This window comes from Myotis yumanensis, unplaced genomic scaffold (genome assembly GCF_028538775.1).
Source record: "Myotis yumanensis isolate MYYU_CA2020_CCGP unplaced genomic scaffold, mMyoYum1.0.hap1 SCAF_11, whole genome shotgun sequence".
Taxonomy (NCBI): domain Eukaryota; kingdom Metazoa; phylum Chordata; class Mammalia; order Chiroptera; family Vespertilionidae; genus Myotis; species Myotis yumanensis.
Window position 1 is genome coordinate 23375349 of NW_027223762.1, and position 1144205 is coordinate 24519553.

A 1144205-nucleotide genomic window follows, 5' to 3' on the forward strand; every position below is an offset into this window, starting at 1 on the left:
ACAGAGGGCAGGTTTTGAACCACATCATGTATGCAATCATGGAATTACAAGGTTAATATTAATAGATCTTAGCATTGTGGACTTTTATTGTACTTTAAATCTGAGCTGAGGCCTCTAGTTTCAATAGTAAACAGGCATGGTTAGGAAGCCAGTCTCCTAATGAATAAGAGCATGAGTGACCTGGAAGATAGATAGAAAGAAATGATCCAACCTAAAGGCACGAAAGAAAAAAGATGTAAAAAAACTGAATAAATTCAGGAACATGTGGAACAATATGTAAAGTTTAATATGCAGTCAATTGAAGTACCAGAAGGAGAGTAGAGAGATAATAGGGCAAAAAATATATTTGAGAAAAAACTGGCTTAAAAAAATCCTCAAATTTGTTGAAGACATAAATTACACATCCACAACATAGGGAACTCCAAATAAGATAATTATGAGTAACATCACATCAAGACATATCATAATTCAACTGATGAAAACTGAAGATAAAGAGAAAAATCTTAAAAGCAGGCAAAGAAAAATAACATATAAGGGAACAATTATTTAAATGACTATGGACTTATGGTGGTAGTGGTAGTGGGGGTAGTAAATGGACTTATGCTGTTTCAAGGTTTCTACATTTTCTGCAAAAGGTACAATATTAACTCTAAGTACACTGTGAAAATAGAAGGATGTTTTTTGTAATCCTTAGATCAATAGTTAAAGAAATAATGCAAAGTTAGGTATAGCTAGAAATCTAAAATTATAAAACATATTCAATCAATCAAACAGAAGGCAGGAAGGGGAAAACAGAAGAATAAATAACAGAATGGAGTGAACAACAGAAAAGAAATAATGAATTGGTAGACCAAGATACAATCATATCAATACTCACATGAATTAAATACCCCAATTTAAAGGCAGAGTTTTCCGGAGTAATTTTAAGGCAAGATCCAAAGTATGCTGACTATAAGAGATGAACTTTCACACACATGTTCATTGCAGCATCATCCACAATAGCTAAGATATGTGAACAACCTAAGTGTCCTTCAGCAGATGAATGGGTAAAGGCAATGTGGCATAAATATGCAATGGAATAATATTATTCAGCCAAAAAAAGGTAAATTCTGTCATTTGCTACAACATGGATGAATCTGAAGGGCATCATGCTCAGTAAAATAGCCAGGTAGAGAAAGACAAATACTGTGTGGTATAATTTATATGTGGAATCTAAAAATAAAAAAGCCGATTTTATAGAAACAGAGAATAGAATGGTTGGAGGAAGCCAGGGCTGGGGGAAGGTGGCACTGGGATGATGTAGATCGAAGGGTACAGATTTTCAGTTATAAGGAGAATAAGTTTTGAGGATCTAAAGTACAGCATGGTGATTATAGTTAATAATACAGAATTGTATACTTGAAAGTTACTGAGAGTAGATTTTATACATTCTGAATACACATATGCACAACTTTGTTAACTATGTGAGGTAATGGATGTGTTACTTTTCTTGATCTTAGTAATCATCCTGCAATGTACACGTGTATCAAATAATTACATTGTATACTTTACATATATACAATTATATTAGTTATTCCTCAATAAAGTTAACAAATTTTTTAAAAAGAGATGAACTTTAAATATAAAGATCAATTAATAAGGAAGACATAATAATTGTAAATGTGTATGTGACTAAGACTAGAGGTTCAAGATGCATGAAGTAAACACTGACAGAATGAAATAGAAAATTACCGTTTGTAGTGGGATATTTTAACAGCCTTCTCTGCAATTGATAGAACCACCAGACAAAAAATTCGTAAAGACATAGAGTTTCTGAGTAACTTCAACAGCCCCTTCTATTTACAGAACACAACTCCCAACAACTGAAGGACACATTCTTTTCAACTGCACACATTCACCAACAGAGACCACATCCTGGGCTATCACACAAGTCCTAGTAAAATAAAAAGGATGGAAATAATAGTAATATGTATCCTCCCGTAACAATATAAATAAATTAGGAATCAATAAAAAAGATACCTAGGAAACACCCAAATATTGGGAAATTAATCACACACTTCTAAATAATCGAGAACTGAAGAAGAAATTACAGAGAACCTAGAAAATATGTGAAACTATTTCTAGTAAAAATACAATAGAATTTGTGGGATGCAGCCAAAGCAGTGCTTAGAGGGAATTTTATGGATTTAAATGCTTGTATAAGAAAAAACAAAGAGTTCACCTCAAATCCAAAGTAAATCAAAGTAGAACAAACAATATAATAAATCTGAGAGCAGAAATTCACGTAATAAACAATAAAGAAAATTGTAAATCCAAAAGTTGTTTCTTTGTAAAAAAACAAATACACACACACATTTAGTTAGTTAGCTGCTTGAGAAATATAGAGATCACGAATTATCAGTATCAGGAATAAAAAGGAAATTATCACTACAGATTTTACAGACAGTAAAATAATAAAAAGAGAATATAAGAATATTGTGAAGAACTTTATGCCAATAATTTCTACAAAATATATGAAATGTAAAAATGCTTTAAAACATAAATCACTGATATTTACCCAAGATGGAAGAGAAAGCCTGGATTATAGGCTTAGGTAACTTTGCTGGTAAATTCTATCAAACATGCAAAGAAGAAATAACACCAAATGTACACAAACTCTTTCAAAAAACAGAGGATGGGCTCCACTTCCCAACTGGTACCAGCAAAACTCTACTATCAAAACTTGACAAACATATGTAAAGAGAGGCCAATATCCCTCATGAACACAGATGTAAAAAATCTTAACAAAATATTAGCAGGTTAAACCCAACAACATGTAAAAAAGAATAATACATCATGACCAAGGGTTTATCTCAGGAATGCACCATTGATTTCTTATTCAAAAATCAATCAATGTAATTCACCATACTACAGAATAGAGGAGAAAAATCATATGATCATTTTGATAGATGCAGAGAAAGCAGTTGACAAAATTTAACATGCATTTATGATAAAAACTCTCACAATATAGGCACAGAAAGGAACTTCTTTGATTTGATAAAAGGTAGTCTTACTGATAAAATCTTAAACATTTTCCCAGTTAGTTTGGGGAAAAGGCAAGGTCCACTTTTACCACTTCTATTCAACGTTGTACTGGTGGTCCTAGACTGGTGGTCTTGCAATAGGCAAAAATAAAGAAATAAGTAAAAGTGTTAAATATCAGAAAGCAAGAACTAAAACTGTATCTATTTCCAGGTGACATGATTTCTTATGTAGAAAGTTCCAAAGAATCTACAAAACTATTATTGGAACTAATAAGTTAATTTAGCAAGTTCACATGTTACAAAGTTAATATACAAAAATTAATTTTATTGTCTTGTAGCAAAGAATTAGAAAACAGAAAAAAAAGTTAACTTCCAAGAGTGACAAGAAATACTTAGGAATAGACTTAACAAAGGATATGAAAGACCTATCTATACACAGAAAACCACGGAATATTGCTAAGAAAAATTGAAGAAATAAATATATGGAGAAATATACTGTTTTCATGAATTAGAAGAATCTATATAGTAAAGGTATCAATTCTGTCCAACTTTATTTAGAGAGTCAATGCAAAATTCCAGTAGGCTTTTTTTTGGTAGCAATTAACAAGCCAATTATAAAATTTATATAGAAATTGAACCCATCTAGGATTGCCAAGATTTTTTAATGAAGAACAAAAACAGTAGTCTTCTACTACTAGATTGCAAGGCTTACCGTGAAGCTACTAAAACCAAGAGAGTGTAGAATTGGCCAAAGGAGAAATATAGATCAATAGAACAGAATGGAGGATTCAAAAATAGACCCAAAAATGTATTGTTGATGATTTTTTTACAAAAGTGCAAGGGCAATTAAAGGGAGAAAAAAATTGTCTTTTTTAAAATTAGAGGTGGCACTTCCCAACTTATGAGAGAAAAACATCGATCAGTTGCCTCCCATACCCACCCCACCTGGAGATCGAACCTGCAATCTAGGTATGTGCTCTGATGAGGAATTGAACCTGCCACCTCAGTTGGATGACACTCCAACCAACTGAGCCACCCAGCCAGGGCTATTCTAATTTTTTATTGTTTTAAAAACCTTTAATTATTATAGAATTATAGTTGATAATTATGCTATTATTATATTGTTACTTAGTTTTATATATCTAATCTTACTTTTCATGCATCTTTACCAGTTTCTCTTTGCATTTTTGTTGGTTTTATTTTGTATATTTGGAAATAGTGGTTAAATGCTAAGGTTAACAACTTCTTTGGGGACTATAGTATTTTTATTGAATTTATTGAGATGCCATTGGTTAATAAAATTATATAGGTTTCAGGTGTACAATTCTATAATACATCATCTGTACATTGTATTGTGTGTTCATACCACAAGTCAAGTCTCCTTTCATCACCACTTATACCCCTATACCCTCTTCTACCTTCCCCCACCCTCTTCTGCAATAAATGGTACTGGAGCAATTACATATCCATATGTGAAAAAGAGAAGAAAGAAAGAAAAGGAACACAGAAGAAGCTCTCTTTACCCTCCATATCCTATAGCATATTTAAAACTAAAACGGATCATGGACCTAAATATAGAAACTTAGATTATACAATGTCTAGAAAGAAACATAGCCGAAAGTTTTCATGGCCTTAGGAAAGTTATCTTAGATATAATATCAAAAATACAATCTGTAAAAGAAAAAGAGGATAAATTGGATTTCCTCCCAATTAAGCAGGAAATAAAACATCACTTTTTTTAAGAGCTAGAAAACTGAGGTTTGCACCTGGTCACACAGCTAGCAGAGGGCAGACCCTGGAGATGAACTTTGGGCAGTCTGATTCCAGAATCTATAGCTTTATGCATAGTATTTATTCTAAAACAACTCCTTTTGCAAGACAATGCAGGGAGCATAAATTTTGATGGTGCAGCTCTGCCCCTGGGATAACGGGCCTGCATCCCCACAACCCCCCCAAACTCCCCACCCTGGACGGGGGAAGGCCTGAGGGCTTGAGCTTTAGCACCACTGAGTGAGCTTTCAACAACCCCGGCAATGCTTCATCGCCAAAGAAAAATGTTATGACGGAGGTTAGGACTGGGCTGTCTTCCCTGAAGATTTGCTAGCTCAATCTTAATGACTTGTTTTTGCTGAAAACAAGGGCCGTCCATGTGAGTGGTGTCACGCCAGCGGCTGTGCACAGAGAATTCCGTTAGGCATGAGCCTGGCCCTCAGTGGGGCTTGGACAGGGTTTGGGGTTGAAATCCCACAGCGTGAGTCCTTACTGCTGGACCTGTCTTTGCCCCTTGCTTTCCTGTAGTGCCTAACTCAGGACTGGGCACATAGCAAATGTAGATGCCATATTCACATTAGGGATTCCTTTCTAGTTCCAAACTCCGGATGGATGCTGGCCATGGCGCCCACTGTGGTTAGCCAGCTAGAGAACAGACACTCCGGAGCAGCACTGCTCGATGTGAGCCGTGCCTTACCGTCACTGTCCAACTGGGAGCAAAAGCTAGACCAGTTCATTTCCACTCTCTTTGTGCATTCCTTCATTTACTTTTTAAAAGAGGAATTAAGAATATACTATGTTTGTAGAACAGCTACCAGGCCAGACGGAGAACTGGGAGTGCCAGGGCAGGCTCAGGGTGTGGTGTCCTGCAAACACATTTGGGCACATGTACTTAGAGGCCATACCAGCTTTGCCTGTTGAGGGGTACAGTCTCCCGTCTGTCTTCCTGGCTAGCTGGGCTCTAGTCAAACTTGCAAACCCCTTAGAAAGAAAATGTAGCCATTATCTACTGGATGCCTCGGTCTCTCCCAGCCACACTTTCTTGGCTTTTCTCCTGAGACTGATCAAAGCGAGTCCTTCATTCTTCCTCTGGGAAGAATCAGTTAACAAAAGTTTTCCACCTTGTTATATGTACTAGATCAGCATCCTTGGGAAGGGCCTTGCCAATCCCTCTTTTAATTGGTGCAATTACCTTTCATTCATCTACACTTTATACTCAGCCCCTTGCTGAGAAACGTAGTCTTTGCCTTCAGCAGGCTCTACCCAGCTAAGCAGTAGGAGCATGAGCTGAATCCAGGGTCATGCTGGACCCAATCTGACTGCTGTGTGAGCAGGGACAGGCCCCTGTGGCCTGGCGGGCCTGTGGAAGGCTTCATGGGAAGGGCCGGGCCAGGCCTGAGGGACAGGAACATAGCGTGAATCCAGCGAGTGTAAACCAGGGCGGGGGAGGAGAAAAACTTGCAGTCTGGACAAATGCGCACAAAAACACACCTGCAGGAGGTCGGCGCCCGGCTCCTCTGCGTTTCCAGAGTCCCTCCAGCACGTGCTCCTCTTACCAGCTTCCGGCCAAGAGTTCTACCAACATTTCCATCTGGAATGCAGCCGGGTTGGGGTATCTCATTCCACAAAAGAGCAGAGCCAGAGGCTTTGACCTGAATGCATAAAAGGAAGGTGGAAAAGCAATGTTTGACTTTTTCTTCAGAAAAAGGAAGCAACCACCAATAATCTGGAAATTCTCAGTAGGGCAGCAGTTCAGTCAGACAGCCGTTGAAACTGCCCTCACTGCCACTATGATCCCGCTGGACATTGCTCTTTGGGTCTGTAAAGCTCCGGTGTGCCTCCATGATCTGATGGCCCGCCAAGCCTTTTCTTCAAATGCACCAGCACCATCCCAGCACATTCTTGCCATTCTTCTGCCTCGTGGCAGGCTCAGGCAGAGCGGTGGCAAGATTGGATTTGTTTGTGATGTGCTTGAGAATAAAGTGTTTTAACAGTCTGGCAGAAGGAGGGAAAGATGAAACCAAGATGGCTGGAGCACTGATACCTGATGGACCGCTCTTTGCAAGAACAGAGAACAATCCGGGAGCGAGGCAGAGGGAGGCCTAGGGCCCCTTACTGGCAGCCCCCACCCAGGGCAGCCACCTAGAGCCACGAGCTGGTCAGGCTGCTTTGGAAGGGCAGCTGGGCAATGAGGGGGCCCGGGGTGTTTACTGCAACTGCAGAGAGTCAAAGTCACAGCCTAGGCAAGCTGCCCCTAGGGTCACCAGGGACCCCAGCCATGGGGTTCTGCTCAGAAGGCCTTTGAGTGACAATGACAGCAACAAAATTGCATCTGACTCCCATAGAGTCCCATTGCTTATGGGATATATTACAAACCCCTCGACCAGGAACTCAAGTTTTTTAAAATATGGCCCCAAGCTATCTGCCCAACCTAGTTGCTCCCCTGCACACACCATGTGCTCCAGCGAGGCCTATGTTCTCAGTTCTTCATTGTTCCTCCATTCAGGCCCATCCTTTCCTCTTCTCTCCCCTTCCACCCTTCAAGATCCATGAAGCTTGCTGATTTTGTCTAGAACTGGATCACCCAAACTGCAGACCAAATTCAGCGCCAGCAAAGCATGGGCAACTAAAGACATTGTTTGGAAAAAGTTTGTTACTGGTAAATTTCTTTCAGAAGTACTTTAAAAATCATAATGGGAAAATATGCATTTTTCTTGTATTTCTTTGCTCTTTTTTGGTTGTTATTTATAGTTTTGCTTATTTTTTAAATTACCTGCAGAGGGCATCCTGTAATCTGTCTAGGGCCGTGGTCGGCAAACTGTGGCTCTCGAGCCACATGCGGCTCTTTGGTCCCTTGAGTGTGGCTCTTCCCAAGCCTTAGGAGTACCCTAATTAAGTTCATAACAATGTACCTACCTATATAGTTTACGTTTAAAAAATTTGGCTCTCAAAAGAAATTTCAACCGTTGTACTATTGATATTTGGCTCTGCTGACTAATGAGTTTGCCGACCACTGGTCTAGGGTTTACGTCTCCTAGATCTGAACTCAGCCCGTTTCTCTCTGACTGATTCACCAAGTGACAGCCTGTCCTGTATGTACATCAAGACCCCTCCTAATCACTCATGTCTTACAGGTGAGTATGTAACTATTTCCTGTCTCACTTTCCAATTAATCAGAATCTCCTTCTGAGCAGGCACTAAATCTTCTCCATGGTTAAAGGATGTGATGCATGGGAAGCTGTTAGGACAGCGCCTGGTACATAGTAAAAGCTCACTGTAAGTCAAATATTGCTGCTGCCGCTGCAGCTGCTCTTGCTATTGTTGTTGTTATTGTTATTTTACTTCTTTGCATCACCCCAGAGGAGAGATTTTTATTTTTTTCAAAGATTAGACATGGGTAACCAATAGGAGCTCAATAAATACTTGTTGAATTTCTTTGCAGTGATATAGTATCTACTAAATTAAAGGGTGGATTCAAGAGCCAGCATAGCATAATGGTTATAAGCACAGCCTCTAGAGCAGCCGTGGGCAAACTACGGCCCGCGGGCCGGATCCGGCCCGTTTGAAATGAATAAAACTAAAAAAAAAAAAAGACCGTACCCTTTTATGTAATGATGTTTACTTTGAATTTATATTAGTTCACACAAACACTCCATCCCTGCTTTTGTTCCGGCCCTCCGGTCCAGTTTAAGAACCCATTGTGGCCCTCGAGTCAAAAAGTTTGCCCACCCCTGCTCTAGAGACATGATACTTGGGTCCAAATCCTTGCACCACCACTTGAGTTCGATTACTTAACCTCAGGGTCTCTGTGTCCTTGTCTGTTGCCTGGTTTGTTATGAGAATTAAATGGGCTAATATTTCACTAGTGCATCGCATTGTGCCTGGAACATAGGAAGCCCTAGGTAAGTGTCTTAAGTACAAACGTTACCTAATGAAGTTGGGTAGAAATTGACCTTAGAGAAAGAGTGTTCTGAGCAGTACCAAGAAGATTGGTGCTATTTTATTAATTGGAGAGAATAAGTTCCCCTTTCTGGAAATATCATGTGCAGATAAGCGACTGGTGTGCTAACTACATTGTGGCTCAACTTTCTTCAAAGCAGATGCAACAGGTTCTTTCCTTGGCAGGGCCCAACTAATGATTGAATTTAAAAGCACGTATCCTTATAATATTTTTACTCAAACTCCCCTCTCCCTTCCGGGTAGTGGATGCTGTGATATGCCACCCTCTTCGGGACTGCCGCGAGTGCTGTCAGCTGTCAGCCTCTCCAGAAATCTGCCCTCCGCTGGAGAGAGCCTGGGGACAGCCACCCTGAGGACTGGTGGTGTGGGGAGGCTCCGTGGGGTCAGCTGAGGTCTCAATGACACTGCTCTGCAGTCTCAGTTTCCCTTTTCCCAGTCCTGCTTTCTTCCTTCCTTCCACAGGTGCTCCCGGGAGCACTCCCTAATAAACATCCCGAGCACTAACCTCAACTCAAAGTCCACTCCCCGGGAACCCAGCCTGAAACTCAGCGCCAATTCATTTCTTTTCATTAATTCTAACATGCTCTCTAATTTACAATTACCTGGATTTCATCTGTAACCAAGGTGTTTGTTGTGGTGTGCCTGGGACAATTTGCTAGTGCTTTTAATTTTTAAAAGGTTTAAAGTAATAGCAATCCCTATTACATTAAAATATTCCCAGTTTGAACAATAAGTTATATAGCCACCCTATTAGTAACTAACCCCATTTCCCAGGCCTCACTGCCAGTGTGGAAAGTCGAGGTCATGTTCACATTGTCTGAATTCCTCCAGCCCTCTTGTGGGGCTCTTTCCACTCATCCTCCCTGCGTCCTCCCCAGAACATCTGAGGACTCTCTGGAGCTCACACACTCTCAACAGATCAAACTGCTGTAGCTCAGCCACTGCTCAACCCTCTTCTGAGGCCGTGCCTTGCACCCAGTGCTGACAGCCCCTCCACCCCGCCCCACCCAGACACGGCTGCTCTAAGCATCACACAACCTCTGGGTGTTCCATCATTGCCACAGGGTCCGAACGGCCCAAGGAGGCCCCGGGATGCTCAGCCCTGGCCAGGGTTTGAGCCTCTGTTATGGTTGTAGCTTGATAGGTCTACCCGCTTTGTCCAGTACACATTTTTTTTAGCTGTATCCCATAGCAGGCTGGCGTGGACCCTAAGTGGATGCAGTTTGTTGCATATTTCCCACTCAGGGTCACACACAGTCCATCAAGGTGATGTGTAGGTATATCTGGATGCCCTATGCCCACCTAATCCTAGTGGTTCAAGTTATTTTTCCAGAAGTTTCCTCACACTCCACGTAACAGAGCTGGCACAAACAGATGTGGAGGACTTGTCACCTAACTCCACACAAGCCAGGTATGGATACAGGCACTTTGCATGATGGTGTAGGACCATGGAAATGACTGAGCAAGTTGAAACCCTGCAAAGTGATCTTGCTAATCAATGGGAAAAGTTACAATTATTCTGTGACCTTTAAAAATGTTTAAACATTTAAAACTTTCACCTGGGGCAGAGGGTGGATGCGGACTAGAAGGGGTCCATAGGGAGAAAAGGGGGATATCTGTAATACTTTCAACAATAAAGATAAATTAAGAAAAAACTTTAAACTCTTATTTTGGTTATAAATGCATGGGGAAATGAAAAATTAGGAAAACCAATATTTACTTATTACACTGAAATTTAAAACATTAGAAACATTGAGAATGAAACGTTTTCTTTATAAAAATGTATCCAGAGCAGTTGAACAGGTCTTGCCTCCTTCCTCTCACTGTGTGACTTAGGATGTGGAGCAAGCAACTCTCTGGGCCTTGGTGCATGGTCCTACTTCTTTCTAAGTTTGGGCCAGCTCACAATATTTTATTCTTTGCCCCTGCAACGCCATGAACTATCTATGCGTATTCCTCTAAGGCAGTGGTTCTCAGTTCCTCATGTTGTGACCCAACCATAAAATTATTTTCGTTGCTACTTCATAACTGTAATGTTGCTACTGTTATGAATCGTAATGTAAATATCTGATATGCAGGATGGTCTTAGGCGACCCCTGTGAAAGGGTCATTCGACTGCCAAAGGGGTCGCGACCCACAGGTTGAGAACCGCTCCTCTAAGGTGAAGATTTTTTGCTCCTATCACTTCCTTTGGGACTCTTCATTTCCTTGGAACCTGGGTGTAAATTTCACAGCAGCACCTTCTCTGGGCTAGAAGCTTCACTAGTAGGTTAACCTCAGTCAGTCATGCTGAATTCTAACATGATGCCACCATCCTCCATCAACAGGAAAGGTTCTCCTTCAGTCTCCCTGCAATCACCATTTTTTTTTCATTGAGGCAACTAACATTGATGCTTTGGCCTGAACACTAGCCAGACTAATTAGGATTTTAAAATATTACTTTTTTCAATCCCAAGTAGAAGAAAATACTCCATTTCAACCAGAAATGGCTTTCTGTCTCTAGTGTCGTTTAATCTAAAGGATGAAGCGACTTTGCCTTCTTTTTTATACTCATTGGACTTCTCTAATTTGGTTAGCACCACAATTTCTAGCAGCCCCAGGTCTTGTCCTGTCTTTTACTTGGCTGTTGCCATTTTCAAATCTTCTAATCACATCCAATTTCTCTTCCAGCATTATTCATTTTTTGTGTGTGTCTTAGTCATGGTTTTATTTTCGCTAGCTAACCCTCCACAGATTATCCATTTCTGTAAAATGTCGCGTGGGTTTATCACTGGGAGACAAGGAGGCAACACGCTGCTGCCTGTGCATGAACTGAGTAACAGACACACGGAGACCAATCACGGACAGACTTAGAAAGAAGGGATGCGATTGGTCACATCAGGATGCGCCTCCCTTGTTATGTAGTCATCTGTGGTCTGAAGAGCAGACAGTGAAATTTGTACTTTATGCAAATACAGTCATATACTGTGGTGACTGAAATCTGAACCATTTTGTTGGGGACTGGTATTAGTTAACTAAATTACGGTAATTGAAACTTGTGCGTATTGGAACCATGCAAAACAAGGCTGTTTTACGAACACTGTTTACCAAATGTTTCTGAGCACATTTGTAGCGCGGCACTTCGCCCACCTCGTGGTTGGGCAGTTGCATGTGCTTACTTCTGGCCAATGAATTGTGAGCAGAAGGTACATGGATCACTCCCAGGCCGCCATAGCACTGGACTGCCAGTCAGACTGGCACAGCCCCTGAGGATCTGAGAAGGTGGCTGCCCTGTTACCTTGGGTCCCCAAGCAAACAAAGATTAGCAGAAGCCCTGCTGAGATGTCACACACATGAAGCATAAGCAAGAAGCAAACCTTTCTTTGAGGCTAAAGAGGTCTTAGGGTTGTTTGCTTCTGCAACACAACAGCCCATTCTGATCGATGTGATAAATAATTAGGAGAGAAACTAGGAAAAGGAGGATAGGGAACAAGGCAGAATTCAGAAGCCAGAAATTGGCAGCTCATAGTCAAAAGGGCTCCAAGCTGGTGGGGGAGGGATAGGCAAAGAATCAGCGACATGTGCTGAAAACAAACAGAAAGTCTTTATATGGTAAAAACAAGCACACCCCTACAAATACAGAAAATAGGTATCTACTTTAATAAATTAAAAAGTAAACACTCTTATAACCTCCACTCAAATCAAGAACCAGACTCAGTCAACCAGCCCAGGGGCTCCTGCCTGTGTCCAGTTTCACCACAGACCCCCCATGCCTTCTATCAGGTACCACTTACCTGTCTTTAATGTGAATGACCTCCTTCCTTGCTCTACAGCATTAGCCCCACAAGCGCATCCTCAACATTTTACTAACACACTTAAGTCTCTTGTAATGTACAGTTTTTCTGTCCGCTGTTTTCCCCTTCTGAATGCATTTGCGGAAGAATGTCCTTATTATCTACCGTATCTGTGATACAGTGTGGCAGTTATGGTCATCAACAAGGAGAAATCTAACCCTGACTGATGTGCGCTGCCTCACCCCGCATTGTGACTGAGTTTCCCTGAAAGGTTCGCCCACTTTCAAGGGCAAATATTATGGACATGAATGCCCAGACCTCGGATTTATGTGAAGTGTACATATGAGTTTTTATAGAATGTTGTGTTGATTTTATATTTAATATTCCTAAACATATATTATAATATTAATGTCTCTGCTACAGTACCAGTCTTTATTAAAATAATAAATTTTTATAGTTTCCAAATAAAGTAAAATTTGAAGGTGAAAAAAGTGGGTCATTTGTAGAGTTTCCCACGGTGCGGGTGTTGTGGCTTGCACCCCTTGGTGATCCTCTGACCCTGTAATTCCTCTAAATTGCTAGTTTGATCTCTTGGTTGATCCAATTTGGGTTTGGTTATTTTTGGCAAGATGACTTCATAAGTGATAATGCATTTGCTTACTAAAAGGCACACACTCGTCTGCAAAATATTTCTTTTGTAGTATGAAAGCCAATGATGTTCAATTCCAAACTCAGTCTAGACCCATTAATGTACCTGGGGCTTCAGAATATGGAATTCCAGTTCAGAACTTCCCTTCTTCTGCTATTTGGTTACTCATGTCAGAATTCAAACAGGAGAATCAGGGTAAATGCTTGATTTTTGTCCCCCAGACCTCAAAGCTTTGTCACATGGAGGTAAGTTGCTAAGGTCTGGAATTGGCAAAACTGTCATAAAGTCCAGGATGGCCTCCATCTGCCCCACCTTCTCTCACTCTGCCATTGACCACTAAGAGTTCACCCCAGGCCATTTGCACCCTACAATTTTCTGTCCATCTCCCCACTCCATCAGAGCCCATCTTCAAGAAGGGAAGGTCCTCATTTCCTTCCCACTTAGTAGATAGATTGTGGGCACCACCCATCCTAGAGGTTTGTGGATTTTAAACCACTTCTCCCAAATATTCTGTCACAATCCTTGTGGAATTGAAAACAGGTAGCCATGAGGCCAAACCCAACTTGCAATTACGTTTTGTTTTGGCCAATAAGAGTGTTTTCACTTGTTAGGGTTTTTTGTTCGTTTTTGTTTCTTTTTAAGTTGAATGAGACTACCGTTGAATGGGGGGTTTTCTCTCTGGTGAGATCAGAGTCCACCACCCCTCTTGTATTATACCTGCCCTGTTTGCTGACCCCCAAAGAGACCTGTGTTTGCCACATGTCTTACAGCTTATAGATGGGGGTTAGTAGCCTGTTTTACAGGAGAACACACAAGAACTGGAGAATTGATAAGAAGGGCCGAGTGCGACCTCAGTGGAAAGGGATAGACCCTGCGTGCTCTGGGAAGAAGCCACGTTGGGGAGAATGGGTGATGGGACCCTCTCTAGCCCAGCACAAACTAAAACTCACATTCTTTTTCTTCCCTTTTACAGAGACGGCACAAGGAAGCATGATAAAATGAGGCCTAAGATAATATTTGGGGGGAAAGTTTATTTTTTTATGGTCTGTTTGCATTAGACCGTCGGGCAAAGAGAGGCCGTTAAAGACTTGTCCCGAATGGCTGGGCTGGAGAAGCACAAATCCAATGTCAATAGTTGGAAATAGAAGTGTTTGGTTTCATTAAACTTCTCTTTAAAAAACATTTCTTTCCTTTTCCCGAGGCAATCTGAGGGAAGGAGATACAGAGCTGGAAAGAGACAGAGAGGAGGAAGGAGCAATCTGAAGCCAGGGTGGGGGGTAGGGGGCTGTCCCAGAGGACCTCACTCCCCTCTGAGTGACTTCAGCCAGGGGTGTCACACCTGACCCAGAGCAGGCGCCTGGAGTCATCCGCTGCACGCAAGGGCTGTTGCTAATTGAGAGCAGGGGAGCCAACAGCAAACTTTAAAACAAAACGCATGAAAATGAACAAATGATCAACTCAGGGCCAGCTCTGGGGAGTACGACTTGAATTCTGTGTTCTCCTGTGGCCCCTCTCAGCAGCAGCTGCCTCCTTTCACCCTGCTGCCCCCCTACATCATCATGCCCTCCCCCCCCCCATCATGCTGGCCCTTGGCTGCCCCGCGGCAGAGGTGTGGCTCTAGTCCTGTGATGGCGAACCTATGACACGCGTGTCAGAGGTGACACGTGAACTCATTTTTTTGGTTGATTTTTCTTTGTTAAATGGCATTTAAATATATAAAATAAATATAAAAAATATAAATCTTTGTTTTACTATGGTTGCAAATATAAAAAAATTTCTATATGTGACACGGCACCAGAGTTAAGTTAGGGTTTTTCAAAATGCTGATACGCCGAGCTCAAAAGGTTCGCCATCACTGGGCTAATCAGACAGATGGGGTTTTCAGGTTAAAATCCTAGCCTGGTGCTTGTTAACTGGGTCACAAAGGGCAAATTCTTTGTGCCTCAGTTTCCTCATCTGTAAAATGGAGAAATGAAAATGCCTCGTGCCCACTGAAAGGATAGAATAGGAAACATGCTTAGATGGTGGCCAGCTTTTAGGATGAGTTTGGTAACATCTGTTGTTATTCTCTTAGTTTTAGAGCTCCCTCTCTCTTTACCTTTGTCCTTCCATTACCTGCCACACTCCAGCAATCCCACTAGATTTGTCCAAATAGATAAATGTGCCTAGAGCCGTGGTTGGCAAACCGCGGCTCGCGAGCCACATGCGACTCTTTGGCCCCTTGAGTGTAGCTCTTCCACAAAATACCACGTGTGGGCACACACGTACAGTGCGATTGAAACTTCGTGTCCCAATTGCAGAAGTCGGTATTTTGTGGAAGAGCCGGTATTTTGTGGAAGGGCTACACTCAAGGGGCCAAAGAGCCGAATGTGGCTTGCGAGCCGCAGTTTGCCGAGCCGCAGTTTGCTGACCACTGGGAGAAATGAAAACACGTGTTCTCTTGCAAGGAATTTTGCACACTGTCCCATTCAGTTTCCATGCAGCTCCATGGATGCCACAACCTCACCCTCTCCACACACCCCAGTTCATATGCCCCATCTGCCTGGATTGCTCTCTTCCTTCACCTTCACCCACTCCAATCTAGTCTAAGGCCCACACTATAATGAAATGTTTTTGTTTCAAGAAAACCAAACCATAAGAAAGTAAATGTAGTGATTACACAGTTGCAAAGTCCAGGGGATAGGTCTGTCTTTGGGCAAGGCTTGACTCAGAGTCTCATTAGAAGTCACTAGGTCCTTGTGTCATCTCTTGGTCTTGCTTCTTCCATGTTGGTACCACCCTCAGACAGACTGCACTTCTGGTAGCAAGAGGTTTGTATTGCGAAATGAACCCCAAGTTCAAGCCCAGTGAGAAAGAGAAATTTGCTCTCTCCTGATAGCCTCAGCAGATGTTGCATCTGTTCCTTGGCTGTAACTGGGTTGCAGGTCCATCCTTGGACCAGTGTTATAATTGGGGGATAGAAGGAGAAATGTTGCTCCCACCTATAGCCCAATCTACAGTTCCTGGGCTGATGAGGGGGGAAGGGATACTTCCCAGGAAGAAATCTGGGTAGTTTTCAAAATAAGGGAAAATGAACATGTAGGAGCCATACCCAGCAAATATCCACAACATACACATCTCTTCCAAAACTCATCCCCAACAATTGCATTCTCTGCACTCCTGGACTAATTCTTAATAAGGCCACTCATGCCAGCAATGGCTTTTATGGTATCCTTTTGTTGGGAGTAAGCCTTGCTGCATCAGCTACTCTGTGAACCACTTTCATGTGAAGACTGTTCCCATATCATTCATTTGGCAATACATCATGTACTGCCTTCTTGTACTGCACTGTTATGCTTCTATTATTGACATTGAACTTCCCATATATGTATGCCTTATCTTTCCTTCAGATTATAAACTTCATGGCAGGAAACAAGGGTATGTCTTTCCACAATAATTAGAGGTCCAGTGCATAAAAATTTGTGCACTCAGGGAGTCCCTCAGCCTGGCCTGCACCCTCTTGCCGTCTGGGACCCCTTGGGGGATGTCCGACTGCCAGCTTAGACCCATTCACCAGGGGATCGGGCCTAAGCTGGCAGTCAGACATCCCTCTGGCAGCCCAGGAGCCCTCGGGGGATGTCCACCTGCCAGCTTAGGACCCCTTGGGGGATGTCCGACTGGGACCCCTTGGGGGATGTCCGACTGCCAGCTTAGGCCCACTCACCAGGGGATTGAGCCTAAGCTGGCAGTCAGACATTCATCTGGCAGCCCAGGAGCCCTCAGGGGATGTCAAATGACTTAGGCTATCTCTCATACAAGGGGAGTGGGCCTAAGCTGTTAATTGGACATCCTTAGTGCTACTGCTGAGGCAGGAGAGGCTCCTGCCACTGCCGCTACGCTGGCCAGCCATGAGCCGGTTTCCGGTTGAGCGGCACTCTCTCTATGGAAGTGCATTGACCACCAGGGGGCGGCTCCTGCGTTGAGCATCTGCCCCCTGGTGGTCAGTGCGCATCATAGCAACCTGTCATTCCTGGTCAGTCTGCCATTAGGGTCAATTTGCATATTACCCTTTTATTATATAGCATTACAACTTTCACTGGTTGAATGTCTGTGAGGTGCTAAATAACATTCTTGGAATTGTAGATTTAGAAGAAACATAAATTTTGACAGGACCTTATAATCTAACACAGGTCCCTCCTTTTATAAGGCGTTAGAACAGGGCCCAGAGTAATGTGCTGATTATAAAAGCAAGCTAGAAAAAATTAAAATCAAAATCCTTTGAACCATAGTTAGGATCTATATATATATATAAAAGCCTAATATGCAGTGTCCCCTTGGGTGTTCAATCGACTGAGAGTTCGATTGCTTGCTATGATGTGCGCTGACCACCAGGGAGTGGTGTGGAATGAAGGAAGGCCCCAGCTGGCAGCCGGCAGCCCGCAGCCAGGGAAGGGAGGCCCCAGCCAGCAGCTGGCAGCTGCTAGGGACCCTATCCATGCACAAATTTCATGTACCGGGCCTCTAGTTTTATAATGTTGATTGATTGATGATTGCAAATTCAATGGCTTTCCCATTGAACCTTTATATAAGATCAGGAACAAGCTAAGAAGGCGCACTTTCACCACTTCTATTAGAAGACTTAGCCAGACAAATTAGGCAAGAAAAAGAAATAAAAGTAATCCAAATTGGATACAAAGAAGTAAAATTGTCTCTGTTTGCAAGTGACATAATCTTACGTGTAGAGACTCCTGAAAATTCCACAAATTATTAGCACTAATAAATGATTTCAGCAAAATTACAGGATACAAAATCAATATACAAAGATCAATTGCATTTTTAAAATATTTTTCTTATTATGATAAGAATACTGAACTTGAGATCTAATCTACCCTTTTAATAAATTGTTCAGTATACAATATTGTTGATTATGCATACAATTTTGTACAACTCTCTAGAACTTACTCATCTTTATTAACTAACACTTGATGCTTATTGATTAGTAACTCCCCTTTCACCCTCCCCCAGTCCCTGAAATCCACCATTCCACTCTCTAATTCTATGAATTTGGCTAGTTTAGATATCTCAAATAAGTGAAATCATGAAGTATTTGTCTTTTTGTGACTGACTTATTTCACTTAGCATAATGTCTTAAAGATTCATCCATGTTGCTGCAATTGCTGAATTTCCTTCTTTTTTAAAGTTAAATAATATTCCATTGTATGTGTATACCACATTCTCTTTATCCATTCATCAATCAAAGCACATTTAAGTTGCTTTCATATCTTGACTATTGTGACTAGTGCTGCAATGAACATGGGAGTGCTATTATCAATTTGAGATCTTGATTTCAATTCTTTTGAATAAATATTCAGAAATAGGATTGCTGGATCATATGGTAGTTCTAGTTTTAATTCTTTGAGAAACCTCCATACTGTTTTCCATATGGCTACACTATTTTGTGTTCTTACCAACAGAGTACAAAAGTTCCAATTTCTCCAAATCCTCACCAACACACCGTTTTTGTTTTTGTTTTAACACACCGTTTTTGATCATAGCCATCCTAACAGGTGTGAGGTAGTATCTCATTGTGGGTTTTAATTTATTTTCTCTGATGGTTAGTGATGCTGAGCAGCTTTTTGTGTGCCTGTTGGCCATTTGTATGTCTCCTTTAGAGAAAGGTCTATTCAAGTCCTTTGCCTGTTTTTAAAAATTGGGTTATTAGATTGTTTACTTTTAAATTGTAGGAGGTCTTTATATTAATCCCTTATCAGATATATGGTTTGCAAATATTTTCTGCCATTCCATAGGTTGCCATTTCACTGTTGACTGTTTCATTTGCCATATAGAAGCTTTTTAGTTTGATGAAATTGTTTATTTTTGCTTTTTATGCCTGTGCTTTTTATTCGTTTTGAGTTGATTTTTGTGTGTGGTATTAAGATAAGGTTGCAATTTAATTTCTTTTTGCATGTGGATATCCAATTTTCTCAACACCATTTGTTGAAAATACTATTCTTTCTCCATATTCTTGGTACTTTTGTCAAAGATTGGTTGGCTGTATATATGCATGGGTTTATTTCTGGGCTCTCTATTCTACTCCATTGGTCTATATGTCTATCTTTAGGCTAGTAACATATTGTTTTGATTACTGTAGCTCTGTAATATATTTTGAAATCAGGAAGTAATTGCGTCTTGGTCCAAGTATCACAAGAGCTCCAGTCTGCCTGCCTGGGCCTGCGGGCTAGGGGCTCAGCTGGCAAGGAGAGAGGAGTATAACTCTTCAACAAACAAACACAACACTCATCTGGCCTTTCATTCCTCAGGGAACAGGGATTAAGGTAGGGCAGGTCCTTAACAGGTAAATAAAAGAAATCCACAAATAAGAGAAACACCAAAATGATGTCAAACCAGTTTGGACACTTTATCCAAAGCCTTTGCTATTACCTGCAATGATTACCTGGCAAAGCTTTTTATCTGGAGGTAACTACCTGGGCCCAAGACTCCTCTCAGGACCTGGCCAAGGCTTTATCCCAATGCAACCCAGGCTGACCTCTAGGGAAGACCACTGTGAGACCCTTTGACCTGGTGCTCAGGTCAAAGGGTCTCCAGAGACATCAGCCAGCCTTCAGTCAAGGGGGAAGAGAACTGGGGAGGTGTGGCACTGAGAAGTCTCTCCAGTTTTCTTCATTCCTCTTTAGCAGATGTAGGGCTCCCTAAGTGCCAGACCAGGGCATGGACTGGTGATCAACTCAACGTAGCCCTCAGTCACACAGGAAACCTGCAGCAGGTAAGTGCCACCCACCACCCCTGCCTTCTGCTGTGGGGTTTTGGGTGCAGAGGGCAGGGAGGGGTGTCGGGGAGAGGGACACAGTCTTTATGTGGACTAATTGAAAGGATGTTGTCCCCAGATCTCAGATCTGATCCTTGTTTCATCATTTTCTAGCTGCCTGCCTCCAGGCAACCTCTCCATGTCTGGCTGCACTAACTTAGGAGGCGGTGGAGATGGGCGGGACCCCTCCCCGCTCTGAGTGAGGTGCTGGTTAATTCTGATGGCATGCTGTCACTTGCACCAACAGCACACCCACAGGCCACATCTCCAGGACATTTGGTTTCTCTGTGGACAACTGAGACCAGATCTCCACTCCAGCTTGTGCCATGGAGTAACAGGGTGGTGCCATCCACAATGAAGGGCATGCTCTGAGCCAAACTGGATCTGAAGCCCACCTCTGCCCCCTTTCCTTGCCCCAGGCTCCCTGCCTGAAAATGGAGATGATAGAGATATCTCCTATCTTGTAGGGTTATTAAGAGGATTCAATGAGACGATTTAGACAAAACCTCTGAGAACAGTGCTGGCTCTTGGAACGTGCGATATAAGAGTTGGCTGTTATTGCCATGAGCATTCAGGAGCCAGCAAAGCTCCCAAAACACCATCTGAGCTAACAGAACGTCCAAGCACAGATCCCAAGGACTTTGTCTCAGGGAAAGTTGAGCCTCTCGCAGGCCTGGGGCCGGAGGAAATGGTCTTGGATGTTCTCTCCCTCACTCTGGAAGGTGAGAGCCCCTCCCAGCCTCCAGCTCCAGGGGCCATTAGGAAGGAGCTGTTGACACTGACCAGCCACACCCCACGTTCGCACAGTGCGGCCTGGCAGGCTGGATGTGGCCTCCTTTCCCAGAGGGCTCGTGCCAGACGGCTCAATTACCATGGGGTGCATTTCAGGCCTTCTCGCCATTATCAGCTTCTCACTTTCAGCTGCTGGATCAGGGGCAGGATCCTTCCCTTCCTCCCTGTGCCCCATCACTGGGTGTCTGCTTTCACAGCAGCCTGGCCTGCCCAGGTGAGCCATGGCCTGCCCTGGTGAAGGCTTCCCCCAGCATGCCCACGTAGACCCGCCCAGACACTGCCCCGCAGGTCCTCAGTTGAAATCCAGCTCTTGTCCCCCAGTCACAACCCAAATGAATATGTTTAGAGTCGGGGTTGGGAGGTGAGGAAGGGGCTAGGTCATCACAGTCCAGTCTGTGCCACCAGCATTTCAAGGTCTCTGCTGGTCATCAGTTTCCTGCAGTGATGACCAGCTGTAAAGATAAAAGAGAAAATGATAGAAAAGGAAAAGCAAGATTTTCCCACCAGAATCATAAACAGTAGATTTATAAAAATGTGCCGTTTCCCTCTCTACTCTTTTGAGCAGACAGTGTCCCCTCTCGCAGTGCCCTGTCCCTCCCCTACCTGAAGGTGCTCTGTGACATGAGCTCTGAGACCCTCCCCTGCTGGTCTGGTAGCTCCTTCCCAAACAGGCGTGCAGGAGCTGGGAGTGCTCCCCCACCATACCCAAGTCTTTACGGTACATTCATTCCTAGAAGGGAGGTGGGAGACTTCATTTCTGAATAAACAAACAAACAAAAACATCTTTCATCAAAGAGCTCCACAGCCATTCCAGGGGGAAGGGACAGTTTGGCAACTGGTCCCTATCCCTCACTGGCACTGCCTGCCCTTTTGGTCTCATTGCCACCAAGTCCCCTTGTCCAACTGGGTCTCCTGCCCAGGTGCAGACCGCACCCTCCTTGTCCCCCTTTGCAGAGCTCAGACAGGCTGGAATTCTCTAAAAATAACCTCACAGAAAAGCAATGAAATGAACAAAGGGAACACAAACAGCTGAACAGCAGATGTGCTCGCCGAGCGCAGGTACCTAATCCTAAAACAAGCAGTCTCACCGCCCGCGCTGGCCAGCTCGGCTTTCTCCCGCCTCTGCCAGGGAGACCCTCTCGCGGAGAGCTTTCTGACACTCGCCCAGCCGGGCAGAAGTGCTAAGAGAAAGGGCAGGTGGTATTCAGAGTGCAGCACACACCTGGCCTTGTGTCTGAGCCAAGGTCAAAGGGCAGGTTGGGTCCCTGAGTCCCCTAAATTGGAGCAGAATCCTACTGGGTGAAGCAGCTTCCCCTCCCCCACTTGGGGGGAAGTATCCACAGCAGGAGACCTAGCAGGAGGAGGGGAGCCGGCGAGGCCAGGCTTGGAGGCAAGGCTGAGTCTAGACATTGGAGCAGGTGTCTGGCTCCAGCTCTGCTTTTGTCACTCTGGCCATGACCCCACCTTTTCTGGGCCTCAGTTTCCCCATTGCTAAAAGGGGGCAGTTTGAATAGGTGAATATTCTTTCATCTCTAGCACTGGGTAGTTCTGTAATTCTTCATCTTCGACCACCACTTCCCAGGTGAGAAAACTCCTGTCCACCCAGACAGGTCTCATAGGTGCTACCCTGATAAAGGCATCAACTCCCAACACAATTACAACAGCGAACCGGGCTGAATGGTGACCGGGTGCCAGAAACTGCTATGGTCACTTTACACATGTGGACCCATTTCCTCCTCACAGGAGTCCTGAGCAGAGAGCCTAGTGCCCCCATTTCACAGATGACCAAACTGAGGCACAAGTGGTTAAGAGAACCCAGGGTGGTAGGTACAAGGATGGGCTTCAGGCAGTGTGGTCCCAGGGTCTGTGCTCTGATCTCCCAGACTAAACTACTTCTTCATGATGAGTGACCATAATCTCTTAATACGCACCATAGCCAAAAGGTGGAAACAACGCAAATGCCCATCAATGGATAAATGAATAAACAAAATGGGATATAGCTATACAATGGAATATTAGTCAGCCTTAAAGAGGAATGAAATTCTGACACATGCTCTGAAAATGGATGAGTCTTGAAAACATTGGGCTAAGTGAAATGAGCCAAACACAAAATGTAAAATATTATATGATTCCACTTACGTGAAATAATCTAGACCTGACAAATTCAGAGAGACAGAGAATAGGTAGAGAGTACCAGGGCCTGAAGGGAGGGGAGAATGGGGTATTACTGTTTAATGGGTACAGAGTTTCTATTTGGGGTGATTATAAAGTCCCAGAAATGGATAGTGGAGATGGTATCCCAACATTATAAATGTACTTAATGCGACTGAATTGTATACTTAAAAATAGTTAAGATGGTAGATTTTGTTATATTGATATTAAAATAAAATTAAAAATATCTACAATAGAATAGACACCACTTATTTGAGCACCTACTATGCCCCCATAATCCTAGGAGCTGTATGCATCGCCTTGTCATTCCACCTACTCTATAGACAAGGACCCGCAGTAGTAAGCGGCAGAACTGACATGCAAACCCAGAGCAGGGAGAAATGTGAGAAGGCTCAGAACAAGCTGAGACGACCAGGGTGTGGGGCCCTCACACACTCCCCGTGCCTGCCAGGTTTCACAAATTCCTCCTTTGTCTTTTCTCACACCTCTCCCTGCACTTGTTACTCCCCGCCTCCTCGTTTTATGGCCAACTAAGACCTTCCTGCCTCACCTCTCAATTGACATCACCGCCTCTGCCCATGATACCTCCCATCCACCCCCAGCACAGAAGGACACCCTGTCCAGATTTGGGGTAGAGAGTGGGCTCACAGCCCAGCAGGGTTCATTCTGTGCTGAGGGAGAAAGAGGGCAGATCTCTACTAAAGGTGACCCCTGGCAAGCAGCTACCCACTCACTCTCCTCCACCCCCACTGGGAGGTCCTGCCAGGGCCAGGGGCAGCTGGCTGATCACTGTCCCCAGAAGAACCTCCAGGAGGCTGGGCAGGTGACTCCATGGGGTGCCAGGCCTGTTGGTTACTAGTTGATCCCATTCTCAGTTGGCCTTGAAGGTGAATAAGTTTCATTTGCCTTTTAAATAATGAACGGCCCATTGCCCCTGAAGCACATGGCATTTTGCATTCAGGTCACCCAGGAAAGCCAAGCACACCTACATCTAGGCCACCTTGTCCAGTGGTAGCCTCCTGAGGCACTGGCCTAACCTGAAGGTCGCATCCAGGCACAAAGCGTCCTCAGAAACTCCTCGCACGGAAGCTCAGGCAATGGCGCCAGTTGCCAAGGTTGTGACCATCAGGGCTGGAAGCGTGTTTGTGCGTGTGACTCATGACTTGCTTTCTCTGCCCCACATCCCCCCAGATATTTCTCCGGCATTCTGTTCCCAGGTCCTGCACCCAGCCAGTGACAGTACATCCCCAGATGTCCACTGATGAGCTGTGACTCTTCCACTTAGCTAAAAGTGACCCAAGAAGTAAAACCTGGGAGGAGTGGGAGAGGAGGGGGAGAGGGCCTCTGGACCTCTGCACAGTGTGGAGGAAAGGTTTTTAAAGCATACGGGTTTCTCCCAACACCCCTTTAATCATGTCCAGGACGGGTGGCCTCTACCAGCTGGCAGATTTAAAGCTCAGCTCCCAGGCTCTGGGGAAAGGCACTGTGGCAGAACAGAGGGGACTCTGGTGTCAGCTTCCAGGGTCTGACTCCTGACTGCCACTAACCAGCCATGCGACCCTGAGCCTGTTGCGGCTGAATTTTCCTCCTTTAAAAACTAGAGATAATAACAATACTGACGTTAGGATATTGAAGAGAATTACATGGATGAAGCACATAAAACGTATTTAGGACAGTATTTACCACAAAGGTCCTAGTCAACAAATACTGGCTTTTATTGTGATGGAGAATGACCTTGGTGGTCAATCAGGGAATAGTTCCCCCTGAAACCAAACTCAGTCTCAGATTACTCAATGCAGCACAGCAAGTAGCCACTACCAACTGGCCAGGGATAGCATCTAAGACAAAATCCATTTGCAGCCATTGAATCTATTTTTTTTCTTAACTTGGCATTTAGTGCTCTTCCCCTCTGAGTCGGGACCCCTCTACTTCTCCACCCTCATCTCCTATTATGCCAATGCTAGGACCACCCTCCTCACAACACACATGCCCTTTCGATCCAAAATTGATCCCTAACTTCCCCATGCATGAGATACAATTCATATGCCATACAATTCCCCCGTTTAAAGTGTACCTCCACTTTTCATGAAGATGGCGCCAAGAGCAAAGAAGGAAGCCCCCGTATGCTCCGTGTTTCTCGCACGGAGGCTCAGGCAATGGCGCCTGTTGCCAAGGTTGTGACCATCAGGGCTGGAAGCGAGTTTGCGCGTGTGACTCATGACTTTCTTTCTCTGCCCCACATCCCCCCAGATATTTCTCGGGCATTCTGTGGGATGGCTCAAGGCACCGCGTCTCCCAAGGCAGCCCTTGAAATATCCTCAGAACAGCGCCCCTCGGAGAAACCAGCTTGACCACCATGCCATCATCAAGTTCCCCCTGACTGCGAGTCAGCCATGAAAGAGAAAGAAGACAACAGTCCATTGTGTTCACTGTGGATGTCAAGGCCAATGAGCACCGGATCAAACAGGCTGTGAAGAAGCTCTATGACACTGCCGTGGTTGAGGTCAACACCCTCATCAGGCCTGAAGGAGAGAAGAAGGCATATGTTCGACTGGCTCCCGACTATGATGCTTTGGATGTTGCCAACAAAATTGGCCTCATCTAAACTGAGCCCAACTAGCTAACTCTCAATATTAAAAATTTTCACTGTAAAAAAAAATTAAATAAAGTGTACAATTCTATGGCTTTAAGTATATACAGAACTGTGCATACATCACCACAATCAATTTTGGCATGTTTTTATTGCCTTTCCAAAGACTCCCTACACCTCTTATTCATCACCTCTCAAACTCTCCTCCTTCTTCCCCAGTCTCATCCTCAATCCCGCCCCCACTTCAGTACTTCAGTTCTTTTTATTGCTGATTAATATTTCATTGTACGAATGTAGCTCATTTTATTTATTGATAGACATTTGGATGTTTCCACCTTTTGGCTGTTATGAATAATGTTGCTATGAATATTTATGTAGAACTTTTTGTGTGGACATGTTTCATTTCTCAGGTGGATAACTAGGAGTTAAATTATTGGGTCATATGGTAACTCTATGTTTAGCCATTTGAGAAACTGCCAGAATGCTTTCCAAACCATCTGTACCATTTTAAATTTCCACCAGCAGTGCATGAGGGTTTGACTTCTCTACATCTTTGCCAACACTTTTTATTATCTGTGTTTTTTATTAGAGCTATTTATCCTATAGGGTGTGAAATGGCATCTTATTGTGGTTTTGATTTGCATTTCCTGATGGCTAATGATGTTGAGCATGTTTTCATGTGTTTATTGGTCAGTTGTGTGATTTCATTGGAGAACTGTCTATTCATGTCCTTTGCCCATTTTTAAATTGGGATATTTGTGTTTTTATTATTGAGCTGTTAGAGTTCTTTATATATTCTAGATATAAATTCCTTATGAGATATTTGATTGGCAAAAAATTTCCCCCATTCTGTCTTGTCACTTTTCTTATGGTATTGTTTAAGGCACAAGGGTTTTTAATTTTGAGGTCATTTTGAGTAGATTTTGTATGTGGTAAGAGCTAGGGAGGGAGTTCAACATCATTTTTTATATATGCGAATATCCAGTCGTCCCAGCACCAGTTAAAAGGCTATTCTTTCCCCAATTTAATTGTCTTGGCTCCTTTGTAAAAAATCATTAACCAGTTTATTTCTGGACTGTCAATTCTGTTCCTCTGAGCTATATGTCCATCCTATGCCCACAGCACAATGTCATGGTTACTGTAGCTTTGCAGTAAGTTTTGAAATCTGCCAGTTAGTCTCCCATCTTTGTTCTTCATTTTCAAGGTTATTTTGGCTAATCTGGGTCCTTTGCATTTTCATATTAATTTTTGGATTAACTTGTCGATTTCTGCAGCTGGGATTTTATAGGGACTACATTGAATATTTAGATCAGTTTGGAGAGTATTGCCACCTTTAACAATATTATTTCTTCCAATCCATGAGCATGGCATGTCTTTCCATTTATTCAGGTCTTCTTTAATTTCTTTCAACAATATTTTGTAGTTGATTATACATTTTTCACATTTTTATCAAATTTATTCCTAAGTATTTTTATGCTGTTATAAGTGGAATTGTTTTCTTAATTTTATTTACTGTTTAGTCATTGTTGCTGTATAGAAATAGAATTGATTTTGTACACTGATCATGTATCCTGCAGTAGTTTTTTTGTGGATTATTTAGGGTGCTCTCTATATGTCATGTCACCTGTAAATACAGAGAATTTTACTTCTTCCTTTCCTATTTTGATGCTTTTTATTTCTTTTTTGCCCATTTCCCTGACTAGAACCTCCAGTACAATATTGTATAGATGATGAGAGTAGATATCCTTGTCTTGTTCTGAATCTAAGGGGGTTGCACTACATTAAGTATTATGCTAGCTCTGGAGGGTTTGTAGGTTCTTTTTAACAGAGTGTTTCTATGAAACAACAAGTGCATTATAGGTGAAATCCAGCATTTCTTGCCTTGAACAGAGCAGAACAAGTTGTACAGAAAGAAAAGGAAAACTTTCTCTTCTCTCCTCTGTCCAGTCAGGAAGGACTTTCTGGAAAGGAAGGATTTGAAAGAATTTCTTAAAGAAGATGCTTGGCACAGCTTGTTAGGATGTGCTTTATTCAAAACCTGAGATGGCACGGGAAAGGGAAGTGGGAGGTGGGGAGTGGGGGGTGGCCAAAGAGCAAAGAGGAAGATAACTTTTTCTTGAAGAGAGAGTGGGACAGAGGAACCGTAGAAGAAAGATACTAGCCCAGGATAGCCAAGCCCTATGAAAGGTTCTGTGGGCAAGACACCCTAAAGTAGGTTGAACCTACAGAGGGTGGGATGATTCCTCAGTACCAGGCCCCTGCAGGGGTTTTTGAAGGTAACAATCTCGGAGGGGGGGGGGGGACTGATATAATTCCCTATGATATTAAGGCACAGCATCAGGGGAGCTCAGAGTCTGACCACTTCCGAGCATTCTTCACCTACCCTCAGAAATGTAAATCACGTGGTATATTGCCAATGGCCAGGTGATGGCTTGAATTCAGGTTATTTCAAGTAATAGCTAAACTCTTACCATGAGTCCAGCCTCATGCTAAGGATTGTGGTGAGCAGAAGGGAAGTCAGATAGGGTCCTTGCTGGGAAGGGATTTATAGCTGGAAAAACAAGAATTCCATCTTGGAAAATGATATGACTCATGTAATTCACACAAGTCCAGAACTAAATATAAAAATGGATGGGACAGTGAGTGAGATAGGAGTTCAGAAGGGACTGAGGGAGGACAGTGGTCTGATGACCAGGGAAAACTTTATGTAGAAGGTGGAATTTGACACCAATATGCACCTATGAGAATAAGGTATCTTCCTTCCTCCCTCCCCCAGGCTACGAGAAGACCAATCCCGAAGCCTGGGCGTGGAAGCAGCAGCCTCTCTGGGAAATTAGAGGGAAGGTTCCAAGTGAGAACTTTCTCCTGTCCTCTCTTTTTCAGTGCTGTTGGTTCTAAAAGGGACCAGATTTTCCTGTTGTGACAGCCAAAAGGACAAAATAAATCAAGGAAGGAATGGCAAGGATGAACCTGGAAATGAAGTTAAAATCTCTAGGCTTGAAGACACCACAAAATGGTTTTCTCCTCAAAGTGGCTGCTCAGTTAGAGGTACAGCGGACTAGACGGCTCTAATGGGTCTGGGAACATATTCTTCTCCCTGTCAACTCCACCCACCCCTCTTCCCACCCCATTTCCTCCCAAAGCCTTTTGCAGATGGACCTCTCAGTTCCCAGAAGCAGTCTGGAGCAGTGATTAAAAGATCAAAATTCAACAAACCATTTTTTTTTTTCCTTCTTGTACATCTTGGCAAATGTTAAGCTACACGAAGACAGTGATCATTTAAGAGGGATGACCAAGATTCTGCAGAGAAAGTAGGAATTCCACTCGGCATGGAGCCAGTCCTCAAAAAGTAGTGGTTTGGGAAAGGAAGGGCTCTGTGAATACTCTTTTCGGGAACCTTTATCCCCACAGGTGCTCAGACCTCCCTCTCGCCTCACTGACTCCCTCTTTCCTTTCCCCATTTGCATGAACAGGAATGATTTGTATCACCAGTTTTCTGCATTTACTAATTAAATTAAATCAATAAGTTGAATGAGCTAACTCAGCAGCTCGAAGAGTGTGTGCATTTATATAGAGAGATACTAGTATATCTACCAGGTGTACCGGTTAATAATGTAGATTTTGTAATCAAAGAAAACGCGATAATTTCAAGAGAAACATCAAAAGTGCTTTATTCACAGTAATGTCCATCGCTAGCTACACATTTCCCCCATCTTTCAGGTAATTTGTGGATACCGCCCCAATACAACTTTTCTAGTTTTGAGGCAGACCATTCAGAGACCCAATTTTCCACTTCTTTGTACATTTTGAAGTGCTGCTCAGAAAGTGCGTGTGCCATCGATCGGAACGTAATCTGAAGGAGCAAGGTCTGGTGAATATAGCGGGTGGGTTAATATTTCCCAGGCAAGATCTTTTAACGTGTCTTTAACTGGTTTTGAAGTGTGTGATGGTGCATCATCATGAAGCAAAATTACTTTGCCGTGTTTTCTGGAATATTCTGGTCGTTTCATGATCAAAGCATGGTTCAAATTGATTATTTGTTGTTGGTAGCGATCAGTATTAACGGTTTCACCTGGTTTTAGAAGCTCATATTACACCACATCTTCCTGATCCCACCAAATGCAGAGCATTGTCTTCTTTCCGAAGCGATTTGGCCTTGCAGTCGATATTGATGGTTGACCTGGATTAACCCATGATATTGTGCATTTGGGATTCTCAAAATAAATCCACTTTTCATCACCAGTCACAATTCGATGCAAAAAAAGACTTGCTTTCGTGCCGTTGAAGCAACATTTTACTGATGACTTTTCGGTTTTCCATTTGTCTTTCGTTCAGTTGATGTGGCACCCATTTTCCTTCCTTTAAATCTTTCCCATTGCTTGTAAACAATCGGAAATGGTTTGCTGAGCAACATTTAATCTTTCTGCGAGTTGTTTTTGAATTTGACATGCATCTTCATCCAATAATGCTTGTAATTGTTGGTCTTCAAACTTTTCTGGTTGACCTGGATGTTCTTTGTCTTTCACATCAAAATCATCACTTTTAAACCAGCGTTCACAAATATCTTGAGGTGGAGCATGTTCACCATACGCTTCCCAAAGTATTCAGCAGCACTTTTCTTCAAAATAAAGTAATGAATTAAAACTTTCTGTAAATGCTCTTTTTTGGCAAGAAATTCAACGTTTTTAAGTGTAAAAATATCTATGATGTTAACACCTTCAGAAAATTTGACATATGAAGTTTTGAAGCTTGTTGTCAATACAACAAAATAGTATACATATCAAATCGCATAAATATCAACATATGCGTAACTCCAACTATTGAAAAAAATCTGCATTATTAACCAGTACACCTAGTATGTATGTACGTTGTATTTTAAAAACTGCATTAGCGAGATATATTAACATTAACAAGATTTCGATTATCCTAACCCTTTTAGAGTATATCAGACATTCTTGGTGAAAAAGAGTAGGATTATAATGAAGTCATTCCATACGTGATAGTAGAGACTTTCTGATAAACTTTCTACAAACAGAGAAACTAATTGAGTGCAATTACTAAGCATAAAATTTCTCAGTTATTAGTGGTCGGCAAACTCATTAGTCAACAGAGCCAAATATCAAAGTACAACAACTGAAATTTCTTTTGAGAGCCAAATTTTTTAAACTTAAACTATATAGGTAGGTACACTGTTATTAACTTAATTAGGGTACTCCTAAGGCTTAGGAAGAGCCACACTCAAGACACCAACGAGCCGCATGTGGCTTGCGAACCGCAGTTTGCCCACCACGGCGTTAGTTGATTCTCCATTCTTTGAATTCGTTCTACGTTGATGGAGGACCTAACTGAATTGTCAGCTGATAGATCATTAAAAATAATTTTTGATGATAGATCAGCATGTGTTTTTGGTATATAACTGGGAAGGAGTTCAAAGAACTGAGTATCATTGCTATCACAAAACTCTCTCTAGTCCCATCTTATTTTTGTGAACACGTTTTCTCAGCATGTACCTACAAGAAAGGAGAAATAGGAATAGAATTGAAGCTAAAAACTGTTTCACTTAACAGTAAGTAAAACTCATCCATGGGTAGAAGAAAAAAGCCTTTTCATGACATGAAGAGATGCATTTCCAGTAACACTGTATTTTTGTTAAATATTTATTACAATTTGGCCCTCACTAGCTTGGCTCAGTAGTGAGAGCACTGGCCTGTGGACTGAAGGGTCTCGGGTTTGATTATGGTCAAGGGCATGTTACCTTGGTTGCAAGCTCAGTTTCTGGCCCCAATGGAAAAAAAATATCCTGGGGTGAGGATTAACAAAAATATATATACTTATTAAAATTTGTATTCTATTTATGATATTTTGGCCAATTGTATAATAAAAATGTTTAGTTTTAAATTCACGTAATTTAGAAACTTTTTAAAATCACTTAAAGCTTACAGTCACAGGAGATTTTAAGTTAATTTTAATATATACATACATTTTTACTACAGAGAGTATAATAGGCATAAAATATATTAAGATAAAATTCTATGAGATAAGTGGAATGCAAATGCATATTCAAGGAGAAATAGGAACAATATAAGATCTCTGATAGTAAAGAAGAGCTTGTTCATATACTTTTTAAACAGATGACGATGAGCAGCAAATTGCTATGGTATTTATATTCCACTCAATACATTTAAAAGAGTCATGCTGCAGTTTTAAAACTATCAAATTTGCCAGAAATTACACCTTTTGCAATTACTATTTAAATTTGTGATAAAAATATTTAGCCATCAATGTGCTCATGCTGCCTCAGCCTTGGTTAGCCCTTCCCCTCACCTGGAACATTCTTCCCCTCCTCAGGATAGTATGGGTGGGGGGGGGGGGGGGGGGACAGGAGCACATGAAGGGGGCTGGGGAGCCGAGGTGCACTGTCTGCATCACAGCTTTCCAGTGCTTTCTTGACCCCACCGTTCTCCAAGAGCCAAGCAGAGGCAGGTCCGTGCCTTCCCTTAGGAACTGTGCCCTCTGAGCTGAGGGCAGGAGCAGGCACTGCCCACACAGGTAAACGTCCCCAGGACTTTCAGGCTACAAACCCTTGTGCTATCCTCTGCCCTAATCAGTGATGCTTGGCTTCCTGTGGGGAAGTGGGCTGAGGGACTTGGGCCCGTCCACCATCCACTGTACGGCTCACCCTCCCTCCCAGCAGGCCCTGGGTAAGTACTCTGAGAGAAAGAGAGAGGACTGAAACACCCAGCTGATGGAAGAGACAATCTCCACACAGAGGCAGAGTGGGGAGATCAGAATCCCTAGCCCTCTTGTTCTCAGTACGAAAGAAGGACTTTACGCTCTTATTTTTTCTATATGCTCATAATTCAAGAGAATTGATGCTTTAACGGGTCCAGAGCTTGAGATATTCACAGCGCTCCTTTAGGACCAGCTACAACAGAAGACAGCTACCTGTATAATAGAAAGGCCATCATAAAGGAATCAAAGTCTTTGAGAAAGGCAATCCAGGAAGGCTGCCTGGAAGAAGTGAGATAGTTGAACTCATTTTAAAAGGAGATTTGAGTCTTGTGGAGGCTACTAAGCAACAACCCCAATGTTTATTGCCTCCCAGGATGTTTTCTCTTTGGTGAGGAATTATAACATAATGTCAGAGACCAGCTGGAGTCAGAAAAGCTGAAATTTGGAGGAGAGAGGTGAGAGGGTTGGAGTGGGAGAAGAGAAAAAACATCCTATCTCAAGTCCAGTAACATTGTCCCACTTCATTTCATTACCAGAGATGAACAGTGCTTACAAATGATGACGTTATAAGCTGAAATGTGATCTCCTGGGAAAGAGTATCAGCTGCCTCAGTAATTATAGATCGCTCCCTGCCTGCCTTCGATTGTGATCTATGTGAGCTCTGAGAACCAACGGGCGGGAGCACCTTCCACTGAGACCGATGCTGTTTTATCTGTAAAGAGCATAACCCAGCGCAGTTCAGCCTTAGTGGGTCACCCTGGCCTGGACCTTGGCCAATAAGCCCATAGGAGCTATGCTTAGCTGCAGCTCAATGGACAGGCCAAGAGGGACAGCCAGGCCCATCACTCAGTCCGTTGGTGAAGAGGGCACAGAGCAGTGGGCACCCATTGACTTTGCAACCCAATTCGGCCTCCCTTACAGGTACCCTTGGTGCCAGCCTTACTAAGCTGCTTGCTCTTGTCCTGTACCTACCTGTCTTGTGCTCTCCTGCTCCAGCCACTTACTTCCCTCCCTTAAATGCTCTTTGTTTGCATAACCCAGGGGTGGGCAAACTTTTTGACTTGAGGGCCACAATGGGTTCTTAAATTGGACCGGAGGGCCGGAACAAAAGCATGGATGGAGTGTTTGTGTGAACTAATATAAATTCAAAGTAAACATCATTACATAAAAGGGTACGGTCTTTTTTTTTTTAGTTTTATTCATTTCAAACGGGCCGGATCCGCCCGAGGGCCGTAGTTTGCCCACGGCTGGCATAACCCCATGTCTACCTTCTACCATTCCTTCAAGGCCCTCCTTTAAGGCCCCGCCTCTGAGAAGGCTTCTCTGATTCCCCACCAACCCACTCAGCCCTTAAATTGATCACCTGTCATCCTCCGTGCTGCAGTCCCTTAACCCTTGACCTGCAATTTTCCATGGACTAGATCCCTTCCTACCTTGCATTATGGTTACTAACATGGTCTGATTTCCTCTCCTAGCCCGGAGCTAGGATTATCCACCCCTCTTCACTTCAACTCCATGAGCCTGAGCTAAGCCCCTCCCGGGTGCCAGGCACTGTGCAGGTGCGCTAATGAGAGGAAAGTGGCCCTGCAGCCAGGCATTCACACCCCCATAGGAGAACAGAGGCCAAACACTACCCTCCATGGCTAAGCTCCACGCTAGTTCTATAACTTTAGCCCAGAATGTGGCTTAGTTCCAAGTGGTTGAAAAGTGATTTATCTTTAGCCAAACACAGACCAGCCTGTGACCCATCGAGGGTCCAGAGTGTAGTGGTTGGAAGGCAGTTGAGTAAATACTGCTCAGTGCTCAGTGACTGGGCCCAAGCTTCTGGGGAATGGTGAACACACCCCCGCCATGATATTATATCAACTGGAGTCTCAGGAGGGACTCTGGAGCCAAGATTCCTATGGGCCCCAGCAGAGCACCGGGAGAGCATCCATTCACATCCAGCAGGTGATTCCTAAGTTTCTGGGAAGCTAATACAAGTTCTGGATGTTCTTCCCAGAAGTGCACAGGCATGTGCATGTACTGTTTAACACACAGTTTTAGGAGATTCATCTACTCTTGGAAACCCATCCCTGGGACCCTGCATCAGTACCTTGATGTAAACAATGGACCCGTTAGTGCAGTTGCCATGGAACAATGGGCAAAACCTATATATCCTTGGGGGAAAGGTGCTCAAAAAATGTTGCAGTGATGAATGACCTTGAATTTGACCAACCAAGTTCCCTACTTGTCTTCACTAATCACTGTTTCTTGTACTGTCTGGTAAAGCCAGCATGAGGTCTTAGCCAGAGCCCACCTGCAGTTCAAGTAAAATAGGAGACCTTCTCTGTGGTGGCATCTGTGGGGTTCAGAGAATGCCTTGCCTCTCAAAAGCATCTTTCTTCAACAATCTTCCTTTGTCCCCCAAACCTCATGCCTGAAATTCTACCATTAACACTAGAACACTTTGAAGCAAGAGGTCACAGTGACTGGGGCCCACAAGTTAAGGACATATGTGTAGAACTTCTCTTCCTCTGAGGATGGAGCTCAGCAGATAAAGGTTAGTGCATCAGACCGCAGAGACTTCCCAGCTGGAGCTCTGACTTCCTCCACGATGAAGAACTGTGGAGACCGTGAGAGCTATTTCAAACTCCCTCACAACACTACCTATACGATCTGACAATTCAGAAACAGAAAATATCCTGGAAAGTCTTTTGTGAATTAATAAGAGTTACCAAGAGCCCTCAGCCTCCAGAAAGTTTGGATTTATCCAAGCAGGAAAGGCTTTCCCAAAAGGGATGTGGAGGGGCATCTACAATGTGCTGGGTGATTTCCACATATTATCTCATTTAGAAAGTACCCATGTACAGGATTGGAAACTGAGGCAAAAGTGCCCAAAGTTACACAGCTAGTAAGTTGCATCAAACTCAAGGCTGTTCAAAGCCCATAATCTCCCTCAGTATAATACATCGAGGGTGTTTTGTTCTGTTTCAGGATAGAACACAGATCAGGTTCATAATCACTTCAGTTCAAAAATAAGAAACAATTTGGGGAGCCCAAGGTTGCCTGAATGACGTCAACTTCAACACTTGGGGAATGAGCCAAAGCCTCACTGTTTCCCATGGAACCAGTGCTGGGTTTGCTTCATGATAATGAGAACCAGTAACTTTTCTTTTTAACATACATGCCCTGCAGACCTTAGGATCCTGGTGAAAACTGAAATGGGAAGATGTTCCCTGATGGCCCAAGTCCAAATCCTCCAAAGGCCGAGAAAAAGGCTACGACAGCCATCTCCACAAGACGCCAGGGCCTGGGGCCCGAGAACCCGAGAAGGCTGGCCCTGTGGCTGCAGGTGAATGGGACCAGGGACTCATCTGTCCACATTTTCTTCACAGTGCAAGAAAATGACCCACCCGGGAAAAGATTCCTTTTCTACCACATTCGTCATTTCAATTTCTTCCCTTTTTAAGAGTATCTCTGTGTACTCTGCCTCTTAGGCTTTTGCTGTTGTTTCTGTGAACACGTGTACTCCCATAAATGTGATCATCATTGTCATCGTCGTAACAGCCAACAGCCAGGAATTCATTTGCAGTCTAAAAAGCACTTTCCTACAAAAGGCAAACCGTGATCGTGGGCCATAACCAAGGCCTCCTAAGCCAGCCAGTGTCGACATGAAGATGATTTTTTTTCTTTGGTAATAAACTTTGGGTGTGTTTATCTTTTATTTATTTATTTTTTGTAAATCCTCACCCGAGGATATTTTTTCCATTGATTTTTTAGAGAGAGTGGAATGGAGGAGGAGAGACAGAGGGAGAGAAACATTGATGTGAGAGAGACACATCGATTGGTTGCAACCCGCACCCGCCTCGACCAGGGCTGGGGATTGAGCCTGCAACCAAGGTATGTGCACCTGACCAGAATCAAACTCCAGACCCTTCAGTCCATGAGCCAACGCTCTATCCACTGAGCTAAACCAGCTAGGGCTGGGTATGTTTATTAGCTTTCAGTCCTGGATTTTTCCTCCTCTATCTCTCATATATAAATTTATTTTTAACTAGATTTTTGAATAAATAACTCTCCTACTGACCCCATTAGAGAAATAGTAACCAGTCAGGGTACCTCCATGCAAATACTTTTGCACACCGATACTTGCAAAGTGATGACTGTTGAGGTCCAGTTACAGAGGTTTCTCAGACAAAAACCATTTGGATAACATTAAAGGAAAAACCCAATCTTTCTTTCCACTTAGTAGAAGGTTCTGCAGAAAATATTTTTGGCACCTCAAGTTGTCTTGTTGTTAATCAGCTATTATTATAGGGGTTCACACCAGAACAATGCTCTAAAAGCTCTTTATCTCGTTACATAAGCAGAATGGCATTTCAGAATCTCATTTTTAAAAGGCATTAGTCACTAGTATAACAAAACACATGGTCTGAACCAATAAAATTTAATGCTCAAATAAAAAATGCTTGTTTACATGCGTTTTTATACGACTCTCTATATAAAAGAAACCATGTTTTCATGAGATATTTTCCTTAGGTCAGTGGACACTCCCTCCCATTTTTCTGTCTAATAGAAAGCCAGCCCATCCCACTGCCACTGCCCGGAGAGGAGGCAGAGATCCAAGGGGAGAGGAGCAGATTCAGGAGTTATGAACGTGTGATTTGAAGTGAAACAGTAGCGCTGCCTCCTCACACCCCTGATTCAGTCTGGTATCAGAACTACTTCTACAGAGGGGTCCTTGTTGGAATCTTTATCACTTCTCAGCCTCAAAGCCCACCACTGTGGGCCCTGCAATAAGTCCCTCCTCTCTACACCAACAGTGAAGAGAGAGCCAGATGCACGTACTACAACAAGAACACTGACCAAAGGTAGAGTGTTCTTCCTACCACTCCTTTTTTTAAATCTCAAGTCCAGGGGATCTATCTATTAATACAACTGCTTATTAAATTTATTAACTTTTACTTCATCCAAAATAATTAAATCCTGTGAGATAGGGCAATAGTTCACTTTAAGCCACCATAACTCCATTTGGTATCTTTGGGCTAGAATTTCCCCTTCAATCTAATTCAAATTTCCTAAGTAAAGTTTATGGACTAGCAGTATCCAATTTTTACCCGTGTTACTGGATTGATGTATTTCTTTCATGCATTCAGAATTAATAATATTGTAATATTTTAAACAAAACATTAAGTCATTCATAGACTTGACTTATATGCTTAGCAACCATGGGGAAGGGTACCAGAGTTAAAGATGAAGTTTCTTGTAGATAATATTTTCCTTTTTGGTTCTATAAATAAAAATAAGTGTTGTGTTAAGAAATATTTTATTGTACTGCCCTGGCAGGTTTTGCTCAAGGGTTAGTGTCAGCCCACGGACCAAAGGGTTGCAGGTTCGATCCCTGGCCCCTGTCGGGGTGCATGTGGGAGGCAACCAATCAATGTGTCTCTCTCACCATCAATGTTTCCCCCCCGCTCCCCCCTCTTCCCCCCTTCCACTCTCTCTTAAAAAAAATCAATGGAAAAAATACTCCTGGGTGAGGATTAACAAAATAATAAAGTATTTTATTGTACTAAGAAGTTAAAATTTTACTCACTAGCAGGTTAATGACTGATTAGTCTTATTAATTAAATATCAACATCCTAATAAATAAAAAATTAATTAAGCTTAACAGTAACAAAGAGGGACCAGAAGAACAGAGAAATGTCCTGAAAACTATGTGTGTGTGTGTGTGTGTGTGTGTGTGTGTGTGCAAAGTAAGTACTGCTACTACTAATTCTTCCTTTTCTTCACCTGAAAGACTTGCAAATTCAGGACAAACTACTTCTCTGTCAGAGTTCAGAAGGAGAAGGAAAATACTAAGCGAAGCTGACACCATTTTTGGCCCATGATGTCATTTGCTGTCTTCCAAAGCCCGTGGGTCCGATTTTGATGTCAGGGTGCGTAACTCTGCAGTGACAGCCCCAAATGTATTTGAAGAGGGAAATAACCTTTCAGCTCCGCGGCAGTCATTTACCCCACTAAGACAAATATAGCCCAGGCTGAAATCACTTAGTGTCAATCAAGGTAACCAGATCAGCTCAGCGTTAATAATGAATTTGGTCACGTGCCCCCACAGAGAGAAAAGTGTGAGATAGCTGAGCACTGTTCCATGTGACACCCACCGGCTTCAATGTCAGGCCACAGTTCTCCTAGCCCAGCTGGGAAGCAACAGGGTAACTTAATCTACCACCCACTCTAATTGCTAAACTGAGAGAATTATTAGAGTTGCCAGAAAGGGCTTTCAAACTACTGGGTCCAGGCTCGTATGCAAATCCATGCCTGGGGGTGTCATTAGGGATGGACCCAGGCTTTGTGGGGTCTAAGGCTTATAGAATTTGGGGTCTCTCTTTAAGGAAAGAATGCAGTTACAAATACCAAATTAGGAGCAGGACCTTCCTTGAAAAGGAAGGAGTCACAGTCCCTGAAGCTTAAGTGTCATTAACATCATGATAAATCCACCTCTGGTTGTCATGGAAACCAAAAGAATATTAGACTCCTGTGGCCAGGATTTTTGATGGGCCGACTCCAAGAAGGTATATCTATCTTCTCTACTCTTATGCGATTGTTTGTACTTTTCCATGTTTCTTCACGCAAAGATGAACTATACAATGTTACCATGGGTCATCCCTTCGCCAACCCTAAGCCCACCTCAAATGCAGCATTGTCTTTCTGACAGGCACCAATCACCAGTTGGTATGTTCTGGTTGTCCTCTATAGCGCAAACTTGTAAAGGTTACGGATTTGTCCCAAATAGCCTCCGTTTCCCCTAAATAATCTACCATGAAAGCTTTGAAGAATATGACCACAAGCTCCATCACTAGAGACAAAATAGAGATAAAAATAGTGGAACAGTGAAGTCAGGGAAGACCTTTGAAACAGCCAGTTTCAGTCAAACCAAAGACTGCTTGTCCTATTTAAGTATTCATAAGCAAACTGAAAGCATTATTACCACAATTGGGAAAATCATATAGAGTTTAATCCCTCAAATGCAATGCTGGTTCAACATTTCAAAATTTTGTTAAATTAATAGAGTAGGAGAGAAAAGTTATATAATTATCTCAACAGAAGCAGAAAATTTATAGCATGAAACTTAACTCATTTCCAAGAAACTCTTAGCAAGTAGGAAATAGAAGATTTTTTTCTTGATAAAGAATGTCAACCAGAAACCTAGAGCAAATATCATACCTAATGATGAAATAAGAGAATTATTCCTATTGATATTAGGAATATGATAAAGATGCCTACAATTATTTCACATTGACCTCAAAGTACTAGTCTATTAAATGACAAGAAAAAGAAATGGCATAAAACTTTGAAAGGAAGAAACAAAACTGTCAGTATTTGCAGACACTATAATTATGTATCTAGAAAATCTAAGAGAATCTGAAGTAAACTATGAGGATTCACAGAGTTCAGTTAAGAGACCAAGCATAATATTAATATGAAAACATTAGCTTGCTTCTATTCTATAATAACTATTGCAAAATGTTATGAAAAACAATCCTATTCACAAAAGCCACAAAAACTGCAAAATACCTAAAAATAAACTAAAAATCTGCAAGATCTACATGAAAAAAAATGATAAAAATTTTACCAAAGGACATAAAAGAAAACTCAAATAAATGGAGAAAATGTTCACGTATCCGGTTGGAAAGATTTGGCATCGTAAAGATGCTCATTCCCCTGCAAATTAATCTATAAATTCAGTGAAATCACAATCAAATTCCCAATGGGGTTTTTCAAAGAACTCACAAACCGATTCTAAAATTCTTCTAGAAGAGAAAACATGCAAGAATATCCAAGGCAATTTTGAAAAAGAAGTTCTAAAAGAGAGTACATGCTGTTCTGAATTTCTGAAGTAGTCCAACAGAGGCTGGGCTTAAACACAAGTAAGAAGGAACACTCAGCCACATAGAGTATACAGATCGCAGTGACCCTGAAGGATAAGAGACTGCATCAAGCAGGAGAGCTTGGGGTACATAGCTTTTTGGTTTTACCTTAATTCCACCGTGAGTGCCAGGTCCGAGTCCTGGCCACCATCAGCCTGCCAGACGAAACTATGAGGTGATGGGAAGTCCCCAACTGTGTTTTCTGGAGCCCACAGGTCCCAACCACAACACTTCAACACTCCAGTATGGTTTTACCAAACCACTTTTGGTAAGCCACATTATCCAGGCCTATTATCAGGCTCAATTTCTTGCTATATTGCTATAATGCCATATGCAGAACTAAACACAGATTCAATGATAATAACCGGTCATCAAACATGCTTGGTTGCTCTAAGACAATATGACAGGCCATGTGTGATGCCTGGTGATTAAACTCAATCTAAAGTGCATTCTCTGCTGGACTACTTCAGGAATGTGGAAGAGCATGTGATTTCTTCTAGAACTCCTTTTTCAGAATTTTAGGCAGACATGTCATTTATCTATTGGGAGGAGCTGAACAGTGCAAGCCTGGCCATTGCCTGTCACAATATCAAAACATAATACAAAACTATGGAAAATAAACATTGTGACATTGATGCAAAATAGCTTAATAAGACATAAGGGAATTTAGCAACTGAGCCATGAATATATGGGAGAATTTTCTCTGATAAATGTGGCATTTCAAATCGATAGGGAAAGGACAGACTGACTACTCAAAGTTCTGTTGGCGTAATTTACTGACCATTTGGGAAAAATTAATTTGCTTCACTACTTTCAATATTCAAAAATTGAAGTTCCAGAAGAATAAAAGACTTAAGCATATACAAAACTCTAAAGCTTAGAAGAAAATCTTGGCAGACACTGTTGGTTGTTGCCCCAACAGCAAACTTTTCCTTCTTCCTTGCTAAGAAAACTCCAGTATCAGTGACATAGGGGGTGACAATGTCTTCAGGGAAGAAAGGGCCTTTCTCCAGTTTCAGCAGATGAGTCATGTTTGGTTTAAGCTAATCATGGAAATCTGACTCACCTTTGCCAGTGATTGGTTTAAAAGCAGGTATGCGATCCAGTCCACACCAATGGTATCAGAGTGAAGACCACAGGGAGGAGTCTGAGAAAGATGTCCCCACATGATAAATAAAGAGGTATCTAGAAGAGGCCATAGTCTCCTTCCACCTACTCTACCTTTCTGCCATGGGAGGATATGCTGTTTGAAGCTATGGAAGCCATCTTGTGACCATAAAGGGAAAACCAAGGAAACCCTGCAGACATGGTCAAAAGCCCTAACATGATGAAACTATTGAATGAATCAACGCTGGAATCAACTATCTCTGGATTTTGTGTTACATGAGAAAGTGAAAATCCCCTATTGCTGGTCTTATAGAAGAAGATCAAAGTCTGATAGTGACCCTGACGTAGTTCTCCCATGGCACCCAGTACTGTCCCCCCAAATTACACTTGTCACACTGAGTGGTTATCAGTCTTCACTAGATTGTAAGCCCTGTAGGGCAGGGACCCCATCTGTCTTATTCATTGCAGCATTCCCGCGTGGAGCCTAGGGCCTCATACATGGTTTGTGCACAGTAAATATTGGTTGATTAAAATCTTACCATCTAGAGAGGAATATAGGCATACATGTAAAAAAAGTGTGTGTGTTTGTTCAGTAAGTATCAAATAATACCCCACTGAAGCTCAAGGGAGTTGGATGGAATCACTGGGGAAAGGTTCTGAGAGCGGGGAGAAGTGAGCAGGACCTTGCAGGAATTGTACCAGAGGGAGGAGGACATTTCTGGAAGAAATGGGAACAGAAGCAAGTCAAGTAGCAAGGCTGGGCCCAAGGTTTCAAGTGAGGTGAGTGCCAGAGATAAAATAGGATTAATTGTAGAGGGTCCTGAAGACCAGGCTAAGGGGTTTGAATTTTATTCTGTAAGTAAAAGGAAACCCCTTAAAATTTTTGAGTGGAGCAGTGGCATATGCAGAACCAAGCTTCTGACTATTAAGCCTGAGGCAGCATGGGATAAACTGGAGCAGGTGGAATGGAGCCAGGATGACCAAGGAGGCGGCCATTGAGATACTCCAAGTGTCCGCAGGTGGGGTATCACTTGAGTATGATCCCTTTCCCATTTTTAGCCTGTGATTGTGGAATAAAAACTATAATTAGTATGTAAACCAAAACCAAAAAGTGACTTTAAAAAGACCTGTAAGAACAAGTCAGGCAAAGATTATTCCCCACCATGACTCTACAGATAGGAGGTCAAGAAGGAGGCCCAAGAACAGAAGGAAAGAAGGTCTCCAGAAAACTCCTTCACCCACAAAATGACCTCTTTAGAAGCCACTCCTTTTGGCGGAGGCTGTGAGGGGAAACGTGAATTTCCTCTTTGCAAATTCAATGTCATTCATTGTTTGCAGTGTTTTCAACTATAGGACAATTTTTCTGCTGCCCCTAAAATCTGTAACTTTTCTTCCAACTACAAAGTTAGGGTCCAAACAAAAGTGGGTGAATGTGCTTTTCTCCAGAAATGCCTAAAAATGGGCAGGAGGAGAGATATTGAAGTTTTTTGTCTTTTGTTTTTTTAGCACTTTAATTATGGTACCAGCTCGAACATTCCTAACACCTTTCATGTGAGGTGATCAAAAGCAGTTTTATCTCACTTCCTGAAATCTCTTCAGATTTCAGTAAAGAAATGAGATTTATTATACATTTGCATCAAAGCTACCAACTCAAATACCTGACAGCATGTCGTATGTTACCAAAAAGACGAAGCCTTAGCATTTTACCGTCACAAGCTTCCCAGTCCCCTTGCACTTTAGCATTCCTGCCGGACTCACCAAGAGAGAAGGCGCCTTGAACTTTTCTGACCCTATTGTGTCAAACACATCTCTCGAGCGCTTCGTACTCTGTCTCAGTTCTTTTTGACAGTCAGGTCTGAGGTTTCAGAAATTCTCCACAGGAAAAGCCTCAAAATGTGGACTGTGCCTTCCACTCACATCTGGAGCCATAGATCAAAACCTGCCTCCACAGATCAGCTTTTCCTGACAGAAAGGAAGGGATGTCTATCTTCGGACCTAGCAACTGGCTGAGTGCTGGAATACCTGCCATACCTCCTTTCCCTCACGTGCACCCTTGCTGTCCATGTAGCAACACTCCCCTGCGCTCTGGGGCTCAGAGTCCTTGGACTGTCTGCCCCTGATATGCCGAGAACCTTCAATAGGGCTCAGCCAGCTGGGACCCACTGTTTCACGCCCCGATTTGTGAAGTCAGATTTCTTGACTACTAAGGAATATGCATATTTTAAAGTACTAAAGCCCAATTGATTCCAAATCTCTGGGGGTGAGGCCCACACATCACTTCAATTTTTAAAGCAGCCTTGGTCTTTTTCATCTGAAGCCAGAGATCAGAACCACTAGACAAGATAATCTCTGGGGTTCTCTTATCTCTAACGTTCCATGATTCTAGGAGGCGTTAATGAATTCCTAGGGTGCACCATTCCCTTTGTCTTTATTGACAGAGGCCCTGGAAACAGGATGAGTGATCCCAGAATGGCAAATAGTTTCAGTGCAAAGACCTACATCAATGGCTTAGTAGTTGTTACGTAGAGTTCAGTGGTAAGGTTTAAGGCAGTACCTGGACTGAATGGGGAAGAGAGTTATATCAAACAGCAGGGTCTGCCATGACCAATGGGAAAGAGAGGCACTCAAGATTTTTTCCCCAGGCTGTCCTAATCCAAAGAAGAGATCACGCAGGAAGAGATCTCAGACATAGATGTAGATTGGTGCTAGTCCTTGTTTCAGGTATATATTGCTGTGAAACAAAACCTTCCAAATGGAAGTGTCTCAAAACATGCTCATGATGGTGTGATTTGAACAGAGTTTTTGGGAGATAGCTCTTCTCTTTTCCAAGCAGTATTAAGGGGGAGGATCTTGATTGGGACTGGAGGATCCAAGGTGGCTTTACCCTTCCATGTCTAACATCCATGGCATTGTTTCTATAGAATTTTCCTGGCTAAAGCAGATGGCAAGGCCAGCCCAGGTTCAAGGAGAGGAGAAATGATGCTACTTCTTGATGGGAGGCACGACATATGTATGCAGGAAGGGGAGGAATTGTTGGGACCATCTTTGCAAATACCTTACCATACCCCTTACTCAGCTCACCCAGTGGATCCTATTGTGTGTCTATTGATCTGAAAATCATATTATAAATGGGTGAAAAAAGTAGGTTGATATTCCTGACCATCCATCCCTAATTTAAATAGTTTAAATATTAATAGAACCACAGCATATGCATATTATGTTCAGAAACATATGTTTATATCACTGCCTTAGCCAATACTACATGATAAAAGCCTAATATGCTAAGTGTCCAGTTGGCTGTTCAACCAATCAAAGCATCATATGCTAATGATATGCTAAGGTCGCTCAACCACTCACTATGACGTGCACTGACCACCAGGGGGAAGATGCTCCGACTGGTACGTTAGGTTGCTGCTGGGGTCCAGCCGATCGGGACTGAGCGAGAAGGGCCAGACACACTCTGGAGCCCTCCCACAGTCCTTCCTCTGCTGGCCAACCTCTTGCGTCCCTCCCTGGCCCTGATTGTGCACTGGTGGGATCCTCCAGCCTGGCCTGCATCCTCTCACAATCCTGGGCCCCTCGGGGGATGTCAGAGAGCCAATTTCGGCCCAATGGTGGTATGACCAGTTGCTATGACACAAACTGACCACCGGGAGGGGGGGGGGCAGAAAATCAACACATGAGCTGCCCCCTGGTGGTCAGTGCACTCCCACAGGGGGAGCACCACTCAGCCAGAAGCCGGGCTCACAGCTGGTGAACACAGTGGCGGTGGCAGGAGCCTCTCCCGCCTCTGTGGCAGCGCTAAGGATGTCCAACTGCCAGCTGAGGCCCGCTCCCCATGGGACATCAGTCGGACATCCCCTGAGGGCTCCAGGACTGCAAGAAGGCACAGGCCGGGCTGAGGGACCAACCCCCCCCCCCCCCCCCAGTGCATGGATTTCATGCACCAGGCCTCTAGTATCTAAATATTATGAAATATGGTCATTTGTTAGATTATCTTCACCAGTGACTCAGGAAGAGACAATGTGGTTGAATTTTTACCCTACAGCCCAGCCCCTTTGAAGGATTACATTTTGACATTTTTAAGGATACAATTGGACAGAGAAAATTAAGAATACAATAGGAAGACAGCTGTTTCTCCTGCAGTACTCTCACCCTGAACCCAAATTGGCAGATAGACAGTCTCTTGGGCATCAGTTTCAGATACTGAGCATAGCAACAATATAAAGAGCAGGAATTAGAACCAGGGGCTTAAAATCCACTTCTTACAGGAAATCACAATCCCAGCCCTACCGTGAACTCCCCATCATGCTACATATCCTTAACTCGACCGTCTCCTTCTGGAGGCTGTGCTCACTTTGTACCCCTTCACACCATCTGACCCCAAAGACTTTGGTATACATCTTCTTTTATTTTAATTGCTCTTCAAATAGAACCCAACCCTGGACTCTGCTCTTGAAACCATGTCAAGAACAGTGTGGCTGGAACCACAACTCCAACTGGAAAGATTTATTACCAAATGAGTTTCACTTGATTTCATATTGCAGTTCTACTGGCTAAAATTCCAGGACAACTTCCTTTTGTTATTTAAACAAAAATGAGACCTGGGGTATTTTTAAAACCACAAGACAATTTATATGAAGGCCACAGGGGTATAGTTGAAAGATTGCTTGTCCTATGAAGTTTACTGGAAAAAATATATGAATGATGTTGTAGACAGAACCACATAAGACTATGCCCAATCAGTTATCCAACAAGTGACATCCTGACATGGTGCTAAGCACTGAGAAAACAGAGAAAAATAGGACACTGCTCTGGCTCTAATAGTCTGAATAGGGGAGGCAGATATGCAATCCATTATATTGTACATGATATATTAAGTACTCTAATAATGATGATAATAATAATAGAAAATATTTATGTAGCATTTACTATGAATCAGGCATTGTTCTAAATGTTTTATTGTATATTAATTCGCTCCTCAAAATAACCCTTCTATTATCCCCATTTATGAATGAGGAGGCTGAGACACCAAGAGGCTAAATTATGTATCCAAGGCAAGCCCCTAGCGGGCAGTAGAGCTGGGATTTAAACCCATAAGGTCTGGCTCTAAAGTTTGTTCTCTTCACTACCACAAAGAGAAGATAGCAACTAATTGGTCTGGAGGAGTTGGGAATGGTCCTATTGAGGTAGTGATGGTACCATTTTAAAGGATAGGAGAAATTCCCCAAGTGAAAAAGAGACATTTGCAAACTTGAGGTCTGATGAGAAGGCTGGTGAGCCTGGGGTGTGATAGGGAGCTGGGGGGTGAGGGGTGGGCACAGATGGTAAAGAGTCCTGTGTACTGTGTCCATGAAAGGCCAAGGACAGCTAACATCCCCTGTTCAGAGACTCACCCTTAATTCAGAACAATGTCCTCCAGAAGACATGCTGGAATCTGGAAAAGAGCAATGGAAAATAAATCATAAATATCTACCTGTATTGTTTCTGTGTCCAGAGTCCTTTAACACACATTCTCTGAGCTATGCTTCATGTTCTGCAGTTGAGGAAACAGATGGAGAGCTAAGTGTCACCCAGTATGTAAATCCAGAACCAGGTCTCAGACCAGGTCTTTGGATTCCTTATCCAGTGCCCTTTCCACTGTGACTAACATGTCCATCCCCATCACTGAACCCAAACATCTCCAAGTGTCTACTTGGTTTGTACTGGGTCCAGAGAGCCACTGTCACACAAAAAGGACACCTAAGGACATTTAGATTGCTGGGACTCTACAGGAAGTGGAAGCACCCACAGAGAAAATGACATCAGGTTGGTCATTATCACAGTCACACTGTGACCTGCAGGCCTTGGTGCCCTCACCTGCAAATAAAGGAAGAGTGCTTAACGTGATTTCCAAAGGGCCGCTCCAGCTCAGTCTTCCTTTGTCTCCATCACTGTCTACATGTAGCTTCATTATTTTAGTCAACTGCTGTTTTTGGCCATCAGTGGGTGTCTAGTTCCACTCAAAACAGAGCCGAATTGATGGACTGTGCCATTAGAGCTGGAAGCTCAGTGTTGGGGACACAGCCTCAGGCATGTATTCCAACCGAGTTCCTCTCTTCAGTTTAAGCTAACCTTGAAGCGCCAGCATTTCCATGTCCCACTGTGGGATCTGCTTTGTAGCCTGAAATGAGATACGTGTCTCCCTATTAATATCCTCACACTGTCTGAATGCATTTTAAAGGCTCACCGTGCTCCGCAACCTGTAGGCCTGTTTTTGTTATTGTTGGTTCGAGTTGTGCATACTTAACTTAAAAGTTAGCACTACATGCAGCTTTATCTGATCAGGGAAGCATGAAATAGAGAAGGAATGGGGAAATTTCCTTTGCGAAGCAGACACCCCTGGATGTATTTTTCATGTTGGAGATTTGCATCAACTCGAATGAATGGCAGTGGTAGATCTCACCAGGTGAAGTGAGTGCCAATGAGGTCATGGATGGAGCAGTGGGCACTGCAAAGATTACAACAGCCCAAGGAAAGGGGCAGAGGGGGCAGTGGCCATGTTAACTGGATTCCTAATTCTCTCCTCTGTTTATAGACGGCTCTTCAGTTTCAAGGAGTCTTTATATTCCCTAATTCATTTGACCACCTTAGCATCAAGGAGGTGACCTTGGCATAGATAATTATCTCCAGTGACAGGAGCTGAAGTTTGGCAAATGACCAAAGTTGAATGGAAAGGCAGGACAAGAACCCAGGTCTCCTAACCCCTAGTTCATGCTGTCACAATCACTGGGGCTCATACTTGAACTTCTTGAAAACAGAGACTGCCTTACTCATCAATATATGCCTCAGGACTTGGCATACAAATTCAAGAAATGTTTGTTAAATTTCTTGAACTCTAGGTTGGCAAATGAGAGAGGCTGGCCTTTATGAATTTACTTGAGTAGGGACAGAAAAAAGTTTAAGTCATTATGGTGCCTGCAAGGCCCTATGTGATCTGGTCCTTGTTATCTTTCTGACCTCAATTCTCCTGCTTCTCCCACTGCTTTCTTCACTGGCCAATCTGGACTTCTTGCTGTTCCTGAAACATGCCATATATAGTCCTGCCTCAGGCCTTTGCACTGTTCCCTCTGCCTGGAACACCCTTCCCCAGATGCCCTGATGGCCAACTTCCTCTTGTCCCTTAGGTCTATGTGCAAACATCACCTTCTCCGTAAGATCTGCCCCCAGCACCTGATTTGAACATGTAACTCATCCCCCACTCCAGTACTTCCAATCTCTCCTACCTTGCTCTGTTTTATTCACTGGCATTTTTTTGCCTTCTATCACACTGTACACCTTCCTTATTATTTATGATTACTATTTACTATCTCCCTATACCTCATAGAATATAAACTCCAGGAGGGCAGGGATTTTTAATTCACTGACATATCCCAAGGGCCAAGAACAGTGTCTGTCTGGCATAGTAGATTCTCAATAAACATTATTGAATAAATGAGTAAATGGATTGCAAAATCACAAGCACACTTCTATTTTATAAAGAGGTTTTTTCTGGTCTATCCAAGTGTATGCGAGCTTAACTGTGGTGTAACTGACTCTTCTTGGTGCTGCAAGATTTTTGGGGAGCAGAGAATCTGTCCCCTTAATTTTGTAGAGATGAGAAGCAGCAGCTGTGGCCTGAATCACTGATCAAGTATCTTCTCACCTTGGGTGTGGGCCTTTTGACTCTAGATGGGATTCTGGCAAAGAGGACTAAAGAGGCAGATAGGGGGAAAAAACAACAGAAAAAATATCCCTGAGGGTAGATTTTAAGAGGGGCTCTCAGAATCAGTAAGGAGTAGCACTGATAGCGCACATATGACAATTCTAGATATTGAGGAAGGGATAGAACGTGGCACCAGGTCTACCGATGCTACAGCACAGGAGCCAGGAGAGGGATTCGGAGCAGATGGGCAGACAAGGAATTCAATGGGCATGGCTGCTTTGGCCCAGGTTGAGGAAGGAGGTGATTTTCTCCAAATTGTGGAATCGCAGCAAGTATGCTAAGCCCAGGTACAGGTGAGCGGGAGAGCAGGCTTCAAGCACCTAGACATCTGTATGGAGCCAGTGGAGTCTTTGCTGTTGGGGGCTGCTGGGGTCCGAGGCTGGTCACCTGGCAGGCCCCATGAAGGAGAGGAGCTGGAGCTCAGGAAGAGGGCTAGCATGGTGCTCAGGTGCCAGACCAGCAGGACCGGCAGCTGCTAGTCTGAGAGCCTGAGCATCTCCTCCCTCACCCATGCCTGCTCCGGGGGCTGGGGACAAGCTGAGCCCAAGGAGGAAAATGGGGGGAGGGCGTGAAGAGGCTATTTCAGCAGGGCTTACCCAGGTGCCCAAAGACTTCTGGCAAGAGGAATGCCTAAGCCTGGTTTCTCTTTGTTTAGCAAGGCAGAGGGAAGAGAGACGGAAGGGCTTGCCGTTAGGGTAGAAGCCTAACATCACTTTGCAGAGCTGGCCGAGCTGTTGCTATGTCAGAGCTCCAATTTCCTCACTCTCCTTCCTCATGGGAGTGCTGACATAGCTGAAGGAAGGAGCACGCAGAGGCCTGCACCCCTCACACACACACTGAGGGCCAACTCACCCAGCCCCTCTCTGGAAGGATCCACAATCTGATCTACTCCCTGCCCTGACCACAGCCTGAACCCAGGCAGGCCGGAGGAGAGGAGACTGCAGCAAGCCCTCCACCTTACAGCTGGGCTCCTTTGCCCACCCCGTCTCCCATCCCCCACCCACCCTGTGCCCCTCCAGAGCTGGTTTATTTGAACTAAGAATTTAAATGTAAATATGCAACATCCCTTCCCCTCTGCCTGCACTCAGCGGGAAGGGAGCGTGTGTCCAGCCCTGTCAGCTGCAGCAAGAGTGCCCTGTGTGCAGAGATCCTATCTCCACCGAAGAGAGCAGAAATATTAGACGTGGCTAAATAAGAAAACACAGATTATTGCTGGAGACCCCTAAGGCCTACTTTGTCTGTGCAATAGTTTGTTTTACTTTTCACAGAATTTATTTTGGCTGCAGCCAGATTGATGGTGATTATATCTGAAATCCCTCCCACATATCTGTCACATAAACACTTCGTTTAATTCAGGTTTGTAAAAAGCTACGGGCCAACAGGGAGCCAGTTTTCCGATTAATTAACAGACGCTAGTGCTGGGCATCTTGTCACAGGGCCCAGAGGCTGAGGGTCCAAGAGGGGATGGCAGGCGGCCCTGGCCCCTTTCTCAGGAGTTTGAGCCCTTGGCCGGTGAAGGAAAACCAAGGAAAAGTTGGAGGAGGAAGAAGAGGGCCTCTCACTGTCTAGCTGGCAGAGGAGAAGGATTCCAGGCTGCGGAGTGGGCCAAAGCTGTCCATCCGGGCACAGCCGGAGGAGGAGGGGGATGTATAGGCATTTTGAAGTCAGTACAAAATAAACCCCAGGCTTCCTCCAAGTGTCTGTAGATAGCATCACTGGATCCGACACCTCCTGGGAAGGGGAAGGGCCGTAGGGGCCAACAGCTGGGGAGGAAGGCCCCTGCTCCGGCAGCTGTCAGGGGACACAGGGCCCAGAGCCTTGGCAGCCATGGCTCTGATTCCCCGAGACCCCCAGACTGCCTGCTCCCTAGCGGCTGCTGCGGCCCTGCCAGCGCCGGGCAGGATTTCCTTCTGTCTGATGGGAGCGTGCCCCTAACGGGCTGCATATGCCCGCCAGCTGTTGCTCTCGTTTTGCCATCGCAGGCCAGACAAGAAGAGCATTATTTCCTCCTGGCCTTCTAATCTCCAGGCCTCGCTAACTCCCCAGGCCTGCTTCGGCACCGCTACCTCGGCGCTTCTCTGCGGTGAGTTCCCCTTCGCTCAGAAAAGGCTCTTTTATTCTCCCGTCCTGTTGCCTTTCCCTTTGCCGTGGGGTTCCTCCACTAAGGGGCTTCCGTGTGCAGGACTTCAGGGTGGACATCCGGTGTTTCAGAGGCTTCAGTTACATCCTTACTGAGCGAATGGACTGGGAAGAGGCGGTTCCATCTGCATGGAGGGCCCCAGGCCTGGAAGAATTCCTGGGAGAATCCCAGGAACGAACATTTTTGGAGTGCGTTAGCCTCTGGTTTGTACATACCATCTCCTTTAATTAAAAAAACAACAACAGCAGCCAAAGAGCTATTTTTGAACCCCATTTCACAGATGAGGGATCTAAATGGAGAGGAAAAAAGACGAACAGGGGGGAACTCAGCCAAGAAGAAGCTAAACCAGCCCTAAATCCTCATCTACCTGAAGCCACGTTCTAATACAACCCAGTGCTTTGCAGAAAGGACAGTGGGACTGGAAGGGAGACTTTCCCACTCTGGTCTTTGCCAAGATGACCTGGGTCAGGTCCCCAGCCTGCCCTGGGCCTTGGTTTCCTTCTGTGTAAAGGAGGGGTGGGTAGCACCCCCAGGCCCTGCTTTCCAGGGCCTCCTGCCCCATCCCAATTCCAAATAACCGCAAGAACTGGGCCATCCCCAGCTCTCAACCTGCAGAGGGACCGGAGGCCAAACCCAGCTCCAGCCATATCCAGTTACTAACCAAACACTTGTCTCTCTTCCCAAATGAAACTGAACGTGCCTGTTGCTTGGGGCTCTTGACCAAGAGAGCTGATTTGTAACCCTTTCACAGCCACAGTTTTCCCCAGCAGTGCACGAAACATAGGGCACCATGAGTCAGAGGTTCCTCCGTGCAGACCTCGCCCGGGGACGCCCTTTGCAAGGAGAAAGGCCTGCAGCAGCCCAAGCAGGATATGCCATTTCTTACTTAGCCAGTCCTAATTTTTTACTTCTGTCCCTTTTGGTAAATGTCACTTTGGAAGTGTGATGCTTATTTCACCATCCTTTCTAAGACAAAGGGTGCCATTGTTCAGAGGGCAGGAAAGGAGAGGCTGGTTTAGAGGGGAGAGAGGAAGGGGCTGGGAGTCAGCAGAGTCAGGGGTCACGTCTGGGAACAGGCCCGCATGTCCCCCAAGGTGGAGCTGGGGAGGGCTGGGCTCCTGGGGAATGCTCATCCAACCTGGACGCCAAGTCTGTGAGGAACTCCCCACCCAACTACTTCAGAGAGCCTTTGAACATTAACTCCTTATTCCCCATGGCTCTCTGCGCAAGACAAGACGAGGGTCAGTGTGTTCTCCTGCTCTGAATCTTATTGGCTTCCAAGATTTTTAAAGCGCCACCCCCAACGCCGAAACCAACCAAACAAAAACAAAACAGAACAAAAAGCAACCTCAGGGAGCAGTACTGTGGATACAACGAGGATCCAAATTCCAAAACTCCTGGGTTCACCCCAGCTTGACGGATGTGATCGTCACAGCCAGGAAACCAACACGGAGCCTGCTCGCTGGCCTCCGGGCTCAGAGGCCTAATTGTCAGACTGTGTTTCCAGATGCAAGGTTCCTGCATTTGGCACGAACTTTTTCTATAACAAACCCACTTTGGGGTCATTCATCAGTGCATAAATACACACCTGGGAGGTGGGGGACAGGCCCCCATTTTTCTGGCTCTATAAATACGGAACTCACATTTCTCCATTGACATTTGCAGAGGAATGATCGATTAGAGGGCCTTGCACCATGGAGCAATTTCAAATAAACGAGAGTGGTCTGGTGCATGCTCCAGCTCTCCACGCACGCCCTGCAGAGGAAATGAGCCCTTCCCTTCCAGCCTCTTCCTTTTTAGGTGAGCAGAAGCAAAGCCCCAAGCCTGAGAGGGTTTCCAGCTTTAAGCTTTCGACTCAGTGAGGTGGGGCAGGGGGGATGTGAACACTCAGCTCCATGTGCTGCTCAGCAAACGAGGGATCAGAAGTCCACAACACAGAGCTCTGAGGCCTCCAAGGCCAGCCGGGGACCAAAGAGATGCACGTCGGTGAGACTCCTGCGGGGTGACTTCCCAGTGTCATCGGCAATAAGGACCTAGGGCCACCTCTGTATGTGAGCCAAGGCGGCGGTAGTTCAAATGGAAGGATTTGGGAGACCACTAGCATGTTGCCTGACCCGAAAGCACTCCGCACGGGCCCCACAGTTAGGCCTGGAAGTTGGTGATCAGCTTAAGGAGAGCAGCTCCCGGTCCATGTGGGAGGAGGGTTGAAAGTCATAACATGGAGGCAGAGTGTGTGGAGCTTTATTTATTTATTTATTTTTTTTACAAGTTTGGGATTGAAAGAAAGGGGAGAGAGAGCTTACACTTATATTATATAAAACAAATGACCATGCGACTGAGACTCTGGGTCCTGATTATTAACTGTAGGAGTGGGAGTCTGTGGATAGAGGAGCCCTGAGCCTTGCCCAGCCATACAGCATCTTCTACCCCTCTGAACCTCCACAACATCTTGGGGCTGGCTTCCCCAGCCCCACCATCACCCCCCGCAGGGATGCAGGCTCAGGGCCTGCAAGAGAGAATTGTGAGGGAGAAGTAAAGAAGGAGCTGCTGCCTCCTCCGGTAAGACCCTCTTTCAACACCAAGCAGGCGTCTGGCCCTTGCTGAACTTCCTCTTGAGCTTTTAGAGGACAAGGCCAGTGTGGGGAAGGGAGGGCTAAGGGGATGGTTTGAGGGGAGAACTAAATTTCCTCAAAGAGGGCTCTCTTCTTGGAATCCCTGAAAGCTTGTGTGACAGTATAATTAAGTGGGAGGCCAGGACAGCCTGTCAAACTGGAGTGTGCCTCTGCTCGCCTGCGGTGGGAGGTGGGTGAGTGGGCGGGGGCATCAGGCCTGCCATCAGCACAGTAATTCCAGGTATGTGCTTCCCTCTGTCAGCTCCTGAGAATCATACATGCAGCTCACAGAGCTCCGAGTCAGGAGCCTTCAGGAGGTGAGGATGCCAGCTACTCTCCAGCATAGCCGGTCCCGGCAGCTTCGGCAGGACAGAGCCACCCACTGGAACATCCGCACCTCAGCCCTACTTGACTACAAGCCCAGCTTCATGGTCACCAGCACTGGTTATTTCGTTGTTTTACTGTTTTAGTCCCTTTGTAAGAGCATCTACCTCACATCACCATCAGATTTGCTCCTTGGACATGGAGACTGGTCCAGCCAGGTTCTTTGCATCCATAGCAGAGATGAGAGAGAGAGAGAGAGAGAGAGAGAGAGAGAGAGAGAGATCAACTGAATTATAAGAGACCTTACTATTAACTCAAGGGCTCAGTGTCCCTGCTTGTAACTCCTCCCAGTGCACCCCCACTTCCTCCCAGTCGGCTCCGTTGCACCTTCCTGACCACCACACCACACAGCTGTTTCAAGGGCTTCAATCTGAACCAAAATTTAATTTGAAGAAATTGCTGAATAACCACGGTGGCCCCTTAAACAAATGTCATCATCCACAGACAACAGATACCAACACACATATGTAAACATGTGTGTTCTGTCTCCCCATCATTTTAAATAAATGTTACCATAACACAGCTCGGCTATGTAGACTTTCATTTTTAATCAATATTGCCTGGAGCTGGCAAATAAGGAAGGAAATCACTGGGAAATGCATTATTCATGAGCTTGCCAGAGTGCTGATGACTGGCGGTGATAAAAGCCCCAGTGTGAGCTGAGCGGCAGTCTGATAGCTCCCTATCAAGTCAATCTATCCAGCCTGCTTCCTGTTTTCGGGAGCAGGGATATCAGCTCTCATCACTTTTCTCTTCTCCCTCATTGAGAAGAGAGGGATCTCTGCACCTGTGGGAGCTGAACTTGCCTTTTGCTCAGGTCATGAGACATGGGGAGAGGGATGGAGCTGGCAGGGGAGAGAACCTAACTCCCACAGGGGAAACCCTGATGAGAACTAATTAGAGTTCTGTCCTCTGCTGTTCTCCAACTCACACCTTCTTGTGAGCAAGAAAGAATCCTCCTCAGCTTTTGAGAATTCTAATCGGCAAAGGAAAATAATCATTGAACAGTGATTGACACAGAGGCCTTGCCTAATGGAATTCTGGGAGAGGCTCTCAGAAGCCCAAGCACAGAGTTAGGGAAGGATGGCCTGGCCACCACATCAATAGGCTTTCCTGGCAGAGGCTGGCACACACCCAGGGAAAGAAGGGTGGAGGAGAAGAAGGGCCTGGGGGCAGCAGGTCCTGGGCTCCCTCACAGATAGATTATCTCCTCATTAAGTTACCCTACCCCTGCCTGGGCTTCTGAGCACCGCCCATGAAAGTAAAAGTCAGGAACCCCACATTGTCAGGAAAAGAGACCCAGATTGCTTGAAGGCTTGCACGAGCTTGAGTGAGAGAGAAAACGGAGGAGTAAGAATAAATGGTCATATTCAAATTAAATTTCAAGTGATTAACAACACAGACTCATGCATCACTTATAGGCACCTGAGAAATGTGTTATGTAAATGAACGCATGTTCCAAAGAGCACTAGTTCAGACACTATCACACATGCAGTGGGTGTGAGTCCCAGGCAGTAAGCCCGGAGTTCACTGGAAGAGTGGACGGCAGGACTTTTCCAGCTCTGCCGAATCAGCGACATCCTTTTTGTTAAGCCTCTGGAGGGAAGTAAGAGTCTGGCGCAGTCTGTTACAGCCCCATCCCACTCCCTGCCAGGACTCCTAGCAGGCTGGGTGGCTGGTACTTCTCGACAGCAGGGTCCAAGTCAGAGATCAACGGATGCAGACCAGGGGGGTGGGTGGGAGGAACAAAGTCCAAGGGTCTAGTCCGCCAGCTGCCCAGGAGGCAAGCAGAGGGGAACCTAAGTGGCGTCAGTGCCTTCCAGTCCCGGCTGACAGGGCTCTGTGGCTGGAGCTGGCACGGGGCAGAGCTCAGCAGCAGTGCTCAGTGTTTAGCTGAGGGTGAGTCAGCACACCAATGAAACCCCTGCTAGACATAGCAAAGCACTTTGCACTTGTGAAAAGTCTGAGTTATAGATTTCTTTCTTTTTAATGTTGCTTTGATAGTTTTCATGTCCATATAGAGCAGTGGTTCTCAACCTTCCTAATGCCGCGACCCTTTAATACAGTTCCTCATGTTGTGGTGACCCCCAATTTCATTGTTACAAATTGAACATAATTAAAGCATAGTGATTAATCACAAAAACAATATGTGATTATATATGTGTTTTCCGATGTCTTAGGCGACCCCTGTGAAAGGGTCATTCGACCCCCAAAGGGGTCGCGACCCACAGGTTGAGAAATGCTGACATAGAGCCTTGAAGGAGGTTAACAAAGAGCCACAAGTAGAAATCTTGTGGCCCTCTTACCAAACCAAGAAGAATTATTATAATGTCCATGGTCTATTGTATCAAGCATATATTACTAAAGTGTGTGACAACTGTTCTTTAATTGGAGCTCCCTCTCCTTCTGCAGTTTTATTTGTGTGATAGCAGTTACCTGAAGACAAGCCTTACAGGCATCTCAAGCACACAGAACACGGTACATGGGTATCGTGCTATCCATGAGGAGCAGATAAGTTTCACAAAGCCCATGCAGTGCACTCTTCACAAGATGCATGTACTTTAGCCCCTTGCCCAGGTGTGGCATCTGAGAGGCGGAGCCTGGCAGCAAAAAGCACTAACAGTAGTAACACCTTTCCCACTGACAGCCAAGGAGGTGCTGCGGAAACAGTTATTCTGCCGGTTTCCTTTCCGGATAATGAGTCTGGGTCCATTTAGTGTAGGGATGAGAAAACAAACACACAACAACAGGAACAACAAAACCCTACTCCTTCCCTTAACAGTCCCATAGTGTATCCCCATGTTACAAAATAGCATAGGATAATATAATGTGGTATTAAAAGTCACCTACTAAAAAACATTTAGTCCAGTGTTTCCAATACTGGGCTTTCTCAGAACTTTTTTTCTAAAAGATGTTAATAGGTACATTGCATACAAAGTATCCCATGGTCAAATTAGTTTTGGGAAATATTTAACTCTCTTCTATACATTCACATTGTACATTGAAATATTAAGGCACTGTAGTGGATAAACCTTAACTCTAATTTATTCAGCATCTCTCAAATTTATTTAAGGATGGAATAATTTCCCCCTCAATATAGCCAATAACATACTATGGAATGATGTTATTTTAGTTAAACATTTATCTGTCTCCTTCCTTCTCCTAGCCCCCCCAACTTTCCTGTCCTCACACCCCACACACACTTTATATAACTTCAAAAAGATTAGATGAATGTCTAAATGAAGCCCTTAGAACACGGACTTGAATAAGGCAACTTGTATGTAATAAAAGCTTTAAATATCCCAACTTCTCTCCCTTCCCTGTATCCACACCCTCTACCACATAATTTTGCAATTCCTTCCATAAAAGAGAAGTTGTTTTGGTCATGTGACGTGGTATGGCCAATAGAAATGACCATGTGCTAGTTCCGAGTCTGGCTTCAAGGGGCCTGTGTGATTCCTCTTGCTTTCTTCCACCTTGTCAGTATCAGGAGAACATGCCTAGACGAGCACACTGAAGGGTGAAATGCAAGTGGAGAAGAACCCAGCCACCTCATTTGCCCCAGACAAGACCAGCCTAGATCAGCCGAAGGCCAGTCAACCACCAGACGTGGGAGCCAGCCCAGCCAAGACCAACACAAGTGCCTGGCTGACTCCCAGCTGACTCCAGAAGGGTGAGCACTATGCATTTATTGTTGCACACCACTGAGGTTTTGTGATGGCTTGTCATGCACCATGCAGCATTACTGAGGCAACAGGTAATTGTTACAGTGTAGCAGAAAGAACTTGGGGTTTGCAGTCAGTGACACTGATATTCAAAACCTGTATGAACCCACCCAAGTTACACAACTTCTCTTAGTTTCAGCATCTTCATCTAATGAGCAGGGATGACCTCAGAGCATCGTCATCAGGATTATCAGAGGTCACATATGAAAGCTCCTAAAAGAGTGTCTGGCACATGTAAGTGGTCAGTGAGTGTTGCTTCCTTTGCCTGGAATCCTTTAACGAAATGCACAGACCTTGCCTCTAAGGCTAAGTAGTTTGATGTCTTGAGTGTAGATCTGAACAGTCGGGAATGAGAGTTCACCAGGATCCCAGGCATAGGGGCCACCCAAGCGTACATACTGCTGAGCAGCCAACTGCATCACTCGGTGACACAGCACAAACTTCTTTCCAATTGTTTCTATTGATTTCTATATCCATAGTCGCCAACATTGTTTTCAAAGGTCACAGAGTAACTCAATCAGTGAACAGATCATGGTTTAGTGTATCATTTGGGATGTTTTATCATTTTTTCCTACTACACAAGGAATAGATATATATATGAAATACCAAGGCAGATGAGGTGATATAATTGTAAAATAACATAAATGAACAAAAGGATAATAAAGAGAAGACAACATTTTTAAAACTGACATTCAAACTAATGACCCTGTGTCATCAATGAACACAATGTCTCTGCCAGATCCTATATTGCCTGCCAGAGGAGGCGCAGGCAATATATTCTTGAAAACTGTCTATCCTGAACAGTCAGAATCAAAGCTTTGCTGTCTGCAGGGAAAAGCCTCAGTTGTCTGAGAAATGTCACTTCTGAGGTACAGCAGAGCCAGATAACTTACATTTACCTACAGATTCTTAAAGAAATGACAAACCTGAAGTCCAACCTTTTCGGATTTCAGTGGTTCTGATTGGTGAGATTTGGCTGTTAGCCCATCATATTCCCCGCCCCTCTGAACCTGTTTTTACTCCTGGGCCTCTCAGAGCAGCTCCGTGGCTCCCAAGAAGGACGTCTGCCTTCCTCTGAAGAACTCTGTGGGCTCACAGTCTTCTCAAAATGCCATCCCCCCCCTCTCTGAAGCTTCCAAATGGAAACAGTGGGTAGGTCTGAAAACAGCCACAGCCAACTGGTCACCATTAGCCGATCTCGCGCTCCTGGAGGAAGTCATACTGGCCAACAGCGGAAGTCCATTTCCAGTTATTACCACTAGACAAATGGCTTTTAAATTACATCCTAAAAAGCTAACAGGCCATTTGTCTTTTTAAGTAATGGCACAGAAATACTGTATGAATGCCATCCTAGCCCTGCAAAGGGGTTCTCCCTTGCAAGAGGGAGTGTGGGTGGGTGTAGAAGAAAGAGGTCCAGGAGGCAGAAATGCCCAAAGGGAGGGGAGATCTGATCCAGGAAAGCTGGAGGCTTTTCTAGGTCCAAAGGGGAGCGCGCACACTGGCTAGGCCTCTGAGAAGGTACAGCTGAGGTGGCTTTTCCTGGAAGCTGCCTGGATCAACACAGAGAACTAGAACTGAACTTCCGGGATGGGAAAGGTGAGTGAGTGTGAGGAGCATCGAGTGGGGAGAGACAAAGCTGGATGATGACCATCACGGGTCCTCGTCCACCAGGCTAGGATCTGGACTTTATCCTCAAACATGCAACTCCAGAGCCATGGACTTCCCAAGGAAGCAGCCAGACGCCTGGCCCAGAGACGAGAGAGCCGCTCTGACTCTGAGCTCAGCCTCTGGGCTTCCGGCCTCTCCACTCACCACCCTTGGGAGATCTTAAAAGCCAGGAACTGCTACCTCCACCAGGCCAGGCATTAACTCTGTGACATGTTATGAATAGGGAAACATTAAAGAAAGAATTTGGGCATTCCTCCTCCATGCTCTAAAGCCATTGTTTACCTTATTAGTCGGGGCCTGTCAGTTCCCCGTGAGCTGACAGGTCTGGAGGGTGAAGGAAGCTGTCACCGCATGGTTTCCACGCTGACGGTCTGTCTCGCCTCCGTTTCAGCACACAGCCTGCCTGGAGGCACCAAGTCACGCTACATCTTTCAGATTGTGGCCTCCCCAGGGTATGGCGAGAACAGAGCCCCCAGTCTGGAGCCCAGAGAGTCACACAGAGGGGCCTTGGGTCTGCCAAGAACAAAAGGCTGCCAGCTTGCGAGGATGAAGTTATCATCTCACAGAGCTGGTCTCACCTCCTTCCCAGTGGGGAGGAGGTGCTGCTTATGTGTAACTGTCTCCCTCCTGTTTTCTATAAGAGACCAGAGTCCCATTCTACATGGAAATAGTCACTAGCTATTTAAGATGCTCTGTACACTAACTTCACAATCCTTACACTGCAGTTACACATGCTTTTTATGCTCACCTTGTAATGAATAAGCATTACTTAGGTTTAGAAAAGTTGATTTTTTAAAGATAAAAGACTTTGAAGGGAAACCATTATTTCTATAGTGGAACAAAAACAGGTCAATTAAGAAATAAAATGCAAAATTTGTATGCATTTTTTAAAAGATAACATAAAATTCCAAGATATCCTTATGAAATTGATCTGAGCCCCTAGATTCCTTGGGTTTATATGTCTACTCCTCTCTGATATGTGGGATGCTTTGGTGAAAAGTGTAAGAACCACTTAACTAACATGACAAGTTACACAAGAGCTCCCGTATCCAGTTTCCAGCAAGTCTACAGAATATATCTGTCTTAAGTTCTTTGATTATATTAATAATAATAAAATAATATTTATATGCCAGTCTCTATTCTAAGCACTTTGTATGAATTATCTTCTTCAAATATGGATAGTATCCAATGAAACAAAGCTATTATTATAACTGCTCAAAGAGGTCAAGTGATGTGTCCAAGGTAATGCAACTTCAAAGTGGTGGGACCGAGATTTAAACCCAGTGAATAAGGCACCAGATCTTAGCCATTCATCTACACTGACTATAAAATGAAGGGGCTGGATCAAGTGATCTCAAAGTTAGGTAAAATGAAATCTAGAAAGGATTCCTGAGGGGAGCTCAGAAGACAAGGATCCTAGGGGCTTCCCAAAGCATACACAGTGCTGAGGTAGAACTGACTTCTGCAGAATGGAAGTAGCTTTTTAGTAGCCACACCCATTTAGAAAGTAAATGGAGGAGACAACAATCATGTGACAAGCCTGCTGTAAAGAAGGCAACACCGCTGAAGCGGGGACCCAAGAGGAATGCCTGTCTTCCTGTGGGCTCCTAAGGGGTTCCCAGCAAAATGGCTCTGAAGGAAGGGACATCTGGAGCTGAAACCCCACCTTCCTTCCACTTCCAAAAGGTACTACTTAGCCCAGGATGCTGGCCTGAGATATGCTCTCTGGGCCTGTTGTTACATAAAGCGCAGTAAAAGCAGGTCTGATCACTGAATCAAGGGTGGATATAACTACTCAAGAGGTCCAGGGTAAGAGAAGATAAGGGTAGGGGAGGCTCCATGGGAATATGTGTGCAAGGAGGGAGAGGCCCTGCCAGTCTCATGGTCCATGGACTGCTGTGGACGGCCACAGGCTGAAGAGTTGAGAACACAGAACTTTATTGGCATTGCCTTGAAGCCTCCCTTCACTCGCTTATCTCTGAATGCCCACCCCTCACCCCCACTCCCATGAACAGTTACTGAGCTCCCGCTGCCTCTTCTGTGCAGCAGCACAGGACTCCCTGAAGCACACAGCTCAAGATAATGCTTCCACAGAACTTGGCTCCGTGTGGCCAAGGATGAGAGGTCTTCACAATATTGGTACAACTTGGGCACCAACAACAAGAACAAGGTTCTCACCAGACACCTTCTTTCATTTTAAGTCCCTTCTGCCTTTCAGGTTTAACCTTCAGTGACGTCCCTCCATGTGGGGCAGGTAACTACCTCTCCCCTTATCTGCTGTGAATTTCTCCTGTTGTCAGCACCAGCCTCTCCGCCCCGACTCTTCATACCCCACATGCTTCCCTCAAGTCCTAGGCTTTCTCCAGTAAAGACCACCACAGCAAAGACCACCACTCCTTCCAACCTTCGCGTTGTCACCCAAGCTCTTCCTCCTGGAAAGTGCCCTTTCCTCCCCTCACTGGCCACATCTCCTCGTCCTGAGCTCTGCCAATGGCTTTCTGATGCCACTAATGCTCTCCTACTATAAACAACATTGTTTGCATGTCTTCCAGGACACTTTAGTCTGGGCTTGGCATTGGATATTATGAAGCTCCACTATTGACTGCACATTGCCTGTAGCCCCTGCTGCCATCCACAGCAGTCTATGGACTATGAGATCTGCGGGGCCTCTCCCTCCTTGCACACATCTTCTCACGGAGTCTCTCCTACCCTTATCTTAACTTAGTAGTTATGTCCTCCCTTGATTTGGTGATCAAACCTGCCTTTACTGTGGCTTGACAGCCTCCCCCATCAGTTCTGCCACCCACCGAGACTGTTCCCCAAGGGCAGGAGCAGGCTTCCAGTTCGTCTTGTGACCCCACTGTGCCCAGGGCAGGACCGAGTGCTCCGCAGGTGTTCATCAGCCACCTAGCAAACCAAATTGATGCGGGCCTGGATATGCGTCCTGGCCCTGACACTGGCAGTCATCACTGCCTTGGGGTCTCAGTTTCCTCATTTGTAAAATGAGAGGCTGGACTGTGCGTCTCAACCCTGCTATCACGTTAGAGTCACCTGGGGACTTAGAAAAAGTCTCAGTAGCCAAGGCCCACCCAAGGGCTTCTGTTTGAATAGTGTTGGGATGGGGCTAGCATCAGCCTTTGTCCTTTTTTAAGTATTCCAGGCGATTCCAATGTGCAGCCAAGACTGAGACCCACTGAACTGGATCATCAAAACGAGTCCTGTGCAAACCCTGTGGTTCCGTGAATTGAACTGAATTGGACGGTATTCCAAGTGAGGTCATCCCTGATTCACAGGTAGGGGAGTGGCCACAGGCAGGGGCTGTAGCAATAGCCACTGTCAGAGCTCAAGGCTGGTCAACACCTATGCCTGTGGTGGGTCCTGGAGCTGCTCTTACTCCCAAGAACTCTTAGAGGATGAATGAAAGGGTTAAGGCTTCCCCAAAATCTGACACCCCCCACCCCAACATATTACGTGCTGTTTAAAGAGTCAAGAAAAGTTCAGGTGTTTTTGGCAGGTTGTGCCAAAATTCTTGCCTGAACATATTGGATTATAAAATATGTGGATGTGACAAGCATATCTGACAGATCAGTTTGCTTCATACTAAGATGATGTTTAGAAGAAAGACGTTTTTTCACTGTTGTGGTTTGGAGCTTTCTTTATTGTTTTGTGTGCTTCCCAAGTGTTTTCATTCTTTCCTCCCTGAAATATGGTCCTGACTTTGAGTTGTGACATCAATTAAAAACTAGGCTAATGAAAAAGCTAAGCCCATGGGGAGTACATTAAATGCCACTTAGGAAAGTTGGTTCCGGCTCCTTCTCAAAGCCAACTCTTAGACACCAAATCATGCTCAATTACAGACCTTGGATATAAAAGTCTTTTTGTAACTCTCCCTCATGTGGGGCTGAATAAATGGGGCATATTCATATTCTCTGTGTGTGTGTGTCTCTCTCTCTCTTTTCTCCCCTCCCTTCCCCACCCCCTCCCTCTCCTTCCCTTCCAGCCCCTCTTTCTCTCACTTGTTGAAACAAGCATACTAATTGCATTACCAGATTTCCAGGATTAACTTTTGGTTCAAGGAAAAGAGTTCGGTTTGAGCATGTATCTGTAATTAGAGGTGGTAAGGTAATTAGCTACACACAGCTAGATTGTGTCTACAAGGGGCCTAGAAGACAGGTCTATTTGTTCTGTTTCATCAAACAACTTAATCAAACAGTGAGTGCCTTGCTCACAGGCCTCACAGAACAAATATTTGCTGATTGATTGATTCATCAAACAACTGGTCAATTCAGCTCAACCAGCTTTTTTGCTGTCCGGTAAGCCAAGGAAAGAAAAATAATTGACCTAAGTCTTTCACTTTTCAAATGGCCGCTTTGCTGCCTTACAGAAATAACTGCAGAATGGCACATGGTAAAGCTGCTGACATCCACTTCTTTCTTTCCTTTTAACGTCTTTCCAAAATAAATAGCATTTAAAAGTTAATAGGCTACAAAATGAAGCTCAGCATGAAAATCTGCAGAAGATATTCATCACTTTGTCTACCAAAGGCCCGCTCTGCTCAGCAGCCTGTCTCCCTGGGGTCCAGGTGTCGCCCATCACTGAGTGTCGCCCATGCCCTGAAGTCAGCGCATCCACCGGCAGAGCAGGCTTTCCCTGTGGCAGCAGCCTCTCAGCTCCCTGGAGAAGATGCTGTCACATTACTTGGGATTTACTGTGGACCTGAAGCCAAATCCAGATGCAGAAGGAGCGCCCAGACCAATGCGGGTGTCAGGCCCAGCTCACAGAGAAACCCCTGTGTTCCTTGTCACTCATTAGCAGGCTGTAAAGGACTGGCTACACGTTCTCTGCCCTGCTTGGCCCTCTCAGGCCTGCTCTGTTGGTAGAAATTCCTGGTGGGGAGTGAAGTGTTTCAGTACACTTTATTTTCCATTCTGGAACCACTGACCAGAGGAGATCTGTCTCTGTTGGGCCCAGAAGAAAGAAGTTTGCCCCACAGCAAGGCAAGGCTCCAGCTGTGCACAGAAATGCCTGCCCCCAGCCTCTCAGTGGAGGGTGAGGAAGGGCAGGGAGGCAGTTTTCCATGAAAAGCAATTTAAAGTGACATGAAGTTAAAGGCCAGGAGTCCAAAACAGGCAAACAGTCCCTCACCTGTGAGTAATCCCCTGAGACTGGTCACTTTTTTTTTTTAAATCCATCTCACAAATCGCCCAGTGTTTAACTTGAAGTCCATTTGTTAATTTGGTAAGCACTGACATGATATTGACAATATGACTTTAATCCAGGCAGGAAGGAAGTATCAGGTGTCAGGCAACTTCAAGCCCCTTTGCAAGTCCCTCCTCACCCCAGGGTCAGGGAGGGGGCAGTGACAGTTCAGACAGCAGGTGGAAAAGCAGTGGAGGCAGGGGCTCCTTAACCCTCCATGTGCCAGGACCCTTCTTGCTTTGGGGAAGGGGGGGAGGCTGGCAGAGCTCCTCCTTCTCTTAGAGCAGTGGTTCTCAACCTTCCTAATGCCGCGACCCTTTAATACAGTTCCTCATGTTGTGGTGACCCCCAATTTCATTGTTACAAAGTGAACATAATTAAAGCATGGTGATTCATTACAAAAACAATATGTAATTATATATGTGTTTTCCGATGGTCTTAGGCCACCCCTGTGAAAGGGTCGTTTGACCCCCCAAGGGGTCGCAACCCACAGGTTGAGAACCGCTGTCTTAGAGTATAGAATAGTTTACCATTTATGAAACACTCCTCCCATTTCCTGACTAATTCACTCCTCAGGCCTGTCCTTATAGAGACCAGCTGTGATGGTTCATTTTTTGTGTCAACTGGGCTGGCCCATGGTACCTAGATATTTGGTCAAACATTATTACAGATGTTTCTGTAGTATTTTTTTTTTTTTTAGGGAGAAAGGGGGAATGAGATTAACAATCAAATCAATGGACTTCAGGTAAAGCAGATTATCTTCCATAATGTAGGTGGGCCTCATCCAATCAGTTGAAGGCCTTAATACCACAAAGACTAACTGCCCCTGAGCAAGAAGGATTCTCTCAGCATATTGCCTTTGGGTCTCCAGCCTGCAGGCCTACCCTAGAGATGTTGGACTTGGACCTCCATAGTCATGTGAGCCAATTCCTTCAAATCTCTCTCTCTCTCTCTCTCTCTCTCTTTCTCTCTCTCTCTCTCTCTCTATATATATATATATCATATGATTATATAATAGATATCATATATGACAGATAGAAAGATATATAGTTAGATACAATAGGTAGATAGATAGATTGTGTTGGTTCCATTTCTTTGGAGAACCTAATACACCAGTAGTGTTATCAACCTCACTTTATGGGTGAGGAAACAGCTTTAGAGATAACAGGAACCCAAACTGGACCACTGCAGTATAAACTGATCACTCAGAGTCAGTGCATAGGGGTCATGTTCTCACATGACAACTTCACCATTTATTTATTTACTTATTTATTTTTAAAAATATTTTTATTGATTTCAGAGAGGAAGGAAGAGGGGGGAGAGATAGAAATATCAATGAGAAAGAATCATTGATCAGCTGCCTCCTGCATGCCCCCTACTGGGGATCAAGCCTACAACCCAGGCATGTGCCCTGACTGGGAATTGAACCATGACATTCTGGTTCATAGGTCAATGCTCAACCACTGAGCCACACTGGCCAGGCAGAAATCACATCACGCTAACTTAAATGCACGAATGTGGGTCTCACAGAACCTGCGGACAAGAGCAGCTGAGCCTAAAGAGAGGACTGAAATCAGAAAATGGAAGGTGCTCACAAACCCAGGGACACTCTTTCTTCCTCTCCCAATTACCTCATTCCTGTCTCTCTGCTAATTCCATCAACACAGTGGATAAAAGCCTTCTGCTGGTGCTAAATTTATATTTTTCCTCTGTTCTAAGGAGAAATTCTATTCTAGGCAAGAATAGAAACTCTTGGTCCTTACTCCAGATTTTGGGGGAAGGAATTCTGATTGTCCAGGTTTCGGCCAGGGCACTTCTTATCCAATCAGCTGTGGCAGGGGGCTGAGTAGCTCCCATATGACTGGCAGAGGACCTATGGCTATAGACCTTTGTGATCATGGCTGTAGGATAGAGACAGGAAGTCACCCCCAAAACTGTCAATCACACCAGTGTTTCTCAAACCTGCTCTGTGTCCATATCACCTGGAAAACTTGGAAAAAACACAGACTCCTCAAGCCTACACTAGCCCAGAGGCCTTGGGCCAGTGGCCTCCAGCTGCCAGCAGCCTTGTCTACTTTCCCTAGGAAGTTTCAGGAGTAGGAAAGGACAAACAGTACATTTAGCAATAGCTTCCTCCTCTCCCATCTATATTTCTTCCTAAATGATTCTAAAGGCCCCTTTCGAAGAAGAACCGGTGAAATACCATCAGTGCTGCAGAGTGAGACATGGGGAACAACAGTCTCACAGCCCTGCACTGTCTTTTAGCACATATCAAGTGCTTCCCTGCTCTCGAAGTGCTTCCTACCAGCTGGCCACTGAGCTCGACTGTTTAACAAACATTCTATTTAATAAGCCTCCTCCCATCCTCACAACAGTCCCATGAGGTACATGCTTTTTATTCTCATTTGACAGATGAACAAAGTGAAGCTCAGAGAGGTTAACTAACTCACCCGAGGTCACTTAGCCAGTCAGTGACAGACCCACTTAGTCGTTTGTCTGTCTCCCTCAGTTCCATGAGGCCAGGGATAATACATCCCTGCTTTTGCCCGTCCAGTATCCATCCCTAACACTGAGCATGATACCAGACACAGAGCAGCTGCTCAAAAACGTTTGTGCAGTGAATGTAAAATAAATGAATGGCAGCCTGATAGTCTTAGGCTAGGCTATTCCACATATCCCCACCAGAGCTTCCCAACCAGCCACCTGTTGCACCTCAGTGGGCCCTGATGGGTTACCCGAGGTCTGAGATACAGATCCTCTCAGCCACAGGGGCAGCCAGAGCCCTTGGGCCAGCAGTTCCTCTGGCTATAAGTAGCCTTGTTGACTTTCCTTAGGACATCCAACAATTACTCTGTTCTCCATGCAGTATGAGGTGGGAAGGTGTGGGAAGTGCATCACGGTCTCATTTAGAGGAGAGATTTGTCCTGCGCATCAAAAGATTAGAAGGTGGCCTGCGACCCCACCCCAATGCTTTCTAGTTCTCCTGAGATATTTAGAAAATTGCTCTTTATCCTGTCTTGGGAGAGTCACTGGATGGCAGTCCTTATGAGCCAGCAGCCCCCTCCCTTCCAGCAAGAACACCCCAAGACTTCCAGATTTAAACTCAGACCCTGATGGTGAGAGGATGGGCGGAGGTGATTTCCTCCAGTGCGGAGATGCTGACCCAGGAAGAGGGCCAAGGCTGCCGGCATCTGACAGCCTGGTACCAGGACTCCAAAAGGCATTCCTGCCAGGGGATCGTGTTCATTTGCACAGGATCTGAGACCAAAATTCCAAAGAGATGATACTGGAAACCAAAGGCCTATATCATATTAATAATACAGACAGGAAGGCTCCCTCGGCAGTTGGTAGCTAGCATATATTAAAGAAAGAAGGGGTCCTGGCCCAAGCCCCAGAAACCCAGCCAGGCCATTTCAGATTACAAATAGAAACAATGAAAGCTTATTAGGTTTATTAGAGTCTTTGTCTCGAGTTAGCTATTAGCTTTCTGCACTTTCATGCTAATTTCTGAGTCAAGGAATCAGGGATCTCCCCAGGTTAGGTAGCTACCATGGCTCAGCAGGCTGCAAAAACCAAGCTGTGCTCACTCTTCACTGCGTCCCCCGGGCCCATCTCAGGGTGCAGTGGTGAGGCAGAGGCCAAAGTCAGGGAGGGCCGGGTTACAAGGCACAGCACCGAGAGCCCCAGCTCTGCCTTCAGAAGGCCTGGGTTGGAGGCCTGGCTCGGCCACTCACCAGTTGGGTGATCACCGAAAAGGAAGAATTCACATGTGACTATTTTTAACTTGAGTCTGTCCAAGCACTCCCAGCCCTTACCTTCCCCAACCCTCGAGTTCAATTTCCAAAGTCCTATACCCACCACCTTTTCCGACAATGTGAACAAGCTGGCTAAGAGGATGTCAAAAGTGGACAATCCTATCTTTAAGTCGTGCGGATTCAAATGGACAGAATTCAGCCTTTCATCTGTAAAATGAGAATAAGAACGCCTGCCTGGGTTCCAAACCCATCTGGGTTCATTCTTGCTCAGGATCACCAGTTTTGTAACTGTGGTTACTTAACCTTTCCTGGCCCCAGTTTCCACATCCATTAAATGGGGATTGGCCTATGGAGAGAAGTAATGAGATCAATGTAGTTCTTCTTTTGCAAACTGCTAATTCTTGTTCTTTGCCCACTTTTCTTCTGGGACACTTATCTTTTATTGATTTAAAACCCTTCCTTATCAATGTCACATTTTTTTTGTTTGTCATTTATTTATGGCATGTAAAGTGCTTAGAATGGTGACTATGACATTGTCAACAATTTTATTGAGAAATGGTTCCTAAGTGGAAAGTTCTAGAAGAAGACAAGCCATCATTATTTTACTAGTGACCCGGTGCATGGATTCGTGCACACTGAAAGGAAATTAATTAGAAGGTGGCCAGCAGGTAGGACTGGGCGAGACGGGTCAAACACACCCTAGAGCCAACCTCCCGGCAGTCCCTCCCCAGCTGGCTGCACCTGGCACGGCACCTTGGCTCAAAGGGCATCTGTGGAGTGAGCGGGGTCCCTCTGGCAGGTGGGGTCCCTCGACCTGGCCTGTGGGGATCAGCCAAAACCGGCTCTCTGACATCCCCCGGGGGGTCCCGGAGTGTGAGAAATCGGGCTCCCTCCTCTCAGGTTCTGGGGTGCGTCACCCGAGAACCGCCACTGCCAAGTCACCACAGCTCGGTAGCTCCTGCATTGAGCGTCTGCCCCCTGGTGGTCAGTGCACATCATACCTACCAGATGGTTGGACGGTCACTTAGCCTTTTATAGATATAGATATAGAGATAGAGATATAGAGATATAGATATAGAGATATATAGATAGATTTTTACCCACAAGGACAAGATTCGACTAAAGCAGAGGAACTCCACCTTCCTGGAGAACTGAAACCAATTCAAGCTGGCTGGCAGCAGGGGGTGGTGTGGAGACGGACCGGGATGTCTGGGACTGTGCTGCAGACCTGAGGTCTAAATGTTGACAGAACCAAAATCTTGAAAAGAAAGGGCTCCTCTTCAATCACACTTCATCCTATTTTTACCCCCCCCCCTTTCTCTCTCTCTCTCTTTCTCTCTCTCTCTCTCTCTCTCTCTCTCTCTCTCACACACACACACACACACACACACGCACACACATGCACACACATGAGACAGAGAGCAGTAGAAAGGCTCACAGGAAAGACTGCCCTATATCTTACCTTTGGAAAAACTAGGAGAGCAGTTTACCAGAAGAGTTGGCACTGGCCTGAACAGAAACCAGTCCCAGGAAGGCTGAGTGCCTCTGGGTGAACAAGGGTCATGGCTAATTACCAAGAGGAGCCTCTGAGAGCAAAAGGAACAGGGCAACATGGGTGCCTATTTGAAGACCCTGTAGGACATACACTTGCACATCCACTCCTCATTTGATCCTCAAAGCAGTCCTCAAAAGTGTCCGGGACAGATGTTTGCAGGCCATTTCACAGATGGGGAAACTGAGGCTCAGAAGTTCCACGTTTCATTTAAACCAGTTAGCAAATGAACCAGGACCAGGATCTGGGTCTCTTGATTCCTGTTTAAGTTATTCACTTAACAAGTATTTCTTGAGATGCTACCTCGGGACTGGTTTGTTCTAACACCTGGGTCCAAAGCTTTCAGAGTTCCTCAGCCTTTCCATGTTGGCCTAATGCACCCTGGGATTCCCAGAACCAGAGCCTCAGGCTGCAAGGGCTCTTAAAAAGGACCCTGGCCAGAATGGCATGTCTCAGGTCTTGCAAATCTTCCTGTATCATATGCTACAAAAACAGAACATTGTTCTATGGGTGACTCTTAGCCAAATAGCTGGGCCATGGCAGTTCTCAAAAGACCAAGCTCGAGACCAAGCAGAGTCCTCTAGTTAATTTGATAGATTAAGGGGTTTGTGAGTCTAGGAAATACCTCTGGTTTCACTACCCCAATTGAAAACCCTTTCACGTCTTAGTTCCTGCTAACTCAGCAAGATGAACACAGCCAGGGTTAGTGCTGGTGGGGAAGGAGATGCGTTCTGTCCCTAAATCCAGTTCACTGGCACACCAAAGCAGCAGCAATTCCCCACCCCATGGCCTCCATCTCACTTCATTCCTACCCCCGCCACCCTCACTGGAACTGTTCAGGGATCTGAGCAGCAACGAGGCCACAAAGACTCAAAGTGTGCCCAGAATCAGCTGCCATATGGCACTCACAGCCCTCTCCGCCCCTCCTCATCCTTCGCATATTCTCCCTCAAGATCCGCACCCCTATGAGGAAAGTCAAATCACCGGCGGCCAGAGCCGTGGTAACTGAGCTCAGACACTGGATCGGATGTCCAGAGGGCCCCCACCATAAACTGCAGGTCACATAATTCAACTTGAACCCTCACTCCATCCTACAATTTACATGCTCTGGGGGACACACGGCTGATGGTGAGAGAGATAAGTCCCTGCAGATGGGGCTGCGAGATGAGGGATTGCTCTAAAATGGAAAAGTTACTTCAGATCCAAACAGGAGCGACCTGCTCAAGACCTTGTTGAGGGGGGAAACGGGGGCTGCCCGGGAGGAGCCCATCATGAGTGCCCATTTTCCTCTCTGAACCCCATCTGGAGACTTGGCCTTTCTCTTTGTGCTCCACGCAACCTCAGAACTGTGCCGGGGGGTTTCCCATGCCCCCTTCTCTCCTCTGTAACACGGGAATGGCTTTCTGCTGAGAAAATAAGATAAAACATGAACACGCACTGTCCTTGGGAGGAAGAATCCTTTAAATGGGCAAGGGGTCATTTTCCATCCTGGTGACCAGGCAATTGGAGAGAAAATGCTTTACTTTGCTCACTAGCAGTGACACTGTGGAGCGGAATGATGGTAGGACTGAAATTTTCACTAAAGGTAAATGCGGCAGACAGCTAAGGGGACAGAGTCCTCCGCAGCGCCTTCAGAAAGTGCCTTCTGTTCCCACAGGGAGGAGATGGAGGGGCCTTCCCGCTCAGAGCCAGCGCCCTAACCCCAGGAAACCAGAAACAAAGGGGCAAGTTGGCGGGGCCCTGGTCTCTCCATCTGCTCACACCCTCCAGCCCAGGGATCAGCCCATCCTCCCAGCCGAGGCCTCAGGCCTTTTGCTGCTCTATACCCTGGGGTGCCATTTGCCCATCACACTTGAGTCTGGGCTTTTCATTTGAGCAAATATTTCCCTCCCAATAGTCATGGCCGGACAGGCCCGATGGCGGGGCTGCTGTGCAACAACATTTAGACACGTTGCTAAATATTTCCAGCTGCCCAAGGGCCCTGGACTGTATGAGGTGAGACGCTGTGAGGTTTCACCGCACAGGCGAGGACAGCCAAAGGGCATTCCCCGCACTTTTTTCTACTGTCCGCGTTTGATGAAAGACTTGTGGTTAAACCTTTATCTTCCATAAACATTTAAAATGTGGTTACCTTGATTTCCATGTCTCATTTTCATTTTATTAAAAAAATGGGTTCCTAGCAGTAAAACATCTGATACTGTGGATGTTCTGCAGAAAACAGATGTTTCTCCATGTAATAGACGTCGGCGGGCCTCTGTGTGCCCACCAGGCCTCGCATTCATGCTCAGACACACGCACGCACACGTGTGTCTCATGAAGGGCCAGGGCAGGGTCGTGTCCCATGGGCCGCCAGGCTCTAGTCCCTACAGTCATGGGACCTTTGAGGCAGGAAGCCGGAGCGGTAACGAGGCCTGAAACTGTAATTAGGGGGTTTCTTCGCTTCTGAGCTTTGCTCTGAACATTTCTCTCCACGGTGCGTTGTCCTTGCTCTCCGGGCCTCCTCAGAGTCCCACAGAGTGGAGGTGAGAGGCTCATCTGAGCTCTCTGGCTTCTCTGCCTCCACCGGGGACAGGAGCAGGACTTAAAACTAAGCAGGCACAGTCCTTCCCAAAGGCACACAGACAAGACACACAGATATACCTGGGGACTCTGCCAGGTCAGCCTTTGGCAAAGCTGCCACCTAGGCCTTTTGCTATTGTTCTTCTCTGTTCTTATTATAGTCCCAGCTGAAGGAGGCCCCCAGAGGGCCCAGGGCCTGAGGGAAAAGCCACAGTTTTTGCTTCCTCCCTCCCGAGCATTCACATATTCTTGTCAGCTTAACCCTTCAGACATTGTGCCAGCCAGGCTCACTCATTTTCCCAGGTATTGTGCTCCCCACCCCCTTTGGACAGTCCCCTGGAACTACCTGAGACCCCTGAGGCTGGCTCCTTCCCAGGGATATTTGCCCTTTCATGGACACCCTGAGCCATTAAGAGTTATCAAGACCCAAAGGAATTAAATTCCAGCTGCTAAATGTCTTGGGTACTAACAAACTGTTTCTGGGCAAGAGAGGACTCTGCACCCCACCACCCACACAGCCCTGCCTGCAGCATGCTCCAGAACTTGCCCTGCTTCCTCGGAATGCCTGGGTTCCCTCTCAACCTGCCTTCTTCTACCCCATGACCCAGGAGATTCGTGTCCCCTCTCTGTATCTCCTTTCTCTGAGCTCCGGGAGTTCTTACAAGCTACACCTCTGCGCCAAGGATTCTGTGAAATTATTTCTGGAAAATTACCTTTATTTCTGTCCATCCCAGCTCATTCCAAATAGGATTTGTGGAAGTTTCTAGAAGTGCACATCAGATGAAGAAAAGATGATATTCTAGCAACTCACCGAGAAATGAAGGTAGAAAAATAAGATGATCCTAGTCGCTACATAAAATATTTGCTAAGGGGAACTATAAATTTGGCTGTGGGTTTCCCAGGTGTCAGAGCAGAGACTACTACTATCTGCTACAAGAGTCACATGCCACTAAGATAAACAAAACAAACAAAAAGAAAAACACCATTACAGAAGAATCACAGAACAGACCTTCCCAGGAGTGAGACTTCAAAGCAGTTTCTCACATAGGTTCTCAAAGGGAATATAGAGATACATAGTAAAGCAGTGGTTTTTGTCTTTAAAAACAGAAAACTGGATAACTCTTTTTTTTGAAACTGAAGATTGTTTTTTACAACATAAAGAAATGAAACAGACAAAAGAATTGCTCTGGCTGAAGAGGGGCTTGGGGACAAGGGCTCCATGCTGCATGCAGGAGGCCAAAGCATCCCATAACCTTCCTGCCCTGACAGCCCAGTCAGACAGGGCAGTGCGTGAGTCACTGTTTCCAGACCTTGCCAGATCTGAGTCTCCCGGAGGGCTTGTAAGTGCATGGAGCCCAAGGCCCCACAGCAAACTGACTGCGTCAGAACCTGGGAGGGGGGTATACAGGGTGGCCCAGGTGATGTTCTGTCGAGGCGAGCTCTGGAAACACTACCATAAACCAACATCACAACAGTCTGGCTGAAGTGGACAATAAAACTCCATTAGAATGCAAGCCCCATCCCTGGCTATGCAGCATTCATTGTATGGTGAGGTTCCAGAGGAGGTCTTTGCCAGGAGAACCTCAGGGTAAGATGGCATTGAGTAAGCCAGCAGGGCCATGGGCTGCAGTGACTGGCCTTGGAGTAGGATAGAGAATTTTTCTGCCTTCCCTGGCAGCATCTCCCTGACCTCCACAACAGCTGCCCCATCTTCACCCTGCCCCTCCCAGCCCCCAAGGTGAAGCAGTTCTTGCTGTCCTCTCCTCGGAGACATGAAAAGGTCAGCGGTGACAATGCCTGGTGGGTGATAAGGCTGCCCCTCCAGTGCAGAAGCTGGAGAAGCACAAACTGCAGGTGACAGGCCATGGACGTGTGCTTTGTCTCCCTATCCAGACCACCTCCATGTCTAAGCCAGGTTCGGCTCCCATAAACCTAGCCATGAATAGGTCACTTCCAATCTGAAAAGCCTTTTCATGACTCACTATAAAATGTTTTGTGTGTGTGGAATCATATCATGGCAGTTAAGAATCTGGTCTCTGAAGCCATATCTGCATTCAAATCCCAGTGTTCCCACTTACGATCTGTGTGTCCTGGGCAAGTTTCTGACCTTTTCAGAGCCTTAGTTTCCTCGTCTTTAACATGAGAGTGTCCACTAGGCAGAACATGCTAGGTGTGCTGCAATAACAAACAACCCCAAAATTAAATTAAAACAATAAAGGTTTATTTCTTAAGCAAAGTTATCTACAGGTATAGAGACTTCCTGAGGGAGCTGTCCCCCAAATGATCCAGGCTCAATGGTCCAGGCTGTTTCAAGCAAGTGCCACCCCTGTCTATCAACCAAGTGCCACATCTGTCTATCACATACTTCCATGATGAGAGTGGGATTCTGGAGGGCCTTGCAGAGACTATTAAATGCTTTGGCTCAGAAGTGCTGCACATCACTTTCATTCATTAATCATCGGTCAAAACTGTCATGTGGCCCTGCCTCTAGCAAGGGTGTGGGGAAGCATAACCAACCTGGTTCCAGATATGAAGGAGCACAAGACATGGTGGTAGTACTAGTACTTAATGGGGTGCTGGTGATAAGGAAAGGAAATAATCCATGTAAACCTTTGGCATAGTTCCTGGCATACAGGAAAGATTTAATAAATGTTCAATGTTATTATGTTGGCCTTCCAAATGCTGGCCTCAGCCTGGTCTCTTGCCTTCTCTTCCATGCTGGTTCTAACCAGTGTTCTGAGAATCAGTGGCCTATTACCTAGCTTACAACTTTTTTTACCCTCCAAGCTCGGGTTTTTATCGGTTCTCCTTTCCACCAACTCCACTATTCATCAGGAGATCTGCATCAGCCATTGTAAGAACGCCAGATGCTATCATGGCAAGAAGCCAAGGACAATTTATCATCCAATATATAATCACAACACACCACACACTCATGTGTGTTAAAGAGTGCATATTCCAGAGGCCATTAATTAATGTTTCATCAGTACTATTATCATTGGTGCGTACAGCTGGTTTAAGACCAAGAAGCAGGAGGGGCCACCAAACACAGAGGAAAGAGCATTCCTGGGATACAAATGACAACACTGGGCTAAAAGCCCCACTGTCCACATCTATAAAATGAGGTTAATGGTCCTGCCAAGATCACTGGGCTATTGAAGGACCCAGTAAGAGCAAGAAGTCTGGTTCCTTGTTAAGTGCCATCCAAATGCAAGGCATACTATCCTCTGACAGGTGCCAAGTGCTATAGTATCCACCTCAGAAAAACTCATCAGCAGAGTCCTTTAAAGATCTCAAATGCTTCCCTTGAGGTCTACTTCTGTCCCCACAAACTCTTACTCCCTTGGTAACTGATTCACAATCAGCTTGCATAGCCTAGGATCTTCCTCCCTCCAGATTTCTGGGAGAAGGGGAGAGTGCCAGAATGTACTGGGGAGTGTGGGCAACTTCCCAGGACTTCTCGCACTAGAACCCCGAGCTCTGGGGAACAGCTTACTGCTGCCTTAATCATAACAAGGCCCACATCACTATTACACAACTTTAATACCAGCTTTTACGCGGGCATCTGGGGATGTGTGTGCTTATGAACAATCTGTAATGAAAAAAAGACTGACCTGTAGCAGGCTGGAAGAGGGGCCCAGAGCACCAGGCAGGGCAGGCTCCATCACAGGGCCTGCCCCAGGCTCTAGGGGCAGGGCTGCTGCCCTGGGACGTTGAAGGCATATTTGATCTCTTGTTAAGTCCCACATGGCTTCAATTTCCAAGTGCTCTGAAAGAGAATGGAATTAGAGTCAACAGATCCATCATGTCTTTCATAGAGATGTGGTTCTTAATCCAGAAGGAGATGGAGGAAAGAAAACTCCCATTCCTGGAAGGCCTACTATGTGCCAGGACCATGCTAAGAGCTTTATTTCTATGTGGTGTCTCATATGAGCCGCACAATAACCCACCAAGGTAGGTTTTATTATTATTCTTTGTGGTAGATTGCAAAAAAAATAGCATTTTTGCATATTTTTTTGGCACAGAAAATTCCCAGATTTTGTTCCTTATGCCTCAACAGGTGGAGTCTGTTTCTCCATCCTTTGAATCTGGTATGACTGTTTTCTTCCTTAGGCCATTGGAGCATTAGCAAACAGAATGCAAGCAGGGGCTTCAAAAGTGCGTGTGCATCAGGATTCGCCCTCTCTTGCTGCTCTGAACCATTTCACTGCTGTGTGAACAAGCACAGTCTAGCCTCCTGAAGGATGAGAGACCACATGGAGCAAGATCCCAGCTGTTCCAGCCATTCCAAACGAGGTCACAGGCATAGAAGTGAGGCTGTGCAGTTGGCTACCCATGGTCGGCAAACTGCGGCTCATGAGCCACATGTGGCTCTTTGGCCTCTTGAGTGTGGCTCTTCCTAAGCCTTAGGAGTACCCTAATTGAGTTAATAACAATGTACCTGACCTGAAGAGCTGCCCAGCTAACCTAGAGAATCAGGAGAAATATTAAGTACTTGTTGTAAGCCATCATGTTTTTGGTTAAGGTCATGTGATACATAACCACATTTTGGTCAATGGATAAATGCATGTATTTGTGGTCCCATCTATATATATAAAAGCCTAAGCGACCGAACGACTGAACCACCGGTTGCTATGATGCAACCACAGTTCCTCCCCCCAGCCAGCCCGTCCCCATCAGCCCCAGGCCCCAATCAGGGCAGGAGACAGCCCCGATGGGCCCTGATTGCTGGCCAGGCCGAGGGACCCAACCTGTGCACAAATTCGTGCACCGGGCCTCTAGTAAGAATATAAGCTTAAAAATTCCCATCACCTAGTGACTTTGTAGCCATCTTAACATCGTGCACAACTTACTACTCATGTGTTTGTAGTCTACTCATGTGTTTGTGGTGATGCTGGTGTAAATGAATCTACTACTGTATAAAAGTATAGCACATACAATTATGTACAGTGCATAATACTTGATAATGATAATAAACAACTATATTACTAATTTATGTATTTACTATACTATACTTTTTATCATATTTTAGTGCTCTTTCTGCTTATAACAAACATGTTTTTGGTAGAACAGTATGCTGTTACACCAGCAGCAGCCTCATACATCTCATGACTGCATCATCTTCTCTTGTGTTTCATTTCATCTCGTGCTGTTTTATAAGTTTAGTGTAGCCTAAGTGAACAGTGTTTATAAAGCCTACAGTCGTGCACAGTGATGTCCTAGGACTTCACATTCACTCACCACTCACTCACTGACTCACCCAGAGCAACTTCCCATCTTACAAGCTCCATTCATGGTAAGTGCCCTATACAAATGTACCATTATTTATCTTTTATACCATATTTTTACTGTTTCTTTACTATGAACAAATGTTTAGATGCACAAATACCTACCATTGTGTTATAATTACCTACGGTATTCAGCACAGTAACATGTACAGGCTTGTAGCCTGGCAGCGAGAGGCTAACCCATATAGCTTAGGTGTGCAGTAGGCTACCCATGGTCGGCAAACTGCGGCTCACGAGCCACATGCGGCTCTTTGGCCCCTTGAGTGTGGCTCTTCCTAAGCCTTAGGAGTACCCTAATTAAGTTAATAACAATGTACCTACCTCTATAGTTTAAGTTTTAAAAATTTGGCTCTCAAAAGAAATTTCAATCATTGTACTGTTGATATTTGGCTCTGTTGACTAATGAGTTTGCCGACCACTGGGCTAGACCATCCAGTCTTATGTAAGTGCACTCTGTGATGCCCATACAACAACGAAATTGCAAAATGATGCATTCATCACAACACATCCCCGTCTTTAAGTGGCATGACTGTAGTTTGTTATTTAGTAAAAGCGACCTGATACATCCCACGTTACAGATAAGGAGTCTGAGGCTCGGGAAGCTTAAGTAATTTCTCTAAGACTCCTCAATCGATTAGTAGCAGACAGGGACTGAACCCCAGGCTGGGTTCAGTGCACTGAATACCTGAGTTCCCCTCTGTGCAGGGGACTCCTTGGAACAAATCTCCTGAGGAATGCTGACTCCTCCATGGTCACTGTCACCATCCCATGTTGAGGAAAGTGGGAAAACCTCCAGTTCAGTGGAGGTCTGCTTAGTTGGGCTTCACTTCTTATAAAAGGTACAACACAGACATGAAAACTTCTATCTACATGGCATTTTCATAAATAGAATCTAGTTTTTCCACTGCTTATTATTTAAGAATTACTCCATCTTTACACCTGAAAACTCTTCAAGGAACTCAGGTAGCCACTTGCAAGGCTCTCTATTCCTCTGGCTCAGAGACCCTCACCTCTGGTCAGGTGTGAGTGGTTTGAAGATAAAAAATTTTGCGTGTATTTTTTATTGGGATAAAATACACATAACAAACTTTGCTATCTTAATCATTTTAAGTGTACAGTTCAGTGGTGTTAAGTACATTCATAATGTTGTACAACTATAACTTTTTTTCTTGTAAAACTAAAACCCTGTACCCGTTAAACAGCAACTCCCATTCTCTCCTCCCTCCTGCCCCCCTGGCAATCTCCATTCTACTTTCTGCCTGATTTGTACCTCACATAAGTCAAATACAACAGTGTTTGTCAGTGTGATTGTCACTGGCTTATTTCACTCAGCCTACAGTCCTCAAGCTCCATGCATGTTATAGCATATGCCAGAATCTCCTTCCTTTAAGGCTAAATAACATTCCATTGTATGTATATATTTTGTTTATCCATCCATCTACCCATGGACACTTGGGTTGCTTCCATGTTTTAGCTATTGTGAATAATGTTGCTATGAATATGGATGTACGAATATCTTGAAGATAAGCCTTTGAGTGTATTTGGAAATCTCCTGTTCAATAATTGCACTAAGGAGAATAATTCTGGATGTTTGAATTTAAGTCCTGAGAAAATTACCTTCCTATCTCAACATCATGTTCAAAGAAGGGTCTGCCTGAATATAGAAGTACCAGGTTTGGGGAGCCCTGGTTATAAGTCCTTGTGCTCTAGAAGTCAGTTAATTGAGAAGAAACCTCCCCAGCAAAGTCCTATTATGTGTGCTGGTCTATTCTCTGGCTAACCTTTGTACCCCACAATATAGACAAAGGGTAATATTTGAGTTCAGGGCTGTAGAGGTCGGGTAACCCTCCTTTCTGATGCAGGATTGGCTTAAACAGAATTTTGAAATAACCGCTGTTATACACAAGCACTTCCGGGCTCCTTTTCAGGTCCCTGGCTTTCCCACTTTAGAATGAACCCTGAGTCCCCTCCCATCTCCTCCACCATCAAGGTGCTCCACGCTCTAAAGTTACTTCCCTTCTCTCCCCCCTTTCTTCTCCCCTCTATTCCCCCTCCCACTTCATAGATAAGCCAGCCCTACACGGTGGGCTTCCTGTAGCTGACCCCATTTTGTTTCACTTTAATGACTTCTCATACTCCATCTAGAATCCCAGATTATCCAACAGCACCAGTGCTTCTTCACTTGCCTCTCACCTGGAAATGACAGCAGAGTGTGCTGCTAGCAAAACTGACTCGTCCATCAACAACATAAAGTGGATTCTAATCAATCTGGAATCTCAAATATAAACTCACATCTTGAGGAGGGAGTTTGTATGTACTTTGGGATCTTTCTCTGAACCTGTTTAAAAATAAAATTCACAAGGAGAAAGACATCTTTTGAGATGATTTATGAGATATTGTAAGGAATATGGAATTTATTCTTGAAAGCAATTGTGTGCAAACAAATTAGCAGGCATAATTGCTTTCAAGAGAAAATTGTATCTCATTTCAAACTATTGGATTTTTTTTTAAATGAGCTCCTTGCCAGCAGGGAGAACATCTGGATTCCCAGGGGCAATGGGCAATGCCAGAGCCTCTTCCAGCCCAAGCAGAAGGCAGGTTTTGTCGGCAGCTGAGGAGCTTTGAGTGAGAAAGGGCAGTGGACAGGCAAGTGTGGAATGCTGTCTTTTAGGCATTGTGAGGTAAACCTAGTAAGAGCCATCAGTAGCAAGAAATAGTTTAAAATATCAGCTCCAAGGATACTCAGCATGACATTCAAAGCTCTCTAAACTCTAGGCCTTGCCAGCCTCTTTTCCCACCACCTTCACCCCCAAACCTATTCCCGGTCTACAAGAAACTCTTCCACCGTGGAACAGCTTTCTCCCCTTTTTTCACTGATCCAGACCCTCAGGCTTCAAGGCCCACTGCAGGGTGACCTCCTGCCCACTCCCTGCAGCAGGCTCCCCAGCAGCACCTCGGAAGAACTCCTCTGTGCAGCCGGATCTCCTCGCCTGCACCGCCCACCTTACTTCTAACACAGGGAGAAGCAAGGCTCGCCCACCATCAGGCACGTGAGACTGGAATCTCCTCTCACAGGACCCTGTCAAGGCTCATCCTCCAGGTCTTTGGGGTTCGGACATCTTTCTCTGAGGCAGCGCCAAATTTAGGGGTGGTCAGCCAGGCAACTTAGTGGCCCAACCTATTAGGACTGAAAAACTGAGCCGTCATGTATTGAGATGGAGAAAACTGCATTTACTTGAACTTTCCTCAGGGCTCTGTGTCTGGAATGAATACGTTGATAGTGAAATGGAAAATAGGGAGGCTTGCAACCTAGTTCAGTATCTGGTTAAAACTGTAGTCTTACTTCCCCACTCTGACTGACTCGGGCGGAGCTGCAAAGCCTAACCCCAGGGTCCTGCTACAGCTGATTCGGGGGGGGGGGGGGGGGGGGCGGGGGGGGGAGCTGCGGAGACCCTCAGGGGCCCGCCACAGGAGGAAATATATAGGTCAGAGCTTCCCCACGAATTCAGTTCAGGATTTGGACCTGGAATTCCCCTGGACTAGCAGATCTGCAAAATAAAGGTTAAACTTCCCTCCCACAGAGTGCTGGCTGATCGTTCTCCAGTGCATTCTCCCACAACAATAGAAGGGAGAGAGGGGGATGTAACAGTGGACAGTCTCTAAACTGCACTTAAGGGCACAATGAACTTGAGGACTTTTGTTCTACTGAGAGGGGAACCTAAGTTAGAGCCAGAACAGAAAGGCTAAAACAGAGGAGAAACTGCAGCTGAAAGAGTCTCCACCTCCTCCAAATGCAAAGGGAGCACATATTTACAGAGAGTCCACTGGAAATGGTGCCAGTGCTGTCAGCCTGCCCACTGTACCTACCGTCTCTCACTGTGGCCCTGCTGAAAGAAACAGGAGCCCCTGCTCCTCCCTGTCCCAACAACTGGCTACACTGGGCCAGGCCATTCTCTTCTGCTCGTGGAGAGACAAGGACCTGCTGGCCACCACTGCATTGAGAGCTCTACTCGGAAGCACACCCCTTGGGAGAAGCGATCACTTGGGCCTTTGAACACGTTCCTCGGCCAGGTCAGAGCAATCCTCAGGGCATCTTCTGTTAGATCCCCTCCACTTGCTGGCAGTTTGCAATGACCAGGATATACCCTTGCCCCTGGAAGCCCATACTTCCAGCCCCAGCCTGGGCACTGGTTCTGAACTTTCTGAACTTCTCTCAAAAGCAGACCACGACAGAGAGGACCTACCACTGTGCCCATCCTGAGGGTCCCAGAGATAGTCAATCCAGAACATAGAACAGAGGTTTGCATTTTTCCCTTCCTGAACTTCCCTCTTCTCCGGGAGGAAAAAAATGATTTGCCCTCAGGAATCAGCTACTGCAATTGGTAGAGCTGCCAGGGGCTGCCCCTCAAACCATGTCTGGAGCTTCTGGCCCAGTGTCCAGTCTGAGGGCATGTGCCCCAAGGAGAAGGACCATGCTTAGCAGCCAGCAGCTTTCCCACCACAGGTTCCAAACACTAAAGCTCTTCAAAATGCTGGTGTTGCCTGGAACCCAAAAGGCCTTCATTGGTGCCTCCTTTCTGGATGTTATGCTTCCTGCCTTAGACACTGACTCCTGTCACCAAAGCCATGGTCATCGACTCATGGTCATGTAGAAAAACACAATCTCTTAGACTTTATCAAAATGAAAAACTTCTATGCATCAAAGGATACAATCAATAGAGTGAAAATTCAACCCACAGAATAGGAGGAAATATTTGCAAATCATGTATCTGATACAAGGGTTAATACCCATATAAATAAAGAACTCCTATAATTCAAAAAAGAATAAACAACCCAATTTAAAAATGGACATAGGACTTACATAGGCATTTCTCCAAAGAAGATATACAAATAGCTAATAAGCACTTGAAAAGATGTTCAACATCATTAATAATTAGGGAAATGCAAAACAAAACCACAATGAGATACTATCTCATACCCATGGCTGCTATCAACAACAAAACACACGTACACACACACACACACGCACACACACACACACACACACAATAACAGGTGTTAGTGAGTGTATACACAGAAAGGGTGATGGAGATACTTCCACACTCCCCGACTCTCCTCTTCTCCCCTCACTTTCCTCTAACCCTTTCCCCCTTGAAGAGTGGGAACCAAAACCATCTCCATCCTTTGCCTGGTGGCCCTCCCACTCTCCATTCAAGGATTAATTCCTAACTGCTGAGGTCCCGCCCCATATCTTGCAAATTGCACACACTCTAGCAGCATCCTATGACTGCCCCGGCACCTTTTCCCACCCAGTATCTGCCACTCTATGAAGTAAGGGAGGGTGCACTCTGGGCAACCTGAGGACAGGAGGACAGTGGAGTCATCCTTCCCTCAGGACACTTGTCTTCTCCTCTTCCATAACTTGTCGTCATGCGGATCAATTCCTTAGAAAAACAAACAACAAAATCTGATGGCTGATCTTCAGGAGAAATTTATAATCCTCCTTTAGCATGACTTTGACTATTTGGGGAGAGTTAATAACCTTGGACACTATACCCAAATCTCTTCCTAGAAGTCTTCCTTGATCATAGACCACAGAAGGGGAGGGATTTGTTTTGTTAGTTTTAACTATCACCCATACAGAGATAAAAGCAGAGGTGGTAGAAATCCCTGTTCCCTGAATACCCCTTTCCTCTCCTGGCAGAGCTCCTAAATAAGGTTCCCAAACTTAGCAAATAAAAATACAGGACACCCAGTTAAATTTGAATTTCAGATAAACAGTAAATTTTTAGTATCCCAAATATTGCCTGGGACAACCCTACCCCTGAGATACCTGCCAGGACTACTAGGATTCCCCAGAGCACTGACTGGACCCCAGAGCACTGGCTTCAAGCAGGGGATCAGAATAGTTGGCCTTAAGATTCCTTCTTCCTAAAGACTCTGTGATTCCTAATATACCAACACGCCAAGGGGAGCGCACAGAACATGGGTCATGATCCCTGACTACAGAGGGGTCCTCTGTCTCAAGCTCAGCTCCTGCCTAGGGCTCTGTCTGTGGGAGCGTCTACTTCAGCTCAGGCGTGTTCTGCCCCCTGTTCCCTCCTCAGCTGGGAATCTCCAAATGAGCACCGAACTCGATTGTGGGTTTGGCTCTGCCTCCAGCATCCCCTTTAACTGCCCTCAATGTGGGACCCTCAGTATTTTCTAGAACCATCACCAACACCTCTGCTGAGGAGCGTGTAGCCACGGGCTTTGCCAGGTCATTAGGCTCCTCTCAGAGCAGCATAGACCAACCTTTCCTTGCAGCAGGAAGACTTCAGGCTTCCTGAGTGAGATTCCTTGTCAGGAAAGTAAGCGAGGGTGTCCCTTCTTAAAAGCAACGAGCTGAGATCACCACATCAGAGAGAGCGAATGTATTTAGTTTGGCTAAAGTGGGGTCTAATGGAGAGTGTGTGTGATAACCATCTCCAGGCTTGGCCAGGGGATACAGACCAAGGAGGAAAGAGGAGCTGGGCAGAGGACTCATGGAATCGGGAGATAACAGATGACGGAAAACACAGTCTGACGAGGTACAAACACAGGAATGTGCCCGGCCCTGGTTCAACAGACACATTCAAGCAGATATGCAGATAAAAAGATAAAGATGTTGACAATAATGCTAGTCATCTGCCAAACTCATCTTTCTCTCAAACCTAAAAATAAAAAAAAAGAAAGAAAGAAAGAAAGGAAAGAAAGGAGGGAGGGAGGAAGAAAAATAACAAGAAACCATCTTTACTTTTGTTTCCTCTGAAAAAGGAGAAAAGTGCCTGGTTAATGTCAGCAAGAGGCACAGGGCGCCCACCAGATGAACTAACAAGTGAATTGACAAGTACATGAAGGTAGTTGCTCTCTTACAACTCCCTCTACATTTGAAACCAGAATATCTGGGTTCAAATCCCAGCTCTGTTATTGTGCTATGGCCTTGAGCAAGCACTTCATCTCTCCAAAGCTTCAGTTTCCTCAACTATAAACTGGCATGAATAACTGTATGCACCTCTCCAGATAATAGTAAGGATCAAAGGAGATGACATGTCACAAAGGGTTTGTGAACCCCAGTGTTATTACCAAGTACTAAATACTGCAAAATACAATCCCTACCTTTAAGCAGCTTACAGTCTGGACCTGCACTGTCCAATATGGTAGCTACTAGCCATGTGGCCAATGAGCATTATGAAAATGGACACAGGCTGTAAGTATAAAATAGACAGCAGGGAGTGTTGATCTAAATCGACCACAAGACATGTGTACACAAGGCTTGGCCAGGGGAACACAAGAATGAAGTCAACACAAGAATCAAGCAATAAAATGTCAAGAGGCACAAGAACATGAAGGGTACTCAATACTTTATGAGGTATTGCCTGACAATGGCAGTAATTTATTAATAGAAAAAGAGTGACCAACCAATGTATCTTGAAATGCCAACTAATTGTGTGTGTGTGTGTGTGTGTGTGTGTGTGTGTGTGTGTGTGTGTTCTGGGGCTCCACTGATCAGAAGAGCAAACTTTTAGAACTCAAAGTGACCTGTAGGACAATCCAATCCAAAGTCTATTTTTTTTTAATTAAGAATCTGAGGTCCAGAGAAGGTTGGGATTTAAACAAGACCACATAGCTCATGAATGACCCAGTATATTTTTCATTAGACCACAGTGGGTTTTTTCAAGCTTTTTTTTTTTTTTAATAGCAATTGCCTAAATTGAATTGCACAATAATTCTAAGAAACAACATATTCACATTTGGCGAATGCAAAAACTGAGGCCCTAAATGATTTATATATAATATGTATATATATTATATGTATATATTGTATGTAAATATATACAATTGGTGGCATCTTGGAAGTCAGCATGCTGACCCTTCACCCCATTCTCTGGCACGGGCCAGGATCCCTCTCTAGGTCCAGAGGTTGGTCTAGTAGCATGTATTGTCCCCCTTCCCTGTGCCCCCATTGCCTCTTGTTCAGGACAAACCCCTGAGCATTCTTCAGCCTAATTAAATAATGGAACCACACTGCTCCTTTCTTCCAAGGTCCGGGGCACTGTTTCCTCTCCCCCCGAGTTGTGCTTGGGAATGTTGACTTTGGAAAACGGCACCAAAAACACTCTGGCTGTAATTTCCAAATCAGAAACAGCCTCCAAATTCTTATTCAGCAGACAGCAAGAGATCGCAGAAGGGCTGGACCTGTTTAGGTCATGAGAGCCTAGAATCTCTTCCCTACATGCAGCCTCCAGGGACAAACAAGGTCATCAGAAGTCATCTCACATCCCAAAATGGGTACCTGCTGGGTGTCCCAGGACTCAAAGAATAAAAGTCCCACCTACTAGGACTTAGTCATTCAGCGTCCAAAAGAGGAGATTCATAGGTAGGCCTGTGCTTGAGGCCCTGTGCGTGGTCCCAACACATGGTGCCAGGGCCTCTGCATATCATTTCAAGTCAAAGCCAAAAAACCATACTAAGTCCAGAGAGGGGAGAAAGTAAATACACCACTTGTGATGCGCCTTGGAAGATAACCCTGAGGAAGTCTAGGCGCCTCCCCCCATCCTCCCCAGCCATCACACAAACTGCCTTACGTTCCCATGTGTGTAGAATCTCCACATGCCTGCAGCCTGATGTCTCTCTCAAGCCCCTGATTTCTCCTAGGCCCTGGCCACTTCCGTCCACGCTCTCGGCAGGTATGTGCACCCACCTACATCAAGCATTACATGAGTGAGTGTTTATATTCTTTATTGTCCTCACAGGCATTTCCACTGAAGTCACATATTTTGAATCCTTTAGTGCAGGTGAAAGAAATGCATGCAAGTGCAGTGTGGAATTATGACACATCCAGGATATATGAGGGACATTAAAGGCACTGCTAGGACTTGATGACAGCTGTCAGGAATCTTTTCTACAATCATAAATGCGATAAGGATGAAGCAATGAAGATGGCATAGAAATCCTGGCACGGGCCAGGGGCAGGTGTTTCCCCTGCTGCATTATGCACAACAGGAACATGTGCAGGCACCCCCAGCCCAGGGCCCCGGGGCGCCAGAGAGCCTCAGGGTGGCTCACTCATTCCTGGGGTCCCTTCTTACCTACACATTTCCCCCAGTGCTGTCCCTGCCTGGAAAGCATACCCCCCCAGGGTGTTCACCTGTTGGAACCCCTGCCAGCTCGGAATCTCCCAGGCTTAGTCAGACCTCTTTCCTCAAGGAGAGAACCTGCCTTTTATTTATTTTTTTAAGATTATTTTTTATATTTTTTCATTGATTTCAGGAAGGATGGGTGAAGGAGAGATAGAAACATCAATGATGAAAGAGAATCATTAATTGGCTGCCTCCTGCACGCCCCCTACTGGATCGAGCCCACGACCCTAGGTATGTGTCCTGATCGGAATTCAAAACGTGACCTCCTGGTTCATAGGTCAACCCTCAACCACTGAGCCACCGCGGCTGGGCAAGACTGCCTTTTAACTTCTCCCCTCCTCTCCACTCAATATACGCTGGTTCCTCCTGGGCTTACTGTCCGGGGTGCTGGAGCTCATGCACCCTGAGGAGCTCCCTCAGATATTTCACTGGGCTCTTGTTAGCTACCACAGTGAACAGCCAGGCACCTACTGCCTCCTGTGACTTACTCTCAAACTACTCCCCCCTTCCTTCCAAAAGTAGTCTTTTCTGAACCTGCAAACAAATTCATATTAAGGACACCCCTCCTGTTATTATCCCAATGGAGACACTCAAAGGAGCAGCGAGGTCTTCAGAGCTTAACTTAGGACACTCAGCTGTCTGTCCTCTCTCCCACTCCTCTTGCCACCAATGCCCTCACCCTCCACACACACCTGGTGCTCTGCATCTCTTTGGGTTTTCCCACAATTGGAGAACGCTGAGAGCTGGGAGGGTGCAGGGAACAAGTGAGGAGGCTGCAGTGTCCACGCCCAACCTGAAGGTGTGATTCCAAACAATGGAGGCTGGGCCTTCTCTTGGTTGCTCTGGCGCTAAGGCAGCATGGGGAACAACTGAGGGCCCTCAGAGTGTCAGCCCACCTCCCAACCCCAGCAGGAAAGGCTGGTTAGACCGAGGGGGTGTGGGCTCCTCCATTTGCCCAGGAGATATGGTGGGGAATGGGCAGCCCCTGGTTACAGAGGAGGGGGAGGCCCTGGGATCCAGGACAGACCCAGCTAAGATATCCTCACCTTCCACCCACCGCTCCTCAGACAGAACTCTAGCTCCAAGGCTCTCATGGCCATTCGGACCAAGCCAAGAACTGGGGAAAGTGACACCCCATATTTTAAGGACCCTCGTTTAAACTAGAGATTCCTGGTTTGGCCTGGAACTTTCCCCTAGCTCCCAGATAACATGGGAGGAGTCCACAGACACCAATATTCAGGAGGATGGGACTTAATGGTGGAAGCCTTTGGGCAATGCCTTCTGGGAAATCAAGGGGAGGCAAGAAGGCTTCTCATGGCTTTTGGCTTTTTCACCTTGAATGTTACCTGAACTCACCCTGGGACTGTCCTTCTGCTGCCATATGCCCAGCCCAACCCTTCCCATGCACCAGATGATTCTTCAGTTCAATACATTCCTGTCCACACTACTCACTTGCTGCACACCCTCGAGGATCTGTAAACTCTCTAAGCCTCTGTTTCCTCCTCAGTAAATGGAGATGATAACAGTAGTGCTGCTTTAGGATGTGAGGATTAAGTCCCACATGAAGCTGGAGCAGTGGCTGACACATAGCAAGTGCTCATTTAATATTGGCTGTTAAGTTGGTATTAGTTTGATCATTGTTATTGTGCCTGGGAAAGCTCTGGGTTTTCCATGTCAGTTGCCTTTTATGTGCCATCGTGGGCCTTACTGACCTGGAGCTCGAGGGGAGGTAGAGGCTGGGGTCATAGAGTCCTACTTATTGCTGCTGGCACCACTGTTGCCGATTCCTGGACACTGAGCACCCACTCCATGCAGGGGACGACATCCAGATAGGACTTCCCAAATGTTAGCACACCTAAGCACTTCCTGAAGACCCTGCTAAAGCACCAAACACCAGGCCACTCCCTCTCCCTGAGAGCTTCATTAAATGTGCATTCTCACAGGTTCCCAGTGATGCGGAGGCTGAGGCCCAGGGACCACACTTTGAGAACCACTGTGTTAGGACGCTGAAGGCAATCTTCCACTTTGTCAGCTCTGCATCCCCGGCACCCAGCACGTTCCTGGCACAAAGCAGCTGTTTAGTTACCACTGGATGTTTTGCACGTGCCTGGCTTATTCTTTGATTGGCCAGCACACTGCCCTGGGCTCAGGGTAGCCACATGCTAGTTTGAGAAGCATGTGATCTGACCTCCTCAGGCAGCTGGGGAGACCACTCGGCCCCTGAACCAATTCAAAGTGCCTCCAATGGAGCCAGAGATCAGTCCACACCCGTGGGCGCAGTTTCCACCCCTGCCATGCCCTGCACAGGCTCCACATAGCTGCCTGTCATCACTAACATCTCACATTATTAACTGTCCCCACGACAGAAGGAGCGACCCCTTTGGGGGTCGAACGACCCTTTCACAGGGGTCGCCTAAGACCATCGGAAAACACATATATGATTACATATTGTTTTTGTGATTAATCACTATGCTTTAATTATGTTCCATTTGTAACAATGAAAATACATCCTGCATATCAGATATTTACATTACGATTCATAACAGTAGCAAAATTACAGTTATGAAGTAGCAACGAAAATAATGTTATGGTTGGGGGTCACCACAACATGAGGAACTGTATTAAAGGGTCGCGGCATTAGGAAGGATGAGAACCACTGCATTAAAGAGTGGCTCAACTCTCTTTTAAATAAATAAAATTCATTGTTTTTGTTTGTGTTGTTTTGTGTTTTTCTGATCCACCTTAAGAAAAACGGAAAAGAGAAAGAAAAACAAAAAGCAATGTTCTCTTAAGCTACAGAGTGACCCAAGCCTTTGATTCTTCAGCTGCACATTTACAAAATGTGTCCATATGGGTGGTTTCCCTGAGCAGCAGATAAGAGGCAGCTTCTCCCCATCTGCTCTGGTGCCAGTGGCAATTAGTAGTGTTTCTAAGATTGTTCAATCACAGAACCCTTGACGTAATCAATTCCAAGCTCTGGCTCCCAGCAAGGAGGGCATCAACTCAAAATCACTTCAGGTTTCAGACCACAGGCTGCAGAGGGCTGCCACCCGCATAGCCTCAACCTTGGCATCAAACCTCCTAGAGATGATGGGAGACTGTTCCATTACAGGCAAAGGAAACCTAGGGCTGAAGCTGGTCAGAGCCCCAGGAGCTCTGGGCCAGGCTGGGCAGCATATTCACTGGTGGCCGTTTTCAAAAGGTACAATCCCAGACCCCACCCCCAGGGGTTCCTGTTATAGGTCTGAACCCAAGGCACCTGCATTTGCAAAAGTGACTCAGTGATTCTGGTGTGTACCCAGGGTCACCATACACAGCTAAATAGCACATAACAGACCTTGTTAGAACCACTAGATTTGACCTAGCAAGGCAGCCAGCTTCTACCCAGAAATAAACTGTCCAGGATGAAGAAGGCTGGCAGGGTGACCCTTTGCTAGTAGTGGGAAATCCTTGTATTGGAACTCAGTTCCTTCATCCTGCTCCACTAAGCCAATTGTTGGGTCCAAGCCCCTCTGCTAGGCCTGGACCTTCTTGGATGCTGGGTGGTAGATGGAGAAGCCATGAGAAGTTGTGGGTATATAAGAGAGTCTTTATTGTAGGAGCCCAAGTAGCCATTGCTAACAAGGAGCCACTAGACAAAACAGTGCTTCAAAGCAAAGTCCCATACAGTAGCCACACATTGGTTTGGTAACAATACATCTTTCCCACACAGCAGCAGCAGCCTCTGTACCCACAGCAGCAGCCTGCTGATCAGTAATACATCTTCCCCATAATACAGCCCTACATAGGAGCAGCCTCAGCAAGCAGCTGCACTGGCTGGTCAGTAACAATTTTATACTACTTAGACAAAAGAGGCTTCTTTCCAAACTAGTGATCTCAGTCTTTTGGGTTATAGAAGGGAATGCTTGCACAGTGTACATACAGATTACTGTGGTTTTGACCCTGCACCTGTATATAGTCCTTGAACCCCCCTGATTAAGATTCCCACACTCAGAGTGGCCTTGAAATTCTGGTGTGCTCTAATTGGCCTTGAGCATCCGGTGTACTCTGAATAGGCTCCCCACACCTTGTCATTTCAATACTGGGAGCCTGGAGAGAGGAGTGTCAGGCCATGCTATCCAGGCACAGATCAAAATACGGATCTCTAGCCTAGGAATGACTGGCCCAGAGGGTATGGGCTCTTGAACTCTATAGAGAAAAACTAGAAAATACTATCTTGGTTTAAAAAAATTCCAAGCCTCAAAATATAATTTGCCAAAACTTAGAGGGAAAGGTAAAAAATAAATGAACAAACCCTGCTGCTTCTTCCCAATAACTAGCCAAAACCCTCCAACCAAGCAGATTCGTTGGATGGCTGAAGCATAATGCTGATGTCACAAAGCTGGGTTCAAATCCCAGCACAGCCACTTACTGTGCAACCTCCACAAGTTACTCTCCCTCTCTGCCCCTCAACTTGCCCATCTATAAAAAGGGATAAAAATAGCACTACCTCAGAGGGTATGGTAAAGATTAAGTGAGATAATATGTGTAGAGCGCCTAGAATAGGGCCTGGCTCAAGTGCTGCATCAATGTTAATTACTGTTATGATTGGGTGCGATGTCCGCACAACTCCTACCAGTCATTCTTGAGTGCCAAGCCCTGAAAAATCAAGATCTGAGGAGCCATCCCAGTGCTCCTGGTGGCAGGAGCAAGATGAAGACTGCCCCCTCCACCAGCCCTTTAGGGATTTGGGTCTTGGAGAGAGACTGGGTTAGAAAGTATTTAGACAAGTTGGTTGAGTAAATTGTGATACATTTGTGTGATAGAATGTGATGTGACCATTAAAAATAACGATGAGTGCATATGAACACACATGAAGGGATGTTTGTGATACAGTTGCTGAGTGAAGGCAACAGGTAGCAGCACGGGATGGTCCCATTTATGTTAAAAGTCTATACATGCAGCATGTATAAATCATACTCCACAAGCTCAGAGATGCAAGAAGTATCACATGTTGTTATTTTATTTAAATCAATTCAAATCTGACTCCACCCTGCTGGGCTGGCAGGAAATTCACTCAGGCATCGCTGGGGTTTCTTCCCCTACCCAGTGTCACACCAAAGCCCAGTATGCTACCATAGTGCCCAGAAAACAGAGCCAGCCTCTAGCCTCCCTTCCCTCACGGCTGCACTGACATCGTCATGGTCAAGTCCTTCAGCCCCATGTGGACATGAGACTGTCCATGAGATGGGGGTGTGCAATGTTGCTCCTCAGCAAGGCTGGCAGCTCAGGTGTCTTCCACCGGTCCCCTGGGGGCATCATTTCCCTCAAGTGTCCTGCCCCCTCTTCAGGTGCTGCCAGGACAGGTCAGGTTCCCTGAAACTCGGGGTCCATCAGCTTCCATCCCTGACCAGGGCTGGGCACTGTGTTGTCGCCTCTCCCACTCCCCCATGCACATTTGCCATAATTTGGGGCCCCGGTGAGCTTGGGCTTTCTGGAGAGACTGGGAGACAGCTTCTGCTTCCTCCTCTTCTGGAAGCTCCCCAGAAGCTCCCCATACTAGGAATGCAAGGACTGAGGACAGTGGACAGAAGGAGCCAGGGAGAACCCACACAATCACCAGCACAGCAAATTATCTGACTACATGTGTACATATGTGCACAGGGACAATCTCGCTGGTGCGTGCCCGAATGTAGTTATCTCAGGGTGGGAGAGTGAGAGGGAATTATGGGAATTTTCTCCTTCTAATTTCTCTGTACTTTCTACAATAAATAGGAATCAATGGTATTGAACATTGTACAGTTTGAAGGGAGCATTGGATAAGGAAGTTAGGATGCATTTAGAGTCTGGAGGACAAGAGTTTCTGACACAAGAGGAAGCTACAAGCAGTGGCAATGGAACCAGCCATCCTGTGAGCAAAATGAATGCGGTCCAAGTGATTTCAACTCGAGTGCACGCTCTGAGGATTGTGGTCTTCTGTCCATGTGTAAATAGGTGCGTGGTGCAAGAGGCCCACACAGAGCTCTTTGTGGAGAAGTCAAGAGCGGGGTGAACTATCCCGGGTCCACCCTTCCACCAGGACTGCAAGGCCCGAGTGGTGCTGCTTATGCCAGGCAGTGGGGGGTGGGGATGGGCTGTGGAATTTTCCAAGCTGCCTCCTTTCCTGAGTCCCCATTCAGTGCAGCCTTCCCTCAGCTGCAGCCGAACCTCCAGATGTGTTTGTGTGTTTCAGCACCTCCCCTCCTCTCCCCACAAGGCTTCATTGAGCCACAGGAAAAAGAAGAGGAGCAAGGGGGCTGGGTGTCACCCATCCCGGTTCTCCAGATCGCAGGGGGCCTGGATTATTTGTTTGGTGAGCTGGCCAGCTGTGAGCTGTTTGGTTTGGGGCTCTATGATTAGGACTGTTTTCCCTTCTGAGTTTGGTGCAGTCAGGGGTGAGAAGAAGGATCCCAGGTTGAGGATGGCCTGGCCTCCCAGCTCTCATCTGTCACTGTTGCTGCTGGGAACTGTAGCTCCCCAACAAGTGCCTCTCAGGTAGGGGCCCCTCCCTGAACACAGGCAGCTGGATGTCACCCCTTTCCCAGAAGCTAACACTCGCCACTCTCTCCTGTGGAGAAAGCCTGGAGCAAACAGACGGCAGCAGCTCAGCTTATAGCCTCATCTTCGGGGCTCCCAGTGTGGGCTGCCCACTCCCAGGACTGTCAAAGGCTATTTTCCCTCCCCCTCCTCCTTCCCCTCCCACTCCCCTTCCCAGCAGATTCTCAGCATCTCCTGGACATGCAGTATGTGGGGTCCTCAAAGGCTCTTTGAGCTTTAGATCCTCAAATCCAGGCCATAAATATTGTGCTGCCACCCCTGTCACCAGCCCTCCAGAGTGACAATATCTATGCTTTAAAACCTGGCTTAGATTAACAAGGTCTATTTCAAGATTCCTGTGTCTGGACTCCCCCCCTCCCCCGCCCAACTTTACTGCAGTTCTTTCAGGGCAGACACAGTTTTGTCCACAGGCCAAAACATTAGGTAAAAAAATGACCAGGTGCCCAAAACACACTTGTGGAATGATTAGGCTGGATGGGTGGATAGACAGACATACAGATGGATGAATGGCAGACATCCTTCATGTCCCACAGCAGGAACAGTTCTTCTGTGCATTCATCCAACAAATATTTACTGTGCACGTACTAAATGCCAGCCATTATTCTAGGCACTTGGGATTCATCAGTGAACAAAAACACACACACAAACTGCCTTCATAAAGCTTATATTTTATCTGGGGGAGATCTATAAACAAAAAATGTTTAAAAATAAGTAATTTCAGCCCAGTCTGTGTTGCTCAGTGGTTGAGCATCAACCCGTGCATCAAGAGGTCACCAGTTCGATTCCTGGTCAGGGCACATGCCCAGGTTTCAGGCTCAAACCCCAGTGTGGGGCATGCAGGAGGCAGACAATCAATGATTCTCTCTCACCGATGTTTCTCTCTCTCTTCCTCTCTCTATAAAATCAATAAAAGACATATTTTTTAAAAATAAGTAATTTCATAGTATGTTCTAAAGTAATAACCACTGTGGAAACAAAAAAATGAAGAACAGGGTAAGGAGGATTGGGACTGAGCAGAGCAGGTGACCGTGTTTAAGGGATTCAGAGATCTCATTGAGATGGTGACATCTGAGCAAAGATTTGAGGAAATGAGGGAGTAGGTAAGGAGCCTTCCAGGGGAGTGAACAGATAGTGCAGTTAGTAAAGTGGAGCATGCTTGGCATGTTTGAGGAACTGCCATGATGCCAGTAGGCTGGAACAGAATAAACAAGAGGAAAATAGTAGGAGGTGAGTTCAGAGAGGTAGAGGTGAGATGGGTTGGCAGATCCTGTGGGGCCTTATGGAAAGGGAAGCCATTGAATGGTTTTGAGAAGAGGAATGACATGATTTGATTTAAATTTTAAGACTCCCTCTAGCTGCTGTTTTGAGAATAGACTGCAGAGGGTCAAGGTAGAAGAAATTAGGAGGTTATTATAGTAACTCAGGAGAGAAATGATAGAGGCTTCTACGAGGATGGTAGCCATGGAGATGGTGAATTTAAACCACCGGAAGTCTGGAGTTGCCATCAAATGAGATGGAGATGGCTGTGGGTGGGGCAGGTTTGTGAGGTGGGGGATGGGGCATGGGGCAGATCAGGAAAGCACATTGAGCTTGAGCTGTCATCCAAGTAGAGATCTAAAGGCTGGAAATTTAAATTTAAATTTGGGCATCATCAGGGATATTTGCTACACAAAGCTGTGAGATCGTCAAAAGAATTAATGTAGATAAAGAAGAGGAGCAAGGACTCAGCTCTATGGTACATCAACCCTAAAAGATCAAGGAGATGAGGAGAAACCAGCAAAGAACACTGAGAAGGAGCAACTTGCAAGACAAGAGGAAAACAAAGAGATGTGCTGTTCTAGACCTAGGGTAAAAAATACACGTTGAGGAGGGAAAAGTGATCAACTTGTGTCAAATGCAGCTGATCAACTAAGTGGTCAAGACTGAGATTTGACCACTGGATTCAGCAATATGAAGGTTGACAAGAGCACTCTGTTGAGTATTATGGGGCAAAAAGCTGATCAGAGTGGCTTTAAGAGAGAATGGGAGGAATCCTCACATTTATGCCAAGAACATGTAATGGAGAAAGGATAGTCTGTCTCTTCAATAAATGGTGCTGGGAAAATGGAATATCCACATGCAGAAGAATGAAAGTGGATCGCTATTGGTCAAAAGTTAAGATATAGAAACAACCTAAAGGTATATTGAAGAATGAATGGATAAAATAATATTACACAGAGAGAGGGGGGATATTATGTAGCCTTTTAAAAAAGAAAATCCTCCCATTTGACAACATAGATGGACCTGGAGGACATTATGCTAGTGAAATAAGCCAGACACAGAAAGACAAATACTGCATGATCTCATTTACATGAAGAATCTAAAATAGTCAAACTCATGGAAACAGAGTAGAATAGTGGTTGCCAGGAGCAGTGGGGGGATGGGGAGGAGTATGAGATGTTAGTCTAAGAGTAGAAAATATCACTTATATAAGATGAATGAGTTGTGGATATCTAATGAATAGCTTAGTGACAATAGTTAACAATAATGTATTATATACCCGAAATTTGCTAAGAGGATAGAACTTAAATTAAATCTCCTCCACACACATGTAATGATAACTATGTAGAGGTGATGGACAAGTTACTGAGCTTGATTACAGTGATCCTCTCACAATGTGTATATATATCAAACATCAAGTTGTACATCTTAAATATGATTTTTATAAGTCAAAGATCTCAATAAAGTTGTTTACGAGAGAGAGTAGGTGGAAACAAATTGGAGACAGAGAATAGAGACAACTTTCTGAAGTAATTTTGCTGCAAATAGGGAGCAAACAAAAAGTTGCAGAAGTAGGTTCAAGAGAAGGTTTTATAACATGGAAGAAATCATCAGACTTGTATGCTGATGGAAATGATGCAGGAGAAAAATGAACACTTGAAGATGGAGGAGAGAAGTGGGCAACATGACTGGAGCAATGTCCTTGGGTAAATGAGAGGGGAGGGGATCTGGTGTGTGGGTGGAGAGGTTGGCTCTTGAGAAGTGTGTGGAAAGTTCATCAAATTACAGCCAAGGATGTGAGGATGTGAGGGCAGATGCAGGAAGACAGATGTGATGGGGAAGTCAATGGAAATTTTCTTCTGATTACTTCAACTTTTGTTGGTGAAGAGGGAAACAAGGTCATCAGCAGAGATGGAGAGGAATATGGTAGGAAGGCATCAGGAGTCTGGTGTGAAGTTGCCACCTAGGACAGTGGGAGGGGGTATGGACAAGGGGAATAGAGAATAATGAGCTGGAAGGCATCCTTGAAAATTATGGTCATGCATTTAAAGTGAGACCACTCAGCACAGTTGTAATTTTCCCCCCAACAGACATGAAGTAAATGAGGAGTTGACTTTAGCGTTGATTGTGGTTTTGCCAAGATAGCAACAATGAACTGAAAGATGCAAGAAAGTGATTACAATGATTGACCATGGAATTTAAGTGGCATTCTAGAAAGAAAGGTTTCCATTTTAGTAAGTGGGAACACGTGAGGTCTTTTACTTTGCCAAGAGTGAGCTGTAGATGGAAAAAGTCTGAGACTCACTGCCCTGGAGCCATCATTAACTGAGGAGGATTTAATGGAGGTGACCTGCCTCCCAAACTTGCCCTCGTGATCTGCTTGCCAAGAAGTGTGATATAGTGCAGGAGGTGGCAGTGGAACAGGGATGTAAGGGGCCATCCTATTTGAGCCAAACTTGTCCGTACGCTGCCTGTAGAGCATCCTATCCACCCAAAGATACAGTCCTCCCAGCCTTACCAGCAAGCCTGCCCTCACTAATGTGGCCCCAGCAGTCCCTCTGACCTCATCCAGATCTCTCAGTTCCTCCAATTGGGCCAAAGGAGCTCACCATGCAGTTGCCTTCCCTATCCTCCTGCCTCCCTTCTATGGCTGATCTTTCCCTGCCCCGTTTGTTATTCCTGAGATGGCAGCCCCACCTCAATTCATGTCCTCTGAATTCACAGGTATTTCTGAATCTCTGCTTCTGGCTCATATGAGCAAGTCTTTGCTATTCGAACTTAGTCATCTCTCCACTCTTTCCCACCCAACTGGTCTCATCAAACACGCAGGCACACCCACCCCACCAGCCAGCCTCCTTCCTACTTACTCAGCCCTAGATTTTGTCAGCTCTATCCGCTGGCAGATAGTCAAGCTCTAGGCCTGTTTCCAGAATCATGATCACAACAATAACAGTAACTACCATGATATAACTACTAAGGAGACAAGAACCCAATCTACTCTGCTCTCAGAGTCTAGCACAGAGCCTTATTATGTATAGTAGGTACAGCAGTTCTGCCTTATCAGCAGGGTATTCGTTCCAAGATCCCCAGTGGATGCCTGAAACCACAGATAGTACCAAATCCTATATATTCTACATTTTCTCCTATACATATTTATAAACTATGCAATTTCATAGATAGATACAAAATTCATTCTTACTATAGATCTTAGCAACCCCAGCGTATGATTTTTTTTCTTTCCTTAAGTCAAGAATTTCACCTTTTCACTTGATGGCTTCTCTTTGGCATGTCCAAATTGACAGCATCACCACGCTTGCACTTGTGGCCATTATTAAGTGAAATAAGGGTTACTTGAACACAAGTTTGCAATACTGCGACAGTTGCTCTAATAACCACGATGGCTACTAAATGACTAAGGGCAGGGATAGTTGATACAGTGTGAATTCGCTGGACAAAGGGATGATTCACTTCCCTATGGGCTGAAAAAGGACAGTGCAAGATTTCATCACACTATTTAGAATGGTGCGCAATTTAAAATTTTCTGTTTAATATTTTCAGTCCACAGTTGACCATGGGTAACTGAAACCATGGAAAGCAAACCTGAAGATAACGAAGAAAGGCTACTGTGCTTAGTAAACATCTGGGGAATAAAAGAATAAATGAGCACCATCTATCAAGTGCCTATTAAGTCCCAGGGATGGCACTAAGTCTTTTCCACACATGATCTAATTTTAATCCTCTCAATAACCTCCTTCAGTGTAGATGATACTGTCCTGATTTTATGGACAAAGAAAGATAGCATGCTAAGGAGTCACATAGCTAATATGGCAGAAACAAAACTAGAACCCATTCTGTCTCTACCCTCTACCTCATATGGCTCCAGCCCAGTGAGTCCCCAAGGTCACCCTGCCCTCACCCCCCAGGACAATGAAAGGTTGAGAGCACCCATAAAAGCCTTCACCTGTCAAGTCACATGTCATGATGCATGGTATAGGAATGCCATGCTCCTGACTCCCAGAAATGTCTTTGGTTCCCCACCCCCAGCTCTCGGAAGCCAGGCTCCAATGATGGCTTAGCCTCTTCAGGCAGCTCTGCCCAGGGGACGACAGATGACCATCCAGAGCTCCTGCCAAGGACCCCAGACCTTCCTCCTATAGGGGACCACCCTTAATCCCTTCCCTCCCATTGTGAAGGCCGGGCCAGAATCTCAGATATGAGGTGACTTCAGGAATTTGGTGGTCCAGATACCTGAAATGCATGCACCTGTCTCCAAACGTTCACCCACTCTTTCTGTATAATAAAACTCACAAGTTTTAGATGGGATATGACTGCCCAGCTTATTATGATCATATGCTTTTCCTAGAACCGTGACTTTTAAGGGGGTGAAAGCCCCCAACATCCGCAGAAATTTCTGGTTGTCACTAATGGGTGGTGCTACTTGGTACTTAGTGGGTAGAGGCCAGGGATACTGCTAAACATCCTACAATGCACAAAACAGCCCCTCATACCAAAAAAAGAATTATCCATCCCAAAATGTCAACAGTGTCAAAGTTGAGAAATTCTATTTTAGATTACGCCCTTAAAAGGAATATGAATATCCTCCTCTGGTCCTTTCCTTCTTTACTCCTTTCTCCCAGGCTACGAGTTGAGGAAAATTGGAGCAATTTCTTGGACCGAAGGAATGGTCGAGTCATCATAACAGCTCTGGACTGCCCACCTCCACTATTACCATGAAAAAGAAATAACCTTCTTTTGTTATAGCAGCTTAGCCAATACCCTAACTGATACAATGAATTTTCAGAGGGACCTGGATCCCCTGAAACAGCTTACACAGTTGCCATGCGCCAGTCCTTGCCCTTTGGCCCACACTCCCAGACCACCATCTAGTGGTTGTCTGAGATGGTCCCTAATCCCAGAACAAGGATTTCAATTCAGTGTAATTCCTGCTCTCTTATCCTCTCTCTCTCCTTCCCTTTCTCATTATAACTCCCTCTGGTAGGCAGAATAATGCCTCCCCAAACAGGTCTATGTCCTAATCTCTGGAACCCATGAATGTTGTTACAAGGCGAGGGGAAGTTAATGTTGCTAATTAGCTGACTTTAAACTAAAAAGGTTCTCCTGGATTATCCCGGTGAGCCCAATGTACTAGTAATCACAAAGGGTGTTATAAGCATACCTTGTTTTATTGCGCTTCACTTTGTTGCATTTCATAGTAGCTGCAATTTTTACAAATTGAAGGCAAGACCCCACCCATCAACAAAATCATTATGACTTGCTTTACTGTGGTGATCTGCAACCAAACCCGCAATATCTGTGAGGTAAGCCTGTCTCAGTAAAAGAGGGAGCTGAGAGAGGAGTAGCATCAGTGATGCAGTGTGGGAAAGACTCCATCTCCTTTGGCGGGCTTTGCCGGTGAAGAAATGCCACAAGCCAAGAAATGCAGGCGGCCTCTAGAAGCTGGAAAGGCAAGGAAACGAATTCTTTCCTCGAGTCTCCAGAAGGAACACTGCCCTGCTGACACATGGCTTTAGCCTAGAGAGACCCATTGAGGACTTCTGACCTCCAGAGCTGTAAGATAATAAATCCGTGTTGTTTTAAGCACCAAGTGCGTAGTGATTTGTTACAGCAGCCACGGAAAACAAATAGTCACCCTTTCTTCCTTTCTCCTTCTTCCCTCTGTCCCTCTTTCCGATTTAGCTTCCCGGGCTCTGTTTATCCTCCATGGAAGTCTGTGCCAGTGTGGAGCAGAGACCAAGGCCCCGGCTGGCCCATGTCTGGGGTCTCCTTAAAAACTCCCAACAGCAGGACAGAAGGAACACCTGAGAGGGGAAACCAGCCACGCTCACCCAGAGCATGGGCATGCATTCAGGACGAATGCCTTTTATGATCTGCTTCCAGAACAAATGTTCCATCTGCACCCAAGGTCCTGCAGTGAGCAGCCTCGTCCTGCTGTTTGTGAAATATAGGTTACTACTGGGATTGTCTGTGTTTCCAAAGGGGCCTCTGCCCAACGCCAAGGGGACCACTAGGTGATAGTCATACTAACTGGAGGTGGAATTAGCCAACCCTCTAATTCCAAAGTGTTTAGCTTTGGAACACAAAAAGTTAAACACCTTCTTGCGACACATTGTAAACATGTCAGTGTGTTTAACATGTTAACCGTCCTCTGTTCTCCTACCCACGTGTTTAGAAAAGAAACAGGTTATGATGTTTAACTAGTGAATGGATGTATGTGCTCATAGCAGCTAACACTTTTTAAACACTTGTGGATGCTTAAAATTATGATGTGTTTAAGATTTGAACACGTTTGCTTTTCTACACTCTTAATCCAATGAGTGCTGGCTACATTTTTTTTTCTCCAACAGCAAGGGTTTGTCCACCTTGCAAAGGCCAGTCTGCAATGAGAAACTCCTACAGCTGCCAATTGCTTTATTTTTATTATTTTTATTTTAGCATTTTCTTGTATACATGGACCTCCTCCTCAAGGGAAAACAGTAACTAGGAGAGTATAAATGACAGTCATTCTTTAGAGGATGTCTAGAGAACCATTCCGATAGAGAATTTAAAGTGTTTTACTGGCATCAACTGAGGGGCTTACCCAATTTCACCATATGGTTCGGAAAATGAAAACCAAAGAGGCTTCAATGATCTCCCCACTAATCTCCTTCCTCTACTCACGTCCACCCTATTCTCCATACCCCACTTCCAACCAACCCATTTTGTAAATGGCCTTTATTTACTTTATCTTTTTTTTTTTTTCAGTTCAGCCAACATTTAATATTATTTTGTATTAGTTTCAGGTGCACAGCCTAGTGGTTAGGCAATTACATACATTACAAAGTGATCCCTCGATATTTCAAGTACTCCTGTAAGTGGCCTTTAACTGGCCCATGCGTCTCCCTGCCATCAGACACCCTACCCTGACCAGGCTTATTTCTTGTCAATGTCTCCCTCTGGCTCCAAGCTTTAGCCACCTGGCCTTCTTTTAGTTCTTCATACTTCCTGCCTCCAGGCCTTTAAATGTTCTGTTGTCCCTGCAGGAAAGCCATTCTTTACTTGGTCCTGGTCAACTGGCTCATTTAAACATCAGTGTCTCAGGAAAACTTTCCTCACTACCTGCAGCCCCTCAAATCTAGGCAGGACCCCCTTTTCTATGCTAGTCTGGCACTCTTGGCTTCTCCCCACTGGCACTTAATTACCATGTATTTAGGTTTGGCTTCCCTAACTGGGCTAAGCCTCTAATGAGGGTCTACCACTGTCTTCTTCACTAGTGTGTCCCCAGCACCCAATGCCAGACACATAGTGACCACCCAATGAATGTTTGTTGAATGGCCCATGGGACTTGTGACTCTCCAGTCAATACTGGAGTCCTGGAAAGTAAGACTGCATTGTCTGTTGAGGCTGTGCTCATGGCCCCTTCCTCTATCCTCAAAGCCAACACTGTCTCATCTTTAGGTCTCTCTGACCTCTGCTTCTATCATCACACCTCCTTCTATACCTCTGACCCTCCTGCCTCCCCCTTATAAGGACCCAAGTGATTATATTGCCCAGCCAAATAATCCAGGACAATCTCTCATCTCCAAATTCTTAACCAAATCACATCTGCAAAATTCCTTTTACCATGTACGATAACAGTCACACGCTCAGGGAATACATCGTGGACATCTTTTGTGGGCCATTATTCAGCCTTCCACAGGGACCAACACAGTTACTTATCTGGCTGATCTTTAATCCCAATCTGGTGGGATTTGGTTGGCAGCCAGGTGGCCTTCTCCAAATAATATTCCCCCACATCGCCTACAGCCATACATCTTTTCTAAAACACATACAGTTCCACATATGGGGATGGGTTAAGGGGAAATGATCCCAATAAATATAAGCTTTATGCACAAAGATATTAGGAACCATTGCAGATTTTGTTATAGAAGAACTGGAATACCTAAATGTTTAACAATAGGGGAATGTGCAAAGAAACTCTAGAACACCCCATGTTTAGGTATTATGCAGCCATTATAAATGTTTATGACAAATTTGAAACTATAATGTTTAAAGCAAGTTGCACATTTATATAATCCCAATTCTGAGAAAAACATGTAGAGGAGAAAATTCTGAAAATGTATACATCAAAATGTCAACAGTGCTTTGGGTTTTTGGGGGGTTTTTTTGGTTTCTTTTGGAGGTCATATATGACTTATTTTCTTCTGTTTTTTTAAAAAATGTCCACAAAAAACAAAGACTACTTTTGTAATCAGAAAGTATCTCTTGGTGATAACTGCATGCCACCAGGCCGGACAGGAGCGACCTGGCCGTCACGGAGAGAGAGCCACTACTTGAGAGGACGGTGCTGCACCCGTTCTGTAGGCACTGAGCATGTGTGGCTGCGCGGTTCCGGCGTCCGTGTGTGTTCCGACCCCCGGGCATTCTTTTTTCTGGATGTTTACCTGGAGGGAGCAGCTAGGATTTTTGCAGAAGGTACAGGGACCCACAGGGCCATCCAGATGAGGTACAAGGTACAAGGTTAGAGCTGTCACACTGATGGACACCCATAGGCGCCTGCACAGCTCAGCAAGGAGATGATCAGGGGAAGGTGTTCAGTGTGAATCTGGAAAAGTGCACCATCTTCCCAAGTGGCCAGAGCCACGGTAAAAGCCAAAAACAGAAACTCAAGCAGGAATTTCACTGCATAGAAGCGGTGCCAGTCCGGGTCCTCACCATCCCTCAGATGATAATGACTGGCAGCCAGTGTGGTAGAGGGAGTTCAAACAGCGCTAGAGGAAGTGCAAACTGGTAAAAACCACCCTCACAGGTGATGGGCAGTCTGTACCCAGTTGTAAAACTGTCTGTATCCTGCGACTCAGGGATTTCCCTGTGAAAGAATTTATCCTAAGGTAGGAAAAATCATCATCTAAATGTCCAACACTGTGATATTTACACAATGGAATACTTCGCAGCCATTAAAAATCATGTTTGAGAAGAATGAGAAAAGGAAATGATACTCATAGTGCTAAATTTAAAACTGCCACGCGTCCAAAACCATCCCCACACGCCACGATATTTTGAATATAACGGAACATTGCATTGTTTACAAAAGCATTTGGTCTCTTTTCGCTGTTTTGTACCAATACTAGTAGAAGAGTATACCAAACACCTTCTCCACGTAGAGGTTTGCGGCTATAGACACGCCTGGGTGTGGGGAAGGTCCCCCGCTTGCGTCTATAGATGCTTATGGCGTATAAAGGGTTAAAAAGCAGAATATAAAACAATGAACACAACATAATCCAATTTCATAGCAAATAAATATGTGTTCAAGTAAATATATAAACAGATGTTCCTAGCCCTGGCTGGCATTGCTCAGGGTCACAGGTTCGGATCAAGGACACATACCTGGGTTGCAGGTTTGATCCACACTCCCCACCCCCCAGGGTTGGGGCGTGTTGGGGGGGCAATCAATTAATGTGTCTCTTTCACTTTGATATGCTCTCTCTTTCTCTTTTTCTCTCTCTCCCTCCCCCTTCCTTCCACTCTCTCTGAAAAAAAAAGGGGGGGGGCAATGGAAAAATATCCTCACTCCTTGAGCAAGGATTTAAAAAATTCCTAGAAAATGCCTGACTCACACAAAAATCTTATAATGTGGTGAATGACAGGTTATTTGCAGGGATGGAGGGAGGTTACCATGGGAAGAGATTATCATTGTTTTTCAGATCCTCTGCATTAAGTGTGTTCTCTTAACACAGAGCTTTTCGCTTCCAAAATCGTCATTCCAAAGTAGATTCTGCGGATGGAACCTTGTTCTCCCTGAAAGGACTCCCTTTTTCTGTCCCTCATGGCCACACCTACATGGTCACTGGGAAATACGAACTTTCAGAAGGTGGCACAGGTTTGCAGGTTCCTTCCTGCTAGTTCAGGACTGGGTACCCAGGAATGGTTTTAAAAGCCAGGATTATGGCTCCTTCGGTAAAATCATTTCTTCAAATGCGTCTAAAATACTTTTACTTCTGCTCATTCCACATGCAAGAAACTACCCCCAAAGCTCTTGCCTATTCACACTTTCCAAGCCTGCATGCTGTCCCTCCACTTGCAGGTGCTGGGCTCTGCCAGAGCTCGCCGTTTAACGGCACTGTCTTGAGGCCACGGGAAACGACAGGCTGGGGTGGGAAGGCAACAACCCTGTCCCCACCCGGGGCAGCAGGCTCACCACCGCTGTAGGCGGAATACTACTTGCATCCTCTGCCAAGTCAATGGCTCCTCAAATGCCACTTCCCTCTGCTTCAGTTTGAGGCAAAGAAACAATTGGCTTTTTAATGATTCTGATCACCAATTGCAATGTGTTTAGGGGATTTTCCACACGTCCAAGGAATTCCCCAACCCAGCTGGGTGGCCTCCAATTCAACTCTATTGTGACACTATCTACCTGGAGACAGCATCTGGTAACTCAGATAGAGGGCTGAGTCCTACAAAACTTCCTCCTTCCACCCCACCCCCGCCCTCCACTTCAGAGGCCAACTGCAAGATCAGGTTATCAACTGGCTATAAATCAGAGGTTTCCATGACCCCCTCCCCTTGGGTTTGATTAATCTGCTAGAACAGCTCACAGAACTCAGGAAACCAGTTTACTCACTAGATTGCCAGTTTATTCCAAAGGATAGTAAAGGAGATGAATCAACAGCCAAATCAAGAGCCATATGGGTTGAGGTTTGGGGAAAGAGCACAGAGTTTCCATACCTTCTGCAAGCACCCCACTCTCCTGAATCTCCTCCTCCTATTCACCAACCTGGAAGCTCTCCAAACTGTCCTTTGGGGGCTTATGCAACTTCATATTATTACATAGGCATGCTTGGTAAATTGGTAATAGATTCAACCTCCAGCCCTTCTCTCCTCCCCAGGGGTTGGAGCGGGGCTGAGAATGAAAATTCAGCCTCTAATCAGTTGGTTTGTTCCCCTGGGGCGACCCAAGGGCATTCCTAAAGTCACTCATTAACATAAAAGACACCTTCATAGCTCTCACCGCTTAGGAAATTCCAAGAGTTCTAGGGGCTCTGTGCCAGGAAATACCTATTTCTTATTATAAATCACAATATCACACTTTTTCAACCCAGCAAAGCTCCAAATTACTGAACTTTCAGTCAATTTAGATTTCAGGCTCCAGGCAGCGGAGCAGCACCATAGCAAGGCCAGGGTCCCTTCCATCTGTTCCCAAAGACCAGCCAATGCCAGCTCGATGTCACCCCACCCTTCCCAGATGCAGTCAAAGCAACAAGACACACAACACACCTCAGGCAGCACATTCTCTTTGAGATCAGGTACAGCTGGGTCAAATGTTTTGCCACCGACAAGGGTCACTCAGCAAGGGTCACTCCTCACTGACTGGGACCTCACTTTTCTTTTGGACCAAGGCAGGGTATGTAGCAAAACACACACATCCCAGGGAATGCTGACTTTGCTAGGCGACTGCTTTGCAGGGGACAAGCCTCACCTGGCTGTGTACCTTCTGTAAACTCAGTGTTTAAACTGCCACTCTCATTCTCTTATTAGTCACACTTAATAATTTCCTATTCAATGTTCCTAGAGAGAGATTTTTCTCCACATTTAAATGCCTGTCAACAATTGCCAAAAAGTGGATGGACTTAGGGATTAATCACACAAGATATTGATCATATGGTGCATTAAAGTGTCTGCACACAGCAGGTAGGTCCATCAATTCCTCATTAGAGTCCAATGAAATGTCTAAGGCTGATTTGATGGTGGGTATGGAGGCTCAACGCTCAGGATAAAGTAAAAAAAATGTCACCCAACTCCCCACTTTCCTGACCAAAATGGTGATGTTTTACATCCCCATGACCCCAGACAGGATGTGGCAAGTCAGGCATCATGCTGGTGGGTGATGCAAAGGTGATACTGCGTCTGTGTGTGTGATCCAATCTATCGGCCCTTCTTTACCCCACCCTCCCCTCATTGGTGCTGGCCCCCATTCATCACACAGCTGCAGAGAGGGGTCAAGTGATGACACAGGGGACAAAAAGCCTTGCAATGTTGGAGGAACCAACCCCTAATACCCAGAGTTCCCTTAGCATTGCCATCTCCCTGGTCCAATTTTCCTAAAAGAGCAAGGGGGTGGGGTGGGTGAGGAGGAGAGCGGCTGGGCCAGCCACCTGTGGAATCTGAGGGCAGGAACAACAAAATGCTTCCTTGCTCTGCTCTTCAAGACTCTCTAGCGGCTAGCCCCTGCAGACTCTAGGGCAGTGATGCCGAATCTTTTGAGCTCGGCCTATCAGCATTTTGAACAACCCTAACTTAACTCTGCTGCCGTGTCACATATAGAAATTTTTTGATATTTGCAACCATAGTAAAACAAAGATGTATATTTTTGATATTTATTTTATATATTTAAATGCCATTTTAACAAAGAAAAATCAACCAAAAAAATGAGTTCATAGGTTCACCATCACTGCTCTAGGGTCTCCCAAGAAGGTTTCTGTTCCTTTGGATTAATTGGTTTCCTATTTTTTTGTTTGTTTGGTTAATCCTTACCTGAGGATACTTTTTCCATTGATTTTTTTTTAGAGAGAGTAGAAGGGAAGGAGGGAGGGGAAGAGAGAGAAAAACATGGATATGAGACACATTGATTGATTAACTCCAGCACTCACCCCAACCGGGGCCGGGTATCTAACCTACAACCCAGGTACGTGCCCTTGACTGGGAATCGAGTGCAGGCTGACACTCTAACCACTGAGCTACCAGCCAGGGCCAGTTTCCTCTTTTAAGTACCTATGCCCACGCTGGACAGCTGCTGTGCTCAGGGAGCACCCATAGTGTAGACGTGGCACCTCTGAATTCCTCCTCCATCCTCCCTGCTCATCCCTATGTATGTGTGGTCTCTATCTCAGCTACAACTTCCAGATAATAGCTCTCCCTCCCATTCACCATTGTTGAGGGGAGTTCACCCACTCATCACCAAACACCTCCGAAGGGCTGAACCAACAGCTGCTTCCCAAGAAGAAGGGGGGAGGGCACTAGAAAACTCTGAGCAGGGGTGAGGACAGTGTCCCGCTCTGCGCTCAAGGCTACAAGGGCTGTATCAGTGCCTGGCCAGGTTCCCCTGTCCTTTACTTTCTTCCTCCAGGTCCTGACCCGAAGTCCATTCTCAAGGATGCTGCCCATCTCAGATAGGAGCTCCAGAAGAGGAGAGATAGGGCCACTCCCAGCACAGGGCCAGGCATAATAGTAATTTATTTATTTTTATTTTTTTTGAAATATATTTTGATTTTTTTACAGAGAGGAAGGGAGAGGGAGAGTTAGAAACATCGATGAGAGAGAAACATCGATCAGCTGCCTCCTGCACACCTCCTACTGGGGATATGCCCGTAACCAAGGTACATGCCCTTGACTGGAATCGAACCTGGGACCCTTCAGTCTGCAAGCCGACACTCTATGCACTGAGCCAAACTGGCCAGGGTGGCATAACAGTAATTTAAAGGTGACCAAGGGAACAGGGAGGTGGACAAGGGAAGAGGGAGGAAGAAGAGGGGAAAGAAGAAGAGTGCCCTCTTATTCCAGCCTCTGTGCCTTCGTTCATGCTGAAACCTGAGGAGGTTGCCCATGACCACTCCAGCCCTCACCCCTCTCCCTGTCTGTGGCCTCGCCGGTCTGGCCACCATCACTTAGCAGAGACCTGCCTGTGCGCTCAACCAGCCCAGCCTCACACAGCCTGCCTACACTGGCTGTTTGCTGCATGTGCCCTGGCCCCGGGTCCACACCTCCACTACAAACTGCTCCTTCTCTTGCTTCCCTGTGGTGCATAATGGGCTCTCACTGCAGCCTTGATTGATTGGGTGACAGGGTGGCCAGGGGCTGAGGCACCCTGGTGGCTCTCGCCGAGGAAAGGGGAGTCCAGGGCACATTCCAACCCTGTCAGCGCTGGCTCAGCCCCCGAGTGGTGTAAAATCTCACGCCTGGAGCCCCGTAAGCCCTGGTGCCAGCTGCAGTTTTATTGGTGGTCTGTGACTTCAAAGGCCTCTCTCCTGCGTGGCTGAGCCAAGCAGGCTGCAGAGCAGAGGGCCTTGTGCCCAGGGCACCGGGGAAGCCCCCTGGACCTGGACCCAGCCTCTCCCCAGCCTGCCTTCCCTCCTTCTTTGTATTCACAAATATCACTTTGTCACCTCACTCTGTGACCACAGCGGACGGAGAGCTGCTTGTTGAGGAGACTGCTTTCATGGGCCTGTATGTCCTAGTCCGCAGTCCCAACATTTTTTCCGATAGAAAACTCTGCAGTGGCAAGACAGGAGGCTGGGCTGAGGCCTGGATAACCCTGGGCATCCACTTGACATGTCTGTGCCTCGTCTGTGCAGGGGGGTGACATGAAGGCCTGGCCGCCTGCCTCATTGTTCTTTGGGGGCTTAGAAGAGGTCAGATGTGGGGAGAAGGCAGAAACTCCCTCCCATTGCTTGGTCCACACTGCTGGCAACCCTCTCTGGCGGCCCTGAAACTCAATCAAGTGTGTAAGACAGACTCTGGGTTTTGGGGTTGAATCTCAACTCTGACGTTTTTCAGCTGTGTTACCTTGGGAGAATTACCCAACCTCTCTGTGCCTCAGGTTCCTCATAGGGATAAATTAATATTGGTGAAGTATTTGACTAGTCCCTGTACTCAGTAGATGCTATAGAAGGGTTTGCTGTTGTCATTACCACACATAAGCCTCATCTTGACCATTGGTTCCTTATGGATAGGTTTGTCTGCCAATGAGAGAACGAACTTCCAGTGTTCTGTCCCGCTCCCTACAACACATGGGACACACAGGCACACACCCAGCCCAGCCTGCGTGGTAGCAAGAGCAGCCCAGGGGTCAGATCCTGCTCTGCCAATCATTTGCTCAGCGAACTCATGCAGGTGATGAAAAACAGTTTCCCAGAGCAGTACAGAATTTAAATGAAATATAAAGAAAGCTACCAGTAAATGTCAGTGAAGTTCAGTGCCCGGCTTATCGTAGGCACTTACCTGGCTTGCAGTAGGCCAATACACAATAGCTCAATACACTACGGAGCTGGCATGAGGTCAGTTATGAAGAACATGTGTGAAGTCCCCATCAAGTCACAGGTTCCACCCTCACCATCGGCCACACCTTCCACCGTGCCACATTTAGAACACAGTCAGACTCTAAGTGTATTAGGTGGACTGATAGGATTGACCCCTTTAAGGGCAAGGACTGCATCTTCTCCCTCACACTTGCCAGCAGCTGGTCCAGCTCGGTACAAACAATGCAAGACACACCCCAGCAGAAGTGGCCCTGGCTGTCTGAAATCCTGTCCAGGAGAAAATTATGGAGAGAAAGCTGAAGAAGGAAACGCTGCCCTCAAGCATATCCGGGATCTCGCTGGAGATGGAAAGTAACGGGGATGAAAACATGACAGCAGAAAAATACAGACGGGTTTGAAGTCTGCCCATATGGGAGTCAAGCCACATTGAAAATCAATAAGGCATCAAGGCTGAGAGCTCGGAGAGCCAACTGGATACCTGCTTGTGCCTCCTTTAAAGCAGGGAACCCTTTGAAGTTGCAGACGACCAATAAAAATACAGCTGGCATTTACAGCTCCAACCCCTCCCGCCTTTGCTTTCCACCGAGTTTCTAAAGCTGCAGCCAGGGTCGCCAGGGCCGGAATGTTGAGAAGGACATGGCTTCTGGCATGCCCTGGCTAGGGATCGGTAATCCATTATAGGTATGCTGGCATCTTCCCAGGACAGCCCTGACTTGGGTTCTGGTCATCAGAGGCCATGGCTGAAGTGCCCCAAAACACTTTAGTAAGGTCAGCGCTGTTAGCAGCGGTCTAAATCATGGCCAAGAGGAGCCCTTGTTGTATGGGACTCCTCCACTCTAGTGTGTTCTCCCATCTACTGACTCACTCTGTGCTCTCTCTCTCTCTCTCTCTCTCTCTCTCTTTTAAATATATTTTTATTGATTTCAGAGAGAAAGGGAGAGGGAGAGAGAGATGGAAACATCAATGATGAGAGAGATGTCTCCTGCACACCCCACACTGGGAATGGAGGCCACAACCTGGGCATGTGCCCTGACCGGGAACCCAACTGTGCTGCGCTCTCTTTGTAAGACCTGCAACACCTGAGAAGGAGAAGCCTGCTGGAATGATTTCCTCCTTCAAAAGACAGAGCAATCACAGGCGACTAGTGAAAAAGGCAGCAAAAGTCACAGTGAGAGAGCATTTCAAGCTCTCACTTCTCTACTTATCCCTCATAGGAAGTTCTGTGACCTCACTCTTTATTCAGTAAGCACACGGGTTCTCAGAAGTGGGGGCTCATGGTCCAGTCAGGGAGACAGGACTTACAGACATAAAATATCCAACACAAAAGCTACAAAGCAATCTTAGAATGACTAGGAGATATTATGCCATATAACATATACGGGCAACGTCAGGCCTAATGACCAAGCTGAGCTAATGTCAATAAACAGAGAACTATTAGGAAATGCATTAATCAAGGTCTTGTTTATACTCCTATTTGTCAACCAAATTATTTGTTTGACTTGTGGCCTCCCCGCTTTATTACGGCCATTTCTGTCATCAGCAGAGCTGGGCTGCTGGACTTTCACACACAGGTAGGGCCTGTGTGCATCTTAGGTACGCTGTCTTGGCCAGCCTTCTCCAAGAATCACCTCTCATCAGGGCCCAAGGTCTGTCTTCACTCACCAACTCACTGCTCTTTGGCATCCTATGGATCACTGGGCCTTAATGAATTGATTTGTTAATCACTGTTTCCTGTTTCCAGAAGTTGACCTCTGAAGGACCCTCTTGCTCTTGAGGGAATGTCATCAGGAAGAAACTCAGGGCTGAAAACAAAACAGCAGGGCAAAGAGGGGGCTCCCAGCTCTCTGAGGACACCTGGGACCCTGTCCCCGCTGGATTTGGGCTTGACCAGTCATCTCCCATTGTCCTCCCTCTTGCCCCCATCTGTTCACTTGGCTCCTACTCGCCCCTCCCGCTGCCTTTTCCCAGCCCCAGCTTTTCCAGCTCCTCTCGAAAGCCTCCCCTGACCAAGTAAGCCAAAAAAGGACTAACCCATCTCTGGCTTTTGAACTCTTCAGTCCCAATGATCGTCTCTGCTCTGTCCTGTTGGCAGCCTTCACACACAACCGTGTGAACTGTGTGTTTCTGCTAGAAACTATGGGGTAGGGTCTTGGAGGACAAGCCAGCCTTACATGTCTGCACAGCTCTGCACCCCCGCTCCTCACACTCACTCCCCCACCAACACACTCGTGCGCTCACATGCACACATGCAATGCTCCCGACAGAGGGTACCCTGCGCAGTGCGACTGTAACTTTCATTAGGGGGTTTGCCTCCCCCAGATCCCTGTGTAAGGCCCTGCCCACAAGCAAAGAGAGAATGATAATCTCTTTATTGGTAAGGAGCAACGGCCTTTCCTACTTTCATCTCCTAACTTGAACTAATTTCTGAGGTTTCCACCTTCTCTGAGCCAGTGCTTCCTGTTCGGGAAATAAATGTCAAATGATTTCTCCATTCAAAGTGACGGATCACAGTAGGTTTCTGGGTAGCAGGCAGGGGCGCCGGCCTTATAAAAGGTAGACTTCCTTTATGACTTTGAAGGGAGAAGGGTGAAGGGCCTTGTGGGGAGTGGGCCGAAGGGTCGGATTTCTCGAGAATTACTCAGAGTAATATCTATCCTCAGCAGCCACCCTATGAATTCTGACACATCTCAAAAGGGCAGGAGTCTGGAAAAAGTGGTCAGGACTCCTTCCTTCTGCAAAAAGCTACTGTGCAGCCTGTTCCTTTGTAGTTTGGGGTGTTTTTTTTTCCACCTTTAAATCAAACCATCTTGGAAAAATCAGAAAGCAGATGCACCCATAATTGAACTTGGCAAGGGCAACAGAAACCTCGTTATAGGTGTTACAGGCCCTCGCACCCCAATTAACCTGGGGGGAGGCGGGTACTGGAGGGACCGTGGGCTCTCCGCGCAGATGTCTGGGTGAGAGACCCTCTTGGGCAGGAGATTTCGGTGCCCAGGACCCTGGCCCAGCCTGGCACATGTCCCTCTCCGGGCTCGGGAGCCGCGTCTTGGGGAGCCCCGTCTTGGGGAGCCCTGGGCCCGCAGTCTCTGGTGGACCCGGGCTGCAGGGCGCCTCCCACCCGAGCCCAGAGGGGCCCACTCTGCGCCCCCCCAACAGCCACAACCCGGTGCCGAATTTTACTATCCGCCGTTTACCATTCTGACGGGAAAACAAATGTAAAACACCTGGAAATTTATGTCTCTGATGGGTCGAGTTTAACACTGTTCCATTATATTAAATAATCCAGGCTGCGCGCTTCAAAGGCCGCCCGCCTCCCGGAGGCCGCCGGGGCGCGGGGCCCTGTTAACGGCGCGGCCCGGCCCGGGACCTGGCGACCGAACCGCACCTGCGCCCGCAGCCGGAGCCAAGACGCGGCCTCCACGGGCGCCCGGGGCCTGGGATGCCCTGGGAAGACGCCCGGGGCCTGGGACGCCCGGAGGCCTGGGACGCCCGCCTTCCCTGCCTCCGGCTGGGCTCGGGACTGGACGGGTAGGTTATCACCACGGGCACCGACCTGGTTCAGAGGCGGAGGTTCCCTCCTCCCGCGCAGCTCACGCCTCCCTGACCAGCCAGGCTTCCTCACCAGCCCAGCATGAGGGGCAGCTGATCTCGAGGCCACGCCCCGCCCCAACGCACCTCCCACCCCGCTCACCAGCCTCAGACTCTAGGCCAAGGTGGGCACCAGCCGAGGGAAGGCGGGCTGGGAGGAGCACCCAAGCGCTGAGACTGAGTGACTCGGGGGGTCAGAAGTAACTGGGAAAACAGGACCAAACAGACCTCTTCAAGCTGGGGCGGCTGGAGAAGGGTGCTGGGTGGCTGGGGGGTGAAGGGTGCTGGGTGGCTGAGGGTGAAGGGTGCTGGGTGGGTGGAGGGGGAAGGGTACTGGGTGGGTGGAGGGGGAAGGGTGCTGGGTGGCTGGTGTGGGGGAGGGTGCTCCCCATCCGGGGGGGAGCCCTCAGCACTGGCACTGCGGGGGCTGAGGACCACCTGCTGAAGCTGGGCAGGGAGGACAGTGCGTTTGTGGTGCTTGGAGCCTGAAACCAACAGACTGGTTTATGGGCTCACACCAGGTCCCCCTAGGAAACTTCCAGAAAATACTAGAGGGCTGGAGGCAGGCTCTAAGATGTTCTCACCCTGTGGTGAAGGCTGTGGCGTTTCCCAGCATTTTGCTCCATCTGCAAAGTGGAGGTAAAGCCTCCTGCGCCTCCCACATAGCACCCCTGTGAGGACCAGAGGGGAAGGCTCCTGGAAGCACGCTGTCAACTTCAGACTTTAAAAAGGGGCCATAATATTGCAGTTGGGAAAAGGGGGGAGCATTGCACTCCAAGGAGTTGGGAGAAGGTGCTCTCACTCCCAGCTTCTTTGCTGTCCAGCCCCCTCATCCTGCAGGTCAGCAGGGCCTGCTCCCCACTCCCCTCCCCACATCTCCTCTAAGTGTCTCTGCCAAGTCGTGGCTCCTTCCCAAGGTCACTGATGCCATCCTACTCAGCCACAGAACAGGGGCATGGAGACAAGACTTCACAAGAGTAAACTTCATCTGGGCCCCACCAGCGTCATCATGAGTTTCAAAATGGCACCCACCCCGTTGGAATGGCAATTACTACCAGTGGCTTAGCACCCCGAGCAAAGCCCCGAATCAGTGGCTGTTAGCCATTACGATGGCCGATTTCTCAGGGATCACTCCGATTGGGATCTCCTCCATGGCTTACAGCACCAGCCCTCTGGCTTCAGACAAGGAGCATCTGTGGCTCAGCTGGAGCAGCTGGGTTGGAAAATCAATCACTGCCCAACAACTGTGCAACTGATGGCCCATCAATCAGAAACATAAGGCATTTGCTCCGTTTATAAAACACATGCATTCCCTTGGAACCTGCGAATGCAATAAGCAGCCCTCGCACCTCCAGCCCTGGAGAAGTGGCAGCGCCAGTCCCTCCTGCCTGTGGAGAATCACAGATTGTCTCCCAATGAAGCACTATTCTTGCGGGATCCCAGAAGACCCGGGGCCCCACACCCCCTGGCCCTCAAAGCCCCTTGCCACCCTCAGGGACCCTGAGTCCTGCTGATAGCCACACTCAGGGCTGGCTTTGAGATTTTTATTGGCCCTAACAGCCAGTCATGCTATAACTCTCTGAGAATGCATCGGTCCTTGAATTTCTTTGAGACGCTCCAAAATGGCCATTTCCTGCTTCTTTTCTTTCCTTTTTTACTTCCTGTCCTCCCCCTTCCTTCCTTTTCTCCTTCTTCCCTTCCTTCTAACCTTCAAACATTAAAGGAAAAATTTTCTCTAGAGTATGGTCAGGCAAGGACCAGACCTATGGAACTTCTATACTCACCCATCACATTGAGCTGACTCGAGGGTGAGTTTTCTTTCTCAATATCCAAAAGACTTTGCCACCATGCCTCACACAGTATTTCAGGGCACTCAGTAAGTATGTTCTAAATAAATGTATAAACAAAAGAACTCGTATCCAAGGTTGTCCACCAAACCACCTGTCTTCCCCACAGGACACGCTGATACTACTGTCTGGTGATATCTCCCTCACTAGCCTCTGGAGTAAGGTGACAGTCTTTGTTCTTTGGCCCCGAATTGGGGCAGAAAGATAAGCGCAACCAATATATCTGGTCCCTACTAGAATCACTTAATGTATCCTTCATCATTATCTAAAGATAATGATGATGATGATGAACATCATTTAATGAATGATGTGCATGGCACCATGCTAAACACTTTTCAAATGTGAGATCATTTACTCTTCAGGACAACCCTGAAGAATGTAGTATGTATAATTACTAGTAATTAGCCCCAACTTACAGATAAGGAATGAAGATTCAAAAGGGAAAAAGAATGAGGGAGGTTGCAAGACATATCAAGGTTACATGGCAAGAGATGGCATGAACTGGGATTTCACCCCAGGACTTCTGACTTCATATTCTCAAAACATTCCCACTATAGTTTTGTGAACCACAGTGTGGAAGGGGCATAATTCTTAAAGACATAGCTTTCCTGATTGGTTGATGGCCTGGAGCTCAGGACTTATTTTCAGAAGCAGAGGAATGAACCAAGAGAACCCTGAAATGGCCCAATCTGAATTCCAAGCTCAACCTGAGAATAGTTCCGCATGACCTACCCTAGTCCCACTCAGCCCTGAGGCCTGAACTCAGGGTTCTGTAGTACTTAACAGATGCAATGTCAGGGCTTCTCCTCTCAGTCCCTGCCCTGTCACCAGGACTGTAGGCTCTACTTGCTCCTACGGGGATGCTTCCTGGAGCCCCAGGATTCCCTCCCTGCCCATGGCTTTAGGAGCCTTTTGCACCCTCTGTGAGCAGAGCACATGCCATTGCTTGGACAGGAGGAGTGCTGTAGTGGGCCCCATTCCCATTTCGTTAAACATAACAGTGGTATTACTCCAGCGTGAGGAAACTCCAGGCAATAGGACCAGACTGCCAACCCACATCAGCCTGGGGTGAGCTGTAACTTGACAGGGCAAGCAGTGCACAGGGAGCCTGGCTGGGTTCGGGGTGTTCAGAAGTAATCATCGCAGTGAGCAGTTACTGAGCATTTGCATGTGCCAGGCAGGCGGGTCATTGGACTTTTTCATGTTTCCCAGGGGAGGGATAAGGCCCACTGGGAAGAAGCCCACTGGGAGACCCATCTCAGGTTGTCAAGGGAAGAACACAGCTATGTAGAGATACAAAGGCTGCCTCGCTGCCCAGCGGCGCCTCCTCCCGGGAGGTGTTCAAATGCAGGGTGTTCAGTCCTGCTGTGATGAGAGAGATAGAGTCATGGAATAGGGGAGCAGAGGGTGAGGTGTGAAGGTTTTGAATGCCCTTTCCAATGGAGAGGTTTCTGCACTGTGTTTAGGTCGCATGCCACCTTTCTTCCATCCTTCAAACCAACACTTGCTGACAGTTTCCAGCTTTTCTTGGCAAATGCTGTGTCCAGAAGTTTCTGGAGGGGCAAGGACTGAGGCCCTTTTTCTTCTCTATCTCCCCGCACAGGTCAAGGCCATACCCTAGAACTTCCCATCGACATGGTGTTATTAGTTCCTGCTAGTGCTTTCGATCAAACATAAGATGAGAAAGTTAAAAGGACACAGTCCCAATAGCTCAAAACCAGACAAACACCTTGGAGGACCTGAAACCAAATAGCAAGCCAGCAAACAGGGGGTGGCTCGGCTCTTGAAGCAGAGCAGGGCCTAAACATGTCCCACAGCGGCAAAGAGTTGGATCCAGGCTCATGGGCTGAAACTAGGGCTTGGGACACGGAAAATAGCTCTGACTGCTGCTCAAGGCTCTGGTTTATTTGGAGGAATAGGGTGAAGCAGTGCAGCCTCCCAGCCAGGGCCTGGGCCCAGCGGCCACTGGCTCAGCACTGGAGACCTGAACCACACACACTAGGCCTGGGCCTAGACATGATTACTGGACCTGTTGGGATCCCTGCAAAACTGCTTAACAGAGAGGATAAGCAGAGAGAGAGGGAGAGAGAGAGAGAGAGAAAGAGAGAGAGAGAGAGAGAGAGAGAGAGAGGCTTTATTCCAAATAAGCTTGCAAACAAAATTCCAAACATATGAGGAAAACGAACCCTCTGAGAAAAAGTCTAAAAGAATCAACAATCAGGAAATGAATTTACTCCAAATGAAATGAAAATAAGAAAGAAATCTGAAAACAGATTTAAAATAAGTATGTTTAGGGAAAGGAGGTAGAAGTAGAGGGAAAAAATGGCAATTATATTTTTTAAATTAGAAAACAGAGAAGAAATAAAAACAAACAAAATAAAATAAACAAAAATGAAATCTTAGAAACAAAAATATAGTTGATGAAATACAAAGGAATAGAGTAAATTCTACATGGATTCAGTTAAAGAAATAATAATTTGGAAGATAGTATTGAGGCATTTGTTCATAATGCAGCATAGGGAGAAAAAAATGATAGATGATAGATAGATAGATAGATAGATAGATAGATATGCAATTGAAGAGACCTGAGGCTAGATGGAGAGGCTCAAACATATATTTAATAGAAGCTCCATCAAAAAAAGAAAGAAAGAAAGAAAAAGAATAGAAGGAATAACAGAAGCAGCACTCAAAGAGATTATGGTGGGAATTTTCCAAAATCAAAGAACTAGGACTCCCCAGATTGAAAATCGTCACTGAGCACAGGGTACTCAGAATAAAGGAAAAGGCCTGACACCTCATAGGGAAACTGCAGAGCAGGAAGGAAACATTATTTCCTGCCCCATTCGCTCTCAGAGAAGGAATATTGAAGGAGGCTCAGGCCTAGAAGTGGTACCATCGCAGAACAAGGAGCAAGATCAGCCCCGACACCAAGGAGCTGTTGCCCGCTTCCTCACAGTCAGCCTGGCACAGAGATGCCCCCGAACACTGGCAGCGCCGAGGAAACTGAGATACCCGCTTCCTCCCACACATCCCAGTCCAACAAGTGCTTTATGAAACCTTTCAGAACCACGGTAGCTCTTTCTGGCATCTGAGATGAACATGGAATCCAGAACTTTCTGTTGCTGGAATAATGTCTTTCTGGTTCCAGAGAAGCGGGTCTTTCGGAAGGCATTGGATCCCTTCCCTCGCTGTTGCCAAGTGCTGTTTTTCTTTACTTGGTAACTCCCAGTTTTTCTCACAGTGTGTCACTCTGGAAAAAATGTGGAAATGGGGCTTTCACATGTTTGGGACAGAGAGCAAACTCCTGTTGGAAAAAATGAAATCTGCAACCTGAAGCCCCAAGCCTGAGTCAAACTTTCCACGGAACCAAGATCTCTCCTCGCAACCGGAGAGGCAAAATTAAGTTGTACTATTTCAGCAAATCGCGGCAGCCATTCAGAATGCGACTCCTGGCCCCGTGGCTGGATCACACATCAATGCAGAGGCCAATTTAATTACCTGTCAGGAACTAAATAAAAGCTTTGCTTCATCTAATACTCCCAGTGTGCAGGACGGCTATGGAAACACGCCTGACACTCCATCGACTGGCTGTTTACAGAGGCCCAACGAGGCGCCGAGGCCTGCCAGTGAAGCTTTTGGAAGTTTACGTAGTCTTTAATGCATCTGTCCGCTGCGCGCCTTCCTCAGCTACATTCAAAGCCACCGCCCGCCCCCAAGAGCTCTTGCCCCTGTTCCTAAAAAATATCCCATAACCTTTTCAAATGGATGCAAAGGCAAGCCCCGCCCCATTAGCTCATCCTCATCCGAAGGGCTCCTCTCTCCCAGAGAAAAGCTTGTTTTCTGGGGCTCCTTGCCTATTCATCAAGACATCCAGTCTGCCTTTACCCCACAGCCTGGGCCCGCGGTGGGTCATGGTAGAAAGAGCATTTTGGCACCAGGAACTTTAGGTGAGCTAGGCCAAGTTCACCTCTGCTGCTCTAATCCTCAATTTCCCCAAGTGCAACGTAAGAAAACCGGCCCCGTCTACTCCCATGGTTGGGGCAAGCATCAATGTGATAACGGGCACGAGAAACCTGGCCAATGCAAGGAGGTGTTGTGCTTGCCGATTAGCACGTATGATGTTACTGTGTTGCCTGGAGTTGGAGGACCAGAGGGTGGGGAAGGAGCAATTTCTATCTTCATGGACCTTGGAGATGGACGCCGTGAGCAGCACACTGAGACAGAGAGGAGAGGCTATGGAAGCAGCAGTTGGTTGCAAATAAAGGACAAAATCGGATGGGGACGCAGAGCTTCCATTTTGCAAAAGCTTCTCCCTTGGGCCGGCATCAGCGGTGTTCCTTTGTGGAGCCAGGGCTCTGGGCCACTGTGTCACTGGGACACGTTGCTTAACTTCTCTGAGCCTCAGCTTCCTTATCTGTAATACAGAGTCTGAATAAGGACATACGTTTCTAAAGTGAAAAGTCTTATGTAAACCATTATTGTACCATTATCCTTCCTGCCCCTTTGCACCTGGAAGCCTGGAGGACTCGAATGAATGAAAGGGCTCAGGTGACCCGCTCTGGCCTTCAGGAAGGATGTGGAAGGGCAGGCTGGAGCCACTCAGGGACAGTGCACACCCAGCCAGGCTCCCAGCCCTGGCTCCCTGGGCCAAGTGGGTTTATTTTTCAATTTTGATTCCCCAGGCTCTGGGTGTGAATGCCCTGGACTCACAAGGGATGGATTAAAGAAGAATCACCCCATCTGAACCACATCCTGACCCCTGGCATCATGTCCTCATGGCTCCCAGGATCACAGGGGCCTCATGTGCCTTTTCCAGACTTACTGCCCCTTCCTTCCCAGTCCTGTGGGGTCCCGGACAGGCCCTGGCTCAACACAGCCAGGCCAGGACCTGAGTCTGTGGCTCAGTCACCTCTGCTTGACCTTCGGTCATACTAGGGGTCACACAGAGCTCTGTCCACAGCCCCGCTGCCCTGCCTCTGCCCAGAGCATCTCCTCCGGGAACAGCTCTGGACCTCCCTGATCGGCAGAGAGCTTTCCCCGCCTGTGCCCCTGCAGCTCTCACGGCTCCTGCCAGCGGCACTGGGCAAGTGGGACAAGCCTCATGGCCTGCCTGCTGTTGTCACACTCTATTGGAATTAGCTGCAGAGAGGGAGAGGCATGGGCCAGCTCCACAGGCCTGTGGCCAGGCTTCCCACCCCACCCCCACTCCCAGAGGCACACAGCACCTGACAGGGGGCGGAGGTAAATGGAGGCACAGGCGAGCCCACAGGCCACCAAAGAAGCATCCTACTCCCAAAGCCCTAGAAGAGGCTGCAAACAGTCTCACTGCTCCCTGGCCAGACTCGAGGAGACCCAGACTTTCCGGGCACGGCGCCTTTAGCTAAAGATGGAATAGACACCAACTTTTAGGGATCCTCTGGCTCCTTTTTCCAAAAGCAGGAAAGAGAAGGATGCTCCCTGCCACATCTTCAGCGATCTGCTTATCAGGAAGGTCCTGCATTTTACATTTCTCTCCATGGTGTGTGTGTGTGTGTGTGTGTGTGTGTGTGTCCCTAAACAGTGCTAATAAAATCTCTAACCCACGTGGCAGCCCCCCTGCTCATCAATTGTAGCTGCCCTCAGGCAGCACCAGTCAGTTTGTATTATAAATAACGGCTGAAATAAGCTGCTTGCTCAGTGCAGGCTCCTTGGGGGCCAAGGAGGCATGGAGCCAGCCCCTCCCTGCTCCCTCCCACCCCAGTTGGGAGAGGGATGGCCCGACAGGGGCTTTGCCTGAAGCCAGCTCCTTTGGACTTGAACAAACCACTACAAGGGTCTGCGATCCATGCCCGGAATCCCGGTTTAATTATTTAGGAAGAGCGCTTTTGCTCCCCGCAAACGCGAAGCTCCCCAGAGCCCACGGAATCATTGTTCAATGCTTATTACCGCCGCAGGCCCCCCCGGGCATGGGGTGGCAGAGACCTCATTTCAATATTTACCACTTAGATCACTTAAGGGCTGTCAGCTTTAATAACATTTTATCAATTGGATACTTATATTATTCACGGCTTCATAAAAATAACAAGGCCTGCCTTGGCATTTCAATCATGCCCGGGCTAATTTCAGTGACTGCTTAGGGATTTCGTTTTTATTAACATTTAGATGCAGCGTGACGGCTTCTCTTCGCAGATGCACTAGGCGTGAGGCGGCCACACGGGCAGGCTGTGGGGCGTGAGCGGCACAGGGCTCTGCCCTAGGCATGTGGGCAGGGCAGGTATGGAGCCCACATCCACAGGCCAGGCTGAGCCATGCTCCCCAATTAGGTAACTCCTTCCTGGTGGGTGGGGTGGCTCAGGGCTCTGTCAGTGGGAAACCCTTGACTGTCTGCCCCCCCTCAAGCCTCCCCCCCTACCCCCGCCCCTACCCCCCACCCCCGGCCTCCCGCTTTTCTCCCAGCTGGGCTGCCCCACAGGGAATTGTCTCCTGTGCGCTGTCTGCTGGGATCTGGAAGGCAGCATTCTCCTCTGCAGGAATTGGTCTGGAAAGCCTCTACTCTGTCCTCCACCTGCAAGGCTCCCACACAGCCTTCCAGGCTCACCTGCGGGGTCACCTCCACCATGAAGCCCTCCCTGCTTCCCACCATGTCTGTGAGTGAATGGCCCCCTGCTGGCCTTCTGGTTCCCCGGCACAGATTCCCACGTCCTCTTCTCCTGTGGGCGCCTGAGTTCTGGCCTTTCCTGAAGCCACGCCCACTCTCCTTGCGGGCACCCGGAGGATCCTGCCACACACCTCTGGCTTTGCCAGAATTTTGCTCTCTGAGGTCTCAAAGGTGTTTGCTGTTGCTGATAAGTGCAGGCAACTCTGGGACTTTCGTTAGTTGTCCATCTTGGCAACAACCCTCAGAGATGTGGCCTTTTAGAGGAAATGCCACCTCCTCAGGGGCCGCCCATCTTCAGGAGCTCTCGGCTCCTGTGCTAACTGCCCTTTGGCAGCCCCCAGGCCTCCAGTCCTTCTCTGTCCCCCTGTGCCCCCAGGTGATACTGCTGTGGGTCTCTTGACTAGTTTCACCTGCTCCCAGTCGCCCCCTCTAATCCATTCTTCTCAGAGGCCACAGTCCTTTTTGTAAGTTATTCTTCTGATTAAAACCCATTAATGAATTTTTACTGCTTCCAGAACCAAAGCAATAGTCTCACCTTCACAAGGTCGGGTCCTGCCTCGGCTCTCCAGCTTCTCGACAGCCCTTCCCCCAGCTGAGTTCTCTGGCACCTGGGTCCGTCAGAGACTTCATCCTCCAGCCTTTTCTCCCTCGGAGCCTGCAATACCAGCCCCCCTGCAATGCCCTGCTCACCGCTCGTCACAGGGCTGATGCCAGTCTCCCCTTCATGGTCACCTGCTCTGGTACCCTCTCTAACACCGGTTTCTCCGTCCAGCCTCACCATCCTCTATCTTGATCCCCTTTGCTACCTCCATGCATCACAATATGCAAGTTTTAAAACTTCTTTGTCAATTTGTTTGGCTCAATGAACTCAGAGGCTGTAACTGGCACATAGTAGCTGCTCTATAAAAAATGTGCTTAATGAAGGGATGAATTATTCTTTAGCTTCCTCCCCTTCATGAGAATTCCCCCACTTTCAGCAACCTTCCCTCCTGGATCATCTTAAGGATACCGATAAGCAAAGGGAATCAGAGGCGTCTGAGCCACTGATGTGATGACTGAAATGCCCAGACTGGTGCCCACAGCCCACAGCTTGGTGGTTAGAGACACAGGCTCTGAGAGCAGCCTGTGCCCAGTAGTCAGCTGTGTGCCGCAGGCAGGTTCCTTAGTCTTTCTGTGCCTCAGTATGTTCATCTGTTACTCGGGGTCAGTGATACCTACTTCATGAGTGAATACATGGAGAATGCCTATAACAGAGCCTGGCACAGAGTAAGCGCTCTGTAAAGGCCAACCACTATTGTTGTAAGCTCAGAGTGACCTTCTCCACCCCCCACACAGGCAGTCGCTCCCCTTCATCCCTAAGCACCGTACGCTGCTCCCGTGGGTGGCTGTTGTCATTCGCTGTTGAGCCCAGGGAGGCCCATTCGGTGAAGCTTACTGGCCTTGGAATGGGAACTGGATGGAGGTCAGGAAATCCTTGCTGCTGGCTGACCTGGCGGATCCGTAGGAGGCAGGCTTTCTTGCAAGAAGATGTCTCGCTCCTGTCTGTTACACAAAGGCCCACTCCCGGGGTCCCCACAGAAAAGGCCCGTCCTGTGCAATGTGTAAGGGAAGTTAATTTCTCCCAACCACTCCCATGAAAGGGTTTCCCATGACCCTTGGGGATAACCAGAGGGCCTGGAGAGAGGGGACGTGGAAGGCTGGGCTGGCTTCTCTGGTCACCCCGCCAGGAAGATCAGAGCCTTGGCCTGCCACTCAACCAGGGCTGGCCTTAGCTCCCACACAAGTGCAGGTATTCCACAGCTGCCAGCCTCCATCTGTGCCCCATGAGCTGTACTGATTCTGTCAGTAAATTTGTCTATTGCTTGGAGCTTCTATTTCTATTAAAGAGATGTTAAATGCCTCCCAGGTGGCAGGCCACAGAGTTTCCAGGAGGGCAGTGCATGTGTGTGTGCGTGTGTGGGGTGTGGGGTGTGGGGGTGGGGGGGGGGGGTGGTGGTTAAGGGAAGTTGTGTGAAGTAAGCCCTGTCCTGTTCGACACTCGGGGTTGCCTGGGTTCTGTCCTCCCTAATGTTCTAAATTGCAGGAGAAATGGCCCTGACAGACCCTCCTGCTGGCAGACAGTGCCTTTTGTTACAGACGGAGGTGTTGAGCCTTGTCCAATCAACAGCTTCATTAGGTCTCCCGAGATGAAAGAGTCATTTTTACTTTGGGAGCTAATATTTATAGACAATCCTCTCCCCAGCCTCTGCACTGGAGGTATTAACAACTTCAGGGCTAAGTCAAATAAAAATTATAAAGCTCATTTCTCCACTCTACAAAAACCCCTGGCAAACTCAGAACTCTCCAGACTGTGAGGTGTCCCACAGAGCAGCCTCGTTCGTGGCCCTATTGCCCAGCACGGATTTTGGCTCACAGTGGGCACTCGGAAAATATGTGTTGAATTTTGAAAGAGCGGAAAGTCTGTTTGTTGGTTTTCTTCTCTAGCAGGGATCACTGTGGCATTGTGGTTAAGAGCTTGGATAAGGAGTCAGACAGACTGGAATCCTAGCAGCCTCACCACTCAGCATCCAGGCTTGGGTTTAAAGTCTCTGAGCCTCCGTTTCCTTGGCTATAAAATGGGACCATAATACTTAATTTACAGAGCTGCAATCCTTAAAGCCTTAGCATAGTCTTTGCACCTAGAAGCACCTTTAGCATTAGCTACTTGGAGTAAAGATGATGGAGATGACAAATAAACCTCAGAGTCTCTGTTGCTATAGGAAGGAATCCTGGGAAGCTTGTAAGCTGTCTTGTTCCATAGACTGTTCCATTCTCCTAAGAATGCATTAGGCGCTCTCATTAGGGAAGTGAAAATCACAACCACAATGAGATACCACGTTATACCCACTAAGATGGCTACAATAAAACACAAACAAACAGAAAATAACAAGTTCCAGTGAGGATGTAGAGAACTCGGAACCTTCAGACATGGCTGGTAGGTATGTCCAGTGCTGCAGCCACTGTGGAAAACAGTTTGGTGGCTCTTTAAAAAGTTAAACATTGCAGTTTGATTCCTGGTTGGGGCACATGCCCAGGTTGTGGGCTTGGTTCCCAGTGTGAGGCATGCAGAAGGCAGCCAAACGGTGATTCTCTCTCATCATTGATGTTTCTGTCTCTTTCTTTCCCTCTCCTTTCCTCTCTGAAATCAAATAAAAAAACTCTATGTATTATTTAAACACAGAGTTATATATGATCCAGCAATTCCACTCCTAGGTATATACCCCAAAGATTGAAAACAGGAACCAAAAAACAGATACCGTAGGCCAATGTTCATAGCAGCATTACTCACAACAGCCAAAAAGTAGAAACCACCTAAATGTCTATCCTATATAATAAAAGCCTAATATGGTATGTGTCTGGTTGTCCATTCAACCAATCAAAGCATAATATGCTAATGATATGCTAAGGCTGCTCAACCGCTCACGATGACATGCACTGACCACCAGGGGGCAGACACTCCGACGAGTCAGTAGGTTAGCTTGCTGCTGGGGTCTGGCCAATCAGGACTTAAAAAGAAGGGCTGGACACGCCCTGGAGCCCTCCCATGGTTCCTCCCCTGCTGGCCAACCTCCCACCTCCCTCCCTGGCCCTGATTGTGCACCGGTGGGGTCCCTCAGCCTAGCCTGTGCCCTCGCGCAGTCTGAGACCCCTCGGGGGATATCAGAGAGCCAGTTTCTGCCCAGTCTCACAAGCCAGGCTGAGGGACCTCCTCCCCTGGTGCATGAATTCATGCACTGGGCCTCTAGTCTATATATATAAAAGCCTAAGCGACCTAACAACCTAACAACCAAATGACCAGCCAACCAGTCACTATCACGCCCACTGACCACCAGGGGACAGACACTCAATGAAAGAGCTGCCCCCTGGTGGTCAGTGTGCTCCCACAGCAGGAGTGCTGCTCAGCCAGAAGCCGGCTGACAATGGGCGCCAGACACAGGGCTCACGGCTGGCTGCCGCAGCCTGGAGACCACAGTGGAGCAGCAGCAAGCCACTGAGCAGCAGCAGCATGTGCAGCGGGGCCGGGATGAGCAGGAGTGGCAGGCAGGAACGGCAGGTAGCGTTGGACTACCGGTTTCAGCCAAATCCCCGCAGGCTATGCTGAGGGTCCCTACTGGTGCACGAATCCATGCACTGGGCCTGTAGTTACCTAATAAATGGAAAAGCAAATAAGGTATATCCATACAATGGAATATTATCCTATATAATAAAACCCTAATACGCAAATCGACCAAACTCGGAATGACTGGTTGCTATGATGCACACTGACCACGAGGGGGCAGACACTCAATGCAGGAGCTTCCCCCAGCCTGCAGGCCCCAGGCCAGCCAAGGCAGGTGCCAGCAGGGGCCCCATGATTGCCCCACAGATCACCCCACAGAGGGAGGTGACCAGCAGTGGCGGCAGGGGGTGGGGCCGGCGAGCGGGCAGCACCAGGCTGGCCAAGGCGGGTGACAGTGGGGTCCCCCCCGATTACCCCGCCAGTTGCCCCACAGATTGGCCCTGATTGCCGGCCAGGCCTAGGGACCCTACCCGTGCATGAATTTTGTGCACTGGGCCTCCTGTTCAGCCATAAAGAGGAATAAAATTTACAACATTCTACAATATAGATGAACCCTAAAAACATTATGCTGAGTGAAAGATGCCAGACACAAAAGGCCATATATTGTATGATTCTATTGAAATGAAATATCCAGATCAGGGAACTTCATAGAGACCGAAAGTACATTAGTGGTTGCTATGGTTACCCACTTTCCCACACACAGCTGTGGGGTATAGGGAGAGAGTGCTAATGGGTACAGGTTTCTTTTGGGGGTGATGGGGATGTTTTGGAATTAGTGATGATTGCTGCACATCATAGTATACAGTGAATATTGTAAGATGTGAACTATATCTCAATAAAAACAACAACAGACTATACTGAGCACTCACTCCCACTGCAGCCACATTTGTGTGCCCTGCAGGAGGCCTCGTCATCACCTGGCTGCCTGAGAGCAGGACCGTTTTCAAGGGGAAGCCTCTCTGGTATAACACTTTTTCTGACACTTTACAATTTGCACGTTACCTTTTCATTGATCCTCACATCTTACAGCATGAAGACGGGGATTATCATGGCTGTTATCCAGATGTGGAAACTGAACTTCAGAAACTGGAAGCAACTTGGCAAAGATCACCCAGCTAATAAGTGGAAGAGTTGGAACTGAACTCAAGCCCTTGAATGCCAACACCCTCTTTTTCCCTACCCATGATACACAATTCAGCCAACAATGTGTTTAGGTCTTCACCACAGCGAGCCACTTCCAAACTGTCCTGGCTTACCTTCATCTTCAGCCCTCCGCCTCAACTATGTGGGCAGCATCCCTGACCCTATCCAGCTTTGGGCCTCCACATGTCACATCCCACAGGTCAGAGAGACAGAGCCTCACACCAGTCATCCAACTCCTGTTCCTCTCCAGCACGGAGTTGCCCCCCAGCACCAGTCACTTATGCACCCGCCACCTGGATTAGAAGATGCTTCTCATTCTTGCCCAGTACACTAAGGTAGAGTTCCAGGATCCCTCTGCTTTTGGCATCAACTAAACATCTCTCACCAACAAAGGGCAGTAAGGAAGGCCCTGTTTTCAGTGGTTCCTGTTTCCTTTCTGCCCCATGGAAGTCCCCCACCATTTGGAAGAAGGCTTCTCACACAGTTCAAACAGAGATGAACTAGGTGTTGGGAGCATCCAATCAGTGGGTCAAGAAGAAAAGGCCAGATGTGAAGAGGCTGAGAAGAGAAAGAAGAGCTTCCCATTCCAGATTGTTGGGATGGGGAGTGAGTGAAAGGGGAAACCAAGGAACAGAGTGGAGACGATGCAGAGCATGTGGAGGGAATCCTGAGGAGCCCAGCCTGCCTAGGGCAAAAATCAGAGACGTGGCTGAACAAGCAGATGGGAACCAGATTTAAAAGGCCGAGGCCACCAGGCTAAGGCGGGAGGCCACTCCAGCGGGCAGGAGGGAGCCATTGGAACTTCTGGAGTAGAGGCCTGATATGCGAGTTCGTGTAAGTCTCCACAGTATAAATTATCCAGATGGAAAAGCCATTAAAAAGAAAAACACCTGCTCATGGGCCTCAGATGTTGTTTCTGTGGGTGGCCAAGAAAGGTTTAAATAGCCAAGGTGGAGGTTGCCTTGTGAGGAATGGAACTAACGGAGTGTAAGACTTTTGAACAGAAACTAACTCTGAGAGTTGGGGAAAGGTCATGAAATCCCAATGTCCTTGTTTTCATTCGATCCCCCTACTACCTCATCGGAATAGAAGCTGATTCCCTTCAGCACTGGTTGGATTCAATAGGTGCAAAGACAATGGTCTCATCACTTTTTTTCTGAGTCACACCAAGTCATTTCTTCTTACGGCTGAAAGTGACCTTGAGGTCGTTGACACTTCCATGTGCCGTGGAAGTTCTGAAATAAAGTCTTTCCCAAACTGTTGACAAACCTCTGAAGACCCGGTAATCCCCTCTACCTTTAGAAATGTCTGGTTTTTAGAAACTATTTCTTAGATGAAGTCAAATCGTGACTTCTGGGTTCTCTACTCATGGACCTCACTCCACCTCTTAGGGACATTAAAAAACACATTTGCTCATTCTTCCCTGTGACAAGCCTTCAGTATTGTAAAGCATCTATTGTATGCGCAACACCCACTCAATGATTCTTTTCTTCTTTGTATTTTTTTAAATATATTTTATTGATTTTTTACAGAGAGGAAGGGAGAGGGATAGAGAGTTAGAAACATCAATGAGAGAGAAACATCGATCAGCTGCCTCCTGCACACTCCCTACCGGGGATGTGCCTGCAACTAAAGTACATGCCCTTGACCGGAATCGAACCTGGGACCCTTGAGTCCGCAGGCTGATGCTCTATCCACTGAACCAAACCAGTTAGGACTCTTCTTTGTATTTTTTATATGACACTGAGTTGAAGCTCTAAATTGTCCTCGTCATTGTGCTCTTTTCTCATTTATGTTTCAGAGAAGGAAATGTTAATATTTTGTTTTTCCTCTAAGACACTTGTAAACTTCCCCTCCATGGGTGAGCATTGCATAGGAGACTTTAGTATAGGCATGGTTTTATCTCCTCCTTGCTCCCAAGTGTTATATCCAGTGGCATAGTCATGCACAGATGACAGCGGCAATGGGGACCCCTCAGCTGGATATAGTAGGATCTTGGAGCAAGTCAAATATAAGAGCAGAATGTGACATCTAAAGGGCATGGGAAAATGAGCAGTGGCCACTAAGGAGTCAGTCCAACAGTGAGGGTGAAAGAAGATCTCCCCATGGCCCAGAGATGGGCATCCAGGAACTAGTAATACCCCGAGAGCCAGCAGACCACACTAGGGCAGCTTTGCAGCAAGTGGCCACACCTCAGGCCCCGGGTCCTAGTTTTAAGGAGACTGGCATTCTGTGAAGGCCATCAATACAGAACACAGGCACAGCAAGTTGAGTCCCAGATCTGGGTCTGGGTGAGGGCTTGGTCTTGGCCAGGTTGCATGACAGCTGTGACTGCTTGGGAGTGAATCTGAGGGCACGATACCGAACCAGATTCTGGTTCCCATCTGTTTGTCCAGTCACATCTCTGCCCTTTTTGCTCCAGGCAGGCTGGGCTCCTCGGGATTCCCTCCACACACTCTATTCCTTAGTGTCCCACTCCTCCTTTTCTCCCAGTCCCCATCCCAACAACCTGGAAGGGAAAGCCCTCCCTTCTCGTCTCAGCTTCTTCACATTTGGCTTTTTCTTCTTGACCCAGCTGGTGGGATGCCCCCACACCCGATTCATGTAGATTCTAAGATTCTAAGACTGTCTGCAGGAAAGAGTTTCATAATTATCAATGTCACTCCGGGGATAGGAGGGAAGAGTAGGGGCATGAATGCAGAGTATGTCCAAGGTCAGTTGCTAGGACTGGGGCGAGGGTCAGAATGGGAAGAGCATCAAATGGTACTTGAGGCTGTTGGACCAGAGCTGCTTCAACCCCTCCCGCCGGAGCACAAGACCGAGGGAGCAGAGTGCAGCCTCGCTGAGCCCATGCGGTGCCATGGCTGGGACACAGGCAGGCCTGGACAGCCACTATCTGCGGGCCCCCAACAGGAGGTTCTAGCCATGTAAGTCCTACAAATCCTGCTGATACTCGACTTTGCTCAGTTTAGGTGGTGATATTATGCATTCAGGAAGCATTCTGCAGAAGCAATTTTTACAGTGAACAAGAAGAGAATCCCATCTGTTTCAGGTAAAAACACATGGGGGTGGGGTAGGGAAGGGAGATAGAATGAGGGTGGAAATAGTAATGGAAAGATGGACTTCTAGAATAGTAACTGGCAAAATATTTGAAACTTCCTTATGTAAATTTAAATGTCTCATATCACTAACTTGGAAGGTAATCCTACATGTGAAACCTGTAATAGAAACGGGCTGGTTTCCTCTGAATGACTTTATTGTAAAAAATCTACATTCTCAGTGAGGCACAGGGAAGTTGGAGGGGGCCACCAGGATGGGCCGTGGCAAAGGAGGAGGGCGAGTGTCCCAAGCTGTTGGGAGCTTGTCAAGATATCTGAGTAGAATTTTATGCAAATCTTATCAGTTCCAAAATCAAATCACAATTATTTAACCCATTATCACCAATCCAAAGTAATGCCAGGCACATTATTCTTACCAGCACTCACCCTGTCAAGACAAGAAAAAAAAAGACAAGTGTTTACTTTTATTATTATGCATCCTGTTATGAACCCACTGTCGCTGAGTGCACACCGCACCTTTAACTAAGGAAACTAATTGCAAGCCACTTTCAATATCTCTTGTTTTTTAATTTAATGCCCTCGGAGAGATATAATTGGGCTGGAGGGAAGAATTTCCACTGAAGTCATGAATTTGCTATATAAATACAAACAAGAAAGAAAGCTAATACAGTGAGGGAATATGGGATTAATTTTGAAATTGTCTGATTAGTGGATTGCTGCCCATCAATAATTGCCTTAGATTTTCCCAAGGCCCTCTCTTTATTAGAGTCTGGCACCGCATCTGCCCACAGTCTGTCAATCAGCCCGTGCAGCTGGGAGGGTCTGCAGAGAGACCACAATTGGAGGCTTGCTGGGGCGCCTTGTTAGACAAAGCAATATATCCCAGACGTGCAGACACGGCCGTCGCAACTCGGCTGCTCACGTCTCTCCGCTCCATCCTCCCGTGCTGGAGCAGGGCCTCGCTGTGACCAGGGCTGATTGTTTTAAAGAAAAAGAAAAAAAGTTGCAGCCGTCTCTTTACACGTATTTTACAGGCCTGGGCTCTGCTGGAGTTTGAGGTCACAAACGCCTTCCCCCTCACAGTGGCTGAGTTGCCCAGTAATGTCATTAGAAGAGCTTTGCAACAGCTGGAATTTCTAAAGCAACATCAGTGTCATAGGGGACGATGAAGCACGCTTCAGACATTTAAAAATTAAGAAAGATAATCAGGAGGATTGCGAGCAAGTGTGCAGATGGTGGGTTTCTAACTTAATTAATGTTTAAAATCTGGAATGTTCCTCTAACGCCCAGAAACACCCCTGTCTATCTTCTCTGGGCCTGATGCTCCCAAGTCCTTAAAGTCTTGATAAGAGAGCGATGAGGAGGATCTGCCCACTGAGCTCGCCATAAACATGTTTTCAAACCACACACACACACACACACACACACACACACACACACACACACAGAGTCGCAGCCCCGCTAATGATATGTTTATGCCATGTCCATTTCCAGAAATATTTATGTCTCTCTATCTTGCCCGCAATCAGTCAAAATATACAAAAATGGATTTGCATGTAAAGATGCTTCCTTTGGAATCAAAATATGATAACAGAACAAAGATGGCTCGGAGCATGCTCTTTTTTGTTATGTTTTCTTGTCATCTACTGTTTTCCTTTTCTGTTTGGTAAGCTGAGCATTTGTTTTAAGTTGGGGTTTTGTGCCTGTGAGGCAGGAAATAAAGATGATCGGAGCCAAGGCCCCCGTAGCACCAGGATGGGCATGTAAACTATTGAAGTGCAATTTTCCCTCAATGTCCAGGTCTCCGCTCTCCGTGGCCAAGAACAGCCTTGGCGCAGTCCTCCCTTCTACACCGTAGACATCTGTGTCTGTCCCTCCATGGCAGCCCACCAGGCAGGGGGATGAGGTCTAAAGGACAGAGCTTGACACCATCCAGTCTTGAATGACAGGCTTGCATCTCTGCTAACTAAGGTTTCCATGGAAACCCGTCAGTTCTCCTTCCCTCTCTTCCCATTTGGGCCCCAGTCCTGGAGACTGTCACACCTCCCTCCCTGTCTGTTGTGCCTTCCAACCTGAAAGGCTAGGGGTCAAGAGCAGAGGTCACCCAGTGCTTGGACTTCCCAAGTCACCCAGGTGGATGCTTCAGAGCCCGGGGCACACCCTGCTGTGGCCTTGCCAATTAGCGGACCTGGGGTCGCTCTGAAAGTGTCCGTCTCCTTCTGTTGGGTGGGAATTCAAAGGCTTATGGCCAGGCTGTGAGAACTGAGTGATAGATGAGAGTGGAAGCATTTCTAAGCTGGAGCCTGGAGCATTCTGCCCAAATACAGGATATTCTACTGTTAATAATTCTAGCAAACCTTTTAATAACCCGCTCACAACTGTGATGTGGAGGCAGCTGCCCTGGCTGATTGCTTTGCTCTGGGGCTGCCACCAGCTTAGGCCACAGGACATGGGGCTCAGCTCACATCAGCGAGATTCCGGGGACTGGATCCGGCCCCAGGATGGCAGGGTGTCTTCCCACCCCTGTTTCTCTTCTTCAATCCGCTGCACCTTCAAGGCCCCTCAGACATTAATCCTCTTCCCACTGCAACCTGAAGGACATCGAATTTTCTCTTCCTTGTTAATGACAGCCCTCAGCAGAGCAAAGCAGGGCCGCAGAGTCCTCCTTCCAGGCCCTCCATCTGCTTTAAGGAGCACCAGAGAGTGTACCTGCTATTCCCCAAATGCACCCACCCTTCCTCACAGGCTGATCTCATCCCCTCCGAGTAGGGCTCAGTCTTCCATTTGTTGAACCTTCTTCCCTCGCCTGCCATACCTCCCTTCTGCCCCAGGTAGAAAAGCAACGTTCCCTGTCTCCTAGATGGCCTGCCCGTATTCCCAAAACATAGCATGAAAAAGTTGCAGCGTGGTCATATCCTCCCTCTAAAGCAAAATAATCCGAAGCTATCCTGAATTTGATGACTTCCCACCATCTCCTCCACAATAACTGCTCGGAGCCAGCCAACACCTCTTGCCTGAATTGCTGCAGCCATCCAGCTGGTCTCCTTGCTTCCATCTTGCTCCCTCCTCCCTGTTCTCCACGGAACGTCCCCGGGATGTTCTACAATCATAAGCCAAAACCATGTCACTTCGCTACTCAAAACCCTCTCCTGGCTTTCCCTGTGCCTAAGATCCAAAACCCTGGTCTACAACTCCCTACCTGCGGGGGCCTCATTTTCTACCAAGCCCTCCTGGGGCTCCAGCCACATGGGGTTTCTTACTAGTAAAGACTTGATAAGAGAGAGATGAGGTGGGTTCCTTGAACCCATCACCCTGCCTTCTTTCCACAGCCAAGCTGTTCTTCTCCTGGATCTTTGTAGAGTTCCCTGCCTCGCTTCACTCTGGCCTCCACCCAGATGTCATCTTCCAAAGAACCTCTCTCCTGCTTACAATCCCTTACCTCCCCATCCTTGTCACTCTTTACTCCCTTCCCTGCTTCATCTGTCTCCACGTTCACTGCCTGAAACACTGTATTTTGTTTTTGTTGACACCATGGATATGAGATCCATGAGGGGAGGGCTTTGGACTGTTGTTTGCTGTTACATCCCCAGTGCCTGGATTGTACTTGCACACTAAAGCACTCAATAGTATTTGTTAAGTGAGTAAATTAGTGAATGGATAAAGAAATAAACGATAAACTAATACAACATTATGTACACAGTAACTGTCACGGAGTAATTTAACTGGGTTTCTTTGTGGGGAAAAATGGTCCCCCAAAGAAAGAAATAATACTGGGATTGACAACAGGACAGCACAGATCATAAAGAGAACCTCTAGCTCCCTTAACAAAGCAAAACCCAGGTTGTGAAAGGTTGAAGGGTGTCCTGGGAGGTGTGGCTGGAACTCCCTCCCCTCTTAAGGGCTCTGCACCATTACTCTTCCCGCCCCGCATGAATTCCTCGAAGCAGAGCTGAAACTGAGCAAGGCTTTACCAAAGGCCTGGGCAAACTGCAGGGAAGGCTAGGTATACAGTGAGCGGGCACCAGGAGCAGTGAGAGGGCCACAGGACAGGGACGAAAGTGCTCCCGATGTGACATTTCACCGAAGGCCAGTCTGGCTGAGACGAGTGGACGAGCCACTTGAGAGAAGGCAGAAAAGGTTTGGTGGTAGGAGGAGGAATGGAGATGGGAACGTGCTCACGCTTTTACTCAATCACCTCAGCCGTCCTCGCCACTCATGCAAGAGAGAAAATGTAATCCCAGTGTTTACCAGCAACACCAGGACTGCGGGCAGCTGAAATCAGTCTGCACCGAGAAACTGGTGCTCTTGAAACACCTCGTGTCTCCATGCCACCAGAACCCACCGAACCGAGGTCCCCTTCTCCAGCTGGGCCCTACGACCCTCACAGGAGTCCCCTTACATCAGGGATCTTTAAAAGTCTACAAACATGTGCACTGGATGTTTTAAAACAAATGGTATCACCTTGATCCCCCAATGGTTCTCGCCCCAAAATGGGGTTGGGGGACACACGGGGGAAGGAAAGCTCTGAAGCAAAGCTGCTCCCTAACGATCAGGCCAAAACCTTGCTGGAAACATGACTGATGATGTGATAAGAGGGTGCCCGTACGGTACTGAATGCAAACCAGGAATTCCAAGGGAACTGATTGCATGTAAAGGGCTGGGGGACTGACTGCGTATTAAGAACACAGTTTCCATTTACTCACTTGGAACAGAACAATGTGTAGCATAAAAGGAAAGTCAAATTTGGCAGGGCTCACCGTGAGCCGGTGAGGAGGCCCGAGCGGAGAGAATTCCTAAAAGAGATCCTAACTTAATCAATCACTTGATTCGGGAGGTAAAAAAAGCCTCCTTCAGAAATAGATCAAAAGAGTTGTATCGGGCCAGGCGTGCACACACCGTATCAATCTCTGGCCGGAGCGTGCGGGGCTGCAGGCCTCCCCTCCGAAGCCTGCCCAGAGCCGCCTGGTTTTATTTGTGAATGCACAGGAACGGCCGGAAACCCAATCCCGGGAAAGGCTGACGGGGCAGGGGCCACGCGGGGTAGGAGTCAGGACCAAATGGAAAGCCCCTCCGATTTATTTTCCTACCGATATCATTCCCGTGGAACATACACTGAATCCATCCTCACACTGACAATTAGAGGGGCCCCATCAACGAGATGGAAAGCGGCCCGAGGCAAGAAAGAAGGCCAGAGGGGCGTGTGCCAAGGACAGAGGACCTGCCCTGCCTCTTTGACCTACATCGGCCAGGCTCCCGCCACTGGGACCCTTCCTGGTGCCCATCTCGGTGCTTCAGGGGGCCCAGCGGCAGCCTTTGCTCACCAACTCTCTGCACTTATAAGCAACCGGGGAGATGCCATTTTTATTTACACAAAAGGGATTAGCTATGCATGTTGTTATCCATCTTGCTTATCTCACTTTATATGTTTTCCCACGTTATCCTACATCTTGTAGGTACTTCCATGTTAATTTTGCTCCCATGAAAGACTTAAGCCCTAATGCCCTGAAAAGCCACAATGCATGTCATGAATTAACTTCTCTCCTGTGCATCCAGGATGGTACTACTTGTGTACAATCCTCAGCATTGAGAAGATAGTCACTTGGATCACTTTCTGTTTTCTGGAATTTGGATGAGGACCCTGGTTAAGAAAAGCTGATAGAGTGTTACGTGGACATTTAGATGCCCCCCACCCCCACCCCTGCTGCCTCTTTAATCCCATAAAAGCAATGCCGCAAGGACTATCCTTGTAACAAATCTTGGCGAACTTTTGTGAGCAGATCTGCAGGGTAAATTCCTAGCACTTGGAATGCTCTGTAACTAGATTTTAGGTTCCTTAAGAATAGAAAAATGGGTTGATCATTTTTCTTGCTTCTTTGCCTAGCACTGTCCCCAAATCCTGGATATAGCAGGGACTCAATAAATATTTGTTGACATGAATTAATGAAAAAGATACAATCCATACCCTGAAATGACAAAGCCATAAGCATGAAAGACAACAATACAAAATGGTTTACAATAAAGTGAGCAGTCAAACTACAAACCTGGTAAAACTGCTGTAGGATTTCCAAATGGAAGGTATAGAACCTTCCGCTGTTACCCCTTTTCCTGCACCTGGATATGATACAGCATCTTGTTCTAAGAGGCCAGCGATAGCTAGGGCAGCCCTGCCCTCTGACTGCTAGGTGACGAACAGGAGGAAGAGATACCACTCAGAATGTGCTTCGTTCTCTGTGATTTGGGGAGATAGCTAGAACATCATTTCCTAGATGGGCCTGATTTCGGAACACAATTTTCTAGCAATCTGACTGGCTCAATATGTTTTTGAAAGATTTAAAAAAATGCTGTCGTTTGGAATTTTGCATTTTCCTCTCTAAAATAATTTGGACCAGAGCTACGAGGTCTATACCTCACTGGCAACCAGAGGTTTCCATAGTCATGCTGCACCATGGATATGAGGAACCCAGGCATCTCTATGGGATTTGGGACAACTGCTATTTGAGGGGGTGGAGCGGGTGGGACAACTGCTTTTGACTTTGAGGCGAGCTGGTACTTCAGTAACATGATGTTAACAGTATCTCCTTAGCATCCCAGCACAACCCATGGGGATTTACTGTTACCATTTTACAAATTGGGAACCTGAGGTGCTGAGAAGTTGAGTAAGTAATTGACGTCCTATATAGTTCATGAAAGGCAGAGCTGAACTTGAATCTGGGTCTTTGAGTTTATTTTCTGGCCTTTGCTCTCAGGAGCCAATTTGTTGTGAAGCTGAAGCTTCAGGCCCACACATGCTCCTTCCCTTCCAGGACCCTGGAGGGGCCCTCACATTGTGTTTATACGTCCATGTATTTTTGTAAAATCTGCAGAAGTGCAATATTGAACTATAGTTAGAGAGCACTCTCTCTTCATTCTGACTTTCCTCTCTCACTCATTTACCTAGTGTTGGGTGACCTTTGAGTAACATAGGGCATTTGTAGCATCTGGCTATATGAAAACTGAGTTGGGGATACATTTAGCTTGGGTTTGATAAGATATCAATCAATCAATTCTATATCAAGTTATTGCTCGCTGTCCTTGTGAAAAACCAAACCAAACCAACAAAGCCTTTCATTTTACTGAAATAATATATGCACATGATAACAAATTAAATAGTTCAGGGGGCTTAGAGAAAAGTTGGATTTATAACAACAAAAAAGACCCCTGCCCCAAATAACTACTTTCTTTTTTTTTAAGTTTTTTTTTTTTTTTAAATATATTTTATTGATTTTTTACAGAGAGGAAGGGAGAGAGAGATAGAGAGTTAGAAACATCGATGAGAGAGAAACATCGACCAGCCGCCTCCTGCACATCTCCCACTGGGGATGTGCCCGCAACCCAGGTACATGCCCTTGACCAGAATCGAACCCGGGACCTTTCAGTCCGCAGGCCGACGCTCTATCCACTGAGCCAAACCGGTTTCGGCCAAATAACTACTTTCAATTATTTTAGAAATATTTCACATTTACCTCCATATTTTTAAACAATATCCTAATACTTCAATTTTTAAGTAAAAACACTTGTGGACATGTAAAATTTCCTTACGTAAATTACTTTAAAGTGATTTAGTTTTGCATAGGCAAATATCTAAATTTGGTGTTATATATTATAAATATTGACTATTATAATATTGTAATTCTTCATAATATTCTTTCTTCATTTATCCATACTACACATTATGTACTAATCTCTTACGTCATTAGGCAAAGCTATAGCTCTCTTAAACCTATCTACTCTCTCCCATTTTCTTTTTATAATTATGTTTTAATTTTTGACTAAATCAATAGTTATATATGACGAGAATAATATTTTTGCAAATATTAACATATTTTCCCCATCAAATAATTATTCCCAACAGAAAAGCAGGCATATGTTCAACAAAAAAGACAAGTATAAGAATATTCACAGTAAGATTACTTAATACCTTACTAAAACCTATCCAAATGCCTTTCAACAGAAGAGTGGATAAACTGTGATATGCTCATATTACTGAACCCTTTATGTATGTAACAGTGATTGAACTATTGTTACATGCAACAACATGAATGAATCTCAAAAACATAATGTTGAGCAAAAGAAACCAGACACATTGTAGTATAAGATCCAATTGCATAACGTGCAACAGACAAAATTAAATCTTCAGTTAGAAATTAGTATAGTGGATGCCCTTGATTGACTACAAGGAGGCTCTGAGTGCTGATAATGTTCGATTTCTTGATATGGGCCCTTTAATATGAATGTATTCATGTTTATTTTGTGAATTTCTACAGTATGTACTAGTATACTTACAATTTTTGTATTTTTCTGTATGTTTCACTTCCATTTAAAGTTTATTTAAAAACTAGAGGCCTGATGCACAAAATTTGTGCAAGGGGCTTGGCCTTCACAGCCCCGGCTTCATCCGGAAGGATGTCCAGAAGGTCGTTCGGCTGTCCAGTTTAATTACCATATTACGCTTTTATTACTATAGATATCATTATAGAAAAGATATAAATACCTCTTATTAAATAATATATTTTGACCTCCTAGTTTTTGAAGATTTTGTTATACTTACACTAATATCCTTATCTTTATCCCTTCTCCTCCTAATTTTTGTTCCTTTAATTTTTTTTACAATATCTTGGTTTAGAATATTTATATCTCTTCCATAATAATAATAAAAAAAACACACACCCCACATTTGTTTTACTTTTGGTTCTCCTGTCAGTTAAATAGACTCAGTGCTTACCATCAGATTATTTCACAGTTGTTTTTCCTGTCTTCTCTTAGGTAACTAAAGTGCATGTTCTTATTCATCAAAAAGGACAATGAAACAATACCCCCTCCACTGTCATGTTCTTGCACGTTAAAGCCATTTGTTGGTTGCTATACTATAGTGTTAATGGTAGTTTGGCTGGGAATAAAATTCTTGAGTCATACTCTCTTTTCTTTTCTCAGGAAAAGAAAGTACGTTTTCTTGTCTTTTAGTCACTCTGAGGCTTGCTTGTTTCCCATTCATTTTGTTTTGCCTGCTTTCCCAAAGAATTCTTTGAGGTTCAGTAATTTTACAATTTATTTCTTGATTGATCATTCTGGCTCAATTTTACCTGGCTGTGCCATTTCCATATACAGATTCATACTTTTTTTCTAGTTCAGGAAAAATTTTTTGAAGCATGTCTTTGAATATTTCTTCTGTCCATTATTTCTGTTTCCATCTTTGAAGGCCCTACATTCAACTCCATGGCTTGTCTATTATAACTGTTATTTCCCCTCTGGGCCTCTACTTAATAATTTGTTTTCATTTCATTTTGCTGTCTTTTCTTATTTCTATTCTATGTATACCCCTGGGCAAAGACTTTCTAATCCAAGGGATATGCAAGCATATATAGTTTTAAGAGCATCAACTTCCATATTCTCAATTTCCCATATGTACTCTTTCCAGAAATTGATTTGCCAGAAAATACACTTGAAGTTGAGGTGTTTCCCCCCTATCTCCATCATCCCTTTCACAATCACTCAACATCACTGATGTAAATGAAACCTCCTTTAATCAAGGCACCATAACCCCTCAGTAAGACTTCATGGTTTTTTCCCTCTTGAATACATTTGTTAAGTTTGAAGTAAGGTATTAGAAACTGAGTATTTTGCCTATGTTGTCATGTTCTGAATTTATTGTAGAGTGAGGCAGCAAAAAAATATGACAAATTTTGCTTATTGATTTTATCCCTTCCCATCCATAACTCTTGTCAAGAATGCATTGCCCCTGAGGGCAAGTCTTGTGAGAGCATGCAAGTGACACATTCATGATAAACTCTGGCTCTTATCTATCTTATCCACATATCCATTAATCTAAGAATTTTAGTATTAATGTGTGTTAAAATGATATATCAATCTGCCACAATCCCTCTTCCTGAATGCTCACTATTCTTAGTGATGAAGTTTGGAGAATACTCTCATCCAAGGCCTGGACCATGCTTTGGTCCATCTATCTACATCAGTGATTTGCAACTAGTGTGCCACACAAACATTTTAAAGCATGCAATACCTGACTATTTAGTCAGGGCACTGACCTCTTTTCCCTTAGATTGTCAAATAAAAAAGTGACAATAGCTAACATAACAAAAGCCTTCCAGCGTGAATGCTCTGTCTTGAACCATACATATACAGTATAGGTCACACAATAGCGTTGCACCTTCTGGTCATGTGCATAATAAGATTCCATCTAATGGGTTATTTTTTGGTACCAGAAATCTTTATAAACAAGTAACAGGCACCTGCTTTTTTAGTCACTTTGGAGCAAAAAGGGTAAATAAATACTATCATTATTACTTTTTTGTAAATCAATCAAAATTATACCTATTTTTGTCAAATCGGCAAAAAAATAGTTTTTATTTTAGTAATTAGTTTATGTGTGTCATGAGATGAAAAAGCTTGAAAATTGCTGATCTACATGATTTTGAGAAGAAGGAAGTGAAAAGTTTCACACTGATTTCCAATGCTTCCAGAACATTAGTGTTACATATAGAAATGGATCATACATCTAAGTTAGGGTCTTACGTTTCTTGAACATTTATTCAGACTGGTGGGGAAAATATTTCCATTAACTCTTCTTGCCAAGTGATTATGGGGTGTGATAAGTTAATATTTACTTATTTGTGTAAATGTCTACTTGCAGATCAATTATTCTTTTTCACTATAGAGCTTTTAGATTTATAGTATATAAAATATACTTATGCATATTTATATTTATTTATATATTTATATTACTGCTGTTTTAACAGGAATATGTTATAGGTCCTACTGTAAATAACACACAAGCAACAATCATTAATAAACTTTTTAAGTGCCCCACTTACTGATGGTCTAATACTTGACGTTTGCTATCACTTTCCACTAAGTAGTGTAAATTGCTTTCTTAAGAATAGAACATCTATCTAGAGAATGAAAAGACAAGTCACAGGCAGGGAGCAAATATTTGCAGAACACATGTGATAAAGTACCATTATCCAAAATAAACAAAGGGCACTTAAAACTCAACAATAAGAAAACAAACAACCTGTTCCTGGCCTTGTTCCCTGATGCCCATACCATAGAGCAAATCCTGGAACTGTAAGGTCTCCTGGTGAGGAGGAAATATCCGGCTGTTCTTTCCACTGTCTATACCAGTATCTCCCACTCACAGGCCCCAGCTAGAAGAAAAGGGTTCTTCTCTTAGCATCTTTGCTGATGCAGCTTTAGGTCTGTTGTTTGGGCAACCCTCGTCCAGTATGACAAGCTGAGGGCATTTAACCTACAGTCTAAGAAACAGCCTGGAATTCCAGAGTGCCTCCAGTATAGCGAACTTTGGATTTCTCTGACCAGAGTACTAATAAATACCAGATTGTACAGAAAACAACAAAAAGGAAAACCAACAACCCAATTAAAAAATGGGCCAGAGACCTTAACAGACACCTCACAGATGGCAAATAAGCATATGAAAAGATGCCCATTATTTCTAACAGGAAATGCAAATTAAGACGAGATACCACTACACTCCAACGAGAATGGCTGAAATCCGGACAACATGGGATGCTGGCCAGGAGATGGAACAGGAACTCTCATTCCTGGAAATGTGACATGGCACACAGCACCTTGGAAGGCAGTTTGGCAGTTTTCCTACAAAACTAAACATGCTCTTACCATGGGATACAGCAGTCCCGCTCTTTAGTATTTCCCCTAAAGAAATTGAAATCTCACGTCCACACAAAAACCTGCACATGGATGTTTATAACAGATTTCTTCGTAATTGCCCAAACTTGGAAGCAAGTAAGATGTCTTTCAGGAGGTGAATGGATACACTGACATATCCAGACAATTGGATATTATTCAGCACCAAAAAGAAATGAACTATTAAGCCATGAAAAAACCTGGGGGAAACTTAAATTCATGTTACCTGGTGAAAGAAGCCAGTCTGAAAAGGCTGCATACTGTAGGATTCCAATCAGATCATGTTCTGGAGAAAGTAAAACCATGCAGACATTAAGAGAATCAGTGGTTGCCAGGGATTAGAGAGGAGGGGAGGATGAATTGGCAGAGCTTAGAAACTTTTTAGGTCAGAAACTACCCTGTATGACACTACAGTGGATACGCGTTGTTACCTATTGGTCCAAACCTTAAGAATGTACACCACCAAGAACTATGGACTTTGGGTGATAGTGATGTGTCCATGTAGGTTCTTCAGTTGTGACGAATGGACCTCGCTGGTGGGGGATGTTGACAGGAGGGGAGGCTATACATGTGGGAGGCGGCAGGAGGTATATGGAAAATTTCTGTACAATCTGCCCAGTTTTGTTGTGAACTTAAAACTGTCCTAACAAATAAAGTCCATTAAAAAGATAGAACATCTACCTCGGTACAGATGTGTAGGATAAAATGTTCCCAAAACATAACCTAGAACATAATATCCTGAACTTTACAAAACCAACTTATTCAATTAGGGATAATCCCTCCCCCTCAGATTTTGATTTACCTTTATAATAATATCAAAGATGTAATTATAAACATGCGCCTGTTCAATCATTAAATTACTTATTTATCTCTATATCACAGGTATCACGTCTTCAACTCTGTCCACAGTCCTGCCTGTTCTAGGAAACTGAAATTCAGCACGGTTATATTTTGCTCACAAAGGATGTGCAATTTCCAATTTGATGTTATTCTTTTTGCAAGTCTCAGGTTTAACTAAAGCTACAAAAATGCGATTTCTTTAAAATAATAAGAATAATTAATAGAAATTTGGTAAATCTTAGGCTGTTTGGGGCAAAATTATTAGACATTGAGAAAGTGAATGGATTTAGAGACTGGGAAACTTTTTTTTTAATTGAATAGTTTCTAATTGCTACGTTTCACCAAAATTGAGGAAAAACCTAATCAAGTTATCCATACTAGATCATTAAAAATAATTTTTGATGATTACTACATGATTTTGGCATATAGTTTAAAATAATTTCTATTTTTAAAAATGTCTTCTTATTGATGTCAGAGAGGAAAGGAGAGGGAGAGAGAAATAGAAGTATCAATGATGAGAGAGGATCATTGATAGGCTGCCTCCCGCATGCCCCATGCTGGGGATTGAGCCTGCAACCCGGGCATGTGCCCTGATCGGGAATCGAACTATGACCTCCTGGTTCATAGGTTGACACTCAACCACGGAGCCATGCTGGGCAGTTTAAAGGATTTCCAAGTCTTGGGTGACATTTTAAAAAATAAAATTCCTTTTATACCTATAAAAACTAAAAGTAGGAATAAAATTAATGTCAAGCCTGTCTCATTCTGAAAATAAATCATACTAAAATACTTACCTGTGGTTACACAAACTAATTGAAAAATGATTTATTTTACTTGTAAACTTCTAATAATTGCAATAACTTCATCACAGTAAAAAAATTAATATTTATAAGCCTTAGGGAGATAAGAAAGAAAACTAATTAAATTTTAATTTGTATAGCTTTTTGGCGGAGAAATACGATAGGGTAATCAATAAAAAATGTTTAAGCATAATGATAATTCACTGGGATATGGAAGGAGTGAAAAGCAAACAGAAGATCAAGGAAAGAAGAAATGATGTATAATTGATTATTATAAAGCATATTCATGTATATGGTACACATCAAAGCATTGTAATATTTAGATAAGAATGGATCATTTAAAAGAGTTATGCAAAGTAAGTTTAATGTAGCTCTTGAGTTGTAGTTTGCTGAACCCTGGTCTAGAGTTAAGAAAGTGACGGGAGAAAATGTTAATAATGTACATGAAACTTTAAAAAATGTCATGTCTGTAGCCATTGCATTGTGAAAAGCAACAAAACAAACAAACCTTATTCTTCCAGTATTCAACTATTCAGCAAAGACATCCATCACACGTGCCATTGCCAGTTGGGGAATGGGTGAAATTTTCACACCTCTTCATTGTTTCAGTTTGATCCGACTTGTGAATGTAAACAAAAACACCAATCAGCATTCAAGTTGGGACTACACTGGAGAGTCAACTGTTAAACTTTTCTCAGCAGCACACACTATTGAACTGAAACGTGTGGTTCCTGGTTTAGTCCATCTCCTTTGGTTTCTCAAAACCAAACTCGGTCTCGGGGTAACTTCTGCTACTGGCCTGTGCCTTTCCCTCTGCTGCTGTGCAGAGGACGGGGTCTCCGCTTCAGAGACGCCCCGGGAAGGCCCAACCGAAGCCTGCAGGCAGCCAGGCCTCTCTGCTCCTTTCTGCACGCTCCCCTGCTGGAGCTCCACAGCTTTTGTTTTTATGTTTAACCCACATGGAGTAATCTTCGCCCTTTAATCAAAGTACTCGTATTTAGAGCAATTATTGATGTATTAGGGTTTACATTGATCCACTTACTGTTTGTTTGCTTCTTGTCCCATCTGTTCTATGCTTCTTTCGCTCTTCTTTCCTCCATTTTAGAAGAAAAGTAATCACATACTTTTTATGATTCCATTTCCCTTTTGATTAGCTTGTTAATTATACATTACTTTACGATTCTTTTCATGGTTACCCTAGAGATTACAACCACCATTATGATTTTCTAGAATCTATCATAAATTTGTCTTTTCACCAATGCAAGGATTATATAGCACACTTTCATTTCCTTACTCTGTTCCTTCCTTTTGTGCTATTACTGTCACGAGTTTTATTTGTACATGTTTTAAACACCTCAAGATAATATGTGTTTTCTATAGTCAATAGTTATCTACATATATTTATGGTTTCAGTATCAGAGTAATGCTAGGCTCATAGAATGAGCTGGGAAGCATTCCCCTCTTCAGTATTCTGGACATGTTTATGTAGAAACGGCATTATTTCTTTATTAAATGTTTGCTTAAATCCCCCAGGGAAGCCATCTAGGCCTGAAGTTTTCTTTGTAGGAAGGTTTAAACTATAAATTCAATCTCTTCAATAGATTAGCATAATTCAAACTATCTTTTTCTTGGGTGATTTATGCTTTTATAGGAATTTGTCCATTTCATCTAAGCTGTTGAATTGATTTGCATAAAGTTGTTCTTTTATTCTTTTTAATATGAATAGCTCTGTCAATTGAAAGACAAATGGAGAGTGAAAATAATTAAGTGCCCCATTCAATGAGTTAGAAAAAGAACACAATTATCCTAAGAACAAAAGAAAGGAGCTACCATAAAGATTAAAAAAAATTAAAGAATTAGAAAAGAGAATAATTATAGAACAAATAAACATATTCTAAAGAATGGCATTAAGAAAAATTAAAAATTTTAGGCAAAAATTTAGCAAAGCCAGTCAAACCATATAAATAAAAAAGGAAGAGGCACATAAATATTAAAAATGAGTATGGAGCCCTGACCGGTTTGGCTCAGTGGATAGAGCATCGGCCTGTGGACTGAAGGGTCCCAGGTTAGATTTGAGTCAAGAGCATGTACCTTCGCCGAAACCGGTTTGGCTCAGTGGATAGAGCGTCGGCCTGCGGACTGAAAGGTCCCAGGTTCGATTCCGGTCAAGGGCATGTACCTGGGTTGCGGGCACATCCCCAGTAGGAGATGTGCAGGAGGCAGCTGGTCGATGTTTCTCTCTCATCGATGTTTCTAACTCTCTATCTCTCTCCCTTCCTCTCTGTAAAAAATCAATAAAATATATTAAAAAAAAAAAAAAAAAAAAAAGAGCATGTACCTTGGTTGAGGGCACATCCCCAGTAGGAGGTGTAGGACGCAGCTGATGGATGTTTCTCTCTCATTGATGTTTCTAACTCTCTATCCCTCTCCCTCTCCCTTCCTCTCTGCAAAAAACAACAACAATAAAATATATTTTAAAAAATGAGTATGGAGAAATATGCATAGATGCTGAGTAAATTAAATAAATTATAAAAGAGTACACTGCTCAGCTTTATGCAAATATATGTAATAGATAATTAGCTAGGGAAATGTAAATGATCAAAACTGACCCTAAAAAAGAAAGAAAATACAAATAGATCAATTTTCAGAAAATTTTACAAGTGAATTCTATCAAATCTTTAAGGAATGCCCTGGCCGGTGTGGCTCAGTTGGTTAGGCATCGTGCTATTCACTGGGAGGTGGCCAGTTTGATTCCGGATCGGAGCAAGCCCCGGATTGCAGGCTCAATCCCCACTGATGTTTCTCTGTCATTAGTGTTTATCTCTCTCTCTCTCTCTCCCCCTCTCCCTTCTTTTCTCTCTCTATAAAAAGTTAATGAAAACATATTTTCCAAAAAATTTTTTTAAATCTTTAAAGAACACGTAATTCTAAATTATTTAAATAGTTCCAGAGTATTAAAAGTTTCCAAAATCTTTTTATCAACTCAGCATAACACTGACACAGTCCAATGCCTAAATATTGTAAATAAAATATTGGCCAATAGCACATTAATCAAATATGTATCATGATCAAGCAAGACTCATGCCAAGAATGCAAAGATGGCTCAATATTAAGAAATCTATTATTATAGTACAACTTAAACATATCAAAAGAGACGTGAACTTTCCTGTTGATTCTAGAAAGGCATCTATTACCATTCAATAACCCTTTTGATTTTAAAAATATATATATATAAATAAAATAGCAATAGATGAATAGTTTCTTAACATGAAAAGTATACAAAAGTTAGAAAAGGAACAATTATACAAAATTATAGTATGAAATTGGCAGTGCTAATAGCATTTTTCCTTATGATAGGTGGTATTTTTTTCTTTTTCAGTTCTAATTAATTTCAAAAGCCAGAAACTATACAGTGAAACAGTGAGTCCCATTAAAATCAGAAGAACAAGAATGTACATTATTACCAGTATTAGTTAACTTTGTTTAGCTAAGACTAGCCATTGTCAATGGAGAAGAAAAATAATAATAAATATGTAATATCAGAAAGGAAAAAGAAGAAAACATTACTATTTGTAGAGGTGATGGTATTATGGCAGAAATCCAAAAAAATCAACTTTAAAAATCGTTATTACCAATAGTAAGATAATTTAGTAAGGTGGCTGAGAACAAATTTAAAACACAATCAATCATTCTCTGATATACAAACAACAATAATGTAGAAAGTATAACAAAATATCCAATTTACAAAATGAAGAAATATGATAGAATACCTGGAAATACATTTAAGAAATATGTAAGACTCATATGAAGAAAACTTAGAAACACTATGAAAGGTCATTCAAAAAAGACTTGAGTAAACAGTAAGACGGTTTTAGATAAAGAGAAATGGAATATGGTGGTAATCCTCTCCAAATAAATATATAGACCTGACTTCTTCAACAAAAATACCAACACGATTATTTTGGGAATAAAGCAAGAAAACAGTAATGAAGGAGGACTAGCCCTGCCAGACCCTGAAGAGTATCATAAACATTATCTTAATTAAAACTGTTAGTATTGCCCTAACTGGTTTGGCTCAGTGGATAGAGCGTCGGCCTATGGACTGAAAGTTCCCAGGTTCAATTCCGGTCAAGGGCATCTACCTTGGTTGCGGGCACATCCCCAGTAGGAGGTGTGCAGGAGGCAGCTGGTCGATGTTTCTCTCTCATCGATTCTAACTCTCTATCCCTCTCCCTTCCTCCCTGTAAAAAATCAATAAAATATATTTAAAAAACAAAACAAAACTGTTAGTATCAACACATGAACAGAAAGATCTGAGAAACAGAATAGATACTCCAGAAATAGACACAAATATATATTATATGGATTCATTTCTGATAAAGGTGGCATTTCAAATGAATGGGGTATTAGGATAAGAGGGTAACCTCTGGAAAAAATAAAATTGGATTCTCTCACCTACAACAAATTAAATTCTAGGTAAAACTATTTAAAAGAAAAAAATAAACATAAAGGTAACAAATAAATCTTTTGACTTTACAAAAATTTTTATTTTCTTTATGTCAAAATATTCCCATCATACTATTTTGCATTCCCAAATACTCGTTTAGTTCCTTTTATCAGACCTACTTGATCATTTAAAAATGTTCTCTTTCTCCTTATTCAAATGATTTACGTGTCCAATCCCTTCTTTCATTTACCGCAACTATATTAAATATGCTTATTTTATAGTCTGTGTCTAATAATTCCAATATGGGAAGGCTTTGTGGTTCTCATTCAGCTCTGCTTTTCTCCTACTGTCTCTTACTCATAGTGGCTTATTTCTTGTTTTGGTTTCGTTTTGCTCGCTTGCTTTTAAATTTTTGACTGTGATATCATTTTCCTTGAACTTTTCTGAGAAAATTGTCCTCCCGAGAAGACTTGCATTCCCTTCAGCAGCTGCCAAGGGGCACAGTCATTTTAAACAGAATATTCTTTTTTCTTTTTTTAAATAATTCTTTATTGTTGAAAGTATTACGTATATCCCATCCCCCCCCCCATTGGTCCCCTCCAGTCCCCCTGTACCCCCAAGCCTTCAGCACCCTATTGTCTGTGTCCATGAGTTATGCATAATTGCATACACGGTCTTGGGTTGATTACCTCCCACCCTTTATTCGTGACTTGAGGATTTTGGGATCATGTGGCTAGTATGAAATTGGCAGTGCTAATAGCATTTTTCTCCATGATAGGTGTTCTTTTTTCTCTATGAGAGGAATTCTTTTTCAGTTCTAAGAGTTTTTTAACTTTTACTTTGATTTCTCCTTTGATTCATGGATTATTTAGAAATGTTTTAAAACTTCCAAACACTTGTTATTACTGTTTTTTTTTTTTTTTTTGCTAACCCTTATTACCTGATGAGCATTTTGCAAGTTAACCTTTATTATTACTACCTTATTCAGGCCTTTGACTTGTACTGTATTAATCACTATGCACTATCAATAGTACCAATGTCGTCTCTACACTCAGGAGTGCGTGCCCTGTCTTTTGTGTGTTTTTTTGTGTGTTTTTTTTAATGGTATGTAGAGGCATGTCTAATCCACGCCTTACAAAATTATTCCAGATTAAAATTCACAGACAAAACCTCTTAGCGAGGATATCAATGATGAATTGAATCACCTGGCTTCACCTAAAACAATAGAGCCCATTGAGTCAGGGCAGTCAAACATGCTTCCTTGGAGGACACAGAATTGATTTGTTTAATTTCTGAAAGGTCATCTGCCCTGGGAAAGGGAAGAGGAATTCTGCATTCTCTTCCATGCTCTGTAACCTCATCCCTGACAGCTGCAGGGGCACGTGCATGGGGAAGAATCTCTCCTACTCCTCCCCCGCTCTGCCCTTGCATTCACACACAACTGTGATGGACTGTACTTGCTAGGCATCATGCTCTCCACAGAGGCTTGCCTTGGGAAAGTCTCTCCCTCCAAGCCCCCTCAAATCACAAGATAAGGCATGTTTTCCCATGGAGGCTTCATCCTTGGATTGACCTCAGTTCATCAATGAGCCCTGATGAATGTACCTATATCCATGGCTGACTCTGAGTCAGTGCCTGTATCACTGACTTAGATATTCCCAGCTCCAGCAGGCAAAATGCAAGGCTACAGAGCCCAAATCAAGCCAAATCCAGGCTCTCATGAACTTGTATCTTGACTGCTGCAACTGCCTCTTACCTCCTTTAATTCTATCCCTCACACCACCCAATGCATTTACACGTCTGACAGAGGAATTGTCCTCAAATATCACTGTATATATTTAAATGCTGGCCATCTCCTTTCCTCCACCAAAAATCTTCAGTGAATCCTCTTTCCTTAGAAAATGATGTACAAATGAAGAGAACAAGGAATGGTGAATAAAAAGGTTAACATAATAAACTCTATAAATATATACTTGCTTTATTTTTATCATCCTTTTAATAGATAAAGTTATATAAAGTAATAATTATACCAATGCATTGTTGGGTTAGAAACCTATATAGATGTAAGAATACTATAATTTGATATGTAATATAACGTAAATACAAAAAAAGGGACAGGGAATAGAGTTATATAGGAATAATGTTTCCAAACTTCACTGGGAAAAGTTACTATATATCTGAAGTAGGTTCTGGTTAAGATGTATCTGGTTGGAGAAACACTATGAAAATAACTCCAAAGATATCACAAATAAAGAAAATTGCAGACCAACATCTGTTATTAATACCGATGCAAAAATTCTCAACAAAATACTATCAAACCAAATCCAATTAACATGTAAAAAGAATCATATGTTGTGTAAGTTTCTAGGGCTGCTGTAACAACGTATCAATGGGTGGCTTAACAAAAAATTATTGTCTCACACAGTTCTGGAGGCTAGAAGTCTGAGATCAATGTGTTGGCAGGTTGCTTCCTTTTGAGGGTGCTAGGGAAGAACCTGTTCCAGGCCTCTCTCCTAACTTCTGGTAGTTCCTCGGTTCGTTGCAGCATAACTCCAATCTTCAGATAATATTCTCCCCATGTGTGTACCCAAGCGTGTACTTCATCACACATCCTGGATTACAGCCCACCTTAATTCAGTATGACCTCATTTTAACTACTTTTATCTTCAATGACCCTACCTGTAAATAAGGCCCCATTCTGAGGTGCTGGGGGTTAGAACTTTAACATATGAATTTTGCAGGCACACAAGTCAACCCATAACATACCAAGTAGATTTTATTCCAGGAATACAAGGTTGGCTTAACATCTGAAAGTTAATTAATGTAATATACCATATTAATATATGGATAAAACCCACATGGTCATCAATATATGCAAAAAACAATTTGGCAAAATTCAATACCCCTTCATAATTTTTAAAAAACATTTTAAAGAACTAGGAATAGAAGGGCATGTACAACCCGATAAAGAGCATGTACAAAACAATCACAGTTAAATCATACTTCATGATGAGAGACTGAATACTTTCCCCTTAAGATTAGAAACAAGATAAGAATGTCAATTCTCATCACTTCTATTCAACATTGTACTGAAGGTGCTAGTCAGCAATTAAGCAAGAAAATTAGGTCAAAGGAATTCAGGTTGAAAAGAAAGAAGTAAAACTATCCCCATTTACAGATGGTATAACTTTGTATATAAAAAAATCCTAAGGAATCCACTATACAACTATTAAAGCTAATAAATGAGTTCAGTTAAGGCTACAGGGTACAAGATCAATACAAAAAAATCAATTGTATTTCTACCTAATTGCAGTGAACATTCAGAAAATGAATATAAGAGAACAATTCTATTTATAATTGCATCAAAAAGAATAAAATATTTAGGAATAAATTTAACAAAAGAAGTGCAAATCTTAAACTCTGAAAACAACCAAACACAAAAGAAATTAAAGAAGATCTAAATAAATGGAAAGAAATACCATGTTTATGGATTGGAGACTGCATATTGCTAAGATGGCAATACTCCCCAAATTGATCTACAGAGTCAGCTGGCTTCTTTGCAGAAACTGACAAGCTGATCTTAAAATCTATATGCAAATGCTGAGGATCCAAAATAGCCAAAACAATCTTGAAAAAGAAAAATCAAATTGGAAGACACACACAATTTCAAAACTTACTACAAAGCTACAGTACTCAAGACTGTATGGCACTAAGCATAAGAATAGACATAAAGATCAATGGAACAGAATTTGTCTGTATGTCTATAGGGTGCCAGGATAACTAAGTGTGGAAAGACTTGTCTTTTGAATAAGTAGTTCTGGGATAACTAGATATCCACATTCAAAAGAATAATTGGAGCTCGTATTCACTCTATATACAAATTTACTCAAATTGGATCAAAGACCTAAATGTAAGACCTAAAATTATTAAACTCATAGAAGAAAACATAGGCATAAATCTTCAAGACCTTGAATTAGGCAATAGTTTCTTAAATATGACACCAAAATCATAAGCAATAAAATAAAAAATAGATAAACTGGACATCAAAACAATTAAAAATTTTTTGCTTTAAAGAACACTATTAAGAAAGTGAAAAGAAAGATCACAGAATGGAATAAAGTTTTATGTCATCCTATATAATCCTATATAATAAAAGGCTAATATGCAAATCGACCGAACAGCAGAATGACCGGTTGCTATGACATGCACTGACCACCAGGGGGCAGACGCTCAATGCAGAAGCTGTCCCCTGGTGGTCAGTGTGCTCCCACAGGGGGAACGCTGCTTAGCCAGAAGCCCTGAGCCGGGCTCACTGCTGGCAAGTGCAGTGGTGGTGGCAGGAGCCTCTCCCGTGGAGAGCGGGCCTAAGCCATCAGTTGGACATCCACCGAGGGCTCCCAGACTGCGAGAGGGCACAGGCCGGGCTGAGAGACACCCCCCCGCCCCCGAGTGCATGAATTTCGTGCTCTGGGCCTCTAGTATATCCAATAAGAGGCTTATATCTAGAATAAAGAACTGCTACAACTTGGAAAAATTACCTAATTAAAAAGTGGTCAGAGTCTGAATAGACATTTCTTCAAAGAAGATACACAAATGGCAAATAAGCACACAAAAAGATGCTCAACATTATCACCCATGAGGGAAATGCAAATTAAAACTACAATGTGAAACCACTTCATACCCACAAGGATGGCTATAATTAAAAATAAAAATAATAACAAGTATCAACAAGGATGTGGAAAAATTGTTACTCTCATACATTGCTGGTGAAAATGTAAAATGGTGCAGCCACCTTGGAAAACATGCTGGCATTTTCTCAAAGGGTCAAACATAGAGTTATCACTTGACCCAGCAATTCCACTCCTAAATATAGACCCAAGAGAAATGAAAGCATATGTCTAGCCCTGGCTGGTGTGGCTCAGCTGGTTGAGTGTCAATCTGTGCACCGAGGGGTCGTTGGTTTGATTCCTGATCAGGGCACATGCCCTGGTTACGGGTTCAATAAAATATCAATAAAAACATATTTAAAAAATAAACATGCCTACACAAAAACTTGTACATGAATGTTCATGGGAGAATAATTTATAACAGCCAAAGAGTGGAAGACAATCCAAATGTCCATCAACTGATAAATGAATAAAGAAAATGTAGTGCACATATAGATTATGCAGCCATAAGAAGAAATGAAGTAGTGATACACACTACAAATGGATGAACTTTGAAAACATTATGCTAAGAGAAAGCAGTCAGTCACAAATGACCACATAGTATATTATTCCATTTATATGAAAAGTCTAGAAGAGGCAAATCTATACAGTAGATTAGTGGTTGCCTAGGGCTGAGTGTGGAGCAACTGCTAATGGGTACAGGGCTTCTGGCTGGGGTAATGAAAATGTTCTACAATTTATTGTGGTGATGATGTAGAACTCTGAATGTACTCAAAATCAATGATCTGTACCCTTTAAATAGTGAATTACATCTCAATAATGCTGTTACCAAAACCAAAATCCAAACAAGAGCAAGGTAAAGTTTCTGGAGGCAAAATTTTTTACTGCAGACTGTTTTCTTTGGTCCTGGCTCTATTCACTGGGGCCAGCAGACTGTATTAGTGAAAAGTTGGCCAAAGCCCAAAGAACTCTCTCCATCCGTGCTTTGCCTTGAGCAATTTATTTTTAAATAACCCTTTGTCAAATTAGACATACACAGTCTGGTTTTGCCTATCCTTTCCTAGGGTTTTTGATGTTTTTATCTTGGGGATAGAGTGAAACACGGACGAGATGTTTTCCTCTTTGAAAGATGTGATGGGTTAAGGGCCAATTAATTGTCAGTTTTAGTTTTCTTGGCCCTTGACTCACGTCCATTTTCAACTCCAACAGCTTCCAGTATCAATCACACAGGAGCCAAACTCTCCATGAGGCAGAGAGATCGCCCCACTGCTCTGAATTTCTAATTTTCTTTCTTTAGTGGATGTGCAGCCTCTGCTCAGTGTCCTTAGAGGTCTGGGTGGGAAGGAAGTGATCTAAGAGGGCCTTGTAAACAATGAAGAAATGGTGGGTTTTTAGCATCTAGGTTACCCAGTCCTATTAAACATTGGGAGGCGAGGGAGGCTTAGGTCTGGGGCTGGTTTCCCTGAGAGCTGGGCAGGTAGCCTGGGTTAGAAATGAAATCGATGCCTGGTAGGAGGAACTTTGACCAGTAAGAAGCAGGAGAGAGGAAGGAGACCGCAGATAAAACTTTTCTTCCCTATCTTCCTTCCACTCTCTGAGTCACTATATAGTTTCTTCGGGGGACAAACTGCTGACTAAGACACTGGCAGTGTTTTCTTCTGAGGTTAGAGTTGAGTTCCACAAGTACAGAATAAAAGGGTAACTGGGCAGAGAAGGGAGGGATGGTGGGCACTCGCGATCTGGGGAATAAGGGAAGCTAATTTAGTGTTGAAGACCCTCAATTCTAATGCTGCAGAGGCTATACTGGACCTAAGAGGCTCCCACCCCACCCTCAGCCGGAAGCTCTACAGCAGGGATGGGGAACCTTTTTTCTGCCAAGGGCCATTTTGATATTTATAACATCATTCAACAGTCATACAAAATTATCAACTTAAAAATTAGCCTGCTATATTTGGTCAAATACTTAATTAACTAACCTCACCCCTAATGCCTTGGCAGGGTCAGACCAAATGATTTTGAGGGTCTTATATGGCCCGTGGGCCAGACGGTCCCCATCCCTGCTCTGCTAGTATAAGCAGCCTGGCTGCTATTGTCACTGCCGCTTGCTGGGGAAGTGGGGGTAAGTACGTCCAGAATTCAGCATGGCCTCTATCACACCTGTGCAGTGGGTCCAAAGTAGCTCCAGCACCAGGATCTGACCCAACTGGACCCACATCCTTAGCAGCTGTCCACAGAAGTCAAGTAATGAAACCTGGAAGTATGGGAAATCGATGCCTGGTAGGAGGAACTCTGACCAGTAAGAAGCAGGAGAGAGGAGGGAGACAGCAGATACACTAAACTGTCAGTTTCTTATGAGCTTTGTTTTTGCTTTCTCATCTTCTGGGATTCACTACCCTTTTCCCTTGCTCTTCCCTCCCCGAGATTATAAATCCCAAGAAAACCTGAGTACAGTCTCTGAGCAGGTGGAAAGTCGATCAGAACTGGGAAGATTTCAGTAGCAGGATATCATCCATCTGGTACTTTCCCCAAATGCTGCAATAAATTAGGAGATCTATTTGGCCTAATCACTTGGATAAAACAAGACTCTCAAAACTTCGTGCTCCAACAACACTGGGCTCTTCCATTGCTCTCCCCACTCCCGTGCCTTCACCACTATGTCTTTAACTTTAGATTTTTCTGCTAGGACTGAGCTACATAATACTTCAGACATGTCACATTAGATGAGCTATATAGTTGTGACAAATGCTCTGGTACCTCAGAGGTTTCCCTGTAGTGTTTAGATTAATAATTAATTTCCTTTCTTTAGGGTTAGACTTTTCTCCTTAAATATTTTAGGGGAACATTAGAATCCTTAGATTCTTTTTTAAAAAAAATATATTTTATTGATTTTTTACAGAGAGGAAGGGAGAGGGATAGAGAGTTAGAAACATCGATGAGAGAGAAACATCGATCAGCTGCATCCTGCACACCCCCTACTGGGGATGTGCCCACAACCAAGGTACATGCACTTGACCGGAATCGAACCTGGGACCCTTCAGTCCACAGGCTGATGCTCTATCCACTGAACCAAACTGGTTAGGGCCTTAGATTCTTGATATGAGGCAAGAGGCTAGCAAATCTTTTCTAGAGTGGTTTTTAAATTAATTTCCAAAAAGGTAATTTTTAGTGATGACAGGATCAGAGTCTGCTTATCCCACTCTCCCCCTAAATAATAACCCCAGCCTTCACGCACAGAATCATCCTCACCATATAAAATGAGTGGGAAGAAACCTATATCTTTCTTCCTGTGGAACAGGCAGCCTTGGCAATGAGCCCAGTCATTCAGGAGTTCTTCATGATCTGTTATTTAAATCCAACTCGTTATGACTGATTTTAGGCAGGAAGCCAAAATGAAAATATTGGCTAAATATATCTTTGGTTTTTCCATCCTGTCCCATCTTTCCATCTCTAATTTTAACACAAGTGCTAATTCTGAGGTCAGGGTCAGATGTATAGACACTCAACACGAGCACTCCATTAACCTAAAACCAAGCATTCCAAGGGATCTTGTGGTGTCAAGGAGATGGGATGACACCATATTGTGAAGTAGATAGTAGCCAGGTTTAGCCCCAAAATGTCCATGATTTTAAACTTCAAATATCCTTTGCTGCAGCTGAAATTCCAACTCCTCTAGGCTATAGACGTCCTCAAAAGATATCAGATTAATCTTTCATTCTCAGCAGCTGGCATAGGGTCTCATAGTAGGTGGAATAAATGTTTTCTAAATGGAAATTTAGGTCTATAGGCCTGTCTCCTCTATTTCTTCTTGCATTCCATACCATGCCTAGTTGATTGCTTCTCAAAGCCCTTCTATGTTTGCTTGTTGTTCTTTAAAAATGTTATTTATATTTAACCTATCTGGAATTTATTTTTGTACGTAGCATGGCAATATGATTTTACCACTTTTAACATAAATTCCTATTGATTTTGAATTGTTTATTCCACTCTTCTGTTTGTCTATTCCTATTAAGTTTTTGAATATAATTTATTATCTGGTAGGACAAATTCCCCCATACTATTCAACTAAATTATTCTTTTAAGGTATTGACTTTTTTCACATACTCTTCTAAATAAATTTTATTTATAATTTTAAGTTAAAATAAACAAACATACAAACAAAAGCAAAGCCAATTAAAATGACTGGAGTTTTGGCAAAACTAGATGTATATAATAATTTTTGGAGGATTGTACCATGTCTTCCAATCCAGGAACACGGAATACATTAATGCATTCTGCTGTTACTTTAACATTCATTAGCAAAGTTTTATCATTCTTCTGCATACAGATCTTGTATATTGCTTGTTAGGTTATTTCTAGATATTTATAATATGTTGTAATAAATAGGAACTTTTATTCCATCATATTGACTAACATGATGAAGAATAATTGTGGATTTTTTTGAACATTTATTTTATATTCAACCATTTTATTGAGCTTTTATTCAGTATTTATTCATCTAATCAATCAACACTTACTGTCTATCACCTGCTAGAAATGTTGCTATGTGCTGGGGGAGGGAGAGGAGGACAGCTGGGCACCATACAAATGTCATTAGGAAATACCCTTTGCTGTAGCACTCTCCTCCTCCCATAGCTTTTAAGTGGATGAAGCTTTTGTTTTCACCCATAATGTGAAGTTCAGAATAGGCAGTTCAGGACCTGCGTTAGCGACTCCACAATGCAAGATGGACTCAAGGATTTTCTATCTGCCCAGCAGGCACTGTTGAGCGCTGGTCACTGTCTGACCTCCCCCACTCCCAGCATTCTGTCTGCGTTCCAGGCAGGAAGGAGGACAAGGGCAAAGGAAAAGGGAAGTATGAGAGCTGAGCCTGACCGCTCCACCCTTGCCAGCTTTCCTGGAATCCCATCCTATGCCTTTTGCTTATACTCACTGGCCAGGACTATATCACATGGCCACATGCATGTCCATTAGTTACATTATGGCTGTCCTCAAATCAGAATTCTCATAGTGAGGAAGAAGGGGAGAATTCTGAACAGGCATCTAGCAGGCCCTGCCAGGATAAGACAAAATTCCTGCCCCTACTAGCATAGAGATGTTCAAAGAATTTATACCCAAGTATCTTGGCTTTTCAACAACGCAGTACTTGAGTCCCTTCAGAACTTTATGTCCTACCCATTCCATTGGTGATCTTATTCTATCGCAGGGCTGCAAGTAGTCGCATGATAGTGACTATCAACTTATATTTCCAGCCCAGTCCTCTCCCCTGAACTTCAGACGGAAATAGCCAACTGTCTACTTGGCATCTCCACTTAGATGTCTAATGAGTATCTCAATTTAACCTGTTCAGAATGAACTCCTTCTCCAAAACTGTCCTCCCACAGCCTCCTTCCCATGTCAGCAGACAATTTCATCCTCGTGGTTGCTCGGGCTAAAAACCATCCTAGATACCAGTGTCGCACATCTTATGTCCAATACTCCAGGAAATTCTGTTTAACTCTATCTTCACCTACCAAATATATCCACAATCCCACCACTTCTCACCACTTGATCACTAACATTCTGGTCCAAGCCACCATTATTTTACAGCTGCACTTCTGCGACAACCTCCTAAAATCCTCATTAGCCACATAATCCTTCCTTAAACTGTCATTTGACTTCCTCTTTTTAAATGATATTATCCTTGTCCCCCACCTCTCCTACTTATCCCCATGACTGATCATTCCTTACCCTCTGTACTTACTCAAAACTGCAATACCAAAAAACTGTAATTTCAAAGTTCAGCATCCTACTTTTGACTACTTTTCCCACTCATTATGCCCTGTATTAATCCCACTCTAACATTCCTCCAACTCCACGAGGACCTACAATCCATTAATCCTATACTTTTTCACTGCCCCTACCCTCCCCTTACTGTTGCTTTTCTTCTTATTGAGCTTAATTTCCATGGTCAATACTTTCTTTGTCCACATGCCCTCAACTCCCCTGCCCTTCTATATTGAACTCATTTGGCAAACTCTCAAATCTGATCTACCTCTTCACATAATCAGGACCTGTGCCCATGCAGCTGATGTGACTGAAGAAAATATATAACCAAGCTGACTGATCCTACCTTCAATTGATCACTAACCTGAAGTGGAACATTTAATACCATCCAGAAATCATACTCTATTTCCTTAGGCTTTTCACTCTCTTATCCTTTTCTTATATTTCCCTTTCTGCTCAAACCTCCAACTCTCCCTGCCCCCTCCATCTTTAGTCTCATTTGATGATGTTCCTTTATATTTCAATGAGAAAAACAGAAGCAATCCAAAAAGAGACTTTTCAGGCAGAATCATCAATAAACACAGCCCGATTTACCACTTTGTAAGGGATTTACTAAGGTGGTCATATGACTTATTATCCAAAATGGGGCACTTTGCAAATAAAAAGAGGCACTATTAAAAATTATGCCAGGACAATAAGTGTTCACCAGGTCTGTTTCAGGCAAAAGAGCAGGATCCATCACTGTCTTTAGTGACCATCCTCTACTGCTTACACAGGGAGAAAACCAGCAACCCATTCAGCCGTGCAAGTGACTCCATCAGGCAAACCAACCACAGCACCCTGAATGCTCGACACAATCCAGCGTGGGCTCCATTTACGTCATTTCTACCCCGAGTGGGCACGCCAATACTTCCCATCTCCCCTGAGTAAAAATGCAGAGTCACCTGCTTTATCTACTAGCCTTTCTTTCCTTTCACACATGGTCTATATTCAATCTTCAGGAAGGCTATTTCTGTCCCAATCTGAAGCTTAATCCTAATGCTTTAGAGAGAATGTACCCTTCTATGCTAAGTCAAACAGTCATTCTTCAAATCCCCAAAGGCTTCCCTCTTCCCCCAAAGCACAGTTGGTTTACATGAAATTTGTAAAAGTGTGTGCCACACCTTTTGTAATCAAAATGACTCCGGGTCATTCACTGAAACAACATTGCAAAAACCAGGTCACTGACGCAAAATTTTATTGTAGTCACCAATACATATGTTCTTCTGAGAAATGTTCTGAGCCATCCACTTGATTGTTACAGACACACACGCATCTTTTTTACTGATATATTTTTAGTTTGCTTGGCAAGAAAAAAAAATCACACGTTAAATCCAAAAAGTCTGATTTTAAAAAATCTATATAAAGTGAGAGTTAAAACTGCATAATTCAAATAAAAAAGACAATTCCATACAAGTCCAGCAAGGCAAGTTGGCAACTGGAAGTGAAATAATCTCTTATACAAAATGCAAAAGGAGGCAAAGGTGAATTATAAAAAATAAAATTTTGGTCAGAAAATCATTACTATATGAAGCCACATATGGACACCTATTGTTTTCTTTAAGGTGAAAAGAAATCAAACTATTGGTTTTCTATGTATTCAGAAAGAAAAATTAGGAAAGTGTTTGGAAAATACTTCTTATATTAAGTGACTTCTGCTATCTAGAAGTCAGAGACATTCTGACTTTTTCTTGCCAATCAGTAGAAATGAGGAAATAAAGTGGTTGGCCTTCAGTGGGACACTCACAACACCCGAATGAGGTCCAGAGTGATCCGAGATCGGGGGACGTCAATGTTGAGTACTTGGACTTCCACCCTTTCTCCAGGGCCCAGTCCAAGACTCCTTCTCCTCTTCGTTTTAGAAAGCTTTGCTTCTGTTACATTTCGTATGGGAATCAACCCTGTTATCCCCACTCCTATATCCACAAAAATGCCAAACAAAGTGGCATTCTCAACTTTGCCTGTAAGAACTGTCCCAACCTGCAGATCTTGCAAGCAGACTATGCTTCTCTTGAAATCCGGTTGACTGAAATCTGCAAGGAAAGGGGAACAAAGACATCTAGTTTAATAAGAAGGTTCTGCACTTCCTAGACACAACACAAATGAGTAAGCATTTACTACATCTCACTTATGTGCCCAGATCAGTATTAAGCAATCAGGGGTGACACAAAAGGAGCTGGACTCTGGCCTGCCTTCGGAGAAAACGCATCCTAGTTGGAGGAACAGCATTCACACAGTAGAAATAAGACAAGAAAATTTACTCAAACACTTTCCTCTCCGCAAACTCTATCTCGTTAACATGGGAACATTGGCACTCCACTTAAGGACTGACTCTTATTTTCCTCTTTATGAGGTGATTAGAAAATAATTGTGCCCAATGAATACACAAGGCTGAATCGCAAACACTGAGAAAGTCAGACCCTTGGAGACTGAAGGTTGGGAGATTTTACCCAGTGCCTGAATCCTCACACTTTTTAAAGGTGGTAAAAAGTACACCAACATTTGGTCAAATGTAGATGAAATTCAAATGTTCTTTTGTCTCACTTCTCCCCAACAAATCTGGAGCTCAGGAATCAGTATCTATCCATTTTGAATATATTTATCCAATCAAAATTTATGGATTAATTCATCAAACATTTATTAACTCCTATTATTATCTCCTTGCCAGGCACTGCTGGGTGCTAGGGACACAAAGGTGAAGACGTGTAGGTCTCTGTTCTCAAGGTCCTCCCAGCCCTTTTCTTGCTCACCCTGGTGTACATCCTTCTGTTCACTAATAATACTATCCACCGAAAGGTGGGCATAAAGCATGCAAGGAATCATTATGGCTCTCATTAAAACAAAACAATAACAAAGGTTTTATAAGGGAGAAGGTTAGAACCAACAGTTTAAGTGGGGCGCTTGGATTATCTCTGGATTCCATTTATCCACGCTCTTCTTGGCCCCCTTTCCTAGGATTACTGAATGTTGATTCTAGTAACAAAGAACACATTCTGTGCTTGGATCTCCTTTCACTGAGACCTCATTTTCCCTCCACCCATTCCATTTCCTTTTCCTCCACAGCTGCTGGCTTTATCCTGATTACTTGTTGAAGCGATCCTTTACATTTGTATTAACAACTGGTCACCTCTCTGTTCCCCTTCCCCAGCCCAACCACATTGAAATCAAGATTTTTTACAAACTCACCTTCTTCCTGTAAAACAAAAGCCTTCTTTAAACCTCAAATCTCATAAAAATAGGAATATGCTAACACTGGAACTGATTCTGTAGAATTTCACTTGATGCCGAAGCAGAAACCTACTCTAATGTAATATATTATGCTGGGCATTGACTGTGTCCAAGCAAAGTGAAACTAAGTCATGGATCAGGGTCAGAGGCAAGATGGTTTCCGAGGCCCCATAGGCGTTGTTTTTATGCTTGAAAAGTCTTCCCCCCCTTTTTTTCTCATAGAGGTCCAGCTGGTACAGATTCCCCAGGGGTTCCTGATCAGCTGCTTGGTTTAATTTTGCACGGAAAAGCAGAGTCAGGAACTACCTAATATGCTCCTGAAGATAGCCTGGGCCACTAAGAAATCAGAAAATCCACCATGTACCAGCAATCTTTAACACTTTGATTGGCAAGGTACATATATTCAGTCCTGTCACAAGGCTGCTTAGGATGAACCCAATTATGGAAACCGACTAGCAACCAGAGTGCTAATGTCATAAAACTGTGTCACTGAGAACACAGAAGACAGGATGAGTATCAGAAAAGAATGCTGCATCAAGAAGAGAAATCCTTTGGAGAAAATGGAGAAGAGAGATGAGACTTATTTGAAATTTCACTTGACATAATGATAAAAACTGCAGTAACTGATAAGCCTACATGCATCGGGTTTCGGCTCAACTACGGGCATCACCAGGCGAGGATCTCTACTTGGCTGTTGGCTATTTAACTGAACTATGTAATTTAAGAGTTAATCTTTGCCCTGACCCTACAGTGTAACCGCAATAACAGAGGAATCAACCTCGAGACAGAAAAACAAAGATGGACAGCAAAACCCTTTCAGGAGGCCTGCAGCTGGAGCACATCTGCCAACCTAGGCACACCACCCTCCCGTCCCGCCTGTTGGAGAACCACTGCTCTACTTCGTATTCCTGCTAAACGACACTTTGGATGGACTGACTGCTCAGACGCGTTGACTCCTACATTTTGGGCACAGATCTTACTCTATGTTTTATTTTACTTTTCTCCAACTTAAAAAAAATTAATTTCAAACTTACTGAAAAGTTGAGGTAAAATTATAATGAGCTTGCTGGTGGTGTTTTTAAATTCCCTTAAACTTTTTCAAAGAAGCATGTCCCATCACCCCAACGCAGCCTAACAAAGAATGAAAAGAGCCAAGCCCTCAACATGGCATCATAAAACTGGTTATGAGACAAGTGCAGATTCATTCAAATCTCAGGGCTTCCTATTCAAATTTCCTTGGGAAACTGATACCTTAATTCTTTCTCACCGGGTCACTGCTCTCAACAACTCTGGCTGTCATACTTCCGTCACCATCTACCTGTGCTGAAAGCTGAGAGCACTTTTAATTAGAAGGAAAAATCAACAGAGAGATAGTATCTTATTTGTTCAGTGTGTACACTGACACAGAATCCAGGAACTTGGAAGGCTGTAATTTAGGAAGATTCGCTTTTTAGTTTGTGAACTGAATGCCTTACTTTGGACTTCTGGTTCCTATGAGATAAAAACCGTTTAGGAAAGGATGATGAAAACTGTGTGCCTCCATGAACACAGCAGCACATGTATGATGCATGTAAACAGTAAGCAGGGAACGAGGAATCTGGAGACCTCGCTTCTAGCTTTGGCTCTGGATACTACCTAACTGAAATGACTTTGAAGGAAGGCCACCATGCCTTAGTTTTCTCATGAGTAGAATGGGAGAATAACATCTGTTTTGCCTATGGCATAGGATTGTTGTGAGGGCCATAGGACCTATCGTGAGCTATGCAAATGAAAGGTGCTACTGTTCAAGTTCAACTGCTTACCTGTTCGAAAGTCAAAGCTTTCGGGCTGGCTGAGGCCATCTATGATGATCTGTAAAGAGGGCACTGTTGTTTGTAATCTTTCTGCAAGTTTCTCTATTCCTTCCTTTTCAAGGAATGACTTTATTTTTTGTTGCATTTCATGCTTCCCAATTTCACACAGTGTTCCTCCAATGAAGGATAAAAACCTGCAGGGGGTGGAGGTGGGGCGGGAGGGAGACCAACACTTATTAATAATATTACCTATTTTCCAATTTCCTTATACAGACCACCCTAAAATTCAGTCATCTCAGATCCATATAATAATCTATCAGTCTTTATTGAAAACCTACTATGTGTCCATGATATAATACATGATCTGTCCTGAAAAAAAAAAAAAAGAAAGAAAAGGGAAGGGAAGGGATGGATTTAGGTTCTTGTACTATTTTCCAATGAAGCATCTACAGGTCAGAAACATTTTACAGTGTAATGTTCTTTAGAGTTTAGTGTCATATGTGTTTGCTGAATGAGGATACCTATACTTACCTCATGATTCTTAAAATTTCAGTTAGAAAAACTTATTTGAATTTAAATTATTTTATATAAACAATGAATTGATGATATAAAAATTCATCAAAATCCCCAACAAGCACTGCCAGCTTTTGACAAATGCATTACTCTAGTCAGGTGCCATACCATTGCTTTGTACTTGTGTTACCAGTGCAAGCATACCGCCAGCTTAGTAATTCTCAAATGCCATCAACAGGCAAACCTCACATGAACTAATTAAAATCAGTCCATTAGCCCTAACCGGTTAGTCTTAGTGGATAGAGCATCGGTCTGCGGACTGAAGGGTCCCAGGTTCGATTCCGATCAAGGGCATGTACCTTGGTTGCAGGCACATCCCCAGTAGGAGGTGTGCGGGAGGCAGCTGATCGATGTTTCTCTCTCATCGATATTTCTAACTCTCTATCCCTCTCCATTCCTCTCTGTAAAAAATCAATAAAATATGTTTAAAAATAAATAAAATAAAATAAAATAAAATCAGTACACTAAGTATATTCAGCATCAACAGAGAAAAATGGAAGCGATGAAAAGACAGACTGCAATTATATAGCCTTAAGATGAACATTATCTTTATAAGCTTTATAATTATACTAGAGGCACAGTGCACTACAGGGGGGTGGGGGTGGGGGTGGGGGTGGGGGGCGTCCCCTCAGCCCAGCCTGCAGCCTCTCCAATCCAGGACCCCTTGGGGGATGTCCGACTGCCGGTTTAGGTTTAATCCTGGGGATCAGGCCTAAACCGGCAGTCGGACATCCCTCTCCCAATCCTGGACCACTGGCTCCTAATCACTCACCTGCCTGCCTGCCTGGTTTCCCCCAAGTGTCCATCCCCTCCCTCCCCCCCCCCCCCCCCCGCCGGCCCGAATGCCCCTCACTGGCTCTGCGTGCCGGCCTGGTCGCCCCCAACTGCCCTCCCTTGCAGGCCTGGTCACCCCTGACGGCCCCCCCACTGGCCTGGCCGCCCCATGCAGCCTGCTCTTCAGTCATTTGGTTGTCCCTCACTAACCCCCCTGTCAGCCTGGTTGTAGGCAGCCATCTTGTGAGGGTGTGAGGGTTAATTTGCATATTGCCTCATTATATAGGACTAGAGGCCTGGTGCACAAAAATTTGTGCACTCAGGGAGGTCCCTCAGCCTGGCCTGTGCCCTCTCACAGTCTGTGACCCCTCGGGGGATGTCCACTTGCTGGCTTAGGCCCGCTCCCCGGGGAATCGGGCCTAAGCTGGCAATCAGACATCCCTCTGGCAGCCCAGGGCCCTCGGGGGATGGCAAGTTGCCAGCGGGGACCAGGCCTAAGCTGCAGTCAGACATCCTTAGCGCTGCTGAGGAAGCGGGAGAGGCTCCCGCCATCACTGCTGTGCTGGCAGCCGTCAGCCTGGCTTGTGGTTGAGTAGAGCTCCCCCTGTGGGAGCGCACTGACCACCAGGGGCCAGCTCCTGCATTGAACATTTGCCCCCTGGTGGTCAATGTGTGTCATAGTGACCAGTCATTCCCAGTCGCAATGCTGTTAGGGTCAATTTGCATATTACCCTTTTATTATATAGGATAGGATAGAGGCCTGGTGCACCGGTGGGGGCTGGCTGGTTTGCCCTGAAGGGTGTCCCAGATCAGAGTGGGGGGTCCCGCTGGGTTGCCTGGCCAGCCTGGGTGAGGGGCTGAGGGTCATTTTCAGACTGGCCACACCCCCTTCAGGGAGGGGGGTCCTGCTGGGGTGCCTGGCCAGCCTGGGTGAGGGGGTGATGGCTGTTTGCAGGCTGGTCAAGACCCCCAGCAGGGACCCTCACCCCATGAGGGTGTGGCCAGCTTGGGTGAGGGGCTGATGGCTGGCTGCAGGCTGGCCACAGTCCCTTCAGGGTGGGGTTCCCCCCTGGGGTGCCTGGCCAGCCTGGGTGAGGGGCTGGTGGCTGTTTGCAGGCTGGCCACTGCCCCCAGCCACCCAAGCTCCCAGTAGAGGCTGGCTTGAAGCAGGTATCTGGGATTTATTTATCTTCTATATTTGAAACGTTGTTGCCTTTAGCAGAGGCCACAGCCGGCCAGGGCAGGCGGGAAGCTTGGCTTCCTCCATCGCCGGGGCAACCAAGCCTCCTGCTTGCTCCAGCTCCGTGGCTGCTGGCCGCCATCTTGGTTGGGTTAATTTGCATATAGTCGGTCTGATTGGCTGGTGGGCGTGGCTTGGCGCGTAGCCAAGTTACGGTCAATTTGCATGTTTCTCTTTTATTAGATTGGATAGCTGCAATATTTACAAAATAAAAGTATCTGCCTTTCTCAATTTCCCTTTGCTATGTTTGCCATTCTCTTACTTGAATAGCGACCTATCAATTACTTAGCTTTTGGAGTTCAATAATAAGTTAAGACAAAAAGATAATAAAGAGTTAAGCTGCATTTCACTTAAATTTCATCTGAATATTGAGCTGTAGCTCACTTTCTTGATATTCCTTGGCTGGGTATTTTTTTACATCGGTGATTTTCAACCTTTTCATCTCACAAAGAACACCTAAACAAATTACTAAAATTCTACAGCACACCGAAAAATATATTCTATTTTTTGCTGATCTGACCAAAAAAAAAAAATAGGTATAACTTTGATTCATTCACACCAGCCAGCTATTATGTTGGCTATTGTTATTTTTTCATTTAACAATCTAAGGGAAAAGAGGTCAGTGCTGCTGACTAAATAGTCAGGTATTGCATGTCTTAAAAATTCTTGTGGCGCACCAGTGTGCCTCTTGTGGCACACCGGTTGAAAATTGCTGTTCTACATCATTAAGTTTCATTTCCTATGATTAATGGCACTTTAAAAATGTCAACACAGTAATCAGACAGTGATACTAATGCCGTCAAATCCTTTCCTCTTAGGATGTCTCTGGAATACAAGATGGGAAAAAGGAAAATGTTGGAGGCTTGTCTATGATCAGAATTGGGACCTATGCCATTTTGCAGGCTGTTGCAAAAGGAATACTTGTGATTTCCAGTCTTTTTTGCATAGTTGTGTTCAACCAGAAAGGCCTCTTTGGTGATAATCTGGTACTGGTAATCTGATATCTGCTGGAGTAAACTCTCATCTCTCATTTCACTAATGTGTCTCTTTGGGTTCAAATGTGCAACCCTCCTACATTTTGAAAGCCATATTTTTGGTCAAAAACAGATTCTCTAAAATCTAATTAATTCTCTTGACAATGTATTTTGGTTAATGACCTAATGAAAGACCAAGGAGTCGGTTCCTGGTCTCCTTTTTCAGAAATGAGCTTCCATCCAAATTGGCGGCCAGTGAGCTACCCTCTATTTGCGTGTCCATGGCTTCCCCAGCCCACCAGAGAGGCAGCCAGTGTCTGTTAGTGCTGATGGATGGGCAGTAGCACATATGGGCCCTGGTGACAGGGAACAGCTGCTGGAGCTTTGACTGATGGGGCAGATGATACATGACAACCTCTGCCCACAGCCAACTTCCTTGCTCAACTTTCTAAATAATACATGCCCTGCTGAGCAGGCTTCCCTGGTATTTACCAGAACATCTTTCAAATCCCCAAGACTCTGGCCTACAATCAACTGTTAAAGTGCCAAAAAAGTATATTCATGAGCTGTAAATCTATAACCTTGAATAGCATCTTATCATTAGTACAAGTAACTAAATGGCAGAAACTTCCCCAAACAGAAATACTGGCTTGGGAAGCTTAAGGTTGTTGTGTGTAACTAACGTCTACCAAAGTCACTTCCATTGAAAGAATTCTGTTTATAGTGGTTGCAGATGTAAAAAGAAGGTTGGTCTGTTTAACCTGAATGCATATTTCATTCTCACACACTAAGCCCGAGGGCACTGGTAACTGAAATCAATAAAAAAAGACCAAATTGTGCTCCTAGCTAATGCTTCGCATTGATCAGACCTATTTTTAAATGACTACAGAACAAAGTCAAATGCTTTTTAATTGTGAAAACTTTTTAAAGTTACAACAGGACTGCAGAGAAAGGAACATAGCAAACACAAGGGAAAGGAACTACAGAATGAACTGGGAATAGCATTCAGAATGACCTCTACCTTATTGGATTGCAAATACGTCTGACCATGAATGACAGAAAATGATGTTTTATGCTCAGTAGTCACTCAAACATGTGTTCTTTAAATATCCTAAAAAAATTTATTCTACATATTCTGAATTTTCACCCTAGAACTGAGTGTGATCAGGAATATCCAATACAAAGTTTCATTTAGAACTGAGTATGTAATACTCAATATAAAGTCCTTTCTGGCTCACAAGTACCAAATAAAAATACAATGTGCTTTATGACGCTTGGACACAGAATGTAAATGGACATGTACTGATAATTATGCGTGAAGCATTATGTTAGTGCTTGATAGATGTTCTTATTTAATCCTGACAATAATCCTAAAAGGCAGACATGTCATACAGAAAAGGACAACTGAGGTTCAGGGAGGTTAAATAATTTTCCCAAGGACACACAGCTATTTTCACAAAACGGAGTTTCATGCCATACACATCCACGTGTGTCTGTTTATAACTGCAGTTATGTCAAAAATTAAGTGGCAATATTTGGTTAAGCTATAAAATACAATACTTTTGGTAACATTTCACCGGCACAACTTAATGGCAGATTAGTTTTAAACATTAGACTGTTAATATTGATAAATCCCACAAAGAAGTTGTTATATAAATGCATTTCAGTAGACAATCTTTCACAATTCAGTGAGTTATGAAAGCAGAGTCTCATTTTCCCCACTGTCCCTGGAAGGCATTTCAGTTTGCTAAGGACCACTGTCTGCGCTGCTGTTTTTATTTAATATGTAATTTCACCCATCTTACTTAAAGTAAGAAAGTAGCATAAGTGCAACAAATGAGCACATCGTGTTCTTTTCACATACATCTGCACAAAGTTAAAATACAGAGCTTGCCGCAGAGAGCATGCCTGTTTTCAAACAGAATGCCAGAGAACCTAAAATCACTGACATTTTCAACAGAAACTTGTTACAAATGCACTCAAAGAATAAAAGTCTTTGTAAGGTTTTTTTCCTGAAGAATAAGAAATTCTCAAGACTCACAGGAGTTCAGATATAGCCATTCAGTTTTATGTAATCATTTCCAGCATGGAGAAAAAAAGCTCAGGAGCCCAGGGCTTGGCTCATTACATTAAAGCAACGTGATACCCCACAGAGCACAGAAGAACCGCGGTGATGCAACACCATCACTTTAAAACCGGCCTAATATTAGCCCATATGTGTAGGCCAAACTCACAGGATTTATAACTCCACAAAGAACATGCTGCAAGGGCAAAGGCTTCTAGCTGTCTAGCCACTCTTAACACTTTTAAGAGAGATTTTTGTTACTTGTTTATTTTTATCCATTAGTTTTACTCAGCTGTTAAGTCATTACATCAATAAACAAAACGTTAAATTCCAAGAGCACAGTCATTTTAGAAATAAAAAGGTACAGATAAAGCAGGTCATGATAGACATTCAATGATGTAAAAAGAAAGCTTATTCTAGGACAGGGGTGGGCAACCCATGGCACGCGTGCCAAACATGGCACGCCAGTAACTTTTGCTGGCACTCGAAACCCTCTCTTATAATCTTCCATTTACAATTTTTTTCTTAATATTGACTTTTTTATTTTTCAGATAAATTCAGTGTAGGTGCATCTTAGATAAGTAAATAATTTTATATAACAAGTTATCTTAAAGACCATAGACATGGATTGACGAGAGAGGGAAAGAGCAATTTCTATGCCTCTGCCTTAACTCTCCCTGCCTTCCTAGATCCGAACAGTGTCTTGGTTTCATCCACATACGCTTGTGAATCTTTGTTCTCAGTGATGAATTTTGTTAAATCTCGTAATAGGAGTAGCCTGACGGATGAAAGTAGTAGCTCGTGCATATCTCTGAAGGTCACGAAATATAAACCTGATGTAAAATCTCTGTCATCAGTGATGTAGCAGCAAAAGTCCCACTGATAATATCAAACGGAGTCATAAAGTTTTCTGTTGGACTATCAGTGTACATGTATACATTAAAAAATAAATGTATTTTTCATCATCATATACTGTGTTTTTGTCGCTCAAATGAATTTTATTATTTCTTCAAGGTTCTTCACATACGTACACCTTAAGAGATATCAAGTAGGCATAACATGTTCTCAAAAAATTAGGGTTGGCACGCAGAAGAATTTTGAGTCAGAGATTTTACTGGTTTTGGCACGCACTCACAAAAAGGTTGCCCACCCCTGTTCTAGGAGAAAACCTCCCCTTCTTAACTGTGACTGTAGAGTAAGCGTTGGGACGCAAATGAAAATTCAGTGATAGTTTGTTATACTAAAAACCAGATACTATATATTCTTAAATCTGCTGCACTTAATATTAAAGACTGACTATAAATTCCAACATGACAAAGGAGAAAAACCTGGTATTTCTTTTGTAGCATCCGCAGGAGAATTGATACAGGTTAGCAGGTAGCAGCACACAATTAGATAAAAGGCAGCCCTGGCTTTACCCACCTCTCAGCAGTCAAATCGAAGGGGCAGCGACGTGAATTGCACCGTAACCATCATCAATGAATCGTTTCAAACTTCTAACCTCTTTGTTAAACTGAGACCCTGGACTGGGCCAGAATCCTTAAAAAGCTTTGCTGGTGCAAAATCCATGAGTAATGGTAAATTCAAGTAGAGTGCATTCAGGGAGAGGCCCCAGAACACCTACTGTGCTGTAGAAGCTGGTAGGTAAGTGAGGATAATATTTAAATTGCTTTTCTTAGCACTTAATCAACCACAGAAAGTTACAGCAAGTCATTTTTCACAAGAACTTACAGCTGACTGGCTTTTGAAAACTTATTGCAGATGAACTTTAAAAAAAAAAAGTAACCCTTCCAGAAAGGGCAGTGAGGCTGTTTCCCAAGTCCTCACAGATTCTGATCTGAGAGTCCAGTTTCAAATGGCATGCAGCTATCTGGGCTGCAGCGAGGCATTTTCAGCGCCACTGGCTTGGCAGCATTTGGAGACTTTGGGGGCACCTCCTGCATCTAAGAATAAAAACAACAACAAAACGGGAGGAACTGAAAAGGATAAGCCTAAGGAATGCAGTTTGTCTTCCAAAAGACTCCGTTTATAAGTATCAGACTGTTACCTGCTTCTAACTTTGGAAGAACTTACTATTCCTTCTTTTTGAAAGGTCTGGTGTGCATACACAGAAACTGGATAATTGATGCATGTTACATTAGTTGTATGTAGGAGAACATATCCTTAGAAAACTATTTTATTTTAGCAATTTAGACCAGAAAATTAAATTTGTAAAAATAAAAAGTCAGTTAAAAGATTTAGGATGCTCTCTTTAGAAATATAGTTGAAGACATTGCTTGTATAGTTACATCAAAGAAAATATCTAAAACCAATGAAATAACTGATATCACAGAGAATAAGTAGCACTGATTTTGATGTAGCTATTCCTATTTCAGAACCAGGTATGATATACTGTGTGATTATAACTTAATTAAAATTATGATTATAACGTAATTAAAATTATCATTTAAAAAACCCAAATGTATATACTTATACATTTAAATGAGTCAAGTATATAAAAATAAGAAGGCATCATTGCTGAAATTCTGTGGTTGCATCTAAAGATTTCTAAAATCCTGTTTCAGGAATTGTCTTAGAAATTAATTTATAAGTAACAAAAGAAAATCAGTTTTCCACATTTTTAAAAACACCCCTGACCCCATGAAAAGAACCAAAAGTATCCCAACAACTCAATATCACTTGGTTTGATCATCCTGTTCCCACTGAGTCTGGCCATTTTGAACACACACCACACAACCTCAAATGATAAAAGATTTGCTGAAATTAAGGTCTTCAACGGAATGTGACAAAATGCTGAAGCCTTGGAGGATAATTTAGAATCGCACAAAGCAGATGTGGTATATGTACACAATGAAAGTACTACACGACCATAAGAAACAATGAAATAGCGTAATTTACAACAACATGGATGGACCTTGAGAACATTATGCGAAGTGAAATAAGTCAAACAGAGAAAGCTAAGAACTATGTGATTTAACTCATATGTGGAATATAAAACTGAAACTTAGGTACACAAACAGCAATGTGGTGGTTGCCAGAGGGAGGGGGGTGGGGAAGAAAGGGGTCCTAATATGAGGTGACAGGAGATTTGACTTTGGGTGGTGGGCACATGGTCCTATATAAGGATTTTATAAATTATTAATCCTCACATGTACCCTATATGTTCATGCAGATTAATGTTACCCCAATAAAATCCTATATAATAAAAGGCAAAAAAAAGAAAAAAAAAGAATCACACATCCAGCTTCCTCATTAAGTATTTACTGTGGAGAAGACTGAACACGTGGTAACAGAGTCTTTGCCCTGAATGAGCTTGTAGCCTACTTTTAAACAATGACTATGCTGGAATAAATAATCTCCCACTTATACCTGCTCTTTTAGAGGTAGGATTTTACATGCAGGTAAATAGATCCTTTGAAAGTGTTCATAAAGATGATTTCATTCTCTCAAAAATTTATTGTGGCTGTAGGTTTACAGATAAGGGAATCAAAACTCAGATTAAGTGACCTGCCCAAAGTTACACAGCTGAGACCACAGGTCGTAGCTAAGGTAAAAGTTGTCATATATCACATCATCATTAGCACTCCTTACCCCTTTACTGTGGGTGATTTTCAATGCAGACAGAAGATTTAGATCCCAGATAAAAATTTGGCACCCAGGACCACTGCCTGGGAGCAATTTATTATTTTTAAAACCAAATTCAAAAGGAAAAGGTTTGGCTCTGTTTGAGTTACTGAATAAGAGTTGGAAAAAATTAAGTTAGTGGTTTCAAAGGCTGCAGACTCTCTAACAGTTCAAAAACACTGTTTAGAATTCATATAATTTAATTTACTGGCTGTAAAGCCATAACATGTATTAGTGCCTGTGAATATTTGAAAGAGAAGGGCAAATTAAAAAGTAGTATTCAAAAACATACAGGCTAGAGATGCTAGAGCTAAAATTAAACAGCTCCGACGCTACTAGGGGATAAAGCCCATGTTTTAGGGTAATGGACGATCTCCCTTGGAAACAGCCCTTTTCCTATGGATTCTATCTATCTGGCCAAGGAATCCTCCTTTCACGAAACTGGAAAATGCTTAACATCTGCCATTTCCATAAATCCCCCGGTTGTCCTCTGAATGGGCGGAACCATTTTTATTCCATTTATAGAGTAGGCAATTAAGGTCAAAGTAATTTGCTTATGGTCACACAGAGAGTCAAAAGACAGGCTAAGATTGAAATGCATAGCCAGACTGGGGACAGGAAGGAGGCAGGGAGGAGGGAGATAATGGGAGACTAAGTCGATATCCTACTGCGTTTCAGGCTCCAGACTGAATGATCTAAACCTGGGGAAGAGAAGAGCAGGGCAGATACTTTGGAGATGGAAGGGACTGAGGCCAGCAACTCCTCACTCTTCCTCCCCTGGGAACTGACTGACGGGCTGCTCCGGGCATGTAGGAAAGACAGGTCCAAGACCCAGTGTTAATGTTCATTAATAATGTTAAATGACCTCAATGATATCCAGATCTCATGATTAACCCCACCCCCACCCCCACCCCTGGGAGACTACCAGTCATAAGCCACCCACCTCCCTACTTTTCTTTTATGGCTTAGCTTGACAGCCCCTTCTCAACCACAACAAAAATAACAGCAATAATAATTATAGCAACACCAATAAGCTTACTGTCCCAGGTGCTAAGAATTCAATAGATATTGACTCATGTAATCCCATGAGATATGTACTATCCTCATTTAACAGACAAGGCAACTGAGGTACAGGGAGGTTAAACAACTCTCCCAGATCAAACAGGCATGGTCTGCAGCCAGGCAGGCTGGCACTCTCCTGATAGAGGGCTTTCTCCCCTGGGAAACACCCTTTACTATGGGTTCTATCTACCCACAGCAAAGGCTCAGGATTCTTCCTGGTATCTTCTATCAGCCCTGCCCCACACTTCGTGTGGGGGGTGTGTTGGGAATGGCGTGTGAGACATTTGATATAACAATCAATTCCTAAGAAACCCACAGTCTGATCATATGATTCTCCAGTGGGTAGATTCTCTTTCATCATTTTTCTCTTTGTGAAGGCACTTTGGAAAATATGATGAATGTTAACTTCCTGGGAATTACAGTAAGATGTTTGAGTTTTAACTACTAACAAGAAAAAAAAATCCTTTTCAATAATTCATCTATTTATCATGTTTAGATTTTAGGTTTGACCTCTCTTTTACGATGTTATGTTCCTTTATGAAAAGGCAATCTAATATTGTCTAATCATAGCTCCATAGAAGTTAATGTAGGTCACTATTGATACACATCCTAAGATATCGCTTATCAAAAGCCAGAAATCATTCTGCCGTAATTTTCATGTCTGAGTGCTGCCAACTTTTGTGAGGCAAGAACAGAAAAATTAAGATCTTTCAAATTTGCAAATACTAGTAATTTCTTAGGTCTGTTAACTTAATCTTCATTTATTTTACAGCATTTGTAGTTGGGTTTCTTTTCAGGCAAGGTTCCCACAAAGAAGCATGTTTTTACCATTGCAGAAGTTAGTTGGCGTGAGAATGCAGAGTAAAGCTGCAGTAAATTTTAGACGTGGGAGGAGGTGAGCTAGACACACTCAGTAGGCTAAATGACTTACCCCTCAAAAAAATTACAAGTCATTGACCTTCTGGGTGACAGTCGAAACTATGAATATTAAATCTGTGAATGTCATTGCTCTACTGCTGCTGTTTTGTTTTAAAATAAAAACGATATAAACTTCTTGCATTACAGCTGCTTAGCAGCTAGAAAACCTTTCTTGCTGGGCAGAAAGCTGAGGTTGGAAAGAATGTGATAAAACCCCTGGAAGTGATTCAAAAAAAGAGTTTGGAGACGCTAAACCCTTGAACAGGAAAGAAACAGACTTCAGCAGGGCCCAACAGCCCTATCCGGCTGGACTTAATGCAGGTGCATGGCAGAGAGCAAGGGAATACCTCTACAGGGCCTCCCACCCTATTGCTCCAACTGCTTTTAATCCATGAGCATCAGATAGGTCCTTCTATCTCATCAAAGAGCCTTTGTGTATCTGCTGGGTTAATTCTACTTTTTGTGTGTGTGGGTTTCCTCCCTCCCCCAGCCTTACTGAGATATAATTGACAGTATAATTTCAAGATAATATACTTATGTAACTGCAAAATGATTATCACCACAGTATTAGCAAACACTTTCATCAGGCCTCATAACTGCCATTTTTGTGGTAAGAACATTTAAGATCTACTCACTAACTTTAAAGTATAGTAATACAGTATTATTAGCTATATTCACCATGCTGTACATAATATGCTCAGAACTCACTCACCTTACAACTGCAAGTTTGTACCCTCTGACCAACTTCTGCTCTTAAAAATCTGACACAATATTTTTATAAATTAAGAATAAACATTGCTTGGTTTTTGTACAGAAGATTCTTACCTCTCCAAGTAAATATTTGGTTGGGTTATGTGATTCTTCTGTCCCAGACCTGTATTTTGCATTAATGATTGTTTACTCTCTGAAAACATACTTTTCAACATTGATTATAAGGGTCAGTAATAGGTACATCATCAGTAATAAAGGGAATACCATAGTACTACTATTATAGTACAGATATTGACACAAATCACTCCTTGGTATACATTTCCCTAGTCCACTAGAAAGGTATTGCATGTCACATTCCTGTTACACAGGCTGCTAACCAATTCTAGAAACTGGTCTTTTAAAATTTCTCCCTAATGGCTGAAATGGAAATAACAATTAAATACTAGCTAATGCTTTATCAAAATGAGTGCTGAGTGACAGTCTTGACATTAAATTTCCTGGCATTTTTCAAGTTGAATCAAGAACATAACTTTCAGGCTTAACTATCTGGAGTGAATCAAATTCTCAATGCAGCAGATTCTTTGGGAAAGTGCCAAGTCTCACTGTGACATGTACAAATCAGCATAATCTGCAGCACAAAGCATTACCTCCTGGCACCTTATTCAAGGAAAAGGGGAAATCGGATACTTGCTTTTGGATCTCTTGATCAACCGAGATGGGAGGACAAAAACAGAAGAGGCGTGGGGGAATAGCAACCCCTAAACAGTTTCTGGGCTTCATTTTACTCATAATATAGCAGCAATTTTACTCCTAGTCCATATTACCCAACACAATGAAATCACTCACACATGGGGACACCATGACAATTTCTGGTTGATGACAACAAATGGTAAGTGATCCTCTTTCATGGTCTGTCTCTGTTTTCTAGTCTATAAAAACTAGGAAGGCCGGGTTCTGAACACAATACTCTGTGGAGCATGACATTCAATGTGGGGAGGTCCTCAAATCCCTTCAATCCACAAGGGATTCTGAAAGAATTACTCACTCAACAGGTGGGACAGGCACCAGCAGAAATAATGATCTAGATGTTCTATCAACAGTTCTGCTTACACAACTGCAATGACCTCAGCCATTTTAGACTACAGAAAAAATATTTAGGTTGAAGTAAAGCTAGACATTTCATTTTGCTCCTTGACACTTAAAATTGCCAATTCCTGAGTAGTCGCTTTCCTCGGTGTTCTTCTACGTAGCCATCTTTACACTTTCTATTGCTGTTGTTTATTCCTTCATTAAACAAATATTGCCGTATCAGTCTGTATTTGGTGATGGGGATAGAATAAACCAGATTCATAAAGTTCCTGTTCTGTAGCTTACAGCCTACAATTATAACTAACTAGCCTAGCAAATCTTGTATAAAAATTTCAGGTGCATTATTTATTTTGCAGGAACAGGGACAATTAGAGAGGCTCACAGCTTTACTTTAATCACAATATTCCTTTTCATAATCCAAATCTATTATGAATAAGTGGGGTAAAGTGGAAGAATCTTTTTAATTACAAAATTTTAAATCTATTATTCCTTTTCTCGCTTTTATATAAGACTAGAGGCCCGGTGCACTGATTTGTGCACTGGTGGGGTCCCTTGGCCTGGCCTGCGCCCTCTCGCAATCCAGGACCTCTTGGGGGATGTCGGAGAGCTGGTTTCAGCCCAACCCCTGCAGGCCCAATCCAGATGGGTGGGGGGTGGGGAGGGGGAGGTCAATCCTGTGTGTTGAGCATCTGAACCCTGGTGGTCAGTGTGCGTCATAGCGACCGTTCAACCATTCGACTGGCCGTTAGGTCGCTTAGGCTTTTATATATATAGATTAGTCGTCCCTTAAGATCCTTGATTTCTAAGGTCAATTCAATATTCCCCATATTTTCTTATATTCTTTATGGTTTCATTTTTTAACCAATGTATTTTGTTGTTGGCAATTTTATTCATCACTTAGAATGAGCAAAACAGTGCAATAGGGCCTGAAGAATACAAAAATGAATAGAGGTGATTTATGTCCTCAAGGAGACTTCCAAAACAGGGAGGATAAAACTTACCAATAACCATAATAAGGTCAATAATTAGTAAGTGCTTCCATGAAACACAGAGTTGTTCACAGGAGAAAGGGGTCATCTCTAGACAGGGGTATTTCATAAGGTCAAGAATGACTTCAAGGCTTTTGGACTGAAAAACAGAAAGAATGAATCGGCATCATCTGAGATAAGAAAAGCCATAGTTAGAACAAGATGTTGAGGAAGACCTGGAGTTCAGTTTAAGGCATGTTAGGTCTGAGATGTCAAACAGGCAGTTGGATGCACCAGTCTGGAGTGTGGAAGAGTGGATGGGGCGGAGGACAGGAATTTAAGAGTCATGTGCTTATGAAAGTCTTTAAAGCCAGGAGACTAGAAGAGATCACCAGGGGAGTGATCAAAGTTTAGTTCCTTAACTTCTTTCACCCCCATTTCCCTCCATTACAATGAGTTTCACTTCGTCTTCTAGTGTCTCTGGTATTCATATTACCTTTGCCATTCATACCCACAGTTACTTTCTTTTATACCTTTCATCCAATCTGTCAGTAAATCACATTGACTCTGCTTTAAAAATATAGCCAGAAGCTGACCACTTCTCACCAGCTCTTCCACTATCATCTTAGTCTCAGGCATCATCATCTTTCACTTGATTACTCAATTAGTCTAACTGGTCTCCCTGCTTCTACTTTTGCACCTTATCATCTAGTCTCAACACAGCAGACAACAGAATCCTTTTGACATGTAAGTCACAGCATGTCACTCTTCAGCATAAAATCCTGCTATGGCTCCCAAATCACTGAGAATTAAGGCCAAGTCCCTAACATAACCTCCCAAAGCCCTTTTGGCCTAATTTCCTATTTTTCACTTCCTTGCTCACTAGGCTCTAGCACACTGGCCTCCTTGCTATTCCCTGAAGTTGGCAGTCCTGCTTCCACATTACAGCCTTTACACTGTCTGATCCCTCTTCCTGGACCACTCTTCCCAGAATGTCTGCACAGCTAACCCCTTTACCTCCACCAAGACTTCACTCAAATGTCACCTTGTCAATGAGACCTACCCTGATTGTTCTATTTAAGTTTGCGAGCTCTTACCCATAATTCTGATAAATCCTGATCCCCATTCATCTGCTCTTTCTCTTTTTCCCATATCACTTTATCACCTTTATTATTTTACACAGCTGATTTATTATGCTGTTTACTGTCTCTTTCCTTGAGAGCAGGGATCTTTGAATGTATTCCAAGGTTGCAGAACAGTATTTGAATACAGCAGGAACCCAGAAGGTATATGCTTAATGAATAAATGAGTGATTCTGTCCACTTTAGCCCAGTTAATGGAAAGGCAGTAGTGCTATTAACCATTCATATGAGACGAAAAAGAAAGACCAAGTTCTTTGTTGGTTTTCTGCCTTGTTTTTGTGTGGTGCTGGTGAATCTGACCACTTCTCACCAACTCTTCCACTATCATCTTAGTCTCAGTCATCATCATCTTTCACTTGATGGGAGGAGAAGAAGAGGGAGTTACAAAGGAAGGGATAAAAGTAGGAAACAAGTTTTACTGTAGATATATTGAGTTTGACTTGCTAATATAATCATGAAAAAATCTCTTGCAGGCAAATAGAAAGAGAGAGCTAGAGTTTAGGAGAAAGATCTGGACTAGAGATGCTGAAATGTAGGGTTGGAATTATCAGTGGAGAGGTGCGAGATAAAGATGTCCTGTGAGTGGATAAAATCATCCCAGGGAGCCTTCGGGACAAGAGGAGAAGGTAGCAAAGGTAAAAAACTCAAAGAATATCTATATGTAAAGGGCCAGAGAGGAAGAGAACTCAGGGAAGGTAGAAAATGAAAACAAATGTCATGGGAGGTCAGTAAGCTGATGGTGTCGAATGTGGCAGAATGAGTTAGTGGTTTAAGGACAGAAAGAGGCCTCTGGTTTTGACAACAGGAGATGACTAGCTGAAAGAGGACTTTCAGAAGCGTGGTGCGGAGAGAAGCCAATCTGTAAGGGACTGGGAGGAAGCAAGCAGTAATAATTAGGGCCAGGTTATTCTTCAGAGAAGTTTGGCAATGAAAAGAAGGAGCAATGAGATAGAAATGCTGGGGGAAATAAGATAAAAGGCGGTGCTGCTTTTAGCTCTTAGGGAATGGAGAAAGGGGAGGCCACCACAATAATATGCCTGTGGGACAAAAGGAAAGGAGTAAGTGGTGGAGACATTAACAATATAAGAGTCATAAAACTTTACAAAGCTAAACCTTATTCATTTAGCTGTCATCACCTCCTACGCCACTCCCCAAATATTTCAAGGTGAGGCAACAACACAGAGAGACCAAGACAATGTCAAGGTTGAGTCCTCGGCAGCAACCTGTGAGGAGTGAAGGTGGGGGGGAAACAGAAACATGAGATGGAAGGGTAGCTTAGGAAGTATGGGACAGAATAAGTAAAGATATAGAGATAATCTAAGGAAGGGGATTGTAAGGTAGCTTTGAATTTTCTTAGTAAAGTACTCACGTAAATGTGAGAAGATCCTGAAACAAGTAAAAGAGATTTAGCGCAAAATAGCTTCAAAGGACTATTGAAGGAAAATCTGACTTTTTTTTTTTTTAATATATCTTTATTGATTTCAGAAAGGAAGGGAGAGGGAAAGAGAGATAGAAACATCAATGATGAGAGAGAATCACTTATTGGCTGCCTCCTGCACATCCCCCACTGGGGATAAAGCCCGAAACCCAGGCATGTGCTCTTGGCTGGAATCGAACCTGGGACCCTTCAGTCCGCAGGCCGAAACTCTATCCACTGAGCCAAACCAGCTAGGGCAAAAGTAGGTTTCTTAACCCCATGTTCTCCTTATACCTTCTATAATATGGATTCTTTGATATGTTTTTAAGGACCTTGCACTATTACTCAACTCTCTCTTTTTCTCTCTCTTAAAAACATCTTCTGGCAGAGATGGGCACATCACTAGTATGAATATGCTATTTCTGCTCTATAGTAGTTCCTCTCCTAAAATGAGAAGATACCAAATATGATCACCATCAAGCTGCTTATTTTGAAATGCACACATTTCATTCTAAAACACATAATGAAAGGGAATTCTTTTTAGTGCAAAATTCAGGAAACATCACATCTGCAGCAAAACAGCATAAAATTCTGCACACTCTAAGTGAAGCATCCATTTCCTACAGATCCTTTAATAAAATAAATAGGCAAAGCTTCCTTTATTGGAGGGGGTAATGTTTTCTCCAGAGGAAAGGCAGAGTCTAATTTCAGCCATGTGATGAGAGAGAGTAACACTCAAAGCCAACATATTCCAGATACTTGTTCCTTTCTTCCTCTTTTTTTTTTCCCCTCAAGAGGCACACACAAGACAAGTTACAATGCTCTCATTTTTTCTGTGCTGAACACATACTGTCTCTAAGGGTGTGATACCCTTAATCTGAAGGACCAATATGATTACATCTAAATGTGGCTCCAAAACAGCTTTTTAATTGTGACCTAGTTAAAAGCTCAGGCTTTGGAGTGTCATAGATGTGGTTCAAATCGTGTTTCCATCAGCTGAGTTATCTTAGACAACTTACTCTACCCAGCTGATATTCTGTAGAATACCTAAAGAAGTGGGAATAATAATAGTACCAACCTTACAAGATTGCTGTGAGGTTTAAACAAGATAATGCTTCCAAAGTGCCTGGCAATGAGGAAGTATTCAATGAGTGTTTGTTTTCATTTGACGATTAACTAATCCCCAAACCTGACCAGAGCTATATTTTCCTTTCCCTAACCCTTTAAACATCTGTTTTCCAATTTCTACTGGTTGAAATCTTTAAAAGACCTGTCCAAATGTGCCCTCCTTCATGAAACCTTATAACATGCTCTTGTCTAGAAATAATCTCTTTCTCCTCTGAACAATCTTTGTGCTCACTTAAACAGCACTTACTAATTATTGACCTCTACTATGATTATCGGTAAGTTTTACCCTATTTTGGAAGGCCCCTTGAGAACATAAATCACCTCTATTCATTGTTATATTCTTCAGGTCTTACCACAATGCTTTGTACATTCTAAATGATGAATAACATCATAAGCAATAAAACTCATAGCCCACCTGGTATGGCTCAGTGGTTGAGTATCGATCCAGGAACTAAGAGGTCATCAGATCAATTCCTGGTCAGGGCACATGCCCCTGTTGCAGGCTTGATCCCCAGTAGGGGGCGTGTAGGAGACAGCCAATAGATCTCTCATCAATGTTTCTATCTCTCTCCCTCTCCCTTCCTGTCTCTCTAAAATCAATAAAAACACATTTAAAAAAATAAAACTCATAGAGTAAAAAATAAAACCATAAAAAATCTGGGAAAAGAAGGGAAGATCAATGAATTGATCTTAAGAGAATACCAATTTGAATAAAAGCAAGAGAAAGAGTAAAAAGTTTATTTCTTAAAAATTAAACATCTATTTCAAAAACAAAGTATTACAAGTAGAAATAAAAGGTAAACTAGAAAAAAATTCAGCCCATATAACAAACCACTTCAACATTTAATAGGTGATCCCTACATGTAAGTCTTTATAAACAACAAAAATAGTAAAACGAGAGAGAGATACTTTTTTTGAATGACTAACTTAGGTTACAAAATATCATCTCAATTTTCTATAATGTGAATGTAAGAGAGAAGACTATATATAAAAAAATAAAAAAACTTAATGGCTTTAGATGTTGGTGTGTTTCTGAGAGTGACATTATAGGTAGGATGGCATTAAAGTCATTTATGTTCTTATTGGCTTTCTGTTATAACTAAAATTGAAACCTACTGCTATAGAACTGACCCTCACAACACTGAAGGCAAACCAATGACCTAATATCCCTAGCGGCCTTTTGTTCTCTAGGAAGATACTTATGTAACCCTATAGGAAGTATGAATTACCTATGTTGAGAGATGTCTACACTAAGTATACCTGAAAGCCAGAAATAACTACCATAGTTCCAAAGTGGATAATGAGGATGGTAAGCTTAATTAGATAAATTACCAGTTTTGTCTCCATGTAGAAGAAATTTCTCATGAAACAGGGTATAAGTACCCTGCTTCTGAGAGACAAGGCTACTCCCAAAGGAAGCATAGAAAGGGGTGAAGTCACTGGTAGGGCTTTCATGCTCCACAAGCAGAAACTGGCTCATGTGAAAATTGGCAAAAAGTCCTGTCTGACTGGAGAAATGAAAGATTTCTCAGGCTTGAACATGGCTGGTGGCATTATAAATCAGTATGTTACTTGGCAATGTATATCAAGAGTCACATAAACTTTCAAACCCTTTGGCAGAGTTATTTCACTTCTAGGAATCCACCATAAAGATCACTACTAGTACTACTACTAAATTACAGTTCAATCACACGATTTAGCCTTTAAAAAAAGAAATATTCAGAAACAAAAAATTGTGCTTATATCAGAAAGAAAATAGAAAAAACCATCTTCAGAAACAACAAACCCTAAAAATACAATTACTATAATGCAGTGGTTCTCAACCTTCTGGCCCTTTAAATACAGTTCCTCATGTGACCCAACCATAAAATTATTTTTGTTGCTACTTCATAACTGTAATGTTGCTACTGTTATGAATCGTAATGTAAATATCTGATATGCAGGATGGTCTTAGGCGACCCCTGTGAAAGGTCGTTCGACTGCCAAAGGGGTCGCAACCCACAGGTTGAGAACCGCTGTTATAATGTGAGACCACAAATTTTTTCATATTAATAAAATCAGAACATGTGCTGAAAGATTCAGAGCATGACAAGGATGTCCACTCTCACCATTCCTATTCAACACAGTACTGATGGTGGTGACCATTGAAATAGGCAGGAAAAAGAAATAAAAAGCCTGATGATTAAAAATAAAAAGAAGTAAAGATTTTATCTACTTGCTGACAACGTAATTGCTTATATAGGAAAACTTAAAGAATCTACAAACATCTACTAGAACTAGTAAATGAATTTAGCAAGGATGCAGGATACAAAGTTACTATAAAGATTATCTTTTTACTATTAGCAGCAAAATTTAAAAATTCCATTTACAATAGTGTTGAAAAATATAAATACATTTAATAAATTATATGCAAGACCTGCAACTGGAAACTAAAAAACATGTGGAGAGAAATGAAAGACTTAAATAAATAGAAAGGCATAATAAACTTGGGATAAAAAGACTTAATATTAGGATGATATCAACTATCCCTAAATTCACCTATAGACTCAATGAATCATAATCATAATCCCACCAGATTTTTTTTGTTTTGTTTTTTAATGAACATTGACAATCTCATTCTAAAATTTATAGTAAAACACAAATAACCTAGAATATTTGGAGTAATATTTAACAAGAACAAAGTTAATGTAGAAGACCCCCTGTCAGGGAAGACACATGGGCATGCTTCTTAAAATATTGTCAGCTGAACCCAAGGTGACTGGCAGAGCCGAGCCTTGGTTACACATCTAACCAAAATGGCCATGTGTTCTCAGCACTGACTCTTATCTTTGCAGCCCAGGTGCTGGGGAGTGGGTTTTTGAGATGTAGATCCAGCCAAGCACCTGAAATGAATAGGACTCTCCTCCCTCTGACTGGCCCCGCCCTGTGGGAGGGGCCCTGAGCTGCTCGTCCTGCCCACCAGATGGCCCCACCCAGAACTGATGTAACTTCCTGGTATTTGGGTATAAATTAAACATGTGATTCCGGTGCTGGGTCCCCTGTCTGTCCCTCCATCAGAGGGCAGAAGCCCACCCAGACCCAGCTTTTTCTATTTCTGTGTCTTGTCTCTTTCATTTCTTTCTCAACCCCAAGCGCCTCTACTCAAAGAACCGGTTCGCTCTCTTTCGGCACTGGTCGCGGGAAGAGAGAACGTACCCCCATAAGTTAAATGACTATACTATCTGACTTGAAAACTTACCTTAAAGTTACAGTAATCAAGACAGTGTGTTATTGAGAAACAGATCAATGAAACAGAACAGAGAGCCAGAAACAGGCCCACCCACTCAAGACAGTCATTTGATTTTCAACAAAGTCACCAAAGCAATGGGTAAGGCAAGTTTTGTTGTTGCTGTTTTTCAACGATGGTGCTGGAATAACAATGTTCATAATGAAGAAAGAAAATGAGCCTTGACTCCTACTTCAAGCAGACACAAAATGTAATTTCAGATGATCTAAATGTAAAAGCTAAAACCATCAAGCTTTTAGAGGAAAATACTAAATACATTCATGACCTGAGGTAGACTTAGAAAGCAGTAACAACTATTTAAAAATTGCTAAATAAAACATCATCAAAATTAAAACAAAACTTCTGCTCATAAAAAGATACCAACAAGAAAATAAAAAGGTAAGCCCGAAACTAGGACAAAATGTGAAGCACACATTCAACTGATTCCAAAAATATTTTTAACCCTTTGCACTCCGCTGTCCCCTCTCAGGGGACATCGGAATTCTAGCATATCACTCGGATGTCCCCTCTCAGGGGACATTGCAGTTTATTAGTGATTACGGGGAATTGAGTTATTTCAACGCAACTTTTTGAGACATGCATGTTTCCCTGAAGTTTTATCTTGAAATGGCACAAGAAATTAAATCAAAATATCGTAAAATTACTAAGATATATACAAGAAATGTCAGCGGGTTTTGTGTTGGATTAAACAATAAACTACATATTCCCGATGTGGGACAAAGAAAACGGAACTGCATTGTGTGTTCTAACAGGAAAACACCTGGTGGCAGGCGTCAAACCACTTATTACTGTCAAACATGCACTATCAGCCTGCAATGCATATTGGGGAGTGTTACAAAACTTATCATACTGAACAAAATTATAAACAATAAAATATTGTTTTTTTTGCAAATATACATTCCTCGATGTCACCCAATTCATATAAGTCCAATATCATTATAATACGTTACTTGGTTCCAAAACTATACTAAATAATACAAGGGTCTGTAAATGCACGTTTCCGCCGCAAAGTAGCGTCGAGTAGCTGGTAGCCAATGTCCAGAATGGTTTGGAGTGCAAAGGGTTAAAACTCCCACAACTCAATAATACAAAGACGCCCTGACCGGTTTGGCTCAGTGGCTAGAGCGTCGGCCTGCGGACTCAGGGGTCCAGGGTTCGATTCCGGTCAAGGGCATGTGCCTCAGCTGTGGGCGCATCCCCATTGGGGGATGTGCAGGAGGCGGCTGATAGATGTTTCTCTCTCATCGATGTTTCTGGCTCTCTGTCCCTCTCCCTTCCTCTCTGTAAAAAATCATTAAATATATATTAAAAATAATAATAATAATAATACAAAGAAAAACAACTCAATTGGAAAATGGCTAAATGATATGAACAGATAGTTCACAAAGGAAGATATACAAATGGCTAACAAGTACATGAGAAAGTGTTCAATGTCATCTGAGAATTGCAAATCAAACCCACCAAGAAATACTACTACACACACACTTGGATGGCTAAAATTAAAAAGACTAACATCAAGTGATGGCCAAACTACCAAGTAACCAGAACTCTAAGAATTACTGGTGGGAGTGTGAAATGGTACAACTACATTGCAGTAAAGTCTGGAAGTTAAAGAAAACGAAACATTCATCTACCTTATGACCCGGAAAATCCTGTCCTAAGTATTTTCCCAGATAAATGGAAACAAATGTCAATAACAACAGTGGAAGTGGGCAAATTTCCTTTAATAAGGGGAATAAACTGTGGCAGATTCATGGTATTGTTTATAAGAAGTTCTAGAAGAGGCAAACTAATCGCTGGCAGAGAAAAGTCAGAACATGTGGTTAGCTCTTACAGGCTGGGGTAGAGATTGTCTGGGAAGAGGTACAAGGGAACCTTCTAGGACAATGGCAATTTTTTTTAATCTTGATAGTGGTTTGGGTTACACAGATACAACTATTTATTTGCTAAAACTCAGCTAATGTCCACTTGCAATTTAACTGTGTGAATTTTACCTCAAACACACACACACACATGCACAAACACTGCTAAGAATGATAGAATTCTAGTTAATAATATGCATGCTGAAGCATTAGTTAAAGTATATTGATATCTGAAACTTTCTCTTAAAATAAAGAAAAGAATAAGATGGACTGATGGACAAATAGATGGATAGATAAGTAGAAAAACAGGCATGATAAACTATAAAATCTAGGTGTGGGTATATAGGAATTCTTTGTAAAAAAATGTTTAACTTTTGTGTATGTTTAAAATTCATAATAAAATGATGGGAGAAAAACAAGTACCACTGTTTTGATGTTTGATAAAATATTATTTTTTACTGCTTTTGTTCTATTTTCTAAGTTCTCTACAATGTGTTATATAGCCTATAATTTTAAACATTTTTTTAAAGAAAGCAAACTAATTACATTTATCAAACATCAGTTATGTCAAAATAAGTTTAAAAATCTCACTTTGAAGTCAACCAAAGTTAAAATATTCACTATTTTTAAGCCCACGGTCACTTAACTCACTAAAAACAAACTATTGTTACGTAGCAAGTCACTGTTTCTGAATTAAAATTTGTTGAACTAATCGAATGTGATAGTAAAAGTTTTTTCTTTTAATGCCTTACCCCACTTCCCACCCCCATATCATTCTGTGTTAATGTATGCTCTTTAAAAGTACATCATTTCTTAGAGTCTGTAATAACCAAGCTGGGCAATATTTCTTAAGAAATCTGAATGTTGGCTGTTTACTTTCAAAAGGGCTTTATCTTTAGATAAGCATGAGCTTTAAGCCAGGTGCTAGTCATTTGTGTCTTGTTAATTTCCAAAACAAACAGAGAGAGTGCCATGCAATTTCCATTACACACACTTCCCCATTAGTACCAGGGTTTATTGGCTTGACACTGCTCCAGGAATAATGGTTTCATTCCTCACTGAAATAAAATAATGTGCCACATAACTCAGAAATGCGGAACTTCTGAAAAATGTTGTCATGTTAAACATGGTCATATATTTAAAGTCCCCATTATACCAAAACAAAGGCCATTTGCTGTAGAGAACTTATACTGGGCATGGAGAATTCTCACATGGGGCTCAGACTTACCTCATGGCTATGTTATACGACTCCGGATGAATACAAGTTTGGTCCAAAGGATCTGGCTTCAGTACAACATTCGCTGCGGTTTTGCTCTTCTTCTTGCCCGGCTTCTCACTTGTGACCTCAACACCTGCTGGAGATGTCACGGCAACTCTCTGACTTGAGCCTGCAGATTCAGTGTGCTGACTACTGTAAGCATTTGAAACAAGGGGTGGGGGACACGGTGAGGGTTGGGTAGAAAAGAAAAGAAGCTCTCATTAAAAATGTGCTTATTTCTCTGCCATACACAAACAGCAACCAGATTCTGACCATTCACTTCACAGAAATTACCACTTATTTGTTTAAACACTGTCAAAAGGATTTTCTGTTACTTAAAGCCAAAAACATTCTTAACTAATTCAGCCTGCATAACTGGCATTCTAGAAGAGAAAAGAGAATGGAGAGAAATAAATAAGAAGGAGGGAAAGAAGGAAAAGATGATTTTCGAGAGCAGAGGAAAAATATAAATTCTCAAATTAAAAGAACCTACTGAGTACAAAATAGGATAAATTGAAAAAAGACTCATATTTGACACAGTATAGAGAAGCTTTAGAATATGATTTTATAAATCAAAAGAGAAAAATAAAACAGATTTCTTCAATAGGAACTAGAATCTGACCGGTATCAAATTTCTCACTGACAAACAGAAGAAGCCAGAACACAATGGTGCAATAGCTTAAGTTTTAAGAGAAAATAATTTTGAATCTAGAATCATATACCCAGCCAAACTAGAATTTATTTAAAATCATTTTCAGACATCTAAGAAATAAAGTGTAACCCACATAATATTTCCTCTCTGAAAAGAATTCCAGCAAAATTCCATAAAAAAAAAATGTTAATGTGGGCTACAAGAAACAATAAGAACAAAAACCATATAAACTTACTAAGTTAGATAATTTCTCATGAGTAACATACAAAAGGACAGTCTGAAACTAAAATCCCAGGTCATCTCACCCCAGGATGTAGAGGAAAAGTAGAAGGTTGGGAAAGACCCTAAGGTTCTGGTTTTCTTCAGAAGGACAGAGATACCAGAGGTCAGTCCAAATTAACTTCAAATACAATCCCCAGAAGAATAAAATATATTCAACATGAAATCACTGAGGGGAGATAAAAAATGAGGTGGAAAACAAGGAGAAAACTTGTTAAGTGGGAAATCCGATGAACAGCATGAAAGGAAAAGAATAAGAAAAAGCATGATGAAGAGAAAATAGAGGATGGAAAATTAAGTCCAAACAAAACAATAAATACAATACATTTGATTACATTAATAAATGATTGAGCAAAACCATCAAATATATTTGTTTACATGAGTTACAGAAATTAATTGCCAGTAAAATTTGAAAGTATATTAAGCATGTTCCAAAAGGCAAATATAGCAACATAGACAGCAAACAAAATAGATTTCCAAGCAAAAAATATTCAATGAGATAGAAAATTCCATTCTGAATAAAGGTATAACCTATCAGGAAGATACAACAGCCTGATCAACATAGCTCAGTGGTTGAGCATCGATCTATGAACCAGGAGATCACATGTCCGGGTCGCGGGCTCAATCCCCAGTGTGGGGTGTGCAGGCGGCAGCCAATCAATGATTCTCTCTCATCTTTGATGTTTTTATCTCTCTCTCTCCCTTCCTCTCTGAAATCAATAAAAAAAATATATATATATATTTTTAAAAGATACAACAGTCATGAATCTTCAAGTACTTCATAATTAGTTGAAAAAATGGAAAGTTTTAAAACAAATGTTCACCAACCGGACACTGATTAAACTACAGCCCATCCATAAATTAAATACTATGCAGACATTATTAAAAAATGATATAAATCTATAAGTAATATTTGGAAAGAGGTCCAAGATATATTACTGAAACAAATAAAGCAAGTTTCAAGTAGTTGTATAGAATGATCTCTTCTATATGCATTTTAAAATAACACACATATATATAAGCTGATATAAATAAAATTTTATTTCTAGAAAGCATTATAAGAAACTATTTTAAAATAAGAGATTGCCCTTTACATTTTCTTCTATTTTTACTGTATGAATTTTCTAACCAAGTGTTCAAAAAACATAAACTAAGAAACATGTGATTATTTTATCCTCTTTTTGTTTTTTTCCCATTTCTGGCTTCTAGGTTTTGTGGTCTACTTAGAAAGAACTTCCACCACTCCAATGTTCTGCATAATTTACGCATGTTTGTTTCTGGTACGTTTACAGTTTCATTTTTTCCATTTAAGTCTAGGATCCAACTGGAATTTATCTGGATATAGGGTATGAGGTGGAACGACTTTCCCCCACACATACCAAATTCCTGCCAGTTGCTGTAAAACCATTTATTTGATAATTAATCATTTTACCCACTATTTGAAACATCACCTTTATTATAAACTAAATTGCATGTGTATGTTGTGGATTTCAGACTCTATTCTGGTCTATGTATTTCTACAACAAAAACAAATTGTTTAGTTAGTACAGATTTACATTGTATTGTACTATCCACTGGGGCTGGTTTTCCCTTAGTCTTTTCCAAAATAAAGATTATTTGTCCATATTACTTTTGTTATAATTTTGCCAAAGAAAAAAAATAAATGAACCAGGTGGTCCCAAGGTAAAAAATACATAAAAGCTATTATTTCATAAATTATGCTAAGAAGTTTACCCAATTTCTTTGTTTTTATGTTAACAGAATTAGAAAGTAAAAATTAGCTCTTTATCAACAGAACAGATAATTAATGCTTTGGTCAGTTTTCAGAGATAGAGGGAATGAGGAAGTCTAACCATGCTCAGACAACAGCTGCCAATATGAACTGGCCATTGTGAAGTCCTCTTTGTCACTTCACCTTGTACCAGTCCTTCCCACTTAGGATGCTCCAGTCACACTGGCCTGAGTTTCCTGAATACACCAACACTGGGCCCGCCTTGTGCACGTACTATTTACTTTTCCTTGTATGGCTGGCTCCTAGCTTCTTAATTTCCTGCTTTTTAAATTTTTTTGTTGTTAATTCTCAAAGGAGGATATTTTTCCATTGCTTTTCAAAGACAGTGGGAAAGAGAGAGAGAGAGAGAGAGAGAGAGAGAGAGAGAGAGAGAGAGAGAAAAGCATTGATGTGAGAGAGAGACATCAACTGGTTGCCTCCCGCATGTGACCCCAACCGGGAGCAGAGAGCCAACCAAGGTATGTGCCCTTGACCAGGAATCAAACCAAGAAAGACCCTTTCATGTACAGGCCGATGCTCTAACCACTGAATATACCAGCCAGGACATGGCTCCTTAATTTTATTCAAAATTTGGCTCATATAACTTTTCAATGAATAACTCATATAAAGCAGTTGTACTGCTTCCCAAGATAATGTTGTATCTCTCTAATTTTTATAACACTTATTATAGCTGATATTGTTTTTCTAGTTTATTTATTGTCTGTCTCACATATTAAAATTTAACTCCATAAAAACAGGGAATTTGTTTATTTTTTCACTGCTGTATTCCCAGTGCCTAGCAAACATTAGATAGTCAACACATGTTGAGTGAAGAAATAAACAGACACTTAGAATTCATGCCAGTGAGTAGGATGGGTAACAGTAAGGAAGGAGGTTGATAAAAAAAGTCAAAAGTGTACACGTTAGCCCGGCTGGCGTGGCTCAGTGGTTGAGCGTCGACCTATGAACCAGGAGGTCACAGGTTTAATTCCCAGTCAGGGCACATGTCTGGGTTGTGGGCTTGATGCCCCATGTGGGGCGTGCAGGAGGCGACCAATCAATGATTCTCTCTCATCATTGATATTTCTCTCTCGCTCCCTTCCTCTCTGATATCAATAAAATATATATATATTTTTAAAGTGTACACATTAATAATCACCTGCACAATTTTCGAATATAATCCTGGTTAATTCTGATGAAGCCAGCACACTGCTGAAAAGATTTTGGCCCCAGTCCTTTCACTTTCTTCAGCTGTTCTCGGTTGATGAAGGGCCCATTTTTCTCTCGCCATTCAATAATATTTTTGGCTCGGTTGGCATTGAGTCCTGCAATATGCCTAGAAAAATAAACAAAATGAGAAATAATAGTTCCAAGAGTACTGAAGGAAAAGCTCTCATCTAAAAAGACAATGATATAAAACATTTATATCATTAAAAAATTGCAATTGATTACATATTATCATATGTCTCTAAGTTTAATTAATAAAAAAAGGGAATTAAACTGAAAGACAGAGGAAAAAAAGAGTTGTCCAAGAGGAGGGAAGATGAACAGAATGCAAAACAATGACAAAACTAGTAGAACCATAAAGATGCTGGTACACTGGTTAACACCCGTGCAAGAAAGTAGACTGTTCCCCACAGTATTTCTACAGTATTCACATTCCTTATCTTTCTGAGTCAAGTTGCAATTTTGCCTCTTCCTGTTTAGCCTACAAGATGAGGTAACAGCAGAAGTTATAATAGCTACACTTGCATTTACTACACTATTTTTTTCAGCCTGTTCTCATTTATGTAAAAGACTTGAACTATAGAAAGGTGCTTATCCATGAATATCATGGTTATTATGAAAACTATATAATTAGGTAGTTTGCTTCATGTTAACTAAACGATTATTATTCAAGAGAATCTTAATTCTATTATAGAATTCCAAATGTGGAATTATAAATGCTTATAGCTATGGCAGAAAGGCAACACCTCAAAATGGAAGGGGTATCTTCTGCTCTATCCGTTTCAAAGGAAAAGGGTCCAGATCTTTTCCAGAGTCCAGCATTTTGTGCTGCTTCAGAAGGCTTGTGTAACAAATGCAAACTATGAAAAACGCAGCTCTTCCATAACCCCAGAAAAAAAAAGACAAAGTATATAAGATGTGATTATAGTGCCATGAAGATTTGATATGTTACTTGTGGAATCAAGGTAAAAATATGGTAACATAGCTTGAACCCTCAGAATTTATCCTTTGGTTCCTGCCAACTTTGACAGATGTATGCAAGAGACTAAACTAGTGAAAAATATCTACTCTCGTGTGGTGAGAAACAGGTCCTTTCCATGTTAACCTTATTTAAATTCTATTAGCAAAACTATTGCGCTCAATGGCAACCATATGCTCTTCGCTTTAGATTTGCAGTATTAAAATGATAATGGGAATTGTCACAATTCTTTTCTTAAATGATGTCTTCCCTTCTGACTGATTACCTAAAGCAATGTATGAACACACAGATTTTCTATACTTGACAACTTTACACATGTGTCCCCTTGGTCTAACTGGATAGCCAGTTAAACTCAAGATTCTGTGATCTTCATCCACAGATTTCTTGTCTCACCTTAACAAAACTTCTGAACAGATGTTAATATCGACTCCCACAAAGCTGACACATTCTTCTACAACACTGTCCAGTGTTGCCTTGAGTAAAGTCTGGGATACATCGTGCTGAAAAGACACAAATCAAGTATCAGTTGAAAATAAAATACATGAAATTCTTGGACTGTTCCATTACTTTGCCTGTACAGCTGGCTAACACACAGCATAGTAAATTTCATTTCTTTTAAACACACTGTTAGCAGAGGTAATTAAGCTGAACTTAAGGAATCTGTGTTTTCTTTCTCTCTAAATTACTCATACACTTCCCTCAAATATAACAGCACCAGCATTTATCCCTTTTCCAAAATTCTGCTAAGAGCAGTGGCTCTCAAACGTTAGCATGCCATCAAAATCACCTGCAGGGGGCTTGTTACAACACAGGTTGCTGAGCCCGACATCCAGAGTTTTTGATTTAGTAGGTCTAGGGCAGCGGTTCTCAACCTGTGGGTCGTGACCCCTTTGGGAGTTGAACGACCCTTTCACAGGGGTCGCCTAAGACCATCGGAAAACACATATATAATTACATATTGTTTTTGTGATTAATCACTATGCTTTAATTACGTTCAATTTGTAACAATGAAAATACATCCTGCATATCAGATATTTACATTACGATTCATAACAATAGCAAAATTACAGTTGTGAAGTAGCAACGAAAATAATTTTATGGTTGGGGGTCACCACAACATGAGGAACTGTATTAAAGAGTCACGGCATTAGGAAGGTTGAGAACCACTGGTCTAGGGTGTAGCCTGAGAATTTGCATCCTAACAAGCTGGCTCCAGGAGCTTACTTTGCGACACACTATCATTCACTTTCTGCTTTGCAGTGTTATCTTCACTTGCATGTGTACTCCCTTAGTTCTTCTTATAACTATAATAGGAAGCAGTACTCTAATACTAAGAGTTTGACAGTAATTCAAACTCTCATGTTTCAACAAATGGAATATTGCTTATAAGAAGCACCATTATTTTATGTACCACTAAGAAAAAACTCTACTACTTAACAAAGATGCAATGCTTTCCTATTCATTCCAATTTTTATTTTTTAAATATTAGAAGAGCTCTTTTAGACTTATTTAGAAAGCTTTATGACCATATATCATGCATATATAAAAAGTATATCAACAATCTAAGCTGGTTAAGGTAATTCTAAAATTTCTTCACATTCAACTCTTCTGAATCACGTCTTTACTCAGAGATATCCAAGTTTTCCACACAATATTTTCCTTTATGTTACCAAGAGCCTTGATAATGTAGCATTTCTTTTTTTTTTTTTAATATATTTTATTGATTTTTTACAGAGAGGAAAGGAGAGAGATAGAGAGTTAGAAACATCGATGAGAGAGAAACATCGACCAGCTGCCTCCTGCACATCTCCTACTGGGGATGTGCCCGCAACCCAGGTACATGCCCTTGACCGGAATCGAACCTGGGACCTTTCAGTCCGCAGGCCGACACTCTACCCACTGAGCCAAACCGGTTTCGGCATGTAGCATTTCTTAAAAGAAAAATATTCTATAGTATCTGGGATTTTCTTTCAAGCTTCAGGTGTTCATTCTATAAGCTTTGATGATAGTCCCACCCTTTTAAAAAATTTTTAAAGATTTTTTTTTTGAGAGAGAAAAACATTATGAAGTTTCTTAAATGCTTTATTGTTAGATGGTTTATTGACTAAAACAGTGAATTTCAAAAGTCACGTCTCCAGGATTAACAATCAAGTTCACAGAGAAAATACAGCACTATTTGTTGTAGGGCCCACGGCAACCGTCGGACACCACTAAATGGAAGATGCATCCTGATTTCAAAGATGTGAACGTGCAAGAAAATGTGCATCTCAGAAGCGATGAAGTGCAGTATTTGAAAGTACATATTTGTTGACAAATTGAAGCCAGATTACTACAATGAATAGTTCTTAATATACTTGCTGTTATTCATAATTCTAAAATTGAAGATCCCCCTATTGCTCCCAGATAAGAAACTGGGAGTTAGCATCCTTGTCTTTTTCCAGATATCTCAAGGAAACAAGGAGAGGCTTGACAACCTCAAACTCTCAGGAAGACAATATAGCAAACAGGGTGCCCAGGTATTGTGATTACATCATCACTTAGTAAGCGCAGAAGTTTTTGTTCCGAAGACTGAAGGGTGCAGGACTACTTTGTGTTGCAGAAATAACCTAGTTGGTAACTATCCAGGCCACAGGTAAAATACTTTATTTTAAAAATCTAATAAGCAAACGTAATTATGAAAAAGGTCATAAAGAAAAAGCCAAGACCTCACTGAGAATCTGATCATTCTTGAGCTACAGCTTTTAAGAAGCTGGATGGTCTTTTCTTTATCTAAATATATGAGAAACAGCAAAATGAAAAGGGGACTTAAAAACAAAAGTGAGGGCAAGGGACAATGTAAAGGCAAGGACAATGACAGCAACAAGAAAAACTATCCGAGGAAAGAGACAAAACTAAACAAACAGGAAAAACGAAGAGTAATGGTTGGGAGCCAATAGGATAAAGACAAACAATTCCACATACTTCAAAGCACACGACATGCTTGAGATTCCTAAATGAGGAGCAGTACCTGTAGCAGACAATCTTGGGTGCCTATCTCACCTCTATAGCCTCTAACCCCTTCTCCTTCCATTCAGAAGCCTGATTGTGTTTCCGGCATCCACCCCACCTCAGAGAGGCCATGTGCTTTGGGAAAGCTGGCCCCATCTCCAGCAGATGATAATGACTGGTTAAAACCAGTGGTTTTCAAATTGAGGGTTGTGACCAATTAGTGGGTCATAAAGTTAATTTGGTGGCTTGCCACCAGCATAAAAAAAAAAATCAGAAAGAAATAGAATAGACCACATAGAGCATGTAGTATATATCCTTAACATGGAAGGAACAGCACAATAAATAATGCAGTCTACTGAGGCTATCATCTGAGAGGAATACATACATGAACCAGGAACATGTGTTTTGTTCACTGATATCTCATTTGATTTTCTGGTAAATGATGGTTATTCTGATCCCTGATTGATGGAGAGGCTAAAGGGCACATTTCAGAGTTATGAAGCAAGGTATCAAAAATAAGTATGAGAAGTTTACCATCTTTGGTAAAATGCTGATTCTTTCAATCAAGTGTAGTTACAAACTTTCAGTATATTTTGTGGAATGTATTGAGCATAACATTTTTCAATTTCAATTATTAGAAATTGTAATATTATAACTGAGTTAATACAAGTTGTCCTTAAAGTAAATCAATTTAAACTTTGAAGGCAAAAAAAAATGAAGTAAGCTAAACTACCAGATTTGGAAGTGTCAATAATGACAGACAAAATCGAGGGGAAAATGTTGACTCCAATCAGCAACCTTTCACTTGACTTGAGCCACATTTAAAATAAGCATGACATTAAAAATGATTTTACGAATATAAAAAGCAATAAAAATGAAAGACCCCAGACGTATTACTGATCATAATGTCCTTCTAGATGTCAATCTAAAACCTTCAAAATTAAGAACCAAATAAAAACACTTGGAACATCCATACCAGAATGACTAAAATGAAAAAAGATGAAGAATACCAAGTATTGGTAAGAATGTGAAGAAACTGGAATGCTCAAAATATCAACATGATAAATGAATTTTAGTCAGATTTGCAAGGCAGTTAAATGGAGGATTTATCTTGTATGGTAAAATACAACAACATAAAATCGAATCAGATATATTTGAAATGCATCATTATTCAATATAAATTACATTAGATAAACTGTAGAGAAATAAAAAATGAACAAATTCCCAGAAATTGTCAAAACCAACTCAAGAAGAAATAAGAAAATCTGAACAGACCTATAACAAGTAAAGAGGTTCATCAGTAATCAAAAATCTCCCAACCAAGAAAAGTATAGGATGAGAGACTTTCATTGATAAATTCTACCAAACATTTAAAGAAGAATTAACACTAATTCTTCTCAAACTCTTCCAGGAAATAAAAGGGCAGGCAACACTTCCTAACTCACTCTATGAGGCCAGTATAACCCTGATATCAAAGCCAGACAAAGATGCCAGAAACAGACACACACACACACACACAAACAAACACACACACACACACACACACACACACACACACACACACACACACACACAAGACCAATATTCCTTATGAATATAGGTGCAAAAATCTTCAACAAAATACTAGTAAACCAAATCCAACAGCATATTAAAAGGATTAAACACAATGACATACATATTATGCATTCGGTATATGTGAACTCAAGAACCAGATACACCCTTTTTTCCACTAAAAAAACAATCTCTCCTGGCATTTTTAAACTTCTAATTGTGCAATAACCTCAAATTTACAAAAAACAAACAAACAACACCTTAAAGAACAGTAAAAGTATTTCCTTATAGCCTCATTCAAATAAATACTTCAGTGTGTATTTCCAAATACCAAGCACATTGTCTTACATAACACTGTATAATAATTAAAATCAGTAAGTTATCATTGATACATTACCTAATGCATATTCTTTACTCAAGTTTCATCAACTGTCCCAATTCTACTATATAGCATTTCCTTCCCAGTCCAGAATTCATCCATGATCACACACAGCATTTAATTATCTTGTCCTTTTATACTCTGTGCTCGGCAGCTCTCAAGAGGTTTCCCAGTGATCCCCAACTCCTGGCACTCCTGCACTTGCGTAATCCTCCTGGCTCCTTGCACCTGGAATTCACTAACGATTCTTGTCTCTATCAATTATCACTAAGATTATTTTACATTCAAATGTCAAGTTGGGTGAAAAAGTAGTTTCAATCTTGACTCAATCACAATGTAAAAGAATAAGCTTAATAGTGTATTGTAGCCGAAACCAGTTTGGCTCAGTGGATAGAGCGTCGGCCTGCGGACTGAAAGGTCCTGGGTTCGATTCCGGTCAAGGGCATGGACGTTGGTTGCGGGCACACCCCCAGTAGGAGATGTGCAGGGGGCAGCTAGTTGATGTTTCTCTCTCATTGATGCTTCTAACTCTCTATCCCTCTCTCTTCCTCTCTGCAAAAAATCAATAAAATATATTTTTTAAAAAAATAGTGTATTGTATGTGCTCAGTGTCCTCATGTGTTCTAGACTGGGACATTTGTGTGTAGCTTATACCTATACTTCCAATTAAATCTTTCCTAATTCTTGTAAAAACCTTGTATTTAAATATAAATAAAATAGTATTTAGTTTTACCACAGATAAAGAATAAGTATTTTCAGAAGTTTTGTTTGACTTATATTTAATTGTATAAAGACATATACACTTATACAGAAATATTTATGTGATACATATAGCCATGGTATGAAATGTATTTTCTTTTTATTTTATTTATTTTCTTTATTGATTAAGGTATTACATGTGTCCTTATCTCCCCCCCTCCCCATTCATGCCCTCACCCCGCTGGTGTGTGTGTCCATTGGTTATGCTTATATGCATGCATACAAGTCCTTTGGTTGATCTCTTCCCCTTACCCCCATCCTCCCCTACCTTCCCTCTGAGGTTTGATGGTCTGATTGATGCTTTTCTGTCTCTGGATCTCTTTTTGTTCATCAGTTTATGTTGTTCATTTTATTCCATGTGATATTTATCTTAATCTGACTGGCTTATTTCGCTTAGCATAATGCTCTCCAGTTCCATTCATGCTGTTGCAAATGGTGAAATTTCCTTCCTTTTTACTGCAGCGTAGTATTCCATTGTGTAGATGTACCACAGTTTTTTAATCCACTCATCTGCTGATGGGCACTCAGGTTGTTTCCAAATCTTAGCTATGGTGAATTGTGCTGCTATGAACCTAGGGGTCCATATATCCTTTCTGATTGCTGTTTCTAGTTTCTTGGGATATATTCCTACAAGTGGGATCACTGGGTCAAATGGGAGTTCCATTTTTAGTTTTTTGAGGAAACTCCATACTGTTCTCCACAGTGGCTGCATCACTCTGCATTCTCACCTGCAGTGCACAAGGGTTCCTTTTTCTCCACATCCTCACCAGCACTTATCATTTGTAAATTTGTTGATGATAGCCATTCTGACAGGTGTGAGATGGTACCACATTATCATTTTGATTTGCATCTCTTGGATGATTAGTGACTTTGAGCATGTTTTCATATGTCTCTTGGCCTTCCTTATGTCCTCTTTCGAAAAGTATCTATTTAGTTCTGTTGCCCATTTTTTGATTGGGTTGTTTATCTTCCTTTTGTTAAGTTGTATGAGTTCCCTGTAAATGTTGGAGATTAAACCCTTATTGGTGATAACATTGGCAAATATGTTCTCCCATGCTTTCTTGTTCTTTTGTTGATGGTTTCTTTTGCTGTACAGAAGCTTTTTATTTTGATGTAGTCCCATTTGTTTATTTTTTCTTTAGCTTCCATTGCCCTAGGAGCTGTAATGGTGAAGATATTGCTTCGGCATATGTCTGAGATCTTGCTGCCAGTGGATTCCGCTAATATTTTTATGGTTTCCCAGCTTATGTTTAAGTCCTTTATCCATTTTGAGTTTATTTTTGTGTATGGTATAAGTTGGTGGTCTAGTTTCATTTGTTTTTGCATGTATCTGTCCAATTTTTCCAACACCATTTATTGAAGAGACTGTCTTGACTCCATTGTATGTTCTTGCCTCCTTTGTCAAATATTAATTGAGCATAGTGGTTTGGGGTCGATTTCTGGGTTCTCTATTCTATTCCATTGGTCTATATGTCTATTCTTGTGCCAGTCCCAGGCAGTTTTGAGAACAATGGCTTTGTAATACAGCCTGATATCTGGTATTGAGATCCCTCCTACTTTGTTCTTCTTTCTCAGGATGGCTGCAGCTACTTGGGGTCTTTTTTTATTCCAGATGAATTTTTGGAGAGTTCGTTCTAGGTCTTTGAAGTATGCCGTTGGTATTTTAATGGGGAGCACACTGAATCTATAGATTGCTTTGGAAGTCAGCATTACCCTAATACCAAAACCAGATAAAGACAACACAATAAAAAAGAATTACAGGCCAATATCCCTCATGAACATAGATGCCAAAATCCTCAACAAAATTCTAGCAAATCGGATCCAGCACTACATCAGAAAGATCATACACAATGACCAAGTAGGATTTATCCTGGGGGATGCAAGGATGGTACAATATCTGCAAATCAATAAACATGATACATCATATAAACAAATTAAGAGATAAAATCACATAGTCATATCAATTGATACAGAAAAAGCATTTGACAAAATCCAACACACTTTCTTGATAAAAATGCTCAGCAAGGTGGGAATAGAAGGATCATACCTCAATATAATAAAAGCTTTATATGACAAACCTACAGCCAACATCATACTCAATGGGCAAAAACTAAAATCATTTCACCTAATAAAGGAATGAGACAGGGATGTCCACTTTCACCACTCCTGATCAACATAGTTCTGGAAGTGCTAGCCATAGCAATTAGACAAGAAGAAGAAATAAAAGGTATCCAAATTGGTAAAGATGTAAAACTGTCATTATTTGCAGATGACATGATACTGTACATAGGAAACCCTAAAGACTACATCAAAAAATTATTAGACTTAATAAATGAATTTGGTAATGTAGCAGGATACAAAATTAATGCCAAGAAATGTATGGCATTTTTATACACCAATAGTGAACTTACAGAAAGAGAGATTAAAAAAACAATCCCACTTACCATTGCACCAAAAACAATTAAGATACCTAGGAATAAACTTAATAAGGAGGTAAAAGACCTGTACTTGGAAAACTAAAGGACACTGAAAAAAGAGATAAAGGAAGATATAAACAGATGGAAGAACATACCGTGTTCATGGATTGGTAGAATCAACATCATTAAAATGTCCATGCTACCCAAAGCAATCTATAGATTCAATGAAATGGATTTTCTTCCTACTGTGTGTCATGATGACAAATGATGAAAAATAATAATCTTAGCCAATCATGGTGGTCCATTCCATTTATTCACATGCGGTAAATGAAAGGTGTAAATCTGCTGGGGGCTTCAGAGGGACTTCACTGCTCGTAAATACAAACCTCTCTATGAAGAGCTGGTTTTTTCTTCTTTTCATTCAAGTATGACTCCTTGAACTAGGATAAGCACTCTACTCATGCGACTGGGACTAACTTGCAGACACAGCTGACTCTCTGAGGATGGCAGGTGGCACACATGGAAAGACTCTAGCTCTTCATGATACTCTTGAGATCCTGCATTAACCAGTTCTGGACTCACCCTTCCTCTGACCTTGTAATCTTTCTTATTACTTAACAAAGAGTAATAAATTTCCTATTGTTGAAGCTGCTTAGAGTTGGGATCTCTGGTGTTTTATCTAACTGAAGCAATCATTTTATCTAGGGCTCAAAGTCTAGGAGAAAGATGACAATAAAAGTAACTAACAATAACTGTACTATCAAAAACCCTTGAGACTTTTATTGCCAGGCAATATGATAAGGCTTTATAATATCTAATTTAATCCTCACAATTGTACAAAATATGTACAGGATTTCATGTAGCAGCTTCATATATAAGAATTTATTCTAAGGAGATAGTAAGACATGTGAAAAGGTGTGTGTGTGTGTGTGTGTGTGTGTGTGTGTGTTCAATCTAAAAACTGAGGGGAATGATACAAATAAATTATAAAACAGATAAAACATGAACTATTATGAAGTCATTAAAAAGTATAAGGTAAGGGAGAACAGATATTTTACCAAAATACCTTGCAGGAAAAAAGGTCCAACATAATATACTGAGTTGAAATATTTTTTAATTCCTCTAACAGCTACACTCATGTGAGAAAAATTTCTGCAAGGATTGCTGTCATCAGTAATCCTGGATGTTGCCTACTTTCTTCCCCAACTTTTGCTTAGTAAAGTACTAAAGAGTTAACACTATTTTCTAAAAGTAAAAATCATATATATTTAGAGGAGGAAATACTCAACAAAGTTCAATATTGTCCCCATAATAATGTCTTTGACATTAAAGCAGACACATTGATTTTGTCATTCTAAAAACGTTTTTGAAGCAACTATTATGTACCAGACACCGTGCTAGTTGTGCTAGGTGTTGAAAGTACAGGAAAAAGCAAGTGAACTACATGTCTTCAAGAAGCTCGGTTTACACCTGCTGGAAGCTGAGATGTGACACATCACCCACCTGGCAGTCAGAGTGTAAGAGACAAGAGGACCCCAAGACTGACTATGCTAATTGTCAAGGACCTGATGCCAGGAAAAATGAATTGTTCCATTTTGTAAAAATTGCCTAACTCTGAATTTTTGGGCAAGTTATTTGAATTGTATAAACAGTCTGTTTTGAATTCAAAAAAATATTGTTTGGGCCATTACATTTTTACCTAAAATTTATGAGATTTTAAAAAAGGAATATAAACAGTCATTTATGCTAGTCAGCTTTTCTGAGGTCAGAAGCCACATTTTAATTGTTATTCTATCACAAATTTGTGAAGAACTGCGGATCCCAACTGTTCTTCTCTTTTTTTTCCTGAAGCACTAAAATTATCTCACAATTATTTTTTAAAATGTCTTTCCAGATGAAACATTGTCTGTGGACTATAGCTACAGACTACAGCTACAGCAACAAAATTTCACATTGCACATTCCATATTAAACTTTAAGTTTATTCTCAAGTGTTTTTCTGATGTAACAGTCTTGACTACTTTCTTTAGCAATTATCACTCACTCATGTCCCTTCCTGTCTCTTACTATTGCCAAAATACAAATGCAGTTAGAAACTAAAGATGCATAAAAGCTTCACAGGGCAATAATTTCAAATAAAGCAATTCATTTCCTCATCTTGTATCTACTTTTCTTTGACTGACATGTGACAGTTTAAAAGTCATCCAGGAGAGTGAGTGTCGAATGACCTATAAAAACAGAACTGACAGAAGAATGGGAAACATTTGAGAGAACCGAGTATGTGGCTTAAGCGTAGTTCCTCCTCCAATTCTTCAAATCCAGTATACAAAAGAGGTCTTTAGAATATTCCCTTTAGAGACTAAGATAATGTTCAGCACCACAGTAGTACCGTCTTTAATTTATGTGAATTTTTAGGACAAAACTAATGTGTGGTGGAAAAGTCAGAACAGTGCTCCCCTGTGTGTAAGAAGGGGCAGGAGCGAACTTCCTGGAGTAGAACTGTTCTACATCTTAATAGTGAGGGTTATGCGTTTGTCAAAACTCATTGCACTGTATCACCGCCCTTTTCTGCATGTCAATTATACCTAAAAAATTGTAAATAAACAAAAATCCAATTTTAGTTTATGAACTGTTAAGGCAGATAAGCATTTTAGGAGAATAGTGATGTCCCTAATTACAGTGCTCGCTCGCTCTCTCTCTCTCTCTCTCTCTCTCTCACTCTCTCCCCACTACTCTATAGCAGGTGGCTGGGGTTCAAAATATAGATGACTCGTGGTTTTTGTTCTTTGGAATCTGATGGGAAATGTCCTCCCCAGATGGCTCACTTCCTGAACTTAAAAGGTAATTCTTTCTTCCTCAGTCTAGACAGTAATTTTCAAGGCCAGAGTCATTCTCAGCAGAGCATCAGCAGACTACAGGGGAACTTAGTTAATGAAAGAGTGTGCAGTGTAGATGGCACAAGCTTGCTAGTTAGTGGCTTGTTTGCTTCTCATTCCAGAATTATGAACCTAACACACGGATCCTGCCATTAAAGGTTTCCCATGATGATTAAAACTTAGACAAAGTATATAACTTCTTTGCGAGTCATGAAGCTACAAAATGAGTCGTTTACCATGCGTCTTAAGAGAACAGTGTTTAAATTTTAATCTAGTCTGGCTTTCATTCTGTCTTCTAGTAGGTGCTCTTATGTCCCCTAGTGGATACAGGTCGATATGGTGGAGGAAAGATAGAGGCAATTCTGCCTAAGTAAAGGTCCATAAATCTTAAATGCCTGTCTTGCTCACATACTTTTCCAAACTAATGCCTAATTTACCATAAAGAAAGAAAAACATTAACACTTCTGAACTGGACCACACCAATCTGCCCCCTGTGTGGTCATGTATAGAGCCTAGGCTAAAACACAATTCCTGACCTATGACATATACATGAACAAATGCATACCAATTAGCTAGGTATTTTGACCCAAAGTAATACAAAGATGTCGACATTTCCATGGTAAGTCTCTATCTTTAGAGATTTATAGCTTAGTCATAAAAGTGGACTTTAGAAAAATGAAGGATACAAAGATTTGGCTACAAGAGAGACATTTCCCTTCTAATAAATTAAAAGTGTGTAGATAATCTGATCTGAAACTCTTCTGTGTATGTATGAGAGAGATTGATTCTTGTGCACAGAAACTCTGACAGTCTTGTGTTAGCTGGTTTAGGTGGAGGGGGCAGGGGTTAGGGATAGAAGGACACAGTAAGGCAAAGAAATAAAAAAGTCTTTTTCCCTCCCCAATTATAGGAACTAGGTTCCTTGTTAATATATCTAGGAGTTAAGTTCTAAAGATCCATCTTCTCCCCCCCCAGTTCACATACATATATTCATATGTGGCCACACATGCAGCCACATATGAACTGGCTTCCCATCCATTGATATAGGCCAGTGATGGCGAACCTATGACAAGCGAACTCATTTTTTTGGTTGATTTTTCTTTGTTAAATGGCATTTAAATATATAAAATAAATATCAAAAATATAAATCTTTGTTTTACTATGGTTGCAAATATCAAAAAATTTCTATATGTGACACGGCACCAAAGTTAACTTAGGGTTTTTCAAAATGCTGACACGCCGAGCTCAAAAGGTTCACCATCAATGATATAGGCAATGTGTCAATGTTTCCCAGTGAGACCTGTGGCTGACACTGCCAGCACAGGGTTCACATGATGCGTTCTACGGAGTGGAAGCTTTCACAGGGAAAGGGAAGGCTCCCTTTTGTTTGTATGGCCCGCTCCACATGCCGATGGCAACAGAGAGCCCAGAGGAGTCCCACACTGAGCCTCCTGTGCTGGTGAAGACAGGGCTCTGAAACGCGCCCCCAGCCACTCTGTGCCCCATTTCCTATTTTATTTTTATCTACAGCTCTTGCTATCATCTGCTGCACAGAGGTGTGTTTGTTGTGTGTGCAAGTCAAAAGTTAGGCTGGCAAGTGGATATATGGCCTTTGGAGTTCGGGGAAGAGATCTGTGTGAAGCATTCTCAGTATGAACAGTCTAGCAGGAGGAACATAATAAACATCTAAAACCTCAGGAGGGAGGGAGAGTGTAGGGGAAGGATCCAGCAGCATCAAGGAACAGAAGCGGAAATGTGCATCTCAAAAGCAGTTGTATAAATGAAAAACTTAATATAATTCTTTTGTAGTTGCTATATGCAATTAATTCTGAAATTCATCTTAAAAAGAGGAAGTGATAACTACCGACTTGTTTATAAGAAGTGTTGCCTTCGGAATCCTTTTTATACGCATCTAGCAATTTTAATTGGATGAGGTGTTTAATCTTTAAAGACAGGTATTGGTGATTAAAATGTCTGTGAGAGCTGAACTTTCAAAAGAGAATTCATAATTTGGTGCAGTTATTATTACCGCAAAGGGGCAAAATATAATGTGTTACTGAGAAGCTATACTAAGCTACCAAAGTTCTTCAAAGTCCCTACACAAGAAAATCCATTTTACAGCAATAACACCAGAAAATAATTATATTGGGTGCTAACAGGTGTCTGGAACTTTATAATGCTAATTTAATTCATCCTCATGTCTCCAAGGTTGCTATTATTCTTATATTATTATTCTCTCCATTTTACAGAAGAGGAAATTGAGACACAGAGAGGTTAAGTAAGTTGCCCAAGGGCATACTGCTGGGGTGTAGCTGAATTTAAAGCTTCAATCTCTTGAGCCCAAGCTTTTAGACACTATGTCCCCCTGTTTCATATAAGTTAAGTAGTATCACTTGATCTAGCAGTGCAAATTCCAGCCTTCTTGCTTGGTTTGCAAAGAAAACCATTTACTTTACCTATTTTCTTTTAAAAAAAGAAAAGTTCTGTAACAATCAGGAACACATTTTTTTTGTTTACAAGATAATATTGTCTATTCATTCATAAGGCTTACCGTGACTAAAAATGTTCTGAAAAAAAAGACATGATTCTAAATTCTTAATCACATTGTTTTCATTACAAATCTTACATAAATAATAACAGTGTCTATGTAATAACAACAGAAAAGAGATGGATTTCTGAAGTAACTACATGGCAACTTGCTTTGACAGGGCACTAGTCTTTTTAATTATGAAACTATAATTTACTTTCTCCTGATCCCATCCCCTCTAAATTTTCTCTCCTTCTATCACTAAGAAGAAGCAATTATAGCATTTTATCTGATATTCTGAAAATAATCTATTTTGTCACCTATCCAGCTCTGCCACGAATGATAAATGCATTTCTTTCTCAAAGGAAAAATGACTGCTTGGGAACATTTCCATTCCTGGTGGTTCCTTCAAATGGTATCACAGTAATATGGCCCTGGCTGGTTTGGATCAGTGATTAGAGCATCAGCCTGTGGACCAAAGGGTCGCAGGTTCGATTCCCAATCAAGGGCACCTACCTCAGTAGCAGGTTCAATCCCCGGGAGGTGGGGCACAAGCGGGAGGTAGTCAATCCCTCTCTCTCCTTCTACCCCTCTCGATCCTCCCTTTCTTCCAGTCTCTATAAAAAAATCAATGGGAAAAATATCCTCCGGTGAGGATTAAAAAACAAACAAAAACTAAACAGAACAGTAAGTACAGAGGACAGGACCTCCGTGTGCACCTGTCAGAATCAGAGGAAAATGAGCAAGGCCCTTCCATGGCAGTTCTCCCTCTTCCTCCTGGGCAACTGTACTTGTTCTGATGACGTTCTAATTCCGATTTTAAATAACTGCATTTTAATAACGTAAAAAGCAAACATGTTATGATTACTACCTCCCTTTTGTTGGCAACAAACAACATAGGAGAAAAAAAATTGTCCAAAGGTTTTCTATTGAAAACTCAAAATTTTAGGACTGAAAAGGCCTTCAAGAGATCAGCTATAGTATAACCCTTCAATTCATAGATGAAAAAAAACTAAACACAGAGACACAGAGTGATTAAAGTTAGGATAGTCTCTATGTGTTATTGTATCTTCTACCATGAATAAGAACTACAACTTGAGTTTCCCTGTTTGGTTTCTCTATAGCCACATTTCAAAAGAAAACACATTTCCTTTCTCTCCCACCACCCGACGGCACAAAAAGAGGCAAAGTTGAAAATTACTCATTGAAATACAGTATGATGAAGTACAATGCTTCCCGAATGTCAGTTCATGGCAAAGTTCTCAGTGGTCAATAGCAAAATGAGAAAAAGAACAATGTGAAAGTTTTCTAACAAGATAAATGTATGTGATTTAAGCAACTGTACTTTACTATATAATTATGACATTCCTATTTTGGTGCTAAATGGTCCTTTCCTTTTTCTTTGTGTGAGAAGAAAAAAATTTGGAAATGTGTCAGTTCTCCATAACCCTACTACATTAGTTATCTACTGCACTGCAACAAATTACCCCCAAAGCTAGCAGCTTCAAACAATAAACCTTTATTATGTCACATAGCTTCTGAGGCTCAGGAATCCAGTAGCAGCTTAGCTAGATGGCTCTGGCCCTCATGAGTGGCTCTCATGAGGCTACATTCAAAATGTCAGGGGTCATTGGGGAAGAAGGGGGACATCTATAATACTTTCAACAATAAAGATAAATTTAAAAAACACACACAATCCCCCCCCCCCCCCCCCCCCCCCCCCCGCCCAAAAAAAACACACAAGGTATCAGCTGGGGCTGAAATTATCCGAACACCTGAGTGGGTTGAAGGAACTGTCTCCAAGACGGCTCACTCATGTCACTTTGGCCAGAGGCCTCAGTTCCTCTCCATATGGGTCTCCCAGGGATGCTCATGACATGAAAGATGGCTTTCCCCAAGGTGAGTGATCCAGGAGAACAAAAGCATCCAAGACAGAACCACAATGTATTTTATAAATTAACTAGAGGCCCGGTACACAAAAATTTGTGCACTCGGGGCGGCGGGGGGGGGGGGGGGGGGGGGGGAGGTCCCCCAGCCCGGCCTGTGCCCTCTCCCAGTCTGGGACCCCTCGGGAGATAACGACCTGCTGGCTTAGGCCTGCTCCCGGGTGGCAGAGGGCAGGCCCAATTCCTAAGTGCAGCCCCTGGTCAGGCTCAGAGCAGGGCCGATTGGGGAGTTGTGGCGCTGCCCCATCATGCACAGAGCAGGGTGGATAGGGAGGTTGCAATGCCACCCTCAGTCACACTCAGGGTAGGGCCCCCTGTCACACTCAAGGCAGGGTCGATGGGGAGGTTGCGGCGCCACCCCCCTGTCATGCACAGAGCAGGGCCCATCAGGGGGTTGGGGTGCTGCCCCCTGTCACGCACAGAGCAGGGCCCATCAGGGGTGTTGGGGCTCCGTACCCTGTCATGCACAGAGCAGGGCTGATCAGGGGGTTGAGGAGCTCCCCCCTGTCACTCACAGAGTAGGGCCGATAGGGGAGTTGGGGCACCGCCCCCTCTCACACACAGAGCAGGGCGGATCAGGGGGTTGGGGCGCTGCACCCTGTCACACTCAGAGCAGGGCCAATGGGGAGGTTATGGCTCTACTCTGTCACACACAGAGCAAGGCCCGTGGAGGGGGGTTGGGGCGCCACCCTTTATCACCCACAGAGCAGGGCCGATCAGGGGGTTGGGGCGCGGCCACTGTCACACTCAAGGCAGGGCCGATGGAGAGGTTATGGCTCTACCCTGTCACACACAGAGCAGGGCCCGTGGGGGGAGGGGGGGGGGGGTTGGGGCGCCGCACCCTGTCACACACAGAGCAGGGCCGATCAGGGGGTTGGGGCGCTGCACCCTGTCACACACAGAGTCACAGGGCAATCAGGGGATTGGGGAGCTCCCCCCTATCAGGCACAGAGCAGGGCAGATAGGGAGGCTGTGGCCCCGCCCCATGTCACACACAGAGCCGCAGGGCGATCAGGGGGTTTGGGCGCTGCCCCGTCATGTTGATCCCGGTGCCAGGAGGCATATTACCCTTTTACTATATAGGATAGCGGCCTGGTGCATGGGTGGGGGCCAGCTGGATTGCCCTGAAGGGTGTCCTGGATCAGGGTGGGGGTCCCCACTGGGGTGCCTGGCCAGTCTGGGTGAGGGGCTGAGGGCTGTTTTCCGGAAGCGAGTGACTGAAGCTTCCAACCGCTCCTTGTTTTCTTTTTTTTTTTTTTAATTCTGGGCCAGCTTTAGCTCTGAGGCCTCGCTGCTGAAAACATCGATACAATGTTGCTAAAGCCCGGCTGACTGAAAGCGAGTTTCTGGGCTTTTGTTTAGCTTCTTATTTGCAACATAGTAATAGTTGCTTAGAGTTGCAACTGAGAGGCCGGAAAGTGAGGCGGGGAACGTTGGAGTCTGCAGTCCCTGGAGCAAGCAAGCCTCATGTTCGCTTCCAGCTGCCTGGCTGCCGGCCGCCATCTTGGCTGACAGTTAATTTGCATAAGGATACGCTGATTAGCCAATGGGAAGGGTAGCGGTCGTACGCCAATTACCATGTTTCTCTTTTATTAGTGTAGATCTCAGAAGTGATACACAATTACTTCTGCTATACTCTACTGATTACAAAGACCAATACAACTTGGGAAGTGTTAATACCAAGACGCAACATTATTGAGGACCATCTTGCAGAATGGCTACCAGGACCACAAATTTAAAAAAATTATTTTACTAGTCCATGACATCAAAAGTCTAGAATCTGTGTAGTAGAAAGAACATAAAGGATCACTGTTAGTCTCTTATATATCTTTCACTGCCATTGTACTCTGAGAACTATAATACACTGATAAAAGACATTGAAGACAACACATAAATGAAAGAATATACCGTGTCCATGGATTAGAAGAATTAATATTATTAAAATGTCCATACTACCTAAAGAAAACTATAGATTTCAATGCAATCCCTATCAAAATACCAATGGCATTTTCCACAAAACTAGATCAAATAATCCTAAAGTTTACATGAAACCACAAAGACCCTGAATAGCCAAAGCAATCTTGAGAAAGAAGAACAAAGTTGAAGGTATTATGCTCCCTTATTTTAAACCATACTACAAAGCTATAGCAATCAAAACAATATGGTACTAACACAAAAACAGATTCATAGTCAACTAATCTACAACAAAGGAGGCAAGAATATACAATGGGGAAAAGACAGTCTCTTCAATAACTGGTGATGGGAAACTGGCCAGATAAGTGCAAAAAACAAACAAACAAAAAAACAAACAAAAAAAACAAACACACTCACACACAAAAAACCAAAACAACAACAAAAAAACTGGACCACTTTTTACACCATATACAACAATAAGTTAAAATGAATTAAAGACAAATACAAGTTCTGAAACCATAAAATTCCTAGAAGAAAACATAGGTAGTAAATTCTTTGACATAGGTCTTAGCAATATTTTTTTGGAGTCTCCTTAGGCAATGGCAACCAAAGCAAAAATAAACAAATGGGACTACATCAAATTAAAAAGTTTTGCATAGTGAAGAAAACCATAAAAAAAGAAAAGAAAAGCCAATTACTGAATGGGAGAAGATATTTTCAAATGATATATCTGATAAAGGGTCAATATCCAAAATAAAAGATCTCATATAACTTAACATAAAAAAAACTGATTAAGAAAAGGGCAGAGGACCCAAGTAAACATTTCTGCAAAGAGGACATACAGATGGCCAACAGACACATGAAAAGATGCTCAACATCTCTACTCAAGGGAATGCAAATCAAAAAACCACAATGAGATATCACCTCACACCTGTCAGAATGGCTATTGTTAAAAAAAAAAAAAAGACAACAAATAACAAGCTTTGCTGAGGATTTAGAGAAAAGAGAACCCTACTGCACTGTTAGTGGGATTACAAATTGGTGCAGCCATAATGGGAAAACATTATGGAGGCTCCTCAAAAAATTAGCCAGAATTAGCATATGACCCAGCAATTCTACTTGTGAGTATTTGTCTGAAGAAAACAAAAACACTACTTTGAAAAGATATGCGCACCCCTATCCTCATTACAGCATTATTTGCAATAGTTAGGAAATGAAAGCAACGTAGGTCTTCATCAATAGATGAATAAAGAAGATGTCACACACACACACACACACACACACACACACACACACTATGGAATATTACTCAGCCACAAAGGAATGAAATCTTGCCATTTGTGACACCATGGATGGACCTAGAGGGCATTATGCTAAGTGAAATAAGTCAGACAGAGAATGACAAATACCATATGATTTGACTCAGATGTGGAATCTAAAAAGCAAAACAAAACAAAACAGAAACAGACACATACATACAGAGAACAAACTGATGGTTGCCAGAGGGAAGGTACATGGGGGGAAGGGCAAAAAAGGTGAAGGAGATTAAGAGGCACATACTTCCAGTTATAAAATAATTATAGGCATATAATGTGCAGTACAGGGAATACAGTCAATAATATCACAATAGCTTGTTGACCAATGGCTATTAGACATCGTGGTGACCACTCTGCAAGTATATAAATGTCGGATCACTATGTTGTACACCTGAAATTAATATACTATTGTATGTCAATTATACTTTAATGAGAATAATATTAAGTTTATAAAAAAATGATGCAAAACTTTTTAAAAACCTTGCCAGAGCATGAACATGAAGAATAGAGGGCAAAATAACATTGGCAAATCTACTCTCCATTTTAGGAATTATAAGCAAGACAAAAGTCATCATGGGAATAGTAGGCAGTTTCCATTGCATTTCATTAATATAGAGAAAAAGAATTTAAGTTTCAGGCATTCAAGAGTGACAATCGTCTTTCAGACAGTTGGAAAGGACTTGAGAAAAACATTTTTTGGAATAAATGGAATGTGCCTTGGCTTCTGTGGTCAAAATTTCTGGGACTCAGCTGAAACAAGATTCTGGCTTAAGACTTATATGGTTTTCATCACCCTATAAACATTAACATTATTGATGCAGATCTGTCGCTTGAAATATTTTACCCATATCCTCCACTGCAAGGAATTTTCTTTTTACCCATTCATCTCTAGTGACAAATTTGTGGCACTTACAAATTTAAAAGGCTGTCAAAATCTAATAATGAAATCTTGGGGAGAGTCATGTGGGGGCACAGATCAGAAAGAACCAAAATTAATTTCAGAGGATTTACTACATAGGTTAGGGGTCACAAGGAGGTGAGTTTCTCTCTATAATGTGAAATCTACAGAAGCAATACCTTCCTAGAAGTAAAGAAAAAGCAGAAAAGGAATTAGTGTTAGTCAAGCCATAGAACGAAGTTAGAAACACATTACAGAAACCAGCACATAGACAGCATGGAAAACCACACTGTCAGTGACTTAAATCCATGCCAGGGCCCATACTTGTTTTAATAATGACTATTACTAAATGTCAGACATACTTTTTAACTATTGATAACTCACTAAAAAAAATTTCCATCTTCACAAGCACTAAATTTAAAGACTTGAGATCTATAACTTTTCTCCAGAAAATGTAACCAAAATGGAAAGATAGCTTTAAAAGAAAAAAGGTCAGAGATTTTTCCCTTGCCTAAGCCTCTACACCAGTGGTTCTCAACCTTCTGGCCCTTTAAATACAGTTCCTCATGTTGTGACCCAACCATAAAATTATTTTCGTTGCTACTTCATAACTGTAATGTTGCTACTGTTATGAACCGTAATGTAAATATCTGATATGCAGAATGGTCTTAGACGACCCCTGTGAAAGGATCGTTCGACCGCCAAAGGGATTGCGACCCACAGGTTGAGAACCGCTGCTCTACACAGTACCTGCTACTAGAACGTTCAATGGCTAGCAGCACACTGAGGAAGGCAAGTCAGATCAACACCAATGGCACCGGATGATAGAAGACAACAGAATAGATGCAATAAAATATTTGAGAAAAAATAATTTTCAACCCAAAATTTCACACCCGGGGAAATTATTATTCATGTAGGAGAGTAAAATACCTTTACAGCACATATAGACTCAGAACATTTATCTCTCACATACCTCCAAAGAGTTATCCTTAGTAATAGAATTTTATTTAATGTGTTTTCTTCTTTTCTGACTTTCCATGTACTAGTGTAATAAATGGTTTGAATTTGTTTAATGAACACCCTTTCCCTAAAGAGTTTAAAGCAGAGATTACTTCTTTGATTTTCTTCCTTTTCCCATCACTTGTAAATAATTTAAAAATGGCACATCACATTTCCTAAATGGGATTCAGATATGAGCTTAAGTGCCTTAAACCTCGTGTGGTGACTAAAATTTTTCCCATGTAGAAACCAATTTTCTCCATCTTTAGAACCCTCCAAACTGGGTTTATTTTGCCAAAAGAAAGCCAAAAAGTAAAACAAAACATATTTGAGATAGCAGGCATTAGGTATATAGAGCTATGAACGTTGTATATCAAAGTATTTACCAGAGAGATTTGTTTTTATACACTTAGACAATTACTGCAGGGATTACATTATGTTTCTGAATATGGTATGTAAAAGGAACTTGGAATATCAGAATTATATATTTGAAGTCAACATAATTTTATGTAAGAAATAGGTATACTATTCCTTAATACAGAGACTAATATTTATGCCAAGTTTCCATGGTAAACACCGGTATTTCCTCTTTCTACCTTAATACACAATGTACAATTGCAAACTAAAAATTAAATAAGTTTATTGTTTAATAAAAGTATAAAGAATAATACCAAAAACCGTATCCCCTTTCATTTGTGACAGGCATAAACAAGAATGGCAACTGTCAGCAAGTTCTCTTCTTCAGTAATATAAGCATCGTGGTTAAAGACCTCTAGTGATGATCACCATAAACATTATGCAGACACTTATCTATTAGGAGCAAAGACTTTGAATCCAAGTAGACTTAGCTTTAAATCTTGGCTCTACTATTAACAGATTCCCAACTTATTTGAGCTTCAGTTGTTTCATTGATCAAATGGGGGGGGGGGGGGGGGAAGATAGCAACTAGCTTTAGAGAATGGTGAATATGAGATTATATGATTAAGTTTTACTATAAGCCTGGCACATAAGGCTCAACAAATGCTAACAGTTATAATCAGCATCACCACCACCACCACCATTATCATCTGCTGGGTGAACAAAACAAAGCCCACAACACAAAAACTGGAGTGGAATGAACCATTCTATTATAGACAGAGTATTCAGCATTAGGCACAGTGCTGTACAAATACAACATTTTCATTTCAAAGGCCTGGGAGGTTACACAAATGTATGAATCAGACCCGGTTATAATAAGAGAGAGAAGGGTAGGGTCTGGAGGTACACTGAAGAGGCTTGTACCCTCTCCTAAGGGTATTCAAACTTCAATTATTTTTAAAATTCCAGTGCTAGCCAGACAAGATCCTGTGGAATATGGCCAGTAGGTAACTGTTTTTCACCTCGTGAACTCGAGACTATTATTCAAGCCCTCAAGCTGTCCTGAAAGAAATTAGAAAACAGGATTCCTAGATTCCAATGTATCACTGCTATTTTTCTAGGTTTCTCATTTAATAAATTGTTTTTCTCCCCAAAAATAAAAGTTACACATTTTATTACAGCAAATTAGGAAAGTGCACAGGTGCGTAAAGGAGAAAATACATAATACACACAATTTTATCACTCAGGAGTATCTCCTCTTAACTCTTAGGAATTTTTCCTTCAACTTTTCCTAGGCATATTTTTCTTCTGCAATATAAATATGAATCTAACTTTTTGGCTGAATATTTGAAAATTTTAATTAGGATTCTTTGGAAACATAATATTAAATGATTGTAAATTATTCAAGTATATAGATATACATTAGTTAATCCAGTCTTTTTTTTATTGAACATGTTCATTCACTTTCTCAGTTTTTTAATTTTGTAGGTAACACTGTAAGAGTAAGTTTATGCATAAGATTTAAAAATTAACTTGCTTCCTTAGGATACAATCCACCAAAAAGAATTAGTTGATCAAAATAAAGAAGGACAATGATACATATTGATTTGCACACTGAAACAGTTCTATGAAATGGCATTCTCCCAGAAGGATAGAGGAAAGAATGCCTTTTGGCTACTTGTTCAGCAACTATGGGTCTGTGGGTATTTTTAACACATATTTCAAATTAAAATTCCAAAACTGCTCTTCACACATCATTAAAACAGGGAAGTGAATTTAAAGTCTTACACAAGAAGTGATTTTGATTCTGAAATTAATGACAATATAACTTCAAAGTTATATTATTTTTACTAATAGTGGGTTGTAATGTATTGACCCTCTGAAATCCTCTATATTAATACAAATGGATCTATTTGATTTGATGTCAATTATTTAAGTTACTGGGGAGCAAAACCAGGGTGAGATATTAAATATTAAATCCAGGGATAATATTAAAATGGTCATTCCAGCCAATTTTTTCAAGCAATGTCAATCCTGAATTCCTCTGCTTCGGAGCTATAAGAATAATAATTAAAAGTGTATCTTACAGCAACGTTCTCTTCTGGGTACACTACAGAATGTAAAGTCTATCTACCTAAGAGTAAAGCAGCACCAATATGTCAGCGACACTTAATATAAACTCTATGATCATCCTGAGTCTGCTATTTCAATTAAACTTGCAGGGGTGTGAGCTGATGTGAAGATCAGGGCTTTATAAAGGTGGTCAGGATCTATGGTGATTCTCTGCCCCAGCCCTCTGTCTTAAGACAGGCGAAACTAGGCATTACATAAAATGTTCAGAGGGTTAATAACCAGAATTTTACATTTCCCAACTGATAGTATGAGGCAAAAAAAAAAAAAAAAAAAAAAAAAAGCCAAGAAAAACCACAGGGCTATGATACTATTTATTTATCTCATGAGACTGTTATACAAAAATCAAATATAAGAACAGCTAGGCATTTGAAAAAAAACAACACATCATTACCACTAGATAATGTTATAAACGTGTGTTTTTGAAGCACTAATTATCAGTTAAGTTTAAAAAAGAAGCTACTGAATTCAAAGTTCCTTAAGGGCAGGATCATGCATGTTGTGATTCCCATGTTTTCTAGCACACTGCCCTTGAATTGGAGACATAATTATTTGTTGAGTAAATAAACAGAATTAATAAGCTATATTTGAATTGTATTATATGTAAAATGTTTTTCAAAATATTTTCACATAGCAAATGAATCTACAAGTGTTAGTAGCAATATGTTTCTAAAAATTTTTATAGCCTCTATACTAGAAGCAAACAATTACATTATTCCTAATTTTTGTGCTCTGTAACATATATTGCAGAATAAATTCTCAATCAGCATCTTATCTTAAAATGAAGCACTGTCTTAGTCCATTAGCTATTCAAGGGAAGGGACAAGAAAATGACTATATATGTCAATTAAAGCAATTAAAGAACAGAAAGATGTTGGGACGAATATCCATCAAGTTGGTTTTAGAGCACATAAGAAGCATCAGAGTTTTAGGAGGGGGGTAGCAAAAGTGCCCTATCTTGGCTGAGTAGCACTATTAAATTCAGATGCAGGGTTCTATTTAGTTTGGACAGGTCCCAGCCACAGAACAAAGTCAGTCTGTCTTAGTACCATAACTGAATTCTACAAGTTAACAGCTTTTCATGAAAAGCTGCCATTTCAAAATGTCAATCAAATCTGAGCATAAGTGGGAACTCCTGCAGAAATAACCAGCTGCAGGTTTGAAAAACATTTTTCACTGAAAGTGGAAACACAAAAGATGTTTGAACGGGATCTCTTTTCATTCCTGTAACAGTAGACGGCCATTTTCACAACATCAAGGACAGAAAACAGAGGACAAAATTGCAAATAATGTCTTGAAAGGGCTATTTGCAGGGGTGATGACTGATTCAAGTTACAAATGACAGAATTACTGGCAAATGGGAACTCATTAATATGAAATTGTTTGTTTCTCATTAACTGATCACAGTCTTAGACTATTCTTTTAATTGCACTTGAATGATTATGCCATACAGAATGAAATGTAGCTTCAAGTTTTGACATTTATTTTCAACCTCTCTAAAAAAACTGATGATGGTATCACTTCATTTTAAAAGGAGGGGAGGCGATTCACCAACTACAGTTTATGAACAAATAAAAAAGAAACATTATTTCACTTTTCAGAATGTCAAACATAATAAAAATACTACGCATCAATATTGCTTCTTTCTTCCAAGAAAAAGTCCCTTGTAAGCAATGCTATAATAAAGTGAAACTAAATAATAGAGCAGTAAATATGATATACTGTAAGAGCTTATGTGGAAAGGAGATAGGACTTACGGAGACGTACATGAGAAAAAAGGACTCTGAAGAAGGCCTATCACCATGCTTTATCTCCAGACGTATAAAATAGCAAAAAGAGTAATCAGAAAATAGCTTTTTAAAATTGTTCACAACTTGAAGAAAGTGAAACAACACCAACACCCTCCAAATATTTTCTTCGTACACCACACATTTCAACAAATCTTTTGTTCTTTTGTTGGCAGCTGATAGGAGAATTTAAGTAAGTTCATTGACATAATGACTCCTCTCAACACCAATGGAATGGTCTGTGCAGTAGAGATGATATCAATGTTGACTGGCTTTTGTAGAAGTAAAAGGTAAAATGAAAACTGTAATTTAAAAGGCACTATCTATACCAGTGATGGCGAACCTATGACACGCGTGTCAGAGGTGACACGCAAACTCATTTTTTGGTTGATTTTTCTTTGTTAAGTGGCATTTAAATATATAAAATAAATATAAAAAATATAAGCATTGTTTTACTATGGTTGCAAATATCAAAAAATTTCTATGTGACACGGCACCAGAGTTAAGTTAGGGTTTTTCAAAATGCTGACACGCCGAACTCAAAAGGTTCATCATCACTGGTCTATACCATAATGTTCTATTAGAAAAATTTTGGTTCCCACAGTTAGCCAATTTTTATTTATTTGGAAGATGTAGAGAACTTACCGAACTTTGTTTATATATTTATTACATCCCAAATTGTTGTCACTCAAATATGAAAACAAAAAGGTAGTATTTAGAAATTAGACTCCTACCCCCAAATGAATGCTACAAACAGTTCAGTCCAAAAAGTGCTGTAATATGGTATGGGATCATTCAGGCACACCAAAGTCTGCCTTCTTTTATTTTTCAAAAAAAGTTCAATTTCTCACATTTTCAGAATTTGGACTTTCTCTGTTTTAATGACACAAAATTAACAAACATCTGTCCCAAATGCAGGTTTAATTGATTTTAGTAGTTATGATCTAATTAACATGCTTATCTCGAGCTCAAACTGTGGTTCTGGGGTTTCACATACCTTTATACCTGGGAAATTTCATTGGGTTATATACAAATATTATTAGGTGTTTATTTGTATATAAAGTAAGCAGATATAATAATGCTCACTATTCTCCCTTAATGTTTCCAAAAGAGCCACAACTCATGTTTAGCTACATATACCAATCACATTCTCCATTATAGAGAAAAATACTCTTCATCCTAATTTGAGTAAATAAACTCAGTTTTAATATATCTACTTCCAAATATGAAATGGTTAAGCCTTGGCACAAGGGTGTCTTTTGCTTTATTTTTAGAACTTTTCAGTTAGTACTGTAGCATGCACACATCTTCCTAAGAGAATATCCAATATTTAGTTCCAAGTGCTTTTAATTCTTGTGTTCAAACAGCTGTATGAGGTTGCAGAGCTTATGAAAAAGAATTTGGTGGTGGGGAGGGTGGGCATGAGTTGGTTACCAGTTGTCACCCAAAGATAACAGTTACTTTTATTGGGGTATTACAAATGCAAATGGTGAATGTGGTATAAACTGTATACTAGATTTTAGTTAGAATGTCTAAAGCTATCACACAAGGTATTCATCTGCATTCCCTGTTTATGGGAATGAAATATGTAGTCATTTGAAGTTCACAATATGTATACTGTGTTTGTAATAACTGCAGATTTTACAAGCACATTATTCTTTCCATTAGGATTAAAACCTCACCGAATAGCAATTTGTGAAAGAATTCTAGCAGGGCCCGGAGCCCAGAACTCTGACCTCTGATGAGATGCTTGGCAGCAACAAACTCTGGGTCTAGGCAAAACATCTGGTTTGAGTTAGACTTCCTGAAAAAATGCCGCTGTAATGGGGAAACTGGTATTCACTCAGCTTTGTATATATACTTTGACTGACTTCAGCACTGCTATAGGGAAAAAAGAGAAAAAGAAAAGAAAGACTTCACTAGAATGCCTGTCAATCATGATAGACTCCTTGGTGGCCTCTCTAGAATTAGGCTCTCTTATTAACTAGAACAGCCTTTCTTTCCATATTCCTTGAGCACTTTTTTCCACGTTATAGCACATAAAATGTACAGTAACTTCAACATGAGTCCAAGTTTGTTATTAGCAAACACATGCATGGTACGTTATTTTTCTTTTAATCTCTCCAAGGAAGGAATCACCCAGTAATTTTACTTTCATTCTGTTTATATATGAAGGGAAAAAAGATACAACAATTATGTTTTGAGAGTTCTTATACATTTGGTAGATGTTAAAACTAAAAAAATCAAATAGATTCTAACTGTTCCTTTCTTCTAAAAATGATAGACTTATATGTAGTAGCAATGTTTAATGGGAAGAGGTTCTTTTTAGTTTTTTTGCAAATTTGATAAAAATCACAATTCAAAAATGATTCCTCGAATATATATACTAGAGGAACGATGCTCTGAATTAACATGCAGACATGAAAGAACAACTGGAGACAAGACATTATTAAAGGTCCTCTGCCCACTTTCATCTTCTGATGAGCAGGTTTAGCAGAACAAATGTGGAAATCCATCCACTGCAACTGAATTAAATCTCTAGTTAATTAAAGTCATCAAAAGAGAACCATTAAATTATTTCACCTTCTTACATACGGGGAGGGCAAAAGTAGGTTTACAGTTATAATACAAATAAATAATACAATAAATAATAATACAAGAATAAAACTTTCACATTCTCATAACTATAAACCTACTTTGCGCCACCCTTGTAAACATAGTCCTGAAGTAGGGTTCTTATATATCAGACCAAAGATGACCTGAAACTTTGAACAGTGCTGTAAAGGAAAAGGGCAATATCTAGGTGAGTTGTTTTTTTATAACAAAGGTTAATGTGAAGGCCTACCAGGAGCATAAAAGCAGGATAGTCCAATGCAGTATTCCCTATCTTGACTGTGAATTGATTTGAGTTTCTAGTAAAAGCAGAAATAGGACCTAATTTATCCCAGTGTCAATGTGTGAGATTAAAATCGGATAGGATAGTAACTAGGAGCATGATTCACTTCGAAGGACCTGGAAGAGTTTTGTCAATCTCAGGTGGTGGTAAATTGCCACTTTACCTTTCTATATATCACCTGAATTTAATTATTGCCTTTGTGAGTAGAAGTGCAAACTAATTTAAATTTAGTCTTTTGAAGGAACAGTGTGGAACAGAATGCAAATTAATAATTGTATATTTCTTTAGGTACGAATTAACTTCTCTACCCCAGTGGCATTGCTAACGACTCCACTGAATGCTAACATGTTATAAAACATCAATATTGTTCTCCTACAGGTATCAGCGGTTTACAACACCTCTCCTCCCCCCTTTACCATGCTTTAGGTAGCTATTCAGGAATAACTACGATTATTTATACTCTGCTTATGGATGAAAAGTAAACTCTTATTGACCAAATTCAAGCCAGAGTCTGAAGTTCCTCGGCATCCTCACGACACACATGAACTTGTTGGCCACATGCAGCACACAGTTTTTAATGCATGGCACAGCTATTATTTGGTAAATTATACACCTTACCCTATCTCCACATTATACAATTTTTAAAAATAACATACATATTTCTACTACAAAGTCTTGTCATTTCTATGCTAATCAGACTCAACAAAATAATTGTGGGAAAGTAAAAATATTTGCTTCTCCAAACTCTGTTTCTTGAATTCATAATTTTTATATACTCTAATATAAAATGTTCATTTGCCAGCTTTTTGTAAAGTCCCATGAAGCTTAAATTCAGCACTTCTTTTCTCCACATTCTTGCAACCTTCTTTTGAACACACACCATGCACACCAGCCCCTCTACACTTAGCTCAATACAAAATGAAATGTTTCTCTAAAAGATATTCATTTTAACACAAAATAAGTTAATAAAAGATGAGACAAAAATTCTCATTTAAATGCAATTTTATGAGAATATATTGTGAAATAAAATACAGACAGATGCTATTAAATTTCTATAGGCATACATTTTCCTTTCTATCTCAAAACGAGGATAAACCAAACCTGTATGTTCGTTTCAGAAAGAAGTCAGAGGCAGTTTTAAATCTGTGTAAGGACACATGTGGAGTTATCATGCATATTTATATGTAACCATACTTTAGCTATATGGTGATAGATTTAGGAATAAAGTTTTTAGAATAATCATTGCCTGGAATGCCTACATAAATTATTTTTGGAAGACTGTGTTCCCTTAAACCTAATTGTATAATAATCTGTATTTAATTCAGAGCATAAACATAAATGTACAGGACATGACACCTATAGTTTTTGCATTTTGTCTGATGCTGATTAAAAAGAAAGGCATTACATAATTCTGAAGGACACTCAGAGAAACTGTCTGAAGCAAAGGGAAGGGACTGCTCTGTCATCCTCCTTATGAAAGCAGCAGCAAATAAAACCCGTTCCTCCTGATGCAACTTCAGAATGCATGCAGTTCAATCTTGTGTGTACAGACAGAGAAAACTGAGTATAACAATGAATACTAACAAGAAATAGCAGTAGTGATTCTGTTTTCTAATAGTACTTTTACACTGGAATTAAATGGCAAATTTTCTTTCCAAAAGGCATAAAGAGCATTTCATCGCTAACCCCCTGCGTTTTTGAAAGCTATGGCCACAAAGGCACATTTATAAAATAAGCCCCCACTTGTTAAAACTGTAACATTGCCACCATCACTAGAGTTTCACCTTAGTGACTTAAATAAATATAAATAAAGTAATAAACACTATATGTTTTATAGAGTTCTATGAACCAGGGGGGAAAATCACCTTACAAAATAACCTCCTGGCAAATGCAAAAGAAAAGCTAACTTTGCTTTGCCCATATTTTCTGAGTTCCCAGAATATAAGAAGCAGCTAGGGGAAACCTAGCTTATTTAACTGAAAGACTTTTGCTTATTTCATTTTCCACATTAGCCTTTCTGTAAAGCAAGGGGGGAAAGTATTAAACAGAAAACGATGAAAGAATTAGAGAAGGGCAATCAATATAATACAAATATTTTGGGGTTTTAAACAAGTATCTTTCATATTCTATGTTTTTACGGTGACTTTGCTAGAAATCTTTCTACTGACTGAGGTTAGATATTGAAAATAAGCGCCATAAGAATCAGACATGATGACCTGCTATCCGAGGTGGTCAAAATGTCCAGCAAGTAAGTTACTCATTTTGCTTTCCTATTAATTCCGTGCTGGTAAAACTCTCCATGCTACTGCTGTCAGATGGATGGCGTGTAAACTGTTTTATTCAGAACTGAGGGATAAAAATTTTAATGGCTGTCACATGAACAACTTTTAAAAATATATTGTTTCAGACTTGTTAATATACTAATGGAGATTTTGTAGAGTTTGAATATAATTTTCGAGTCATCACCTGGATAATAGCAATAACAACAACACTTATTTTAAATAACTCCAAATTATATACAGTTGAGTAAATTTAATTTGTTTTCATTTAAGGTCTGCTAAAGTTGAGGCCAGCTTGCTGAAGAAAAATATTAAACTATCTATAACCCTGTGTCAACATATGATGCTACTGGGAATGGTAAGCGAATTAATTTTCCTTGGAAAATTAATTACTTATGACTTACAGTTGTAAAAGCAAACAACGTAACTCGGGATTAGGGCACATTTAATTTCTGTTTGTAGTAGCGATTAAATTAATTTCATATAATTCATGGTATGTAATGGAAAGCAGAACAAAAATGAAATTCTAGACAATGACTGACACGGAAAAATGTACATATTTATGAAGCTGATTCAAAAATAAAGGTCATGGATATTAATCACTGGATAATAAACCAATATTTTTAATGGTTCTATAATAATGGATTTTTAGCATAGTTTTTGAGAAAGCTTCACCAAATAGCAAAGAGAAACATAAAGAAACAAAACAGAAAACTGTAATAATATCCTGTAACATCTCCTAAATCCCCCCACCCCCTGGCTTCCCTAAAAGTAGCTGGAGTAAGGATTTGCACATCTTTTATTTATAATAATAATTCTAGCCCAAATAGATATGGGGCAGCTAAAATTAAATATACCACTAAATAATTTGGGGTGATGTTCTTAAAGTTATAACTAAATTCTCTTCCCCTGACATCCAAATAGTAAAGGGCTTCTAAAATGGATCATCTGCGATTCATTTTTGAGCACCTTGGTACTACTAAGACAACAGATTTTGGCTAATTAATAAAGCCCTAAGAATATATGCACAGCTGATATATGAAAATATTCATCTTTATACTCCTTCACTTCTTACCTGTTCCAATTAAGCCAGACATAATCTTTTAATTTTGGATTTCAACTTCATGTATAACTCACGTGTTAGGATAAAAAACTAAATCTTGCCCTAATGCTAATTGTAATTAAATAGTTTAAAGTAGCTATGTGAAATGTCATTGTCCTGGCATAATAAAAAATACACAAAATCAAAACATTTCACGTTCTGGTAATAATCCTACATATACTGTCACTAGCCACATGGTGAAATCATTGTTAGTAAAATTCCCACTGACATTTGGAATCATTTGGCGATGAGAAAGCAAGCATGTTGACACATTCTTTTAAAGTAAAGTAAAATATTTCTATGACTTATGCTTTTAGAAATAAGTTGATGTGGATTTCTGATGAAAGATATAGTATGAACAAGTAATAGAAAAACTATAAACATACAAAATATATTTTCCCCTCAAAATTTTATTTTTATAAATTTTAAACTAAAGTATTCCTTTCCTAGTCACACCCTCTATTACAAAAAAGTGTTTACTATTCCCATATTACCTTCTCATAAGAAATATATTTATATAAAGAAAAATTATTAATTTATGTAATGCACTTGAGATAAAATTTTAAAAATTACTAAAAATTTTCGAAATTCCATTATAATATTAAACCTATTAAAGGAAGAAGAAATTGTGACATTACTCTGTAATCTTCCAGGAGTTTTTGAAGTAACTCTGCACTGTGAAAAGATTTCCTAAGGAGAAAAACTTTTCCCTCCTAGAGAAGCTGTGACTTAAGCATAATTAGAAAACATTTTTGCTCTATTTTGAAGAGTAAAACTAAATGAAGCAATAGAAACCTCCCCTTTCTGACTTGTTTTTCTAAAACACAGGGTTACTCTTATTTCAAAATAGACCTCACTCAGAATAATCCAGATTAAAAAGGAGTCTGTTTAGAAATGTCCTAGATGGGTTCCCGTTAGAGTAGGAGGCACATCTGGCTTTTTTTTTCGGCTGGTAAAGATACCCAGGAGACTGAAACATCACCTTCCACTCTCAGAGAACTTAAACTTGACTTTATTTCCTTTCATTCTTGGCTTCGACCACAGAACAGGTTTTTAAGAAGCCAGGGGGGGGGGGGGGGGGCCGGGGGAGGGGGGGTGCGAGGAGAACAAAAGAATGAAAGAACAAAATCATGTCCTTCTGGCTCAGCTCTATCCTGCTGCCCACATCAGTGCTGCCTAACTACACTGATGAAAAGACACACAGGGAGGGAAATGAAAGAAAAGAGAACACGGAACGCTGTTCTGACTGGCAATACAGTCTAGAAGACAGAGAAGAGTTACACTTATACTCCTCCTTAAAAAACACATACAAACAGACTCTACATCCTCTTAATTTTTAAATGAACTGCAGAAGTGTCTTTAGGCATCTTTTTTTAATACAATTCACATTCATATTTCAGTAGAATGACTACAGGGGAATCACTAATTTTTTATCTAAACCATGACGTTTTGACAAACGTTATACATAACCAACTATAAATCCACAAGCCTCAAATACTAAAGAGTTGGTAATATATGATGAGAAACAGCTTGATTATGGTAGAGGCAAGGCAGGCTGTCAACAAACAAACAGCTGTTTCATATTGACAACCCATAACTCAATCCTGCATCCCAACAAACTGAGGAGTTTGTTTCTGCTGTTGCTGTTGTTTGTTTTAAACTATTCTACCCTCTTCCCCTCCCATCTCCAAAATACTGAGTTAACTTAAACATTAGATGTGAACCACAACAGAAGAATCAGGTATACAAGGATAGCAAGTAAAGCACTATCGACTTTCAAAAAATCCTGTAGATAATAACTAACAGAAGTTCAAAGTGTACTTTCCAATGCAACTTCAAATGCCTATCTCTCCCTGGGTAACAGGTCCTGTCATTACTGTAGTATCCGAGGCAGCTCAGGCAATAGCTTGTTTCCTCATTCCTGGATCATGACCACAGCAATGCCACCATGCAGATCCTTTGTTCTGAAAGCTCTCCCCACAGCTTCTTCCATCCTCCTGTTTAGAAGGCAATGAACATGCTCATATGTGCCAGTGGGAACTAAATGACTTCTAAGGTCCCTTGCAACTTAAAATTAAATGACTTCAGGAATACTCAATAAGCTTAGCATATGAATAGATTATAGGAATAAATAAAACCCCACCAAAGTAAATGGACTCTGTGTACTTGATAGTCCCATCATCCTATATAATAAAAGCCTACTATGCAAATTGTCCCCTCATTCAGGAGTTTGACCAGGGGGCGGGGCCAGCCAGACAACCACCCTCGGCCCCTCCCCGGGATCAGCCCTGCCCTGGCCAGCAGCAGCGGTGGCAGGCAGCAGGGGGAAGGGAGTCCCCGGCCAGCAGCCGCTAGGGATTCTACCTGTGCACGAATTTCGTGCCCTGGGCCTCTAGCATGAAATAAAATCACTTTCTCATGTATACTTTCAGGCATTTTCATGTCTTTAAAAATATATATGTAAAAGTATATAAATTCCTTTTTAACACTCTTTCAGAAAGCACATAGGTAATATTTTATTCTCCAACAAACCATGAAGAACTAAAATTACTTTCCCAAGGTCACACAACAAATGCAGTTCAACTAAGGTAAGAACACAGCTCCCTATGGTGCTGAGGCTCTGTGTTCCTTTTCACTGAACTGCACTGCAACGAGGAAGGGACCAGTGAAAATGTCTATGCAATTTCAGTTTAAGACAGTTCCCTATCCATACAGGAGCTTCCCTCTCAGGAAAATTTTGATTAAACACACCCTCAATTATAACTACCCAACTGAAAGGAGGGGCATATGTCAGTGAGTACAGTTATGTGCCCAGATATGACTAATCAAGTATTTTAGTCTAGAATCCAACTTTCCTTTGTAAACTTTATGATAAACTCAGGATTTCTTAAAAGAAAATATCTTCTGTCTCACTCTCAACTACAGTGTTCCATTTTACTTATTTATTTATCCTCACCCTAGGCTATGTTTATTGATTTGAGAGAGAGGGGGTAAAGGAGAGACAGAGAGAAACATCAATGCAAGAGAGAAACATGGATCAGTTGCCTCCCATACTCGAGGATCCAACCCACAACCTAGGTATCGAACCGGAAATCAAACCCACAACCTTTTGGTGTACAGGACGATGCTCCGAACAACTGAGCCACCTGGCAAGGCCCATTTTATTTAAAACCACGCCTTTCCCATCTGGCAGATGGGGCTGGATGTCTTCTGCATTCTGCTGCCATCACTGGGTCTGTGTTCGGTTAATGCTACTCTGGTAGCATGCCTATAAATAAATGTTTCTTTAAAAATTCATACTGTTGCTTAAATTTGTCAACACATATCTGAGTAAGTTTCAAATCGTAAACGAGGGTAGAATCACTCGGTTGTACTTCACACCGTATGAAGGAAGAGGCCTTGAGTAAGGGACTAGGGAACAAACTACCTCTTCAAAAAGTCGCTAATAAGAGGCGGAAGGGAGATGAGGAAAGTGGCAGAGCAAAGAGGGCATAGCAGGAGAAAATGCCAAGCAGGGTAGAGAAGAATGCAGGGCACATTTAGACTTAGGGCTTCTCCGTTATCCGGGCTTTTAAAATAACTGTTTATGTTCTGCATTGATTTGAGATGGGCATTTAGGAGGGGAAGAGAGTATAAGACTTTTTAAAGCCAATTCCCAAAATAATTTTTAAATCTCATTCTTTTAAAAAGTAACCAAACCATAATGAAGACCAATACACTTTCAACAAATTAAATGCTAGCTTACATGGTGTCGAACATAATGTCCCTTGGAAATGCCCAATGATAGTTTCATCCTACTAGTGAGGATACCTGAAAGTTTGAAAGGCTCAGCCAAGTCATTAAAATGAAGTTTTGCCTACAATCCAATTCCTTTTAAAATTAAATTTTTACCACAATCTGGGACTGCAGATGATCATTACTAATCACCGTCTCAAAGTGGACACATTCTTACCAGGACTGACTGCTCGTGATGACGGAGCAACAACTTCACTGGGGTGCCTGAGCCCCCTCCCCAGCCACCCTGTTTACATAAACCACAGGCCTAGACCTCCCTCCTCTACCCTGTCTTTAAACTACACAAATAATGTTTCTACTGGCCACTGCCAACTCTCTGGGGAAGTGCTATGAGGGAATGACATAATTTTTAGAGCAAATTTAGGGCTCCAAAGAGAAATGAGTTATGCTACTCCAAAGTAGAGATAAAACATAAAACTGATTGTCATCCTTATTTCCATGGAGCCTTATAATATTCCAGATATAAAATACTTTAAGTAATTCTTACCAATTAAATGCCTGCCTTGTTTCTGAGTCTTTCTGTTTGTAAATGGTTGGTATTTGGGACATCTGGAAAACGAAGGGGTCTTTCAGAACTACTGCCAGGAAGATGACCTATTTTCCACTCTCTCTAGGCAGGTTCACATCACCATGATGCTGGGTATGGCGCAACTCCAGAGAAAACAACCTTTTTTGGGTCTTTCAATGGCAGTTTATGAGTACACAACAAGTGCTTTGTGCCCTCAGAACTCATTAGACGGACGGGTCTTCTTTTGATTCCATTCTATAGTGTATGGACTTCTATGTGGCATTGCATCGTCACCTCTTCTCATGATCGACTCCCACTTCCAAGCAAACATTTACCAGAGGCTACTTAGCATGAGGTCGACTTTCTCTTCCAATGTAGCGTCTGTTTATAAATGCACACTACAAAAGGGAAGAACAACAGGTGCCAACTTTCCCAAAACTCGTATCTGACACTAGATAGGTATTATCATTGGTTACAGGTTTGTATATTGACTCATTTTATGGAGTCCTCCTCTGAGGTATGTGTGGGCTGTTTGGAAACCAGAAAGATGTTACCTACTTCTCTAATGCCCTAACACATGGATTCCAACCCGCCCCCCCCCCCCCCTTTTTTTCTTCCTTAACTTGCTGGTAAGGACTATTTAGATCATTCATAGTCAGTGAATGCCCAGAATAAAATGGAGGGGGAAAATTTCAAGTTTAAAATTGGACAAAAACATTAGTACAGGGGAAAAAAGGAATCAATTTGTAGATAAACTTCATGCTCTGGTGTTGAAAGTTAGGGTCCACAAATCAAAAGCAGTCATTTCTACAGAGCGAGGCTTTTCCACCGCTCTCTCAGTGAATCACGCTGTGGTTAGTTGAAAGTGCTGTTCACATAATAAATTAACCACCTCATTTCCTTCATCACCAAAATATACATAGCACCCCTACACAGATTTGTTTTAATAAAAGTAATAAAGCAAGCCCAGAGGTTATGGCTGTTATGACATAATCACACCTCTGAGATTTAAAAACACTCACTTGCACATCATGCCTCAAAAAGTCTTTGCAAGCCCCCTCCAACAGAACCTAACTGCACTCATACCCTCTGGCCCCATCTATTCCAAATAAATAATGAAACAAAAGCCTTGTATATGTCAGGAGAAAATTCTCCTTCAATTATATTTTGAAAAGAAAATACATCTTTTTAAATAATATTTTACAATAAACAGCATGGGTAGCCTGATCTGGATTATTAAAGGAAATATATCACCAGAGTTAACAATGCACTAAAAAGGCAGCCAACTAGCTTACTATCTCACCCAAAACCAAAGATATCTCCTAAAGTTGTTTAAAAAGACATGTATCTATAATAATACAAGCGTAATATGCTAATTAGACCAAATGTCCTTCAGGAAAAAACCAGGGCTGCAAGGGAAGCCCGGGTCCCGGGTGCTGCCAGTGGCCGGAGGGAAGCCCGGGTCCGAGTGCCAGAGGGAAGCCAGTGCCAGCAGCCGGGGGAAGGAAGGCCTTACTCTTGCACGAATTTCGTGCATTGGACCTATAGTTAAAATATAATATAATCTCACAAGTAATTAAATTTATCTCTACTATTCTTAAACACCATGATCAACACCCACCCCCTCACAATACATATACATGAAGGGATGAGACAATCAACATTTCTAAACAATATGGATATCAGATATTCAGGATAAAGTTTTTAAATTCTCTGAAGTAACCCTCCTAATGTTTACACATTTTATTTCTCTTCCTTATTACTAAAATTGTCTAGTACAATCTTATATTTGAGTTTTCAACAATTCTTTCAAATATGAACAACCTGAAAGATTTCTCATTACAAGTGAGAGTGATAATTTTTTTTCATGTCTACACATTTTTGTGTCTCATCTTCTGTTAATTGCCTGTTCATATCTTCTGCCTGTTTTTCTATTAAATTGTCTATTTTTCTCCTATTTTGTCAAATATCTTTATATATTCTGTGTCCTTTATAGGTGATATCTGTTGAAAATACCTTCTCCTTGCCTATGGATTTTCTATTTATTGTTTTCTGATTCAGGGACATTTTAGATTTTAAGCCAGTATAATTTATTAATCTTTCCCTTTATAGGAGTACCTTTAATGTCATGTTTAATTTTTAAAATCATCCATAATAATAACATTTTAAACACTGAAAATACATTAAAGTTTTAGAAATCCTAAGTATGATTTTTGTGCTGATGTATGAAAACTAGGGGACCTTTAGTAGAAACTGAAATTGATCTAGTTTCATTGTGTAAGGTCAATGACATAAAAGAGTAAGCAAACAAAGATTAAAAAATTATATATTTGCTAGTAATTTAGGGCATTATTGGTAAAAGTTCTTTCAAATCATACTCACATTTCACATTTCTTTTAAAGATAAGTAATGGTGTTATACTAGAGTGTGTGTATACATGGCTTATTACACTGTCAGTGATTGCTAAGAACCTGAGAAAACTAAATTTAATACTTAAATGTAGGAAGCATTATTCATCTGGAGTGAAAAAAAATATTCAGGACAGAAATTTTAAAACTTTAAGTTTAAGGAATAATTAGCAAATTCTAATACATACATTTAGTTCATGCTCCCATTAAAGGTCAATTACTTGTTTTCGGTTATGGAAAGAGTTCAATTATGGTCACCAATGAATTACCTTAGTTACAAGCTAAGTGTGAATTTCATTCATAATACCCAGTAAGTAAAGCAGAGATTCATGCACAGTTCATATTCTGGGACAGTTAAGGGGCAATATTGTAAAGACATTTTGGGCCCAGGCTGGTGCAGCTAGATGTTTAGAGCATCGGCCTGCCCACCAGAGAGTCTCTGGTTCAATTACGGTCTAAGGCAGTGATGGCGAACCTATGACACACGTGTCAGAGGTGACACGCGAACTCATTTTTTTGGTTGATTTTTCTTTGTTAAATGGCATTTAAATATATAAAATAAATATCAAAAATATAAATCTTTGTTTTACTATGGTTGCAAATATAAAAAAATTTCTATATGTGACACGGCACCAGAGTTAAGTTAGGGTTTTTCAAAATGCTGACACGCCGAGCTCAAAAGGTTCGCCATCACTGGTCTAGGGCATGTACCTGGGTTGCAAGTCCATTCCATCTCCGGCATGGGAGGCAATTCAATGTGTCTTTGTCACATATTTCTGTCTCTGTCTCTCTCTCTCTCTCCACCTCCCTTCCACTCGCTCTAAAAATCAATGGCAAAAATGTCCTCACTCCTCGGATAAGGATTAAAAGGAAGAAAAAAAAAACCCTTTGGCAAGGAATTCATTTCTATGAGCAATGCCTGATTTTTAGAACAATTCCGCTTCATCTTTGTGTTTTATCTATTTTAAAATATTGCTTTAGGATACTAGTAGAGGCAAAAATCTAGTCAAAAGTCATCTAAGTGGATATCCATGGGACAAATTCTTTTCTACACCCCACTGTACAATAACAAATAATTAAAGGATTAAAATGTTTGAAAGAATTTGGGCAAACAATGTAGGGCAGACAAGGAACCTACTAACCTTTTACAGCCCTAAACTAAAACTGCATTTCATAATTTCAACATGTTAACTACAGTTACTGTCACCACCAGAGCTGTTTTGGTTTTTACCCAAAACTGATCCCACACAGGAGATAGAGAAATAAAATACAAATTCCCACCTTTAAGGTTTTACCATGAAAAATTTTCAGTTGGGAAGATGATTTTCCTTTTACAGTGACTCCTCATTATCCAAAATAATGAGGACTAAAGACGGCCTGCATAGAGAAAATCCACTAAGGGTTCCAAAACCGCATTTTGGAAAACCATTTCATTCTCTAACATCGTCAAATGATTTAACAGAGAGGCACAAAAGGAAGAAAGAGAACTGTTCTGTCTTTCCTACTTTCCTGTGTGTGTGCTCATTAACAAAGAGGTGTTAATGAGCATGAAAGTATCTAAAAATGGTCCGAGGAAGGAATATGCAGCAAGGAAATCCAAGCTGCTTAAGCTGTGCTTTCAGGATATGACAAGGCCAAGCTAAACCACCATTCCCCATGTCCCAGAGAACTCAACAGAGCCAACCCTGCATCATCCTGCTCTCACCCTGGAGTGTTTTCTTGGGAGTAACACCAAGCCACTTTCCAGCAAAGTCTATAGGGGTCAGTTAGGGATATGTTGTCATTTGACCGCACTGGCTGCCTCTCTCTCCAGAAATAATGACAGGCATGTGTTTTTAAAATCAGTTCTCTCCATTTCTAAGACAAGGACTGGAGTGCTGTCTTTAGCATTTGAGCTGTTATTAAACCAAAAGTATGTTAGTTTCTTCTGAAATAATATTATAGCTTCTATTATTTCATTTAACCATTTAACATTCTACCTTTGAACAGTTTTCATTTTTTAAAGTTAGCTATGTTTGTCCAGCTTCAAAATACATATAAGTATTAAGTTTATACTAAAAGCATTTAGAGGTCTTGACTAAAAAGAAATTCAGTCCCACTTTGGTTGTATTGGACATTTATTCTATTAAGACTTAAATATTAAGTGGCCTATTGGCTGGGATATAGAAATAGATGTGTATTTTACCATAAAGTTTACTCATACACATTCACTGTAGAAAGTTTGAAAAAGGAAGAAAATAAAAATCTCTAATCACACCAACAAAGATGTAAATATCTTTAATTCTGTATCAATAACTTTATTGCAATTTTAAAATATTACATCAAGAGTAATTTCTCAGGTCATTAAATCCTCCCTAAGTCTGACTTTTTAATGGTTGTATAATATTCCAACGGATGGATAGTCCATAACTCATTTAACTATTCTTCTATTGTAGCTGCTTCCAATATTTTGCTATAACAGCAAACTTGTAAATAAGTCCTATAAGTAGTTCTTATTACTGCCTTAAGAGTTTCCTAAAGGGAGAGCTACCAGGTCCAAGGGATCCATTTTTTTTAAAGTGCATCTTAGTAGGTATTGACTATTTGCTAAAAATAACCATCTGCCCTTCCATTAGCAGTGTATGTGAATGCTCATTTCACTGTATCCTTCTCACTTGCACAGATGTTTATCATTTAATTACAAACTAGAGGCCCAGTGCACGACATTCACGCACTGTAAGGAAAAGGGGGTTCCTCAGCCTGGCTTGCACCCTCTCGTAGTCTGGGCCCCTCGGGGGATGTCTGACTGCCGGCTGCAGCAGAGGCAGGAAAGGCTCCCACCACCACCACTGCACTCACCAGCCGTGAGCCCGGCTTCTGGCTGAGCAGCGCTCCCTGTGGGAGCGCACTGACCACCAGAGGGCAGCTCCTGCATTGAGCGTCTGCCCCTGGTGGTCAGTATGCATCACAGCGACTGGTCATTCCTCCGTTTGGTCGATTTCCATATTAGCCTTTTATTATATAGGAGGATTTACTCAATTGTTAGGGCGACAAAATATCCCTTTGTTTAATACAGGTTTCTTTCATAAAGAGAAATATTCATATTTAATCTATGGTAAATGGTATGTAGAGGCTGTTTAAATACAGGGGTGGGAAAAATAGGCTTATATTTGTTCATGTGGAAAAAGACATGCAGGTTATGATTACTGCAATTTTCCATACGAAAAACTGTAAACCTACTTTTGCCCACCCCTGTATTTTCTGTAAATGTTTTATATAGACCCACATATAAATTGTCTACAAATCAATAAGGAAACACCAAAGCCTTACTAATAAAATATGTAGTTATCATATGCACATATATACTTGTAGCAAATAGTTTCCCTAGTTCATCATCGGATTTAAATTGTATGTGTTAAATGACCTAGCAAATCTACTCTTAGGCATATATCCAAGAGAAAAGAAAACATACATCATAGAAACATTCATAGTAGCATTATTCATAATAGGCAAAGGTGAAAATAACTGATGAATGGATAGACAAAATGTGGTCTATACATACAGTGGAATACTACTTGCCCATAAAAATGAAGTTTTGATACACACTACAGCATCCATAAGCCTTAAAAACATTATGCTAACTGAAAAGAAGCCAATCACAAAAGGCCACATACTATATAATTCCTTTTATAGGAAATATTCAGAGTAGATAAATCTATAGAGACAGAAAGTAGATTAGTAGTTGCCTAGGGGTAGGGAAGGAGGAGTAATGGAAAGTGACTGCTAATGGTTTCTTTTGGGGGTGATAAAAATGTTTAAAATTAGTGGTAATAGTTTCACAACCCCATGAATACACTAAAAATCACTGATTTGTACAATTTAAGTGGGTGAATTTATGTATGTTTATACATGTAGGAATGTGATTATATCTCAATAAAACTTTTTAAAAATGCATGTGTTAATATAGGATGGTCTATTAAGATGCCTACAAAAAAAGCAAATGTCTCTTGTTCTAATTTTTAGGTTTTTAATGCTGCACATATTTTTTAAAGCTATGTTATTAGATAAAAGAATGATCAGGGTAATTGTGTTTTCTTGGAAAACTGTGTCTTATTAATCTGAAATATTCCCCTTTAACCTGTTTAATACACTTTGCCTTAAATTCTATTTCATCAGATATTAAATTGCTGTGGCTTTCATTTTTATTCATGCAGAATTTTTTCTTCAAATTTCTAATATCAAGGTTGCTTTTTTCTTGCACATATGTAGCTTAGTGTTACATTTTATTTTTAAAAATCTGAGATTCTATAACTAGGGCAATTTAACCCATTCACCTTTACCTATTATTTAAACTTATTTCTGTCGTCATATATTTACTATATTTTGTTTTCTCTGCCTTTGGTTAGAATAACTTTTTATTTCTTACTCTCATGATTTATATTTGTGGTTATGATTCACATATTTCAGATTATATCTTTCTAACAAATTGTATCTAAATCTTTTCCCTGAAAAAAAATCCTAATATTTTATAACTTCTTTTTCTTCTACCCTCCCATGTTGAGCTGAGCTGATCAAGGCTGATATTTAAAGATTAACATAGATTTAAAAATCATGAGACTCCATATACATTTTACTGTGAGTATGTGTACAGTAAAGCTCTCCACTGTCTCCTTCCCTCCCTCATTTCTGTTTCCTCACAACATGCCTTTCCTTCTTTGGGACCCCGTTGTACATAGAGCTCGGGAAGTATGTCTCAGCGCTGCGGCTGATGCAATGGTGTGAGCACACTCCACCATGACATGCTTCCTCGGCACACCAGGAAGTAGCAACGCCCGCCTGAACGAACTCCTAGAGCCACGTGCACAGTACCCCAGTCTTTCAGCCATTGGTCGCCTGTAGCAACGTGTCTCCCTCTGATTGGTCCCCTCATGCTATATATACCCCTGTAGTTCCACAATAAAACGGATCTGCGTCACTGAACCTGGTCTCCGGAGTCGTGCATGCAGATGCCCTAGCGCATTGGGGCTCCGTCGTCCTCACCCCTGAGGGACCCCCTGCTTCACCCCGTCCCCCCCTTCTGTGGTCAGGAGTACTTCCATAAATAATACTTCCAAAAGAGGTCTGTAACAATCAGAGAAGGTGAATCACGACAGGTCCAAAATGCTTTTATTTTCCTCTCACACTGAATTGCTGTTTTGCCTGAATATAGAATTATGGGTTCAAAATAATTTTTCCCCACAACTTCAAAACCACACTGCATGTCTATCTTCTATTCCCTGTTTTTACCCATAATAGGGCTGATGTCAACCTGATTCTTTCCTTTGTAAATAAACTATGTCTGCTTTCTGGAAGCTTTTAGTCAGTTCGTCTTTATTACTAGCATTCTGAAATTTCATAGGTTGACATTTGAGTGTAGAGCGTTTTATTGATTTCAGAGAGGAAGGGAGAGGAAGAGCGAGATAGAAACATCAATGATGAGAGAGAATCATTGATCGGCTGCCTCCTGCATGCCCCACTTGGGATCGAGCCCACAACCTGGACATATGCCTTGACCAGGAATCGAACTGGTTCCTGGTTCCTAGGTAAATGCTCAATCACAGTACTCATTAGGCCTTTTCAAAACCCTTCTCCATCTTCAATTTGGAGAAATTGTACAATTTAAGTGGGTGAAGCATACCCTGTTCTTCACATACTTCTAATGACTTTTTTGTTCATGCTTTCCGCCTTTTTCAGTGTAAGACTACATTCTAAAGAATCTTTGCTCAGTCTTCCCATTCATTACTTTACTTTTAGCTGTGTCCACTCTATTTATCCTGTTTATTGGGTTTTTAAAAATCTTGACACTCATGTTTTTAAATTCTAAGATTGGTTCATTTTATTCTGTCCCATGTTTGCTCTATAAATGCAATAACCTCTCTTGTCTCACTGTGAATATTAATTTTACTTATTTCAAAGTCTGTTGCCTGTTCATTGTTTCACTGGGTGCTATTTTTCCTTATTAAGTTTGGTGCCTCATTTTTTCTATTATACGTTTTCCTCAAATGTTCAGAGATCCTATTTGGCTGTCTGTACGAGCTGTTTCTGTTTACCATCATCTGCCTCAGGTGATACTGTGAGAAATGTGGGGCATGATGCCAGGGGTCAGTACAGGTCAGGAGTTTGTCTCGCCAGGAGGGCGCTTCCTGACAATCAAAGGCTACTTGGGGATCCCCAGCCTCTCTGGCCCCTGTGGTATACTCAGTGCATTAGCTTAGATCCGTGGTCTGCAAACTGCGGCTCGCGAGCCACATGCGGCTCTTTGGCCCCTTGAGTGTGGCTCTTCCTAAGCCTTAGGAGTACACTAATTAAGTTAATAACAATGTACCTACCTATATAGTTTAAGTTTAAAAAATGTGGCTCTCAAAAGAAATTTCAATCGTTGTACTGTTGATATTTGGCTCTGTTGACTAATGAGTTTGCCGACCACTGGAGATCTACAGTAAACTGAGCGAGGGGTTACTATGGGCCTACCCACTCTGTATGTACCTTCTTACCTAACACGACAGGCCCCTCCCCAGAACGTGATTCTGGTTTGAGAACACTACTGATCTATATATTTTAAGGAGTGGTCCACCAGGTTTTATTTTTTCCATGGATGTGAATCCTCGTGCTTAATAACTTTCAGGAATTCCTAAAATTTCCATCCATTGGTGGGACCCTTTCTTGTTTTCCCAGGCTATCATCAATTTATTCATATAAGTTTGTGTTTATATAGGTACAGATATATAGGCACATCTTTTCTTACGGAATTTGGAGCTGTGGATATGGCAATGGTGACAGTGGTGCAGTTAAAGAACATCATGAACTCAGCCTACCATCTTGATCCCTTGCCAGGTGTCATTATTTGCTAGTCTGTACTCCAATGTTAATATGGCTATTTCTCTAAATCTCACACTTGCATATCCAACTCCATTTGACATCATTGCTTGAATTTCTTACAGACATCTCAAATTTAACATGTCCAAATCAGAACTACTGACCTTATACTTACCAAACCTGCTCTACTCAGGCATCATCCACATACCAGGGCTCTTGGAGCAAATTCTTAGCAACTTCTTTCCCTCACTTACTACCAAGCAATGCCTACAAAACAGATTTAACTTCTTTCAATTCTACTTCCGTTAACTTTGTCCAAGCCACCATCACTCTCACCTGGGCTATGTAAATAGCCTCTAAACTGGTCCTATTGCTTCTCCTCTTCCCCTCCAAATCATTCTCCTCAGAGTAACCAGAATCAATGTTTAAAAAAACAAATCAGATCATGGCATTCCCCTGCTTAATACTCTTCCGTTACTTCTCACTACTTACTATTGGAATAAGGTCCAAACATTTTCAGATTAAATGCTGTCTCTGAATCCAAAGCTGGAGACTAGGCCTCTGCGATTTACTTAAAGACTTCCTTGATGCCAACAGTGTATTAGCCTGCCTGGCTTCTGTAAGTGTGACTTCCTCTTTTCTTTGTCCCACTACCTGCTGAGGCATCCCTAACTTTTATTTTGAACAACTATAATTCCTCTCAACTACAATGTCTACATCATAAAAGTGCTTCAGCTCTTTAGATACTAGGTATTTGTATCTGTAGCTACAAATCAGACCCTTCGGTAACTATGCTTCCCAAATGAATAAATCCAGGTAAAGGTTTGGATGCCTCTGCATCTAACTGGCTGTCCATGTATGACAGGTCACTGCAGGCTTTGCCAGTAGGCTTTGCCAGTGTGGTCGTGGGCAAAAATCCTAACTAGGACGCAGCTTCTTTTTCTGTCAAGTGAGGGGTAGGGTCAGATGTTTCTAAGGTTTCTTCCATTTCTAGTGGTCACAGATTCCATGACCTAATATAATATTTCCTTAAGAAAGTTCAGTACTGCTGGGCCGGTATTGCTCAGTGGTTGATCACTGACCTATGAACCAGGAGGTCACGGTTTAATTCCTGGTCAGGGTACATGCCTGTGATGTGGGCTTGATCGCCAATAAGGTGTGTGCAGAAGGTAGCCGATCGATGACTCTCTCTCATCATTGATGTCTCTCTCTCCCTCCCTCTCTCTGAAATTAATAAAAACATTTTTAAGTGCAGTGCCTATGATTCAAATTCCATGAAAATCATACAGAAGGTAATATTCTACTTCATACTTAAGAAGGACTTTCATCAAAGGAAAAATAATTAAACTCAAGGTTTCCAGAGACAACTATGGATTCAATCTGCCAAAATTTAGTGCTGTCTTCGAGTACCCAATGTTCATAACTTCAGGAACTGGAAATACAATAACAACAAGCACTATTACTACTACACAGTAACAACTGAAAGCTTTTAGCTCATACTGGGCAATGACCAAAAATTAACTATAATAATCAAACAGAAATGGAAAACAGAGAGGAAAAAGTCACAGTAGGTACACCAAAGGCTTCTTCCTGAAGGATCAATAAAGATGAATAGTTCATACTGGTTTAGACAAACAGCCAACATATCCCCCATGTTCCATAACTCCTCCAATTCTATAATAATGTTAAAAGCAGAGGCTCTCCAGATTAAGCTACTGGTCAGATCTAATGTTTGGACAGCCTTTAAATCTGACTACAGTCAATTCTAAGTTTGAATTAGAACCATAAACACCAGAAAAATTTCTTCCCTATTAACTTAAAACTCCTATCTATCTTCCCACAAACTTCTAACCTTTGAAAATTGGAATCTATTCCACTGACACTTAGTTACTATGCCAAGTTTGAGTACTGCTCTTTGTATTGATGGATTTCATAAATTAAATGATCCATGTTGCTTTACCTGATACATTCCAACTCCAATGTGTTTTGGCTCGATTTTCACCAGCTCAGCTAATGGATCTTGTACACGCCTTGCTATGGAAACTGAAAAAAAGCCACAAAGAATCAGAATACAAGTATGTCAATGTAAAAAGAGTATCCAGATAATACTTACGTTAGTTACCCATGATGCAAGTACTTAATTCCATCCCCTCCCAAACAGACCAACAATTTCACACACAAAAAAATGAATGTAAAATTTCAGGATTTATTACACTACCCTAGGTATTTCTGAGCACAAATAAAAGGGTTATACATTTAAAAAAAATGAATACAACATGTAGTTGCTACACTTACACAATTACCTGTTCATTCTTTAAAGATAAATACAAAAGAACAGAGCACCTCACACTTTAAAGAACAAGTAGATATTTGTTTTCCTTTTAAATAATCCTGTATTGCCCTGACCGGTTTGGCTCAGTGGATAGAGCATTGGCCTTCAGACTGAAGGGTCCCAGGTTCGATTCCAGTCAAGGGCATGTACCTTGGTTACGGGCACATCCCCAATAGGGGGTGTGCAGGAGGCAGCTGATCGATGTTTCTCTACCATCGATGTTTCTAACTCTCCCTTCCTCTCTGTAAAAGAAAATCAATAAAATAGATATATATTTTTAAAATACATATATATATATATATATATATATATGCATGCATGTATATATATCCTGTATTATTATAAACACGGTATACATTTGTATGGCAAATATAGGCAGTCCTCGGGTTACGTCGGACTCGACGTACATCATTTCATGGTTATATCGCCATCTTCCATTTATTTATTTAAAAAAAAAGTTCCGTCATTTCGATGTACGTACATATGTGCTTTATGATTTTTATTATTTATTTACCACATGTAAAGGTCAGGAATTGTTATCTTTCTTTTAAATTTTTTTTTTTACTGTTTCACTTCATTGCTGCTGTGTATGTGCTCCATGTGAGTGACGCAGGTGCTTATGTGGGTGGGTTCCGACTTACGGCAAAAATCACGTTACGTCGCACCATAGGAACGGATCTCCAACGTAACCCAAGGACCTACTACTGTATGCTTACTAGGACTAGATCCTGATAATGATGAGTAAATGATGAGATCATATCTTGCAACCAGAGACCAAGTCAGTTAGCTAGTGAGTACACTTGTATTGCCTTGAACCTGACTGCTAGATTACCCTGTCACATACATTCCTAACCACATCTCTTTCTCAACCATCACAATTCAAGTTCAAGAGATCTGGAATTAACTTCAAACATTCCTTTGCTTGTGTCATTTTACTTGGGCATCATTTATTGCCTTTTTTTTTTTAACCAAATGTTATCAGAATTTTATATCAAATTTAGCTTTTAAGATATATTTTGCTAGAGAAAAGAAATTTAATGTGAATCTTAAGGATACTTCTAAAGGCATATCTTTTTTTTCCAAGTAGCATTGTTACATTGAGCCTTACATATGAAAAGCTTTTATGTTCTAAGCATGTGAAAACTAGTCAGTATCACATACTCATATAGAAGGTTAGGTGAACTAAATTCTTAAGTGAAAACATTAAGGCCATCAAAGGAAATCCCTTGCTTGTTTTCATGTTAAACTGTTCAAAGTCTGGCAACAGAAGTCACCTCTTGCAAGTGATTACCAGATTCTCCCGTGATTGATTTGTACATCTCACCAGAGATAAGAGCTACTGTGAACATCAAGTTCACTGCATTTGTGTACAAGTATTTGTTGAGTACCTGTTTTCAATTTTTTTGAGTATATACCTAGTAATGGAATTGCTGGGTTATATGGTATTCCATATGTTTAACTTGGTCTAATTGCTTTTTGAATAGACTTTTAATCAATCCTTTTATTTTATACCCACTCTGCCCTCCCAAAATACTTCTAAAGGTGCTTGTTACATTTCCTGAACCTATGGGGTTTCCATGATCTATTTCAGATTAGTTCTGTTTTCCACAATGCTGTCTTAGTATTCCACTTTCTCAAGTTGGCTACATCACTTATTACTCAGCCATCTACTTTCCAGCTTCAAAACAAATGTTGCTGTTATCTCCTCTCCCATTCTCTTTGTCCTAGTGAGTTTACGTCTTCATTCTATCAAGTTACTGTCATTTTAATGAGATTTTAGAAGTGAGTAAAGAAATAACAGGAATACTCAATCTCCCATTTTCAATCAGAAATACATAATAAACATTTTAATATCATCTATCTACAATTCTATCCATCTGATTTAAATGCCTCTCAAGTTCATTATATTTACTATGGGAGAATATAAAAACCTACTAGTATAAAGATAAACTCTGTTTTCAATAAGCTGATAAACTGGTCAAGAAGATGTAGGAATATGAAGGTCGTTTGCTTACATATGTTTAACACTTGTATGAATGTTGAAGTTCTGTTATATTCTGATATAGCAAAGTTATGGAGAGTTGAAAGGTAAAACCCATAGCCACAGGTAGGTCAGGTCTCAAATGAAGTATGAAGTCATCCCTGGCATTAATCACTACAGAAGAGACAGGAACTGAAAAGTGTGTGGGCTCTAGAAAACCCAGAGCGAAGAATCTCAGCTTCTTTCAGTACTTGCCTGGAGGACCAGACTCTGAAGACTAAAAATGTATAAGTTCTGAGTTGCTATGGATCAAACACAGTCATTGCCATATGGACAGAAGCTGAGACAGAGAAGGAAGGCATATCTGCAGTGAATTACAAGCTGAAGGCACAGCTAGATTTTGAAATCAGAGTAATTAGGATCAGATACCAATTCCGTTTTTATTACTTCCTTTTTTCACAGAGTCGTGCTGGACTGTACCAATCTTGTCTCGCCTATGATATTAGGATAGTTATGTACCTATGTGGGCCAGCGGTGAAAAGGAAACAGCACCCTTAGCAGTGGGAGGTCTGAGGGACTCCCAACTAGACAATATTTTTTTTCCAATACCCTATAGTAATATTACCTTTCAGTGCCAACTTGGGGAGTTCTGAATCTTATTTTTCTATAAAGAAAAGTACCTTTTTATTGTAGAAGTATACAAATATTATGTGCCCTTTCAGCCTTGGTTTCCTCATCTATAAAGTAGGAATAATAAACCCCTCATAGGGCAACTGTGAGAATTAAGTAATACTAGTAATGCATTTAACACAATGTTTCACATATATTAAGTGTTCTAAAAAGATCTGTATTAGCAGCTCCCACTATGATTACTGTTATCTAATCCCCTTTATTATTGCTATTACTGTTATTGTTGTTGTTGTTATTATTATTATTATTATTATAAGGAAAGTACCAAAACAATATGTGGCAAGAAAGCAGAAACCATGCTGAGCTAGTGTGATAAGGAAAAGCTTCCTAGAAGAGGCAAGGTTTTGAGCTGGGATCTGAGTTTGAGAAGATGATCACTTTAGATGGGGACCATGCCCTGGAATGAATAATTGAAGGGAAACTACCAGCTCTTCTGGATGTAAGAAAGAAGTTTATAGCTTTAAATTAATGCAAAAAATGTCAAGAGCATATCTCCAGGTGTAGATTTCAAGAACAGCCAATGAAATTTGAAGATAATATTTAAAGGGAAAAATTCAATAGCCCTGACCAGTGTGGCTCAGTTGGTTGAGCGTTGTCCCATGCACAAAAAAGTTGCTAGTTAAATGCCCGGTCAGAGTACGTGCGGGAGGCAACCAATCAATGTCTCTCTCTCACACATTGATGTTTTTCTCTCTCCCTCTCCTTTCCTCTCTCTAAAATCAATAAAAAATCCATTTCTAATAAAGTATATTAATTTCTTCACACACAAGATTTAACTATTCCACATCACAGAAATCAAAGCAAGATAAAAGAAACTGGTTATCTGACAAATATTCAGCAATAAATTGAAAGTCTGTGCATGTTCATACATTTGATTGTAAATATTTTTATGTTAATATATTACTTTTTTGCCAACGAAAAGCCATAATAAGTAATATTTTTCTAATAAGAAAGCTTAGAGTATTTTATTACTTTTATGAACACTAGCATTTAATTTTACTAGAGATGTTCTGAGCTGATTTTTCACTATATTCTAGAATACTATGCAGAGTTCTTTAGAAAAAGTATTTTTCCTCCTTTTCTATAATTATAATTATTATTGGAACCACTTTCTAACATGCCTGCCTATTCTTATGCATACATATTCTAAATTTTCTTGGATATTTAGATAATTTGCTCTCTACAAATACAAGTCCAAAATGTCAAAATCACATGCTTTGGTGATGGTGCACAGCTTCTTACCTGCACTTCTCAAATTAGGGTCCAGTCCTGGCATCTCTTTGTTAGCTTCAGGGCTGACACTGTAGATTGATGCTCCTGCTTCACTGACAATACTAAGAAAGAAAGGGAAATATCATTTTCCAAACGTTTTGTCTGGTCAAAGAAAATAAATGAGACTAGGTAAGAAAAATAGTTGTAGGGCAAAGTCCTCTCTTTATATGTCAATGATACCTATAACGCTTAATTTTTCATTAACATAAAGTGATTAAGCAATGTTTGTTTTCTTCACATAGGAAATACACAGATTTTAATCCATAATGAAGTCATTCAGTCGATTTCTGTCAGTAGTAATGAGATAGGTTATAGATGAACACAATAGATACTCCGCCATGATGCAACTACAAAACTTTCAGAATATACTTAGCTTCTCTTGTGTTTATAATCCACTGTTAACTGACATTTACAACTGCCATCTGAATCATTCCAGAGCATGTTGGGAAGCACATGAACACGTGTGGATATGTGCATATGTGAATAAGCACAAAAACCACTGCCATAAACACTGCCATTGCCATTACCTGATTATCATTAACCACTACAATGTAAAAAGCAAACGATCAGACAGGTATTACCCCACTTCTTTTCAGTAAATCATCTTTTTGGAAAACTTGAAACATTTCACTTCATGCAGATGTTAAACTATTTCATTCCATCATTTGTTTAATCAAAGCATCACACATATTATCTTCTTTCTTTTTTGGCTCCAAAAAATACTTTTCAAACCACAATGGCAACACTATCTTACAGAAGACATTTGATTGGTTGACTCTTGTACAGTTTATCAAACATTTTAAAGATCAGAGTTCCTCCTGACAACATTTTATGCAGAGAAACCTCATCTACCTAAAGTATTCACAATACCTATAGCTCTCTACCATGAGACAGACCATGGAGGTGTGAAGACTCAAAAGCAGAAATACTTTAGTGCTTATGATTATTAGGAACCTCCTCTTTCTCTGCTCATACATTTACACACACACACACACACACACACACACACACACACACACATTTCAGAGAGGAAGGGAGAGGGAGAGAGAGATAGAAACATCAATGATGAGAGAGAATCATCGATTGGCTGCCTCCCTCACACCCACCACCGGGGACCAAGCCTGCAACTTGGGCACTTACACCCAACCCGGGACCCTTCAGTCCACAAGCCAACGCTCTATCCATTGAGCCAAACCAGTCAGTGCTAAAGAACTCTTGACTAAACTTTGACAACTACAAGGCACCGAGATGCAAGATTATTGTGGGGAAGATTTATTAATTAATTAAATTTTTGCAACTAAGATCAACTATTCTAAATAATAGGAAAAAGGAACATCAGCAATTGAAAAGCAAGGCGGTTCACCCTGTTCCTCATCAACACCAACATCATCATATGCGGAGAGGTAACCGAGCATGCAATATACACAAAGCACAAAACCAAGCACTTTACAGACATTATCTCATTTGATCCTTCAAGGGGATTTTTTTCCCCCACAGATAAGTAATGTGTCAAACATCATATAGCTAGTAAGCAACTGAGCTGGATTTGAAGCCTAACCTGCTTGATTCCCCAAGTCTGAGCTCATAACCAGCACAAGTAACTTTTTCTTTTTTAATTTAAATTCTTTATTGTTTAATGTATTACATAAGTCTCCTTTTCCCTCCCATTCACCTCTCCCCAGCTACACCCAACCCCCAGCACATGCCCTCACCCCCCTCCCCGGTCTGTGTCCATGGGTTATGCTCATATGCATGCATACAAGTCCGCTGGTTGATTTCTTACCCCCTCACCCCACACCTTCCCTCATAGGTTGGACAGTCTGTTCGTTGCTTCTATGACTCTAGTTCTATTTTTGTTCATCAGTTTATGTTGTTCATTATATTCCACAAATGAGTGAGCTCATGTGATATTTATCTTTCTCTGACTGGCTTATTTTGTTTAGCATAAAGTAACTTCTGATTAGCTTCACAACTCACGTTAAAATGAAAACCTACATTTTTGTGCTAAACAACAAATGTCACATTGTCTTAAGAACTACGTTCTTAACAGATCCAGAACTCATTTCTCTCTTTTGTCACCTTCACTTCTGATCGAAAGGTAGTCAGTTTTGTTTTTTATATATCTAAAGAACCTAAAGCATAAAGAAACCTGAATATGTTCTACAATTTTTGAGACTGACTTTAAAATTAAAAGTGATTTTTCTCCAATATAAGATTTAGATTGTGCTTATCTACTATTATATAATGATGGAGGAAATATAATGTTAAGTAAAGCTTGAAGTAAAGAAAATTCTTAGTGTGGCATAATATGATACTAAAATCAACATACTAGCAGTGGTTTTTCAGTTTCATTATAGCAGCATTTTCTAACCTGGGGCCCTTGTACTTCTGGACAGAGAGGTCAAATTAAACAAAACTGTATGCAAAATGTTTGTGCTTATGCATTTGTTTTCTAGAAAAGGGGGTTATAGTTTTCATTGATTACTTAAATAAATCCATCCCAAAAAGTTTAAGAACCACCATAGGATAAGAATATTCAATCACTAGTCATGGAAAATTTGGTGTCAAACACAAATTAACAGTCAGTCTAACAAGTTTTTCTTTAAAAAAAGAAAAAGAGTATTCATTCATCAAGTGCAAGTTGAACCTACTAAGAGAAAAAAATACTTTTTAAAAATTTCACTGCGAATTTATTTTCTATCCTTGCCAGAGCCTCCAAAATTACCACTATTAAAGCAAAGGGAACTTAAATGGAAAATAAAAATTCCAATTAACTGTGGCCTTTAGCAGTTGGGTACCTGAGAATTTGCTGGGTGATTCACTGTCTCTTGGAAGTTATAATTCTCAGTAGACTAAGGGAAACTGTTGCGAAGAAAAACACTCAGATAATAAATATTCCTCCAAATACCATACTGCCAGCTCTCTTAAACAGAGGAATACAAAACAGATGTGACACACTGCACCCAAAGATTTTAGATTAACATTAATATTAAATCAATACAAAATGCAGTAAATTTCATATGCTTTAGTTATTAGATAGCATGGATCCAATAAACAGTTTAGAATGCTAAGCACAGATCAGAATGCTTCAATAATCTAAATGAACAGAAAAACCTCAACACTGATTACTTCAGTATAAAACATATAACAATCTAAGAAGTATATGTGGCAAGAATTAAATGAAACAAATCAAGCTGGGAGTGGCGATGACTTCTTCCAGGAGAAGCTGCTAAGAACAAAAGTTTTAATGTCTCCTCCCTTCCTTTTTTCATTCCTATTTAGAGTTCAAAGACAGACAAGCAGTAGAAAGTATACTAGATTTCAGAAGCCACTTTCTGTTTATTGGGAAACTTTTTGAAAATTATTCCAATTACCTCTAATTTCTGAGGAAAGCAAAATTAAACTTTGTAAAAAAAATCAGATATCTGATTATTTAATAAGGTTTATATTTCACAAAACAAATTTCTCTCAGTTGTAAACAAATTAGGTTCATAATCTCAGCAATTTGATTATTTTGTCTATTTTGCCATAAAGCAGACAGGACTGAGCAGAATTTATTCTATGGAGGGAATTTGCCCGATACAGTTGCAACTGAACTAAGGTTTTGAGATTATTACAGTACACCGAAGCCCCTTCAAATTATTGGTTCAGACAAACATCTAAATAGATACATATGATATCGCAAACTTTAAATATATGAAGGTGTATTTCAGAAGCTACCATTGGACTTCATTTTACCAGACCTATATATTAAAGTGCTAGCTCTCTTGAATTGGTACTTTTAAAAACATTTAATATAATTCAGCACTATTCAAGGGTCTTTCTAGATTTTTATATTAAAAATAAATACAAACCCCATACTCATACAAAAAAAGCAAGTAAAATGCCCACAATATAGATGCATTTACTTTTAAATTAAAAAATTTTTTTACAAAAACTGTAAATTAAAAATACTAATTTTTGTTATCTTAAATAAAACTCAATGTTACATAAATGTGTTCATGTACCAATATATTTATTTTTTAAAGAAGCATACGTTCAAACTACAAAATTAGTATCTCCACAGCTTCTAAGTCTCTTCTACCAAGACAGATTCTATGTTGACGTATCTTTTAAAACCAGGCTTGCAAGTACTTTTCTTACAGTAACTATTCATTCTGACAGTAAGAGAATGGCAATTTCTTTTACCAAATTGAGATGGGGAATTCTTTACATGAGACAGGAAAAGTAGCTGTTCGGTCTTTTTAAGTTATTGGGCTAATAGTTTTCACATTCATTTACAAGGTTTCATGAAGCCTCTGTATGAGTCTCCTCCAGGCCCTCTCCCCACTCCTGAAATAGGAAAAGAGCTTTTGTTGTTGTTGTTTTTTCTTATTTTAGAAAAAATTACACATAGGAGAATTTAATTCAAAAGGAAACCACTTAAATAAAAACACAGCTATTTAGTAAGATATAAAAAAATCAGCCCAGATATATTGCTTAAACTAATAAAAAACTGATGTGTTTTTAATTCTTCACAAAATATACTAAAATTCCTTAAGCTTTATCAATATCTAGCAGCTCTCTTTCTTCCTTCTTTCCACAAAAAAATATATATATACTAAATAATTCCTAAATGCATAGATCATTTCACTGAAGTTTTAAATATTACTTATCTAAAAAACCATTCTTCCAAGTTTTCACACTGAGAAACATTCATATGAAGAGAGGGTTAAATGACCTACGTTTCTCAATAAGTAATAGAAAGTGTTAAAAAAGTTAACAAACACAGATCTAAATCCTTTGCTCTGCATATGAGATAATCTATTCTGAAGTATGAAAGAATAGCTGTTTGTATCTTAGGAACAAGAGACAAGGCCAAAAACTAAACCACATAAATAAAAGGGTCTAAGGTTTAATGCTTAGTAAGGCTTATTTCTAAGAAAATAGCAAAGCAATTTTAAAGTCCTTTATTTAGTGACAAATTATCACTTCAAGGAATCTCAAATAAGCATTACTTAAGTCACTTTAAAAACTAAGGTAATCTGTGGATGAAGAGGATTCAGGTAAACAAACAAAACCCTATACAGTTAAAGATGTTTAAACTGCAGAACTCTTTTGAATGGTAATTTGAAATATGGACCAAAAGTCACAAAAATATGCATTCTTTATGAACGAGCTGTTATATTTTTAAGAATCTATATGAGAGAAATTTCAAAATAACAAAACATTTAAAGCACTATTCATCGTAGCACAGCTCTGACTGAAAGAAACTAAAAAACAAAATGCCTATCTTTTAAGGTTGATTAAATGGAAAACAATATTGTCATTAAAAATTATTGTTACAAAACATTAAGAGAAAAAAACTAGTTTCAAAACTGTAAGTCCAACTTTGGTACTTTAAAAATATAGATATATACAAAAGAAAAAATAGAAGGTTATGTAATATAACGTTAATAGAACTTAAGTCAGTCCTTTAACTGCATTTTTTGTTTATTTAAATTCTTTTTCAATAACCATGTAATTGTAATTACATGCTTCCTTAGGTTAACATAAATTGTAATTTATTTATAAACAGAAAAAGTTTAAAATTTAAGTTTAAAATGACAATTGTTAATGGGCCAGGAAATATGATATCACATATGGCCAACATTTTTTTCTTTTAAAGTTATTTTGAACTTAAATGTGGGTAAATATATCAATTATTGTTAATAATTTTCAAACGTGGCTTCTCGGAGATGTCATACAGTAACATTTTATGATATTGTTATAACATAAAAGAAAGGTAATGAAGCAGGAAAGTCAAGAGAAGTTCTCAATTTGTACACACAGGTCAGATAAGCAGCAAATACATGTTGAAAAATCTTACAAGAAAGTACATATCATGTATCCTAAAGTTTCACTTAGTCCCTGGCCTCTGAATCCTTCCCCCAAGTTACCCTTCATGACCATCAAGGCATAATCAGTTCACTATTCATAACAAAAAAGATGTGAGGTGCTATAGTAGTGTACCAGAAAAGCAGCATACGTAAAAAACTCTAAAGGCAAAATATGGTGAAACAGAAAGAGAGAGGAAATACTATTCATCATGATTTCAATGGCACCGGGAGTTTACCTTGAGATATGTAACACCAGCACCATCTGGTGGAAGACCAGTTAGAAGCAATTCTCCAATTATCACAGTTTAAACAAAAAATTCTAGGCTATCTTTCAAAAGATGAGCATTTTCCAAAGAGAACAAGTCTAGCAATACTACAATAATTACACGCAGGATCCGTAACAAGCCTGAACTTAGCATGTCTACCAAACTCAGAGTGAGTGTATACCCATATGGACATCCTAGCACATCTTAAACACAAGGCAATATTTCAAGAGCACAGAATTCCCTTGTCTGCTTTTTCCTTCAGCGCCTCATACCTCATCAGATGAAAATAATATTTTCTAGCCACAAAGAAAACTAAAAAAGACAAACACAAATTCACAACTACCGAGCAGCACTTTAAATTTGGAGTTCAGGTTCCTCAAAGCACCCCCAACCTACCTACTGATCCTTCTGTGCCATAAACACAATAGTATCCAATGGAAGAATCTGATTCTGCTAATTAGCATCACAGGTATAATTATGTTCAATAATGCTGAGCTGCTTTAATGTACCCACACGTATCAAAACATCACACTTTTAATGCTGTCAATGACAGAGACAACAAATCACTGGTACCTTCTAATGCCATCGTAGGGGAAAGCAAATCAAACTGAAGGACAAAGAAGACAGAGAGCTTACTCGTATCTATTTGTAGGTTGGGTCCCTCCAATGGGGTAAAAGCAATTTCTGACAATGAATGGAACCAGCAAAAATTGTCAATCTCTACAGTCTCTACCACCCTCCATAGTTAGCATTCCTTTTATTTTTTTCCCTCACCTTCACCTTCTTCTGCTTTCTTTTATTTCTTTTTCCACAACGAAGTTGTTTTAAGTATTACACAATACCACCAAGGGAACTCAAGGAAAAGTCACTGGAGCAACCACAAGGCCTGGTGCCTACGTGGTGTTAGACTAAGCAAAAGGACAAGGCCCCACTGACTCTAGGACAAGAAAAGCAGGCTTAAGGGAGGAACACTAACTGGGCAAGAAGGTGGTGTTTGCAACTCTACTCTAAACATGCCACGCTCACTACTAACAAGACACAAAACTAAGAGCGAGGAACAAATACTAATCTAATTTTGTAATTAAAACTGTCCTTTGGTCAACATTTTGGCACGTATTGATTTAAAGAACATGATGCCAACCCACCTGCCATACCCTCTCCCCCACACACATCAAAAAGTATGTTTCTCCTTATTCTTTTTTTTTTAATATAGCAATTCATCACATAGACTTTCAAAAAATTCATTTTATCGCCCCAACTGGTTTGGCTCAGTGGATAGAGCGTCAGCCTGCGGACTCAAGGGTCCCAGGTTCGATTCTGGTCAAGGGCATGTACCTTGGTTGTGGGCACATCCCCAGTAGGAAGTGTGCAGGAGGCAGCTGATCAATGTTTCTCTCTCATCGATGTTTCTAACTCTCTATCCCTTCCCCTTCCTCTCTGTAAAAAAATCAATAAAATATATATTTTTTAAATTTATTTTATTTTTTTAATCCTCACTCGAGGATATTTTTTCATTGATTTCAGAGATAGTGGGAGGGAAAGAGAGAAACATTGATCTGAGAGAGACACGTCGATTGGCTGCCTCCTGCAAGCACCCCAACCAGGGACCAGGCTGGGGAAGAGGTACATGCCCTTGACCAGAATCGAACCCAGGACCCTTCAGTCTGCAGGCCAACATCCTATCCACTCAGGCTAGGGCTGTTTCTCCTGGTTCTTGAGGTGCACTCCAAAACTGTCAAATTTTTATGTGCTCAATTTGTATTTACTCATATAACAGATTGTGCTTATTTCTTCTTTTTTTATTTTAATTAAAAACTTTTTTAAATTAAAAAGCAATCTATGGTGGGTAGTCATGTCCTAGGCTGGGTATCTTCACTGACAAAGATCAACTTAACTGAGCCTATTGTCTTTTTGCATCTATGATCCATTTATTCTTTTTCAAGTGCAATTTTATTCAAATGTAAACCAAGAGTTGTACATAGAGAATTGTAAAGTTTTCTTACGAAGGGAAGTTTGTTTTATTTCCTCTTTTCTACCAACCTTTGATTTTTACTTTTTTTCTTTTAGCTTAACTACATCTATGGGGTTGATCCACTAATAAGTAGTGCTGATGATAACCTCAGGGGGCTCTACTTCCCCATCCCCACCCAGCTCTACTTTTCTCTGTGGTGCACTTACACCTCTGCAGAAGTCGTCACCCTACAGGGAAGGGAGACACTACACTTTACCTAATACATTCACCAACCAGCGCCTCCTGTTTGGATCTCTAGCCCTTTTCTGGAGCAGCTTAACCTTCAGAATCCCTTTGGGCCATCCAGGTCACGCTGGAGTAGGGGAGAGGTGGGGGGGGGGGGGGGGGGGGGAGGATAGCCCTGAAAGTACATGCCATGCATTAAAGACCACTCTAATCAACCCCTTTTCTAATCGTGATTTTAAAAGTACACTGAACAGATGGAGGAGAGGCTGAGTTGTTCAGTTCAGCTGGCTGCTTCACTTACTTCGTTATCTACAGTCGGATCTTTACTTTTTGGGATCACTACACATTTCTGACTCTGCTATATTACACTGTGTAAATATTTAGAAGAAATAATTCCTTCCAAGGATCTGAACTTCCACTGTCGTTATGGCAAATGAACCTGTTTATGCTATGTTCGTTAAGTACCAGCAAGCCTACAAGAACCCAGGAATTTACTAACATATGTGGTACACAAACATCACAATCGTGAAGCTTCTCGTGGGGACATAGCAAGAACATGAAAGGCCAGTTTATTTTTACTCCCACTGCCCTGTAATTTCCTTTAACTCTACAACAACGTCCCTTAATTCAAACCTTCCCTACAGCTACAGCCAACAGGGTCAACTGAATGTACATAAACTGTACCCCAAACTACCCACGTCTCTATTTAACTTTCCTTGCCTCAGAGCAGTGGTCCTCCATCTTGACCCTGCGTCAGAATCTGCTGGAGGCTGTTGAAACACAGATTGCTGGGCCCACCCCCATAGTTTCTGGTTCAGTGGGACAGAGAATTTTCATTTCTAACAAATTCTCTTGCTGATGCTGATGCTGCTGGTCCTAGGACCACTGGTTTAAGGTTTTGTTGAGGCACGACTTACATTTTATAAAAGTCACTCATCTTAAGTGTATAATTCAATGATTTTTAATAAGTGGTGTACAACCATCCCCCAAATCCAATTTCTGTCCCCAAAAGATCCCTTTATGCCCATTTGTAGTCCTCATTCCACTGCCAGCCCCAGGAATCCACTAATCTACTTTCTGTCTCTGTACAGTTACCTTTTACCTTACATTTCATATAAATGCAATCATAAAATACGTGGTCTTTTCTGTCCTGCTTATTCACTTAGCATAATGTTTTTAAGATTCATAAGCATTGTTAGAATCAACACTTCATTTTTATTGCCGAATCTTATTTCACTGTTCTAGACATACCACATTTTGCTTAGCCATTCTGAGGGACTTTTGGACTGGTTCCAATTTTCTACTATTATGAATAATGCTGCTAAAAATATTAATTTATAAGTCTTTATGTGGACATATGTTCCATTTCTCTTGGACAGATTCCCAGGAGTGGAAATGCATCATTGTAAATTTATGTTTAATTTTTTAAGAAACTGTGTAGGGACAATGAATGAGGGTTCCAGTTTGTTCATTTTCATGATAATACTTGTTGCTGACTGTCTTTTTGACAATGGCCATTTTCGTACTTATGAAATGGTATTTACTTGTTACTTAATTTACATTTCTTTAATCACTGATGATGCTGAGCATAACCACAATATATTAGTTGATTCGTTTTCTAATCTTCTTTAGTAAAATATCTACTCAAATCTTTTGCCCATTTTTAATTGGCTTGTCTCCTTGTTACTGACTTATAAGTATTCTTTATGTATTCTAAATACAAGTCCTTTATCAGATATAAGATTTAGAAATACTTTCTCCCAATCTTCGGCTTGCACTTGCATTTTCTTAATGGTCTTTTGGAACACAAAATTTTAAATTTTAGTGAAGTCTTAGACTATACTTTGAGAAATATTGCTCTAAAGCCTCAAAAATTAAAAAAAACAAACTAAACCCTTGAAAAATGTAAAAGCTTAGTGGTTTCCATCTGCATAAACAATGTGTAAATGTCACTCACAGTATCTGCTTTTGTTTTGTTTTAACAAAGCCTATCATAACTATCATCCTAAACATATTCACCCTTTTTAGGAAGAACAGAGCACTTGCAATGAACTGGCTTTAATACATTATGGAATGAACAAATTCAGCTGCAAATGGACCTAAGGTGGGAACACAGGGTGGCCTGCTGGCACTACAGAAGATGGGTTGCTGAGTTTTCAGAATCGTTGACACCATGCTTAAAGAATAAGAAAGATAGCCCTGACCGCTTTGGCTCAATGGATAGAGCGTTGGCCTGCGGACTCAAGGTCCCAGGTTCGATTCCGGTCAAGGGCATGTACCTTGGTTGTGGGCACATACCCAGTGGGGAGTATGCGGGGGGCAGCTGATCGATGTTTCTCTCTCATCGATGTTTCTAACTCTCTAATCCTCTCTGTAAAAAAATCAATAAAATATATATTTTTTAAAAAAGAATAAGAAAGATGTCAACCTTACAAATTAAAGGGAACAAAGATAAATGTTACACATTGGTAGAGATTATAGAAAAGAGCATACTACCAAAGAGTTACATTTGATTTGTTTTGATATTTTTATCTAATTTTCTTCTTCTTCATCTCAGAACCTTTTAAAATAAGTCATATACCAGTACAACCCTTTCTTTGAAAATACATTGTACTTTGTATTAAGAGGAGTCAAAGTTGGCAGCTAACATTGAAGTCTTATATGGGGCCATATTTGCAAATGCATAAAACACACTTTAAGAATATACAGGATATGTTTGATTCAGAGAGAAGCAATATTAAGATTATTCATTTCCAAGGTGAAACCCAAAATACTACATGTTTACTCCTTGAGGATTATTGTTATCAAAAAGGCAAATCATAAGATAAAGAAACTGATGTAAATACTGTTCTATAACCATGACCACAGACATGTTCTGTGACTCTGGAAAACTGTAACAATAGGATAGTTAAAAGATGAAGAAAATCTATTTAAATGTTCAACAAAGACCCTTCTTTATATAATTTAAGTTGACCTAGGACCCAAACAAGAAGTTTTGTTTACTTAAGAACTACTAGGATTCCACTGTAAAATGCTTTTGAATATTTAATGTTACAATTCACATATTCTGTTGATAATATACAAGCCATTAGTCCTCATTGTTTTCAAATTGCTGAAGATACACAGTGTCCAAAAAAAATGTATACACCTTTTAACAGCTGTTAAGTTTAAAATGACATGTATTTTAATAAACCTTTATAATTATTCAAAGTGTGTGCATACATTTCTTGGGACAGCCTATATTTTATATTTCTACTAGTCTTCATACATTACACTACAAGGAACAAGCTGGTTGGCCAATACTCATTCTCCCTTTCCCTCTGATCCACGTAAAGTCACTTACGAAGAAGCTGTCCAAAGAGATGCCAGTGGAGCGGATATAGTTTCATATGTGATCCATTCTCTCAACACAGCCTGGCTCTCAATAAGTAACTCACAGGGAATCTCATCTAACCTTCGTACATTTTTTGCTTCAAAATAACTAGTCACTGGAACGTCGCTCCCCGATTATACCACATTAGGCTATCACCATCTCTGTGATGTTACTCAACTTGAGACTGAAGATAAAAATCACGATCTGTGAAACAGAGGAAAGAGTTTCCGAAATAGCATACAATCGTTATAATTATTCTGAAAGACTGAAAGGAAAGAATAAGCAAAAAATAATAATTTTTAGGCCTTCTTTTATACCAGAGCTCAAGTCCCTTTCTCAATCAACTAGATACAGTTACCGGGGGGAACACCCTCATTAGGCTACCATTTTTCCTGCCCTTTATGTACAAACCAGTCCTCTGGTCCCAGAACACTAAGATGGCTCAGTAGAAAAAAAGGACGCAGCAGCAAAGACCTCACACAGGAGGTCTTACTCCTCACCACTTAAGATGTGACTGTCATCAGTGTGTGCCTCTACATGGCAATATGATCCTAAGAGATGTCCATCCTCAAAAACCTGCAATTTCCTTGTGAGATTCTTAACAATGAGGAGTAAGAAGAACTACCCCCAAACCTTCACCATTTATCCAGTGAAATACAAAAAGATAATCACTAAAGCGTTTGCTTATACAAACAGCAAGTTACTATCACACCAAATAGGTACCAAGGAGATTAAGAACACAGTACATCCCAATCTTCTGTACAAAGCCTGTGTGGCCCCCTCAAAACTCATAGGACTGTACCACTGCGGCGATTCATCCAACTATGAGCAAGTGCCCTCAGCCTAATCCTGAGGAAGGGAAGAATGATCAGTTATATCTGTCTTCAGCTTGTCCGAAAATATTGACATTTTCCAGCAAGTAAAGGTTCCAAAGGGCAGGTGTCGGAGTACCTTAGCCTCACAAGTGGTGCTGGGAGGCAGGAAAAGCAGCAGCAGCATGTGGCCACGTCAGAGCCACACAGGAGCTGCCGAGAGAGCACATTCTGAAAAGAGCAAACCTCAGACTTGCTTAAATCAATCTCATGCCAGATGCCACTATCAGAGCAAAGCTGTGGTGCCAAAGATTAGCTGCCCAGAAAAACATTCAACTCAAGGCTTTCACAAAAGGAAAAGAGCTGAGTGAAATGGCACCTGTCCACATCCTGTCTGTTAACTTGCTCAAACTAGCTCCTTCGATGCAGAGAAGAAAGTGGCCAGAGAATGCTTTGCTTCATCTTAACAGTGGGTATTATTTTCTCAACGTCATTTTCAGGTATTCTAAAGGAAATTTTATCAATCCCCTGCATTTGCCTAATACTTAGAGCTTTATGAAAGTGCTTTACAATCTGCTAAATCAAACTACCTTCCTATAAGAGAGTCTGGGTCATACATACCCTCTTCATTTTATCTGTGGGGTAAGAGAGAACACCAAAGAGTTAAATGAAATTAGACTGAGATCATGTGAAACCAAGAATTTTTAACAAACAAATAAAAACCTGGCCTCTGGACTGTTAGGCCAGACTTCTTTCTATTTAGATACCTACCCTCTGCTCACTCCTCTCCTTCCAATCATCTTTTCAGAGTTTCCCAATAATAAGAAAGCCTTGGAGCCTTTGAAAGTTGTTTATGAAGGTCAATCAATAAGCATTTTTGTTCCAGAGGTTACATAGCATCATGGTCTACTTTTTCCTCCTCAGATCTGAGTCCAAGAAACACTAATGATTTCTGAGGAATACTCAAAGCAGGAGATGCTGGAGAGGCATAAAATAAGTTAAGGAGCATTCGCTATCAAGTCATCTGATTAGATACATCAGAAACGACACACCCTCTGATTCGCTCGAATAAGCAGTGCATGATTAATGACATAACTCACCCATGGGAAAGAAAATCCAGTATCATTTATAGTTTTATACCTTACTGGAAGATACAAAGGGACCAGGGGGCCAAACATGAACCCTTCAAAACACTGTATTTCCTCTCATATCTCAAAGGCAGAGCACACACAAACAAAAAGCGAGGACCTTGCTTAGATTCAAGTTAGTAGTATTTTCAAATAATATAATGTCAATGCGAGGACCTCTGGAACCATCTAGAACAAGCATGTTCTAATTTTTTTCCAAATTGTTTTTTTCTCCTCTGCAACACTTTTAGTCCCTATGGCTACCCCACTCAAATTGATTTGTTTTCCATACACTTATGCCTACTTTCACACTAAACCAATTCACTAGAGTCTATATTATCTTGTCTTGCCTTCCAAGCAACCAGCAAGTACTACTCTTCAACTCTGTGCAGTTGCTCAAGTAACTTCTCATCTTCATATTTTCAAATCTTATTTTAAGGTCGACTAAAGTAGGCAGCATAGAAAGGATAAAAGTAAATACTAATTAACACAGACCCATATTTGACTAAGTACTCTCACATGTGTAGCCTACATTTTGAAAATCAAATGTTTTAAATAAAATTAAATAAGTTAAAATAAATATTAAATAAAAGTAAAATTTTCTAAATTTATTTCTTGTTCACCATTTAGTATGTAAGTTTCCATTTCCATAAAACAAGTTATTTTGATCGGATTACAATTTTCCATGTCTACTTCTTTTTTTGTTGTTACTCCTCTCCCAAGGATATTGTTCCATTGATTTTTAGAGAGAGTAGAAGGAAGAGGGAGAGACGAGAGAGAGAAACATCCATGTGAGAGTCACATCTACTGGCTGCCTCCTGCATGCGCCCTGACCAGAGCCAAGGTTGAGCCTGCGACCAAGGTACACGCCCTTGACCACAATAGAACCCAGGACCCTTCAGTCCGCGGGCCGACGCTCTATCAACTGAGCCAAACCAGCTAGGACTGTCTACTGTCTTTTTTCTTACCCATTTTGCTAACTTCACCCCAGACTTCCCAGAATATGCTTTATTCATTTACAAATAGAGGAAATTGTGGGGTTTTTTTCATTAACATGGATAAAAACCATTCTGTGTTCAGCTCTGGAGTATAATAAAGATGAGAACTGAAAACAAAGCGTGATGCTGATGTCAAAGAACATTCATTGCTCAATCGGATCCAGCAGTACATCAGAAGGATCATACACCATGACCAAGTAGGATTTATCCCAGAGATGCAAGGATGGTACAACATCCGTAAATCAATAAATGTGATACATCACATAAACAAATTGAAAGAAAAAAACCACATGGTCATATCAATTGATGCAGAAAAAGCATTCGACAAAATCCAACACCCATTTTTGATAAAAACTCTCAGAAAGGCGGGAATAGAAGGATCATACCTCAACATAATAAAAGCCATATATGACAGGCCCACAGCCAACATCATACTCAATGGACAAAAACTAACACCATTTCCCCTAAGAACAGGAACAAGACAGGGATGCCCACTCTCACCACTCCTGTTCAACATAGTACTGGAAGTATTAGCCATTGCAATTAGGCAAGAAGAAGAAATAAAAGGCATCCAAATTGGAAAAGAGGAAGTAAAACTGTCCTTATTTGCAGATGACATGATATTATACATACAAAACCCTAGAGACTCCATCAAAAAGCTACTAGACTTAATACATGAATTTGGCAATGTAGCAGGATACAAAATTAACCCCAAGAAATCTGAGGCATTTCTATACACCAATAGTGAACTTTCAGAAAGGGAGATCAGAAAAACAATCCCATTTACCATCGCACCAAAAAAATTAAGATACCTAGGAATAAACTTAACTAAAGAGGTTAAAGACCTCTACTCAGAAAACTACAGGACGTTGAAAAAAGAGATAGAGGAAGACATAAACAGATGGAAGAACATACCATGTTCTTGGATTGGTAGAATCAACATCATTAAAATGTCCATACTACCCAAAGCAATCTATACATTCAACGCACTTCCCATTAAAATACCAATGGCCTTCTTCAAAGATCTAGAACGAATTCTCCAAAAATTCATCTGGAATAAAAAAAGACCCCGAATAGCTGCAACGATCCTGAGAAAGAACAAAGTAGGTGGGATCTCAATGCCAGATATCAAGCTGTATTACAAAGCCACTGTTCTCAAACTGCCTGGTACTGGCACAAGAACAGACATATAGACCAGTGGAATAGAATAGAGAGTCCCGAAATTAGCCCGAACCAATATGCTCAATTAATTTTTGACAAAGGAGGCATGAACATACAATGGAGCCAAGATAGTCTCTTCAATAAATGGTGTTGGGAAAATTCGACAGACATATGCAAGAAAATGAAACTAGAGCACCAACTTACACCATACACAAGAATAAACTCAAAATGGATAAAGGACTTAAATGTACGACAGGAAACCATAAAAATTCTAGAAGAATACAAAGGCAACAAAATCTCAGACACATGCCAAAACAATTTCTTCACTGATACAGCTCCTAGGGCAGTTGAAACTAAAGAGAAACTGAACAAATGGGACTACATCAAAATAAAAAGCTTCTGCACAGCAAAAGAAACCATCAACAAAACAACAAGAAAACCCACCTCGTGGGAAAACATATTTGCCAACGTCATATCTGATAAGGGCTTAATCTCCAAAATTTATAGGGAACTCATACAACTTAACAAAAAGAAGAGGAGAACCAAGATGGCAGCGTAGGGAGCGGACCTGTGTGTGCTGCTCTCTCACAGCATCATTGAAACTATCAACTATGAAGTAAACAACCGCCACTCAGAACCATGGGGAAGTTGGCCCAGTGGGAGATCTACAACTGGAAGAAAAGAAAGAAGCGCAGTGAGACTGAGTGGGAGCTACGGAGGCACCAAAACCAGAGGTACGCAGTCACACGCCACGCGGGCTGCAAATGGATTCTCGGTTTTTTACGAACCCTCGAATCCTCTGGGCTTGCTCGGGGCGGGTCTCTGAGGCCCCAGATCCCACAGGGAGAGGCGGCCACGGCCTTGCAGTGGTCGGAGAGCGAGGGAAGCTCTGACACACGGCTGCTCGCCGTCACTGAGGGACAAGAAGTCCTGGTGTCCCGGGGAGGCGAGGGGCGCGGAGACGCCGCCATCGCTATTTCCTCCACGCTGGCGACTCCCTGTGACCCCGCCCTACAGGGCTGTGCCAGAGGCACAAGAGGGAATGACTGTGCTTTTACAAACTCTCAAATCCACTGAGCTGGTTCGGGCGGGTCTCTGAGGCCCCAGGCCTTCCAGCGGTCAGAAAGCGAGGGAGGCTCTGGCGCACTGGGGGACGCAAAGTCCTGGTGTCCTGGGTAGGCAAGGGGCCGCTGAGTCTCCGCCCCGGCGTCTCCCTGTGACCCCGCCCTACGCAATTTACATTCCCATCTGGGCTGTGCCAGACTCACAAGTAGAAACGCCTTTGCTTTTGCAAACTTTCAAATCCACTGAGCTGGTTCAGGCGGGATCATGAGGCACCAGACCCTACAGGGAGAGGCAGCATGGCCTTGCAGCCATCAGAAAGCGAGGGAGACTCTGTTGCACAGCTGCTCGCCGGCACTGGGGGACACAAAGCCCTGGCAGAGATTCAAGGGGCCGCGGAGACTCAGCCAGTGCTATTTGCTCCGCCATGGCGACTCCCTGAGACTCAGCCCTAATCAATTTACATCCCCATCCAAGCTGTGCCAGGTGCACAAAAAGACCCACCTGCGCTTTTGCAGCCTATCCCAACAAAATGCAGACTTCAACTGCTCGCAGCCATGGGAGTCACACTCAAGAAGCAGACCCAGGAGAACCAGGATGGCTGCATAAGGAAGAGACCTGTGCGTGCTACCTCACACAACAACATCGAAACTACCAAATATCAGACAAACACCTATCATACAGAACCATGGGAAAGTTGGCCCAGTGGAAGCTCTACAACTGGAAGGAGAGAAAGAACATTGAGACTGAGTAGGATGTGACACCAAGTACAGAGCCCAACCCAACAAACTGCAGATTTCAACTCCTCGCATAGAAAGAAGAGCATTGAGACTGAGTAGGATGTGCAGAGGCACCAAGTACAGAGCCCATCCCAGCAGGCTGCAGATTTCAGCTCCTTGCATCTGGGAGGGACGCAATTGGGGGGCAGAGTCGGGTCCGGGGCCGGCCAGGGCTGGGCCTGACTGGGCCGGCACTGTGGAACTGCTGTACCAGCAAGCGCACAAACATGCCCACTGGTCCCAGTCTCTTGTGGGGCGCTGGGGGACAGCAGACAGGCAGTCTGTGCACTTGGTGGAGGGCAGGAGTGCTGGATGTTCAACCACCAGGAACGCCTGGAGATTTTGTCTGGTGGGGAGCCGCCGGCAGGGGACAGAGGGCCAAACTTCCTGTTTCCCCGGTAAGGCTGGGATGGCCCCCGTGAGGTAGGGACGACCCCGGTGAGGTTCAAACGGCCCCGGTGAGGTTCAAACGGCCCCCGTGAGGTAGGGACGACCCCGGTGAGGTCAAAACGGCCCCGGTGTGGTAGGGACAACCCCGGTGAGGTTAAAACGGCCCCCGTGAGGTAGAGACGACCCCGGTGAGGTTGAAACGGCCCCCGTGAGGTAGGGACGACCCCAGTGAGGTTGAAACGGCCCCCGTGAGGTAGGGACGACCCCAGTCAGGTCGAAACGGCCCCGGTGTGGTAGGGACAACCCCGGTCAGGTTGAATCGGCCCCAGTGTGGTAGGGACAACCCCGGTGAGGTTGAAACGGCCCCCGTGAGGTAGGGACGACCCCGGTCAGGTTGAAACAGCCCCGGTGTGGTAGGGACAACCCCGGTGAGGTTGAAACGGCCCCCGTGAGGTAGGGACGACCCCAGTGAGGTTGAAACGGCCCCCGTGAGGTAGGGACGACCCCGGTGAGGTTGAAACGGCCCCGGTGTGGTAGGGACAACCCCGGTCAGGTTGAAACGGCCCCGGTGTGGTAGGGACGACCCTGGTGAGGTTGCAACGGCCCCCGTGAGGTAGGGACAGCCCCGGTCAGGTCGAAACGGCCCCGGTGTGGTAGGGACAACCCCGGTCAGGTTGAAACGGCCCCCGTGAGGTAGGAACGACCCCGGTGAGGTTGAAACAGCCCCCGTGAGGTAGGAACGACCCCGGTGAGGTTGAAACAGCCCCCGTGAGGTAGGGACGACCCCGGTCTGGTAGGGACAACCCCGGTCAGGTTGAAACGGCCCTGGTGAGGCTCAGACGGCCCTGGTGAGGTTGAGACTACTCCAGTGAGGTTGGGACAAATAAAGGGGACCAGTATGGACTGATGAACAGGGGTAGATACAGAAGCAGAGCAACATTGAACAGAATGTTAAACTACAGTGGGAAGCCTGGGGAGGGTTGGGGGGGGGGGGGGGGGGGATTAAGAGACCAACTGAAGGACTTATATGCATGCATATAAGATTAACCAATGAACACAAGACACGGGGTGGGGGGGGGGCGGGGGGTAGGGGCCGGGGGAATGTCAAGGGGGGGAAAAAAGGAGACATATGTAATACTCTTTGTAATACTTTAAGAAATAAAAATTATTAAAATATAAAAAAAAAACAAAAAAACAAAAAGAAGATAAACAATCCAATCAAAAAATGGGCAAAGGATCTAAATAGACACCTTTCAAAAGAGGACATTCAGAAAGCCAAGAGACATATGAAAACATGCTCAAAGTCACTAATCATCCGAGAGATGCAATTCAAAACAACAATGAGGTACCATCTCACACCTGTCAGAATGGCCATCATCAACAAATCAACAAACGACAAGTGCTGGAGAGGATGTGGAGAAAAAGGAACACTTGTGCACTGCTGGTGGGAATGCAGACTGGTGCAGCCACTATGGAAGGCAGTATGGAGGTTCCTCAAAAAATTGGAAATGGAACTCCCATTTGACCCTGTGATCCCACTTCTAGGAATATATCCCAAGAAACCAGAAACACCAATCAGAAAGGATATATGCACCCAGATGTTCATAGCAGCACAATTCACCATAGCTAAGATCTGGAAACAGCCTAAGTGCCCATCAGTAGATGAATGGATTAGAAAACTGTGGTACATCTATACGATGGAATACTATGCTGCTGTTAAAAAGAAGGAACTCTTACCATTTGCAACAGCATGGATGGAACTGGAGAGCATTATGCTAAGTGAAACAAGCCAGTCAATGAAGGAAAAATACCACATGATCTCATTCTTTCATGGATAATTAAGACCATTACAAACTTTTGAACAATAATAAATACAGTGGCAGAGCTGCCTCAAACCGATTGTCGGACTTCAATGGTAAGGCCAGGGAGGGTGGGGGGACAGGAGGGAGGGGAGTAAGAGATCAACTGAAGGACTTGTATGCATCCATATAACCATAACTAATGGACATAAGACACTGGGGGGTAAGGGAGGGCAGGGGCTTGTCAAAGGTGGGGGGGAAAAAAGGACACATATGTAATACCCTTTGTAATGCTTTAAGCAATAAAAAAAAAAAAAAAAAATTAAAAAAAAAAAGAACATTCATTGCTCAAAATCATGCAAATGGTAAACAGACACATGAAATGGACAAGCTTTGCACAGCAACTAGATTTGGTATATATTTCAACTGAAATACAAGCAGAAGTAGGGTAAGCCAGACACAGATATCTCATAATTTCCGATGTCATTGTAAAGAGCCACCAGTTTCACTCCACAACAAAGCAAACTAGGGCACTTAAATGTAAGTTGGACAATGACACTCTGCAACAACCTCTTTGATGAAGTCAAAGTACAAAAGACCATGCTTAGTATTAAAGTCACTGAACATTCTCTAAAACTTAAAAATGAATCCACATGCAGTCAAATCTCCCTCTAGATCTCTCAAATCTTTTAGTATCTCTTATGGTATCCCTGGCAATTTTAAATCTTGACGGTCAAACCTTATTTTTTGACAAATGTATTTTATATCAACAGTGCTTAATACTAAGACAAAATCATGGGTGTGTGTGTGTGTGGCGGCGGGTAGATCCTAAGACTAACACATGAGTAAACATAACCTCCTGGTCTAATCTTACCTAAAAGTAATGACATCTACCCATCTCTTCATTAAAAAGTTTCATGTCCCAAGTTCTTAAATTTTGCTCAGGAGATACTTATGTAATTTTAAAAACACAATATATTAACGAATGTTAGAAGGCTGTTCAGATATTCAGTCACAGCATAACTTAAAAGTATACTCTTAAAAATTAAAAACAAATATAAAAATAACACAGATTAGAAGAAAGCTAAAGCTGTGCTCTTGAGATTCCCTAAGGTAAGAAAGGAAAAGAAAGTTGTAACTGTCACTTGTATGTACTTAACACCATGTGTAAAGAAAATCCGAGATATAATCTGATCCTGAAGAATTTAAACTACAGACTTCCTGATTCCCCAGTGCTGGCCATCAACTCTGCACAGTGACTGAAGGAAATTTTAGAATTACTTCATTTCCCCTTAGTTTGTTTTAAGTATGAAATCTCCATTCCAAGGTAAATTTTAAATGACTTGATGTTGTTCTGAAAATATATTTTATATCAAATAGCTCCAATGAATTTTTCCTGTTAATTTCAAGTTTTCTAACTCAAACGTAGGACAATTATAAGATTACAGTCTCTAAAGTAATATTAATGTAGCACATCACACAAATGTGGAGTCATATTTCAACATCATTTTCATTTGAAAGTTTAAAAAAAAAGATGTTAGAATACAAACCCAAGCATAACTGACTTTTTTATCCTTGGGGGAAAATTGGGTAGTGGTATTTCTTCTTTATGAACAATTATAAACTAAATTGCTAAATGAAATAGATGATTTTATTAAAAATGGATACAACTATGATTTAAATCATAAGTCTTTAAGAAACAAATTTTTTATGATCATGGGCATTCATACACAATGATATGAAAGATGTTAACCTTTTCCTCATATTTAAATGGGAGGGAGGGAAAAAAAGAAAGAGAGAAGGAAGGGAAGCAAACAGATAATATTTTCAGGAGAGGGAGCAAGCGAGCACACACATACACATACATGACTGGCAAATTCATTAAAGTAACTTTTTCATTAAAATATTTTTCACTAGTCCAGCCGGTGAAGCTCAGTGGATTCAGCATCATTCCATGCATCAAGAGGTCACTGGTTTGATTCCCAGTTAGGGCATAGGCCTGGCAGGTTTCCCGGCTCAATCCAGCAGGGGGCAGGCAAGAGGCAGCAATCGATGTCTCTCTCATCAATGTTTCTATCTTTCTTTCCCTCTCCCTACCTCTCTCTCACTAAAACCAATAAAAACATATTTTTAAAAATATTTTTTTCACCGAAATATGTAGGATACAATCTAATAATGGCTTGCAGAAAAAGTAACAGAATGTAACCAATCAACCCTAAGCAATCTGCTTCTCCAAACCTTCTACCCACCCTAATCTCTGGGGATAAAATGAATGTATTTTCCTCACCTGGAATAAATCACTATCATTATGAGCAAGCTTGAGAGTATCCATTTCTAACCTTATCTAGTGGTTAAAAAGCAAAACCTTACTTGTTAGAAACACATACACACAAAAAGAAGACATTAAAAATCACTTTTCCTCTTCTTTCAACCTACTTCCCAGACTTAGAAACCAGTCAACTGTCAGCAGATATTTATAAACACCCATTTCAGTTCCAATTTGGCCTTTTAAATATTCCCCTAAGTAGTTGGTAAGACAAAGATTCCTAAGATATTTTTTTCAGAAATAGATTAGCATACATGATATGTGTGTGTATATACTCTATCTTTGCTTCAAGCTTTAACTTCATTTAAAAATGTAAATTTTCCATTAGATAGAGTTATACGACAGCACAAAAAAATAACTTGTATCTGAAATTAGTCTATTCCACCATTTTCAATGCCTGGGGCAAGCTTTTAAAGCAAATAATACTTCCAGGTTGGAAGATGTAGACTATAATATAATTAACAAAAAAGGAGACATAAAATTTACACATTTTACCTAAATCTATTGTCCTTATGGAAAGCTGTATTTTTGTCACAAAGATTAGACATTACTGCATTACCCCCCACACTGTAATATCTATAGAAAAAAGTCTTTCAACTGTATACAAGTATACATAGGCAAAGCTCCTATGAGAACACCTGCCAAGAAGCTTGAATTATCATGTTAAATGGATCCCAGGGTTTACAACACTGCAGACGTTCAAAGGCACTCCCCGTTCCAAGTATCACACTCAGAGCAGGAGAAGACTTCAGGTTAGGTGCATGTCTAAGTCGTTTCCCTAAGTTGTTTTTTGTCACATTAAAATGTCAAAAATTATTCTATCAAATGCCATCCCTAAGGAATCTACATCAACCCAAAAAGCGGCAACCCATTAGTAAAGTTGGGCCTTTTAACGAGGGAAAATTTTTCTTTTTCTATCGATATCTGAAATGAGTAGGGTCCAGAGAGAAAAGTTTCATCTCAGCAGTTAAAGTGCAACTGATAGCTAAAATCACACGCAGGCTGCAATTCCTTTTGAAAGGCTTTTCAAATGAACAAATACAAAGAAAAAAGAGAAACACAAGCGTTTTCATAGTGAATGACTACCTAGGATTAGAGTCATCAAAAGCCAAGGTTAGAGATCCAGATATTCATTGTGAACTAACAAACCACAGGCAAAGAAATACCTGCTCACTCCTTGGACAAGGTCAGTGCACCCATCCCCTGGCACATAAACGATTGGATTTCAGGTGTAGAAGGTGCTTCAGGAAAGTCAAATCCACCACGAATCATTTAATGCCACTCTACGGCCTCGATGAGCAAGTAAAATCCTCTGAGAAAAACATTTCCTGTTCACTCTGTTGTTTTCCAAAAGCTGCATATCACTCTGAGACTGCCTTGTAGCAGACGTGTTCATTCATTAGCAGCACAAGTGCAGAGATGTAACAGATGTTCTTTGGCTGCCAATCATACTGGATCTTTTTCACCTGAAAGTCCAGATGGATTCATAAAGTACAACATCTGTAATTTACCCATAGAAATGGGCGTCATGTTCATCTACTAGAAAAAACTATTGATTGTCCATGAACTAACCCCAAAACTTGATTTCAAAGGACAGGAATATAGGTAACAGGACAAACAAGCTCACAAAATAAGACTGTTTACATGAGACATGGACTTAAATTACTTAGGCTTACAGTCTGGCAAGAATCATTCATTATATGACCTGTGGCTACTAAAGTAATCCACAGGTTCATTTTTAACTGTGGCAAGGGGCAGGATTAAAAACAAAAATTCAATGGTATACATTCCCATGTATGTATTCCTTCTGCACTTTTCACAAAAAGCCTCTTTGATTTGGATTATCAAACATTTCCCAGGGCTGCTGCTTTTTAAAATCTCCAGTCCCAGATACTAAATTTCTTGGCTTTGTGGCTCAAGCGATGATAAACAGATGATTTCCTATTCACCCCACTTACCTCATCATCAGTAAGACGGCTAGAACCCAGTTATGTTAAGAATTATTTCCAACAGCCACCTTCAATTACAAATGTTTGACATGATCACAGACTTCCAACGCTAATCCCTTTTTAAGTTGAAATACCCACACAAGGGCCCTTTGAGACACTCAGCATGGCTGTTTTCTTTGCATCGCCTTATCCTGCAAAGGGGCTAAAATACATTAGAATCTCTTCTCTCCTCCCCCATCACTATCATCCGTCTCTTATGCAAACCAGCAGAGAGACCCACAGTTAAAACACTGTTTTTCTAAGTATGATTCTAAACCTGAAGACTGTTAAAGGAAGGAAAAGAAAATTTCCACGTAATTGATTCTCATTTCCCCAAGTTTCCTACCTGTAGAATATACTCCCTTAGTTTAACACACATTTGCATGACCTGAGTATATTTAATTTCCAGAGCCCTACTGCTAACCACAATTCTGGATTGAAAAACTTGCAGTCTGTTCTACTCAGGGAAAATATCCATCATTTAACCCAATGTAAAGAAAACCTGAATCTACATAGGACAATCCTGTCAACATACCAAATTACACTTATTCATTGAAGATATATTTTAAAATTTCAAAGAATAACACAATTTCCTGGCACACCAAATTCAGGCATTTTTACCAAAAGCATATATTGAAGTCTCTACTATTTCCAAGAGACAACCAACTAACTTGTACTTTGAACAAAAAGGTGATGATTCTGCTTTACCTGTAGATGAAGTCATAAAAATCTGCTCTTAACCAGGCTTTTCACAAGTCAAATTCCACTGTAAATGCATCCGAATGCAACAAGAGAGCTCAGTAGCTAAAGGAACAACCACATAAAATTTTATAGGGTAAAGAATTCATGGGTAAAGCCACATCATGACCCCCCTTCCATCAGAAGCTTTTAACTTGAACTTTTCTGTTCAAAATTTGCATAAGTGAATTTTTCATTAAGCCTGTACCATACCTATGTTAGTTCTGGAAACGTGGACCTCCATCTCTACTCTGAGAGAAAAGACAGGTCTGTACCCCTTAAACTACACCTAGTTTATGTTCCCATAGAAATGGAAAGAAGTAAAAATCTCATGGTGAGAAGGACCAAGCAAGAATATAATAACCACTTACAAATTACCCTTGGCTCAGCTAACAGGAAGCATCATCAGAAAGTGAAGGGAATCAGGATATGTCACCCCAAAATATGCCACTTCAAGAGAAATAATTATTTTAAGCTGAAAGAATCTGAGAAACAGCAGGTACAGGCGCTCTGATTCCCCTGCCCCCTTCTGCCCTGAAGCAGGTGTTAGGTCACTCATGAGAGGTGTCCTCCCAGAACCTGGGGCAGCATCCTTATCTCCGAGGACAGGTGTGTGGCCAAGAGGAATCCAAAGGCACAGGCCTTTTCTAAGATTCCTCCAGTTTATTACACTTAGCTCAGACCCTTTTTGTCCCCCATCACATTTTTCCCACAACTTTCCACTCTTTAAATCTAGTACAAACTTAGGCTTAATCATTTCTTTGAGTCTTCATTTCAGAATAAAGGCTCTCATGTCATGGAAAACTTATGTCAAATAAATTCGTTGTTTTTCTCTTAATTTTCAAGCCCAGCCAGGGACCTCAGAGTTAAGGGTAAGTTTTTCCTCCCTACAAAAGCAAGAAATCAAGCTCTACCTTCAAACTCTTTCCTTCCTGTCCTGTCACTATTTTTCTATAACATTGAATCCATTGCTCCAACAATGGTTATCTACAGGTTGGCACACCAGAAGTGGTGGAGAGATCTCTTCCTTCCTCTACATTCTTCATCATATAGAACTGTTAGGCCCTAGCCAGCGTGGCTCAGTTGGTTGGAGCATTGTCCATACACCAAAAGGTGGCAGGTTCAATTCCTGACCAGGGCATATACTCAGGTTGCAGGTTCCATCTCTGGTCAGGATGCGTACAAGAGGAAACTGATTGATGTCTCTCTCTCTCTCTCTCTCTCCTCTCTCTCTCTCCCTTCCTTTTTCTAAAATCAGTTAAAAAAAAAAAAAAAAAGGAAGCTAGGCCAAAGGTAATCCCTCAGAGACTATTTCCTGTCATCTGCTGAGATTTCAGGCTCAAAAACTATCTGGGTACTGATGAGAACATATTAGTACAACCGTCTAGTAACATAAAAAGGGCTAACTTAACCCCTGAAAGTTTTCCTCCTGGAGAATGCTCCCTTAAAAAAACACTGAGCAGGTAATAAAATAGTTAATTAGTTTCAATTTGGCATTGAGACAAATTTAGTTCATGCTAAAGTCTAAAACATTTAAAAGTTCAAGAAGATGGAAAATGTTCAATCAAAAGAGGTGTTGCATTCCACTACCTTAATAATAAACTCTGAAAGAGCTTTAGGACCCACCAAGACCAAAATCTGGCTGGCTTGATCACAAAGCCTCAGGTCCTTTCTGGGACATGCGGAGTTAGTCTAGATCTTTGAGGGTATTCTGCCTCTAATACTATATTAGGTGAAGTTTTAGAGAAAGTTCTTAATGCCAAGAAGCAGATGAACGTAGATTAATCTAAATATAAACTCAGCCTTGTTCAGAAGATTTTTGCTGTTTGTCTCCACCATCTCCAAATGAATGATCAAAGGTAAAAGGTAAATTTTTGAGTATTTAAAATAGGCATTTATTCCCTTACGTCAAATTTCCTGAAAATACCTGCCATATTTAAAAACTAGAGAGATGAAAAAGCATGTATACTGGAAACAGCATGAGGTTTAAAATCAGATAACCTGGATTTGAGTCCCCACTCTGCTAAGTCTTTCATGCAAATCCACCTGCAGTTCAGTTTCCTCACCTGTAAATGCAAATAATACTTCCAACCAGGGGTTTACTGTGAGAAATAAATAAAAGGTGTAAAGCTTCTTGAGAAGCAGTAGTAAACCCACAGGCTGTTATTACAAAGAAAGTCTGAATTATACAACTTACTAAAATCTACTTTTACCAACCTATAAGAAAAGAACATCATAATTTAAATTAGAAATATTCATACTATAACACAAACTGATTTGTAATGAAGTGAAAATACTTCCCAAGTAACTCCTAAAGTATTTGGAGGCAAGTATTCGACTAGAGTAGCCTTTTTTTCTTTTAAACAAAGGGACAAACTATTTGAAATTCTTACTAAGAGTCATCCCAGTTTATGAAATCTCATTCTACAAAGCAGTGACCTACTGACACTGCACATCAGCAGGATAATTTGGTGTGGTGAGGCAGCATAGTGGGTAACCAGAAGTACTAAGTACTTCATAGCAATCGGTATGAATTGTTCCAAAAAATCAAATGTGAGAAATAAAATTTATCTGGCAACTCACCTATGAAAGAAAAAGAAAAATCATTACTTTGCTAGGACACATCTTCCCTAAAGTGCAAAAACACCATTCAGAAACACTTCCCAACACAAATGATTTAACTATGACTTCGTTTATCTAGCTTTCAGGCTAAAATCAGGCAGAATAATAATTTTCTTACATACTTAAACAATTCATCACTGAAGTGAAAACAAATACACGTCACGCTTCTGGACCCTTCTCAGCAAGAATAAAATGGAAGGAGGGTGTTGGAACTGTCTGAGACTTCTGGCTCCAACATTATGGAAATCAATAAATAGTCTGAGTCTAGGTTTCCAAAAGAAATATCTATTTCATCACAGTCTCTCTGGAATAAATGCTTTTCAAAGTGTTCCAATCCTCATTTAAGCTACTTTTAAAATTATTAACAACCTCCTTATACCTTCAGATTTTATAGCTCTAACAATTTTCAAAGCATTTTCAACCAAAAACTCTAACCAAGTCTGTCTTAGATTCTGAACTGCTATGACAGACCATATTCTTTATCAAATGTCTTTATCCAGTCCTCTTATCATTGGATGTCACTGTTTAATTTTAAAAGGAATTTGTGCATCTCGTGAGAAAACATACAACTGAGCAATATGACTAAGACACTTGGGGGTCTAATAGTGCTTTAAGCTCAAGAATAGCAAATTCAGTGAGAATCTGGGCACAAGAGAGAGTGGATGAAATTAGATCCTACTGGACAGAAAGCGTGAAACTTCAGAATGAAAGGAGACTTATTATTAGCTACTGAGTGTTAGTTCTTATACAGTCACATACTGTTGTGCTGCGTATGTATGAATTTCTTTATTCTTCACCACAACCTTGTTATTATCTCATACTAGAAGCCCGGTGCACGAAAATTGTGCACTTGGGAGGTTCCCTCAGCCCAGCCTGCGCCCTCTCCCAGTCCGGGAGCCCTCGAGAGCTTAGTACTGCCGCTGAGGTGGAAGAGGCGCTTGGCAGCCTTGAGCCAGGCTTCTGGTTGAGCAGTGCTCCCCCTGTGGGAGCGCACAGACTACCAGGGGGCAGCTCCTGCGTTGAGTGTCTAACCGCTGGTGGTCAGTGAGCATCATAGCGACCCATCGTTCCACTGTTCGGTCAATTTGCATATTACCCTTTTATTATATAGGATAACAGGTACAGTAGGGCTAAGTAATTTGCTTAAGTTTATACAATTAGTAAGTGACAGAGTTATAATATGAACACAGTCTGACCCAAGAGCCCATATTTTTAACCATTATTTTGAGCTATGTACTATATTCAGCATAGTACAGATATCTCAGTAATCTTCATATTCCTGAAAGGTAGATATTATTATTCTGATTTTACCAATTAAAAAACAGAAGGTCCGAGGGATTAAGAAACTTGCCAAGTTCAGACGGCTAGCCAGGAGCAGAGCTGAATCAATCCCAGGACTGTATAGCTCTGTAATCTGTGCTCCTAGATAAAAAGTATATCCACCTACTAGGGAGCCAGTGAGCCCATCACCACCACACCCCTCACCAATCATTCTGATACCTATTTCTCCACAACTGGCTCTTCTATGCAGCCTGACTCTTTAAAGAACCTACTGGATATTTAAGTAATTATCCACAGCCCCTCCCAGCTTACTTGATCACTGCTATATGAGATTACTTTGAACAGAATGAATGGCAGAATAGCATTGTAATTTCCAAACTAGGCTGACAACCCAGTCGTTTGTGAGTGGAGTGGGAGAGGGAAGAAAGAACTGAGGGCTGGCTGAGTCCTCAAAGCCCCAGGTCATGCCTCTCATTACCTTAATCCATAGCACCTTGTTTAGAAACCACAGCCAAGGATAGGTAGGTAATAATCTTCCACTTTACATTTTACAACATGTCTGGGGCTTTCTTCAGAATCAACCAGGGAAACATCTTTATGTTTTCCACAGACAGTAAAGCAATAGTTTAGAAAAGGACAGATCGCAGGATAATGACCTAAATTTCTCTATATAAAGGACACAGCTGTATTCAAACAACTAAATCTCTTTAAACACAAATATCTGATCTGATTATTTTGTTTACATTAATGAGCCAATTTACAAACTACCAAAGCATGTATTTTTTTTAGTTTGTACAACTAAAATGTTTATCTAAATCTCATGTTGCTCAGAGAAATGGGAGAGTTGCACTTTCTCTATGGCTTTCTCAATGTGAGCTCCTGAAAATGAAGAAGGCTAAAAATATGAGGTAAGCACTAGGTAGATTTAAAGGAGGGCACTGAAAAAGAGACAAAAGTTTAGTTTCCTCAAACAAAGAGGAAAGATAAAGGGAACAACTTTATAGTCCTTACCATGCTCCCATACTCAAGGGTCCTCATCTCTCCAACATGGGTATTCTTTTGCCCTCACCATCACCTCACCCTATACCCCACCCCTTTCAAACTAAACCTTGGCTTTCACTGGCCCAGGGAAAGAAAGGCTTTACAAAGCAAAAAAGCAGCAAAATGTTCCTGTGGCCTGTTGTACTTCCAAGGCCCAGGGGATCACTTAAGGAATTTACAAGGTAATTTGATTAAGTATGATACTTCTATCTCTTTAAGTATATTCAAAATATGAGTACTATATTCTGTATGTGATAATTCCAACAACTGCACGTTTGCTGGTTCAAAAGCAAATTTTGTGATTTCTGCTGACTCAGGCACACATAGTATTTGTTTATTCATTTTCCCTGGAAACTCTAGAAAAATTTTCATACCTATGTCTAATGTGTTTTTTCTTCCACGAGGCTAGAATTTGCCTCTGCTATACACAGCAGTGGAGCACTCTTCTAATCCTTGCAACAAACTCATAAAGTTGCCCTCCATGTTTAAAAAAGATATATCTAAAACGGGAGACACAGAAAGGACAAAAGTAAAAGAATGGAAAATTACATCCCAGGAAATTACTAATCAAAAGAAAGTACTGATCAACTTCTAAGCTGGTGAATCATTTGCAAGCTTAAATTGGTTATTACTAAGTAACTGGTAAGTACCACTTAGGATCCTTGGTTATGTTGACCCTTATCAATCAAGCTGTAGACTAACTTATAGTTAATATGTTTGAATGATTAAATAAACAATATTGAGCCAATTCATGTGTTTTAATTATGGTCCTAATTAGATAGGATACACAAAACTTCAGAACTTTAAAACAATAAAATCAAAGCATGAGTCACTCTGTCAACCAAAGGACTCCACAGTGCTCTGCCTTAGGAAGCGGAAATGCTTTTTCTCCTGATGCAGAATCACACTTCAATGTCTCCCAATTCCTATGACTATGATGGGTCATATCAAATTACTAATGGAACATATCTTATGTGCAAAAGAGGATGCTGTTAAATATGCAGGGAAGGGGGGGGGGAATTAAAGGAAAAAAAGAGCAGGAATGGAAGAGTATACATCTTCCAGCTCTCATTCTACTACCTATTTCCTAATACCCAACTACTCTCTCAACCCCAGGTCAGTCTTCCTAATGCCGGGGGTGAGCCATACATGTGGCAATGGCAGCAAGTATTTGTATTTAAAATAGGTATTTGTAGGATATATATTTCCTATATCCTTGAATGGGAGCAATGAACCTCTCCCACCCCCTTACTTAATCAAGAACTCAAATGCCAAATTAATTGCATACACTGCTCACTGCCCACATACACTAGGTGTCTCACTTCAGGAACCCCTGCAGCACATTCTGTGTTGACAGATAGCCCGTCATTAATATCTGCTTTCCTTGAAAAGATAAAGCCATTACCAAACTCCTCTGTGTCAGTTGTAGGGTTGACTTCTTATATTTTACAGGCCAAAAACTTGATTTCAATAAATCAAGATCAGGTCTGGGTTGAAATTTATTTTCCCACCGTGTATGAATAAAAATTAGTTAAGCAGTAAGTGTAAACAAAATTACAGAATATCAAGAGGATATGCTATTTTTAAAACATTTTAATTCTACAAATGCATTTTAAAAAATACTAATTACAAAAAAGTTTTTATTACAATAGACTTTGAAAAGCTTCTACAAGGTCAAGTTATGTTAGTAAGTTGAAAATAAAGTATAAATTTGAAAGCCAGTTGATTTTATTTTCTAAAACATTCTGTGATTTCTACTTTTCACTAATCATATTGAGATGGTTCTATGGTAAAGACATAGAACTGCACTGGACTAAAAACTACCCAACTCAAATGAAAACACAAACAGACCATCTTGGGAAGAGCACAGTTGAAAAAGAATATATTCTTAAATTCTCATTTATTCTCCCTGGCTAACTATTATCACCCAACTATCACCACCACCACCATAACCATGCCCTCCCCCCCAACCCCTGCCTTGAAACAACTGCTTTAAATTTCTTTTAGTGCAGCAAGCAATAGCTTGTAAAAGGATGCAAACCAGCTGAAACATTTGACAGAGAGTGTTAAATACCAGGGAATTCCTATCAACCATTTTACTTTAAAAGGTACTTTGATGTTGGCTATCTTTCATGTACCTCTTTCATGGCACATTAATAAAGAAAACGAAGCTGAAGTAAATCAAGTCCCAAGGTCACATCTAGAATTACAGCACTGTAGGTACCTGATGAAATACGGATTAATGCTGCATGAGTAGTGAATAAATAAAAGCACCTCTACTCACCAATCAGGCAAGTTTTACAAGTGCTTCTGAACTTTCTTCTGCAACTAGACCTGAGACATCTTTAATCCCCCATGCTCCTAAAACCTAATTATCATAATGTGAACCCAAATGTTAGGGTCCCTTCAAAATGCAAGTGCTGTGAAGCGGAAAAGTAATGGGAATTAAGCTGGGTGTAACCTTAGAAATGTACGGATGTGGGGAACTTGAAAGTGCTATTTCAATAAGTTAGGAGAGCATAATACAAAGATTTAGCCACATAAAATATACTGAAATCAAAAGATTTCCTCCTTAAAAAAAAAAAAAAGAAAACACCACACACATATAAAACAAAAATAAGGTAGATTCAAGAACTCCTTTTTGCAAATATCAAGTTCTGGCCAGAGAATCTTCAAGCCCTATGTAACCAAATAAAAAGGATCTCAACAACAAAGGATTCTAGCAATTTTGCATTCTTCTAATGCAAATGAAATAAGAGACAGAACCAAAGTGATTCTGTACAACCCAAACAGGTCTAAAAAACAAACAAAAACTTAAATGTTCCCCAATAATCAATTGAACACACTTTCTAAGGTGTTGGCCAAAGGTGAGCTATTTAATACCAAAGAAAGGTGGAAAATATGAGTAGGAATAGGCCAAAGAGTTAACAATCTCAAGGTAAAACTCATTCCATTAGTAGTCTGTTGATAATGCAGTCTTATCCCTTACACATCTAATTTATTCTAGGAACTATGATTTAAAAAAGAGCTGAAATTACAGCCTATAAATACACACATCTTGTATCTACTACACACCTGTGTTCACTACAACACAGAATTCGGCATAAATCAAGACTGTACTGGGTCCAAATCAGAGATGGTTAAAGTCCCAAATGATCTACACTACAACCCTATAATATGGTCCCTAAATTCACAAGTACTCCATTTAGAAAAAGGTCTATGTACAGCTATTTCACCTACCTATAATTAAGCATTAAAATCTTAAAACAATTCTTTTTTATTCAACAGATGTCTCTATAATGTATGCTTTAAGAAATAACAGAGCCGAAACCGGTTTGGCTCGGTGGATAGAGCGTCGGCCTGAGGACTGAAGGGTCCCCGGTTCGATTCCGGTCAAGGGCATGTACCTTGGTTGCGGGCACATCCCCAGTGGGAGGTGTGCAGGAGGCAGCTGATCGATGTTTCTCTCTCATCGATGTTTCTAACTCTCTATCTCTCTCCCTTCCTCTCTGTAAAAAAATCAATAAAATATATTTTTTAAAAAAGAAAAGAAATAACAGAATGGTGTATATATGAAATTGGTTAACTCTACTCTACTTTCAAGATCACATTAAGATGTTAGTTTGTAGGAGGGTCTAGGAGGATCTAAATCTGTACAGACACAAGCTAAGACTGTGCATACACAAAGTAAAACAATTTTTCAAAATAAGGTGGTGTTTCTTCCTTTTATAAAAGTTATTAAAAACACTCATAAAATCCCAAAGGTCATCAATTGTTACCTTAATGCTGAACATATTGTTGTTTAATTTATATTTTAAGTTCTTTTATAGTAAATACACTTGTCTAAATAGAACATCTGTTTTGGTTATAATACGCTGTATCTTTGGCAAGAACTTGTAATAAAACGAACAAAAACAATCAAGAATCTTTATTGGATCTGGCAACAAAAGCAGATTTGTAACCAAAACCTTAAGACGAGAAATGACCATCACTGGGCTCAAGGCCAGTACTAATCTAAGTCAATAAACAAAGATCTGTAAGAGGGGCTACAGTTAAAGAGGGCTGGGGGGTGGGTTAAGGGAACTCCTGTAGATACTTAAGTTGGACTTAGGGATATAGAAACACATGGGTTACAAAACTAGCAAAGCATATTTTATTTTGAGCAAAAACTGTCAAACTGAATCCGAATCCAAATAATATTTTAAAACCACACACACACACACACACCCCATAATTATTCATTTCTTATAACTCCTTTCAAACAAACCTCATTATAGTCTACTTAAATACATGTTTTTAAAAATATTCTGGCTGTTTCAACAAAATGAAAATAAATTATATTTATTATAAAATAATTTTATTTTAAAATTTATTTAATGTCACAAACATCCCAGAAAGGAAATCTTATAAACACGAGTTTATAATAGTAACAGAAAAGGAGAATATCAATAGGTGAAAGGAAACAATAGCCTAGACCAGTGGTCGGCAAACTGCGGCTCTCGAGCCACATGCAGCTCTTTGGCCCCTTGAGTGTGTCTCTTCCACAAAATACCACGTGCAGGCACGCACGTACAGTGTGATTGAAACTTCCTGGCCCATGCGCAGAAGTCGGTATTTTGTGGAAGAGCCACACTCAAGGGGCCAAAGAGCCGCATGTGGCTCGCGAGCCGCAGTTTGCCGACCACTGGCCTAGACCATCACAGCACAGTGTCTCAAGCCTTCACTGTATAAAGAAGAGAGAAAACTATATCACCTTAACTTGTTATTAAGCATAATAATCAAACTGGCATCCAAAAAATAATCTAGGCTGTCCCAAGTTCCAAGGTTAATTCATGGTCTTCATCACTACTAGAAACTACAGAAGAGATAAATGTTTAAATATAAAGAAACTGATTTTACATTCCACATGTACAACTTAAATCATTGCACTAGTCAGGAAAAATAACAGCAACCACAAATTTTCCTCCATATAATTTTAACTTCACAACAGTATAAGCTTTACATAGCTTAATACATCTGAAGTTGTATAGCTAAGCTTAATGATTGTTGGGAAGTAAATTTCTTTAAACCCAAACAAAACAAATCAGGTCCAGGTGGTTCAGGGCATGGGGAAATCCGCTGCACCTTTACTCTGAGAGAATCTTCCTCAGTCATGTTTCAAGGAAACCTCAGAAAATCAGCCCATCAAAATTACTGCTGAATATTGCCTCCAGTTAGAGTAGGTCCAACAACTCAAGTATTTGAAAATATTTTCTGACCCTAATTCTAATAAACCTCAATGTCCACAAACTTGAAAGCATGTCTCTAAACCTAAATTAACAATTAAAATGTTAACTAATACAGTGTCTGTGGCATGCACCTAGAGACCTCACGCTAGTTATCAATCCATTAGATAACTGAAAGGGCGAGGGCTATGCCCTCCATCTTGCCTGTATCCTCCATGTTGGGGCCACGTGCGGCCTTCTTCCTGGAAGCCCAGGCCTCTGCTGGCCACGCCCGGGATTTTAAACTAACCAATGACAATCAAGGGAAGTGCGCGCCATAGATATGACCACATCCTGTGTAACAGGACCCGGCTTGCGCCTGGCCAATCGGCAGAGCACAGTCCTTTCTCCTCCCCTTACTCCAACCTCCCCTATATAACCGGTCTCTAGGCGGGGTTCGCTCTCTCGGCCACTTGATTTGCCGTTGTGTCAGTGAGTCTGGTGGACGGGGAGCCGAGCTAGCTTGAAATACAGATTCTTATGCTTTTGCATCGGATTGGCTGGCTCCCTGATGTGGTTTCTTGGGAATCTTGAAATCTGGGCATAACAATAACTAACATCTTTTTGGTAACAACCTAACTAAATCTCCAATTCTCTAGTTTCTCTATAAGGGTATCAAGAGACTACCAAAAGATGTGCTAAAATCTGTATGTGTCTACCAGTCTAGTTTGCCTAAGAAAAATGAAATGAGAGGAGACGGAAATGTTTTATTTATTTAAAAATGCATGCTGATTTCCAGTGACTATTGTTCTGTGTTCCTTCCTAACCTAGTGTTCTTAAGTCATCCTTTTATAATTTAAATTAAACAATCTTGCCTGATCAAAACTGCACTTAACAGTCATTTACATAACATATCTTATTTCCCCTTTCGAACATCAAATTAACACCTGCCCATATTCAACAATTTCTGCATTTTACAAACAGTGGTATCAACATTTTATTTCCAAGTCCACCTAGAACTCCAGAAAATGTTTCATCTGGGCCAGAAGATAAAGTCAAAAAAAACAGAAGCTCTCTTACTGTCACCCTATTTTAGTAACCTTCCAGTTTTCTTTTATTGATATTATTCTATCTTTAGTCCCCAAATCATTCTATCTCACAAATCAAAAGTTGAGCAATTCCACTTTCTCTTAACCCTTTGAGCACCAACCAATATCCTAGGAACTATGCTAAAATTGCCAAGGCATTTTTGCTGATTTTACAGCAGTTTAGGAAAAAATTATGAATCGCAAGTAAATGAAGTTACATATTCAAAAACTTAAGGAAACCTTTACTACATTGACATATTTAGCAATAACATCATCACTAATAAAAGCAGACTTAGAGCTAGATGCCATTTCGAAGCTTTGATAGCGCTCCCGGCAGTTTTGGCGAAAGACAGGAGGAGCGCGATCACGCTCCCTGGCACTCAAGGGGTTAATCACTGATTAAGATAATAACATTATCTACAAGCCCTGGGATCTCTTTTCTACCCTTTTTTCCCTAAAACAACCGTTATAAGCCTTTTATGCTATACTCAGCACTTGGAGGCTGGCCCTTAGGGAGGGTTGCAGATCTTAAGCTTTGGTCTTCCCGTATATTTTTGGCAGATCAGTGACTCTTCTCTTACATATATCCTTGGTTACTTATACTTTTTTCAGCTCTGCATATATCCTTTTAAAATCCACACTTGATTGAGAGTTTGCAGCCAGTACATACAAACTGATTTACTTTTAGCTCCCAACTCTTTCTGATTACAAAGCCCCTGGGAAGTCAATGAGCTCTATTCAAAGTATGATGAACTGTGTGCATTTAAAATATTATGGACTATATGCATTTAAAATATAAGAGCTAAATCAATACTAGGTACTAGCATATATTTAAAAATTAAGAAAAATGCATGGGTGTAAAATGAAAATTGATCCAAACTTGGTTTGGCAAAGACTCTTTCACGTGTAATATAATTCAAAGCCTTCTTCTAAAAAAAATAAAATAGAAATTTAGCCTTCTTAACAGAATGCTTAAGCAATTTTCTCATATATTTTAATGGGTTTTAACACTTAGCAAACCAGTCACCCAAACCATTTGCATTTTTTTTCTAATGTGACTACTAGTATCTTAAATTATATTCTTTTTTTTTTTTAAATTTTGTTACCAGGCCGAAACCGGTTTGGCTCAGTGGATAGAGCGTCGGCCTGCGGACTGAAGGGTCCCGGGTTCGATTCCGGTCAAGGGCATGTACCTGGGTTGCGGGCACATCCCCACTGGGAGATGTGCAGGAGGCAGCTGATCGATGTTTCTCTCCCATCGATGTTTCTAACTATCTATCTCTCTCCTTTCCTCTCTGTAAAATATCAATAAAATATATTAAAAAAAAAAAAAAAAAAAAAATTTTGTTACCAAGAGTGCATCTCTGAATTGGCCTACTAGAAGTCTTTTCCCTTGTAACAAAATTACAATAAAAGTTTGGCATGTGTTAATAAAAGTGTTTAGAAAGTTTTCTTTAACATGAGAAAACTTAATTGAGGAAAATCTATCCACTAATTTAACTTTTCCAGAGAATCTGGAAAGGATTGTAATTTGTAATTTTACTTGTAGAACACATTAGTCCAGCTCACATATCCTAATATGTTTTGAGAACTGTTGCTGATTCTACATTTATATGTAAGTGCAAGGGACCTAGAATAGCCAAAACAATTTTTAAAAAAAGAAAGAAAGAAGAGAACTGAAAGACTTACACTATCTCATTTCATGACTTATTAAGCTATACAAATCAGCACTGGGTGGTAATAAAGATACACAGATTAGTGTAAAGACATACAGATCAATTAAACAGAATAAACTCCAGAAATAGATCTGTATGTACATAGTCAGCTGATTTTCAACAAAGATGCCAAAGCAATTCAATGGGAAAAAGAAAATCATTCAATAAATAATGTTAGGATAATCCAGACCCATATGCAAAAAAAGAGCTGCGCACCTTTATAAAATTAGCTTTAAATGGATTATAGGCCTAAATTAAAGAGTTAAAAGTATAAAATGTTTAAAACAAAACATATGGTAAAATCATAATGACCTTAGTTTTTCCAAACATTACTTAAATAGGACACAAAATGCAAGAACTATATTTAAAAAATTGATAAACTGGACTTCATAAAATATGTGTACTTTTCAAAAGACCGTGTTTAAAAAATGGAAAGGCAAGTTACAGACTGGGAGAAATGTTTACAAGACAGGCATCTGGCCAAAACCGGTTTGGCTCAGTGGATAGAGCGTCGGCCTGCGGACTGAAGGGTCCCGGGTTCGATTCCGGTCGAGGGCATGTACCTGGGTTGCGGGCACATCCCCGTGGGGGATGTGCAGGAGGCAGCTGGTCGATGTTTCTCTCCCATCGATGTTTCTAACTATCTATCTCTCTCCCTTCCTCTCTGTAAAAAATCAATAAAATATATTAAAAAAAAAAAAAAAAAAAAAAAAAGACAGGCATCTGATATAGGACTTGTATTCAGCATAAATACAAAATACTCAATAAGAGAAGGAAAGATAATCTAATTTTTAAGTGGAAAGAATATCTAGACAGATATTTTACCAAAGAAGATATATGAACAGCAAAAAAGCAAACAAAGATGCTCAACATCATTAATTGCTAGGAAATGTATTTAAAACCATAATGAGAGATCACTGTACATCCACTAGGTTAGCTACATTTAAATGACCAACCATACCAAGCACACTGATGAGGATATGAAGAAAATAGAACTCTGGGGCACTGCAGGTGGGAAGGTAATTGGATACAACCACCTTAGAAAAAAATTTGGCAGTATCTTAAGTTAAACATACACCTACCATACAGCACAGCCCACTCTTATTTATTTACTCAAGAGAAATGAAAGCATATGTCCATGCAAACACTAGTACAAGAATATTCATGGAGCTTTATTTGTAACAGCTCAAACTGGCAACAATCCAAATGTCCATCAACAGGTAAATGAATAAACTGTGATTTAGCCATATGATATACTACTCAGTAATAAAAAGAACAAACTATCAATATATGCAACTTCATGATGAATCTGAAAATAATGATACTGAGTGAAAGAAGCTAGCAAAAGGATATATACTGTATGATTCCAATTACATAAAAGTCTAGAAATGTACAGTAATCTATAGCTACAGAAAGTAAATCAGAGCTTGCCTGATTGAGGGAGGAGGCAGTGAGGGAAGGGTGAATTACAAAGGAACACATGGAAACAGGGGGGATGAGTATGTTCATTATCTTGATTGTGGTGATAGTTTCCGTTCAAGTATACATGTGTCAACATTTATAAAATTGAAAACTTTAAATATGTGCGGTTCATTTATGTACATTATCTCTCAGAAACACTGAAAAACTAACAAATAGGACTTCTAGAAGTAAAAAATAAAACTGAAATAAAAACTTCACTGAATGGGTCTGACAGATAAAGAAAAAGCTAGTGAACTAGAGAAAAGACCACAAAGTAGGCTCAAGAGGTAAGAAATGAAAAGAAATAGGTTAAAAAGCATGAAGGAAAAAAAAGCATGGAAGACAGAGTGAAAGGCTGAATGTATATAATTAGAATTTCAGAGGGAGATCAGAGAGAAACATGGGACAGAGGTTAGATTTGAAGAGCAATGGCTGAAATTGCTGAAGAACTAAGAGATATCATCCTATTAATTTAAGAATGCCAATTCAGGCTGAATTGTGATAAATTTAAAGGAAAGAAAAAAAAAAGCCCTGTCTTCTCAGTCATTACAAATACCATACTAAACATCATTTGTAATCTTTACCTTGGCTCTTAATTCTGAAGGCCAATATTCATAGGCATCAAAACTTTGGGAGAGGAAGACTAAGTTATCCAGTCCTACTTATTATTCCGTAGTTAAACAGAGCCCTCCCAGGGTAAAGCCTGGAAAATCCCATGAAACCAAGTAAGCCCTGACTTGCTGCTTCTGTGAGAAGTTTCAGGATACTGAAACTCAAATTTCTGCAAGAGGCAGACACTTTACATTGTCTTGCAAAGCTCTTGTGAACAACACGAGGTGATTTGGGAGCAAACAGCATGCAAAGCTTTAAAAAAGAAGGGAGAAAACATCACAGAAGGAACCTGAGAAGTTCCTTTGCCTCTCAAAGAAAACAGACATTCCTAACATCCTTACCAGTAAACAACATCCAGTGGAGCAAAGTAATTTTTCATTATCAGGTCGGCAAAGTAAGCTTCTGTTTCCCGGCAGGCAGTTCCATTTCCAATCACCACTGTGCTGCAACTTCAAGGGAGAAACAGGAGGAGAAACTGGATGAGCTCAAGGCATGCTTCTAGATCAATCGGAAGAAATGTACAGAATGCACAAATGCTATTGCACAATGCTCCTGCCCTCTCATACACCCAAGAAACTTCACTGTTTCATAAGGGAGACAGACACACGTAAAATAAAAAACAGCCCATCTGGTATGGCTCAGTGGTTGAGCGTCAAACTATGAACCAGGAGGTCATGGTTCGATTCCCAGTCGGGGCACGTGCCCCAGGTTGTGGGCTCAATCCCCAGTGGGGGGCATGCAAGAGGCAGCCAATCGATGACTCTCTCATCATTGATGTTTCTATCTCTCACTGCCTCTCCCTTTCTCTCTGAAATCAATAAAAATATTTTTTAAAAAAACTTAAATAAAAGTAAGATAAAAAACACTGTCTCTTCATTTGGCATAGCAGGCAGTGGAGAACTATTTTACTGTCACACACCTCAAGAACAGTCAGCTTTCTTCCCATCTAGAAGGAACCAAATTTAGACATGGTTAAGTGAATTCTACGCCACAATAAAGTCATTGTGACTGAATTATGTGATATGTCGTCAAATAATTTAGGAAGTTTCTAACTACTACCATATCCGTTCCTTCAGATCCATGAAGAAAGGAAAGAAGGAAGAAGGAAAAAAGAAGAGAGAGAAGAAGGAGAGGAGGAGCAAAATATAGAACCAAACAGAAACATTAAATGCTCACTTTGCTCATATTACCACCTTTGTTTAGTGACGGTGGCAGAGGAAGGGAGAATTCCTCTGGAGTCTCCAAAGGAGAGTTCTCCAACAATCTGCCCCAGCACTGTTTACATGGTCCCTTCCCTCTCACCAGTGCACTCCCCTCAGTCCCTCCCTCCAGATTAGGAACTTCACAGGTGTCTCTGACTGGCTGAGCCACTGAAGTACTCAAAAGGTTACTTATTTTCATACTTGAAATTCAGCAAAAGCCTCTTTATTTTCTCTGCTTCTTGGAAGCCTTGTCCACAATGCAAGTAAACCACATCAGTATGAAGTATCTGACCTTAGAAAAAAATGAAGAGAAGCCAACTTATAAAACATTTCAAAACATAACACACCAAAAGATTTAAGCCAGTTGAAACAGAAAAGGAAACCAGTTTGTCTTTTAAAATGCAGCCTGAATCGTTCATATTCACTAAATCAGATTCTCCCTAAGCACTATAAAGTTTTGGTATGTCCAAAGTTACAAGGACTCTATTTTGCTACATAAAACCATTACTAATTTTTAATAATATTTATCAATAACAGTAAAAGCTAACATTTGCTGAATACTTACTATATGACATGGGATATTTTAATTTCTTCTGTGGGTTATAGATACATGAATTTCTTTACCTTGTATAATTTTTTCGGTGCATATTTATGAATTGTGAGCTTTTCTGTACAACATTATGTTTTAGCTAAAAATAAATTCAATGAAAAAAATATATATGTATTTAAATTTTTTAGGGTAACTACCTAAAGAATAAAAGTAATGATGAGCTACATGACCAACTTAGGAAGTTAGGCAGAAAGAAAATGATCTCAAATGAAAACAGAGAAATGTAGACTAAAGTGAGGAGTAATAGAAAGGGTAAATATATGAGTAATATAAAAAAATTACTGGCCAAAACAATAAAAATGTCTTGTGGTATTTAAAATATATACAGAATTAAAATGAATCACACAGGTGCCACCATGGAGGAGTATTATCGCCACTGCAACAAGGCTGACCTAAATGCAGATGAAAGCCACAATATTGTTCAAGGTGGGGTTTGGGGTAGTGAATATTACAATCAGAACTTCAACCAATGAACTGCAAAGATAGTAGAATGTTTAGTACGTTTGGTTAAGTTGGGAAAAGCTTATAAATCTATTGTGACCTGTGCAGTGGTCTAGGGGAGTACAGGTGGCTTTCACAGCCAGTTTATGCTTTTGGGGATACCACATCTGATGGAGCCTGTATGGAAGATGGGAGAACCAAACCATGAAGTGTATCGTCAATGTTTTTGCCACTGTTACTGTCCTGTGACACACTGAAAATATTTAGCCAAAGCCATTAACTTAAAATTTGTCAGTGTATCCTTTCTTAAAAAAGTAAGTTACTTAATATGCTAGATGGCAAGTGTGCAATATGCTTCAAAGCAAACAACAAAAACTAAATATTATAAGCAAGCAATCACATAGTAAGTTTATAGATTAGCTCATATTCTATATTTAGAATCATTCCTTTTTTTACAAAGGATGCTTTTTTGCTATTAAAAGTTATCATTAATACCTTTTCAATTTTTAATTATAAAAGTCATATGTAATCACATGAAAGAACATTTAGTGATAAAATAGAAAAATCCATAAACCCAGCAGCTGTTATATCTTAGTCTTACTTACTTATAGTCTTTTCATTTGTACCTAATTTTACATTATTTTAATAATAGTATATTTATAATTTTGTACTTTAAGAAGTTTTAATTTTACTCTATACAGAATCATTTCAATAGGAACAGTTTAATGTCAGCAAAAATCAAATACAAAAAAAAAAAAAAAATTGCCGAAACCGGTTTGGCTCAGTGGATAGAGTGTCAGTCTGCGGACTGAAAGGCCCCAGGTTCGATTCCGGTCAAGGGCATGTACCTGGGTTGCGGGCACATCCCCAGTGGGAGATGTGCAGGAGGCAGCTGATCGATGCTTCTCTCCCATCGATGTTTCTAACTATCTATCTCTCTCCCACTCTGTAAAAAATCAATAAAATATATTTTTTTTAAAAATGGTATGATGTGAAAATACAATCTTATATTTTGACCAGCTTTTCACTAACATTATGTACCTAATGAGACATGAAAATCCATTCAAACAATAAAATTCTCTTTCAGCTTCAGAGATGTTTTAACAGGGATAAATATATGAACAAAACCTGTTGCAAGGATAAATCTAGAGAAAATAATAATTAGCTAACACTCCTTAATTTTGTATTTCTTCTTAGTAGTACACATGACTTAATAGAAAGGAACTGTTCCATTTTTCTCTCAACTAATAGTGGAGTACCAACTACTATTAACTTGTTTACATTTTCTGAGAATTGTTAAAACAGTTTTTAAAAATTCAAAATCTTGGATTTATATTTGAGGGCAAATTAAATCTGGTAACCTTGAATTACCCTGTTGAACAAAATAAGCTAAGAGTATAATGAAAAGTATCTAACAGTTGCCTTACAATTCACGCATCCCATGTGTAACAAACATGTATCGAATGCCTGTTACTGCATATTTCTCCGCTAGTCATTATAGTTATCAATCTGCTGTTCAAATTCTAAGTTTCTTTTGGCACCTATTCAGTTGGACAATTAACATTTATGTTTGGGGAAGAAAAAAAAGTTGTTTTACAAGCAATGGAAAAAGTGAATTTGGTTATCCACGTAGAAGTAACCAAAGTGAAAAGCACTTTTTGCTGACAGAGAATCATAGCTATAATTTTAAGAATTGGAGTTGACCGGAGGAGACCAAGATGGCGGCGTAGGTAAACACCGGAGACCGCTGCCGCAAACAACCATTTCAAAAATACAACTAAAAGACTGAACGGACATCACCCAGAACCACAGGAAGGCTGGCTGAAGAGAGACTCTACAACTAGAAGGAAAGAGAACAGCAAATCAAGGCTCAGAGGCGGCGCAGTGTGGAAAATACAAAGGTTTGCAGCGGCTGCCGGGGTTCTGAGAAGCAGAGCCTCTGGGAAGGGGACTGAGCGTGGCCATAACTGCTCCCTCCGCCCGCCCTGTTGATCCCGCCCCGCCCAAAGCCTGCGCACAGCCATTTGCCGATCGCCTCAGGCAAAGGCTGGATTAGCGCCTCCCCAGAAGGCAGACGTTTTCCGTACAGCTGATTCCTATAGCCAGCCGGCCTGGGGGTCAAATCCCTCTAGTGGTAACTACAACAATTAAGGCTTGGCTAGAACAAGACTGCACACAGAGACCACAAGGGGGTGCACCAAGAAAGCATAAAAGATGCGGAGACAAAGAAACATGACAGAAATGGAGGATATGGAGCTAAGAATCGCAATTTTGAGGGCTTGCCATAAATTTGTGCAGAGCCTCACGAAAACTAATGAGACCCTCGATGCTACGATAAAGAAATTAGAAAGTAAGCATACACGGACTGAAATAAAGAATATTATACCCAATAGCAGACCAGAGGAGTACAATAATCAAACCAAAGGTTCGACAAAAAACACCCAATTGGAAAAGCAAAATGAAAAAAGAATCCAAAAGTGTGAAGATAGTGTAAGGAGCCTCTGGGACAGCTTTAAGCGGACTAATATCAGAGTCATTGGAGTGCCAGAAGATGAGAGACAGCAAGATATTGAAAACCTATTTCAAGAAATAATGGCAGAAAACTTCCCCCACCTGGAGAAAGAAATGGACTTACAGGTCCAAGAAGCGAAGAGAACCCCAAACAAAAGGAATCCAAAGAGGACCACACCAAGACACATCATCATTAAAATGCCAAGAGCAAAAGACAAAGAGAAAATCTTAAAAGCAGCAAGAGAAAGAGGCTCAATTACCTACAAGGGAATACCCATACGACTGTCAGCTGATTTCTCAACAGAAACTTTGCAGGCCAGAAGGGAATGGCAAGAAATATTCAAAGTGCTGAATACCAAGAACCTACAACCAAGATTACTTTATCCAGCAAAGCTATCATTCAGAATTGAAGGTCAGATAAAGAGCTTCACAGATAAGGAAAAGCTAAAGGAGTTCATCACCGCCAAACCAGTATTATATGAAATGCTGAAAGGTATCCTTTAAGAAGAGGAAGAAGAAGAAAAAGGTAAAGATACAAATTATGAACAACAAACATGCATCTATCAACAAATGAATCTAAGAATCAAGTGAATAAATAACCTGATGTACAGAATGAACTGGTGATTATAATAGAATCAGGGACATAGAAAGGGAATAGACTAACTATTCTTGGGGGAAAAAGGGGTGTGGGAGATGCGGGAAGTGACTGGACAAAAATCATGCACCTATGGATGAACACAGTGGGTGGGGAGTGAGGGTGGAGGGTGGGGTGGGAGCTGGAAGGAGGGGAGTTATGGGGGGAAAAAAGAGGAACAAATGTAATAATCTGAACAATAAAGATTTAATTAAAAAAAAAAAAAAAAAAAAAATTTTAAGAATTGCTCCTAGCAGGTAAAAAAAAAAACGCATAAACTATGCAGCTCTTAAAAAGCTTATTAGCAGTCTAACTGTACAAGTAGTAAATTTTATCACTGCTTTAGTTACAACCATCTGTAAATAATTTTAAATACTTATGTGGAGTTCAAGTTAATTAGAATGAAGTGTAAATTAAAAGTATACAATCACTAGCAGATTATTGAAATCTCAGGACTTATGAAATGTAGTTAAACTTATTTAAAAAAATAAAAGATGAAAAATTAAAGTAGACAGCTGGCCACCAAATGTGAAGTTAAACCGCTGTTTAACCTTGAAACAAAATCAAGTTTGCATATTACCACTAACCCTAATACATATAGGAACTGGAACCTGATTCATTGAATTTTGGGAGAAAGAAAAGCTTGGTATTAATACTGACAATATTAAGATAGTATTCCTGTAGGAACACTGTGTGCATGTTTGATACTTTGCTGAGGAACAGTAATTGCTCAGTGTTTAAGAAGAACATTAAGAAAATACAAGGGGAGAGTTTAATGCAATGATTTTCAGCCTGTGGAAAATTCTCATAGTCATTGCCTTTATGTTACCTTATTCTGCTGGCTTTTGTGCCATTGAAGATTATAACAGTGGCCAAACTATCTGTGCAGTTAAAACTCATTTCGATTATTGTTATTGAAGCCTGATCTTAAAAGAATAAAAAAATCTCGTGAACTTGCCATCAGCTGCTTCTAGTTAAAATATAATAAACATTATTTTCCTGTGCTGTAAAAAATAAAATAAAATGTATCTATCACACATAAGTGCATCACAATAAACAGATGTGATAGAAAGACAGAACTGGGGACGGGGGGTTGGTTAACAAATAAGATGAATATGAAGTTTGATTTTCTCATCCCTGTACATGAGAAAACCATTTTCTAAGACTTGAAAAATTAACATTATTTCTAAGTCCACATGAAATATATGAAGTGAAACGTATGACCAATCAAACAACTTTTATGTAAAAGCGGAAAGATGTGCTTACTGGTAGGAGAAATGATAGCTAATTTGCAACCATGTTTGTAACCAGGATCCACTCCCATCAAGGTGCGCCCCGGAACAGGGTTTGTTAAAAGGAGCTGACGAAGGTTCCGTCCAAACATCATCACTGATTCCTTCTCTGCATCTGACGTTAGTTTGGCTCTTTAGAAAAAAAGAAAAAGAAGAATGTAGTTTTTCATTCACCCAAATTTTCTTCCAGAAAAAGAACAGAATTCATTTTATACAGTTATTCCTTACAAGAGCATTTATTAACATAATTACTATTAATATAATGTTTTAGAGAAAACATTATATACAAAATTATATTGAGTCTATTTTTGCTAAGTGCAGAAACACAGTATCACAAATGACTTTGTGGTATCAAACCTACCAAGTTCATCATACCTATGTTCCTTCTCTCTGCTCTCTTTTATGTATAAACATCTGTGTATATGAGAGAGACCGGATGTACAAAGATTTGGACAGCAAATGGATGCCAAATTAAAGTTTGTCAGAAAATTAAAAATATAATCACATAATCAGCGTGATAAATTATTGAGTCATAAGTAGCCTCCTCCAACAATACTTAATTTTACACCTTCACCTATACATATTTCAATGTTTCATTCTCACTCTATTCCATTCCTGCATCTACCCACTTTGTCTTTCTCAGTGATTTGATATGACCATAGATACTAATGCCAGTCTAGAACTATGGTTCATATAAATAACTTCTTAGTTTTATCCAAAGAAGTTATTGAAAGTCGAATTTTAAAACTTGTTATAGGATAAAAATATGTGTCTATAATGGACATAAAGACAGTTGTAAACTAAGTTTTACATCACTCATCTACTTAAAACTTAACTTATTACCTCATGAAATTCATAAGAATTTATAAAAAGTATCTCTTCTTTATTAGACCAGGTTAAAAAAATGCATGCCATTGGCCACAAGAAAATTGAGAGGTCAAAAGCAATTCAAAGTACATTTCAAATTAGTTTTGAGGTATAATGTTTTACATATCTGAAGGCACACAGATCTAGCTAATATTTGCTTTTCCGGCTTAATTCAGTTCCCTAAGGCTCTTCTCTCATTTTCTTTAACACTTCAGTCATTCTCCCTGCAGTCAGCCATGCAACATGAAAAGTATCATTATAGATCTTCACTTTTAACTTTATTTATTGAGTGAGCATTTGCTGTCAGTCTTATATAAGGTACCATGATTGGCGTGAGAGATACAAAGCTCAAAAGACAAGATCCCTATCCTGAAGACCACTATCTAGGGGAAGAAACAGAAAAATAAACAGACAAGTACAAAACAATGGTAAGTGCTATACTAATGGGAACACATAGCGAGGATAGCTAAATTAGAAAGACTTTCTAAAAGATGTCCTCTCAGGTGAATCCAGAAGGATAAGTAACAGATATAGGCAAACAAAGGTAGGGAGAGTAGATAGAAGGCAAGAAAAAAATACCAGTACTCCGGGCAATGGAAGCAGCTCATGGCTCATTATAGAGGCATGTAATTTCACATGCTAAAGTAAAAAGAAATACCAAGACATAAGGCTATAGAGACAAAAAGAAACCAGATCACAAAGGGTCAATCAAGCACATTCTTCTAAAGATTTTGCATTTTTTCCTGGAGACAAAGAAGACCCATTGAAAGATTTTAAGTAGAAGAGTATGAAATAACCAGATGGAAATTTTTTTAGGATGGCAATGTGGAATATATATGGGAAAAAGAAACAAGACAGAGATCATCTATGACCCTATTATAATAATTCAGACAAAAATGATGATGTCCTGAACCAACTATCCCCTAGTAACCATGGAGATAAACAGAAGTCCACATTCAAAATATAATGAAAGATGGTAAAATAGCACTTGGCTTTAAGAAAGAGGTAGGTGTTGAGAGACCAAGATGGCGGCGTAGGTAAACACCGGAGACCGCTGCCGCAAACAACCATTTCAAAAATACAACTAAAAGACTGAACGGACATCACCCAGAACCACAGGAAGGCTGGCTGAAGAGAGACTCTACAACTAGAAGGAAAGAGAACAGCAAATCGAGGCTCAGAGGCGGCACAGTGTGGAAAATACAAAGGTACCGAGGTGCGCGCGCAAAGCGGGCTGGTGGCTGAGGGCGCGGTTGTCGTTTTCTGCCGGGAGTGAGTCTCAGACTCTGGGCTCCAGATCCGGGCGAGTCTCTAGGGACCCAGACTCAAACGGGAGAAGCGGGATTATCCGGCATCAGTTGGGACCTGAGGGCAGCTTTCTCTCCGAGGTTTGCAGCGGCTGCCGGGGTTCTGAGAAGCAGAGCCTCTGGGAACGGGTCTGAGTGTGGCCATAACTGCTCCCTCCGCCCGCCCTGTTGATCCCGCCCCGCCCAAAACCTGTGCACAGCCATTTGCCGATTGCCTCAGGCAAAGGCTGGATTAGCGCCTCCCCAGAAGGCAGACGTTTTCCACACAGCTGATTTCCACAGCCAGCCGGCCTGGTGGTCAAACCCCTCTAGTGTTAACTACAACAATTAAGGCTTGGCTAGAACAAGACTGCGCACAGAGACCACAAGGGGGTGCACCAAGAAAGCATAAAAGATGCGGAGACAAAAAAACATGACAGAAATGGAGGATATGGAGCTAAGAATCGCAATTTTGAGGGCTTGCCATAAATTTGTGCAGAGCCTCACGAAAACTAATGAGACCCTCGATGCTACGATAAAGAAATTAGAAAGTAAGCATACACGGACTGAAATAAAGAATATTATACCCAATAGCAGACCAGAGGAGTACAATAATCAAACCAAAGATTCGACAAAAAACACCCAATTGGAAAAGCAAAATGAAAAAAGAATCCGAAAGTGTGAAGATAGTGTAAGGAGCCTCTGGGACAGCTTTAAGCGGTCTAATATCAGAGTCATTGGAGTGCCAGAAGATGAGAGACAGCAAGATATTGAAAACCTATTTCAAGAAATAATGGCAGAAAACTTCCCCCACCTGGTGAAAGAAATGGACTTACAGGTCCAAGAAGCGCAGAGAACCCCAAACAAAAGGAATCCAAAGAGGACCACACCAAGACACATCATCATTAAAATGCCAAGAGCAAAAGACAAAGAGAAAATCTTAAAAGCAGCAAGAGAAAGAGGCTCAATTACCTACAAGGGAATACCCATACGACTGTCAGCTGATTTCTCAACAGAAACTTTGCAGGCCAGAAGGGAATGGCAAGAAATATTCAAAGTGCTGAATACCAAGAACCTACAACCAAGATTACTTTATCCAGCAAAGCTATCATTCAGAATTGAAGGTCAGATAAAGAGCTTCACAGATAAGGAAAAGCTAAAGGAGTTCATCACCGCCAAACCAGTATTATATGAAATGCTGAAAGGTATCCTTTAAGAAGAGGAAGAAGAAGAAAAAGGTAAAGATACAAATTATGAACAACAAACATGCATCTATCAACAGATGAATCTAAGAATCAAGTGAATAAATAACCTGATGTACAGAATGAACTGGTGATTATAATAGAATCAGGGACATAGAAAGGGAATAGACTGACTATTCTTGGGGGAAAAAGGGGTGTGGGAGATGCGGGAAGTGACTGGACAAAAATCATGCACCTATGGATGAACACAGTGGGTGGGGAGTGAGGGTGGAGGGTGGGGTGGGAGCTGGAAGGAGGGGAGTTATGGGGGGAAAAAAGAGGAACAAATGTAATAATCTGAACAATAAAGATTTAATTTAAAAAAAAAAAAAAAAAAAAGAAAGAGGTAGGTGTAAAAAAATGACACATGAATGAATGATCAGGACAATCACCGAAATAAGAAATGTAGAAGTAGACTACACATTATATGTAGTCAACTGAATAAAATGGCTGCAAAATAATGGTCTACATGATCTCACTTAATTCATTCATGAATGGAGAAAAGTCTGGTTCATAATGGTTATGTCTAGGTAGTGAATTATGTGTTTTTTCTTTGTTTTACTGATTTTTTTCAATTTTTCTACAATAGGACAAATTTCCTTTTAATTAGAGAATTAAAGTAATTTTCTTTTGAAAATAAAAATCCATTGGGAGTTTCCCCTCTCAACCGCTGTTCAGGTAATTACAAGTATTTCTATTGAGAGACACATCTACTGGTATAGACAATGTCTGAAAACCAACTTATGGAATGAAATAAGATATATTTCTTTAACCACAGGCATTTTACAAAAAGAGAAGGAAAGTGCTCTTGCTTGTCACCAATGGAAGTCAGAGAAGGATTATACATTAAAGAATTCCACACCAAACAACTTTCATTAACTCTCAATAAAATTATTCCACAAGCAGTGAAGCTATGCAAATCGAATATATACAAAAATGTCAAAAGTGCCACTAGATATTATATGCAACATGAGAAAACAAGATAAAGGAAATGAAATTTTAAATAAGTTGTTTCTTTTTTACTTCAATAAGAACAGAATCCCTTATTTTTAAATTTGATACCCCAGCACTCAAAAATAAGAGATGTTACTTCACACAGACTTGAAATAAAATAGTTCTCCAAAAGAAATACTATTTTTAAGGGATGTCTGGGCTAAAAAGGATGAATCAAGAGAATGAATGACTTTGACAAAAACGAGGTTGGACAAAGGAACTATATGTTGTTTTTAATAGTACCTCCTCACTCTCTGCTCTAAATACCTCTAAACTCAATGTCCAGGTCCAGAAAAAGAAAAACAAACAAAAAGGCTACTATAAATTAATGAGGTTGAAGAGATGACTAAATCTAGAGTTCCAAGATAACCCTTGCTGAAACCTATGAACAAGTGAGAATGAAGAAAATCTGTGGCACATAGGAAGGAATGCAGAAAAGGCTGGTTTTTAAAGATTGCCAACCAAGACCAAGGCTAGAGGGAAGAGAAAAGAGGGGTTTGCCTCCTAACATTACTTTTCTTTCCATCTCCTCCCCTAGAAACAAAACTGTACCTCACCTTTTTTGTAGTTCTTCTTTATAACAGTCCCTCTGTTGGTCCATCTACATGATTCCTTTAATAACCTTTTAATATTTGCTCATCATTGCTGATAATTACTCATCCAAATGACTCCCATTTGGAGTGAAAAACATTATATTACCTTTCTCTCTTCATAGCAATAAATTCATTATGTGTTCCACTGATTCCCTTATGCTTTTTTTGGCTCTCTTTATCCCTAAAACTGCTTCCAACTAACTTCTCCATTAACTTCTTAGTTTGTTTCTCCCAAGCCAAATCTCTCATCAATAAAAGCCTTTATTTAGCTTTGTTGTCAAACTGCAAGATTGTATTGCAGAATTGGAAAAGGTACACAGAAGGGGTCAAGATTTGATTAGTATGTCATAATTAATAGCTGTGTTGTGATGTATGAATGTGAATGCCTCTTCAGACTGAAATCGAGGTTTAATTTTAAGACTCTGTGATTGGGACTCAGTTCTTTGGATTGATTGATGGATCAACAAATACTTATGCTTTAATAGGCTTATTTCATACATAATAATAAACAGTATACAAAATTAAATTAGACAAGATGCATACCTGAACTCTCTACAGAGGAGAGGATAAATAAGGCGTTTAAAAGAATCATCTATTGAATTGTGTAAAATCTTCATTAACTCCGGCCTTGCAAAGCGACGTGGTCTCCACCTGAGGGGAAAAAAAGCTATATTAAAACTGATGTACCAATAACAAGACCAGGAAACAGCTCTTGGAAGAGGAAAAAGGAAGTGGAAGAGAAAAGGGGGGAATAACTTTACTGAAGCCAAAGTAACAGTCTGTGTAGAGAGACTATGATGCCTGGAAAATTATTAACTATGGCATCTGGAGTTATTTTTAAAAATCTAGTAACCATGGTCATACAAACTGAAGGAAGGAAAAACTTGCCTATTCTAGGAAGAGTCTCCAAAGCATTATAATAATGGTCAAAACCTAAAGATATAAGAAAGTTACCAAAAAAAATTACTACAAGTAGATTAGTACTACTCGGGCATAAAATATTAGTTTTGGGGGGACAGAGGGAGGTGTAGATACTAGTAGATAAGCTAGAAAATATGGCAGTGAGCAGACCATTAAGAGTATTATATACCATGCCATGGAGCTTGGCCAGTGAGGAAAGATAACACAGTCCTGCGTCCTGGGACAATATGCTAAGAAGATAGTCTTTTAAGGCGAAAAGACCCTAATGGAGTGCTTTTTAAAAAAAACACTATTTCTGATGTCTGCTGGGGTCATTTCCTTTAAGGCCAAACCAAGGTATCCCCATTTGCTTATAGGAAAAAACTTTTACATATGCTATGGTTTCTCCCAAGAATGCCTTGGTTCCTTTGTCTTGCATGCTAAACCATAATTCATGTTTTTTTCCAAGTGGAATTTATTGGGGTGATACTGGTTAATAAAATTATATAGGTTTCAGGGCTACAATTCTAAAATTACATCATCTATATATTGTATTGTGTATTCACCACCCCAATAATGTTTGTAATGTAAAGAAGATACTATATCCATTGTCTGTCATTGTTGGTTTGTTTTTTTTAGAAAATGGACATCTTTCCATATTAGTACATATAGATATCAGTATAGTATTTTAGAAACAAAAGAAAGGAAATTTTATAAAAATCTATAAACAGACCTGTTTTGGATGCACCACCTACAGAATTCATTCTTAACTCCATCAGGAATGTTGACCTTGACCGTCAGTATCTTCAAATTTTCTCCACGGTTAATTGCCAGAATCTGAGTACACACATACATGGCAAAGACTATGATCCACAAAACATATAAATGATCAATTTAACCATTCAACCTTTATAAAATAAGTCAGGTGGTTACCCAACCTAGAACTATATCAATTTTTTATTCATTTATTTACCAAAAATGTATTAAAAATAATCATTTCTTTATATAGTTTATAAAATTTTAAAAAATAAAACACAAGTACAAAGCCTATGACATTCACCAGAAAAGACTTTGGTGATCTAAAATCTCATTTGAGATTCAACTAACTGAAAATTAATGATCATCTAGAGATAGGATATACTTTTTATATTTGTGAAAAGAAATTGCTAAAATAAGTACAAACAGACAAATTCCTGAGTAAAATATTTAATCACTATTAATTGTTACCATTTATTGAGCACTTAGTAATTGTCAGGCCCATCTAATACATTACCTCATTTAATCTTCAAAACCACCAAACATACATGTATTATCATCTTCATTTTATATAATTTTCCAAGACTAATTTGTCCCAAATCATAAGCAGTAAATGGAGAAATTTAAACTCAGGTCAGCCTGCCCATCATCTTAAATTAATACATTAAAAGAGTAATTGTTTTAAAACATATTAAAAACTTTCCTTAAAGAAGAGCGAGCAAACCTCAAGTAAGCAAAAGAAATAAAATAATAAAAATACAGGGGAAAGTAACAAAATAGAGAATAGAAAAACAATAGAAAGTATCAACAAAACCAAAACTTGTTTTTTTTATAACACCAACAAAATTGACAAACTTTTCACTAGACTAGGGGTGTCAACCTGCAGGCCATATAAGGCCCAAGAAATCATTTGGTCTGGCCCTGCCAAGGCATTAGGGGTGAGTTAATTAAGTGTTTGACTAAATATAGCAGGCTAATTTTTAAGTTGATAAATTTGTATGGCCTGAGAATGATGTTATAAATATCCAAATGGCCCTTGACAGAAAAAAGGTTCCCCACCCCTGCACTAGACTGTCTGAGAAAAAAAGAAGAAACATTCCAATTAACAAAATCAGGAATGAAAAAGGGGCCATGGCTGTGGATGATATAAAAATAAAAAGAATGATAAGAGAATATTATGAACAACTGTATGTCAAATTAGATCACTTAGATAAAGTGGACAAATTCCTAAAAAGATACAAACTGCCAAAACAGAATCAATAGAAGTGGAAAAGCTGAAACAATCTATAACAAGTAAAGAGATTGAATTAGTACTTTTAAAATTTCCCACAAGGAAATGTCCAGGCTCAGATGGCTTCATTGGTGAATTCCACAAAATATTTAAAGAATGCCAATTCTCCACAAACTCTTCCAAAAAAATACAATAACTTCCCAAATCTTTCTATTTACTCTGACACCAAAACCAGACAAGTACATCACACAAAAAAACACAAGGAAGAAAACACACAACATGCCACTATCTCTTGTGAATATAGATGTAAACAACCTCAATAAAATATGAGTAAACCAAATCTAGAAACATATCAAGAGGGATTGATTCCAAGAATGCAAGTTTGGTTTGACATACAAAAATCAATTAATGTAATACATCAGACCAATGAAATAAAAAAGAAAACTACATGATCATCTCCGTAGATGCGGAAAAAGTATCTGTCATTCATGATAAAAACAACAAACTAGGAATAGAGGTATTTCATTAAGGTGGTAAAGGGCACATTCAGAAACCCGACAGATAACACCATACTAAGGGTGAAGGACTGGATGCTTCCCATCTAAGATCCAACTCCTCTTGCCACTTCTATTCAACATTGTGCTGCAAATTCCAGTCAAGGAAGTTAGGCAAAAATAAATAAATAAAAAGAACCTAGATTGAAAAGACAAAGTAAAACTACACTTGCAAAGAGTATGATTTTATATATAAAAAAAATACTAAAGAAACTGTTAGAACTAATTAAGATTTCAGCAAGACTTCAGGACAATCAATTTACATTTATAAGCATTCTGAAATAAAAATTCTTTTAAAATTTTATTTACCGTAGCACCAAAAGGAATAAAATACTTAGGAACAATTTTAACAAAAGAAATGCAAAACTTATACTCGGGAAGCTACAAAACATTGTTAAAAGAAACTAAAGACCTACATAAATGGAAAGACATCCCATGTTCATGGGTGAGAAGGTTTAATATTGCTAAAATGGCAATACTTCCCATATTGATTTACAGAATCAATGTAAGTAATCCCTGTCAAGTTCCAGCTAGGTTCTTTGCAAAAATTGACAAACTAATTTTAAGATTCATATAGAAATTCAAGAAACCCAGAATAGCCAGATCAATCTTAAAAAAAACATAACAAAGTTGGAGGACTCCCACTTTCTAATTTCAAGACAGGTGCTACTGGCATAAGAACAGACCTACTGAATGGAATAGGAGTAAGAGTCCAGAAACAAATCCATATCTATGGTCAACTTATCTACAACAAGGATGCCAAGACAATTCAATGGGGAAGATGCAATCTTTTTAAAAAAAATAATGCTGAGACAACTGAATAGCCACATACAAAAGAATAAAGTTATAACCATTCCTCACACCATACACAAAAATTAACTCAAAATCATAGACTTTAACGTAAGAACTGAAGCTATAAAACTCTTTTAGAAGAAAATATAATATCTTTAATTTGAATTTCACATGGAAAAGATCCAGAATTGAGCTCAAATCCAAGCACACTTGTAAGCAGAGTCTAATAAGAAAGGTCACTGGTCAGAAAGTCATGATACTTGAGGTGTTCTATTGTCAGCTATGCTAGTAATTCTTAGTGTCACTATAACTTCTCTGGGTCCTGAGCTCCCCATTTATGAAATGGAAAGGATATGACAATATTACAAGAATTTCAATGAAGGAAAAAGAAAATAGTTGACCTAAAATTCTTTAATTCATTAGTAAGTAGGCAAATCCAAAGTATTATCATTATTACTACTACCAGCATGCATAAGCAGTTTCCTTATTTACCTGATGATGTTGGATGTTTCTTATGTTGCATGAAAAATTCTGGTAGAGATGAAACTTACCAACATCTTTCTCATTTACTTTTTTTGAGGACACTTTTGCCAGAGATGACTGAATAGAAATATATCTATTTTGGCACCTGTTCAAATACACAAATTTTAAAATAAACAAGTATCTATAATAATAAAAGTGTAATATGCAAATCGACTGAATGGCCGAACAGCAAAACGACTGTCTGGACTACCATGCTATGAAACCTACTGGTGCCAGGCCAGCCAACGTGGGTGCAATGCGATTGGTCGGGGGCTCGGCCATCGCCCCATGATCGCCCCAAAGAAGGAAGCCCAGACCACCGGCCAGCAGGGCAATCAATTGGGGGGCTCCACTATCACCCCAAAGAGGGAGGCCCAGGCTACCCGGCCAGCGGCGCTGCGGCAGATAGCCTGGGCCTCACTCTGCAGGGCGATTCATCAGGGCGCCCTGGCCAGGTAGGCAGGACCTACCTCTTTGGGGCGATCAATCACGAAGTCCCGCGATCGATCACTCCACAGAGGGAGACCCAAGCTACCTGGCCAGCAGCGATGCAGCAGGTGGGTGGGGGCCTCCCTATGAGGGCGATCCATCGCAGGGCTCCCAGACTGTGAAAGGGCGAAGGCTGGGCTGAGGGGAACATCCCCCGCCAAGTGCACAAATTTTGTTCACCAGGCCTCTAGTTTATTTTTTATTTTTTAAAAATATATTTTATTGATTTTTTACAGAGAGGAAGGGAGAGGGATAGAGAGTTAGAAATATCGATGAGAGAGAAACATCGATCAGCTGCCTACTGCACACCCCCTACTGGGGATGTGCCCGCAACCAAGGTACATGCCCTTGACTGGAATCGAACCCGGGGATCCTTCAGTCCGCAGGCCGATGCTCTATCCACTGAGCCAAACTGGTTAGGGCTAGTTTATTAATATGTGTAATAAAGAAACATGTTATATGGAATAGGTTAAAAAAAAAAGTTAAGCTGCCAGTTGGAGCGTCATCCCATACACCAAAGGGTCACAGGTTCAATTCCTAGCGAGGACACATACCCAGGTTTCGAGTTCCATTCCAGTAAGGGAACATACAGGAGGCAACCCATCAAAGTTTCTCTCTCATATTGATGTTTCTCTCTCTCCCTCTCTCTAAAATAAATAAAATCATATCTTCAAGTGGGGATTAAAAAAAAAAGTTAAGCCACTACCAAATATTTTTAAATGATACCCAACTATGAGTAATTGGCCCATTAAAAGAGGTCTCTTTGCCTATTCATAAGTCCTACAGATCTATTTATGTATCAACCCAATCCTTCCATAAAATGTCTAAATGAGTTTAGATTCCATCTGCAGTTATAGAAGAGATCAAAACTATCTACAATGAAACAGACCAATGACCCTGGTCAAAATATCATCCTTCTCTAACCAAGTAAGCCAGTCAGAATCAATTAAAAGCTAAAAAGAAGAAAATGTGTCAGAAGAGCTCCCAATGACAATGTATTGAAATGACCAAATTTTTGCAGTATAATCTATATACTAGCATATAAAAGCGTAATATGCAAATCGACCGGACAGCAGAACGACCAGTCAGCTATGACGTGCACTGACCACCAGGGGCCAGAAGCTCAATGCAGGAGCGGCCCCCAGCCCACAGGCCCCTATTGCCCAACTGGGACCTACCAGCCAACCTCTCAGTCCCTCTCCCCAGCCAGCAGGCTCTGATCGCCCTGTACCACTCCCCCCCCCCCCCCCCCCGGCTCATGCCCTCACCCCCCCCGCCCCGTTGTCCGTGTCCATTGGTTAGACCTATATGCTTGCATGTAAGTCCTTTGGTTGATCTTTCCCCCTTACCCCCACCCTCCTCTACCTTCCCTCCAAGGTCCGACAGTCCAATCAATGAATGCCTCTCTGTCTCTGGATCAGTCCTTGTTCATCAGTTTATGTTGTTCATTATATTCCACAAATGAGTGAGATCATGTGGTATTTATCCTTCTCTGACTGGCTTATTTCACTTAGCATAATGCTCTCTAGTTCCATCCACGCTGTGGCAAATGGTAAGAGTTCCTTTTTCTTCTTCCTCTTCTTAAAGAATACCTTTCAGCATTTCATATAATGCTGGTTTGGTGATGATGAGCTCCTTTAGCTTTTGCTTATCTGTGAAGCTCTTTATCTGACCTTCAATTCTGAATGATAGCTTTGCTGGATAAAGTAATCTTGGTTGTAGGTTCTTGCTATTCATCACTTTGAATATTTCTTGCCACTCTCTTCTGGCCTGCATGGTTTCTGTTGAGAAATCAGCTAACAGTTGTATGGGTACTCCCTTGTAGGTAACTGACTTTTTTTCTCTTGCTGCTTTTAAGATTCTCTCTTTGTCTTTTGCTCTTAGCATTTTAATTATGATGTGTCTTGGTGTGGTCCTCTTTGGATTCCTTTTGTTTGGGGTTCTCTGCGCTTCCTGGACTTGTAAGTCTATTTCTTTCACCAGGTAGGGGAAGTTTTCTGTCATTATTTCTTCAAATAGGTTTTCAATATCTTGCCCTCTCTCTTCTTCTGGCACCCCTATAATTCTGATGTTGGTACACTTGAAGTTGTCCCAGAGGCTCCTTACACTATCTTCATATTTTTGGATTCTTTTTGCTTTTTCGGTTGGGTATTTTTTGTTTCTTCATATTTCAAATCTTTGACTTGATTCTTGGGATCCTCTTGTCTGCTGTTGGATCTCTGTATATTAGTCTTTATTTCAGTCAGTGTATGCTTAATTTCTAGTTGGTCTTTTTTCATATCCTCCAGGGTCTCACTAAATTTATCGGCGGTTTCCAGAAAATTCTTGAAAAACCTTATAAACATGGTTTTGAACTCTATATCCAGTCGTTTTCTTTCCTCCATTTCTGTCATTTGTGACCTGTTTCTTTGTCTCCACATTTTTTATGCTTCCCTGTGTTGGTAGAGTGGTTTTGTGTGCTAGGTGTCCTATAGGGCCCAGTGGCTCAGCCTCCCCAGTTACCTGAGGGGGACACTCCTGGTGCACCCCCTTGTGGACTTTGTGCACAGTCTTGATGCAGTTATGCCTTGATTGTTGTAGGTATCACTGGGAGGAATTGACCTCCATGCCAACTGGCAGTGAGAATCAGCTGTGTCTGCAGTGGGAGAACTTCTGTGCTGAAGACACCCTTCTGGGGCAAGACTTGCTTCAGTGGGGCTTTGGTGCTCACTGAGTCTGCCCCCTGAGTGTGTCCCTTATGGATCTGAGGAGTTGTAATCTGGATGGTCCCACTCTGACCACTGGGTACACTGGCTCTTGGATCTCAGGAGGTGCTAATTTAGCCTCTGCCTGAGGTTACCCAGCAGGAGCTACGAAGAGATCTGCAGATTCCCCTTCCTTTTTTGGGGTTTGGAGGTGCCCAGATGAGGCCCAGCTGTGAAGCAATGCAAGCTGCTGTGGGGCCTTGGGCCTTCTCTTGGAAGTTCTGGGTCTGTCTGGCCCAGCTGCAATTTGTTAGGTAATTTTCAGGTTGCAAAAGGCCAGGGCATTCATATGCAAAAGCCTCTGTTGCAGCGTGGGTGGGGCGGGGTCTAGGAATCAACAGGGCGGAGCAAGCAGCTATGGTTGATCCTCAGCCCTGCCCTAAGGGGCCGCGTGTCTCAGTGTCCAGGTAATTGCTGCAAGCACCTCTGAGGGAAAGCCGCCCTCAAGTTCCGAGTTCTGCCTGCTGCCAGACAGTCCAGTTTCTCCCCGTATCAGCCCTGGGTCCCCAGAGACTTCCCGGAACCAGAGTTCAGAGCAGTCGGGAGCTTGTGACTCCCTCCCAATTCAAAAAGACAGTCATGTCCTCAGGTACCAGGCCCTTTCCGTGCAAGCGCACGAGCCTCCGTACCTCTGCACTTTACTTCCGCACCTCCTCTGAGTCTCAGTGTGCTTTTCTCTTTCCTTCTAGTTGTAGAATTTCCACTCAGCCAGCCTTCCTGTAGTTCTGGATGATGTCCATTTTGTCTTTTAGTTGTATTTTTGAAGTTGTTGTGGGAGGCAGCAATTTCCGGTGTTTACCTATGCTGCCATCTTGGTTTCTCCCAATAAAAATATTTTTTAAAAAATAAAATAATTTAAGCCCTGGCAAAAATTAATTTTAAAAAAGATCTTATTTTAATGAGGCATAAAATCCATAAGCCTGAGTAGGGTTTTAAAAATCTCTTACAAATTGGGACTGTGATACCACGGGTAAGCTGCTCTCCATCAGCTAAAATTCATTTTGAGGTCCGTACTTTTAGCCATACCTGACATGAAATAATTTCGTTCGCCTAATCATGGTAAACACTAGAAATGGAATGTTATAAAATTATATTCCTATTGCATAATATGTTTAAAAGCAATGCCACCCACTCTAAATGAATATGAATCTCTAGCATATTTTGTGTAACCTAGTGGTTTTTAAAAAGTGTTCCTCAAAGCCCTCCACTGAGGTGCTTCAATGTTAGGAAGATGAGCATTCAGTTTCAGGCTCCCTGCTCAGAATTCAATTAAAGCAACTTTACTTTTATCTGTTTTAAATATTAGGGTTCTGTTGTTTGAACAGAGTTCTGCTACTTTAAAAAAATAAAAAAGTCTGAAAATAAAGTTTGTTTGTTTTAAAACAAATTTTTTTAAATTGATTTCAGAGAGGAAGTTAGAAGGAGAGATAGAAACATAAATGATGACAGAGAACCATTGATTGGCTGCCTCCTGCACACCCCACACTGGGGATTGAGCCCTCAACCTGGGCATGTGCCGTGATCAGGAATTGAATCATGACCTCCTGGTTCATAGGTCGATGATCAACCACTGAGCAACACTAGCCAGGTTGAAAAAATTTTTAATGAACACTGGTCTTAGCACTAACCATGCAGCTCTTAACAACATGAATCCACAAAGCAGAAAAACTCTGTACAAGAATTACTCACAATTTTCTTATGAAGTCAAGTGTCTCTCTGTCTTTAGCAATCATGTCTGCTAAAATATGCTGCACTCCTGTTTCTATGTCCTGGAGTGTCGAAAGCCCTTTAGACAAAAGAGAAAACAAAAGCAAGAACTACAGATTTTTTTTTAATTGTTATTAAATCACAAATTTATTCCAGTCAAAAAGAACCTTAAATTGACAAACTTAACACATTGTGGACGGATCATGAGAATTCTCGCTTCATATTACACAGTGTTTTACAAAGTATCATACTTTAAAAAGATATTAACTTGTAAGAACATGTAATAAATAACTTCAAAATGCAATGGGTCTTCAATTTTAAAGTGTGCCTTTAACATTTATGTAAAACATTTTCGTACTCGATCAATAGAAACTGTTCTGGCCACTGGGTAAAGAGGGCAATAAAACTACTGGTCCGCAATGTGTTAAGACACAAAGTATCATGGCAATGACTAGCTTCCCTCTCCAACAAAAACAAGTCTTCTAAAGCAATAACAGAGGACCTTCATATACCATATAACCTAGTGGTGAAAAATGCAGCTCTGGAGCCAGCTGCCTGGTCTAATCCTCGTTCCACCATTTACCAATGTGTGACTCTGGTCAAGTTACTTGACCTCTCTGTGCCTCAGTTTCCTATAAAAGCAGACTAGTAATGGTACCTACTTCATGAAGTATTTACAAAGATTAAGCATGTTATGGAAAAACACATTAGTAGTACTGTAACTGTGCTGGGCCCTGAATAATTCCCATCATCAGAAGTATCACCAAGTACCCATCATCACATATAGTTCAGAAACATCACCATATATGACAATCAAGAGAGATATGGTTATCAAACCTACCCAGTAGGAACTCAATAGGAGTGTGAACTAAGGAAAACTTGTAGCACAGGAGGTAAAAAATAGAAGGAAAGAAAATCAACCATAACAGAAAAATTGAAATAAACAATAAACCTTTATGCATCTAACATTCTGAAAGCTTTGGCATTCGATTTTACTGAAACGTATTATGACTGGCCATAGACAGTTCCCTCTGTGACCAGTCTTAATACATGGCTATATAGTCTCAGCTACTATTAAATTATTAAATGTTGCAACCCTTTAAAAATCCAACTAAAACTACACATTAAAAAAAATAAACTTGAATTTTACTCATTTCAACCCATCTCTATACTCAAATATTAACGTGCTTTTTCTTGTGATTATTGTCCTTTTCAAAACAGATACTGAGATGTGTTATTTGTATATGAACAGATATATATTTTTTTACAGACACACATACTCTATTTTTTAAATTGCAAACTCACATTTGCTGATTTTTTTAAAAAACAAGATCATGGTATGCTGTGATTCTCTACAGTTTTATACATACTATAGATTTTGTTATCAGATACTGCCCCCTACAGATATTTATGTCTCCTAGCCTAAAAAATCAACAGAGGCCAAGAGAAATGAGAATGATTGTCGGAATCACCAGAACATCACTCTCCCCATTAAATCCTATCAGCACGCCTGAAAAGGCCACTTATTCAACAAGCTGCGACCTAAGGCCCTCATTTTGACAATGAAACCAATACAATCTTGAAAGTGTCAGTTGTCACTTTCCTTGGGTTTTTCTTAGAAATAGCTCTGCCTTACTCCCTTCCTGTCTTTCTCTCTCTTGTGCACACGTACACACAAAAGGACAGGCCGATACATTTCAGGGAAAGACAAGCACTTTACTCCCGGAGAGCACAAGTGTGAGAGGAGGACTTCACTTTATTCTTCATGCACATTGAAACTGTTGAAATTCTTTCCAAAGACTAGATATGACTTTATAATTAAATAAATTTTTTCAGAAATAGGACAAAGTTTTAAAAGACAACATAGGAGAATCTTTATAATAAGTGAAGAATCCTTATTATCCTTATAACCTTAGGATGTAAAGATATTTTTTTAAAAAGAAAAAAAAGCAATTACTATATCTTAAAAGATCAATAAATTGAAAAAAATAAATATATTAACAATAATAAAACTAAGACTTTCTATTTACCAAGATAAAGCATAAAGAAAGTAAAAACAGGAGCTACAAACTGGGAGAAAAGATTTGCAACCCAGATAACTAAAAAAAAGAAACTGATGAACAAAACAGATCCAGAGACATAGAATCATGAAACAGACTGATGAATTTCAGAGGGAAGGTGGGGGTGAGGAGGTGGTAGTGGGGAGAGATTAACTGGCAAACTTATATGCATATATGCATAGCCCATGGACACAGACAATAGTGTGGCTAAGGCTTGGGAGGGGCGGGTGCGGGGAAGGGGGGGTCAATGGGAAAAAAACAAAGGAGATATCTATAATATTTTCAATAATAAAGATAAATTTTAAAAAATAAAAGTACATACAAAAAGAAAAGAATATCTTAAAATGATTATAAATTAGTAAGAAAAAGAGAAACAGCCCTAGCCAAGTGGCTTAGTTGGCTGGAGCAAAAGGATGTAGATTGGATTCCCTTTCAGGACACATACCTAGTTTGCAGGGTTCGATCCCAGGTAGGGGTGCATATAGGAGGCAACCAATATATATTTCTTTCACATGGATGTTTCTTTCTCTCTTTCTCTCTCTCTCTCTCTCTCTCTCTCTTTCTTTCTCTGTCCCACTTCCTCTCTCTCTAAATTAAAAAAAATCAATAAATATATTCTTGAATAATGATAAAAAATGTTTTTAAAGAAAAAAGAGAGCCCTAACCGGTTTGGCTCAGTGGATAGAGCATCGGCCTGTGGACTGAAGGGTCCCAGGTTTGATTCCGGTCAAGAGCATGTACCTTGGTTGCGGGCACATCCCCAGTAGAGGGTATGCAGGAGGCAGCTGATCGATGTTTCTCTCTCATCGATGTTTCTAACTCTCTATCCCTCTCCCTTCTTCTCTGTAAAAAATCAATACAATATATTTTAAAGAAAAAGAAAAAAGAGAAACACCACAATTAAAAAATGGGCAAAAGTTTAGAACAGATACTTCTTCAAAAAAGAAAAGCTGAATGGCTAAGCAAGAAGTATATTGGGATTTATTTTGTAAGAATTCCTTATTCTTTATATGCTATGTTTTTTTATAATTAATCAAACAAACTTTTTAATATACGTTTTCAAAAAGAAACAGGGCTGATCTCTTTAAGTAAAGCAGGTACCTTTTACACTGGGTTGAATGTAAGACAGCAGATTAAGCATCCCTGGATTCTCAAGCAGTGTCCTGGCTGCTTCCTCTAATCCCAACTGCCTTGCTCTCTGGGCTTTGGTGCCTTTGCTCCCGGTTTTATATGGAGCTGACTAGAAAAAACAAATTCAGAAAACATACCACATCATTCAGTTTTAAAAAGCTAGTTAAAATTAGGACACAAAATTAGAGGACATGGCGAGAATGCTAAAGACATCCTATGACAGTGATGGCGAACCTTTGGAGCTCGGTGTGTCAGCATTTTGAAAAACCCTAACTTAACTCTGGTGCCGTGTCACATATAGAAATTTTTTGGTATTTGCAACCATAGTAAAACAAAGATTTATATTTTTGATATTTATTTTATATATTTAAATGCCATTTAACAAAGAAAAATCAACCAAAAAAATGAGTTCGCCTGCCACCTCTGACACGCGTGTCATAGGTTCTCCATCACTGGCCTATGACATAGGACCTATGTCAACCCTTTCATCTTCCTTCAGAGACGAATTAATATTAATTAGATAATACTGGCTGCATGAAGACAGTTGTTCTTTATCTGACTCTTTACACTTTTACGTATGCTTAAAATTAGTTTGTTTAGATTCACTCATCTTAAAAACTCAGTGCCTGAACTGCAAGAACTGTAAGGTCCTCTCCTCAACTCCAGCAAGCTCCTCTAAAAGCTGTCAATATTTAATGCTCCTACTTCTTAACCCACAGTCACTCCTCAACCCGCCATCGCCTGGCTTCTTTCCATACAGCATGCTCAAAGTGATACCAGAAAGATCCATAAGGATCCCCAATTACCAAATATACCTTTTTCCCTCTGTATCTTGCCAAACCTCTCTGCTACACTTAACCAGTTAACTGCCACGATATTTTGAATTTAATTAAAAAAGGTCTGCCGCTTGTGTCTATAGACGCTTATGGCGTACAAATGGTCAATTATTTTACCTCCTTCTAAAACTCTTTTTCCTAGTCTTCCACAGGATCATCATCTGATTCTCCTCATACTTCACTGCTCTTCCCATGTCTCCTTCTTAAGCTCTCCCTCCTGCCACCCATGCTTCAGTGGTCCACCCTGACCTGCCTTCCTCACCAACTCCCCTTGAGTGAAATCTTCTATTCTCATGGTTTCAAATACCAAATACATGCTGAAGACACTCACAACTAGGCCTTCATCTCAGGATGCTCCCTTAAGCGTCACACTACTATAACCTAATCTCCTTTTCCCTATTTGATTGGGAATTCCTTAAAGACAAGCACTATGTATTATCTTTGTAAACCCAAGTGCCTAGCACAAATATGCATCTGATAGTTATTTAACAAAGAATAACTCTTTTGTTGAATTAAGTAATGATGACTGATGATTTTAGCTTCTTATACAGACCTAAATCATAACATAATCAGGTTTACATTAAAAGATAAAAAGGGCTCCTTACCACGTGTTCTAGTTCTTCAAAAGTTTTACAGTTTAGCAAAGCTCTTAACAAGCATTCGGACATCTTTCCCTCCTTCTTAATTTTCTGGATTGTACCACGAACCTTCTTAGCAACAGTCCTGAAAATAAAAACTTTTGTAATATACAAGACCTATATGTTAAAACTTTCTCTTTGAAGCTATCTCCAACTCACAGAAATGTTGCAGGTAAAGTAAAAAGTAGTTTTTCCCCCCTCTGAACCATTTGAGAATAAGTTGCCATACATTCAAGTATTTTATGTGCATTTTCTAGAAACCAGAATCTTCTCCTACATAATATAACCATCAAAATCCATTAATTACTACTGATGTTACTATCATCTAATCCTCAGATTTCAGACTTCATTTAAGTTTCACCAACTGTTTCAATAATGTCCTTCAGAGTGAATTCAGTTAAGAAGCATGGGTTGCATGGGACTACCATGTATCCACAGTGTCCTTCAAGCTGAAACAGTATTTCAGTCTCTCCTTCACTTCAAAGCCTTGATTTAGAAGGCTTGATTCAGGCCAGTTATTTTTAATAATGTCCCACAGTTTAGGTTTCTCTAATGTTTACTCACAATTTTATTCAGATGGTGTTTCTTTAGCAAAAATGTGTTGCTCTCACTGCATCTGAAGTGACAGATAGGTGGCACAATGACTTTCATTTGTCCTATACTAATTAATTTTGATTATTTGATTAAGGTAGCATGTGTGGGCTTCTCAATAATACAGGTATTCTTTATTCCCTTTGTAATTAAGTATTTTGTGGTGAGGTACTTTGATCACCCCATTTATCAATAAACTTGCAACTTATTCATTAATTTATTGCATTATGGATTCATAATTTATTTTTTAGTTGTTATAAGCCATTGCTATCATTTATTTTAATTCTCAAATTGTTCTATATTTGGCCAGAAGTACCCTTCAAGCTAGAATCTGTGTCCTTTTTGACATATCTTCATCATTCTTTGAGCACTTCCTTATTCTCTGACAAACGACATTCCAGGCTCATCTTTTACTTACCCTGCACCAGCCCTGGAATGAGGAGAATGGTGGTACTTAGACACCAACTTATGGGTGACAGGTGTACTCACTGCTATTGGGTATCACTGCTCAGGAAAAGTACACCTGACACTCATAATTGATTTCTAAATACCGTTTTCCACTACAAAGAACCAGAATTTCATAGAGAAGCTGATTCCAGAAATCAATGTACAGGGATCAATGCACAGGTAGGGGGGCAAGGGCAAAGCACAGTTGTTCTACCACTTTATAATAATTTTTCACTATGAATATGCAATCCTTCTGTTTTTTTTAATGCCTCTCATCCTATTTCATTACCTGTTCCTATTTACACGATCTGCCTAATAATGCTATTGCTAAAATGATGGGCAAAAGGCAAGGAGATAATACAAATTAATAAAAATGATAAAAAAATAAAATTAAATCTAATTATGGGAAAAAACAGACAAAAGGCAGGAGATTTCAAATTAAAGATGAAGCATATGCAGTCCTTAGATTACATCCTATATGCCTTTTACAGTCCTGGTAGCCCGGGGGCTGGAGCCTACTAGAGTCATTTTGACAAAAGACCAATGTCCTATTGGCCATCATATAAGGAAAAGAGGCATATTTAGAGGAAATACAGAAAGCTTTTCTTTAATCATATTCTTTAATTTACTTTTTAATAGTGACTCCTTCAGTTGGCTAAGTGATTTTGCCTCTCGAGTAATCAGGATCAAGGTTATTAATGAGCTTTATTCAATAGCATACAATAACTCTCCATATATTAGCATTTTAATTCTCCTGGCATTTAAAACTTCAACAAAAGGGATGGAAAAGTTAGTGAGTTGCAAGTTCCCCCAAAATCACAGGAAGCTTATTGGACTTGTTGTAAAAATAACCCTTAATACTTTTAGAATGGCTTAATGGTAGTATACCAAATTTTAATCAAATTCTTTTTATAGACTTGAAGAACATATATGCTAACAACATGGCACCTGGAATGTAGGAGACATGCAATAAATGCATGAATGATGAAGACTGTTTTCATAAACTTTACTGAATAATACAAAGTCTTACAGTCTTTATAGTTTCTACATGTGTATTCCTGAGTTATAACAATAAGTCCATAGGCATAATATTTTTAAAGGGTACTTTCCATTCTATAACTTACAATCCCGATATAAAATCACCATCCCCTCTAAAATAATTGAAAAAGAAAATATACATATTTCCTACCAAACTCTATTCTGCCAAAGAACTTCCCACTTAGGGTCTTTATAGTAGTAAGAGGGCAGTTTTGTACAAGCTGTTGAAGATTTAGACAAAATTTAATTTTTCTGAGTTTCCTGCTGGCAGTCCTAATTTTCCATTATACATAATCATTTCTCTGAAAGATGACAGTCAAACTCTTAGGCACATACTTTCACTGAAAACCACCTTTTTGACACATGCCCAAGCTATGCATAAACACATTAGCAGAAGGACTCTGTACAGCCCTAAGTAAGTAAACTAGAACTGACTTACTCTGTCAGAATAGGACTATAACCAGATAATAATGATGCAAAACAAAACACTGAAACTGTTGAAATACATTGTCATTCACTTCCTCACTGTTTCTCCTCATTGGCTCACATACCCTCTTTCCCCTCACACTAGGCTCGTCTCTTCCCAGTTTCTTACCGTAACTCCTCTAGTGTTTGTTGAACTTCTCTCAAGTAATCAGCATCAAGGTTATTAATGAGCTCTTTTCGATAACGTACAATGAAGGGAATTGTATTATCATCATTAAAGAGACGAATGATGTTGCCACAAACCCAAGGTTCAATATTAGTTCTCTCAGATAAAACCTGCAAATTAAGTACACTTAGTGATTTAGAATCCTGAAAATTAAACATCTATCTATAATATGTAATTTAAAATACAGCATCAAATAATGTTCTCCAATCACTTAGAAATTACTTCATGTGGTTTAAAAATTTTTTTCATTAAAAAAAATATGTCTATACATATATAAATTGACAATCATAAAATAGTCATTTCACTAATTTAATAAAATGCAATTGAAACCACTCTGCATCATTTATATTCTACAGGGCTCAATGAGATAGGCACTTTTTTTTTCTCAGATTGGTCACAAGGATCAAGGAGTTGGTAATTCGCGGTATTGGCGAAAGTGACAAGAAAAGGCACTTTGAGTCATTGCTAGTGAGAAAGTACAATTTGACAACATCTATCAATATTTACAATACATAAATCCTTTTATGCAATAATCCCACTCCTAGGAATTTATCCTGACAAAACCTAATTTTGCAATGGGGAACTGGTAAATAGATCATGATATGCCCACAGAGTAGGATGCCATACAACTGCTCCTATATGGACTAATTTGGAATGATTGACAAGAAGTGGAAACACGGCTTACTTTCAGGAAAGATAACTGGTTGGATGAGAGTTAGGACAGAAATATCTATATCTTGAATTTTGTATCATACACATATAAGCACTCCAAATTCAAAGTAATTAAGTCTTAAAAACACACTCAAGTCTACATGTACAAGTTTCAGCACAAGGTACATGTAAGCAGAAGAGTTTAGAGAAGTCAGCCTAGAGAAGAAAAAGAATGAAATGCAATTTCAGTAACTCTTCTCAAAACCTAGGCAGCTTTGTTCAAAGTAAAATATAAAAGGCCTTAAGTTTTATTAGTATTTCAATCTTGATGCACAAGATCTGCCAAAAAATAAAAGAACAGAAAAATTATTAAAGGAGTATCATAATCAACTAGCTAATAAAATCAGGTAATATGTAAAATAGACTGAATTTCAAAACTGGAGATGAAATACATGACTAAACTCCAGAGACTATTAAGACTAATTGTATCTTGAGCCAGCCATCAAGCTCAAGATCTGGGCTAGAACTCTGGACAGAGATATTTTTCCTCTGGAGAAAAACGATTTGTACGTGTAGAACCTTGAAGCTGAGGATGACAGTGCAAAGAGAATCACGAAGAGAGTATTTCAGTGTACTTTCCTGTTACACAGGTCAATAAATAAAACTGACCTGTTATACAGGTCAATAAATCTCCTTTATTGCTTCAGCTAGTTCAATTGGGGTTTTCTCTTATTGCAACCAAAGAACTCTAATCAATGTCCTCACTGTCACAGTGTGTTCTCTATCACAGCCATCTCATCTGTCACCAAAGAAGCACACTAAACTCTGAAATGTCTGTTCCTTCCCCTGGAACTCCTTTCTGCAAGTATATTTACCAGAGCCACAGATCAGGACTTTATGTTCTTTAGACCTTCCATCCAACCTCTCTGTGTTACTATGACTATATTTCTAGAACAAAGATATAATAATTCCTTTGTTTTTAATTTTTCTTCTTCTGTCCCAACCTCCAATGACTCTTATCTATCTACTGGTAAAAGTCCAATCACTACAGCATAGTTTTAAAATTCCTTCCCAAGCTTGGCCCCAAACTTCACTGTCCTCAAGGAGTTAGCAATCTAGAGGTGAAAATAAAATGTTAATGCAACCCTGGCCAGTGTGGCTCAGTTGCTTGAGCATAGTCCCATGCACCAAAAGATCGCCAATTCAATTTCCAGTCAGGGCACATACACTGGCTGTGCATTTACATGTATTAACAGTGTGTATGCTGCCTGTCTGACGTGGCTCAGAGGTTGCGCATCAACCTAGGAACCAGGAGGTCACTGTTTGATTCCCAGTCAGAGCACATGTCTGGGTTGTGGGCTAGATTCCCAGTAGGGGTCGTGCAGGAGGCAGCCGATCAATGATTCTCTCTCATCACTGATGTTTCTATCTCTCCCTCTCCCTTCCTCTCTGAAATCAATTTAAAAAAAAAATTTTTTTAAAGAGTGTGTATGCTGCCACTTATGGCAAATTTGCTCCTTGAAATTAAGAATAATAAAACTACATATAAGCAATCATCACTTTTGGGCCTCCAAATCATCCGATTTTTTCTGTCTTAATTTAGTTAAACATTTATTTTAGTTCATATCACATGCCAATAACCACACAACGCCAGTGATAATCAAAATATAAAAAACCAAGTCCCTCTTCCCAACAAGCTCACAAGCTAATGATAGGAGCATTAATAGAATGTCAGGGAACCAGCTAGAATGTAAGCAATATTAACCATGCTCTGTTAACCGTGACTGTTTTATTCTGATTAAAGATGGCACATTCTAACCTGGATGGCAGTGGCACTGGGGACCTGGGAGCTGACCTGGAGATGCAGCCCTTCCTCCCCATTTGGAGCTGCCCATTATCATGGAAAGATTAACAACTTTGTTGCAGAAACCAGAGCCAGAAGCCAGAATCGCTAGCCCTTTGAAGATCCCCAGCCCTTTTTGCATACCTGCAGGCCTTTGCAAATCTCCCTGGTGCTTACCAGTTAACTGGCTATTTCCCCATGTGACTCCAGCCCTTGTATATCACTAAGCACTTTGAAGATCCCCAGGCCTTTTGCATATCTGTAAACTGCCCATTTGCCACCTTTCCTTTGTACTTATACCTATATAAGCAGCTGGCTTATAGTGGACTGGAAAGAGCAGATTTTTGTGAATGACCTGCTGCTCTCCCATACTGCCTGCAAAATTGGAATAAAATAAATGCTCACATATGATTCAACCCTGTCTCTGATTTATTCGCTTGAATAGTGACAGGCAGCATGGACCCACTGTTTGTCCGGTTACACTAACAGAAGAAAGACAGGGTAGCAGTTAAACTACAGTGTGATTTGTACTCTGACAGAAGCATATATTGATTGTTTTAAGAGCACAGGGAAGGTAGAAACATCCAGAGCAATGAAAAAGCAACAAGAAAATGAAGATATCCCCAGGCAGCCAAACGGGGGCAGGGATTCCAGGATGAGAGACTGCATATCAAAAGCCACTGATGAGAAACCTAGGCACATTTTTTAAGTTGCTACACATCCAGCAATGCTCAAATGTACAAGTGGTGTTGAGGTGCAAAATGAAAAGGTGAATGGTGAATTCTGTAGAGTTTGAACTTTAGCCTATGGCCACTATTAAGCCACTTAATGACTGACCTGCTCATTACTAGGTTTCAGCTGTTGAATCAGTAGCCTGTAAACCCCTATGAGTCAATGAGATTTGTGGACCAGAGCAGTGGTTCACCATGTGTGATCCCCAGAGTAGAAGCACATGCATCATCTGGGAACTTCTTAGCAATGCAAATTCTTGAGCCCCACTCCAGATCGACTGATTCAGAAACTCTGAGCTAGGGCCCAGCAATCTGTATTTTAGAAAAAATGAGGCTAACAACAAAGAAATGTTTAAGAGTTAAAAGGAGAGAACAAACCTTAAGGATGGGTAGGAGTAAGGCAGAGAACTACTGCAGTTTTTTACTTTTAAACCACTCACACTTTTATTACTTTAATAATTTGTATAGTTAACTGGTAAATAGGAATGAGAGTAAAGTAAGAAGGAAGGCAGCCTTGAGATTTTTTTCCCTATAAGATTTAAATAGAGAGGCACTTTAGGTGAAGTGTTTTAAACTAACACCTATATGAGGCTTATTATATTCTAAGCTAGCACCTATATAGGGTTTATTATATTCTAAACACTTCTACATATTCAATATGAACTCATTTAAACTATATAAGAGGTACTATCATTATTCCTATTTTACAAATACAAAAACTGAGGCCCAAAGAAGTTAAGTGAATTGCCCAGTCCCCCGAGCTATAGTACCCTTTCAAAACTTTGATTGTGTGCAAACCAAGATGATTTTCTTTTCAGGCAAAAACACAAATTAATCAAATTGCCTTTACTTCTCTTCCTGAATCCTCCTGCAGTGAAGTGAGACATGGTGCCTTCATAATGCCCCCGGAGTGTCTAAAACCTACAACAAAATGGCATCCTCCCAGTGATTTATTCCTTCAAGTCTATATTCCCATTCCTTCAGTTTAAAAAATAAAGTCTAGGCATCAGTTAATAATGTTATGCCCAGACTTCAAGATTCCCAAGAAACCACATCAGGGAGCCAGCCAATCGGATGCAAAAGCATAAGAATCTGTATTTCAAGTTAGCTTGAGCTCTCCATCCACCAGACTCACCGACACCACGGCAAACCAAGTGGCTGAGAGAGCGAACCCCGCCTAGAGACCGGTTATATAGGGGGGGGTCGGAGTAAGGGGAGGAGAAAGGACTGTGCTCTGCCGATTGGCCAGGCGCAAGTCGATGTCTTGTTCCTGGGTGTGGCTAGCAGAGTCTTAGACTTCCGGGAAGAAGCTCCTTGCCAAACACGTGGAGGACGTAGCCCTTACCCTGGGGCAAGATGGCCCTTACCCTGGGGGAAGGTGGAGGGCCTAGCCCTCGCCCTTTCAAATAAACTATAGCATTAATCAGTCTTAGGCAGCATCTACATTTTAAAAGATCTAACATTTAAATTAAATGACTCTCTAATGAGTAGAATTGAGAATTTTCTATTCAACATCATTCCAAAAACCAGCAATTAAATACATTCCTTCTGAAAGCTGTTAATTCCTGCTATTCTTTTTACCCTTACATATTCATTTTATTGGATCACTTATCAGAAACAGAAAGTTTTTTTAAAGACTGCAAAAGGAAAAACTAATCTATGCTATTAGAAGTCAGAGTGGTTACAGGAGAGGGCATTGGGGATTAGAAAAGGTTATGAAGGAAGATTCCAGGGTGCTGTTAATGTTCTGTTTCTTGATCTGTAAAGTTGGATATATGATGACACTTCTGAAGATTCATTAAACTGTATACACTTAACTACAATTTCCTGTATGTATACTTCAAAATAGTTTTTAAAAACTACCAGCTATATATTAGTAACAAAAATTTTGTTTTACTTAATTCTGAAAGGGCCGGCGGGGCACGTGGCCCCGCAGGCATCCGGCAGGGAGGATGGCGGGCAGCCATGGCCGAGGCAGCGCCTGACCAGATAGGCGCAGGCCCGCGGACGCCCAGAAGGACCCGGGCCGCCCTCCTCGGCCTCCGAGTCACTTTCGGGCCGAGCAGCGGGCGACCCAAGGGCCAGGTGGGGTGGTGGGCGGCCCACCTCCCGGTGACGCCCACGGCGGCAGGCCTTGCATGGGAGCCGAGTGGCTGGCTTCCCATCCATTAAGGGACCTCCATTTTGTATGGAACCATGTGCTCAGCGAAGGCTCCTTCCCCCTCGGAAGGAGCCTCTGCTAGCCACACCCACCATTTCTCTGGACTAACCAATGGTAATCAAGGGAAGTGCACGCCATCGCTATGACCACATCCTGTGTAATGGGTCACCAGCTCGCACCTGGCCAATCGGCGGGGGGGCACAGCCCCCTCTCCCGCCCCTACTCCAACCCTCTATGAAACCCCTGGTTCGAGCAGACTGCTCTCTCCTTGCCACCTGCTGCTGCGCCAGTAAGGAAGGTAGAGGAGCTAAGCCCGGGCTTAAAAAATAAAAGACTCTTTGCTTTTGCATCGGATTGGATGGCTCCCTGGTGGCTTCTTGGGAATCTTGAAATCTGGGCATAACAAATTCATCCTGGAATAAACAGTTTGACCCAATGAGTGATGCTGTGCTTATATACAGAACTGCAGAGAGAAAGCTAACTCAGCTCACCTCCTTCCTCTCCTACTTCTTTCCCCAATTTTGTCATCCCATAGTCTTCTTCACCCATATAATCACACATCATCTGTTGCAAGAAAGGGGTAAATAGCTAATGAAGAGGTTTTGCTTGTTCTTCCTCCTTAATTTAGAAACTTTGCAAAAATATTACATATGGCTGCTCCACTCCCCTACCACTACACCCCTCAAAATAAAGAGACATATATCAATCACCACTTTGGAGCATTTGATTTTCTCAAAAACTGCTTGCAGCTAGTCACCTCTTCAAATTCTTATAATGCTCAGGGTATTCACAACATATTTGCATAATAATATAATGTACTTTGACAAAAACTAGTTTCTGATGGCAACCCCCCATTTGCAGCTTGGGGGACAGGCCTGAGAAGGAGCAGGTTCTCTGGCTCAGTGATCTCTAATCCCTGATTAGTAAATAGACACTATGTTTATATGTGAAGTCTATAACTAAGTCAAGTACGGGCAATGCAGTTTTCCCTCCCCAAACAAAACAGTGATGTTCCTGAGAGAACAGTGAACTTTTCAGAGTTGGGAAACATGCCTTGAAGATGGGGGGAAAAAAGAGGATCAGGTGTCATGGTTGTCAGGGTTCATGGGGATTATCACACAAAATGAAGGAAATAAAAATGCCATTTCTCACATGTTCAATCTATAATAATAAAAGAGTAATATGCTAATTAGACCGGATGGACGAAGCCAGTGCTGCGAGGGAAGCCGTACACAGATTACAGGCATTTAATTGTTCCAGACCTTCCCAACCAACATGGCATCACTGACTCTACTCTTCTCAGTCCCCATTTCCCCAACACCTGCTTCTGTTCTCAATCAGGTTTGAAAGCAGGAGTGCAGTGCTATGGTGAACTTATTTTCTCTCCCACAAAATTGGGGAGTTTCTCCTGTTTATGGGGGAATAAAAAGGCATAGGAAAGAAAATCCACACATACCACAAAAATTGTCTGTAAAAGTTAATTCAAAGTTAGACAAGGATGACTACATCTGGTTAAATTTTTTAAAACCCCAAAATGTAAATCACACCTAAAGTTTCCCAGACTGCAATACACAGCAGGGGAAGGAATGCACATCAGAATCCCAGGACAGACAACAGGGAAGGAGGTCACCCCCAAGGTAGCCTGAGGGGCAATGCTATTATTATTATGTAAAATGTTCTCAGACTATGTTGGGGCAAACAAAAAGGTTGAGAATCACTTTTTAGGGCCAGTTCTTCTCTACCAAAGCCAGCAAAAGAAACTGAGATAAATCCGACTTCCCCTGATATATTATGGTACCTCAATTCAAACAGAATTTTCCTTTAAGAAACTGCTAGGTCTTGTTCATAGTTTATTACAACATTACACTGTATTAAACAGATGTACTACGGCCAATGACCCAATCACTTGCACGGCTTTACAAAGAAATACAGTCCAAATTCAAAGCAAAAACTTAACAAGGAACCTTTGAGGGCACCATCTGTTGGCACACTGTCTTATAGCATATGTTCACTAGAACACCCTGGCGGAGACATCCCTTGCCTGAGGTCACAGCTCTTAGCTAAAGAGCTGATGACAATAAGCTATGATACAAAGCAGCATACACAGGAAGGGAACCAGTGACCAGAGCCTCCTGAAACCCTAACAAACGGACAAGAGAAAACTCCCAACCCTTCCCTTAGCCACTAACACCCTTTATGCTAGTCAAAAAGAAAGGAATCACCTGAACTAAAATACAGAAAAAGGCTGCACATACCTGTACTATGTCCCAGTTCATTTCCGCCTCCTCTACAACATTGCTGGCATTTGCTGGAAACCTGACAGGCTGGCCCTGAGGACATGATTCAGTCTTTATTTTCTTTAAAGGGGACTGATCAGCTGTACAGTCATCCTCTTCCTTCTTGCATGCCCCTTCCCACAGGGTGCTTGTGGATGGTGTCTCTGTACTGTTACTCTCACTCTTGAAGTTGCTAACTTTGTTGGCTTCTTCACCAACTTTCAGCTTTTTGGTCCTTGGAGCTGAAGGTGACTGAGCTGAATTTTTCCGTTTTGTCTTTGCTGTTTTCAGAGTCTGCACAGTATCCAATTTATTTTTTCTGTCTTCCAAATCAACATCAGCAATAAGCACAGAACTATTCTATCAAATCACAAAGAAAACACACGATAATTAGAAGATAAAAACAAATTACCATGAAGTATTACTCAGGAACAGATTATTCACACAATAACTTGGAACAAATTATTCACACAATAACTTGGAAGAATCTCAAGATTATGTTGGGGGGGCAATCTCAAAAAGTTACACACTATATGATTATATTTATATAACATTCTTGAACAAATGAGTGGCTGCCAGAAGTCAGGAATTGGGGGCAGGGAGGAGATGAGGGAAAGGTAGGGTGGGAAGGAACTGGGTGTGGCTATAAATGAGCAACACTAGGTCCTTGTGGTGATGGAACCACAAGGATCTGTGTGGTGGATACACAAACCTACACGTGATAAAACTTAATATACACATGCACGCACACATAAATGAATACAAAGAAAACTGGAGAAATCTAAATAAGTTGAGTGGGATTTATAACCATCAAATCCTCATTGTAATATTTTCCTATATTTGCAAACTCGATGAAGGGCACATACTATCTCTCTGTATGTTTTTTACAACTGTATGTGATATTATCTAGAAATAAAAAGGTTAATTTAAAAAAATGACTAAAGGATAGGTCTACACAGCCAGAAAAACCAAGAAAAACTTGCAATCAAAGCAGTGGTTCTCAACCTTCCTAATGCGGCGACCCTTTAATACAGTTCCTCATGTTGTGGTGACCCCCAACCATAAAATTATTTTCGTTGCTACTTCATAACTGTAATTTTGCTACTGTTATGAATCTCAATGTAAATATCTGATATGCAGGATGTATTTTCAGGGGTCGCGACCCACAGGTTGAGAACCGCTGACAGAGAGAAAAGAGTAACACACAGTGACAAAAGGCAACAGGCTACACCTGCCACCAACTTATGCAGATGGATACAGGACAGAAGAAAGTGTGACAGCAGGGTAGTGTCAGGGAGTTTGCAAAGAAGTCCGCACATGTCCAGAGGCCACTTGATGCACAGCCCCCACCACATACGTGCCCAAGTGACAGCTCAGGTGTGAAGGAATGAGACCTGGCACTCATTTCGGCACTAAATACAGGAGACAGTAACATCACCAGTTAGGAAAGCAGTGCAGCGGCCCTGTGTCCAGCTAACGGACCTACCAGCTCCTTAACAACCACGCCTTCCGAGCCATCGCTGATCTTTAGGGTATTCTTCTTCCCCCGGGGCACCCTCTTCGGTTTGGACTCCTTGCAAACAGGCTGCTTAGGGTTTCTGGGGACTTTCTTTTGGGGCTCCCAGGCACTATCTTCCTTGTCATCTTCTTCAGAGGCAGATGATCTAGAAGTAAATTGACAGAAAAAAATTGCAGGAAAAATGAAGCCAAATGTCAAAGTAAAAAAAAAACACAAAAAGACAAACATACTTCTTGAAAAAAGAATAAGGTATGTGGTGTTTAATATAAAATGGAGTGATATGAGCACAAGCTATGAACAGGTATTACTAAAAACGGAAAAGTTAATCAGAGACCAATGTAAAAATAGCCCCCGATATGCTGTAAATCACAGGTCTCTCCATTCACCTCTCACCTAACAGACAACTATACACACACATACACTCAAGACACAGGAAGTCATTTATTACAGTCAGCAATGAACTGGAGCATGCCACACCATAGTCACTGTGAGGTTTTCCATCTTAACAGTGAAAAGCACTTAAATAATTGCCTAAGTACTAACCGTATTCATTTAAATTGTATTAGGTTATTCAAACCAATGTAAGGAGTGGGAAATGGCTCTAGGAAGCACACTCAATTACATAAAAAGCCACTACCAAGACCTTCCAACTGTTTTGTTTTTGTTGTGTTTTTATTTTTGTTTTTCTCCCAGACCTTCCAGAGTGGGAAGGAATAAGATGCATCTTTTGTTTTCATTTTTTTTAAATTGATTTCAGAGAGGAAAGGAGAGGGAGAGATAAAGAGAAAAAAACATCAATGGTGAGAGACTCATTGATTGGCTGCCTCCTGCATGCCCCACACTGGGGATCAAGCCCACAACCCGGGCATAGGCCCTGACCAGAAATTGAACCGTGACCTCCTGGTTCATAGGTTCATGCTCAACCACTGAGCCATGCCGGCAGGGCTCCAACTGTTTTTACTTAAGCCTTTTTTTCCTTTCACAGAACGGATTTGTTTCCTGATGAAACGGGATCAGGTGCAGCTACAGTACAACATTTCTAACAACTCAAGAATCAAACTCATAGCACTAGCAGAGCAAAAGCAGCATGTGAACTTTGGGAAAGGATCATCATGCTCCGTCAATCCAGTTAATTTTATTTCTTCCCACAATGTAAAAGGTCAATACTGGCAGGAAGGATAACTACTTCCTTCACTGATTAGTGAATAAGAGATGTTTGGCTTTTTTAATGTTTAAGTTCTGCCTAGAGGCAAAACTTGATTGGATGACTGCTTAGCTAAATTATGCCCTAGGAGAGCATAGTTACAATAGGTCAGTGGTTCTCAACCTTGGCTGCACATTAGAATCACCTGGGAATCTTTTTAAAATCCTGATTTCTGGGCCTCATCCTCCAGAAATTCTGTTTCTTTGTTATGGGGTGGGGCCACAACATTAGTAACAAAAAAAAAGAATTTCTGGAGGATGAGGCCCAGAAATCTCAGCCAAGGTTGAGAACCACTGCGATAGGTGAAGCTACTGATGGTCTCTAAGTGAGTTATCTTCAGAGGCAGACACTAATTAAAGCCTAAGAGCAGTCAAAAATAAATAAATAGCCAAAACCGGTTTGGCTCGGTGGCTAGAGCGTCAGCCTGCAGATTGAAAGGTCCCAGGTTTGATTCCGGTCAAAGGCATATACCTTGGTTGCGGGCACATCCCCAGTAGGAGGTGTGCAGGAGGCAGCTGATCGATGTTTCTCTCTCACCGATGTTTCTAACTCTCTATCCCTCTCCCTTCCTCTCTGTAAAAAACCAATAAAAATATACTTAATAAATAAATAAATAAATAACACCGAAAAGCATGAAAGTAACATAGCACAATAACAGGTAAATTAAAACAATGAGATTTAGAAAACCAAGAAATCAGAAAACCAGGGTTCTGCTCTTCATGCCATTACCAAACTGAGCTGAATGACTTCATTTCACCTCAATCTCATCATCCCCCAATCAGGAATTACTAACTTTATTTCACAGAGAGATAATGCAAAGATCACATGACAGGCACAAAGTGCTTTCAGTTATTAGGAAGAAAAACTTAGTACAGGTATTATTTTATTATACATGAGGCAGTTCTAAGACAGCTAGTCAACACTCATTCCTAATCGCACTTGACCTCTCAGCAGCACGGGGCCCTCACTCCTTAGAGCACATCTTTCACACCGAAAGGACACTGCTCCTCTGGTTTCCTCCTGCTTCCCAGGCAGCGGCTCCTTAGACCAGCGGTTCTCAACCTGTGGGTCACGACCCCTTTGGCGGTCGAACGACCCTTTCACAGTGGTCGCCTAAGACCATCCTGCATATCAGATATTTACATTACGATTCATAACAGTAGCAACATTACAGTTATGAAGTAGCAACGAAAATAATTTTATGGTTGGGTCACAACATGAGGAACTGTATTAAAGGGCCAGAAGGTTGAGAACCACTGCCTTAGACCCTTTGCTTACTTGCCCTCCTCTCCACAACCTTTCAATGTTGGGAACCTCTCAGACTTAGTCCTCAGCCCTCTGGTCTCTACACTCTTTTTACTAGATGACCGTATCTCATCCTATAGCTGAATATAGAGGAATCTCAATTTTATGTCTCCAACCTGACCTGAATTCAAGAGGATGCCCACTTTCACTCAATGTCTAGCGATCATCCCAAACTTACCAAGCCCCAAACAGATCTCCTGATATCACCACCCTCACACCTGATCCTCCTCCAGTCTTCCCCAATTCCTGTCTACTCTATCTTTAAAATATATACCAAATCAAACCACTTCTCACCCATTTTAATCTCATTTCCAGTCCCTCTCTGCCTTGGTGACTCTGGTCTGGCCACTGGTCTTGCTGTTCCCTGAACACTCCAAGCGCATTCCTGCCTCAGGTTGTCACACTTGCTGTCCCACAACTTGGAAGATCCATCTATTCCTTGTCTATTGCAAACTACACTCCCAAATCTCATTTAGATCTCTTGTCACACACTCCAAAAGAACTTTCCCAACTACTGTAACCAAAATGTCTCCCACTCCAACCACTCAGCATGCTCTCTTACCTCTTGTCCTCTTTTATGTTTCCTTACAGTACTATTACTGTCTAACATTAATCGGTCGTTTATTTAACAAATTTCTTCAGGGCACCTACTATGGTGCTCTAAAGCAGAAGTTCTCAACTGGGGACAATTTTGTCCTCGCAGGAGGGTCAAGGAGAATGGGAGGATGCTATTGGCATCTAGTAGATAAGATACCCCAGATGCTGCTCCATTTCCTATAATGAAAAGGACAGTCCCCCACAGCAAAGAATTATCTGATCAATAGTGTAGAGGTTGAGAAACCTTGCTCTAAAGCAATACAGGGTGGAGCGAAAGTAGATTTACAGTTGTGAGTATGTGAAACACAGAGTTTATTCTTGTATTATTATTTATTAATTATTGTTATTATTTTCCATATGAGCAACTGTAAACTTACTTTTGCTCCACCTGTATTTAAAAATTCCTTGCTTTCATGCAGCTTACATTATAATGTAGATATTATGTTAAATTTTTAGTTTGTTGCCTGGTGTGGCTCAGTGGTTGAACATTAACCTATGAACCAGGAGGTTACGGTCTGATTCTGATTCAGGGCACATGGCCAGGTTGTGAGCTCGTTGCCCAGTGTGGGGTGTGCAGGAGGCAGCCAATCAAAGATTCTCTCTCATCACTGATGTTTCTGTCCCTTCCTCCCTCTCTGAAATCAATAAAAATATATGTATTTTTAAATGTTTAGCTCATTATTTTCTTTCTCCTTGTTCAACAGTACCAATACCAAAACAGAACCTGGGACAAAGCATGAATTTAATAAATACCTGTTGCATGAATGATTGAACAAAAGCACAGCCTTCTTCAATCCAGATGACTTAGAAGTTAGTGAAAAAATGCATTAATTCCCTGAAATATACACCATTCTCCCACCCCACCCCCCACCCCCATAAAAAGAAAACAATATGCTTACAACTCAGAGAAGGAAGAAAATTCATCTATGGGTACTGCGGTCTGGACCTTTACTTTTGCTCTTCTTGGCAATGATGACATCTGGAAGAAATAGAACATGAAATCAGCATGATTTGAATCACCTGAATGACTGATGACTTATTTTGTCTGCAAAATGTGTCATGCAAAACTAACACTCCAATAGCTGTGCTGTTAGAAAATGCTGTCAGCGGGAAAAATAGGGGTCATTTAAAGCCCAAACACAGGTTTCCCCTCTTATGTGGCTGTGGCTGCCAATTATAAGAGCAGCTAACACCTTTCCAATGGTTTCAAAAGCCTGATGAGTGTGAGCCATCTTTGGTAAAATATTAGCTCCTATAGGGTGACAATTCATAGTTTTTTAGAATTATATGCTTGAGTATACTACACGTGTTTTTAAAAATATATATTTTATTGATTTTTTAACAGAGAGGAAGGGAGAGGGATAGAGAGTTAGAAACATCGATGAGAAACATCAATCAGCTGCCTCCTGCACACCCCCCACTGGGGATGTGCCCGCAAACGAGGTACATGCCCTTGACCAGAATTGAACCTGGGACCCTTCAGTCCACAGGCTGATGCTCTATCCACTGAGCCAAACCAGTTAGGGCTACAAGTGTTTTTGAGGGTATATCAGACAGCAAACTATAAAATATATAGTTCTTTATTAAACTACATCTAAACTATAAACTGTAAGAACTATTTTCCCTCTTCTATGTCTTCTTACAGTATAAACAAGTTTATATGCAAAGTTGACAATGTTGATTGACTGAGTAGACAGCTACGTTATTCCTAAAACAAGATAATCCATTCCCTTATAATAAAAGTTTCAATATTTAAATAACAATTACTAAAGCCATTGAAAAATATTTATCAAATTCAAAGGCCCAACTCTAAAAATTAAGACATGATACAGGAAATAAGCAGATTTATTTTAGCTGATAAATTATCTAGGGTTAAACTGAAGTTTAAATACCAATATTCTTAGGAACTGTTTATCTACCTCCATTCTCTAATATTCCCTTACTGTGTGTCATAGGATTTGTTAGATTAACCAAAATTTAATCTATTTCCATGTGGTTTTTTAACATATATTTTTATTAATATCAGAGAGGAAGGGAAAGAGAGAGATAAAAACATCCATGATGACAGTCATTGATCAGCCGCCTTCTGCACGCCCTACACTGGGGATCCAGCCCACAACCCAGGAATGTGCCCTGACCTGGAATCAAACTGAACCGAGACCTCCTGATTCATAGGTCGTCGCTCAACCACTGAGCAACACTGGCCGGGCTATTTCCATGGTTTTAAATACCTATATCAACTACTTAACCCACTCCTACCCCATCTCAATAAATTGCACCACCATCCACCTAAGACAGATGATTTTTTGCTAAGCCAGAACCTTCAAAAAATGTTAACAGCTTCATTGAGCTATAATTGACATGCAATAAACTGTACATGACTTAAATGTACAATTTGATGTTTTGACATACGTATACACATCTCCACAACCAAGATAATGAAAATATCCATTATTCCCCAAAGTTTCACTTGCTAAGTGAAAGCCTTGCAAATCCTTTTTTCTTTCATCTCCCACATCCAGTCTATTAGTAAGTCACAAATTTTTCCTCCAAAATATATCTTAAATCTCTATAATCTTCAGTGAGTCTTTAGTCCCCAATATCTCTCACCTGGACTACTGTACTGGCCTCTTAACCAGCCCCTTTGCTTCCACTCTTGCCCCTACAACCCATTCTCCACATACCAGTCCAGGTCATTTGGAAAATGCTTAAAAACCATTTGATGATCAAATCTTATTTTTTTACTATTGCCTTCTAAAGTGCCCACAGGACTGGCCCCCACCTACCTTTCTAACTATATGTAACACTTGCTGTATCGCCACAACCAGTCACAACATTCAGTTCCTGTGACAAGCGTGATTCTTTCCCACCTCAAGTTCACCCTGGGTGGAGTACTATTCCTCCTGCTCACCAATAGGCTGGCTCCTTCTTATCTCTTACAGCTTAGTACAGCGGTTCTCAACCTGTGGGTCGCGACCCCTTTGGGGGTGGAACGACCCTTTCACAGGGGTCGCCTAAGACCATCGAAAAACACATATATAATTACATATTGTTTTTGTGATTAATCGCTATGCTTTAATTATGTTCAATTTGTAACAATGAAAATACATCCTGCAGATCAGATATTTATATTACGATTCATAACAGTAGCAACATTACAGTTATGAAGTAGCAACGAAAATCATTTTATGGTTGGGGGTCACCACAACATGAGGAACTGTATTAAAGGGTCGCGGCATTAGGAAGGTTGAGAACCACTGGCTTAGTATTTTAGGCCTAAAATGGGTGTCCTGGAAATAATATTATAGGACCCTGTTTCCTTCCTTTATACAGTACTATATAATATAACCTATAACTATCCTTACTTATTGTCTGCATCCCCCAGGCTTACTTCATGACAGTAAACACCATGAAGGAAGAAACCACGTTAACCTTATTCATTTCTGCATCACACAGAGCCTGGCATTTAATAGCTGCTCTGTAACTACTTGTTCAATGAACATAAGAATATATTTTTAAATGGTCTCTATAGAGGAATACTGTATGCATTTGTTTTCCCCATTACTATTAGGCAAAATCACACATTGTTTTCTTGAAAAAGTGACGGTATGGAAGACCATTCTTATTCTTAGTGGCTTGAGATGTTCCAGTTTACCAAGCTGTCTTATTTCTCTGGGCACATGAGCACATTCAAGTCAATAACTTGGGAGGTTTCTGTGATGTTACTAAGGGGAAAAGCACTAAACTAGAGCAAGTGAAGATCGGGAGGAGGGCACGGAGGAACCTGCATACACACGAATATTAAAATAGGAAAAGCCACCACTTAAAAATTTAAGAAGTAGAGCAGAGGGGAACAGCTTTCTAAGAGGTACCTAGAGAAGTTTCCCCTGGGGGTACCATCCTACGTGCTCTGACTGTCAGCGGATACCCAACTGAGCAACACAAACAAATACTAGACCTGAAAGAGCCTCAGAAACCAGAGGCTCGCGATCTTTATGAATGAGATCCAGCGAGGTTAAAGGGTTTATGCTAAAGGAAGAGCTATGTGGCAGAAGGAATAGAACCCAGAGCCCCCAACATCAAGACGAGGCCTGTTTCCCATTCCACATACATTACATTAATCACATGCTGTCAGGTAGGAGGTTCCAGGAAAGTTGCCTAGTTTCCACCCCTCCTTCCCTCAACAGCTGTTCAGCGCCTCCTGGATGCCGGGCACACCGCTGAGAATGAAGTTGATTCTGCCATGATCCGACAGTAAAAAGGATGCTTCCTCCCCCATCTCCGAAAATGTGAGGTATAAAAACCACCGAGGTTTGCTCGGGCTTTCCTTTGTCTGCCTCTATGAGCTAAGAGCTGCATTTTTTTTTTTTTTTACTAAGACCCTACGAGGGGTTTTCTGGATGCAAGTTGGTAAATACAGAACTCAAACAGTAAAAACTTCTCACTTTTAAAAAGAGATGTTACTCCCCCAAATGAGCGCTCAAAACTGTTAGCATGGCCCCCATGACACCGGAGCCCGGACGCCGGGCTCAACCTAGCCCGCAGGCACGCCGCCAAGGCGGACGCTCAGCTCACCTTCCCGCACCACGTATCCAAAGGCCCGGGATTCTGTGTGTGTGCGACCGCGTCTTCCGGCTCCCGCCGGAAGTTTTTCAAACTCCGGAAGTCCCGCCTCGCTCCTCCTTGACTGACTGCAAAAGGGCTGAGCTCCCCGAGTAGGGTGGAGCCAAACTGGACCGAGGTGAGAGCTGAGGGTGGGCGGGCGAAGGGGGCGGGATGGAGGTGGAGCCTCACGTACAGCAGTTGCGGACCCGCTTTTCTTTCCCTTGAACTGCTCTGCTCTCTTTTCAGTACATTATTTGAATTTGCAGTAGGAAAATGAAAAGCAATCAAGTTTTACACGCTCTAAAATCAAGTTTTAAATGTTTTTAGTTAACTTGTTTTTTAGCGTACTTCATTATTTCCTAAGATCCAACGTCGAGTTTTGCTTCAGTGTTATGAAAATATCCAAATTTTCTGATTAGGACTTCTGGTAAACCCTCACACAGCCCAAGAGGCTCCCTCTACCTTAATGGAAGAGGTTAGCGGGCCGTTAGCCCTACAGTCATCATTATTTTACATTGGTCTCTCCGGCAGTTTATTACACTATCAAGTACAGGTTTTAGAAACCTTGTTCTTTGAACCTGTTTCTACCTCCTCCTGTTTTAGCTAACCCCTTACCCTATAAGGTACCCAATACAAATTAGGGTAAATATTCACTGAATTAATTGAGGCAAACACAGGTCCCAGGTACCCAAACTTCTTGGGCTAGAATGGAAAAAGCCCTGCGCCATTTCATTTGTCAGATTCTTTGAAAGTGCTAATAAGCTAGTATCCTAGGTGAGCCCTCCTCCAGATCCAGTATTTCTGTTTCTCTTCCCTCAAAACACAAAAGTAGCTCCTATTTTTTATTACAATGATTCCCAAGTATCTTAGCTTTGTGGACGAAAGGGGCCACATGCTAACCTGACAAGCTCAGGGGAGGACTGCATGGCAGTCTTGCAAACTCAAAGACCTAAAGTAACTACAAAGGATGGTCTGAAATTAAACTTTAACTAAAAGCCGTTATGGTGGATAGTCACTTCCTAGGCGGGCATCTTCCCTGACAAGGTCAACCTTTACCTTAACTGAGCCTATCTGTCTTTTTGCCTCTGTAATAACATATCCTTTTTTTTTTTTTTTTTTATTATTTAATAATTTTTATTTCTTAAAGTATTAAAAAGAGTATTACATATGTCTCCTTTTTTTCCCCCCCTTGACATTCCCCCGGCCCCTACCCGCCCCCCCCGTGTCTTGTGTCCATTGGTTAATCTTATATGCATGCATATAAGTCCTTCGGTTGATCTCTTAATTCCCCCCCCAAAACCCTCCCCAGGCTTCCCACTGTAGTTTGACAGTCTGTTCAATGTTGCTGTGCCTCTGCATCTACCCCTGTTCATCAGTCTATACTGGTCCCCATTATCTGTCCCAACCTCACTGGAGCAGTCCCAACCTCGCCGGGGCCGTCTCAGCCTCACCGGGCCGTTTCAACCTCACCGGGACCGCTTCAACCTGACTGGGGCCATCCCTACCTCACCGGGGCCGTTTCAACCTCACCGGGACTGTCCCGACCTCACCGGGCCAGTTTCAACCTCACCGGGGCTGTCCCTACCCTACCAGGGCCGTTTCGACCTCACCGGGGCCGTCTCAACCTCACCGGGGCCACTTCAACCTGACCGGGGCCGTACCGAACTCACCGGGGCCGTTTCAGCCTCACCGGGGCCGTCCCTACCTCACCGGGGCCGTTTCAATCTCACCGGGGCCGTCCCGACCTCACGGGGACCGCTTCAACCTGACTGGGGCCATCTCTACCTCACCGGGGCCGTTTCAACCTCACCGGGGCCATCCCGACCTCACCAGGCCAGTTTCAACCTCACCAGGGCTGTCCCTACCCTACCAGGGCCGTTTCAACCTCACCGGGGCCGCGTCAACCTGACCGGGACCGTACAGAACTCACTGGGGCCATTTCAACCTCACCAGGGCCGTCCTGACCTCACCGGGGCAGTTTCAACTTCACCGGGGCCGTCCCTACCTCACCGGGGCCGTTTCAGCCTCACCGGGGCTGTCCCAACCTCACTGGGGCCATCCCGACCTCACCGGGGCCATCCCAACCTCACTGGGGCTGTTTCGACCTTACAGGGGCCATCCCAACCTCACTAGGGCCGTCCCAGCCTCACCGGGGAAACACGAAGTTTGGCCCTCTGTCCCCTGCCGGGCGGCTCCCTGCCAGACAAAGTCTCCAGGCGTTCCTGGTGGCTGGACATCCAGCACTCCTGCTCAGACCACGCCCTCCACCAAGTGCACAGACTGCCCGTCTGCCGTCCCCCAGCGCCCCATGTGAGACTGGAACTGGTGGGCATGTTTGTGCGCCTGATGGTACAGCGGTTCCACAACGCCAGCCAAGTCGGGCCCAGCCCGGGCCTGCCCCGAACCCGACTCTGCCCCCCGAGTGCATCCCTCCCGGATGCAAGGAGCTGAAATCTGCAGCCTGCTGGGTTGGGCTCTGTACTTGGTGCCTCTGCATATCCTACTCAGTCTCAATGCTCTTCTTTCTATGCGCGGAGTTGAAATCTGCAGTTTGTTGGGTTGGGCTCTGTACTTGGTGTCACATCCTACTCAGTCTCAATGTTCTTTCTCTCCTTCCAGTTGTAGAGCTTCCACTGGGCCAACTTTCCCATGGTTCCGTATGATAGCTGTTTGTCCTATAGTTGGTAGTTTCGATGTTGTTGTGTGAGGCAGCACGCACAGGTCTCTTCCTTATGCCGCCATCCTGGTTCTCCTGGGTCTGCTTCTTGAGTGTGTCTCCCATGGCTGCGAGCAGTTGAAGTCTGCAATTTGTTGGGTTAGGCTGCAAAAGCGCAGGTGGAGCCTCATGATCCCGCCTGAACCAGCTCAGTGGATTTGAGAGTTTTCAGAAGCACAGGCGTTTCCTCTTGTGTCTCCAGCACAGCCCAGATGGGAATGTAAATTGCGTAGGGCGCGGTCTCAGGGAGTCGCCGGGGCGGAGTCTCAGCCACCCCTCGCCTATCCAGGACACTGGGACTTTGTGCGTCCCCCAGTGCCGGCGAGCAGCCCTGCGCCAGAGCCTCCCTTGCTTTCTGATGGCTGCAAGACCGAGCTGTCTCTCCCCATGGGACTTGGGGCCTCAGAGACCCGCCCGAACCAGCTTAGTGGATTTGAGAGTTTGTGAAAGCACAGGCATTTCTTCTTGTGCCACCGGCACAGCTTGGATGGGGATGTAAAGTGAGTAGGGTGGGGTCCAGGGAGTCACCAGCACGGAGCAGATAGCATTGGCGGCGTCTCTGAGCCCCTCTCCTCCCGGGGACATCGGGACTTTGTGTCCCCCAGTGCTGGCGAGCAGCCGCGCGCCAGAGCCTCCCTCCCTTTCTGATGGCTGCAAGGCCGTGCGGCCGTGCCCTCTCTCCTCGTGGGGCCTGGGGCCTCAGAGACCTGTCCGAATCAGTTCAGTGGATTTGAGAGTTTGTAAAAGCACAGTCATTCCCTCTTGTGCCTCTGGCACAGCCGGGATGGGGATGTAAATTGAGTAGGGCGGGGTCTCAGGGAGTTGCCAGCGCAGAGGAAGAAATAGCGATGGCAGCGTCTCCGCACCCCTCGCCTCCCTGGGACACCAGGACTTCATGTCCCTCAGTGCCGGCGAGCAGCGGTGCGTCAGAGCTTCCCTCGCTTTCCAACTGCTGCAAGGCTGTGGCCGCCTCTCCCCGTGGGATCTGGGGCCCCAGAGACCCGCCCTGAGTAAGCCCAGAGGATTCGAGGGTTCGTAACCGCTTCCGATTGAAAAAAAAACGCGAATCCATTTGCAGCCCGCCTGGCGTGTGACTGCGTACCTCTGTTTTTGGTGCCTCCGTAGCTCCCACTCCGTCTCACTGCGCTTCTTTCTTTTCTTCCAGTTGTAGATCTCCCACTGGGCCAACTTCCCCATGGTTCTGAGTGGTGGTTGTTTGCCTCATAGTTGGTCGTTTCAATGATGCTGTGAGAGAGCAGCATGCACAGGTCCACTCCCTATGCCGCCATCTTGGTTCTCCCTGTAATAACATATCCTTGAAATGTCAGGGTAACTTGTAACTTTCCCTTCTTTCCAGACCCCTTAGGCCACAACCAAATGCCCTGGGTGCCAGGACAGGAGACAATAAATTCCTTCATTGTTATTGTTATCATGTTCATTGTTGACTGTGAACTATCCTGCACCCACCTAAGTATGTGTCTACCATTTTGTATTTATCCAATCCCAGAGGCTACCCCCCGCCCCTTTGCTTTCTCCCACCTCTCTAATCTATCACCAATGGATTTCATGTAACCCACCTAAGACTCCTTCTTTGATTACAAAAATAGGTGAAAAACTGCCATTCTCCAGAGCATTATCCCAATACGTTGAGATTCTGCTTCCCAGCAATTGTCGATAGTTTGGCTCAAATAAACTCACAAAAATTCTTTACAGGTTTGAATGTTTTTACGTTAACAGCTTCATGTCCATACCCTAAACCCCATGTTTTTTCACTAATCCAATTTAAATGCTATAAAGGCCTTCCCAGCAATTCTTTCCTTTCGCCTTGAATATGTTTTCTCAAAATCAGTTCTCAGTAGAAATGAAAAATGACTTGGGGGGTAGGGGGGTGTTTGTTTGTTTGTTTGTTTTTGGTGATGTGCTTTTTACCAAGCACACTAAACTCTAAACTCACAGAAACAGCACCCCCCCCAAAAAAAATTTTGACTGTAAGTTTAAGGAAATAAAGCTGTTGTTAGTTTAAATTAGAATTTAGCATACCAAAACCCCATGGATTTGTTTTAAAAAGCAGCTTTCTATGCTAATGGCTCATTTCCAAGGACTCTGATTCCTGAAGAGCTATTGAAATGACCCACGAGTGGGCCTTACTACATACAGATTTATCCAAAGTAAACCTAAACTTCACTGGATAATTTTTGCAATAAGACTTTCTAAATTTCTATTCTCCTATATCTAAGATCCTTGGTTGGTAAGGATCAGTTTCTGAGATTGTTTAGAGATTTTTTTTTTCCTTCTTAATTTGTAGTCTTGTGTTGCCTTTTGCAATGATTCCAGAAGGCCTGGCACTGTCTGCTACAATCACTGTCTGCCCCACAATTTCTAGTTCTGAAAGAACACTAGAGAACACATTACAGTCCGGGATTATGGGGAGGAAACCCAGTCATCATAATAAGCAATAGTAATTTGCTATTTACTATTCACCTACTTTTTATTGTGCTATATAGGTTTAAGATAGAGAATAATAAGGGTCAAGGTGAATCAATATTCTACAAAATCTTTCGAAATAATCCCTACCCTAGAGGAATTTACAAGCAGGGCTAGGGACTAGATACAGTCACAAGAGACAAACCCATACAAGCCCTGGCTGGTTGGCTCAGTTGGTTGGAATGTCATCCCACGGTTGTCAGCCAAAAGGTTGCGGTTCAATTCCCATTCAGAGCACATACCTAGGTTGCAGGTTTCATCCCCGGTTGGGGCACGTATGGGAGGCAGCTGATCAATGTTTCTCTCACATCTCACATAGATGTTTCTCTCTCTTATTCTCTCTCTAAAATCAATAAAAACATATTTTCTGGTGGGGATTAAAAGAGAGAGACAGACAGACAGACAGATCGACCAACCTATATAAGATAGTCTAGATTCAAGGGTTGGTAGTAGGTCCACTGCACAGTGAGAATGAGAATAGGAATTGGCCAGCATAGTAGAGTTGGACATTGACTCTCCTCTCTTCCACCAGGGGTATCTGCTTTTCAGCTGGGGAAGAAAAAATAAATAAATATCCTACCAAGCCCAAGCAGGTTTGGCTCAGTGGATAGAGTGTCTGCCCACAGACTGAAGGGTCCTGGGTTTGATTCTGATCAAGGGCATGTACTGTACCTTGGTTGCAGGCTTGATGCCCGGCCCTGGTCAGGGTGCTTACAGGAGGCAAATAATCGATGTGTCTTTCTCACATCGATGTACCTCTCTTTCTGTCTCTCTCCTTCCCTTCCACTCTCTCTAATGGGAAAGTAGCCTCAAAAATGTCCTCAGGTGAAGATTAACCAAAAATGAAAGAAAGAAAGGAAGGAAGGAAGGAAGGGAGGGAGGGAGGGAGGGAGGAAGGAAGGAAGGAAGGAAGGAAGGAAGGAAGGAAGGAAGGAAGGAAGGAAGGAAGAGCCTAGCAAGGTTTTAGACATCAGACATCTGAGAAAAATACTAGTAAAAGTTGGGACAGGGTCCTCTAAAATTGATGTGAGTGGTGACCTACTTCAAAGGCAAGTAAGACTGTCTAGAAAGCAGTTCCCTCAGAATTTTGTAAGAGAGCTATTCCCACTAAAATCTGTCAAGGAAATTTTGTAATCACTAAGCATAAACCAGGCCCTACCACAAAAACTGCCTTTTCTCTCCAGGACCTTGCGCAAGCTATTGTTTACCTTTGGTTCTTAAGTGCTGAATTCCAAGAAACACAAGGGTTTAGCCTGGGGTAATCTGGACACCCACCTGAGACTATGCAGTACAGTTTGGGAGTAATGAAAACATGTTTTGGATTTGCTTGGAGGTTACTTATTTTATTGCTCCAAAGCACACAGCTCCTCACATGATAGTCATTGGTATGTTATCATTTGTATGTTATTGTCTGTGTTTTCAAGTCATTTCCCTATGGGTTTTACCTCCCCAGGGAGACTATAATAATAGTAATAACATATATTCATTGATCATCTACTATGTGCCAGGCACTAGGTCAAGGCTTTTATATGTATTTGTATATTCGATTCGCATTTCAGCTCAATGAGACATCGCTAATTATGCTCTTTTTATAAATGAGAAGATCAGCCCTGCCCATTGTGCCTCAATTGGTTGGGCATTGTCCTGTGCACTGAAAGGTTGCTGGTTTGATTCCTGATCAAGGCACATGCCTGGGTTGTGGGCTGGATCCCCAGTATGGGCCATGCAGGAGGCTGCCAATCAAAGATACACTCTCACATTGATGTTTCTTCTCCCTTTCTCTCTCTCTAAAAATCAATAAACTATTCTTTTAAAAAATCTTAAATGAGAAGATTAAGGTATAGAGAAGTTAAATAACTCATCCAAAGTCACATCAGCTATTAAATTGCAGTTCCAGGATTTAAACCCAGTACCCTTAAAGACATCCATATACCACCAACTCAAAGCAAAGATCTCTTTTTCCTCCACAATGGTGGTTAGTGCAAGACTTTAAATAATTGAGAAGGTACCTGGGTTTGATTCTGGTCAAGGGCACATGCCCAGGTTGCGGGCTCAATCCTCAGTGGTGGGTGTGCAGGGGGCAGCCGATCAATGATCCCCTCTCATCATTGATGTTTCTATCTCTCTCTCCCTCTCCCTTTCTCTCTGAAATTAATATATATATATATATTAAAAAGAATACAAATTCTTAATATAGATGCAACTGTCTGCACTGAATTTTGCACCCACTAAATTGTAAGATACTTGTATCTAAGTCTAGGAACTAAGTATTAGTCATTGTAGTCTCTCCTTCTGCAACTTCTTCCTTTACCTATATACTGCCTAACAATGCCTGACAAAGTACTCAATAAACCCTGGCCAGGCATATCAGTTGGTTAGAGCACTGCCCCTACATGTCAAGGTTGCAAGTTTGATTCCCGGTCAGGGTACATGCAAGAATCAATCAATGAATGTATAAATAAGTGGAACAACAAATCTCTCTCCTTTCCTCTCTCTATAAAATCAATAAATAAAATTTTAAAAAATAAAATAGTAGACTAACTCTTGGGCTAAAGACTATACTGGAGTAAAGAAAAGTCCTTCCTCCTACTAGAAAAGTAATCTAAAGCTCCGGCCACACAGAAGGTGGGTCACCATTCTAAAAATCAAATGTACTTTTGGAAATTCAAACATTTTGTTCCATAAAGTTAATCACCGTGCAAAGGCAGAGAGTCTGTTTCAGATTAGAGAATGCATAAACTGAAACTGAGCCCTATTTTATAAATTTGCATATTAGCCCTGCCCATCCACTTTCCATTATCAAAAACTCTCATTCCCAAACATTAAAACGCATTGGCTTTAATAGGCTTGTCTCAATAATTCAGCCAGAAACTTAGAGACTTCCTGCAAAATATAGTATAAGAGATTGGTAAGCAGAGAAAGGACTGCCTCTGTTTCCCAAATGAGAAAGGGGCTTCTTGTTAAGTGAGGTAGAAAGGGCTTGTAGATGCATTCCCAAACTTGGCTTGTCCTGTTACTTTTTCAGTCTGGCTGGGAGCAGAGCATCATTCCAAAGTGCTAGTCTCATGCTGAAGACATAGTTACAGCCCAGAGAAAGTCTGTCTGCCTTATGTGTAAAAGAAAAAACAGATTCAAGGGCTTAACATCCTGAGTTTTGAATAACTATTGAACAGATCTTAAAAAGGCATCATTGAAGCCTGAGGAAATTAATTGTGCAGATTTTTCAAGGAAATGGGTGTTCAGGCATAAAAGGATTACATACATTTAAATTGATCTTACATGAAGTAAGATTATGGGACCTACATATTAAACTAGAATATAATTTTTCTCTTTAGCTGAAAACTGAAATGCAATGTTTTCCCCCACTTATATTTTACAAATCCTTGAAGTAATTTGTAGTAAATGCAATTAAAAGCGAAATTAAGAAGAAAATCCAGAACCATAGATAAAATATTGTATCTATTACATGGCTCACTGTTCTGCTCATCACCTGTCTGGCAAATTCGCTGGCTAAAAGTCAATCTGTTGCATTCATTAGCAGAATTTTCTCCTAGTGAGTTTATCTCCCTTGAGTAGTGTCTAGGGCAGTGATGGCGAACCTATGACACGCGTGTCAGAGGTGACATGCGAACTCATTTTTTTGGTTGATTTTTCTTTGTTAAATGGCATTTAAATATATAAAATAAATATCAAAAATATAAATCTTTGTTTTACTATGGTTGCAAATATCAAAAAATTTCTATATGTGACACAGCACCAGAGTTAAGTTAGGGTTTTTCAAAATGCTGACACGCTGAGCTCAAAAGGTTCACCATCACTGGTCTAGGGACCACCTCAGAGGCCTAAAATATTCATTTAATAGCCTGAGATCCAAGCATAGAGACCCTGAAGGGTTCATTCAAACCCTAATGATGGCATGACTGGCTAGGTTGAAGGAAGGGATGAAAGGCAGCACAGTGGGGCCAGGTTTATTTTGTCCATCACCACAGGGAGCCATATCTGGAGACTCTGTACATCATAACTAATATTTTGTAGTACCTTTGCTCCATCTTTCAGCTTAATGAGCTGAAACTATCCTGCAAATGATTGGCTTGAAACACTCATCCAGGATGCCTATAGTCAGAATTTTAATACTAGAAGCTTCACACACTAACTGAATTCAATTTTGGAAAAGCAATGTGTGTCAGATTACCCTTTGTTTAAGTGTGTGTGTGTGTGTGTGTGTGTGTGTGTGTGGTTGCTATTTTTGCTTTAAAGTCTGATTTATTGAGTATAATTTACATAAAGTAAAACTCAACTTTTTATTCTGACAAACACATACAGTCATGTAACCACCACCACAAGTAATATATAAAACATCTCTATTGCCTAAAAATGCCCTTTGGGGTCCACCTTCTCTTACATGCTCAGCCCCTGGCAAGAGCTCATCTGTTCTTGGTTCCAATAATTACAACTTTTCTGGATTGTCATGTAAACAGAAGCACAATTCTTTTTCTTAGTAGAATGCATTCGGGATTAATCCATGTTGTTGCATGTATCACTGGTTTGTTTCTTTCTATTGCCGGTTAGCTTTCCATTGTGTGGGCATACTACAGTTGATCTGTTTAGCAGCTGATGGACACTTAGGGTTTTTTCCACTTTTTGGACATCATTAATAATGCTGCTATAAAAATTGATGTGTAAGTTTTTGTGTGGACATATGTTTTCATTTCTCTTGAGTAAGCAAATAACTATGAACAGGATTGCTGAGTCATATGATGAGTATTTATTTTTATAAGAAACTACTAAATTGGTTTTCAGAATGCTATTTTGCATTCCCACCAGCAATGCAGGAGAGATCCAGTTGGTTCACAAACTTGCCAGGACTTGATATTGTCACATTTGTTTGTTTTTCTTTTGCCATTTAATTGGTATTTAGGAGTATCTCACTAAGGTTTTCCTTTGCATTCCTTAATGATTAATATAATGTATTTATTTCTCACCAATATATCTTCTTAGGTAAAGTGCCTGTTCAAATCTTGTGACAAATTTAAACTGGATTTTTTTGATTGTTGAATCATGAGAGTCCTTCATTTGCTGTGGATACTGGGCCTTCATAAAATATGACACTTGGCTTTGAGATTAACAAGTTATCACAGGCAGCTGCCGCATAACAGCACACAGAAAAATGATTCCATCAAGAGGCTAGCTAATAGATGGTATCAAAACCACCAACATTCCTACACACGTGAATTTTCCTGAAACCAATGTCACTGTAAACAGAAACATTCTTTGCAGAAAAATGATCTAATTTCACAGTGAAAGATGATAAAAGTATGAGCCTAAGATACATAAATTTATCACCTTAAAGGAATGCATTAAAATTGAGAAAGTGGCATCCATAAACTTTAGTGATACTGTGGGAAGTTAGTGAAACCATCATCTTCACACAGCCTAACTGGGTATTTTGTCCAGACTACACCGTGATCTGAATGTAAGAAAATCCAAATAGTTTACCAAGAAACTCCTGTTGGATCCTGCAAGTTAGAGTTTAACAGAAGTAGGTATTGCATATGTAAGAGTCTTTAATAACTTTCTGCCATGAGCTTTATCAGTTAGGATACCCAGGTCTATAATTCCTATAATTTTCAGGCCTGTTTCTGGAAAGCATTAGCTAGTACTTCTTAAATTTTAATGCACATATGAATCACTGGCAGAGCTTTTTAAAAATGATGATTCCTATCTCTAGCCCCAAGATCCAAATTTAATGAGTTTAAGGTAGGGTCTACGTGCGTGAGGACACCAAGAGGTTCTTCTACACAATACCCAAAGACAAGTCTAATTCTTACTGTACACTTGATTTAGGAAACTTAGAGGTAGTTACATACTTTTTTCAATTAAACCTTCATGTATTAGTTATCTATTGCTACTTAACAAACCACCCCCCAAATTTTTTTAATGTTGTAAATATTTTATTTATTATATATATTATTGGTTTCAGAAAGGAAGGGAGAGGGAGAGAGAGAGATAGAAACATCAGTGATGAGAGAGAATCATTGATTGGCTGCCTCCTGCAAGCTCCCTACTGGGGATTGAGCCCACAACCCGGCATGTGCCCTTGATCAAAATTGAACTTGGGACCCCTCAGGTTGTGTCGCTCTATCCCCTGAGCCAAACCAGCTAGGGCAAATGTTGCAAATATTTTACATAATCTCCTGGTAAATAAACTGGATGAACTGGATTCCAGAGAGACAGATTCTGGATAAATAAGTGTGCATATTCAAAGGTATATTAAAAATAATGTCCCCAGACTGTTTCATAACATAGTAAAAACTTCCAGGTATAAGATAAATAAGTTTTAGGGATGTAATTTACAACAGAATGACTATAGTTAACAATATTATATTGTATCTTTAAAAATTACTAAGATAATAGACCTTAGAAGTTCTCATCACAAGGAAATGTTTTGTTAGTTGCACATTAAATAATCAATTTTACTAAAAGTAAATTTAGATAAAATTAGGCCTATTCTAATTCTAGTAAGTCTTGTATTTGTACCCCCAACACACAAACCACCAAAAATTGTTCATTTTACTGCTGGGCCTTTAAGCCTGCCAATCAAAGGGAACCACAAATGCCAATAGGAATTGATGGTAATCATCTTGGAAACTGCTCTTATCCACACCCAACCAGCACTGGTTTGGATCTCATCTCTGTCAACTTGAAAAGCTGTGGCCCTGGAAATTCTACTTCTAGCCGGCATTAGACTTTTTGAGCTCTATTTGGAAAAGGCCTGAAATCTCAGCTCTGCTTTGGTTAATAGCTATTCTTTGCTCCCAGGATGGCTAGGATTTTTGCTTACTTGAGGTTTAATATTATTTTTGCACATATAAAACATTCAGAGTGGTCTGGCAAGTGGCTATTTGCATTTCTAAATGTCATCTTTAGCAGGAATGGATTAGCAACACTGTTTTAATGACACGTGCAACCTGCTAACATCTTGCAGTCATTCATTGCAGTTGCCTCCTGGTTCATGTAGCAAACACCATATATGAGCTATCATGGTAACTCAATTGTTGCCAAGTACATGGGTGACAAACTGTTTTTCTTTTCAAGACGTTTGTCCTCTCACCTCTCTAGATGCTGCTGGAAAGACTAATAAAAGCATAGAATCTGATATATTTATATCTTGTCTTATGGAACAATTTCATAACAATTCAGTAGAAAGATCTCATTACAATGAGAATAACAGTTATACTGAAATTACTTTTAACCAACAAACATCGGGTTGATGACTTACAAATGACACAAACCTAGGGATGGTGTCACATGGGACTTTGGATGAAGAGTGGTGCATGCAATGGCACAGCCTACCTTCGCAGTGCTCATTGACCAATCCTAGGAACAAAAGCAAATTTGAACAAAATAGTGTTGTCAAGAAGACTCATGTCCAGTTGCACTTTTTATTTTTTATTATTATTTATTTATTTATTTATTTTTAAAAATATATTTTATTGATTTTACAAAGAGGGAGAGAGATAGAGAGTTAGAAACATCGATGAGAGAGAAACATCGATCAGCTGCTTCCTGCACACCTCCTACTGGGGATGTGCCCACAACCAAGGTACATGCCCTTGACCGGAATCGAACCTGGGACCTTTCAGTCCGCAGGCCGACGCTCTATCCACTGAGCCAAACCAGTTACGGCAAGTTGCACTTTTTAAATTTTAAGATATTCTTCAAATGTTTTATTAGTTAACATAGTTTTGTAATTCAAAATGTGAAAGATACAAAAGGAGATGCTATAGAAATTCTGTTGCCTCTGTTCACCAGCCACTTAGTACCCCTCCCTAGGAGTAATCTACCAGTTTCTTGCATATCCTCCCAGAGAAAATTCTTTGCATATACAGTCAAATGAAACAATATATTTGATCAAACCTAGGATGTCATTGATTGCAAAATACACTGTTATTGTTATTATTATTAACTAGAGGCCTGGTGCACAAAATTTATGCATGGGTAGGGTCCCTAGCAGCTGCTGGCTGGGGGCACCTCCCTTCTGCCAGCCAGGTGAAGGGCCTCCCTTCCCCTGGCCGCATGCCACCACCACCGCTGCTGGCCCCGGCCCCTGGTCAAACTCCCGGTCGAGGGGACAATTTGCATATTATGTAGGATTACATATATTATTAACATATATGCTATTATATTATATAAAATTACATAGTATATATAATATACATATTATAATATAATTATACTAGAGGCCTGGTACACGAATTTGTGCACAGGTGGGGTCCCTCGGCCTGGCCAGCAACTGGGGCCATCGGGCCGTCTCGCCCAGTCCTGATTGGGGCTGATCGAGGCTGGCCACGGGGAGGGACCACAGGAGGTTGGCTAGCCCAGGCTGTGGGAGTGCATATGCCCTCTGGTGGTCAGTGCACATCATAGTGACCGGTCGACTGGTCATTCAGTCATTCTGTCATTGCTTAGGCATATATATATATATATATATATATATATATATATATATATATAGTTTATTAGCATTTTGAAAGTAAAAATGTCATACTTCAAAAAAATTTTAAAGAAAAAGAGGTGATTAGGAGGAATCAGAATAGGTTCGCCAGAAATGTTTTGCCACACCTAGGTTGTGGCTAAGGTGTGGGGGAAGAACTGGAGAGATGGTTGGTTGCTGTACTCTATCACCAGTCAATTGACTGTTCCCTTCACCTGTGCTCCAAGTGAAGAACAATAGACATACTATGAAGAACAACAGACATAACTGGGTGAAAATTGGGACTGGATTCATGCCCTGTCTCTGTCACTACTTAATGACCTTGGGCCCATCACTTCATTGTGTTTTTCCTTCTCTAAAATAAGGAGATTGCATTTATTGATTCCTGAGTTATGCTCTATGAATTACATTTTAACTATAATCTGGTTGTAAACTATATAATACATAACTATATACTATAAATATAATCTGAAAAATTTAGAAGATATAGAGTGTGTTTATGTAAGAAAAATATCGGATGTTTTTATTTATTTTTTTAAATAGGGATATTGTATTTAATTTTTTTATTTTAGAGAGAGAGAGAGAGAGAGGAAGGGAGAGAGAGGTAGAGAGAGAGAGAGAGAGAGAGAGAGAGAGAGAGAGACATCTATTTGTTGTTCCACTTATTTATGCATTCATTGATTGCTTCTTGTATGTGCCCTGACCAGGGATTGAACCCACAACCTTGTTGTATTGGGATAATGTTCTAACCAGCTGAGCTACCCAGCCAGGGCTGTCTTTGGAATTTTCATGGAATGATCATCATGCCTATGTGAATTCCCCCATGGACATATATTAAACTTTGATTTTCTCCTGTTAATCTATCTCTGCTAATTTGGTTAGTAGTCCAGCTAACATCCGGATGGGGCAAGCATTTTCACAGTGATCTTATTTTCATCTGCACTGGCTTCTGGAATCTTCAGTGCACTGTTGTATACCTTCTCTTGTTTGCCAGGGATGACTCGCCTCTTTTGTATGGATGAGGAGGACACTGAGGCTCAGTGCCATTCAGTGACTCACTCTGAATCACACAGCTGCTAACTGTCAGGCAGGGACCTAGAACCTGGATCCAATCCATGTTCTAAAAGAATTGTCCCAAGGAAAGTTGAGCTGCAGGTAAATAGATCCTGCTGGGCGGTGACCAGGGGAGTTTTGGGTAAACTTCAAAGCTAATCAGAGCAAACAAACCAGTGAAGGAAAGACTAGTTTTAATGCGTATTCCCAGAACAGTTCTCCAGAGATAGCCTTGCACCTGCCTTTTCTGAACCAAGCTTGTTAATGGAAGGAACAAGTGTGTGGTTGCTTGGTTTGGAAACTGGACAGTGTCCTGGAAAAGAAAATTCTCTCCTAAGGGCGATAGGGCAGTGAGAAGGAAGCAAGATTTTAGCAAACTTTAGGATGCAAGAGATAAATTGGTGATAGTAACCCAGAAATTGGGGGTTTAAAAACTTATATTCATTTTGGCGAGCTTAACCTTTTTCTCTGAGCTGGTGCTCCTGGGAAATGTGTTTCAAGAATTGGAGGGAAAGCCGAAACCGGTTTGGCTCAGTGGATAGAGCATCGGCCTGCAGACTGAGAGGTCCCAGGTTCGATTCCGGTCAAGGGCATGTACCTTGGTTGCGGGCACATTCCCAGTGGGAGATGTGCAGGAGGCAGCTGATCGATGTTTCTCTCTCATCGATGTTTCTAACTCTCTATCCCTCTCCCTTCCTCTCTGTAAAAAATCAATAAAATATTTAAAAAAAAAAAAAAAAAAAGAATTGGAGGGAAAGAGTGAGTCTGGCTCTGTTCTTTGTTGTGCCACCCCGGAAGCTACTGGCCCAGGTAGACAGGGCGAACATATCTTTTCCAGGGTGGCGCATTCTGCAGGCGAGGGAGGGGGACTGAAGCACAGGGAGGTGGAAAAGGAAAAGTCAACAGCACCACCTCCTTTTACAAACAGAGTTTTGGCTCACACCTATACTGGTCACCAGATCTGGGTTTAAACATGCCTCCCTAACCCGAGATAGGCAACTGTTCTTATCTTTTCATTCCCAAGTGATCCATGGTCCCAGAGTTACTGGGTAGCTCAGGTCCCCAGTGAGCCCCGTTAAAGCTCTGTCGTTTCATATGTACAGTGGCGTTCTTGCCTTAACAGTTAGCCCAGACTCATCTCGTCAGAGGTTTGGTTGTTTCTTTCCAGGGACTTCGGAGACATTTTTCTGTTGCCTGTGGGGACAGAGTGACAGAATGCTTCCTTCATTCATCCTTCGTCTTCAGTATTGAGCCTTTTCTAACTTCCACAGAGGGTAGCAATTTTGTGTATGTAGAAAACATGGGCTTTGGAGCCAAATAGACCACTTTGAATCTTCTCTCTAGTACTTACAAACTGTGTGATCATGGGCACATTACAGCCCCCCCCCCCGCCCCCCAGTTTCCCCATAATGGAACACTACTACCACTTACCTCTTACGCTTTTTGTGAACATTGAATAAGATTGTGTATGTAAATACCTAACACAAGATCAGACTCACAGTACTTGCTCAGCAAATATTAGTTCCTTTGCCCTAAACTTCTATTCCTATCTCGTTGCCAGTCTTTGGCTATGTCAGCTACCTGAGCAGAGTTATCTGTGGGAGTGAATCTACCAAAAACATTCTGCTCCTTATGGAAACTGGCAGGCTCTCAGAGAGACAGGGCCCTTTGAGTTGTACACCCCGAGAATAAGAAAAGTTTGTCCTGAACAATTGCTTTCAGGACAGCAATTACACATGAATGAGCTGCTTAAAGTTGTCCTACAGCTCAGTGATGACCTTTCATTAGAAAGATTTTTTTTCTGTTTCATGTTGGATCATTTCTATTGCTATGTCTTCAAATTCACTCAGTCCTTTCTTCTACCGTGTCTAATTTGTCATTAATCCCATCCAATGTGTTTTTAGTTTCAGATATTGTTGCTTATATCTCTAGATGTCTGATTTGGGTCTTTGTAATATTCAGTCTCTATTTTACCTTTTGAAGATATGGACTTCTGTTATAATAGCTGTTTTAATACCTTTACCTCTAATTCTAACATCTGTGCCAGTTTCAACTGCTTTTTCCCCCTCATTATGGGACATATTGTCTGGCTTCTTTGCATACTTGGTAATTTTTGATTGGATGTCTGATGAATTTTAACTGGTTACACAATGGATATTTTTGTTTTTGCTTAAATATTCTTAAGCCTGAGGCACAGTGAAGTTATTTGGAAATAGTTGGATCCTTTGGGGTCTTATTTTTTTGAAATTCTTAGGCAGAGCTAGAGTCCTGCTCAGTCCAGGGGTAATTACTCCTCACCACTACGACAAGATCTTTCCAACACTCTATTGATGCCCCTTGAATCATAAGGTTTCGCCCTCCGGCTGGTTAAAAGAAGCATGATTCCTGGCCCTGTAGGAGCACCAGGCACCATTCCCTCTACTCCTTTCAATGGTTCTTTCCCAGGCAGGAAGTTCCCCCACCTGCATGCGCTAATCAGTACACAGGTGAATATTTGAGGGGGCCCTCTTCCCACATGCGGACTGGCCCCTCGGTATCGTTATCAGCTCTTCAGCACAATGTCGTACAAGCTCTAGCCCCCGGGATCACCTCAGACTGCCAGTTCCACCTCATCAGCTCAGCAGCCCTCCAGGTTCTGGAAATCCTCCCCAGGCATCAAGCTGGCTGGATGATAGGGCTTACTTTGTTTTCCACCTCCAAGGTTCATTCTCATTATGGCCTGACATCCAGCACCTCTTCATCCATCTGAGTTAAAAATGGAAGTTTTTCTCATTCTTTTACAATTTTATTATTTATTTACATCTCACATAATAAAATGGTACATGTCTTAAATTTATTCAAACTTAAATCCACATAGGTTGGGGCTTCCAGTTCTGGAAAGACAGAGTAAATAACTAAAAACCTATACAGAATGCTTGGAAAATCTATCTGAAGACTGAAAAGAAATGGTGGCAGACATATGAGGGAAGGAGACATGTGAGGGAATAACCTGGTGGTAAGTTCTCACCTTTTCCACACCTCCAGTCTGAGTTCAAACAAAGGCCAAATCCCACAACTGTGTACCAGGCATGTCCGAAGGAAAGCCTGCTCTCTCTGGTTTGAGGAGTAGAAAAGAGGACCCATGTGGGATACAGAGATTTGAGGAACTCCCCCTGCCTATTTTTTTTTTTTTACTTTTGTCTCCGCCCCAGCCCAAGGCAAGTGCCAGACACAAAACTGTAATTTTGTGATGGATGGATGGCAGCCTGGGAAGTGATGGCAGTGGATGCCAATAGGCACCTAAAACCCAGAGGGAGAAGACTGTCCTAAAAATATAGGGAGAACCCCCATTGCTTATTTTCCCTCTATGTATTCTCCTGCTACTTGGCTCCAGAGGGAGACTTAGTTGCAGAAAGTGAATGGCAGGGCAGGGAGACGAATGCTCTGGATTCCTACTCAGAATACCAGGAAGGAGGACCCTTGGAAATCAGAGAGGAGGCAGTTCAGGAAGGGATTTCATAAAGTAATGTATTAATTCGAGGCTCACGCCTGAGCTGCACATGTATAGGTAGGGCCCTACACGTATACCAAAGACTTAGAGAACTGAACTGCAGAGGAGATCACCCACACACATCCCAGACTGGTCATTGGGTGGCATTCATGTGGGACAGATCTGAATAGTACAGCAAAGTCTTTGAAAGTTAGACATTGAAATCATAGCCCATAGGAAGCAAATGAGAACTTACACACTGAACTTAATAGGACTATTGCCTGTTAAAACAGACAATATTCTCCATAGGATTTAAATGAGATATAGGATTTCATAACATGATATTTACAATGTCAATTCAAATGTATTAAATGCAATCCATAAACATGTGAGAATCTCTATGATAAAAACGAAAAATACTGATGAAATCAAAGAAGCCCTAAATGAGGAAAGAGAAACACTATGTATTTCTCTCAGAATACTTCAATAGTTTACATGTTAATTCATCCTAAACTAGATTTTCCAGATTTAGAAAAAGAAACAGTATGGGATATCAAGTTAAATTTGAATTTGAGATAAACAATGAATAATTTTAGTATAATTATGTCCATACAATATTTGAGATTTTATATGCTAAATATTTATTCATTTTTTTATCTTAAATTTAACTGGATGTCCTATATATTATCTGGCAATCCTGCAGGGCTCAAATTGATTTTATGGATTTAATATAATAACAGTCAAAATCCCAGCAGGATTTTTGGTATATAAAGGCAAGCTGATTAAAAATGTATATGGAGGCCGGCTGGCATGGCTCAGTGGTTGAATGCTGACCTATGAACCAGGAGGTCATGGTTCAATTCCTGGTCAGGGCACAAGCCAGAGTTGCGGGCTCAATCCCCAATAGGGAGTGTGCAGGAGGCAGCTGATCAATGATTCTCTCTCATCATCGATGTTTCTATCTCTCTCTCCCTCTCCCTTCCTCACTGAAATCAATACAAATATATTTTATTTTATTTATTCTATTTTTAAAAAAATATATTTTATTGATTTTTTACAGAGAGGAGGGAGAGAGATAGATAGTTAGAAACATCGATCAGCCGCCTCCTGCACATCTCCCACTGGGGATGTGCCCGCAACCCAGGTACATGCCCTTGACTGGAATCGAACCTGGGACCTTTCAGTCCGCAGGCCAACGCTCTATCCACTGAGCCAAACCAGTTTCAGCATATATTTTAAAAATAAATTAACATGTATATGGAAAGGCAAGGGACCTAGAATAATCGAAATAATTTTGAAAAAGAAAAACAAAGTTAGAGGACTCACAATACTTGATTTTAAAACTTAATTAAAGCTAAGTAAGCAAGACAGTGTGGTACTGGAGAAAGTTTAGGCACACAGAGCAATGAAACAAAGTAAAAGAGTTAAGAAATAGGTCCTCACAAATATGATCAATGGATTTTTAAGGATAGATTGTTTTAGTAAGATAAAGTTCATATAACATAAAAATCACCATTTTAATCATTTTAAAATGTACAATTTGTGACCAACTGACTTTTGACAAAGGTATGGAGGCAATTCAATGGATAATGGATAATTCTTTCAACAAATGAAACATCCATATGCAAAAAATAAAACTTTAACCTACACATAAGATTGTAATTTATAGAAAAATTAACCTCAAATGGGTCATAGGTCTAAATGTAAAATCAAAAGTATAAATTTTTAATTAAAAAAGTCATAGGAGAAAAAGATTGTGACCTACGTTAGGCAAAGAGTTTTTAGATATGACCTAAAAAAACAATCCATGAAAGAAAAAAAAATACATTGGACTTCATCAAAATTAAAACTTTTTTCTGTAAAAGACATCATTAAGAGAATTAAAAGGCAAGTTATAAACTGGGAGCAAATATTAACAAATCACATCTCCAAAAAAGGACTTGTATTTAAAATATGTAAAATAAACTTAAAAACTCAACAGTAGGACAATCCAGTTTAAAAAATAGGCAAGAGATTTGAATAAACACACCACCAAAGAAGATGTAAGGATGGATGAGAAGCACATGAAAAGATGCTCAACATCATTAGTCATTATGAAAACACAAATTAAAAACCACAATGAAATGCCACTACACACATATTAGAATGACTAAAGTTAAAACAACAACAACAAACCCAACTGAAAATACCAAGTGCTAGTGAGGGTGCAGAGAAACCGGACTTGCTGGTGGAAATAAATGCAAAATGGTATAGACCCTCTGCAAACAGTATGGCAATTTCTTATAAAGTTAAATATGTATTTGCTAAATAATCCAGTAATCCCACTCCTAGAGAACCTTGGGGACATTGCTTAGCTTTTCTCCGCCTTAGTTGCTTCATCTGCAAAAAGCACCATAATTGTATGCACTACTAAGAGATTTTAGAAAGTCTCCCCTGTAATTATGGTGTGACATACTTTCTTATCGTGCATTATAAGATGTTAAAATGTGATTTTAAAATGTGTCTTACAGTTGAAGAAATATGGTAATATCTACTTCAGTGCATTGTTTCTGGAGTTAAAAGAGTTGTTAAATGTTACTGTGTGGCCCTGACTGGATAGCTCAGTTGGTTAGAGTGTCGTCTGGATACACCAAAGTTGTGGGTTCTTGTATGTGCTGGTCAGGAATCAAAAATTAACCAATGAATGCATGAATGAGTGGAACAACAAATAGATGTTTCTCACTCTTGTCTTTCCCTCTCTTCCTTCTTCTCTCTCTAAAATCAGTAAATATTTAAAAATAAATCAATAAAAATGTTACTGCCTGGCACAGAGTTCTCAACCAAATAGTTGCTAGTTAACTAAGTATACTATTGTTATTGTTACCACTATTACTACTACTACTATTACTATTTTAAGAAACAAATAGCAGAACTTGGATGTGACACATTGGAAAGTGCCCCTCCCACTGCACTCCGCCTTCTGCACGCCCGGCCCATTTTGCTGTTGAATATTCATGCTCTGGCTCAGAATGTGTGGCTGTCACCAGAGGAAAACGTGGGAAACACTGACCACTTCTCCGTTTTCTCTTGCTAGAGAAAAACCACAATGACATGCTACGTGTTGTGTTGGCAGGGTCAGCTCCTGCACTGGCACTGCTCTCTCGAGGTCAGTTGTTGCACTGTTCCCATTTTGTGAGAACATTGGCTCCCACAAGAGGAGGGAGTCTGGGTAGGAATGTGAACTAATAGAGCAGTGTGTGTGTCAACCCTGTGTTGAAGGACAGGGGACAGGAGGCCTCGTGGGTGTGCTAACCATGCCTCAATTAGTTCTCTGAGGCAGAGATAAATAATTAGTACTTTACAGCCACTGACGGGGGGAACACATAAATTAGGGTTCCAGTTGGGTTAAATGGCTGGAAAACTCAACCACGACTACAAGGGGAAGCTGGTTAGCCACATGACTTATTTCCTTATTATTTATATTTTACTAGTGGCCCGGTGCACGAAATTTATGCATGGGGAGGGGGGGTGTCCCTCAGCCTGGCCTGCACCCTCTCCAATCTGGGACATCCCTCTCGCAATCCAGGACTGCTGGCTCCTAACCGCTCACCTACCTGCCAGCCTGATCACCCCCAACTACTCCCTCTGCCAGCCTGATCGCCCCCAGCTGCACCCCTGTGCTGGCCTGCTCGGCCCTAACTGCACCCCCTTCTGGGCTGCTTGCCCCCAACTGCCTCCCCCTGCCGGCCTGATCACTGCCAACTGCCCCCCCCACCAACCTCATTGCTCCCACCTGTCTCCCCCCCCCCCCCCCCCTGCCAGCCTGCTCGCCCCCAACTGCCATCCACTTCTGGCCAGCTCGCTCCCAACTGCCCCCCACCCCCCCCTGCTGGCCTGATTGCTCCTAACCGCCTCTGCTTCGGCCCCACCACCATGGCTTTGTCCGGAAGGACGTCTGGAAGGTCTCCTGGAAGGTCTTCTGGTCTAATGAGCATATTACCCTTTTATTAGTATAGATTCAAGTTCCCGGAATCTTTCCTGCAGCCCTCTCTCTGGTTGTACGAAGGAGCAGTGTATAGGGGGACACTCCACACCTGATCTCAGGCCCATTCTTAGTGGGGTGTTGGGCCCAGGGCATTCCCTTTGTGTTCCTGGACCCTTCACACCAAAACCCCATTATCCAGGAGCCAGCTGGTTAAGAGACTACCTTGAGGGTGCTATCAATGCTAGAGATAAAATGAATTAAAAAAGAAATATTCCTTAGGGATTGAGTGCAACATAGAAAGGAGTTTCCTGAGAGCTACTCTTTCAGGGACTGTACCTACCTGAAATGCAGTACCCATTGTTATTCTGTAAGGTAGTTGTCACAAACTTCTTGTTACATTTGAATGAAGCCAGGGTTCACTGACAGGCAGGTAATTTGCCCAAGATCCTAGAACTAAGTTCCTGAGTTTCCAGGCTGGATTCCACCGCATCCTGCTTTATGCTGAAGTGATCAGTGCTGCACGCCAGGCAGGATGACGCCGGTGCTGGAGGAATGGTGCTCATCCTTCCTTCCTAAGTGGCTGTTGGGTTTGATGGCAAAAAGTTGAGTGGTCCCCCTCCCCCAGCTGATGGCGTCTGTGGCTCCTCCCACCCCCAGAAAAGAAAGCCAAGTTATCTGCTGGAATGAGAGGAGCGATCTCTGAGGGAGCCCCAATCCCTCCCACTTCCAATACATTCCATTCTGGGGGTTCCTTGGCCATTTCTCACAACCCTCACCTTAGCTTCAGGAACTGACCCACAGTCTAAATCAAGAAGAAAAAAATAAAGCAGGGGCAGTGTGTGGTCCATGAGGAGGCCCCTAACATCCTTTACCTTCAAGTTTTAGCTTCTCAAACACCTGGACTGCATCTCCTTCATCTCTGTTTTTTCCTGAATCCAGAATGGACACAATTGGCAAATGGATGGCCTGTGGCTCTAATGCACTGATAGGAACAGAATTCTTCACGTTGAGAAGCCTAGCTGTTTGGTGTTTTTTTGTTTTTGTTTTTTTTTAATTAAATGACAGTAGTTTTTTCATACAATAGATATGCACTTGACTGTATTTGCTCCTGCTCATGATGAGCATGTGGATAAAGCTATGTCCCAGGCCATGTAGTCTGCCTCTTGACCGCTTTAAGTAATCCTAGTGCTCCTCCTAGTCTTTGTAGCCAGAGCCCAAGAGGAGCCGAATTTGCCCAGGCGGTCAAAACCGCGAGATGAACTGGGCTGGGAGCGCCCATGCCCGCCAGGGGGCGCTGTCGGCTTGCAGAGCGGGGCACAGTGGTCTTGGGCTCCCAGGTGCCCTGGAGACACCGCCTAGCAGCCCAGTGACTTCATCCCTGTAGTACCAGCTTGCGGGCGGTCAAGTACTGTGAGCCAACCATCGCCTAGGAGCTCATCTGGGCAAGGAAAGGGAAAACTAACAAGATCTGTGACATTCTTATTTCTGTGTCTCCAAACTTAAAGACCTTTCAAAGAAGGCGATTGCGGTGCAGGCAGAGGAAAGGGCTGTAAGAAGTGAGGAGGAAGGGGAGGGAGAATTGGGAGGAGAATCCTTAGTTTCACTTAAGGGTATAAAGATTTGGCCCCTGGAGGGATCCTGCCTTAAAGGAGAGAAGGATATGCCACCCTGCATCAGATCCTTCCTGTGATTTTAAACAGTTCTGGTTTGACATTGGCTATAGCTACATAATTTATACCCATGACAAAAAACACTATTCCCTGCTCTGGAGCCCGAAAGGTAAGTTAGGAGTAGCAATGGATTAACCAAATGTCCAGAATGTGTGAGCGATATATAACCTAATCTGAACAGTCAGATTAGTCATCTGTTAATTGATAAGATATCCACAGGGAGCGAGCAGAAACAGCTGTTACACTTGGTACAGGTATCATAAAACCATATGCTGAAAATATATCTAATGGATGTAGGAGAGAAGATTAAATAGAGAAATTGAGAAACAACAAAGTCCTTTTGTTTTATTTATTTATTTATTTATTTATTTATTATTTTTTGTTAATCCTCACCCGAGGATATTTTTCTACTGATTTTTAGAGAGAGTGGAAGGGGTTGGGGGCGGGGGGAGGGAGAAACATAGATGTGAGAGAGATACATCAATTGGTTGCCTCCCACACGAGCCCCTACCAGGGTGGAATGGAGCCTGCAACCAAGGTAAGTGCCCTTGACCAGAACTGAATCAGGCTACTATTTGTCCTCCCTAGAGCACATGCCCCAGTGTCTAGGACATAGCAGGTCCTGAGTAAAGACTCATGGATTGGTTTATGTACTTAAAAGTTCCAAGATGCAGACCAACATCCAACATCAAAACTAAAGAAGATGTGGTATGTGATGCCATTTTCTATATGGTGGTTGAATGAGTGGGGCTTAGGGTCAAGGGAAATGAGGAAGGAAAGGCACCCTCACTCATATTTAAGCTCCATGGTGTTGCCTCTATCCCTCCACATCCTTGCAGGTGTAAGTGAGGCTTGGTGTCTGGGTCATTGCAACAGAGTCCAGAAAGAGATGAAGACATGACAGACCAGACATGAGCCAGTAACAAGAGGGTGGGCCTGGGGTGGGGTTAGAAGCAGGACTGGGTCTCAGGTGGGGGTGAGGCTGGTGCAGGGCCACACCGACACAACTCTGGAAGGTTTTTGTGTCATTGTGCTGCTGTACCTGCCATCCTATGGCCTGGGTGGCTGAATTCTGTTCCATGGAGCATGTGTGGAATGTATGACAGATCCTGACCAGGCACACCTGTGCAGGAGCCATTGGCATTCTGTAAACAACAAGCACAGCCACAAGGACGTGAATATTAGCATGCTAGTCTTAGGTTCTGGCACCCGCTCCCTGCTTCTTTCAGCTGATCTAAACAATATCCACAGACTGTTCCATTTTTGATCAGATGGAGTAAAAGTCATCTCTGGACTCGGATCTTCTGTCTAACATCCTGCTTTGGTGTGAGTCTTCTGGGGGGGAAATTGCAAAGAGAAATATATCCATTCCTGCAAAATTATCTTTTTAAAGTATTAACTCCAGTTATACTCTTCCCCGCTTTAGCATGACCAGTGTCTCTTAAGAAAAGAGTTCAAAAGCATTTGCAGGTTCTACAAGGTCTTAATTATCTGGTCTAACCTACCTTACCTTATCGTACTGCCTGCCACATGCCAGGTACAGCTTGTCACTCATCCCAGAGAGCCATGCTCTTACTTACCTGAGATCTGCACACTCTTCCATTGTTGCCGCCAATGCCCGTCCCTCACCTCTCTGCCTCAGGAGCAACTTCTCTTGGATAGCCTAGACCAGAGGTTCTCAACCTGTGGGTCGCGACCCCTTTGGTGGTCGAACGACCCTTTCACAGGGGTCGCCTAAGACCATCCTGCATATCAGATATTTACATTATGATTCATAACAGTAGCAACATTGCAGTTATGAAGTAGCAACAAAAATAATTTTATGGTTGGGTCACAACATGAGGAACTGTATTTAAAGGGCCAGAAGGTTGAGAACCACTGGCCTAGACCAGTGGTCTGCAAACCGCGGCTCGCGAGCCACATGCGGCTCTTTGGCCCCTTGAGTGTGGCTCTTCCACAAAATACCACGTGCGGGCCTGCACGTACAGTATGATTGAAACTTCGTGGCCCATGCGCAGAAGTCTGTTTTCGGCCTGGGTGAGTCTACTTTGAAGAAGTGGTGTTAGAAGAAGTGGGGGGTGTTGGTGGGTTGGTCGACGGGAGACAGGGCGCAGGCGGGCCGCAGGATATGCAGCGCGGGGGAGTACATTGTTTTGAGGTACATTCGCTGAGGTCGACCCCTTCCAACTCTCCCATCCATACTCGTCTATCTGAAGCAAGTATACAAAACGAGTTGAGGATGGGAGAGTTGGAAGGGGTCGACTTCAGCGAACATACCTCAATCAGATTGAGGACGTATTTAGCAAAGGCCAGCTTAGGAGTACCCTAATTAAGTTAATAACAATGTACCTACCTATATAGTTTAAGTTTAAAAAATTTGACTCTCAAAAGAAATTTCAATTGTTGTACTGTTGATATTTGGCTCTATTGACTAATGGGTTTGCCGACCACTGGCCTAGATCTGCCGGGTGGCGCGTACCCAGGCAAAGGGCTGATCCCCTGTGCTCTCCCAGAGGCCGGTGCACCCTACATCTACAGCAGGACTTATCACACTGCCTGGGGACTCTTGCTCTTTCAGTCCTTTTTCCTACTTGCCTTAATTTTTAAAAAATATATTTTTATTGATTTCAGAGAGAAGGGAGAGAGAAGTAGAAACATCAATGATGAGAGAGAATCATTGATCAGCTGCCTCCTGCACACCCCACACAGGGGAATCTAACCCGCAATCTGGGCATGTGCCCTAACTAGGAATTGAACCATGATCTCCTGGTTCATAGGTCGATGCTCAACCACTGAGTTACGCCAGCCAGATGAGCCTTAATTTTAAAAGGAGAGGAGTACCATCTTGATCATCTTTGCAAAAACTGTTATATCATCTTTCTTCCTTTCCCTTTCCCTCTCCCAAAGATCACCAGATGACTAGGGGGCATTTTGCTCAATGTCTAGATCAATGGCTGTCTGTCTTTCAGGACTATATACAGGGCCAAGAGAAGGAGGAAGTAAACAATCATTACTGATTAGCATTTTACATTCAAAATCTTCCTCCTGCAAGTGCTTCTTTTTCTCTTCAGGTGAAATCTGGAGCGGGGAGTTATTTTAGACCAGATCCCCGGGCCTTCCCAGGTAAGTGCAAGGGCCTTCCCCTAAACAAGCGCACACCTGGCATTTCCATGGTATCCCCGGAGAATACACATTTTCATTTAGCCAAGTTTGAGGGTAGGGAGGTGAGAGATTTATTTAGAAAGAAGGATGCAATAGGGCAGGTAATCAGCAATGTTTGAATGTAGACTATCAGCATTCTCCCTTTTTATATAAATATCCATGCAATTCAAAACAGGCAGTTTGGCCAAGTCTTTTAGTTACAGCCCACCCTCCCGATCCCCACCACAGAAAGATATAATTGAAAGTAGAGGTCACATTGGTATCGGTTGCACATGAGGATTACAGTGTGATTATTCACATGTGTAATAAACAGTCTGCTAAGAGGCAGATGCTGCCTTCCTGTAACCTTACTTAGGTTGCAAAGAAGAATAAAACCAATACTTCGAAGAATGCCTACTCACCAAGATGGCAACAGACCCTATTTCATATATTTTGGGGTCTTGTCTGGGGGTGGGATATGATATTATGCAAAAAGTTTAATGCAGTGTGTCCATAATTCTAAAACGATTTCCTGTTTAACATACTGGAGAGGAAGGATTTTGGCCACTGTTTTTCAGTGCTTTTGCTTGTGTGGTAAGACAGAACTCACCCAGAGAAAGAGGTATGAAACACTATTTACTCAAGGATCCCTAACCTCATGAAATCCTTGCCTCTCTAGACTTCCCAACGGGGCCAGGGCTAAAGTGAAGGCAAGTGAAGCACTTGTCTTTTGGTACAAAACTTCAGGGGTACCAATAAACTCAGTAATATAAATAATATTTTAATGCAATATTTAAAATGATTTAAACTTTGGATATGTTCATGCTACATTTTTACATGTATTTTTATTTTTAAAAATATTGCATTGCCCAGCTGGTGTGGCTCAGTTGGTTGAGCATTGCCCCATGCACCAAAGAGGTCACCAGGTCAATGCCTGGTCAGGGCACATGCCTGGGTTGTGGGCTCCATCCCCAGAGGGGGGCATGCAGAAGGTAGCCAATCCATGTCTCTCTCTCTCTCAAAATAAATAAAAACATGTTTTAAAATAATGCATTAAAATATTATTTATCTTAATTACTGAGTTTATTGGTACCCTTTAAACGTTTCCTCTTTGTCAAGTATCTCTCGTCTCATTCTAGCACTGGTTCCGTTTCCCAAATGCTTTTTCAGATCAAACCCTATTCCCTGCCAGTTGTCCTCAGTTACTTGCCTCATGAAGGGGGTGGGTGGGTGGGTGGGGGAGTTTAAGAAAAATATAATGTTAGAAGTAAAAATCAAGGAGGAAAAAGTTCAGATGTTCAGAGAAATAAAAATTAAACAGCAACGAGGCATCACCTTGTGCTTTGTCAAACTGACAGATTTTCAAATATAATCTCCAGCTGGTGGGAGTGGCCAAGTAAGGCATAACTTTTTATACGTGAACGATCTCATTGGTCCCTAAGCCTGCATTGTAGCACTCTCTCTACCCAGCTGTCCATTCTCCAGAAGGTGAGTAGGCTTCTAGAAATGACTTGTAGGATCCTGCCCGCCTTAGGAGGCAGAGGACCTGCCACAATCACCTTGGGACTTTTCTGATCACTTTTGCGACCTCTGTGCTGCACTTGATCCTATGGTTCCAGGAGGCTGCCTCCTTCCGGGCCTTTAACCTTTTTAAGCCACAGGTAATGATAACCTTTTTTCCACTGAGAAAAAGTGATCGGGAAGTGGGTTTTACATTTTGGTCTACTCTACACCATCCAGTCCTGTCAGATGAACACTCAGCTTAGATTTCTACAAACTCCGACTTGACTTGGCATTTTGGATAAGCCGCGGTTTTCTTTTTCCATTTGCACAACCCCAGCTCGCAGGTTGCGGAGATGACCTCTTCCCAACCCTGTCCTTCAAGATACTCCAACAAGGGCTGCGCCCCGGGCCTGCGCCCCGGGCCTGCGCGCTCTCGACCCGCCCTCCCAGGTCCGCGTCCCGCAGCGCGGGGCCACCCCTCGCGGGGCCGCCTTCCCGGTCCCCGGCTCCCGGCGGAGGAAATTCTTCCCCAGCAGCCCAGGGCTCGCCTCACGTGACCAGCCGCGGCGGCGGCTTCCAGGGAGAGTTTAAAGGTTACGGAGGAAATTAGCGCGGACACAGTCACTGGTCCCCCACAGGGCGCGCCCCGTTTCCCCGCAGCTCGGACGACCGCTGTCAGCGCGTCGATCAGAGCCGTCTCCCCGAAAAGGGCAGACAAGGTCCAGAGTAAATATGAAGGCACTTTGTGGAACATAAACTCGAACCGAGCCGGGGCTCTACTGAGCTCTCACTTGTCAACAAGTTCTCGCAGCTGAGAAGTCCAGGACAGATCCCAAAGGGGGAGCATGCCCCAAAGAAACCGAAGAGAGAATAAATATATAGAAACTCCTAGGGAGCCTTGCATGCCCCTCCCTGTGCACCCCCCCACCCCCTCCCCCCCCCGCCGAGCCCTGGGTCTCCAGACAGAATGACAGGCCTGCCCGAGTCAGGGTGAGGTGGGGGAGGGTCTCGCGTCTTCTCTCGTAGTGCGACCCCCCGTCACTCTCCCACCCGCGGCCCTAAGACAGTGTTGACCACAGAGCTTCGGGGAGATGCGCGGCCCGCTCGCCTCCGGGGGAGAGCAAAGGGCAGGTATTCGCAGCAGGCAACACCCGCACCCCGCGCCCCGCGCCGCCACTCCCCGGGGTCCCGCGCGGGGTCCCCGCCTGGCTCCCCCGCCTGCCGCCGCGACCCAGGCAGGCTCGCCCGCTTCTCCGTCGTTCTCCCTTCTGCTCACTTTTCCCGGATTGCTCCCCCAACCGGCAAAACTTTCTATTTCCCTAAACACAGGAGCGCGCGCGCGCGCGCGCCCGCACACACACACACACACACACACACACACACACATACACACACACTCCCTCTGACGTCTTTTGCGCATTTCCTGCATTAGAGGGAGGGAGACTCGCTCGCACACCGACGGAGGGAGAAGGGACCGAGGGGGAGAGCTGGCGGGCGGCGAGCGAGCAGCAGCCGAGAGCGGGGACGCGGAGAGCGCGGCGGGCGGGCGGGCGCCGGCGCCCTGGAGGTGGGGCCGCGCGGAGTCGCAGTCCCGGCCCCGCCGCCGCGCTGCGCACCGCCGGTGCCGGCCTGCGCCCCGAGCCCAAGCAGTGGCCACCCCGACTCCGAGCCCGCGCGGATGTGAGATTCCGGGCTCCTGGCGCCTCCCGATCGCCGATCGTCGCGCGGCGCTGCTGCGTCCTAGAGGCAGCGGCCAGGCTGGCGGTGGGGCTTGTGGATTTTTAAAAATTTGGCTGCGAGGAGGACCATTTCCTTTCGACATGCATCCCTCCGGATAGACTGAACATCCCTCGGTCCATCCCCCGCCCCGCGCGGCCAGAGGCGGGCGCTGGGTGTGCGAAGAGGATCCGGGTTGAAATCTGCGCCCCCGGTTTTCGTCCCTGCCCCACCGCCCCCTCGCCCTCCCGGAGTCAAAATTTCCCGGGGATTATGTTTCGGAAAGGTAGGTAAGCGCCCGGCGCGGCGCCCGCTTCCCACAGCCCGGACCCGGAGAGCCAGCGAGGCGGCGAGACAGCCCCCGCAGCTGGCAGAGGAGCCGACAGCTCCTCGCTTCTTCTGGAGGTGCCGCTGGTGGTAGGGGGGGAGAGGCTTGTTCCAAACACGGACGTCCCCCAGCTCTCCCCCCCTCCCTGTTTTCCGTTAGGAACCCGGCGAGGAAATACATGCACTCACTGAGAATCGCCCGCGCCAGGGCGCAGCGCTACAAGGTGTAGGCAGAGTGTGGGGTGGGGCGAGAGGGGACCAAGGAGCCCCCGCGGCTCCCAACGCCGGGGCGTCGGTTCTTCATCCTGCCCTCGGGGCGGACGGAGCGATCCCGGCCCCCCTCCACGCCCCGACCATGGTAGTGTTCAATGGCCTTCTTAAAATCAAAATCTGTGAGGCTGTGAGCCTGAAGCCCACAGCCTGGTCGCTGCGCCATGCAGTGGGACTCCGGCCACAGACTTTCCTTCTGGACCCTTACATTGCCCTCAACGTGGACGACTCGCGCATCGGCCAAACGGCCACCAAGCAGAAGACCAACAGCCCGGCCTGGCACGACGAGTTCGTCACCGACGTGTGCAACGGGCGCAAGATCGAGTTGGCCGTCTTCCACGATGCCCCCATCGGCTACGACGACTTCGTGGCCAACTGCACCATCCAGTTTGAGGAGCTCCTGCAGAACGGGAGCCGCCACTTCGAGGACTGGGTGAGTCTGGCGCCTCCCGGTCCAGGAGCCCAGCTGTGGGGTCCGGGCTTGGCTCGGGGTGCGAAGGGGAGACTCGGGGCCTTGGCTTTGGTAGTAGGGTGCAGGGACTTCACTGTCACCTGGAGTGTGTGTGTCTACCGAAGTCTCAGTTACCTTGGAGAAAAGCACCCTCTGCTTGGTAGTTGGGGAGAGGTCATAGGCATAGGAGTTAAGAAGAAGAGACTTGGGGAGAGGGTCTGGCTCTTTGCCCCCTCCAGCCAGCGGGTGCTACAGGGACCTCTCCAGCTGAGAGAGCCCCAAGCCAGTGCCTGAAGGTTGGCCGAGAACCCGGCGCCTTCCGCAGGCGCGTGGTGGGCTGACTGTGTGTGATTGTGTGTGGGTGGGTTCCTCTGTCCTTGGACAGGCACGTGGAGCCCTAGACTGAAGGCTTCTTGCACGTCCTGGCTTTGTCCTGCTTCGCCGAGTCTGGAGCTGCTTTATTTTCCCCTCCGGAGGAAGCTAGCTTGTTTCTATTCTGTGGCGTGGTGGATAGCTCATCTTCGGACCTACAGGGAGAAAAATGTGTTCTCCTCCAGGATGCCCCCTCCAGGGTCCAAGAAACATGAGCCCAATGCATTACCCCGCCATCCAGAATGAGTGTTGTATTTAAAAAATGGTTCTGCTTGCGAGTAATTGAAAAATCAGTGCTTTGAAACCTACTTATAGTTTCCCTGTTTTGATTTTCAAGATATGTGGGATGAAATACCATTTCTAAGTCTGAGACTAAGTTAATTGATTACATTGTCAAAATATTAGGGGCTGGGAAATAGGCCTTGTCTGTGGACTATATAAGCTAAATGCCTTCAGCCTCAGTACCCAGAGAAGCAGGGAGAACGCAGCCTTGTTTTAGCTGTTCTAGGAGGGATAGTGTTAAATGAGGAAATAAATTTCTGTATTTTTAGAAATTCTTGTTACCTGTTTCCACCAAGAGCAGGTGTGGCTCTGGGTGTATATGTTTTCAGGGTTCTTTGATCTCCACAAGGAGAGAAGTATCTGCTTCTCGCGGAGAGATGTAGAGAAATAATCTAATTACTGAGAACAAATAACTTCATGATTGTCCTAGGGTCAGAGGTTGCATATGAATCACCTTGGCATATCACCTCACATATTTTTTCAAGGCAATGGACTTTTAGGGGAGAATCAGAAAAAGCCTCTTCTCTTTATGCTCAGGGCTGTGATGTAGGCTGCCCGAAACCATGGTTACGGGGCTTGCAGGGAAGCTCCAACACACCACACCGAGTACATCCCTGGGTGATTTGTGACTTACACTTTGGGAAGCAGGCAAACCTTTGTGGAATCCCAAAGAATGCAGTGCCATTCCATTCCACAATGCTCCGGACCTCTGCCTCCCTCCCACCACCCGAGTTTCCACTCATTCCCCATGTCCTTTCCACACAGGCCTGTTAGTCCTTTGACTCATGAAAGCAGTATGTGTCTGAGGGGGAGCTGAAGAGATAACTAATTTCAGAGCCAGACCTTAATACTAAACAACTATGGTTCTGAAGTTGTTGTTGTTTTAGGATCGGAAGGAGATAAAAACCATGACTATGGTTGTGAGGAGATGGGGCCTTTTGCTTTGTATGCGGAGGAGGGAGTTTGAGGAGAGGCCGAGAGCAGCAGGTCCGCTTTTATTCAGAGAACAGGTCTTGGTTGGAGTGTGAGATGTCTGAGTGCCTCTGGTGGTGCTTTGCTGGGGCCCACCCAAACCCTGGGCCCAGCAGGGCACCATTCCCACTTCTGAGCACTTCCAGTGAAGCGCACAGTGGCCAGTAGTCTTGCTTGGTTATCTTTCTCTAATCTTCTCAAATTCATGTCGGATTTGGCCCTGGACCAGATCACCTAGTGCACAGGCACGTTTTACAGACAAGGACATTGTGTCCCAGAGAAGCTAAGTGGTACCCGAGGTAACATGACAGGCAAAGGGGGGTTGGAGGTGAGGCCCACATCTCCTCTTGCTCACCACTGTCTGGTGGGGAACTGAGCCTCCCTGGTCTGTTTTCCCTGCAGATACGTCTGCTGCGTCCCTGAACATTTTTATTGTACGTGATAATTTAAAGAGCTTTCAAACTCATCATCTCATGATCTCTTTTGCCTTATAGCAAGTGCGAATTAAGTATGACAGGTATTGGACAGTTTTAAAGAAACTTGAGATACAGAAAGGCAAGAAGCGGAGCTGGTTCTCTTTGCTCACCTAGCGTTGTTTTCACTGGAGGAGGCTGTGGCCACTCTGGTTCCTCCAGCCCGAGGGTGGGCGTGCATCAGCAGAGGTTGATTGGCCCTTGGAAACAGAGCCAAGTTGCACGTGGGCTGGGTAAGGTCACCTTTCCCATTCTCATCAGCCAGGGCACCACTACAGAATCACACCTTAGGGTAGAACTCCCCGAGCTCAGGCCTTTGCGCTCCTTACCTGGCCATGATGAAGAGATGCACCCTTTTCCAGGTGTGGCTAGGAACTCTGAGGGGGAGCTGGAGCTGCTCCTCGCTTTGCTGTGGAACGTTTCATTCTTCTGAGCGATGAATTCACCTGTATTTGCTGTTTGTTGCTCAGATTCAACCAGGGAAGTTTAGCATTCTAATCCAGAGGTAAAAGAGACAATGGGTGACTCTCCGGGGGCTTCCATTTAACCAGGGAAACAACAATAAGGTTCTAAATGAATATTTGAAGGAATTCAGAAAGGGAGTAGGCTTGGAGAGCTGGAAGGCTCTGGAGGGTTCCTGAAAGGAGGCATGCACTGGGTGTGAAATGTGGGCAACATTTAAAGAGGTATTTATAAGAGGAGGCAGTGGTTCACAGGCACGGACACAGCTGGAATAAAAGCAGAGAATGCCTGTGGCCAGCGTCAGAGAATGGAGTAGCACAGCTGACACGGACGGTGCCTGTCAGAAAGGAGCAGGCAGGGTCACGTTCCCTAAATTTAAGACTTATTATCTGGGTACTGCCGGTGCTATTATTTACGTAACAGTTTTCAACATTGATTCTTTGACTTTCCACTTGAGCCCCAGTCTTCATGAAATCACAGGTTTGGATACTGTTGTTATGACTTTTCTTCATTCAGATGAAAATAAACACATGGCCTCTGAAGTAAAAAGAAGAGAAGTTCATCTCAGGTGACTCTTAAAATCATTAGTGATACGGGGGACACATTTTGGAAACACTGGAGTAGGAGGGAGTTTAGACAACTGGGGTGGGTTCCAACGTGTTTAAAAGCCAGGCTAAGATCATTATTCTTCAGATAATGGGAGACGTATCAGTTGTGATGACAAAGAGGGTTCTTTAGAGAAAGCTTATTACAGAGACATGGGAGGATTTCACTTGTGCTTGAAGCAGAATCCCAGTAAACACTGTTGCTATAGCTCGGTTTTCCAAGAACAAGATAATAACGCTACTCAGACTTCGGTGTGCATACGAATCACTAGGGGAAGGTGTGAAAAATACAGACCCTCCTGCGCACCTTCAGAGCTGTTCATTCTGTGGCTTACGATGAGTGCTAGGAGTCCTCATTTTTAACAAGCTGTCCTCAAGGTTTGGGACCAGAAGATGCTTTGGGAAACCCTGGGCCAGAATAGCTCCAGGTAATTAATGTATCAAGATTTTGTACAGAGATGTCCTGAAATTTTCTAGTAGGCCTTTGTAAGTCCTAAAGCAACATTTCTAAGCATAATTGTGTGAACTAGAAATATGGGGATTCACCTTAGAATCTGAGGCTAGAGGGAGCCGCATTAGCATTTAGGACAGACGGTGGAGAGCACAGTAGATGGCAGAGAGCATGGATGGAGCACGCAGGTTGACAGCTGGCTGGTCCCCTACACACTCAGGAGTTTGCTCTATAGTTTAAGTAGTCTACTTAGGGCTATGTACCGAGCTCAGTTCCCTATTCCCTTACCCCCTTGCACCACCCCTGCTTCTGAAGACATCTTTGCTTAGGGTCACTCCCTTGCTTCATCCTGTAGAAGAGATGCTGAGGTACTCATAACACAGAGGTAATGACAAAGTCATCTTTAAAACATTTAAAAAAAATTTATTTCAGAGAGGAAGGGAAAGGGAGAGAGAAATAGAAACATCAACGATGAGAGAGAATCATTGATCGACTGCCTCCTGCACACCCCACACTGGGGATCAAGCCCACAGCCCAGGTATGTGCCCTGACTGGGAATCAAACCCTGACTTCCTGGTTCACAGGTTTACGCTCAACCACTGGCCAAAGCCATCTTTTGAGAGTCGGCTCAGCAGAGCGCTTACAGGCAGAGCTCTGGAGACAGGATGTGTAGGTTTGAATCCCATCAATCTTTCATGACCTTGAGTGAACCATTTAACCTGTGCTTCTGTTTTTTTTCTCTGTAAAAAGTGGGTGACAATAAAAATACCTAGATGAAATAAAATGGGGCTGTTGTGGGTGAAAGGAGTCAATATCTGTCAAGTATACAGGCCAATGCTTGAACCTTAGGAAGGGCTCAATGGATGCTTAACTGCCGCACGTATTGTTATGTCCCCTAAACCTCCCATGGGGCTGGCCAGTTCTGTACTGAGCTGATTATTCTTCAGCACCCAAGAAGCCAGCTTTATATAGTCTCCAAAATATTTCTCTTCAGTAGGGCCATCTTATTTGGCAAGGATTGAGATGCTGAAGTTTCTGTTTCATGTTTCCAATATTGCCTATTGACGGGGCTTCTCAAATCATCCTACCCTGCTGATGCTGGGAGATAGTCCTGCACCCTGTTTGGAAAAGTTAGGCTCTGAGGCTGATTTTCCTTTGGCGCAAGAATTCTGTGGGGAGATTCTTACAATGCAAAGGCCAAGGAAAGGCCCCTCTTGGTTTAGATGCTGATGCCCTGGGCAAAGCCTGAGGACACTTGTGATTAAACAAGTCCCTGCTGAGTGTCATCCGAGATGGTGGCCTGAGCACACCTGGATACACACTGCCCACAGGTGTATCTCAATCTTCAGGACTTTTGTAGGGAAATCTTAGAGGAAGTATGGAAATCTCCATCATCATTTAAATAGACTGAGGTGGAAGGGGGCTGGGAAGAGGGTGGGGAAGGACTGGGAATGGTCCATGTGCACCTGGGAATGGTTTATGCACCTAAAGCCTGCATTTGTTCCCCAGCAGTTGAGGGTCTGTGGGTCTCTTGCTACTCTATTCCCTACTGACTCCTAAAATTCTAACCTTCTGATTAAATATTGTTCCCTTTGGTACATAATTGGTCGTTTAATAACTACCCTAAGGGTTAGTTCTTGCCCCAGTGCTATCACAGCCCCATGGCATTGGGGCCCTGAAGTTAAAGGGCCTCGGGCCTCATGGGCCTTGTCTTTGGGCCCTGTTTCTCCTGTGTGTTTTTGACCAGCAGCCACTGTAGAGACTATTTGAGGCCCTCAGTTCCTTAGCTCCTCAGTGGGCCCCTTTCCCTGGAATCTGAGTTCTAATCACAGGATGCCTCTAGCACTCACTAGTTGAGTGCCTTTGAGCATGTGACTTAACCTGTGCTTTAGCTGTTATAAGCCCATTAATCTGTAATGTGAGAATATAACAGTTCTTACCTCTTAGGGTTGTTGTGAGAAACAAGGGAATCTATGTAAAGCTTTTAGCAAAGGGCCAGGCTACAATGCATTTTAATAATATTATTAATACTTGAAGAGTTATGTGTATGTGTTCATAGTTTTAGAACCTTCAGTCAGAACATAAATCCAGTGAAAGGTATTATTTTCCTTGAGTTGTGAATGCATTTATAAGAAAATCTCACATAGTCTACAAGTAAATTTAATTTAGTTACACTTAACAAATTGCCTTTTTGAAAATATTACAATTACTTGAAATGAGGTTGTTTTGGGAAGTCTAGGAATTGTGGCCACGATAGTCAAAGGTTAAGTACTTATTGAGGCATATGAGTAATTGGAAATAGGGTATTTGGGAGCCGCTGTTTTGGTTTCACTGTACTAATTTTATCTAGCTTCATGGATTTAAATATATTCTCAATGCTGTTAACTCTAAATTCCTAATTCCAGCCCATACCTGTTCTTGAACTTCTGAACTCACATAAGTGACTCCCTTTGGCATTGCCATTTGATTAAAAAAATTTTTTTGAATAATTTTTTTATTGATTTCAGAGAGAGGAAGGGAGAGAGAGAGAGATAGAAACATCAATGATGAGAGAGAATCATTGATCGGCTACCTCCTGCACACCACCTACTGGGGATGGAACCTGCAACCCAGGCATGTGCCCTGACTGGGAATTGAACCATGACCTCCTAGTTCATGGATCGCTGCTCAACCACTGAGCCACACCTGCGGGGCAACCATTTGATTTTGTAAAGGACATCTCATACTTAATTATGTCGAAAACGGTATACCTGATTTCCCCCACCTCCCTCCCTGATCTAAGCCTCTCATAGACTTCTCCCAGTCAAGAAATGGCAACTCCATCCTTCCAATTGTCCAGGCTGGAAAACGTGAGAAGCCATTTTTGATGCTTCATATCCAGTCCATCAGCAGTATCTGTTGTCTACTTTCAAAATGTGTCCCAGGTCTGATGATCTTTCTAACACCACTCTGGCCAAGTCCCTGTTATCTCATACCTGGAATATTTCAACAGCCTCCTAACTGGTTCACCCAACATAACCAGGTCACGTCACTCTGCACGTAAATCTCTTAGGGTAAAAACGCAAGTCCTTATCATAATCTGCAAGGCTAATATGGTCAGGCATCCTGTTATGAACACTCTGACCCCATTGCTCATTACTCTTGACCTTGCTCACTCCTTCCCAGACATACTGACCCACTGACACTCCTTAAAAATATTCACCATGCTCCTGCCTCAGTCTTTGCACTTGCCATTTCATCTTTCTAGAATGTTCCTTCCCCAGATACCTCATGGCTCAAGTTTTTACCAAATATTACTTTCTCAGGAAGGCCTTTTCTGGCAGTCCTTTCTAAAAATTTAACATCTCTTTGACATTTTTATATGCTCCTTTCCTGCTTTATTTTGCTCTTATATATTTTTCTTATTTATCTTTATTGTCCATCTCTAACACCATAACAAAAGTCCTGTAAATGCAAAGGTTTTCGTTCATGGCTGTATTCTTGGCACCCAAAACAGTTCCTGGCACATTGTTGAATGAATGAATGAATGAAACGAGTGTGTATTCCCTAGTACCTCCTATTCTAGATATTGGGGGCTTGGTAAAAACAAAAGTTGTGTTTGGTATTATTTCTGCCTTCGAGGAGTATGAAGTCTATTTGGGAAACCTAGTAAGGCAAGTGAATTTCCTAAGAAATCTTTCTGTACAGTTGAAAGAAGGAAGAATATTTTACTTATAAAAATCTGTGTAGTCCATAAAGATGTTTTGATGAGGGAATGCTATATTATTTCCCATGTAGCAATTCTGAACTGAAGTGTCCCCATGAAGTCTGAGGTTCTATGATTTCAGTAGAAATCATATACCCTCCAGGGGCCCAGAGCCTATGCAAGATGCTGGGATGAGGGGTGAAGGAAAAGGCCCACTTGTCCTTCCTTTGCAGAGATTAAAATCAAGTGTGTATGGAAAACAGTATGGACTTTCCCCCAAATTAAATATGGAGCTTCCATTTGACCCAGTAATCCCATTTCTAGGACTATATCCTAAGAAACCCAAAACACCAATCAGAAAGAATATATGCACCCCTATGTTCATAGTAGCGCAATTTACAATAGTTAAGATCTGGAAACAGCCCACATGCCCATCAGTGGATAAAAAAGGTTGTGATACATTTACACCATGGAATACTATGCAGAGTAAAAGAACTCCTCTTACACACTGAGACATCATGGAGGGACCTGGAGAGTATTACGCTAAGTGAAATAAGCCAGTTAGAGAAAGACAAGTATCACATGATCTCACTCATATGTGGAATCTAATGAACAAAATAAACTGATGAACAAAATAGATCCAGAGACATAGAAGCATGAAACAGACTGTGGAATCTCAGAAGGAAGGTGGAGGAGGGTGGGAGGTGGGAAGTGATCAACCAAAGAACTTGTATGCATAACCCTTGGACAAGACAATAGGGTGGTGAAGGCCTGGGGTAAGGGTGGGGGTGGGGGCCAGCTAGAAGAGATCATTGGGGGAAAGTAGGGGACATATGCAATACTTTCAACAATAAAGGTAAAAAAATCAAGTTTAAATTTGCATAAGGGCTTTAGAAACAAAACCCTTTGTAGTTGGCAGCAACAAGAAACGAAATTTTAAATTCCAGCGCCTGAACTCACAGAGCTCACTGAGGCATTTCCTTCTTCCAGGGGCTTCACTTAGATTAAAAGAACTCCAGAGCAGGCCTGCAGTGTTTTACATAAATAAAAGCTACACTTGGCAAAACATTATATTTCTCTCCAAGTTCCTCTGGGTATATATGGGCTTGTTAAGTAATTACAATCTATTATAATGCTAATCAGCAGGGCTGCACCTGTTTGAAATCTAGTTTTCTGGCAGAACCCAAGTGAAGTGGCCAAACGTCTACTGTGCTGGGAGAACCGAGAGGACAGGAGCATACTATTGTCATTGCAGCGTCTGAACAGAATGAAAAAGTGCAGAGGGAATATGACTGAGCTCTGTAATCTCGTGTCTTGGAGGGAAGCATAAGCCTGATACCAAATCCAAGTGCAGAAAGGGGGATCTCCCCTGCCCCCACCTCCTCCCATCCCCTCTATCTCACCTTGAAGTCTCAGAGAGGTCATTTCTAAGCTAGTGAAAAGTCACCTTTATTTGCCACCAAGGAGTAAACTCATTGAGCTAATGATCCCAAGAAGTAGAGTGAAAATGTAATCATGTTCAAGAGGGTTTTGAAAAATCATGGCAGGTGAATCTATAATTAACCATTGAGGGGGGAAAATCGTCTTTGATTTTGCTTTTGTCCTTCCTGAATAGAGTTGCTTGTTTTTCAGATGATAACATCTTTTGGTGCCAGTCATCTTTTCCCAGCCAGATGTAAGCATCTGTGAGCAGGAAGTGTGTCTCCTCCCGACTCCTATCCCCCAAGTGGCTTGCCAATCAGAGTATAAGCCATGCAGGAAGTCTACGTACCTACTCATCAGTTGGTTGAATAAAAGCCTGCCCTTTGGGGTCTGACTTGTAGAAGCTCACATAGGCAGCATTCTTTAATCAGACTGGCTTGGATTCTGCTCTTAGAAGTTCATCTGGTACAGTCTAAAAAAAAGATGGTGGATGCCTCTAAAGTTTCTAACCAGTGGACAAAGTGGTGTGTTCACTCATTGTCCTAGCCATTTTTTTTTTATCCATTTAGTAAATATTTATTGAATACCTTAGTTGCTAGGCCCTATACCAGGAGCCTGTCCCTGCTGTCATGGAGTATATAATCTTGTAGGAGACACGGTATGAATCAAGGAATAACACATATACTGGTTTGTAAAATTACAACTAAGAAGCAGAGCTCATCACAAGCCTTTCAGAATTGGAGTCACCTAGACCTCACCTCTTCCCATAGGAAATTTATTGAATGAGAGTCAGGTGACTTCTCTTAATTGGTGGCGTTGGACCTTAGATTCCTCGTGAGTTAGCATAGTCCAGTGATGGTGAACCTTTTGAGCTCGGTGTGTCAGCATTTTGAAAAACCCTAACTTAACTCTGGTGCCGTGTCACATAGAGAAATTTTTTGATATTTGCAACCATAGTAAAACAAAGATTTATATTTTTGATATTTATTTTATATATTTAAATGCCATTTAACAAAGAAAAATCAATCAAAAAAATGAGTTCGAGTGTCACTTCTGACACACGTGTCATAGGTTCGCCATCACTGGCATAGTCTGAGGCTATGTAAGGCCTCTCTTAACAGGGATCCTGACTTGGCTGTCTGCATTTTAGGCCTTGACTTTGCTCAGCCTAGCACTTGATAAAATTTCACCTTTATTGTTCTCCAGGAAGCTAAATCTTGTCTCCCCTGAAAAAGTGCCAGCTTCTGCTTTTGTTTCCTCCTCATCTTTCTGCAATGCTGTGATCAAAATCACAAAGCAATTTTTGACGGCTTGCTTCTTGATCTAGTGTTCAAGGCCCATAAAAAATACATGTATTTTTAATTGAGCCACTCAGAGGAGAGTCTGAAAACAAACAAGCAAGTAGAATTTCTAGAACTCAGGGTTTCCGAATCCATCTCTCTACTTTCTGGACCTAAACCATTTTACGTAGCTGAGAGTCCCAATCAGCCAGCAAAGCTGGAGCATGTGACCTATCAGCATTTGCCAAAGTATCTTCTCCTTGCTGTGATCAGAGAGGTTGGGAAATGTTACAGAGTTAAATGCATATTAGTATATTAAAGTTTCCTGGATGGCCCATTGCAAGGGGACTTGTACATCCCTGTATATAACTACACATTTCTATGATGAAGATATTATCACAGAATGCTCTTTCTTACTTGTGAAAAAAATTATTAGGATCATAGAACTAGTGTTTTCTGGACAAAGTTTTGAAAACCATAATAGATAAAAGAAGGAATGGATCTTCCTCAAGTGGACCATTTGAAGATTCAACAGTAACACCTTTTTATGCAACAGTGAAGTTGAAGACCTGGGAATTCATAGGAGAGGTGGTTCACATGGGTTCTAGTTAGCAAAGGCTTCTTGGTAAGATTTGGAGCCAGGCCTTGAATAAAATGGAATCTGAATAGACAGGGAAGTGAGCCCCTCTAAATTGCAAGAAGAGCATAAAAAAACGTTGGAAAGCAGTTTTTTTTTTTAAAAAAATTATTTTTATTAACCCCCACCTGAGGACATGCTTATTGATTTTAGGGAGATGGGGAGAAGGAGAGAGAGAGAGAGAAAGGGAGAGAGAGAGAGAAAGAAACATTGATGTGAGAAACATCAATCGGTTGCCCCCTATACGTACCCCCCTGGCGATTGAACGCGCAACCTAGGTATGTGCCTTCACAGGGAATTGAAACTCACAGGGAATTGTACTGGATGAGGCTCCAACCAACTGAACAACACTAGCCAGGGCTGGACAAGCAGTTTTTAGCATTTTGGGTTATGAGGGCAGTCAGCAAACTGGTGAGATTAAAGTAGGAATGCAATCTGAAAATAATTGCTTCATTGAAAACACACACACACAAAACAAAACAAGCTATCCAAAGAGAGAGAATGGTGGATAGAATGGATATTCATTCATTAATCTGTTCATCCATCTAGCCAGCCATTCAACAAATATATATTGAATACTTTCTGTGTTCTAGGAATTTTGCTTGCAGCAAAGTGTTGCACAGAATCACTCATGATATATTGAGCTTTTGGTTATCAAGGAAATCTATCTTGAGGGCTAACCTCAATCTCCCACGCTATATTTCCAGTTAAATTTCTTTTGTTTATTTCTTGATAAGATTGATGGCGGTGGAGAATAGCTTCGTAACATCCTTCATGTAATTGAGTGGTGGCTTGTCGAAATTCATAAATCTAAAGAAATATTTTGGAGTCAGCCAGTCCTGGGTTGAATTCCAGTTTTATCAGTTTGGGCTGCGTGATATTGTGCAAATTATTTAACTTGTCTGTACCAGTCTCTTTCTAATAAAAATGGGATTAATAGCTTGCTTGCAGAATTATTGTAATAATAGATGAAACATGTAAAAGTGCCTGGCTTCTAGAAAGTTCTTATAAATAGTAATATATTATTGGTAAACATCTGCAATGAATATTTATTATTAGATACAGGTAAGATTGTGCTTCCAGCTGAAGATTTTGTTCAATAATTACCAACTGAGGAGTTTTGAGCTAACGCTTTTCCTGACCGTCCCTACTTCCCTCCCTCTCTGAGATAAGGTAGCAACAGGAAACAGGAATTTAGGGTCAGCTAAGCCCTTCTTAGTTGGCCCCTGGGGTGGGAGTTGAAATGAACATGGATTACCTGCCTTTGGGCTGGCTTTGGCGCCAGTGGGTGGGCCTACCTGACACATTATTCCCTCTTGGGTTTTTAAAAAGCAGAGGCAGTGTCACATTTTGACCTGAACATCACCTTCATTAGCTAATGAGCCTCATGAGTTTTGAGGCTTTTTTACAGCCCGTTTTGCTGTGGTCCCAGTGACTTCATTTTCCTAGCAGGTGTCTCTTATACAAGCCCAGCTTCTAATGCACTGCACACTGATTGCTTTGCAAGAAGGACTTTGCTTTTGGCCAGGACATCCGAATTGCTAAAGAGTAGCAAGAGTTGAGGAATAGCCAACTGTTTGAAAAGATTGCTGTATGCTCCTCAGGAGCATATCTTTGTCCCTTTGTGGGAAGAGGAGGGAAGTTTGCAGTCACTTTTTTTTTTTTAATCTTCACCCGAGGACATGTTTTTTAAATTTTTTTAGAGAGAGAGAAAGAGAGAGGGAGAAACATCGATCTACTGCCTCCTGCATGCCCCCTATTAGGTATGGAGCCTGAAACCTGGGCATATGCCCTGACCAGGAATTGAACCGGCAACCTTTCCTGCACTGGATGACGCCCAACCAACTGAGCCACAACAGTCAGGGTGCAGTCACTTTAAAATGGAAGGCTTAGCCCCTGGCTGGCATGACTCAGTGGTTGAGCATCGACCTATGAACCAGTAGATCACGGTTCGATTCCCGGTCGGGGCACATCCCGGGTTGCGGGCTCGATCCCCAGTGTGGGGTATGCAGGAGACAGCTGATCAATGATTCTTTCTGATCCATTGATGTTTCTGTCTCCCCCCTCTCTCCTCCTCTCTGAAATCAATAAAAATATATATATTTAAAAATGAAAGGCTTAGCCTCGTTAAGATAATTCCAGCATTAGCCAAAAGTAGGGAATGTGCTTTTTGATCAAAGACCCCTTTTGAGAACCCCTGGAATCGCAGAGGTGGCCTCCTTAAGGTTTGAAGTTCAGACCACCCATTGGCCTATGTGCCATAGGACCCCACAGCTTCTCCTTTTCCCATGGTGAATATTGGGGCTCTATTCATAGAGCTTGCATAGTCCCCAGCCATGACCGTCTAGCAGTCAGCGGTTCTCAACCTGTGGGTCGCGACCCCTTTGGCGGTCGAACGACCCTTTCACTGGGGTCACCTAAGACCATCCTGCATATCAGATATTTACATTACGATTCATAACAGTAGCAACATTACAGTTATGAAGTAGCAACAAAAATAATTTTATAGTTGGGTCACAACATGAGGAACTGTATTTAAAGGGCCAGAAGGTTGAGAACCACTGATAGCTGGTTTAAAAAAATTTTTTTTTTTTTTTGAGAGAGAAAATGGCGGAGGCTTAGACAGACGTGTTGGTGCTTTGTCCCGGACCAGATAGGGGCGAGCAGCTGAAACGGGTAACAATCGGCCCGATCAAGCTGGGGAGGTTCAGCTGAGAGAGAGTCTGCAGCCAGGAAAGACAGAAAACTCCTAAAAAATGCGGATGGTTAGAGATTGAGGCTGAAACCTCCCTCTGGGCGCCAGCGCAGCGGCGAGACCGCGCCATCTCAGGCAGCGTTCACCGGCATCCAGAGATCGGCTACTGACCCGGAGGCAACGATTCGCAAACAGCGCGACTGCAAGAGCCAAGGGGAGACCTGCACCCCTCCACGGAAAGATTCAAGCAACAGCGGCCTCCTGATCACCACACGCTCTGCCTGGGGAACAGTTGCTGCGTCTGAAGCCACCCTCCACCAGCCAGAAGAGCCACCACAACTGTGAACAGCACCCATCAGAGGCTCTGCTATCAACAGAGGAGCCGCTGCTACCACAACCGCCCAAGGAGCAACCACAGACCGAGGAGCCACTGCCACCCAGGGAGCAGCCACTGCCACCCAGGGTCCAGCCACTGAACGATTCAACAACAAGTAATGTCAGTGAGATCAAACATGGGTAGACAAAGAAACCCCCAAAGGAAAGAAAAGGAGGACTCGCCAGAAAAGCAGCTAAGTGAGACAGAGATATGCAACATGACGGAAAAAGAATTCAGAATAAGGTTCCTAGAGTACATGCACCGGATGTTCAAGAAGCAAGAAGAAACAGATGAAAAACTCAACTACGTATGCAAGAAGCTAGAAGAAACAGATGAAAAAATCAACAACTTAAGTAAGTCCCAAGAAGAAATGAAGAGCGACATAGCTGCAATAAAAAACACCATTGAAAGTATCAACAGTAGACTGGGAGAAGCGGAGGACCGAATCAGTGAATTAGAAGACAAGGAAGCAAAACACACTCAAACTGTACTGCAAATGGAGAAAAAAATTAAAAGACAGGAGGAGAGCCTAAGGGAACTTTGGGACAACATGAAACGAAGCAACATACGAATAATAGGGGTGCCAGAACAACAGAAAGATGAACATGGATTAGAAAACCTATTCGAAGAAATAATATCAGAAAACTTCCCTGAGGTGGGGAAGAAAAAAGTCACACAAGCCCAGAGAGTCCCAAACAAGGTGAACCTGAAAAGACCCACACCAAGACACATCATAATTACCATGGCAAATGTTCAGGATAAAGAGAGAATCTTACAGGCTGCAAGAGAGAGGCGGAAAGTAACATACAAGGGATCTCCCATTCGATTATCAAATGATTTCTCAACAGAAACACATCAGGCCAGAAAAGAATGGACGGAAATCTACAAAGTGATGCAAAGCAAAGGACTGAATCCAAGAATACTCTATCCAGCAAGGCTATCATTCAAAATTGAAGGGGAAATAAGAAGCTTCACAGACAAAAAAGGGCTAAGGGAGTTTATCACCACCAAGCCAGCCATGCAAGAAATGCTAAAGGGACTGGTGTAAAAGAAGAAATATCAAGCTCAGAAAGAAATCAGCCACACACACACACAAAAAAAGAAATGGCTACAAACAAGTACCTTTCAATAATAACTTTAAATGTAAATGGACTAAATGCTCCAAATAAAAGACATCGAGTGGCTGAATGGATAAAAAAACATGACCCATACATCTGCTGTCTACAAGAGACCCACCTCATTGGAAAGGACTCACACAGACTGAAAGTGAAGGGATGGAAAAATATCTTTCACGCAAATGGAAAGGAAAAGAAAGCTGGGGTAGCAATACTTATATCTGACAAAATACATCTCAAAGTGAAGGCCATAACCAGAGATAAGGAAGGCCACTTCATAATACTAAAGGGATCAATACAACAAGAAGATATAACCCTGGTAAACATATATGCACCCAATGCAGGAGCACCCACATACATAAGAAAACTTCTGGAAGATATCAGGGGAGATATCGACAATAACACAATCATAGTAGGGGACTTTAATACACCACTGACATCACTGGATAAATCCGCTAGACAAACAATCAGCAAAGAAACAGCAATCCTAAATGACTCACTAGATCAGATGGACTTAATTGACATCTTCAGAACTCTACACCCCACAGCTGCGGAATATACATTCCTCTCAGGTGCTCATGGGACATATTCAAAAATAGACCACATATTGGGTCACAAGCAAAGTCTCCACAAATTCAAGAAGATTGAGATCATAAAAAGCATCTTCTCAGACCACGATGGCATAATGTTAGAAATAAACTACAAAAAAAACAACCCAAAATACTCAAACACTTGGAAGCTGAATAGCATGTTATTAAATATTGATTGGGTTACCGATGACATCAAAGAAGAAATTAAAAACATCCTGGACACTAATGACAATGAAAACACAACAATCCAAAACCTCTGGGACACAATGAAAGCAGTCCTGAGAGGAAAGTTTATAGCTCTACAGGCCTATCTCAAAAAACAAGAAAAAATGGTAGTTAATCATCTAACTCTACAACTCAAAGAATTAGAAAGAGAGCAACAAGAAAACCCCAGAGTGAGCAGAAGGAAGGAGATAATAAAGATTAGAGCAGAAATCAATGACATAGAGACCAAAAAAACAATACAGAAAATCAATGAAACCAAGAGCTGGTTCTTTGAAAGGATAAACAAGATTGACAAACCCCTCGCCAGGCTCACCAAGAAGCAAAGAGAAAGGTCCCAAATAAACCAAATCAGAAATGATAGAGGCGAAATAACAACAGACCCCACAGAAATACAAATGATTGTTAAACAATACTACGGGCAACTCTACTCCAACAAATTAGACAACCTGGAGGAAATGGACAAATTCCTAGAAAAATACAACATTCCAAAACTCAATCAGGAAGAATCTAAAAACCTCAATAGGCCAATAACTATGGAAGAAATTGAAGCAGTCATCAGAAAGCTTCCAGCAAACAAAAGTCCAGGGCCAGACGGCTTCACAGGGGAGTTCTACCAAACATTCAAGGAAGAACTAAAACCTACCCTCCTCAGACTACTACAAAAAATTCAAGAGGAAGGAACACTTCCAAGCTCATTCTATGAAGCCAGCATCACCCTAATACCAAAACCAGGTAAAGACATCACAATGAAAGAGAATTACAGGCCAATATCCCTCATGAACATAGATGCCAAAATCCTCAACAAAATCTTAGCAAATCGGATCCAGCAGTACATCAGAAGGATCATACACCATGACCAAGTAGGATTTATCCCAGAGATGCAAGGATGGTACAACATCCGTAAATCAATAAATGTGATACATCACATAAACAAATTGAAAGAAAAAAACCACATGGTCATATCAATTGATGCAGAAAAAGCATTCGACAAAATCCAACACCCATTTTTGATAAAAACTCTCAGAAAGGTGGGAATAGAAGGATCATACCTCAACATAATAAAAGCCATATATGACAAGCCCACAGCCAACATCATACTCAATGGACAAAAACTAACACCATTTCCCCTAAGAACAGGAACAAGACAGGGATGCCCACTCTCACCACTCCTGTTCAACATAGTACTGGAAGTATTAGCCATTGCAATTAGGCAAGAAGAAGAAATAAAAGGCATCCAAATTGGAAAAGAGGAAGTAAAACTGTCCTTATTTGCAGATGACATGATATTATACATACAAAACCCTAGAGACTCCATCAAAAAGCTACTAGACTTAATACATGAATTTGGCAATGTAGCAGGATACAAAATTAACCCCAAGAAATCTGAGGCATTTCTATACACCAATAGTGAACTTTCAGAAAGAGAGATTAGAAAAACAATCCCATTTACCATCGCACCAAAAAAATTAAGATACCTAGGAATAAACTTAACTAAAGAGGTTAAAGACCTCTACTCAGAAAACTACAGGACGTTGAAAAAAGAGATAGAGGAAGACATAAACAGATGGAAGAACATACCATGTTCTTGGATTGGTAGAATCAACATCATTAAAATGTCCATACTACCCAAAGCAATCTATACATTCAACGCACTTCCCATTAAAATACCAATGGCCTTCTTCAAAGATCTAGAACGAACTCTCCAAAAATTCATCTGGAATAAAAAAAGACCCCGAATAGCTGCAGCGATCCTGAGAAAGAACAAAGTAGGTGGGATCTCAATGCCAGATATCAAACTGTATTACAAAGCCACTGTTCTCAAAACTGCCTGGTACTGGCACAAGAACAGACATATAGACCAGTGGAATAGAATAGAGAGTCCAGAAATTAGCCCGAACCAATATGCTCAATTAATTTTTGACAAAGGAGGCATGAACATACAATGGAGCCAAGATAGTCTCTTCAATAAATGGTGTTGGGAAAATTGGATAGATATATGCAAGAAAATGAAACTAGACCACCAACTTACACCATACACAAGAATAAACTCAAAATGGATAAAGGACTTAAATGTACGACAGGAAACCATAAAAAGTCTAGAAGAATACAAAGGCAACAAAATCTCAGACTTATGCCAAAACAATTTCTTCACTGATACAGCTCCTAGGGCAGTTGAAACTAAAGAGAAACTGAACAAATGGGACTACATCAAAATAAAAAGCTTCTGCACAGCAAAAGAAACCATCAACAAAACAACAAGAAAACCCACCTCTTGGGAAAACATATTTGCCAACGTCATATCTGATAAGGGCTTAATCTCCAAAATTTATAGGGAACTCATACAACTTAACAAAAAGAAGATAAACAATCCAATCAAAAAATGGGCAAAGGATCTAAATAGACACCTTTCAAAAGAGGACATTCAGAAAGCCAAGAGGCATATGAAAACATGCTCAAAGTCACTAATCATCCGAGAGATGCAAATCAAAACAACAATGAGGTACCATCTCACACCTGTCAGAATGGCCATCATCAACAAATCAACAAACGACAAGTGCTGGAGAGGATGTGGAGAAAAAGGAACACTTGTGCACTGCTGGTGGGAATGCAGACTGGTGCAGCCACTATGGAAGGCAGTATGGAGGTTCCTCAAAAAATTGGAAATGGAACTCCCATTTGACCCTGTGATCCCACTACTAGGAATATATCCCAAGAAACCAGAAACACCAATCAGAAAGGATATATGTAACCAGATGTTCATAGCAGCACAATTCACCATAGCTAAGATCTGGAAACAGCCTAAGTGCCCATCAGTAGATGAATGGATTAGAAAACTGTGGTACATCTACACGATGGAATACTATGCTGCTGTTAAAAAGAAGGAACTCCTACCATTTGCAACATCATGGATGGAACTGGAGAGCATAATGCTAAGTGAAACAAGCCAGTCAATGAAGGAAAAATACCACATGATCTCACTCATTCATGGATAATAAAGACCATTACAAACTTTTGAACAATAATAGATACAGAGGCAGAGCTGCCTCAAACTGATTGTCAAACTGCAGTGGGAAGGCCAGAGAGAGTTGGGGGGCAGGAGGGAGGGGAGTAAGAGATCAACCGAAGGACTTGTATGCATGCATATAAGCATAACTAATGGACATAAGACACTGGGGGGTAAGGGAAGGTAGGGGTTTGTCAAGGGCGGGGGGGGGGAAAAAAGGACACTTATGTAATACCCTTTGTAATACTTTAAGCGAAAAAAAAAAAAAAAAAAAATTTTTTTTTTTTTCATTTTGAAGAAGACTATCTCATTTAAGTTCCAGGTACCTGTGCACTATTTCATGATGCCAGCTTTAGGACTGGCTTTCATCTCTTTATTAGTCTGGTTTCTTGGAATCCAGGGGATTTGTGTAAGAGTTGTTCAGTGGCACTCAAAACCCCCTGGGGTGCTCAGAACCAACAGTTGTCTCCTCTTGCCACCCCCCCTGCCCCCCCACCAGGGGGCTTATGGGACAGAGTCTAGCTCTAGCCTCATCATTGCACCCGATTTTAGGTTTCAGGACCCTGCATGGCTTGTACCCTGCCCCTTTCCCGTTTTCTGCTAAGTGGATCCCTCATGGTATGTGCTAGCAGCCTCCTCCATCCTTGCTTCTGTCCTCCATCCCACTTTTTCTCTGTGCTCCCATCTCCAGTGCCCATATTCCTGGAAAACTCTCACACCCAGTCAGGTCTTCCTCCTTGTGGGCCATCCTGCCTAGAACGTGCCACAGAGGTTTTGGCCCTTGGAATCCCGGTGATTTGTGTCCTTCATTTGAAATGATTGATGTCTGGTGTTGAGGACTGGATGCTCTCTGTCTCTGTTCTCCAGCAGGGGCAGGAAAGGGTTCCCCTGAGAGTACAGTCCCATGTCCTTTGTGCTTAAACCCCGCATATAGCCTTGCATATAATAGATGCTTGGTTGGTTAAATTTTAACACATGGCATTTAACATATTATTTACCTAAATAATGGGTGTTCTTTAGATATTTGTTCTGGGGTGTTCTCCTTTCTCCCATGACAGAGGAGAATGTAATGTTTTAAAAAATCACACACACAAACACACACACACACACACACACACACACACACACCTGTATGTAATTTAAAAAAGAAAAAGGCAAGGAAGGGTGTGGCCATATGGGGAGGATTTTTATCTCTTACTTCAGCATTATTTTTAAAAATTAATTAACTACTGTTTAAAGGAGTAAACAGAAATACTGAGCAGGCAGTATCGAGTTCACCATCCTCCATCCTCCTCAAACACAATTTCCCCTATTATTCTCTACATATATATTTGACTTTAAAGGTAAGGGGGAACAGATGTGGCTTAGCAACTGCGTATTGAAGCAGGTGGCATCATAGTTAAGTGCCAAAGCTTTGCACTGTGGCAGTGGTTCCCAACCTTTTTTTGGCCATGCCCCACCTAGGCATCTCTAAAATCCTGATGCCTCCCCTGTGACCTATGATTCTTATTATTCAAAAAGTGAACTTCTGTTTACGTGGAGGAAGCCTAAAAGGCATTAACTTGGTCTAAACAAGCTTCCAAAGAACATGGCATCCATGAAAGAGAAAAATGAAAGAATGAAAGGACAGTTGAAGTACTGAGGAAGAAATCACTAAGAAATTGTTAAAAAAAATAATAATATGAAGTGATATGAAAAAACAGCAAATAAAGTTTCAAAACATATAATAGAGAACGTGAATACATAAATATGTCACAATATAGACTTATATACTGCATATGAGGCCCCTAGAGCAGTGGTCGGGAAACTCATTAGTCAACAGAGCCAAATATCAACAGTACAACGATTAAAATTTCTTTTGAGAGCCAAATTTTTTAAACTTAAACTATATAGGTAGGTGCATTGTTATTAACTTAATTAGGGTACTCCTAAGGCTTAGGAAGAGCCACACTCAAGGGGCCAAAAAGCTGCATGTGTCTCGCGTGCTGCAGTTTGCCGACCATGGCCCTAGAGCCATAAGAAATGCAAAAAATTCACTGTTAATAACTCATTCTCAAATTGCCCCCCTTAAAAATCCAATCCCCCCCCCCCCCCGGGGCTTGTGCCCCACATTGGAAACCACTGCACTAGAGGGAGGCAGGTTCTAATTTGGGCTGCACACCTGAACCAGCGGCACGAGCTTTCAACAAATTGTATAACCTCTTTGAAGCCTTCATCTGTAAAACAAGATCAGTAATATCTAATCATGTTGGAATAAATGATAGAATGCATAGAAAGTGCTTGTCACCGCTAACACAAAATGTTAGCTATTATGACTATAATTCTATTGAAAACATAAATTGTAGATTGTGTGGTTTGGGGACTTGTTATGTTTATTACATTGTCAGAGTCCATTTTATTTGATTCTCTGTGTCTGAGGGTTGCTTGGGGCTGGGGGGCTGCTTTTCATCTGAGGGGCAGGCCTTGGATAGATGGCAGTTCTCATGGTAATGAGTTATGTGGGAAATGACTGTGGTTTGCCAAGTTTGTATATGCTGTCTGCATTCAAGCATTTATATATAGGCCAGTATATATTCACAGAGTTCTGCGTTCACAGTTTGCTGGTTTATTCTTTCCCAGTTCAGCTTCACCACTGATGAGCTGTGTGACCTGGGGGAAAAATTTAACCTCTCTGAACTTCACTTTCCTCAACTGTAAAATGGGACTAGTCATAATTGGCTCTGCCTACCTCCCTGGGTTGTTAGACTCATTTACCATAATTCTGAAGGATGAAATATTTTGAAATACACATGGAAGCAGCAACTATAAACCACTTTGGGATTTCGGGAGGGGGATGGCATTTTCATTCAAAATTTACAGATGGGAAAATTGAGGATAGAGGTTGTCTCCTGGTAGTTCCTTAGTCCCTAATGATGCTGAGCAGCATTTGGGATTCTTAGCCAAATAGTCAGCCCCCCTTTTATGTTGCTGGGGCTGAAGGTTTAAAATTGATCTTCGGGCTTTGTTTCTAGGAAACTGGAGTCTTAGAAGCCCACCCCCGTGTGCAAGAGAACACGTCTCTCTCTGCTTCCTTATCCTTTCTTGGCTCTTAAAATTTTTTTCTTTATCACTGCTTATCATATGACTGTGCACAGACAACCGTAGAGCCAACTATTTTAGGGGGAAAAGGGAGGAAGACAGATAAGACAGTGATTCAGAAACAAGCAGGAAAATAGAGTCACGTGGCTGTCCCCTAGTGGGTGGGATGCACAGTAGTTTCATAGGCCCAGACGGCCTCCTGAGCGCCTGGAGAGTGAATGAGGCCCCTCCAGGGAATGTGTTTTAAAGCCCGTTCCTGTTCTGGGAGAGATTCAGAGCCCAGACCGAGCACCCTTCACAAGGCTCACATGTGCATTCCCGCACCAGAGCTCCACTTTCCCTCTGGCCCTGCTCCGTGCCTGGGGGTGTGCTTGGGGCAGTGGGGGCTCTGAGGGGAGGGCTTGGTGTCTGCCCCCAGGAATATTGAAAGGAGAAATGCCCACTTGAAAAGATGGATCACATCAGTTTCAGAGCGAGAGGCAGCTGGATCCTCTCCTAACCTATTGATGGAAAAGGTAGAAATTAGTGAAGCGTTTTTTGGGAAAACAACTTGACAGGTAGTATCTATAAAAACCAAAATATGTACTTTCAACAATAAATATAAAAATTAATAAATATGGATGCCCACATACCATGTGCCTTCTGTAATAGGCTTTGGATTTTAGGCAAGAGAGCATAATTTGACCCTTTCCAAATTTAAATGGGTTAAGAACTTTTAGAATTGTTCTCCCCTTGGCCAGTGTGGCTCAGTTGGTTGGAGTGTCGACATGTACACCAAAAGGTAGTGGGTTCGATTCCTGGTCAGGGCACATACCCAGGTTGTGGGTTCGATATCCAGTTAGGGCATGTGCAAGGGGCAACTGATTGATGTTTCTCTCTCTCTCTCTCTCTCTCTCTCTCTCTCTCTCCCTTTCCCTCTCCCTCTCTCCCTCTACCTTACTCTCACTAAAAAAATAAATAATAATAATAATGAAAAAAGAATTGTTCACTACTTTTTGTAGATGACCTGTTTTTCTATTTGAGGGGGAAAGACATGAGAAGAGGAGAATGAGAGCACATCTTGACTAGTTTTTCAAACTATAGGTCAAGATCCATCAATTGAGGTGATAAAATCAATTAATTGGATCTCAAACAGCAACTTAAAATATGGAAATCGAATAGAACAACATTGAAATTACCATTCCATACAGTAGGGGTAAATACAAGATGTGGCAAAAGTGGGTTTACAATGGTGAGTACGCAAATCAGAGATTATTCTTTTATTATTATATATTAATTATTGTATTATTTTCCGTATGAACAACTGTAAACCTCATTTTGCGCCACACTGTATTGCTCCATAGAGCTTCTGCTTCAGTTTTATTTATACGAGTATTATTTATATGATAATCTTTATTCTTCCTGTGGGTTTCAGTGAAAATAAAAAGGTTTGAGAAACATTGACTTAGAACACGATTTCTAATTTAATAGATTTTTATTGAGTACCAGTGAAATGAAGATAAGACAGTAAAGAAGGTATTGGGTTCTCTGCTCTCAGTAAGCTTCCCAGTTGCTCACCCACACAGTTCCATGAAGGCAGCTGTGTTACGATTGCCCAGGGGAAGGTTGTTAAAGGCTTGGGAGGAGCTGGCTCTGGAAGGGAGGGTAGGATAGACTGGTTCTGAAATGCCCCATTGCTCCTCAGTGAACAAGTCCAGAACAACTCAAGATGCAGAAGTGACCTGATGAACTGAAATGCCTTTTGTTCTCCAAGTGCCCCCATGCCCGGAAACCCCTGCCAATGGCATTCATTATCAGATAGTGGTGCATCAGGGTGCTTGAGCTGAACCGCCAGAAGTTCAAGGTTAGAAACCTCTGACGCATGGTGGGTGTCTCCAGCACTGGCTACATTTCAGTCAGCTCAGGACAGTTTTGGACTTTTTGATCAGGAATGTGGGGGCTTTGGAAAAGAATGTGTTTTGTCCTCACCCTTTGAACTGCACAATGTTAATACATTTATTAAAAAAATCTGTAGCTTTTCTCTTGATCCTCTCATCAAACTTATATGGTAGTAAATACATATTTTACCTCTTAATTTGACATCTGAGGACAAGACTCAGGGAAGTTAAATGATGAATTGGAAGCTGAGGCAGATGAACATGCCTCTGGGTATCTTGATTTTTAGGGCTGGGCTAATTCCTGCACATGTACAGGTATGTAGTCTCCCAAACACACTGAGCTGGGGGGCCCAAGGTGTGGTCCAGAATTTATTGATATCAATACCATTATATATTTAATACCATTATACATTTAATCTCTATTCAAAGTCATCAAATGAATTAAAATTCTTTCCTACCCTTTTCCTTTCCTCCCCTTCCCTTTCTCTTTTTCTCTTAGGGGATCAGGTGGGGAAAGGTCCATGGAACATTTTTCCTCCAATTGAAAGAATGTGAAAATAGCTATCAATGTATTCATTAACTTCTTGTGTATAGATTGGAAAATATAAAAGCACAAAATTGAGCGACTTGATCAAAGTAAAAGATTTAGCATAGACAGAGGAACTATGAGAAAACCAGTTTCCTGTTCCTAGTAAGATGCTGTGTGACTATATCACTGACCCAGTCATCATTCATCTATCGCACTGCCATCCTCTGTCATCATCCGTCCATCCATACAGTTTATTGGTCATAAGTTAATGCCAATACTATGTATCCAGAACCTTCACTAAGGGAGGCTGATTTTTTAATATATGTTTTCAGTTTGCTCTTTAGCTATTGATTGAGGTTGGGGTAGTTGATGAGACCACCCTTTGGGCTGATAAAAGTTGAAACTTGTCTGTTTGGTTGAGATATCCATTTGCCTATCTCTCAGGGGTTGGTCTTTACTTGTCAAAGAGATGTTAAAAACCATGGTAAGGAATGATTCTTAAAAAAAAAAATTCCCCTTTTTGCTTCCTTTACTTCCAGAATTCTCTAAGTGTCAGGATGCATTTACTTAGTAAATCAGTCTGCTGAAATGGTAAGATACTTCCTTTTAAGCTGGAGCTGGGTTTCCCAAAATGTGTTCTGCAGAATAACAGAAGTTATTAGGTCACACACATTCAAAAAAAGGAATGCCATAATCATGTAGATTTGGGAAACTGGATTAAGTAAAGCTAAACATTTCTTGCAGGACTTCTCAGAGTCTTAAATATGCTAATTTCCATTAGTCTCCAGGATGGCAATTGAGTGAATAGTGTTCCCAAACACATTTGATCATGCAAGACTGTTTTGGGGACTTCTATCTCTTGAACTCATTTGGGAAGTACTGTCTTAAGAATCTAGTCCCTACTATTTAATGCAGATACTACATGTTTAGGGTTGTTGACCAAGGGAGACAAGTATGTGTGCAGGAAAGGATCATTATTAATTTTCATTAATCTTGTAATCAATAAGGCCAAACCTTGTTTTTAAAAGTAGGATCCCAAGTGTTGATAGGCATCTGACTCTAAAGAAGGGAGAGAAGCTGACTTGGGCAAATGATTTTATATAAAACTAGGAGTGTAAATAGGGGCCTCATTAGCAGGATTCCCTAAATGAGATTCTAGTGGTTCATCCTTGTTCTGTGTTTAGCCAGCTCCATACAGCAGTAGCAGTGCTAACGTTACGGTTCATATAGAATCCATGGGCTGAGGCCAGAGGCGCACGGTTCCTCCTCCTTCCTGAGCCAGGTCAGGCTGAATATTGTCCAAGTGCAAGTTAACTCTTGCTCCTTCTCTTTCAGAAATCCTATGTTACTTGGTGGTTGCTACCAATCAACTCCATTGTGAAGGCATACTTCAATAGTGCATTCCCTTGTGTTTATCAGAAAAGATTGTGAAAAAGCTCCTTGCAAAGATGTGACCATTGGGGCTGATTTGCAGCAACCTCTCCCCCCCCAAAGCAACAATACCCCACCCCCCTAAAAAAGTCAAGGAGGTAAAGATTGATTTCAGGTTTTTGCACCCTTGAGAGCCCCTCTGAGCCTGGGGCCCAGTTAGAGTTCCTGGGTTCCTCTTGGCTGAGAAACTTATTTACAATGAGGTGCAGAGGGGTGGGCAAAGGTAGGTTTACAGTTGTTTGTATGAAAAAAGGCATGCAGACTATGATAATTACAATAGATTTATTAACACAAAAGGAGGTCACAATGCAACTGTAAACCTACTTTTGCCCACCCCTGTATATCCATGATGAGTTCCACAGCCTGGCATTTTAGAAGAGTGATGTAGAGGACGCAATCCTTACCCCAGAGGGTGACATCCCTTCCTCGGGGATTTTTTGATGTCAGTGACAGGTTCAGATGAGTTTTTGGTCAAGAGAAATCTTTCTAGCCGGGTACTCACTTGTGACTAGGCCAGTGGTCGGCAAACTCATTAGTCAACAGAGCCAAATATCAACAGTACAAGGATTGAAATTTCTTTTGAGAGCCAAATTTTTTAAACTTAAACTATATAGGTAGGTACAGTGTTATTAACTTAATTAGGGTACTCCTAAGGCTTAGGAAGAGCCACACTCAAGGGGCCAAAGAGCCGCACGTGGCTCACGAGCCTCAGTTTGCCGACCACTGGACTAGGCTATTCCTGAGACCACCATGCTCTTTGTCAAGGGCTAGGGTCTTCGTGTAGACCTCCCACAGGAGGTCAGGTTGAAGGTTCAACTCACCTCTGCTGAATGGACATAGTTCTTGATTACTTCACATTTGGAAGGCCTGTCTCCCGCTCTGTGAGGGATTAGTGCTCTTCCACTTTAAAGGAAAAACAGGCCATAAATTACTGAGGAATTTTATGGCACTGTCCAAAGCGCAGATTGGAAGCCAAGGAAAAATAAAACCCCAGCTTCTTTCTGGAAAGTCAAATGGAAAAGAGAGATTGCTTCCTGCAAGAGGGGGGCGGGGAGCTGCAAGCGAGAGTGGTGGGAGAGGAGGCTTTACGGTGGGCTATAGACACTCATCTTCTGGTGCCCTGGAGGATTCTGGGCTCATCTGGATGAACTTGACAGCAAAGTGAAGCAGGCAGTCGAATGGTGTGTCTGGGAAGTGGTTGAGAGAAGTGATTATTTTTGGTAGCAAGATTTATGTGTTTGAATTATGCTGTGATTTACATTTGCTCCGGCAGGGCTAAGAATTCCTCATGTCATCATATACCTGATGCCAATTCGATGCTGGTGAGATGTTGAGGGAAAGGAAGGGGTGAGGTGGGATTTTCTGTGACTGGCTGACCAGGGACAAATCCTGGGGACTGGACTTCATCGTAAATGACAAACAGAACAGTTCAGAATGTTGTATGTTGCAAAACAAAATAGGACCAGCATGAGAAAACACTTTGTAGACTCACGTTAAGCAGACTCCTCCCCCAGAATAGGTTTACTGAGACAGGGAAGACCAGGGAGCCCCATTTCTCCTCAACTCAAGCCTTCAGCTCATCTCAGCTCTCCTTTTCCTACGGTGGGTCAACAAGATGCTGTTTTTAAGTCTTTGCTTTTATCCAATCTTTTAATCAGGAGCAGTGGGGTTATTGTGTCCAGTTTGGGGTAAATACAGTTGTTTCACTGCGTTATCATTTTAGAATTGGAGCGAATCTAAATGAATCATAACAGTTGCATTTAATAAATTCTCCTGGATATTGGCTAATTTTAAACTGGTCTGACAAGTTTTAAGGTCCATGAGGTTTGGGGGAAATTCAGTGGTGCGTTTCCTGGTTTCATTGCTCCTTATTTCCCTCCAACGTTGCTCCTTTTCAGCTTGCCGGTCTACTTGGCATGGTTATCTTCCATCATCTTAGGTTGGGAGGAGGGATGGATGGGGAGGGACTGGGCCGAAGGTCACTCAAGAAGCATTCAGGCTTCTCTGCTTGTTAGCCAGTACCCTTTGGAATGCCCAGGCATCTTGGGAAGTTGGCCTTCAACTCAGGGAGGGCCCAGGTGGGAGGCTGCCATCCACCAGGAAACCTCCAGCTGGCGGGATGGGGGAGGGGCACCTCTAGCCTTGGACATGAGAGCATCACAGCATTTTGCTTCTTTTCCTCAAAGTCTCTGCCTCCACTGCAGGCTCTGTCATGGAAGCGTGAGCCTCTCCACGTTGATTTTCTGCCTTGGCTCTATAATCATGGTGGCTCATGGATGCCAGTTGTTGATTTGTTTTTGAGAGATTATTTACTATCAGAGTTGGGAGATCTTCTGGGCCATGGGACGTTCAGGGAGCCCCAAGATGGGGCTTCACTGGAGGGGGATCAATCCCAGAATCATTCCCAATCTGAGGACCCCCCCTCCCCAACTGCTTCTCTTCTGGGTGCTCAGCTCTATTGACATTTCATGGCTCACCTGTGCAGGTTCCCCCAGCAACCTGCTTTCTGGTCATTGTTTGCCTCACAAGGCAAGTATTACAGTGATTGAAATGTTGCTCTAGGAAAGAGATTTTTCAAAAACCAAAACATGTGCAATAAAACCATTGAAATGTGTTTTGAAATATTTTAATAATATCTTAAAAGATACGGAGCCTTTTCCTCACTAACTCATGCAGTTCAGAATGACGCCAGTAAGGATTCTATTTTCACATTAAGAGGCAAGACTAAGTTCCAGACTGAAGTGTGGATAGAGAGAAGGGTGTTTCTGTTTGAAATAAATTTTGACCGACGCACCAAAGGGAGTCAGGAAGTGGCACAGTGGGTGCAGATGTCATGCTTGCCTTTTGCGTTCTCCACCAGACACCCACGTGGTTTCCTCTTTGCACAAGGTGGTAATGGAGAGGCTGGTGAAGAGCTCAGTCCAGGCTCTCAGGGGGCGGGAGTAAAGGCAATACGCGCTCACCCTTCTGTGGTCAGTCAGGAAGGCAGTGTCAGATATCTCCATCCTTTCCTTTTTTCTTTTTAATTTTTAGATCATTCATGTGTTCATTTAACAAAACTTTAGGGAGCCCCTGCCATGTGCCAGGCATCAAGCGAGGACTTGGGGATATAACAAGGAACATGATAGACACATACCCTGACATCAGAGGGCTTGTGCTCAAATTGGGGTACAGATTAACAAATGGGTAATTCTCACGTAGTAGGAAAAGCCTGTGATGTATATCCTGGGAGCACTTCAAAAGGGCCCCGACCTAGATGTGCGGGATTGGGGGAGGCTTTTGGGAGAAGGTGACATTAAAGCAGAGACCTGAAAGGAGAAATTGAAAATAGTTTAATGTGACTGCATTGTGAAGTGGGGTGGTGGGTGGGAGTGAGTTGGAGGCATGGGGAAGAGTAGGATTTATTTTGTCAACTGATGTTTTCCTTCCTTCCTTCCTTCCTTCCTTCCTTCCTTCCTTCCTTCCTTCCTTCCTTTTCTATGTCCTCATCCCCCTCCTTCCTGCTCTCCCTTCTTTTCATTCTCAAATGTAATTATAGGATGTGAGAGGCCACCTTAGGTGCATAGAGGTTTGTGAGTTAGGGCTCTATTCTGAGGCTAACAGGAGAGCCAAGGAAAGAGTTTTAAGCTGAGAAATAGCCTGTTGTAATTTCCAGGGTAGAGATGCTGGTGGCTCGCAGTGGGAAATTGGCAGGGCTGGTGGTGCCTGGAGAAGTGGAGCTGGCAGTGGATGGAATGTGCAGTGAGGATGGCTAGAGCCTAAGATCAGTGCCAGCTTTCTGGCTTGGGCATCGGGGTGCTGTTTACTGAGATGGGCATTTCAGAGGAACAGGTGCCCTTGTGGGTGCTGAGGGTCCTTGGTGACTGCTTTAGATCTGCCTTGGGGAATTCTGTTTCCCAATAGAAAGGGCTGTTTAAGCTGGGGAGCAGTGAGGACAATATAAAGGTGAATTGTGTGATGGGAGGTATGAAGCCATAGTGGCAACTGGAATGAGCACATTAATGGCTTTTCCTGCCTTTTCTCTGTCTCTACAATGTGAATATTAACCTTGTTTTACATGAGTCTAAGGAATCTTGGAGGACATAATCAATCAAGTTGGTGGTTTATCCACTAATCCAGGGGAAAAGCTTTGTTTCTTCATTCCAACAAGGCGATTTCTATCTACCTGTTTTATTGTTGTTGTTTGTTTGTTTTTTGCCTTCCTCATCTCTCTCCTTATGGTTTTCTTGGGTTGTATGTGTATGTGAATACTTCATATTGAAATTTTGGATTTTCTTTTTCTTAACCTTTAATATTCTATCTATGTTCAAATGTGTTTAGAATATACAATATACAATAGACTCTTGAACATCATGAGGACTAGGGCACCATGTATAACATGTAATCCATATACAATAACAATTGATTCCCCCAAAACTTAACTGCTAATAGCCTGTTGTTGACTAGAGCCTACTGATAACAGTTGATTAACACATTTTTCTATGTTATATGTATTATATACTGTATTCTTACAATTTAGTATGCTAAAGAAAAGAAAATGTCATTCAGACAATCATTAGAAAGAGAAAATACATTTACAGTACTGTGCATATTTGTTGAAAAAAATCTGTCTTATAAGTGGGCCCATGCAGTTCAAATCTGTGTAGTTCAAGGGTCAGTTGTCGTTCTTTGAATTATATAATGCAAAATGTTATTAAAGTGTCTTTCTTTTAAATTATAAAAAGAAACCAAAGTTAAGATTTGAAATTTTATTTTGACATTTGTTACTAGTATGATGTAGAATTTTGGTAACATTAGTGAGGGGTCAGGCTTTAACATTTCTCCAATGTTATATTCTGCAGGTTGCAAATGTTTGTAACAGTCATTGCTAGATAAAAAAAAAAAAAAATCCATGTGCTAGTTAAGATGACCAGTTGTTTCTCAACTTCTTTCTAATTTTTAAGGGCACAAAATGAACTTGGGTAAGTCAGAGTGTTAAAACAAGGTGAGGAAACTTTATAGATGAAAAGCTACAAGGCAAAAGAGTCTATATTAACGGAAATTTGGAAGGAACTCTTCTTTCAAGATAACTAAATTATTTACTGCCCAGAAATTTATCCTGGAATTTTCTGGAAACTTTTTTTTTCATTTCTCTGAACTTAAGCTCAACCTCAGCGGACTCTGAGATTTCCCAAATACAAAAATATTTTTTAAATTTTAGAAGCCATGGGAAGAGGACTCTATCTGTGGGCATTTGTGAAAGGTAATGGAAATAAAATGAAAGAGATACACATTTTAATTGTTTTTGTTCTATTCTCATTCCATTATCTCATTATCAACAGGGTTCATCCTTGATGAGGCCTGGACAAGTTGAAAGTTTCTCATTTTGAAATTTAGTTGTTTTTTAATTGGTCACTCAAAAGAAAGGGTTACATTGATTTTGAAAGACAAAACATGTCATTGTTCTTTTTATTAATGCCTAACGTCTACATGGCTGACTGGATATTGTTCAAATTTTCCAAAAGAAAAAAAAAAGAGAGAGTGAGAGAGGAACACCCTTATTTTGTATTAGAAGCCATTCATGGAAAATTTCATCCTGGAAGGATAATTTTTCATAAATATGCAAGCAGTAAATGGCAATGTGGCTACAATAGAATCTACCCTTGGACTTCCATAGGCAATCTCTCGCTGTAAACACTGAACTACAGGCACACATTTTAGACCCAAAAGCACAACATCATACTGGAAGCCTAATAACACATTTCCACTGGGATTGAGACTTTAAGACCGACATGGACGTAGGCTCTTACTTCATCGTAGTCCACTATATGAAAGGTGGTGTTGCTAGAGAAAATTCTGTCCTTAGCATTTGCAATCCAATCAGGAAAATAAAGTGCACATCTATTAAAATCTAAGTCTGTTGGTAGTAAGTGCCAAGTATGTGATGCAGATAGGAAGTATTGTAGATCTAAGAAGGTTAAGCTCATGGGTGTTCGGGTTGTAATAGTCACGAAGTCCTCTTGGGAGAAATGGAACTTGAGTGATGGGTTGAAAGATGTGGGATATTTACATGAAGAAGGGGTGTGGTGAGCTGGTGACTACCAAGAGCAGGGAGCCTGGAGCCTGTGGGTGAATGTTGGGCCCTCCTTTGGGTTCATTGATTGACTTCTGTGGGCATTCTGACCTTCCTCCATCTGGGTTCCCATCCGTTAGGACAGAGGGCTGGCTCAGCTCAGCTTTCCCAGGTCTGACCGGAGGACCATGCAACATGAAGGTCAAGTCTTCTTCAGGCAGAAGGCACAAGAGGTCTATTTTCCAAATCTAGGCTCTACCTGTTTCCCATGCTTTCACTCCATGCGGTTAGACCCGAGAAGAGATTTAGCATCTCTCTGAGTTAAAGGAGCATTTTGAGAGCGATTGTAATAGCTATTAAGTGGGAGGCAAAGAGAAAGAACCAGAGATGAACAGGTTTGTGTTGGGATAAAGGGTGAAGGTGCAGGTTTAAAGCTAGCATTCATATGGTCAGCCTTGGATGTTCTGGAAACAGTAAGTCACTAGACAAATCATGAGGGGATGGTTTGGTATTGGGCTGTGAACCTCCCGAAGTTGCCAACTTTTTTGAGTTTGAATGGTGAGCACTAACAATCTTAGGAGGCCCAGTGGCAACATTTGTTCTTTCAATTTAGGGGGTCCTGGAGTGTCCAGGCTGATGGAATGGGCTCTGTATGCCCCGCCTCCCCTATCAGGAGGGAGAATGGAAAAAGGAGATCCTGCTGTTGATATCCCAAATAGGAGCTAATATATGGTGATGCTCGCCCTGGCCCTTTAGGCTCAAAACTGCTCATTTGAATAGTTGTATGGTGCCCAGGGTTAAACACGAAAGTTGGGCTGTTCACATACTCAGGACATGGAGAGCCAAAGTGGGAAAGTGAGATAAAGACGGGCTGAGAACACTTAGCCCATTTCTGCCATTAGAACAGCACTTACACACTCTCAGGTATATACGTACATACATACCCGAGGCATCGAGGTGTTGAATGATAGTAGAAAAAACTTTATAAAAATGTCCACATTATAGAGACTTTCCAGCAGCCTTATGCAGTAGAACCTCATTTCTTTCCCATCTTGAACAATTCGCTTCTCAACCTGACAACCCTTTCATGCTGATACCTCTATGATGAGTCCCGCATCTCTCAGGTGACGAACGAAGGAGAGAATGTGTGAATATGAGTCAGGTTACCACTGTTAAAATCTCAGAATATTGTGCTGTGAATAATTTTGTGGGGTTTTTTTTGCTCTTGTTGCTGCGTATAATGAAAACCAGACTAATACACATAAAACAATTAGAGTGTTGTCTTAGAGACTTAAAGCTCTTATTTGTTCTTCATTCAACAGTCATTTATTGACTATCTGCTGTGTTCCAGGTACTTTGTTAGAGATTTTAAAACTCTAGGAGGTTAGGTATTACAACCTATAAATGTCATTTAAAGACACAGTGTTTTCTTTCTGAATTCACTTTAGCCACTCTTCATTTGTCTCAGAATAGGAAGCAATTGTGATTAAGTATCTAGAGTAATGTAGTTATCCTAAACTTTAGCCAGATGCTTTTTCAATTGCCCTTTGGAAATTGGTTCTATCATATTTATCCGTAAGCCAAGTCATGAAGTTTTCAGAGTGAGTGCCAGGTAGGAATTGATGCAGCTAAATAGAGGCTAATCAGGTCTGCTTGGGTTTTAGTGTTTATGTCGGGGATTAATGCCCCATTTGACTCCTTGAGCAGTTTCATCTGTGTTATTATAGTTTAAATTTATCTCGTTCTGTTGGTTATCCCTTCCTTGGCCTGAGGGTGGGACCAGGGCCACCAGAACCTAGAGTCATTTCCTAGTGACACAACTGCCGTGCCCACCTGAGCGGACATGGATGGGTGATGCCCGTGGGAACGCAAACACCAAGCACCAGGAGAGGAATGCCTGCCCTGTATTTAAAACAGCGAAATGGCTCGGTTCCCCCACGCGCACGCAGTCAGCAGTCACTACTCCTATAACATGTGCTGTCGGAGTCACTCACTGGTACTTATTACATCCCGTCTTGGGTTATTAGTAACCTTTGCGTCCATTTTTCCCTTCCCAGCTACACTGTCCAGCAGTGTGGATACACTGGTCCCTCCCCATTCAAATTCTTTATCAGTGCTCTCTATGGGGAGCAAACTTGATTTATGTTTTAATTTTGAAATGGGGGTGTTAGATTTATTAAAATATGAGTAGTGTTTATTCAAACGGTTATAAATTGACTAATTGAACTTTTTAAAAACGGATTTATTGAGGCATCAATGATATACAATACACTACATGTATTTAAGGTGGGCAATTTGATAATTTTGGGCTTGATAACTTGTTTTCTTATTCTTTTTTTTCCCTTCCAAAAAACATTCAGTGCACTGATTTTTTGTAAGGTTGCCTATCTAAGAGAGTGAGGTGGGGATTTTGAAATGACACTGTGTGATTGTAAGGGGGTGATGGCTCCCAGATGACTTTCAGATTGTAGTTTTCCACGATGGTGTTGTGATAAATCCTCTTCACTGAAGAGCATGTGTATGTAGTTGTAAAGACTTTATTTCTGTGCCCTTTACACAAGAAATATTTTGCAACTTTTGTTTATTTTTTAACAGAAGATATCTTTTTAAATTTATTTTTTCCAGCATTGTTGAGGTATAATGGACAAATAAAATGTATATATTTAAGGTGTACAGCATGATGATATGATACCTATAAACATTGTGAAATGATTATAATTGAGTTAATTAACACATCTGTGACCCCCCACGTAATTACCTTTTTTTTTTTTAAATGGAGGATAGTTTATCATAGCCTCAGCAATTTTGGGCATTTATCCTCTTGATGCATCCGGCAGTGATTTTACTTCCTGAGTGAAGGGATGCGGGCTGGTCAAGACTTGGGACGATTCAGTGAGGAAAGTAAGTTGATATGCCTGTCGCTGTGGAATCTCCTTCTCCCTGGATCCCACTTTGGTTTTCATGAGGGCTGAGCAGGTCCTGTGCGGTCAATCAGTGCCAGGGCAGGCCAGCTGAATTTCAATGGACTCTTAGCACCTCCATAAACTGTGACAATTCCCCCACCCGGCAGTCAGCCAGCCAAGTAGCATTAGGAAAGGTGAGGCATCTTTCTTTGGAATCATTAAAGAGGCAAAATTATTTTCAGGTTCAGGTTCTGCAAGTCCTGCCTTTCTCAGGAATAGGGAGGACCTGAGATAAGGAGAGACATCCTTGGGGGTCAAGGTGCCAGATGTGTTCACTCTGCATCCAGCTGTGGGATCCAGTGTCTGCTTTCCGTAGCAGATGCCCCTGTGTTCCCATCCCTTGGCTAGACATATGTTTCCCATTGATGGGCAGCTACATTTGCAGCCAATTTATCAATCATTCGTGGTGTTAGGGAGACAGAAATAATGTGGGAAGCTCCCAGTACATTCGCAAATCAACCCAAGGCCTTTTAAGTCAGGAGTTTCAATCTTCCTTGCCATTGCAGACCATAAACAACTTCAGAGTACACCTGGCTTGGTGTGTGTGTGTGTGTGGGGTGGGGGGGGATGGCGGTGGGGGTGCTGGGGGTGGAGGGAGGCAGAAATTAGGCCAGAGCTGGACAAAACTGTGCAGTTAATTGGAGCGATCTTCATTCCCTGCCTCTCCACTCAGCAATGCAATGGGCTTTTTCTAGCTCATTGAAATGTGCTCTCTGTAACCAGCCATTTAGACCTCAGTGTGACCATAAGTCAGGGGGTTCTCTTTTTCAGGAAATTGGCTTTTTGTATCTGGGTCTCCTTGGTGAACTGAAAGGCTTTGGATTCTGGTGAAGGAATCACAAGGAGATGAGGAACAGGCAGGCATGATCCTGAGATGACATTAGGAGGATAAGGCTTGCCTCATGTGTCCTCGAAACGGCACCCTGGGCATACCTCTGCCTGGGCTTTCAAAGATCTGAGCTGGACCCACAGCAGGAAGTACATTCCGCCTTGGGACACAGGGCGCACTCATGAGGAATAATGGAGCAATAATTACCCTAACTACGTGAGGAGCACCTGATCCGTTTTAACAGCCTGGTATTTAACCTTAAAACTGTGGTTCTCAACCTGGGCTGCACATTAGAATCACCTGGGAATCTTTTTAAAATCCTGATTTCTGGGCCTCATCCTCCGGAAATTCTGTTTCTTTGTTACTAATGTTGTGGCATCACCCCATAACAAAGAAACAGAATTTCCGGAGGATGAGGCCCAGAAATCAGGATTTTAAAAAGATTCCCAGGTGATTCTAATGTGCAGCTAAGGTTTGGAACCACTGCCTTAAAAAGCGCTGATTGGTCCTGCTAAAGTGATTTCCCAACCCACCAGTGGCACGTGAGCTGCAGGGCCAGGCCGAGCGGCTGCTTTGTGTTCCTGTACCCGAGCGCCTAGTCTGGGGACCAGTGGGGGATGAACCTTGACTTCGTTCTCTCAGCAGGTGGGTACCCAGACTTGGTGAAGGGAAGCGGGGTGCCTTTTATAACATGCACACGGCTGGTCCATGTGCCCAAGGCATGTATACACGGGGTGGGTGTGCCCCTACCCGGCACCATTTTGTAATTTATAAATAGGATCGGCGTGGCTGCTAGTGTCCTGTCAACAGGCGCCGACCGTGCGGGTAGAAAGTCACAGGTGAGGAGAGGCTGGATCCAGGGGGAGAAAGGATGCCGTCCATGGCTTTGGCACTGGTTAAAGTATCTGTCCCAGGATTTTTTCTCACGTTCCCTACGCTTTGTCATGGAAAGATGAGGAAGGTGCTGAATGGAGTGAGATAAGGAGGAAAGGGCCCCTGTAACCTGAACACTCGTAGCAAGGTTTGTCTGAAGGAAAGAGCTGAACCTCGGACTGAGTAGAAAAATGAGGAAAGCGCACCAAGGAAAAAAATAAATGTAATAAAAAAATAATAAACAGATGTTTGTTGAAAACTTTTCTGTACCTGAGACGGAATCAGATGCCGCATTGTTTAAATAGCTTCTTATAGTTACCATGGGTCACAGTAATTTATTTTTTTACAAAAGAAGAGATTTGCCCATCTGCATGAATGCCCTCATTTGAACTCCGTAATTTTTTTTTTTTTCATCACTTCTGGTTAGTCACTGAGGCTACATCTCCTTAAAGTAGAAGAGATTGAAGTACTGTTATTCAAATAATGCCCATTGTGCCAAGAGGGAGTGTCAGAAAGTTGATTAAAGTTAACAAAACAATTGCCAGGTTTCCCCAGCTAAGAAAAAGTTTTCCCCCCTACATGCTCCTGATAACAGAGTGTAAAACACAGAAGACTAACTGCCATTTATTTTGTCACTCCGAATTCCTCATTCAGCAAGTATTTATTGAATGTCCTTTGTGTTCCCAACACTGAAGGAGTAGGCACTAGGCATGAGTAGGCCTGCCAAGTCTTTGCCCTCAGGGGACAGTGTTGAGGGGAAGGGAAGGCTCACTAATGTGCAAGCACCAGGAAGGGCCCTGAGCCCCTTTTCATGGGGATCAGTAAGGGTTCTAGTCTGTATGTAACAATTAGGATTAAGTGTGTCTGCATGTGACAAAAACCCCAAGTTAACAATGGCTTTATTTTCTCAAGGGTAAGAAGTCTTGATCAGGGCTGATGGGCTGTTCCATGAAGCTGTCAGGCACCCAGGCTCCACCCAGCTTTCCACTTCATCAACCTTAGAGCGCAGCCCTCACTCATAGGGTCCAGGATGGCTGCCAGAGCTCCAGCTATCATACATGCATTCCTGGGGACAGGGGAGAAGAAGGGCATACTTTCTTCCTTTTAAGGAAAGTTGGGAAACAGTCTTTATTCTAGACAGTCGTGTACACAGCTAAAATTCAGGAGGCTTATATTATTGAGGAGTAAGGGGAGAATGGATATTGAGGTAGGCAAGTAGCAGTGTCTCCCTAAGGATGGGGTGAGTGTGGGAAAGCTTTTTCAAGAGGGTAGATGTAACTCAGACTTTCATGGACATGGTAGTGTTTGGATGAGACAAGCTGATACCATGTACTAGTATACTGTAGACTAGACTCCTCTGCTATGGCAGATGTGCCTGTAATAGAGTTTGTGAAGGTCCACTGTTGCAGCTTAGTTGCTACCTATCCATTGATAGAATCCCGATCACCTAGAGTAGTTCAGCGGTTCTCAACCTGTGGGTCGCGACCCCTTTGGGGGTCGAACGACCCTTTCACAGGGGTCACCTAAGACCATCGGAAAACACATATTGAATATATAAGTACATATTATTTTTGTGATTAATCACTATGCTTTAATTATGTTCAATTTGTAACAATGAAAATACATCCTGCATATCAGATATTTACATTACGATTCATAACAGTAGCAAAATTACAGTTATGAAGTAGCAGCGAAAATAATTTTATGGTTGGGGGTCACCACAACATGAGGAACTGTATTAAAGGGTTGTGGCATTAGGAAGGTTGAGAACCACTGTAGTAGTTCAAGGCAAATTATAGATTAGCAGGTTTTGGTTATTATTGCTAAAATTTAAGTAGGGGAGATTTTGCAGGAATAATATAGGGAATCACACATAGGAGTTCTTAGAATGGGACCCTAGTCCCTTGTTTTGTATTTGTCACCCATAAAATACACACCTATAGAGTGTGGCAAGTCAAGGGGAGGAGAAGGCAAGCAGAAACCCAGAGAGTGCTAGCAGGGGAGTGCAGTTGGAGGTCCCTAGAGAAAAGCTTTTTCTGCTTGATATTTTCCCTGCTTCTGTTTCACCTAGTCCCCTAGAAATTGGCAGTTAGATTTTGTCCCTTTTCCTCTTCCTCTAAGGGTTTTCAGAATACAGAGCTAGCAGAATTACATGGGATGTTAGGGGTCATGCTGCCAACAAAATAAGGCTGTCTCCCACCACTGCCTGTATTAAACATGTTCGGAAGGTACTAGCTGATGCACTGGGACAAGAGAAATAAAGCTAAAGTACACATGTGGAAAGCAAGAGGTAGAGTTATCATTATGTGCATTTGACATGCTTATGTCCTAAATGATATGCTATTTATTACAAACAACGAGAGAATACAGTAAGGTGCCTTGGAATGAAATAATATATACTGGTAAATGTAGGTCTAGAGAAAAACAACCCGGTAGAAAATAGAATGGAAGCAAAGGCACGCTCTATAGTAAGGATAAGTGAGAATAGTTAAGACGAACTAGCACTGTCAGGTATTACATAATTACATAGTATTGTATTGAGGCTAAAATAGACAGAATGGTCAATATTACAGAATAAAATCCAGAACTAGACATCAATATGTACAGAAACGTTGTCTTTAGGTGAAGATGGCATTTTGTGTCAGTAAGGAAATGAAAGATTATTAAAAAATAGTTTGGGACAACTGGGTTGCCATCTGGAAAAACAAAAATTGGATCCTTACCTTGCTTCTTATGCCAACAGAAATGCCAGATGGATAAAAAATTTGAATATTAAAAGTAGTAGATGAAAACAGAGTTTTAAGTCTTCTTTTAGCACCGTATTCCTAGGTATAACACAAAACCTGGATATCATAAATAAAAAGATTGATATATTAAATTTCATAAAAGTAAAGAAATCCAGGTCTCATGGAGCCTAGGTCCCTGACAGTTTTATGGACCATTAAAAAAAAGTCAAAACACACAAAAAGTGAATTGAAATTCACAATAAAAACCAAAGAACTAATATCCTTAATTTATAAAGAGCTCTAATCCTGTATAATAAAAGGCTAATATAAAAATCGACCGAATGGCTGAATGACCAGTCGCTATGATGCACCCTGACCACCATGGGGCAGACACTCAATGCAGGAACTGCCCCCTGGTGGTCAGTGCACTCCCAAGAAGCCAGGCTCTCAGCTGGTTAGCACAGTGGCAGTGGTGGGAGCTTCTCCTGCCTCCGCAGCAGTGCTAAGGATGTCTGACTGACAGCTTAGGCCTGAGTGGGCCTAAGCCATCAGTCGGACATCCCCTGAGGGCTCCCGGACTGCAAGAGGGTGCAGGCCTGGCTGAGAGAGACCCCCCCGCCTCCAGTGCACACATTTCATGCACTGAGCCTCTAGTAAATTAATAAAAGATCAACAATGTAATAAAAAAATGGGGAAAGACAAGAAGATTATTGACTAAAAAAAGAAATAAAAATGACTCTTGAACATATAAAAAGATATTCAACCTACAATAAGCTATTTTAAAAAATGATCAGAATAATAAGTTTTAAAAAAGTTATCATTAAGGGTAGAGGGAACTAGGCATTTATGCATAATGGGAACCTAAATTGGAATGATTTCCATAATGGGTATTCTGATAATCTTTTCCCAAATGAAAAATGCATATACCATTAACTCAATAATTCCATTTCCAGAAATGTTGTCCTTCAGAAATGTGTAAAGATATGTATGAGAATATTCATTGCAGCCTCTCAATGTCCTCATTACTCTGTTTCCTTTTGCTCAACTGTGAGGTGGAAATAGATTCTAGTTTCCTGACACTTGAAATGGCTGGTATGAGTATCTTAGAAACCAGCTAGGCTACCTGAAAGAACAAGGAAGGTAGTCTCTAAATTTAGGACGTTATTTTAGTGCTTTAGAAAAAGGAAGAGCCCTAATTATAAAGCAATTGTCCTGTGCTTTGAAATGCCCGGGCAAAGGCAGCCCAGTTGTGCTGGGTTTCTGCCTGCTTCTCTACTCTGGTACCAAGTTGGAAGCACTTTGGAGGCCAGTGTGATGGGGATGGCTGGTGGCCTTTTTGGGCACTGGGCCCCTACAGATGGAGCCCCTGGCTGATGCTCCCCTCACCACTTGAGGGCATCCAGCCTGGCATCCTGGCATGCCTCAAGGGCAAAGCTCCCCTAGGACCATCTTCTTGGATCCCAGCAGGTGGGACCCATCAGATTTGACATTACTTTTGCACCAACATTATTTTGACTCAGATAATGATGCAACCTGTTACACAGCCCATCAGTGTAATTATATGTAAGAAAATTGCTGAGGGAAGTCCCTGAGCAGTTGGAGGCCAGAAGGAAATATTTTCAAGTAATTAATGGGTGGTCAGGAAAATTAATTTTAATTTTAAAAGAAAAATTAATATAAAAATTAGGAAAGCCTTAGAATAAGATGTCTGAGGCTAATATCTGTCCAGTAAAGGGGATATACTAGAAGAAGCTAAGCTGAGATTCATAGATATTTAAACTTTGGTTTTAAGCTTTTTTTTTTTTTAAATAGCATTAAAAACACCATGTTAGATTTCCTTGTCTCTCCTGCCCCTTTACCCAAAATAAGGCCTAAGAAAATAACCATTTGGGGAGTTTATAAACGCCAGAAGCTAGAATTTAGCAAAATGAAGAGAATTTAACTTGGATGAATATATCATGCATAAGAAATAGAGGGTTGGTTTGGGCTTTGCTAATGGCAAATGCCTAAACCACCAAATGGTTGTGGTGATTTTATGGGTTTCTTGAAAGTGACCAAGCATTTAGAATCTCCCTACTTATAAAACACTTCAGGTATTGCATTGGTTAACTAAAAAAAAAAAAAAAAAAAAAAAAAAAAGTGAGGCACAGGTAACAGGATTTCAAATAAAGCTTCCTATCTGAGTTGGAAGAATATATTCTAATGACTTATCCTGATAATTTTATAAGTTGTACCTATAGCAAATGCGTCTTGGGCCTTGTGTCAAAGACATTAGCTGAAGAGACTGTCATTTCAGAAGGCTTCTGAAATGCCTGTAGGAGCCACAATTAATTGGTTGAGCATCAGCAACATAAGAGGGTCAGTGCTGACCTTTCGGGAGCTCATGTTTCAAAGCAGATAGCGCTGATGTGACCAGAACGGAAGAGCACAAGGAAAAATGATCAAAATGTTGCAGGCACGAATGAGCCCTAAGCGTGCTCTATTTAAAGTAAGCCTTATCAAAGAGAGACAGGGTTAAAGAAACCTAATAAGTTAGGGGTCATTTCTTTGCTTTTCATTTAAGCACAGCTCTTGTGGCACATTGGAAATAGAATTTGATTTACAAAAAAATACCCAGATCACAAATTCCTTGTTTTAAGTGTGTAATATAAGTGAAATAAAGAATAGTGATGCCTCATTTAATGGGGGAGTAGATTTCAGGTAACCTTGGGTCACCAGAACCTGACCGTGAATAAGGAAATACTGTGGAAGTCCAGAAGGAACTGAACTGAGAGGCCAGAGGTCTTTCAGAAGAAGAAAGTAGGTCAATATGAGCCACCCTTGGGCCATTCTCCAGACCCTGGTTTCCTCATTGGTGAAATGAAGGTATTAGGCAGTTTTAAGGTATCTCTCCTTGGTAAACAATTTAAAATGTAATCTATTCTTTGTTTGTGTACATTTATGCATATTATAATACTGAAAAAAGATTTAATAAATGTGCATTGTAAGGAATTCAAACAGTAAAAAGGTAGATGGTGAAAAGCCAGCCTGCCTATTATCTCAGGCTCCCAGCTCCCTCTCCAGAGGCAACCACTAGTCTAGTTACTCGTCTATCCTTCCAGAAGGCATATTATAAGTACTAGAGGCCCGGTGCACAAAAATTTGTGCACTCGGGGGGGAAGGGGGCGTCCCTCAGCCTGGCCTGTGCCCTCTCGCATTCTGGGACCCCTCAGGAGATAATGATCTTCTGGTTTAGGCCTGCTCCTGGGTGGCAGAGGGCAGGTCCAATCCCTAGGTGCAGCCCCTGGTCGGGCTCAGAGCAGGGCTGATTGGGGAGTTGGGGCGCTGCCCCCTGTCATGCACAGAGCAGGGTGGATCAGGAGGTTGCGATGCCACCCTCAGTCACGTTCAGGGTAGGGCCGATTGGGGGGTTGGGGCACCGCCCCCTGTCACACTCAAGGCAGGGTCGATGGGGAGGTTGCGGCACCGCCCCCTGTTACGTACAGCAGGGCCGATCAGGGGGTTGAGGAGCTCCCCCCTGTCATGCACAGAGCAGGGCTGATCAGGGGGTTGAGGAGCTCCCCCCTGTCACGCACAGAGCAGGGCCAATCAGGGGGTTGGGGCGCTGCCACTGTCACACCCAGGGCAGGGCCGATGGGGAGGTTATGGCTCTACCCTGTCACACAGAGAGCAGGGCCTGTGGGGGGGGGGGGTTTGGGGCACCGCACCCTGTCACACACAGACCAGGGCTAATCAGGGGGTTGGGACGCTGCACCCTGTCACACACAGAGTCTCAGGGCAATCAGGGGGTTTGGGCGCTGCCCCTTGTCACGCTGATCCGGTGCCAGGAGGCCTCAAGGCTCCACTGATCCCAGTGCTGGGAGGCATATTACCCTTTTACTATATAGGATAGAGGCCTGGGGGCCGGCTGGTTTGCCCTGAAGGGTGTCCTGGATCAAGGTGGGGGTCCCCACTGGGGTGCCTGGCCAGTCTGGGTGAGGGGCTGAGGGCTGCTTTCAGGCTGGCGGTTGTTGACTGAAGCTCCCAACCGCTCCTTTTTTTTCTCTTGTTTTAATTTTATTCTGGTCCAGCTTTAGCTCTGGCTCTAGCTCTGAGGCTTCCACTGGTTTGTTTGCGTTCTATAATCGAAACAATGTATAACTCCAGCTCTGAGATCCTGGGGTTTTGTTTAGCTTCTATATTTGTTACAAAGTTTCAAACTGCCAGCTCAGAGGCCGGCAGCACAGGCGGAGAACATTGGAGTCCTCCTTCACTGAAGCAAGCAAGCCTCATGTTCTCTTCCAGCTGCCTGGCTGCCAGCCGCCATCTTGGCTGACAGTTAATATGCATATACTCACTGATTAGCCAATGAAAAGGGTAGCGGTTGTACACTAATTACCATGTTTCTCTTTTATTAGTGTAGATATCTTACAAAAATGAGTGGGGTGTGTCATACACACTGTCATACTTCTTGTTGTCATTATCACTTTCGGAAATTGTAATCATTGGCTCATATTGATCTACTTTCTTCTTCTGAAAGACTCTACAGTATAGTAATTCGTGTCCAGTAATTAATTTAACTGTCAATGTGTGGTTTATTTTCATAGATCGTCTCTTCAGTTCTCTACAGCCCTAAATTTCTCAGACTTTCATGTCTTGGTTAAAAAGATGTCTGAGTAAAAAAAAAAAAAATAAGTCATTACAAATCACATTTGCTGATCCTCTTGGGAGACAAAAGCCCACCGGTTCTGAGCCCCTGACCACAGTCATATATGAAGTAAGTGAGGGATGAAAGGCACGCCCTGTGGCCGCAGAGGCAGGAGGGGGAGGAAGCGCATTTCCTGGCACTGGGTCAGGCCCCTCGCAATGTTGATTTCACCCATGTGAGAACTGCTATTCCTGTTGATGACTGGGTTCCCGGTCAAAGGTTAAATCAGATTTGAGACAAAACTCACTACCTTTTAAAACAGTATATATATGTTAGAGGGTTTTTTTTTTTTCACTTTAAAACATTAAAAAATAACTTGGGTTGCAAAAGAACCCCTCAAAGACAGGGTTGAGCACATGGGGTAGGAGCTGGAAATAAGAGAGTTAATAGAATTAGGGAGGTGGAAGGTATAAGTGAATGTCCCTCTGTGCTTACTGATCAAGCCTAATTCACTCCCAGGGTTGGAGTGAGGAGTGAGGACAGTGGAGTGAGGACTGCCTGGCTACTCCTGGGCTGAGGGACAATTTGGAATAGCAGCCTGAGCCCAAGGCTCAGTTAGGAAGCACGTATCTTAGGGTGCCAGCTAAGTAGGAACCCTGCACATTCATTTTGGAAAGAATTTTATGTTTAATATTTACCAAAAAGCTTCATAGTAGTCGTCATGGGAAAAGCCTGAGCTTGGTTGGACTTCCTTCTATTAAGGCAGGTATTAGTTTTCTTAAAAACCACCTGCCTGGGGAGCCTCAGGTTCTCCGGACTGAGGATCTAAAGGCTGTAACCAGGTCTGGGTGGGGCCTCTGGAGACCAGTGAGCCGTGCTTGTCAGTAGCTGGGCTGGGCAATTCTCCCTTCCAACTTGCACAGGGAAGAATGGGCCATTTGCATTTTTGTGGCAGGGATGGTAGTTTTGCTACCCCCCGCCCCACAGTAACAGGGGTAGGTACACCTGCTGCTGCAGACACAGCAGACACAGCAGACTGTGTCTCCAGAGAGATTGTGCATTTTCTCTGTGACTCATGAGTGTTATTTATGGCCACCGCGATGGTGCAGACAGACAAACAGAGTAACATGGGCTCAGAGCGGGTCTCCCCTCTTTCTATTCAGAAGTTTTTCTCAGAAGACCCCCAACATGTTGGTTTGCATTGTTTGTTCAATAAAGAGAAATGAGAAAAACTTGCTCTCCGGCTGATTCAGCTGCCTTCTGCCCAGCCTGTTCATTCCTGAAAGGCGTTCGGTTCAAGTGTCCACTGGTTGAGTTGAAAGCAGGCTGGGGTCAGCATTGACATGCTGATAATTGTGCCCTGCTTCACTTTGGGTGCGAGGAGAGATGCTGTCTTTATCAGCCTCCTCTCTGCACACCCCTTTAAACGAATCTCCTTTCTGTTGGCTGGTATTGGAGATCATTAGCTTAGTAACAAGGTCACGGCTTTGCACAAGAAAAGCCTCGCTGTCCTGGAGAGCACACCTGCAGCCCAGCCAGCGGCTTTGCCAACATTTCCTGAGGTATCGGGAGGCCAGGTGAGGAGGGTACAGGTGGCTTAAACTCAGCCCATCTCTTTCTCTTTCTGAACACAAAACACAGATCTGAGGTTCTAGCGAGTGCGGGCCAGTCAGTCTTGTCTTGGGAAATGATGGTTTTAAGTATGACTATAATTCAAGTCTAAGGGATGATTTTTTTAAAAAAAAAAATCTGCACTCATGGCAAAAGTTCCTTGGTGTGCATTGTTCACTTTTGTTCATGACTTCACCACGAAGCTCAAGAGTTTCAGGAAACTCTGAGAGTCCATAAGGAGGAATTAAGACATAGTATCCACCTCTCTTAGTTTCTGGCTGCCATAACGAAATACCACAAATGGGTGGCTTACAACAACAGAAATTTATTCTCTCACAGTTCTGGAAGCCATCAGTCTGAAATCAAGGTGTTGGCCAGGCCGTGCTCCCTCTGAAATTCCTAGGAGAATCCTTCTTTGTCTCTTCCAGCTTCTGGTAGTCCCAGGAATTCCTTGGCTGGTGTCAGCAGAACTTCAGGCTCTGGCTCTGTCCTTACATGGCTGCATTCCCTCCCTCTCTCTGTCTTGTCCTCTTCTTATAAGGACAAACAGTCACTTGGATAGAGGGCCCGCCCTAATGATCTCATCTTTACTTCATTAAATTTGCAAAGACCCTCTTTCCAAACAAGTTCACATTCACTGGTGTGTGTGTGTGTGTGTGTGTGTGAGGGGAGGGTGGGCGGGGTGGGGGGGGCGGTTAGGACTTAAACATATCTTTTTGGAGGACACAGTTCAACTTATAATACCACCTGTCCTCAGGAAGCTTCCAATTCAGTGGGGAAACTAATGGAAAATGATGGCAAAACCAGTACTGAAGCGGTCCAAGGAGGGACATACACATCCGTATATGTACACACAAAGACACGCACAGATACACACCCCAGTGAAGACCAAACACACATCTGTAATGTGATGCAGAATTGATGTTTTATAAACGCTGTGTGGAGGAGTTTGTCTTGGCATGTAGCCTTGAAGCATGGGTGGGTTTTAGTTACCAAGAAATGGGCAGTGAGGGCATTTCAAGCTGAGTGTGAGCAAAGTTGTGAAAAGCACACTTGGTCAGACCTGGGAAGAAAGAGGCTTCTGATATAAGTGTGAGGGAAGGATTGAAATCTTGAAACTGGAGGTCAGTTGAGTGATTCCACAGGAGGCCAGGGTAGCTCAGGAGGGTCTGAACTTGGAAGTGGTGGTGGGATGAGAAGTCAGGGACAGATCATGGGGAGTGGGGCAGAGGTGGGGGAAGGTGATGAAAGGTGGCAATAGATGATGGGAGGGTGGTCAGAGGAGAGATGACCCTCAGATTTCTGGTGGAGTTGACTGGAAGGATGGTGATGCCTTTAGACAGGCTGGGGAGCTTGGGAGGAAAGCAAATTTGAAAGGGAAGATTAATGGTTTTTTTTTGTTGTTGTTGTTTTTGTTTTTGTAAATATGTTGAGTTTGAGATAATTGTGCTCCAGGCATTGGTGCCCAACAAAAAGTTAGAAACTTGAGATTGACAATCTGGAGGAGAGGTCTGGGTTGGACCAGGAATGCCAGCGTAATAGTTGAAATCATAGGAGTGGATGAAGTGACCTAGAGAGAGAGTGGACAGATGCAAAAGAGAAGCAGGGCAAGGGCCAGACCTTGAGGAATGCCCAGGATAGGGATAGGGGTAGAAGATAGCTCAGGTCGGAAAGGCAAAGGGAGAGAGTTGAGAGGAGACAGACAGTACACCAGTGGGGCTGTATCCTGCCTTGAGTTAGGGAGAGAAAAATGAAGAGGAGACTGACAGATATGACAGTTGATGTTCTGTCTCAGAGGCTGATTGCATGAAAACTCTCACTGAAGTGTTTGGGGCAGAATCCAAATTGCAAGAGGTTAAGGTGGGCTGGTGATGGAAGTAAGAGAGTGAGGGCAGACTCTCACCCTGGAAGAGTTTGGGAAGGAGAACAGAGAAGAAATGGTAACCTGAAGGAGTAGAGTCAAGAATGAATTTTTAGTTAGGAGAACAGAGAAGAGAGGAAGATTATTTAATGAACTGATTTCTAGAAATGATAGCAGGCTATGAATTTGGGAACAGGGACACAGGGACAAGATTAACTGAGACTCAAGGGAATCTTGAGATTAATACAAGGGAGACATTGTGTGAATGAAGTCTGAATCACGTGGAGATTTCTAAAGTGTCTCTCTGGAGGTGGGCTCCACATCCCTTCCTAAAGACTGGAGATCAACTAGTTGACTTGTGAGGACACAGAGTTTTGTGATTATTGCCCTCTGCTGTACCTTACTGACATGGGGACTGAAGGCTCACTCCCAAACACCAATAGCTTCCCCACAGATTGCCTGGCTTTTTACTTTTATGGAGTTTCCCAAACTAAGGGATAATTCTAACATCCCAGATAGGCTTTCTCTAGCCCCCACACTAAAGCCAAAGAAATGTCTCATCTGGGAAACAAAAGTGCTATAGGAACCTGACCTGGAAATAACTATTTCCATCTGTCACCATCCAAGAGAACAACTATACTTTCCCCCTCCTCCCTCCCTCCCTCTCCATCTGAATTTCTACATTGGAGTCTGGATCTAGGGGATGGGACAGGAGAGCAAGAAGGGGTCAGGACGCCTGGCATGTGTAACCTCAACCCCTTGCATGCTTATTGGGTACCAAAGACAACAGCGTGTCCAGCCTCAGGCTAAGTGCTAACAGATATAAGAGTGTTGGGTTTCCTCCCTTCATGGGACTTACATGGGACTTGGAGGATGTGCTACACAGGTCGGGGAGACAAGAGTTCCCAGGCAAATGCAGATGTGCTAGTTTTGTGGTTCAGAAAGGAGAGGCAAGTTCGATGATGGCTAGAGTGGTTGAGAAAGGCTTCATGGAAGACAAAAGTGGGACTTGGAATGATGGGTGGTTTGCATAGGTAGGGAAGAAATGCAATATCCTCTCGGGTTAATGGCCAACATGCTAGAAACAACATGGCAAGTCCATGAGACAGTGAGAAGATTGGCCAGGCCGGAGGGGATTGTATTGGGGAGTGAATGGTGATCGGTTAGGGTGAACCTGGTTTGTGGAGAGCTTTGAAGACAAGACTGAAGAGTGTGGACTTTTTCCTGAGAGTGAATGGGAGCTTCTGGAGGTTATAGAAAAGGGGTCACAGGAGGAAGTCGGTGTTTGGAAAGAGACTTGTCCTCCTTTCTACTGTAGTTTGGCTGTGAAGAGCTAATGGCCTCATGCAGGATACCTTGGCCGTGTTCCCTGCCTGTGGAGCTCACAAGAAGGCAGTTCTTCCTTCCTGTTTATGCTCGCTCTGTCAGGAGACTTCCCTCGGGCGCTTGGGCTTATTTCTCCAAATCATGCAGAATGCAGGCTCCTCTAGAGCTTGAGGGGAAAAACCTGTTTTTCAGATTTTCTCTTCTTTTCCCCTCACATTGGTCTCTTGCCCTCAGCCCCCAAGGATCTTGATAAAATTCCTCTTTGCATTTTCCTGATTCCCATTGAGATTTTAATGAAACCATCACCACCCACGGAAGAGAGCCCAGTCCCAGACTGGAGGTTGAGAGGCCATTCATTCCAGTCTTTCTCTCCTTTCCTTCAGGGAGATGGCGTTTGTGTTAGATAAATGCGCTGCCACTTGACAAGATAACTGCCCATCACAGAGCTCCTTGAAGAAAGCCTAAAATAACAAGAACAGAACATGTGCCACGCTTGTGAGATGCAAGGGCTGGTAGAGCAGAGAAAATAAACAGATTTTAATGCCAGCCTGACAAGAGTTTATTATACACATCAGTGATTAAAATAATGACTTTTTTTTAAATGATGAAAAAGGCATTTTGGGGCCTTGTCAAATAGCAGCTGTGCTTCCTTGCAATTGCTTTGCTGGGGCCACAAAAGAGACACCTTGCTTTTTCAGTTCCCTGTGGGAAGTTTGGCAGGAGGCAGTGAACGCAGTACACCCATTCTCCCCTTGCCCTCGGATTTTGCATTTTGGTTGAAATGCTTTGTGGGTCTTTGCTCTCCTGTTGGCTTCTCCAGTTTCTCCATTTCAGGTCTTGGATTTGCTATCATCCCCCCCCCCCCCCACCCCCCAAACCATGTCTCATCTTCTCACAGCCTATTAGGGGAGAATCCACAGGGCCACATGGTGGTTGAAGGTGCCACTTGGCATCATCTTTTCATTTTCTTTGAAAAAATTAGGCCCTTCTGAAATAAGTAAGAGGTACAACAGAGAGCTGCTGGGGGTAAGTGGAGACCTGGGAACCTGGATCCCAGTTTTCCCACTCAGCTGGAGTTTTCTCCCAGGGAACTGAGAATGCTGATTGTTCCACATAGTGAAATCTGGCCCTGGTGGCCCCTTCTTCCAGCATCAGGATTGTCATTAGATTTCTGACTCATCACAGAGAAAGACGCTTTAATACCCTTGACTATGAAGGTGAGGACCAGGAAGTGATTGCTTAGGATAGTATTTGATCACATGGCTGATCATGTGACCACAACCCCCACCCCCACCCCCATCACAGATCTCCTGTTCCCCCGCCCAAAAACTCTGACTCCACTTCATTTCTATTCTAGGCCATCTTTCTTCCTTGGCTTCTGTACCTGCCAAAAAGGACCATGTTTGATGTGGAGCTAAAGGCAAATCCTTATCTGATGGCTCTCCCATTCATGCCCATGGTGGTAGGGAGGATTATCCTCTGAGATTAAAGGTGGAGTTTGCTCTAATACTCAGGAAGATGCCTCCATCTGAAATGAAATTCTCAGATATGGCTGACCAGTGATTAGTTTCTCATTTGGAAGCCTGTGGTCTGCTGGGGATGGCCTGGAAGGTGGAGAGAGTGTGCACCCCTCTGCTGGTCTTGCCCTGTCCTCTGGCCACCTAACTTTCTGCTTGGCTCTGATCCTGAGAGGTTTTTTTTTTTTATTTTGAACTCCAGAGAACTGTGGTCTGTCCGACACTAGTATTACCCTTTTCTGCCTACTAATGATGCTCTGATCCTCTATTGGTCTTGGCCAAAATTTGGGTGAAAATCTATTTTCTTCTTCATCTAGTCAGGGCAAATAAAGATGTTTGCTCTCAAAAGCCAAACCAAACTAGAGGGGAATTAACAGACAGAATTCCCCATCCCCCTACAAAAGCAAAGAAGTTAGAGGGAGCTCGGCCGGAGTGGCTCAGTGGTTGAGGTCATGGTTTGATTCCTGGTCAGGGCATATGCCTGGGTTGCAGGCTTGATCCCTAGTGTGGGGCATGCAGGAGGCAGCTGACCAATGAGTCTCTCTCATTATTGATGTTTCTATCTCTTACTCCCTCTCTCGTCCTCTCTGAAATAAATAATATATGTGTATATAAAAAAGAAGTTGAAGGGACAAACAGAGAACAGGCTTCTGCTCTTTGCCCAGCGTGGGCTGCATGGCGCCATGTAGGTGGCATCTCCAACCCCTTTTTCCACACCAGCCCTGGCTACCTCCCACGGTAGGTGGCTTCCACGCAGTGCCATCTTCACCTGGATGCCCTTGATCCTCACCTGCCTCCATTCCTAAGAGCTGAATAGAAGGAGCTTCCTGTTTCAGAGCTCCACCCCTCCCTGGAGGGTCTCATTTCTGGACTGAATGGTCAGACCAGCTCAGCTCACCACCCCAATTCCCGACGAGCTTTTTAAAAAATGAATCAGCACCCATATATTTCTGCAAGTGTTTAGAATTTGTCCCCAGGTTCTTTCATTGTGTGTGTATTTGATTTTGACACTGAAAGAAATTGCGGACATTGAAATGCTTGAGCACTGCGTTTCCAGCCAGAGTGGATGAAGAACAGCCTTTTGACAGGAGAAAGAGACCCGTTTCCAATGAGCTTTTGAGCGTGTCATCTCCCTGTAGACTTGCTTCCAGTTTCTAGGCAGCTATAATTGGAGTGGACCCCAGTCTGTACTGGATTATTTTCCACACATGCTCCATCAGGTGCCACAGGCACATGTCATGTTTGGCTGGGTGTCAGGCAGCCCACACTCATTTTGTGGGCAAGCTTCTGGACAAGTGGTTAAAATAGGATTTTGTGTGTGATTATTTTCTTTATGGATTGTCGTTCAAGTACCCAGATTACTGGTAGGTGAATTTGGTGGAATCTTTTTCTACCAGAGTGCAAAATTGTATCTAGAATCTTATTTTAGTCAAGTTAATGTAATCTGGCTTGATAGGAAACATAACTGTGTAGTTGGGGGTGTGAGTGAAGGGAAGAGTCTGTGTGGAGGGAGTGGCCTATGGCTTCCTGGAGGTGGGGGTGGGGAATGAGAAGATTGATTTTGCCCAGCATCTCTGCTAATGGTGTGGAGCTCAAGTAAACAGCAAGTTAATGGACTTCCCAGATATGTGCAATTGAGCAGCTGTTGCAGACTACAGTGAACTCAGAAAAAAATATTATAAAGGAAAAGACAAAGGAAGAGGAAAGAGAGGAAGAGATGGGGAGGGAGGTCTGCAACTGTAAGCAGGAAACAGCACGGAAGAGGTTCAGTTTTTCAAATCCAAGTTCTTGTATCTGGGCATGATGGCAAATGCATGTGTCCTAGGCACTCCTCTGGAAAAAATAGCCCATCTGAGAAAGCCCCGAGGGTGACCCAGGGCAGTCATGTGGCCAAGACCCGTTGTTTCTTTGAGCCCGTTTTTGTGTGCAGAGGTGAACAGAACAGGCAGTATATCGAGAGGTATGTGTGCTCACACCCCATGAACTTAAACATTCACCGTTCGTATTAGGTTAAAATTTATGTGTTGTCCAGGAAGTAGTAACAAATTACACCTTGTCAGCTAATTCCAAGACCCATTATAAACTGGCTCCTGGTTTTATCTTTTTTAGCTTCATCTATTTCTGTTGTTACTGGACACCCTACACCGCAGGAAAGTGGTGTGGTTTGCTCTTCCCATAACATATTTTTCTTTCCCTACGATTGCAAGTTCTGCCTCACACCTCCCTGCCCTCTCTCATCCTCCTCCTGGTGTTACTGTGCTTCACAGGCAGAAGAGGGCTCCCTTCAGTCCCCAGAGATGTAAGGCCCCTGTAGCCATTGCACATACCTGTGTTGGGGCATTTACCCCATGCCTTCTCATTATTCGATTCCTTATTTGTGTCTCTCCAGAGTTTAGGTGCTGGAATATAGGAACAAGAAGGGCTTTTCCCCGCCTCTGTCAACTCCAGCTTCTCAAATGGTCCCACTGAAATTATAAGAACTCAATAAACGTTGGCTGAGGGAGGGGGTGAGTGAGTTATAATGTGTGGTAAAGTGAAGGGGTGGAGGAATGGCCAGATGGGGGTACCACACAGAGCACCATGGTTGAGGGGCTGGTGGTGGGGGTGAGGGGCCCTGAGTCACTGTAGACGTGGCTCAGCTGTCCTTATCTCTATACAGACCAAGGTTGCTATTGCTGTGTGACTGTTTCAAGTTGATTGGAAGGATGCCTGCCATGTTTTTGATGGGCTTGGAGGATTTCAGAAGCAGATTGTGTGTGTGGTTACAGGGTTGAGCACGGTGTTAAAGGTACGAAATTGACTCTTCAGAAGGTAATGGCTTTGAGAAGAATGTGTTGTTGTTGCCAATTGATGAGGAAGGTGGGAAGTGGAAAGCTCTAGTGCGGATGTCACCTCTTGTGTCTGGTGGGAATGAAGACACTGGTTTCCCACACTGATGCGGGCTGGATGCGGTGGGGCTGGGGCTGTGGCGTTGAGGGAGCAGCACTGGGTGATTCTCTGCTTCTCAGTGATTGCCAGGCGTAGGCTGGCCTGTACAGGGGATGCAGCAGCTGGGCCCAGCCTGCGGAAGGCATGGGTCACAGGGTTAATGACTGCACTTAACTAACGAGGCTGCTTGGGGCTGAGGATGAAATGGTTACCTGAGTTTTTCTTCTAAGTATCAGAGGACCAATCTCTGAGTCGGGGGCTGTGTTAAGAGGTGGGGATCCAGTGGGAGCAAAGCCAAGAGGTCCTTGCCCTCTAGAGGTGTGCAGTCTGATGGCATATAGGCAGCGGTTCTCAACCTGTGGGTCGCGACCCCTTTGGCGGTCGAACGACCCTTTCACAGGGGTTGCCTAAGACCCTCCTGCATATCAGATATTTACATTACGATGCATAACAGTAGCAACATTGCAGTTATGAAGTAGCAACGAAAATAATTTTATGGTTGGGTCACAACATGAGGAACTGTATTTAAAGGGCCAGAAGGTTGAGAACCACTGGCATAGAGAGCCATCCATCAAATCATCCACAAACAAATGGAAAGTTGCAAAGGTGATGAGGGCAATGAGAGAGAGATCCTGCTGTGGGATTCTGTGGGAGGGAGTTTTGACCTGGTCTGGGAGGTCTGGGAGGTCAGGGAGGGTTCCTTGGGGTCAGGATTCTTGAGCTGAGATGTAAAGGAGGGAGAGAGGAGATCTGAAGCCAAGGGAACTATAGGAAGAAGCCTAGTACTGTTATTTGTTGATATAACGGATTTTTTCAAGATATTCAAGTTCGTGCTTCTGTTTGCCTGAGGATAATCAAGGAAATGAATTTGAACTTTGCTTAGACTAGGACCTTGTAGAACCTGAGGTCATCACTGTCTCTCATAGGTGGGTGTTATGAGTTGAATTGTGTCCCCCCAAAAGCTATGTTAAAGTCCTAACCTACAACACTTCAGAATATGACCTTATTTAGAAGAGGGTCTTTTCAGACGCAGTTAACTTACGATGAGGTCATTGGGGTGGGCTCTAATCCAATATACGTATATAAAGGGGATATTTGGACATACAGACAAACACACGGAGTAGATGCCATATGAGGATGGAGGCAGGGATTGGAGTTCTGCTGCTACAAGATAAAGAATGCCTGGGGCTGCCAGAAGCTGGAAGAGTCAAGTTAAGATCCCATTTTAGAGGCTTGGGAGGGAACATGGCCCTGCCAACACCTTGGGCTCAGACTTCTAGCCTCTAGAACTGCAAGAGAATAAATTTCCGTTGTTATAAGCCACCCAACTTGTGGTTCTTTGTTATGGTAGCCTAGGAAAGTTAAACAGTGAGGAAAGAAGAAAATGAAGGGTTGTCGTGAAGATTAAAGATAATATATTTATACCCAGAACAAGGCCTGGGACATAATAGATGCCTAGTGAACAGTAACTAATCTGACCTTACTGGATAGAAAGCAGGAATAGGTTTCCTTTTGTTTTTTGGGGGGTTGTGTGTATGTTTCAATGTTTCTGTTTTTAAAAAAAACTAGAACTCAAAGAAATTGGGTTGCCTTATATGTATATAACACTGATGGCCACTCTTCTCCGTGTGAGGAGAAAATGTCTCTCTCAGTCCCCTGATGGTCAGGTCTTCACCCCTTATTGGAGGACAGAGCTTTCAAATGCTGGGGCCCTGGAACGTGGGTCACAGTGACCCACAGACACACCAATGACTGATCCTGCAGAGGGGCAGTTTTGTGCAGAGCTTACTGGGGCAGTCAAGGACTGATGTACAGAAGAGGCATTCCAGAAGTGATAACAGTGAAGAAAGCAAGTTTTGTCCACGTCACACGTTGACCCAGGCATGGCCCCAGATGAAAGCAGAAGTCATCTCATTGGTCCCGGCTGCTTCCTATTCCTATTTAAATTCTAGGCTGATAGAGGCCTGTCTTTTACATTTGTGTTAGAAAACATCTGGATTCTTAGAAATATCGATGAGTCTAGATCAGCCGTGGGCAAACTACGGCCCGCGGGCCAGATCCAGCCCGTTTGAAATGAATAAGACTAAAAAAAAAAAAAAGACCGTACCCTTTTATGTAATGATATTTACTTTGAATTTATATTAGTTCACACAAACACTCCATCCATGCTTTTGTTCCGGCCCTCCGGTCCAGTTTAAGAACCCATTGTGGCCCTCGAGTCAAAAAGTTTGTCCACCCCTGGTCTAGATTATTTTCTTTCTCCCTTGGCATCTAAAATTTAGGAATAGTCAATACCAAGATGAGTAAACCTGAAGTGGGGAGTCAGCCCCTGAAGATGGATGCAGAGATCAAGCTGGTTTCATAGCTGGTGAGGAGGCTTTGGTGTCAGGTGGTCTGGCATTCTAGTCCCCGCTCTTGGACATATGATGTGTATTTTCTCACTGTCAGTTACCTCGTCTATAAGATAGGGTTGTTAATACCTGCAATTACAAGCAGTTCTTACAGGGATCATCTGCAGTGGTTTTCAACCTTCCTAATGCCATGACCCTTTAATACAGTTCCTCATGTTGTGGTGACCCCCAACCATAAAATTATTTTCGTTGCTACTTCATAACTGTAATGTTGCTACTATGAATCGTAATGTAAATATCTGATATGCAGGATGTATTTTCATTGTTCGTGACCCACAGGTTGAGAACCGCTGAGAGATAGCAGCTGTAAGGTGCTTAGTTGCTTGTTGGATGTATTCATCCTGAGCTGTGGGCTTTACAACCTGCTGAAGGCTTGTCTTTAGGATCTAGGTCTTCTTTTTCCTCTCTATTTTTTCTAGCTTTGTTGAGGTATTCTTTAAGAAGAGGAAGAAGAAAAAGGAGAAGAAAAGTTAAAAAATATGAATAATGAAATGGCAATAAATACATATCAACAATTGAATCTAAAAATCAAAATAAATGAAAAAGAAATCTAATGAACAAACTAAACTGATGAATACAATAGAATCAGAGGCATGGAAACATGGAACAGACTGACAAATCTCAGAGAAAAAGGGGGTGGGGGGGGTGGGAAGAGATTAACCAAAGATTTTATATACATATATGCATTACCTATGGTCACAGACAATAGGGTGGTGAAGGCCTGGGGCGGGGCGGGAACTGGGTGGAGGCGGGTAATGGGGGGAAAAAACAGAGACAACTGTAATACTCAACAATAAAGATTAAAAGAAAAAGAAAAAGAAAAAAAGCAAAAACATCCATTTATCCGTTGATGGACATTTAGGTTGTTTCCATATCTCAGTTGTTTAAAGCATCTAGTTCTGCTCTTGGTCCCATAAATACTGTATTTGTTGAATAACTATTGAATGAGGTTTAGCCCATGTTCTGCAACAGTAGCATCCAAATTATGATTTTTTTTTTTTTTTTTTTTTAGTTGTAGGGATTCCCCTCCTCTTTTCTTTTTCAAAATAAAGCTCTAGGGGAACCCCAGCACATATAGTAAATTTTAGAGGAACTGCTCTTGTTGAAAGCAGGGCAAAGACTGCCTCTCTTTGTCCCCATTCCTTTCCTTCATCAGACAGTATTTTAGAAGGAGCATTTGAAAATCTTACACTGAGAGCAGAGAGACTGAAAACTACTAGAACTGGAAGGAATTTCTGCTCTTTGGGTGTTTTTTTTTTTTTCTTCAGGAAGTCAGTTCTTATTCTTTTTTTTTTTTAGTTCGTATTCTTAACTAAAAATCTTACAGTTTATCCCAGCTGGTGTGGCTCAGCAGTTGAGCGTTGACCCAGGAATCAAAAGGTCACTGGTTTGATTCCTGGTCAGGGCACATGCCCAGGTTGTGGACTTGATCCCCAGTAGGCGGCGTGCAGGAGGCAGCTGATGGATAATGTTTCTCTCATCTATGTTTCTATCTATCTCTCTCCCTTCCTCTTTTTCTCAAAATCAATGAAAATCATATTTTAAAAAATTTTATAGTTTAGCTGTTCTTAGTAAAGGGGAAACGTGTGTAATTATTTGCTGTGTCCCTGGGGATTGTTGTTATGTGTTCCCACCTGAGTTAGAGTCCACATTGCCATTTTCTTTCCTTTTCATTTCCTTTTATTCCGTGGCCCATAAACTACTTGATCAGAAGCTCCTGGAGGGTAGAGGCACCTCATGCGGCACCTCCAGAGCACCTCCCATTAGAAGGACAAAGGCCTTCCGATTACGGAACTGACTCTTCTTTGGATTTGCTTTAGTTTTGTCTCCTAAATAGAAAGCTTCACTTGTTCCTGTAAAGATTCTTTCCTAGAACATTTGTTTTGTTTTGTTTTTTTTAAAAAAAACAATCATTGGGCTTCTGTCTTATTCTTTGGAAAGCTATCTTCAACCATGCAGCCTGTTCACTCGCAGCAACACATTCATATTCTTTCATCCATATGCTCACAGAAGATAAAGTTAAAAGCTTGATTTATAGTACAAGTATTAAAATGACAGATAGATCTCTAAATATCCAATGATTGGAATAGTGCAGATTTAAATTCCACCAAGAGTAGGAGGCATTATTACTGACAACATTATTATTCCATCCATCCATCCATCCATTGGTCCATCCATCCATCCATCCTTCCAACATTTATTGAGCATTTACTTGGTACAGGTCCAGAGACATATCTGCATAGAAAAGGGCCAACGGAGTCATGGCAGGGAGCAGCATATAGTATTTGAAATTATTAGGATTTTACCTCCATTTAATTTCATTCATTCTTTTTAGGGTTAAATACAGAAAACAAGAACCCACTGAGTGCTTTTGTTAGCAAATCCTACAGTGACTTTCTTGTATGAAATGTGACTTGGGTCTGAATTTCCTCAGCCTGGCATTCTGGTATGGTGACATGGCCTTTGCCAGGATAGCAGCTTGATTCCCAATACTAACCCACCAATAACTATCCAGGTTTCTCATCTCCTGTCTCTCAAAAATGGGCATCATGATGCCAGTCTTGTAGAAGTTTTGTGAGAATGTAATGCCTGCTATGGCATCGGGCATGGGTGGATACTCAGCAAATGTCAGTCTTCCTCTTCCCTCTAATTTGTCAAGATTATAAACAAGATACTGTAATAACAGAATATTAAAAACCTTGATAATACAGGGTGGGACAAAAGTAGGTTACAGGTGTGAGTAGATGAAACACAGTTTATTCATGTATTATTATTTATTAATTATTATATTACTAGTGTCCCGCTGCACAGATTTGTGCACATTGAAAGGAAATTAATTAGAAGAAATATTTTAATACTGCTATTCACATCTTGCTAATGAAAAGAAAATAGGATTCTACCCAGTCTTGTACCTACCTACACCAGGACTTCTGTGAGGATCAAATGAGATGAGGCATGGGAAAATGCTTCACAAACATTTAGTTAAATTGTAAAATGTTTGCACCTGGCTATAAAGCAAGCCGGGTTCCTGGGCTGAAGAAACTCCAAGGAGGCTAGTAGCTAGGGAGAGGAAGCTGGGTGTTGCTATGTGACATCATTACCCAGTGCCCACAGCCACCGTTTCCAGGCTGGGCTGGGCTGGGCTGGGCTGTGGGCTGCATTTTGTGCCATGGGGTCTTTGCAGCGTTGGCTGTGATTTGGTGGGGTGTTGCTCTGGTGTGGTGGCAGGGCCTGTGTCCCACTTTGGGGAAGCCGAGTGTTGGTTTGTGGGTGCCGGGTCCACAGTGCTGTTTATTTTTAAATGGCCAGTGCGCATCATGGCAGCTCCTGCGTTGAGTGTCTTCCCCCTGGTGGTCAATGCATGTCATAGCTACCAGTCAGATGGACGGACACTTAGCCTTTTATATATATAGATTTTTCATACAAACAACTGTAAACCTAGTTTTGCCCAACCCTTTGTAGTTCAGTGCCACATTTTTAGCTCCCATTTTACCATTGTCAGATGGGAGCATAGAAGGTCCCCTCTTATCCCCAAGGCAGCTGTGTGGCACTGAGGAGCCAATGGAGTGCAGCCTTTTGTGAAGTATAAAGCTTACAAGTGCCTGGGACTCGCTGTCATCACTATTTGGATACGTTCCATTTCAGTTCCTTGCTCAGTATTCTTTTGGGAGGTGTATCGTTTTATTCCACGCTTATTGCAGACTGTCTCTGGATCTGTGGAGCCTGGCTCCATGTAACTCCAGGGGCCTGAACTATTGTTGCACTCTGGGGACATAATTTTAGTTGGGGAGAAGCATCAACCTTTATTTCACCTGCTTATAATTCTAGTGGCAGAAAAATTTGGCTCAGACTTTCCAAAATAAACTCACCTTTGGGTTGAGTCCAGGAGTGGAAAATTTTAGCTGGAAACAACGGCTTGTCAGAAAACAGGAGTGACGGCAAACTGGGGCATATGTACCCATCATAGAAGGCTGCATGTAACTACCCTCCCGCCCAAAACACACACACACCATCCCCTGTCCTCCCCGAGTATGGGTTACAGGCTCAAGGGAAGGAGGGAGGCAGGAAAATTCTTAGGAATTGTCTGTTTTTTTCCACTGTCAGACCAACCTCAAGGCTTTGGCTTCTGGAGTGATGGGTGGCCTTGCTTTCATTTTGTGGGTTTGATAGCATTTCACTGTGTTATTATTCCTCTCAGCTGAATGTCCTTTGCCATGATGGCGGTATAGGTAGCTTTACCAGACATAATTCCTGTAATCCATGAAAGTCGAAAGAAGGTATTATTTTCAGATCAAATGCTGCTGATCTGATGAAGCCCGGTCTTGCCTTGGCTTGGAGTCCAGGATGAAGCGTTTGTCCAGGGCTGTGGCTGGTGGAATCCAGGGCCTTTTGAAAAAATGGTTCTGAGATGGATTGCTGAGCTTTCCTAACTGTCAGACACATCAAGTAAGATGTATCTGGCTTTTCGTCCTCTGTCACACAGCTCATTCTAGCAGACAAAGGGATCTCTAGCCTTGTTTGAATTTTCCATTGTTCGAGGATTAGAAACCATTTCTACCAGGGATTTCTCCTGAATAGAAGCATGTCCAGGTGAAAGCGTGGGGGTGGGGTAGGATGGGAAGGAATGAACGCTCTGGGGGAGAAAGATTCTGAGTTGATGCTGGCATAGAAATGCCACGGAGCTTGTGGCAAGGACAGTGCTTAACAGCTGCTGTCTTCCTTGGCAAGAGAAGACTATGAAGTGAAATATTACACAGAATAACCCTAGATTCTCACTGGAACCCCCTTCCTCCACCCTCGCTCACGCTTCTAACAGAACAAGTAAATGCACAGTGATGGCAATGAGAAAAGAAGGCCTGGACATGGCCTGTCTTTCTTTATTCTCATCTTCCCCTGCTTTGTCCTGAGTTCTCCACGCCCTTGGTTCAGGCCTCGCCTGGTGGTTCTGCTGGGTCAGGGGGACTTGAAGCAGGATGTCAACCAGTCTGTGGAGTTAGGCACCTGGGAACCTGGACGCAGTCCTTGCAGGAGTTGGACCAGATGCAGATGATCTTTGCTCTTGTTTCTGCTTTGAATTAAGTTTGCAGGTGTCCCCGTCTCTGCTGTCTCATCCCAGCAGGGTCATCTCTCCTGTTCATCTCAGGGGAGAATTCTGTGTTGGCTGCAGGATAGGTTGGCCCCACCCCAGTGAAGTCAGTTCCAGCAGAAAGAAAATGGGAACCCCTGTCTTCTGTGAGAGACTCTGAGAACACTGCAGGGGATTCATAGGTTGGACATTTGATCATCGATAGCAAGAAATACCCTTTATTTGAACTGTGTCTTTAGTTACTGAAGTGCTTTCCCATTTTGTACAACTGTGAGGGGGGAACTGGGGTCCAGGGTGGTTAAGTGATTTGCTGAAGATCCCAGACCGAAGAAGTGATGATAGAAATAAACCTGTTTTGCCTTTCACAGGTCAGAGGGAAATTGAATCGTTTTTTGACTTTTACTTGGGAACTAGCTGATTTCACCCCTAGGCCTGGGGTCCTGGCCAACTATATAATTCTGTGATTTTTGGACTGTGTATCCCTCACCATCCAACAAATATCACATTTGAGTCTATGAGAGCTGGCCTCTGATGAATGCAGTGGGAGTCCCTCATGGATCACAGCTCATTATTTTGCTTGTTATTCCTTGATTAGAGCATGTGTCCCAGAACGTACCGGGCTGCTTTGGCACAGGCCTGTGCCCAGTGCCCACCTCTTAAATGTGGAGGCTGCTGCATTGCTTTTGCTCTTCAAGATGGAGCCTGAGCCAAGATTGTAATTGTTATCAAACCTCTGAATCTGCTGGAGAGGCAGGAAGGGTGAGTGGATAATAACACCTCATGTTCCCGTACAAAGCGTTATGCATTCTAGAACCATTTAAACGTTGATTCTCTCATTCTAACTTCAATTATTATCTCCATTTGACAGATGGGGAGAAAATGGAGACCCAGAGAATGTGTCACTTGCTCAAGGTCACAGAGCCAACTAATAGCTGTCTTTGCTGCTTGTTCTTTCCCCTGTGCTGGCCCCTCTTGGGGGATCCTTTCTCTGTCCCCTGAAGGCAAGGTGTTTGTTCCCTTCCAGCATTTTCTCTGGGCACCCTGTTTTTAAAGCGCTGCAGTGGGGAAGGGAGAATGTTTCTTCTGAGGTTTCTCCTATCTGTGGGACAAAGAACACGAAGAATCCTATATAATAAAAGGGTAAAATGCAAATTGACCGAATGGCAGAATGACCAGTCACTATGACACGCACTGACCACCAGGAGACAGACGCTCAATGCAGGAGCTGCCCTCTGGTGGTCAGTGCGCTCCCACAGAGGGAGCGCCGCTCAGCCAGAAGCCAGGCTCATGGCTGGTGAGTGCAGTGGCGGTGGTGGGAATCTCTCCCACCTCCTGGCAGCGCTAAGGATGTCCAACTGCTGCCTAAGCCATCAGTCAGACATCTCCCGAAGGCTCCTGGACTGCAAAAGGGTGTAGGCTGGGCTGAGGGACGCCTCCCCCCCCAACCTCCCCGCCAGTGCATGAATTTCATGCACTGGGCCTCTAGTTAGGAAATAAAATGGAAACAGGTCTTGCTTGCTTTCCACACAGTTGGCCTGAGAGTCTGCCTCTGATGTGAGAGCTGGGCTTGGAGGGGAGATGGCTCTGTCTGTCCCCTTCTTGGCTCCTCCTGCAAAGCTGAGGAGTGGCCTGGGAACCCCAGCTGCAAAGCTTTAGTTAGTCAAGCCACAGCGTTCCTGCCACAGGCCTCTTGCCTGGCACACCTGCAGGTCCCATTCGTCCCCTCTCTTTATTCAGAAAACATGTATGGGGAGAGGGCTACTCTGTGTAGGCCATGTGCCAGGAGTGCTGGGGATGGTCCAGGGAGACACGGCACAGTTCTTGTCCTCAGTGAGTTCTGTCCCTGGCACTCCTCCCTGCATGTCATAGCTCGGACATCGAGGGCCATCAGATTCCCTTTTAAGTCTGCCTGCAGAGCAAGCCGTTGACTTAAGCTGGGGCTCCAGACAGGACCATCAAGCTCCACAGAGCACAGCTGTGAGGTCGATTATAGCAGAAATGGCTGATGTTCCCACCAAAGTCTATTTCTTTTAATTCCTGGACAAACAGACCAGTGCTTCTCAACCTTGGCTGCACATTAGAATCACCTGGGAATCTTTTTAAAATCCTGATTTCTGGGCCTCATCCTCCAGAAATTCTGTTTCTTTGTTACTAATGTTGTGGCCCCACCCCATAACAAAGGAACAGAATTTCCGGAGGATGAGGCCCAAAAATCAGGATTTTAAAAAGATTCCCAGGTGATTCTAATGTGCAGCCAAGGTTGATAACCACTGAGCTAGACTATACTTCTCAGTGTCCCTTATTGCCAGGTGTGGCCATGTGGCTTAATTCTGGCCAATGGAAGGCAGGTGGAAGGGATAAAACTGCCACTTCTAGGCCAGCCCATAAGAACCTCATGGGCAAGTGCTCCATGCGCCTTCCCCTTCCGTTGGTTTGAAGCAGCCAGTTGTTGTCTTGGGGGCCATGGGTGGAAAGTGTCAGAGTACAAGGGTTCTTCAAATCTCTGCTTAGAGGAGAGCCACTCCTGGGGGGATAGGAGCACCTCGTTTGGACTTTGATTGCACTGAGCCACTGAGATTTGGGGATTTACCTCTTTCCCTAATATGCCAGTTTCAGGAATGGAGACACTGGCTTAAGTCAGGAACCAGGAGTCAGTCTGGACCAGACAAGTGAGACTGTGGAACTTCTTGGGCTGCTTTTCCTGGACTAGTGCCCAGACCTGGAGCCACTTCTGGGTGTGAAAGCGTAGGAGGTGAGGCCCCTAACCCCCACTTCCGAAAGAGGGACTTGGGCCCTAGGCCTCCAAAGCCTGCCAAAGCTTGGCGGCAGGTGCTGGTCACAGCACGTGGGCTGGGGCTAGCACAGTAGGAGGCCCTACCAGCTCAGGGTGGTGGCTGCTTCAACCAGGCTGGGACCTGGATGCTGGGCTCTCGGCCTTCCTGGAGCCAGAAGCCTGTGCGGTATAAGATGGCCCAGCTCCAGTGGCTCTTGGTTCTTGCTCCCTTCTCTACAGCAGCTGGCGATGTGACCTTGGACAAGGCCCTTCTCTGTTTCTCCACGTGATTCTTTTCCTGTTCCGTGGGCTGGGTGTGGGCTAGATGATCGCAGACATGTCTGAGTGTGAATTTTGAAAACTTGAGTATAGACTATCTCCCAGGAGTTTTGAGAGCTCCTGGGCCACTCCATACTCTGAGGCTGTGGTTCTGCTTTGTATAGTTGCTGTGTTGAACAGAGTGTTTTTGAATATCACTCTTTTACCGTGACACTAAATCAGTAACTTTAAAAAATTCTCACCTCTTTCAAAGGAAATAGAAACAGCTCATCCCAGCCCCCTGCCTCCATGAACCTAGTTATTATGGTCTCCTCCACCATCAGGCATAAGATGTCTCCTGTTTCCCCCAGCCCGTTTTTCTTATTTAATAAACACATATATAGCACTGCCTAGGTGTCCGGCATTGTCCTCAGAGCTTTTTCTGTATATTAAGTCATGTAATCCCCATAACAGCCTGATTGATGACAAGTGAGGAAACTGAGCCCTAAAGAGATTAAGGAGCATGCGGAGGCTCCCAGCTAGTAAGTGGGCAGGCTGAAATTTGAACCCAGGAAGTCTGGTTTTAAAGTCCATGCCCTCGGCCATTGTGATACGCAGCCTCTCGTAAGTGCTCCTTCCAGGTCCACGCATACCCCAGAGCCTCTCACATGCCCTCGTGGGGTTTGGCCCTCCTGCTTCAGAATCACTGCCCTAGATGGTCTGGTCTCAGCTGAACCTTGGTGAATGTATTTTTTAGCTCTCTTTTCTTCTGTAAAACTTCCTGTGTGCTGTCCTCCTTATGAGGTCTGTCCATAGATGAATGGTTCCATGATCAGGCCCCAGGCCAGGGCTCTCAGTCGAGAGACGTGGCAGGAGAAGGCTCTGGACACGGTGGCTCCAGCGGGGCTCAGAGTGTGCCTGGGGCCTGGGAGCTGCTGTCACAGGGATTTACAGCTGTTCCTCGCTGACATCTTGTTTTTGCCAGGACCGATCAGCGAGGCCTGGGCCTGACTAAGATACCATTGTTCTCCACCCCCTGTTCTTGGGGCTGAGGCCTGTAGACCCTCACCGCCAAGGGATCGGGGTGTTTTACTGCTTGGCCAACAGGGCCTGATTTGTGTGCCAGACTGAGCCAGGGGTGCTGGGAAAGAAGGGAACTTGCCTTCTCTCTTCTCTCCTTAACATTGGGTGAGAAGATCCCACCAGGCAAGACCTGTCCCACTGCTTGTCTGCTACTCTTAGTTGATCAGCCTTCCTTGCAGGTTGCTGCTCCCTCCTGAGCCCTCCCTCTGTTTTCCATCGTTTTAGCATGCAGGGAGTGGGGAGAGCAGTGAAGAGCACAAACTTTGCTGTCATCTAGACCAGGGTTCAGTTTATAGCTCTGCTGCTTATTAGATGTGTAACCTTGGGCAAAGTATCTGTCTTTTCCGTGTCTGTTTCCTTATCTACAAAACGCATAAAAACAGTGCACAGCTCATAAAATCACTGTGAGGACCAAAGTAATACACACAGGCTGCAGGGCACTTACCACAGTGCTGGGATGTAACAAGCAAGAGGCCGCGGACATTATGACCAAGAACAGGCACTGGGGCCAGACTGTCTGGATGCAAATTGCAGCTCCATTACTTACCACCCATGTGCCCTGGTGTGGGTTGCTTAACCTCTCGGGGCCTCAGTTTCTTCCTCTGTAAAATGGGGATAATAAAAGTCCTTATTTCACAGGATTGTTATAAGGATTAAATGGATTAGTATCTATAAAGCACATAGAACAATGCCTGCCGCCTAGCAAATGCTATCCAAGTATTTGCTTAAATGAAATACATAAGAACTCAATATATTTTGGCCATTATTTTTATTATTTTCTCATTATTATTGATAACTTTATCATAATCCTCATGAAGAAGGCAGGACAAATACTATTATTTACTCTGCAGGTAAAAGGTTAAATGATGGGAGCAGATTCCCTATTCAGCCCCTACTGTCACTTTCCTGAGGAATTACATCTTCTTCTCGCTGGCCTCTGTGCCTCCTGGTGCTCCTATTAACCTCTCACCAGCCAACCTACTGCCTGACCCGGTCCTCACAACTCCTAAATCTGATTCTGCCATTCCCATTTAATGCCCCTGATGGAAGTGTGTCTATTGTTGGCCTCCAGGGAAGTTTCTCTTCCCCAGCAAGGCCTATGAGGCTCTTTGGCCAATTGGTCCTGGCTGATCCCACTGACTTTAAAGTCCCTTCATGATCTATCCCACCTCCAGGGTCTGGGCATGCTGTTCCTTTGGCCTGGAATGGCCCTTCACTTCTTCTCCATCCAGTGAAGCCCTCCTTCAAGTTTCAGCCCAAATGCCCCTCTTCCTTCCTCTTACAGAATGGGGTCAGGCTGTCCTCCCCTGGACTCCCATTGTGTGGTACAGGTTTGTTTGAGACATTCCACTCCCGGTACATTTCCCTTTCCTCGATGGGCGTCATTTGTCTTTGTATTCACCCCAGATGCCTACTTCCTAGAGCTCAGATGTACATCTGGCACATGGCAAATGCTGGATGATTTTGGAAGGATGGATAATGATGAGAATTACAACACCGGCGCCTTGCATCTCCAGGGCATGTCATGATGGATCTCAAAGCTCTCAGAGACCTTTGCACTTTCCCAGTGCTGGTTTGTGCTGGCTTTCAGTGCTGTCTTCAGTAATGAGGTCGTCTCTCGGGCCTCAGTTTCTCTACCTGTAAATGATCTGCAGTGACTCTCATCCCAAAGATCTTACAAAAGTGAAGTGGATGCTCACTGAGGAATGTGTTTGGAATGACGCGCTAGACATACAGAGGGCCTCATTGTTCTGCACAGCTCGCCCTTGGACTCCACAGCTGATTACCTTGCCAGGTAGGAACAGCCGCAGGAGAGCACAAGCCTGGGGTGGCTGATAATGTGTATTTGTCCGTGCTCTACATAATTGTGCAACACCTGGTGGAAACGGAGAGCTGCAAAGACACATTATGACTTATGTAGCTGCTAGGATATGTGTCCTCCTCCTGTGTTACTGGTCAGGAGGCCAGGCCCATGGGAAGCCATTCAGTGCACAGGCAAACCCTGTTGTAAGGAAACTCAGTATATGGACATTCAAACCAAGACAGCATTGGAGGGTCATTAATGCAATAAAAAACAGTTCTTCGTTTGAAGGAAGGATCCATGGGCATTTCTTGTTATAGGAACCCATATATATTAATGGATAGAAAAATTAAAATCTGTATAATAAAGAGCTTGGCAAGGAAAGGGAAAGACAGAAGGCCCTAAAGCTGTGATATTAGTATCCACTGTTGGTAAATGAGAAATGAATATAAAACACCTCCGAAAAAGCGAGTCTCTCTGAACATAGATCTGGATTTGCAGACATTCCACTTATAGGCACCTGTTTCAGAAGTAGGTCTGTGGTTTTAACAGAGGGATCCCCCTATACAATGGACTGTTATTCCATAAAGCATTGGTTTGCAGACTTTTTGCATTTCTTAAAACAATTAAAATACCTTCACTCCCTCTACCTCCCCCGCAAAAGGGGAGAGCAACAACCTAAAATTAAATCTCTACTAATTTTACCAAGTAAGAGTACAAAAATAAATTTACTATCATAATCTATAATAATAAAAGCATAATATGCTAATTAGACCAGACATCCTTCCAGATGACCTTCTGGACAAAGCCAGGGCTGCAAGGGAAGCCCGGGTCACAGGTGCCTGCCAGTAGTCAGAGGGAAGCCCTGATGGGCCCTGTTGCCAGCCAGGCCTAGGGACCCTACCCATGCACGAATTTTGTGCACCGAGCCTCTAGTTTTTTCATAAATGAACAGAGCATTTTAATTCAATCGTTGAATGGGCATTTATTGAGAGCCAGCATGCCCCAAACACTGCTAAATAGTGGCTATTTAATAGCAGACAAGACAGGCATGGCCTGTGCTCTGAGGAGACTTAGAGTTGGTGTGGGATCGACACGAAACAAACCACAAATAAGTGCATGTTGTAAGAAGGGCTCTGAAAAAAAGCAAGGGGGCTGACAGCAAGGTGAGGAGAGGTGGCTTGCCTTTCAGGGGCAGGGCCTCTTTATGGAAGGTACAATTAAACTGAGACACAGAGGACCTGGCCAGTGTGGGTCAGTGGTTGAGTGTTGACCTATGAACCAGGAGGTCTGGTTCAATTCCGGGTCAGGGCACATACTTGGGTTGCAGGCTCCATCCCTAGTGCGGGGTGAGAGGTTAACTCTCTCTCATCATTGATGTTTCTATCTCTCGCTCCCTCTTCCCTCCTCTCTGAAATCAGTAAAAATATGTTTAAAAAAAAAAAAGGAGCTGATATGGAAAAGGCAGTAAAAATATGTTAAAAAAAAAAAAGAAGGAACTGATATGGAAAAGGCAATAAGTTGCAGGCAGTGGAAACTGCATGTGCAATGGCCCTGAGGTTGGAAAGGACTTGGTGGGCTCAGGATAGAAAAGAAAAAGTCCGATGGCATATCTCAGTATAAAGGATGGCTCTTGAAGTTAAATACTATCAGCTTTATGTAAAGCTCACAACAATGTCTGTCTTTATGTCTTCCTTCCTCTCTCCCTGCCTCATCCTACTGTGGCCTAGTAACAGGTTTTCTTGGCCCAGCACTGTTAAGCCTGATAGAGGTCATGTCCTTTCCATGTGAGGAGCAGAGATCATGTGGGGAGAACATGGGGAGGGGTCAAGGTTAGACTTAACAGATGTCTTCACTGACTCAGCGGGGGAGGGTGGGTGGGCCTGGAGCCTGCTGAGCTTGTCCTGGGATCTCTTGCTGTTCTTGGAGTCTAATTTCTGTGTCCCTCAGAACCGAGGCAGACCCAAGGCCTTGGCCACTGGCCCGAGAGTCTGAATAGCTATCATGTAGGTGAGTAAGCAGGCACAGTCTGGGCGTTGGGGGCCGAGTGGACAGCCACAGGCCGGCTCACCTCTTGGCCTCAGGGCTTCCAGCATTTGCAGGTTCCTCCCAGGCTTTGTTGTTTTCTCTGAAACAGGCTGGAATGGTTCCCTGGCAGAAAAGAAGACTGGCTTTTCCTCAGGCAAATGACCCAAAGCTTTGAATTGAATGAATAACGCATTCACTCACTTAACAAATATTTTTTAGTGCCAACTGTATGCAGCTGTGTTTGGCACCATCCGATGACCCTGGTCTGCACCATGTCATCATTTGTCATGGACTGTCCCCAGGGTATTGGTCGTGTCCCCTCTGCCAGGTTCAAGCTCCTGGTGGCAGAAGCTTCTCTTCGGTTCTGATCCCCTCAGCACCCAGTGCCCCTTGACACCCCCTGTAGGTGCTAGTGAATCTCAGATTATTTCACCGCCTTTTGGAGCCTCAGGAAAATTGGAGACACAGTTGGTTTTTCTCTCTGACCAATTCTGGCTCTTCCTTTCAGAGGAAATCTTTTCCCTCCTGTTTTCATCCTCATTGTCCCTCATTGTCATGGAGCCTCTGAGGAATAAGGGACTCCTGCCTTCTCTTCCAAAGTCTTGATTTCTTCTGGGATCTTCTACAAGGGTTAGTCTACTGTCTCCGTAAAAACAGCCTACTGTATTCCAAGGAGTCCAATGGTGAAGGGATGAAGAAGGGGTGAGTGGGGAGGGGAGGACTACATATGGGTGGATTCTGAGAGCCTCCTGCCTTCCCTGCACCAGCTCGGGCCTCACAGGCCTGAGAGGAAGGTGGTGTTATCACCGTCTTGCAGAGCCTGGGTTGTAAACCATGTTGCTCAGGACCACTCACTGCTCAGTGGTGGAGCTGGTCGGGCCTGGGTCTGTTAGACTCTGAGTCGTGTGTACACCACGGAGCCTCACTTCCTGCGTTGGTTCCCGGGACACAATGGCTTGGAATGGGGGTTGCTCATTGTTTCTCAACATGGCCCAGGTCATCTTGTGTCTCCCTGCTTCTATCTCTTGGCTGCTAGTACGATTTTTCTTCCTTCTTGCCATCTCTCCTCACCACATAAACCACCTTTCTCTGGTGACTCAGTTTTTTCTTCTTGCTCCTATTTTGGGGGCAGGATGGGGTCTAATGGTTTGGGACAGGTTGGGCAATGTTAGTTGATGGCAAACTGAAGTCCACAAAGGCTGTCTTTAGTGCTGGTCCTCCCTTTTTTCACCTCGCCCCATGGGCCTCTTCCCTCAAAACACCCCGGAGCCCTTCCCTCCTGGGTCCAGGCCTGAAGATCTCTCCTCCCAGCACTTTGCCCCACATTCTCAGCTGAGTCTTGCCTGCTGAGATCTTGTTTTAGTTTTTAACCAAGAAAGTGCCTTTTGAAGCCTGAAAACCCTTTCCCTCCCTTGTCTCTGTACTCGTCTCTTATCCACCTTCAGTTGTCACACAAAGGCCCATGCAGAACTAGCATCCTTGGAAAGAGTTCTTTCTTTAGCTTTCAAAGGTCAAGGCTAATGCCTTGGTGATAGTCTGGCTGCCCCAACCTGCTCACGGTCCTTGAGTGATGCATGGAGCTCCCACTGTGACTGCCTCCAAGCATAGTCTGGGCCCAGCTGAGGATGACATAACTGCTGGGAGGAAGGAAGAGCTGAATTCTCTCATTTGCCTCCCAGAGTGCAGCTTCTCTGGCTTGCGGGTTGTTGTGTGTCTGTCTCATTGAATAGGAAGACGAGCTGGGGGCCTGTGAGTCAAGGAGCAGCATTCAGATACCAGGCACTTTGGAATGGCTATCACTCAATCAGTTAATTAGCCCTCTACCTACCTATTCAGTATCCATCTTTTTCTGTCTATTTTTCTACATGTGTGTAAACACAGATACATACACATTTTGGAGCGTTTGCTTGCAAAGGAAAGGCACAACTCACGCTTCGAGTATATCTGCAGGTCCCACGGAGCATAATGTGCCCCTTCCGTCTGAGTTCTTCAATGCATCTGGACGTCAGGAGAAGGATCCCGAGGCTTCGTTCCTAGCAGCTTGTGTTTTTAATGGGAATGATAATATTCAGCCCACTGACCTCTGTGGGACATCCACACTCTTGCTTTGGCCCCTGTGATGGGGACTCCTGAGGGTCAAGAGGCAGCTGAGGGGGGCCCAGTACCCACTGGCCTGGCTGCTTCCACAAGCTGTCATTGATTTTTGAGCAAATGAGGGTCATACTGCACAAATGGCCTCAGGTGGCGGTTAACTAAGTGGGTGGAGGACGTGGCAGGAGATGCCTCTTATCACAGGTTCGCTCTCTGGATGACTGGCCTTCATGCCCTGCCCCAGGTTGTGTCTGGTGCATGTTAAAGGAAAAGCTCCTTTAAAAAAAAAAAAAAAAAATTATTGATTTTTTACAGAGAGGAAGGGAGAGAGATAGAGAGTTAGAAACATCGATGAGAGAGAAACATCGATCAGCTGCCTCCTGCACACCCCCTACTGGGGATGAGCCCGCAACCAAGGTACATGCCCTTGACCGGAATCGAACCCGGGACCTTCCAGTCCCCAGGCCGACGCTCTATCCAGTGAGCCAAACCGGCCAGGGCGAAAAGCTCCTTTTGTGAGCAGAGATGGGCCCCCTGTGGAGGCTAATGGCTGGTTGGCAATATTCCTTTCAGGGTGGCATTCATTATTTTGGTCAATTTTCCAGGATTCTCAGATATGAGACCAAGACTGAGGGTTTATAGGGTTCCCACCCTCAGCACCATTGGTGTCTTGGACCAGTTAATGCTTTGTTGTAGGGACTGCCCTGGGCCTTTTAGGGTGGTTAGCAGCGTCTTTGGCCTCTACCCACTAAATGCCAGTAGCACCTCTCCCCAGTTGTGACAACTTAAAAATGTCTCTAGACATTACCAAATGCCCCCTCCCCACCCCCCCCACCCCCTAGTCAAAATGCCCCTAGTTGAGCACCACTAGATTAGAACATGAGAGAGGCTCCAGCCTTTTGGGGAGAGTGAACAGTACCCAAGTAGTTGCAATTAATTGATGAAGTCAGCGTGCCAGTTCCTCAAGTTACAAGGATACTGGGTGTTATGCCAACTGGGATTCTAGGGTCAGTTCACCATCCTGTTCTAGATCTGGAGGCAGGCTCTGCAGAAGGCCCATCTCTAGCACTGGCATCAGAGACAGGAAAATGAGTTCAGTGGTTTAATCTGGGGTTCTGAGGAGCACTAGTTCTGAGGGCTAGTAATGGTTGTTTCACAAAGAAAGGGTTTTATTCTAGCCTAGCCGATGTTGCTCAGTGGATTGAGCATGGTCCCATGCACCAAGAGGTCACCAATTCGATTCGATTCCTGGTCAAGGGCATATGCCTGGGCTTCAGGCTCGTTCCCCAGTAGGGGCTGTGCAGGTAGCAGCCAATTGATGTTTCTCTTTTCCTCTTCCTCTCTCCCTAAAATCAATAATATATGTATATATATATGTGTGTGTGTATATATATGTATTAAAAGGGTGCTATGGTCAAATGAGTTTGGGAAACATTGAGTTAAAAGTTAAATAGGTTTCTTTATTTTAGAGCTTATCAGAGCCTTTAATATGCTAATGTGGGCTATAACTCTTCTGGAGTTGCCCAAATGTTTTAAACTTGTTAGGCATCTCTTTTTTTTTTTTTTTAAATATATTTTATTGATTTTTTTACAGAGAAGGGAGAGGGACAGAGAGTTAGAAACATCGATGAGAGAGAAATATCGATCAGCTGCCTCCTGCACACCACCTACTGGGGATGTGCCCGCAACCAAGGTACATGCCCTTGACCAGAATCAAACCTGGGACCCTTCAGTCCGCAGGCGGAGGCTCTATCCACTGAGCCAAACCAGTTAGGGCTTGTGAGGCATCTCTTGAGTCTAAAGTTTGGAAAAATGGTTTATTAGCAGCAGATGGAGAAGGCGTGAGGCATCTATCCTCACCATAGGATACTTCCACCTGTGGGCAGCACTGGGCCGGACACCGTCATTGTATGTTGGTCCTTCCCTCCTCCTGGGTCTCTCTGCTGGTTCTTCTCTCCCCGAACCCCCTTCAGCCCCACCTCAGCCTCTGGCTTTTTTGAGATTATGTTAATGTGTTTACGCAGATTGAATCTAGTCTAAGTGCTTGGCTTTGCTTATATTTGCACTGATTCATTATATGTGTTGATCTTAGTTTTATTGACAGAGGGCAAACTATATTTCTAATGTTAAAGTTTTTTTCTTAAGGAGGATGCCAATGGAAACCCGAGGGCTGACATCCCTTTGGCTTATATCCCCAGGGTGTCCTGTGCCCCATGGAAAGGACTGGGCATTATTCCATCCAGCTCATTCCTACTCTTGGGAAAACAGTGGTAGGCAATGGGAATGTGGGAAATGTGTACTGAGTGGAGGGATGGATGAACTGATGGTGGGTCACATTTTAAAGACAGGATGAGGGTTTCGTTTAACAAATATTTCAAGGTGTGGTACACCTGAAACATATGTGCACGAGACCTAATATGTAGCTGTTAAACACACATAGCATGTGGATATATCTGGGAAGAAATTTTTTTCTTCCTCCTTTGGAGTCTCGATCAAACAAAACCCCGACTCCCCACAAAACAATGAAGACGCCCAGATTGCCTGTCCTGAGTTCATACGGGGCTTGGCTGCTGGAGTCCCTTTCCAGAGATCATAGATAGTTCAAGGCAGTGGAATCCGAATTCACACAGAAATAGCACTCCTTGCTGCTTCTTGTCTCTCTGATGGATCAGTGGGCTGCCTGCCAGAAAGAGAAAGTGAGAGAGAGAGAGGGGCTGGAGGGGCAGGAGAAGTGTAGGAAGATGCTCTTGGTGAAAGAGACAAGCCCCCAAAGTTGGGAGCAGCCACTTTCCCACCCCTCTGGGGGTTGAGATAAAGTGAAGCGGACACACTATCATTTCAACCTATTGGTTGGTAAGAGAACTAACTACCAACAACCTGGAGGTTGGGGGAGCTGGTATTCATTCCTCCTAGGGATCTGAGGAGACCCTGGACACCCCCTAGGAATGGCTTGGAGAGAAACCCCGGGGATCCTCAGATAGCAGTGAGAGCTTAGAGCCTGAATGATACAATATGAGGTACCAAGATACTGAGATGATACAGTTCATGTCTGAGATAGACTGCGTGGCATTTGAGTGAATGGATTCTTAGATATCTCCCTGCCCACTAAATGCCAGTAATTCCTGTGCACCAAAAAGCTGGTAGTCCTCCTCGTTGCCCACACTCATTTCCAAATGACCCCCTAAGAGGGCATAGGTCCCCTGGTGAGACCCAAACTTCATGTATTGGTTCTTACATCATTCATTCATTCAGTCATTCATCTAATAAGTGCAGGTGATAGTAAGGGCATTGCTGCCTGTCATGGCAACATAGCTGTCTCCCACAAGCCAGCACCATGCTTGGTGCTCAAGATTATTATAGCAGTTTGTGCTTGGAAAAATACTGAATTAGGTGGCGTTGGAAGAGCAGATTTCTGCCTGCTCTGCGTTTTAGAAACAAGGAAACGGATGCTCTGTATGTAAGTTGCCCCAGATTAGCAGGCTAGTTAAGAGGCAGAGCAGGGATTCATTTTTACAGTTCCAGGTTGGCTTGGGGAAGCAAGGCACACCCACAGGGAAAGTTAAATGACAACAGAAGTTACATAACCCAGGACAGTAGTGCAGTGGGTGTCAGAGGGCAGTGTATGATGCAATGCTGGGTGGCATAGAAAAACTAGGTGTTAGGGGAGGTCAGAGGATCCAGTTCTCAGAACGCGGGGTCATCAGGAAGATTTGGTGGAGGAGGCGGGGCTTGAACGAGATCCAGAAGGGAAGGTCTGAGGGGCAGAAAGCAGCAGGACTGTTCAGATTTAGTTTCTTAAGAAGCAGAGAGGATGCGAGCATCTTTCTTTCGTATGAACTATTCGTTCCCAAACTTCTGGGTCTCCAGACCAAAATTTCATTTATTTAAATTTAAATTCTAAAAATTATTGAAGGCTCCAGAAAGTTTTTGTTCATGTGTGCCGTATCAGTCAATATTTACCCAATTGAAATGAAAACCGGTGCATTTTAAAGTGAACAAAAAATAAACCAATTACATGTTAACATAACGGCATATTTTTGAGGAATGTGATTACATTTTCCAAAACAAAGATCTTAGAAGCATGCATTGCTTTACAGTGTTGCAAATCTCTTTAATGTCTGGCTTAATAGAAGTCAGCTGGATTGTTCTATCTGCTTCTGCATTCAGTCTGTTGCCATATCACTCGTCATGTAGCCCCTGGAAACTTCACGGTATACTCCTGAGAGTATGAGAGTGAAAGACACCAAAAAAAATGTGTTCGTGTTATTATGAAAATAATTTTGACCTTGCAGACAAACTGCAAAGGTCACAGGGGCCCCCAGGGGTCCCCAGACCACACTTTGGGAACCATTGCTGTGACCTAAGAGAACAGAAACAGGCAGAAGAGGGTGCTGAACTTGGGATGATAGTCTTGGTGAGTCTCCCTTAGGAAACGGGAAGAAGAAAGCAAGCTGGTGAGACACCATCCTTTCACTTCGTAGAACTATCCTGAGGTCCCTCTCTTGAGTCTAAGTGGACTAACCAGGTGTGGTTCAGTGGTGGTGACAGCATTGGCCTGTTTCCATATTGAGATCTAATCTCACCTTGTGTGCGTAACAAAGGCACCTCGTGGTTCCCTTCAGAAACCAGGAATGCATTGTTGTAGGCGAGAAGATAAGTTATCAGCATTCATTCTCCACTTCCCCACGGTGGGAACCCGGTGGAGGGTGAGAGGCCACCTCTGCCCTCTCGGAGCTTTCGGTCCACATGGTTCACACATGTGGTTCTTCAGCCCTGGAGATTCTTGGAAGGAAAGCTGTGAATCCTCCCTGGTAAACTATGCACTGGGAGAAGAGAGGCCCCCTGAGCCCAGAATCCAGCTCACATGTGCTTCCAAGGCGGTAATTAGAGGGGGCCTGGAACGAGCCCCAGGAATCTTCCCGAGGTTTACGTGTTAATGTCCAACACAGATGCGCCCTGGGCTTCTGGGCTCTAGGTTAAGTGTGTGCCGCTTGTTGCTGTTCGTTGGCAAGGTCCTGTCCTTTTTCCTAACCAGTTTGCCCTGTCGATGGTCGAGATACACCATTCACTCTGCCCCGTGGGTTTGCTGCTCCTCAGGACAGTTCACTGGTTTGGAGTTTAACATTCCAGCATATGTTCCTTTAATTTCTTTATGCTGTGATGACAGGGCCGGTTCTGATGCTGTTTAGGAGATGCTGCGTTTAGTGCTTGTTTTCAAGCAGCTTAAAAGGTTTGGATTGTCCAGTGAGCAATGCCTGGCTTCAGATTCTGGACAGGGTGCTGGGGTCTTCACTGCGTGGTTTTGATTGTTAGGATATATAGGGTATCCCCTAAAATGTATACACACATTGAACAATTATAAAGTCAGTGTTTATTAAAATACATTTCATTTTCAAAATTGAGCTATCAGCTGTGAAAGTATGTAAACATTTTTTGGGGGGACACCCTGTATTTTGCTGGTTTCAGGAATCAGATAAATCCTGAGAGCTTTCGGCTTCTGACACTATTGCCTTTACCCAGGTGACCCAGAGGGCCTTGTAGGGAGGCTGCAGGTGGTGAAAGGGGATTGAAACTGGATTCCATTATCCAGGAGAAGGGGGGGGGGGTGGGGGTGGTGGAGCTTGAACTCTGCCTTAAAGGATTAGAGCAGCGGTTCTCAACCTGTGGGTCACGACCCCTATGGCGGTCGAACGACCCTTTCACAGGGGTCGCCTAAGACCATCCTGCATATCAGATATTTACATTACGATTCATAACATAGCAACATTACAGTTATGAAGTAGCAACGAAAATAATTTTATGGTTGGGTCACAACATGAGGAACTGTATTTAAAGGGCCAGAAGGTTGAGAACCACTGGATTAGAGGATTTGGACTGGGAGGCAGGGCACTCCCTGTAGCTTAGAGGATGCGACCAGCTTTTGTGTGGCATCTGTCATTCTGCTTGGATGTGCTGGCTGTCATTTGAGCCTGGATGACACTGGTTTCTTGCCACTGTTGTGGTTTTTGCCTCTTGGCTCCACACATTTGCACACTGTACCAGAACTCTGGGGAGCCAGGCAGGACAGCATGGAGGCTACATCCCTCGCTTGGTTTAAACTGGGCTGCAGGCAGTGGTCTTGTGTAAACACCATGCCTCACTCTGTGTGTAAGGGTGTTTTTTAAAGTGTGACTTCAGTCCTTGTTGGAAGCCTTTTGTAGCCCATCCAGGGAGTAAGATAACAGGTGAGAAATTATTTTATATAAATTAAAGGTACTATTGGTTTTGACCTTGAAGGGCAAAGAATCCAGGTTAGAACAAGGAGAAATCTCTCCCTCCTGATTTTAGGGGAAACTTAAAAAAAAAAAAAAAAAGATCCTAATTGCCTGCCTGGTACCTAGATGACCAGAAACTTCACTGAAGTCTGGTGTAGCAAACCAAAGAATAACAATATGAGCAATGCCAGTTGTGGTTAACCACCTCTTTCCCCACCAGCACCCTCCCCCAACACTCCCACACCCCACCCACTCTCCACACGATCCAATCCTGTGGAGCAGGGAGCCTCCTTTGATGGTGGTGACTGTGCTATTGGGGGTCATTTTCTATTACAGTTATAATGCCCCCATGGCATTTTAGTCTTTACCTCTTAGTCACAGACTTCTCGAACACCCGAGCTGGAAGGAATCTTTAATTATAAACCCCTTGTTTTATGAATGAGGAACTGAAAAACCCAGGTTGTCTGACTCAAGTCCAAGTCTCTCTCCACCAAGTTCATGTTTTGTGTTTTTTTTCCAGTATCTGAAAAAATAATAACAATCACTACCACTTAGAGAGGCCCCATACTAAGTACTTTTCATGCATCATGTCCTGTATTTCTTTAACAACGGTATGAGGGGGCATTATCATCATCTCCCTATAAAATTAGAGAGATGGAGGAATGGGGTTAGAGTCGGGTGTTAGTAGGTAACGGCGTGGGGATTTGAACTCAGAATGCAGCGACTCCAAAGCACTGTGCTTAATCGTTAGGCTGGGCTGCACTGTACTTCCCAAGTTAGGTTTTCTCTCTGCTCTCATTTCTTCCCCCACTTTCACCCGTTTCTCCTTTTTCCTCTCCCACTAGGGACCTCACTCTTCTACTATGGTACAAAGGTAGGAGTCTGACCATGGCCACCGCTGACTCAGAAGCCTGGGCTCCTTCCCTTGGAGCCTTTTCAGTGGTTCAGAATCCTCATCCTGGGGACGAACAAGGGCTCATACCTCATCACAGACTCCAGGAGTCCTTGGCTGGTTAATTCAGGCAGGGAGGGCAGTGGAGAGCATAGTGCAGTCCCTTCCTGCATTGCGTTATGGAAGACTGAACAAGAGATGGGAGACTCCATGACACCCAGCCCCAACTCAAGCATGTGTCCTCTTGGGAGGGGTCAGTTGCATCATCTTTATTGTCAAAGGGTATGTCCCCAATACAGACAGTTGTGTTTGTGCGGTTGTGGTAGCAAGCTAGCTGAGGGCTCCTGTCTGCAGCCTCCACCATATGCATCTGTGTCTCTTCCTTTCATTCTCTTCTCCCTTTTCCTTTTCCTGGATCGGTGGCCTAAAGGCTATAACTCAGACCCTGTGAGGCTGTGATCGCTGACCCTCAGCTTATGTGAAGTGTTCTTATACAGCAGCGAAGGGACTGCATGCTCGGAAATGCAGCTGCTTTTCAATCTGTAATAGAGACTCAGCCTCCATGGAGGCTCATTTTTTTCAAGTTTGAGCAGAAAATATCCCAAGGGACATGGGTGGTCTAACGGAACAGCCTGCAAGCTGACTCTGCTGTCGGCCAGAGCGGAGCTGAGGGGTGCTCTGGGCTCCTCTGCAGGGGAAAGACTAGTGCCTTCATCTTACCCCGAGGGGAGCAGACTTGGTAATGGCTCAAGAACCCACCAAACTGGAGGCAGGGTTCTAGAGCCACCTGGGGTCTTAGGAGAAAGACAGAGACCTATGGAGCAGAACTTTGGGCCATGGGCATGTTTTGCATTCCTTAAAAGGATGTAGGGTTATAATTTTATAATTCAACAAGAGTGGATGCTTTGAGTGCCTTTGTTAACCTTGGGTTAGAAAAGAGGAAGAAAAGTGAAAACCACACATCAGCGAGAACAGCCCCGGTTACAGTCATGTTGCCGAGGACACTGAGCCCCAAGAGCCGTTGGGGGCTTAACAGAGCACAACATGTTTAACCGTCAAGGGCTTTCATCGCTACCTGTTTTCTGCCTCTTGAGACACTTCTCTCAAAGGAACAGTTTCCATTAGAAAAAAAGATACTAACTTTATGCGGCTGCCCCACGGATCATGGCAGACAGAGAGCTATTATTTGAAAAATGTTTTAGACATAAATTCTTACATTCATGGAACACAAAAATGATATTCACCAGATTTGCCTAAAAAAAAAAAAAATGAACCAAGTCCCACTGGTTTGAAACAACACATGGAGGCTGTTAATGAAAATTTTGAGGTGAAGGAAATGTGGAAAATAGTGGAAGTTTAGGTGCTTTCAAACTTAGGAGAATTCTCAGGCAGAAGGCAGCTGTGAGGTAGGCGGACCCTCTCCCAGGAGGCAAGGACAAGAGATGGTACTATAAAGCCAGGGCTTGGATTCTGGAGTTGGAGGTGGGAGGGGGTATGGAGAAGGAAATAATGCTAATTACCTACTGTGTGCTGGGTGCTGGGCTGGGCCTTTCATATATTGTGCCATTTATTTCTTACCTTAACCATTTTGCATGTAGGTACTTTCATTCCTGTCTCATAGGTGGGAATCTGAGGTGAGAGATTAGGTTGCTCTCCCAAGGTCAGAGAGCTACTATGTGATAGGCAGGGGTGGAAGGCAGGACTGTGTGACAACACAACCCACGTTCCTGTGACTAGATCAGTCTGCGTAAAGCGTTGTGGTTCAGTACTGTCATGAGCCAGGGCCAGAGGGGTATGGAAGAAATCAGTTGCTGATAGGTAAATCAATCTCTTAGGCAAATAAGACAGAGAAGCTGCCTCCTCCAGGAAGCCTCCCCCGAGTGCCCCTGCTCTGGAGTCTGCCCCTTGCTCTGACTTTTCTGACACTGCCTGCATCTCCATTGGCTCTCAGGCTCCTCTCACTTTCTGACAGGTGTGTGGTTACCTGCGGGCCATTCTCACTCCTGTTGCACAGTCCAGTTTCTAGAGAACAGAACAGGCCAAGCCTCTTTCATACATTGCCCTGCATGTTGCCTTTCCCCAGGTATCCTCCAGTAGGTGAGCAGGAAGTTTCATGGAAAGAACGAAGGAGTAGGAACATGAGACTGTCATGATAAATGACTAGGTCCTGCAGCCACAGGTGCTTTAGGAATCTGGGGGAGATAATCATTTTGGGGAAGGGTGGTCAGGGGAGACTTCACTGAGGCAGTGAGGCCCAAACTCAGACACTGGAGAATGGGAGCCATGGGGGGGGGGGGGGGGGGGTCAGGTAGGGAGAGGGAAGAGGGGCACGGTCATTTTGAAGGAGAGCTGCCTTCTTGGGGGAGGGAGTGGATGGACAGTTGTCAGTCATGTGTCTCTCTCCTGTGTGCTGTCAGGGCCAAACCTGGTGAAGCACAGGGGGCTGGACGGTTCCTAAGGGAGTGTGGATATGCCAGCCTTGCCAACGTGAGACCAAATGCTTCTCCTACGCAGCTGTCTTCCAAATGAAATCCTGATGGGAGGTGGGTGAGCAAGCGAGCATGAATTACCCCTGGCCCACGTCTTGGCTCACTTACAGGCTGCCTGCTTGCTTGAGTTTTCTCTCATCTTTGAGATAAGTCAGGGACTCCCAAACACTCCTCATGGAATGGTCCCCCTCCCTGCCCTGCCTTGAGCTTGGCAGAATCAAAGCCTGCCAGTCCCGGAACATTTCTTCCCTTCCTCAGAACACTCACACATGGTGTAACCTGTCCAGCCTTCACACGTGTGGGCCAGGAGGCAGGGCAGGAAGCAGCGTGCCCATCCACACGCTGGAGACTGAGGCCCAAAGTGGAGGCCGATATGCCCACATTCCTGTGGCTCCTCTTCTCAGGTGCCTGGCAGATTCCTCCTGGTTCTCTCTGGCCTCTTGGCTTCTTTTCTGCCTCTTTCATGATTCTCTCTTCTTTCGTCCATGACATGTACAGATTCCCCAGCATCTGCCATTACTGGGTCTCCATGTGCCCCAGAGCCATAATATACATAGAAAGTCAGGGTTGGAAGAGTCAAGTCCAACCAGGTGCCCTTTGCTGATTCTTCCCACCATCCTCTCTGGGAGGTTCTCCAGGCTCTGCTTGGAGACCCCACCTGCCCCATGTTCTCCTCTCCTTGCTCTGCGTCCTAAGACTTACCCTGTCTGCTAAGTTGTTTGCCGTCTTGGTTGAGGCAGGTGCAACTTTTTGCCTGGACTCCTGCGGTTTCCTCCTACCTGCTCCCTGCTGCCAATCTCACTCACCTTCAGGTTCAGCCTACACACCATTATGAGATTATAGCTTTCATTATGATCATTAAAATCATTAATGAACACAGTTTTAATTATGATATTTTCCTGCTCAAATCTTTGAGGGTTTTCTCTTTGCTTTGGAATTAAATAATGACCTCTTTCCTAGCAACTAAACTCTTCTATCATATTTACTCAGTCTCTATGACTCAGTTTCTTCACGCCTGTAGATAAACTACACCTCAGCCAAAAGGCTTACTTGCTGTTTTCTGAATGAGCTGAGTATTCCTTCCTCTGGGCCCTCCTTTGCTTCTGCCTTGCCTTCCTCTAAATGCCCTTCCCCCTGCACTGTTGGAAGGCCCATCTATTCTTAAATAACGTCTCCAGGGACTTCTGATGTTCCCAACCTGATGTGTTTTCTCTTTCCTTTGAATTGCCTTTATGTGAGAGATTATATTTTATTTACCCTTACATAATCACAGATCCTGGCCTTGTACCTTGTTCTCAGTAAGTACTGGCTGAACTGTACTAAATTTGAGCATCTTGGAAAGAGCCAGCATGAGTCTAACTGATGCTGAGAAATCTTAGATGTTGGTTGTCATATGTGGCACAACAAATACTTTGCCTCTGGCCTTAGGGTTAATAGAAATTAAGATGGGATAGCTCTTAAAGGTGCAGGGTTGGGAGTCATGTTTCCAGTCTGAAATGGATGAATTTTAATATTATACATCTATGTAATTTACATGGTTCTGTCATAGTTAATTATTTCATGAACCTTCCAACACTTATGAGCAATGAGGTTGCCTATGTATTATTTTTGTTAAGCAAATAAAGGGACTGTATTGGTTTGTGTATCCCGCCTAGGGATAGATGGAAACGAAGTTGGATCAGGGCGCTTGTAGGATGTCATTACATTGCTGTCTTTGTCCTTCCAGGCTGCTGTCTTCTGGCTGTATTCACAGACCAGTTCTTCCCAGGTGGGGGCAGAAATGGCCAGTAGCAGCTCCAGGCTTAAATTCAACTGTAAATGTTTTAGAAACCCACATAATGACAAGAGGTGTCTTTCCTAATAGGCTCAGCAGAAGTCACTGCAAGGGTCTATCTTTGAGTTCATCATTGTGGCCAAAGAGATGTGGTGCTCTGATTGGCTGTGTCGAGACCTCAGTAGACAGTGAAGGAAATTATAAGCATCAGAAAGGCTAAGTGACTTACTCAAGATCACACAACAGATAAGTATGTGTCTGCTGACCAAAGTTCATGTTCTTTGAATTACCCTCAGTTGTTTCTGGACAACCAAGGTCTCCTTATATCTATGTGTTGGGCCTTTCTGGTTTAGGAACTACCCAGGGCGCAGTTACAAAGGTGGCAGATTGGATCTTTCGGCTCCTGTTTTTCTTTTTTCTGGACCCTTTTGGGCCTGAGAACTTGGCTTAATTCCCAGTTCCGTTTTCTTCTTGTCCTCCTAAAAAAACCAACTTGATAATCGAGCTTAAAGTATTATGCTGAGTTAAAGAAGCCAGACTCAAAAGGCTACATACTGCATGAGCCCTTGTATATGACATTCTTGAAAAGATAGGTTTGGGAAACATGCCAGGAGTGGGGTGGGCTAGGGGACTGACTGCAAAAGGATTGGAGTAATTTTTTTGAGATAAGGGACTGTTGTATAACTTGATTGTGCTGGTGTTTATATGACTGCATATATTTGTCCAAATTCACAGAACCGTGCACTAAGAAGGGTGAATTTTACAGCATGTAAATTATACATTAATAAATGAAAAATTAAACTTAAAAATTAATAAAAATAAATAAAAACAACAACAAAGCCCCCAGACCTTAGAGCCTGTTCAGGTCTGGGTGATTGAGGGATTTGCATCTTAATGAGCCTCAGAACTTTAGGTTGTGATGAACTGAGTAGCTTGTGATACCACCATCATCTAATATCAAGAATGAGAAACCACAAAGTATTAGTCATTCAAAACTAATTACTCTCATTCCCTGGGCAGTGGACGGGTTCTCCCTGAGCTGAGTGAGTCTTCTGCTGAGTCAGCAGCTTATGCTTCTGCTGCCCTCTGACCTGGAGCATGAACCTGTGCCTGCTTCCCTCCCTTTGGCCCAATCAGGGGTGAGAGCTTTCTAGGGAATAGGGGGCTGGGATTGGTGCAGCGGGCTTAGGACACAGCATGAGGGGACAGGCTGATAGGTTGGGAGGAGAGTGGGAAAGTATGACCATTCACAGTATTTAGCATTCACCTCCTTGCCCCGCCCCCTCCCCACCTTCCCCACCACTGCAGTGTTTCTGGTCTTGGCTCCAGGATTCTCTCAGAGGGACTGTCCTTTTGGTCTCTTTCATGCCATCTGCAGACTCCTGATTCCCTCAAACACCTCCCAAGTCACTTCTCGCTCATCTCATTACTCTCTGGGTATTTTTGCTTTTTCATTCCAGTATGATTATTCACTTCTGCATCCCCAAATGTTTTGATTTCTCCCTGCCCATCCTAATTCTACCGAGTCTCATCTCAGGCCACAGTTGTTCAAAGGTGCAGCGTGACAAGGCGATATTATATCCTTATACACATTACACAGTGTTTTCTGAAGTTCCAGTAGCCTTCTGCTCAGTGAAATCCTCTTCTGACAGGGAAGTAATACATATTTTCAGTTATAGATAGATATCACACTCTGATTTAAAATAGACCTAGCTTGTTTAGCTCAGTGGATAGAGTGTTGGTCTGTGGACTGAAGAATCCTGGGTTCGATTCTGGTCAAGGGCACATGCCTGGGTTGCAGGTTCTATCCCTGGATCATGCAAGTGGCAGCCAATCAATGATTCTCTCTCATCATTGATGTTTCTATCTCCTTCTGCCTTCCTCTCTGAAATCAATAAAAATATATTAAAACATATATATAGGCTGCATCCCTGGCTGGTGTGGCTCAGTTGGTTGGAGCGTCATCCAGTACACTGAAAGGTTGCAGGTTCAATTTCCCTTCAGGGCACATATCCAGGTTGCAGGTTTGATCCTGTTTGGGGTGCATACTGGAGGCAAGTGATTGATATTTCACTCTCACATCCATGTTTCTCTCTCTCCCTCTCCCTTCTTTTCTCTCTAAGATCAATAAAAAAAATCCTTAGGTGAGAATATATATACACACACACACACACACACACACACACACACACATATGCTACTAACATTTTTGTTTGTTTTTTTCTGAAATAACTGTCTTGAAAAAAAATGTTGCTCACCAATTACTAGAACTAAAATCGGGGGAGCTCTGGTGGTAGAAATGAGGAGTTAGGAAGCTGATCTCCGCTCTTCCAAATGGGTTCACTTCTCTCTGTGCCTGTAGAGGAGCCACTGATTGTGGAAGCAGGCTCATGCTAAGCTGCAGGTAAGACCTGGGCTCAGGTAGACCATGTGTGTACAGTGTGTAGAGGATATTTTTAATGAGTTGGGAAATCAGACTGAACAATAATAAAGTTCCTGGGAAACATTTCCTGGCAGTGGTTTATAGTTTGCTTTTAGCATATACAGGTCTGACGCTTTCTGGCTTTAAGTTGCACAAAAACACCTATTCACTTGTAGGGAGGGAGACAGGGCCTTGAAGCCACTGAGGATGAATATCAGGGCCTGGTTGGGGCAGACAGCGCCAGGAGGATAGGGCCTGGCTTTGGAAGAGAGAGAGTAAGGAGTCCTCTGGGGAAGCCAGCAGCCAGCTCTGCCCTGGTTGAAGGAGGCCTGTTCTGCTGTGACCTGGTCCCCAGCCAGGGTCCACCAATCAGGTCACAGTTCGTGCCAGCGTAGCCCAGCCCAGCCCAGCCCAGCCCAGCAGATGGGCATGTGCATGTTTTGGGCCCGTGCCTGGACTGGATGGCATTGCTGACATGCTGTGGGCTGTGGTGCTAATACAGCCTGTGCTGGATTACTCCGGGAAGGCTGCCAGTATGACAGCCACTGCTGCTAGAGAAGTACTACGGGCTCCGCTCCTGCACGGTCCCCTCCTGCAGGGGACCTCAGGGAGAGGCCATGCGGTGAAGGGTCTCCCAGTGAATACCCTGGAATGCTTTTATCTGCTAGGCCTCTAATGGCACTGCCATGTGTGCTGGGCTGTAGCGATGGTGGGAAGACAGGCTGTGGTCAGATGCGGAGGACTCGTGTATGCCTGCTTCCAGGTGCTCTTCTGCCTCTTCCAGGGATGGAAAGAGCCCTTATCCTTACCAGGTATGCGCTGAGGCTGTGATAGCTGTGGGCTAGCCTTCTGGACCTGCTTCCTTAAAAGAGGTGTAGGCTCAGGTGCTGCGGGGAGTCCGAGAAAGGGAGGAGACTGCCAGCTGGCATCTGGGGACATAGCCAAGGCTCTCCTGGTCTAAAAAGGCAGTCTGAGAGTTACCCATGAAAGGGAGCAGAGGACAACCCCCTCCCCCACCCCCCCTTGCCCACACCTGCAGGTTAAGCCTCCAAGAAGCAGAATAAACAGTCAGCCAAGGACAAGTTCAGAGAAGCCTTTCTCCTCTCCTGCTTTTCCCACCTTCACAGATAGAGAGGTCCAGGAGCCTTTCAGGCTGGTCTGATGCTTTTCTGCCTTTGAAGTTGCTCCGGAGAAAGGAACCAGAAGAAGCTGAGGTCGGAAGTTAGCTCATCCCTTCCCACTGAGCCAGCTCTGGTTTATCTTTCAGATCCTGCCCTGCCTGGCTACATCTGTGTACATTTACTTACTCCTCACATCCTATTGTGGGTGTGGGTATTCCCCCGCCCGCCAGTGCTGCTTTTCAAAACCCCGCCCTAAGCATGAGGTTTCTTCGATTCTGTTTAGTCCAAATAGTTTGAGCCAACACACCCACATTAGCTGACTCTACAGAGAGCTTGATTCTGGCCCCGGTCCCTACAGATGTTCCCTCAGCTTCTGAGCCATCAAAATAGGAAGCTGGCTTGGCCAGAGACGGCCCGAGTGCCAGAATGACCTCATCGCCGGGCCCTGGTGAAGGGTGCGGAGACCTGAATGTACAGGAAGGAGCCTGACTCTTGGGAGCTAAGTTGATTGTGGATTTGGCTGTTGCTGTTTTTTAGATAGTGCATCTAATAGATGACGTATGGGAAAGAGGCAGATAGCCCTGGGTTCAAATCCTGACCCATCACAAGCTGGGTAACCGTGGGTAACTTGCTTAATTTTTCTGAGTGTAGTTTCCTCATCTGTAAAATGGGAATAATAATACCGAGTTGTTTGATATGAGAGATAATAGAAACAATACGATTAAGTCCGGAGATTAGGATCGGGAAAGTAAGAGGCTCTCAGTCCAGGGTAGTGATTGCTTTTAGTACTGTCTATCAAGTGGAGAGTCTGCAGTTTTGCTTTCCAAAAAAATTTCCTAGACTAGACAATGTTTTTCTCTCAATTCTGGCCACACATTGGAATCATACGAAATAGTTTTACAAAATGCACTTGGCTGATTTTTCGATTCTGGAAATTCTGATTTGGGAGTCTCGTGTGGTGTCCTGGAATCTGTATTTTTCAAAGTTCTCCACGTGAGTCTGATGTGCCTTCTGGTTGAACCCAAAGGAATGGATTGCCCTGAGTAGGATTTTAGACATACTGTGGGGTGCACTGTGGGGAGGGGGATAAAGGGGAGGTTTGTAGGGTAAGGAGAGCCACTTTCTGGGAATTCTGAGGTCAGTCACATCTTATAATTGCCCCTGTCTGCTATTGGGGGTCCTGGAAACCACTGCCTTCTGTGCATTTGCCCCCTTCCTGCAGCGAGGGCGGTGGATGGTGGTGGGGAGTGTGGAGCTGGGACACAGCCCTGGTACACAGATGCCACATGTCTCATTGCACTCGGACAAACCTGCTGCGCCTCTCCCTGCTGTGGCCCTGAACCTGGCCCAGAATCACAGCCTCCAAGGCTCCCTTTTCCATCTGCTCTGGTGGGTTTAGCTTTCTCATCGCTGCTCTCAACAAACTTTTCTTCCCCTCTGCCCTGTCCACATCACTCACTGTCCCGTGGGTATCCGACCTCCGGACTTGGCTGTAATTCCAGGAAGCTTTCTCATTGAAACTGAAAGACTTAGAGGTTTTACTTTTCTGTGTTTATGGGCTGTACAGATAACTAGCCCCAAATGGAAGTGGATATGGCATTAACATTTAAAAAATCTCACTAATAATGCTTGTTTCTGGTGGTTGATGGGATGCGTGGGGATGGAGAGTTGGCTCTGACCAGCCTTCTCAGTTTGTCTCTTAAGGGAGACCACGGGTGTAGACCAGCCCCCAGGGGTCCCTGAAATCTGAACAGCGGTGAGATGTGGAAACCAGAACAATATTAGGCTTCTTTCTGAGCATCAGAGTTTCAGTTTCCGTATTTCAGTTTGCTCGGCATCTAATAGGGTATTTTCCAGTTTGTGTCCATTCTCTCTAGCCCCACATCACTGTGCCAATGTAAATGGATGGTCCAAGAGGTCATTATAGATAAATCACAAGCCTGTGGACTTTTACTATACTCATATGTCAATCATGTGCCCACAGGTGATAGCAAAAAGAAATCAGGCTGCGGAACGGAAGGAAATTAGGCAGCAATCCTAAGTATGCCTGAGAATTTCTCTTTCCCTCCCCTGCCCTCTTTCTCTCTTTCAGCTTTTATTTGTATTTATAGGGAAAACTAGCAGCTATAACCAGTTTCATGGCTTCCTAAATACTGGTGGTTCTTAAATTTTTACTTCTGTCCAAACCTCTCCTTTAAGACTTGTATATCCACCTGCCTGTGTACCTAACTGGCTTCTCATACTTCATCTGACCAAGCCTGAGCTACTGGTTTTTCTCCCCAAATCTGCTCCTTTTGCGTGGAGTCTTCCCCGAACTCAGTGTCAAGAGTGAGTGAGTGTCTGGCACATAGTGTCCATACATATTTGTAAAATGGAGAATAAGAGAATGAAGAGTTCAGATGTTTATGCCTGGAGTCGGGCGCTGCTCAGCTAGCTCCCTGCCTCAGTTTCTACCGCACTAGAACGTGGCTGGTACCAGGACTCACTGCGAGAACTGTGCCATTTGAATATATGACATCACCACCTTTCCAGAGTATTCAGGGGTCCCTCTTCCTGCAGCACCCCATGCATATTTTACCCAGCTTTTATTCCAGTCTGCTCTGCACACCTCTGTCCTGTCTCCAGAAATGATTCTCAACACACTTCTCTCTAAGGAGACAGACTTCCCCGTGGCCTCAAGGAACATGTCACCACATTCCTGCTCTAAGTCCCCTCCCCCAGGCCCAGGCCTGGAATGGCCCCCCTTATCTCCCAAGCCCTTTCAGACTCTTCCTATCTTTCAAGACCTCAGCTCCCACGGCCTTCCCCAATGCTCCCCGCCCCCCCCACCCCTGCTCCTGACTCTGCAGCTGCACCCATTACTCGCTTCTCTGGTTTCTCCAATCCTGACCCACACTGGGTTGGACCCTGCCTGGTTATGAATGTGTCCATCTCAGTTCCTCAGAGATTGTAACCTCTTGAGGCCAGGATATTTGTTTCTCATTTCATCTCTATAGTGCATAGTATTAAAAACGTTTTTATGTAAAATTTTAAAATTGTGGTAAAATACACATATTATAAAATTTGCCATTCACCATTTTTTTTCTACAAATATACATATTTTTCAAGTACAGTTTATGTTCAGTACTACTTTGTATTAGTTTCAGGTGTACGGCATAGTGGCTAGGCAATCATATACTTTACAGAGTGTTCCCCTGATACTTCCAGTTCCCACCTGGCACCGTACAGAGTTATTAGCATACTAGAGCAGTGGTTCTCAACCTTCCTAATGCCGTGACCCTTTAATACAGTTCCTCATGTTGTGGTGACCCCCAACCATAAAATTATTTTCGTTGCTACTTCATAACTGTAATTTTGCTACTGTTATGAATCGTAATGTAAATATCTGATACGCAGGATGTATTTTCATTGTTACAAATTGAACATAATTAAAGCATAGTGATTCATCACAAAAACAGTATGTAATTATATATGTTTTCCGATAGTCTTAGGCGACCCCTGTGAAAGGGTCGTTCGACCCCCAAAGGGGTCGTGACACACAGGTTGAGAACCGCTGTACTAGAGGCTAGGTGCATGGATTCGTGCACCAGTGGGGTTCCTCGGCCTGGCCTGCGGGGATCAGGCTGAAACCAGCTCTCAGACATCCCCTGAGGGGTTCAGGATTGCGAGAGGGTGGTTCTCTGGTGATGCACTTTCCAGAATTGGGCTTGTCACCCAAGAACCGCAGCTGCCAAGTCACCACAGCTTGGAAGCTCCTGCGTTGAGTGTCTGCCCCCGATGGTCAGTGTGCGTCATAGCTACCAGTCAGATGGTCAAATGGTTGGCCGGTTGCTTAGGCTTTTATATATGTAGATAGATTATTGACTATAGTTCCTATGCTGTATTTTACATTCCCATGACTACTAATCCGTACTTCTTGATCCCTTCACCTTTCCATCTTCACCATGTTTAAGTGCACAGTTCAGTGGTGGTAAGTACATTCACATTGTTGTGCAAGCATCACCACCATCCATTTCCATAAATTTTCATCATATAAAACTGAAACTCTGTACCCATTAAACACTAACTCTTTATTCCCTCTACCCCCAGCCCCTTGGGGTCCCTGAAATCTGAACAGCAGTGAGATGTGGAAACCAGAACAATATTAGGGTTCTTTCTATCTTTTGTTTGTGTGATTTTTGACTTCCTGAGTACCTCATATAAGTGGAATCATACAGTATTTGTCTTTATGTCTGGCTTATTTCACTTAGCATGATGTCCTCAAGGTTCAACCATATTGTAGCATGTGTCAGAATTCCCTTACTTTTTAAGGCTGAATCATACTTCGTTGTATGCATATATTACAGCAGTTCTCAACCTGTGGGTTGCGACCCCTTTGGGGGTCGAACGACCCTTTCACAGGGGTCGCCTAAGACCATCGGAAAACACATATATAATTACATATTGTTTTTGTGATTAATCACTATGCTTTAATTATGTTCAATTTGTAACAATGAAATTGGGGGTCACCACAATATGATGAACTGTATTAAAGGGTCACGGCATTAGGAAGGTTGAGAACCACTGATATATTACGTTTAGTTTATCCATTCATCCATCAACGAGACCTGGGATGCTTCTACCTTTTGACTATTGTGAATAATACTGCTTTGAACATGGGTGTACACATGTCTCCTAGAGACCCTGCTTTCAGTTATTCTGTGTGTAAACCCAGAAGCAGAATTGCTGGAATCTTTGGTAATTCTATTTTTAACTTTCTGAGGAACCACCATACTGTTTTCCATGGTGGCGGCACCATTTTCCTAGCAGCAGTGCACCAGTGTTCGGTTTCTCCACATCCTTGCTGATACTCCTTTTGTTTATTTATTTATTTACATAGCGGCCATCATTTGCATTTCCCAAATGATTGTTGGGAGATTGAGCATCTTTTCATGTCCTCATTGGCCATTTGTATATCTTCTTTCGAGAAGTGTCCAAGTCCTTTGTCCATAAGTGTCCAAGTCCTTTTTTAATAAGGTGTTTTTGCTGTTGAGCAGTAAGAGTTCTCTGTATATTCTGGATATTAACCCCTTATCAGATATCTGATTTACAACAACTGATACTTTTGGTAGGTTATCTATTGCTAACTGTTATAGGGGTCTGCTTTTAAAGGGCCTGAAAGGCCAGCTGGCAGGTATTTGAAAAGGATTGTTTTTGACCTGTGGCTTCAGGCCAGGCATTTTCCATGCTCCATCTCAGGAAACACTCACAACAGTCCGATATGCAGTATCACTTCCTTTTTACAGATGGAGAAACTGAGGCTCAGAGAAGTCAAACCATCTACTCAAGGTCCTCCAGCCTGGTCAATGACAGAGCCAGGGTGTGACGCCACTCTCCCCCCCGCTCCCCCCCCCCTCCCCCCGCCACCCCAGTCCCCTTGCCTCCTGGGCCTTCAGCTGCATGTGAGAGCTCCAGCAAGCCTCACATGTGTTGCTCATCACTCTCACTCTCTGGATCTCATTAGAGAAACCCCTGTGCCTGGCAAGCAGGTCGCTGCCAACACCCCTGACTCTGCAGAATGTGAACCCTCTCCACGTTTGCATCTGCGCAGCGTGACTCAAACACCTGGTGCTTCTTCACCCAGCCTTTCCCGGGAGGGCACGCACTCTGGCTTTTCGAATCTGTCATCTCCATTGTCCTGTTTCTAGCTTAGGGCTTCTCTGAGCTGCTCACATGCATCAATCAATGTGATTCCACAGGAAGTTCAGCTGGGCAGGCCTGGCCTTGTGCTGGGATGGGGGAAGGGAGGACCGTCCTGTCCTGAAGGAGTAGATGCTCCAGGGCACACACAACTGGAGAGCCAGGAGAGATGCCGTGCCTTCGAGAGCTGAGTACCTGGTGCAGTGCAGACTGTCTGGGCTCCGAAGCAGGGAGGGAACAGGATTTTAATGTGTTCTTAAACCATCTTCCCTGACCTGTGGGTGTGTGCTCAGAAAAGCCAACCTGTCCACTGTCAGGCTGAACAAAACATACTCCGGAAGGAAATATGCTACAAACAAAGTGTTCAGTGTGGTCCAAAGTGAAGCGATGCCATCGGTGGAGTGTGCATTTCCCCCCTGTCTCACTAGGCCTCGGTTTAGTTGGGATTAAATGTCTGAGTGTCGTTGCCATGTGGCTTGCAGCTCATGGATGCAGTTCTGCTAAAGGACGTGGACCAACCACTCGGCAGCACTCCCAGCATAAACTAAGGGAAGTCGTCGGGAGAGGGCTTCACCAGCCTCAGAGAGGGATCCCACAGTTCCAGACATGGAACGGCATTCATGTGCTGTGAATTGCATATCTTAGCACTTATAGAAACAATAACCCCATAATGAGCATTTAGCAGATAAGTATGATGAACACGATTTCATTTCATTTTTATAACAATCCTGTGACGTATAGGTAAATGGATTTTCCATAGTCTCACAAGTGGTAGAGATGGAACCCAGGCTTGACCATGATTCTGCTTTGTTTTTAGAGTCCTTGCTTTCGAACGCTGCACTAAACCTCCTCTTTATCACACGGGTTACCGGAAGTGAGGACATCGGTTGAAAAAAGGAAGTTAATATATTAGTAAATGCCTTGTACCTTTGAGCACACCTAGCATTCTTCCAGAGTCATTTGTAGGGACCAAGGACCACGTGAAAGGGTGAGGGCTGTTTTGAGGGGAACATCTATTCTGTAGTAAAGGAGACCAACCTTGTCTGTGGCCCGGGTTCTTTCCACATGGCTGATTTTTCTAGGCTCTTAAGTCCAAGAAGTGAGTAATATATCAACTTCAATAATTCCCTTGTCCTCACGCCCAGAGGGTTGTTCTTCCTTGTTAGGGTTTTCAAAAATTGTGATAAAATACACACAACATAAAATATACCATTAGTGACATTTAGGACATTCATAGTTTTGTGTGACCATCACCACTATCTAGTTCCAGAATAGTTCACCCTGAAAAGAAACCCTGTACCCATAAAACAGTCATTCCCTGTTCCTCACTCCTCCAGCTCCTGGAAAACATGAACTGCTTTCTGCCTACTCTGGATATTTCATGTAGATGGAAACATACAACATGTGGCCTTGTGTGTGCTCTGTTAATTTTACCACACATGGTTCCTCCTTTCTATACCAGCAGTTATAGCCCCACTACCCTCGTGGGGAGCTGTGTCCCAAGGTGGGTATGGCTTTGGAATCAGAGAGACCAAGCTGGGCAAATGATGTGACTTCTCCAAGTCAGTCAAGGCTCCTGGAGGATTAAGTGAAGTGGTGTAAAGCTTCTTGTTCTTGACTTTGGGCAGGTCATTTAACACTTTGTTGCTTTGGTTTTCTTTCCCTACCTCGTGGGGCAGCTCTGGGGATTCAATGAGGTAATACATGGAAGTATGTGGGACAGTGCTTTTGCACATGGGAATTGCTCAGAATTAGTGTCACCCAGTTGATTTGGTGGCATGAGTTACCAGGCCCTACATCATTCACTGGAACAATAATCGAGGCCTCTCAGTGGCCCATCTGCCCTCAGAGCCAGCCTGAACATTGTGACCCAGAGCAGCGTTGACCACCCACTCTTTATCTCAGGACACTTCTGTGACTCTCTGCTACCTAGTGAGTTCAAATTCCCTAGCTTTGTGCTGACTGCCCTCTTCATCTTGCTTTTTAAAAATTTCTGGTTTCTCTTCCCATTCTAATCCCCATGAACCCATTCCAGCCACCACTTTGAACCATTTGAAGGCTCCCTGGGCTTTCCAGCCTCCGTGCCTTTGCTCCTGCTCTTCCCTCTGTTGGGATGACATCCCATTCGTCATCCGACAAAGCTGTACTCATTTCTTTCCCTCAGTTTTGTCATCCATCGTCATAGTATATACATCACAGGTTGCTCTGAGGGTTATTTGACATAGCACATGACTGCGATGAAGCATAGTATGTAATCATATTAATTGAGAGAAAAACACACCTGTGTGGGAGACATCTGGTAATTGTTCAGGATGCATTAGTTATCTCCCTATCATACTGTTATATCATTCTGGTAAGACTATTTGTACACACCTGCTTTCCCAACTACACTGCAAATTTCTCGAGAATAGGGCCCTATCTTGTAGGATGTACATCCCCACTTGTGCCTAGATGGGACCCTGCAGATAGAGTTTCGACAATTATTTATTAAATTGAGTTGAAGTGAGAGCTCTCTTTGGTTATTCCCATCCCGTTTCTGTAAGGGGGAGAAATCAGTTGTTAAAGAAGCCTGGGTCAGTTGGTGAAATAGGCCCAGTTTGTTTGCCTTGACCCATCAGGGTCTGAAACCAATCCCTTGGAGCCCAGTGTCCCCATATTGCAATCCACCTCCCAGCCACCCTCTCAGAGGGCTGCCCCAGCGAGGCCCCTTGTTGTGCTTTAGGCTTTTCTCTTCCTCTCTCACTTAAAAACTTACCCATTCTGTGTCCTATCATTTGTCCAGGTCGGTGTAGGTAAATGGCTAATTAGGCTGACATTGATTGATGCCAACTTGCTGCAGAGGGGCCAACAGTGCTGCGAAGTAGTCGTGTGACCCTTAGCAAGTTCCTTCATCATTCTCACCCCAAACTGCTTTCAGATGCTGATCCTGGGCCTTCTGGCCATCTCCCAACCCTCCCTGCACCCCTGTGTGTGCGGAACTCTGTGCTAAGCTGCCTTCCCTCCTTCCCACACCCACTGAGATGGCCCTCCGCCTCCCCTCCCCACGTGTGATGGAACAAGTCAGCACTGAGGCTCAGGAAGCTGGGTTTTTCTTTCCCTTTTGCACTCACAGGTTGTGAGATGTTAGGACAGGACCTCCACCTCTGAGCCCAAGTTTCCTCACCTATAAATCCGGGAACTGGTCTTAGGGATCTGTTATTCAGCTAGAATGTTCTGTGATTCTATGAATTAAACACTGAAGCGGAGAGTTGTTTTCCTGCCGTGTCCTCACCCCTCCGCTCCCACCAGCCCCCACCTCACCTCTGCACCTGCAGGTATATTATCTTTTGTCCATGCAGGCAGACAGCGGGTCACCCTGACCCAGGTACCTCCCTCCACCTCGGTGTGCCTGGAGAAGCCGCCAGCCAGCCAGCCTGATGCTGTCAGTGGGGTTTGCCAGGTGGTTGGGATTTGGTGGGTTATGTAATCCATTTGCCATCCATTTTAATAGAGTGTGCATCCTTTGAACTACAGATGGGGCGCCTGCTGTTTATTGGCTTTCTGGAGCATGGACGTAGGGGGAGGGACTCGGGGTTTATGGGGCTTCCCAGGGCCCACAAATTCAGTGGGGCTATGTCATTCTGTCCCCGCCTTCCCCCATCTCCCCACCACCAGCTTTCTGGTCAGAGCTGTGGATGTAGGGCAGAGTTTGTCTGAGCACAGTGTGCGCATGCTTACACCTCTGCTGTGTACACAGCAGGCTCAGGTGATGTCTGGATCACCTAGCACCTCAGATTAATGAGCATCAGACTGACCTGAACGCTTGTTAAAACATAGGTGACTGGGCCCCACCTCAGAGCTTCAATAGGTCTGGAGCAGAGTCTGACATTTTGCATTCCGAACAAGCTACCATGTGATATGGAAGCCCCTGGCCCAGGGATCACACTTTGAGAAACAACGGCACCAAACAATCGAAACTTTGCATCCTTTTAATTACTAAGCTAAAGTGAAACTAAAACATTTCTGGCCAAGTTTTTAGGTAAAAATTATTCTCTTGTATTCCAGTCTACTGAAAAAAAAATTGAATACCTTCTTTAAAAAAATATTTTTTTATTGATTTCAGAGACAAAGAGAGAGAGAGAGAGAGAGAGAGACATCAATGATGAGAGAGAACCATTGATCGGCTGCCTCCTGCATGCCCCACATTGGGGATCCAGCCCACAACCCAGGCATATGCTCCAACTGGGAATGGAACTGGGACCTCCTGGTTCATAGTTCGATGCTCAACCACTGAGCCACACCAGCTGGGCTGAATATCTTCTTGATACCGATAATCATAATTATGACTAATGATTAATTGTGGTTGGCTGTCTTTTGGGATCTCCGAGGTCACCTTGAGGTTGGCCCAGGCTGTTTGAGTGTTTGGTTTGCTTTTTACATTTCCTGACTTTTCCATTGAGGTCAGGCAGTCAGCCTCAGGCTGGCTGGTATGCCTGTAGCATATTTCCTTGCCTGGAGCTTTACATTTTCTTTCTTATTAAAATGTTCACACCTATGAAAGTAGAGCAAGTAGAACATGTAGATTTTTAACATGTTTGCTTCATTTTGCAAAATTATTCTAAAGCTCGTCCCAGACATCATAACATTTCCCTCCCAAATATTTCTGACTGCACCTCTAAAAAATAAAGACATTTCTTGCATAACCACCAGGCCAGTCACAACTAACAAATCCAACAGTAATTCCTCAGTATCATGAGACTCAAACCATATTCAGATGCCCCCAGTTGTTCAAAATGTCTTTTCCAGTTGCATCAGTATGCAAGAGAGGTCTGTGTCTGCCCAACCTTTGACTGTGAGGTACCTTTCCCTTCGAATTTGCTGTTTTGTGGGTTTGATCCAGATCTGTGAGCTGAGTGCAGAGTGCAGATCTGGTGCAAGGGCTTAGTGACATCTCGGTTGTCTGCACAGGCACTTTTACTTGCTTCTCTGTTCTTTGATCTGCAGAGGCAAGAAGACTAGGTGCGTGGCTTCCAGATCAGTGAGTTGCTTTCATGTGGGAGTATGTATATGCTAAAGTATGTTTATAAAGCGGCTAAGTTGCCCAGGGTCGGAAAAGGAGTTGGTGGCCCTGAGGACTCTTGTCGGTGTGTGTTCAGACAAGATGTGTTTTATTCTCCACGGGCTTTCCTGTCTCCCTCTGTTAGTAATCCAGCCTCCTTCCAGGCTTTGCAGAGGGAAACTATTCCTTCAAGCTCCAGGCTCTGAGAACTCACACACACACCTAGTCCCCCGGCTGGCCTGGTTTCCTGCCTGAAGTATGAGAAATAAATATTGATGTGCTGTCCCCGGCCCCCTCACAGCCCTGCCTCCAGGCTCATTCTTCGCGTAGGTGTTTCAAATATGTTACAGACGTCTAATTTAACTTTCCCATCCCAAGCAGAGGTCCCTTACTGCCATTTAAATGCCACGGTGTACCCGTGGCCGGGGCTGACGTGGATGGGAAAGCAAAGCTGTCCTGCGTCACGCAGCATCGGCTGTATGGCCACATGGCCCGCGAGGCGGTGCTCGGAGGGGCTGCCAACTCCAACTTTAAGCTGGGCTGAGGATGCAGTCACGAGGCGGCAGGAGGGTGGTGGTGGGGGGACCCGATTGTCAGAGGCTTCCGGGGCAATTCAGCCACTAGTTCAGGGTGGGGGAGCAGCAATAGTACATATGGAGATGCCCTGAGTGACCCCGCCAAGAGGCCCCAGAGGAGAGGCAGCGCGCTGGGCTGACTGCCAGATTTCAGCCCAGCGCAGCCCCTGGCGCTGCCTCCCTGACCCCTGAAAGCCCCTTTGTGGTCCCCAGTGTGCTCCATCAGGGCACCGACAATGGATTATGAAGGGCTGTCACCTTGCCCTTACCCTCCTCTGGACTGGAAGAGTCTCAGGGGTGGTGATGCTGACTGCCGTGCTGTTTGGCACACAATGGCACTTAATCAAGATGCAGCAAATACAGAGTGGGGCAAAAGTAGGTTTACAGTTGTGAAACACAGTTCATTCTTGTATTATTACTTATTAATTATTGTATTATTTTCCATACGAACACCCGTGAACCCACTTTGGCCCCACCCTATATATTACTACAGCTCAGGAAAGGGAGGGAGTGAAGGGAGGTGTCTTTGTGGTGAATTAGGTTAAGCACGCAGTGCAAAAGCAAACCCGAGTTGGCCCTGAATGTCATCGTCCACTGAACCTGCCCAAGATATGGGGCTTCATTCTAAAGCAGCTGCTAAGGGCTGCTGATTTGCTGAGAAACCCTTCGCAGTGTCCTGCTCCTCACCTTTTCCTGCCTGCCTGTCCCCCCCGACCCTCCCCACCCCCCCCTCCCGGCTATAGTTAGCTCAGATTTCTAATGGCAATTACCAGGCCATTTAGAAACATTGTAGTTTTAACCATGTCTTACCCTTGCTCTAGACTTCATGGTGTACGAGGGCAGGATTTACCTTTCCCTCCACTTTAGCCCTGGTTTACACACACTAGCAGGGACTCAAAGTAGCTGCCCAATGAAATGCAAGCCCGCTGTGTTGTGTGAGTGCTAAAGAAATGGCTTGGGCAGTCATCAGGGGAACCCTCTTAAAGGAGGTTGGCATGTGGAGAAATGAGGAAGCGGGAGAGGAGGGAGGGAGCCGCGAGGAGGAGGAAGGGGAGCAGTTTCGGTGTTGGGAAGATCAGAGGAGAGTTTATTATACTGTTGGGTATAATAAAAAGGTGTGGCTCATTAGTTTAGAACCACTGGCTTCTGGATGTTTACTAGATACACAGTGAACTGCCTGGACCTATATAGACTGACCACAGGGAGGGTGGTTACAAAATTCTTAAGACATGATGCTCACTCCAATTCCTGCTGAGAATGCTGGGGATGAGTCTGGTTAAGACAGGGATAAACATTTGCTTATCAGATGGAAATCCACCCTATTTTCTAAGATCTTGGACTTCAAAAGAACATGTCCCCAAACACTAGCTCATGGAGGAGGGAGGAAGCACAGGATTAAGGGGCTCCCTCCAGCAGGCTCTGGTGGCTTAGCTGGGAAAGAAATACTGGGGTGGGTTGGAGGACATGGAAACGTACAAAGTTTCAGAATTTGAAAAGTGATTATAACAATTGCTTTGGAAAATAGTTTGGCAGTTCCTTAAAAAAATTAAACATACATCTACCATGTGATCCAGTCATTCTACTCATAGGTATTTACCCAAGATAAAGGAAAGCATATGTCCATGCTTTCTTATAGGTGAATGTTCATAGCAGCTTTATTTGTAACTAGAGGCCCAGTGCATGAGATTCGTGCACTGGGGATGGGCGGACCCTCAGCCTGGCCTTCGCCCTCTCACAGTCCAAGACATCCTTGGGGGATGTCCAACTGATGGCGGTCGGACATCTTTAGCCCTTAGCGCTGCTGTGGAGGCAGGAGAGGCTCACGCCACCGCTGCTGTGCTTGCCAGCCGTCAGCCCGGCTTCTAGCTGAGCAGCGATCCCCCTGTGGGAGTACACTGACCACCAGGAGGCAGCTCCTGTGTTGAGCGTCTGCCCCCTGGTGGTCAGTGCATGTCATAGCGACCGGTCGTTCCACCATTCATTCGATTTGCATATTAGCCTTTTTTTTTTATATAGGATAGCCTAAAACTGGAAAGAACTCAAATGTTCATCAAGAGATGAATATATAAACATATTGTGGTATATCCATACAATGAAAAGCTATTTAGCAATAAAGAATAAATAGATGAATCTCAAAAATTTATGCTGAGTGAAAAAAGCCAGATAAAAAAAATAACATACTATATGATTCCATTCATATAAAATTTTTGAAAATGTGACCTAACCTGGAGTGACAGAAAGTAAAACAGTGGTTGCCCTGGAATAGAGGTTGTGCAGAAAGGATAGGAAGGGGAAAATACAAAGATCTTTGAGGAAACTTTTGGGACTGAAGGATATGTTCATTATCTTGATTATCGTGCTGATTTTACAGGTGTATATGTATGTCAAAACTTATCAAAGTTTACTCTTTAAACGTGCTCAGTTTATTGTCTGTTAATTATACCTCAATTAAGCTATTAAAACAAATAGACGTGGTGATTGACTGATTCAATGCAATTCAATTAAACAAGCCATTATTGCTTATTACATTTCTGTCCCTGAATGAGAATTAATACATGTCAACAGATATGAGAGAAGAAAAATGGACTATCTCAACGAGCTTAGGATGGCAAGGAAGAGCCACTATTAAACTGAACACAATTAAGGCCCACCTTGATGAAAAGAACTGCCTTTGAGTGCTAGTCAGGGAAAGCTCCAGGAGGGTGTAGGATCGGACTGGAATTCATTGAGTGGAGAGAATGTTAAGAGCAGGGAGATGCCAAATGAGAAAGGCCGTAAAGATAGAATCAGCAAACAGTGTGTTGAATAAAAGGGGGAGGCAGGTGCAGGGAAGGCCGAGGGTGCAATATGAGAAGGGCTAACATCAAGAACTAAGGCTGGATGGGCTGGTGGTCAAGGACATGGGGGATGGATCTAACGTGCCTGGCTGTGTGTCTTGGCTGTCCCACTTAGAAATTGGGCAGTCTTTGGACAGATTACCTCACTTTTCTGTGCCACACTTTTCTCATCTATAAAATGGGAATAGTAATTAGTCCATATCTCATAGGGTTGCAGTGAACATCAAATGAGTTAATACAAGGTGTGGCAAAAGTAGGTTTACAGTTGTGAGTATGCGAAACAGAGTTTATTCTTGTATTGTTATTATTTTTAAATATATATGTATTTTATTGATTTCAGAGAGGAAGGTAGAGGGAGAGAGAGAGATAGAAACATCAATGAGAGAGAATCATTGATTGGCTGCCTCCTGCATACCCCCTACTGGGGATCGAGCCTGCAACCCGGGCATGTGCCCTTGACCAGAATGGAAACTGGGATATTTTAGTCCGCAGCCTGACTGAGCCAAACCGGTCTCTTGTATTGTTATTGATTAATTATTGTATTATTTTCCATATGAGCAACTGTTAACCTACTTTTGCCCCACCCTGTAAAAGAAAAGTATTTAGATCAATGGCTGGCATACATTAAGTGCTCAATAAATGTTATTGCCAATGCCATTATTATCGTAATTATTTATCTACTGTTGGGTAGGCCCTGGAATGCCAGGGTCATCAGGTACAAGCCCTGGTACAGCAATGAGAGTCCTTCACTGAGCTCTGCTCCTCGATTGTCCCTATTCAGGGCCTTTGCCCTTGTTAGGACAACTTTGCCTGGAAAGTTGTCTCTCCTTGAGATGTCCTCTGGTACCTCTTAGCACCTCCCACAAAATCTAACCACAGTCACACAGGATGAAAATATCAGGTGCTTGGTAGCTCCTGATGTCCCTCACATACTCGTATATCAGGTCTCTGCTCAAATGTCACCCCACCAGAGAGGCCTCAGTTTAAAAAAATAGCACAAATCTGTATCTATTTATTTGCTGAATTTCCTTCCACCCTACTAGAATGTAAACTCCGTAGAGATTGCGTTTTGTCTACCGCTGTATCCTCTGAACCTGAGCTCTCCCTGGAATGTAGTAGATGCTCAATGAATGTTGACTGGAAGACTTATCAATCCGTGTCCTGGGATGAGCCGTTGAGGGTCATCAGGCCTTAGTCTCCTCACCTGTAAATTGTGGCATTTATGCACCTAATAAGCCTTTCAGCCTGCTGTGGTGTCTTGAACAAGGGAGTGATGTGGTGGGGGACTGTGGGGAGCGAGTTAGAGCTACAAGATAGAAGGGGTAGGGCGAGAGAGCTTCCAGGGAAAAGAGGGCAAGGGAGGACAGTGGCCATGGCCAGCGGGGCCACCCTGACATGCAGAAATGTAAATCACCTCTTTCTGCTTATGAGTTAGTACCCTGGTGGGTAAGGATTTGGATGCCTACTTGCACTGGGGCCTGTGCTCAGTATTATGAATTCTAGAAGGAGATGCCCCTTCCTACCCACAGGGTACTTCTGGTCTAGGCCAGTGTTGCTTAACCACCTCCTCACCTTTTTATAACAGCTTTTTATTTTTTGAGATCTAATCTACCCACCGTACAAGTCACTCACTTAAAAGGTGCAGTTCAGTTGTTCTTAGTATTTTTGCAGAGTTGTGCAAACACCTCAGCCAATTTTTAGAACATTTTTATCACCCCAAAAAGAACCCCTATACCTGTTAGCAATAGTGCCCCACTTTCCTCTCTTCCATCCCCTGGCACCCACTAATCTGCTTTCTGTTTCTTTGGATTTGCCTATTCTGGACATTTCATATAAATGGAATCATACAATAGGTGGCCTTTTCCACCTGGCTTCGTTCGCTTAGGCTATTGTTTCTGAAGCGGATCCATATGGTAACATGTATGGCTGAATGATATTCCATTGTTTGGATATCACACATTCTGTTTATCAGTTCCCCAGCTGATGGACATCTGGTTTGTTCCCATCTTCAGGCTACTAGGATAGCGCTGCTATCAGCATTTATATACAATGTTTTGTTCTCTGCCTTTTTTTTAAGCTCATGCTTTTTGAGGCGTAAGCATGTGCTCCCCCCCGCCCCCCGCCCCCCATATGCTCCTTGAAATTACAAAGTGAATTCTGTTATGTGAAGGGACTTTTGAGTATGACGTTCCAAACTCTCCCCTTTCTCTAGTTGGCACTATGCTCTCTCCTGCCCATGCCCCGCATTTGAGAACCCTGCCCTAGACACATGCAGGAAACGAATATGCCAGAACAAGGCAGTGATGGTAGATGCCAAATGAGTGGTGTGTGAGGTCATCATTTTAATATGTGTGTGTGGTTCCGTTTTGAAAGGGAGCCGACTCCAGGTCCCATGCATAAGGAGTGCATTAGGCCGAGGGTGTGCAGAGGCTGGGAGAGGAGCTGACACGTGTCAGAAGAGGAGCCAGGCAGATGGCTCTGATTTATCGCTGTTCGTGCAGGGCCGCAAAGGAGCCCAAGTCAGCCGCGAGGCTTCCATGCTGCTCAGCCCCTGGGAGGCTGGGCCTCTGCCCTCACACCTGAGCTCCTTGGGGAAGCAGGGGTGGCAGCGGCTGGGAGCCGCCTGCAGTTCCTCAAGTTCCACAATTAGCACCATCTCTTTAAGGGCAGACCCCCTCTTAGCTCTAATCTGAAATGTCAGTTATTACACTCATTTAAGTATAGAAGCGCCTCGCTTATGCTCTCAGGAGTAAGACAGAAATAGCTAGTCAGTGTGGGTGAGTAATCTAAAAGCACTCCCAGGATCATCCTTGCATGGCGTGATGCACTGTTTGAGTGAGGGCTGGAGTCCGGCATTTAGAGTTGGGGGAAGGGCAGGCGGAAGGTGTGGGGGAAATCTGGGTTAAGTTGCTCGGTTTCTGTACTGGGTGATCTGCTCAGCACCTGATGTTCTTTTAGTCCAGAATGTGTGACTGTGGTCAGATTTTATGGGGTGGGGATATGAAACAACACAGGACACAGCCCTTGAGTCTGAGCTTCGGTGCCAGTGAGTGGGAGCAACACCTGCGCACAGGGAAGAGGATGCATTTGGAAGTGCTGCGTGGGAGGAGAGGTGGGGATCACTGTTGGGGGTGTTGGGGAGGGGGGGTCAGGAAAGGTTTCCTGGCAGAGGCAGTGTGTGAAATGGTGAAGATATCAGGGATAGAAGGTTTTGCTTTTACTCGATTCTCACCCTGCCTTTGTCTTCTCAGGATGGAAGCATCTTATACAAGAAGGTAACAAACAAATAGAAAATTGAGGCCACAAATGGAAAGAAATTGGCTAATCTAGCGGCTCTGACTGAGCACTGCATTTGGTTTTGAAGTTCTTGGCAATCCAGGACACGGAAACCAGGTTAATGACATAGCTCTCTTGATCAGAAAGGGAAAAATCTACCAGCTCTTGAGGGGAGGTACAATTCTTCCTGGCACATTTTTCTCAAATCATTTTCTCATGAAGGAGTTTACACAAAGGACACAGGGGCATAATGGACATTTGATTCATCGGCAACAAAAGCCTTTTTAAATGTGGAGGATTGAACAGCAAGGTGCAACATGTTGAAGGTAATTGGGCCAATGGCTAAACTGGCAAGACCCAGTTATGTGACTTTTGGGGACTCTGACTTGATGCAAAATGAACTTAGAATCATTCATTAGAAGAGTAGATGGAGGAAAAATCCCCAATGGAGCCCTTCTGGTAGAAATCCAGAGGGCAAACCTTGGCCCCGATGAGATTATACCCGGATGTACATGCTCCTGCTCTGGGCTCCCACTGTACAACATGTAATTACACTGCCTGGGTATCAGATTGGGTGCTGAGTATTATGGCGGCCAAGGGTATAAAAGGAAACACCTCTGGTTCCAGAGTCCAGAGCTGGTCTCTCTATCACCAATACCCCTTAGGATACTATTCTTGTTCTGTGTTCATTGAGGCCTTAACCACGTGCTCTTGTCCCTGAAAAATTCACAGTTTGAAGTCCAGAAAGGGTAATGTCACTTAAAAAATAAATCCAAGATCAGAAAATATTACATGCTCATACGTGGCTTTGCAACTATTCATGCTATCAATAGCTGCCATTTGTTGACTATTTATTCTTGTCCAAGCACTTTACCCTCATTATATTTACGTCATCTTCACAACACCTGGAAGTATGTGCTGTTACAAACTCCATTTTGTGGGAGAGACTGGGGCTTGTGTAGATATAGAACCACTCTCAAGCCTCCAGTCTGAGGAAGGTTTCACTGGCCTCACTTTGAACCTGGTGGACCGAGTCTTGGCTCCTCATCGAATCCGTGGCCATGGGTCTCCCTCTCCCCTCTCATGCCCCTTCTCTCTGGCCGGGGTCTTCTGTTCCAACCTTGTTCCTGCAAGTCCTTGGCCTTTTGTATGACATCACTTCCCTATCTAATCTCAAAGGCTCTTCTCCTGGGCCTCATGCTGCCATAGTCTGTCCCAGGAGTCACACCCTTTGTCACCCTTTCTGCTTGAGCCATTGCCTCTGCATCCCATCAGTCCTTCCCAAGAACCATAAAAGCAGAGTTCAGGTCTTTCTGTTTTGAAAGCCTGCTTTTCTTTCAGGACCTCCCAGCAAGTTCCTGCTACCCATCAGGAGCTACTGCACATCAGGGATTGATGATGAAGGGTCGAGCCTGGCTCACGTTTCTATTCCACTCTCTCAGTTGGCACCCCACTCAGCCACTCTCCAGGGAAATGGCTGCTGTATGCTGTTGTCATTTCATCATATAAAAATATTTAAAAGTCTATTAAGATTTTCCTCTCATCAATGCAGGAAGAGGAAAGCATTTTGTCAAGCTCTCTTACTTCTGAAGGGTTTGGGATGCTGTCTACCTTTGGACCAAGTGTGCACTTATTCCTATGGGAAGAGGTTGTGTATCTGGGGATACTGCCAAATTGGTCCCACTGTGTTGGGAATGCTGGTGACCCGCTGAATAACTCTTGGGTTTTATGCTGAAATTCCTGCCTTTGTCCCTGCTCAGTCTCTCTTTGCTCCCATATAACCTTGTCACTGGGAATGGGATGAGATGATCTGGGTGGCCTCTGACACATGCTTTCAGAGGCCATGAAGGAAGCTTATTTCAGAACACCAGGGCTCTTTTGTATTCTTAGAAGCTTTTGAAGGACAGTATTTTTCAGTGGGATCAACTTGATCTCTTAGGTTTGGCTCTCTCTGGCAGCACTGTCCTGGAAAGACAGAGAAGGTAGAAGACACATTGTGAGGTCTCCCCTGGGCCCACACACCTGAAATTGTGCTGATAAGTCTTCATCAATATAATAGCTACCATTTATATGAGTGCTCACTAATTGCTTTAAGTGTATGACCTATTTGATCTACACAGCAACCTAACATACCTTTAGCCCATTTTACAAATAAGAAAGTGACAGGACCAGGATAGGAAACCCTCTGTGCTGTGGCAGGCCCTCAAGCTGTAAGTCCTGCGAGAAAGCCCTGCCTCCTTGAAGTGCTCCTCCTTTGGCCCCTGTGGATCTCAATGTGCTTTGGCTTGGCCTGTGGATGGGAGAGGTGTTTCCTCCTCAGGTAAGAAACCTTCACAGCACAAAACAGTCGAGACCTGTTGGATGGAACAGTAAGCCCAAGCTTATGCTGGGGCTGAAATGATTTTATAACATTTCTCATCCCCATCATCTGAACCTAGACCTAGTGCTTCACAGCCAAGTGCAGGAAATGTCAAGGTTTTGGTCACGTCCCATCTTTCTCTCATGGTGTCCTCTCGAGACGACCTTAGCCCTCCTTGATTTTCTTCTTGGAAAGTCTCAGCATTTGTTTCTGCAATATCCAATCTAGGGATGATTCTCCAGTCTCCCGTGGTAGTACCTCCTCTTTCTACTTCAGGTGTCAGGGGCCTCTGGTCTCTTGCTACCCACCTTCCCCGGCTCAGGCTCGGTGAGCCACACAGTCAGGAAAGACCCAAGATCATGTCGTTTGATCTACTCATTTTATCGGTGAGGAGAAAGGCCAGCATAGGGCCTCTTTCCTGGTGCAAAGGAAAGTCACACAACCTTGTTGAAAGAATCCCAAACTGCAGTGAACAGATTGGGAGCCCTGCGTATTGTTTGTTTTGATGAATTCTTTGCTGCCTGCTTGGGATTTCTCCATTTTCATCTGAAATCCTCTTACTTTCAACTACATTCTCCACCTATACTCCCATCTTGCTTATGTTTTAGGCTATTTCTGATTTTCAGTCTCAAGTCATAGAGTCTTAGAACTAGAAGGACACGTGGTCATGAAGTGTGATCTCCTAAGAGCAAATGCTTTAGATGATTTACATCATTCTCAAGAAATGCTTCTGGGCACCCACTGTTGGGCTGAGGTCAGTGCTTCATTGACAACACCCCAAGAGTTCTTGTTATTGGTGAATATTTGGAGAAACCAAGAGTCCTTTCACACCAAGAATAGTCATCTTTAATTTATCTGGTTTTTTAAATACTGATTTTTCTTATTTTGAATTATTTTTTTAAAAAATATACCTTATTGATTTTTGCAGAGAGGAAGGGAGAGGGATAGAGAGCCAGAAACATCGATGAGAGAGAAACATCGATCAGCTGCCTCCTGCACACTCCCCACTGGGTATGTGCCTGCAACCAAGGCACATGCCCCCGACCGGAATCGAACCTGGGACCCTTCAGTCCGCAGGCCGACGCTCTATCCACTGAGCCAGACGGTTAGGGCTTATTTTGAATTTTTTTTGGCAAAGTCCACTTACATGAAAAGAGGTCAAGTATCTTGGCTGAAATAGGTAACACTATTGACCCACTTATGCTATGATTGTGTAATACAAAGTGGGTGAAATTCTAATCGACTTGAGGAAATTCAAGCTCATGTTTTACTAAGAGGCTATACATGAAGGCAAAAGGTTTTAGTTCAAAGAAAGAAATGATTATGGTTGACAATAAAAGCCCAAACAGGACCTATTTAAGGAATACTTAAATAATTAAATAATTTATTTGCTAACTGGTTTCTGTGGCAACATAGGTTCAGTCTTCAGGCATGACTGTGTGTGTACATGTGCATGACAGTTAATATTTGCAGCTCAAATGTGTGTAGTGTGGCGGTCATGGCCAGGGAAATTCAGATCTTAGGTGAGTAAGAGGTGGGTGACAACAGATTTCTAGTCTCCAAATTTCTGTTTATCCATTTCTTGTTTACTGTAAATGTTGAGAAAAATACAGCCATTCACTTAGTAAACTCACCTGGAAATAAATTTAAATTATTACTTTCATGCCTGAGGCTAGAGGTAGGAGTTACTATTATCTTTGGAGTGGAAAGAAATTGCCGTCTGTTCTGTTGGAGATGAATTAGACTATGTTAAAAAAATAAACATTAAAATAATATATCAGAAATATTTATAATTCCTCCATTTATTCTTTGTGCTATTGCTCTTATATCTTGCAAAATGCTTTGACTTGAATGCCTTAGGAACAGAGCAACCTTTGGCATCTCTTGAAGCAAATGTACTGGAGAACGTAGACCCTGCTTGAGCTACAAGCCTTCCTCCCTATGGCCTTGGCCTGGGGCTGGTCTAGGTGCTGGACCCTCAGAACCCACCTATCAACATAGACCTTGTTCTCTGTAAATCTTTAAGCCCAGATGAAAGAAATGTCTTACCCTTAATATGTTCTTAAACTATGTATAACTTTAAGAAAAATTTAGCCATCTGCTTCTAATTAATGTTTACTTAATTCTTCATTTTTTAAAGAAGTCACATGATGAGTAAGCCTGGAAATTAAGCTTTCTGAGGAAGTTTTATTGACAATAAAAACAGTGTTTAATAAAAGGTGCAACTAATGCCAAGCCCTATTGAATAGCCAGGTTGGGTTCTCAGGTGTGACTTGTGGATGGAATTCCAAGGAGATGCTTCATTTGAACTCCTGGTGCATCAAAGCTACGGGGTAACCAGCTCCAAAGTGGCCTCATTCTCAAACTCTATTCCTTCCCTACAGAGTCACTGTGCTGTGTAACAGTACCTTTAGTGGTTTGCTTCCAAAGGTCTTCATTCAATACCAAGTATTTCTCTGCACACTGTAGTCATTCCATTCTATGTTTTTCTTTTTTCTTTTTTTCCTTATTCTTCCCCTTCTCCCTTCCATTTGGGGAAAATGTCTTATGAAAAGAGGTCAAGTATCTTGGCTGAAGTTTTGATGGTGCTGGAAATAGAATTCTGGACCATTGACCCCCCCCACACCCCAGGCCCAAAGATGAGACCACCCATGAGTATCCTGGCTGTCCTCAGAGCTGCTTCCCAGAACTGTGTGTGCTCTTGGCAGATTTTGCTTTTTAGAACATAGAGCGTTACTGCACGGAAGGGGATTTCCCCTTTTTTCCTGTCCACCCCCCTCTCCCACTTCCAGCCAAAAGAGTTAGTCTTGACCAAGTTTAGGAAAATGGAATTACATTGGGTAAATGTGGGTAGCTGAAAAAACTAAGGACATTATTGCAATGAATTTGCAAGTCTAGAATTTGGTTCCATCTTGACCCGCCCCCTCCCTGCCTCCAGGCAGCAGCTAGGAAACTTAGGTACTGGAGATGGGAGAGATTCTTTCAGGACTCTGGCACACAAAGCAGTTCTCTTGTGTTGCTGGCAGGTACCCAAGTTTACCTTTGTTAATGGGGATTTGCAGTGTTGAACTGTGGTGGATGGAAGTGTGTAGGTCTGTGGACTTCATAGTCAGTTAAGTTTCCTACTTATCTGAAAACTACAGGCCAATATAATCAACTGGGGAAAGAAAAGAGGAAGTTGGTTTTTGATATGAAGGACTCACCCGAATGTCCTATTAACTTTTTGGTTCAGGCTGCTGTGTAGATCTCTGTGGGTTCTGAAGGAGGAATTGAGTTGAGAGGCCAATGAGCACTTTCTCACATAGAGAGAAAGCCCTGTGGCCACTAGCAGGTTGGTTCTACTTTCTTTTTTTTTCTCCAGCCTGCAGACCTTCTATTTTACTTTGAATGTGATCAGAGAAATTTCTAGAGAATTAATAGAGATACAGAGAAAGGCAGAGAAGAGGTAGTAAAAAAAGTTGGATAAACAAATCACAGGAGGGCAAAAAAGAGCCTTAGGTATAATTGCTGAACTCTCAACAATAAATCTTAATGGTGGAATTTCAGACCCTCAGATGAGCTAATGATGGGGGGGTGGGGGGGGGGGCGGTGGTTTTTGCTTAGGGCTAGTAGCATTGCCTGAGCCTCTTGAATCATATATATTTCTTAGGTGCCTCTTCCACTTACATTTAAGTTCCTAATGATGGGACAAAAGAAAAGTCTGGCTTCCTGTGAGTAAATTTGGGAAAATGGCATGGCTCTGGCACACATTGGTCTTTGTGTTTGCCTCCCATAGAGCTTCACGTTTTACTTCGAAAGGCTCTGCAAAATTAAGATGGAGGCAACAGTTTTCTCATATTCTCCTTCTGGAAGGAGGGTAAAGAGGAGTTAACCCAACCTCCTACCTCAGCATGATGCTCTTTGTGATTTTTTTTTTTTTAAAGGAACAAGAAAGTAAAAAGTATGCACATCAATATCACTTTTAATCAACCCCTAACGGGCATTTTTGAGTACTTTCAGAATGTGGGAGACTGTTGATGTCAGAAATACGTATGGTCTCAGCATCCTTGTTCTGCTTATCTGAAAGTCTTGATCTTCCGCCGCCTCTCATTCTGAGGGCATTTAAGTAGAACAAAAGTATGTAATCAAGTTTATATCACAGAGAGTGTTTATATAGGAAGACTCTGGCATAGCCTTTGTAATACTGAAGCTTTTATGTACAGAAGAATTTTATAATCCAGCACACGCACACTCATAGTATGCATACTTTTTTACTCTAATCATTGCTCTTGGGTTCTTGTAAGGATCAAAGAAATAGCCTGACAAAGAATGTGCCTTCACTCTCAGCAGAACTTCTGTTGACTTGATGTCCATCTGGCATCCACTGGGAAGGATCCATGAGTTATATTCCTTACTGGATGGTTTTACTGGAGAAAAACAGGGTTTTATTTTAGGAGTTAAGGACATCTCTGGTCCGTCCCATGAAGGTGTTTGTCTCTCAGAGCAGGGTGAACTAGAAACACCAAGGAATAATAGAACACATTGTGGGAAGAGTGCATTTATGTGAAAATGCCCCAAAGGGCAAAATTTAGCTCTTTGTGATTTTTTTTTAGAGGAGGGTTCAGTGCCTGGTCAGAGGCCAAAACACTGACCAGGTCTTGTGGATGGTCACCCAAACCCAGATGTCCGAGACCATGGAGAAGCAATTCTGCGATGGCCGAGCTTTTCACACTTTTTCCATCCAAATGTTTTCTGGTCAGTAGACAGGACCTCTGAGGGAATTTGACAATTTTGTTAATGGGAAAAAGTCAAAATAATAAAGAGAATCAAAAAGCAGGTCCATTGCTAGGTTTGTATTGTGGGGGTGCTTTTCCCCCTTGGTTATGTCCTGGCCTGGCTCCAATCTCCAATTATCCACAGAGACACCTGATTAACTCCACATGACATGGTCTAGGTCAGGGGTGGGCAAACTTTTTGACTCGAGGGCCACAATGGGTTCTTAAACTGGACCGGAGGGCCAGAACAAAAGCGTGGATGGAGTGTTTGTGTGAACTAATATAAATTCAAAGTAAACATCATTACATAAAAGGGTACGGTCTTTTTTTTTTTTTTTTTTTTTTTTTAGTTTTATTCATTTCAAACGGGCCGGATCTGGGCCGTAGTTTGCCCACGGCTGGCCTAGGTGTTAGTCCCAGGAGGACGGGTCTGAGAAGGAACAGTTCAGAATCATATCGCATCCGATTCTTTGGGTCTCGTTCCTGGCACTTTCTAATGAGGTTGAGAAACAGACATTTTGTGTTTCCTTCCACAAAAGCTTAAGTAACAGGTAGTTGGCTAGAGGGATAGGAGGATAGGAGAGAGTCAGAAGGGGGCAGTTGGGACTGGGAGAAAATGCTAGGTAGTTTTTTTTCTTCTTACCCAGATCCCCACTGGGCAGGGCCAAAGAAATGGGCAAGAGAATGGATGTTGAACAATTATGCTGTCTTCCCTCTCTGTTTATCCGAATCCTCTGTGCCCTTCACATAGCAGATGAAGGAAAACCCACCTCTGTCTCTAGCGATTTGTCCCTTTTAGGAATATGAACAGCAAATATGGCCTTTACCACACAGTTTAACACAAATTTCCCCTCTTTTTATTACTCCTCTTTCTTATATCCAAATGTGGTAAGGCCCCTTAGCAGTAGGTTCCTGGATGGCTTGGAGCTGATTGGACATCTTTCTGTGTTCACTTTGCCTAGATAGGACTTAGCCACAGATACGTATTGATCATCTGATTGCTCTGCTGTTGACGTGTCCATCTCATGCAACCCTGGTTTCAGTGTTTGGCAGATTCTGGGCCGTCTTGGCAGCAGAGCTGGAGGGCAAGATTTAAGTGATTTGTTCCCATTTATGGGTGAACTGAGCAATCAATCCAAATTTAAAACTCTCTAATCAGATTAGCTCATTTTTAATCATCTGGAGTCTGGCTGGGTTTGTTCTGTGTGGGAGCCAGCGAGGCCCGAGTGTTGCACTGACTTCCTTTGTACACTCTTGACGAAGGTCTTTTCATCCTCGCCCACCTCGCACCTGAAGAAACTGTGCGTCAAACTGCATTTCAAGGAGCCTTTTTCTCCTTCCTCCTCACGGGTGCTTTTTAGTTGCCATTTTCTCTTCCACTCCTTTTTTGAGGTTTTATGGCTTCACAGTCAGGCTGCCTCCCCTTGGCAGGACTGGGAGGAGTATGTGCTTATATGTGTATGTCTTCATTTGTGTGTGTATCCATGTACTTATATGTGTGTATATATGTATATGCATAGGTGTACATATGTACTTCTGTGTGGGTGTCTGTGTGCATATCCGAGTGTCATACGTGCACATACATTCATGCACAATTGCTGGTGAGTAACCGCTGAGTGAGTGACATGGCATCTGAGTAGGATCTCGGGCCCCAACAAAAATATAACTTTTTTTTTTTCATCTAGAGACTAGTTTATTTCTCACTGACATTAAGTTAGCTTAGCCTGTGATACAGAATTGTGGCGGGATTCTGTCTCCTGAGTTTGTAAGTTATTTTCTCCTTTATGGGCTGTAGCCAGTTTGCTTTTAGGATGAAATCTGTACTTTGTGCTCATGCATTCCGGTGTGCTTTGCTATGTGGGGTCATCCCTGGGGGCTGGGATCAATCCGATATAGATTCCCCTGTGGATGTTTAGCCTTTGCTCAAAGTGTACTTGTCTCCAGATCCTCACATTCCAGCACCTGGGATAAAGCTGGAGCGGGGGGAGGGACAGATAGAGCAGGGACAGTCCCCATCTCCACGGTTCCTTGTCATGGCCAGGCGGCAGCAGGCACACGCACACCAGGCTCAGTCACGCAGTCACGCACATCCACGTTCCTGGATGCCCAGGTGAACATTCACGTATGACCACCTCAGAGGATTTGCAATTCCCCAAGAGGTAGGGTTCTGAAATGCTCTCCTTCCCTTGTGCCCACGGCGCTCCTGTCCTCTCTCCTAGGTGGTTCTGGCACAGGGGATGCCAGGCTTTGGCTTCGATGGCTTCTCAGGGCTGTTGTCCTGGTGGCGGATGATGTTCTGCTGTCCTACCCCCCCCGCCCCCCCCGCCCCGAGGAATTGTTTCTCCTCCCTGGGGTCAAGCCCTGTGCGGTCAGGCGCGAGCTGGAATGACCATCCAGATGCATCGGGAAGGTGGAAATCCTGCTTCCTCTGTCTGGAAAACACAGCCCTGGCTGCGGCTTTTTTATTTTAGGAACATGATGTCGCTCTTCTGTGTCCAAAGCCTGAGTATCTCCCAAGTGTCTCACCTTCGCAGAGATTGTAGTGCCTGAGTGATACTCCCATTTTGTAGATTGCAGCATTTGGGATATGTTCTGAGACGTCACATGTATGGCGTTCCTTCTGTGGTGCTGCTGGGGCTTCCACAGTGGGCGTTCCTGGTTTCCCAGCTGAAGACTGCTTTAGCTTCATACCTTCACAGGAGGACCGGGCTGGCAGAGCCATGGTCCCGCCCCCAAGCCCACAAAAACACCCTGTGATTTAGGCAGGCTGTAGTTATGGTTATCTTTACTGCATAGGTGGATGATGAAACTGAGACAGCAAGAAGCTCAGGGGCCGAGATGCCAGCTTTCCAACCACACCCTCTCTCTTGACCTGAAGGTCAGCAGGACTGGCCCCATCTGCAGAAAATTATTTCTTCCTTCCTAAAAATCCAGGCTGCTTCTTGCCGGGTGGAGACAATGAAATCCTTCACCAAGGGTGAAAAAGACCAACCAAATCAAAACAAACAAGAGCTTTTTTTTTACACTTTTCTTAGGAAGTCATTAAGGAATTATTGAGCTGATTAATGTGGGTGGAAAATGTTTAAGTTTGGTCATTGTTCAGGCTGGCCGGGTTGCGTGCATTAGGGGTGGACGCTTAGAAAGCTCTGTCCTCTTAGCTCTGCAGTGCTCCGGGCCTGGATCAGCTGACCCCCAGATTCAGCAAAGAGGAGGGCGCAGTGTTTGGGCAGCTTGCTGGCGAGTAGGGAGCAGGGTGTGGGAGGTGGGTCATTTCAGACTTCCCCAGGCTGACGTTCTTTTTCTGCTCGGTGTTGGCAAAGTTGGAGGTGACCTCGGGGATCTGGAAGCTAAAGAGAATTTGCAGGGAAGGAGTCGGGAAGAAGGCGAAGTGAAAAGGCACCAGCGGACTCTGATCATATGGGGCTGGCATTACTCGGATCCTTTTTCCGGCAGATGCTGCTAGGAGTGGGCTGGGAAGAGCTTTTCAGACAACTAATGAGAGGTTCCTTCTTCCTGGTGCTGCCACCTCCCTCCCCAGAGAGATGGGGAACCTGGTGGCCCCAGGTTGACCTCTCCCCGCAGTGGCTGGCTCCTCTGAGGCGCGGGCACAGGCACATGTGCTCCAGGGCCCAGGTTCTTCCTCCCCGTGAGAGCTGCCCTTTGTGACATGCACTGAATCCTGGCCCTCTTCCCCTTCCTCCGCCTTTGTCTTTTCTCAGAACTTTTGTTCCGGTTTCACTCTTGCCTAAGACACAAGGGAAGTGGAGTGGCTCTATTGGGGTGAATCTGTGTGTGTTGTGGGGAGCTGCCCAGGACCAGGGCCAGGCAGGCTGTGCCCCTTCCTCTCCTGATGCCCCCCGTCCATTTCTGCCCCCAGAAACCTTTCCTTGGGGTCCCAAATCTTGCACAGGCTCCTCGGGCAGAGAGGAGGAGCGTGGAGCTAGACCTTATATGTAACTCCAACTTCCTGGCTGGCATCTAAGTTGTTGCCATGAGGACCAAACCACAGGCCCCTGCCCTCTGAAAGCACATGGTAGATGGGTGGAGGGATTGGAAGGGAAGGGCAACCTCTCCTCATATGATTTCATTCTCCCAGTGGCTCTTGGAAATGTGATTGTCCCCCTTAGACAGAAGGAGAAACTGAGGCCTAGAGAGATTGAGTGGTTTGTTCAAGGCAGGTGGGACAGGTAGTTTGGGTAGTAGAGTCAGAATTAGCACCCAAACATACTGGTGCCTAATTTAGTGCTTTTCATAAAGCTGGAGAGAAAGGAAAAAGCAAGGGGAGCCAGAGTAACTGAAGGAGAAAGGGAAACAGAGAGTTATGGGAAAGAGAAAAGGGATGTAGTAGAACTTGGAGAGTTTTAGGAACTGGTGAAAGATATTCTCCTCTGCCTCCAAGGGTCACAGTGAGAAGGAAATGCAGTACATACATCTACCAATCAATGCACATTTTGTTAACTTGTCCTATTATTTCTCCATCAGTTTCACCAGACACTTAAAAAAAAAAAAAAGCTTGTTGATCACCTTCTGGGCACCCTGCCTGAGCCTGGGCTCTGTGGGACACTTGAGACCGAGGAGAGACAGACTCTTCCCTCAGTGAGCCTGCAGCCTATGCGGACCAGCATGCTGGGAAAGGGTTAAGTCTGTAGCAGAAGGTTGTTGACTGGAGAAACGTGAGATGAGCATCTGCCGCGTGCTCGGCACCATTTGGAATCAAGTTGTGAGTCCTGAGGAACAGACTGAGTGGGGAAGGCGATCAGGGAAGAGGACCGTGAGCTGCAGAAGGTGGCTCCTCCATCCTTAGTGTGGGAAGGAGCAGAGAAGTGAAAAGTGGGCCGTGCTGGGCCGTGGCCTGAGACTGTCCTTGTTGAGTGCCCTGTGTGCAAGGAATGTGTCGAATCAAGCTCACATGAATGGAGTGGCGCTGGCAGGAGGCCGGGTGGGGTTTCCGGGCTGCGATAACCTAGGAAGGCTTTCTGGAAGAGGGGAGCATTGTCTTTCCCGAGAAGGAAAGAGCCCTGCCCAGTAGTCTCCCCCTGGCTCTTGTCCCTTTCCCTTTGGGTTTCCTTGGACACTGGTTGCATAGACCCTGTGAGGGGATTTCTGAGCAGGAACCCCTCAGGGTGGCTTTCAAGACCATGACTCCAAGATCTACGTTGGCTCCTACCATCCACAACCCTCTGCTTCTGCCCTTTCATGGATGAGCCAGCCAGAGAGGCCTTGTCATGACCACCAGCAGTGCCCCCTGGAGATGTGTGCCCAGGCTGCAGGAGAGTGGGCAATGACACCTGGATCAGGCTTATTCCTGGCCAGCTCTGTGCGTGAAGATGATGATGTAGGTAGCAACAGTCACCACTCATTGGGCCTGATCTTGTGCTAAACATGTGATAGGCCTTGGCCTCTGGGACCATCTGCCCTCCCCTGCCTCCTGACCAATGAATTAAGCCAGGACATCCAGTCACCCTGACTCTGCCTCCCTTCTGACGCGGCCTGCCCAGGCTGGGGACCCTCGGAGCCAATGGACCCTTTCCATGTGCCTGTGAGCTCTAGCCCTGCTCCTCTGTTCCTGAGGCTGTCCCTACGTCCCGCGTATCTTGCTGACACAGGCATAGCAACACGGCCCTAGCAGGGTGTGGTGAAGGAAGTTGTTTTTTATTAATGGTAAACAGGATAGTCAAACAACAATAACAGCGTGGCCACTTCTCAGTTATTTACAAGTGGATCCATCTGCATTCTGGATGATCCACAGCTTTCTCCTCCCCAGGTGGGCTGGGTTACCCAGGGGGGTTAGCAGCAAGAAAGGAGCTAAGACTTATTGAGACTGTACTGTGTGCCAGGCATAAGGATGACAGGTACTTGACTCGTATTCGTTTGTGTCATTGTCCCCCAAACCTCATCTGCACATGTTTCCATCCTGTTTGCTCATGAGGAACTAAGCCTCATGGGCTTTAAGTAAGTTGTGCCTGGTCACATGGTTAAAAAGTCCTGGCCAAGCTCCTAACAGGTCTGTCTTCCTCCAGGGGTTGCTATCTTCCTATCCTGTATGTGTCCATATGGGCATGTGTGTACACATGCGTGTGTGTAAGGGCAGACATGTGGAAAGGCGGCCTCCATGGGGACCACCCACCCTCTCCTTCACACAGTGCACGTGGCTCCTGAAGTTCCCTCACCAGCACATTTCTTCAGACTGCTGGGAGTTTCATGGGCATTTTAAATGGAAATGATCCCAAACATTTCCATATCGTTGTTGTTTTCCACTTATTTTCATACCTGCCTGGACTATGGAATGGGGGTGCTGAAATTTTAACTGATTAGGAAATTGGAGGTCAAAGAAGGAAATAGATCCAGAATCTGACCCCTTCTCTGCATTTGCACCACCCCTGTCTCAACCTCCCCAGTCCCGTCGCCTGCCAGGTTATTGCAGCGGCCTCCTGATTGGTCTCTCTGCTTCCATCCTCGCTGTGCTCCCGCTGTCCCAGCCAGCATGATCATCAGATGATGTTATTCTTTTACTTGGAATCCTATGATGGTTCCTCATCATGGGTGAAAACCAAAATCCTTATAGCAGCCTGCAAGGCTCTGCATGGTCTGCACCCAATCCCCACCTCTCTGATTTCATTTTGTATTTTTCTCTCCCAACTCATTCTGCTGGTCTTCCTGCTGCTCCTGGAACAGACTAGGCACTTTCTTGACTTTCCACTGGCCATTCTCGATGCCTGGCGTCTGATATCTGAGCCTCTCCCTTTAAGTTTTTGCTCCAGTGACCCCATAATGAGGCATATCTTGAATATCACTTCTACCACTCTGATCCTTCTTACCCTGATCTATTTATTCTTTTGTCCAGAGTACTTACCACATTCTAAGCTATCATATAATTTACTTTATTTACAGCTAGCATGTAGACTCTATAAGGACAGTGATTTTCCCCCTTCTTCTGTTCCCTATACATCCCAACTACCTAGAACAGTGCCTGACACATAGTAGGCAATTCAATAAATATTTGATGAATGAATGAAATCACATATCAGGTCAGTGAGGGACACATGACTAGAACCTGGTGTTTTACTCCCAAGATAAGAATCCCCTCCCTCCCCCAAGTGTTTTATGTTAGAAGAAAGCAATTTTATTTTTGGAGATAACTCAAAATTTAATATGAGAATAGAAAGCGGAAGATGAGTACAACATGTATTGTACATGAAATATGTGCCAGGTACTATGCATCTATTATCTCATGCTGTCTGCATCTTTCCCAGGAGGAAAGTGAGACTTAAAGAAGATAAATGATGTGCTCATGGCCCCAGCTACTCAGATCAAGCTGGGTTTAACCTCAGATCTGTGTGGCCGCAAAGCCTCTTTCCTATACGTCCTTGGAGGAAACAGCACTGATGACCTCGCTGTTTGCCTCTCACGTTCCAGCCAGCTGTGTGGAGGACCAGACTTGATGTTGAGCTCACCTCATCTGAGTTCTGTTCCCCTCCCCAAATATGTGGCTGGCCCTGCCTCCTTTCCTGTGAGGTCTTGGGTGGCATGACCACATCCATAAGAGCACTCATTCGTCACGTTCTGGTGCTACCCATGTTCCAGCCAAAGTAAGCCAGGAGGTTACAAAAAAGCAACTGCCGGGTTTCGTTGCTCATGAAAGGGCACCTCTGTGGCCCTCTCCAGTCAAGATTAGTTGTTCGTTCCCTGAAGGGAGCCTGCAGGGGACATGGTGATCAAAACCAACTTGCTATTCTCAGCCTCCTGCAGGCTCCTCCCCAATGCATCCTTTGAGCTGTTGAGAACAAACATGAAATTGGTCCGAAAATCTCCCTGAGTGAGCATACACCCCTACATTTTAGAAGGACTCACTGTCCAGATCATATTGGGGGCCAGGGAAGAGTCATTCTTTTCACTCAAGGAGTTTCTGTTCTACTCATGGAGAGTGGATACACTATATAGAATTATTACTATTACAAATCTGCAAAGCAGGAACAAAAATATAACCCATGAGCTATGTGCTATGGTTGTTTCCTGAACTAGCATTTTGGAAATGAAAAGACTATATACATATGAATAGGTGTTTTTTAAACTTCAGAGAGAGAAGTGTGGACAATAGGGTAAACTGATGGTCTGTCCTCATGTAGGGCGAGGGGCAACACTTGACTACAGGTTTTGTGACAGGAGTAGCATCATCTTTGAATATGAAGGACCAGGATAAATCAAGCTAGGCCCTGGGTCATGGTGGCTCACATCATTGGCAGTAGATAACTGTTTTGCCCTTATTGGTCAGGAAAAACCCTCCTGTTGGCTACAAAGAGGGGAATAATTAGGAACATTGAGTACACCTTTCAGAACATTCAGTTCCAATGAAGTGAAGGCTTTGGAAGTTTCCATGGAGACAGGAAGGCTTCACTTAGGCTTTGTGTGGTAATTTAAGGGCATTTCTCATCCCTGCCTGCTCTCAGGTACCAAGGACCCAGGCTGCTTCATTTCCCTCAACCTCGGTCCTCATGGGCGGTGGGGAAAGTCAGCAGGGTTATAACAGAGCCCAGTAGAACTGATCTAGCTCCTCTTGCAGCTCTTGGACTTCATATACCACTGGAGCGTTACAGTTAGACTTCTGTCTTCCAACATATTAATTAGACAATGAATGCAGCACCTGATATAGGACTGAATAGAGCTTCTGAGAAGAGACCCCGCCCCCTCCTTAAGGCCTTGTTCCAACCTCCCCACCCAGCCCCTTCTAGAAGACATTCTTTCTTGACCGCCAGGCCCACTGTACTCCTTATTTCCTGAGCCATTCTTTGGCATTTTCCTGGAGGTCAGGGATCAGACATCATCATTTGAACCCCCTACACGCTTTGGCACTTGTTCTCACACATGCTCAGTTGGTTTGAGAGGAATGGAAACGGCTACTGCCCGCTGAGGAGAAGTAATGACCAGGAACTTGCAGATTAAAGGACCAAGGATGATTTTTCTCAGGACGTCCTAATATACTGACCAAGCCTAGAATCTCAGCCACATAATCTTGCCGGCGTTTTTTCAGGAGGCTTGATTCTTAACTCCAGCACCAAGCTCAGTATTTTCCAGTAGGTGGTCCATTTGCAAATGTATTTGCTTATATTCCAGACCTGCCTGTGAGAACTATTAATTCAGATGATCTAATCAAAACCACACATGAGGCTTTAATGATGGGACTCTGCCTGCTGCTCTCCCCGACTGCGCTCAGATTCTGTTTAAAGAAGCCCGACTGTTTTTCCAGGGCCTTGGAGACAATGGCTGGAGGCCAGCCTCCCTGGCTGGACAGCCCCCTGGCCATTTTTCATAGATTATATTAGTTCTTTTAGGGACCAGAACTCTCCAAGCAAACCCCTCCCAAGAGCCCAGAATGCCAACCTTTCTTCTGGTTGAGGATCCCAGCCTTAATATAAACATTTTCGTTTTATTAGACAGAACTCAGGGGCCCTTAGGAGCAGCATGGACCAATGAGAAGAAGACAGGATCTCGACATTGGCAGGGGCTTCTGGGTGCTGCATATTTACCTGATCTGGGCATGGTCACACAGGTGCCATCACTTTGTGCACTTTTCTGTAAATATATCTCACTGCCATCCAAAGGTAAGCAGAAGAGAAAATAAGCAAGAGAATAATAAATGAAAATTCATGGTAGTGACTCATCAGGGGAGAGGAAGGCGCAAGGATGGCATCGGAGAGAGGAGCACTGGCAGCTTCAAGGCTCCACTCTACTATTTAGGTCAGATATTAGGTTCATTAGAATTCTTCTTATGTTTCGTAATTACATAACTTGCATGTTTTATATGTATCAAACATGGAATAATAAGCTGTATGAGGGTATAGAAAAAAGATCCTGCAGAGTGGTCAAATAGACCAGGGTTTGAATCTTGTCTGCCACTTACTGCCTGTATGGGTCTTGGATGAATAACATAAGCTCCCCAAAACCTCAGTTTGCTCATCTGCAAAATGGGGGTTGTAATCCACAATGAATAATTCAGTTGACATTTAGGGTATTATTAAAAGCAAAAAGTGTGTTATGAAGAGGTGTGGCCAAACCTATTTGAAGAGAAATGAGGTAGGAGTGGGGTTGTCAGGAAAAGCCTTGAGAAGGTAGTGTTTGAGCTGTGTGTGGGCAGAAGGCTAGTTTTTAGTAGGCAAAGCCAGTACCTGGATTTACGTCCCTTCATGCTCTCATTCTAGGTCCTGGGGGGAACGTGAGAGAAGTGTTCCAGAGAGGCGTGGGATTTCATAGCCCTGGAGTACTTCAGAGCACATTATATAATCCACCCGCTTCTATCTACAGCCTTGCTAGATTTTACCAATGAAAGAAATGAAGGCCAAGAGATAATGTGACTTGCTCAGGTCCCTCAGCTGATGAGTAACAGCACTGGGACTAGAAAACAGAGCCAGATTTGCTCTAATTATGATAAGGCACCCTTCTAGAACTTTACATACTTGATAGTCATTCAGCCTCCACTAACAACCCTATGCCATAGTACTATTGTTATTTCTTGTTTACAGATAGGAAATTTATGCCCAGCGTGGTTAAGTAATCCCCTCAAGGTCATACAACTTGGAGTAGAGTCAGGATTTAAACCCAGTCTGACTGCAGAGCCCCCACATACCTAATTACAACCCTGCACTTCCTCCTCCTAGAACCTTGATGTGCAGTGTTTCTGCTGAACTGCGACATTTTCCCCACCCTCATGGAGCTATGGTCTTTTTAGAGAGAAAAGATAGTAACAAAACACAATATAACACAGATGAGAAAACCCAGCTGAGTGGAGGGTCAGCTTTGGGAGGTAGTCAGTTCATCTCCTGGGTTTCATTTCTTCACTGTCCACATTGAGGAAGAGTGAGGGTGGATAATATAATGTTCTCCGAAGTCCATCAGATGGTAGGTGGAGTTCCCACCAGTTGCCAATGACTCTGTCACCAGGTAGAGGAGTTCAGACTTTGTCCTGAGGCAATGGGGAGCCAGTGTGAGATTTGGGGCACCGGGACGTGAAGAAGGAAGTATTGCTGTAGGAAGGGAGGGACCTGAGAGGCTTTTATATCCCAATTACATTTCTCTGGAGACTGACCTCCCAAGAGGACATGCCTGGCTATTTAGGTCCATGGAATTTGTGCTCCAGGAGTCCTTGGTAGGGGACTCATTGCCATTAGTCGCATTCTTGTCTCTATTCAGATGAGGAAGGTTGAGTCATAGTTTGAACTTCTAGCAAGTTCTCACTCCTGACTGGAATCCCCTCTTGGAAATGATACCTTCACTTACACTCAACATCCTCCTACCCCTACCCCCATTTATTCCCAACATTTCTGCCCATCCCCTACAGAGAGACCCCCCCTACAGAGAGACCAAGGGATCCTGGATGAGTTGGGATTTCATAATTGGTATTACTAGATGTTCTTCTAAGTCAGTGCATTATCTCAAGTTAACCTTTACTTCAGTATTATGGGGGAAATTCCTATAGAAATGTTCTTTGTATCAGTCTCAAAAAAATGTTTTTCTTCTTCTTCTAGAGACCCTCCCCTTAATTTGCATAACAGTGAGAAAACAATACTACCACCTAGTGGGAGTCCAGAGTGTGACCTTCAGAGCTCCTCCTCCTGACCCTAGTATATTATTTCTGTGATTAATATTCAAATGAATGAGCAGTTGTGAATGCAGTGTTCTTCTCACTCTATAGCTCCAGCTGTGTATTTTCAGGCCCCCTTTCCATTCTGTTAAAACGTGCAGTTGCAAGTCTCAGTGGGGCTGTTTTGTGTACTCCACAGAATCTTTGAAACAGGTGCAGGGAGCTCAATTTTCTTTCCCTTGACTAATGCTTAACAGCACTCTGATGAGGTAGATATCTGTATCTTAATTTACAGATGAGCAAATCAGGCTTAGAAAGGTTAAGTAAACTAGGCACTTTTGGGGGCACCCAGCACGTACCCAAACCATGTGGTAGCTCTCCTAGGTAGTATGTGGATTATAGCCTGTTTTCCTCTAAAAATGTACCACAGCGTTGCCAGGTCCTGGCCATCTTGCCTGGATGAGGAGGTGGGCCTGGAACTAGGATTTGGAAGGTTGCATGGAAGGAGAACATTTGGTAGATAAAGGCACAGAGCTGGCACAGGAATGGGGTGTTTGTGGGCAAGGGCAGAGTGCTGGTCCAGAGCTGGTGTCATGCTTGAATGTCCAGGACACAGAGCCCTTGAGAGCTAGGGTGGGGCTCTAGGACAGCGGTCGCCAACTTTGGGGACCTCATGGACCACCAGTGGTCCAAGGACCACCAGTTGGCTACCGCTGCTCTAGGAAGTCACTGTATGTATTCCCATGCGACATTTGTAAATTGAGAAATGATACATTTTTGATGGGAAAAATTGAAACAGTGCAGAAGTATATAAAGTAAAAAGTTATCTCCCTCCAGTCCCAACCTCTTCTAAACAACAGGATTAATAGTTAAAAATTTGGTGTATATGCTTCTAGAAGATTTCTCATGCCTATAAAATGAAATAGATAAATATGTTCATTCATGTATACATTAATAAATACATACATAATGAGTTTGTTTCAATAGAATTATTTTTAAACTATAATTTTATAATTTTCTTGTCATCAAAAGTCCACTTTCCCAGTATCAATATTTGTCAATGCCTGGTGAATATTGTTTTCCTGATACCCCTCTCTATAATTTCCTCCCAACTGGACTATTTTAAAGAAAGTTCCGGATATTATACAATTCATCTGTAAATATGTTTGTATCCATCTCAAAAGAGAGGAACACTTTTTAAAAATATATAACCATAATGCCATTATCACAGAAAAAAGCATGAATTCCATTATATCATCAAATATCCATTCAGTATTAACATTTTTTCCAATTGTCATATAAATTTTTGTTAACCCTCACCCGAGGATATTTTTTCCATTGATTTTCAGAAAGAGTAGAAGGGAGGGGGAGAGACACAGAGAGAGAAACATCAATGAGACGCATTGATTGGTTGCCTCCTGCAAGCGTCCTGAACCCAGGGCCAGGATTTAGCCTGCTACTGAGGTACATGCCCTTGACCGGAATTGAGCCCGAGACCCTTCAGTCTGTGGGCTGATGCTCTAACCACTAAGCAAACTGGTGAGGACAACTTTTTTTTTTTTAACAGCTAATGTGTTTGAGTCATGATTCAAATAAGGTTCATGTTATTGCATTTGGTTGATACTTTTTAAATCTCTTTTCATTTCTAGATTTTGACTCTTTCCTTTTCCTTTTTTTTTGTATTTGCCATTTATTTGCTGAAGAAACTAGTCATTTGTCCTGTAAAGTTTCTCACATTCTGGATTCTGTTGATTGGATCCCCGTGGTGTCTTTGAACATGTTCCTATGTCCCTATATTTCTTGTAAATAGGTGGTTAGTTCCAGGGACTTGAGCAGAATCAGATTTTCTTTTTTAGCAAAAAGGGAGGAATGAAGGGTAATGAAGTGACCAAGAGTAAGAGGGAGGTATGCCAGGCCAGCCTGGCTCAGTGGTTGAACATCGACCTATGAACCAGGAGGTCCCAGTCAGGGCACATGTCTGGATTGCAGGCTCGATCCCCAGTGTGGGGCATGCAGGAGGCAGCCAATCACTGATTCCCTCTTATCATTGATGTTTCTATCTCTTTCTCCCTTTCCCTTCCTCTCTCTGAAATCAATAAAACATATAAAAGAGCGGTGGCTACAGGGAAGAGGACACCTCACTGGCCTCCCCAAGCAGTCCCTTGGATTTGCAGGTGGGAGACGTAGAGGGTGGGCCCCAAACCTCCATAAGGTTGACTTCAGGGATGCTTAGTTTCTGGGAGGTCTCATCTTATCTCACTTCCCATGGGGAACCTCTGGGACTATCTGATCCCACCATCTGGTCAGCTGGAACTGGCCAGCAACTGGCTCTCACAGCAAGTAGAAGTCTATAGCTTTCTCCTCTCGTGGTTTTGCACTGGCTTTCTTCCCTTCTTCCCATAAGTCACGTATCTTCATTATAAAAAAACACCCCATAAAAATGCCTTTCTTTTCTCTTCTCAGCCAGTTTATCCAGTGACACTGCGGAGCCACTGAGAACAGCTTAACTGTCTCAGCTCAGAGCTGGGAAAAATCTGGACAGTGTTTGCAGAAACTGTCAGTGCTATTGAAATGCTTTACACATCGAATCGGAACTCCTGCAGAAGAATCATGTAATTTAGAAATGAAGTGACTGGCTCTGAATCCTACTTCCCACCCTCCCCCTGAAGCCCATCTTCAGCCACATTTTTTCCAAGACCTTTGATTAGCTTCCCTTCCCCTGACCATGGGAATACATCACATTTCTTAAAGACAATGTGGCTGCTACTTTCTATGAATCAGAGACCCGGGAACAGAGCTGCTAAAACAGGGCTTCCATGCTGACCTGACATCAAAGCAGCTGAACTTGGGAATGTAATTTGCTGTGTAGTCTTATCTCAGTGAAATGTCTGCTTCTCTTCAGGCCTCCTGAAATAGTAAAAATAGTTCCTCATCACTTTCCTGAACTCCTAGGAGCCTGGGGTACCACGGGCGGGGGTTGGCGGGGGGAGAGATTCTGTTTCTTAGTTGCTACATCCATCAATCTCCTTGCTGGGGGGAACACAGAAGGTAACCTGGCCCAGGGTCCTGCCTGATCCATCCCTCCACAGTGTCTTCACTTGAGAAAAAGCTATAATCGGAATCCTAGATGAGTCACACACTTTCTCAGAATCAGTAGGTGATAAATGGAGGTGAGGTTTGAGCCTAGTGTTTGGTTATGTCTGTTTGAGTCTTATCAACATCCTTGTTATTTCTTATGATTTATTCACAGAGGTTAAGTCCATAATAAGGGGTGTCCTTCATATATGCAGTCTGTGAATTGGGAATTATTCCTCTTTAATCTTCTGTGTAAACTCTTTTGAGCTGACTAAAAAGAGGAATACCTTCTTGACTAAGTTACCAGTGCTTCACCACACTTCTTCTTTCTGTTCTTCTTCTGACTCTGGCCCAACTAGTACTCAGCTGTCCCCTTTCTGGGAATCTTTGTTGATTTTGGAGACTGTATTTATGTTCTTTTATGGAGGCAACCATAATAAAACCAACCCCAAAAAGACTTAGGTTCAAATCCTGAGTCCCTACCTGGTAGCAATGTGGTGTTTGAGTCCCTTAGATTATGATCCTCAGTTTCTTTATCTTTAAAATGGGCTGACAGTCCCTACCCCAAGACTGGGGTGGCCATTCCAGAGTGTCCATCTCCAGCCCTTGGCATGTACCACATGCTTAATGAATGGGTGGCATTGTTACTGTGGAGAGGCAGAGTTGAATCCAGCCTCCAGGGAAGGGGGATGAGAGAGACCTAAGATAGAAGACCAGTGTTTTCTGGATAATGTATGCTTTTGTTTGACCCTTAGATTTGGGAAAGATGGTTGTTTTATATGAACCACTCACTTTTCTTCCTCACAACCTATAAACTGAGTTGAGATAATCAGCTCTTTGTCATATAATCTCTGGAGTGTTTTTTGTTTGTTGTTGATTGATTATGTATACATATATATTCACGTGCACACACACACACACACACACACACGCACGCACACACACGGCAGGGGGTAAACTCAGCAAACCTCTACCCTCAGGTTGGCATTTGCTTTCTGTCAAGTCATCAGTCACGGTTTCCTCATGTCTGAATCCAGAAAGCAAACTGGGTCGGAAACAGCTCATGAGAAACATCTCCTCCGTTGACCTACTCAGGTAGTTCCTCTTTATTATTCTATTATTTTTGTCCCAGTGAGTTTTGTTCTTCCAATGTCAAGATAATCCATTTATTTTCTTGCGCCTTCCCAATCCAAATTGGATTACACGTATAAACAGCTGTGTGCTGGCTCCAGCGGCCAGCGTGCGCCCAGGCTGGTGCTGGGCAGCCTGAGTCCTGGGACAGGCTTGGGCTGTTGGTTTATTTTCAACTAAAGCTCAATGTGCTGAATTGACTTCTACCTCCTTTACACGCAGCCATCTCAGAATCCCCTTTGTTCCTGGTTTGCGGAGGACAAATATTCGGGGTTTTCATTAGTTGTGGTAAGAAGGCCAGTTCTCTCCGCATCATCCTGCTGGTTTTGCTGTTGTGTGGTTGGCCTTTTTATTAAAAAAACACACACACACACACAGTCTTTTAAAGCACCATGTGCATCGGTGCACACATACACCCCCACCCCCAAGGCTGCACCCTGAAATTGACCTTACTACTGGTGTTCCTTCCAGGAACAGAAAAACACGGCCGTGTGAAGTTACAAGGAAAATAGGACAAGGTCCCAGGTCAGGAGCTGTGGTTTCCTTTACTGGAGGGGCCCCTACTGGGGTTCTGCTTTTCCCTCTTTGGAAATTCTATCTGCGTTTTGGTTTTTTAGTCCACATTCACCTTTGGTTGTATCAAAGTGGTGGTTTTCTTCCTGTTTAATCCCACCTCCCGTGACAGAGATGGAATGAACTAGAACACAAGTTGGGCGCCACATGCCCGCCAGGAACGCATCTGTCCTTGGTCTTCCAGATGTGGGGGTGTTCCGTGTCCCACTCTGTTTGCAGGTGGTGTTTCTCCTTGTGTGTTCGGTGAACCACAGCGTTAGAACCTCCCAGGTCCAGGAGCTGAGGAGTGCGCCGGTTGAGCCCTATTCCTGACTTCAGTGCGCATCTCTAGTGTTGGGCCCAGGAATCTGTGATAGGAAAGCCCAGAAACAGCGTTGGTCGGTAGATTAAATGCAACCACAGAAGATAATGCTGCTGCCTCCATTCGTATCTTTCTTTCCCTTTGAGGTGAGGACCTTGAACCTTGTCAGGATCTAACCTGCAGGAGAGTTTTGTTTCATTTCGGTCACACACATGTCCATCCACATGTACCTCTCTGCTCCAGTATCTTTTCATCGGTGCCAAGATAATTGTGTGCTTGTCATCAAGGAGCTTGGGGTCTAGGTGAAGAGATAAGGTGTGCTCATATTAAAAGATAAGTGATGATTGAAGGCAAGGAAGGCTCAGTGCGACTAGAATGGATTTTAAAGGAAGGGAGAAGTGTTGGCCTTGTGCAGGGACCTGGGGAAGGATGGCGTAGGGTGGGAGGTAGGCAGGAAAGTAGTCCTCAGAGGGAGCATGTATAGTGGCCCACAGTGGCCACAGGAGGAGGGGAATTGGGTTGGCTCTGAAGGAGTGTGAGGGTTGGAGAGGGCTGCCTTTTGGGGAGCTTAAACAATAATCAGATTAGTTGGGATTTAGGGTAGAAAATTTGGCAATCAATGCTATAATCAGGATCATGTTGGGATTTGCAGTCAGAATACAATTTCCTAATTTGGCATCTTCTTCCCCTTTCACTAGTTCAGGGTGCCCCGAATTCTACAATTCTTATTCCATTTGGAGGGTCTGAGGAAGATAGAGGTAAAGTGTAGATAGGGCATTCCATAACTTAAAACAACCCCCCCCCCCCACACTTTTATTATGAAAATTTGCAAACATATACAAAAGCATAACATTATCATAACTTTTATTTAACAATGAAAAAAGCTGTCCCCAGAGCCAATATTATGAAGTTCAAGAACAGGAAACAACTAATCTGTGGAGATAGAAATAAAAATGGTGGTTGCTTCTGATGGGGGCGGGGAGGAGAGGGGACTGAGAAGGGGCAAGAGAGAAGTTTCTGGGATAATGATAAAGTTCTTTGTCATTATTCGGGCATCGGTGATTCAGGTGCATACATTTGTCAGACTTAGCAAACTGTGTACTTAAGATCCGGGAATTGCACTTTATATAATTCTACCTAAAAAAAAAAAAAAGTTATTCTTCTTCCTTTTCCATAATTTTCTTTCAGTTCTCTGCTCATATCAAGAAGAAACTCTCAAGTTGGGGCCAGAATGTCAACAGCATCTCTCTAATACTTATCTCCCTTTTTAAAACAAAAGCGGAAGGTTTCAGGAGAATATTATTTTGGTTTTTTTTGGCATTAAAAATAATTATTTATGGCTACTGATACAAGCTTTCCTAAGTAGCATTATAATAGTTCTTTTTCCATAAAAAATAAAGTAGTTTAAGAAGAAGAGATATAAGTGGTAAGCAGATAGTGAAAACTGTGAGGTGTTACGTGAGTGGCAGGTGTGTGGAATGGGGAGTCACTACTCATGGGGCCCGTGGGACAGATGAGAAGGGTCTTGTCGAAAAACTACCTGTTCTTCTTCCGAGTCTCTCAGACATGACTCATCGAGGTCAGTTTTGTTTTCTGAACTCATGTTGGCAATTCCTCTCTCTGCCAGCAGTGTTGAGAGATGGCTGTTGGGATTAGGGCACCTGTGGTGGGCCGGAGGCAGTAAGGCAGGCCCAGGAAATAGAGCAGATGTGAGCGGTTCCACCAGAAGCAAGACTCCCACCTTCCCCTCACATGCAGCACAGGTGACTGAGAGTGAGATTGAAACAGGATCATGAGGTGGCCTTGAACCCTCTTCCTTACTCACCTGTTGCTGCATGTGAGGTGAAGGTTGGCTGCAGGAACAGGTTACAGCCAAGCTGCCCCGGTGCTGCCAAGGGCTGAGAGTCTACAGCCCCCCGGGGCCGTCGTGGGGCTGAATAGATACTCCTCTGCAGGGACTCGTGGCCTTCCATGGACACACGACAGAGATCCGTTTTTGAAATAAATAATGTACAGGGAACATCACTTGCAGTCCTCCAGTGACTTATTTATGTGCTGTCCTGCTCCTTGCCCTCTGGTGTCCAGGGAGCCTATGCCATCTAGGTCACCTGACGGTGTCACCGTGTCTCCCTGGTCTGGCCACGCCGTAGAATTCACCCCAAGTCTCCAGGAAGAGTTCAGGTGATGGTTGCTGTGTAACCACCTCAATCTCGGAGTTCCTGGAAAACTGACATAGGCAAAGTTGGGCTCCCTACCCCACTTTCCATTTCTGTGTGCCCTCATCACCCCACTCCGTCTCTTTCCGGCTGCTCCTAGTATCTCCTTTCAGCTGTGTATCTTTAGGCTCCATCTGCATGTGACCTAGTTCACTGCAACCAGACAAGGTAGACCCAAAGGGGCCAGGCCCTTCTCCCAGGGTCAGGGCAGGCCTCCGGGACACAGGCAGGGTATTCTCAGGGACTGGAGATTCAGTGGGGGAAGGCAGAGTATTTTGTGTGAGAAGTCAGAGGTGGGGACGAAGTGGCAAGTATCCAAGTTCAAGTATGTACTGATCCTCCAACAACCCCACAAGGCAGCCATTGTCCTTACCTCTGCTTTACAGATGTGGAAACCGAGGGCTCAGACAGCTTGTCCCTTGCACAGAATTGCAAGGTAATAGGAGAGCCAGGAGTCAAAACCATTTCTGAAACCCAGTCTGGTTCCAGAGCCTCATAGGTGACCATGAAGCCAGTTTCACAAACTCATCGGATGTCCCCAGGCGGTTTCATCAGGAACTAGGATCCCAGGGGTTTGGGAATCTGCACATAAAATAGAGACCCTAAGTGAATTCTACCTGCTGTCTCCCCAGCCTGGAGGAGCCCGGGCTGTGGGTGCGGGTTTTGCTGGGAACATGCTGGCAGCAGCTTCCTGACATCAGTTTGTTAGCTGCAACAGAGCCTAGACCTAGGAGCTGGATCAACACGGGGCCCAGGTGCAAGAGGCCCATTAGCAGACCTATATAGTTTTTGAGAACAAATAGAAATCCCATTAGAATAAAATGCAATGGAGATGGGGGAGTGCCCCTCCCCCCCAATACCAGAATAGCGGCCGGGGGCTCCACACTAGTCATCAACATTGGGTGACCTTGGCCACGGAGCCTGCCAGTGGTTCGGGGGAGCCTGCCAGTGGTTCGGGGCAGGGCCAAGTAGGTTCATTCCAAATGGTTTCCTAATCAGGTGTTTCAGGGGACTTTGTTGGGAGGGAGGGGTAACAAGACTCTAGCTACCAAGAGCCCTTTCACCAGGGATGTGTCATTTTATCTTTGTAATATATTTGGGTTTCATATAAGATTTCATCTGGAGAAGGAACAAAATTGAAAACAATGGCTTTACTGTATAAACAAAGGAAACCTGACAAATTGCCTAAGTATTCGGAATTCAGGTTATTACTCATCCCAGACTTTTGCATTTAAAAGAAATCTCTGAAAGGTTGATGTGTGGTCTGGGGGGATGATGTTCTGAGCAAGGTGCTGCAGGCTTGGAGACCCTGTGCAGTGGAGATAGAGTTAACAGGAGGCCCACCCAGAGCAATAGGACCCTCCCAGTCAGGTAGGATTGCCCTGGGACTTAGCTGTGGCTGATCTTAGGGTTTCGGGGAGAGCTCACAGTGGGTCTGTGCCCTGGTGCCTAGAGACCCTGAGGGTCAGGACCTGCCACTGCATTTCAGGGGCCTCGCTCTCTTCTGACTCTGACAGGGACAGTGCTTTCTTCCTGGTCACGCCGAGGCTCTTCCTGTTAAAGTGTCTCCGACAGAAGCCTGTGGCTACCTGTGATCCTCAGGAAATGAGTCATTGTGGGCGGCCGCAATTGCCAAATAGCTAAAGAGTCATCCCTTTCCTTGCACTTGCTTTTTATTATAATTTTTGATCAAAGTCATCACGTATATTTCAGCTTCCATAGGTAACATATGAACATAATTTCACTTTTTTCTGAGGGACTCTGGACTCTGCTTAGGATTATTGGTGACGTGGCGCCTTGCTGTCCACACAGTTCCTTTATTAAAGAACCCTCACCTTAATGCTTTCTTGTCAGCCTCCACTTAGTTCCATTTTTCCGCCTCTTCCCTATTAGCAGTCACTCTGACTGCAGTCAGGGGACCTGCTTCCAATAATCTCTCCTCTTTTCTACCCGCCCCCTCTGTGACTTCTGATTTGCTTGATTCCGATCTACTGTTGGTTTAGAAACCAGATAAATGATCTTGTTTGAACAGTTTATGAAATGAAATGAAACAAACTCCACGTGTGGACCCCAGGGACAATCAGCCCTGGACATGGATATCATGACATCAAACTTAATTGTTCATCCAGTGCCTTTATTACTTACTCCCTATTTAAGGTAGGCAAAGTAGTGCTGTCCTCTGGATTTTTAGATCAGAAGACGTGGATGAAGATAAATTTTCTAAATTCTTCACCTTCATAGATTTAAGGATGAGCTGATCAGAGACCTGCATTGACTTAGCCAGTGGTCCTCAGCCTTGGCTGAATTTTGAAGGAATATTCAGATAACAAGACCAGCCCCATCCCAAGCCAAGTAAGTCAGAATCTTGAGAGTCTAATCATGAACAAGGTTGAGAACCACTAATGTAGGCCCTTGTAACACGGCCTTGCTGAAGACCAGTGCCTTGTAAGCCAGGTGGCGGATCTAAGAAGGGTTTGAAATACCCCTGCCAGGACCTTCTAATGTGCAGCCAGGGCTGAGAACTGCTGCTCTAAGGTATTTTTGCCTGCATTGTTGCTGTTTGTACATCTGTACTTTCTGAGAGGCTCAGAAATCTTTTGTCATGTAGTGGTGTTTTTTTGGAGATGATGCTGACCTTTGTCTTTAGATTAGCTTTACAAGTCTATACCCAGATGGTGAAATTGGCCACTTGTCCATGTCAGTGTGACATGGAGGAAAGGAGAACTGTGATCCAACACCTGGGACACCACAGATTTGTCTCTGATTGTGCGAGTGGCAATCCTGAAAGCAGCCACGAGTTACAGGGGCTCACCCAGGCTTTGTGGAAGGACCAGCTTTGGTGATAACTGTTTGGACCGATGGCGCTTGTGTAACCGGCTCTATCATGCACGTTTGTATTTGCAGAAATGCACATATACTACGCGAGAGCATCGTCCTTCGGCCTTCAGATTAGATGTGCAGCTGAGTGAGGGATGCCGAAGAGCTACGTCAGTGCAACAAAATTCCCCAGTGTTGCATGAATGCAATGGTTTAGACAGATTCAGGGGCAGGGATCGTGTGAATATGTGTTGAGGGGGCCAGAATGTGAGAAAACTTGCAGGATGCGCCAGGAAAAACACACACGTGTGTGTTCCAATCGCACTGTTTTAGATTCTCAAATTCACTACTAGGGCCTGGGATATATTTAGCCTTCTTATCAGTGCATAGAGCAGGTTTTCAAGGCTTGTAGGATGTATCTATTAAAATAACCTATGTGAGTAGCTGCTCACTATAACATTTTTGTTCCACTGAAATACAATGAGAGGAAATGGGGCTCCAGGAAATGGCCATTATATCAGGGGATCCAAAGCAGCACAGGGCCACTCCAGTATTTACACACATTCTGGCCATTGTGCTTGCAACCTTGGGTAACCCTCCACTTTTTTCTGCTCCTTTTTAATCTTCGGTAGCCTTTGAAGGTTATCACTTTTCAGGAGGATGTACTCAGCTCTGGGCCTTGTGGAAATTGACTTGTGAACACACTTTGTATCTCTTTCTATGCCTTCCTTGGAAGTTTCCAAGGTTGTTGATTCTCTAGCCAAGCAGCTGACGGTATAACTCTGTGGTCTGGATGGTGGTAGTGGTGGTGATGGAGAGGGGGTGGAGGGTACCTCTCTGGGAGACCCCAGGCCTGTACTTGATTCAAGACCTTTGTAAAGGCGTATCTAAGCCTCCTTTTGTGCATGCACTGCCCCCAACCCCCACCCTTTGTAGTCTACAGCTCAGACTTCAGTGGCAAAGGGGAGGTTTCTAAATTGGCTGTAGAGATGCCTCTGACTTATCATGAGGCTGGGTGTGGGGGTAGGTCATGGTGGCCTACACTCTGCTGACCCTTTGCCCCATTCACATTGGATCAATTATGTCCATTTTAGATACCAGGCTCTCTGAGGAAGAGGATCCTAACACTAAAAGACTGAAGTTCACTGCTTAGGGTAACAGCACACTAGGGCTGGAGAAGACCTGGGGAGTTGTAAGTCCAGCTCTGGCTTTGGATGAGGAAAGGCCTCAGCCCAGCAGGTGGAGGTCCAAGTCCAGAGCCCTTTCCCTGTGGAGCCCTTTTGCAGTCCCTCAGTCCGGACCTGTGCCCATGAGATCTTGCTTCCCTCTTTCAGGCACCCCTTTGGGCCAACAGGATCCTCAACTACACTGTATTCTAGAAATCCCTATTTTCTTTCCATATTGTTTCTTTCTTTTATTTCTTTCTTAAAGAATGAAATTAATTAATTGATTTTGAATAACCAAATAGAAGCCCAGCGAATACCTGCTGAATTACATTCAGATGGGTAATTTGACCCCGGAATCTCTATGGGTAGCTATGCAGAGCACTTTCCTTCAAGGCAGCCTCTTCTTGATGTGGGTTACTGGGCTCCTGTCTGCCCATGCTGATGTTTAAGCAGAACTGAAGCTCAGATGCTCACTGCCTGCGGTAGAGCATGGTGGTCAAGAGCACACACTCCGACCCCGGCTGTCTGGATGGGAATCCTGGCTCCAGTACATACCCAACCACAGCACCTTTCTGGGTCTCAGCTAATGGGGCCTGTGCCATAGGGTGTTGCAAATGACCACATCCCTGTAGGTGCTGGGTGGATACCTTTTAAGCGCTCAGTAAATGTTATTGTCACTAGCCACTTTCCATCGCTATCCTAAACACAAAGCTATACAAATCGCCCCTCCTACTGCCTCTTTGCTCCTCTTAAGCTTATTCTGCAGAAAATGGTGGTTGAGTTTGACTTCTGGTGCCGGACCACCCAAGATCATGTCCCGCACCCACCACTCACTAATGTGTGAACTTGGGCAGTTGACTTAACCCCTCGGTCCCTAGGTTACCTCCTTGTAAAATGGGGTTAAGAAAAGTTCCTTCCTCCAAGAATAGTTTCTAGGATTGAATGTAATTACATATATAAATATAAATATTTCTATAAAATCTATAAATATACCCATTCCATCCTAAGCACTGACACATGGTAGGTGGTATAATGAATTTATTACGCTTCCTTCTTCCAACATGGATTTAAACAGGGCCCAGAGAGGCATTTGCTCCACAACATGCATTGGAAACCTCTTTGATGACCATGAGAAAGTGGCGAAGGATCCTTCCTCTTAGCCGAGTCTGGGCGAGTGGTGAGAACGTGAAGCTCTCAGTCCCCCTTGTTCCTGACCGTTCCTGGGCTTCTCTTCTCTCCCGCTGTTTTCTTTCCTCTTCTGCTAGCATATGTCTGTGTTTGGTTAGACAGTTAAGGGGGCGAGAGGCAAGCTGAGAGATGAAGAAAAAAGAAGTTATACCTAGACTTTCCCCTCAGCCCCCCCCTCCCCCCACTCCCTGCTCTTTGTAAACCCTGAGAGCTCACAGGTGTTCTGTCTCCTTTCTCTGCAGTGAGAATCCTGATCAATCCAGGTTGTTTTCCTCTAGCGGTGGTGAGGCTGGTGTCAGAAGCATCTCTCAAGGGCAGCCTCGGCTTACTGATGTTCTCTCTGATGCTCTTGCTTGTACTTCTTGCATAAGCGATGCGGGCAATTAGCCAATTCCACGTGTGCGGTTCTGTTTCCCCAGCCCTGATCCACACCAACCGCTGTGCTTAGTGCGAGGCCTTCGGGAACCATCAACAGCAGCAACAGTTGTTTCAATTGCCCCACAGATACGTTTGGAGCCAGCACCTGGGCTCCGCTGAAACCTGTGCCGTTGCCTGTGAAGGGTGAGGACAGGGTCTCACCCTGACCGGTGAAAGGTCTTGCTAAATAAATAGCCAGGCCAGAAGGACACTGAGTCATGACTGCAGGTTGTTGGCTTTTTTGCTTGCCTCAGATTAGTTCTGGTTATTGCTACATTAACAAATCCACAGCAATCTCGCAGCCCCATGCCCCAATCCCAGGGAACACAAGATTCTGCCCATCCCTGAAACGTTGTCTCATTGTCGTGGGCCGCAGCCCCGGGACCCCGCTGGCGACCCAGGGAGACGCAGATGTTACAGCTCACTGCAAATGGGATTGTTGAGCAGTCAATGCCGGCCGCTTCCCCGGGAGTGTGGCATCATTGATTTATGAATTATGGCCCTTTTAAACTCTCTGCTTGCCTCCTCAGATATCGACGTTTTAAAAAGCGATTTCTCATGTGGATCCTTTTCAGAAACACATCCGCACGGCCCGAGATGGGCTCTTGGGCCAGAATAAATGGAGTGGCGCATCTGGGCTGAGGCTTCCTTTGGATAATGAATTATTCAGGGAGAGGTTTTGTTTTTTTTTGAAAATGGCAAATGCATTGGCAGGATAGACAGGAAGGAATTACACTCCGGGTTGGGTTTCTTATCTTTTTTAGGGAGGGGCTAACCATCCTGAATGAAGCAAGAAGCTGTTTCTTCCCTACTCGTGCCTTATTCCAGCACAGACCTGGCTGCAAACCTTTTCTGTGGCTCCAAGGACCTGGGGAAGGAACTAGGTATTGCTGTTGCTAGAAACCTCAGCGCGTGAAATGGCCCAACATCACGGTCCCTTCTAAGGGTCTCTGACTTCCTACATTCCTCAGGCAGTGACAAGTTTGGATGCTTGAAGTACTACCCTTCTCCATTTTTAATTATTGGAAATAGGAATCATGGCCATCATGTATCGCTCACCTGCCATGTGCTTGGTCACGGCTCGATCATACAGTGTCTCACTCAATTCTCATGGTCCCTACGTGGGAGGGGCTGTGATTGGCCCCATTTCTTTTTTTAACAGGGAGAGAACCTGAACCTCAAAGAAGTAGACGTTTCCAGATCACAGAGAGCAGGAGGATTCAGACCCAGTTTTTATTGTTGGTTTGTTGTCCTTGGTTTCCAAACTCTTTTCTTTACTCTCTCTGCCCCCCACCTTTCCCTGCCTGGAGGTCACTACTGCCAGGCCCGGGACCCATTTCCACCTTCCCGAAGCGGTGAGGCCAGCACCGCTGCCTCTCCTCGGGTGTCCCCAGCTGAGGTTTCCAGAGACAGCAGCACCCATTCCGATGAGCCAGGGTCACAGTTTCTGGCGCTCCTTGGTGTGGATGCATCTGCCACAGGGACCACAGCTTGCACCCGGAGACATCGTAGCACACGCCCTTCTGAGCGCAGGCTTATTCCCTCCTGCCTTCCATCTCTTCCCCTCCTCCACCTCCATGCTCTGTTCTCCCTCCAACCTCAACGCTTGACTGCTTTCAATTTGCTCAGCCTATTGTCTGCTGCTTGGCCACACTGGATTCCCTGCGCGGCCTGAAGATCATGGGGCAGCTGCTTCAAAACCACACACACTAGCTCCCTGGGCTCCGATTCCCTCAACAGGGGCTTTCTGGGGATCGGCCACCCTGCCACTTGCCCATCTCACTTCAGTGTCTGCCAACCCCAGCCAGGTGGCCAGGAGAGGAGCAAAGCTGGACAAGGCATTTGTCTCCATGCATTTGTGCACTGTGGGTTTCTGCTGCCTTTTTAGTGTGACCCCCACTGAGACATGACAGTGCCTTTAAAATGCTCTTATTATGAAAAATTCCCAGCGTTCAGAAAAGCTGAAAAGGATAGAAAAGTAAACACAGCTTATTTTTTCTAAGTAATTCTCCCATCCTCTATCTCCCTTCGCTCTAGTCTTACTTGTATTTCTCTAATAGTTATTCACATCTCCGTGCCTTTACCTATACTGTTCCTTCAGTGTAGAATGCCCTTCCTTGCTCTACTTGCCTAACTCCAAGCAATTCTTTGGCATCTTCCTCAGTGCCTGCCCTAGGTTAGTTGTCCCTCTTGGATGTTCATAAAGTGCCCAGGTAGAGTTAGGGTCATGTGGTGGTAGATAACAACTCTGAAGCTAGATTCAAATCCTAGCTCACCGTGGGAAACTACTAAACTTTCTATGCCTTGGTTTCCTCTTGTGTCAACAGTCCATAATAATAATTTCTACTTTGGGATGTAATGAGCATTAAGTGAATTAACATATGCTATGCACTGAGAACAATGCCTGGTACATAGTAAGTGCCACGCATGTAAAGGTTGGCTATTATTGATCTCTTCTGATAGCATTTAATATTTACCAAACTGAAATTATCACTAAACTTGAACTTCTTGAGAGGACGTACTCTATTAGCTTGACTTGGGCAGTCTAATTCCAGGCAAGTCAACTGAACCTTTCTGGCCTCTACTTCTCCATCTGCTAAATGGGGTTACTATAATGTCTATAATTGTAGCGCTAGGAAGAACTTCACAAGTCCCATGAGGCTGTTTAACTTGACAAATAAAGATAGCAAAAAAGTTTAAAAATATCTCTATTTATGATTTATTTGAGATATAGCAATTCTAGAGAGTATGTGCCCAGTAGGGTCCAGCATATTTTGGACAATGCATACTTGAGAGGAGGTAGAGAATAACGCTTTCTGTGTAGTGTGTGATATTTTCAAAGACCTTTGTGTGTCTTGTCGGCAGGTATTATTAGCCTTATTGTCCATGTGGAGAAACTGCACCCAAACCCATTTTGGCTGAATTCACACAGCTGGTCCCTCATGGAGGCCACATTACTATATTCATTGAGCCAAGGACAGCTTTGGGATGGAGGAGGAGGAGGAGCCACAAATCCCCACGTCTTACTACAGTTACTCAGCTTTCCATGAACAAAGCGACTACACACCCTGCTTTGCCAAAGATGGTCCCAGTTAACACCTGTGGGCCCATCGCACACCTGTCCACTCTCACAGTGCCCTTTCCAGAGCTTGGGGGCCATGCTTGATGCTGTAGTTTGTAACCTTCTGAGCAAGGAGCTGAGGCCATTGTTCACCTCAATTTAATCTACTATGTAAGCCCGTGGAGCCACTGTAGCTGTGGGAGGAGGCGGAGCCCCTCAGAAAGACAGCCAGCGTTTACCCAGGCCCTGCACCCGGTCTCCCCGGAGAGTCTTGCGTGCTGGGCAGTGGTGTTTTGGAATGGAAGGCTGGAACTCCACGCCCTTGGGAAGGATGGCATTGCACTTCAGCGTTTTGTTTTGTTCCAAGCCCTGTCTTTTGGAATTGAGACTACCTTGGCATTTTTGGTGTTACACTTTTAGTGTAGATGCTGCTATGACCTACCTCAGTAGAGGTCAGGGGGTCCAGGTCGCCTCATGGGGCTGTGGCATTCAGCCGGATTTTAGCTAGAAGGAGAATACAAATTGCTAATACGCCAAAACCATGCGCTGGGCTTGCCGAGCCCCTTGATTTGCCAAAAACCAGGAATGTAGGTTTGTTTCCATTTCCTCATTTCATATTCCTGTGGAGAATTCTCGGGAGTGCATTCTGCGATAAATCCAGGGGCTGGCTCCTTGGAGTCCTGGTTAAGGCCAAGTTTAATAAAGTTTCCAGGAGGGCATGCCTTGGAGATACTGTGGGCTCTGTTCCAGACAACCGCAATAAAATGAGTATTGCAATAAAGTGAGTCATAATCTTTCTGCTAGTGGAGAGTCTTGCCGTCAGTTTGTAAAAAGCGCAACACCTTTGAAACGCAAGAAAGCAAAGAGCAATAAAATGGGGTATATCTGTGCTTTCTCCCAGCTTGATCTCAAGGAACACAGCAAAGTTATTTGTGCAAGTGAAGTGCATAGCTGAAACCACTGTTCCCTTGGATTAGGCTAAGTGAGGTTATAGGAGGCAGATGGGAAAAATAACAAAGAATTATAGAATAAAAATGAGGAATTTACACTCGGGAATATATAATATGAGCTAGCTTTCATTATGTCCATTTTACAGATGTGCGAACTGAGGCTCCCAAAAGTAGCCATCCAGCTAGTAAGTAGCAGAGCTGTGATTTGAACTTGAAAAGACCATGCTCTTATCACTGAAACACACTGCTTCCTGTTTAGGCTCATACACATGCCTACCCCTCAACATTTATAGCGGCTAAATATTGGAATGTTATAAGTCAAACAAACTAACTGTTAAGTAAAATACATTCTAACCTCTAAGTTTGACAAATATACCTTCAGAATGACTTAAAACTTAAAAATGTGTAAAACCAAAGATTTATGATTGAAAGTCAGCAAAATATCAAGTTCAGGTTACACATTTCATGGGAATATTTTTCTTGCTAAATTTCATTGTTTTGATCAGTAATTAAGTCTTGAATCTTTATTAAATCAAGAAATCGTAATTCTGTTTCAAATTGAATGTAGGTCATGTTCAATAGAAACCCTTTCTTCATTGTTTTCAGTTTTTTAAAATGTAAGCATTTTCCTTCATTACTAATTTTCCATTTCCTTTTTCTTTTCAATTCTTTCTTTTCTGAACTCCACTTTCTTTTCTGTTTCTATGGTGATATCAACTTATACTGATTCTCAGTGATCTAAAGAATAACACAATAAAATATAATTATTTAGAGTATAAAAAGTTAGTGTATTTTATCAAATATGTAAATTGCAATTAAATATCAAAATTGAAATATTGAATCGATGTTTTCAAAAAATTTGTTTTGCTTTGAAAACATTCTGAATTATCCTGTGAAACTTAAAGGCAAAATGTCAGTATAATTAATGAATATTTTAAATTTTTAAATGAAAATTATGTAAGTAAAGCTAAAATTGTAATTTAACTTTTGAAAAATTAATTAAATCTTATTATAAGTTTTTAAAAGTAAAACTCTCCATAATTTTAGGATTCTAATCAGTCGAATTGCTGACATATAGACTCAGTTTCCCCTTCATTTTGCTATGACTCGCTTTGAATTGATACACATTTAAGGTAATATGAGTCGGTATTGCAAAACGTCCCCCGTTGCCATGAGCAACCACTAATGCCACACAAACTCATGAGTATCCCTGGAACCACAGATTGGAGTGCAAAGAGAAGCAAGACAGTGTCCACTTGGCTTACTGAGACATATGCAAGGCTACTGGTTATGCAAGACCCAGTTGCATTCATTCATGGGATCTTTAAAGGAAGAATTGTGCAAGTTAGTTAATTTGCTTCTTCTCTTACCTAAGCCCTGAGATCACTCAAATCTCCCCACACTTCAAAGCTGGTCTGTCTCCACTGCCCGAAGCAACACAACCCACGCCTCTTCCTGGCATTTGGATGCAGTTGGCTTTGGCTTTGAGCACCTAGGACAAGAGATGTGGGGCCTGAATACGTACATAGGAGAGTGCGTGTTTAGGGTAATAGGTCAGGCTAGGTCTGTACTGCGTACCAGCTCTTAGCAACAGAAATACCAAATATATATATATATTTTTTAACAAATGAAACTTTTGTGTGTGGTGTGATATGCAGGGCTCTCTAAAGCACTGGGCTCAGGGCAGGCTCCTCGTGCTCACATCTACCGCTGGTAGCACTCAAATTTCCTTAGTCCAGGGGACAGACTCGGTTTCCTCTTGCTGAGGTGGTGGAGGGGGTATTTATCAGAATCCGACCCAGGCTGGACCAGGGCTGTCCAGCACAGGCAGGATCAGGAGTTAGAGTCATGTCACCAGGGTGCAGCTTGGTAAGGGAAGCCCTTAGTGAGGGATTTCTGGACTTCTCATTCACAAGGTGTGGAGGGCCTCGGTTGGTGCTCTTCCCATGGTATGTGCTGGGCAGGGGGAGGTGGGGCTGGGGTGGGGGAAGGACAGGGGCGTGGGTAGTACCCTCCAGGCTGGCCAACATTGAGTCGATGGGAATAACAGTTGCAGGGATGGCACGGGGAGGAGGTGGTGCAGGAGAGCCAAACTGCCCAAGGCTGGATGGTGTCTTACAGTGAAGGTACGAGGCTGTGCTGTGAACTCCACACAGTCCAGCCACAGGCTGCTAGGGTAGGGTGGGCGTTTTCAAGAGACAGGAGGGAACAGAACAGGCCAGGATGAACAGTATGGGATGCGAACTTTGAGAACATGGGGATTACCCAGCCTGAATCACATTCCTCAGGCTGGAGCGCAGCCCTACAGCCCCACCGAGGCTGGCCGCCCCAGCGAGCATTCAGGTCACCTGTGTCATTGGCCGTGTCCTCGGGCCAGGCCTGGAGTGTCCCGAGCCCCAGCACACCTGCAGCACCAGGCAGGTGCCCAGGGAGGTTTTAATAAGCAGCTGGCTACTGGCTCTGGCAACAGGCAATGAGAACCCAGTTTTGGACTTGGGTTCAAGGGCAGCCTCCATTCCCCAGGAGGACTAAGGACTGGAGAGAGGGAGAAGGAGAGCCACAATCCTGGCAGAACTGGCAGCTGGGCAAGGGGCCAAGTCCATGCCTTAAGCCTTATGGGGGCGGGAGAGGGGGTTCAACCTATGGAGTGGGAAGCAGAAGAACAAAATAAACCTCCCATCACTAAAACTGGGGAAGGAAGTTGGAGCAGAGCTAGCAGTGAGCTGGCTTCCCTCCTTTCCTTTTGCCCTTCTACAAATATTCATGAATTGTCTCCCATGTACCACCTCCGATGAATGAGACACGGTCCCAGACCCACTCTGGCCAGGTGTAATGAAGAGAAGATCATTGCAGTACACTGAGACCAGTGCGGCCTGAATAAATGCATCACTGACCTGTATCAGGGAAGATTCCTTAGCAGCCTCAGAAGACAGGTAAGAGTGAGCTGGTGAAGGGCCTTCCAGGCTGGGGAACCGTGCAAGCAAAGGCAGAGAGGTGAGTGACAGCATTGGAGTGTTCTGGGATCTCTAGACAGTAGAATCTGTGGGGTTTGATGGAGAGCCCTGAGAAATGTGGCTGAAGGAGGATCAACCACTCCTGGGGGCATGGTTTGCTAGGCTCCTGTGTCCCCCTTGATCTCACAGGCAGCGATGGAAGCTGAAGTGTGGTCATTTTTAGTGCTTTGTTAGAGACTGGATTTTAAAATGAATTTTTTGGGGATGCATTGGGAGGAAGGGAAGCCAGTTCAGTGGTTGTCCCCGAATCCAAGTACAAGGTAGTGAGAAGGAGAACTGGGGCTGTGTTGATTGGAATGGCAGGGGAGGGTGGAGAAGTACTTAGGAAGCAGAAGCCACAGGACTTAGCAGTTGATGAGTGTTGACAGTGGGGGAGGGAGGGATGGAGGGAGGGAGGGAGAGAGACTGAGAGAGAGAGAGAGAGAGAGAGAGAGAGAGATTGATTGATTGATTGAGAGATTGAGAGGAGAATGCTTTCAGGTTACTGGCTCTGGTGAAATAGAAAATAGTGGGAATTTGGGATGAGCCCTGGGAGGGGAGGGGTGCGGTTCGGGAGCTGGTGGAGCGTGCCTGTGGAAGACCTGTCAGGACACAGTGAGAGGGTAGGTTCTGTGGGGAAGGAGGTGAGGTCCCAGGGAGGATGTCCTTCCTTGGGGTCTCCTGGCTGTTGCTGTGGGTCTGAGGGTGGTGACCAGGACTGTTAGGGAACTGGGTCAGAGTTACAGCTTGGCTGCTTGTGCCAGTCCTGTGACTGGGACCAGTCTTGTATCTCCCTTCCCTTCTGTTCCCTGCCCTGCCCTGCAAAATGTGGACAGTAATACCTACCATCTATCTAGGTTGAGGTTTAAAGCAATACTGTATTTATTTTTTTGTGGATTTATTTATTTAATACTGTATTTCATTCAATCTTTTACACATTAACATCTATGAATTTCAGCTACATCTTACAAAGGTAGCCTATTATACTTTCATTTAGAAGTGTTTTTTCTTAATGATAGATGAAATAATGGCCCATCTTAAAAGTGATAGTGTCTTAGATGAGATGAACTGGTGTAATTAATGTCTTTTGAAAAATCTTAATAGAGTAAGACAATGATAAGGTCTTTGACAGCCTACCTCTCCCTGAAGATGAGGCTGTCTTCTGGCCTAATCTTCACAGCGACAAACAAATTAAAATGTACGAAGGCCTAATTCCAAACAAATGGAATAACTGCCCAGGGAAACCGGAGCACTTTAGAACGCTCCAATCGGCCCCTTGTCACGGTGGCAGACTTGATGGATCTCTAACAGCAGAACAGTTTGAATGCACATGGGCTTCCTTTTGTTCCTTCCACAGGGATCCAGCTCAGCGATTCTCAGCCTTCAGTGTGAATTACGATCATTGGACATAGAAGCATAAACACACACAACTTGTACTCTGTCTACATATGGTATGGGTGATAGGTTTCCTAGGATAATTTTGACTGTTACTTTAACTGCCTTAGTCCCTGACTTAACAGTTTAGTATCTGTATTTGTGGCAGTGTCATTGTTCTCACCTGTTTACTGAGGAGGGCTCAAGGGCTGCGTGAACTCAAACCAAACTAGAGGGAATCAGGTGGCTCATTCTATGAAAGGTATTGGAAAGTATGGCTATGTGGACATAGCTGCATATTTTTTTTAAAGTAAATAGTAAAGGATGGCTTGAAAGGTAGAACTTAATTTCTAAACAGCATGCCAAGGCAATTTTAAAGAAATTCAAATTTTAAGATGTCTCTGAAAGGGGTGTATTTTAGGGGAGTCCTTTTACCACCACAAGGCCAGGAGAGCAGAAGGAGAATGTTTAGATGGTGTACACAGGGACCTGGTGTGTGCCCAGGGGTTTGAATTGCACTAGATGCTGTGGTCACTTAGCTGTGACCATTTTGCACCACAGAATGAGACATGGGGAATTAAATCCCAGGATGAGAAGGTTAGACAGTGCTTTGGGGTCTGGATGGGACTGGAGGAGTGGGTACTAACCCTAAAGAGCCAGACTTCCAGCGTCAATAGCCAAGCTCCCCCTGGGATTTTGCCACAGGGGCGGTTTCAGCTATGTTGGGTCATCATCGGAAGGTGGTCTGTGACTCCACTCTTCCCTCTGGCATCCTCAGAGGTAGCGGGAAGGGTCTGCTTAAATCCCTTTGTCATTGGACTGAAGAAAGTGGCCATGGGAGGCTTCTACCTTGAACCCCTCTCTGTCCCAGCTGGAAGCTGGTCTTTCGTACTTGTCCATGGCGTGGATGTGGAGGGTCCTGGGCTTGTCTTCAGCTGTAAGGAAGGCTGGCTCAGCCACTGTGGCCTCCGCTCTATTTAGGCCAGAGGAATAAATGTTTAGTAAATTGTTTCTGAAATGTTTTAGAAACAGAGTGCCTCCCCCCAAAATAGTGTATACACTGTAAATTAGTTCATGTTAAACAAATGCATTATGCTTTTTGGTGTGCGGGGCAGTCCCATAAAATAGTCTGTCTGAACATGCAGATTCTGCAGGCAATGTGGTTTAAATGGGCCAGGCTAGAAGGCAGGAACCCCGGGTTCTCATCCCCGCCCCACCCCAGGACAGAAACCTTTGGCCACACATTTGAGCCAAGCCTCAGAGTTACTGGCTTGCAGGAACTTAGTTCTCCCTCCCGGGGGTCCTGGCTGTCTGTGACGGACTCATCTTTGTCACCACTCCCACTGCATTAAGTTCAGGGTCTTGCCCGCCTCCAGCGCTCAGTGCAGGAGCCAAGTGAGAGCTTGATGGAGATGCCGCAGCCAGGAGAAGCAAACTTAATGCAGCGTAGCCAGAGCTGAGAGCTGTTAGGGACAGTCGTGGAGTGGCTCTCACCCCTGACTAAGCAGCAGCGTTATCTGGAGCAGCTTTAAAGAATACAAATGCCTATTTGGTACTTTCTTTTTAGATTCCACATGTGCGTGAAATCATACAATTTTTGCCCTTTTATGTCCTACTTATCTCACTTAGCATAATACTCTCAAGATCCCTCTAATGTTGCAAATGACAAGATTTCATCTGTTTTTGGCTGAGTAGTAGTATTCCATTGTGTGTATGTATGTGTGTGCGTGTCACATTTTTTATCCATTCATCTGTCAGTGAACACTTAGGTTGCTTCTATATCTTGGCTATTGTAAATAATGTTGCAGTGAACGTAGGGGTGAATATATCTTTACAGATTACTGTTTTCATATTTTTTTTCAGGGGAAATACCCAAAAGAGGAATTGCTGGGTCATATGGTAGTTCTATTCTTAACTTTTAAAGGCACCTCCATACTGTTTTCTATAATGACTGCACCAATTTACATCCCTACGGTACATAAAGGTTCCCTTTTCTCCACATCCTCACAAATACTTGTTAATTTTTCATCTTTTTGATGATAGCCATTCTGACAAGTGAGAGGTGATAATGTGCTTTTGATTTGTCCTTCCCTAATAACTAGTCATGTTGCAAACGAACTAATAAAGAAATGCAGATACAGACAACAAATGATGGTTACCAGAGGCGGAGAAGGGGAGGCGAATTGTGTACCTGGGGTCAAATACATATTGTAAAGGAGAAAACTAGACTTTTCCAAGCACTTACTATATGTTCATGGCTCTGCTGCTTAAATCCTTTGTAGAATTTGATTAGACATGTCAGTACAAAGGAGGAGAAAATGCAAAAGACGCCCTGGCCTGTGTGGTTCAGTGGCCCAAGCACTGAAAGGTCAAGGGTTTGATTCTTGGTCAAGGGCATGTACCTGATTTGTAGGTTCCCTCGCGGCCCCAGTCAGGGCACATGCAGGAGGCAACAAGTTGATGTGTCTCTCTCATATCGATGTTTCCCTCTCTTCCACTCCCCCTCTTTTCCTTCCTCCCTCCTTCCTTCCCTCTCTCTCTAAATCAATGGAAAAAATATACTCGGGTGAGGATTAACAAAAAACAAAAAAAGGAAAATGCAAAAGACAAGTCAGAGACCCAATAATTAGAATAGCTCATGCCCACTCAGACTGGTGTTGTTTACTGCTCTTTCCTCATCTGCCTCCCTGGGCCATGGCTTCTGGAGGACAGGAGTGGGCCTTGCAAGCACAGACCCTGGCAACTTAAGATCCTCAGAGAACTTTCACTTATCGAGAGCTTGTGCCAAGTAGGTGCATGCATTATCTAGACCCGCTGAATCAGGAACCCGGGGGGTGGGAGGGGTTGGAGCCCAGCAAGCCTCTGATGCACACTTGAGTTGGAGAATTATTGTTCCAGCTTGTCTCTACCCTATGCCCCATTTCTGCTTTCTCCTCCCCCCCCCCCCCCCCCGCCCCCGCCCCGCTGCTTGGCGCAAACTCTGCTCCAGCCAGACTGGTTTCCCTCTTAAAAATACAAGAGCCATTTCTACCCTCACTCCCCTGCTGTGCCACTCTCTGCATTTGGAATATTCTACCCCTCACCTCACTGAGATCTTACCCTCCATTGCTGCCCTCAGAACTCAGCTTGCCTGGACTGCTCCTGGTCATGCCAGCCAGTTCATAGGGGTCACTCCCTCTCTGATCATCTCTAACCCTTAGGGTCCCACCCACCCACTGCTAATTTTATTGCCTGTTAACATCTCTGGAACTTGGTCCTGTCCCCCAAGCTAGAGCTGTAGGGGCCTGGCTGGCAAGGAATGGGCCTTCCAGTTCTTCCTCTCCCCCCAGCACTCAGTGTGTGTTTTACCATATGAGCACCAACGGCAGACATTCCAAATATACCTACCTGATCAATTGACATTCGCAGACTTGGAAGTTAGAGAAAACAAACCGTAGAAAATTGTCAGGGGGGATCCTGTTCCTGTCATCCTTGATGGAACATCACGATCAACACCAACCTCCCCGTGAAACTGTTATTCCCTGTACGCTGCCTTTTCACATCATTAGGGGAAACTCAACAGGTGTTGCTGGAGTGCTGATTAAACAATTATCACCTCCACGGCTTCCTGTTTGTGTGCAGTCTGGAGAACGCTAAAGTCACCAGTCCTGCCAGCCCTTCCCTCTGCCACCGAGCTAGCTGCCAGGACTCCAGCCCCGGCTCTTCGGTGGTGGGAGAGTTTTCTGTGCACCTGGCCCTGCTGAACTGACCGTGCTCCCCAGGCTGCAGAGACTGTGTTGTTCTGGGTACAAAGAAGTGTATAATTTTAGAGCTGGGAATCATCTCGTCCGGTCTCAGATAGGGAACATGAGGTCCAGTGAGGGAAGGTGCTTGGCTCAGTCACACGGCTAATAGGAGCAGAGCTGAAGGGGACACTGGCTTCCCTGGTTCCTAGCTTAGTGCTCATTCTCCAGCGGTGCCTGGGATTGGCATGCATAGAACTATAGTTTGTCCCCTACCTACTGCCCAGCCAGTTGTTCTAAACCACTGCTGTACTCAGCCCCAGTATGTCCAGAATCCAGTACCTGATAGCACTCATCCATCCAGTGACTTCTTCCCTCTGTGGTCTCTGTGGCTATGAGACTGAAGGGACTCCTTGAAGAGAACGAACTTGGGCTGGGTACATGCTGACTGATGGGAAAGGCTGAGGCCCCTCCTTGCCCTGAAACTCTACAGGCCTTCGCACGGGTCCCTGTAGTTTGCTGACTAAATCTTCTCAGGAACAACATGGGGTTTAAATCGATAAGTTTACATTAGAACCTGGACAGTTGATAACCTTGTGCTGGCTTGGCCGGCGTAGCTTAGTGGTTGAGTGTAGACCTATGAGCCAGGAGGTCATGGTTCGATTCCCGGTCAGGGCACATGCCCAGGTTGCAAGCTTGATCCCCGGCAGCCCATCAATGATTCTCTCTCATCATTGATGTTTCTCTCTCTCTCTCTCTCCCTTCCTCTCTGAAATCACTAAAAATACAGTTACAAATATAAAAATAAAATACAATTGCATTTGTTAAAAAAAGAAAGAAAACCTTGTGCTGATTTGTCATCCTAGAGCTGGGATAGTAATTAAATGTCACTCATAACTATTTCTGATATTAATGAACACTGAGAATGTGACCTTGAGGAGCATTTTAAGAAAGGGATCTAGGGTGGAGGTGGAAACACCATGATTGATTAATGATTTCTGCCGAGAACCGTCTAAAGGAGAATTTGAGCTGCGCAAAGATGAAATCACTACCTGTTCTCTTGGTAAAAATTTCTCTTGGAAGTTGTTTCCTGTAACAGAAAACCCAAATAACAGTGACTTAAACAAGACAGACGTGTTTTTCTTGCACATAGAAGTCAAGGTGGGCACGATGCTCAAAAGTCTCAGGGCCCCGGGCCCCTTTTATCTAGGTTGGTCTCCATCTTATTATCTAAGAGGGCACCGTCTGTGTTCCAGGCAGCAGAGTATAAAGAAAAGTATTATGAGAGGATAGTTTTTTGAAAACGTAAAATCAAGACTGTCATAGGAATGTAAAATAAACACATTATAAAGATTTGCCTCAATGAATGGGGGAACTATAATATGTTATAGCTGGTTCTAAGGAGAGCTAAAAGGCACACACACAGGCCGCTAAGAATGCTGGAGGGAACCTATGTTAGATGTAAGACTGATCAGATTTACTGCACTATCAACCTCACCTCCACTGGACATCATATGCATCTTTATGAGGGGGGCTCATTGCATTATTCACATTACTCTACCACTCCCAGGGGTGTAAATCGCTCAAAGCCAATCCCAGTCTGATATAACACAGACGCGTGCTCTAGACAGGGTACGAGAATGAACTTGGCCTGGGGACATGCTGACTGATGGGAAAGGCTGCAATTTTTTTTCACCATTTTTTTTCCTGACAAGATAAAGATGAAGCAAGTAAAGGAAGTACATCTGCTTTCTCTTAGGAACGTTTCAAAAAACGGCCACATACGCATTTGCTTACATCCTATGGCCAAAATTGAGTCACGTGGCTGCACCTAGGGGAGTTGGAGATATAGTCTTCATAAAATTCTCCTGTTCGAGAAGGGGCACACATATAGTGGGGGGAACCAGTGCCCTCTGCCTTAGCCATCATCTGTGGTTATTGCAGCATTATTTTTGATAGCAAAAAAAAATAGAAGCAATTAAAGGTCCATGAGATAACTGTGGTCCATCCCTATAATAGACTAGTGTGTAGTCATTAAAAGAAGGAGGCAGCTGTGTAAGTGCCAATGTAAAAATCTTCAGGATAGAGCATTCAGTGAAAAAAACACACATGCAAAAGACTGTGTTACAGGCTATTTGAGTTGAAAAAATATGTGAATATTCTTGTGAATACATAGATTCTCTCCAAAAGGAACAATAAAAGGGAGTAACAGTTCTGGGTGATTGAGGACCAGAGGAAAAAAGGAGGCTGACTTTTCATTGTAATTGTTTTTGGTACTCTTTGAAGCCATACAATGTTCACATATAATCTATTGTTAATAAAGTAAAGGTCACCATTATGTATGGCTCTAAAGCAGCAGTTCTCAACCTGTGGGTCGCGACCCCTTTGGCAGTCCAACGACCCTTTCACAGGGGTCGCCTAAGGCCATCCTGCATATCAGATATTTACATTATGATTCATAACAGTAGCAACATTACAGTTATGAAGTAGCAACGAAAATAATTTTATGGTTGGGTCACAACATGAGGAACTGTATTTAAAGGGCCAGAAGGTTGAGAACCACTACTCTAAAGGAAATTGGGCTTGGTCTGAGGCTGGGGTAAGGCTTCTAGACAGTTCCAGCAGGATGCCCAAGTATTGGAAGAAGTGGGAGGCTTGGAGAAGAAAGATGAACCCTAGAATAAGATGCACACGATAGGGACTCTTTTTACTGCATATTCTTTTGATTCTTGAATTTTGAACCATTTGGATTTACTATTATTTTAAAATCTTAATACTATTTTTAAATAGTAAATGAACTTTAAAATGATGGTTGCTATTACGATGTTCAAACCCTACATACTCTCCCTTATCTATTGATCTATCTATATCTATATCCGTATTTATATCTCTGTATATTCCTGTCTAGGGGATTCCCTTATAGAGGGAATCTCCTAATTTTAATCATCTCTTCTCAAGTGGGAAGAAGAGTGAACCAAGAGTTAGGAAGCCTGGGTTGTAGCCTTAGCCTCGAGCTGTATGACTGGGGAATCATCTTACCTCTCTGGAGAGATCCCCCTCAGTAAAACAGGCTTACCTACACCTGTTACACTTACCTGACAGGAATGTTCTCAGGATTTGTGTTTGGGGGAAGGTGATCTGTCAGTGCTTGTGAAAATGGAAAGCATAATTCAAATGCAAAGGATCATTATTATCCACTGAGAGAGAGGAAGCCGCAGAGCTCAGAGCTCATACAGGAAATTCTGTCTTAGCAGAAAGGCTGTTGGAAACATGAAGCCTGGAGAGTGGATGGTGGATGTGGAAGCCAGTAAAACCCATATTTATGGAGCGCGGTGTATATCAAGCCCTGTGCTGAAGACCATGGTGTGGAGGTGCTGTGCAGTCGGGGTGGAAGGGTGTGAGGAAGGGTGGAGTGGGGGATGTGGGGGCAGTAGAGTGTGATGGTGAAGAGCAGAAGCTCCATTAGTGCTGGCTCCTTCTCCCACCTGCTGGGTGACCCCAGGCTGATGACTTGGCCTCTCTGTGCCTCACTGTCTCCTGTGCAGTGGGGACAATACCAGTATCCACCTCATAGGTGTGTTGTGAGGATGAATGAGTTAATAGATGTAAAACATTTATAACAACAATGCCTGTCAACATGGCAGATGCTGTGACATGATAATAATAGTACCTACCATAGCAGGTGATGATAACTAAGTGTATGTACTATAGATTGTAAAGCACCCAGCGCAGGGCCCGGAGCCCAGTGAGGTGGCCTCACGGTAGTAGAGGTGGTTTGAATAGAAGCACACATGTGACCAGCATTGTTCCTGCTCTTGTGTAACTTATAATCTAGTGTGGAAAGGCTCATGTGAAACAACACAACACAATACCAACAAAATAACAGTATACGGGGTGAATATTTAAACACTGAGTCCACATGTTAGAGTGAATAAGCCTTGGCAGGTTAACAAGAACCTTAAGGAGAGTTGTTTGCTTGGTTATGAGCAATGCGAAGGGTAATTAGAAGAAAATGGCTTAGAAAATTCCATTTTTGGGGTTTCCTGGTCCCACTCGCAGCCCAGGAATGAATTTGTTTGGGATGGAGTTAATAAGTTTTTGGCATCTAGTTCCAGGCTCAAAACTTCAGGGAATTTGGCATTATCTCATCCAGTGCGCTAATCACCAGCCAGGAAGCCATTACACCTTCCTGAGGCACTTATCTGAGGCCATTCAGCAGCACAGCTGCCTCCCAGGTCCTGGGATGGGCTCCTGGCTTCTCTCCGCCACGGGCTTGCTGGCCAGCCATGGGTCATTTTTGTAAAAAGGCCTTAAAGTGACCCTTTGGCTGCATTAGCTGGAAAGGGCTCTGGGGTTAATGGCTGGGTGCAGATGGCTCTTACTGGCGAGTCTTTGCTGGGAAGCAGATGCAGGTGCTAATGACAGGGCTGTCCCTAAGCAGAGGCGGGGGGTGGGGAGTGGGTGGGGGGGGTGGGCAGCTTTGTCTTCCCATTTCCTTACAAATGTATGCCCAGCCCTCTGGCTTAATATCTCCTGGGGCATGAAGGGACCTCAGGGGCCATACCTGCCTTTTCATAGACCCAGGGAGGTGCAAGGGGGTCCCATGGAGACAGAGAGGCAGAACAAGCCAGACCCAGAGCCCAGGTCACCCAGACACCAGGTCACCCAGAGTCCCGAGCGGGCAAAGTATACAGAGCTGGTTCCAAATTGTGCCTGTCATGAGTTTTCCTCTGTAAAACGGAATTGACCCTCTAGGACAGCGGTTCTCAACCTGTGGGTCGCGACCCCTTTGGGGGTCGAACGACCCTTTCACAGGGGTCGCCTAAGACCATCGGAAAACACATTTATCATTACATATTGTTTTTGTGATTAATCACTATGCTTTAATTATGTTTAATTTGTAACAATGAAATTGGGGGTCACCACAACATGAGGAACTGTATTAAAGGGTCACGGCATTAGGAAGGTTGAGAACCACTGCTCTAGGACACATGTAAGAAATGATTAAGATAGTGTGAGGTCCCTAACATGGGCACACATATGTACATGTATCTGAGCTGAGCTGCATATCTGTGAACCCTAATCCTCCGAGAGCACGTGTGGTACACTGAGTCTAGTTTACATGTGTCAGCGTGTGTCAGCTACATTGACCCTTCCCAGGGAGCAGAGCCCAGAGGAGGCAGGGAATCAGCAGAGACTCCTCCCCAGGCACCTTCCCAGAAACTGATTCTGAGAAAACATTGAGATGTGGGTAGCTGGATTTCAGTTTATCAATGAAAAAGGTACCCTGCCACCCCCAACCCCACCCCTGGCCGCCCCCTTTCAACCATGGGGATGGTGCCTGCAGTAACCTTGGACCCAAGCATGACTTTGATGCCAGGTTGAGAAGAATCATGGAGCCAGAGCTGGAGATGGGAAATGTCAGACTTGATGGGTTGGACCCAATTCCGCTGGCCAGGAACGATGTAGAGCCATTTTCCCACAGGACCATAGACCTGAGTAACCTGGAGGCCTGGTCCCCTTGCTCTGCTGCAGAGACCGGTCAGGTGGCCCCATAGAAGTGCTCGCTGTCGGGGAGACGGCTGTTTCCAGGCTGCAGCTAGAGGTCAGAGCCCTGCCTCTGTCCAGATCTCCGATTTCACTCCTGGCACCACTGCCGGGGTCCGAGCTCAGCCCTCCTCCGGTGGGATTTGAGGAATCTTTTGTGCTGAAAACCGGGAAGGCAAATAAAACTCAAGGACCAAATATGTATGCGGACAAGGAGGGATGGATAATCCCACACCACTGCCAGTTTGAAAGGAAATGAGCAGCCCCAATACTCCTGGGATCTAAGCTCCGAGGTGCGAGCCAGGCATCTTGATTCTTTCAAGGCCTCAGGCGCATTCAGGAGGTGGCTTAGGCGCCAAGAATATTCAGTGCAACAGAGTTGCTGAAATGTCCCAGCCCTGGATAACGTCTTGCAGGCGCTTTATACTCTCTGGAGGGAGGGGAGAGGGGAGGGGGACTTCATAGCACCTCAGCCACAGGCTGCACTTGTCCAGATGGGCCCTTAGGGGGAGAAGAGGACCAAGAAGGGGTTTGGGGATGCCATCCCATGGCCCAGGTATCCCAGGCTTGGAGGCTGTGACAACGTGACTTCTCCTGAAATGAACAACAAAGGCATTGGATTGGGTGCTAAGTTCCTTTTGGCTGTAAAGCTTCAGGCTCCCAGCTCCTGGTTTGAAATGGTTCCAACTACACTCACTCAGAGCAGGGAGCCGAGTTCCATGTTCCCACCCTGTGTCATATACTCTCGGTCCCCCTCTTTCCCCGCAACATAGGAGAATTACCCTGTGGCATAATTTAGTTCCCAAGCCAGAACCTCATTACCATTTAAGAAGGCACTAATCTCATAAGAGGATTATACAGGAAATTTGATATGGAGGCTTTCCCCCCTTTCTTTGCTCTCTCTTTGGTGGTTCAGGGTCAAGAATATGATTTATAAAAAAGTTTTACAGTGTTAGGCAAGGATGCCTAACACTGTAAATTGTTGGTCTGGAGCCAAAAGCAAGCAGTGTGTTCTTTGAGCTGTGGCCATAGCAGGCTGGCTGTGACTCGGGGTGTTTTGAACCCTTCCTTCTCCAAAGCTTAGGTGGTGCCTTCTGTGACTGCCCAGCATATCCATTCTCTCCCTTGACCTTGTCTTAGAGGCTCCTGTCCTTACTTTGCATTTCACCGTCTCCTTCCTGCCCTCCAACCCTGGGTACTTTGCCTTCTCTCCCTGGGTTCCCTCCGGGAGACCTCAGTGCAGGTGGGTGCCCAGAAGCACTTCCTGACCAGTCACTGGAGGGGGAGGCAGCCTGCATGGACATCCCCAGGTGACTGTGAATAACCAGATGTTTTCAGCCTGAGCTTCCACCCTCCATCCATGCAGGGCGAGTAGTTGATGGATAGAACGGTCCAGCCAGTGTGCTCCTTTTTTTTTTTTTTTTTTAATATATTTTATTGATTTTCCACAGAGAGGAAGGGAGAGAGATAGAGAGTTAGAAACATCGATGAGAGAGAAACATCGATCAGCTGCCTCCTGCACCTCTCCCACTGGGGATGTGCCCGCAACCCAGGTACATGCCCTTGACCGGAATCGAACCTGGGACCTTTCAGTCCACAGGCCGACGCTCTATCCACTGAGCCAAACCGGCTTCGGCGCCAGTATACTCCTTATCTTATTTATAAGAACGAACGAGTGGGTGTTGTCGGGGGGATGACACGGAGCTGGGCGTGGGCGTCTGGCTCTGCCGCTGCCACTGTCCAGTGAGATGATCTGCGGTAAATCGTCCTCAAGCCGAAATTTTCACCCAAAAAATGGGAGCGACGGTATCTGCCCCTCCCATCCAGCACCAGCACTGGGCTGACGGTCGGGAATGCCGGGAAGCACAGTGCGATAGGAGTATTGATGGTGCATTTATGAGACTGGCAGTTAAAGCGAGATGCATCCCAGGTGTAGATAGCGCTCTCATTTCACCATTTCTCTCATCTGCGAGGAGCACTGGGAAGAAACGGTTTCATCTTTTGTATTCGTATGTGGTAGTTATTCATTTGTTCACTTATCGCAACTACTGAGATTCCTGCTACTGTTGTTGCCCAGACAGCTGAGCCATGCCGGCCAGGACAGAGGTGTTGCACGTTTTAAAGAGAATGTTTTTAAGAACGAACTAGTAATACTACTTCGTGTTGATGAAGATGTAAGAATTTCTTCGCATGTTGCAAGTGGGAGTGTAATTGATGAAATCTTTCTGGAGGACAATATGGCAAAAAATATCAAGAACTTTAAAAATATGTATTCTCTCAACCCAGCAATTCCAGTTTTAGGTAAGAATGATAATAGGTGTGTACGAAAGATGTTCTTTTTAGTGTTGTTTAAAATATTGAAAAACTGGCAAAGAAATATCCCAAATAGGGGTATGTTGTAGGTACTAAAAAGTAGTCAAATTAAACAGTTAACATTGGCCTCATGTTATGGACAACTATGCAGTCCTGGTAATAGAAAAGCATAGAGAATAACATGTTAAGATTTAAAAAATGTATTAATGACAAAATTTGCAGGTCATATTATGATGTTTGGTTTGGTGTTGTAATGATTGAGTGGTTTCTGCCTGGTTTGAACCCAGGCTCTGCCACTTGTAAGCTGTGTGACCTTGGACACGTGTCTTAAGTTCTCTGAGTTTCAGTTTCCTCATCCATAGGATGAAGGATGAGTGTTACCTACTCAGGGATGGTTGAGAGAATTAAAGAATGAAAACCATGGAAAGTTCTTAGAGTAGTACCTGGCACATAATAAATTTTCAATACCGGTTAGCTAAGTATTGTTCAAAATTATTTATGTGTACATATACATGCACACACAAACAGATATGAAAGACTAGAAGGAATGTATTACAAATTGTCTTAAGGTAGTGAGATGATGGTGATTTGTTTTCTATTTTGTTTCTCTTTTCTACAATCACTACTATGAACTTTTCTAATAACAGTTTTACTAAAAATCCATAGGGGCATAGAAAGTGGGGGGAAAAGATTGCAGACTTTCTGTCATTTGAGTCATTTCCTTACAGAACAGATACTGTGTGTGTGTGTGTGTTTGGGGAACCCCTTTACACAACCAGCTGCAACCTTTATCTTTTTAAAGCAGCTAACTTCTTTTTAAAAAATATGTTTTTATTGATTTTAGAGAGAAAGGAAGGGGAGGGAGGGAAAGAGGGAGGGAGAGAGAGAGAGAGAGAGAGAGAGAGAGAAACATTGATGTGGTAAAGAAACATCCATTGTTTGCCTCCTGCATACCCCCTACTGGGAATCGAGCCTGTAACTCCAGGCACCTGCCCTGATCGGGAATCAAATTGGCAATGTTTGGTACACAGGACGATGATGCTCAACCAACTGAGCCACACAGGCCAGGGCCTAGCTAACTTATAGGGTGTTACAATCTACATGTAACAGGGTTTTACAGTTTGCCAAGTACCAACTTTCAAATATATGATCTTTTCAAATCCTCAAACAGCGCTCAAACTCTGTCAACATTGAGGCTCAGCTGGGTTTAGTGGCCTGTCTGATGCCACCCTGTTAATAAAAAAGAGGCTGGAAATGGAGTCCTGCGTTCTAAGGCCAAGGCAGTGCTCTCTCTACCCGTCTGTGGAAAACCTGGAGCTGCGGGGGCGTCTACCGCCTGCTCTCAGGGTTCTGGGCAAGAAGAAGCAGGGGTAGGAAGCAGACAAGGCTCAGTCTCCCTGGAATTTCTCCTTTTCAACCCTACAGTCCCACAAAGTTTAAATAGAAGAAAAGAAGGTGACACATTTCGAATTTGGTGACTTCCTCTCTTCTGATGCAATAGGAACTTCAGAATCATTTTGCATTATCAGTCGGTTCCTAAGGTAAAATTCATTATCTGTCACATAGAAATATAAGTTCTGTTTTTGTGTCTTGGCATTTATAAGACATGTTTTTGTTATGTCAAAGTGTGCATTCCAAATATTTGGGAACGAAGACAAACAAAAATCAACCCCGTGACCCTCCATCCTGGATTTGAGAGCTGACTTTCATCTGAGCCATAAGGATAACATTTATGAGATCAATACCCCACAGGAAGGTTTAGCCCAGGAAGAATAGACTAGCCCGGGTCTCAGTCATCAGAACAGATGTTTGCTTAGGAAGGACAGGACTCTGGTGGGCAAGTCTCAGAAACTGTGTTATTAAACGCGAACGTCTAAAGGGTTCATCTGAAATTTTGGGATTCAACTGTTCATCCTCAGTTCTTTCCATCTGCCTTATCTCCTTCCCCGCCGGCTCTCTGAGCTGACGGTTTGAATTCAGAAGAACAGAAACCTCAAATGGGCCTCTGGCTTTGGCAGAGGGTGACCACCGCCGTTTTAAGACCAGGAGGTGGAGACCTGTTTTTGATCTTTTTAATGCCTGGCTTTCTCCTTTGCCCTGCTTCACCACTCACCCTGCATGTTTCCAAAACATGTGTGATGATAAAAACCTGTATAAACATTCTTGAATTTGCCACCGAGTGTATCCAGTAGCTTGCAAGAATCTGGGGTGTTTGCTAAGGAGAGAAAACAAGTGAGAACAGGACAGTGTGATGCCTTTGAATGCTTGAGTGGATGTTTTATGTTTGAAATATTGGAGGCAAAAAAGGAGGCAGGAAGGAAAAGGCACTTGGAGTGTAGTCTCCTGAAATAGGGAGATCTGTGTTGAGGGTGAGGGATTTGCTCTCTGTCTAAACCAAGCACAGGAGATAATAATAACCATAATGACGACGATGATGACGATAAATATTTACTCTGTCAGGAATAGTTTCTATGCATTTTATATAAATTAACAACAACCTTGTGTTGTTACCCCCAGTTTGCAGATTGAGAATGAGGCATGATGGGAGTAATTGACTTGCCCAAGGCCACACTGCTGTTTGGTGGAGCTGGAGCCCAGGAAGTCTGGCTCCCAAGTCCACTCTGCACTGTGCAGTATGGCTTTTCCTCGTCTTAAGAATTCCCCTGGCTCAGAACACTGCCTTTCCTCTGGGGCTTGCAGGGAGAACACACTCTTATGAGTCAAGGTTTATAGTGTGGATCCCAGAGGACACGCTGTCCTCAATTGTTACAGCCGTGGAGCTGAGTGGCCATCCTGTTCCTCCAAGCCTGTGGTTTCAGGGCCGATTCTCCCCGTTCGCTCTCTGCCAGGCTGGCCGGGTGTTAGCATGTGGCCTTTCACGTGCTTGGGCCTGGGATGAGAGTCCAGGTGATGGGAGGCAGCACACACACAGTACAGACGGGATGTGAGCGGGGGGCCGGAGGCCAGAATAGATCTGAATGACACCATAGGGCAAGCTGGTTTGTGAAATTGTTCACCTTTCAAGGCTCTGGCCTTGAGAGGCCCCAACAAACGCTTTGAAACCCATGTTGGTGCGCTGGGAAGCGTGGAATGTAACTCCAGTCATAATTCATTTTTCTTGTAAAGTCTCTGAGGCAGCTCTCTGAGTAAATGAAGAACAATGGTAAGACTGCAGGGAAGCAACAACACAAGGAAATAATTGCATCAAGATGGGTTTGCGCCGACTGTCTTCGTCACGTATGGGTCTGGGTGGCTGCTTCTTTGAAACGCCATGGGGAGCTGAACAGGGGTTGGAAGTGATCGCTGGTCTGGGCAACCCAGATGCAACTTGGGTGCAGTCCTTTGGCAGGACTCAAATGAGCTCAACAGCAGGAGAAAGGAGATGTTTTAGGGGATTGGGACTGAAGGAGTGCCTCTTCCCTGGGATTTCCCAGCTGAATGTAATGAAAACATCGTGGAGCTTCAGTTTTTCTTGTTTTTACATCATTTAACAAAGAAAAGTTATGGAGCGCTTTTCCAGTGCCCAGCACTGTGTTCCCTGTGCCCCTGCTGGGAGGAGGGGCTCCCGGGATGAGTGAGAAGAATAGAGATGGGGATCCGCCTTTGAGGGGCCCCGTATTGAGAGGGAACCAGATTCCAGATTGAGGGAGGCCTGAAGGTTTACGTACATTTTATTTGGACTTTGGGGGAGGAGGTTGGAAGGAACAAACTGTGCCAAGGAAGAGAGGGTGGAATGAGAGAAGCCTGGCGTAGTAGGAGGGCAATATGGCTGAAGCATAAGGGGGTAGGAGAAAGAGTTGGAAATTGCAGTTGGGGCCGAGTTTTAAAGAATGTTAAATGCCAGCAAGGGAAGTTGTGACTTGTGGCAGTAGGAATTACTAACTTGAAGGTTTTAACTCTGCTATTTGGAAGTGAGGTAGGTGCCTTTTGTCCTTAAGTCTTGATTCAGTACCCAAATGCCAACCGCGAGCTTCTTTCTCTTCGGTTTTGAGTCCTCGACTATCAAAACACTCCGTTGTATGCAAGATTGTTGCGTCTTTACCCTGCCCCTGTGGGAGTTTACAGTTGAGGCCATTGAGGCTCTGAGAGATTGTCCTGGGTCATATGGGCAGAGGCAAGGCAAGAAACTTGGCCTTCATGCTCTTCTCCCCCATGACAGCAAGCTGGGGTGCTCTGAGGTCCTAGCTGTAGTATCCTCCCCTCCAGGGAGCTTGTCTAGGTCTGGTGACAGGTCATCGTATGCAAGATTGCATGAAGCCAGCATCTTTGAGCCTCAAGGCATGGGGGAGCCGATCTCAGGGTAGAAAGGTGGGGGCTGTGCTCTGTGTTCAGAGCTTCCAAAGTTAGTTTGGAGAATCCACTCCTTTCAAGCCTCCCATGCCCTGTGGCACTCTCACAGGCTGCAGGCACACGACCTTTTTGTCATACTTAGGAACCGGTTAGTTGATGGAAAGGAGGTGCATTTTAAAAATATTATTTGTGTCTAGAGTCACTTTCCTTGACATTGGGCACTTAGAAGTTGAAGTAATGATAGGTACTAAAGGGAGAGAAGGAGCATCACTGCCTGGGCTGTGAGCAGCAGCAAATTCTTATTGGACAGCTCCTACGTGCAGGACTTTTTGTTAAATTCTGGGGACTGGGGGACAGGGAGAAGGAGGATATAAGGTTGGTAATACCCCTGAAGAACTACATAGGGACCAATAATGCAGGTAAGAAGAGTGTTCCTGATAGCCTATGTGATGGTCAGTGCTAACGAAGGCTCAGATGGAGAACATAGAGGAGGCTCTAGAAGTCACTTGGAGTCCAGTGAAAGGCTGATTCAGAGACTGGTTCCCGTGGGAGTCCTTGGCAGGTGGCTAGCTGAGCCTAGCTGGAGCATTGGGCATTTGCAGTGGCACGTAAGGCATGTGAGGGGCACAGGGGGCCATGTAGAGCAAGTGGCGCCATGTGAAGAACTGCATGTCACCCTATAGAGAGGGAAGACCTGGGGAAAGAGGCCTCCTGACGAAGTTTGTATTGTACTTCGGTCAGTTGGGTTTCCAGTGTCGGGCAGATTAGTGTTGAAGAGAATAAGCATAAGGGAAGATGTAGGAGCTGTGAGGCCGGATTCTATGAGGGCTGGCATCAGGGGTGGCAGTGGGACCAAGGGGTAGCTACAGCAGCTAGTGAAGAAGAACGTGAGGGGCTCAGTGACAGCCTGAATGTGAGGGGCAGAGTGTGGGAGGACCGAGATGACTCCAAGTGCCGGGCCCAGAGAACAGGCTGCAGAAGGTCTGGTGCGTGTCCAGCTCGCTCTCTCTCTCTCTCTCTCTCTCTCTCTCCCAGTTCTTTGTATATATCTTTTCAGAAGTCACTGTGTACAGTCAGCACACTCCAGTTATTGTGTATATCAAATGTGTGTGTGTGCAAGGACACACAGGGACAGGAAAGCGAGGGTCCCCGTCCCCTCCAGAGCAGAGAGAAGGAATTTTTTAGTTTGGGGAAGGCCCGTGGCATTTTAAGAGCAGTTGGTTTCCGGAGAATGAAACTTGAGCAATCCCAGAGGGAAGTGCGGTGGCTCTTGGGAATAATTAGAAAGCAGCCAAAATGGTGCGCCCACCAGCAGCCCCAGTAGATAAAGTGGGGGCCTGGGGCACACACCCTCTGGAGGGCCCCACATCCTGCCTGCATGGCTGTGGATGACTTTGTTGCTGGAACGGAGGCGTAGGGTAAGAGCCAATGATCCCCAACTCTGCATGGGTACCTTCTTCCTTTTGTCCCAGTTGGAATCTCCGTAAGAACTCCGGGCAATAGAGAGCTTTGCGCCACTGGGCTCTGCGCTTTCGTTCTGGTTAACTCAGCCGGCTTGGCCATCGAGGTGGTAAGGGTGCCTTTGGGGACACTGTGGGGCAAGAGGTGTGACTTCTCTCACTCACAGAATGAGTTGCCTAATCAAGGGTTAACACGTTAAGCGCCCAGCCTGTTTTGTCTTCCAACGGAAAGTATACTAGTAGTGTCAGTCACCGGTGACTGACAGGGCGCTTAACGTGTTACATATTTCTCACAAGACTGACTTCTCTTTTCTCTCCTAGTTAGTAGTGTTTGCTTTTTAACCTTCTCCCTGTAAGGAGAGTTGCTTCTTACTAGTAATTTTTGTTGGCAGTGATGCCCTTATGCAGCACTAAACTCACAACAGTCACGACCCTTATCCCCTACAAAAGGTCCCGGGGCCCGTATGTAATAGCCCAAAGAAAACATAATAGTAGATAAGTGACGTTTCTCTTCAGTCTTCTGATTGGGATAGTTACTTCCCTCTAACTTACACCTGTTACCCTCATCCCCACCCACCTTCCCAGGTGCCATGCGAGGTCTGTCCTGGAAGAGCCCAGCTTTCCCTAAGGTTGTTCCTCTTGCTTTAATATATATATATATATATGATTGATTGAGAGAGAGAGATCAATGATGAGAGAAAATCATTGATCAGCTGCCTCCTGCATGCCCCCTACTGGGGGTCGAGACTGCAACCTGGGCATGTGCCCTAACAGGGAATCAAACCGGGACCTCCTCGCTCAGTGGCTGAGCCACACTGGCTGGGCAGGTTGTTCCTCTTTCTTGTCAAGCCCTGTTCCCAGGTGATTGGCAAGGAGTAACATGAGCTCAACTAGCACTCTGAGCCTTGGAGTGAATTCCCGGGGCTGTGGTTCTTAAGTCTGGAGAAATTGGCACAGACAGCCACAGCCTTCCCACGGCCTCAAACAGCATCCCCGGGGCTAGCGGGTTTATCAGCAGTCATTGGATCCTCTGCTCTTCTGGACAAAAAGAAATTGGAATTCACTGGAAAATATTTCACACCAAGTGGCTGAGCTGTTGAATTCACTTTCTCAGACAGGCACTTGTAAGTGTGGGACCCCATTCAATTGGGAAACCTGTGATTCACTGATCGGTTCACGAATCAAAGGATCAGAGAGTAACTTGACTTGTAAGAGGCAAGTGGTGGATTTTCTCATATTTGACTAATTGGGTGCCAGGGTATGTGTTACATCCCGGGAGAGTCCCCCACAGTGATAAAGGCTGGGGAGGAGCGTAGAGCAAGCCATGAGCGTCCATGGCAGCAGCCCCCACAGCTGCTTGGCTTGAATGCCACGTGCAGGCTTCCCGAGGAGGATGGCATCTTTCATCCTCCCAGGACAGAGAGCTTCAGGGTTTTCGTTCTTGACTCTGGCTGCATTTCGGTTATTTCCCAGGTGGTTCACTGGCCCAGTTCCACCTCTGGGGGCTTGTCCAACTCCGCTGCTGGCAGCCACAGCGCCTCTGAGCTGTGTGTGCTCCGGGCAGCTGGCTCTGTTCCTGGGCTGGTGGAGGTTTGGCACAGCAGATGCCAGCTCAAGGGTCACAGCTCCCAGGATGTGTGCGGTCAGGGGGTCTGGCTCAGCTGATGTGAACGGAGCTTTGCACTCCCAGGGTCTGCTCATGGGATCGCTGGCATTTCCTCTGCGCCGCTGGGAGGCGGGCGGGCTTGTTTCACACTCTGGGGGCTGCCCAGCCCCATCCCTGCAGAGTGCCAGCTTCGCCCACCTGGCTTCCTCCAGGCTTCAGCAGGACAGTCCTATTGTTAACACAATTCTATTAATCTCTGATCATCTCAGGTAGACAGGCAGCCTTTGACGTCAGGGAAACCGTCCTTCTGAAGAAAGGGAATGGTGAAGTGATCGACTCCTTTTTTCTCCAAAGCACTTGTCATTGTGAATCTTGAACAAAACGTGAAAAACAATCACCACCGACTGCATGTGCGCGGGAGGACCAGGGAGAGTGCGGGGAGGCCCTCGGAGGTCACTCTGAGGAGGGCTGGGTGGACAGCTGTGACTTGGGTTTATTCATCCTTTGTCCCCTGCAGGGTGTTGGTTAGATTGGTTGGGGCAGGAAGTGGGGAGGGTCTGGGTTAAATGAGGCCCTCGGCTCCCCAGTTGAGGTCTGTAAGAAAATCTAGGAGTGGCCATGGGACATCAGTCCAACTGTGATATTGAAGATGTTCCTCCCTCCCTCCCTTCTTCCCTCTTTTCCTCCCTTTTCCTTCTCCTCCTCGATACCTTATAGAAAATTTCAGACATATGCCGAAGTAGACAGTCGACAGTTTCAACAGCGATGACCAATGCCCACCTTTCTAGTTGGTATTTAACGATCACCACCCCCTGCTCTTAGGAGGGTTTTCTTATTTGTTGTGTGTTTCTCATCTGTCTGTTAATGAAGAAGCTCCCAGATTTCCTCATAGAGGTTTCTTACCTCTTCTTTCTCTTCCTTAGCAGATCCATGGGCCCACAGTGCAGGCCTATATGGAGGTTTACTGAGCCTAGGAAGCTGCATCCAGGGCAGGAGAAGTGGGTGGGGAGGTTGGGTAGTGGAGCCTGGGGGAGGCATCAGGACCTGGGTCCATTTGTGGGCATGGGATACCTTTTCATTTCTATTTTTAACTCTTTATAAGGCTACTCATCTTCAGCAAACCTGCCTACTTTAGAGCATGCTTATCCTCAGGAATGAACGTAGGAATAATTACCTTCCTACCAGCAGCTGTGTGACATCATCTGCCTTCCACTTGGCCTCTGCTCTAAACCCTCTCACCCCTTGCCCGTGTCTTGCCTTAGGACACATGAGGTTGCCCTGTGGGGACCTTGTGGCTATGCAGCCTAAGAGGGCACCTTGTCAGGGGGCTCAGGCACCAGCCTCTCACTCCAGCGTTTTCCTGCAACAGGCCTGGGCTTTGGGGTGCCTCACTGTAGCCCCCTGCTACTGCCTCCTGACAGAATTTTGGAGGTGAGGGGCTTAGTGGTCAGGGGAGGGACACTCAATCTATTATAGCAGTGGTTCTCAACCTTCCTAATGCCGTGACCCTTTAATACAGTTCCTCATGTTGTGGTGACCCCAAACCATAAAATTATTTTCGTTGCTACTTCATAACTGTAATTTTGCTACTGTTATGAATTGTAATGTAAATATCTGATATGCAGGATGTATTTTCATCGTTACAAATTGAACATAATTAAAGCATAGTGATTAATCACAAAAACAATATGTAATTATATATGTGTTTTCCGATGGTCTTAGGCGACCCCTGTGAAAGGGTCGTTCGACCCCCAAAGGGGACATGACCCACAGGTTGAGAACCGCTGTATTAGAGCAACAGCAACAGGCAAACAGGCTTCCCAGAAACAGGAAATGCATTTATGCTAACTTCAAGCATTATTTCAGTTTTTCTACATATTTTATCCTCCCCACACAAACAAACCCCACCTTGTAATAAGGGCAGTGAGTTAGTACAGTGATGCATGAAGTGGAACAACAGGCTTAATAAAAACTGTGTGTGTGTGTGTGTGTGTGTGTGTGAGAGAGAGAGAGAGAGAGAGAGAGGTATTTGTCATCTCCTTTGAAGACATATAGAAAGCTAAAAAAAAATTGCAAGGCTTTTATAAGCCACAAGTCTGTGCTGAGTGTGTGTGTTTGGAGGGAGGAAGGAAAAAAATCAAAGTCGACTGTACCCTGGGCCGTGGAGGTCAGCCTCTGTGTCCAGGTTTTCTTTTTTATTCCCTGGGCAGGTCTCTCCTCCTCTTCCTCATCTCTGTGTGTTGGAAGGCCCCTGGGATCAGTTCTCAAATGACAGATCCATATCCCTTATCCAAAGGGTCAGATTTTAGGAATTCAGACTTCCTTTGATTCTAGAAAGCGAATATAGGATGTATTCTGTACATGATAGCACACCCCCAGCAGATTCTGGGGCATTCCTTCATGATGAAACAAATTCATATTTCAGTAACACAACTGTATAAATATTCACACTAAGTGGGTTAAATATAGACAAGATAAATAGCTTTTGTGTCAGATTGGGTCAGGGTTTGTTGCCAAATCATTTGACCCAAACTTTTAAAAAAGGTCCAGTTTTTGGAGTCTTTTTGGATGTCAGGATGTGGGCCAGGGATTTTGGATGTGCACCATCTATCCGCTAGTGAATATCAAAATCAGATCCCAAGCTTGGCCCTTCCCCCTGAACTGCAGGTTCCTGTATCCAGTCGTCCTTGGTTGTCTCGGAGCTGCCTCCAACCAAGCCTGCCCACACCCTGCTCCTGGTGCCTCCCCCACCCCCCCCGAGTCCACTGGGTGCCCTGTTCAGCCAAGGGCAGCTCCGTGTTCTGCTCAGGCCAGCAGTCTCCATGCCAGCCTGCAGCCCTGTCTTTTTCTCATGCACTGCATCCAATCCGTCGGCAAGCCTTCTGGCTCTACCTTCAAAATATCTTCAGAACCTGACCACTTCACGTCACCTCCATCACTCCCAGCCCTTCTAGCCACCAGCGTCTCTCACCGGGGTTATTATGATAGCCCCTAACTTTCACCTGGATTACTGCCTCATTAGTGGCCTTCCTGCTTCCTCATGTGTGTCTAAGGCTTGTCTGGCACAGCAGCCAGAGTGAGCCTTTCAAAGTGCAGGGCACAGCATGTCACTACTCTGCTCAAACTCTTCTTTGGCCCTTATCTCACTCAGAGCTGGAGCCTAAGGACTAACCTGCACTCCATCTGACCTCATGTCCCAGGGCTCCTCACCTCACTGTGCTCCAGCCACACCCACCTCCTTCTGCTCCTGGCACAGGCCACGCCCCCTCCCACCTCTGGGCCCCTGCACTAGCTATTCCCTCTGGCTGTGGATGCTCCTGTTACCTTCCCAGGAATCTGCAAGGCTGGCTCCTTTGAGTCTCAGGAAGGCCTTCCTTGATACATTAATAGATCGATTAACAGACAGTCAACAAACTCCAACTTTGAAACCTGCCTTTTTGCAATGAAGACATGAAATACTCTGAATGAAAAAACAAACAAACAGGAAAAGGTTCCACACATTAGAATAGATCTATTACCTAAAACTAGCTTCCAGTCACATCTACTCTGGGCAGCAGCAACACGTGGACGCTCACAAGAATACACTGGAAAGTTTTCAGCGTTCTTTTCCTTTGCTGTCTTTGAAAGGCTGAGGACTTTCTTCGTGCTTGGGTAGTGGTATATTTCTTCTGTTTATTTCAAGCCCCGTCTTCCTTAATTCAGCAGTGATTGTAGAGGGTCCTAAACTGTCCTTGCAAAGTAAATGTGAGTTCATAGCATCCTTTTTATTCTGACATTCAGAGCTTGAACGGACAGTTTTCAGATCCTCTTTGCTATGTGCTTCAGGAGGTATCTTCCCTCCATGTTCACATGTTGGTATGGGCTTCAGCACCTGTATGTCTCATTTGTGTGTCCAGCTGCATTAGGCTGCTCACGTAACACGGCCTGGGCTTCAGCTGTGGGTCAGTTCCTCAGATGCCTGCATAGATTGCTTCCTCTAACTGCTTATTGTGCCTCCGTTTCCTTACCTGTGAACAAGAGGATTGAGCTACATAATGTTATTCGAGCAACAACAAACTTGTTGTTTGATTTTTTAAAAAAATCACAAATTATAGTAGAAAAAAGTACAAAGTCTAGAAAACGATAAATACACACGAAGAAAATCACACATTACTCCACTCCCCCATAGAGAATCTTTTTCCCCCTCTGTGTATGTACTTACCCAGATCAATTACATTGTATTTTTACAGAATTGGATTATAAACTACACATTCCTTTATAATTTTCCTCCACTGAATGTCTTTCCATGTCAGTAAAATAACTCTACAAGATTTTTTTTATCACTATGGCATGATATCACATGATTTGAATATGCCACAATGTATTTCAATAGTTTGTTCTGATTGGATAATTAGTTTCTAAGTTTACACTCTTTTAAAATGCTGTAATGATCATCCTTGTATTTAAATTGTTTTTGCACATGTGTGATTTGGGATGAATTCCCAGAAGTAGAATGGCTAGGTCAAAAGATTTTTGTAATATAATGTTAAAACACTCTCTATAAATTTTTGCCAACTTACACTTCATTAGCAGTGTGTTAGAGAGCCTATTTCTCCCTGTTCTTACCAGCACTGAATCATATCCTTTAAGATGACATGTTTTTGGATTTTCCATTCAAGGTGGTCTTGGAGCAAATGTTTTTTGTGGTTTTTTTTTGTGCCTAGTCAAGACCCAGTCTAAATAATAAAAAAGGAAAGAAAGGTGTGTGTGTGTGTGGGGGGGGGGGGGGGGGGGTGCGGGGGGAGCGGGGAGGGAGAAGATAAAATTCTGTAACAACCAAATAAGCAGAAAGAAGCCTTTAGTAAGCTATTTCAGTGCATTTCTGGGGATGAAAGTAGAGGACAGGGTGGCAACTCCGACAGGACCCTAAAGGAGCTGCAGGTTTGAGACTATAGTTACTAACCTCAAGGATCAGGAATGAGATATGCAGCTGAAAACATGTGACTATCTGAAGGCCTGTATGTGGAACTGTATACTTCTCATTGCCAAAGGCCCTGGAGCCAGACCCTAACTTTGAGTGTAAAAATTGGAAGGCTCTTTTAAAGAGAAATTGTCTAATGGTTTGGGGAGGTCTAGGAGGGCTTGTGTGGGGATCCCCTGCTATAATCGCCGGCTCCCACTGTCTAGCTCAGTGATTTTCAACCTTTTTCATTTCATGGCACAAATAAACTAATTACTAAAATTGTGCAGCACACCAAAATAATTTTTCTTTTGCTGGTCTGACCAAAAAGTAGGTATAAATTGATTCATTCACACTGGATGGCTGTTGTTGTCATTTCGTAATTTGACAATCTAAGGGAATAGAGGCTGGTGCCTCTGATAAGTAGTCAGATATTGCATGTTTTAAAAATTCTTGTGGCACATCCATTGAAAATCGCTGCTCTAACCTTAAGGTAGATCAGCTGGGATCTACAGAAATATGTTGCATCCATAAACCAAAACAAAAAAGAAAATGATGCTATGAGAAAGGATGCATAGTAGAAAATATGAAGGCACTTCTGGAAACTCAACATATTATCAGAATTAAAAGTTCAGTGAAAAGGTTGTAAAGGAAATCTCCCAGAATATGGACATATTTCCTGAGGTAAAGGAAATAGAAATAAATTTAACAAATAGTAAGAGACATAGGGACCAATTCTGTTGGTCCAACATCTGAGTAATAGAAGTTTCATAGAGAAAATGGAGAAGAGGCCAATAGCAAAAAACAAATAGGATAATATCTCCTACAAGTTCAGTTCCATTCATCACAGTGAATCAAAAACACACACCCAGAGATGTATCATTATGAGATGGCAGAACACAGAGTATAAAAAAAAGTCCTAAAACTCCCAGCGAGTCAAAACAAAACAAAGTCATCTACTAAGCAACAGAAAGCAAGCTGACACCAGAGTCCATTGACTATATTTAGGTGCCAAGAATGTTCTGATAATGACTTTTTTAAACTTAGATTTCCATGTCCAGCCAAACTATCAATCATGTCTGAGAGGACTGCACGCAAGGTCTTAGAAAGTTGGCATTCTACTCACTTTTAATCAATATTTCAATCAGAATGGACTTTATAGGCACAAACAAGGAAATAACCCAGAACAAGGAATATGATGGATTCCAGCCCAGCAGAGCAGTGAAAAGAAGCGACCACACTACAGCTGTGCAGCAGACCAGAGAGCAGTCAGTCCAGCATAGGGTGAGGAGGGCAGCGGGGGTCTCCAGAAGGGTTAACCCTGAGAGAAAAGAACCCTGGGAAAGCGTGAAGACCTGAGGAAGATAATTGATAGAGTGAAAAAAAATCCATTTGAATTTGATACTAGTTATCTTCTCAACTGAGAGGCAGTTGGGTTGTCACATTAGGCCCATGGAAAAGAAAGCATATACTGGTATAATACCATTTACTAAGTTGTAAGAGTAAACACTATTCATTAGTTTTCAGATTTTAGAACCAATGTATACACAAAATGTGGAACTCAACTACAGTGAGAGAACAGAATCGTTACGTTGTCGGTGTTGAAGGTGGGGGGAGAGGCAGGCAGAGGATGGGAGGGTTGGAAGCACTAATGTCCTCTAGTTAGAACAGGGAGGGTCAAGGGATGACATCTATAGTTCATGGAACAGGAAATTGATATTTTGGATTGCTCTTTTGCAGTTGTAGGAAAAAAAACAGAGAAGGAACTGAGAAGTGTGATTTATAGTTACTTTGTGGAGGGGGAAAGTGGAGGGAGGTGGCAAGTGAACTAAATCTTCATCTATCACATCAGCAAGGCGAGAGAGAATGTCTAAAATAAGGAACCAGGAAATTGAGGTATACACTTTTTATTTAGGAACATGGCAGTGACCACCAAGAAAATCTAAATAGAAATGATTAAAATGGCTCCCTCTGGCGAGGATTGGGGTAGGGGATTGTTGCTTCTCATTATAAGTCCCCCTGTAGTCTTTTATTTTTCAAAACAGAACATATTACCAAACTTAGTTTTGCTTGTATTTTAACAAGCAAATAGCACAAATATGCATGCCCTAAAAGCAACTTGGACTAATTTGATAGGCAAAATAAAAGAAAAAAATTAGCCGTCCATTTTATTTCTTGGCTTATTTGAACTGAGCGATTTTAACGTCGATTATGACTCTTAAATTTCATGCTTCTGTGATTTCTATAGACGTGTTCTTTTTCTCATACGACATAGCTCCAAACATACATGGTGAAAAGTAGTGGCAAATAGGACTTGATATACATAAAAGTCACCATACAGCAGTATTTCCAGCAGGGCTTTTATTCCCCAAAGTGGGACATCTTGCAGTGTATTTGTGGCTCATTGTCTGAGCCCCCCAACGGGATTTGGTGTACCTTCAACCATGAGCTCCAAGAGGAGAATAAAGGAGCTCTACTCTCTTCTTCTTTTTTTAATAAGAGTTTATTTGAGCCAAAGTGATGACATATGCTGAGGAGCAAGATGTCAAACACTCCTGAGAATAACAGTTTTTTAAACATCTTATTTTTAATTTTTTAAAATTACAGTTTACATTAAATATCTTGTATTAGTATCAGGTGTACAGCAATCGTATACTTTGCGATGCGAAGTGTTCCCCCCCCGATATTTCCAGTACCCCCTGGCACTCTACATAGTGATTTACAATATGATTGACTACTAGGAGCTCTACTTTCATTGTTCTGTGTCCAGGAGTCAACTCTGTCATCGTGCACACAGTGTGAGCTCTGTGCACAGCTCACAACGTATTCTTCCCACACCGTCTCCTTGAGCCCATGCCACTTGCTGGGCAACATGCCAGGCCCCAAGCTAACAGGACATTGGAGATCCCTGGTTTAATCCAGGCTCCTCTTCTTCACGCTCTGGGAATGTGGGCAAGTCCTTACATCCCCAAGCCTCTGTTTTCTCATCCCTGAAATGGTTAAAATAAGGATACTGCCTCCCTCACCCATAGAACACAGGTAAAGTGCTTCATCAAGGGTGTTCATTAGAATCATGATTATTATTAAGAACAGAATAGTCTCCATTTAGGAGCTCTAAGTGATGAATAACACTCACCACATCTAGATTTTGAAGGTAGTCAGGCACTGCATATCTTTGTGAGCAGCCATTAATGGGGTGTTCTGCAAGGTTGTATCATGACAGAGACAGAACCGTTCCTGGTCTGAAGATAATTGTTTCTGGTTGCACAGTCCTGAGCTCCTCTGAGCCACTTGAATCCATTCAGTTCCACTTGGAGTCCCTAAGGATTACCAGCCATCGCTCAGGAACCGTGAACTCCCCTAAAGAGCACATGGTTCTGCCCTACAGGTGCTCAAAGTCTGGGCGGGGAATAATGATAACGACCAGACAGCTTTCATGTATAGGCATCAAGCTGTGTGCCAGGCGTAGCTCCCAGTGCTTAAACCATCTCATTTAATCCTTCCAACACCATGAGGCAGATGCCACTGACATTCTTCATGCATAGATGAGGAGAAATTGAAGCAGGGCCACACAGCTGATAATAGGCAGAGTTGGGATTTGAACCCAAAGTAGGCTAGCTTCAGAGCCTTTACTCTTAGTCACTGCAATGTATTGGCTTAAAAAATAGGGAATGTAGAATGAAACACATACATACAAATACACCCGGTGAGAGAGACCACTGCAATGCCAAATGCAAAGTGCAGATTGGTCGTGGGTATTTTTCACTTCACAACATGGCGGGTAAGTGGATGCATTTTCCGCGGTTTGCACTCACCAACTCCTCTTAGATAGGGTACACAGTCATGTACTCTCATTTCCCTGAAAGGAGATAGAAAAACTATACTGTGACCGGGTGATGGGTGATGCTTTGCAAACCATTACACACTCTCAATATTAGTTTTGGCACCTTTGAATGTTTTCTCCGGGCAGAAAAGCATTTGCGCCCACATAGAGTTATTTGTTTTTAGCCACCTCTGTCATCAGAGGGAGCTGGCTCCCTGGGTCTATTTCTGAGCCTGTTGAAAAGACGAAGCAGGTGCTAACTTGAGTTTACTTCATTAGTGGCCAGTGGAGAGCTGGGATCTGTGACATACAAAATCAAATGGTCTGAAAGAGCATAGAGTAAAGAATAAGACCCCTTTCCTAATGTCTAATTGCCCAATCCTGAGACAACCCCCGTTTCCTTTGGACTAAGACCCCTAGAGATAATCTCTGTGGAACAAGTGTGTGACAGAATGTGTGTGTACACACCCATTTTATTAACAATAAGTGGTATCCTCACATAATAAAGAGATTGCACCTTGCGGTCCCCCCCCCACCCCCCCCTTAATATATCCCACAGAATATCAGTCAGTACATTTAGATCTTTTCATTCTTTTTTAGGGCTTGCAATAGTGATCTACCAAATGCACCATCATTTATTTAAGCAGAAATATCCTATTCATAGATATTTAGGTCTTTAAGGTCATTAAAAGCCATTTTAGAGCAATTGGTCTAATTGTCTTGTTTTGCATATGAGGAAATTGAGATCCACACACACAAAGACAGATTTAAATAATTCAGCAGGCTCTCAAACCTACACTTTGGATGTGATTTCTTGCTATTATTGTATTTGGATCATAGAAGACAGAAGAAGGTGGCTGTGCCTGTGAGTGTGTTTTGCACACGTGGGTGAGTGTGTGAATGTGTGCCTACACGGGTAGGTGTACATTCTGTTGTATAACAGATGTTCTCTTGGAAAACTCTGAATGAATCCTTTTATTTTAAAAAATGGAATATGAAATGATAAATGCCCTGAGGGTGGGAAGATGATTTGTTATTTAAAGGAAAATTGTGGGGCAATGCTTATGTGAAACGATGGCTATTTCCTCCTTTTTCAAAAACGACTTTATTGAGGTAGAATTTGCATGCAAAAAAAGTGCATCTATTTTTAAGAGTATGGCTTGACGCAGTTTGACAAATGTATACATTTATAGAGCCACCACCCAGTCCGCACACAGAAAACTTCCATCTTTCTCGAAAGTTCCTCTGGACCTCTTTATTGTTGTTGTTTTCTTATTTTTATTGGATATATAAACTATAATACTGACAAAAGCATTCAAGATCCTCTGTGCCTCTTTGCATTCAGTTTCCACCTTCACCTGCAAGAGGTCACTGATATGTTTTTTGTCACCATACGTTAGTTTTGCCTATTCTAGAACGTCATAGAAATGGTATCTGTTTTTGTTGCATGTGTCAGGAGTTCCCTCTTTCTTGATGAGCAAAAATGCCAACATATGGACGTAGCTTGATTTGCATATTCATTTACCCATTGTTGGGCATTTGGGTTGTCTCCTATGTTGTATTTGGCTGTTAGGAACGAAGCTGCTAAGAACACTTGTGTACAGGTTGATGGCTTCCTCAGTAAATCATCTCCATCATGCAGTTGTGAAGATTTAGTTTAAAATCAGGCCATCCACCCATTGAGCCAACATGTATAAATATGTATTGAGTCCCTCCTGGGTACTGGACAGAGAGTGTTCTGCCCTGCAGGGCTGTACACTAAAGCTGGAATACTGTTTTTGCCCTGCCATGGAAGGTGTTTGAAAAAGGAATAATCTTTCCCTGCTTTTTTGAAAGTCAGTGCTATGTAAGCCTGTTATCAGAGAGGGACTTAAAATATTTATTTACGTGTGCACCCTCTGCTTTTCAACGAGTTAATGCACTCTACCAGTAGGGCTGGTAGCAAACTCCTCCTCAAATGAAGAGTCTTTAATTTAATTAGTTGTTAACTTCAAAATCTGCACCCAGCAGCTGCTCCAGAGTTGCCCACATGGTGCCTTAACGCTTTGCTTTCCAAAAGCAGAACCAGAAGGCTGCCTGCTGCAAGAAGGTCTCCTGCTCTGTCTGGCTTGCCTGTTCCATGCCAGGTGCCTCATCGAGTGCCCGAGGTGCCTCCAGGGCAGAATGGCCAGCAATAAAGGGGGTGCAGGACTTGGGCAGCGGGTCCTCTGCTTTGAGGAAGAACTCCTGAGACTTCTCTCTTCTTCCTTACTCCTCCTCCTTCCTCCCTCCCAACCTTCTCCAAATAAAAAAGAAATAGTCTATTATTTAAGACTTATTTGGTGCAATGTGGGCAGTACATGTCTCTCCTCCTCCTTCTCATCCTTTCTGGATTCATCTTTTTCTGACCCACTCCCTACTTACTTTTTGCTTTTTTCTAGACCCTGGTGTCTGACAACAGGTGGAAAAGAAAGTGAAACTCGATTTGGGCCTTTGTGACCTTTGTGGGCTATTCTGTTGTCTAGAGGTCTCCAGTGGAAGCTGAGCCTAAGGGTTTGGAGGAAGGTTGGCCATGAATTTCTGTTCTCCTTTGCCTTGAACTTAGTCACCCCCAAGCACAGGTGTGCAGACACCTGTGGGTCACAGTGACATGTAGCAGTAATACTTAAGTTGGCTGTGCAGTGCTGCACCATTGGTGGGGTGCTGGCCCACTGCTCAGGGTTCCCTCTGGGCAGGTGTGGTGTGGTGGCAGGAACACTGGACTGAGAGTCAGGAGTTGAGAGTGCCACTCACCTCCAGGCTGCCCAGCTCCAGGCGACTCATTGAGGTGAATGGTGCCCCTGGAGTTGGGCAGTGGTGTGCATGACGAGTCATGTTGTATTGCCTCGTTATCTTCTGTGTTCTCATACATACAGTGGTGCTAATAATACCTGTGACCTTACAGGTTAATTGGGAGGAATGCATAAAATAATGTGCACAGGACTGTGAATGGTCAGACACCACCCCCTAAAAAGTGCCTGTGAGTCTTTTGCTTTTCAGAGATGTCTTTTTCATGGATTGAGGGATGGTTTGGGCTCTTTCCCACTGCTTTATTCTTAACTCAGATGAATGGAGCTGTGTTTATGCCCAGACTTCATCCAAGGGCTGGAGGGCAGGGTGTGGGAAGCATTGCTCTGCCTAAACCTACCTTGCTGGAAAGCCAGTCACTTGCACCTGAAAGGGAGAATGAACCCGCAGAGGCTTAGAAGAAGGAGAACCCTAGGTCTGGGTTGTCAGAGGGCTTGAGTCGGGAGCTCTATCAAAGTCATCCCTCCCGCGTGCTCCAGGCAGCCCTGGGTGTGAATCCAGCAAAAGCTCTCTGAGCCCGTTTTTCCATATGGGAAGCAGGGAATATTGTCAACCTTACAGGAGATTAAATGAACTGATGCTGGTAAAGCACTGAACACAGTCTGAGGAAGAGTAGGTGCTCAGTCTATACATGTCACCCTCCCCTTCTCCTTTTCCCATGAGCAGCGCCTGGCCCTCTGATGACCAGGGTTATAGCCTTTCCTGCCCTGGGCTTTCCCTGGACTGGACACAAAACTTTCACCTTATTCTTTATTGGATATTCACAACAATACTGTAAAGTTATTAGATGTCCTAGAATAACATCTATATATATAAAAGGTTAATATGCAAAGTGTCCCCTCGGGAGTTCGACTGACCTGGAGTTTGATCACTCGCTGTGATGTGCGCTGACCACCATAGGGCGGCGTGGAACGAAGGAAGGCCCCGGCTGGCCTTCGGCAGCTGTTAGGGACCCTACTTGTGCACGAATTTCATGCACTGGGCCTCTAGTGTAATGATATTAACTTTGGGCAAGAAAATGCCTTTTTGCTGTTGTCATTGTTGTTGGGGGACCATCTGATATAGTGAAAAGAACATTGGCCCAAGAGGCGATTTGAAGACTGGATTTTTTATAACCACAGCACCAACAATTACTGAGCATTTCATGCAGGCCTCACGCTAGGCACTTTACCTAGGTTATTGCACTTAACATCATGACCGCCCAAATGACATAAGACCTAGTATCAACTGCACTTCATGGAGGAGCATTCTGAGGCATAGAGAAGGTAGTTGCTTGCTTCAGGCCACAAAGCCAGGAGATTGACTCATAGAGATTTCAGAACAACCCGTGTCACAGGAGAAGAGATTGAGGCTGAGGCTCAGGGAGAGTAAATAATTGCCTGAGCTGGTAGGTGGCATAGCTGGGATCCAGCCCTGGTCTGGCCCCACTGTCCTGCTGCCCTACTTCTGGCCTCATCTGGAGAGATAGCCAAGGGCACTGGAGCCTGAAAAAGAATCAAAGTCAAAGGAACAGAGATAGTAGCTGGGAAGACTCATCAAGTCAAGGTATGAGGTTCAAGGAGATTTGATAAATAGGGTTGCATCAGGAACAATTGGGAGGGACCTGGAGGGCAGAAGAAGGTGCTTATTACTAACCCTGGGATGGGTAGGGAGGAGGGAGGAGGCCTGCTTTTATGTAGTGCCAGCTGCCTGGTGCTAATGCCCACTAACAGCTGCAGGGGCAGCTCAGGGTTGGGCACCTTGGTTCCTTCATTATCTGGGCCTCCTAATTGTGAGCAGAATCTGTGATTAAAGTAATTTGGCCATGAAGTTGCACCATCCTTCCACCACCTTTTGTACCTGATAACCCCTGCAGTCACGTTGAAGTTGCACCACCCTAGATGGGTTCTCAGAGCCTCTCCACTCAGCTGGCTGGGGCTTGGCCAGCGCCTTGCGGCCATCTGCCCAGGCTGCAAAGCTCTCTGTTGCTCTTGGCATGTTTAATAGCTTAATTTCTATTTCTCTGTTTGGAAATGCAGTTCATTGGCACTGAAGCAGCAGTGGGTGCTAAAATGGTTTCTGATTGCTATCTTGAATGTTAATATCCTAATACATCTTATCGTCAATGACCTGTCCCCCTGCCACAAGTTCTCACTCCCCTTTTGCAAAGATAGGCACGCTGCCTGCCTTCGGCTCGGCCTCACAGCCCATCTCATTCCTCTGCTGTCTCCTCCCTGCTTTTCACAGATAGCATTGTACTTCGCCAGTGGAGTCCACGGTCGTGGGAAATCTCTGACTTAGAGGATATGAGAAAGCATTTCATGTTGCCGGCGGGGTTTAATAGGGATGATCTAATCTCTGAAAGGCATACATTATTTAAATTCCATGCTTTTGGACAAGGAGGCCCCTGAAATGTGGCAGGGACGGGATTCTGGTATGGCTCTGATCAGCTGAGCCGACTGCTGTTGGTTTTCCTGTTTGTAATTCAGTGCAGGGGCCGGGATGTGTTTGTGGTAGAGATTGGGCATGGGAGGGTGGGGATGCAGTGTGGGTGCTGGAGAGCATGTTCTTTACTCAGAAATCTAAAATCACAGACTCTTAGGGTAGAAGGGCTGGGGAGAGTCATCTCATGGCATCCCTAGTTTGTTGTCTGGTTGCCATCTAGATATTTATCTCGAGATCCCAGGTGAATGGCTTTGCGGGGGGGGGGCACCCTGAGAGCCCCCAGCACCCCCACCCACGCCCTGCCCTGACAGAGCACCTTGAATGTCACCAAGGGCCTCACCTAGGAGGTACTGAAGACTCCTGTTGATGAGAGTGAATTTGGGGAGAAACCTTGAGTACTCTCAACCACAAAAGGCTGAGCCTGGAAAAAAAGTGGGGAGCATGGATGGCTGGGAGCCTGGATTATGAGTGGAGTGAGACGGGGGTGTGTGTGTGGCGGGGTGGGAATGGGGTGGGAACAGGGGTGTCAGTTCCAGCTGAGATTTTCACCTCACAGGGAATATGCAGTGCTCATGGTACAGCTAGCTGCCTCTTTTCCCCTCTCACCTCGTTTGAATGTCACTTTGGTACAGACCACCTGCCTTCCTTCCTACAGGGGATGGAGCCTTGGAGGGACAGATGACCCCAGAATAGGCCCTGACAGTCCTGAGCCTCGAGCCTTTTCCCACTTCCTCAGATGTTTATTGGGTGTCTCCTGACACACAGACAGCGAGCTAAGCACTAGGGATGCAAATATGATTCTCATGCTCGGTCCAGCAGAGGAGATAGACATACGGACCATGGAGTGCCGTTGAATAGGAGCCATGGTTAAGATGTGTGTGTGTACTGTGGGAATACACATGTGGGATGATCAAGTCTCACTGGGAATATCTGGAAAGACTTCAGAGAGGAGCGGATACTCGACCTTGACCTTGAAGGGCTGCCAGAACAACCCTTCCTAAGTCACACTTGCTAGGTGTTTGCCGGCTCTTTGCCAGAGACAGTGAAAAAGAAAAGGAGGGGTGGTGGTTGTAGCTCTCCAGATACTCACAGGTTGTTGGGGAGACAAGCCTGGCACGTATGAGCCAATTAGAGACCTGCATAGACGGGATTGTGGGGGCAGGGGTAGGCAACTGGGGCACTTGGTGACCCCGGGTTTCCAGAGTTACTCCTCTCTCTCACAGAGGACACAGTTTCTGTAAGGACACTTCAGACCTTGCAAAGATGTCTCAACTGCTAAGAGGCCTAGCGCCTCTGACTTTTCTTCCATCGTACGATGTCATCAGCCTGCTTCTGTATTGAAGCAGTTAGCTGGACTTGGAGGTAGGGGGAGGAAGTGAGGGTGCATGGAGAAGGTCGATGGTAAGACTTTAGCACTCTTGCCTCTCTCTTTACCACCCTGGTAGGATCTGGAGTTTGCAAAAACATGTGTGCCAACACGCAGCCTGAGCATGGGGGTCCTTCAGTCTGGCACAGACACCGTGTGCGTTCCCGGCCTTTGCTTATGCTGTTACTTCCGCCTTGAATGCCTTCCCTTTCTTGCCTTCATAGAGTCTTCCCAGACTGCTCTTCTCCATGGATTTCAGGCTCACAGACACTCAGACCTTCTCTGTCCCTCATCCTTAAGCCGGGATCAGCATTGTTCTCTGGTTTTGGACTCCCCAGTGAGATGGTGAACACTTTGAGAGCAGGAGTTGTGTCTTGTGCTTCTCTTAGTTCCCCTGTGGGCAGTTTGTGTGGTCTAAGGAACATGGTTTTGGCAGCATGACAGCATTGTCACTTACTTTGGAACTTTGAGCCCAGTGTTCTTAACCTGTAAAATGGGGTAACATGGAGTGTCTCAATCCTGACACTTGGCATTTTGAGCTGGATCGTTCTTTGCTGTGGGGATTGGCCTGTGTGCTAGGATGTTTGGTAGCATCCCTGGCTTCCACCTCGGAGATGCAGGTAGCAGCACAGTCAGAAATGTCTCCTGGTTTTTTATATCCCCCAAATGTTCCTGTGTCACCTGTCCCCTGGGCCAGGTTTCCGTTGTGCAGCAAAATCGCTTCCGGGGGAGAACCACTGGGATGACCTACCTATTGGGTATGCGTCAGACCTCCTGGAATGGCACCAGGAGCATCATGGGTAGTCTGTAAATGGGGATTCTCCCTAGTTCACCTGGCACTTGACACTTTGCAGGTTGGTGAATTGAACGGAACTGTGACTCTAGGTTTTAGCAACTTGGGGTGGAAATGTCATGAACTCGTGGGTTGTCCCCACAATGTACTAACAGAGACACTGTCATTTTCTTAATTGCAGATTGACCTGGAGCCGGAAGGCCGAGTGTATGTGATCATCGATCTCTCGGGGTCGTCGGGTGAAGGTAGGAGAGAGTGACCTCAGCCTTGTTCTCTTCCGTTGACCCTTAGTCTTCTGGGCTGTCCCTTCCCTCCTTGGCTGCGACATTTTACCGTGACATTTAATTAATTGGCACATTTGAAAGGAAGAGGTTATTTTGAAGATGCTTATGCCTCTGTACCAAAAGGGACCAGCCATCTGTTAACTTTGGTGGAACAGAGGGAGGATTTGAGACTTACCAAGCGAGGCCAATAAAACAGGCGTTTTGCACGCTGGTGCACCAGCCAGACTTTGGGGAGCTCAGCCTCTCCGCGGAGGCTCCCGTGGGGTTTTGTGTGTGTGGTGGGAAGGAAGTAAAACCAGTTGGTCTAACGGTATTCAGAAATAAAAGAAATTAGGTGTCAAATGTCAGAATCTTATTTCTGTAGAGCTTTTATAGAAGTGTTACCTTTTTTTTTTTTTTTTTTTTAACAGTTTCTTATGTGGGGGAAAGCCTGCTCTTAGAAATACTGGGGTGAGCGGCACTTCTACTCCCATTGGCTGATTACACAGGGTGTAGATGTTCCGGGTAGTTGGATTTTTCTTCTTCTTCTTACACCCTCTGCTCTCCATCCTGTCTGTGGCCTTTTACTGCCGTTAAGAGCTTACAGGTTGGTGAGGATTGAGCAGTCGGGGTAAAAGGGAAGACTAGACAATAAAACCTTGGCCACACGGGAATGGGGAAATGGTGGCAAACTTGGGTTCCACGAGGGCTAGAATTAGGACTGAAATTGAGTTATTGGGACCATCTTTCTTCTCTTCCTGTCTGTGGGCAGGGGTATGGAACAGTTGGTTTTAATGTCATGGCAGAAAGATTGGAAGATCAAGGTTGGTTCCTCGTGGCACTGAGACCAAATGTGGTTTAGGGCCTGTGTCCCAAAGGGCAGGCAACAGCTTCCTTAGGTGCTGGCTGGTAGGCTTGGGCTTTTTATGGCATCTCCCCTGAATACCGGGGATTACAAGCACAAAGTCACAACCCCACATGGTCTCCCCTACTATAGGGAGGTAGTTCTCGTAAAGGTTCAGACACGGGAGGAGAGATTCTGTGACAAATTCAGAGGAGCTGGGCCAATGGTGCACTTGACAGAGGTACCTGATGCTTTTCACTTGGCCGAGTTATCACCCACTTTCAACAGGTGTTCAGAATAATTCAGCAGTTATGTGTATAGGAGGCTCACAGTAGAATTTGGCTCTCTTTTCATTGCAGTTATTTGGCATGGGTTTAGAACTTCAAGCAACCTTCCAAAATCAGTCTCTTACATTCTCTGTTCTTTGTTGCAATTACATTTTGGTGTTTCCAACTTTGCTCCTCAACTTTCAGCTCTGAACAGCCCAGAATAGAATCTGTTGGTGAAGATTTGGGGATTTAGCAACATTTAATACGAAATATTCAAGATGTTCAAAGGGGCATAAAGAATGATGAAGTGGGCAGCAGTGTACCCACAGCCCATGTTAAGAAAAAATACCCGGTAAAAGTGAAGCCTTGCATTGCTTTTCACAAAAGCAATGGTTGGAATCGGCATATGCTGAGGGCTGCTTACATTATACAGGGATCTTTGACTCTGCAAGTGGTCAGCGTCCCTAACCCGCCTTTGTTCAAGGGTCAGCTGTACAGGTATACCTTGTTTTATTGCACTTTGCTTTATTGTGCTCCACCGAGGTTGCTTTTTTTTTTTTTTTAAACAAATTGAAGGAAAGATCCTCCTCTAGCACAAAAATTACAGCTCACTTTTTTATAGTGGTTTGGAACCAAAACCACGCTTTCTCTTAGGTATGCCTGTATACAGTGGCCTCCTAATTGTAGACACTGGCAAAATATTTGATGAGCAAAATCAATCCACTTTTTTCCTTTACATAATCAATATGCAATGAGATAATTAACTAAATATGTATTTCCTGTGCCAAGATACTGGGCAACCAATGGAGGGCTTGATTTTTTTTTTTGAAAAGATTAACAACTTGCAATAAATAAATTAGAAGTAATTGAATTTTTTTCTTCTTGCTTCTATCGCTTATTGTATGTGAATGGACAAAGCAATTTTCATTGGGTTGAATTCTTGGTCTACTTTTTGAAAAAATCTCTTTTATCTAAAAAAAAAAAAAAAGAGTTCAGAAATGCTGACCCATGCCAGGTTCTATGAAGTGCTAGCCTGTTGCTCTGAAGTATAGGAGACATTTTTCTGCTCTTTTTCCTTGCTGTTGGTGGATTTGGGGTTCTCTCTGGATGGTGGGAAGGACTTCCAGCAGTTTCCTCCTGGAAGTGGATCTTGTGTTCTGTTTGTGTTCTGCCTGCTGTCCTCCCAGTGCTGCTGCTGGGATTTGGGGACCCTGGCCCAGAGGTGGTTCTGTTTTTGGAAGGGTTGGGAGGACCAGGAGAGGAGTGAAGGATGAGTGGCCAACACATTTGTTACCAGACTGCATGAGAAGGGTCTGATGGGAAAATGGTTGTCACAGCTAGCCTGTGAACATTCATAGGTTCTTGTCTAAGGCCCTTTCTTTTGTGAAAATAATAACTCTGAATTCTACAAAAGGAAGGAAAGAGTTGAAATGAAGCCCAGCTGATGTTTTCATCACTCTATTATTCCGCCATCAAGCATCCCTTCAAATGCTCCAGTCCCATCAATAGAAAAATATATATATATTTGTAGAATTTGCAATAAACTTTACAACTCGTGCAAATACTGAAGGGCTCAGAGAAAGGTGTGGGGGTGAGATGATGTGAATATACCTCCTTTAAGGATGTGCCAAAGGGCTCTTTCTCTTGCTAACACACTACAGAAAGCCTGGATGTTGACGTCTGCTAGGGTTGGACTAATGTGATTTCTAACTGTCTAATAAAATTGCTCTGCTGGCATGTCCTGTGCAGTTCACCATAATGGGATTTGACCAGTGTGTGCTTTGTCTAAATCAGGCAACCTAACCCCAGAGGTAAGGGGTCAGCCTGGATGACAGTTAAGGTTACCCTCGGTCATGTGATTTGGTCCTTTGGTATAATTTGAATAGGCATCTCTCAGAGCTCAGGGCTAAGGACTGGCTAATATCTGTAGCAGGTAGAAGGGGTTGAAAGAAAGGGACTCTTCTGACACATGCTGTGTGAGGCACTTTCTCTACACACCATCCCAAGTAGCAAACCTTCTTGGAATGCTTGTGTGTGATCCTCCAGTCTCAGGTGCCTCTTAGTATTTTGCTTTTATCACCAGTAATAACCATGTGGCTTCTTGGTAAACATGGCACTACAGGCTCACCAGAGGCTTAAATCAGAGCATAATTAGCCCAGGTGCCAGAAGCATAAACAGCCATGTAATTCTCAAATGAGCAAACTATTGCTTCCTGCTGTGCACTATAGTTAGAATTTCTTCCTTTGTTGTGACATAATTTGTACATTATTTCCATTCTTTATAATAATAGGGCAATGCACCCTGATCTGCAGGCTCCCAGAGGAGGGACAATCAGTGTGACCCAGGGCTTTCTAGGCTCTTCTTGCCCTGCCTTCCATCCAGGTGTAGTGCTCACCTGGGAGTATTCTTCGGCGTCTGAGCCAACAATAGAAAGAACAAGGAGTAGGGCTTACTGGTATGTTTGGATCACCAAACTTCTTCACCAATAAAACAAACAAGATAAAAAATAATTTGTATCCACTGAGGCAAACCAGATAAGGCCAAAGAGGTAATTATAGACTAATATATCTGGCAAGAGCTATGAGGTTGCTTTCTCTAGTGTTCAGAACTTGCTATAATATTGCCCCATTCTCTTTCTCTCCCTCTCACTTTCCCTCTCTCCTTCCCTCCCTCTCTTTCTTTCTCATCCTTCCCCCAATGAAGTATTTCCCAGAAGTACATTCTCTAGTTTATTTGTGTCCTTTGGCCCTTAATGTCAGAAACTTCTCCTTGTCAGAGCCTGGGCTTGGGCTTCTCAGCTCAGTGCAGACTGAGAACATGTGGTCTCCATATTCTCACTGGCCCTGGGTAAAAACCCTTTATCTATTTGAAGGCTCTTATTAAATCTCTCTTCTTTGGGCTGAATCAATCACATCCCTGAACCTTTCTGAAGGGGTAGTTTAGAAATCTTAACTCATCTTTGCGACTCTCTCTTGAACTTTTTCAAGTTGCACAGAGAGACGTGACAAACCAGCTTTGCTCCATTCTGAAGTGATAATGTGTATAGATCAAGTGCCTGACAGTATGACATCCATGTGGGAGATGGTGACATTGAGAGGTCAAGTGATGTGCCCAAGGCCACAAGGTTGATAATATGGCCCTATTGGGTCCGGACCCCAGGCTATGATCTAGCATCCTGCACTAAATCGTGGCCCCATAGTGACTTTGCTAACATGGCAAAGACTTCCCTGCTACTCTTGATTTTTAGTTCTTTTCTCCAGCAAGCTTTTTACAGAAATATAAAGCTAAATTTATTAGCTTTGAACCCAAAGGTGACTCAGAGAGTCTCATTCACAAATAAGCAGATCTTTTTTTCTACTCTCTTAGAAACGAAAATGCTGTTGATCCCCGTTTAGAAATGGTCAGCTCCTCAGGCTCTCTGTACGGTGGATCCATACTAAGTATTGGTCTGCAACTAGACCTGCCTCTACTCCCTGCAGGTTAGTCATCTTTCTTACATGTGTCCATGGCAAGCATTAGAGGGCAGCCTTCAGGATTAAAGTAGAGGGGGAGGACTTCTTGAAACTCTATCTCAGCCAGTGGGCAGTTTCTTTTTTTCTTAAATCCTTACCTGAGGATATTTTTTCCATTGATTTTTAGAGAGAGTGGAATAGAGGGGTTAGGGGAGAGAAAGAGAGAAACATCAATGTGAGAGAGACATATTGATTGCTTGCTTCCCACACCGGCCATTACCGGGGCTGGAAATTGAACCTGCAACCTGGGTATGGGCCCTTGACCAGAGACCCTTTGGTGCATGGGCTGACTCTCCAACCACTGAGCGTGTAGGGCAGGGTGGCAGTTTCTATCTAAATAACATCTCTCAGATCCCAGAGTCCCACTGAAGCTCCAGTTGATAATATTACTTTTTTTCTTCAAAATTCTACCTTGTTTTATCCAATGCCTTTTGGTTATCAGATAGTTAGAAAGAACCATTTGTTAAAATGAACAATAGTCACCAATGCTCTTTAATAAATGTGCCCAGCTTGGTGCCTGTCCTAGGTTTGGGGACTGGGAAGCGGGGAAGGAAGGGACAAATGAGAGATGGCATTCACAAGAACACATGGCCTCGCCTTCAAGAAGCTTGCAATTGAATTAGGAATCCAGAACATGCAGGACAAAAGCATTACAGAATGCGAGGCAATATCGTATCGAGTGCTCAGCTGGGTGTTACTAAAAGTTCCTTAAATGGAATAAATTGGAGCTGGAATAATTCAGGAAAACTTTAAGGAAGAAGCAGGGCTTGGGCTGAAAAGGAAAAGATAGGTAGACTAGATTGACAGGGAAGACTTGGAGAGGCCGTTCAGAGCAGAGGGGATCATATCATTGCTGTCAAAGACAGCATTGATGCTCTTATTTTTAGATAAGGCTGGACAGACATGATAAATTAGGGAGATGCAATTTGTGTTCTCTAGGAGTTTTCAAACAAAGACAGTCATCCGTGTTGCAGACAGAAATTTTCATGCTATGCCAACAAGAAAGTGAAATGTTTTAAATGACTAAGCTGTGTTTGACGGGAAGGCAGTGCTTTCTGGATGTGTTTTCATGGTCAAGGCCTCCCACCCACCTTTACCCCAAAGAAGGAGGAATGTTCTCGGTCAAGTTTGGTCAAGTCTGGGACATTGACTTGAGCTCATTTATAAGCATGGGACTTAGGTGATTAGAAGGTCAAGCTCAGGTACAGACATCCTTTTGTGGTCTTTTCTACACACTCTCTCTTTTCTCCCTGAGCAATCTCATGAAATCCCATGGTAAGCACTCTACCACCCTCCACATTCTCCTCCTCTCCAGCCTATCTAGCTAGTGCCCTGGCATCAAGCCCCGACACTCCCACTCTTTTTCTTTTCAAGTTCTGTTCAGTCTCTAATGAGAAACATCGCTTAAGAGGTCAAAGAGAGTCTTCACCTTCCCAAACAGCAGACTTCAAAGTCAGACATCAGCCCCAAGATGCTGATAGGTCTCCCTCCTGCGTGGTGCCGCAGGCAATGGTATCCCGGTCTGGCTCCCCAGACATGAATGGACATGTGGGATTCCCCAGGAGCATGTGGAGAGAGACAGCCTCGGTGCTTGATAAGAGTAAAAATAACAAAATCCAGATGTTCAAAAATATTGATCTTGCAAAGTATACCCCTCCCCTAGCATAATTGCTTGCTACTGATACTCAGACTCAGGGAGTGGGTCCCTTAGTCTCCAGATCTTTGGCTCCATCTTTTGTCCTAATGAAATAAATGCTTATTCCTGGCAATGACCATATGCACCAGATGTGACCAGGGGAGTCAGCTTGAAAGTAGTGAGCGCCAAACCCTCATCAAGGGCTTTATAATGTCACAGAGAGACAATGCTAAAATACTTGACGAGAAATAAGCCAAGAAACCCTCATTTCCTTCCAAATAGGCTCTAGATGCACAGCAGTTCCTCTAAAATGAATCATTCACGGTTAACAACACCAACTGGCAACCATTAGCAGATGAAAAACAATTGGATCCTGAGTGTTTGGAGAGCAGAGCACTTTAGGATGACTCCTAAAGCCCCCTCCCCCTGCCATCAGGGAAGCATACATGTGTATTTGCTATTGTCTTGTGTGCCTGTTTTACTAATGAAGTAATTGAAAAAGGAATAATCATGTTGCAGAAATAAACGTATAGAAAGGGTGGGTTTATAATAGGTTCTCAGTCAAGAAGTGTTTCCTGGGATGGCCTCCAATTCTGTCTCTGTTGTCTTGCTCTATACCATTTCAGTGTCTTACAAAGAAGATTGTTTGGGGAAATTCATGCTTGCAGCTCAGATCATACTGGATCATAGTGGCCTGTAATTTAATCATTTACTGTTGTTGATATCCTCATGATTTGACTTAAAACAATAGGGCATTTCCATTCATCCAACCTAATTTAGAGAGTTGTCTTTTAGGACCAATTACTTTATTCTTTTATCCAGTTGAAATTGGCCTGTGTTGACAGTCTTATTGATTTCCCTTATTACCTAGCTTTGTTGAAACATTCAATTTTCACAATCAAGGGCATTCACCATCTTATTTGAGCTGCGAACACTGAAGCTTTTATCTTCCTCCTTGATTGTAAACCTTTGGTGTGAGCCTGTGGGAAGTGTGTGCATTTGCCTGTGTACACAGAGATGAGCATGAATGTCTCTGAATCACCTGTTCTGTCTCTCCTTCAGCCTCAGGTGCCTTCATTGGAAACATTACTTATTTGCTTATTTAAGATCTCCTGGGCCCTGGATATATAGTGCTAATGAGCATGGTCCCTGCTGTCATGTATCTGTAGTCTTACAGAAGGAGGTGAGCAGTAGACCGGTAAGCATGATACAGAAATGTGTTTTAGCTGTTGGTAGAACAGGGTACAGTGGGACCATCAAGATGACCCCTTTCACTGGAGGGCTCTCCTGGAGTAGGCTGTTCATAAAGGACGTCCACCAACGCTTCCACGTGTCCTCATCAGCTCCCCATGGCAACCCTGAAAGGCAGCTAATAACAGGTAAGGAAATAGAACCATTGTCAACTGAAGATATATTCAATCAGAAGATAAAATAAAGGCAGACTAGAACTTAATTTACCCAAATTTGAACTTTTCAGAAATACCTCTGATTTTTATATTCATTTATTCAACATATAGTTACTGGACACCTATTCCAGTTACTCTTTTCAGTGCTAAGGGCACAGAAGGAAACAATATAAACAGGAACCTCTGCCATTATGGGCCATTCCTTCTAGTGGACATGCTTTGTGTGGGTATCTCAGCAGGTATAACACACAGGGGATAGGCGTTGTCTCTGGGGAAGGGAAAGGGTGAATTTAGAAAGGAGGAAACCTTTCTTGTCAATGCCTGTAATCTTGTGTGTTTTTTCCCAAGTATGTGGATGAGCTATTAAAACAATTACTTAGAAATTTTGAAAAAAATTTAATTAGGTGGAAATGTGACCATTCCCATACACGCAGTGACAGTGACTTGCCCATGGCCAGAGGCTATGACAGGCTTGAGAAGAATAACACAACTAATGACAGAGAGCTCTAAGAATAATGCTCTACCTTCCTCCACAGGCACCTCTAGTTTGTAATGGGGCATGTGGAAACTGGGGCTTGTGCCTGCCACTGAGGATTGAATGCTCCCATGTGGAGAGGCAGATAGGCCAGGCAGCTGGACTCCCACAGGGTGGGTGATGAGTGAATGATGCCTGAGGAGCACTTCCTCCCGGGAGCACTTGCCTCTGGGTGCCTAGAGAGGCTCACAGCATCTGGATGGGCAGTCCACGGTGGTGTTCTTTACCGGCACCAGAGAGCACTCTTTAGTACTGAGGGTCAGCTGCTACTTGTCCCAAGTGTGGTCATCTCCACAGACCGAGTTGTTTCACAGCTGGGGTACCTTCCGCCCAGCTGCCAGTGGGTTATTCCTACTCTCCAGGTATTCAGTGCTTGTTTCCTGACATTGAAAATAACAGTGATGTTTAGTTCAATGGTCTCTGCTATTAGCCAGGTGTGCGTTCTTTTGGAATTGTCAGGGAGAGTGAATTAAGGGGAAATTAAGTTCACTTTCAGTGCTATTGGGACTAGGATTCTGTAGGAACCTGCATTGTAGTTCCTGCTCCACAATTAGCTAATTACTTGATTTACTGACTAATTGAGCAAACATATACTACAGATCTGTTGTGTGCCAGGCACCATGCTAAGAGCTGGAGAAACAAAGACGAAAAAGACCCAAGCTAGGACCTGTCAGCAACAAGTCATCTACTCCCTTTGGGCCTCCGGGGCTTCCTCTGCACTTGGAGAAGGTGTGGGACTGAGCGGCCCTTCTCACTTTCTAGCTCTCAGTCACAAGCAAGAGGAGTTTGCACACAGACAGACACCTGGAAGGGGGAAGTGAGAGAGAACAAACATTTTGTTTAAGCGTAAATGGATCTGCCAGGTAGGCTTTACCAACCCTGTTTCACACATGGGGGAAATGAGGCCTAAAGAGTTTAAGAATCTGAACTACCTGGGATCCTGTGAAAATGCAGATTCTGACTCAGAGCCTGGGTGGCGCCTGAGATGCTGTGTTTCTCACCAGCTCCCAGCAGATGCCCATGCTGCCGGTCCCTGGCCAACACTTTGGTAGCAAGAGACTACAAGACCTATGCTTCCCCTCTGAACCATGCTGAGCAGGCACCAGTTTCTACTTGGTTGAAAATTAAGAGGCAAATGCAGTGATTTCTCCCTTTTCCAAATACCTACCATTTAGTCCATCTCAGAGGTAATACCTTTGAATCCTTTTCTGTTCAGTATCTTTTCCTTCCCATTCTTCTTTCCTCTGTGGCAGGGGTTGAGAATGCCTTCTTTGGGAGGCTGGGCAATGGTGCCTCGGTTTTCCTGTCCTGACTTTAATCGTCGGCAGAAGGTCAACATGGACAGCATTTAGTGTTCTTCGGCTAGGAGAACAAGAACCAATTTATACCGGGAAGACAAAGAAGCAACCGGTCAGGATATTGGATTTTTTGCTTTTGTGTTTGTTTTTCTATAAATACCTTCCAGTATTGAGTGGTGCTTGAATTGGATCCCACTGTGCCAATTTTCTCCTGGTTCCTAGGGCGTTAATTAAAATAACTCACCCAGGGACCTTGCCAGAACTTACCTTTATGTGGTCCTCCTCTGAGTAGGCAAGTTGCACCTGCCTTTCCCAAATGGGAAATGCAGAGGGAGTTTGGGATTGGGTGCTGTGTACACAGGAGGGGCATCAGTTTTACTTGTTGGATAAATAAATGTATGACTAAATGAACTAACAGGAAAAAGTGTCATGTTGAAAGGAAATGATGGAGATAAACAAGATGTTTGGCCTGATTTTGCTTTGGATAATCGGTTGTTTCATATTCCAGTGTGCGTGGGCTTGCACGTTTAAGCTTTCCATGCCTGGTACTCAGAGCCTCCCCACACCAAGTCTCCAGTTATAATACCTTGTCACCGTCCTATTTATTCAACTAATTCTGTACTCTTTCAAAATTTGATTTCAAGTTTGCCTCTTCCTGGGGGCCTTCCCACATTGCCCCCCTCCCCCGCCCCCCCACACCTGCTGGGCATGACACTGTATTTGCTCCCACACTCTTCTGTGTCTTTTTTACAATCGTGTGCTCGTATATTTATATTGTACCTATAACTAGAGCCTCGTTGTGCCCTGCCCATCCACTAAGCCACAAGCTATTCAAGGGCAGAGGCATGGCAGTGCTGAGCCTGGAGCACTGTCCTCCTATTTAAATTATACAAAGCTGCACTGGGAACAAAGGCCATCTCTGAACTTGGACGAAGTCCCTGGGAGCCTTGATTATTGCAGGGCCTCACTAGTGCTGGGCACAAGGCCCCCTGTTAGTTATACTGAATTCAGCAGTAAGCAGCTTTATGGTGAGGTGTAATGGAAGTAACTCCCTGTTTTTTAAAATTCTTTTTGCTTTATTGATTTTTAGTGAGAGAGGAAGGGAGAGGGATAGAGAGATAGAAACATCAATGAAAGAGAAACATCATAGATCAGCCACCTCCTGCATACCTCCCAATAGGGATTGAGCCCGCAACCCGGGCATGTGCCCTGACGGGATTGAACCAGTGACCTCCTGGTTCATGGGTCGATGATCAACCGCTGAGTGATATCAGCCAGGCAGTAACCCCCTATTTTTTTTTTTAATCAGAAGCTTGGATTCTGTTCCTGGCCCTGCTACTAACCACCCAAGTGAACGTGAACAAATCACTGGGTGCTTCTAGCCCTCAACTGGGTTATATTGACCACATGTTAAGATGCTTTGATTCATTGAACGCCTAGGACAGTGATGGCGAACCTTTTGAGCTCGGTGTGCCAGCATTTTGAAAAACCCTAACTTAACTCTGGTGCCGTGTCACATATAGAAATTTTTTGATATTTGCAACCATAGTAAAACAAAGATTTATATTTTTGATATTTATTCTCTATATTTAAATGCCATTTAACAAAGAAAAATCAACCAAAAAAATGAGTTCGCGTGTCACCTCTGACACGCGTGTCATAGGTTCGCCGTCACTGGCCTAGGATTTCAGATTCTTAGATTGAAGACTTGCTGAATGCAGATGTCAATCAATAAGAAGGTTTCCTAATCTCCCTTTCTACTTATTGCCAGGGAGCCAAACTTAGGTATTCGTGGCCAACGTACAAGATCCTTAGTAGTGGGTGAGACATGGTAGATAGCTAAAGAACTTAGTGTGACCAAGTAGAAGAGGGAGAGGACTTACCCTGTGGCTCCGTAGGGCAGCTTTAGGACCACAGAGGTAGAAGTTATAGGGAGGCAGCGTTAAATTTAGTAAATGGAAAAAGCGTCTGGTACACAGAGCTCAGCAGCCATTGAATACATTTGAACAGTAAGTAGGGAGGTCTTCATCTCTGGAGGTATTCACACAGAGACGGTTTCAATTACTATAGAAAAGATTCTTCTAATGGTCTTTTGTAAGATCTAAATATTTGTAACAGACAATTTCCACAAGTATACAAATAGAGGGTAATAAGGCAAATGTTTATTATATATAAAATGTTCTATTTAAAAAAAATCCAAGGCCCACATTGTAAGAAAAGGCAGAAAAAGGGTGTATGGGGAAAAAGGGGGAAAAGGAATAAGTTGGATCTTAGCATCTAGGTACAGAATAGTTATATTTCTTGAAATTTAGGCAAAAATTGAAATGTTAAAACTGGAATATTGTGTCCAAAGAGCTAGGGAAGGTCTCTATTTGAATGGGCCCTAAATGTGAACCACTCTTGTGATGACTGTAAGTGGTAAAATCTTTTGTTGTATCAGTATTCGGTCTTTAATTCTCTCTCACATGGATATGCATGTGGAGTTTACTTAAAGAGTGGTCCATTGGTGTGTGTCTGTGAAGAGGTCCATCTAGGGGAGGAAGAATGGCAAAGATGGCTCCCAATTATAGGGGAAACATCATTTCATCATGCTGTCCATGCCCGCTGTGAGGGAAGGATTTTCTCCTCAAATGTAGGAAAGTATTGCATAGGGGCTAGAGTAGGAAGTAACTGATGTTCCCAATGAGGTAGGGCACCAGGAAGGTGGTTGACTTCTCCCCCTGATATTGACCTACCTTTTGTCTGATGTTTGGAAATTTTATCTTCAGGGTTTTCACATTGATGGTGGTTTAAGCTCTTAATGCTTATTAAATAGCTAACGCTTCCCTCAAAAACAAAAACAAAAAAGGACCAACCCTTTTAGAAAGATGAAAACCTAAGCCTTTCTTGAATCTTCTTGTGCATAAAGGACCAACAGCTAGGTTTGTAGGCAGCTCCCTAATTTTGCACATGGTGCTTTCTAAGGTGTCTGGAGGTCAAAGACATGGAAGTTTGAATGACTGAGTTAAATGCTATAATGGGAGATTTGATTCCCAGAGAACAACATTATATATACTTCCCTCATTATATTTCGTTGTTTAGATACTGTCTTTGGTGATATTTCAGCATCATTTCCCCCACTTTGTCATCTGGGCAGCCTGTCCACCTGCTTCAGTGCTGGGAGGGTTGAGCTGGGGGTAAGCAGGGGTCTTTGCAGCTCCCTAAGGACTCCTTGCTGATTTGCTATCTTACTAGTAAACTCTATTCTCTGAAGTAGAAAAGATGCATCTTATCTCAAAGGCTAGTGTTTTCATTTTTTTCCCTTAGGCATTATTTTTATTTAGTAAAAAAGGTCAGGAGGCAATAAAATATTCGAGCACTTGCACAAACACTTACTTGAGACTCTAAACACTATGCAGGCAAGGACTGTGTCTGTGTTGGTCTCTGCTGCACCTTCGTGGTCTAAGACAATGCCAGGATGCACAGTGATCAGGACATGTTTGTCTCATGAATTAATGAGTGACCGCTGTCCAGGTAAGTATGGGGAAGGTGTGGAGGTGGCTCGGGGGCTTGGCAAGCAGAGAGCACCACTGTGGAGTGCTATGGCCAGCTCATGGCTGAGCGTCTGTGTGTGCTGTTTGAAGGCTAAACATATGTAAGTCCAGAGCTGCCTGGAAGAGGCGGGTGTGAGGTCACCAGGGTTGTCAGCAGAGCAGCCAGAGTCTGGAAGACAGACTTCACCTGCTTAATTACAGATGTCCACTGGCCACTGGACCTCTCCCTCACTGTAATTACAGCCCTTGTGCCCACTACGCTGACAGGCCAACTAGAAACACCTAGCTCTGTCTGCATAGGGACCTGTTTTGCTCTTATTTTTAATTTTTTAAAACATAAATCAAACCAGGGCCTTTCAATCTAGCATTCACTTCCTGTGTGGCATGAAGCCTTCACTAGGTTTCCTTGCCTCAGAAAACGAACAAACGATAATTTCTTTGACCTCGGGAAGAATACCCTCTGTGATTTGTCTCCTTTGAATCAGTCTGTCCTTTGGGATTAATTTAATCTGGCCTTACTCTCCCTCCCTTCCACTATGTTTATTATTAAATTATATCATTATTTATCATGCATCATCTGTACCTATGATCCAGATTAAGAAAAAAACACACCACACATTTCTGGTGTCTTTGCAGCCCTCCCAGCCCCTTCACTGATCTTGTCTTAATCCTCTTTCCGCCCAAAGCTAACTACTATCCTCAATTTTATGTTATTTTCTTGCATTTCTTTGTGATTTTACCACCTATATATATGTTTTTGAAATATACACTATTTTACTTTTATCTACTTTTTAGCTTTATTTAAATAGTATTATCAATTCATGCAACATTATACTTTTGAGTTTCATCCATATTGATGTGTATGGCTGTATATTATTTTTATTGCTTTATATTGTTTGCTTATAGTAATATGTCAAAATGCATTTACCTCTTCTCCTATTCATAGACATATGGGTTGTTTTCAAGTTTTTGCTATTACAGACAATACTGTACCCTGGGGCACACTTGTACCTATAGTTTCTTTAGGTTATTGACTTAGCTGTGGAACTGATGGTCAGTATGTATGTGTATGCTCAACTTTACTGGTCAAGGATAAATGGTTTCCCAAAGTGATTGTACCAATTGATGCCACCACTGCCATACTTGCAACTTCCAATTGCTTTATATCTTCATGAATGCTCGGTATTGTAAGGCTTTTAAATTTCTACCAGTCTTACATGTGATATGTCCGTATAGTTTCAATTTGTATTTCTCTGGTTATTGATGATACTGAGGATCTTTTCATTTACCTACAGGTGTTTGATCTTTCCTGAAAAATATCTGCTCAGTGATTTCATACATTTTTCTATTATGCTTTTGTCTATTTCTTATTGCTTCAGAGGCAGTTATATTTGTTGCAAATAGCTTCCCCTAATTTGTGGCTCATATTTTCATTTTCTCTGAGGTCTGATAAATAGACATTCAAAGAACAAAATTTGTGGATCTTGAACAAATCATTTCACATGTTTGGGCTTCTGTTTCTGCTCAAGTAAGTGAGCATCCTGTTGCGTTCTCCCCGCAGACTCAACAGCAAGAGACGGCACTGTGGGTTGATATGCATGAAGGCACAGTTTAAAAGTAAAGCACCATACACATGTCCATTCCTTCCTACTTTATCATACTGCCTCCATTTTTATACCATAACATACTCTCTGGGAATATTTTTGTTGTTGTTGAGCTGCTGTTTTTATTGTGCTTGGTACCTTTTGAAATTATTTATTTGTTCACTTATTATCTAGTCTGTCCCTCTAGAATGTAAGCTGAAGAGGGCAAGAATCATTGTATTGGAAAAATCATTTTACCATTGCATTCCTGGCATCTTGGAATAGTTCCTGGTACATAGCAGATATTCAATAAATATTTGTTCAGTGAATGACTGAACCAATGTTAGTAGTAGTCATGATATCATTGCTATGTAAGCATCCAAATACTGTATTTAGGATTTGCTTCCTGTTCAAAAAACTTGCAAACTTATGTAGTATATTGTTCAGTGTATCTTTGGCCTTTTCCTTTCCAGAAAGAGTGGGTGGAGCCAGAGGGAGGGAATTGTGCCCTGGGGAGCTGAGAGCTCAGATTTTAGTTTTTAGATTTGGTGGGCTGGCACTCACTCCTTTGAGGGCCGAATTCTAGGGCGAGACCAGAATTTCCCAGGCTATTTGCTTTGCCTTTCTGGATGGTTGTTGTCAAATTTGCTGTTTTTCCAACCCTGTTGGCATTTGCTTTGCTGCTACAGACGCCAGAGCTAGCAGTCTGGGGGACATGTGTGTGCATGTGAGTGCTGGGGGAGGGGTGCTGTGGACGCAGTGGAGAACCAGAGCTGGGTGGTGGCCGTGGGTTTGGCGTGAGTGAGGATAGCAGGAGGATGGTCACCACAGAAGCCTCCGTGAAGGCCCTGCCCACTTTGCAGGGCACGCTCTTCAGAGAGCTTTCGATTGCGCAGGGTGCACACTTGGGGAACAGGCATCCCTTTGTAGATCTGCAGGGCTCCCCTGGCGCCCATCCAGCCCTTCAGGGGAACATCTGGAAAGCCTTGGCCCCTCCTCGTGGCAAAGCCTCTGAGCCCTGGAGACAGAGATCAATGACCTCTTCTTGGCTGCTCCTTAACCCGTGTCCCAGACAAGTGTTTTTCTGGGAACCAGCGAGGAACGCAGACCTTTGATGCCAAGGCTCATGTGCTGTTGCAGTCAGACTTTCACTTTTGAGAAAAGGGTGGGGGCAGAGAAAGGGTCTGGGGAGGGAGAGCAATGAGAAGCTGGCTTTTCAGGAAGTCAGAGCCCAAGTGCGGAGCCCTGCCTCCTACTCACAAGCTCTTTGGCTGGGGAAACAGCAAGCTGAGCTCTTGCCTGGTGTTAATGCCCCTTCATGCGGGGGCTCGTATTAGGCGTGGGCTTGAGGCTAGAGACCAATTTGGTTCTGACCCCCACAGGCAAGCCTTGCAACCGCTGGGAGAGAATTTTGAAAAAGCACAAGGGGATTTTTTTCCCCCACAAAAATTATCACACACTGGGTTGTGCTGAAGACAGTGAAAAGAATTTATGATGTAAAATAGATTGAGGTAAATATGCCATGTAATTACCTGCTCTGCAGTAATGTTTTATAACCCATGTGTTAGGTTCCACATTTAATACTTATCATAAAAATATAGTACATACAATAGAAAAAAATATAGAAAGAGTAGAAATTCCCTTAACCCACTCATTCCTACGTGGGGTCAGGTGCCCCAAATCAGTGTCGCTGCCTTCAGGGTCATTAAAATGAAACTCGTTTCTTACTTCTTTCTTGCACATGGTAGGTACTTAGTAAGTGCCAATTGAACCGTTGGTAGGAAAGTAACTGGAGTTTCCCTTGACCTAGAAATTTTGCTGCAGGTTTATCCCACTGGCAAACCTGCACAGGTCATGCAAACACAAATAGCCGGATGTGAAACAGCAAAATACTGGAAGCAAGCAAACTGCCTGTAACTGAGGGACACTTTGTCCCTCCCTAAATGGAACAATAAGCAAGCATTACATGTTTTTAGGCTTATTTTTTGTGTATTAATGGGGAAAGATATTAAAAAGTGTGATTTGAGGGGGAGGGTAGCCAGACTCACAGTTTGTTCTCTTGATGTGTGGTTCCTGGAAGGTGGGTATACAGAATGAGGCTCCCTGTTTCCGGACATCTCATTAAATTCAGCCTACTGGCTATTTAATTTGCAAGAACTTGACCTTTTAGGAAAATGGAGGGTCTCAGGGCCACCTACTGTGTCTCCTATGTAATGTGGCTCTTGATAGTTCCCACATAAAGATAGGAAAACTCAATTGCATCCTCAAAGAGCTTAAAGTTTAGTCCTGGAGACAGGCTTGTCTGCAAACACAATACCAGGGCCGACTAACTCTTGCAAAGGCCCAAAAGCTGCTCCACTGTGAACCTCTGAGAGCTGGAGTGGTGCCTGCCCTCCCCCCTTCCTGTTGAGTGCTCATTGGCCAACTCTGTGGACTCAAAGATGACTCTCACTCAGCTCTACTCTAAAGGAGTCCACGGTTTACTAGTACTAATAGACAGTACAACGGAGTCAGTGCAATACAGTGCTGTTGATTTAAGAGCTCTCTTTGTTCGGGATTCATTGTGGCTCAAATGATGGGCCAGCCAACTCTACCCGGCCTGGAATGGAGGCTTGGAAGCAGAGATGGGTCTCTCCTGATTGGGAGGTGACAAGTGGTCATGGATGCAGGCTCCCTCTGTATGCATGGAAGATTGGCTCTAAAGACTGAGCAGTAAAGATGGGACTGGCTGACCTGGAGGCGTGGAAGGCAGTGTTGCATCCTGTTGGGAAACCATCAAGGTTTAAAGGTGGACCCTGTCTCTGGCCCACTTAGGCTAGCCCCTCACTTTTCCAGATTGCAATTTCCTCACCTGTAGAATGGCAACAATGAAATTGCCCTTCCTCCAGCCACATTGTAAGAGGAATTTGAGTCTCTGATCGTCATTTAGCTGGTTAGGGAGAAAGCAGGGATTTGGCCTGGGGTGTACTGCATTCTGTTCTCTGCCTGTTTTCTGCATCTGAACAGGCGTCCTCAGCACCAGACCCCTTGGCCTAGGGGCCTCGAATCCTCTGCCATTGCATGCATGATTTCCTGGATATTCTGGACACCCATGTAAGGGCAGAAGATTTGTAGCTTTGCTCCAGTTCTCAGAGGAATTCAAGACCTCAAAAAGCTTAACAAAAGCTACTCTGGAGAATGGTCTTTGGTGCTACCATGCCACCCTGATGGAACCTTTCTTCTTGGCCACCCTCCCTCCCCCTTCCCTACCATTTTTTGGAATGAAATACCCGACACAACAGTCTGTTCTGAGCAATTATTTTTCACTGGGAAGAAGTGTAAAACGTTGTAATAGAAATATTTCCAAAATGTAAACTGGTTGCCTTCTCGAGGAGAATGTACTGAACACAACCGTGGAGTTCAATGTCTTGGGACATTTTCATAAACATCAGTTATTGGCCTGTACTTTTCTGAGGACCCCAGGTTGCTTTGTCTGTTTTAAATTCCTCCTCTCTACCCCTAGTTATTGTTCCTATGTCATGGATCATAAAGAGATGTTTTAATTTATGTATAATTATTTGCGTGGGAGCCTGAGGACAGCTTCAGCTCCTCTTTTGAAGGAACGTGCTGTTTTATAATCATTACCTGCTGCTCGGCAATGTGGAGCTGCGCGCCAGACTCCAGAGCAGCGGGTCTTGAGCATGTGTCAACATCACCAGGAGGGCTGGTTAAAGTGCAGATACAGCTTGCTGGGCCCCACGCCCACGGTTTCTGACGCTATAGGCCTGGGTGAGGCCCAGGAACTTGTATTCCTAGCAGGTTTCCAGGCAATCTGATGCCACTGGTTTAGTGGACCGCTCGTTGAGAACCACTGTTTGAAAGTATTTCTCTAATGGTGAAGTGCATGTAAGTCATTTGGGAACCTTGTTAAAAATGCAGATTCTGATTCAGAAGGTCTGGGGTGGGACCCACGATTCTGCTCTTCTCACCAGCTCCCAGGTAATAGCAGTGGTGCTAGTCCTGAACATGCTTTATATAGAAAGACTTTAAAGCTGTGGCTCTTACTTCTGGCTACACATTGGAATCACATGAAGAAATAGTAGGAGAAGGAAAAAAAGAGGAGGAGAAGGAGGGAAAGAAAAAAGTTATCTCTGGGGGTGGAGCCTGGGCATAGGTCTGGCTCCCCAGGTGATGGGCTGTGTTCTCCGGGGTGTGAACTTGCTGAAAGTCTGTCCTCTAATTAAAGGGAGTGTTGCACTGTTGCATATTTGCTTGACTAATCATTGGTCTCCAACAGCGGTTTCACATTTGAACCATCTGCAAAGCTTTAAAAGACTGATACCTGGATGAAGTAATATGTCTTGGATTTGCTTCAGAATAACATGGTGGGGGGAGAAATGGGTTAGGGTATTGATCAGTGCTATCCAATATGCAGCCAGCTACCTGTGGCTATTTAAATGGAAATGAATTAAAACAAAAAACACTGCTAATGCAGTTTCTCTATGACATCAGCCATATTTCAGGTGCTCATTAGTCACAGGTGGCTAGCAGCTGCCATATTGGACACATATGGAACTTTGGGGGTGCGGCCCAGGCTCCGTGTGGTTTTGGCAGCCTCCCAGGTGATTGCAAGATTCAGCCAGGGTTGACACCCTCTGGGCTAACTGAAATGGTGGGCTTCAGGATGATTAGAGCCAGCTGTGTTCCTGATCCACGTCATGTGGCTTTCGCACCATTGTTTTGTGCCTGTTTTTTTTCTGTCACCTGGTTAATGAGGATGGGAGATATTTGTCCTGCTTTTCCCTTGAGACATGTAGTCAAATTTGGAGAGAAAAACTAGTGAAAAATGTCAACCACTGAATACACCTAAGACAGTGGTCGGCAAACTGCGGCCCCTTGAGTGTGGCTCTTCCACAAAATACCACGTGCGGGCGCGCAGGTACAGTGAGATTGAAACTTCCTGGCCACACTCAAGGGGCCAAAGAGCCACATGTGGCTCGCGAGCTGCAGTTTGCCGGCCACTGACCTAAGAGATCTGTTGCTCTTCCTGGTTGGAGTCTTGCTATGGTGAGGCCTTGGAGTAGGGTTGCCAATTACTACAAATAAGATCATAGGAGGCCCAGTTGAATTGGAATTTTAGTTCAACTAGAAATATTTAAAGAATTTTTTAGTAATAAGTATGTCCCATGCAGTACTTGGGAGATACATATACTAAACCGTATTTGCATTTTATCCGGCAGACCTATCTTGGAGCCTCTTTCCCACTGCAGCTGGGAGGGTGGGGGCTCTGAGCTTTTCATTGTGAAGGAAGGCGTTTCTAAACCTCTGATTTGAGGTCAGGACAACAGAGGGTGTTGGAGAGTTTGCTTTTAGAATTTAATGGTGTACGCTCTCTCCATTTAGTTTCATCAGACTTATAGTTTACCTCATTAGAGATCATGCACATATTTTGCTAGATTTATACCTCAGTATTTTTTTTGGGGGGGTGCTAATGAAAGTGTTTTTAATTTCAAATTTTAATTGTTCATGGCTAGTATATAGGAAAGTAATTGATTTGTGTATATTAACCCTGTATTCTGCAACCTTGCTCTAATTACTTATTAGTTCCAGAATTTTTTTTGTCAGTGATTTGGGATCAGTAGTTTCCAAGGGGAAGGAGGGTGGAATGAGGAGTACCCATAGAACATACAGCACAGAGTGAATTCTAATGTAAACTGTGGACATTAGTTAATGTTTCAATATCGGCTCAATTATAACAAATACACCATGCTAGTCATATAAGATGTAAATAATAGGGGAAACTGTGTTTGTGGGGTGCAAGGGATATTTGGGAACTTGGTACTCCCCAATCCATTTTTTCTATAAACCTTTAACTGCTCTGAAACAAAATCTATTAACAATAAAACCAGTTGAAAGAGGGCCTTGGTGAAATGAAGATGCCCAGGGTCGGTTGGCTGTTTTGAGTCCTCCCTCAGCTGAGAGGATCAGCTGCCTGGTATTTGATCCTGTGATGCACTTGGGTGTCCCTAGTTTCTTTCTTGGCAGTGGGGCTAAACGTGCTGGGTTTAGTTCCCTGTCTTTGGGAGAGATGTACGCTTCTATAAGGTGCTCACCTGTGTTTCTAGAATAAGAATGAAAGAGGTTTAGACAATGGTTACCATATTCATAACATATATTATAATCCCTGTCTCAGAGTTGTGGCTAGGAAGGGGTGGGAAAGAGTGGAAGCCTTAATTTTCTCATCTGGAACTGGGGATGGTAACGCTCTCTCTCCCCAGACTATGGTGATTAAATGAGGTAAGACACGTAAAGTTCTGGGCATATGGTGAGCATCCGGTGATTACAAAGACCCTGGATCTTTGAAGAGAATAAAGCAGGGTGGGAAGGGGACCGGCAGCCCTCAGGAGGAACAGGTTTCCCAGAAGCTGGTGAATGACTGCCCTGTCCCCAGAAGCATTTGGGGGAACAGTGGTCCTGGTTGTCAGCATCGTTCTGTGAGCATAGCATGCTCCAGGGGCCTCCAAGTGTTTCCTCTCTTCAAAGATTCTGGGGTATCTTGTTCCTTTCAGAAGGACTGTGCTTGGATGTGCAATGGTAAACCAGGCACCGCCGTTCTCCAGAGATGGATAGAGACCGTCTCCTCTCCCAGCCGCCCCCCCCTCCCCACCCCCCTGCCCCGTGTGGCTGGCCTGGCCTGTTCCCCCCACCTCTGGCTTTGGGAGAATTTTGTGACCGCCCTGGTGGGGACAAATGGAAGGTCCAGCAGGTTCACACATGCACTTGCAGCTGGGCCCAGGGTCTTTGTCTGGGGTGCATTCAAATGGATGAAACCCTTTACCTGTTCGAGATGAAAATTCTCTCTGACACCTGTGGTTAGATAATCCAGCACTGACGAAAGAAACAGAAATGATTGCTCAGTTGCTTTGTGCTTCTTCTCTTGATAGGAATTAAAACCTGTTTTCTCAGCAGCAAGAGCAATGAAAACATCTTCAGAGGGGGAGTTGGTTTTTTCCTGACTCCTTGACAGCAGGCGATTTAGAGGCATCTCTGTAGGAGATTAAATGGAATTTAGGTAAACAGCTGAAGGGTTTACATGGGATTAGTTTTTTTAAAAGCCATCCTAGGAGGTATTTTCCTTTGCAGAGGGTAGGGTGCAGAGCAGTGGCTTTGGAAGCTGGGAGGGTGATGAGGATCGGACTTCTCCACAGGCCACTCCTGAGACGGAGCCCTACAGATGGGAGACGGGCCTCTTCCACACGTGCCAGAGTCATCCTCTCAGATGCCGAGATGGTTGCTGTCTGGGTCTGGTGACCAAGTGCAGGAAGGGTAACCAGGCACCCTTGACCAGCCAGACCAGCGACCCACAAATGTATGGAGCACCTACCTTGGGCCAGGCACTGTAGTAAGACTCTGGGACTATAACGTGGACAAAACACACACAAAAAAATCTCTGCCTTTGAGGCACTTACATTCTGGTGGGGAACACAGGCCACAGACAAGATAAGGAATAATTTGTTGCATAATTGTAACAGCTAAAGAGAAAAAAAGTAAGCTGGAAAGGGGGATGTGAATTGTAGAGGTTGGGGACTCTGAGACGTTAGGGAGCCAGGGAGACCTTTGGGTAAAGTCCTGAAGGAAGTGGAGGAGTGAGCCATGCAGGAATGAAAGAGAAAACAGCAAGTGCAGAGGCCCTGTATGCAAGGAGGCCAGTGTGGCTGCAGCAGAGAGAATGAGCAGGGAGCCAGCTGGTGCAGGGCTTTGCTCTGAAGTAAGAGTCGGGGCTGTTGGAGGGCTCTGAGTAGAGGAGGGGCTTGATCTGGGTTTGAACAGGATCATTCTGGCCGCTGTGTAAGAGTGGACTGCAGAGGGGCAAGGGCAGGACCAGAGGTCTCTTAGGAGCCACTGCCATGAGCCAGGATCAGGGTGATAGCAGGTGAGAAGTCGCATTCTGGATATATTTGAGCAGGTAGGTTGAGGGTTATATTGACATGTTGGAGGTGAGTTGTGAGATACAGAGAGAAAATACGTATGACTCAAATTTTGGTCAGTGCAATTGGGAGAATGGAGTTGCCTTTAACTGATATGGGAGAGACTGTGAGGGGTGGGGGCTATTGTGGAGTTGCCTTAGGTCATGTAAAATTAGAGATGTGTGCTAGAGATTGAGGGCAGATGTCAAGTAGGCAGCTGGATGTATGGCTCTGGCATTCAGGGGAGAGATCCAGGCTGGAGATGTGCGTTTAGGAGTCATGAGCATATAGGTGGTCTGTGGAGCTACGAGTCAGGAGGACAGCATGGCACCTAGGAGTTGGAAGGGTCCTTAGTGGTTGCCTGGTTCAAACTTATCTTTTCAATTATACAGAATGAAAAGATTCTACCCAGAGTCATACATTGACTCGGGTGCAAAATCTGGATTAGAACTCAGGTCTGCTAATACCTACCCAGGTACACCTCGGTACAGTGTTTGACTGGAGCTATGAAACTGGCAGCATTTGCTGGGAGCCTGTGGGGACAACAGGAATTGGCTCACATACACGTGCTGTCTGCTGTCCTAATATGGGACACTCCCCAATCTCCCAACCTAATCCTTAGAGTCCATGAACTGCCTGCTATTTGATGGTGAAGAGAGATCACAAGGTGACAGGAAGCATTTAGACACTCTCACAAGGTGACATTGCCACCCAACATCGGTGGCCTCATCTTGTTGGACAGGGTATGAACAAGTTTGGATGTTGTTAATATCACATGGTGACTTGTTTGTGGCATGAGCTGCACATTAGTCATGTGTAATTAGGACCATGTAGTAGATTGCAAATGAAATAAACAAGTAAAAAACACAAGTCCTTCTCCGCAGACAGTTTTAGAAGCACAGCCCCAGCACGATGCCTTGTGAGGAAAATAAGCAGTAAATGGGTTCGATGTAAGTGCAGAGTCTTGTGTTCTGTTTTCTGTTATGGGAGATGCAGATCATGCCTTTGGCCAAATGATGAAGTCAGCAGTTTTCTTTTCCCGCCGGGAGCATCTCAGCTTCCTGCTTCCTTGTCCTGGAGATCCTGTGATTTCACGGTGCCATCTCCCTGGAGAAAAATGTGTCTCTCAGCTCAGTGTCAGTCTTCCCTGACAGCTGTTCTCCATACAACTCCCACCTGTCTTAGAGTGAGCCCAGATGTGTGTACTAAGGGATGCCTGTAACACACAAGAACAGAGTCTCATCTTGACATTTCAAGGGAGGAGAAATATTTTGGCTTTAGTCTAGAGCAGTGGTTCTCAACCTTCTGGCCCTTTAAATACAGTTCCTCATGTTGTGACCCAACCATAAAATTATTTTCGTTGCTACTTCATAACTGTAATGTTGCTACTGTTATGAATCGTAATGTAAATATCTGATATGCAGGATGGTCTTAGGCGACCCCTGTGAAAGGGTCCTTTGACCGCCAAAGGGGTCGCGACCCACGGGTTGAGAACCGCTGGTTTAGAGGGAGGCACTGAGCTGTTGTAGAAAGAATATGAGTTTTGGAGGGAGATAGACCTTGGACCAATGCCATTGTTAAACCCTTCTGAGTCTTAACCCCTTCTCTCCTTATAAAATGGAGCAGTAATTTCCACCTCATAGCCGTGTTGTGAGGCTTAGATGAAATACTGGTGTAAGGTACCTAGTAGAGGGACTGGCACTAAAGAGAATGCTGACAAGAATTCTATCAAATCACACATGTGGGTAACTTCCTACATATGGATCCAGACTTGTCCAAGTCTTCCATCTCTCCAACTCCTCATTCTGAAGTCTTTGGGTGATACCTTCTCTCCTTGTCCCTCCTTCCCCCGTCTGTAGAGCTTTATGGTCAATGTGCTAGATCCCAAGTTGCTGGAAAGGCCACCATGTAGGGTATTCACTGACAACTCCAATGGCTTTATTCCTGCTGGTGACAATAGGAGGAGGCTGTGGGGCTTCTGTGATTGCTTTGGCTGCCCCTGAACTTGCACCTGTCCTTTCACCTCTCACCCTCCTATCTTGGAGGCTGAATGAGGGAGGAGGTTCCTCAGCCTAGAGTGGGTGGCCAGCTCTCAAGTAGGCCCTCCCCAGTTGGGTAAGGCTGTTTTTTTCAACTTGTCACTTACCTCTGAGCCAGTTGCCTATTGCCACTCTTTCTAAGCTCCCTGACTCCTTCCTTCTAAATCCTTGCCTTGGGCCTTTGGAGGAATCACATTGGGAGCCCCACTTGTTTATTTTATTAAAGTGCCATTTAAGTAACCCTTCCCTTCAGGTTCTATATTCCTTGTAATTAATATTCGGCTGGTGCCCAACCCGTGTGGCTCAGTGGTTGAGCGTCAACCTATGAATCAGTAGGTCATGGTTCCATTCCTGGTCAGGGCACATGCCCGGGTTGCGGGCTCGATCCCTAGTGTGGGGTGTGCAGGAGGCAGCTGATCAATGATTCTCTCCCATCATTGATGTTTCTATCTCTCTCTCCCTTTTTCTCTGAAATCAATAAAGATATATTTTTAAAAAATGCAGCTGGTAGCTTATTGTTCCTCTGTTCACAGAGGGAGGATTTGTGCTTTCTGCTGGCACTGGGTCTCAGAGGTTCCAGAATATGCCACTGAACAGATGGGGATATTAGGGACTTAAGTGCCTCATTCTATTTTTCTGGTTCTAATCTATTTTAATTTGAGGGGATAGCTTATATCCCCTGGGTTTCAAGCAGGTAAGAGTAGCCTGTTTTTCTTATTTCAGTAAGAACAAACATGCAGATATAAATATGTGAATTATAAAATATCTATAATATGTGTGTAAATTCATATATGCACATATGTACACACATACATATAGACTTATTTCATGATAATTAATTTAAGGGGACCAATGCAAAACAGGTGCACTTGTTTGGGGATTTTCAAACAGGTGCAGCTGGTCTCCACGTGGACCCTCAGATGCTGCTGTAAGATTGAGCATATGGATGGTGTGGGCATGAGTGACTGAGCCCTCAGGCAGCTCCTCTGGGTGAGACCCAGAGCAGAAATGGTACAGCAGAGTTTAGGACGAAAGACAATCCAAATATAGATTTCCTTGCCCATTAATAGAGAGAGTTATGCATTTGAACCCAAGGTTTAACCAGCAATATTGTGTAAAATTCTCACAGCATATCTAATTTCCATCTTGGTTAGCATTTTTATCTACTTCCTCAATTTGCTATGATTTAAGGCCTGCTGATTCAATGTCACAACTGTATTGAAGACTCTTCAAGTTGGGGAATAGTTCTGGTGTTAATATGCCAAGAAGGATGTTGACACACCTGAGCCCAGCTCTGGAGGAACCTGGAGAGGACTCCAGAGGCTCTGATGGTGGAGAGTTGATGGAAAAGGCACTTTGCACGTATAAGCCCACAGGCAGTCATCTCCATGGGAAGGGTGGTTATATAGATGAGGGATTAATTTTGTTTTGCATCCATCAGGAAAACAGTTAAGGACCAGTGGGGTCATGTAAGCTCAAGGTAAAGATTTCCCACTGTTAAACCAGTTGCTTTGTGGAGATGGTGAGCTCCCCTCCAAGTGTTTATATAGATGTTGATTGACCTTCTGCTTAAAATGAGTTTCAACAATACCTGGGAGGTTGGACTAAATGAGTCTGCAAACTCATGACAGATGCTTTAGAAAATGAATGGCATATCTCTCCCTACCTAAAGGTGTTAGGCAGATACCCAGTCCTGAGGAAATGCTCAGTAAATAACTGTCCATTAATAATACAGTGGTCAGATTTTGGAATTTCAAAATTAAGCCAATTTCAGAAGAGTTTGTAACAGTGGTTGGAATAACCTTCTATGGGTCCTGAAAATCCACTTCTGATTTGCAGATTTTGGTCTCTCCATTTGGGGAATGAGGAATAAGCCATATTTCTCCATACATCCCTGAGTAGGTGGGGTAATACAAAAAGTGATAGTGCCCTGGCTGGTGTGGGTCAGTTGGTTGGAGCATTGTCCTGTATACTGAAAGGGTCTCGGATTTGATTTCTGGTCAGGGCACATACCCAGGTTGTGGGTGGGATCCCTTCTCTCTCTCTCTCTCTCTCTCTCTCTCTCTCTCTCTCCCTCCCTCCCCCTCCCCCTCCCTCTCTTCCTGCTTCTTTCCCTCTCTCTCTTTCCCTCTCCTCTTTCCCCCCCTCTCCCTCTTCCCCTCTCCCTCCCCCTCCCCCTCTCCCTCTCCCTCTCCTTCTCCCTCCCTCTCTCTTTCCTCTCTAAAATCAATAAAAAGATATTCTCAGATAAGGATTTTAAAAAGTGATAGTAGCTCTAAAATCAACAGCAGTCTAACTGGTCTCCCTACTTCCAACCCCCATCTTGTTTCATCTTCTGCAGTGTTGCCTGAGTGGTTTTAAATTCACATCTCATCAAATCACTCTCCAGTTTAATATCCTTCAGCAGTTCCCCATTATCTGCAAAATATAAATTTAAATTCCTTTATCAGAATACAAATCCTCCATCATCTGGTCCCTGTGGTCCTTTCCAGGTCATCTTCAGCTTATCCTCACCCCAAAATTCACACTATAGGCACATTATTTCCCAAATGGACCAAGTTGCTTTTTATTATTTGTGTTTATTTACAATTTGATGTTATAGTTGGTGTCTCTTATACCTCTTCCAATACTTTTCAACAATAGTATATAAGATGAGCATTGGGAAAATAAATGTAATTCATTATTCTACGATCCTTGTATTGTCCAGAAAGAGGGTAAAATTTTTATTAGTTTTAAAATTTGATAAGTAGTCATAAATATATTTAAAAACAAAAAGAGAATATAATTTTCCAAACTAGTAAGTAGAGAAAACAAATGATTTTTAAAGATCAGTCCAAAAGAAGTCAAGTAAGGAGAGAAAAAGAAAAATAGACCAGGGTACAAATAGAAAGAATAAAGTAAAATGTTAGGTTTAAGCCCGCATATATCAGTAATCACATTAACTATAAGTAGACCAGATACTCTAGTTAAAATACTAAGATTGCCAAACTGAAATGAGAAAATGTCAACTTGGCCAAGAATAGCTTTCTAGGCAGAAGGAACAACATCTGCAAAGACCCAGGAGTGGGAAAGTAGAAGCACTATTTGTCACATTTTCATAGATTAATACTTAAGAACTAGACATTAGGGTTCAAAACAGCTCTCCCAACATTTGCCTTCAAAGTCTGCAGCTGGCATCTTATTGTGCCCATCTTCCTTGCTCTATGTCAGAAGAAGAAGAAGCACCAAATGAAGGCAACCGATATATAGAACATGCTGTATTCTAGTTTTGTTGTGTACATACTGGAAAACAAAGAGGCAAGTGAGACAATCTAGGTGTACACATTAAAAAATATCTAGGTGTACATATTTTAAATCTACACGCTTTCCAGGCCTTGTTACTATCCTGTATAATAAAAGCCTAATATGCTAAGTGTCTGCCGTTTGTTCGACTGTTTGACCAGTCACTATAATGCGCACTGACCACCAGGGGGCAGATGCTCCAACCACTAGGTTAGCTTGCTGCTGGGGTCCTGCCGATTGATTGGGACTGGGTGAGACAGGTGGGACACGTCCTGGAGCCCTCCTGCGGTCCCTCCCTGGCCCCGATTATGCACTGGTTGGGACCCTCAGCCTGGCCTGTGCCCTCTCGCAATCCAAGGCCCCTTGTGGGATGTTGGAGAGCTGGTTTTGGCCCAATCCCCACAGGCCAAGCCAGGAGACCCCACCAGTGCACGAATCCGTGCACTGGGCCTCTAGTTTTAGATAATATGCAACACCAATGACCTTTAAGTACCCAAGTCAGAAATTTATGACTATAATTATTTTTACTGGGATTTAAAAGTCATGGTATTCACAGTGCTTTGTAGGTTCTCAATAAATGTCCACTATGTAATTATAATGAATAATAATAGCCAATTCTTACCTAGTGCTACTGCACCCAAGAATTATTTTAACCATGTAATGTATATGAATTCATTTAATTGCCTCAACGATGCCATGTTGTAGATGCTGTTATAACGCTTATTTTTACAGATGAAGAAACTGAGGCCCAGTGTGAGGGAACAATCAGAGGGCACATAGTACAAGGCAGAGCCAAGATTTGAACACAGCCCTTCTGGCTCTGATGCCTGTGTTCTTAGTCTTACACTCTGCTGTTGCATGACTGAAGGATAAGTGGCTTTTCTGAGGTTACCCAGGACTGCATGCAATTGTGCAGGTTAACTAGAGACTAGAACAGGGGTCCTCAATCTACGGCCCGCGGGCCACATGCAAATACAAATATTGTATTTGTTCCCGTTTTGTTTTTTTACTTCAAAATAAGATATGTGCAGTGTGCATAGGAATTTGTTCATAGTTTTTTTTTAAACTATAGTCCGGCCCTCCAATGGTCTGAGGGACAGTGAACTGGCCCCCTGTTTAAAAAGTTTGAGGACCCCTGGCTAGAAGCTTGAGGACCTCTGGGCGTATGAGTTCTGTGCATTGTTACTCCACAGCCTCAGTAGAGATATTCCCCTGCCTTCATTGGGTTTATGAGTTATTTCCAAAAAGCTGAAGTATCAGGTCTGACTGGCTGGGGAAAAGGTGTTTCTGTGAAAAGACCTCCCCCCCCAAAAAAACCCAAATATAAGTAAATATTTTTTAATGTTTAGCAATGAAATTGCTCTATTATAGCTATTTCTCCTCTTTGGTAACTTGTCTCACTTCCTAACTCTCTTATGGTGATGTAACTGGTAACATTTGGAGAGCATGTTCCGCATTTCGGCGTAAGGCTGTCCTGTTAGGATACCTCCGTGTGAAGCTGTGAAGGGGGGCACACGTGGGGTTTGTGTGACACCCTTGCCCTAGTGATCTCAGTCACACAGTGGTCTGAGGCAGTGAGCCTGGGGGTTACTTCATTGGATCAATTATTCTGTGGTGTTGGGTCCCCCTACAACCACTGGGATTGAAGAATACAAAGATGTCTTGGGGACTTGCATTCAGCATCTCCAGGGAAAAATGATGTTTGGGGGAATTATTATTGCAGAATAAGCTGATTGGCTCTCTCCCAGATGCTTTTCCTGACTTTGATTTTCAGTGGGCGCTTTTCTTTCTTGAGTTACTGAAAAAACTGGCCTTATTCTCAATGGCTCCCTGACCCTGGGACCTGTCCAGAAATGCAGAAGAATAAAGAGGAAAATGAATGGAATGAGCCTGCCATATGAGCTGGGATGTATGATCCCCCTGCCTCTTTGGGCCTGCACTGAACTTTTCTTTTTATATCTTCATATGGTACGTCTGAGCCTGCTGATTCCGGGTCAGCTCTGGCTTCTGTCATCGTCCCTGGCAGGACACACCTGTGAGGAGGCGAGCAGGCTCCATGCAGGTTTTGGAGTTGATAATGAAGCTGGCCGCTACTCTGAAATGTCAAAGCTTGCCCTGGCTTTATCTGGCAAAGGTGGACTGAAACCACACTCCCCAGCAGTGGGCGGTGATGACCAGTCATGGCTAAATTATTTGACTCTTTGCCCTTAATTCTTAGTGGGGGGAAGTCCTCACATATTCAACTTCCCATTTCAGTACTGTGCTTAAATGTTCACACTCCCTCCTCTAGCCAGCCATGTGTGTGTTCCTTGTACGTGTTCACTGCATTTTAACCCTGCTGTCTGGGGGCCTCCTTAAACAGATTGCTCATGAATAGAGCCAAGGATGGGTTTTGATTTTGTAGAGATTACCTGCTCATTGAGTTTGCATTGATTGAAAGCTGCGCTACAACTGTGGAGCAGTCCAGAGAGAACTCCAGGCCCTGCAGGGATGACTCTTGGCTGGCCCCACAGTGTGGGTGAGTGTCAAAGCTCATTACACCACCAGCTGTGGCCAGTGTCGAATGCCCTGAGGTAGCCAGGCCTTGAGTCTGGGAGGCTCCTCCTCTGGTGAGCTCCCTGCCAGGTAGGGCTGCAGGCTGAGCCCAGAGCTAGGGCTCTCTGCCTTTGCCATTCTGATGGACTCCTCCTCCTGGCTCATCTGCATGGGGTTTTGCTCTTTGGGGATAGGAGGAGTTAAGTTCAAACTGTACTTCTCACGCATGTGTAGATATTCTTGTGCATTTGCTGAAAGTGAGCCCTCACAGCTGCCACTCTACCATCCCTATGGGAAGGGTGTGGGTCAGCTCCTTCAGAAGGCATTGCCCTCCCTCCCTGTCACGGGCTGGGGTGGCATGTCCATTTCTGCACAGCCACTGTGGGCAGGGGGGATGGCTTAGGAACAGGCAAGGGAGTGGGGGGGAGACAGCCCCTTCTCTCCAGCCCGGAGAGATGATCTGGCTTTGGGGAAAGGTCCTGGGAATATCTCCTTGGAAGTTGCTTCTTTAATTGTCAATGCTCTGCGGAACTGGGTGGTTTTTTTAATGATTATTATTGTTGTGTTGTTGTTTTTTCTTTTCTACAGAGCAGCTTGGAATCCATGAGACTGGTTTTAGGCTAAAGCCTTGAGTGTGGGTGGCTCTGTGGACATCACATCAGCCTTTGTCCCCACCACACAGTTTCTAGAACACCTGTTTTTGTGAACATCTATGGGCCCGACACAAGCACTGTATTAGGTGGAGGGGAATGTCTGGGGAGGGGGCCTGGAGTAGCAGCCAGGAAGTAGAGGGAGTGGGTTCTGGATTTGAGTCGTCTGTCTGTCACTGGGCAGGTTAGTGACCTCTCTGAATTCAGTTTCCTCTTTGGTCGAGAGGATACTATGTACTTACTTGTTGAAAGGATGCCTATAATTTTATTGCTGAGTAAACTAAGACCCAGAAGTGACCTGCCCAAGGTTCACAGCACGCAGACAGGATGGCAGTGAGGAAGGAGGCCTGGGTTCAAGTCCAGGTCATTGAGGCCCCAGAACCTCCGCTTCTGTGTGGGTGAAGTGGGAGCAGTCCCTGTCTTGGGAGTGTCTTGTCTGGATGCCTTTGACAGTGTTACAGGGATAAGGGGAGGCAATGGGTGCCTTGTAAACTGTAAGGAGTTTTATGGCTGCAAAACGTTTCCACCTCTACAGCTTCTTGGCCACGGAGCTCCTCAGAGTTCCTGGCCTGTGGGCTCTTGAAATGATTTGTAAAAATATTTTCATGACTAGTTTTTCTAATTATAAAAGTGGCACTTACGGTAAAAATTCAACTAGGACAGAAGGGTGTAGAGTTGAGCATGAAAAACACCCCTCCCCCCAATCAGTTCTACTCCCCAGAGTAGACTTCTGTTCACTTCTTCTTGCCCTTCCCGAAATTGTCTGGACACAAGGGCACATACAGACATACAGTCACGTTTTTTCTCTTACGTGGGTCATACTTTTTTTCACCAAGAGCCCAAATGATGAAGATTCAGGGAGGGTCCACTATTCGATCACTAGAAGCAGGGCCACAGTGAGCAGAGATATACTTCTGTGTTGGTACCCCTGGATTTATAACCACTGTTGAAAGCAGTGCCTAGCGGCGCAAAGCTTTCAGTATTATCCCTGTTGCACTTGGCAGAAGCTCTCCTCAAAAAGAATTATGTTGTTAATACTGTGGTTTTCCACTGCTCCACCCAGTTAAATTGAATCACACCATGTGACTTCCAAATAAAATGATGTGTGTGTCTGGAGGGAAGGGACCTGACAAAGCTTCCCTTTTTGTTAGATCCCGGAGAACACAGCAGCGCTCTCTCCAGAAGGCCCTGCTTTCAGTATCACAGCTCACTCTCCTGTCCTTGCAGGAAGCCGTTGCCAGAAATCGGGTTGTAGAGAGCGGCTCTGTGTATTTTTAAATATGTCTTCCCTCACACAACCCAAGCCCAGCCAACTTCATTTTATGAAGCACTTAATCTACATGAAGGCGTATATCCCTTTGATTGAATTTGGCCTGGCTATTTGGGCAGTGCATCATCAGACCATAACCGGATTTCTTTGCCTGTTGTTGACAACAAATGAGGTTTAGTTCTCTAGTTAAAGCAAACACTTCCAGCATCCTCAAGCACATATTTTGGGGTTAGAGCAACTCCTATGATTTCATGTTGCAGTGTGAAATGGTTTCTCTTATGGTTAACCCCCCCTCCCCCCCAGATTTGTGGGTTTTTGGTGCTTTGATATTTATGTTGATATTTTCCCAGAATGCTACGTGTAAGACCATTTTAAAAGCTAAATCTTATTTTAAGTGGACCAGGGAGCCTTAAAGGAATCCTGTGGAGTTATGTGTTTTGTTTTAATGAAGGGTTCTTTTGATCCTGTCAATCCAAGAATCAGGTGTGGAAGGAATGTTGGGCCCACACCTCTTCAGGGCCTGGATCCTTCCCTCAGGACTCTTGGTTGGTGGCCTCCCATTCCTGCTCCTCTTCTTCTTCCTCCTCCTCTCCACCTTCTCCTCTTCCTCCTCTTGATCATCATCAAGAGGGCTGCCTGGGTCTCTTGCTACCAACCCAGCTCTTCCTGGCAGGTTAACCCTTACTTGCCCTGACCTATGAGTTCTGGGCCCCACATGCTTGGTGACTTCTCTTCTGGGCCCTGGAATGCATGGTGAGTTGATTGCAGAATTATCCTCAGCCAGGGGAGCTCTGGGTGCTGGGGACCCTCATTCCCCTCCTGTCACTTGTCCTGATTTCCAGCCAGCTCCCCCTCTGCAAGCTTAGAGCTCTGAGCTCCTTCCCCCGGGTCAGGCTGCTGCCTGCTTTCCTGTCTGTTGGGCTGTTTCTGCCTGAGAACCCCTGCCGTGTGGCTGTGCATTATCTTAGAGCAGCACTTTGAGATCCTGTCAAGAGGATTAGCTTCGAGGGGACATGGCGTTTTCAGGCTAGCAGTGAAACCAACCTGCCATATTGATTTCCTGTTGTGTCAAACACTGAAGAAGCAGGAGTGATGTTTCCTTAAAAACAAGCAAACAACAGCAGCAACAACAAAACCCCAGAACTGTGTGGGTCCAGGAAATATTCCAGCCATCTTGTAGGACAGCACAGAAAGACGAGTGACATGAAAACAATGAGCTTGCAATGAGTCTTGACTGTTGAAGTGAAATAATTTTTTTTAAACCTTCCCAGTGCTTGGCTATAATCTAGAGGAAGCATTGTACTTTGAGTGCTCTGAATTTTTATGAAGCTTGTAAAACTCTGTCTCTAAATGCCAATGTGCTGAAAAGTATGAGTGGTAAAGATTTGGCAAGTGTCTTTAAAAGTATGGGGAAATTTTTCTTGTCTTGGTTCTGATTCCTGAATGCTAATAATATTAATTAGTAGTATAAATGTCATTCTTTAATAGAATTCTTCCACCCCCCTCCCCCCAAAAGACCTTTCAAGTCTGCTGTCTTCCAGTCTGCTGTCTTCCTTCCTGTCTTCCAGGGAGGTGGATGATGTCACTGTCCCCACCCGGCAGAACAGGGGTCTGTAACTCAGAGAGTTTAAGTGACATGGGCTGGAGTTAGAACCCGGGTGCATTGTTCCTTCCTGTAAACTCTGCTGGCTGGGTTTTTCATGGTTTCTACCTGTAGTGGCTTCTAACATACAGTTGCATCATTTCCGTTTTGGCATCATTACTGCTTGGGAGGCAGGCATCTCTGTTGACTTCCCTGTGATGCATGCTTGCTTGCAGAAAGTCAGCTTTGCAAGCTTCTAGCCTTTTGGATGCAGATAGCCATGCAGGAGGCTTCCTACATAGATGGAACATAGACAGTGACTCTATTTGAAATTCCACAACCACCATAGGGAGACTGAGAGGTTAGATCATCCTTGCTGGAACGCAACTTGCCTTGGAGTGTTGGCCAAGGTTCAGTCACAGAAAGCAGAATTCGCTGTAGTAAACTGAGGAAGGAAGAGGTTTGTTGCAGGGAATTCAATGGCTTGAAGAATTATGAAGTGTTCTGAAGACACAGGTCTCCAGGTGGAGGTTTCGGGAATGAGTGTCCCAAAGCCCAACTAAAGAACTGGACCACCAAGGAAGCTTTCACAGTCCTGAAGCAGCTCTCCAGAACCACACTGGGGGTGCAATGAGTGAGAGGCCCCAGGATGAGAAAGATGTCACATACTATGATTCATACACGCAAATGGGTGGCCCGGAACCGCTTTCCGACACCCATGAAGCTGGCACCGAGATGCGACCTCAGCTAAAACTGTCATAGACGAACCAGGTGCCTCCTGAGCTCTGCTTGCTGAGCAAAAGGTGGCAACTGCAGAAGTATGGTCTCTGCCTCACTTTTGTTTCCCAAATTTCACACAAGTACATCTGATTGGCCAACCTAACTTGTGCATCTGGAACTTTAGCTGGAAGAGATCAGGGAGATGTGGTTTTAGCTCTCCATCCTCTGCAGGGCAGGTGGCCACGCTAGGAGGAAGGTAGAATGTATGTTGGAAACCAATCCCTCATATCTCTATGTTCAATGATAAGTAGAAATGGACCTTGATTTCCAGAATCAGCTGAAGAGGACAGAACTGAGGTTATAGCCAGGGAGTAGAGTGTCATAAACAGGCGGCAGAAGGCAGCAGGATTGCCTCTGGCTTCTGCTTAACTTCTTTGACTCTTAAGCTATAGCTCCAACATCCCAAGTGGGGGCTTCTAGAGAACTGTATTTTCACTGGATGTCATTAGAGGAAATTATATGTTTAAAAAATTGTCTTAATTGCAGTCTTTACTATGCTAAGGTGTGTGTGTGAATACACCTGAATCTCCACATGGGGATACAGAATGCAAAGGTTCCTCAGACTTACATGGCCAAAGGAAAGCCCCACGTTTACAAGTTGCGGAAGTAGTGTTTCCCAACATTCGTGAGGAATGCTATTTCAAAGAGGAAGCCAGGGATTACCTTGGAGAAAAGGTGTGTGTTATTTCCAGGGAATTGACCTTTTCATGAGCTTTGATCAGGAACGTTTGTTATAAAAAGGATAGGATTTATCCAAGTGAGGATGGTGCTCTGTCCTTCAAGGAGAACCAAACATCTAGAGAAATTGAGAGCAAGCTAGGTGCCCAGTGAGCCTCTCTGTTCAGACGTGCTGGGGTGTCTCCACAGAGCAAGAGGCTGTGTGGTCTGGTCGTTTGGGGACAAAGGCTTTGAGGAGGGGCACCGAGCATGGATTGGAGCTGATATTTTTATCCGTGTGATTCTGCCTAAAGGAATTTGTTGGGAGCCCATTGGGCAACTACAGCATCGCCCGCCTGGAATGTGGCTGGAGAGACACACTTTGCCAGACCGCAGGAAGCTCAGCCCGAGTTGCACCACAAAAGCTCACTGGCTCCATCACACCCCTCATGCGGGCCATCACTACCGCATGCCTCCTCGGGGACTGAATCCTAAACCGTCCCTATGTCCTCCTCACCCTTTGAGTTTCTAAATCCCGGCTGGGAGCATCTGCTTGGTGGTGGCAGGTCACACACCTGTACAGTGGCTGCCACGGGGAAGGCAGAAAGGAGGTCTGGCTCCTTCAACTTCTCTAGAAGACGTGGGGCCCTGCCTTCCATCAAGAGCCATGGATTCTCCCCAGGCAGAACGGGGTGCAGATGCCAAGCACCTGAAAGGATAATAAGTGTCTACTCAAACATCACCGTCATCTTGGACTGCTTCCTCTACGTTGTTCTCAGCACAGTCACCAGGTTTCCATTTTCCTTAAAAAAATCCATCTGCATCTTTGGGCTCCTGTTTTTCCATTCCCATGGCAACTGCGGGAGCCCAGGTGCCCCAGCGCATCTCCTGTGCAGCATTCCTGCTTCTACTGCTTCTAGTTGCTCCCACCTCCAGTCCTTCCTACAAAGTGATGCTACCCCCCTAACTATCCCCCCCCCCCCCCGCCCCAAACAGTGCGGTGGTTCTAAAAATCTTTCATATCCTCCTGCTGCCTGGAAAATAAAAGCTAACTCCTTACATTGGGCCTGCCTTCCAGAGTCACCATCTGGTCTCCATTTTTAGCCTTGTCTGTCATTCAGAAACCCTCCCTTCTAGCTGAGCAAGTCCTCCAACCCACCCCATAGCTTGCCAGCTCCATGCGTTGCTCAGTGATAGCTCTGTTGCCCAGCAGGCCTTCCCCTCTGCTCTCTCCCTAACAGAGTCCCTGTTCCACTGGGGTTCTGCTCATCTCCCCAGAGATGGGTGACTACTTTCTTTCAGCTCCCATGGCACATGTGTGCATGGCTCACCAGGCCCTTTCATGTCTCACATCCACTCACTTAGACATAGGTACCCAGTGGACAGTGTGCTGCAGGCTTTGTATTTCTCTTGTGTGCCATCACAGTGCTGGCACATGGGAGCTCCCTAGGTATTGGATGCTTTTTTTGTAGAATGAGCACATGGCGGTGGTGGTGGGGGGCGGGAATTAGAAACATGGAAGGGCCAATGTAAAATGCAGAGGTAGCAATGCATTGCCATAAGTTGAGGTCAGGCCTGTGGGAGTGGGAGGTGAGTGTGGGAAGGTGGCGTGGTTAAGCTTTGCGGTATAAAGCAAATTCAGACAGTTGGGTTGTATGCTCCTAGGTGTACTACTTTGAGTGCCCACCTGGTTTAAAAGGATGCTGTGGAGGTGGCCTAGAGTCACCCAGCAAAGTTTTCCAGAGACTCAAGCATGTGTCTATATAAGTAGAAATAAGAGTGGCTTGTACTTGAGCAACATTGGTTGCTTAATGGGTAGATCTGTCCACACACACTGGTGGCAAGTGGATTGTCCTCACAGCTTGCACTTTGATGTAGAACTTTGATATGTATCCTTGTGCTCTTTGCAGAAATGCGTCACAGTCAGTGATGTGTCCCTGGGGTTGCTGTTGACAGATGACTTCTCAAGGGAAACATCCCCAGGTGGCTCAGAGAATCACCATGAAAGTCAGCTCAGGCCTTCTGCCCACTTTCCCATTAGCCTCATTCAGCTTCAGCTGTTCAGAGAAGTGTTGAAAAGGGCCCCTGATTTGGGCTGAATCTTTGTATCCCTCACAGAACCCTCAAGGCCATGTCCACAGCAAAGTTCAAGTAGGAAGGGGTGAGAGGGGATAATTGGGAAGGGTTAGAGAGTGTTCAGTCAGGCAGTATCATGGAAACAAATGAAAGTGACCCGTTTCTTCCGAGAATTTATAGACAGTTGGGTATAGAAGGGAATGACCCTTGAAAATGACCACTGTTTAGTGGGGTCAGCATGCAGGGGATTCCCAGGAGAGGGTGTCCATCAGGATCAGCCTCTCTCTCCTTCATCACAGCCTGATTCCTGTCCTGCTGCTCAGGGTCTCCCGAGCGCCCACCTCCTCCAACCTCCTGGGTCACTCTTGTTCTGACACTCAGCGATCCCACTGCAAACACTCACTTAAGTTTAGGTTCTTTTGCTATTGAACAGCCAAGTTTCCCAGCTAAGCTGGAGATCCGAGCCTGGGGCTGGCTTATGCTATGTACACCTGAGGGCCCTTAGCTCTGTGCCAAACAGCAGGTGGGAGGCCCCTGGAGGGGCTGGGGCTCTAGGGCCATAATCCTGCCCCTCTGGCTTCCAGGTGAAGGACTTCTAGCCTCTGTAAGACTGCTCATTTGTAAAATAGATACATATGTATCTCACACTAGAGAGGGTAATGTGTGCTAGGCACTCAGCAAGCAATGTCAGGGTGACCACTCCTCCCACACCCTCCTGCCCATACATGTCACACAGGATTGGTGCACAGCAGTTGTTCCATACATACATGTCTGTTGATTCATGATGATGAAATTTGTGGTGATGCCAGTTTTCGAAGGTCTCTCAGAGCTCTGATGTTAGCCTACAAGCATGCAGAACTAGATTTGCCTCCGGGAAGCCTGGAACTTGTCTTATCCAGGGTGATTAAGGAAACAGGTTGTCTGAGCAATGAATATCTGGTTAATGCCAGGTAGGGATATCTTGAGAGGAAGTTGAGTGTTCAATAAAAGGAACAGTAAAAATGAATAGGGTAGGTTTAGGATACAGGGGAAATAGATTGCATGCCTGGGTGTCAGCACTGAAGCATCTCCTAAGGTGAGGCAGCCTACAGGGTGTTGGGGAGGGCAGACTTCTGCAAGCTACTCTGTATCTGAGCTGAAGTTTCCTTAACCCTGGCATGGGGTAATAATGCCATCTCACAGAGTTGATGTGAAGATGGGATTTGAACAGTGTACGCGAAATATCCTCTGTGTTGCCTGGCTTACAGTAGTTCCCTCCCACTTCCTTGTAAAATATAAAAAATGATCACTTAAAAAGTGAGCTCATTGCCCTAACCGGTTTGGCTCAGTGGATAGAGCATCAGCCTGCGGACTCAAGGGTCCCAGGTTCAATTCCGGTCAAGGGCATGTAGCTTGGTTGTGGGCACATCCCCAGTAGGGGGTGTGCAGGAGGCAGCTGATCGACGTTTCTCTCTCATGGATGTTTCTAACTCTCTATCCCTCTCCCTTCCTCTCTGTAAAAAATCAGTAAAATATATATTTTTTAAAAAAAGTGAGCTCATTGCTCTGGCTGGTGTGGCTCAGTTGGTTGGGCATTGTTCTGTGCTCTGAGATGTCACCAGTTCAATTCCCAGGCAGAGCACATTCCCTGGTTGCGGGTTCAATCCCCAGTAGGGGGCATGCAGGAGACAGCCCATTGATGTTCCACTCTCACATCGATATTTTGCTAAGAACTAAACCATTTAAAAAACATTTTTTTTTAAAAAGTAAGCTCATCAGCGGCCAGTGAGGGCATTAGTTGTAAGGGTTTAACTGCCTGCTGAGAAGAATGTCTACTGAGAAATGAAATACACTTTGTTCCAGGGTAAATGGTGTAGATTGGGTACATCTTCACAAATTGATGTCTGTTCTGTTTGTTTTTTCACTCACGATCCCTGCAAGTTGCAGGTAAAGCTCCTCTCTGGAACCCACAGCTGCAGTAATAGCCACTCTCCAGCCCCCGTGCCAGGCCAGTAATGCTGACGTTGGGGAGTTTCAGTGAAAAAAAGGCGGACTTTCTCTTAATGATTCTATTACCCAGGCCTGGCTGCCCATATGTGCCCTGATATCACTGGGCTGGACCCCACAGTAGGGATACATGTCATAGTGACCAAGACAAGATTGCCATGTGGTGCTTTTAAAAGGAGTAACTGGAGGCCACCAGGAAAAACCTGAGTCATTTTTTACTTCTTTATTTCAGTTAGGGGAAAAAATGCTTTTCTGAGTTTATGCAAAGTGATCATGTTTTATTCATCCTTTGGTAGAAGTCACTCTTAAGGCACGCAGGGTAGATGATATCAGCTTTTCCTTCTCAGCTGAGTTGAATTTTTCGGAGCCTTTGTGCTCCCTCAGGGGAGAGGGCACGGTTCCCATCCCTGTGGGTGAGGATAGCAGGGGCTGTCTCAGCAGGGTGAGATGTGTGCAGGGCTGGAGCAGTGCCCTGGGGCCGCAGGGGCTGGGGCTGCAAATACAGAGGGAGCGGCTAGGGCTAGGGCGAGGGGTTCCAGAGGAGCTGTGGTTGGGCTGCGCTGAGGCTCACTGTGTGAATGTGTCCACGAGGAAGGCCTCAGGGCGCTGCTGGAAGAGTCCCAGAACTTTAATGGTGTGCTGGATGTGCCGAAGCCAGGGCAGTCATCCACAGAGGAGTGTTGGTGACCTTGACATTGCCCCTGCATGGGGGAAGGGGACCAGGCAATGGTCCTCTCATTTTCAGTGTGGCTCTGTTACCTCCTCCAAGTCACTGAACCTCTCTGCGGTACACAGAACTCTTTGTAGGTTGGTTAAATGGTTGTCGTCATCCCAGCCCTGCCTATACTATAGGTCAGTGCTTCTCAACCTTCCTATTGCTGCGACCCTTTAATACAGTTCCTCATATTGTGGTGACCCCCAACCATAACATTATTTTCGTTGCTACTTCATAACTGTAATTTTGCTACTGTTATGATTCGTAATGTAAATATCTGATATGCAGGATGTATTTTTATTGTTACAAATTGAACATAATTAAAGCATAGTGATTAATCACAAAAACAATATGTAATTATATATGTGTTTTCCGATGGTCTTAGGCGACCCCTGTGAAAGGGTCGTTCGACCCCCAAAGGGGTCGTGACCCACAGGTTGGTGACCCACAGGTTGAGAACCGCTGCTATAGATGGTTAGCACAGGCTCCAGGGACGAAATTTGAAAGTCCTGGGTTTTATGTGACCCTGGCTGAGAAGGAACACAAGAACCTCTTTGCTCCATCCTGTCTGCTGGAAATCTCATCTCCCATCCTCCTACAAGGATGATACGACCACCTAAATGTCTGTTTTTCCCTGTCAGTTTTTTTTTTTAATTCCCCTTCCCTGGCTTTTTTATATATTGGAATTACACATTTGCATCAAGAAATTGGCTCTCTCTCTTTTTTATTTTTATTTTTTGTAAACAGTATAATGTACATAATTTCCTTATAGGACAAGAGGCAATTTTGAGTTGATATACCCTTATCAAAGTAGGGAAGTACACAATTACTTTTATTTGAATGGATTATAGAGAAAGCATATACAATTGGTAAATAATCTTAACAAAAATATATGTGTTCATAAGGAACCAGAGGTGATCCGCTTGTGGTCCAGAGCTTCATGTGCAGCCTTTAGGTCAAGGATGTATGAAAAGAAATGACCATTAATTACTGGATTGGTGGTATCATTTAATATAATATGTCCTTTGAAATAGCTAAAATTATATTAAACACTCAAATAATTTAGAAAACTTTCCACTCTTTAGTTCTATAGAGGTATAGGCACTAATATCTGTTTTATCCATCTCTCCATCCATCCATCCATGCACGCATATAACTTTGACTGCATTCCCTACTGTATCTCATGGAAGGTGATGCCTTTAGTTTGCTGGTAGGACACTGGTTTTCCTCGGAACAAAGCTTGGTGACTGCTGTTCAGGGCAGTGTGTTGGTGGGTCTGATGACTCAAGGCTCCTCTTTTTGATCAGGCTGCCCAACTTGGTCTATTCTAACAGAAAGAAGTCATTTGATGGTTTTTATTTTACATTTTTATGTTAAAAATCTGAGAAAAGTTTATATAGGTCAGAGGAATGAATGAATAGCTAGGATTACAGAGCATAATGCAACTGAGGAGCTATAGGGGGAAAAGGCACTTTTGCTCACTGTAACTGCCAACTGTCTGGAGGTGCACTGGAAGATGGTGCACATTTTCCACAGCTACATTTGGTGACTTGCAGGGCAGAGATGATCTTGACCTCCTCCTCTGGTCTGTCTGGCTGAAGTAAGGAGGAGGTCTAGGTCATTTTGGTGGAGACTTAGATGGAGGGAACGTTGCAATATGGTGTATGATTTAAGAGAAACAGGTCTTGAGCCACCCAAAAATCTTTTTATTGGTCTGCCAGAAATTCTTATCACTAGAAATTCAATTCTTTGAGTTAAGAATTGGCTTTTGCCCTGGCTGGGTGGCTCAGCTGGTTGGACTGTTGTCACGTACAATAAAAGGCTATGGGTTCAGTTCCTAGCCAGGGCACATACCTAGGTTGTGGGTTTGATTCCTGGTTGGAGCATGTACTGGAGGTAACCAGTCAATGTTTCTCTCTCACATTGATGTTTCTTAGTCTTTGTCTCCCCTTCCTCTGTCTTTGAAATCAATAAAATCATATCCTTGGGTAAGGATTAAAAAAAATAAGAATTGGCTTTTAATAATGACCATTGCTGACTAGGGTAAGGTGAGAAGGACACCCTGGTAAACTGCTGGGAGGATACGAAAGTGCCCAATCTTTGATATAATTTGGTAATATGTATGACAATCACTTAAGAAGTATGTATCTTTTCCTTCCCAGCAGTCTCACTTCTCCAATTTGTGCTGAAGACATAGTGGGGCAAGCACACAAAAGGCACATTAATGATAGAAACCACTCGGAATAGCCTAAATCTCTATTTTAAAAAAGGCTTGGTTAAATATAGTTTGGTATGCTTATGCAATAAAACACTATTCAACTATTCCAAATATTGTTGTAATATTATCTTTAAGGACTTGAAATAATATTCAGTATTTTTGAATGACAAAAAGCAGATTCCAAGTAGCATGAACTCATTTTTATAAGAAAAATAAACACACACAAATAGAAAACATGAAAAGTTATACATTAAAATGATAAAATTAGTTATCTCTGAAAGAGAAAATGAGTCACTTTAAAAATAGTTTCTTTAAAATTTTAGTAGACTAAGCAGACATTAATGTTATAAAAATAAATAAAAGTTTTCTAAAGGTAACCTTTCTTCAAGTAGAAATATTCTCTAAGTGATAGAAAACCATATTAGGTACTTATCACTGCGTAACAAATTCCCCAAACGTAGCTGCTTTACACATAAACATTTATTAGCTCCATGTTTCTGTGGGTCGGGATTCAGGAGAAGCTTAGCCTTGTTGCTTCTGGCTCAGGGCCTCTTATGAGATTGTAGCCAATCTTCTGACTGGTGCTGCAGTCATCTGAAGGCTTTGCTGGGGCTGGAAGAGCCCCTTCCAAAATGACACTCATGCATGGCTATTGGCAGGTGGCCTCAGTTCCTTGCCATGTGAGTCTGTCCATAGAGCTGCTTGAGCATCCTCACAACATGGCAGCTGGCTTCCTTCATAGAGTAATCAGAGAGAGCTCGAGCAGAGATGAAACCACAGTGGCTCTTACAACCTAGTCTCTGAAATCACATAGTGTCACTTCTGTCTATGTATGCATTAAAGGGAAGTCACTAAGGCCATCCCACACTTGAAGGGAAGGGGATTAAGCTGCATTTCTTGACGAGAGGAGTATGAAAGAATCTGTGGGCATATTTTAAAACAAGCACAAACACATGAGCTCTTTTGCCATTATTTAAGGTTAAATTTTAACCCACTAGTGTGATTAGGATTTATCCACTGAGGGCCATCTTTTCCTCTGAGTGGGTAATTGGGAATAGTCCTGAAGGATGAGAGTTTGGATTTTGAAATGAACATATGCTTGGGTAATACTTAAGGAACAGGAAGCCACTAACTAAAAGAGGACTAGGTTTTTGGAATCTGGAGATTCCAAATATGTGGTTGTACAACATACGGCTCACATACCATTGCTAAGTCAGGTTTCCCCTTGGTTTTCTTATCAGTTATGCTGGAGGGGGGGCGGGGTGTGTGTCAAATAAACTAATGCAGTTGAAAGCCCTACGTCAACTCTAAAGCAATAAAGGAAGCTGACTGTTGCTATCGCTATTACCCCTACTGTTATTATTGGAAGGAGTAGGACATAGAAATGGATTGGGGTGTAGAGAGACGGAATTGAACACTATTCTAGTCAGATTAGAATAGGGCTGGTTGCACAGAGGGATGGAGAAGGCCATCTCGCTGTGAACTCACATGAGGCTGTGACAGTTCCAGGGTTCTCAGGGAAGGACTGCTGTCTTGGGCATTTAGAGAACACTACAGCCTCATCCACCAAAAAGGCAGCAGCCAGGGTGGAATGTGCCAACCAGGCAACATTCTCTCACCTCTGTAACCAGAAAGCTCTCAGGCTTCTCAGATGGGCCATCCATTCATTTACTATTTCAGGAAGTATATACTCATTCCCAGCTGGGTGTCAAGTTGGGGGGGACACAGTTAACCAGGCCACCCCTTTTCCTCTCCAGCCTTCAGATCCAGCAGGAAAAACTCATGTGCAAACATTTTGAGTGGAAGACTGAGCCTTGGCTGGTGGCCTCCTTCCCCAAGCCTGGATTTGAGTTTCAGGAAATAGTTTTCTCAGATGGCCTTATTCTCTCAGAGGTCACATAGCTCTGAAAATTTTATGTCTTTGGAAATTAAACCTTTTCCCCTCCACTGATGTTTATAGGCTCTTAGAGTGTTGGGCAAAGATAAAGCCAGGCAATTGCATTCAGATGGCTGTAATTTCCACTCCTCCTTCCTTCCAAGTCTTAATGGCCAACACCACACAGTTTCCAAAGAGCCTTTCATGCTCTTCCAGGAGTGGCAGGGCCTGTAGTTAGTGCTGCAGAACAGCTCTGCCCGAGATTCCACTTGCTGTTGGCAGGGGCTCTTTGCAGAATAGATTGACACCAGTATGGCAAGAAAACTACCCAGCGCTCAGTTCTCTTTTCTTTTACTTATATTTCACTTTTTAAAGATATTTTTATTGATTTCAGAGAGGAAAAGAGAGAGGGAGAGAGAAATAGAAACATCAATGATGATTGGTTGCCTCTTGCACGCCCCACACTGGGGATATAGCCCACAACCTGTGCATGTGCCCTGACCGGGAATCGAACCTTGACCTCCTGGTTCATAGGTTGACGCTCAACCACTGAGCCACACTGGCTGGGCTCTTTTACTTATATTTCTAGTGTAAGGTGACTCGAGCTATCCAGAGATATCCTTGTGCTGTTAGCCCAGGCTGAACTCTAAAGCATAAATGATTTCCAGTTAGCTGTTCTTGACCTCTGACTGTGCTTTAGGTGGTAAACCAAGTCATGTTCAAAGTTTCTTCTCATCAGATCCATTATCTACAGCAGGCATAAGTGAGAACTGTTGCTTCAGATAAAATTCAGTTGGGAAAGGAAGGAAGGAAGGAAAGAAGGAAGGAAGGAAGGAAGGAAGGAAGGAAGGAAGGAAGGAAGGAAGGAAGAAAGAAAGGAAGGAAGGAAGGAAGGAAGGAAATAACGAATGTTAATGAAGATGTGGAAAAATTAGAACTCTTATGCATTGCTAGTGGGTAGATAAAATGGTGCAGCCACTACGGAAAATAGTAAGGCTGGCGTTGCCTCAGAAAATTAAACATAGAATTACCATATGATTCAGAAATTCAACTACTGGGAATGTACCCCATAGAACTGACTAGGGACTAGGACAAATATTTGCATTCAGAGCAGCATTATTCATGATAGCCAAAAGGGGGAAACAACGCAACTTTCTATTAAGAGATGAAGGAATGAACAAAATGTGGTATATACATACTGTGTAATTCTATTTAGCTTTATAAAAAAAGAATGAAATGCTGATGGAACATAGATGAACTTTGAGGACATTATGCCAAGTGAAATAAGCCAGTCACAAAGGGCCAACTCTTGTATGATTCCACTTATCTGAGGTCCTAGAGTTGTCCAACTTACAGAAACAGAAAATAGTATGGCGATTGCCAGGGGCTGAGGGAAAAAGGAAATGGGGAGTTAGTGTTTAATGAGTTCAGAGTTTCAGTTTGGGAAGATTTGAAAGTTCTGGAGATGGTGGTGATGGTTGCACAACAGTGTACATCCCTTAGTGCCACCGAACTGCACACTTAAAATGGTAAATGTATGTAATGTAGATATACCACAATCAAATTTAAAATTTTAAATGTAATTGGTTTACAAATACATGCTTTCAGGTTCTGGTCTAGGCACATGGGGATACAGCGTTGAGCCAGGCAGAGGCCTGACTGCAGGGAGATCTCTTAGATTATTTTCTGCTGATAGGGGATGGACAACAAATACTTACCAAAGGGGAAGGCAGTACAGGTGCTAGAAAAGCTTCGAGAAAGGTAAACTCAGGCAGTTGCTGTGAGGAGAACCATGTCTATATGTGAGTGGGGTGGGAGTGCTTTTGCTGCGGAGGCCTGAAGGACTCTGAAGTGTTGACATTTGGGCTCAGTCCCGGATGATGAGAAATGACTTGATCCATCAAACCTTACTGAATAGATCGGGATTCCATTTTACCTGAAATTTCACTGAGATTTCTGAGATACCGAAATTGCTACAAAACCCAAAACTTGTTATGAGTTGTGCTTGCACACCAACAGTGCCTGCGGTGAGTATCCCTAATTGATTGCTTGAGGATCGAAACGGGGACAAGCAAAGCATCATGGTTCAGAATGTTAAAATCTTTCCTCCCAAGTCCCAAGTGCTCAGCCCTGGCAGTGATTTCACCCAGGAAATGTACTGGCCAGTTTGCATGTTTTTCCGATTTAATTTTTTTCAGGAACTGAATCCAATCAAGTTAGCCATGGGCCTTCTTGGAAAGGCTTTTATGCCTTTTAGAAAAGAATTGATTTTTTAGATTCAGCTTATTACTGATATTTTTATCACTTGTTTATTGTTCAGGAGGACATCAGTCTGTTTCACCTTGGAAACCAAGGCTATTTATTTAAAGTGTTGAGCGTGGAGCTTGAAGATTTTTTTTTTTTAAATCCTTGACTTAAGATGGAAAGAAATATGCTTCTGGGACAGTGACGTGTGGACACAGTTGATTTGCACATGTTTAGATTTCCCATTATGTAATTCAGAGACTTCCCTTTTTAAGTCAGAGTCTGGGGTAGAAGACAAGCGCTCCCTGAAGACGCTGGAAAGGCAGTTGAATCATTAAACGTCTGCATTGCCTGGGCCTTGCTTCACAGTGGAGCACACAGCAAAATGTCCTGCAGCCCTGAACTCCAGCCAGGCACATTGAGTAAAAGGGGACAGTGACTTCAGAGTGTGAGGGTAGGGCGTTTGCAATCTGTTCTTTTTATAAGCGTACACAGCCATCTTTGCCTTAGGATAGTGAAATGGAATTTCTCAGGACAGAAGCATTGACATCATTTGAATTTCTAGGCTGTCGATGCCATGATCCTTGGGAATTTTTATTTATAAACTAACTGGGAAGGTATTTCAGCTTCGTGAAACTCGCTGGCCCTCTCAGGTCTTTCTCACCTCCACTAGCCTGGGTCAGAGTTGGGGTTTCTGCCTGGGGCATAGTAACTGATGCTACTACACACTGCATGCTAAGAAGGCAACTCTGAGATTCGTCTTTCATTTTTCATGGTGCATGAGAGAAGCCAGATAATGGCTCTTTTAGAGAAACCATCATTTCTGAAATCTGCAACAGTTGGAACACAGTTGCATGAATAGATCTAATTCTATCATCAACATTTACTAAAGGCCTGCTGGATGCTCAGCCCATCTTGCACTAGGGGGCTGTGATTAAGCAGAGAAATCTTTTTTTTAATTTTAAATAAATTTTGTTGATTTTTTTACAGAGAGGAAGGGAGAGGGATAGAGAGTTAGAAACATCAATGAGAGAGAAACATCGATCAGCTGCCTCCTACACACCTCCTACTGGGGATATGCCCGCAACCAAAGTACATGCCCTTGACTGGAATCGAACCTGGGACCTTTCAGTCCACAGGCCGACGCTCTATCTACTGAGCCAAACCGGTTAGGGCTAAGCAGAGAAATCTTGCCTCCAAGTAGCTTCAAGTCTGACTGAAGAGCCAAACTATATAGAAATAAAAGGATTAGAAATTAATAGCAAAAAAAAAAAAATTGTTGGGGATGGGGAGAATTCCTCCCCTCTACTCTTCTTTAGTTAGTACGGCTGGACTAATAATAAAATAACAAAATTGACACAGAGTAGATTAATAGGAGAAAAACTAATTTAATACACATGCAGGGGGGATCACAGTATGATGCTCAGATTATAAAATGAGGCTCAGAGAAACTATCCAACCAACTACATTTTTATACCTTTTAGACAAGGAAACAATAAAATGGTGAGAAATTGACAGGACAAGGAATATTAGTGCTTATTAGAAAAGAATCTAACCAAGGTTCGAGTATTCACTAATAAGGAATCTAAACAAAGTAATAAGTTAGAAAAGAGGCAGTAAGATTTAATCATACAGACTTGTCAGGTCTGAGTTAACTAGCGATAAGGGGTGTTTTCCAGATGTGGGGAGGACACCTTTCATTTCCTGCATTCAAGGAGACAGGGAGGGTCAAGGTGCCCTTCTCGCACCGGCTACTGGCCAAGGAACTTTAATACAGTGGGGCCTTGACTTACGAGTGTCCCGACTAACGAGTTTTTTTTAGATACGAGCCATTTCTTGGCCGATTTTTTGCTTTGAGTTGCAAGCTCAAAAAAATTCGGGTTACGAGCCAGCTTCAGATACCCCACCGCTAGTTGGCACAGTGAACATCACAGTGATTTGACATACGAGTAATTTGAGTTATGAGCTCCATCATGGAAGGAATTAAACTCATAAGTCAAGGCCCCACTGTATATAAAGTAATCAGCGTGCCATTGTGGGACATTTTGGGGCACCCTGCCTTGGACCCTGGCAGAATCTAATCAGGATATTTGGATTGATGTCCTGAGGGCCCAGGATGTGTGAACCAATGCCTTGGGAGGGGTGTGCTGGGAATAGTTGCTGAATGAAAGGTCAAAGAAACAAAGAAGGAGGTGGTCCTTGTGGGCTGGAGAGGTCAGGAGGTCAGGAAGGCCTCCAGGAACAGATGGAGCTCAGGTAAGACCTTAAAGGATGACCATGACCAAACAAGTCTAGATGGCAAGATGGCTGAAAAACCCAGAAGAAACACAGACCCAAACTAGGGGGTGGAAGGAAATATTAATTCCAGGGTTAGTTGTGTTTGAGAAACATTCACCTGAAGTGTTCTCTGTAGAGTTAATAAGTATTAGATGGGGAAAGCAGAGGCCAGTGGGCTCTGTGGTCAAATAAGTTTGGAATAAGCAGCTAAGGGTTTCCTACTGCAAGACCCCTAGGGCCTTTTACAGACTGATGTTCACGGTGACTTTCCTGGATGGGCATATACAGCCTGCAGTTTCCTGCTCACTCAGCCACAGAACCATGATTTTTTTTCCAGGAGGTTTCTGCAGGAATAGAGTTCCAAAGAGTATAATTGAATTGAGGAAATGCTAACCTAAATAATTTTATTTCAGTGTGTTTTTAGTGCAAGTCACTAGCAGTAGAGTCATGTTTACAGTGGTCTGAAAGCCCAAGGGGATTGACTGGAAGGAAGTTAGAGCGACTTAATTTAAAGAAACTAGTGAGTAAGTGGTCCTCCAAGGATGCCCAGCCCGGAGCCAAATGCTCTAGGGCCACCTTAGTTCAGAGGTATTCTTCCATAATAGACACATAACATGCACTTATTATTTTTGTTAGTGTCATTCCTTTTCTTCCAATATAGGGAAGGGTTTTGTATCAACAGCATGGCCTCACTGTTGGGACAGAGTAGTGGGGGCGGTGAGTGAAGGTGAAGTTCAAAGAGCTGGCAGGATTGGGGTTGTAGATAAAATATAGGATGCCAGTTACACTTGAATTTCAGGTCAACTCTGCATAACTTTACGGCATAACTGTGCCGCAAATATTGCCTGGGAGACAGACACACACACACACACACACACACGAGCATGAACACGCACAATACATTATCTGAAGTTGAACTTTAACTGGGCATCTTTTATTTTCATTTTCTAAAGCTGTTACTCTCTCCCAGGATGCTTGGGGGAAGCCTAGACACAAGGGCCAGAAAATGACTTAAAATGTGCAGGCAAGGTTAACACAGGTATGTTTCTAATTCCTCGAGAGCCCACAGGTTAACACAGGTGTGCTCCAATTCCTTGGGCACCTCCTGCGGGGCATGCCCTTGCACTTGGGAGATAGGCTACCATATCCTCAAGCTCCTCCCCCCCCTATCCCCCGCACTCCCCCCTACCCCCCGCCCGCAACTCCCATTCTCCTCAGTTTGAGAGAGTTTATATATGAGAGGTTGTAGCCCTGAAGGTATTTTATTTGACTCAGGCACTTTTACAAACAAACAAATGTAAGAACCAAAACCTTGCCCCCCAAACCCACTGATTTTCAGCTTCTCTTGAAAATGCAAAAAGCTCACAGTTTCATAGAAAGAAATCAGTTGTGTCTGAATCTAGAAGTCTTGAAACCAAAAGAAGACAAATTCCCTGCCTGCAGTGAACGCAGTGGGGGTGGGCCCAGTGTCTACTAGTAAAGTGTATCTTTATCTTGACCGGAGATGAGATGAGAGTTGAAAAGGGGGAGAGGAGCTTCCTTGGGCTGTTGGAGGCTCAGAGTATTCCTTTCCTTGTCTGAGCTCCATGTCCAGTGATGGTTACGAACAGGCCAGGGCTGACCGCCTGGCTCTGCTCAGGGATATCAGGAGGAAGGAGAATCAAGCTCATCTCCTTGTGGGAAAGGTTTCCCTATGACCTGCTCGGTGGCTGGACCACCCGCCGAGCTGCAATCTTCTTCTCCATGACTTGCCCGAAAAGCCCACCTTTCCCACAGCACTTTGCAGGACATGCCTCTGACAGCAGGGACTTGGGAGTGGGGTGGGGGCAGCCCCGGTACTGTGAATGTGTGTTGGGGTGCCCTGGGTGGGAAGTCAGGGGGATGCTGGGGAGCTGGGCTGCAGAGGCCGTGTTTGAGGGCCAGGGCATGGAGCTTCTGCTGACCATTGTACAGACACCAGCAGGGACCCCAAGTTGCCTCCAGGGTATTGTCACACACAGGATCGCTGATTGTCACCAACATTAATCACACCCCTGGTGCTTGCTGTATCCTATGGCAACAGCAGCTCCTGTTAATTCAGTGGTGCTGGGGACAGGCACCAGTACAGGCGACTCCACAGTGGCTGGGGAAAACCCTGGGTTGTGAGCATCCTTGAGTTATGGCCAAGCCCCGGGGACCTCTTTGCTTGCTGTCCAACATCCCTACCCCCACCCCACCCCCAGTTTTGACATTTGGTAGTGAGAGGACAGGGAAGCTCCAGTAAGATGTTATTCCAGAGGCAAAGCTGAACTCTGAATAATGAGTCCATTAGATTCCACAATCAATATCCAGCTTCTAAACATTATGTATATTGATGAGCTGATTGCTGGGAGACTAGCGCTGAGGGAATTGGAATCCATTTTGCTGGGACCAAATTGGTTGTTGATGGGCCATAGTAGACTGTGACTTTAATAATCAGCTAAAAGCATCCCACAGTCTAGTGAAACACAGCTTCGGCCCCTCCGAGCCCCGTGTGCTTTCCTGAAAACCAGGCAGAGCAGGTGTTCAGGGGCCCTGCACCATGGCCCCGGGGGCTCTTCCTACTGGGCAGATGGACTGGTCAGGCCCCAGGGAGGCCTCTGTGGGTGCCGGGTCAACAGAGGGTGACAGGCAGGGAGGAGGGAGGCAACGCGGTAAGACTGCAGCTGTGTAGTGAAGGGCCTGTGAGGACTGGCTCTTGCCCCTTGAAGACACATACTGCCTGACCTGCTTACCCAGCTCTGTCCTTACCACCACAGAGTCATAAACTGGGTGAGACGTGGTTTCCGCAGTGGGAAATGGCAGCGGTTCTCAACCTGTGGGTCGCGACCCCTTTGGGGGTCAAATGACCCTTTCACAGGGGTCGCCTAAGACCATCGGAAAACACATATATCATTACATATTGTTTTTGTGATTAATCACTATGCTTTAATTATGTTCAATTTGTAACAATGAAATTGGGGGTCACCACAACATGAGGAACTGTATTAAAGGGTCGCGGCATTAGGAAGGTTGAGAACCACTGCTTTAGGGCAAGCATGTCAAACTCAAAGGCTAACACTGGCCAAATAAAGGAGGCATGCGGCCCAAAGGTCGCGAGTTTGACTTGCTTGCTTTAGGGTCTTTAGTTTGAGAGGCGCAGTGGGAGGAGGGCTGTGTTTGTACACAGTGTGGTGTGTGTGCGTGTATGTCTGTGCGTGCACATGTGCAGGAGTGGGAACCAGGGGGAGGGCTGCTTTCAGTGAAGCACCCCGATCTTTCCCTCTTGCCCACCCCCATGTCCCAGGTATGGAGCAAACATGGTATCTGGTAGCATGCTGGGCTCTAATATGAATTCTTCTGCTCACTAGCTGGGCCAAAGCCAGTCAGATGGTCATGAGTGGGGGGTGGGGGAGAGCCAAAGAGTCTCAAGGGCCTGGACTGTTGGGCACCTCCTGCTGGGCATGCACGTGCTGCAAGTCTAGCTGTGCTCACAGGGCATAAGCCGCTCTAACTGGCCAGGACCCCAGGGCCAGGATGCTGCCAAGGTTCCGAGAACAGGTTTCTGGAGGCAGGAAGTTGAAGGTAATTAGGTTAATTAAACCCCCACAGATCTCCAGCTGCATAATTACTCTGATAGACTCTGAAGATTAAAAATTGTGCATTTATTAAACCAAAGCCAAAGCACCCATGATGAACCCAAAGGGAGCCCTTTCTCCCTGTGGTACTGTGCACAGCACTTCGCTTTCAAAGGGTGCCCTTTGTTCTCTTGAATATCTTTTATCGGATTCTGAGCACAGGTCTGGGTGCTGTGATCCTGGGTCATCCATCGCTCTCACCCTCTGCTGGCTGTGTTGAGAGCAGTTGTCTCTGCCTCTCCCTCGACAGGATGATGTGCTCCACCTCATGGCCCTGGTTGACTGGAAGCAGGAACTGAGGCCTTGATCTGTAGCTGCTGGTGCACCCTCTGTCAGGGTGTCAGCATTCCAGCAGCTTCTGGGATGCCTGGCTGAGTGTGCAGCCTGGCTGAGGCCTGAGGCCAGCACCGACTGGAACTCCTGTTTGATTCTCAGAACCTCTCTGGCACTTGGTCCCACCCTCCCTTGCCTGGGGTCATGTTTTGTACGTTGCCTGTCCATCATCTTCTCTGGGACTGGGCTGGGTTTCTGCTTGTTAGTCCTGGCCCAGAGAACCGGGTGGGGGCCCTGGGTGAGCGCAGGGGGCACAGACAACAGCCCTCCCACGACCCCCTGTGGGCAGCGTGCTGCATGGTGCCCATGGTCGGCTCCAGAACAAGGCAGGGGAGGTGTAAGTGTGGATAAGGTGCAAGAAAATCTGAGTGGGAGGTGTTAAATTGTGAAAGAGCAAAGGTTAAAGGCGTCCAAGTGATTGGATCAGCAGTGGAGAAGAAAGCCTGGGAGAGAAAATCACACTTTCAGAAGCACAGAGCATCCGCCTGAGAGTCAAAGGGTTTTAAGCGGACTGGTCCTTGGCAAAGGGAGAAATAAATCAACCCCCTGTTGAGCGACTTTCAGGAATGAGCGGCAGGCAGTTGGATATTGAGGAAATATTGGAATGTGCCAGATTGTGTTTGGGTTCCGAGGCCAAGAGCGGTTTTGAGGGGAACCGCTCTTTGGGGGAACTCTCCTGTGGAATTAGGAAAAAAATCAGATTAGACGTAACCATGGTGCAGCATGCTTCCCTGAGTCTTCGCCAGTCATCTGGTTAGGTTCTCTCTGTGCCGTGGAGGCAGCCAGTGATGGTGTAGCTGAGCCCTGTCACACACGCTGTTTTCCCTGGAGCCAGTCTCCAAGCCTTGGCTGTTCTGTGGATGTTCTGCCCCGGGGAAGGGGCAGCAGCGAGGAGCACGTGGAGGCCGAGGCCAGGGGGCACAGTCCTGGAGCTCTGCCTGGCATCACAGCATCTCTGTCACTTCCCACCTGGTGACGGGGAACACACTCAGACTCTCTGGGTCTCTGGGCCTCATCCTAACGTGGGCGTCCTGCTCGTCCCTGCTCCGTAGCCTTGTGCCGGCGAGATGGTGATGTTTATCACTGCGGAGAGCAGTGGCTGGCACCTAAATAAACAAAACTCCTTGTCCCAGATGATCCCTCCTGTCCCTCAGTTTTCACTTCCTCTGATTCAGTGTCGTTTCATTCTCTACAAACCTGTGAGGTGTGGAGGGCCATCGGCGCCCTGGTTTGGAGGCAGGGAAAGCACAAGAAAACTGTGGAGACATATCCCAGAGCAGGTGGCTTGGTGGTGGGTGAGTGAAGATGGAAACCAAGAATGCTGAGTGCGTGACTGTGCCCCCTCCTCGGGGGAGGAGGAATCGCACGAGTCCTCGGTCCTCGCTGTCTCCCATCCCCCTCTGCTCCCCTCAGTTTCCCAGTCTTGGCCCAGGGTGGAGACAGATGGATGGTGATAAAATAACTCCTCGGCACTAGGAAGAAACAAGTGCTGACTGGCAGCCAGGCCGCTGGCCGTGGGAGGTGGCGGCACTGCGGCCCGGGCACCGCTCAGCCCACAGGGACGGGGCAGGGCTCCAAGGCCAGGTGCAGCCTGCTCCCAAGTGCGAAGGAAGTGGGCCTGGAAGTGATCACTCCAGCCTCTCGCGCTTTCTGGATAAAGGCCTAGGGAACTGGAAAGGCACGTTTCCCACAGTGCCAAAGGGGGCCGAGGCCACAGGTTCACCTGGGCAGAGAGGAGGAGAATGCTGTCGTCTGAAGGGGCCCATCTAGCCTGGAGCCAGGCTTCTTGCTGAAAACTGGCACACCCCACTCCGTATCCAATGATCAGGGTGCAGGGGCTGCCACACCAATCAGGACCAGGACAGGCGGGAGGAGTTCACCCAACACCCACCAAGGAGTCCTCACTCCATCCCCTAACCCTTGGGCACCAGAGTAGTGCTTCTCAAACTTCAATTGCACCCTAGGAAGCTGGGCATTGTGTTTCAGTGCAAGTTCTGACTCAGTGGTCAGCGGATGGCTGCAGGTGCCGCGTTCCTCCCCAATTCGCAGTCTTGCCAGTGCTGCTGTTCACGGATCCTGCCTGGGTGGTGTCTAGAGGGTATACTGCGTGGCCTGTATGTCTTTCCTAGCAAAGCCCCTCACTCCTCGTACACTGCGTTTATTTCTTTTCTCACACCCACAGGTTCCTGAACAGGAACAAGACTGTATGAGGCTAACGTGTTCCCACTGGGCAAAGTGGAGGCCCTCGCTGAGAGCGTGGCCACGTTTCCCTGTGAGAGAAGTATTATCCTCCAGGGTGGGCAGGATCCTGGGGAGAGGGCAGCAGGCAGGCTGTGTGGCTGGCAAATTTGTACCTCCTTCTGCTGAGCCCTGCAGTAATCTGTTCAGGCAGCTTCCTCCTTAGCACTCTGATTTCTGTGTCTAATCGATTGGCCACTCTTTGTGCCACGTAAAAATGCATGACTGAGTTTTGACCTTGACGCCAGCCAGCCACGCAGGCTTCTGTCTTTCATTGCCTCTTTGAACTTGGAAGAAGTTTAGGGAAGAAAAACATCAAGCTGTTTTGCTAAAATAATGTCCTTAGTAATGCGACTTCTTTGTATTAAATCCTGCATTTATTAATAATAGGATGATAACAGTACCATTTCCTTCCATTTGTGGATTATACTATGTCTTACAAGGCACTTTTACAGTCATTGTCTTGTTTGATACTCAAACTGCCATTATGAACCGAAAGAAGATTAAGATTATGGTCCCCAGGAAACTGAGGCTCAGAATTGTTTATGAGCTTGCCCAAGGCCACAGGGCAGAGGGCAACAGAACTGGGTGCACACACACATTCTGATTCAAGAGGATATTGACAGTTCAGTAGACTTGGTGATACTGCGGGTCATAATTTACCCCATCCAAGCATCATGATTTCATACCAGGGAGGAAGAATCTGAATTTGTGGCCAGCCTATAACTCGGTGTTAGGGCTGCTCCTGAAATGATACTGACCATATTGTTTCTAAAGTACATAACTGAGAATTCTTTAAAGTTTAAAAAGGGGTTAAAATAGCAGATAAAGCAAACAAAATCAACACAAACAAATAAAACCATAGGGAAATAATCTAGAAAATGTTTCAAATGATTCAATCTCTTCCTCTCTCTCTCTCAGTCACACACACACACACACACACACACATACGCACACACTGCTTAGTTTTCCTGGTTAGGTTAACATTCCACAGCGAAGCACGTAGAAAGCCATCCAGGCAGGAGCCAGCCATGCAGTGGTTGTTGGATTCATTCCTGGAAGGTCCCCTCCAAGTCACCCTACCTGTTTCCTGCCTTCCGGCCCGGGATTCCAAACCACTGCCCTTGACAAGGTGGGACAGACACATGGCCAACCACAACTTCATTTCCCCCAAATCTTCTTTAGGCTCTCATTCCACATGCGGCTTAGGGTTGCCATGGCGACAGTCTACTGCCTTCTCCCTCACATAGAAGCAGAATCACACTTCTGCTTATGTGCAAGGGAGACGTGACGGAGCGGCATTTCTGTCCATGGCCCTTTCCGGTAAACTCACCCCCAGGTGAGTGGCCAGGAGTGTGTGAGGAGGTCACCTACACTCACTCTCTAAAGCAAAACGAAACACCTAAGGATAATGACTTGTAAGTTCCATTTGTAGTTAATGATTCTAGGAATGTCAAGGCTAAGTTGCTGTTAAAAAAAAAAAAAGTCACTGTGCACAAGTGGGACCTCACCATGAAACGGTCGTCTTTCTGGATTCCTGAGGGCTGTGTGCAGTGACTGCGTGCAAGCTTGGGGTACCTGGGGGTAGGGGGAGGGTTGAGGAATCCAGAGAGTGCTAAAACGGGCACCCTGCCCCGAAAGGCTTTGCTATCCCAGGGGAGACAGTCCTATACCCAAACGTGCTTTCTCTGTTCTAAGGCTGCCTTGGGGTTCAAGCAGTTCGGTGGAAAGGGAAGCCGGCAGCACCTTCCACAAAGGCAGGCCAGGGTTCAAACTCGAACTCTCCTCCTTATTAGCTCAGGGTCTTTGGGAGCGTTTCTTACTATATCAGAACCTGGACTTCTCTCCTTTTTCAGTAAGGTGGTTACGGGCATTAAATGAAGGGCTGTGTGTTGTTGGGGAGCCTAGCACGTGTCTTGCACATAGCAGCTGCTCAGCGAACATTAGTTCCAGTCCTCTTCCCCTTCCCACGTGTTTGAGGGGGTGGACAGTGGTGGAGCAGGAGAAAAGAAGGTTCGAGGTGGGGAGAACAGAGCCAAGGCCTGGGGGCTGGAGCTGCAGGCCTGGACAGGGAGCAAGGAGCAGGCCAGGAGGTGCTGGAAAGGGGCAAATGCTGAATTCTGCGGGCAACACACCGTGCACATGAAGGCAGTGCAGGGGCGCGCGAGCGTGTGTGTGTGTGTGTGTGTGTGTGTGTGTGTGTAGCTTGTTGCAGGTCATGGATGTATTTTCAATGTTGGGGATCTGGCTGGTTGCTGTGAGCAGCTCACTTCTGGGTCCACTTGTTCTAACTTAAGCAAAGGTTGGGTTTCCTGCTTCAGTATCACAAGATATACTGACCACTGGTGTTTTCAGCCTAAAGGGGTTTTCTGTGCAAATTTCCTCTGACTGAAATGGAGGGAAAATGCTGATATGGGTATTTAAAACAACAAGCTATGTCCTTTTCCTGTAAACACCTTCCCAGCCCCACCACAATGCAGCCCTCCCCACCATTCCTCAAAAAACGCGTCACTGAGAAAACAGGCGGGGGAGGCGGTATCGCCTGCACAGTGCTAGACGGTGAGCGTTCTGCCTGTTCGGCAGCGATGGGTTATGCATGTGGAACATGGTCGTCTCCTGGGGCAGTGGGTCAACAAATCCCAAATGTGGCCAGAGCAGCTGTGACTCCATTTCCAGGGAGGCCATGCCCCTGGGCTGCACGTGGTCCCTGCTCCCGAAACCCTGGAGACCAGACAAGCAGTTGCTTTTGAAAAGAATATTCTTTGTAAGCTCTGCCTGCAGGCAGAAGGATGGACTGCCAGTCTCCGTCCGTCCGTTTTCCGAGCATTGTGGAGTCCTGCAGGCCAGAGGTAACTAGTTTGCTAATGCTATCTGGCTTCAAGGACTGGGGACACTGCCGTGGAGCCATGGTCATGGGCAGGGAGGGGTGTTGACAAAGAAACTAGAGAAAAATGGAGAATTTTTAGTTTGCCTTAGACCAGGACAATATTGCCCAAAACTTTTGGTAACTGAGTGTGTGTGGGAGTGAGTGTGTTTTGGGACTTCCTCCCTTCCCTAGAGTGGCCTCTCACCCATAGGACATATTGGTCATAGCAATAAGAAAACTACCAATAGTAAAAGCAAGCGTTTTCCAGTGTACTTTCATCATTTTAGAGGCTCTCTACAACACTCTGAAAGATAGGCAGGGATGGTGTAGTAGATGAGATGAGGGGTAAGTGTCCTGCCTGAAGCCACGTGGCTGGTGAGTGACAGATGGGGACCCCATAATTCTCACCTCTCCAGCTGCAGGGCACTGTCCTCGGAGTGTGATCCAGGTACCCAGACCGTGAGAGGGAAATGAGAGGGGGAAAATTATAGCCGTCACCTCCCATCACTCTGGGCCCGCTCTGCCTTCTGTTGGTGGAGGAGGGCCGCTTTGCCTTGGGACTCTGGATTCCTGCCCAGTGGACCAAGGTGCTGTAGGGCCCTGGCTGTGGAGGCGGAGGCTCACAGCCCCAGCCTTTGTCAAGAGAAGGCGCCTGCAGCTCCTGGCAGTGGTGATAATTCAGGAGGCTGGGAGGAATCCCTGGGGACAGTGAGAGACAGGCTTTGCAGGTGGCATGGAGTGGCCTCAGCCATGCCCTTTAGAAGCATATCTCCCCAGAAATCAGCACTGAACCAGCCGGGACCCGTTCTTGGTTCAACCAGGTGGAACTTGAAGGCTCCTAATATAGAGTAAATTTCAAAGAAAAAGCTTTGAAGAGAGTCTGTGAGATGGAGGGTTTGGCAATGATGAAACAGACGTACTGAGCTCAGATATCTGGAAGGGGGCCACGTGTACATTTGCAGTCTTCTGTCTGGAAGCCTCAGGGGGCCCCCCAACCACACCAGAGCCCAGAATGAGTGTCCTGATGACATGCAAGCCCACACCTGGCTAGGCCACTGTGGGGACACGATAGTAACATGGTGATAGTGTTGAAATGTATGGAGCCACTTAACATAATGAGGAAGTTAGACCAGTCTTCTCATCCTGTGTGTCTTCTCTAATCCCAAGATTATAGAGAAGACAGCTTGTGAACACTTCATATGAGGAGAAGGTTCGGTCAAACACCAAGTGGAGCCCTGGGTTTGGGGCCGCTTGGATTAGGAGATTCTCATCTTAGAGCTGCTTGAAGTCTCTGAGGTTCAGATAATCTCTCAAGCCCCAGCTTTTGGGCTGAAAGGCCTACGTCAGCATCCGTAGGCTAGTTGTCCTGTCTGTCACCTGTCCATCTACCCATAACTCAGTGGGACAACTCTAATATATTGAGCACAGTCAGGGTTTCTGGGATATAACCTGCAGACATTGTCCCTACCATCCAGGTGTTTCATGTGTAGTCAGAGAGAGGAGCCAGATGTGTAAACAGATGTGCTATAGTGAATTACAATGAGTACCTCCCATCCTTGATAATTCCAGGACTTTCCTGATAATGCCAGCCTGCCGTAATTTGAGTGTCTTGTCTTAAACCCTAGAAAAGCAAGGATTTTGCCACCTCGCGCGCTTCTCTTTCTCCGTCTCTCAGAATTACCTCCTTACAAACTTAATGGAGCCTAGTTTTCCCTTTGTGGATAGAAACCATTAACAGTGCCAACACCTGTTAGTGGATGCAGTTTTCTCTGCATGTGTAGCAAAGTGTAATTCACATTCTGGTTCCTGAAATAACTTATTGGTGACTTAAATTACAAATACGCATATGGCATCATGCTAAGTGCTCTGAGTGCATTAGGGAATTTACTACATAATTTTTAGGGAGGTGATAAATCCATATGGGAATTCAAAAAATAATGATACCAGCCAGTTGAGGGTAAATGCCATAATGCCTTAAATAGCTAACAAGATGGGCGGATGGTAGGTCCACGGACTGAACACAGAACACAGAGGATCTGACAAGGTCTGTTTAGACATGTAAAGTTGGAAATGTCTTGGGGACATAGTGTCCAGAGGGCTGGTGGCTTTCTGGGTCTGGAGCTGGGAGGAGTGTTCTGTGCCATAGATTCAGATTTGGGGATTGTCAGCATTTGGAGAATCTTGATGCTGTGGTGATCAAAGACGTGTGTGAAGAAAGAACCTGACAGAAAGCCAGCCATGGACAGAGCCTGCAGAAGCCCCAGGCACCTGGAACAGAGCAGCTGGAGAAGGACTGACTAAGGGAGCAGGAGGAAAACCTCCGTGTGGAGACTGGTCCCCCAACCAAAGAGCGTTTTAGGAACAAAGGGGTAGTTAGCAGTGTCAGGTGTTCAAGAGCCATCCAATGAGAACTGAGCAGAGCCCCCGGTTGGTTCCTGGTGTCCTTGGGCAGAGCAGACTCAAGGGAAAGTTAAGGGTAGAGGCCAGTGTGCACTGAATTGACTAGACGGAAGGGCCAGTGAAAGAGTGGGACAGTGTGGGGAGGCGCCACTTTCGGGACTGTACGGGGAGGAGAGAGCATGGGTAAGAGTTTCCAATCGGGACCCCAAAGGTGCAGGTTGTTATTTTCTTTTTACAGAACAGCCTGAGCTCAGAGAAGTGAAATAACTTGCCCTTTTTTACATTTCCATTATAAACAGAAACTCTCGCTCCCACCCCAATGAAGTTATTAAAAATGTTTTCCTAAAGTATTACAAATAGAAAATGGCAGAGTAGTTATTCAAATCCCAATATGCCTGGCTCCAAAGTCTAGTCGCATGGACATCACTGGGAACCTCATTAGAAATGCAGAGTCTCAGACCCTAGACCCACTCAGAATCTGCATATGAATGAGGTCCAGTTAATGGACATGCACGTTCAAGTGTGAGAGGCACTATTCTGTGCTTTCCCCCATGCTACGTTTTAGCCATCTGGGTACCAGGCAAGGAGGCCCTGAATGATCAGGTTGACAAAAAAAGCAGAGAAACAGGTGGGAGAGACATGCAACTTCCCTCTTTCTCTGAGAGGCTAGAGACATATGCATGTCCTTGGCTGACCTTGAAGAGCTCACCTTTACAGGGAAGGTCATCCATTGGCCCCCAAGCCCTCCCACCACACCTGGGCCATAGTGGCCTCCTTCACCATAGGATGACGGGGCACGCTGGGCTCTGGGCAAGTTTTGCTACATTTTTAATTAACAGCCATTTTCTTCAAATAATAATGCAGGTGTAAAGGAAGAAAGCGCGCTTTCAATCGCTAGGTTAATGAAGCTGCATAGATTAGTCTGATCTTTGCTGCCCGTCCAAAGCTCTCCAAGGGAAGATTAACTCATGTGCATTAGAAGGTTTGCTTCTAAAGGATTCAGCACCTGCCTGCCCGCCTGTAATGTTTTTAAGTACAGCAACTGTCTCTTTGAATGCCTTTTTGAATGAGCACCTGCTTCAAGGTTCTGCTTGGTCCCTTCTCATCTGTACCCAACATAAGCAAACCATATACATGCAAAATGCCAAGAAACTCTAACCCACGTTCCTGTCTTCCTGTGGGCACGCTCTCTTTTTCTCACCTTTACTTTTTGTTTCTTGGTTTCTTGGAGGTTGGTTGTGTAGTTCAGTGTTTTCCAAAGTGACCCATCAGTTGGTTGTGAAATGAATGTAGTGAGTCTCAACCAACTTTTAAAAAAATATATATGAAATGAATTAGAAAATATCACATTGTATCATGCAGGAGGGGCAGCGATTGTTTTGTGAAACTTGTGTGTCAGTTATGTAGATATGTGTGTATCCTGAATTTCCATGCAAGAATGTTTTTCATACTATGAGTTGTGGTATGAGCACCACTAACCCATTTCATTGAATTATGGAATCATTGAAGTCATGTGTATGTATTTTAAGTATCTATTTCCAGGCCAATTTCCACCCATGGGTTTAGTCTTCTAAATATGATAGCATTTCTAGAGATTCCCACCATCAACCGTGTTTAAGATCTGCTGGTCTGGTTCAAACTCCGACCCTAAAGAGGATTCCCTGTGTATTATTTCTGGGTGCCAGCATTCTCTCCCTCCTCACACCAGGCTTTTGGTGAAGAGCCTACAGCATGCAGAGCAGCATGCAGCCCATGCCTTATGGGATGTGCCTTCTTATAGAAACGTCCCCTGAGGGCTGGTCCAAACCCTGCTTGCTCTTAGCTCCCACTTTCACAGGCTTGGGCAATCCCTGGGGCTCTGCGGAGCACATCTGTCATGTCCTTCACATTGATAGCTCTTCAGAGACTAAAATACAGTGTTTGTTTTCTCCTAAGGCTTTCCCCCCCCCTAGGCTAAGCAAGTCCAGGGTCTTTACCCATCATTTCATTGGTCACAGTAGAACAGTCTCCCTCATCCTACTTTAGCATCTCTGAACAACTCTTTTGTCAAAAGATAACATCATTCACCAAATACAGTGGAAACAACGCTGAGAGCAAGGAGTTCTGCTTCTGCCAGTGCTAGCGATCTGACCTGGGCAAGCCCACACCTCTCTCTGATTGTGGTTCCTCATCTGTAAAGTGAGGTTACCTGGCTGAGTGACCCACTTCCCAAAGTTCTGGTTTTAGTATTAACTGGGAGGAGGGTACATGGCTTTCCCCAGCAGGTATCATTCTCATTTTCACATTAATGTCAATGAGCCATTATCACATTAGGAATTTTTAAGAGTCTATGCAGTGGTTCTCAACCTTCCTAATGCTGCGACCCTTTAATACAGTTCCTCATGTTGTGGTGACCCCCAATTTCATTGTTACAAATTGAACATAATCAAAGCATAGTGATTAATCACAAAAACAATATGTAGTTATATATGTGTTTTCTGATGGTCTTAGGCGACCCCTGTGAAAGGGTCGTTTGACCCCCAAAGGGATCTCGACCCACAGGTTGAGAACCGCTGGTCTATAGGGTCTTTTATGGATGGAAAATTAATCACATGTTGCTTTTATGGACCTGGCACATATGGGAAGGAATGAATACCATGCATAGCTATCCAGGAGCACCCAGCTCTTAGGGATTACACATTCAGAACCCATAGAGAACCCTTTCTTGGCCTTCCCTCCTCAAATTTCCACTTTCTCTTGTTATCAGCCATTGGGAAAAGGTTTCCATATCCTAGGATTTACCATAGTGTGTTTTAGACTAGAGAGGTTTTTGTTCTTTCTTGATACCTGAAGTTTTTTGCAATAATGTAAAATAATGGAGGAGTGGGGTATGCTATTCTTTTAGCCCAATGACTATTTGATTTTATATTTTTAGGAATAAATAGATTTTTAAAAGTGTTGGGCCAGTACATTTGATGTTAGCCTCCAAGCACATCTTTGAGATCCATAGCATGAATTTGCAAGAAGAAAGGTTTTAAATATTCATAAGATTTGGAATTGGCTGTTTTGCATGAGTGTTTTAGAATTCACTAAAGCTCCCTTCATCATTAGAGAATTAGGTTCCTGGGGGCCTTTCTAGGGGCAAGTACTTTCTACCTGTAGAGTGAATGAAGGACAAATGAAAGATGTTGGAGCCTCCTAGAGATTTTTAATTCTCCCCAAAGGTTTTTCCAAACCAACACGACCTTTTCCACGTGAGCCAGTTTGCTCAGCAGAGGTTGGTGCTGGTAGGGCCATGTCACGACCTTGTTTTGGTGTGACTCAGTTACATGTGCCCTTGACCCTTGGTCGCGGGGAAATGGCAAGAGATGTGGGTGGACTGGAGGGACCTGAGAGAACTCAGAAGGGTATGTCCCCAACCCCCCTCTGGGGACTTCCATAGCAGCTACTTACACCCTGTCTCTTAGAACAGTAATGTCAGAAAAATTAGTACAATTTTCCAAATTTGTCTTAATTTACCTCTTCACTCTGAAAAGATGGCAGGATCTGGAGAGTTTAGGATGGTTTTGGGGCTCACGTGAGGCATGGCCATGTCGAGGAGGAACTGCAGACCCAGAGCAGGACCAACGTGGTACCTGGTAGGTTTTATGTTGGTCTTTTGGGTCACTGCTTATTTTTCCTTTCAAGTTATCTAGGATGTAGTGTTCTTATGGCAGGAGAGAGTAATAGTTTTCTTCTCTTTACACTGAGGAAATTTATTAGTTGACAAAGGTAAGTCCGCAGTAATAATGTTTTGTTTGGGGATTTTCACTTCCTCTCCCATTGAGTATTTCTTTAGCCAAATATAGAATCTTAGGTGCTCTGATCTCTAGACCATAGTTTTAACAGAGCATGTGTCCTCAGTAAAGCCCCATGATAGTGTTTACTTGGCACTGCAGATGAAACCTCATATGCCAGCTGTGGAAGGGAGATGGGGGCACATGTCCTTCTCCACTATGAGTGGGATGTCTGTAAGGTGGGCTTTAGCTTTATGTCTTTTTTAAAAAAATGTGTTTTTATTTATTTTAAAGAGAGAGGAGGGGAGAGGGGGGTAGAGAGAGAGGGAGAGGAAGACATTGATGTGAGAGAGAAGCATCCATCGGTTGCCTCCTGTATGCATCCTGACCAGGATCAAATCCAAAACTGGGTATGTGCCCTGATCTGGAATCGAACCAGTGGCTTTACGGTGCACTGGATGATGACCAATCAATTGAGTCATACTGGCCAGGGCTTTATCTTTATCCCATAATGTCCAGTCTCTAATAGTGCTTTACTCAAATTTTTTTTCAAAATTATAACTCACTTATTTTTAGTTTAGCTCTTGATCATTGTACCAAATAGTATTATCAACAACACACATTTGAGATTAAGCCTGTGCTATTCAACTAACATTTACAAGAACGGTGGAGGATGACAGGACCAGAGTCACCAGGCACCTGGACTTGTTGAGCAGTCAAGGAGAAGGTAGCTGCTGTTATTAAGGGTCATGTGTGCAAAAGACGATGTGGCATAAAGACAAGAAGGGAGTTCAGACTGCAATGGGAGGAGAGAAAAATCACCATTTAAATCGTTTTTAGGTTCCTATAGTTCCTTTAAATCCAGATGATTCATATTCAACCCAAATCCCGGAAGCTTTCATGGTTGTGTATAGTAAACCAATCTGTCCACCAGCTGGAAACTAAGGGCACATATAGGAATTCTTTTTCATGGGCCAGATTTATTGCCGGTGTGAGTCCTCTGTGGTGGGGCTGGGAAGACGAGGGCCAAGGCATACAGGAGCCCGTCAGGTGGCGGAGGTTGGCAAGAGGGCAGTGGGGAGGGAGGGGGGAAGCGCAGGTTCTCAGACAGCCCATCCCATGAGTTTGCTTTGCAGAAGCCCAGAGGACAGACTGTTTTACACAGAATACCACAGGGCTGGAAATCACACACTCCTTTCAGTGCCCAAGTTTTGTTCCCCTTTCTTGTCAGACAGTCCTTGTCTTCAAGGTGCTTCCTTTGTAAATAGAAATAGGGGAGGGGCAGAGCTGAAGAGGAAACAGGCCAGATCTGTGGTGGAAAGGAACACACACACACACAAACACACACACACACACACACACACACACACACACACATACACACACAGAGGAAATAACTCACAATACTAAGTGTTTTGTGGAGTTTTGGATGCGTTTTATTCTACACCTGTTTCATTTCCCAGGTGTTCTTTAATAGTCTTACATAGTGTTTATCATGAAAATAATATAAAAATGCAGCTATTCAAGAGATGTCAGAGGCAGATGAAAATGAATGTGTGAGATGGGGTGTTGTGGGCTAGGGGCACGGGAAGGCTGCTGTGGATTAGAAACAAGGGCCTAGCTGAAGGTAGAGGAAAGCATAGGCTACTTCAGGGTCCCCGAGGCACTAACTGGGGAAGAGCTGGCAGGATATGGCAGTGGCCAGGGTGTCACAGCTGGGACTGACAGCCACCCAAGGAGTGTCAGAACAGCGAGGCCAGAGCCAGCCCATTGGCTTGGTAGGAAGGTGTATGTAAATCAAGGTTGTTAGGGAAACAGCTGGTTTCACTTTATTTGAAAACAAGAGAACCTCAGGGGTGGGAGGACAGGGAGGGGAGGTGGAGGAAGAGACAATTATGATGTAGTACAGACAACCTGTCAAGAAAATGAGAGCTGACAGACAGTCCTTAGCAACGGCTTAGCTTAGAAGACCAGGTGTGGGCAGGCCGAGCTGGCTCCCCCGGCGCTGGCTTGGCCCTGGAGACCCTCTTCCTTTCCGAAGCGTGTGACCCTCACGTTGCTGGGTGAGGGAGGCCACAGGAGAGCCAGTGCATGTCAAGGTGTTTGTCTTCTGCCCTCCAGTCCCGCTTGATTTACTGCCTTTCCGCTCAAGTGTGTGTTAATGCCTTGTTTTGGCCAGAATTGGGAAGCGAGCCTGTGTCTCTCCTCCGGTCCCTCTTTCCTGTGGTGAGCTGGCACCCGTGGGGTACTCGGGGCTGTTTGGCTCATGCTTTGGAGAACATGGAGGAAACCCAGGGTGTGGAAGGACACCAGGAGGCACAAGCCCCGGAAAAGCTTGGGAAGGCAGCCCAGGAGCACTGGGCTGGTTGCTGAGAACCACCTCTGCTCTCTTAGGCCGTCTGTGGCTGTAGGTTGGAGGCTGGAGAAAAGCACAGTAAACAACCCAGGGACATCGGCCACCACGCGCATGGGGTTTGTTCTGACAAATGAAAGCAGAAGGAAGTAAATGTGAGACCTTTCTAAAGAGGCAAACAAACGTGTGTGATGTCTCTGCTAGCACCAGGGCCCATTAGGTATGGAAAGGAGGTGAATGGGTGCAGCAAGGACCCTGCGGCCATCCATCTTCTCAGGCTTTGTTTCCCACTGGACGTGCCCAACTGGTGCAAACACCTCTGTCATCTTCCTCTCTGCAGCCCCACGGCCAGTAGGGCAAGAACTGGTACCCCCCACTGGCGGGGAAGGACACAGCTTTACTCTCGGGTGTTCAGGCGGGGTCTGAACAACCTCACCGTCAAGTTTCCCTTTGACAAGAGTAAAGTTCTGTTCCCAAGGTCGCACGGAGGAAAGTAAAGTGACCTCAGGTGAGGGTAAATTTTAGAAGACGAAGGAGTGTACACTGAGGCCTCAGCTTTAGGTTTTCTAGCTGGTGCATTCAATCATTAACCAAAAGCGGGCATGGAAAATGGTGTAGCTGCTTTGGAAAACAGCCTGGCAGTTCCTCAAACGATGAAATGTAGAATCACCATCTGACCCAGCAGTTCCTCCCCTCGGTGTATTCCCAAGAGAAATGAAAACAGATGGCCACACAGAAACGTGTACAGGAATGTTCAAGAAAAGACGGGGAAATTACAATAGTTGACCTAAATTGAGCACTTATTCTGTGTCAGACATTGTTTCATGAGTGTTGCATGTGATGGCGTGTTTGTTCCTCCCAACAAGCCAGCGAGTTATTTGCTATTATTGTCCCTATTTTCCAGATTGAGAAACTCAGTCACAGAGTTCATTGGATCACTTGCCCAAGGTTATACAGCTAGGAAGCAGCGGGTGGACGGACGGGGCCCCCGGTCCTGGTGGCCAGCGCCCCGGGCCCCGGCGTCTCTGGCTGGGAGCGGCTTCATGTAGTCATCGTAATGGGCCAGGCTACGCAAACATGGCGTTCTATAATGCCGCTGGGCCACAGCCTTTCTGTGAGGCCTGTGGGGGAGGAGACCCAGCCTGGTCTTCATTTTGACCACCCCTCCTGGGAGTGACGCCCACTGGTGCACGGAAGGGCTCAGTACATACTTACTAGCATGCCTTGGACTGAATGGACTTGGATGTGTAATCAATGGAGGCAGTTAACTGATTTCTAGACTATTTCTGATATTGGTATTTTGGTATTTGGTGGGGATAGAATTATAATTATAAATGACATGTACCCATGTGCTCCGTAGATAGGGAAAATGAACACGAAGGTTTGGATGAGATTGCAGGTGGGAGGTGCTCTGAGATCTCAAAATCAAACCTTTTCTGCACTGGGGCATCCTTTCTCCTGGGACTTGATTTTCTTGAGTGCACCTGCTGGCGTGAACACTCTCGCTAATGATCTGACGCTCCTCTGGGAGGTCAAGTTGAAGGATGGGGGGCGGAGATGGCAGAGTGTCTATTGACATCAGTTGGAGGTTGTCTCGGTTTCTGGGGACTGCTGTGGCCTGGATGGTTAAATCCATATAATTGGTCTGGACACAGAGCAGTTAAACCAATGACAGAGGAGCTGTCTGTCCCTGAGGACCCCTCTGGATGAAGGCAAATTGGGTTTCCTATGCTTTCCACTGCTCAGCTTTCAGGCAAGAAGTTTGTGAACTGGGCAGTGGGGACTCCAGCCTCTCACTTCCCTTTTCCTGGCCACGCACCCGTGTGCTGTTTCATATTTTCATGCTGCTGCCTGCATTGGTCTCTCTCCATCACTTTAGCCCTTGCTTAGGGCAGATGCCTTGATGTATCATAATGTTGATACTACAGCTCCACAGCAAGACAAAACTTCCTCCAGACACTCCTTCCCTCATTTGTTCTTCACAAGAACCCAGAGCTGGTGAGCGGGAGTTTGTACTCCAGCCCGGCATCCTATGTCCAGAATCACTACATGCTCTCTGATCCTATATTTTTTTTGTTTCTATTATCCATGGCATCTGGGAAAGCTTGAGTTCCATAAACATCTGGCAAATAATGGTTCACAAATCCCTGTTTGCTTCCCGTTGTGTTTAGCGCGATCCAGTGGGAATGAGCTGGACTAGAGCCCTCCAGAGTCTCTGTAACTAGCTGAGCTGCTGACTATGAAACCTCTCAAAAGCCAAATTCTCTTGTACCCCAAGGGGTGTAGCATCTAGAGAGGGAGACAGAGGGGTAAGAAGTCAAGTGCAAGCAAGTGTTTCGAGCCCTTTGGAGGGGCGTGAATTCTTCTCTGGAATTGTAGCCTATTTGAATTTCTCCTGTAACTTCTCAGCAACCTGCTGCCCACTCCCTTCCCACCGACTATCTTTATTAAACCCTTCCTCCTGGCTGCCCTCAGCCCAAGCCCATGTCCTGGTCTCTGCCTGGCAGCTGGCTGCCTAGGGCACCTCCAGCTCAGGCCTCTGCTAACCACAGGTAAGAGCCGCTCTTTCCTAGAGACGCACAAGCTTGTGTTGCTAAGCAGCTGGCTTTCGGTTGCCTGGAGATTATCATGAAGTTGAGACCACAAGGTGAGAACATGTGTATCTCACCTGGCCCTAGGATGTGCTTGGACGCCTAAGAACACCACAACTTTCTCTTGCAGCTCTGATTTTATGGTAAATCCCTGTCACTTGAGAATCCATCCTTCACCTGTCAGTCCTTGGAAATAATAAGTGCACACAGATCGCGTCCCACTCCCCCCAGGTTTACAGGGATCGGCAGTTCTTTCTCCGGGATGTGAAGGGAGGAAAGACCACATCCCTTCAGCAAAGCAGGATAAAGGAGAGAAACAGAAATTGAGCCTTTGCTCTTATGATGGAGGGAGGAACATAGTGCTTGAACATCTTCCTCAGAATGTGTGTTTGTATGGGGAGAAATAGAGGACGAGGCCTCGCTGCATGGAGAGCATTTCAGAAAGTTCCTGTGGGGGAGATTGCAGCACTGAACGTCTTTTAGGAAATGCAGAAACCATAGGTCCCAGAACCCCCGGTTCATGCTGTGACACATTTATTCTTCTTGAGGTTTTGAGAGCTTTCTGATCTGGAGATATGGGTGCTGGGTAATTTGAGAGGATTTAACCTGTCCTTCTGCCCTCAAGGGTTTGGGTGCCCAGAACAGTGCCAGGTGGACACGCTACGAGCCCAGCTCCTTGAGGCTCACAGTGGGGTCTGGGAGGAGATGCCGAGTGGGTGGGTGGGATCTGTGGCTCTGGCCTGTACATTGTCATTTTGACACTGGCATTTGAGGGAGAGCAGAGCGCAGGGACATCTCCAGTTCCCATCAACCAGCTAAGTGTGTTTATCGCCTTCCCTGTGCTCTCGGCCCTGCTTCAGAGGCTGTGGCCGATACAGAAGTCGAAGGCATGTGATGTCTGCCCCCAGACTAGTTCCACATGGGGAACAATGTATGCTGCTGTATAATTAGGTGCTGCCTTTTGCAGCACAGCTTCATGAGGTGGGCACACAGATCAGGGAGCTTCCTCAGGCTCCACGGGGTTGGAAGGCTCCATGGGGAGGTGGGGCTGGGGCTGGCCTTGGAGGATGGATTTCCATGAGCAGAGGGTGGGGGGAGGAGGGAGAACATTCCAGGCAGGATGAGCCTTCTCAGCAAAGGTGGCGTGGTTGGAGTGCGTTAGGAATGTAATAGGAATGTGGTGGGAACCACGCTCACCAGAGCTCAGGGTTCTTGGGTGCCGGGGGCAATGCAGGGAGAAGGGTTTATTGGAAGGTTTTAGAAGAGTGACATGAATAAATTAGCATTTAAACATGAGTTTGTATGTCCTAGGTTCCTTGTGGGGCAAAAAGATAAACATAAATATATACAGGGTGGGGCAAAAGTAGGTTTACAGTTGTTCATATGGAAAATAATGCAATAATTAATAAATAATTATACAGTAACTAATAAATAATAATAAAATATAAACTGTTTCATGTCCTCAAAATGGTAAATCTACTTTTACCCCACTCTGTGCATGTGTGTGTGCGCGCACGTGTGCGTATATATATATATGAGACAGAGAAAGAATAAGAGTGTGAGCAATCCCTCCACAGGCCTTGATTCCAGTTAACAAATGGACCCAACCCACTGGGCCACATCCTCCCTCTCCTGTGACTGGTGTCTGTTCAGAACGTCCTCGGAACCTCTCCTTGTGGGTGGCATTGACTCTCCATCCCTGGCCTTTAATTGCTAAGTAATTTGCTTCTTGATCGTTGTAGCAAAGGGAACAAATACACTTTTGTTTGGGGAGAGGTAAAGCAAACACATCTACTGCCAGAAGAAAAGTCCTGGTGCCAAATTCGAGGCTTTCTTTACCAGACCAGTTGTTTTGAATGAAAGGAAGATGAAGGACTGAAAGTGAGGAGATACTAAGGAAACAGTGGGTGCTGGGTGGGTTGAAAGGGAGCGCTCCTCGCTGGTCATGGGCATCCTGTGGAGGCAGGAGAGCAGAGGTAGGGATTCAGCCTCCTGCCCAGACTGGATCTGGGCTCTGCCAGGTCCCAGAGGTGGGACCTTGGGTTAGTTATTTAACTCACCAAGGAAAATACCACTTCCCTGCCTCCCAGGGTGTTGCAGTGCTTAAAGCATTGTATGCATATCGAGTGTTTGGAAGAGCACTTGGCCAATGGTACGTGTTTAGCAAATGTTCCTTAGAGACACTATTGTTATGTTACTGGCTTCAGACACAGTGCTGAGAGAAATGTTTTGACCTGTAGTGATTGTCGCAGAGTTCCACAGAAAGTGGTTGATGGGAGAAGCGAGGCTGAATGCAGAACTGGGAAGTTGGCTGGAGGGCAGATACAGTGGAGGACATGGGCCAGTTACCAAAGCCAGGCCTGGGCTGTGCAGACAGCAGGGAGCTCTGGATGCCTCGTGCTCGTGAGCCAGCGGGATGTGGACAGGAATGCACACAGAGGACAAGACACCAGCCCGAGGGCCCGTGGCAGCCAGGGCTGAGGGGCTCAGTGAGCGGAAACTGAGGAACACTGAAGAGGAGCAGGGCAGACGATGCTGGGCGGGGTGGGCAGGGTGTTTTAAAAGTATCCAAACCTGCCTCAAGGGTAAGCTTGCTAAAGTCTTAAAGTAGAGAAATGTCTGGAGCCTCGTCTTGGGAAACCCAAGCTTGAGGACTAGTTTTGAAGATGCCCAGTTTCTCAAGTTTGCGGCAGAGGACTTCTCCCGAAGGGTGAGGGTTTTCTCCTTTCCTTTCTTACAGGCCCTGTAGGCGAGCTGACAGGGTCGGCAAACTGCGGCTCGCGAGCCATATACGGCTCTTTGGCCCCTTGAGTATGGCTCTTCCACAAAATACCACGTGCGGGCGCGCACGTACAGTGCGATTGAAACTTCGTGGCCCACACGCAGAAGTCGGTATTTTGTGGAAGAGCCACACTCAAGGGGCCAAAGAGCCGCATGTGGCTCGTGAGCCGCAGTGTGCTGACCCACTGGTCTAGCAGATCGGCCTGACACTCATTTCACCTCACCGCTCCGAGCGGCCTGCATTTTTATTATCACTGTCATCAGTGGGTATTTGCTGAGGGCCTCAGATCCATCCAGCTCAGCAGTGAACCCACCGGGGAACGCTGGAGCAGCTCAGTGAGCGCACGGAGTGGTCAAGGATCACTTAGACCAGGGGTCCTCAAATATTGTATTTGTTCCCGTTTTGTTTTTTTACTTCAAAATAAGATATGTGCAGTGTGCATAGGAGTTTGTTCATAGTTTTTTTTTAAACTATAGTCTGGCCCTCCAATGGTCTGAGGGACAGTGAACTGGCCCCCTGTTTAAAAAGTTTGAGGACCCCTGCCTTAGACTGAGGCTGTTTTCTAAGAGCTAAGATCTGTGATGTTGACGAGAGAAATCTGCTGTCAGGCGTGTGGCCTGGGAGACCTTCAGCAGACTTCCAGGAACAGGTGGGCCTGGGGCAAGGACTGCCTGGTTTTTCATAGCAGACAGAATGACGGGGTTGCCATCCCTGGCCCCGATGCAGGGGTTCCCCAAGGGTGGGGTTTGTTCCAAGTCTAATTGAGGTGGGTGGAATCAGATTGGGAGAGGTCAGTGGGGCAGAATATTAGAAGCCTCAACTCAGTACCATCCATTTGTGTTTGGGAGTTTCTAGAAGAAAATTGTGCCAGTTTCTCCTACATCCCAGGAAACTGGGGACTTGAATATCACAGACTTGTGCAATATAAATAACTCAGAAATGTTGAGAAATGACAAGGTTGGCAGGCATGGATTTTCAGCGTGCTGCTCAGCAGCTGATTGAGTTTGCTGGGGCTTGCAATGATATGCATGGAAACTTGGCTGGTGAATTCTGAATTCTCCTTTCTCTAGGGCCCTGGCCAAGGGCACGTGGAGAGCAGAGGGGCTATTGCTCCTTGTTTCAGGGCAGCTGCCATACATAACCACTTTCTTCAAAGAAATGCCTGACACAAATTTCCATTATACAGCAAGGCAGGACGGAGCTAGTGAATTCAATGAGTTATGGGAGTGCCCACATCCTAAGGATCTTTTGTGTGTTATGATGGTGGTGATGGTAATGGAGGTGGTGGTGGTTGCCGCTGAGATGATGTTGGTGACAGCCATGGTGGTGACAGTGGCGATGTTTGTGATGTTGGTGGTAATGATAGTAGTGGTGGTGATCATGGAGGTAGAGATGGTAGTGGTGGTGATGATGGTGATAATAGGATGATGGAGGTGGTAGTGAATGGAATCACGATGGGTGGTGGTAGTAATGCTGGTGATGATTATGGAGGCAGTTATGGTGGTGATGACGGTGAGGAAGAGGAAACTTTGTACTTATAAATTATTGGCAGATAACATAGCTCTTTTATACCGGTAATCATATTTGAGCATTAAGCAAAACCATGAGGTAGACACGGCATATATTGTTATCTGCACTTGAGATACTGAGATGGAGAGGATTTGTAAGCCATTGCTTTTTTTTTTAAATTACGCCACTGTGTCTCTTGTCAGTGAGTATCAAATGAGTGGTATGGACAGTCATGGCTAGAAGTGTTCCAAGAGGCACTCCTGTGGGCCAGAGGCACCAGAAAGGGTTTCTGGAAAGAAATTTTTTTTTAGTTCTTTATGTATTCTGGATACAAATTATTTATGAAAACAGAATAAATACTTCCCTCAAGGTCACCTAGTGAAGCCACATGAATCCAGGTCTATCTGACCCAAAGGCCATACTTTCTACAGCACCCCTACAGTGCCTAACCAGAACCCAGGTGTGCTAAGCACCAGTGGGTAACTGATCGTCCAAAGATAGGCCACCTGAGGTATGTTACACACTTCTGCAGCTCAGCCTGAGGGGTGATGGAGAAGGGGTTTCAGCTCTAGACCTCAAATCAGGAGAAGGTCATACTTATCTTATAGAGGCTGGCACTCTCCTGCAGTGGGTTTGAATATTGGTCTTCCCATTAAATTGGTAAACAACTAACTTGATGAATGCTGAGGACAAACACAACTTCATTTTTCTTTAGCTTGAGGAAGCCTTTTCCATAGTGACTTTGGATGGTCTTTGAAACATCCAGGGCTTTGTTCTGTGTGCCTTTTGTGGTAACTGTTGCCTGTTGCATGGAGGAGGAGAAAGAGGATGGATGGACTGAAGGGTCCCCACGTTGGTAGACTTGCCTCCGATGAGCATGGGACCTGGGGAAGGGTGTCTTTCTTTGGGGATCTAAGGTAGTAGCCCTCTGAGGTAGCACTAAACTCCTTGACTTCTAGGGCTCCCTTGCACCTCCCTCCACGCCTCTGTAGTCTGGTTCTAGAGCAACTTGTTCCATGCTGTGACCTCAGAGAGGGGGTGGCTTCCAGTTCCTTCTATAGATTTTACTTGGTGGTGGTGAGGGGGGATGTAATCATTGATTATGGTTCAGACTCATAACAATAATGCTTTATATTTGAATGCAACATTCTTCTTTCTGGACACATTCATTGTTCCATTTTAGTCCTTGTGCAGCCCTGTATATAGAAGTGATGATAGTTTTAACATAGGGATGCTGATCCTGAGAGAGGTGAAGGACGTTCCCTAGAACAACAGGAGTTGATGACAGGGATGGGGCTAGGGCAGGGGTGGGCAAACTTTCTGACTCGAGGGCCACAATGGGCTCTTAAACTGAACTGGAGGGCCAGAACAAAAGCATGGATGGAGTGTTTGTGTGAACTAATATAAATTCAAAGTAAACATCATTACATAAAAGGGTACGGTCTTTTTGTTTTTAGTTTTATTCATTTCAAAAGGGGCCGGATCCGGCCCGCGGGCCATAGTTTGCCCACGGCTGGGCTAGGGCGAGGTTTTCTCATTCCCACTTCCTGCCTTTTACTGCCTCCCATTGCCAGTGCTGACGATCCTAGAACGGCCTGCAACCCGCAGAGTGAATGTGCAAACCAGCAGTTAGACAGGTCAGCCGCTGTGGAGCCCCTGGAGCATTTGTACCTGAGGTTGGCCACCTCCGCGCCCCTCTCAGTGGTGTCTGGGAGTCTCTCTGTGGGCGCTCAGCTCCACCTGCCTGAGTTGTTTCTTGCCTTCCCATGCTTGTTGTAGGTGGAGCAGCCCTTTCCTAACGCGGTGCAGTTCCGTTTGGAATGGTGCGTTCTTTCTGCTTTCCTCTTTTAGAAGGGATGGATTTAGCTCTGGCATACCAAATACAAACCCCCACTTCATCTCCAGAGCTCCCTCCCCCCTCCTCCTCCGGCAGGCTATTTACAGACTTGTCATCCCACCACGTGGGTCAATCTACCACTGAAATGAAAGGAAGGAAAGGCCCCAAGCCAACAAATTTGGGCAGATGAGCCTTATATAACACGTGCTAAAAATATGCAGCTAATTGGAATGGAAAAGTGAAAAATGAGTTGTGCTTAAGCCTTAGTCTGAGGTATAAAAGAGTGACAGGGAAGCGATTTCTCCCAGCGGAAGATGCCCATGTATAAATAATTTTACTCTTGTGCATACTCTCCATTTTGTAGCTATTTAACTATGTTCAGTTCCCACTCATCCTCCCATGGGACTGAGTTTGGGCAGCAGAAACCAAGGCTAAGGGAGAATCAAAGAAAAGATGCAGACAGCTGCTGCCCCTTAAGACAGAATGAGGCGGCATCTAGGGGCCTGGCCAGAGGTCAGGATGGTAAAGAAAGCTCCCACTTCTGACTCTTCCCAAATTCAAACACTTGGAAGACTCAGATTATCTAAGGGTTCAAAATTATTTAACTTTAGGGATTTTTCTAAAAAACTGGAGGGAATACTGTCTTCTTCCGGCTCCATCTCCACTCGCCCATCCTAACCCCAGGACCTTACTCCATCAGTTATGTACTCTCACATCTTTCTTTGCTCTTCTCCTAGCTTTTTCCCCGCTGCCTACAACATGCTCAGTCCTCCCTTATCATGCCATACTGTGTGTGATTAGTGTTGAAAGAGGGTCTGCATTTCCTACAGTGCATGAGCCTGGGTATAACCCAATGCCCAGCATAATGCCTGGTCTACGGTGAGCACCAAATTGTTGAAAAAGTGAGTCACTCTGTGACTCTGTGAATAAACAAACCAAAGGGAACATGTTATGGTTTCTGGAAAATACAGTGTGAGAGATGAACCTGCTCATTATTCAGGGCTGATGCTGGTCTCCTTCGGCACATCCGTCCGGCTTATCAGTCACCTGATTACTGTTCCTGTGACACCCCACAATGAGGACACGGGGCTTCTAAAGATAGCTGAACAAGATGTCATGGAGGGAATTAGAAATAGAGTTAGGCTAGCTTCAGTGTTTGGAAAGCACATGGTTTATAAGAGATTTGGAGATGATCTGGTACTACTGATCAGTTTATTTTATTTTATTTTTTTGCTAAAATATGTTTTTATTGATTTTAAAGAGAGAAGAAGAGAGAGAGAAAAAAACATCAATTGAAGAGAGAAACATTGATCAATTGCCTCCTATAAGCATCCCAACCAGGGATCAAACCCGCAAGTTGGGTATGTCTCTTAACTGGGAATCAAACTGGCAACCTTTCAGTGCATGGGATGCTGCTCAACCAACTGAGCCACACCAGCCAGGGCTCTACTGATCAGTTTAAAAAGGAGGAAACAGTATTCCATAACTAACTGTTGCCTCATGGTTTGGAATATATATATATATCACCATCACTCTCACATGATTTAGTCCACCTAGAAGCCACTTAGTGCACCTGTTGTTTGTATGTCTTTGCCTGACTCAAAATCTGTGGCTGCGGGGACCTGAGTCACAGGGACAAGAGGGCAACTCCACAACTGGCCATTGCAGGGGTGTCCTGGGCAGTTCTGCTTCGCTCTTCCTGTGGCTTGGGGTTCAGGCCCTCCTTAGAGGCCAAGAGAAAGTCCAGTGTGCTTGCCTGTGTGCTGAAGCTGCCGGTTTAGTCTCTGTTACTTACAACCGAGGGAACCTGAACTGATCTAAAGTACGAAGAAAGCAGAGCATTCAGTTTTTCACTTTTCAGATGAGAGAGCAAAGCTCAAAGCGGGAGGTCAGTGGCCCCGCATCTCACAGGCAGAGCATGGCAGACATTGACCTGGATCTCAGTCTGTGGACGCCCCATCTGACACCCACCGTGTCACCTCTGAGAATCACAGCAGGGCTGCGAGCTCCCAGCATCTGCCCCCTCCATCAGGAGGAGGCTCGCAGTAGGTGTTGAGTTAGAGCAGTGGTCGGCAAACTCATTAGTCAACAGAGCCAAATATCAACAGTACAACGATTGAAATTTCTTTTGAGAGCCAAATTTTTTAAACTTAAACTATATAGGTAGGTACATTGTTATTAACTTAATTAGGGTACTCCTAAGGCTTAGGAAGAGCCACACTCAAGGGGCCAAAGAGCTGCATGTGGCTCGCGAGCCGCAGTTTGCCGACCACTGAGTTAGAGAAAGGAATGGGATTTGATTGGAGAGAGACCTGGGGAAGAGGCCTGTAACAGTTAAGTATGGCATCGAGTACATATTTGTACTTAGAAATGTGTAATGATTTATAACTAATCCTTGCCCTAGCTGGGGTATCAAATTATTCATGAGTTATGGAACTTAACCAAGACTTGAGTTATGAAGTTAATAAAGAAGAGGAATCTGGCTCATGAAAAAAAAAAAGACACTCACAAACAACTTGTGGCTACAAAAGGGATTCCTAGTGATAGATCATAAAAGCATGAGCTGGCTTCAGAAAGACGTGAGATGAAGCATGGAGAAGTATCCAGATCCTGCTTCCTGCCTTCTCTTCTCCTTGGGGTCAGGGTGTACACGGGATTTAGGAGAAGACGACTACAATACTTGCCACTGCTGTTGCTGCTGGCCACGTTATTGTGCCCTGACCCCCCGCATTTCCTCAGTATTATCTCATTATTTATTTCATCCTCACACCAATCCTATGAGGTCACTGATAGCCTCATTTCAAGGTTACTCAGCAGAGGCCAGGACATTGTAGGACTTGCCCAAGCTTTGTCATGCTTCAAAACCCAAGCTCCTTGTTTATTATAATGTTGCCCATGGATAGATATTTTGATATTTCTAAGTCCTTGCATTAGATGGTAACACACTTAATGTATTATAGCATTGTCATATAATTCTACTATTATGCTATATTGGTGTGTGTGTGTGTGTGTGTGTGTGTGTGTAATTTGAGTCTTATGACATGCCCTGTGCTAGTTCTGATTTATACTTACAGGAGTATCAACAGGGTCCCTGCTTTCAGGGGAACACTCATCAGACAGTTAAATAGCAAAACAAGGCGCCATGTGATTGGATGCCAAGATGAATGACAGAGGTAGTAAATGCTCCAACAACACCTTCTGGTGCCATCAGCTCCTTGACCTAAATTTTCCCCACTCCCAACAACTCCCTGATGGTGAATTACATTCTAGATGGAACTGCATCCATTATATCGCTTCACCAGTGTTCCATTACAGCTTACGTTGTCCACACTCTCGTGTCTTAAATATTCCATAATTGAGTACCTCATTATATGCAGTGCTGCACATGACTGATCTTGTTCTTTTATGTCAACTTTTAAAAATTAAAATGCCATATACACAGAATGATGCAGAGTCTATAAGTGTACAAAGTGAATACACCATATAACCGGATCATCCCCCCTCCATGCTATTGTCTTGTCACTTCTAAGAGCAAAGAATAATTTTACTTGGTTTTGAACATTAGATAAATGGAGTCATGTGTTGTGTACTCTTTTGTATCTGGTTTTTTTCATTCAACATTATGTTTATGAGATTGGCCCTTGCCTCTGCGTGTGGATTGTTCATTTTCATTGCTATAGAATAGCCCATTGTGGGATTATATGTATCCCTTCTCTCGATGGATGTGTGGTTGTTTCCGGTGTAGGGCTCGTACAAATAATGCTGCTGTGAACATTGTAGTCACGTCTTCTGGTGAGCAAATGCACGCATGGGTGTTGCATGCGTGTCTTGGAGCAGGATTGCTGAGTCATGATGTTGCAGCTGTTCAGCTTTAGTGGGTAGTGTTCCAGAATGGCCGTAGTGACTCACACTTCCACCTCCAGTGGGGCCGAGTTCCAGATGCTCCACAACCTGCCAAAAGTCGGTATCGTTTGTGCATCTCTTTTCCACTCTCAGCTGTTCTGGTGGGTGTGTTTCAGTGTAATTTTTTTTTCCTATTGTGGTAAAATATACACAGAATTGAAATACACCATTTTTAATTGGCATTAAGTACATTCACACTGCTGTGCAATCATCACCTCCACCTATCTCCAGAATATTTTTCATTTTTCCAAAATGCAGCTCTGTATCCATTCAACACAAATGCCCCGTTTCCAATCCCTGCCCTCACCCCTGGAGGCCATCATTCTACTTTCTGTCTCTATGAATTTGACTACTCCAAATGCCTCATACAAGAAGTATTTGCCCTTTTGTGACTGGCTTATTTCTCTTACTATAACCTATTCAAGTCTCCCCATGTTGTAGCAGGCAACAGAATTCCCTTCCTTTTCAAGGCTGAATAATATTCCATTGTATGTACATACTACAATCTCTCCATGCATCCTTCACTTTTAATTTGCATTTGTCTGATAACTTTTCATTTCCCTTGAGCACCTTTTATATGACCATTGGCTATTTGGATGTCTTTTTTTGGAAGTGTCTACTCAAGTCTTTTGCTCAATTTTCTATTGGATTGTCTGCCTTTTTCTTATTGATTTTAGGACATTTTTTTTTGTCCAGATATGAGTCTTTGTTGAATATATGAATTGCAAGTACCTTCTAAATCTGTGGCTTGCCTTTCACTCCTTAAGAACACATTTGGATACAAATAGAAATTCTTAATGAATGTAGTCACATTTATTCCCATCATTTATTTATAGTTGGCATTTTATGTGTTCTAATGAAAAAAAAAATGCTGCCCACCTGAAGACCATGAGGATATTCAGCAACCTTTTCTTCCAAAAGCTTGATCATTTTACCTTTCACCTAATGTGTCTGCCTGTCCAATTGGGAGTCGTTTTTTTAATAATCCTAGGTCAACTGGGTGCTTGCATTGCAGTCCTAGGATTGGGCAGTACTGCAGCGAAGCCAGGGTAACGTGGGCCAGTTGTAACGGGTCAGGTGATGTGGGTGTAGGTGCTCCTTGCTATAGCTTCATATTTGTTTTTCTAAAGCGTTGCATGTAAGGTATGTATAATAAATTGGGCCATGTTATAAATGTTGAGTCTGACTTTCCAGACATTCCCACCAAAGTTTAGGAGATATTTTCTAACCTGACTCTGCTTTACAGACTTACTATGTTAACTCTGTCTCCTATTCCCTCTGCCTGATGCCCAAGGTGCACTTGAAAGCTCTCAGTTACAGCGCAGCAGCCCGCTCCCCGGAACACCATGCACTTCTGTCCCCGTCGCTGCGGTTGTGTACTAGTATTTGTCAAAAGTCACGTGTGTTTACTGTTCTTATTTGTAATTACATAATTTTGATTCAGTCTCATGAGCATGGAAAAGGTTCTAGAGAAACTAAGTCAAATGTGTTGGAAAGAGTCAATGAAGATGAGTTACTAATAAAATCGCTGTTGAATTCCATATGAGAGAAAAAAAAAACAAAACCCCGGGGGAGGGTTAGATGATAAAGCTTTCAAAAGATTCTGAATTGGGATTGTTTCATAAATATCTCTGTGTTTGCTCCACTGTAGAGAAATGTAAATTAGAGAGCAGAGGTAATCCATTACTTATGAGAGAGAGTGCACAAAGACAAGACCTTGGCCTTGTGTTACTGGCCAAGGGGTATACATATTTGTCTTCAGATAAATGTTTTAAGTTGGAATGTATGATGTTAAAATGTTTAAAGTATACCTATCTAATTTTTGTATGACTCTCTGTTTAAATTGACATTTTATTAAGTAAGCACTGTTTATTCATCACAAATAAAAGGGCAGAGGGAAATTAACTCCCCCCCCCACACACACAGTCTCTCTTTCTCTCTCCCCCAGCCAGCTGTCCTCAAGCTAGAAACTTCTTTGAAGTACTGTTTTGTGTTATTTTTTAAAATGATAATATTAATACTTCAAAATTTGCATTCTGCTCTATGTTTAAAATAAAAATGTTTTTCATTTCTAAAATCCCCACCCACCCCCCACCCCGAAAAAAAAAGATCACAGCCTACTGAATTCTTCTGTGATAGAGTTTGGTGATTTAAATCACCTCCTAATGTATCTGCCGGATCAGTGCTATTGGAATCCATCCTGATCTTTAAGGGGGGCCCACCTGGGCCCTGGAGCTGACACCCAGCTTGCCTGCGTGCCTGGTGATGATGGGTATTTGGGCTGTGTCCATCCCCTGGGTGTGGACATGTGTATTTGTGGTGGTGCAGGTGCAGCCTGTGGGTGTTGGAGACAGGCTGTTCCAGAAGCTCAGCGCTGCTCTGTTGGGAAGCCAGCCTGTGCTCTGCATCTTGACTGAAGCTGAGAGGCACCGAGACTGAGCATGCCTTTCCTGCCAGGGACAGGATGGTGACACACTGGAGAAAAGCTCTTACCTCACGCCAGCCTGCCTTCTCCCAGGGCCTCCTTTGTGGGTATTCAGTTGCTCCCCAGGTGTCAGGTTAGGAGGCTGTTTTCTTTGTAAATTGCGTTCACTGTCAATGGGCCTCCACTCCTCCCTGTTTCCCCTCCCCTGGTGTAATAACAGCAACCAGTGCCCCAGGCCACGGTGCTGGGAAAGTGCTTAGAAAGTGAGGGGGAAACCTTTTGGGCCGGCACCCACATAGTTTTGAAACACCCGAGGCAGATCAGCCTGAGTCACTGCCTTGGTGGCAGCGGCCCAAGCCAGGAATCATCCAGTAGTGCCTCTCTGCTCAGGGTGGGTCGGATGGGTTAGTCCTCCTCCTTCAATGCTTTTTCTTCCTTGACTGAGCGAAGGCCGGGGAAGCCCAGCTCCAAGGCGTTGACTCGCGCGCCCCCGTGTGGCCCTGGTGGACGCATTTAGAAGACGCAGCAAGGTTTTTCTTACACCAAGGTTAGAGAATGCAGCCTGCAGCCCCGACACCCACCCAGTAAAAAGCAGATATTTTGCATGATTTTTGATTGCTTACTGCTATTATTTCTTTTTTAAAATTTAATTTTTATTGTTATTATTTCTTAACCATGAAGCATCCTAAGGCCTCATTCCACTTCAGTTGTGAGGCGTGGTTTGGGGGCCCACGGATTTTCTGTGGGTGGGTATGCCCCCTCCCAGTTTTGGGAGACGTCCTCCAACCCACAGCCTCTCACAGGTGTGTGTTTCCATTAAAAGCGGCAGGGACAAGCGCTGTCCCTCTGCCTGTCCTGCTCACACTTGCAGGCTACAGCCAGCAGGCGTTTGCCAAACACCTGCTAGAACTGTGCATTGAATCTCCAGCTTGGAGACCAGGGCCTGGTGTGGATGCGAGGCTGCCAGTGCTTGCATTTTGAACTCCACAGGTGCTCGGACCTCTACTATAGGCCCTACAGGCAGTGAGATGAGAGAGGATATGTGCTCCCTAGGGGATGAACAGGGTAACCCCCTTTGGGAAGAAAACAATTGATATCCATCCATATGTTTTTTTATCTACTCCTTTAAAATGTTCCCTTTGTGTGTAGTTTTATAATTGTACTCAAATAAGAATACCTGATCAGGGGGTTATAGCAGATGTGTTGGTGCTGCAGCCATAGCCATATCCCTTGGCCCACCCCAGAAGTCCCCCACAGAATGCCCCTGTGACCTCCTGTGTCTCTGCCTGAGGGTGACCTAAGCCACGGTGTAATGGGGTGGGGGCTAAAACCTGGTGGGCCCCATATTTTAGGTGGCTTGGTTTTAAGAAAATTCCTCTTAGGTATCCATCATCATTCCAATAACAGCTACTGTTATTAAGTGCCTCTATGTGCCTGATAGTTTATAATGATTGCATTCTAGGTCACACTAACTCTGGAAGGCAGATGACATTATCCCATATTTTAGAGATGAGAAAACTGAGGCTCGGCAGGTAGCCTCGGGGTCTGGGAACAGAACACAGGTCTCCATTTACCAGGTCCTCTCACCCTACTCACTGGCTTCTCTACAGGGAGGGTGGGCTCTGCTTTCCTCACCGCTAGTGTCACTTAGAGGGCCCAGCCCCCGAATCTCAGTTGTCCCTCTTCCCTACCACCTCTTCTCTCTACCCTGCTCCCATTTCTCTCTTGTTCTTAAGAGCCAGTGTGGGCGCAGAATCAAAGAGCTGTAACTCTCCCCTTAACTATCCGCTCAGGAGGAAACAGGAGCGCACCCTCCTTAGGGCAGGCCGATGGGTGATGTGTAGCCCCTGGGGGAGTTTTACAAATGTAGAAGCCAGTGTGCTTGGCGCGGCTGAAGGAAGTGCTGTCTAGCAACTCAGTGCCTCTTGTGGGCTTTGAGACGAGGGTGGCATGTAGTTTACCCTCCAAGAGAGGACACGAGGGACAGGGGAAGGGAGCACTATTCATAATTATTTTGGGGAAACAGGCAAAATCTAGGACTTTCTTGGGTAAAGCAGAACCTGCACCCTCCCTACCTCCTCTGTCAATGTCCCTGCACTTCCCACCTTGCTTCCTTGACTGACCTTTGGGGCCCCTTCAGCATTGATCGCCTCCCCTACTCACCCCCGCCAGTCCCTTGTGGCAGCTGTTTATTCGGTTAGCAGACTTTTTCTGGCCTCCAATTTGCCTTCTTTCCTAACTTACGGACCCCTTCTCTTTTGCCTAAATGTTGCCTTTTCCTGATTAGTTGACCGTAACCAGTATCATGCCTTATTCAGCAACTTTCAGAACAAAAAGTACAGACATACAGATTTGCTTAAACTGAGAAAGCGCACACTTGCAAAATTGTGCCGGTCTTCTTTCTCACTCATTTACAAATCTCAGAAACGCTGGCCCTATTTGTGATGTATTTTAACTCTAAACAGCTGAGGGCAGAGGCCGGTCTTCTCACCCAGCCAGGCGTGGTGGGCACCTGGTTCTAACTCCCTCTGGCACCTTTGCTCTCTGCCCTCCTGCAGTTCCGTGGCTGAGTCAGCACTCAGGAATCCAGCGCAGTAGGCTAATTCCCCACTGGCTCCAACCTCACCCAACCCCACCATCCCAGTGAAATCCAGCTCAGAGAACCCCGCCAGGGTGGAGCGGTGCCAGGGTGGAGGAGGTGCCAGGGTGGAGGAGGTGCCAGGGTGGAGGAGGTGCCAGGGTGGAGAGGTGCCAGGGTGGAGGAGGTGCAGGACTGTCACTCTGAGTTATTTCCCCTCCTGGAAAATGTAGAAACACAAGCACAGACCTCTTTCTATATATTGTGTACTTCTGAGCCTCATTCATACAGTCACTGCGAGTCTCCAGTGAAATAATGGATATTGATATGTTTGGGGAAAGAGAAATTTTGTACAAGTGTGAAATGTTACTAAACATCTTTTTTAAAACATACATTTTTAATTTATTTCAGAGAGGAAGGGAGAAGGGAGAGAGAGAGATAGGCACATCACTGATGAGAGAATCACTGATCGGCCACCTCCTGCATGCCCTGCACTGGGGATTGAGCCCGCAACCCGGGTATGTGCCCTGACCGGGAATCGAACAGTGACCTCCTGGGTCATAGGTTGACGCTCAACCACTGAGCAACACTGGCCAGGCAATTAATTAAACATTTAAGGGTTTGTCTTGCTAGCACCCCAATAGTGACAGACCAGAGACAGGCTGGTATAAAACCAGCACCAGCACCTTCCTCGGGGTTCGCCATTTCATTCCCTGCTCAGCCCTGCGCATGTCAGGTGGGCGGGCCTTGGAGCTGACCTTTTGGCTGCCCTGCCGTATTTTACACCACACTCCCCTGTGGAGCAGAATCTGGGCACTCTTTCCCTAGATTATTAAGGTTTTCAGAGAGACACTCTCACTCCCATGTCATTAACGAAAAATGCAATGAGTTAAAAATGTTATCCTTAAGTGATTCCAGCAGCTGTTAGCTAATGCACTTTGAAGGCACGCTTGTAAATTGTTGTGGGAATCTGCTGTCATTTCTGAGATGTGGTGTAACCCTGCCCCTCACCATGCTGGGCTGGCCGTGAACTGCCAGCAGGTACATTCAGGGGCAGATGAACATACCCCACCTCCATATAGTCTCCAAGAGTCTCCTTGCTGGCTTGATTTCATGTTTTAGAACTCATGTCTGTGTCTTCCTAGCTTCTTCCTTTTGTCCCTCACTTATTGGCTCCTAGAAATTGGTATCGGCAATGCAAATTCGAGGTTATCCTCATGTGCAAGCAGGGTGCATGTGTGTGTCTAGGAGTGGGGTGCCCTTGTGGTTCAGAGGAGTGGCCTCCAGAGTCAGTCTGCGTACAGCTACTGGGATGTGGGAAAGAAGCAATAGACCTTCCATTTGTATTTATATTCTTACCTAGGAAAGAATGATTTCATTTTAATATTTAGTATATGGATTGCTAGTAGTAAGAGTTTATAATTTATAAAAAGATAAACCTACATATCAAAAAGTTTTTACTGGTCTTTTCGGTCAAAAATATTTGAAGACCTCTGGCTTAGTCATTCCGAGTAGGTCCAAGGAATGGAAGAAGCAGACAGCATGTCAATCAAGCAAGAGCAAAGGTGATCACTGTGTCTGGGGCATGTCTGACACTTGTGCATGCACACTCATGCACTCACACATGCTGTACACACAGCATGCCTTTCTACACTCACACATGCTCACACACTCACATGCTGTACTGACACACGCATCACTCCACACACACTACACCCACCTTCACTCCCACCCTCACACAAACACTCCCACTCTCACACTCAGACACACACACTACACACTCTCAATCGTACCTGCACCTTTTGCCTAATAAATTACAATGACTGAAAACTTAATAGACACCTATTCCCAACCAAACAGATGACTTGTGTGGTAACCCAAAGCAGGGCCACATGCTCCCCAGATCGGGAGGGGAAGTGGTCGCATGGTTGATCTCTTGGAGAGCACTGGTAGCCACGTGCTGACTGACTTAGCCCATTCTGATGGCCGGGATCAGACCTGAGTCACAGGAAGTCAGCCTGTGGCATGTATTGTGTGGACACACAGTGCAGTCATTTGTAGACCAGGTGACCTGAGGGCAGGTGAGAGGAGAAGACATAGTCTCCAGCCTTCGGACACTTAGTATTTGCATTGAGAGATAACACAGACCTGTGTCAATCTAGGCACTGAGAGGTGCTGGACTATGCAGTTCAGAGGAAGGAGGGTCAGGAGGGAGTGGGTCAGTGGGAGGACTTTGGAGTAAGAGCAGGATTTCAGGTGGGCCTTGAAGGATGGATAATTGAACTTAAAAAGGAGGGGGAAGGGAAGATTCAGCCAGCGCAGTTCCATCTGTCGAGGGACCAGGGACCCGCCGAGCTCAAGTCATTTATTCTGAAGTGAATAGTGGCTATTCAAGCATACACTGAGGAGCCTAGAGGGATTCCATGGTGGAAAGTTATTGGCCCAGATAACCTTTAAGGTGCACTTGAGCCCTGGGGTTTTATGATGACATGACAGCCTGGGTGCAGAGGTGATAAATCCACTGATTATGGGGAGGTTGTTCACTGGGATAAAAGACCCTTGTTGCTAGGGAGCTTTAGCTCTTTTACACGGATTAAACAGGAGACTCAGGCAGGAAGCCGCTGCGATTAGCTGCAAGTTCTGAGTGGGCTCCATCTCTCCAAAGAGCTATCGAAGCAAACTCCTGGAAGCCGAACCTAATCGCTGTTCTGAATTCATCGCTTCTCCTTGAGGCATGACACCCTGGCATGGTCCAGGGGTGTGAGCACTCTTGCTTAGAAAGAGATATGTAGGAACCCGACATTAAAAACAAATATTTCTTTACTACTTGTGTCTATCTGAGGCAGATCCTATAAGATGCTGATTCTATTTCTACCTGTTAAGTGTTGACAATACGAATCATTGTGCTATTAAGTTCCAATTAAACATTTCTGGCCAAAGACAGTGCTTATCTGGGTGCAGCCTGAGATGCCTGGAAAAAATTTACATGTGGAACAGGATAGTAACATCATTTGGTTGATGACTTCCACACTGTACAGTGAGCAAAAGATGACCATATAGGCAACATTTCTGTTCTAGAACCCATTTAGGTGACATCAGTGAGCAAGCCCCTTGTGTATGTTATGTGTGTCCCTTCTGAAGGAACGTGCAGCCATCCTGATGTGAAGGCTCCTTGGAGCTGCCGGGAAGGGAGTAGCAGGGCCGGGCACAGGGTGTGCAGTCAGTAAATGATATTGGTCTCATGAGGAGGTCCTCAAGGCCTCACAGGAAGGATTAGGACATGTATGGAATACCAATTTCCCCCTTCCCTGTGTTTTGTTCCATAAGCACACTGTTTATTGATTCTGTAATTAACTCTTGGGCAAGTCATTTAACCTCTTTGAGATTTCATTTTTTCAACAACAAAATGCATTATGATGCATCGTATGTATTACAATACACACATAATTAAAGGAGTGTATCTGTGCCAAAACTGTCTGTAAACTTTAGTTTTAATTAAACATGACTTAAAAAATAAACCCAGCCCTAGCCAGTTAGGCTCAGTGGATAGAGCGTCAGCCTGTGGACCAAAGAAAGGGTCCTGGGTTCGATTCCAGTCAAGGGCACGTATCTTGGTTGTAGGCTCCTCTCTGGCCTGGGCCCTGGTCAGAACTCATGCAGGAAGCAACCAATTGATGTGTTTCTCTCACATCAATATTTCTGTTTTTCCCTCTCTCTTTCACTCTCTCTAAAAATCAATGGAAAAATATGCTCGGGTAAAGATAAAAAAATAAAAAATAAATAAACCCACAGTCAGCTGGTGTGGCTCAGTGGTTGAGTGTCAGCCTATGAACCAGGAGGTCATGGTTCCATTCCCAGTCAGGGCACATGCCCGGGTTGCAGGCTTGATTCCTAGTTGGGGGCATGCAGGAGGCAGCTGATCTACAATTCTCATCCCTCTTCCTCTCTGAAGTCAATAAACTATATTAAAAAAAAAAATAAAGTAAACCCACACATGCTCACAGACAAGCACTGCCCAATATGCAGAGGATGCTGTCGGGAGTAAAGAAACAGCGGCCTGGCCTCCCTGCCCTCCTGTCCTCTCACCCCCACCCTCACCCCACAGGAGTTAGCTGCCCCTGTGTTTCCTTTCTTCATACAATAGTTCAAAGTGCTACGCAAATGCATGCGACTATTTACATTATTACTTAATTCCAGATAATCTTTCAACTTTTATAGCGTTTTCTAAATTGACAACTCATCTTTGCCAAAGAGAACAATTGCATCTTGTGGGCCGGGACACATCAGTGAAGATTCAGGAGGATTTAAGAGCTCATTTTAAGTAGTTTCCTACTTTTGAATATTGTAGGGGGTAAATTCCTTTGTAGGAGGTGAATTCCTTTGGACATAATTCAGTTTACATAAACCTGACTAATACTCATTCACTGTTTCTCCATTTTTAAAAGTATGTTTTACTTACCATGTACAAAGCACTTAACTAGTCTATGAAAGATGAAAAGGACCATAACCAGCTCAGCCAGGAGACAGGAGGTGCATACACATCATTATAGTCAGGGGACATGTGTGCAAAGAGGGGTGCAGGCAAAGGGCCACACGAGTCCTCCATGAACCCCTCTACCAGGGCTTGGGAGGGCTTCCCAGGAGGAGGGGACATTTGAACTAGGCCTTGTAGGTTAGTTAGAATTAGACATACAAGATGAGAACTAGTTTCCCTATAGTCAGAGTCTTCAGAATTACAGAGATGAGAATGTCTTCTTTCTAGATCTCTTTTATTTTATTCTTCAATGTTTTCCAGTTCCACTGTCCCAAATGCCTTTGAGGACGGAGGAATATGGAGTTCTCCCCAGACACCAGGATATTCAAACGTGCTGAGCTGCACTATCTTGGCTTAAACCGAGCCTCCCTGCCTGCTTTCTTGTGTCCTCTTTGTCAAGAGTCCCAGTTTGCAGGATGCACCAGACAGTTGCAGGGGAGGCTGTGTCTGCGTTAAGTAAACAAGGAGGAATTTGGAGTCATCATGCAGTGAAACGGCCCTGTCCAGATCACCAGCAGAGGATTAAGCTGCTGGAGCCAGAAGAAAACAAAAACACAAAACACAGAAAAGCGCTTGGTCCGCTCATGGATTTACAAAGTTTGGAGGCTGAGGCCCTGAGCTGTGATGTAGTTTTCTCAAAAACAGAGAGTAGGGAGCCCTAGCGGGTTTGCCTCAGTGGATGGAGCGTTGGCCCATGGACTGAAAAGTCCTGAATTCATGGGCATGTACCTTGATTACAGCCTAATCCCCAGCCCCCTTCAGTGTGCATGCTGGAGGCAACCAATCCATGTATCTCTCACATCGATGTTTCTCTCTCCATCTCTCCCCCTTCCTTCCACTCTCTCTAAAAATCAATGGAAAAATATCCTTGGGTGAGGATTAACAACAACAGCAAAAACCCCAAAACAAAACAAAATAAACAGAGAGTGGGGTGATGGGTGAGTCAGGTGTGGAGAGAATCTGGATGTCATGGGTCAGTTTCAGTGCTCAACCACTGTGACACTCCCACAGGGCCATTCCATGCAGATTCTTGCCCAGATTCATTGATACCACAGCCGTCAAATTTGTATAAATTCAGAGAGGAGGAGAGAAGGAGAAGAGATAGAAACATCAATGATGAGAGAGAATCATTGATCAGCTGCCTCCTGCGTGCCCCCTACTGGGGATCAAGCCTGCAACCTGGGCATGTGCCACTGACCAGAATCGAACCCGGAAACCTTCAGTCTGCAGGCGAACGCTCTATCTACTGAGCCAAGCAGCTAGGGCAATACCACAACCTTTTAGGACCGAATCACTTAACTGGTGACTCAGTTCACCTCTCCATTCTGCTTCACTGCTCTAGTCCCATTCACTCCATTCTGACTTGTTGGCGCCACTTTTGTTCCGCACTCTGTGGATGGCTTCAGGTTCCAGGCCTGCAGGGAAGGGTCCGCGTCTTTCCAAGTGGGTGTCCTGATGTGTGAGCTCCGTATGGAAGTCTTGGAGCCAGTACATAAAAGACAGCTCGAGTTGGAGTGATTTGTCAAAACTCATCAGCGTGTACACTTAAGATCTATGTAAATTAATCCTCAGTTAAAAAAAGAAGACCCTCAAGTGACCTCACTTAGAAATCCTTGGACATTTGGGTGGGTAAGTTCCATCCACCCCCCAAACCATTTTTGATGGGTGCAGAGGAGGCCCTCAGGCACGTGGAGACACTTGTCTCTGTGTTCCCAGCCACGCCTCTCGGTGCCCTTCTCTCCAGTAATGGTTCTTCCAACCTCCCCTTCTTGAACTTCCAGCTGCCTTGGGTTCCTCCCATGAGGCAGGGAACTGACGGACACCTGAACGCACTAAGACAAGGACATGTTCCGGGAAGATTTCAGTCTTTAGAGGAGGACCTAAGAGGGCTACACCACAACCGAAACCACAGCTGTCATGTATGATACTGTCTTGGCATATTTTATATCTTTCCACACCTCCCCTATAGCTGTCAGGTGCATTCTGTCATGTACTATGTGCCAGGCACTGTGCTCAGTGCTTTTCCAAATACCACTTTTAGTATTACTGTTATCCTTATAGAGCTCTTAAAGGGAGGCTGTGTAACTGTCCTGCTGGTAAGACCCAGAGTTAGAATCCAGGTGTGTGACCCCAAAGCCAGGGCTCTTTGCCTTTATTTTATGCAGCCTCTTCAGAGGCAAGAATCCTTGCTCATGCGAGAATGTTGGGTGCTGGTGGGAAGACCATTTGGTGAGGGGTTTCTCCAGCTTCTTCAGTGAGACCACATGAAGGGCCACTGTGCCTATGTATGAGGCCAGCAGTGGATGGCAGCAATGATAAGCCAAAAAAATGGAGTGGATTCAGTAATCTCCATGCACAAGTTGTCTTATGTTTATTAATGACTAGGGCTGCCATTAATAACTCATCTGCAAGGCCAGATTGATTATGAACCTGACAGAGCCCCTTCCAGGGATTAAGATGTTGGCTGAGTACCAAGCAAGGGGACCGGAGTTTGCCCATCAGTAGGTTCCAGACCCACGAGACCCTTGCTCAGATCATTGGTGGCTGTGAGTCATGCTCGGTCAACCTTTGACTAACCATGCAGTAAGGCCACATGGCCTATCTGCCTTCCCATTTGTTTTCTGGTGTACTTCCCCTGAATCTATTTTTCATTTAAATTTTATGGAAATGAAATGGGTTATAAATGACCTGAGTCAGAACCTTGGAACATGCTGGCTCAGCTTTTCCCCAGGATTTTTTGGGGAAAGTGGGTATAACGGAAACACCTGTCCAAAGGGGAGCGAAGATGAGGCCCTGGAGGCGTGCCTTTCTGTAGCCCAAGTGATGATATCACTATTTGGCAAGAAGCCTCTTTTGCCTAAGTTGGTATAAAGATGTGTTACTAACCAGTGGTGTGAGGCTGCTTAGTATGACTCCTGTGTTTGCTGTAGTATTAGCAAGGGCTACTTTGAAGAACAGTTTTCTCTAATGGCTACTTGGTAGCAATGGCTACTTGGTCTACAATAAAGACACTCCTATATGTCCATGACTTCTCATATCTTTTCCACCTAATTTCCATCCACGGAAGGCAGAGAAAGACCTGTAAACCCCACACAGTCCAATATTTCCATCACACAGATAACCGAAGCCAGGAAAGGAAAGGGATTCACCCAAGGGCACACAGCTAGATGGTGATGAGCAGGAGAACCTAGGCCCCAACTCACAGAGATTATGCTCATTTCATGACACCATGTGGCTCCTGGGCCTTGTAAACACGCACAGGTCATCACTGTTCTATGTATGTAAGTGGCTCAGTACACATAAGCAGCTAAAGTTTAAACCAATGAAACACCCTCCTTTTGCCGAACATATTCTGAAAGAGCACAAACTATAGAATGTATTATAATATGCCCCAGAACCCCTTGTTAAGACTTCAGATTAAAGGAACACAAAACAACCTCTATTTTACATCAAAATTGTTATGCTAAAACTTTAGGCTTACCAAACAGTTGAATTAAGGTGTAATTATTAGCATTTCCCCCCAAAATGTAGGCACTCTTCAAAAGCGTTCACCACATGGCTCTTTATATAGCACTTAATGTGCATTTAAAATTGGGTTTGATTGATGGCAGTTCCACTGACGGGCAGCTTTCCAAGAACATAACTTTGTAGAAAAGGAAGACCACTGAAGGGGCTTTGTTTAAGCCGTGACACATAACACCAATGTTCTGTTAGACAAGCCGTCCCCGTTTTCAAGGAGCTTATAAACTAAGAAGACACAAAACACAGTAGCCAAAGAAAACTATAGATTACAGTAGGAGAATTTGTTTTACAGGGTACGCTAGCTTCACCCACAAAACTAATTGCATGGATAGAAAGGTCACCCAGCCAGCGTGGCTCAGTGGTTGAGCGTTGTCCTATGAACCAGGAGGTCATGGTTCAATTCCCAATCAGGGCACAAGCCTGGGTTGTGGGCTCAATCCCCCGTGTGGGGCGTGCAGGAGGCAGCCAATCAGTGATTCTCTCTCATTATTGATATTTCTATCTCCCTCTCCTTCTCCCTTCCTCTCTGAAATCAATAAAAATAAATTTTAAAAAAATAGGAAGGTCAAGCCAGCTGCCTCTTTTGACGTTACTGAGTGGTGTGTGTGATAATGAAATTTCAAATAACTGATAGCTCCAAAGAAGCCCTTGACCAGTTCTCAGTGTTTAGCATTTGCATGAGATTACCTGGAAGGTGCTCAGCTCCGAAGCCCCTGCTTCTCCCTCATAGTCACAGGACGCAGACAAATGCCCATTTAACACTCTGGTGGTTTTGACAGAACACACCTGGAAAATCTCAGATCAGAAGGACTTGAAAACACACAGACACCCTTGTCATTTTATCTCACAGGCAGCTGAGACCCAGGCAAGAGAAATGGCTTACCCAGGGCTCGCATATCTGATTAGTGTCAGAACCGAGATCTTATCCTGTTACCAGACTCCCAGTCAAGGGCACTTTTCATGTTTTTCAACATCTCGTTCCCTCTTTCGTCCTCTCCTCCTCTCCCTGAATACCGACTCCCCTTCCTTCTTTCTCTCTCTCCTCCTGGGGATACCTCCCCTGAATACCTATTTCTGAGTCATGCCTCAAAAACACTGAACTCAAACACTGCAATGTCACTGGCAACTGCTGAGACAGAAGCCATGGGCTCCATCAGTGCTGTGGTCCCTCCATGCCTCTCCTGATTTTTATTTGCACCGCCACCACCCACCCTTTCCATCAGCCCTTCTCAACCCTGGGTGCACATTATTGCCCCCTGGTGAGCTGACAGCAGTACCAGTGCCCACGCTCTGCCCCCAGAGACTGTGATTGAGTTGTCTGTGGTGGACCCGGGCCCTGGCATCTTTCACTACTCTCCAGATGAGTTTCACTGAGAGCTAATCTTGCCATGCAATATTAGTTCCAATCTTTTTCATATACCTGCTGATCCTAATTTACCAGCTGCTGTGGGAGAAGCACAGAGAGAGTCAAGTTTTCAGGGGGGTGAATGGACTCACCTAAGTCACACAAGCGGCACCAACCCTCCCCTGCAGTCTTATCTAGTGCCTTTGTCTATAAGAAAAATAAGACCTGCCCGACCGGCGTGGCTCAGTTGTTGAGCGTTGATCTATGAACCAGGAGGTCATGGTTTGATTCCTGGTCAGGACACATGCCTGGGTTGTGGGTTTGATCCCCACTGTGGGACATGCAGGAGGCAGCCGGTCAATGATTCTCTCTCATCATAGAGATGTTTATCTCTCTCTCTCCCACCCCCTTCCTCTCTGAAATCAATAAAAATATATTTTAAAAAGAAAAAAAAGAACAAGAAAAAGAAGACATAAAGAAATGCCATTTTCTTTAGCTCTTTTGTTTTTTGGAGTAAAACAAATCTCCTGGCTGTGAAGATGTCCTCATGGCCACCTGAACAGCAGAGAAAGTAAGAACACAGACTTCTTTTGGGACAAATTCACAAGTGACTTTTGGCTAAAATCACCTGGGAAGCTGAAAATGCCCCTGGAGGGCTGCTCCCTCACCATTTAATGGCATCTCTGAGGGTGAGACCATGGTCTCCGTGTATTTTAAAGTTCCTGTTGTGATACAGGGAGAAAGGCTCACGGTCCCTCCCTGGGAGAACACAGGAAGAAGGAATCATACACGTGGGCTTCTCCCCCATTTCCCAGGTGGTGAACACCCCAAATGACCACCTGAGCTGCTGAGGGGAGGAAGGGGTTCAGCCTGCAGCCCCCTCACCTGGGGTGAGCAGTGCCTCCTGGAGGCCCTCACAGAGCTGTGTTGTAATGGGGGGAGTGATGGTCTTTTTAGCTTCCTACATCAGTGCAGGGCCCTAGTTACTTTTGAATATATTAGTATCTCACTTTTAGATGATTCAGGTAAAGTGGCTAATGTGGTCTAGACCAGCGGTTGCCAACCTTTCGGACCTCACCAACCACCAGTAATCCACAGACCATCACTGGCAGATCTATGGTCTGTCAAACCATGGTCCCAGACCAGCAGCATTGGCATTACCTGTAAACTAGTTAAATGTGAAATTCTCAGCCACTCCTCAAACCCGCTGAAAGGAACACTGGGGATGGGGCCCAGCAGTGTGTGTTCCTTTCTTTCTTTTTGTAAAATATATTTTTATTGATTTCAGAGAGGAAGGGAGAGGGAGAGATAGAAACATCAATGATGAGAGAAAATCATTGATCGACTGCCTCTTGTACATCCCACACCGGGGATTGAGCCCATAACCCGGGCATGTGCCCTGACTAGGAATTGAGCCTCGACCTCCTGGTTCATAGGTCAACACTCAATCACTGTGTCACGCTGGCCAGGTGGTGTGTGTTTCAATAAGCCCTCCGAATAATTCCGAAGCATGCTGAAGTTTGAGAATCACTGTTATTTTAAGGAGGCAAAGAGAATTTAGGTTGTTTAGAAAAAAACGGTGATGAAATTATGTTAATGGGCTTGATCTAGGTCAGTGATGGCGAACCTTTTGAGCTCGGCGTGTCAGCATTTTGAAAAACCCTAGCTTAACTCTGGTGCCGTGTCACATATAGAAATTTTTTGATATTTGCAACCATAGTAAAACAAAGACTTATATTTTTGATATTTATTTTATTTATTTAAATGCCACTTAACAAAGAACAATCAACCGAAAAAAATGAGTTCGTGTGTCACCTCTGACACGCGTGTCATAGGTTCGCCATCACTGATCTAGGTTCTTCTGTGTTCTAATTCAGATTTGATAAGACATTGTGGCCATTGTCTGTCTGAAAGAAAGAAGATCCTCTTTTTCCTTTTTTTTTCAGCCTTTAAAATATTTTTCTGAACTCCCTTAGCCATCACACTGCGACAGGAAATGAGATTTCCCCTGGAGAAACGAGAGGCCGGCTCTGATATCTAGGAAGGTTTTCAAGCGAGACATCAACTTCAGATAGAGCCAAGTCAGGGGTCTAATGGGCATACATTTCAGGCTGATTGGTTGAGAATCAGACAGTAGTTCTGGTTAATGAGTGGTCAAGTTTCAGGTCATCCTCACTCCGAAATCTACTGGGATTCCCTCGAGCTGCAAATAAGGGCGTAAGCTTTTAAAAGGCTCCAAGCTTCCCCAGGGCAAGAGGAAAATCATCGTCCTGCTCTTCCCAAGCAGAGAAGAACTCTCCATTGCACAGATCGTTTGGACCAGGCTGCTAGCCCAGGCTTGGGCAGCTCCAGAATAGGGGAAGGGTGCCTTCTTCAACACTGCACTCTTTTCCCGCAGGAAGTTGGTTTCAAAGAACAAAAGATATAGTGTCATATCTTTGTTTTAGTTCTTATACCTTATACACAAACATACTTTTTTAACCTCTCAATTCTAATTTTCTAGTAACATATGTATGTGTGTGTGTGTGTGTGTGTATATATATATATATATATATATATATATATATATATTGATTGATTTGAGAGAGAAAGTGGAAAGGAGAGGGAGAGAAACATTGGCTTCCTCCTGAATGCCCCCTGCTGGTGATTGAGCCTGTAACCTGAGCATGTGCCCAGGAATCGAACCAGCGACCACTTGGTGCAACCATCTGAATGAGCCGCACTGGCCAGGGCTTCCAGTTAGATTTGATCTGGACCTTTGCTAAATGCTCTGTTTGAAGAAAGAGGATAACATTTCTTTTTTAAATAGCATTATTGAACTTGCATCTTTGTAACCTTAGGCTTGAGGAGGGGACTGACCTGGGAAAGAGACCAGACTTTTCCTTTATGGCTATGTATTCCTGCCAGACACTCGATGGTGTGGGTCAGGATTAGGGAATACTTTCATCTGAAACGTTCTTCCTTGCTTGGCTCACGCAGAGAGAAACCTTTTGTTCCAGGAGGTGGTTGGCTATGTGAAGGTTGTGTTTGCTACCTCACATCTGCTCCTGCCTCTCTACGTTCAGCAGGAAAATACTGGAATCAGTGTACATGGTCTGAAAGCAGGGGCTTTGCTCTTTCTGCTCTCCCCCTTCGTCCCCCCTCGTGCTCCCTGGCATGTGGAGTGTGGTAGGAAAGTGAGTTGTCTCTGAGTTTTTGTTTTCTGTTACTTTGTCAGCAGTCTGGTTTCCAAAACAACTTTCAAAACTTCTCATCAAACCCCATGTTCACTTGAAAGAAATTGGCCTCTCCCCTTCCAATCTGTTAATAATTTTTCCTCAACATTTTTTCTTTGACACCATTTAAGAAGGAAATTTTTAAAAAGTCTACAAACCACCTGTGAGAGAAATATGAACACCGTGCTCAAATTTTCTTACATGCTTTTTCCAGTTCCTACATGAGATGAAAAGGGGACAGTAATGTTTACCCATGTTCTTTAACATGTGTTGTGTGTGGGGAAACTGTGAACTTTGGAGCCAGATGGGCCTTGGTACCAAACCAGGCTCTTGCACTTAATAACTGTGCACCCTTGGGCAAGTAACTCAGGTTTCCTTAGCCCCCGGCCCCTCGTTCGTGCAGTGCAGTGGTTGGCAAACTGTGGCTCATGAGCCACATGCGGCTCTTTGGCCCCTTGAGTGTGGCTCTTCCACAAAATACCACGTGCGGGCACGCAAATACAGTGCGATTGAAACTTCGTGGCCCATGCGCAGAAGTTGGTATTTTGTGGAAGAGCCACACTCAAGGGGCCAAAGATCCACATGTGGCTCGCGAGCCGCAGTTTGCCGACCACTGGTATAGTGGAGATAATAATGCCCACCTTGTAGAATCCTTTGGAGAAGTCTAGAAAATATGTTCTCATCACGTGTTATACAGCAAATGGTGCCTATTATTTTTATTATTAGATTTTTTAAAAAACCGATTTTATCTTCTGCTTGAGATATGCCAAGTACCCATTAGCCTTTGACTATAACATTTCCAAAATTTATCTCCTGCCACCACTCTCCCTGAAGGCCCTACGAACCCTTTATGCCCCACAATTTTCCCATCTTCCCAGTACAACTGCTCCAAAAAGGATCTGTAATTCATCCACACTAAACTCATAATGGCTCTCCCAGAGGATCTGCATTCTAACAGTGGTTTCAGCTTCAAGCTTAAGGGATAAAGCTAACACAGTGGAGCCGAGACCAACAGGGATCACTTTGATTTTTTTTAGGACACCAGTATCTTTGATTTCCCAGCTCTCAGGAGCCAGGTCAGCCTACCCCACTTTCGCCTTGTGGCTGGGATTCTAATATAACCTGTCCTGTCAATATTTATTCTTCCCCTCTCTCTTTCTCCATCGGCAGGATTAATGTGTAACACACAGTAGAGGCACAGTACCTAGCACCCAGGGGGCACTCAGTAAATATTTATTGAGGGAATGTATAGTCCTTACAGTTAAAAACTGCTTCCAATGTCTACCCTACATCTCTCCTGCTTGGTTTACCCATTTTCTCTTGAATTATATATCCATTGTTGTGTAGCAGATTACTCCAAATTTAGCAGCTTAAGACAATAATGGATATGTATTATCTCATCAAGTTGATGTTGATCAGGAATTCTACAGCTTTAGCTGGATGGTTCTGGCCCATGGTCTCTCATGAGCTTGCAGTTGGGATGTTGACCCGGGCTGTGGTCAATGAAAGACTCACCTGGGGGTAGAGGATCTGATTCCAACGTGGCTAACACACATGGCTCACGAGTCACTGTTGACTATTGGCAGGAGGCCTCAGGTTCCCACCGGATGGACCTCTCACAGAGCTGCTTGAGTGTCCTCATACATGGCAGCTGGCTTTCTCCAGAGTGAGTGATCCCAGAGAGAGCAAGGTGGAAACCGCAGTGTCTTTTATGACCCAGACTCAGAAGTTACACTGTCATTTCTGCACAATTGTTCTGGTTACACAAGCCAGCAGGTCATCTCTATTTATTATAGAAAAGGCCCACACAAAGGAGGATACCAGGAGGCAGGAGTCATCATGGAGATTGGATACCATACCTCCTGTTCAACCCTTTCTCATTTCTCCCAGAAACCAAAATTGCTTTCTGTCTCTTTCCTCTAGATCAAGCATGTCAAACTCTCAGCTTGTAGGCCGCATGCCTTGTTTATTTGGCCTGTGTTAGCCTTTGAGTTTGACATGCTTACTCTAGATGGACTTCAGTTCTCTCTTCTTTGGCATCCCATGACCTCGTAGGAATAGGCAGACTCGCTCACACGTTTGACATGTGGAAGCAATGTGCTTTGGCCAGGGACAGTGCTAATCCATCCCTAGGATTCTTGAGACTCTGAAGACTGGATGGTAGACCTTCACTTCAGCTTAACCTTTCTGCCTAGTCCCAGTTACTGCTCAAGCCAAGACTAACCTAAAGGGCAGGCAGGTAACTTCCCTGTATGAAGAGACCAGATTTCCGGGTTAGGAAAGTGCCATCTTCTATATGTAAAGACACAACTCCTGGACTGCCCCAAGGCAAAAAGTTATAGGATAAGAGCTGGGTAATGTTAAGTCATAACTGCTTCTTCCGCTGGGCCCTAGTGACTAAGAATATATACCTGCAAGAAGTTGGTTGAGATTTATTCAAGGCAGGGCCTGTGGCCAGTCATTTTTTCCCTCTGGCAAAGATAACTTATTTGGGGAACTTGATCTCCACTTGTTCTTTATTGCCACTAAAATCTACGCTAACTACATCTTCCTTAAGAATCTGTGGCCTCAGAATATTTTCTTAGGTTCATCAGAATGGAAAAATTAAGTTTTCTCCCCTCTTTGCCCTTGGAAGTTTTCATGTTCACTGTATGGGAGTTTATAGCTATGCAGTCCAAAATTTTGCAGACGTCTTTGATGTTTCGCAGAGCTGTTATCAACATACTCTCCTCACATGGTGACTGTTCTTTCCCAAAAATTCTCATATCACCATGGAAGACAGCTCAGGAGGAGATGGGAGTTTCTGGGGCCCTCAGAGTAATAACTGGGAATTCATTAGGTTTCCCAGACTGCAGTGGCCCTGGCTGGGGAGAGGTGCCGGCATTGGGGGTGGGGTGGGGGGAGTGGGACACACACGCGTCCTGGTCTGGAAACTAGCTGGGCTTGGGTGACTAGGAAGGAGGGTGGAAGGAAGGCGAGCTCTCTTCTTGGTCAGTATGGACCAAAGCACTGGGGAGAGGAGGTTCTGTTACGAAAGACAAATCCATCTGCTTCCTGAGAAGGTGTGGAGTTCATTTAGCCAATTGCCAGCCTGGACTTTGTCACTTAATAAGCATCTTCTTTCTTCATCCCCCTTGTCTTGCCATTCTCTCATTGCCTTTTATTTTCTTCTTTTATAATCTTCTGATTACCTGAAACTCTCCTTTCCCAGCTAACGTAACAGGAAATACCCACCTGGTCAGCCTCATGGGAACCTGCGCAGGACTGCAGCTCTCTCTGGGACAGGCAGGGTCTTTCTTTTAAATTTTAACTTTAAAACATTAGTGAGAACTCAGAACCACCTTTGCAAAGAAGACGTTTGGGGAAACTAAAAAGTTTGTTTGTTGTGGTATTTGGGGAAATCATTTAGCCACTTTGTTTGATAAGCTGTTTGGAGTCCGGATTAGGTGGGCCGTTAGAGGGTATGAGTATTAGCTCACTCTGCTCAAATCTTCCTGAACGCTGTCTGCCACTGACTGGATAATGTGGAGTGGCTGATGTCAGCTGCACTGGAGAGGTGTGAGTTTTCAATAAATGAACCTCTAACCCTTTTGGCTCAGATGCCTGTGGCATTAAAAGGCTTGTGATATTCTCTGGTTTCCCTTCAGATCATATACATCTTCTGCCTTTTACTAAAGATTTCCTTGGAGAGGAACAACTCAGAGTTTTTACCCAACTTTTTGAGTCCTTGCACTTGCAGGGCTTATTGAAAACGATTTTTTAAAGGCTTGTTATATATTTGAGGGGGGTGCCAAGCCTCACTTGCATTGACACTCCCCGCTCCCCAGGACCACCGACTGCATGTGGGAGTAGACAGACACCCTGTTGGGATTTCTGTCACTGTTCTCCCGCAGGCATTTTGAAATACAGCATTTTAGCAATATGAACAATGGACAGAACCTGGCCTCAGGGACACAAGCTCCATAGGGCTCAGGTGCCCAAGAATTCAGCAACAGCTTTGTTTCCTGTTGTATGAATCACAGGCCCATCACTGGCACCAGCAGGGACTCTGGCCCCACCCTTGGCTGGTGCCCCACTTGGCTGATTTCCCAGGCTGGGAATGCTCTTTGAGCTTTCAGCAGGTCTGCCTGGAGGGGTTTTGCTTGTGATTTCCTTCTGGCAAGTAGTGATTTTCCTGCGCACCAGAGGCATACAGTCAAATTTCAGTGACTCCCATATGTAATTTTGAATGGATGGAAGCTGGAGGGAGGGAATGAATGAGTACAGATGGGGAGGAGGCAAGCAGACTTCCTGCGTAAGGAAATCCCTGCTCTCCAGTGGTGCTCCGTGTCCATGTGTACGTGGTGGGATTGGGGGGTTGCCCTCTGCTTTCTCCCTTGGACTCTTCCTGGGTGATCATCCCATGGTCCAGCCATCACTGTGTTTTACCTCAGTTTACGCTTGTTTTAATCAGGGGACAGAGCATTAGCAATGTCATGAACACAGAACAGATCATTCAGAACGTGAGGGAGAGCGAGAAGAGGACGGTTTACATGAAACCTGAGCTGCTGAGCCTGAAGTGCCACCAGTGCCCTCTGATTGGGTCGCATGGAGAATCCCACCTGTGGATTCCAGGCGCTGCTCTCAGGCTGGGAAGATACAGATCCATGATCTCTCTCTCAGGGAGTTCATTGCTGTTTCCTCTTTCCTGTTTTGAACAGAAATTTTCTTTAATGTATTGTGTGAGTACAACATGTGGAACATATTCTTTGGCGTCACATAAATATTTACTTAGTAGTTCAAACTGTCATGAAGCATTTATCTCACATGAACCTATTAGAGCCTGTTTTCCTTGTGGCAAATACAAAATAAAAGGCACTGCTCCTTTGGTTTTCAGCACCTAGTATTATTTATTTTTATTTTTTCCTTTTATTGATCTTGGTGTGTGTTGTTATTGTTGTGTGTGTGTGTGTGTGTGTGTGTGTGTGGCGGGGGCGGGGGGGGCGGGGTGCCAATAAGGCCATACAATCAAACCAGAGAATTGTTGAGAGGGAAAGTTAACTCCTCAGAGGCTGCTGGGAGAGGTTCCGTGTGGCTCCTGTCAGGAGCACCTCCCTCCCATCACTGTTATCTGGAATGTCAGGATAATTCCTTGCTTTCTTGGTGGAGGCTGTCTAGTAAGGACCAAGTCCAGAATAGCTGAGAATTAATAATTGAGAGAGTGGCCATGGTCCATCCTGGTGGCCAAGGGTCTATGCCCTGAACAGTGCCTGGCATCCAGCATTCACATAATAAACATTTTGGATGGAGATTATTTTATTCCCTTCAGAAATTCTCAACGTGTACTTTTGCTTATGTTGTTTGAGTATATTTATCCTTTTCTCTTTTTTATGCAAATACAAACTATACACATGTCTTGGTTTTCTTTCCCATGATTGTTTCTTGGTGGACTTAGCATATATGCTTTTGTAACCACTGCATTACATCCCATTGTGTGGGTGTCGCATGTATCAGTCAGTCCCCTTTAGCCTTTCCTCTAAGTCTCTAGATGAGAGCAGGGGCTGACGTGTGGAGAAGCGGGTGAACAGCAGCGGGAGGAGACTTCCATACATGGAGTTAGGCACAAGTGGGACCCAGGCTACTCTACCATCCTTGGGAGGCAAGGGTGGGGATTCTGGAACTGACATCTACTGTTTGTTGGCTGTGTGACTGACCTTCACCAAATTCATTATTTAACTTCTTGGAGTTTTGATTTCTTTGTCTGTAAGTTGAGAGTAATACCACCTCATAGCATGTGTATAAGTTAAATACATATCTCATGTATATGTAACAATACCTCATGGGTATGCAATAGAATCTCATGTATATCTAATAAGATCTCATGAATATGCAATAACACCTCATGGGCATGCAGTCGTGCCTCATGTATATGTAGTAATAGCTCATGAGTATGTAACAGTATCTCATGTATATGGAACAGGACTTCATGTATATGGAACAGAACCTTGTGTATGGAACAGTACCTCATGTGTATGGAATAGCACTTCATGGATGTAAGATGCTTAGAATGGCATTCAGCACAAGGGCCCCACAAGTGGTAGTTGTTATTTTTCAGGTTCTGAAAAATATCCAAGGTTTGACAGTAGTTAGACAAAAATACCAGGGTGATTGAATTGTTTTCTTCATGATGTGAAATTACCTGCCTTGAGGACTGGATTCATTACTTGCTTGGGTTAGCCTTTTGAGGAGGTCCCCATCCTTTCCTCAAACGAGTCACATTTCTTCCTGCATTTGGCCTAGTGCTGAGTCAGCCCAGTCTTCCTGATGGTTTTCCAAATCTGGAGATGGATTCTGTTTTTCTAAAGCCCCTCATGGTTGGGGTTGGGGGAGAGAATGCTGACTCTCTGTTTTACTCATAGTGGCAGATGTGGAACATCTGGAGGCAGCTGGGCCCCAGCAGGGTGGGGACAACAAAGGCTATCAGTAGGTTTTGCAGAGTGGGGTGCGGCTGTTTCACTCTTCCTCAGTAATGAGGTGTCATGTTGCTCCAGGAAGAGAGAAAGAAGTGTACCAGCTTGGGGTTCAGGGAGAGCCATTACATTACCCCATCTTGACAGATAAAAAAACAGAGGCTCAAAGAGATTAAATGACTTGTTGGAGGACATAATGCAAGTTGGGGCAGACAGTCTCCTAACACTGAGTTCAACCATACTGACAGAAAGAAGTCAAAAAGGAGAAGTAAAAAACAATAAAGACAACCCCATAGCATATTTACTTGCTTGAGGGAAGGGCCCTGTGTGCCCTGAACATCAAAAGTCGGTGACCGCCCTGCACTGAGGAATGACAGTGGTGCTTAGGGGTGGCAGGTCATGCACATTGGTCAGTCTGGTGAAGGGTTTTGGGCAAGGTTGATGCTTGGATCTGGCAGTCTTCTTCCTAGACCCTGGAAGGAAGTGCTGGCATCCAGGGGTGCATTAGTCTGGGCCTCTGGGAAATCCCCTGGTGGGTGTTTCTAACCCAAAAGGCACCCAGAGAGCACTGAGATTAAGGGTGCCCTTGACCTCATGCGTTCCGTCTGTCCTTGGCTCCCTCTCCGTGCAGGAGCTGAGGCAGGGTAAGGGAGCTGATGGCAGTCCTGAGACCTTCAGTAATTAGACTGGCAGAAAAGGTGGTGTCAGGTTTGGCACTGGGGCTGCCACTCCCTGTGTCTGTGAGTGCTCCCTGGTCATGTTTGAGAGGTCTCTGCCCAGGGATAAGGGGCAGGTGAGGTTAGGTCAACAGAACACTAACTGCAAGGTGTGGGTTCTTTTTGCTGCTCCTGCCACCTGCATGCAACCTGTCAGAGTCGCCTGAGCATGGGGGCTGTAAGATATTCATTGGTGTAAAAGCTCCAGGAGTTTGAAGTTGATAGTTGAATCAGACCAAGCAGACACGTGCCTGGAATGTTGTGGGAGGCTGGGGTTACTGAGGATCTCATCGCTGCTTCAGAGGATGTCTCTGCTTCACTTTATGCCTCTGTGAATTCTTGTCATTATATCTCACCAGCCAAGAACTTCATTTCTGCACAGAGTTTTGCAAAAGTTATCTATCTTGGTGTAGAGTCCTGCCCTGACTCAAGGTCACCCCTTCTACTATGTGGCAGATGCAGCCATTAAACAGGGATTCAGAAAGGGTCCTCTGGGAGTAAAGCCAGCTTTGGTTTTGCCTCAGAGGCTGCAGCCAATAAATGGTCACACCAGGTGGGCATGGCTGAAGGTGTCCAATGACAGCAGTGAGCATTCTTCAGAATAAGGCACAGGTATAGGGGGCAGAGCACAGGTATAGGGGACAGATCACAGCATAGGGGGCAGATGGGGTAATTCTTCACTCCAGAGCCACAGGCAGCTGGGAAGCTGATGACATCTTCCTGTCTGTCCTGCTTTCCACAGCAACATTTGGTGTCTTCCCCTCCTGCCCACCCATGTAGCCACCCACTCTTTTCCACTGCCTGGTACTTTAGGCAGAGAGCACTGCTTTAAAAGTCATTAAAGAGCATTAGAGAAAATTTGTCCAAATATTACAATGCATAATCCCCATCATCTTATGTTACTTTACACCTGCAAATATGTTTTACATAGAGTTGTGTTATTGTGCTTTCTGTTTTTACGTTTTATTACATTTCCCCATATTCTTACATAGTATTTCCTCACCAGTTTTAAATTGTTCTACATATAATTTATTAGACCGTTCTTCTGTTAGGCAATCAGGTTACTTCTATTTGTTGGCCAATATAGATATGCAGTGGGGGAAGCATCAGTAAGTTGTTAGTTTTTGTCTAATAATTGACTTAAAGTAAATTTCTAAGGAGTTTCCAAATCAAAGGATATGAATCACTTTGCTGTGTTTGTTATATATTGTAGTATTGCTTTCAGTAGATGTTATGTTACATGGCCTGTAGCAGTGAATGAATAAATCAGTTCCATAGCAGTGGATAATGCCATTAAAAAATTGTTTCTTTATTAGGTATTGCATGTTAAGTTAGTGGAATATCAAAACTGTTCTGCTTTGCATTTTAAAAATTTTGAATAAGAGTGGATGTTTATATTTCTTCTTCTATACATGGCAAGTTCATATCACTTACACAGTTATCTATAGGGGTCTTGATGTATATATTTGGACTTGTTGGTACATAGATATCTCTGGTGTTCTTGCCCTTTAATTGGAAACTAATGGGAGAAAATTAACAAATTCAGATTGGGGAACATTCCATAAGACAACATCCTAGACTTTTCATAAATGTCTCACAAAAAGGAAAAAAAGTCGAGAAAATGGTTCCAGGTTAAGGTGACTAAAGAGACATGGCAACTAAATGCAATGCATGAGCTCTAGTTAGCTCCTGGGTCCAACATTTTAAAACAGGAACTATAGAGGATGTTTTAGGGACAATTAGAGAAATTTGAATTTGAACTATTTATCAGATAATATTATGTCAATGTTAAATTTCTTGACTCTGATATTGTGGTTGTGGAGGAGAATGTCTTTGTTCTTAGGAGATAAAGGTGATGTATTTAGGGTCAACTTGTTACTATGTCTGAAACTTTCAAATGGTTCAGCAAAACTATGTATGTTTATATCATATTGCATATTATATATAATTACATTATAATTAAAATATAATTGTGTTAGAATATTATTTTGTAATTATAATATATAATACTATTATATTATGGTCATCATAAAATATTAATATAATAATATACTATGTTATATACTATAATATATAAATTCTTATATTAATTGAATATTATGCACACATAAACATTTATAAATTAACTAGAGGCCCGGTGCACAAAATTCACATACTCAGGCGGGGGCTCCCTTAGCCCAGCCTGCGCCCTCTCACAGTCCAGGAGCCCTTGAGGGATGTCCACCTGACAGCTTAGGCCCACTCCCCATGGGGAGCAGGTCAAAGCTGGGAGTGGGACATCCTTAGCGCTGCTGTGGAGGTGGGAGAGGCTCCCACCACCGCCACTGTGCTTGCCAGCCTTGAGCCCGGCTTCTGGCTGAGCGGCGCCCCCCCTGTGGGAGCACACTGACCACCAGGGGGCAGCTCCTGCATTGAGCGTGTACCACCTGGTGGCCAGTGAGCATCATAGCAACCAGACGTTCCACCATTGGGCTGAAACTGACTCTCCAACATCCCCCTAGGAGTTCCGGATTGCAAAAGGGCACAAACCAGGCTGAGGGACCCCACCGGTGCACAATTGGGGCTGGGAAGGAACTGCAGGAGGGCTCCAGGGTATGTCCGGCCCATCTTGCTCAGTCCTGATTGGCCAGACCCCAGCAGCAAGCTTACCTACCAGTTGGAGCGTCTGCCCCCCTGGTGGTTAGTGCACGTCATAACGAGCAGTTGAGCAACCTTAGCATATCATTAGCATATTACGCTTTGATTGGTTGAACAGACGACTGGACACTTAGCGTATTAGGCTTTTATTATATAGGATTGTGTCACATTCATGCTACTGTTAATTCTCTGTCCCTCATACATGCACACACACAATTATGTCATATTCATACTACTAATTCTCCTTTCTCTCACACACACCCACACACATGTGTGCACACACATCCACACACGCACATGCACACATAATGCATCACCTCTACCCAATGGGAGCTGCATTTTAATAGAGATCCTTCACAGCAGTGGGAAGTCTGAAGAGATCCATTTCTATGGGTGACTCCGGATCCCAGCAGGGTGATGCTGGGAGGCCAGGGAACCCTGTGGTTTCCCTCCTCACGTGATCAGGCTGCGCCTTCTGTGTGTGGGGGTGATGGGCACAAAGGTACTCTGGCCAGACCCTTGGCTGCCTTGTGCAGAGGGATGCAGTATTGGGTGTATTTTCACAGCCAGGGCCCCCACCCTTTGTTGTTGCCTGTCCTGCTGCTTTGCCCACAGCGGTGGCCAGGGACCTGTTGAGAACATAAAGCTTACCTGTGCTCTTCCTTTCTTTCTGTTTTCCCACATCTTTGACATAAGACTTGACTCACAAAGTAGTCTGGATGGGCAGGAGCAACAGAACCCTGTGGGGAAGTCCAGTCAGACCCTGACTTAGCAGGATTTATCCTTGGCTCCCTGTCTCACCTTCCCTCCCCCCATCCAGGGGTCAGCCCTCTTCTCCAAGAGGTCTTTAAAGGCAAATGGAGTTAAATTAGTTGGTTGCTGTATTTACCTATTAAACCAATGTAAGCACAGGTTGCTGGTCATCTCTGTAAAAAGTTAAGAGGTAAGGCCCTTGGGGACGACTATACCCGCCCCCCGCCCCCCCCCCCCCCCCCCACAGCAGTGCTCCCTAGAGAAAACTAGATTGCACTCATCTCCATCTTAACTGAAAATACAATTTTCCAGGCTCAAATGACTAATACACTTGTGGGATTTGTAAATTAAATTGCATCTTAAATATACTGTTTAAATATACTCCTTGGCAAATCCTTCTGTGAAAGAATTGGAAGGATGCCTTTGACAAAGAGAATTCCCATCCTCTGGCCTGAGCTGCCAACACTGGGTTTTTTTGGTTTTCTGTAGGTCAGGTCTGTGGCTAGTAAGGGCTACTGAAAAGATTTGTGTGTTTTTTAAAATCACCACATTTATTTTCCAGTTTATAAAAATAGCAGAATATTCTAAATATAGTGAAAACTATGAGGCAGAAATGAAAATCACCTATGATTGCACGAGTGATGATTGCCATATTTCTGTACGTGTGTGCGCACATGCATCTATCAATGTCTCTGTGAAAACAGAACTAGGTCTTCGTGTGAGAATTTGGGCAGCTGGTCTCAGCCCCTAGGCTGTGGCAGAGTAAGAGGGTGTGGCTTTCCACACCCAGAAGGAGGTCAGTGTCAGACTTGTTGAGACCATAAGCACCCGTTGAAAAGGGAAGGCAGGCAGGCTGGGGGTCCACAATGCTCCTGTTTGCTCAGAGGCTCCTACGAGCCCCGCGGGACATGCACGGCCGCTCTTGCCTCTCCCCCCTCAGTTTTACTGCCCTCCATCCCTGCCCTCTCTGGACTGACAAGATGCCCTTGGATAGCCTTTGGCTCACACATGTGATCTCTACTGCAGGGCATCTTAATTTCAAAGATGTCCAGGAAGGGTGATGCCTTCCCCCGAGGATCGACACTGCTACGGTGGGATGAGTGGGGTTGGGGTATTAGAGGACACAGAGCCTCCCAGTGCATTTTAAGCTGTGCCATGGAGGCGACCTTCCAGGGCCGGAACTAGTGGTAGGAGCCTGGCAGGGCCCAGAGCCTGCCTCCCCTGCCCTCGGAGAAGCCACAGGTGGCAGCTCTCTTCCATGATGAGAGCCACTCAGAGGAGCGCTTCGGGCCTGGCTGGAGGGAGAGGGGGTGTCCCTCTGAGCAGCATGTGCACAGTGAGGCACTGGCTTCTCCCCTGCTCTCAGGGTTAGAACCCAGGCTCCACTACTTCAGTGCTGTGCTAACAGGAGCAGGTCACTTACACTCTCTACCCCTCAGTTTGCACCACCTGCAAAATGCAGTGAATAGCAGTGCCCTTCAAGCAGGGTCCTTGTGGAGATTCAGGGAGTTACCACATGTAACGCATGTAACATGCTTTGCTAGAGTAAGTCTTCAATAAGCGCTAGCTATTGCCATCAGTGTTTTACTTGGCGCAGCTGCCTTAACAAAGGACCATGACTGGGTGGCCTAAACAGCAGCGATCTCTCCAAGTTGTGGAGGCTAGAAGTCCGAGAACAAGATGCCAGCATGATTGGGTTCCTGCCTTGTAGGCGGCTACCATAGAAACTGTCTGCTTTCATAGTGTTACACTCCCCTCTCCTCTGACCCTTGGGAAAAGGTTCTTCCTGTCCCAGCCTAGGTAAGAGGCAAGAGGCAAAACAGTTGGATTTATCAGGCAGCTACTTCTCTGAGCCAGGTGGCTAGGTGCAGAGGGAGGTCACACCACTGACTCCACAGGGCTCCGTGGGGTGGGCACCGTCACCCCCATGTACAGAGGGCCATGCCCACGGAGGCTCTGGGCAAGGGAACACTGGCTGTCCGCTGTCACACTGCTCAGAAGTTACAATAAGATTTGAACCCTGAGCCTTCTGACCCCACACCCTTACCACACCTAGCTGCTATGGAGGAGTGGAGCAGCCACGCCTGGAGCCACTGGGGATGGGGACGGATACTCAGGGTGCAGCTGGTGTGGGAACCTGCACAGTCTGGGCCTTCCCACCCCGTGTGGTCTCGCTGGAGCTGAGCACTGAGGCTCCTCAGACCCCTGAATCCCTCCACCAGTGACAGCGGCCCTCCACGTCCCCTCCCACTTCCAGGCACCCGAGGATGGAGCAGCTGTCCCACAGGAGGACACTTTCTAGCTGTGCTAACCCAGACTGTTCTCTTTCTGCTCTTTTCCTTCCCCAGCCCCTAAAGACAATGAAGAGCGCGTGTTCAGGGAGCGCATGCGGCCCAGGAAGCGGCAGGGGGCCGTCAGGCGCAGGGTCCACCAGGTCAACGGCCACAAGTTCATGGCCACCTACCTTCGGCAGCCCACCTACTGCTCCCACTGCAGGGATTTTATCTGGTAAGGCCCTCTCTCCTGGGATCTTCTTGTTATGCCTTCTCTGGGCTGAGACGTTGGGAGATTACAAACTGTAAAAAGTGCTGGTGTGCTTGATTTCTTCTTGGTTTAATTGCAGAAGACTTTTCTAAAAAGCTAAGTGAGTGTTTGGTGCTTGGGAGAACGAATGGAAAGACACTATGGTTCCTGGTGACTTTGTACTTAGGATCATATCATGTATCACATTTAAGGAGTGAAGATTTTATAACCAACAATGTACCGCGATTGTGGTTTCTTTAAAAAGAGTCTTTATCCTTAGAGAGACAAACGGAATTATTTACAAGTAAAATGATATGAATCTTGGATTTGTTTTAAAAACTACTATGGGAGGAGGGGGAACGGGCTCAGGGTAGAGAAGAAACAGGAGCAGCCATGCATTGATCACTGTTGGAGCTGGGTGATGGGCCTGTATATGTTTGAATTTCTCTATAATAAAGTTAAAAAACACTCAACTGCCAATATTGCTAATACAAAGAGTTCTTAGTAACTGTTGTAACACTGGTGCTGCTAGGATCCTGAGGTTTCAGAGTGAGGGAGTAGCGTTGGCTCAAGTACTCAGGGAAGGCTTCTTGGAGGAGGTGGCATTTCTCCTTTCATGATGACTAAGAGTTTGATAAGCAGAGATAGGTAAGTAGTAGGCCTGTTTGGGAGGTGGAAAGGGATCAGGAGCACTGGCCTTGGGGATTGGCGGGAGACTTCGTGAATACCTACCCCGTGCCAGATTCTCTCTCAGGCACTGGAAATATTTAATTAAATCTTCCCGGTATCCTCTGAGCTATGTATTGTGAACCCCATTCCACTAACAACAATATTGAGGCTCAGAAATCAAAGCAAGACTAGCCTGCACCCCTCCAGCTGGGAAGTGTCAGAGGCCGGATCCCACCCCTGGTGAGCACAACTGGAAGCTCATGCTTTTCCTGAAGCCCCACGGGCCTTTCTGGCAGCCTCTCTGAACCTTTGAAGCTGACTGGAGCTTGCCAGCGTGCTTGGATCCGGTGGGGAAGAGTGAATGAGGCCAAATTGCAGCAGGAACCCAGCCGGGTAGCATTGGAATTGCACTCTGGAGGACGGGGTGTCCAGGAGTGGCTCCTCTCATCCTCATGGTGTTCCAGAACCCGTCGCTGAGGTTGGCATGGAGATCTGAGGTGACACAGCTCAGAGAAGACTCAACCCAGCGGAGGCAGAAATAGCACCCTGCTCCCACCCACAGACGGCCTCCTTCCCAGGGCTGCCTGGGCCCTCCGAGCTCTGTTCTCTGTATCGTGTTTATGAATTGCATGTTCGGAGGGACAGAGGCTCTGAAAGCTGAGTCGTACAGATTCAGGTCTCCTCTGAGCCCATGCCAACGCACTGAGCTCCAGGTTTCCTGAGGTGTAGCCCGAATGCCTTCTGGCTGCCCCCGCCAGGCCAGGAGTTCCAGGGGGCTCCCTGACCAGTGGTTGTGGGTGCCCTGAGGTCAGGGCTCAGGCCAAGTTGATTGGCTTGTGTCCATGCTGACCCTAAACTGGCCCCAGGAGAGACTCTTCTGGCCATGAAAGGAACTTCTAATGTTGGCCTTCACCCAAATGGTACACTGAACTCCCAGTCCTGGCCACAGACTAACCTGTAATCCCTGCCGGCTTCTGGAATGCCAGGGAAGTGCCTCCAGGATTGCCCACAAGGATGGGCTCAAGCGACTTATCGAGGCCTGCAGGGAGCACCGGAGTCTTGTGGCTTCCGGAGCACTGCTGGTCCCATGGGGACGGCTGTTTGTGTAGGAAACCAAGCCCGTTCACTGACCAAACCTTGCACCCCTCACAAGCGCTGGGGCTGCCCTCTGTGGCCTCTGAGGGAGTCGTTTTAGGGTTGCCTGGGAGTGGGAGGGAGATCGCACTGCTAGGTACACCAAGTGTGCATGGTGCTTTGTGGGTGGTGACCAGCAGGCGGTGGCTTGGTGTCCTTGGTGATGTTACTTACAGGGTTGTGTTCTTCTTTTCAGGGGTGTCATAGGAAAGCAGGGATACCAATGTCAAGGTAAGAGGTGCTGTATGAACTAAATCCCTGTGGGCCCATGGGCCCATCCCGATCACTAATGCTACTAATGCTCGTGGGAGGTGTGTGCTGGGTTTGATGGCATTGAGCTCTCCACAGTTTCCATTCCTGCTCCCTCTTGGGAAGCAGGACCCTGTGTTCTTTGTCGCTGCCTGGCCATTGCTCCTCCATGCACATGTGGGAGTAGATGTGTCTCTGGGGGCCCCGGGGTCGAGCCGGTCTGCAAGTAGCACTCCCATCTTTCCTAGGGAGACACATGCGTCAGTTAGAGGCCCCTCGAAGGTCCCCCTGGGCACCACACCAGGTTCTCTGTATCCCATCAGCTCCCTTACTCTCTCACCCCCTGGGCACGCTCCCTTCCCTGCCTGTTTTATGCAGCATCCCCGATGGTCCTGGCCGATTCTCTTTTTTGCCTCTGCTCTGGAATCGTTAGCTCTTACACGTTGAAAACGCACTCAAAGTTATTGAAGTGTCTGTTTGCAGTTAATTGACTACAAATGCAAGGTTAAGTGGTCCAGAATTGAAGGGTGGGCACATGATGTGGTCATGTGGAGGGTTCTCTGTGGTTTGGTCTGGGAGGCCATTCCATCTCCCCACCGAGCCACTGGTTGGCTTGGATCTCATGCCTGGGGACTTGGGCAGGTCCTTTTGGGCATCGCTGTGTGTGCAAACAGTTGCTGGCCTCTTCAGCCCCTCACTGCCCACACGCCCCGTGGCACTGAAGACAGAGCTACAGACCACTTCTGGGGAGGTAGTCAGTTGAATGGAAATGTTTATGCTTGGCATGTAAAGACACAACCAGATCAGAAGCTTAAGAACTTCTGTACCACAAAACACGCATTCTCCCGCTGCGTTCCTCCTAACACACCAGCCAGCCCTGACGTGGTCCTGAGATGAGCAAGACGCTGTCCTGTCTCTGATAGACGGACTGCATGGAAGGGAAACAGTTCCCTGGCCTGGGCACATAGAAGCGAGAAACCTGACGGGTCCTCCTGGAACTGGAGAAAACCACTGAAGCCCTTTGTATATAAATGGTCCATTCTTCCCCAGAGCATGTGGGAAACTGGGATGGCTGGGATGGCGGAGGGCTTTGAAACCACTGCTCAAAGGGCTTCAGGTAGGGTGTTACGTTAAGACCCGGTGACGGAAGGGGCATGGCTCCCCTCGTCCCTTTGCCAAAGCCCGATTGAATCATGGGGTGGTACCTTCCTTCCCCCACTTGTCGCTCAGCCTCCCCATGTCTTGCTGTTTGCAGTGTGCACTTGCGTGGTCCACAAGCGATGCCATGAGCTCATCATCACGAAGTGTGCTGGATTAAAGAAACAGGAAACTCCCGACGAGGTAAATATTTGCAGCGTTGAAGTCCCGGGCTTTCTTCACTGCCATCCCTGCCCTCTAACTGCCTCCTCCGAGGTCCCCAAGTAAAGCCTTATCTCTCCAAGATCCCATTGCTTTCTTCCTTGTGTTGATCAAAAAGGAGGGGAGTTGTCCACCGCCTTCCGGCATGAGGCACAGTCTGCAGAATGCGCGTGGACCAGAGTCGGATTTACGTCTGTGGAGACTGTGCCAAGAGCTGTGTGATCCCAGAGCTAAAGCCCATGAGGAAAACATGTATTCTTTTATGCCATTATCTCATGGGAACAGTGAAGCGGCTAACTGACGTGCCAGTGGCCCCACACGCTCATAAACAGTGAGGGAGAGAGTCAACATAGGAGCAGGAGCTTATCTTTATGAGGTGATGGGGGAATGGAGTGGGATTAGTAAACCCCAGAAACACGCAGGAGGCGGAAATAGCTTCAGTAACAACAATAGCCGACATTCGTTGGGAACTTACCGTGCCCTGATGTAAGCACTTTATTGTCTATCATCTGGCCCCATAACAACCTCAATGTGATGGTTGTTATCATCTTCATTTACAACAGAGAGAATAGAAGCCAAGAGGTCCAGTTAACTTGCCCCAAGGCACACAGCTGGTGTGCGAAGGAGCCACGGTCAGACCCAGGAGTCTGCTCCAGAGCCTGAGCCCTTGACCACTGCACTATGTTGTCTCTTCATCTTACAAACGAGTGTCAGATTGACTATTAGGGAAGTTGCTGATGGTAAAGAAGCAAGAGAATTCAATAGCAAAGCTAGGTTTCTCCTAACTGACCGTTTGGGAGAAGACTGAATGTCAGTATACTAGAGGGGTTATCTACATTCACAGTAGTTGCTTTCAAAGCCGTGTTTTAATTCTCTGTGAAATAAATACTGCATCGTCACAGGCCATTAGTATTGGGGGTCAGAGACAGCTTATAATCAGATGGATCTGTGATCTGGTTTCCAAAAAGAGTGACTCTCAGAGTAAAACAGAGCGGCAGCAAACGGGTTGAAGGCATCAGGAGCAAAGACCCTGGGGCAGGAGAGAGGCTTTCTTCACCTCCTTTCTCACGGCAGCTTTCAGAGCCATAGTAGGGCCTGCCACCTGCCATGACCATGCCTTCTGGAAAGTTCTGTAGAAGGTCCAGTGATTAGCTCTTCAGGCTGCACAGGAGCTTGGCCGTGACCCTGTGTTTTGCCGTCGCTGCAGGTGGGCTCCCAGCGGTTCAGCGTCAACATGCCCCACAAGTTCAGTATCCACAACTACAAGGTCCCCACCTTCTGCGACCACTGTGGGTCCCTGCTCTGGGGCCTCTTGCGGCAGGGGCTGCAGTGTAAAGGTAAGGAGCTCCGTGCCTGCCCTCGACCCCCTGCCCTCGCGTGCCCCTGTAGTCTCCTCTTTTTAAAAATCTTTGTTTGTTCTCATAGCCTCAAAAGCCAGTTCCAGGTTTGGCGGGAGGTCTGGGCACAAGCTCTTGTCAAGCCCCGTTAACTACTGTGCCATTTTGTTAAGCAGTCGCTGTGCGGACACCACACTGGCCAAGGGAACTCCACCTCCACCCGGGACCGTGGGGAGGAAGGCGCGCCCTCACCTCTTAGGATAGTTAGCAAGCGGGGGAGACAAGATGAGCCTGTAAAAGCATAGAAGTAATTTAAGGAAAAGATACATTGGGGCAGAAGGGAACAAATATTTTTGGAGTTAGGCACTGAGATGAATGATAGATATTTTCCTGTCACAATCCGTGGTTCAGAGCCCACTCTTGGAAGGAGCCGTGCTAGAAGCTGTCACATAAGGCACTGTATTCATCCTTCATCGGCTCGAGATGGGGGTGCCGTTATCCCATGTCCCGGGGGAGGGAGCTGCGGCTCAGAGACTAAGTAACTAGTTTTTGTTACACAGCTTGTTAGCTCAAGTGGGGTTTGAGCTTTGACTCTTGAACTTTCCTCTATTTCCTGCTGACCTGCCCGTGAGTTATCTTCTGCACAGATGGGCATGCTAAGTGACACGGGTAATAGCACAGAATATGGGACCGTGAGAACTATCTGGGGGCCCAAGTAGAGTGTCCAGTTCCATAAGCTGGTCCAGTCCACTCACAGAGTTGGACAGCCATGAACTATGAGGCAGGAATATTGCATGGCTGTTATTTAAAGGCAATGTTGTACTGAATACATGATTAATAAATCCCCATTGTGGAAAAATGAGAAAAAGAGTAACGTATAAGAAGGAAAACTGAGGCCATGACCAAATTGGTCATTAAAGGGATCTCAGTGGGAAACTGTCAGGATTGGAAATGAGGCAATGTCTTCAGTGAAGAATAGAGAGGAGGCGAATAACTTAAGTGACACTGAGGAGTAATTTATTGGATGTGGTGACCCGGCCCAGCTGGGAGGACAGCGACATCATTGCTGAGATAGGGAGTACAGGAGAGGTAACAGAGCTGGAGGCCAGTATGTGGAGTTGAGCTGGGGACATGCTCCCTAGATGTGCCTGTGGGAAATTTACATGGAGCTGTCCAACTTCTAGGCATTCTCATTTAAATCCGGGGGAGAAGTTTAGACCAAGCATTTCGATATCTAAGTAGTAGTTAAAGCGATAGAGTAGATGTCATCCCCAGGAGAAGTGCCTTGAGTGTGAAGAGAGAGGCTAGCACCTTGGGGTTTGGGGGAAGAAGGATGAGCCAGAAAAAGCCACAGGTGGAAGGACCTCAGAGGTAGGAGGAAAGGTATGCAGAAATGGCCTTGTGGAAGCCAAAAGTAGAGAGTATTGAACAATTAAGAAGGAAGCAACGGGTGGTGCCAAGAGGTTATTTAAGGTAGGGAGTGCAACGTGGGGTTGGATTGAACAACGAAGAGGTCATAGTGACTTCAGCAGGGGCTGTCTCGATGGGATGGTGGAGATGGAGCCCAAATGCAGAGGCTGAATAGAGGATAGAGGGTGTAGCGTTTTCAGAACATCTTGTATAATTAGGGAAAAGACGGTGGGACAGGAGAGATTAATGAGCCAGGAGGGAGAGGGGACCATTGCTACAGCAGGGGCAGAGGAGGGGTGGAACTCCTCCCAGATGGAGGGAATGCCTCAGGGGGCAGCCTGGGTACAGATAGGCTTGCTGTGTCCGGGATAGGAGTCCAAGAGGAGTGAGGGGGCAAAATGCTCATCGATGTCCTGAATCTGTTGAGGGCATTGCGATGAGCGTTCCCTTCTTTTCTGAAGTAGATCCTTTTTGAAGTCGAGGTGAGAAGTAGGGGTGTGGAAGGCATGAGGAGGGTGGCGAAGGCTGGAGTTGGCCGTGGTGGGGACTGAGGAGGACTGGGCCCAGGACAGGAGGGATTGCTGACTGTTGCCCATTTGGTGACCTGTGTGAGATTCCCAGACATTCCTGGCTCCCTTTCTAGGATTCTAGCACCCAGCCCTGAGAGAAACAGAGCCTGCTGGCATCCTTTCTAACATTCAATGGCATTATGACAAAGGAAGAGTAAGAAGAGAATGGACAGTAATCTTGAATATTTTTAGCAGAGGAGTGCTGAATTTTTGGAGAGTTGAGTAGAGTTGCTGGGAAGCACCGAGCCTGCTTTGAATGGGACTCCGATGAGGCCATGTCTGGGTTTTAGTAAATATATTAATTATTGATCTATCTAGGGAATTCAGATGAAGATCCAATCATCTCATAAATACTGATATTTTAAGAAAGCAGCCCAGACACCCGGATGTCGTTGCTAGGCTGTGGGTCCCTGGATGACCCTATAAGAGGACATGGTCCAGAGACGGTGTATTCAGCTCTGTTGGCAGGAAATACTCTCAAGCAAAGAATGGGAGAATGAAGCTGCCTAGAGCAAGGGTACCTGTTTCCTGGAGCCCAGAGGACTGTGAGGGAGTCAGACCACAGGGAGACTAGAAGGCAAAGGCTGTTCAGAATGTAGGGCCTCCAGCAAAAGTTCACAGATCTTCCCTCTCCTATTCTTCTGTTATCCTGACTAGGCCATTTCCCCTTGCTCCTTTCCTACTCCTGTGACCCTCCCCTCCCCTCCACCCCCCTCCCTTTCCCTCCTTGCCTCTCCCCTCTCAATAGACTTTATTTTTAGACCGGTTCTAGCTTCGCAGCAGAAGGTACAGAGAATTTTCGTATACTCCCTGCCTCCACATACACTGGTCTCCCCACCATCAACATCCCCCACCAGAGTGGTACATTTATGACAATTGCTGAACCTACATTGATACATTGTGACCATCCAGTGTCCACAGTTTGCATTGGGGATCAATGGATGGACAGTCAGCTTTGGCAAATGTGTAATGATGTGTATCCACCCTTCTAGTAGCTCACACAGAGGAGTTTCACTGTCCCCACATCCCTTGTGTTTACTTCTCTCTTTTGATTCTTTTTCAACCTCAAGTCTTTCTGCCTCTGCAGACCCCTTAACTATGGAGAGGCTTATGACCAGAAGAGGCCAGCATGGGCCAGAGCAGGGGCCCCTCTTGCCTGGGTCTAAGAAAAATAAATAAAGACTTGGTGACCGCCATCATGCATGGCAGGTCTCCAGAGATTCAGCCAGCGTTTTCATCTGAGCAATGCTGGGTAGCAGGAAGCTGGCCAGTCATAGTCTCTGGAAAGCTTTGAATGGCATTTCCAGTGTGATCAGGGCTCCCTATTCCCTATCTGGTGACAACTGGAGCCCATGTGACCTGGTGGAGCTACCCCTCTACCCTCCCTTTCTTGTCTTCTGCCCAGGACTCTGCAGTCCATCACTGCCAACTTCCCTTGCACACGTAGACAATTTCCTGGTCATAATTGTTTATTCTCTATCTCCAAGAATGGCATGGCTGACTATAACCTGTTGTGAAGTCAAACCATTGCCGTGGCCCACCCTGAAGGGCCAAATCACCCCAACACAAAGACACTTCTGCGGGCACACATAGGCCTGCCCATCTCCTCAGGCGTGGCTCTGTCATTGTTCTCAGAACCTTGTCTGCTTTGGAAGAAGTCCCAGCAGGCTGACCCACCTCGTTGCAATCCTAGCTTTAATCTCAGCTATGAAAAGGGTGGAAACATGGAAACCAAAATGAATGAAGGCCAGGATGACCCTGCTGCTGCTCAAGCACCACCCAGCGCATAGTAGGAGCTCAACGAATATGTGTTGAAAAATCGGGTAGTGGTAGAATAATGATTTCCCTTTCAAAAGAGTCCCAGAAAGGCTGCTATGTTTCTTCCCAGCTCAGTCATCAGGCAAAACCAGCTGAAAATGAACGCCAAGAGGCAGCCTGGAAAGAGAAGCCTTACGGGCAGCCTAGGCCGATGAGTGGCAGCCCAGCAATAGTGATGGGGGCCGGGGGGGGGGGGGGGGTGGGGGCGGCGCATTGAGGTGGTTTGTTCAGCCCACATTACAGGTTTCTTTTGGTTCCAAGTGGCACATCCACTTTCTTCTACTGGTCTGCAGCCTCCAGCATCACCCTCCTGCCTCCAGGAGCCCCATGTGGCTGCCTGAATCATCTCAAGTTCCCCAGCCTCAGCCAGCTTTGCCCTATTGTTTCCAGACTTTTTTAAAAAGCACTTTCAAAGTCGGTCTCATGTCATCCATTTTAACTGACATGTCATTGGCATTTTTTTAACCTATTAAGACAACTACACAGCTTGCCCAGAAAATAAGTTTTTAAAAATAAAAAAAGAAGTCTTCAAAGACAATTTCTATTTTGCTGACTTGCCAACCCAGGCTAATTGTTTTGTTAGGACAGACAAGTCTAGATTTTCAACACCAGAGGGTGCCAGGGGTTAAATTATGCACACAAGCTGCCCTTAGCAATGATCTCAATGCCATCCTTTCTGTTGCCCAATAAAAAGAAAGAATGGGATTGGGGGGTTGGTGGTCAGGTGCAGGTAAAGTGGACTGAGTGTCAAGTGTAGCTGCTGCTAAGGGGAGTAGGACAGAGAAATTAGAACAGGGTGCTGTTTGTTGCCTGGGGTACATGCTGGGTCTGGATTTTCAGACATCAATTAATGGAGTCAGCACCACGGCCAGGCTGTGTGGAGCTTTCTCGTTTGCCTGTATTTTCTGAGAAAGCCCCCTCCCACCATCCCCCTCATCCCCACTCCTCTGCCTGTGCTCTGTGGGCATCTTTAGCTCCACAGCTCCATGGGACTCTTGAAGCCTGGGTTGGGGGCTGGGAGGCTGTATCTGAGCAGTCCCTCCCTCGAAGCCAGTGACCAAGCTATGCAAGGCCAGCAGGAGGTCTGGCCATCCTGCCTGATTTCATTCCAGAAAGAGATATGTGTGTGTGTGTGTGTGTGTGTGTGTGTGTGTGTGTGTGTGAGAGAGAGAGAGAGAGAGAGAGAGACTAAGTTTTAGAACAGTTTTAGGTTCACAGCAAAATTAAATGGAAGGCATAGAAACTTCCTCTTATACTCCCAGCCCCACACACATACAGCCTCCCCCACCATCAACATCACCCCACTCACCTCCAGAGTGGTACACTTGTTACAGTCGATGAACCTACACCGGCATGTCATTATCACTCCATTTACATTAGGGTTCACTGTTGGTGCTGTATATTGCATGAGTTTGGATAAATGTATAATGACGTGAACCCACCATTATAGTATCAGACAGAGAGTTTCACTGCCCTAAAATCCTCTGTGCTGCACCTGTTCATCCCTGCCTCCCCCTAACCCTTGGCAGCCACTGACCTTCTTACTGTCTCTATAGTTTTACTTTGCAGAATGTCACATCATTGGAATCATAGAATGTATAAAATATGTTGGTTTCTTTCACTTAGAAATATGCATCTAAGCTTCCTTCGTCTTTTCATGGTTTAATAGCTAATTTATTTTTAGTGCTGAATAGTATTCCTTATATGAATTTACTACAGTTTATTTATTCATTGACCTACTGAAGGACATTTAGGTTGCTTACAAGTTTTGGCAATTATAAATAAAACTGCTGTAAACATTTCAAGGTGTGCAGGTTTTTGTGTGAAAATAAGTTTTCAACTCACTTGGGTAAATAGCAGGAGTGTGATGCTGGATGGTATACTAACAGTATGTTTGGTTTTATTTTTTAATTTTTTAAAAAACATATTTTTATTGATTTCAGAGAGAAAGGGAGAGGGAGAGATACAAACATCAATGATGAGAGAGAATCATTGATCGGCTGCTTCCTGCACACCCCCTACTGCAGATCAAGCCTGCAACCTGGGCATGTGCCCTGACCAGGAATCGAACCATGGCCTCCTGGTTCATAGGTTGATGCTCCACCACTGAGCCATGCGGGCCGGGCTGAGAATATGTTTGGTTTTATATGACACTACCAAATTGTCTTCCAAAGTGCCTATACCATTCCATTCCCCGCAGCACTGAATGAGAGTTCCTATTGCTCCACATCCTCACCAGCATTTGGTGTTGTCAGTGTTTTGGATTTTGGCCATTCTAATAGTTGTGTAGTGGTACCTCATTTTAATTTGCAATTTCCTAATGACATATGAACATCTTCTCATGTGCTTTTATAGCATCTGTATATTTTATTAGATGAGGTTTCTGCTCAGGTCTTTTGCCCATTTTTTCAGTTGGCTTGTTTATTTTCTAGTTGTTGACTTTTGAAAGTTATTTGCCTGTTGTGGATAAATAGTTCTTTATGAGCATTAAGCATAATGTTAGTTTTAGGTTTTTGTAGATGTGATTTTTCAAGTTGAGAAAGTTCTCCTCTATTTCTTGGTTGCTGAGAGTTCATCATGAATGGGTGTTTGATTTTATCAAATGCTCTTTTCTGCATCTATTGATAGGATTATGTGATTTTCACCTTTTGCCTGTTAATGTGATGGGTTACATTAATTGATTTTCAAATGTTGAACTAGCCTTGCGTACCTGGGACAAATCCCATCGGATCATAATACATTGTTGGATTCAATCTGCTAAGACTTTGTTGAGGGTTTTTACCATTACATAGAGGAAAGAATCTCGGAACTTAAAGATATGTCAATAGAAACTTCCAAACAGAAAAAGACAAAAGGCTGAAAAAAGGTCCTTTGTCATTATGTAATGCTCTTTATAATCCCTAATCACTTTCCTTGTTTGGAAGCCTTCTTTGTGTGAAATTACTATAGCTGCTCCTTATTTTTTTTTTTTAAATTAGTGTTAGCATGGTATATCTTTATTTATATCTTTAGTTTTAATATGTGTGTGTATTATAATTCAAGTGCATTTCTTGTAGACAACACATAGTTGGGTCTTACTTTTTGATCCTTTCTGACAAGCTCTTTTAATTGGTATATTTGGACCAGTGAGGTTTCAAGTGATTATTGATATAGTTGAATTAAGAACTACGGTTTTGCTACTGTTTTTTATTTAATGCCCCTTTTCTTTGTCCCTGGTTTTGTCTTTCATTCTTTCTGCCTTTTGTGGTTTTAATTGAACATGTTATAAGATTCCACTTTATCAGTTATTCTTTTTAACTTATTTTAGTGGCTGCCTTAGAGTTTGCAATATGCATTTACAATCCATTCCACTTTCAAATAACACTCTATTGCTTCATGGGTAGTGCAAATAGCTTATAATAACAAAATAACCCTAATTCTTTCCTCCCACTCCATGAATTATTGCTGTCACTCACTTCACTTATACATAAGCATATATATTTATGTACATGATATCTATAAGCACTGTAATCAAATACATTGCTGCTATTATTTTTAAAACTGTTATCTATTTGATCAATTAAGAATAAGAAAAAAGTTTTTATTTTAATGTCACTTATTCCTTCTTTGATGCTCTCCCTTTCTTTATGTAGATCTGAGTGTCTGACCTACATCATTTTCCTTCTCTCTGAAGAACTTCTTTTTAACATTTCCTGCAAGGCAGGTCTATTGGCAACAAATTCCCCATAATTTTGTCTGAGAAAGTCTTTATTTCTCCTTCACCTTTGAAAGATAATTTCACAGGGCACAAAATTCTAGGTTGGTGTTTCCTCTCAATACTTTAAGTATTTCTCTTCACTCTCTTCTTGCTTGCATGTCTTCTGAGAAGCCGTGTGCACTTTTGATCTTCACTCCTCTATAGGTAAGGTGTTATTTCCTTCCGGCTTCTTTCACAATTATTTTTCTTTATCTTTGATTTTCTGCAGTTCATATATGATATACCTAGGTGTAGTTTGTTGTTGGTCTTTTACTTTTGTTTTGGTAATTTATCCTGCCTGGTATTCTCGAAGATTCCTGGATCTATGCTTTGGTGTCTGACATTAATTCAAGGACATTTCCAGTCATTTTTGCTTCAGATATTTCTTCTGTTCCTTTCCCTCTTTTCGTTCTACTATTCCCCTAACATATACGTTTTCTAGTTGTCCCACAGTTCCTAGGTATTCTGTTCCCTTTTTTTAAGTCTTTTTTTCTGTTTGGAAGTTTCTATTGACATTTCTTTAAGTTCAGAGAGTCTTTCTTCTACTAACGGCCTCTTTCATATCTGCTAGTGTTTTGGTCTCAAGCATTTCCTTTTGATTCTTTCTTAGAATTTCAATCTCTCTGCTTAACATTGCCCATCTGCTTTACATGCTGTCTACTTTATTGCTCAGAGCCCCCAGCATATTAATTGTAGTTGTTTTAAATGTCTAGTCTGATAATCCCAGCATCCCTGGTTCTGGTTTTGATGCTTGATCTGTCTCTTCCCTGTAGTACACCTTGTGATTTTTTTTTTCTTGCTACCGGACTTGATGTGCTGTAGTGATGGTGTGGTGTTGGGAAGGGAAGGCTCCGTGGTCCTGTGAGGAGATCTGTCTTTCAGTGAGCCTGTGCCTCTGGACTGTGAACTTATAAGTTCAGATTTTTCTCCCCTCGTAGGTGGGACAGGAAAGATGCTAGAGCAGGCTGGTATTGGGTATTTTTCCTCCCTCAGATCAGTTAGGATCTGATAAAACTATAATAGTTTAGGCTCTGGAGTGCCCTGGAGTATGTCCAATGGTTTCCTTTCCCTTCCTTCTGCCAGAAGCATAAGTAAATCTCTCCCCCCCCCCCCCCAATATTCACCATGGGAACCTGGTAAAACTCACAAAAGTGTGGAACCCCTATGACCAGGTCTGCCTAGAGTTTTTGACCCTCAGACTTGTCCTCTCTGAGACTCCAGCAATTTGCCAATTTCAGTTCAGATTTTCCTACCATGGCACTGGTTCCCACAGAGGTTGCTGCTGGGGGTTTCTGTTCTGATTCACCTTAGTTGCCTGCCTCTCCCATTTTGGGGCCAGCGCTTTGCCCTGTGACCTTCTTATCTAATAAATCCAAGAAGAGTTGTTGATTTTTCAGTTTGTTCAGCTTTTTACATGTTAGGACAGAGTGACTACTTCCAACTCCTTACATGCTGGACTGGAAACCAGAACAGTTTGTTTTCTCCTTTGATGTCCTATACCAAGAACTCAGTGATGTAGGTCAAGTGACATTCCGGCATGGCTTTTGTTCTGTTGAAATTGGATTTTAGGTTTGAAAGGTGCCTTGGAGGTCACTTCATTCAGTGTCCTCTTTTTAAAAAAAATATGTATGGCTTTTTTGTTTGTTTGTTTGTTTTTAGAAAGAAGAAGGGAGAGGGAGAGAGAGAAACATTAATGAGAGAGAAATAACAACATCCATTGGCTGCCTCCTGCAGATCCCCTGCTGGGAATTGAGCTGGAAACCCTGGCATATACTCTGACCCAGAATCAAACTAGTGACCTCATAGTGCATGGGTCCATGCTCAACCACTGAGCAATACCAGCCAGGCCAATATCCTCATTTTCAGGTGACATCTTTTGTTTAAAATATATTTTTATTGATTTCTGCGAGGAAGGGAGAGAGAGAGAGATTAATGATGAGAGAGAATCATTGACCAGCCTCATTCTGCACACCCCACACTGGGGCTCAAGCCCGCAACCCGGGCATGTGCCCTGATCTGGAATTGAACTGTGACCTCCTGGTTCATAGATCGATGCTCAACCAGTGAGCCACGCTGGCTGTGCTCAGATGACATTTTAATAGGCTCTCTTTGGGGCATTCCTCTCTGGGTAATATTCCCACCTTTCAACAGAGTAATAGAACAGACTGTGTACATGTGACCCCTTTGGGTTCACAATCCAAGTGAACGTTGCTTCAGATAAGCCAATTAAATTCTTCCACAGTCAGTGTTCTGTTCCCTGAAAGGAAGTGCAAATGTGACATGTATTCAATTGATAAACAGTGGTTATCTGTGTGTGATGGTTTCATGGATGATTTTAGTTACATGTGATGGGACGATGGGTGATTTTTATTTTCCTCTTTTTGTCTTTCTGCATTTCCCAAATCCTATCAATGCACACGCAGTACTTAACAATTAGAAAGAAAAAAAATTATAGTTGTAGGCCATGAACACTGTGAAGTTTCTCTTCCGTGTCTCCTTATAGTCTGCAAGATGAACGTCCACCGACGCTGCGAGACCAACGTGGCTCCGAACTGTGGAGTGGACGCCAGAGGAATCGCCAAAGTCCTGGCAGACCTTGGCGTCACCCCAGACAAAATCACCAACAGTGGCCAGAGGAGGAAAAAGGTAACAGGCCTTTCGGTGGTGTTTCTGGAGCTCTCTGTGGGCCCACATCTCTGCGCTGGCTTCCTGGCAGTGCCTTGGAGTGAGGTTACAAGATTGCTGGGTTTGAGACACTGTACTCAAAACAGCACGTGCTTGAAAGGAAAAGAAATAGAGGCTAGGCAGGTAACATTAAAGTCTCCTTCAGTTCCAGAAGCAGCGGGAGCCTCAAGTGTTACGTTTCTCAGGGGAGCCTAGAGGAGGACTTTAGAATTTCTTCTAGAACAGTGATTCTCAACCTTCTGGACCTTTAAATACAGTTCCTCATGTTGTGACCCAACCATAAAATTATTTTCCTTGCTACTTCATAACTGTAATGTTGCTACTGTTATGAATCGTAATGTAAATATCTGATATGCAGGATGGTCTTAGGTGACCCCTGTGAAAGGGTCGTTCGACCGCCAAAGGGGTCGCGACCCACAGGTTGAGAACCGCTGTTCTAGAAAAAGCAGGCCAACTGTAGACCAGGAAATAGACGCATCTGCCTCCAGAACTGGCACGAGAGCAATGTCAGTGTTTGCACTTTGCCCCTGCTATCACTGCGACGAGGATAAAGGGATGAAGAGCTGGAGCCACATTCTTTTCTAGGGAGCAAGCCAAGATCTGTGATAGCGCCGGCACTCGGCTGCCCGGGGGACATGGTTAATGCCCCATGACATGAAACATCTGGGCTTTTCTTTGCAGACCAAAGCCCTGTCTCTGTCCATGTGACATTCTGAATGTCAGTAGGAAGAGATCTGTTTGCTAAATTGTTGTTTTGGTAAGTCAGGGCCCACAGATGCAAATAGAGCTAAAGGGTACCCACGGCATTTGCTTTGAAGGCCCTTTTTATCCTTGGCTGCTAACCTGGAAAATGTAAGCGATCTTTGAAAAAGTAAGTTATGACAAAATCAGAACCAAGTTAACTGGGCAAGAAAATCCTGGTGGCGGTGGGTGGACAGTGGCCCTCATTGCCCGGCATCAGGTAGTCTCAAGCTTTCCCTAGAAAAGCACGTCTAGCTCTGGGTGCCTCTACCATCCTGACCCCTAAGTGTTTCTTCTAAATTTTGCCGTAAAACACCTTCTGAAGGGCTCTGTGTTTCCCTTCTCATTTTAGAAGCTGCCCATGCCTTTTCCCTGGTGCCTCTCAGAAGAGCCTTCTCCCTTGAATGGGAAGGTGTGGATTGTTTTCATCTTCTTAAGCTGCTGCTTCTCTACCTTCCCAATCAAGAAAGCTGTTTCTGCAAGAGTTGCAGACATGAAGTCTATTTTAATGGTTGACTGTGAGATTCTGGGCTTCTGGTGGCTCTTCTCAGCTCCGTATACCCCATTGGTTGAAACAGGACTTAAGTTATTGACCTAAGGCATTGACATTGCAAGCAGAATGTCAGCACCCAGGAGTGCTAGGGCCCTGCTGAAGAGGCAGGAGGTACAAACACCTTGTGATTACAAGGCTGGACACACACACACACACATTGATGAGCTCTAGAGAGAGCCATTTTCAGGAGACGGGGTTTTTGTTTTTCCTTGCTAGAAGTAAATTGAGACAATATTGATTGTCATGAAGCATTTAAAAGAAAACTCAGTACCTGCCCTCTTCCCCATACTTATGTGGGCATCGTCTGTCTATCTTGGATTTGGGGAACCCAGTGGCAAGAAGCCAACATGGAGAAATTCAGAAAGAAGTGGAGTAGAAGATAAAGGGAGTGCAGTCCTGGTATTTTTATTGCTGCAATGCCCTGATGCAAAAGCTAGAAATAAGCTAAGTGAACTAAGTATAAGCTCAGGTTTGTATAAGAGGATGGGAGACAAGTGCCCTTGGTCAAAAACTATAAGGGCTTCTTTGCAGGAGAGTCGGGCTCGCTGGATTTTTTGTTTCCTTCATGTTGTCCCTTGCAAATAGTCAGTCCATCATCCAGAAAGAACGTGTACACACAGCTGGTAGACCAAGAAGAAAAGGGAACAGAAATGCCTGTGGTCTCTTAGTCCAAACCTCAGACTTTAATGGGAACTTAAATGGATATGCCAACATTTGTGTAAAAACGAGAGTTCACTGGGAGTGTTCTTTTAAACTTTGCTAAGAAATATCAGTACATCTGAAAGTGTTTACTGAGCATCTATTAGTATATGTATCATTTTGTATGAGTCACCAGGACCTGATACCAATACCATCCTGCAAAAAACCCATAGTCTACCTGAGCAGAGAGCCCCACATAATATACACATACAGAGAGTATTAACTAGAGCTGAACAAGACAATGAGTAAATGCCAAACTGGTGGTAAGACCATGTCACGTTGCTTTGGATAAGGTAACTTGCATCACTTGAACAGGCGAGGGAGATTTTATGAAAGGGGGTATGCTTGAGTTTTGCTTAAAAAGGTCAGTTGTATTTGGGCAGAATAATAATTGAACAAACTGAAGTCTCTTGTTTTCTTCCCTTTAACTGGCAAAGAAAACCTTGAGACTATGCTTTCAGACGATCAATTCAGCAGTGTTACTGAACCAGGAACCCCTTTGGTGCTGGGTAGGGGATCTTGAAGCTTTTGGCCTCAGGGAAACTCGCCACCCTAGCTTCTGACGCCTCTTTCCCCTCTTCCTCTCCCCCCTCTCTAGCTCCTTGCTGGTGCCGAGTCCCCGCAGCCCGCTTCTGGAGGCTCACCCTCTGAGGAAGACCGGTCCAAGTCAGCACCCACCTCCCCTTGTGACCAGGGTGAGACCCTCGGATTTGCTTCTTTACCTCTGAGCTTCGTCATCAGAAGTTCAGAGGAGCTGAGGCTTCCCTACCCAAGAATGGCCCTGCGTTCCCCAAAATAGCCAGTGACCCTGTTGACTCATTAGCGGTTCCTTCACTCTACAAGGCTGTCTTGAGGGCAAGGCACTAAATGCCTTTCTACCTTAAATCCCTTCCAGGCCTGAGTAAGAGAGGAGGAGCACTCGATGCTGTGGTTCTTTCTTTTCCCTGGTTCCGAGTGCAGGAGAGGGAGGGCGTTCAGCCCCCTCTCTTACCACTGGGCCCCAGTGTCTGCCTCCAGGCCTGTCAGCATCACTCAGTTTGACTTAGTTCCTTCTGACTCTAACCATCACACCGGAAACCTGAGATCAGGGCAGGAGTCGGGATAGGTGGGGAAGATGTCTCCTATCCTGGCCAGGGTGGGTGGGTGGGTGGGTGGAGATAGGACAAAGCTGGGGAAGAGACTGCAAGAAGTGGGCAGGAAGCCAGCTCTGGGCCTCACTCCTCTCTCAAGCTCAGCTCAGGCTATCTCCTTCCTCCCCATAGGGATGAGTGTAAAGTAATCAGAGGTTTCTTGTTTTGTTTTTTAATTTTTAATGTATTTTTATTGATTTCAGAGAGGAAGGGAGAGGGAGAGAGAGAGAGAAACATCAGTGATGAGAGAGAATCATTGATCAACTGCCTCCTGCACTCCCCAATTGGGGATCAAGCTGGCAGCCCAGGCATGTGCCCTTGACCAAGAATCGAACTGTGACCTCCTGGTTCATAGGTTGATGCTCAACCACTGAGCCACGCTGGCCAGGCAGAGGTTTCTGATTCTGCTGGCGGAATGGTGAGGCTGAGAAGGGACTTAGACACTTCAGACTTCCCCTCTGGTGACCAGAACCAGACGTCACTAGGGAGGGAAATACGCATCTGTAGAGCAGGACTAATTGTATTGCGTTAGAGCACCTGGGTATCTTGAAGCCCCTTTTGTGGTCATTATCCAAATTCTATATTCACACCAACTCTATGCTGGTGCTCCTTTACTGTCCCCATGTTACATGGTGGGAAGTGGAAGGTCAGAGACTTGCAAAGATTTGTCCAAAGGTTAGTGGATCCACGCCAGTGGTAAAGGGCAAGACCATGCCCCTCCTGGCTTAGGGACCCCACTCTCTGAGTCTGTGCCATCAAACCCGCCTCCCAGGTCATCTTACCCTGCAGATGTGACCCAGCTCTTCATACCCAGGAGTAAATAAAACAGCTGCGGGGCAGTGTGCCAGTCCTGAGGCCACAAAATAATTGGTCTCAGTCTCTCTTTGTGCTGCTCTGCTTAACTTGTCCATCAGTCCAAAAGAGGCTGAACCCATTTGTAAGGCATCTGATGATGCTCGGTGAGCTCCAGACGAGCAGGTATTATCCTGGACCAGCGTGGGTGTTTTCCTGTTTCCCTTTGAGAACTTCAAGGAGATGGGGTCCTATGGTAAAGAGACCCTAAGTAAGAGGGAGGTGACCCATTTTCTATGTGGTTTCTGCCCAGTGTGCTACCCAGCCTTGGCAGGGCGCAGTACCTCCCAGGGCCTCTCTCTGTCCCCAGTTAATGCAGGTACCAGTATTACCCAGCAGTGACATGTGCACAGATGAATGTGAAAACCCTCTTAGCAAGACCTGGCATTGCCCTAACCGGTTTGGCTCAGTGGATAGAGCGTCGGCCTGCGGGCTCAAGGGTCCCAGGTTCGATTCCCGTCAAGGGCATGTACCAGTAGGAGGTGTGCAGGAGGCAGCTGATCCATGTTTCTCTCTCATCGATGTTTCTAACTCTCTATCCCTCTCTCTTCCTCTCTGTAAAAAATCAATAAAATATATTAAAAAAAAAAAAAAAAAAAAAAAAAAAAAAAAAAAAAAAGACCTGGCATTATTATGAAAAAGAAATAAGACACAGTTTCTCTTTGCTCCATTGTAAGGACATAGACATTTTCTTAAACCTTCAGTATCCCTAAACACCCAAGTCCTATCTTCCAAAATCCATTTAATAACTTGCCTTGGAAACATACTTTTTGCTCTATGCTGAGACTAAAAGTTATATTTAGTGAAGAGTATGTGATAGGAAACTGCCGATTGGGTTGGGGGATAGCGGAAGGCTCAGAAGCTCTCCCCATGCCTCCCCTTCTCAGGGGAGCCAAACACCAGATCTACGAAAGGTCCCAGGTTCCGCAAGTGAGCTGCTGTGGGCCTCTGTCTTCTGAAAGAAGCTGAGGATCTCTTTAGGTCAAGCTCCTGGTCGCTCATGCCTGATTCTGATTCCCACGCGTTAAGAGTCTATGTTCCTCTTGTGTAATCCCAGTGTTATTCACAAGTGTCTTAAAATTGGAGTATGCTCAAGATGCCCATATCTACAAGAGGAATGTGCATCTGGGTGAATTAATAGCTCACAATAAAGCTTCCTCAAAGAGAAAAGGTCTAAGGCTCACCCAGCGTTATCAGCCCCAGGGAGTTTGCATTACAGCCTTGTGTCCCTCCGGCCTCACCATTGTGAAATTGTACTGAGAATCCTGCCCCATCTGAGATACATTTGCAGCATGTCCCTGTGGGGAAGCAGTTCTTTGGTTAATGATAAGCTCCTTGCTTGTTTTGTTAAATAACCTTGCATGGGATGGGTATTTAGAGTAAACCCAGGAACAAAGCCACATAAAGTCCTGTAGAAGATGAAATAATTCCATCACCAAGATTACTGTGATGACAGTTCTCAATGAGTCGTTAATCTAATCTTCAAAGGAAACTCAAAGGTTATTCGTGGCCTTTGGAACTCTGCAAGGTTCCCGAGAAGGCTGGGATTCTTGCACTAACCAAGAATAACTGGACAGGCCACTAGCCAAAGGGGGCTTTCAGAGAGGTAGCCGTGGCCCAGTCTACGCTGAAGGAGTTGGTTGCTGGGCTGTGTCCTCCTCTTTGCATGCCTAGGCCCTGCTGTATTTTAAGTGCCAATGAAAGTGTGTAAATGAAGGAACAAAAAGGAATGCCATACCGGATCTGTTGTTATGAAAAGCCAAAAAAAATGGTGGGGACTCATGCGGGTGAAATTCTGAGATCTGTGCACTAATGCATTATCTTGTCTCCTTTGGCTCTAGAATTAAAAGAACTCGAAAACAACATCCGGAAGGCCTTGTCATTTGACAACCGAGGGGAGGAGCACAGGGCAGCAGGGTCCACCGACGGCCAGCTGGCGAGCCCCGGAGAGAACGGTGAAGTCCGGCAAGGCCAGACCAAGCGCTTGGGCCTGGACGAGTTCAACTTCATCAAAGTGTTGGGCAAAGGCAGCTTTGGCAAGGTCTGTGGCCTGTGTGGGTAAAACTGCTGATTTTCTCTGCCCTGGGCATCTGCCCCCTCATTTGTTTGATATAAGATGAACCTTTCAGCCTGGTCTTGTTCTATTTTCCTTCCTTTTTGAGTGGAAGTGGCCTGAGGCCAAGCAGATAGGAACTGGGGTTCTGGGGGATGTTAGTGTGGGCCTTTTCCTTCTTTGGGATTCCGTGTAGCCCACTTGTCAAATAGGGATGGGAATCAAGTGACATAATAGGTGAGAAAGCATTTTGAAAAGTTTAAATTGCTTTACATGTGCTTGGCATTCCATTATCAATAATGGAAACAATACTGTTCTTCCCTCCATCAGAGAGTCATCTGAAGTTCTGGTTTCAATTCATTATATAGACTTTGAAAATGAACTCCAGCATGTGTGCCCTCTGTGAACTTGGGGCTCAAAACAAGTCTTAGCATATGTTACCATGGAAGTTAACTGTTACGTAACTGACTTTTCTGGCACTTATTAAACGCTTTGTTTAACCTCTGTTTGTGCCAGAAAGTGGGAATCATCACCTCCTCTCTTGGATCAGGGTCCTCTGCCCTTGCTGCCATCCTCCCTATCCTGCTCCCCACTGGGACGGACACAGTGGTATGGAGTGTGGATGCAGAGGGTGCTCAAATATAGCATGCCTGGTGATCAGCCACCATTCTGAAGGTGGGGTGCGATGGAAAAATAATTCCTGCTCATTTAGAAAAAAAGATGGACAGCCTGGCTGGTGTGGCTCAGCGATTGAGCATTGACCTGTGAACCAGGAGGTCACTGTTCAATGTTCAGTCAGGGCACATGCCCAGGTTGCAGGCTCAGTCCTCAGAAGGTGGCACGCATGAGGCAGCCGATCAATGGTTCTCTCTCATCATTGATTTTTTTTTATCTCTCTCCATTCCTATCTGAAATCAATAAAAATAATTCATTAAAGAAAAGAGATGGACAGGCAGAGAGCCTAAGAAGCTGGTTAACATTTCAGCTGTGATCTCTGCTCTTCGGCTCTTCGGCTGTTCGCAAAGCCATGCCTGGGAGTGGATGAGCATTGTTTTCTGAGGACCTCCCGGAGTAGAGAGGCCCTACCCTGGAGCCCAGGCACCTGCCTCTGGGACCTCCTGGGGATCACATGCCCTCAGGAGTCAGGCTGTGGGTCAGGAGGCTTGCTGGGGGACAGAGCCACTCCACTCCTAGGAGAATGGCTCTGTGAGCCCCCAGGGTACAGAGCTTGGTTCCTGGCCCATCTCACCTGCCCCATCTCAGTCTGAGATCAATGCTGCAGGAAGTAACTGGATCTACTTAAATGGCAAAGGCTGAAGTAATCACATTCTTTAGAGACGGCTAAATAAGAAGCAGAGCCCAGTTCTCTGGCCCGCATAACTCAAGGATGTGAGCAGCTTTCATTGTGAGCAAGATTCATGGGGAACGAGCAGCCTCAAAGGCTACAGGGTTCCATATGGCGTGTGGGCAGAATGGGAACTCTGATGATTCTGAAGCATCTAGATTGTTTCTTAGGAAAAATCACAGTCACAGTGAGCCAGTTTTAAAGAGTTTGCATTTTATGTGGGCAACTAAATGCCTTCAAAGTAACACCCCAAATTCCCTCATTAAGCTTCTGAGTTACTGCTCTTTAGTTCTAACATTTACCCTGGAACTGTACTGAGGAGTTAAGTTATTGAATGGGAGAAAGGCTTGTCACATTTGTAGGGAAATGAGTGCAAAAATATCAAATGATAAAACAAATTTAAGAAACAGAATTGTTCATTGGTTCTCTGGAGAAGGAATCACAACTCCCAGCTTTAAAGCTACAGAAGAAACCACAAAGGTAAACAAGGGCAGGTTCAACTACAACAAGATAAATAATCCTGTTTAATAGAAAAAAGAACAGAAAATTATAAGACAAATTTAGAAAAACCTTTACAGAAAGTAAAGTGATAGTATGTTTATGGACCAAGTGCATACAAATACGTAAGAGGAAACTGACAAATAGTTCACACAAAAGAAATTTACTTAGAAAACAAATATTTAAAAAGTTTATTGCAAGTTAAAACAGCACCAAGGTAACATTTCACACTCATTACATGAACAACATAGCTTTTTAAGTGAAGCACCCAATGTTGGTAAATCACTGGGAAACTAAAGCACGTCTCCTTTGCTAGTGGCACATTATATTGTACATCCTTTTTGAAAATCAGTTAGGCCTATGCAAATATTTAGCCCCATAATCCACTTCCACCACTTTCTATCTTGAGGACATGATTCAAAAGAAAGAAAGACATTATATGTACAAAAATATTCTTTGCAATATTTTTATAGTACTTAATAATTACTTGTAACTCAAGTGTTTCCTAGGAGGTAAAAGTTTAAATAACTTGTAATATATTTACTTGAATTATCAGACACCATGATAAAGATGAAGACTGTGTAGAAAAATGCTTATGAAATACTGTCTGGTTAAAAAAAACAACACAGTATGCTATATTTACCATACTCTAAGTGCAAGTATGACAAATGTATATAAACATGTAGATAATTATTTAACAGATGTGCATTGAACTTTTTTTTGCTCAGACACCGTGTTAGAGATTAAAAGTAATTAAGTGGTAGTAGCTGTATTGGGATGGGTAGTTTCTCTAGACATTTTTAAAAGCTTTGATACTATTTAAAATGATAGAAAGGAGTCCGTTTTTAAGCACTTGGTATTGACCCGTGTTTCTTCTCTCCCTTCGTGTATATACTGACAGGGTGGTTTTGATTGATTGCAGGTCATGTTGGCGGAGCTCAAAGGCAAAGACGAAGTATATGCTGTGAAAGTCTTAAAGAAGGACGTCATCCTTCAGGACGACGATGTGGACTGCACGATGACAGAGAAGAGGATTTTGGCTCTAGCGCGGAAACACCCGTACCTAACCCAACTCTATTGCTGCTTCCAAACCAAGGTATGCTTAGGCCGAAGCTGGTGGGTCGCCATCATGGGGCAGCGCTGGGGGACATCTTAACTGTCTGATGAAAGATCAATTATAGACCCTCTACATTCTTTCTCAAAAACCTTGTAAAGTGGAATGGATTTTGCCCTTGAGAAGATCAGGGTGTATTTGAAAAGCATCCTCTTTTGTAAAGGCCTGGAATTTTCCATCCAGGATTATGCTTGTGAGGGGATGAGAGCGAGCCTTGGAACTCTTTGCAGATGTAGCTGGACAAAGCCGAATGACTAAGCCCAGCCAACAGGTGTGGCTCGTTCTGGCTCTGCTCTAACTTACCGCTGCGCAAATCACTAAAGCTCTATGCTGTTTTCAGAGCAAATGAAAAAGAATAAAGGCCACCCTCGCCGCTCCTAGCTTACATAATGTCATAGGAGGTAAAGGATGTAAACAAGTGCTTAAAATGCCATAGGGCAATACAAATAAGCGGCATTTTAAATTTACCATGTAGGAACCCGGTTACCAGAAGGTGGCAGTAAAGAAACAAAGATAATCTGTAACCACATCAGAAAGTCTGACCTCTGATTGAGTTGTTTCTTATTCTGAGTGAGGAAGAGAAATGCCAGCATTCTTTATGAAGCTCTTATTAGGGAAAAAAAAAAAAAAAAGGTCAAGGTCTCTTAGGATGCCTTACGGATTTGTAGCTCTCGGCTTCTTGCAAAGGTGAAGGCAACCTCACCTGAAACTCTTACTGTGCCCACCGGGAGCCCAGACCATGAAGGTGCCATCATGGAGAGACGAGTCCCTGCTCTTGGCACACTCTCACCCCCATGTCATTGTGAATCCATGTCTTTCCGCTTAGAATTCAACAGTCACTCATTGGGTCCTTTGGCAGATTTTTAGTTAATTATATTATATCGAATCATTCCCTGGTGCCAGGTGTTGGAGATACATTGGTGAGCAAGGCAGAGACCCTGACTTCAGGGAACTTATGTCTCTTTAGCATACTGTTTCCCAAAGAGTGCTTCTCAGAACCCTCCTCACTTGGGAAACTCTAAGAATGAAGGACTCCGTGGCACATACTTTGAAACGCTGCCATCTTGACTTCTCTTGGAGTATCTCAACATACACTTGCTTCAGTAAGTCCCCGAGGAGACCTGCAATGAAAAAAAGTTACTTTTACGTAACCTACTATTTCGTAATTATTTGATCCCCACCATTCCAGAGTGAGAACCACATCTAATGGAATTTTTCTAATCCCTCTGATCCCTCAGAAGAAAGAAATATCCTCAGAAAATGTGGAAATCCCTTTTCTGAACAAGCACAGGACTTATATTAGCTTCCCTTGTTTTTTATGTGCGTTACGAAGGGCCAAAGGTCTGTGGGTCTGTGCATTTGTGTGTATATGCACACGCACAAAGGCCCAACATGATGATAGAGGATCAAAGACAACTTTCTTCTTTTCTCCACTTGAACTTAATTCTAGGTTAGTGAGAAATGTGTCCAGTATGCCTTTATCTCCCCGGTGCCTGTCCAATGGCCTCACACCTTGTAGGTGTGCACTAACACCCCGGGAGGGGCCAGTCTAGCTGTGAGTCCCCTGTAGCTGGTGGAGCATGGGCAGTCACTGTGGAGGAGCAGCTGCCCTGCACCCCTTGGTGAATGTGTGGGGGCATGAGCATGGGTGTCTTCCGGGCCAGCGGTGTTCTCCTGGTGCATCTCAGAACATCAAGGCTGACTTCCTCATTGTGAGGCAGCGTTGGGAGCACAACATGGTGGTGAATGACACCATGGGTTTCCTTTATGGGAAAACAATAACCAAACTGATTGGGGTCTGGGTGGCTGGGGGTGAGGCCGGGGAGAGGAGAGACTTTCCTCTCTGGTTCAGAGATTTACTAACACTTTCTCAGGCCACTGCCCAGCAGCCACAGTTACGGGAGCAACTTCGTCCTGTGCCACCACTAGTCAGGGGAACACAACACGCCTCACTCTACAGATGTCTGTGCATTTGATTTTCCTAAAGGGAATCATATTTAACTTCACCAAATGAAAGGAATGCTGTGAAGAGTCATTTTATAAACCTCCCACTAAACTTTTAGAAAATGTGACCAGTAGGCATGGCTTTAATAAGTAGCTGTTACTCACCTGACTCTGAGTTCGGTGCTAGATGTGGGGTTTTCAGCAAAAAAGAAGATGATTCTCAAGTAGGTAGGTTTATTAAATAAAGAACGGGAGGTATCTACTTTCCATAAGCAAGCAGAGCAGCAAACAGCAAACAGCATTGCATACTTACATTCTGGGTGGGGCGGGGGGGGCGGGGACGGGTGTTCAAACCAGGAGGAATCGGAGGAGAGGGTGCTGGTTAGTGTCTGGAGAGGGGAAGGAGCTCAAGCCAGGCTTTGCAGAATGGGGAGGGTTGGGGTGGGAATGGGAGCTGGGTTAAGTGGCCATGGTTGGGTCCTGCTTTAGTTTCACTTTTTCTGAAAAGAAAGGACCATTCCTCTGAGCCGCCCCGGATTGGTTTCAACCAGGACTTTGTACGTGATTAAGGACCACAAGACCCGATTGCAATCTTTGTAAGATGTCTTGCCTTCTTGTTTAATTTAGACACACAGAGCATCGCTAGTGTTAGGTCAGGTTTAATTATCTTTAGGTGAGCCTTTATTTTTCAGTTTGTAGGACTAAAACAGCCCCTATGGAAACATTCCAGAGAGATCGCACACGGCTTCTGGTTATTACATAGGTTGCTGGCGGCACTGACTATGTGTGAGATGCGGGTACCGGGTCTGGTAGGATGACTGATGGCGATGATTGTGCAAACCCATTGGCATCATTCATGAACTCAGGTAACGTTAGTTCTGGTCACTATAGGCCATTGAATGACCAATTTACAGTTAAAGAAGGATTTGGCCTTTTCTGTATACCAAGCCCACTTGCCCTTGGCTCATTGCACACTGATCATCCTCCATGGGATCTGGATGGGAAAAGGCCAATGGAATGGTAGCTCTCCAGGGCCAGTGAGAAAAGGCAGACAAACCAGTAAATTATGTGAATAACATTAATTTTAATCAAATTTAAATTGGGTGTTTGGAGTTCCCTCTATGCAGTGTGCTCTTTGGGATGCTAGAATAAATGGAAACAACCAGGGAATGCTACAAAATTGTATTTAATTAACTGTCAAATGTATTGGATGAAAAGAAGCTAAGGGACTCCTGACTCCAGGCAAGATGGAGTAGCCTCATTTCTCTCAGGTTCTCTTTCTTACAATTAAAAATCCCTGGGCATAATTCTTATTTAATAAAGGCATATGCTCATCAAGACAGATATAGCCATAAAGAATTACAGAAATTGTACTACCTGTTGATGTGCATGAGAAACTGAGATTTTCATATTTAACATTGCCAGATGATGTAATGGTGTTAAATTAGTAGCATGCTTAATATTTTCATACATACACGTACACATAATAATTGTTTTTTGGTTAGAAAAAAAAAGGTATGGCCTGTAATTATTTCAATGAATGTACATGTATTTATTGAGCATATGTTACATGTCAGACACTGTTAGATTCTGGGGCTACAACACTCACAAGCTATTGACTCTAAACTCATGGAGGTTTCTATCTAGTGGGGAGAAAGATACACAGAGTGATATTCTATAGCACGGTAGCTCTTCTGATGGAGCCATTTAGGTGATTTCTTTGAAGCCCTGCAGAAGGTAGTTTGGAAGACTTCCTGGAAGAGGTAGAATCTAACCTGGACCATGAAGCATGGGTAGCATTTGGAAGAGGATAAAGGCAAAGAGATGGCTGATAAGACCTAGAATTTATCCACAAATCTCATTTTCATTATTATTTTTCCAAAGCTAGACCCCTCAAGCATTCTGTGTCCTGCTTCCTCCAAGGAAATGACAATGGCTGAACAACAAGGAAGGAGAAGAGGAAGGGGAGGGTATTTGAAAAATAGGGAAATTCTTGCATCTGCAAGATCAGATACTGGTTGCTAGAGAGGGGAGGGTAATATTGTGAGCCTGCTTCATTGGGTGGGGCACTTAGCTAGGCTCTGAAAGTTACGGGCTTGGTGAATCAGGATGTAGGGGGAGGAGCAACTTCAGGAATTGCTCCTTCTGGGCTCCCCTTTTCCTAGGGATAGGAAAGCCTCTGGGTGGTACGTTTGCTTTGTTTTTGTTTTTATAGTTACAGGAAATAAAATTCTCAGGCATTTTTAGATTCTGTGTATGATCCCCATTGTGAATCATCATCTTCCAACTGGATCCCACAAATCCTGACTTGAATAAGTTCATCCATGACTTTTCTTTTTTCTCTCTCCCTAATCAACCCCATCCCCCACTCTGTGGCATTTCCCGCCAGGCCTGGGAAGCCAGCTCAGGGAGGGCTTTGCCTGTGTGAGCCACTGCTCAGGAAACTGAGGGTAAACTCCTGAAGAATCACCCTGAGCCAGCCTCCCTCACTGCCCTGGAGAAATGCAGGATGGAAGAATCCTTAAAAAGCAGCTGGAGCCCTAACCGGTTTGGCTCAGTGGATAGAGCATTGGCCTGCGGACTGAAGGGTCCCAGGTTCGATTCCGGTCAAAGGCATGTACCTTGGTTGCAGGCACATCCCCAGGAGGGGGTGTGCAAGAGGCAGCTGATCAATGTTTCTCTCTCATTGATGTTTCTAACTCTCTATCCCTCTCCCTTCCTCTCTGTAAAAAATCAATAAAATATATTTAAAAAAAAAAAAAAGCAGCTGGAGACATTTTCCAAATGAGTTTTAGTTATCAGTATGAGCTTAGAATTCAGTAGTTACTTATTTGGTCATTTGTCAGATTTTTAGTTAATTATATTATACTAGAGGCCCAGTGCACGAAATTCGTGCACGGGTAGGGTCCCTAGGCCTAGCCGGCGATCAGGGCCTATCTGTGGGGCGACTGGTGGGGCGATTGCGGTCCCGTCCCCCCCCCTCCCCGCCCCCCCCCCCCCCCCCGCTGGCACCTACCTTGGCCAGCCTGACGCCGCTCACTCACCGGTCCTGCCCCCTGTTGCCATTGGTCACCTCCCTCTTGGCCTGGGGCTTGCAGGCTCAGGGCAGCTCCTGCATTGAGCGCCTGCCCCCTGGTGGTCAGTGCGCATCATAGTGACCGGTCGTTCCATCATTCAGTCGATTTGCATATTAGGCTTTTATTATATAGGATTATATTGGGGTAAGAACTGCTGAGGCATGTTGACAATTAAGGGAAAACTTATGGTTTCAAGGAACTCTGATGTGTATTTTGAGCATTGACTCTGAAGAACAGCAAACATGAAAGCAAAATAAAAAGTAAAAAAATTAGGCCTTTGGTAGATTTTTGTTAAAAAAAGAGTTGATTATGTCAGATTAAATCTACAAGAACCAGGAAAGCAATTGAATGAACTGGGGTCTTTTTCCTGTGGTAGTGTGAAGTCTAGGTGCTGGAGGGGTTCTGTTGGATTTGGTGAATGCTTCACAAGCGTGGATTGAGGTGTTCAACACCAAGAGTTGGTCTGTGGGTCAGGCAGCCACCTGGGCATCAATATGATTGCCAATAAAATATTTCAAAGAGAGATAGCTCGATAATTTTTAACAGATATCAGTGAAATGAGCTCTGTGGTAGAGCTTGGCATTGGTAGACTCAGTTGTCAGCAATCAGTCTCCAGCACACTCTGTCTCCTTAGTCCTGAAGATCATTCCTGCCTGAGCATGCGGGCTGGTCAGCAGCACCATTTCTTTTCATCACCCAACGAAGATCTTCAGTGAGGGTCTACTGTGTGCAGATCACTGCAGGGTGTGACCAGACTTCTATTCTGGGGCCTCTGTCAAATTCGTGGGGTTATAAACTCGATTCACTTGAGGACAGAAGCTCTGAGGGCTGTCAGGACTGGTGAGGAATGCGAGAGAGTGGGGGTTGGAGGCTGTCTATGTGCAGACAGGTCAGGGGCACCCAAGTCAGTCAGAGAAAATGGATCATGCTTTTCATAATCAAGCAAGGCTTCATGGAGGGGGAGGACCAGGTCTGGAAGCATTCTGTGTGGTGAAACAAAGGTTGTAAAGTTATTTAATGCTCACATGCCCCCAGGTCAGAGAGGTCTACCTGTTGGCTCTTAATTTAGGATGCTGCTGCCTTATGTAACTTCTTTGCCTCTAAGGAAACCTTGCATTTGAATAGGAGCCTTGCTTTTAAAAATGCCTTTACTTAATCAGCCATCCCCCGCTTTTCCTAATGATGTCTCTGTGAGCCAAGGACATGGCTTCCCTTCAGGGATGGGAAAACAGGCCCAGCTTGGTCTCACAACCTGTTTGCAACAGCACCGGGATTGGAATCCAGGATCCCCAACAGGGCGTTATTTTGTCTCCAACCCCTCCTTCCTGTCCAAATTCTCTACTTTACATATCCTCACCTCCAACTCCCCTCTCCCAGGTTCCATTTGCTGGCACACACCCAAAAAAGGGTCTATTTCACCTGCACTCAGTGAGATTGGAATTTAAAAAAATAATGCCCATATAAGCTGGTAAGAGTAGCAGAGTCTATCAGCTTATCTCCAGAAATGTTTCTGTTTTCTGTGAGAACAAGAGAGAAGGGAGGAGAAAGGGGCCTGGGCACAGAACTTACATGCACCATGGGCTGGATGAGAGGAGACCCTTACACCTGTCCATTCAGCCATCGTTTATGGAGCAAAGAATATTTGTTCATTGTAAAAAGATTTGGAAAGTTCACAAAGGACAATAAGAATGATTCTCTAATGACTATTACCATTTTGATGTGTATAATTCTAGTTCAAAACACATACCTGTTCACACATATACATATTAATAAAATTGGTGCCATATTCCTCTAGGAAAACAAGTGATATATGTATATTGTAACTGCATTTATTTTCTCTAAATATTCTTCAACCAAATGATTTCTAAGTATCTACACTATCCAAGGGCTGCTCGTAGAGAAAGCCTGCATTTGGGGGGTTGCAGGTCGCCAATGAACCTCCCGCTTCCCGTGCAGCTGATGTTGGTCCTGAGGGAACCGGCATGCACTTCCCGGTGTTGCCCAGAGATGCCATTTGCCTCTGCCATAGAACCACTTCATTCTCTTTATTTTTCTCTCTATATATAACATAAACTACTTGAGGGCAATTTGTAAAGAATCTGACATCGACATATTTCATAGGTTGAACATAGGAACGAGATTTCAATTCCTTTGACATTATATTCATTTGTCTATGTGTGCCTCTGGTAGATGTTTTTTAACTAGTAAGGGGTATAGTTTCCCATTCTCCTAAACTATTTGCTTATTCTGCTAAGCTGTAGTTTTTGAATTAGGTTTTGTGGAGGTGCCTCGGGAGCCCGCCTTAGCACGCGTGCGCCCATGCACACACTCCTGGACACACGGGCCCCGCGTGTGCTGTGGCGGGAGGACCTCCAATATCCTCATTCTGCTCCATTCAGAGAAATTCCACTTTCAGCTGCTTCGCATATTATTATTCCAAGTAGAATATCATTTGAAGAAAGAATTTCATTTTGAAAAAGAAAAAAAAAAAAAGGTTTAAACCACTGCAGCTTCTGCTGAGAGTTTGGAGTAAGTCTTGATGCCTTTTAACTACCCACATGTAACCAGATGTGTATAAGCTGGCGTTGTTTCCTGAAGGTTTCCATTACAAATGCCCGTCCATTAGTAATATGGGCATGTCCCTGAGACTTGAGTCAAGAGGGAATTTTGGAAGCAGATTCGAAACACACATCTCTGGTGTTCTCTGGGAGTGCTGCCTCTCCCTTGGTTGGATCACTCATAGACGTATCTGTTGGAAACAATCTTTAAAAGCATGTGCTTAAACCACTTTGTCTCACTGAAGGTTTTCCATCCTAGAAAGAGAGAGAGAGAGAGAGAGAGAGAGAGAGCATGAGAGCATGCGACTAGGATATGACACTTCTCCGGTAATGGGCGTGAGAATCTGCTCTGTACCAGAACCTTGTTCGGTGCCTTTGGGAGATAACAGGGACTGGGACGCCTGTGTTCAAGGAGAGGTGACACTATATATCACACAGTCACTTCGACTGAAGGTAGTGTGTGGTACAGAGGGAGAGACTTAGCGAGCGCCTAGTATGTGGCAAGCCTTGTGCAAGAACTCATTTCATAACTCTTAGACAGGTCCCATGGGGTATAGGTATTGTCGCTTCCCTGGGCAGGCTCAGGGAGGCTTAACAACTGGGCCAGGGCCACACAGGTAGTTTCATGATAGAGCTGGGATTCAGACCAGCGATTCCCACCCTTGCCTCCTGTGGGAGAGGAGGACCACCGTGGAGGAGGAATGTGCTCTGAGGGGGCGTCCCTGGGTGGAGGTGAGGAGCAGGGCACAGCAAGGTTCAGGGAGGGAGGAGTTTGCAGGAAGAACCCCCTAATTTAAGGTGAGTAATGACATGGCTGCTGAAGCAACAGGTGCCCACTGGGAGAGCGTGAGAAAGACAACCTCATGAGGAGCTCCGGGCTACGCTGCGGGGCTCATACAAGGCCGGACAAGGGGTTTGGACTGATTCTGCAAGTAAAGGGGTTCCTTGGAGGTGTTACAGGAAGTGATGACATCGAGCACAAAAGTGGAAGCTCTGAGTGGTGTGGACTCAACGGGAAAACAGAAAGCAGCGCTGCTGGTGAGGAGATTGTTGCAGTAACTCACGAGCCAGAGGCAATGGAAGGCCTTCTGAAGGCAGAACCGCCAGAGGCCATTACACGTCCCTCCTACACCTGGGAAGGCAGCCTGCTTGCAAAGAAGGTAGAGCGCTCCACTGAATACTCTAGAAAATATTGACTGCGTAACCCTGGACTGAGGAGAAACAAGAACTCGGATTGCTGCTATTGGGTTATGACCTATACACTTCTAGGGTGTCCATTGCCCACAGTTCAATGGGTGCGTAATGATCAAGTTGAAATAAGTTTCATCTGGACATCTAAAACCAGAGGTCCAAGTTATCTAACCCTTTCACCAAACAAAGCCAGTTTCCTCATTGGTTGACGTCAGACCTCGCAATGCCATCTATTGGATTTCAGGATTTACCTTTTCCTTTTTAGTGTTTATTTTTAGATGCATACTGAATTTTGATAGGGGTCGATGTTGTTTTATGCTCAGGGCATTTTGTAGAGAAGCTTCCACCCAGTCTGCTGAGATTATTCAGCTTGAGCAGGGGCCTTTCTCATGTCACCTGGACTTTTGTTCCAGTGGTCTCAGGTGCTTCAGATACCCCTGTTGGCCCTTCATGCTTCGCCTTTGTAGATCGTGCCAGGTGGTGGGTGTAGCCCATTTGACGATTGGTGTTCCTGGGCGCCATATTGATTTGTGGTTAACACAGGATGCAGGAAAGAGGGCACCATGAGTCAAGGAACTGTGTTTCTGGCCCTGGCTTCTGCCACTGATGCCTGCTGTGAGAGCGTTCTCTGGGCATTGATTTCTTCACTCATGATAAAAGGTGGGGGAGAACGCAGAGAGGGGACCTGATCTATGTGGCTCTAAATCTGATCTTAAAGATCTGTGGAAATGCAGCTCCTTGGGAACCACCGTGGGGCCATCACAGACTTGTTTCTGGCGCATGAGCAAACAGTGTTTCTGTCTGGAGTCCATTTTTCCAAACTCAGCTCAGTAAAGTTCCTATCTTGACAAAAGCCTTTATGTCAACAAGGCTGGCATTCTACATCAGGTTTCCAAATTCAGACACCTTCAGTGATCTAGCAGGAGGTATTCTGGGTGTCTTAGTAAAGTGCACTAGCTGGGCTAGTATCCCCCTTCCACTTCAGGGTCATTCTTGACTCAATAAAAATGATAAGAGCAAACATTTATATAGCACCCATTATATGCCAGGTGTAACTTTAAGTATGTTATACATACTAACTCCTTTAATCTTCACATCAGCCCTCAGAGGTAGGATCATTATCCCCAAAGAGAGGTCACACAGCTAGAAGGAGCAGATCCTGGATCCAAACCCAGGTACAGTAGTCCTTCCTTTATCTTCAAAGGATATATCCCAATACCCTCAGTGGATGCCTGAAACCACAGATAATATGAACCCTGTATATACTATGTTTTTTTCCTATACGTACATACCTGTGGTAAATATACAAATTTGGCACAGTAAGAGATTTACAACAAATAGAACAATTTTAACAATATCTATATATATAAAAGCCTAAGCAACCGAACGACTGAACAACTGGTCACTATGATGCGCACTGACCACCAGGGGATAGACGCTTAATGCAGGAACTGCCCCCTGATGGTCAGTGTGCTCCCACAGCCAACCTCCCTAGGCCGGCCAACCTCCCGCAGTCCCTCCTCCCAGCCAACCAGCCAATCGGGCCTGGGCGAGAAGGCCCCGATAGGCCCCTATCACTGGCCAGGCCGAGGGACCCTACCCGTGCACGAATTCGTGTACTGGGCCTCTAGTACTGTAATAAAGTTATATGAATGTGGTTTCTTCCTTTCGCAAAATATCTTACTGCACTGTGTTCATGCTTCTTGTGATGATGTGAGATGATAGGGTGCCAAGGCGATGAGGTGAAGAGAGGTGAGCGACATAGGCATTGTGACATAGCATTAGGCCACTATAAAGGTTACACAAACACAAGCACTGGGATTCTGCAACAGTCCGATAACCGGATCAGCTACTAAGTGACTAACGTTTGGGCAGTGTCTACAGTGTGGATACTCTAGGAGGAAAGGGATGATTCACATCTTGCTGAGTGGGAAGGCATCAGGCTTTATCATGCTACTCAGAATGGTGCGCAGTTGAAAACCTGGGAATTTTTTAGTTCTGGAATTTTTCTTTTAATATTTTTGACCTGTGGTTGGTGACAAGTTGCTGAAACCCCTGATAATGAAACCATGGATGGGGGGTAGTGGGTGGGGGGCTACTCTAGTTGGCTTCAAGAAACTTCCTTTTGTCTGATGATCAGGAGAGATTAAGCTCCTGAGGATAGTGAACTCATAAGAGAACAGGATGTATATAAAATGGTAGTTGGTTAATTTTTGTTTGGTGGGTGACCAGAACACTTATGTCTGTTACCCAGGGTACCCTGGAATAACTCTTTGGGGGTAATATTTTAGGCAATCTGAATTATATTGGGAAAGTAATAGAAGGAAAAACAACCCCTCTTCTTCCTGTTATGGGAACCTTTTTGGCAGAGGCAATAAGAAGTCGAAACATCCACTTTTGACCCCACCAGCGCATTTTATTTTCACCTTGACATTCCAGGTACAGTGCAGGAAGGACCCCTCTGGTGAGGCAGGAGATAGGCATGAACTTCTCTGTTGGGTCAATGTGATATTCACTTGTGATTCATCAGCAGTATGTAATCCATTTTATTGGGAACGTGTGTGCAGGTTGCTAGGAAACTAAGCTCCTTATCCTGCTCTGGCTCTGAGGCTTGATTTGGGCCTCCCGTAGTCCTCTGAAAGCAGTATGGGTGGGAGGTGCAGTACAGTATGAGTTAGGGATGGGAGTGGTGGGGAAATGATGTCTTTGCTCTCAGTGTTTCTCCCATCATTTATCTCACCCATGCCCATTTTGTCTTGTTGTTCAGGGAATGGTTTAAATCCAGCCTCTTTTATCAATCCCTAATTTATGAAGAGTTTCTAGACTCACCAATGTTAACACCAAATGAAACACAATGCCATTGAAGTTGAAATTCTTCCGTAGTCTAAAGCACTTAGAGTTTTGTTCCTTTGGGGGACTTTACTAGAGATATGGGAAGTATTTCTTAATGTAGTGACTTGGAAGTGAACTTCGCAAAGAAGTAGGTGCACTAAGAGAAAACTTGAAAAGAAAACCTGACCTTTAAAAGGAAATAAATTTCGGTGTGATTGCTCACCTTACAAAAGCCAACGCTTATAAAATGTTTACAGATGAATTCACTAGGAAGCACCTTGGGCTGGCAGGATCCACTTGGATTGTCAGAAGAGTGGCTGACGTGTAGAGGGGATTGGCAGAGTAGCCTAAATGCTAGGCATTAAACACAGCAGCAAGGGAGGAGCCGTACCAGGGGAGGGAGGGGAAGATACCTGGAACACATACCGTCAGTCAGGGAGGAGGATTCTACTTTAGTATATATTAGACAGTCAGTATTTTTTCAAGACCTGGTATGTCTTCAGCTCAGTACCAGGGATGCCAGGAATAGAAAAGGCACAATCCTTGTCCAAAGAATGTCTAGTCTATGTAGGGAGGGAAGGCTAGCACAGGTTGAACCAGAGAATGAAGTATGATTCTGTGCAAAAATGAGCGGAACAGAAATTATCCGAGAGAGCCAGAGAAAGACAAGATTGAGGGCTTGAGTAGTAGGCATGCGCCTATAAACTGGAGGAACCCTCTCCTCTGGCATATGAAGGACTTGGTCACAGGAGTAAGAACCATCCGTGGTGAGCACGTGGGACTGGCTCTGTGCGATCATGACATTGTGTGCAAAGGAACAAACCCTTGAGACAGATATAGATGTTTATGTCATTCAGATCGTCCCATCCAGCTGCCTGGCCCACTGTTGATCTCTGCAGCTTTAAATCACATTCCTCAGCTCATGGCCATGGGAACTGAAGAGAGCCTGTTGTCCTGGGCACTGGGTAAACACAGGAAGTCAATATCTTGTGGATGCCACAGGCAGAAACAAACTGGGTCCTTCCATAAACTTTAAGTGACAGATGCTTCCACCTCAAAAACTGTGTGATTCCTGGGCCTCTGTATCCCAACAAGGGTGGGTTCTGTTCAGCTCTTTGAGCTACTTGCCAATTCGTGAATCTTGAAGGCTCCACCTTTAGCATAAAATGCAGGCATTCAGTTGCTCCTTCCTCTGCTGTAGGAAATGATAGGAATAGTTTGCGGGATTGTGAGAGTAAAAAGCCCATTTGATCCAAATAGGCATTTTTGTGGGAGGGGAAAAGTATAAGTATAGAGGGTTGTTGGTGGTGTTTTTTCTCTATCTATACAAATTGTTCAAAGGGTAAGGTAAATCCCAGTTTTATACTAAGGGAAATTTAGACTGCATAGGTAAAGTAGGAAAAAAAACAGGAAGGAGTATGAGCAGTTGGACTAAATGAGAAACATAGAAGACTATGTAAAAATATTTATATCGGGATGTTTGGGCTCTGGCTCAGTGCTTAGTTGGCTGGAGCATTGTCCCATATACCAAAGAAAGGTGACAGTTTGGCTCCTGGTCAGGGCACATACCCAGGTTTTGGGTGCAATCCCTGGTTGGGATGCATATGGGAGGTAACCGATCAATGATTCTTTCTCTTTCCCTTCCTATCTCTGGAATAAATTTTTAAAAAAAGAATATGAATCTCTTTTTGGAAGACTGTATAATTTGGAAGGTTTGAATGTCTATCTCTTTGATCTTTAAATCTACCAAAAAATTGTCACTTTAATGTAAGGAAATGGTATTTGAATTGAAAAGGTGAGGAACTGACCACAGCTTCCCTAAATGTGGCAGTTTGCATCCAAGGGAACAGAATGCATCAGTTCAATTCCTGTGTCATGACATTTTAAGGAGAATGCTTGAGGGACTTTTTAAAAGGACATTTTTAATAGAGAAAGTGATACGCCCTTAAGAACTGAGACTTGAGCCTTAAGAACTGGTGATTAAATAGGGAGAGACACAGATAAAAGATGTAAGTCCCAGAAAGGTACATGCAGCAATATATTGTTTAGAGATAAACACATTGGTGATGAAACTAAAAAGAAAAACAGGGCAGGGATTACCAGGAAAGTCCATATGATGATTATCCCTACCCTGGGTGGGGATGGAGCGAGGGAGGGGAGGGGATGCAACGAGAGTGGTTTAAAGGAGCATCTGAGGTCCAGCGATCATCTCTTATCTGTCCAGATGCGTCATGGCTAGCAGGGAGTTTGCTTTATTGGATTATTCTTTAATATATGTGTTATATACATTCTTCGGAAAGCGTGCTTTATAACAAAAGAGGAGAGAGAACAAGACCATGAAGGTACCCAAGCTGCCATGGATATGTATTGGCATTTTAAATAATGATGCCCCTCAGAAACAGTTCTCACTGTAGTAACCTCTGCGCTGGAGAACGATGTCTGCATATCATTATGGTGCCACGAAAGTCCTGCTTTTCCTGTTGTCTTTGGCAGTGAGGTCTGACTCAAGGACAGGAAATGTGGCAACTGGTCACATGGTCCTTTAGCTGGGAGGATAAAGCACAGTCCCCATCTCCTGACCCAAGACCAAGGCCAGGCTGGGGCTGAGCTCAAGGGGTAATCCACAGGAGAGCTGGTCTACCCCTCACCCCCTGGCCTGGGGCCTCCCTTTCACAGGTTGAGGACTCTCAGGGAGTGACCCAGCCCAGCCTTACTCTTTCAGCGTGCATTCTCATCAGGGGAGAAATCTTCCCTACTTTCCTCCACTTTGGTGCTGCCCAACATTTTTCAAGCCATGTTTTGTAGCCGAGATGAGGTAGTCAAACATTTCATGTGGAAATTTATATCATGAAAACCGTAGACATCTTTCCATTTTCCACCTACAGAATTATGGATGAATTCTGCTTTTAGGCTGTATGCATACCTGCGTGTCCTTTTGAGATTCTGACAGAGCTAACCTCTGGCCGGGACATGTCCCTTCCTGTGCCACCCTTCCCCGGACTCACTGCCGGTGGAAAGCAGCCTTCCTTGCTGCCATCACCAGCAGCAGTTTATAGAGCTTTCTCTATAAGCCAAGAATAATAGCGGCGGACATTTTTACAGCACTTTGCATACATTTAAAAGCTCTTTACACATGTCAGTGAACATAGCCCTTGCCAGGGCTGGATGAGGTGGGTCTCCTGAGACAAGGAGAGGCGAATGCCTCCAGAATGCCTTCCGGAATCACACAGCTAGTGAGCAGTGGAACTGAGATTCGAACCCCGAGTCTCTCCTAACTTTGTCCCAGTGCTCACCGCTCACCCTGCTGTGCTGCCTCAGAGGACATGCCCACACCCTGACAGGTGTGCTTTCCACTGACCACACCGCTGACCGTCTTATTATTCCCCCATTTTAGGGGTGAGCATGCTGAGGTTCAGAATTTCATTTCACGAAGGATTGAAGAGAGGCAGCCCTGAAAGTGGCTTTGGGATGGGACCAATGAAGATCTCATCTGTCCCTGACTTCTTTATCCCCCTCTTCACACCACCCCCTCCCGACCCCACCCCCGTGGAATGGAAACTCCTCCTCCCAGGGTGTTTGGCTCCTGGGACAGGAGGAAGGAGCGGATCCTAGAGCGAGAGCATAGGCAAGCCTGTACACGTATTGCTAATTGCTTAAACATCGTGGAAAGGAGTTTGTCTTATTATGGTTGTTTTTTTTTGTGGGAAAGCTTTTCATACAATGCTGGCTGACTCCTGAGCTTTAAAGTAAACAACTACATCATTTTGTACAGAGAGAGTCCGGAAAAAGCAAACTGTAAGAAAAAAATCACCCTCCTCCAGCTCTCTCTCTCTCTCTCCCTCCCTCCCTCTCTCTAATAGAAGTGGAGGAAATGATGTTTAGCGGGATTTGCTGGGGTCCTTGTAACAGAAGGCCAGGCATAATGACCCACTTCTCAAGTTGCCTATCTGAGTGAATGTTTCCTGCACCGCTTTCTCCTCACAGCCCTCGCTGTGATACAAGGAGGCAAAGTCCACCTGTAAAACATGGCTAGCGATTCTGTAAACCCATTAGCGAGTTCAGCGACTTCTCCTCCAGGGGTGGTGAAAAGTCCTCACTTGCAAAGCTGCAGTGCGGCTGAGCAGGGCGACCAGGCTGACAGCTCTCTGTGGTCCTCACATCCTGGGTGCAGTGGTGTCTCTGTGGTCTGAGAACATGGACCATGTTCTAGGCATCTCCCTCTCACCTAGGGGAGCCGCACTGGGGAACCTTCCAGATGAGAATGCACTCGGAGACTCAGCCAACTTGCTGAGAGAACACCAGTACCCCACCCATAAGCCTCCTCGCCTAACAGCTGCATCCCTTCAGCCCACACCAGGGACCTTCTTGGCAGCCTCCTCAGACGTCAGCTTGTCTTGTCATCTCATAATCCCCCAGGACAGCGGTATTTGGCCGTGAGGGCTTAGGGAGTGGGAGAGACATGAAGGACAGAAGCAGCCATCACCAGAGTCCCCCTCGGGCTTTCCCAACCACGCCCCTGCCCCCAGGATTCTAAGTGCTGTCTCTTCTCCCCAATCAGTGTTACTTCTGCAAAGCCATGACCTCTTTCAGAGGTGTACCAGCAGTCCATCGCTGATGTATAAGATGTAAGGATGCTGCCTTTAGGATTGCTGAAGTGAATGTCCCCTAGGGTCGCTGCTATGGTAACACTTACCTGTAGCAAATTATAAACGTTACAATAGCAAAAAGGGATTATTCATTTTAAATGACTTTACCCTTTCCCCCTCCCAACCCATCACCCGCTTCTCCTAGCCTAGCCCCCATGGTGTGGGGTAGTTCCTGTCTTCCTGCCCTACAAACCCTAGGATCCTGCCGTCGTCGTCATCCATAGAATAAGTAGGTTTCCTCTCCCTGAAAATAGAAATAGTAGTTTTCGTTTTGTTTCCTTTCACGCTAGGTGGGAGCTTCTCTGGGCTGTGGGTCTTGCTCTTGTCCTTGACCTCCTTGCCTCCAGGGCATATTATTTTTACAGAGCTCCCATATGAGTGATGCAGCGAACTCCATGTGACTTAGGGGGGGCGTGGAGGATATTGAAATGGACTTCCCTTAGGTACTATTTTGGGGAGCAACAGATTATAGTGGGACAGCCATTTCGATTTGGAATGGAAAGTAATCACTTATGAAGGAGTTTTACAAATAGACCCAAAGAGCTTGCCCACTTTTACCACCGTCTTCTGAGACTTTGGGCACCGCCCATGGCCTATAAAATAACACGTCCGTTGTCGGATCTCAACCTGCCCTCATCCCTCCCTCTCACTGCCCAAGTTGTAGGCATGCCCGGCAAATTCCTGCCTCCCCGCCTGTTCCATTCGCCTAGACGCAGCCGCACACCTCGGGTTCTCTAGCTCCCGTCACTCCTCACATCCAGCCTCTTCTAGGAACCCTTCAGTTCATCTGAACCCTTGGTGGTTACTAATTACTCCTCTCTCTTGGCACCCAGCATATACAATCCGACTCTCTGTTAGATGTGTATGCACAAATGACTTATCTGCCTAAACCAACTATAAATACCCAAAGGCCAATGCAAGCTTTCTGCACGTGTGTGTGTGTGTGTGTGTGTGTGTGTGTGTTTAGGAAAAGCCCACTTACCCCGAGTAAGTGCTCTGTAATATGCGTCCTGTGGTAGCAATGCTAGTGAAAGCTGGTGTGATCACACCCAGCAGGAATCATTTCGGGAATTAAAATCAGCTGACTTATCAGCTGCTATCTTGTCGCTGACTCATCATCCTCCCTCTCTCAGCACACGGCTGTGGAGCCCTGAACAGGACTCTGCACTATTCTATTCACGTTGCCCCTCACCGCCAGTCATAATGGACTTCAGTTAGCACGGGAGAGAATCACCTTAGAGAAACTCATCTCAGAGCGCCTTAGGCTGAGGGTCTCTCACTTTGAACAGGCGTTTCGTTTTCAGAGACCTGTTGTTTTGTCTGTTGTTGTTGTTTGTTAACTACCAGCGGATATTGAGGATGCCCGTGAGTCTTGGTCCCCCCCTGCCCAGAGTGGGAGTGATAATGCTCCCCTCAGAGGGCTGATGAGAATTCGTGAGAAGACAGCCCTTAGCACAGTGCCTGGCGGGTGGCCACACGCAGCTCTTACACTGCTGGTCAGAGTCCTCTGCACATCATCGCCTCACTCCATCCTCATGGTACCTATGAGATAAGCAGATGGTGGATGAGGGAACATGCACGGATCAGTGAGGCACTTGCTCAGGGGCCCATGATTGCTGACCCACGCCCACTCCTGTGCTGCTCCTCCTGCCACATACATTTTAGGGGTGATAGGGAGAGGGCACGCTTCTGCCTGAGAAAACTACCGTCCCTCTCTTAAAATGGGCATGAGTTGGCTGGCAGGAATTGCCCTCAGGATGGTCAGGCCACCTCCTCACCCCCAGCCTTCCAGAACCTTCTCCTCTGCTTGCCTCCAGTAGTAGGATTTTTTTAAAGGTTACCATGTATTTTTCCTACATCCCATGTATTCCAGTAAGTTCCAGGAGAACTTAGAGATTTTACTGGCCAGGCTGAAAAAAGCCCAGGCAGCCATGGCGTGCTGGTGCTTGGAGTCAGACTGGCGAAGCGAGCGGTGATTTATGAAAAGTCCGGTAACCCTAGAAGCGCCTAATCTGGAGGCTGAGAGAAAGGGATGAAGCGTTTTAATCCCCTCCATTATTTCCTCATTAAGAGTGACTCTCTAATTAGTCATGGGTCAAGTTTCTCTTCCAAGGTATGTGCTTTAGGGGATATTAATGAAATTTCATGTTTCCCAGCTGAGGTTTCCACATCTGGGGCCGGCCCGTGTTTTCGGCTGTGAGAAAGGGACTCGTTGCCAAGAATTCACCATGTACTGGAAACAGGAAAGTATGGAAAATGAAGTAGCCAGCATCAGGGCTGCCTCTAAAGGTCAAGGTTTCATTTATAGAACTGGAGCCACCCCGTTGGAGGAGGATGGGCCATTCTTACCGCAATCAGTGTGAAGGGTGCAGGAGCCTGGGCCGGATGGCCCCACTCCTGCTGCAATGGTGAGAAGTCAACATGGAGCATTTACAAAGATCGGTCACTTCTGGGAGGATGAGAGAGGAGAAAAGGTGAACCAAACATTAGGCATATCATTTCATCTGCAGGAATGACAACACACCGCCACATCAGCATTTGGGGAGCAAGAGAGGAGTCGAGTAGCCATCGCTCCTCATCATGTTCACTTGGAGTGCTGGTGCAAGGTCCCACAGACGCAGGAGGTTTCCTGAGTCTCCACAGAGAGCCCCCCAGAAGTGTCCTGATCGCTGTCAGACATGGGCCTTGCTAAGTGGATTCTTGCATTGAGACTGGTGCATTGCAGCTCTCAGGGAGCTGGGTGAGTGGCAGGTTATAGGTCCCGCCCCTGGAGATTCCAATTCAGTGGGACGCAGGGTTTGCATCTGTTCGTGCAGGACAGTCGCTGACCACACTTGGTGAAGCACTGCCTGACGGAGGCAGAGCGGCCGGCTGCTGGAGAGAGCTGGCTGTGAAGTCAGTCAGCACGTGGCTGCTCCGGGCACTGTCCTAGGCCTGCTGGGATCTGCAAAGGATTCATGTGCTACACACCTTATCCTCATTCTGACGCACGTGAGTGACGTGGAGTGGGCAGTGCAGGGTGTGACAGAATCAGATGGTGGACTGCTGGAGGACTTCCACGAGGGCCCACTGGGCATGGGAGGTGTGCTCTAGCCGAGCCTGGAGGGCTGGAGGGTTTGCCCTGATGTCTCGGAGGGAAATGGGGCATTTCTGAGGAGGGGCCACCAGTGTGAGGGCAGCCTGGAGCTGGCTATTTCCCCAGCCTGAAAGTATAGGTCTCAGTTTCAAGAAAGTCATGAGCTCAGCAGGCGTTGGCCAAGGCTCCCTAGAATTTGGTGTTCATTTTAATGAACCTGGAGTGGGCACCAAGACTGGGCAGTGGCCCAGCCCACCATCAGAAGGCAAGGCCTTAGCCTAGACCCATGGTCGGCAAACCTTGGCTCGAGAGCCACATGCGGCTCTTTGGCCGTTTGAGTGTGGCTCTTCCACAAAATACCAACTTCTGCGCATGGGCCACAAAGTTTCAATCGCACTGTGCGTGCGCGCCCGCACGTGGTATTTTGTGGAAGAGCCACACTCAAGGGGCCAAAGAGCCGCATGTGGCTCGCAAGCCACAGTTTGCCCATCACGGGCCTGGACCATGATGCAGCCGGCAGATAGCACTCTGGGCTTTTAGAGGTTTTGTTCTGAAATAAGTGTGTCCTGGCCACCATGAACTATGATCTGAAGGACTTCAGCACCTCAGTACGTATACCTTGATGCTGCTTATAAAGTATGTTCCAGACTTTTGATGCACTCACTTTTATGTGACCCTTAGGTGGAACCTAAGGGATTATCACCTTATTTAATGGGTAAGAACACAGGTGGAGTATTCTTGAAATTCCACAGTGATACGGGGTGGAATTGAGCCTCTTGTGCTGGCCCTCTGCCCCTCAGCCGAGGTTTTCCTGCCACCCCCACACTAAGGACCGTTTGCTGGGCTCCTGGAGTCATTTTTAGGGCTCTGTCTCTGTTTAAAAAAAAAAAAAAAAAAAAAAAAAAAAAAAAAAAAAAAAAGCCCTGACTGGGTAGCTCAGTTGGTTTGAGCATTATCTCAATATGCCAAGGTTACAGGTTCAATCCCCTGTCAAGACACATACAAGAATCAGCCAACACATGCATGAATAAGTGGAACAAATTGATGTTTCTTTCTCTCTCTCTCTCTCTCTCTCTCTCTCTCTCTTCCCCCCCCTACCCCCACCCTTCCTCTCTCTCTGTAAAATGAATTTTTAAAAATTAAAAAGAATGTCTTCACCTATTGACCTTTAAGATCCATCTAAACTGACTCTTTCTTTGCAGATAGCTGCATCTGTGACCCCCCCCCCCCCCCAAACAAGCCTATTTTCGTCTTCCTTTAATCCTCCTAAGACTCTGTTACTCTGTGGCACTCTACTCTTCACCTTATGCTTCTGTACATGGTCGTTCTGTCTGTGACAGTGCTTCCCACCAGCCTAGACTCTAAAGGAGGGGAGGAATTGGGTGGTACTCATACATTTTTTTTCTTTTTCATCTGCTTTGGCTCTTAGGCACAGGGGCCTAGTGGGAGATAAAGCTGAACACAGGTGGGCGCTGTGTTTAGAGGGTCTCGGATGGCGATGAGAAAGTGGTGAAAAATCACTGGAAGCTTGGCTATCCCACGTTCCGTTCCACCCAACAGGCAGCTGGGCCCAGGCCAGTTAAGATGCCAGCTCTTGAGAGCTCCCCAGACCCTGCCAGGCTCAGTCCCATCACCCTGCCTCGGGGTCACCCGGTCCACGGCTGACTCAGACTTTCCCGCATCCCTTCCAGTGATGACTACCGCTCTGTCAGGGGCACAAACCAGGTCCCCTCCCGGCCACAGAAACCCTCCCCACACTTAAATCCCTGAGGTCGGCAGGAATTCTCTTTCAGTCTTTCTGGAACCACTTGAATCCCACAGGCAGGGGGTGGGCAGCTTTTCTTATGAAAAGTATTGCTCAGTTCCTGGACTAAAAAGGCATTGGAGAGCTGAAGATAAGGACCCTCAACTCCAAGTCAGGCATCTCTGCAAGCAAGCCCTAGGACTTGCTCGCCCCTCCCGTCCACCTGGTGTTACCCGGGTGTGAGAAAAGCAGGGAGGCATTGTTGCCAGAGAGGTGGCCAAGGGATTACCTGCTAATGCCATTTGGTTGGGGAGGCATGGTTATGTAAGATACCCTGGAAGAGTTCAAATGTCCCCCAGGCTAATGCTCACATCTCCAGCTGGTAACACTATAGCTGAGTATTGTTTTACTTGCCATTTTTCAAAAGAGAGAGAAAATTACCCAAGCCATTATTCAACCCAATAATAATACTTTTGAAAGAAATAACCACAACTCTCAAACCTTACCTCTGTGGGCAGGATGTCATGAGGCTATTGTTTCTTTATAGGTTTCTTCAACCTACAGAAACTGGTCTGGGTTACCGTCAGGTTACGGGGAGTACGAAGAGGCCTTTAGGAGTTGGAGAGAAAGCCTGAAAGATGGTAGCTTAGCTCTGGTGAAGAGGAAACGATCACTGACTTCAAAGCCAGAAACACATTTCCTCGATTTTGAGGGCTGGTTGACTTTGGGAAAATGATTAAAACTCCTTAAATCTTTATTTTCTCATCATAAAAAGATACATGGGGCAGGCGTTAGCTAACACTGTGGTGGTAATCATTTTGCATTATGTAAGTGTATCAAATCAACACATTGTACACCTTAAACTTACACAATGTTACATGTCAATTACATCTCAGTAAAGCTGGGCGACAATGGGGATGGGTGTCGATGACCAGCTCCTGGAGTTCTTTTAGGGTTTGGCTGTGTTGATGTATGTGAGGTGCTTAGTGAGGTGACTTGAGACCAGTTGGGTGTGGTACTGAATGGCTGGAGGCCCTTCCTCTATATTTATAAGCCAGTTATACTCTTGGTATAATTTTGAGAACGAAATTCAAGAGGCTACACGGCGTCTAAAACTGGCAGCAGTTGCCGAATGGCTGAAGTTCCCAGACGGGGGAGCAAATGTCAGCTCTTGGCAAAGTGGGATGGGGAATTTCTGAGTGTGATATGTGAATAAAGAAATCTAAACGAGGGGAAAAATAGTTTCCCCAGATCTTATCATTGTACAACGAAGAGTTATGTAAAAACTTTTTGTCCCCGCTGCATGTTTACTTACCAATGGGCAGGATATCTTGCAGGCCAAAAGTTCAAACTACTGTTAGCTCCCAAGTGATGCGTGAACTTAAAATGAACCGGCTTCGGAAGAGGCTCGAAAAATGTCTTGACCCGCAAATGCTCCTGCCTCCCCAAGGTGTCCCAGTGCTTGCCACGGTCCTTGGTGATGTGCTGGGACTACCTGAAAAGGTGAAACGAAGGCATCGTGATAACAACTTCCCTCCCGAATACATACACTCTCACACACAATACTTTTCCAGATATTTCCTTGTGAGTAACCTTCTTGTTCCATTACATCAAGCTTCCAGGCTTAGCCCTACTTCATAATGATAAACACAGCTCCTGTACCAAGTCCAAACAGTGGAATGCCAGAAATAGATGATTTATTTGTATTTTTTTAAAATGCTGATTTACTTTGAATTTTTGTGCAACTATGAATATCTTCAAGTTGGGAACTCGATCCTACTAATCAACATTGGAAATGCCAGCACAGTTCCTGGCTTCTAGTTCATATTCAGAAAATGCCTCTCAAGTGCAATGTATCTAGTTCCTAAAGCCTCTCACGTCTACTGTTAAAATGCAGGTTAGCATGGCGGTAAGATCATGGCCTTGGTTTAATTGCACTTCCGTTTTGACTGGCTGGGTGATTTTGGTCAAGCAGCTTACGGTCTCTGTGCTTCCATTCCTTTTGTCTGCAAAATGAAGAGAACAGTAGTTATTGAAGAAAATGTTGAGGATGAAACGAGCGGTTATCATGTGAAGCCTAAAGTGAGCCATAGGACACATCTAATTTGCAATGATTTCTGTGACTCTGCTCTTCAACTTTCCCATCTCCTGCCCAGTTTCTCTGTGCCTCTCACACCTTCCTCTGAGAGTAGCTCCAGGGAGTTTGGAAACCAGTTGTCAGTTCAGACGCCATTTTCTTTCCACAATTGCACTTGACCCGTCAGAGCTTCTAATCCCCACGCTAATGTTCCAAAAAATTGTCACTAAATACACCTCAACCTAGGCTGTCCCTTTGTTTCTATTAACCATGTTTTTCTGGCTGTACATGGGTTCATGTTATTAAAAAAAACAAACCAACAACACTTTGCTCCCAAGGTGTAACTTGGATCTCTGGGTCAACTCAGTCTTCTGCTTTCAGAAGAAGCTAATATTCTTTGAAGTATTTTTCCTCTTACTCATTGCGTATTCAATAAATAGTGAAGGATGACAGTATTGACATTCAGAGCAAGGCCCCCTTGTGTAACCTAAGTCTGAGCTTGCTAGTTTTCTCTATGGCTCATGCTTGCCACTGATCCAGGAGGAGGATGTTGGGGGTCCCACCACCATCTACACTCGTTGGGGGGTCTCTGTTGGTCTCCATGTCATCCTAGATTTATCCATCCTCTCCTCAAATTTACTGTGGATGTGCTTCTGGACTACCATGCTTACCAACCTGTGCTATTTCTAGAATTGCCATTTTCTATCTACTGAGGGTAGACATTGATATTTCAGAAAATTTTGACTTCTCAACTATGGCTGGAAACTCCCTGAAGGCAGGTCCTGTGTTTGGTGCATTTTTTGGATTCTCCGAGCTGAACAAACAGTGTGTGGCTCACAGTGGGTACCCAGAGAACATACACTGAATTGAACTGAACTGGGCCTCAGAGGATGACTAGATTGTAGCTGGAAGAACTTGAGAGCTAGGGGCATTCCAGGGAGAGGTTTCCACACGAAAGAGGACACAGGCGGGAGCAGGAATTCTGAAGGGTGAATAGCAAATAGGCTGAAATTTAATTACATAGAAGAGTAATCAGTCCTAGCCAGTTTGGCTCAGTGGCTAGAGCATCGGCCTTCAAACTGAAGGGTCCTGGGTTCGATTCTGGTCAAGGGCATGTACCTCCATTGCAGGCTCCTCCCCAGCCCAAGCTCTGGTCAGGGCGCATGCAGGAGGCGACCAATCAATGTGTTTCTCTCACATCGATATTTCTCTCTGTCTTTCCCTCTCTCTTCCTCTCTCTCTGAAAATCAATGGAAAAATATCTTCGAGTGAGGATTAACAACAACAACAACAAAAGAGTAATCAGAGGACAGACAGAGGGCAGCAAGCTCTGAATATGTTAGTGCACCGTTATCTGCTCTGGCTTCAGGTTAGAATCACTTGGGCTACTTTATAAACATACTTCTTCCCCCCTCCCTCCCTAGTTCAGTTGGAACTGGGCCCTGGCGAAGGTTCTGGGAATGGGCTGGGAACCACTGACTTAGGACTTACAGGGTAACTTTGCAGAATGTGGTGTGGTTACCACACCAGGAGTCTTCTTTTAATATAAATTGCTAACAATCTTGGGGAAATGGCAGAATCTGCCTCTACATCTTCTAAGCTGGAGGTTAGAATTCTAGAGTGAACTTAGAAAGAATTGGATAAAAGTTGATGAAAGAGATCTGTTCCTGACACAAAATTAACAATAAGGACTAATAACAGTGGAAGTGAGCGATGCTAATGACTAAGGCTTCACTATCCTTACTTTTCTTTAATCATAACCCTTGCACTTTGACAATTGCTGATTTCTTGAATGCTTGCAAACTGACGGATCACAATTTTAAATGTGGATCAGACTTCATCCTATATCTAGGTCACAGCAAAAGCCTCCATAGGTACCAGGAATGAGAAGTTTACAAGTTAATGAGGGCACTGTTTATATTTCCGTATTCAAAATAAATCATCTCGTTTAACCGTCATATCCTGATGTTCTAAAAAATCATTTGTGTTCATGAGTGATACAACGTAATCATTTCATAAGTAGGTTTGTGTTCCGTGGGTCTTCAAGTTCATGTCAAGGACACAATCTTAATGTTTCTTATATTGGTACCAGTAATTAAGCCATGGAACTTTAACCAATAATTACTCTTGATCATAGAATACTGGGTATGCCCATGCTCTGTGTAAGAATTTTAAAGCAGTATTCAAACAAAACAAAATGCTTTTCATGGGGGAACTGGTTCATTCGCCTTACCTGATGCTTGGGCTTTCATCAAGGCATATACCCTTACAGAGCACATATGTCCCCATGGGGGCACATTTGGTTTTAAAGAAAGAAAATCACACATGCATATTCCTCCCTGCACCTGTCCAAACTCAGTCACATCCATGCCAGCGTCTAGAAGAAAGGCAGAAAATTGCACTGTGCAGAAAGTTGTAGCATTTGCAGGAACTCTGAGAATCTTGGCCCAGTTTTAACAAGCTTCGCCAGCATTGACCTGAGTAACTATGAAGGCGGTGACTTTGGGTTTGTTTACCAGACTAACTCGCAAGTCACAAATAATAGCTTTTTGCTTACTGTGGAGAGAACAACATAGTATTGAAATGTTTCCTGGTGAATACCTTTCCATGTGCATCATGGCAAAGCATAGATCTGTTTACAGTACTTTGCTTAGTGAAATTTAAAATTCTTTGAGCTGGAGGAATTTACCCTAAAATGCCACAGCACTGCCAACAGTTTGATATCAAAAAAGCCAGTGTCCATTTTAACATGTTAGCTTGAAACCTCGTATTTTCTACCTTACGGGCATTGTATGAGCTTTCCTTTTCTTAGGTTGATTTTTAGTTATCACAATGTCTGACTTCTAGATCACAGAATGTAGTGTCACTTGGCAGTCCCTTCCCCAGAAATCCCATTTTTATTTTTTGTTGTATTGTTTTAAATATATATGGCAGTTATGGCTAAACTCCAAAAGCTGACTACTGGGAGTACCAGCCAGTTAATATTAACATTATCGAAAATAGTACTTTAATGAGAAAAGAAAAAGTTAAAATTAAAAAATTAGCAGTTTATTATGGATCAACACCTGCTGGTCTTTACAGCGTGTGGATCTCAGATAAGAAGGGCGGTAGCTTCCACTGCTGACCCACATTCCATCTCTGTGAGCTCCCCTTCCCATTCCCTTTTCTCCTCCAACATCCTAGACCCCCCCCAAAATAATGTTTCCCCTTTTTATTCTTATTAAAGTGAGGAATAAAGCTTTCCTGTTTGCTTACTGCCTAGATCAGTTGGAGTTTTTTAAAAGGAACATTGGTAAGAAGGGAAAATGAACAAAAGTAAATAGGAGAGGTCAGAGTGCAAGATTCCGTTCCAATTTTAAATAAGGTCTAGCCACAGAGTGGAATGGCCAGCCCAGCTTAAGAGGTACATGTGCCAGCCTGCGATTCTTTTCCCTTTGCCTCTGGAGAACCAGGGTCCACCCCCAGCCCCTTTAAAGACCATTGTATAACCTGCTCTTGGTCCTTCTATTTAATTTCAACCAATGGCATGAGTCCTGAGCAGTATATACGGTTAAGTAACTAATGGGAGAAGAGATCGCCCCCACAGAAGTCTTCTATCCATCTTATAAAAGATCAGAGGTGAGGGGCAGGGGCTCACTCCCTAAGGCCCAGCTATGGAGAACCTCTCTTAATTCTCCCAGGTTCCCGGTAGGGTTACTCCAGCCTGACTCTGGGCTTTGCCATGAACATGCTTATTCCCAGGCCTGGACCTGGTCATCACTTTCATTTTCAGACATCTCTATACCAAGGCTGTTGTTTTGTGGGTAGCATTTTTAATAGAAGAACATAGTCAGGTTTCACAATGACATTGGCCTTTGTAGCTCCTGCCTTTTCAAGCCCTTTTAAAGTTGTGGTGGTTTCCTGAGAGACCCTCTTTGTTTTATAACTTCATTCAAAACTCACAAGGCAACTTCCCATCCAAATTAAACATTTGACGTGGGAAAACTTTGTGGGGCCTCCAGAAAAACACTTTCTGAAAGGTGTTCTGTAAATATGGGATTATTACTGCTCTTAGTGCCAAAATCATGTTAAATAAAACAGTTTCAGATCTGTACTTTTACTGACCCAAAGCCCTCTTTCATCATAGTTATGTCCTTAATCTGTTCTAGGATCATTGCCATAATCTTATCATTCTAATTATAGCCCCCAAAAATGCAAAATATGTTATATAACTGAGAGCTTGTTTGGACTTCTTATAGACATGCTTATATGGCAAGAAAAACAATGTTCAGTCCAACAGGGAAGGGTAAGACTCATACATGTGGTAATTATTCCAATTTGAAAAAGTGATATTAGAAATGCCCAGTTGATCTCTTTTGTAATACATTACATTAACTTTTTTTTTTAACTCCAAGGGCAGTTACATAGTACACTCCTAGAGATAAAGTATATGGTTCTGAAGGCAGTTGTTGCCCAGAAGGTATTATAGTAAGTAATGGAAAGATCACCAAACTTCTTCATTATCAGTAAAATCAATGAGTCATTGGCTGCATATATGGGTGGTGGCAATGTGTTGGAGGTGTGGGGCACAGGGAAGGGTTTTGGGCAACTGAGGTGATGTCTCAGAGAAAGTAAGGTAAAAGAGGGGATCTGTTACTTCTGATTGTTCACCTGCATCTCCATTATTGCAGGTGAAGGAATCAGAAAGGAATTTCTATTTCGATGTTCATGAATCATTATAGCTCTTCTCAATTTGTCTGAATATCCTCAGCAATCTTGAGAAAGAAGAACAAAGTTGGAGGTATTATTATGCTACCTGATATGAAACTATATATACTACAAGGCTGCAGTAATCAGAACAGCATGGTACTGGCATAAAAAAGAGGCATATAGATCAATGGAACAAAATAGAGAGCCCAGAAATGTACCTACACCTTTATGGCCAATTAATATTTGACAAAGGAGGCAAGATCATACAATGGAGTAAAGGCATTCTCTTCAATAAATGGTGTTGGGAAAATTGGACAGGGACATGCAAGAAAAAGAAACTAGATCACCTACTTACACTGTACAAAAGAATAAACTCAAAATGGGTTAAAGACTTAAATGTAAGTCACAAAACCATAAAAACCCTGGAAGAAAACATATACAGTAAAATCTCAGATATTTCTCATAGCAATATTTTTTCTGATATATCTCCTTAGACAAGGGAAGAAAGAAAAAATAAACAAATGGGACTGTATCAAACTAAAACGCTTTTTTACAGCAAAGGAAACCATCAACAAAATCAAGACAACTCACTGAATGGGAGAACATATTTGCCAATGATACATTTGATAAGGGGTTAATTTCCAAAATTTATAAAGAACTCATACAACTCAACACTGAGAAAACAAACAGTCCAATTAAAAAATGGGCAAAGGGCCTAAATAGACATTTCTTAAATAGGACATAAAGATGGCCAATAGACATATGAAAAGATGCTTGATGTCACTAATCATCAGAGAAATGCAAATTAAAACCACAAGGAGATACTCTTCACATCTGTCAGAATGGCTATCATCAATAAATCAACAAATAACAACTGTTGGTGAGGATGTGGAGAAAAGGGAACCCTCATACTCTATTGGTAGGAATGCAGATTGGTATAGATACTGTGGAAAGCAGTATGGAGTTTCTTCAAAAAACTAAAAATGGAACTATCATTGGGCCCATTGATTCTATTTCTGTGAATATATTCTAAGAAACTTGAAACACTAATTCAAAAGAATATATACATCCCTGTGTGCTTTGCAGCATTATTTACAATAGCCAACATCTGGCAACAGCCCAAGTGCCCATGAGTAGATGAGTGGATAAAAAAGCCATGGTATATTTACACAATGGAATACTACTCAGCCGTAAAAATGAAGGAAATCACTTTTTGTGATAGTAAGGATGGACCTGGAGAGTATTATGCTAAGTGAAATAAGCCAGTCAGAGAAAGACAAGTACTATATGATTTCACTTATTTGTGAAATCTAATGAACAAAATAAACTAACAAAATAGAAACAGACTCAAAGATAGAACAGACTGACAGCTCTCAGAGGGGAGGGGAGGTTGGAGGACTGGGTGAAAAAGATGAAGATAAAGGGATTTAGCAAAAAAAAGAAGAAAAGAAAACAGACACAAGTAATAGTATGATGATTGCTAGAGGAAAAGGGAGGTGCGGGGAGGTGGAGGAGAACAAAAGGGAGCAAAATGGTGGCAGAAAGAGAGGTGACCTTGGGTGGTGAGTGCAGGAGACAGGGTGCAGATGATGTGTTATAGATTTGTACATTTAAAACGTGCATGGCTTTCTTAACTAATATCACCCCAACACATTTAATTTCAAAAGACACACACAAAAATAAAACTCGGTTTCTGAGTAGTGGCCCCACAGCTGTGTATACTGTAGGGTATAGGTCAACAATGGCTTTGTCATTCTGATGTAGGGATCCAAGTATCTTTCCTTACACAACATTTGGGCCAGTGGCTATCAGTTTTTCCATCAAGCATCTGCTGTTCCCTACACTGTCACGTCTCACGGAAGGACAACAGTGGCCTTGGCTGAGCTCTCATGGTGGTTGGGGGCTTTTATTCAAGTGTGACAGCTTAATTTTTGTCCGGAGACATCCCATACAATAATTACTGTTGCATTTAGCTGTGACGTGATCCCATTTTTGTGCCAGTGCTCAGCATTTCCTCTGCATGTGTTTACTCTTGAGTTGAGGGGGTGGCTGACTTAGCATGCTGTCATTCCTTCTAGGGCAGGGGTCCTCAAACTTTTTAAACAGGGGGCCAGTTCACTGTCCCTCAGACCATTGGAGGGCCGGACTATTGTTTAAAAAAAAACTATTAACAAATTCCTATGCACACTGCACATATCTTATTTTGAAGTAAAAAAACAAAACGGGAACAAATACAATATTTGTATTTGCATGTGGCCCGCGGGCCGTAGTTTGAGGACCCCTGTTTTGGGTTTGCACCCTTTAACATTGTCAATGCCTAATCCTGTAGAAACCTGGGACACCCAAAGCTCCTGACAGCAACTAGGGTCATCACACACAAAGCTTTCACGTGTGCTCATTTACTTAGAGGTGGCTGACAGATAAGTAAACTAGGGCAGGTGAGCTGTGGACCCACTCTGTGCTCAGGGATTCTCGGCCCCTCCCTGCCTGCTAAGCATGGGCATCTGCTCAGGAGGAGGGCATCACTGTACACTGAGTGGGGTGCTAGGCTATGTTAAATCATGAGCTTGTACCTTATTATTCTGTAGTGTACTTTATGGTACACATTATGTACTGTACTCACATTTTATTTTACGGAGCAGAATACACAGAACCATGAATCTTATGCTCCACAGGCGAGTTAAAGCAGCCTTTTTCAAACTCCAGGTCATGTTTGACTAGTGGGTCATGAAATTCATTGAGTGTGTCTCCGTGAGCATTTTCTCTTTAGTGAAATAGAATGGGATAGGAAATATAAGAGTGCACCTATATATGTTTTACATGTGGTAGTGATAACAGTTATATTGGGAAACACTTTCAGCTACTTGTGCATATACATGTGTGTAGTATGTGCAGAAAATATGGGCGTACTGTCATATTTTCTACCCTCAGATATGTGAATAAGCTGGCTATGTATGTGTCTACACATATATATTTATTGAGTTACCAGCACTGTGTTAAAAATAAAACAAAACTGATTAAGAGATGTTTCTGGCCATAATCTTTGACATAGGAAATTTTGCCTCACGTGCTGACTTCTCTCTTACTCCTGCCTAAGAAAGGCTATCACTCCTTTCACTGGTTTGCAGGGACGTTCAGGCTAGTAATATTGGAGGGACTTCTCAGGCTCTGATGAGTAGGGTCTGCATGTTGGTTTCATTCCTTCGCTCTTTCTCTGGAGTATCAAGTATGTTCACTCTGCTGTAGAAAGTGGAATGTTAGACTGAAGGTCTTGAACTGCATATGGTGTGGCACCCAGGCAGAGGAAACTGAGTCAGCAGGTGAGGGACCAAAATAGCATCTCTAGAGGGCAAGACAATACCCAGGAGGATGGTGATTGATGGTAAATGAAATGCCTCCCCATCTACCAGAGAGATCAGTGTCCCCACTCACCAGCAAGCTATGGCTAGGATTCATTCCTGGTGGAAGACCTGGGGTGAGCGCCACAGGCAGACCCAATTCCTAAAGGGTTAGATGCCATCCTTGTTCTGAGCAAACTGGCTGCTCAAAGGTCATCCAGGTAGCCAGTCTCTTCCTCTAGCTGGGTTTAGACTTCTCCAGCTCTGGCATGGCTCTGGGGCTGGTCCCACCTCTAGGATAACAGCGGGAATTTCCAGCAATATGTGGGGATGCACAGCTCCTCAAGGCAGTCTTTTCAGAAAGTGGCCCAGAAAACTCTTGCTTCACCTCAAAATCACCTGCTGAAGTGGAATCTTTGGGCTGATTCCCAGGTGATTTTAACAAGCCTTCCATGGGGTTCTTCTGCGCAATAAAGTTTGAGAATTTCAGCTCGAGGGTTTCTTTGATGTACATATTACATTGAAAGATGGAAAAACTTAAGCATGTGGGGTATATTACTTTACAATGAAAAAATGTTTAAAGTGGCCTAATTTGGGTTATTCTTCTGGCTCAGGGTTTTTACATAGCTGGCTGAAAACTTAAAAGAGGGGAGGGAATTCAATTGTGTGTCTGCAGAAGCAACATATAGCACTGCCCTAAGGGCCTCCACCTTGAGCAAGACTCTTTCAGGAATCTCTTAAAGATGCCATCTTATAAACAAGGACTGGGCTAAGAGGTGTTTGAGAAATCCTGTGGGTTGTAGGTCCCTGCTTTGTTTTGTATTTTTCTGGAAATCCAACCTTTCTGGCCACGTTTACCCTAATTAGGGAAGTTTCAAAGCACAGGGTTCAGAGCAGGCTGGACCAGGCAAGGGCTCTCCCTGAGCTTGCCACTGGTCTGATAACTCTTTGCTAAGCTGTTTCCTAAACACTCATTGAAAAAAGAGTACAGAGAATATATTGTTAATTTAAATCATTCTTAATTTTTCAATTATAGTTGACATACAGTATTATATTAGTTTCAGGTATACATCCCAGTGATTAGACATTATATAACTTACTATGTGATCACCTGATAAATTTAGTACCCATCTGATAGCATACATAGTTATTAGAATATTATTAATTATATTCTCTATGCTGTGCTTTATGTCCCCATGACTATTCTGTAATAAAAAAATTTGTACTTCTTAATCTTTTCACCCACGCACCCCATCTGATAACCATCAAAATGTTCTCTGTATCTATGAATCTGTTTCTGTTCTGCTTGTTTATTTTGTTTTATTTAGATTCATTTGTTGATAGCTATGTATTTATTGCTATTTTATTGTTCATATTTTTATCATTCTTCTTCTTCTGAAAGACCCTTTAACATTTCATGTAATACTGGTTTGCTTATGATGAACTCCTTTATCTTTACTTGTCTGGGAAGCTCTTTATATGTCCCTCAATTCTAAATGATAGCTTTGCTGCTAGAGTAATCTTGGTTGTAGGTCCTTGCTTTTCATCACTTTGCATATTTCCTAACAATCCCTTCTGGCTCAACAAAGGAACAATGACCTCTGTGAGCACTTTTGTTTGGGAGAAAGCTGCCCACCCAGCTCTCAAAATGATGCCAGTCATTTAAGTTCCTCCCTGTATGTCCCTGGTGCCTTTGGATGCTACCCCAGTAGTGGAGCTCAGAAAGAGTGAGTCAGAGTAAGTCTGTGTGCAGACCCTTTAAGAGGAACTGCCTGGGACTCCAGCAGTCCTCCATCTCATTCATCCTCAATCCTTGCTTGTTTTTACACCCAGAAGTTATGAGAACTTCTCTTCACAGCACTGGAACACTGGGTTTGAGAATGTTGTGTGGGTCTGGGAACCCTCATTCCTCAGGGGTGACCTGATTTTTATCCGCTACAAATGGGTGTGAGACTAGCTCATTCCTTTGTCTCCTTCTATCAGTCTCAATATGGTTTATTTAAGTTCCTAGTTGTAGGACTTCCACTCTGAATGATGGTTGTTCTGTAGTTTAGTTGATGTGGTTGTGGGAGGAGGTTCATACCACGTTTACCTACACCGCCATCTTGACCAGAACTCCAAAAGAGTACAAAAATCTAATCCCCAGTTGGTTCAGAAAACCCAGGTACTTGAACTTGACAAGGTCTCATTAGGACTTGATACATTCAACTGGTGATGCTGGTGCTATTTTATAGAGCAATGAAGACATGTGGCTGGAACAAGAAAAAGGCAAGACACGTGTCATGGAAAACGTTATTCTGGGAGTTCATCATGCCCTTTGCCCACCTAGCAAGCTACCAAGCTCATAGTGCCATGTGTTCAATATAAAGAGGGAGTTAGTTGGCACACCCTCGGTAACTTGCTGAGTTACAGATCACCATGAATTTTAAGCCATTAATCACATTTTAGATGATAAATGTTTGAGAAGCTGTGCATTTCAAAACACTGAAGTGGATCAGGACAGACTTGACGATGTCAGTTATCTCACTTGTTTAAGGCTTCAAAGCAGTTTCGTTTCTCCAATCCTCATATTTATTTACTTAATTCACTCATTTACTTTTAAGTGAGATTGCTGAATGACTCAAAAGCAAAAATTTGGGGGGAAAAAACGTTTAAGAGAAAGGATATTTTGGCCTAAGAAATCCTATCAAAGCATTTTCACTTTGATTGCTGACCTTTGACCTGCATACAGGATGTTTTCCATCAAGTACCAAGCAAATCCTGCAATACTGAACTTGATTTTTAAATGCAATTCCAGCAGTATGAGGTGATAAATATTGTATGGGTAGCTCGTTTAAGTGTTAAAAGTGCTTTAAAAATTATAAGGGTAACATACATGTTGACTATTATCAACAGACAAAATCAGTGTGTTTTAATTTAACTCATATTTCTGCTCAGTGGGCAAGAACTCCCCAGATAAACCCACATGCCCACCATTATGAGGTTTAGTGACTTACGGAAGGGCGCACGGGAAAAATGAGAAGAATTAAGTTTTATTTTCTGTTCTTCTGTTGACTGTAGGGTGTTAGGGCAACTATATGATGATCCCTTTGAGCCTCAGTTCCCTCATCTGTGAAATGGGGACAACATGCCTTGCCTACTTCATTCATAGAGCTGTCCTGAGACTTAAAGGGCAGTATGAGAAAAATGGAAAAGTCCACCTTGTATTCTTTTTGTATTTTGTATTCCCCATTGATTTCCCTCTTCCAGGTGAGGAATTCATTGCACTCACTGACTTAACAGCACCCCTCTGCCGGCACCTCCCACCAAACAGATGGCTTTCTGAACAACGGTCTGGGGCTTGGCACATGGCAGGGTGGGGGGAGGAGGGCAGGTTTGCCCAGTGTAGACATCAGCCCATTTGCTCTTGATCCCTTTTTTTCCCCCTAACACTTTGCCTTTCTCCAAAGTAATTGCTGGAAATGATTAGCTCTGCATGGGGGTTGTGGTGGCCCTGAAGGAAACTGTCTGATGGGTGCGCTATTCCTCTGGGAGGAAACACTTTGGGCTTTGAATGCAACAGGGCCTGGTCCGTGAACTCAGAGCCTTCTCCACGTGGGGAAATGCTGCTCATCCTGCAAAACCTATGACTCTTGCCATCTTCCTTCCCCATCCCACAGAGAATGCACTCTCTCCTTTCGCTCTTCCATCTGGCACCCATCACAGAGTGTAACAGTTGGGCCTGGGTCACATGACTCTCCAACAGTGCCTGATGCCTGACCTTTACAGCAGTAGAGGCTCTCAAAAACAATTTAGTTGGCTCTTCCCTGCATCTAGAGTCCCAGGGCTTCCCTTGGAGTCCCTTATGGAGGCGACTTGACCTTTATAGTCAGAGTTGGAAGGGCAGGAGGACACGATGAGGCCCTTCTTTCCCCTTCTGGACTGAGCTTGGGGTAGTGATTTCTGCTCAGGCCCATTCTTCCTGAACTTTTACTTATCCCATCCCTTGCCCTATTAGTGTTCTCCAAGGGCCTCGGGGTTTCTGCTTAGGAGCATCTCAACCAGTCACTAGTTGCAGAATGGGCCTGGAGTATGGTGGGAGCCTCCACCCCTGGATAAGTGCCGCCCTGGTTTCTTTCCATCTTGGCAAAGCACACAGCCAAGCCCTCTCTTAGGCCTACAAATCCTTTAAGCCTCTTCTGACTTACAGTGGTCTGTCACAGGGTGAGATGGAACAGCTTGCACCAGATCAGTGCACAGCCCTTTATGAATACATTTTGCAATTAACTGTGAGCCAGACCAGAGTCCAGGCCTTGAGGAGCCAAGCTGGTTTAAGCCTGAATTGTTCCTGAGGAGTACTCTGGTCAGGGGCAAACATCTGCAACTTTTATACTTACTGCAGGAAACACCTCTGGTTTCCCTGAAGCCGTGAGAAAATACTCTCACTTGATTCCATGTATTGCCAAAGGCTGAGGGACCTCACCTCTGCTTTTCTGCTGTGAACTCTCTGAAGTCCCACCTGCTCTAGAAAGCCTCGCTTCATCTCCCCCATCGGTTTTCCTCTGCCCAGCTCCTCATGCTTTGCATCCACTTAGTTCTTCAGGACATGCTACTGTATGTCCTGTGATAAATTCCCTGTGGTCTGTATTTCCCCATCATGACTATAGACCCTTGGGCAGAGACACAGTCCTCTGTCTATGGAATGCAGCCCAGCGCTGGCCCCAGTGAGTGCTCTGGGGGTGCCTGGCGCACAGTCTTCATGGCCAGTGCTGAAGGCTGGAGGGCAGGCACCAAGTCCCTGCCTGGTGAGGAAATGCCCAGCCTTGCAGACTTGGCCTCCTGTTGCTCCCTCCGCTGCCTGTTCTCGGGGGTGGCTCCGGTGAGCCCTCGCCGGAGATGCACATTCCCAAACCTATAGAGTCACTTCCCTTAGATCGTGTTTACCTTTCACAAGAAAAAGGCTGAAGGAGGAAAGCGTAACAGAAACAGTGCCACCAAGTCCCTGGCACTGGTCATTTCTTCTGAGCCTTTTGTGATTGTAGAGTTTATGAAATTTAAGTCAACAGTCTTCCTCCTAATCCCCTAGCCAGCCGTGAGAAGCTGTCTGAGCCGCCCCTGCATGCCCGTCCTCGGGCACACCTAGGCTCCGGTGTTCCACTCCTTAAAAGGTGTCTGATTTCTCTAATCACCTCCGAGTTTAATGGCTTTCAACCATGTGGGTTGTAATGGAGAGGAAACATTACTTCTAGTCTTTTGGTTTCCTTTCCTGCCTTTCCCACCTCCTCTCTCCCTCCTTGCCCCTCCCTGGTGAGCTGAATGGATTATAAAATGTTAGGTGTGACCTGGGGGTTGCAAAGGAACAAAGATTTTGTTTCCCCCCGCCCCTCCTGCCCCCATAGCACTGGCCTTTTGATGAAGTTCCAGAGGTAGTGGGGGCAATTTCAGGACACTGTCACCAGGGAACAAACATGACCTGGTAGAGCTTTGATTTTTTTCAATCATGTCCTGGGAGTACTTGGGGGCAGGCTGGCACGTTTTGAATGTGTCTTCTCCCATTTCTCTTCCATCTTGTCAAAGCCCCTTTCTTTTCCAGAATAAACAACAGTAACCTCAGTGATTTTTCTCAATGCCCACCATGGGCAGAAGCACCTCCCATGCCATCATCTGAGAAGTCCCACGAAGGCTTCTACTCTCACTGATTCTCTTCTCCCCACATTTCCATCCTGTGCCCATTCGGACAGGAAAAGGGAGGACAATTTGTGTGTCATGTCAGGTTGGATGCTGCTGCTCTCTGAGGCAACTGCTTAAAAACACAAAGCATTGCTGAGAGAAATGAAGGAAGGTCTAAATTAATGGAGAAACAGTCTATGCTTATGGATTAGAAGACTCAAAATTATTAAAATGGCATTTCTCCCCAAATTGGTCTACATATTCAACTAATCCCTATGAAAAGCCCAGCAGGCTTCTTTGCAGACATTGACAATCAGATTTTAAAATTCATATGGAAATCCAGAGGACTCTGAATAGCTACAGGGATGCTGAAAAAGAAGAAGTTGGAGGATGCCCACTTCCTGATTTCAAAGCTTTCTATAAAGCTTTCACAGAAATCAAAACAGTGTGGCACCAGCATAAGGATGGATGTCTGGGTCAATGGGACAGAGGTGAGAGTCCAGAAATAAACCCTTGCCTTTACTTGATTTCCAACAAGGGTGACAAGATCATTCAACGTGGTCAAGGATGGTTCTTTCAACCAACGGTAGACATTTAGATCCTTCTCCCAACCACATGCTGAAATCCAGAGTTACCTTCTAACCCAGTTCTCTTTCCTCTGCCCCCGGTTTACCCCCACTTTCCAGTTTGAAACAGCAAAATAAAGGCTGAATTCATGCCTTTCTCTGTGCCTTGCTGTTCGAGCTAGAAAGAAATATAGAAGCCATCGATTCGATTCCTGGGAGGTGAAGTGGCTGCCTGAGCTCACACAGACATCAGACCAGGGTTTGCAGCTTCTGTGGGGAGCAGGTGACTCCAGCTCTCTCCTCTGACAGGACACAAATGCCCTGGGCTAAGTGGCAGGTCAGGACAAGAGGAGGTCAGCCAGCCACTGGAAGGCTGGGACGGGACTGGATGGGGGCCAGGTACTCATTGTGTGGGGATGGAATGAAATGTTTCCAAAGGAACTGGCTCATTGTTCAAGATGCTAAATATTTATTTGATCAAACCAAACTTCAGCTGAAGAAGCCAGAGAGTCTGGATTTTAAATCCACAAACCTGGCCCGGAGGGAGCTGGCAGTGAGGAAGGGGAGCGGAGAGGTGCTTCCAGTCTGAAAATCATGGCGAAGATGTCACCGCAGCACACACTCTGCATGTCACCTGGCGAGTGGAGGCTTGGGCTCCCACCACAGCAGGACAGGCCCAGCTGCTGCCAGTTTTCCAGATGTTCTAAAAGGGTTCCCCAAACGCCATGGGTTCAGTCACATGGAATGGCCCTTTGCACTATTACTTAAATGGACACATGTAAGTGAAATAAAATAGTGTCAGTGCCTGCTTGCCTTCACTTGGCCAGTCACGTTCTCTTCTGCAGCTTCTTGAGTCCAGCGGCCTCAGCTCGTAGATCATTGCATCAACCAGGGTGATCTGTGACTCACCGACATTTATCTTGTTCTCGCAGGGATCTGTGATTTCGCTAATGTTTCCAAGCAGATGTGAGAGGCATTCCGTCATATTGGTTAGACTCTGCGTGCCTGTGTTTCTTAAGGTTCTCTCCATCCCGTGTCTGGCTTGGGTCATCTGCTCACCACTTGTGACGTGCTCATTTAAGACGATATCTGAATCATTTCTTAAATAAACGAAAAATGTTGAGCATCTCAGAGATTAGCCAGCAAGAGTGTGTTCTTATTACTAATTTGACATTTCCTTCTTGCTTTATACTCCGGGTCATGTGTTTACACTGTTACCACATGTATGGTAAAAAGAGAAAACCAAACAAAATAAAAAGCTTTAAAGGACTAAAGAAAAAAATAGCATGGCATTAATTGAGCATGCATTATTCTGTATTTCTGTGAAAGAACAGCAGAGCATATTTTTGGCTTTGGATTGAATGCTATTAAATGTTGGGAGAAGTCGTTTGCTGTATATCTTTCCCCTAAAGATACGATTTCAATCTAGGAGTGCAGTGTCAGGCCCCCAAACTGAAGTTAACAAGAGGAGTGACAGAGGGAGCAAGTTCCCATGTAATCACCACACATATGGCCAGACTTTTAAACTTTTAGGAGCAAAGTCTGTCCCAGCGCATGGGCTGATTTGTGTGTCCTGGTGATAGGTCACGCCTGTCCCTGCCAGGTGCTCCCAGTGTGGCTGTGTCTGACCTGACCCAGGGTGACTGTGTCTGGCCTGAGCTGCCAGCATTCCCCCTTAGGAGGCCATGGGAAGCCCAGTAGGCCAAGAAAGCCCCGCTGTGATTCTAAAACTCTCTCTGGGAATTAGGGACTAGACACACACAATGGGGACTAAGGTAAATAGGAAAGTTAGATGATACCTGAGGTTGGCCATTGTTTGCAACGTAATAACTTTTTATTTTGGATTGGCCACCCCTCCTCACTACACATATTCTTTTAACTAAGAGTTGAAGGATAAAAACTCAGCTTATTAATGTAAGCTTTTCTACATTTAAACCAATAGCACACCCATCTTCAAGCACGTCTCTCGTTTTACTAAGTGTATTCTTGGGGAAAAAATCGCATCAGAAAGCAGTGGTGAAAAGCTGGTCTTTTTTTTCTCTACAGTTCAGTTGCTGAGTAGCTTGCAGTTAACTGCTTTTGCCACTAGAGGGTGGTCATGGTTGGAAAGGTAGCGCTGAGAGGGTCCATATAGAACCAGTGGATATTGATGAAATAGCAACTGGTTGTTACATTTGATTGACCCAGGGCCAGAAAGAGCAGGCGAAGACCTATAGTGCTTTAGGCTGAACTAAGTGAGCGAATTGGTAGTATTTGAGGAGAAGAAATTTTGTAATTGGTCCCCATTTTCAGCCTTGCCGTGTATTTTTTTTTATGAGCAACATCTCCAAGTTAAGCAGCAAGAAATGGACAAAAAGTCAGGGGCAGAGCTGTGCTTCTCTTTTAAAAATAGATACATAGAAGCATGTGTTTGTTTCTACTGGATGTTTTTATTTTACTTCTAAAAGGGGAACAGCTGAAATAATTTCTGACTTGTTCTGGACTCTTGAGCACAGACTCCCAGTTTCTGCGGTCGGGGCCCTCAAAGACCCACCTGATGGGGAGTGCAGCCCATCTCTGGAGAAAGCAGTTCGAGGCCATGTGAAGCCGCCCGTTTGTTTGTTGTCCCCCGCGTTTGAAAGTGGAAGTCAGGCTTGCTCCCAGGACAGAGAGTTCTGCCACTGTGACCATCCTGGGAGGGACAGGAAAGGATTTGCAGCATATTCCCAACAAGCCTCAGCGCTGTCCTTTCTGCTGCAGGAATCCTTGCTAGTGACTCCTCTTCTGCCGACATCCGAGTAGCATTCTCCTGTCAAACTCACAAAGGTGTGCAGGTGTGCATTACTAAACAACCCGGGGAGAGGAGAGAGCATTCATTGCTGATGACTTTACAGAATCCTAGTCCCTCTCTGAGTCAAGAGTTAACTGTAATGAGGGTTTAATCTTCAGATCCTCCCTCTGCTAGTTTTTGCTATGCAGTATAGTCTTATTTCTTTGGCGCCCCCAAATCATGTAAATATATTTACAAATGAAGTTCCCATGAATTTCAGTTAATGATGTGTTGTTGTTTTTTAATACTGACTAATCAGCCACCCCACATTAATTAGATTTATTTGCCTTGCTGGTCTCTTTTTTAAAAAAAGCGACTGGGTGACAATGGACAGTCTCAGCCACAGTGGTTTAATCTATAGCCCAAGGGATTGAGATATCATCGGAGGCCTGCACCAGAAGCAAAGTCTTACTGAATGCTATCTCTCTTCCAGATTAGATAGAAAGAAGAATTGGGGAGCTGCAAGGGAACATTTTCTAAGGCTGGTTATACTCTGATCTAGGTGACAGTACAAACTGTGGGAATTGCAAAGTGCCTCGCTGGCCTAACACTGGCAGCATGATAAATTACCACAGGAGGTAGAGTTACCGTGACAGGAGTTTTCTAATTCTCCTGGGCTCTCTCTTTGGGCCAGTTCGTGTTGTAGAATTTTGTTACTTTATGCTTACTTGTCTCTCTCTCTCTCTCTGCTTGTCAGAGTCCCAGTTCTGTGACCTGTGGAATGTATCTCCCTTTGCTGGTGGCTGCTGGGGAGGAGGAGGAGGGAGGGGGCACTGTTGTTGCTGACAGTGAGCTTGAGCTGTCTACAGATGTTGCTCTTCATTCTTCACCAGAATCTGAAGGAGAAAGTGTGGACTCTCTAACTTGCAAGACCATGCTCTTAAGTTATTTGACCCTTGTGCATTCTTGGCTTTTCTAAATATTTTATTTAAATTTTTCTAGACTTCCTAGTGAGGATCCTAGAGTATGTGATAATAACTCTCTGAGCTTCTTTTATTCAGACAGGTAAAGGAATGGGGATTGATGCAGTTTCTAGTTTGTTTATTCCTAAAAGGCTACTTACTAAGGAAAGAGAAAAAGGGGGAGCAGCTGTTCAAAACCTTGAAAGAATGCTGTTTATCTAATATCCAAAGGTCAGGGAGTATGTCTGTGGGTGGACTCACTGCTCCAAAAAGCTCATTGAGAAACAGTGTTTCTAATATACTCTTCACACAGTCTGTTTCCCAACAAGTGAAAGCGGGCGTCCTTTCTTGCAAAGACTTTCTCTGAATCCACCAACAGACCTTCTATCTTATTGGTCCACTTAAACTTCACAGTCTGAGAAAAAACACAGCCCTTTTGGTAAATGATTTATTTGGTCGACCCATCTGAATACCCAAATATTCTTTGTGTGAGGACCACAGTTCAGATGCAATCTGCTGTAACTACTTTTCAGATTTTAGCAAAATCCATTTTGCTTTCTATTCTAGAATCAGATACTTCTGACAGGTCTCTGCTTTTTATTAATGATCAAGATATGATGTCACTAGAGGTCAGAAATATATCCCCCCCCCCCAAAAAAAAAAGAAAAGAAAATTTAAATATTTTTGATTGGAAAATTATCCTGAAATATCTTTATTCAATTTTCAAGCCATAAATGATCGCAGGTGCTTTGAGTCATGTTGCTGATTCCGGGAAAGTGTTTGCGCAAGGTCAGAAAATAGAGCAGACCAGTTGATTCATGCTTAAACTGATGGCATTGTCTGCTGGGAAGTGGAGGCACCCTTGCCTTATGCATATAGGCTTGTGGAATGCTGCTCTTTAATTTGTCTTAACTATCTCCTCTGAGACTGGGTTGCTGCCTTTCTCCCTTCCATCCCCTCCCATTTGCAAAGATCCAGCCCTCCCGACATGACTGTTTCACAGGCATTCCCAAGGGCTGGATGCTGATAGCTCCTCAGCCCCGTTAACTTGTCATTTCCCTTGAGAGAATATAGGAGTAGAGGCTGTGTCCTAGAAGGACATGGAACTGGAAAGGGGCTTCAGGATCCTGCAAGGGGTGGTGGGATAGCCCTGACAATCAATATTGGGCAAAGGGAGAGCATTTATAAACTCCTTTTCCCTCTGATTCTGCCAGCACACCTGTTTGAGTGCGGGCTTGGCTAAAGTTACCCCAAAGGAAATGTTAAAGTCATAAGAGTCACCTGCCTTTATTTAGATCTTGCCTTCCTTCCCTCCTTTCTTTGCCCCCCAATTTACGAATGGAAATACTAGTAGATAAGCAGAGGTTGAATTAGGGCTAAGGCTGTAGGTTGCATCTTGAATTTTCCAGACTCTGGGAAATAGGGTAGGGAACCATCAACTCCAATTAGAAATCCTGGACTTCTGTTCATTTAACAGCTTTCTATTACCTCGTACATTTTGTCCAAGTAAATTGTGACACTAAGTTATTTCGGGTGCTTGGGACATAGTCTGTGAACCGATCTGTCTGTATCTCTTGTACATTTTCCATTTGGATGAGCAGAGCAGGGCAGAAGTTGCTCGCTGTGCGGTTAGGCTGAGGCAGCTGTTGTCACTGGCTGACCCTGGGCTGCAAGTACGTGGGAACTTGTGGAGGCTTCACGGAGAGGAGGAGGAGGAGAGGTTAGCGCTGTGCTGAGGGCTGCCTGTGGGTTGGTGGGGCGCTCTTGCTAATTATTCTTTTGTCAGTGCTTCTGTTTTTCCCAAGTTGGCAGAGTTTTATCTTATCCAAACAGAGATACACAGCAAAAGAAAACTAATTTGGGCAATTAGAATTGGTTGTAAATCTGAATCGTATGGAATATGTTAAAAAAGATGACATTATATTATGTCTGTGCATGGACAAGAGTTAGAACTGCTAACAAATTGCTGCTGCCAGGTAGAGGTTCCTCGGAACCTCCCATTATAAAAAGATAAGAGTCATTTTAATGAGCACATTTGCTAAATAGATGGGTGCTGTGGGTGTGCTTAGAAATTTGTGTTCTTAAATTAGTTACAAATGCTCATGCATTTGCATTGGCTATTAAGTGGCCACGCGGTGCATTTCTTTATAAAAATAAATGCTCAGTTTGCTCCTGTTGAGGATATTCACAGTATCCTGTTTGAACAAGTGCCAGATGGATGGAGTGCACTACTCCTTGTCCATCAAAGCAACTTGGTTCAGACAGTTTGGTTTCAAGAGAAAGGAAGGCATGATACCAACACAGCGGTTTAGAGCCCCGAGACACAGCCTGAGGTGGCCAGGGAGAGGAGGTTTCGGGGAGAGGCCACGGTAAGGGGGTGCCTGTCAGCCCCAGGCAGGGGGTATTGTGCCCTGGCCGTCTTGCTCCTCTCTCCTGCATGATCAGTGCTTATTCGACCTCAGACCCAGACTAGATGGTACAAAATGAAACACCAAGTATAATTTCAGGGACAGACGTGGCCTGGAGTTCTGAGAGAAAGGTAGGGAAGGAGCAGGAGGCAACACTGCCTTGCATCCACAGATACCTGCCAAAGGGCGATGGGCACTTACAAAATCAACGCGCCAGCCTGCCAGTTAGTGTAGCGGAGTCTGGGAACCAGAAATGGCCAGATTGCCCATTCTTATGAAACCAATTCACTTCATGATGGTAACTTAGCTCTCCTCCTACTTGGCAAACCACGAATCTGACACAAAGTAGAGGAACAGTAAAAGTCATGTGAATCGGGAAATGTATCCCTTTTCCAGACATTTGTTTAGAATTTCCTGGCATTTGATTGTTTGTAGGTCAGGATTGCAAAAGAATTCACATTTTTTAACATCCTGCTGTGGTTGAGAGCAGAGTTTCCTCACCAACTCACTGGTTATTTTACAAATTAAGGGATTAGTCAGAAGACAATGGAAATCTCTTGTTTTCATTGTCCATCAGAGACTATGGTGGTTTGTCTTGCCTACACTTTACATCATTGGTGGGTAGATTCCCACTGTGGAATTCTTAAGAGTCATGACTGTATAAAGTTTAGCTGGTCTGTATGCAGGGTGAAGAGAAGGAATCTATTTAGGTGAGCTGCTTAAGGAATCAGCCATCTAATTTATGAGCATGACTACTCTGCTAGGTGCAGTGATGGGATTCGGGAAGAGACCTCAGCGGCTGCTCTGGGAACCAAGACCCTAAAGTGGTGTTGAATTGGGTTGTCCAAAGAAATGGCACTCACCTTGGTAATTCAAACATATATTGATGGATAAGTCTAATTAGTCAGTCATTATTTATCAATTGATATATATATATATATATATATATATATATATATATTATGATTTGAAGTAGAGCAGAAAACTAACACTGAGTTAAATAACTCTCTGTGCCTTCACAATGGTATGAGGTTATATGTATAGGATGTGATTAATCATCACATGGATGGTTGAAGTACTACCATGAATTCACAAGAAGAAGAGTTCTCTAAATGCTGTCTTCATTGGAAACGGCGTCACCAGAGAGGAAGAGAATGGGAAGAGGAAGTGTTTGTTATGCGGAGAGGAGGGACTGGGAGCAGAGTTGCCTGGATAGTTCAGAAGTGACCAAGAGCAAGGGGTGGTTGCGATATGAAAAGAAGTCAACTCAAGTAGGAAGTAATGAGCTAGACTGCGGAGGCTCTAAGCTGAGCTACTCCTAGTCTGATCTTTAGACTAGCAGCATTGCCCCACCTGAGAGCTAGTTAGAAATGTTGAATCTCAGGTCCCAACCTGGACCTACAGACTCAGAATTTTGGGGGATGTGGTCCAGGATCTGTGGTTTTTGTTTTGTTTTGTGTGTTTTTTAAGTGTCCAGTTGATTCTTTATGCATGCTAAAGTTTGAAGAGCACTGATAACTTGGGCTTTGTTACAAATGACAACCCTTTGAAGGCTCATGAGTGGAGATCTGGCATGTTCTTTAGTGACTGACAATCCAGGGCATTTGGGAAAATGACTTTTACATGGAAGCCTCTTCAGCATTCTCACTTCCTGGTGCCCGCCAGCTGCAAGATGAAATCTATCTAAATTGCCAGTCATCTAACTGTTAAAGCTAAAGTCATATAACTGTTCTCTGAAGTGGTTTCTCAAGGCTAAGGCTAGGCCTTTCTGACTAATGGTGTGGTATGCATCTATGGTATATTTTTATAAGTATCTTCAAGTGTGTGCTTTAGCAAAAATTATTTAAATTAGCAACAATAACAAACACCTATATGATGATTTACGGTTTAAAATATATTGATTCATATATTTTATGACCATTTAAAAAGTCAATTCCTATCATTTTGAATCAGCTCATTTATCTGTTATTTATCAGGAGATTCATATTTCTACATTACATAGTTAATATGGGCTCTTATAAACCAGTAAACCTTTTCAATGGGAAATTTCTTCCAAACAATATCATTGTATAATTATTAAAAAAATAGAATTACTATTATGATAAAATTAGCACATATTTTCAAGTCTTGGTAAAAAGAATTTTAAATATTATTTTTGTTTTACTTGGTGGCTTTGGTATAATAGTGCCTTCAGGGCTATAAGAAGTTAGAACTACTCTTCTGGTTAAAATTGCCAGATTGCCCAGCCAAAGTAGCTCAGTTGTTGAGCATCTTTTCAGAAACCAAGAGGTCACCAGTTCAATTCCTGGTCAGGGCACATGCCTGGGTTTCGGATTTGATCCCCCAAGGGGGGCGTGCAAGAGGCAGCTGATTGATGATGTTTCTCTCTGATCGATGTTTCTATCTCTATCCCTCTCCCTTCTTCTCTCTCTAAAAAAAAAATCAAAAACATTTTTAAAATTGCCAGATTGGCAATTTTGGGGGGTCAATTCTAGCAATCACTTATAGCTTCATTTCCCACCTCACTGCTCTAATAAGCAGGAAAGGATGGAGTTTTCTTCAGGTTAAAATCCTGACCTTAATTTTGCCTACAGTATCACGGAGTCGTCTTTGGCCCATAGACTTGAGAGTGGTGTTAGATTCTTGTATTGTGGATCACGTGGTTCTTCCCATCAGTGTTTCCCTCCCCCACTCAGAGGACATTTTTCCCCCTTACAGTTACAGAGGTGGTCCAGATGTTGAAGTTTGGCAGGAAGTGGACTATATAAATGGCATGACGTTGTATTCACCTAGACTCTAGGTTGATTCTAGAGAGGGCAAGGGTCCCAGAGAGAACAGATCCCTATCATGCTCCTTCAAAAAGCAGCAGAGCTTTTGTCCTGGAGAGTCTATAAATATCGCCTGGGCAAAGGCTTAATGTGCAGATCTGACCACATGGCCTTGAATCTTAGCCTCAAGCACCTTTATTTTTGGTGCATAAAATGTGAGCTCTATTGTCAGCTTTATTGAATGATGCTGAGGGTGATTCTTGGTGTAATGGAAAGAGGCCTGGCTTTGGGACAAACAAACCGGGGTACAAATTCTGGCTGTGTTACTTAGTCACTCTGTGGCCTCGAGCAAGTCAACCACCTCCCCTGAGTCTCTGTTTCTTTATAGAAAATGCAGATATTAACACCTGCTTTCAAGATGCTTGCATCAGTGGGAAGATAGCTCATAATTCACATGTAGTAGGCACTCAATAAATGATAGCCATTATTAATCTCTCCCTGTTAGTTGTGTTGCATTAGCCTAAACTTAGAATTTTCTAAGAAAAACAAAAAGGCCAAGATGGAGATGGTTAGCTCCAAACAGCTAGGTGTCCTCATTATTTCTTAAGGATACCGAATGCATCCCTATCTTTATGTTTTCATGGTTTTCCTGCACCTGGGATACCCAAACCTTACTGATTTTTATGCCCTTCCCCCTTTCATGACCAGGTTTCCATGGAGCTTTCCTTCATTATTTCTACATCACAAATCTACAAATAACAAACACCATGCTGTGGTGTTAACTGTTTTTTCATTGGAATTTCTCATTCCTCCAACTAGATTGTAGACTTTTTGATTGTAGCCCCTATAAATACACACTAATTGACTGATTTGACATTTTTTCAGCCCTGCACTATATGCAGTCACCAAAACGAGGTTGGTGAGTTAATATTTTCCTGAGCAGTTTCTTGTTTGTTTGTGTGTTTGATTTTTGGCCAGACACCTACAATTAAGGATAATCTACTTAAATTCTCCAGGAAGTAGCTACCAGTGAATCTAATTTTTACAGCTGGGGACACCAACACCTCCGTTTTGCCAAGTTCACACAGCCAGAAAGTAGCTGAGCCAGGATTCGAACGCAGGCAGCCTGGGTGCAGTGCCTGAGTGTGGACTATGTAGGCAGAGATGTGTATGGAGAAAGCTATCAGAACATTCAAAAACACTCAGGACAGAGTACTGCAAACGGGGACTGAGTACAATCAAGTCATGAACTGTTTCAGCTGAGGGTCTCAAGCTCCCAAGTCTTTCTTCTCATCCATGTCATTAACAAGTCTGTTTCAATGGTTCTCAACCTTCTGGCCCTTTAAATAAATTTTATGTTGTGACCCAACCATAAAATTATTTTTGTTGCTACTTCATAACTGTAATGTTGATACTGTTATGAATTATAATGTAAATATCTGATATGCAGGATGGTCTTAGGCGACCCCTGTGAACGGGTTGTTCGACCGCCAAAGGGGTCGTGACCCACAGGTTGAGAACCGCTGGTTTAGATGATGGATTTCTACCTTTAGAGAAAGCAGTCACCTCTCCAAGTTGTCGGCCCTCTGTCCATGTCAAAGAGCCGTTGTGCTCTTGAAACTCCCTCTTGCTTTGTCTACATCACCACCTTTCCAGGTTGTTAAGAACAAAAGGCTTGTGGACAGATTAAACACAGGCTGTTTTTGTTCTGCTTCTACAAGCACCTAGGCCTGCTTAATGCAGATCACAGGGTGTTGATTGGAGTCTGTGCTCATAGATTTTCATAAAACAACACAGGCTGGAATCTAGCACCTCCTTACAACAGCACCATCGCGATTAAACAGTTCCTCAGAGAGGACCCTGTGCTACTGCACCAAATATTTATAAGTTTATCTCACCACACTGCTCGGCATTCAGAGTCAACCTGGGCAGAAGTGTGGAGATCAAAGAACTTAATAATCAAAAAATTTCCTTTCACGCTCTATCTGTCATCAAATGAAAGTATTAGTGAAGTGGTATGGAAATCCTCTTCAGCAGCCTGCAGCCACCAGCCAGGCCACTTAAGACTTAAAACAATGTGATCTAGTGTTCAGAGTCCACAGGATTGAGTTGTATCCATATGTTAGTGCATTATTTCCAAGTTGCCAATTTCCCCCAGATTAGCACATTTTCATTTTGGCTTTATTAAAGGAGTCAGAACATGAAAGGGGATTTAGCACAGAGGTGATGTCAACCACGCTTTCTTGCCACAATGGAGTGGTTCATTTGGCTCAGGGCAGCCATGCATATGAATCCAACAACATGTCTATAGGACTAAAAGTCAAGCCAAGTGTGGTTGATAGAATGAAAAAGACAAGAAATACAATTATGTAGTGAAAGCACAGCTCTCTAGCCATGGGTGGGGATTTGAGGCCCTTGTTTTAATCTTGTTTGGCCCTACAGTTGCAAAAACACAGTAAGCACAATATCAGCTGCACAGTAGGTGCTTTATTATGGCAATACCAGAATGGCTTGGATGAGCCCAGTATGGTGTGAAGCATTGCAGGGATGCAGCCAGGTGCAGGGGACATGGCCCTGTCACTCCAGGAGATACCTTCTGTTGTGGAAAGCCGTGGTTTTCATGAGAGTGCACTTTGTCCATCAGAGTGCTGGAATGGAGGAAGTCTAGAAACCACTGGCCCAAGAATTTACGCTCTAGTTGGATTTTATCAACACGTGGAATTTTCACAAAAAGATGTAGAACAAAATGCAATGAAATCACCACATCTTAATGTTAGGAGGAGCCTGAGCAGCTGCCTAGTGTAGTAGTTCCCAAACCTCACTGATCACTAGGAGCTACCTGAGAAATTTAAAACTAAGTGAACGTTCCCAGGGCCCATCCCAGAGTTAGAAGCTCTGATAGGGGGACCTGGAAATCTGTATGCTTTAAAATGCCCCCAAAAGGATTCTTAGGCTCAACTTGATCATCTGGTTCATCCCCTCCATGAACAAAGCGGGTTTCTGTTAACAGCCTTTCAAAGTGGTCATCCAGCTGAAGCTGACATCCTCAAGTTGGAAGGAACTTACTACAAAAGGCAGTGGAATCCAATGTTGGACAGAGGGTTGTAATAAGAGGGGCCTCACTGTATCTTCTACCTGTTGGTCTTAGTTGGGTCCTCTGGTCCTCTGCAGTAACAGATTGGATTTACCAACATGGCAATCCTTCAGAGTTTTAAGAGAGCTCCTCTTCAGTTTGTTTCTTTGATTCATTCCCTCATTCAGTTTGGACAGTCAGCGTCCTTTAAGAGTGGATTTATTGAGGCTGATCATTGCCACTTCCTTCAGCTTCTCCTTTTAAGCCCCAGCTTCTCCTCACCCTCTTGTTGCCTTCCTCTGGATGAACTCTAGTTTGTCAGTGTCAATATGTTGCCCAGAAACAGACACCACACTGACCATGTGCTCTGACCAATAGTCCAACAGGAGCTCTAAGAACAGTTGCTACCTGTGTCCTGCTTCTACCAAAGAGTGTTGTAAGGATAACCAAGGGATAACCCAAACTGATGCAGACAGAAAGCTTAGTAGTCGGTCAGGAAGGGAAATGGTCAGTGTTGGCTGAACTTATCAGGGATAAGCCAGATCCTAGTGAATGGAATGGAAGAGAGGTGTCATCCTTCCAGGACTCCAAGTAGAGGAAAAAAGTTCCATTGACTACCCAGAAAATTGCCGCACAGACCATAGTATGGTTGTACTACCTGGTCTGCAGGCTAAACAGGAGCTCTTGCCACATCATTGCTTCTCATGTGTAGGATCAGCTCTGAGGGCTACCCTGAGCCATGAAGGTATGAGGAGGCAGCTTTCCTTTCTTCTCTGCATGGTGTGATCAACCTAAATACTTTCATCTAAAACCTGTGGGTGCTGCTTATTTTTCTTCAGGCACAGCAGATAATAAGATGACTCTGAGGTTCTGGAATCAGAACAGCAGCTATTCGGCTGCTTCAGACCTGTGTAGAGTGCACCTCTAACACCTGAGCTGGAAACCAGAGAGACTCAAGTTATTTCTTGAGCAGCACATGCACTGAGCCCAGACAAGATTTGGATACACAAGAAAGGGGCATCTTGAGCCCCTGCAGGGGACACTGGAAGGCACATGCGTGGGAAACAACTAGTTTGATACAGTCCCACACTGAATTGGGAAGAGCAGCCTGAGTTCATGGGAAGAGCCTTGATTAAGTACCAGGTTCTTCTTGGTTGAGGAAATGGGATTGAAACAAGAATGCTTATATTCCTATGCTTAAAAACACACGGGACATGGGGGGTGGGGGCATGTAGAAGAAGGTAAGGGGAGGATAAATAGCGATGGAAGGAGTCTTGACTTGGGGTAGTAAACACACAATACAATATACAGATGATGTATTGTAGAATTGTATTGCTGAAACCTGTATCATTTTATCAACCAGTGTCACCCCAGTAGATTCAATTAAAAAGAAAAACAAGGAACACTTCATAGGTCCTTAACTTTGGCTTTAAACAGCTGACTACTAGTGACAGTGGGCTCTAGTGAGCAACCAATGTTTTCTTTCTCTTTAAATTATCTCTACCTTTGCAAGATAACCAGGCTGGTAAGTTGCACAGATGAGTGAGGGGCAAGCAAGATTCCTGACACGTTGCTGCATTCCTGGAGTCCAGGTCAACAGGAACAGAGGACAGTAGGCAGATGCCATGCCCCAGGAGTGGCACTTGATGGGGAAAGCAGCCAATAGGTGTAAGCAAAGGAAGCCAGGTACTGTGAGGTGATGCTGAGGTACCAGAATTGATACTATGATGATGCAATGTACACAGTGATGATCCAGAAGTACCACTGTACTCTCATTGGCTATATTCCCCATCTAAACCTTCTTGATTCTCTCCTTTTCAAAGAGGAAACCAAGGACAAGTCACTATTCTTACTTGGCTTTAGATGCTGCTCTTATTCATGGCAGGAGATCACTCTGGTGAGCCCATTGGGGGTGTCTACCATATGAACTGTCACGCCATGTGATGGAAACTTCATAAGACGTTGAGGGCCCTAATAAAAGGGAAGTTCTCTGTGTATTGAACCAAAACTCTTCCCTTTCCCCTTTGATGCTTTCAGGCATAGATCAAAGTGTGGGGGGGCAGGTTGACAGTAACTTGAAGTTGTTCCCTGGGCTCAATGTAGCTCTAACCAGAGGCAGGAAATGTTCATTTGAGCTTTATTGGGCAAGTCAGTTTGGTACAGCTTTAGGTCATTTTAAACTTAGGCATCCTGTGTAAGTTAAATAATCATAGTTTTAAGCAATTGGAAACAAATATCAGATGCACATGAATGAAGGTTGTATCTTCCCACCCTGGGGATTGTCATGTGGAATATTTACTGTTTGGCCCATTCTGATTAGGTTAAAGCTTTCCCACTAGAAAACAGGCAGCTCCCTTTTTACCCACAGTAGGGGGGACTCTACCCTCTATGGCTTATAGGAGACCGTTATAAGAAACAGCCATATGAAAACCCACTCTCTATTTTCTATAGCACTATTAGTGTTCACGTAATTGGCCATTGCTATAGGAATTTGGTTGAAATAAATCTGAATTTGGGTAAAGATCACAAGGTCATTACACTTGAGTAAGGCCTTGGGAGGCGAAAGAAGGAGAAGGCCTATTAGAAGAGAAGCTGAGAATGTGTGAAAAATACTTTTTTAAAAACAACAACAGCCTTTTTATTTAGATAATTTTTAGCGTTGTTGCTGCACAGGAAAATTTACATAATAATTATTATTACTTAGATGAGATTCTCATTCTCTATTAATTGATAGGTAAATCCCCACCCCAGTAAGAACAAAGATCCTCTTTATTATCTGCACCTCCCCTTTCTATAATATGTAGCTGACAGATCTGTGACCTCAATTAGACAAGGCTCTGCCGATCGCTCACATAGGGTATGTCTGTCGGCTTAGGAGCTAGAAAGTCCCGCTCACCATGAACTGTTTTTACTTTATGGTAATGATGGCTGCGCTTTCTTTGTGGAGAAATAAAATTGATTTGGTTAAGTGCCTCAAAGTCTTTGGATCTTTCCCTTGGTTCTACCAAGGACGTGTAATGGAGCAGGAGGGTTGCTTGTTCATTGTCAATGATAACAGGACATTTAGGACGGTGGAAACAGGGAAGAGAGAGATTAACTTCAGGCTACCCTTTTCCAATCCATCTTGAACTCTGCTTCTAGAATAGTTTTTCTCAACATCAACTTTCATGATGCCATTTTACAACTCAAATGATATCGAGAGTTCTTTACTTTCCACCTGTGTTTTCAGAACCACCTCCCCTCCCTACCCCCAACCCCACTACCCAATCTATGGCCTTCCTGCCTGTCTCCAGAGTTTATGCCCTGTTGCCTAGAGAGCCAGTTTTCTCACTGGCTCACTCCGATCCTGCTCATCCCCACATGCAATGTTCACTTTTCCTCACTGCTGCCCTGCAGGGCTATGCTTCAGACTTGCCAGGCCTTCTCTCCTCCCTCCTTCCTCCTCCCAGTGTTCAAGACCCTATGTAAGTATGGTCTTTCCCCTCATTCATGCTTGTCTCACCAAATTGTTTCAGCAATGGCCAGCCCCATCAATGCCAGTTGTACAGGGTGTCCCAAAATTCACGCAAGAAGCAATTTCGATAGAAAACACAGGTTTATAATTAAAAATTGTAAATTTTTCATTGATTCATAAAGTATACAGTATAGGGTTATGTATGGAATAGCACATCGGGTAAATGGCCTCCACAGCTTTGCTGGCACATACGCAAAGCCGTGGTCTTCATTGGTCTTCATTGTCCCTGCTCCTGGACCATAATTGGTACTTAGTAATGCTTATCAAATTGAAGGGATTGAACTCAAAGGGCAACAGATATTAGAATCTGATTCAATAAACCAAGTAAAATTAGACTTTTATTTTTGTTGTTGTTGTTGTTAATGCTCACGCAAAATTCAAATCTTGCGTGAATTTTGGGACACCCTTTAGTATGAAAAATAAAACATAGAAAGAGTTTTCTTCCGTAAGTGGTGAGACAGACAGTTATTCTCTATTGGGGCTAAGAAGATACCAGCCACATACATAAGTGTACAACCTGCTGATGCAGGAGAGTTGAGCACCTAAGGATAGAGCATTCTGCTTTCTATGCCTTCCTGTCTTCAATTCCTAGCTCCTGGAAGCCAAAGCCATGGCTTACGTCATCTTCCCTGTCCTCCAAGCTCCTACCCCAGGAAAGACCCTTTGTATTGACAGGTTAAATGTTTAGGCACGCAGGGGAAGCGGCCATGTGGCAGAGTGTAGAGCGAGGACTTTCAGACGGCACGTTGCAGAGATGGTACATCCTGTCACTGGCACGTCAAAGGCGAACTGTTCCAGGTCTGGTCTTTTGTTGGGCGCTCATGTGAAATTGATTCAAAAGCGATAGAATCTCTGCACATATAAACAGCGAAAAGAGATGGAGAGCGTGTGTCCAAACAAACCCGACTGGCAGGACATGCAGTGCCGCTGAGAGGAAGCCGCTGGCTATCCATCACACCTTGAAAGATGAACAGGGCGGGCCTACATTTCCCTTCAAAGGCAGGAAAGCTTAGTGCTCTGGGAAAATGGAGCCCGATGGGAGTTTCTAACCCACGGTGCTACCCTTCCAGCTCGTAGGTCATTATTAACTGTTCTCACCTTAAATGGCCATGACATATAATCTCTTTCCTAATTTCATTATTTTACTTGGTGTCACAAGACCATAACTTTTAGACATTCAGGTGAGATTAAGGGAGGAGGAGGTGGAAGCAGGCTTTTAAAATCTTTGATTACCTCAGAAAACATATTTGCTTACTTTACCAGGAAGCTGGTGTTTTCTTTTGTTTTGTTTTCTGCTGATGCCAAGAGGGGATTAATGAGTAGCCGCTGGGTTTGCCAGCTTTCTTTTGATTTCAGTTTATGTAATTAGGCAGTTCCCAGAATGACTTGAGGTTCTCACTCTGTGTCAAAACACGCTTCTCAGATGTGTTAGGTGTGGAGGTCAGAAACAGCCAACTCACTGAATGGAGGGAAGGGGAGTGAAAAATGTATTTTGCTTTAAAACATTCCTGACAATGTAGAAAGGGCTGATTATGTTTCATGGCATGCAGCTTAAAACTAAATTTTAAAATGGGCTCAAGTTAGCCCTGGCCAGTGTGGCTCAGTTGGTTGGAGCGTTGTCCCGTACACCAAAAGGACACAGTTTTGATTCCCAGTTAGGACACATATCCAGTTTGTGGGTTCATTCTGCAGTGGGGAAATGTGCAGGAGACAACCGATCAATGTTTCACTCTCACATGGATGTTTCTCTCTCTCTCTCTCTCTCTCTCTCTCTCTCTCCCTCTCTCTCCCTCCCTCCTTCCCTCCCTCCCTCGCCCTCTTACTTCCTCTCTAATTTAAATTTTTTTAAATGGGCTCAAGTTAAAATAGCTCAAAATGAGGTTACAAAGAGAAGTAACACAGAGAAATCAACTCTGGTTTACTGTTGAATTTCCAGCATCTAGAGCAAACATGTCAAACTCGTGGCCTACAGGCCACATGCCTTATTTATTTGGCCCATGTTAGCCTTGGAGTTTGATATGCTTGATCTAGAGCCTTGTCCATGGTGAGTATTCAATCCCTCATGCATTCTACGAAGATATACTAAGAGCCCCCTCTGTGCTAGTTCTAGTTGCTGGAGAGTCAGTAAGGATCTACACCTCCTGAGGCTCATAGGGAGTGAGCAGATTTTATCGAGTGCCTCTCTAGGTACTGAGTTCAGAGCCAGTGATGATGGGGGAAGAATAAGATGTGTCCTGAAGGAACTGAGCAACTCATGGGAAGTGAGGAAATCTGCCCACAAAACAAAAGTGCTGTTCAGAGCTGTAATTGAGACATGGGTGCTGACACAGACAGACCCCATGGGGGTGAAAAGTCCAAGTGGCCACCATCTCCATCTCTGGATTCTGCAGGCAGGAGGCTCACTGCAGTGGCTGGCTTGGCTTTAACTGTAAGCAGTGAGAACTTGCAGATACAAATATCAGAAAGCCCTTTGGTTCATGCTCTCTCTCTTACAGTTAGTTCCCTAACTTTATTTATTCTTCTACCCACACAATGCTTGTTTTTAAAGGAAATTATGGCAGTTTTTCTTTTTGGGTTAGGCTAATTCCCTTTAAAAAAAAAAAAGAATAACCCACAGTTCCTGCCTTCATTAAGAATACAGAGTACCGGGGGAGAAATACATAAATCAGTTAAGCAAATAAAACTTCCACTGTGCTGAATGCTGCAATGAGAACATAGCGCACATTAGGGGGAGAAATCAGGGCAGTTTCCTAGAAGGAAAGATGGCTGCACTTAAATCTGGAGGATAAGGAGAGATTGACCAGGTGAAGAGAGAGGGGGAAGCATTCCAAGCAGAGGGAACAGCATGAGCAAAGGCCCTGTGGCAGGAGGGAGTTTGCTACTGGGGCAGAGGGAACAAGAGACAGCTGGAAGTGATATGACTCAGGAGGTAGGTAGGATCAGACCATATGGGATGCATAGCATATTAAGGAGCTTTCTATTCATCCCAACATAATTCCAATATAATTATTTAAAATAATTAATCAGGAGAATGAGAGGAGGAAGGGGGAAGGTTTACAATTAGCATTTCATTTCAGCAGGATACTCTGTAGTGTGATCCGCATTAGCTGGGGGGACTGGAGTCAATGTAGAGAGCATTAGTAAAAAGGCACTTGCAAGAATCTAGACAACCCTAACTGGTTTGGCTCAGTGGATAGAGCATCGGCCTGCAGACTCAAAGATCCCAGGTTCGATTCCAGTCAAGGGCATGTACCTTGGTTGCGGGCACATCTCCAGTGGGAGGTGTGCAGGAGGCAGCTGATAAATGTTTCTCTCTCATTGATGTTTCTAACTCTCTCTCTCTCTCTCCCTTCCTCTCTGTAAAAAATCAATAAAATAATTTTTTAAAAAAATAATCTAGACAAAGGATGATAATTACTTGGGCCATAATGGTGGCCATGAGGGTGGTGGAGATGGGCAGAAGTAGACAAATATGACGAGTTCAAAACAATAAGTACAAAGATACAATAGGTAAATGCAACAGGGCTTGGTGATGTATGTGAGGGATGAGGGAGAGGAAGGTATTAAGAATGAATTTCTGTTTTCTGACTTTCACAACTGGCTGAGTGGTGATGCCCTGCCTGAGACAGGCACCCTGGAAGAGGACCATTTTGCTGGAGGAAGATTATGAAGTCAGTTTTGAACGTGTTGAGTGCCTTTGAGGCACCTAGAGGGAGTAGCAGAAATGCAGTTGGTTAAATGGGTCTGCAGCTTGGAGGAGAGGTCTAGGATGGAGGCAGACCTTTGTGAGTTCTCTCTAAGTCAAGGTGCATTGGACACTGTGGGTGTGGATGACATCACATAGTGAGTACAGAGTGAGCAAAGGGGGGGAGGGTCTAGAACCCAGTCCTGTGGGAATCCGCTACCTAATGCTGGGAGGGGAGAAGCCTAAGAGGAAGCAGAAAAAAACCCTGCCAGAAATACAGGGGGAAACAGTCTTAAAGCCAAGGGAACAAGTGTTTGTTGGAAGAGACAGTAATCAGGGAGAAACGCTGGTGAAAGGACAGGAAAAATGAAGACTTGATAATGATAATAATCACAGCTATAATACCTTCAGAAACAACAGCACTCGACAATCTTCGTGGAGCACCAATTATGAGCCAGGCATTTTAACCTATAATTTAATCCTCATAAGAAGTCTGTAAGGCAGGTCCTATTATCCTCCTCATTTTTACAGAGGAGAACACTGAGCACAGAGAGATGAAGTCATTAGCCTGCGGTCACTCCGCCAGTCAGTGATGAAATTGGGGTGGGAGCTCTTCCTCCCTCACAGCCCCTTTTCTTAAATGCTGTGTGTCCCAGTGTTGGGAGAAAAAAGGCAGCAAGGCAGGGTGCAGGGAGGGCAGGCTTTTCCTCTTTAAATATGTGGATTCTTTCAAACACAGCCCAGGAAATAGTTCATGGTCACTACAGCCGGAGTCCAAGTTGGCGACCCTGGAATGGTGTTGCAGTGGCTGTTCATGATGGCGTGGTTCAGCTACATCAGGGCTGTGCTTGCCATGTGAGGGGCTAGCGCAAGTGCTCCGGGGCACTGGTTCTCAAAACTGGGGTCCCTGGGCCAGCAGCATCAACAACATCAACTGGGAACTAGGCGATGCAGGTTCTCAGGCTCCATCCCCAATCTTCTGAATCAGGAGTAGAACCAGGAATCCATGTTCTAACACACCTCTGTTTGATGCTGGCGCACAAGTTTAAGAATCCTTGTTCTTGGGGATCCTTGAAAAGGAAAACGCCAATGACTTAGAATCCATATACCTCACAGATGCAGAACACCTTGGCAGAAGCCAGATGGAGGAGCCAGCGGTTCTCAGTCCTGGATGCTCATTGGAATCACGTGGGGATCTTTGCAAACTACTGATGCCTGAGTCCTCCCCTCGACAGTCTGGTTTCATGGGGCTGGGGTTGTCCTGGGCATTCGGTTTTTGACATGAGGATTTGCATGGGGAATGGATGATTGAATGAATGGTTGGCAAGGTGGCCTCTGTACTTCAGAGTAGTACAAAATTGTACTCTGGGGAGAAAGCGAGACAGGTCTTGAAAGGGAAGGGCAGGGCAAGTGGAACAGAAGCTAGACATTGAGCCCTTTGTGAATAGCAGTAAAGCCTGGAAAATTCTGGAGATTGTGGAGCAGGATAAGGTCATGTGAATTTGTAACAATTCTTAACAACGGACTTAATTTCAAAGAGATGCCGCAAATAAAGGAGATGCGCTGTTTCATGAATGAAGTATCATTGTGAGTTTTGCTCTGTCTTAATGGAAGTGAGTCTATGAATTTTGACTGGAAACAATATGCTGACATTCTCCTGGCAGCTTCATTTAGGACTCAGTCTATATGTTAAGAAGGTACTCTGCTCCTCTGACCTCTCAGACATCACCATTTCCCCTTTGCTCCATGAACCTCCCACCCCAGCTGACCTGCTCAGTGTACCCGTCACTAAGCATTCCCACATCCAGGCATTTGTTTGTGCCCTCGCTCCCCGCCCTCCCCCACATACACATACACACACCTCCCCCTTCTCTCCCGGCCTCGCCCCCTGCAAAATCCTACAGCCCCTCTCTTCTGCCCTCCCCCCACCATTTAGAGAGCTCCCCCTTTTTCTAATTCAGCACCCAATGTCTTGAAGGTGCCCAGTATGCTGGCCTGTGTGGGCAGCGGCAGTGGAACCAGCCAAATGACATTTTCTCCTTCCTTTCAGGACCGCCTCTTTTTCGTCATGGAGTATGTCAATGGTGGAGACCTCATGTTCCAGATTCAGCGCTCCCGAAAATTCGACGAGCCTCGTTCCCGGTTCTATGCTGCAGAGGTTACGTCAGCCCTCATGTTCCTCCACCAGCATGGAGTCATCTACAGGTAGCTCTTCTTTCCTCCTCTCTTTCCTAAAAGTGAAAAATTAAAGCGTTCTCCAGGCACTGTGCTGACTTGGCTCCTGCCCAGCTGGTCTCTTAGTGACCCGCTTGAGATCCGTTGTTTTAATTTGCTTACAGAGGACTTGGGGGGCGGGGGAGGAGGGCGGCTGTTTATCACTGTGAATGTTAATATTTGAATAGCCCCAGGAGACACCCTGCTTGTGCCAGTTTTGATTGAAAGCCCAAGAACGACATTTTAAAGGCCTGGCGCCCAACGACCTTGGGGTGACCTTCATTTCTTTCTCTCCCCACCCTCTTCCTTCAACATCAGGGCATTCTCTTTACTTTTTCCTTCTGTGCCATGAACTTCCTCCCCTTCCCAACCTCTTGTCGCTTCCTGAGTTTGTTTGGCTTAGTTGTCTCCAGCAGATAGAATCAGAGAAGGAGGAGTTGCTTGAGGGTCTCAGGGTTTATGATCCCGGCCGAGCAGGGGAAGGGAACTAGACAATATCCAACAGGAAGTGACTCTTTGCAGATCCTCTAGTCCCTTATTACTGCCCTGTCCCCAGCCCAAGAAAACATAACACACACACACACACTTTCCAGTAAGGCAGCAGGACTGTTTACGCAGGCTCTTCTGTGAGGTCAGGAATTCTGGGAGGAGTAAATATTTATAATTAGCAACAAGGACACTAAAGTTCCTTAAGATTTTTTCAGTGACTGTCAATTTCTTGGTTTTTGCTTTCTCCTCCTCTTTTTTATTTTATGTTAATGGGGTAGATTCGCTGGCTTGGTTCATCCCAGAACTGAGTCCCTCACAATATCTTTACTGGTCAGTAAAACTCCCAGTCCTGGGAGCCATGCCCTGACTAAAATGTTCGTAAAGGGCTTCTGACCAACTCCTACCGCAGGCTTCGCTTCCTGCTGATATCTCTCAGCTTCCTAAAGGATGAGTCTCTGCTCAGAAATATTCAGTGGTTCCCAATGCGTTGCATAATAAAGCCCACACTTTCTAGCCTGCTGTTCATGGCCCTCCACGTTGTGAGGTCATTACTTGTTTCTTAGTGATGTGTGACAAACTTCCAGTCTAGGAATCAATGGAAAAATATCCTTGGGTGAGGACTTAAAAAAAATAAAAAGAATCGCTTGATGAGTAGATCAGGCCTATCCAGGATAATCTTCTCATTTAACTCAAAGTCAAGTGATTAGGAACCATAATTATATCTGCAAAACCCCTTTGCCTCTGCCCTATCATATCGCATAACCAAGATGGTGATGTCCCATCACCTTTTCCACATTCTTTTGGTTAGAGGTAAGCCATGGTTTCCACCAAACTCAAGATGGGGATTATGGAATTATGCCAGAGTGTGAGCCATCGGAGGTCACCTTAGCTTTTGTCTGCTACAGCTCAATACACCTTTCTTTCTCACTTCCCACAATACCCTGTTTTGAACCCACCAAGGTTCTTAGCTTTCCTCAAACTTATCTGCCAATTCCCAACTTCCCTGTGCATATGGCCCTCCTCTCTACCCTCTCTATCCAGCCCGGAAGCCTCCTGCACTACTGCCTGCCTGCACAAGGCCTGGTCGCCCAGCTGGAGTGAGCCTCTCCACCCCCTCACTGCCCCCCCCCCCCCCCCCCCCCACACACACTTTTATTAGCAATTTGAGGCTTTCATGGCTGCACCTACCACTGTTCACCTTGTGTTGGGGTGAGGCATCCATGTGGATTTTTCACTAAGTTGTAAACTCCTAAGGACCATTTCTTTTTTATTTTTACCCTTTAATCTTTTTATTTTACACAATTTTCTTGACTTCAATTAGTTTAAAACCCCAATCTCTGCCCCCAAAGCAGGTTACAAGCTAGTGAGATACCAGGAGTTAGATAGGTGAAAAAATCACCCATACTACAAGGCGGTGCACTGTTAGGTGGCATGGCATGAAGAAGAATTGTCATTCTTTGAGATGTCATCCCCATGCCAGCCCTATTAGAGTGGGCAGAATCATCGTAGCTGACCAGCAGGGATTCAGAGGCTCACCTTAAATAATTTGTCCAGGGCCACAGTTGGTAAGTGACAGGCTTAGGAAGTCTAACTGACTGACTGATCAACAAGCTAATGCTGTATCTCCTGCCTTTCCAAGTCCAAGTCCAAACTCCAGCTTGTCATTCCAGGACTTGACTTTCCCTTACATTTCTACTTTTCTCCTCCTTTCCATGTTCCTAAAGGAATGTGTCCCTCTCACCACCCCTGTGAACACTTTTGCTCTATTGTCTTCTACGAACCATACTTTCTCCCTTTCCCATTTCCTTCCCACCTCTCTGACTGGTTCTCCTTGATCTCTATTATCACCTGTCCTAGTTCCTTCTACCCTCCAACCCCTATTCGATAAATTCTGGTTTCCCCAGGGCCTTCATCTCGCTTTATTCTTACCCTAAATACTCTCCTCGAGCACTTTCAACATTTGCATGCCTTCAAAGGACTCCTATGTGCCCGTGACTCCCGTATCACAATATCCAAACCCCAGTTGTCTTAGAACCCTAAACAAGATCTTTCTCTCAAATGTCTCTCTCAAGACTTGACCTTCAAGGCCTTCTTCCTTCTTCCCTGGCTAGTTTGCAGTCGTTTATAGACTTGACTCACTGCTTCTTGGTTTTCTGCCCGTCTATCTATCCCTCTCCCCTCTGTTGTTGCCCAGTAGTCTTTCAAAGCGCAGGCTGATTGTCCCATGTTCCCTTCCTTGCGTCCTGCAACCCTTATAAGATAAAGCACTGTCCCCTTCACTGGCTTTGGACTCCCTCCCAGCCGATCCTGGGGCTGCTGTGCACAGCTCTGTGGTTTGGACACAGGCAGGAAGAGCACAGGCATTGAGTGGGAGGTGGGGCTCTCTGCTGTGTGGCTGGCTTCTGCCCCAGAAAAGGGTGCATTTTCTACCCAGAGGAGATGCCTCTTTGTGTTTCTAACAAAGACACAATATGTGTTAACAAGGCTCTGGTGGCCCACAACAATCCTTCCACTACTCCCCCTAACCGTGCACCCCACCTTCTAGGTACTCCAGATTATTTGCCATTCTCCCCCAGATACCATTCTCTTTCACTTTTATGAGCCTTTGTGTCCCTACTGTCTTTGGATTTTCCCTGGCTCCTAATCTGTGTCTTGATCAGTGAGTAGTTCCCAATGAACTTTCGTGGTCTGGCTGCCTCAGAGTTCCCAGTTTAAAAAAATATGTAGATTCCACCCTGGAAGGTGTGGCTCAGTTGGTTGGAGTGTCATGTCGTCCCATGCACCAGAAGGTGGCGGGTTCTATTCCCAGTCAAATCACATGCCCAGGCTGAGGGTTCAATCCCTGGTCAAGGAGAATGCAGAAGGCAACCAACAGATATCTCTCTCTCTCCCTCTCTCCTTCCCTTTCTCCCTCCCTGTCTCTAAAATCAATTAAAAACATGTAGAGTCCATAATATTGAGGGAGGGGGAATAGAGAAAGAGTTGATGATTGCTAATATAGGGTGATGATACATGTGGGCTCACTATTCTACTTTTGTGCATGTTTTAAATTTACCATAATAATAATAACCTTTTAAAAAGAATAGTGGTTCCAGGGTAACATTCCTAGAACTTTTGACTCAGTAGGTCTGGTCTGGGGTTCAGGACTCTATTTTTTTTAAATAAATTTTTATTGATTTTAGAGAGAGAGGAAGAGAGAGAGAGAGAGAGAGAGAGAGAGAGAGAGAGAGATCTATTGGTTGCCTTCTGCATGGAGATTGAACCTGAAACCTGAGCATGTGCCCTGACTGGGAATTGAACCCATGACCTTCAGTGCACGGGATAGCATTCAACCAACTGAGGCAGACCAGCCAGGACATGACTGTTTTTTAAAGCATTCCTCAGGTGATTTAGGGACCACAGGTCTAAAAAAAATGCCATTATGCCTTCAGGGCTATGTCAGATGCTCCTGCTCTGTGAAGCCTTTCCTGATGACCCAGCCTGTCATGGGAATCATACTGACCTGAGTGACATAACATCTCCCTGCACCAGGCATCTTGCAGGTGCCCTTTACTGACCTTGTATTTTTACATGAAATGCCCTTCTGTGACTGAGAACTCCACACTTGAGTGCTCACCTAGTCGGCCTAGGACAATACCTTGCTTGTAGTAGGTGTTCACTAAATACTTATTCTTCTCATCTCCAGCTCCAGAGCTTTCCACTCCAGTGGGTTGCTACATCATAGGTGTGTACTTCTTGAAAGTCTGTGTTGGAAGCATTCCTAACATACAACACACAGTTTTTTCCCTCGACCCTAAAAGGTCTCCACTTCTTCATATCTTTCCTTTCATTAATTAATGAGGATCATGTGATCTCTATTTCCCATGATGCTTTGCTTTAAGCTGTCAGTAGAAAGCTATTCAGGGTAGTTAGTCTGCAGCTGACTGAAGAGGCAGTGTGTGTCCTATTGGCTGTCCTGAAGCTCAGGCAGAGTCCACATTTTGTGTGCTACGGGGCTTTATTTGGAAGATTGGCAGAGCCAGTTATTGGTGGAGAACCTCAATGCTGAAGTTGATATTGAATTTTCCAGCCTTCCTGCTGGAATTTACACACAAAGTAATTAGCGACTAATTGGCCAGTTTTCAAGAACTAAGAGAAGATGACACTTCTCTGGCCGGAGGCTCACACATGCAGGAGGGCCCATGCTGACAGGCACGGCCCCCTTTCCTCTGGCCCCTCTCTGTGTCAGGCTCCCCATGCCAGGCAGCCACAGAACACTGTCTCCATGTCCCTTCCCAGCATTCCTGGATGCCTCTGTGGAGGGAGGCATTAGCTCACCGAGAGGTGGAGGTTTTAAAGGGTGGGCTTTCTTTCCAAAGTTGGTTCAGGGAACTTTCTCCTCCTCTCCAGCATACTCCGTGCTTGTGTGTTCTTCTCTGAGCTGCTCAGTAGCAGTGGCTGCCTCCCTGAGAGCTCTCCTCTGTCCATGCAGCATAGATAAGGGGATGTTGTGACCTGCCTGGGCCCTGGGAGGAGAATGAGGCTTGGCTACAGGAATCTCCTTCTTTCCTACCTGGAAGCCAGGAGCACTGCACCAGAGGGTGGTGAAGAACATGGCCTCTGCCACCCTGGCCCAGTGTCTTAACATTTTACTTTACACCTCAGTGTCCTCATCTGTAAAGTGGGAACAATTGTTGGCCCTATCTCATGAGGTTGTAGGGGCTTAGTGAGTTGATAGGTCTAGATAATTTTGAATAGTGCCTGCCACACTGTAAGTCCTCAATAAAGGTTAGCTAGTGTTATTATATCATGAATTGATTTTTATTAAGATGAAAGAACATTGGAGATCTTTTATCCAGCCCTGGCTTCAAAGGGGAATCCTGGAGTTGGGGGGGGGGGGGGGGGGTTATAAAATTAAAACTCCTTTAAATAAATATATATATAGTAGTCATAGGAAAAATAAAAATCTAAGCAGCAAAGAAAGGTATAAAGTCCGTTTTCCCTCCACCGAACTCGTAGGTCCCCAGGGTAAAACAGTTGAATAGTGTCTAGAAAATTCAAGAAATCTTGTGGAGCAAGTTCCTGAACCTCCTTCCATTGGAGCCTTTCAGATAACGCCTGCCTTGTCTCCTTCACGTGGGAGTCAAGAGTGGTGGCTGGAGGTCTGACTGTAGAGGTAGAGGTGAAGGGTATGAAAACATGTGGGAAATGACAAGGTACTTTATTTATGTAAAGTATTATTAATGATTAACATTTGTCACTTGGAGCACTAAAAGTTGGTCTTTATCCAGCAGAGGAGGGCGTCTTAAGTTCTAAAGCTCTCCTGCTCTTTAAGTTCTCCAAAACTTTCGATCTTTAATGAGCCCTCATCACCACTCCACAGGAGTCAGCCTGCCCCGGGAGCCTGTGTGTGCTTGAAGCCAGAACTAGGTGAGCAGTGGGGAGACAAAAGGAGACAGGATGTTTCTGCTTTGTCCCAGGCTAGATCACTCTGTACTCAAGAGGTGCTTAGAAAAGGCTTTCTTTGTTTATGATGATGTTTATGAAAAGTCAAATAAGAATGAAGAGCAGCCCTAGCTGATTTGGCTAGAGATCAGCCTGTGGATTAAAGGGTCCCGGATTTGATTCTGGTCAAGGGCACATGCCAGGTCATGGGCTCCATCCTCAGTAGGGGGCGTGCAGAAGGCAACCAATCTGTGATTCTCTCCTATCCTTAATGTTTCCATCTCTTTCTTCTTCTACCTTCCTCTCTGAAATCAATAAAAAATAAAACGAAAAAGAAGAAGAGGCATGAAGATTTAGTGAAACCTCAGAGCACCTAATAAGCTTGAATCTTAAATGGCTTGTCCTCTCCAGGTCTGGGGGACAAAACCCAAAAGAAGGGGCTTAGAAGGGGTTTCTCTTGGAGAAGTTGGAGATGCACTGAGGTCTGCAGCTGCACTCTCCAAGCTGGGCCTCCCTGGGAAATGCATGTGAAGTTGTGACGTAAACTGTAGTCTTGCCTTCCTGCTAGTCAAAGGGGGCAAAGTGTCTGCCTACCCCTATCGCTGGGATCATCTCCTAGCACTGGCACAGAGGGCGTTTCCTGACATGATGAGGTCTCCAGTTAAAGCCTGTGTTAATAGGTGGAAGATCTAATATTTAGAGTCTCATCGTCTATCAATATATTTTCAATTAATCTAATGCTACAAAGCAGGGGAGGAGGAGAAATTGGGGTGATGCCTTTTGACTTCCCAGTCTTCTAGGACCTGTCCCTTCGAAAATCACCGAGGGCTCTAGGGGATCCGTTTCCCCACAGAGCGTTGTTCTCAGCTGTCAGCATTTCCCCACCTGTAGAAAATATCTTATTTTTAATTTATCATTTAAAAAAATATATATACTAACTTTATTTCTACCTTCTTACAGTCCCTTGTATCACATCTGCTAAGAATTCTTATCTTCTGCCATCTTCACCTGAAGTAGAAAGTGGTATTTTAATATAAAACTCCTAAGGATCTAAGGGCTGAGTGTGTAATGGGAGGATACAGCTACCCTGGCAGGAACCTCAGGTGTGAATGTCAGATCAGCAAGGACCTCAGAGACACTCTAATCCAACTCCATTTTATAGATGGAACTTGGAAACCAAAACTGGGCAGTGACTCGCTCAGGTTTACATAGTGAGGTGTTATACAGCTCAGGTGTTATTTTAATCAAAGATGTACATATAGATAAAGTCAAACTGATCTACCAGGTGTTTAAATAAATTTTTAAAAAACCCTGTTTTCTGCCCTCCCTTCCAGTTTCACTTTTACAGAGACACCCACTTTCGATTCTTTTAGCTAACACTTTGAGTATGGACCCGTGTGTTTCTAAATAACATGCATTTGTTGTTACTTTTAAAAACTTTATTTTAGCATTATCTAGAGACTTTCCACTATGAAAGTGAGAATTTAGCTCTCTGCCCTACCCTTCCCATCCTCTCACTGGAGTTTACTGTAATTTTGGTTAAATGAATATGCATTGTATACATTATTATGACTGTGAAATGTTACTTGGAACTAAGCCATTGGTTTAATTACTTTTCCTTTCCTATACAATTTCTTTGTTTTCCCTGCAGATAAGAAATATCTGTTGGCTCTATGTGTTATTATTACTTAACTCAAATGCTCTATAGATTGTCCACATCTCCCTTCAGGATGTTTAAGTGTCATAGGTATTCTATCAATTTTATATTCCTGGATAAATGTATCCCAATGCCTTCTAAACTGCTCCGGTCTGAATGGTTGTCCTCAGTGCCTGTTGCATAGCTGTCACCCGGGCATCTCCCTGCACTGTTGTCCTAGCACTTCCCTTCTGCTTCTTTCTTATGTGGAAGGTCCTGTCTTTTTTATTCCATGTCTCTTCTTTTTGAATATACTCCCTCGATGTGGTAAAGCAACCTCAGCAGTTTTCTGAGAAAGAGTATGGGAAGGACATCTTTAACACCTTCCTTTTATAACTAAAACCATCTTTGTCTTACTCCCTAACTTGATAAAGAATTTGACTGGGTATAAAATTCTAGATTGAAAACAATTACTCCTCAAAATTTCTTATTGTTTTATTGCCTTCTAACTCCCAATGTTGCCATTAAGAAGTCTAAAAATATTTTTATTCTTGATCCTTTGTAAGGACCTATTACTTTTCTCTGGAAGCTTGTTATTTACTTAACTAGAGGCCCGGTGTACAAAATTCATGCGCTCAGCGGGGGGGAGGGGGGGTGTCCTTCAGCCTGGCCTGCACCCTCTCACAACCTGGGACCCCTCAAGGGATGCCGGTATCGGGCCTAAACTGGCAGTTGGACATCCCTCTCGCAATCCTGGACCACTGGCTCCTAACCTCTTGCCTGCTTGCCTGCCTGATCACCCCTAACCACTCTGCCTGCCTGCCTGATCACCCCTAACCATTCATCTGCCTGCCTGATCACCCCTAACCACTCTGCCTGTCTGCCTGATGCCCCTAACTACTCACCTGCCTGACTGATTGCCCCTAACTGCCTCTGCCTTGGCCCCCACCACCATGGCTTCATCCGGAAAGATGTCCGAAATGACGTCCAGAAGGTTATTCGGCTGTCCAGTCTAATTAGAATATTACACTTTTATTATTACAGATGATGTGGTATAGGCCTATTTTCATCTATTTCTTCAGCCCTGGATAAATCTTTTCAATTTAGAAAGTCATGTTCTTTAGTCTGGAAAATGTTTATTTCTTTATTGGTTCCTTCTCTGTTTTCTCTTTCTGGACCTATCATTCAGATATTGGACTAGTTAACTTGGGGTTCATAGCAGACAGATCTTGCTGACCACTTAGTTGGGGAACCTTGAGAATCAGTCTTTTGGTACCTTTCCTCTGAGAGTGCTCAGATTACCATGGGAAGACACTTCCAGAGTCCTGCCTGGAGAGAGAGGGCATGGTAGCCAATACTGTAGGAGCCAAATGAGGGAAGAGAGTTGGAGTGTCCAGTTCCTCGAATACATGTGTCCATGTAATGTGCTTCTTTTCAGGTCTTTCCCTGGTGCCTGTCCTCTCTCCCCTGAGCCTGGAGACCCTCTGTTTCTCTTCTCTAGAAAATAAACCCCTGGGGGCAGGGAAGGACCTGTGCAAAGTAAAGAAGAATATCTAGTTTATAATTGCTTTTCAGCCAGATATCTTTATTTTGTCTGTCTCCACATCACCCTTACTCCCAGAGATAACTGTTACTGCACATTCCTGAGCTTTGGTGGGGCATAAGGTGGGAGATTCTGCAGCATAAATTTGATTGTTCTTGCCTTTCCTCTTTGCTGATTTAGGATTCAGCTCTTTTGAGGTCTACCGAGTCATTTACCCTTTACTTTCTCACTTCCAGATTTATGTGCTATTGTTTCTTCTCTTTTTCTCCTCCTCTTTGGGTATTTAAGCCTTTGTGTATAATTTTTGGAAGAAGAGCAAAATAGTTGTGGGTAGTCAAGCTACCCTCTATCCAGAAGTCAGTAATAATAATAACAATAACAAAAAATAGCGGGTTCTATCATACAGGGTTGTTGTGATGATTAAATGAATCACAAAGTGCTCAGAATTGTGTCTGACTTGTAACAAAGGCTAAATAAGGGTCTTGTTATTGATGTTGTTGTTGCTACTATTGCTATGGCACTCTGTGATTCATTTAATCATCACAACAACCCTGCATGGTAGATCCCACTGTTATCCATGGGATTTAGGCTCTTTCCAAAAAAGGAGATCCTGCCCAGTCCCACCCCAGTGCTGCCACTGTCAGGTCACCATGTCCCATGCTGCCAGCTGCAGTTTCGCGTGGGAAGCAACTTTGTATGCTGGAGACAGCGCTGAGTTTGGAGTCAGAGAACTGGGGTGGAATCCTGGGCCTGCCTCATCTTTGTCGTGTCTTTTTTGGGCAGAAGACAAACTGTTTGAAATGTAGTTTCCTCATTGTACCATGGGAATTCAAACACGAACCTCCCTGGAAGGGAGGTTTCTCATGTTTTGAGAATTACATGAGAAAGCATTTGCAGAAATGCCAAGTACCATCCTTGGTGCCTAGGAGGCTCTCTAAGGGTTGTTGGTTGGATGAATGGGAAGCATAGGGTTATGGAGTCGGCAGATGTTATGGCTGAATCGTGTCCTCTCCAAATTCATGTTTTGAATTCCTATTCCCCAATACCTTAGAATCTAACTGTATTAGAAGATAGGGCCTTTAAAGCGGGAAGAGGTAAAAATAAGATCATATGGGTGGGCCCTAGTCTAATTTGGCTGGTTGTCTTTATAAGAAGAAGAGATTAGGACTCAGAAATGTATGAAGGGAGGCCATGTAAAGACACTAGGGGAAGACCCATCTATAAACCATGTTTGAGAGGCCTCAGAAGAAACCAGTCTTGCCAGCACCATGATCTGGAACTTGTAGCCTCCAAAACTGTGAGAAAATAAATTGTTATTGTTTAAGTCATCCAGTCTGTGGTGCTTTGTTGTGGCAGCAAACTAATACAGAGGACCCAAGATCAAAGCACCGCATTGCCACTGACTAATGGGCAAATTACTTAATCTCTCTGAGCCACAGTTTCCTCAGCTGTAAGATGGAGCTGATAATAGATATTACATAAAATAAGATGGCCAGGCCTGCAGTTTGGGCATACATTGAAAGATTTAAATAAGCTGATGGACATAGAAGTGCCTCAGGAAGTTTTTTGGGGCCCAGCAAGGCTGGGGGAAAGTATAGACACACTAGCAATGGTGACAGTGAAGCAACGCCCCTATCTCATGGGAGCAGGGTGGTGGACATGTGAGGTTGTGTCCCCCTTGCAGGTGAAGGGCCATCTAGGGCAGGGCCCAGATTCCAGAGAAGGGAGGCTCTCCCTAGCAGTATGCCAATACCATGACCCACTGGGGACCTTGGGATGGCATAAGTAAGTACTGATCAATGCACATGGCAGTAACGAACAGGCTAGGACAGCTGACAGATGTGCTTGCATTGGAAAGCTGCAAGGTCTGCCTCAGCCTCTCTGTTGGGCTTCCTTTGTAAATGCCCATCTTCATGAGCCCTCCACCACCTGGTCCCTACGTGACCTGTTTCAGCAAACAAGCTGATCTTAGAGATGTGCATTTGCCTGGCCAGTGTAGCTCTGTGGTTGAGCGTCAGCCCAGGCACAGAGAGGTTACTGGTTTGATTCCCAGTCAGGGCATGTGCTCTGGTTTCAGGCTCAATCCTCAGGAGGGGGCATGCAGGAGGCAGCCAATTAATGTTTCTCTCTCATTGATGTTTCTATCTCTCTCTTCCTTCTCTCTCTCTCTCAAGTCAATAAAAACATATTTTTTAAAAAAATTAGAGATGTGCATTTGGGTAATGAGAGTCATTCTCTCTCTACCATGTTGTATAATTGAGGGACTTGTCCTCCTGGTAAAGGAATGCTAAATATTATCATGGGTCTTTCAGGAATAGTCACTTTTTTGTAGGTCCACAAGACCTTTACCCCAAACTGTTTTTGTGGTGTCACCTGCCCATGATAGTGTGGGGTGAAGTAATTGTGATGTGATAAAGGGGAGGGGAGAAGGAGAGAGTAGAGACTGAAGAGATTGGGTTGAATGACAAGTTTACATTCCTCTAAGGAAGCCACGTCATTGCTGACCAGTTCAGAAGAAGAATTCTGACTCCCACTGACATCATAGGTTCAGAGCGAACAGGAAGTTTGGACCCAGAGGGAAACTCCTGATTAAATTTGTTTGAGTGTTTCAGCTGGTAATGTGTGTGTTGTGTTCAAAGAAAAAATTATTAGGGAACCTACTTTTGTGTCTCCCATGACACCTACCATAGAGCTGAGAACCCAGCATAGAGGTTAAGGGCTCTTGGGCTCAAACTCTGTCTCCACTGCTCACTAGATATAGGATCTTGAGCAAGCAACATACTTCGCTAAATCTCAATTTCTTCATCTGTACAATGGGGATATCACCTCTCTCAGAGAGATACTGTGAGATTCAAATACATGTATAGTATAGTAATGCATGTATAGTAATTAGAATGGTGTCTGGTGCCAAGTAAGCACTCACTACATGTTAGCTGCTGTTATTCCTGTTGTCATTGTTCAATTTCACATGTGGCTGATAGACAGTTGATAAGATTCACTTTGTCCATCTTGAAAATTTTACCCTGAATGAATCCTGCCAGCTGTCAGACTGATGAAAACACTTTGTCAGGTTAAAAGTCTTCCAAACACTAGTTAGTTTGAGGATTGGGACCTGAATTATGAAGAAAATTTGGTAAGTGTATATTGGCTTGTATTTTATGACTATGCAGTGCTCGACAGAAAGTGGAAATCTTAGAACATGTATTAGTGCAATGTATCCAAAAGTAGAACCTGAATTCTCCTAGACTTAGTCATTTCAATGTTGTTTCTTCAATGCTTTTGGCTAATGATTGAGCTACTAAAAATGGGAATTGTTTTAGAAAACAATGGGTGGCTTTGCCACATGTAAGCAGAGTCTGTGTGACTGTCTGAGCTGGTCCCACAGTCTCTGTGGGCTCTGGCTGAGTCCAAGATGACTTGGGGTAGGGTTGGGGTGGGCTACCTCTGCATGTGGAGGCCATAGGGGCCACACTTTCTTGCTCAGGCTTCTGCTGTAACTCCATGTTGTCTCAGGATAATGTCCTCACTCAGCAAACCCATCCCCAAGCTTGACCCTCTCACTAGCTTCATCTCTGGGATTTGCACACAAGTTCCTTTCTATGCCCCCTGTCTTCCCAAGTGCTCTTGCTGCCAAGCTCCACCTTAAATCTCTTCTCAAGCCTAACAGGTAACCTCATCAACACAGCCACACACAGCATGCATTTATTACCTAGATCAAGTATGTCAAACTCAAAGGCTAACACAGGCCAAATAAACAAGGCATATGGCCCACGGGCCGCAAGTTTGACATGCTTGACCTAGATCTTCAACATCAACAATCACAGCATGACCACTCCCTTTGCCTAGAAATACCATACTTTTCCCTGGAATACCATGCCTCCTTTTTTACTATTTTTTCTAACTCTTCCCAACCTTTAAGATTCAGCTTCAGCTCATTTCCCCTGACCCCGTCAAGCAAAGTTAGTGTCTTTTTCCTCCTGTTGGCATTGCATCTTCTACATTATATTAGAGTGTTACAATATAGTGTAATTTTCTGGTTGGAAGTTCTTATAGAGCTTTCTCAGATTATGCTAAACTTGTGATTTTACCCAATGGCTCTTAATTTCTTGGCCAACCTATTCAAATGTACCCAGAAAATACCCACAATACCTACAGGGAGGTGGAAGGATTTTCTAAGCATATTTGGCCATAGGACATGTTTTCAAATGTACTTCTTGCTGTACCTCCTTTCTGTGTGCCCTGCCCATTCCACTGGAATTGTTCTATACAGTGTCTCGTGGGTGAAGTGCTGCCATGGAAACAACACGGGGCCAACACTCTAACCTCTGCCTCAGCTGGGCGACCTTAGGCAAATTACTTCTCCTCTCTGAACCTCAGTCCCTGTGACAGCCGGATTGATGATCTGGCTTTGTGATCCCAAGGTTGTTGGTCTGCGAATGACCTGAACAGAATCTAAAAATAGACCTCTGAAATGGTCTTTCTAAATGACTCTGAGGGAAGTAAATCTAAGGAGCAAGAATGCCCAGTGCCTCCTGGGAGGGTGTAGAGGTCCTGGCCCACGATTCCGTGGTATGTGAGATTTCATCGGCAGGTGGCCATGCTCTGCTTCTCTGAGTATCAAATCACTGTAGGTGCGTTCCCCTTCTATAATGTATACAGAGTCCTCCCTTTCAATCAAACAAATAGTTCTCAGGGCTCCGATGTTGCCAAGTTGAGTGAGTGTTAATCCCTGTGGTGAGCAGAGTTCCCCCGAGGAGCCAAAGCCCACCACAGAGACAAGAGCTGGCTGAGAAGTAAGGCTGCTTGCCTAGAACGCCGAGGCCCCATCCGGATGGAGACTCTCACAACCGTGAGTCAGAACCCTTGAGGAGGTGATCCATCCCTTGGAGGAAACTCCCTCCCTTGTTGGAAAGCTGCTAATGTAAGAGCATTCATCCAAAAGGGATTTCTGTTTGGGTTTGTACCTTTTCTTGAGGAGCAACCAAGAAAAGGTCTCTGCTGTTTGGAGAGCAGTATGTTTAAGCAGACACTCATTTGTTCAGCCAGTAATGATGGTTTACCCCCGTAGTGTGTCAGGTGTAGGCCTTTCAGACACAATGAACAACAAAAGACACATGTTCTCTGCCCTCTTGGTAGTTTGGGTGTGGATGGCAGACAATAAAACAAGCAGTAAAGATAAAAACTGATAAGGGTGACGATTGGGCAAAGATAGGGTGCCAGGGAACCACATAGTAGAGATACCTCAGCTAATTGGAGAAAATCAAGGAAGACTTTCTAGGGAAAGTGACCTCTGCCAGTGTTACTGTAGGCAACCGGCAGTCCGAGCATGGGGCCTGGCTGGCCACTTTGGAGGGGCCACCCGGGGGCTGTGCAGAGGATGTGGGCATGCTGGGATCCAGGGGTGCCCCACAGACTCCAGCTGGCTACCTAGATGTGTAGGCACATTGTTCAGCATTGGGAAGTGGGCTGAGGGCTGCCGCATCTCCAGGCTTCCTGATGGCAGGTCCTGCAGCCCCACCTCCCCATTACTCTAGACAATCAGGGAGTGCTGGGGAGTCTCCCCCATTAGCCAAGATGGCAGAGGGGGAGGTTCTTACACTGGGAGGGCCAAAAGCTAGAAAGGAGAATGGATAGGACCCAAGCCACTGGAAGCTGGCAAGATAACTGAAGAGATCAAAGGCCCTTCCCTCCTCATCCCTGTAAGAAACCTGGGCTTGAGTAGGAAGGTGAGATGGTCAGTGAAAATTCTGTGATATATTGATCTGAGTTTAAAAATTATGGTGAATTAGAGTAATTGTCTGAATGACCTGAAGCCAAGAAAAGTTCAGGATTTGGAGAAATAGGGTTTGAGGCCTTAATTATACTTAGGGATCCCTTTTCCCAAGATTATATGCTGTAGATGATCCCAGGAAACCCTGTCTTGCTGGCTGGGCTGCAGCAGAAATGTAGGGACAGTTCCACGGAGCCTCAGCCTGCCCTGAGTGGTGCCCTCCACGTGAGTCAGGTGCCCGGGCAATTTCTCTCTCTGATGTCCCTCCTTGACCACAGTGCAGTTCAAGTTCTAGGCACTGGAGGGTGATGCTTGGGTAAAGTGGCAGAGAAATATCACAAGTTATCAGCTATCCAAAGCCAGAACCAAGGTTCCAAGCTTAGCCTGTCACCTTGAACTCTCATTGCCTGACCTTGCCAGTTTCCACAGAGAGGGCCTGTTGCCAGACACCACTTCCCATCCTTTCCAGGTTCCTGTGAGTTAGTATAAGTGATGGTTATTGGTGAGAGTCTGAAAAACTAACTTATTTTTTGCACAAAGAAATGCCTATCTCATAAAACCCAAATCCCTAGTGAAAAATACCCACCAATATGTCTTGTCCAGAGATTTAAGCCACTGAACACATACCTGGAAAAATGAGCTGAGGGGTGTAAAGAACCCAGGAGCCCAACTTCCCGGAAGATTCCACAGAATTCTCCAGTGGGGACTTGATTGCATAAGGGCGCATCTGTGTGCTTATAACACAGTGCCTGGCCATTGGTGAGAGACATAACTTTGCATGCATAAGGCCATAGCACTTTGGAACTATCTATATTTCATCAGTACTTGCTTCAAAGCTACCAAGTTCTTTTAGTGTATTTGTCTGAATTATAAATCAATGCTTTCAATGGAACCAAGATTCAGAGCTATAATTAGGACCTGCTTGGAATCAGACACAGGCTTTTTTCTCCCTCTGTAATTAACACCCCATCACAGACGGCACTCTGGGGAACACAGCTCAGAGAGAGTTTTCCCATCATTTACTGCCTTTTCTTTTATCTTTGTATGTGACTCTTCATCTTTGTTGTGTATGTTGTTGTTTTTTCAACATAAGACAACTAAATTCATTACTTTTAGGAAACAAAGGCCTAAAGTTACAGAGGGAAAGATCTTGCTTTATAGTGTTACAGGGGCAAGAGGATTGGAGTGAGATTTCCCCAAAAGGTGAATGAGTACTTGCCCAGTGGCTTATGGGATTTCAGAGTGTAGGTAGGGATGTAGTGCTTGCTTCATCTCAAAATGTTTCACTTTTGTTAGTCTTGTCTCCCCAACTAAATTATTAGCCCTTGGTTAGGGACCATAACCTTGTCCTCCACGATGCCCAGCCTAGGGCTGTGTACGAGGTGAGCCTGCTTCAGGGAGAATATTCCTGTTTGGCAGGTGGGCACATTTCTATAGATGGAGAATGTCAAATGGGAGTTGCCTTTTAGAGTTTCTCAGAGAGCAGCGTGCACATGTGGGCATGAGCCACTTGGCAACTACAACCCACGAGAGAAGCCTCAGGATTCTAACCTAAAACATCTTTTCAAATAAGTAATAAGCAGTTTGGTAACCATGACCTGGATGCTTCCATTCCAGTTTCAAATAAAATAAGATGAAGAAAAATGTGAAGGGAGATTGGAGAGCTGCTAGGGTAACCTGGTACTATTGACATCTTGGAACAATTAGGAAATAAGAAGGCTAGGTTACACTGAGTATGTGTTCCTTCTCCCCAATCCCCTCCATCTGCCCTTGACCCAAACCAAGAGGGCATTTAATTGATGGGGTTTGGTCTGTGCTCATAACAGTAGTAATCCCACAGCCTTCATGTGCTTACTAGCCAACTTTATGGTCCATATGTTTGTCCATCTTCACTCTCTCTGTGGTTGGCCAGAGACAATAATTTTAAAATCACAAGTAATGCTTTTTCTGAGAAGAATGTCTGTAATAACAACAACAAACAACCTCCTTGGAAGCCAGGCTAGAGAAATGGGAAGGTTAAAAACATCCTAGACTGAAATCAGGGGAAGGAGAAAGAGGAGCTAATGAGACTGTATGGACTGCAATGGTTGGGTTTGGAGATGGGAAACTGTGGATAGCAGAAAGACATTTCATTTGGATTTAACAAATTTGGGGGTGGTTTTTCTTACTATTGTTTAAAGGGAAGCCAGTGGTACAGGAAATTATAGGTCAAATTTCACATAATAAAAAAACATGAAACAGAGGATTTTATCTTTAGTAGCTAAGAACCCAATTTAATGTTTGAAGGAAAGCGGAGGGAAACCAATTGACTGTCAAAAGTACTATAGAGTCCTGTTGAATTAGCTCTTCCAGAAAGCCTTGGAGGGCACCAGGAGGCTGGAGTGTCTCAATTCTGCCATGAGGAAATAGTGTGATTTTTTTTTTTAAAGCAAACATACCAGAGTTTATACAGCCAAATAAGTATTGTCATCTCCTTTTAAAGCGTCCTCCTGGGAGACTTTATTCTCAGGGCAAAAATACTGCTTTTCCTTTGGATATTTGTACACGCCTCTCTAGGTTTTCCTTTGAATAGTGTCTTTTGTGTCTAGTAGTCCTCCTTTGGGGGTAAATCTGATTTCTGAAATCATTTTATATAAAAAACAACATATATATATATATATATATATATATATATATATATATGCCCAGCTTTTTTTCCAAGTGACTTTGAAATGATGGATTCTGAAAGAAATTCTACATGAGGTCCAGCAAGCAAGTAGGCAAAGGCAGTAGCCTCAGTACTTTCCACAGTAACTTCCAGGGAACCTGGCAGCGGTGGCCTGGCTGGGGGATGGCCCACCTGTGAGCAGACACACCTGGGAGGATGGGATCATGGCTCTGCATGCTGGCCAGTTCATTTTCCCTTCTGAGATTTCCTCATTTAAAAAAATACCTACCTCATGTGATTATTATGAATATCAAATGAGGTAATGCTTGAAAAATACATGGGAAGGGCTTAGGAATCACTTATTGTTATTATTCTCTTATAATATCTTAATGTGGAGCCAGGTGTGCGGTTGGTAATCACTTTATATCGGTCAACTGGTTGCAAGGTTGCTGCTGAAGATGTCAGGTTTGGACTTGAATGTAGACCTGTGTTTGAAGAATAGGGTCACCTGAGGTAACTGCAGAAGGAAACATCTCTAATCCTTCTTCTTGTAAAACTACTCCAGAATGGTATTTATTTACCTCAAAGTAAATAGTAGTTGGTGAAATTGACCATCCCATCAAACAATGGACCGAATATGAACAATAAGAAAAAATGTTAAGTAGCATGGATAATTGAAGAATAAACGGTCAGAGAGTCAAGTAACCTGTAGGCACAACTTAGAGGAAAACATCCTGAATGGTCATCTTAGGACAGTGTTGGGCAATTGTCAGCTGGAGAAACTCCTCTGTGGCCTCGTCTCTGAAAACCATGAAGTCATTTGTTTGCCTTGGGCATGAGAGGCATCGCCAAGAAACAAACCCACCTGAAGGTCTGCAAACAGAGAGGAGTGGGCACTTGCGTAGTTGCGGGACAGGGTGGAGGAAGAGTCAATACCCAAGTTTGGCCAGAGATCGAGTCACCTTTTTATAACGATCTTAAATTGGTAAAGAAGGTGTTCCCAGCTTTTCAGAAGGTTTGAAAGGGAAACTAGATACTGGCAACTGTGAGAACAGTATGCTGACTGCAAAAACCAATGAGATAAGCAAGATATTAAAAGTTGGGGGTGGGGTGGGGGGAGAGACACAGTAGAGCACACCTTTCGTGGGAAGTCCAGAAGTAAAAAAGTGAAGTGGAGATGAGGCTATTTGACTATTTATTTCAATAAAGAGGCTCCTAATGCCCTCATAACCACAGAGGACAAAGCAGGAAGAAAGGGTCTTAAAGCCAAAGACATGGAAGGGGAGGCATAAAGAAGAAGACTTTCTTGCCCTTGTTGGGGATGAAACGTAAGAGTGAGGGTCCCCTGTGATGGACAGGAGTAGCTATGGGACCTGGAGGTTTAGGTGTTGTCCTGTCCAAAGGTAGGCCGGGAGCACTGACCCCAGGGGACTTCTGAGAAAGGGGGTCTTTGACCCAAGACCCTCTCATTTGAACCACTTGATTGAATCTCATCCTGAGCAGGCGGAGCACAAGTTCCTTCTGAGGATGCTGTGCATGGGCTAGGTCGGTCAGGGACTTGGCTCTGGGGAAGGAGTGGCAAAGGGCTCATGGAGATTTTCCTTCCCCTGGCTCCTTGGAACCATGGAGCCAACCCAATAAAATTAGCAGAGAGCTAAGTAGGCAGATTTGTGGATTTGGAGGCATAATTAGTTCTGTTTTCCTCTAGTCTTGACCTAACTAGAGTTCACTGGGTATGTAATGGAAAAAAAACAACCAGCTTGATATAAAAATACAGGAAATGCCTGCAATCACTGCTGATTACAGTAGCAGCTTTCCTTCTGTTATTTTTGTGAAGAAGGAGAAAAAAAAAATCAGTGTTTGTTAGGTTTGGTTTGGTTTTTCTTTTCTTTTTTTTTTTTTTTTTCCCCTTTCCTAAATGGTAGAAACAATTCGGCCTGTTCTTTTTAGGGCATTCAGTACTCTAGCTAAATGATGTCACTTAATTTTTATAAATGAGGGGGGGGGGTCAGAAGACATTCAATTCTTATCATAAATAAAATTCCTGTAAGTGTAAAATGCATTGGAATGGTTCTAAATATGGTTTATTAGCCCTGGGGGCTCATGTTTTCTGAATTCCTCCAGTTTCTAATGGCTCTAGGCTAAACGGGATGAATTTTGTTTTTAGCACAGTGCCTCATTTCGCAGGGTGATTTACATTCATCTAGGAGGAGTAATACTGTTTCCAGAGGTTTCTTTTCTCAGAAGCTATTACCTCGTAGCAAGTGAAGACACTCCTGCCACAAGATCTTCTACCCCAATGGGTTACAGACACACAATGTTCCAGTAGCAGAGAGAGCTAGCTTCTCACCAACCCAACCCAGAGCTGGCAGGGAATACCCTGCCCAGCCTGTGAGTGGAATTCACTTAGCGTGTCTGAATTGTGGCTTTAGGAGTCTCATTTTCTTTGCTGGAATTTGGATAGAACAGGTGACGTCTGTAGTTACAGTGTGTCTTTTAAAAGACCACCTGGGAATTTGTTGGATTCTCTTGGCTTTCTGTTGGTGGGTGCCCTGGGAGTTTGCAAATGGGAGGCCTGGACCCCTTGGGCACAGCCCCGGAGATGCTGTGCTCTGCCTACAGCCAAGGGGCTCCTCTGTGCCTGAGGTTCCAGGAGGTATTGTCTTTCTGGACAATAGACTTAGGAAACTCAGTTCCCCAGCATGGAACTCAGGCAAAATAAAAAATAAAAAAAATCTATGTCTATCTTTTTTAAAAATATATATATATTATTGATTTTTTACAGAGAGGAAAAGAGAGGGATAGAGAGTTAGAAACATCAATGAGAGAGAAACATTGATCAGCTGCCTCCTGCACACCCCCCACTGGGGATGTGCCCGAAAGCAAGGTACATGCCCTTGACCAGAATCGAACCCCGGACCTTTCAGTCCGCAGGCCGACGCTCTATCCCCTGAGCCGAACCGGTTACAGCAATATCTATGGTTCTTAAGTGGCAACACTGTTTACAGGGAAAAGTACTGAATGCAGATTCAGAACATTGTATCAGCCATAGTCTCTTCACCTTTCTGATGAAATTGGACCAGGTGATTCTCCATATATATATTTCACAGAGGAAGGGAGAGGGAGAGAGATAAGAACATCATTGGTGAAAGAGAATCATTGATCTGCTGCTTCCTGCACGCCCCATACTGAGGATCAAGGCTGCGATCCGGGCATGTGCCCTGACCGGGAATTGAACCGTGACCTCCTGGTTCATAGGTTGACGCTCAACCTCTGAATCATGCCGGCCGGGTGGACCAGGTGATTCTTGATAACCTTGCAGCACCGTGGTTCTCACCTGGTGATGGTTTTACCCAGGGGACATTGGCTATGTCTGGAGACATTTTTGGCTGTCCCAACTTGGTGGCGGCACTGCTGCCCCACCTCTCGTGGGTGGAGGCCAGGGTGCTGCTACGCATCCTCCAATGCACAAGACAGCTCCCAGCCACAAACTGCTCAACCCACGATGTTAGTAGTGCCGAGGCCGAACAACCCTGCCCAGGCTCTAAAGTCCTGTCATTATGCAACTGGAAAGGCTGGGAGAGGCGGTGAGTTAATAGGTCCCTTGTTCTGGCTGTTAAGGTCATGCCACCTAGTAGAATACAGCCAGAATTGCAGTGTTCTCAGATCCTGGAGGAATCAGATCAAGATGGTGAAGCTGTTTTGAACCCCTTTAAAGATAGGGGAAGGCAAAAAGGAGACACTTCCACTTGTCATTTCTTTTTCTCCAACTTCTCAGATTGTATTGAACTTTCTTTTCAAACGGTTTATGTTTGAAAAACCAGAGGGTTCCCCCCCCCCCCCGCCATAAATAATAAATGGAGAAAGATTTGATCTATACAAACTATAAAAACTAGAATAGTATAATATGTTCCCCTCTTCTTATTGATGTTAATATCAGTTTCCTTACAGGTGTTTAACACGAATACGTGGTAGCATCCTTTTGAACTGCTTGGATCCATTCCCACATTAAAACTACTTCTCCCCAATAAATTTTATTTCAAACAAAACAATTAAAAAAAATAGTTTACCATCACAACTCGATCTAACCAGCGCACGTTAACATCACCCCACCCTTTCAGCATCTTTTATGGGGAGGCTTATGCCAATAATGGTTTGGTGTATGGGATTAAAGGGATTAAGAATATACAGGTAGACAGTTTTCACTTCTACCTCAGTGCACCCATGGTAAATAGACATTGCATTGTTTATGGCCTCTTGGGACCAGACTGCCTTGAATGCTTTATGGCATGAGATCAGTCTGAGGAGGCACCAGCCCCATACCCTGAGACGGGTTCCACTCTGTGCCCTGGAGAAGTCACCTGGTTCTGTTCTCTCTGATACCACGGTGCCCAGTGCTTTCTCTCACTGTCTTGGACACCATGGGCGGGTACCTGCAAAGTCTGTACAGCACAGCAAGCAGGCTCTGAGGTGGTATAGCTGCCCGTAGGGAATTTACAGGACCTGGCAGGGTGGGGGGCTTGCAAGAGATGGTTAGAAAATGTTGACCAACTTGTTGATGGGGAATTCTGGGTTGAAGGTCAGGGTCACCAATGTCAGTACAAGGTTCATATATCACAAGGTATGGAGCATATGTCAGTAGGCACATTTGGATTGAAAACAGACCAACATGCCATCTCTGAACTCATACCCCCTGGGTTCCTACACCTAAATATATAACAGAAATGACACTCATGAATGCCTCTGTACAGGAGTTAGGATCTGGTCATGGAGGAAAGATAGCCCTGTTTTTTTCTAGCCAGTCAACTCACTTGTTGAACAAGCCTGCCCTGAATTAGGTTCGTGTGTAACTTAAAAGGAGCAAAGCAGACCATGGGGACATTCATTTATGCCTGCCCCAATTGTTCCTTTTCTCCCCCCCCCCCCCTCCCATTTTTCCTCCCTCCCTTTCTCTGTCCCTCTCATCCCCTCCTTTTTTTTTCTTATTGAGGGACAGTAGGCCTGCAGTATAGTCCACAACTAATTCTTAGATGTCAACAGAATTTTACATGAATATATACCTATGTGATCCAGATCATGGTATAGACTATTTCTAACACCCCAGCCAACTCTCACATGCCCTTTCCATCAGTATTGTGCCCACCCCCTCAGAGGTAGCCACCATTCTGCCACATACATTTCAGTCTCTTTAAATGACCTTACTGATAAAATACCCTAAATAGCCCTAATTGTAGCCCTCTGATTTTGCCCAAGTCTGGGTTGATATGTGAAGCTCCCCACTTTGAAAATTGTTTTTTTAAATACATTTTTATTGATTTCAGAGAGGAAGGGAGAAAGAGATAAAAACATCAGTGATGAGAGCAAATCATTGATAGGCTGCCTCCTGCACGCCCCACACTAGGGATTGAGCCCACAACCTGGGTGTGGGCCCTGACTGGGAATCGAAACCTTGTAGGAAGAGCTCAGGAGATTTATCTCAGTGCTGTGGCAGATGCAATGGCGTGAGCACACTCCGCCTATACAAGCTTCCTCGGCACACAGGGGAAGTGGCAGCACCCGCCTGAGCAAGCCTCCTAGAGCCCCTACATAGTACCCTGATCTTTCCTACTATTGGTTGCCCTATGGATGTTGTAAACTTCTGATTGGTCTGGAATGTTATATATGTTGCTGCACTCACACAGTAAACTTGGATCTGCGTCACTGAACCTGGTCTCCGGAGTCGGGCATGCTTCGTTAGGTAGGACTCCGTCGGCCTCACCCCCGCGGGACCCCCTGCTTCAAAACCTGACCTCCTGGTTCATAGGTGGATGCTCAACCACTGAACCACACCGGCTGTGCTTGAGAATTATTAATAATAACGATTGAGGGGTTAAATTGTGCCTGGCAAGAAGTGTTTTCCCTGTGTTCTCTCATTTAACTCTTAGGAACACAGCCTATGGGGTAGATAGTATTGTCCCCATCTTAAAGGCGAAGAAACTGAGACTTCAAGTTGTGGTATGAAGTAGGACGGTGAATAACCAGGAAGCAGGGGAGCAGCATTGGAACCTGGCTCAGCCCCACAGGCTGTTTACTTTAGCTCCAAGCCAACAAGTGTTTGCCTCCATTCTGCTTAGAAGAGCTGGCGAAGCCACTTTGTTTTTTACCTGCAGTTGAGTTCAGTCCTCCCTAGTAAAGCTTGAGAAGAGGTTCTGGAAAACTTTACAAGACCGCCTTGCCATTGGTCATTGTGGCAATATTTACCGCCCGATGGTCATGGATCCTGAAACCTCTCTCCAGAATGTATGTTTAAACTTTAAGAGGAAAGTTTACGCAAGTTCACTCGCAAAAATGTGCAAATACAAGGAAAGGAAAAGCCTTACAAAGGAAAACACTTGAGCTCCCCATCCCTCCCCCCCTTTTTTTGGTCTACACCCTGTTGAAAGGAAACTCAGAGTAAAAAGATAAGCAAGTCAGCACACTTTAATGTCTTAAACTATTACCTCCAATTGTGGGGCAGTTACTGGGAAGAAGTGAGACTGAAATGAGGTGCAATGAGATAAAGAGGATAAAAGAATTTGGGGGAAGTCAAAAGTACTACCCCAGAGCAAGGGATGGCTTTTATTAGGGGAATGAGAGATCTAACCTGCTTACTCTCAGAATCCTTAAGAATTCTTTTCTGTACAACAGAACAAAAGCAAACGTAATGAGTTTTGTTATACTGTATCCTATTCCTTCTTGACCCTCTTAAGGTGTTTGAGGGTAAGGATTATTGCTGTTCCAAGCACAGAGAAATCAAGTTACCAGCAATAAATGAAGAAACAAATGTTTTATGAAGTACATACTGATTAAAGGAGAGGCAAACTCAAGGCATTGCTGAATTCAAGCAACTGATAGTTGTCAATGATTTCAAGCCATACTAGTTTGAAAAGCAATTTCTAAATGTCTGCTTTTAATGAAGAAATGCTAATGTCAAGCGGTTTACATTTCTACTCATAATGGTGTTGCTGCCTCCCAAGACTCATGAGGAATGTGAATAGACATCCATCTTAGATTTCCCTTTAAATAATAGCTTAATGTAATCAGCCGATATTAATATAATGAGGCCTATTCTCCTCTATGAAAACTTATTTGAGCAATACCCTTGACACTGCCATATAACTTTATGGTCCCTCCTGAATTGGAGACTGATCTCTAGTTATGTTAAAAAATAGCCATGTAAATCCATGGTCCTGCATTTGTGTTAGGGCTTCTGGGTAGAGGAAAGTAATCATATTCTTTGTACCCAACACTTTATTCATTGATCCACCTTTGACAAACTACAAACTCCTTAAGGACTGGAACAAGTCTTATATCTGTCTGATCTTCCACTACAGCTAGTAAAGATCTTTACATAGTCAATGTGAGGAATGATAGGAATGGCTGTGTTGCATGTTTATGTAATGTCAGGTGCCCTAAACAATGAAAAGTATTTCTTCACTAGCAAGCTTCACTTAATTGGTAAATACGTTAGTCTTAAAAAGATCTTTTTACACACAGTTAAATCTTTTCTGGAAGAAGGGATGTCTGACTTGGACTATCTCATCAGGGTGCAAACAAGACACTCTGGTAATTATTTGCAATGGTGTCATGCCCACTTTACCCACTGCCTCTCCGTAGCAATGTCTCAGGTTCTTCATTGCCATGCCTACTCACATAGATGTACATAAGCTATAGAGAATTAGAACCTAATGTTTATTTAATTAGTAGAAATGTCTTTGGAAAGAGTATTTGGGAAAATGAATGGATGGCCTTTACAACAGTTCATCCATTCTGCAGAACTCGGTAATCCAAATTCTAATAGGAAGGAAAAATCGACCTGGTCCCCATTATGAGGTTGACAAAGAGGATCACTTGGTTTCTGATACAGGTTTCAAAGGGCCTTCCCATGAAACCTTTTATAAGTTGAAATGGTGTAAAGCAAAAAAGCAATTGCCTTAGGATGCATCTAGCTAATGGATGCACAGACACAGTTCAAAGATCTGGAAGCTTGATGCTGAGATACTGAGCATAATTCCCAGGGAAGAAGCCTGGAGGTGCAGCTCTCACTGCTGAGGGTGCAGCGCGCCTCTGCAACAGCTCACTGCCAAACAGTGCTGCACGCTGTCTTCGCTCCTTGCCTTTTTTTGTAAAAGCAAAAATTCTCTTTGGATTTTCTTTCAGTTATTGAAAACAGGTACTAAGGTAGGTCTTTCATAAAAGCGAAGAGGCATAAAGTGACTTTTGAAAAGCAGGGGATACGATACTTGTATACCATGCTCCTCTAGAAAGTTCCTGATAAATGAAAATAACAGTGACTTTTGGGGGACATTTTAGGTAACAATGACTGGATTTTAAATAAAAGTTTGAGTCCATGGGAATCAACTAACCTGGAAAAGAGACATCTTTTCTGAAGTCAGTATATCAGACTAGAGGTCGGCATATACCACGCAGGGCGGGTGTAAAGGATGGAAGAGGAGAAGGAGAGTCAAGTTCCTGGATGCGGTTAACTGTGTGTCATCGGGAGGAAGTGAGTTAGTCATTGACTTCATTAGCCAAGTACAACTGCTGATGGAGATTTTCCACTTTTCAGTGTCTCTGAATGATTCCCTTCTCCTAAGTTCACACGTGCCAATAAAAGTTCACACATTGTTTAAAAAATGCATTCGAATATGGAGACACTTAGTAGGTACACAAGTAAGGACCTTCTGAGAAAAGCAGATGTTCTCTGATGACGAGTCCGTACTAATTCACATTGGGCTTAAATAAGCAGGAAAATCCAAGTCCATTCCTTACATGATCGCCACCACAACAAAATGGAGCATGAATCACAATCGGATTGTATGTGTCTTCATTGTATCTAAATGAAGTGCCTGTTGTAAATGATTAAAAATTATTTAAGGCAAGTTAACCTGTGAAAACAGCACGGCAGCTGTATGCAACAGGGTTGGGGCTGCCAAGCCAGGGTACTAATAACCCAACAGGTTGGTTCTTGTAGTGTGGGTACAGGCAGTGTTGTTTTATCAGATTGGCATCCAAGCTGTGGCACAGGCAACGCTGAGTTTCCAGAAGGAAATTATTTAATGCATCTTTCTTTAGTAAGTACTCCAAAGCACCGTCATGGGGGCCGACCCCTCCACCCACAGAGAACTCTCCGTCTTTTTTTTAATCTGGGAATTTGGTTTTCTTAAGGCCCAGCATTTATAGACTTACCCTCCATGAGCTCCTCTGAAATATGGGTGTTGTTATTGGCTTTAAGAATTAGAATAAGTTGTGCTATTTTAAGCCTCCAGACCCTTACCCTAGAAGGTGAGGGGCAAAGTATGTAAATAGAAAGGCTTGAGGTCCAGAAAGCCTGCCAATTTGGGCCTTGTTAGCTCTGCAGCTTCAGTTTCGATTCTTTATTTGCTTCCAGATTTGTTTGGTTCAAAATCATTGATCCTTGCCCGTAAACAATTTGTCATTGATACTTTCTTCGCATATTGCCAAAACCCTGTATTCTTAGAGTCCTTTTAATACATTGTCCCCCGAAATGACTCCCCCAGGTTTTAATAATATGATTAATGTTTTCTCTTATTTTGAAGTTGGAGTAGAAACAGCTATAGAGACTTTTAGCTTCTGGATGTGCATGGGTCATGTCAACATATATTGAGTGGCTACTATCTGCCCAGCCTTCTCTCAGAGCATGGAGGCCTAATGCATTTGGTGTTGCTAGTTCTGCTGCCCATGACTGCCATTCACAGTATTGGTCTGGCTCTCAGCCAGTGCTGTATGCATAGCAGGTGATCAACAGGTTCTTGTGAAAGTGTGGAGGCCAGTAGGGCCTCTCCACTCTCAAAATACACTGGCCAGGCTCCTGAGTTCCAGTTTGTAAGCCTTTGGCAGTGAGTGGCTGTTGCCAGGGGCAGCCTGCTACCGCTGATGGGTGAGTTTTTAGACTGGCCTGGGACTAGGGATGCAGTCAGGGCCCTTAGCAGTAAGCCTAGCTCTGGCTAACTTGCACAGAAAAGGAATTTGCTGAACAGAGACGGGACAGTTTGCAGATTCAATGGACAAGTTGAAAAATGAATTGGAAATGGGTGGGGTCCAAGGAGGCTGGACACAGCCATGCCTCTTACCCATGGCCATGGGACACCACAGCCTGGTCAGCTTACAGTCCCTTCACCTTCATGCCCCTGCCTCAGAGGTCACAGACAGTCTCAAAAGGGCCAAAACTTGGTGTCTCGTGGCCTTCCATAACTTGCTCACCTATCCATGACAAAGTCTGCTGCAGTGAAATAAAGAGAAAATCAAAGCAGCGAGAGTACAGCCTCCGCTCTATAATTCCTTTTTATATGTCCGCCTTCTGGTTTCCCCTTCTGGTGGTGGTGGTGGCTGCCATTGTGCTCTTCCCTTACAGTGTCACCTGCAATGTGGTCAGTCTGAAAAAACAGCCGAGATTCCAATCTGTTCATGGGACAGAAAGTCATTTCGTTGTAGGTGAGGGAGGAGTCTGAAAACAGTGGTTTGAATGGTCGAGTTTGGAAACTGCTATGAAGGGGAATTGGAACTATTTGTCAAGCACCCACTTTGTGCCCGAAACTGTAATACATTCTTTACATATTATCTCAAGTAAGCATCACAGTCAGCCTTTGAAATGAGTATTGTTATCCCCGTTTTACAGGTAAGGAACCTGAGGCTCTGTGAGATTCAGTCACTGCCTTCACACAGCGTTAGTAAGTCAGAGCCAGAGAAATCTTTCACCTCATGTCTGTGAGGTGTCTTCTCAGGCATCTCAGCCTTACTCATCCTTAAGTGGCATCATGGAGAGTCCCTGTTTTGCTAAACGTTCCCTTATTCTTGTGTCCTTGGTCTTTAACCAGTTTTCCTAGTTCTCTGGTTGAGCGTTACAAATAAGATTAATAAACCAATGAAATGTCATTATTGAGAAGTTAAGACTCAGTGACCACACACCTACAACCCGTCTGGGATGGAAATGAGGGTAGTCCTGCGGTGAGACCACCAGAGCAGGACCAGACAGGCAGTATTTACTGAACTCTCCTGGCACTAGCACTGGGGCAGGCACTATGGACCCGAGGAGCATATAGACAATGCAGCAGATGTGGGACCTTCTTCCAGGAGCTTGCAGCTTCTCAGAAACTCCTCAGTACAGACTGTCTCCACCACCTGGTGTAGACACACGTGGAGGGTGTGCTTAGGAGCTCCCCCTGCAAGGTGCAAAGCTTGGTTACCATCCCCATACCAGCTGTGGACTTCTGGGCAAGATATTTTCCCTCTCTAAGTCTCAGTTTTGTCATCTATAAAGTCGGAGTGATAGGACCCATTTGAGAGCGTTTTTGAGAAAATGAAATGAGATCATCCACGTGAGGTGCACTGGTAAATACCCACTAAATGCTATCATTGAGCATGGTAGCTTACTGGGTTTCTCCTTGTTTCACCTGTGGATGGCAGATGCCAAGTCTTAGAATTCTATCTCTTGCAAGTCATCTCACAAAGTCCAGAGCACTTCGAAGGTACGCAATAATTACTTGTCATGTAATGGAAGAGAGACAGGGAACGTGGATCAGAGTTAATCCCAGCCTAAATGTTCATAGCAGTTTCCTTCCTTAACATGCTATTTATCATTCTGTTCATTGTCTCTTTCCACGAGAGAATGGAAGCTCCATGAAGGCCGGGAATTGGTTTCCTATAAGCCAAGAACAGTACATGTCACACAGTAGTTGCTCAGTAAATATTTGAATGTATGAATGAATGGCGTTTCCTAAGAAAGGGAAACAAGCTGGCTAGAAACCAGTGGTCAGCCTCTGCCCTGGAATCTTCTGAGGCCTGGGGCTGGCCATCCCACTGTCCCATGGGGTCAGCCTTGAGTTCTCGCTGGAGGCCACCCACTGGAAGCTGCCCGTGCCTATCTCTAGCCCCAGTTCCAGCCAGCTCGCCTGCAGGGCCCAGGGCAGAGCTTTTCAGATTGGCAGCTGCTTAGTTTGATGTTGTAAGACTCACTGGGAATTGCTGCCATTTGGATTTATGATTTTAATTGTTTTATAGTTTATACTTGTGCCCTGCAGTGATTTTCCATTAAATCAGAACCTTTATGTTTCAGAAAAGAGCAGGCATGGTTGTGGGTATGTATATCTTAACAGCTAATCTCTGGCAATAAAAACTGCTTGACAGTCATCAACAGATTAGAAAATTGACATTTGTTTAATTAACCTCCATTTGGGGCTGTTAGCACATGAAAATAGTGATTTTTTTAGCCTGAAAAGATGGCAGATTTTACATTTGTGTACTCTAAGCCTTCAAGAGTGATTTTTTTTTTATCTCTGTTCATATAAAGCAGTAGGTAAAAATATATTGCAAATTTGGGAAGAGACCAACACCAAATATAATCTAAGAAATCACTTAAACTTCTATTGATTTTATAGAAAACATACACTATAGGTACATGTATTATATAAAATATAAATGCACACATTCAGATACCTATGCTAAATATGTATTACAAATATGAATGATACTAGATACTTTATCACATATACTTTATTGTGTGTAAGGGTGTCCCCCAAAAATACATACTTTAACACCTGATAGCTCAATTTTGAAAATGAAAGGTGTTTTAATAAACACTGTTTTCATAATTATTCAAAGTGTGTGTATACATTTTTTTGGGACACCCTATATATAAGCAATGAATAACTTTAAACATCCTCTATGTTGCATATATTAATCATACTGTATATTCATTATGTATATGTACTTTATTATATATGCCTTACTATATATACACACAATAAAGTTGTATGATTAATATATGAGAGAAAAAGAGATTAAGAATTTTATGTTGCCTGGGCTCATTCTTACACAACATGTTAACTACTTTATTGCATCTATACTTATACTTACTTTTATATATACAGGCAACACAAACTCCCAATATTTCTCTATATAGCTATATCTCTATATTAATGACATATATTAATTATATGTGGCCCAGCTGATGTGTTGAGCATAAACCTATGAACCAGGAGTTCAAGGTTCAATTGTCTGCCAGGGCACATGCCCGGGTTGCTGGCTCAATCACAGTATGGGGTGTGCAGGAGGCAGCTGATCAGTGATTCTCTCTCATCATTGATGTTTCTATCTCTCTTTCCCTCTCCCTTCCTTTCTGAAATCAATCAAAATATATTTTTTAAAATTATATATAATAAAGTACATGAATAATATATAATTAAAGGATGAATGTAATAAAATGTGATTAATATACTACAAATATATATGTACATATAGCGAGAGAGGGAGAGAAAGAGAGAGAGAGGAAGGGAGGGAAGGAGGAAGGGAGGGAGGGAGGGAGGGATGTTGAGAGTTATGTGTGGCCTGGGCACATCCTCACAGCACATTTTAACCACCTTTTTAGTTTTCATTAAAGTTTCTGTTTGTGCCATAGCACTCGCTAAAATAAATTAACAAATCATGATTTCTTTATTTCTGAATAGACTATTTGGAGGACTTGTTTGTCCCAGATCTGAACCACCAACCAATTGCACATCCCTGTGCTTAATTGGGTCAAACCAGTTGCTTTCTGGCTGAGAACTATTTCTCTCACAGAATTTGTCATTGTCTCTACTCGCTTGTACTCATTCATTTGGCCAGCTGGCTTACACCACACACAGACTTTCTTAAAACCCAAATTAAAATATGTACTTGATGCAGGTAGCAATTGCTCCTTGTCATGGGCCCTCAGGGTAGCTAATGAATAGTAAAGCTATACTTGCTAAATCTCAGGGTCTGCTGTACTCTGTGTGTACATCTCCAGGCCCTCAGTATACTTCCATGACCTTGATTGTAACTGAGAGACTGTTTAAAGCTGATTGTTACTTTTTCCCATAGTAGAGATGGGTCAACCTTAAGAACCTCCCTCCATTGAACATAACTGACTATTTCATCCACATTTGTGCCCAAACCACCTGCTGTAGTGTGAGGATAAAACGCAGCCAGTGATTTCCAGCTAAGCCAGGGAATGCACAGCACTCTGAATTTGAGCTGAATAACATCAAGCAATCCCAATCCTTCTTCAAGAATGGTCCTGTGGTTAAGAAAAAAAAAAAAGAAGTGGCTGATTCATGCTGAACTCGGAGGCAAGGATAAGTCAGTGGCCACTCCAGCCAGGATTTGAGAAGCTATTAAAGCGGTGCCCATCTCCTCCAATAACTCTCCAGAGTCTCCCCCAATAACTCTCCAGAGTCTTCTGATCAGTCTATGCATCTGATCACCACGTGGGGTTTTCTGGGGGAAGTTGCATATCAAGCTATGGTATCCACCTTACCTCAATGACATTGAACAGATCTGCAAGTTATTCAGGAGGGCTCATAGTTTGGAGGAAGGTGATTTTTATGAGAAGGAAGTATCTGGAGTACAGTCTCCCCCTCAGATGGAGCAGTAGGTAGGGAGTGCCAGGGAGGACAATGAGAAGGCAATGGGCCTGTTGGGGTGGAGAGAGAAGGGCCCAGGAAACTGAGCTATTGTTGGGCTGGGGCACCAGTGCACCCAATAATTGAACATGCTATTAGGTTTTCTCTGAATGAAAGTTCTTTCAAGGCGATAGCTACTATCTTGTACAAGGTCCTGTCTCCCAATGTCACTTACAGAATTGTTGGGGTGTTTTTTCCCAGTCTGAGTGGAATTCTGTAAATTCCTTTCCTCTTTCCCATTGCTGGGTTTGCAGTCTCTGGCATTTGATACCTGTATGGATCTGGAAAGTCTATTCTTTAAAAATGCCATTTATATATTATTGTTTTATTATTATTATTATTATTTCTAAATTGGAATTTCAAAGGATAAAGAGAAAATATCAGTAAGTACAAATAAAGACAAATAACTCTCTTTCCTTGGATAAAAAGATCTGGGAACTGCTGAATCACCAAACTTGAGACAGCATGTCAGTGACTGACATGCCGCGTGGTTGAGGTCCTCCCCCTCCTTAGGCTTCCTGGTCACCTCAGTCTTCTGAGTTTCCTCTCTGGTTCTTCCCTTGCAAGTCCTGCCCATTAACTGTTGGACTTGCTCCCAGACCAGGGCTAGCGTGCTCCTTTTCTCTCACTTTATCCTCTTAGAAAATTTCACCCAGCTCATTAGTTCTCCAGCCCAAACCTTCATGTATCACCACCTGCTCAGCATATTCAGCTAGATGTCTCCAAGGCATCTCAGACTCAGAATGTGCAGGTTGAACTACTGGTAGACCCCTGCCCTCACACCAAAACCTGGACCTGCCTGCTACATAGTAAGTACCCAGTAAACAGTCAGCAAGTGTAACAATGGAGGCTGTCTTTAGCTCTAATTCTTTTTGTTTTGTAAACTCTACCAGAATGTGTCCGCTCTGATGAAAAACAGGGATCTTCTTAATCTGCCTAATGCTCATGGACCCGTGTCTTCTCCCTGTTTATTAGCCGTAGGTCTAAGTCCATAGATACACGTGTGGGCATGACCACAACCCTAGACCCTAAGCTGCACGTATGCCTGCGCACACACGCGTGCGCCCATTCACATTTCTGATGAGCTGAAAAGCACCACACGGTCTTAAAGCAAATACCTTCAGTGGCCAAATTAAACAAATATAAATGTAAGACTTCTTTTTCTAAGAGTAATAAAATCTGTTCTGTGTCCCCACCGAGGTCAGTCCGTTTCAGCTTCCTGGCCTTGCACGAGGCCTCCGATGTCCTCCGCAACTTGGGTGACCCCCACTTCACAGGAAGACGTGCTTTCCCTACATCCCCCTCAACTCGTGTGGAGCTTCATTTGTGTTTCGTCAGCGCTTTCTCTGGGCCCGGTGACCTGCGAGGTGCTGACCACTCTCCTAGCACGTGGCTCCTTGTGGGGCTGCGCATGGAAGACCAGGCTCACTAGTTTTGGCAGCTTCTCCTCCTGACAAAGGAGCTTGTAAGGCGGCTTGCTGGCCTTCGCGTCCGGGAATTCTGGGCCCTGCGTAATGTTCTACACTCTACTTCCGCCAGGCTCCAGGCACGCCCCCAGAAAGGTTACTCTTGGTCCTTCAGCTGGAGTGGCCCTTTCTGTGATGACAGAATGCTGGCTGGATTTCCAACTACAAATCGCCGAGCCCAAAAAAGGCGAGACCGTCAGCCTTTGCCTTCTAAGGGCAATGGTGGTGTCCTCTTTGTCCCACTGGTGTAGAACTTACCATCCCGAGTATTCTTGCCTCGCATCCCCTGCTCCCTCCAGACCCCTCCTCGAGGACAGGGACTGTGTCTTCTCTCTCAGTGTGCTCAAGACCTAGCACAAAAACGGACTCAGAGTGATAACTCAGTAAATATTGTGGAGCATTACATAGTAGGGCCAAGTAGGCAGTGCATTAGTAGTTGTAATCATGCCATTAACTGGAAGGTCATTCAAATGGACTTAATACAGATCCTGCTCATTATCTTATCCAGACAGTCAATGAACATTGAGTGTCAGGCACTTTGCAGGGCTCTGGGGACTAAGCTATGAACATGAAGTCATAGCCCCGGGTCTCATGGATCTCACTGAGTAAAACTCAAGGAAATAAATAAACAAAATAATTACAAACTATGATCACTGCTGCAAAGGAAATGACCAAGGTGACTGGGGTTAAAGTAAGGGGCTGGGGCAGGCAGTGGGTGGGCAAGAGCGGCTCCTTTCAGGGCATGGAGACCGAGACCTGAATGCCAAGGAGTTTATTCTCCAGGGAGAGGGAACAGGAGGTGGCAAACGTGCTTGGTGAACTGCCGGAGACCCCCATGGCTAGACAGAGGGGGAAGGTGGCACCAAATGGTGGGGAGAGGAGGGCCAGCCCTGGAGCCAGAGTGAGGCATCACTGAACCTCAAATAGCCATTCGGGGCGCTTGCGTTCTACTGTGACTACCATGGAAGGTAGCAGAGGGGTTCTTCCTGAATGTAATGGAAGAGGGATTAGAAGTTTCGAGAGAACGGCCAATTCAGCTACCTCTGATGATTTGGGCCTTCGATGTTTTAATAGTTCCATATGTTATCTGAAATGTTTGTTCAGGTCATCCGGCTGCCTGGGGCTGCGGTCTACAAATCAACTCTCTACTCATTCATTCCTTCATCCATTTGCCCAACAGGTATTGAGAAGCTAGGATGCATCAGGCACTGGGGGGATTCCATGCTCTGTCCTCGTGACGCTATTCTGGAAGATAGATACTCATAGTGGGGCCTGTGCCGGGACATCGAGCAGGAGACAGACTCACACATCTGGGACTCTCCCATCCCCAAATTCCCACAGGCCCCAGGTTTGGATTGCGAGGGAGTGTGGTGAGGTATGAGACTAAAAGACCAGGTTGGCGGAGACTGCAAAGCCCTCTCATGCCATTCTAGGAAGCGTGTCCATAGGGCGTCATTGAAGAATGCCAGCAGGAGAGTTTCATCTGATTCACATATTGTGTAAAACGCCTGCTGGGCAAAGGTTTGCTCCAAAGTGGAAAGGGAAACATTATTGAACGCGCAACAGCCAGGATTGCAAGTTCAAGCTTCATGGACTCCAGCTGCTTTGCTTCCCAGATCTTAGATGAGAGGGGTCCTTGGGAGTTGACTCATCCAGCCATCTTATCTCATATTTGAGGACAGTAAAACTCAGAGAAGCGGCTTGCTTGAGGTCACCACTGTCCTTAGCCCCTGTCTGAACACTGAACCCCAAATGTGCAGAGAAAGCCATTTTGAGATGCAAGTTGTTTGATAGCCTGGAGAGGAATGGGGCCCTAGGTATAGTATCATGATAGGCAGGACAGCCCATACCACTTGCTAGGGACATAAGTCAAGGCCTATTTTCCATCAGTGGAGGCCAGGTTATTATCCATGAGTATTAAGGATAAGAATTTGCTTTCATTGCTATGGATAAAATAAATAATTGGATAACCATGCTATCAGATGAGTTATTCTGCTGTGATTCCAAATCTTAATGCCCAGGTACAATTCCAGTATTTATTTTGGCTGTGAAAGGGGATGCTGTTTCACACCTCAGGTTCCCAACTGTCACTGTAGTAGCTAAAGGTCTGTTCTCTTCAGACACCAGGTAATCTGTTTGGTCAAAATGGCATTATCGGTTATGTCTTATAACCATGTTGCTATGAGTCAAAAACAACCATCACCCCAACAGTATCAACTGTGTTCTCAATCCCAAAAAAGGGCAGGAGTGTGGATACAATTTTTTTTTCCTCCTCCTGCAACAGAGCAAAATGGTTAAGAGCATGGGAGTTGATGTCAGACAGAGCAGACTCTGTTACTTATCACCTTTGTGTCCTGGACCAGGTAGATAACCCCAGGCAGATCTTTAATGGGGATAATAATAGTCCTACCAGACTCATAGGCTATTTGTGAGATAAAATGAGATAACTCATGTAAAAGACTTAATACTGAGCCTGGTATACAAGAGCATTTAAAAATATATAGTAGTTATTATTTTGCTCCTAAATGATTGAGCTATTTCTATTGAAGGCTTGGAGAAGGAGTTCCCTACAGACTGGCCCAGAGTGAAATATGACCATTGACTGACTCTCAGGTGTCAGCACTGCGGTGAAGAATTTTGAAATCAGTTACCTTGTCTCTGAAGCAAATTATGTTTTTCTGTTTGATGGAGAGGCATGAGGTGCATGTTCCTAGGCTTCTCGAAGATCGTCCTGTCTGGCCTGGGTGGGATTTGAGCGATCTGGCTTTCCTGGGCGAGGTGGGAGGGGCCTGTGCAGAGAAAGCCAAGTGGAATATGCTAGTCAATCACCAACATTTGCCACAAGGTTGAGGGGCATCTGACTATATTGAAGGGGGTAATTGTCTTCCTCTTGAATATGTTGTTAAATTTCTGAAGGAGTTTGGTAACATCTATCAGCCAAGAGCCTGTCTTCCCATCTGATTAACCACAGTCATTCACAAATCTCCCGTTTGTCCAAAAACAAGCAGGGTTTCTTCATAACCTCCCGAGGGCCTGTTCTCTGGTGATCCAGATACTTGGCATCTGCAAAGTAATACTTCTAATCTTTCATCTTTAAGTAAATGGAAGAATTTGCCATCGTTAATGTGGCACTCAGGCCTGAGCGCTGTGAGGCTGAGCATGCGAGGGAGCAAGAACATCAAACACTGGAGTGAAGACAGACACTTATGGGTCCCTCCCTTTAGGGCGAGTTTTCAAATCAAGCAAAACACTCCCCCCCACCCCACCCCCCACCCCCAATGTTTTCTTATGTATGAAGGCTGTCATGTGTGCCAACCCTTTGCTAAATGCTATGTGGTTTACAGAGAAGAGTTTTCTGGCCCTTATTCTTAGGGAATCTGCTGTCAAGTTGGGAAAGTGAAATTTTATAAATGGGAAAGGATGAATTTTCAGATGAGACCACTGAGGTGCTGTATTAAGAAAACAAGACTCCACCCAACTTGTAAAGTTCAGGTCCCTTGTTCACCTTTGTGAGCCGTGTGTCTATAAAGTGTGGATGGTGATACCCCTGCCAGGACTGTGGTGGGTGGTCAAGGAGATAAGGGAGTGACAGTGCATGGTGATCCAAGCGCAGAGGGACAAATTAAAGCTGCAACCACAGCAGCTCCCATGGCTCTGCAGAAAGGCCCAGGCTTGCAGCATGGCGATCCCAGGTCCTGAGAAGTTTGCCAGGATCTGGAAGCTGTCAGTTAACCCTGATTAGTAACGCCTGTGCAACCCCTACTCCCACCTCCCCTGCTATGCTTTCTCCCTTGGGCACTTGGTGTACCTATGTAGTGTCATTCCCTAGTCCCAGAGGACAGAATCCCTGATGTTCTCACTGGGCTAGACTAAAAGTTTCCGTCTCTCTCTCTCTCTCTCTCTCTCTCTCTCTCTCTCTCTCTCTTCTTTCTCTCTCTCTCTCTTTTAAATATCATTTATGCCTTTCTCCCATGTGATAAAATTTAAGCTTTCTATTTTTATTTTCATCCCACAGTGTCTATCTCAGTGTCTTATACACAATATATGGTAATAAGTATTTTTCAAAAAATAAAAAGTTGCTAGGGATCTAGTGACTTGCCCCACAAGGGATGTGTATTTTCAGAAATGCCTGTTGAAGATTGCTGGAGAGGGCGGAATTTCTGAGGTAACTGCCATGTACCAGGCACTGTGCTAGAGCCTTCGCCTCGGTTATTCATTCAGTGATGGCAAGATTATCCCCATTTTATAGATAAGGAGAATGAGTCCCAAAGATAGTTTGGACCAACCCAACATCCTCCAGCTAGTAAATAGCAGAGTTATGATTCAGCGTCAGAACTCCTTCACTTCTGACCTGAACATCAGGAAGAGAGAAGTTGGAGGAGCCGCCCAGCATTTGAGATGATGACATGTAGACACTAACAACTGCTTATACATAAGCCAGACACCGAGTGAGATGCACAGATAACTATGAGGGGGGCAAGTCCTAGAAGTGAAATTATCCATATTTCTAGAGATATCAACAGTTGATTTTTTTTATCACATTGAAAGTATACTTTTGTTAAAAGGAAAAGTATACTTTGACCTATCACTGCTCCCTCGGTATGAGAACATTTCCCCCACCTCATAGAAACCCATTTTCGGGTCCTTTGTTTTCCTCGCAGATCTCTTTCCCGTTCCCACCCTAATAAAGGAGCACGGTCGGTCTTAGAAGATAAGCTATTTTTTTCCCCTTCATAAAACTAACTGCTAGGTCTTTTTATTCCCCCTTCAGGTTTTATAGAAAAAATTTTAAAGGTACATTATTTTGGGAATTTCCTCTCTTGCTATCTTTTGAGTTTCTGGGAGAGATCTGTGCTCCTATCCCAAGGGAGCGTTGGTTATACCATGCGGCTTCTAAATCAATTCTTCCCTGTCAGCGACTGTGACCTCCCGGTCTCTGTGTTCCCTTCTCACTATGAAGCCTTCCTTTCCCAGCCCAAAGGAATTTAGGTCCAATCAGCAGTTAGAGATTTCCAACTCATGGCGTTTACTGGTACATCTGATCTGAAAGGTGCTCACGGACAGTCCTATGGACTCAGCCCAACTGTCTCTTACCAGCCAGGCAACCTCGTGACTTACCTTTCCTGAGCCCGAGTTTCCTCTACATTTCAGATGTTCGCAGGGATGGCAGGGGCTGGATTGCTGTCTCCTGGGGATAAAATGGCAGGGGACACTCCAGGCACAGCCACTTTTTCCTGAAAACCGGAGCATTGCTCCCAGATTCCTGTTTGGCTTCATGACCTGGACCAGACCATCTTGGGGCCTTAGATTAGAACAGTAGTTGTCCACCAGAGGCCCTGCAGGGGACATTTGAGTTGGAAGTGCCCACAACTGCGAGGGAAGGGGGGAGGCTGAGAGCATTTATTTATTTATATTTTTGCTAATAGCATTTCATGCATAGAAGTCAGGGATACTACTTAGCATCCTGCAGTGCACAGAAAAGCCCCCACAACAAAGAATTATCCAGCCCCAAATGTCAATCCAATGTGACAAGGTTTAGAAACCCTGCAGTGGAAGGTTGCTGATTCTATTCCCCAGTCAGGACACATACCTGGGTTGTGGGTTCAATCCCCAGTCAGGCGTGTATGGAAGGCAACCAATCAATGTGTCTCATCTCTCTCTCTCTCTCTCTCTCTCTCTCATCCTCTCTCTAAGCATATATTCAGATGAGGATTAAAAAAAAGCTGGGGCTGGGGCTGGTGACTGGCATTGAAAGAAGTGTGGCACACAGAGGCGAGAGCAGCTTCCGGAGCTGGGGACATGTCACCTTACAGAAACCACTTACCTTCTTCTGGCTTCTATTCACTTGTTTCTGCCATAGTAATAACTGAATGTGCTCTTTCTAACTCTCAGTGCTGCTCAGTGTAGTTTGTAGACCACGGTGCTTCCCACATGTTATTATTGTTACTATTACAATGGGTGTTGCCATGATGATCATTATGCCTGCGCTTGGGTCTTGGAAAGGCAACTCTAGAATAGAGAGCGTGAAAGGGTAGTAACTGGGCCTATGTCCACCTCTCAAGGACTCCAGCATTTGCAGGCAGGCAGACAGGACACCTGGTTCCCTCTCGCTCAGTTTCCTCATGAAGGAAGTGGGAATAACAGTATTGAAGACCTGCTACTTTTCACATACAGTGGCAAGCCTAAGAGCAGGAATGTATCTGGTCTGACTTGACAGATAAAGTAACAGAGTATCAAGGTGACTTTGCCAGGTCCAGGCCACAACAGTGATTAAAACCCAGAATACTGGAGCCACGCTGGTATTCATGTCACTGCTCTCCACCCCCAGCCAAAGCTAAGCCTTGACCACACACAGTGGCCAGGGGGGTTGGGGACCCCAACCTCAGGCACTGGGCTGGTTGGGCTCACTGTTCTTTCTGCAGTGCATGAGCATCTGCTTAGAGTAGCATATTTTAGTTCTCTTTTCTCAAGAAGTCCCAGCTGTGAGTGGAAATGGGGCCACGGGTGCAAGGCAGGCAGGCCCCAATGCTTCCTGCCCCATCTTTGCCGGGCCTGGATTCCTGGTGGGGGAGGAGTTCAAGTCCAGATGCCAACAGGCTTGGGAGAAAGGCCCCTCTTGGTCTGTGTGCAGGACACTGGGCCTTATTTTTAAGACGCTCCCCCCCCCCCCCCCCAGCCCCTACCCCAAAGTGACTCTTGAGGAAGTCCTGATCGGGCAGGGGGTGGGGGAACCTCAATTCAAGAGTCTAGGTCCTTCTGTGGGACAGGTCTTGGGTTTGCAGACTTGCTTGGTAGGGAATTCTTACCCAGAACCCCAGATTTTATATAAGATTTTACACAGATCCCCAAACTGTAGAACAAGCCACCAGGCAGCTGCACCCGTTGATCCAGCTGCCACCAGGGTCCTCTCTCATGCACAGAACCACCGGGGCTCTGGAGGTCCTGGTTGTTGCAACCAGTGTGTCTTCTGTCCTACCCAGACCCCCCCCCCCCCCCCCCTCAGCTTGCTTGCTCCTGAAAGACTGATCTTGCAGGTACCTGGTGCACATGCAGGCAGGGCTCCCATTGCCCTCAGCGTGAGCGTCCAACCCCTCTTCCTGGCACTGGAGGCTCTTCGTGGGTGGTTTGAACATACCTGTCTTGCCTCTCCATTCACTGGGACTCAGTTCACTGGTCTCTTCACTACCTTTTGCATCTACTGTGTTGACCTTCCCTACCCTCTCACCTTTTCTCTTTCAAAACCTCCCCATCTATCCAAGCTCCTCTTGAGAGTCACTGTTTCCTGGAAGCCCTCCTGCCTGCACTAGCTGTCCCTGCCCTCCCCCCGCCCCGAAATGCAACAGCTCACATAGTTGATGCTCCATAAAGTAGCACCTGATTCTTCTGTGGTTTTATCTGACTCATTGATGTTCACATGTGTCAGTCTTGTTCTTTTAGGTGATCTGCATGGTTAACTCACAAAGGCAGGGGCATATCAAAGTCTAAATAATATGAATTTCAGCACATACTGTTAATAGCTAGTTAATAGTTAATATTACAGCGCAGCAGTCCTCAGGTTGCAGAAGCTCCTCCACCGTGTTGGGGAGTATGGAGGCGGCTTTGGGGGTTGGTCATCATGGGCGGAAGATGGGGACTGAGTTTGATTGCTGGCAGGTCAAGCCTCCTCCTCAAGACATTCCTTTCTGTAGCAGGTTTCCCTGAGATGTGTGCCTCTCTCCAACTCAAGAAGACTGCATTGGGATGAGTGCAGCATTAACCGTGTGGTTCTGGTCCATCTTGCAGGGATTTGAAACTGGACAACATCCTTCTGGATGCAGAAGGTCACTGCAAGCTGGCCGACTTTGGGATGTGCAAGGAAGGGATTCTGAACGGTGTGACGACGACCACGTTCTGTGGGACGCCTGACTACATCGCTCCCGAGGTAAGACCCTGTGCAAGGGCCACCTCCTCCCGCTGCCACAGCTGAGCCAGGGCTCACCCCCATGGACTGGGTCACCTGGTGGTGCTGGGCGAAGGCTCTGGAAAACCAGGATGGATTCCAGGGAAGAAGGAGATAGGCTTGCTGATTTTTCCTTAAGGAAGTGGTGGTGATGGGGGAGAGAATGGTGGAGCAGAAAGTAACAGATCATTCTTCAACTCTGGGCAGGTCTTCCTAAATATTTCTCTTTTATTCCAGTCCAGAACTACCAGTGGAGCTAGGACCAAGAGAAATTTGTTGACTTGTATCATTGTTTTTACTTCTAACCAGAATAAAGGGGCACCGTTGATAAAGGCAGCCATGAACTTAATCGGCTATAATTGCCTACAGGAAAACCAGAGTAATTTGCCATTTCTAGTGTAGTGGTGATTCTGCATAGGGAGCAGACAGGATCAAGGAGGAGGAGGGGGTGGTTGGGGGAGGGGGAGGAAAAAGAAGAGATTAACTGCCTCATTATAATGGAGTTTAGAGATGTTCATGTTGAGCCTCACCAATGGAATGCCTTTTGTGAAAGTTGTTTAGAAGTCTTATTCATCATAAAGTGTTTGTTTGCCTTGAGTTTCTCCAGATGAAGCATGCCCAACTGAGCAATACCTAGTGCAGCGGTTCTCAACCTGTGGGTCGTGACCCCTTTGGCGTTCGAACAACCCTTTCACAGGGGTCGCCTAAGACCATCCTGCATATCAGATATTTACATTACGATTCATAACAGTAGCAACATTACAGTTATGAAGTAGCAACGAAAATAATTTTATGGTTGGGTCACAACATGAGGAACTGTATTTAAAGGGCCAGAAGGTTGAGAACCACTGACCTAGTGCGCTATGATTCAGATTTAAGACATAGCCTATCATACATACTTAATAAAAATGGTCTTGAGGGTTGTGACACATGGAAGATGGTAAGAAAGCATCAATCCCCATTAAGCATTGCCCATGGTGGATAGGTGTGTTAGAACACTTAGATTCCCTTTCCTTTCAGTGGGCATTGTTTGAGCACCTGCTAGGCACAAAGCAGTGTGGGAAGAAATAATAGACAATGGTCACTCTTCTAAAAGAACTTTTGGTCTAGAGGGAGTGACAGGTAAGTAAACAACTAATTAAGTAGACTCAGTAGGTACAAGATGGTATCCTCAGGGATCAGAGCAGGCTTTCTGGAGCACCTGGTGAATGATTTGAGTTGTAAAGAATTAGCAGGATTTCCTTTGGTGGTGGGGGTGGGGAACATTCCTGAAAACAATAGGGAGGATTGAGTGGGGGTGGGCAGGGGAGGAGGTTCAGCATCCCTGGGCTATGAATCCTTTAGGGTAGGAGCTTTGTTTCTAATCTGGGTACTTCCTGGATTCAGCCCACAAATCTGGCTCTTAGTAATGGTTTGTTGAGTGAATATATGAATGAGAACTTGGGACACTCCAACATGAGCAAAGACGAAGGGATAAGAACATTATTGGCCTTTTTAAAGAAAGGAAAACAGTGTAGCTAGAACAGTATTTCTTAGTGCTCTTAGCCATGAATGAGATTAGCATAAAGGACTAAGGAAGATGGTCTTTATCCTGTGGAACCTGTGGACCCATTAAGGGCTTCCCAGTGTAGAAGGGTCATAATCAGACCTGTCCCAGGAAGTAGATGGGCATCAGCCATGTGGATCAGAGGGCACAGTGCGAGGGAAGGACAGTTGAGAGATGGCCTGCGGAGGGTCTGGGAAGTGAGGATCAAGTAATAGGTAAGTTCTCATTAAAATGTTTGCCTTTTAAAAGATTGGAAGAGTAGAGATTTCAGTCAGTCTCTGCTAGTGTATTCCCTTAGCAGGAATAGTAGGAATTTAACTTTCAAGGAGAAATCAGTGAGAGCCACAGCTCTCAACTGGGACCCGCTCTTCAGTATCTTCCTCATTCATCCTTTATCATCAGAATGCTTGGTTCCAGTCCCTCTGAGTTGATGCCAGAGTCAAAGGGTTGACAGCCTAGTGTAGTGTGAAGGACCCAGCCCAAGACAACCATTCACTTTCTGATGAACAAAACACCCACACAACTTTCATGGAAGACACTCCATTGGCGAGACTCACAATGAACAACTCTGACTTAAGAGGCCCAGACACTCTTCCTTCCCATCTACACTTGCGCCCACTCTGCAGAATCACCACTACATGTGAAATGGCTAATAGTCCCTGGTCTTCTGTGGTCAGTTACAGCTGATAAAGATGCTGCTTCCTTCAGCAAGGGCTGTGGGGAAGGTTCTGTGGAAGTAGACCTCTAAAGCCCTTAGCACCACAGGCACTGGCTAATAAATGGGGCTCCATTGTCTCTGCTGCTGGGTTGTGCACTCAGGTGGGCAAAGCATAGACCTGAGAGTTGAGATCCCAGGCCAGATTTGACCACTGATGCCCTCATGTGACCTTGATCGAGTCACAGAATGTTTTGACCCTCGGGTTCTTCACCTTTCAGATGGGAATAACAATTCCTGCCCTACTCACCTCATCAAGCCAATTTGAGAATCTAATGAGATTAAAGCATGGAGCATGAATATGCTTCAGAAATCATAAGCCTCTATTCAGAGAGGAGGAGCTGGGAGGTGCCAGGCTAACCTGAAACCAGAGACACCTTCTGAGGCACTAGCTCTGCCCCAGGGCTTCTCTTCCCACCATGTGCCCTTGGCTAACCCCCATCACACCCCCTCTTCATTCTCCACGCCCAGCCCCCACTCTCCAGGGATAGCTGCCAGCCCTGGGTAATGCTTGATGTCATCAGACCCAATGCCTCTCCTTCTCTTCTACCCCAGCTTTGACCCACTCCAGGAGTTGGCTGCCGCACTGGGTGCCCTCCCATGGCGTGCAAAGCCTTGCCCTTCTCACCAGCTTCATCGCAGATAATTAGGGCCAAGCCTAAAAGGAATTTTATAAAAGATGCCACCCAAATGGGAAGGTTCTGGAAGAGGCTTGGGGAAGGGTGGGCAGGGCCACTTTGTGGTTCCCACAGCGCCATCCTATCTGAGCATACACAGGCCACCTGGAGGCCACTTCCCCATCACCCTCCTGAGGCTTAGAGCTCAGTTGAGCCACCTCCTGGAGGCTGGAGGGTGGCCTCCTTAGCACTCAGAGTTCCCTGAGCCAAGGAAAGAAAGGAGTGCCCAGTAAGGCACACACAGTGGGCACATGTGACACCCACTCTCCTGAGTGTTGGAACTGGGCTGGTCTCAAAAGAATTCTAGAGCCCCTACCACCTGCTTGCTTATAGATGCCCTAGGGAGACAGTTGACCATGAAAAAATAACTAAAATCATGGTAGTATGTGGGAGATGCCTGCAAATCTCAGGGACAGAAAGGGCCTTAGGGCAGGAGAAAAAGGGAGACCGGAGAAATATTTCTGGAGGAGATGATGGTGAGACTCAAAGATTACTTGAAGGACAGAAACTGGTGATCCTGTAGTGAGACAGGTTGGGCTGCTGCATTTTTCAAGGTTGGGGGAGGCACTGGTTTGGGCTTTGGCTTTGGCTTTGGCTTTGGAACAGAACAGCATTACTGGCACCTCAGGCCAGTGGAGCCTATAACTCTGATCTCTAACAGATACCACATGCTAACCCCTGAGCTAAGATACCAAAGGTACTCACCAAACACATTACCCGCTGCAAATCATTTAGAGTTGGCTGTATTTGCTTATATTCATTTTCATTTTAAATTAAAAAGATTCCTGGAACTTGGTTTTACTATTTTCAAAACCCTTCTACCTAGGACTTCTTACTTAATCCTAAACCACCTGTAATCTCTAGAAGGGGGTTTGGAGTTGACCACAGAAAGCCCATATCCTGGGGTTCAGCCTCCTCTTCCCTGGCTGTCTTGAAATCTGAGGATTGAGCTGGAGTTATGTCCTGGGACAAGCTATCAGGAGTCACCTGTCTGAGGTGACCTGCAAGCTGCAATGATTAGACATGGCCTTTGCTATGTGGGGCACCTCAAATTAAAAGAAGGGGGCCTGGGGCTTTCTAGAGGTAGGTAAGTGAGGGGTTCATCAGCACCCCAGTGTTGTGGGTGGGAGTCATGAGGACATTGGAGATGGGTCTTTCTTTGGAATATGCAAGAGCAAAGTGGTCCTTTATGATTAGAACACGGAAGAGTCGGGAGATTGGCTCTAGTTTCTTTTCCAAGAGCACGGGGCTCAGGTAAGTTCAACATTGTGGCCGGTTAAAGGAAACTAAGATTCTACTCACTTTCACTCTGTGAGCCATGCCTTGGACGAGTGTGAGGCCGGAGACCTGGACTCTCTACATGCAGCCACTTACAGCTTGCTTGTGCCCCTCTTAGTCTGCGTCTTGCTCCTCTGACCCTGATCTTAATGTCAAAAATATGTTTTTTAAAAAACTTGACTATAAACACAAGTCAGAAACTTCATCCGGGGCTCAAACAAAGAACCAGAGAAGTGTCCCCCCTGGAGGACAGACTAGAGCAGTGGTTCTCAACCTTCCTAATGCCGCGACCCTTTAATACAGTTCCTCATGTTGTGGTGACCCCCAATTTCATTGTTACAAACTGAACATAATTAAAGCATAGTGATTAATCACAAAAACAATATGTAATTATATATGTGTTTTCCGATGGTCTTAGGCGAACCCTGTGAAAGGGTCGTTCGACCCCCAAAGGGGTCGCGACCCACAGGTTGAGAACCGCTGGACTAGAGGAATTGACCTTGGAGAGTTGATGGTTGACTCCCAACAGAGTGCCTCCCAAACTCAATTGTCACTGAATTCGTTGATGTAGAGTGACCTGGGGCTCTGCTCTGTGGAGGGGCAAGCTGGAAATGGGGGTTCAGCTCTGCCCAGGGGCACTTGTGGCACAGGCGTGGCCACAGGCGGGCATCTCTGCTGGGCTCTGACGCCGCCCGTCTCCTGGTCAGATCCTGCAGGAGTTGGAGTACGGCCCCTCTGTGGACTGGTGGGCGCTGGGGGTGCTGATGTACGAGATGATGGCTGGACAGCCCCCCTTCGAGGCCGACAACGAGGACGACCTGTTTGAGTCCATCCTCCACGACGACGTGCTCTACCCCGTCTGGCTCAGCAAGGAGGCCGTCAGCATCCTGAAAGCTGTGAGTCCTCGCCCTGCACCCATGTTCCTGCTCCCCTGGCCTTCCCACCATCTCTATTTCTTCTCACTCTGCCCCTCTCTCCTCCCTCCCTGCCCGTTTCCCCCTTTCTCCCTTCCTCTCCCTGCCTCTCTGGGTCCCACCTCTGCTCCCCTCTGAGAGGAAGGTGTTGAGAGCTGCCACCACTGCGAGGCCAGGCCCTGTTCCAGAGGCTGCTGCTGAGAGAATGGCCCTGGATGAATTGCTTTGCTTGTGGGAAAAGGACAGAGTGTGTGTGTGTGTGTGTGTGTGTGTGTGTGTGTGTGTGTCTGTTTCCTGGGGGTGGGGGGCTCTGTGCCCCTCGGTGTCCTCCAGGGAGTGTTTCAATGGAGCGAAACCAACTCAAAGTGCTCTGGGGTCACCCCAGCTGCTTAGGCTTTGGGTGAACCCTCCTTCCATACCTGCCACCATGGCCTGTGATGGGGAAGGGGGAAGAGGAGGGGAGGGAGGGTGGGAGGGTGGAAGGACCCTGTGCACCTGTGTCCACGATGGCATTACTGTGGCTGAGGAGCTGGTCAGAAAAGAAATGTCCACTCAAGCTCTATGCAGCCACGCTGGATTCAGACACGTAACAGAGGGACAGTCCCCGCCCCTACAGATAATCCCTCACATGTGAAAACGCTTAGTGCTTGCTCAGGGCAGCCATTTCTACAACCTAAAACACTTGTACTGAGGCAAATAAGTGATTACAGTGGGGCCTTGACTTACGAGTGTCCCGACTAACGAGTTTTTTGAGTTACCAGCTGTCTCTCAGCCGATTTTTTGCATTGAGTTGACAGAGTAATTTGAGTTAATGAGCTCCTTAACGAGCTTGGTCTCGGAACGAATTAAACTCGTAAGTCAAGGCCCCACTGTACCCACCGCCCTGGGAAAGCCGTGGAAGCTGAGGCTCCGGGATGCTCAGCAGGCCAGTTTCCTTCCCCTGGGCTGAGGCAGGGCTGTGGCAACAGCCCGGGAACCGGGATGTCAGTGCTGGCTTCTTTCTTCCGTCAGAATCCGCTCAGAAGTTCAGTAGTTGGCATTCCACAGCCGCAAAATTCGCCACATCCAAGTACCCTCTCTACCATGCTTTACTTTTCTTGTTCTTTTAGTCGTATCCCAATTTTACTAGTTATATGTAGTTTACAGAAAAAATTATATCCCTATCATAAATGGAAAGTCAGTATCACTTGCCATAACTAATAACATAATTCATCATATGAAAATGTCAAAAAGATCTCAAATTACTTTGTAGGTGTCTGGGGGGACACATTTCATATTTAGGAAAATGCCACATGGGAGCATGTTACTTTTTGCTGTAGCTGGGGGGTTTTTTCCTTCCTCTGTCCCTCACCTCATTCTTTCCCTCCCTACCTTTCTCTCCCTCACTCTCTCCCTTCCATTACTTCATTCAGCTAATATTGAACTACTGTGTGTGAGGGGCCTCCAATGTGCCGGGCGTTGTGCTAGATGTTAAGTGTGTGTTGGTGAACCTAATAGCTATCGACCCTTCCAGTAGAGCTTACGGCCCCACGGGAGTAGGTGGGCAATAAATAGAAAGTGCATCCATACATGGACATAGTTGGGATAAGATCGGTGAAAGCAAATAGAGGATGTGTATTCACTCATTCATTTTTCAGCACATGCTTATTGAGCATCTCATATGTGGCAGGCCCTGTGCCAGGTGCTGGCTAAGGAAAACCCCAGGCAGCCAGGACACCATCCCCACAGAGCTGGTCTCTCACCCCAGGCTCTGAACACCAGCCCAGCACACCTGCCTCTGCCCCCCGGCCAGCAACCCCGCTGACCGTTTCATTTGGATGACCCAGAGCAGCGTCGGTGTCTGGAGATATTTTTAGTTGTCACAGCTTGGAGCAGGGGATGCTACTGGCACTGGTGTGTCCAGGCCAGGAATGCAGCTAACATCCTACAATACACAGGAGGGCCCCTGGGACAAAGAAGTATCCGGTCCGAAATGTCATTAGCACAGCAGTTGGAAACTTTGACCTACAGACATTCAGAAGCTCGAGATCGCGCCTGTGCTGCCAGTTGGTGAGGGTGAAGGCCCCGCCCTCGGGAGAAGAGCCTCTGGCTCAGGGGTGGCTTCTCCGTAGCCTCGATCCTCGATCCGACCCCTCCCGGAATGGGAGGACAGGAAGCTCAGAGGAAGTGAGGAGCTGTCTTCCCCTCCCTTGGCCTTGGAATGCTTCACTTCCGCATATTATCGCTTGAGTCAGGCCAGGCCAGGTTTTCCATGACTCTGGCCACTGAGTTGGGTCCGAGGGCCGCTGCCTGTGTGAAGGTATCGCAGAACCTAGTGAGGCCATTGCATCATAGAGTTATACAGAGCGCAGCCTGTGCAGCAGTACGTGCCAGTCCTGCTGCTTCCCTCCCTCACTATTGTGCCCAGGCCCGGCTTGCAGCACATGTTCAGTCATTTCAGTGTAGTGAGTGCACCAGAGGGGCCAGGCATGGGAGCATAGGACTGATTCCTATGTCATAGAGCTTACCAAGGGAAGGAGATGTTGACACAAAGTATAATTTAAGTAAACAAGAAATATGAGGTCCCAGGTCTCCACAGAGGGGGAATCTGGGGAGGCTTCACAGAGGAGGCAGCATATTGACTGGCTCTTAGAGGAAGAGCATAGGCATAAAGAAGGGCCTCCGACCAGGGGAAAAAGGATGCAAAAGGCTAGTAAGATAGTTCAAAGCAAGGAGTTTCTGCGAGGAGCGTGGCCTTTACCTGCAGGTGATAGGAAGCCATCAGAGGTGCCAGGTGTGACCTCTGCTGACTGGTTAGAAAGATGAAGTGTGTTGGTACCATTCCTAACTCACATCTGCCCACCACCCTTTTACTTTCTTATCCATGGCTCTGGCCCCGCCAGTAGCAGTTGGTCGGTGCCCATGTGCTTTGGTTTCAGGGGCACCAGGCAAGAGAAAGTAGGAGGCTCTCCCAGTCTTTCTTGCTGATGAAGCCTGAAATTCTACTATTGTAGATTTATCCCTTGGATTCATAGTTTGTCCTCGTAAATACAGACTCAGCCTTCACCCTATGAATTGTCATTGTCTCTCCACATGCACGCACACATATCCCTACCTTTATTATGGGTGGCTGTCAGAAATTTTTCCACTTGTTAACACTAATTGTTTTTGCAAGGTTATATTGTTACTCATGGGTAGAGGCCAAGAGCAAGAATTGTTACTTGTGGGAAGGCCAGCAGATATTAATTTATCTGCTCAATTAAATTAATATTTGTCATCAGGACTGACTCATTTAATAGGAATACAGTCTCCTGGGTGTGTGTGTTGGGCAGGGGGGAGGCTAAGACACCAGCCAAAAAAAATGTAAAACCCATCAATGTGGTTTATATGGACAAGCATTGAGAAGCAATACGCCTTTTTCTTTTGTTTGTTTGTTTGTTTGTTTGTTTTGTGTGGGGGTTTTTTGTCTTTTGATCCACATGCATGTTTTGTGCTAGAGATTCAAATTCAAATCTTTTAAAAATGGGAGGGTCCAGGTCCAGAAAAAGGAAAGGGCCAGGGGGTGCCTTTGATAATGTACCTTAATGTGAACATCTGATCCTCTTTTTGCACTTCAAAAAGGACTGTTGACCTCTCAGTGTAAATGGGTTTATCAGACCTCCCTCTCCCTGAGGAGAAGACTTGAGAATCTGAGGGAAATCAGGGAGTTAGTAAGAGCCTGAGCTTCTAATCCCACCTTGGTACTTTGCTGGCTGTTTGACCTTGGTCAAGTTAATTAACCTCTCTGTGCCTCAACTACCTCACTTACAGAATAAGGATAATAATAGTAGTTCAGAGGGTTGCATTTGGCTGAAATGAATTTACACACACACACACACACACACACACACACACACACACTGTTTGGAATGGTGGTTGGCAAATAGTAAGTTCTATATGAGTTCACAACTACCCTGAAGGGCAAAGGCCCTGAAAGTGCAGAAAACAGGCTAGGGAGGTGATGCTGAAGATGTTGCCTTGGCTGATTGCTGTCTTTCCCTCACAGCCAAGGCCTGTCAGGCTTTTGTCACTAATTCTATGTCCTCTTCCCTGCAGTTCATGACCAAGAACCCCCACAAGCGCCTGGGCTGTGTGGCAGCACAGAATGGCGAGGACGCCATCAAGCAGCACCCGTTCTTCAAGGAGATCGACTGGGTGCTCCTGGAGCAGAAGAAGATCAAGCCACCCTTCAAACCTCGAATTGTAAGTAGGGCCCAGAGCTCCTCCCACCCCGAGGGCCGGGCCTGGGTACCATGCGGAGGGAAGATGGTCTGGGCACATCTCACAACCAAAATGACAAGGCACGAGGGAGCCAAGACGCTCCCTGAGAGAAAGTCTCTGCTGCCCTAAGAGTTTACTGTAGAAAATGTGCCACCTGCAGCCATCATCAAGATGAGGATTGCCATGGGACACAGAAGAATATTGCTCACTTTAATGGCGATTTACTTACTTATTTTGATCAGAAGTTGTACGTGGTACTAGCTCTCCATGTATGGTGGCGATAGAAGGTTTCGTTATAAATAAACAGGTTTGTTTTTTAAGTGAGTCCATTTAAAGAAAAACATTAACTAAATAATAGTCACAGTCATTATGTGGAACTAGCACAGAGCATGAAGTTGTGACTCAGTAACTGACATTTGGGGACTGTCCCCTGAGGGGCCAGATCTGTACGAGGCCATTTCCTGAGGCCACATCAGAGATCACCTGACCCCTCTGTCCCATCTCCCTTCCAACTTCACTCCAGGATCAGCACACACTTCTGTCCAGGCTCTTAGGCCTGTTAGGGTGATGCCAGTGGTGGTTGCAGGGCGGGTGGGGGGCGGTCAATGAAGGGTGTTTGAGCTCAGAAGTTAGAACTAGTGAATCTGGGCTTGAAGCAGAGCCAAGACCGGGTCCTGGCAGTGACCTTCTGCTGTAAGGGGACAGGGTTGGCGCTGCTCTCCTTAAAGTTAGTAAGAACGCATGTGCACACATATGTTTGTGTGTGGGAGAGGTATTATCTTAATTCTGTTGGCTTTTAGCATGATGGGGCTGAAAATATGGGTAGCCAGCTGACCTGCATACTGGGAGTGAGGAAAGATGTGTAATATAGGAATTTACTGGGCAGAAGCCCCAGTCAGTCCTGTCACCCCACATTGTCAGATGACGCCTCCTTCCTCACTACCAACTACACAGATGAGCCTCCTGTGCTCTGTGAAACTTCAGAGAGGGTTCCATTATAGTCCAGAAGGTTTTCTGAGGAGTGATTATTGATACTGCTGTGCTTCTCAGAAATGTTACCTTAGTGCAGAGGGGTAACTCTCAGCTAAAGGCCTGGTCCAGGCCTTAGCCAGACACCAGCGTCCAGAGCATGGCAGGTTGACGGTCACCTGACACTCAGTCCTGTCGCCATTCTTCATTTGCCTTCTCCTTTGGTTTCATGATTTTTCACCGGCTAGCACGCAGCTGGGAACAGGCTAGATTTAGGTTCACCTCCTTTCCCTGTTAACATCATCCCCACTCCCGCCCATCTCCCCCATAGCTCTGGGGCCTGCTGTGCCAGGCCAATGCTGTGCGTGCCAGCTTGCCGAAGGCTGCCTCCCCTGCCTAGGGTCTGTGCAGGTAGCCTTGACCCTGACAAATGAGGGGGAGTAGGAACCGGGGGCCAGGCACAGGAGAAGGAACTAGAGTCTTGATCTGAGGGCGACATGCTAATTTAGACTTAATCTAAGTTAATCAACCCAAATGAAATTGGGAAGTAGAGCTAAGTAAAGAATCCAGGCCCCGACACACAGGAACCCAGTACAAGATCAAGAACTGATCGGCCAGCGCAGGTCTACAAAATGAGTTAAACCTCAATTTGAACTTCAGGTCAACAAAACGATTTAAAGCTAAGCTTTCAGAGGGCCGGGGCAGGGCTGGAGGAGCAGCCCCTTCCTGTGGCATGGAGGGTGGACAGGACAGGGCAAGTCCCCAGGGACCATCAACAAGGGGTATGCAGGGGAGAGGGCCTGGGACGGCAGAGGCAGGCAGCAGGTCTTGCTGCGAGGCCTCACTTTTGCTAAGAGGCCACACGGAAGCAAGCAGTTAGGGAGGTCTTTAATGATAAAAAGCACGAGGAAGTAAGTTTTAGGTGAGGATTCATGGAGAAGAGTCTCTCACTGACATAGAACAGATGGGAACAGTGCGCAAACCCAGCGGAGGAGAATGCCCTGAGATTTCAGGGGGCTGAGAAGCGCTGGTCCCCAAAAAGCCCTAACAGAACTGGGGTTCCTCACTGGGGCTTCCACCCTCAGGTCTGAGCTCTGAGCCAAGTGAAAGTGCAGACCGGGGAGGAGTGACCCTGGAGCAGTCCCTGCCTCCCAGAGTGAGGGAAAGGTGTGGGGCAGGTGTGAGCTTTCTGCAGGCCTGAGGGATGGGAGACAGGAAGGAAGGAACCAAGAGGCCAAGTACGTGACCGATCCCACCTGGCCCAGACGGACAGGGATCCCCATACCGCTGTCCCTGGCCAGGAGTGCAGGTGCTCCTGTGGGCACAGGTGTGAGGGGGCCCTCAGGTACCCGTAGTAGGAGTACTTCCCTGGGTCAGGGGTTGAAACCAGCTGGGGCCAGGTGGGACTTCATCTCCCCCTGGAGCTAAGGGACCTATGCTCTCCTTCCTGGGCCCCCCAGAGAACCCCCACCTGGAGCAGAGGACAATACTCTGTGTGCTTCCTTTGCTGAGGGGCTCCGGTCGGCTCAGAGGCCCTACCACCCCTGGGTAGGATGGCGAGTGCCCACCAGTCTTCAAGTGTCAGCCTCCCCGAAGCCCCATGTCATCACTGCCTCGGAAACATCTTCTGTGCACTCACCCTCCACAGACCTCCAGAGCTATCCTCGCCACCTGGAGGCAGGGGAGAGGATGTTTATTCAGTTGGTTTCAAGCCAGTCTGAGGAGAGAATGAGAACATCTGAAGGAAGGCGCTGAAAAGGGAACCTTATTTGGCGCAACAAGGCGTTTCTGATCACATTTCCAGCGGAATGATGTCCATCCTTACAGAGTTCTCAATGACAGGTCTTGAGAGACTTAAATGATTCAAATATCTGATCACATTAAATCCGTCAGACTAGAGATTTCTCTTTGGAGAAATATCAAAATTGGGACAGAAAAGAATAGTCCTCATCTGGTTAGCAGGTTGGAAAGGTGTCCCAAACCTGCCCTAAGCTGAAAGCTCTTTCTGAAAAAGGTTAACGGCAGGACCCTGAGTCATCAGAGGGCTAGTGGATAGCAGAGGTGGATTTTAAGTTGCATTAAAGCCCACCACTCTGATGACTATACTGTACTTCTCATCTCTGAAAGCCTTGTACAACCAATGTGAAAACTCACATAAGGCTTTTATACCACCACCCCCCCCCCCACCCCCGCCACCCCTCGACTCAGGATTAGCTCTTGTGGATGCCTGCCTGGCTCAGAAACCTCCAGTGAGGATGGCTTTGGGCTCCATAAGCAGGGCCAGCCTTACCCTGAGGCAAGATAGGTCTTTGGACATTAGAGAGACCCTGGGAAGCGGAGGTCTGTCGCCACAGAGCCATCTTCTGTTCATGGGGCAGGGAGTTCTCTCGAAGGACAGGATTTCAGAGACTTGAGGATGCATCTGGTGCCTTCAAGGAGAGCCGGGAGAGAGAGGTTCTGACAGAGAAAATGAAGGAAAGCTGGTATGGAAGCAGCCAAGCTAGTGGGTTGCAAGCAGCCATGGTCAGAGTGAGGGTCTTGCATCTTAAGGACAGACTTCAAGTCAAAGGAAAGACTGTGAGAAGGGGAGGCAAGTCTGAGCAGACATCACCAGCCTTGCATTTGGCGGTGGCCTTGAGAAGGCAGTGCATGACTTAGCAGGCAAGGAAACCAGGTGCAGACACCTGGTCTGGGCTGACGCTCGCTCCCCGGGGCATCCGGTCAAGGGCCTGGGACTGTGAGGGAGTGCTCTCCTGTCCTGGTCTAGCTCCACTCGCTCCCTCCCTTCGCCCACGGGCATCACACCCGAATGCCACCAATCCCAGAAACCAGCTGGGTAGCTACTGTCCTACCCAGCTGGCTGTACTGAACCTGAGGGGGGGTGTCTGTCTGAGTCAGGAAGGGGTTGGTTTTGCCTGGTGGTAGGTGGTGGAGATGAGGCTGGTAAAGGCCAAGTCACCCAGTCTAGGATCTAAGAAGAGCCAAGATGTAGTGACATGTTTTCTAGAGTCCTACCCACTCCCACTCCCACTCCCACCACAAGTTGGCTCCCCTCCTGGCAGAGCCTTCTGGTGGGCATGGCGGGTCTGTACTCTGCCCAGGCTGGCGCAGCTGGAGGCTGGGGTCCCTGGATCACCCCACGGGGGCTGAGTATATGGCAGGGGGGGGGCATAGCTCCAGGGCCTGATTCCTGTCCGTCCCCGCCCCCCTTCACCCTCTGAAGATAGCACCAAGGAGATTGTCCAGATTCACAGCTGGAATTTGGCCTCTGGTCAGGTTCTGTCACATACCTCCACTGGCTGCTGTCCCCTCCAGGCCTTTGGCTTCTTGAGATGTTTGCTAAACTGAGATATCTGCTCCCTGGCGCCTGAGTCTCGTCTAACCCTTGCCCCGATTCCCCAGCTGTCACTAGTTCACAGGGTTTCCTGCCTTCAGGTTTGTGTGTGCTTCTTTGCACTGGCCCCACCCCAAAACACTTTCAGTGGCCCCTGTTTCCACACGATTTTCCTCTTGCTTATCCTCCAGCTGTATTTTACATTCCCCCTCCTCCACCTTCCCTTTCATCCTCCTCCTGTCCACTCACACACTCTACTGATGTTGTATAAGTCATGTGCATCCACACTAAACCAAAGACTTGGTGCTGCCAGGCACTAAAATCCATGTTCTGGGGTGGCTGGCTTCAGAGTCAAGACACAGAGTGAGTGGCAGGCACCCAGCAGTGGGTGGGGGAAAGGAAAAGCCAGCAAGGCTGGAGCCAAGGCCTTTGATGTTGGAGGGGCTCCCATTGGGAAGAAGTAGCCAGGACAGTGGGTTGCAAGCAGCCAGGGAGAGAATTCATTGGTCTGTCCCCCTGGGGATGGGGGTCCAAGGTGATGGCCTCATCTGGTTGCCAATAAAAGTAGCACATTTAGCTTTTATGTTCCTGGTGGGTTTGCCTTCTTTGGGACCATGGAGGGCAGAAGAGAGATGTTTGGTGTGATTGAAGGGCATCTTCTGACCTTGCAGATCTTGGAGGAATTTTGTTCCCTCCTAGCTTCCCTCCTGCATACTCCTCCTGTCTCCCCTCCATTTCCTCATTCAAAAAAAGCATTAGGCTCTGAGATTATGGCTCCCAGGACTTTGGGGGAAGCCAGTGGAGGAGAGGGAGATCTGGTCCCAGAAACCTAGCTGTCCTCAGAGAAAGCCACAGGCAACGAGGGAAATGCTGGCCAAGTAAACTTCTCTTTGTGTGCATGTTCTCTCTTTTCAAGTTTGCTTCAGTGTGAATGTCCCTCTTTAAGGTAAGGCCTCCAGAGTGGGGAGTCTCTCCAGGTAGGTGAGCCCTCAGGCCCGGTGACATGGAGGCCCCTTTCAAGCTCATGGTCCGTGTTCATCCAGCCATCACACTGCATGGCGGGACGCCCAGGGAGGCCTTTCCTGCATGCTCCTGCATGACTGGGCTGTGCTGGGAGGAAACGGGGAAGTGGGCTTGAGACCCTCACACCCTCACCAACTTCGTGGCCTGAGGAGGAGCCCTGCTGAACAGGCAGCCCTTTCCCCTAAAGTCAGTCCCCTTGCCCAGGGACCACCTGACGGCATGGACCACAAAGACAGAGCCCAGGTGATCATTGCAGGCTGTCCCCATCCTCCACCTGGCAGAGCAGAAGCAAGACCCAGACAACTCCTGAGCCCATCAGTTACGACAACCCCCCGACTGCTCATGCTGTAGTGAGAGCCGTTATTGTTTTATTTTTTTTAATATATTTTTATTGATTTCAGAGAGGAAGGTAGAGGGAGAGGTAGAAACATCAATGATGAGAGAAAATCATTGATAGCCCCCACCAGGGATTGAGCCCACAACACGGGCACGTGCCCGACTGGGAATCAAACCGTGACCTCCTGGTTCATAGGCCAACACTCAGCCACTGAGCCACACCAGCCGGGCATAGTGAGAGCCTTTAGCATCCAAGAGGCTGCAAGGTCCCTCAAAGAGCTAGGACTCTGATGCAGGGCTGGAAGGCACAGGAAAAGTCCAGGAACCCGTTTGTGGTAGTTGTGGTGGCATGGTACAGTGAGCATGGTATTGGCTTTGACCTTAGAGAGACTGGGGTTGAGTAAAATTGCTATTATAGGAGAGCCATGTGAACCTGAAAATTCACTTCAACCCCAAATTTCTGGCCTCCCTGAGCCTCCCACCCCCCAACCTCCTTGCCTATGAAATGGGGATGAGAATACCCACTCACAGAATCATGAACAAGCCCAAGATACTTTGTTCACTGTAGATTCTCAGTACATGTCAGTTCCTATCTGTCCATTCACCACCCTACACCCAGCCTGTTAAAGCCCCTCTTCCTTTCATCCTGAGACTCCCAGAATTAACACTTCAGGAATGCAGGAGGCGGTATGAGGTTTGGAGACTGTAGAATCAGATGCGACCAGGTTCCAGTTTGTAGGCTCTTGGGAAAGTCATCTCATCTCTCTGAGCCTCAGTCTGCCAATCCATGGATTGGGAATAGTAGTATCTACCACACTGGGTTGCTGTGAAGAGTAAAAAGCTGAATTGTGTGAACTGATTAGACAGTCCTTGATGTACAGTGAGCACCGGGATGGTGTGATGCTGATAGCGATGGAGACAGTGGAGGTCTAGGCAGAGTGAGGCTGCATGGAGGGATATCCCTGTTCCAAAGGGGTGGAGGGGCCAGGAGTTCAGATGAGTGAGGACACCATGTTGTAACATAAATACTTGAAGAATACTAGGTCATAGGGTAAATCCAGGACTTGACTTTGGGAGGGGAGTCTTGAGGTCTGGTAGAGGACAGAGGGGAACAGATGGCATGAAGAAGAAGCCTCCCCAGACAGGCTGGGAGGCAGGGCCTCTGTGTGTCACGAGGACCTCTTCCCACCTGCAGTCTTAGAGAAGATCCTGACCAGGTAGGGCCACTTGAATAGTGCCCTCCTGCCCATCTCTGCAGAGAAGACTAAAGGGTGGCCTGACAGTCAGGAGTGGAGGCACAGTCGTCAGAGGCTGAGTAACGTGCATCAAAGTAAAGCAGAAAGAGCATTAAACCTTCCCCATGGAGGGGCTTGGTCCTCTAGCCCTGAAGCCAGAATTTGCTCTTTGAAGGGTGCAGGCACCAAGGGACTTTCTACAAGCTGATCAGGTTCCCCTACTCACCCCAACCTCCAAGTCCAGGACCTTGATTCTCCAGGGCACTTCTGTCATAGAGGAAAGAAGCACTTGGAAACCCATGGGAGCGGGAGGGAGGGGGGCGGCGGGGGGCGCGGTGATTAGTCCCCATTTACTTTCCATTGTGTGTGCTGGGGTAGCCGATGGTAGTAATTGGAGATTTGGCCTAAACTTGACACTCGTGTTATTTTTGAATTCTGGGATTTTACAAACACAATAGATTTGTGAAGTTTCATTAAGCTTCCACATCAACCTCAGTCTCTTCCAAGTGAGAAGACCTGGCCCATGCGAGCCTGCAGCCACTGAGCCTCCATGTGATTCTGGCTCCTCCTTGCTGGGACCTACTTTAATCACAAAGTGGTTTCCTCGAAGCACAGAGCTTGGATATCAATGCCCTGTATTAGGTGAACCCAGCTGGAGGAGTGGAGAGAATGGCTAGGACAGTGAAATATGTTTCTTGCTTTAAGTACAGAGATGGGAAGATAAGCCAGAGGAGGGCTTATCAACTGAGATGACTTACAAAATAAACCAGGCCTTGACTTTGGGCATCAGGCACAGACTGTCCCTCTCCCTCCCTAGACCTGCCATGCCTCTCCAGGCTATAGGTTCCCAGGTCCTGGGATGTGGGTGTTCCCCTTGATGCTTCAGAGTACAGCCACCCCAAACATGGGATTCCAGAATCTAGCCCCAGCTGTACCACAAGCAATGAGTTAAGAGGACAATGCTGGGCAGCGCTGGGTGCTGGTCCCTGCTGTTGGTATCTATGGGACCCCGAGCAAGTCGCTGAGTTTCCCTGCTCCCTTCCTGGAAAATGGGACCTTACACAATCCTGAAGATTTGTGCCAGCCACAGCCACTGCATTTCAACATGCTGGAGCACAGGGATTTGAGGGTTTTTAAAGTCAACGTTCCTGTAATAAAATGTGCATAGACTAAAACTTACTCACTTCAAGTGTACATTTTGGTGTGTTTTAACAAACTGATGCACCCACGTAACCCCGAGCACAACGAATAAAGAGGACTCCTCCAGCGCCCAAGCGGTTCCCAAGCGCCGTAGACAGCTCTCTTCTAGATTTCATGTATGTGGAGCTGTGTAGTGTGCACTCTTTTGTGTCCGGCTTCTTTCACTCAGCATCATGTGTTGGCAATTTGAGGACTGTATTTTTAACTTTTTCTTATGGAAAATTTCAAGTATGTACCATAGTAGGGGAAAAAGTAGAGAGAATCCCCATGTGTCCATCACTCACATCAATTAGCAAGATCTGCTTACTCAGGGGAGGGCTTTTTCTTTTTTTTTTTAATTATATTTTTATTTATTTCAGAGAGTAAGGGGAAGGGAGAGAGAGACTGAAACATCAATTATGAGAAAGAATCATTGATTGGCTGCCTCCTGCATGCCCTACACTAGGGATTGAGCCCGTGACCCAGGCCTATGCCCTGACCAGGAATTGAACTGTGACCTTCTAGTTCACCGGGTCAACGCTCAACCTCTGAGCCAGGCTGGTGGGGCAGGAGGGCTCTTTACCTGTTAGTTTCTTAGCTGCATCCTCGGCAGTGACCCCTGGCACATAGTAGGAATTTACTCTATGTTTGTGGAATGAATGGTGTAGATCTACAGTGCTTTTCCAGAGAATGTTTCTCTCTTAGCTCCATTTCTAAGTTCTCTTCTCACCTTTTTCTGGCCCAAGACTGATTCCAGGTTATGCCTGGGAATTTGGGGGCAACAAGATCCTGCAGTAGGAAACCTGAAATCATTTAATGGTAAAAGGAGGTGGGTGACCTCATCTTGACTTGAGAGGCATATATTACAGTGTTTACAGTTCCTATTTCAAAGGCAGCAAGCAGAGCAATAATGAATCCCTGGGCCAAAAGAACTGATCTCTATCTAGAATGTTTTCAAAAATTAGAAGGGAAAAGACTTGTGAGTGGAGGAGCAGGGCTTTGCCAGGGCCAGATTGCAAAGTTTTTCCTTTGGGTACCAACAGTTATCCCTGGAAAGCTAAAGCCAACAGCTGTCAATAACACTGCTTTGAAAAGTAGCTGATAAATGAATAAGGGCCCCGTGGGTGAGAGGCAGAGCAGGGCCAGGTTTGCCACTCTGTGCCTAACACGTTCAGCGGGAGACACGGGTCCTGCCGCGGCACGTCTGCTGCATGGGGCCAGCTCGCTGCGGGGCCTGGCTCGGGAGCTCAGGCCTCAGGCAGGCTGCGGCAGGCAGGGCACGGTCTCCTCCCGAGGCTTTTTATTCCTGGATATCCACGCTGTGTTTTCCACACTTTTTTAGTTCCAGGCACCACTAGTAAGTGCCTCTTTATCCTGCTTCAGGGTCTACCCAACAGTGGGTTGTAAAATCAATTTAGGGTGCCAGGTGCAGACAAACTTTTAATGAAGGATGAGATGAGTTGGGATGGGATGGGATGGGAAGGGAAGGGAAGGGGAGGGAAGGGAAGGGAAGGGAAGGGAAGGGAAGGGAAGGGAAGGGAAGGGAAGGGAAGGGAAGGGAAGGGAAGGGAAGGGAAGGGGAGGGAAGGAAAGGGAAGGGAAGGGAAAGGAAGGGAAATTAGACTAGAACATGGAATGCATCACACAGAGTAAAGGTAGTTTAGAGCTTGCTGAATCTTTTCTCAGGGTGTTACAATGAGGTGCTGTGCACGAGGTCATATATAAAATGCATTTTTCACTGTTGCTTATAATGGAAAGTTTTGAAGGGCAATGCCTCTCTTCACCCTGATGTCTAAGAGATGACCCCAATAGGCATCGTGGGAATGGCGGCCTCGTGCATGGTGAGGGGGACAGGGCAGAACGCAGCTGTTTGTTTCTTTCTTGGTAACACGGCAACAACACTCCTGGCAGAGCCACTCAGGCCTTTGCACACGTGAACGCATTGACGCCTCTCGGCAGGAGGCAGGCCGCCACACGCCAGGGACAAGGGCCTGGGGGTCAGAACAAGCTGAATTCATTCCTGGCTCTTTCCTCCGGCTGGCGTGCACCTTGGGCAAGCCGGTTCCTAATCTTAACAGTGGGGGTTGTGGCCTCCAGTCGGGTTGTGTGTGAGGTTCAATGAGTCAGGCAGGTAAGGCACTTAGGAAAAGTGAGTTTTATTCTACTTTCCACATGAAGACACTGAAGCTGTGCCAAGCACTGTGCTGGTACTAGAAGTACAAAAAAGCCAGCCACACAGACCCAGCTTCCAGCCCAGTGGCTAAAACAGTGATGGAGTAAGTCAGTACCTAGTCACACTGACGAGGAGGCCAGGAAAGAGACGCATGGGGCGATCCAGCTGCGGGAGAGGAACCAGCCTGGGTTGTGGGCGGTTCCCCCGGGAAGGGGCATTCCTTTCCCACATAGCAGCGCATGACCCTCCTCGTGGGTGGCCTCAGGAGTTTCCGAGCTCCTTTGCTGCATTTGAGAGGGAAATGGACCCTCCTCTGCTCTCGTTTCTGGTCTTGGAGGGTGGTGAGCTCACCGGTATGAAAAAAACAACTGCCCTCTGCCTCCTCTGGGGACTCAGCAGCATCCATGTAATTAACCGGGAGCTTCCCAGGCCGGGCTGTGACCTGGGCACCTCCAGCAATGAAAGGTGCAGCCGGTGGGACTCACCCTGAGACGCCACTCTCGCTGGGGAGCCCAGATTCATGGGGCCCTTAGAGGCTTGGTGGCTCTTCACCTCTGCATGCCAGCAACCGAGGCCACCATGGCTCTCTCCTTTGGACCACGGATTGGCCGGGAACCAAGTGGCTTCCCATTGTTGAATGCCATGAAACTAATCACTTGTGCTTAAAGAGCAAGGGGGTCTCGATTTTCTGCTCCCCTAAAAGGTGGAAGCAACTTTGCCAAGTAGAGTTCACAAACTGGAGAATTATGCAACCCATTCATTTAAAAATTAGGAGATCTGCCATGAGTCTTTGATATCATCCTCCTGAACAAAATGAATCTCTCCTAACATGATGAACAAGGTAATGTTCCTCCTAACATGAGTCTCTGCTCTCATTCTCCCGGATAAGATGGAAAACGTGACTATGGCTGGTTGACTCGCAGTGGATTTAACCACACTCCCAAAGTGTGCTGGCGGGGCTGGATGTGAGCTTTGTCAGAGCGCTGTTCGTAGAGGGCAAGGTAGAGGGTTCTGAGCCTGACTCTGTCTTACATACTATTTTTATGAGCATCTTGATAGAGAGATGGGAGGCATGCAATCAAATATTAGGGTGACCAAAAGCTGAAGGATATAGCAGGTAAAGATAGGATGAAAGAATTGAAATGACATTTTCCTAGTACTTCAGAGTTCAAGTGAGCTTTACTTAGAGGCTCTCTTATAACCCTCGGCAATCTAGGTATATTTATTATCCCCATTTTTTGCTAAATAAATCGAGATTCAGAGAGGGAAATTATAGAATCATTATTTATGGTGATCTTGACATGGTAGAAATAAATACCAAAATAAGAAGAAATCAAGGCTAAACATAAAGGGTCACATTTAGATTAGAAAAGTCAATTTTTAGGAATTGGGGGTATGTATTCGTTTCCTAAGGTTACCACAACACAGTATCACACACTGGGGGGATTAGAATAACAGAAATGCAGTGTCTCACTTCTGGAGGCTGGGCCATGCACCCTCTAAAACCCACAGGGGAAGAGTCCTTTCTATCCCCATTCAGCTCCTGGTAGCCCACATGTTCCTTGACTGTGGCAGTACCACTCTATCCATGGCTCTTCACGTGACTTTCCCTCTGAGCATATCTATCTCTGTGTCCAAATGTCCCCTGCTTACAAGGTCACCAATCATACTGGGTTAGGGTCCACCCTAGTGACTTCCTCTTAATTTGAGTACATCTGTAAAGACCTTAATTCCAAATCAGGTTCCATTCTGAGGTACTGGGAGTTAGGATTTCAACATATCTATTTGGGGGACACAAGTCAACCTATAAGAGGGTTCCATTGGATTGGTACAACTGTGATTTATCACAGCTATGTAAGAAATGATAAAACCTTGATAACTATCTTAGACATCGGTTTAATTTGAGGGTTCCCATCAGGTAGAGGGTCATGCCATTGAACATGGCAATGCTCAGACGAGAATGGATCAGCTTTGGCCACCACATTCTAAGAAGGAGGTGGATGAAGGACAGTAGGGAACCACAGAGACATGGACAAGACAGGTGCTGTGACAGTTCTGTGGGCAGCCCAGGGCAGCATGAATTATCTGTACCTTTTGCTCTGTTTTCTATAAAAGAAGTCCAAGAGTATGGCCAGTTCTTGGTTAACAAAATTTAAAGGGGGAGGGGGATGGAGGACTATGTTTAGAAAAATTCCTAGGTAAATGGTAGTTAACTTGAAATTCTTTCCCAATCCAGCATTCCAGCCAGGCAAGACACTATGGAGCCAGGCTGCAGTTAACTGATGTTGCGAAAGCATTCTCGTTGTTGAAATTCTTGCCTTTTCTTTTAGAATATTGTAAAAAAGGAAAATGGAGCTCAGATAAGACTATTGACATTTCAAAGCTAGGAGGTATTTTGGGTTTGACTGTTACAGTAAATGAAATTATTTTGAGCAAATGGATATCAGGTGTCTGCTGTGCATCCTGCTTTGCACTAGGTACCTGGAGGGATATGAGAGAATATTAGGACACACATAGACTATTAGAGGAAGGGACCAAATGTGGGATCCAGGAGGTACTATGGGGACTGGGAAGAGGGTGAGATGGGGTGAGGCTGGTGTCAGGGGAGACTTGGGGAGTTGGAACGGGATATGGGACCTTGAGGAAAGCTGGCATTTTGGTGACCAGCGCTGGTCACAGTCATGGGCAGGACACCTCTGGCTTGTAGTCATTCTACCTAAGTTCTTGCTGTCATTCCAGGCAGAAGTGAAGAGGTGGGCAGGGACAGCAAGGCAGCCACATGACAGCCAGTCCCGCGCCTCAGCCTGTAATCAGGTGGTTCTCTAGGGCTTTAAAACAAGAACTATCTGTTGCTCTCTCCTGACGATCGAATGGAGACAGAAGCAGGCATCACTGGCTCCTCTGAAGGCTTGTGTTTATGACCTCGGTACAGGGAGGACCAGGAGAGACTTGCATTGGCCACAGAGGAAGCAAGCGCTGAGGAAGCATGCCTGTCCATGTCTGTGCCTGGCTCCAAGCCCTGGCACACCCAGCTGAGACCCAGGGCTCAGTGGCCTTGGAGTGCTTTGTAAGATGAGCTCAGTGGCTTTGCTTCTGAGATGCCATTTCTCAGAAGGCTGTGGAATGACGTCAGCTCAGTGACGAGGGCATGGGGCAGGAGGCAAGGAGGGGTGAGGGTGTTCCAGACAGAGGACCAGCCATGCAAAGGCTTGGAGTCAGGAGCCAGCCAGCGAGTCCAGAGAACTGCATGGGAAAAGAAGCTGGGCAGATAGGCAGGGACGAGATACTGAAGGGCCTTAGAAGTGTGTGTGTGTGTAAGAACCTGGGCTTTCCCCAAGAGCATCGAAGTGCTGATAGAAGAACCTTAGTCACTGGAGGAAGCACTGGAATGTTTGGATTTGGAGGCAGACAGAGAAATGTAAGACGTAGTCTCTGCCCCCAGCAGCGCATGGCACTGATGGGCAGATCACACGGACTGTGCTGGGTAACAGCCACGCTGCCCATGGTGCCTGCCCATGGCACACAAGCTCTGAAACTCAGAGGCAGAGTGGAAACTCACATTTATTGGGTGCCCGTTAGTATCAAGGGCACGGAGGCACCTAACATTTGGCCTCTCAAGGCACCTATTGCCACCTGCATTCTACAGATGAAAAGATCAAGGCTCAAAGAGTGACTTCACACGGTGTCATATAAGCAGAAAGGGACAGTGCAGGGACGAGAAGTCAGCGGGTGCTCTTTCTCCCCCTCTATGCAGCTTCTCCTCGGTGTGGGCCAAGGGCTGGGGGATGGCTTCATGGGAAGATATGGTCTGAAGAGTTAGAAGGTTGTTCCTGTGCCCCAGTGTCACCCTTCAGGCTGTGCAGTGTGGGCTGAGTCTGGCTTAGACATTAGGGAGGCGTCTGGGATGACCAGGGGGCTAGGGGATCAGGCAGTGTCTCTGGGAGTTTGCCCATTGGAATCTTGGAGTCAAGTTTTGTGCCTGTGAGGGAGGCAAGCAGCTTCCCAAAGAATAAAATCAGTGAGTGAAGGATATAATCCACAGTTCTCCTCAAATCTGGGGATGTTCATTGCTGCATACTAGTACCTGCTATGACTAGCAGTGATGTTTCCCAGAGATAACTGCTTTGGAAAACTTCCCACGTCTCTAAGGTGAATAATCAGGAATGGCACATAGTGTGGATGCTGGCTATTTGACGTGAAATGAGGAGCTGGCATGCACCTAAGATGTCCAAGGAAAACAGGGCCTGGTCCAGGTTGCATAAGCGGGTGGATGAGCCAAGAACGTTTTTCCGTAGAGCTCTTAAAGAATGGCACCTCGCTCAGATGCCACAGGCGATTCTGACCCCTGGAAAGTCCAAAGCTGAGCGAGATGGCTCCCCAAGGTAGCCTACCACGGAGCTAGAGGTGCTCGGAGAATGGCATTCCTGGCTGTGTTGACTGAGCCTGATTCCTGGTACATAACCAGCGAGTTGTGAAATTCAGATATCGTATGGAATCTAGGTTGGTCACATGCTTAGCTGACCTCAGGAAACAAAACCCGTGTCCATGACTAATAGACACCAATGATTGAAAGGTGAAGCACAAACAAGTAGATAAAAAGGGAGGGCCGATGCCAGAGCCTTGCAGATTCCCCGGGAGCTCCCCCTTGTCGGTGACCAGTGAGAATGAGCCGGCATGGAGGGCGTCCTGCCCTGAAAGGACAGGAGACCTGGGCATGGCCCACCCTTGGTGATGTTACATTGCATTTTCCTCCTGCCCCATCTCTTGGCCTCTCTTGTTCACCCAACTCCTGCCCCTCCTACCCGCCGGTCCCCTTTGCTCTCCTGCCCCTAATAGAGATGCCCATGGCTACCTTCTGGGTTGATCCTCAGTACTTCCCAAGGCACCGCTACCTTCTCCCCCTCCCACACCTCCTTCTGGACTCATTTCATCCCGCATCACAGGCCCGTACTCTGTAACCCCTCTCCACTCAAAGTGCACCCATCCCTCCTTCAATAGAGACCCTCGGGAGAGGCATCACTACACCTTCGCCTGAGGTACAGCCCTCCCAAGTCCCATGTGAGTCACTGTGAGGGATGGGCTTCTCTTCCCCTCTGACGTCCATCTCCTCTCCGGCCATTTTCCTCTTGCTCTGTACACACTAGAGATATGAAACAGATAGTCTTCGTGCCTGGGGCCAGCCCTCCTGTAGAGGTGACTAAGCCACTAGGCTTGCCCATTTCAAGGACAACATGTTTCCTTCAGCTGCAGGTCCTGTCCCCACCACTCAGGTTCTCTGTATCTCCCTCTGTCACCCCTCCAAGGTCTCTGACACCTACCTACTGTGCAGCTCAAGCCCAGGGAGAAGATGCCAAGCCGCCCTGATGGGTTCTGGAAGATTATCTCATCCCTGCTCCATACTGCCCATCTGATTCTGATTTCAGTCCTGGACAATTTGCACACAGTCTCCCCTGCTGAGCTCGCCTGGTCCACATTACGCACACTCTCCTCCACCCGCAGATCGGTGCCACCAGGCTGGCCTACTGGCAAGCCTTCCTGGCTTTATTGCGGTCTAGCGGCTTTACCTAAATATCTCCTGATAGAATCTGACCCTGGCCATGGCTTCCCACTTCTCCAGTCAACCCACACCGTGGAGGCATCACGCTGGGACCTGCACTTGAGTCTGACTCTGCTCTTAACTAGTTGGCTGACTCTGGCAAGTCACCTCTGTGAACTACAGTTTCCTCATCTGTGCAATCAGGATAATAATACCCCATCCCAAGGATCAAATGAGCAAATGAACGTGAAGGCGCTGTCAATTGTAAAGCAGCATCCCAAGCCGGGTTCTGCGGAACTCTGCTTCAGGAGAAAATCTATGTTGGGTTTGAGGAGGGCTGACCTAAACAACATGAACTGGGTTTCCTGGCTCTAGGATGTCTCAGAGCCTTTAATTTGCCAACATGCATAGCAAATGCAGGCAAGGCTCAGGGTACACAATAAAGCTTTATCCCAAAACCACTTTTTTCATAGACTACTTATTCACATATTTTAAGTTTCTATTTTCTATAGATCAAAGCATCTATTAATAGTATACCTCCTACAAATAATAATGCAAATCTTTCCACAAAATTGATTCCATCATCCAGGTCTCTGGTCCTGAGTAACACCAGTCAGTCTGTTTCTTAAAAAGTATTACCGGCACCCTTCCATCTTCTCAGCTTTGTGCTGTGGACTGTGGGGGACAGGGGCCTGGTTTGGAAGGTTCCACAGTCGGACTCCACTCTGGCCTCCCGCCATCCTCACGCTGGACTCTGCCCCAGGCAGCGTGGGGAACCCATTGTCCTGTGTACACATCCTTCCTGCTCCTGCCCCCTGCTTTCGTCCCATCTTTCTTCCTGACAAGGTGCCTGTCTCCCATCTCTACCAACACGATTGTGACTCAGTCTTCAAGTCTCAGCCAAGCCCTCACTTCTCCATGCAAGTTTGTCTAACCAATGCAGACTGTCCCGGCAGGAAGACTGGCTCCCAATGCAACTGGAAACCCCTAGAGGCAGAGAGCATTAGATACACTTCCTGTTTTCTCCCCCAACCAGGATTTGTGTGATTGCCCTAAACCCTACTTTGGGAACTTGAACCTCCAACGGCGGGGATGGGAGGGAGGGGTCCTTCTGAACTGGGTGGGTTTATTTGCACCATCAGTTATTCAGTACACGTTTATCATTGGGAACCCAAGGTTGAGTAAGATATGGCCCCTGCCTTTAAGAAGCTCTTGGTCGAGACAAAAACATAAACAATTCATTGCGAGCTAGAGTGCTGAGTGTAACAATAGAAATAATATGGGAGCACAAAATAGGGTTCATGGTGAGAGCAGCTTAGGACCAAGGCAGGATTCCCAGAAGACATTCCCACCCCTGTCCATTTGCCTGTCATAGGGAGGATGTCATATGGAGCAGACATGGCAAGGTTATGGGGATCTACCTATAGGGGAGAAAGAACACTGGAAACTTTGTGGGAGGGGATTTGAGTTTGTTACCATGGTTACAGAGGAGGAGATGTCAATGAAGCCAGAGGTTTAGGGCAGGCGCTGGAAGGGGGAGTGTGAGATGGGAGCTATGCATCCCACTCTCCCAAACACACACACGCGCACACATGCACACACACAGTCTGTGGGAATCCCACTTCCCTGCTTTTCCATCGTACCCTCTCACTCCTTCTTCCTTCTCACCTGGATTCATTTTTTTCCTTTCCAAGTCCTCTGTTGCCTTCTGGTCCTGGGGCCATCCATCGTGACCTCATTGGAACAGCTCTGTGTCTGCTCTCAGTAGCTAGTGGCCTGCTTTGGCGAGAGGCTGGTCAGCACAATGCCCACTCCTTATGGGGGGCCCTGGGGAGGGAGGTCAGCCTGGAGTCAGTGCTTTCTCTTTTCTTCTCACAGAAAACCAAAAGAGACGTCAATAACTTTGACCAAGACTTTACCCGGGAAGAGCCAGTACTCACGCTTGTGGATGAAGCAATTGTGAAGCAGATCAACCAGGAGGAATTCAAAGGTTTCTCCTACTTTGGTGAAGACCTAATGCCCTGAGCGCCCCCCCCCCACCCCCCAGGTGGAGTTTGGTGATGCTGCAAGAAGGGGTGCGGTGAAGATGGCTGTTTTCCAGAGGCTCAGAAGGTCTTGAACTACTTCTCCTCCCCGGAGCCCCGATCCCTGTCCACTCTATTTATTGCATTCCCTTAGCCCAGGCCAGCTCCTGCCTCCTCCTGCCTGGTGACCAGAAGGCACTCTTGGCTCTCAGTGCACCAGGAAAGCAGCACCGTGTTGGGCCGGCCGTTAGCTGGACACGTCGCTGTGTTTGGTCTGTTGGGGAGCCTGTTTCTACTTCTCAGGGGCTCCTGGCAGTGAAGCGACTTCAGTTCTTTCACTGCAAAGGAAAATGTAAAAGGCAAACAAGAAGACTCGGGCTCTGCAATTGAACGTAGAATTCCAACAACTCTTGCTTCTCATCCCTCCAGTCCCCCCACCTGCCATCCTCTGCCCTTCTGTGCGGGGGGGAAGAGACTGCTGCTTCAGCCTGAGGGGGGCGCCCTGAGGTGCCTGTGAAGGAGAGAGACTGGGCGATGCGCAGGTTGGCTGCCTGTGGTGGTGTGTCTGGAATGGCTAATTCTTGCTTGCTTTGGTGTCAGCTTGGGGGCATGCCAAAGTTGTGGAAGCATGTATCTTGTGGAAGAAATTACTCTTTTTGAAAAAGAAAATTTGATTTTGCACTCTCTTAACGTTTGGAAAAGATATCCTCAAATTTGCTAATTGGCCAACAGATACAGATTCCAGTGCTAATACAGGTTGATATTAAAGGGCTAATATGCAACGAGAAACCAGTCGTCCAAGGTTTATACTCCTAATGCGTTTGTGGTGCACGGGGGCTGTACAAATTGAGAGAAAAGGAAACAAGCGTGGTCCTCGTTATTAACATTCTGCCTGAATACGAAGGCCGCCGCCCTGATGGCCACGACCCTGGGGTTCTCGCAAAACTCAGCTCCCAAATTCTCTTTCCAGTTTCGTCCTGAGTTCCCCGCATAAACTCTATTTATTTTCTGCAGCAGTGTGTTATTTTTGCGCACTTCTACAAAATGGTAGTACTACTGTGTTGTGGTTTTTAAACATTAAACATGTAAAGTTGAATATGAAATACCTGCTTTTGGAACAAGCAGAATGAGGTTAAACATGAGTCCTGCAGAGCGTGTCAAGAGACTGAAAAGCAACTTGCCTGGAAACTGACAATGTGGCCCGACGGACTGGGAGGCTTGTTCTTGTGTGACGCGGAAAGGCACCTCATGTGGACACTATTTAATGGATGCGATGTTACCTCCTGTAGATATGCTAACAGTGTTACATTCTTTTATTCCCAAGGGTTCTCTGTGGCTTTGTGTATAAGTTTCCCGGAGGTCATTTGATTATCTATTTTGCTGAACTGATTTAGCAGGGAATGGAATCCATTCCAACTGTTGCACGTGGATTTCCCAGCTGCCCCTAAATATATATACTTGTGAGTGGCAAAGTGGCACCCACGAAGCTTTTTTGCCTTTTGTACATTTGAGATTTTTGTATATAGTGTTTGCTGCAAGGCCTGTGGAATTAATTCATTGAATTTAGAGGTATCAACTGCTGCATGTTCAGGCATATTATAAAACTTTAGTCTATGAAAGAATAATTCTAATAACGTCCAGGTGCAATACTCTGTATGTGTATTGGTTCAAGTTACCGAGAGATAAGTTGTGTTTGTTTCTTGGGGGGGTCGGGGGGGGGGGTGGTCAGGGAGCTCCTGTGTATTGTTTATTTCATTTTGGTTTGTTTTAAAAGATGTAAACATATATTAAGCTATATTAAATCTCACATATAGTTCTCCTGGGCTCTTTTCTGCCCTGATAGAGATGGGGAAGAGAAAGGAATGTTTTTGGATGGTGGTGTCAAAGCCTGGACAGTGACCAGCTCGAGCCCATAGGGAGTTGCTGTCCGTATTTGCACCTGGCGGGTCATGGCCTTTGTTACTAATGGTGACATTCAGTTCTCTTTTGTTTTTATTTTTTAAAAACTCAGGTGTAATTATTATCTGTTCTTACGATAATTTCAAATACTATGCTCTATCAATTTGTGTGTTTGGCACACCAGCGAAGTGATGAAGAACAGTGGATTAATTTAATTTATCTTCGGTAACTTGACGTGCTGGGGAGAGACTATCTTTTGGAGTTGAGTACAAGCACAGAAACATCTTCATGGTGGCATCATCTCATTTTTTTAGGAAGACATGACAATACTGCCCATCATACTCATGCCTCACTACTGCTCTCTCTTTTTCCTCTGCTTCCCTGGCCATGAGGAACTTTGAACAACCAGGCCAGCTCCAACTGCAATGCCAAATGGCCTTGTCCAAGGACGTGGTGGTGGTCCCATGTCAGCGGGGGTTGGACCCTTTCAACAGGACAACTGGCATTTTTGCTGGGAAGTCAAATAAGAATACATTCCACCCAGCAGCTCCAGGCAGGCAGTCAATAGGTTGCCTGGCCCAGTGACAACCCCGTCAGTACCTGAAGCGCCATGCTTGCTGGGTCGCCTCCTCCTTGGGGCTGGAGCTGGTCAAGCTCTCACACTGGCGGATTCAAATCCCATGTTGTCTATAGGAAAAGGCTTGTGTGTTCCTTGAGTATTCATTGCTTCATTTTAGTTTTCACAAGCGTTTGGAAGCGGACACACTGTTACATTTCTGCTGATTCTAATCTTTCCAGCTCTCTCTCTCTCTCTCTCTCTCTCCTCTTTCTAAGAAAAGAAAAATGGAGTGTAAAAAAAAGCCAAAACACATATGAAGGATAGCTGTCCTCCTGTGTTCTCTCATGATGGAAGTGAGAAACCTTGTGGAGTGGAAACATAACTTTTTCCTCCAAAGGTGAAAAAAATCAATGCATTCTTGCTTTAAGGAAAAACAGAAGAAAGCTAAAAAAGAAATTACCTCTTTTTAAATTATGTGCAAAATAATTCTGGCTAAATAGAAAATGTATTCAATTTTAAGGATTTTCTTTTTTTTTTTTTGTATTGTGATGCTTTAATTTGTACATTTTTCCCCCTTTCTGGATGTAATTTTAATCTCTTGCCATTCATTAGTGTTATTTCATTGTAAACATTATTGTGCCAAATGTACTGTATTCAAAAGGATGTGAATGTGTATGTTTTCCGAACCTAATAAATACAATGATGTTAAATCTTATTTCTCAGTCTCAGTGAACATTTTTGTCTCCCCTGTGAGTGGCAAGGTGGCACCAGTGGAAACCTAACATCGTTTCCACTTTCCCCTTGTCCTTTGACGATGCACAAAGGAGGCCAGTAACTTGATTGGCACACTCCCCTTGCCCACCTCAGCCTCGCCTCTGCTCTGGGACTGCCGGCCAGAGGGATGAAGGGGCCTGCGTGGGCTGGATGTGGCGCTGGCTGCCTCGGAAGGAGCTGCTTGGGACACGGGCAAGCAAAGTAGGCAGCACCCTGGTTCTGTCTTCTCCAGAACCAGTGCTGGACCTCCTTGCAACCAATGCTCAGTCAAGCCTCTTCAGGACTCAGTCTCTGACCTGCTACTCAGAACCTGGAGTCCAAGAAACTCCTCCCAGGCTGAGAGCCCCTTGCAGGCTGGGCGGGGAGTGCAGACTGGCCAGTGGGGTTTCATGCTAAGCTACTGTCCACCTCCCCTCTCAGCCACCTGAGTTCCTCCTTCACTCTGGGACTCCCTCCCTCCCTCTCCACTCATGTTGTGCTGGCTCTCCAAGGCTCCTCCTCCTCTTCTTTCTCCAGCACGGATTTTTCAAGAACATTTGAAACTCAAAGGCATACTTGAGTTCACCAGAAATTTCAAGGAACCAAAACTCCCTGTTCTGTGAGAGTGTGGGAATGATTGCAGTTTTACTATGTGTCATTCTCAGAGGACGGGATGACCCAACTTGTCAGCCCACAAAGTCACTGCTTCATACGCCTGCCGCTGGCTTTGGCATGTATATCATCCTGCGGGCGCTTTTCCTCTCACAGTCTTCCCCTCCCAGCAACGTGGCCTGGCTCCCTCAAGACGTAAGCATGGACCTCAGACCCACCTCACGAAGAAGGTTGTGCTTATCACAGAGTTTCCTCTTTGATGGGGCAGCTGTTCCTAGGGCAGTGACCACCCCAGGAAAAGCAAGCTTCCCATCAGTGTGTCTGTCTTACCACGAATTTATGTGAAAGTCAGGGGAAACAAATTAAAAGGAGCTGTTCTGACAAGGCCAGAAGACAGCTCCAGGCATTTCACCAAGTGAAAAATGACCCGTCTACACCTCTCTCACCCAGTGGCCCAGAGACCCACTCCAACGTCCTGGTGATGCGAGAATTCATCCTCCCAAATCCATGTGCTCCACGAATCACACTGAAGCTATAAGAAAGGCCAATTGCTCATTAGCATCCCTGGTTTGGACTTTCTCCCCTGACCTCAACCACATCCCAGGCACTGGCAGGTCTGTTCCAGGGAAGCCCTGGCTGCTGGTCCCTGGCAAGGGTTAGATGCTGCTTTAAGAAAGCCTGTCTGTGTGGCTGTGCCCTGAACTGAGAAACAGCAGAGGGAATCTGTGGGAAGAATGCCCCTTCTCTATGTCCTTGCACCCGAGGACAGTCCGTACTTGGCTTACCAGCACCTGAAGTTCTCATGCAATAAAATAACAGGAGGCATGTGCTGCCCTGGCGCTTACCGTGGCAAAGAGGTGGATTGGAAAGAAGGCTTAGAAGCCACATTATGAATTCTGTTTTTTAGTGTAAAGCACTTTAGCCTAGAATCTAGCCTATAGTCTAGTCCAGTGATGGCGAACCTATGACACGCATGTCAGAGGTGACACGCGAACTCATTTTTTTGGTTGATTTTTCTTTGTTAAATGGCATTTAAATATATAAAATAAATATAAAAAATATAAATCTTTGTTTTACTATGGTTGCAAATATCAAAAAATTTCTAGATGTGACACGGCACCAGAGTTAAGTTAGGGTTTTTCAAAATGCTGACACGCCGAGCTCAAAAGGTTCGCCATCACTGGCCTAGATAATGGTACTACCTTCATGGTATGTTAGTTTTAAGCTAAACCTAAAGGGTGACCAGCGGTGGTGATCAGGAGTACGGCCTCCAGGAATGGACAGCTGGTTGAATAAATAGCATTTATTCAGAAGGCAAGAGCTTCAGCTCTTTGATATCCCATCAGCACTTGCGGGGAGGGGGTGTTATTAGCATAAATAATTTTAGGAAAGGAGTTCCTCAGGGAAAGTGGCATGGCATGTTCATTAGCATAAAGGAAGTCAGAAAGGTGATAGAAATGGTGTTTGAGATGAGTAGATTGGCAAAGATATTTTAATCACATTTAAAAACACACAGGCTATGAGAACTTCAACTTCCCTACTAATCAGGGAAATGAAAATTCAAATCAAACCTCATTACCACATCACAGCCACCAGAATGACTCCATAAAAAAGGCAGACATAGCAAGTTTGGAGCCATCAGAACTTTCAGTGTTTCTGGTTGGAGTATAAAATGGTGCGACCACTTTGAAAACCTTGGGCAATGTCTACTACAGTCAAATGTGCAGACCCTGGAATCAGCCGAAAATTCCATCAGCGGCAGAATAGGCAAATGTGGACTCTTTCTGCAAGAGGGCCCATGTTGCAGTGGGAATGAATCATTTCCAGCTACACACAACAACAGTTGAATCTCACAATGTGATGATGAGTTTAAGAATCCAGGCACAGTGGGGAACAGACTAATTCCAGTTACATCAAGTGTAAAAACAGGCCATCTATGCTGCCTGAAATAGGCCAGTGGTTGCCCTTTTGGGGGTGGAGAGCTGGTGACTAGGCGTGGGCACCAAAGGGCTTCTGGGGTGCTGGTTTGGTTTTCTGAGCTGGGACCTGGCAAAAAGGTATGTTCACTTTGTGATCGTTCATTGAGCTGTACTCTTAGGATCTGTGCACTTGTCAATAAAACATTACTCGAAAAAACCTTGGGGGTGGCACCCTAGGCCGGATCTGCAAACTGCCTGTTTCTTTGCTGTCTTGGGGGCATCTTGGTTGCCTGACTCCCACAAACAGCCTGATCCTGTGGCTGGAACAGGGTGGCGTTTGCCTTGAGGACCTTCCCTGTGAGGCACTGTCATAAACACCAAACCGACTACAGCGGGAACGTCGTGGACCTTTCAGAATGCCCACAGCCTCTTCTGTGCCTGCCTGTTAATGCAATGTCTGTGTATGTAGCAGAATGTGGTTGGTGAGGTGGTCAGGGAGTAGCCAAGTCTCCCCTCTCACAGCCACTGAGATCAACCAAAGAGAAGCCACAAACTTGGCTTGGAGAGTCCGCAGCAGGCGAGGCTTGGCTTCAGCTCCTTCACCGTGGGCAGGTCACTGCACCTTGCTCAACCTGTTGCCAGACTTGGAAAATGGTGGTAATAAGAGCTACCGCTTCCAAGGCCCGTTGTGCAATCTCAGTGCCATGAAGCTTCCACAGCAGCGTCTAGTACTGTGGCTGTTATTTCTCATCCCTGGGTGAAATCATAGCCTGAATCACGGGGAAGAGGTGGTTGGTCACCTGACACCCTCATCCCACCAGTGAAGGCCCCTCTGTGGGGCAGAAAGAAAGCACAAGCAGCAAAGACCAGCTCCAGGTCCTCAGGGCACTTAAAACCAGCAGGATATGAGTCAGGTTCGATGCAAAACAGCAGTATAAGACAGGCAAGAGAATGCAAAGGTAGCCCTGCAGATGATGCCAGGGAAGTCAAGGGGGATTAGGTTTGTGCTATCCTGGCAGTCTTCCTGGAGGAGTTATCAGTGAGAAGGGACTGAAGGATGAGGTGAATATGGGCAGACAAAGGGCAGAGAAGGGCCTTCTCAGCTACATATGCTGTGGCAGGGCTGAGGGGTTTGGGTCCCAAGTCCCAGAGTAGGGCTGCAGTGGCCTTCACTATCATTTCTCAACATGAGATTGCCAAGGTCATGGCAATCCTTCAAAGTGGTTTGATGGTGTCTCTAAGAGAGCCCAGCACAGACCTTCGATGAAGGCACCCTGTGTGTGTGGAGGCGGCGGGGGCGGGAGGGGGGGGCTCATTTCACTGCCTGCTCTTACCCAGTGGGTCAGGTAGATGCTGTCTGAGGGTTGAGATCAAGCCAGCCTCAGTCTTCAACCCAACAGGTCAACAATTACCAGCCACACCCCTCTCAGGCCTCTGCTCAGTGGAGCTGGCAGCTCCATTGGCTGCTTAGAGAGGCCCCCTCCTGGGCACCATCAAGGAATCCCATCCATGCTTCCTTCGTTAGGTTGTTAATCATTTCACATTTATTATCTTCCTTATTCCAGACATTGTGCTAAGCACTTCACATAGGTCATTTTTTAAACCTCACAAAAATCACATGAAATAGGTAGAATCCCATTTTATAGACGAGGAAATGGAGGTTCAGAAATTATAGAATGTATTTAGTCCTTACAACCCCCATGGAAGTGTTGTATTCTGATGCCCACTCTATGGATAAGAAAATGAAATTGTTCCAGTGCTCAGACCCAGTGACAGTTCAGGCCCGGAAAGGACCGAGAGAGAACACAAAACTATTCATTCTCTCATTTATTCCACAAACTTATTCCACAGATGTTCATAGAGTTCCTACTATGTGCCAGCCATTCATATGGACATCCACAAACAAGTCTGACAAAAATCTGTGCCGTAACAGAATTTACAAATAATAAGAGTAAATACGTCCATTAAGTGAATCATATGCTGTGTTAGAAGATCCAGGCCACCCCTAACATTTGATGCAAGAGTACAAATGGAGGTCCAGACCATAGGGCTAAATATTTTTTAAGTTATAAATCCAACTATTGTTAAATATGTTCTAGCCCCAACCCTTGACAAAAACACCTTCCTAACAACCTGAAGGCCAGGTTTGAATTTAGGGAGGAGGAGGAGAGAATGAGGGAGGAGAGACTTCTAAGGGAAGAGAAAGACTAGGAGAGGGGAGCCAGTAGGAGCCAGTGTGAGGCTGCCCACTATGCAGGTGAGCTGCGGCCTGCTGGGGCCATGTGAGTCAGCTGCTGTGCCTCCAGAGATTTCAGCTCAGCAGAGGAAGTTAGAATAAGGGCTGGACTGGATGGCACCTCCCGACCCTCCTTCAAATCTCCCTCCCCCGACACACATACATACGTTAGCCAAGGCCAGCTCCTCCTCCAGATCTCAGCCCCACCATTGGGTAGGATCAGGGGACCTGGTCCCTTGTCTATCAATACCTCCTTAAACACTGTGGTCCTTCCTTAAATGGGCCTGCTTCAAACTCCACCCATCCCAGCAGTGCATGGGTGTAATCTGCTTCTTCTGTGGATGTTTTGGGGAGGGGCACTCCTGGGTGATCCCTGGCAGGGGAAGAGGAAAGTCTTCCCTTATCACCAAATTACCGTCCAATGAGGCAATAAAGAGCCAAGAGTTGAGGGGATGAGGGTCTGGTTGGGGACAGCAGCAGCTGCTGGCAGGTTATTTTGGCAGAAGTGGAGCTGATTAGATTGCTGTGGGAACAGGTGCGCCTCTCTCTGTCCCCTCCCCACCCCCCCAGGTACCCCTTCCCCGTGCCCCCACCCCTGCTCAGTTGGAGGGAAGGAAACTGATTCCAAGGTGATTGCCATGGGCTGCAGGGCACTATTACACCTGGGAAGTGGTAATTAGGCTTCCCATTTGAGAAATGAGGCCTCTGAGGCTCAGTGAGGTCAGAAAATCGTCCAAGCCACAGGGTCAGCCCCAGGGACACACGCCTACAATTTGAACCTGCTTCTGGTTGGCACTAAAGATGGGGCTCTTCCCACACGGCTCCTGGGAAGAGAGCCTGCTCTTTTTGTGATTATTTCTCTTTCCATGATTGTTTGATGGAATTGGGTGTGTGTTGCTCTTTCTAAAGGCTTTCAATGTGAATACTAAAGCACAGCCAGGAAACAGGGCAGAGCCTCTGGGGGTTCCCTCTCCCTTGTCCCACCCTTTTTCCCATGCCACCTCCTAGCACAGCCCTGAGAGCTGGTCCGCAAGCCCAGCAAAGCCTGTATCCTCCACCCTCAGATACTCCTCCCACCACCAAAAAAAGAAACCATCCCTATGGACTATTCTAAGCAGGAAGCCGGGTTTTCAACTCACTGGAAAACAGGAAATGCCTCCAAGGGTCTAAAGTCCTTTTAGTCGCTGCTCCTTTCACACAGGGCCTGTGTCCCAGGCCAGCTGCTGAGGACAGCCCTGGAGACAAGGTTACCCTGTCCCTCCAGTGTGATTCTTGGTGCTGCACATGAGCCCCTCTGCCCCTGGAGCTGGACCTGATTCTTCTGGGATACCAGGCATTCTGGACCAGGCGGGAAGCCAGGGGTGCTGTGTGAAGGAGCAGCTTTGCAAGGAGCAATACAGACCACCCCAACCAATGGCTGACCTCCCATCCCAACCAGATTGACCTCTAATCCCATCAGAGATTGGCTGACCCCCAACAAAGCCTGACTTCTGAGCCCCTTCCTATGGTTGACTTCCCCTTCCTGCTACAGGCTGACCCTCTAACCTTGACCTTGTCAGAAACTAACCTTCAATACTAACCACAGCGTAGCTTTCTAACCCTGGACACAGACAAAACACAAATGCTTGCCAGCATCCTCACATTCATTCATAATCATTTATTGAGCTTCTACTGAGTGCCAAGTGCTATAAGCCCACCACAGCCTTGGAGAGGAGGTAGACACATGAAGCTCTAATTGGATTATAAGTGGGATGGAGGGGAGAAGGGGAACAGGAGTCCTTTGTGAAACCTCTAACTTGCGTTCCTCTGCAGTGGGGCCATGTGCCCAGGTGGTCTCTGAGGTTCTGATCCTCAATGGCACATACTATTGGTGGAAGCTTGAAGTGGACTAGGGTGTGAGGTGTCATTGTCAGGATTAATGTTACTCTTGGGAGTAGGAAAGCCAAGCTTTTGAGGATGTAAGTGATCAGGCATTTTCACTTCTGTGTGGTCGATGAGGGTTCAAGGAATCCCTCTTTCGTTTGAACCTTGGTTTCCTGGTTCCACCACAGATGGTGGGGCCCTGACTGGATACCATTGATGCTTCTACCTGCCTTAGTTTCTCCACTTGTAAAGAGAGCTGTGGCACCAGCCACTCAGGAACTTTAGGCCTAGGTGAATATGTGGTAATTCAGATGTAAGACTTTTCACTGATGAGAAGACAAAGTTGGATTCCAGCAGTGTATGTGTTGGCTCCATAGGTAGAGAAAATGGAGTGGTTTGTTATTAAGGCCGCCCAAGGCCCAGCACAAGAGCTGCAAGGTTATAATTTGATTCCAAAGAGCACCAGGATGGGGGTGGGTAGAGTGCGGATTGGCTTTGGAGGGAATAGACCACCACCTGAAACCTTACCCCATCCTGCCATTGTTAGCTTAATTAATATGTGAATCCTGTATTAAGTACACACTGCCTGCAAGTCCATGGTCAGGGAGTAGCAACTCCATGTGCAGGCATTGCCCTTCCCCTCACCTGCATGTTATCTGTCATTGGCCACCTGCACAGGGCCTACTTCCTTTACCAGCCCTCCTCCCCTCTCTGTACAAAGCAGGACACAGAAAGAAGAGCAGATACTATCTGGAAAAAGCCAACAGAGCAGCTGAAAACGGATGGGTCTAGAGTAGCATTTCTTAAAGCGAGGTCTGAGGACTCCTGGGGTCTCTAAGACCTTTTCCTGGGGTGTATTTGTAACCTATTGCTGTATAACAAATTACTCCAAAACTTATCAGCTTAACATAACAAATATTTATTACCTCATAGTATCTCACAGTAAGTCAGGAATGTGGGCATGGCTTAGCTGGAAGTCTCTCCTCATGGGCTCTCACAGGCTACCGTTGAGAGGTCAGCTGGGGCTGCAGTCTCATCTGACGGCTCGACGAGGGGGAGTTTCTGCTTCCAAGCTCATTGCCATGGTGGTTGGCAGGATTCAGTTTTTCACTGGGTATCAGTTCCTTGCCAGGGGACCTCTCCCCAGTGCTGTTCAGCTCACAGCACAGCAGTTGACTTCCCTCAGAGCAAGAGAGGGCCCACTCAAGATGGAAGCCATAGTCTTGTAACTTAATCTTCAAAGTGGTGCCCCATCCCTTTTGCCATATGTATTCCTTAGAACTGACTCCCCAGGTGCAGCCCACGCCCGAGGGGAGGGGATTACACCTGGCGTGAAGATCAGAAGGTGGGGACCATTGGAGACATTTCAGAGGCTGCATATCACAGAAATCCTGGGCTCTCTCTCTTTTCCAATTGCATATCTCTGTGGTACTGGATTTTCTTTCTATACTTTACCCAAAACACATCATAAGAGAGTTAATGCAGAAGCATATGTAAGGATCTCGCTGTCCTCTATTAAGCTGCACATTAAAGAGATTTGAAGAAATGGAAAACAATGCCACTATATTGATAGCTGTAACCCACCTAAATAAAAGCTCTTTGGGGTCCTCATAATTTTTAAGAGTATAAAAGGGTTTTGAGGTCAAAAGGCCTGAGAACTGCAAGTCTAGAAAGACAGAGTTTAGATCCTGCCCAAGGAGGGCTGCCCTGGGTGAGGGTGAGCTGGGGTGGGGTGAGCTGGGGGACACGGCAGCCAAACATCATCAGAGGCCTGGGTTCCCGGGGAAGAGGTGCTCACATACAACAAGTGAGAGGAAGAGCTTTTGGTCTGATTTTCGCTTTCTTTACGGTTTTGTTCAGAGAGTATCTCTGAGTGCTTGCCTTTTCTGCATCTGTGTGCATGTAGGTTCACCATACCCACCTCTTAGTTGGCTAGCGTATATGTGTGTATGTGCGTGTACCAGCCTGTCTGGGCAAGCACATGTAAAAGTTGTGTGTGTGCATATATGCGTGTGCATGTGCCTGTTTGAGCACAGGTTTGCAGAGCCCCTAGGAGTGGGCAGGGCCTGGCCAGCAGGTCCGTGCCCTGTGAAAGGAAGAGGTGGTAGAGGGCTGGATGGCAGGGACCACCCTCAGGGCTGTGTGTCCCTGAAATTCCCTCTGCCCTCAGCCTCTGCTCAGCATGACTCTCAAATATTTTCATCTGCTATGGGAACTTCCTGTTCAGCTTCCTGTTGTTCTTGGACTTTTCTTTTTTAGGTTTTTGGTTTTTTTTAAAGGTTGTAATTCTTTAATCTGCCTTTTTATTTTGCCCAGAGAGGCACTGTGGTCCCCAGACACCTCTGGGAGGAGGAGAAAATATCCTGCCAGAGCAGGCCAGGTCCTTGGCTGGAGCTGAATTGATAGCAAGAATAAACTCCTCTTTCCATTAATATAAACTGGGTCTTCAAACGCCAATTTCTTTTGTAGAAGATGTTCTGTGTGAGGGGCAATGGGAGGGATAGGGGCCTGAAAGGGAGCAGGATCATTATGAGCTGATCATTTTGGAAAAGTGCGGACACAGGAGAGGCTCCAGAAGCAGAGTAGGAGTTGTCCTTTTGTAAGGGAAATGTACATGTGTAAATTGAATCTTCATTTGGAGGTCATCTCCCTCTCTGTACTAAGAAGAGACTATCAGAGACAAGTCTTTTTCACCTAAGAGACTTGTCTGCAAAGCAGGGCAAACTTTGTTTTCCATAGATTTCCTTTTCTCACCTTCCTGTGAATTGCCTCCTCCTGGCAAAGGCCCCAGACCCCTTCCCTTTCCTTAGCTCAGGATAATGGTTAAGCCTGAACCACCTGGCCTCCTTTTGAGTCTTTGTGAGCTTCTGTGCATCCGTACATAATTAATTTTTTTTCTCTTCTGTTAATATGTCTTATGTCAAGATAATTCTTAGACCAGCCAAAGAACCCAGGAGGATAGAAGGAAAAATATTTCCCCTATCCCTACAGGCCTCAGGGCAGATTACTCTGGGGGTCAGGGAGGGCCAAGCTAGGGCTGTGCCCCAGGTTTGTAGGGCTCAGTGACACCATGATTTCTGCCCTCCTCCTGCTTCTCCTGCTGCTTCAGATGCTGCAGAAGGGAGCACAGTGGACAGAGAATTCAGACAGTGGCCAGAGCCCACCCTCAACTTGGCCAAGAAAGGCTCCCACCTTCACCCCCTTGGCCAGTCCTCTTCCTCCAAATGCAGGGTCCTCTGCACAGACATGCCTGTGTCCTTGCTGTCCCCCTGCCTATGCCCTTCATTTCCCAGCCAACCTCCTTGGAAGCATCAGACTCTTCCAAGTTGCCTTAAAAGGCCTCTGGGAAGCCGTCCCAGGCATTCCCAGGCTCTGGGGAAAGCGTTGTCCACAATACCTCATCCCCAGGGCTCCCACTACCAGCTTTGTAACCAGTCCAGTGGTTGAGCCATCCTTGTGTCTGTACCCTCTGGCTTTCCTGTGTGCTCTAGCAGCTCCCAGATGCCTGCAGGCCCTCCCCAGGCTTCTTCTTCCAGGGAGTGCCTCATTTCTGAGCCTATTCCTGTCTTCTCCCCACTTCCCCAGGCGATGCTCCCAGAGGGCACATCCCATCTGGTTTGCTCACTGTTCCTTGCCAGGGCTGTGACCTAGCACAATTTCTCCTACTGAGTAAGGATTCTGTTGTTGTGCACTCCGATGTTATGTGTCGGTAATTGCATTTGTAGGACAAACTCGTCCATATTCAGCTGATAATGGCTGATGTGCTCCCCCCACTCCCAAAGGGACTTGTATTTTAGCTGCACATAAAACCTAACCCAGAGGAATAAACATCTGACTGTGGAATTCAGGCGCCCTGGAGGAGAGGGGTGGAAGTGTGCAAGGGAGCTCCCATTAAGCCTTGAGCTGCCTTTTACCGGTTAAGGCAGAGCCCAGCTGCCTGCCCAGAAAGGGAAACCAGTCTCCTCCAGCTGTCGGTGGCCCTGGGTCCCCAGGACCTAGGGGAGGGCCAGCACTCACCTTTAGGTAGGGCCTTCCTTCCCCAGCCGTGGCCGAGGGGGCTCCTTGAGACTAGTGTTTATGCAACTGACCAAAACCGTTGCTCTGGGCCTAGCCCAAGTCAGCAGCATTCTTGGAGCCTGTGGTTTCTGAGCAAGGATGAGAGGACAGGACACCACTTGCTGGTTAAACCATCTCCTCTAGACCTTATCTAGACCGGACACCTGAAGGGGGCAGTTTGGGCACCTCCAGGGAATCCTACTTCCTCCCTTACTTCCCCCTCCACAAACACCCCTCAGGACCCACTGAGGGAACTTCCCCCAACTTGCTCAGCATTCACCATCTACCTTCATTTGTATTCCTAGAGCCTCCTTATTCAGGCTGTCAGACCCCCAAGCTGAGGAATCAGCCTGGGCATTTAAAGTCTCCTTTCCAGTAAGCTGAGACTCCCTGCATTACCCGGCTGTCCCTCCTGGTTGGCCCCGTGTCCTCACCTTTCTTATGGATTCAAGGGGAGTTGATGTTTCAGGTGGTTCCGCTTTTTGCTTGTCATTAGGATTGAGTGGCAATTCCCAAAGTCCTTATGCGTAGACCCGGAAACTGGAAGTTGCAATCTCTAGTTCTAGAAGTTTTTTATACAGGTGAGACATTCACAAGGCTCACAAATCGAAAGGTATAAAGAGGTATATAATGAAAGCTCCCTTCTGATAATGGTAGACTAGCTATCTCCAGCCTTCCCTCCTGCTAAGAAAGCTAAAAACAAAACAAAAAAACAGAATAGTTTTAAAAATTATTTTAGAAGCATCAAAGAACTTGCCAAATGCTGAGGAATTGTTGGGAGACAAGGAGAACTTGGAAAGTTAAGCCACCTCACTCTAAGCCATGTTTGCCATGAGATCATATACCTGGGTAAACAGCTGACCTGAAGCCAACCTGAACTCCTGGTAGCCTCGCGGAGCTGGGACAAAAGCCAGAGCCAGGAGCTTACCAGAAGCAGGCATTCGGGTTGAAACACTCCGCACTATGTCTTCAGGGTAAACCAGAAAAAAATCAGTGCTGGCACCAACTTGCAGCCCTCTTTCCTACGATCTGGAGGTCTAGGGTGTTTCAAGTCTTTAATTTCCATTAACATGGTCCTAGACAGAAGAAACGTGTATGAAGCTGGCAGAAGCAAGAAAAGATCCTTTGTAGAGGAAGATAGCACTATTCTGGATGTAAAACTGCCCCTCAGAATAATTTCAGGTACAGTCTACCAGTTCAATAGAAATGATCAGGCCCATACAAAAAGCAGGGAGTGAAACCGTTAGAAACAACAGACAACAGAAATAGAACACCCAGCTCAAGAAGTTAGAAAAAGAACAGCAAAATAACCCCCCACAAAGGAGAAGGGAGAAAGAGTAAAGATCCGAGCAAGAATTAACAAAATAAACAATCAAAAGAGGGGAATTAAAAGTGGCTCTTTGGAAAGACTAATAAAGTTGATAAACTTCTAACTAGACCAATCAAGAATAAAAGAAAGCAAGCATACCTAACAAACATTAGAAATTTAAAAGGCCATATCTTTACATTTTCTTCAGATATTATCAAGACAATAAAGTGATATTAAGAAAAGTTTGTCAATGCATTTGAAAATTATATGAAATAAATTCCCAGGAAAACACAACTTACATAAATTGTCACAAGAAAAATAGAAATCCTAAACAATCATATAATTATGAAGTAAATTGAATCGCAGCTCAAAATTTTTCCACAGAGGAAACTCCAAACTGCGGATGTCACTGGTGAGTTCTGCCTAACATCAAAGGAATAAATAACTGCAATCTTATGCCAACCTGTAAAAAAACACGAAAAAAAAAGTATATGCTCCCCATCTTATTTTAGGAGATTAATAAAAACTTGCTATCAAAATAAGACACACATCATTGGAAGAAGAAAATCATGGGCCCATCTCATGCAAGAAACACAGATGTGAAAGCCCTGCACATATAAATAAATATATACAAAATAAATATGTCAAACAAATATGGGTTACGAATGAGAGGGGTTTTACACAGAGCTTCTCAATCTGGGCACTATTGACATTTGGGGCTGGGTAATTTTTTGTTGTGGAGGGCTGTCCTGTTCATTGTAGGATATTTAGCAGCATCATTGGCCTAAGGTTACTAGATAATAGTAGCACCCCCACTCCCAGCTGTTACAAGCAAAAATGTCTCCAGTCATTGCTAATTGTGCCCTGCAAAATTGTTCCTGGTTGAGAACCACTGATAAATAAGATAAAATCAAGTAATATAATTCACCATATTAATAATTACAAGCCAACACTCATATAATAATTTCAATCGATGCAGAAAAAATGTTTGTTAAAAGATAAACACGCCGTTTTGATAGAAACACTAAAGAAGTGAGTCAAGAAAGAAGCAGATGTGGCATTGCAAAGACACAGACCTCCCCTCTTTTTTTTCTTTTTTAACAAAAAGAAATTTATTGGTTTAGGTAACTGAGAGCTTCGAGGGGTGATAGTAACATTAGTAATGGCTGTATTTCAAGCCTCCGGCAATGACAACTAGATACTGCCTCCCTGCTGCCTCTGCTTTATTCTGTTGACTTCACTCTTAAGCCAGGCTCCCTCCACACAGTCTGAGATGCCATCAGCAGCTCCAGGCTTTCCCTTCCTGTGTACCGAGCAATAACTCGCTATGTGATAGGTCTAACGAAATCCTGGTGGTGAGTCTTATTGATCATGACTGACTCGTTTTTTCAGCTGGGGTTAGGGGCGGGGGCAAGCCTGTCCAGCCCCACAGATGATTTCCCAGAGGTTGAATGATACTCTTCTGCAACTGACCAAACACCACTTGCTGGTTAAACACCACTTGCTCCCCCCACACTCAGATACTCTTTCAACAGAAGTAGGAATGCTGAGCAAGCAAAACAATAGATCTCTAGTAGAGGGAAACATTTTAAAGTTTTCTCCAATGAATGAGTGCTACATAGTTTACTGGTATGTGGCCATGAGTTCAGGAGTGATTTAGCTGAATGGTCTGACTCTGGGTTTCTCATGAGGTTCAGCTGCAGGTGAGTCAGGGCTGCAGTTTTCTTGAGGCTTGACTAGAGCTGGAGAATATGCTTCCAAGGTGGCTTGCTCATATGACTGTCAAGGTTGTGCTCTTTGTTAGTGGAAGGTATCAGTTCCCCACCATGTGAGCCTCTCCAGAGGGTGGCTTTAGTGTCTTCTTGAGATGACAGCTGGCTTTCCCCATGCAAGTGATCCAAGAGACCAAGGAAGTGTGTTTTATGACTAGCTTTGGATAGCATCCATCATCTACAACAGTGGTTCTCAACCTTCTGGCCCTTTAAATACAGTTCCTCATGTTGTGACCCAACCATAAAATTATTTTCGCTGCTACTTCATAACTGTAATGTTGCTACTGTTATGAATCATAATGTAAATATCTGATATGCAGGATGGTCTTAGGCGACCCATGTGAAAGAGTCGTTTGACCGCCAAAGGGGTCGCGACCCCAGGTTGAGAACCGCTGATCTACAACATCCAAACGGTCACACAAGTCACCCCTTTCAATAAAGAATGGGACTACACGAGAGAATAAATACTAGGAAATGGGGGTCACTGGGGAGGGGCAAAAACCAAGAAATAATAGAAGAAAATTCACTAGATGAGACGCTTATGCAATTCTAGATTAAAAGGCTCTTTTAATTTCTAGCAAAATGGGTAAAATAGACCTTCTTAGATGCATATCATGAAATTTCAGAACACTGAAAATCAAAGAGAAAATCTCACAAGATTCTGGGAAGTCACATACAAACATTTAGAATCCGAATGTCTTCATAATTCTCAGAGGCAAGTTTGTGAGACAGTATAATGAGGCAGTGTGTTTATGCAATATACAAATCATGTATCATAGAAATGTACACTTGACCTTCGCTGGTTTGGCTCAGTGGAGAGAGCGTGGGCCTGTGGACTGAAGGGTCCTGGGTTTGATTTCGGTCAAGGGCATATGCCTGGATTGCAGGCTTGATCCCCAGTACGGGGTGTGCAGGAGGCAGCCCATCAATGATTCTCTCTCATCACTGATGTTTCTATCTCCCTCTCCGTTTCTATCTGAAATCAATAAAAATATATTTTAAAAAAACAGAAATGTACACTTGAAACCTACATAATCTTATTAACCAATGCCACCCCAATAAATTTGATTTTAAAAATAAAAAATTATGTGAAAAAATTATATGATATAGTAAAAAAAAATTGCATTACATATAAATAATAAAAGATTAGTATCCAGGAAAAAAATTCTGATGAAAAAACTATTTAAACATAGAAATTTATACCCAAGGCAAGCCATCAGTCAAGTTTTAATGCAGAATAGAGACACTTTTAGATATTCAAATTAAGAAAACTGTCTTCCACACACCCTTTCTCAGAAATGTTGGGAAAACAGAAGAGTCAGGAAACAAAGGATTCAATACAAGGAAGAGAAGGAAATCCCCAAAATGATGGAGAAAGGAATTCCAAGGACAACAGCTATGTGCCAAGTGCAGAGGGCAAAGAGAACAGACTTGAACAGGTCAGAAGATTCAGGAGATTGTCCCATGAGAAGCTTAAACTGATAGAACGCCTAGTGTGTTTGAACACGTTGAGAGGTTTACACAAACGGGGGAGAGTTTGAAATTGAACTACTAAGGAGGTCATCAAAAAGTAAGATAACGGGAAAATAAAACAGATATCAATTCCAGTCGAAACACAACACTGTGCAGGAAAGATAAAACCATCCAAGCTTACTATATGTCTCAGCTGGACCTGGACTTACAGAGTCACAAAAAAATCTAAATAGAGAGATCAAAAGAATTATAATATAACTGTATTGGGAGGACAGAGCAATGAAAAGTGTGCATGTATGTGATGGGGTGGGCCAGGGGTTAAAAGAAAGCTCACTCCTTATTTTCCATAGTGGGAAGTCAATAGATAATATCTAGAACTGAAAAATCAAAAATAGCAGCATAAGCATGTTACTAAGAGATGTGGGTGTACAAACCAAATGAATCCACGATAGTCATTGAAACTGGTTGCCTCAGGGGAGCAGCAATTAGTGGAGGATACAGGGATAGAGGTGCTAATTTTCATAATAAGCCTGGTGTAACTGGTGTAACTTTCCAGCTATGTTCATGTAAATTTAACCAGAATAAACTAAATAGAGAGGATTTTGAGAATATGGCAAAGTAGGAAGCACCAGGAATCAGTCTCCCCACCCAGAAAACAATTACCCTGGCAGAATCTGTCTGATGTAACTATTTTGGAACTCTGAGTCTATGGAAGACCTGCAACTTCCAGGGAAAGGCTTGAACAATAAATTGCTATTAATTCCAGTCAAGTTCAGCTCTTAGCACTGTTGCAGCTGGCCCTCTTATCCCTCCCACCTCCACTCCCCCAATTCCATGGCAGGCAGCTGAGCACAGATATTCCAGGAGCAGCTTGCATGAAGCCTGTGGAAACCAGGGTGGGCAAACCTGTTCTCAAAATATCAGTGATCTGTCTTCTGATAGCTGACTGCTGTTTCTGATCACAGAGGTACAAACAAAGAGGTGGGTGGCCATTGTTATTGCCTGTCCTCCAGCTGAAGGGACTTCCAGGAACTTAAAAGGCTGATGTCCTTTCATTCCTCCATTTTAATGTTCTCTTTTCCCCTGTTTGGAGCCAGACATTAAGACTAGGATATTCCAAAGCAACTGTAGATATGGGAAAAGTTAAAAAGTGACCACACATGCCCAGGAAAAGGTACAGGCCCAGAAAAGACCTGAGAAGAACTTAAGTTTACACCTCGGGCAGATCCATGGCACAGAATCAGCCTACAATAATAAAAAAGCCAAAACAAAAACAATAATTAAAAAACAGCAAGCCCTGGGGGAGGGGAATAATCTGATTCCTAGAGTTATCACATTATTAGATCCAAATGTCCAGGTTTTAACAAAAAATCATGGGACATACAAAAAAAAAAAACCACACACACAGGAAAGTTTGGCTCATTCAAAGGAATAATTAAATCTACAGAAACTGTCCCTGAAAAAGACTTGATAACTGATCTACTATACCAAAGACTTAAAACAATCAACTTACAGATACTTAAAGAGTCAAAGAAATATGTGAAGTCAAATAGAAAAATGTTTGTTAAAAGATAAACATACCATTTACTGAAATTATATATTAACAAAATGAAAATATCAATGAAGATATAGAAAACCTAAAAAACTTGTGTGTGTGTTTTTCCATTAGGACTTAGGCACTGGTCTTGAGATGGGGCTCAAGGCCAGTCTTAAAATACAAAAGGCTTGAGACACTGTGTTGAGGCATAGGATCAGGTTCATCTCAGGGTACAGGGGCCTTAAGGTATGAGAAATCTTGACAGGCTGGTCTTGAGGTACATATGCCTGAGTCCCCACCCATAGAGTTGCTGCCAGAGGTCCCAGGTGCCAGGGGAACATTCCCCCCATCTTGTACTCCAACAGCAGGACTCCTAATAGCTGGCGACAGGAGACAGCTCAGCATACACAGTCTGCCTGTTGTTGAACCAGCAGTTGTTGAGTTAAACCACTGCCTACTCTGTATCCTCCTTACACTGGAACTTGACATAGATAGTGCCCATGAGGTGGTCCCACAGGTTGTTGCTGAACTCTCTCAGCTTTTGCTTATCTGGGAACGCCTTGATATCTCCCTCACTTTTGAAGGACAGTTTTGTCTGATATAGGAGTTTGGTTGGCAGAGGGGATGGAAACTTCCTTAATATTCAAAGATCAACAAATCAAAAAGGGAGAACAGATAAGACCAAGAGGAAAATAGGCAAAGAATATGAATAGGCATTTATAATCACCAGTAGACACATGAAGAAATACTCCATCTCATTCATAATTAAAGAAATGGAAATGGAAGTGATGTCATGCATGTTGATACAGAATAAAATGGAGACAGACTAGCAGGTAGGTGGGGCAGACTTCACTGAAGGCCAATTTGGAAATACCTATGAAAATGTATAATGCACCTGCTCTTTGACTGAGCAATCCCTCTTCTTGAATTATATCCTACACATGCTTTACAAGTATGCAGTCTATGTTCAAAGGCATTCATTGGAAATAACACCAATGCCTGCACAAGAATAGCTAAACAAAAAATGATGCATCCTTCTCATGGTGTCTTAGTCTATTCGGGCTGCTACCACAGAATACCATAGCCTGGGTGGCTTACAAACAACAGAAATTATCTTCTCACAGGTCTAGAAGCTGGGAAATCCATGATCAAGTCATCAACAGATTTAGTATCTGATGAGAGCCTGCTTCTTGGTTCATAGACAGCTGATAGGATCCAGTTCTCTTGAGTCCTCACATGGTGGAAGGGGTAAGAGAACTCTCTGGGATTTCTTTTATAAGGACAGTAATCCCATGCATGAAGATTCCCTCCTCATGACCTAATCACCAAACATAAGCCCCACCTCCAAATACCATCATATTGGTGATTAGGTTCAACATATGACTTTTGAAGGGACAAAACATTCAGTCTATAGGGCATGGAATACTCTACCCCATTCAGAAGAGAGGGTGCCCTGGATATGCTCAGATCAAAGAGAGACAAGATATTTTAACTTTTAAAAGTTTCTAGCCGTATTTATAGTAGGAGTCCATTTCTGTGACAAATGGAGAAAAGTAGCACTTGTCCTGATCTGGCGCCTATTTGATGGTCATTAAAAAGTACTTAGCTACTCTCTCTAATGTAAGCTACAAAACTAAACAACAATTATAATTCAAAACAAAATACAAAAACTCATTTGATAATGAGGCTCGCTTGGCTGCAGAGGTCGTATATCATCTTGACTTTACATTTGTGCCTGATTTACAACAGCTTTATTGTTCTCATTCATCAACTTAATCATAATGAAATGTAATCAATTTGAACTTGTAAAGGAAATTCATGTAATATTCTGCTTTCATATATTTTGTATGTTTTACTTATTTGGCTTTCTTTAAAAAAAAAATAAGAAGCTTTCTTTAAAAAGTTTATAATTCTTTAGCTTCAAAAATCCTTGAAAATAATATCCCCCATTTCTTTCCCCAGCTGGCCTGTGAGTTTCCTGACCCAATGAGACCTCAGCAGATTTGTTCTGGACTAGAATTCAGGAGACCTGGGTGCCAGTAGCTGGATGACCTTGAGTAAGTCTTTTAGCTTTTCTTAGTTCTTTTTCTCAGCTGTCATATGAGGCACAGTACCTTTCCTGTTTACTTCATGGGGCCATTTGGAGGAGCAAATGAGGTCATGGGGACAAGTGTATAATCTGTAAAGGCTATGCAAATGAAAGAGCTTTACTTTTGATGACAAGGAGGATCCCCTCAGAGGTTAAGCATTTCTGCTTTCTGGTTTCCCCAGAGGGGAGGCAAGCGTGGGTGTTTATTCAATAAACCTTGAGTGCCTTTCTGGCCCAGGTACTATGCCAAGGGATGGTGGTCCAGAGTTAAACACGATGCTTTCCTTGCTTTCAAAGAATTCCGTTTGCTAGGAGAGGCAACCAATAATTGCAGTAAAATGTGAGAAATGCAGTAGAACAGCTATGGACAAAGAATGGCGGGACCCAAAGGAGTAACTAGCTCAAGTCGGGAAGGCAGCACTGAAAAGGTGGCATTTGAGTTGAGTCCTAAAGAACATGTTAGAATTTGCCAGGTGGAGAACTGATTGATTGCCTGGTTGAACCCAGGCAGTGCCCAACCTTGGACCAATGTCTCACCTAGCTTTATCAAACCTCAGCTGTGTTGCTATGAGAAACTTGCTCTCAGCTGCTTTTCCTATTGTAAAATATTTGTGAAAAGATGTTGACAACAGGTTAGGTGTATTTCCCTCCCAGGAATATATGCATTTGGGTCCAGAAAGTGATATGGGTTCCTATACACAAAGGAATCCTAATAATGTTTGAGTTTTCCAGTTTAAAGGAGGGAAAGAAAGTAAGTACTTTTTATTGGCCACCAACTGGTGCCAGGTTATTACAAATAATACTTTTCTTCATTGTCACAACAACTTTATTTTTTTCTCATATTATAGGGGAGGAATCAGAGGGTCTGAGTCACCTGGCTAGTTAGTAGCAGAGTCAGATTCAAACTCAGGCCATGATCTTGCCCATCCATTATCAGGTTGGTTCTCATAGCAACCCTCAGAAATGGGCAGAAAAGGAACATTGGAAATCAGGAGCTTTGCCTGGGACCCCCAGCTAGGCTTCCCGACTCCTGCCCCAGTAGAGGCTGTTACCCTAAGGTGGAGGTCTAATCCCTGATGGGCAGTGGGGTAGATATTTTGGGGTAGAGCTGTCTCTCTGGTGCTTCTCAGATCTCACCTTGGGAAGCAGCTGCCTACTGGGCCTGGGTGTCAGGCCTGCTGGATGGGCCTGGGACCCTGCTGCTCTGGAAAGCTACTGGGAAGGAGACACCTCTCTCTCTGATTGTCTTCACCATGCAGTGGGCTGGATGCTGTCCACTGGAATCTGCTCCAGGTTAACTCTTTTCCTGCCCTTGCTCATTGAAGTGATAGGGATGCTGCAGGGGGCTATACTCCTTGGCTGGAAACCTTTGGGGCATAGAGAATAACTTCCTCTTTTACGGACTGCTTGGATTAGTTCACGTGCCTCCCTTTCCCACTCCACCTGCCATGGGTTCCCAGAGAGTAATAACTGATGAGCTTGAACAGTGGTGAACCAGGGTGAAGTTACATCCAGATACTCATCCCTCACCACCTCCTCAATGCACTCCTCAAACCCACTGAATCTTTTCTTTCTCTTCCCATCTGTGCCTCTTGGTCTCTGTCTCTCTTCCTCTCTCTCCTCCCCTCATTTGCCTTCTGTGTATCTGAATTGGTGTTCTCTTCCTCCCTTCCTTTTTCAAAACTCTCCCTCTGCCTTTCTCCCTCCAGTGCTCCCTCTCATCTCTTTCTTTCTTCCTTCCTTCCTTCCTTCCTTCCTTCCTTCCTTCCTTCCTTCCTTCCTTCCTTTCTTTCTTTCTTTCTTTCTTTCCTTCTCCCTCCCCCTTCCCTCACTTCTCTTTCTGTCCTCAGTCCTTACTGGCCCTGTTTCTCACTTGCCAGCCTCAGAGCAGATCTACACACATTTAGGATTCATTGTCTTTACTGAAGAGATCCTTTAATCTCTTATGTTAAACAGTAGGCAAGTTGCACTGTTTCTGTGCCAAGAAAGAGCAAAGTCATCTTAATTTAACTTTTTTTTTTCTGCCATTGGCCTGTGCCTAGAGCAAAAATAGGTCTCCCAGCTTCTGGCACACACGGCCCTACCCAAGCTGTAAACCAGCCCAGTTGGCAAATATACTGCGGGGGCCAGAATCCTGTTACCCAACTCACGGGTGGTGCCAGAACTCTGAGCCCAGTCAGGCCTCTTAGCCAAAGCCATGGGTCGCCCTGAGGCCCGAGGGGACCCAGACTCCTGCCCACCTGGCCCATGGCTATCGCTGGTGCTGGTTAGCTGCCCCCTGCCCTTCCCCAATGGGGCTGCAAGAGGGATTCAGGTGGAGCCCAGCCAGCCTCTCAGCTTGTCACTATGCCCGGTGACACATGGCAGCCCGGGCTAAGCTGTCAAGTCAGCACCTAGCCCAGTACCATTAAATTTATTGGACTAACATTTGAATGGGTATTTAGTTACATAATGTCTTTACCTCATAACAACCTAGTAGAAGAGCTTTTATTGAGTCTTTATAGTAACCAAACCAAGGCTCATAGGGTTAATTTATCCACTTAGGGATGGAGCCGGTACTTAGGATTCTGGAATTCCTTGATCAAATGTTCCCCAACCAGGTTCCATAGCCTGTCCAGGCCACCTCTCCAGGCCTTTGGACTGCACTGTGCACACACTTTATCTCTAGTCTCAAGGGCGGTCTGGGGCAGAAGTTTGCTACATGTGCATGGACCATGAACGTGTAGACTGGCATGTCCCCACACATGAGTATGAGGTCCTGTGTAGATGTGCGTGGACCATGGACATGTAGGCTGGAATGTCCCCACACATAAGTGTGAGGTCCTGTGTAGCACAGGGTACTGCTGGGGGTCAGAAGAAGAGGAGAATGGGCTGGAGGCTGCAGGCTGGAGCCTTTTGTACCTGAATTACCACATTTACATTTAAATTTAAAACTTCAAATTCTAAGCATTACATTTGAGCCTGGCAGTCTAGGTCACTGTGAAAGTGTATTTGTGAAGTTTGGAGGATAGAATATATTTTACTTACTCGTTTGTTAACTTAGTTTTTAATTTTGAAATATTGAGACTTCTGTTCATTGGGCTGCCACTAGACTTATGGGGTCTGGGCCCCAGAAATGTTAAAGGTGGGCCTATGGAACACCTTTTCACGTGTAGTTGGCAGTTAAGATGTCCTCTTTTGTGAAGTTCCTGTCCTAGTCTCTTGCTCACTTTCTTGTTGGTCATCTCATTCATGTTTGTATGTCTTTGGGCCTCAACAAACCTACTTCTCTTGGCCCAAGAGGAGGGACAGAGTTGCAGATAGTGTCACTCAGCTATGACTACATCTCAGCCCACCAAAGAGGGTGGTCATGCATTGTGGTTGAAAGCTTTCTCATTGTATCTGCCATTTTTCTATGTCCCGACCCCAAAATAACTCCTCCTGAATGTCATAAGGTCCTGCAACTCAACCCATTCTCTCTCCCAAACCTGTTTCTCTTCATGGGTTCTGCACCCAGGAGTCTTTAATTGTTTCTTCTCATCCCCAATTCCTTAAGGTTCCTGAAGTCCATTCATGTCTTTCCACCCCACAGCCACCTTCCAGCTGCACTTCAAGTCCTCTTTGCGGGACAGGGCAGGGCAACTGAGAGCCTCTCTGTTCATTCTCCCACCTCTGCCTGAGGGTCTTCCTAAACAGTTCAAACAACTTCCAAGGACCCCACTACCCATAAACAAACTCCACCTTCTTAGCCTGCCCTTCAAGACGCTTGTTTCATTCTGATGTTCTTTATAAAGATCAGGTTGCCTCCTGTAGCAAAGGTGGGAAGGCCAGGTGCACAGACAATCAAGCAACACAAACCTTAGCCACATAGCTAGACCGTCTGGCAAAAGCCAGAAAAAGCCAAGAAAGACCAAGGTGGACAGCAGGGTCAGGGCTCCCGAGGCTGGGGCTCAGCATAGAGGTGCAGACCTGGCCAACTCATTACCTCCCGAGCACTTGAACTCTGCTTAACACACCCTCCTTCTCTTCTCCCTTTGCTTTTTTTCTTCTATTCTCACCACCAGCTAAATACCTTTCTTTTTCTCTCTCTACTTTTAACACACACCCTCCCCCAGGGAAACAATCTACTGATCCAATTAGTTCCAATCTTCCTTGGGTGGTGTTCTGGCTAGGCCACCTTGGAATGGGTGCCCAGACTGATCCAATCAACTGAGAACAAGGAGGGCAGGTAACAGGGTGAGCTGGTCTCCTCATCCTGGGTGGGTGGGTGGGCCCTCTAAGGCCTGGCTTGCCCTGTCCATTGACCAGACCCAGACCCACCATCTCCAGAGGTTTAGCTATTTGAGAGCCCACAGTGCAGTTCCATCTTTCCTCATCTTTGCTTTCTGCTGGAACCCTCACCAGCCAGTCAGTAGGACTCAGATCCAGGCTACCCACCCCAGCCCTCCACTCTCAGGAAGCCTTGTCTAAACCCCTCCAGCTATAATGAATACCTCACTCCCGGCCCCTATGGCTACTTGCTAATAATATCTTGGGTTTCCTTCTTTATTACTGTGAGTTGTTACCTATCTATCTCCATAATTGGGTTGTAAACACTGGGAAAATGGAAACTATTTTAGCCATCTTTATGTACAGTTCAAGTGCCTAATGCACAGCATTGCATGGAGTAAACTTTCAATTGAATACTTTATTGGATAAATAAATGAGCAGGATAAACCAGCATAGCAGATCCCAAAATTATTTCTCTTTTCTCTTAGAGGCATCTTATAATTTTTTTTGACACCAAGAACAGGTTTTAAAAGCCTGGGAGCTCAAAGACCCCCTCTATCTCATCCTGCACCAGCTCCTCCTGCTCTAGACCCAGGGTTCTTGCCTCTGTCCCAGTGGGCAGCCCGTGGTGGGGCAGCGTGGGCCACCTAGGAACCTGTGTGGTCATGGGTTCTGCATGGAGGGCCTGCCAGGGCAGCCTAGGATGTGGCTGGATTGCTGGGCCTGGGCAGGGTGGGAGGGGTGGGCAGCTCCAGCGTGCTCTTCCTCACGTCCTTGAAGCTTCCCCTGTCCTTTGACTCAGTTCGCAGATGAATGCTCTGGTCCTAGACAGAGAGCCCATTCAGCCCGGCAGGGTTTCTGGAGGGCTCCCAGGAGGGGGAGGCCCAGGAAATGGCCAGGGAGCCATGAAGTTGGGGTGATGGCCAGTTCACTCCAGCTGCAGCTCAGGGCATGTTCTTCTCCACTCCCACCCCCTCCCCCTTCCCCACCCCACATTCTTCTGGTGCCCTCAACAGTACCCAGCTCTATGTGGCAAACAGGAGACTTGAACATACCTTGGGAACTCAGCTGCTAGTGTCCTATGCCCCCCTACCCTGTCCCAATCACTGAAACCCACATGCTGTTTCCATGTGCATGTGAGTGTGTGCAAGGGCGCACACACTGCTGACAGCAGATGCGGATGAAGCCTCTACTCAGGGGTCTCTACAGCCCACCCGCAGGGCTGCCACAAAGAGAGCTGCGGAGGGAGTGGGCCCCTTGTTGAGCTCAAAGAGTCCCCAAAGGCAAGCTTGAACTTCTTTCTTTTATATAATTGATATAATTATATCAACATTTGATATCATTTGATACATTAACATCAATAAAATGTACACATCAGTTTGATCGTTTTTGACAATCTGAGTGCAGCCACTATTCAATTTATAAAATACTCCCGTCTCCCTGGAAAGTGCCCTCACACCCTTTTCCACTCCTCCTCCTCCCCTTTCAACCACTCTTTGAATTACATCACCTTAGATCAGCTTTCAAATCTGCATCAGAGGAGACAGCACCAGACCCTATGGCCTGTGAGTCCACAGACTGCCTAGCAGCACCCAGTTCTGAAGCTGAGGGGCCCTACCTCCCCCCCCCCCCCCCCCCCGGGCATCCCCACCCACACCTGCGCCAGGTGCTGCAGGGCAGGACAGCGGGAGTAGCAAACAGTGTAGGGACAGACACAACACTTGGAGGCACAGGGCCTGGGAGAGGTGGTTGGGGAGAGGCACTCAATCTTTGGGAATCTCGAGTTTTAGGGCCCCTGCCAGCCCTGCCTGGAGGAATAAAGCAAATTTTACAGCCCATAGGTAGAGGCAGGGCATCCATCAATGAATTATTTAACTCAAATAGCTAACATTTCCTGAAATTTCTCGGGTGTCAGGCGTCACACTAACAACTTCCTTTAATCCCCCAGTCAAGGGGTAGGTACTATTATTTATTTCCATTCTACAAATAAGAAAACTGGGGTTCAGAGGAGTTAAAAGATGGCACCAGGCCAAACAGAACATGATGGAATCAGTGTTTGACTGGGCAGCCACTCTAGGCTCACACTCTTTTTAAAAAATATATATATATTACTGATTTTTTAGAGAGAGAAAGGGAGAGGAATAGAGAGGTAGAAACATCATCAATCAGCTGCCTCCTGCACACCCCCGACAGGGGATCTAGCCTACAACCTGGGCATGCGCCCTGACTGGGAATCGAAAGAGTGGCCTCTTGGTTCCTGACTCAATGCTCAACCGCTAAGCTACATGGGCCAGGCTAGGCTCACACTCTTGACCCACTCTACCATTCTTCCTCCTGGACTTACTAGGTAATTGATGAAAATGATAATAGCAGACAGCAGTTAGTAAACAAAGATGTGCAAATGCTAGAGATTGGATGCCACACCCCACAGGCCCCACTCCCTGGTTGATCTGTCCTAATTAATTTCAGAATCATAGCTGCTGCTATGATTAGACCCATACACAATTGCATTGCAGCTTCAGAGACAGAAAGTCCTTCTTCATATCGAACTTCAGTCTTGCCTATGATAGTATGCAGCTCACCACTGGCCTCATGCAAATTATGTACATGAGAGTGCTAATCTGCTTCCTGCCCTACAGGGCACCCCAGAGGCTCCGGCCTGAGGGAGCTGGTTTCCACAGTCTCCTCCAGTCCCAAGCAGGCAAGCCCTAGGGCTTCTCTGGGGGCAGAGGGGCAGGCAGGCAGGAAGAGAGGAGGCAGGAAGAGAGGGTGTGTGAGCTGCCTCATGGTCTCCTCCTCTCAGCTCCCGCAGTGGCCTGTGTCTGGCTCCTTTCACTTGGGAATCCTCTGCCTACCACAGATGTCAGCCCCATGTCCTTGTAGCAATTCTGCGAGGCTTGTCAAAGGAGGGTTAGGGAGGTAGGAGAGCCGAGGGTCTGGCCAAAGCCCCCAGGAAGTTTGAACCGCCCTACCGTTGGGAGTTTAATGCAGGATAGAGGCCTGCTAGCTCACTGCCTGACCTTGGTTGGGCCGGCCCCGTCTTCCTCCCCGGCCGATGGAGAGAATGTTGCTGACCCTAGTGGTGCTCAGGGGCTCAGATGACCCCAAGATGGGAAAGACTTGGCACAGCGGAAGCTGAAGTTCGGCGCAGGGACTTGTTTGAGGGGCACTGTGATGCAGAGAAGGGCTCAGACTCACCTAAGGGAGCTCAGGGCCAAGGGCCTGGCTTGCTGATCATGCAATAAGCTTCCCTCTATGACAAACCATGAGCAAGAAGGACACACAGTCAACCTGCTTTACACCACAGCCAACTGAAGGGCCTCGCTGTGTGCAGTCCTCTGTGGGCCTCTGTGTTCGCATGTGAGTGTCACCTGTGCTATAGCATGTAAGTGGAGGTCTCTGTGATGGCCTGGAAGCTTCTGTTTAATGGTGTGGCTCTCTGGGCATCTCTGTGCCGTGTCCCCCTGCATGGGCTTGGGTGAGAGGGGGTGTCTTTGTCTGTGCACATGTCCATGTCATGGAGCATCTGGTTTTTAAAAAGCGGTCCATAATTTATTGTGTTTGCTAAACAGAAATGGGGCACCTTAGTCTCTTGGCATCCAGAGATGATGATTGTGTTGGTTGTGGAGTGCGGGTGGATGTCCACAAGACTCTAAAGCCACCCACAGGCCCCATTTCTCAACACAAATGTCAGCCTGGCCTTTAAGGTCCTCCACACCTGGCACAAGTAAGCTGCTCTGGCACAGTTGTCCCCTCTTTCCCGGCACAGACAAGAGAGTGCTACTTCCTAACCGTGTGACTTTGAACTTGGCTCTTCCCCTCTGAGCCTCATTCTCTCACATGTAAGGTGAGCAGGGAAAGTAGTTTGCAAACTATGAAGCATGAGACATGCATGGGGGATTTTCCCTGCACTTTGGGTTCAGAGGCCCCGCTGTGCCTTTCCTCCTTCTACCCCACTGTCCCCGCTCCCTGAACACCCTCCCCTCCTCCTCTGAATAGTCAAGCTCTGCCCGTGCTTCCCCACACAGCTCCCCTCTGCCTGCAACTCTCCTTCTCTGTCCCTGCTTCTGTGAGGATCCTGTTTGTATGTCTGGTGTGTGTTGTGTATGCCTCTGTGTGTGTTGTGTATGCCTGTGTATGCACTTGGGTCTGCCCTCTTAGTGTACCAGGAAGGCTCCTGCCTACCCATGCAGGTAGTCCTGGAGCTCCGGGTGTGTCTATGCATTTCGTACTGCCTGTCTACTCAGCCTGGGTGAAAGAGCGATGTGGTGTGCACCTCTGTGCATGTGTCCGCCTCTAGCAGGCCTCTCTGTACCCATGTCCTGGAGGAGGGTACCTATGTGTGGGTATCGGTGTACATGTACCCACAGCCATTTCCTCACCACCCTGCATCTTCTGGGGCAGCTTTCTCTGCTCCGCTAATTGTTTATGTCCCCCAACCTGACCCCATGCTCCATGAAATCCTTCCTCAGCACAACAGGGTGGAGTTGAGCTGTAGAAGCAAGTGAACCAGCACGGGCCCAGCCCTCCTTCAGATCTTCTGCTTCTGCTTTCCCTGCTCTTGAAGGGAGGAGTGGGCATGGGACAGGGCATGGCTATTGCACAGAGGGTCCAGGTTTGCTCTGCCTGGGAAGCCGTGGGAGAACCCCCAGATCCCTAACCTCTCTTGAACTCATACTCATGTGAAACATGATGAACTTTTTGTTCTCTGCTAAGTAGGTTTTGCCCAGACTTGCCTCTGCGCCTTTGCTCAGGCTACTTCTCTGTGGCATCCCTCCTATCCTTCGTGGCTGAGGGCCACCTGTGCCAGGCAGCTACCTGAGCGCCAACCCCCCCAGGCACAGTATGGTGGGAGCATGGATTGCACACATCGCGGACCTTGGTGTATATGTGTGTAACATGCACACAGACTCATTTAATTCTCCCAAGAATGTAATGAAATGGGCATTATGAACACCTCAGTTTTCAAGACAAGGAAACCAAGGTCCAGAAATGCCCAAGAACTTGCCCCAAGGCACACTCCCTCACTAGCTGACTGAGACCATTAGAATTGGACTCAGCTCTGCCTGCCTCCTAGGCTTACACACTCCAAACCTTAAGTCAGACTCTGGCCTCTGCAGCCCACAGTCTCTCTAAATGCTCTGAGCTCCTGGCGTCCTAGTGTGGGCAGCAGCCATCCAAACTTACACCCCTAGCTGTTGTCTTACGAATATAGACTGTTAAAACATAGTACCTCCCCTCCTGACTAGATTGTATGTTTCTTAGGGAAGGGACTGTGTCTTTTATCCCTTTTCTCCCCACCAGACCCTCATGCCTACAAGATGAGGATGATGAGGATGACGAATGACACCCCTGCCCCCCGCTGCAAGGTCATGGTAATAGCTTTGTGTGTTCTCAGCTCAGACACAGTGACCTGTGACCAGAGGAGTCTCTTGTAAGAGAGTTTCCTGATGTGGGAGGAGGAGCCCTAGGGCAGCCATGGCCCTCTGGCCTGACTACCCCAAAGGGCTTCTGCAGCTCTGAGGACAGGGACAGAAAGAGCTACTCTCTCCCTCCCTGTGGAGCTGGCGCCTGCACTCTGGCCAGCCCTTCCCCTCTGACCCCTCCCCCCTCCCCTCCCCCGGTGCTGGGCTCTGCAAGCCTGGGTGGGAAGGAAGTGGGAAGGAGGAGGCCTCCTCTGCAGCTTTGAGACAAAAGTATGCGGCCCTTCCAATATGTTCAGAAATCCCATTCCCACAGAGGCCTTGACCGGGTGGAGCTGTCCCCTGAAGACAGCCTGGCCGGATGGTCTGGGTCTGGGAGCCAGCTTGGAGGAGCCTGACAGCAGCCTCAGGGTCTGGGCTGGTGGTGGTCAAGGACCGTATTCTCCACAGCTTCATCATGTAACCCAGGACAGAGCGAGTACCCCCGGCACTGTGGGGGAAACCTCTGAGGTGCACTTCCTGCCCCTTGGATACACACCCAGTTTGCTCACACAGGAAATGGAGATTAAATTCAGAAAGCAGGGCTGGATATTATGTCCAGGAGGGAAGAGCACAGTGGGTTGGAGTAGGCGACGCAGAGAGAGGAAGTGGGGTTGGCGGGCGCAGAGGATGGGGAAGGTTACCTTTGGCAGGGAGGAACAACATGGCCAGGGGGATGGTAATGCACACACTATTCCATAATGCATGGGTTTGACCTCCCTTGACAGTGCAGAGGGCACAGGCCCTGGTATGAATTCCCTGTGACACTCCAGTGCCCAGTCAAGGCAGACTTGACGTTCAATAGTGATACTGCCACTTCCAAGATGTGCAAACTTGGGATAGTTCCTGCACTTCTGTGAGGCTCCTTGTCCTCATCTATAGAGCAGGCTTGGTAATTCTTACCTCTGAAGATTGCTTCTGTTTAGTTTCATTATTCTTTGGAGTGAGATAGTGCTCTCCAGAGAAACTTCCACTCTCTCCCTACTTTGAATGAGATGGGGAATGCTTCTGTTTGCATTCCTGACTTCCATCTGTCAGAAAGTATTTATTCCCATGAGGTTGGCCCAGTGTAGTGTGCTCTGAGACAAGCAGGGGATGGCCTTGGAAATCTTCAGGCCTCCCTAGAAACACAAAGATTGGCTCTGGGGAGACAACTTTGTGCCTTGTGTCCAGGGCAGCATGAACTAACCACAAGGGCCAGAGAGCAGGGGCTGCAGCAGCTCATAAAAGGGGGTGGGGGGCACACCAATAAGGTCTGGATGAGCCAGGAGATACTTGCTGTAGAAGCTGACACTTTTGATTGGTTAAGCTGTCCAATCATGTTTCATATGGGTACCTTTTCTGCCTATCTTCTGGTTTTATGATGTTAGAATATTAGTATAGTTAGTTATCTATTGCTGCCTAACAAACTGCACCAAAACAGGGGCTTAAAACAACAGATCTTCATTATCTCACAGTTACTATGGGTGGGAATTCCGGAGTGGCTGAGCTGAGTGGTTCTGGCTCTGGGTTTCTTATGTCAGTAGGGGTTGCACTGTAAACTGAAGGCTCGGTTGGGCTGGAAGATTTGCTTCTAAGTTCACTGTCATGACTATTGGCAGGAGGACTCAGTTCTGCAATGGCTATTAACCGGAAGCCTCAGTGCCTTGCCACGTGATGTTTGAGTGTCTTCATAATCTAGTGGTTGGCTTCACCTAGAGTGAATGGCCTAAGAAGGAGAGAACATGAGGAATCTGCACCATCCTTTATGACCTGGTCTCTGAGGTCACACATCAGTACTTACTCTGTTTCTGTTCATGAAAATCCAGTCACTAAGTACAGCCTACACTTAAGGAGAGGGGAGAGGACTTAGTCTACACTTGTAGAAGGGAAGAATATCAAAGAGTTTGGGAAAATATTTTAAAACCATCACAGTTACAGACCTTTTCTTTTCTTTTTAACAAGGGAAATTTCAAACATGTGCAAAGGCAAAAAGAATAGTATACCAGTTCTGAACAATTCTGAACACAGGCCAAGGGTATCTTTATCAGCTTTATTGAGGTATAAGTGACTGCACACATTTAAAGTGCACAATTCAGTAAGTTTTGACATTATGTTTACACCCGTGAAACCATCACAACAATCAAGATAATGAGCATATCTATCACCACTGAAAATTTCCTGTGCCCCTTTGTAATCTATTCCTGACCTCCCACCCCACTTCACCCCATCCCCAGGCGACCCCTGATCTGCTTCCTGACATTGTGAAATAGTTTACATTTTCTAAAACATTATATAAATGAAATGATACAGTATGTACTCTCTCTTGTTGGATTCTTTCACTCGGCCTGATTGTTTTGAAATTCTTCAGTACTGTCCTGTGTATCAATAGTTTGTTCCTTTTTATTGCTGAGTAGTATTTCATAGTAGAGACACACTAAGATTTGCTTAGCCATTCACCTGTCGATGGACATTCGCATTGTTCCAAGTTTGCAACTATTACAAATAAAGCCGCTATGAACATTCATATGCAAGAATTTGTGTAGACATCTGATTTCATTTCTCTTGGGCAAATGGCTAGCAGTGGAATGACTAATATTATAAAGGTATGTTTAACTTTTTAGGAAACTGCCAAACTCTTTTGCAAACTGGTTGTACTATTTTACATTCCCACCAGCAGTATCTGGGTTAGTTGCTCCACATTGTCACTGACACTTGATATGATCCGTCTTTTTAATTTTAGGCACACTAAAATTAGTAGTGGCATTTCATTGTGGTTTTACTTTGCTTTTCACTAAGGATTAGTGAAGTTTAGCAAATCGTTTTTATGAGCTTATTTGCTATCCCAATATTGTCTTTGGTAGAATGTCTATTGAAATTGTTTGCCCATTTTTTAATTGGGTTGTTTGTTTGGTTCTTACAGAGTTTTGAGAGTTTTACGTATATTTTAGATAAAAGATCTGTCTCAGAAATGTGATTTGCAAATATTTCCTCCCAGTCTGCGGCTTGTCTTTTCATGATCGTAAATGTCATTTAAAGAGAAGTTCTAAATTTTGATGAAGTCTAATTCATCTCCTGCCCCTTTTTAAAAATCCCTTTTTAAGTAAAAGGGATCATGTTTTTGGTGTTGCAGCAAAGCAACCTTTGCCAAACTCAAGGTCATGGAGATTTTCTCCTATGTTTTCTTCTAGAACTTTTATAATAACTTCAGATTTTATACTAAAGGTTTATGAGTTAGAGCTTAAAATTTTATATGGGTCAAAGCATGGCTGAAAGCCCCTTTTTTTGTGTGTACATATATCCAGTTTTCCTGGCACCATTTGTTGAAAAAAACCCTATATTTTCTCCATCTTTGTAAAAAAAAAACCAATTGGCCACATATTTGGGGATTCATTTCTGGGCTATATAATTAATTTATTATAGAGTCTGGACTCCATTAATTTGTTTATCTACCTTTAAGCCAATATATACTGTTAATTACTGCAGTTTTATAAAAAGCTTTTTCCTGTTTTGTTTTGTTTGTTTGTTTTAAGTTGGGATATAATTCACATATCATCACAATATTCACATTTAAAGTATACAAGCCAGTGGATTTTGTGAATTCACAAAGTTGTGCAACTATCACCACTGTCTAATTCTAGAGCATTTTCATCACCCCAAAAAGAAACCCCGTAAACATTAGCAGTCACTCCCCACTCCCCTCCCTCTCTCACTGTGCCTCAGGCCCCTGCCAGCCACTGATCTACTTCTGTCTATAAAAACACATCTAACGATGTGGTCACTCCTCACAACTAACCTTTCCTTCCTTCTCCCCACATTAGGTAACGATAATCCTAAATCTCTCATTCTTCACTTCCTTGTCCTCCTTTTTAAGAGTCTTTATCTATGTAATTCCTAAAATGTTATTTTTAAAGTTTTTACTTATTTGTAACTTTATAAAAATGATGTTATGCTACATGTAATGTTGGGGGGTTGGGGGAACTTATTTTTTCTCACTTGCTGTTGTATTTCTGAGTTTTATTCGTCCTGTTGTCTGTCGCTGTGGTTTCTTTTAACCCCTGTGTGAGAATAGACCGCAGTATAATCTTCTACTCTCTGTAGATGGGCATTTGGGTTGTTTCCAGGTTTTTGCTATTGTGAATAGTGCTGCTATGAATACTCTTGCACATGTTTCCTGAGTACATCTGAGTGAGTGAAAATCTAGGGCATAGGTTATGTTAATTTTCAACTTCAGGAAATAACGCAAGACTGTGTGTTTTTTTTTTAAAAAACGGTCCCACCAAGGCACTCCCACTGGCAATGTGCAGAAAATCATGTGGCTGTGGCTGCACATACGCCCTAACTTGGTATTGTCAGACTTTTTTTAAAAAAAATTTGCCAATTGAATGGGTGTGAAATGGTGTTTTATTATGTCTTGATTTGTGTTTTCCTGGTCACCAATCACGTTGAACATCTCTTCGTATGTTTATTGGCCATATGTGCTTCCTTTCTGTAAGATCTCTGCTCATGTCTTTAGGTCATCTTTCTGTGGCTTCATCAGCACCATCTTTTTATTTTTAACTAGAGGCCCAGTGCATGAATTTGTGCACGGGTGGGTTCTGGCTGGCCCAGCCCCAATCGGGGGATTGGGGCCTGGCCTGTTGGGAGGAGGAGATGGCAGGAGGTTGGCCCGTGGGCCTGCCCTGATGGGGGCTGGGCCGGCTGTGGGGAGGGGCCACAGGTGATTGGCTGGCGGACCCCGCCCCCGATTTGGGTGGAGGGGCTGATCAGGGGTGGGGCTGGCCATGGGGAGGGGCTGTACATGGTGGGCTGGCCAATCACCCCCACAAATGGGGTGGGGGGATCGATCGGGGACCATTGGCCTGGGGGAGGGGCCATGGGTGGTTGCCAGCAGGCCCTGCCTCTGATCGGGGTGGTGGGGCCCCATTGGGAGCAGGTCCGGCTGAGGGGAAGGGCTGCAGGAGGTTAGCCGGCTGGCCCCAACCCTTATTGGGGTAGAGGGAGCCATCAGGGGCAGGGCCAGCCAGCGGGAGGGGCTTTAGGCTAATTGGGGTGATGGGGGCCCATCCCCTGGGGGGAGGGGCTGCAGGAGCCACACCACTGGGTTCTATTTCTTTTCTTTTTCTGTGTGGGAGTTTTCTTCACTTTCATCTTTTGGTTTATGAGTTCATTTCTCAGTTGTAACCATCCTGCTATTTATTTACCTATTGCAGTGATTTTCAACCAGTGTGCTGCAAGAATTTTTAAAACATGCAATACCTGACTATCTAATCAGGGGCACTGACCTCTTTTCCCTTAGATTGTCTGACTAAAAAATGACAACAGACAACACAATAATAGCCTTCAGGTGTGAATGCCCTGTATGGAACCATAAATATATTGATCACATCACATAATAAGATTGTCTCTGGTTGGTTAATTATTGGTATCAGATAGCCTTATATACAATAACTAGAAATTCGTGCATGGGGGGTGGGGATGTCCCTCAGCCCAGCCTGCACCCTCTCCAATCTGGGATCCCTCTCGCAATCCAGAACCACTGACTCCTAACCACTTGCCTGCCTGCCTGCATGATTGCCCCTAACTGCCCCCTGCCAGCCTGATTGCTTCTAACTACTCCCCTGCCAACCTGATCTCCCCTAACTGCTCCCCTGCCAGCCTGATCGCCCCTAACCGCCTCTGCCTCGGCCCCTGCACCTAGGACCCAGGCTTCCCTCCCTCTGGCTGGCCACAGGCGCCCGGAACCATGGGCGGATTCACCCAGGTGGCTTCACCTGGGCCCAGCTTTGTCAAGAAGGACGTCCAGGAGGTCGTCTGGAAGATGTCCGGTCTATCCAGTCTAATTAGCATATTACCCTTTTATTAGTATAGATAGGGACCTGATTTTTTAAAAAGTCACTTTGGAGCAAAAAGGGTAGTTAATTACTATTATTATTTTTCTAAATCAATAAAAATTATACCAATTTTTGGGTCAGATTGGCAAAAAATATATTTTTGGAATATCGCAAAATTTTAGTAATTAGTTTATGTGTGGCATGAGATGAAAAAGGTTGAAAATTGCCAGTCTATTCTGTTCTTTATTTTAGATTGTATATGTTTATAACTAATTTAAGGAGGAGTCGTGGTCCTTAAAGATGCAAATCTTATTTCAGTTGGTCACTCACCTGGCTAAAGAGCATTCATTGGTTTCCCATTGGACTTTTGGACTCTTAACTTGACTCTTTTAGGCATCAATTAATTATAAATGAAACAGGAGGCTTTGGCTAGAAATAAATGATAATGATTTATACAAGGGTCTTTGGGTTTGCAAACCAGAAACCTAGAGTGTTCCAAATAGAAAGAAAAGCTTGAGAATTTGATAGTAAAAAGTCTATTCTTGAGGAGAATCAATCCAACATTCTTAGCCTCTGAATTGGTCTTAGATGGTAATCTTCCAGGTGTCTGGTTAATGGATGTCATGTGAGTTGGACATGGAACATTCTTTCCTATGTCCTTCAGGGGCTACTAGGGTTTTCCTAAAGGATGTATATATTTACATACCTATCTCCAGGCATAACTGAGGAGGTTAAAGTTTAAGATCCTACACTAACTAGTTAAAGCAGGAGTAGAATTATTTCCTCTTGCCTCGGTCTACTTTATTTTAGTAATTAGCAGCTTGACTACAGTGACTCCATTTCATCACTCTTTCCTCATAGGAAAAAGGAAAATTTATTGTAACCTTGGCTCCTACCCTCATCCTAGCTCCCCTCCAAAGAGAGTTACTAACTCAAATGCTTAAAGTTGAGAATTGCTGATTTGGCCTCATGGAGAAGTGGGTGGAAGTGCCGTGTCTTAACAAGTCATATGCATCCACTTGTCTTTCTCCATCCAGCTAGACAGACAAGTTGATTTAGTAAATTAGGCCACATCTTGCTCTTCAAACCTAACTGTATTACTCCCCCCTCTCCTTAACTTCCTCCATACAACCCCAGACAGAAGTTGGTGAGCTCAAAAACTTTGGATTTGGGCCAGGGGGAAGTAGGAAGCCTTATTCAGCTTAGAGTCTAAGGTTCATGCTTCGACCCCACTTTTTGTTCAAGATCTGCACTCATGCAGCTAATAAGTGTGATTTTGATTCCTGTTTGGCTCCTGTTCCTTCCAATGGGAACTTTCTGGGGCTGAGAGGAAGAGAGAAGAAATGATACACAGGTCAGGTGTCTGACTTTGCAGGATTCCTGACCACAATGTATCAAATGCCAATAGTACCTCTTCACCCTTGATGATCAAGGTTGAACAGCCCCTCTGAGTTGGCTCCTGCCTTATCATTGCAGTATTCTTGCCATTTCACCTCAGTATTTGGTGCTGCTGATATACTGGTCCATATTGAGTGATAGAGTGTCCCCAACATTTAACATAGTGCATATATACACTGAGTGGCCAGATTATTATGACCAGCCAGATTATTATGACCACCCCATCAGTACAATGAAATGAATTAGTTATGCAAGTAATAATAATAATAATAATAAAACCTTGAGAGTATTTGCTTAAGGAAGTTTTCAATATTCAGTATTTTTGGAAGTGTCAATGAAGTACTGATGGGGTGGTCATAATAATCTGGCCAGTCATAATAATCTATATAATATATATATATATATATATATATATATATATATATATATATACTAGAGGCCCGGTGCACAAAAATTTGTGCACCTGGCGGGGGGGGGGGGGGGGTCCCCCAGCCCGGCCTCTGCCCTCTCACAGTCTGGGACCCATCGGGAGATAACGACCTGCTGGCTTAGGCCTGCTCCCGGGTGGCAGAGGGCAGGCCCAATCCCTAAGTGCAGCCCCTGGTCAGGCTCAGAGCAGGGCTGATTGGGGAGTTGGGGCGCTGCCCCGTCATGCACAGAGCAGGGCGGATCGGGAGGTTGCAATGCCACCCTCAGTCACGCTCAGGGTAGACTGATTGGGGGGTTGGGGCACTGCCCCCTGTTATACTCAAGGCAGGGTCAATGGGAAGGTTGCGGCGCCACCCCCTGTCACGCACAGAGCAGGGCCAATCAGGGGGTTGGGGTGCTGCCCCCGTCACTCACAGAGCAGGGCCAATCAGGGGGTTGGGGCGCTGCCCCCTGTCACTCACAGAGTAGGGCCGATAGGAGAGCTGGGGCACCGCCCCCTGTCACACACAGAGCAGGGTGGATCAGGGGTTGGGGCGCTGCACCCTGTCACACTCAGGGTAGAGCCAAAGGGGAGGTTATGGCTCTAACCTGTCACACACAGAGCAAGGCCCGTGGAGGAGGGTTGGGGCGCCACCCTCTATTACCCACAGAGCAGGGCCGATCAGGGGGTTGGGGCACCGTCACTGTCACACTCAGGGCAGGGCCGATGGAGAGGTATGGTTCTACCCTGTCACACACAGAGCAGGGCCCGTGGGGGCGGGGGGTTGGGGCGCCTCACCCTGTCACACACAGAGCAGGGCCGATCAGGGGGTTGGTGTGCTGCACCCTGTCACACACAGAGCCGCAGGGCAATCGGGATTGGGGAGCTCCCCCCTATCAGACACAGAGCAGGGCTGATCAGGAGGTTTGGGCGCTGCACCCTGTCACACACAGAGCCGCAGGGCGATCAGGGGATTGGGGAGCTCCCCCCCTATCAGGCACAGAGCAGGGCTGATCAAGGGGTTTGGATGCTGCCCCCTGTCACGCTGATCCCGGTGCCGGGAGGCATATTACCCTTTTACTATATAGAATAGAGGCCTGGTGCACGGTGGGGGCTGGCTGGTTTGCCCTGAAGGGTGTCCTGGATCAGGGTGGGGGTCCCCACTGGGGTGCCTGGCTAGGCTGGCTGAGGGGCTGAGGGCTGTTTTCCCGCTGGCAGTTGATTAAAAGCTCCCAACCGCTCCTTGTTTTTTTGTTTTTTTGTGTTTTTTTTTTTATTCTGGGCCAGCTTTAGCTCTGAGGCCTCGCTGCTGAAAACATGGATACAATGTTGCGGTCCGGGGCTGACTGAAAGCCAGTTTTGTTCAGCTTCTTATTTGCAACATAGTAATAGTTGCTTAGAGTTGCAGTTGAGAGGCCGGCAAGTGAGGCGGGGAACGTTGGAGTCTGCAGTTCCTGGAGGAAGCAAGCCTCCCTGCTCGCTTCAGTGCATGGCTGCCGGCTGCCATCTTGGCTGACAGTTAATTTGCATAAGGATACGCTGATTAGCCAATGGGAAGGGTAGCGGTGGTACGCCAATTACCATGTTTCTCTTTTATTAGTGTAGATATTTAAATAAAATAGAAATTGTCACTCCCATTTCCTGGATATAACTCAGAGAAGCTAAGTAATTTACCCAAAGCCACACAGATCTGAGATTGAATCAGGTTGGCCTGATTCCCAGTCGGTCCTCCTCTCCACAGGGCAAGGCAGAGAGCCACTTTCCCTGGCATGGCCCCATGTGCATCCAGACAGGGAAGCTTGGCCTAGCGGAGATTATATGCCCTGGTGCTGATGGCTTGTTGTCTCATCCACTTATCTGTCATCCATCTTCCTTACTAGTGGAGATACTGTGGGCATAGTTCTTATTAAATTAAGCGCGGGATGAAATCATTTATTTAGTCTTTTACCTGTCCATTTCCCCAGGGCAGTTCTTTATTAAGTGATGTCTCACATTTTCCGAATGACTCAGTTACTTTGATGGGTGGTATGCTAGGAGACGACGGAGGGAGGAGAGAGACAGGGAGACATTGAGAGCTAATAAAGGCTGAGTAGGTATTTGGAAAGAACTCGGGATACGAAGCATGGGAATAGAGTATCTAAAGCCTACAAGGAAAGCCCTCTGCTCTCAAAAAGCCAATGGGAGCTTCTCCAAATGCCTTCATTACAAAGTATTCCCTTTCTGAGCTATTCCCTTTTAAGTGCTGATTTCCCCCAAGAGAAAAAGCAGCTGTTCTTTGCTGTGGCAGGAGGGCCTCAGGGCAGAAGGCAGGTCCTGTGTTCCCAGAGGCCTGGAAAGCAAGTTGGAACAGTCTAGAAAGGAGAGGGAAGTTGGAGCCAGATTTTATGCAAAGTAGGGTGTTGAGGAGGCCGGACCCCTGCGAGACAGAAAACCTCCCTAGAGTGGAATTTGAGATCTGACACAGAACCAAAAAAATTGACCAAGATCTCATCACCACTGCTAACAAGACGTTGAGAAACTCACAGTAAGTGAGAGGAGAATCTGTCGAGAGGAGACGCAATTGGACTGGAAACCAGGACTCTGGGCTGGCTAATACTTTGCTCTCTGGACTTGAAGTTCCCATGTGTGTCAAATGGAGGCGTTAATCTGATTGCTCTCTCGGGCTCTCCAAACCCTCGGTAGGATCATCTGTCTGGGCCAACGCTTCCTGATGATGATGCTTTCTGAACCATGGCCACCAACTTGACCACCGAGAGTATCCATCACACCACCATGTATGGATCATATAAAGGGTTCATGAGGCTCGGACTCTGCCCTGCACCTCCATGTAGATTAAACATTTTCTTATGCACCTCAGAGCTTGCTACGGGCTGACTGCCCAGATATCAGGGGTAATACCAGCTTCCCGTGTGACTTGTTCAAGTCACTAATATTTCTGGGCTTCAACTGTAAAGTGAGGAAAATAATACTCACCCTTCCGACCACCTGGGATTGAGAGATTTGAATGGAATATGACTGAGAAGGAGCTTGGAAGAATATAAAGTTCTCCTGCAGAGCAAGGTATGATGAACAATACTGACTATAAAGAAGAGATCCTAATACCTCAAAAGAACATACACTTAATTTTATGAATGAAGAGGTGTTTTTCTTGGATTAATTTTAAAATATATAATTTTCTTTAAAGATTCATTCCAGACTAGCTGGACAAGGTGTTGGTCAGAAACTGACCCTACTGGGAAGCCTGGGTGCTGCCATGCCACACCCTGAGATTCCCATTGGGGGGTCATCAGGCTTGGTGCCACATGACACACCTTTTGGCTACAGCCAGAAGGATAAGGGATAAGTGTAGGCAACCCTAGGCTGGCAAGAGAGCACATATGTAATTTCTGCCTCCTCTCCCCCCCCGCCCCCCCCAAGGCGTGTGCTCTCCTGGGTGCTAACTGAGTGATCCACAATGCACCTAGGTCCATTCCCCATCCTTAAAAATCCTTACCCTAACCCATAACCCTATAGAGCCATGGCCTCATTCTTCTACTTCATTTTATTTCAAAACCCCTTGAAAGAGTTGTCTAAACTCACTGTCTTCTGTAAGGTGGAGCTCTTCTCCTCTCCTTATTTTTAAAACTCATTCTAATTAGACTTCTGCTCCCCTCCTTCCACTCTTGAAGGAGACATCAATGGCCATCATGTTGCAGAATTTCTAGTCGATTCTCAGTGCCCATCTTCGATATCCCAACAGTTTTTGATACAGTTGATCATTCTCTTCCTTGAGGTATTTCTTATTTTGATGTCCAAGACCATTCTTTCTTGGTTCTTCTTCAACTCAACTCACTTCACTGGTGTACCTTCTTGATCTCTCTCTCTCTCGCTCTCTCTCTCTCTCTCTCTCTCTCTCTGATCTACTTTATTTTCTCTATCTTTGAATGTTGAAGGACCCCAAGGCTCAATCTTCAACTCTTCTCTTCACCATCCATATTTGCTCTCTAGTTGAGTTCAGCCAGTTCCATATTCAACTGTGAATATACTGATAATCCCAAATGTATTCTTCAGTCCAGAACTTCCCCTAAATACCATTCATGTATTCAATTCCCATTCACATTGTCAACTTGGATATCAAACTAAATATGTTCAAAACCAAACTGCTGACATCCCCTACCCCTGCCTCCCCAGTATTTCCCTATCTTAGCAACTTTACTCTTCCAATTACTCACACTAAAATCCTTATGTTGGTCCTTGATTCTTCTCTCTCTTTTATTCTCTAACTGTAATCCATCAGCAACTCTTGTTAGCTCTACCTGACTACTTTGTATACTACCCTGGCCCAAGTTACCCTCATCTCACCTGGAGACCTGTAATAGCCTCTTTACTGCTCTCCTTGCTCCTTGCTCCATCCCCATCCCCATCCTTCACTCACAGCAGCCAGATTGATGCTTTTATAACACAAAGGTAGATCATGTTATGCATACGTCAAAACCCATGGGACATACAACAGGAAGAGTGAGCCCTATTGTAAACTATGAATTTTAGTTAATAATAATGCCTCAGTCTTGGTTCATCAATTATAAGAAATGTACTGCACTAATATAAGATGTAAATAATAGAGGAAACTTGGGGAAGGTGTTGTAGAATCTCTCTGTATTTTCCAATAAGTTCTTCTGTGAACCTAAAACTGCTCTAAAAAATAGTCTATTAATTTGGGAATAAAGTAAATTACGTCACATCTCCGCTCTAAATCCTCCTGGGGGTCTCCACCTCACCTTGGGAGGAGGGGCAAAGCCTTTACAATGGCCCACAAGACAACCTGTGGTGGGATCTCCAACCTCATCTCTCAGCCTCTCCTTCCCCTTGCCATACTCCAGCCAGTGGCCTCGTCACTCTTCCTCCAATACAGACAGCAAGCACACTTCTCTGCCTTCCCCACTGCTGGAAAGCTCCTCCCCAGCTGTCTCCTTGGTTCACTTCCTAGCTGTCTTCAGATCTCACCTTGATGTTCACCTTGTCAGAGAAGTCCACCCTTACTGCTCTATGAAACACAGCACCTACTCTCGCCCTCTCTTCCTTTATGATATGTTATTCTTCTCTGCATGTAACACCATTTGACATTTGGCATATACATGTGTGTGTAATTTTTGTGTGTGTCTTTTTCCACTAAATGGAAATTCCATGATCCCAGGGACTTTGTGTAATTTGCCTAATGCTATATCTTTGGTGCCTAGAAAAGAGCCTGGTTCATAATAAGTATTTAATAAATTTTGTTGAATTAATGAATTAGCAAATGATTAGAACCATTTATATTCTTTCCTGGGAGCCTGCTCTGGAAAGGCTCAGAAAGTCATACAGTCAGAGGACAGAGAGTGTTCCAGTCACAGCAATGATGGATGTGACAGAAAAAGCTTCAGCATGTGTTGCTGAGGGGCTGGCCAAATAACCATGTCACTACAGCTGTGTTGTATTCTAAACAATCTAATCTTTCCCAACTGGTGGTGCAGCTCCCTGAGACTTGACTGTTTAGTACATTTGAGGTTGTTTCTTGTTAATTTGTGTTTGTTTTTTTAACCTAAACATGTCTCCTCTATTTGTAAACAGAAGGACCTAACTCATACAGGGAGGTATAGAACCACCCTCATGCTAAGTCTGGAAATTTAGTATTGTGTTTAAAATTATTTACCTGTTTATTTAAAAGTATTTACCTGCTCAATTTGTATTAGGTTTCAGAGAATCAAAAACAAAAGATGATAATATTGTCTCAAAATGTTTGATGTTATAGATAACATCTCTTGAAATAAGTTTTTCTTTACATCTCTGATTATTTCCTTTGGCTGTCTTCCTAACAGTAGAATAATTGGGTTATGCACAAGTGTAAGATAAGGTTTTTTTTTTTCATCCTAAATTATTCCTTAGAAGAGAGGAAATCACTCATTGTCAAGTGCTTATGAATGCTTTTATTAGCAGCACTATTTTAAAATTTATATTTAACATGAAATATTTAGTTTTAGGTGTACAACATAGTGATTTGACATCTATATACCTTACAATGTGATCACCACAATAAGTCTAGTATCTGTATCTGTCACTATATAAAGTTATTACAATATTATTAACATATTAATATTCTCTGTGCTGTACACTCCATCCTCATGGCTTATTTATTTTATAACCTTCTGCACCCATCCCCTCACTTCCCTTCCCTTTCTCTGTATCTATGAGTCTGTCTCTGTTTTTTTTATTTGTTTTTTCATTTGCTTTGCTTTTTTAGATTCCACATACAAGTGAAATCATATGGTATTTGTCTTTCTCTGACTTATGTCACTTAGCATAATACCCTCTATGTCCATCCAGAGCAACACTCTTTATTTGTTTTCCTTATTTATTTATTTAATATATTTTTCTTGATTTCAGAGAGGAAGGGAGAGGGAGAGCGAGATAGGAACATCAGTGATGAGAGAGAATCATTGATTGGCTGCCTCCTACACACCCCACCCTGGGGATCAAGCCCGCAACCCGGGAATATGCCCTGACTGGGAATCAACTGTGACCTCCTGGTTCATAGGTGGATGCTTAACCACTGAGCCATGCCAGCCGGGCTAAATTGCTTTATTTTCAAGAGCAAAGAGCTGTAGGAAGAAGATACATAAATTAGGGTTTCTCAACCCTGGCAGGAATCTTAGGGGTAGTTAAGAAAAACCGATAATTGGGTCTTACCTGAAACCAATCATGTCAGAATTTTGGGGTGATTGGCTGGACATTGGCCTTTTATAAAACTTCTCGGCTGTTTTTGTATGCAGTTAAGACTGAGCGTCCCTGTCCCTAAAATGACCTCAATTCTTGCTAATGTATATTTATAAAAGTCACTGCTTAGAGCCAGTCTCCAAGGAGCTAAAGAAATTTAGCTTGGATTTTGTCATTTTTTCTGGGGAGTGTGACTTCCTTCTCTTCTTATCAACCCATTCTCAGGAAACTGACAAGCTTAGTCACACTGAGGTGTCAATGACTGATAATAGCCATGTGTTAGTTAGCCTTTTGACAGGACATCCCTTGCCCTAAACATGAGGAACCATGGGGGCCTTCTGCTTCCACGCTCCTTTCTCTCCTGTCCTTCTGGCTGCCTCCCCGAAGGCCCATTTGGATTCTTGAGAAATTCTCTAGGGCTTCCAACCATCAAAATAAGGCATTCCAGGGCCATAACCAGCTCTGGGCCTGTGAGCAGCACAGTGTCCCTTTAATTTGCTGCTGGAATTGGGCAGCATCTGAGATCAGGACCTTTTGAAATATTTATCTGCTTGTTATTTATCTGGGCAGGCTGCAGAGGAGAGGAGAGGTCCTGGGAACTATGCCCAGAGCCAGAGAGAGCACAGGGAAAACTTTGCTAAATTTATTTTAATAACTTTTACTGTACTTCTTTTTATTATAAAAGTAACAAATCTAGAGAAAACTTGGAATATGCGAAAAAGTATAGAGAAGAAAACACATCATCCATAATCCCACAAGCCAGAGATAGCCACTGTTAAAAGTTTGGCATATTTCCATGTAGCCCTCATTTAAGCACACACACACGCACTGTACATAATTATATATAGAGTTGCATCCTGTTCTTTTTCCTTTAACATTATATCATGAGCACATTTCTATGTCATCCAAAGTTCCTTTAAAACATAATTTGGAATGGCTCCATAACATTCCCTCATTGGCTATCTTACAATTTATTGAACTAATTTCCTATTCTTGGGTATTTAGGTTATTTCCGAGTTTTCATTTTAATGAAGAATAATGAGGCTAGCATCCGTCTGCAGCTCTGCTTGCATTGCTGACTAGTTTTTAGTTTATTCTTTGACAAGAAAGGCAACACACTATAGAGAAAAGCACATTTTTTTTTCTTGTACATATTTTTAATTATTGAAGCAAAATTTGCATAACATGAAATTTAACCCTTTTAAAGTGTGCAGGTCAGTGCCTTTTAATACATGTACAATGTTGTGTAACCCTTACCACTAATTCCAGAACATTTGCATCACCCCATTCCCCTCTCCCCCAATCCCTACAGCCACTAATCTGCTTTCTGCCTTTATAGACTGCAGCACACTATTCTTGTACTCAGGAATATCGTTATTCAAACCCTTATTCACCTACTGGCAAGGCTTGTGATGATAGGGATGTTAATGAGCCTTGTTCAGCCTCAGAATTTTCATATCTCAAAACTGAGTTCTTGGCAACATAAATGAGATACAGTATGGGGAAACTCATAGTAGATACTCAATAATTTTAAAAATATTACAGTTGAAATGGACTTTTGGAAATAATGTAATAACGATCTATTCTACAGATGAGGAAAACAAGGCCTAGTGGGTAAAAGTAGCTAGGGTCTTCCCAGTGTAGCTGAACTAGAGCTTATGTCTACACTAGTTTGCTTGCATGTTTTGGACTGACAGTGCTCTTCTTTTTTGTGAAAAATATAGTCTACACTTCTGATGGTTACAGACAGCTCTCATGCCCAGAGGCCAGCAGCTTTCAGATGCACCTAGGGATTCCAATGCACCTGGCCTCAGATTAGTGTTGGGGAACCCAGGCATCTGGTTACCACTGTACCATTGTCTGTTTTGTGTTCCCCAAACACCTGCAAAGGTGCTAAATATACCAAAGATGACAGTCAAAATATCACTCCCCAGATGACTTGTTAGTTACAAAGGGAAAACGGTAATTTACAATGGAGAAACCAGTAGAAACCGCCTTAACTACATGATCAAACTTGGCATCACCAATAAGGGGACAAACTGATGTCATGTGCCTCCTGATGTGATGCGCTGAGAAGGACACAGAGTCATCCGTGTGGTGTTTTTGCCAACAATGTCTGACCTTCTACTCATGAGGATACATAATCAGACACATTCAGAGACAGTCTCATAACAACTGGCCTGGGCTCTTCTAAGTTGTCAATGTCATAGAGGACACAGGAGGACCTGTTAAAGATGAAAGGGCACTAAAGATGTGTGTCAGGCTGGATTAGATGATGAATTTAAAAAAGAAGAAGTCACAAAGGAAATTATTGTGACAACTGGGGAAGTTTGAATATGGACCATATATTAATATGATATCATGTTTAGTTTCTTAAATGTAGCGGTCATATTCTGGTTATGGAGGAATATATCCTGTTCTTAGGAGATACCTGCTGAAGTATTTAGGGGTGAAGGATGATATGTTTGCAACTTACTCTCAAACATTCAGCCAAAAAGAGTTTGTGTAGAAAGAGGGAGAAACAAAGCAAATGTGGTAAAATGCTAATAATAGGTGGGTCTAAGTGAAATTGGAATATGGATATTTATGTTACTCCTCTTTCAACTTCTCTGAATTTTAAATTTTTCAACATAATAAACTTAGGGCAAAAATTAAAAGTAATTGATTCTAGCCCATAGAAACATACTACATGAAGTTTACAGTGTTTAAAAATTTTTGAGCCAGTGTTTAAATATTGAGGAATTTTATTTAAAAATCCAATTTCCAGTTTCTTTTAGAAAACTATCAAATCTGGTCACACTACGCCCACATTGTCAACAGGACAGCAATTGGTGCCTTTGAGGGGTCTCTTTCTGATTTAAAGGGTCCCCCACTCCAAGGATGCATGCCAGGGCTCTTACACTCACTGGCATTGACTAGGAAAACCTTGGTTATGGAGAATTTTCACATCAAGCTCTATATGGGGAAGGAAAAGGTTCTGGATCAGAAACCTACAGAGTGGGTTGAGTTGACAACACTGTCAATCAAACCAGGAGGCCCCTCACAATATGACTATGGCACTCTTCCCAGACATCCTCCCACTGAGGATGGGATTGAGTTACCTCCTTCAGACTTGGGGTCACCCTCCCCGCCCCTAGGGCCTTGTCCTCACCAAATGAGGGACTTCCATGAGAACAGAGACCATAGGCTTCTGTCTTTATGGTATTTCCAGAGAAAGGTGTTTGCTAGGGCACAGAGCCTTGAGAACAAGCACACAACTAACATTTTAGGAATCTCAACCACATCAGCACCATAATGACCACTCCTAACAAAATATTTTGCTTGGAAGCCTGTGGGCTATTGGTGGCCAACCCATCACCAAAGTGCCCATCAAATTGGCCAACCAATCACAGATCAAAGCAGGCTGGGGCAAGGGCAACACCTCTTATCCTCCACAAGATTATGACACTTAATTGGCTAAAATGAATCTAATTAGGAGACACATATGCATGCCTCACATGACATCATCATAATAGGCTAATGTCCTTGACACTGGTGGAAGAGAAAAAAAAAAACAATTCTGATTTCAGCTTTACCTCTGACTTACGCTACAACATGTGTGAGATACTTAGCCCATCTGAGACCTCATTTATTTCATTAATCAATTAGAGATCATTGTTCCTGGGATGGTGTTTCTATTTCACAGGGATGTTGTGATGAGAGAATAATACATAGGAAGGTTTTGAAAAATACTTTAAAATACTAAGTGCTGGGGAGTGTGCAGGAGGCAGCTGATCGATGTTTCTAACTCTCTATCCTTCTCCCTTCCTCTCTGTAAAAAATACTAAATGCTATCTATTTACTATTTGGGGAATATATAGGGTGGGGCAAAAGTAGGTTTACAGCTGTGCATATAGAAAATAATACAATAATTAATAAATAATAATACAAGAATAAACTCTGTTTTGTGTACTCACAACTATAAACCTACTTTTTCCCCACACTGTATTGTAATTTTTTTTCTCCTAGAGATATCCTCCCAACTTCAAGATCATCTAGTCTGTTTTGTTTGTTTGTTTTTGCCATTATCTCTCCTTACTCCAAACTTTCCCTCACTTCATCCTGGAATTCCTAAAGCTTTCAGGGATAACGTTCCTTGAAGATTATAGCCCAAACGGGTATGGACACTTGAACTTCAGGATTTCTGCAGGAGTAGGAAAGGGCCTTACCTGTCTCTCTAGCCCATGACTCGGCCCTGGACCTGGCACCAAGTACGAGGATAGTATGTGTTTGTTGATTGAACGAGTGAGTGATTCAGGGATGTGGGTGGGCCCTGCCTAAGTTGGGAAGGAAGGAGGCAGGCCAGGAACCAGCAGTCAAGTTCTGTGCAGCAGAATGTTGCATAGGGTAGAGAAGAAGGGTCGGGATTTGGAGCTAAAAGAGAGCCAGGCCTTCCACTTCGTTGTGTTGGGAGCCTCTGGTTTGGGCAAACTCCCTCTGTCACATCGGGTGCCCTGGGAGCCAGTTGGGCAGTGTAGAATGGGTTAATAGTGAATGATCTGCAGTCAGGCATGGCTGAGAAACCCCACACCTCACCCGCAGGCCTAACAGGAGGGGCCTCCAAAGCCACTGCTCTTGAATTCACTAGGTGGACAGGAATAAAAGTCCCCCAAATCCTCAAGGCACTTCAGTGACAAGAAAAGAAGTGAGAAAATAAGCAGTCATTGTGGGGCTGGGGCTTTGAAGCACCAGGCTGCTCAGTTCTCTGGAAGGCATGCTTAGCCCGGCCCTGGGGCCACGGCAGCTTCCTGGAACAGAGGAGAAGGGGATAATAGCATTAGATAGGGGTTGTTTGACATCAGCTTTTTTAAGAGCCATACTTTTGGGTTGTGTGTAAGCATATAGTTATGATAAGAACAGTTTTACTTTTAAGTTGTTATTTCTAAATCCTGATCTTAAATGCTTCTAAACAAGCGAAGAGCTGGGAAGGAAGATAGTGTACAAAAATGCAAGCTATATAGGCATGCATGCAGAATTAACGAAATCAGCCCTTTTCTCCTCCGGTAATCATAGTTCCCCTCCTCCATCTCATTCCCTCGGACGTGATCATGTCTCTTAGGCAATCCCATAGTGCCTGTCACCTGTGATATGAAGCCCATTCTTTTAGTAGTAATTATTTCCTTTATTTAACATGTGTTTGTTTATGGAGGACCTACTGTGTGCCAGGCACTGTTCTAGGGGCTGGGATACATCCTGAACAAAACAGATAAAACCGATGCCTCATAGGGCATATATTCCAGTGGGAAAAGACAGACACATAAAGAAATAAAACATCTTATATTAATAACATACATCAGATGGTGATAGATACTATGGAAAACATGAAGTAAGAGAGGGGACCAGGTAATGTGCATCTGTGGAAGGCATTGGAAGGCAGACTGGAACGTTGCACTAAGGGTGGGTTTGAGAAAGCCTCAAGGAGGTTGAGGAGTGAACCACGTGTTGATCTGGAGAGAGAGTGCTCCAGGCAAGGGCAATTACAAGTGCAAAGCCACCCAAATAAGAGAGTGCCAGCAGGAACAGTGGGGGCCAGGGCGGCTGGAGTGGAGTGGAGTTGGGTGGTGTGGGAGCATTAGTGGGAGATGAGGTCAGAGAGGCCACAAGGAACCACATCACACAGGACCCCAGAGGCTATTGTAAGAACATTGGCTTTTATTTTTTTTGTGGGGCCGTGACATGGCCTGACTCCATGTTAACAGGTCCACTTGGGTTGAGAAGAGATTGTAGGGGACAATGAGGAGAGATGACAGCGTGTTGGACCAAAGTAGTTGTGTTGCAGCTGGTGAGACATGGTCAGCTTCTGGATATGTTCCAAAGCAAAGCCTGTAAGTCTTGCTGAGGAATAGAACATGGATATAAATGAAAGAATGAAGTTGAGGATGACTCCAAGGCTTTAGGACTAAGCAACCAGAAGGATGGGGTCACTAAGTGAAGGCAAGACAAGAAGGGCTGATGGGGCTGGGAAAGAGCAGGAGTGTGGCTTTAGGCATTTCAAGTTTGAGATGTTTATTAGACATCCAAGTAGAGATATCAGGTAGGCAGTTGGCTATGAGAGTGTAATTTGGGGAAGTGGTCCAGGACAAAGACATAAATTTGAGTCATCAGATTTATATTATTTGTGTTTGAGTAGGTCCATCAGGGCAAAAACTATATCTTAATTATCTTTGAACCCCACCTAACCTAGGAGTGGCTTGCCTACCCATTGTAGAGACTCAGTAAATATTTATATAATACATGGATACATCTGTCTGTGAAAATAAAGCCAGGATTAATTGAGTTGTGGAAACAATGGCACCTCCCCCTCACCTCCTTCCATCACGTATAGATAATAGCAAAAGACTAAGATCTAGAATGAGCTGATCTAGACATGAGTCTTAGTTCTGCTGCTATAACTGGGTAATCTTGGCCAAGTCACTTAATCTTTCCAGGCCAGTTTTCCTCGTTTGTAAAGTGGGAGCAATCTCAAAGGCTACCTCAAAGGGCAGTTATGAAGGTTAGAGGAGATCATGAGTATGAAATGTACAAGATGGGAGTTAGTTGTGAGAATCAGGCAGGGATTAGTAAAGACAAGATTCTGTACCTCAGGTTATTGATATCTTCTTGTCCACCTGCAGGACTTTGAGTAGGTGCCTTCAAGCTGGGTTCAGAATGCGGTGGCCAGATATTCCTTCCTGCTATAGAGCCAGTTTAACACCATCACTCCCTCACTGCACATCCACTGCCTGCCCAGTCACTTTTCTGGACCACCTGAACCTAGGCTGAGCTGTCCCTCCTCCCCTCCTATAGCAATGGCCTCCAAAGTGCCAATAGTTTATCTACTACTAGAATAAATCTAGAAAATACTGGAGCACTTACTCATATTTATTTTTTATCTTAAGAAATGACTAAATAAAAGATTCTCAACATCAGTCATTAGGGATAAGCAAATGAAAGTCATAATGAGATACCACCACACACATTAGAATTAAAACTAAACAAAAAGCATAGATATCCATAATCTTGACAATACCAAGTGCTGGTGAGAATTTGGAGCAATTGGAATTTTCATATATTTCTGGTGGGAATGCAAATGACACAGCCACTTTGGAAAAACAGTTTGGCAGGCCATCATAACATTAAACATACACTTAGCATATATGATCCAGCAGTCCTACTGATAGCTATTTACTCAAGAGACACAAAAACTTACGTTCACACAAAACCTGTGTGAATGCCTGTAGCCCCTTTATTCATAAGTGTCCCAAACTTGAAGCAACCCAGATGTCCTTCAATTAATAAATGAAAACCAAACTATGGTACATCTATAAAATGGAAAGAACCCTACTCAGCCATAAAAAGGAAACAAGTATTGATTCAAACAATATGGTTGACTGTTAAAAGTATTTTATAAGTGAAAGAAGCCAGAGCCAAGAGGCTCTATATTGTACGATTCTGTTTCCATGACATTCTGGAAAAGGCAAAATGATAGGGACAGAGAACAGATCAGTGGTTGCCAGAGGTTGGGAGGAGTTGATGGCCAAGACAGCAGGAAGGAATTTGGAGGTGGCAGGATTGTTCTGTATTGTGTGCATGTGGAGGTCAATACACTGCTTGCTCTATGCATTTTTCAAAACCCATGGAATTCACTGTAGAAGGTGAATTTTACAGTATGTCAATTAAGATAAAGAAAAAAACAAAACAATAACCAGGAAGCAGGGTGAACTTAGAATAGAAAATGAATTGTAACAAATGAACTTACCTGTATTATACATGATATATGGATGAAGGAGGTAGGGAAGAAAAGAACTAACCTACTGGCTTTTGGCAAACAGTATTTTGACTGACTATTGATGAAAACATGAACTGTACACAAGTAATGTGAACAGTAAATTTGTTTCTCACAGAGGTAAGCATTAGCCATTCTGAAAATGGATATATGTGGATTGAACAAATAAGTAAATATGTATAAGGAGAGCTAGATTTCTCACTGTCAGAGAAAGAAGTTACAAATAAGAGAAAGGGAGGCCAGAATGAACTCTGTGGTGTTGGATTGGATTCAGAGGTACCAGCATGAACTCTATTTGTTTTTGTGGTACAGTACACATAACATACCATTTATCATTGAACCATGTTTAAGTGTAAAATTCAGCGGCATTAAGTACATTCATAATGTTGTGCAACCATAACCACTATCCACTTCCAGAACTTTTTGTTCATCACACACAGAAACCCTGTGACCATGAAATAATAATTCCCCATTTCCCCATCCTTCCAGACCCTACTAACCTCTATTCTACTTCCTGTCTCTTTGGATAATCCTGTTCTAGGTGCCTCATGTAAATGGAATTATACAATATTTGTCCTTCTGTGTCTGGTTTATTTCACTGAGCATAATGCTTTCCATGCTATCGCATGTGTCAGAATTTCATTTCTTTTTAAGGCCGAATAATGATCCATTGTGTGTATATACCACATTTTGTTTATGCATTCAGAGAGATAGTTATGGAAATACAGAAACGCATATAGCCACATATTAGTATCATGCATGTGTTTCCTCTGCTGAGAGGGCCTAGAAACAATGACCCTCCAGTAGCAGTGAGCACCCATATCTTGGTTTCTAAATACCTTTGTCCATTAGAAGGAACCAGGGCTCTTTGGAGAAGTGGTTGATGTCAGGCCTGGGGCAGGGAAAATACGAGAGGAGCCTGAGCATCTTGTGGAGCCAGAGAGTAAGGAAGTGCTTTTAAAAGGTTGGGAGCTTGTTAAAAAGGCACAGAAGGCAACCTGGAAGAAGCTCCAATAGCCAAAGTTAAGACAGTTTGAGGAATGAGATAAATAATAATAGTAATAATAATCTTAGATTATAACCACACCACTATATATACATTCATACTGATATAGAGAAATAATTGAGTGAATAAATAAACGGAGGTGAAAGAATAGCTCCTCCTTTCAGAAGAATCCCAACTAATGTATTTGAATAAACTTCCTCAAACAAAAGCCCTAATACCATGAAAATAAAATGTTTAAAGTGTTTTAAAAAAGGAGAATTCCAGCTAATAAATGTAGAATGAATGAAGGAAATAGAAAAACCACTGTTAGGCCACCACAGCAATAATCACTGAAGGCAAAATCCACACAGATGCTAAAACTGGTGGGCAGAAGTTTGAGGAGAACATGGATACTTGCATAATCACAAAGTACATGTCCCAAGATATTTATCGTTTATAAAGGGAAAAAGTGGCCCTGCCGGTGTGTTCAGTGGTTAGAGCCTTGGCCCATGCACCAGAGGGTCGCAGGCTTGATTACTGCTCTAGAGCATGTAGCTGTGTTGTAGGTTCAATCCCCAGCCCCAATAGGGGCACATGTAGGAGGCAACCAATCAATGTGTCTCTCTCTCTCTCTCTCCTTCCTTCCTCCCTTCTACTCTCTCTAAAAATCAATGTGGCAAAAAAGGGGAAAAGTGTAGTTTCACAGTGGGGAAGCCCAGCAGTCACCACCTTAACCAAGTGATCAAAGTGGCCATCACTAGTAGCAAAACATGTGGGCATCCTGGAGAGTGCGTTAGGGTACACTGAGAGGAGCACATTGACCCTGTGGTGTTCTTGCCAAAACTGTAGAACCATAATCTAAACCTCAGAAAGCCTCACACAAATCCAAATTGAGGGAAATTCTATAAAATGTCACAATCACGAAAGGCAAGGAAAGACAGACACTATCACAGATTGGACCAGGAGACACAGGCAGCATGACAAGTAAATGATTTGGGATTCTGGACTAGATCCCAGAATAGAAAATGCATGCTAGTGGGAAAACTAGTGAAAATCCAAATAAAGTCTGTAGATCAGTTAATAGTATTTTACCCATTTTACCATCTTAGTTTTGATAGTTGTCCTGTAATTATGTAAGATATTCGCAGAAACTGGGAGAATTACTATGGGAACTACTATTTTTGCAAATTTTTTGTAAGTTTAAAATTTTTTCAGAATATAACATTAAAAAAAAAGAAGGGCTAAAAGATTTACTGCTCTCTATATGTTTTAAAATACACAGTATATTAGTATAGGGATGTATGTGTATTAATTTATAAATTAACTAGAGGCCCGATGCATGAAATTTGTGCAAGGGGCTCAGCCCTTGCAGCCCTGGCTTCGTCCAGAAGGTCGTCCAGGAGGTCATTCTGCTGTTCGGTCATCCAGTCTAATTAGCATATTACGCTTTTATTATTATAGAGTAGAAACGCGTATAGCCACATATTAGTATCATGCATGTGTTTCCTCTGCTGAGAGGGCCTGATGCACAAAATTTGTGCAGGAGACGGGGGATCCCTCAGCCCAGCCTGCAACCTCTCCAATCCAGGACCTCTCAGGGGATGTCCAACTGCCTCTCACAATCCGGGACTGCTGGCTCCTAACTGCTCGTCTGCCTGCCTGCCTGATCACCCCTAACTGCTCTCCTGCTGGCCTGACCGCCCCTAACTGCCTCTGCCTTGCCCTGCATCCGGGACCCAGGATTCCCTCCCTCTGGCCTGCTGCAGGCACCCAGGCCCTGGGACGGCTTCACCCGGGCCGGCCGCAGCCGCAGGGGACTGTGGGTGGGCGGTTTGCCCAGGCCGCAGCCACAGGCACCAGGGACCACAGGGCATGCAGCTTATCCCTCTCCCGGGCCGCAGCCTGGCTGGCCCCCATTCCTCTCTCTCTCGAGCTCATTTGTGCCTGGCTGGTCTCCATTCTTCTCTCATGAGCTCCTTTGTGCCTGGCTAGTCCCCATTCCTCTCTCCCCAGTGTTGAGTGTCTGAGCAGTTCCAGTGCGATGGTGTGAGGATGTGAGGATGTGATGGCCATTTGCATATTATCTCTTTATTATGTAGGATTATAGGTACATTGGTACTGTATGTGCAAACTTATTTAACTAATGGGAGCTCGTGGTTAAAAAGATTTGGCGACCACTGTCCTTCAGCATGAGCAAAAAGTACTGCAGATACCTGGAATGGTCAAACTCATAGAGACAGGAAGTATAAGGGGTTGGGGGAGGAGGGAATGGGGAGTTAGTGTTTAATGGGTACAGAGTTTCAGTTATGTAGATGAAAGAGGTATGAAGATGGATGGTGGTGATGCTTGCACAATGTGAATGCACTAATGCTGCGGAATTGTACACTTAAAAACGGTTAAGATGGTAAGGTTTATGTTATGTGTATTTAACCATACGTAATTCAAAACAAGGACTGCAGAGTTTACGTGTGATTCGATTCTGCACTATCTTGTTCTTACATGTTTATTGCAGGGTAGACTTTTCTTCCCAACCACACCCCATGTGATCTGGGTCTGGAACTCTTGTTATTTGAGACAGAGCTGAGTATTACTTCTTGCCTAATCCACAGATAGGGATCCACAAGAGATGGGAAAGGTCAGAGCGCAGAAAGAAAAATTCTGTTGACTTGGGGGAAACTATTAACAAGGTTTCATTACAAGTTATCTCAATCTCCCAGAGATAAGACAAGCCTTTCCTCAGATCTCTGAGGCCTGGTTACTGGAGGCTCCAGGGTAACCTGGAGATGCAGGACACCCTCCATCTTCCTTCTCCACCTTCCTGAGGGATTGGCTCAGGTGATGTGTATTCCTTGGTTCTGTGAGATCTTCCTGTGGGATTTATGCATGAAGCCACCTGTACAGGCAGTACTGTGGTAATAAACAACCCTCAAATATCAGTGGTCTAAAACATTAGAAGTGTATTTCTTACTCATTCTCTATATCTACCTGGCTGAGTGGGGCTTTTCTGTGTCATGGTCCCTCTGGGGTCCAGGATGATGCTGCAGCTACTGTCGGGGACGCTGTGGTGACCATGGTGCTGACTCTTGCAGCCTTTACCTGGAAAGGATGCAGGTGACTTCTGCTCACATTTCCTTACCTAAAACAGGTTGTATGGCCCCGCATGACTTCCAATAGGTGGGAAAGTATAATCCTGCAGGGAGAGCACTGATTCTTGAGGAACAGTAAATACAGCCCACTGCCCTGACCCAGCCCCCCAGTGCTTCTCTCACACGGAAGGAAGAAATTTGGGGGCTGGAGAGAACTCCATCTCCACCCTCCCCTTCACCCTACACATTCTGCCCCATTGAAAGAACCCTTAAATGCCTCTACCTTCTGCAGGGGAGGCCTCAAAGCCCAAGAAGGGGAATATTTGGGGTTTAGAGGTCTCTGTTAGTCCTCTCCATGCCTGTTTGTTTCTTATTCCATTTCCACACTCTGAGTTGGGTCTGCCCAGATGGCTTCGAAGGTCCCATCCAAATCCCTCTGAGAGCAGACTCATGGTCATTGACAAGGAGCACATGCGGGCTGCCCACAGGGGCCATTGTGTGACTCACTGGCTTCCCAGAAGCTCATCAGCAGACTGTTTATTGGTAATGCCACAGCCTATTTTCCCCTCTGTCCTTACTGGGAATCAGAGGCTGCAATCCTGGAAGAAGAGGAGAAATCTTATCACTTATCTGCATTTTTAAAGGCAATAGTGCCTGTTTTTTGTTTTGTTTTTTTCCGCTTCTTTTTTCTTCTGGACTAATCAAATGTAATCTAAGCAGCAGAGAAAGAAAGATATGGGAGAATGCAGCGAGTGTGTATCTCTGTGTGTGCCTAATTTCTGTGATTTAACTGTGATTTCACTTTAAACTGACTTATCATATTACTCATTTTCTCTAAAAATTCGTAGCAGTCTTAAAATAGTCAGTTCCCATTGTGCATTTCACATACTAAATTGTTCCATAAAAACCTTATTTATACCCAACTTTTGGGGAGCATTGTTCCTTTATAAAGCAAAGCCTTACTGTGCTGGAGTTTCTCAGCAAATTCTTAGAATTACAGACAATATGGGAATGGAGGTTCTTGGATACAACAATTGGAATATTGGTGACTCACCCCAAACTTACTTCCCTTTTGGGATGGGGGATTTCTGGGAGGAAACAGATTCATTCATTTGTCCAACAAATATTTGTTTTATTGAGTGGCTTCTAAGAGCTGAATACTCTGATAAGTACTGTAGAAGATTCGAGGAAAGATTGGCTCACATTACTCCCTGCTAAGAGTTTACAGTATGATGATTTCATCATATTTCATTTGCACGACATTCTTGAGGCATCTTCCTGCCCCAAGACCAGATGAGGAAACTGAGACCCCAAAAGGTCAGGCCTTTGGTCCCATTATACACAGATCACCCCTGGCTAGAACCTCCTCAAGTCTAACTTCAGACTTATTCCACCACACAAATCCCTCGGCAGATGACAGCTGCCGTTGCCCCCGGGCCCTTTAAGCAAACCCTGCCCTTTTCTCCTGGCACACCTCCCCTCAGAAGCTGTCCTTGGCACAGCTCCCTCCACCAACCCTGTGGCTTCGCAGGACCTAGCCCTGGCCCCAAGGAGAGCAAATCAATCTGACACACAGAGTGTCCAAGACCAGGCTTCTCTATTCGCTTAAGTTCATCTTTTGTTATTGTTTGGCATTAGCATCTTGTTAAATCAGGGTGGGCTGGGATTGGACTGTGAGTGTGGTAAGAGTAATGGCTTTGCAGATTTGGATGGGACCTTCGAAGCCATCTGGGCAGACCCAACTCAGAGTGTGGAAATGGAATAAGAAACAAACAGGCATGGAGAGGACTAACAGAGACCTCTAAACCCCAAATATTCCCCTTCTTGGGCTTTGAGGCCTCACCTGCAGAAGGTAGAGGCATTTAAGGGTTCTTTCAATGGGGCAGAATGTGTAGGGTGAAGGGGACAGAAGCCAGCACCTTGGTTTGCCCAAGTATGATGGTAGTGGTGGCAGTGGGTGTAGCCCGGAGCAGTTCATCAGGCTTGGGAGATCTGGTCAGTAACGGTCAGGCATCTGGAAATGGCTGGTCCGTTCTCTAGGGTGAAAGCACTTGTTGCCCCAAAGGGCAGACAGTTCTAATACAGTACTCACAAGGGGAACCTCATAAAAAACTTCTCTAAGCCTGACCTGCCATTTGGTTTCAAGGCCTTGTATCTTTGCGAAGGGGTTGGGAAGACCACCTGGGCTCCCTGGAGGCTGATCTCACTTTAGGAAGCCAGAGAGAGTGTGCCTGGAGCAGGTGCTGCTCTGGCCGTGCGGAGAGGTGGGGAGAAGCGAGCTGGCTGACTTGGGACTGGTGTGGGATTGTTGTTTCTCTCCCTGAGGGATTATTGCTCTAAACACAAACACCCCTGCAGTTACACTTTGCGATTTTTTTTTTTAATTCTCAGACTGAGGATCAAATCCATAATCCAGATATGTGCCCTGACCAGGTATTGAACTGGCAACCATTCGGTACCCGGGACGATGCTCAACTAACTGAGCCCCAACTGAGTCACTCTGGCTGGGCTACAATTTGGGATTTTAAAGGTGATTTAAGCAGCACAGCCCCCTCCCTCAGGACAGTATGTCATTTATGCTTTATGCTTAGTTATGCTTCCCTACATTTCCTTTCGTTGGGGCTCCCTTCATCTGCTCAGCTTCATTGGAATGTCCCCCTGCAGACATGTTGCTCCCTCCTCTCATCCTGCAAGCAGACCTCAATCCCAGACAGCACACTGTGACTGATCTAGTTGGGAAGGGAGAAGGCAGGATCTTGTAGTTCCCGTTGTGGGCCCAGACCCCAGCACTGTGCCTGTCGTAGGGGATGCTCACACAGCGCTGGGGAATGGGACCCATGGCTTCTTCCCTGCCCCCGCCAAGAGACTCACCGTCCTCCCTCCATGACTCCTTTCCAACTCCCCAGCCGGTTCCTAACCCAATTCTTACCTCACATCAACCTTCTTTCCTTGGAAATAAATTGCCAATGGGAGATGGCTTCTTCCCCACTCTTGTGGTTTCCATGAGGAGGGCTTTACTGTGCCCTCCTGGCTGTTGGCTCCACCCGTACCCCCACCCACAGCGGGAACTGTGTGAACTGAGGGAAGAGCTTGGGGGGCGAGTAGGGCCGTCAGGTAACAAAAGGTGACATTTTTACCTCTATCTGCTGGTTCTGTATTTCAGAACTTGCGTGGGGGAAACATGGGTATTATATATTGACTCCTGGAACCCCAACAGGCCCAGAAAGAAACAACAGAGGCATTTTTAAGAGCTGTCTTGTGCCCCAGAGGCATATTGCAAGTTGTGCCCAGAGTCTGGCACCCATGTTACTGAGCAGCTGTTTGGGTCTTTAAATTCATTCCTTATTGTTCCCCCTCCCTAGGGCCTCCTTCCATTGCCCAGGAAATTGCTCTTTGACCCTTTTCATGGAGCCAGGCTGGTCGCCCAGCCCAGGCTCATGATCCAGAGTCAAAATGAGTCATCAGGCAACCCAGCCTGAAAACGGCTCCCTTACCGTGCCCACCATCTACTGAAGGAAATCTCCGGGTAGGGGTGGAGGTAGAGAGAGTGAGGAGCCAACAGGGAACTGGACTAGACTCTGGGTGAGACAGGAAGGATGCTGAGGTATCTCAGGAAGAAAGTCAGGACCTCCCAGCACCCATTCTTCCATTGTAATTAGAGCCCCCACCCCAAGCTCTCTCCCTGGAGAGCAGGAGTCCCGGCCAACACCTCCCGATCACAGCAAATATTTACTGTAGCTGAATTTTGTGGCCAACTCCTGAAATGGGGACATATGAAAGGTCATTGAAATGAAATAAAATGTGTATTTTAAGGATTTTTGAGTTAGGCTATACTATCTATTTTTCTGAATTAAATGGAGAAGATTCCTAAGCTTTCCATTGCCCAGAGAAATTGCTCCTTGGCCCTTTTCATGGAGCAATAACTGGGTGAATATTCCTGGAAAGAAGTCTTGAAATTTCTGAGCCCAATGTGGGCCCCAAATTAAACAATTCTAAGAGGTCACTCTACACTCAACCAACTCTCTAGCCCAGCTGAGCAGGAAGTAAATAGCTCTCGGTAATTTTACCGCTCAGTTAATGCCAAGCTGTAATTTCCATGGCCGGTGGACTGACCATTTATCACTCTATAAAGAATAGCTCTGTCAAGCAAACCTAACCAATTCTTCTCTGATGTGTCCGAAGTCTTTCAGGATACTTTGGGATTTCAACGTCCTCTTGGGAACATGGTTCACATTGCACAGACCGGTTCCGTCAGAGGGCAGGCAGCCTATGGGAGGAGCCAGGACACTTAGCCCAGAGAAAGAAAGACTCCTTCTATAGATAGGGGGAGGGATGCCTTGTGGGTCAGGGCCAGACACACTTAGTACATCTCAGAGAGCAGAACAGTGTTCAGTGGATGGAGATAGTGAGCTTCCTGCCACTGGGGAAGTTTAAAAGGGCACTACATATGCATCACTCAGAGGGGGTGTTTATGTCACCCATGAGGGTTGGCTTCCATGACACTTCCCACCTATTTATGGACTTAATGTTTGTGTCTCCAAAAATTTATATGTTAAAGCCCTCACGTTCAATGTGATGGTATAAGGAGTTGGGGCCTTTGGGAGATAATTAAGTTTAGATGAGGTCATGCGGGTGGAGCCCCCATGAAAGGGTCAGTGCCCTTATAACAAGAGGAGGAAGAGATACTAGAGCTTCCTGTCTCCATCATGAAGTGAGAAGCTAGCTGGCAACAAGCCATAAAGTTGCCTTCGCCAAGAACTGAATTGCCTGGCACCCTGCTTTTCGACTTCCCAGCTTCCAGAACTATGAGAAATAACTGTTTGTTATTTAAGCCAACCACTCTTGGGTTTTTTGGAATAGCAACTACAACTGACTAAGGACACCCTCAGAGAGTCATTGATTTTATGGAGGTTCAAGAGGTAGCACCAAGTCTACCCCAACCTTATGGGCCCTATGAGATGCCCAGAACATCATAAAAAAACAACAAAGAAAGATTTCTCCCTTGTCTGTCACGAAAGCAGAAGAAAATCCTTCTATAGCTTATACTTTCCTTGGATTGTGGATAAACAGGAATCTGCAAAATGTTCATGTGTTTTCCTGGGACCTGAAAGGTGCTATTTGGGGGTGCTGAGTTTTATCGTACCTCATGAGCCCATGAGCATCTTCGTAAGTCCCCCCTCATTCAGAAATTACCGGGACAGATACAGACCTGTTACCAGGTGATGATATGGGTTCCACCCCTCCTGGCACAGACCACCTCACCTATGAATTTCCTTTCATCCAACTCCTCTACCTTCCCACTCATGTGACAACTGAGGTCTAGCTCAGAAGCAGAAAATAGAACATGCAGGAAACCAAGGTAGTGGGCCTGGCCTTTATGTGGGAAGAGCAGGTGGCACTCTGGGTGGTAAGACTGTAAGACTAAAGAGACTCTTAGAGGCTGCCTTTGACTCCAAACCCCCACCCTACCCATACTTTGACACCGCCCCCCCCCCCCTCCCCGACACACACACAAATCTCTTCTGCCCACAGAACTGTCATGGTGCCTTGGTCTCCCAGTTGGTTAAACAGCAGCACCAAGGCCACAAACCAGGATATTCATTAATTCAGAATACCTCTGGGAGTCATCATGGGGGGAAATGAATCCTGTCACTCTTTCATATATATAAATCTCAAGACATTTTAAAATTACAGAAAAGTGAAAAGACTATGACAACCAACATCCACATTTTCACTACTTAAAATTTAAGATTTTGTTTACCTTTGCTTCCAATCATTTTATTATGTAAGGAATAACCATTTCAGACTGGTTGAGTGCCCTTGTATTCATACCTTAATCCTAATCTTACCTTTCTGATAGTTTGTATAGCTTTCTATTTGTCTAAGAAAATAATAAATACAATGTAATTCTAAAATTACAAATGGGAACCAGGACCCCATGGTATTTTCAGTGCTTGGGGCCCCGTTTAGGGGGTCTCAAGGAGCCAGCTGTCGCAGAGGGAGGGTGGCCTGGAAGACCCTACATTCTTTCTCCTTCTCTGAGTAGGAGGAGGCCAGGCAAGTAGGGGCCACTTCCTAGAAAGCCCCACCCAGGCTTCCTTGACTGCTATGTCTTCCTGTGAGCCATTGTGCCCAAGTCTGGCTGAGCACTGAGGGGAGGGTTTCCGGGACCCATGGCCAGGCAGCCTGGCAGGGCAGTCCCGCCTGAGGAAGCACTGGATTCTCCAAGTGGCACGTTCACCTCCAGCTGTGCCAAGTGCCCTGCTAGGAGGGGAGGAAGTATGCGTGGCACCACACTAGGGTCCAAAGCAGGCCTTTACTGGTTTACTGTGGAGACCCGGTGCACTACTTCCTTGGCCCCTTCCTTCCATTCTTCCTTCCTTCCTTCCTTCCTTCCTTCCTTCCTTCCTTCCTTCCTTCCTTCATTCCCCTAATCATTATAGCACTTCTTACTGCCAAGCTCTGTGTGGGCCTCTGTGTGTGCCAGGCACTGTTCTAGGTGCTGTGGCTGCAGACAGGGAACAAAATACATAAAGATCTTTGCTTCCTGGAACTCCCATTCTAGCAGAGAGACAATGAATAATAGACGTAATAAATACGTATGCTATACTGCAGATGGCAAGTGTTATGGAAAGAAAGAACAGAGTTCGGTAGGGAAATCAATGGGTGGTGGCTATCTGGAGGAAGAGCAGCTAGGTAGAGGAAACAGACTATGCAAATCCCTGAGTGGGGCAGAAGTGAGTTATAAACAGAGGCACCCGTGTGTGCCTCACCTGGACTCCCAGAGCTCAGTTGGAGGGAAAAAACCTCCCTGAAGCAGGGCCAACAGTGAGTAGCCACAACCGTGCTCCAATAGCTCCCCATGACCTGCAGGATAATTTATACACCTGGGGATGCCCTCAGGTACCCTCATTACCTGGACCTTGTTTCTCTCTCCAGGCCCATCCCTTTCTTCTTGCACCTGCAACTTGACCCATGACTTGTGGTTTCCCAGGTGCACTGTGCTGCTTCAGGCCTTGGCACATGGCATTCCCTGGACTGCTATTCACTTACCTTCTCCCCGTGTCCACCTGACAAGCCCTTGCTATTCCTTCAAGATTCTGTTCAACATCACCTCCAACATGAAGCTTTTTTCCCCACTTTTCCCTGAATGTTCCAGCCCCAGCCTCTGCTTACGCCTGGCACAGACCTCGACTGGCCGATGTCTGGCTGTATTGCCTTTATGTGTTGACTTACCCAAAGCCCAAGGGGGCTATGGCTCTGTCTCCCTCACCTCTGTATCTTCAGCATCCAGCACCTTCCAGGCACAGAGCAGGTGTTCAGTAAAGGCAAGTCTACTGAGTTCTCAATGCTTGGCAGCTTTGGTCCCTGAAAGGGGGCACCAAAGTCAAGCCCTCTCTTGTCTCCCCTTGGCTATTTAACAGACTGTATTCACAGCTGTAAACTCCCAGGACACGGATTTCCTGTGGGTGAGGGGCTGGCACGGAGAAAGGCCTTCATTTTAACCTCAGAAAATGGCTGGCTTAAGGGGCATTGTTGTCAGAGAGAATAGGAGAGGCTGCCCTTTTCCCTGGCTCCACCCTTGCCCTGAGTGCTAGTCTGTGGCTGGCCACACAACTCCTGGAAACCCTGGTAAGAAAAGTGCTTCCTCTCCCTTTCCCAGGGACTCTGCTCACTCCTAGGCCAGTGGCATGTACATAGAGTGCAGTGAGCTGGCTGGCCAGCCACCGCTCAGCCCCCAAGGCCTGCCCAGTCTTCCCTTAAATGTCCCTGTCCTTTATTTCCCTTCCCATTTCCACAGTCCTAATCCACGTCCTTGTCTTCGCACTTGAATGGATGGTCTAGATCAGCGGTTCTCAACCTGTGGGTCGCGACCCCTTTGGGGGTCAAACGACCCTTTCACAGGGGTCGCCTAAGACCATCAGAAAACACATATATAATTACATATTGTTTTTGTGATTAATCAATATGCTTTAATTATGTTCAATTTGTAACAATGAAAATACATCCTGCATATCAGATATCTACATTACGATTCATAACAGTAGCAAAATTACAGTATGAAGTAGCAACGAAAATAATTTTATGTTTGGGGGTCACCACAACATGAGGAACTGTATTAACGGGTCGCGGCATTAGGAAGGTTGAGAATCACTGGTCTAGATTGTCTCACTGCCTTGTCTCTACCCCCTAACAAATTCTACTCTCTCCTGCCAGTGTTAGAATCATCTTCAGAAACTTCTGTCCTGGGTTCATTCAATTATATCCTGCTTTCCCTGCCTTCTTTGCCTGGGTATTCTGCCAGTTCTAGACTTAGGAGTAGAAAGAGAAAAAGGGAACCACCCATTTACAAGGCAGCTCACCTCTCACTCCTTCACTCCATGCAAACTTACCCCCCTAGATGTCATCCCTGAGAAGCAACCCTGTGCATGGGTTGTCTGAGCAGAGGGAAGCAGGTATCATCCCGTTCCTTTGACCCTGGTCAGCAAGGCTGCCGGGAGCTCCTGCCAGCACCTTGCCAGGAAGGAAGAGCTGTGGGAAGGAGCTAACAGACCCACTGGGAAGACAAATGTTCCTAATGAAAGGAGGGAGAGACAGCGCCAAATGTGCATAGGGTTCAGAATGGGAAAGATGGGTGTGGTAGTAAAGGGAAAGGGAGGGATGATCTTGCATTTATTGAACACCTGTTGTGAGTCAGTCACTGTGCTGGTCACACTCACATCTGTCAACCTAATTTAATCTTCCCAATGATCTTGGGAGATAATGATCATTAGCTGTATTCCCAACATGGAAGTTTATTTCCTCTCATACCCTTTCTCCATTATTGTTTTTCCTTTTCTAGTCATAAAGTAATTAGTGTACATTATAGACATGTTATAAGAAAATAATATAAAAGTGCAAGGAAGAAAAGAAAAATAATCTATAAAGTCACAACAAAGATATAACAATTATTAGCACTCAGATTGTATATTCCAGTTTTTTATTCATTTTAAACATATGTAGTATTACATTGTATATACAGCTGTCTATTCACATTTTAAAAATGGACCTTTATGACAAAACTGTTTTCATGTCATTAAAAATTCTAAAAAACATAGTTAGTGCCTTCACAGTGCTCCATTATGTGGATATACAACTAGTTGCTTAGCTTTTCCCCAATTGCTGAACATCAGTTTTTCTACCTTTTGAAATTATAAATAATGGTTCAGTAACACCTTTGTACTAACATCTTACTCTGAATTTCTGATTTTTTAAAGGGTAGTTTAAAATACAGTGAGTTACTGGGTCAAAGAGTATAATTGTGATTTTAAATAGTAGTTTTATTTTCTGGCTTTAAATATAACCATTGTTTATTGTGAAAAGTGACAGTTGTTTATTTAAAAAAAGAAAATATCATCTATAACCTTCCAAATTACTATTTTTAACATTTTGAGGTGTTTATTTCTCTGTCTTTTTTTCCCAATGGTATACACACATAAATGTAAGTAAATATAGCTACATAAAATTGGTATTACACAACATATACAACATATACATATATCCTGTTAATCAGCAAGCATTGTATTGTAATCATTATGTTATTAATTCTCTTTGAAAATATTATTTTTATTTTTATTTTTTTGAGTTTTATTATTTTATTTTTTTAAATTTTTTAAAATTTTTTTCTTTATTATTATTTTTTTTATTGCTTAAAGTATTACAAAGAGTATTACATAGGTCTCCTTTTTTTCTCCCCTTGACATTTCCCTGGCCTCCCCTAACCCCCAGTGTCTTATGTCCATTGGTTATGTTCATATGCATGCATACAAGTCCTTCGGTTGATCTCCTACCCCCCCTTTCTGGCCCCCAACCCTCCCCAGCCTTCCCTCTGTAGTCTGACAGTCTGTTCGATGGAAAATATTATTTTTAATAGTTGTGCAATTCTACTTTAAGAATGCAGCTATAAATTTAAGTGTCCTTTTACTCATAACCATTTGGATTTTTGTTTCCAATTTTTTCTATTAATAACTCTGTTATGAATAACTCAACATCTGTGAATATTAATCTTTGACATCACCTCTAATTATATCCTTCAAATATATTCCTAGAGGAGGAATTGCTAGGTCAAAGAGTACAAGCCTTATCAAAGCATAGGTACATATTGTCAAATTGTATTCTGGCTTCAGAGCACACTAAAGCACCATCCAATTATCTCCACAAATGATACACCCAAAGGGTGGATTCATCAGGCACCAGAGCCCTGCTATAGTGAATCCCACTTTAGGAGGTCAGCCCCCACAAAACAGCTTGTCCACTACAGTCATGTCCAGTCCCCACAGCGAGTCAGCCTGAAGTTCACTTCTACCCATTAACATGACACTAGCAGTCAAGGTACAACTACAACAGGAGGGCACACACAACTCACACAAGGGACACATCTAGAGCACCTGGCTCAGGTGACTAGGAAGACTGTGCCATTTGATCCTACAAGACACCTACTACATAAGACCACCCTGCCAAGACTGGGAGACATAGAAGATCTACTTAATAAATAGAAACAAACACAGGGAAGCAGCCAAAATGAGGAGACAAAGAAACATGTCTCAAATTAAAAAACATGAAAAAAACCCCTCCAGAAAAACAATTAAACAAAATGGAGGCAAGCAATCTACCAGATACAGAGTTCAAAACACTGGTTATAAGGATGTTCAAGGAACTTAGTGAGAACTTCAACAAAGAGATAGTAAGCATTAGAAAAGGACATAGAAACCATAAAAAAAGAAGTAGCCAGAAGTGAAGACCATAGTAACTGAAATGAAGACTACACTAGAAAGAATTAGTGTGTTCCACAGATTAGATGAAGCAGAAGAACAAATCAATGATTTGGTAAACAAGGTAGCAAGAAAACACCCAATCTGAACTGCAAAAAGAAAAAAGACTTTTAAAAACTGAGGATAGTTTAAGGAGCTTCTGGGTTAATATCAAGCATAGCAAAATTCACATTATAGGGGTACCAGAAAGAGAATGAAAAGAGCAAAAAATTAAACACCTGCTTGAAGAAATAATGACTGAAAACTTCCCTACCTGGCAAAGGAAATGAACATACAAGTCCAGGAAGCACAGAGAGTCCCAAACAAAAGGAATCCAAAGAGTCCGACACCAAGACACATCATAATCAAAGTGCCAAAGGTTAAAGACAAAGAGAGAACCTTAAAGGCAGTAAAGACAGTTAGTTACCTACATGGGAGCTCCCAAATTGTCAGTAGACTTCTCAACAGAAAGTTTGCAGATCAGAGGGACTGACATGGAATATTCAAAATGATGAAAAGCAAGGACCTACAACCAATATTACTCCACCCAGAAAGGCTATCATTTAACATTGAAAGAGAGCTAAAGAGCTTCCCACTCAAAAAAATGCTATTACAAGAAATGTTATAGGGACTTCTTTAAGAAGAATTATTAAAGATCAAAATCTATAATAATAAAAGTGTAATATGCAAATTGACCAAATGACCGAACAGCAAAGAAGGACCCAGCAATTCCACTTCTGGATATTTACCCAAAGAAACCCAAAACACTAATTTGAAAATATATATACATCCCTATGTTCATTGCAGCAGTATTTACAGTAGCCAAGATATAAAAGCAGCCTAAGTGTCCATTGATAGACAAATGGACAAAGAAGAAATGATGCATGTATGCAATGGAATATTACTCGGCATAAAAAAGGAATAAAATCTTATTGTTTACAACAATATGGATGGACCTAGAGGGTACTGTAGAGTAAAATAAGTCAGAGAAATGCAAATACCATATTATTTCAGTTATATGTGGAATCTAAAAACAAAAACAAAATAAATGAACAAACAAAACAGAAACAAACTCATAGATATAAAGAACAAACTGATGGTGCCAGGTGGGAGGGGGCTTGGGGGACTGGGTGAAAAAGATGAAGGGATTAAGAAGTACAAATTGGCAGTTACAAAATAGTTATGGGGATGTCAAGTACAGCATAGAAAATATAGTCAATTATCTATATATATAAAAGCTTAAGCGACCATTACAACCAGATGACTGGCCGGTAGCTATGGCGCACACTGACCACCAGGGGGCAGACGATCAATGCAGGAGCTGCCCCCTAGTGGTTATGCGCTCCCACAGCCAACCTCCCATGGACTCTCCCCCCCGATTGCTGGCCAGGCTAAGGGACCCCAGCCGTGCATGAATTCATGCACTGGGCCTCTAGTTTATAATAATAATAGCGTAATATGCTAATTAGACCGGACGTCCTTCTGGACAACCTTCTGGACGAAGCCGGGACTGCCAGCAGCCAGAGGGAAGCCCGGGTCCCGGGTGCGAGAGGGAACCCAGTGCTGGCAGCCGGGGGAAGGAAGGTCTATTCTTGCACGAATTTTGTGCATCAGGCCTCTAGTATTATAATAACTGTATGGTGTCAGGGGTACTAGACTTATCAGGGAGAGCACTTCATAAGGTATATAAATGTCTAACCACTATGCTATACATCTGAAACTAATATAATATTGTATGTCAACTGTAACTAAAATTGCAAATAAAAGTTCAGCCATGAGACCGGTATAATATGGCACAAAAAACCCCCACTAATCACAGCAGTTGGAGTAAGTTAAGTTTACTAGTTCAAATGGCTAAGATTTTTTCTTATTAATATTTGTAGAGAAGACAAGATTTGTTTTTGTCCTTGGTAAGGAGCCTTGGAGCCAGAACAGCAGTTTGTGCTTAAAAAATCCCTCATTTTCTATTTTTTCTCCCTTTAGTGTTAGGAATTGAGGATGGTAAAGATAAGTGTGTTTTGAACTGCTGCTAGAGTTACATTTCTGGTTTCACCAAGATTTGTAAGATAAGGACAATTACTCTCAATTCCCCCAAATTGCATTTTAACTAAAGTGACATCATAGGGTGATCTACCTGTACAACTGTATCATTCCTAATTTGGTTCTTTCCCTTTGAGTACTTACTTTTATTTTATCTCAGGAGAGGAGGTTTTATTCTTTTTAAAAAAATTATTAGGCTCTGAATATTTATCTTCCAGTTTTGCCAAGTTTCTGATAAAAAAAAAAAACCACCAAGTTATTAAATCCTTTCAAATAGTTTGTCAGGTTTCAAGTGGGAGAAACAGTAAAAAAATTTTTAAAGAATCTGCTCAGATGGCCAGAGTTTGTTTTAGGATCCTTTTTGAGCTGATTTTTTAAAAAAATATATTTCTTTATTGATTTCAGAGAGAAAGGAAGAGGGAGAGAAAGATAGAAACATCAATGATGAGAATCATTGATTGGCTACCTCCTGCACACCCCCTACTGGTAACTGAGCCTGCAACTGGGGCATGTGCCCTTGGCCAGAATCAAACCTGGGACCCTTCAGTCCGCAGGTCGACCCTGAGCCAAACACCTAGGACTGAGCTGATTTTTCTACAAAAGTCATTTGTGTTTTAGAAGCTTCTGCATATTAATCAAAGAATGCATCCCACTGTTCCCTAGAGGTTTGGTATTCTTTCTTTGAGGGATGGTCCTGCAGGTGGATTTAAAACAAAGGTTTTCTTGATTGGCCATTAGACTTTTAAATTATTTGACTAAGTTGATACATTTTATTTTAAAAAGAAAGCACAAGAGGAGGAACCAAAATGTTTGTATATATAATTAGAGTTCCTGAGGAAGAAACTTTTGAGGAACTTTTGTAAAAGGGTGAAGGTCCTATGTTAAAGACAAATCTCCCTAAGAGCTGACATGGTGGGACAAAAAGATGAGGAGTTTAGGCGATATTTGAATCATTTAACTTATTAAAGGCCTCTAAATATACACCGAAAATGCTTCCCATTCAGCTTGTTTAACATTTCCAAGATTCTCTAATTGTGCATGTAAATATACTAATTTTGGAATTTCCAAAGATCCCTGAAGTGGCTACTGTAATTCTAAATTGTTCTTTGTATCAGAAGTCCATCAAGACAAATATTTACCAGAAGATGGACAGTAAATCCAGCAGGCGTTCCAGAATGGGGTTGTCCCTCCCACACAGAGTTAGAAAGAGGATGCCCCATTACAGAGACCAGTATCAGAGGACCTAAGAATAAAAGATCTGAACCTCAATGAAGGAGGGAGGTTTAGAACTGAGAGAATGCACCACTGGAGTCCCAGAGCACAAAGGGCTCAAGCAGTTACCTTGCCCAGATCCAATGGTGGAAACAGAACTGAAGCAGAGTGTTCTTTAGATCGTAACAACCCTGACGTCTTAAATGTCAACCTAACAGTAAAGAGCCAGGAGACTAGCTAGAAATAAGTGGCAAAGATATATTCAAGGGTCTTAGAATTTGCTAACGGGAAATACAACCAGGCAATAACCAGTGTTGCAAAGAAGAAAGAAAAGCTGATGTACATTCTTGAGAGTCCTGCATTCTTAGCCTCTGGATTGTCCAAGATGATAATTTTCTAGATGTGCTGTGGTCTGGATAATGAATGTTAGGCAACGTGGACATGTGGGCATTCTTTGCTAAATTCTTCATTCTTTCTTCAGTCCTTCAGAGGGTTATCTATAGGAATTTATGTATCTCCAGGCATTGATGCACAACTGAAAAGTTCAAAGTTTAGGTTCCCAGGACCATTAAAGAGTATCTTAGAATACTTGATTTTAGTAACCTAGCAGCTGGACTAAAGTGACTCCATTTTATTTCTTCACTTTTTCTTCAAGCGTGAACAAAATCCCTAACCCCACCAAGCTGATACTCTGATGGTGAGAGACAAGAAACAAACATGATTCCAGAGAGCAAAAATTCCAGTAGTTCAGAGGCCTGGAAGTCTGGGAAGACCCTGAGATTGATGAGAAGCAGGCAGGCTGTGAACACCCGCCGAGGGAGAAGGGGCAGCATGAGAAAGGCCTGGTCATGGGCCAAATGCAGCAGCACAGCCTGAGAGGCGAGCAGAAGAGGAGCTTAGAGAAGGAGCAGCAGCTGCACCAGGTAAGGCACCTGGAATGTACTCTGCCCCTAATGAGAAGCCATTGGACATAAGGTCCAAACAAGGGAGCGACGGGATCTCCCTAGAGATTTGAAGGATGACTCTGGCTGCTGTGTAGAGGATAGTCTGTAGCAGTAGCAAGAGAAAACCAAACAAAACCAAACAATGGACTAAGAGATAGGAGCCCTGGATTCCTCAATATGCTGTGTGTGATCTTAGATATGCCCCTTAGTCTCCTGTGTTATCTGTCCTTAAAATGCAGTGGTCATGTCTACGCTCTTTCTATCATAGAAACAGGGTGGCAGTCAGTGTTAGGCTGACTTAAAAGTTACTTTTAAAGAACAAAGGGCTATACAAAAGCAAAGGCCATGGTATTTTTCTTTTCCCTTTGGTATAAACACTCACTAAATTCCATTGATTAAGTCGAGTCTGTATAATAATAACTCGAGTTAATTTTCTACATGAACCTTGTGGCTTCTGAGACTTCACTTGCTCATGGCTGGTTAGCTAATTTGGGTAAGGAGGCCAAACAAGTGAGTGACCCCGGTGCCAGCTGAATCCTTTTCCTCCTGATCCAAGCTGATCAGACAGCTTTCGATTGGATGTCACTGGTCACACCAGCCCCACCATGTTATGTTAAAGCTCACAGAGAGAGTGGGCCTGCCCCACGGCCAAGGCAGCCCTGTGCGAAGGCATGAGAGCAACATTGGGATTAGAGACCAGCTTCAGGCCAGCTGAGTTGCTTCACTGTCTTCCAGGGTGATTTCCTCTCAGGCTAATAGGGGCAAGAACCTTGTCCTGGTTTCCTCACAGGGAGACGTGGAATCAGCAGAAACCCTTGGGGCCATACTGGCAGCCTAGCTGTGCTGCCGCTGGGCTGAGAGAACTCCTGTTGTCAGTGGATTGGGAAAGAGTGCACGTGACACATGTCACCCTGCACGCAGCCCGGGCCCCGCAGGTTGAATTCCAACAGAAGATAATTTTTCAGAAAATACGTGTGCACAAAGCAGAAAGCAAAACAAAACACAACAGTAAGAAGCCAGACTTCATTCACATGTACACTTTGGGTGGTATTTAGGTGGTTTTTAGCCTAAGCACTGTCTATGTGTTAAATCTCACTTAATCATCACATAATCCCTCCAAGTAGGTGTCAGCGACTGATATTCAAGAAGGTAATGGATTTGTCCAAGGATACAGAAGAATTCCAGAGCTGGGAATTGGCGTAGGTCAGCCTAATTCCAAGGCCTGAACAGCTCCGTCCTCAGGCCTGAGTACTAAAGCATTCGCTATACTTCTCCATCATTCTTTCCATGCAGGCCAGTGCTCCAGGCATCCTGGGAACCCCTCCGGCCAGAGATGATTGAGGGCAAGCTTAGACCTCTTGGGGTTGGTTTGTCATTCAGTCCTCCAAAGGACAAACAACCAATCACCCTTCAAGTATCATTTGAGGGCCTGGGTGAGAAGTCTGGCAGGGGAGGCAGGAAGTGTACAAACTTGAGAATAATTCAAGAGCAAGACACAGCCACATCTATGCCCAGTGGACGGACAGTGCCAGCCACTGAGGAAGGAGTTAACCAGGGGCTTAGGGTGAGGCAGGGACTATGTATACAGAAAGTGGAAGAGACCTGGCTGGCGTGACTCGGTGGTTGAACCAGGAGGTCACAGTTTGATTCTTGATCAGGGCACATGCTTAGCCTTTTATATATATATATAGATGTGGTTGTTATATATATAAAACAAGGTTGCAGGCTTGATCCCCAGTGTGGGACATGCAGGAGACAGCTGATAAATGATTCTCTCTCATCATTGATGTTTCTATCTCTCTCTCTCTCTCCCTTCCTCTTGAAATCAATAAAAGTATATTTTTTAAAAAGAAAGAAAGTGAAAGAGGGTGAGGCCATGGGCTTGGCTGCCTCCATGGGAAAGCCAGAGGGCCTGACTGCTTTCCTTCCCTGGGCCTGGGACTCAAGGCCCTGGATCCCTTCAGTGGTCACCAACCAGGGATCCATGGACAACTGATGGTCCGTGAGGTCTGAAAGGTTGGCGACCGCTGCTATGGGGCACAGAAGAAGGCCAGGGCAGGGCGATTGGGAGTGCCATGTACAGCCTGTACCCACATCTCAGTCTGGCCCAGGTGACTCTGGCCCCCACCATCCCCTTTCCCTACAGAGCCATCCTCTCAGTGTGGCCAGCTCCTAGCTGATTATGGCTGGGTGACTGAGACTGCCTGGGGTACAGGTGCAGGAACCGTGTTAGGAGAAGGGATTTCTTTCTTTGTCGGGGAGGCCCCTGGGAAAAAGGGAAAATTAGTGGGAAGGACAGATTCTTGTGGAAAGACTCTGTGGGGCCAGTGCAGTGCCCTCTAATGTGAGCTCCTCTGGGGTGACAAGGTGACAGGGTGTGGGGCTCAGCCGCTGGGTCTGCCTCAAGACTACAGGCAGGGAGGGAGGCAGAAGAACCTGCCCATCCTGTCAGGTGGGCCTCCCTCCCTCCTTCTCTCAACACTATTTTAAAAATGTAACCAGAGGCTTACCTTGTCCCACCCATCTGCTCAGGGAGAAGGGGAGGAAGTTTACCTAAGAGCCCAACCTTAGAGGGTGGGGAGGGGAGCAGGCTAATTTAGCAATAGCAGACAGCAGGGGAGAGGGATCCCTCCTGACTCTAAAAAAATGCCTGTTAATTTTAATATAAACTGATTTCAAACAATCTCAAATAAAAACTAAGCTTTGAAATATGCAGAATTGGTATTAACATAGTGTGCAAGATTTCATTTTTTTTAGTCCATTTTGAGACTATTCTCTCTTGCTGATGCTCTCCCTTTCGAGATCTATAATGGTATAAGAAACTATGATATTGATAGGATATTAACAACCACATCTATATATATAAAAGGCTAAGCGACCGTCCGACCATCCGCCCAGCCAGTAGGTATGATGCACACTGACCACCAGGGGGCAGATGCTCAACGCAGGAGCTGCAGAGCTGCAGTGACTTGGCAGTGATGGTTTTTGGGTGACGCACCCCGCAACCAGAGAGGAGAGAGCCTGATTCCTCTCGGAGCCATGCGATTCCACCTTCAGCTGTGGGTTATGTTGTTGCTGGGGCACTGTCGGCTGCAAATCTGGTTTACTGCTGAGCTTCAGTGACTGCAGACGCCCTTCGAGCCACAGCACCATCCAGGTGCGGCCGGCCAGGGAGGGACCATGGGAGATTGGCTCTAGGGCATGTCCAGTCCTTCTCGCCCAGTCCTGCCTCACTGGCCTCCTTCTAATTAATTTCCTTTCAATGTGCATGAATCCATGCACCAGGCCACTAGTTGTATTATAATTTATAAGATGTTTCTGGGCACTGTATTGCATCTGATCCTGTTTACTTCACAATCTTAGGGACATCTTGCAGATGAGAGAGATGTTGACTCAGAGATGTGGTGGTCACCTAAGAAGTGGAGATCATAACCTGGACTCCAGGCTTCAGACTCCAAGCCCCACCCAGTGGGCTCTACAGCACCCTCCCATATAGAAACTTCTGGGCCTAAAGGAGAAAAGGGAAACCTTTAAACCACCTCCTCTTCCAGCTTCACTCTAGTCCAGAGCACTTTAGCTCACACGGACCCAGTTCAGTCAGATCAAGCCCTTATTGTTATATAAGGTTTTAGACTTTTCCCATCTCGTGTCTCACTTAATTTTTCATCCTGTAAGAAAGATAGGTTTCCTTGAATTTGGAAGAAAAATTAATGTAGGAAGAATGGGATCTGTTTGTTTCTGATGCCTTCTCTCCAGCTCTCTCTGCCATACCTCTCCAGTATCTGTTGTTCCCGTGCCCTCTCCAGCACCACCTCCAAGACTGAGCATGGTGCTAGGCTCCTTGGCACTGGCCTGAGTGACTTCCAGCCACGGAAGGGCTGGAGCATGACCTTCCACTTGCAAACCTTTCCCTACAGCTCTTCATGAGCCATCCAGCCAGGCCTGCGACAGGGGCCCAGTCAGTTCTACTTTTTCTTATGCAGAGACTAATGGAAAAGAACTGCATCCCTGTGATCATCATGATTGAGAAAAGTCTGGTCATTGAAAACCTCAAAGTCAAAAGAAACTTCTGGAGAGAAATGATATATTCACTGGGAAAGAGGAATGGGCAAAGGGGAAGGAAGAAATGGAGAGGAGAAAAGGAAGAAAAGGAACAGGCACAGAGAGCAGGGGAGGGGCGGGATTGCCCAGGGCAATAATTGAATGGAAACCCGCAGGGCTGGGCACTTCCTCTAGGTCCACTCTTCCCAGCGGTAGGGATTTCCTCATGCCCACAGTTAAATAACCCCTGAGTTGGACTGTGGGCGAGAATTTGATTTGTCTTTGACCCTATTGCACCTCCCCAAGATGCAATGGCCTCCACAGCCACCCATTTATACTTCCAGGGCCATATATAGAGACAGTGTCCCCTCCAATGTCAGGGCTATAATAATTGGCTCCTTGCTTAGAGGGGGCATACTCAGGAGATTCTAGAATCCACAGAAAATTTTCCTCTGATGCATGTGGTTATTGAGCAAAAATTTCAGTATAAAAGAAGCATGCACGTTTTCTAAATATTGGGCTGAACAAGAAAGAGAAATTGTTCTGATGAAAGACTGAGCCAAAGGCTGCCCAAGTCAAGGACATCAGTGCTCTGTTCCATAGATGCTTCTACAGTTTGCAGAGCAATACCATTATACTTTGGTGTCATTACTGCCATGGTGGCCACCTAATAATTGGGAACAAACCCATGGTGCCACTGAGATGGCACCCACTTTGCAAGGTGCCTGTTTCCCTCAATCATGAGATTCAAAGTCTGAGCAGATATATCTAATTCCAAAAACCTGGGTCCAGCCCCGCTAGTGTGGCTCAGTGGTTGAGCATTGACCTATGAACCTGGAGGTCATTATTCAATTCCCGGTCAGGGCCCATGCCTGGGGTTGCAGGCTCCATCCCCGGTAGCGGGTGTGCAGGAGGCAGCTGGTCAACGATTCTCTCATCATTGATATTTCTCTCTCTCTCTCTCTCTCTCCCTCCCTCCCTCTCTGAAATCAATAAAATATATATTTAAAAAGAAAAATAACCTGGGTCCACGTTCATACCCAGGTTTCCAGGGAGGCTGAGAATATCTCGCATTTTTACTTTCTATATCTATAGTGAAAGGAAGGCTTTGTTTTGTAACGTAAGTGAGGAATTCCCCCAAACATAGAAAGATGCTAAGGTCTAGATGCTAAGGGGCTAAGAAGAAAAAAAAAAGTCCATTACCATGAATGAATGAAGAAAATGTATGGTGCAAGGTGTACGGTGCACATTGCACATTTGGCTGACTCTCGCAGCAAGATGCCCCTCCCTCTCGCGGTCTCTCCATCACTTATTTCTGGGAGTCCCTGAAGCATTCTTTTTTATCTGTGATTGCTATTTGCTTCTCAATCTTCCACAGCACTTCCTGTGATGTCCATAGTTAAGGCCTCCTTTAAAATTGAGTCAGTATCCTTGCCACAGCCTCCTGGGCCCACCTTTTTTCTTTTTCTGGGCCATTTCTTGAGTCTCTTCCAATGAGTCACGAGATTGTTGTGGCTTCTGACATCATCCTCATGCACAGACTTGAAGGGGCCCAAAGGCCCCTGGAATAGTTATCCTGAACAAGTAGGATTTGTACGGTACAATTAGAAAGCAACGTTATTATTTTCTCCCATTAAACTTTTAAGTAGACTATTCCCTGGATTATTGCATTCCCACTTTGCATAAAACCTCATTTAGGACCCAAGAATTTTCTAATCACTCTTAAATAATAAAAATAGACATTCCTTTGCTCATTCTTAATCAAGTACGAGTTCAGCATAAAAATGAAAACTCTTAAGCTTTATCCTAAATTAAAGCTCTGTCTTCCCCAACTCAGACCTCTTTCAGTGGTGTCTGTTACTTGCAACTTAGAATCTTGATGGATACAGTCATTTGTTCATTTGTTGATACATTCACACATTCATTTGGTCGCATTTACCGAGTGACCATTTTATGCCAGGTGCACTGTTAGGCATTAAGGATCCTAACATATTTCCTCCCCTAGCACCTCTGCTCCCATCCCCTTAATAGTCTACCTAAGGAGTAAGAAAGCTTTGTTGTTTTTTGCTACCATGGGCATAATCTCTGGTTTTCTCTGGCCATAGCAGCTGTTTCCCTTGTTGGTGTCTTAGTGGGTTTTTTGACTTTTCCCCTGTTGATCTTCCTTTAGTTAGCCACTGTGATCTATTGCCAATGGCACCTCTACCTTCTTCCACTGAGAGCTATTTGAAGAAGCTTACATGGAAGGATCCCCTTAAACATCCTAGATGGGTTTCCTCCCATAGATACCCATCTCTTCTGCAGACAGTGTGTGCTGTACTAGATCTTGTGATGCTGCCTAGATCACTCTTCAGGAATGAAGGACATTCTCCCCCAAGTGCTGTTGTCAAAGATCTCCCCCCTCCCCCCGAGGGCAGCCCAATGTCTTGGGACCTCAGTGGAAACCAAGCTAGAAGACACACTACAGGAGAGGGAAGGGTGTCTCTGTCCCCACTCGGTATCATTCTTAGTGATCTAGGCTCCAGGCCCAATGTCATCCTTCTTTACTCACTGTAGCACCTTCATTTCTGTTGTGCCCTTTTCTCTCTAAGGTGGGGCTGGTATGTCCTTCCTATTGGCCATTCCTCTCACATGGGAGATATTTTAACACCCCGGAGATATCACCTTCCAGCCTGGAAGACTGGTAAGTCTTTTCTGGGTCCTAGCAGTGAACATGGCTGGGACTGTAGCTTTTTCTGCTTTTTCACTCCACCTTTCCACCCACCACCACCAAATTCCCACAACACCTATTGTTTAAATTATATGATTTTTGCTCTCACTTTTTATATTATTTGAATTAAGAATCTATAAATTGTCCCGAGCTGGTTTGGCTCAGTGGATAGAGCCTTGGCTTCTAGGTCCCAGGTTCAATTCCAGTCAAAGGCACATGCCTGGTTGCAGGCTTGATCCCCAGTAAGGGGGGGGGGGGGGGGAGGTGCAGGAGGCAGCCAATAAATGATTCCCTCTCATCATTGATGTTTCTATCTCTCTCTCTCCCTCTTCCTTCTCTGAATTTAATAAAAGTTAAAATAAAAAAGAATCTATAAATTACATATATGAATTTAAAAAATAGTTTTGAAATCTACATTAAAAGGTGCATATTGATTTCAGAAGCCTTAAAAAGTGAGTAAATGTGTAGGCATAATCTGGGAAATGCAGTGTGTATACAACTGAATTATTTGCTCCTGGAGGGAAGGGGGCAGCTGGCTCTCTTTTCCAGCAGATGGATGCCTTCTAGTCTCCCATGGGCCAATGACTCCTTCCCTCTTAGTTGAATGACAGAATGAAAAACAGACAAGACCTTTCACGGACCAAAATCTCATGCCCAAACTTAGGAATGGAAGACATTAGTCTCTATGTTATTGATAATCCAGGTATGAGGGGTGGGTGGCGCTGTGGTTCTTTAAAACGGGATCCTTATCAGTAGAGGGGAAACAAAGCTTTACCCTTTTCTCAATAAGCGTCACAGAACTCTTTTGGAAAGAAGACAACTTCTGGATTTGTCACGGCATTTTATGGTAGCTAAAGCATATGTCTCTGTGAAATATCCCACAGCTTTGGCCTGAAGCCCAACACAGGGGGTATGGTTTCCTGCCCTGGAGTTCAGTGACAGGGAGAGATTTTGGGTAGTCACCATTTAAGAGCTGGTTTTGTTTTGAGGGAGTAACATGCAAGTGTGAGGGAAGGGGGTGACTCAGTGAAAGCATTTCAATAGAGGAGGAACCATGGCCTCTGCCAGATAGGCCTTCCCTCCACCTCCACTCCCTGGCCTGCATGCTCTCTTCAGCCCAAAACCAACTAAATGGCCAGACCAGGGCCAGATGGGGAATCCTGGAGACAACGAACGTGGTAGGACCAGGACTAGTGCAGGGACTGGCATGAGACCCTCTTTTTCACCCAGGAGCCTTCCTTGCTTCACTGCACTGAAAGTTGTAAAACACGGAAGAAATAGCCAAGATCTCTTCTGCCGTTAGATCCAACCCATCCCAGCTTGATTTCCAACCACATCCTGGACCATCCTGTCTGTATGTTGATGGGATGACTGATGCCCTCTTTCTCCCACCTGCCCACTTCATCCCAGTTGCAGGCTCTCTACCAAGCTTGTAAACTAAGTCCTTATCTCCATCCCATGCTCCTAAGGGTGTGCTCTATGGAGGAGAGAGGAAGCTAGAGACCCACTCTTGTCCTCTGTTAAAACAAGCGGGTATTTCCCTGCTGCTATGGCCTTTGTCTCCGAGCAGTCCCGACCAGCATTGGGAGACAGGTGGAGAGATTAGCTGGGAGATGGGCAGTCTGTCCCCATTTTAAGCAGCCTGGGAGCTTTGCTTAGCGGTGCCCTCTGCTGCCCTCTATGGCCAACACATCAATGTCTCTAGAGACACTACTAGTAAGTCCTGGGACCCAGCTTTCTCATCATCTTTTAAAGCATTTCTTCTTTAGTTCTCCATGGGCTTTAACAAGTAAAATGGGACACTCTATCCCAGGGGTTCTCAACCTGTGGGTTGCGACCCCTTTGGCAGTCGAACAACCCTTTCACAGGGGTCGCCTAAGACCATCCTGCATATCAGATATTTACATTACGATTCAAAAACAGTAGCAACATTACAGTTATGAAGTAGCAACGAAAATAATTTTATGGTTGGGTCACAACATGAGGAACTGTATTTAAAGGGCCAGAAGGTTGAGAATCACTGCTAGCCGCTAAGCCTTTGTCTGGTTTATACTCCCAGCTCCTTCCTGCAAAGTTTGTTGAACTGGATCCTGGAAGAAATCTTAAGAGGTCATTGGGCCCCTCGGCTATGCTCTAAAGCAAGGCTGGGTCCAAGACTTCTGGGAATTATACAGGCTTTTGGTGATTCTCCTGACACTGCCAAAATCCCAAACTTCAAAGTTACTCACTGGGATTTCCACAAAATCTGTCCAATTGTTTATCATAGCTTGGGACCTTTTGCTTAGAGGGCACAATCCCAATTAGAAAGATGGGCAGGCTGGCCACGGGGAAGGAGCTCTATTAATATGGCTGCTGTGTTCTTCAGTGACCTTTCACCTTTCTTCTTTCTTTCCTTTTTAATTTCTAAAAAGCTAATTTCATGAGCGCTACCCTGCTGAAATGTCCTGTAAGGGCTGGCGGTGTTGCTTTGTGATTTGCCCAGGGCTCAGTGGTTTCTCCTTGCTCTGGCAGTGAATGGCTTTGGGCACCTGGAAAAGAACCTGTTTCTTCTCCCACTCCAGCCCCAAGTGAGATGAGTAAGCTTATTGCTGATTAAGGGAGAACCTTGTCTTACCAATTTGAATTCCTCATTGAGATGTGTCCATTAGGATCAGCTGGCTGGAGAAGCCCACTATGAAGTCAGCCCATTTTTTGAAACCCACCAGCCCCAAGAAATGGCTCCCTAGAGAAATTTGCAATTTTTGTTTGAATGCCTGATATTTGATTTTAAAGTCTGCATGCACAGTTCCCATTGGTTCTAGGAAAATGAGAAAATGTGCCTGAGTCCCTAATTCTTTCCAGGTTTTTTTCATCTCTCCCTAATTCTGCTTTTTCAAAGGCTCGTGAAAGATACCCCTTTCTCTGTTACCACGTGCAAGGGAAAAATAGGTGTTTATTTTGTATTTTGGTGGTGACACAAAACTATACTCCCCAAATTCCACTTAGATTATTTTTTATTTTTGTATTGTAAGAATACACAGCCTTAAATTTGCTATCGTAACCATTTTTAAGTGTACAATAGTTAAATACACTCCCATTGTGGTGCAATAGATCCCTAGAACTTTTTTATCTTATGAGACTGAAACTATATACCTGTTGAACACTTCTTCCCACCCCTTCCCCTGTTCCCCCTCAGCCCCTGATAACCACCTTTCTACTTTGTTTCTACGAATGGCTACTTTAGCTACTGCGTATGAGTGGAATCTTGTGGTGAAGCAAAGGGGGGAAAGGCGCAGCACAGTTTCAGAGGCTAAGAGCCTCCCCGAGATATCCCTGCTGGAGCCCCCTCATCTCGGTAGGCAATGGGGTGGGATTCTTGGGACTGTAGCTGAGCACAGGGCAGGGGCGCAGGGGCGAGGTGAAGGCAGCATTTAAAGCGCAGCTGAGATATCCCTGCACTCGAACCACCTGCCCTTTAGAGCTTCCATCTCCCCACACCGGACACTTTCAGCCTTCAGTCCGACTCAGCAGACACATCAGACAGGCCTGCGGTCTCGTGACTGGAGGACAAGGTGTCAACTCTTTCCCCGTGATTACACTGGGAAGCCGGACTCACTTGTCCAATTCTGAACTGGCCGGGTGGCCAGGAGTTGTGAGCAGGGTTTGACAGGCCAGACGGTTCCGAGCCGAGGCCCTCTTCACCCTCATCCCACTCATTCCACTCCTAGCACCACCCCGCAAGCCACCGAGGACAGCAAAGGAGGCACAGCCCCACCAGTTTCACTACACCGTTTCCCCAGACCCGAAAGGAGCAGGTGATCGGTTTCCCTGTCCCTTTTCCCAAAAGGCAAAGTCAGGGCGTTCAGCCGAGGGGAAAAAAAAAAGCGCAGCGCCCGGGCCCCCAGCGCAGCAGCTGGCCCCCTCGGAATTGTCCCCACCGGCCCTAGGGTCCATGCAGCGAGGCCGGGACTTGCCAATGGGCTCTGCCTAACGCACCCTTGCGCGGGACTCTCTCCCGCACTCGCGTCCGGCCCCAAGGGCACGGCGGAGGCGGGAGGGCACCGCGCAGAGGCGCACTCCCAGAGGCCGACGTGTTGCGGTCGCCCGGCCCGCACACACACGGCCCCTACCTGGCGCGGAGTCCCACCTTGCTACCTGCCAACCTCATAAACAACTCCCGCAACTGCGGGGGGAGGAGGCGGGGTGGGCGGGCCGCGGCGGAACCGGCGCCGGGGCGGGGGGCGGGCCGCGGTCCGGGCAGCGGCGCCTCGCCATTGGCCGGGGCCAGTGGGCTGCCCGGGCTCCGCGGGCGGGGCCCCTCCAGGCGCCCGCCCCGCCCCCCGGGGCCGCACTCCCGTGCCTCCCCCGCGTGGGCCGCCGGAGTTTTTAAAGGGGGTAGGCAGCCCGGGGAAGCAGACCTTCGGGAGCGGCCCGCCGCACTGCTCCGGCGCCCGCTGCGCTCCCGCCCCGCGCCCTGAGCCGGCCGTACAATCCTCGGCAGTGTCCTGAGACTGTATGGTCCTCTCAGCCCGCGCCCCGGATTCTCCTGACTGTGGGCGTCGGGGCCACCTCTTCGCCTCGGAAAGGGACGCCTAGGAAAGAAGGAACGTCGGTGCCCTCCTCGCTGCCCTCTTTCTGGCGTTTGACAGCCTCCTCCCACTCCCTTCCCTGACCCCGCCTCCCGGCGCAGGTTCCTCCCTGTCACCTTTCTCCACTCCCTGTCCCGCACCTCGCCAGCCGCCCGCAAACTTCCACCTGGCCGTGTGGGGCTCTCGGGCCTGCGAGCACTCAGGAGCTTTCACACCGGCCGGACCTCGGGGAGTGCGCCAGGGCGCCCGCGAAGGCAGCGGCTGCAGCTCCCACCGCGCTCGGCGTCGGCCAGGGCCAGGGCGACAATGACAGCTGACAAGGAGAAGAAAAGGTAAACGGGCGGCGGACCGGCCGGGGAGCTCGTCCGAAGGGGTGGCCGGGCTTCGCGGCGCCGGCGCGGCGGAGGGCAGCGGGGGGAGCCGTGCAGAAAGGTCTGCGAAGCTCGAGGATAGATTTGGGAGGTTTTTTGAGGGGAGAGGGGAGCAGGTGCTCCGTCTGGGGACGCGGTGCTGCAGCTTCGCAGTGGAGAGTTCTGTGGCCCGAAGGAAGCGGGAATCCGAGCTCGTACGGAGGCCAGGAGGCCGAGAGAGATGGCCCTGCGGGTCGGAGGAGCTCCCGCGGCCCCGGACTCCCGCGCCCGCAGGTGGAAATGGTTTTCTAGGCTGATTTAACTCAGGTCAGCTTTTGACTCGCATGCGGGGCAGTATCCACGTCGGACCCTTTGGGTCCTTCCAAACGGGTTGCTGTGTGCTCTCTGCGTTCCAAACTGGCGAGGGGTCGGAGGCGGAGCGCAGGGGCCAGGATGCAGCAAAGAGCCCCCACTCCGGGCCTCCAGATCCCACCGAAGTTTGGACAAACTCCTTGCCTGATATCCTCCCGCATCTTGACTCCGTGGAGAGGCGGGAGCGAACCCGGCTCCCTCGCCGGGGCAGGTGTCTTGGTGCGCGGCGAAGTGATGGCTACACCGGGAGCTCCCGGCTGGTCCCGGTGTTTCTCTCCCGAGGACAGAGAAGGGCAGCCGCGATCTGTCTGCTGCCGGCCCTCACAAGCCTCTAGGCACTGGGTGAGAGGCCACTCCGGCCAACTCTCACTGCCCTCCGGCCCCCTCCCGGCCGCTCCCCGCCCGGCCCTCGCCCAGCCAGGCTGAGAGCTCAGCGCGCGGCCCGCACTGACCTGGGTACCGCTTTGCTTCCCTAATCGTGCGCCGCTGGCCGCCTGGCCTCACTTCTATCTCCACTGGTGCTGCCCCGGCGGCTGGAACTTTCAGCCCCGCGCTTGCAGGCAGCCTGGTAGAGCTGGGGCTTAGGGGACCGAAATGGAACGCACCGCCTGTTGGAGGACCTGAGCCTCAGAGATGAGCTGCTGGCCTGGGATGAGAGCTGCAGCGACAAAGGGAGGGGGTGACTGGCCTCGAGCTGGGGGCCCAAAGAGCTCAGCGCCTGTGCTGATTTGCTCCTGTTCTGACTTCCACTTGGAGATCAGAGCCAAAAACCGTGTGGAAAGCTGCGGTTCCCACCTCGGGGCACCGATAAGGATTTGATAAAAGGGAGTGAAATGCGCCTGTTCTGGACTAGCGCCCTGGCGCTCTCCGTTCGCTGGGGGCAGGGGACTGAGCCCGGCTCCCTCTTCCAGACCGCAGCTCCCCCTCCTGTGTCACTGCGGCGCCCCCCCTCCCCCTGGCCTGACATGGGAGAGGGAGCTTTGGCCCAGCCACCCTGAGCCCCCAGACCGCGCCCCTGGGGCCTCGGAGCCCAGTGAGGCAGGGAGGAGAGTTTAAGATTTCGACACATTTTGTAAAACCAATGTATCCTAATTCAAAATACCAATAATAATGACCGAACAATCAAAAAACAAAATTAGAGTCAGTTCCCATGCGTACACTCCTAGGCCCCTGAGCAGCAGGAACTTATTGTACATTTACAACTGTGATGCCTCTTGGTGATGTCAGGATGGGGATCTGGATCGCAGAAGGTAATCTTGACAGATATTCGAAGTGTCAACTTCCCCGTGTGGCTCAGCACGGGTTCTGTGCTATTATGTGTATTGTCACAAGAAACTTGGGTAAATTATTTCAACACAGCTGGCCGTAGTGCCTCCTTTGTTAAAAATAGAGGCAACCATTAAGGGGCAGGAAAAAGTGGGGTAATCAGACTGAATTATTCTGGGAAAACCACTGCCAGGATTGCCTACCAGTTGCCTAGGAGGCCCTTCGGCTACAGCACCCAGTGTGCCTGCCCTTTGCAACTTCCCTTGATTTTTGTGTCGCAGACTGTCAGGGCAAGGGGCATGCCCCTCACCATCCAGAGTACCTTGAAGGGTTGTCTAATTCTTGTTAGGCTAATTGTGTAGAGACATATTTACTTTTCATGTCTGGCTCTGTTTGCTGGTGCAGGCTCCTTGCAGGACAGAGGTGTAATTAAAACATGTGAACTGACACATTGAAAGTTAGCGTAACACGTAAGCGGCTCTCCAACTGCACTGTGCTGCCTGCCACGAGGGCTCTCAGATGATGATTCTGCACATTAATTCTTAACAGTTTTGATTCTTATGGTTCAGCAGAGCCATTTCTTCCCCCAAATTCAAGATGCACAGATACTTGCAATGTTCCTTCTAACAGCCCTTCAAGAAGTGGGCAGGATCATGTTGTTCCAAAATGTTCGTGTGTTGGTGGGTATGCTAATGTTTCATAATAAAGAGTTTGCTTTCTAAGAGTTGGCTGGCCAGCTGGCCTGATAGAAGGTATCAAAGGGCACTCTGGGTGTTAGTGGCATTCCCGTTGATATCAGAGATGGTCAAGGGAAGCGTGGTAAGGGTGCTGCCCTCACCTCTCGGCACTGATACATCAGGAGTGAAGTGGAGGCCTCATGAATCAAGGTTCCTGATTCCATGAAGAGCTGGCAAGTGTCTGGGTGTCTCACCTTCCGCTAAGACAGTTTCTGAATCTCTTCCCTGGGAGAGAAAAGAGTCTGGAGGTTTTTAGGTACCTAGAGATTAGAAAGTGGTTCCGGTGAATGTAAATGAGATCCTTGGATAGTCAGGGATCAAAGTCCATCCCCAAAGCCAGACCCAGCTCAGAACACCTTCTCCAAGGAAGGCTTAGAGTACCGAGTGTGGGGCCAGCGGTGGAAGGAATCGGAGACATCTTGATCAGACGTTTTCAAACTATCTCCTCCCCTCCCTGCCAGCTGGACGAAGTTGTTCCTCTGCTAAAATAAAACCCAAGTCCAGTTTTCTCCAATACTGAAGGCAGAAATATTGGTGGGCAGGTTTTCTCAATTTACGTATATTTTCTACAAATATCCCTTCAACATTTGACTTGTCTCTGTTGCTTTATCAGAATTCAGGGATAAAGAATGGATGTAGGTTCAGGCATTTTAACATTTAATTTGTACAGCTCTCATGAAGTTCAAAAGAATGCTGTGGCTAACAGCTTTTTTCAGTGTCACTGATGGAGCTTAGAATTATTTTATTAGGACCGTGGAAATCATCTAGTCAAATGTTTCCCTTTCTGGATAGATCACGGAGGCCCAGAGATTAAGTGACCTCCAGTCACAAGGAAAGTTAGCTCTGGTAAGAATTAGAAGCCTGGTTTATTACTTTCAACTAAGTATGTATTTTCCTATTGTTGGCAAAATAGTACCTCTAGTCCTGAAGTGCCTAGACCAAGCATGTCAAACTTGTGGCCCACAGGCCGCATGCCTCGTTTATTTGGCCCGTGTTGGCTTTTGAGTTTGACATGCTTGCTCTAGACCAGTGGTTCTCAACCTTTCCAATGCCGTGACCCTTTAATACAGTTCCTCATGTTGTGGTGACCGCCAATTTCATTGTGGCAAATTGAACATAATTAAAGCATAGTGATTCATCACAAAAACAATATGTAATTATATATGTGTTTTCTGATGGTCTTAGGCGACCCCTGTGAAGGGGTCGTTCGACCCCCAAAGGGGTCGCGACACACAGGTTGAGAACAGCTGCTCTAGATAGTTCCAAAGGATTACAGTGCCCACCCTCCCCAAACGCTGAACCTTAGAGAGAGGAGACTTGCTTTGCTAGATTATAAAAGACTTCAGGCTGCACCAGGAGGGATTCTGTTTGCTTTTTGAAAAAAAAAAAATGGGGGGCGCGGGGAGTAGAGTTGGTGTTGGTCCCAGTGTCTATAAACTCTGGGAAGTATGAATTCATTGCTTTAGTGCTCTCCCTGTATTTCACTTAGAAAAAACTTTTCTTATATGTGGAGCTCATTAAACAAAAACAATGAAAGGTCTCCTCCCCATTGGAGCAGATGGCTTTGTGAAATGGAGAGCTCCCTGTCAGAGGAGACATCCAAGCAGCTAGTAGATTGATTCCTATATTGAGTTAGGTGGCATTTTCACTAGGAGTGAAAACCACAAGACTAAAACTGTTTAATTCACTTTGAATGTAAATCAATCAATAGCTCATCTCCTCTCTCTCTCTCTCTTTCTCGTGTGTGTGTGTGTGTGTGTGTGTGTATGTGTAGGGTGATCCTAACTTTCTAGGAATCTATTGTATAAAATGTTTACCCATAGAAAGGACCAATCAGGTCATCTTAGTGCTCCAAGACTTTAGCCCAATACATTTGAAAATATTTACTGTCATTACTTATCTCAAGATTTAGGCTTTTCTACTTCTCAGGAAATCTATATAGTAGTATTCACTTTTTTTGTATTTTTCCCATTTCTGTTCCATACCAACTTTTCATTTTAGCCTAATGAATCTTCCCTGTTGCTCTTAGTACTGACCATCACTGCTGATGCATAACAGGCAGGCTTTTCCCAATAATGTCAAGTTAGCAAAGTTTGCTCACTGGGCCCCTGATACCCTCCCCTGCTCAGTACTATGCTGTCTGTTCTCATGATGAAAACCAGCTCTGCCATTCACACCATGATATAAATCAGTAAGACAACAAATATGTATTGAACACCTACTCTTATTCTGGATAAAAGATCGAAGAGGAAACTAAGAAATAGGAGACGTGGTACTTGTCTTCAAATTGTCAGGGATGGGGAGAAAGACATACCAGGAAGTTTAGGTAAAACTCTAGGTACCTGGCAGCTTACAGGTGACTTTTCTGTTGGGATAAAATCTTTTGAAGCTAAAGATAAGCAGCTCTCAGTAGCATTTCAGGCAGTTGTAACCATCCACACAAGCATACATGATTATTAGAAAGTATTGTGTGTGTTTGGGGGTGGGAGGGTTGATTCACAGTTTTCCCTGGAATCACCCAGGGTACGTGCTGACCACCAGCATAAAGACTGGCTCTGAAGGCAGGTCAAATTCGGGTAGTCAGTGTCGGGGATAATGAGAGTAAAGGATTCAAGAGTATTCCTTGTCATGTACTTCGACACCATAGTCAGAAAGACCCCCAGTGATGAATGAATGTTTGCTGTTCTCTACACACTTGCTTTGGGCACGGAGGGAGTCATCTAATAGGAATGGCCCCAGGAATGAGAGGGCTCGAGGTTCTGGTCCCACTGTGGAGGCAGCCATGACCAGGGAGGCCAAGGGAGAGGGAGCTTCTTAAGTTGGACTTTATGAATGGGCTTCAGAGGATGGTCTGTGAGCCTTTGAAATTCCACGCAAGGTATTATGTATATAAGCGTGTGTGTTTTTTCCCCCTCTGAGGGAAGTCTGTGCAGCTCTAAATAGCCTTTCAAAGGCTCATGATCTAGGAAAGGCAGGCTCTGGCTCTTAGACTCGGTGACTGCCTTACATTTCAGTGTCTTACTGTTTGGGGGTTGGTGTGTGCATCTAGGACGGGTGCTGTGGTGCAACCTCACCTTACCTGTACCCCACGTCTGCCCTCAGTCCTGGGAGGAAGGGGAGCTGAGGGCCGTGCACAGTTACTGGGAGGTCATTTTATGCGCAAGGAATGCATGTGTGTGTCCTAGGGGAAAATTATATATGCGATAGGACGAAACAAAAAAACCCCGAACACTTAGTCTTATTTGTGTTGGCACTGTCCTTAGAACTTTACATGGATTAACTTTTAATCCTAATAACAACCTTGTGAGATATGCCCTGTTATTATCCCCATTTCACTGAAGGGAAAACTGAACTATAGCAAAAAAGAAAAAAAAAAAGAGCAAACTCATGAACATGGACAGCAGTGTGGTGATTGTGGAGGGAGAGGGTAGGGGAGGTAGAGAGGGCATAGAGGGGATAAATGGAGATGGAAAAAATGAAATTAAATTAAATTTGAGAAAAAATAAATAAAAGAAAAAAAGAAAGGAGAATTGCCAAAGGTCAAATAGGTAGTATGAGCTGAGCTAGGATTTGAACAGGTCTATACTCTTAACCAGTGATGCACGCCGCCTCACCTTCTTTAAGATATCTATAAAGTATTTATTATCATTCCTGACTCGTGGTAAGTACTCCATAAATGATAACTGCTTTTGTTGTTGGATTTATAATTATTATAGTTACTTTCCCTTTTATGACTCATCACTCGTATTGAACCTTACACTCAGACAGGGATTGAAGATCTGAAGGGTGGAATTGGCAGTCCTGGAAATTTCGTGGATTTTATTTTTCATGGACTTTCCTCATCTCTGGCAGGAGGCAGTTCCTTCTTGCCCTTAAGAAGTTCAAAGCTTTCCACCTTCCGCCCTTAGCTGGTGGCAAGACTTCAATAATTACTTTAGCCTTCGGACTCCATTGTGCAGAAGAACCTGTTAGAAGCCTTCCTCTGTGGCTTCTGAAGAACCATCTCCAAATCAAGATGCACAAGACTTCCTCTGGCTCTTTTGATCTTTTGAAATTGCAAGCACAGGAAGGAAAGAATGGATAGGGGAATAAAGAATAGCTATCGTTGTTGCGATAGTAATGTTGCATTTTTACAGAGCCCTTTCTCTCATGAGCCCCGAGCTTTCACAGCCGTCACACCATTGGCCTCTGCACTGTGAACCTAGAAGTCATCTTGAGTGTTCGCAGGGCTGTAAAAAAAATTGCACCGACACATACAGCACCAAGAGAAGCAAGCCATGGTGGCAATTGCACATCACCGTGGGTGTGGTAGTCATGCATGGGTGCATGCCGCTCACAGCTCTGTGATGTTCAAGTAGAGGTTGGGTGTAATTTGGTGCTAGTTGTCTGGTCCTGCAATTGGAAGTCACAGAACTGGTCTGCAAGCATGAAGTCAAGAAGCGTGGCAAGGCCCTTGAACTCTGGAGCTGAGGAAACAGTTGTGGAATGGACCAGAATGTTATCTACTTCTAAGTGGCCTGGTTGTTTCGTCTGATTCCTCAAGAAATACTGGTTTGCTTGACTGCCTTAGGCTCTTTCTAGAGGCCACTTGTACATCAGCAAAATTCTTATTATATGGCATGAGCACCAGAAACATCACGTGTTACCGGGAGGCACGCACACCTTTCCCCTTAAATGGAAAAAGTCTTCTGTTTAAAAGTTACAAATAACTTCTGTGCAAGATAATGACTCTGGGAAACAATTCCTTTCCTCATGTGGGAAGACATTTCAGAAAGGGTAGTTCCTCAGTAAGGAAAATGACCCCATTAAAAATATATTTATTTGCCATTCACCCACCTGCCATTTTCCCAATTCCACAAAGCCGTAAAAGTGAATTGTTATAACTCTCTCCTTACAATCCTCAAGTGAATCCCCTCCAGTGCACCTCCTCTCCCTGGCACCCTCTAATAAAAAAACCAAACCTGCGAGGTTAGCGCTAGGGATCCTAACAGATCAGGGGTTGTATTGGGTGAAGCTGTGTGATAACACATAGGAGGGGAAGATGACTCTGTATGCTTCACTCATGATTGTGATGCTGGAGGCTAGCCCCTACTGCCCACATTGCCAGGAGGACAGCCAATAGTAGACTTTTTTTTTTAGAAATTAATCAACTCTGTCATGGCTTTAGTTGACTCTCTCAGTCTCATTTCAGTCTGAAGTGCCCTGCTCACCTGTGATCCTGCGGGGTGGGTGGTTTGCTATGAGTAAGAGGACATGGGCTCAATTTGAGACAGTTCAGAAACAGTTTATAAATCCTTTAAAATATACAAGTGACCGTACATGATTTTCTCGGTAGTAATCATTTCAATCGCTGCGCTATGTGCTTAGCCAGATGGTGTTCTCTCTGTGTCTCTTATATTTATACTAACAGATATGCATGTTTTACTCTTGATAAAATAATTTTCATATTGCCACCACTTTGAATAAGATTTGTCTTGACTGCCTCTGGGGGAGGGGCAGAGAGGGAAGGAAAGGCATCACGTTTACCTAATATTTGGGAAATTGAGCTGCTGAAAGAAACAAACCACGCCATCTGCAATGAAGTGTAGTACTGGACCCTGGCGTCCCTGGTGAGGCCAAGCCCCTATGTAGCACCCCAGGCTCCTGTGACATGGTAATGAAGAGGCCGAGCACAAAGGGGCTGACTCAAATTTTAATGCTAACTATTCTCATTATTAATGAGTAATTACAGCAAATATTTACAGACCTCCTTCCTACCTTTATGACTTCCTGTTGCTGAAGCACTTTGGAGTATTGAGAAAGACTGTCCTGGAAAAATGCGTCACACACAGATGCAGAAAGAGTGGCTCTAAGCACACACACAAAATAGGTTGCCTGGCTCTGTTTATGAATTTTATGTGCAAACAACAAAAAAATTATGCTTGGGAACCACAATGTTTCATGATATTTTCAGAGAGTATTCCAGAAATATCAGGACTGTGCCAGCTAGTAAAGTAAATTTTTGAATTAAAGCACAGGTCGTTTGATGAACACTCTTTTATGAACACATGACCTCTACATTATTTTTCTGAATGAAAACAATCTTGCTTAATAGTATCAAATAAGGTGTATACAATAAGCTACGGGGGGCGGGGTTGGGGGGGGGGACTCAGGGAGTTATAAGAATAGCACTTACAGAGATTCTAGAATTAATGTTGATAATGCTCATTTCCTTTTTAAAAAAAATATTTTATTGATTTTTTAGAGAGAGGAAGGGAGAGGGATAGAGAGTTAGAAACATCAATGAGATAGAAACATCGATCAGCCTCCTGCACACCTGCTACTGGGGATGTGCCTGCAACCAAGGTATATGCCCTTGACCGTAATTGAACCTGGGACCCTTCAGTCTGCAGGCCGATGCTCTATCCACTGAGCCAAACCGGTTAAACCAATGCTCATTTCCTTCTTTTGTTTTGTTTTGAAAAGCACTCCAGAGAAATTGCTTTCTTCAGTAAGTGTCTGTAAACCACTGAACCCTTGTATTTCTCCCCTGTGTTTCCAAGAGTTCTCCGATGCTATTTTAGAATGGCAGCATTCACTCCAGCACTGGCCGAGGTTGATGATGCTAATTTTGGTGCCCAGGGTAAAGGAGAGAGACAGCATCGGCAGTGCCAAAAGGACTTTCTGGTGCCTGGGTTTGGAGCAGTGTGGTGTTACCGGACACACCACATTTCACCTTTAGAACCTTTATTTGTGTGCTTGCACAACAGATGTTTACCCAGATATTAAGATAAGAAAAGTATGAAGGTCACATTTCACTGGTGACAAGAGAGCTTCTATAAATGTAACTATATCACCGTGTGGCTGGAGTCTGTCTTTTATTCTATACCAGTTGCTTAGGGGAAGTAATGGTGAGAGCGGCATAGGAGCCAGCTGAGGTCCTTCCCAGTATTTGACTTTCTTGCCTTCACTCTAGATGCTCTGGCTAACCTGGCATGCCCCTTCCATTTGGTGAGGCCCATTGGGGTGGTCAAAAGTGAGGGAGAAGTTCCAGTGTACTCGGTGGCCTTCCCAGGCTCTGGAGTTTTCTGGTGCTCCATGGATATTAGTGTCTCCTGCATTTCCCTGCTATCTGACCAACCAGGAAGCGTTCAGGCTGCTAAGGCAGCTCTCCTGGCCCCTCAGAAGAGGTTTGCATGGTGCCGAGGCTACCCCTGTTTTAGGCCCATTGGGCAGGGTTGACATGTCCTCAGAGCACAGAGTCTTCAGAGCGGGAAAGGGGTGTCTTTTATGGATTTGAGTGCTTCTCTTAAAGATCTTCAAGGATTAGCTAGACACACTCAGACCCTGGATGAAGACATGGATCCTTGGCCCAATTTTCTTCCTAAGGGCAGTCTATAAGACACTGGGAATCCACCTCACTGACAGTAAGGGACCACGCCCCTCCAGCTCTCTCACCCCATTCACCATCATCCAACGTGCCTCCTGAGCTCCAAATATGCAGACCTCCTTTCTCTGCCTCAAAGGCCTGTCCACCCTGTCTCACAGGACTCATTTCCACCTCTGTTCTCTCACCCTAGTCCCTCCATCCTGGAGGCTCCTTTCCTCGATTTCTACTCAAATATCTCCCACTTTCCTAGTGTGAGCCCACGTCCCCCAGTTCCTACAAACCCTTCTGTAGTAATTCCCACGGTGGCACCTCCCCCTCCACTTGTTTCTAACACTTGGTTATGTTTGCCAAAGAGACTGCCTGATTATGTTTCCTTGTTATCTAATGACATTTTATGTGTTCTTGTCTGTCCAACCAAGATCGCATGTTGCTCAAGGGCAAGGATGTCTAATTTCCTGATGTGTCCTGTAATATCTTGCATATTTTGAATCCCTAAAATTCTAATTTTAAAAATGTATAGAATTGTTTTGTTGTTGTCCCTTGGGCTTTTGGAAATCCTGGCTCTTGGGCTCTGCTGTTTTCATTCGTGTAGATTTGAGCTCTTTACTCATTTTGCTTTAAAAAGAAAGAAAAAGGAAAAGAAAAAAATCAGGGGGACCACAGGCAGGTCTGGATAAATGATTTTACATCAAAGGCAAACATCAGGCTAGTATTATGCCAGTGCTTCACTTCAAGAATGCCCAGTACACCAAGGCAAGGAACAGCCCAACAAAGCACTCCAGCTTCTTCTCAAAAGTTAAAAAAGCCAGGCAGGAAAGTGTGCACAGAGAGTCTCAGCTCTCTGCAAGAAGTCCTCTTCCCAGGGGAGCCCACCCTGATTAGCAGCACACTGGTCACCCCTTTATTTATATGGTCTTCAGTCTGTATTATTTGTCTGATGCTTTTGCAACTTTTTTTTTTTTTTACTATATTTTATTGATTTTTTACAGAGAGGAAGGGAGAAAGATAGAGAGTCAGAAACATCGATGAGAGAGAAACATCGATCAGCTGCCTCCTGCACATCTCCCACGGGGGATGTGCCCGCAACCCAGGTACATGCCCTCGACCGGAATCAAACCCGGGACCCTTCAGTCCGCAGGCCAACGCTCTATCCACTGAGCCAAACTGGTTTTGGCAGCTTTTGCAACTTTTATTGGCATCATCACTGTGTGTAAACATTTGTAGATTACCTACCAAATTCAGGTGCCATGCAGTGAGGTTATAAAGAGGCATTAGATGGACCTTGCTGCCCTCAGGAGGCTTATAGTCTAGTTGGAGAGTCAAGAAGTTCATAAGATTCTTTTCTTAAAACATTGCAAGATAGTTTTGTTAACAGAGGCCCTAAGCCCATCTTTAAGATGTTGCTATCTTGTTAGTCAAAACTATCTCAGATAAAACATTAAGCAAACGGAAGACGATTGGCAGTAATTAAGTGAGAGTGAATAAGGGTAAATAGATCTTCTGTATAGATCAGCATAGATTAGAGGGAGGTGTAATGGAAGAGCATTAAGATCTAGGTCTTGAAGATTAGGTGGAATTCTGTTAGGCACATGGGTTTGGGGCATTCCGGTTGGGGTGAACGGCTTGAGTCAAGTGAGGAGGCAGGAATACACAGGGTGTGCAGGCGAGGACTGTTGAGCTGCTCCTTCCAGAGTCTAATTTGGAGCTCTGTTAATGGACGGGAGAGGAGGGCCAGGCCTGGGCTGGTGCTGGGAAGTTTAGGGACAGTCCTCTCTGAGTCATGTTGTGATGAAATCTCTGGGCAGCCTTGGGGCCACGGGAGCAGTGCATGCCTCTCTTAGGAATGAGTGGAACCAAAGGGAGAGATCTCATTCCCTTTCTCACTCCAGATTCCAGGTTTTTGAATCTGATCACTGCAGAGAGATAGGACAATCTCTTCTACATTCCCCTTTTTGTAGGGAGGAGGCCAATTCAAAACCGACCACCCCTATTGTCATCTTTACCAATAACTATCTGTTGCATGCCCTGTGGGGAGCACTGCAGCCGAGCTGTTCCCTGACCTTCTCCTTTCCTGCGATGTGTCACACCGTTCTCTAAAGCCTGAGCTCTGATGTTCTTGGCTGGATGCTTCCAGAAGAGAAAGAAAAAGGGGCCATATTTCTGGAGTCACCTGGGTAGGGCAGCTGGGGCTTTTTCCTCTCCCAATAGGTCTAACCTTTCCCCTAGAGGTATTTAGAAGCTCTTAAGGTCATGGCTGGACACTTGCGAGCAGGGCCTTGGCCAGAGATCCCAAATCACTGGAGAAGATCCCACACCAGCAAAGGCCAAACAAGTCACTTGAGTATACCCTGTCCAGTGGTACTTTGAGGGAGGCTGCAGCTCCGGAATGCTTGACTTGGAATTTAATCTCATCATGACAACTTCATGTCTCATCTCATTCCTTTTCTATCCCCTCCATAATCAGTAAATGAATGTAAAACCGGGAAGCTGCTGCCCAGCCCAGGCAGAACTCCTTTATTCAGTGGCAGACTTGTAACCATTTAAATACCTACTCTGTGCAGGATGCTGAACATTGGATCTGAATCCAGGAGGGACCTCTGGAGCCAGGTGGAAGGAGCCCTCCTCCTCCGAACCTCAGGGGGCAGCCGAGCCCAGACATAGGGCTATCTGGGGTCTTGGTCATTCCCCCGGGAGCTGCTTCAGAGTCATCCTAAGAAACCCATAGATTAGAAACTAGTGTTCACTTGAATCTAGCCAAAGTTATACATTTGAGTCTAGCATCTACCTTCCTACAGCTGCAGACAGACCTCAGGAAGGCAAAGGACGATGTCCTAACCAAGCTGATCTGTGACTATACTGTTAGGGTATAAAAACCCATAAACTTACCATGTTTTGTTTTGTTTTTCTTTTCTCTTCTTTTCCAAAATAAAGGTTCCTTTTGAAACTTTCAACTTTGTTTCTTCTGAACTCCTAGCAAACTGTTTTTCCTACCTGGATCAGAGAGGTGATGGGACCTGGGCACAGCTGCCGGCTGGCATCGGGCCTTGGGAGTCTGAGATGACTGTAAATGTTGATTCCTTCTTTTCTGAGCTATTCATTTGAGCACATTAGAAACATTTTCCATATTCAGATCGACATAGCCCTATGATTCTGGGCTACCCGTAGCTCCTTCAATGGATCCAAATGTTATGAGGGTAATGATGACAGCTTAACTCTCCTTGAGTTAGATCTTCCGGGCCAAGGCAGAGTACATGTTTATTTTGGAAAAAGACAAACTTTCACCCACTTGAATTCCTCCAAAATTAGTGTCAGGGGCTGACCACAAGAGTTCCATATTTCTTAGCTTTTGTTTTACCAAACAGATTATAAATGCTCCCGGGACACCTTCTTTTGAGTCCCTGACAAAGCCTGCTTGCACGTGAGGTTCAGAGGAGCTCTCAAGAGGGTCTAGGAATCTGTTTGGTAAAACAAAGGCTAAGAAATATGGAACTCTTGTGTAACCTAGAACAGGTCATTTAACCTCTCTGCATCTTCCCCATTCCTAATTGGGGGTTAGACACACTAACTGCTTTCTAAGAGGACTATTATGAGGTAGAAATGAGCTAGAGTTTCAATAAAACCAGGCATTTAAAAAGTATATTACACTTTTAAAATCTTTTTGCAACCATTATCTTACTAGAAAGACCTTTGAAAAGTTTAAAGTGCAGACCATTAAGGCATCATTATTAATAAGCAAGCAATATAATCATTTGGCACATCATTACCTGTTGGAGTGGTCTGTCTGCAATTGGGAGTCTTAGGAGAATCTAAAAGGAGATGCTTGTTCCCAGGCCTTTAAGTCCCAATCCCCCCAGTCCCACCCCCTGGCTGGGCTTTTCAGGATTGTGGGTTCTTTCCAATAGTGATTTCAGGGTATGAGCTATATTTCTGCCACACTCTGAGATTCAAGGAAACCTAACAACACCAAGAGACTGAGGAGCCCTCCAGGACTCCTGAAAAGTAGTCGGACCTTGGATGTGCCCCTTGCACGCCTGGCCGTTCTCCCTCACCTGCGAAGATAGAGGGTCCACACCAGCTGCCATCCTGTATGAATGAGAATTTGCCCGTAGACTTAGCACCCCCAAATCTGTAGACTGAAAGGCTGTATCCACTGCATGTCTGCCAGGTTCCACTTGTTGCTTTCATCTTATATGCAAGACATCATTGTGGGCTCCCTACATGGCTGACCCAAGGTCTTTAAAAGGTCAGACAGCTTATTGGTGCGTCTAGAGATGAGGGCCATGCATGCCTAGAAGACACCTGGGCCTGCGGGAGTTATTGGGAGTGGAACGAGGCTTTGGTTGTGAAGGGCCTGGCTCGGCCACGTAGTGATCTGAGACTTGGCAGGTCAACTCTAGCCTCAGATCCATCATCTTTAGCACCCCTGATACCTTGTCCTTGATCTTGCCCTTCCCTCAGCCCTACCCTGCATCAGGCCAGCTGACTTGGGTCTCAGTTTAAATATAATCTTCTCAGGAAAGCCTTTCTAGACCTCCCTCAGTTAACCTCCATCTCTATACTATTTTCTTCTTCTTCTTCTTCTTAATAACACTCCCCAAATGCTGTAATTTATTTGTCTGCTTATTGTCTGTCACTTCCCTCTAGTTTGTAAGCTCCTTGAGGTCAGGGACTGTGCTGAGTTGCTCAACACCAAATGTTTTGTGTCTGGGGCAGCACTGAGCACATATAAGATGCTCCTTAAGTAAAGGTTAAGTGAAATATTAACCCAGGCTTGTAGGTCTTTGTCTTCAACTCTGTATTATCATTTCTTACATTTGTTCAGTGTTTATTTTTACCAAAGCTCAGGATGTAGATTAAAGCACTTGTCATTCTCATCACACAGATGAAACAACTGAGGCACAAACATGGGATCCCCAAACCAGAGAGTGGTACAGCCCATGTTCAGAGATCCCTGGCCCCAGCCTCTTTCCACTGGCTGGTGCCGTCTCTCTAGGCACCTTCTTTTTCTGTCATGGCGATGTTATTGCCGTATTTGGCAATGTGTTTACGCCGGAGGAGTAGGAGCCATTGTGTGTTTGTGGCGTCTGGATATACACAGCAGAGTCCCAGGAGAATGCCACTGTCGGTCCTTACCACAATTAGCAATTGTCAGGCCAGGGGTAGTGACTGGGTGGGTGTCATTCTCTATGTGGCTGGTTCTTCCTGTTAAAACACCACTGCCTGCTCCTAACAGTGGCAAAAGGGAGGGGGGGGCGGTCCTAGGACCACAGCCCCACTTCTGCCTGGTATCATCTACCCTACCACACGGACCTAGGTCCTTTCTGCTTGAGAAATGTCTTGATGTGTCTAGTGGAATTCCTATGGCCTGATGGAAAGGAAAGAGGAGTGCTAACCAGCCAGGTGACTTCTGGGCTTCAGTTTCTCCATCATTAAAATGGACCAGTAGGTGGGAAGCAGACAAGATAAACTCAAACATCCTTCTAGGGTTCCAGTTCCATCTTGAAGTAAAGTCTTAGCGGAGCCTGGTTCTGACACCTGTTTCCAGGCACTTCCTTAGGGAAGGAAGATGGCAGGTTAAAGGTGATCAGTGGCCGAAACCGGTTTGGCTCACGACACCACGCTGCAGCCTGTCATGGACTCATTCTCAGCCTCGGCTTCCCATCTGTCAGATGGCTGCTTTAATCGCTGCCTTGCCAGTTGGTTTGGGCTTGATAAACTGCTACAAAAGTGGGGGTTATTACCGCTGTGATTTGCATACACACACACACACACACACACACCCCTACACATACCTCGAGTGCTCAGGGTTGATACTAATGTGAGATGGTTAACACGATCTTGTCACATACCCAAAGGATTGTGTCTTTTAATCTGAGGCAGAAGGGACGGGGAGGGAGAAAGAACCGAGTCAGAAAGCCGGTGGCCTTGAGAGGAACAGGCTTGAAAATTACTGAATGGAGCTACGCTGTATTGGGGAGGCGGGGGAGAGCTCTGTGGGACAGAGGTGAGTCACAGTGCATGACTGTTGGGGAGTCACCTTGAAATTGTGCCAAAAAAGTGGAAATATTGGGACTTGGGTTTATCTGCCTTTCATCAGGTACATCAAGTTCTGGAAGGCTTCCCACTGGCCAGAGACCTGAGGTGGACGGCTCTCCCCTGCCGCCCTGGGAAGGCTTTCTGCTGGCTTCGGCCCTGCTGAGCAAAGTCCTCCTGTTCACTGGAGTTCACACAGACTCTTTGCCAGGCCTGCCCAGAATCCTGTCTCCTCTGACTTCCTGTGCTCTTGCATAATATTTCCTTGCTTCTTGAATGCCTGCCCCCAGTGTGGGGGCAGCTCAGTGACGCTGCTGAACGGGGAGCAGGATGTGGAGGGAGGACAGGGCTGTGGGAACGTCACCCAGGGGTGCACTGGGCCCTGTGGATGGCAGGAGAACAGGGCTCCCCAAATTACTTGGCAGAAGATTTTAGCATAAGGGTAGTTAGGGAGACTGTGCAAGTGTACACACACACACACCAGTCCTCATAAGTTATCTTTCCTGTAAAGTTGTTTTTTCAAGTAGCTAAGTTGTTTTCTTCTGATTATAAAAAAATATACATGTTCTCTGAAAAGTCACAGTATAGGAAGGCATCCAGTTAAAAATCACCAAAATTTCACCACCTAGAGGCAACCCCTGTTAACACTTTGATAAACATAATTCTTCTATATAATAAATATGGATATGTAATTACAGACTCTTATATAATAAAAGGCTAATATGCAAATTGTTCGACCACTCGCTATGACGTGAGCTGACCACCAGGGGGTGGTGCGGAACATGGCGGGCAATGCGGCGCTGGCAGTGGGCAGCAGTGGAGGCACTGTCGGCACTGATGGGCCCCAACAAGAGTAGGACCGAGGCAGCGGGATGGTGGAGCAAGTGAGCAGGCAGTGCCAGGCCAAGGTGGGTGCAAGCAGGGGTCTGATCACCCCGCCAATCACCCCATAGACAGCAACCAGCTGCAGCGCCGGAGGGTGGTGGTGGGGGGGGCGAGGACGGGGTGCTGCCTGGCTTCCAGGTGCTGAGGGAGCTGGGCTGGGGACCGGCCCCAATCAATCGCCGCACAGGCAGGATGGTGGAGCAGGTGAGTGGGCGGCACCAGGTCACAGTGTGGTGCCAAGCAGGGTTGCGGGGCTGTGAGTCTGGGGACGCAAGCTGGGGCCTGATTTCTGCAGGCCACCCAAGGAACCCCACCCATGCACGAATTCATGCACCGGGCCTCTAGTATTATATGCTGTTGTGAAAATGCATTTTCTATACGGCAATATATCAGAACTAGAGGCCCGGTGCACAAAATTCATGCACTGGCTCCAATCTGGGACCCTTTGGGGGATGTCCGACTGCTGGCTCCCAACAACTCGCCTGCCTGCCTGCCTGATTGCCCCTAACTGCTTCTGTCTGCCAGCCTAATCACCCCCTAACCACTCTCCTGCCAGCCTGATCGACACCTAACCGCTCCCCTGCCGGCCTGGTCGTCCCAACTGCCCTCCCCTGCTGGCCTGGTCGCCCCCAACTGCCCTCCCCTGCTGGCCATCTTTGAGGGCAGGGCAGTCAAATAGCATATTCCCTCCTTATTGGCTGTGGGCACCACCATCTTTGCGACAGTGTGAGGGTCAATTAGCATATTCCCTCTTTATTAGATAGGATTATCTCTATCAAAGCACATAGATGTAATATAGCTGTATTAAGTTCTACACATGGAAGTATCATAATACAGTCCCTGTTCATTGACATGTCCCGTCTCAGAAAACAAGCTCTAACCAGCCTAAAGAGTATTCTCAAGCTTGAAAACAGCATCTCTTCCATATGCCGGACCAATATGTTTGTTAGCTCTAGTGTCCCAGAAATAACTACAAATTAAAAGGTTTTGTGCTCATGTAGGCCTTTCTCTAGGCTTAGAATAATTCACGTGATTACAGAGAACAGGCTGCGGCCATGAGGCTGTCAGGGCTGGGCTGGGTCTCCCAGTGTAGCCCATGTGTCTGCTTTGAGCAAGAAGCCACTAGCTGGGAGAACAAGTTTTCCTCCAATGGCCTTGCTATGCCTAAAATTTTAAAGCTCCATTTGAAATTTTAATTGGTGATTGTCCTCCTGAAATTTTGTGACATAATCCATACCTTTTAATAGGGTCCCTTTTCTCCTTTGCACAGTAGTGTATTCACTATACTGAAAAAGTTAATGCATATTTAGTATCATTCATATTTGTTACAGTTAGAAGCTCTAAAAAAATCTTTTTAGTTGAAATAGATTATATCAATGCAATGTTTCTTTCCCATCCTCGGAAGATATATATTATAAATAAAGATATATATTATTAATTTATCTTTATTATTGAAAGTATTATAGATGCCCCCCTTTTTCCCCATTGACGCCCTCTATCCCGTTCCAGCCCCCTCCCCAGGCCTTCACTGCACTATATATTTTTAAGGGTTGTGATGAGCTTTATCTCTCTGCTGATCATGGTTGGAAATTTGGTCTAAATTTACAGTAAAGTTCAACATAAAGATGACTCATGTTCACCTGGGAGCCAGGTGTCTATAGCATTTGCCTGTTTTCTTTGAATCATTTTCAAGTTGGTTTGTTGTTGTTTTTTAATTTATTTAATCAGGAGTTTTAATATGAGGCTGGGGCTCGTTGGAAATTGCTTGTTAGGTTTACTTTTGTTTCCTAGCCCTGTTTCAGACTCTTCTTCTAAACCAAAATCATGATAATGCTAGTCAGTTTAAACACATTTATTTTAAAGTTCTCAGGCATCATTTAAAACAAAAGCTTGCAATAGAATTTAGCATCAATAGAATCTAAGTATTTTCCCCCATTTTGTTTTATCTCCAGGGAAATAATTTATTATGACAATTTACACAATGATAGTTGCTCCTTCAATTTATTCACTCAGGACTCCTTTTCCTAGAATTATTGGCCAGACTGTTATTACATGAAATTCTTGACTGTACTCCTGAGGGGTTAGGAGAGGATAAGAGTTAGGGAGAGGAAATAATAGCACCTTTGCCTGCTTTACAACCTTGTAGGCATGTTGGCCTTTAGCAAGTTGGTTCTGCAATTGCTCCTCCTCTTGGTCATTACCCGATGTTGCGGGGGAGGGGGTCTTTGCCACGTGTGCACATTTGGGAAGTGGGGAGGGACAACGGGACTGAATTGGTCCTCAGAATTATGAAGCAGGACTTGGTTGAAACTGATACTTCTGTACAGTGAACGTGCAGCAGCTGTTGGCATGGCAACCCCTACGTGGAAAAGCGCACGCTGCTGGCAGATGACTTTTGCAGTCCTCAGTGTTAATCTGATAAATGGCTTTTTTAATAGTAGTTTGTGGGCTAATGGAAAGGTCGAAGCAAACCTTCATTAATGGGAAGAAGGATGGGGATTTTGAAGTCACCGGGTGCACACAGTGGAAAACCACAGCCAAAGTGTCTCTTGTTCACATCAGATGTGCTTGGAGCATGGCAAGCCGAAGCGATGGGGAATACTGTTTGTCTTGAAAGGGTGTAGCTGCCATTATCATTTTAGATTTCAAGCATGGAGAGGTTAGGGAATCCTTTTTATTTAAGGCGTGAGAGTTTAGGTTTCCATTATGGTGTTTTTCCTTCGGTGGCGGTGGTGGGGTGAAGGTGGTTATTTTTTTTTATTATTGTGGTAAAATATGTATAATGTAAAATTCACCTAATTTTAACCATGTTAAGTGTACAGTTCAGTGGCATTCAGTGCATTCACATTGTTGTGCAACTATCACCACCATCCATCTCTAGAACATTTTCATCTTCCCAAACTGAAATGTCTATATCCATTAAACCACAACTCCCTAGTAGCCACCATTCTACTTCCTCTATGAATTTAACTACTCCAGGTACCTCATAAAGTGGAATCATATAACATTTGACCTTCTGTGTCTGGCTGATTTCACTTAGTCTAATGTTTCCAAGTTTTATTCATTTAGCATTGCCAGAATTTATTTCCTTTTTATGTTTGTTTATTGTTGTTGTTTTTGTTAATCCTCACCTTTCCCATTGTTTTTTAGAGAGAGTGGAAGGGAGAGAGGGAGGGAGAGAGAAAGAGAGAAACATTGATGTGAGAAAGACACATTGATCGATTGCCTCCCACATGCTCCCCAACCAGGGATGGGATTGAACCTGCAACCTAGGTATGCAGCCTTGACCAGGAATCTAACCCATGACCCTTGGGTGCACAGGCTTATGCTCTTCCACTGAGCCACACCAGCCAGAGCAGAATTTCATTCCTTTTTAAGGCTGAGTAATAGTCTATTGCATGGATATACCACATTCTGATTATCTATTCTGTAAACGGACACTTGGGTTGTTTCTTCCTTTGGCTATTGTGAATAATGCTGCTAGGAGCATGGGTATTCAAATATCTGTTCTAGTCTCTGCTTTTGATTGTTTGGGGTATAGACCTAGAAATGGAAGTGCTGGATCACATGGTAATTCTATGTTTAAATTTATTGAGGAACCACCGTGGTGTCTTCCACAGCAGCTATAGGGTTTTACATTTCTGCCAGCAACACACAAGGTTTTCAATTTCCCCACATCCTCGCCAACACGTATTCTTTTCTGTTTTTTCTTTTAAAGCCATCCAAGTGGATGTGAAGTGATATTTCATTGTGGTTCTAACTTGCATATCCCTAGTGATGAGCAGTTTATTTGCCTTTATAAATGTATTGCCTCTATGGCCTGTGTAGGAATGGAAATCACTGCCCTGTTGTCAGTACCTGTGCAGGAAATGACACTATCCATGCAGTGATGTTTATCGAGAGTGGAAGGTGGAAGGGAGGGAAGCACCCTGTGATTATTATATACCGTATAGGCACCTCAGTCGACCTGTTTTCAAAGTTTGTGCTGTGGAGCAAGTGAAGCTATTTTAAAATAGAGGCCGAAGTAACAGCAACTCTTTGGATGAGATTGAAGGAAGCCTGCTGTGGGCTGGGTCTGCCCCGTATAATCCTTTCTGCTTTAGCGTGATGTCTGGGCGTAAGTGTCCCTCTTCCCTCAGAATAAGCATTGTCATCATTGGCTACAGAAGCCTGAGCCCATCCTCTTTCCTCTCTTTGGGGAGGAAATCCCCCAGACATCTTGCCCAGGGTTTTCTTAGTCTTTAAACTACTCCACTATCTAATTGTGCCCCCTGAAACAACATACACACACACCCCTCTCCCCCACCCGCTCGGTTCTTGTGCTGGCTGCTTGTATTTTGACAAGCAAAGGAAAGAACTTAGAACTAATTGAGCACTTTGCTAGTCACTGTGTAGCAGATGAAAACATGACATCCCTCTTTAAAAGAAGTGCTGCAGGACTTGTACTTTCCTTTGTGACTGCTTTACAGCTGGAGTTCCCAACATCAGCAAACATCAGAAACACCCGGAGGACTTCTTAACAGTCAGAGTGCTGGGCCTCCTCCCTGGAGTTTCTCATTCAGAAGGTCGGGGGCGGGGCGGGGGTGGGGGGGAGCTGGAGAATTTGCCTTTCTACCAAGTTCCCAGGTGATGCTGACACTGCTGGTCTGGGGACCATGCTCTGAGAACTACTGCTTTACATCAATCCCGTGAAATAGGCATTATTCCCACTTATAGGAGGATCTGAGTTGTCAAAAGGTGAAATGACTTGCATCGAGCCATGTAGGTAGAGTGCTAAGGCCCAGATTGGAAGCTGGAGGTCCTCACGCCAAGCCTCTGCTGTTTCCATGGGGAAGTGGTTGGTGGACTGGAGCTGCAGGAAGCATCACTGTCCCAAAGTGCGTGGGGAGCTCTTGGCTCATCAACTGAGCCTTCCTTCAGCACCCAGGCAAGACAGGATCCTCGGCCAGGAACCCTGACCCTTAAGAAGTTTAAAATTTAGATGACATTAATAAGGAGAGGTTTTTTTTTTAAGTTGCCATAATTTGTCTAATTTATATCTGCCATATTTTATTCAAAAGTGATGAGCCATTATTTGGCTCTAAGCTCAGTGATGGATAGAAAATGGTGCTCAATACTTGTTAACAAAAATAGACATAAAGTAGGTGCCAGAGACAACTGTGTTCACTTAATGAGGTCTTTTAACAAATGGACAGGAGGAATAAGAATGAACAGAGATGACACCTTGCGTTTAGGGAGCACTTCTGAGTTTCAAAGGCGTTCATAGATTTATCTCTTCTTTGCAGTCTCATAAAGTGAGAGACTAGTAGAAAATTAGTCAAATGGACAAATCAAAGGAATAATTTTTTCCCCTCTAAAAACCATGAATTATATCAAGCATTGCCATTGTTATGTCTCTCAGACCCTTTTCCAAAGGGAGTTAACGGGAGCAGAATTTTACACAGGTCAAGGGTCTTCTAAACTATATACCTGAGTGATTAAAAGGAGCATTGTGTCATGTGTCATTGTACCATTTTTCTGAAATAACCCACCGTCTTTTGCGTGTTTCTGTCAGCTGTCACGACGAATGGCCCACGTCATCACCAACAACAAATATTTAGTCTGTTTCAGTTGTGTGTACAGGGAGCTATCGAGTATAAATTGCTGTTTGTAAGCAGCTTAAAAGCAAGGGCAGGCTGAATTATGTTTATATATGTCTCAAGTGCCCACCATCCTTAGCAAGGCCTATGCGTAGTAGATTCTCAATAAATATTTATTACCTGAAAGTTCAGATCTTCTTTTAAAACATTGGGGGAAAGAAACAATGTAATGATCGTTAGCGTCTGTGTAAGATGTGCTTATGTGTATACATCTACCCTGTATGTCTGGTATGAGAGTGAGTCCGTGTCTGTTGGTATTTGTGTGTATGCACTTTAAGTGTTGAGTGACTTTGCCTTTCAGATCTGAATTGGGCACCTAATGGGCTTGAGGGAAAGATTGGAGCTGAGGTCATGTGCCAGCATTGAAAAGAGCAAGGATAGGGAAGGTGTATGTTGCAGGGGGAAGTAACCCTGAGAACGGATAGGTCTAAGGCTGACTGGCCAAACCAGGATGTAGTTACAGGGAGCATTCATTTCTGACCTTGAAGAGCCTTCCTTGGTTTTGCCTTGTTGGTTGTTTTGAGAGAAAAAACTGTGGTACTTGACTATCCTAACCTTGGAGACCCCCTTTCTATAGAAAATTTAATTTCTCTGTACATTCTTAGTGCCTGTGTTTCTATACAGCACACTTATAGTCATGCTATCTTTTATTTTGTTAAATTGGACCTCCTGGGTAGTCCAATCAGCAAAAGGAGGAAGGAAACTTCATCTAATAATATATCCTGAGACAAGAAATCTTTCCAAAATACAGCATGGGCTTTCGATGACGCCATTGATGAGGTTGAAAGTCAGTCTCATGCAGACATACAACGGCGACTCAGTTGGCCACTGAAAGCCATTGACCATAGTGATGCAGGTCAAAGGAAATGGATCAATCAGTACAGATTATTTAGTGGTTAAAAACTTGAATATAGGGCCTCTAGAGAAAAAAAGAACAGTTCCTTCATGATGTCCCCTGTCCCGGCTGAATCGTACACATACTTGGACAAATCCCTCTTGGTTTGGGAATAGCGTGATGTTGGGAACCCAAGAAAAGGAAGCACATCCCCTCCGCTGCCCACATTGGCTGTGGTGATGCCCCGTGGTGGGCAATCCTGGGGTTGGTGAGAATGAAAAGTGGGTCTTTGAGCCACTCCGGGGTGCCAGGGTTTTTCCGCATTAAGTTTTAAAGCCATGTATTAAAAGCAGCTACGTAAGTGGGGAACTAGTGGCACCTTATAAAAGGCTTTATAGGAGAGGCAGAGTCCTCCTTTCGGAGCCTGTTTTGTTCAGTGTCAGGGGAGGGAAAGCCAAAACCGGTTAATGTTCTTGTTCTGCACTGAGATTGGCTCGCCTGGAGCCACTCCCGCAGCCTGCACGAGCCGTCCTTCTTCCTCCCTCGCGTGGGTGCAGACTTGAGCCAAGGGTTGGATTGGGAAGTTCCCCATGGACAGAGAGGCTGTTTACTATTTAGGTATATGCTCTGTAGCTCGTTTCACATGGAAAGAGAAGAAAAACTATCCCGTTTATTCTCAGGGTGGGCTGGGCCTTGCCAGGTGGAGCAGAGAAATCCCCTAAGGATGACCCCAGGGAGGAGCATAGTTCTACCTGAAGGCACCAAGAAGGCGGCTCCCTTGGATCTGGGTGACTCATTGCTTTCCAGTGAGCAGTGGTTCTGGGTGCTCTAGGTCAGAGTCTTAGATGATAAATAGTCCTAAGAAATCATTGTTGCATTGTATTTGAATATTAATGTCCTTTGAAATTCTTTTAGATAGTTTTAGTGGTGGGGGGGTGGGGGGGGCTGCTTTGCCCCATCCATTGGAGATGGGAGAGGAGCATGCAAAACAGAGCATAAAAACAAGATACTGCTGATGTGGGTGTTTCCGGGGCTGGGGGACTAGGACAGACATTAAGGGTGGGCTCCCCTGTGGTCAAAGCCCTAATAGTCTCAGGGTAAGAATGTCCTGTAAGCAAGGGGAGGATGGCCTGATTCACTCTGGTGGTGACCTCCTGGTGGTTCAGCTGAGGTTCAAGGTGAATCAGATCAATAGGGGGTCATTATGGGGGAGATGGTCAGCCCTTCTATTGCTCAATGAGGAATCGGGCCTGCGGGCTGTGGTGTCAAGCAGGTGTTGGAGGAAGAGTTCCATCAACGTTTTCTCTGTTCCTGCTACAGAAAAACTCCATCGAGATATGCACCTTCACTTCCAGGAAGTTTTATGTGCGTTTACCCATAGCTGCTGCGTGGGGTGAAAACGTCAAAATTCAATTACGATGATGTTTTTTCCAGAATCCACATTAGGGCTTTTTGTTTTTAAAAATAGGACACAAAATGTAGAAGAAACGGAAAACAGCTATCTACAAAGTTAGTGAAAGCCCCTCACCTCCACCCCCTGTAAAACCTGAAGAGAGAAAATAGCTGAGCTGTAGCGATTACTTCCTGCAAAGAAACTGTAATTATGGGGCCCAGTTAGTCTTCTTAAGAGGCAGCCTTGGAATAGCATGGATGCTATTTTGAATATTTGAGAAAAGGGTGACATTCAATGCGAAATGGAAATGAGTCTGGCACTGGGGCCGTTCCCGCCAGGCTCCAGCTGCCCCTGGGGAGAGAGAGCCCAGTTCCCTCTCCCTTGTGGAATCCGTAGTCATTGCTGACTCTCCCACCAGCAGGGGATCTACTTGGGCTCCTGTGAGAAGCTGGGGGAATGGTGAATCTGCTTTTCACTCAAATTCCAGTGCCAGCTGCCTAATATCAAGGGAAATGAGATTTTTTGGAGTGGTTTAAGTATGGGGGCCAGGATGGAGTCTTCTGTACAGAGTGAAAGAATAAGGACATAAAAGCATCCATAGGCTGCAGGAGAGAGTGGCTGGATCACCTGCCTGTGGGATGAAACTCCCCTGTGACTTCATTGTTGTGCAAGAGTTGGGCAATGTTTGGCCAGGGTAGAGAGACCTTGGCAAAGGCATTTGTGTTCCTAGTAGATTCCAATCCCGCCCCCCCCCCCCCCCCCCACCCAGCCCCCCAGCCCAGGAAAACAAGTACAGGCAAACCTTGTTGCATTGCGTTTCGCTTTATTGCACTCCACAGATGTTGCGTTTTTACAAAGTGAAGGCAAGGCCTCCACCAGCAAAAGATGACACGTCGCTTTATTGTGATACTTGCCTTATTGTGGTGGTTTGGAATGGAACCCACAATGTCTCCAAGGAATGCCCGTGTTAAAAGTTCTGCACAGCAATTTAGGAGGGAGAAATTGGTTGCCTTACCTAGCCTAGCATACTTTATTTGTGTCTTCCTAGAGTTTTATCCAACAAACACCCATTCTAGGGGAGGCACTTGGCTGGAGACCCCGGGAATTAAAGGAAAATCAGATGTCTTTATTCCTGCCATTAGAACTACAGTCTAGTGGGGAGTGGGTAAGGGAGGACAAGCATGCAGGTGATCACAGTCAAGGCAGGAGATGGTAAATGCCATGATAGGGAAGTGGGGGAAGTGGCTCTAGGCCCGCAGTGGTTCTCAACCTTGGCTGCACATTAGAATCACCTGGAAATCTTTTTAAAATCCTGATTTTAAAAAGATTCCCAGGTGATTCTAATGTGCAGGCAAGGTTGAGAACCACTGCTCTAGGGGGTTCTGAAGAGGAGAAATGGGCTAGAGTAGTAAGATGGTAGGCCTTGGAGCCAGATAGCCTGGGCTCAAGCCCTGCTTCAGTTGCTTATTAGCTGAGGCATCTTGGATAAGTTACTTAAACACTCTGTACCTCTCTGCTTCCTCAACTGCAAAATGGGGGTCATTATAGTATCCATGTCAGAGGGTGTGTCTTACGGTTCATAAAGTTGGTCTCAGCTCCAAGACCAGAAAGGAGAATACATAGTCCCAGTCCTCAAGAAGCTTTAATCTAAGTAAGGAGAGGCCATTACTCTTCAGGAGACTATTAGGGAATTAAAGAATATTAGAAGTTAAAACTTGGTGGTGTGGTGGTAAGAGATTAGGAACAGAGTTTACAGTGGACCAGCGTCATCGGGAGGTTTGATAGCAACCATACATCCAACATATAAAACCACAAAGACCACAGGCAGGAGCTCAGACTTGTTTACCAAATCCCAGAATTCTGAAGCTTGGAACATTGCATTCATATTTAAGTTAAATTGTGGGAAATGCCAGTTATCTTTTTAGAATTTAGATGGGACAAGAGCTATAAAACTCCTTGCCCAAAGCAGTAGTATTGTCTGAAACTATACAGAGGCTTACACTGTTTTTTTTGTTTTTTTGGTTTTTTTTTCATGGATTCCTGGATGATTATCCCAATAGAACATAGTGTCAGGCACAAAACAATTCACCTGTTGAATGACTGGTGGAAAAACCCAGTGCTCTGCGCACTTCAGCTTTGAACTGCCCTGAGCATTCTGGTGATGTTCTCAGCGGCCCCCGCCCCCCCCCCCCCCCCCCCCCCCGCCCAAGGGGCAGCACACAGAGGCACCCTGTAGAGCCCTCCAGCCACAGCTTTTCTTTTCTTTCCTTTCTTTCTTTCTTTTTTTTTGAGAGAGAGAGAGAGACATCAATTGGTTGCCTCCCACACATGCTCTGACTGGGATCGCACCTCACTTGGATATGTGCCCTGACCAGGAATCAAACCCATGACCTTTTGGTGTACGGGCTAACACTCCAACCAACTGAGCCACACCAGCCAGCGCCAGCCACAGCTTTGTTAGAGTTCAGTGTTGTTGCCTCTCACCTCCTGAGCCCTCCTGATCAAGATGAATTCTCCTGCTCCCTACGATTTCCCCACCGTAGGGATTGCAGGGCCTTTCTTCCCAGCAGGGTTTGAATTTAAGTTTTGAGGAAACTTGGCAACAGCGTCAAATTTTTCCTGCCACCTGACTATCCCGTAGTTCCTCAAGGTCGATATGCAGATTGAGCCACTAGTGACCCTGGTCTACACCGGGGACAGGAGACTTCACAATGCTTGGCAGAGACTGCTGCTTGTTCCGAGTGGTGCAGACAGTGAGGTCACCCCAGCCTGGCAACTGAGGGCACCGTGCAAGGGGTGAGCGAGGCTTGAGTGGGCCTTGAAGGGTGAGGAGAGGCCAGGTGGGCCACACCCTTCCCACTACTCCTCACTAACCAGTCACCAGATAGGTCTGGGGTCTTATTCTGGGGGAAAGAAATGAGATGGAAATGACAGATGAGGCACAAGCATGAAATCCCTGGCCTCAACCAGTGACTGAGAATTCCCACTCGTCCCCCGAGTCAGCGGTGGCATCCTGACTCCAGATGAGCAGACTCCAAACCCTCACAGAGCTCTCTGCTGCTGCTTCACAGTGAAGAGCCCAGAAACCCTGGTCACACCTGTCAGTGCGTTTTATTTACGTAGCACCCTCTGTGCAGGCACAAGCACATATCATATCTGCCATCAGAGCACACCGTCACGTAAGCACCCACAGAGGCAGGGAGGCCAGATGGGGTCATGCAGGTTCAGAGGGGTGAGATGCACAGCGACGTGCCGTTCTAACCCTTCAGGGAAAATCAGAGATGAAAAACGGGCAGGACTGGAGTCTGCTTTCCAGGCCCTGTTCTAAGCACCTTTCTTCTCTCTAAAATTTTACTCTTGTCTCATTCCCCCTTCCCCCTCCTTTGATTTCACAAAAAAGATTCCCCCCCACCTAAAAAAATAAGCAAGATGGAATCAAACTTTGCAGCCTCCAAATGTATGAAATAAACATTATTCCTAATGAGTCTCTGGGAAAGGGCTCACCTTTGAACTTGGCCAAGGATTATGGAGGAAAGAAAAAGTCTAAAGAACTTGATAGAGTGTTAGAGCTTCCTGGGTTTTTTAAGTCCAGTTACATATGACATTTCTTTTCCTTAATAAGGTCAGTTCTAGAAATCCTTCCTGGCGGATTAGACCATGTCCAAAAGCGGAGACCTGGGGTTGGCTGCTGACGCTAGACATCTGGGTGCTAGGCAACAACCGGGTAGGAGGTGCCGTTTCTAGAATGCTCCTGCTTCCCTTGGGTTCAGCCCCTATTCTCTCCATCCTTGCAAGCCAGGAGAGGGGCATATAGGCTCTCCTAGTTTGAGGGAAGGCGGGGGGGGGGGGGGGGGGGGGCGGCGGGGAGGCAGGGCGGGCCAGAAAAGATCAGGAAGATGCTCAAGTGAAGCTGGCAGCTAAAAGTAATAGGACCCAGGAACTCACCAGGACCAGGTCTTTTTCCTGGAGACCTTGCCTGTTTGTGTGCTCATCTCTCTTTCTTTTTCTAAGGAATAATAAGAATAGCAAGATTTCTTTAAAAAAAGAAAACTTTCCTAAAGATAAAATACCACTGACTACCTGTATAGCCTCTGCATGCCCCGTATGAAAGAGCACACATTTTCATTTCCCTAATTATCTATGCCCCACAGCCAGGAAGTTCGTCTATAGGCATCAGGGTGAATCATTCCCAGAATGACTTCAGCCCAACTAAGAATGTGTAACTGCTGAGCGTATTCCGATCGAGGTCCCAGAGCATTTGTGGCTGCCCTGTGTTTGTTGTAACACGCAGAGAAACCAGGACGATTGTGTTTCCCTTTTCTTGAACCTTTTCCTCCAAGTTTCCATCTTAATGCTTTTAATCATGGCAGATTCAAACAAATTCTGTGCTTCCCACCTGGTGATGGCATGAACTGCGCCAGGCGCTCCTGCCCCCACAGAGGTCTCCGGGAAAAGGCTTATGGAATCCAGAAACGTGCGCGATCCTTTCTGAGCTGTTACTGCCTCGTGGCAGTGGCTGCCTTTCTCTTCGCTCCAGTCCCTGCACACAAAGCCAGGCACATGGAGATGCTTAGCACATGCCCATGTCCATGCCACTGATCTTTCAAAATAAGCCATCCTGGCCCGGCCCCGGCCTGGCTCAGTGGTTGAGCGTCAACCTAGGAACCAGGAGGTCACAGTTTGATTCCCGGTCAGGGCATATGCCCAGTTTGTGAGCTTGATCCTCAGGGTGGGGTGTGCAGGAGGCAGCCAATCAGTGATTCTCTCTCATCACTGATCTCTCTCTCTCTCTCTCTCTCCCTCTCCCTCTCCCTCTCCCTCTCCCTCTCCCTCTCTCCCTCTCCCTTCTTCTCTAAAATCAATAAAATAAAAACAAATAAAAATAAATACATAAAACAAGCCAGCCTGCAAAGAGCAGGTTGCCTGGTGGCCTTGGGGTTTGTCGGAGGTTCCCTAGAATTGGCAACTTAGCTGTGACCTCAGAAGCCTTGGCTCTGGCAAGGCAAGGTCTTTGCGCTAAAACAGGCTCAGTGCCCATGGAGATAATCACTTCTTGTAATATCCGCACAATCATCTCATTGTCAAAGCCCAAGAAATGCAAAAGCAGAAGAAATGCCACAACAGGGCTGCCCGTGGCTCAGCTAACCCAGGATTCTGCTCCTGGCTGAGGGCACTTTGGGACACCTCGGGAGGGATGGTCCCAGCCTTGGTTCTGGAGGTCAGCCCCCACTGCTAAGGCCTGCACCCCTAAAACCTGAGCCGAGTGCCGCTTTAGCAGGCCTCACGTGCCTGACTCCGCTCCATCTTCTTGGCCCTTTCACTGCCTCTGTCTTGGCTATTCCTGTGTGTCCTTAAAATCTTACTAGGAAAGCCCGGCATGAGGCTTGCTTTCTCCCGCCTCGGGTGGTGGCTATGCTCTGTGCTCCCCGAGCTCTCGTTCCTGATTTCTGCAGCAATAGCTTCCACACGACCGAGTGCCCGGCATGTGTCGGGCCCGGTTCTGAGAAGGCTACACGTATACATTACATGAATACATTAGTTATTCTTCAGGGATGCTCTAGGAGGCAGGGACTCGTAGAGTCATTGTTTGCAGGACACGAAGGTTTAGAAAGACTGAAGTAACTTGTCCTGGATCACAGAGGAAGAGTCTGAGCCCCCAGCCCAGGCAGTCCCTCTGGCCCCGGGTCCTGGTCTGCTTGTCTGTCTCCAGCACAAGGCTGTCAGACAGCTCATTGAGGGCAGCCTAGTATATATACTTCCTAGTTCTGTATCCCCAGTGCTTGCCACAAAGTAGACACTCAGTAAACAATGAATAAATGAAAGCTAAGGCTCACTGAAGACAAACACCAGATGAGATATTAATTCCAGAGAGCCTCATTTCTTGCAAAAATGTTAAAATGCAAAGGAGTACTTGCTCTTTTAGCTCAAGCTCGGCTTTTTAGAACCCTGGTTGCTTCAGACCTTGCTTCTCGATGCCACAGAGTTGTGGGAGGTGGCTGCAGTGGGTAGAGGGCAAATTGGTCCCAGTCTTTGAGGCCATGGGAAATCACCAGATGAAAAGAAAGCAAATCTGGCATTATAAAAAGACTTAGGAGGCCCTAGCTGGTTTGGCTCAGTGGATAGAGCATCAGCCTGCGGACTGAAAGGTCCTGGGTTTGATTCTGGTCAAGGGCACAACCCTAGATTGTGGGCTTGTAGGGGACGCGCAGGAGGCAGCCAATCAATGATTCTCTCTCATCATTGATGTTTCTATCTCTCTTTCCCTCTCCCTCTCTGAAATCAATAAAGATATATTTAAAAAAAAAAAAATACTTAGGAGAAGGCACTAAGCAGGGGCACAGAAAGAGCATCTCTGAGTTGATTCTGGAGGAATGAACCTTTTCCGGCAGCAGAACTAGGAGCGTCCCGGGCACAGCTGGCAGGCGGCTCGAGAGAGCCCCTGGAGTTGCGCAACCACTCCGCTCAGGTCTCCCCACACTCAGGCTAATCTTGTAAATCGTCTCAGGGAACACGGGGCAGTCTCAGAGGCTTCAGGGACTTTGGGGCTTTTTTTTCTGGGGCTTAAAGTTTTTCTCTGCTGCTGACTCACATGTTAATTATTGCTTTCCTCAAAGTAGAATTAACATTGCGCCCGCCTGCCTGGATATTGTACAAGTGTTTTATCTGCCCGGTAGACCTGAGTATGCAGGACGGCCGCTGTGGAACCTCAGTTCCTTCTTGAGCAGTCAGGGCAGCGAGAGGCACAAACACAGAAACCAACCTTTCTTTGCTTTCGAGTCGCTGGGGCAGAGGCTGCTGGGGGTGCTCTGCTCGGCCCAGGAAACAGAGGGCTAACTGCCCAGGGTTAATTGACCAAAATCTTTTGAAAAGTGTGGCCAAGAGTTTCAATTTGCTGTCACCCTCAGCATTAATGGACAGAGCTGGCGTTTCAAAGAAAAACTATCCACTTATTTTCCCTTTGACTGCTGGACTGGATAATGAAGTAAAAATGACATTATCTCTAATAAAAGTGATTTGCAGCAATCATTGATAGAATCTCAGTAGCAGAGATCTGCCATTAGCACGTTAGCCAGATAAGAGGAGCAGCTGGAGTCTATTAACCCCCTCCCGGTCTGGTGTGTGTGTTGGGAGGTTAGGATTGAGGTTTGGGGGCTAGATTTTTAAACATTAAACTTTGGGCTAATGAAGAGTGTTTACTCCAAAGTGGGTCATTCTTGAACCTCACTTGCTGCCCTTTATGGTTGTCATTAGGTTTTTAATTTGTTTGGTGTGTTTTTTCTTAGGATTTTTGTGTTTAGTGGTTTTTGTTTTTGATGTGTGTGTTTTTGTGGTGTGTAAGTGGTGGTTTTTTGTTGTTGTTGTTTTGGTTTTTTTTGGCTCATTTTCTCACCTCCATGTTGCATCACCCAAGGGTGCAACCCTGGCCAAGGCCTGGCATCCTCCCTGGCAGAAATCTTGCTGCAACAGAGCATCTACACATGTGATGTGAGGGCTTTGGGCGACGGGTGGTTTTCGGCAACAGATTCTTCTGTTGTGTAAGGAGGTGGGATCTGAGGCAGAAACCTCCTTGGTCTCCTCAGGGGATGAGGGAGGGGCCGCCCCGTCCAGGCTTGCTCCCTAGTCTCAGTGAAAGCTGACTGGCATCTGGCTCACGGAACACCCCCTGCAATAGGGCAGCGGGCACAGCCAGCAACTTCTGTGTGAAAACATCCTTAGGGGATGGGGATCAGCTTCCTGGGGACAGTGCGGAGTCACCGGATATTAGGTAACCTAGTGGTGAATGAGCCACTACCACTCCTCTTCATTAACCCACTTTCTCTGGTGCTTTTCTTTGGAAAGCACCACAGCGTTTTAACTCTGTGATCCTAATCCTGCAGCCGGGGGTCACTCCAGCCCTCCACACTGTGGCTATATCTGAACGAGCTGGACGAAACTGTCCTTGCTGGGGTAAGGCACCGTGCCAGGCTCTGAGACACATAAGAAATGTGACATTTTGTGCCCTCAGAGAAGACCTCGAGGATACGGAATAATGAAGTGATGCTCCCTTGCAGTTAAGTGGTTTAGATAAATTCTCCAGGCAGGTGTTCAGGGCCCGGGTGGGAGGAGAGATCAGTGTGGGCTGGGTAGAGTGATCAGGAAGACCTCTGTGGAGGTGGTGGGTCTATGTTGGTTCTGAAAGCAGAGGGTTTGGAATGTAAGAAAGGAAGGATTGGATTTCTGGGGGGAGGGGGTCCCTGGGTGGCAGATGGGAGTGTTGAGTGGAGGGTGTCCGTGCAGAGTGTAGGCTGGCTGGAGCAGGTAGGGTGCTACGGGCTTGTGGGAGCTCGGTTTGGAAAGCAAGGTCGGGACTGGCAGACCTCAAGGGGCGTCTAGATGTTGGACTTCAATGTGGGGCAGTAGGAAGCCACTCCTGTTTTTGAACCCAGAGTGACATGCCAAAATGGTTTGGGGTGTAGACTGGTGAGTTATTCCTCTCCCTGGGTTCTGATTGGAATTGTGTTCTGTTTGATCAGTGGTCAAGGAGGAAAGGGGCAAGGGGAAAACAACTGGAGGGTTGGGGCTAAAGTCTTTGAAAATAAAACACGACTGGAGCCAGAGGAGGCGTGTGCCCTTGGTGAAGTTTGCTTTTCATCCCACAGGTCGCATTGATGAGTTACTGTTCAGCAAGAATGCCTCCCCCAGGTCTCTGTGGGCTGAGCCTAAGCTCCAGCCTGTGGCAGCCCAGGGGTCGCTGCCATATTTAGAGCTCCCAGCAAAGGAACTCGTTCCCCCGGGCTTTGTTGGTGAGCGAGAGGGCTTCTCATACTTGCTGTACAGTGTGACACATGCTCCCCCAGCAGAAGAGGGATCCAGGCTGGGTTCTGCCCTGCCCATCACCTGGCGCATCAGCCACTAGCGAATCAATGGCAGAGGCAGTCATCAGATCCTCTGACTTCATTTACCAGTCCTTTCGTTGTTGAAGGCCCTCGTCTGCACTGGGCACCTCGTGGATACTCAGTGGTGTTTGTTGACTGAATTCTCTCCACTCTGACTTTTCCTGTCTTGCACCCTGCCCTCCAGCCCGTCTCCTGACCACTGGCACCCCTGTTCATGCCCAGCAGCATCTCTGTCCTTCTTGTCCCTCCTGCTCTCCTGATGGCCTCCCCATATCTGCTCCTTCTTCAAACCCCACTTTCAGCATGGAGCTCCCCCCTCTTCCTCCCCTTGCACTCCCATCGCATCACTGACACCAGGCCTGTCCCTTAGGACTTCACTCTCCACTTCTCTGCAACCTCCCAGTTCCAGGTCTCATTCCATTCCTGACAGCCCCAGCACATGAAGAGGTAAATATGTGTTGAATAAGTAGAAAGCGGGGGGAAAGCTATTGTTGCGGGTGTCGGGGGAGAAACACAGCTCTACATCCCAAATTGCTCCATATTATCATTTGAGGGCGTGATAGTAACTTGGGGAAGACTTCCTGGCATTTCCCGTGGCTTTTGATGACTCCTCTACAAAGGAATGGAACATAGCTTCCTAAATGTGCAGGAACAGCTCACGGCTCATCGGCTCATCGCAGTGTGACGGGGCAGAACTGGGAGAAAGGACGGGCTTTCACTGTGGCCATGAACCAGATCCCACAGCTCTGGACTGTGGCCATGTACATAGGCTAGAAATCAGGGTTCTAAAGGAAGCCCAGGAGGGAAAGGGTCTCTGAGTTTCTCTCCGGATCTTTGCTCTCTCCTTTCCCTTTGCTTCCTCTCTTCCTTTTTTAAATAGGGAGACAGGGCTGTGGAATGGGGGGAGGAGAATGAGAGCTCCTGCATGTGCCCCCACCCTTTCTCTCGCATTTGGAAATGCTTTAAATACCAGGCCCGGGAGTTATGGCGTCAGATTAGGATTAGTAAAGCCAATCCTAGGGTATTTCACTATTAGCATATGATTAAGCACCAGACCCGATGAAAAGATGAAACAAACGTTACTTCCTTTGAAATCCAAGAGACTGAAATAAAGAGAGAGAACTGACCCTTAAAATCATATTCTGTACTTGAAAAGAGGTCTCTCTGCCTATTCCCGTTATGGCTTTTTAATTTTTTTTTTACCCAGAATGTCTGACGACACAGCCAGCCAGGGGAATTTCTGCCCCCTCCTTCCTGAATATACCCAGCACTGGCCCCTGAGGCAGCCCGGCTGTTTTCTCATGACACGATGATTATTTTTGGCATCGCACATACTTTCTCTAATGTTATTACCCCCTCCCAACCCCCCCACCTTGGTTGCCTTTTGATGAGCAATTGTTTTGGCAACTCTGCATAAATCAGGGATTAATTTTAGTTCAGTGTGGTGGGGGGGGGGGGGGGAGTGGAGTAGGAGAGAGGAGGACCTCTGCTTTTGCCTCCTCTGCAGCACCCAACCCCCACTCCAGTGGGGGCTGCAGAGGTCCTCTCCCCCCGACTCATGAAAGAGCTTGCTTTCACTAGGCTCTGTGCTCACCATTCATCCCTTTTGCCGGCAGGGCTTCAGGGGATATCTAGAGGTGATGCTGGGGGCTGCACCTCGGGGATGGCATCTTAATGACTTGCCTTGGCGGGTGTTAGAACAGCCCCATTCAGAGCGAGTCCCCTCCCTGTGCAGTTGGCTCGCTCAGCCTCTGTCCATAGATGTTCTCTTGTTCACGCTGCATGAGGAAATGGAGATTTCCAAGTGAGAAGAAGCCTTCCCAGTGCTTTAACTCTTCACTGAAGGGAAGAGGTGCGGCAGAGAGCTGAAACCTAAGCTGGCCCAGCTGCAGCTCCCGGGAGAGCAGCAAGGCCCCGCCCTGGGGATGGAGGCCAAGCCCGCTGGGATCACTTTTTCTTTCCTCCCGAGAGGGAAAGGAGAAGAGTAAAGGGCACACTTGAATTGTTTTTATGATCAATTAGCAAATATTTACCCAGGTTGTCTGCCATGGCCCAAGTCCTGTGATGGATGCACAGAAGTAGATGTTGTGCCTATGGCCTATCCCCCCGAGGGCACCAAGCTTGCCTAGAAAAGCCAGCGAGACAGGGAGGCCTTTAATGAAGGCAAGTGAGTAACATAGGAAGAAAGCACCTTGGAGAGAAAGTGAGGGTGGCCAGGGAGGAAACTGGGGGAAGTAGAGCTTGAACTGGCCCCGAAGATGGAGTTCTAAGAAATAAGGGATGAGATGATAGTGGTGGGGAAGGTGCGAAGGAGGAGACATCAAAGCAGGGCTTAGTGAGTCCTACCTGGTTTGGCTCAGTGGGTAGAGCATGGACCAGTGATGGCGAACCTTTTGAGCTCGGCGTGTCAGCATTTTGAAAAACCCTAACTTAACTCTGGTGCCGTGTCACATATAGAAATTTTTTGATATTTGCAACCATAGTAAAACAAAGACTTATATTTTTGATATTTATTTTATATATTTAAATGCCATTTAATAAAGAAAAATCAACCAAAAAAATGAGTTCACGTGTCACCTCTGACACGCGTGTCATAGGTTCGCCATCACTGGCATAGACTCGTGGATTGAAGGGTCCTGGATTCAATTCCACCCAAGGGCATGTGCCTAGGTTGTAGGCTCGATCCCCAGGACCGAGTGTGGGAAGCAACCAATCCATGTGTCTCTCTCACATCGATGTTTCTCTCTCCCCTGCCCTCCCACTCTCTTTAAAAATCAAGGGAAAAAAATATCCTTGGGTGAGGATTAACAACAACAAGCATCTCTAAGCAGAAAGTACTCTACTGGGCCTGGTCAGTCCATTGAGGGCTGACCTAGGGCATGAGGGTGACCAGATATCGCCTTTGCTGCCTCCCAGATTAAGAGCTCATCCAGGAGTATCCTTAGAGGGCTCCCCCACCCCCACACCCCGATAAATCCAGCTCAGCTAAACCTTTTGACCCTACAAGAGGGACTATGCGCATTTTGGGAAAAGCTGCCCAATTTGAATTAAGAATATTAGATATAGAGTCAAAGGATGGGTGTAAGTGCTGGCTCCACCTGGGTGACACTGGGCATGTCACTGACATCCTTGGGGCCTGTTTCCTCCTGTGTAAAACAGGGATGGAACCATAGCTTCCTCGTGAGATTGTTTCGGGATGGAAGCAGAGGCGGTGCGATGAGAGTTCATCATCAGTCTGCAGGTACTGCATGTGGCTCTTTCCCAGCCGCAGCTGCAGCCTGTCAGCTGGCTGGGGATAAGGGGTCCCTCCCCGGAGTCTGCACAGTGTAGGGGTTGGGCAGTAGCAGGCATCAGAGGCCAGAGCTAGCAATGGAGAGACAGGCACATGCCTGCTGTGGCTACTGGCTGTCCTCCCCTATTCGTGGGTGCAGATGCCATCGAGTCTCCTTTGTCAGTGCCCTAGGTGTGGTGAGATGGCGACAGTTGGAAAAAACATTGAACAACAAAGAGCAGCCATCTTCGCAGACCTGGATTCCCCAATTTCAGTAGCTGGTCATCCCTGTTTAGATGCTGTAACCTGGACATGGCAGGAGGGAAAGAGGAATCCTAAGGGGGTGGGGCGGGGGGTGACTGGGCAGAGAAAGCTGCTGAGAGGGTGTGCACATCCTGAATGCTTCCCCTCCCCCGTACCTGTCTCTGCATCTCCACCTCCGGGGCTCCACGTTCAGTAACGCAGCTGGATTCCTGTTATCTTTTATTATACAGAACAAATTAAAACGCATCACCTGATAAAAGGTGGACATCATAGTGTTATTTATAACAGCTGGGACTTAGAAACCATATCTGAACAACAGTCAAGTGCATTGTGGTCCACCCACACAACATGATATTGCTGGCTGTTATAAATGTGTTTTAAAGAATTCTTTGAAATGTGATAAAATGTAAAGTAAAAAGCCATAAATCCAATGGGATTTCAATTTTTTTTCTTTATACCTTTGTGTATTTTCACAGTTGCCTACTTAGATATGCATTACCCTTGTTCCCACCATAGCCTTTAAGAGTTTCATGCTCTACCAACTGAGCTAGCCAGGCACCCATACCATAGCCTTTTTTAAAAAAGGAAATGATCTGTTACGATAAACGAGGTTATGAGATGGTAATGCATGATGAAGGCCCATTTCCAGTTATGTGGTAGGTGTAGTGCTGGTTGGCAATGGGCTCTCTGTTTGTGTGTTCTTAAAAGAGAGCACAGGGATTTTGCTCCAACTCCACACCTTTCTGAGCCTCAATTTTCCTCATCTCTAAAATGGGAAACATGATATCTGCTCTTTCTAGCCTACTGGGAAGATTTACGGATCTACTTGTAAAGTACTTTATAATGAATGATACAGGCTTACAGTGGTATTACTCATTAATAGGTTGAACAAAGAGAACCTGCTAATGCTTGGGCTTGGTGAAGCTAAGCATAGGGACAGTTTGTCACTGTTAGTCCTGTACGTGCACGGCTTCTCCCAGCTGGGCTGGGGACTGCACACGTCCTCAGGTTATGGAAGGAGCTGGGTTATCTGGGGCCAGATGGGCAGTACCGATGGGACTGCTCAGTAATTGGATCTGCTGCTTTCTTCTCCGAGGCTGCCTGGAGCAGAGAAGGCCACCAGATAAGCATCTCCAGTGGGCCCCAAGCAGAATTGACCATTAGAGGGCCATGCTGGGTGGGCCTCAGACATTACTGTCAGCTCTGAATGCAGTCCAGGCCCTCCCTCTAGGGGCACAGAGTGAGCAGGGAGCTGGGGCTCAGCCCAGAGGAGTGGAGGTGGGGAGGTTGAGGTATGAGACACTTTTCAGGATTCCTCATCCAGGGAAGGGGTCAGTGCAAACATCCATTCCTGTTTTAGCCACTTCAGCCCTCACCTCCTCTGTGTATCCCCTCTTTAGGACGTTCAATGTACTAGCCTGTAGTATTACTATCTCCCAGGAGGCTGTGGTCTCTTTCAGGGCCAAGACCAGGTTGGTTTGATCTGCCCAGTTCCTCCTGAATTAGATTTCTTCCATTTTGACGGGCCTATGTTGATGCCCTTTCCTCCCCTTTACAATAGATCCCCCTGCTGATCATTACTGCCTTTGGACGACATCAGAATGTCCCCGGAGAGCTGGTCACCAGAACACTCCCTCTTCTAAAACATTTTTGCCACACCTTTCGGATTGCCCGCAGAGCCAAAGGCCATTCTTTCAGAAACCTTCCATTGTGGCAAGGCCTTATCTTTGAGGGCACATTTTATTCTTTTAAACAACCAAATTCCATCCTCGGGGTGGGTAAACGGGAGAATATTGTTCGGAATTTAAAACGAAGCATGGTTTATGAAGTATTATGACTGATTTTCTTGTGGGGCTCTGTAACTAATTCTAAAAAGACCCCGCAAAATGCTTAGCACATCGACCGCTTCGCAGGAGTGAAGTTTGCGGCTTCTCCCAAGGTGGCTGTTTTGAGGGGCAGCTGCTTTTTCTGTGGCAGCCATTCAAATCGCTGCCTCCTTACTTTTGCCTCTCTCTGTCAGTTACAGCATCTGGTACAGTGATAGGCACACAAGCTCCCCGATAAATGACTGGCTGTTGGTGGTGACTCTCATTTCCTCCATTCACAGCTCCTGCACACTGGTACCCGCTTAGAATTTCACCACCAGCCAATAGACTCATCCAAGATGGTTTCATTAGCTTCAGCCTCTCCCCCTGACCCGTAACCCATTCTGCTCCTCAGCCATCGAACCTTTTAGGTAATGGACATACAGTTTTGACACCCTGATGGCCCCCAGGTGTTATGTGGGGCAGTCCTGATCGTACTGAACATCAGGAGACAGTCGAGAATTAAGCAAGCAGCCCCGTGGGTGCAGCTGGTGACATCCTGAACATCCCGCCAGGCTATGTTCACCTGGAAGCCAGAAACCAAGATCAGCTTGCCCAAGAGCTGACAATGGTGCCACCTTGGAGCCATGACCCAGAGGTTAAGGGGACATTTTTAAGATAACGAAGCCCTGGACCAAGAGATTTTTCTTGGTTGAACTGTAGCGTATACCTGCTGGAGCTTTAGGTACAGTCACATTTGTTTTGCCTTTTGATGGGCTGCCTGGCTCTCACGTGGACACTTCCCTCTGGTGGGATCCGATGTCTCAGACTTTGAGTTTCCAACTCAGGGGACTTAAGTATAAACTTGTGTATATTAAGATGTAAAAGAAAAAATATATAGACAGAAACTGCTTGTTCTCCATGGAGAGAGACACACATGCAGGTTGGCCCCGCAGCTTTTAGGGAGCACTAGGGAGTCCCTTCTGACACCACCACCCCAGCCCAGCCCCTGCAGAGATGGAGGCAGCCTCCTGCGGAGCCGACAGCACTGATTCCCCTTCTTCCTACTCACTCCCCTTTCGAACTCCGAGATGGGATTTTAGTCCTACTCCTGATGTCTAGGTCTTTTCCCCGCGTGAGTGGGTGCTCACTTAAGGACAGAGTCTCCTCCCATCCCCCGTGGAATCTTGATGTCACTGTCTCTTTTGAAAGCTTTAACCCTCCGCTTCCTCCTGTCCTGTACACGAACATCCAATTTGTGGGCAAGTATCTAACACGGCACCGTGCATTTCGAAGGCATCCAATAAGCAACCGTTTCCTTGCTGCCGGTGGAGAAGAAACCTTTGATCCTGGAGACCCAGATGAACTAGGTCTGAGACAATATCTAATTTAACAAGTTACTTAATCCCTCTGAATCCCCACTTCTTGGGGATGAGAGTTCCTATCTCTCAGGGCTGTTGTGAGACTCGCATGAGATAACACATGTAGGAACAAAAAGTGTTCTCTGAGCCCTGCAAACACCACCAAGGTATTGTGTGTCCTCCTAGGATCAGCTGAAATCCTGCCTCCCTCACCTTGTTTACTCACAGCTTGCTTCTTATCTTAACCACCCATACAGCTTATTGTTTGTACTTGTTTTGTAGTTAATAGAAATGTTTCAAATTGTTGTTTCCCTAACTAGAATGTATTCTCCTTGAAAACAAGGAATGTACTTCTTATCCACCCTGCAGGTCCACGGGTCCAGCACAGAGCTCGGTAAACACCTCTGCGTCTGCGCGCGGGCCCAGGTACCCAGGGCCTGGTTTACGCTGCGTGTCCCATACACAAAATATTGTGTAAGACCAGCCTGTGGTCACAGCAAGGCCACCAAGAAAGACAGGCGCAGGAACTTTGTCAAAAGAGCAACGTGGAGTAAGAAATACATTTCGGAGTCTTTTCTGAGGATTTGGAAAACTTAGGATAAAATATCTTTTTACAAGAAACCGGAGTATTCTAACATGCCGTGTCTAGAATGGTCATTTTTTTAAAAAAGCTGGTCTATTGCAGTTAGTTCTAGAACCCATCTAGGGAACGAAAATAAAGTTTGAGTATTTTAGGAAACAAAGCCTGATTGACCGAAGAAGGTTCAGCAACATGACCCAAAGAACTGGTCAAGATCAGCCTGACCCCAAATATGCCTCCAGCCCTGAGGCGGTTTGGCGATGAAGAACAGCTGTGATGGCCAAAGTCTGAATGTGACTAATACTCAGCCAGATAATGGAATCGTTATTGTCTGTCATGATGGTTTCCATTTGTGGAGAGCTTTCTGGCACAGGCATACCTCAGAGATATTGCGGGTCCGTTTCAGAACACCGCAATAAAGTAAGTCGTAAGCCTTGCTTGTGGAGGGTCTTGCCTTTGATTTGTAAAAAAAAAAACACACAACATCTGTAAAAGCGCAATAAAGCGAAGTGCAATAAAGCGAGGTACACCTGTACTTCCAACCCTTCTACGCTCATCTCATTTGATCCTTACAAATAAGGCATGAGATCTCTCCCGTTTTACAGATGAGGCTATAAGGGCACAAAGAATGCGCTTTTTTGTCCAAAGTCAGATAGCTAGATAGTTTGTGGCCAATATATTAAAACATCAGTCCTCCTAACTTTCATTCCCCTATTCTATTTGCTAAGAGACCTAACCCATGATAAATGGTGTGAGGAAGTAGACTGTATATGCAGCAGTTGGGCTCGGGTGGCGGGGGGAAGTCTTACCTTCACACTTGGCATTAATTATACTTGTTCTTCGGTGTTGCTAATGAAATCATGACAGTGTTACACATGACAGTGTTGACTCTTCCCAGAGTCAACATTAGGCAGATAACTCTGGACTGTGTCAAGTTGAACTAGATAACTTCATTAAAGTCATGTTAGTCCCCAAAGTGCAACTAAAAACCAGGTAGCTAAAATGGAGTCGTGACTTTTAAAAACCAAAAGGCTGTGTGAGATTCTCAATCTTTCTTTTTCTAAATGTTAAGCTGTTGCTGGTTCTTTATTTCTTGCTAACGCCACTATCTCCTACCATTAAGCAGTGGGAAGTGTATCGGCCTAGGAAGAGATGGGTCCTAGCCCTAGCTCTGCCACTAATCAGCTAGATGACTTTTGGTAAGTCACTTAACTGGGCTGGGCCTCAGTTTCCAGATCTGTGAAATGGGACAGCAGCAATTCCTGTCTTGCCCACCTCGCAAGATGGTTGTGAGGATGGAATTAGATAGGGAGCACCCATGTGCCTCAGGACTTCTAAGTGCCTTGCTCACTGACAATCTCCAAGGACTTATGCAGACACTTGCTTTGTGATCTTGGGCAAGTTGCATATTATGTTTGAGCCACAGTTTCCACGTGTGTAAATTGTGCTCACAAAACCCTACCATATTGTGTTGTTAGGAGGATTATAATGATGTAATATCTGTAAGGTACTTGGTGTAACACCAGGCACAAAAGTAGGTGTCAATGAATATTTGCAGGTCCAGAGAACATGGTAGGACCCAAATGTCAAATGCCATTACCAGACAGAGCGCTGACCCCAGACTGCTTTTCCCCTTCCTGGTTCTCTCTGTTTCGTCTGCTCTTCGCTCTAAGGAAGGGACAATGGCAAAGGGCCGTTCTGTGCGCGCGCACACACACACACACAATGGTGTTAATGTCACAGCCTGTTCTGGGGACCTTTCCCACCCCAGGATGGCTTCTCTAGGTGCCCCTGACGACTGGTCACGTGTTGATGTTGCTTGGGGTTGCCAGGGTTGGTGCTGGAGAATGGAATCAGCATCTTCGAGATATTGGCTTTCATGACATACAGGGTGATGTGTACAGTTTTAGTGTCCTGTGCCCTTCCCACCCTCACTTCCTGTGCCAGGATGCCTGCAAACCTTGCACAGCTGCTTTTTCTCCACAATCAGAGGTCAGAACTAAGATGCAAGTGGGAGAATCTAATATGCAAACTGTCACGAAAGGTCTGGTGCAAAAGCAACTTGATCCTGAGGCAGACCCGAGAGGGTGGTGATGGGTGGGGTGCAAGGGAGGGAGTTCTGGGAATTGGAAGTCGGGGGGAGAGGAGGGACCAGGGATTAGGTGAAGGAAACATAAAAGAGAGATAGGACAAGAAAGAAAAAAACACACAACAGTTCCACCCTTTTCACAGTTTTTCGAAAGGTTCTTCTTGACCATTAACAGCTCTTGGACATTCTTTCTGCTGTCTGGGCAAATGGAGCTTAATCCATCCAGGGAGCTGGATGTTCTGTTTTTTAAAATGAAACATGTTGTAAAGTCAAAGCTGTGCCTCTGCCCCAGATCCTGGAGGGTTTGAAAGGCATGTCCACATTCCACGAATCCCAAAATACAGATTTTCTGTCCAGATTAGAGGCGGCAAAGCCAGACAAGAGGAGCACAGCCCTGGCCTGGAATCTCAGGCGGGAGGACAGAGACAGTGAGCTGGAGCCAGTTGGATGAGGCCTTCAGGGCCATACTGCACTGGACACCTGAAAAAAAAATTGTTTACCAACCACACAATACATGTTATTTCTAGAAGCATAAGAAAATACAGATAAGCACGAAGGAAAAAAACAATCCCCATATGCTCACCAACCTAAAACTGCTACCATGTTAGTCTCTAGAGAGACAAGACAATCCATCCTCCATGGTTCTGGGGCCCACCTGCTGGTGCCGAGCCCCGCTTCCCCATGTACGTGCAGAGAAGCTGCAGAGAAATTGGCCTCGATGGACCCATTTCCTCATCTGTAAATTAGAGATGATACTAATGACGACTTGCAGGGGTACTTGTAAGAATTAAAGAAGCTACAGTAGTAGTGCTTAAACCAGTGCCTGGGATATAGTAAGCACTGTACATATGATAGCTCTAAGAATAATAGTTATTTCATTCTATTTTCTAGATTTTTTATAATATAACATACAAGAACTATTATATATATATATATTTCTATGAAAATTGGGTTGTACCGTAGACTTTGGCAATGTTTTTATTCTCATGATCATCTTTTCATGGACAGATTTGTTATTAACATTAGCTAATATTGATTGCTTCCAGTGGAGATAGGCCTGATGCTAAAGGTTTTGCATAAATTGTCATACTTAATCCTCACAATAACTCTGTGGAGAATAAGTACTGTTATGACCATTCTACAGATGAGAAAACTGAGGTTAAGCAATTTAAATAATTTGAGTGTATAGAACTGAACATTCACCTCAGCGCCAAGATAACCAGGACCAGGACCAAGGCATTGCCAGTGGGTGAATTTAGTCTTTGCTCAGACCCCACCATGTGAAGCCCTGTCTGGGCAGACAGAGGGAGCAAAGCAGGCAGGAAGACAGTACCCATGAGAGCAGAGCTCACAGTAGGAAGCAGGTTGTGAGGTTCAGATGACTGGTGTGAGCACGTATTGGTTCAATGTGAGAGCTTGGTCGTACCCTGGGTAGGGAGCCCTCGGGATGCCTTGATCAAGGGTATGATGGAATGACAGTGACATTTTAGGGACTAACCCCTTGTCTCTCAATCTAGGAGTAGCTCGGAGAGGAGGAAGGAGAAGTCCCGGGATGCAGCAAGGTGCCGAAGGAGCAAGGAGACGGAGGTCTTCTACGAGCTGGCCCACGAGCTGCCCCTGCCTCACAGTGTGAGCTCCCACCTGGACAAGGCCTCCATCATGCGGCTGGCTATCAGCTTCCTGCGAACACACAAGCTCCTGTCCTCAGGTGAGGCCCCAGGAGGCTCCGTTGTGCCAGAGTTAGAAGGCCACTGGGAAGGTCTCCCCACCCGGGAACTCCTACTCTGCAAAACGTCCACCCACAGAAACACCATCACTAGTGCTTTCCTCCTCCATGTTACACTCCTCCCTTCCAGCCATGACCTTCACCATGAATACAGCCATGAGATGAAGGGCAAGGACGGGACTACAGAAACACAGGGGCACCTGGAGGCTGAGAGGAGAGGGGGGCTAGGAGAACAAAGCAGCTTTTGCTGGCCTCTCAGCTGCCTTCCCATTGGCCGTACGACCCACACTCCACCCTAGGAAGTGTTTTAGAGCTTGTCTCCCAGCTACCTTCTCCAAAAGGGCAGAGATGTGCCCAGACGGTCTTCCCCTCTTCCTAGCCAATACGCCAGGCTAATTATTTGGTGTCTCTGCTCTTGGTTTCCTCAACTATAAAAAGAGGTTAAAAATGCATATTACACAAGGTGTCAGTGAGAATTAACCAAGGTGCTGTCTGTAAGGCACCTGGCCCAGCCACACTCATTCACACTGGGGCGTCTTTGACAGATAACCACCTCCCCGTGGAACTAACTCATTCTCACCCTCCCTGGTATCTCTGTAAGTCTCAAGTTCACAAAACATTTTTTTTCTCAGAGTTTACATTCTTCATAAAGCCATTTCCTGTTAGTCCTGACCAAAAGAGGTGGCCTCAGGAATTTCTCAGTTTCAGATCCTATGTGACAGTCAATTTTGTGCGGAATCGGGGCAGTGGGTAGTGTCGCCTGTGGTGGCACTACAGGTTGGCAGCGTCCAAGGTAGTAAGGGTGAGGAAGGCGAGCAGGGAAGGGAAGGTTCTTTGGTGGTTGGTTTTCAGTTTTCCCGAGTGAGCAGGGTGCCTTGGAACCGGGTGGATTCCGCCATCCTGTTATGAAGTGGCTATTCTGGGAAAGTAACCCTGAGCAAGGGGAATCCAGCGTGAGGTTGGGAGGCCAGACGGACAAGTGCTATTCTGGGCCCTGGAGCACAGGAAGGATGTGAGGAAAAGACTTTCAGAAAATAGGATGACAGCTCAGTGGGACCGAGGGCTGGAGGGCTCAGCCTGTACTGTAAGTGTAAAGAATCTTGGAAAAGTACAGACGGGAGGGGGAGAACCAAGGGCATAGACAGACTCTATAAAATACTTCCAAGGAAACAATGCAAAGCTGTGGGAGATTCGTTGTCATTCATGCTACAGAGAGAGGGAACAATGGGCCGAAGTGTAGGAAGGGCCTGGAAATGCCATCTCAGGGGACACGTGTCCCTTTTTCTTTTGAAGAGGCTCATCCCCTGGGACAGGTGAAGGCAGTATCTGAATCTGCTCTACATAGACACAGAGTCAGCAGTGGAAAATTTAATAACTAGATGAAGACCCTTCCTGTCACCCAGAAACATCTTCTCAACTTCCTAGTAATGGTACTTGAAATTCTGCTCTTAGACATTAATTCCTTTGGGTTAATCATTGCTCCCTTCCACCACCATCCCCCATTCCTCCACCAACAGAGAGCCCCAGAAAGGTTAATACATTAATCCCGGGACACCTCTCGGATTGAATTGGGACTGTAGAACGTTTCACAGATGATGAAACCTGAAGCACAGAGAAGTCAAGGTTGCCCAAAGTCACACATTTGGGACAGGGAGAATCTGCACCTGAAATTCAAGTCGTTCTACGTCTTGGTCCATAGGAAAAACACCCAGGAGGGCAGGTACCTTCTGCAACCTGGGCAGGCAAAGATGTTGACAAGGACTGGATGTGTGTGGAAGAGGAGGGGAGAGGCAGGGGAACCAAAGTTAAATGGAGGTGCTGGGGGCCGACCCCGAGCAGTGGGGTGGGGAGGAGGTCCTCACGCATTCGGTGAGTTGTTCCTGTCCTTTCTCTTAGTGCATGGCCTTGTTTTCCATGTTCTCCCATACATAAGCCCCTCCGTGGTTCAGAAGCTGACTTTGAGAGGAACCTGCATCAGAGGCTGAGCACGTCTTGCACGTGTGCTGACGGGAACCCCCTGTGTGCCAGACACGCCAAGGGAGATAGGAGCAGAGTGGCCACAGCGAGACCTCACCCATCTCCACTCGGGAGCCTTTGTTGCAAGTTGTGGACACAAACTGCCTGCCCGCTGGCTGGGTTTGGCCCCAGACCAACAAGAGTCCTCAGCATGTCAGCTCTGGTCCTCTCTGTCCCAAAGTAAGAAATGGCAGGAAAGGATACAGAGCCATCTGGTCCTGGTGTCCTTGAAGGAGCAGTTTTCATACAACAAGCATCGCCCGGGGGAGGAGGAGATAGATGGCTTTCAGTGTCCCTTTCTCTCCCCTCCCTCCCAGGCTCCCACCACACATTCCCTCAACCTGTTGTTGAAATTGTTTCCAGGAATTGTGTGGGAGACACAGGATCTTTTTCTTTCCAAGTCATAGTTTGCTTTTTCAACACACATGGCTCAATGAAAAGGAGCAAGAATTTGTGGGCAGATAGACCTGCGTCGGAATCTCAGTCTGGCGGCTTTTTCTCTGCAGCCTTGTGGGAATTTCTTTCCTGTCTTCGAGCTGGACTTTCCTCCTCTGCACAGAGGGGATAACAGGACTTACCAAGCGATGCTGATAAGGATTGAGAACATGGATATAAAAACCCGTTTCCTCTTGCCTGTCACATACTAGGCTCTTGATAAGTGATAGCTTAGAAATCAAAATTACTAGGAACAATAAATCAATCTATAATAAGTATATATATATATATATATATATATATATATATATAATATATAATAACTATACTATCCTCTTGCCTACCTTTCAGCAAATTCTGTCAAAATGCAGAGTTGCCATGCTTTTCCAGGTCAAAATAGACTCATTATTGAAACATTTCTAACAAAGGTGAGCGCTGATGTTGGTTCGTTTTGTCATAGGAAATAGCTGGTTGCATACCTCAGAGTTCAAAAGGCTAAAAAAGACTAGGTTTTGCTTTAGAAAAGTTTCTTCTTTACTTAGTAACATGTTTCCCTTTGATTCTCACAGTAGGCTGTTCTGTGTGGGAATGTTGGAGAGGAAACCTCAAGGCTAAGAAATTCAGGCTAGGAGTCTGGGCTGCCGATTGAGATTTGTATCACCGGAAGCAAACTGAAACAATAGCTTTATGATATTAGCTTCCACGCTGGGCCGAGAACAGAACACACTCTGACGGGAACATCGGTGGAAATACCACTTGATTGTCTTAAATCCTCTTTCAAGATGAGCTCTGCAAACTGTGACCAGATGAGGGTCACCTGCATTTGCAGGGCACTGAACAACTGTAAATATGCAAAATTGGCTTTTCACCCTAAAACGGATTTTTTTTTACTTCCCCACACGCGTATGTGATGAAATCAAATTCCTTTTCCACGAGAGCTGGGGGTTCATGTCAAGCAAGGTTTCTAAAGAGAATTGTCGGGTTGATTATTGATTCACTGGCATTTGCTTAGTGGAGACATCAGTCTTAATAAGAGATTCTGATTTCCTGATCTTTAGACTATTCAGGGAAAGATATTCAAATGTGGGACAAGACATTTTGAAGTTTTTACCGTGACATGTTCGTGCAGGAAGAGTGGAGCCACGGGGGGAAGTAGTGGAGGCAGACGTGGCTTCTAGTGCCTTCTTAGGATCACTTTCAGGCTTGTTTTCCTAGGTTTTCACCCCCTACTTTTTTACCTCCCCCCTCCCCCCACCTCATTCACCCTCCCAACCAAGGCCTTTTTCTATCCTGTTTGGAGAGGAGTCAATAAGCTGATTCAGGCTAGGATGTAAATGTCTAGGAGTAGCTAATGGATAATCTCTTCTAGAGATACTGACCTTGTGTAGATCATTTCCTTAAGACTTAAACCAAAGAAGGATCTGGTCAGTCAGTAGGTATTCACTAACCCCAGTTCTGTGCTACGGCTTATGAAGGTTAATTCAGAGAGGAAAGATAGGCTAGTAAGTAATGTAAAGAACAACGGAATGACTCTCGAAGGGTGAACTTCCAAGGCCACTGGGGAGGCCAGAAATAATAGGTGAAACCAATACCTTCTGCCAAAATGTGAGTGTAGCCCAAGCCTGCTCCCTGGTAATCGTGGCGTTTACAGGTGTGGCTAATGATCCAGTAAGGGATCCCAAAATAATTTCCTTCTGGCAACGAAGACTGCTCTTGCAGTCCGTACCCCCAGGAATTGGGGGTGGGCGTCTGTGGCCCTGGGAGAGCTGGAAGAGAGGAATCGGTCTAAAAGGAATGAGAACTAAGTGGGGACTGTCTGCCAAGCACATCTGAACCAGGAAGATCTCAGCAGGATGGCTTTAATACGAAGAGTCAAAGCAGTGCAGGGACCTCTCAGAGTAGGAAAGAGAGAGGGAGGATAGCCCTGGTGGCGTAAACGTGCACCCTGACCCGCAGCAGGGCCTGGGGACAGCCTGGTCAGGAGCGTGTGCCCTGCTACCCTGCCACCCACTCACCCCAGACGCCCAGCTCCTGCTGCCCGAGGGCCCGCCCCGCACGGGCGGTGCTGCCTGAAGGAAATGAGTGGTGCTCCGGAAAAAGTGCTCCGAAACCTCAGCCCTCGCACATCCTGGCTGTGGGGAGTCATCAAAGCCTGTTTACAGGGGCTATTTTTAGCATTAAAGGATCTTGTTGTGCTCCCTGGGCTGCAAGGGCTTCAGCTCAGCAAAGTGCCTCTGATTGTGGTGACCTGCCCTCTTCTTTGGGGTCAGACTCTGAAGGGTCTTGGGAAGCAAGTAACTGAGGCCGAAAACCTAAGGCCATTTGAAGGCGCCCGTGGGCAGCGTGCTGAGCGCCCCCGGTGGTGCTAGCCTCACAGCAGTGTATCTTTGTCTCCACCAGCACCGTCCAGTCCTTGGGGTAAGAGTTGCTCTCACACCTCTCCACACCCTTGTACTCCCTAGGACAGGACTGAGCACAGAGTAAGTGACACTTGGCGGCAGATACCTAATGTCCTGCTTTGTGACTAGCCCAGGGCAGGCTCATACATAATGGGGGCATAATAAGTGCATAGTTAATTTCCCAGGTGCCTAACACCGAGTCAGAGATTGGTGATGCCTTAGGGAACGCACATGCTCGCAGGAAAGAGCGAGAAAAGGCAGCGGCGTCTTCAGCCGAAAGTGATGTTCATGACCCCTGGCCTCTTGCATGAAAGTCTGCCTCTATCCCACAGTCTTCACCCTCAGCTCCAGCTGACAGGGAGCCAGCCAGGTTCCTTCAGAAGCCCCCAGAGGATAAGCAGGTGCTGTGGGAGCAAACAGTCCCACCGAGGAAAGAGGCCCGGCTGTCCCCGGGTCCCCAGGGGCCCGGCCTGCTGGCTTCCTGGTCCTCCAGCCATTGTGACTTCAGTTCCAAGACGTTCTGTTTCCATTCATGGCCCCCCGAGTGCCCCTCTCCCTCCCTCGCCCCCCACCCCAGAGGCCAGCTGGCCAGCTGCTGTGGCTAATTTCGCCACCTCGTGGAGGCAAGTGTCCTGGGCATGGATGGAAACCAGTTGCGCTCTGTCAGAACTGTTAAAAACAGGAAATTTTAAGCAGGACTATTTCCTCTGGGCCTAGTTAACTCAAATAAGGTTGTCTTGGGATTACTCCAGATTTTGAAGTCAGTGTTGCCACTGAGATCAAAGAAATTAAAGAGGAAAAAACCTCCTTCATAGGCCAGAAATCACAGGGCTGGCCTCTGCTGTCTGGAGGAGGTGGTCACCTATCTGGTGTGACTTACATGGTGCTGAAAGCTTCTCCTCACCCACCCCCAAATAGTTCACCCCCTGCCAACACAGGCTGATTCCCCCAGCTTTGGGGTCACTCGCAGGGCCTTGAATCAAGGTGGTGATTCTCAATCTGTGGTCCGAGGGCCAGCACCTCCGACGTCACCTGGGAGCTTCCTAGGGAAGCAGATTCTCAGCCCCAACTGGAGGCCTCCTGGGTCAGAACCCTGGGGACGGGGCTCATCGAGGGCCACCGAACCCGGGGACAGAGCCCATCGAGGGCCGCCTCGTGCGGTGGGACTGTGCAGGCTCCACACTTAGAAAGGTGCTGGGCCTGGTTTAATTTTTCAACAAGAGGTCCCACATTTTTACTTTGCACTGAGCCCTCCAAATTACATAGCAGTCCTGAGCCCAGAAATCCTTGTTTTAGGAAGCCCCGAAGGTGATTCAGGTACATGCTCTATCTAATTGGAAAGCATGGAGTTCAGTCGTTGTCTTCCTGAAGCCTCTGTTCCCGTGTAGACCTTAACTGAGAGCCTAACATTGTCAGGGGCACCGCCTTCACCTGGCCTCCAGTTCATTGACATCAGGTTTAGCTGACTAGTTAGTTGGCAGTCACCAAGTGAGCAGGGATCAAGTGTGGGTATGTGTGCGGTATAAGGCCATTCCCAGATGGTCTCCCTTCCTATCGGCTAGCTTCCTGCACCAGAGTGTGGAGAGGAAAGAATTTCCCTCCTTTTGTTCCATGATTTCAGCAAAACAGAGGGGAAGCCACCAGGATACAACTCTGTAGGGCCCACTCTTGACTCTAAAGGCTGGCCTGTCCCCAGACGGGCCTGTTCTAGTCCTCTGTAGAAATAGCATCTGTGACTCGGGCACATTCGCTGACCCTGTGTGCTCATCCCAGGCCCCCTGTTTGGGCATGTAGCAGACACTTAGATGGTTGGCCGTGTGCATTTCCAGAAAAGCCCCACTCCATGCTTGTGCGCCATCCCTGGCAGACATCCGGCTATGCCAGTCACATCTGTGTCAACACCACATTCATGCAAGCCATTCAACCCCCCTCTCTTTCCAGTTTGCTCTGAAAATGAGTCCGAAGCTGAGGCTGACCAGCAGATGGACAACCTGTACCTAAAGGCCTTGGAGGGTTTCATTGCCGTGGTGACCCAGGATGGCGACATGATCTTTCTGTCGGAAAACATCAGCAAGTTCATGGGACTCACACAGGTGACCACCCGCCTCTGGCTCTTTCACAAAGGGGAAATGTTTCTATTTGGGGGTAGAAATTAGTGGAAGGTTCTGATCACATCCCTCCTGACCTGTCTCTGCACATACTGCCCCCTCTCTGGTCCCCAACCACAGCCTCAGAACCACACTTTCATCCCCTGGCCTTTGGGTTTGGCATTGCTGAAGGCCATCCTGGTGGACAGCTCTGCTGACTAGGCGAACAGTCCCGCTCTCGTGAATCAAGTCTCTCTCTGACATCAAGGGCAGTCCTGTTACATCCGCCTGTCTGTGGACTTCACACCGAGCTGGGAATCTGAGAAGATCAGATTCAATCTCTTCCCTCTGTCCAGATCTAGAAGGTGGCTCAGCTTCCTCGTGGACCCTTCTACTTCAGTGTTAGGGATGCTAAAGTCCAGCCTTGTTTTTGAAACAGGTGGAGCTAACGGGACACAGCATCTTTGACTTCACTCATCCCTGTGACCATGAGGAGATCCGTGAGAACCTGAGCATCAAAGATGGTAAGGTATTCTTTATTGTGTCTCCTTCCTTCTTGTGCCACCGGGAGGGGATCTGTATTCCCTTTGTAGAGGAGTATAGGAGACATGGATCATGAGTATCATGGTCCAGAAAAAACCGACATGCAACACACTCCAGAAGAGCCTGTGAGAGATCGAGGGCACATACTAGTAAAGGACCTGATACTCCGAAGTCTCCAAGGCAGCCAAACTCCTTACATGGCAGCCCAGGGCTCCCCAAAGTGCAGACGTGGAAGCTGCCAGAGTGATGCTGAAGTGGGCACAGCATCACTCTTCCCAGTTCTGTTGGTTAGAGCGAGTTACAGTCCAGCCCCGAGTCAGAGTGGGAGGGGACTGCACAGGCCGAGAATATCACGAGGCTGGCTCATTGGGGCCACCTTTGGAGACTAGCTACCTTGGAGCCAAAGACTAAATCTGGTCCCCTGTAGAGACATAGGACAGGTAGATTTTGATGGAGAAGAAATTTAAAAGGTTTAGTGTATTGCACTCTCCCTGTGGGGCACCCAGTAGGTGCTGGTGGGTGGGAGAGCCCATGCAAGCAGAAAGCACTTTGCAATGGCAGTTGGAATTGCTGCTTCATCTCTTATAAATGGGGACATTCAAGCAAAGATATGAATGGGGATATTATCAAGACGGAGGCTTTGGGCAGAAGAGGAGGTCAGTGACTTTCAAGGTCCCGTCTGAACTTGACATCGATCACGGCCCTGGGCAGATTCTGCCCATGTCTAAACATCGCCTTTACCATCTCTCACCTGTCACTGCCATGATGTGTGCTTGTCCAACCTGAATAACAGGGGAGTGATACTAAGCCTGCAGGGTTTGGCTGCTGTTACTGTACACTCTGCAAAAGCAGACATTTTATTGGCCCACTTCCACCCTTGTTATAGACTGAGCTCACAGCCTGGGCCTGCAAAATGCAGAATCCCAACCTCCCCCACAGCCCACCCACCCACTGACCTCTCATAAGCCCCATCCTCTCCACCTGAAGACCTTGGACCACCGAGCTCCTAGAGCACACAGCGTGGAGAGCACTCCATGGGCTGTTCCATGTCTTATCTGCACTGTGAGAACTTCTTTTCTGGTTCTATGGGGAAGGGGCTACCAGACTCTGAATCCCTTCCTAAAGCAGGTGTTTGAAGCCTGAGAAAACCAAAGACTCTTTTATATTCTCTGCTCTAGAAACCCATTGGTCCTTGGGTTCTCAGTCTCTAGTCTCTGTCTGACCATGTGACCTGAACCAAGTCCCTTCATTACTCGGTTCCTTGGACTCTTTCTTTTCAAATTGGCAGTATTGAACCAGGCAAAGTCTAGGACCTTCCAGCTCTCCAGTGCCATGATTCACAGCATGATCCTAGTCTATTTATCTAAGTAAACTTTAGGTCTCTTGGTCCACGTATCCAGGACTTGGTATCAAACTCAGTAAATCAGCAAGCAGCTCCTTATTGAAGGTGCCGGCCTGAGTGGACTCATAATCTGGAAGCAAAGGGTTAGCCTGCGCACCAAGAGGAAGATAAGACCAGGAGGCAGATTGTGAAAAACTTTGAAGGCCAGGTGGAGGGCCTCGAACTTTATCCTGTAGACAGCGGGGAGCTATTGAAGGTTTTTGAGCAGGGGTGGAGTAATCTGATTAGAAAGATTAATCAAATGGTAGAATGGCAAGAATCCAGAGGCTAACAAGTTAGGAGGCCACGGGAATAATAATCCAACCTACAGCCACACTCATCTCCAGCACTTGAGCTGGTTTTGGTGGTGGGCCAGGCCCCAAGATATAAGAACACCTCCTGATATGCCAACCCCACCTATGAAAATTAAAATTGTAGGAAACATCATTAAGTATGGAAGGCATGGTTTTATTATCACTATGGAGGAATATTCTTTCTTTAAAAAAATCCACCAATTTGGTCCATTACTTAGTAGGCTCTCCTGGGGATGTATAAGATAGAATCAAAGGTGACACAGTTCACTGGACACACAGATCTTTGGGGACATGACAGTCATCACAGCCCTCAGGAGGTTTAGGTGCAGAGGCTGGTGGCTGTGCCTGGAGGGAGGAGTGCGAGTATTTGAAACAAGGCTCTGGAATGTTCTCGGATGCTGGGCAGGGGCCAGGGGTGCACCTTGGGGACCCAGGATCGGGATGGTGTGTAAGGCAGAATTTAGACATGGACAAAGGGACTCAGATGGCACTTTCTGCATTTATCACTTTGTTTTACAGAAAGTGGAGAAAGTTCTGAATGGGCAGGCTACTTGGAAACTATAAGGAAGGAAGCTATATTGTTTGTCTTGGTGATTTATTTAATTCTGGCTGAGAAAGGATATGCATGTTGAGTTAATTCTCAGAGTGGACTTGCTCACCAAATCCCAGGAGATTTCTACCAGCGGTCTCTCTTGAGCTTCGCATAAGTCAGTTAAGGGGGAAAGCCGATGGCACATTATCCTGAATGCAGCCATGGTTGGTGGAAAATAGGGCAGAGGAAGGTACACATTCCTGTGTGACAGGAATGAGGAAAAGACGGGAGTGTGTGAGGGACATTTCTAATCTGAGAGGCATATCCCCTTGGAGTCACTGGGGTCTCACCTAGACTATCCCTTGGAATTCCTCCTAGGGAGGCTGCACCGGCCCCAGCAGAGTTTTGCTGAGATTGTGGCCAATAGTCACTCATTGCCTTGCTGCTCTGAAGGGAGCACCTCCCACGTGCTAGGTGCAATGGGAAGAAAACAGTGTAACACCCCTAGTCTTTAGGTGCTTGTACTCTAGTTGGGGGGCAAGCTGGAGATGAGAAGGCTTTAGTCCATAGGCGGAGATGGTCCTCAGCATTCATGGCAAGCTACAGGTGCTAACGAGCAGAGACTTGGGAAATACAAACAATACATTGAACAGACAACACTGCAACTGGGTCCCTCTTCTGTATGTAAATGAAAAGCTCAATGGTTCTGTCCACCCTTCCTCACCCAGGCTCTGGTTTTGGGAAGAAAAGCAAAGACATGTCCACAGAGCGGGACTTCTTCATGAGGATGAAGTGCACTGTCACCAACAGAGGCCGCACCGTCAACCTCAAGTCCGCCACCTGGAAGGTAGGGCAACACCAGGCACGGGCTGAGCCCCAGATGCACCCCGCCCCATGCTCTCAGCCCCACATCTGACCCTCCACGGCTGGTCTCCAGGTCTTGCACTGCACCGGCCAGGTGAAGGTCTACAACAACTGCCCCCCTCACGGGGGTCTCTGCGGCTACAAGGAGCCCCTGCTCTCCTGCCTCATCATCATGTGCGAGCCCATCCAGCACCCGTCGCACATGGACATCCCCCTGGACAGCAAGACCTTCCTGAGCCGCCACAGCATGGACATGAAGTTCACCTACTGCGACGACAAGTAGGGCCCAGGAGCGTGTGTGCTGCGGGCAGAGAGTGTCTTACGTGTGTGTGTGTGTGTGTGTGTGTGTGTGTGTGTTGTGCCAGTGATAAAGGCGTGGGTCTGGGGCATCAATGTTGTATTGTTGGGTGCCAGCTTGTGGGTCTGGGTCACCGTTCCACTCCATCCATGCAGCTAAGGGATGCCTAACACCATATTCGGCTGCTCCCCGTTGATTAGCGCCAGGGTCTGACTGCAGAGCTGTTCTGGTGTGCGGCTCTGTTGTCATTGTTGATCACTGTGATGCGTACATCCCTCCGCATGTGTATGTGTCAGGCTCCTGAGGACGTTTTCAGGTCAGTCTGCTTCCTCGGGAGATGATGGCAAGAGGTCTCCATCAGTACCCCCAGTTCAGATGCCAGCTGGGAGCCCGGGCTCTGGCCAGGAGACTGCCCCACGCCCGCATGTTCTGCATGTATTCTCTTCCATTACTGAGCGCTTCCTTCAGTCTTTGCTCCTTCTGTGTCACCTCTGCTCTGGCCACTGTCCAGCCTAGTTTTGAAGGCTTTTCGATAGAGACCTAAACCAGACTCTCATCCCCAAAACCAGGCCCAGCTGGAAATTCTCTCACCCACAGGACATCCGGGGGTATCTAGCTTTCTTGATGGGCAGGGCCTGACTTTCCAGGCCAGGCTGTTTCTTTCCCCTGATTCTAGACTAACCTGATGCTGGCTGGCACACCTTCTTAGAATTGGCCAACCCTCTGGGACGATTTAAAAATGTTTGTAACAGCATGCTTGAGTCCTTCCTGTCCCCCGGTTCTGACCATCATGGTGCCAGGACTCATGGCTCTTGGAGGTGGTGGGAATTATATAATTAGAAAGAAACACTCTCACCTCAGAGGGAGAAAATGCCATGTATGAAGACTTTTGCCCTGGTGCTGACACTGTCAGCATTAATTATAGTTGTTAGCACTGTTACTATTGTAACAATGATGATGATTAGAGGGAAAGACTGCTCCAAAGGCAGGCACCGAGAAATCCACGTGTGTGTAAGGTTATTTAGCAGAGGCAGTCTTTGTATGCACATGAACGTTCTTGGCAGGAGACAGTTTTGTAACATGCACCCCTCTGTGTAGTCTTCTGAGATGACGAGGGACATCCCACTGCAGAGCCCACTCTGGCTTCAGATGAGCTGGTGCCCCTGAGGAGCAGCTGTAGCACCGTGGACAGTGACAGCGGCATGCAGCCCTGTGAGGGGGCAGCACGTCCCCACTGTCGCCCACAAGCACCGGGAAAACCCTGCTGTCCTAGAAAAGAGCTTGTCATGCCTAGATAATAGAAAAGAGGGATATTTTTTTTAGCTTAAGATTTTGATTGTTGTTACAATGAAGGAAAAGAATCCTCTGGAAAGGGTAATTTGAAGTTATTCTTTATCCATTATCTTGTTTTGAATGTGTTTCAGGTCATTTCCTGAAAGCAAGCAACCTTTGGGTAAAAGAGGAGGGGGGACATGAGGAATGGGGGGTGAGTGTGATTGAAGAGGAAAGGGACACAACCCTGGTTAGCTGGGTTCAGGGCTGGCAGGCCGAGGCTGCACTGGCTGGAAGGGATCTGTGGTTTAGGGCTTTTGAGTGTGGAGACAATACTGCATGAGAGTTCGGTTGGACACATCGCACTTGAAGCAAAACCTTGCCTTTCACGAAACCTAATGACATGGCCCACACTCTGAATTCAGTGTTGCCGGAGAGATGATGCAGAGGTATCTGAAGACCTAGAATGCTGTGCTACACAGAAGTTGTGTTTAACCGATTAGCAGCTTAGTTAACAAGGGCACAGACGTGGCTTAGACAATTTATGAAGTGACTATTTTAAGTCCTTAATCCCTAAGTATTATTTCTCGATTGCTTTGATGAGGACTGGTATTTTTTAGTTTTGATAGCTTGTTTTGTTTTCATTGTTTGTATTGGGATGGGGAAAAGCATATTTGTAGTCAGAATCTCAATATCTCTCTCTCTCTCTCTCTCTCTCTCTCTCTTTCTCATGTTCCTTAATGCCCTTCCAAGATCAGTGTTTCAAAAACTAACACTTGCAAATGATAGCTAGTGGGGGGTGATTTCCCATTTTAATCATGGAATGCACTAGTTTAGTGGCATCTGACACACACAAAGGGCTATGATTTCCCACAAAGGGATTTTTTTTCCCATAAGGAAAATCAGAAAGAATCTGATGAAAATGTAAGTCGACCTGAATCCACAAAATCACTTTTGAGACCATTTGGTACTTCTTAGATGTATTTAGATCACAGACCTAATCAAACAAACAAAGGGTCTTGGAGGAAAAAAAAAAAAAAGAAGGAAGAACAGAGAGGAAAAGGAGAAGAGAAATGTAAAAAGAGGCAAGAAAATAGGATTCTAATCTTGTGTTTAACTCTCAAGTTTCCAAAATAAATTCACTCTGAAACTTTCAGAAACATCTAAAATTGAGTGAAGGAATATATGTCAAATGCGTTTATGTGTATATAGTGGACTGCTCTAGATAGGGAGAGTCAGGTTGAGTCACAAGGTTAAGGAAGAAGAATGTCCCAGTCATCAATATAACTGATGACCTCATCTTTGTTTATACTCCATTTCCTAAAATACTGAGCAACCAATTAATGAACTCTTATTTATTGAGCATCTACTCTGCATCTAACCCTGTGCCAGAGACTTTTATGTTAAAGAAGTAAAAGACATGGTCCCTGACCTCGAAGAGTTTACAGTTTGATACATGAGCAACTTGATGAAACCACAGTGAGTAGTACAAACTAGGGCATTCCATTCACCCAGAAGGAAGAAAAAAATGTGTTCCCAGGTAGTTTAAATTGGGTTGCTTTTTCAATTCAGGTGGAGGTGCCCTCTAGTGGTGAAAGAAAATAACTGGAAGCCAAGCCATCAAGGAGAGCACAGCAAAATCTGTATTTTACATAATCCCACTGTGATTTTGTCAATTTTATGAGTCTTCCTATACCTTAGAAGTAAATTATAAAAGCAAGTTATGTGGAGAGAATCCATAGTACTGGGAATGGAGTGGATGAGAGGCATCAAAAGTACAGTAAAAAATTGAAAGTAACAAAGAGGGTCATGTAATCTTTATATGCAGAGTTTGAGGGCAGTCCCGTTTTGGTATTGAATTAAGGCAGCATAGGCATAATAATATCAGAAGCATAATAAGTTTAAACAGTCAAGATGCCTGCATTTTAAATTCTGTGGCTCAAATTTATGAGTTTTTTATACAAAGTAGGAATAGCAAAGATAATAATAGTGAAGATGATGCAGAGAATGTCAATGAAGACAATTAGAAAGAGCCATGAGTTATAAAATAGATACACATCAGAACACCTGGAAGGCAAAAATACTGAAGTCTAGGAAGAAAATAGTTTGCTGATTCAGGCAAATTAATAGTCAAAGATTATATACTTTCATGCATATTGAGAAACATTTAATAAATTGTTTTGTTTTACTTTTTTAAGAGGATGGGTGGCATCTTTAAAGTCAAGGTGATCTTTTCAGATCAATACATTACATGTCATTTTTTTAGTTTAATATATAATGTATTCTAAATATTTTTGCCTTTTCTCTAATTGGCTTTTCTCTACACATCTTATGCAAGAGGATATAGTGTGTTTCTTTAAATCCCTGAGTTAGAAGAAACTTTAAATGCTCCCCTTGTGCATCTGTGTCTCCTGCAAATGACAGTCTTTTTTTTTTTTTTTAATGACAAAGTCTTGAAATCAGCCTAACAGAGTCTGAGCATAGACATATGAGAAGTGCTCAAGTGCGACCTGTCTAATCTAATCTGCTTGAGATACTCCCTGACAGGGGCAGCCCTACAAATTCTCTTTGGAATTTATTTCAAAGTTTACTAGACCTCACAATTCAAAAGCTATTCTTCCTACACGCTCTGTTTCTTTCTTGCTATAATTCAAGGCAAATTTCCTCTAACTGTGTGTGGGCTCCAAGGCAATGCAAGGCAGCCGCAGCATTTGGTGGCGCTCAGAGCAGGGTCAATCCAGGATTGAGCCAGGGCAACCTTCCTAGGAATAAATTAACCTGTCCGGGGACACATCACACGGACAGGATGGAAACTGATCACCCACTGACTACAGCGCTGGCTGTATAGACTTCACCTGATTGTGTCATATTTGAGGAAAGCAAAGGCTAAAAGTACTGTTGTTTAAAACAAACAAAATCTGGATAAAAATATATTAAGCCAGAAGGCATTTGAAATCCGAGTTAGTGAATAGTCTGGATACGAGGAAATGCCATTTCAAAGCTGATATGCACATATAAAAACCAAAATGGGGCGAATCAAGTCTAGGAGAGACCATTGTCCAAAGGGTGGGGGGGCGGGGGGAGGGGAGGAAAACAGGCAGAGACTTTAATAGAAGTGTGGTTTATTAGCAAGTACATTCTTTGAAAAACAAATAGGTGGTTCTAAAGAACTTAAAACTTTTATCCTCTTTAATAGTTTCAATACTCTAACCCAGTGGTTCTCAACCTTCTGGCCCTTTAAATACAGTTCCCCATGTTGTGACCCAACCATAAAATTATTTTCGTGGCTACTTTATAACTGTAATGTTGCTACTGTTATGAATCGTAATGTAAATATCTGATATGCAGGATGGTCTTAGGCGACCCCTGTGAAAGGGTCGTTTGACCGCCAAAGGGGTCACAGCCCACAGGTTGAGAACCGCTGCCGGTCTAACCCATCTGGTTTACATGATTACTTTACTTAGCAAATCCTTTACTTGTGTGGGGAACTGAGTTTAAAACTGCAGCCAGACCTCCTTTGACTCCCGGAGTCAGGCGCTTGCTGCTGTGTCCCACAGGGACGGGCCCCTGGCAGTGTCACTGGGAAAAGCAGCCGCCGCCTTATTCCTAGTGGGTCTCTACTGCCTCTTGAGGCGATGGCACTGACACTGTAGCTGAGAGAATGGTTTCCTCCACCTCTTGGTCACAGGTAGTCTGAGTTGGAAAGAGCCTCTGATCATTTTTAAGGGGAAAGGGCCATTGACGAGCAATGAATACCTGTCATTTTGCATTGCGAAGGCATGACTATCTGACTCTGAAGTCCAGCCCCTGTTGGTTGGAACCTTGTATTTACGTGGGGTAACGTGAACTTCAGAATTCAACAACCGTTCTTTCCTCTCTATTTTGTTTTCTCTTTTTCTTCCTTCTTCCTCTGCCTCCCACGGTTGCCTACATCTGCATCTCCCTCCCAACCTCCCCCCGGATCTGTTTCTTTTTCCATTTTATTATTAGAAGGTGACCTTCTCACGTATGAAATCTGGTAGGTTGATTTTTATATTTCCTTCTTCTCTAAAAACAGAACAGCCCTACTGAGTCGCCTTCTCCCTTAGTGAGCCCCAGGGGCTCTTAATTAGAAAGAAAAAAATAGTTTCCCCGCCCCCGGTGGACAGAACAGATGAAACTGTTATCATAGCTCCAGAGGCTTCTCTGGGGGGGAAATTAGCCGGGAAGGCCCTTCTGTGCGTAGTAGCCCGACCCTATAAACAAGCCGGGTTCATTACCCTCCCCATGGCGTCTGCGTGCCTACAGATGGAGGGGAATGACCATTAGCTTTAAGTTGGGGTTTCCTGGCTTTGTGAATGTTCGTCAATTGTGTTGGGGGTACATGCGTATTTCCCAGTTTTTATAGTCTGTTTAAAGGAATGAAGAAAGAGACATTAAATATTTGTTTTAGCTGACAAGATAAATGAAGGCTGCTACTGGGAAGATAGCTGGCCATTCTGAAATCTAGGTTTGTTTGTCCACTTCCAAAACATGCCCATTGTGTGCCTTTGAATGGATGGTACATTAATTCGATTAAACATATTTTATTATGAGGCAGATCATAACAAACATTCGCTTTGAACATTTTTATTTAAAGATTCTAATCTTGAAAGAAAATTGAATTTCTTCAGGGACTAGAATCAAATCTTTTCCAGAAGAGCCTCATTTTTGAGAGTCTCTCTAAAATTCTAGACCTGTCCAGGAAACGAGGTGGCTTATCTGGCACATCTGTGTCAGCAGGGCCCCCCAGTGCTGATCCCCAGGCTAAGCTTTAGAGAGGCACTGACCGACAGAGAAAAGATACGTGGTTGTAGGAAAGGAGAGGCCCGCACTGTTCAACTGTCTCCTCATTCCCCCAGTCTCCTCCGCGGCTAAGGTGCCACGTTGGGTGCCAGCCCTGGGGAAAGGGTGACAAGGAACATGCCCATTGCTGATGAGTTCAGAGATTCTCAGAGGGGACAGATCCTCCTGGTGTGTGACCAGCTGGCTGGCACAAAGGAGCTCCTGGCATCTCCCTGCAGAGACTTCCCCTGGGCTGAAGCAGCTAAGACCCAAGCTTCTCAGGCCTGTTCACCTGCCCCTTGTTGGACACAGGCTTTAACCCCCAGTCTCACCTTGGCAGAGAACTTGCCTCTTCTCACCTTGGCAGAGAACTTGCCCACGTCAACACTAGACACACCTTCCAGAAAGGGTGGGTTGAATATCTTGAGGGTTTCTGCTGGTGGGGGGTGAGGGGTATGTGTGTGTGCACGCGCGTGCACCAGCCTGCATTGAGGTAGTTCATCCTGTTCTAGGAGGAAAAGTAGAGAGAAATGGTGCCCAGATTCCTTAGCAGTACTGGGACAGGCAGGGCTCTGGTTTAGGTCCTAAGAGAGAATCCACTGTTCAGCTACTCAGGTATATGCCCATGTAGGGAAGGCCAAAGGAGAAAGTGTTCCCTGAGTTCAGGGGTTGACAGCCTAGGTGGGATGTGGAGAGACAAATACATAATTCTCTGTGACATTGTGTTTTCCTGTATGGGCTTCATGAGGAGACATTGGTGAGGCGTCCATGGAGAAGGTGAGGCCTTGAGCTGGCCCCACAATAGTCAGGAGTTAGAGAAGAGGGGGAAGAATGCATCAAGGTTCTGCAGCAAGAATGAGTTTACCAGTGTGGGGAGCTGTGAAGAGAGGGGTCCACCAGGGCAAAGGGTACAAGGTTAGTTGAAAATCAAATTGTACGGGAGATGGAAACTAGAAATTAGGCAGAGCTTATTTGCTCCTGATATGGTTGGAAATGGGTTAAGCTGTAGATGCTTAACCAGGGGAGTGGCAGGATGCAGGTAATATTTTATGATGATTTATTCTGGCAGATATGTGCAGACCCCTTTGGAAGGGAGAGCAGAGACACTGCTCCTGCTTTCCTCTTCATATTATTAATCTCCAACACAGGTGATAAATGATGGAGCCAGACCTAAGAGCCATGCATCTGACACAGAGCTTGGAGTGGTGAGGGTAGCATCACTTCTCATTTGTGATCGGCCAAATTAATGAGACAATGAGCCCATTAGAGAAAATGTGTGAGATAACAAAGGTTATGAAAAATAAGATTTAGGTATGATGTGGGGATGTGGCTAATCTGGTGGTTCTTGGACAGGACTGGTTTATTTTGATGACTCCACAGAGCTAAGGGTTAAGTGGTTCTTCGTGGTTCTCCATACTTGCCTTTTCTCTGTCCGCTTTCCATCAGAAACAGACACTTTACAGGAGGAAGCGAGGCACAGTTAGGACAGCCAAGCCGGTCTGTGTTAGAGCTGCACGTTTATTGGAGAATGTAATGAGGAGGCACGTTTCTATGGCTGTGGTTTTATATTTCTTCCTCTCCGTACCTCCTGCCCTTCTTCCATTCCTTGAAATTGGGAGGGACAAGTAGAAGAACCCATGGAAGGCAGGCCCATGTCCAAGAGGGATGTGAGGTTACTGGGCAGGACAGGAGGAGAAGCACCCGGAGGAGTGAAGCTGCAAGCACAGCTGGGGTTCTCCCTGCCCCAGGTGCAGCCTCACTCTGCGGTTCACACACGGGCAAAGGTCATCTCCATGCTGTTCCCCACTTGGGGCCACGTAGTTTTCACTTTTCATTTATATCCCCCTCTCCTAGAATAAGCTTGACCTAGTAATCAGGAGGTCCTGGACACGTGTGGACATCGGCAAATTGTCTACTCTCCCTGAATCTCTACTCCCTCATCGGCAAAAACTGGGAGGTGGGGGTGAAAGCATGGTTGTTGGAGACTGGGCATATGTGTGTATTAGGGCTGGGGGTAGGAGTCCCCTGAGGAGCTGCCTTTCCTTCCTCCCCAAACATGACTTCAGGAAGGGCAGGAAGAGTGGAGGTTGGGCAGACCACAGCTGCAGGTTGACCACCGTGTGTTTTTTGCATGCATGAATGGTGTGACCAGGAAGCCTGTAGTGTTTTCATCTGAATGTGTACATTTGACTTACCTTGAGGATTTAGCTCCTTGAGCCCCTGCCCACATTCATATGGTGTCTCTTCCCCACATGCTTTCTTAAAAATTTCAGAATCACAGAACTGATTGGTTACCACCCAGAGGAGCTGCTCGGCCGCTCAGCCTACGAGTTCTACCATGCACTGGACTCGGAGAACATGACCAAAAGTCACCAGAACCGTAAGTTCCTGGAGTTCCCCATGTGGCTCCCTTGCGTCTGTGGAATTTGGCCTTGAGTGGGGTGTGACTGGTGAGGCAGGAGAAGACCTGGTCACCTCCCTTACAGAACCACTGTCTTATGCAGCAGTAAGATGTACCCTCGGGATGGTTAGATTAGAATTTGTTTTTACATGCCCTGGACCGGAATTGAACCCCGGACCCTCCAGTCCTTGGGATGTCGCTCTATCCACTGAGCCAACCCAGGCAGGGTCAGGATAGTTAGAGAACCAAGGCTGCCACTAGTCTATATAACAACTTCATGCAAATTAGACAAAGGACCCTTCCTCCAGGGGGACACACCCACACCAAGCCATGTGGCTTAGAGAGTAGAAGGTGGGCTGAACCTCATTCCCCATCTCTGCTGAGCGCCCTTGCAGATGGAGGCCACAGTCTGCACAGCCTATGGAACAGCCCAGTAGAGGGTAACTGAGACATGTAGTCACCTTGGGTTATGTGTTCTAGAAGTAAGTGCACCCATTCAGAGAAGAGGAGGGCTGGGGAAGTGCAGAAAGGAGAGGATAGGGCACTAGAGTTGGACGCCTTGAAGGAGAGGGGAGGATGAGACAGAAGGAAGATAGCAGGGCCCAGCTTTGAAATTGCAGCTGTGGTTCCAGCCTGCACGTTGGGGTTCCTCATGCTTTTCTGCTCTGTGACTGTCCCTGACACTGGGACTCAGAGAACTGGGCTCTGGCCCAGCCCCCACAGGCGCCCCAGGGCCAGGCTTCCTGGACCTCCCCTCCTGTAGATGAAAAACTGGGGAAAAAGTCCAGCTTTTCTCATCAGTCAAGGGTGAAGTCAAAGCAAGGACAAACGTTAAGTTTCTGGGAATTCTCGGCAGACAGTATTATACTTTATCTTCTGGGTGGGAAAATAGAGGAAAGAAACTATTTCCAAGGTAACAAAAATGATGACTTCTCTCTAGGCATATAAGAAGGATTTTTTTTTTAATCTTCTTTTTCTTAGAAAAGCTTTGATTCATATAAAAAGAGCTGGGATAAAAGTTTGTCACATCAGTTTTCCGCTGACTCCAGGGAAAATGTGCTTTTTATTGAATCTGCGTATTTAAGCATTAGGCACACGTAAAGGTAACTCACAGCCCAAATGGAAATCACAGGCTCCCTTCCTCCCCTGGTGGAAGCAAGTCAAGCAGCTCTGAGCTCAGAGGCCTGTACCCAGCCAGCAAGCCCAAATCCAGCACAGGGAAATCTGCCTCCGCCTGTCTCTCTCCCTCGCTGGGTTTGTGCAAATATAATCGCACCACAGACCCACACGGAGGCTGTGAAATAGCTCGAGGCCAGGTTTGAGGCTGGTCCACGTTGACACACCAGCACCCTGAATGTCCGCAACCATATATCTTAGCCTGTGAGTGCTCACGTTTGAAATTGCTGGGGAAGCTCAGCCCTCAAACCAGATTCGGATAATTGAAAGCCATCGTTTCCAAATGGATTAGTAATTTATACATTGTTAGTCTCCGAGAGGAGGGGCTGGGGGGTTGGTTTCTCTTTGTTGTGTGAGCACATTTTGTGCTCTTAGGAAAACAAGATTAAAGGTCATAAAAAGCCTATCTACCAAGTAGCAGGCCCCGCGCACGCACGGAGGCTGGCACTAATGAGCAGATGATTAGAAGGCGGGCCTAATTATATTCTACTGACAGAGCAGGCCCTCGCCTGCAATCGCTAGAAATGCAGTTAAAAACTTTGCTCGCTGCACCATTTCATCAAGAATAAGAGCCCTGAGTTTTGTCTGCCTTAAGAGCCGTCTAAATAAGTTAACTCCAGCCACTTGAAATTGTGCAAGAATCGTTTCACTGCCACAGGGGAGCCTCAGTGGCGCAGATAACGGGAAGTCAGGGGAGGACAGAGTTATTTCTTTTGCTGAAGAGCCCACGACAATTCAGGACAGGAGCTGCCCATATGATTGACTTTGGGGAGGAGGTGGCTTTTCCTATAGAGCATTTGTCAGTGACATTCAGTCCACATTCTTGCACCTAATAAGCCAAATTTGGCCCTCAGTGCAAACAGCTGTGGTAGCTAATAATGATTATCTCATTACTATAATTTTTATCGCATCCCCTTTTGCGGGTGAAGAAACCAAAACCAAGAGAGAGTATTCTTTTCCCCAAGTGCCCAGGCCAGCAAGATCTCCTGGTCCTTCCCCTATGCCTCTCCACTTCTTTGCGATTTGGGGTTGTGTCTGAAGAATGAATTCCCAAGGAATAGAAGTAACTGGGCAGTTCAGGAAACCACCAGAAATTCTAACATTAAGTGAACTTTTGTTTAAAGGGAACTATTGATTCCTTTTTAATGGAAGCGGATAGAGCATTCTGGACTGGGGAGGAAGACAGTCTGGGATGTGGGACCCCTTCCCTACTGTCTTTATACCGTACGCACAAAAGTTAAATGAACATTTAGAACGATCTGGAATTGGAAAGATGTCTTAAGCATGCAGCCTCGCTGGGCAGCTGGAAAGAGGAGTGGGAAGGTCTTATCATGGTTTTGAAGAGGCTGAGTATAGGCTGTGTGTGTGGCGGGTGAGGGGCAGGGGTGCAGAGGGCAAGCCCTTACCTCTGCCTTTGCTATGGGTCACACACCTTCTGTGGCCCTATGGTGGCAGGCCTGACAGATGACCTGGAACAATCAAGCATATCGTTTAAAAACTATTTATTCACAGGCTTTTAGTATTGGTAGTGGGTCTGCTCCAAAGGGCTACCCTGAGGACAGGCTTTCTCCACACTGCTTGCAAGCACCCACCCCCAACCTGGAGAGCTTGACAGAGGCTTCCCCTGGGGCCCTGTGGGGGGCTCCCTGGGGGAAAGTAGGACAGAGCCAATGGGTGAGCAGACTTGTCAAGGAACTGGCAATGGGCCACTTCCTCCCTTGGACAGCCTTGGGCAAGTCATGTAAGCCCTCTGGCCCTCCTCTCCCTATATTTAACACGAACAGTTGGGTGCAATGATCTCTAAGCTCCAGTCTTCATGGTCTGGTGCCTAGTCCTGCCCATTTCCCCAAAGACTGCCCTCCCGTGAGGTCTTCAGCCCCCCAGCTCCCGGACCTCAGGTTCCTTCTCCTCCCATAGTGTGTACCAAGGGCCAGGTGGTGAGCGGCCAGTACCGGATGCTGGCGAAGCATGGGGGCTACGTGTGGCTGGAGACGCAGGGGACAGTCATCTACAACCCACGAAACCTGCAGCCCCAGTGCATCATGTGTGTGAACTACGTTCTGAGGTGAGTGTGGGAGGGCCAGTGGGGCATGGGCTGTGAGCTCCCCACACTGAGGATGGCAGGCCCCGGAACGCCCAGCCTCTCCTCTCCGCAGGCTCTCTGTGAGCTCTCTGCGGTGCGGGTCCTCAGGACCCAGAGGGCTTCCATGGATGATGCAGGAACAGTGGGTCACTTGGGACTTCCCCTTTCCAGTGCTTCTCTTCCCCTTTCCCTAGTCTCTCATCTGTGCCATGCCTCTGACCCACGTGGGGAGACAGACAGAACAAAGTCATTCCTTGATAAACATTTTGTCACTCTGTAGCCCCTGGGAAGAGAGCTGGGTAAAGTCATTGCTGGAGTGAAACATACAAAAATCTACAAACCCGGGTACACCATGCAGTGCCTGCCCATAAAGCAGGATCCAAGACAGACTCATAGTCTGAGGGCACTCTCGATGTTGCAGCCTCAACTCCAAATTCTATTGTGTGGTTCTTCAAAACATGACGACAGAGTGTCCATACCCACGCATTTGGCTGAGAGGCTCAGCCGTCGGGGTGTCCCTGGGTCTGCGGGACAAAAGGATCTCGCCAGAAACGTGGCAGGTCTGACGCACCCTCTTGTCCCCTCAGTGAGATTGAGAAGAATGACGTGGTGTTCTCCATGGACCAGACGGAATCCCTGTTCAAGCCGCACCTGATGGCCATGAACAGCATCTTTGAGAACAGCGACAAGGTGGCTGTGTCTGAGAAGAGTCACTTCCTGTTCACCAAACTGAAGGAGGAGCCGGAGGAGCTGGCCCAGCTGGCCCCCACTGCGGGAGATGCCATCATTTCTCTGGACTTCGGTGAGTGCCCCTCCACTGAGCTGGGGGACGTCGAACTCTCTTGAGTGGGGGAGGTTTTTATGGTCACAGGCCTCCCTGGCTACAGCTTTTCCTTAACCAGCGGCACCCTGTTCCTTCCCCGAGTCTTGCTAATTATCTGTTAGTGGTCAGACTGGTCTGTACTGGATGCAAAAAAAACAATGCATGCACCTGGCACAGAGTAAGAGCACAAAGTGCTGAGTGGGAAGGCGGGGGTGGGGGGGGGGGGGGGGCAGGTTGCAGGGGACTGCCTGGAGGAGTCACATCTCCACCACAGGGGCAGGAGCCTGCCATGACAGCAAGAGAGCTGCTCGGAGGTCACTGGCACGATTTCACAGCGAGGGCAGAGCTTCACCTGGGCCTTGAGGGACAAATTGCTTTTTGGGAAGAGGGCTGAACTGAAATAATGTTGGGAGAAATAATTCCAGAAAAGATTCAGGCCCAGATTTAGCCCCCGTAGGCACTACTTCTTTAAAATGTGTGCGTGTCTCACAGGGACTGAGTCCTTGTCGCCACAGAGAGAGTTTTCAGGCCTCCCCGATCCACACTGGAAGCACCTTCACGTGTCCCGGGGGCCCTTGCTCCCCATGTGGGACCCGCAGCCTGGCCGCGCTGCTGAAGGAATAGGTGCAGCACCTGTGCCCGCCCTGTTACCTGTGTCCCCGAGAGGCCACGTGAGAAGCACCAGAGGATCATAGAGGACAGTCTGGGACGAGAAGGCTCGCCGCAGCCTCCGTTCACTGAGGCTGACTGCCCTCTGTCCTCTCCTAACCTCTCATCTACATGCTGGGCTGCTCTTCGAGGAAGAGCGGCTCCTAATTCACTTAGTCTCTGACAAGTAAGTGCTCCAGGAGGGGGTCCCCTTGAAAGGGAGCCGGTACATTGAGCCGGAGCCCCAGTTAAAGGCCCCTTTGTCCCAGTCAAGCTTCCAGGGCTGAGGGCCCAGCCCAGGCATGACTTCCAGAAGCTGTGGGGATTTCTCGTGCATCCTTTGGGCTTTTCTCTGTCCTCGGGGGTTTTCCATGGACCGGACGAATCCCTGTTAACCAAGCCAGACGCTTGTCTCCACAGGAAACCAGAGCTTTGAGGAGTCATCAGCCTATGGCGAGACCATACTGGCCCCCAACCAGTCGTGGGCTGAGGAGCTGAGGAGCCACATTGCCCAGAGCGAGGCCAGCCTGCCCGCCTTCACCATGCCCCAGGCGGCCGCCCCGGGGGACACCAGCCCCAGCGCCACCAGCAGCAGCTGCTCCACGGTGAGTCCCCTGGAGTGAGGTCACGGAGAGGGCAGGCTCCTCCTCTGGCCACTGCCATATGGCTGGTCAGTCGGACAGAAATACTGCCCTCCTCCTACTCAAGTTATGCTAGAGTCCTGTAGAGAGGTGGTGACACATGCCTGCAGGTACTCCAGCTGTTTGCTTGCTGTCAGTATCCAGCCCCGCCCCCACCTAAATGACAAGTTCCCAGAAGGCAGGGGCTGAGTGGCACACAGTTTTGAGCCCCCAGCTCTGTCCCTGCTCAGGGCACAGACCTGTAGTCTCCAGAGCCCTGCTGGCCATGGCCTTTATCCCACTGGCTCCTCAGGACAGGCTCATTTGATGAGGTGACTGAGGTGCAGAGAGGTTGATGAATGGACCTAATTCACACAGCTCACAGGGAATGGCCCCTCTACAAGTACTTGTTGGGTGGGACGGAGTTGGCCTGTGGGCCTAAGAATGTACTTCTCCTTCTACCTTGGATGTTGGGGAGACCAGTGTCATACTCTTGACATAGTCACTTCCCTCCTGGCCCCCAGCCCGGCAGCCCTGAGGACTATTACACGTCTCTGAATGACGATCTGAAGATGGAGGTGATTGAGAAGCTTTTTGCCATGGATACAGAGGCAAAGGACCAGTGCAGCACCCAGGTAGGCAGCCACGGAGAAGTTGGGCTGGTGTGCCTGCCAGCGGGCGGTGGAGAAGGCTCAGGCCCGGTCTTGCAGCCACACCCCTTTGTGACAGAGACCAATGGAGATGCTGGACCATGGTCCCTAATGGGATGAGGGTGCAGGGAAGTGGTGCCTGTGGAGGTCCCTCCTCCCACTTCGCCCTCTGCTTTACCTATGTCAAACCAGCTCTTCTACCTGTAACTCTCACCTTGTTTATCTCCTACTCACTGAGGGAGCTCCCTTAGTGCACACAAAGACCAAAGCTACGACTGAATGTTTCTTCAAAGAAGCCCAACATTTAAAAAGTACATCCAGATGTATGAGACTTTTATAAGCAAAGGGAACATTTACTCCCTTCACAAAGTTAGGAGTCTTTGAAATACTATTTTAGTTTAAATGCATTTAAAAATGATATCGGAGCCCTGGCTGATTTGGCTCTGTGGATAGAGCGTCGGCCTGTGGACTAAAGGGTCCTGGGTTTGATTCTGGTCAAGAGCATGTATCTCTCTGGCCCAGGCCCTCATTGGGGCTTGTGCAGGAGGCAACCAATCAATGTGTTTCTCTCTGTCTTTCCTTCTCTCTTCCACTCTCCCTAAAAATCAATGAAAAAATATCGTTGGGCGAGGATTAACACATAAAAATAAAAATGATACCAGAATCAAATTTTTATTTGCATGTAACTTTACAGGAAAGCATTTATTACAGAAATGCTCTGTGTCTCCTCAGCTGGATTTCAATGAGCTGGACTTGGAGACACTGGCACCCTACATCCCCATGGACGGGGAGGACTTCCAGCTGAGCCCCATCTGCCCCGAGGAGAAGCTCTCGCCCGAGAACCCGCAGTTCCTCCCGCAGCACTGCGTCAGCACCATGACCAGCATCTTCCAGCCGCTGGCCCCCATGCCCGCTGCCGGCCCCTTCCTCCTGGACAAGTACCAGCAGCAGCTGGAGAGCAAGAAGACGGAGCCTGAGCACCAGCCCATGTCCTCCATCTTCTTCGATGGCGGGAGCAAGGTGTCCCTGCCATCGTGCTGTGGCCAGGCCAGCACCCCTCTCTCTTCTTTGGGGGGCATATTCAACACACAGTGGCCCCCTGATCCACCCTTACATTCCAGGCCCCCCAAGTGGCCTGGAGGAGATCAGCACGCGGAGGCTTTGGGGATATCGCCGTCGGGGCCCCCTGTCTCCTCCCCGCAGCTCTCCATGTTCAAGAAGAGGTGAGTGGCAGTGACCCTTGGCTGCTTCAGCAAAGGCTTAGCTGAAAAGGGAGGGGACGGGGGAGCCCACTGGGGGGTGATCTGGGGCTCAGAGAGACTTCCTGCCCCATCACCAACCCCTGCTCCACCGTGGCTGGTCCTCCAGTGAGCCCTGCTCTGATCCAGGTGCTTAGGCTGAGAGGAGTCACCCCGAGGTCTGGGAGGCCTCGAGTGCAATGTTTTTATCAGAGCGGAGGGGCCCAAGAGGTGACTGAGGACAGGAAAAGGGAGAGAACTAGCTTGTCCCCCCTTGCACACCCATCTCTCTCTCCCCAGAGCACCCTAAAGCACCTTGCTTACCTAGACTTCATTACAGAACACAAAAAGTTACCTGGGCAGTGGTCCTCCGTTTCCTCCTGGAACCCTGGTTGAGAAAAGTAAAAAGATGCCCATGCCTTTCGGACGTCCAGCATTGCCTTCCCTGTCCTCCTCCTCCTCCTGGCTCCTTCAAATCTTCCCAGCAAGCTCCATTTCCACCAGCTGGGAGCTCCCGGGCTGAAGCACAATAGTTGGCATATGACCTCCGCTCCCAGGGCACATTAGTTACACTGCCCTGGGGCATGTGCCCGTGAGAGAGCAGCCTCACTCGTCCGAGGGGGAGCAGCTTGGCAGGGAGAGGTGGGACAGAAGAAACCCTCCTAAAGACTGATGCCACCCAGCTAGGCCGCTGCACCCGCGGTCAGGCCTGGAGGCTGCCTGGGTCCCGCTGGGCTGGCGGCACATGTGAATTGAACCGTTGGCATCTCGGCAGGGGGGAGACAGGGGAAGGGCAGCGGAGTGCAGCTCGGGCCCGAGGCCCACACCCTTCCTCTGAGCCTCTGCCCTCTGGGTCAGACGTATTAGTTCTGGAAGGGCCCTCTGAAGGCCCTGCATGGCGTGGGGCTCCAGACCCCCTCACGGCCCACTCTCTTGGGCTTGGCAGGTCTGCAAAGGGCTTCAGGCCTCAGGGCCCAGACGCGATGAGCCCGGCCATGGTAGCACTCTCCAACAAGCTGAAGCTGAAGCGACAGCTGGAGTATGAGGAGCAAGCCTTCCCGGACATGAGTGGGGTGAGCCATCTCCTGACTGGCGCTGCCTTGGGTCAGGCTGGGCAGGGAATCGGGGCTGAGAGCAGAGGGCCCAGCTGGCAGGCAGCTCTCACTCTGAGGCTCAGTGGCCAGCCAGGGGCAGCAGGGCGGGGTGGGGCAGTGGCCTCTCAGACAGCTGCTCTGAGGCCACCCACCCCGACTCAGTCTGAGGACGGGTTCTCTGGCCCTCTCCCCTCTACATCTGCCCCTCTCACCCCCAGGGGGACCCTCCAGGAGGCAGCCCTTCACATCTGATGTGGAAAAGGATGAAGAGTCTCAGGGGCTGCGGGAACTGCCCTCCGATACCTGACAAGCGGCTGAGCGCCAACATCCCCAGTGGTGAGCAGCAGGCTGGGCCCCCCTGGGATCGGGTGGCGGTGTCTGCAGGTGGAAGGGCTCGGCGGGGGGGGCGGGCACTCAGGGGCACATCTCGGTTCTTCCACCTGCCATACCATCCCTCCTTCCACACACACAGCTTCCCCTTTCCACTCTGGCTCAAACTACACCGTCAGGAGCCTGAGCTTCGAAGCCCGGGGGCTGGCTCTGAGCACCTCTGTGAAGGCAGGGAGGGTGCTGGGGGCATCACTGTCTCTCCCCTCCTCGGGCTGGCACTGCCCTCACACTCCAACACGGATCTTTCAGATGAGTTCACCCACAATCCCACGAGGGGCCCGAGTCAGCCTCTGAGACACCTGCCACCACCACAGCCACCGTCCGCCATGAGCCCCGAGGAGAGCGCCAAGAGCAGGTTCCCCCCGCAGTGCTGCGCTTTTCAGTACCAGGACTACAGTCTGCCCTCGGCTCACAAGGCGGCAGGTGGGTGCCCCAGGGCCTGCAGCCTCTGTGCCAGCGTCTGCGGTGTGTGGGAGGGGCGAGGGCCAGGGGGTGGACATCCCAAGGCGGCCCATCTCCGCTCAGCATGACTTGCTGCCCTGAAAGGCCGCTACCGTAAGCAGTGCAAGCCCTCCTTCCCAGAAGAGTTGCAGCAGGGGCAGGAAGGCCATCTGCCTACAGGGCTTTAGAAGGAGCCTTACAACAATCAGGTGACATCCAGGGCTCTTTGGTCCAAAAAGCCCGCAGTTCTTCATGCTGCTGAATTGCCTCATGTCCCACTGGCCTCTGGGGCATCCCGCTGAGGACATGTACGGGAAACATGCTGCCGGGGGCTCTGGGAAAGGTCACCCTGCTGGCCCTTCTGGAGGGTTAGTCACCTGGTGCCTGCCCTCGGTCCTGGGCCTCCGTAGTCAGTTACCGTCTTGGGAAACAGAGATGTTGTCACAAAAGATTGCATAAACATAGTTAGAGGATGTGGTAGAACATACCAGACCCCTGCCCTCAAAGAGGGTAATTTCCTCAGCACTATGGTTTGGGGAGATCGCTATTCAGTGCTTCAGAACCCAGCCTCCAGCGCCACCAGACAGCCCTGGGTCTGAATCCCAGCTGTACTCTCCCAGCCACGCCTTTACGTGGGAGGTTTGCATTCAGTAAATAATAACTGGCATTGTCCTGCCGACTGTGAGCCCAAGAGTTTCCTTGAGCCTTAGAAATCAGGGGGAGACTATTTCTGACAGCACGTACAAGAAGGGGGCTCCAGAGGCCTGAGACCCACCCTGTCCGCAGGGAGTGAGGTCCAGGGGACTAAGAGAAGGGGCCCAAAGAAGGGCTTCCAGGCTGTCCTCGGGTCCCTGGGCCTCCTTCCGGGGAAGTGGGGTTTGGGTGCTGAGAGATTCCCCTTTGCTCCTCCTTGCAATGTGTGTGCATGTTTTCGCACACATGTATATGTACATGTTTGTGCGTCCATGAGTGTGCAGGCAGCAGCCGGTTCAGAATTCCCTTTCCACTCGGCCTTCCCTCCCTGTTGCCAATGGGCGGTGACACAGGTCAGGCTCTTCCTGATGTCTCCTCCTTCAAGGCCAAGAAGCCTTTGTGGGCTCCCTCCACACAACACCCTCTAGCAGCTGCTGTCTGCACCGCACACTTTCTCTCTCCCGTGGGGCTCAGCACCCCACCTAGTGATAGGGGTCCACCTGGATAAGATTACACTGAAGAAACAGAGTAAAGTCAGGGCTGCCCTGTCCGTAACCCCGAGTCAGAAAAACTGGAAAATGCCTCTTGCTCTCCGCAGTGCCCTTCTCATCCCTGCCAGCCTCTTATGGAAGAGAGCCTTTTCCGGATGTCCGGTTTGGTTTTTAAAATACGGTACCAACCATTCTTTCAGGTATGGCAAGCCGGCTGCTCGGGCCCTCGTTTGAGCCCTACCTGCTGCCCGAATTGACCAGATATGACTGTGAGGTGAACGTTCCTGTGCCAGGAAGCTCCACGCTCCTGCAAGGAGGGGACCTGCTCCGAGCCCTGGACCAGGGCACCTGAAGCAGGGCCTCCCGCCAGGGCAGGTGTCTCTGCCAGGCCATCCGCCAGCTTCACTCTCTGCATCTATTTTTGCAACTAGGTATCTCTAACACCAACACACTTTTTACAAGGTGTACTTACCTGGCAGACTTGCCCAGGTTACCACGTAATGGCCTTTTCCCGAAGATACTCACTTTAGTATCCATATTTTTAAAGTACACGATTGTTTTACCTGCTGTGTTTTACTCTGTCAATGAAAATGTTCTTAAATTTTGTAAGATTTTTTCCCCCAACTTCAATTGCTTCTAATTTATATTATCCAGAGGCCTCTCTCTTTCTCTCTCTCTCTCCTGCACACACAATATTCACACTAACAAGTTGGGTGTCTGTTTGTAGGGAAAGCTTTGGCTCCATTGAACTAAAAAGATTTTGTTGTTGCCAAAGAGAAAATGATTTTTGCTTTCCAAGCTTGATTTGTGGCCTTGCTCCCTCGCATGGCCCTTCTCCTTTAAGACTAATCACTATAGTGGTAATTCCAGCCTTTTTCAAAAGCCAACTCTTTGCTCTAATTTTGATGACTTTTGGTGAAAAATAAGAAATGTGAAGGGTGAAGTCCAGTGTATGTGCTTATCTGTGAGAGTTGCACAGGGAGGCTTTTCCTAAACTGGTGTTTTCTTCTCTCCCCAACCCCCACATTCAGTGGATTTTTTTTTTTAATTATTATTCAAAACCGTAACTGAGGGTTTTTTAAAAAATTTATATCTGGGTTAAGTGTTTATCATATATATGGGTACTTTGTAATATCTAAAAACTTAGAAACGGAAGTGGAATCCTGCTCACAAAATCACTTTAGATCTTTTTAAGCCCGTTCCTGCCGACACCGCAGCATTGTACAGCGCCCCGGGCCGTGCTAACACTGCTCGAGTTGCTCTGTGGGCTCTTGCTTTTGGGGTCTGCCATGGCGTGACAATCCATCCAAGGAGTGGAATCGTTAAGTGGGAGCATTGCGAGCTGTCTTTTCCTCATGTCCTCTGTGTATTATGTATGTATGTATATATTATTATTGCTGCCAAGAGGGTCTGATGGCGCATCGTGGGTTAAGGGTGTGGGCTGGGTAAATCCAAGGGAGAGGAAGTGCTTTAACTTTTCTTAAGGTCTTGTTGCTGGCCCTTCAAGTGCACTGAGCTATGTGACTCTAATGGGCTTTCATGTGGCGCATTGGGATATTTCTAAACCTACCCTGAGATGGTTTAGAGGGGAATTCACGAAAGGAAGGAAGGATACAGAAACGGGGTAATGACCCAGGCCATGTCTTCCCAGCTGACCACCTCGGAGCACACGGAGCTGGGCTGAGAGAAGGGCAGCCGGTGCTGACCAGCCTGGCCCAGTGCCCTTCCTCAGATCCCCCTGCAAGGCCGTGGTGCGGGGGCCCCCACTGACGAGCAGCAGGCAGACCTGGGGACAGCCCAGCCCCAGGCCCTCCTGGGTCTGTTTGTCACTCGAAGTGACTTGTATAGGTAGGAAGCACTGGAAATAGTGTTCTCAGAGCACTTTAACTCACTGTGTAAGAGGGACTACACCTTTGGTTTCTAAACACCAATCACGTAGAACTCACCTGTCCTGGACACAATGAAGATGTTTCTAGAAACACACACCCAAAGCACAACAGGCCAAGCATTGGGCCAGCCTGGATGGACTAATTGTCAAAACACAAATCTAAGTTGTATGAGAAATACTATCTACTCAGTGTGTTGCCCAAATGTACGTAAGCACCACAGCTTTGCCCCGCGTGGCGACAGAGCACGGAGGGCCACGGCCAGGTAAACGGGTTGGATTCCTGTGTGCGCTGCCTCGGCTGTGAAGGTGGCTCAGCCTTGCAGTTTTACTAAAACACTCTGAGAAATATTCCGAGCTTCAATATTAACTTTACCTGTCAATGTAACGATTTCATGTACATTATTATTTTGTTGAATTCCTACTGACATTATTACTGTATGGGAGCTTAACTTTATAAGGAAATGTATTTTGACACTGATATCTTATTAAAGTATTCTGATCCTACCCCGGCTGGTGGCTCGTGTTTCCTGTGGATTTGTGATGGGTCACCCCGACAGAGAGCGAAGGATTTATTAAATAGTTTCCCAAAAATGGACATTGGCACTGACCTTCGGGAGACAAACGAGGCCAGCCGACAGGAGGATGGGTGAAGGGAGGGAGACTACTATTAATACTTGGCAACTGCTGAGACTGAAGGCCATGTTACCCCGTCCATGTTTCTATCTGCCACTGGCCCTTTTTGTAGCCAATGGGAGGTCCGAGGGGAAAAGGCAGGTCCCTGCTTTCAGGAAATGACATGAAGCACTTGGAGAGCCCAGCCGGCCTGCGTGTGTGGACACTCTGGGCTCTCGCAGTCAGAAAGGACTTCAGTCTGAAGGTGGCGGGGGCTCAAGTGGGGACTTCCCAGGTAGAATGTGACTGGGAAGGGCAAAGAAAGAAAGAAAACAACAAAAACTCAGCCAGAGACAGAGCACAGTGAAAGCTCCAAATTGGAGATGCGCATGATGGGTTCCCTAATTCACATTTTCCAAATCATGACCTGCTGAGGAACAGAGCTATCGCCACGGTGTGATTGGGGAACTGGGGGGAGACCCAGCAGCCGCCTCTGCTCACAATCATGCACTGTGTTTGCATAGCACATCAGTCCACACAGTGTGGTCTCCCACTTACCTTATTAGCTCTCTTGATCCTCAAACTGGGGAATCCTGTGAGCACCCACTTCACAGATGAAACAGTCGCATTAAGTGGCTTCCACAAGTCACATCCTATTAATGGGAGAAATGAAATGTAAGCCCAGTCTTAGCCATATTTCTCTCCTCTCACACCAATAAGAAAGAGCACTTCCCTTATCCCTTTCTTCAGCTCCCCTCCATTTCCCTGCTTCCCTTCACAGGAAACCACCTGAAAGAGTTGTGTATGGCTGTGGTCTCTAACCCCTGCCAGCTCATTTCTCAATCCACTCCCATCGAGCTACTGTCCTTAGCTCTCCACTGAAACTTCTGTGGTCAAAGTTGATGGTCATCTCCCTGTCGCCCAACCCCAGTCATTTTTTCTCCTTATCTGGCTCTCGCATGACTTCTACCAGCACATACATGGTCCATAGCTCGTTCTTAAGACTCTACTCTTTGCCTAAGCTCTTATCTCAGATATAATTTTTTTAATATATTATAAGAAGGGAGAGGGAGAGGAAAACATCAATGACGAGAGAGAATCATTGATCATGATCAGGGATCAAACCAGCAACCCAGGCATAAGCCCTGACTGGGAATCAAACAGTGACCTCCTGGTTCATAAGCCAACATTCAACCACTGACCCACCTTGGCCTGGCTCAGAGTTATTATTTCAACCAATCTCATGGATTTAGGTACAACTTGCCTACTGTTGATGCACAAATTTATACCTTTAGCCTTAACCCTATGAGGTAAGGACAATTACCATGTTTCTTTCACATGAAAGCAAACAGGCTCTCAGATATTAAGGGGTTTCCCCAGCGTTATACAACTAGAAACTGTAGAGCCAGAATTCAAACCTGGGTCTCTCTTTTCATTGCCAAATAGAATATTCCTGTGTTTATTACTTTAAACTTTAGTCCTTCTTCTGGTTCTTCTGTTTACTCTCCTCATCTCTTCCCTTTTTTGGTGGTGCCTGGACCTTCAGATTGGCTTTTTTGGGCTCTGCCCAGCTCCTATCACCTTTGCCTGCCATCTCAGACTTTCTGAAAACCTCAGTTTGTTTTTGTTTGTTTGTTTGTTTTCTGAAGGTGTTCTGTGAGTGACACATCGCAGCCAGGCCTTCAACAGCAGAATTGCCTTTGATCATTGACAAGTTCAGGACTCTGACATGGATGGGCACCATCCTGGAACCCAGCAACTATAGTGGGCTGTGGGTCTACAAAGCATCCTTGGGCAAGGTGTTGCCTTAACCACCTGAAGGCTGTGATTGTGACCTCCAGCCCCTGGGGGTGGAAGCAGCTCCAAGTTCTTTACTTACAAGTCCACCAAAGGGGTGGTGGGGGGAATGCAACAAGGCCATTGTCCCCACTGGATTACAGGAACATGGCCTCTAGAAGCATTCAAGCCCAAGACAAGCTCTCCCCACTTCCTTCATGTTTTGTCTCAGGTAATCAGTGAAGATGGACTAAAATGGTTCTGATTTTGCTGTGGGCAGTTACAAGCCTAGCAAGGACGATAGACCAGGTACAGAAGGTCACCAGATGGAAAGCCCCTGGTGCCTAACAATGGACAATCAATTATAGAATGGGACCTTGCCCCCAGGGTGATTTTTCCTTCCCTAACATGTCACTGGTCATGAGGTTTAGACCCCTGACCTTTCCTCCCTAGAGATAACATCTATGCCTCAGTTGTATTTCAGCTCCAGGCCCAGATAAGCAACAAAACCAGCCACAACTGATGTCAGATCCAGTTGCATTGAATGACCCCCTACCCTGGGGCTGGCCAATCAATCAATGGAGACCACAACCCTGAAAGGATACCCCTGGAAAGCTACTGAACATTCTGTTAAGATCTTTCCCTAGGACCTCCCCTAAAATCTCCGCCCTTAAAACCTTTTCCAGATACAAGGAGACTTATTTTCTTTAAGCAATTTGGTGAATTATATATATTTCTCCGTACCTGATCCCTCCAGAATTTGGCAATACTTAATGAGTGCATCATGGCAATACATTTCTTTATATGAATTCAGTAAGACCAGTTTCCAGTTATGGTTTTATTAACCAAGACTCTGACTGGAATGTCATGTCTAAGCGAGACATGAAGGAATGAGGCCCATTTTCTTCACAACATGCAAGAGTCAACCATTCACATCCTGCTCTCCTCAGCCCTTGGCCATCCTCTGCCTTCTGTGAAAAAGGACTTTTATCAGGAGGTCTTTATAAGAATGATTAACTTGGCTCTTCCATTCTGGAGGCAGGGGTGGCCCCCGGAGGATGGGACTAGATGTGTTTTCCCAGATTGACTCATAATGCTAAAAAGGAGTAGGCACATACCTGCTCCTAAGCCATCTGCATTTTGAAAGGTAAAATATGAAATCCGGAGCACTTAAGTCTGTCTTCACTGGATTACCTGAGGCAAAACCTGAAGGAATCAGGAAGAGCCAGGTTTTTCAATCTCCACAATCTTCTCAGTTTAGAAATGAGACAGAGGCCCAGGGAGGCCAAGCAGGCTTGCCTACAGTTGCACAGTGAGGGTGACAGGGCTGGGCACAGAACCCAGGCCAGCATCATGCGGACAGAGGTCAAACTCACTGTCATTGAAAGGGGCCAATGTTCCAGCCCCAACACATGCCCTCTGCCCAGGACATCAGTTCTCAATTTCTCAACCACTATATAGACCTCCACACAAACACACACAGTTCTCTCCTTCCTCCCCACCCCTCCCCCAAGCACCACCTCACAGGTCTCCAGCCTCTTCCTTGTCTCTTCCTTCAGGGCACTTTCAGTTCCTCAAAAATAATCAAGATCACAGTGTCAAGCCCATTTCTTCAAAATATTTCTTTGAACTCAGTGGCCCCTATGAGAACTGTTTGGCCTCTCTGTGACCTTGGTGAAGTCTAAATCAGTTCCTTCACTTCTGAATTGAACTTTCCTTGGCTTCCAAGGACCCAGGAGAATAGGGTTTTGAAGTACAATTGACCCTTGAACAACACCGGGGTTAAGGGCGCTAACCACCAGCACAGTCGAAAACCCACATGTAACTGAAGTCAGGCCCTTTGCGTGTGCAGATTCCCAACTGTGGATCAAACTCCATACTCCCCTAACCACACACATAAACACACTTGTTTTCAATGATACTTATGAATTCATGATCTCTCAAGAGCTCACCAGCTTAGTGGAATAAACAAAATAAAAGTAATCTGGGTAACTCAGACCCCTCGAGATAGTATATAATAATGGAGTCCTGTGGCCCATACTTTCCCAGGCAGTCTCCATCTCAGATATTGTGCTTCAATGTCCCCAAGTGTGCCCTTTACTTGGGCCAAGGACCCCCATCTTTGGTTCAGAAAGCATGAAACATTTAGATACAAATGAGTCCTCAGTGGCCTTAGGGGTGGGGGGTGGGGGGATCTGGGTCCTATGGGAGTTCAGAGGAGGCCAAGAGAGATCAATCTTGGCCTCAGGAGTAAAGAAATCCCCCACCAGAGCTGGGAGGGAAGAGGATTGGAGAGATGGAGTGGGGAGAGGCAGGGGTGATCATTCCAGAAGTGGACAAGGGGTACAAAGTACAAGGCCAGACTAAGCAGCACATGCAGGAGAGCCTGGGAAGCAAGCAGGACAGGGAGCTGGGATGGAGGGAGAAGGCAGCAGGGCAGCCTGGTCACTCACAGCACAGGTCTGGAGTCATACAGACCCAGGTTTGAATCCTGGCTCTGCAGCTTCCTGTTGTATAACATTGAAGAAGCCCCTTAATGTCTGAGAACCTGTCTGCTTTCTTGTGAAAGGAGCATGATAATAGTCCCTACCTCATAGGGTTAAGGTTGGAGGTATAAATTTGCGCATCAACAGTAGGTAAGTTGTACTTAACTCCATGAGATTGGATGAAATATACCTCTGAGATAAGGGCACTGATAAAGAGTAAGAGTCTTAAGAATGAGCCCTGGGCCGTGTACGTGCTGGTAGAAGTCAAGGAGGAACCAAATAAGGAGAAAAATTGGCTCTGGGGTTGGTCAACAAGGAGATTATCATTGACCTTGACCCAAGAAGTTTCAGTGGAGAGCTATGGACAATAGCTTGATGGGAGTAAGCTGAGAAATGAGCTGGTTGGGATTGAGAGGTAGAGACCATAGCCATACACAACTCTTTCTGGAGGTTTCCTGCAAAGGGAAGCAGGGAAATGGAGGAGAGTTGAAGAAGGGATAAGGGAAATGCTTTTTCTTTTAAACACTGAATGAACTTTTATTTTAGAATAATTTCAAACTTACAGAAAAGTTGCAAGAATAGTATAGAGAGTTCCTGCACCCAGTTCTATTGCTAACATTACTATGGTACATAGTATTGGTTGCTAGAGGAAGGGGGTGTGTGTGAAGGAGATCAGAGGTACAAATTTCCAATTATAAAATCAATAAGTCACAGGGATATAATGTACAGCCTAGGGAATATAGTCAAATAGCATAACTTTGTAATGTGACAAATGGATACTAGATTTATTATAGTGATCACTTTGTTGGGTATATAAATGTTGAATAACTATCTTGTATGCCTAATTCTAATATAATGCTGTACATTAACTTTATTTTAATTGTTTTTTTTCAAAAAGCAAATTTTGAAAGTTCAGAGGTGGCTTAAATAACATGGAGGGGAAGGCTCGATATTTAGGGTCCACAGGATGTGGTCAGGGTTGGTGAACTGGTGTTACAATGACACTGAGCATATTGACAGAAGAGAGATCTGAGCTGGGAACTGAAATCACTGAAGGAGGAGTGACCAGAGGTCAAGGTTCACAGCTATGAGGAGAAACAAGAAGTTCAATGACATGAGTGGGAGGAAAAGGGAGAAGAGGAGGTTTGGAAGCAGCCTTAAGAAGCTAGAAGGGCCCTAGCTGGTTTGGCTCAGTGGGTACAGCGTCTGCCTGCTGACTGATGGGTCCTGGGTTCAATTCCCATCAAGGGCACATGCCTAGGTTGCCAGCTCAATCCCCAATAGGGGGTGTGCAAGAGGCAGCTGATCAATGATTCTAATCATTGATGTTTCTCTCTCTCCCTCTCCCTTCCTCTCTGAAATCAATAAAAATATATTTTTTAAAAAGCTGGAAGGATCCTCTCCACCCTTGGGCCCTGTCCAACACCTGCCTGTGCGAGAGAGAAATTAGCCTCTTCCTGAAGTCAGCAGAGTGGGGCTCTAGTTAAAAAAAAAAAAAGGTGAAGACACATTCAGAAAAGAAGGGGGGAGGATCTAGAAAGTAGCTGATGAGCGTGTAGTGGAAGGACCTGGAGGGTGTGAAGGGGTGGGAGATGGGAGAGAATGAACTTTCCAGAAACAAAGGCCAGGTGGTGACAGGTGGCCTAAAAGCCTTGGTCTGACACTGGTGACTGATGTAAAGAGAGTGGAAGAGATGGGGTATCATCCTGAGGGTCTCTTAGAGGTTCAAACCAGAAGACTAGGGACATGGCAGGGAGGCGCAGCAGCTCCTCTACGATGTCTGCAGGACTTTCCTTATATCCTACAGCACCTGGGGACCAGCACACAAGTGCACTCAGTGAGTGTCAGGTGGGATTGTTTCTTTCTAAGGCAGGTGTTAGGGTGGCCAGGAGTTGGCTTTCCCTCTCTGTGGGTGGGCCCTGGCCAGTGTGGCTCAGTTGGTTGGAGTGTTGTCCCATAAACCAAAGGGTTAAGGGTTTGATTCTCAGTCAGGGAACATATCCAGGTTGCAGGTTCAATCTCTCTCTCTCTCTCTCTCTCTCTCTCTCTCCCTCCCTCCCTCCCTCCCTTCCTCTCTCTAAAAAAATCAATAAACATATCCTTGCTGAGGATTAAGGGGAAAAAAATGTTTTCCTTTTAATCCTGTGGGTGGGCCCAGCATTTGCAAGAACAAAGAAAGATGGCTGCAGTTGGAGGACCCATTGGCCTGAAATGAAGGGATGTTTTCCAGTCCTCCTTAGCCTGGTTGAGACGAGGGCAGCTGAGCATGAACGTTGACATCGTTTGGGGGAGCCTTGCTTAAAGGCCAAGGCAGGGCTCCAACTAAAGATTCAAATCCAGATGAGAGAGATGACTCAGACTGCTCCTGCTGCTTCTTAAATGTGGAGAGGCTGCTGTGCTGGCCAGGGTGGTCCTGCCATGAGGATCGGTGATGCCCACCACCCCACGTATCAATGATCTGAAGGTTAAGCACCAGCTCTGAGCCGTACTGAGCTGTGAGACCTGATAGTTCCACAATACCCTGGGCGTGGCAGCAACCCCAATATGTTATGTCCCTCTCTGGGCACCGTTCTTTTAATAGACATACAGATAAATTTATTCAAAGAAGGTGACTAAAATGGTGATGAGACTTGCAATGGTGTCACAATTGACTGGAGAAGTTGAGACAGTTTGTCCAAGAAGAAGTAAGATTGGGGGAGGGCAAAAGCCACAACGATCTACAAAAGCATATTGTGGAGAGTTTTTCTGGGTGGCCCAGAGGAGCACTCGGTCTGTAAGTTCAGAAAAAGAATTCTGCTCCATTCAAGTATGCTCAAGAGGAAACCGCACGCCCCCTCCGTGTCAGTGCGTACTTGCTCAATAGATCAGGTGAAGAATAGCTTTCCTCTAATCACCAAAGCTATTTAGAGGATGATATCATCTAAACGTACCTAGCAAAGATCAAGAAAATCTATTAATTTCAAGTCTTTGCTCAGGTCTTTGTGGCACATAGAGGATCCATGGAACTCAGATGAGCAGAGAACACTGTACGGGCAGAACAAATTGTGTTGAATTTAGACTTTAAAAACGTTTTTCTTAATATGTATTTATACTATATAGTCACCAAGCATGCCTGCTTCACTTTGGGAGATACTGTGGAGTCATATGTAAAGTCGGTGAGCAAAGCAAAAACCACCTGAGTCAAAATTGCCCTTCAGAACCCCCACAGAAGGTGTGACCAGGCTGGAAACTGACACCCCACCTCTCAGTCAGCCCAGCACAGCCAGTTTTTCCTCCGGTGTCAGAACAATTGTGGTTTCTTTGGATGAGCACCAGGTGAGATAGTTGGCTGATATCTAGGGACCATGTTGTAAAGAAGAGGCAGGTCTTTAAACACAACTACACCCAGCACAGCCGGATGCTCACACCTTGCCGGGTGTGGTGACAGACACCCTGAGGAAACATCTGATCCACAACTCCTTTCTCATCCTATCAGGGACATTTGGTCATTTACTGAAATGGTCAGTGGGCAGAGTTACTCACAGTCAGGGGTGGATCCAGATTTTGAGGGACCTGTTAATTGTATGTACCTTGAACATGATGTGATAAAAAGGACAATTTGCCTCTGTGGTTCTTCATCACCAAAACCTATAACACCAGTTTAATCTCAGGAAAGACATCAGACAAAACCAGATTAAGGGACATTCTATGAAATATCTCACCGATAATGCTCAAGACTGTCCAAGTCATCAAAAACAAGTAAACTGGACTGTCACAGCCAAGAGGAGCCTAAAGAAACATGATTATTAAATATAATGAGTTCTTGAATGGGGAAAAAAACATTAGGCAAAATTAGAGGAAATGTGAAAAAAGTATATACTTAGTAATGATGTATCAGTATTGGTTTATTAACTGTAAAAAAATATACCATAGTAATGTAAGATATTAATAATAGGGAATGTGGGCACAGGGCAAATAGTAACTCTGTACTATCTTTGCAATATTTTTGTAAGTCTAAAACTATTCTAAAAAAGTAAGGTTTATTTAATAAAAAAATAATGTCAGCTAAAAACAAAGAAATGCTGAAGGGAATGAAGAACAAAGAAAGGGATAGGTAAGTGAGTAAATCTAAGTGAATATTGACTGTTAAGACAATAATAATAATATATTACGAGGTTAAACGTGAAATTAATGTAAATGTAAACAACAGTACAAAAGGTAGAAAGTGGTAAATGGCATTAAGTGGCTTTTAGTCTTTGCATTGTCTGGGAAGTGGTAAATGTACTAATTTATATTAGACTTTAATAAGTCAAGGTAATCAGCAGAATGATTATTAGATAAATAATGTATAAAATAATGTGTAACTAATAAGCTAATAGAGCAGGGAAATGGAATTTTTAAAAAATACATTATTATTCCAAAGTAAGGCAAAAGAAAAGAGAAAATGAACATAAAATAAGTGGGACAAATAGCAAACAAATAATATGATACTAGATATAAATCTAAATACAGGACGTCCCCTAAAAATGTATATACACTTTAACAGCTGATAGCTGATATATATATATATATATATATATATATATATATATATATATATATGGTTTTGATTTTTATAGAGAGAGGGGGAAAGGAGAGGGATAGAGATATAGAAACATCCATGAGAGAGAAACATCACTGACGGGCTGTCTCCTGCACACCACCTCCTGGGGATTGAGCCTGCAACCCAGGCATGTGCCCTGACTGGGAATTGAACCAGTGACCTCTATGGGTCAATGTTCAACCATTGAGCCACACCGGCCAGGCGATAGGTGTTATATTTTAAAAATTAAATGTACTTTAATAAACACTGCCTTTATAATTATTCAAAGTGTACTATACACTTTGGGACACCCTGTATATAACTAATTGCATAAAATATAAATGGGTTAAACATTTCAATTAAATGAAAAATGTCAGACTGGCTTAAAAAATAAATATAAGCTGCTTACAAGATATATCCCTTCTAAATATGGACACAGACAGGAGAAGTTAAAAGGATGAAAAAGATATACAAACACTAAATTTAAAAAGCCATATAGCTTACTAATATCAGATGGATAGACTGTAGAGAAGAAGTATTACTAAAATAAAGACAGACATGATAAAAAGTGTCAATGCAACAGGAAGATATTATAATTCTATATTTGTATGCACTGAAGCCTCAGAAATCCATATTACTACAAGGAAAAGCAGAAAACCCATCTCTCAAAAACTGATAGAACAAGCAGGAAAAAGGTAAATAAGGACCAAGAAAGTGAAAAAAAGACCCACAAAATGGGAGAAAATATTTGCAAGTCCTATATCTGACAAGGGCCTAAGATCCAGAATATATAAAGGATAGTTACAACTCAACGATTAAAAGGAAAACAATCCAATTAAAAATGGGCAAAATAATTTAGACATGTCTCCAAAGAAGTTATACGAATGGCCAATAAGCAGATAAAAAGATGCTCTAGGGAAGTGCAAATAAAAACCACCATAAGATACCACTTCAAATACTACTTGGTGGCTAAAATCTAAAAGATGAGCAATAACAAGGGTTAGTGAGGATGTGGAGAAACTGTAACCCTCATACATTTCTAGGAGGAATGTAAAATGGTACTGCACTTTGGAAAACAGTCTGGGAAGGGTTTCTTTTGGGGGTGATGAAATGTTCTCAAATTAGATAGTGGTGATGGATGCACAATTTTGTTAAATACAAAAAAACACCAAATTATACAGTTTAAAAGAGTCAATATTATGGCATGTGAATTATGATCTCAGTAAAAAATAGAGTAAGATATAACAGATTGAAGTACTCAGTTAAGAAATAAAATCTAATTGACATGTGTAGAACCCTGTGCCTGACAACTAGAAAATAGACATTCCTTTAAGTGCACCTGGGTAATTTACTAAAATTAGCCATATGCTAGGCCATAGTGTTAGTAAGCAAGCCTTAACACATTTCAAATGTCTTAAATGACTCAGAGTCTACTCCCTGACCACAGTGAAATTAAACTAGAAGTCAGTAACCAAATGCAAGTTTAAGAATTACAAGATGTTGAATTTAAGCAATACACTTCTAAATTCCCCATGGGTCAAAAAATGTCACATTGGAAATTAGATTATACTTTAAGTATTAATAAAAGCAATATAATGAAGCTTTTGGGATTCAGTTATAGCCCTTCTTTTTTAAAAATATATATTTGTATTTATTTCAGAGAGGAATGGAAAGGGAGAGAGAACTGTTAATCGGCTGCCTCCTGCACACCCCACACTGGGGATTGAGCCCGCAACCCGGGCATATGCCCTGACTGTGACCGCTCAACCATTTAGCCATGCCTGTTGGGCCACTCTTAAAATTTTCCCATTCTTGAAGAGAATTTTATAGCTTTCAATAGATATATTAGAAAAGGAATGAAAACTAGTAATCAAAGCATTTATACCAATAAATTATAAAACAAACAGAAAAATTAAACCTAATAGAAAAAAGAAATAAGGAAATAATAAATGAGAGGAAAACTTAATGAAATAGAAAACATATGCAAAATAGAGAAAAATCAACAAAGCTAAAGGTAGTTTTTTGAAAGAGTAATAAAATGGATAAATCTTTGCAAGATGTATCAGGAAAAAGTGAGTAGCCACAAATTGCTAGTATCAGAAACTAAAATTAAAGATTATCAAAGAATATTAGAAACAACTTTATGCCATTGAACTATGTGAAATAGACTATGAAAAAGCAAACTTATTAAGACTGACACAAGAAGAAATAGAAAATATGAATTTCATTAAATTTAAAAATTGAATCCTTAAACAAAACTTTGCCACTAAGAAAACTAGTCCCAGATGGCTTCACCATTAAATTCTCCAAAGTGTTTGAGGAAAATCACTTTCTCAAACATATTTAATAAATAGACTAAAAAGGAACACTTTGAACTCATTTATGAGGCCAACATACCCTTGATATCAAAGCCTGACAAGCATTTAACCAGAAAAATTTATAGGAGGTCAATCTCCCTCACAGACATCTATTCAAATATCTTCAACAAAATACTATCCATTCAAATCCAGTAATACATGGAAAGGACAATGTATTGTGAGCAAGCTGGGTTTATTAAAGGAATATAAAGTTAGTTTAACACTGAACAGCTGATCAGTGTAACTTGCCATATTAGCAGAATAAAGAAAAAATCAATAAATGTAGAAAAGATAGTTGATAAAATTTGAAATGCATTATTAAAAAACAACTCTTAGCACACTAGTGATACATAGTAACTTCTTCAATCTGATAAAGGGCATTTATTAAAAACTTGCAATAAACATTATACTTAATACTTATACTAATATCAGATTCCCCCTGAGAGAAACAACATAAAGATAACCAACTATTATCAATTATATTCAACTTTATACTAGAGGACCTAGTCAGTGAAATAAAACGGCCTCCTGCACGCCCCACACTGGGGATTGAGCCCGCAACCCAGGTATATGCCCTGAAATAAATAAATGACATGAGGATTACAAAGGAAAAAACTGTCATTATTTATAGTCTACATGATTGGGTACCTAAATGGTCTTTTCAATAAGTGTACTGAGTCAACAAGAAAATGCAAAAGGATCTTCAGATAAACCATTAAGGTCATTAGTGAGTTTAGCAAGACTGCTAAATTCAAAGATAAGATACAAAACTCAACTATTTTTATATACTAAAAACACTTTAAAATGATAATATGTACTGATTTCAATGAAAAATAAAATATCTAAGAACAGATCTAAAAGATGTACAAGAGTGCTAAATATAAAACTTCAAAAAATATTGAAAAAAAATACCAAGATAATTGAAGGGCTATCCCATATTCATTGATTGAAAAAATCAATATGTTTAGGACAGTGGTCGGCAAACTGGCCCCTTGAGTGTGGCTCTTCCACAAAATACCATGTGCGGGCGCGCATGTACAGTGAGATTGAAACTTCGTGGCCCATGCCACGGGGCCAAAGAGCTGCATGTGGCTCGTGAGCCGCGGTTTGCCGACCACTGGTTTAGGATGTCAATTCTTCTCAAATTTAACTATCTATTAGATGCAATCCCAATCAGAATACTAGAGTTTAGTTTGTGTGTATAAGTGTGTTTGTAGTCTGAAAAACATATTCTGAAATGTGTGTGAAAATTCTAAGAGCCAAGAGTATCCAAAACAATATTAAAAAAGAACAAAGTTGGAGGGCCTGCATTATTTTTAAATCACAAACATTATGATAGCATGGTATTCCATAAGGATAGACAAATGACAAGACCAATAAAACAAAAAACACAGTCCAGAAATTGACCCATTCATATAGGGATACTCACTCTATGCCAGGGTAACATTGCAGAGCAATAAGGAAAGAATGTTCTTTTCAATAAATGTACCAAGTCAACAGGATTTGGGAAAGATTTATTCTTGGCTCCTACTTCATACCAAACATAAAATTTCCAGATGAAACAGAGATCTAAATGTGAATGATAAATAAAGCTTCTAGAAGATAACATAGGACAATACCTTTATGACCTCAAAGTAGACTTCTAGATTTAAACATGAAAAGGCAGTCCATAGCATGGGAAACAATATTTGCAATATTTACATCTGACACAAAAGGATAACTCCTCAAATCGATTTAAAAAAAAGATAGAAAAAAATGGATAAAAGACTTGAATAGATACTTCACAAAAGTTTTCATGGCCAATAAAAATATAAAATGGAGCTCAAACTCAGGAGTCATCACAATGAGAAATCACCCCCACCCCCACCAAATGGCTCAAGTTGAAAAACTGTTAACCAAGTCCTGGAGAGAACATGAAGCAGGGGGAGCCCTCCTACAGTACCAGGAGATGTAAATACATACAGCCTCTTAGGGAAGTGAGATATAAGCCTACTCTCTAGCCTAGCCATTCTACTCAGAGAAATATCCAAGATAAATGAGTGCATTTGTCCTGCAACACGGGTATAAGAACATATGCAGCAGCATTAATTCCAATGGCCTCAGACTAAAAATAACCCAAAGTCTATCACCAGTGGAATGGACAAGTTGTGGTATATTAAAGAAACAGAATATGCTGCAGCAATGAAAAGGAATGCACTATTGCCACATATAAAAACATAGATGAATTTCATAAATGCTGAAGCAATGGATTACAGATTGTATCATTCCATGGGTAAGTTTAGTACAAGCAAAACTAACTATGGTATTAAAAGTCAGATACTGATCACCTCTGGGCAGAATGGTGAGAAAAAAGCACAGGAGGGGGGCTTCTAGGTCACTGTTAGATATTCTTTCTGACCTAGAAGGTAGTTAGATGGATATGGTTCACTTTGGGGACATTCATCTAACTATACATTTAAGATTTGTGTGCTTCTCTGCATAAATTCTATCTATAATAATAAAAGTGTAATATGCTAATTAGACCGGACATCCTTCTGGACGAAGCTGGGGCTGCAAGGGAAGCCCGGGTTCTGGGTGCCAGTGGGAAGCCGATGCCGGCAGCCGGGAGAAGGAAGGCCCACTCTTGCATGAATTTCGTGCATCGGGCCTCTGGTACCTTAATAAAATTCTATCAACTGAAAAAACTTGCATAAATATTATAGTACATGGGTGGGTGTGTCGGGGGAAGGAATGGGCACTCTGTGTTATGGGTAGAAGCATAAGTTGTAAATATACTTGAAAGGCAATTTGGTTATATCGATACAAATTGAAATGCCATATATAGCTTTTGAACTTACTGGCTTTTTACAAAACACATGCAGCATTATGTTTACACCTAAATGTTGGGGTGAGGGACTGTTGGAATAAATTATGGGGCAGCTAAACAATAGCATCCCAATGTTAAAAACAAACAAGCCAATGTTGACCCAATCTGGCCCAAATCCTCAAGTCTCATTCTAGGTTGACTTACACTGAAATGTCCCTTGAAGGATATGCCAGAAATGAGCAGCAGTGGCATAACCACAAACACAGTCCCTGCAGAGCTTATGGTTACAGCACATACTGGCCCAGCTGGCAGGTACACGGGGAAGGTCTATTGCTGTGACCACCAACAAAGCTGGTTTAAAATGTTCTGTTGTAGTTTAATGAAATGTGAATGCAGCATTAAAGCATATCTTCGTTCTCTGTGTTCATTTCAACTATATCTTTTCAAAACCTCCCCAAATTTATTGTAATGTAATTGAAGTACAATAAATTGCACATAAATAGACAGTAAGCAAGTGATCAGTTTGACCTATATTTCCAAAACCATCATCAAAATAGCAAATGTTTCCATCACCTCCAAAAGTTTCCTCCTTCCTTCTATCCCCATCTCCATGCAACCACTAGAGAAAATCTAGAGAAAATCTTTTTGGAAATAAGAAAGTCTGCTATTACTTTGCTATGTTCCTCGTAGGGCAGGGGTGAGAGAGGATGAAGAAATGTCAGGAATGAGGGGAAGTGTGGAGAAAGCATAGGTCAATAGATTTCTGAGAAATGAAGTGATGAGAATTAGGGGAACGCGTCTTGGTATTTCACTCTCGGCAAACTTAAAAGAAAGGTATAATTACCCTCCTTTATGAATAAAGACATGAGCCTCAGAGCAGTTCAAGAGCGGTCTAAGGTCACCCAGGTATAAGCGGCCAAGCCGGAGCTCAACCGAGGTTCCATAGCCCACATTGCTCAGCCGAGGGCTTTCCCCCCTGGCCCTGCAGCCCCATGAGGACCAGCTGACCTCTCTGAGGGCCCCACCTGAGCCCCAGGGTGGCCTGCCCTGTGTGCCCTGAGCCCAGCGCCGTATCCTATGGGATTCTTAGCACCCCTCCTCGGGTCAAGAAGGGAGCTAGCACGGCCCAGGGGCCAAGAACACTAATGTCCCAACTAACCTGCAGCCTGGCCAGATCTGAGGACCTGCGGCTGTGACCAGGAAGCCTCACCCTGCAGGGGCACTTCCCAGGGACATCCCCCACTTCAGCCTCTGGGAGGGTACATTTTACTGTCAACTAAAACCAACACAGCAACACGCGCACACACGAGATGTTTTGCTTTAGAAAAATTACAAAGTAATGTGTAAATGCTTTATTCTCTCCCTGCCCCCGCTATCATTTGAGATCTGAGAGTCAGGCAGGGGCTGAGGGATGGTGAGGAAGTCAAGGATGGAGTGTGGGGATCAAGGAAGGGAGAAACGACATGGCTGAGAAAGGGACATAGTACTTGGTAACTTAAAAAATAACCAGTGATGTGCCCGGCCGGCGTGGCTCAGTGGTTGAGTATAGACCTATGAGCCAGGAGGTCACAGTTCAATTCCCGGTCAGGGCACAAGCCCGGGGTTTCGGGCTCAATCCCCAGTAGGGGGCATGCAGGAGGCAGCTGATCAATGATACTCTCTCATCATTGATGTTTCTCTCTCTCTCCCTCTCCCTTCCTCACTCTAAAATCAATAAAAAATATATTTAAAAAAATAACCAATGATGTTACATTTAGACAGGGCTGTTTTGACACAGGCCCACCAAACTGCTATATCTAGGTGGCTGACAGAAGGTTCCGAGCCCTCTCTGAGCTTCAGCTTCCACAGGAAGTGTGGGTAGAGGTTGCAGGGAGCATCTGGGAACAAAACATTTAGAGAGGGAAGGCTTCCTGGAAGAAGAGCCCGCAATGCCACCGCTCACAGACCTCAATTCCTTCGGGGGTGTGCATCCCACTTGATGGGACAAACTGAGGGGAGAATTGTGTCCAAAATCTTGAGTGGCTGACGTTAGAGCTAGCAGACATCCTGGGGGACAGACACTGGGGCCAGGCAAACTGATTCCTCACTCGGTTTCATGCGCTGCACAAAGGGCACGATCCTCAGCTCTTGAGTCTCGGTGAGGACAGGGTAGGAAGGGCAGTCTGTGCACATAGAAGGAGCTCATTCAGTGCGGGGCCCCGGCTGCCCACTGCCACCCTGAAACACAGGCTGTTACACTGAGGGGAGCGGCTGGTGCTCTGGGAGCTTTGCCTTGGCCTCACGGTGCCCTGCCTGGCCCCCGACTCACAGTTTCGGTTTCAGAATGAATACTTTGCGAGAAAGACATTTCCTTTACTCTGTATGTGGATTCCTTGATTACAGTCATGAGAGGACAGGATGGCCCCTAGTTGTGCATTTGGAGTCCTGGCTACTCTGTGAAACTGGAGGGAGGGCAGCTGTGACGGCAGAGGGGTGGCCCAGCAGGATCCACTGCTGGTCTGTTTCCTGCCCTCAGCCCCACACCCACCCTTCTTCACTCTGTCCTCCTGCTGGCTGGCAGGATCTGACCACAAGCCTCCTTCTCCCAAACCAGAGAGAATCAGAAAACCAAAGCTCTTCCCAAGATGGCTGACTCCTTCTGGCTCCTTGTACCAGATACACAGTCATGGACGGGGGAGAGGCATGCTTCAAACGGAAGAAGAGAGTGAGGGTCAGCTGGGCTTCTTGGAAGAAGCAAGTCACTCATGCGGCTCTTTTGTCTTTATTTAATATGTTGTAGGCACCCACCCAGTGCCAAGCACTGTGGGCAACAGGGATGTGGAAATGAATACAACATGGTCTTTGATCTCCAGAGGAGATCACAGGAGAAAGCAATATGACGGACTCTGTGACAAGGGACAGTAGTCACCAGCACAAAAGAGGAAGCAACAAACTGGGCCGGAGAGGCTGAGGGTGGGGGTGGGGGCTTCATGGAAGGGCAGTGCCCTGGAGGGTCCTGAAGTGTGCTGCAGTGGCCAGGCACAGGTTCCACAGTTGGCTGCCGGGGTTTGTACCCAGATTCTTCCTGTTCCTGGTTCTACATGCTTGGTCAACTTGCTAACCTCTCTGGGCCCCAGTTTCCTCATTCTATAAATGGCACCTACTTCACAAGGTTGTTGAAAAGAGTAAACGAATTAATATCTGTAGAGCAAGTTTAGAACAGTATTAGCTATTAGACTCTGTATTTGTTAATATTGTCTTTTTTTTTTTTAATCCTCATCCAAGGATATTTTTTCCCATTGATTTTTAGAGAGAGTGGAAGGGAGCAGGGAAGAGAGGAAGAGAGAGAGAGCGAGAGAGAGAGAAACATTGCAATGTGAGAGAGACACATCGATTGGTTGCCTCCCACACACGCCCCGACCTGGCTGGGGATGAAGCCTCCAACTGAGGTACACGCCCTTAACCAGAATCAAACCCGGGACCCTTCAGTCCACAGGCCAATGCTCTATCCACTGAGCCAAACTGGATAGGTAGGGCTATTAATATTGTCTAGAAGGAGAAGCAGGCATCTGGCTGAGGAAGGGTCTAGGGAAGAAGGCAGGAACGTGGAGCATGTGCTGTGGCTTGGCGTGGTCACTGCATGGGGCCCGTGGTGAAATGAGGCCAGAAAGGTAGGCAAAGGCCTGATGCCGGCAGGCTGCATGCACCATGGAGTGTGGGCTTGGGCCTGTAGCTGACTGAGAGTCACTGGAGGCCTTATTGTAAGGTTGGATTTGGTGGGTGGGTCACTAGGCAGCTAGACTGGAAGAAGTGAGACCGGAGGTGAGGAGCCCAGCAGGAAGCCTTCTTTGATAGGAAAGAGAGGACTGAAGAGGGCCTAACTAACAGCGTGGCAGCTGGCATGGAGAGGAAGTGAGTCCTGGGGCCTGGAGGTGATTGGATGCAGGATGAGGAGCAGGCAGAATCCAGGATGACTTGGGTCGTCTTAGAGCCAGTAGCCAGGACCAGGAAGACTGGAGAAGGGCAGGTTTGGAGGGGAGGGAGGGTAAAGAAGAGAAACAACAAAATAATCGATTCTGGGTACTTATCTGAGAGTTTTCTGTGAATTATTTCATTTAAATCTCACATCGCCCTTTGAGGAGAGTGCTATTATTATCCACATTTACAGCTGAGAAATCAGGCACAGAGCGATTGAAAACTTGCATCCAGCCATGATGTGGTTGTCAGAATCTGCCTGTTAACCCCTCTGCTCCACAATGACCTTGATTCACTGGTTGTGTGTCTGTTGCTTAGCAGAAAGGAGGTGTAGTGAGTGCAGTGGGGGAATAAGATGTCAGGGGGTATATAAGAGTGAGGAGGGAGACGGGCGAGGGCTGAACATGGAGAGAGGGGCTCGGGGTCCTGGGGAGGTCCAGTACCAGGAAGCTCCCCTGAAGGATCCAGAGGCACCCTCCTTTCCTTCTCTCCGGCCTGTTGGGGGGAATCCAGCCCTAGGACTGGGCCTCTTGCCTGTGGGTCCTCACCACAGCCCGCAGAGAGAACGCAGGCAGGGCTGGCCCACTCCCAGAGCCTGGTGCCAGTTACATAACCTCCCTGAGCTGGGAGGCCAGCACAGCATTACCTTCCTCCCCCGGGGCATTGGGAGGGAAGGGCTGAAAGGATTAGGCTCAGCTTTTGAAAACAAAACTAAGTACTCTAAGTGGAGTATGACAATGCCAACTTGCTCTGGGCTACTGTGGGGCCCAGTTTTGTCTCCCAGCCCACATGCAGACAGGCCTGAGATGCTGTTGACAAAAGCTTCTCCTGTTTACCTCAGCCTCATACCATTGGCCCAGGTTCCATTTGGGCATGTCATAGGCTCAAGTGAGTGTTCTCTCTCTCTCTCTCTCTCTCTCTCTCTCTCTCTCTCTCTCTCACACACACACACACACTCACACTCACACTCACACTCACACTCACACTCACACTCACACTCACACTCACACGCTGCTCCCTCCCCAGGAACCAGCTACCAACTCCCTGAGTCAGCCCAATCCTGGCCAAATTCACCTGATTTCTCTGGACACCTCAACAATTCATCTAGCTAAGAGTTGTCAGTTGCAAAGAGCCTTCCTTGCCTGGTTCAATAATTCACTTAATGAGCTTCATAAATTACTGGGAGCTGTTCCAAGTTCTGAGATTTCCGCAGCACTTTCCTAGAGGATAAAAGGGGGGAGAGTGAGAGCCAAAGGAAGGGGGGACATGGTCCCCGCCCTCGATTGACACCCCTCTTCCACTCTGTTTCCGACTGCATGCAGTGTCGATGCTTGGCCCCAACGTGGTGACAGAAAAGAGTGAGAATATTCACAGAGAGGTGGGAATCATGAAACATAAAATGTGTGTCCTCAAAGGGACCTTACAGATCATTCATTAGTCCAACCTTCTCATTTACAGGTGAAGAAACTATTTGTCCCATGACCAGCTAGGGATGCAGCACAGGGCCTCCAATGCCCACTCATCCCTACTTTACACAGACTCCAAACAAGGTCTGGGAGGCTCATATGCCCATGAGCCTAACCATACATCTGCTTCAGGAGACCCGGCACTCACAGCCCACCCCCTCCTCAGGCTCTGTAGGCTACACAGCACTGCCTGAGTCCTGTTTCTCTCATCTCCAAGTTTTGGGGGTAACTGTGAGCCCCATATGTCACCAACAGCCAGCATCTGTCGCAGAGAACTGGAAAGATCTGGAGCCCATAGGACACTGGGAAATAATGCTACTATGATGTCTAGACAGTCCCTTTACAAACACCCTGGACAATCCATGAATGTCCCAGGAGCACCTGCTTTGTGCCCAGCCCTGGCAGACCAAGACATCACACATTTGAGCAGCTAATTTCTCCAAGTTCATTTTTCTGCCAGGCACAAAAATGAACAGCCCAAAGTGGGCAGGAAGAAATAAAGTCAAGTGTTCTCCTGCTCCTGATTTAAAACATAAAAATAAAAGAAATATGCCCACTGTGCAAATAACAAATAGACCAATTCTACTTCTCTACCAAATATTGATATTTCCTTTAAAATTTGGGCTAAAATATCCACACTTGGGCAGGGAGAGACTTTTGGCCAAAAGCTGATCTAAGTCATATACAGCCATTAAAACTATGATTTTTTTTTCCCAACAAAAGTTACAGATTTAGAGTGACTTTCTGAGCCCAAAGTTATTTTGACATTTCATAAAACAAATCATGAGACCAACACATCACCACATTATGTTGACAATAGCATCCGAAATAGTTGTACTATCTTTAGTGTTTTTTATTTTAATGTCTTTATAACTACCTAATTTGTGTATAATTTATAATTAAACAATGTTTAATTACTTACATGTCTATGTATTTAGCATTTTTAAACAGCCGTATAAACAGATGAGAATGAACTAGTTATCATCATGTATATGGCAGACAACATCAAGGCATCCTTTTCCTGGAATTCTCCTTAACTGAATGCTGATTGTATTCATGTCCCAAGAAGCTGTGATCTGAATCAGGTGGGCCAAGCTAAATAAAAGATAGCATAGCACAGGACCCACAGCTTTAAAAGTCTTCAGGTAAATAATCCAGATGGCCTCTTTCTTCGATCACAGCCAGCAGCTCAGCCCAATACTGTAACTGATTCCAATCCAGAATCAAATACCCCCATTTTTAATACTCTTGGCCTGACTCCCCCCAAGGTGTGACAATGCACTGTAAAGTGGAAAAGCTGTGCCTGGAGCCTGCCTGCACTTCTTGTAAAACATCGGACCAAGAAGCCCAACTGAAAATTCATTGCACAAAAACTGACATTCGTTTTAGAAGCAATACTCAGTCAGCTCACTGGGTAAGCTGAGGGGGTAGAAAGTTGCCTTCTCTAAAAGGGACAAGGTGGCACCAGACAGAATTGCCTACAGAGATGATAAAGGCAAGGAGAGATTAGATCCCAACACTCTGAGCAGCTCTTAAATGGCTTGGGGGCAAGACCTATTCTCACAGTGACATCTCAATTTCTAGTACTAGCAAGAAAATAGGAATCAATTGGAGAATGATCTGAGATCTGCATAATTTGGAACAGTTGACCTTGATTTGGAAAGCTGCATGTTAATGGGGGTCTGAGTTCAAATGCATACTGGAGGCAAATCGATCCCAGAAACCCTCTGAGTTACTATACTTAGAAAGGCAGTGTAGCCCTACCCAGTTTGCTCAGTGGATAGAGCATCAGCCCTCAGACTGAAGGGTCCCAGGTTCGATTCTGGTCAAGGGCAGGTACCTCGGTTGCAGGGTCCCCGGCCCTGGTTGGGGTGCATGCAGGAGGCAACCAATGTATCTCTCTCACATTGATGTTTCTCTGTCTCTCCCTCTCCCTTCTGCTCTGTAAAAATCAATGGAAAAATATCTTCAGGTGAGGATTAACAGAAGGAAGGAAGGAAGGAAGGAAGGAAGGAAGGAAGGAAGGAAGGAAGGAAGGGAGGGAAAGGAAAGGAAAAAAGAAAGGGAAGAAAGGCAAGTATAGCATTGTGCTTAGTCCAAACTCTGAAATTTAAATTTCAGTGCTAACCCCTAACTGTGCCACCCTGGGCATGTAATTTACCTCTCCCTTTCATTATAAAATGGGCATAATAATGCAACCTATCACCTGTTGTAAGGATAGAATTAAATCTACATAAATAAAGAGCCTAGGATAATCCTTGGCACATCTTAATCATTCAATAAGTGTTAGCTGTTACATCTATCAATCTTTCACTAGAATATAAGTTCCAGAAGTTCATATATTTGCTCACTGCTATATTCCCTGTATATAGACCAGAGCCTACCACACAGTAGGCAATCAGTCAACACTAAATGAATCTAATGGCATATTAGGAAGTCCAATATGGGTTTATTGTACCTACACTTTTAGGAGCAATGAGAATTTTCAAATAGGCTGTATGCTTTTTAGTATATGTTTTTTAGAGTATTGTGCTAAGCTTGGGACAATTCATTGTAGGAAGTAGAAAGGCAATATCCATTGAGTTTCTTACTCTGATAGAGTAATATGGACTCTATTTGCCCTCCCAGCTTCAACAATAACAACAAATCGGGGGTGAAATGGGGGGAATAGTTTGCAGACTTTGGATATCAGGCAATGCCCAGGGGATCCCTAAGAGATGAGAAACAAACAAGGTGAGCACCATAATTGCTGGAGAGCATTTACAGGGCACAGCGTGGGGTGAGGAAGCCAGGCCGTCCGGCAGTCTCTTCACTTGAGACAGAGCTGGGAGTCTGGTGAGTCCAAGGAAGCTAGAGTTCTCAGGACAGAGTAGCAGAGAAGAGGGAGCTGCACCAGGGATGGGAGGGGCAAGACCCAGAGATCTGCAGAGGCCCCCTTGAGTATTCAGCTGGGAAGGAATCAGTGCATTCATGTGAGGAGATTACCTGAAGCTGGGAAAAATACCACTCAAAAGGGCGGGGGGGGGGGGGGGGGGGGGGGGGGATAGAAAGGGGAGTGGTCGCTGGTCCTCACACAGGGCTAGGAGCAATTTGTATTCCTTCCCAGCAGCCAGATTAGAAGTCACTTTGATAAGTCGCTTCTAATTAGTGACTTATCAAAAGACCACCCTCGACAAACGGTTACGATGTCTCCTCCTAACTTAAAGCAAGCCTCAATAGTGTCAAACTATTTCTAATAACTTAATTGCATTCCAGAACAAATTTAAGGATGTTTATAGGAATACAAGAATATCCAGCACCCAAAAAGGTAAACCTCATAATGTCTGTCATCTGATAAAAATTACCAGGCATCCAAAGTAGCAGGAAAGTATAACTCATACGGGGGGAGGGTAGTCAATCAATAGGGACAGAGATGAAAATAACACAAATAATAAAATTAGTAGATAAAACTAATACTAAAATAATTAGTGTAACTATATTCATATGTTCAGAAAGATGAGGCAAGATTGACTATGTTACGTAGAGACATGGAAAATGGGGAAAAAAAGATCAAACTCTAAAAACAAAAACTTCAATGTCTGAAATAAAATAAACACTGGATAGAATTAACAAGAAATTAGACATTGTCAATATTTGTGAGCTTCAAAACATGGCAATAGAAAGTACCCAAATGAAACAGAAAAAAAAAAAAAAGAAAGAGCACCAGTGAACTAAATGAACAAAATTCATGCCCTAAAGAGGTGGAGAGAAGACAGAAATACTCTTTTAAGAAAGTGGCAAAACTTTCCCAGAATGATGCAAACCATTAGTCCAAAGATACAGGAAGCTCAACAAACCTGAGCAAAAAATAAATAAATATACAATCAAACAAACAAGCCAGTCGGATAGAGAAAATATTAAACTCAGGCAGACAAAAAGATATACTATGTAAAGAGCAACAAACAAGAATTACATCCGAATTTTCATCAGAAACAATACCAACTAGAAATCAGTGGAATAAAACTTTTAAAATACTGAAGAAAAAAACCAAAACTATCAACCTAGCCATCTAGATTCAATGAAAAAATTTCAAAAACAAGCACAATACTTTCTCAGATTACAAAGCTGAAAAAAGTCATCAGCAGATTTGCATTACAAAAAAAATGTTAAAGGAAATCTTTTACGCGAAAGAAAAATATACCGAATACATAAAGAAATATTGAAAAGATTCATATGTGGGTGAATATTTAAAAGTTTATTTTATGTTTAGAGTCTCTAAAACATGATTAAATATTTAAAGCAAAAATAATAGCAATGTGTTCTGAGGCTTTAGTTCTAACACGTAGAACTAAAATGTCTGACAACAACAGAACAAAGGTCAGAAGGAAGGAAATGCAACTGTTACAAGTTTTCTATCAGAGTACTGAAAGGCTTTTATTAGAAAAGGGGAAATGTCTGAACTCAGTGATCTCAGCTTAAAAATTAGAAAAACAAAAAATTAAACTCAAGTAAATAGAATAAAAAAATAAGGGCAGAAATCAGTAAAATATTAAAAGCAAAAGAGAAAAATCAATGAAACCAAAAACTAGTTCTTAGAGATCAATAGAATTGATAAACTCTAGTCAAAAGAATGAGGAATAAAAGAGAGAAGATGTGAATTGCTAATATCAAGAATGAGAAAGGTGACATCACTACAGACGCTACATATACTAAGAGTATAATAAGTGAATATTATGAACAATTTTATGCCAATAAGTTCAAAAACTAATGTGAAATGGGCATATCTCTTGAAAGACATAAAATTCCTAGAGCTGACTCAAGAATAAATAACCAAAGAGCTTTATATCTTTCAAAGAAATCTCCAGGCCCTAATGGCTTCATTGATTAATTCTACCAAACATCTGAAAAATAAATACCAATTCTACACAAACTCTACCTAAAAACTGAAGAGAAAGGAATACTTCTTAATTCATTTTTTGAATCCAGCATTACCTTTATACCAAAACCAAATAGACACTCAAGTAAACAAAATCATAGATTAGTATTCTTCATTAACACAGGTGCAAAATTCTTTCAAATTCTCAGCAAATTGAATCCAATGTTATATATAAAAGATAATACATTATGACTAAGTGGTGTTTATCCCAAGAATGAAAGTTGGTTTAACATTTTAAAACCAATCAACATAATTCATAATTTTAACACAAAAAACCCCCCACACATATAATCATATCAATAGACACAGAAAAAGCATTGGATAAAATTAAACATCCACTCTTGATTTTAAAAGTCTCAGTAAACTAGTAGTAGAAGAGAACTTTCTCAACTGATAAAGGGCATCTACACAAAACCCACAGCTAACATCTTACTTAATAGCTAAAGATTGAATACTTTCCCTCCTAAGATTATAAATAATGCAAAGTTTACTGCTCTCACCACTTCTAATCAGCATTGTACTAGAGGTTTTAGCCATTGTTATAAGGCAACAAAAAATAAATGAAAATCATCAAGATTGCAAACTAATATAATATTGTATGTCGAGTGTAGTTGAAAAATAAATTTTCTAAATAGCTAATTAAAATCCAGAAAAGAAAAAGTCAAAAAGAAAAAAGTAATAGGAAAATGTTCAAAGGAATGACCTTCTTAAGTTTCTAGATAATGGAATTAACAAAAGTAAACAGACTTCTGTCAAGCATGACCCGAAAAAACATTTGAGAAAAAGACCTTAGAATATCTTTACTTAACAAAGCCTTACTTTTTTACCAAAACAATAAAAACTAGCAAGAAAATTATTCTTGTGAACTCTACAATTTGAACACTTCAGATGGAACTCTTGCATTTCATAATAAAGATTTGATAGCTATTCAAAGCAATGAATTGAAAAGAACTTACTAATTCACTATTCAGAAGCAACAAACTAAACTCAGTCTTCCCGTTAAAACAAGAAAGAACATATATGCATTACCTATGGACATGGAAGATAGGGTGGTGAAGCTCTGGGGCAGGGCCAGGAACCAGGTGGAGGGGGGCAATGGTGGGAAAGAGGGGCATCTTTAATACTCTGAACGATAAAGAAGAGAAGAAAAAGCAGAAGCAGAGAGAGGGCTCAAACAAATGTAATAAGGATCCTTAGGAGCCTGGTGAGGTGCTGTTTGCCTAATAGGAAACCTGTGAAGGTCACCAAACCTTCCTCGAATAGAATGGAATTATGGGAGCTGGTGGGGATGCACCCCTGACAAAGTCATCTGCCCTTTCGACTCCTTGGCTATCCAATACAAACTTAATTTGACCCAATTGTAATCTAAAATGTTTTAATAACCACATTATAATAAGTAAAAAGAAAAAGGTGAAATAACTTTTAATAATGTTTTATTTAACCCAATATACCAAAAATGTTATCACTTCAACATTTTAAAACTGTTGGCCTGGTTGGTGTGTTCAGTGGTTAGAGAGTCAGCCTATGCACTGAAGAGTCACAGGTTTCATTCTGGGTCAAAGGCACGTACCTGGGTTGCAGATTCAATTCCCAGCCCCCATCAGGCACATTCAGGAGGCAACCAATCTATGTGTCTCTCTCGCATCAATGTTGCTCTCTCCACCTCCCTTCCTTCCACTCTCTCTAAAAATCAATGGTAAAAATATCCTTGGGTGAGGATTAAAAAAATTTTTTTAAACTATTAACAAGCTGTTTTACATTCATTTTTTATACTCTTTAAAATTCAGTGTATATTTTACACTTACAGCACATCTCAATTCAATTAATCATAAGTGAAGTGCTCAGTAGCCAAATGGACAGCCCATATCCAAACAATGTAGAATTTGGGATGCATGGGTTCATATTTTATATGCCAGACACTGTTCTAGACTGTAGAGATAACGTGTGAATAAAGCAAGACAGGTCCCTTGTCTCATGGAACTGACATTCTTATAAGAGACAGCATATGAAAAGATATCTTTTTAAGTTTATTTCAGGTGGTGACAAGTGCTGTGAAGGTGGGAAAACAGGGTAACATGGTAGAAAGCAACTGGAGAGAAAAAAAAGGTGGAAACAACTTCAGATAAAATAGTCAGAGGGTCAGAAGGACTCTCGGAGAAGGTAAGAGCTGAAGAGCAAGAGGAGCCAGTCAAGTGAAGACCTGAAGGTCAAGCATTCCAGGCCAAACGAGGAGTCAGTGCAAACGCCCTGAGGTGAGCATGAGCTTGTCTGGGCTTGAGAAGAAGGAAAGTCAATGTGGCAGGAATGTGGTCATGAAGGAGACAGTGATAAAGGGTAGTTCAGAGAGGCCGGCAGCTAGCAGATCATGTAGGGGAGCGCTCAACTCCAGCTTCTAGAAAATATTTGTGCCCAGTCCCCCATCTCCTCACTCCGAGACTCTGATTTGGTCTGTGGAAAGCCCCAGTATCAGTAATTCTCAAAAGCATTCCGGTGATTTAAAGCACAGGCAGGGCTGAGAGCCTCTGCAATACAGACTTGCAGACCCCAATAGAGAGTCTGCATTTATTCAGAATACGGTGGGAAGGCATTAAAGGCTTTAAGGAAAGGTGTGACATGATCTGATTTAACTTTTCGGGGCCGATGCTTTGTGAGGAGTGAACTGTGGAGGGATAACAGCAGAAGCCAGGGCACTAGCAGGAGCCTACTGGAGAGAGGGTCCAGGAAATCAGGATGGATAATGGATGTAGGGCTGACCAGACTTGCTGATGGAGGAAGTTTGGGGAATGAAGGAAAGAGATGAATCCTTGGAGGCCTGGAATCAGTAGTGGCACCAGACACGTACTGAGGACCTTCTCTGTGCAAGGCTGACTCTGCGGGGTCCCAGCAACAGCCAAAGCAAAGCCGCCTACATCAATCTGTCTTGGACTCTCCGGAAGAGAATCATTTGTCATAATAACTTGGGTGGGGGGCTGGAGATGGCTGTTCCTCAGAAAGAGGACATTTACTTTGAGCATCTCTATTAAATGTGTGAGGTGGACCTACTTGGCAAGCTCTTTTCATTCTCCCTGGAATCTAATCCGTGTAGGTGAAGGCCCTAGATGACTTCATCCCATATGCCCGTTCCATCTTCTCCCCCAATCCCTGCAGGCTTCAGGACCCTGTCCCTGCTGTATTTGAGCAGTGAGGGGCAGCTGATCCATGCTGGACCAATAAGGAACACTGTCATGGAGGATGAGAGGCTGGGAGGCTGCTGTGCTCAGTGCATCTTGGAGCTCCCAGCTGCCACATCTCCCCCGTGAGGAGTGATACCCAGAAAGATACCCAGAAGGCATCAGAGCAAAGCCACTCACAGGCCTTCAAGTCCCGCTTCCAGCTGTTTCTGATGACCGGCAGTGTGCTTACCCTTCCTGAGTCTGGCAGTGCCCCTTACTGAGATGAAATTAACCAACATAAAGCTAACAACCTAAAAATGTACTAATTAAGAGTTATTGCCAGAAATAAATGTTATGACCTATTCGTATGGCGGGGCAAACATCTAATTACTGAACATCTGCTATTATTGTCCTCCTTTCTTCTGATACCACAAGCCCCTATCCTATTCCTTGGCTCAAGACAGGATATGCCTGGTATATAAACTTCATATTACTTTTCATCTTGGAACCTGTCATGTATGTGGGGTTCCCATATGTACAAAGTTAAATCTGTTTTTCTCCTGTTAAAAAAATAAAAGTGTACTATTTAGCCCAGCTGGTGTTGCTCAGTAGTTGAGCCTCGACCCATGAACCAGGAGGTACCACAGTTCAATTCGTGGTCAGGGCACATGCCCGAGTTGCAGGCTCAATCCCCAGTAGGATGTGCAGGAGGCAGCCAATCATTGATTCTCATCATTGATGTTTCTATCTCTCTCTCCCCTTTCCCTCTCTGAAATAAAAATCTATTAAAAAATAAAGTGCACTATGTAGTGGCATTTAGCACATTCACGATGTTGCACAACCACCACCTCTATCTAATTCCAAAACACATTCATCATCCCAAAAGAAAACCTCATGCCCAGAAAGCAGTCACACCAACCACTCTCCACCACCACTAGCAACCACTAACCTACTTTCTGTCTCTATGGATTTATCTATAAATGGAATCATACAACATTTGACTTTTGCTCCTGGCTTCTTTAACTTAGCATAATGTCTTCAAGGTTCATCCATGTTGTAGCATGTAACAGAATTTTTTCTCTTCTTGCTGAATAATATTCCATTATTTGTATATACCACATTGTGTTTATCCATTCGTCCATTGATGAGCTGTTTCCACCGTTTAGCTCTTGTGAGTAGTGCTGCTATGAACATGTACATATAGTTTTTGTGTGAGCCTCTGTTTTCAATTTTGGGGGGTATATACCTAAGAGTGGAATTGCTGGGTCATATGGAATTTCTTTCAATTTTGTGAGGAATCACCAATAGTATTTTCTTTTTGCTTAAAGTTGTACATATTGTATTTCTGTCACTTTTATCAAAGAAGAGTCCTGCTGTTATGGGCTCAAAGTAGCTTTCTGGTCCACTCAGCAGCCCAACAATTCCTTTGCAAATACCTGGTCTGAAACGCTCCAACAGCAACAGCATGATGGGGTGCTGGGCTAGTCCTGTCACCTTGTCCTTACTCTACCTTGTCCTGGCTCTACCCTGTCCTGGCTCTACCCTGTCCTGGATCTACCTGAGCTCCACCCTACCTGTCCTTTATTCCCACTGCTTCTCCTAGCACACTCCTGCTCCCCTCAGGGCTAGCTCAGGCTCCTCCCTGTCCCCACTAACTGACACACCCTGTAACCACCACCTCCTCACCATCTCTACCTCAATTGTGCTTACCTACAGCCCACCCAGAGTCCTCATAAAGCCTTCTCCCCCTGATGCCACAGCCCCCGGAACTCCCACCCTCCTGAGTACACCCACAGTCCTTATTACAGGTTCCACCTAGGTCAGCCCTCAGTTTTGTCATTTCTACTATTGCTCCTGTAATTTCAGGTGTCAGCAATCTCTGCCTCCTCTTGCTCTGATGGCCCCCATAGCCTCCAGCAAGGCAAGCGCCCAGTGCTGTATACAGACAGCTGATGTGAAGCAACAACCTCTCTGATGCAATAAACCTCCACCTCTCTGGGGAACACAGATCTCCTATTGTGATTGAGGTCAATTTCTTCCCCTCTCCAGACTTTTAAAAACACAAATGGTATTTTTCAGCGCTGAATTCACAGGCAGAGGCACTTGGGGCATCCAAAGCAGTAAAGATCAATGTCAGTTACTAGTTTTGAGCAAAACAACCCTTCTAGGGATTGTTAGGCCAATTTTACAAATGATGACATGGGATTGAGAGATTAAGAAAGTACCTGAGGTCAACCTATCAGGACTAATGTTGGGTTTTGATCCAGACCAGTCTGACTCCACATTCTAGATTCCTTTCACCACATGTACCTGAAATTGCAACATGGACTATCTATGGGCAAGATGGCAGGAAACAATTAATTAAAATTGCACCTGATGCTGGAGACTGATGGAATTCTTTAGAAAGCAACTTGGCAGTAAATATCACTCCTACCACTTGACCTCGATGAATTTATTCTTAGGATATCAATTTCATAATATAAACAAGTCCATACGTAGAATATTCATTTCTGCATTATTTGCAATAGCAATAATTTGGGAGTAATCTCAAAATCCAAATTTAGGGGGTTGGTTAAGAAAATTATGGTGCTAAATCAAAACAGTATTATTCAGCAGTGGTTCTCAACCAGGTACAGTTTTGCCCCACTTCCCACCCCTAATGGACATCTGGCAGTGTCTGAGGCATTTTCTGTTGTCCCAGTGTAGGAAGAGGTGAGTTCTATTGGCATCTAATGGGGAAAGATCAGAGATTCTGCTAAACATTCTATAATGCATAGGACAGACCCCAAAATGCCAATGGTGCCGAAGTTGAGTAACCCTGTTATATAAATTAAGTATTATTAATATGAAGACTTTATGATTTGATCTTAATAAAAAAAAAGTAGAATTCTAAATTTGGGACACACTGTACTCTTACCCAAGGAAAACTACCTTGCATATGAGGGAACACTAGATGAAAACAGGGAAAACCAAACAATGCATTGGTGGAATGAAATAAATCTCATTCTTTGAAAAGTTTTCTTTAATGATGTTATTTTTTACACTAAACAAAAACTGGAAAAATTTAAAGCAAAATTTGTTGCAGGTATGATTTGCAACTGTTATTGTCTAGAATAGATCAAGCATTGCGTGTGGCACATTTTTATGATCAATAAATACTTTTTGGAAGAAGATATTAAGTTTTTTAACAAAGGGTATGTGAACAAAACTAAAACTAGTTTACACAAGAAAAGAATGTATTGGTACGTGCGACTTAGAAAAACAGGACTAGATGTGACCTCAGGCCAGATGGATCCAAGAGTTCAAACCATGGTATCTTCAACCTGCAGGTATGTTCTGTTGTTTCCCTTTCACTCTGAAACTACCGCAACATACCCATTCTCTGAGTGTGGCCCTCATCCTCTAATGTACTTAGCCTCCTCAGACAGATGTGGGGGGGGGGGGGGGCAGAAAAGGCTCCCGGCTTAACATCATTTTGAGTCCAGAGAAGGAGAAAGCTATCTCAGCTTCCTTAGAGAAAATCTCAAAGAAGGTTTCTAATGGCTGTGTCACATTCATCCATTGGTCCAAACAGAACTGGCAGGAAAGAGGGCTAGCCAGATAAAAAAAAAACAATGTCCATTATCCTCATGAATTGGCAAACATTTGAGTATTTGAAATCATCTAGTGACACAGACATAGGAGTGCAGTATGAAGACAGAGCCCAAAATGTTTGGGGTTTCATGTTATCAAAAAAATGAGAAATTTTGCTGGATTGCTTTTTTCTGCAACAAAAGAGACAGGTTCATGGAATCATAGAGCTGAAAGGGTCCTTACATAGAGTGTCATGATCAACTATCTTGTTTTTGGAAGCCTACTGCATGCCTAGTCCAAGGCCCTGGATCTGGAAGAGAGGGAAAGCCCATCCTTGTCACCCAAGTCAGCCCCCCAATTCTATGGCGGCAAGATGGGACACACGGATGGACTTCGGCCTTCAAGGCTATTCTTTGAACAGAACCCCAGAAAGGATGGACCCAATGAATGAACTGAAGGAGATACTTTTCAAAACAATGGCTTTCAAAACATTTTTTAAACAGCAACTTAATAAAAAATACATTTTACTAGTAGATTGCAATTCTATATACATACAACACACACACACAACTGAGACATCAGTTTGATGAAACTAATCCATAGTACATGTGATGGAATCTGGTAGTTTTTACTTCATTCTATTATATTTCATTTAAAAATATATATTTGATAACCCATTATGTTGATTTCAAGTCAAGACCCATTAATGATTTGAGAGCAGCATTTGGAACACATATTAAAGGGGTTTAACATATACTATTAACAAGGCTTTCTTAGTCCTGCCTGTGGGTGGTGCTTGAAGTTTCCACCATCAGATTTACTATTAGGGACTGAGGCATCTAAATATCTTACTGAACGGATCATGAGAATTCTCACTTCATATTACACAGTTTTTAGAAAGTGTCATACTTTAAAAAGATATTAGCTTGTAAGAACATGTAATAAATAACTTCAAAACGCAATGGGTATTTAATTTTAAAGTGTGCCTTTAACATTTATGTAAAACGTTTTTGTACTCATTCAATAGAAACTTATCTGGCAACTGGGTAATGCTAGCAATAAAACTACTGGTCTGCAATGTGTTAATCTGGAGAGATAACAAGTAATCTATTAAAACCTACTGAATGCTCTTCTATAGGACCATGTGGAAAACTGTAAGAGTGATAGTGATAGTATTACCTGGAGAAGGAAAATGCTGATGGGGCTGGGCATGAGTAGTCAACTAGAAAAGCTAAAAGAAATGCAGACATTCATTCATACATTCATTCATCTAAGAGCTATTAAATTGTCTGAGCTTCTGTTTTCTTTTTATGAAATAGAGCTAAAATTGTTAGATGCCATAAAACTACTGTACCTAGATATGAGCACGCATTGCCTTATGTGATGCTCCCAGCAGGGCCAAGCACCTACTGTGATAAAATATTTAATTGTTCCCAATTCTTGGCTCCCTTCCTAGAAAGATGGTCATACATCCCACCATGCCCATGTGACTTAAGTGCTTTCCTCTAGGTTAGGCTCACATTCCCACCCATAACAGAGAAAAGGCCTTAGAGCAGTGGTTCTCAACCTTCCTAATGCCGCGACCCTTTAATCCAGTTCCTCATGTTGTGGTGACCCCCAATTTCATTGTTACAAATTGAACATAATTAAAGCATAGTGATTAATCACAAAAACAATATGTAATTATATATGTGTTTTCCGATGGTCTTAGGTGACCCCTGTGAAAGGGTCGTTCGACTCCCAAAGGGGTCGCGACCCACAGGTTGAGAACCGCTGCCTTAGAGACCATGCAAGTTTCCTTCAGCCATGATTCATCATTCCCCTTCAGCAGGAACCCCACGTGAGAAGACATGTGAAGCAGAGCCACAGCTGACCCAGTAGGTTCATGACACAAATCTATGTTTTATAAGCCACTAAGGTTTGGGGGTTACTTGTGACAGCAGCAAAACTGATTAGTAGGGTCCCATAAACAGAAAGAGAAGCAGGCGGAATAGAAAGAGGGCAATGTAGAGCAACAGGAGTGGAGGAGACATTTTTGAGCACCTATTGGTGCTTGGAATCATGTTGATGTCTGTGAGAAATATAAGACCAAGGTTAGGATATATGTGCTGCCTCTAGAAGTTTAAACTCTAGCTGGAGCAGAGCCATGGACAAATAAAATGGCCTAGCCACGAGGACAGCAGAATTTAAGGGCCAAGCATGCTCCAGACCTCAGGCTGCAGTAATCTCAGGTAACTAACTCTTAGTGGCATGGAGAGAATTAAAGGACTTACATGAGCCTTGAAGGATGCGTAGCACCCAGGAGGCTGCTGGAGGCTGAGTTAAGGGCATGGAGCACAGTGTGAGAACATCTCAAGGGGAGAGGCCATGGCTGAGGAGTCCATGACTTCTCCAAAGGGTCATGGCAAGTAACCGCTACCTCTTCATCAGGATTGTATAGAGCTCACCAGCCTACCTGCCTCTTCACTGGGTGAAATAAAGACAGCTAATCAGAGACCTGCAGATAGGAGCAGAGCCACAGAGATGCATGAGTTCTGGAGGCTCTGCCACGTGGGGGTGGGGTGAGGGCGTGTTCTAAGCAGCAGCTGGTCCCCTCAGAAGTGAGGCAGACTGACCTGTGGGGTCTTGACAAAGGGTGTGTTTGGTTTTGGTTGTGGCATTTCTGGTCAATGGGCCCAGACTTTCATTTCTGGAACATCTCCATGATTTCCTGAGACAGCTGAATCTTGTGGCCTGGGTGTACTAGTATTGCCTATGAGGGTTAGAAGAGTGTTTTTGCAGAACTGAGATGTAAACAGGTGCTGGCCTGTGTTCTTCAAAGACACTGCTGCCCCTTTGCTCTTTCCTCTGGAATTTTCCACATACCATGCTGACCTTCATCAGGGGAGAGGCGGCTTTTACAAATTCAGACTTGCCCTGGCCTGCTCAGAAAGGGATTTGTGCCAGTTACAAATACCCATACAGTACAATTAGAGTTTTGTTTTGATGAGAATATTGTGCTGAAGGAAAAATAAGGTAGGCAAAAGCAATAAGGCAAGGAGTAAAATACAATGCTAGGTAGAGAGAAGACCACAAATTTTACAGTATTCTTCCCAGGGCAAATGCACAGAGGGTAATATTGGTTATAAGATGTTTGGTTTCTAAAAGATTAAAAAAAAAAAGGTGCCCAGGTAAAGCACGAGTGTACTGATACTGAAACTAGAGAGAATTTCCTCCTAGCCCCAATGTAGTGTGTTGAATTCCACCTTCAATTTGACCCACAATGAAGACAACAGCAGGTTTCAAGGGGCTATTCTTCAATCCAGACTAATGGCACAAGTCAAAGTTCAATTCATCAGAATGATTTATTTGAAAGAAAAAGACAATGTAGTCCAAGTCTGCAACCATCTGATGGTATCCTTTTACCCAAGGATAACGTTTAGAATATAAAGAAGTAGATGAATGGCTTCTCCTTCACGTTATCCTCCATGAACATTATTATTTTTAAATGAGCTTCTGATCCAGAGGCTCCAGAATTTGAAGTTACACTATCAAGCAAAAGCTTGAAGTTCAGATCATCTATGGTTCATATCAAAGGAAGACTGGATATGCTTTGCCCATAAGCCAAGTATAGGTTAGGGCCAACATCCTCTTTTGCCAAGGTAAGGAGCCTAATCAGGATTGGAGCCACATGAAAATCTACTGAGCCTCCACACAGAAGCGGGCCAAGAGGAACAGCAAAGTTTCCCACAGGAATTTATTCTGCATCTATTCCAATCGGTGGCAAAATCCCAAAAGCTCTATGTCATAGAGACCAGTCACTGCATGTTAGCCTAGAAAATGTTCAAGTCAACCATTACCAATTGCCCACTAAGACCACAAAACTTTTAATAGAGTGCCCAGGACATTTAGAATCTTAATGCCAGTTCATGGATAAACACACTGCATAGCCTAACCAAAACGAGCTATACACAGTTATCTTTACAAGTCATAGAATGAGTGTGCTAGTATCAGAAAGAAGGGGGAAGGGTATACCAATGTTTGGAAAGGAAAAAAGAAGGTTTGAATATCACTACGAATTATTGTCTTAAAATAGATATCTGAGGGGGCTTTCTTTAGTTTTCAGTTTGGAGGAAGTTTAGGTGCGACTTTCACTGGTGGTCCCAAATCCAGGTTCATCCAACACCAGCTGCCTCCACCATGCCACTGAAGCTTGACCCCAAAAAGATCAAAGTCATATAACTGAGATGTACCAGTGAGGAAGTTGGTGCTACGTCTGCCCTAGCCCCCAAAATCGGTCCCTGGGCCTGTCTCCAAAAAATGTTGGTGAGGACACTGTCAAAACAACTGGTGGTGATTGGAAGGGTCTGAGGATTCCAGTGAAACTGACCATTCAGAACAGACAGGCTCAGATTGAGGTAGTGCCTTCTACCTCTGCCCTGATTATCAAAGCCGTCAAAGAACTGCCAAGAGACCAGAAAAAGCCAAGAAAACAACAACAACAAACAAAACAAAACAAAAAAACCAACATTAAGCACAGTGGAAATATCACTTTTGATGAGATTGTCAACATTTTCCTACAGAGGTGGCACCGATCTTTAGCTAGAGAACTCTCTGGAACCATAAGAGATCCTGAGACTGCCCAATCTGTGGGCTGCAGTGTTGATGGCCACCTCCCTCATGACATCATAGATGACATCTGCAGTCGTGCAGTGAAATGCCCAGCTAGTTGAGAACTACAAAAAAAGGTATTTCAATTACAGATGATTTGGCAACCGGAAAAAAAAATTGATACTTGTCCCCACAACGACTTCTGATGACATGAAAAGAAAGTTCTAAGGAATTTTCACTTGTGTTTCCCCTCAGCTCCACTGTCTACAGCTCACTCAGTTCGCCCCATCAACCCTGAAAGTCTGCTTCCCACGCAAGCATTACACCGACAGTCTGGCCTTTCCAAACCACTACTGGCCACTTCCACTGAATTAATTGATCATATTAACATTTAAGTTTAGGCCAGTCCTGATCCCAAGAAACTATGACATTGTTCCCATCAGAAATCACAACCCTCGTCTGACAAGCTGGACTCATCCCACACGTGAGTGAAGGAACAGTTTCTCCTGTCATTTATCTGAAACAATGAATTTGGAACACAATTCAAATTAGCCTTAAGAGAGGAGGATTAGTTTATACACATTGATACCCTATAGCACCTCATGGAGTATTGTGTACACTGTAGGAGGTCACTAATTGCTATCATTTGGTGAATACTTACCTTATTACGGATGCTGCACTTGAGGCTTTACATCGTGCATACACTTTGTCATTCATTCTAACAATTCTCCTAAAAAGGTATTATTATCCCTATTTTAATGGCTCTGGCAAATCCATTGACTCACCCAAGACAGTACAGTTACTGGTAGCAGACTGGACTTTTATCCCAAGACTGCCTGATGCTAAAGCCTAGGTTCTTTCCACTACTCCATGCTCTCTCTCTAAAAACACTTCATGAAAGCTATGAGCTCCTCCAGTCACTGTTGAACCAATGATGGAAGTCATAGGTGGGCAAACCTTCTAACAGTTACAAAGTCCAGCAACAGAACAGACCATGAGGTAGTAAATAATTAGCACAGAAACAACATCTGTCTGAAATAGTACAGAGGGGATCGCTTCTCAGCTTGAAAAGCCGGACTAGATAGTTTCAATATCTGAAATCAAAAAACAAAGACAAAGTCAGATCCTGACAAGTGAAGCAAAAGCTGAATTTCAGGATCTTTCTTATATACGTGAGACTCTGTGTTTCAGGAGACACAGAGATGAAAAAAACACAATTCCCAAAATGGGAAAAGGGCTGTAATTTGAGCTTGGTAGTAAACAAAACTAGGCTTTCAGAAAATGGGAATGGAAAAGAGCTGAATATTATGCCTAGTTCCCAATGAAGGGAACAGGGTATTTAAAAACAGAGTTGGGGGGGAAAATAATAATGGTAAAATAAATCAAATAAAAACAGAATGGTGAGAAATTATAGAAAATATTTAGGGAAATAGAGGGTACTTCACAGAAAGTAGTGGGAGAGAAGCATAGAAGGGTAAACTGAGGCCAGATTATAGAGAGCTTTGAATGACTAAGGGATCTGGATTTTTGTTGCTTACACTTGGGAGCCACTGAGGCTTTTGAACAAGTGAATGATTAGTATCCATGGCTGTCGCTTAAATAAAGTCATATGAATCCTCAATAAAATATTAACAAACAGAATCCAATAATGAATAAAAAGAATTATATACCAAGACCAAGCGAAGTTTATTCCAGGGATGCAAAGCTAGTTCAGCATTCAAAAATCAATCAATGTAATCTACAACATCAACAGGCTAATGACAAAAAAAAAAATTATATGATCGTATTAATTGACTGAAAAAAAGCATTAACATTCATTCACAATAAAAACAAACAAACAAACCTTAGCAAACTAGGAATAGAGAACTTTATCAACTTGATAAAGAACATCTACCAAAAAATGGACAGCTAACATCTTATTTAATGGTGAGAAGTGGGTAACTTTCCCCTAAGATCAGGAACAAGGCAAAGATGTTAACTCTCGCCATTCCTTTTCACAATCATACTGGAAGTCCAAGCTGCTAAAATAGGACAATAAAGGGGGGTGAGGCGGAGAAAAGTATACAGATGGGAAAGGAAGGAATGAAACTGTCTTCACTCACAGATGACATGATTGCCTATGTAAAGAGATCAACAGGGCACCCAGTGTTAGAGGAACCCTTACTAACTTGGTAGCATAAGTTTGAGTCAAGAGAGTGAAACTAATTTCTTAAGCTCACGCTGGAGTAAAGAACTGCAGAGCCTACATAATAAAGAATATCCAAACCAACAAGCAAACAATGCCAATCTCCCCATTTAAATAGCAAACTTGAGCTGAGTTGATATGGATGCTAAGACACTTACATGAAAAGTGAGGAATTTCACTAAATGTCAGATATCAAGTCATCTTTTAGGCCAACTCAGTAGCACTCTCCCTCCCTCCTCCACCTCAGAAATCAAGTTCTGTTCTGGAAGGTAGGGCATGATGTGATAGCTGTGTATTAATAAGCTGTTTTATAATGGCAATATATTTATTTCAACTTTGTCTCCATCTTCTTCCAGGCTCAACCCAAGAAATTAGGATAACACTAGAAACAAAAATGACCACAATCCAATCCAGTATTTCCATATTTCTGTGATGGTTTCCACAGTGAATGTGTGCCGCTATTAACATCAAACTGGAGCAGAAATCTTTAGAACAATTCAATCGACTAGAATGTAGTTGAGTGCTGAGAATGTGTAAGACTCAGAAAATAGAAGGAAGTTTAAGACAAGTAAAAAGTAGAAGTTTTAGAGTCAGATGGACCAACCTGAGTTCTGAAGTCTTGCACTGTTACCCTCAACCATGTGACAAACAAGTTTCTTAATCTCTCTCTTAATCTTCAGCTTTCTCACCTTTGCCATGAGAATAATGACACCTAATGTCATGAGAATTAAATGTAAAAACACACATAAACTTGGTTGGCGGCAAATGGCTAAACAATGTTAGGTTTATCTATCCAGTTGGTAAGGCAGAGCCTACATGTGAGAGCGTTCAACGTTCAAAGCAGATGAGAGATATAGACAGTACAAACAACAGAGGGAGAATTCTGTGGGCTGCAGGGACAACAAAGGCATCCCAAAGGATGTGAGATTCCAGGTGAATCTTAAAGGGTTACAGGTATAATTCAGATAGAGAAGAAGGGAAAATTGCTGGCATAAAGGAAGCACTAAGAATAATTACTGAATGAGTGAATGGGTGCATGAAAGGCCGAGAGAAACAAATGAACACATTGGAATGTCCAAGATATATTCTAGAAGCAGTGAGTAGACCTGAGATTAAAATTAAAGATGGCCCTTGACTCTACAGAAATTTTGTTTTAAGTGAGTTTTCTCCCTATGGGTGGCCCTGTGAGCATTCAGGTATTTTCTAGCGATGGGCACTTCTGTTTCCTTGGCCCTAGAGAAGACGCATGTCTATAGAAACCACACTGTGGCTTGTTTGTCTCCCTGGTACTGCACTATCTCTCTGACCTACCTGTGACCTGCATATTTGGGTGAAAACATTTCCTGTAGCCCCAGTGGGACAGGATAGCTTTTACACCTGCTGACATATTTAGACCCATACATTGTCTCAACGGCCACTGTTCTCTTTTGATAACCACCACAGCACCTAATTGCTACAGTCAGCTTCCTCCACAAACCGCAGTGTAAAACATTCTCATGGGAAAAAAAAAATAAAATAAAAGGTGCCAAGGCATCTTCTGACTTCGGTGCTTGTATTTTGAAAATGAAGTTTTCAGGTAAAAATAATGGTCAGAGGGGATAGGGGTAGATGCAAAGGTAGAGTCTGAGAACAGGCAAGGGAGAAAGGAAGAAGCAGCAGAAATTGATGGAAAGAATCCTAGAGATTTGGGCTTTGTTTTAGGGCTTATCATTAGCTCTCTGTGATCTTGGGCTTCTCTCTTAACTTCTCTGGGCATTGCTTTTGTCATATGAACAGTGGGAGGTTGATGCAAGTGACCTCTAAGACTCTTGCAGTGCTTACTTTCTAGGACTGCAAATAAAAGAGATCCTGTGTTCTATGCTGGGAGAGGCGAGCCAAGCCAACTCTTCTTTTCTGATGCTATTTTATCCAATCCCACCCCTACCTCCCATGACCCTTAATGACTCAGGAAAGTAACTGTCCCACCATTAGAGAGCCAACGATGAACTAAAGTTGGGTGCAATTACCAGGTTTGTTTTTCTGTTTGTTACTCTCACTGTCCCACAAAGAAGAAAAAGTCACTGCAGTAAGGTTACCTCTACCCACAAGGGCTTAAGTGGGACTGATCACCAAGTCCTAAGTCCATAACATCACTATGGGTACCACACTGTTAGATGTTAACATACTGGCCTTTGCCTGGAAGAGACACATTGGAATGGCAATGTCTGATGAGGAATGAGTAGGAATGAGGGCATTTAGGCTGCAAAGGAGCACATCTGAGAGAAGCATGATGACAGCCACAACCACCTGAGAGGTGGACAAAGAGGTTGGGTTTGCTTGGTGTTGCTCCACATGGTGGCACAAAGGGCCGCCCGACAAAGCTCTGGGGGAGGCAAATGACATCACCACTGGAAGAAGAGCTTACCCACAAGCCACATATCTAAGGATATCTCATGGGGGTAGGGACTTCTCACACCAGGAAGTGTTCTAGGCCCAAAGCCCCATGCCCGTCTGCCAGGAGACCTCAGAGAGTATACACTCAGCAGGCAAGGGGGCAAGGGTCCTCCCCAAGGCTGATTCTATGATTCCACCCCAGGCTTTACTGAAGCGCGACAAATGTTGTTCACCTTACTTTCTAGCTGGTTTTATTTTTAACTTGCCTGCATTTTTGAGAACTGAATCCTGTGCTGTGTGACTGGACTGATTACTTTTCCATCACTATTCAAGGGGGCAGGGGCCCCCAGCCTTTTAGTTTGAAGTCCCCTAATTTCCATCTCCTCTCCCAAGCAGAAGTCCCACCAATGTGATCAGGAATAAAACAATTTAGATGAAATACTAGAACTCATTATTTAAAGGTTTTGTAAAGCCAATTATCCCTTTGCAGAGTGAAAAATGCTATAAGTTTGGATTTTTCTGTTAGACTATTATAGAGGGTCCCACCCTGCTCGTGCTGGACAGAGAAGAATAAAATGCAGTCACTGACACAGCATCTGGGTGAGCCTAACACAGGGCAGCGGAGGGGATTCGGAACAAACTCCACAGCATCCCGGAGAACACACCACCTCACGTGTCATCCTGGGAGGCAGAAGGACAGCTGACTATGGTTTCAAGTTCCTTTGCCCACTTCTGGAAGCCTTGGCTTAGCTTTCTTTTCTTCTTTTTCTTTTCTTTTCTTTTTTTATATATGTTTTTGTTGATTTTTAGAGAGAGAGGAAGGGAGAGGGATAGAGATATAGAAACAACAATGAGAGAGAAACATCATCAATCGACTGCCTCCTGCACACACACCCCCCTCTCCCCCATCGGGGATCAAGCCAGCAACCCCTTGGTTCCTGCGTCGATGCTCAACAGCTGAGCCACACTGGCCGGGCTAGCTTTTCTTTAAGTTGTTCCCTAATTTGTATCCAAGACATTCCTCTTCAAGAAATCATTAAATTTGACATGCAATACTGTCTATAAACAGAAACCACCTGGTTCTCCAATGCCAGAGGAACATTCCATTAACCCCTGCACTGCTCATGCATTGCAATATCATGCAGCCCCGAGCAAAATCTCAAATCCATAAAGCAACATATAAAGATGCAAAGGCCAGGTGGAAAGAATATGTCCACACTGTAGGGCCATAACTCTACCAAATATGCATGCATATGTACAATGATGTGAAAAGGAAAACTGTTTAAGGCAAGCAGTTGAAATGACCTCAGGGGACAGGTTCTCCCTCTTCTCTCTCCCCCAATTTAAATTAAAAGCTTAAAAGTGGTTGCATGGCAAAAACATAAATAAACAACTTATAAAAACAAACATTACCCTTTTTTTCCAGCACTACCTTTTGAAGGCCAGTGTCCTTCCCCCAAAACACACTCACGTGTGAACTGGAGCTGATCTGATTAATCTGCTTTTTATTGGAAGTTGCCACAGTGTTCATTGTGAAGCTACATGCACGGGAGAAACCTCATAGGAAAATAGCAATAAGCCTTGTGCTTCATTTTCTCAGCAGGAAAAGTTTCTAATCCCTCACAACAGGAAGAGGCCTGCCCACAGGGGCACGGACACCAACAGCAAAACCCACCCCAAAATGCTGGCCCTCCACCTCTTGGGGATCCGAGCTTCGCCTTCCTTTGGGGATAGCTGGCGCTCTGCTGCTTAACACTCCACAGACCCTACAGCCGAGGCATGGACCCCAGCTCATTCCCGGAATGAGATTCATGACTGCCAGGTGCTTAGCCAAGTTCTCCTGCTGGAGAGTCAGTTCCCTAGACACCACCCTCATGTCCTCAGTTTTTACAAATGAACCCACAGCCTTAAAAGGACTGGAATCGGACCCTCCCCAATGCTGTTCCTGAGTTATTGCCACTCTAACATTCCCCACAATCTGACCGTTGGGGAGGGACCCACTTCTGAGTAAAGCTAAATGCCCTTGACCAGAATTGAACCAGGGACTCTTCAGTCTGCAGGCCAATACTCTATCCACTGAGCCAAAGTGGCTAGGGCCTAAAGAACTTTTATGGCCAGGGCACCCCTCTCTCCCACATCACTGGAGAAAACAGTCCCCAAAATGCATGAGCAGGGGCCCTGGGCTGCTCACATCCCTTGAGGTCCCCTCTGTACAGTGATCCCAAAGAACCTTTCCACATGGAGATACACCAATTCTTCTAGTCCCTTAGATCCTAACCATGGACGCTAGATTTCAGTCACCTGGTTTATAGATCATATCAATAGTACTGGAGTTGTTGAACATTCCATAGCATGGGAAAAGCCGCCCGTGTCAGCTGAATAGAGCCCCCAGACCAACCTTGGCCTCTGATATCTGTTCTAACTCCATCCCGTGTAAGATGGGTCCTTTCCCAAACTCCAGCCACACTGGCCCTGCCTCTGGGGGCCATACTTCGAAGGTGAGTCTTGTCTGTGTCTGATTCTCCTCCGGTTAGCCCTGTCTCCTCCACTGGACTGAGAGCTCCTGCTGGGGCGCCTGGAACCAAGCCCAGGGAGTCAACGCTGGACGGGGCACACAGCATGTGCTCAGTGGGGACTTAGGGAATTAAGGTTGAAGCAGAGGTGCTCCGAAACACCCGGAGTAACCCTTCCTAAGCCAATAGGCACGCCATCCAGGAGCTCATCTGGAGCACTCGAACCAAATCCTGTGTCCTACAAATCCTCCCAGGTATTTGCTTCTGGAATGTGGGTGGCAGGCATATACCCCTTGGCCATGACATCTGAAATACGGAACAAGTCCTCTAACCACAGAGGAAGGCTAAAAGTTTAAGTGACAGAAAATGTCACAGCGCACACGTGTTGAACCGCAGTAAGGCATTGCTGGCCCTGCCTCTTCCTCCTGCTCCTGGGCACCAACTGCAGGGGGACCACAGCACCCAGAGGTGCCCCTCCTGAAGCCCAGTCTCATGTCTCCCCGTTCACCCCAGTGTCTCCCTTCCCCTATTTCTCTAAGGGCCAGGGTCCTGTGGAGACTTCCTTTGGGATCCTCCTCCAATCATGGCCCTACTCTCCTCCGGGAGCAGAGGTGAGAACTCTTCCCAGTCTGCCTCCAGCTGCCAGCCAGCGACCCCCTAGATGTGAGGAGGTCCATATGCTTATTCCCCACTAATTCAAGTGGGACTGACTAAGGGTCCTAAATTCACGCCGCTCAAAATTCCAGGGGAAACTGCCCCTCATGCTTTACATTAGAGCCTCCTCCTCGCTCTGAGGCCCTTCCCGGGGCTCAAGCAGAGACCCAGGGAGGGGGTTGCCAAGTCGCTGTGCTGACTCGGCCCCTCTCATGTGCCTGGGAGGGTCTCTCACAGCGTGAGCACTTGTGTTTTTCCACAGCTGAGGGCCAGTGACAGCGCACACCCTTAATCTCTCTAAGACCTGAAAAGCATGTTGAATCTTGTGACTTAGTTTTTAACATCTCCAGATATTCAGACCTTGGACATCTTCCATCTACATCTCCGCTCAGAAGGACAGACCTTTCCCCTCGAGCATTTGCCAATCATGGAAAGGAGGTTTCCTTTTCAGGAAACTTGAAAATTATTATTTTTAAAATATCTTTATTGATTTCAGAGAGGAAGGAAGAGGGGGAGAGAGAGAGAAAAACATCAATGATGAGAGTAAATCATTGATCCACTGCCTCCTGCATGTCCCCCACTGGGGATCGAGCCTGCAAGCCCTGCAAAAGCCCTGAGAATCGAACTGTGACCTCCTGGTTCATAGGTCCACAATCAACCACTGAACCACAGCAGCCAGGTTAAAATGTGTTACTTTTAGACTTATATACTTCCTTAAGTTTATACAAAATACTGGAGCTACCATATTTGTACTTTAACTTAATATATTTTTGAAAAATGTTTCAAGTATATAAATCAGAATATTGATTAATCAGACATTTGGAACATTTAAAAATGGAATATATGGAACTGTAAAGGCGATTTGAATATTTTAGAGGAAATTATAATGTTCCTCCTTCAATGTGATTCTAAATATTCGCTGATTGACAAAGAGAATTATGAAACTGGCAGGTTCCACTTAAAAGCTCCAGGGAAAACTAGAGTGTTTCCTACCTAAAATGTTAATATAAATTTTGAAACAAAAGTAGATCCTAAATAATCTTTTATGTGTCAAGGCTCTTTCTGCCTCCACCCACCCCCAGTACCAAAAAGTTCACATTGAAAACACACTCCAGCCTTCCTAAAGCACAGTGTGACACCCATTGGTGTAAGCTGTGGGCAGTCACTGATGGGTTTTCATGAGCCTAATGATAGCTAACCCTGATGGAATGTGTCAGCCAATAATCATTGGTGCCAATTCAATGCCAATGGGCTACGCCCCTGTCGGCTAACCAGCTCTGCTTCCAGATGGTCTGCTTTGCTCTTTGCACTGTGCCAGTTTGCTCTGCTCTGAGATGGTCTGCTGCACCTCACATCAGCCTGATGGTCCAACTCAGCCAAGGGCACTAGTCTTCATTCTTCTGTGGGAGGAGAAAGTTCACTCTCCAAGCCAGAGGGGGGTGCTGGCTTATATGAACAGGAGGCCCCACCCCTGGTCCACCTGATTGGTCCATCTTCATTCAAATGAGGGCTCTGAAGCCTCGCAGTTTGATTGGCCCAAAAGGCACTGTCCTGATTGGTCTGAATAGAGCCACTCTGATTGAATGGAGAAAGCCTCAACCCTATTGGTTGAAATAGGATTTCAGGAAACCTTTATACCAGTAAGGGCTAGCTGAGCCGGCAAAAACACACTGCAGTCAGGCAGTTTAACACAGAGACTTTTCTGAGAAGTGTAATTTGCATGAGTGGCTTTGCCTTTTTTTTTTTGAGCCCCGTTGGCCACCAGGAGCCCTTCTTAGGTATCCTTTTTCTTCCCTCTCAGGATTCACAACAGCTAACTCTGTACCAGGCACAGTTCTTTACAGATTCACTCACTGAACTGTCATGACATCCCTCTAAAGTAGAGATTACTTTTAGTCCTAGTTTTACCAGCAAGGCAACTAAGGTTCACAGTCAGGAAGCAGTAGAGCTGGGGTTCAAACCCAGGCCTCTTAATCCAGAGTCAGTGCTCTCAACCACTGTGCCGCGTGCACTGTGATCCCTGTATGTTTGTCTTTTGTTTTGTTTGCCTTGGCTTTCAAAGTATATTCCAGCAACCACACAGAGGATGGGTCTGCGAGAAGGCACAGTCAGGGAGACCAGCTGGGAAATGGCTGTCCCATCCAAGTAATGCGTAACGGGGACATGAGCCAGGACTGTGCTCACGGATGGAGTTGGAGAAAAAGAGGACAGATTTTAGAGGAAAGTTGGGAAAGGGAAGTACCCGTTGGACAAATGAGAGAGAAAGATGACCCTAGGTTACTGTGAGGGGTTGGGTAGGAGACTGGGGAGAATCGCTGGGAGCAAAGTGGGGAGAAGGGAAGGGTTGTATGTCGAGTGCCTGTGAAACAGTCGGTAAACTGCTAGACATGTGGTCTGAAGGTTAGGACAAGGAGAGGGGTTAAAAACTGGGGAGGCAAAACATTTACTAACACTTATAAAAATATGAAAAGAATATTGTTAATCCCAATCAGAAATGAGCATAGCTAGTTTTTGGCTAAAGCTATAATTTGGTTTGGTTTTTGTTTGCTAATTTTTACAAATCTAAGTCTCAGAGGGCTAACATGGAATCAAAGTGTGAACTAGAACTGCCTTTTACAATCACCCTCAATGAGAAAACTTTGTAGCCAGGAAAACCAGCAAGTCCTCCTTATTCAGGAGAGCAAGACTGGGCATTCCCAAACCAGCTGTGGCCAATGCCTGGGTACCCAAGAGTATCAAACATGGTACCTGCCTTGAGGGGGCTACCAACATCCCTCTGTCCCTCTATCAAATCTGCTAACCAGCAGCAGGTTAAAGGGGTTGGTTTAAAATGTATTAATGAGTCCTGAAGTAGCTTTCATAATTTAGGATCTGGTCTTGCCTTTAAGTTGCCAGGTTCTAGAAACTTCGTTATTTCTTCTTTTATTTGCTTGCATCATCAAAGGAATAACACATATAATCATTTTTCCATTGTTTGAGCAGAACCCATTACAGGTGCTGAGAAGTGGTAATTGAGTTTATCAAATATAATTACCTCCACTCAACCCACCTTCTCTCCAAGAAGAACCAACTCCACCTTTCACAAAGGACACTTGCATATTTGAATGGCTTCCCAGGAGTCTTTGAGTGGCATAATAATTACACTTAATTTAATTTTTTTGACATTAGTCCCCAAGGCTTTGATTCAAAGTCTGTATTATTCTGATATAAGGAAAATAAAGCTCCACCTCAAATTAAATATTTGCTTTTGCGTACAGTTTGCTGTTCACTGTACAACTGATCTTCTGGCAGAGTCTTTGGTTTCCAGCAGCCTCTTTTGGGCTTGGCATCTTTTCCAGTTTCTTGTGTTTCCCCGTCAGTTGTCGGGTCACCAGGAGCCTGAGTGTCCCCAGGTTTCAGGGACACTTTCAGGCCCCAAGGCCCCAGGGGATGGGAATCTAACATCTCTCTTATTTTCCGTGTGAGAGGCAAACCATCCTGACTGAGTTTAGGGGGTTGGGTGTTTATGTTGAAATACACATTGATGAGGGGAAATAAAGCTGTCACAAATTTGTTTCAGGTAATGTACCCCAAAAAGCCACAATCTGGCCAACTTTCCCAACATTTGTTAAGTACTTGCAATGGGAGAGTACACTCTATCTGTCCCCAAGGACCTAACAATATTGTAAAAGAAAGAGACCGAAAAGGTTGGTGGTAGCAGGAGGCCAAATGAAATACAGGCTGTCCTAGAGATACAAAAATTATGCAGAGGAACCTCAGAGAGAAGAACTTACCAGGCTATTCCTCTTTAGCCAACCACCACACTGTCCTGGCCCACCATTATCACTATTCTTTAGGGACTGCCTGGATCTCCCTAACTTAGATTGAGGAGACCCGCCGACTTCCTTCCCACCCAATTCCCAGAATCATCTCATGAGAAATTTGCGTTCATGTTAAATGATATCCAACGTCCCAGTCTCTAGGACCTTAACATTTTCAGCCCTAGTGACCTTCACCTCCTTTCCACTTTGAAGTCTTACCCTCAATACTCCACTCCCAGCTCACAGCCTCTGATTCCTCCAGCTCTCACTCAGTTCTTTCCTATACCTACATCTGACCTCACCTTGACCTCTCTGAGCTCTTGCCTCTACCTGGTTCTTCATATCCATCAGCATCTACATCATTTCCTTCCAATCTAGCCAAGATCATACAGTTTCAGTTCAGTTGTTCTCTTGAAAACCACCTCAGCTTTATCTGCTTGTCTTTCTATCATAACAGTAGTTCATCCACCCCCCTAAACTCCTATATCTGAACCTATCTAAATAGCCACCTCCTATACCAAAGTTACCTTTAGGACTGCCGGGGGGGGAATCTCACCACAATGAAGAATGGTGCCCCACAAATTTCCAGCATCAGTTACACCTTCATCACTCTCAGCAACTCCACGATTCCTCCCACTCCACTCAGGGTCTCTTCTAACCTTTATGTTTTTCCACCTTCCCAACTCAACTACCTTCTCTCTTAGTTGACCATGGTTCTTATTTTACTGAAATATGAAGTAAAGTCTCTCAACTTCCTGCCCTTTCATCACCACTACATCTGCCCTCAACATTGCCCCTCCTCAGAGGAAAAGACAAGCTAGATATTCAGATGTATCCAGCATCATCAACTCCCTCAAGGGCCTGGCTCCATCAGGACCAATTTCTCTCCCATGATTGTCAACCTATGAATTCCCACTGCATTCTCCACTTCTTCCTGTAACAAGCTCATGCTCCTTCTTTTAAAAAAATATTCTCCTTGAAGCCATCCCTCCCGCCTTTCCCCATACCGTAAGAATACCCTCCTTCTCTAGCCAGGCTCACCATGTACAGTTTCCACCTCCACCGTCTCACCTCCAATCCACTCCCCAACATGGATAATCTGGTTTCCACACCTCTCATACCACTGAAAATGCCTACTCAACATCTGTATTTAGGTGTCTAATGGACAGCTCAGACTCAACATGTCCAAAACTAAACTTCTGGTCTCTGAACCCAAACCTTCTTTACCCATAATTCTTGCCAACTCATTGGAGGGTAATGCCCTCCTTCCAGTTGCTCATGCTAAGAAATTCAAAGTAATCCTTTTCTCCTTTCTTTCAGACCCCATAGCCCAATCCAATCAGGAATTCTGTTGGATCTATCATCAGAATATATCCAGAGTTTGACATTTCTGACCATGTCCAGTGCCATCATCCTGACTTAAGATACATCATCTCTTGCCTGGATTACAACAGCAGGTCTCCCTAGCCTTCCTACACTCTCTTAGCAATGCAGGAGCCAGAATACCCCTTTTAAAGCATAAGTTATACGATGTTGTTCCTTGGCTCAAAACTCTTCAGTGCTCCCCAAAGTCAAAGTCCTTCCAATGGTCTACCAGAACCTGGAAAATTTGACTTCACCTTACCCCTTACCTCCTTGACTTCATCTGTTTATTCTCCCTCACTCACCCACTTCTAGCCACACTGGTTTCCTTGCTATTCCTAGAACATGTCAGGCACTTTAAGGCCTTTTCACTGGCTATTCCTTTTGCCTAAAATCCCCCGCCCCCCAAGACATTCACATGGTCAACTTCTCACCACTTTCAAATCGTTTCTCACATGTAACTATCTGACCAACATATTTAAAACTGCAACCCCTGCTAACATCCCTGATGTCCTCTTTAACATGCTCAACTTTTTTCTTTATTTACTAGAGGCCCGGTGCATGAGAGTCATGCACTGTGGGTGGGGGGTGTCAGCCCGACCTGCGCCCTCTCACAGTCCGGGACCCCTCAGGGGATGTGCAACTGCCGATCTCTGGGGATCGGGCCTAAGCCGGCAGTTGAACATTCCTCTTGCAGTCTGGAGCTCTTGCAGTCCGGGACCCCTCGCTTCTTACCGCCCGCCTGCAGTAGAGGCGGGAGAGGCTCCTGCCACCACCACTGGGCTCACCACCCGTGAGCCCGGCTTCTGGCTGAATGGCACTCCCGCTGTGGGAGTGCACTGACCACCAGAGGGCAGCTCCTGCATTGAGCATCTGCCCCCTGGTGGTCAGTGCACGTCATAGCGACTGGTCGTCTGCCTGTTTGGCCAATTTGCATATTACGCTTTTATTACATAAGATAGCTCTTACCAGCTTCTAGCATGCTATAAAAAGGCATATTTGTTATGTCCATTCTTTTTTTAAAATATATTTTTATTGATTTCAAAGAGGAAGGGAGAGAGAGATAGAAACATCAATGATGACAGAGAGTCACTGATTGGCTGCCTCCTGCACGCCTCCTACTGGGGATCGAGCCCGCAACCTGGGCATGTGCCCTTGACCAGAATCAAACCCGGGACCCTTCCATCAACAAGCCGACGCTCCATCCACTGAACCAAACCAGCTAGGGTTGTTATGTCCATTCTTTATTAGCTGTTTCCCTTCACTAGAATGGAATTATTTGACAATATATCCCAAGCTCTAGGAACAGTGCCTGTCATATAGTAGGACTTCAATATATGTTTGTTGAAAATGAATTGAATTACCAAGGTCACTGGTGACCTTCTGCCAGGCCCAAAGGGAACTTCTCAGTCCTCGCCTTTTTGGATTTCCCCAGGACTGTTGACCACTGCATTCTCCTTTCTTTTCCTTCCACATCTCTAGCCACCCCTCCCAGGTTTCTCTTCCTTTAAGGAGCGATGGTCCTCCCTATCTTCATATTCTCCCTAAACAAGGTCATCTACTCAAAAGGCTTCAATTGCTACATGAACATTGACTCACCTAAAATATACACTTTCAGAAAGATCTCTCTCTCTCTCTCTCTCTCTCTCTCTCTCTCTCTCTCTCATCTGTATAATCATCTGGTTTCAGAAAATCTGAAATTCACTGTGTCCAGCCCTGCGCCTCTGGCAGAGAGGTCCCTTTCTCAGTGAGCAAGCACTGTGTGCACAATTGTCCAGGCCAGAAACCTGGGCATGGTCCTAGATCACTCCCCCTCTCTAACCCTCCACATCCAATCTATCACCTTGTGACCAACCCCGCTGCCATCTCCTAGTCACCTCTCACTTCCTGCCATCATAGGCTGCTCACAGCCTTTGTGCTTCTAACCTCCCTGCTCCAGCCCAGCCTCTGCATTGTCCCCTGTGGTCACTCAGGCAGGTGGAAACTCCCCGAGCAGGAATGCTGGGCCCCTCCTATAGGTCCCACTCCCCAATTTGACAGTCCTGAACACGTGCTTCAGTCTGCCCTGAAAGTGCCAGGCCTGCTCAGGCCTCTGAGCCTTCGTGCGTGCTTTTCCCTCTGCTGGTAAAGTCCTCGCCCTGCCTATCTGTCTTTAGATGTCTTGTTTTTGAAGCTCAGGCATACATAACATCTTCCTTGTCTGATTCCCTCGAGGGAACCCACAGCATTCCCCTCATTCTCCAGCCCTGTTTTGTACATGCCTCCACCATGGCAATTATGTTGTAGTCTTGTAACTATAATAACCACCCCTATTGACCTTCCATGATGGTTCTGGGGATCAGATGATAATGGGGGGAAGGGCCTGATAAACTGTAGAGCCTCAAACAGATGTTAGTCACCTAGGGAGGTAGGAGCCAACAGTGAGAAATGCAAGAAAACTAAGAATTACAATACAATACAATGAGATGACTACTCTAGATGTGGAAATTAAGGCTCAGAGAACTTCAAGCTTCAACTGGGAGCAAAAGACTTTGATCTAAGCATCTGGTATATCAGGAGTACCAGTCAGGGTTCAAGTACAGGAAACAGAATCCACTCTTATTTGTTAAACAAAAGTTCTGGAGTGATGACGTCTGCATAGTTACCAGGAAATGCAATTCTAGTTCTCACAATCGAATTAGCCCAGATTTCTGAGAAGTGATATCTAGAAGAGAGAGCATGTCTTCTCCCAGGCGATACATAGCCATGTTTGTTTACCACCTAAGATACAAAGTCACTGTACTGTAAATAGTCAATACATGAAGGCCTGGTTCAGGCTGGAAAGACAGTTCTGTAACGTTGGTGCTTACAGAATGGCCCACGGAAAGAGCAGGAGAAGAGGGTTTAGGCGGGGCCGTCAGCAATGCCCATCAGAACCCTGACGCCCCTCTTGCCCACCAGGGGAGCTGCCACCTCTGCCCAATCAGGATGGCAGAGAATCCAAGTCCAACACAGAATCATGGAAATCAAGAACACACCGCCCACAATCCAGGTCCAGGATCGGGGAGACACTGCCCCCCCCCCGACCCACGTGCCATGACCCCCACACAGCTAGTGCTGCACACGGAGTCACAGCTCACACCCAGAATCGTGCTGGCTGTCGGCGAGAGCCGGTGCAGCATGCCGACCCCCTTCACATCCACCCCCAGATGTTTTATGAGTGCATCTAATGGTGGAAACTAACCCTAGGGCCCTAGGGACAGGGGGATCTGGGAAATGCCATGTTTAGCTTCCCAGCCTCTCAGGTACAGGAAGACACAAAGGAGGAGTTTGAGGTGGATGCCAAGTGCCAATCCAGGGCCCCCAGCCCACAGCACAGAGAGAGAAGTGCACGCAGGGGTGCATCGTAGTATGGAAAAGGTCCTCTCGGGCAGGGGACACAGTGCTTGCTTGCTTGTTTGTTGTTTATGTGTTGCAGAACAAAGAACTAAAGGACATGTCCGCTGCTGGCCAAAAGATCACGTTTTCCCTAAGATGAAGTGCTGACAAATTTCTCACGCAGGACCCTCCACAGTGGGCGTTACACGATGTTACAGCTCGGTGTCTTCAACCAAAGGCAGAAGGGACATTTGTGGGCTAGTTCTTAAAGTGACTTTTGCTAAAATGCAAAGGTATCGCATGGACGTGGAATCGGGCCCTCGCCTGTCCCCATATCTGTCATCAGAGTCTGGTCCTAGGTCAGCCGCTTTCCAACTGTGCCCCTCAGAGCCTGCAGGTGCCCTATGTCCCTTTTACACAGCACCGGAGTCTTGCCTGTGCTGACTTCCACATAAAATTCCCTTTGAAAAGGGGTTTAATTGCTTTAAAAATGTTTGCAAATGAGTCTTTGACCATCTCTCATAAAACTTATTTGTTACAACCAGCTTTTGGGAGGAGCCAGGCTCTGAACAATGTGAGGTTTGACACTGGCCCACAAGACCAGAATTCTGTTCCCCTGGTCAAGACTGATTCACAGCTTTCGAGGGGCCCAAGAGAGTCGGTTTTGAGGTGGCTTTTTCCAGGCGACAAAGTCTGTGCATCTTTCCCCACCACTGCCCACAGGACCCAGGTCCAGGCTGGGATGGGGACACAAAATAAGCCGTAGAACAACAGGGTACATAGGGAGCTAGAACAGTGATGGAGAACCTATGACACGCATGTCAGAGGTGACACGCGAACTCATTTTTTTGGTTGATTTTTCTTTGTTAAATGGCATTTAAATATACAAAATAAATATCAAAAATATGTCTTTGTTTTACTATAGTTGCAAATATCAAAAAATTTCTATATGTGACACGGCACCAGAGTTAAGTTAGGGTTTTTCAAAATGCTGACACGCCGAGCTCAAAAGGTTCGCCATCACTGAGCTAGAAGGTCCTCCAGCCAGGACTCTTGTTTTATAGGTGAGAAAACTGAGGTCGGGGAAGAAGGGACTGGTTAACCCAGGGGTGGGCAAACTTTTTGACTCAAGGGCCACAATGGGTTCTTAAACTGGACCGGAGGGCCGGAACCAAAGCATGGATGGAGTGTTTGTGTGAACTAATATAAATTCAAAGTAAACATCATTACATAAAAGGGTACGGTCTTTTTTTTTTTTAGTTTTATTCATTTCAAACTGGCAGGATCCAGCCCGAGGGCCGTAGTTTGCCCACGGCTGGGTTAACCACAGAGCCGGGCCCTCCCTCCCCACCCAGCTCCTTGTGGGCCCTCGCGCCTCTTCTCCTGCCGGTTCTGTGCTTACTCCATGTCTTGCCTGCACCTGCAGCTCCCTTAGAATCAAAATGCACACCTCGCAATGCCAGCAGCGTTCTCCTGCGGGCTGCTGAGCATTGGCTAGAGAGTCGTGATTCCATAAACGACAGCAAATCAATGTCTCCATCAACCATACGGGCAGCTGCCTGCAAGGACCTGAATGGAGGAACCAGAGGCCTCCTGCCACCCTGGGCTTTTCCCAGAAAATAATCTGCCACCTTCATTGTTTCTCTCCCCGTTCTTAGATAGAACTCTGGGTCTTAACTCCCCAGACACAGCCTGCCCAAAGTGGCTAAGCTTTCTTCCCGTCCAACAAAAACAGCTGAGGCCTGGCCTTGCAGGGAGAGGATCGCCAGCCACTGGTGAGGTGAAGCCCAGACAGAGCCAGGGAGACTCAGTCAAGGTCAAATCTCATCAACAATCCTAAAAAATAAGGTTAGAGTGTGAAGAGAGTCTGTCGGAGGAGGCCTATCAATTGTGGGCCTCTGCTCTCCTCCTCACCTGCTCCTGCTTGTATTTGGCCAAATGAACCCAGTCACCTCAGGTGGAATCCCCTTCAAGCTGAACCTCTGCCCTTGACAGGCTTTGCCTCCACGACCTTGCCTGTTTCTTCCACGGTAGCACCATCCTCCTAGCCTCTGAGTCCTGCACTCAGTCCAGTCCTGTGGATTCTTCCGCATAATGGCTTTGATCTCTGTCCCCAGGTTGCCATCTTGGTCTCCCACTCCAGTGTCTCTGACCCAGAACTTACGACGGTCTCCTCAATGGGCCTCCTCCCCTTGGCCTCTCCAGCCTTCTCTCTCACAACAGTCGCACTCACCTTCCCCCCACTGCTCTGTATGTGATCTTTGCTCACAAATGTGCAACGTTCCCCAAAGAAATGAGCTGGACTTCAAGACACTCCGTAGTTGGACCTCACACCAATTTCCAGATTCGTATCCCGATTATGAACACACTTTCGTGTGTACACGTACACATACACACACGTATATACACACACACACACAACTTTTGACTAAGCCAGAATGATGTACCCACTACTCCTAGGAAATGGTCCACGGATTCCTGTCATTGTGCCGTTATCCCACCATTTCCCCACCTGGCACCCCTCCCCCATGATGTGCACCTAAATCCCTCTCATCCTCTTGACCTTCCCTTGCTCCTTCACGTCCCAGGCCCACGGAGAGCCCTATCCATCTTGAATGCACATCCTGTTTATCAACTCAACCATCTATATGAACGTGGCCTCCAGACAACTGGCAAGTTAGACTGCAGTTTGCAGGAGCAGAAACTGTGCCTAAAGAGCTAAAAAACAAACAAACAACAACAAAAACCTCCATCTCCCAGTTTGCACACAATGGGAAGTGTCAGCAGAACTAGTCCTGGGCTCCAGCCCAGCCAGCCTGCTCTCACTACCCAGGGCAGAGGTCCCAGGGTGCTGGAAGGGGGAGGGGAGGAGGGGCTGAGGGCAGTGGCGATGTCACTCACTCACGCTCCAAAGACCCTGAGGAGAAGCAGTGAGTAATGGGCAGCGCCCCAGGCATCCAGAAAAAAATAGGCCAAGCTCGTGGTTAAGGAAGCATCCAGCCCAACACCTACCACGTGATCAGCCAGACCTGGGCAGAGGCCGCTTCATGTAAACAACCCCGCTGCTACCCGGCAGCAACACCAGGGGGCAGTGTTTCTGGTTCCCTGGGAGGGCGCAGGCAGCAACTGCCATCTTTGCAGGCTTCTATGTTATCACATTGACTTGGGGGAGTTCGACACCCTTTGTCAGCCTGTGTAGGAAAACGCAGTAGCCAGACCTTCAAAACAGGGCGCCTTTGTCCACAGCTGACACCCTGGCCTGGAGCCCGGCTCGGCTTCAGGGGAGGATTTAGGTCAGAGAGAAAATGGGATGGCAGTGGCTGCAGCCTTCAAATCTGCTTTAGCACAGGATCAGGGAGATGTCTCCCCTCTTCCCAATCACACCGGTGCCCCTGGGGCAGGGGGCAGCTGGCCTTGCCTTCGTAATACAGCTGACCTTCAGGAGAAAAAATGAAAAGCTCTTGGGCAACTTCCCATCATCCTGGAAAGTCCCCGGGCCGTTCTGTTAGGCCAGCACCTCTTTCCAGGCGGCGCCAGCCAGGAGTCTTCACTTACCTCTCCGGAGCGTGCAGACTTGTGCAAGGAAGGCCGGGCGTGGGAGAAGCTTCTGGGAGTGATTTTCAAGGCAAATGCGCTTCAAGAGACAAAAATGATGCTGTCCCGAGTCACTTAGAGCCTGAGGGCAGTGTCAGCTCTGTGCTAAGTTCATTCCCACACGTTCCAAACCATGAAAGCGGGTTACAAGGAGCAGCCCCTTCCCGGCCTGCTGTCACGTCGTCCCTTTAAACACCCTTTCCAAAAGGCTGCTCCTCAAGGCATCAGCCAGAGAACCGACCCAAGGCCAGTTCTTAACACCCACGCGCTTTTACAGGGTTAGCTAATGGGTTTCAGGTTCGTACATTTCTCAGGAAAGGGGTCACCTGCGCGGGCCCGGCTGCGGCGCGATGCTTACCTACTGGCCTCGCGCGCCATCTTGTGGACAAAAGGCGGTACTGCGTCCAGAGAGAGGCTTCTCTTGCTGAGACTTCTAGAGCAAACTTGAAAATGGGGGAGGCTAGAGGGGGGCGGATTATTCTTAAATGCCAAGAAACCAGAACAGGCATACCTCAGAGATATTGCAGGTTCCGTTCCAGAGCACAGCAATAAAGCGAGTCTCACAATAAAGTGAGTCGTCATCTTTTTGCTCGTGGAGGGTCTTACCTTCAGTTTGTAAAACACGCAACATCTGTGGAGCTCAATAGAGCCAAGCTCAATAAACGTGCTGTACCTGTAATAAATGTCCTTTCCTACAGCAAAGATGCATGCTATGTTGTTTTTCATCATTTCCAGTGTGTCCTGCATCACTCATCCCTGGTCAAAGCATGTACTTGAGCACCTACTATGTGCCAGATACCCTGCTGGGTCCTGGAGTAGAGATGAATCAAGCAGTCCTGTCCCCCCGCCCCGCAAAAAAAGTTAAGTTTATGAAAAAAGAAGCCTGAAGTCCAGAGGTCCAGAAACACGTGAGCCAACAGTACATTTCAATGTGTAGTGCCCGGAAGGGTGTGCCACGTGCCGCGAAGCCCCAAAAGAGGACGTCTGCTGGGGGAAGAAAGGAAAAATGGTCCCTGGGAATAGAGAAGGTGACATTTGGCTGATGGTAAGCAGCACAATGGGAGGGCAGAGAAGCTTCGATTAAGTCTTGTTATATGGAAAGCTCTCACCACGTCCCTCACACTCCACAGTGGTCAGCAACACTGTCAGTAAAACACTCGTCACTGGGAGCTGGCAGGGCATCCAGGGAAGAGGAGGAGGTGAAAGGTTATGGGATCTTCTTGAAGATGAGGTGGGGGCCGACTGTAGGGCCATTGGCTCCGTCTGCGGGTGTGGGACAGTAAGTGCTGGGGCCAAGAGGAAGTAAGATGCTGGACTTTGGAGTTAAAGAAACTTGGGTCTCAACTTTGCTACCTGACAGCTGTGTGACCTGAACAAATCACTTAACCTCTCTGAGCTGCAGTTTTTTCACCATAGATCAAGGTGATAGTAACAACCACTCCTGAGGGGGAGTAGATGAAGCAATGCATGCAGAGCCCAGCCCGGGCCTCACACATGCCCACCCCATAAGTGACTGGCTGTGGTGGTGTCAGGGTGTGGCGCCAGGGTCCTAGTGTGGCTCTTCTGTGGAGCTGTGTATTCATTCACTGTTCCCAGGGCCTCCCCCACACCTACACGTGTCTTCAAAATGGGGTTATCACACATGGCATGGAACACACGTGTACTAAAACATTTGTTGTTTATCTGAACTCAAATGCAGCTGGTCCCCCTGTAACTTTAGCTGCTACATCTGGCATCCATAATTACAATCCCAGGTTGGAGGTGTAAACCAGGGTAGCCCAAGGAGCTGATGGTTTGGGGCTGCCATGGAAGCCCCTCGAAGACACAGGGCACTCAGGAACTTCTGCAAGTCAGAGCTTCATTTTGATTCGCCCTCTGATAACGGTCCCAGCACCACTCAGGCAGGTGCCCTGGGAGTTCCGTGGGAAACCAGTTTTAGGGCAGGAAGCCCCGAGCACGCAGGGGAAGATAATTCTGGATCAAGTTAAGCTGGGAAATCGCCCTAAACTCAAGTGCACGGTTCCTTCTCTGCTGGACTTCTCAGGCCTTTATTCTGCTGGTGTGAATTGGGGGTTCCAGCAGTGGGCATGGTGTATAGAGCTTCCCAAACTGACCTGGAAACTTGACCTTCATGTGCACCCCTTACAACTGGCTTTTGGAGAAATGACACTTGAAAGCAAAGCCACGTCCCAAACGCCATCACCTGCAGGCAGGACACAGGTGCTCACCCAGCCCCTGTCAGAGTGAGCCATTGTAGACCCAACCAGCGATGAGTCAGCCTCTTGGCCAAGTAATGACAGCACTGCCAGGGCTCACCTGTGGGTTTTTAAGGAAGGCCCCACTCTCGGCGCCTGCGTATTGATTGTCTTGTGGAGCAATGAGGGGTTCTGAGAAGCTTCCCCCAAACTCCCACCCTCTCTCCCCTCATTCTGCTTCTGCACCGAAAGTTCCATCATTTGGGCGTAGAGGCCTTCACACCATCCCAATGCACAAATGCCGGGGAAGAGGGGCTTGTTGAGCCACGTGGTGGGATTCAGGAGGTGGGATCCCTCCCGGGGATCAGCTCCAGCGGCAGCCTTGTGTTCTGGCAGGGAAGTTACTCTGAGACCCAGAGCAGGTGCACACGCTGAGGGAAGGAGCAGGCTTGGCCGCCAGAGAGGAGCAGGGCCCTGCGGGGCAGGCAGAGCAGAAAGACGAGCTCAGCTCTTTCAGAATCTACCAAGCTCGGGTCTTACATGGAATCTTATAGAAAGCTAAACCCAAGCCTGGAATGACAGCCCCCCACATACAGCTAGAGGCTTAAGCCCTTCCCATAGGTTCGACTGCCCTCTGGAGCCTCTCCATCTGTCCAGGGCCTCTAGTCCCTGCGTGATCGCATAGCATTTACAGGCCCAGGTCAGACCCAGGGCCAGGCCTGCTCTAACCTGGCCCCCAATTCTGGTAACTGAACCCACCTGCTACCCCAGTTCCAAGACCTGAGTGCTTTCTCTTGTTCCCTCATCTTATTTCCTAAGCCCTCAATTTTTTTTAAGTGTCACTCGAGGATATGTTTATTGATTTTTAGAGGGGGGGGGGGGAGAGAGAGAGAGAAACATCAATGTGAGAGAGAAACATCCATCAGTTGCCTCTGGTATGTCCCCCAACTGGAATGGAATCCACAACCTTCTTGGTGTATGGGGTGACTCTACAAGCAACTGAGCCACCTGGCCGCTGGCTAAGCCCTGAATTTGATTCCCTGCCAGACCCGCCTGTCCTCCTGTCATTTCTTCCCCCCCAGATCTGTAGCCCTGTAGCCTTCAAGGGTCAGGGTCCTACCCCGAGCCCCAGGACACACCCAGCTGTTTGCTGTCACCGCTCTCCTACCTGCTGGAGAGCGCCTCCAGGGCCCCCCCCCCCCCCCACCTCACTGCCTGGCGGTAGGGCTGCTGGCTGCTTCCTTTAGATGTCCCAAATGCCTAATGCTCCGCTTGTGGCCCCTTCCATTGTCGGTCTCATTGTCAGAGTTCTGTCTGGGCTCAGTTCCCAGGAGTTTCTGTTGGCGACATATTCCATCCCACCTTGACCTCCTCCCTGGAACACAGACCTCCGCGAGCCAGTTCTGCAGAGTTGGGTTGCCTCCAGGCATTCTCTTGGGCTGGAACGCCTCCCAAAGGTCTTGTGGGTCTAGCTTTTCTGGGGTGACTTTCTGATAATTCTGCAAATGGCCAGGAGCAGGAACCTATAAAAACTCCTGGGCTAAAAGCCTCCCAGTAAGGACAAGCTGGACCACCAGAGGGCGGTATTGGCCAACACTAGCTTCACAGAGTTGGGGTCCCTTTCCTATAGCTAGGGAGAGGAGGGACGGAGCAGCACAATGATGAGGCGAGTCAGGTTCGTTATGGGAATACATTTTTTATGTGAAATGAAAAGGGGCATCATATAAAACATCCAAGGAGGCTCCCTGGTGGACAACTTCAACAACGTTAATGTCATTACCTCATGCAGCTGAGCCCGACTGGGCCCACCGCTGGGAAGCACATGGACAAAGTGGGGCAGCTCCAGTAGCAAATGCACCACAGGCCTCCAAGCCCGTGCAGGTGTAAGGTAGGAACCGTGATAATGGGCCTGTATGGAGAGGGCAGCCTTCCCTGCCCCAGCTTTGTACATGCAGAGGCTGTCCACGATGCTAAACTTGGTCAGTAGAGGGCGCTGGAGAGACACTGAAGAAGGAAGGGCCTCTTTCTGGCTCTGGCCTACCATCCTCTGTCTCTCACTCCCTTCATGGCATTGCAATGCCCACCCCCCCCCGTCCCCCGTCCCCCCCCCCCCCCCCCCCCCGCCCCCCGAGGTTTCGATGACTTGCCTAGGTCTTAGCTATGGCAGAGCTTCGGCCAGAACCCCAGGACTCCAATCTCTGGTGCAGTCCACCAGGCCGCTCCTCTGACCCCAATGGATTCATCAGAAGTGGTTACTGAGAGCCACTGTGGCTGGAGGTCTCCCAGGTAACCTCCCAGCTCTGAATGGCAAGTCCAGAATGTCAGCCTTACGCAGGCTCTTCACTGGAAAATTTCCCCATCAGGAGCCCCAACCTGGTTAGGGCACAGGCACCTGTATTCAGGCTTCTCCAAGGTCACCAGAGGTGGGCTTTGTGTTAACAAGCCCAGAGCATGAATAGCTGTCGGATTTACATAAATTGCAGGTTCAGGGAAAGCATCTTTGTGAAATTATGCACAAAATTCCTTTAAAAAGTGAAGCTCCCACATCCATCACCTTACATCCCAAAACTGAGTTGAACTTACAAGACTGATTTACACCCAGCTTTGCGGGAATTCGTCTGCTGCTAAGTCACCCGCATTAAAGTCGAGGGATCAAACAAGGAACGTGCTTAGGAGGTGGGGTCTCCGGTTCTGCTTGGGGTGTGGAAAGACAGAAGGTGTAGCTCCTTGACTCTCTGGTCTGCCTGCCTATGTCACACTCACTAGCCAGAAGGGAGGCACAGCCTGGCCAGGGCCACGGGCTAAACCAGCCCTTTGCTGGCACCTACTGGGAGCAAGGCAGTGTGCTCCACACTCACCCAGCCTCTATTCTAGGGGAAGAGATGCGACAAGCATCATATCGTCTTAACACCAAGCAGCCTGAGACACAAAGCACTCCGTTTCACAGGAGCAGTACCTGGCTGGGTCCTGAAGACTGGCGGGGTTTTTAGGTGGAGAAAAGGACAGAGTGTTTTGTAGGCTGGGGAAACTGCCAGCAAAAAGTCAGCAAGGCAGGCAAACGTGCATTCAGGGAACATCAGAAAGTAGTCCTGAGGGAAGGAGCAGGCCTGGCCGCCAGAGAGGAGCCACAAAGGTAAGAACGGCATATGATGATCCTTGGTTTTCCCTCTGTGCCTAGCACGGGGTCATGCGCCTGGAAAGGGCTTATGAAATATTGCTTTGGGTGAATTCTCAAAAGGCAGGACAGACCCCCGGGGCAACGAGGCAGGTGCGTTGAAAGAAAATTGAATTTCTGGTGTGTACCTGCTGTGCCAGTTACCGAGGTATTGCCTCTTAGCTGCAAACCCACCCTTCATCGCCCTGATCCTGATACTCCCGCTGAACATTACAAACATTTCTGCGCCAGTCCGCGATGCTACACTTGGTCAGTAGAGGGCGCTGGAGAGACACTGCAGTAAGAAGGGCCTCTTTCTGGCTCTGGCCCACCTTCCGCTGTCTCTCCCTCCCTCCATGGCATTGCAAAGCCTGACCAGCACACCTAGTGTCACTCACCTCCCATGAGTCCTGGGGCACCTTAGGGGCAGCTTCTCGAGTTTCCCCACCAGAGATTCTCGCCAGTGACCTCCTGGCAAGTTTAACTCCACCCACTCGGCAGCTTTCTGGTCAGTTTTACTGGCACCTCAGTGAGTAGCTTCCTGTTTGCCAGCTTTGACCTGAGTGAGCTTTCACACCATCCAAAGGCTCAGCCACATCCTCCCCAGTGAGATCTGAATTTCACCTCTCCCAAATTTAGAGTTCTCGTGACCCCTTACTATGTGTACCGGTTAATAATGCGATACTGGTTACTAATGCGGATTTTGTCATCAAAGAAAACATGATAATTTCAAGAGAAACATCAAAAGTGCTTTATTCAAAGTAATGTCCATCACTAGCTACCCATTTCCCCCATCTTTCAGGTAATTTGTGGATACCGTCCCAGTAGAACTTTTCTTGTTTTGAGGCAAACCATTCAGAGACCCAATTTTCCACTTCTTCGTACGTTTTGAAGTGCTGCTCAGAAAGTGCGTGTGTCATCGATCAGAACAGTGGTCATCTGAAGGAGCAAGGTCTGGTGAATACGGCGGGTGGGTTAATACTTCCCAGGCAAGATCTTTTAACGTGTCTTTAACTGGTTTTGAAGTGTGCGATGGTGCATCATCACGAAGCAAAATTACTTTGCCATGTCTTCTGGCCCAATCTGGTCCTGTTATGATCAAAGCATGGTTCAAATTGATTATTTGTTGTCAGTAGCGATCAGTAGTAATGGTTTCACCTGGCTTTAGAAGCTCATAATACACCACACCTTCCTGATCCCACCAAACACAGAGCATTGTCTTCTTTCCAAAGCAATTTGGCCTTGCAGTCTATGGTTGACCTGGATTGACCCATGGTTGATGGTTGACCTGGATTGACCCATGATTTTGTGCGTTTGGGATTCTCAAAATAAATCTACTTTTCATCACCAGTCACAATTCCATGCAAAAAGGACTTTCTTTTGTGCCACGGAAGCAACATTTTACTGATGACTTTTCGGTTTTCCATTTGTCTTTCGTTCAGTTGATGTGGCACCCATTTTCCTTCCTTTAAAATCTTTCCCATTGCTTGTAAAGGATCAGAAATTATTTACTGAGCAACATTTAATCTCTCTGCAAATTGCCTTTGAGTTTGACACGCATCTTCATCCAATAATGCTCGTAATTGTTGGTCTTCAAACTTTTTCAGTTGACCTGGATGTTCTTTGTCTTTCACATCCAAACCATCATTTTTAAAGCATTTAAGCCAGCGTTCACAAGTCTCTTGAGATGGAGCATGTTCACCATAAGCTTCCCAAAGTATACGATAACTTTCAGCAGCACTTTTCTTCAAAATGAAGTAATGAATTAAAACTTCCCGCAAATGCTCTTATTTTGGCACGAAATTCAGCATTTTTAAGCGTAAAAATATCTATGATGTTAACACCTTCAGAAAATTTGACATATGACGTTTTGAAGCTTGTTGTCAATACAACAAAATAGCATACATATCAAATAGCATAGATATCAACATACGTGTAGCTCTAGCTATTGAAAAAAATCCGCATTATTAACTGGTACACCTAGTAGTAGCCAATTCCTATTAGCAGTTAATCATTCTTTAGAGTCTACCTTCCCTGTTGGAATTACTGTGTAATTACTTCTAATTGTCCCCCCGCCCCCCCCCCCCCCCCGCCACCCACTAATCCCCACTGATACAAAGTTCACACACTTGCCTTCACACACATCCCTGGCCCCCTGGGGGAAGAGCGAGTGTCCCCAAACAAGTCCTTGCTCCCTCCTTGGTGGGATTTCCCCAACTAATCCTCTGAGCATCTTGCGTCACCGCCTCCTGTATCAGCCAGAGTTCAGCCAAGAAAACAGAAACCACTCCCAGTATCCAAGCAGGAAGGGACTGAACACAGGGACTTCGATGCTTCAGTCTCGGCGTCACCTGCTCCTGTCCTTGTGCCAGGGGCTTCTGTCTCTCTGAGACTCACTCCCCACCCCTGTAATGACAGAGATAATACTAGTACTTACTAGTCACTCAAATGGTTCCTCGAAAACTATGTAAAATAATCTATGAAAAATTCCCAGTGCCTGGTACATGGTCAGTGCCCAATAAATGTAAGCTAGTATCAGTGTATCTATTATATTCTCCTCATTGCTCCAGCACATCTGAGCTGAAGTGTCCCAAAATCACAACAGTCTGAGGCTGGGGCAGCCGGGAAGGGAAGAGGACATTTCAACAGTAAGACCTTCATCCCCGAAGAAAAACTACCCTAGACCGGTAGGGGGCCACAGGAGAGGAGATGATGTATAGGTTGGATGTGGCTCAGTGGCTCCAAGATGCCCCTCCTGTCCTCAACTAGAGCAAATTCTGCATCCTAAACTTCCGTCACTCACACTGAGCAGAGCTCTCTCTTCCAGACACCTTTTTAAAAGTCTAATTAAAAATGTAATATATGCACATTGTTTTTTAAAAACCAACGGGTACAAAATGCTATACAGTTAATAATGCGCCCCCCCCACCCCAAACCCCAACACTTCAGCTCTCTCACTGCGAGATGGCATCATGAACCACTCTTATGTAGGCACATATACAAGTATGACATTTGCATATCCCAACACATATGGGAGCACTGGTTTTGCTTTTCCACTGAATATTATATTTTGGAGAGCATTCCACATTTGCACTGATGCCTCTACCTATTTGGATTTTTCTTTAGGCTTATTCTTTTTAAAATCTGCATGCTATTCTTGATATGGATACAGCACTAATTGACCACATCCTTCCTGGCAGAAAGTCCAATTTTCCCCAGTCTTTTGCTGTTATAAACAGTGTTGTACATACCACCTTCTTTCATTTTTTGAGGTAGAAAAATCATCTCACCTTTTAGAGTTGGAGCCCCAGAAAAACCATCTTCATGGTCTGGTATCAAAAAAAATAACAGGAGTGGGGGCGGGGGTGGAAACCCTGCGTTCCAGTCCTGGTTCGCCGCTAACATCCTCTGCACTCAGACACCAATCACTTCATCCCTCTTATGACTCAGGTTCCTTTCCTGCCAGGCAGCAATAATTGTACCTGCTTCAAATTACCTCACAAGGGCATTCTGAGAATCAAATGAGATCATGTACGTGAAAGCTTGTGAGCCCTGTGTTAATATACAAGTCTCTCCTCTGGTTATTTGCCAAAGCTATGATTGACATGTGGCTCTATGAATGTGCCCATAATCATCAACATGGTGCCCGCTGCACCCAATGCCCCTTCTAAGGGAAACTGACCCCACGCACACAGCTCCCACTCACGGACAACCCCAGATTGCTGCGCCCCGCACTGCGTGTCCCTGCCTTCCCCATCCTTCCACGTCTCCACGGCCGACTGACCGGGCTGGGCACTTTCCCAATCACTCAACTGCCCGGTGGCTAGAAGGAAACACTTCGCCCAAATAGAGGCCAACCAGGCCGTTCTGATTCTTGCCCTTGGAAAAGTCCACCAGGAACCAGAGTTAGGACAAACAACACAGAGAGTGGCCATGAGGCGCCATGAGAAGCTGAAGTTACAAGTACGCTGGAATCGGGAGGAGGCAGAGATCCCATGCACCCTGAGGCTATAAGAGGGAGGAAAATGTCAGGAAGGGTGGCGGTGAGAAGTGAGAGGATACAATGCAGCAGAAACACCAGAACCAGCCGCGCCGTAACAATGACAGGGCATGTGAAGGTGCACCAGGCCTGGCTGCTGAACCCAGCCCAGTCCCCAGCCACCTGAGTCCCTGTCCTGCCTCCACTGTTCTCTCATGTGGCCTTCCTACACATCCCTTCCTCTGGGCTCAGTGGAGGAGGGGGGACCCTTTCCATGCTGCCAGGAGTACCACATCACCCAAGGCGTATGAGACCTACCTTCCCAGCTTCCTGCAAGGTCCCCTCAAGGGCAGGAGTGTGAGGATTCCACCTTGGGACAGGGGAAATGAGAATCCTAGACTCCATTTTGCATTTGAGCATTTTGCTTTGCTTAATGAATTAGTGCAGTTTTGTGGGGGTCCACCTCCCAGGGAAAGGGAGGCTGGAGAAGGGCAGAAAGCAGAAACTGAGAGGCAAATGGATAATAATTATCAGTCGAGACGTTGCTCATGCTGGTCCTACCCTCTTGCCCAAATCCCACCCATCCTTCATGTCACTGCCTCCCACAAACGTGCCCTAGCTGCTCCAACCGTATCAGTACCGACCTTTTTTAAAAAATGTTTTTATTGCCCTGGCCGGTTTGGCTCAGTGGATAGAGTGTCGGCCTACAGACTGAAGGGTCCCAGGTTCAATTCTGGTCAAGGGCACATGCTCGGGTTGAGGGCTCGATCCCCAGTGGGGGGCATGCAGGAGGCAGCCGATCAGTGATTCTCTCTCATCATTGATGTTTCTATCTCTCTCTCTCCCTCTCCTTTCCTCTCTGAAATCAATAAAAATCTATTTTTTTTAAATCTTTAAATTCTTTATTAGTTAAGGAATTATAAATGTGTCCTCATTCCCCCCCATTAACCCCCATCCTCCCTCCCCCCCCACTCATGCTCTCATCCCCCTGTTGTCCATGTCCATTGGGTTGGCTTATAATAAAAATCTATTTTTAAAAAAATTTTTATTGAAGTTAAAGAAAGAGAAAGGGAGAGGGAGAGAGATAGAAACATTGATGGATGGTGGAATCCTCACACTCCTTGCTGGTTTGGCTCAATGTATAGGGTATCAGCCTGTGGACTCAAGGGTCCCGGGTTCTATTCTGGTCAAGGGCACATGCCCAGGTTGCAGTTTCGATCCCCAGTAGGGGGCGTGCAGCGGGCAGCCGATCAATGATTCTCTCTCAGCATTGATGGTTCTCTCTTTCCCTCTCCCTTCCTCTCTGAAATCAATTAAAAGTAAGTTAATTAATTAACTTAAATAAAAGTGGGTGGTAGACTCAGGATTTAAAAAAAAAAAGAAACATTGATGAGAGAGAAGCATCCATCAGCTGCCTCCTGCACACCGGCTACTAGGGATTGAGCCTGCAGCCCAGGCATGTGCCCTGACTGGGAATCGAACCAGTGACCTCTTGGATCATGGGTTGAATGTAACCACTGAGCCACACCAGCCAGGACCAACCTTCTTGACTATGATGACAGATTGCGTTTGGAGCCCCAACTCTTCATCCTGTCCCATAGCCATACTTGTTGCCCTAGGTCTTTGCAGTTCCTCCCACTAAAGGAACAGAGTACTTTTCACCATCCTGTGACTTTGGGTTTGGCCATATAAACATATTATTGGCCAAAGGTGATGGTGTGTCAGCTCCAATACCTCTTGTGCTACTCCCATTGCAATGAAAAGAGCATGCTCAGGCTAGCTCACTGTTCCCAAGAAGAGGACAAGGGACATATGGAATAAAACTGCCTCGTCCAAGCCCCCTAGGCGAGCCCAGCCAAGACCAGCCAACTCTTAGATATCCCAGCTAAATAAATGTGTATTGCTGTATACCATTGAGATTTTATGGTGGTTTGATGTACTGCTGACCTAACTACCCATAGCACTTACTGTATATTTCTGTACTTGGTGGTTTGAATAGCAGTTCATTACTTCTTTGTTTCTTTGAGCAGATTAAAATTGACAGGTGTACGACTAAAAATACAGGATCTCCAGTTACATGTGATTTTCAGATAAACAATGAATAATTTTAGTATAAGTGCGTCCCATGCAATTTTTAGAAGGTATTTATACTAAAAATATATACCTAAAATTCAGAGTTTACTGGGCACTTTATGTTTGTCTGGTAAGCCTGCTCCTAGTGCTTGAGGCGGGATCGACATCTTACACAACAGCTGTGAGGCAGTTCCCATGGTCACCATCAGAATGCTGGGAGGGGGAAGTCATGGTTCAGTTAAAGATTTGCAGGAAGGTAGAGCTTGAGCACTCTCTTCTCCCAGTGACAGACCCATCCCTTATAATAATGAGATGATGGTGACCATTTACTTAGTCCCTATATAGGCAGGTAGTGGACAAATGCACGTTCTATTTTTACATCAGTGCTGTAATTGTAGGGGGCTGGCTAAATCCTTATCCTCTTTAGAATGATCGGACAGCTAGAGTGAGTAGCAAAGCTAGAATTCAAATGCAGCCCTTTCTCTACAACCCTGCCTTCAACTACCAAAATTGTCTGATGTCATTTTCCCCAAAAACTGAAGATGCAAAGTGTATTCCCCAGCCCCTCAATCTCTTTGCTGGCCCCCCTTAATCCATCAGTGAATGACAGAGATATCTGAATATGCTAGGGCTATTGTAACAAAGTACCACAAACTGGGTGGCTTAAACAACAGAAATTAATTTTCTCAAGTTCTGGAAGTTAGACATCCAAGATCCAGGTGTCAGCAGGGTTGGGTCCTTCTGAAGGCTGTGAGGAAAGAATCTGTCCCCGGCCTGTGATTTCTGTGTTAACTTGACTACCCATGGAATGTCCAAATATCTGGTTAAGCAACATTTCTGGGTGTGCCTGTGGGGGTGTCTCTGGAAGAGATTAGCATTTGAATTGGGGGATTGAGTCAACCAGATTGCTCTACACCAAGCATGTCAAACTCATGGCCAGCGGGCTGCATGCTCTACGCAGTGTGGATGGCCATCATCTAATTCTTTGAGAGCCTGCATAGAAAAAAAGAAGGTGGAGGAAAGCTATGTTGGTGCTATCTGCCTGACTGCTTGAGCTGAATATTGGTCTGCTCCTGGCCTTGGACTGAGACTTATACCAGCAGCATTCTCAGTTACTAGGCCTTTGGACTCACACTGGCTTTCCTGGGCCTCCCACTTGTAGATAGCAGCTCATGCCGCTTCTCAGCTTCCAGAATCACACGAGCCAATTCCTTATAATAAAGCACATGTATAACACACACACACACACACACACACACACACACACACGCACACACACACACACACCTGTCCGTCCTACTGGTTCTGTTTCTCTGGAGAACCCTGACTCACACAAAGGCCCTCTTCTTGATTTATAGATGGCATCTTCTCCATTATTTTTATGTCTTCTTCCTCTGTGTATGTCTGTGTCCAAATTTCCTCTTCTTATAAGGACACCAGTCATGCTGGATTAGAACTGACCCTAATGACCTTATTTAACTTAATCACATCTCTAAAGACCCTATCTCCAAATAAGGTCACATTCTAAGGTATGTCGGTGAAGACTTCAATATATGAATTGAGAGTGGGGGCCATAATTCAGCCCACAACAGGGTTTGTGGAGTTAATTGTGACTCATCGCATACAGTCTACATGTAAAAGAGGACCCCAAGGGAGCAGATTTCAAATGATGGAATTCTGGGCTTCAAGTGGTGGAATTCTAGTTTTCAAAGCAGCCCCTAGGAGTGGCAAAGGCCCACCCTGCAGTTCCTAATAATGGCACCTCCAAGGTGTGCCACCCTCTGCCAAAGGGGCCCTAGCAACTGGTGGAATGTGGGTTATTGTGAGGGCAGGGGATTGTGATGGTGGCCAGGCTATAGAATCTGGTGAGGCCAAATGTGAGTCCCTCGAAAGATGACCTTTGCTCCCAATTGGCAGCATTGTGGATTTCAGGATGACAACAGACGCCAGGGAGATGATGGAAGCCCGGGGGGCGGGAGAAAGCTGCCCAACCTTCCCCAAGATGGTGCCTGATGACCCCATATCTGAAGGGAAGTTCAGGGCTGCTTTGGTAAGGGGGGTGCCTCATCTCACTGCTCCAGCCAGACCCCCAGAGGGAGGGAGAGATCTGTGGGGACATGTGATAGGAGCTGAGTGCTCTGAGATTTCAGAGAGCTGCTAAGAAGAGCAGGTGGTGGGCACCCCATCCCCACAACTGGCATCCAGCTATCACCGGGGACCAGAAAGCCCTTCATAAGACTGTGGGAAGCCACTGGAAGTTGACTGAGGTCTTTCCCATCTACCTCCCCATTCGGGGCCCTTTCTTCCCTCCGTGTATAGGATCCAGCTCCTCCATGGCCCTTTGGTTGATCCCCATATATTTAGGTCCCCTCAGCACAGACCCTGGGTTTCTTCCTCCCACGGTAGCCCCAGAGGACTGGGTGTCTCGATCTTCTCAAGGATAAGTGGAATAGGAGGTGGGGAAGCTACCTCCAAAGTGATTTGAAATGACCAGGAAGAGAGCCTTTAGCCTCAGCTCCCCAGCGTCTCTTTCAATTCTAGGGTTTCATTCCTTCATGTCAGCTTGCCCTCCTCCTCTTCTTAACTCAGGTCCTAATGACCCCATGTCAGTGCATGTCTAGTAAGAACTCAGTCTAGATCTTTACAACTCCCAGCAAGCACGCTTCCAAACACTGCAGTCCCCTGTGGCCTGGGGCTCTGGGAGTGCCCTGGGGTGGGAGTAGGGGGCAGCCCCATACTGACTCCTCGCCATCCTTCTATTTCCCCTTTCCCCGCCTCAGGAGGCAGAGTCCCCTAAGCCAGACTCCTCCTCTGACTACCTGGAGGAGATGGAAACTTGTGAAGACAAAGGCTGCTCAGGGTCACCCAAATCACTGTCCTCCAAGACCGGCTCCACCACCAAGGGCCAGGCGGGCGATGGACCTGAATTCTTCTCAGAGCGGCCCATGACCCTGGGGAACCCAGGAATTGAGCTCAGTGCTGAGATGGAGCTGGAGAAGGTGCGCATGGAGTTTGAGCTCACACGGCTCAGGTACCTGCACCAGGAGAATGAGCGGCAGCGGCAGCACGAGGAGGTGATGGAGCAGCTGCAGCAGCAGGCACGGCCCCGCCTGGTAAGTGACATGAAAGTGGGGGGAACTTTGCAGGTCTTGCCAGACGGCCAGGGGCTGACTCCAGGGGTGAGGGAGCCTCCATCCCTGAAGCCCACCCTACCTGCTTCAGAGCCACATCCTGCCCTGGGTCCAGAGCTGGGAGCTCACTGCTTTAGAGTTTCCATGTTACACTGAGAGTTGACCCTGGAAGGGTCTCCACCTGGTCCACCCACCTGCCCATGGTCTTCCTTCTCAGGGAAAAGTCTTCAACGTTTCCTCCTGGGCTGAATTTCCACCACTCTCCATTCCTCTCTGCATCTCTTTTAAGAGACGCAGTGCTTAAGCTAGACCCAGAACCCCTAATAATGGCACCTCAAAGGTGTGACACCCTCTGCCAAGGTGTCACACTAAAACTTAGACATCTTTGGCAAGAAATGGACCATTCTCCCCTAATCTGTACTAAATGGGGATGAGAACGCCTACTTGTGGTTAAATGGGATGTGAAGTGCTTAGCACAGTGACTGGGCCATAATTAACACTAAGTCATGAAAGATGTTATTGTTTAAATAAGTCTCTTCTGGGCTTTAAAATCAGACAGTTAAAATCCTGGCCCCATCGCACATCAACTGCGTGACATTGGGCAAGTTACTCATTGTCTTGGAGCCTGGGTTTGCTCATCCATAAGGTAGTACCTACCTCACAGGGTCATTGTGAGGATTACATGAGAGAATGCGTGTGAGGCACGTTGCCATGAGCCTAGCACATTAGGTAAGCACTCAATAAATGTTAGCTATTACCATTTTCATGTACTCATGCAATTCACTTCTTGACCCAAATGCAACGCTCATCATTTTTCAGTTTTATTGGAATATAATGTATGAGTTATGCTTCCCAGCTCTGAGTCATCCTCAATTCTGAGAAACTTGCCTTCTGCCTTTATTCAAGTCATTGCTATAACTGTTAGGAGGGTATGACCTAAAGAAAATGCCACCAAAAAATCTCCCTGCGTGTTCCATTAGTCACCACCCATGTGTTAGATTTTATCCAGCTCACATTTCTCTACTTTGTCCAAAACACTATCTTGAGACACACTGTCAGATGGCTTCCGGAATTATGATATTATACTACCTGTAGCATTTCCCCAATATATAGTTTTTAAGAAAATGGGGTTGGTGTTGCATGATTTGTTCTCAAAGAATACATGCTGTCTTCTTAGCAATTATCATTTTTTTCTTGCTCACAAAATACCTCCTTCATTGTACACTGATGCGTTTGCTGAGCCAGGTCAAGCTAATTGAATGGGGATTTCCAGAATCCATCTCCCCCCCCCCACCCCCCCCCCCCTTTTAAAAATCTAGAAAATATTCGCCTATCTCTAAGATTCTGGCACATTTCCTAATGTTTTTGACATCTCACACATAATTTCCATTTCAAACTTGTTGTATTCTCCATATCCTGGGATAACATTTGTTATAAGTTGGAGCCCGAAACTATTGAAAGCAGGTATGTATGGAACTGTGCCTTTGTTCAATGTCTCCTCCCAACCACATTTATTTGCCCTTTTCTATTTGAAGACCTTTCTCCTTGCCGGTGAGGTAGAAACCTTTGGTGTAGAGTCCTAATCTGCTTTCTGACTTCTACTCAAAAGATAAACCATTGAAAGTGTTTTAAAAGTCTAAAAGGTTTCACAAATGCATGCTTTGTTATCAAAATCATACATCTCACCCAGCAGCAGCATTTCAGATGGAAAATGCATGCAGACCACAAAAGGTGGCAGAGGTTAAGCCCGCGGATCCAGAGCCATAGGAGTCTGCAGGGGAACATGAGACTGCCCAGCCCTGCCATCCTGCTAGGGCACAGGCTTCCTCCTCTGGGCTCCAGCCCTGCTTGCCATTCATTCTAGAGTGGGCATCACGGAGTCATGTTCTTCCCCCTCCGTTTGATTTCATTGCCCTCACATTTTATGTAGCGGTTTCAGCAATGCTGTGTCCAAATCCCCGATCTCTAGCAATAGTTTACAAAAGTGTTTTGTGGAAAGGTGGAGAGCTGACTTGATATTTCAACTTCCTCCCCACTCTCTCTTTTCTGGGTGAATGGGATACATTCCATTGCATTGAAAACTACCTCTGTGGGTGTGTTTCTACCGAGTTTAGGGAACCACAGACCCTGCCCTCTGCCTGTTTACAAGAAATGTGGCATGATTTTAAAAGATACTTGAAAGGATAAACCATGGGTGGTATCTTAACTGCAGATCAAAATATCACCTTCCTTATATGTTGGCGCTTTCTACAGTTACCACGGGCTCTGTCAACCTCAATTACATAGATTCCAGAAAAGAACAACACACAGGCAGGGTCAGCCAGACAACTTCAGTAGTTTTCCTCAGGCCTAAGATTCTCAGGTTTGAGGGAGACCCCCAGCCCCCATCTCTCACCACTTGTCCACAGGAGAGACCAAACCCTGGGCTGAAGGACCACAGACTGACCCTATGTGCCATGGGCCAGGACCAAGAGAGTCAGAAACAGTCATCTGTGCCCAGGGGACACCCTCGCATTGTGCTACTGTCCAGAAAACAAACTGTTAAGTGTCTGGGCAAACTGTCAGAGGACACGCCGAGACCTGGCCTTCAGATCTAGGGTCTCAGAGGCCCAGGAGACTGCCTACCTGTGTGACTCAGAGGCAGCATGAAACAGAGAGGAGAGGCCTGAGTCAGGAGGGATAAGAGCAGCCTCAGGAAGTGAACGCCCACGAATGCCCTCTCTGTGCCAGTGACCTTGCTAGGAATTTATTGCTTGCCTCTCTCTCCTGCTAACCCCACGAGGTGGGCACTGTTACTTCCCTCCGGTGAGGACAACGACCTGCCGGAGGTCCCATCAGGAAGGCTCAAGAGCAGGATGGCAGCCCAGCTCTCTGCCTGGCACTCAGGCCCCCGTTTTGCCAGCTCCACTCTCTTCTCTCCCCCACAGTTCTCAGGAAGCTTCCAGGACCTCCTGCACCCCCAGAACCAGTTTGCCATGTTCCTGTACTGCTTCATCTTCATACACATAATCTATGTCACCAAGGAGATGATCTTCTTCCTCTTCTCCAAGCACTACCTGTTCTGCATCGCCGCCATCTTGCTCTGTTTGATTAAAACTTTGTGGTCATACTTCTAAGTGCCTTGGTTCTCTCCATCACTGAGAGCCTCCATTTAGTGTTGCTGGGACATGAGCCACGTTAGCCGGAGCCACCCTGCCTCCTCCCTCCCTGGCGCCTCCTGCCCTAACACGCTGCCTCCCTGGCCATCAGAACTTGCTGTTAGAAATCATCGCTCGCTGTCAGCCTTTTACACCTTAGTGTGAGTGACATGTCCAGGCCTTGCACTCAGCCCAAGCTCTCACTAAGGATGGCAATGCTCGATCTGCTCAGAGGGCAATTTCACAAGTTAGCAGGTTAGGGAAGCATCCGTAGGAAGAGGGGTTTAGAAAGCCTTTCCAGAATCGCAGAAATCATGCCATGAGGTGCGGGGAGCAGTGGTAGGCTTGGGGGAGGGGCACGGGGGGGCCTCCAAAGATGTCCATGTTTCAGTCCCAAGAACCTATGAATATGTCACCTTATGTGGCAAAGGAGACTTTGAGGTGCAATTAAATGAAGGACCTTGAAATGGGGGGATCATCCTGGGTTATCCAGGTGAGCCCAATGTAATCACAAGGTGCTTATAAGAGGGAGACGGGAAGGTGGGGACCGGAGAGGAGATGTGACCTTGGAAGCAGAGGTCGGAGTGATGCGGGTACACAAGCCAAGGCCTGCAGGAAGCCTCTAGATGCTAGGAAAGGCAAGAAGAGGGGTTCTCTCCTACACCTTCAGAAAGAATGCAGCCCTGGCCTCCAGAACTATAAGAGAATACATGGGAGGTGCCCTGAGCCTCTAAGTTTATAGTCACGTGTTATAGCAGCAACACTAACGCAGGAAACTAGTACAAGAGACTCCCTGAGCTCTTTCCAGCTCTGCAAACATGTCAGCAGAGCATCACCAGGCCACTGGCAAGGGTCCATGTGTCGCCGGGCTGAACAGGACTGCACAGTCAGTCATGCAGGCTTGGAGCCTGCCCTCAGGCCACAAAGAGGGACGCTGAAGCTCCAGGGAGCCCAGGACAGGCCTATCAGGATCTGATTGGCAAAGGGTGCCCCTACTCCTGGGCAGTGCCTGCCTCGGTGAGGCAGGGGAGCCAACTCTGGGCATCCTCCTAGGGAAGGAAGAATTGAACACCTGATTGGGCCCAGAGCGACTCAGCAATGCAGTCCAGTGGAAAAGTGGGAGGAGGGAAAAAAACAGGCCACACAGCCCAACCCTCAACACACACACACACACACACACACACACACACACACCACAGCAAATAAACAGTTATCCACAATAGAATTGCACACACCTCCCTCCACCCCAAATAAACAGGCAGCCACAACCTAAAGGAACAGACTTTGAACACTAGAGGGCTCTCGGGAAGCTCAAAATGAAGCTGCAGAGTGCCTATGTAACAAGATAAAGAACTTCAACTCCCCCATTGCCAGCCCCCACGCCTTTTCTATCACACACACCCCAGCTCACTGTCAGCTGCACTGACCCCAGCAGCCCCGCCCAGGAATGATGGCTGACCGGCTGGCGAAGGAATAGGAATCTTTAGGGGATAAATGCAGCAAACTGAATGCGGCTGGGCAGCTGTACAATCAATCAAGTCTTTCGGAACCAACCTCTCCTCTTCCCAGGCATAGGGCTCTGCCTAAGAGGACAAAAGAGTAAGTTTCTGTCTCAGGCTCTGAGTGATGCTCACTGAAAACACATGAAAAAAAGACGACCTCCCCAGGATTCAATGTCATTACACATTATCCTGCCATCTGAGTCTATGGTGACTTCTCATCTTCCACTCAACTCAAAGCATCCACCCCTGTGTGTAGCTCCGTGGGACAGGTTACTTGGAGGTAATAAAGCTGTCATTTCTCATTAAATGCTCAGTGGTAGGGTTTTCACTTTGGGTCGTTTTCACAACCTTCTTGGAGAAGATGGTCATGTGGCTGCTCTAGCTGCAGGGCTTCGGAGATGGCAAGGTGTTTGTTTTCGTTTGTTTTGGTTTTTTTGCATGGGCACTATTGCAGAATTGAACAAAATTAGGATTCTGAGAGTATGGGAAGAGGGAGGAGTGGATATTGAATAAGTGACTGTGTCTACCGTGCACAGCCTTTTTTGGGCCCAGCTCCCACTCCATTCCCCAGCACTGAGCCAGAGTCGTGGTGGGGTTGAGACAATTGGGTGGAGTACAGCTGCAGCCAATCTGAGGCTGGCCCACTTCTGTCTTAAGACCTCATTCTCATACCACAGCAGGAAGGTCATGGTTTTCCCTGGATACATGACTGGAACAGCTCTGCCCTCATCCTCCTGACCTCTGCCTGAGGCCCCATGATCTTACACAGTCAGTACAGCAGCCTGGCCTGGGGACTTAGAAGGATGCCCCTCTGTGCTGGGTACCTTCAGTAAAAATGCAAGAGGAAGCAAATTTGTTCCTAGATCCCTCCTCCTCCTGAATCCCAGATCCCACAGGACGAAGCCCAGTGGCCCCTACAGCTCGACAGGCAGCTCGTCTGTCAGCCCACTCACACCATACTGAGCTGCTCAAGACTGAGGGTGTAACAGAGCCACACATTACACTCAGCTTTCGCCCAAACAATCATGCGCTCATAGCCAAGTTTCAGGCAGCCTTAGGGAGAGGGAGATGGAAGTATCTTTCCTGCTCCCCAAATGGAACCACACTGGTGGCAACCGTCTCAAGACCAGTCCTGGAGACTGCTGGTCATAGGAGGGAAGAGGGAGCAGGCTGGTTCCCAAGGCCACTTCCTGCCAAGTATGTTTCTAATCCCACTTTAGCAGATAACTGGCTGCAGCACGTTGGTTAAGCTTTCCATTTGGGTGACCTGTAAGTTATCTAGACTCTAACTCAGTTTTTTGTTTTTAAATATATATATATATATATATATATATATATATATATATATATATATATATTACTGATTTCAGAGAGGAAGGAAGAGGGAGAGAGAGAGAGAAACATCAATGATGGGAGAGAACCATTGATTGGCTGCCTCCTGCATGCCCCACACTGGGGATCGAGCCTGCAACCCAGGCATGTGCCTTGACGGGAATCGAACTGTGACCTCCTGGTTCATAGGTTGGTACTCAACCACTGAGCCATGCCAGCTGGGCTCAAACTCAGTTTTTAAAAATTTAAAAAGAACCCAAGCCTAGGGTTGAATTTAATTGATTTGTGATGATGTCCGGGGGAGGGGGGGGGGGGCGGGGTAGCCTTAAAAGTGCCCCACTGGTTATACTGGGCAGCCACATTACAAAACCTAAATCCTTGCTACTCAACATGCCATCCGGGGACCAGCTGCATCCACACTGCCTGGGGCATCTCAGAAAGCCTGGGAAGCTCTCTGCTCTAGGGGATATGACTCAATTCTACCTGTGCCTTGTTGTGAAGACATTGCTCTTAGCCTCGAGGGTCTGAGGGAGGTAAGGCACAGATGGGCAGGAGAAGAGAGAGAGGATAACTGAGCCCATAGCTCCTGAAAGTCCTGTGGGAACCTCCATCAGCACTGGGCGCAGCCCGGGGTGTCCATACACATGGCCTCCCTCTGTGCTCCTTGGAAGTCCTTGCTCTGGGCTTCTAAGGAACCAACTGATTTTTCCCAGCACTCCAGGACTTCACAGAAACCTCAGGCATCCCCCAGGCCTGTCTCCGTCTCCGTCCCTTTTTTGATCCACCTCTGATGTGTGCAGCTTTGGGAAAACCTTGCTAATAGACGTTCATTCATTATTTAAAGGCTGCCACTGTTCCTTCAGGAAGGTTAAGTGTGATTAAAAGATGGGATTTTTCCACAGGGCACAGCAGAAAAGCTGGGGCTCCCGCATTTTTAAGCGGTTTTGGCCAAGCCTTGTTGCATAATTTAAAGTCTGTGACTTATTTAGACTTAATTAGCCAAAGGAGCAGCAGCTGCAGGTTCATTAGTCAGTATTTATTAAGCACCCTCGGAGAGCTTGGTTGGCTTTTAAGAGCAAAGTGGAGAATCAGCTCCGGACTTGCACATTTCCTACACTTCAGTAGGATGGGTTATACGTGTGTCAGGAGGCAAGCATGTTTGTTCCTCAGGGGGAACAAAGGGCCTGAGGTCATGGGACAAATCCCCACAAAGGACCTTCTCCTCAGCTGTGAGTGGGTGATGTAACCACTTCACAGAGCTGTGGTGACAGGTGAGTTTGATAAGGGGGTGCAAGCTCATGGTAAATGAGGAGCTATGCAAATGATAGGTGTTAGTAAGAGATGAGCAGGGAAGGGTGTAGGAATTGTCCACTCGATTTCAAGAACTGGGAGAACTGGCTCCAGAATTTGTGGGGGCCCGTGCAAAAGGACAATGCAGGTGTTAAAAAAATTAAAAATTGTAAGGTGGTGACAGCAGAGCCTGAAACCAAACATGCCCCTCCCCCCGAATGCAGGGGTCCCTTTCAGCTTGACATCCCCCCAGCACAGGGGTCCCTCTGATCACAGGGTCCCCTTGAGCATGGGGCCTAGTGCCACTGCCCTGGTGGTCCACCCATGAGGCTAGACTGGGGGTTATATGGAGACCCCCTGAGGTCAGGGGCTTTGGTGGTACCTCTCAAGTCCCACCCTGAGAGACTATGGCCTTGGACACACCATCAGTAGGCGGGAGGGGAGCAGGGGGTGCATTGTGAAAGGGGGTGGGGGATGCTGAGGTCTCCTCCCAGGTAAAGAGGACCCCTGGTTCACCCATGGGCTCTGGAAGCAGCATCTAAGGGAGCAGGAGGCACCTCTCTGCGTGCAGTCACACTCAGATCTGGCAGCTGCTAATCACAGGGCTAATTACCAGAAGCCTCAAGCTCTCCAACTCCTCCAAGGTTCCCCTCCCTCCTGGCTTCTGCCCCTCGCCCCATTCAGCTGATCATTTTGCTCTGGGTTAGAAAATCCAAAAATAGAAGAATAAAGCTCAACTTGTACCCCCATGAGCCTCATTTGTATCAAATGACACAGTCACTTTGCCTCAAACTTTTCATCAAAGGGGCCTTTGTAAGGTCCTGGGACAGAAAGCAGGCCTTGGAAGCCAGCCACCAGGAAGCTGGGCAGAAAGTGCTGAGCAAGGCAACTTTTGGCTGAGGAGGTGGGGTGGGTGGGATGGGGGTCTCCAGATCTCCCCCACCCCCAGGAAGGGCCAGTGCCATAGCTCCATACCATGGGCAGCTCTTCTCTCAGCTCTGGCTTCAGCCAGGAGACACCAGAGAAGCTAATAGTGTGGCTGCAGGGAGCTCCCAGTACTTGAGGAATAAATGGGTGAACAATCCAATGAACAAAAGGATGCAACAGGCTGAGCAAGGCTCTGTGGGCTGACATATTCTGTGAAGGCTTCTTGGAGAGGGGGAAAGGGTGCACACAATACCTCCTTGCATACTCTGCCTGCCCAATGCACTGTATGTCTCCTCATTTCATCCCATGCCCACCCCCACCCACCCCATCCCATCCTCCGAAGGAGCACGATTACCACCCTCTCTTTGCAGCTGAGAAAGCAGACTTAGAGAGTTGCCTGGGCTTCCTCAGCCGAAAGATGGCAGAGACAATTGTGGCAAGGAGCTGAAAGTTGATTTAAAGAAAACAGAGAAATATATATATGTCTATTTGGGCTTGTGGATGAAGATTCAGAGCTGCTTTGAAGAGTATTGTTACTGAATTTCCAATGGTATTGTGTAGCCCTACTGTGTGTCTCTCTACTTGCGCACCCAGCAGTAGCAAATTCAAAAGTGTTTGACTTAAAAACCTACCCTTTTATTCTACCCATTCTCTTCCTACCTCCCATCAAAGGCTGTGGAGGGAAATGCCTTTCAGAGGGGACATGATGTACTGGTAAGTCCTCACTCACTGGCCCAACCGGAGTCATATCCCTGCCATGTTTTTGAGAAGTGCACAGGAGATCCATACTCCAAGCCCTGGAGAGCTTCCTCTGGACCCACCCAACATCCTCTATTTTGCGCCTCAAGTCAGGTAATTGGGTCTGTAGCTGGCCTGGGGGTCTTCCCTCTTGAATCAGCCATACCTAGCTCGCTCTCTCTGGAGACCAGGATACTAAGGCAGGTATAAGAAAGAAGAGGAAGGTGGTTGGATCCCAAGAGAAATCTTACAGTTCACGCTCACTAACATTCACTTATGATTTCTGTATCCTCACATGCACAAAGCCCCCTGGTACCAGAGCTGCCCCATTGGGTTCCTAGAAATCAGTGTTCTTTGATTGGAAGAGTCTGGAAGCAGAAGTAAAGTGGTAAAAAGTTCACCTGCCCTCAGATACCAAGCTAACTTCAGAGAAGCTTCAGATGGCTCTCCTAAGCAAACCACACACAAGCCCCATTCTCCAAATTGGGATGCCCAGAGGGCCCAGACGGAACAGGTAAAAGAGGGAAGCTGGCCTGGTGTAGTTAACAGGAAAGGAAGAGCCAATGTAAAAGAAGCAGCCCCTACTCACCTCCCTCCTGCCCATCTTGACCATGGGAGGATGCAGGCCTCATGTACAGTTTTTCAAGAGCAGCAAGAATGGAATCTTTTTTATGTGAACCTGCTGATTTTCAACTGCTGGTTCAAGTTTCTTAGCCACTCTCCAAACTGAACAAAAGTCTGGGCCACCAGCTCACAATCTCTGAACTTGAGATATGATTTCCCTTATGATAGAGTCTGTTTCACTCAGAGACCTGCTGGGGGATCTCTTTAAACAGAACACACGCTTAGTACAAAAATAGAATGTGATCGCTCTCGTCCAGGGTTTAAGCAGCAGTAAGGGACTCTTCTCTTCACAAATTGCCTCACTTTGAGGTGTTTCAAGAGAGATAGACCTCTTAATGCATTTCAAATCAAGTTAGAGTGGCAAAAATCTAATTTTCATATACAACTTCTAGAAGAAAGATAGGAATTTGGCTCGAGCCTGGACTAGGAATGAAGAAGGGGCCTGGAAGCACAGAAATGAGGAGGGAGGGAGTGTTGGGGTGGAGGGCAGAGCTGGGTGCCCAGGCTGAGTTATGTAGAGAGAGGCTGGCAACAGCTCTATGAAGTTGGTCAGACAGAGCAATGAGGCCTAGAGACCAGAAACAGCCAGAGAGGGGAACAGGGGGAGGAAGCATCATTAGTTGCCATGGTGACAAAGGAATAAGGAAAGGGGGAGAAAGAGTGAGGAGGGATCTCTGAGAAGAGCTATATTGTGCTGCTGTCTACAGCCAGCTTTCTCCTCTCCACCAGGGGCTTGCCTATGACTCCCTGACCCCTTTCTTACCTCCCCCACCTGACTCGGCTCATCCCTGGCGTGCACAAATTACTATGGCATTATATCAAGGACATTTAGATCCTAAACATGAGTGGGCTGGGTGGGTACCTACTTACTGTGCCTCTGGGTCTCAAAAGGCCTTTTGAATTCAAAAATATTTTCTCCAGGTTTGTGTGGCTCAGTTGGGTAGGTGTCATCTGTGCACCAAAAGGTAAGGTGGCAGGTTTGATTCCTGGTCAGGTTGCATGCCTGAGTTACAGGCTCCATTCCGGTAAGGGGCATGTAGGAGGCAACCAATAGATGCTTCATTCTCACATCGATGTCTCTCCCTCTCCCTTCCTCTCTCTAAAAATCAATAAAAAAATCTTTAAAATTGTTTTATTTCTCTAGTGTTCTGCCATAAAGCTTATATACCATTAGGGCAAAATTTCTTAAACTAAGAATTTGTTTATGCTCAATTACAAACCATCATTAAGAAGGGTAATTATTAAATATCAATTTCTAGAGTCTAATAAAAAAATAATTTATCATATTTAGCAGGGATCTCGGCTGCAGCCTAGGAAAGTCCACTACTCGAGTTAAGGCATATCTGAACATGTATGATAAACTGGTAGGGCAGACTCCAGACAGGCCAGGTCATAGGAGGATTCCAATGACATCCAGTGCTGGATATGTCCAGCATTCATTGTCCCTTGATTCTCTTTTGAGGAACTCCTTGTTACTCAATCTCTGTCCATGGGGTTCAGGTGGGCTGACTTTCAGTCAAGGGAGGTCCAAGACCCAGACCTGACCGACTGGATGGAACATTCCATCTCTTGGCCAAAATACTTGGTTGTTGTGTTGTCACATGATCCAAGCCTGACCAATGAATCTGAGAACTAGGACTTTTCCTGGAACTCTTGGGAAAATAAACTGTCTTTCCACTGGGTACTCAGCTGATAGAATATATATCCAAAGCTGCTGGAGGCCATCTTGTTCCACTTGGGAAAAGCCTTCCTGAGAATAGAACCAGTAGAGAGAAAAGCAGAGCCAAGAAAAGATGAGAATACACAGATAGGGCAGGAGGGGGAGGGGAGAGGAGAGAGAAAGTGAGTCCTTGTTGGCATGATTTGAGCCCCTGGATCCACCTAAAATAAGAGACACCCTAAAGCTTTCAGTTGCTATTAACTTTTATTGGAATTGGGTTTCTGTCACTGGAACCAAGAGTTCTAAATCATACAAGGACTTTCCCATTTGGCTAAAAAGTTGGAACCTGGACTTAGCAATGGCCAATAGAGGAGGTATCATGGCATCTGTTCCCAGGCAGTCCTATGGAAAAAACTGCGTGGATGAAACTAAACAAGGGTGTTTGGGAGACATTGGGGAGAAGGGTGTTCTCTCATGTGGCCTTCCTCAGGAAAGGGGGCCATTTCCCCCATTTCTTGAGGCAAAACAGCCCTGCTCTGGCATCGTAAAGGTGGAGACATTGATGACAGTGCAAGGGAAATGGCAGCATGGCCTGACTGAGAGGGACACCCAGAGGGAACTCCACAGACAAGCATATGCCATGCACCAACATTAAAGAGTACTGTACTCAGAAGAGGGTCCATTGAAAAGACCATGAAAGCCCGGCTGGCATGGCTCAGTGGTTGAGCATCGACCTATGAACCAGGAGGTCATGGTTCGATTCCCGTCAAGGCACATGCCTGGGTTGCAGGCTCAATCCCCAGTGTGGGGTGTGCAGGAGGCAGCCAATCAATGATTCTCTTTCATCATTGAAGTTTCTATCTCTCTCTCCCTCTCCCTTTCTCTGTGAAATCAATTTTTTAAAAATTTAAATTAAAAAAAGACCATGAAAGGTTGGGAAACAACCCCAATGTCCATCACCTGATGGGTGGATAACTACAGTGAGGAAGAGCCACACAGTAGAATATTATTTGGCAATACAAAGGAATGAAGCACTGACACCTGCTACAACATGAATGAACCTTGAAAACATTATGCTAAGTGAAAGAAGCCAATCACAAAAGCCACCTATTCTATGACTCCTTTTATATGAAATGTCTGAAATGGCAAATCTATAGAGACAGACAGTAGATTGGTGGTTGCCTAGAGCTGGAGAAAGTGGGAGCTAAGGTTCCCAATTGACAGCTAAGGTCCAGGGTTTCCTTTGGGATGATAAAATCGTCTAAAATTTATTGTGGTGATAGTTGCACAACTCTGAATACACTAGAAGCCATTGGTTCTACACTTTAAATAGGCAAATAAAGTATGAGTAAATGAATTATATTTCTTAAAAAAGTGGCTCTTGTGGTTCCTACCCATCTGCATGTGGTGAGGATGAGGATGGGAGGTAGGTCTCTAAAAGGCCCAGGGCAGATCATGTAGCTGCTGCTACTCAGAGACATGGTTCTACCCTTAGATCTGATAAGAGGGACAGTATGCTGGGCTGGCACTTTAAGAGGGCCCCACTCTGACTCTTCTCTGGTCTCTTGTTCTCTCTCAGGTAAGGAATCTATGGGGCCAAGTGGATGTGTCCAGCGTGCTCACACATTTTTCCTAGACCTTGGGTATATAGGACCCAGGAATACCTTGCCCAAAAGGTACCAAACCTATTTTTAGAGCCTGCAGGCTTCTTCCCCTCCCCAGAGGAGACTGAATTGGTTGTGAGAATCCAAGAGATGTGATTGGGACTTAAACATGTAGGCTGAAACATCCTTACCAGGTCCCTCAAAGGATGAGGCAGAGCTGGGGGGAAAAAAAGGGGTAGGCCATGTGTCATGAGTATAGGGTCAGAGGAGGTATGGGACCAGCTCTCCCCATAATCACCATGTTCCAGCATAGTGATGTAAGGAGTATGAAAATTCTCAATTCGACTTGACCTTCCGGGTCATTATGAAGATTTTTTTTTCAAGATAGGAGGCTAGAACATTGAACAACATGTTAGCTAGCTTTAAAGTTATTTAAACACATGGTTTGTGGACCCCCACAAATACAAACATCTGACCTTCTGGGAGATGCTGTATTTAAGAGAGAAATCTATCAGAGCTTTTCTTTCTACTGAATCCTGTGTGGGGTTTTTCTAGGCTGCATTTACGGCTTTGGGAAACATTGTTCATGGATTCCTTGCTCCAGGCTAAAGAGAAAGCTGACACATGCCTGCCCACAACCTTGAAGTTTAATGATCTCTCTCAACATTTTCTCAGCTGAGCCCAGGGCTTAGGCATGTAGTGAGGTGTGGGCTGAAAATGGGGGTGGTTGTATAAGCCATACTAAGGAGTTTTGTGGCTCTCTTTTTGTTTTATCATGGTTTGTTAAGATATAATGTAATAGAGTCCAGTTGGCAGGAAATTCTAGCAGAAGCTCATAAGTAAACTCTGAGAGCATCTTCTACATCTTCCTGACAGCCCAAAACCCGGGGGATCTAGTGCTGGTGCCCTTCGGGCATGGTCTCTGTCCTCCAAGAATTCACCATCTGGTTGAGGAAATACCACTGACACTGAAGCCATTAAAACACCTTGTAGCCCTACCCAGTTTGGCTCAGTGGATAGAGCGTGGGCCTGCGGACCAAAGGGTCCCGGGTTTGATTCTGGTCAGTGGCACATATCTCGGTTGCAGGCTCCTCCCAGGCCCGGGGCCCCGGTCAGGGCTCATGTAGGAGGCAACCATTTGTTTCTCTCACACTGATATTCCTCTCTGTCTTTCCCTTTCTCTCCCACTCTATCTAGAAAATCAATGGAAAAATATCCCTGGGGGAGGATTAAAAATAAATAAATAAATAAATAAATAAATAACACTTTGTAAAAAAACAAACTCAAAATATTATTTAGGGTGTGACATAAAGTCTTTTCAAGTCTAGAGATCATCTCATCCAGAGTTTCTCCTTGACACTACTGACATTTTGGGGCAGATAATTCTTCACTTGGGGTACGGGTGGGTGGGAAGGGCAGCTGTCCTGTGCATTGTAGGATGTTTAGCAGCATCTCTGGCCTCTACCCACTAGATACCAGTGTCAAGCTCCCTGCCTTAGTTGTGACAACAAACAATGTCTCCAGACACTGCCAATCATCCTCTGTGGGTGAAAATTGCTCCCTGAGAACCACTGCTCTAGTGTAACTCCCCACCATTCTCAGTGTAATTAATGTGTATAGATTGACAGTCCTGCAGGAAGCCTGGGGAGGGGGAGATGACTGTCCGGGAAGGAGCCTGGTTCCTGACAGAGGAGGCAGCATCTGAACTGGGCCTCCAAGCATGGGTAAGACTGGCTAAACTAGCTAGAAGGCCAACACTCCACATACGGGAACAGTGAGCTCAAAGGCAGAGAGGCGGGAACCAGCAGCATATCCAACATGGTCGTGCAAGTGTGCAATGCTCAAAGGTGCCCAGATGAGGGGACAAGTGCGAGCTGAAATGCAGCCCACCCTCCCTGGCCAAGCCATGCCCCATGCACTAAGCTGTGTCTGTCCAGAGGAAAGGGAGCCTTTTTCTTCGTACAAAAGTGTCTTGTGCTCTCCACCTCATAGGCTCATGGTGCTGCATCTGCCCAGATAAGACCTTTCCTAAGGACACAAAGGCACCACAGAGGCCAGCCAAAGCCTCACGAGTGAGCACGACTTGGGATGGAGAGGAGACGCAGGCCAGCAAAGAAGCCAGTTCTCTGTTGGTGTCTGATGGAGGCTCTAGCTTTCTCTGGCCCTCGTTGGTCCCACTATGTTCCTTTCCACTCTACCTGGTCTATGGTTACCCACCCTGCCCTGCAGAGACCCCCACATGGAAGAATGAGAAGGAAGTTCATTCAAGAGCTCAAAGCAGGTTGAACCAAAAGGAGGAGGAAGGCTCTGCGAGAAGAATCTGGATTAGGAGACAGACAGCATCCAGTGTACCTAGGATTCAGGTTACTGTTCCTCTGCCACCTCAGCAGAGAGGCCCTACAGAGAGGTGGCTACCCCCAGGGAGGTCCCCTCTACGTAGAGCACCTTCCCTCCTACCACTAGACCTTCAGAACCTGTAGGAACCCCTCACCCCATTACCTTCCCTTCCTTTGTTCATCAATCCAGCAATGGGCCAAATCAAACTAAGGTTCAGATGCTCTTGGGGATACATGAAGACGCTCCAAAGGGTCTTTTTAAAGGCCTCACACAAGCCCTCCACTTCCACAAGCACTCTCTCATTCAGGTGTCCTGTCTGACCTCTCAGACGAGGGTTCCTGCTGTTTCTCATGATCACCTTCCTCCCACTTCCCCAAAGAAAGGCACACTTCTTACTCATCCCAAATCTTACCATGTGCATTGATGTGGAGAGAAAGGCACAGTGCCAGAAGGGGACAATCTAAATCCTGGTATCCATGTTGAAAAAGAGGAGAGACTAATAACTGGGCACATCAACTAGCCTCTGATTTTCTCCTTTAATTCAAAATGAAGGAGAACCTATTTCACTTGTCGACTGATAAGATTTTTGATGATTCACTCATGTGCTCTTTGGCATACAGCTCAAAAGGAGTTCGTAAAATTGAGAGACATTGTTGTAACAAAATTCCTTTCATGCCTTTGTACTTATGTATGTGAAACGGTTTCTGAGCTCAGCTCTTGTATCTATTAAAAACAAAACAAAAAAATACAAAACACACACACACACACACACACACACACACACACCACATCAGAAATAGAATGCTGAACCCTAACCTCTTCTAGCAATGAGTAATAGTCATCCAAGGATATATGAACTAATTAGTGTAGGGGGAAAAAATAGCTTCATCTCATTAAGAGATGCGTTTCCAATTAAGCTTTATTTTTTATGCTTCCTTAGTATCTATTAAATTTTCTAATAGCATTTGTTTTGATTAATTGTGTACTAGTTGTCATGGTACAAATCCAGACAAAATGTTCCCTAACATTTAGAGTCTATGGTCACAGGAAATTTAAAAAATAAAATCATTTTATATACACAGCTTTGTTGGAGAGAAATATGATGAGGTGATACATAAAAGACATTCAATCATAAAACATGTTAGGATAAAGTTCTGTAGGGGAGGTATAAATTCAAGGAGGAAAAGAGAAAGATGAAATGTTGTCCGCATTTAAGGACGAACTTCATGTATTTTTTAAAAGGATGAGGGAGGTATCCAATCCTACAGTATTTCATTTAGAAACGTTTTTCAGAGTACTAAACCAGTTTTATTTTAAAAAGTCAATATTTGCATACATCAGAAGGCACACCCTATGTAAGTATTTATATTATGAAGAATTTTTGAATGTTTGCTTCTAAAAATGTGCAGATACATAGGAGGGTGCAAGAAAAAACGTTTAAAACACCTGGGTCATCAGTCTGGCTCTTGCCTGCGAGTAGAGTGTGCCTGCAATGAATGCAATCAACAGCGTTCCCTAAATCTTGGGGGACCTGTGGGCACCCTCAAAGGGGAAGTAGGACTCTCACTGGTGCCCACTTCGTCCTATCAATACTTTTCCTCGATCTTTTTTGTTTTCTTGCTTTATTCTAAGCTTTCCTCTAAAATCCCATGCTCTCTACTACAAATGCCCCATCATACTTTTTCCCACGCGGCCTCAACCCTTCCTTTCTTCCAGAAGCTTTCAGTGCCCCCACCCCCACCCCCAGCCTCGTGGTGGCACCCACTGTTTCCTCCCATTTTCTGTTGCTTTGGGCTCGTCCTCACTCCCCAGCTAGGCCTTAAGTTTTCTCATCTGTGTTTCCAAGTCTCTCTCCTCAGCAGTAAGAAGGATGTGGATTAATAAGAATTGAGCGAGATGAAATTTGCAGAGTCTGGCCCCAAGCCTGGCTTGCAGCCAGAACTGGATACCCAGATGAGTTCAGCAAATACTTGCTAATCGTGCTGTTACATTTTCTCGCTGACGAGTGATTACAGAGGTCTGGGCATCCTAGCGTCCCCCTTCTTCTTCGCCCAGGAAACCAAGGACAGTTACCTAATTCCCAGGCCTCCTTTAGGTTACTTGCTAGCTGGGAGTGACGAACCCGCCCTCCCCCTTCTGCTGTGCGCGCTGGGTCCGCTGGCGGAGGCGGGAGGAGGGAAGGCGGGGGGCGGCGGAGCCGGGAGCTCTGAGGTCATGCTCAGGTCACGTGACCGCTGCTGCACTGTCAACTGTGGTACAATTACAGAGACTGTCTGGGCTTGTGACATTCAAACTATTATCTCTCCCTCCTCCCTCTCCAGAGCGAGCGCTGGCCCCTTTCACATCAAGGGACCGTCTCAAAAGTCTAGGACCCTGAAGGTTCTGGCTACAACTTAAGATCTGGGAAAGAAAGATTGAAGGGAAGAGAAAAAAAAGTCCACGATTGCACTTCTTGCTGCCGCAGTTTGAAAACCATGTTTAAGCCCCGGGCTCTTTAAAATCTTTTCTGCCAACGCAACTTGGCATAAGCATTAAAGAGCCTTTTAAAAATCGTCATACTCCTTAACCCATTAATTCCAGTTCCAGGATGCCCGCCTGTGGAAATAATCCAAACTGAGGCAAAGGTTTAGGTACATAAAATCCATGCCTTGTTATTGAAACTAGAAATATGCATATATGATGAAATTGACTAGATTACAGAATAAATAGGCAATATAATATTGGGTGGTCATTATAAATAGTGATTTCCAAGACATTTTCATGTTCTTGAAAATGCATGGAAAAATGGCCATGGGGAGTATTTGTTGAGCATTGACTTATGTGCCAGATGTTTTTGCTAAATGCTTGATATGGATTGAGTCTTACAACCTCAGGAGATAGATACTATTATTATGCTTTTAAAAACTGGCCTAGAGAAGGAACTTCCTCAGGTTAGCTAGCTAATAAAGTATGAAAATTGAGGTTTAGAGTTTATTCAGAGGGTTTAACTGAGTAAGTGGCAGGGGCAGCATTTGAAGTCAGAGTATCTGAATCTAGAGTCCAGTCTCTTAACTCCTATGCTCTCAGCTGCCTGACACAATAGTAACTTGTAGAGATCAGGATGCAACACGGTACATATACACCATCAGGTCAATAATGTGTATCCATGTGTGTGCTCCTACACACAACATATGTAAAGAAACAAATAGAAGAACAGACTCCACATTTCCTTGATGGTACTCCCAGTGGTACAATTACCAGTGAGATAAATTTTCTTTAAACTCTTCTGGATCTTCAAATTTTTCTACAATGTGTGTGTATTAATTTAACAAATAGGCAAAATGTTATATATAGATAAGCCGGCAGGTGGACATCCCCTGAGGGGTCCCGGACTGCGAGAGGGAGCAGGCTGAGCTGAGGGAGCCCCCCCTCCCCAGTGCATGAATTTTGTGCACTGGGCCTCTAGTATACAGATAAATTCCACTAAAAAGCCATGTGCCAATCACAATATCATTTATTATAATGAAAATTCAAAAGTAGCTCAAATGTCAATTACTGTTTGAATGGTTAAATAAATTATAGAACACTAGAAGCCGAATGCACAAAATTCGTGCAGGGACCTCTGCTGCCTCTGCCTCGGCCCTTACTGCAGCTTTGTCCAGAAGGAAGGACGTCCGGAAGGACATCTGGTTTAATATTACATTTTTATTATTATAGATGACAGGTACAATAATTTGCAGGCATGGAAAATGAAGCTACCAAAGATCAAGTATCACTATGTGAAAGATCACAGTATAAAATGGTAGGCATATTATGCATAATTATTTGAGGATATCACTGTGAAATCTGAAAGAAAATAGAAAAGGGTAACTGTATCAGGATTTTTTAAACTTTTAAAACTTCTATAATGTTTTCCTATTTCTTGTATAACAATAAAAATATTTTCATTGAGTTAAGGTTCAGTAATCAAAATTAGCATGAAACACATGGGAATCTATTTTTTCCTTTCTTTTTTATCTCATTTCATTGTCAAAACACCCCAAAGAGAATAGGCCTTTTCTCTTCCATTTTACTGGTAAGAAAGGTGAGGCAAAGAGAAGGTGAGTTTCTTGGAGAAAACTAGCAAATAAGTGGCAACCCTGGGACTAGAATCTCCCACCGCAGGTGGCTGATAAACCACACCCATCCTCTGTAAAGGGCTGCATGGCACTGCCTAGAGAACACAAGCTACAGATATTAAGACACCAAACTCTGAGATGCAAGTGTAGATTCTCTCCAGTGGGTCAGAGCCTGGAAGCAGGAAGCATGCCCGATTTATGCTCTTTGTCTTCAGAGTGGGAACGCCTAAGGCTTTCTCCATCCACCCTCCAAACCCATCCACCCACACCCACACACACAGCCTGCCTTGTCCCCAAAACAGGCTCCCAGAGAACATGCCTTGCCCTTGGATGAAGAGAAGGTCAGTAGATTTGCAGTTTATCCTTCCCAACTCCCCTTGGGGTACAGTCTTGCTCACTGCCCTCAGAAGAGGAACTGTGACCCCATAGGCCAGCATATGTCAAAGGTCAGTTGCAAACCAGGTGGGTATCAGAGAAGCAAACCTTGGAAGAGAGATCAGAAGAGGTCAAAGGTCAACAACAGTGGGTGAAGCTAGCAGTGGGGACCGGGGAAGCTGAAGTGCCCCAGAGAACATGGTCATCGGGCCCTGGTCCCTTATTAAACAACGTGGGATTTGCCAGGTTCACACAACAGCTAGAGAGAGTAGGAGTGAGCCTAATCCAAAGCCCTAGGGAATCAAAGGCCAGGCGATGACTCCACAGAACCAGGCTCTGTCATCTGTTCAACACACCTAGTGCCATTCCTGCTTACCCCATCTCTCTTTTCTCATGGGGTCAGAGCCAGTACCCAATCTCTGATTCCACTTCACTTGGGGGTCAAGTGACCCTATAGTTCAAGGTGGAAAAACCCTGGGAAGTCACGGGCAAAGGAGCAGCTCCCCCTCTGGGGAAATAAGCCCAAACTCCAAAGCACATGAAACAAACCAATGGGCCGAGAGTCCAAAGATGTGTCCAAGTCCAAGAATTCCAGAGCCAGGTGGGGGAAGGTTCCAGAAGGCAGGAGGGGTCAGGAAGAGTCGGGACTTGAGTGGACCAAAAAAGAGGGATCTGCTATAAAGAGCTCAGAGAAACCCGAAGATCCCATAGATGCAGTAATGTCACAGGAAGTTCAGACGTGGGGCTAAGCCCAGGTTTACCAATCCCAATGGCTGGGTGGGCCCCTAAGGAGGAGAAACGGAGGTGGCAGTGCTTGGATGGGGTGATGCTTGTCATTAGTGCATTTAAGTGTTTGTTTCCACCTTGAAGTGGAAACCATGGAGTACCTGAATGCTAGCAGCTCCTGCTACTGAAGATAAAGTGAAGTTAATGGTACTTTCTGTAAGAAAAGGAATGGCATTGGCCCCAAATGCTACTTACAGGGGGCTTTTCAGGGGGAATATAAAGTGTTACCTATAAAAATACCTGTGCATTGGTCTGAGCTGGCTGGTGACTGGCTGACTTGCTTTGATATTTCTGTGGGGTCAGTGTGGTTTCCTTTGTGCCAAGAAGGGGAGGGGCAAGTGTTATATTAGAAACCTAACAGAGAAGCTGGTACATTTCACACAATAAAATGAAGGCATGCCCCTTTCATGCTTGCAAGTCCTCAACGGCTTTCCACTGTACATAGAATAAACCTGAATTCTTCGTGTGCCATTCACAAGACCCTCCCCCTTCCCTCCCCTCTCCCCTTCACTCACTGAGTGAAGCTCCACTGGCCTCCTCTCTGCTCCTCAAACTGGCATAGCTTTTTCTGCCTCGGTGCCTTAATTTGTGGTTACTTCTGCTCAGAATGCCCTTCCTTTCTCCCCACTCCCAGCTTCCTCCTCTGCTGTTTGCATAGCCAGCTCCTTCTTCTCGGGTGTTAGGTGCACGGGGGGGGGGGGGGGGGGGGGGGGGGGGGGGGGGGGCCCTACTTGAGCAGGGGTCAGGGAAGGCCTCACTGCCCAGAGCCCTGCATTGAGATCAACCTGAAATCACCAGCTGTCCACTTGTTTGGTGTCCTCTTCCCCAGTCCTGATGCCTCCCCGTACCCCCATCCCATGAGTCACATTAGAATGTTCCTTTCGGAAAGCTGGGGCCTTAATTGTCCTGTTCACTGCAAGGGATGTAAAGCCTGGCAGAGCACCTGACATTTGGTAACCACTCAATAAATATTTGTGGAGTGAATGAATGAATAAATGAATGAGAGAGCTGCTGATTGGAATTTATCCAAGTGAAAACCCAGGGCTCACACGCCAAACCAGAAAAGACAAGACTCTTCAAACTCTTTATTGTTCCCCTTCCTTCAATGGAGCCCAGTGCGTCTTGCTTCTGCTTTCTCCCCTCCTCCCTCCCTTTCTCCCTCCCTTCCTCCCTTTCACAGAGCTCCATTAGCATCTGCTCTGTGCCAGCTCTGGGCTAGGTACTGTGCCACCTTCCTACCCACTCTGCTCCCCAACATGCCCCCTGTGCCCTGACATCCCACAAGGTCCCAGTCTTTTCCTGGGCTCCCTCAAGTCACATCCCTCGTGCAGTCACCCACTGGTACTCCTTCTCTGTGGGCCTTCATTACGACCGAGCCCTGAGGCCAGAACAACCCGGAAAGAGAAAGGAAGGATTCTCTGAGGATCCAGCTATGGCCATGTATTTGCTACATATCTGACCTGCAGGGAGTCGAAGTTCTGGAGCTTCTATATGGTAACTTTTTCATAAAATGAATGACAACAACGTGGTCTTTTCAGGTTTTTTCTTTGCAGTCCCAAGTGTCTTAGCTGATTATGACCTTGAACAGTGTCCTTGCTTCTTCTGAGCTTCAGATTCAAATGAACCTTTGGCTCTCAAGATTCCTTCAAGGTCTAAACATTCTGGAACCTCTGGGACATGAATCCACCCAGATTTGTAGCCACCAGGATGAGTTAACACATCTCCCTGTATGGGCTTATCTCCCAGTCACAAAAGAATGTGCTCAATTCTATCACGCCAAGTGTGTGTGGGAGGGTGTGGTGACTGGGCCAAGAGTCTGCCAGGACTGTCTCTCCGATTTGGAGATTCTTTCACTGTGTCTGCAGAGAGAGTGGAGTAGCCTGCCTCCCCATAAAGGGCCGCTGACCTGCAAGAAAAGGCCACGGGGTGGGTGAGCTGTGAGAAAGGGCAGGAAAGCATTGGGCACCACGAGAGCGTGCAGGTTTATCGTGCTTTAGAACAGTTTAGAAAGGTGGGATGGACGCGATCCTTTCCCAGTACCTTCAATAACAGGTGTGATTTCAGGATGAGGTAATGATTTAGAAGGATATAGGGACAGAAACAGAGCAAAGCATAGCAAAGGGCAGACTTGAACCAATTTTCCCTGGAGAGCTCAGTGAGGAGCTGCACTTGCTCCCCAGAGGTGGGGGGGAGGGGGGTATGATTGGCGTAGAGTAGATCTGCTGACCCACTTCCAGGATCCTGGGACCCCAGAGACAGAGAGGAAGCCCTGTGGCATTTTCTGTTCTGCCGGTCTGCTCTCCCTGCCTTCTCTGAGCTTGCACGCCATGCTCAAGGCATCCCCTTTGCTTCTGGCTCTCCAGGCAGCTCAAAATCAGAACTCTGTACTCTTCCTCCACCAGTCACCCCTGCCAACAAGATTCCTGGGGTGGAGGCCTCTGTGAGGGGCAGGGCCTGGCTGGCTGTGTTTCAGACCCTCCAGCCCTCCCCCAGCAGGGAGTGAGCCTACCAAAGCAGCCTTGCCCTAACTCAGCACAGCCTCTGTCTGCATCTGCAGCAAACAGCTTCCCTTGCACCTCAGGAGGAAGTGTTAATGAGGAAAGGGGTGGGGAGGGTTGGGCCTGCCTGTGGTTGTAACAGTTTGCTCACAAGGATTGAGGAGCTAAAAGGAGAAAGGCGCCTTCTTGAGGATAGGACAGTTAACAAGGCGGGTGGGAAGAGATCAACCAAAGAACTTGTATGCATATATGCATAACCCATAAACACAGACAATAGGGTAGTAAAGGCTTGGGGTGGGAGGGTGGGCGAGAAAGGGTCAATGGGGGAGTGGGGGCGGGAGATACATGTAATACTTTCAATAATACATCATTTTTTAAAAAAAGGATGCCTGTACATTTGTACCAGCCAACTAACAAGTGCCAGGGCATGCATTTCTAAAGCAGAGACCCCTATGGGAGTGCAGCTATCAGAATGGTGACAAACAGCCCACCAGATGGCCAAGGCTAGTGCTGGGGCTACAGAAAGGTAAAGGCTAAGGTTCGCCTCCCATGGCTGAGGCCCCTAAGGATGACCCAGCCTCTAACTTTGCATCCAGGCCCAAAGCAAACCTCCTCCCCCATGCATTTCCGAGGGACGGCTTTGTCCAGGAGGTAACCAAACCCTGATGAGGTGAGGCAGGGGCACAGTATCGCCTGAGTTCAGGCTCCACCCATCCACAGCCTTCCCCAGGGAGCAGAAGAGAAGGGTTTTCTTGTCAAGCACCATCCCTGGACTACAGTGCAGGCCCTCATTCTCCCTACCTCTGCCCCCATCTCCCATCCTTGCCCTTTTCTGTGGCACAATCTAGGGGCTGAAGAGGAGAGAGACTCCGGAGGCCTCCATTCAGGAAGCAGAGCCAGGCGGGAAAGAAGGACATAGCAATCAGAAATGTCTGTTCAGAACCTACGACGTGCACATCCAACTGAAATAATGAGGCAGCAGGGAATGCAGAGAAGGAAGAAGACACACTGTCCCTGCCCACGCGGAGCTGAGTCTAGGAAGGTGGGACAAGTGGAAACAGAGGCTCCTAGTAAATGAAGGTGAAGTACTCGATGGAGCTGCTGTCCTTGCAGCCGGGACTGTAGGCTGCCAGGTGTGGTGGGCCACCAGTCTATGTTTTGCTGAGGGGCCATTATGAGGGAGGAGACTGGAGCCCATGGGTTGAGAGGGCTGAGAAGAAGGTTGAGGGGAAAGAGAGAGTGTCTGGCAGCTTTGGGAGAGAGAAAATTGGGGGGAAACAGATATTTAAATGGGACTTAAGGGAAATGTTGCCCCACAGGCACTAAACTTTTCATAAAACCTGACTATTAATTTTTTTGGAGATGAATTAATGTCATGCCCGAGTAATGGATGGGAGCCAGTTTAGGGGGCCAGACATGGGGTAGGCCAATGGGGTCCAGACACTCCTGGGTGACATCAGGAAATGGGGTTCCAGGTGTCAGAAGGAGCAGCAGCTGGGGGCTGGGTCAGCTGGGAAGGGACTGCTATGCTGGGCCTGGAAAGATGAGTAGGAGAGAAGTCAGAAGGAGAGAAGGCAGGAAGAGAGAAGATGGAAGGAGAGAAGGCGGGAGGAGAGAAAGTGGGAGGAGAGAAGGCAGAAGTCTCCGAGAGTAGGGGAACCCTGATAAAATAAAATTGTAAGACAGTGTGAAACTGTGACGGAAAGCCTCGGAGCCTGGACAGGTAGGAGGAGTAGAGGCGGGAGTGGATAGGACATACAGGTCACTGATTCTAATCTCTTCCAGTCTATGTATCAATGAATTTGATGACCTCACACAAGAGCTAGGTAGGGTATTTATCATCTCTCACTTGGGCTGATAGATTGTTCCTAATGGGGCTTCTACCTCCAGTCTCTCCCTCACTCCAATGTGTCTTCCACATACAGTGACACTAAAATCATCTTTGAGAAGTCCAGTTTCCATGATTTCATTCTTATCTAAAGTCCTTCAATGACCCTTCACTCCCCCTCCCCCCAACCCCACCAGAATCAGTGTAACTCCTAAGCAGGGCATGCAGCACCACCTCATCAAGCTTCCTGTGCCTTCCCAGCTTCAACATGGTCACTCCCCGCTCACCCCTCACACTCATCACAATGAACCACACACCATTCCTCTAACACCACTTGCTTTTTCACTCCTTGGGGCCTTTGCATATGCTTTCCCCCTTTTCCTGGAGTACTTTCCCTGGCTCCATTGCCAATACCCCAGAAGCTTTCTATGACCCTCTCTTCCTTGTATATAGCACTAGGCTGGCCTTTCCACGTTGTATCATTATCATGATCCTCATGATAATGTTTGTGTGTCTGTGACTAGTGAAAGGACAGGACCAGATCGCATTCTTTGCCCCCCAGCACCTAGCACAGGGCCTCGCTAGCTCTTTATTGGCATTCAGAAAACGTTTATTGAATGAGAGATTTGTAACTCACAAGGGCCCACATAGGAGATACCCTTTGGAGACTCTGTCTAGCTGACAAAGACCCCCTTTTCTCTGAGAACTGAATACCAACTGGACCATAGGAGGACATCTGATCTGAGCTGGGCCAAAGGGGCTCTCAGGAAAGTGGGACAAACTCCAAGAGAAGCACATTTGTTTCTGGAACCACAACATGTAAAACTGGGAATGTAAACTTTGGGGGGCATGCTTACTCCATCATTTAAACTGCACAGTAGAGAAAGTCACTCCTTAACGTAAGAAAATGAAGTGGCCACCAGGGAATTCCGGATGGCTTTCTGAGCCCCACGCCCAGCCCTCTCCTGAGACCATGATAGAGTCCTGTCCTTTGGTTCTGGGAGGCACCCTGTTGAGCAATAACCTGTCCCTAAATTTCTGTACCTTATACAGTCCTTACAGCACAAACCAACCTTTGCTGTTGGCAGTTACTTGGGGTTTTTCCTCTTTGAAAATCTTTGATTTTAATATGTAAATTAAACTCTAACTTATAGAGTTTAATACATTAGACTCTAGATAACCATACCATGCAGAACTGGCCACATTATTTACAGGGCCCAATGCAAAGTGAAAATGTGGTGTCCTTTGTTCAAAAAGTACAAGGAGAGGTGCCGGGAGCTGGTCCATCCTTGCTGCTTGACACAATCGCTGCAGGAAAGAAACATCTGCACAGCATATGTTTCAATGGACCTGGCATATATAGCATACTGTTCTTAATATGTTTGCTCCCTTTAACGCCATGTGTTTTAACCAAGGTCACCTCTCCAAGAAAGGTTGTTTCCCCAGGTGGGGATTTTTCCCTGAGGTTAGGGAGGGGATACAACCCCTTAACTAAGTGCCAGGCAGGTAGTTAAGCTACATAATCTTTACTCCCTGGAATGGAGATAAGAAACGCCCTAACCTTTGTAATAGAAATTGACAGGATTAAAATCGGCTGGTATAAATACGAATGTAACAAGACAATAAACATCAGATCCCCATCAGATCCACATCAGCTCCTCATCAGCTCCTCATCAGATCCTCATCAGAACCTCATCAGATCCTAACCAGAACCTAGCCAGAGAACATGGCAAAAGATCCTGGACAGAACCTGGCTAAAGAACCTGGTGACTGAACCTGGCTGGAGAACCTGGAGAACCTGGCTGGAGAACCTAGCGAGAGAACATGGCACCAGAACTTGGTTGGAGATCCTGACCAGAACTTCGCTGGAGATCCTGGAGGGAGAACCTAGCTATGCTGATGAAATGAAACCAGTTTCCATGTCATTCATTCTTCGCCGACTCCGTCCACACCTTTGGGGATCCCTGGACTCGGGGTTGGACCCCAGCAATTGGCACCCGAACAGGGACCCCTAGGTAAGCCCCCCCCCCCACCCCCCCCCCCGCACTCGGGACGGATAGGACTCCACCGTAGAAAGAGGGTGGATAGTTTTCGCCGACTCCGTCCACACCTTTGGGAACCCCTGGAACAGGATTCCCCTAGGTAAGCTCCCCCCACATTGAGAACCCCCACACTCGGGACGGATAGGACTCCACCAGGGTGCTACAGACCCCCCTATAGAGGATAAGTAGGGTAAGAAGGTGGATAGTACAGAACTTAGATTGAGAAGATGTGCCATACTGAGTCCAAGAAAGAAGACTCTGTATTGATCTTTTAACACATATGCTTGCTAGCAGAGGAGTTAAGGTTACTCCCAGTCAGATGGAATGTTTTATACAAGAAGTGTATCCATGCTTTTCTGAGGAAGGAAAGGTGCCGGAAAGGTAAATGTAGATGCATGGGAGAAGGTAGGCCCAAGGAGCCTTATCCTTAACCCCACTGCAGCCTTTCCACCCCGGGAAAGTGCAGGATTGGCAAGCTCTCCCTGGGGTGATAGATCAGGACTCAGGAAATAGTGGAAAGCACCAATCCTACTCTTAAAATGGATACAAGAGAGCATTTGGGTTTTTTTTCTTTTTAATGCCTGCCTTGGATTGAGTAAATGCATTATGTGAGTCACCACAATGGATCCAGAGAAGCTCCTTGTCTCATTGTTCCAAAGACTTGGAGTTGCCCCATGACAGAAAAGCGGAAAAAAAGAAGAAAAGGAAGGCTATGCAAGGGACTGAGATGCCAACATGGGGTCAGCTGAAGAAGTTAACAACTGAGGCCCAACAGATGGTAGAAAAGCAAGAAGTGGAAGCTACTCTCTCAGCCAAGTCCGAGGACTCTGAGTAAATCAGCAAAAGAAACTTTCATTTAGCAGAAACTCACTTATTTCGTCAAATGGAAAGACTTACTTACAGGAGCCTGGAAGGGACCTGATGTACTTTTAACCTGGGGGAGAGGAGATGCTTGTATGTTTCCACAGGATGCAGAATCACCTGTGTGGATTCCAGACCGTCTAATCCGACCTTATGTCACACGACCCTCCATCTCCTCCTCATCCTCCTCCTCCCCGGTATCATCCATATCGTCCGACCCAGAGGACACAGCTTACTCCTCCTTGGACACCGACACCACCGTCAAGCACGGCCCTGATGGACCCTTTGATGCAGCCCTTCAACTCGCTGACACGTCGGGAAGCCCGTCGCCAGTGACGCCGCCCGCTAGCCAGACCAACAAGGCCAACCAAACCAACAACTTGAGGACAGCTGAAATCTCTTGACTGAAGAGGCCGGCAACCTCATAAGGAACGGGGCTCCTTGTGTGCTTCATCCACTATGTTTATAGCTATGCTTGTTGTCATTGCTTGCCAGTCTTCTTCCGAGTCTTAAACAGCCCAATCTGAGAGGTGGCCACTGATTTGCATGCGCTATCATTTAAAAAATAAAAAAGGGGGAATTTGCCGGGAGCTGGTCCATCCTTGCTGCTTGACACAATCGCTGCAGGAAAGAAACATCTGCACAGCATATGTTTCAATGGACCTGGCATATATAGCATACTGTTCTTAATATGTTTGCTCCCTTTAACGCCATGTGTTTTAACCAAGGTCACCTCTCCAAGAAAGGTTGTTTCCCCAGGTGGGGATTTTTCCCTGAGGTTAGGGAGGGGATACAACCCCTTAATTAAGTGCCAGGCAGGTAGTTAAGCTACATAATCTTTACTCCCTGGAATGGAGATAAGAAACGCCCTAACCTTTGTAATAGAAATTGACAGGATTAAAATCGGCTGGTATAAATACGAATGTAACAAGACAATAAACATCAGATCCCCATCAGATCCACATCAGCTCCTCATCAGCTCATCAGATCCTCATCAGAACCTCATCAGATCCTAACCAGAACCTAGCCAGAGAACATGGCAAAAGATCCTGGACAGAACCTGGCTAAAGAACCTGGTGACTGAACCTGGCTGGAGAACCTGGAGAACCTGGCTGGAGAACCTAGCGAGAGAACATGGCACCAGAACTTGGTTGGAGATCCTGACCAGAACTTCGCTGGAGATCCTGGAGGGAGAACCTAGCTATGCTGATGAAATGAAACCAGTTTCCATGTCATTCATTCTTCGCCGACTCCGTCCACACCTTTGGGGATCCCTGGACCCGTTGGGGTTGGACCCCAACAGAGAGGGACTAAACTATAAAGCTTTTTCCTTGTTTCTGCAGTCTCTCTTTTGATTTGTCATAGTTTTTATTTACAATGTTAATGACTAAGGGAATAAAAATTAAAAGTTTAAATCATAAGCATGAATTTTATTATTTATCTTCATATTGTGCCATGCCCAAATGGAGAGTCACCAAACTTACAGTGTGTATTTCTTGGCTTCTCCCAGAATATCCATCAAGCTAGCGGGAAGAGATGGCCCCAAGTCTCCTCAGGCACTGACTGAGCTGTTTGATGGGAACTCTGTCGGTCATGGGGATACTTGGAAGGGCAAGTACAGACCCTCATAAGCTCCTGAAGTTCCCGCCCTGAGACTCAGGCCCAGTAGCTTGAAAACTGCTGTGTCTTCTTTCCCACAGATCTATGTGCTATGTGCTGGCTGGGGTCAGGGAAGTCCTGCCATTACAGCATCTGCCATTACAGCAGGCTGGCTGACCCAACCCACAGCAGACACGTGAACCCAGGGTCTTTAAACCTCTACACCAGGATGTGCTCAGTATCTGGTGGGCGAGATGCTCACCTTCATTGAGTCACCTGCTGAATGGAGCTGCCAACCAGGGTGCTGATGGCCACTATTATGCCCAGTCATAAGACCCTGCAGAGCATGTACACCCGCCTCTGACCCTCCCTGCATGCACACCAGGCCCTCACCAGGGGCAGAGGGAAGCAATATTACTGGGTGAGGAAGAGGAAGGCTGGGACACAGGAAGCTGGGAAGTGGTGGCTAAGAACCCATCCGAGGGAGATGGGTAGGCTTTGGGAGCTGGCACCATGTGTGAGCCAAGGCTCCAAGCAATAGTTCATGCTCTGAAGCCACATGGGGCTTCACTTACAAAACACACATTCAAAGTTAAATTAAAAATTTCAGGCCTGGCTGGCATGGCTCAATGGTTAAGCATCAACCTATGAACCAGAAGGTCACGGTTCGATTCCTGGTCAGGGCACATGCCTGGGTTGCGGGCTCGATCCCCAGTGTGGGATATGCAGGAGGCAGCTGATCAATGATTCTCTCTCATCACTGACGTTTCTATCTCTCTCTCCCTCTCCCTTCCTCTCTGAAATCAATAAAATTAAAAAAAAATTTTTTTTAACAGAATTTCAAGGCAGTGGTTACAGAACATTAAACCCCAAGCGCTGAACTGTATTGAGCAGGGAGCCCTGTGTGAGTGACTGCACTGGTCACATATGTCCATGGAGTTGACCCTGTACACAAGAGGAAGATCTCTAAATCTCTTTAAACAACATAAGTACAGGCTGTTGGAACAAAAGAAGGAAAACGTTCTTCACATACATACTAAAGAAATTTAGAGCACTCAGACCCATAAGCCAAAAATACCACTCACATCTCACCATGAGGATGAGCTAAAGAACAGACATCTTGTCTTTACTCCCTTCAACCAGACTGCAGAACTGAGCAGAAGCTGTGGTATGGGTGGATGAACTGGAATTAGATTTCTAAGCATTAAGTCGGGCTTTATTCCAAAGTAGAATGCCTTTAGCTATTCAAAGGGTATTTCTTAAAAGAAGATAGAATGATATCAGAGCAACAAAGAAGAGGAAACATGACTAGTTTTCTTTGCCTTAATAACATGCTTTTATGGCTCAGAAGTTCAACATGAGCTTCATTTCCCAGAGGTTTATATTAAAAACTTCCTGTTGGGATTGGCTCCAAATAAGGCCTTTCGGATTTCTGGCATCTTTTGATGGGCTAAGAGATCCAGTCGACTCTCTAGAGTATTGGAAACCTTTATTTTCTGGGTGCTACTGTAGACCTCCACACCTCCCGCTGCATTCATAGGCAGGTGCACCTCTAGATCAAGGTGGACATTCACACTTTTTTGGGAGACTGTCTTGTATTGAGTGATGGCTTTTTTCACTGCATCCTCAACCAGGTGGTGGTCCTGTGGCCTGCAGCGTATAATCACCTCAGGCTCCAGCAGTCGGAACAGACCTTGTAGCACCAGCTTATACAACATCTTCTGGTAGAATTCTTGGTTTGCCACAATCCTGATGAGTCTCAGCTTTGCTTCACTTAGCAACTCTGAGACGAGGTCATTTTGGGCTTTCAGGAAATTCAGCCTTGCTTGACTCCTCATGATGGACATCTGGATTTTCTTCTGCTGCTCTATCTGCTTTTCCTTTTTCTCATAATACTCCATAATCTTCAGTCGTTGGGTTTGCACAAGGCGTCCTTTCTCGATGTTGAATTCTTCCTCAGCCTTGATATCTATTTGTTCTGCCTTCTCGATGGCTTCCTGCTCAATGAAAGCCATCATGTGCTTAATGCGCTTCTGCACATCGGCATCACTCAGGGCCATAGCTGCTCCTGGAAGGGAGGTGGAGGGAGAGCTGGCAGACTCTCTGGTTCCTTTGATTAGGGCAGAGTTTTAGGAGTTCCACTTCCTTCGCTGTGGAGTGCATGAGGGGAGGAAGGAGAGAGTCAACATCCAAAGAAAAAAATCCTGGAGACCATCTATCGGCTGCTCATTTCACAGATGAGGAAACTGAGGCCTAAAGAGGAAAAGCCACCTGCCCGAGGTCATTCCTCAGAAGAAGAAAGACTTGAACCTGGGTTCCTAGAGTTCTCTCTTTATTATACTTACCACCTTTTTGTCATCAAATAATAATGAGACAATTAGGACAGACCTAGTCCAGAAGTTTTCTAGGCAGTGATGGTTCAATACACAAAAAAGCATTACTATTTGTGCCACAGAAACAAAAAGAATCACAAGATACTACTATGAACAATTATATGCCAACAAATCGGAAAACCTAGAAGAAATGGGTAGATTCCTACAAACATACAATCTACCATGACTGAAGAAATAGACATGAAGAAATAGAAAATCTGAACATAGCTATAACTAGTAAGGAGATTAAATCAGTAATTTAAAAAAACAAAACAACAAAAAACCTCCCAACAAACAAAAGCCCAGGACCAGGTGACTTCATTGGAGAATTCTACTAAAACTAAAAATTAATGCCAATCCCTCTCAAACTCTTCCTCCCCTGTCCGCCCCCCCCCCCCCCCCCCGAAAAAATGAAGAGGAGAAAATGCTTTCAAATATATTTTATAAGGCCTACATTACCTTAACACCAAAGTCAAACAAAGACACTACAAGAAAACTACAAGACAATACCCCTGATGAACACAGATGTGGAAATCCTCAACAAAATACTAGTAAATCACGTTCAACAGCACATTAAAAGGTTCATACACCAGGAACAAGTAGGATTTATCCCTGGGATGCAGGGATGGTTCAGCATACACATAACAATCAATGTGATACACCACATTAACAGAATGAAGGATAAAATTACATGACCATCTCAATAGATGTAGAAAAAGAATTTGAGAAAATTCAATACCCTTTCATAATAAAAACCACGTAACAAACTAGGAGTAAAAGGAAATAACATCACACTCAACAATGAAAAAATAAAAGTTTTTCCCTCTAAGATCAAGAACAAAGCAAGGATACCACTCTTACCACTTCTATTAACAAGGTATTAAAAGTCCTTGCTATAGCAATTAGGCAAGAGAAAGAAATAAAAGGCGTCGAAATTAAAAAGAAAAAAGTAAAATTATTTCTATTCCTAGCTGACATGATGTTATATCTAGAAAACCCTAACAATTCCACAAAAATAAAATGCTAGAACTAATAAACAAATTCAGCAGTTGCAAGATTCAAAATCAATATACAAAATCAGTTGTGTTCCTATACATTAACAACAAATAATCTAAAAGGAAACTAAGAAAACAATCCCATTTACAGTATCACCCACAAAAACCAAAATACTAGAAATAAACTCAACCAAGGAAGCTAAATACTTGTGCACTATAAACTACAAAATGCTGCTGAAAGAAATTAAAGAAGACACAATAAATGGAAAGACATCCCATGTTAATGGATTAGAAGACAATATTGTTAAGATGTTCACACTACCCAAAACTCTCTACAAATTCAAGAACGAGAAAAAGAAACCCTAAAAATTCATATGAAACTACAAAGAACTCTGAATAGCCAAAAGCGATCCTGAAAGAGAACCAAGCTGGATGTCTCACATTCCTGACTTCAAAACATATTATAAACCTACAGTAACCAAAATAATATGGCACAATAAAGACAGACATATAGACCAATGCAACACAACAGAGAGCCCAGAAATAAACCCACACACACACAGTGAAATGATTTTTGACAAGGGTACCAAGACGGTGGAGAAAGGATAGTGTCCTCAACAAATGGCATTGGGAAAATTAAATAATCTGCATACATAAAAACCAACTGAAATTGATTAGAGACTTGAATATAAAACCTAAAATCATAAAACTCCTAGAAGAAAACATTGGGAAAGACTTCATAACATTGGTCTTGGCAATGACTTCTTGACATGATACCCAAAGCATGGGCAACAAAAGCAAATAGGACTATAGCAAACTCAAAATCTGTGCAGCAAATAAAATGATCAGTGTAGCAATAAGGCAACTTATGGAATGGGAGAAAATATTTGCCAACTATATATCTGATAAAGGGATTAATATCCAAAGTATATAAGAAACTTCTACAACTCAATAAGAAAAAAAAAATTAAAGAATAGATATTTATCCAAAGAAGAGATATAAATGCCCAAAAGGTATATAAGAAAATGCTCAACATCACTAATCATCAGGAAACTGCAAATCAAAACCACAATGATATATCACCTTACATTTGTTAGGATGTCCATTACTCACCCCCTCCCCCCCAAAAAATAATAAAGCTGAAAATAATGTGTTGGGAAAGATGTGGCGAAATTTGTACAATATTGGTGGGAATGTAAAATGGTGTTGCAGCTATGGAAAACAGCATGAAGGATCCTTAAGAAGTTAAAAATGGAACTACTATATGATCTAGCAATCCCACTGCAGGGAATTTATCCAAAATAGTTGAAAATAGGACCTCAGAGACATATTTGCCACCCCCTCCCCATGTTCATTGCAGCCTTATTCACAAAAGCTAATAGGTGGAAACAACCTAAGTACCATTGAGAGTTGAATTGATAAAGAAAATGTTGTATATACATACAGTATATTATTTTGACTTAAAAATATGACAAGGATATCCTGTCAGCTGCTACATCATGGATGAACCTTGACATTATGCTAAGTGAAATAAGCCAGTCACAGGACAAACACTGCATGATTCTACTTACATGAGGTATTAAAAGTAGACCAATTCATAAAAGCAGAAAATAGAATGGTGGTTGCCAAGGGCAAAAGGGAGGGAAAGTTGGGGAGTTTATGGCAACGGGTATAGAGTTTCAGTCACGCAAGATGAAAAAGTTCTAGAGATTCAACAATGTGCTTATAGTTTACAATACTAACAATACTGTACTGTAACTTAAAAATCTGTTAAGAGGGTAGATTTCATGTTATGTGTTGTTGTTTTTAACACAATAACAAAATAGAATGCTGTCCCAGAAAGATGCACCAAGCTTGGTGAAAAATGACCCAGTGATGGTGACAAAGACCAAGACTCTGGATTCAAAATTACAAACTGCTATTAGAAATTAAAAGGAAAATTCCCCCATTAATTTAGGATGTAATTTTTTTTTTTTAAGACTGCACTTTTGTAAATAGAGCAAAACATTCTCTGCTCTTAAATAAGACAAGTCAACTAAATGGTTAGGGGGGAAAAAAGGCTCCCTGGGCGAGCAGAGAGAGCAGGAGATCTAGGAAGCCCCAGCTTATGTGTGTGGAAGGAAAAATGTACCAGACGAACCCTTACCAGTCCGCAGCCAAGGGCCAGCCTTTGCTCTGGCGCCTGGAGTCCGTAGGCAGAATGTGGAACTTGGAACACACACTGGAACCTGGCACTGTTTCTTCCTGCTTTCTGCAGGCGACCCTCGCAGTCTGCCCAGGCAGCTTGATCTGAAGAGCCAGGCTGTCACCGGGGAAGGCTGGCCAAGTCTGCAAGAGGAGGCCAAGAGGGATTTCCTTGGCACACAGGCCATGCCGGGGGCTTCCCTTGCACGCTCAGAATCTCAATTAAGTTGGCACACTGTGGGCTTCAGGTCTGGGGTAGGCTGACCTTAACCGGGATATCAGAAATGGATACGTGTGTGAACCAGGCAGCCAGTTTATTAATTTACTAATGAAAAATACAGCTGTTGTGTTGGCAGATCCTGGCCGCCCCCTCTCCCCCCGCGCCCGTATGTGGAAAGGCAATCCAAAAGCAGTTTAATGGGAAACCAGAGCAAGCAAAATTTGCCAGATAGTCTTTAGGGGGCCACACCCACCACAGGGGCTGGCCTGCTCCAGTGGTGAGGGAGGACACGCTCTCCAGGCCTAGACAAGGTTGACCTGGGCAGCGCAGCCTCCACAGGGTGGGCTCAGGAATCAGACCGCCGAATTCAGATCCTCGTGCTGCACTTACCATTCTGTATGAGTTTGGTAAAGCAGCTCACCACTTGAAGCCTCAGCTGTATAATATAAATAATAACATCCCCAATAGAGTTATTGTGAAGATAAAATAAATGAATATTTAGCTTAATCCTCATGCCTGGTAGTTACCATCATTACTACTACTCTTACTACCATGATTAGTGTCTCTTCTCTGAGTCAGGCCTCGTTCCTCCTCACAGTCACTCTGTGTATACAGAGTGCCTGTGACTGACTTGGTTTCCACTCCCTAAAGTGTGTAGAAACACAGCCTCGTCTTGCCTCCTTGTGTTATACTCAGGAGCCCTGCCTGGAGTTTGGGAAGCTCCCAGCACTTCATGGCATCTTCACCCACAGCCTCAGGTGGCCGGCCACATCCTGGGTGATGGTGGGTGAAGTCCGGGGATTCCAGGGCTCCAGGGCTTGGGTGGAATCCCCTCAGAGCCTGTCACAGTCACCATCCAGAAACTCAGCCCTGAGTTCTCCTGCCCCCTCCCACTTCCCAACAGCTGGTCAGTGCAGCGACCTGGAGGCAGCTGCAAGGTGGGGCAGGTTTAAAAGTCAGGATTGAGCAAGCGTCTCTGCAGGCTTGTGGGTGCCCGTGTAATGCATCTGGCAGCTGTAACTCTTAGTCTGTCTGGAATGGGGATTATGAGGCAAATGGGCCTGTGGCTTACGCAAAACAACAAAACAAACCGAGAAATGAGAATCCCACATGTCTGCTCCTGCGTGAGAGCCCGTATGCCTCCATTCCAATGAGGCAGGCTTGCGCTATAAGTGGCATCCACTTTGCCATTGTTTGGGGCCTGGCGGGTGGGGGGGGGGGGGGGGGTGTGAAGGGGGGGAGGGCAGCATCTATGGCTCTTTAAGACGGCCTTTCCTCCTATAAACTATTCAGTACCAGGGTCTTTCATTGCCTGCCCAACTCATCAAGCTCCACCCCACCTAACGGCTTTTGCTCATACCAATTTCTTAGCTAAAATGCCCTCCTCTGCTTCTTGTCCCACCTATATTTCCAGGCCCAGTTTGAGCCCCACCACCTCCTTGACCTCTGAACTCCTCCTCAAAACCACGACAGCATGGTTATTTCCAGGATAGAATCAGAGCTGGATTCAGTGTCTTGTTTTCTCAGTGACTTTGCTTCTTCCAGGAACTTCCTTGAAGACAAGGATCTCCTTCTCTAGCAGAGGCTGGGCACAGAGAGGCATGGCATCAAATGGATCAATCAGATTAAGAGTTGGGGAAGGGGCAGGACGTTCTTTTTTGTCTTTTTTTATTGTGAAATATATTGCACATACGGAGAAGTGTATAGAACGTAAATGTATGGCTTAATGGCTTACTTTGATATACAAATATCCTGTAACCACCACCCAGGTCAAGAAATAAACCATTGCCAGCACCCCCAAAAGGCCCTCCTTATGACATGAGGGAGATATTTCAAAACTGGTGATTTTGTATTTGTGGGCACAGGAGGGTCCTTAGAGGAAATGTGAGTTTGGGGATCTCTTCTTGGCCCTCACAGCTGCCCAGTGAGCCTGTGTGAGCCTGGGGAAGGAAATGCAAATCCCCAGCCATTGAAAGGGAGGAGGGGCTGGCAGGAGTGCCTGGTGCACAAAACGTAAAACCTGTCCTTCAGCCTGGAGCCCTGCCAGAGCCTCAAGCAACTGGTCTTCATTCCAGCTAGGATTTGTAAGCAAGTCTCAGGGTAAATGTCTGGGTGTGGGCTCCCTACCCCTGGCCAGAGAGAGGCAGCCCAACCTGGGCCTCCAGACACTTGAAGACTGCAGAGCGATGAAGGGAAGGGACTTTCCAGAGTCAGGAGCACCGGGCAACTTGCAGAGCCCAGGAAGTGGGTGAGGAAATTGAGAGAAATACTGACTCCTTTGGGGGATTTCAAATGCTAAATATGTGGGAAGGCCGCATCCCTTTTTTTGTTTCTCAACAAATGCTTGATGACTATCTGTTATGTGCCAGGTGTAGGCACTGGAGATATAACAGAGAACAAGTCAGACACCAGCCCACAATGTAAAGGGGGAGAGAAACCAGTAAGCAGGTAATCACTTGACAGTGTTCAGTGTTAGCAGTTTTAAGAAAGCTAAGTGAATGCAGGGATTTAGTGTCTAAGTCCCCTTCCTAGTTCATCACAGACTCTTATAATGCATTGCCTTACAGATAGGTAAGCCGTGTCGTGGGTGGTTTGAGATATACCATCATTGACAACAGGTGCCTTAACTTGGAGGCAAGTCACCTGGCAAAAGTAGCAAGATGGGATAGAGAGACCAAGATGGAGGCGTAGGCAAATGCCTGTACTGGCCGCCTCCTACAACCACATCAAAATTACAACTAAAATACAGAACAACCATCATCCAGAACTGCCGGAAAGCAGGCTGAATGGAAGTCCTACACTAGAGACGTAAAGAAGAAAGCACACTGAGACTGGTAGGAGATGTGGAGGCGCAGAATGGGCTGGTCCGGCACCCACGTGTGCCGCTTTTTTAATCGGGAGGGAGACTGTCTCTGTGGAGGCCGCCTGGAGGAGCAAGGGGTCCCAACCCCATAGCAGACGCTCCAGCCCAGGGTCCCAGAGCTGGGAAAAGAAGTCCCCTTAACTACGGGCTGTAAAAACCAGTGCGGACTGGGGCTCAGTGACACAGAGGCTGCTGGAGACCCAGCTGCTCCTCTTAAAAGGCCTGCACACAAACTGAACTTACCAGCTCCCACTTCCTCTGAGCTCCAGTGCTAGGGCGAGGCTCTGAGGGACACAGACACATACGAGGAGGAACTAGATTGTCTGGCATCAGGGCAGGAACTCGGAGGCAGCTTTCTTCCAGATGGAGGTGCTTGCTGGGATCTTCCCAATTGCAGAGCTTACTGGCAGCCATTTCTGTTTGCTCTGCCCTGGTGATTCCCTGAGACCTCGCCCCATCCAATTTGTAGCCCCACCCAATCTGTGTGGAGTAAATTTTGCATATGAATTGCCTGTCCTTGAAAATCTCAAACAAGCTACAGCTGGGTCAGGGAGCCCCAAGCCTATCATTAAAAGGCCCAGGACACAGCACCAGCACCAGCCTGCCTTGCTTCACAGCTGGGCCTCATCTGGGCACTTCCAAACCTGATACAAAGAGGAGGAATCTGTAGATGTTTCTGTAGCTCCTGTTAGGGGGCCTCAGACAGGGCTGACTTTACTCCTCCCTGGAAACCCAAAAGCCAGTGTACCCAGCGGTCAGTGTCAGACCATACCAGATTATAATTCTACACACCCATAAGCAACACACTCAAGGGGCAGACTTAGCACCAAAGCCCCACTGAAGCAAGTCCTGCTCCACAAGGGTATCTCCTGCACAGCAGTTCTCCCACTGTAGTTGCAGCTGGTCCTCATAGCCTTTGGCCTGGAGGTCAATTCCTCCCAGTGACGCCAACAGCAAACAAATCTCAACTACATCAAGACTGTGCACACAGCCCACAAAGGGGTGCACCTAGAGTGTCCACCTCAGGTGATTGGGGATGCTGAGCCACTGTGTATTTTAGGGCCACTCTATCAACTCAAGGACACCATAGCAGCTCTACCCAATACATAAAAACAAACACAGGGAAGCAGCTAAAATATGGAGACAAAGAAACATATCACAAATGAAAGACATGGAAGAAAGCAAACTATTGGATATAGAGTTCAAATCACAGTTATAAGATTACTCAAGAATCTTCTAGAAACCTCCAAGAGACTTAGTGAGACTTTCAAGGATCTTAGTGAGAATGACAAAATAAAAATTTAAAAAAATGGAAAAGGACCAGTCGGAAATTAAGCATACTGGTACACTCACTGAAATAAAGAATAATATACAGGGATTCAACAGTAGACTAGAGGATCCCGAGAATCAAATCAATGATTTGAAATGTGAGGAAGCAAAAAACACCCAACCAGAAGAGCAAAAAGAAAAAAGAATCCTTGCCCTAACTGGTTTGGCTCAGTGGATAGAGCGTCAGCCTGCAGACTGAAAGGTCCCAGGTTCAATTCCGGTCAAGGGCATGTACCTTGGTTGCAGGCACATCCCCAGTAGGAGGTATGCAGGAGGCAACTGATCGATGTTTCTCTTTCATCGATGTTTCTAACTCTCTATCCCTCTCCCTTCCTCTCTGTAAAAAATCAATAAAATTTATTTTAAAAAAGAATCCAAAAATATGAAGATAGTGTAAGGAGCCTCTGGGATAATTCAAGTGTACCAACATCTGCATTATGGGGGTCTCAGAAGAAGAGAGCAAGATATTGAAAACCTATTTGAAGAAAGAATGACAGAAAACTTCCCCTACCTGGTAAAAGAAATAGACTTTACAAGTCCAGGAAGCACAGAATCCCAAACAAAAGGAACCCAAAGAGGACCACACCAAGACACATCATAATTAAAATGCCAAGGGCTAAAGACAAAGAGAGAATCTTGAAAGCAGCAAGAGAAAAGCAGTTAGTTACCTACAAGGGAATGCCCATATGACTGTCAGCTGATTTCTCAACAGAAACTATGCAGGCCAGAAATATTCAAAGTGATGAATAGCAAGGACCTAAAACCAAGATTACTCTACCCAGCAAAGCTCTCATTTAGAATTTAAGGTCAGATGAAGAGCTTCTGAGACAAAAAAAAACTAAAGGAGTTAGCTTTTATATGAAACCAGTATTGTATGAAATGTTGAATAATATTTTTTAAGAGGAGGAAGAAGAAGAAAAAGAAAAAGATCAAATATATATATGAACAACAAAATGGCAACTAATACATACCTATCAACAATTGAATCTAAAAATCAAAATAAACTAATAAGAAATCTAATGAACAGAATAAACTGGTGAATAAAATAGAATCAGAAGCATGGAAATGGAACAGACTGATGATTCTCAGAGGGAAAGGGGGTGTGGGGAGAGGGGAGAGATTAAACAAAGATCTTATATGCATATATGCATTACCTATGTACACAGACAATAAGATGGCAAAGGCCTGGGGCAGAGCAGGAACCAGGTGGAGGGGAGCAATGGGGGAGAAAAGAGGAACGTCTATAATAATCTCACCAATAAAGATTTAAAAATCCTATCTAATAAAAGAGTAATATGCAAATTAACTGTCACTCTGCAACAAAGATGGCGGCACCCATAGCAGCAGAGGGTGGGGGTAGGGGGAGACACTGGCGATGTTGCCCTAGCGATGTGAGACCAGCGTCCTGCGCCCCAGCTGCATGGAGGGAGGGACCTCTGGCCAGAGGCTGGGCGCAGGACGCCGGCATCGTTGCAGGCCAGGCTGAGGGACGACCAACCGCCGCCCCCCGCCCCCGTGCACGAATTTCATGCACAGGGCCTCTAGTAAATAATAATAAGAAGAAGAAGAAGAAGAAGAAGAAGAACATAGAAAAAAAGTAGCAAGTTGGTAGTATTTATTAAGGAGAACTTATCCAAATTGACAAGAATCGATTGGGTTGTTATGGATACCTGATTCTACACAATTGAGAGAACCTTGGTTCAGAAATGTGCAAAGGTATTTGGCACCCAAAATGGGATGGGATAAGAGCCAGGAGAAGACACAGAATGAGTTGCTGTAGGCGTCAGCTGAAGGAGTGGTCTTGGGGGAAGGGTTCAATCCAGGAGGCAGGAATAAAGATGGTTATTGTGGGACTGATCATTGAGATAAGCAGAAAGAGAGAACCTCTAGATGGGGAGAATGCTGTGGGCCATGGCACAGTTGTGGGGATGTGTAGGAGGTCTGGGTGCAGAGAGTAGATTGGGTTGGCAGCAGCAAGCAGGCCTGCAGTGGCAGTGGGTGTCAGCAGTGCCCAGAAAGACTAGTGTTCAGCTGGGGAAGGTTGGAAATGTCAGACTGAGATTGGGGCATTAGGCAAAGGAGACCCATCAAAGGCTTCTGAGCAGGGCTGGAACTTGGCCAAACCTGGGTTTAAGAAGATTAGCAGAGGCAGGAGAGTCTGGCTATAAGCCAAATAAGTGCTATGTCGAGACTGCCTGGGTGAGGGTTTGAACAAGAACACAAGGACGGGCTTTGGGGTAGAAGGAGATGTTGTACAGAGCCAGCTGGCAGGTTTGATGAGTCAGGGGCAGGCCCTGGCAGCCTGCTGCAGCTCACCGAGCCGAGCAGCTCAGCTCAAGGTGAGGATGTGGGAAGCAGAGACTGTGCTACCTTTGGATCAAGCTGAGGGAGAAGAGCATGAGCCAGAGAGTTCATTTGGTCTGGAAGTAAATGGAGACATCAGAGAGAAAATCAAAAGTGCCCAGAAAGCTTCAACTCTTTTTCAGTGCTGATGAGTAAGGGGACACATACAATTTTAATCCAAGAACTCCACCCCCAGTGCAAAGTAGGCTTTGGTCAGGGCAGGAGGGAGCTAATGCCTGCAGGGGCCAGAACCAGACAGGGTAAGAAACATTTCTCCTCAAATAATTTACATTAAGAATTCACACCTTGCTCAGTGTCCACCTATGAACCAGGAGGTCACGGTTTGATTCCCTGTCAGGGCACATGCTTGGGTTGTGGGCTTGATCCCCAGTGTGAGGCGTGCAGGAAGCAGCCTGTCAATGAAACTCTCTCATCATTGATGTTTCTCTCTCTCTCTCTCTCTCTCTCTCTCTCTCTCTCTCTCTCTCCCCTTTCCTCTCTGAAATCAATAAAAACATATATATTTTTAAAAGAATTCACACCTTCCCCTAGCCAGTGTGGCTCAGTTGGTTGGAGCATTGTCCAGTCCACTAGAAGGTTGAGGGTTCGATTCCTGCTCAGGACACATATCTAGATTGTGGGTTTGATCCACAACTCAGGGTGTGTACAGGAGGCAGCTGATCGATTTCTCTCTCTCCCCCTTCCTCCCTCTCTGTTCAGGTTTCAGTCCTGATGTCACTTATAGGCCAGGCAATCTGGATAAAGGCTCAAAATCTGCCTGAATTCCATCTGGATAAAGACACAAAGCCTCATCTATAAAATAAGGATATTAATGAGGAATTCTGCTGCCTTGTCAATGGAGCTGTGAAAGCCAAATGTTGTAAGGAGTGAGCAAGCTTTGTGAAGTGCTAGGTAAATGTCAGATGCCATACACAAAATACTCTGCCCCTCATCTGCCCTTCCTAGAACTACAGTTCTCAAGCTGTCTGTGGAGAGGCAGGCCCAGGCCAGAGCCCAGGGAGCCTGCAGAAGGCTGGGAGAAAGGATGAGGAGAGCAAGGAGCCCCAGGACAAGCCTCCAGTGAGCTATAGGCCGGAACAGCCCCAAGGAGTGCAGATGCTCTGCTTGCTCAGAAACACAGAGTCCTCAGCTCAGGGGACATATTCAGATGCCAAACATCGCTTTATGGTTGACTTAATTCTCAATTGAGAGGTCCTGGCTGACCTCACCTCTGCTAAGAGGCACATCTCAATGCCTGACACAAGGAAGAGAGTGTATCCATTCCACTCTGCCCTTCACCATGGGTAGGGACTTCCGTGATGACCTTATTGGGGAAAGTACTATTTCTGATTCATCTTCGTACTTCCCACAGAGTCAAGCACACAGAGATCACTTAATAATAACTATAGTTGGATAGGTAGATGAATAGATGGGTGGTGAGGAAACAGTCTTCCCAAAGACTGTCACAACTTTAGGGGTTTGCAACCCTCTTGGAGAAGAGAGAGGAAAGGGAAGATGCAGAGTGCTGCTGTGGCCTGTCCTGAGGGGTACCTCCTCCTGTCCTGACCACACTCCTAGAACACAGAGCTCAATACGAATTTTAAACATGTGTGTTATTTGGATAAATTTGCCCAGATCCTCTAGTTGAGTCTATTCTTCTCAGAAAGTGACTTGAAAGCCCAAGAAGGCTCCCACAGTCCTAACATGTCCCGTAATCAGAGGTGACACTCAACACAATTAACAGCTAACCAACCAGAGTCGTCCTGCCTCAGTTGCAACAGGGTTTTGTCAGGCATTAATCCTTTATGTTGGCTCAGGAGGTCAGAAGAAGCCAGGGAAAGGCCTGGGGTCTGGGGCACCTGGGGGAGGAGGGTTCAGGGCAGGGGGCTTTGACCAACCAACATGAAATGATTTCATTTCTTTTACAACCTGTTCTACTACATTGTTGTACAGGGGTTGAAGGTTAGCCCTGCCCCCTATGGAATCTGTTGGAAATGTCTACCTTTTAACTAAAGGCCTCAGGAATGTAGTTTAGGACACAGCAATTGTGTTTTGTTTTATTTTCTTAGGCCTTTTCTCTGTGTGCTTTAGTTTGGATAGGTTCTATTGTTATGTCTTCAATGTCACAGATTTTTTTTTTTCTACCATGTTCAATCTGCTGTTAAAACCGGCCAGTAAACTTTCCCTTTCAGGTATTGTGTTCTTCAATTCTAGAAGTTCAATTTGGTTCTTCTTTATAACTTCCATTCTTCACCTCTCCATATTCACATTTTTCTTTAAATCCTTGTGTATATTTATAGTACCTTTTAAAATCCCCATCTGCTAATTCCATTATTTCTCATTTCTGGGTTTGTTTCTACTGACTGTTTTTTCTCCTGATTACATTTTCCTACTTATTTGCATGTCTAGTAATTCTTGACATTCTGAATTTTATGTTGTTGAATGTCTCTATTATGTTGCTGTTCCTTAAAAATGATGAAATTCATTTTGCCTGGCATTTATGGTAATAGTGGATGAACTTGTTCTTTAGGAGGCTTGTTTATAAACTTTGTTGGGGGGACCTAGAGTTACTTTTACTCTAGGGCTAATATAGCCCCTCTGCAAATGTGCACCCCTCCTGTAGTTTCTACTGAATCCTCTGGACATTCTATAAAGTCCCTTCGTATTGGCTGGTTAGAACTCAAACACCTAACTCAGTGTGAGCCCTGGGAACCAAGCAGTTCATGTTCTCGGGCAGTTCTTTGCCTAGCATTGTGGAGTTTCACGCTAGTAAAGCACAATTTAGTATCAGCAGCAGACTGAAGAGGATCATGTTGCTAAACTCCCTCCATTCTGGTGCTCTGTCTTGAAAAGTCTCCTCAGCTATCTTCTCAATTCAGCAAAGCCACTGCCATCTACTTCAGTTCCCCCTTACTATGCTGCAATTCAGAAAGTACTTCCAGTAGAAAGTTAGGGTGACAGCAGAGCTTGCCTCATTTGTTCTGTTCTTCTAGGAATCACTGGCCCTTGCTATGTGCTGTCCAATTGCGGAAAACAGTGGTCTTGTATATTCTGTGCAATTTCCAAGTTACTTACATTAGGAAGGTATTATAAGTTCAATGTGTTCCCCCAAATTTGTATGTTAAAACCTAAAGCCCAAAGTATTGGTATTAGTACGTGGGACCTTCTGGAAGTGATTAGGTCACCAGGGCAGAGCCTTCATGAATGGGATTAATGCCCTAAGAAAGAGGCTGGACAGAGCTCCCTAATGCCTTCTCCCATATGAAGACACAACAAGACTGCAACCCTCACCAAACCACACTGGTATCCTGATCCCAGACTTCCAGCTCCAGAAATATGCAAAATACATTCCTGTTGTTGATGTCACCCAGTCTATGGTATGTTGTTATAGCAGCCAGAACAGGTTAAGACAGAAGGTAGGTATGACAGAAATAGGAACCTCTGCATGAAGCACAATCAATATTATAGTTCCCAATTAAATACAAAGCAGTTCCCCGGCACCACTAATCCTGCATGCACCCTGTCCCCCTAGCTGGCTCACTGTTCCCAGGAAGTTGTGTGCTGTTCCTTCTTGCCCTGGTGTGGGGCTGTCTTTCTCAGGCACTCTTATCTTGCTCCTATTAGCCTCTTAAACCGCAGGCCAACGACACCCTTCTGCAAATCCTTCCTCAGCTAGGTACTAACAGCCTCCCCTGCACTTCCAGAAGTCTGTTCTTTATCCTCTGCCGCAGCACTGATCACATTATTTAGTAATTATCTATTTGCTCATCAGTTCCTTTCTGCCTCTCCCTCCAGCGATTGTGGTTTTCCAGCTCTTTATCCCCTGCCCAGGAATAAAGCCTGGCATCTAGTAAACCCCAATAAATGCTTGTTAAATGAAGTACTGGATGAATCAACGAAGAGTAGGAACTACAGGAAAAAGAGAAGGCTAAGTAGAGATTTCCCGATTCTCACACAGAGTATTGTATGTTTTGATATATGCAATTGACCCAAAAGGAGAAAAGCAAGCACAGAGCCTATGGGATGCTTAGAAACAAAGTTGATTTCTGTCTCTCAAGCCCCTGAAATTTGAGAATTATTTTTGTTGCTGTTTTGACCATGTGAGGCATTATCCTTTTTGCCCATAGGAAAAAGGTTTCTGCTGAAACCTATCTGGTCCTTCCAGCTAACCCATCTGTGGGCTGATCTGGGGCATCCAGGATAATACCCCCCTCCCACTCCGCATACACACTAGTGGAATCAACCCAGAGCACTGAGTATTCCTGGCAGTCAATTTTGGCTTTTCTATGGGCCAAAGGGATGAAGTCATCATCACCAATGAAGTCACATCTGCATGATTCATCTGACATCAGTTCCCCACGTGAAGTGCTCTGACTTTTTCAGAGCTTCTCCCAGACCATCCAGGACCTGGGGGCCCTGACATTTTTCAAGGTTCTGGAGCTGATCCTCGAGCTCCTTGGATCCCTAGTAAATGCCTGCCCAATAGGAAGTGGGAGGCCAGAGTCCTGAACTGGGGAAGCCTCCCCGCTCAAGTCCTGGGAGAGACCTTGTCATCCTCATAAAGGCCTTCCCCATGTCTCCAACAACTGCTTCTCCTCTTGTCCTAAAACTGTAAGCAGGACACATTCTGAGTCACCCTAGAGTTCTCAGGGGTGAGACCTGTTCTCATTCTTATGGATGCGCTCACATTTATAGATGAGAAAGCTGAGGCCTAGAGAAGTGGGCCTCTAACTAGCATCAGGGACCAAATGCACTCTCCTGGCTGAGTAGACTCCAGTAGCTCCTAACCTCTTTCGATAGAACTTCCTTTCAGAATACGGGACCCAGCAAATGCTGCCTGAAGAAATGGTCCTATAGGCAAAGGGAGCAAGTCCTCCTTTCTTCCCTTCTAAGTGGCAAGTGACCTTGAACCAAGATCTGACTTCAAAGCTGCCTTTCTTGTCATTCATACAAAGTTTCTTCCAGATTCATTGCAGCGGGCAATGCACATGCCTACCGGCACTTGGATGCATTTGGAGGGATCTGGTGAGATCTTGAGCGTGATTCCACAAGGAACTACCAGTAATCCAGGAAGTCCTCCTGGGACAATGGAAGTCAGATTTGGGGTTTGAGAGTTGAGGCCTCAGAAGTGAGGCACAGGGACCTAACAGTGAGCATTTCCCAAAGTGAAGTGTCCTTGAGTGGTGGAATTGGCTGGAAGCCTTGAGATAACCACTCCACCTCTCTAGGTCTGTTTGCTTACCTACCACCTAAGGAGTCTAAGGAAGATGGTGCGGTTGACTTCTGCACTGCCTCTCAACACAGCATTTTCTAATCCTGTGAATCAATGAAAGGAAGTGGTTTCTCTCATGTCAGCAGGGGGTGCAGCGTCAGCGCAAGAGTACCTGCTCTCCGCCAGCCCTCTCCTCCAGTGCCTCATGTTCATATCAGCACTGTTGGTCCGTGAATGGGACCTGGGCAGCCCAGTCTTTCTGAGCTTTGCCCCGGCAGGGACACAGGGGTTGCTGCCTGGATCGCAGGCCAAGGCTTAGAGCACCATAGTGTGTGGCTCCTCAGGGATCACAACCTAACTCCTTCGAGGGGCACTGGGGGCTGCAGGGGGCCTCAGAGAATGTCTCCTCCAGGGGGAACAAAGGTACATTTGTGGGGTCCAAAGCCAGCGGTGTCTCCCTTTTCTGGCTGGTTCTGGGGTGCTTCCATGATTCAAGATGCTGTAACTCCCCTAGTCACCAGTTTCAAAGTAAAGGATTCAAGCTTCTTCTGCAAACGGCTTGGGTGGTCGTGGGAAGGGGGCCCCAGCAATCACCCAGGGGTCCCTCCTTTCTAGCCCAGGGTCGACCACTACCCCTCCCCCATCACTCTACCCGCCTTAATGAAAATTTTTTTTTTTAATCCTCTTGGTCTTTCTTCCGTCCCGGTTTCTAGTTCTGTTGTGCACGTAGAGGCCGATGGATCCTGCCTTCCGGGTGGAGTTTAAATAGATATGTATAATTTTGCATGACTATTGCGTCATCGCTGGAGTCGTCGTAGTTCCCCAAGAGGCCTCATCTCCCAGCATCGGGGCCTCTGGACGCTTCCGGGCGCTGCGGGCACTTTCGCGAGGAGCCCTCAGCTCCTCCCAGGCGCTCCTCTCCCGGCCCCCTCCCCCGCCTCACCTTTCTCCCCTCCCTCCTCCTTCTCCTCCTCCTCCTCCTCCTCCTCCGCGCGTCCTCCCTGCGCCTCCTCTCCGCTGCCCTCGCGGGGAGTCCAGCTAGGGCGAGCCGGCTGGGCCCGTGGCGGCCGCGGGCGGGGCGCAGGAGCCGGTGGCGGGCGCGGGCGGGCGCCCCGCACTCGGGGGAGGCGCCTAGGACCGCCCTCCTCCGGGCGCAGCGGGGAGGGGGCCCGGGCCCGCGCGGGGCGGGGACAGCGGCCTGGCCCCTCCCCTCCTGCCCTCCCCAAAGTTGCGGTCTCCCCCGGGGCCGGACGGTCTTATGATCCAGCGGATCCTCCTGGGGAGGCCGGGTCGGGGAGCGGGCGCGGGCGCCGAGCAGCTGGGGCAGCGGGCGGGCGCGGAGACCGGGGCCCGGGCGGGGATCCGGGCAGCGACCGAGGCGGCGGCTGCGCCCCGGGCCCGCCGCCCCCTCCCCTTGGGCGGGGGGAGCCGCTGCATGGGGCCGGGGGGACGGCCCAGCTGCGCGGAGCGGCGGCGGCGGACCCCCCAGGCGGGCTGGGGTTGAGCCGGGGGCCGGGGCGGGGGCTCCGGGGGGACCATGCCCGGAGGCCGGCCGGCCGCAGCATGGCTCACGGGCCCGGCGCGCTGATGCTCAAGTGTGTGGTGGTCGGCGACGGGGCGGTGGGCAAGACGTGCCTGCTCATGAGCTATGCCAACGACGCCTTCCCGGAGGAGTACGTGCCCACCGTCTTCGACCACTACGCCGGTAAGCCGCGGCCGGCGCGCCGGCGAGGGCGGCCCCCGGGCCGGGAACTTTGGAGCAACTTTGGCGGAGCCCCCTCGCCGCCTCCCCTGAGCGCGCTCCCCACCCCTCCCCCGCCGCGCCCTCCTCGGGGCGCCAGCCCCACCCCCAGGTTTTGCCTCCGGCCACCCCTTTGCGGGCAGATGGGACCCCTCTTCCTACCCCCACTCCCCTCCCTGCGCACTCAGTGCCAGCTCCCCGCACTTCCCAACCCCCTTGGCGTCCTGGACCAACCTCCTTGACCTTCCCAACCACCGCCTCCCCTACTGCCCCAAGCCCCCGGGAAAACATCTGGGGGACCGGGCGGGAGACACGGGGCTGCAGGACTTGGGAGAAGGGTGTAGGCTGTAGCTGGGGGGTCCATCGCACCCCCACCTCACGCCACTTCAGAGTGAGCCGGGCACTTGGGAAAAGGGGTGACATCTCCCTTCCAGCGCCCTCCTGCCTCCGGCTGGGTTGGGAGTATAAGGTCCTGGTGGGAAGCGAAATTGCCCCAGCGTCTAAGTAATTGTGAGCTTTTCTCCCCGCCCCCACTTCTGCCCCTGCAGTCAGCGTCACCGTAGGGGGCAAGCAGTACCTCCTGGGACTCTATGACACGGCCGGACAGGTGAGTGTCTTGGCCCCTGGCCTACACCCCCTTCCCTTTCTAGATTCAGGGTGCTTGCGAAGGGCCTTCGGAAACTGAGGTGTCTAAGGAGGGAGGGCGTGTCTGCGAGGGGCTGCTCTGGATCGTCTTTATTTCTTTTTTTCAAGTCAGCAAATTGGGAAAAGGGAAAAAACCCAACAACAAACCCCAGACCAGCCCACCCCATGTGAACGCCTGGGCTGTGAAAGTTTTTGCTTGTGTGTGTGCCTTCTGTGTGGTGCCTGGTGTGTGGGTCCCAACTCCTGTTGCAAAGTGGCAGCAGCCAATCGTGAAGCGCCCTTATTTTTGGTTGCAGATGCCCAGGTCTCCCCCTCACAGCTTCTGTCTGGTCCCTCATTGGTGAGTGGCCTGCCTGCCAGAGGAGCCTGATTGGTGGAAAATGGCATCATCTAATATGATGGGAAGGCATTTGGTCCTGGTTATGTTTATTACAACATCACTGCACTCTGGGACTGGAGTCCCTGAAAACATAATTTGTGGTGTTACCAGGGGACCACAGGGAAAAAAAAGAAAAGAAACAACAACCTTTTAGCCGCTCCCTGGGGCTGGGAGGGGCTGGAAGGGTTAGGAGTTCAGTGTGAATCTTGGAAGAAGGACTTTATTTATTTTGCCTAGGAAGGCCAGGTGACTAGCTTTTTTTTTTCTGGGAGAGATTATTTTGTAGAAAGGAAATGCACACTTCTCCTGGCAGCCTCTGACCATTATTTGCAAACTAGAGGTGTCTCCTAAAGGTTTAAGGCTCTTCTCTCTTCCTCTGACCCAGCTCCACCCTCTTCCCAGACCCACTATTGCTGTGGGGCTAGATTGTATGATGAAGTTTTGCAGAATCCAGCCCTGTGATTAGATCTGAAGACTCAAGCAGAAGTTCCCACATGTCATGCAGACTTGGGTCCTTGAGGATATGTGAGCAGCTGAGACATAGCGAGAGTCTTTGGGGGATGCTCAGTAGTAGCTTTCTTACCTGTAAAAGGGGGGCTTAGCACCAAGCCTGGCACATACTAGGTAGGTGCTCAATAAAGGGGAGCTGTTCTTTGTGGCTTTTCTAGTTTTGGATTTCAGAATTGTGGTACCAGGTTAGAATCTGAAAAATGTCTTGTTTGGGGGGGTTCCTTGATGTGACCTCTGGTTTCTAAACTGTCACGTTAGAGAAGCATCTGAGGGTTGAGAAATGGTTGCAGTGGGAGGTGCCTGAGGCTGCCCCCTTTATCCAAACCAAGTCAGTACAACCAGGTCTTCTGGGCCCCTTTTGGTTGCTTGCCTGGTTGTTATTCTTTCCAGCTATCAGAATGCATGGAGACCAACTTTTAAGCAGTGCACTTTACTTTTAAACAACAAGTTAAAATTATTGGTTGAAAGGAGTCAGGTTTTAAAATATGGTCTCTATTTTTAACTTCTGTCACTACCCCTTCTTTCCTTTTCTCTTTTACTTGTCACCACAACTTTTTGTTTTGTTTGTTTTTGTTTTTGTTTTGTTTTTTACCACGGTCCCTATTCAACAGGACGTGTATATGTCAGAGCTGTTCTGTGCACATTCAAACCCAACTAATATTTACTGAGTTGCTTCTATATATCGGGCATGGGGTGACCACTTGCAAATATTATTATGTTTTCTTCACAAAACAACCTTATGAGATAGGTGATGTTTCATCTTTGCTGATGAGGAAACTGGGACTCAGAGAGGTGAGGTTGCTGACCTAAGGTCACAGCTCCTGAGAGGCCTTTCTTTGTTTAGGACATGGGTCTGACTTTGTCCTACTTGAGGCAGAAAGCCATGGGAGGTGCCGAGATACCACCTGGGTTGATTGAATTGCTCATATGTCTATAGACATGGTATTTGGAATTTTTAAAAATATATTTTTTATTGATTTCAGAGAGGAAGGGTGAGGGAAAGAGAGAGATAGAAACATCAATGAATAAGAGAGAATCATTGATCAGGTGCCCCCTACACACCCCCTGCCGAGAATCGAGCCCACAACCTAGACATGTGCCCTGACTGGGAATCGAACAACAACCTCCTGGTTCATAGGTCAATGCTCAACCACTGAGCCACACTGGCTGGGAGTATTTGAAATCTTCACAGCCATTTTCTGAGTGGGGCTGTATGCCACCTTTACAGAGAATAGAGAACCCCAATCCAAAAAGTCACTCAAAGTTAGGGCCCACTCACAAAATCAGGGCTTTCCATATGTCATCATAATTGCTGTTTCCTATAGAGATTGTAAGATATATACCAAGTGGGGGGTCAACCTATTAGTGAGGTTCAAATATTAATGTTTTTGCCCAGTGGGTGGGACACCTCCTCTGTTGGTCAAGTTGGTGTTTCTCCCAATGTCTGAGACTTTTGTTTTTGCATCAAAGTTAGTGATAATTCATCTTTCAGCATCTAAGGATGTATTACTACTGTAATGTGCAATCTTAACAAAGTAATCACCAGTGAGATTAAATGGCAAGTGCCTACGGTGTACCTAGCGCTGTGCTAAGCACCTGGCAGGTCAAAAGAATAAATTTATGAGAAGGATCTGCCATGACTGATGACAGCATAGGGGCAAGTGTCTGGATCAGATGCCTGTTTATGCATGTTATGTAGGAGATTTCAATGTTGTATTTGGTCATTAAGACCCCATGCCTCTATGAATATGTATCAGGTTAATCTTAAATAATGATAAACACACGCACGCATACACACACACACACACACACACACACACACACACACACGAGAATTTTTAAGCCTGATGGGCAGTAGAGGAAAGGCCATGGGCTTTGAAACCAAAGGGGGCTCAGATCTCTCTCCCTTGCTCTACTAGTCATGTGATTCTAGCTAAGTTATTTTCCTTCTTTGTAATCTAGTAAAAATGTGGATAATTAGACTCTATACTGCAGTGTTTTAGGCCAGCTTATATTGTTTAATGTATGTAAATTTCTTCACTCATAGTAGATGTATAATATATTATGACAAATTATCATATTCCACCCTGGGCAGCTTTGTGGGCGGAAGGGATTGCAGGTGGAAGAGGACAGTGGATATTGCCTGGAGTTGATAGCAATCCCACTAGGATTCCAGATCCTATACTGTTCTCAGCAGAGGTGTGGATCCAGCTTTGCACTTTATGATTCCCACAGTCCCCATCATGGACCGACCCACGGACACAGTCGAGTGCTCCCTGCTCTAAGTGCCCTTTTGGGTCATACGGTTTTCTTTCCGAATCAGAGCCTGCACCCTCGGTGATGTAAAAGAAACTCTTAGAAAAACTAAGAGTTCAGTGTAGAATTTGAGAAAAAAGTGGGTTGTGTAGGTTTCGGTTGCTTCTACTTTGGGAGACAAAATGGGATGAGGAAGAAGCTCACAGCACTGGAAACAGATGCTTTCCCTCCTGCACATGGGCGCTCACTGTATTTGAATAACAGCAACACTACCTCCCTCTGGTTGGAACTTGTAGTCTGTGTACTTAATTCTTCTTGGTCTCAGACCCCAGTGAAATTCAAAGCCATAAGCAAACATTTGCCCAATTTATGTATCAACTCAAGAGATGACTACAGGTATACCTTATTTCATCACGCTTTGCTTTATTGCACTTCCCAGAGCTTGCACTTTTTTACAAATGGAAGGCAAGGCCCACCACCAGCAAAGGTTACAGCTCACTGTATTGTGGTGGTCTGGACCTGAACCCACAGTATCTCTGAGGTATGCCTATAGTAGATGACCTTTTGCCTTCCAGAGCAGGCTGCTTCCTCTGTTGACCTCTGCTGAGACCTCTGAGAGACAGAGAGAGGAAGAGGAAGAAATACGAATGTGAGTGTGTTGGCCAGTATTGGTCCCCATCACATTTTCTGCCTGGGGACATCCCTCAACATCCCCAACACACTCACTGGCATTCCTGCCAACGGGAAGCCCCCTCTCCTGGCCAAGCCCCTGGGTGGTCCAGGAGCAGCTGACATTTGACTGCCTAGCATTTTGGAGTGGAAGTTGAGGCCAGTGCCTTCCTCCTCACTGGTGCCTTGTGCAGGGGTCTGGCTTCCGGCCCGGGGCTCTGTGCAGCTTCTCCTTTCTTGCTTGGCTTTCGGGATCAGCGTAGGCTCTGCAGCAGCCCCACTGTCTGCTCAGGGAGGGGCTGAAGAGGCGAGACTTTCCCTCTGCCTCTGCACTGTTTGGAAGCACATGGGAAGTGGGAAGAGCTCTTGCTCCCTGTGCAGCTGAGAGGTGGGGATCTGCTTGGCAAGCTGCTCTTGAGCTTCTGGCTCCAGGCTGATCTCTTAATCCTTGGCAGGAAGGCAGAACTTGATACCCTGAAGAGAGAGGACTGACGCCCAGTTTATCCCAGGCCCTGGAATACCCACACTCTGGAGGGTGCGTTGGGGGTGAGTTTGGGTTCTCTAGAGTGCCAGATTTAGCCACTGCCTCTGTGTGTGGAAGTCTATATGTGTGCTTTTGGGCGTGCCATTGCTATGTCTGTTAACTTCAACGCATACAAGTTTAAGGGCACATCCATGAGAGCTATAAATACCCTTAATTCAGATGTCGCTTGGGGTTGCTTTTTTAGTGACAAGCCAGATCTATTTCTCTCCTAACATAGCCTAGCATCTGTGGCTGCCCTGCAAGCCCTCTGTGCACCCAGGGAAGCACTTTCCCACCAGAAGGGAATCTCCCTGGGAGGCAGCCTCAGAATTCCCCGACAGGCCCCACCTTCTGCATTTCCTGGGGCAGCCCCCAAGGGCCCTGTGTAATGGGAAGGGGGAAGGGGAGGGCTAGGGCTCCTCCCACCTTTAGGCTCTGTTCCTCACTATATCCTCCCAGGTAGACTTTTCCCAGATGAGGAAATTGGGCTTACAGAAAGCAGAGATGTGATTAGGAAAAAAGTTTTCTTTACTTTGGAAAAGGCCTGTGGGGAATATCAGTCGGGCGTAGGAAATGCCCTCTCATGTCACCCAGGCTCCAGGTGCCTGCAGCCCCACATTCTATCCATGAGGGGCCCAGGCAGCAGAGTTTAGGAGGAGCCACAGGGTTCCTCCCAGACATCAGCTGCAACAGGTGGGATGCTGGCACTAAGCATCCTGGTTTCCCTTAGTAACCTACTGTAGATTTGTCATCTGTGCATTTTGCTAACCTTTTTAGAAGCTATTTATATCTCCAGCCTGCACCACGTCACATGGAATGCTGGCTTCCTTCTCTGCTGGGAAGGTGGCCGGCCTTTGTTGACTCCAAAGCCTTCGCAGCGACTGAAGGCCCTGTGTTTCCCTCTCCTGGGACTCGGATGTGGGTTTGGGATGTGCCAGCTCAGGCAGGCAGCAGGGACCTCAGGGTGGGGCAGTCCCATCAGATCTGATTGGTTTCTCTTTGTGCCTCCCGTCCCCTTCCTGACTCTTTGATCCATCTGGTTTCTCCACTCCTGCCAGGATTCTCTTGAGGTTTGGTGACATTTACACACTCTGGGAACCAAAGTTTCCCAGCAGGTGTATCAGGAATGGGTGTTACAGGTGTGCCGCAGGGGGTGGGGCAGTGTGCCATTCTCAGTGTGTGCCGGGGTATCAGAAAGGTGGGGAGCACTGCTGTAAAGCTCCTGGGTCAGAGGCCTAATGGAGAGCTGGGTTTTTGCGATTTTGTTGTGGAATTTGGGGTTTCAGTATTAAAAGGAAACAAAACAAAGCAGCTCTCCAGGGTGTATCGGTTTCTAGCAATGACACACGTGTTAGCAGCAGCAGTTCCTACCAAGAGGCCTCCGATGCAGAAGAGCAATACTGCAAGGAGGAGACAAGAGAAGCCGTTACACAGAAACAAAACCAAGGACCACACATGTCTTTTTAAAGAAACTGAAATTCGTGAGCCTCTGCTGAATTTCCTTTCACTCGGAGGGGCTTGGTTTTGCCCTCATTTGGCAAAGTAGGGGTCAAGGAGCAGCTTTCCTGGCCCTCAGCAGTTCGCTCTTCCTTTTTTCTTTTTAGTTTCGGGCAGGCAGTTGCTTTGCTTGAGGAAGTGAGGGGACACCCAGCCAGGGAGGCTGCATGGGGTGGCAGGATGGCTATGGCTGGGCCATCGGAGCTCCCCCAGGTCTCCCAGCTCCCCCAGTAGAGATCTCCCAGCTCCACTGCCTGCAGCACCTCCTGGCCGGTTCTTGCTCTCCGGAAGCTCCATGGGGACAGACCACTGTGTCTGTTTTTCTCCGCCACATTTCCAGTACTTAGCCCAGAACCTGGGGCATGGAAGGCATACATCAGATATTCCTTAGATTGAGTTGATTCTCATTTGGCTGTCAACTCATTTTTGCTACAAGGTTAACCAAAGACTAAGGTTATGGCTATTAGAGAATAATTTCGGGCACAACCCCTTTCTTGAAAAAAAAAAAAAAAAAAAAGCTTTGTTAACCCAGTAGTAGGCTGGAAGGTTACAAGGAGTGACGGTATGGAGGTGTGCAGCAGGCCATCAATTTCATCCCCACCCAGAACCTGCGTGTATGTTCACCAGTGGGTCCGTTCCCCAGAGCTGTCTCTCAGGCTCAGGCCTCTGCATCTCAGGTCTCAGGTCTCCTGGGGAGGAGGCAGCTTGGCAGTGATGGATTCTTGTGGGATTTAGATCCTCCAGACCCGTGGTCGGCAAACCGTGGCTTGGGAGCCACATGCGGCTCACGAGCCTCGGTTTGCCGAGCCGCAGTTTGCCGACCACTGCTCCAGACCAACCTTGAATCCCAGGTCCTCTTCTCTGTAGCTGTGAGACTATTGGCCAGCAGCTCACCCCTGTGAGCTCCCTCCCCTCCCTGTAAGAGGAGATGATGTCTACCTTGCAGGGTGGCTGTGAGGGTTAGGGATGAGGTGTAGTTGCCCCATATGGCCTGATGCTCAGCCTGTGGTTGCTGAGAGTGATGGCCAGGCCAGCCTGGGTGGCACCACACCAGTTCAAGGCAGTTGGTGTGGATTCAGGGCCTGCTCTGTGTTCTGATCTTCTGTGGAGAAGAAAGGGGGGATCTAATCGCAGAAAGGTCCGTCTGTGCACCTGGGAAAGCTCCTTATGTGCAACCGAGCGCTGCCCGGTCCCAGCTGGGAAGGGGTGGCAGGGGTGAGCCTTTGGGGAGGTCTAGACTTGCAGGAAGAGTTGGGAAGCAGTAGAGTACCCTGGTTACCTCTGTGGGCCCCGACTTTGAACCGCCAGCGCCCACTTTCCAGCAAGGAGCTTGGCCTCTCAAAACCTCAGTTTCCTTATTTGAATAAAGGGGATTGTATTATGGAGCCATTGGATCAAATCAGAGCTGCTCAGCTCCCAGATAACGGATTTTCTCGGGCTCATGGAGGCTGGGTGGAGCCTGGGACAGACAGCCCCGGGTTCAGGTTGTCCCTTCTGATTTGAGCAGTCCAACCTCGGTCACTTAACCCATGGCCCCTTCATCCCACCCGCTGTGTGCTGAACGTGGCATCTCTTTTCTCTGTAGCATGAAGTGAAAGCTTGGGAAGCATTGGACTAAATGAGGTCCTGCCAGGCAGAGGGTCCACGAGAGCTCCTATCCTGGGTGGGGAGGAGTGCGGGCAGGAGGGTGTCTCAAATCTGTCTTTTTCTGGATCTCAGATCCCTGCTGTCAGTGTCAGTATGTGGAGTAGGGTTGATAACGAAATTATGGAGTTTTTTCACCCCGTAACTGTCAACTTGGTAATTAGGAGATATCAATCTGGGGCTGTGTTGCTTATTGATTTTAATAAAAAGAACCAAAAGTAGGGGAAGGGGCCTTTATTGTTGTTGAAGTTTCTTTTCAAGAGGCTGGTGAGAGAGTAGTGAACCAGTCCATCCTGGACTCAGGACAGAATTTGGGGTTTAGTCATGACACACTGGTCTTTGAGTGGCATTTTTACAGAGTGCAAAGCATGTTGCATTTTACAGATTGCAATGCGTGTTGCACTTGGGGCTTCTCACCTGCTCCATAAGTAAAGTGCTTAGCACATGGCTGCCTCGTTTTGTAGGTTTTGAGAGATTAAGTGACTTGCTCCAGGCCACACAGCTGGTAAAAGGCAGCACCAAGATTACAGGGCAGGCTGTCCAGCTCAGGTCCTGGGTTATGTTAAATTACTCACACGAAGCAGCTTGACAGTGTCAAATGTCTCCTGTAGTTGTATATATTCTGTTGTTGAATATTTCATGTGAGAAGTGCGTTGCTTTTACAAACAGAAGAGTTGGTGGAGTGTTGTCTATAAGTGGGACAGTAGGGGCTGCTGCTAAAGTGGCTCCAAGAAAAACTCCCTTCTACCTGGGAAGATGAGGGTGTTTTGTCAGTTTGTTCACTAATCTCAACTCTTGCTTAAAAAGAGAGATGCCTGGTGGCTGAATGGCTGGTGTGGGGGAGGCTCGGTGCCATTTGTGTGGAAGTATAGCCTCTTCCCAGGAAGGAGGAGCGGGGACTCTCTTGACATGAGCTGACTTCTCAGGCCGAGGAGGCAGGGCTGCCTCCCTGCCCTGTGAGCTCTCACCCCTGCTGTGTCTGCCAGCCTTTGCTTGGCATTAGCTTGCTGTTTGGGGGCTGCTGAGCAGGACAGCTTTGGCCTGCAAGTGGCAGGTGTCTTTTCTGTCCCAAGCAGCTGCCCCAAGTCTTTCCTTTCTCCAAGAGTTATCTTGTTTAGGTGGAAACTGCCATTCCAAATCTGTTTGTCTTTCTTCCACTTGAATATGCCCTGGATGCACCCAAAATGTTTTCTGTCGCCTGCTACGCATTTTGCTTGCCTTCCTGGGCTGTCCCCATTGGCACCACCTCTGCGTGAGCTCCCATTCCTCCTGCCTGGCCAGCTGTCAGGACCAGATGAAAATATTCATGCAGTCAGTCAGCAAACATCCCCAAGCACCAGATCTGGGCTGAGCCCTGTGCCAGGGGCAGGGCTGACAAGACAGGTCAGGCACCGGCCCTGCCCCCAGGAGCTCACAGTTCAGTGAAGGGGCCAACAGTGAGTGATGGGAGAGGAGCGGGTGCCTATTCACTGGGGACGCAGAGGCGGCCGTGTCTGTCCTTCCAAGGAGATGAACAGCTCCTAAGAGCTAAGTGGACCAAGGGGTTCTCCAGGTCAGTTTTTGACGGAGAAAGTTGCTCAGGTTGGATTCTTACATGTACTAGATGCTTCAGAAGGATTTGACTTCCTGCACTGGTTTTCAGATATGCAGCTCAAACCAACCTGTATCTCCAGTGAACTTGATAGAAATCCGAATTCTTAGCCTCCACCCCAGACCTGAATCAGAAACTTCGGGACATCCCTGTTACAGTGAGCTCTCCATTCCAATGCAGGTGGAGATGTCAGAGCTACAGAGGGAGTTCATGAATGTTTGTGTACTTACGTACCTCCTCTTAGCAAGCCACCTTCCTCCCCGCTCCTCCAACACACACACACACACACACACACACACACACACACACACACACACACCCTCACCGTACCCCCTGTCCCTGGAGTGTGAGATTTATTTATTTTTAACCCCTGCCCCACCAAACACACCTCCTTTCTAGTTCGTTGCGCGTGGTTGTGACTCTCCATATTTGTTGCAATGAATTGAAGCATTCAGCCTTCCTAGCTCTCCTGGTGATGGGGCCAGGAAAACATAGAAGCAGAACTTTCTCAGCCTCCCTTGGCTCCATTGGTATGCTGTCGGGCCCAGGGCTGTGCACACAGTAGGCTCCATGGGTATTCTTTGCTAAGCCATTTTCTCTCCTGTACATTAAGCAGCCAGACAGGCTGGGGCCCGGGCCCCTCTCTGTTCTCTGGAGCTGAGGTTAGCACTCTGGGTGGTGACAGGCCTGCCCCTACGGAGGATGCCAGTGTGGTTTGTGCTAAATTAGTTCCAGAGCAACAGATGGCGATGAGGTCCTTTTGTTTTAAAACTCCTCAGGCAGGACACAGGAAAGGTGGGAGGAAGGGCTGTTACTCAGACACCCAACTTGGCAGGAATTACTTCTCTGGCTGTCCTCCTCCATGCCTCCATTCTCCTACACACACACACACACACACACACACACACACCACTTTAAAATTAGTTCTTCCTTCCATCCTCCTCTCTTTCCCTACCCCCCCCCCCCCCCCCCCCCCCCCCCCGTCTGTCTCTCTTCTAAACTGTTCCAGTGTAGAAAAGACATCCGCTTTCAAATGGCATAATGGTTGGGGTTACAAATGAGTTGGCTCAAAGTGTGCTGCCTCTAAGAGCCACTGCTGAGAAAGAGCATTTAATTCTGATTGTCCAGTTCAATTAAAACTCCATTTGCCCCAGCTTAATTTTCAAAGGGCTGTCCTCCCAGGCAAGCTGGTTCGGGGCTCACATTTATGACCTTAAGGTGTTTCTCGAGGACTCCTTGGCCCTGCAGGGATGGGGAAGGGGCTGTGTCTGGCAGGAAGTAGCTCTGTCTCCATCCAGCTGCAGAAAGGGAGAAGGTCCTCCTGAGGTTCTCTTCAGGTTGAACCCCTTCTTTCAGTTTCAACTGAGCAAATTGTCTGTTAGCATTTGGTTTTATTCACCTGTAAATCTTTATTCAGCACCCAGATGGTAATGGGGCACAAAGCACTTAGCATGAGGTTTGGTGGAGGGGGGTCCCAGTAGGAAACCAGGTATGTGTTGGATTTAGGGAAATCTGTCAGAAAACTTATGGAAAGAACCTTCCCCATGACTATCCCACCTCCATGTTGGCTTTCTTATCAGTTCACTTTGAAAGGAATTCTGATCTGTCTGTACATGACTGAAAGTCTTTAAAATCAGGTTATAGCCCTGGCCGGGTGGCTCAGTTGGTTAGAGCGTCATACCGCTATGCCACGGCTGTGGGTTTGATCCCCTGGTCAGGGGTACATACAAGAATCAACCAATGAATAAGTGAAACAACAAATCAATGTTCCTTTCTCTATCTCCCTTCCTTTCTCTCTCTAAAAATCAATCAGTAAATTAAAAAATGACATCAGGTTACTGATGGTTGTTCTAGTGCCGTGGTGGGCAAACTGCGGCTCTCGAGCCACATGCGGCTCTTTGGCCCCTTGAGTGTGGCTCTTCCTAAGCCTTAGGAGTACCCTAATTAAGTTAATAACAATGTACCTACCTATATAGTTTAAGTTTAAAAAATTTGGCTCTCAAAAGAAGTTTCAATCATTGTACTGTTGATATTTGGTTCTGCTGACTAATGAGTTTGCCGACCACAGTTTCAGGGGTGGGCAAACTTTTTGACTCGAGGGCCACAATGGGTTCTTAAACTGGACCGGAGGGCCAGAACAAAAGCTGGAGTGTTTGTGTGAACTGATATAAATTCAAAGTAAACATCATTACATAAAAGGGTACGGTCTTTTTTTTTTTTTAGTTTTATTCATTTCAAACGGGCCAGATCCGGCGCGCGGGCTGTAGTTTGCTCACGGCTGATTCTAGTGCATTGCTCGTTTAAGCACAATAGAGCTCATTTCTTCACTCATGGGGCCCGTTAGTATAAAGGCTGTCAGGGCTGTTTGGTCAGAGTGTGTGTTGTTCTCTAGTAAGTCTGGATCTTTAGGAATTCTTCAGTGTGTTGGAGGCCAGTGTTCCTCCAGGGTGTCCTGTGACCCTCTGTTGGAAGCAAGGGAATGAAGGTGCAGAGAATGGACTAAGCTGTTCAGCTCTGCCTCAATAGGAGGGGAGACTAATAGGAGGGGAGACTGAACGCTGCCTGCGGCCCTGGCGGAGCCCTGGCACCCTGCTGCCTGACCTAGCAGGCCAGTGTGGAAGCAGCCACACCTTGGCAGGCTGGTGTTCATGAAGAAGTGATCACTCAGAATTCCTGGTGGACCAGACTGCTTATTGTATAAGTTTATTCCTCTTTCCTTTTCTATTTTTATTTATTTTTCTTTTTAAAAATATATTTTTACTGATTTCAGAGAGGAAGGGAGAGGGAGAGAGATAGAAACATCAGTGATGAGAAAGAATCATCGATCGGCTGCCTCCTGCACCCCCCACACTGGGGAATCAAGCCTGCAACCTGGTCATGTGCCCTGACCAGGAATTGAACCGGGAATCGAATCGTGATCTCCTGGTTCACAGGTCGATGCTCAACCACCTAGCCATGCTGGCGGGTTCCTCTTTCCTTTTTAAAAAAAATGAAATATAACTCACATTCATTGGATCTTATATATTCATAAAGTTGCACATCTATCAGCGCTGTTTAATTCCAGAACATTCTCATCACCTCCTAAAGAAACGCATTTAGCAGTCACTCTCTATTCCCCTTTCCCTCCAACTCCTAGCAACTGTTAATCCATTTTTTTGTCTCCATGGATTTGCTTCCATTTAAATGGAATCATAGAATATGTAACCTTTGTGTCTGGCTTCTTTCACTTAGCATAATGTTTTCAAGGTTCATCGTGTTGAAGATTGTGCCATGCTTCATTTCTTTTTATGGCTGAGTAACCTTTGCCTTCCCTTTTTATTCTCTCCCGTCAGTCTGTGTTAATGGCACCTTGCCCCTGGCTCCAGGAACCATTTTTCAGGTGGTGAGGCAGAGAGTGAGGTTCTGCTGGTCATGCACCTGCACGAGTTCACTGACCCCGAGTTCTCCAAACCCTGTCCTTTTGGGTTTTCATGGAGGTTTCATTGAGTAGGCACGATTGAGTAATTCATTGGCCATTGGCGATTGATTCAGCTTCAGCCCCTCTTCCTTCTCCTCTAATCACATGGTTGATTCTCGGAGCTGTGAAGTTAAACACGGCTGTACTAATGTGATGCGGTTACTTGCTAGAGGACTGGAGGGGCTCTGTTGGGAGCCTCCTGGAGTACAAGAGGGCCAGAGCTGGCAGGGGAAGATAAAGGAAGAAATGCAGAACAGTCAGGGGGTTGGTATAAAATAAGCACGAAGAAGGAAAAGCTGAGCTCCGGTGCTCAACAGCGGGGAAGCCTGTCACGGGATCAATGCGGGTCCTGAGCAGTGGATGTGCTGGGCTCTAGGGACTTCCTGCAGGGTATTTCTGCTGTGTGCCTCACCTCTCTGAGTTTCAAAGAAATCGCTGTTACTCTGTGTGTGTGTGCACGTATGCATATATGTGAGTACTTGCAAGGTTCCAGCTTTGCACACAAAAATGTATTTTTCTTAAATTCTGGTGAAATTCACACAACATAAAATGAATCATTTAAAAGTGTACAATTCAGCCCTGGCTGGTGTGGTTCAATTGGTTGGAACATCATCCCGTGCACTGGAAGATCACTGGTTCAATTCCCAATCAGGGCACATACCTAGGTTGCAGGTTCAATCCCCAGTTGGGCACCATCCAATCAATGTATCTCTTCTCTCTCTCTCTCTCTCTCTCTGACTCTCTCTCCTTCACCCTCTAAAAATTAATGAAAAATAAAAAAAGAATGAAATAAAGCATATAATTCAGTGGCATTTAGTATACATTCACAATGTTGCAAACCTATACCTTGATCGAGTTCCAAAACATTTTCATCAGTCCAGAAGCTGTATTTTTCTAAGGGCCTGTTCTGTGACTGTGTATTTGTGAACTGCATTAGGTCATCCTGATTTTGCCTGCCTGCCAAGAAGACTTTCTCATCGTCAGATGGCAAATTTCACTGCATGTTGGGCCAAGGAGTGTGGTTTAAGTACTCAGATTCCAAGTGGGTTTGTTAGTCATGGTTTAACTCCTCCATGCAGCTTGGCTGCCGCATCTGGGCACGGAGAAAACCAGAGCGTCATTCCTGGGGTCTTCTCTTGTTGTTTGGCCTCTTGTCTTGGTGTATTAAAAGGCCAGTGAGAGACTTTAGTCTTTGTAAGCCTCTTCCCCAGCCTCAAAGGCAGGTGTTAGTTCACAGCTGAGGAGAACGATGTTTCCTCCGGATTTGGCCCATCTGTTACTTACAGTTCTGTATTGGCTGACCCCTCCCCTGGACCCCACAATGGGAGGCCCAGGTAACCTGCATTCACAATGCCCAAGGGTCCTCTGTAGGCCAAGTGTTGGAGAGGGTGAGAGGGATGCTCCTGGGAAGTGTGAGGCCTGGTTATTACACGTGCCTCCCTCTAAATAGCTAGTCCTGGGTAGCGTGTGCTCCAGTGTGGTTCAGGGACCACAGTATTGCTGATGAGGAGGGGGTCCCTGAACAGTCTTCATGATCTGCAGAGGCAGAGCCCAGTGAATGGCAGCTATATACTGAGTGAGAGAAGGAGGGAGGGAGGGAAGAAGGAAGAGAGGAAGAGAGAGAAAGCAGAGGATAGCAGCAGAAAGGGGTGAATGAGGCACCACCTTGGATGATCCAGGGACTACTTCTTTCTGATTGGACTTCTTAGGTCATGTGCCCACAGAGAACCAATGACTTTGGTAGGTTGGGGACTGGGGGAGCAGGCAGGGAATGAGTCCCTTGGATAATCCAGAGACTACTTCATTCTGATTGGACTACTTAGCTCATGTGCCCATTCGAGAACAAATGCCTTTGGTCAGGGGGTGGGGAATGAAACTCTGTGATTGGCTTAATCCAACCGGGAATTCTTTTAGCTAGGGGCATGTGTCTGGATGAAGGAGTGATGGGGTCCAGAACAAATTCAGTTTGGGGAAGAGGAAGGAAATAGGAGAAGGATGCTTCGTTGACAGCCAACAATATTCCTTCATACTTAGGTAAAATAAATGTCAAGACAATGAGTAGAAGGCAGAGGTAAAAATAGTAGCAGGAACTACAATGCTGGAAGTATGCCCACTCTGAGGCTCTCCTCTTTAGAGCTCCTATTATTCAGGCAGGTGAGTTGGACCCATTGGTGCACCACAGAATAGCCCTGATCACAGGAGGCCGTTTGATTCTTGGCAACCTGAGAAATTAGCCTGTTCCTGGAGAAGTCAGGTACCCGATTCACCTTCTCCAGCTTTGTACCTGGTGAAAGGAGGTGCCGGCCAGCACTGTGCAAGCCACCCATGATCTGGCTGCAGTTGGCCTTTTTGATTTCACCTTCCCACATGCTACCCTCATTCACTCAATAAGAATTTAGTAGTGGTTACTGTAAGCCAGGCTTTGAAGAAGAGCCCCCTGCTCTCAGGGAGTCCTGTGCAGATTACAGAGAAGAAAAGAGGCAATCCTATTACAGTGTAAGAAGGGGAAATGACAGAAAAAGCCTGGGGTGCTGCAGAAGTACTTAGTGATACTTAATCTAAATGGAAGATTTGTTGGATGAAGAGATTTCTAGACCAAAGCCTGAGAGACGAGGAGGAGCTGCCCAGGTTCGGACATGTGGAGAGGGAAAGGGCAGTGAGGCTGGCTGGGCAATAGACTCACGTGGTGTGTGTTTGGGGTGGATACTGCGGACCTCCAGGGGTCCGGCTGGAGCCTGACAGAGTGGTGATATCTTTTACTGAGCTGGTGAACACAGAAGTTGCAGATTTGAAGGGGAATAAATTTAGTTCAGAAATGTTGAATTTGAGATTCTTCTGGTTTAGCCAAAAGGAGGCATCTGAAGCAGGAGCCTGGACCTCAAGAGGCAGAGAGCTCCTCCAGATACACTTTTTCTGACAGTTTTCTCAACATCTCAAGCTTAACATGTCCAAAACTGGCTTCTTGCATTTTCTCCCTAATGTGCTTCTCCACCCTCAGTCTTCCTCATCTTCCTGTAGAAGACAAGCCCTGTGCAGCTACATAAGCCGAACCCCGGATTATTCCAGAGACTTCCCTGACCTCTAGCCACACTTCCAGCCCATCACTCAAGCCTGAGTTTACTTCCAGAATTTATCTAGAATCCCCCTTTTCTTTAGCTGTCATCTGCTGCCACTCAATCCAAGCCACCATGTTCTCACCTGAACTATTGTAATACTCTCTCTCCTTGTACTCCTGCCTACCTCTGATTCATTCTCCACAAAACAGCCTGAATTGCCTTTACAAAAAAAACAAAATAAAAAACAACAAAAAACTCCCCAAATTACATGACTCCCGTTTTTCACCTTTTGGGTGACTTTCCATTGCAGTAGGCTCTGATGATATAGGACTGCTAGCTCTCCAACCACCTGTCTCCCTGCCTCCCCACCCCCCCCACCCCCCCCCCCCCACCCCCCCGTAAACCCTCCCTCAGATCTCAGGTTAGATGTGTCTCCCTCTGAGAGGTCATCCTGGTGATCTCTCTCCTAGTACCCGGCTCTTTGCCTTCCTTCATCAAACGTATTTCAATTTGCATTTAGAGTCCTTTTTGTCCCTATTTGTTGAATGCCTAGCTCAGTGCTTCAACCAAATCCAACTCATCCCCTCTTTTATAACAAATGTTTCTCCTTTACTTATCCTTGAGTGAAATCTACAAGTAATATAACCTCTCTAATACGCCTAATTTTAAATCAATATAACATCCTAGCAGCAATAGGAAAGAGAAATAAAAGGGAAGTGATTCATCATAAAAAATATTTATTTCAGTATTAAACTCCTAAGTTTTTAGAGCTGAGTTCTCCAAAAATTATAATGAAGTGGTCAGATGCCTATGCCTAGAGGTAGAATTACCACGAATTATAACAGCTACAGATGTTGACTAACAGTTGTGGTTTATTGGTGATTCAGTTATTGAAAGCAATATTGCCGGTGGTGTGCAATTTTCTGTAATGGTAAGCAACTCCTGTAATGTTTTAAACAAAATAAAATACAGCCTATTTTTTCTCTTTCAACTTGCACTGAAATTACCTTCCTAGAAAATTCATTAAAACTGTGCAAAAAATACTTTGTGCTTTTACGTGCACCAGAGTTAGATCCCAGACTCAAGTAATTATAAAAGGGTTTTCCATGCTCATCAATGCCAGGCGGTACACTCACCAGTCATGCACACAGGTTATGGTAGTACCCTGGCTCGCCGAACGCCAATAGGGACACCATAAAAATACCGTTTCACAGCTGAACTGAAGAGTGTGTGTGTTGGGGGGGCGGGGAGGGGGGCAAATATTTTAAAAGTTTCTGGAAAACAGTTACCTCTTAGGAATTTATAGCACTTTAAAAAATTCATTTTCCTCCATCAATTTTCATCCTTCATTCACGTTGACTATCAAAAACACTCCCACATTTTCCAAACAGCCCGGGCGGACACGGAAGCACTTCCCTAGTTGGGAGGCACTTGCCTTCTCCTGTCACATTGTGAACTCCGTTAGGGCAGGGCCCTGTCTGTTTTTCACTAGAGCATTCACAGTGCTTGGCCCTGAGCTGACAGATACTTGTTAGAATAAATGAATGAATGAATATTCCATCAGCATGAATTTGTGCCAAGGAAGTTAGAAAAGGAGTAGACCGCGTGGAAGCATGACCTGACATTTACCTTCTGTCTGCGTGCCTTAGGCCAGCTGACCTCTGTTTTAGTGAAAGAGACTGGTCATTATAGCTCCAGACAGTGTAGAGTTTCAGCTCTAAATCCTTTACAATGGAGGGAAGTCATCTCACCACGCACAGAAGAAACTGCACTGGCTCCGAAGTTGTGGTTTGTCTTTTTTTGGCAAGTCAGGCTTGTCTGTTGCTCAGAACACTTGACCAGCTCTCTCATTTATCTTCACATGTGTATGCTATATTTATTCTCCCCTCACAGAGGGGGAACTACAGCTTGCCCGAGGGCCATATTTAGCTAAGTCTTGATCCCCTGCCTTGTGGGGTCAGCTTAGATAAAACAGAATCCTAAAGCTTGATTTTTACCCAATCGGTTAAATCTCCTCCCACATTAAATCTGTTACTAAGGCTGTTCACTAGGGTAAAAAGTGTTCTTTTGAGCATTTTTAACCACGTAATGTGGTGATCGAGCTCAGCCCCTCCTTTTAGAGAAGAGGAAGTGCTGGTTCATAATGGCACTGTTGGACAAGGGCTGGGCCAGTGCTCTGGCGGATTGTACATTTCAACTTTCCTTTTCCTCCAGCCAACCTACGCAGGAGTTAGGGTGAGTCAGGCAGTCAAAAGGAAGATAGGGATGGGAAAAAAAGCCGAAGATTTGGTTCACTAACTTCTAAATAATTGGTAAATCAATGGAGCCTGACTTATTATAAATCAAAATATATGAAAATGACAGTTACTGAAATTTAGAAGCTAAAACTTCAATTTCAAGAATTCTTTTACTGAAAGCTGATCAGGCCAGTGATATTTACATAAATACCATTTCACAGCTGAACTGAAGATGAGGGAAAACAAAACAAACAAATAAGCCAAATATTTGAAAAGTTTTTGAAAAACAGTTACCTCTTAGGAATTTATAGCACTTAAAAAAATTCTTTTTCCTACCCAAATTTTCTTTAGTTCCGTAGTAGTAGGAGGTGGTAGGCAAATTCAATACACTTATCACTGATGTATTTGGAACCAAACTTATCAAAATGCTGCCCAAAGGAGCATAACCCAGCTTCCGTGAAAAATACAATTATTGTTAAGGGGGTGAAAAGTGATATTTTCATTTCACGAAGTCAAATGTAAAATGAACTCAAAAGTGACAGGATCACACAAAGGAAATGATGTTTCATAGACTGTTATTACTAAGAATTATTGTCGGGGGTTCCAGAGTTTCAGGAGCCATGCCTGATACCTATTTTGGGCTTCTCACGAGAAACAGATGGAGATTACTACTGTGTGCTTTGGAAGTGACAAAGTTGTTCCTTTATATACCACAAACCACCAGTTGTCAGGGGCATCTCTTAAGGTAGTTAGAAGCTGTTTTAAACTTTAGAAGTCTGGGCTTGTCAGTTAAAGAATTATTCCCTTGTGGTCCCACATTTTATCTTTCGAGGTTGTTACAGAGGAAACCTCTTGTAGGTTTTGATAAATGACTATCTCTTAAAGTAACATGCTGGATTATTCGGGAGTACATAGTATGTTCTTAGGGCACTTTATAGTCTTGAAAACATTTGTCACTGATGTTCTCCCATTTTACAGACAGAGAAACTGACCCTCTAAGAAGTATGTGACTAGGCCAAGGCCACATTCCTGTAGGTCATATATGAGCCAATCCCCTTCATTTCTTAAGGCCACCTCCTCTAAGAAGTTTTTTAGCATCCCCTAATTACCACTCTTGGTATGTACCACGTTGTGACATGTGATATAGTGTTCACCCATATTTGTCTCCATTACCATGAACTCCCTTAGAACAGGGACTGTTATAAATGTTTGTGTGTCTCTCCACCTGTCAAATTCTTCCTCCTCCATGCTGACCTTATGCATGTTCCCATACCAGGACTGAAATTTCTTTTCTTCTAGGCCAGTGGTTGGCAAACTCATTAGTCAACAGAGCCAAATATCAACAGTACAACGATTGAAATTTCTTTTGAGAGCCAAATTTTTTAAACTTAAACTATATAGGTAGGTACATTGTTATTAACTTAATTAGGGTACTCCTAAGGCTTAGGAAGAGCCACACTCAAGGGGCCAAAGAGCCGCATGTGGCTCGCGAGCCGCAGTTTGCTGACCATGGTTCTAGGCTATGGCTTTGAGGTCTGCAAAGTTCTAGTGAGGTGCACGAGCACATAGCAGATACTATTATTGCTCATTTGAGCTGGTTACCTTGTTTTTAACATACAAATATCTTATGACAGAGCTTTGCAAATGTATAAATTATAAGGGTGTTATATAAATCAAATATGATCAGAATCTTGTCCTTCCTTCATTTCCCTAATGATTGCACTTCACACTATTCTGGACACATAGTAGGTGCTTATTAATGTTTTTTTTGGGGGGGGTTAAGCATTTATATGTTCACTTGACCAGTTTCCACTTTTATTTTTCCCATTATTGTATATGCCTATCATTTTATATGTCTATATCTTGAACTCCCAACTAAACTGTAAGCTCCAGAGAGGACAATTATTCCTTGTATTTATGTCTCCCAAGCAGTGCGATCTCAATAAATGTTTGCTAATTGATGTTAGGTGACCGGTATGTGATAGCATACCAGTTAACAAAGCATGGGAGGGGCTGTGTTATCTGATGTGAGTGGGTTTACTTAAAATTCATGTTTGGATGTGTATTTTAAATAGGCATACGCATGCTAAAAAAATATGTATTTTAAAGAGAATTCACTAAAGTAGGAGAGAGCACCAGGTCCACATGAAGGGGACAAAGGTCGTTTAGAAGTGGGGATGGTCATGGGCACTGCTGGCTGCCTGTACGTGGAAAGGGATCTCCCTCCTGATAGTCACTTGCTGCAGTTCTGTTATACCTAAAGGTCTTTTCTTCCCTCTCAGAACACTTTTATTCAGCCTCTTTTTGTCTGAGGATCCTTGTCAGGTTGTAAGTGTGAGATATTTTTCCAGGGTTAAGGCTGTCGTCATCGCAGATCAAAGACTCTTGACAAGAGCCGAGAGCTTAATCACTGAGCTACCAGAAGACATTTCTAAAAAAATTTGACACTTCTGGTACTTAGCCAGTTGGTCAGAAACGAAAGCTTTTACTAAGCACTCTAATAATCCTGGTGATCAAACTCATGATTGTTTTTCATGTTTTTGATGGAAGACCAGTTATCTCTAATATGGTTTTCTCTACTCCTGAGAAGGTTCCAGTTACCATGCTGAAATGTCTAAAACTCTATCTTCTTTTAAAGAACTAAAATATAATTGGTTTGTTAATTAAGAAGACCACTAGAGAGTTGTCTTTGGGAAGTTACTGACTTTGATATGTGGCTATTTAAAATGAAGGTCAGTTGTTCCACATTTAACTTTCTTTGTGTTGTCACATTTAAACTAGATAGCTGGAAATGAACTGTATTCATCCTCAAATCCAGAATTTCACCGTAAGTTCACTTAAGATACTGCACAGTGGATATAAACCATTTTATATGATGCACGGTACAGGATGCATAGGAGATCATTTATTTTTTTAATATGCTATTATTAGACTTCTAATTACTCGGGCTAGATGGAAACAGAAGGCTCTCATTCTTATAATAACTGCCAATTATTTAGTTGGAGAGTACAGGCAGAGTTCATTTTAGGTAGTTCAGACTTCAGAGGTAACATTTGTTTTTAAGGCGTTCTAAATGTACTTGTCTTTGTCTTGTGTTTTTATAACCCAAATCCTTCACATTTTAACAAAATCTGCAATTTAACAAATATCTAGAAATGATTAGTCTAATTTCTTTCCTTTGTGCCACACATCTCTCATTGAGGAAAGTCAGGCCTCACTATGATTATGAAAGCAAACATACAATACTTATGTTCTGTAGAATATTTGCATTAATATTATTAAGCATATCCAGAGAATTGTGCATTCATTTTCTTTTTATTCTTTGCAATACCCTTCTAGAGAAAGAGTGCTCATCCAATTTCCCTGATGAAGTAAACGTGCTTGAAAAGTAAAATTTCATTTAAAAATCTCATTTGTTTTTATTAGAAATATATATATATATATATTTGGTTACATTTTGAATAGTCTTAAGGCTTTGAGTCCTCAAGTGACTAATTAGTACAGTAATAATATTCTTTTTTATTAATCTGAAAATGATGCTGTCCTCAAGAGACCTCAGTTTGATTTGTGTGTTTTGATGCCAGTGTAGAAATTTTATTTCTCACTAAAGGAGTTTCTTCTCTGTGGTTGGAGAGAGATGCAAAACCAGGTCTGGAGTGGGACTGCTGGGGTGCTGTGTGGCTTTATGGAGGATAGAAGAGTCAGTTTCCCATGGGATGAAGAATTTATGTGCAAGCATTGGAGGTTTTTATGTTCTTGGCACTATGCTGAGGGATTGAGTTGCATTCTTTCATTTATTTCTCATAATCCTATGAGATAGTATCCCCATTTCTAATTCTGTGAAAATTGGAGATCTAAATATGGATGAGGAGAGGTTTTGAACAAGAGTGCCCCATTCCCTGAGCATGCCATGTATTCTCTCTGGAATGTAGAGTTGCAGGGTGGATGCTGAGATTAAATGCTGTCACTTTCCCCCCTTATTAGAATACTAGAGGCCCGGTGCATGAAAATTCATGCACTGGAGGGGGGAGTCCCTCAGCCCGGCCTGCCCCCACTCACAGTCCAGGAGCCCTTAGGGGTGGGAGGTGACCCGGTGATCAGGGGAAGGTGACGCCCCATCACACCTCTGCGGCTGCCACTGCCAGCAGTGCAAGCCTCGGCCGGCTCTGGTTACCTGACACTCGGCCAGCCCTGGGCTGCCGGGGGGCTGAGGGGCCTGGGGGACTCTGGAGGTAGGCGCACAGAGTGGCCAGGTCTGTCTGGGGGCAGGCCCGGCCTTGCCGTGCACCTGCCGCCCCGGCAGGGCTGAGGGGACACGGCGTCACCATCTTGTGGTTGTGGGCACCGCCATCTTTTGAGGGCGTAACAGTCAATTAGCATATTGCCTCCTTATTGGCTGTGGGCACCACCATCTTTGCGATGGCGTGAGGGTCAATTAGCACATTTCCTCTTTATTAGATAGGATGTCTTTAAAAATCAGCTTAAAATAGGCAGCAGAGTACAGAAAGTATATTTAATGTGCCTAATCATACCACTTAACCCTCAAACTGATTTTTAAAGACGTATTCTAATATCTGTCCTCTGATATTAATTGGCTGGGGTGCAACATGTTTCATACCCACATTACTTTATTTATTTATTTATTTATTAGTATTTTTTTATTGATTTCAGAGAGTAAGGGAGTGGGAGAGAGAGATAGAAACATCAATTATGAGAGAGAATCATTGGTCAGCTACCTCCTGCACTCCCCCAACTGGGGATTGAGCCCACACCCCAGGCATGTGCCCTGACTGGAAATTAAACCATGACCTTGTTCCTAGGTGGACGCTCAACCACTGAGCCACTGCGGCTGGGCTGTTTATTAATTCCTTAGTAGCAGAGCACTGCTTTATTAAAAACCAACTAGAAGCCTTCACTTTTAAAAATAAAGGGTGAAGATGATTGGGGATGGCTTTTCCCTTCTTGTCCTGTAACAGCCAACACCCGAGAAATCTTTTATTGCCCAGGGCTCCGGGTTATGGAAGAATCACAGAGAAACAGAAGGATTAACTCCAGAGTCAAAACTTTGAGATGTTAATGTGCTTGAGTTGAACATTGCACTGAGAAAAATGTTAGAAGATAACATGCAAGAAAAAGTGTTCCACAAGGGAAATACTGCTGCTGAAACTCCGAGTGCAAGGTGTTCTTAACAGTTGTTCCTTTAGCCCCACATTCAGGCAGCAGTTTAGACTTTCATGGCTGTCTAACACATTCTGGTCTGGAAAGATCTCCAAGACATGCCGAAGGGTGCAGGACAGCATGGATTGCACAATCTCGTCTAGTGCAGAAGTTTGAATGTGTACGGTTGTAGGTATATACATGCATAGAAAAAGAACTGGAAAGATACACATGAAAACATCTCCATTTCAGGAAGGGAATGGAAATTGGAGAGGAAAGGGTTTTTGTGTGAATTTCCTCTATATGTTTCTATCTTTAAATGTTCACACCACACACACACACACACACACACACACACACACAATTAAAAACCCTATATTAATAGGGAAAGCAAAGATTTAAGGTCTCAGAGAAAATGTATGGTGGGTAAGGCATAGGCTCTGGAGTAAAATTGCCAGGGTTTAAATCCCATCTCTTTTACTGATTGGCTTATACATCCCCACCCAAGTTATTTAACTTCTGTGCCCCAATTTTCTCAACAGGGATAATGGAACCTATGTTATCATAGTTGTTAGGGGGCTTTAATAAGTAATACTTGGGAGAGCATACGGCTCAGTCCCTGACACAGTAAACTTTCAGTACATGTTAGTTATTATAAATGGCAACACTTACACTACATCTAGCTGTAATCAATTCTTTGTGCAAACTTCAGTGAAAAAGGTTTCCAGTGACAGCTTTAGTAATTGCAATATATTTTCTCCAAGTTTCATTGTAGTTGTCAATGATCTTGTCATATTTTTACCCCACTGGTGTTCAGAACTTCAAAAGGAGAAATAACAAAAACAAATGGGCATTATCTTGTTTTATGTAGTGTGCCATACATTTCACTTGTGGAATAGTCCTAACATGTGTCTTTGACCATGTTAATGTAATGGACATATGAGAGTAAATTAAAGAAATAGAAATAATTAGGTTTTTCTTCCTTCCTTAGGAAGACTATGATCGTCTGCGGCCTTTATCTTATCCAATGACTGATGTCTTCCTTATATGCTTCTCTGTGGTGAATCCAGCCTCATTTCAAAATGTGAAAGAGGAATGGGTACCAGAACTTAAGGAATACGCACCAAATGTACCCTTCTTATTAATAGGAACTCAGGTATGTCTGCTTTGATCTTACCCTTTTAAGAAAACTCTCTCTGGTCTATCTTGTGGTGTTGCTCTCAGACCAATGGTCCTGAGGTTTAGCAAATAATATGTGTGTTTAAGCTCAGTTGTAAGTTATAAGAAAATCTATCACACATTTTTTGAAAATACAGTGCTAAAAGAAAGCAATTATCTTAGTTGGTTTAAGAAATTAAGATCCTTTGTTTAATCTTTTACTGGTATGTGGGAATTAAGTGGGGCTCCGTGCTTTGATTCATCTTTAAAGACTTGTAATTATTATGGGATATTATTGACCTTTCTTCATTAGATTGATCTCCGAGATGACCCCAAAACTTTAGCAAGACTGAATGATATGAAAGAAAAGCCTATATGTGTGGAACAAGGACAGAAACTAGCAAAAGAGGTAATGGAACCTTTACAGAATTTACAAATAAGTGTAAAAACAGCTAAAGTAATACTAGAAGCTAACATTTATTGTGCACTTACTGTATGTCGGGCACTGTGCTGAGCGCTTTCCATGCATTATCTCATTTAATCCTTGCACTGACTCCGAGGTAGGTCTGACGAGCTCCCTATTTTATAGAACAGAAAACGGAGGTGTGGCGATGTCAGGTAACTTGTAAGGTCCCGCAGGTAATAATGGCAGAGCTAGGTTTCAGTCAAGGCCTGACTCCAGAGCCAGACTCTTATACCACCAACAATATTTTCTTAATAAGTCATGTGTAGATAGAGGCATCATAAAAAGGTGCTGATCTTTCAGCCCTTCTTAATCACTTAAATATTGGTACTGCGCCAGATCAGGCTCTGTCATCAGTTAACACTCATGGAGTAGATAGTGGAGTGGCATCGGGAGACAGATTAAACCTGCAGTTAAAAACAAACATGATGGCTAGGTTTGAAATAAACGAGTTGAGTTTTCTTCCAATCTTTTTATGAAAGATATGCAATAGTAGCATTCTAAAAAAGTTCTAACTGTGATGCACATAATATCTTTTAAGTTGTATTTTTCCTCATCCCAAAGCTAGGCTTACGTTTTCTCTATTGGGCCCAAACATTATTGGATTCTATTTTTTCGATGTGACTTTAATAGGACTTTGGTGGAAACAGATTCTAATAAGCTCCTTTAAAATGTACTATCAGGAGGCAAAAGAAAGCAAGAAAACTTTTGGCAGGACAATTTTTCCTACAGCAAAAGATAAATAGCTTCACTAACAAATCACTTTAGAAATTTCATATATTCATTTTGTAATCTTGGGGAGAGAAGGAATTTCTAAATGACACAAAGGTAAAAGTCATAAATGAAAATATTGATGATTTAACTACATAAAAATGTAATGCATCAAATGCCAGGAATTAAATTAAAAGTCATATAACAAACTTGACACGTATGGCAAAAAATAAATTAATATGCTTAGTGCCCAGGAACCCCTTGCATATGAATTAATCAGACAAAGAATTATATGCCCAATAGAAAAGCGAGTTAAGAACATCAATAGAAAATTCACCAAAAAATGCAAATTGCCATTGAAGATAGAAAATATATTAAAACTCCTTAGTAGTCAAATGTAAGTTCGATTTTCATCTATAAACTTGGCCTAAAAATTGAGAAATGAATTACAATAACCCCTCTTCCACGGGTGCAAGGAAATGAGCACTCTATTGTACTGTTGGTCGTTGAGTAAAAACAGTCTTGATAATATGCAAAAGCCTTAAAGTCATGCACACTCTTGTTCAAGCAATTCCATATGTTGGAATTTATCCTAAGAAAATTATTTGGATGTTCTTAAAGAGATGGCTACAAAGTTGCTGCATTGTTTATAAAGGCAAAAAATAAAAAAACCTGCATCTATTAAAAATTTATACTAATATATCCATTGAGATGTTCAAATTTATTATGTATTTTAAGAAAAAAAAAAGTGGTTGCAAAACAATATGATCCCATTTTTAGGCCTCTCAGCAGCATTTGGCACAGTTGATTCCTTCATGAAATACTTTCACTTGGTTTCCTCGAATGCTCTCTCTCTGGTTTTTCTCCCCGCTTGTCGGCCTTTCCTCTATCCCTTCATCTCCGTGTCTCAGAATGATGGAGGGCCCAGGCATCAGCATTCAACTTCTTGGACATCTTTTCTTCTATACCCACATTCATTCTCCAGGCTTAGGTGAGCTTCTGTCAGTCTTGTAGTTTGAACAATCTTCTACTGAAGACCCCCCAAATTGCTATCTCCAGCCTGAAACGCTTCCCTAAACTCTAGACTTGCTTATCCAGCCATTCACCCGACAAGTCCATCTTGATGGCTAAGCATCTCAAAATTAACATGTCCAAAACAATTCCTAATTTTACCCTCCAAGCCTGTCCTCCCAGTTACTCAGGTCAAAATCCTTGAACTCACACTTGACCTTGTTGTTCTTACATAATGCTCTACTCCATAATATATCTAGAATCCAAATGCTCTGCCTCTTCTATCAGTCAGTTTCGGGCCCCTCCATATCTAGCCTGATTACTGTGCGTTTCTAATTCATCTTTCCATTTCTCTCTGTGCCCCGTGTTAACCTGTGCTCAACACAATATCCCGAGAGAGTCTTAAAATATAAGCCCCATCAGATCACTGCTCTGCTCAGGATCCACCAGGGGCTCCCAGCTCACACAGTCAAGGCCAGAGTCCTCACTGTGGCCCCTGGTACCTCTCTGCCTACTCAGGCACGTGAGCTCCTTGCTGTCCCCTTCTGCCTCAGGGCTTGGGATTTTGTTGCTCCCTCTGCCTGGAATGTTCTTCCCTCTGGAACATTATTTGTTCTTTCTCCTTTCAGATCTCTGCCCAATCACTTTATCAATGAGACCTTGCCTTGATTTCATCCCTACTCCTTACCTATCTCGCTTCTCCATTTTTCTGCAGACCATAATACCCTGTGACAGTCTACCTCTGTATTTATTAGTTCATGGTCTTCTCCCTCTAAAATGGAAGCTTCATCAGTAGAGACTTTTTTATTCCTTACTATATTCTCTCATGTGGCAAATAAAAGTGCTCATTACACTTTCAATGAATGAATGGTTTCCCCCAATGTAGAAGCCAAAGTCTTTAGAGTGGCCTCAAGGCCACCTCACTGACCTCATCTCTTGCCATCCACCACCCTCCCCTGACCTGCACTCACTCGCTCCTGCCACTGTGGCTTCTTTAGTGTTCCTGGATCGCTCCAAGCAAGCTCCTCCATCGGGGCCTTTGCACCTGGGCTCCATCTGCCTAGATATGCTTCCTCTAGTTATCCCTCACTGCTCAAATGTCACCTTGTAGAGCTTTCCGACCACCACCACCGCCTTCTGCTCTCCCCATCTTCCTCACTCTGCTATCTTTTTCTCCAGAGCATGTGCAACCATCCCTCCTTTGTCCCTCCCCCAGAACTTAAGCAAATGTAAGCATCACACAGCAGGGACCTGGCTCAGTTGTTTAGCTCATTGACAGTATCCCCAGCACCTAAAGCAGTGCTTGGCATAGGGTAGGTACTCAGTAAGTATTTGATGAAAGAATTATTCCCAAAATGTCTGGAAGGATATATACAGTACTAGTAACTTAACAGTTAGCTATCTCTGAGTATTTTGATTTCATTCTTTTTGCATAGCTCCTAGTATATTTTTAATGTTCCTTATAATGGTGCCTGTGTCATACAAGTTGTGGAAAAAGATGTTATATATTTGTGTTTGTTCTTTTTCTCCCTCCCAGATAGGAGCGTGCTGCTATGTGGAATGTTCAGCTTTAACCCAGAAGGGATTGAAGACTGTTTTTGATGAGGCTATCATAGCCATTTTAACTCCAAAGAAACATACAGTAAAAAAAAGAATAGGATCAAGATGTATAAACTGTTGTTTGATTACGTGAGAAACATCTTCAGTGGCCAACGAAACTGTCCATTTCTCTCTAAGAAAGCATATGAAATGCTACAGCTATACCCAGACCTCTTATAAATACTGAAGCAGTTTAAAACTTGAATGAGCAACAACCCTGTCCTCAGAATTCTATAAAGTTCATTAAGAATGTTTCTTAAAGGTCCAAGAGGCAGCAAACAGCATCTGAAGCCACAATCTATTATAAATACTTTATTTCGACTAGAAGGTACAATCTCTCAGGGGTTTCATAGTTTTAAAAGCTACAATCACATCATGTAACTACATAAAAAAAACAGTGCTGTAAATGGGACTGCCTGGCTTAGACCATATACATTTCTGCACAGTCTTTATGGAATCTGCACACAAAAATATCTTCCTTTGTTCCAATTAATTGTTCTTGTATGTGAGCTGCTTTCTGTTCCAGTAGATCCAGAGCGGGGAAATGACGAGGCCAGCCACGTAGCCAAAGGTCGCTCCGAGCGTGCAGGAGATGGGCCACACCTGAGGAGAGAATGTATGAGATCAGAGAACAAATGTTTTATTATTACTTGAGCACAAGTTAAGTGTAACCTAAATATTTCTATATTAAAGCTTAATGTGCTTTCTTAAAGAATGCCAAAAGTGTAATAAGGTCATAACTGCATTTATCACGAACACTAAAAAATGTACACGTTTTAGTTAATGTGCATTCAACTGTAACAAGGCTTCTGGCGACTGTAGATTTAGTTTGATGCTCCCAAACTGCATGAGACACATGCTAAACTTACAAATTAAAATTTTGGGTCAGACTTTGCCATAATCTTGGACTCAATTTAGCTCTCTGAAGTTGGTAATTTTGTTTGTGAATTTCCAAATTGGCTTGTATATCAAATGAAATGAGAAGTGTGTATGATGACCAAACCATACGAAACTTTAAATTGTGTTAAGGAGAAATGACCTAGAATTATAAGCATGTTACATGCAATTTATAACAAAGCAATTGCTTCCATTATAAAACTGATGTTACCTTTCAGATAGATATTGGAACCCTAGTAGAAGTTACAGAACTACAACTTAAGTCAAACGCCCAGAGTGTAAGCTAAACAAAATACCAGCTTCCAGACACCCATTCTGTTCCAGCCACATTACATTTCACAATATTACACCAGGCCAGAAGTAAATAATGTTCATTTATTCCATCTACAAACAGTGCATGTTGGTCCCTAGGTGAAAGCCCGTTTTTAAAAACTTCATGTTATCTGTGAAGCTTATTTGGCATACTTGAGCCACTTCTAACCTTTCTCTGGGGGAACAGGCTATAGAACCGTGTTAGAGGTGAACCATTTTATTACCATCTGTTACCTATTTAAGTTTCTGCTGTGGATCTGCCTTATTCCACATACCATGCAACAGACAACAGAGTTAGACAGTTTCAGTGTGAACAAACCAATGCAGTTCAGAAAGGCAAAATCTCATCCATGCATTTCCCCCCACCCCCACAGCCTTTTCTACATTTAAACTTGCTGTTGCCTAAATTATGATTTTGTCTTTGGTAGGCTCCTGTTAATTTCTATGACTTGAGCTTATAGCTATGTCTACTGCATAGATTGGTTAATGGAACATTAAACTTTTATACTTGAAAATGACAGCCTTAAATACTCATAGCAGTCACAAATCTAGGATGCACTGGCTTGTCTGTGAGCTTTGTAGAGATGTTTTAAAAACATAAGCATCATCTTCCACATTGAAGAGTGGAGAGTCTACTGGGTAACTAGTCAGGAGCTTTCTCTCAGAACTGGACAGTGGATGTCTTCTTTCTCCCACGAAACGGTAGTTCATATTAAGTACCATGGCCTTATGTATGCTTAAAAGGAATCTCGTGTAATGTTCTCATTTACTTTTGGTTTGCTGGTTTTAGATAGAACTGAAAGGAATTGTATAAGTCAATTAGTATATTAGCTAAGTTGTCCAACACATGGTATAAAGGAATTAAGACAGTAAAGTATTATGCATTTCCAACTTGTCTTTGGGGATTTGATAGGAATTTACTTTTTCTCAAACTCACATCCCTGGAACTCCTCACACTTGGTTTTGTTTTACTAGCCAATGAAAGTTAAAATCTAGAATTTGTCCTACCCTAAGAGAAATAGACTTAGGAACCTGGAAACACAGTTCTGTCATCACCTGTTTCATGAATGGGCCTGTTTCCTCATCTATAAATATGGACGTAGAACAGGTGATCTCCAATGTCACTCACTTTTATCAACTCTTATGATTCTCTTCTTCACAATTATAATGGTTGGCCATTACCTTTTCAGCTTCACATTATTTTTATTTTCAGCTTCACATTCTTAAGATGGTACAATCCTGTGCATAAGATTATTAGAACTTTAAGCAAAGATGATTGTATCATCCAGACCTGAGGTGCCTTAGGTACTCTATTGACCTTGATGGGGTTTGGAGTTTCCCATTGCTTGCTAAGAGCCTTTTCATTGCTTTGGTTCTTGAGTATTTCTTTTTGCAAAATCCTTCCTGCCACTTTACCTAAAAACCAAAGATTTGTTTTCTAGTCATTGTTTTCAGATTATAGAAAACTGCCTTCTTTCCAGAAACACATCTTCATTTGGTCTTCATAGAAATTCAGACTAGTCACTGAACAGCTAATTCAAAGAAATAAAATATCTGGGAAATAAAATACTAGTAAAATGACTTGAATTTTACTAGTGAGTGCAAATACACTGCTTCAAATAAGGTCACGTATGAATGAACTTAAACTTAGTTAATATTTTTTATATATAATCAGTTCTGAAGTTCTTAAAAGTAATTTTAGTGGCTCCCTGAAATCTTATTTAACATTTTGCTAACTTAACCCTCATTCTCTCTCTAAAGGTACATTTTAGGTTAGCTGATTTCGAATTATCGTATTTCCATAAGCAGAGCCTGAATTATGGTTTTTATTGTGAATTATCTTAGTTACTTTAGACATTGCTTCCATTTGATTTTTAATTATTAATTTTAAGTACCAAATTAAATACTGGTTTGTTGGTTGTTGCTTTTTAAGTGATTGTTAATTTAACAGTGTCCCATCTTAACACATGGGGTTGCAAATAAAATAACATGCATAGTTTACTAAATATGTAAAGCATTGAACTTCTTACCTTAGTAGTTTAATTTAACACCCTGTGTAAACATTTGGGATAATACTCTTTCCTCTGTTTCTCATGCTGTGAGTCTATTCATCATTGGCCAACTGTAAGCATCTGCACTTCGTTAAAAAGCATGCTGTCCAAGAATAGGGAGAAATATAACCCTTTGGGAATTCCAGCCAAATTCCAATTTGGGTTACTAAATTCTATTTTAATCACTTTGTAATTTCAGTGTGGCTCTTTGTTTCTAAACACATACAGACATTCACACACATTCTTTAAGCAGTTGCTGTACATCACCTCCGGTTGAATGGCAGAAATGAAATAAATATCGTTTAAAAAGTTTTGTCTAATGAGGGGATAAAGCTTCTTGAACATTTATTAAATGTCTCAAGAAATCCATGCCTTCAGCAAATTAAAATGTTGAACTGTCTGTGAGATTGTTCCCTAGTGATGGATCAGACTTTCTTGAGTGGTCCTTAATTGTAACATGGTCACTTTTTTTTTTTTTTTTAATGTTTTATTGATTTTTTACAGAGAGGGAGAGGGATAGAGAGTCAGAAACATCGATGAGAGAGAAACATCGATCAGCTGCTTCCTGCACACCTCCCACCGGGGATGTGCCCGCAACCCAGGTACATGCCCTTGACCGGAATCGAACCTGGGACCCTTCAGACCGCAGGCCGACGCTCCATCCACTGAGCCAAACCGGCTTCGGCAACATGGTCACTTTTTAAAGAGAATTTCTTTATACAAAGGTAACTTCCCTGATTTTTGTAGACCAAGATAGGGAATGGCAAATGGAGTAGTTGAAGGGAGTTGGGAGAGGTTGCCCACTAATAATGTTTTTTCTCGAGCAATTTCTTAACATTTTTACAATTGTTTTAAAAAATTTAAACCTATACTATGGCAACAGAATTCATATTAACCTGTCAAATAATCCTATCTTAATCATGTATTTCATAACTAGATCTTGAAGTTTGTATTTAAAACTATTTGCTTGTCTCACATATAAAGATGTTTCTATTTAACATTCTCCATGCCTAAAAGGACCAAAAACAACAACACATGGTATCATCTATTGAACAGACGATTCACTGCATTGCTACACATATTTCTCCAAATTGTAGTAATCTGAGATGGCTATGTATAATTAATTATCTTGTTTTGTTTAAGGAAAATAGAAAACTCAAAGACATCCATGTAAAGGAAGTCATTCACAAGTCTTTGCCACCAAAATGACCGTCATCTTTTTATCCAATTTTTATAAGTTTAAAAAAATTTTAAATCATGAAATAGAAAAAAAACACACCCTGTTGCATAACAAAGATAATACAATGCACATAGGTAAAAATTATTAAAATTAACGTTGCAGGGGAGGGAGAGGGGTGGATAGAGGTAGGAAAGGGTATAAGGGGGATAAATGGTGATGGAAAAAAATAAAAGGAAAAACAAGCAAAAAAAATTTTAAAAAATGAACAGTTACATCATGTGAAGAAAGTATCTTACTTAGTGTACTATTATCATTTATACCAAATAATTCATATTTTTCACCACTTAAAAAAGGTCAGTGTTCTCTTAAAATAATCAGCTTTAACAATAGCCTAATAGTATAGGTTCTGGGTACATGGCATCTGGAAATTTCTCAGAAATAAAACAATTTCATCCTTATAAGATAAAAAATCATTAATAAATAACAGTTATAATTTTGTGTTTTCTCTGTTAAACAAACTGATATATTTCTGGATGAAAGGCTCTTACACAAGCTTATTCCCACCTAAAGACCACACTGCTCTCTCTGATCAGGCATTGCTGTGGAACTCTGCTCATTTAGGAAAGCGAAATGTGCTAATATATCTATGTAGTGTTTGATTTTTTTAATTGATTTTTTTTTCTTTTAGAGAGAGGAAGGAGGAGAGAGAGAAACATATGAGAGAGACATCGATCAGTTGCCTCCCGTACTCGTCCTGACCAGGGATTGAACCTGCAACCTGGGTATGTGCCCTGCCTGGAAATCGAACCCACAACCATTTCAGTGTACAGGACGACACCCCAATGAACTGAGCCACACCACCAGGGCTTATTTGATATTTTTCAAAGCATGTTCTGAATAGTACAGAATAGGGACTAAGAACACTGGTTTTTGTATTAGACTGAATGAGTCTCAACTCTGCCACTTGTTAAACAAGTGACTCTGGGCAAGTTACCTAATCGTTATGTGCCTTGGTTTCTCATCTGCAAAATGAGGATTATCACAAAACTCACCTCCTGGGGTTGCTGTAATGACTACATGAGGGAATGCACTATGCAAATTTACAACCACACCTGTAACAGTATCTGGCACACAGTACAAGTGACTAATACCTGTGAGCTATACTTGATAATCTTTTAGTTCATGTTCCTAATGGGTACATACCGCATGGGGAAAAAGTAGGTTTACAATTGTTTGTATGGAAAATAATACAATAATGAATAAATAATATAAGAATAAACTTTCATGAACGCACAACTGTAAACCTACTTTTGCCCCATCCTGTATAAGTTTTTACAATACAGAAAATCATCATTCCCCAAATCTTTACAGCTGAGATTTCCAAAGCTGCTCCTATTTAAAAAACAAGGTCCTGCCCAAATTTTAAGTACTTTAAAAATAAATTTTAAAAATGACATCTAACAGAATTCATGCTTCCTTGTCAAACACTATCCAGATATATCATATATATATACAAAGTGCCTATAATTCAGGGGTTCATAGGCCTCTGAAGCCCATCTATGGACTCCTGGTTAAGAACCCCATCGCTCTAACAAGTATTTTTACTAACTGTTCTAGTGGCCAAAGAAATATGATGACCCTTTACATATTTGGTTTCCTCATTTTAAGGATTATTTTCAGTGCTGTAGATGGCATTTGTTTGTTCTGTGATTTGAGAGTCAACAATTTTAATACATTTTACTTAATTATAAAATGCACAATATTATATAGGTCCATTTAGTATATATTAAGTACAAATAGATGTTTAACCTTGTAATGTCATTAAAGTGATACCCACACTTTCTGATACTCTATGGAACAGCTAGTTTGATATGTCAGTGACTGGCAGGGTATAAGTTGCAGATTTCCTAAAGTGATGATCAGGTATTTATTAGGTAATTATGATTATATAATTATGATTTTTGTTGAAACTAGTTATACATACTCAACAGAAAGTTGTGAAATAATTATTAGGCTACTTTAAAAAATACTTCATATTTTACTTGGGAGTTTTAGTTTGCTTTTCTGGGAAGGAGCATGGGACAATGGGCTGAGAAAGATCTGAGTCTGCAGTGCCAAGTCAGCCACTTACTGTCTGTAAAACCCCGGCCAGGTCACTGAACACCTGAGCCTCAGTTTCTCAATGTGCAATGCAGGAATAACAGCACCTCTTGTACTTAAAGCATGGGGCTATTGTACTTAATAAAATAGTATTTTAAAACTGTCATGAAAGTTGTAAAGTACCATGCATTGGTATAATTTTGTATATCACATGTCCTAACTTAAAAAAATTAAACTTATGTGATAAATAATATAAGTATTTCTTAGGTAACTGACACTGCTAGGTAATAATTAGAACCAGCAGTTTAGAACAAATAAATTTGTTCATGAGCAGTGTTAATACCCTGCTGTAGGAACTGTTCTCTTGCCTTTGCAATGCTGTAATTTTTAATACATGCTATTCTTTTTTTTTTTTTTTAAATATATTTTATTGACTTTTTACAGAGAGGAAGGGAGAGAAATAGAGAGTTAGAAACATCGATGAGAGAGAAACATCGATCAGCTGCCTCCTGCACATCTCCCACTGGGGATGTGCCCGCAACCCAGGTACATGCCCTTGACCGGAATCGAACCTGGGACCCTTCAGTCTGCAGGCCGACGCTCTATCCACTGAGCCAAACCGGTTTCGGCACTACATGCTATTCTTTACATGAAATGTCTGGAGAGTATGAAGTTTACAAGAGAATACACACTTCATTCACTGTATTACTATACTAGAGGCCCGATGCACAAAATTAGTGCAAGAGTAGGCCTTCCTTCCCCCAGCTGCCGGCACTGGCTTCCCTCTAGCGCCCAGGACCTGGGCTGGTTTCCCTCCGGCTGCCCACAGGCACCTGGGACCTGGGCTTCCCTCTGGCCTCGGCTTCATCCAAAACGTACGAAATGACGTCCTTGACATCCAGTCTAATTAGCATGTTATCCTTTTATTATTATAGATTATTATAGATGCACCCTCCCCTTAAAAAAGGGGGGGATTCCCGCTCCTAGTTGTCATTTTTATAAGTTTAAGAAGTGTAAGTACAGAAATTGGTTCTACACCAACCACTGGGAGACATCTGTCATTCTTAAGTCTCATATGAATGACTCCATTCATTCATAACTATTTATTGAGCCTCTACTATAAACCAAGCTGTTAAGGTACAAACTAAGATTATTTCATTCAGAATATTTTTAAATAAATTTTTAAAAATATGTGTTGCAATATATAATTTTTGGAGAGATATATGTCATCACAGATATCATGGGGAAACCATCCTATCTGCAGACCAGAGGACCTAGAACACTTAGAACAAAGCAACAACCATTAGGATTACTGGCTCTTTCAGATAAAAAAGGAAGGTTAAACCCAGGCAGCCAATTATAATTCCTCGCAAGCTATTTTTTAATGTTTTTATTTATTGTGCTTATCACAAATTTGCATTTGCATGACAATTCATCTTTCAAAGCCTGCTAACATTTCTACTGGTTTTAAATAACCATATTTTCCTCTGAATTTGACTGTGATGTTTTTCCAGATGTTCCTAAAGCAAATGCTATTGTCTGATATAGGAGTACATACAGATGATCTACCCGTGTATACTCTACCACTCTCCTATGCCTAACAGTACATAACTGGGAACAGCTGTCTGTGGTGAGATGTGTAGTCTCCAGTCTGGAACTTTTTGTCAAAGTAATGCTAAATGGTTCTTGCTAAGATCATGCAAATGAGTTAATTTGGAAAGCACTATTCTCTCTCACATTGAAAGTCCTGCGAGCAGACCACTGTCAACAGGACTGCCTTACAATGAACCCACCTTTTAAATTCAAAACCATTTTCTGGCCCTGGCCGGTTTGGCTCAGTGGATAGAGTGTTGGCCTGCAGACCGAGGGGTCCCAGGTTCAATTCCAGTCAAGGGCACGTACCTCCGTTGCAGGCTCCTCCCAGCCCAGGCCCTGTTCAGGGCGTGTGCAGGAGGCAACCAATCCTTGTGTTTCTCCCACATCGATGTTTCTCTCTATCCCTCTCTCTTCCACTCTGTCTAAAAATCAATGGAAAAATATCCTTGGGTGAGGATTAAAAAACAAATAAACAAAACCGTTTTAAGTCAGTTAAGTATTATAGTTTTTTTATCCATGTTTGGAATGTGGCATATTCATATAAATTAATATTTTATTTTGGCCTACCTAAAACACTGCTTAATACCTTTGATAATAGAAATACCAAGTAACCTAAAAACAGGCTACTCTTCAACAATTAAATCCATAATTTTAATTTCATCCCTCACTCTAGCATTATTTGTAGTAATTCACTTAGTTATAATCCTTATGATCCCTAGCTTCAATTTATGAAAAAATTATCTGTGGCATCTGTGACTGTGGAAAATAAATATGTTTCCCAAATATTAAATTTTTAAACTAATAAGACCAGAGAAAACAAAAAGGATTTTAAAATATAACAATGCTTCATTTATCTGGTATCTGATGGGAATAAGTAAAAATATTTTTAAAATAACTTTAAATTGTTTTAAAGACAATCTCAATCAATTTTGCTTTTTAAGAAATAAGCATTCTCAGAAGAGATTTGATTATCTGATTTAATTCCATTTTGGAGATAGTAGTATTAAAGTCCAAAGTTTAAAGGCATCTAAGTGGCTGGATATTGAGTAATTTTTACTTTCTTTGTAACTATTAATATTGCTTAAGTATTCTAAATACAGTGTATATACAGTCTCTATAATCAGAAAAAAACTTTAAGGTTGGAAAAAGAAAAATATATTTTTAAAAGCACAATTCCATTTAGGGAAAATTATCTTAAGGATATAATTGGGAAAATCTGTGAAGATACAGAGTCAAAGATGTTTATGATAACACTGTTTATAATAGTAAAATATTGGCAATACCTAAATGATCAATAGTGAGTTTGTTAAATAAATTTTAGAATAACTCTATAATGGCACAGTGGTCAGTGATATTAATAAGCCATTAAAAATTAAATAATGATATATGCATTACTAGCTCAGTGAACTTTAAAATATTACATATCTTCTTGGTACCAGTTTCTTCATCTGTAAAATGGGGATAAAAAGAACACTTATCTCATAGTGCTTTATCTAGCTTATTTAGCCAAATCCTATTGGGATAGGAAACCGAAAACCTGATGTTAATGAGCTTCCATCTATATCACATCCCCCTTTTAAAAACCCATTTTGCTACATGCTTTTAAAAAATATTTCAAGATCAACATAATTTGGCCATCAATCATATTAACAAAAGTATGACTATAAGGCCACAAAGACAATGACTATAAGGTTAAAAACAGGGAATTCATGCAACTTCTAGCTTTTTTTTTTTTTTTTTAACTAAGCTTGTTTATTCACCTATATATGTAGAAAACAAACAAAACCATCCTGGAAGATAGAACCGTCATTGTTACTTCATTGAACAAAACAATTTACATAAATAAATAAATAAATAAACAAATAAATAAATAAAATCTATGTTAGCGTCATCAGTTTTATGATTGTAAAAACATTTATCTTGTAGCTTTAAGTAGCTAAAACCAACCTGCCATGGCCTTTCCCAATCGAGTGGAATAGGAAAGGCTCCAAGCCATGTTCCTAGAAAACTAGAAATTGTGGTGATCTGGAGACTATTCTCCCAAACGGATGTAACTCTGTAAAACACAAGCATGTAAATTGTTGGTGGTATATATCTTAGCTGCTGCAGAATCTAACAAACAGAAGCACAAGTTAACACTATGCATACATACTCTGTCCATTTAAAATAGACACCTCAAATTGACATATATTTACCATGAACTATTAACAATTGGCAAGAAGAAAGCATTTTTCAGTTGAAAAGCTAACACATGCACACAGTGTGAGTCGGACAAAATGAGAGTGCATTTGCAGTGAAATCTAAGTCTTCTTCCTGCCCTCATCACTACTGGTTCCTTTCCCCAGAAGCAACTGCTACACCATCACCTTGTAAATTCCCTTTGCTTCTCAGTGATTTTGAGTCTCCTGTTTTCTAGATTCCAAGACTTCCTCCTCCTATTTTCCTTTTTTTTTTTTTTTTTAAAGTATCTCCTTCAATAGATTCCTGAGAAAGGGTACATGGAAAATAGATTTTAGAGATGTTTTACATCTGAAAATGATTTGACTATAATTGTTGGAAATCATTTGCCTCAGGATTTTGAAGGCATTGCTCCATTGTTTTGATTCCTACCTGAGAGGTTCAGAGTCATTCTGGCTCCTAGACTTATCTGGGGAACATGTTTTCCTCACCACCCCCTTCTGGAACCCCTTAGATAATCTATTACTGGTTATCTAAAATTTCACAATAATGTGTCTTGAAGTGGCTGTCTTCTCATACATTATGCTGGAAATACATGGGCCTTTATTTTAAAAATATTTTTTTATTGATTTCAGAGAGGAAGGGAGGAGAGAGAAACATTAATGATGAGAGAGAATCACTGATCGGCTGCCTCCTGCACGCCCCCTACTGGGGATCGAGCCCACAACCCGAGCATGTGCCCTTAACTGGAATCAAACCTGGGACCCTTCAGTCGGCAGGCTCTATCCACTGAGCCATACCGGCTAGGGCTACATGGACCTTCTTAACCCACAATCTCAGGTCTTGAAATTTTCTTTTACTTAAAGATTTGTTTTTTTTCGGCCCAGATCCCACTGTATAACTCCTATTGCTTATATTAATCTTTTATAAATATATTAATGAATAAATATATTCTATTCTGTAACCCCAATTCATTCAATTATTTTCTTTACTAGAGGCTCGGTGCATGAAATTAGTGCACTTGGGGGGGGGGGGGGAGGGTCCCTCAGCCTGGCCTGCACCCTCTCGCAGTCTGGGAGCCCTCAGGGGATGTCCAACTAACAGAGCTTGGGCCCGCTCCATGGAACACCCTTAGTGCTGCTGCGGAGGCGGGAGCCCCTGCACTTGCCAGCCATGAGCCCGGCTTCTGGCTGAGCAGTGCTCCCCCTGTAGGAGCGCACTGACCACCAGGGGGCAGCTCCTGCGTTGAGCGTCTGCCCCCGGTGGTCAGTGCGCACCATAGCAAGTGGTTGAGCAGCCTTAGCATATCATTAGCATATTACACTTTGATTAGTTGAACGGCCAACAAGATGACCAGACACTTAGTATATTAGGCTTTTATTATATAGGATATAGTGAGCCTCTTAATATACAAACTGAGTAATTCCTTCATTTGGGAAAACTGTCTTCTACCATTTCTTTGAGTTATTTTTTGTTTTACATTTTAGGTGCACTAACTCATCTTAAGTTTATTTCCTTTGTCTGTTCCCTATATCTATTATTTCTTCTTGAACTGCTTTGTTCTTCCAAACCCTCTCTCCACCTCTTTTATTTTGATTAGCTCAAATCTTTTCTCCATGCGGGAACTTGATTTTCTAATTTGTCTATGTTTCTAACTTATGATTTGTAACAGTGTGGTTTGGATTCTCTATTTCATTAATTTGGAATCTCCACCTCATTTTGTTTCGTTATCTCATCTTTGAGCTCTTATTTAATTAAATTCATATCCTTAATAACATTTTTCTATGGTAAACTATGTGGTTTTTTTGTTTGTTTTTGCTTTGTGTGCAGTATTTTCTTCTAAGCTGGATTCGTTGTCTTCTGCATGCCTTTTTCTTCTTTTTCTGTAGTGTGTTTTTAGGCTTGCCATGCCATGTTTTTCATCTTGCTCACACTTCACATGGGCAGGCTACCACACCATCTATTTGCTCAGATACAATGAGTGAATTATCTTTGAAGCTGTTATCCCATCTTAACTGGTACCAATTTTTCCTGTCTGGAAGCTGCAATTCTGAGGATTGTATGTTATTTTCTATCCAGTTTTCTGTAACATGGAGGAGAGAATGGAGGTAGGGACATGCTATCTACAGTTTAATCAGTAATATTCAGCTGAAATTTAATAAATGATGATTCCATAAGTCAAATTTATAAAATTTTTTGACTGGGGATTAGACATCCTATTAGAAACCCAATGGAGCTACTGTAGCACAGTCTGCTCCCTTGACAGAGCCCCCTTGGCAGAGCCCACTATGCAGCAGGCCCAGTAGATTGATAAAGTAAATAGCCCTGCCCTGGCCAGTGGCTCAGTTGGTTGGAGCATCATCTCATACACCAAAAGGTCGTGGGTTTAATTCCGTGTCAGGGCACATACCTAGGTTGCGGGTTTAATCCCCAGTCAGGGTGCATATGGGAGGCAACGAATCGCTATTTCTCTCTCTCTGTCTCCTCCCCTTCCCCAATCTAAACTCAATAAACATATCCTTGGGTGAGGGTTAAAAAGAAAAGTAAATAGTCTTAATGGCGATTCAGTGAAACTGTTACTCTTATGTGTGTGTAAGTATGTATGTGTATACTCTCCAATACCTTCATCTAGAAAATGAGCATACTTGTATATATACATATACATACGCATATACATATACATATACATATACATACACACACACACACACACACACACACACACACACACACTAGAGGCCCAGTGCACGAATTCGTGCACCAGTGAGGTCCCTTGGCCTGGCCTGCAGGATTGGGCCGAAACCGGCTCTCCAACATTCCCCGAGGGGTCCAGGATTACGAGAGAGCACAGGCCAGGCTGAAGGACCCCCGCCCCCACCGGTGCACAATCAGGGCCGGGGAGGGAATCAGGAGGTTGTCCAGCCAGGGAAGAACTGCAGGAGGGCTCCAGGGCATGTCTGGTCCTTCTCACTCAGTCCTGATCCCCAGCAGCAAGCTAACCTACTGGTCAGAGCATCTGCCTCCTGGTGGTGAGTGCACATCATAGCGACTGGTCGACTGTCTGCCCCCCAGTGGTCAGTGCACATCATAATGAGCGGATGAGCGGCCTTAGCCTATCATTAGCATATTACGCTTTGATTGGTTGAACGGACGACCAGACAACCAAACACTTAGCATATTAGGCTTTTATTATATAGGATAAATAGGTATACACTTATTCTTCACATCAGAACTTTAATTTGGCAGTGTCTATCAATTTCTTCTTTAAAAAAAAATATTATTTATTTATTTCAGAGAGAGGAAGGGAAAGGGGGAGATAGAAACATCAATGATGAGAGGGAATCATCGATTGGCCACCTCCTACATGCCCCACACTGGGAATCCAGCCCACAACCCGGGCATGTGCCCTGACCAGGAATCAAACCGTGACCTCCTGGTTCATAGATCGATGCTCAACCACTGAGCTATGCCAGTCGGGCTCTATCAAGTTCTTTTGATCTAGGAATTCTATTCCAGAAATTTAGTCTACCGAAACCCTTGCACAAGTATTCAAAATTAAATAGTACAAAGATGTTCATAACAGTATCATTTATAATCATAAAAATGTGATAATGGTGGACAACCAAGATGGCAGCATAAGTAAATACCTGAACTTGCTGCCATGTACAACCACATTAAAACTACAACTAAAAGACAAAACGAATAGCATCCAGAACCACGGGAAGGCTGGCTGAGTGTAAATTCTACAAATAGAAGGAAAGAGAAAAGCGCATTGAGTCCGATAGGAGGTGCAGAGGTGTGGAGGTACGGAGGTGTGCGCGAAAGGGTCTGGCAGCTGGGTACGCTGTTTTTTTTTCAACCGGGAGGGAGATACAAGCTCCTGACTGCTCTGAAATCCAGTTCTGGGTGAGAATCTGGGGGCCCAGAATCATATGGAGAGAAACTGTACTGTCTGGCATCGGGCCAGAACGTGAGGGCAGCTTTCTGGCAGAGGTCCTTGCAGCGTTCATTGTTCCTACACGAGGCCGAGGGGCATAGAGACCCAGGGACCTATCGGGGGAGGGCTGAAGGCAGGCAACCATTGCTATTTGCACCGCCCAATGACTCCCTGAGACCACGCCCCACCCAATTTACAACCCCACTCAAGCTTTGTGCAGAGGCTTTTGCATACTAATGGCCTGGCCTTTCTCTGCCTAAAAACCTGTCAAACTGCAGTTGGGTCAGAGAAACCCAGATCTTCCAAAAGGCCTAAGGCTCGTCAGTAGCCTGCATTACTTCACAGCTGCGCCTCATCTGGGCACCTCCAAACCCCAAACAAAGAGGAGGAATCTGCAGATCTCTCTGTAGCTCCTGCTGGGTGGCCTCAGGCAGTGGGTGACTTTGCATCCCCTTGGAGATCCAAGAGCTAGTCTACCCAGTGGTCAGAGTGAGACCATCCAGATTACAACTCTTCACATCCATAAGAGACACACTCAGGGGGCAGATTCAGTGAGCACCAAAGCCCCACTGAAGCAAGTTCTGCCCCATAAGGGTGTCTTCAGCACAGAAGTTCTCCCATTGTAGACACAACTGGTCCTCACAGCCAACTGACCTGGAGGTCAATTCCTATCAGTGTTACCAACAGCAATCAAGGCTTAACTACAACAAGACTGTGCACAAAGCCCACAAAGGGGTGCACCAAGAGTGTCCACCTCAGGTTATTAGGGAGACTGAGCCACTGGGCCTTATAGGACACCTAGCACACAAAGCCATTCTATCAACACAGGGAAGCAGCCAAAATGCGGAGACAAAGAAACAGGTCACAAATGAAAGAAATGGAGGAAAGCAAAATACTGGATATAGAGTTCAAAACCACGTTTATAAGGCTAATCAATAATCTTCTAGAAACCTCCAAGAAATATAGTGAGACCCTCAAGGATATGAAAAAGGACCAATTAGAAATTAAGCATACACTGACTGAAATAAAGAATAATATACAGAGATCCAACAGCAGACTAGAGGATCCCAAGAATCAAGTCAAAGATTTGAAATACGAAGAAGCAAAAAACAACCAACCAGAAAAGCAAAAGGAAAAAAGAATACAAAAATATGAAGATAGTGCAAGGAGCCTCTGAGACAACTTCAAGCGTACTAACATCCAAATTATAGGGGTGCCAGAAGAAGAGAGAGAGCAAGATAATGAAAACCTATTTGAAGAAATAATGACAGAAAACTTCCCCTACCTGGTGAAAGAAATAGACTTACAAGCCCAGGAAGAGCAGAGAACCCCAAACAAAAGGAATCCAAAGAGGACCACACCAAGACACATCGTAATTAAAATGCCAAGAGCAAAAGACAAAGAGAGAATCTTAAAGGCAGCAAGAGAAAAACAGTCAATTACTTACAACGGAGTACCCATACAACTGTCAGCTGATTTCTCAATAGAAACTATGCAGGCCAGAAGGGAATGGCAAGAAATATCCAAAGTGATGAATAGCAAGAACATACAACCAAGATTACTCTACTCAGCAAAGCTACCATTCAGAATTGAAGGTCAGATAAAGAGCTTCACAGATAAGAAAAAGCTAAAGGAGTTCATCACCGCCAAACCAGTATTATATGAAATGTTGAAGGGTATTCTTTAAGAAGAGGAAGAAGAAGAAAAAGGTAAAGATAAAAATTATGAACAACAAAGTGACAACAAATACATATCTATCAACAAGTGAATCTAAAAATCAAGTGAATAAAAAATATGACGAACAGAATAAACTGGTGAATAGAATAGAATCAGGGAAATAGAAAGGGAGTGGACTGACAATTCTCCGGGGGAAGGGAGTGTGGGAGGTGCAGGAAGAGTCTGGCCAAAAATCATACACCTATGGATGAGGACAGTGCGGGGGGTGGGGGGAGGGAGGGGAACCGGGTGGAGGGGAGCTATGGGGGGGCGGGGGGGGGAGAGGAACAACTGTAATAATCTGAACAATAAAGATTTATTTTTTAAAAAATGTTATAGCCCTAGCCAGTTGGACTCAGTGGATAGAGTGTTGGCCTGTGGACTGAAGGGTCCCAGGTTCAATTCTGGTCAGGGGCATATGCCCCAGTTGCAGGTTTGATCCTCAAAAAAAATAAAAATAAAAATAAAATGTGATAATAACCTCAATAGCAAACTAGTTACAGAAACTGTATGGAATACTTGTAATAATGATTAACTGCCCAACATACATCTCATCTATGATGATTAAAATAATTAAATAATGGCGATCCCATTCTCCTTCCCAATGATTAGTTTAGGAAAACTCAAGGATGAGAGCTGCTACCATCTCACTACCAGCCCAATGATGAGAACCAGGAGTGTCAGTGAGCACAGCCACACCTTGACTATCTATCTAGAACCACACCACCTGCTATGTGACATAATCAGTTTCCTTATTGTTCATACCAAAATAAGCTGAAATTTTCCATTGCTTATAGGGTAAGATATACTAAGTAAGAATACTATGCAAGAAGATGTAGTTTATACACACATATAATGAAAGACATTTCTAATAAATGAAAAAAGCAAGTGATAAGAGCAGTGATAGTGTAGCCCTTTTTGTTTTCAAATTACATATGTTATATGCATAGACAAAATTAGAATATGTAAAATGTTACTAATAGCTGCTTCTTTGATAGGATTACCAGGATCTTTAACTTTCTATATATTTCCATTATTTAAAATTTTATAAGTGTTTCTTGTAATAAACAAGATAAAAATAAATAAAAAATAAATTCCTTCCTATTAACTAATTTATAGCAATATTAACATTGGTTTATTCTTATTTTACAAGTTTCCATAATAAAGTCATCTGAATTCTATGGTTATTGGCTAATTTTTTCATAATTAAGGAATGTATACACATAGTCAATAAGGCTGAGAATTAATATAAATGGTTCACTGTTCAGTAAATAACGAGCAATATTACAGATCAATTTTCATGTCAATGAGCCCCAAGTAACTGGCCACACTGACTCCACTGAAATTCATTATGCCAAATATTAACTGAAGTAAATAGAATATTTTGAATGCCAAATACTGTATCAGGTACCTGAGGTAGTTCACATTAAACACTGTGGCTGGACAGACTGTCATCAAAACAGTGCTTGTTTAGATGGAGTTGATCTTTTTAACTGTTCACTCTTCATTTTAAAAAGAGACACCACACAACTCCTCCTAGTGGCTAAATATATTTTATAGAATTCTATGTAAACTTTCCCCTTAGCCACTGAATGAATATTAAAACCAATCCCTCTTTGCCACTAAATTTCTATGCCCACATTAAGGTGAAATTGCCTATTTTTTAATATATATATATTTTTCATCATTCAGACCTTTTCACTCTTAATGTCTACAGTGGTTTTTCCAACATAAAATCCACTTCAGTACAAAGATGAGAGAAAAAGGCTTGTTGTTTTGGTCTACAAATAGGTCCTGCTAACTGTCTTTACCTTGGCAAGATAACTACAGATTCAGGCACCTATGCAGAAATTCAATTTTTTCACTTCACCGAAAGTGATCCGATTCTCACTTAAACATTTACCTAACAACAGAAACTAACTAATAAGTCAAAAAGCAAACTCCAATGACAAATACAGGTTTAAGATAATGGGGTTATTATTTTCCTTTAGAAGAAAGTCTACAAATAAAAAAACCCATAATAACTATAATACAAAGGCAACAAACTGAATTAAAGTAGTACAAATTGAGTACATTCATTCAGTAATAAGCACACCAAAAAGTTGGTAGAACTTTTTAAGAAACCAAATTACTTTTCTACCTTCATTAAAGGTCTCTTTAAAACAACATTTTTTTTTTTTAATCTGGAATAACTTTGTATTTACTTTAAGGGAAAATCTTGTTAAAATAGTGTTATTTAATTATGTATTAAATCTTGATAATATCTTGATTATATCCTCTTGGGATATAATTCCAACACAATGAAAACTTTTGTGTTTGTCAGTCTTCAACTGATATCATCTACTTAATTTAAACATGCAAATAAGTACATTAAAAAAATTAGGATGCAATACTTATTTCACTTAAAAGCAGTATAAAATACTGAGTGAGATGTCAAACCCAATTCAAAATTGGCCTGTTCATACTGAACATCTAAATGATCATATTTGAATAAACTAAAAGGGCCAGCTTTACACAAACAAAACAAAAACTCCACCATGTTTTATACACTAAAACACAGGATGAATAATAAAAATATTTTAAGCTCTAAAATCTTCAATCAGTACTTTAAGGCAGTTTAAATACTTTTAATTAATTAAACTACAGTGTAAGAACTTCAAATCTGAATTTAAATTTCTGTAAATAATTATTGGGTAGGGAAAAACATATTCATGTTTTGTGTAATCTCTTTAAATAATAATAGAATTCTCTGAAATTAAAGTTGTGACCTAACATAAATAATGTGAACTGTATAATGGAACAATTTCAAAATAACACAAAAGTAATTGTTTTTTTTTTGTGGGTATTTCATATTTTCACTGCAGAAGAGTCAGATCTTTGAATTTTAAAAAGATTTTTGCCTAACAGTGAACATTTAAGGCCAACTCTAACATTAAACAAGTTAACCTATCAAGTTAATTATTTCCTAAGTCATTCAAAATTTGACATGCTTTTTATTCTAAATTCTTGAAGTGTGATGAAAGTGCTAGGGGAAAGGTGAACTAGTGATGTGTGATGGAGACAGGAAGAATTAAGTTCCCCTCTTACGAAAAAGTTCAAATTAATTTTACATTCAATGAACTGAAAAACGGTTCCTCCTTCTTCATGGTTGCACTCCTGGGTCTGTTACCCGGACCAGAAAGAGCTACTAAGACAAACAAACTGGAAGTTTGAGTTATAAAAATGCTCCCTAACATTTGTTAATCCACTGGGCAAACATTTCTTGAGCACTTACTATTTGATTTCACTCGTTTCATCAGTTCTGACAATAATCCTGGAAAGTACAAATTCGTATTATTCTAATAATATTATATATGAGGATCTGTAAAGTTAAATAGCTTGTCTAACATCATGGGCCAGTAGTGAAGACAAGATAGGAACTTGTTTTCTGACCCTCAACTAGTGGAGTCTTCTAAAAATTTCTACACCATCAGATGATGTGGATTCAAGTCCTATCTCTACCTCTTTCTGGCTATTGGACTTTGGTGAATCACTTAGCTTTCTAATACCTTCATCTAGAAAATGGTGAAATAGGAGTATCTCACTAAACTATTGTGAGAATTAAATGCTATAACATATATGAAAATGCTTTAGAAATTATTATTTTTGCATATTACTATTTCATGCCATGCCCTGTGTGATAAAGAAAATGTTTTATATTACATATTGATTATTTTTAGTCATAGTTTTCTAGCAACTGAACCGTTATCTGGTTGTATGTTAGAAATTTTAGAAGGATATTTTTGTAGTCTACTGAAAGTTAGGTGGCATCAGAGAAATCTAACAGATTCTGGCTACAGATCTAACTTTCTCAATTACTGAAAAGTAAGTTAATTATTGGCAAAATCCTACTCATTTAAAATTTTCATTTTGACCATGTAGTACATGAATATAGTTCAAATTCAAAAGATACCAAAGGGTAGTTAGTGGAAAGCCTCCTTATCTTGTCTTCTAGCTTCTCAGATCCCCTCCCCAGAGTCAATGGATGCTATATTAGTTTTTTGTGTATTCTTCCAAAGGCATAAGGCATATTTATTCTATCCTGCAACTTTTTACATAAATGGTAGCATCTTATACACATTTCTTCACCTTGCTCTTTTCCACTTAACAGCATTTTAATAAATAAAGACTTGATTGTTTTTTAACAACTGCATAGTATTCCATGGTGTAGATTAAATTAAATGTGATCCATCTTATTAAAGAAGATTTATACTATTTTCAAAGCTGCAAGGAATAATCTATAATCAATATTTTATAGGTATGTCAATATATCTACACTAATAAAAGAGAAACATGCAAATTGGTCATCACTCTGCTACGCCCACGAGCCAATCAGGGCAAGTATGCAAATTAACCCAACAAAGATGGTGGCGGCCATGGAGCTGGAGCAAGCAGGAGGCTTGGGTTGCCCCTGGCGATGGAGGAAGCCAAGCTTCCCATCTGCCCTGGCCGCTGCTGAAGGAGTGGCTGGGAGCCTGGGTCACTGGGGGGCGTGGCCAGCCTGAAAACAGCCCTCAGCCCCTTACCCAGGCTGGCCAGGCAACCCAGCAGGACTCCCCACCCTGAAGGGGGTATGGCCAGCCTGCAAACCACCACAGGCCCCTTGCCCAGGCCACCCCACACCCCAAGGCAACCCCCACCCTGATCCAGGACACCCTTCAGGGCAAACCAGCTGGCCCCCACCTGTGCACCAGGCCTCTATACTAATAAAAGGGTAATATGCTAATTAGACAGGGAGACCTTCCAGGAGACCTTCTGGACATTTTTCTGGACAAAGCCATGGTGGCGGGGCCAAGGTAGAGGCGATTAGAGGCCAAGAGGGGAGAGCAGTTGTGGGTGATCAGGCCAGGATGGGACGACAGTTGTGGGTGATCAGGCTGGTGGGGGAGGGGCTGTTGGGGATGATCAGGCTGACGGGAGGGGGGGGGCAGTTGGGGGTGAGCAGACCAGCATGGGGGCCAGTTGGGGGCAAGCAGGCCACCAGTGGGGGTCAGTTGGGGGTGATCAGGACTGCAGGGGAGCAGTTTGGAGTGAGCAGGCCAGCAGAGGGGCAGTTGGGGGTGAGCAGGCCATCGAGGGGGGCAGTTGGGGGCAAGCACACTGGCACAGGGGGCAGTTGGGGGTGGAGTGATCAGGCTGGCGGGGGGGGGCATTTGGGGGAGAGCAGGCCAGCAGCAGGGGGCAGTTGGGGATGAGCAGGCCAGCAGGCAGAGTGGTTAGGGGCAATCAGGCAGTCAGGCAGGTGAGCAGTTAGGAGCCAGCAGTCCTGGATTGTGAGAGGGATGTCCAACTGCCAGTTTAGGCCCGGTCCCTGTAAACCAGCAGTAGGACATCCTTCGAGGGGTCCCAGATTGGAGAGGGTACAGGCTGGGCTGAGGGACCCTCCCCAACTCCCTCCCCTGTACACGAATTTCATGCACCGGGCCACTAGTCTATGATAATATCCTAGAAGTGGAATTGTTGGGTCAAAGTTATAATGACTTACAAGAGGCAACCACTCCCACACCTACTTGCAAAAGCAAATTTCAGGATTTTTCCCAAGGAAAAGGGCCACATTTATTACAATAATTAGGTATTTCTTAACATGTCTAAAACTGTCCTACCATTTTTATTAAGTTCCCACCTTTCTTTATGAGTTTTTTATTGCCCAAGTTTGCATAGTGCAGAGATTTTTAGGACTGCATACGTCATATTATAGCAGGAATCAGATGTCTCCCCCCAATACACTATTATCAGAAACAAAATTCAAAGCTGGATAAATCACCAAACAAAACCAATAAGGTTTAACCGGTTTCCACTGTTTAAATTTTTCAAACTAAAATGCTAAAAGAAATCAATGCCATTTGGGATATTGTGGCAACAATATGGGAAAAAGTTTTCAATAATTACACTTTTTTTTCTAGAGGTGTTATGAACACTAGGTGGTTCGGAAGAGGGAACAAACAGTATTCATTTCAAAAACAAAAAGTCAGTAATTTATGGAGCCTTGATACCCATCAGGCATCCTCTGCTCCAGGTGGGCTGTTCCCTCTCAAATCCCACAAAAATACCATGTTCATTTCAGTTTCTATGGTTTCATTCATTGCCTTAGCATGACGTGTTTTTCCCTTTTCCCAGTCTCCTCAAATCTCATACTCCTGATCCAAGTCCTTCATAGATTATCCCTCCTCCAACTCATTCTTCAGTGGTCTCCCACCCCTCAGTTCCTACAATACTTACTGTCTGATTTACACAATTCTAGCCTCACACTGTTTGCTCATTTCACTCTTGTCCCGTGAACAAGGGACAGGGAGAGAATCATGGCTGACACTTCAGAATCCACACACATGTACAAAAAAAAAAAGCTCCACATGGCACAGAGAAATAAGAGCTCAAGAGTTTTTGCCACTGGGTGATAAACAGGACAAAATTATGGACACCAAGGAACTTTCTAGTTTTATTAATTATGACTCAACCATTTCTTTTTTTCCCCCCAACCATTTCTGATACAAATCATCTCAATGCCGTTCAAGAAGCTAAAATTTTAATTTAGCTATGCTGAAAATATATATGGCTGCTGAGGAAGTAAAATCCTGTAAAACTTGCACTCAGGTGTCATATCACAAAAGAGGCTAAACAAGAAATGGCAGTTATGACACTAAACATTTTTAGATTGTGGACTCCAATTCTACATTACAATACATAAGGAAGCAATTTTATCTGTCAAATTTTTATCACAGTGACAAATTATCCCTGAGGAGTGGTTTTCAAAGATTACCTCTGGTAGCAGAAACCCCTTTTCAAATGAAAGGCTAAGTGGAATTCTACCATATGGAAAAATGCAGAGCTGATCTTGCTAAAGCAGAGGGAGGGGCCTGTAGTTCTGCCAGCTTGGATCTCCCTTAAGTGCTTACAACTCCTTCCCTCTCTCCAGTCCCCAACTGCAGTGGGCCCTTAATGCATTTCCGAGAACGATACAGAGCTGAGAAACACTCATGAAATAATCAGCTAGCCGCCATGAATAGAAAAATACATTAATTTAAAATATTTTTCAAATCACTAAAATATAAAATTAAAACTTACCCGTTTCTACTGAAAACCCTTAGCCATGCTTTGAGGTTTGGTCCTAACAAACACAAACAAGGTACTGTAGTAAAAGTAGACAAGATCACTGCAAATAAAAATGTTTCCAACACCAGCCTAGGAAAAAGAAACTTCATTAATTTTTTAAAAAGTATTAAAGGAGCACATATGTACACATACATAATCTTTGTTACTTAAATAGATTTAATATAATAATATTTTCTTGCACTTTCCTTTGAAAGGTAACATGAGTCCTACCAAAATGATGACTATAAAAAATGTAAGCTATAAAAAATAATCTACCAAATATCTGACTTTAATTGTAGAGTTCAGAAGTATTAAAAACCCTGGGATCCATTCTGGCCAAAGCAAGAAACCTCATTTCCAGATAATTAACTTTCTTCCTCAATAGTCTCTGGAACTTTCTCTGCAACCAGTGGTTCAACTTTAGCTTATATCAGAGCCACTTAAAAAGCTGGATAAACTTAGAGATTGGAGGACCACACCTCTAAAATTTCTGACTGACTGAGGCCTGAGAATTTGCATTTAAGTAAAATGCTGATGCTGGTTTAGAACCACACTTTGCACACCATTGCTCTAGACATTCATTCTACTCTAAAATGGATTAGATAGAAATATCCACTTGCCATTACAAAGGTCTTGTCCTCCCTTCTCTATAAAAGAATTATCTGTTAATTTAATATGTATATATAACAAGCTATGTATAAATTTATATAACTATGTATTATAGCTATGTATTTGTGTATATACATAAATCACTCCTTTCACCATGATCATTAATCACTGCTAAAGTTTCCCAAATTCTAATGTAAGAGATATTCATGAATTTTCACTAATTTAAAATTGGTCAGTTTTGAAAAAGTATTGAGTTAAATTTTACCTTTAAACTATAATCATTAACTTATTAAGTATTTAAATACTGGAATCTATTGGCTTTTCTTAAGAAAACAAACTTTTTTCAAGCATTTCAGAATCACATTTACTAAGAACTGACATGCTAATACTACCTAAGTTATCCCTATCACTATTGGGTCACACACTTATTGGTATAGTATAGTTTCTCATCTACCTTCCACCCCCCACATGCAATTGTGTAATAGAAGGCTAGGTAATAAGAGCAGTTGATGAATTTAGTTATTCCTGCTAAGGAAGGGCAATGATGTCAGTATCCTTCCTTGATCCAATAATAAAACACACCACAGTCTCTCTCTAATCATCAACAGAATTAGCCCTTTGTTTAGCAAAAAAGTATTTTAAAATATAATTGGCTTAAGGTAGAAATTTCAGACTTACTCTATTAATGGTGCTCCATATAGGACAAAAATTACATGAAAGACGAAACAAGACATAAGAAAGTAGAAACAGCATTTCAAAAATCTGGTTACCTTAAAAAAAAAAAAAAAGAGTAATTTAAAGACTTAAGAGAATGCCTAAAGGACAGTACATGTTTCCATTTTATTTACAAACATAACTTATTCCCATGTGTGAACAGTTGAATGTTCTTTGGATTTGGGTATCCTGAAGTCAGATCACATCTTATTCACAGTCAGGTACACAGCCCTCAATAGAGCTCCCCCCGCCAATATTCTACCCACCCAACTAGCACTATAGTCAAAAAGCATTTCTGTTTCTATGATATGTATTGAGCTATGCTGTTAACCAGTATCTATGAACTATTTACCAGTAACAGACTGCTAGAATACAATACAAACAGCCCTTATTATTATGAAATATTTGCTATATTATTCATGAAGACACAATTAATGCCCAACAAGGCTCTATCGAGTGCTGTGGGCAGCCTTCCAGCAACTAACATTCTCTTTAGTCACTGTAAATAACTCAAGTGAGTACTGGAATAATGCTTTATTTTTCCATTAAAAAACAACAACCACTACCTCTAACTAAAAATCAGTTATCAAGAAATGAGCCTTACCTTGTATGATAATGAACTTCTTTTACTGGATGCATTTGGTTTCACCACTAAATATAATACTAGATTGACGGCAGTTACAAAAACAGAACAGATGCACAACCACATCAAGTGAGTTTCCAATATTGAGAAGTTCTCCAAGAAGAATGATGGAATGAAGATGCTTAGGATAATTGAGAATATGCATAAAAGATGGGTATACAGTAGTCTCTTGATATCAGCATTTTTCATGGTGTTTCCTTGAGTGGCTGTCTAATAAAAAACAAATTAAGATCATATGCAATAATGACTTTTTCCATTGTTTTAAATGTTCCAACACCTAAGAATAATTATGAGCCAAAGTCAATTTTCTAAGTATTAGTTTCAGAATATAGGAAGATGCATATGCGTGTATGCACATGAAGACTAATATAGTAAACAGCTCTCATAGCTAAGAAGGACAAATTTTCTAATTTCTTAAATATGTGTGACTGGTTTCTGCAAAAGGGTCATGTGCTAGGACCAATTAAGTGATTCCTTTTCCTTTTTTTTTTTTTTTTTTGCCAAAATCAGAGGTGAGAACAAACTGCATGGAGTAATGATCTGCCCCTGTTGGAAATATAACCTATGCATTCTAGAAACTCCATGAATACACTTTGGCTAAACTGTTGGCATTTTTTATCATTGTGGATCCTTGTCTAATATCATTGTAGTTCACATCTTCTCACAAATGCCCAGTGATACCAAGTGCACACTTGAATACTCAAACGGTGACTACTGTAATCAAGAGTTCAAAAAACATTATGCTAAACTAAGGGATCCTAGCGCTCCAGAAATACCAAAATGACAATGTTTGTTACAGGTGTTAAATTCCAATAAAAAGTAGAACACAAATGGAGGAGGAAAATAATTTACTCTTTCTATATCACACACACACACACACACACACACACACCTTTATAAATTACCTAGCAGAGAGCTTATACATAGCACAATTGTTAAATAAGGACCTTATTAATTTAAAGTAATAGTCCCTATGTAACTCTGGTTACTCCAGTATATTTTATACACTAGCACAAAAGGGCAAGCCCATGACTTACCCCAACAACTCTCCATTAATTCGCACTATAATTCTCAAAGGTAAATATCTTACTGATAAGGAAATAGGCTAAAACAGGTTAGAGGACACGCGTAAGATCCCAAGCTTCCACGTGCTAAGCCATTTCAAATAAAGACACACACCGGGAATCGGACCGAGAAGCGTATGAATGGCAAGAAGGGAGAAAGGAAAAATGTCTCAGAGGTCCAATTCTCAGGGGCGGAAGCAGATCAGCAATACAGTCTCAACAGGCATCCCTTCGCACACTTCCTTCTGGGCCACTCTCACAATCCCAACTGGCATGAGCAGATTTGGATGTAACACAGGGAGCAATACCTCAACTCAAATGCTTCCTGAATCAATGATGAACGAAAGAATGAATGAATGAACGAGGCCAAACAAAGGAGAGTGGGTCAAGTGTTAGCCCCTCTTGAGAGACCAGCCCTGTGCGAGGCCTTGAGAGTGTGCGTAGGACATCCATCAGGCGCCCCTAGGACACCCATCAGGCGCCCCTAGGACACCCATCAGGCGCCCCTAGGACACCCATCAGGCGCCCCTAGGACACCCATCAGGCGCCCCTAGGATACCCATCAGGCGCCCCTAGGGAGGCTACAGCCCTGGCGTCCGCGGTCACACCTGGCCCGGGTCCGCAGACATTGTGGGGGGAGAGAAGGCCGTTCTGAGAGCGGCTCCCGGAGACTGCGCGGGAACCGCCTGGCCCCACCATGAACTGGGTCGCTTAGGACTCAAACCAAACCTCGGCCGGCTGGAGTGCGGGCAGCGGGGCCGAGCTGAGGGGCATAATCAAAAAGCACAAGTGTGGAGACCAGGGGAGACGGAGGCAGCCACAGCACGTCAGAGCAGCCTCTGGGTCACACGGGAAGGGAGGCGCGGACCGGCCGGGGGCACAGAGGCTCGCGGGCATCTGGGCAGTTGGCAGGGTTGCTTGCACCCCCCGGAGGCCCGCGTGCCGGACCGTTCGGCTGGGCTTACCTAACTCTCCCGCCCGCCGAAGGGAAGGGGCAGCTACCACCTCCCACCATCAGGTGCGACCCTTCGCGCAGGCGCAGGCCTAGGGGGTGGAAACCCTAGGCCGCACAGCCAATCGCGGAAGTGGAGGGGCGGGCAAAGGAAGCAGTCCCGCCTTCCCTCTTAAGTTTATGCCTCCCTTGGCTTTCCAGGTGTCGGAAAGGCCGGCGGAGGGCGGAGAGCCCGGAAGTGAGTTGTGGTAACCCGGAAGGGGTATCCTTCCCTGGCGTGTATTGTTGTTTTCAAGCTGCTCCGGCTACTGCGACTAAGGGAACAGTCGCGGAAGGATGGTGTGCGAAAAATGTGAGTTAAGGGGTCGCTCTTGCGGAAGAAGGAGGGTAGGAGAACCTAACTGGAGTTCCCCGGGAACTTTGCCCCTTTTCTTTTGGTTCCGCCATTGATCTCTGGCTAGTCTCTGTCCTCCTGCCCTGACCTTTGATTATTCCTGCCCCACCCCAACGATCATATTGTCCTATATGTTTTGCATTCCGGGTGGTCTCAGTTTTTGTACCTCTTTGTCTATTTGCGTTGCTTCCTCTCAACCCAGAATGTCATCCCATACAGCTTCTTGTCCGGCTCCCTCACCCCACAGACCCTCAAGGCTGGAATGAATTTACTTCAGATCTCACTCATATGTGGGATATAATGAACAACATAAACTCCTGAACAAAAATAGATCCAGAGACTAACACTGAACAGACAGTCCAACCTTAGAGAGAAGGCAGGGGAGGGGGGTGGGTAAGAGATGAACCAAAGGACTTGTATGCATGCATATTAGCATAACCAATGGACACGGACACTGGGGTGGAGGGGGCTTGCCCTGGGGGAAGAGGGAGGGGAGGGGATCAATGGGGGGGGGGGGGGAGACATAGGTAATACTTCAAACAAAAAAATTAAAAAGGAAGAAGGGAGCAATGATTTGAATACACGTTAGCACAGTTAATTTTACAGGTGGTGATTCTACAGTGCATTAATTTTAATGCATTTTTCAAAATTTTGCATCAGAGGTAATCATGAAATGTGTAAATAATCTTCTCAAGTATCTTATCAAATTATTTTGTAGAATCACTTTCTGTGCTTTAAATTATGTGTACAACTATCAGTAGTTCAGATAGTCCTGGACATAGTTTTGATATTACTAGTAGTAAATAATCACACCACTTTAAAAATTAAAAACATTTCTGACAATATTCATTGTACCTGCTACTTTAGACAATTTAGTGAAAACATATCCATTTTAATTGTGGTGAATGCAATGTGTGAGTTCAGAGAAATGAGACGTCTTATTTTTTATATTGCCTTGTCAACTAGAGGTAGGGCAATGATGCATGATGGATTTAGATTTGAGGTATACGAACTGGAATCTAACAGGAATCAGTTGTGGTCTGGAAGCAAAATTCAACAGTGAGGGTGTTTCCCCTTTAGACAATAACCAACAACCATGAAAGGTACTGGGCACCTGGCACTTGACTGGAAGAGAAAGTTTGGTGGTCCTCAGAAAAACAGTGATACAGTTTGGCATTTGGGCAAAGCTGCTTCTCCTCACTGATTTTGCTGTGTCAAGGAAAACATGGTGTCAGTGAGGGTGGGGAGAGTCTCCCTAGTTGCCATTTTAGTTGATTTTTCCAAACTCTTAAGGTCTTTCAGACATTAAGCAATATTCTACATGCAATCCCAGATATCCTACTTACCCAATACATTTTCTATAATATTCTGTTGGTTAAGGTTCTTTGGGTTTCAATTAACAGAATCTAATTATAGCTCTTCAACTAAAAAGGATATTTGGATACTGGGGCATTTCACAGAAACCAAGAAGGAATGACATATCTGAAATTAAGACAATTCTAGGGTCCTCATGAATCTACTCCCTAGAGCACTGCCATTAACAGAGCCCACCTACCAACCTGTCCTGGTCCCTATATCTTCCATTTCAAATATTCAAATATTCTGGAGAAGCATGTCTCATTTGCCTAGCTTTGGTTATAGGTTGTTCTCTAGGCTATTCAGTGAATTATTCAGGGAGAAGGTTGAGTATTGCAAAAATTATTACTAAGAGCTTATTCTTATGGAAAGAGTGGCCAGTTTCCAGTAGGTATGCCTTCCACAGACCTTGCAGCCTCTGATCTGAAGTCTCAGATGAGCAATCGTTTTCAGATAGTATTATTAGGATTGCATCTGAGCCTAAGAAATTTAGAAACTCTTCTACCAAAGGGGTTATAAAGTCTTATTGGTATACCAACAGTAAGGCTAGGTCTTGAAAATAAAAATAGTCTTAAGTTGTTTTTACAAAAATGCAACCAAATGTCACAGTAAAGTAAGGATTTAAAAATAAAAACTTATTAAATTTTCTCACTGTTATTAGAATATTCAACAAATACAAAAAAAAAGTCACTTCAACATTTGCCAGATTTAAGCAAATAAAAATACCGATGCCCAATTAAATTTGAATTTCAGGCAAACAACGACTAATTTTGAGTATAAGTATATTCCATGCAATATTTATGACTTAGTTCTGTTTGTTGCTCCTTAAACTACTGTGAGGAGTTCTTTGTCCCAAAGCACTTACTTATAGGACATCCTTTCCAAAAATAAGTATTCGTTGTGTATCTGAAATTTAAAGTTAACGGCATCCTGTATTTTATCTGACAACCGGAAGTCAGTATCCCACCCAATGGCTTTGGCACTTTTTTTCAAGAATACCTACAGTCTTGAGGCAAGGTGGCAGGGATTCTCACCACTTTCAAAGCAGTCTGTGTAGACTTCACTGGCTTTTAAAAGAGTCTTTCCTCCCTATAGTTGCCACCCAGTGATTCTAATGCCAACCTAGAAGATTTCTTATTTTTGACTTCACAAACTGTCTATATGTTTAAAAATAACTGTCATATGCCCAAGTCTCTTTTTCCCCAAGCTAGACATATCTGACAGGGTTTCAGGTCCTCTTATGGCTAATTAACATAATCCATTTTGTTTATATACCCCCATTGCCACATACCCTCTCTATTACCTTTCCCACAGAGCTTTCCTGGATTTCCCTAGCCAGGTTGTTTCTTTCTCCATGGTATTTCTCCTAGTATGTTACTCTCAAATTGTTTTAGCTCTCAATTATTATACTTCTTTTTAGCTTATATTTTAATTGAATGGTTAACTTTTTTTGTTGTTGTTGTTTCTCTGAACCCTTTGAAAATCTGATGAAAGCTATAGACTCTTACCAGATTCTATAAATACAGAGAATATACAAAAGATTTGTGTACAGTTTCATCTAATTCACGTTATCTCCTATGTCCACTGGTTAAATCCAAGTTAAGGACTACTGTTAGAGAAATCAGAAAGCTCCTTGAAATTTAGAACGTTACCTAACTCATCAGGGATTTTATCTCTGTATTTTGTATAATGGTCTATACTTGGTATAAATGGCTTATAGATGTTTAGTAAATATTTACGGAATGAACAGATCTATCAGATTTGTTTACCTAGTTTGTTTAAAGTGTACAGAGAAAGCCTATTATAAGCCTACTAGAGACCAGTACACGAGATTCGTGCACTTGGGGAGGGGGTCCTCAGCTGGGAGCCTGGCTTCTGGCTGAATGGTGCTCCCCCTGTGGGAGCGCACTGACCACCAGGGGGCAGCTCCTGCATTGAGCATCTGCCTCCTGGTGGTCAGTGCGCGTCATAGCAACCAGTCGGTCCACCATTCGGTCAGTTTGCATATTAACCTTTTATTATATAGGATTATACTATAGATTTTACTAAGAGTCTGTTATATATTGCCCATAGTTAATAGCTTAAGTCTCAGTTCACTGGCCCTGACCCCAGCATTAACACAATCCTAATATAATATGTCTGTTGAGACCATTGTGAACTTTGGACAATATAATGTATTTCTTAGATAGTAAATACTAATTCCCTTTACTTTTACTATCTTGTTATAACAGGTGAAAAGAAACTTGGTACTGTTATCACTCCAGATACATGGAAAGATGGTGCAAGGAATACCACAGGTATTTTTCCTTTTAGAACACAGAAGCTGGATCCCATACTTTCTGTAAATAATGTTTTAGCTTTTAGATTATTTGTAAAATGAAATGTTATGTGTACAAAGTATTTCATTTATTAAACATTAAATTGTATATGGATCCCCCAACAATTTAATATCTTATATAGCTCTCTCAGTTACATTTTGGGGTTCCTAATTTGGTTGGCAGGAGACAGTAAAATTATTAAATGACTTTCAAGCAATAAGTTTATCATAGTAATTGATTTGATTCAGCTTAATTACAGTTGGTATCTAATCCCCATCTTCTTACCTGATTTTTTGTATTCTTAAATCATTTCAATGTTTTCACCTTCTTACTCATTTTTTTGGTATAAGATAATTTATTACAAGACTAGCCAATATCACCTTCCTAATTAAAGTTCTGCTTTGAGTCTGAGAAATAAAATGATTGTGTTTTATCTAAATTTTTATTGTTTTCATAATAAATAATTGTTTTCTATTAAGTAATGTCTTAAGAACCTGGCTAGTAAATGAGGATTTTTGAAAACTTTGATATAAACTAGTCTACTGGTAGGAGGTCAGAAAGGGAACTTTTTAATTGTTTAATGCAGTGGTTCTCAACCTTCCTAATGCCTTGACTCTTTAATACGCTGGGTACTCGTATGTGGGCGTATCTGCATGTGGGCGGACCCGCCTGGAGATGGATAGAGGAGCAGTGTCTCGGTTCCTAAGACCATCGAAAATATATGTTTTCCGATGGTCTTAGGTGACACCTGTGAAAGGGTCATTCGACCCCCAAAGGGGTCGCGACCCACAGGTTGAGAACCACTGGTTTAATGGTATATGTATGTATTATATGTGATATGTGTAGAAATAACTCACTGAAATACATGTATGTTTTGACATAGAAAGTGGTGGAAGAAAACTGAATGAAAATAAAGCTTTGACCTCAAAAAAAGCAAGGTAGGCATAAGAGCATCTATAGAACAATTCTATATAATAAAGATGTAATATGCAAATGGTTGTTATGCCTTGACACGTAACGACCCACTGTGTAATGACCAGATCAGGGATCAGCAGGAGGGTGAGGCAGCGAGATACAAGCGGGTGGTGGAGAGCTACAGGAGGGGGCAGGGCAGCAAGCTGTGAGGAGGGGAGGGATGGAGGAGGGAGCTACAGGAGGGCAGCAGCGAGCTACTGGCACACGGATTCGTGCACAGGGCCACTAGTAATATATAAAATTGCCACTTTTTAACGTCAAGCTTACTGAAGTGAATTTGGTGTGCATCATTCTGTTGTGATAAAACAGGTAGTTCCTAGCATGCAAAACCAAACTTTCTGTTATAACGTGCTGGTTTCTCCCTGTTCTTCCTCACTATATCAATATCTGAAGATATTAGTGCTATGGTAATTTTTTTATTTCATCTGAAAACATGACTTTTATGTTTTCTAGTTTTTAATTATCTTGCAAATCACAGGTAACAGAGAAATGTAGAAAGACCACAAGTTCTGGAGTCAGACCACAATTTGAATCTAAACTCTGTCACTGTCTAGCTCTGTGACCTTACACAAGTGAAGCCAGTTGCTTAACTTTTCGGAACTTTACTTTTCACCTGAGAATGGAGATAAAAATGTCCCCCACCTTAAAAACAATTCTTGACACCATGCTTTATTATATCCAGTCTTAAAAATCCCATGAACTCTTCCAGCTGCCACCCCCATTTCCTACTTCCCTTTACAGCAGAAGTTTTCAAAAACCTTATCTAGATACTTTCCCGTGCCTTTAAGTTCCAGTCTCCTTCAGCCATTCCAGTCAGGCTTTATCCCAACCACATCCCTGAAACTGCTCTTGTCAAGATCACACATGACCTTTAAACTGATGTCTACTTCTTTATTTTTACCTTACTTAATCTTTTAACAAGTCTTTATTTTGGAACCCTTTTTTCTTTTGGCCCTGGAACACCATACTCTTCTTTCCTCCCAACTCACTGGCTGTTTCTTATCAGTCAAGTGCCCCTGGACTCAATCTTAGACTTTTTTTGTTATATATATAAATTTATAATTTCTCATTGACTTTAGCCTAGTAGCTTTAAGTTCAAACTATCTGTTAAGGACTCCCAAATGTATATCTCTAGTTCTGACTTCTCTGAGCTCCAAACATACATCCACCTGTCTACTTGATTTATCCAATTGGATGTCTAACAGGTAACCTCTTTTTCTTTCAGTTTTCTAATCATAGTTTTCTCATCATTGCACTTTGTCCAATCCAGTTGTGCAAACCTAAAAGCTAGAATTCCTCACTGGTTCCCTCCTTTTCCTCACTTCCCATACCCATCAGCTAGCAACATATAACCTGAATCCACCTGCTTTTGTGCATCTCACTGTTATTCCCATGTCCCAAACCACCATTATTTCTTACTTGGATACCTTAATTCTCTATCTCTTTGCTTCCTCTCTATTTCCCTGTAAAGTCTTAGAGCAACCAGAATAGTCCTTTAAAAGGCATGTAACTTCTTTGCTGAAAACCTTCATTGGTTTTCTTTTATGTTGAATAAAATCCAAGCCCCCTACCATGTTCTTACAAGGTCCTCTCTGATCTGGCCCCTCCCACCTCTCTGACTTCCTGTTGTAACAATCCCTACATCAGATAAGCCAAACCCACTCCCACTGGAAGAGGTTTGTGCTTATTGCTCCCTTCTAGAGCTCATCCCTCAGAACGGGGGAGGGAACTCGCAACCAAGGTGTGTGCCCTTGACCAGGAATCAAACCTGCGACCCTTCCGTGTACAGGCTGACACTATAATCACTGAGCCACACAGGTCAGGGCTCCATAATATTAATATTTTTATATATATATCAGACAAATAGATCAACAAATACAGTGGCTATAAACTGGTTTGGGATTAAGTAAGCATACAGCTTGCATGGAAGGGGTAGAAGTGTGCAGGCATTTTATAGAGTAGCCAGAGCTGGTAGAGTTTGACAGAGGGAAATGAGAGCATGGATTAATCCCATTTGTTGTTCAAATGAGGTTATTTAAAAGTGTTTCTATGGGATTATACATTCTTCTTTCTTTAAAAAAATCTCTAGATTCGATCCATATGGGAAGAATAAGTTCTCCACTTGCAGAATTTGCAAAAAGTTCTGTGCACCAACCGGGTTCTAATTACTGCCCAGGGCTGTGCGTACAAAAAGGGTAAGTTTAATACTTTCTATTCATATCAAACTTATTTTATTTGGTATTGATTTGGATAATACAGAAAAAGAGTTGCCTTTATAAGTTCTATTGTAGTCAAATCCTTCTTATTTCTAAGGCAAAATAGAACTTGTTCATCATAAAAAATATATATTGCCTTTTTCTGTTTTCTGATGCTATAAAATTATGGTTTTAGCTTCAGGATTGACTTAAATTAACCAAACCATTGTTTTAGATATTTGTTGATGTTATTAGTTGGTATTGTGATTTGACGTTCACACGTTTTCTTTTGTTTAGGCATCTGTGCAATGTGTGGGAAAAAGGTGTTGGATACCAAAAACTACAAGCAAACGTCTGTCTAGATGTATTGATGAAGATTCTGTCTTTCTGTATGATTTTGCTTTCTGCTTTAAATTTTCAAGGCATATCATAAATGCTCAAGTTATAAAATAACATCTTTTAAGACTATTAAGTTTAAACCAGGGAAGTTGATTCATTCTTTTGCTCTCTAGAAGTTCTGAATAGCAACAATGGAACTAATCTGCCTTACAAGCATCTTATTGAACTAGAATAAGCAAATTTAACAACAACAAAATATTGTCCCAGTTCTGTAGCACTTTTTATTTAATATATTCATATAATTCTTATTATCCTCTTCCTCTACCTTATACTTACATATATTGTGAAAGTGAAAAGGGGATTATTGATATTTTCTCAGAACTTGGCATTCAGATTTGTAATTTCCCCCTCATTCCCTTGTTGGTTGCCTAGTTCTTAGAATCAGCAGTCCCTTAATTAATTGCAGCTTCATAGGGTATTTAATTATCTGAGACCACAATTGCTGAGTGGTTCCTTGGAAATTAGCCAAGACCCAAATCAAACACAAGTTCTATTTATAATTTTAAAAAGTTTGTTCTTGAAGTCATAGTGCTAGTACCTTTCATATGAGAATAAGAACATAAGGGGTACTCCATATATATCCAAATGAATACACTGGATTTCAGAAAATACATGTTACACACATAACCTGGAATTTACACTATTATGAAAGCCAGAAGAACAGTGTTCATTATGATGATATATAATAGAAATGAATCACTACTCTTTGGGAAAAGTTTTTGAAGCAAAAATGAAACTTCTTTAACCTCCTTCCCCCCCTCCCCCCAAAAAAATAAATAAAACAAAGCAAACATTTTGATTCCCAATATATATATCTTCAAAGAAAGATTTTTTTTAATGCTACTTTCAGAGGTTTAGGACTTCTGCTTTGGAAATCTGCAGCCTGCTAGGGGAGACCAAAAAAGTATTCCCTATTGCAAAGTATAGTATGTGTAAATACTTATCACTATAAAATGTGTAGAATAGATAACATGATATACATAGTATAGATAATTGCATTTTTATTTTTAAATTATTATGCAAAATAAAGTTTTAACTGTTTAAGTTTTAAAGTAGTGTTTCTGGGATATGTTGTTATTAATATCTAGAAAAATCACAAGGATAATGTAAAATATAATAAATAGCAATAGCTGTGAAGGCAGGAAGTATCTTTTCATGCTTTAATCAATTTGGGACTTTTAGTTAAAATCAACAAAAGGAACCCAGTTAGAGAGTGGCCCAGATACATTAAAAGTTGGGTTGGCCACCCTAACCGGTTTGGTTCAGTGGATAGAGCATCAGCCCTGAAGATTGAAGGGTCAAGGGTTCGATTCCAATCAAGGGCACTATCTCAGTTGCAGGCTTAATTCCGCCTTGGTCCCAGTCCTGGCTCAGTTGGGGCTTGAGTGGGAGGCAACCAATCGATGTGTCTTTCTCACATCTCTTTCCATCTCTCCCCCTCCCACTCTCTCTAAAAATCAATGGAAAAAATATATCCTCAGGTGAGGATTAACAAACAAATAAAAGTTGGGTCAGCCAACTTTGGGAAAAGTACATTTCTCAGGTACTAACCGAGATCTGGACTTCCAAAACTCACATTAAATATCAGTAGAACATGTAGCCATCAAAATGATAAGAATTCTACATTCTATATATGCAGAAGTTTGGGTATATACATAGAAAACATCTGGAAGCTATTAATACTGTTCCTCCCCCCCCCCCCCCCCCCCCCCCCCCCCGCG

The 1144205-nt window shown here is 44.4% G+C and overlaps 8 protein-coding genes, 1 non-coding gene and 2 pseudogenes across 15 annotated transcripts in view; 8 read left to right on the top strand and 3 right to left on the bottom strand.

The window, feature by feature from the left end:
- Window positions 1-159766: 159766 nt before the first annotated feature.
- On the bottom strand, window positions 159767-329103 carry SRBD1 (S1 RNA binding domain 1). Of its 2 annotated transcripts, none has more exons than XM_070429136.1 (21): window positions 329064-329103; window positions 325388-325467; window positions 321350-321527; window positions 319843-320223; window positions 312145-312311; window positions 309441-309558; window positions 307970-308108; window positions 304791-304887; window positions 299839-299974; window positions 296747-296850; window positions 295657-295764; window positions 290108-290265; window positions 284847-284937; window positions 283785-283892; window positions 243516-243607; window positions 239231-239313; window positions 192999-193105; window positions 191559-191735; window positions 187668-187847; window positions 163616-163800; window positions 159767-160618 (listed from the first exon to the last, which is right to left on the bottom strand). In XM_070429136.1, exons 2-21 carry the CDS (start codon window positions 325465-325467, stop codon window positions 160329-160331), a joined length of 2979 nt encoding a protein of 992 aa, XP_070285237.1. In that variant the 5' UTR covers window positions 329064-329103; the 3' UTR covers window positions 159767-160328. The 2 variants fall into 2 exon arrangements, with proteins under 2 accessions (XP_070285237.1, XP_070285236.1); XM_070429135.1 differs by having other exon boundaries at window positions 187668-187850.
- On the top strand, window positions 285612-285867 carry LOC139019566 (dynein light chain Tctex-type 3 pseudogene; annotated as a pseudogene).
- A 29875-nt stretch (window positions 329104-358978) lies between the features above and the next one.
- On the top strand, window positions 358979-802519 carry PRKCE (protein kinase C epsilon). Of its 3 annotated transcripts, none has more exons than XM_070429139.1 (17): window positions 358979-360333; window positions 538354-538417; window positions 647910-648069; window positions 650084-650118; window positions 651392-651477; window positions 652703-652832; window positions 662869-663011; window positions 664144-664203; window positions 665642-665738; window positions 668867-669066; window positions 671844-672017; window positions 730632-730786; window positions 772012-772150; window positions 777092-777280; window positions 781373-781519; window positions 786757-786786; window positions 799201-799287. In XM_070429139.1, the coding sequence occupies exons 1-16, from the start codon at window positions 359986-359988 to the stop codon at window positions 786769-786771; spliced, it is 2142 nt and encodes a 713-aa protein (XP_070285240.1). In that variant the 5' UTR covers window positions 358979-359985; the 3' UTR covers window positions 786772-786786; window positions 799201-799287. The 3 variants fall into 3 exon arrangements, with proteins under 3 accessions (XP_070285240.1, XP_070285238.1, XP_070285239.1); XM_070429137.1 differs by lacking the exon at window positions 786757-786786 and having other exon boundaries at window positions 358982-359589; window positions 359791-360333; window positions 799201-802519; XM_070429138.1 differs by lacking the exons at window positions 664144-664203; window positions 786757-786786 and having other exon boundaries at window positions 358983-360333; window positions 799201-802519.
- LOC139020283 (U5 spliceosomal RNA) lies at window positions 638634-638748 on the top strand. The gene has a single exon (XR_011473276.1). It is a non-coding gene; the product is annotated as a U5 spliceosomal RNA (small nuclear RNA).
- An 80959-nt stretch (window positions 802520-883478) lies between the features above and the next one.
- On the top strand, window positions 883479-960601 carry EPAS1 (endothelial PAS domain protein 1). The gene is made up of 16 exons (XM_070429140.1): window positions 883479-883994; window positions 928305-928495; window positions 935305-935456; window positions 935890-935974; window positions 938949-939067; window positions 939158-939363; window positions 947731-947837; window positions 950952-951099; window positions 951705-951919; window positions 953009-953193; window positions 953733-953843; window positions 954591-955081; window positions 956043-956169; window positions 956409-956526; window positions 956830-957003; window positions 958406-960601. Exons 1-16 carry the CDS (start codon window positions 883969-883971, stop codon window positions 958555-958557), a joined length of 2607 nt encoding a protein of 868 aa, XP_070285241.1. The 5' UTR covers window positions 883479-883968; the 3' UTR covers window positions 958558-960601.
- Window positions 960602-995930: 35329 nt separating this feature from the next.
- Window positions 995931-996463, top strand: LOC139019407 (large ribosomal subunit protein uL11-like; annotated as a pseudogene).
- Window positions 996464-1029513: 33050 nt separating this feature from the next.
- On the top strand, window positions 1029514-1033827 carry TMEM247 (transmembrane protein 247). Its single transcript, XM_070428427.1, has 3 exons — window positions 1029514-1029630; window positions 1030361-1030693; window positions 1033639-1033827. Exons 1-3 carry the CDS (start codon window positions 1029514-1029516, stop codon window positions 1033825-1033827), a joined length of 639 nt encoding a protein of 212 aa, XP_070284528.1.
- Window positions 1033828-1061327: 27500 nt separating this feature from the next.
- On the bottom strand, window positions 1061328-1062050 carry ATP6V1E2 (ATPase H+ transporting V1 subunit E2). The gene has a single exon (XM_070428429.1). It carries the CDS (start codon window positions 1062006-1062008, stop codon window positions 1061328-1061330), a length of 681 nt encoding a protein of 226 aa, XP_070284530.1. The 5' UTR covers window positions 1062009-1062050.
- Window positions 1062051-1078711: 16661 nt separating this feature from the next.
- RHOQ (ras homolog family member Q) lies at window positions 1078712-1108671 on the top strand. Of its 2 annotated transcripts, none has more exons than XM_070429145.1 (5): window positions 1078712-1079171; window positions 1079756-1079814; window positions 1103820-1103984; window positions 1104300-1104395; window positions 1107709-1108671. In XM_070429145.1, exons 1-5 carry the CDS (start codon window positions 1079030-1079032, stop codon window positions 1107862-1107864), a joined length of 618 nt encoding a protein of 205 aa, XP_070285246.1. In that variant the 5' UTR covers window positions 1078712-1079029; the 3' UTR covers window positions 1107865-1108671. The 2 variants fall into 2 exon arrangements, with proteins under 2 accessions (XP_070285246.1, XP_070285245.1); XM_070429144.1 differs by having other exon boundaries at window positions 1078963-1079171; window positions 1107713-1107837.
- The window catches only part of PIGF (phosphatidylinositol glycan anchor biosynthesis class F), a 77276-nt gene continuing 41138 nt past the window's right edge, over window positions 1108068-1144205 (bottom strand). Inside the window, exons 1-6 of one of the 3 annotated variants that reach the window (XM_070429141.1) lie at window positions 1134861-1134953; window positions 1132793-1133041; window positions 1132153-1132244; window positions 1130839-1130955; window positions 1117854-1117962; window positions 1108068-1108373 (exon numbers count right to left, since the gene is read on the bottom strand). In XM_070429141.1, the coding sequence (XP_070285242.1) occupies window positions 1108260-1108373; window positions 1117854-1117962; window positions 1130839-1130955; window positions 1132153-1132244; window positions 1132793-1133020 (660 nt within the window). In that variant the 5' untranslated portion in view covers window positions 1133021-1133041; window positions 1134861-1134953 and the 3' untranslated portion in view covers window positions 1108068-1108259. Of the gene's footprint in view, window positions 1108374-1117853; window positions 1117963-1130838; window positions 1130956-1132152; window positions 1132245-1132792; window positions 1133042-1134203; window positions 1134226-1134860; window positions 1134954-1144205 lie in introns of those variants that run through there. The other 2 variants (XM_070429143.1, XM_070429142.1) reach the window with 2 other exon arrangements.
- On the top strand, window positions 1135053-1143536 carry CRIPT (CXXC repeat containing interactor of PDZ3 domain). Its single transcript, XM_070429146.1, is given in 7 exon segments — window positions 1135053-1135199; window positions 1138829-1138894; window positions 1139799-1139853; window positions 1141980-1142025; window positions 1142027-1142062; window positions 1142064-1142085; window positions 1142383-1143536. Coding segments are annotated over 7 exon segments (306 nt in total). The 5' UTR covers window positions 1135053-1135183; the 3' UTR covers window positions 1142448-1143536.

Excerpts from the sequence above, each read along its gene's own strand:
- SRBD1 (XM_070429135.1), bottom strand. The coding sequence starts at position 325,467 with ATGTCATCATTGCCAAGAAGAGCAAAAGTAAAGGTCCAGACCGCAGTA. Across the intron at positions 191,736-192,998 it reads TGTTCAGAAGTTTTGTTAAG|GCATATTGCAGGACTCAATG; the intron begins GTGAGACAAGAA and ends TTATTTTTCTAG. Across the intron at positions 187,851-191,558 it reads TATATTCGAAAATTGTGCAG|TAGTCAGCACACTGAATCTG; the intron begins GTGATTATTAAT and ends AAATGCTTACAG.
- PRKCE (XM_070429137.1), top strand. The coding sequence starts at position 359,986 with ATGGTAGTGTTCAATGGCCTTCTTAAAATCAAAATCTGTGAGGCTGTG. Across the intron at positions 538,418-647,909 it reads CTCGGGGTCGTCGGGTGAAG|CCCCTAAAGACAATGAAGAG; the intron begins GTAGGAGAGAGT and ends TTCCTTCCCCAG. Across the intron at positions 730,787-772,011 it reads CAGCATGGAGTCATCTACAG|GGATTTGAAACTGGACAACA; the intron begins GTAGCTCTTCTT and ends TCCATCTTGCAG.
- EPAS1 (XM_070429140.1), top strand. The coding sequence starts at position 883,969 with ATGACAGCTGACAAGGAGAAGAAAAG. Across the intron at positions 951,920-953,008 it reads CATCATTTCTCTGGACTTCG|GAAACCAGAGCTTTGAGGAG; the intron begins GTGAGTGCCCCT and ends TTGTCTCCACAG. Across the intron at positions 953,844-954,590 it reads AGGACCAGTGCAGCACCCAG|CTGGATTTCAATGAGCTGGA; the intron begins GTAGGCAGCCAC and ends GTGTCTCCTCAG.
- TMEM247 (XM_070428427.1), top strand. The coding sequence starts at position 1,029,514 with ATGACAACAGACGCCAGGGAGATGATGGAAGCCCGGGGGGCGGGAGAA. Across the intron at positions 1,029,631-1,030,360 it reads GGAAGTTCAGGGCTGCTTTG|GAGGCAGAGTCCCCTAAGCC; the intron begins GTAAGGGGGGTG and ends TCCCCGCCTCAG. Across the intron at positions 1,030,694-1,033,638 it reads AGCAGGCACGGCCCCGCCTG|TTCTCAGGAAGCTTCCAGGA; the intron begins GTAAGTGACATG and ends TCTCCCCCACAG.
- ATP6V1E2 (XM_070428429.1), bottom strand. The coding sequence starts at position 1,062,008 with ATGGCCCTGAGTGATGCCGATGTGCAGAAGCGCATTAAGCACATGATG.
- RHOQ (XM_070429145.1), top strand. The coding sequence starts at position 1,079,030 with ATGGCTCACGGGCCCGGCGCGCTGATGCTCAAGTGTGTGGTGGTCGGC. Across the intron at positions 1,079,815-1,103,819 it reads TCTATGACACGGCCGGACAG|GAAGACTATGATCGTCTGCG; the intron begins GTGAGTGTCTTG and ends TTCCTTCCTTAG. Across the intron at positions 1,104,396-1,107,708 it reads GACAGAAACTAGCAAAAGAG|ATAGGAGCGTGCTGCTATGT; the intron begins GTAATGGAACCT and ends TCTCCCTCCCAG.